The 1,153,433-nt window shown below is 37.7% G+C and overlaps 1 pseudogene across 1 annotated transcript; it reads left to right on the forward strand.

Moving 5' to 3' along the window:
* The first annotated feature begins 221,271 nt into the window (after window positions 1–221,271).
* Window positions 221,272–223,083, forward strand: LOC307097269 (glucose-6-phosphate isomerase-like; annotated as a pseudogene). The gene has a single exon. The product of its transcript is annotated as a glucose-6-phosphate isomerase-like (transcript).
* Window positions 223,084–1,153,433: the final 930,350 nt, after the last annotated feature.

Consider the following 1,153,433-nt stretch of genomic DNA (forward strand, 5'->3'; position numbering starts at 1 on the left):
AACACTTTAGTCTGCAAGTGGAATCCCTCCCTCCCATCACGCCATGCCAGATGCTGCTCTGTCTGAAGCCACAAGCTGTGGTGGATCCCTACGGCACGATAAACAAAATCAAACCTGGCACTGTCATCACAGTTACAGAAACACCTATGCTAAATAGCTCTGTGTTGTGAAACTGGTTAGCGTCCATAAGCAGAACCTTCACTATGTGCAATTTTTTTAAAACATCTGATTAAATTGCCCATTAAATAATGAGCCATGGTAACACAGAGGAACAAGCCTCAAAGCACTGAAGTATACAGTGAGCACATTCTGCACACAGACTATTTATTACACTTGCTTGATGGAAGGGGCATGATCAAAACTCAGCTTATAAAACGATATGTATATACATTGAGTGGCCAGATTATTATGATCTCTGAACACTTAATAATCTGGCCACTCAGTGTATATCCTATGTAATAAAAGGCTAACATGCAAATTGTCCTCTCAACCAGGAGTTCGACCAGCAGGCAGGCCGGCCAACCGCCCATGTCCCCTCCCCCTGGCCAGGCTGGCCGGACCCACCCATGCACGAATTCATGCACCAGGCATATATATATATATATATATATATATATATATATATATATATATACACATACACACTGAGTGGACAGCTTATTATGCATTCAGAGATCATAATAATCTGGCCACTCAGTGTATATCTTCTATTTGGTATCAAAGAATTATTATTCCATTGTTTCTTTCCTCTCCATTGAGTATTTGGTCTAAACTGAACACTTGCATACATTGTCTGAATTGAGAAATGATTCTGTGTATTTTTCATTGTATTAAGGTGGACATTTGGTATCTTTTCCAAGTTATTAGTTTGATCACAGGCACTTATTGTATAATCAGTTTCTTTGAAAGGCTGAGTTACTGCATACTTAAAATACACAGATTTATTGTGTAAGATTAAGAAAGAACATTTAATACAATGATGGCATGACTGTCCCCAACATAAGAAGCAAATGTCTGTCTGTGATTAATGTATAGTTAGATTACTAAGTCTGGGCCTGTTTATCTTTCTCTTAGTTTTGTGTAGAAAGTACATGATTGGTTTGTTTGACATTTAAATGATATCGTGTGATGTGGGATTTAGGGGAAATCATGAATGAATTAACAGAAAATATTTGAAACAAAATTCTTAGACTGCTTGGCTCCATCTATCTGCAGATATTGGTAGTGGCAAATGATTGCTGCTACATAACCAAAGACACAACTTGCTCCCTATAGTGATCATGACCTTTTATGAAAATAACCCTGAAATCTGTGCCAACTTCATTTACTGCTCATTGCTTCTGTTCTTCATTATAGTAGATATTAGTGATTCCCACACTCAAATTTTTTATTTATTTAATCCAGGCTAATTCTTCAACTACTAGCTGCTATAGTTGTTGAAATCTAATGGCTCATCCTTGCATTCATCACCAAGAAATGCCCTTGTTATGTGTTGCTTCTATCTATCTATCATCTATCTATCTATCTATCTATCTATCTATCTATCTATCTATCTGTCTGTCTGTCTGTCTGTCTGTCTGTCTGTCTGTCTATCTATCTATCATCTATCTATCATCTCTTTTAGATAACCTCTAGTCAATGACTGAGCTCAGTCCCCTATACTTGGGTGGGTATTATGCTCCTGAGCTACTCATGGGGTTAGATGAGGCTAGATAGCCTTCACCTGAACCCACATCTTAGCTTAGTCTCTTCTTCTTCCCTATTTATATTTTCCTCACTTTTTTATAGGTTTCTCCTGAAAAGATTCTCTCAAAAATCACTTTTATAAGTATCTGTGTTTCAGACTTTGCTTCTGAAGAACATGACCTGAGACACACCTGCTCACACAGCAAATGCCTATTAAAATGATGGGGCCGGTTAAAGTAAGTTGATGGCACTATCAGGAATGGTTATAAGCAAAAATGATTGTAATTATTTTTATATATAACTAGAGGCCCGGTGCACGAAAATTCATGCACTCAGGGAGGGGAAAGGGTTCCCTCAGCTCAGCCTGTGCCCTCTCGCAGTCTGGGAGCCCTCGGGGGATGTCCAATTGACAGCTTAAGACCATCCATCAGACATCCTTAGTGCTGCCTCAGAGGCAGGAGAGGCTCCCGCCACTGCCTCTGCACTCGCCAGCTGTCAGCCTGGCTTGTGGCTGAGCGGCACTGCCCTGTGGGAGTGCACTGACCACCAGAGGGCAGCTCCAGCCCCACACATACCCCCAGCACCCCTCCACCCCCAGTCGCAGCAGGCTCCCCCACCCCCACCGCAGTCCCCTTCCGTCATATCACTCAGATCTTTGGGGGCATGTATCTAAACTGTCTTTGTCCAGTCCCTTCCTCCATCTATCAGCAGGGAACAGGAAGTGCAGAGTGTTAAATGCTGCTTTGGTAAAACTGTGTAAATGGCATGCCTATATCTAGTCTTCCCTTTCCTCCGTTCTTGTTAAATAATAATCAGGAGATGAATTGAGATAGAAAAACCTGTTTAAAGAAAGGGAGTTTAGCCTAACATGGACTGAGTGTAACAGACAGGGGAAACTAGCTAAGTCTGTTTGTTAGACCCTCCTCTGTGTCCCATTGTTCCTGGGTGACCTGGCAAGAATTGTTTACCAAATTTTGCTCCTTCTCATCTACCTGTAAATTGCCTACCTGCCCTTTGAAGTCCAGATTCTCCTCCCCCTCCCCCTTCTCCTTAGTTCAGAATGGACTGTAAGTCTCAACTGCTTGATTTGTTCTAGGGCCCCCTATTCTTATGGAGCCCTCATCTGTACATATGCCATTAAATTTGCTTATTTTCTCCTGTTAAGCTTTCTCGTGTAAATTTGATTATTAGACCACTGAGAAGAACTGTGAAAGTTAGAAGGAAAATTATTTTCCCTCCCCTACACTACTTAGCATTCAAAGTTCACTCTCTTTGAATTTAAGCTCATAAGGCCTTTTGAATCTCTCCTGAAACTCATTGTTTTAATGTATTAATGTCAGCCCATTACCTAATTCATCAAAGTGACACTACATTTTAATAGAATATCAAACTATGAGTGCCTTACATCATGTGGAGATAAAAATCCAGGTAACATTCTGATTAGAAAAAAAAAAAAATTACAACTTAAAGCTACCTGTGTTAAGTTCCCATGTCTGTCAATCTGTCGTTTTCTACCTAACAAATCCAGTTCAATAGGGCAGACAAAAATATTTTCATGTTCTGGGGTTCCATTGTACTCACTTAAATATAGCCAACAAAAGTATCCAAGTATTTGATGAACCATTTACCCATTGTACTTGTCTTGGTTTGAGAGTTTTTAAATCATATGCAAAGTGATCTGGTCACTTTTGAAATTTATTATTTAAGTTTTAATATATAAGAAGATTACCAAATATTCCTAAATCTTCTATCTATAACAAAATACTTATAAAAATCATTAGTAGTTATTAAATATTTTCTTTTTTAATAATAGAACTTTTGTCTAAATATTTGAGTAAATAAAATTGCAAATTTCAACTGTGGACATGATTTCCATGTAAATTAATGTGATGAGTCTGACAACTGCTCTCTACCTGAATTATAAGCCCCTAGCTGTAGCCATCTACATATAATTTTTGGTAATTGTAGAATCCTCTTGTTATCCAAGGTTCTGCTGTAGTTTATCATCAACCAGGTGACGGAGACATGAATGATTTATGTAACATAAAGCAAAGGCACTATCATTCTTGCTTAACATTCTAATGGTTTCCCATTTTCATTAGATGAAAATCTATACCAATTACTAGAAGGTACTGCTTAAGTTGTCTCTTGGTATAGCTCAATCCTGTCCTCATTCCATTTTTATCTTATTAGGATCTAAAAACAGCAGCCTTTCTGTTAATTTAATGATCAAGCACATTCAAGCCCTAAGTGTTTGCCCACCCTCTTGTCTTGACATGCTGTTTTCTCCACATTCTTCATATGTGATCACCACCTCTTCACACTCTCATTCTTGCAAAAATGCTCTCTAAAGTATGCAACCCATGCTACCCTCAATCACTCTGATTATTAGTGCTTATTTTCCTAAGAAAGAAGGCAGTTCCATTTATTTGCTTAATTCTTCTCCTTTTCCTCCTTCTCCTTGTTCTTTTTCTTTCTTTCTTTTTTTGTGCCTCCCTCCTTTAATTAAAATGTAGTCTTCATAAATTCAAGGGATCTTTATTTTTTTACCCCTTGACATATTTCAAGAAGTCCACTTTTAAGAAAAGTACATTTTAAATGTACCCACATACTCACTATATTAGGACATACAAAACCAGTTGCTCTATTTTAAAAAATCACCTAAATATTAATGGCTTAACAGTTTATTCCTTCTGTGACTGGTTTATTTTACTTAGCATAATGTTGTCAAGGCTATTCCATGTTGTTGCATGTGACAGAATTGCCGTCTTCTTCTTCTTCTCCTTCTACCTCTTCTTCTCCTCTTTCTCCCTCTCCTTCTCCTTCTCCTTCTCCTTCTCCTTCTCCTTCTCCTTCTCCTTCTCCTTCTCCTTCTCCTTCTCCTTCTCCTTCTCCTTCTCCTTCTCCTTCTCCTTCTCCTTCTCCTTCTCCTTCTCCTTCTCCTTCTCCTTCTCCTTCTCCTTCTCCTTCTCCTTCTCCTTCTCCTTCTCCTTCTCCTTCTCCTTCTCCTTCTCCTTCTCCTTCTCCTTCTCCTTCTCCTTCACCTTCACCTTCTCCTCTCCTTCTCCTTCTCCTTCTCCTTCTCCTTCTCCTTCTCCTTCTCCTTCTCCTTCTCCTTCTCCTTCTCCTTCTCCTTCTCCTTCTCCTTCTCCTTCTCCTTCTCCTTCTCCTTCTCCTTCTCCTTCTCCTTCTCTTTCTCCTTCTCCTTCTTCTTCTCCTTCTTTGTTTTGTTTTGTTTTGTTGATCCTCACCTGAAGATATTTTTCCATTGATTTTTTAGAGAGAGTGGAAAGAAGGGGGAGAAAGAGAGAGAAATATCAATGTGAGAGAGAATCAATTGGTAGCCACCCACACATGCCCCAACCGTGGCTGGGGACTGAGCCTACAACATAAGTATCTGCCCATGACCAAACTGGCTAAGGTAAATTTCCACTGAGCCAAACTGGCTAAGGTAAATTTCCTTCTTTTTTTTAAGGCTGAATAATATTCCAGTGTATTTATATACAACACAATCTTTATTCACACTGCATTAAACACTTAAACATTGTTTTGAGGGTAGATAACATGTTAAGTATTCTTACCACCATTATTTTTTAAAAGTTTATTTCTCACTCACCTAACCATCCAGAATCAGTAAGTAGATTTATTTCTACTACTGAAAGAACCCATTATCCTTTGATTTTATAGCTTAGCCAATAAGTGACTATGCTGCCTAATAAAGCAAGAATTTTGGTAGTCAACCTAATGTTTTCAACATAGACACTCATGCCTTATTTAGCTTTTTTGTGTAACTTAGACATAAAAAGGATTTTATTTTTAACGCAATAATATTTTAGAAACTTTTGTCTAGCAATAGACTTCAGCTTTTGCCTCTCACAGCATGCTGAAATAACATGATACATATAATGTTTATATGATCTCATGGAAATTAAAAGAAAATTTTTTACTGCATGAATTATCATGTTTTCTGTCTCTTCATCAGTGCTTTCATCCACCAAATTAAACAATATTTTAGAGATTCATTGTGTTACAAAACCAACATAGGTCCATAATCAGAAGAGAATCAATAAATATATTTTCATAACATGTAAAGGCAACTATGTCTCTTTTTCAGGGTTCTGCTCTTCATAAAATCTTCTTAATCTCACTGTATGTTTGTGAAATACACTGCCAAACACTGTTCTAGTGTCTGGAAAAATATATGGTACATACTAGCAGTTTAATATTTTGAGGTCCTTTGCAAAGAGCATGAGGTACTCTTGAATAGCCATTCCTAACTTTGCATTAGATAGGTATGTAAAACAGGCACTAGTAATTTTTCCTGAGAATTGCTCAACATCAGGAGGAAAAAAAAAGGCACAGAAATTAAAAGTAAAACAAGTATAAAGGAAGAGGGTATTCTCCAATATATTCCTACTGTCAAGGTAGATATATTAAACCAGTGATGGGCAACCTTTTGAGCTTGGTGTGTCAAACTTCGCCAAAAAACTGAGCATAACTCGGGTAGTGTGTCACTTTGAGGAAAAACATTATTTCGCGATATTTATAGTTTAAATAACATAAATGTATAATTGTTATGTATAATTGTATTTAATAAACCAAAAACTAAATATTTAACTTACCTGATTAGTGACTTCTTTGTTCATCCGTCAGTCGGTTTCTTTTCTTGGTCTTGATATTATTTAGCTTGTGTGGGGTGCCGTGAACTAAGATAAGTGAGGGGGAGGGGGAATTCTTTAACTAACCTGCCTATTAGTGACTTTTTTGTTGCTGAATTTCATTGGCTAAATCTTCAATTGAAGGTTGGTATTTTGTATACTTTAGGCCCAAGCAAGCGCTACTAACTTCATCTGTCAATCTGTTTCTTTTGTTGGTTTTGATATTATTTAACGCTGAGAATAAGGCCTCACAAAAGTATGTAGAGGGAAAAATTGTGAGTAAAGCCATTGCTATATTTTTCAGGGTGCTAAAAGTGTCTGGTAGCGGTTCCAGGCACTCCAAATTTCCTGTTCGTAGTGGCACTCCTCTTGATTCTCCAAGCGGCACCTTTCCAGATTCTCAAGCTTTGACCTCAAGTCGACAAACACCTGAGCCCAGATACTGTCTTGAAATTCTGTAAGTTGCATCTCCAAATCATCAATTTGCATCCATTGGAAACCATTTAATTCCAAACTACTATAGACTACTACATCAGGATACTTAATTATTTTCATGGTCTGTTCTAGACTTCTAAACTGACTAAGTCTATCACTAAACTGGTCAAGTAACGAGTCTAAAACATGCTGGTACTTCATATGCAAGAGTTCCATTTCATTTTGTACAGCTGCACTGGCCTTCTCAAAATACTTTGTTACTCGAGGAAAATACTTATAAGTTTTAGTTTCTACATCTCGCTTGAAAATTTTAACTTTACTTTCAAAAGCTTTTATGTATCCAAACATAACGTCAATACTTTTGCCAAAACCTTGTAACTTTAAGTTCAGTTCATTAATATGAACAGAGAGATCTGTAAAAAACATCAGCGTGTTGACCCACTTATCATCATTAAGCTGAGGAAAGTTTCCCAGATCCTTATCGTCAAGAAATACCTTAATTTCTTCAAAGCACTCCACAAAGCGCTCAAGAACTTTGCCTCGGCTCAGCCATCTTACATTATTGTACATCAGCAGTCCACTGTAGGTGTAATCGACCTCCAGTAAAAGTGCCGAAAATTCTCGCTTGTGAAGGGGGCGAGCAGCTATTAAATTAACTATTTTTGTAAAAACTGACATTAAGTCATTTAAGTCGGTGAATCCTGCCTTGGCACATAAAGCCTCCTGATGGATAATACAAGGAAAAGGCACAATCGGATGTCCAATAGCTTCTGTAAACAATTTGACAAATCCGACTTTTTCCCCCACCATATTTGGTGCCCCATCTGTACTCACTGACACAACTTGAGAGATATCAGTGCTTAGGTCATGAAATGTTTGTGTAACAACCTTACATATTTCGCTTCCTGATTTACTTGTTGACACTGATACTAACTTTATCAACTCTTCTCTCATTGTGAGACCATCAGAATATCGACCAATAATGGCCAACTGAGCATGTGATGTGACATCAGTAGTTTCATCAAGAGAGATCAAAAAATATTTACACTTCCTTATGTCTCTCTTTAATTGATGTTGTACGTTTGTGTTCAGTCTCATTATTCGGTCTTTTATGATATTTCTACTGAGTGGTAACTCAGATATTCTCTTAATAATTGCATCTTTATTCTGCATATCGTGAAATAGAACTGGTGCACATCTTAGGAGAGTTTCTTTAATAAATTCTCCCTCACTGAGCGCTTTTCCATGCGGAGCTATAGAGTGAGCAATGCTCAAACTTGCAGATGTTAAATTTGTAGAGCCTTTCATAAATTTAAGGATGGAATTAGATTGGCTCTTATAAAGGTGTAGCTGCCTGGAAATGTATTCCTTCCTTTCATCCTCACTTTTTTCCAAGAACTGGGAATTATTAGTTTCAAAATGTCTATTTATATTCCACGTTCTGCTTACTACCGTTTCAGTACATAGAACGCAAAATGATCTGCAATTTTTTTCTATAAAGCCATACATCTCAGTCCATGTCTCTTGAAAGGGTCGGCCACTGCTACTACCACTTCCTTTACTTAACCTTAGTTTTTTATTTTTTGGGTTCTCCATCAGGGGGGCAGTGACAGAAGATAGAATTATAGATAGCTTGTTAGGCCTGCAGGCAATTAGGGGTTAACTAGCTTAACTAACCACACAATGGTGCATATAACTGTCTTTTAGGAAAGGGCAGGGCTAATAAGCAGAAATAGGGTTAATAAGGATGCACAACAGTAATAGTGGTGAAATGGAGTCTGCACTATGGAGCAAGATGGTGTTCCTTATGTGAATTAAAATGGCTGCCGTTATTTGTAATGGCGGGAAACGGCACCCATAGCACGCCACAAACCCTCGCCTCTCCCAGCCTCCCCCTCACTTATCTCAGTAATGATGGATTAGAAATCCATGACACCCCAGAACAGTAGATAATGGTTGCTGTGGTTAACTGTTATTTGGTTACTGGTAATGGCAGGGCCCCCAGAGATGTGTCCCCTGCTGTGTTCCTCTGCTCCCTGCTCTGCCGGCGGAAGTGAGGTCAAAGATCCCGGCTTAACCGGAAGTCCCAGAACTAGATGCTCTGTGCTGGACTTCTGTTGTTTTGGCCTACAGACCTCCATCACAGAGTGTCTAATAGGGGAGGATGAAACATTTGCGACTAGATGAAACATTTGTGACTAGAGTCTTGGAGTTAGACCTCCAAGACTCTAGTCGCAAATGTTTAATCCTCAGGAGCAGCAAATGTTTCATCCTCGGCATGCGGCCGCGTGTCATCAGAAATGGCTACGTGTGTCAGTGCTGACACGCATGTCATAGGTTCGCCATCACTGCATTAGACATTTTAAACATGCAAGTAACTCCTTTGTTGTTTCTACACTAACTGAACTTGTGATTTTAGTTGAGTTTTCCACAGGCCTCTGTGAGAGCAGGCACTGACTGGTGGCCCTGATTAAATTCCGTTCCTCAAAACCATTGAAGTTCTCATTGTAAAACATATACTTCTGTTTATTAATTAGATATTGTTGTTTTAGGTCTATTTTGTTTTATTTTTTGCTGTGTGTGTAAGTGTGTGTGTGTGCGCATGCTCATGTGTGAGTGAAGGATAGCATTCCAGAGATGCACATCTCAGAGTAGTGAAAAGATTGAGGTTCTGAATCTGCAAAAGACAAACTTTCTTTCTCTTTTTTTTTTCTTTACCAGCCAGCACCTGTCTTCTTGAGGAAACATATGTCCTTGCTCTTTGCTATGCTGTCCTCTCATTTTTACAGGAAGGGAAAAAGACTACTGTTTAGTGCCTGGATTTTAAGAGGTCGGATCACATGGTTTCTTTTATATGATGGATAAGGCAAGAGATCTGCTAAGAGAGAAGAAGCATTTAAAGATTTATAGAGAATAGAATCTCTGAATAATCTGTGAAAAATGCAAAGAATAATTGTCAGGGAGTAGAGTAAAACAAAAGAAAACTAAAGAGAATTTGGCAGCAGGTTTTAGAAAATATTAAATTTGGTAACCATAGGAGTGCAACGCTCATTCATTCTTTTTCCCCTGTAACATACTTCTCGCTTGAGAGAAGGTCAGAGATGGCTGATGGGTTAGAGGCAGTTGGAGAGAGGTTGTTTTACTTAACAACAATCTGAGGACAGTGAAGTATGCAGTTGAAAACAGCAGTAGAATGATAGCTGAAGCAAAATACAAGAAGGTAAGGCATATAATACTTTCACCTTTCTGTTACCATCACATCACACAGTATGTGATATATTTCAAGTACCTAATTAATAAATATTTAATCTATAAAATATTTTGATCCAATATTTAGAATTGTAAACTATAAAAATGCTTATCTATATATGTAAAAGCCCAGTGACCAGAATGGCAGAACAACCAGAATGACTGGAATGACTGGTGACTATGACGTGCACTGCATGCAGCCGACCAGCCTGATCCAGGCCCCAATCAGTCCCCCGCCCCCAGCTGGCCCAGACTGCGATCAGCCCCTCCCATCCCAATCAGGGGTGGGGCCAGCCAGCCAACCACCCGCGGCCCCTCCACCTGCTGGCCCAGCCTGATGGGACCCCAAAAAGGCAGCCAACTGGACACCACCTGTGCACAAATTCGTGCACCGGCCTTTAGTAAAATATATAACTACAAAGGTATATATAAAGTATAATTTGTAATAGTAAAATGTCAAAAATAAAGTTACATTAGATAGAAAATTATGTACCCTTTAGAATGAACATAAATCTACTAGTTCTTGAAAATTATTGTTTTCAGATCCCACTTTAAAAAACATATTTTAATGATATCCATATCAAACAAAGAAAGAACACAACCAATTATTAATAATAATTTTCTTAGGCTAAATTATAAGGAATTTTCTCTATTTTACATATTTATCCATTTTTAAAATTTCTCTATTAAAAGACATATTGCTTTTTTTTTTTTTTAAGAAACAGGAAATTTTAAAGGAATCTGGGACTCTGGATAATTTAATCCAATTAACCAACTCTTTTTAGCCACTGGCATGTGTAGATAAGATGCACCTAAAGGTGACCCTAGTAAAAGTCATATATATATATATATATATATATATATATATATATATATATATATATATATATATTTCTCAGTGTCTGTTACTAGTTTAGAATTTTTTCAGAAATTATTTCATATCAATCTATGCGTTATACCATGTGGACATAAATGTTTGGACAATAACTGGTACCTGATTGTCACCCTCATGCTTAAAGACTAATTATGAAATAGCAAGATGCTCAGCCCATGGAGAACACTTTAAACTGTATGGTGATTGGCTAGTTCAGAAAGAACACTCTTGCTGACAATCTAATCATGGAACACTTGGAAAGGAAGTAGAGGGTAGAGTGGTTAGAATTGGAGAAGCAAAGAAACCTGAGTGAGTAAGCAGAAGCCACGAGATGTTAGTCATGAGCAATGGGATGCCAAGAAGTAGAGAAAATATTCCCTTGATATCACAGGAAGTTAGGGAGAATAAAGAACAGACAAAAGCAAGGCCATCTTGCCACAAATATTGGAATAGTTGTTTAGAACCATTGCTGCTGCAGAATGCTGGAGGCATAGCTTCCTGATGATGATTCTTCTATTGCAATTTTCTATGCGCTCTAGTAAGGAATGTTATTTCCTGTCCTTCTTACTTCATTACATAAATACTATAAATCTCCATCAATGGAAGTAAGCTGAGTGCGACCCTGTTTGTGGTTAAAAGAATGCCTGACATAGTTGCAAACCTGACTGCTTATCAGATTGACACTTTCTAAAATACTAGTCTCTTTCGCTTCCCTTCCACCTTTACTATTTCATCCTACTCTTCCTCTTACTTATTTCACACTTCTTTAATCTTAACTTTGTCTTGTGTTTTGGGTATCATTTTCTCAAAGATTTTCAGTCTTCAATAACATTCTCATCACGTAGGTTTGATGCACACTTTAATAAAAAACATTCTAAAGCAAATGCAATTTTTATGTCATCGTTTCATTTAGACCACATTTTAGCGTTTGGTGTTTCTTCTTGAAAAATATTTAGCCATTTCTGATAAACACAGTTAGTCATTAAAATTGTATGTTACATTTTATTTTCATAAACTCTGCTAAAATAGTTCAAATTCACATATTGGTTGCATTGGTGCTAAAGCACAAAGCAGAAGAAATAGATAATTATGGTTAAGGAATATAAATTAAGAAAAGTGTTGTTGTTTGCTTTTATGATGACAGTGTGCACTTTTCTAGGATGCTTAATCATACAGATATCCTCTCAAATTATAGGTAATGCCTGCAACCCATTTCATATAATGGATTGAACACCATACAAAGACTATTTCAAGTCTTTCACTTCAAAGTATGAAACTTAAATTGTGAAAATGTACAATTTAAAATCAGTGGCAGCATTGAAGACTTTAGTTCCCCTAAGCCTCAAACAGGTGATCCGCCTCAATGATACACTGTCACCAGGTTTTGCAATAAGATTCCTTTCTATTTTTAGATATCAGGCTATTGGTCTTGATGTTGTAAAATAGATTTTACTTTTTAAATTTTCTTGTAGTAAATTTGTGCAAACCCGACTTGAGATTTGGACAATTGACTCAATTTTCTCACTCTGTTGCTCTATCCCAAAATGTAATCACAGGTAGAGTATAATCATGAGATGTGCTTAATGATTTCAGCTATTCCAGGGAGCAAGCCTTGGGCTTTTCTGAAGGGCAGGATTAGCAAACATAGCCATCATAAACACAGGTAGTCATTGGAGTTGCCCTGGAGCTGAGAATCATTGCCATCGTTAGTAATACTTGAATATGTTCAGTGATAATAAATCAATCTGTAAAAGGAGGAAATATACTGCTGTTTTCCCAAATCCTAATGGCAAGCTTGGCATTATAAATATTTGTTTACTGAGTTATACAAAACAGCTAAATAGAATTGGTCAGATATGGAATTGGTTATTTTCATGCTAACCCATAAAAGTGGTTAAAAACAATAAACTTATTTTCTTTACTTCCCACTCTCCAAAAACTGAAAGAAATTTTTGTCAGAAGGGCACATATGTTCATTTTGTTCTTTAAAAATATTTCAATGTCAACTTCAATAAAAAATATTTGAATATAAAAAAGAAAACAGAATTTAAAATTTAATGAAATAGGAGCAAAAGTATGTATTCTTTCTTTAGCTAATTTTAAACAACTTTATGTTAAATTAATTATTTTAGTAATGTGGAAAAGGTAAAATCTAAATTCTCAAAAGTGTTAATTTATATATCTTTTATAACATATTTTTGATTGAGTCTACTATAAGCATGTTTCATTGATAATGAAAATTATATAATTACTAGAGGCCCAATGCATGAAATTCATGCAAGGGGCTCGGCCCTCACAGCCCTGGCTTTGTCCAGAAGGTCATCTGGATGGTCGTTCTACTATTCGGCCATTCGGTCGATTTGCATATTATGCTTTTATTATTATAGATATACAAATGGCCTTAAATTTAGTAAGTAAGTTTTGAAACAGGACTAAAAAATTGCAGTTTAATTTGCAGTTTCTTCTTGATCTACTACTAATGGAAGTTCCACTGAATTATCTGCTTAGAGGTCAAAATGCTAATTAGAAGTTCCTAACAGTGATAATTCATATATGTGGAGAAAACGATGACATTAGCTTTTTATCTTTGAATTAACTTACTGGTATTCTGTGTTCCCTTGTCTTCTCAAAGTTCTGATAACAATGAGGACAATTTATAACATTTAGCACTTCCAATTTCAACTCAATATGTACTTTCTTGTTTAAATGAGCACATTGTAGGGATTTAATCACAATTTTTTCTTTTCTAAATGCAACTCATAATATGTACTTTAATGAGCTAAATTTTACTGACCACACTTTAAACTATAAATAGAATGTTATACTTTACATCTGCAAAAGTATTTTATATCTATAAGAATTTCAACTTTCAGAAAGTGTTACATTAAAATATATTTAATTTTACAATTTGAGATTTCTAGATACAGGGAGAATTAGTCATTTCACTTGTCTATTCTATTATACATGCTATATCATTTCAGAATTCATAGCATATAAGATTTCAATTGTGAAAAAAAACTCATGGAACTTAGAAATCTATTCATTAAACATGGGTCTATAAAAACATAGCCATGCCCTACAAAATGAAAGTACACATTAAAAGGATAATGGTTATCTGATTTAATTATTCAGCCTTGACCTTGTAGCCCCCATACAGCCATAGGTAATATGAATGGGTGTGGCCATTTTTCAATAAAACGTTATATACCAAAACAGGCAACAGGCCAGATTTGGCTCATGAGCTGTAGTTTGTTGAAACTTGTCATAAAGTAACAACTTGAAATACCTTTCTCTACCAGAAATAAAATTAAGTTATTCTGTCTCTTTTTATAAATGTAATGGATGAATGGTGAAAAACATAAAAACAATCTACTTGATCAATATCAATTCTATCAATTTACTAATCATAGTCAAGGCAGATCAATTTGAGGTTTGATTCAGGGGGGAAATGAATTATATACTTCAAAAAGAACATACTGCCCCTGACTCAGGAGCAGCAAAGATATGAAATATCAGGGAAACCAAGCACTGACTATTTTTATTAGTCTGGCACAGAGCCCATGGGCAACATGCCAAAAGCAGCCAACAATAAAACAATCTCTTCACAATTATAATATTGACTTGACCTTACACTACTTGGCTTAATTGAAAGTTCAATACAATGAGGTGTATTACCTTTTGGATGTTGTTATTGCAACAAATACATGGTATAATTTCAAATTTTTCTAAAATAGCAGAGAGAGAAATTCAAATAGCCTAAAGATGTTAGAAAGAATTCACTAAGAAAATCAGAGCTACATTTGAACTTGGTATATAATAATTAGCTACATAGTGTGTCAAGTGAAAAACCCAACAAAAATAAGGCATTTTAAAGAAATTTTTCTATAATTAATTAAAATCTATCTAATAAAAATGTATACTTACAACTGTCAACCTATATAAGGAGGCAAAATGCTCAAATGACCAGAAATTGAGTTTGTTCAAGAATAGCAGAGGAATTGCAATTCAGGTAATGCATGCTGTAGCAAGCTATAGGCAGGTCCCTTGAGTATTTGCTGCAGGCTATGTGTATGGGCAAGGAGTGCAAAGAGGGTAGAGTCCAGTCAGAGTCAAGGAAGTAAATTCATTGACTTGAAGATGGGAGAGATTCTTGGTGGATGCTTATTAGTCAGAATATAAGTTCCAGGCTTCTGCAAATTATGTATTTAATGGAAATCTTAAATTCTTAAATTCTGTCTCTAAATTCTTAAATTCTGTTCTTTTGAGGGCACAAAGATTCTCCATTTTATAACTAACATCTGGTTCCATTTTAGATTGAAATCTTTTCACACTATATTTGTTTTATTTTTTGTGGCATTCTATATTAAACAAATAATAAATGATCTGCCATACACACACAAAGGACCAGAGAGATTCAAAACTGTACAACTAAATTTAAAATATATTCAGTCTATATATTCTATATACTGGTACAATAAAAATCCAAAGGACATGATGTTGGTTGGCTCTGAAAACAGTTATTCTCTACTCATTATGAATCATTGAATCTTTATCCAAAAATCAGCAAGTCAAAACACCTTTCTAAATAATATTTTCATCATTTATTTTCATTTTCTGAGCCTTTTTGGCTTGTCAAAATGAAATGAGCTTTTAAAAAGTATGGGACTTGTACTTAAATTATAGCAAATTCTTGGCTTCTCTCTTTCTCAAAATTTTTAAAATTCAGTTTTTGAAAACAATGTATTTACTAGCTTTATTTCTATATTTCTGTCTACTGGTGTTTCAGAAAAAAGGGGAAAAAAAGATTGAAAGAGATTTGGTCAAAAATGAGTCTTGGGAGATTTATTCTCCAAAACACAAAACTGCAGGAACAGTTTTGTAACTGCCTATTTACTCAGGAATGGTTCCCCTTTTTCTTTCAGAACTGTGTTATGTCACATTTCTGTGTTGCTGCTGATTGCTCTTGATCCCATTTCCCTGTTCTATTGAGTTTGAGGGATCAATCTTTGTATTCCCAGACCTGAACACAGTGTTTGGAATATAATAGGCACTCAGCACATTTTTTTTTCTGAATAAATAAATGTGTGTCATTGTCAATATATCCTCTGTTTCTCAATCTCAGAAAATTTATAACTAGATCAATTTAGTTTCAACTTGACTGGTCATGGCAAAAGTTTTTACCAACTACCAAGCCTCATCACCATATCCTGTGTTCAGCATGAGATCTAAGCTGAACCATGTTTACAATGAGGGCAGACAGAAGGAGAGTGTAGAATGGAGGGATGTCAATACCCCATACTTGAGGACAGTTTGATGTTGATTGCTATACACCACCTGCTCAATTCTAAAGAAAATAATTATGTCCGTTAAACAAGCCCCTCATAACATTTTCTCCTTGCCTTTCTGCTGTTTCCTCTGATGACTCAGATAACTTGCTTTATTCGCTTGCATTTGAATATTTCATCTTTGCAGTTTGGATTTCAATTCTTCATTAGATGTCTAGTAGAACTTTCCAATCAAACAGTATGTTCCTATATATTTCTTTTCTGTGATCTATTTAGATTCAAATTTAATTTCTTTAATAATTATTAAACTATTCAGATTTTTTTTTTTATCATGGTTGAGTTTTGGTAGCTCAGGGCCTTTTAGAACTGATCCATTTCTTCTGGGTTGTTGAATTTAAGAGAATAGAGTTGTTGTTAGTGTTACAATTGTATTTTTGAAGGCTACAGCATGTGTGGTGATATCCCATATCATTGCTGATACTAGATACTGGTAATTTGTGCCTTCTGGTTTTTTTTTTGTTTTGTTTTGTTTTATCAGTCTTATTAGTGGTTTAGAAATTCATTTCTATTTTTTAATCCTCAGCTTTTTGTTTTATTTTTCTATTGTTCTTCATGATGTGTTGAACCTCTTCAGTTAGTTTTCAACAGTGGCAAAGTCAGATAAAATTATATGTCTATGGATCAGTATCACTTGCATTGATATCAGTTATGCACAATTCATAGATACGTAAATTTGCATAAGGGAAAAGAAAGGCAGGCACACTGGTGGTTGAGTTTATTTCAAACTCTTTAACAAATGTTTCCTGAAGTTTCCTCCAGCTGCTCTATCATCTGCTCGCTCGCCCTTTCCCTTTTTGCTCAGTGCTTGTGGTAGAGAGTTACTCCCCTTTGGTCCATATTGACCACAACTAGATGCGATGCTATTCCCGTAAGTGGTGGCACAAACTCTGCCTGTGGATTAGTAAGAGTTCAGTGGTCATCCAGCAAACTAATAAAGATGCAGAAGAAAGCTATACAATAGCTTATGATGGTCATGCGCTCCCATAAGAGCAGAAAAGATGTAGGCTAACTAGTCATATCATCTTCAAATGCTTCCTGAAGAAAACGACTAGGCACGATTCCCTGGGATCTTATTCTGAAGGGTAAAATGGTGTAACAGCTTTCACTGTTAGAATATTAAAGTTTCAGTAGGAATCTCAAATCTCACTTCAACCTACATGCCGACCTATTCCAACTTCTGCTTAATTGTAAAGAAGCAGGTCTATGTGTTAGAACTGGGAACAGAGGGACCCTTACACAAGTCACACTGCCCTCCTCTGCCCTGCTCTGCCTGGCAACAGGGATTGCAGTAGAGGTGATACTGGATCTAATGAGCTTTGTGCTCCCCAGAAATATTATATATTTTTTTAAATATATTTTATTGATTTTTTACAGAGAGGAAGAGAGAGGGATAGAGAGTTAGAAACATCGATGATAGAGAAACATCGATCAGCTGCCTCCTGCACACCCCCTACTGGGGATGTGCCCACAACCAAGGTACATGCCCTTGACCGGAATTGAACCTGGGACCTTTCAGTCTGCAGGCCGACGCTCTATCCACTGAGCCAAACCGGTTTCGGCCCAGAAATATTATTTTTAAGTCAAATCTTATTTTGGATGGTAATATAGTTTCAAAAAAACACACAAACAAATCTAGTAGGTAATTTAGGCAGCAGAACAATCTTAAAAATGATTCTTAGATACAATTTTGGAGTGTAACTTCCATAAATGGTGTAAAATTTAGTTAACTAGTTCTTCAGGCATGCATGCAGTTTATAATACGGTAGTTAAAATAATTTGCATAGCACTATTTTCTCTCACTCTGATAAAATCTAATAGATGAAGCAAGACTATTTTTATGAGAGGGGAAAGCAAATGTGCTTCATTAACATTTCATTAACATAATGATCATCCTCACTTCTCATTACTTTTTAATCCAAAGTGTAATAAATAGCAAACACTACCCATGTGTATAATGATGGTTATGTCATCAAGCATGCATAAACAATAGTTTTTCCCCCCAATTTAATGTATGTTTAAAAAGCATATGATTTGTGTTTTTAAACATACAGTTCTTAATATTTAAGATTCTGGAGTCTTAGAAGGTCCAATACTGTCACACAGTTGTTAAAAAAATGAAATGCAACCCTACTTAAGAAAAAAAGGAAAATAACATTTTGAGGGATGTATTTGAAAAGCACAATCCCCTCAGCCTTCCTTTAATATTCCCATTTTGGAGTTGAGGCATTTGACAAATGTATCCACTCTATCATTTATTTTGGAGGTGATTTCTGACTCTGCAAGGGTTCTTCTCTTGAGTTTGACAGCTTTTGGTGAAAACATGAAATTAGAGAAGAATAACCTGAACGGAGATAGATGATCAATGTTATCCGAGGCACTGAGATAAGTACCCCAGTCTTGTTCTCAGATTGATGATTCACTCTTCCAGAAGCACTGGAAAAGTGAAGACTATCCCAGGTGATAGAGGAGGCAATACATAAAGAGTTTAACTTGAACAATGTGCTCTCAAAATACGCACTAATTCTTAAAAGAGACTGAGAAGAAGGAAAATGTTAAAGCCACACACACCTACAACAAATATGAGGCAGGTGATGAGGAAAAAGAGAATATTCAAACATATGGTGAAAATGAAAAACTGGATTTTATTTCACGATTTATCTATATGTTTTTCTGTTTTTCTTTAAAAGGGAATGGAGTTATGGAAAGAAAAAGATGTAACAAACACTAATTTAGAATATTGCATACTTCTTATTCTTACCCTTTAAAGGGAAGTAGTTGAAGAAGCAGTGTTTATAAAGGAACTGAAATTAGATTATAAAAATACTAAATTTTTTAGGCCGATGTTTAATATTTGTTTTTAGCTGGGTATTGCTTTTTGAAGAATAATTCCCTTTATGTATCTTGGAATGGCTACCATTTTATTGTATAGCAGAAATGAATATTTTACTGCAGTTTCTTATTCTACTTTGCATATAATTTAAGCTTTCTCTTTGGGAAAGTGAGGAAGGAAATATGAAAATACTTCAACATATCTTCATTTCAGATTTTAATTTATGGTACATTTTAGACATAATTATAAGCATGCAAAATATTCTTTAAAGACAGAGAGAAATATTGGTGTGTAAATTAAGGAAACTTCAGAGAGAGAGAGAGAGAGATATTAATTATAGGAATTATGTGTTTCATGAGGTTATGGAGGCCCAGAAGTCCCACAAACTATTGTCTACAAGCTCTAGAACTAAGCAAGTCAGTGGTATAATTTGGTCTGTGAGTCTGAAGGCCTGATAACCAAGGAACCAGGTAGTATAATTCCCAGTCCCAGAATCTGGAACTGAAGGTGTGAGTCTGACTCCAAAGGCCCCAAAACTACAGAAACTACAAGCTTCAATTTCCAAGGGGAAAAAAAAAAAAAGAAAGATAGACATTCCAGCTCAAGAAAACAGAGGGAATTCACCCTTCCCTTTCTCTTTTTGTTCTAATTTGGCCCTCAGTGGATTGGCTGATGCCCATCCACATTGGGGAGAGTAGAACTTTACTTAATCTATAGAATTAAATACTAATCTCTTCCAGAAATGTCTTCACAGACACCATAAATAATGTTCATCAAATATTTGGGCATCATGCCCTAGCTGATTTGGCTCAGTGGATAGAGCATTGGCCTGCAGACAGAAGAGTCCCGGGTTCGATTCTGGTCAAGGGCATGTACCTGGGTTATAGATTCCAGGCCCTGGTCAGGGCATGCAGGAGGCAACCAATTGATGTGTCTCTCTCACATTGGTATTTCTCTCTGCCTCTCCCTCTTCCTTCCACTCCTGCCTCTCCCTCTTCCTTCCACTCTCTCTAAAAATCAATGGAAAAAATATCCTCCGGTGAGGATTAAAAATAAAAAGTATATATATATATATATATATATATATATATATATATATATATATATATATGCATCCCTTAGCCCAGTCAAGTTGACACATAAAATTAACTATCACATATAATCAGTTAACAGTCATTGAGCTCAAATGGCACATATATGCCTTTTCACAATCTTTGCATTTAGAATTTTGTCCATCTATATGATAAATTATTTTGATGACTATATAAAGAGCATTATTTTTTTAAAAAAAGATAATTATATATAAAAAAGAAAAAAATCTTCTAGGAAATGTCATAACCAATGAATTAGGACTCAAAGACCTGTAGTCTAGTCCCAGCACTGCCATTCTATATATACTGTTGAGCTTGGAATTTGCCTTTGTGCTCAAATCAAATGGGATTTGAGGTTTAATTTTCTTACTCCACATTGAATTGATACTTATTTCTTTTCATGTTCCTACTTCAATCTTAGAATTGTATAAAAATTTATTCTACATGACATGGCGGATCATATATGTCTTTCTTTATCAGCTTCATTCTGCCATTTTTTAATCTTCTTTTAATTCTTAAAAAAATACTGAATATAGTATAGATATAGATAAATATATGTAAAGCAAAGGTATATATCTTTTCAAATTATAATAAAGAAGAAAATAGCTGCCACCTAGATAAAATAATTAAAAAATTGTCCACACCCACAATACTCTCAACATTTTAAAATAATACGTAGTTTTTTCTTATAATTTTAACATCTTTGTATTTATTTTTATTTTTTATATGCATATATATATACATATACACACATACACACACACACACACACACACACACACACACACACATACATATATATATATATATATATATATATATACTTTTTACCTTATATTTATCTTCTTTACTTTCAGTGTTATTCAGTTTTACTATTTACTATATTTAAAATCTTATAAGAAATTATTTTATACTAGTGACCTGGTGCACAAAATTTGTGCGGGGGTGGGTGTTCCTTAGCTCAGCCTGCAACCTCTCCAATCTGGGACCCTTCGAAGGATGTCCTACTGCCGGTTTACAGGGTTCGGGCCTAAACCAGCAGTGGAACAACCCTCTTGCAATCCAGGACTGCTGGCTCCAAACCTCTCACCTGCCTGCCTGCCTGCATGATTGCCCCTAACCAATCTGCCTGCTGGCCTGCTCGCCCCCAACTGCCCCCTACTGCCAGCCTGCTCACCCCCAAATGCCCCCCACCAGCCTGATCACCCCCAACTGCCCACCGTGCCAGTGTGCTCACCCCCAAATGCCTCCCCTTCAAGCCTGCTCACCCCCAACTAACCCCCCCCCCGCTGTCCTGATCACCTCCAACTGACCCCCACTGATGGCCTGCTTGCCCCAACTGGCCCCCATGCTGGTCTGCTTACCCCCAACGGCCCCATCCCCCACCAGCCTGATCACCCACAACTGCCCTCCCCTCTTGGCCTCTAACCGCCTCTACCTCAGCCCCGCCACCATGGCTTTGTCCAGAAGAATATCCGGAAGGTCTCCTGGAAGGTCTCCCAGTCTAATTAGCATATTACCCTTTTATTAGTATAGATAGAGGCCTGATGCACAGGTGGGGGCCGGCTGGTTTGCCCTGAAGGGTGTCCCAGATCAGGGTTAGGGTCCCACTGGGGTGCCTGTCCAGCCTGGGTGAGGGGCTGATGGCTGTTTGCAGGCTGGCCACAGCCCCTGGTGACCCAAGCTCCCAGACCCTCCTTTTTTGCTTTTTTTTTTTTTTAGCACCTCCTTGAGCGGAGTCCAGGGCTGGCTGGAAGCAGGTATCTGGGATTTATTTATCTTCTATAATTGAAACTTTGTAGCCTTGAGTGGAGGCCAGGGCTGGCCAGGGTGGGCAGGAAGCTTGGCTTCCTCCATCACCAGGGGAAACCCAAGCCTCCAGCTCCATGGCCGCTGCCATCTTGGTTAAGTTAATTTGCATACTCACTCCTGATTGACTGGTGGGCGTGGCTTGTGGGCCTAGCAGAGGTACAGTCAATTTGCATGTTTATCTTTTATTACATAGGACAAGTAATATTTTTTAGATTTAATCATTTATTTACTTTTTTTGTTTCTCTCTGTCCATAATGCATCCCCATACTTCCTTCTAGGATCACTAACCTGGAATAATTTTTATTATTTCCCTTGTTGCAGGTGTGAGGATGACCAATCTCTCACTAATGTTTTGCTGAAAATGTCTTTGTTTCACCTTCAATTATTAAAAGGTAGTTTTCTGAATTGATAGTTTTTTTCTTTCAGCACTTTGAAGTTATCAACCTGTAATGGTAATAGTATCGGCTGCTTTGAAGATGTTTTTCTTTATATTTAGTTTTCAGAAGTGTTAGTCTCATGTGTATCTTTTTATTGATCCAGCTTAGTGTTTGTAATATTTATACTTAAAGCTTAGATTTCTTTTACCAGTTTTAGAAAGTTCTCAGACATTATGTCTTCTTATGCCTTCTCTTCTTTCCTTTGAAAACTCTAAAAACTATATGTTATATATTCTCACTGTGTAACTTCTGTCACTTCCTTTGTCTTCCATATACTTATTTATTTTTTTGTCTCCATACTGTATTCTACATATGTTCTTTTGACATCATTCCCTGGTCAGAAATTTTCTCTTCATCTGTTAACTCGTCTGCTGGTCTCTTAATTATGGTTTTTAATATTTTTCAGTGTACTGGTTTTGTTTCTTCTATGAAATTCTTTTGACTTTTTTCTCCTTGAACAAAATACATCTTTATTATCAATCTATTAATCAAAGTAAGTTTGCATAAAAATCTTATGGTCATGTCACAGAATTAGTTCTATTTTTTTTCAATTATCAGTGAATATGACTCCTTAGTGTTTGTTGTTGTTGATGCTGATAATTCACATTAAGAGTTATAAAGAATGAGTCCTTTAAAATTTACATATTGTTATAGATTCCTATTTAAGTCTATTTTATTAGTTCTAATCTCTTCTTTCCTAGTGATAATTTTTAAAACCTTATTTTATCATTCAAAATATTTTATGTTGTTTTATAAGACTTTTAAAAATATTCCATTATTCTGATTTATTACCTAGCCCTTCCATTGTAAAGATTCACTACTATGACCATAGCATCTAGAAAAATACCTTGTAAGTATTAGAGTCTTAATGATATTTGGAGAAACAATAATCTGGCATGATTCCATCTATGTTTTCCAACATGTCAATAATTACAACACTGAATAAATTATTAGATGGAGACCTGGTCCTTAATCGTGGGTATCTTCATTTATAAATAATTAACTTGCCTATGACTGCTCAGTAAATTAAGCCAACAGTTAATTCATATTGTTTTTACTTTTTCTTACAATCACAATCATTCTGTGAAATTGCCTCAAATTCATTGCTAAAATCAAGGAATAACACATCCATTAATTATATTTAGTAATTGGAATTTTACTTACAGCAAATTTACATTTTTTTCTCATACCATTTTATTTTATCGCCCTTTCTGGAATATTAATCTTAATGGAAATTAGACATTTGATTATTTGTGTGATCTCTGATTTCAACTCTAATTTTACTTTTAGAATATCTTGGTCTGCTGACTTTGAACAAATAATGAGAAAAGTGTATTAAAAAAATAAAAATAAATAAAAATAATTGCCCATTTCAGATGGTACCTAATGGAGGGAATGTCCCATTTTGAATACTGAAATATTTACCAATTCCACCTATTTATTAAAAAAAAAAGTATTTTATTGATTTTTTGCAGAGAGGAAGGAAGAGAGAGAGAGAGTTAGAAACATCGATCAGCTGACACTCTATCCACTGAGCCAAACCGGTTTCAGCAATTCCACCTATTTCTAAGCACCTATCATTTCTCCCGATACAGTCTCAGGGATTTATGAAGTGGTTCTGTGATTAGCTCTGTTATTATTCTAGGCTTTTTTGAATGCAATTCATCTGGTTCTGTATATTTGAGTTCATTTAGAAGTACTAATCCTTTTTTACCACTCTCTACAGTAAATTTATACATAATTTTTGTAGTCATGTTACATAATTAGCTCCATATGCTTCTCAGTTGTCAGTGGAATATTATCCTTGGGGTTTGTTGTTGTTTCAACTTATTCTTCCATCCCATGGATAATTTTTTAAAGATTATTTTAAAAATACATTTTTATTGATATCAGAGAGGAAGGAAGAGGGAGACAGAGATAGAAACATCAATGATTAGAGAGAATCTTTGACTGGTTGCCTCCTGCATGTCCCACCCTGGAGATCGAACCTGCAACCTGGGCATGTGCCCAGATTGGGAATCAAGCTGTGACCTACTGATTCATAGGTCAGTGCTCAACCACTGTGACATGGCCAGCCAGGCTGGATAACTTTTTAAAACTTTATTTTGTCATTCAAAATTTTTCTATTTTTATTGCTTTTCATTTTCCCTTCTTAACTATATTTTATCTATAATTTTTAATTTAAAGTTAATTATTTCAGATAGAATGATAAGAACAAAATACAACCAAGTAATGCTCAATATCTGGTCTTTATTAAAAATACAACTTTCTTCACAAAAATACTTTTTTCATGTTCTGAACTATGTCAAACTAATTGCTTGCTTTGTCCTTCACTTTCCTCAACAGTTAATTCTGGGTTTAACTTGTCTGAATATACTTATACTCTGTGCTTCTCCCTTGAATCCCTTGTATGCTCCTCTTAGTCATTCTTCAATTTATAATATTGTGTCCTTCATGGTTAGATCAGTTTAAGCATCCAAGTGAAACATGTAGAGTATTAAATTAGAATACATAAAACAATAGAGCAGCAGTTAAAATTGCATGTACCATATAAAAACTATGAGCCTTCAAGTATCACCCCATTAGGGAAGACCAATTAAAAACCATAGCTCTTTCATTCTTCCCTGACGGTCATTAGACCAAAGGTTTGACAGATTGAAATTTTAGTCTGAATTACCTATAGGATGTGTTCCTCAAATAATCCTGATTCTTTTCTTGACACCATAAATTTTCAAATTAATTATTTTACATATCATTTAAATTTTATATGTATATAGCCATGTGTTAAACAAAAATCAAAAAGAGAATATACCGTTCTAGGAATGCGCCTTTAGAGTTAGCTTTGCAGCAGCTTCCCAGGCTGCTGATTCTTGTCATTGCTACAAAGCCCACCTTCAGTTTTCCCAAATCTATAGATATCCCCTACCCAGGCGAGAACCTGTCAGACTACTGGCACTACTATCAGAAACAGGTCTACTTCTAGTTTTGGAAACAAATTTCTCTGTGTTTGATGGGGGATGTTTATGTTGCCTAGGTTAACTTATAGAGGCTGCAGAATGATCACTGATTTTCATAAGAATGAGAAGGAAGAGTACCTGACTGGGGACAGAATTGGAATAGACTAAGTAACGATAGCTGCTGCTATTTTGAAAACAAGAAGAAAGGGCAGAAGAAAAAAAAGAGGGAAACAGATAAAGTAGGAGTCAGATTTTCACTCTTTCTTCTCTAAATAGAAGCCTTGGGGTAAAATGAAAATAAACATCAATTTCCCCAAATCTCTCAGCTTACCATAAATCCCATTGCTTATCTAGACTCTAGATTCCAGATAATGGAATGGACTATCAGTAAAGGGTCTGAGAACATAAATGCTTACCTGTAATCTGTTTTTGATACCTTGTATAATAAATTGATGCAGCTGATTTTTAGCACATGCATCCCATCCCAATCCTCCTGTAATGTCTTTATAAATTGTCTTACAGTCACTTCTCAGTCCTGCAGCTTATAAAATCCCAATGGTTGTTGCTTTTCTGGGTTGCCAGGAAAGCCAAGATTGGTTGGCTTTAAGAACCTCAAGAAAACTATTTCACTTAGATGTTCCACCTCCACTGAAAATTTAAAATGTTTATGCTTCCAATTATTATACTGTTTAAGCTCTAGTAAAATTAGAGGAATTGAGAAAAAAAAAAGTATGACACATAAGGGAGGATGAGGTCTGGTGGTAAGATTTATTTGGGTGCATACACACACACACACACTCACACAAACACACACACACACACACACACACACTCTCTCACAAACACACACACACACACACACTCTCACAAGCAACAATAGATACAAATGCAGGTGTATGTGTATAACATTTAAAAACGAGTCATCATATTTAAGGAGCATATTTTAGGTATTTACATTATGTTACTTAAGCTTTTATCTTTGTTGCTATGCATTACTGAAACCTGTAGGTATGAACATCTGTCTGACTTTTACAGTCAACTTTGATAACCAAAACTTTACCTCTTTCTTTTCCCATATATTTTGCTAAGCCCTGAAACTTAGTATATAATTATTACATTAGAAAAATCGCTATGATTTCATTATAGATATGGAAAAAGTAAAATGAAAATCCAATATTTTAATTATCACATGTAAATTTCAATATGCAAAGAAGCCATATGCTTGAGACACTTTCTAACCAAGCATCACAGTCATTTTGGGTGGGTATACATCAAGGTAATGTTTGGAACATTTAAGCCTTTTTCCAAAGGGAAACTTCAAACTTAATTGACAGCTCAGAAATCTAAGGGACATCTGATTAAAATGTATAATATTCTCTGATGTACTCTGCTATTAATATTATTTTAGAATACAAAATGAATTCCTGGATACTTTTTAAAACTGTATTTCACATTAAACAATTACATAAAGTTTAATCAGGACACATTTACATCTATACCACATCTATCTATACAAACTTTAATTTGATCTCATATTTAAACCTCTTTACTTCTGTATGTGAAGGAAGATGTGTTATTACATGAGAGGGAAGCCATATTATTTTCAATGGAACTTACAGGTACTTTAAGCAAAAATTACCAAACATCAGATAAGTAAAATATGTTTTTTCAAAGATAAAGATTAATGGAAATTCTTCTATATACCTGAAACCTTTAAGAATGAACTTTTACTTAATTACTATGATAAAAGTTAATCGAAATAAAATAATTAGTACAAATTCTATTTTTACATACATCGTGTTATCTAACTTTGCACTCATTTCTTGATTCCTGTTGTTTATCAACTTCACCTGCCTTCTCTGTGGGAAAGCTCCTAAATTTTGCTTTAAATAGAGTGATGAGAACAATGACTGAAAAGACAACACTGAAATATGTTGTCACTACTGATGTGTTTATATCACACCTGCACTTCAAGTGGGACAAACGTTTTTGTCTTGAAAACAAAGCCAGATGAACTTGAAGTACTTGTTTGTTTTAACCATTGAGCCATTAAAATTTTTATGACTTTAAGGTTTTAAATTATAAACAACTTTCTAAAGCGTCTTCTTGGATTTCTGCAAAAGTGGATTGCTGTGTAAAAGAAACACATACAAAGAAGAAAACAGGAAAGTCAGATAAGTCTTATTTTGGTTGTTGATATTGACATTTCTCAAGTAGCACCAGGTGATGATAAAATAATATAATTTAGCCTGTGCAAAGCCTTTAATAGAGAGATTAGTAAAAGAGAAAGAAATATTTTTTTTAAACATCCATGATTAAATGCCCTAATTGATTGTGGCAATTTCAAGAACGAAGTTGCATATTACACTAGTCACTCAAAAGCATTTAAAACGATGGCAAAGAATTTTAAATCTATTTCCTCACAGAGTAATCTGAATTTTCAATTTATTAGGGTACAGTCGGGTAAACAAACTTGTGTCAGGTAATTCAATGGAAGGAGTTTAACATGGGAAATTAATTCCAAGCCTTCATAAGAGGAAAAGGGCAATTAGCAGAGGAGGGCAACATTTTCACTTTAACTACAGGAGGCCACTACCCTTCTTGGGACTGAAGAAACAGAGGGAGGAGGTAAGCTATCCCAGCTTCAAGGAGTTAGTGCTGCTAGTGAGTGGTGGGACCAGAGCAGACCTGCCTGTCACTGTCACAAGCTGGGAGCTGGAAGCACAGTCATTGTGGCAGGAGCTGGGGATGTAGGAGATGCTGCCCGAGGAAGAAATGGGTATGATACCCCTACTCTTCGAATTTCCTTCCATCCCCAAATCTCCTCCGAGAGTCCCCTGTGGACTGAGCCTACCAGAGTTAATAGATAAGGAAGGCTGGGTAAAGTGTGCGGCCCTGACAGTTATGCTAAGAAGAGCAGGAGCGAGGCTGTAAATGGCACTGAGAGCAAATGAATAACATTTATCTACAAGCTTTGATCTACAAGAGAGCATTTATGTCTTTCTTCTTTTAAGTTATTTAGCTCTTTTTTATGTATTTATTTTTAGAGTGGAAGAGAGGGTGAGAGACAGAGAGAAATATCAATGTGAGAGACACATCAACTGGTTGTCTCCTGCACATGCCCTTATGAGGATGGAGATCAAGCTTGCAATGGAGGTATGTGCCCTTGACCAGAATAGAACCTGTGACCCTTTAGTCCATGGGCTGATGCTCTAACCACTTAGAAACCAGCTAGGGCCTTTTGCAATTTTTTAAAGTATCTAATTCTACCCACTACCAACAGTAAAGGGATTATTTAAGTCTCATCAGCAAGATGGTCAAATGCTATAGCAGTCTAATACCAAGCTAATTTTCCAGACTAATCTGCTGACACTCCCTAACTTTCAGGCTAACATAGAGGTAAATAAACTAAAAGGAGTTCTTTCCTACACAGAGTAATTTTGGGTCACTAAACTTTATTCATGTTATTGCTTTGCCTACAAGGCCTTTGCTGCTCCCCCTTCCTAATCCCATCACTGCATCCAACAATTCTAAAAGCCTTAGGACATCAATTCAAATGTATCATTTCTGTGGATATTTTTTAAATATGTGTACAGCTAGAATAAATTACTTTATAGTGATTAACCATATTATTAGTACAATATTTATAACATATATTATTGTTAGTGACATATTCTTGTTTCCATGAAAAAAAAACAAAAAACAAACTCTTTCAGGGTAGGAAATGAGTCAATAAGCATAGCAAATTGGTTATTGTTAGTTCTGATAAATATGAAACATGTAGGCTATGTTGTCTTAGAACCTAATAAATTATACCTGTCCAAGAAAATTTCCTAATTTTAATGTATTAAGCATTGTGATGACTTTTATTTTGCACCAACAGGATTAATACTTTGCAATATTCAAGGCTTACACTGAAATATAAAAATATTTAATGTCTTCATTAGCAATCTCTTAACAGTATTTTCTCAAACTTTTTTTTAAAAACATCACTTCTTTTCAATAATATAATATTTGGGGTTTCACATGGTTGGTTAGAGTATCAGTATGTCATTTGCAAACTGGGAAGCAATCAATGATTCCTGCAGGGATCAAAGAAAAGTGAACATGGTCATTGATTCTTATCAATGATAGCTACCATTTCTTTTCTACTCACACCCATTTCTTCTCTGCCCAGAGCTTGGATTCAGAAGTCCTGTGGAATATGTGAACCCAATTCTCTAGCCATAAATGACTGAGTTATGAATATACTTTTGACTAAAAGTAGGAGGAAATACCCTTAGATATGCCTGCAGTTGTTCGGCCTCTAGTATTATGTATACATTTCAGTCAAGAAAAGAAATAAATAGAAAGTAATGATGCATTTTTCTAAAAGCAAAGTTTTATTCATTATATCCCTATCAGATTTCACTTCTTATTTCACTGGACAGAAGTCTGTTACTTGGTGATCCTTATGTGAAAGGAAGTGAGAAATTATGTTCTTGACTTTTCAATCTCTATAGTAGAGGAGGGAATAGAGAAAAGAATTGAGACTGTATTCTGAATGAGCCAATTCATAGTATCTAACTGAACAACTTGGGGATTTGGAATCAAGGAACAGTGAAGGAGCCCAGCCGGTATGGCTCGGTGGTTGAGTCACAGTTCGATTCCAGTGGTTGTGGGCTCGGTCCCCAGTGTGGGGCATCTCTCATCACTGATGTTTCTATCTCTCTCTCCCTCTCCCTTTCTCTCTGAAATAAATAAAAATATATTAAAAAGCAAACAAACCAAGAGGCAGTAGGCAATGGGATCTCTTCCACATTACCCAGTGTAGAAATTAAGAATTTTGAAGAGTGAAGTGGAATGTAGAGATGAGAATGAAGACAGAAAAAAGGAAAAATACCATGTGGCTCCAGAGTAAGGATATAAAGAGAACATCTGTCTGATGTTGTTTCATTTGCTAAGTAGCCCAGTTATAATTCACAAAAGATTCCTAATATTCATTAGTTTTCTCAAAAAAAAAAAAGAAAAAGAAAACTTAATTTAAGGTGGCTTGAGAGGATTTTTGTTTCTTTACAACCAAGATTCCTGATTTATGAAAAAGTCAAGATGGAGAGTAATGTATGTAGAAAGTCTGCCAACATCTGGTCTATTTCTTCAGTGTGTGTTCCCGCCCTCTTGGTCTCTGTGAACATGCAGGATAATCAATTCAATAAGTACGTATTGCATTCTCAACTACTTTATCCCTTTAAAATTATTAGCAATCTTGTGAAGAACCAGTTTAAAGGATAGCTTTTGTTAACTCTCTAAACATTTAGCTAATCATTTGGCATTTAATGGGAATCAGTCAGAAGCAAAGTTAAAAAGAATGAAATGCAATAAAACATCTGTATTTCTTTTAGTGACCTCATGATACACTACTTTATCTACTTTATTTTTTTGTAATGTCTATCCAAATAGGTTCATTTGTAAATATTAGAATCTATGAAAATGCAATTAGAGATGATCACTAATCATTTTCCTAATATGATTTCTCCCTCTACTTGATATGCTTCATTTCTGTTTGCTATTGGATCCAGATCTCTGGAATATTAGAGAATCTAACAGAGATAGGTGTTAACCCAAACTTTACCTAATAGATTTTGTTCTCCCTGTGGAGTTTTTTTTTCATTCCCTTAGGCTTGTTTTAAACATCCTTCCTAAATACATTTGCTTATAGGATCAATACATCTTTTTGAAAAGAGAAGATTACTGGGAATAAAGAACAAAAAGTATACTAGAAAAGTTATAATATACTTAAAGATACATTTTTTAAAATTCCAATTGAAAACTGACATTTTTCAAGGGAAATTTGTGTTGACACAGAGAAAACACTGTAAAAGTGATAAGCCTACTAGATGTCCCTTTGTTTGCAAGTTGAAAACTATGTAATTTTGGATACTGAATCTTTAGTAAACTATAACATTTATATATATATATTTAATTCTCCTAGCTGGTGGGGCTCAATGGTTGAGCGTCAACCTATGAACCCAGAGATCGCTGTTCAATTCCTGATCAGGACACATACCTGAGTTGCGGGCTTGATCCCCAGTAAGGGACGTGCAGGAGGCAAGTGATCAATAATTCTCTCTCATCATTGATGTTTCTATCTCTCTCTCCCTTTTTCCTTTCCTCTTTGAAATCAATGATATATATATATATATAAAATTAGAATTGTGGAATGACTGAAAATGGATATAAGAAGAGCCTGTTTTTATTAATCACTTAACATGATTCAATATTTAGTGATAAATAATTTTGACAGGGCAATTGTTTTCTAAGAGTTCTCCTTATTTTGCATCACATTTTATGATACTAGGTACACACATGCAATTTCTGTTTAAATTGTGTCCATTAATTTTGTGTCCTATGGATGCATCTTTCATATATGTCTGTATATGTAATACATATTGCATGTCATACATATACACACATATACTTATTTGGTTAAAACATTTAAGTAAAGGAAATTTACTATAAATTTTATCTTTGCTGCAACTTATAATCATGAAATGATTTTACAATTTAAACACATACAAAGATTTCATTTTTTATTGAGAATATAGTAAAACTGTGAACACTAACAGATGGTAATATACTCAGAGCAACCATAGATTTTGGATTGTGTTCATCTCTTTGGCAAAGATGGCAAATAATTTTGCAACATTTCTTTGCCCATTTTTTTGTGGCAATAAAAATGTTAGTTGAGGTTGGGTACATGAATATTCAAAGTCTATTTTTCAACTAGATCATATGGCTAGTATCTGGTCAGTGGGATGAAGTGGAGGTAGTATAGGCAGCTATATTTTTCAATCCTCAAAACAAAATTTTAAAAAGCATTGTCTTATTTTTTTCTCCTTATCTATCCCTGCTGGCAGAAATACAGACATGGTGATTAGCAATTTTAGGCAATTAAAATAAAGGCAAAACTTATGGATGGATACCAAAGGTAAGCAAAAGAAGGACCCTGGATCTTTAATGCCATAGAGCTATGATTCTAGATTTTAGCCAACAATCCATGGAGTATCATCTGAGAGAGAACTAAACTTCCATGCTATTTAAGACACTTTTTTTTTTAGTGGATAGTTTTTTCAGCAACCAAAATGGTACACCAAATATTTCACATCAATAAATTAGTGGTGATTTATCATATAGAAAAGGACTTCAATGAAGATGATGAAGATGCTTATACACATTTTTAAATTTTATTAGAAGACTGAGTGTTGTGGCTATTAAGCTAGCATCAAGAAAGCAGAGGAACTTTTCAGGCTCTGATTACATAATTGGGAAGAATCTTGTTATATTTTCATTACATTTTCAATGTTTTCAACAGCTGTTTTTAGAGACTAAATAAAATTCCTCATATGTCAAAATCTGAAAACTACTTTGTAGCTCTTCTTTGTTTTGAAATTTTTCAAATGGCTCTGAACAAAAGCAAAAATGTTCTGACATTTCATTGAATCTAGCATGAGTAAGTTTCTGAAATCAGCCACTCATTCAGAAATAAATTATATATTCATATGTACATAAATTAACATGCATAGCTATAATTCTATTTAATGTATAAACCACATTTGAAATAGTATTTCATTAAATCCTTACAATAACTGCGATGTAATTAATGTTTGTGTGTTTTACAAAGGAGAAATAGAGGCTCACCTCGTTGCAGCAATTTGACCTAGATCACTGAACTATTATGAGATAGAGGATAAAAGAAAAACATATGAATGTTTTTCATTCTGACATCACTTGGTAGCTTTATTTTTTTAATTGATTTCAGAGAGGAAGAGAGAGGGAGAGAGAGGTAGAAACATCAATGATAAGAGAGAATCATTGATTGGATGCCTCCTGCACACCCCACACTGGGTATTGAGCCCACAACCTGGGCATGTGCCCTGACCGGGAATCAAACCATGACTTCCTGGTTCATAGGTCAATGCTTAACCACTGAGCAACACCGGCCGGGCCACATGGTAGCTTTTAAAAGGCCAGTATAATATCTTAAATATATTTAATGGCTTCAATGCATTTAAAGACATAAGTTCACATTATTCCTCTAAGTTTCTCATCCTAATTAATAATAGCTAGGTGATTTATAAAATATACATTCCATGCACTAAGTGCATATCCTACATGCTATCATCAGGTTATTTAAAGAGAAAGGGCTCAGTGATGGAGTTCAGGGTCTTTTGAAAACACATTATTTGATGTCCTTGCTGAGAAAAAAACAAAACTATAAGATGTCAAAATTTCTCTGATACTGAATTAAGAAATTAGCATTTAAGTGGAAACAATGCAAGGTTTCAGGTTTCCATGATGTAACTTTTATGATCACTATGAATGGAAAGAGATCGTCAAACACACAAGGTATTATGAACAACAAAACCTCACATTATGCTAATAGTTGGATTACATCATAAAATATAAATATTGAAAAATATATTCTTTTCCACATTTAAAAAAATCAAACAAAAAGCCAATGTTGCATTTCAAGGAATGTGTTTCTTGGTATTACTTTCAAATGCGCACATGGAAGGTTAATAATCCTATATAATAAAGAGCTAATATACTAATTAGACTGAACAGCTGAATGATCTGACGACCTTCGGGACGAAGCCAGGGCTGTGAGGGCTGAGCCCCCTTGCACGAATTTCCTGCATCGGGCCTCTAGTTTTAAATAAGAAGGATACTAACACATAGTCTCTTTTCTATGTCTAATCAGGAATTTAGTATCTTAACTACCTTCAATTCAACTTCATAAATTTCCTTCAAATGGAGGCCTCCTCTATCCCTTCCTGAAATAGAACCTAGATTCCTTCTCTTCTGGAGTGTGAAGTGGTTACTTAAAGGTCTTCCTTACTGCCGTAGCAACCTTATGAGGTACCATTCATAGTTTTGCTAAACTTCCTATTGTTGATCCTATTATGTCTCTGTCTAAAATTCTTTAATGGTTCATCATATTTATTCTTCATTCTACTTCACTTGCTCCATATTTAATTACATCTGACTGTTATGCTTATGACCAGCTAAAGGGAATTTTTTGGTACTTATGACAATAAAACACTAAAGAGAATATTCAATGAGAATTTTATATTATTGAGGAAATATAAAAAACATTTCCCTGTATTTTTTTCAACTTCTTAAGATATCATTCAGGATAACATAATCAGAAAGGACACTGGCCTCCACCTTTGCCATGAATTAACTCTTTGTAGCCAGATCATATAAAATTCCCTGAGGTCTTCGGGAGAGGTGAGATCAGCAGGTACCTGGGAAGCTCTGGGCAATGGCTTCTCTATGAATGCAAAGTATTTCAACCTTAAAAAACTGGTAGAGATGGAAGACGCTGACGATGCCTTGCCATACTAGCAGTCAGCAGCTGTGCATCGCTGCAGGTTGCCCAGGACCAAACCAGAGAGGGTCGGACCTGCATTACCACCTTTTGTCCCTTCCAGAGCTGAAATATCATTGCTGACATGTACACATAAGGAACTGTCTAACATTAAAACTGGGACTCAAAATAACTGTTGGCCCAGAAAGAAACTCACTACAGACTGATTCATTTGCCTCTCAGCATAACCATTATTGCTTGTCTCATTTTCGGTTCTTATAAGTGTATTTCTAGTATCACATGATCTCACGCATCTAGGGGAAATAATGAAGAACATAAACTGATGAACAAAAACAGACCCGGAGACAGGGAAGCATCGATCAGACTGTCAAACCTCATAGGGAAGGTAGGGGAAGGTGGGGGTAAGGAGGAGAGATCAACCAAAGGACTTGTATGCATGCATATAAGCCTAACCAGTGGTCACGGACAACAGGGGGGTGGGGGCATGCGTGGGGAGGGGTTTGGGATTGGAATGGGAGGATGAAGACAAATATGTGATACCTTAATCAATAAAGAAATTAAATAAATAAATTAATAAATTTTGAATATGTAAAACAAAAAAAACTGGTAGAGTACTAGCAGAATGTACATGTTACTTTCAATATTTTCTACTAGCAAAGCAGCAGAAAATTGAAACTTGATTAAGTTAGGATGAAGACACAAACATTTCAAATAATAACATTTCTTAAATTTAATGTAAATATAAAGTATAAAAATAAAAGATATTTAATATATAACTCATATCCTTTTAGTTTGCAAATATGCCCACTCTTATTCCCCTGATTTGAAGAAGATCACAAACTGAATTTCAGCTGCTACATGCTATTCAATGAATGGATGTGCAGTGCACTTGAAATAGTGTATAGCCTGGCAATAATATATATTCTTGAAAACTTATAATCTAGATGTTATAATTATTTCTAAAATTAAGGAAGAGTAGTTGTGTTGCAAGTAGTTGTGTTGCAAGTGAAATATATATGTATAATATGCATATTATATATTTTTCTAACAAATGCATTTTAAGAAGAATATTTGCATATTTTAGATTATTAACTTCCAATTCTGCAGTCTCCTGTTAGAAGAAACACAGAAACAATAGTCACTAGTGCTCTGATTTGAGGAAAGGCATTGATTCATTTCTTATTCTTTTCCTTTGTAGATTGATGCTGAAATTATCTTCAATTCAAGAAAGGAAGAACTCTTTTGGATATTTTCTTTAAAATATCACTAGAAAATTCTTCATTGCATTTTTTTCATAGTTGATGGACACAAAGCAATGACATACATATATGTATGAGCAAAATCACCAGCTGCAATGAACTTTCATTTCCCTGTGGGAACATGACAGAAAATAACTTGGAATTTCATTTTCTTTGTTACTTTTGTTTTTCTATGAAAACACTAATTATCCTCAGTAGGTGCTCTGATAATACATTATTTACTGTTTCTTTGTTGAAATAAGCCAAATGCTGTCAGACTATTCAAAATAGTTTTGTCAGTTTTATAAAGGCAGTCTTTCTATCAAATATGGGTGGAGAGGTTGGTAAAATTACCTGACAAAATTCATTGGTAAATAATAATTCAGTTTGCATTATTAAAGCATTTTTCCTTTTATAGATGTGATTAAGTCTTAGCTTTTTCTTTTGTGATTTTATGATGTTTTGGGAGTATATTAGTAAAGCTATAAAGCTACTCTTTTTTCCCCAGTGAAAGAGTATTTTATATAGACATACCTAAAGCAAAAAGTAAAATTCATTTTTATGGTCGATTTTTCACAGTGCCTCACAATGACAGACTTTTCACTACAACTATGTGTAGCATTTTTAAATAAAGAACCCTTCTTATTGACGAATTGGCTTTCTATTTTCTACAATACCTTTTGTGATTATTTTAACTGTTTGTACTTTAAGATAACCAAAGAAATATATAAATTCACGCACTAAAGGCTTTTTGAAGTAAAGTTAAGAGAAATTTCACAAATGTTATAAGACATATACACATATTTTGTAAAGCCGTTTCTATTAAAATTATAAAATAAAAATAATTTTAACTTCATGATTCTCAAAAAAGAGATGCAATGATCTTAAATAAAGCATAACGTAATAAGGAGTTTGTGTTTATTTTGTTGAAGAAGTTTCTTCACTCAGTCATTCTTGTTTTCATTATCTAGTATTAAATCTCTATTGTTAAAGATGATTTTGAAATGCAGAAGAGAATGTATACAGGAGAATATAAAACCATAGAACTGAAAAGGAAATAGACATCATAAAAGAAAGTGCTTGGATATTTAGGTCAAGTAGGGCCTAAATATATTTTAGTTAAAAAAATCATAATTACAATCTCATGTACCTTGAAAACCATGGTATTATTCCAATCTTCTTTTGGCATGTTAGTTAAGTAGGGCTTGGGTAGCTTACTTACTTTAGCACAAACAGCCATATTGATGATTTGTTTCCATGGCAGATGGCAGATGCTATCCTTGTCCCCTGTATAACTCAGACTTCTCTCAGTGTGCAACTTCCAAATGCCTCAAGCTTTTTGTTTCTGGTACTGCTGCAAACTGAAATGCCAGCCTGGAGGGTCAAGGACTGAACATCATCGCGACCCTCAGCCAATGATTCTTCATATCTGTGTAAATGCATTTTAGGTATCTTCATCACCAAATAGGATAATTTTGATTTGTGTTCTTTTGAATTATTTTCCACAAATTTTCTGCAGGATTCAGGTCCTTGTTCTTAGTCATCACACATAAGCCTAAAATGATTGTGCCTTGTAGCCATAAGAAACACGTGAGTACAATAAATGATTTCACAATATAGAATGTTGATTGTGTAATTTAGACTAACTTATCAGGTTCACAAACCCATTGGTGTTAAATGTATTCATTTTCATTCAATAGCACACCATCACTACAAACGAGCTGTGTTGTGTCAGTTATAGAGAAGGGTCTCATGACCTTCTTCGACACTCTTCATGCTTCAGTGTTCTAAAATGATTACATTTCCATGAACATTCATGAAGACAGACCACATTCTGGGCCATAAAACTCACCTTAACAAATTAAAAAGAATAGACATGATACAAAATATGCTCTCAGACCACTATGGAATTAAACTAGAAATCAGTAACAAATGCTGAAACATTCCCTAATATATGGTGATTAAATAATACACTTTTATATAACACGTGCATCAAAAAAGAAATCTTGTGCACTGGCTGGTGTGGCTCAGTTGGTTTGGTGGCGTCCTATGCACTGAAAGTAGCTGGTTGGATTATCAGTCAGGACACATGACCAGGTTGCAGCCTCCATCCCTGGTTGGGAGTGTGTAGGAAGCAGCCAATCAATTTTACCCTTTCATATGGGTGTATCTCTTTTCTTCCTTCCTCTCTTTCTAAAAATCAATTATCTATTTAAAAAAAGAAAAGAAAAAGACGAAATCTCAGGAAACTAAAAAAAAATACTTTGAACTAAATGTAAAGAAAAATATAACCTAACAATATTTGTGTATTGCAGCAAAGGCAGTGTTTGGAAGAAAATTATGCACTGAATGCATCTATTAGAAAAGAAGATGTAAAATCAATAATTTCAGAATCCATTTTAGGAAATTAGAAAAAGAAGAGCAAGTTAAATTCAAAGTAAGCAGAAGAAAAAAGTAATAAAATCAGAACATATGTGTATCAATGAAATTTACAACAGGAAAACAACCGAGAAAATTAAAATGACAAAAGTTGGTTATTTGAAAAGATCAATAAAACTGATAAACTCCAAGCCACGCTATACAAGAATAAAAGAAAAAAGACACACTATTATTATTATAAGAAATAACTAGGACTGGTCTTTTTTTATTATTGTTGACTCTATTACAGGTGTCCTCCACCCCCCAGCCCCCTTTTGACTCCTTCCACTCTGCCCTTGCTAGGCCTTCACCACATCATTGTCTGTATCAATGGCTTTTGCATAGATGCATAAACACTGAGTGGCCAGATTATTATGATCTCTGAATGCATAATAATCTGGCCACTCAGTGTATATCCTATATAATAAAAGGCTAATATGCAAATTGTCCCCTCTACCAGGAGTTCAACCAGCAGGCAGGACGGCCAACCACACATGTCCCCTCCCCCTGGCCAGGCTGGCCAGATGCCACCCATGCACAAATTCATATATATACATATATATATATATATATACACATATGGCAAATCTCACCTCGGGAATGCCTTCCTACCTTTCTGTTCTTGGTTTCATTTGTCTTCTAGTACTGGCTTAATCTGCTGGCTATGAAATCTACCTGTTGCCTGACATACAGTAGGCAATTGCATTATTTCTGTCTCTGTTCATTTTTATTTTGGATATATTTTTATGATTTATATATATACATATGTATATATATATGTATACACACACACACACACACACACACACACACTGAGTGGCCCGATTATTATGCGTTCAGAGATCATAATAATCTGGCCAATCAGTGTATATTCTTTGGTTGATTTCTTTCCAATCCCCCCTTCCACTCTGAGATCTGTCAGTCTGTTCCATCTATCCATGTTGCTGGTCCTATTTTGTTAGTCAGTTTATTTTGTCCTTTAGATTCCACATATAAGTGAGATCCTATGATATTTGTCTTCCTTTGACTGGCTTATTTTGCTTAGTTATAATAATCTCCAGGTCTGGTCTTTTAATGATCTGTAAGACTTGAAGAGAAGGAAAAGAGAGGCCACACTTGGCCGTAACACTGTCATTAAAGTCACAGAGGTAAACGTTGAATCATATGGGACTTAAAGAAATTGGGACCAGGTGGACAAGAGAATGGGAGTAAATGTGTGTAGTATTGCAAAAGCAATCCCTATCAGCTATCAGGGGCACAGTTCCCAAGTTTCATGATAAGAACCAGGTGTGTGCTCTGGGTTAAAAGCAGACCTACAACCAGATCCTAATGCTTGCCACGCCTCCCACAACTATGTACTCACTAAATGAGCAAGGTACATATAGGGTAATTAGTGCCTAATATTTTTAAAAAGAATCCCTCCCCTACATGCTTGGCATATCACTAAATGAAATGGTGTTTTCTGTATGATTTAAATGTAAGGAGGGGGGAGCACAAAATGCATACAAAATAATACAATTAGAAAATTGTGCATTCATTTATTTCTTCATCAGATATATTTAAAAACATAAATATGGGCTAAATCTGCTGATAATATAAAGAACGGGATACCTATTTTGTGAGATCAATTAAATTATAATCCTCATATTTTTGTTCATACAACACAACAGACATCAAGTCTTAGCAGTGAAGCAGACAAAAAAAATCATAAAAATATATCCAAAATAAAAATGAACAGAGACAGAAATAATGCAATTGCCTACTGTATGTCAGGCAACAGGTAGATTTCATAGCCAGCAGATTAAGCCAGTACTAGAAGACAAATGAAACCAAGAACAGAAAGGTAGGAAGGCATTCCCGAGGTGAGATTTGCCACTTTGAGTTAAAATTCATTTTGTGTTTCTACAGCTCTTCTCACTTTGATCCGATCTGATACACTTCACTTTACATCACAGCTACTTAGCACATATCTCTAAGCTTTGCAGTAAGGATTATTCAATTTAGAGCCATCAGTTCTTAACACTGTGGTTTTAAATTTTCCTAATTTGAGTTTAATGAATGCATGCATGTAGGGAACTCTAAGACATTTGAAATAATTAAAACCTCACTAGGAAGATACATTTGGGGGCTAAAATATCATGTAGTAGGGAATTCAAAATCCTAGATAACTTTTGAAATATTCACTAACATTATTGAAATATGCTCTAATACTATTTCATGTTAAGCAAAATTATATTTTACTTTTTTTTTCAGAACAGGCAAGGAATGCATTATAAGGGAGTAGGGTGGACTTATTGAAGATTTATATATATTAAAATTTTAACAACAAATTCCTGAGGTAGTTTTTATATTCCTCTTGTTTGATTTAGGAAAAGAGTAGCCAGGGTGTCTCAGTTACTTGCCCAAGGTCACACAGTAAGTAAATGGCAAACAATATCTCCATTTCTCTAAAGAGTCTTCTTTTCATATATCATATTAACTGGTAAAGAACAGCAGAGTGGAAAAATGACTTTTTCTAAGTCATGGGAGTATTTTGTGTCACTTTCTGTGAAAAATTGTCAGCCATATTTTCCAACCCAGAGTCAAAAGGAATAAAGATAAGCCTCTAAAATAGCACCAAATAGCAGAAGAACATGAAATTTCTTGTGCACAATTCCCAACTCTATCAATCATGAGTTGTGTAACCTTATGTGTAGGTCACTTTAACTTCTCTAAGCCACCAAACTCTCATCTATAAAATGGATATTAAAAAATCATATTCATAGTGTTGTTCTGAAGATTAAGTAAAACAATACTTTAACATGCCTGTTAGCGTTCAGTACGTAGAAACATTCCCTGGGCATAATAGATGGTCTATTTTTTAAAAATATATCTTTATTGGTAGATTCTCTTTTTTGTTGTTTGTTTTTTTACCTATTCCTCTAATGCCTGAGTGCATATTCAATCATTGAATAAAAGTTCATACAGTATTTGTGCCGGACACTAGATCTATGTACTTGATGTACCATGATCTACAAAAAGACAAGATCTCAACCCTGAATCCTTAGAAAACAGAGCCTAAAACAAATGAAAATGTTTGTATTTATGTAGGGATGAAAATCTAGGCCATCAGGGTGAGAAACAATAAAGGGCGAAGTAAAGAAAGATGCAAACAAATGTGTACGGATGCAGTCCTTTGTTGGCTTCTATTTGACAAAGAGCTTATGGCCGACTCACTTCTGTAGGTGGCTCAGCAGGTGTGCTGCTTGACCTACAGGAAGAATATCTCTGGGCAAGCTGCAAGGTAAAGCTATGTCCCAAAGTGGTCATCCAGGGAAAATAGAAGAGTTATGTGCCAATTTCCTCTCTGACTTGTTTTTCATTGGCCAGAGAGAGTGGAAAGGAGGAAGGGATCGGGGAGAGAGACAAAGGAGAGAGAGAGAGAGAAATGTTGATGTGAGAGAGACACATGAATTGGTTGCCTCCCCCATAAGCCTTGACTAAGGCCTAGGATGGAACCTGCAACTCAGGCACTAGCCCTTTGACCTGGAATCAAACCTGAGACCCTGCAGTATACAGGCTGCCATTCTAATCACTGAACCACACTGGCCAGGGCTATTTTGCTTTTTTAACTTTTGGTTTAGTTTCTTACATCTCACCCAATCCTTTCTAATAAAATGGTAATATGCAAATTAACCATCACTCCGCTACATAAGCCACACCCACCAGCCAATCAGGGCGAGTATGCAAATTAACCCCAATCCAAGATGGCTACAGCCACAGAGAGCAAGGTTTCCCAGGTAACAGAGCAAGCCAAGCTTTCCATAGCTGGTGCAGGCCTAAGCCTCCACTCAAGCTACAAAGTTTCAATTATAGAAGGTAAACAAATTCAAACAAATGGCGGCAGAATGGAGCTTGAGAGAGCAGGCCAGGGTTGCCAGCGGCAACAGGGGAAGCAAAGCTTTCCGCACACCCTGGCCGGGCTCACCCGCTTAAGGCTACAAAGTTTCAATTGTAGAAGGTGAATTAACTGCCACAGAAATGGCTGCCGCCCCAGAAATGGCTGCTGCCCCAGGCTACAAAGTTTCAATTGTAGAAGGAAAATAAATTCCAGATACCAGGGCCTCCGCTTGGGTTGCCAGGGGGCGTGGCCAGCCTGCAAACCAACACAGGCCCCTCTCTCAGGCCGCCCCACACCCAAAGGGAACCCCCACCCTTATCTGTGACACCCTTCAGGGCAAACCAGCTGGCCCCCACTCGTGCACCAGGCCTCTAGCCTATCTAATAAAAGAGTAATATACAGATTGATCATCACTGCAACACACAATATAGCTGCCCCCATGTGGTCAAAGATCCTGCCCCCATGTGGACACAAGATGGCCACTAAAAGATGGCCAGCAGGAGAGGGCAGTTGGGAGGGACCAGGCCTACAAGAGAGGGCAGTTGAGAGGGACCAGGCTTGCAAGGAAGGGCAGTTGGATGTGATCAACCCTGCAGGAGAGGGCAGTTAGGGGTGACCAGGCTGGCAGAGGAGGGAAGTTGGGGGCAAACAGGCTGGCAGGGGAGCAGTTAAGCATCAACCAGGCTGGCAGCGGAGTGGTTAGGGGGTGATCAGGCTGGCAGGCAGAAGCGGTTAGGGGCAATCAGGAAGGCAGGCAGGCAAGCAGTTGGGAGCCAGCAGTCCTGGATTGTGAGAGGGATGTCCGACTGCCTGTTTAGGCCCGATCCCACCAGGATCGGGCCTAAACAGGCAGTCGGACATCCCTCCAGGAGTCCCAGATTGGAGAGGGTACAGGCTGGGCTGAGGGACAACCCACCGCCGTGCACGAATTTCGTGCACCAGGCTTCTAGTCAATCTAATAAGTTCTCACTTTTCGAATAATTTTTAGTCTATGCATTTCTTTTTGGTCTATTTTACAACTACATCATTTTTTATTTATTTTGTTGTTTCTTAGTATTTCATTTGATGTTTTATTTCTACCACAGTTCACTTTAGTTGTGCGAAGTCTCGCTTTTATTTAAACTGGAGTATATAGGTGTTTCTGACATTTTGAAATCCGATGCCTAATATGAAGATATAACAGTGTGAAGAAAGCTCTACGTTTCTACAATGTTCAGTTACATTTTGCAGCCCATTCCTTGCTCTCTGAGTGTGGGGAAGCTGGTAACTTGGTTGGAAAGTCTGTAAGGAGGAATTTTCGAAAGGTCAGGGGCCTCTAGGGGGTCCTTTCCGAAGGCGGCAGCTCCTACCTTGATTTTTCCAAACAAGTCCTATCCTCCGGGTGTTTTACTGGCATCTCTATGTTTAGTCTTTAGACCTGATCTTGTAGAAGCATGAGCTTTCTCAAGGATGCTTACCCTGCTGATAATATCTAGAGGTTAATTTCAGTTCAAGCTGTTGTGACAATAAAAGCCTAAGGAGGTAGGCGAATGGGGCTGTTTTGGCTCCTATAGCCAAGCAGTCCCTTAGCCCTCGCTTTCACAGAAACGTGTGTCAAAGTAATCCATTCAGTCATTGCTTAGGGTCTGCTGGTGAGTCCCTGCATCTGAGGCCTGATAATTACTACTTATCAATTACAATGGTTTGGGCACAGTTTGTAGTGCTTCACATACATTTTTTAGTTAAAATTTTTTTATTGAGTGGGAAAACACTTTTATATATCAACTCTATTCCCTATTTGTTCCTCCTGCAACATTTCCTTTCCCTTCTTCTCTTTCCCTCATTTTGGGGACTTAGGCTTTCTCCATGCATTGACTCAGAAGAGGGCTAACCAACAAATATCAGTCTTAGCTTTTGTGTTAAAACTTGAAGACTTAGGGTGTAATCACTAAATTTGGAAGATGCTATTTAAAAAAGAAAAGGTTTTTCTGTGGCCCGCTCCATATTTCCTCACACTGCCCCAATCCGCCTGCACCCAGAGAGCAAAAGAGTAGCTATGCAAACCTACCAACAGCACCCCAGACTCCTGACACTCCAACTTTCTCTGCGGACCTTTCTCTCCACCCACCTGCACACCTGAGGGGGTATTTCCAGTTTGCCAGGTGATTGTGAAGCAGCTCTGGCTGGGTCTGCCGTCCTCAAGGCTGGGATACACATCTCCAAACACACTCACCCAACTTTGTCCTTCCCTCCTCGTCTACTCTAAAATCCTCTTTACATCTTCCCCTTTTCTCTCTCTTATTCTTAACAGTTATTTATATTAAACTTATCTTGTTTAAATTAATCTGTGGTTTCTGTCTCTTGATTGAATACTGACTGATGCAAGGAACATCAAGTAAGTGTGGGGGAAAGGGACAATTGGATGTAGTTATAATGAGTTGTGTTGGTTACAATGTGACAGAGTAACAATGGAGATAATTTCAGGGAAAGTGATTAGGGAAACCACAGAAATATTGTTAGGATACTTGCTTCATTGCATAATAAAGAAGCTGCTTGATAAATACTTGACTGCCTGGTTGAATAACTAAGTTAATGAGGTATATAATGACACAGTCACCACATTCCTTGTTCCAGTCTCATTTTCTAGTTTGAAGCTGTTAATGTATGCAGAAATGATTACTAGCTTACGTTAATCACATTCCCAATACATTTATGTCTAACTAGGCTTTAATTTATCTACAATGAAAATATAACTCTCTAGTATGGCATAATGTTTTTGACAACTTATCAAATATATGTTAAATATATGTTTAATTAACCCATCAGGATGTCTTCTAGCTTTGAAGCTACAGAGAATTTCCTGATAAAAATTTGCTCTTCAGACTCTGCCTTGCTAAGCTCTATTGACTATCCTCTTCATATATATATATATATATATATATATATATATATATATATATATGTTTTTTCTTTCTTCAGAGGACAATGTAGTTACCTAGATATGAAGTGATTTATTATGTTTGGCCCCTGGATCACATTGATTAAAATGTGATCATTAACGATCTATTTACAAATTATTCCTTCGGTGGAATCATTGTTACAGATGGTTGAGTATACTTGTTACATATACTCATTTTATTTATAGTGTGTATAATAGTTTCTAGAGGGGCTAAAACAATTTACCACAAACTGGGTGGTTTAAAACAATGAAGATTTATTCTCTCACGATTGTGGAGGCCAGAAGTCCAAAATCAAGGTGTTGGCAGGGCTAAGCTTCCTCTGAAGGCTCTCCTGGAGACGCCTTCCTTGCCTCTTCCAGCGTCTGATGGATCCTGATATTCCTTCTTCATTCCACCTCTGCTCTTCCTTCACATGGCCTTCTTCCCTGTGTGTACGTGTTCTATTCTCTTCTTGTAAAGATCCCAGCCATTGGGTTTAGGTCCTATCTTAATCCGGCATGACCTCACCTTAACAAATTACATCTGAAAAGACCCCATTTCAAAATAAAGCTAATTTTTGAGTTCCTAAAGGATGTATGTTTTTGAGGTACGATTAAACCCATCACTGCAGAGATAGTTAATATTGAGTTTGGGGAGATGTTCTAAGAAGATTGTTGAAAAATATACAAGAATTAGAGATAATTCATTTCAGTTCTTCTAGCCCACTTTTCTATGTGGAAGATACTATTCACTTTTTTATACTCAACACTTAAAATGGAGACAAAAATGAGTATGTCTGGTTATGGTGAAGAACATCCACCCAACTTCCCAACCCCTCTTCTTTCCGCCCCACAGTTTTTTAGTAGGAACATCACTTTGTTTAGACCATTTATGGACCTTGATGGAGATGGGCTAAATCCTTGCCAAAGGTTCCCATGGGAGTCAGGATATATTGTTCTAATAAATACATAAACGCATAGTCCGGATCTTTAGAAGATGATAAGCACATGGATACAAATTTAAAAAGGGAACCAAGATAAGAATTTCAGAGTTGTGCTTATTGATAAAGGCAATATTTGAATAAAGGAGGAGAGACAGTACAAAATAAATTGCTAGCCAGAGAAAAGTAACCAGTGCAGATGTCCTGAGATGGGGTTTCTAGGACATCAAATAGATCAGTGTGACTGCAACAGAGTAAGCAAGGTGACCTCACAGAATTACAAGGTGGCTGTAGGGTCATGGAGCATTTTTTAGACCACGCTAAGGACTTTGCCCTGTAGTATGAGTAAGACCAGGCCACTGGATGGCTTTGCCAAGAAAAGTGAAATGTCATTTATATTTTTAAAGATCACAAAGGCTGCTGTGTTGCAAGTAGCCTGGGTGAGGAGGGACCAAAGTGGAACTAGATATATTAAATACATGAGAAAGCTTATTGCAATCATACAGGTGAGCAATAACTATGGCTTTGGTCTGGGTGTGAGGAGTTGGGGCAGTGAAGTTTAACAGCACATTATCTTTATCCATGTAAGAAATTTAGTGATTATTATTTTTTTTAGGACAGAGCCTGCTGCCTCTGTTCTTTTCTGTTTTTTTCTTCTTTTTTTAATTTCAGAGAGGAAGGGAGAGGTAGAGAGAAATAGAAACGTAATGATGAGAGAGAATCATTTATCAGCTGCCTCCTGCATGCCCCACACTGGGGATCAAGCGTGCAACCTGGGCATATGACCTAACTGGGAATGGAACAGTGACCTATGACCTCCTGGTTCATAGGTCAAAGCACAACCACTGAGCCACATGGACTGGGCAGAAATTCAGAGACATTTATATAGGTAAAGAGCCTCTTGTCAAAGTCAGCAATGCCCTGTACATTTCTAAAGCTAATGGCCAAATTTATGTCTTAGAAGATAAAAATGTATTTTTTTCAGGTAATAGGTATTGGAAACTCTTTACTATCTCTTTCTCTTTAACCAGGCCATTTTTGTGCTTCTGCTAAAAGTTCTATTGCACTTAGGTTTAAATCATCTTTTTATAGAATTCTAGTGCATCAAAAAGATGTGTCTGATATGAGGCAGTGAACAAACCATTTCTTAAAGAGTGATATGGATTTGCATCGTCTCATAAAATACAGATGTGCAGTGCATATTATATACATAGATGTGAGTGTATTTAATGCATTTATTTTGTTTGACCATATAGTATTATGTAAAGTGCATGAAAACCTGATTTTGCTGCTGTTACTGAACTTGTGGTCAGAGAATAAGATAGTTAAATCTTTCTATGTAAAATCTCCATCTCTGAAATTAATATGTTAATGCAGATGTTTCTTTAGATGTTTATACCTCTAAATTTCTATGGTTCATTTCTCAGAATGATGCCCAAAATTTTTTGTTTCCATATTTCTAGTCACTTCCCTTCTTCCAGTTTTCCTGTCTATCTCATTTCATCTCATTGTGAATAACTTCTCAGCTGTACAATGCCACTCTTTTCCCATAAAATCCTTCAATGTGTCTTTTAACTTTATTTAAAATCAAGGAAAAAACCCCACCTGGGTTGCTCCTAAAATATTTTATAAAGATATTTATTGCACTGATTAGAAAAATAATTAATATTAAAGTATTGACTCTGAGAAATTTTTCAATAAAACCCAAATATTTCATTGGCCGGACATTTAAGATCCACTTCTACAAATAATATTATTGATACTTTAAAAATAATCAGAAGCTATCAAAAGTGAACAGGAAGATAATAACTACACTTTGCATTATTTCTGAAGCAATCAAATTTATATGGTATTTTAAAAATTTACAAAGCATTTTAAGAAATTATTCAAATAAATCTAAGCCAGCAATTATGATATGCTTGTTATTAGCTAAACAGAAATTTCCTAGGTGCTATGGTAGAAAAAAAATGTTGACGAAAGCACACACTCTGCCTTCAAGTAATTAATAATGTAAGAAAACATATAAAATAAAAATTATTTAAGGTGAATCGAATCCATGTGAGATGTTTGTTAGATTCTGGGGATGTAAGATAATATTTATTTCCTTTCAGAGTTTACAGTCCAGTGGGGGAAATAAATAAATACGTTATTAAAATAACATCTGATAAGTGTTATGGTGTGAATGAAAAGAGTGTAATGGGAATTCAGGGGAAAGCCACTTAATTCAACTTTACATATACAAGGAATGTGTTCTAGTGAGAATGACATTCAATTCCAAACCTGAAAAAAGGGAGAAGAAGGATAAAAAATAATTAAAATCAGGAAATAGGAGATAGAAAAGACTAAATTAAGTATGAGCAAGGCACATTTGGAGAAGTAATGCATTTCACCACACTTTAAAGGCTCCATGCATTATGGACTGAATTGTGTACCCCCTAAAAAAATTATATGTTCAAGTACTAACCCTCAGTACCTCAGAATGTGATTAAATTTGGAGATGGGGTCTTTACAGAGGTGATTAAGGTTAAATGAATTCATTGGGGGTGGACCCTAATCCAATATCATGGATGTCCTTGTAAGAAGAAGAGAGCCTGGCCGGCGTTGCTCAGTGGTTAAGCATCAACCTATGAACCAAGAGGTCATGGTTCAATTCCTGCTCAAGGCACATGCCCGGGTTGCAATCTTGATTCCCAGTGTGGGGCATGCAGGAGGTAGCCGATCAATGATTCTCTCTCATTGTTTGTATCTCTCTCTATCTCTCCCTTCCTCTCTGAAATCAATAAAAAATATTTAATAAAAAGAAGAAGAAGAGATTAGGACATAGACACTGAAAGAGGAAAGACCATGTGCCTACAAGCCGAGGACTGAGGCCTCCTAGGAAATCATCTCTGCCAACAACCTGACCTTGGACTGTCAACCTCCAGAACTGCAAGAAAATAAATGTCTGTTACTTAAATCACCTAGTCTGTGGTCCTTAGTTAGAGCAACCCTAGTATTACTATAGCTTGCAATGAGGTTAAAAATATAAATCAGACATGCCATAGGGAGGGGGTTGATTTTTTTTTGTTAGCTATTTTACAAAATTTGGACTTCATTGTGATGTATTTATAAAAGTTTTGCATTGCTTTCATAAGTGGAGCAATGATTTTAAAATATCACTTTATCTGTAATACTTAGTGAATTGACAGGAGACGTGACTAAAGGTGGGATGATAGCTGGGAGGATGGTGTAGGTATATAGGTAGGAAATGACGATAGTCTTAACTAGAACAGATATAGTGAGGAGAGGAGAAGTGAACTGTCTCTAGAGATAATCTGAGGGGTAGAATTGCCAGGATTTGAGTGATTGTGTGTGAGTATTGTGAAAATAGTCAAGTATGCCTCTCATGATTAGGAGGTGAACCACTGGTTGGCTAAAGATGCCATTCACTGAGTGAATGATTACAAATCGGTGGAATATGTAATAATAACCTCCTGTAGAAGGATGAAGGCACTTATTTCCTTAGATCCTGAGACATTTGAAATAGTTTTAAATAGTATTTTTAGATTTTGACCACTTACTTGTTGCCTAATTGTCACTGAGGATTAGGTTATTGGTGGTGTGTGGAATGGTGATTGCCCCTAGATACAGCAGTGGTCCAATTTACTATTGAGGAATTCAGATGGATTACTAATGCAAGAAAATACTGAATGGTACAGTGGCTTAGCCATTTGCAAGCTGTGGTGGGAATTGATGATCAAAAGGACTGTGGGATCAGTTGCCTATAACTAAGTGCTACCCATATGTCAAAGAAAGACAAGGCTGTGATTATTAATCACCAACCTAAGTGGCTGTGAAAGTCAGAAGGCCACTTTGAAAAAGGCATTTATCTTCTGTGTTCAAAGGAAAGCAACTTACACATCAAGCCCAGGACTTAGTTACAAGAGTAGAGTAATCCCCGGAGCGGTTGGATTCTCAACTTGACAATTCTGCTCTTCTGAGGTCAAAACTCTGACTGGAAAGACAAGGGGCTCTGTTGGAGTTGTAGTGGGGACCTCTGAGTCAATGTGCTTAAGATCCATGAGAACCAAGATCTTCCAGAACTCCCTGAGCCTAAAGAAGTAGTCTTCTCCTCCAATACGTCTTATGCTTAGCCTTGCTTTTAGAATGATGTGGGGACCTCCTCCTTGATAAGTCAACATACATTGGGAGAATCCAGCAGAGTATGTAGGCGCTAGATTCAATGGGGGCCATGTCAGAGGAAGGGGGAGTTGTTTAAAAATGGCCATTATAGAGTGAACATATGACACAGGTTTAGAAAACTCACAAGCTGACTGTGTTCTACAGGATTTCCTGGAAGGTTCTCTATTATCAGTGAAGCAGGCAACCCTTGCTGAGGGGTTCAATGGCACTATCTTCTCTACGACATGAGTGACAATATGGGATGCCGTTACAGAATAAATATCCTTAATAGCCCTAGAGAGCAACAAGGATGACAGGATCTCAAAATAATAGAGGTCAACTGACTACGTTTAAATACAAGTAGAAAGCAGTACAATTAAGCAATAAATAACAATGTCAGATTGGCAGCCAGAATTCCTGAACTGCAGAGGAATATGGCAATAGCGAATACAACATGACATGGTGTTCTGAGGGGGAAGAGAGCAGGCAATGAGAGTATTTCTCCATGCATAGAATTAAAAAGTTGTATATCAAGGATGAATGATTAGTGGGTAAGGGCAGAGAATCTAATAGAATTCATGATCACTTGCTCAGTTTTTGGCACTGTCAGTACCCAGTCTCAAAATTCATTGACTAAAGTAGAGGCCGGGTCCTCTTAAAGAATGATGCTGTAACATCTTGGCAAGTGTATTAAGTAATTCTTCCCTAAATGCAGCTAATTCCAGTTAGATGGTAATCATACACAGGGGGAATGGGGATAGTCAGACATTTCAAAACTATTGAAGTTGACATTGATACATGGGTCACAAGACATTATCATGAGTTGCATAATAAAACATAGAACCCTGTTGCCAAATCTGACTCATCATTGGGCTCAAAAAACCACTCAGGGATTATTTTAGCAAATGTACAGTTGGAATAAACAGACTTGATAATTATTAGAACCACCACAGAAATTCCATGGTATATGGGATAAGAGATAGCACATTGGGAAAGCCACATGAACTCTTCTGAACCTGCATGCCCAACCAAAACTTAAGTCAAAGACAGTCTACATCTGGGGGTAGGGAGAATAGCAGAGGTTATTGTAGATTTAAAATATGCAGAGGTAGTGTCTCGACATATTCGTGCTAAATCAGCCCAGCTCATATAAATTCAGGCAAATCCTTGCAAAGAAATGCTTTAAAAAGTGGTTGTCTAATTGCACCTGCTGTGCCAGATGTAGTATCTTAGTAAATTAACATATTTTTTGTTAATACCTTCTTTGCCATCCCTGTCAGGAGTAAGGTTCAGAATCAACCATTATTTATGTGATACAAGCATTTACTTTGTGCCTGATTAATTTTCCCACTCCCTGACATCAGCAGTTATGGTGAATCATTTTTTTAAAATCATGGAACTGGGAATAACTTAAAGAGTTGAAGGAGATCAAGGATAAAGAACTTTCAAAAATTAACATGAGGATGGACCTATAGCAATAGGCACCAAGCATGAAGATCTTTGAAATGCATGTTAAAAGCCACCCAGGCCGGGGTGGTTCAATTGGTTGGAGCATTGTTCTGTACACGCAGTGGTCACAAAATTTGATTCCCAGTCAGGGCACATACCCAAGATGTTGGTTCCATCCTGATCTGAGTGCATGTGGGAGGCAACCAATCAGTTCTTCTCTCTCATTGATTTTTCTCTCTCTTTCTCTCTTCCTCTCCATTCATCTCTCTCTGAAATCAGTTAAAAAGCAAAACATAATCATATCGTTGGGTGAAGATTAAAAACAAATTTAAAAAGCCACCAGAGATGATACTCTATAGAAGAGGCACTAACCAACCAAGTAGACAGACTGGTGTAGTGGATTAATATCAGCAAACTTCTAGCATTGAGTATTAGTGCAATGATTCATAGCATATTAGCCATGGTGGGAGGAATCATGGTTATGCATGGCCTCAGCAGAATGGGCTCCTACTCTTCAAGCCTGATTTCCAGAGATCTAGCAGAATAGACTAATGCAGACCCCCAATGCCTGTTGCCACAATTATTATGTAGTTCCGCTTTCAGCCTTAAAGGACCGCGATCCTTCTTGATTGAGATTAACATACATTTCAGCTAAGGGTTTCCCTAACCTGCTTACAGGGTTTGGCAAGCATAAAATCCCGAGGCCCACAGACAGGTGAGTCAGTTATCTGTGGGGTTAGCAGAATTAACCAATGGCTGGTGGGAGTGGGATTCTTGTGATATCTTGATAAAAAGAATTTTCTGAGACTCACACGGGAAGATGAGATACTGTACAAAGCTTTATTTCTGAGGACTGATATCCCTGAGTTTCCAAGGTCCCATTTCTTTCTGTCCTGCCATGGAAGAAGTATAAAGTCTTTACCCAGAGTTTCTGTTCCATGTCTGCACAGTCCAATCCAGCACCAGGCCAGCTTAATTTGTGTTCCCAGCGGTAGTTTATCAGTCCATTGCATGTGGGGTCCACGGGACCACATGGCTATGGGGGTAGTATATGGTAAAGGGACACGTATATGGTGACAGGGGAGATTTGACTTGGGGTGGTAAACACACAATGCAATATACAGATGATGTATCATAGAATTGTACACCTGATCCCTATGTTAACCAAATTTACCCCAGTAAATTTAATTCAAAATAAAAATCCATACTAGCAAGGAAAGAGGTAGGGATGATGTTACATTGTAGGAGCAAGGAAAAACTTTATACTCAAATGAGGTATCTAAGAACTCCAGAAAGAGGCCAATAAGAATCCTGAAGAAAATATACTTAGCGGACCTGGCTGGCATGGCTCAGTGATTAAGTGTTGATCTATGAATCAGAAGGTCATGATTTGATTCCTGGTCAGGGCACAAGCCCGGATTGCAGGCTCGATCTCCAATGTGGGGTGTGCCGGAGGCAGCTGATCAATGATTCTCTCTCATCATTGATTCTCTCTCCCCCCCCCACACACACACTCTGAAATCAATAAAAATGTATAAAAATGTATTTTTAGAAAACATGAAATACTTAGCTGGGTTGATTACGTGTTTTAAGTCATGACCTGCAATATATTCTTTGTTGAGCCCCCAAGATCACCCTTCAGGAATGAGGCACTCATTCATTCATCCAGTTACCAGGAATGTTGTCAGCTGCTGACTTACAACGGAGGTTTTTCTAAGGAATTGTTCTTGATCCAGGGAGATACATCTCCTGAGGTTACTAATTATCCTTCAAGTGTCAGCCCACATCTAGTGACAGGTGAGTACCATTGTCCAAAGGTTCAATTCCCTTGCTTCAATTTGGAAAACCTTACCGGGCTATTATAGCTCCAGAGATCCTTGTGTTACTGGCTAACGCCTATAAGGAAACAGTGTTACAGTTCAAATACTCTATCTTCCAAGCCTCTTTCCTTAATCTTCTATAGGAGATGTTCCCAAGATACTTGCACTGAAATTTCTTGCAGGTAAATTTCCCTGCTGAAGTCTATTTCCAGGGACCTGCCTAAGACAGGAATCATGAAAAAAAGCAAATTAGAAGAAACATATAAAGAATTTAATTAATTTTTATGGTTATTTGAAATCTGCAGGAGCCTGATAGATATATGAACTTGAAGCTTATTAAGGGGATCTCTTCTGGAAATCTATTTGAGAGATATAGACATAGAAATGGTAACTGCAGTCACAGGAATAAAGGGGATCCCCTAGGGCAAGTGTTCAAGTGAGGAGAAAACCCAGGGTAGAATCCTGAAAAACAACAAATTCAGTGAATGGGCATTGTCAGAATCTGGTGAAGCAAAAGGGGACATTAAGGAAGGAAAAAAGACATTTAAGATGAGGGAACTTCAATGAATACAAGCAATACTGAGAAGTCAAAGCAGCTAAGGTGTGGAAATTTAGCTTTCACAAAAGAGGTAGTGCTGGACAAGAACAAAATCTAGTGATGGAGACAGAAGTCAGATTACAATAGTTTAAACAACGTGTGTGACAAAGATTGGGACTCTTTAATTTCAGACAAGTCTCCCTAAAGGTCTAACCATGAAATAGAAGAGAAAGATGATGGGAGTAAGATATTAACTGAATGAAGTTTTTAAATTTTATTTTATTTTTTGCAATGGGAAAATTCTGTGAATGCATAAACCGTAAATTCATGAGAGTAAATAATCGTATATAATAAAAGGCTAATATGCAAATCGACAGAACAGAGGAACAACTGGTGGCTATGACATGCACTGACCAGCAGGGGCCAGATGCTTAGTTCAGGAGCTGTCCCCTGGTAGTCAGTGTGCTCCTTCAGGAGAGTACCGCTCAGCCAGAAGCCGGGCTCATGGCTGGCGAGCGCAGCAGCAGTGGCGGGAGCTTCTTCTGCCTCTCCAGCAGCACTAAGGATGTCTGACTGATGACTTAGGCCCGCTCCTGTTAGTTAGACATCCCCTGAGGGCTCCCGGACTGTGAGAGGGTGCAGGCTGGGCTGAGGACACCCCTTCCCCCTGCAAGTGCACGAATTTTGTGCACCCGGCCTCTATTTCTAAAATATTATTAGAATAAAAAATATAAACAAAGTTCTATGGTAGTTTGGATATATCCTCCCCACCAAGAAACTCTAACAGCTTGGAAAATAAAGTTATTAAGTGGCAATAGATGTCTGGGCAGTTTGAAGAATATGTAGTTCTTTTACAATTTCTCTATCTACTTAATGTCCAAGTTATTGCTTTATAGGAGCCTATGAGGAGAAGTGTCATTAGCATTTTTCTGATAGTAAAAAGCTATGAGAATATACCAATAAGGCGAATAAATGAAAGTGAATATAAAAACTACATTTTTAATATTTTCATATTTAATATTTAATACATATTTAACATTTTGTGTGTATTAAGTTACTGAATATAATACAATTTTAATTAACCTAGACAAAAGATCTGCTTACTAGCTGATTCTATTCAATAATAAAAATATATCTTTCAGTTTTTCCATAAAGAACTAAGAATTTTGTATTATATTAAAAACTTTTAATCACACATGCAAGAGGAGAAGATGTTTAGCTATTTGAAAGAGTTTATTCCATTAAATGTTTGACTACTTTGGGCTATTTTTAAGTTTTAAAATCCTGGGATACAGCTAGGGGCTCATTTAATTTAACATCTTGGGAAAAAGTGTTACTACTTACATAATTGTCAATGATCTCTACATAGCTTTTGAACAGCTTAATTTCCATTGGCTGTAGGAGCTAACTCACCGGAGAACCAATCAGAAATGCCTGCCCATGAGGATAGGAGAGGGCAAAAGTACCAGGCAGCCTGATGGAGTCTTTCACTAGGGTGATGCATTCTATAAGCAGAAGTGGTAAGTTTAATAAACACCAAATCACTGACTGTAGGAAAAAAAAGGGGGGGGGGGAGGATGGGAATTGTCCTGAAGATGAAGACTGTATGGTGAATTAAAATAAAAGGATGCCAACATGTTCTAGCAGTCACTTTTTGAACAATACATCTTAAGTATTTAAACTTGTTTTAAAAATATTATCAAGAACAGTACAAGAAAGCCCACTGCATGGGAGAACATATTTGCCAATGTTATCACTGATAAGCGTTTAATCTCCAACATTTGCAGGGAACTCATACAACTTAACAAAAGAAAGATAAACGACCCAATAAAAAAATGGGCAACAGACCTAAATAGATACTTTTCGAAAGAAGATATAAGGAAGGCCAAGAGACACATGAAAACATGCTCAAGCTCACTAATCATCTGAGAGGTGCAAAATAAAATGACAATGCGGTACCACCTCACACCTGTCAGAATGGCTATCATCAACACATCAACAAACAACAAGTGCTGGCGAGGATGCGGAGGAAAAGGAACCCTCCTTCACTGCTGGTGAGAATGCAGACTGGTGCAGCCACTGTGGAGAACAGAATGGAATTTCCTCAAAAAATTAATGGAACTCCCATTTGACCCAGTGATCCTACTTCTAGGAATATATCCTAAGAAACTAGAAACACCAATCAGAAAGGATATATGCACCCCTATGTTCATAGCAGCACAATTCACCATAGCTAAGATTTGGAAACAGCCTAAGTGCCTATCAGCAGAGGAGTGGATTAAAAAACTGTGGTACATCTAAACAATGGAATATTACACTGCAGTAAAAAAGGGAATTCTTACCATTTGCAACAACATGGATGGAACTAGAGAGCATTATGCTAAGTGAAATAAGACAGTCAGAGAAAGATAAATATCACATGATCTCACTCATTTATGAAATATAATGAACAACATAAACTGATGAACAAAAACAGATCCAGAGACAGAGAGCATCGATTAGACTGTCAAACCTCAGAAAGAAGGTAGGGATGGGTGGAGGTAAGGGGAAGAGATCAACCAAAGGACTTGTATGCATGCATATAAGCCTAACCAATGGACACAGACACCAGGGGGGTAAGAGCATGAGTGGGGTGGTGGGTGGGGTCAAGGGGTGATATGTAATACCTTAATCAATAAAGGGGGAAAAAAGAACATTATGAAAATTAGATATTCGGGTTAAGGTCAGTTTAATGTGTCAAATAACTGTGTGGATGAGGAAACTCGTGCTAGACTAAAGCAGTGATAGACTTTTGGGCATCTTACTTTTTCTTATACCTACTACAAAAACAATGCATTGCTCCTTTCCTTGTGGTCCTGACTCTCCCCACTGTAGGTCATTGGTAAAAAAGTAGAAATTCTACTTGGTGATAGGCATGCCATAGCCTGGTTAGCTAACTTTGATTTTTGGCTTTTGTTGAATAGATAAGCTGGACAAGTCATGTGGTTTTCAATGGACTTGATAATCTAAGACAGTGGTCGGCAAACTCATTAGTCAACAGAGCCAAATATCAACAGTACAACGATTGAAATTTCTTTTGAGAGCCAAATTTTTTAGACTTAAACTTCTTCTAACGCCACTTCTTCAAAATAGACTCGCCCACGCCATGGTATTTTGTGGAAGAGCCACACTCAAGGGGCCAAAGAGCCGCATGTGGCTCGCGAGCCATGGTTTGCCAACCACTGATCTCAGAAATTAATTCATTGTGTGGTAAGTGCTGAGGCTGTAAAGATGTACTTGGTCAGGGGAGTACTAGTACATGCCGGACCATGTGCAAGGCAGAAGGATCAAAGGCAGATGCTCCACATGAGACGCTCATGCAGGGAGAGCCCAATCAGGCAGAAAGGAGCACTTGGTCAGCTGAGCTTCCACGGCTTCTGCCCACATTGAAACCCATTTGTTCATTTTTTTTAAAATATATTCTATTGATTTTTTACAGAGAGGGATAGAGAGTTAGAAACATTGATGAGAGAGAAACATCAATCAGCTGCCTCTTGCACACCCCCTACTGGGGATGTGCCCGCAACCAAGGTACATGCCCTTAAGGGACCGGAATCGAACCTGGGACCCTTGAGTCCGCAGGCCAACGCTCTATCCACTGAGCCAAACCGGTTTCAGCCATTTGTTCATTTTTTTTTTTCCTGCGTTATCAGGCATCTGTATCTTTTCATACACTTTTTTTTTTCTTAAAGACAAAGTGAGTAATCCTACCCTTGTAATCCAAAGTGTCCCAAATAGAAAAAAGTAATAGTCGTTATGTAGAAAAGGGAGATAAATATGAATTTGAAGGAAATACAAGAATAAAAATGAACAAAATGGGAAACTAGGGCAAACTGAAGGTAGCAGGTAATGAATTTTGTAATTATAACTTTAAAAGGCAGTGCAATATGTTGTTTTGTTTACTTTGATTTGAATGATGACCTCTATCAGTACCTTTGTTCTTTTTTCTTCCTTGAACTACATTTGTCCAGTGACATGACATCGCCATTTTCCAATGCTGATTCAGGATTTGCAAGTACTATTGTTTATAATTCTTTGTACAATAATAAAGGTCTATAAGTTTCCAATATTACATAAGTAAATATCAGAGTTTCTGTTCCTCTGTTATTCTTTCACTAGAATACACTGTGAGGAATATAGTCCATCATTTTCTCACTGAAACTCAAAGGAAATATTCTTACCATCTTTGGACATTTATTTTTGGGGGAGGTAGTTTCAGCAATTTATACTTTTGATCCTGGTCATTGTATTTCTTCTCTACTTACAACAGTGCAAATATAATGGAATCTAGTGGCACAGGATTGAATTCCTAGGCTGGTCAGGAAATGTATTCAGAATGCTATCATCTTTTACTGCATCTACTAGATGTATTCACACTTGGCACATAATATGCTCATGAAAATGATGACCCCAGGAGAGAAAGTGAGACATGAAACTCTCCTGCACACAATGAAGACCAAAAAGGCAGGAAGCTATTAACGCAGCTTATTTTTGTCACACTGGGTAATTGTGTGGACATATTCAATTCCCTAACAACCACTAGATCTGATTTTTATTTTATTTTCTGAGACTATTCCTCGGATCCATGTTAAATCATGACCTCCTGAGACATGACATGTTTGATGCATCATGTTTTAAAATAATGAAATATAACATGTCAAGGGTTATTACACACCAAAAAGCAAACAAAACAAAGGAGATGGGAATAACAAGGCACCCCCACAGGACTTATTTCTTGGTGTTTGAAATATTAGTGACTGGTTCAGTGAACTTCAACTTGAAAATAAGAAGACTAATAATGTCATTATTCCAGGCTCTGCTTCTGCTGAAGGGTTACCTTGGACTGCATGATAACAATCAATGGGGGAAAGGAGAAAAAGTGTAAGAGAAAATGTCAAGCAATCTCACTATCCACAGATTTTCTCATAAATCTTAAGAAATCACAACCTGAAAATGGAACCAGTCTCATATGCTATTGCATAAGGCAGTATAACTAAGATTTATAATCGATCTATCAGCACATGTGTTTAAAATATTGTGCTCAAGCCCTCAATATGTGTTTGAATATTTAGATGGATAGATCAATTCCATGTTCTCAGGCTAGACAGGAAAAAAAAACAAAAAACCCTGTACAAACAGAACCCAAATCCATCAGTGATCTCACCAGAGCTCTGTGTGAGTGTGTGTGAGTGAAAGAGGCAGGGAGAGAGAGAATAAATGTTCTCTCAAAATGTAATAGGAAGACTATAATCTTCAGTCCATTTATTTCTTTAGACCATCAATGCTGAATACTTACTGATTCACCTTAGCCTCAATCTTATGTGTTTTTCTCAACTAAACATTCATTTATCCCTGATTGAAACATTCTTCATCATTGACATTGATTCTGCTCTAGGCCTGTACCTGCCAATACAGTAGTATTTTTCTGTGGCAAGTTTCTGACCTCTTTATTGAAGAAAACTCTTCAATAACTCATTTGTGGATTATTGCTTGAAAGTATTATACTTTACCCAAGGTTAGGTCAACTACTGCAAGTTGATTTTACCATAATTCCATTCTTAACTTCTGGGAGGTATCTTGCTTTGCCTCTTAGAGTGATGGATGCTCTAATAGAGGCAGGGAAATTGACCCGTGTAGCACAGAAGAGGAATACGTTCAGAATGCTATTACTTCTGATGGGTTGTGCTAAAATAAGACTTTCCTATATGGGAGCTTAAAAATCATGTGTCTGATCTGTGCTAGGGTATTTAGTAAGGAAAATGTAGAAAAGGGACAACCCAAGCAGAAAGATAAACAAGTAAAAGCATTGAGCCATGAAAGTTTAGTCTGACTAGAAACAAAGACAAAAATCACTTGGAAAACACCTAACTGCCTCCTTGGGAGTCAGAGTACACTTTTTCCCTCTCTGTCTGCCCTTCTTATTTATCAACAAAGTTTTTTCAGTTTATTCATATTTTTTAATAAATTCAATTGTTCGCCCATCACCATGCTATAAGCAAGAAATTGAGATTAACCAATTAGGAAATTTAAATGCATATATTCATTCACATGGACACAGACAATTAGTGTGATGAAAGCTTGGGAGAGTGGGAGCGGAGTAGAGGGGATCAATGCGATGGGGGGGGGGATAATAACAAAAAAAAACAACAACAATTAAAAAAAAAAACTCAAAGGGGCCCTAACTGGTTTGGCTCAGTGGATAAAGCGTCGGCCTGCGGACTCAAGGATCCCAGGTTCGATTCCGGTCAAGGGTATGTACCTTGGTTGTGGGCACATACCCAGTAAGGAGTGTGCAGGAGGCAGCTGATGGATGTTTCTCTCTCATCAATGTTTTAACTCTCTATCCCTCTCTCTTCCTCTCTGTAAAAACTCAATAAAATATATTAAAAAAAACACCAAGGGGACATCTGTAATGCTTTCAACAATAAAAAACAAAAATTAAGAATAGACGTACCATGTCATAAAAAAGAAGTTAAACCTATAAAGAACATTACTTACTTCGAAACAACATTTCTGATAATTGCAATAAATGTAATAAAGATAATAATAGAGGTAGCTTCCAGGAGCACAGACAATAATCAGTTACTGAAGCCTCCTGGTAGAGCAGGGTAGGATGAGTTGGGAAGAGAGTAGACAAGGAGGGCTTCATGGTGGAGAAGGCAAATGCCACGTTTATTTTAAAAGATTAGTAGGAAATTGAAAAGAAAAGACAAAAGGAGAAAGTGATTTCAATTGGAGAAATTAACAAAGCCACAGAGTTTGCTGGTGATTATGGGAGCAGGGAACATTTACGGATGAGATCATGTCAATAGGTCACATCAGGAAGATGTAAATTCCACGATAAGGAGTTGATCTGTGATCCAGAGTCATACAAGCAGTTGTTGAAGGTTTGAAAAAGAGAAAGGGCACAGCCAGGCATACATATGAATCAGGTCACACCATAGGTCTGTGGATGATGGATCTGAGGATGCATTAGGAAAGGGAGGGAGACCAGGTCACAGTACTCAGTTGAGAGGTGATGAGAAACCTAATTAAGGCAGTACTATTAGGGAGAGAGATTACTGATTGTACTGATCATAAAAAAAAATATTATGAGGCAAATATGCCTGTCTTTGTGAATTGAACTCTAGGGGACATGAGGAGGAGGAAACAAATTTGAATTTACTTTCAGCTTTGTAGCAGTGGTAAGTTTATGAACAGAGTTGTCAGTAAATAAGGTAAAATAAAGGGGAAGTGGAGAATTATTCAATAACTTTCAGTCTGAACAAGTTCATTGTTGTTGCATTTCAGAACACCACTAAAATGTCAAGAGGCATTAGGTCCACAAGAACCAAATAATGGAGAGATTTTAAAAAACCACACATTGACAAAACAATGTCATTGAATGTTTTGAAGTAAAGGGAAGGTATGCTATTTTAGCAGAGCAGAGAAAGATGGAACCTAAGTTATCAGAGGGATAATGATAGGCATAAAACTAATCTAATTCTTCTGTATCCTTTTAAGTTTTTAGAGTTTGAAGGGATTTGTGGAAGTTGGGTAGAAGACTCAGAGCTAAAATTAGAAGGAATGGGTAAATAATTATATCTCTCCCTCACCCAGGGTCCTAGACAAAGTTGATTCTGCTGAAGATATTGAAATAGAGTGCAATCAGGTACAGGGGCAGATAAGATAAGGCAATGGGCAGAAAAAAAAAAAAAGAATGGGAATCATCACTCTTGATCTTATGGTCCCCTTAATGCTTCCAGAACATTCCTGGGCTCCACTCTCAGAATACTCTCTGTTGCACTACAGTGGTTGGGAATTCTTTTCTAGAAAAAAACTTGCCAGTACCCATTAGAAAAACCTATTCATTTTTCAATAATTTTAGAGTAAATTCTGTCAACTAGAAGGCTCCATGTCTATTGCCCTTCCCACCTATATTAATTTCCTGGGGCTACTGTAACAATTTGCTACAGACTTGGTCTATGAAAGCCACATAAAAACTTATCCTCTGAAAGTTCTGGAGGCCAGAGTTTATAATCAAGGTGTTGACAGGGCCACACTCCCGCCCCTGAAGGCTTTAGGGGAAATCTTTTCTTGCCTCTTCTAGGTTCTTGTGGCCACAGGCATTCCCTGGCTTGTGGTGGAGAAGCTCTCACCTCCGACCCTCTCTTTACTTGACTTTCTTCCTAGCATGTCTGTCTTTTCTGTTTTTCTTATAAAGACACTTGTTACTGGATTAGGGCCCACCCTGATCTAGGATGATCTCCTCTGAAGATTCTTGACCATTGCATACATCTGCAAAGAGCTTTTCCCCAAATGAGTTCATATTCACAGGTTCCAGGGGGTTAGAATGTGAAGGTATATATGCTCAGGAGTCATCATTCAACCCACTGCCCACCCCTCACTCCCAGAGCAGAACATGTCATTGTCATTCTTAAACATGAACGGGCAGCCAAGGAATGCTTTGATGTAAGTTCAGAAGAAGGGGATGATAGAGGAGTGAGAAAAGGAGGAGATAATGAGCAGAAGATAGGAGATGAGGTCCAGGTGTAGGCAGAGGAATTGCTGTTTTGTTTGTTCTAGAGGAAGAACCACCTCATCACCTGATATTGGAGAAATGGAGATGACAGCTGATAGAAATGCATGATGGCTTATGGACAGTAAGCGGGAAAACATGACCGGTGGCCTTATTTTTCTTGTTGATGTAAAATGTGTCCGTGGCGTCCTCCAGAAAGCAGACACTAAGAAAGAGTGAGGAGTGGAAGTGACTTATTGGGGGGAGGGTTGGTAATGCCTGTAACAGATAATGGGGTGGGAAGCAGGATTGGACAGAGAGCCTGGGAACATATCACACACAGTGTCTCAGTCGATACCACAGGAAGCTCCAGAGCCAAGTAAGAGAAATATATATTTTGGCAAAAATGAACAGGCAGGAGCACACCCACCAGGCTCAGCCACTGACTGCAGGCTGCCCAAGAAAAGCGTGGCCTTGGCTCAAACACCGGAGGCTGTCCGACCACGGCACTCCTCCAGATGAATGCAACTTTGCCTTGGAGGAAGAGCACCGCAAAGCTCCTCCTTGGCTTGAGTATTTGGAGGAAGGGATGCCTGCTACCAGTGAAGGAGAGCAAAGACTTCTTAGATCAATTTCAAAGGATGGATCACTTAATAAAGTGTTTTTGATAGAATGGAGAGAAGGAACATGGATAAAATGGCATGTGAGTCCAGAGGAGAGTGGAGAAAATCGTCTCCATAGTCATCTGATTTTATTGAGCATCATGACGTGCTTAAGAATACAGCCAGAATAGGTCAATGACAGCACAGATACTCCCGAGGTAGGTGTTTCTGGAGGAAGGATGTAATGGTGACTGACCCTGGAGTGATTACTTCCAAGAGCATTTAGAGACCTTCTGACTCATCATGAACTTTGAGGCAAGTCAAGGGGACAGAAAATAAAGTGGTTTTAACATTGTAGGAGCAAAGCCTAACTGCATTCCAACATCACTGAGCACACCTGGTACATAGTTAGATGGCAGGTGGAGAAATGGAAGGGGTGTATTTGCACATAAAACAACAAAGGTGACTTCTTAAGGAAAACATTTCCCCCAGTTTTCCCTGTTTATTATTCTAATGTCTAAGGGATTGCATAATCTTTGTGGATAAAATGAACATAAAGGTCAATGTAAGAAACAGCCTAACTTGTAGAGAATTTTCATACGAATTTATCTGAGCCACACTAATGACAATGCTGGGAAGCAATATCTCAAATGCTCCAGAGGATGACATTTGGAATTAAGGAAGGGATGTCAGGAAGATTACATGAAGGTGGTTGAAGGCAAGGTACAAGATAGTTAAGGTTATGCACTCCCTGTGGGTGGCTATATCTGCAAGAGGCATTTCAAAGGTGTGTTAACCTAGATGCACAAAAACAATGGACATGCTTAAAACAAAGATAACCATTTAGGAAGGAAGTTATAAGCCTGAAGCTTGACTGACTTCCTACCATGATCTTTCCAGTTAGGAATGTATGATCAGATCACCCTGTGAGAGTACTTTTGATTAGATTTGTTACAGCACCCCTCATTTACACAATAATCATGTACATGTAATAGTAGCATTAGTATGTTTCCAGATTTTTTTTTCCTTTAAACATTGTTGCATTTTTCAGTTGGTGAGCCAGACCTTACTGGTTTCTTTACATTTTTGAAAAGTAACTTTCTGTACTCCTTTTCTTCTGCCTCAAGTCTTTCTTTGGCAGCATCTTGGAGAATATGGTACAGTGGATAGAAAGATAAGGTACAGAGGAAGGAAGGGGAGGAGAGAGCTGAAGTGGGAAGATTGTTCTGAGAGAGCAACACTGCATTGTGTAATTTCTGAGTTGGAATTGTTCATATGAGAAAATCTACTATAAGAATCAAATGGAATAGAAGTCAAGGCCACCAAAATTAATACCTATTCATTTTAAGGAGTAAATAGACACATTATACACTCCCATGATTATGATAGAAGTTGGAATGAATCTGTAATAGGCATAGACACAAAATATTCAGTGAAGAGAATAGATATTTCTAGAAAATATAAATGCAAAGGATTAGAGAATTATAAAGCACAATCTCATGAAACAAAGTTTTCGGAAGAAAAAAAGAAAAAAACCCCGCAAAGCTGTTCTGGAATACATAGTAGAAGTCAGGAGAAATCTCATTTCCTCTCACTCCAACTCTCTCATTTTCTGTCACAGGGTTTGTGATGCCCGAAGTATATAAACATGAGTATCCTCCATTGGTGAGGACCACTAGCCATGTGATGGGTTTAAAATATGCCCAAATGTTCTGGCTGGTTTGGCTCAGTGGATAGAGCATTGGTCTGCGGACTGAAGGGTCCTGGGTTCAATTTCGGTCAAGAGCACATGCCCGGGTTGTGGGCTCTATCCCCAGTAGGGGGCCGTGCAGGAAGCAGCCAATCAATGATTCTCTCTCACCATTGATTTTTCTACCTCTCTTTCCCTTTCCCTTCCTCTCTGAAATCAATTAAAAAAAAAAAAATATATATATATATATATATATATATATATATATATATATATATTACAATTAAAAAATAAATAAAATATGCCCAGATGTCTAATCACTATGTGTACACCTGAAACTAATATAATAGTATATGTCAACTATAATTGAAAGATAAATTAATTAAGTATAACTATATATATAAAAGCCTAAGCAACCTGCCAACCAGCTGACTGGCTGGTAGCTATGATGTGCACTGACCAACAGGGGGAAGATACTCAACACAGGAGTGGAAACCACAGGCATGGAAACATGGAACAGACTGATTAATTTTAGAGGGAAATAGGGTGGGAGGAGGTTGGGAAGAGATTAACCAAAGATCTTATATGCATACTAGAGGCCCGGGGCACAGATTCGTGCACTGGTGGGGGTCCTTTGGCCTGGCCTGCAGGGATTAGGCCAAAAACCAGCTCTCTGACATCCCCCGAGGGGTCCCGGATTGTGAGAGGGCGCAGGCGAGGCCGAGGGACCCCGGGAGCGTGCACAGGGCCTATATAATAAAAGGGTAATATCCTATATAATTAAAGGGTAATATGCAAATCAACCAAATGGCAGAACAACTGGTCGCTATGGTGCGAACTGACCACCAGGGGGCAGATGCTCAGCCACAAGCCAGGCTGTAGGCTGGTGAGCGCAGCAGCGGTGGCAGGAGCCTCCCCCACCTCCACGGCAGCGTTAAGGATTTCCGACTGGTGGCTTAGGACTACTTCCCCTGAGCTGAGTGAACCTCTCCCCCACGAAGTGCACGAATGTCGCACACCAGGCCTCTAGTATAAAATAATACAATATTCCCACAAATTATTTAGTATTCCTTCCTTCAAGAGGTTAGCTCTAAGTCCCTTCCCCAAGAGTGAGCTGGATTTAATAACTCACTGCTAATGTGGAAGTGATGGTGTGTGTGACTTGAGAACCTAGGTCATTATTAAAGGCATTGTAGCTTCCTCCATGATGTACAGTAGTGCTCCCTCTAGGGACAGCTGCTGAGAGGCCCAGTCGCTCAATCAGCCTACAGACAGACATGAACATCTTTATTGAATCCTCACAGATATTGTTAAACTCTACTGCCCAACCCTCACCACAAAAATACACAACACAAAGACACACACATGCACACACACACACACAGGGACACAGCAACTAAGTGATATCTGCCTTTTGGGGGGATTAAGTAGTACAAAATACATATTTCAGATCTTTTTGACTACTCTGAATTAGGTGAGGCAAATTTTTATTCTTCAGAGAATACTCTTTGGTAAGTTCAGTTTTCAGGCTTCACTGGGGACCACTTCTCTAAGGGCAAAGAAAGCACTAGAAGGGCCCAGCCAGCATGGCTCAGTGGTTGATCACTGACCAATGAATCAGGACGTCATGGTTTGATTCCCAGACAGGGCCCATGCCTGGGTTTCAGGCTCAATCCCCAGTGTGGGGTCTGCAGGAGGAAGCTGGTAAATGATTCTCTCTCATCATTGATGTTTCTATCTCTTTCTTCCTCTCCCTTCCTCTATGAAATCAATAAAATATATTTTTTAAAGAAAGAAAGCACTAGGAGGTAAATATAGGTGTAGCTGAGAGGAGAGAAAAAATAAAGAGAGCCAGTGAAAGAGGATGGTGATGCTTAAGATTATGGTTGGATATGACTGGCCTCATTTGCCTTAACTTTTACATAGTCACTTGGGCAATAGTAATTCATGAACCAAACGTTTATTTTCAGATAAACTGGTACTAAAAATAATTTTAATAGAAAATGTGTTTCCATGGGAAAGCATTTGCTTTAGTAATGGAAGATCTTACAGAATTTTGGAGTATAATCTGGTCACCTGCTTATCTATAGCTACTCATTTATTACATAGCATGACAATATATGTTGTTACACTACTGCTAATCATTTCCTACTCACTCTGCAGATTTTCTGAAAAAGGTCAATAGACAAAAGAAAAAAAGATGGAAGAAAAATAAATGCCAGCTTTTTTCCCTAGGCTAACTCACACATTTCACTTATCTTTGTGTAGAATTCAACTCCCATTGTTTTGGAGGGTCACAGTGCCCCACACACTGTCCTAAACACTGGGAGAAGTCCCCACCCTTGCCCCAGCCTCAACTTGACCTCTACTCTGACCCTTTGATAAAGTTTTCATAATCCTGGGTCACTTTTATGTTGGGAGCATTAAATTTGAGTATTGCATATAAAATCTCATGACCATTTGTTATTGTTTTGTTTTCTTATACCATATAACACAAGCAAGGTGAAAAGAGATACTATTTTAAAGGAAAGACTGAGACTGTATTAACATATAGTATCTTTAATGACAGGAGGGGTGTGGAGAAAACACCACTGAAATTGCCAAGAAACCTGCAAGTAAATTATAAAGAATACTAGTGGCCCAGTGGACGAATTGGGAATTAATTAGAGAAAATATTTTAATATTGCTATTTGCCCTTTCTCTATAATAGAAGTGTCAGAGATGAAAGAAAATTAGTAAAATGTATATGAAAATCTTCCTCCTGTCAGAGTCTGGGGCACACCATGGGACCCAGAGTCAAGTCCCTACCCACCCACATGCACCTTGAAACCACGAGAGACCAGACCCGGCCGGCCCCACCCCCATTGGGCGAGATCCAGACCCACCGGCCCTACCCCCATCAAGCCCCGCCAGGTGGGGGGCACAGCCTCAGTTCCTCCAGTGCACCCTTAGGTCCCCCAGCCTGGCACCGGGGTGGAGGGCACGGCCTGAGGTCCCCCGGTGCCAAGGTGGGGAGTGCATCCTGAGGTCCGCCGTCAAGCCCCACCGGGCAGGGGGTGCAGCATCAGGTCCCCCACCTCGACCCGGTGCCATGCAGCCTCAGGCCCCTTCTGATCACTCATTAGGGCTCGTTACAGGAACCCCGCCTCTGCTGTGGGAGCAGCCATCTGGTGTTACGGGAACCCTGCCTCTGCAAGATGGGCGCAGCCATCTTGTCATGGCTTGACAGAGTGAGGGTCAATTTGCATATTACCTCTTTATTATATAAGATTGGAGACAGCTAAAGAAATATATGAAAAGGGTAACAAGAGATTATCAAGAATTTTATAGTAAACATAGTAGCTAGAAATAAAACAGTAAATTTGATTCAGATTTCTTTTAAATGAAAAACATTTGTAAGTCCAACATACCTGCTAGTGAGCTAGTGTTTTGCAACCAATTATGTTAATCGCTTGTAGTAAAGTCACAGTTCTTCAAAGGTGTTAAATGTTGAACAGCACAGAATTCTGTTGACAATGTGAAAATAGTAAACCAATTATGAGCATGACAAAAATATCTTGAGGTAAAAAAGTAGGTCAAAAAGAGCAGCTTTTGCATTTTTGCTGTTGTAAAATATTCAGATAACCATCAAATGCAAAGGAAAATAAATCCTGTATGACAGAAATCTTTACAAAAACTCTCATCTACAGCTAAAGCAATCTAGTGTTGCTTAACATTGCTTATAAAAATATTTGCATGTACATATTAATTGTATAACCATGTATGGTATGTATATATGTGTGTACTATTTACACAATTATTTTTCCTTACACAAAATAAAAAAAATAATTAAAACTAACCCAAGAGTATTAACATTCTTTTGAGAAAAAAAAAGTGTATAACTATGAAAAACAATTTTAAAAATTGCATTAGGAATATATCCCAAGAAAACAGAAACACCAATCAGTAAGGATATATGCACCCCTATGTTCATAGCAGCGTAATTTACAATAGCTAAGATTTGGAAACAGCCTAAATGCCCATCAGCAGATGAGTGGATTAGAAAACTGTGGTATATCTATACAATGGAGTACTACGCTGCTGTAAAAAAGAAGAAATTCCTACCATTTGCAACAGCATGGGTGGATCTGGACATCATTATGCTAAGTGAAATAAGCCAGTCAGTAAAAGATAAATACCACATGACCTCACTCATTTATGGATAATAAAGAACATTACAAACTGTTGAACAAAAATAGACAGAGGCAAAGAAGCATCAAACTGACTGTCAAACTACAGCGGGAAGGTAGGGGAGGGTTGAGGGGGGAAGAGATCAACCGAAAGACTTGTATTCATGCATATAAGCACAACCAACAGACTCAAGACCCTGGGGGCGGGGGGACAAGGGCAAGTGCCGGGGGGTAGAGGAGGCCAGGGGGGAGGTCAGTGGGGGAAAAAAAAAAAGAGAGACATATGTACTACTATTTGCAATACCTTAAACAATAACATTTTTAAAAATTGCATTAAATTCTTCACAAGATACGTGTTAATGCCATTACTTAAAAGCTACTTCATATTTTTCACAGGGTATAACTCCCACTACACCTGTATGGCAACATTTCAAAAATGTAAATGATTCCGGTGAAGTCGAAGTGAGCCTCTTCCTGGGAAATGTGAAAGGACTGCCATGAAGACACACAAATGGAACCTCAAGGGGATTGTTGTCTAGGGTGATAATTACAGGTTTTTAAAGCCTTTCCTTTTGAGTTGTTGAATTGGGTGACACTCCTCCTGGTGCATGTAAGTGAGAAGTAACGTTTAGCTTGTCCAATCCTGAACCCCGGCAGGAGAGACTCAGGGAGAGAGTGCTGGTCACCCCCAAATCCATTGCTTAATGAAGAAAATGATGGTTTCCCTTAAAGGTTGGAACTCAATCTCAATCCATCCAGGAACAACAATGTGGCAGGAAGTTTGCCACATAATATAACTGCAACTGCGTGTCTTCTCCGCCCCCACCTACATCCAAGATTCTGAAGCACCATGTCGATTTGACACGTTGGCTCCCTGCTGCCACTGGAGCCGAAGCTCTCTGGTTCTTTCAGAAAGTCTCACAACACAAGGACAGCCATCTGTTTCCACCGTTCTCACTTTAGTCCTGGGAGCTCGCCTCAGATCTCTATCAGCTGTCCCTGAACAGAGCAATGGGAACTGCATGTCCATCACTGATTTTTATCCCCACGAGTTTTAGCAACAAATGCAGTTCCAGCAAGTCTGATATTTCTGCTTCACTATTTGCCGCCCCCAGCCCCACCCACACACACCTTTTTCTTTTTTTTTTTTTTTTTTTGCATCAGAACAAAAACACATTAATTCAGATATACTCAGAAATCATTGTGTCCCCAACTTGATCCCATAATCAGGATTCCACCTAACGACGATTTGGAGTCTTTCAACAAATCCTAGCTGAATGAGAATGTTCTTTGTTCATCTGTCACTTGGCTCACAAGGCACTGACTTCAACAATAAACTAAATAATATAAATAAAAGCTCAAAATCTTGTAAGTGTATACTCACGTGCTATTTGCTCAAAATGATTTACTTCCAGCTACCACTAGGCTTTATTTGTAAGTAGAAAAGGGACGAGAAAAAGGCAAGGCAAGTATTTCAGGTATTAATTTCTTCATTTAACATTCCCCCCCATTCCCAAGCAAGTGTCTCTTACAAACATGTGATAAATGAGAAAAGAGGCAAAAGACTTATTGGTATGGGATTAAGAGGATAGCTATGTACCTGAACTCATCATTTTTCATTTTTTTTCTTTTCATGAAGTGCACTCTTTGCACAATTGTTCAAAATTGAAAGTAAACTGGATATAAAACAACAACATAATATTTGTTTTACAATCAATACATGATATTTCCGACAAGTCTAAAGAAATGGTCAGTTTAAAAATTATGTTAAGATGCAAAGAAGTCTTTCAACTCTACATTAAAACAATTGGACTTCTATATCTAACCCATGTCTCAATTGAAATATTAAATAATGTAATTTATCATTTGGGAATGACTGTATTGCCGTGAAAATGCATTTAAATGACACCATTAAAACAATGCCCCCAAAGAGAAGCGCTATAAGTGATCTTACTCTCAGTCCCTTCAAATACTTGGAATAAAGATGGAATAAATCTCCACTTTGCTATATTCCCCAATCAGGATTGATATTTTATGAATCATTGCCTTTTGGGCACATTAACTTTGGGAAACTCGGTCTCCTAGGAGAAAAAGCAACTCTAGTGCCCCTAGTCTAACTCCTCTGCTTCCCCGGGGCCACAAAATTCAGGTTGGCTGACAACATACTGCTTTCCAAGTAATCATTCAATAAATGGTTGCTGAGTGAATGCAGTAAGACTAGGCTGGACAAAAAGTGATGGTGTCATTCAGAAACTTAATATAATTCCTTCAATGGAAACTGAAAATGATTATATAAACTCTGTGCCATTGGAATGGCCAGGATGATAGACACTCAGCTACCCTCTCCACCTCCTGTCCCTCCACCCTCACCTCCTTTCCACAAAAGCACCATAACCTTCCCTTTCTTTGGTACAAGGGCTTATCTTTATATAAATGTTCTTCTGCTTTGACCTCAATAATTGATCCATTCATCATAATCATTCTTTAGCTCTCATAAAAGAGAACTTTCTTCTTCAGACAAGGTCAAGTACCTCTCTTCCTCATTCCTTCGCATTGGACATTTATTTTCATCAACATTGAATGTATTCTTGTCTCTTCCCTAAAATGGAAGCTCTATGAAGGTCAGTGGTATTTTTGTTGTTGTTATTGGTGTTCAAACTTGGACTGCTAAAGTACAATGCCAGACAACTGTACACTTACTTTTTGCCTCACCCTGTAGTTTGATTTAGTTAAACAATTACATTTCCATAAATACAGGAACTTAAAACTTCAGGAATAATTAGACGTATCTTCATGTTAATATCCACACACTTCCAGTATTCTCATCAATTTCAGCTTCAGTGCAACCTTTGTGATCTACAGAAGCAAAACCAAACACAAACAAATAGAAAACTCAAAACAAAAGCAAGAAAACAACACAGGACAAAAACAAAGGATAGTAGGAAAAGATACACTTGTACAGGTTAAACGATTTTTCTGGAAGAACCTTTTTCTTTAACATTATTATCTCTTTTTAGAAAGTGTTTGGGAGAGGGAGAGAGAGATCAATAGGTCTGCTGCCTCCTGCATGGCTCCCACGGGGGGCCGAGCACTGAGGTACATGTTCTGTGCCCTGGACCTGGATCAAACCCAGGACACTTTGGTCTGCAGGCCGACACTATATCCACTGAGCCAAAGTGACTAGGGGTGGAGAAACTCTTTTTTTTTTTTTTAAATATATTTTATTGATTTTTTACAGAGAGGAAGGGAGAAAGATAGAGAGTTAGAAACATCGATGAGAGAGAAACATCAATCAGCTGCCTCTTGCACACCCCCTACTGGGGATGTGCCCGCAACCAAGGTACATGCCCTTGACCAGAATCGAACCTGGGACCCTTGAGTCCGCATGCCGACGCTCTATCCACTGAGCCAAACCGACCTTGGCGAGAAACTCTTTTAAATAGGTTAAAAACAAAACAAAACAAAAACCTTCAAGTTATATAAAATAATTTACAAAATCGAACTCTGGGTTTTCTAAAGATCATTAGAGGATAAAATCAGTACATTTCGTATTTAAGTTTTAAAATGTTGTCATAAAATTTAAAAGCTGGTCTTTTATACTTGAGGAATGTTTACTATTATATTTTCACCAAAATATTTCCAAAAACCTTAAAAAAAATCTAGACCATCTGTTCCTTAAAATTACGTATATATCGCTTATCATGATAATGATCCCTTAGTTTAGACTATTTTATAGAGTAAGTTGTAATGGATATCACATAACAATTGAGACATGAAAGAGGAATTTAAAAGCATTAAAATCAAAACCATGCTTGTTTGACAAAATAAAACACAGTAAATAAGCACCATTAGAACTAACTTTATGCTATTAATTAATTTGACGTAAATCATACTTATAAATAAACACTGGAAAGAGTATGCATGATCAATGGTTATGGTTTCCTTGGAACCATTACAGTCCATTAGTTATTTTAAAAGTTATCTTATATTCAAAACCAGATTATGTCTAATTTAGACATAATTCATTCATTTATTCTTATCTTGGCAACCACCGCCACAACAAAAACATTTTGTACTTATAAGCCAAAAAACTTCCATAGTACAACATAGGAATGCTTAAAGTTTTCAAAATTACTTTCATATATTTGAGAAGTATTTTATAACAGTTGACTTCTAGCTTGACTGGAAATCTAATTCTGCATTGATTAAAAGCGGAGTGGTCTAAATTTTGCTATTAAGTCGATTTTTAAAATAAAAATATAGTTACAGTATAATAAAAGATGCTCATTAACTCTCATACTTCAAAGTTTGAAATTAATTAGCCCAACTAGTACAAATATTCAACCATACACAAATAGTTCTTATTTTATCAGAAGAAATGAAATGTAAAAACAAAGATGAACAGGAAATTAAGTAGCAAGGAAATGAAGTGATTCATATAGACCTTAATCCCTTTTTAGATTCTAAGTTTAGCAGTTGCAGGGTAGGCTTGATAATAAAAATCACTCTAGTTTATTCAGAAAACTGACGTGTCAATTTTACTAACCCTCACCTGAGGACATATTTTTCCATTGCTTTTCAGAGAGAGTGGGAGGGAGGGAGGGAGAAGTAGAGAAAGACAGAGAGAGAGAGAGAGAGAGAGAGAGAAACATTTCTGTGAGAGACACATCGGCTGATTGGCTCCTGCATGCACCCCAATCAGGGGCAAGGAGCAAACTGCAACCCAGGTACATGCCCTTGACTGGAAATCGAACACTCAACCCTTTGGTTCATGGGAAGATACTCTAACCACTGAGAAACACCTGCCAAGGCTGACTTGTGAATTTTAGATTAACTTCATAACTATGGATATAGCCCTGGTTTAAAATATGAAGAAACAAAACAAAACAAAAATTCCTTCATTGAATATTATGAAAAGCAGTTTTCCCACCATAAGCACAGTATTCCAGCAATTGTAAAGTCAAATATCCAAAAATAATAAAGAACTAATATGCTAATTAGACCGAATAGTAAAACGACCGTCCAGACGACCTTCCAGACAAAGCCAGGGCTGTGAGGGCTGGCCTGGGCTGGGAGGTCTGAGTCCCTTGCACAAATTTCATGCATCAGGCCTCTAGTAGTCTAATAAAAAACCAACAAGTATTAATATTTAATATGTATTTTTGTCCCCCTTAAACACATAGCTTTAGAATTTATGTGGATGAGTTTAGTTCAATAAAGTCATTCACTTAAGCAAAAACAATATTTAATGATGGATTGATTATTTAAAAGGTATCATGAATCAAATATTTATGAGAAAATATTGTTTAGCAATCCAAATGGTTTGAACTGAATTAAAGCACTAGCAGAGTATAAGTTGAGTGGACATTTTCCCATAGATCAACATAATACTGTGATAAATATTTAAAAGTGGAGTCATTCTACAAAGACGGTTTTTCAATCTGATTTAAAAAAATAATACAGTACTTGTCTTGTTTCATTCAATTTTGTTTTACAAAAAATGCTGTTTTGTACCACAGAAATTAAATCACCTATCTGACCGATTAGCTGGAGTAATTTTCTGATTTATTATTTATTCATTCTTTAGCTGTTGCTATTTGGACAATCATCCTATATATTGATGTTCCAAATTAGATTTTGATATATTTTGTAGCTCTCAGTGAATTACCTTGGGTGTTTTGGGGTGTTATTTTTGAGATTTTTTTATTGATATTTTTTTCATTGAAAGAGAGACCAAGGGAGAGGGAGAGAGAAAGAGAAACATCAATGTGAGAGTGAAACATCAATCAGCTGCCTCTGGCACGCCCCCCAACTAGGATCATGCTCACAGTCCAGGCATGTGCCCTTGACGAGGAATCAAACCAGCAACGTTTTAGTGCACAGGAAGATGCCCAACCAACTGAGCCATGGGCTAGGGCAGTGGTCAGCAAACTCATTAGTCAACAGAGCCAAATATCAACAGTACAACGATTGAAATTTCTTTTGAGAGCCAAATTTTTTAAACTTAAACTTCTTCTAATGCCACTTCTTCAAAATAGACTCGTCCAGGCCATGGTATTTTGTGGAAGAGCCACACTTAAGGGGCCAAAGAGCCGCATGTAGCTCGCTAGCCGCAGTTTGCCGACCACAGGGCTAGGGCTATCTTAGTTTTTTTAATCTATTAAATATTTGATTTAAAACACTTCCATTTCTACTATTCACATTACAACCTGACTAATATGTGATCTTAATTTGATTTGATCTCAAGTAAATTACTTTTATATATTTTCATCTATAACACATTTTATCCTTTAAGCATACAAAATTTATATGCATATATGTGAAATTATACGGAATTCATTTGATGTACACAAATTGGAGGAATTCACTATGTAATCATTCTTTCACATGTGTATATGAATTTCAAGGGCAGGGAATAGCCAGGTTCATAAAACTTTCAGTTTCAAGAAGTCTATTTAGATAACTCTATATCTTCATATATTTGTTCCATTATCGCTTGTCATTTCTTTTTATCATTAATAACCACTTCCTTAAGAGACATGTTATAGGAATCATTCTTAAAGAATCGTTTAAGCGCTTTGCTTCTGCTGTAAATTGATTCTGCACACAGCAGTCTAATGAAACCATTGAAAAATAGTTTTGTGATTCTAAGCCATAGAAACTTGTGTGTTCTTTGGCCAAAAGATAAACTTAAACCCTGGTGTGATTCCCTATCCACAGTATTTTTCATGAATAAAATATCAAAACCACAAACCCCAGAGAGTTCGCTTGGGTTAAGTGTTTGTGGAACTCTTTTTCTCAGTATGTCATTTCTTATTCTTCTTCTATGTTTCCTTAACTGACTCTCTCAGTATGGCCTCATTATGTCTTACTTTAGCAAGGCTTCAAAATACTGTCATTGGTGAAAAGGCTCTTTGCTCTGACAGCAAGTGGTGAAGGTGTAAATTATATGGGTAGATGAAGAAAAGATGTTCCCGAAGAATCTAAACCCGTTTTGCCTTCAGGATTTGGACAAATTCATTCAGTGAGCTAATGAACTGTGAGAAATAAGCTACATTTTAAACACATCGCTTAGTGCCAAGCGTGTTGGACTAGGCTTGGTTCTATCATTAGAGAGTTGTGGTGTCATACACTGTGTTAGAAAATTCAGATTATGTTTAAGTAACCTATCTTATATTTTTAGGAAGAGTAATAAAAAGAGTAAGAATAAAAAAACACAGGTTTTTCCCCTCTTTTGTTGAGAAATATGATGTTTTTAACATGCCTCTTTATGGCCAAAAGTATTTTACTTCTTGTGTATGAGTTTTTGGACAATTTGATTTATTTAAAACAATTGATTGTGGCTGACGGATTTTATAAGAAGAGCCTGCTTGAGAATGAAAACTGATGATGTAGAGAATAATAACGACTCAGGACTGACAGTGAGACCAAGGCTTAGCACGATGGTAAAGAATAGGACCAACTAAATGTTGGGTACCACAGATTAATAACAACATAAACCAAACACAGGGAAACAGGCAGGATTACAAAACGGCTTTCCTGATCATCTCATGCATTCCAAGGAAGGAGTTGTTTAGTATTTGAAATATTATTTTTACAAAAACATGGTGAAGTAGCTACTCCAATTTTCTGTAAAGTCTGAAAGAAAGAAACCATCCTCCATCCTCCATCTGCAACGGGGAGATTTTTTTTTTTTCTTAAAATAAGATTATTTGACTTAACAGTGACATGATCTAAAATCATTGTTACTGACTTACTGTGACCATAAAATGTGTATAAAATATATAGGTAAGATTCATTTTAACCATAACAAAATATCATTAATAGTTTTCTCATTTCAAATAATTTATGGAAGTGGAAATGTTAAGAAGCATACCATCCCATTACTAGATGTCTCTGAAAATGACCAATGAATGTAGGAGAAATATGCCTTGTTTTTACCTCCAAGTAGTGAAAAATAAAATCCAGTCATAGTGGTGCCTTCATTAAATTAAGAATGTGATGAGAAAATACTGAGAGCACATACATTATACTTAAAATGTCACAAGTAAACCTTTGATTTTTCTGTTTTAGGAAGAAATGATTATTTTTGTTTTACAATGTATTAAGTTAGTGTAGCATTTTCCCTTTTTGGTAATCATATTGAAGAAAAGGACCAAATTTTCCATTGCATATTTCTCTTAATTTTATTAATTTCCCTCATAAATTTGGACTCTGCTCATAAAAAGAAACATAACCCCAATAATACATTTTTATGTTATGTAACTATATAGACACATGATTTCAAAGTAACCATTCTGCTTCAGAAACTATTTCCTAAAGAAATGATCCTGAATAGAAAAAATATATAAAAACATATTTTGAACATAAATGACTTTATAAAGCAAAAAAATGGAAACAATATCTGATATATATATCACTCTAAAGGGTTACTTGCCTTTAAATTTTGATAACAGGGTGTATTTTTCTCTTAATTTTATTTTTTTGTAACTATAAAAGTCTATTGTGTATAGATTGTTTTATTAGAAACTGCATAGGAATAATGAAATGTGATGTAATACTGGTTTTAGAGGATTTGTGAAGGCCAATCACTATGCAACACAATTTATAAGAATTATTACTTCATTACTCATTCCAAGCCTATGAGCTATTCTACTATTATTTCTATTTTATTGCTGAGTAAATGGTTCAAGCAGATAAAATTATAAAAATGTTATGAAGTAGAGAAACCAGGACTGGACCCCACATAAGTTCAGAGTTGTGTCTTGACCAATAAGTTACATCATTTCCCCTGACAAAGATGAACAATTAATTTCCCTAGCCTCAAACAGTAGGAAAAATAGTATATACATATGTGACAACGTTAAATGCTGTCTGCAAACAAAAGCAAACATCAGCTTGGGCTGAAAAAAGACAAAAGATTCCTCTCAAAAGGCTGGGGAGAAAGGATGATCTGACAGTTACTAAGTTAAAAATAAATGTATCTTCCACAATCCTAGAGAAGCTATAAAATGTTATAATGGCCTCCTTTTTTAGTGATTATTGCTTTCTTACCATTTGCATGATTTGGTATTTGCATTTATAACTAGGCTAGAGGCCCGATGCACGGATTCATGCACTGGTGGGGTCCCTCGGCCTGGCTGCACCTTCTTGCAATCTGGGACCCCTCGGAGGATGATGGAGAGCTGATTTTGGCCCAGTCCCTACAGGCCAGGCCAAGGGACCCCACCAGTGCACAAATCCATGCACTGGGCCTCTAGTATGCATATAAGATCTTTAGTTAATCTCTTTCCACTCTCCATCCTCCTCCCTTCCCTCTGAGATTCATCAGTCTGTTCAATGTTTCCATCCATGTGTGTTGAGCGTCTGACCCTTGGTGGTCATTGTGCATCATAGCTACTGGACAGTCAACTGGTCGCTTAGGCTTTTATATATACTAGAGACCTGGTGCATGAAATTCATGCACAGTGGGGGAGAACCTCCTCAGCCCAGGCTGCAACCTCTCTAATCCAGGACCCCTCAGGGGGATCGGACCTAAACCAGCAGTCAGACAACCCTAACATAATCTGGGACCTCTGGTTCCTAACTGCTCACCTGCCTGCCTGCCTGATTGCCCCTAACTGCCCCCCCCCCTTCCAGCCTGATCAACCCTAACCTCCTCTGCCTGCCGGGCTGATCGCCCCTAACTGTCTGCCCTGCTGGCCTGGTTGCCCCTAACTCCCCCCCCCCTGCTGCTGGCCTGGTCGCCCCCAACTGCCCACCCCTGCAGGCCTGGTTGCCCCTTACTGCTCCCCCAGCCATCAAGTCACACCCAAAAGCCCCCCTCTACTGATCTGAACACCCCTCACTGCCCCACCTGCTGGCCTAGTTGCCCCCAACTGCCCCCCCCCCCCCAACAACTGGTCTGGTTGCCCCATACAGCCTGCTGTTCAGTTGTTTGTCATCCCTCATTATCCCCCCTGCCGGCCTGATCACCCCATGCAGCCTGCTGTTCAGTAGTCTGTCTGTTTGTTTTTGTTGTGGCGGCCCTTGGCTTTTTATATATTAGGATAGATGCCCAATCACTAAATCACCCTCACTTTATGAGAGCACCCAATGCCTACTAAACCTCACTTTTTCTAATCTTGCCACAGACCAATCCATACTTTCCCCAGACTTTTCTTAAAATCATTCCATGTGAAGCAAAACCTTGCAAAGGACACTCCTTTGAACTCTCACCCTCCTGTATAATATAATATAATATATAATATAATATAATATAATATAATATAATTAGACATATATTAAATACAATATAAATACATATTATTGATTTCAGAGAAGAATGGAGAGGGAAAGAGAGATAGAAACATCAATGATGAAAATCATTAATCAGCTGCTTCCTGCATGCCCCCTACTGGGGATCAAGTCCACAACCCAGACATGTGCCCTGTCTGGGATTTGAACCTTGACCTCTTGGTTCATAGGTCAATACTAAACACTAGCCAGGGCACTGTGGTCTTTTGACAACATAGATTTAAGCTTTACCCCATACATAAACTACCTTCATACAAAGCAGAATGTGATAAATGCTGTTAAACAAGTTTAACTATTCAGCAGTTGGCTGAAAAGACCTATGAAAATATATGTAGAGTGCCTCTTGACATAGACTCTCAGTCAAAAGCCAATTTGATTGTGTGAGTATATTTTAGGATCAATGAACAGTTTGCATTTGTAAAGGATATGGTAAGAAAACACCAAAGCATTGCGTTTGGTATGAATTAGGTTTAAGTATATTGGGTATGGAAAAGAAAGTTGGAGATGCAATGTGGAATGTGTCAAATACTACAAAATAAAAGTTAGACATATCTTTAGTAAGTTACAAAGTTAGACACAAAGGCCTTTGAATGGTGTAGTATCAGTTAAAGAATGGACTGGCATGTGAAATTTGAGTCAGGGAGATCTTTTAGCTAGCAATTGCAATAATTTGAGTGGATGTGCAAGAAATGGGTCAGGGCCAGAATAATTTAAGTAAGCAAATATATGTGTATGGGACAATATTTGATGAAAAATAAAAGAGAGGGAACCAAAAAAAAAGTGCCAAGATTTTTAGTAGAAGACGAAGGCAGACTGAGAAGTTGGCAGCATTATCAAAGAGGGGAAGATGAATCACTTGTTATTTGATAGGCTGGTTAAGAGCAGGCATTGAGATGGAGCTATAAGCTAACATCTGAAAATCAGTACCTAGAATAAGAGAAGAGTGTCTAAATGGGAAAGGACAATTTGAGGTTGTCAATATAGAAGTGATTTTGAAAGTACATCAGCAGAGGATGCTGACAAAAGAAATGTGAAATGAGAGAAATAAATCTATTTTGGAACCGTATTTTAGGAGAGAATAAATAATGTAAAACTGGTGAATGATAGAATAAAATGATGAGTGAGTGAACAAGAACAACAATGTGTATTGCCTATAAAAATTAAGACTTTGAAGAAGAAGGAAGTTGACAACAATTTTATGTGGTGCATTCAATGTGAGCAGGAAGAAAATAAGATTTGGTGGTTATGAAATCACCGATGCCCTATTTAGAAAGTACTAAAGTATTCTAAATCTTGTTCCAAAGCTCTGTTTTATTTGATTTTTGAGGATGAAATGTTAATGGAAGATTACCATATTTAGATTTTTAGAAATTTCCCCAAATCTTATACAGCTTCTGCATTTCTCATTTATGACCTTTAAATCCTATATTTCCTTGAAGTTTTCATTTCCTGTAAACTGATTTGATGTTTCTGGTAGAACGTGGCAATGCAGGGCAATACTGAATAAACACAGACACGTGTTAGAAAATAAAGACCAGTGGTGATTGGCAAGATCATCTGAAGCAACTGCTTGTACACAAAGCTATCCACCATCCCCACTATTTTATGAATTTATTACTTAAGGACAACTGATTTTCTATTTTCCTTTAAACTTTCGAGGTCATTTCAACCTAAAGAGTGTATATCATATATTTGCATACCATGGGTAATCGCTATGACTGTTTCATCTATACTCAATTGCTCCTGGGCACACACATCTGATTTATTGTAGCTTTATTGCGAAATGCCCAACAGGATAATTTTCCAATGAATGTGAGCACTTTTGCCACTTACCATTTTTGCTGGTTTTTCTTTTTTTTCTGATGCTGGAAAAGCCATGCTCAACAAAAGAGTTATGACACATTATAAAACTTACCTTTTATCTGTAGAGTCATTCTGGGAACTGCCAAGAGCACCTCTAAGGACAATGCGGGGTCAATTATGATAATCACTTCCTGGTTCTTTCTCTCACAGACACTTGCCATTTAAGTCACAGCTTACTTCTGAATGGTCTCTTGATTTTAAAGGGCTTGTTGAAAGATTCACTGACTTCTCCAGTAAAAGTCAATTCACTAATTTTTCCAGAGCTTTTGACATATTTGAAAAAGTCAACTTCTCTTCACTTTAAATATCATTTTCACCAGGTAATCACTTCTCTATTAATTTAAGTGGAAAATCCTCCTTGACGTTCTTTGTATAATTTTTTAAATTCTTCTGAACATTGCCCATGCTGCATTCTACGACATCCTCCTTGATGTATATTCTTCAGCTTATCTGTGGTACACAGTAGTTATCTCTTCCCCACCCCCCACCCCCTTGCTAGGCTACTTTTTTCTACTTCAAATACTTTCTCAAAATTCACTTATTCCTTACATTCTGAACTCTCCTGTGGCAACTTTGTAATAGCTAAAGAAATAATATAATAAAATAAGGGCCCATTAATTGGCCCAGATTAATTTTCTAACACCTGAAGGTGAATAACAATGGGGGAAATCTTGCCTTCTCAAATGTCTGTGAAGAAACTGCTCATCAAAATATCTAATAAATATTTTTTAAGTATATTTTTATTGATATCAGAGAGGAAGGGAGGAGAGAAAGATAGACACATCAATGATGAGGGAGAATACATACATATATATATATATGTGTATATATATATATACATATATATATATATTAATATATTTTTATTGATTTCAGAGATAGAGGGAGAGGGAGAGAGATAGAAACATCAATGATGAGAGAGAATCACTGATTGGCTGCCTCCTGCACACCCCCTATGGGAATCAAGCCAGCAACCTGGGCATGTGCCCTTGACTGGAGCCAAAACCAGGACCCATCAGTCCACAGGCTGACACTCTATCCACTGAGCCAAACCAGGCAGGGCGAGGGAGAACATATTTTTAAATGGATTTTAATTATTCTATATACTCATGATTAATTTTTTTTCATTTTAATTTGATACTACATATAATACCTGTATAGCTTAAGTAAACAGCACTTTATAAGGCTATGATTTATATAAGAAATCATCCTCATCATAACAAATAGAAAGAAGTAGATTATTATAATTTTTAACTTTTATGTTTATAAAGTTTTTATTTTATCATTTGTTTTCAAGAGCCATAGTGATTAATGATTTTTCCTATGAAACCTCTCCCCTGGAAGCTATCAGGGAGCCAGGTCTCAGACTAAAAGGAGTTTTTAGGAGTAAAATAGGCAGGTTTAGGTGTTGCAGAAGACCAAAGAAAAACCAAGTGATGCTTTAAAGAAAAGGAGGGGCACTGTTTAATACGCCGATGGACTCAGGGAATAACTTTCCAAATCTGAGTGAAGAAACATGCAGGGGGCTTCTCTTTACATCTCCCTGTGGTCTTTGTCCTGCAAATGTAAATTATGCTTCAGTTCCTTTTCGCGGGTCTTGCAAGAAGAACCCCCAACACCTGGGGGTCTCCAGGGCATATCTGATGGTCTGGCCTGGCGCCAGCGTTAATAACCCTCCCTCTGGAGCAGTGCACTGTCCACAGTTTTATGGCCTCTGCAACAGGTTCTGTAAGACCAGTATCTGGGAAGGAGGTAGTGACTTAATTATAGGTTATCAAGAATGTACACTGAGCTTGCTGGCATGGATTCCAATTGCTATCCCCCAAATATCAGGGTTACATTGGAATTAGCCCTTTTTAGCCTTCTCATTGGGAGTTTTAGGAATTAGGGGGTCCAGGGGGAAAGGGAGGCATAGTTGGCTGGGGACTTGGAGCTGCCAAAAGGCACCACAGGATAAGGGGAGAGGAAGACACCCATTCACAGAAGACAGGGGAAAGCCACAGGGCGTAGAGAAATGCTGACAAAAGAGAGAAAGAGGAAAACAGATTTTCATAGGGAATGGAGAATTCTACCACTGAAGGGGAAGAAAAAGAGGGGGTCCCATGTGGGGTTTGAGCTTTGAAGCTGCTATAGTGGCCAATCAGAAGGGACTATCAGGACACAGAGAACTGCAGCCTTTTTAAGTTGCCACGTAGAAAATGGGGCTTAGTGGGTCACTCCTTTGGGACCCCCTCCCTATGAGGGAGTCAATACTTGTTTTCCAATAAATTTCCACCTTTCTGTATACCACTTTTTTTTTTTTTTTTTTTTGTCCGTGGCTTCATTCTTCGAATCCACCTGGACAAGAACTTGGGAAAGAAATCACCTTTGCCTCCTGCTCAGAAGAAACCACTTGTTTCAGTTTGCTTCTGCGTTTCCAGACCGTTAGCTTACCTGTGACTACGGGCTTGGCTCCCCTTCCTCAAATAATCAACCATTCCTTTCTGGGCTTCACACCCCTGTTCCATCGTGCTCTGATGCACACGGGCAGACACCCATTTAGTCCAGTAACTGTGTATATACAACATTTTATTGTTGGATTAATATGTCCATGTCCATAAACACAGTACATCTTTTACTCTTACAGATTTTTAGAGAATATTTTATATCTAAGAAAACTATTGAGATCTCTAAAGATCAACATTGTGGTTCTCTCCCAAATGAGAAGAAAAAAAAAACACAGAAAAATCAAGATAGTAGAAAACAATTAAAAAAGTGATTTTTATTAGATATTTTATATTTAAAGGGATTAGGAGCAGGGGAAAATTTGGAGTAAAAAAAATCTATCTTCTTCAAAAATGTTTGTGTATTTCATAAGGTGAAACTTCCTGAAGACAAATGAACACCTGTTAGGGTTTAGTAGTTCCTTCTGAGACATTTTCCTTTTAGTTGCAAATTTCTGCTGTTCAAGTACGGTTTTTAAACTTTGTGCTTTTACTTTTAAATGAAAATTCTTCCTACTCTTTTTGATATGCTGATATGTTGTGCTAGCTCACCTTTTATTCAAACTATAGTGAATGCTTCCTCCCTAGTCTCCTTTGCCTATTTTTTTTATTCTCCCAAAGGCATTTCCTTGAAATATAATATATGACTTTAATAGATGCCTTTTTTCCCCATAATCCCATGAAACCTAAAATCCTTTGTACCTATGATCTCATTTCTTTGATTCTTTCCCACTTTCAGGCAATTACTATATGGTTATGAAGCATACATTTAGAATAATTCTTCTTTGTTGAATTTTCTAGTTTAGACAATGTAATTGACCTTTCAGCAACCAGGAAATCTTTCTGGTTTATTTTTAGCTATATTTGTCACTACCAGATGCCTAGGTAGTTAAAAAAATCTCCCTGGAGGATGCGGTTAAACAGTGTTAGTGAGTGTTGCATTTCAAGTGCAAAATTCCACAGCACTGGAACCCTTGCTGTGTGTGTAGTGGCTCCACCTCTGCAGGTGGGTCAATGTAGTTCCTGTTCTGCTTGAAATTAAATAGAATGTGAGCAAACTATGATTAAAACCATTTACATATGGTGTCCTCTTTTATTAAATAAAATCATGACCAATATTTCTGGATAATAGCAAACAACACTGTGATTTTATAGATAACAGCAGTATCTCTACATGACTTTTGGAAAATTTTCCCTCTTAAATATAGAAAATTTATTTGGAAAATTACTGAATGTTGGGAGAAATTAGGTCAACATGTAATATAGACACTTTTTATTTAAAATTGAATACGGAAGCAAAAAGAATGAAGTAATTATAATTTTGAAACAAGTAAGCTAAAAGACAAATAATTTAATCTTTAAAAATCATTCAATATCTTTCTCCTTTCACATAAGACAAATATTGCTGCTGTAAGTAAAGTTAGAAAATAGTTTTAAAAATATTTTCTCATAACTTGTCCATTGTTGCTAAATTTCATAAAATGATTACAACGTTGAACTATGTATAGTGTCCAACTGCTCTTCTTCATCCACTGGGATTAATTGAGCATAAATGTATTAGCAGTTGAACTTTGAAGTGGGATGGGACTAAGGCACAGGTACACATTGTTTTAATGAACAATGACGGGTGAAACGAATCATAGCCTTGTCAACAAGATAATGGTGAATTATAGCCTATTTATGGATGAAAGGCTGTGTGACAAGCACATGGAGTAGCTGGTAAAAGATGCCAGTGATGTTTATAGTTGAAAAAGGAAAAAACTAAAGGAAGCTCAGAGCTTTCAGGACATGCCCATGAAATAAACAACACACTCAAGTCCTGCTCTGAAGATCTGAGATGAAATACACATTTGATCAATTTTCTATGACTGCTGTAACAAATTTAGCATAAACAGTATTTTCTGACAACACAAATATATTATTATACAGGGCTGTAGGTCAGAAATCAGACAGATACAGGTTCCCTGGACTAAAATCAATGTGTGGTTAAGGCTGCATTTGATTCTGGAGGGTCTAGGGGAGAATTCATTTCCTTTTATTAATATTGTTGGCAAAATTCAGTTTCTTATAGGCCGGAAGTCAGCTTTTTCTTGCAGTCGGTCAGCTGAGGACTGCTCCCAGTTTATAGAGACTGCCTTTGTCCTTTGGCTCATGGCTCCCTTCCTCCATCATCAGAGAGGGTGAGTCCCTCTCATGCATCAAATCTGTTCTTTTCTCATCTAACTGACTAAAGGAGAAAAGGTTGTCTACTTGTAAAGGCTCATGCAATTAGTTTGTGCCAACCAAGACCTCATGGTCCCTCCCCTTAACCACACCTACAAAGTTCCTTTTCCCAGGTAAGGCAACCTATTCACGGGTTTTGGGAATCAGAGCATGGGCATTAATGAAGGTAACATTGCTCTGCTACCATGACTCTTCCATATTGATGGCTTTACCCAGTCGATACATTTGCTAGGATTATCCAAACACAATACTACAGCCCAGGTGGCTTAAACAATGGAAATGTATTTTTCTCACAGTTCTAGAGGCTACAAGTCCAAGATCATGGTGTCAGCCGGTTTGGTTTCTTCTGAGAATTATTCCCTTGGCTTGCTGTGGCCACCCATGGCCTTTTTTCTGTGTGTGCACCTGTTTGGTAGCTCCTTTCATGTATCCAAATTTTCTTTTCTTAGGACAGCAGTCACTTTGGGTAAGGGCCCACTCTAAAGGACTCATTCTAATTTAATCACCCCTTGAAAGACGCTGTTTCCAAATACAGTCACATTCTGAGGTACTGGGGATTAGGGCTTCAATGTATGGAGCTCAGTTCTCGTGAATAATGGACAGTAATTTTAGCAATTTTTCAAGCTAAAAAGGAGTTTAAAAAGCTACTTCTCCAATGGGTGATTGAGGAAACCAGTAATCCAATAAACCAAGTACCTCCAGGTTACCGAGGCAGTCTATTATATATCAAGAAGTCTAATGCAGTACTGCACATTTATAGTGTAGACTTAATTTTCCCAATATGCCATGTTACCTCTCCACATTGACGTATAATTTTAATACATTTATTGCCAAATTTCAATAGCAGGACTTGATTTTGCAAAATGAGAACGTTAAAAAAAAACCCACCAAAACAACAACAAAAATAAAACACAAAACCAGCACTGTATTTATTTTATTTATTTATTTTTTTAGCACTGTATTTATATAGTGCCTTCTAAGTACTTAACACATTTTTTTAAAAATTTTTTTTACAATTCATGTATACTCACAGGCTTAAATTTCTGACTAATCTGTTCTCCTGAGGTGGTTTAGGTGTTCATTTTTGTTGTTGTTGTTTTGTTTTTTTTACCAGGAACACTTTTGTCAGGAGTCAAGACACCACCTCTTCACAATAAATGTAAACTAAATTAATATATACATGTATATACATATACACGTATATAATGACATGAGTCTAGTTCTGACTTTAAATTGGCAAGGAAACTGGAAACCCCAGTATCGTGTAGTTATATGCTATGACTTGGGGAGGTCCAGGCTTCACACAGGAGACACACACAAAGAAGAAATAGCACAGTTGAGGGGTATGATTGGGACAGCTTACTGGAAGACTCAAGACATAGAAAGAATAGACAATACCTGCTAATAAACTGAAATTGGAAAGTGAAAGAGAAGAAAAAGTATGGCAGGGCTAGATGTTCTTAATTTATAAAGAAATGAGAGCTTTAAAATATCTTTCATATAGTAAAAAATCAATCTCGCAAAAAATATTCAAAAATGAAAAATTAATTTGACATTGGCCAAAATGTCAGTGGATTCCCTTAAGTCACCTCACCTAGCTGATAAACTTATTTAGACACTTAAGATACAAGAAATTTATTGTGAAATATCCATCAAGACATACTTCTACTTGAAAGCAGATTTTCTATTAACATCTTGATCCTGTATGGACACAATGGCCAATTTAGAACACCTCTCTTAAATATTTTTAGCTCCAGATGATCTGTTCTAAGTTTCCTGGTTTTGTATTTTGGATTTCAAACTGCACATGTCTAAGTACTTAATTAAAATCAAAATTATTTTTTGAGGGAAAAATATTACATGTTGTCTAACCACACGCACTCCTCTGTTCGTAAAAATGAACTAGACCTACCTGATGGAGAATTCAGGTCAAAGTCCTAAATTTTCAGGACAGTATATCAATAATACTACCTAGATATATTTTCCATAAGACACATGATTTTCCCTTTACTCACCAAGATAAAATATTGACTTATCAAGCTCTTGAAAAGCATTTAGCCATGATTTAGCTGTAACCTTGTGTTTTTTAATGCTTTCTTGACACATTTAAGATCTTTAAAAAAAACTCTCTTTCTTTAAGCCTTCAAAGTTCTAGCCTTTGAGTAAGCTGGATTATTAGAAAGCAGTTTATATACATTCTTTATATTAGTCTCCATAGAAACACACTCACTGAGTGATAGTTAATGTCACATTTTTAGCTTTTAAACAGACACGAGAAACTAAAATATTTGGCAAATTTTGTCATATATGACCAAAAATAGCTTATATGAATGTCAAGTTGATAAAATTCTTTCAGAAGTCGTTTCTAGTTGAAAAGGCTTAGCTTTCCTAATGTAATTGCCTACTTTAATCAGGCAGTTCAAACTCTGAAATGCAGTATGCCTCTCTTACTCGTCTTTATGAGAATTTTCAAAGGTAACTTTAATATTCTTATACTATACTAGAGACCCGGTGCATGAAATTCATTCCCTGGAGGGGTGGTCCAACAGTCCGGCCTGTGCCCTCTCACAGTCCGGGACCCCTCGGGGGCTGTCTGCCTGCCAGCTTGTGGCTGGATAGCTTTCTGCTGCTGCATGGCCTGCTGCTTGAGCTTCAGCAGCTGCTGCACATGCATGGGCTGGGCCACCACAGTCTGTTCTGCGAACACCAGCGAGTGGGTGAGTCACGCGTGGAGGCAGGCTCACCCTGAGTTCCCTGCACTTCCCTGAGTCACTGAGTTGTTCAGACTGACCACCTTCTACAGAGAACGGCAACTGGGATTGGGCCTAAGCCAGAGTTGGACATCCCTCTCGCAGTCCGGGACCCCTTGGGGATGTAGCAGTTTGCCAAGCGGCAGGCAGCCAGGGAGAAGGTGAATTGGGGCCGGGCGCTGTGCCGCTCGCACTCATCCCAGCCCGCTGTGCCTGCTGTGGTGGCTTGGTAGTGCTGCCACAGAGTCAGGAGAGGCTCCACCGTGGCAGCTGCACTCTCCAGCTGTGAACCCCGCTTCTGGCTGAACGGTGCTCCCCCTGTGGGAGCGCACTCACCACCAGGGGACAGCTCCTGTGTTGAGCATCTGCCCCCTGGTGGTCAGCGCACATCATAGCGACTGGTTGTTCCGGTCATTCCACCGTAAAGGTCGCTTAGGCTTTTCTATACAGATGATTTTCAAATAAATACTTTTTCTAATTAGTTTTTAAAAAACATACATTTAATTAGGTTTCTTTCCACCAAAAAAGACATGTATATGTTTGGACTTTTGATGGTTAATTTATGTGTCAGTTTGGCTGGGGAAAGGAATATTTCTGGGTATATCTGTGAGGGTGTTACTGAAAGGGATTAGCATTGGATTCCATAGACTGAATAAGGAGATTCACCTTCCCCATGTGGGCAAGCGTCATCTCCACCACTGAGGGCTGGAACAGAACACAAAGTGACGGAAAGGCAAATTATCTTCTTGAACTGAGATCTTTTCCTCCCTCAGACATCGGCTCCCTGGTTCTCAGACTTTCAAACTCCAGAAGTAAGGGCATGGCCCCCAGTTCTTAGGCTTTAGACCTCAGTGAATTATACCAGCATCTTTTCTGTTCTCCAGGTCCAGACTGCAGATTGTGGGACTGCTTAGTTTATAACCACATGAGTCAATTTCTAAAATCTCTCTCTCTCTCTCTCTCTCTCTCTCTCTCTCTCTCTCTCTCTTTTTCTCTCTCTCCATGGGGGTGGGGTGGGAACATCTTAGAGAGAGAGAGAGAGAGAGAGAACCTTTCCTAATTAGTATTATTGTTGTTTCTGTCAAATAGAGTAGACTTGGCAGTTAGGCCCTTGGCATGCATTGCTTATTTAATTCTAAAAATAAAAGTAAGAAGTTGATATCACTTACTTTATGGTTTATTGGGAAGTAACCCTAGAATAAGTCAAAGAGCACAGGTATAGTTAAAAAAAAAAAGCATTAAGTACTCAAAACTAAAGTTGAGAAGGTATACTTAAGGAAGTGAAGAGAATTTATGCCTTGAATGTGGAATGTGGAATACAAGAAGATGGATGCAAAAAGGAAGTGAAGTAGGAAAAAAAATACGATCACTAGGGATATACACTGTTGGCTATTAAAACATTTGAGCTTTTTCCTAAAAATGAAAACATTGGAAGGATTTTAAACAAAGTGATAATTTCCTACTTCAGAAATTTTACTTTGACTACAATATAGAAAATGGATTAAAAGGAACAAATGTGAAAATTCAGAAACTAGTTAGAAAGAATTGTGGAAATTCAGAGGATAAATGATTATGTTTTAGAGAAGGATAATAGCATCAGGAATGGAGAAACAGGAAGAGGTATGAGAGACTTTACTATGAGCTGTTAACAAAAATTTATTAAATTTTGAAATTCACTACACATTGGAAACATTGGGTTGATGTATATTTTAGACATTTAAGGCAAACTTTATCTGGCTAAACAGATTATTTGTTATTTAAGTGTGTTTTGTTGCCTGGCCCCAAGATTTTATATACACTTTGAAAATGAGAGAAAATAAAAAGCTTATTTTATAGTTTAAAAAGTTGATTTCCTTACAGGATTCTGTCTAAAGCATCCCTTATGATGGTTACAGAATCTGGTACTTCTCAGATTTCAATGTGCATACAAATGACCAGAGATCTTGTTAAAATGCAAATTCCAATTCCATAATTTTTGAGAAGTGCACTTTTAATAAGTTTTAATATGATATTTTTCATTCTTAAGAATTTTCTAGCTGTTGCTGATATTCTTGTTTGTGGACCACCAAGGATCTAACTTATACTTGAAAATAATTCCTAGTTAAACCAAGTTCATTGCTAACCCTGGCATTATGGCAAATAAGAGAGTACTGTTGTTAGGTAGGAAGTTAGACCTGAGCAGCTGGGGTGGGGTCCTGAACAGGGGTTGTACCAACATTGCCTTCAGACCACCTCTCTATGGACGGCCCAGCAGCCAGCAGACCACCAGCAGACAGGTTGGGAGCCAGCTGGTTGTTGGTGCAAGCTCAGAGGAAAATAACATGATCTCAACGCAACCTTACTAGGGTCCTGGGCTAATTATAATAAAATTTGCATTTCAGTTTGAAATCCCTCTCCCCTGTGCATTTTTCTGTATGCATTATGGGTAAGGGCATGCCCAGAATAAATATAGTTTTTCATCCCTGCATGCAAATGAAAGTTTCCACCCAGAAAATCCCTCTTTTAAACCCAGGAGTTCAATTTGGTGCTAATTCCTTTTGACTATATCTACAAGCAATTTTCTTTACTTTGTACATTTTATAAATAATAAAAATACAGATGGTTTATAACAGCATAAATTCATGGTCAGAAGAGCTATATTATTAAACATAGTCAGAAATTTAAAGTGATGGTTAAACCACAATGTATGATTTTTATAAATGACTCACAGAATCACTAATGATTTTGAATAGTTTAATTTTCAATATAACTTGCATTTAAGAAGCTTCAGTGGCTTTCACTTATTTTATGTCTAGTGATCTTTTGAAACATAAGAAAAGAAACCACAAGACAAATGTTATTCTTTAACTTGTTTCTGGCCATAATTTCAAATGAAAATAAATATTTGATTTAGCAATAATATGTGGATTATCACCAGTGCTGAGGTCATAAATGTAAATGAGGTGGAAGAGTTCCACATGACATAAAAACATTCAGGAAGAGTGAGAAAATTACTAGCCATGCCATATTAGGAATATTCATGCATTTTGGTGTATTTGTTTTATACTTGGATTATACTAATTTATTTGTAAACTTTATAAAACATTTTTCTCTTTTCATTGTTCATGCTTCCTATTTATCTATGTAATGAAATCAAAGACCCATGAATGAATATAATATTGCTTTTCTAATTATTTCTCCATTAGCAATGAGGATTCTGATTTTTTCTATTATAATTGTAAAATGATTGGTTTGATACAAATAATACATATCAAAGAGTAAAAAGTTCTCTTTGACTTGCCTAATAATCAAATTAACATAAAACAGATTAACAGGAGGAAAACCAGATTTAACTTTGTGTAAGAACTGGGGCTCCCTAAGAATGTGAGGCCAACAGGCAGTCAGGTAATTGAGGCTTAGGTGATATGCCTTCCTGAGCTAAGGAGAAGAGAGCAGGGATCTGGGACTTCAAAAGGGTGGGACACAACAGGGAGATGAGAAGAGCAAACATTTGATAAATGTGTTGTCATGTCATGCAAAGTTGTCTTTCTGATATAAAAAGAAGTTATCTTTCATAATAACTTTCTTCCTGGTACAGGCTTCCTATCTAAATTATTTTAGGCAGTTAAAGGGTGAAGGTAAAGTGTTTCTTAAAAATAAGCAGCCTAAAATCATCCTCATGCCAGAGATGGATTTTGGAAGGGTGAAACTTTGATCCCCTACATACATAATCACTATACCAAGTCAGAAAGTGACGACAAATCACACAAAATCGTTTTTAAAGAAAAGTCTAATAAAAACAAAACAGAAAAAGTAACGGAAGAACTTTTTTCATTGTCTTTGTATTTCCAAGACTTTTCTAAAAATTCCCTGATGTCATTAAACATTTACTATCAGAAAATATATTTGTTTAGTTGACATACTGAATTTTCTTATTTTATTTATTTTACCTTTTTTTAATTTTATTTTTTACTCATCGCCACTTATCCCCTCTATACCTTCTTCAACCATCCCCCTAGCTCCACATAATCAGCACACCGCTGTCTGTGTTCATGAGTTCTTTTTCTTTTTAAAAATATTACTAATATTAATTTAGCAAGCAGAGGGCTCTTACATCATATGAAGTAGCTAAGTCCATTTACACAACTAAAATCCATCAAAAAGTCAATATTTTCTTTCAGGTATTGTTTACCACTCAAACCTTCAATGGCAGTAAACTTATTATGAAACTAGAGGCCCGATGCACGAAATTCTTGCAAGGGGCTCGGCCCTTGCAGCCCTGGCTGCCTCGGCCCTCACAGCCCCAGCTTCATCCAGAAGGCCATCCAGAAGGTCTACCAGACGGTCATTCTGCTGTTCAGCCATTCAGTTGATTTGCATATTATGCTTTTATTATTATAGATAAGTAATTTTTTTCTTATCTGATAGCTGCATGGAGTAATGCCTAGAATTATTATTTTAAACAGAAGAATCAGTGGCCCTCCTCAGTCTAAAGACCTCTCACATAGGCCTTGAACCCTGGGATGTATTGATTTCAAACAGTTTTCTATTTAAAAAAATTAGGTGTTGGTATGGCAGTGACACCCAAATGGCAAACCAATGTTCTTGATGTTCTTCCCGGGACCGTATCTCACAAAGTTGAAGATTGAAATCGTGGATCAGAAGATTTAAGCAAAAATGTGGAAATTTATTATAAGCTGATACAAATTCCCTGCACAGGGAGGGGGACCAAGAATGGGTTGCCACTGAAGCTCACTTGTCTAGGAGTTTTGTCTGCCCTGAGCCCATTCCTTTTGTCTATTCCTTTTGTTCTCTTTTTGGCTCCTTCTACTTTCCTTGCCTAGCAACAATTTCAAAGCCTATCCTGTGCTTCCCCCTCCTCCTTCCCTCCTTCTCGCCCATCTCTTGAAACATTCTGCACCTGTAAGATAATCATCCTTGCAGTGTGGTGCCCAGCCCTGCTTGGCCCTGTAGTTATGTCTGCACTTTCTTCTTCTTCCACCCCTATCTTTTGTAACCTACTGCAAGTGCAAGGTAAGTATTCTTGCCTTGTGGCATCCTGTTTTTCTGCAAGACCAGTATTCCTGTGGTTTCACTTGGCTCTAATTGCAATGCCCATATTTTCTCCATCCTTTTACCCCTTACCCTGCCTGCCTAACCTTGTTTCTAACTTCTCTCAGCAGCACATAGAGTAAAACAGGAATGAGAAGAGAAGATTAGCATGAACCCTATGTAAAGATGACACCCAAACTGTGAAGCATTTATATTTTTATCTAATAAAAATTAAGGTAACTGTTAAATATACCATATATATATATATATATATATATATATATATATATATATATATATATATATCTGGATGATGACTAGTTAGGTTTAAACAAATGAGATGTAAAAAAATATAAAAATAATGTAGTTCTTCTAAAGTTAAAACTCCCCCAAATGAAGCAATTTATAATTCTAAGAAAACTTTCCTTGGTATGCTGCCAAATGTTAATTTTTAACAGATGTGTTTTTTGCCTTCCTTTCACTTTAGAACTCGGTTTATAAAAAGCACCTTTAAAAAAAAAGCACTTTCATAATTCACAAAATTATCCATATTGCCTACTTTGCATTGACAAAATCCATAATAGAATTGTTTAATTCTTAGTTACATTTTGTCTGGGTAGACTTGATGCTGATATTGACATCTGATATAATTATAACATTATTAACACTTGGCTTCAAATAAAAGCAAACCCAGGCTTATGCAAGGAGAGGCTTTATTCCAAAAGACAATGGGAGGTACACTCAGATCTCAGAAATCTGGAAGTGTCTCAAAATCAAAGAGAAAATGACTTTTCTTTTATAGGGAAAGGTAAGCGGAGCCTAGCAGAAATGTACAAGAGGAAGTTGAACAAGCAAAAGGGGGTGAGTGAATAGTATAACAGGAGCCACCTGATGGGAAATATGTCTGTTGGGTCAACTAATTTGGGGGTGAACTGATGAGGGGGGCATATTCTGCATCTTTGTCCTTGCCCAAGGCTGGGACAAGCCAGAGTTCAGGGGCCTGTGGGAAAGAAAGAAGCCTAAATACAGTTTGATCAAGAGAGTAAGAAATTGCAAATACTTGGCCAGGAGCTATACAATTATACATGGTATGTGCGTGGTAAGCACACCAATGGATGGCCCAGTATTTCACTTTGCTTGCAATAAGCTAATTCAGTGGGTTAGTATGTAGTTGTGGTATCATAGAAAGATATTTGGTCTTTGTCCTCCTTCCTGGCACCTGAAAACAGAGTTCTTACAAACCTTGGAATTTCCTGAGTGATTAATGTGATAGTCCTTTGTTCCAATAAGGCCAGTCTTTGTGTGTAGGCCCCTAAATAGCTGCAGGATGGGGGCTAATCGAAGAAGCTTAGGTTTTTATCCCCACCCCTAACTTTTGATGAGAGGGAGGACATAGTGATCAAGTTAATCACTGATAGCCAATAAAAAACCATAGAAAAACCGTAAGTGATGGGATTCAAGAGCTATCCAGTTCATGAACCCACCGAGTTGCTGGGACAATGGGGTACCTGGGGAGCACGTGAAAGCTCCATGATCCCTCCTTCCCACACTTTTCCCTCTGAATCTCTTTCATTTTGCCTATTCCGAGTACTATCCTTTATAATAAATAGGAAAATATAAGTAAAGTGTTTCCCTGAGTTCTGTGACCTACTCTAGCAAATTATTGAACCTGAGTAGGGAGGGGTGTCTTCAGAACCACTGATTTATCGTAGGTCAGTCAGAGAAGTACAGGTGGCCCACGACTGTGACTGGTGTCTGAAACTGGAGTTCTGAACCCCTTAACTTGTAATACCTGATGCTCACTCCAGGAAGTCAGCATCAGCTTGAAGTTTAATTTTGGGACACCAAGTCAGTGTCTAGAAAATGGGAGAAGTGGTGTTGGAAAAGATCATCACATATTTGGTGTCAGGAAGGGAAAAAAAAGCCTCTCATTTAGTGTCAGAAAATATGGAACTTGCTAGAACAACCCTGGTTCACAGGAAAGTGTTATCTGTGAAGAAAACAAAAGGGTGGGAGGATGAGAGAACTTTTATTCCTGTATGGCTACTTGGACACCCATGGTATGAGACTTCAGTTGCATTGTGATCAGTTGCTAAAGGTAAAACTTACCAGTGGGATTCAGAAATGGTGGTAGATCTGACTTCCAGAGAAACTGACTCATTGGATACCAAAGGAAATGCAAACTAATAAAAAGCACGCCAAACATGCAATCCCTTGGTTGTTATAATCGGTAACAGCTAAAATGAAAGAAAATGCTGAGCTGGATCTTGACGCTGGAGCAAGCTCAGATTCAGTCAGTCTGAGTTTCAGCCGCTAACCACAAAAACACCGTAAAGGAAAAATTATGCCAGGACAACAGAAAGTAACTAAAAAAAATCTCTGGTCACCAATAAGGTAGTCAACATTGTTGAAAGACAAAACAAAGAAACAACTGAATCTAGGGGCGTGGTATGTATACAGCAGATGTCTCATTTTGTTTATCAGTATTATCAGCTTTCTGAAAAATCCTCAATAAAATGTATTAAGAGAGTGACTAATTTAGGGGCAGTATCTTTGTTTGTGAAAGTTGCAGCATGAAAGAACATGTTTGGGTTGATACAGGACCCACAGACAGCTCCTTATGGAACAATCACAGATGGCTACACATGGTCCAGACATACAGCAGGCGATGCTCAAGGCAAGAGTCAGCCTGGTATACCAACTGGAAAAACTATTGGAGGCACTGTTTACCCTGAGAAGGTGGCTGTCCTACTCTCCTTATAAAAAGCCAGCGAATGTCCAACCAGCATAAGCTTTGGCCTACGAACCAAGAGGTCACGGTTGGATTCCCGGTCAGGACACATGCCTGGGTTTTATGCTCAATTCCCATTGTGGGTCATACAGGAGGCAGCCAGTCAATGATTCTCTCTCATCATTGATGCTTCTATCTCTCTCTCCCTCTCCTTTCCTCTCTGAAATCAATAAGCACATATACTTTTAAAAAGCCAGCCAAGTGGAAAAGCCCAGATGAAGCAGTTGATATGCTTCACGTGCCAGACATGTGGGAATGGTGTAATGGTAATCCAGTTATTCATCCACTGAGTATGCCTGTTACCCATATTTTGGTACATTTTATGATTAATATGACCTCTTTTGCAAGGGCACCCATGTAACCTTACTGCAATAGAATAGAGCAACAGTTCAGAAGCCTTATTCAATTTGCTGTCTCAGCTTCCCCTCATTGGCCTCACATAAGCTGAAAAAAACATTAGCTTAATTAACAAGAGAATAGGGAGAGGCCAAGGGGGAGTCAAGGAACTTGCTGTAGCCCTGTGGGAATCTTTAGATAGTTATTTAAAAACTAGTGGCCCAGTGCACAAAATTCGTGCCCAGGGCGGGGGGAAGGGGGGTGTAGTGTCCCTCAGCCCGACCTGCACCTTCTCCAATCTGGGGACCCCTCAGGGGATGTACGACTGCTGGTTTAGGCCCGATCCCACTGGGCCTAAACTGGCAGTCAGACATTCCTCTCACAATCCGGGACCGCTGGCTCTTAACCACTCACCTGCCTGCCTGCTTGATTGCCCCTAACCACTCTGCCTGCCAGCCTGCTCGCCCCCAACTGTCCCCGCCCCTGTGTGTCTGATCACCCCCAACTGCCCTTCCCTCTTGGCCTGATTACCCCTAACCGCCTCTGCATCGGCCCCACCACCATAACTTTGTCCAGAAGGACATCCAGAAGGTCTCTCGGAAGTTCTCCTGGTCTAATTAGCATAGTACCCTTTTATTAGTATAGCTGGGATGATGCTGTTGAAAGAAAGGCCTTCATATACTGTTATTGAAGGTGGAGTGGAAAGCAAGCCCCTGATGTCTCCTAACATTAAAGGGCCCCCCAACAACTTCACTCTATTTAACCCTGTCTGTAGTAACTGGGGTGTTGGGGCGGGGGAGGAGCTGAGAGAGAAATTCATTTATTGAGAGCAAGAGGATGAACATCATGGTTTCCACAGCCTGTTCAATTTGAGATGGCATTTTTGTGACATCATGGCTGGTGGCTCGGCAGGATCAATCAGCTGGCTGGGACACACAGCCAATTGTTTGGAGTAATTTTACAAGCAAGAAGGCAAATATTTCAATGAGAAATTGGGCAGGGAAATGCTTGGGGCCATAATTAGGCTGATTAATCAAGATAAAGATTAACAAAAGGTCCTGAGCCCCTCAGCTTGAAACCCTGCTGGAGACCCAAAGCGTGCTGTGCTTGAGTGGATATAGTCAGGGGGTAGAGAAGAAAAGTTTCTGGGATTTCTTGACATAGGAACCATAAAGAATGTAGACATGGTAGGGTTGACAGGATTAAGGTAGTGGTTTGGATGAAACTGGGAATGTTTAAACAGACTTTATGAGAAGAGGTGTGTCTCCTTTACCTGAATGGTGTATGAACATGGATATTACACCTATGGATATTATCTCTGACTGGGGAATGCCTGCTCTATCTAGAATTATAAAACCAAAACCATTTGATGAAGTCCCAATGGAGCAAAGGTTGATGTGATTAAGATGAAAGTTTGGAGGATGATTAGTATCTTTGAACAGGCTCTATTTGAACTGGTTTTATAACTTTTTCATGAATGTATTATTAGAATGGACACTGTGTCTGGCTGAAGACATTTTCCCTACCAAGCATTATAAAGGATAAGATATGTAAATCTGCCCTTCAAGTGCTATTGCTAAGTGGGAGCCAATAAGATTGTCTAAGCCCCATCAGTATAGAATAAGTACATAGCTGGTAAGAACATGTTCTCAGTGTGGTATTACTGTGTGGAGTGTTTACTAGGAATTATGTCAAAAGCCTGTGAGTGCTTTCCAGCATGACTGCTGGGACTTTGAATATGTCCATTTGAGGGGCAATTATTAGCTTGTGTTATAACTACTCCTATGATTGAAGGACACAAAATAATCTTGAAACCTGACATACCCATAATATGTTGAGTAATGGATAAAGGCTCTAATGCCCTTTGCCTTTCCCCTCCCCCAGATCACGCTTCTAGTTGCTAGATGAAATATTGCCAGATTCATGAACTGCTTAATAAAGCCAATAAAATCTTCAAATTTACTTGGTTGATTATTGTTCTTTAACAACATTAACACCTGCAAACTAGCTCAAAGCTGTTTGTCTCTAAACTCAATTAGAGCAGGTCCTTGTTCAATGACATTTTGTTATAACATAGATGAGATGCTTTAGGAAGTTAACCCTTGTTTTTATCAATAAGCCTGTGATGAAAGCGGTTTGTTTTACCTCCTTTTGTTTAACATCACAGGACCTATCAATGACATTAAGTCATATTCCTGAAAGGGTGAAGCCATATATTGCTGAGACCACTCTTGCATTTGTAACCTGACAAAATCTAATGGAAGCCTGCAAGCTTTGAGTTTCATGCCCTGGGAGACATGTTCATATAATAGGATGATGGATTGGACGAATTGTTAATGACTAAATGGGGCTCTATTAATGTGCCAGCATCTTTTAACTGTTAGGATCCTTGTCCCATAAGGAATCCTTGGTGGAAAACAGGGAGTGGCCTGTGGTATCACAGAAAGTTATCTGGCACTTTTCTCAGTTCTTGGCACAGAGCTCCTAAACCTTTGGGATTTCCTAAGCGATAAAGGTGATAGAAGAGTCTTTTGTTCTAATGAGGTTCCCCTTGGGCCCCTAGATAGCTCTAGCTTCAGATTGGGGGCTGGTCACCTTGATTAGAAGTTTTGAAATTTCAGCTCTACTCTCCAACCTTTGAGAAAGGAGAGGGACTGGAGATTGAGTTCATCACTAATGGCCAATGAAATCTCCATAAAAATCCCCAAAGTTTGAAACCTTTTATGTTGAGGAACACATGAAGCTACTGGGATGATAGCATGCCAAGAGAGAGTATGGAAGACCCACACCTTCAACCGCCCTTTCCCTAGATCTTTGCATCTCTTCCACTGTTCCTAAGTTGTATCCTTTATAATACCAGCAAATATAAGTAAACTTTCCCCCCTAAGTTCTGTGAGCTGTTCTAGCAAATTTTATATTTGAAGAGGGATTTGTGGAGACCTCTTGATTTATAGCCAGTTGGTCAGAATTATGTGTGCCGTGGGACTTGCAACTGACATTTGAAACATGAGCAGTCTTGTGGGATAAAGCTCTTTAACCTGTGAGATCTGATACTAACTCCAGGTAGATAGTGTCAGAACTGAATTGAATTATTGAACATCCTGTTGGTGTGTTTGAAGATGTGTTTGGTGTTGGGGGAAAAATGCACACACATAGAACAGTTCAATAGTATAAGATTGTCTCTATTAAAGTTAGATAATTTAGCCACTTTCCCATTTACAAGCACATCATTAATCCTGGCCCAATATATAAATCCAATCCTATATAATAAAAGCCTAATATGCTAAGTGTCAAGTCGTCGGGTCATCCGTTCAACCAATCAAAGTGTAATATGCTAATGATATGCTAAGGCCACTCAACTGCTTGCTATGATGTGCACTGACTACCAGGGGGCAGACAGTTGACCTGTCGACCAGTTGCTATGACAATCACTGACCACCAGGAGGCAGACACTCTGACTGGTAGGTTAGCTTGCTGCTGGGGTCTGGCCAATCGGGACTGAGCATGATGGGCCAGACCCACCATGGAACTATCCCCTGGTCCCTCCCCAGCTGGCCAACCTCCCTCATCACTCCCCAGCCCTGATCGTGCACCGGTGGGGCCCCTCAGCCTGGCCTGCACCATCTCGCAATCCGGGACTACTTAGGGGATGTTGGAGAGTCAGTTTCGGCCGCAGGGCGGAACAACTGGTTGCTATGATGCGCACTGACCATCAGGGGGCAGACTCTCAATACAAGAGCTGCCCTCTGGTGGTCAGTGCGCTCCCACATGGCGAGTGCCACTCAGCCAGAAGCTGGGCTCGTGGCTGGTGAGCGCAGCGGCGTTGGCGGGAGCCTCTCCTGCCTCCTCGGCAGCGCTAAGAATGTCCAACTACTGGCTTAGACCTGCTCCCCAGAGGGGAGAGCAGTCAGACATCCCCTGAGGGTTCCTAACTGAGGGAGGGTACAGGCTGGGCTGAGGGACCCCCACGAGTGCAAGAATTTTGTGCACCAGGCCTCTAGTTAGTCATAAGAGGGATGTGATGAAGGAGAGTCTTGAAAATTGTGAAAGCTATTCTCACCACTGAGAAAAATAACTTAACACCAGTTCTATGGATGGGCTAGTAGTTTTAAATTTTCATTTGAAGGGCAGCATATTATTTTCATATTTCAAGTACGTGGAGGTTATTACATCTTTAGGCAACTGATGCTTAACTAAACAATACAATTTTAGTTCTTCTTTCTTCCTAACTCAGTGAGCTGATTCCATTAATCATTTATGGTTTTTTTAGAACTTGTTTCAAATCCCTGTGTGTGTTCCATATTAAGGTAAATAAAGCAGAAAGAAACAAATCTGGTGTCATCAGAGTCAAAAGTTCCGGGTAATAGATTTATTCTTATCCTTGACTCAGGAAGCTACAGCCAGTCCATCAGTGATGATCAGGAGCTTTATGGCTTGCAGCTCACTCATGGTAGGTATAGGATGAAAAATACCATGTCCTATGGGCTCAGCTCTGGCTCCAGAAAAATCCAAGTTCTCACCCTTCCATGACACATGAAAGAAGCCATGTTTCAGAAGACCAGTCCTAACAATGACAGTCTTGCGGTCAATACTGCCAAACCTTACCCAACTTCTCTCTGGATGACTGTGGTTTTTTGTTTACTTTCTTTATCTAATATCAGGAACTAATTCTCTCGCTGGACCTCAAGCCTTATTCTTATATTTATACTTCTTAAATTTCAAGTCTTATTTTTGGACAAAACAAACACAAAAATTATAAACTCTCAGCTTATTAAGCACCATGCTCTACTATACCAGTACATACATAAATTAATTATTCATTGCAAAAACATGGTGCAGATAATATTTTCCTACTTTTTCTGGAGAAGTTAAATTAACACCTATGTCTGACAACTATTAAGTACCAAATGGTCAATAGGATCTAATTTGTTTGACTCTGTTCTTCCTATTGTACTACCTTGTAGCACCAAATCCATGGCTCACTTTTCATACGTTCTTACCATCCATTTACTTCATGAGACTGGATCCTTTCACTTAGCAAAATGTTTTCCAAGTTTTATTCAGAGTGTAGTATGTGACATTACTTAATTCCTTTTTAACATTAATATTTAACGATTATCCATCTATCTATCATCATTTGCTTATCCAATCAAGAGTTGATGATAATTGTACTCTTAGACTTTTTGGTTATAATTAATAATGCTGCCATGAATGTTTACTCCCATGTTTTTGTTGTTGTTTTGTGTGCGTGTGTGTGAGAGAGAACATGTTTTTATTTCTCTTGGGTAATTTTATGTTTATCCTCATGCCAGTACACACTGATATATATGTTTGTCCTCATTCCAGGACATACTGTCTTGATTACTATAGCTCCGTACCATGAAATAAAAAAAAAAAAAAACCTCTTTTTTCACCATGAATATTGAATATATTTCCATTAATTTATATCTGCTTTAATTTTTTGACAATAAAATTGTTTTTTAAATTTTATTTCCAGATTGTTTATTGTTAATGTGTAGAAATACAATTGACATTTTGATATTGATCTTATATCCAGTAAGGATCTTGTTGAACTCATTTCTTAGTTTTAATATTTTAATAGATGCTTTAAAATTTACAAATACAAGATTATGTCATATATAACCCAAAGATATTTTTATTTCCTTTCCAATATGGATGCCTCTTATACCTTTTTATTGTCTAATCTCACCATCTATAAACTAGTATAATGTTAAGTAAAAGTGGCAAGGGTGATTACCTTTGTCTTGTTCCTGATCTAATGGGAAATAATTTAATTTTTACCAATAAGAATGATTTAGCTATGGGATTTTATAGATGAACTTATCTATCAAAGTTTCTTATTATTTTTAAATTCAGTGTTTTTATTATGAAAATTTGTTAAGTTGCTTTTTCTGCTTCTATTGAGATGATTGTTTTTGTCCTTTAGTCTATTAACATTCTATATCACATAAATTAATTTTGGAATGTTAAATCAACCTTGTACTCTGAGTATAATATCTAGATTTAATTAATATTTTATTGAGGGCTTTTATCTCCTAAGGGATATTATCTTTGGATATCTTTATCTAATTTAGGTTTCAGGATAGATTGGCCATAAAAAATAAGTTAGGAAGTGTTTTATCTTTTATTTATTTTGGGGGGAAGATTTTGTAAAGGATAGTTTTAATTATTCTATAAATATTTGGTTGAAATCACTAGGAAAACCACCTGGGCCTGAGCTTCTTTTCTTTTTGGGAAATTTTCAAATTACTAATCCAATCATATTTTCCTTGTGATAATTTTATTCATATTTTTTAATTCTTCTTAACTAATTTTATGAGATTCTGTTATTGTAGGACTTTATTAACAACTTCTATTATTGAGATAATTGTTCATAATATTATCTTATATTCTTTAATTGCTGTAGGATATGTAGTTATGTGCCCTCTTTAATTACTAATTTTAGTCACTTGAATCTTCTTTTTTTTTCTTGGTTATTTTAGTCTTTATACAATAGGTTGAAAGGGGGAAAAACAAGTATGTCACGGCTCAAATGCTATAGTCTTCTATTCTTATTAAGATTTAGTAGACTTTCTTAAATGAGTATTTTTCTATTTGCTTTATTCCCTTAAAACAATTTCTAGTGATTTTAAATTATTGTATTTTTAATTTTGTCCTGTTTAAAGGTTTTTTTTTTGGAGGGGCAGATAGGATTCACTGCATTACTCCCTCTACAATTCCCAAAATATCATTCCCTTAAACAGAATTTATTTCATTGATTCATATTGGTAAAATTTTTAACTATATTGAATTTATTTTTTCTTTTCAATTCTATGTTGCATTTAACAATTTTTGCTATAAAAATGATAGTGGCATATTATTAAATTCATTTAAGAATCTGCCTACCAAAAATTAAGTAGAGTATATGTGAATGTTTAAATACATTTACAGAGTTTAATACTTTTACCAGGGCTCTTTTGAATTTAGTTAATATATCATATCTTTTTTTCATTTTTGTTTTCTTAGTGAAACATATAATTATTCAACACTATTATAGATTAAAAAAATGCTGATATATTTTCTCCTGCAATTTTGGGACATGTCAAGAATATAATAGTAGGTTACATTAAATTTTGTTGTTTTTTTTTTAGAAAAAGTTTAGGCCAGTAATAATCATTAAAATGGGTGAGGGGAAAAGCAAGTAATAATGGCTAATTTTATGTAAATATTATATAACATATTTGTAGAAAAATCCCCTAGGTATATTAATTATTTATACATTTATCAGGGCCTCAAACTAATCATAAGCTGCTTTTGTTGTTGTTTTTCATCATTCTGTCCCCATTCTTCTTTTCACAGGTCTCTAATTTTCTTGTTGAAAGACAGTCATAAAAATTAAAAATAAAAAGAAAAAAATCAGTGTAGTGTGGCTTTTAATGCATATATGAAATTTGGATCTCCCCAATGCATGCAATTTCTTTCATATAGTAGCACTGATGGGAACTTAATTCCAATCATTAGAACCAACATAGGACTTTCTTCACTTATTTCCCTATTGCACTGCTGTACCAAATGCAGTATCCTGAAATGAAGGTAACACTTTGGAATGGGATCGGTTCATAGTGGACACTGTTTATTTTTTTGTTTTGTTTTGTTGTGTTTTTTTTTTTTTTTAATTTCAGAGAGGAAGAGAGAGATAGAAACATCAACGATGAGAGAGAATCATTGATCAGCTGCCTCCTGTATGCCCCTTACTGGGGATCGAGCCCGCAACCTGGGAATGTGCCCTCGACTGGAATCAAACCTGGGACCCTTTAGTCTGTAAGCTTTTGCTCTGTCCACTGAGCCAAACCAGCTAGGGCCATAGTGGACACTGTTTTTATTTATATCTGAAAATATCATATATTTCTGGAAGATTATTTTCCACTAACTTTCTTTAAAGAGAGAAAGGGGGGAGGAGGATATGAAGGTGAGGGAGATACATATTGCTTTTCCTAGGATATTTGTGATTCTAAAAAAAAAATTCAGGCAAAGGAAGGAAAAGTAAATGTTCATAATTGAAGGGTCTCTCCCAAAGGTCACAAGGTCAAGTCAAAAACAAATGGGTAAGAGTCACAGAGGACCAAATACTTAAATTGGGGCATGATGAATTTTACCTTAGGATAACAAAAAAGTATATCTTCATAACAAGTCAAAAGCTCTTTCCACAATTAGAAAACAAAATTAATACCTTTGATATAGAGATTTGCTTTTCATCAGTGTTTCTAGTTTAATTCAATTATTTGGAATCATATGCATGTTCTACACAATATAAAATATTTATATAGACAAATGATTTGTAAACAGATTATCTCTGACAATGGTACGTACCATTCCCTGAAAATCTAATTTCTTTTGATATTGTTAAAGAGAAAAATTAAACAGATCATTATTAAGCGATTTTCAGTCTGCTTTGGGAGCCTTTCTTAATGTAAGATTGTGTGGCACTTGTTTCCTTTCCTGACATCTCAGTGGGAATCCTCGGTCAACTGTTATGATTAGATCTCGGTTTGGGGGCATATTGAAACACTTTAAATCTAGACAGAGGAGGACAAGAGAGCTCTCTTAATTAAATAGATAACTTGCAAACAGCAAGGCATGCTTTTGTTTATGGACTTCAGAGAGAATTCTTTGTACATTAGACAAGTCCACATTGTGAAGAACAAAGATGGGCTTTCAAAGGCTTGCCTCCTTTGTGAGAGAAGAAAGAGCATTTTCCCTCTCCAGGCAAATATTTCTAAGAAAGATTAATAGGTAGAGAAAAAAATCATCTTCAGGAAAGATCAGAGCTGGACCTATGCTGTTTTTTGCTTCTCAGCTTCCTATGTTCCCTCAGAGTTGGCCATGCACGGAAAATTATTTGCTTTGTTCAAACTTTCCATTGCTAAAATTAATTGACAAATATAGCCAGCTGACACTGACATTTGCAATTTAGTGGGCATACACATTGTATGTGTCCTACCTTGTGTAAAGATTCCCAGCTGATTTCATTTTGCTGTAAAGGATGTCTCTTCCTCTGCCATATCATTCTTTTTCCTCTTCATTAAGTCATTTTTATACCCCCATACGCACATTTTCAAATGCTCTGAAGGACGTTTTGTACAATACGCCCTTTTTCCTTTCCTCAGTGTGACTTCTCTCGGACTCTACAATCTGACCCAGCATTCCTTTTGACCACACACTTTGTTTCCTTTGCCTGTGAAGATTTTAAGTGTTCTATCTTAAGTCATTGCATATTTCTTTGGAATCTATTAAAAAGAGAGTTTCTCCCAACAAATTTCTGCAACAATATTCTACTTTCAGCTCTCCTAAAATAACCACCAGCACGGATTATCTCATGTCTGACACGTGTACCTGTACAATGTTTGTCTGCCAGGACTGTACTTTTTAAAATACATATTTTCTCTGTAGAGTTTAACCTACTGCAAAGTAGGCTATTTGCACTGCTATTGAATTTTACTTTATAAATAATACTCATAAATAATCATGAAGAACATGTCTACAGACCAAGGACAATTTACATGGTTTAGAAAGAACTTAGATGAGTAAATAGTGTTGTGACTATATTAAAATCAGCTTATGCTCTCTTATTATTGATAAAATAGAATTCTAGGAATTTGAGAAAATTCTAGGAAATGTCATATATGCTCCTAAAAATCCTCCAATCAGAGAACTAAAGAGTTTTCAGGATATACCTGTTTATGTAAAACTATTTAGAATTAGAAATAATTTTATTATTAGGAGGTATGTAAAAGACTCCTTGTTAAAAGAAAATCAGTGTAATCTCAGAGGGAAGGCTGGGGAGGATGGGTGGATGGAAAGAGATCAACCAAAGAATGTGTATGCATATATGCACAACCCATGGACACAGACAATAGGGTGGTGAAGGCCAGGGGCAGGAGGGGAGGTGGAGAGGGGAGCAGGAAGGGGGCTAGGAGGGAGTAATGGGGGGGAAAAGGGGGCATATGTAATATTTTCAACAATAAGGGTTTGTTTTTTTTTTTAAATAGGCTAAATAAATAACTGGATACACAAGTTTAAATTAAATCACATTTACAAAAGTAATGTGGCCACATTATATTAAGAGTAGGACACATGATCTTAAGAGAAAGGTGCTAGGAGTGAAGCAACATGTAGCAGTCTCATCTATCTCTTTTTCCTTAAATGAATAAAATGATTTTCACAGGTCCCATCATTGTTTCTCGTTTTTTCTTGGAGATGGGCAATTATCTCAGTAGAAGAAGGCATTTAAACCATCAAAAATATTTTTGAAACAAATCATTATCAGAGGTAAAACATATAAAATGCTAGGTTGAAGGATCCAGGTATAGATTTGTAAAATAAGAAACAGAGGCTGAGAAAAAAAGGACAAATACTCAAGGTCAATGATTTATATGTGTAGTTAGTTCACATGACACTCAGATGTGCAGAGAATAAGTATTTTATTTAATTCTCTAAAATTTCTCTGTTATTTGAACCCTTCCCACAACAAATCTTTTGGGTATAAAAAGAAATAATAGGAAAAATAATTTTAGCAAAAATCAATGAAAACTTAGTATGACCCAATAATTTAAACAGGATCTTGAAGTTGAAGCCAGAGTCCTTGAGATAATTCAATCTTAAGTTTTCTGCATTTTCCTATTGCTCCTCTCACAGTTGGCATTGGCGATAAGAGGAAAAGGTTACATGACTTTGAGGCATTAGGAGAAAAGGAATCCTCCCACCTTATTCCCCAGGCTAATCCTTGGATGCGTACTGTCAAATAAAAACAAATCTGGACTTCAGTAAGAAGGAACTTACTCAAAAGGATTATTGCAATAAGGGGAGGAAGGCTATTGTGATGGGCAGGGGGGCTATTGCAATATGGGAAATCTCCCAGAAGATCTATAAGATCATCAAATGACATCAGGAAGAGTAAACAAAACTAGAAAAGGAAAGTGGGATGAGTGGTGTAAGAGGACAGTTGATCAGGGAATATTTTCCCTGGAGGTCAGAAATTCTCAGGAGAGGTTGTGAAGGAGTCATTCAGCATTTCAATAACCCAAAGTGTAACCACACAGAAACTTCATTTCTTTAGTATGACCTTTTCTCCTTTCTTTCCATTTTATTCAAACTGGCCTCATCCAGCACCCTGACTCACCGGCCTCCTTTTCCCTTGCAGGTCCACTCCCTTAATCACTGAGTCCTCAGCACAATGAGGCCCCAATCAGCATTAAACAATCTTAGGAGTAAAGCCTTGGGTCTACTGATTACAGAGATGAAGTCTCAATCAAACTAAAGGTAACATCTAGGCCTCAGTTGTGTTTCAGTGCCAAGCTCAGAAAAGCAATGAAACCAGAGGAAGCAACACCATGGCCAACATTAGCACCAGATGCACTGATCAATGATCCCCCTACCCGAGGGACAACCAATCAGTAGACACCATGACTCTGACCATGACCCTAACTCCCTCAGTCACACGTGACTAATAGCTTCCCCCTAAATAACCCATCCCCTGGAAACCATCAGGGGGCTAGGTCTTTGAACATTAGCTCACTTATCTCAGGTGCCAGCCACTTCCTAAAAATAAACCTTTACTTTCTTTGGGCTTTGATGCATAGCAGGCAAATGAATCCTTTAGTCTGGTAACAGAAGTGAATGGAAAAGGATAGAAGACTGACGAAAGCTTAGCTAACTTGCTAAATTAGCAGGCATTTTGTTCAGATTGCTCAGTGGGTATTAACAATGCAATTCCTACGTATTTCAGAAGACAAAGAATGAGAATTTGGAGAGTCTCAGTCTGGCCTTGTCAGAGGGAAAATGGGTTACCTGTGAGTTAGTTGTATCTAAGACATAGAGGGAAGAGTGGTTCTTTGCAGACAGACATTTTGGGGAACACAGAAATGTTGGGAAATTTCTGGACTATTTCTGTGTTTGGGGAGCACAGACTCTGGTCATGTTCAACACTGTCCCCACCAAGTGGAACCTTGCTGGCAATCTCTGCAAATACCCCTGATTGGTGAATTTGCAGTCTTGACTCTCTCAGCCCAGTCAGGGCAGATGTCAGATGCTCAGTTTCCTATCTCCTCCTCTGCTATGGAAACACCACTGTGAGTATGCTAAACTGATTCTGGTACCAATTCCAAGGTAGGGGTGGGGAGGATTTCCCCACAGATCTAAGCAATTCACTGATACCTGCTGTGTGTCCTACAATTCAGCTAAATTCTGACACTATCTGCCTGGAGATAGTGCCAAGTTCCACAGGTTAAGAGCTGAGTCACACTAGACTGCTTCTCCCTTCAAACACTAATCTAAAGCCCAGCATGTCATCTGTGCTTCTGACCCACCAGCTATACTAGTAGATGGAAGGTTCCAGTAACCCCCTCCTTGGGTTTGATTAATTTGCTAAAGCAGCTCACAGAACTTCTACCTAAATCACCAGTTTATTTTAAAAGGATATAACTTAGAAACAAACATATGAGAAAGATGCATAGGGCAAGGTATGAGGAAAGGGTAGAAGCTTCTATGCTCTCTCCAAGCTCACCATTTTCACCAATTCTATACCTGTTCACCATCCTGGAAGCTCTCAAACTGTCCTTTTAGGTTTTTCTGAAGGCTTCATTACACAGGCATAATTGATTAATCATTGCCCGTTTTCAATTGATTCAACTTGCAGCCCATCTCTCCTCCCCTGAGGTCAGGGGGTGGGACTAAACGTTTTGCCCTCTAATCACATAGTTGGCTCCCCCTGGCAATCAGCCCTCATCTTTAGGTTGCCGAGGTGCTTGCCAAAAAATCATCTCATTAACATAATATACACCAATATTTCTCTCATCACTTAGAAAATTCTAAGGGTTTGGGGTGTGCCAGAAATAAGGAAGAAGATCAAATCTATATTTCTTATTATAAATCACATTATCAAAATGGCAAATCCTCACTTCCATTCTTGGTCTAGATAGTCCTCTCCCCAGCAGCAATGCCTCAACTCAATACACACACCATGAAGGATTAAGAGTGCAAACTAGGAGAGATAGCTGCCTGGCCTTGCTTATTTACTCTCTTAATTCATCATGAACCAAAATGGTGGTACCCTAACCAGCGATCTTTTCCACAGTCTAAATATTAAAGTGATGAACAGACTCACCTGGCATAAAATGAACTTCCAACACAAAGGCTATCTTAAGCTAAACAAAGCATGTCAAACTCAATGGCTAATATGGGCCAAATAAACAAGGCATGTGGCCCGCAGGCCATGAGTTTGACATGCTTGGGCTAACCAGAGAGACAATGAACATGATTATTTGGGGGAGGCAGGGAAGGAAGAGAGAGATAAAACATTTTTTTTCAAAGGTATTAGCTAATTAAAGAATATATTTAGAAACACAAACTAAACGGATGTGCTATCTATCAGCTTTCAAGTTAAAAGAAAGTAACTACAAATAATTAGGCATCAGTGAAGAAAATTGATCAGATTAAAGGGAACTATTAATTATTTATTATACAGTAATAGTCAAAGAAATAATCAGGCACTCATCTGGGAACAGCTTTTAGTAGCCAAGGTACAGAACTTGGAGGTGACATGGGAATTGAACCAACCTGACATCTTGCTAATTAGGAAACATTCTCTGTTGTAAAAAACAGAGGTATTGACATGGGTGGCTGAGCTTCTTTATTTGATTCTTGTGCTCCCAGGAGAACTACATGATGTAATCTGCACAAAATTTACCAGGAACTAATAAAGCTGAGAATTCAAAAGCAGAATGGGGGTGGGGGTTCAGCAATACAATTATGTTTCTAGAAAGTATATTTAAACAGGCTTAAGGAACAAGATTTTTGTTGTTTTGTTGTTGCTGCTTTTGTTTTTCTTTGTTGTTGTTTTTTAAGTCACATAGGATGGAGAAATACAAGGGACAGTGAAGATTAAGATACATTCCTACCTATATATCAGACATGGATGACTGTGGAAGTAAGGAAATTTAGAGTGCAATACCTTGACAGACACTTATTGGTCACTTATGTGATAGGCACTGGTATTATTTCTTTTTCTTTTCTTTCTTTTTTTTTTTGCAATGGGCCAGTGAGTATATGGATGGTAAAGGAGAAACATGCTGGACAAGACATTACCTTCTAGACTTATTCAGTTAAATGAGATTTTATTGGGTATCCATTGTGTTTTTCAAACATAATCCCCTTATGGTTCTAATGTCTAGCACAGTTTTTACTGAATTTATTATTTTTATTTATTTATTATTTTAATATTTTTTATTGCTTTCAGGGAGGAAGGGAGAGGAAGAGAGAGATAGAAGCATCAAAGATGAGAAAGAATCATTCATTGGCTGCCCCCTGTCTGCCCCACATTGGGGATGGAGCCCATAACCCAACCCAGGCATATCCCTGACTGGGAATTGAACCGTGATCTCCTGGTTCATAGGTTGATGCTCAACCACTGAGCCACGCCGGCCAGGCATCTTTTAAAGAAATCTTTCTTCTTTCTAAAATGGATATGGACTCTCTACTAAAATCTTCCCACTGTGTCCATAATATTTGGACTAAAGTCTGGAGTCTCTATTCTAGAATTCCAGATGATTCATGGCTTAGTCCTCAGTAACCTTTTTATCACCATATGTTGGCATTCTCTGCATTTCAGATTTCAAATCTGTTAAGAATGGCAGGTCATTGATTGACAAAACAACTTAAAATGAAGTGACTTCTAAAAGGGCTAACCATGCTTCTATCATAGCCTGATGTAGGATATCAAACTGAGCAGCAGTTCATCAGAATGTATGGACCAAAAGGCATAGGACACCTGAACCATCAGCATGCATTCTGCAACATGGCTCCACTTAAAATGCAAAGTCCTATAGACTTGAACAAAGCCAGAACTCACAGAGTGAGATTTAAGATGTGTACCCAGAATACACAAAATGAAAATTTTAGCTGATCACTTAATCTCAAAATAATATGACTACTTACATGGCCAACTTTACTCACAGTTACATAGATACACAATGTTATTTCTTAAAGTCCCCAGTGTCACAGGTTGCTAAACTCACCAAAGGAATCAATTAGAGCAGGCAAACTTATGAGAAGCATATATCTCTTGCGATATTCATGGGATTCCCCTGAGCAGAACAGTTTCATGAGTCTTTTCCTAGAAAAGCTGTTTGCATTGCACAGGTTTTGCTTTTATGCAAAGATCCTCTCTCTGTCATCTCTTCTCTGCTTTGACAGAACATCTAGTGGTTTAACCATGATTGATTCTTATTGGTTTGGTTTTCTTTTCCTTAGTAAGAAAACCATGAATTTATATAAGGTGTCAATGTATTTAGCAAAACTATTTCATTTTTAGAACTTTTTCTACTATAGATGACTATTGGAAAACACCAAAATCTTGGATGAAGTAATTTGCAGGAAATCTCTGGAAAGGAGGCTAACTCATCTCATAGGAAATTCCTCTTTGTTCCTGCTCCCCTCCTTCTGCTGGCTCCATTTACAACTAATTGACCTTCAGGATAGAAGTCAGTGACTCCATTATATACTATTTAACCTTCTGGAGAGAAGGCGCAGAATAACAATGATGAAACAGATACCATGAAGAAGCCAGTGTCCTCATGATATGATAAAATAGCTATCTTAGCCCTGGATAATCTCTCTATTTCACTTAGGTAAGAGAAAACAATCTCTTGGGTGTTTTTGTGTGTGTGTATGTATGTGTTTGTTTTGCTTTCTTTTTAACCCACTATAATTGGGTCTTTAATTTCAGCAGCTTAAAGAAAATCCTTGGTGATTTATGGGCTTATCTCCATAGGCAATGTGAGGTTGCCCTATGATGAAACATAAACTTAATAAAACCATGAAGTCATAAAGAGGATAAATGATATATTTCAAGAATGAGACAGTAGTGATGTTTGCAGATATTTATACAAGAAACCTTGATTATTAAAAAGACAGAAAACTAAAATGTAAGTATAGTTTCCTTTTGAGCTTCCTGAAAGTTAAGAAAACATGGAAAATTTGATTATTATTTTTAAAATTTCACCAAAAACAGAAAGCTGTACATCAAAAAATGATACAATACCACTAACATTAAGTTTCATTTTATTGAATGCCAAAATATTGTATATAATACTTATATTTCATTTAATTTTCATAGTAAGTCCATGTGCCAGATTCTTTGATATTTTCATTTCATAGTTATTAAATATAGAATTAGAAAGGTTAAAGAGTCATTAAAAAATGGTGTCTAAACCTATAATAAAAGCATTCATTAACAGGTAAAATTATTATCTTTAATATTGGTTGTTTTTATTTGTTTTTGCAGGATTTCTTAGCTGTGCCTATATTTCCCACGACAATGGGGATCATTCAGTACCTACATTTTTATGTTGTTGTGAAGAATAAAATATTTAATATAAGTGAGAGGCATATAGTAAGCCACAACATGTTATTCCCACTCAGTATGTCAGGAAGTTAGACATGAGCGGCTGGTGTGGGGGCTGCCCTGGGGTCCTGAACCAACATTGCCTTCATCCTGCCTCTCAATGGGGGGCCCAGCAGCCAGCTGACTGCCAGGGGGCAAGTTTGGAACCAGCTGGTAATCTATCCTCCCCTGCATATCACAGGTCATGCGGTTTGGACCCCTGATAGCGCTTATTGCAGGTCAGGCGGTTCAGAGGACCCTGACCTTTTCTTCCCTAGAGATAACATCTAGGCCTCAGTTCCAGGCCCAGAAAAGCAGCAAAACCTGACAAGTGATGCCTTGGCTGCCTCAGTGCCAGCTACATAGACGAAGGACTCCCTGTCCTGGCACTGACCACTCAGTGGAGACCAGACGCTGAAAGAGAACACCCGGAAAGCTGATGAATATTCTATTAAGACCATCCCCTAAGACCTCCCCTAAGATTTCCACCAGCAAGAGTGAGATAAATACCCTCAGGACAAAGGACAAGGGCTCCTAGGAGCACGCCTGTGCCATTCCTCCACAGGCACATATCCCCCGACCTCTAAGGGACCTCATGAGACTTGCAACCAGGGGAGCAATGGGCAGCGGCAGCTCATTCCGGGCTAACCCCCAGACCCTGTCTCCAAGGCCCCCTTTTCTCTGACTTCCCAGTGAGCTAAGGCGGCCCAGCCTGGGCTCTGCTGTTGCTTTTCTGTGCCCTTCCTTGTCTCACTCGCCTGGGTATATATTTGCTGTGGTCAATGCATTCTTGCTTGCTTTACTTTCATTAGCCTTAAAATCTTTTCTGATCGATGAGAAGAACCGAGGTCCCAGCTGGTAACCACAATTGGTAACAAGTATATGTTTCTTTCCTGATATTTTATGGGTTTTTTTTTTTGCTAGGAATTTGATTTGGATTTTTTGTTTTATTTCTTCCATTTTTCTTCATCAGGTTCACACTTTTTTTATACCTACTGGAACATGTGGATTATATTTCTTGCAGCTGGTTTAACACACTTACATGTTAACGCATTATGGAGGAGATCCCTCTGCAAATCTCTGGATCTCGTCTCCATTTAGCTTCCTCTTGGTTCAGCAGCCTCCTGTCTTTGTTTTGCTACAGAGTTTCTAGTCACCTTGGTCTCTCTGATCTGTATGCCTATCACTCACTCAGCAAAAATTCTGTATAGCCCAGCCAGTGTGGCTCAGTGGTGGAGCATCCACCTATGAACCAAGAGGTCACAGTTCGATTGCGCGTCAGGGCACATGCCTGGGTTGTGGGCTTAATCCCCAGAATGGGGGCATGCAGGAGGCAGCCGCTCAATGATTCCCTCTCATCATTGATGTTTCTCTCTCTCACTCTCCCTTCCTCTCTGAAGTCAATAAAAATATATTAAAAAGAAAAAATCTGTATATACATTCCTCCTCCCTTTTCAGAGGCTTGTGCACTCTTTCCAGGCAGCAAGTTTTATCTTGTTCTGTCACCTTATTCCAGGATTATTGTCCTGCACTTATCCAACATTTAGTTTCATATATTTTGTTTGCTTTCTTAGTTGTTCAAATCAGAAGGGTCATCAACCAGATAGCATGTCTTAAAATATACCCTATTCTAGCAATGTTTTTGGAAATAATTGTCCCCCAGTTCCTGGAGGGTAGAGTGCTTGAGGGATGGTGGTTGGGAGGGTCCCAATGAACTATTTCAAAAACTTCTACTTATCTTGGGTATAGCTGCCTTAAAAATTTATACATTCTGCTGTCATATGTATCTAAAATTATAAATTAGTTTGACAGTGAATTAAATGCACTCTAGCCAGATTCTTAATCATATTAAATTCACAATCCATGAATTAAACACAAGAGTTGTATTTCTGTAAATATAGCTATAAATCTAGTATCATCCTAGTTTGAGTTTTTTTAATGACTGTATTTGTTCTATCCAAAATTTCTTTTAAAGAAAGTAAAGATATGAGAATCCAGTATTTTTTAATGACATGACTTCTTCTTCTTTTTTTTTACATACAATACACTAAGTCTCATTGCTATTTTATGAAATTTCATCCATTCCAGATTGAATAGTAATTCTTAGGACAGATTTACCCTTGATTGCATTCACTTTCCTCCTGCATTCTTTGCCAAGGATGAGGTAAAGCTAGCATTTTTAGGCTACGCAAGACAAAATGACTTATATTCTAATGTCCACTTAAAATGAAGAAGTGCACAATTTATAACTCATCTGGGAAAATTAAATAGTCTTTTATCCTTTGGCAGTTAATGCAAGAGGACCACAGAAAACAATTTTACATTTAGTTTAATGGGTAGAAAACATTATTTTATCATTTTTCATCCATTCAAGCATTTCATCATCACCCCATTGTTCAGAGAGCAATATATATATTTATATAGAATTTGATTTCTATATAAATTTCTCTTTATATAGAAATCAAATTCTTCTATGGTATACTTGTTTTAAAAATTCCCCAGATTTTTGGAAATTTTAATAGATAAAATTATTATTTTTTAGGTAATTACACATAAATATATATAATGGAATAACCATAGTTCCTTTTATCTGCTACATAGCAATACAGTGAACTTGAGTTTCTCCAGACTACTATTAAATAAATTATAATATGACTGTTAAAAATTATCTTCTTAAGAATTTGATATTTGATTTTATATAACTTTATTGATCCAGTTATTCTATCAAATTGTGATTTATGTGTGGTCACATTAGACAGTATTTAATAATAAAAATATCGGTGATAAATAATACATTTATTTTAGTTCTTATCTATGTGGGCAGAAAATATGATTTTTTAAATCTACTACATAATAAGCCCTACTATACAACACTTAAATGTATGCATATTGTCCTAATTAAGAAATCATAAAAGTAGTTTTAATACTTTACTACTATTTTTTAAAGATTAAAATATTGTTTGTTATTTTAATACTGAGTGAGAGAATGCATAAAGAAGAGATGAGAGATAAAATTATTAAGATGGAAATGCAAAAAAAGGGAGGATAAATATTTTTTTAAAGTAAGGGCCACAGCAGACTTCTTAACATGGTATCATTAAATCATGAAACACAATCACTTTACCAGAATCATGTTTTAACTCACTTGTCAACTATTCTGCAAATTAAGGAGCTGGCTCATTTTCAGTGGCCTTTCAACCTAAGTATAAAATGACATGAATCACCACCCAGAAATCCCACCAAGGACGCTGTGATTTTTGTGGGCTTTACTAAAAATGTTTGAGGGCAAAAGGATTATTCACAAACATAACACACAGATAAACCCACATACGCTTCTCTGTTCTGTAACATTTCTTGGCAAATGGCAAGTGAGAGCTCTTCCCCAAATGGGCTGAATTGTGTCATTCACCATTCCGATGTTGAAGCCCTAACTCCTAGTACTTCAAATGTGACTTTATTTGGAAATACGATCTCTAAAGAAGTACTTAAGGTTAAATGAGGTCATCAGAGTAACTCCCAGTCCAATACAACTGGCTGTTGATTGGTGTCTTGATAAGACTAAATTAGGCCCTAACCGGTTTGGCTCAGTGGATAGAGCGTTGGCCTGTGTACTGAAAGGTCCCAGGTTCGATTCTGATCAAGGGCATGTTGCGGGCACATCCCCAGTAGGTGTGCAGGAGACAGCTGATCGATGTTTCTCTCTCATCCATGTTTCTAACTCTCTATCCCTCTCCCTTCCTCTCTGCAAAAAAGCAATAAAATATATTTAATAAAAAACCTAAATTAGGACTCAGGCACACACAGAGGAAAGACCAAGTGAAGACACAGAGAGAAAACAGCCATCTGCAAGCCAAAGAGAGAGGACTCAGAAGAAAGCAGCCCTGCCAAGACCTTGACCTTGGACTCCCAGCCTCCGGAATTGTGAGAAAATAATTTTCGTTGTTTAAGTAGTTCACTTTGTTATGGCAGCCCTAGCAAAATACTTATTGCTTCTTCTCCTGCCTCTGAGGTATCATGAGCACATGAGTCACAGTTAACAGGCTTTCTTTCCCAGAGATCTATAAAAGGTAACGTTTTGAAATTTTTCTAGCATAGCTTGGGAACAGAACTGATAGAGGCAGTGACAATGAAAGAGTGATAGTGACACTTGTTAGATTCGTCTCCTTGGTTCTATAGGTCTGTATGCCTCTACCTTCTAAAATGTGAAGTTTATTCCCAGTATGGTGTGATTTTTTTTTTACTTTTGTGTTGAAACACAATCAAATAAAAATTTAACAGAAATGTATTTATGTGGGCTTTTAGCTTATAAGAAAACATATGTGTTGAAATTTTTCTGATATAATTATGAAACAAAATATTTCTTCTAGAGCCATCATTCAAAATGTCATCTAATAAAGTTTACATATGTTAATGCATCTCCTTAAATCTATACATTCCTAAAGATATATCCTTAGAAAAATTCATGATTTAGGATTATTTTCTAATGAACATGCAGGAATGCTTTTGCTTTTTAAAATCCTGGTAAATCATATCCTATTGCATTCCATTTTTGTTGTTGTTTATGAACAAATCTGTACATAAAATAATGCACAGATTTTAACAAATATAATGACAATGATTTACTGCGCCAAAATGAAAACTTAGTTTTTCTTAGTGATGTGTATTCAATGGTGGATTCCAGATAACATTTTTTTCAATGTTTTCAGTCAAGATCCAGCTGTTTGCTTTATTTTGGAGCTTTCAATTAATCTTTCCACTTTCAGTTTCAGCATTGTTTGACTTCACATCCGTACTGACTTGAGAACTCATCACTACACATACACTCATACACACACACACATACATACACACACACACACCATCTGCAATAAAGATGATTAAACTCACTAACCCCTCTAATGATGTTTTTTCTTGAACCTCTCTGAAGGATATATAAAAGAGAACATGACTTTATATTTCCCCAAGGAAGGGAACATATTTCCTCCTTTCCTCTATGTTTCTACCTTTGTAGAGGCTAAGTCTCCTTATGAAATTGATATTTTGGTTCCAAAATTCCTGGCATCTTATTTATTCATTTCCACTTTACTGAAGGTGAATACTTCCTACACTACCACCAGGCGATCAAATCTGAACCAGTGGACATTACAGGAAATACAGAGGGGAAAAAAAAAAAAAAAAAATATATATATATATATATATATATATATATATATATATATATATATACACACACACACACACACACACACACACACACACACACACACATACACTTACATACATAGAGAACTTTTTCTTTGTTTTTCTTTTTGTTACTTGGTAGAGAGTGCTGCATATGTGGGGCTTCTTCTCTCTGATGGCTCCATATAAATGAAGTTCTATGAGAAATGTTTAAAAATTTTTCACTTACCTTAATGAGTATTACTTTCAGGCAGAAAACCCCATTAGATTGTGGTTTGGTAACCACCTGGTTTGATTACAAAGGGGCATACACTCTACCTTGCTGGCCTGCAGGGTCTTAACACTGTCCTAAATTCTCGGGTTACTCATCTTGTTGGAATAATACTGAATTACTCTTTAATACTATATCCTACTTGACATCATTTTGTACACATTAAACAGTGAACTTATTGGTAATATTGTGCATGGCAGAGCATTGAGGGGTGGGGACAACAGAGCAGTTGGATCTTGTTTCCCCAAATTTGTATGCACAAATGACAAGGCTAACAAGAAAAAAAGGGTTGAAAAGTTTACTTAAAATTTCCCTGAATTCACTGAAGAGAGTACTGAATATCAAAAAAGTTTCATCCTATATAATAAAAGCCTAATATGCTAAGTGTCCGGTCTTCTGGTCATCCATTCAACCAATCAAAGCATAATATGCTAATGATATGCTAAAGCCACTCAACCGCTCACTATGACATGCACTGACCACCAGGAGGCAGACAGTCGACCAGTCAACCAGTTGCTATGTTGGGCACTGACCACCAGGGGACAGACACGCTGACTGGTAGGTTAGCTTGCTGCTGGGTCCGGCCAATAAGGACTGAGCGAGATGGTCTGAGCATGCCCTGGAGCCCTCCCCCAGTCCCTCCTGTACTGGCCAACCTGCTACATCCCTCCCCGGCCCCGATTGTGCACCAGTGGGGTCCCTTGACCTGGCCTGTGCCTTCTCACAATCCGGAACCCCTCAGGGGATGTCAGAGAGCTGGTTTCAGCCTGATCCCCCAGGCCTGGCCAAAGGACCCTGCTAGTGCATGAATTCATGCACCAGGCTTCTAGTATTAAGATAATTTCTTCTTTATTTGAAGGAAGGATCTAAAAATCTATGTCAATACTCCTAACTTAATAATTGTGAAATAAAATGACTGTGTAAGTTCACATTATACATGAATCATCTAAGAATAGTACATTTTATTCTATTGTTCAATATTTTTAAAAACATATGTTTTCTTCTCATTGTAACGGATGTTTTTGCCACAATCCAAATTGTAATTAGGAATTGCCTGCCAGGAGTCACACAACAGATCTTCACACTGGGCTTGACAGAAGTAATAACCGAGGAAATGAACAGTATCATAAATCTAGTTAGTGACATTTCCTGTGGGATAATATAGGAACCACAGTTCTATTCATATATTTAAAAATATTAGAGCTGAGGGAACCAAGTCAAAATCAACAAATAATTATCAATGATATCTTCAAGGCTTCCTTAACTCTGTTAACAGCTGAAAACTGAGAAAGCAAAAGCTATATCCAAGAAGAAAAAAGGAAAAGATGTATATCATGTAGCCCAAAATGACTGCAAATGTGAAGCATCATTCTCACCTGACTACACCACAGCGATGCACTGGGAAGCCAGGGAGGGAGTCAAGGACACTTGGCAAGCTAAAGATAAGGAAATTCAATTTTCCAGTTAAGTAGACGAGAAGAAATGAAAGGTGCATTGCTATTTGGATTAGAGTGATATACACATTTTCCCTATTCTTCACAGAATGATATGGAATCTGCACACCCTAGTGTGAGTCCTCTCCTAGGACTGCTATGAGCTCGTTGTATTTCTGTGAACAAATCATTTCTGTATACCTTGATTTTAGCTTCCATAAATGCATGATAGATTGGCTGTGGGATATCTTCCCATTACCATATCTACCACAAATACCTAGGCATACATGATGATCAGAAACTTTACATATAGGACTGTTTAAATGGAAAGGGAGGCCCTGGCCAGTGTGGCTCAATTGGTTGGGTTTTATCCCATGTACCAAAGTGTCACTGGTCCTGGATTGGAGAGGGTGCAGGCTGGGCTGAGGAAACCCCCCATGCACGAATTTCATGCACTGGGCCTCTAGTTATTATATATTCCTTATAGAATTGAATGAGGAATATGTTAGAAACTCTAGCAAGTGTTTGACATAGTAGATCCTTAGTTAATAAATTGAATGTTAATATGCACTTATTTTTTATATTAAATCCCAGACTAGAAAAAAAAGGGATGCAAAGTTATCACCTACTTGATGGGAATGCAGTGGACTCAGGTTTTGTGAAACCTGAAATTTATACACTTTGGAGTCCTACTTTAAAAATATTAAGAATATAAAATTATATTAAAATACAACTATTTTTGGGGGGAGAATAAAGAAGTCATAATAAACTACACATTGAAAAAACATTAAAAGCAAAAATTGTGTCGCCGAAACCGGTTTGGCTCAATGGATACAGCGTCGGTCTGCGGACTGAAAGGTCCCAGGTTCGATTCCGGTCAAGGGCATGTACATTGGCTGCGGGCACATCCCTGGTAGGGGGTGTGCAGGAGGCAGCTGGTCGATGATTCTCTCTCATCGATGTTTCTAGCTCTCCATCCCTCTCCCTTCCTCTCTGTAAAAAAATCAATAAAATATATTTTTTTAAAAAAAGCAAAAATTGTGGAAATATATCCTTCTATTTTTGTTAACTGAATAACACATAACTTTAGTTTATATTTCATATATTTTTGGCCACATAGTCCTTGTTTTTTTATTTGATATGGATTTTGCTTTAATATTTCTACTGATAAAATTTCAAAAATTTATTTTTAGCATTGATATCATTATTTTTAATTGACAGATTTCTTTCCTCAATGTATTGTTGGTAATGACATGTGAAATTTGGGGACTGCTGACAACTTTGCGAAAAATTTCTACTGAGTTTTATTCATCTATAAAATGAGTGCTTTGAAAGAATTTTTCACAGATTGACCTCTAGCTCTGTGCACTTAAAACATTCCTTGTTTCATCTCAGCTGCCCGCATTCTCCTAAAACTTATGGAGTTGAATCTTTATGTCAAGTGGCAAAAGAGTCCACACCATGAGCATTAGTAATAATACATGGACATCTCATCATAATTTAAACATGAAAGTGATTGCAAACACATTAAGCCTAACTAGATGTGTTCCTAGCTCAATTTATCCTTATCCTAATCCCAATACTCATGGCTGCTACTTCACAACAATGCTAAAGGGGTTCAAAATAAAGATTGGAAGTCCCAGTAAAAAGATAGAGCAATGTTGCCAAATTTTGTTCATAATATCTAATGTTCGCATCATTTACAAAGCTATGGCCATGCAAACACATTGCTAAGGTTTTCCTAGGGACTTGGAGGAGCTGGTGCAAATGACTGGAACTTAATAGTTTCCTCATTATTGATTTCAAGGTAAATCTACCTTGGGTTATATTGCCAATCTCTTGAATAGGAACACAAAGACACAAACCATAGGTTCCAAAGAAGATAGGATTTCCGTATTCCTTAAAGCATGGCTCAGGATTGAAAAATAAAAAAGAAAGGAAAAGAGAAAAGAGAATGTCAGTAATAAACCCATGAACGAAAAAGCCATAATAAGTGTCTGTTGGTATAGTGAATGGAAGAATCGCTGAAGTAGGCATTGGAGAAATTGACAGGTTCAGAATGAATGCTAGCTAACTGTACGCTGCTCAAAATTGAGAGCTAAGGGGTTTAGTCTTTAAATGGCAGCAGTGGAAGATTTGCTATTGTGTCCTGATGCCTGGGACAGTGTCCCTTTTTGAATTTCTCCATCAATGAAACATAAAATGTGAATTAGCCGATTGCTTCTATATAGTATAACTGAATACCAAGAAATATGCTTTGATTAATTTGTGAAAATGTTAAGGTATTTGTAGAAAATGACAGAAACACTATTTTTATTAATTTTAGCAAAATTTAATATAAATTGAAATGTAAATTTTTGTTCATTCACCTAAGTTTAATATAACATCTACACAATAAAAGAGAAAGATGCAAATTGACCATACCTTCGTGACACCCACCAACCAATCAGGAGTGAGTATGCAAGTTAACCCAACAAAGATAGTAGGTTAATTTGCATAAAGAGGCGCTGAGCGGCCAGGGGTGGGATGCTTGTGTCATCACCATGGTGATGACGCAGGTGTTCCACACCGTCCCAGCCACGCTGGGCCTCTGGGCAGCGTGGGAAGGCAGAAAGGCAGCTCCGCTGAAGCAAAGGCGGTGCCAGCAGCCAGGGGAAGGAAGGCCCATTCTTGCACGAATCTTCGTGCATCGGGCCTCTAGTTAAAATAAAAAATGCCTAATTAAACAAAAAAAAGAGAAAACATTACAATTCCATAGTAAGATTTTTTTTTTTAACCATTATGTTTCTAGTGGCTTGTGACACAGAATACCCACAACCAATAGAATCCTATGGAACCAGACTTAATGTGGCCATGTCAGCTCAGCTGTACCACCAAGGTGATTCTAAGGACTCAGTATTTTAGAGTGTACATGTTGTAACATACATGTTACAGTGTATGTCTTTGCCATTTATCTACAGGGAAGCCATATTTATCCTATTTATTTATCGCTCATGCTGGCTTCCTTTTAGTCTCTCTGTCTCCCTGTCTCCTTGTCTTTCCCTCTTGGTATATGATATGTTTTATCTATAATCTAGTCAATGTGCAAATGATAGCAGAACTATTATATTAATATAACATAATATATAATTATAAACTAATATATCAGGATGTAAATAAACACTTAAATAGTTGTGCGATAATTAAATGACTCTTCAACCAGATCCATTCTTCATCTTAAAAGTAAAAGTATCCAATTAATACAAATTCTATTTTTCAAATGTGAAAAAATAATAAAAATAAGACTTTTGAAAGGCATACCTGTGCTCAATTTTTAAGTAAATGGTACTTTAATTCGGAAACTATAAATATAATAAGGCACAAGAAAAATCAACCTTCCAATTCCTTACACCTGTGGTTGCTCTTAATGCTCTGGCTTTAATCTGTATTTGCCTGTCCAGCCTCTGGAAACTTCTACAAACCTAGTCTAGCATGAGGACTTAGATCCATGTATTTATGTATTGTTAATACGCATCTTGAACCAAGACATCTTATTATCATTTTACTCTACATATGTTGACATGAGGCATTTTATTCCCTGGATTGACTATGCAAATTCAAACTTCAAATAAAGTCTCCCTAAATCTCAAATCACTGAGTAGAGTTTGCTCAGTGGTATTATTTCAACAAAATTTTACTATTAATATTCCTTAACAAATAGATCTCATCAGAATTGATCTTCTTTTTTTATGAAACATGGGAGTTCTGGGACAAAATATAAAGCTGCATAGAAATGTAGTTTCTATAAACCTGCAATTGATTAAAATGCTCATAAATATCAAATACTATCTTAAACCTCTCTATTTTCTCACATAAATTAATCTCTCTCTCTCTCTCTCTCTCTCTCTCTCTCTCTCTCTCTGTCTGATAAAATAACATCCATGAGAAAGATACTCAATGGGATGAAGCAAAGGCCAAGGCCTAGAGACTGTTCTGGTTTTTTCTCCTTTCTACTTTATCGGGAGACATAGTAAGACTAGGATTGACTGTAGTTTTGAATTTTGGATTTTTTTCAAAGGAAAAGAAAGCCCTTATAGAATAAAAATAGATCGTGTTGAGTTAAATTGAAGAGTCAATCACCTAGATTAAATGACATCTGAAATCACTCATCTGAGTTATTTTGCATCAAAATTAAAATGTTTCATCAGCTGCTAAAGTGAATCTCAAGGCACCAAGGGCTTGCACATTTAACAACATGCTCTGCCTGAGCAATTCTGTCAAAAAGGACAGTGATGTCAGCTAGAACTGTACAGGCTCCTTGATGAATAGAAGTCCCCCTATGATGGAGTAAGTTACAACCTTAATGTACAAATAATGAACTCCTATTAAAAGGAAGGGTGTCATAAATCAAAATACTGTAGGAAAACCATAAACCTATGGCAACATAATGGCCACCAGAGCTGAAGCTATATTAATCTTGTAGGGATATAATTTCTGTAGGAGAGACAACTAAATATATCCCATATGAATATGAATTATGAGTGTGGTAAAGTTTCTGGACTATTCTTTTAGTCAATGGAAAGGTTCATATTGAGATACCCCTGGTTAACTCCTCCTCTCAATCTGCCTTGAACTTGGCTTCAACTAAGACAAACAATGACTGGCTCAGTCTTCATTCTAAGCCTTCCAATTCGTCTGAAATGTCCTCATAAATAAAGGAAAAAAAGAAAGATAGGACACTAAAAGTAAACATAAACTGTCTCTCCTTCAAAATAAATGTTGCTTTCTTTTTCTTCAGCTAGTGGACCTGCTAATTTTATTTAAACCTTCCTGATATATAGTCTGTCTTTAATCATTGTTACACACATTATTTCATAGCATTGTAGTACAGTGTCTAGCATTAAAATTTATGGCTTTTGATATCCTTCCTGCATATTTTTCTATTACCATCTGCATATGGAAAATAAGCCCTCCAGATGAGTTAAATTCTAATGAGCAAAGAAAATATTTAACACAAAATGTCATAGTATAATATTTGTGTGTTTTTTCCTTTTACAGTTTAATGCAATAGAAACAATTTTTCATTAGTGTGCCCTGATATGCCTCGATTGGCAACTATCTCCTATGGATAAGCCTGATTCTAGTAGAATGCAAAAACCAATTAGATTCTTTGCATATTTTGTGCTTGTTAAAAATATTTGAATTCGGTCTTTTCTATTAGAAATTGTTCATGATGTGATCAGTGTGCTTCAGTATCACTTACAGCAAGGTCCAATACTCTCTCCAATACTCTTTAGGGGTGCAAGTGTTCTTAGTTGTAGCAAGAATGTATGTTAATTTTTTTCACTGTGTATTTGCATACAGTGAATTTATATTTGGTTCTGGAACCTCAAGTGTGTTTCTATATTGAATACCTTAATATTATCAATTCAAATATACCTCAGTAATTTCCAGGTTTTTTCCCTGAGTCTACCTTGGTAACCCAACTCAGGATGCCAACTCTATCTCCTTCCATTTTTCACCAACGGTAATACAATTTTCTAGGTTCCTGCTTGTTGGCATCTATTCACCTTGAAATACACAGTCATGTGGTATCCCGAAGGGCCTTTGGTTGTTAACAACTGCTTGTTTTAATATTTATAATGTGGGTCCCACCAGAATCCTAAGATAACAAGCTTATGCAATCTTTACCCTTACTGTCTGTATTTTGAAGTCATTATAAAGCCCCTAGTTCCTTAGGGTAGAGGCAGGGGTAGTGGTTAGAATCAAGGTTTTATGACACAGGAGGCTGAAGAAGGTGGTGGATATTATATGACCTAAATTGGCCATAAAGAAGCCTGCTATATCTAATTTAATATAAACAAGCAGGATAAATCCTTTGCCTAGGATCATGAGAAACCCATCCTGAAAAAGGGACACTTGAGATGGCAATTAAGAGAGTCGGGCATGCAAACATTTGAGATATTTTAAAATAAGAAAACAAAAACAAATAAAAAAATCTCTAAATTATGCCACCTCAAAAAAAAAAAAAAAACACGCTGAAGGATACAAAATCAAAACCCAGAAATCTATGGCCTTTTTATACACCAATAATGAACTCACAGAAAGAGAAACTAAAAAAAATAAAATAAAATAATCCCATTTACCATTGCATCAAAAAAAATTAAGATACCTAGGAATAATCTTACCTAAGGAGGTAAAATACCTGTATGTGGAAAACTACAAGATATTGAAAAAAGAGATAGAGGAAGATGTAAACAAATGGAAGAACATGCCATGTTCATGGATTGGTAGAATAAACATCATTAAAATGTCCATACTACCCAAATGGGGATTCAATGCAATCCCCATTAAAATACCAATGGCATATTTCAAAGACCTAGATAAAACTCTCCAAAAATTCATCTGGAATAAAAAAGACTCCAAATAGCCACAGCAAACCTGAGAAAGAAGAATAAAGTTGAGGGGATCACAATACTAGATATCAAGCTATATTACCAAGCCACGGTTCTCAAAACTGCCTGGTACTGGCACAAGAACAGACATATAGACCAATGGAATATAACAGAGAACCCAGAAATCGACCCAAGCCACTATGCTCAATTAATATTTGACAAAGGAGGCAAGAGTATACAATGGAGTCAAGACAGTCTCTTCAATAAATGGTGCTGGGAAATTTGGTCAGATACATGCAAAAAAAAAAAAAAAGAAACTAGATCACCAACTTACACCATACACAAAAACAAACTCAAAATGGCTAAAGGAATTAAATGTAAGACAGAAAACCATAAAAATTGTAGAAGATGCCATAGGCAGCAAAATATCAGACATATGTCGTAGCAATATCTTTACCGATATAGCTCCTATAGGTTCACATTTCAGTCCTGAAGACAGATAGAATAAAAGATGCATAGATCATGAACACGGCCTTTGAGATATATTCTAATGGGAGGTAAGGCCCTACCCAGATACATTTCAGGATAACATGGTACTTGTCACAATTTTAGTAATCATTTTTACTGAAACATTTTCTGAAGAAAGTATGTAAACTGTCTTCCAAACATCTAAAACATAGAGTACAATGTGACAAGGAAGGCCAACCCGGCTTCTAGTTCTTGTGAAAATAAAGCAAATCACAATATATTCTTGGGAATCTTTCCCTTGTTTGTAAGTGGCAATAAGTTCACTCTTTCTTTAAATATAGATTATTATCTAAAGTATTAAACCCACTTTAAGAGACACAACCCAAATAAATACTAACACAGCTATTGATACGTTGTGATTTTTGATCACCTTAAATCCAGTCTGAAGCATTTGGGGATTCTGATGGTCAAACTCTACAAATCATGGCTGTGGATTATGTATATTCTATGAAATGTTTTAAACCATTGGGTTTTTATGATATTGTCTAAGAGGTTGTATGAGAAACTTTAAATTTTAATTGTAGAATGTAACAGAGAAATATGAAAGCATACATGGAATTAAAATTCTTTTATTTGTAGAATCCAGAGACCAAAGCTGGATATGAAAATACACCTTGCCACAGAATCTGAAGGATTCTGTGAAAAATTTCAATGTGATTTATAACGTCCTATAGGAGGGTATCTAAGAAAAAAATAATATATATTCTGAGGTCAAAGTGAAAACAAACCAAATGTGAATAGTTCATTATGCTAAACTTGAAGACATTTCACATGACAATGTTAATGTATGCATTTTCTATGAAATGATGGTGATGAAATAAAGTGTGTCTATAGAGAAATGGATGTCATTTGTCAGGCTAACAGGCTGAGCTTTTTGTTGTGCACTCATCTGCCATACAAGAGTGATGAAAGCCACAAAGAGCCCAACAGACTCTATTTGTTTTCTCGACTACTGACAGTGGCTTTCTGCCAAGAAACAATCATTCAGTTCAGGGTGTGTATGCTAAACAATCACAAATTCTCAATCACTAAAAGGCTGAAAATAAAAAATATTCATTTAATTTAGAATATTTAGTGAGAAGATTAAAATTGTATCTGCTACTAAAAACCACGTTAAAATAGTGTCACGCCATTTTAGCTGCCAGTTACATGTACGGCCAATATTTAAATATGCAGGTGAAATTAAAAATCACTCCTCTTGTTTATCAAAAATTCTGACAGATCTTATTTAATAAAACCTTTACTGAAATTACTGGGGTTAATGAATCATGTTCAACTAATACATACTGATGGTATATGGATGTATAACTCTTTATCTAACTGCTCTCCTATTGTATATTTAGGCTGCTACAATATTTGGTACTAAAAATGTGTTTAAATTTTGTTAAAATACTACAATGGGCTTACAAAAATTACACATGTTCTCATATATTCTGCTTCCCTTTTTGTTTCCTTAATTTAATTTTTTAAAATATATTTTATTGATTTTTTACAGAGAGGAAGAGAGAGGGATAGAGAGCTAGAAACATCGATGAGAGAGAAACATCGATCAGCTGCCTCCTGGACACCTCCTACTGGGGATGTGCCCGCAACCAAGGTACATGCCCCTGATCGGAATCGAACCTGGGACCCTTCAGTCTGCAGGCTGATGCTCTGTCCACTGAGCCAAACCGGTTTCGGCCTTAATTTAATTTTTTAAAATATATTTTCAAAATCAACATTCATCTGCTGAATCATTCTACATTACCTAGTAGGGGTGGCATTAGTAGTTCAGTGACATAAGAAAGGATCAGGCTTAATTCCAGGTCAGTGTAACTTCCATTGCTCTTACATTGGATGTAGAATTTAATTTATACTTTCATGTTAGGAGACATACAATTTGTAGACAAACAATTTGTACACAAGATTAAGCTACATTATTTGAGGGACTGGGAAACATAATGGAGTTAGACTTTCAATTCTCACTACATAGTCTATTAGAATGTAAACACTCCCTACCTCTCAATTTCCTCATGTGAACAAATAAACAGAACTATACTATTCCTTAGAAAATATCATTAAAATAAATAAACATGTAAAGAGTAGCCAATTTTCTATTATATCGGAGAAATTCAATAAATGGTAGAATTTATTATTATGGGCTCATTTTATTCTGCTCCAAGTTTGGGGAAGTTTTAAAATCACCCTCAGATATGACAGACTAAAATAAAATAAATACATATGGTTATTCCTTAATGAATATTACCTTCCTTTTATAAAAAAGGATGCGACTAGATAGTCTCTTATTTAAGAAGGCCAGTGCTTTTTACAACTCTAATCAAAGCAGAGTAGTTTTATTTGTAAGAAAGCTTGACCTGGATAATAGAGGAATTTGAAGAAAGATATTCAGGTGGTACCAAATATTTATATAATATACTAGAGGCCCGGTGCACAAAATTCATGCACTCAGGGTGGGATTCCTCAGCCCGACCTGCACCCTCTCACAGTCTGGGAGCCCCACAATCGATCACTCCCTGCAGAGGGAGGCCCCACCCACCCACCACAGCCCACCAGTAGGTGGCCTGGGCCTCCCTCTTTGGGATAATCATGGAGCCCCCGATTGATCAATTGCCCCACTGGCTGGTGCCTGGGCCTCCCTCTGCAAGGCCATCATGGGGCGATGGTGGTGGGGGAGGGGCCTGACCAATCACATCACACCCACTTTGGCTGGCCTGGTGCCAGTGCGTGTCGTAGCGTGGTGGCCGGAAGTTCGTCAGGAAGGTCATTCTGCTATTCGGTTGTTTGGTCAATTTGCATATTATGCTTTTATTATTATAGATAATAAATCAAATATAGTACATAATGAAAAAACGTATTAAACATATTTTAGATATTTTCGTAGTTAAGCCTGTTATACAGTTATAATTATCTATAACAACTTATTTGCTCATCAACCTAAAACTAATAAAACCCTTTAAGCAATAGCATTTTAGTTTTATCTAAAAAAAATAGGAGACAGAATATACAAATAGACATTGGCCAGACCATATCTGCAGCAACCAGCCAGGGACCTATTTACCTAAAGTAAACAGCCCAGGAACCCACCCTGCTATCCACAAGGTAAACTGTAGGAAGTCAGACCATTCGCTATCTCTAGCAAACATTTCAGGAAGCCAAACAATAATCCCTGTAACAATCAGCGCAAATTAGCCAAGGCTTGATCAATACCTCTCATCTTCCCTAATATTTGTCTCTGCTTCCAAATAAGACCAATCAGAGAAAGTCAAATTCTCATTCCTAACCAATCACAAGCATTCCCTTGCTTCTAGTTAGCTCACCTACAGCTTCCCTGTGCTAACAGCCTCCAATCTGGGCATACTTGAAGCATACCCCCAGCCCGCACTATAAAACTTTCCCATTATTCTGCCTGTCTTTGAATATCTGCCAAAGTGTAAGGATGATGATGATGACTCCCTTGCAATAGGAAGCTCTGAAAAAAAAAAAAAATAGCCTTTGCATGTACTCATTTAATTGGTCTTCATTTATTTCCACAAAATCAAAAGGTAAAATCATTAATAGTTTTAATATGAACCTAACCTTAAAAAAATGAAAATAAAGAATCAGTGTAAAGAAAAACAAAGGCTGACCCCAAGTAGATGCAACAATTGTCTTGCTCAAATTGGCACCATTCACTAGCTATGTCAGAAGATGTAAGTAATTAGTTAATATGTATTGTTCTGAGTTATACCATGCTTGTTCTAATTGACTGATGCATAATGTAGTTGAGAAGGAAGAAGTGAAGAAATACACACTGATATTTAACTTAGGTCATTGTGCTATAAAGGGAAAAAAGGATGATAAAAGAAGAAAAATGAGATTTTTTTTTATTTTACTTCGATTTTCAAAAGTGGTAATTGTTGGATACATTCACATGTTATAAATGTCATTAGACCTTGCCAGATAATTACAACGTGACATTAAATACTATGGTTCAATTTTAGTCCTTGTTTATTTTTTAAGATGTGATATATTTCATGAAGAGCAAAATGAACTTTTTATAATTAATCATGTAATTAATTTTTGAATATTCTACATGACTTGCAGCAGAGGACATTGGGGAGGAGTCTCCATTTTCCATTTTAACTCATATTGAAATATAATTTCATTAAGTAGCATACAAAATCATTTAAGCCACACTTAAATATCCCAATATATAAAAAATGTTGCAACAAAATTACCTTTAAAAACCAGCATTTTTGTATATCTACAGGATTCGTACAATATACTTCACAGGATAAGTTTATGGTTCTATATAAGAAAAACCAAGTGAAAAAAGAAAAAATACCTAAATTTTAAAGAAATACAAACAGATAAATTGTGACTGGGGAAAAAAATAAAAAGAGCCATTTTCATTTATGAAGGATAATAAACTATTATTCAGTAATGTAATCTCTAGCAATATCTGTTTTAATTGATTTAACTAATCTTTTCTGGACATTTAGATGAATTTCTTTACCAATATGAGAATTGAATTTTTGAGACTACTTTTGTTTATTAATTTTCTACTTGTCAATTGTGTGGTCACTCTTTCACATGAGGCCTATCATAATTGTACGAGCACAAAAATATATGTGAAAAAACATTACCTCTTTCCAAGATTATGCAAAACAGTATACATAGGGGTGAATGCTGGGTATGTGAAATGTGAAATTCTTCTGATGAGAACCTGACAAATCATACAGAACCTAAATTGGATGTCATGTCAATATATAAAAATTGTTCCTGTCAAGCATGTTATTAAAAGTGACATATCACACCCTTACACAAGTGTCTTTTATCTAAGGTGTTGCCAAAGAATTGTAATAAAGAACAATGTAACATTTGATGTCTGGTAACCTACTTTCAACCTGCTTTAGAAGATTTTAGTTTTTCAACTTTAGTTCCTAATGTTTTGGGGTTCAAAAAGAAAGTTTAAGTGACAGTCTACTATTTTACCATTTTTGTTCTTATTATACAAATGTCATAAACAAGTAAATCTGAGATGTTCTTAAATTCCCTAAATTGTCAATATTAATCTACTAAAATATTAAATTTCCTTAAATAATAAAACTAAATATAGAAAATGTACTTCTCTTTTTATCTTAATCTTAAAGCATGTCATGTGTTTCACCCAGAAAATGTTCTATTTAAGTACCTTATACTTTTCCACAATAACTTCATTTCCAACAGTGTTTAGCAATTTAAATCCAATAGGTTTTATAAAATTTGATCCCATTTTATTCTGTAACAGTACTTAGATTTGAGAACATACTCTAATTCTATTTTCAGTAGAGCAATTAAAGTCATAAGTTAAGCAAGAATATTCAGAAGTCATTGAAATAAATCTTTAAGTGATTTTGATAAGCAACTTGCCCGATTGTCCCTCAGTCCCCCCCCTTGTGATAATATTTGATCTCTACATTAAGACAACTAAAGATATGTTTATTAAAGCATTTGGAATCCTTTAAGCTCAAAGTTGCTATTCAAATTAAATATTTTTATCAGAGTTTTATGCACATTTCATAATTATATTACAATATTTATTGAAAATGTCCATTTTAAAATAACATGTTTTAAAAAACAAATTTGTCAAACAAAGTTATTTTCAAAAAACCAAATTATACATTAATTAAAAAAATAAAACTTTTTTCAACAGGAAAGAAAAAAATATAAAACTGAAATACATTTTTATAGCAGTACTAAATTTTCTAAAATCTAAGAATATTTTTATATTTTTTCCTTCTTATAGATTTTGTTCAAACATTTTTCAATAGTAATATTTCTCCACATAATTCCAATAGTCTTTTCTTTTCAGTGTCTAATGCAAGTTTTTCTAATCAAAGTACCAAATAGAGAGAAAATAATTGGAGTAGTTTTCAAAACACAAGAGTTATTAATATAGCAATTTAGTAACTAGAGTACTATCATGGCTAGTCACAAAAATTCTGTATCATAATTTTTAGACATCAATATAATTTAATATGCTTTTTTGCATGGCTAAATGATATAATTAATATGAATGTTCTTTGGTAAGTTTGTCCTACTGCTTACTTAAAAGGTATTAGAAATATTTCACTTCCACCTGTGGCTTCCAGCAATACTATGCAAATAATTCTATTTGTCCTAATGAGTTGTGGAACTATGGATATGAGGAGGCATGGATGTAGAAATCAAATTAGATATTTTATGTATAAATTATTTAAAAAGTTAAGGTTTACTAAAATGTAAGAACTTAAATGTTGTGACATATAAGTAAATAAACCAAACCAAAGAACCCACACTCACTCCATATATGTTGGTCAACTGTCTTTCACCATCATTATTATATAGTAGAGGCCCAGTGCACAGATTCATGCACTGGTGGGATCCCTCGGCCTGGCCTGCTCCCTCTTGCAATCCAGGAACCCTCAGGGGATGTTGGACTGCCGGTTTTGGCCTGATCCCCATAGGCCAGGCCAAAGGACCCCTTCCATGCACCAGGCCTTGAGTTTGCATATAAGATCTTTGGTTAATCTCTTCCCGCCCTCCCCCAACCCCCCTTCCCTCTGAAATTCATCAGTCTGTTCCATGTTTCCATGCCTGTGCATTGAGCATCTGCCCCCTGGTGGTCAATGCGTGTCATAGCTACCAGTCAAACGGTCAAATGGCCGAACAGTCACTTAGGCTTTTATATCTATAGAAGTTTTCCTTCCTAATTCAGAAGTAAGGGAATGACACATAAAGACAGGGATAGAGAATCTATAAACAGAGAAACAGTATAAGATCTCATTTGATTCTTAATACTCCTCAAATCCCACAGAATTAGCATTAAAAGAGACTTATGGGCATGCTTCATGGGGAGCACTAATTAAACCTGACATTTAAACCAGAGCATCCTATTCACCAACCCACTTTCCATCATTCATCCACATCTCTCTAAACCTGTTACAAACTCACAGGCATGAAAATTATCCCTCAATTACATTTCAAAATAGAAAATATTTATTAACATTTATGAACTAGTAAATAAAGGAGTAATATAGCTGTAGACTCAAATAATTTTGCAACTGATTTTAATGATGTCAAGATATTATGCCTTAAATCAATATAGCAAATACTTAAAAAACAAGGAATACCTGAGAAGACCCATAATCAATCCTTTTACATCCAGTTAATATTGAAAGGGTAAGCTTAGGAGTTTAACCTTTTGCACTCGGATGTCGAGTGGACATGGTTAGCATTAGAATAAAGGAATCGAGAAAAAAGCAAGCGAGTGCAAAGGGTTACAAATGTGAAGAAACTGCCAAAACCGGTTTGGCTCAGTGGATAGAGCATCAGCCTGCTGACTGAAAGGTCCCAGGTTCGATTCAGGTCAAGGGCATGTGCATTGGCTGTGGGCACATCCCCAGTAGGGGGTATGCAGGAGGCAGCTGGTTGATGTTTCTAACTCTCTATCCCTCTCCCTTCCTCTCTGTAAAAACTCAATAAAATATATATTTTTTAAAAATGTGAAGAAACTGGCATTATGAACATAATAACAAGCTGATCATTGTATTTTAAAAACTTAATATTAAATCAAATTCCTACTCCACTATTTTCCCCAGGTTACAGATGAGGAAGCCAAAGTACACAGAAATATTGTATATGAATTTCCCAGAATCACAAGCTAACAAAAAGGAAAGAGGTCAAATATCAGATTTAAACCAAAGAGGTCAAATATCAGATCTTGTTTTTTTACTATTAGAATACACAACCTCTCAAGTATTCTATTAGAATGGAAACTACAGGAAGCTAATGCTTCACAAATAAGGAGTCTTACAACCTGTGAATTTCTAGGCATGGCGCCTTGCAGGGAAATTTGTTACCCAGCTAAGGCATGGTGGTCTCTAGTAGGAGTTTCAGTCAAGAATCCAGGTCCCCCAGTTCTTATGCTACGTAGCTATAATAAACCCAATAAAATTATACTGGATTAATTTCTTATTATATAGGAAAAAAATGTATCTCTGCTTTAATGAAATTTGACTCATGCAAGAAAAATATTCCCCCAATGACATACAAAGATTGTGTTACTTTAAAATATTTGGAACTATTCTTCAGAGATTAAAATAGATTATATAAAAGATTATATATATACAGTATCAAACTAACAATGCACCAGATGCCAGATTCTCTGAGCTAAAATAATTGAGAAGACATTTTTTAAATTAAATGTCATTAATTCCATAAATTATTCTATTTAAGTATTACACATAATTCAGAACTTCAAATCTCAATATTTATATTTTTTCTTACATTTTCTATATACAAGATGAACATTATTCTAATATATAATCATTCTATCTTGAATTTTTTACAGTAATTGGTTTGCAGATTCTTCAGTCAGAAAACACTTTATTGCTTCTTGTCTATCTCCCACAATGTGACTTCAAAGAAAAAATAACAAGAAGTTTAAATGAGCAAAGTTAGTACAATTTAAGGGAGCAGGCCAGCTTGAGTTTATCCATCTTCTTTCCTTTTAATAGTCTTGATAAAGTTTCAATCCTTTCTAATTCAAGTTTAAATTTCTGTTTTAGTAATCTGTGATAATATCAGAAACATCTTTTTTGAAAAAAAAAATCAAATGGATTTGCTAAAAACAGGAATAACTGATAGCTACAATACTATTTTTGCTTACTACTTCCTTTCACAATTATCACCATAGCTGAAAGGGGGAAAATATTTTATACTTATCAAAGTTTTACTTAACCAATAAAATCCAATGGTTTTATTGCACATGAAAATATTTAGCTAACATTACTTTCCAATGTGGTCTTTTGTACTAATAACATGACATATAAAACATAGCAAGCCCTGCCCAGTGTGGCTCAGTCAATTGAACTTCCTCCTGCTGTGCAGCTGGTTAGATTCCTAGTTGGGGTACATGCCTGGGTTTTGAGCTCGATCTCCTGTGGGGGTGCTGGAGGCAGCTGATTGATGCCTGATTGATGCCTCTCTCTCTCTCTCTCTCTCTCTCTCTCTCTCTCTCTCTCTCTCTCTCTCCCCTATCTCTATAAATCAATTTAAAGATCTTTAAAAAAACAGAGCAAAGATTAAAGAATGAAAATGAAACTCATAGCTCTAATAATGAAAACAACAACAACAAAAAGAAGAGGCACCTATGTTTTGAAATGCTTCTCTCATTTTAGATTACAGATCTTTCAGTGCCATATATATACATATATAAACACTAGAGGCCCGTTGCACAAAGATTCATGTAAGAATAGGCCTTCCTTCCCCTGGCTTTGCTCCTGGCCACCTAGGAGCCTGCAAGTCCTCGCTCCTGGCCAGAGCACCTCTCCTGTAGCTCCCTCTGCCCCCCGCCCTACTCCTCATAGCAGGTGCCCCGCCCCACCTGGCCGCTCCGAGCCTGCATATGCAAATTAACCCACTGAAAAAGGAATTTTGGGGGTAAAATAGGACAGGTTTAGGAAATATTAGAAATTTTGGAAATTAAGGGGACCATGGAGGAAGCACAGGGCTACAGAGCAGAAGAAGGGATATTTCCATAGAATAGGGGGAGCTGGAAAGCTGCAACAGGTACATTTCCATAGAATGAGGGCACTGGGAACAGCAAAAGGTCTATATTTACAAAATAAAGAGAAGGAAGCCCTTCATCCAGAAGGAGAAGAAGAAAGCCCTAAGATAATAGAAAAATAAGGAAGGAGGGGGGAGAACCTCACATGTCCCATGTGAGGTTCAACCTTTGAGCCCAGGAGTTACTATGGTAACCAGTCTAAGGGAATAGTGACCAATCAGAGGGAATATCAAGGCACCAGGATCTGCAGCCTATATGAGCCACAGGAAAAAAGAACTCAGTGGGACTCTTCCCCCTCCCTACATGGGAGTCAGTTCTGTGGAACTCTTCCCCCTTCCTACATGGGAATCTATACTTGTTCTTCAATAAATCTCCATCTTTGTTATACCACTTTCTGTCTGTGGGTTCATTCTTCGATTCCTTCGGACAAAGAATCCGGGTTCCAGATTTGGTATCACCGCCATCTTTGTAGGGTTAATTTGCATACTTACTCCTGATTGGCTGTGGGTGTAGCGGAGGTATGGTAAATTTAAATGTTTGTCTATTATTAGGTAAGATGGAGAGGACAGCATTTTGATCAAATGCACTTCCCAGGATGGGTGTGCAATCTGAATACTTGCAACTTCCCTGATGAATTATAGACAGGTCTACTCCATCCATAATGTTTATTATCTATATTAATGACTAAATAGCAATGATTACATTAAATCAGATATCACTTCAAAAGTGGCACTAGTCTTTCTATTTTCCTAGCTATTTTTGTGCAAACTATTAGGCAGTGTTATAAACTGATGATATTTGGAGATGGGGGCCTTTGGGTTATAATTAGGGTTTGATGAGATGATGGGGGTAGGGCTTTCATGATAGGGTTAATGCCCTTATAAAAAGAGACACTGGCACATTCTTTCTCAGGAAGGGGGCTATCTTTTAGGGAACTTTGCTCCACAAAGTATTTAAAAATGTACCTTTTTTTGTAGAAGATCCTGAATATAAGTCTTGAATATTTTGAGTTGATATGATTTAATATTTTATACATTCTACTATATGGTATATGGTTTAATATAAATCTAGATATCCTATAGTTAGAAGCAACTCTAAAGCATTGCATTTTTCACACACACACACACACACACACACACACACACACACACACTTGCACAAGCACACACAGGATTCAGGGTGTGGGCAGGAACTCTGTCTGGCCTGGGTACATCAGACACTGACCCAGCTAATATTAAGTGGCAATTTTTCTGAAATTTTCTGGGTGTGTAACTTAAGGAGGAGGATAATTGGCTGACCAAATGCTGGCATTCCTGGCCCACCAGTCAAAGGCCACTTAGTGAAACAAAACTTCATTTAGAATTCTAAGAAGAATGACTAACCCTGTCTTAGTCAAGTAGAGAGAGAAAGTGAGGGAATGTTTTATATAGGAACAACATTGCAATACTGGATTTGAAAGCTGAATAGGAGTTCCTATTTGCTTGAGGAAAGTGCAACAAAGTAGAAAAAAGAAGGCTTTGAAGTGAGCCTGAGATAGGTTCAAATCCCAGCTCATTTACTTGATGTGTGATCTTTTAGCAAGCCCCTTCCCCTGTTTTTCTCTGTTTTCTAACTTGTAAATTGGGGATAATTAAAATAGATGATGCTCTGGAGCAGTGTTATGACAGCTGCCATTGGCTACAAGAGAATACATAGGGATAACAGGATTCTAATTATTGATTCAGTCCAGTCACTGTCTATTGTTTGTGGCTGGACTCATTGTTGCTTCAAACAAGATCAGATACCTTGTAGGCCAAGAAGAATCGGATAATGAATATTTTTTAAGGAGTCAGTGTCTGCCCATCATCTTCCTGCAATATGTCTGTCCTACCAAATTTTGGTAAATGTCACCTACATTAATTAGAAAACAAAGATCTAAAATGTGTCTTCAGTGACAGAAAAAAATAGATATCAAAATAGTGTTATCAGTAATATTAAAATAGATATTACAGTGGCATAATGCAATTTTATTCAATAAAAATTCTTTGCAAATTAAAATAAAAATAAAAAAATAATTAATTTCTATTTTTAAAATAATGTTTTCTCTACTTGTGGGAAGAATCTCTCTGTCAGACCCACAGATGAGCAAGCCAGATTGAAGAGGTACAGGCTTTTTTTTAGGGAGCAATACGTATGAAATGTAATTTTGTAGCTTTGGATGTTGTAAAATCTGTGAATCCCTATCAAAAAGATATAAAACTAAGCCAAAGTCATTACAAAGAAAGAATTGAGACCTTTGCAATGAGGGGTCTCTACAATGGCTCTGACCCAAATTGCAAGATTCAGAATGTGTTCTTCCCTATGAGTATCAAATAATTCATGGAAAGCTCGCTATTTCTTCTTCAGTTACTATTTATAATGACACTATATAATGTTGGATCTCTTATTAATACAATGATAGGCCAATATGAATAAAATACTAACCTAAAAGTAATAAAAATAATTTTAGATTAAGTGGGAGTGCAGCTTTTGCTCCAAAACTTGGCAGTAAACAAGACCTGTATTTCGTGCAACAGATCTCCAAAATACGAACACGAGCACTGTGTTCTTATAAATGCATATTTTTAGCTGTTTTGGCCTTTAATTTGATGATTATTAAGTAAAATCTCCATAGCAACAATTTTGTTCTTCAAAGTTTTATAAAGGATCTAGAAATAACTGGATGAGTACAATTGCATATGAATACTGCTTTTCATATATTTAAAGCATATGTTCTTCACCCTTATGTCCATATATATTTACAAAAACATCCAAAGTTGAGGGCATCCAAACCAATGAATTTCACTGGGAAACCAATACTCTTAATATATCTTCCAACATGTTACCAGAACTTCACTAAATTCATAAAGTATACAATGAGGAATATCTGTAAATAAGATGAAAGTTTTAGAGGGAAGAAATGAGAACATCCAATGGAGTATCAGGCAGCAGCAGTAGGATTTAGAATTCTCCCCAAGGAAGTCTGTTTTCTGCAAGGTTGGAATTATCTCCTGGATAAATGTCAATAAGTAAGGAATTATTAACCTTCTTTGAGGAGAATACCAAACTGAATGAAGCGGAAATAGCCACATATGGCCTGGTATCCACCCAGAAAAAAAACCCCATGATGTTTAATTTAACAGAAGTAGCAAAGTAATTAAGCATTATTCCTGAAAAAAAAAAAAAAACACCAATTCCCATATTACATTTTGTAATCACTCAAATACAGAAAAAACTATATCATGAAATAAAAGTCACTTCAAAATAGAAATCTGAGAATAGCAACAGTAATGTATTTTTATATTATCTTACCTAATAAAATGGTAATATGCAAATTACCATCACTCCGCTACGCCCACGATTGGGCTGTTGAGGCTGGGGGCGGGACTCGGGGTGGCCGATTGGGCTGGCGGGGGGCGGGGACTCACACGAGTCCCCTCCTCTCTTTCCTCCTGCCGGCCCCAATGGCCGGCGCTACGGGAAGACCCATGGGGCCAGCGGAAGGCGCCGGTGGCGGAACTCGGGGTGGTTGATTGCATGGCTGCCGGCACCAGTTTTCTGCCAGCACCAGTTTTCCTCTGGCCACCCGCCGATCGGAGTGCCTCCCACCAGCGCGATTGGCCACCCCGAGTTCCTCCATCGGTGCCGCTGGAGGAACTCAGGGTGGCCGATCGCGCTGGCAGGAGGCGCTCCGATCGGCGGGTGGCCAGAGGAAATGGTGCTGGAGGAACTCAGGGTGGCTAATCGCGCTGGCGGCCAGAGGAAATGGTGCTCCGATCAGTGGGTGGCCAGAGGAAAACTGGTGCTGGCGGAAAACTGGTGCCAGCAGCCAGGTGAAGGAAGGTCTTTTGCACGAAACTTCGTGCAACGGGCTTCTAGTATACTAGAGGCCTGGTGCACAGATTTGTGCACCGGTGGGGTCCCTTGGCCTGACCTGCGGGGATTGGGCTGAAACCAGCTCTCCAACATCCCCTGAGGGGTCCTGGATTGCAAGAGGGCGGTTCTCAGATGGCACACCCAGAATTGGGCTTCCTCCCCTCTGGTACTGGGTGAATCACCCAAGAACTGCAGCTGTCAAGTGACCGCAGCTCGGCAGCTCCTGCGTTGAGTGTCTGACCCCTGTTGGTCAGTGCGCATCATAGCTACTGGTCGGCCGGTTGAACAGTCGGCCAGTCACTTAGGCTTTTATATATATAGATTATATATGTACATAGATAATACAAAATAAATCCTATACTATATTATATATTACATGTAATCATATTATATTATTAATTAACATATATTTGGAAATATTTGATTACATAGCCAGATTTTCAGTAAAAACTTAAGTGTACAATCAATTGGATTTATCTTTACTAAATTCTGCTCTTCTCCCAATGGTATGATGAAGAACATCCCAGAACTACTTTAGCATGAATATACGGAAGTCCAATTTATATTTTGCATTGTCTGCAATTAAAATGAAGATTTAATCTCAATGTTAACATTATAACATTGTTTTCATTTTCTGTTTAAAATTTTATATTTTATATAGACACAGCAGGATTATGGCTTTGTGCATGAAGAGTATGTCTAAATTATTTTTATTACTTGATAGACATTAATTTTACTATATCTATGTTACTTTTGAATGTTCCTATTTTTGTACATTATTTTGTTGTCTAATTTTGTTCTCTCTTGTTTTTCATTGTGCTTATTTTATGTATATACCTTAATTAATTTCTTTGTAATGTTTAGCTAAATTTTCCTCCTGAAAGGCAAATAGTATATATATTTTTTCCTTCAGAGAAGATGGTAAAGCTTAATAACCCATTTTCAGATTATGTCTGGTTATAATTTATCAACTGTCATGGTCTAACACACCCTAGTAATTTCTGCAGGTGCCTGGGGACCTGTTTGGGCATCTATTATAAGGAATGAAATGCCAATAAGCAGGTGTTCTTCTGTCACTGTGGTTACTGTCACTCCCAAGAGTCTTATAGTCTCCATTTCATGACAAAGGTTAATTCAAGAAAGAGTTCTGAGATAATAGTCCCTGACAGATTTCACATTGACGAGATTTATTTTTCATAGATTTGATTAAATTTTTGATAAAACAAGGACTTCCCTGTTAATAAAATTATTCACAAAGAGAAATAAATGGAAAGGAGGATTTTAGACACTAAAAAAAAAAGAAAACTATTAGAAGCATTTAAAATATATCTTCCCTCTGTTTTGTGTTCTCTTCTGCATCTAGACATTTGCTTACACATAGGACTGTCTTAATAGCTAAACATGGCAAAAATAGGATCATCAGTCTTATACTGATCTATTTAGTATAATCTCCATGCATTTTGCTTATCATCAAATGTTTAATTTATTGTATGATATTTAGTTATCGCAGTCCCTTAAACTACTTCTGGAAGTCGGTCATTATATTCCATAAGGTCACCTTTAAGTTTAACATTATAAAATAAAGCCATAGTGATTTGACATTTGGGGACAGGGGGGCTAGCAGCCTGACTCTGTATCCCTAATGCACATTCCTGTTAGCCTATAGTCTAGTCACTGCCCCTTCCTTAATTATCTGGTCTTGCAAGACCTGTTTACCTAAGTACTCCCATTTTACAGAGGCCATAAACCATGAACCATACACAACCCCCAGAGGGAGTTATCAGCGCTGGCACCAGGCCAGGCCTTTAGGTGTGGTCTCACGGCCCGGCCCCCATCCCAACACACACGGGGCTTTCTGCAAAGCCCGCAAAAGGTCCAGACGTCCCATCCATATTTGGGGGACAAAGAAACCAAAGGGTATAAAGGGAGAGTTTCCTCCATATTGGTTTGCTCAGGGTTTGGAGAGAAACAGTCTCCCCTGAGTCACTGTACTAGTACATGCGAAACATCTGAAAATAAATGTGTGTTTTTTTCCTGTTTCTCCAAGTATTCCTCTGTATTTTTTGGTCGCCTGGTAAATTCTGTAACAACAGCAAGTCGTAAACATATTTTACTTTACTTAACAAACATCTTCCTACTAAATCACTACTTTTACTATTGCCAGTAATTAACCTTGGAGTGCTACATTTTCAACACCTTTGCACAGGAAAGAGTACAAAACCATTTCATATACTTTAAATACACGGTGTCATTTAATTGCATAATCTTGTACTAACAGGGGCTCAATAAAAATTAATTTACTAAATCAATGCCTTTATGTGCTTATATAATGCAGCAGAAAGGAGCTTTGTTTGCAGAGTATAGGTGTTGAGTCTTGGAGACAAAGCTTGTGTTGCATATGTATGCTTAGCTGAGAAATTTCCTGCCTGCACAGAGGCTATGCGTCACTTGACAGAAGTCACAGCTATAGAATATACAAGGAAGGAGAAACTGGAAGGATTAAGGTCTTTTGAAGAATAAACGTTTCACAAAGAGCCTCAAATCTCTAATTACTACGGAATCCACTGCTTTGTAACTATTGTTGGCATATCTTGTTTTGACTGCTTAAGAACAAAAGCTTCTTTAGTTTTCTTTGCTTCTGTTTCCATGAATAATGAGGGTAGTACTGAGCCACCTGCCCTGCCTTCAGTGATGGTTAAATGGACTGCAAAGGATGAGAGGGGGGGGATTAAAAAAAAGAAGAAGAAGAAAGAAAAGAAAACCAAAGGAGAATGGTGTAAAATATTTAACTACTAAATAAATAAACCTCAAATATTTCCTCAGAATATTCATCTGAATCTCCTCATTAATTTGAATTAAATTATTTGCTATTTAACTATAATAATCCTAGCCAATTTTGAGTCACCAAAATATATAATAAGAAAAAAAATGTGGCCGAAACCGGTTTAGCTCAGTGGATAGAGCGTCGGCCTGCGGACTCAAGGGTCCCAGGTTCGATTCCGGTCAAGGGCATATACTTTGGTTGCGGGCACATTCCCAGTAGGGGGTGTGCAGGAGGCAGCTGATCGATGTTTCTCTCTCATCGATGTTTCTAACTCTCTATCCCTCTCTCTTCTTCTCTGTAAAAAATCAATAAAATATATAAAAAAAGAAAAAAAATGTGAAAAACTAGTGTGCACTTTCTGTACAAATAGTCAATGCAGAAAAATATGTAATATGGTCAGAATACCCCAATAAGGGTGAATATCACTGACTTTAATATTAATTTGTGTCATTGAGAAATGTGTTGAACAGGCATTTTAATTGGAAGAGATTTTTAATATTAAATGTACCATAATATGTTTTCTAAATGAATTATCTGTTTAGAATAAAAATTATGTGTGTGTGTGTGTGTGTGTTTTGAGTAAGTCAGAATACATACATTCATTAAATTTTTCTCGTTAAAATTATTGGAGTGACATTGCTTAATAAAATTATATAGGTTTCAAGTGTACAATTCATGATGCATACTTTTTTTTCTTATTACGTCTTGATTTTTCTTATTCCGCCTTGATTCTGGTTGAGCCTCTCTTCCTTGAGATTTTGATATAAGGAACTAATTTAAAATGGAGAGAACTCTCAGAAAAATATTATTGAAACACATCATGTCAATATAAAAATATCCCGTTACATTCCCAAAAAGGGGAGACATGTGATATTAGTTGAAACCATATCTCTGAAGTTTTCTATTACAGGGGATACGGAATTTTTGGACCGGAACACACGGTGCTCCCCTGGGCAGGATGTCCCGGATTCTTTGTCCACCCAAGTCGAAGAATGAATCCACGGACAGAAGGTAGTATAGCAACGGTGGAAATTTATTAAAGAACAAGTACAGACTCCCATGTAGGAAGGAGGAAGAGTACCACTGGGTTCCCTTTCCCTATGGCTTATAAAGGCTGCAGATCCTGGTGCCTTGATATCCCCTCTGATTGGTCACTATTCCCTTAGACTAGTTACTATAGTAACTCCTGGGCTCAAAGGTTGAATCTCACTTGGGACATGTGAGTTTCTACCCTGCGGGCTCCCCCCCCTCCTTCCTTATTGTTTTCCTATTCCCTTTGGGCTTTCTATTTCTCCTTCTGGAAGAAGGGCTTCCTTCTCTTTATTTTGTAAATATAGACCTTTTGCTGTCCCCAGCTCCCTCATTCTATGGAAATGTACCTGTTGCAGCTTTTTAGCTCCCCTAGTCTATGGAAATATACCTTCTGCTGCTCTATAGCCCTGTGCTTCTTCCATGGTCCTTTTAATTTCTAAAATTTCCTAAACCTGTCCTATTTTACCCCTAAAATTCCTGTTTCACAGGGAGTCATGGAATTTAGTGAAATAAATTCAAAATTTAAAGGAAACATTATTTATTGACGTACACTGAGTGGCCAGATTATTATGATCTCCAAACGCATAATAATCTGGCCACTCAGTGTGTATATATATATATATATATATATATATATATATATATATATATACACACACACATATATTCAGGCTTGGTGCATGAATTCATGAGTGGGTGGGGTGGGGTCTGGCCAGCCTGGCCAGGGGGAGGGGACATGGGCGGTTGGCCAGTCTGTCTGCTGGTCGAACTTCTGTTTGAGTGAACAATTTGCATATTAGCCTTTTATTATATAGGATATATATTGAGTGGCCAGATTATTATGCATTCAGAGATCATAATAATCTGGCCACTCAGTGTATATTGTTATTCTTTAACTTCTTCCTGAAAGTTTTGAAGACCAATGGTTTATGCAATTAGACTTTATCACCTTTCAGCTTATATTACTTTCAGAATCTCTTATGGTGTGGAGAATGGTTTTTCATATTGTTAAAAGCAATGACAGGCCCAAATGGAGCCCCTTGTGTTAAGCCCATATCACCAAACTAAGACTTGATACCTAACCTAATTTCATTGCATCCTTCCCCAGAAATATAGCCTTAATGGGTCAGTCTGGAATTTTCTGGTCAGCACCAATGAGGTAATTTGCTACATAGCCTCCTTTCTATACTTCAAAGAGAGATGAGGTAATTTGGTTTTTTCGTATCCCTTTTCCCTTCTTTCTATAAAAGCCTCCATTTTGTACAGGTCCTTGGAGCTCCTTTCTACTTGCTAGATGATATGTTACCCAATTCATAAATCATTCAATATAACCAATTATATCTTTAAAATTTACTGACTTTAAAAAAATTATTATGGAGAGAAAAAGAGGAAAGGAGAGAGAGAGACACAGAGGGGAAAACATCAATTTTGTTGTTCTACCTATTTATACATTCACTAGAGGCCCGGTGCATGAAATTCGTGCACAGGGGCAGGGGTGTCCCTCACCCAGCCTCCACCCTCTCCAATCTGGGACCCTTCGAGGGATGTCCAACTGCCCATTTAGGCCCGATCCTGGTAGGATCGGGCCTAAACGGGCAGTTGGTCATCCCTCTCACAATCCAGGACTGCTGGCTTCCAACCGCTCGCCTGCCTGCCTTCCTGATTGCCCCTAACCGCTTCTACCTGCCAGCCTGGTCACCCACTAACCACTCCGCTGCCAGCCTGATTGATGCCTAACTGCTCCCCTGCAAGCCTGTTTGCCCCTAACTCCCCTCCCCGGAAGGCCTGATCACCTCTAACTGCCCTCCCCTGCAGGCCCGGTCCCTCCCAACTGCTCTCCCTTGTAGGCCTGGGTCCCTCCCAACATCCCTTCCCTGAAGGGCTGGTCACCCCCAACTTCCCTCCTCTGCCAGCTTGGTCACCCCTAACTGCCCTCCCCTGCAGGCTTGATAGCCCACACCTGCCCTCCCTTGCAGGCCTGGTCCCTCCCAACTGCCCTCCCCTGCTGGCCATCTTGTGGTGGCCATCTTGTGTCCACATGGGGGCAGGATCTTTGACCACATGGGGCAGCCATCTTTGTGTGTTGGAGTGATGGTCAATCTGCATATTAGTCTTTTATTAGATAGGATGGGGGTCTGGTGCATGGGTGGGGGCCAGCTGGTTTTCCCTGAAGGGTGTCCTGGATCAGGGTGTTGGTTCCCTTAGGGCATGGGGCGGCCTGAGCGAGGGGCCTGTGGTGGTTTGCTGGCCGGCCATGTCCCCCGACAACCCAAGCGGAGGCCCTGGTATCTGGGGTTTATTTATCTTCTACAATTGAAACTTTGTAGCCTGGAGCTGAGCCAAGCCTTCTGCTTGCTCCGTGGCAGCAGCCATTTCTTTTGGGATTTATGTATCTTCTATAATTGAAACTTTGTAGCCTTAAGCGGAGGCCTGGGCCGGCCAAGGTGTGTGGAAAGCTTGGATTCTTCCATCACCGGGGGCAACCCTAGCCTCCTGATCTATCCAGCTCTGTGGCTGCCACCATTTCTGTTTGGATTTATGTATCATCTATCATTGAAACTTTGTAGCCTTGAATGGAGGCCTAGGCCGGCAAGGGCAGGCGGAAAGCTTGGCTTCCTTCATTGCCGGGGAAACCCAAGCCTCCCTCCTGCTCTCTGTGGCCGTAGCCATCTTGGTTGGGTTTATTTGCATATTTTCTCCTGATTGGCTTGTGGGCGTGGCTTGTGGGCATGGCTTGTGGGTGTAGCAGAGTGATGGTTAATTTGCATATTACTCTTTTATTAGATTGTTTCTTGAATGTGCCCTAACCAGGGATCAAACTGGCAACCTTGGCATATGGGAATAATGCTCCAACCAACCGAGCTACCTGGCCAGGGCAGAGATTTTCTGACTTTTAAAGATGAGTTAACACAAGTCCTTACCTGCATTTTAATGACATTTTGTAATAGAAATTGTTCTCATTAAAATTATTGGAGTGACATTGGTTAATAAAATTATATAGGTTTCAAGTGTGCAATTCATGATACATCATATATACATTACATTGAGTGCCCACCAGTGAAAAATCTTCCATCACCTATATTTGACCCACTTTACCCTTTACTACTTTCCACCCTTCTTCCCTCTGGTAACCACCATACTGTTGTCTGTGTCTATGAGCTTTTGTTTGTTTATTCTTCTTATTTGTTCATTTGTTGTTTTCAGGGATTGTTATTTTCTGTTATAATTTTATTAGTGTTTCTGCTTGCTATTCATTAATGTGTGCTGTTCATATAACCAGGGTTTACATGTATTCTCTCATTCTGTGTCCTTGGAAGAAGTAGTGTCTCTTGAATCAGATCCTTGATTTGATACCCATATTTCTTCTCAGGGATCTCAGGAAATTAATGATGACATTCTCTCTAAAGCAATTTTTTCTTCCATTCCACTTTCATTTTGCTTGCTAACATGTTAGCTACACTTATTCTTTAAGAAACTTCCAATGAGCCTACTTCTTCCCTGAAGATCATATTCTTGGCTATATTCCCTAAGTCATATTTCTCAGAATATTATGTCATTTCTGGCTTCCTCTTCCTTAGGCGAATTCATTAATCACTGAGAGTTATGCCTACATCCTCCAACATTTTACACAACCAGGTTTCTAATGATTTCTTAATCATAAAGACATTTTCTTTACTACTACCCTGCTTAACTTATCTTATTTGGTGAAGTGAAAAGATGGGGGGAGAGGGCATCAATGGGGAGAAAAGGGGGATATCTATAATACTTTCTACAATATAGATAAGTTTTGTGTTTTTTTTAAAAAGAAAGAGCATGGGTTCCTGAATGGCTCATACAGGTATTTGAATCCAAATTGTGTCCCTAACTGTGTTATTTTTAAAAGTAATTTTTCCCTTTATATACAGGGTATAAAGTACTTTTCAAGGCTAATGTTTAACTGGAAATAATTTATTTAAAAAAACACCCAACACAACTCAATGCTCAATAATTTATGAATTTAATTCCTTCTAAGAATCTATGATTTGTTTATTAGATTATAAATTACAGTAGTGTAAATTATTTTAATATCTCTATATTAATATATTCGCAGTGAACTTATATAAAGAGTAATCAATAAATGTTGCTTAAGGTATGGGCCTATTTTTCTTTACTCTTTATGAAATTTAAAACTTTCTAAATAAAATTATGGGCTCTATTTTTCAAATTTTCTATAATATAATTGTCTCGGAATAGTCAGCCATTTTCATGATTTCAGAAATCAACTCTTTGAGGATGGTCCCTAGATCTGCATTCTTGGATTTGACCTCTGTTTTTAATTCAAGTCCAACACTTTTACTTCATTGATCATTGTTTGCACCTAACATAGGAAATAAGCCCTTTTTCATTTTCCAGAATACTTTGGAAAAAGGTTGCTTAAAAATAATATCAGCAATATTATCCTCCTGCTCACTGATATTGCACCACCATTTATTTAAACGGTGCTCCCATCCTTTCAGGCACTGTTTGCCCAGACAGACAGAATCTATGACTAAATTCAGACAATTAAATTGGAAATTATATCTCTCACAAACACACACTTCTTTTGTACTTTTCTTGGCATTCATTTGAGCACCTGCTCTTGTTTTCATTTATCTCAGAATGTTGAAGAAAATAGTGATTACTTGTTTTGTTGTTGTTGGTGGTGAAACTTACTCTCTTTTTCTGTTTCTTAATTGTGTTGTTCAAATCTTCAGTTTTTTTACTGATTATTTTATCTGATTTATCAGTCAATTCCAAGGAACTATGTGTTAAAATTTGTCAACTTTGATTTAAATATTTTTTTTTTTACTACTTGGAATTTTGTTATCTGTTTTTCATCTACTTTCAAGCTAAGTTATCAGGCATATTCTCACTTAAGATTTTTATATGTTCCTGTTGAATCAACTATTTTATCATTGTGATTCTTTCTGCATTAATATAAATTTGTCTAATTTGCTTCATATCAATTTACCTATAGCTGTCTTTTTTGTTTAGTATTTTTAAATATGTCTCTTAAAAAACATAGAGCTGAATTATTTTTTAAATCCAAGAATTTAAAAGTAATGATTTCTCTTTCACTATATGAAGCAAACTTATTTCATGGTCTATTTCTGGTAAATTCAATACCTGCTGGTCAGGTGATTGTTCAATGTTTCTATGGTCTCTTTCTCTAATGGTGGCTGCTTTCTGCATGTGCTTTGTGATTTATAATTTGTCCATAGTTTGGGAACACTTTTAAGGGAATATGTTGAGATCTATTTAAGGTAAACTTTGCTTTTGTTTCTCCTAGGAAAATAGAGACATTACCTAATGGAGGTCAATTTAAACCAAATTATCCACTTAGGTTTTTCAGAAAGCAGGTGTTGTGTAAAATATTGATACAGAATTTTTGGACTGGAACCCGGATTCTTTGTCTACCAGAATCAAAGAATGAATCTACAGACAAAAAGTGGTATAGCAAAGGTGGAGATTTATTGAAGAACAAGTACAAACTCCCACATGGGGAGAGGGAAAGAGTCCCACAGAATGGACTCCCATGTAGGGAGGGGGAAAAGGTCCCACTGAGTTCCTTTTCCCTATGGCTTATAAAGGCTCCAGATCCTGGTGCCTTGATATCCCCTCTGATTGGTCACTATTCCCTGTACTGGTTACTATATTAACTCCTGAGCTCAAATGGTGAGGTTCTCCCTACCTCCTTCCTTATTATTTTTCTATTCCCTTTGGGCTTTCTTCTTCTCCTTCTGAATGAAGGGCTTCCTTCTCTTTATTCTGTAAATATAGACCTTTTGCTGTTCCTAGCTTCCTCATTCTATGGAAATGTACCTGTTGCAGCTTTCCAGCTCCCCCATTCTTTGGAAATATACCTTCTGCTGCTCTGCAGCCCTGTGCTCCCTCCATGGTCCCCTTAATTTCCAGAATTTGTAATATTTCCTAAGCCTGTCCTATTTTGCCCCTAAAATTCCTGCTTTAATATGGTCCTGTAAAATATAGTCATGGAAAATGAAATTTTAAGGGAGCCCATTTTCCCCTTTCTTTATTCAGAATCAAAGTGGGACAGACATTTTTCTCAGAATTTGCCATTGTGAGATGGATAATTTTATTTCTAATTAACAAGACCTCAGGTCTTTTACCTATGTCCAAGTTCTAAGTCCTAAAGGAATGTGGAAATCCTAGTAACTGGTCTTTGGTATTGCTATATTACCTTATTTCTTGAATTTGTGCTTTCTCTAAACTTTTTATCTCCTGAGGATTTTTCTCACTTTCTTGCCACCTCTGATATGTGATTATATGTACATTCATATACATGCTGTTATCTCATATTTGATCATACAGCCTACATTTTCTAAAGATGAATACACTTTATGCATTAAATCTTAGGACAAGTCTTCCTTATTTTTATGCTGCACTAAATCCGTTTTAGTTTATTATCTTTTTTTTTTTTTTTTTGGAACAAGGTATGTGAAATCACACAAAGTCAATTACTTTCCTATTAGCCACTTATTTATTGCTAGTTTTTCCCTTCTCAGATTTAATTCTAGAAGACAAAATCTTATTCACAACAGTCAGTTCAAATTCACATGGTTGGAATTCATCTAAAATATCTCTAAGTCTGTGAACAGGTATAAGACTACCTATATTGGCTTGAACGATAAATACAAATATTTCTAGGTTGATCTCAAGCCTTTATATGCACATGCCGAGCCTAGCTCATTGTTCTTTCTATCAGAGAATTGCTGTCTTGATATTGATTTTTAAATGAGTTTTATTTCAGTGAGGGGAGAGCAAATTATTTTGACTGGCAACTAACTTTTGCCCTTGAACTAAGTTTGTGCTTTTACATAGAGATGTAGACTTTTATTCCCGTTATGAGGATGGAGTATTTAAACTCCAAACCTTTACTTTAGAAACTTACCTGCATGACCATATTTAAATATTTTCCAGTTGATCTCGCAATTCCATTAGAATGGCAATGAGCAGGGTCTCAGCAGTTACGCCAAGTTTTTTCCCTGTCACTGAAGAAACCACAGCCCCTTCACATCTTCTTGGGCCCTTCCTGCTTAACTGAGCCCTACAGATTAGAAAACCTGGTAAGATGGCTCTATAACACTAAGTCATCGGAGAATTATTTCTCCTCTAATTCTTTTACTTCTCATAGGTAATAAATTTACTGAACCAAAGAAAGATTAAAAAGTTAAATTTCAGCTTTAAATTATGCCCTGCAAGTCACACAGCAGTAAAACATACTTAAAACTGTGAAGGTACGAAGGAAGTCATCATAATTTGATGTTGCTAAGAGCAACCAGGACATAAAAGAAGAGATTAAGGGTAGTACACTTAATGTGAATAAAAATTAAGATCACAGTAAAAGAGAGAAAAATGTTGGAAAAAAAAATGAATGAAGACATGTTGGTGTATCTGTCCTCTTTTTAGCCATTTAATTCTTTATATGTTTATGGGGGTTGTGCCCTAATATTGTGCTATTTATCTTGGCTCTGATATAATGATCTTGGTATAATAAATGTAAATCTAAGAAAAAATTTTAACTTCTTCCATGCAATGTTTATCTCTTCAACTATCCCCAAGAAAATGTCATGCTGTTAAAAAGAGTTTTAAATGGGCTAAACGCTGTTCTGCAAAGATTTTAAGTATATTTGGCTGGAATAACTGATTAAGCTAACTAGACATGAATGACTTCCAAAATGTGTGTACCAGATTCTGTAGTTTGTTGCTTTCTCACGATCATCCACATTGCTGCAGAGAGTGTCAATCATATTTAATAGGCCCCCCAGACTGAGATAGTTTTCGAGGTTACACTTAGTACTCCACGGTGTCCTATTTGAAACAGATTTCTTTTAATGACTAATATCTTTTGTCACAAGCTCAATCTAGACACAGAAATATATTTTTCTACTCATCTTAAGTCAGTTTTTACTTTTTTTCTGAAAACAAAGGATGCTGTCTGCACCTCCAATTTTACCCCTTTCTTCTGGTCTCCAACTTGCAGGAGACTATAGTTGAGAAAGTATGTATTTTGGACTCGGGAATATCTAGAGTTACATGTTAAATCTTCACCTATGGCACTGTGTGGCCTTGGAAAGTTATGTTAATATCACCAAGCCTCTGCTTATTATGTTTCATTATTGTTCTGAAATAAAGCTTATAACATGCATAGAATTGAAAATGTGTCATATACAGGTACAATAAATTAATATGAACATTTTCCATCTAAAGTTCTCTCAAGTTATACACAGTAGCTAAATTTGCCATGAACAGCTTATTTTATATGTATGGATCCAGTTGTTAGATAATAATTCGATATACAACCTACAACATCAATTAGAAGCTTGGTTCACCCACTGGCCCCATTACTAATAACTGTAAGTAATTATGAACTAATTAAATATTATCATATAGAAATAATACTTCTTTAAATTCAATATCCAATTTTGAAAAAAATATATAGCATTTTATTCTTAACTACAGAAATATTGTTTGGGTCTCTGAATATATACAATTTAAACTAGAATATTTTAAATGACAATGTACTTGATTGGTTTCAAGAACAAAGAGTGACGAATGTCACCGTAAACAATGAGCCCTGTAGTCTAAAGATCTTATTGGACCAATTAGGGATTCAAGAATTTCTCACTAACTTATACACAACAATCACAGCATAGCTCTTTCCTATAAGAATTGGATCTGGCTCAGAGGAAAGGGGGTGTGGGAGAAACGACATAAACCAAATATTTATATATACTAGAGGCCCAGTGAATGAATTCGTGCACCAGTGGGGTCGGCCCCTAGGCCTGGCCTGCAGGATCAGGCTGAAACTGGCTCGCCAACATCCCCTGAGGGGTCCCGGATTTCAAGAAGGCACAGGCCAGGCCGAGGGACCCCATTGGTGCATGATCAGAGCCGGGGAGGGATGCGGGAGGTTGGCCAGCTGGGGAGGGACTGGGGGAAGGCTCCAGGGCATGTCCAGCCCATCTCATTCAGTCCCAATCAGCTGCACCCCAGCAGCAAGCTAACCTACTGGTCGGAGCATCTGTCCCCTGGTGGTCAGTGCACATCATAGCGAGCAGTTGAGCGGCCTTAGCATACCATTAGCATATTATGCTTTGATTGGTTGAATAGACGACCGGATGACCGGATACTTAGCATATTAGGCTTTTATTATATAGAATATGCATAACCCTTGGGCACTGACAATAGTGGGGTGAAGGCCTGGGGAAGGTAGGGAATTGGAAGGAGGGGGGTTAATAGGTGAAAAGGGGGCTCATAGCAGCATTGGATCTCTGGTAGAAAGCAGAAAGGTTCCCTTTTCTCATAACTGCACATGTGTATCCTTTCTTCTTCTTTCAGACAGGTCAGATTAAATGGAAGCTTCTCTCTTCAGCAGCACTGGCATTTGTCTCTTTTAGCACCTTACTGAGGAGTGAACATAAGTCATCGACACACACCAAAAGTTAATAATTTTTGCAAAGTCCTATTTTTCTAAAATGTCCCATATTCTCTCAAAGCCTCAACTGTGAATTCTAAGCAACAAAAAGTCAATATTTTAAACAACTGGTTAGATACCAGATAATAAGGTTATACCTATTAAGCCTAAGGTTACTAGACAAAATACAGCACAACAGTGAACATTTAATTTCAGATCATTTTTATTTGTGTTCCACAAAATATTTGGAACATACTTATCCTAAAAAAATATTGTTCATCAGAAATTTAAATTTAACTGGGTGTTGTTTGTACTACTTGCTATGCAAGAACAAAATCGAGGAATTCTCACTCATCACACACTATTTGGATTCTGACAGTTCCATATTAAGAATTTATCACTTGCAATTCCTAATACTGTATACTAATTGTTGATACACAATTCACAGTCTGTATATATTCTCACAGAGTCCAAGGAGAGGACACAAAGAGTCCCAAGGATTTTATGAATTAGAATTGTCCATTTGATAGAATCAGTGAAATTAATCCATGGAGCCATCATTTCTCTCAATTCATTCTAAACATTGGCATTATTCTTTCAGCTGCTTCCACATGATGGAGTTGGAGCAAAAAGGATACAGCAACGTTCACTACAAGTTCCCTCCTATATTTAATTTTGGATTTAAGATTTCTGTGTTTTACTTATTTTAATAAAATATCCCCTCATATTAGTAATTCAATATAAAAGCCATGATATTCTGGTCATCTTTTATCACTAACTGTATTTCATGTTTTCAGACCAATTATTAATTTTTGCACTTTTTTGTTCATGTGTTTGTCAATGGTCTGTCTTTCTGACTAGGATTTAAGTGACACAACAGCATAATTCTATCCTCATAGCATGAAATCTGTCAAGATGTGTGAAACATGAAAAATACAAACTTCCTTTCCTCACATATTATCTACCACTTCTATGTGTTTTACACAAGTCAACTTCTAGCTTGATTTATTTTAGTCACATTTTTTTGTCTATTAAGAAACTATGCCCTTTTCATACAACATTGCGCCATAGTCATGAAGACAGTATTCAGTGATATTCTCAGAATTTCAATGCCCAATATGTTCCTACACTCAATCACTAGATTAACTAATATCTTCATAGTTATGGAAATTATTTATACATATTTATAACAATTTCTAAAAAAGATTGCTGTAACGAAAGTTCCACCTTCACTCTATGTGGCTTCTCATTACTAGCACACCTCCCTAAGGAGGTTGAGGAAAATAAGAAAGATGAAAGAAAGCAAATATGTCACCCCAAAATATGCCTGTTTGACAGGACAATTATTTTGAACTGAAGGCAATTAAGAAGCAGCAAACCCAGAAAAAATAGCTCCCCATTTTCTGCCTTAAGGCAGGATATAATATCTCCTGTTACTGGAGACAAACTCTTATCATGCCATAGAAGAAAGGAACTAGCAAAATCTGCAAACCTTACTCCATTAGTTTCCTCCCACTTGTTTCTCTTCCCATAGTTTGCTGGGCTTGGATGCACAGAACTGCTTCAATTTGTACTGTCATTTGCTACAAATTTATTGAAAATGCAGCTGGAAACCTAAATTAGGCAGAGGTAAAGTTTTGCCTTCGCCCTGGAAGGTACCTTCTGCAACCTACAATAAGATATTTATTTGCACGTGGCTTTTAGATCCAGACACAATGCGTATAGCCATAATTTGCATTTTTTCAGTGTGATAATATTTCATTTGCATGCACACTGTCATCTTAACTAAATATTTATAAAAACAAGGCTATTACACTCTTATCCAACTCTGACCATGTTCTATTAAGTTGACCTTAGCAATCTAAAGACCACATGCTTCATCATTTTCAGGTGACTGTTAATCTATCTTAGGGCATCACCAAATCCATCTAAGTCTTTGTTCGTGTATTTTCTTATACATAATGCTTTCCTTTAATCATCTCAACAAAATTTAAATTATTTTAATAGTTTTAAATGGTGCCATAGCCTCTTTACAAGGTTCCTGACTAATAGTCTATTTAATGTATATTAAATAAGAAGTAATAGTCAGCTAAGGGAAGTGTCCTTTTGATCCCATTATTCAGCTCCTTATAGCACCATCGTGTTGCCAAATGGCCACTTATATCAAATGAAAATTACTGACCATGGCCTTTAAAATATGACACCAATTAACACAGAGAGACCCTGTCGTACACAGATATACTTTCCTGGAATGAGCTCATTCCGCTTCTTCTCCGCCTATGTTCTACTGCATTCTCAAATATCATTTTACAGCTCAGTGTGTGAACTATTAGCCTTATAAAATATACAAGGATAATTTTTTCTTTACTTGAAGCACATACAATATGGTCATTTATATCAGAACTGTATTAAAATCCTGGTTTTACCACTTATCAACTGCTTAGCAACACAAATGGCTTTTAAACTTTTTATTTCTTCATTGCCATATATGTTTTGAAATACAGATATTAGCTATATCTAGTGTAGAAAGCTAACAATTAATGTGATATGTTTTCCCTAAAAAGAATACTAGAGGAAAAATTCAGAGGAAAAGCAGTTCATGGAGCATGAATGATATCATGAAAATGAGAATGAAAAAAAAATGCACCAAAGTTAACAAAAACTAAATATGTTAATTCTGAAAGTAAATGTAAATGAGATTAAAAACACTATAGCGCAAAATAAAATTTGCAGTATAGTACAAGAATAATATACCAGGAAAAGTAGATTAAATTTCAGACAGGCAAATTAGAGTAAAAATTTAAAGACATATTATAATAGTAATATATATCTTCTAATTATAAATAACATATCTTCTAATCATGAATAATTGTCAGACTATGTGAATAAAGTACATAATGAAATTAACACTCAGTCCAATTAAAATCTATTAATTAACAGAAATTAAATATAAACAAAAGCAGCTCCTTTACATTTAAAAATAGTATGTAAATATTCATTACTATTCAATTTTTTCAAAAGAGAAAGAAAATTAGTAGTATTTTCATTCTATAGTAATAATTCCTAAAAAAACACAGAAAACATCACAGAAAACATATGACTATTTGATGGCCTGATCAGCCACAATATATATATATATATATATATATATATATATATATATATATATATACAACTTGATAGTATCTACACTAATAAAAGAGAAACATGCAAATTGACTGTCAGTTCACAACACCCACCAGCCAATCAGGAGTGAGTATGCAAATTAACCCAACAAATATGTCAGCTGCCCTGCCCCAAGCCACTCCAGGCCTCTGGGCAGCACGCATGCAGGTACAGAGCAGCCAGGCGGTGTGGGACGCCTGTTATGAGGGAGAGGGTGGGGGGTAGAGGGAGCTACTGGAGCGGCGCTCTGGCTGGAGCAAAGACTGAAGGCTCTGGCTGGAGTGAAGATGGAAGGTGGCGGCCAGAGCAAAGGCCTTGATCCTGGGTGCTGGAGGAAAACCGGTGCCAGCAGCCAGGGAAGGAAGGCCTATTGCATGAATCTTAGTGCAATGGGCCTCTAGTTGTTACATATTTCAGTAACAATTCATTTGTAATTATAATGTGTATATACAGTGTCCAAAAAATGTATACACACTTTGAATAATTATTAATTCCAATGGGTTAAATTTGAAAAGGAACATTAATTGAGCTATCAGCTGTTAAGTGTATATACATTTTTGGGGACACCCTATATTTATCTTCTGATGCCACATTGCAAAGGGAAACTAAAGAAAAATTTATGATATCAATGCAAAATTTTAAATAATTCATTTAGAAATCTATAAGGTATATCAAAATAATTTAATAAATGAAAATATATATTATATTCCTAGATAGAATAGAACTTATTAAATTATCACATTTCTTCTACAATATTAGATGTGATAAATTATAATTCTAATTATTAGATGTGATAAAATATTTTATAATAATTGTAGAGTTAATTTAGAAGAATACTTGACTGCAGCTTACTATAACTTTTGAAGAAGAAAACTATTGATTAAGTGTTGCCAACACTACAACCCTTCCTCTCTCTACTATTAAGATTTATTAATAAGACATAATAATAAAATAATAAAACAATATAACACAAAAATTATAATTTTATTATAGTTTATTGGAAGATTATATGAACCTCCAGAAGTGATTAAAGATATCCAATATGTGACAAATTGATATATAATTTTTGAAATCACCTGATTTAAAAATTAGACTATTCTTTTATGTATAAAAAGTTATTAAATACTTCATTAAATATATTGTAACTTACTTCATGATATAGTAAAATTAAATGTAGATAGGTTGTAGTGTTAAGTATAAAAAGTGTAATCTGTTCTTATAACAAAAATCCATACATTTGAAAATTAATATATTTTTAAAAATGAGACTACTATAGTTTCAGTCTGCTGGCATTAACACATAAGACAATTGGACATTGTAGCAAAATCCTTGAAATTGTTCACAAATTATGCATGAGGATCCCAGTTCTGGAAATTCACTAAATATTACAAATTGACACAAATGTGTATTTACCAGGGCCTACTGTGTGTCCTCATTTATGGGGCAGGCATGTTGACATTGCCGAACGTCACAGAGCCACTGTTAATTTCAGAGCCAATGATCAATCAATGACAGGGAGAACTGTCAGTGGCATACATTCATTTATTTAATGAATCCCAAGTTACATCAAACTTGTGCCACAAAATAGATACATACAAAAGAGAGACACATATAAATTCAGACAGATAAAATACCTATCTCTTTTGTAGTACACATTTTACTAAAATATATGAAGAACAAAATCACCATGAAAATAGGAAATATGTTCCGTATTACTAATATGAAGACAGAAGATTACAAAAACCTTATTTTTTTGCTCTAGGTAATGCAACTGAATTGCTTCCTGAGATTCAGGACCTTGAACCTTGAATTAGTGCTCATTCCAGATGAATGGTTAGGAAGCAAGGGATTGTGACTCCAGATAAGTGAGAAGGAAAGCTTTTATTATTGTTAAAGATAAAGGCTTGAAATAGTCTTAAGATGTTTTATATTTAAGTTATTAAAATATATAAATATTAATCCAAATCTGGTCAGAATTATACCTGTGCTGGTCCTGGTTACTGTTAATATTTCTCAGGTGTTTTGTCTAAAACTAGTCCCCATGTAGGATCTGAATTTAAAATCACTAAACTGACACCTTGTCATGGGAAAATACCCAATATTTGCAATTTTTCTTAGTTCCTTTCTCTATGGGTTAACACTATTCATTAACCATGCCATTTCTGAAAAGTCCAGAACAGATCTACAATATTATAAAACAAGTTTATCATTTCTGTTATATTTCCCAAACTGCAAATATCCAGCATTCATTGTGGGTATTGTTTCTGGGTTCCATCCTGCAGATCTTCATTATAGTGCATTAAAAAAAAATTTGATTGCCAGCTCATCATCTCAGCTATAAGTATTATCTCATTTTGTGGATTTAAAAAGGCGAAAGTGTTTACATATTTAGTAGCTGTGAAAAAAACACACATTTATTTCAACTTTCACTTCCCATTTATAGACAAATTTGGTAAGACTAGACTAAAATAAGTTCAATTTAAAGAGGTAAGGAATAAGAATACAACAAAAGTTCATTTAAATGACCTCCATTTTGCCAACATACCACATAATACATTTTTTTCCAGTCTCTCTGTTAACATATTTACTGAAGCCTATGGCTTGTTGTATGATTTTGGTTCACATAACTTCTGTCTTCCACATTCTGCTCTCTTGTTTCAGTAGCGTGTGTACCAAGTATCAGATGTGTTTATCCCTAAATCTGTTTGTACCAGTTGTTTTTGTGTTTTTACTTACATAATGTATTTAAATGTTACTTAAATTTATGAAAATAGGAGTCTGAAAATAAAGTTGTTTCTATAAAACCAAGTTGTATGCCTTAAAAACAACTCTGTAAAGGTGACTTTCTTGACATATGCTTTCAAAGTAAGTGTGGTATGGATAATTATAAAAAATTGGTTAAGAAATCACAGAATTTTAAAAGGATTCTGCACACAAATTGCTTACAAAAATGTTTGTAATTGCTTGATGTGCTTTAAAGAGATGGAAATGGAAAATTGCAGAAGATGAATTATGAGAACGGTTTACTTAAAATAAAAAAAAAAAAGAAAAAGTACATAGAACTGTCCATCAGCTGACTTACAAGCAAAGCCCTTGGCCTTAATTGATAAAATTTTAAAATAAATCAGCATATATGCTTTCAATGTTAACATGAGATGTATAAATTAAATAGCACCTTTATTTTAAGATTTCTGCCAACTTAAATTATTTGGGTTAAAGGGCTTCTTTCATATTTCACATGTTATTTAAAACACACACACACACACACACACACACACACACACACACACACAACCAAAAAACTAACTTATTCACCCTTTGTTCTGATGGAAAATGCCTCATTGTAGCTAATAATGCCCCAAGTGATGAATACCGTGTGACTTTCCCTCTCTATTGCATTCACAGAGCTAATTGGAAGAATGGTGAATAGCTACTCAAAGAAAGTCAGTATGTAGAGGCCAACGAGCATCGACCTGTTCTAAAATAGGGAATGGAAAATGAGATGCCTTTCTTGGGTATTTAGATTCAAAGTGGTGAAAGGACCATAGCTACTAATAATGGGAATGGATATTTATCAAAGTTTCCTTGAGATATATTCAGGATCAAGATAGTTGTAACCTGTGTGTAAATTGAATTTATGAGTGGAGAGGAAACATTCATAGACACTAGAGTGGAAGGTATTTGTGAAATTCAGAGCAAAGCAAAGGTATATGAAACAATATTTTTAGTGACTTTATCTTAAGTACTTCTCCTGTTGTGTTTTGAATAAGGGGCTCCATATTTATATTTTGCACTGGTCCCTGCAAATAATTTACCCAGCCCTGGTCGTAAAGATCCAGACAATTAATGGTTAGACTTATCATGTGTTAGATTTTTGGCAAGTAATTTCTTATGAATTGGCTCATTTATTCCTCCAATTAACCCATTTTGTTTTACTACTTTATTTACAGATACAGATGACATTGGAATTATTAAGTAAATTTCCTAAGAATAAACTTACTTTCAGGTGATAGAATCTGTAGATAAAATTTAGGTATATCTGATTCCAATATCCATGATGTAAATTATTACCTTCTTAACCCCTGCCCATCCCATAATTCATATAATACCCTTTACAGAGATATTATTTTTTCTGTAAGTAAAATTGCCTAACAATTATCAGAAGTCTGCAATATTGTAAAAAGATTCCAACTTAAAGAAATTTATCTTTTGGTATTCTTTGCATCAATATTAGCAAAATTATTTTAAAAATCAGGAATTTCATGTATATTACTGTGTGTGTAGAGAGTGGGGCAAAAGTAGGTTTACAGTTATTTGTATGGAACATAATACAATAATTAATAAATAATAATTGGGCCTCTAACTTAAAAAATTGAAGTACTTATTTGCAATCAGGTAGCACTAAGTTATTGCACTCAATTATGCATGCATATAGGTTCATACAATTTTAATAATCAATGCATTTATCTATGGATCAAGGATATGTCCCCTGCTCCTTATAGATCCAACAATTCTTCATTATAGGGTATAGTCATGTCAAGTAAAAGTATGTATTATTACTTAGTTTTTAAAACTATAGCATATACCACAATTTTACCTCCAGTGAGAAAAATGCTCAAATTTTTATGTTATATTTGTGAACTATCAACATTTATAAGGTTAGGTTGAATCACTGCTTATATAAGTTTAATTAGTTAAGTATTGGTTGTTTCATCTGATTCAACATTATATCTCCTGCATATTAAATATACTTATATATTACTAAGCTTATTAAATTGCATCACACTTTCTTAACAGAAAGGCCATGTTGTCTTATGAAGTTTTAAATATCTCAATATATAGTCATCCCATTTTTTGATAGCAGCTTTCAAATAAAAGTTTTGTTATCTTTTTTTGTCCTATTTGTTGTTATACCTCAGTCTTGAAATCTGGCATAAGTGTAGCAATACATTTTTTGCAGTCAATATTGCAACCCTGTTTTTATTCTATTCATTCCTCTTGTCATTTCCTTAATAATATTTATTAAAAGAGGGCACTCAGAGGTAAATTTAGAAAGAAGTAACTACCACTTCAATTTTGAATTTTGATTTGAACATTGAAAAGACAAAGATATATGCACACATGTGAACACACACACTCTTCTTACATTTTTTTTGTATTTTACACAAAGTCAAGTATTTTAAGACTCTCCAAATAAAAGGTTAGCTATGAATAAAAGCAAGAACAAATGTTCCACTGAACCATAATTTCATTGCAGAGTGATTGCAAAGATATGCAAATGATTGTCAACCATTATCATTTCAGATACTATTCCTCACTACAGATATTTTCAAGTTTTTGATTGCTATTTTCAGGAGTTTATTTAGCTGCAGTGATAAGTAAAATGTTATTATTGTGATTCTACTTACTATTATGAACTAATTTCATCTTTATCTCACATAAATTGATCAAATAAGCTTCTCAATTTGGGACAATAACAAGTGAGAAATAGGTGGTTTTAAATACCATCTGTATGAAATAAAGAAGTAGTCCAAGCAGAAAACAACATATAAATATTGATAGCAAAATAGAAGACATAACAAAACCTTTTACAAGAACAGGTTCTGCCTCAATGCTAAAAGTAGGTTAAAATTGATTTTTAGGGCATTTTTATATATTGAGATTCAACCAAAGTGACTTTCTGAACATGTCATTTAGCCAGATACTCCTTATTTATGTTGATATAATTGGAAAGATAATGTTTATTGATGATCCATTTTATGTTTTTTTTTAAAATGGAAATTTACAAAATTCAATTTCAGAGGGAAAATTCCCTATATGTGTTTGCCAACAGTGAAAATGTTGCTTCAAACAAGATTAATTCCAGGACCAAGAGTAGAGAAGAACAAGTCTGATAAATGGCTTCAAAACTATGTAAAGATGGAGTCATTTTAAGAGAAAAGAATGAAAAATATATGTTTTAACAAATACAATTAAAATATGTTCTCTAATAATGTGCAATCAGGTTTTCACTAATGCTGAGAACTAATATTTAAATAGATGTTGAGTGTCTCTCTATTTTGTATCATCATCTTAGTAAAAAACATCCATTACTGTCCTAACTGGTTTGGCTCAGTGGATAGGAGTGTTGGCCTGCGGACTGAAGGTTCCCAGGTCTGATTCTGGTCAAGGGCACATGCCTGGCTTGTGGACTCGATCCCCAATGGGGAGTGTGCAGGAGGTAGGCGATCAATGATTGTCTCTCATCATTGATGTTTCTAACTCTCTCTCCATCTCCCTTCCTCTCTGAAATCAATAAAAATATATTTAAAAACAAAACAAAAGAAAACAAAACTAAACACCCACTATTGACGCTTTATACTCCATCAAAAAATATTTTATATATTTTAATTTTTTGGTTTTCTATAATACAATAATAATATCAATGAACTTGAAAATATCATTATTATTCATCATTGTAGAGATAAATGAGTTGGATTTCATGTATCTCATTGCTCTGTTTCTTTTTTGTTTTTATGCTAATGTTTCATTTTTAATTATTGCTAATAGCAAATAAAATATTTTCTTAAAATAGGTTACTAAGTTTTATATATAGATTTTTTTGCAGAGTACATTATTGGAGTTTTGCCTGCTCTGCCTCTCTTTCTTCTTATGTAAAATAATGATAACAATTAATACATTGCTCCTGATAAAAATATATACCCCTTCTTTGGAGCTGTCTTAAACTTAAGAACAGTAATATAAGGAAATACGTGAGCAATTACATATAAGCACTCAATACATACAATATTGGAAAATACATTAAGGATATGCATGCAGAACCTTGTCACTTGAGCAGATTACAGAATAAGGTGAGTGGATTCAGAACTCCAACACAGCTACAAAATAAAGAAAAGCTAATCCCATAGAAACAATAAAAATGTGGCTGCAGGGACAAGGGGGTGAAAGATATGGGGAGACACAGGCCAAAGTGTACAAATTTTAACTTATATAAAAAATGAGTTCTCAGGACATAATGTAGAACATGGTGACTATGGTTGATAATATGGTATTACATAGTTCAAATTTTAAGAGTGGATTTTAAGTGTTCTTAACACACACTCAAAAAAAAAAGAGTTAAGTAAATGAAGTAATAGATGTGTTAATTAACTTGGTAGTGGTAATCATTTCACATTGTATATTAGATCCTCACACTGCACACTCTAAGTATATTAAATTTCATTATTAATTATTTCTCAATAAAGCTGAAAAGAAATGGAATATATTTATAATGCAATGTAAGTCATATGGAAACTAAATTATAAAGGTTGCACTATGTTTCTTGAACTGCATTTAGAAAATGCTTACGGTAATATTTGAAATCAGACTAGATTACACTGAATAGGATGTTCTATTTTACTTCTAATAAATGTGGTTTTGTTCTGTTTACCTTAAGCGGTAATGGCATTAACAAGTATGAAAAGGAAAGATGGATGGGCACTGAATTGTGGAAGTCAAAGTTAATTAAGAAAACCACATTTTATAAAACTAATAGAGGTTGTGAACTAAATTCTCTTTTATTTTTCACGTTAAGAAGCATTTATATTTCAAAGTAATGTATCTTTAAAGGAAGTAACATGTCTATATAGTAATAATTAACACTTATTTTCTCTGAATTATTGCAAATATATTTTGTATGTAAATGAATCTTGACTATATTTATTATTTATTGACAGTCTTGATGTGTTTTGTACACATAACCATACTAATACTTCAAGTTAATGGTTTGCATTTTAGTGAATATAATGCTAGATGTTGTATCATTGTAAGTGATGAATCACAATATTAGTGATTCAAAACAATAAAAATAGTTTATTTCTTGTCCACTTCACTATCAATTTGACAGCAAATGAGTGGCTATGCTTTACTGGTTGTTTCAGAGACCTAGGTACTTTCCAACATGTGAATTTGTATCTCTGAGGGTTGTTTTTTTTCCATTCTGTAGGCAAATAGGAAAAGAACCATTGCTTTCCAATGCATTTACCATTTTGGTTAAAATATAAAGTAAGTTAATAAAAAAATTGTGAGTTTTTAGTTGAGAATTAAAGATTGAGTGCACAAGACAAATTAGGGAAAATCAGTAATGAAATTCCACTGAAGACAGAAAAATATGTGGACTGCAATGCATAGACAAGGCAATTGACCTTAGGAAAGATGAGATTGCAGAGGTGACTATGTTTATAGTTTGCAGGATCAAAATATCTGTAGCCTACTCTTATGATTCTTGTGGGGTTTTTGTGTGTTTTTTTGTTTGTTTGTTTGTTTGTTTTTTTACAGTAGATGGAAAAATCATCTCTTAGAGTGAAGGAGATGTGCAAGTATTACAATTTGAATAGAGGAGATTAATACATTTTGTGAGAGTGAGATAGATGGGTGGTCCCAAGAGCTGCCTTGTGAGTGAGGATCCTAATATGAGCTCACATGTGAAAGTATCGAGCACTGCTCAGCTGTTGGGGTTAAGCGCATGCAGCATTATGATAGTTTAGGTCATTCAAGGTTGCTGTCTTGTTTAATAGAATCAATAAGAATAACCGAAGACCATAGCCAGTTTGGCTCAGTGGATAGAGCGTTGGCCTGCGGACTCAAGGGTCCCGGGTTCAATTCCGGTCAGGAGCATGTACCTTGGTTACGGGCACATCCCTAGTGGGAGGTGTTCAGGAGGCAGCTGATTGATGTTTCTCTCTCATCAATGTTTCTGTCTCTCTCTCCCTCTCCCTTCCTCTCTGTAAAAAATAAATAAAATATATATTTTTAAAAAAGAATAACAGAGAAACAAGAGAGTTTATGATATTTGCAAGAATATCCTTGAAATCACGTACCATGGAACCCATGCTGGATAATGTTAAGTTAAAAAGAAAGAAAAGAGTTAGATGGGGAGAAATTTATAGAGGTCCCAGATGCTAACCAAGAGTTTCCAATCAAGTACCTGGACAATAAATGGGGCTGTGGGCACAGCTGGAAATCACTGAATGTGTGAGATCTAGAATGGGAATACTTCATTTTAGGTAACGAGCAGGTCAAACTTGAAATTGTGGAAGTGGATTGATGAGTGAGAGTCCAAATGGTCGCTGGACATAAAAAATCATAAAACCAAGAATCTGGTCATTTTTCTGGAATTTCTGTATGGGCATCTACATCTGTTCAGAGCGATGCAATAGCCTCTAGGTATAGAGTCAGTGATTGTGAACCAGATGCCAATGTGTTCAAGGAAAAATGGAAGCGAGGAAACAGAGAAATTGAGAATATTTGAATAGCAAAATGGTCCTGAAACAGAAGTAGAGAATAAGCAATTTTTCAAGGGAGTATTTCAAGTTCCTCAGAGGGAGAGAGTGAACCTTAGTTTAGTTAATGTAATTATTAGTGAAAACTAATAAAGTTAAGAATACAAAGAAGCCTGCAATTATGGTGCTCTATGTTAGAGAACTTAGAGAGGAAAGAGGGCTTAAGGCTGAGACAGTGACAATACAGTAGAATCTATTGGTGAAAAATAATATTAGAGAACTCTTAGAGCAATGGGCTTATCTATTGACAGATGAAAGCAAAGATGATAGGCATGGAACCTCTGGATTTTTGTCTTAATCGCATTCTTGACTTGGATGGATATTGTACTTCCAAATAAAAAAACAACAACAACAAACTTGTCATTCAATCTGCTGCAATCTGCTTGGTATGGAATACACATATTCCATACCAAGTAGATTGCAAATATATATATATATATAAACATAAACACACTGAGTGGCCAGATTATTATAATCTCTGAACGCATAATAATCTGGCCACTCAGTGTGTGTGTGTGTGTGTTTGTGTGTGTGTGTGTGTATATATATATATATATATATATATATATATATATATATATATATGATGTTGAAATGGGACAGATTTTGTTTTGGTTTTACCTGAGGTCCCAGAGGCCAAGAGCAATAAAAAATTGTGATAAGTTTTCCAGGATCTTAAAGAGGTGGTTGAAAACACATGAAGGGCATCATAAGATTTTAAAATTTTAAAACACCCTCAGAGATTTGAAACCTGGTTCATCCAGCAATAATTCATTGCAGACCTCTAAGTGCCTTTGTTCTAGTAGAGGCCTCAAAAGGCAATATTAATAAAAGTTTTAAAAGTACCTCTACATACTGTAAAGGTGAGAGACCACACATATAGGACACATCAAAAGACTTAAAAACTGCATCAGAAGCAATCATTAACCAACCACTTTGACATGTCCTGGCTTTGCTGAGTCCCCATGGGCTAAAAATAATATTATATTGGGTCAGGTGGCCCCATACACTGTACTAAAGAAGTGCTAGACCATACATGCAGGACATACTAGGAGATTTTAAGACTTGGATCAGCCAGTAATAATCTACCACTACTTCAAAGAGATTGAGTAAAGATTTATTTGAAGAAAGTTGTGTGCTTCCTCGATCTAGGATCTCCTGAGGGCAGGTGAGATGCTTTTCAAAGAATACTAGTATGACACGGGGTTCGGTTTAAAGTGGCAGACAGCGGGGAGAGCTGCCCCAAAGCAAACTTCAACCACACTTAGGTGAAAGGAAAGTTGCTAAATGCATCTACAAAAGGGAACCTGCCAGGATTTAATTTCAAAACACCTTCTTCCATGGAGCATTGACTCAAGAGTGGAAAGGCTCCATCCAAGAAAAGAGCTGTGAATGGATAGCAAATACCAGGGGCATAAGGGACTCATAACAGGCCGGTGTTAGAGACTGCTGTGGGTTATGATGCCGTTCAAATAATAGTGCACACAGAAATACATGTGCGTGCTTACACACACACACACACACACACACACACACACACACACACACACATACACACATACACACAGACAAGCACACCAAGTACATTTTTAAAAAAACATTAGTTTAATTGAGGTCTATAGCTTGGATGGAGAAATGGTGTCTGAACTGGACTAGTGTTTCAGTTGGGAAAAGGAGGTTCAGGAATCATTGCACCATCACTGCCCCTTTCTGAATATTATTAAAATTTAAGTTTAAAATGTCAGTGTTTACTGATCCCCCAAAATGTAGGACAAATGATCAACCTTCTTTCAAGTTGGAAAAATTTGGCAGGTTCAAAACTTATATATTGGGGAAAATGCTCTGGTTTCATGTAGATCCCCTACTGTTTTGTCATTTTCCTAATGTAGAATATTTGGGTGTTTTCATATTTTTCTCAATCATATATTGTATATAAAATTATATTTAGATGCTTAGGTTAGACTTCTATACATCGAGTTAGTGGAATAGCTAAAAACTTCTGTTTGTGGGTTGATTTCCAGAAAGGTTATTATCAGCTTATATTTCTAGCATCTACTGATGCCAATTTCACTTACTGGCATTGTACATTACCATAGTTTGGAAATGTATCAGGTGTTTTTAAAAATATATTTTTTTATTTTAGAGAGGAAGGGAGCGGGGAGAGAGATAGAAACATCAAGAGATCATTGTTTGGCTCTCTCCTGCAGACCCCCCACTGAGGATCGAGCCCACAACCCGGGCAGATGCCCTGACCAGGAATCATACCATGACCTCCTGGATCATAGGTGGATGCTCAACCACTGAGCCATGCTGGCCAGCTGGAAATGTTATCAGTTTGAAAGGTATAAAGATGTCCTTCCTCCTTCCTTCCCCTCTCTCTTCCATTTTATTATGATTAGTAAGCCTGAATATATCATAACATTTTCTGGCATTTGTATATATTATTCTATATTTTACTTTTAATTTTTTCTTTGTGTTCATTTTTTATATTTTTTATTTTAATATTTTATTATTCATTTATACGCTTTCTAAAACAAGTGAGCTCATGATTCACTGTACCTATTTTTACAACTCATTTTGTCTTTTACCTTTTCATGTATTATTAAATAAAACGTTTAATTTTCATACAAATATATTGATTGTTTCATTTAATATTGGAAACACATTACATATTCTGTGACCAATGTAATATTTTATGGCCCTAAAGAAAAATAAATATTAGAATTAGACAGACATTCAATAAGAGATGAAATACCTAGTTAGAAAACGGTAATGAGTAGTGAGTCTACAAAATAAATTTGCATCTCCTACTTCCAAATAAAGAAAGAAGGCAAATGTAAAATAGGTAAACAATTTTATAATGAAGGTAGAAGGGTTTGAAAGGACATTGGAAGTGGATGAAGACACTTAGGCAGCAATGTCTTGTGACTTAAGCAAGAGGGCCATGATTCTTGGACCAGGGCTTTAGAAAAGCTTGACATGACCCATCAGTACAAGTAGCCATTGCACTCATACAGACCTGGCCCTCTCTTCCAAACCATGCTCTGAGACTTTAGAGTCCCAGGCTCAGCAGGCCAACCCTACTCCCTGGACCTCTGCCTTCTCTTCTGAGAGCCTCATTGGTGTGCACACTCCTGGACCTAAGGAATGACCACAGAAGTCATTCCAGGAAGGCAGGCCTTTCAGAGGCTGTGGATGGAGCGTGGTAAGGTGGATTTTCTTGTCCAAATATGTACTTAGGCAAGCAGCAAGAGAGCAGGATGGAGCCAGGTGTGAGGAGTAAGGATGGGCATGTTGTGAACTGGAAAACTTTCTTTATCCCTCTGTCAGGACCTGAAAACATGAGCAGGAGGCCTGCACTTAATTCAAGATTTTCTATGTCATTAGCTGTAAGAAACATATGGCAGAATTTTGTAACTATGTCAAGTATGGGCAATGCAAGTATTCTTAGAACAATTCTGTCCTAGGCTAGCTAAGGTATCATGCAGAGATTCTTATATAATTCTTTCTTTTCAGAAAATAGTAATACTATTTATAAGTGGCAGCACCATTTGTTATACTAAATTAATTATTCACTTTTATGTCCTCTGTAAAAAATAAGCACACATTAGATATCTATAAGTATTTTCATTTAATAAATGATTGTTTTATAGCTGTAAAGAATGTTCTTTTAAATATTATGCCAGTTGGGCTAAAAAATAGATAATTTGTATCTTGACTAAAGCAATTATTTTCACAATATTGCTCTTTATGACCACAATAATATTCTTCATCAAAAAAATTATGTCCCAGTCTATAAGTATATGTCTACATTTTTAATATAAGCTTTTAAAAATATAAACAAATCTATGTAAGATCTCATTTTTCTAAATAATTCAGTTGTTACTCACTTTACAGAAATGGAGATTATGGAAATAGGAGGAAAATAATAAAATCATGGCCATGAGGCAGTACTACATGTCTTCATTCCTTATGCATTTTTTAATGTTATAAAAATGGGATAAATAATTGAAAAAGTAATTCAAATAAATGGTTAGTGATATAAAATTACTCTTCAAGGTCAGTTTTATTTAACCAAGTGATTTTTATCATGTTGAATGATTTTGGAATTGTAAGGCAGTGTTGCGGGGAAGGGGGAGATGGGGGGGAGAAGCGGTGTGTGTGTGGAATGTAGCATTTTTCATCAGTGCTAGTGCTGCTTGACTGACTCTTTCAGATTGTGATTAGGAAATAAGTAAGAGCTCCATGATGTTTCCTTTGCTTTGAGTCCAAACAAGAGAATAACAGACAATGGCTTCTGGACGAGATCAATGAGTCAGCTTGAATAGAGAGAATGTATCAGGCAAAACTGCTTTGGTCTCCTCCTCTGTCACGTGCCATTGTGCCTGAATCCTCATTGCCCTTGTCTCAGGTGCAGAATGCCTCTCATCCTACTCAAGTAATGTCATCCGTCTGGATTCTACTCACTTTGTACTGTCAAAAATACTTCCCCTTTTGTAGTTGCTTCCTTTCTTATTCCTCACACATGATAGAATTAACCCTAACTCTGCAGTGAGCTCAGGCACTGTTTCCTGACTGTAGTAATCTGTGCGGTCCTGTGTGATTGTGCACATGAGTGTGTGTTTAAAGAGCCCTGGGCTAGTGAGCTTGTGAGAAATCAGCTTATTCCATTAACCATACTGCATACCCATGGTCACCATTTAGTAAATGAGGAATGAGAAATTGAAATAAATACTGCAAATTTATTCACTTTACCCTATTGTGAGAAGGTTGTGTTGGCTTTCTCTCAATAGTCCCTCCTCTTACCTCCATAGGAATTTTGGTAATGCGCCTGACTTTTGATGGAGTCCAAATATAGTAGCAATTATATGACTTCCTGGTTATCAGTTAAGTGCTCCACTGCCTGACTTCCTGGTACGTATCTGTGACTCTTGAGGGTAGTGGGTCATATTAATTTTGTAACTCTGAAACCTAAAAGGGTCAATAATGAATAGGAGTTTTTAGAAAATATTGAATTAACAAGCAAACCTAGAAATATAATACTAGAACCTATCAATGATGTATTTTAGCCGGGTAGCAGATGACATTTTTAAGGGCATACTGTTGGAAGGCATGATTTGCCATTTCTGTCCAAGATCAGAAAGGCCAGAAACGCTGCCTGCATAAGGAAAAACTAGAACAGAATTAATTCCAGGAGAATCTGCTGCATAATATCTCCCACACCCGAAGCATATTTCAGTTAGCAACTCCTCGAGTAGGGACGAATGTGGAACAATCTTAATGAATAGGGTATAAGAACTTTTAATAACTGGGATATCATTGCAACATGAATGTAACGGGAAACTATATACAAACGTTTTACTACTCAAAGAAGGAACCCTGTTAAGGCAATAGATGCGGGAAGGTCAGTTCACTACCCATCTCTTCTCATTCCAGAGCTCAAGGGAAAGCATAAAGAAAGGTGTTCAAATTCAGAACACTTTCCAGAAACAGAGAGAAACACTTATGGCCCTGCTCTTTGACATTTATGGTTAAAAACATAGCTAAGTGCTCTTTCCAGGCACTGATTTCCCATCACCTCTGCAAACACTTCAGTTATATTTACCTTTCCACGGGATTAGAGCTTGGTCAGTACACTCCGGAGAAATGCTTAACAATGTCTTGAATCACACAAATGGTGTTACATAAACGCTGCAATGCGTGGAGTTCAATGACTTGAAAACTCAAGCCTCCCCTTAACATCACTCTCACAGTCAGAGAACCCAAGTATTTCTTGAAAACGATTTTTAAAATGAAAGTTCTTGTATATCCTGAAATATAATTAAAAATTAACAATATCAGCAACAGTGTTGGCCTTTGGTTTCTGAAAATACTTAATTCCTTTTATTTTGTATAAAAGAACTAAGCACTGAGTGATGGTGTTTTTGTTTGGTTTTGTTGTGAGGAGAGCAAACCAGCTGAGAGCAACTTAGTCAAGATTAATAATTCCCTTGGATAACTGGGGACATATGTAAACCTAAAGAAATTGGGGTTATTTAAATTTATTTTTTCAGGTATTCACTGGAATTCTTCATTGATACTCAACCAAAATAGTTTAAACAATAAATGTACTTTAGCATTGCAGGGAATATTCAGAGTTGATGGTTATTATTATTATTTTTTTAATGTTACACTTTCATCCCAGCCAGTTTGGCTCAGTGAATAGAGTGTCAGCCCTTGGACTGAGGGTCCTGGGTTCAATTCTGGTCAAAGGCACATACCTCAGTTGCAGGCTCCTCATGTGGGAGGCAACCAATCGATATGTCTCTCTCTCTGTCTCTCCCCCTCCCTTCCACTCTCTCTAAAAATCAATGGAAAATATCTCTTGGTGAGGATTAACAGCAACAACAAAAAAATGTTAAACTTTCTGTGCAATTTTGCAACATAATGTTCATTATAGATATACTAGAGGCCTGGTGAATGAATTTGTGCATGGTTGGTGTCTGACTGGCTGGGGGGAGGGGCCAAGGGCAATTGGCCGGCCAGCCCCGCCCCCTGGTCGAACTCCCAGTAGAGGGGACAATTTGCATATTATCCTTTTTATTATATATAGGATATTTAATATATTTCTGTACATTGGATAATTTTAGTCTAGTTTAGATATTACATTTCTGTGCATTTTAATAAGAAACATTTTAAAGGAATTATGCAAATTGCCTTCCTTTTATGGAAACTTTATCAGAAGGGTGCAATTTGTGTCACTCCAACAAATACTAGTAAGCTTGACTCCTGTAATGGTGATTTAAACAAGAGATATGTTTACTGTTGTTTTGTTTGCCAGTACTGTGGTTCATGATGCAGAGTTAAGAAAGCAGCTTCCATCTCAAGGTTCAAGGAATTTGCAACACTTTTCAACACCTCCCTGAGACAGGAAGGGAGAAAAGGCTAATAGAATATGCATGTAGCATTTATGGACCAAGATGGCACTTATCAATACTTTCCACATACCTTTGGCCAATATTTCCATAAGAAATAAGATTAACCATTTCCACAGGATATTAAAATATATTCTTTAAAAAAGCTTTAAATGTATGGGTATATCTGCATATGCCTGATATATATATATATATATATATATATATATATATATATATATTCATTTTTGTATTTTTACTTTATTGGACAAGGTGGGCCCTTTGATGGTTATCACCAAGTACCAAGTTCAGGGTCAGTTCCACAACTTTATGCTGAATGCAGTAGGGATAGGATCCATTGAGTGAAGTGAAAGTTCTCAAAACAAGATTAGTAGGACAATTCACTCGCCCTTCATCCTCCCATTGTCTCCCAGAAATCTGGCTGGTGGCTAAGGTACTCAACTGTATGTGCAATGTGGGTTGATGTTTCTGTGGGGGTGTTATTCCCCTTCAGTTTTCTTTTTTTTTTTTCTAATGGAAAATGATGAGAAATCAGCAATTCACTGGGAAAATACCCAGGCAGTTTGGTTTGATGCTAGTCTGGATTTTGAATCGGACGTTGGTTCACTCACTAATCACAAACAAATGTCTTGACAACTTTTCTTCTTCCAATACAAACAATTCTCCCCTCTGACCAATAATGTCCAGTCAATAATAAGCTTTGTTTCATATACAAACTAACTTCTAAGAAACATATGTACATACTTCAGATACACATTTACAAGCACATATAGCTGGAAGGTAAATAGCTTAGAGAGACTCATTTAGGTGTTATAAAAGCATGAGAGCTTTTGGAAACAACATTAAATTTAATAAGATAATTGTCTATACTAGAAAGCTATATGTGAGATCTTCATGTAAGGAAACTTAGTAAACTGCATTAAGATAATTGTTATTTAGATGCTTAAATTGAGTGTTTGGGAGAATTTCTTGCTTTTGTTATACTGTACCCCTGCTTTATTTCTCCATTACAATGATTTTATTGTGAACATGCCTGCTTGTAAAGTAATTTTAGCAAATGCTTGAAAGTATCTCCCAGGCTGAGGGTATTAAGTTTTACGTAAGCTGTGTGTGAGATGTTCTTCTTTATTGCAGCTGTGACCATGGACCTATAGTGTTTATGTAAGCTGCAGGCTACTGCCATCATCTTTAGAACATCGAGCCAACTGCTTTTATCTCTTTAAGAGTCTCTAACAGCTAAAATAACATTGGCAATAAGCACATCAGGAAATAAAGATACATTTCAGGAATGGACTTCCCTACAATTCTGCCTATCTGATGGTTGAATAGGCCCATAAGTGCTTTGTAGCTTCTGCAGATAATCAAGAATGGGATTTCTGTTCAGATTTCTATCCTCAGAAGGAGGCTATTTTCACTTGGGAAAGAGAATATGTTCAGATAAAACCACATGTGTGAGGGTTTCACTGTACAATTTTTATGGCATTATGTGGACTTCTTTGGTTCTTTTTGGAATTAGGGGGAAATGCCTGGCTAATTTGAACAGCAGATAATTTAGCCAACAAATTGGCTTGGTTTTATGGGTTATTCCTCCTATACTTCACATGAAACCAGTTATATGTATGTTTTGTAGTTCTTTCTTTTTTAACTCCCAATCCTTAAAATCAGTAGTATTGATTCAATCACAAACTCAAAATAAGCATGTTTCAATTTAGAAAATAAATGTTTTAGGAATTTGAAAAAGTGTGAACACAATAAAATTATGGCAATATCCTGGAGCATCCAATTCAAATTTAGAAGACGGGAATTGTGACTTTTTTTTTCTTCATTTTCTAGTCCTCCTCATTTACTGTGCATTTTATCTGCTGTTGTCTTTACTTAATCTGCAATTGGATTGAATTAGGTAGTAGGAATTATAATTCTTTGTCATTACATGTTTTACCCTTTAGATTTCATCTAAAACAACAAAAATTTGGAAGAACACTTTTGTGCCTAAGAAATATCCCGGAACCAAACTAAGATTTACCCTTTGACATAATGAGCACTAACAAGAACAATGAGATAAATAAATAATTAGTCTGAGAAAAGAGGGATGTTCTGCTGTTCACAATGATATAATACTATTTAGTTAATGTGTTTACAACTATGTTTTTAAATGCAATATTCTAGTTTATCATCCTGGTATACCATAAATATGTGTTCTGTTATTTATTTATTTATTTATTTATTTATTTATTTATTTATTTATTTTGGGTGGGAGAGCAGAAAGGAGGAAATATATATTAAATAAAATTTTAAAAAACATAAACTATAAATAATGATTTATGGCTAATAGAACAATGTTTCTAAAAATTCTTATATACATAAATGTGATTCTTACTGAAGCATTTCAATAAAACTGTCAAGTAGTAAAGGTATATGTTATTAGGGCATAATATGTATCTTAAAATTAGTTTTATCATGAATTCAGATAAAATTTTAAATATTTTCTGAAATTACACATTTTTTTTAACTTTGTAAACATAGTGGTCTCTCATGATATTTAGTGAGGATACAAAAAATAAAGAGGCTTTTAATACTCATATACGCTAAAAGATAACTTTTATACTATTCAAATCAGATGCATGAAAGTATAGCACAAGCAATAACTTAAGGAAAGAAAATGAAATGAGCACAAATAAAGGAACAACATTCAGTTATTTACTTAGTTTTGATAAAAAGCTATACATATTTAAACATAACATTATTTTCTTTACTTTTTGACAAGTATTACTGCAGATTCATGACTGTATTACTTTAATTTAACTGAAATTTTCTGTTAATGTCAGTTTTCCATAGTCTTTTCAAAAGGAAAAATCAAGAGTCAAGTAATGTGAATAAATAGTTAATTCCTTACACACACACACAGACACACACACAGTATGTAAGGAATTAATCATTTCCAGTGTTTTCCATATATTGTATTAAACATTGGGAATATAACTATGATTAAAGTTCAGGACTTTAAAAAGCTCAGTCTAGAACAAATAATAATAGTACCAACAACAGTGGAAGTTAAATTTTTGAAAGATAGGACTTATAAATGCATGTTACATATTAGTGAGTTCTCAAAGTAACCCTGTGAGAAGACTCTGTCTTTATATATGTAACAGGTGAGAACCTTCATTGCTCAAAGTTTTATAGAGCTGGAATGTATAACTAGGAAGCCTTTAATTCTCTTCAAAAGATCTCCCTGGGGAATCAGGATAATTCACAGAACAACCCAGTTTTCTAGGCTAAGATTTCAATGAATATTATTCTCTGAAATTCTTCTTGGTAAATTTCAATGACTATTCAGTTTCCCCATTTGAAAATGTGGAATTAAGTAGTCGAAACCTCAAGATTTCTCTTTTAATAATGCAATCAAAGTTAGGGATTCAGAAGACCACAAAAAAACCTGGAAAGCTTTGTGCAAAAAAAAAAAAATTAAATTTGGCATATTTAAAGAAAAGTTAAAAACAGGTGTGCAAAAAAATGGAAGAGACACATGAAGGATGAAGGGAGATTGGAAAGAGAATTAGTGATCACAACGCCCATGAACCACATGATGTATCGTAGAGCTTGGACTGGGAATGGCTGGTCTGACTCTCCCATGGTGGATAATTTGTTAAAGCATGGCTTCATCCCCAAAATGCTCAAAATGTTTTTAGTCAGGAGTATTGGAAACATCTATGCAAGTTTACAGATGCAGCTTTGTCTAAGCAGGCTTTATCTTATTGTTTTTTTGTTTTTAAATTTAGCTACCTTGGACCTTCTGAACCAACTGCTTTGTTAATAGATAAAGGCAGAGGAAACTCAGATGATTCAGATTTGTGTTTCCACAACTCCCCGAGCTACCAGCACTTTCTCAAGCCAGACGGTCTAAAGAAGAGCACATATGTGCATAAAGGTCATTTCTACCCTTCTAAACTCTTTCTTATTGACCCTCAATTTCATTTAATGTTATGAACATCCCTTCATTTGGCCAAACACACCTCTGAATCATGTCCATTTTTTCTTATACCCCTTATAGAATTGGCCAGACACTCACTAAATTTGTCAGTCCATTCTTCTCTATTACTATTTTTCTTAGTTCGTATACTTATTACTATCCAGAAATAATTGCAATATTCCCCTACATGTTTTTTTCTGCCCTATCCTCTTAATATGCCTGTCTGCTCCAGGAAAATATTTAGGGACACAAAATAATACCTGTATGTTTGAATGCTGCTGCTCTGGGAAGTGTGAGAACACCTTTTGCTCAGCAATATGCACTTCCTGAAGGAGGCAGCAGAGAGAAGCATATTTAGATCGTCAATGGAATGAATTGTTAGGTGATTATAGTTTAATCATCTGTAAAAGAAAACCCATTTTTGGATAAGAAAAGAGGGAAACATTTCTAGCTCTTCTATCATAAACTTCAATATCTATCAATTTCCGGAACCAATCTATAGGGAAAATAGTGAAGCCTTGAAGAAATAATCACAATGATGAAAAACATTTCTGCAATTTAACTTAGGAAAACTTCATTTATTTCCTGAACCAATGTGGCTTTTTTTTATTTGTTTGTTTTGTTTTTTGACACAGACTTAGACAAAATAGGTACCAGGGAATTATGGGGAAGTCTCAAAATCATCAAAAAGTCAGCTGGAATAGCACTCACCAACCATATTAAATTGAAGTCCCATTGAGTAAAATACTGATAGATATCAGATCAGTTGATATCAATACACATGCATATTTATATACTATATACACAAAGAATGAAAATCCCTTTGTGGGGATTCAGAATGAGTTACCCTAAGATGTGGCTCTGTGGTATACAGATTGTTTTGAGTTAAAGGCAACTTTATCTGCAGGCTCAAGAGAAACTCCCTCCATCCTCCTCATTCCCACTACCTAGGAAAGTTTGAATTAGAGGTCTTACTCATAAGAGATTATCAGAGACAACTTTTTTTTTTAAATCTTCACCCAAGGATAAGTGTTTATTGATTTTTAGAGAGAGAGAAAGGGAAAGAGAAACATCAATGTGAGAGAGAAACATAGATTAGTTGCCTCCCTGATAAGGGATGGAACCTACAACCTAGGTAGGTGCCTTGACCAGAATCAAATCTGCAATCTTTTGGTATAGGGACTAAACTCCAACTAACAACCTCCTGGGCAGGGCAGAGATAACTATGTCTGACCTATCTATATGGCAGGACAAACTTCTATTTACTGAACATCTGCTCTTATCAACTACAATGACCTTTTGAAGCCCCCAAGGTAGCTTACCACACACATCCTTAGCTCAGGATATTCCTTTCTATCACTGCATGTCCTGTACATGTGTGTGTTGTGAGGTTCCCATACATATGTATGCATTGAATTTGGTTACTTTTTCTTACTAATCTATCTCATGTTTATTTCATTATTAGACCAGCCAGAAGAATCTTGGGGGCAGCAAAAAATTTGATCCAACTCCACACTTCCTTACAGAAGAATTTCAACTAAATATATATTTACTAGTACCGAAATAATAAATTCAGTAACTAAGGAATTAGAAAATCATTAAGGGTTAGTAAGAGCAGCTGAGTGAAATTTTAACAATGAACAATGCATTTGCATAATTTCTATAGATAGTCCACAAATTATTTAGTAATTATAAAGAGAAAAATAGTAATTTCATAGTGGAAAAATATGGTAGATACCACATCTATCAGGTCACCAATCTTAACCTAACCTAATCTCACCAACAGTGATTGAGGAAAAATCAGTGTAACATATTTGTAAAATCATAATGGAAATTTACTAATTTCAATTGGTAAATATGACATATATTATATTAGTTCTATAAATAATCATGAAATATTGACTTTTTAAGTGTATCTTTAAACCTTACATTTGTCTTCACTAAGCTGTAATCTGCTCATAAACACCACTAAGAATATTATTCCAGTACTCAAAGGAGGGATCATCTACTCAGGGAAAATGCCTCTTCCAAGAAGATCAGGTGCTTACCTGGAGAGAGTAACTTACCACCAATGTGTCCCCCAATTAGATTCCAAACTTCATGAGGAGTAAGGGGAATAGAAAACTATTAAACATTTCTTTTAATCAATCATGATTCCAGGTACAAATGAGAAGCTCAGTATATATTTGTTGAAAATAATTAATGAAAGAATATTTTATACACTAGGGGCCTGGTGCACGAATTCATGCATGGGTGGGGTCCCGTCAGCCAGCCCACATTGGGGCCGACCAGGAGCGAGGTCAGCTGGGGTGAGGGGCCATGGGTGGTTGGCCAGCTGGCCCCACCCCCTGGTCGAACTCCCGGTCAAACTTCCAGTGGAGGGGACAATTTGTATTTTAGCCTTTTATGACATAGGATAACAAAAAATAAAATACATTTACTTTTTTTGAAGAAGCTGGTAATTTCTTTTTCTGTCAGATATTTCATTAGGTAGAAATATATTTTTCCTATGATCCTTTCATTTTCCTCTTTGTGTGGACATGTACATTTATTTTTGTAACCTTTCATAATAGTCACATTAAGACAATGAAAAGACTGACAGGATTTTTATAAACCATCACAATACGAAGGCTCTATGAAAATGCCAGTTCCTAGAACACACAGAAAATCACCAGGGCTCAAACATTTAATATCAGAGAAGTAATAAAATCCAAGATTAGGCACTCAGATGTTTTACAATTTTTTTAAAAGTGGGATCCAGATAAGTTTATAATTTATCATTTTCCAAACATTATAGTTAGTATGTTATTGTTTCATTTAACAACTTCAACAACACTATAAAATAAGTACTATGATACACAATTTTAAGATGACAAAACTGATATTCAAAAGTTTAAATATTATTGTCTGCGACACAAGTCATATGCGGTAACAATATTCCATCTATGATTGCATTTACTAAAAAGTTGGGCACCTGCATACTGTGTTATTTCTGACTTCCATATAAATGAATTATATTCTCTATTCCCTCACCTATAAAAGAACTTGGAGTATATACTTGCTTGTTCTAATCTGTCAAATGAACATTCTTCTTGCCTACATAAAGTAATTTCCGACCTTTTCCAGCTCATGGCATACATAAATTACTAAAATTCTGCAGCACACCAAAAGTAAATATATTTTTGACCGATCTGACAAAAAAAAAAAAAAGGTATAATTTTTTTCATTCACAATAGACAGCTATTGTTGTTTTGGTTGCTGCCTTTTTTTTTTCTTTTTTTTTTTTTACAATATAAGGGAAAAGAATTCAGTGCCTCTGACTAAATAGTCGGTATTGCATGTTTTTAAAATGTCTTTAAGTCGCTGCACTAAAATATACCCCAGGCTGCAGCAGTTGGAAATTTTTATCGATGTTATCATATTTCTCAAACTTTTGTTGTGCACAAGCTCCATAAAAAAACTCATTTTCTTCCTATGTCCAATTACCGTTCTTTTTATCTGTAGATTTCTGAGAACCATACTTAGTCATTATATGAATAATGACTGTAGCTATTAAGAATGACTTGGAAGTTTTAGTCAAGCACTGGGTCACCAAAGAAAATAATTAAAATACTAGTGTGTATCAAATCTTTCTTCCGACACTTTGCCCCTCTTTTGTTTTACCTGGCAATTAAGGATTGGATCACAGGCTTTTGCAAGTGGCACAGCTGTGAAGTGAGAACATTGTGCCTTTCAGAGAACAACTGGGAAAACAGCAGTGACAATGTTCCATTAAACCTCAAGTGTCTGCGGCAGAGACTGAGCGCTGGAGTTAAAAAAGGCAATAGGAAAGGAGCCTGTAAAATGATGGTCCTTAAGACAAGAGGCAATACGCATTCTGTTTTTCAACAGAAGGTAAAAAGAAAAATGAGTTATAAAAGTTTACAATTATTTTATCAAAGCTGCATGTTACATCATAAAATAATCTAATAATCCTTAAAGGCTTAAGACAAAGAAGCAGCCCCTAGGCCACTGCAGTGGAAAAACACTTGATTCACATTCCAATAAGCAACAAACTTACAATGTTTAAGATTCCTCCTTGCATTCCCCGTGTTTTTGTTCCAATTTACCTGTATATTTGGAAATGTCATACGTATCATTTGCTTCATGAAATTTTCAATTTTTTCATATTATCTACTTCCTAAAATGAACATTAACATTTATCATATCTCCCAAACTCATGACCTTTACATTCACCTTCTATTTGTATATCAATACTCCAGAACCCGGCATATGCCCTGAACAGGAATCAACCTTTTGGTGTAAGGGATGACACCCAACCAACTGAGTCACACCAGCCAGATATTTCTCAAAATATGTATATTTTTATTGATTTCAGAGAGGAAGGAGAGAGGGAGAGAGAGATAGAAACATCATTGATGAGAGAGAATCATTGATCAGCTGCCTCCTGCACACCCCACAATCAGGATCAAGCTGGCAACCGGGGCATGTGTCCTGACTGGGAGTTGAACTGTGTGACCTCCTGGTTCATAGATGCATGTTGAACCACTAAGCCATGCTGGTTGGGCTCTCACACTTTCATGAGAATGAAAGTTCTATTTTTGTTTGATTGTTTGTTTTCAGCTATTCTATAATCATATTTCCCTGCTTATACAACTTTTGTTAATATCCTGAAGTAAAAAAAAAAAACAAACTTTTCACTTAATTTTTAAAAAATTTTCTATGTACTTCTTATGAATTCATCTCCACTTTCTGGAGGACAATTCTCCAGTTTATAGACCGCAGGGAATAAGTCAGTTTAATGTCTTATTTTCTTCCTCATGGGAGTGATTTCCCTCAGAATTTTGAACACATTGTTATATGATCTTAAAACTTTGGTCTCTCTGTTGAGAAGTTCCATGCTGCTCCATTTACTAATCCTTTGCATGTAATCCACTGCCTTTCCATTCTCTCTGTAAGGGTATGAGGTCTCCCTTTGCCCTTTCTATTTTGAAATTTCACAATGGTATGCCTTGGTATGTCCTTGAGAAATTTCCTTGAATTATTTGTTTGATAATATTCCTCCCCTCATTTTGACCATAGGAGTTCAAGTTTCTAAAGTCCTATTATTAGGGGTATTGGACTTTGTGAATTGAATCACTGAATTCTCAGTTGTTTTATATTGCACATCAAGTTTTCCATCTTTTATACAAGATTCCTTTGCTAGAAAGTAACTTGATCTTCTAATTCTATTACATTTTTTCTTGATTGCATTCTTACTTTAATTTCCAAGAGTTCTTTTTATCCTCTAAATATTCCTTTTATATTTGTTTCATGGATAAAATTCTCTCCTTATCCTTTAAAAGGCTAATATTTTCTTTGACGTTTCTTTATCCCTATGTTTTCTTAAATTTCTTTTAGTTGATTTATTTTTTTCACTGCTTTTCAAATTTGGGCCTTTCTAGAAATGTATAGTGAATCCTGAGTGACTAATCACATTTTGAATGAGCCAACAGTGCACTGTAAGTTTCATGGGTATGAAGAAATTGGCCAAGTAATTAATCTCAGTGGAGGTAAATTAGGCTGGGCATTTTCAACTATTAGAAGGGAACTACAGCTATTAGTACATATAAGTTTTATGCCTTTGGCTGGATGATTTCACCAGAGACAAATCTTTCAATTTCTTTTCTTAGGAGAATGTGTTTGCTTGCAATAATTCTGGAGTTTTACCTTCCAAAATCTGTGTGGGTGTGCTTGGATATATTTGGTGGACAGAGGGAGTCTAATTGCATTTTCAACCTATCATCCTATTTCCACATCCTTACATATTGGCCACATTTTAAGATACTATCATTTTCTGAATATTTCTAGAGTTCTTAGAAGATAAATATGCTTGCATAGAGGTTATGCATAAAAGTGCTCTATAGTAACTAGTTTAGGAAAAAAATGTATATACAATTTTATAATATCTTATAAATATATTGCTATATATGTTATAAAATAGAATATATTAAAAATTGTGTTTAAAGAGAAAAAGAGGTCTAGGAGGGTGTATTTTTTTTCTGAGAAATTAGAAGAGTAGGGTTATCAATGAAAGAGGAAATATTTCATGAATGAAATAAGGAAGTCTGTATTAAGGTGTAGTTTTGTTGGGGTTAATCAGAGTGCAGTTTTGGTGGCTGAAATTGAGATGTCTGTAAGATCTATGCTATTGGTATCCAGCTGTAGTAATCCAGAGTTTGGAAGAGGGCTCTGAACTGGAGATTTATTCAGGGAATTACCAGAATCTATATAGTATTAAAAGTATAAATTAGAAAAGTGATACACTTATCTTTATCGAGAATATCCCAAACTGCAAGTCCTCAAGAACACCAATGTTAAGGGCAAAGGGAAGAATCAACAAAAGAGCCTGAGGAGAAACAACTGGTAGGTATGAAGAAACACAAGAGAGTAAACAGCCCTGCAACCTGTGAAAACCAATGGACCCTGACCTGTGTGGCTCAGTTAGTTGGAAAGTCATCTGGAAGGCCAAAAAGTGGTAAAGTGGCGGATTCAATTCCCAGTCAGGGCACATGCCCAGGTTGCGGGTTCCAAATCACCACATTCTCTGTAGTTATAAAAAGCTATTCAATTCATGAATTTCTATTGCAGCCATTCAAAGTCAAGAAGCTGAAGATCCTATATAATAAAAGCCTAATATGCTAAGTGTCCAGTCACCTGGTTGTTTGTTCAACCAATCAAAGCGTAATATGCTAATGATATGCTAAGGCCGCTCAACTGCTTGCTATGACATGCACTGACCACCAGGGGGAAGATGCTACAACTGGTAGGTCAGCTTGCTGCTGGGGTCTGGCCAATTGGGACTGAGCGAGACGGGCCAGACATGTCCTGGAGCCTTCCTGTGGTCCCTCCCTGGTTGGCCAAACTCCCACATCCCTCCCCGGCCCCAATCATGCACCAGTGGGGTCCCTTGGCTTGGCCTGCACCCTCTTGCAATCTGGGATCCCTTAGGGGATATCAGAGAGCCGGTTTCGGCTCTATCCTCCAGGCCAGGCCGAGGGACCCCACTGGTGCACAAATTCGTGCACTGGGCCTCTAGTTAAGAATAAAAAGCATGATAAAAACACTCTAAAGCAGTGATGGCAAACCTATGACACGCGCAGCCATTTCTGATGACACGCGGCCGCATGCTGAGGATCAAACATTTGCTGCTCCTGAGGATGAAACATTTGCGACTAGAGTCTTGGAGTTAGTTTTTTCCTCAAAGTGACACACTACCCAAGTTATGCTCAGTTTTTTGGCGAAGTTTGACACACCAAGCTCAAAAGGTTGCCCATCACTGCTCTAAAGTATCAGGTTCAAGATACAGTAAAGAATAAGATCAAGCCACCCCAATAATATAGATTTGGAATTCTGTTTGAGTAGTATTAACTTATCTAACACTATTTATTGAGCTCACAATGATCTCTCCTCTCTTGTAACTTCTCCCTATTGATACACTAATTGTAATAGTTTTCTGTTACTACAGAGAAGTCACTGCAAACTTAGAGAATTAAAACAACATACCTTCCTTTTCTCACACCTCTGTGGGTCAGGAGTCTGTGATGTTTAACTAGGCCCTCTGCTCTGGACCTCACAGGCTATAATAAAAATGTTGGCATGCTGCATTTTTTTTCTGGAGTTTGAGGCCCTCTTCTAAACTCACATGGTTTTGGCAGAATTCGGTTCCCTGTGGTTGTGGGACTGTGGTCCCTGTTTTCTCACTGGCTGAGGGGCAGAGCCCAATGTCAGTTCCATAGCCCCCTCCCAGGTCTGCACTCTGAGGCCCCTTCACTGACCCTCTGACAACCTGACAGCTCATTTCTTTAGCTTCCAAGTTATCTATTACAAATATTGTGTGTCATAGTGAGATCACTGTACTACAATTTAATTCCATCTATGAACATTAAGCTATTCTCAGTAACAAAGTCATTTAACTGTTGAATTTGTGGTTTTAAAGTCATCTAAGAATATATTTCCAATTCAAGGATATTTGATCTATTTCTTATTTTAAGTACTTACAGACAATTAGGTCATTTGGAACATTAATATGTAGTATTTTGATGTAAGATATTCACTTATTTAGCACTCACTTGGCACTTCATACTCTTTTATAAAAAATATATTATATTGCTTCAGGACTACTCTTGACATTTTAAACTCTTATTTTGAATTTGTAATTTGTCTGAAATGTGTGAAGAAATTAAATAAAAATACATCACAAGAATTTTTCATTGATCTAATATTATTAGCTGGTGTATATTTGAGGAATAATGATGAGCACTCTATAACTTTCATTTTCATTGCTAATTATTTTTGCTTATAATGTCAACCTTGATGTCGGTAAAAAGGATTTTCTTCTCTACCAACATCATTCTTTTGAGTTTGAATGACATTGCTTATTTTCATTCTTCTTGATAAAGCTGAACATATCTTGCCCCTTTTTATCTTTTTCATCTTTTATGTTTGTTCACTTATATTTATAATATTCTTAGCTAGTTTTCACACACTAAAGGCCTGGGTACAAAGCCTGCCAGTTACTTTTCTGTTGTATATCAGAATTGGAAAACACACATGCACACACACACTTTCTGATGGTATCTTAAATAATGTTCAAGGTTTTCAAATCTTAAATACGTATACTAATCTCCATGCTAGAGATTAGTGACTTTAAAAAATATTTCAAAAAGGTGAAATAAGTACTTCTAGTTTTCTTCTCTCTGAAGGTATGAATTTTGGAAGAAGTAAAATTTGATATTTCATTTATTGTTTTCAAATACTATGATTATCATGATTATGATGATCATCCTCATTCATACACAGACAAAATGAATTCAGAGCTGCAAGAAATTTCACACATATGTGGAGCTGGATTAATTAACATAAATAGTATGAATTTTTATATATTTAAATGATCAGTTTTGATTTTCTATAGAAAATGTTATATAGTCAAGAAACTAACATTTCTTATAACTTAAATGTTTAAAAGCTTTTATGGAAGTTATAATCTGTGTGACATACTGTGATTTGTATTCCTGGGATGAAAAAAATATATATATAGATTTTAAAGAGAAGTTCTAGTTTTAGTCTTTCTTTCTTGCTGTCATTTAAACAGTAGTTCTGTGGCCACTGACATATTGAGGTCATCTAACAATCTCTTCCTTAATTGCTAAGAGTGCTCATTTTCCATATGACTTTTGAATGCCCATGACAGCCAAATTTTTCTTCTAGACACTTTTAAACAAATATAATTGTAACTTTTATTTCTCTAACTAAAGTCTTTCAAAGAAATTGAAATTTCTGATGGGTGCACATCAGAGTAAGAGAAGAAAATTATAAAGCAAGAGAAAACAGCAAAGAGATAAATCAACAAAATCATAAAATGACTTCAAATAGAGGGCATTTGAAATTAAGAACATGAAATGGAGGGAAAAAGAATTCACCTAAAATTATGTTAATTAAATTAATAATTAAGACAAAGGGTGGTACCTAACTATATTAAAATAAACTTATCAAGTAACTGAAACATTTTGAGGATTTATTATTATTATTATTATTATTATTATTATTATCATCATCATCATCACCATAGTTCAGATATTACCTCAAGAAGAAGAGCATTACTTGGCCCCCTTCATTCTTCTCTTTCAGCAACTAGAATGATTTCTCTATTTTTCCTTCCTTCTCAAGTCCCTCCCTTTCAGCTACCTGCTCTGGAGAGCAATAGGTTGCCCAAAAAGGGCCAGCAAAAGTGGGCGAGGTGTTCAGAGGACCGAAAGTAGTCAAATTTCCCTGAGAACCAGAAAGTGTTGCTGGCTGTCTCCCTTTCCGGAGAATGAAGAAAGCTCCGCCTGTCAGTGCTGGCCTTCCTCCTGTAAGGGAATCTGCTGGACCCGTGCTAATTCAATTTCCCCCCCATTCCGGGCCCTGCCCCATCGTCGCCCCCTTTACCTTGGATCATGTTCAAGAAATTTGATGAAAAAGAAAATGTATCCAATTACATCCAGTTGAAAACGTCAGTTATAAAGGGTATCAAGAACCAATTGATAGAGCAATTTCCAGGTATTGAACCATGGCTTAATCAAATCATGCCTAAGAATGACCCTGTCAAAATAGTGCAATGCCATGAATATACAGAAATCCTTACAGTGAATGGAGAGTTACTATTTTTTTTAGACAAAGAGAAGGACCTTTTTATCCAACCCTAAGATTATTTCACAAATATCCTTTTATCCTGCCACAACTTCCTTCCTTCTCTCTCTATTTTTCAACCACAGTTATATTCAGTACCATTCCATACCAGTTTCAGATGTACAGCAAAGTGTCCAGAAAACCATGTACTCTATAGAGTGGTCCCCACGCTACCCCAAGCACCTATCTGGTCCCATACCCAGCTATCTCGACATTATTGACCATATTCCCCATGCTGCAATCTGTATCTCTATGGCTATTCTGCAGCTACAAATTTGTACTGCTTAACCCCTTGCCAGAGTAGAATCTTCCAAATCCTGGCCTAATGGTATAATCTGGCCCCATGGATCTGAGAACCATCTAGAGGGACTAGATGTTTCCTCAGAACAACTGTTTTTTATGGGATACTGTGAACTTCAGAGGGCAAGTATTCCTGCAATCCAGATTTTTCTTGTTCAATCTTTCAAGAGAGTTAAACATCCATAACATTATTAGGGTTTAGAGAAAGAATATACCTTTTTTTTATAAGTTAGTTTTACTTTTTAATTCAGCAATCTTACACAAGAAAAAAAAATAGCAACAAAATATCTCCCAAATAGAAACATCAGTAAGAAAAACAGAATTTAATTTCAGAAGGGATTTTTAAATGAGTCAATTTAAAGAATAAATCACAAAACCACCAACGCTCATTATTAGAGAGCATCACAATTCATTATAAGTAAAAACAAATCATTGATATAAACATTTAATTATTAAGATACCTGCATGCGGGGGAGGGGACATACCAACACAGAAAACAAGAGTTGTCAGTAGTTTCATGATGATCACCTGGCTGGTGTGACTCAATCATTGAGCATCAATCTTTGAACCAGGAGGTCGGTTCCATTCCTGGTCAGGTCACATGCCTGGGTTGCAGGCTTGAACCCCAGTTAGGGGAGTGCAGAAAACAGCCTATCAATGATTCTCTCTCATCATAGATGTTTCTATCTCTCCCTTGCTCTTATAAATCTATAAAAAAATATTTAAAAAAATAGTTCCATCATGAAAAAAATATTTTTTCTTAATTTGGTTTCTTAAATGTTCTAAATATTTTATTACTTGATTTTCCAAGATTTTTAGAAAGGAGAGAAAATGGAGAAATCTGAAATTAATTATTATTTAATAAGCAGAACTTGTACCCTATTACTTATTCAACAGCTTTCACTCATGAAACCTATTACACATTGCAAATATTGCCTCATCAATCATCACTCAGTGAGGGCAGAAAACATGACAAGTTTTAAATAATTTCCAAGAGCTTCCAATATTAATATCATACTCTATTTACAAAAAAAAAATTAAGGTTTAATCTTTGCTGAATGATCATGCTGGCTTTCATAGAGGATAAAAGCATCAATCTATGTCCTGAAGGGAAACTGACAAAATACCATACCCACTGCTGATCACAAGCCTGTTATAAACCATACATGCTGTTAGGACTGCTCAGTAACCAATGCGTATTTGGGAAAGCATCAGGTGATATTGTAGATGTATGGTTAAAATAAATATGCTTTTAATCTAAAGGATTTTAAAGGGAATTCTTAATCATCCTATATAATAAAAGGTTAATATGCAAATTGTCCCCTCAATGGGGAGTTCAACTGGGAGTTCAACCTGGACTTCAACCAGGGGGTGGGACCGGCCAGCCAACCGCCCATGTCCCCTCCCCCCAGCCATCCCCACCTCCAATTGGCCCCACCACCCCAATCAGGGGCATGGCTGATTTTGACTAATAATGTTATTATATTTTATTCCTGAGTACTTTAAATGTGATGTTGAAGTTCTTCCTTGCAAAAAACCTTCACAACACTGATTTAAAAAATATATATTTTGATGATTTCCGAGAGGGAGAAGGAGAGAGAGACAGAAACATCAATTATGAGAGAGAATCATTGATTGGCTGTCACCTGCACGGCCCCCACTGGGGATCAGGCCCATAACTCAAGCATGTGCCCTTGACCGGAATTGAACCTGGGACCCTTCAGTCCACAGGCTGATGCTCTATCCACTGAGCCAAACCAGTCAGAGCCACAACAGTGATTTAATTTAATACTCATATAATTAAAAATTTATAAATGAATACTTATAAAAACTTTTGGACTCAGTAAAACAGATATAATGATTATATTTTTCAGCTGAGTAAACTGATGTCTGGACATTTTAAGTCGCTTTTTTTAGGTCATAAAACCAATACACTTATATTGTACACATTTTGTAGTTTAATATATATATAAAATATATAGGGTGAGGCAAAAGTAGGTTTACAATTGTGAGTATGAGAAACAGTTTATTCTTATATTATTATTTACTTATTATTGTGTTATTTTCATACATACAACTGTAACTATACTTTTGCCCCACCCTGTATAATATTCTCTTTGTCACTGAACAAAGATTAGTTGGTCTAAGTTTTATTGCAGTTGAGAGACAAGGTAAAATGAGAGTCTCATTGCTAAGAGATGTGTAATCAATAGTGACTTAATTTACCTTCTTTTTTTTCTGAATTAACTTAGAAAAACAGCTAAGAAAAATGAATGTCATTTCTGTGAGATTTTGCATTCAAAATAGCTATGTATTCGGTGTCTTAAAAACAAATTATGATATAATATTAGTTTTTCATTTGGTTCACATATTTAATAAAGTACAAACAAAATAATATACGTAAGTTAGGAAGCAGTTTACATATATTTAAAATTAGAGGCCCGGTGCACGAAATTCATGCACAGGGGCCAGGGGGGCGTCCCTCAGCCTGGCCTGCACCCTTTCCAATCTGGGACCCCTCAGGGGATGTTTGACTGCCAGTTTAGGCCTGATCGGACATCCCTCTCGCAATCTGGGACTGTTGGTCCTAACTGCTCACCTGCCTGCCTGCCTGATTGCCCCTAACTGCCTCTGCCTGCCTGCCTAATAGCCTCTAACCACCTGTGCCTGCTGGCCTGATCACCCCTAACTGCTCCCCTGCCTGCCTGATCACCCCTAACCGCCTCTGCCTGCTGGCCTAATCAGCCCTAACTGCCCTCTCCTGTCAGCCTGATCACCCCTAATTGCCCTCACATGCTGGCCTGGTCACCCCTAACTGCCTCTGCCTTGGCCCCCTCAACCGTGACTTTGTGCAGAAGGACGTCCAGATGGATGTCCGGAAGACATCTGGTCTAATTAGCATATTACCCTTTTATTAGCATAGATGTTTTAGAATAGCACTGTCCTATAGAACTGTTGTGATGATAGAAATGTTTTATGGCTGTGCTATACGTCAGGATACGGTGGCCAATACTGATCTAGAGAGATAAAACGAAAGTTAGGTTGATAGGGGCCTGACCCAAGGGAGGAGCAAGTAAAACCAGGAACCCAGCTAGACAGAGTTACTAAGGCACTCCAACTGGAGCGGGAAGGAAGAGTGCACACGTGATAGGCATGAACTTTACAATGTAAGGATATTGCTAACACAGCTTGCAGAGAACCAATCAGGAACTAGCAAGGCTGTCTCCACCCCGAACTTCAAAGTGTGCAGGCCTCCTCTCTGCTCTCCTTCTCCCGCTGTGCAGCTCACAATGGATACCTGACAGTCCTGTGGTGTGGGAGCACATCCCTGCACCCACCTGGCGTAGGGCCATGTGGGCCTCCACACCTGGACTAATAGACTTTAATTAGCTTGGCTACTGAACTGCTCCCGACTGGAACATGGGAAGGAAGCTCTGGACACTGGCCTGCTCCTGGGACCCCAGCTGCTCCTTTTCCAGGACTGGCTTCTCTCAGTAAACGTCGGTTCCATTCATCGTTTTTGTCAGTGACTTCATTCTTCTATTTTCGCAAGACAAGAACTGGACTCAAAACACCCACATTTTGGGTTTCACTAGTACTACTACTACTGACGACCATAGCAGAGAGTACATTTCAAGAACTTAATTCCAATTGCATAGCATGTTAGTAAAATTTTTAAGGAAACAGTTTGGAAATTTTTGACTATGTCTCAAAGTTTAATATGTCATTGTGTTAGAGTACCATATTTTTACAACATATTATGCTGATACTATTTTTAAATATTTTTGAGATAGTAAGTGTATTATTTTAAACTATCAAATTTCATCCTCTTCACACTTACAGCAATGCGGATTGATTTGTCCATTTTTCTTATGGTTATAATCAATCATGATGTTTTTCTCAGTAGTGAGAACAGTTGGGAATTCAAATGCACTTTTACATGACCATTTAAAAAATAAAGTTTTTTTTATCAAAACACATACCTTAAGTCTGAGACCTTTTATAAATGTGAATGTAATAATGTAACAAATGATCGTAGCTTTGCATTTCTAATGTGGGAATAGTGTAATTGTTCTCAAATTGTGCTTTCCCATAATGCATGGTTTTATGTTAACTACTAGAGGCCCGGTGCACAAAATTTGTGCACAGAAGGGGGTTGTCCCTCAGCCCAGCCTGTACCCTCTCCAATATTGGACCCCTTGAGGGATGTCTGACTGCCCGTTTAGGCCCGATCCCGGTGGGATCGGGCCTAAACGGGCAGTCGGACATCTCTCTCACAATCCAGGACTGCTGGCTCCCAACTGCTTGCCTGCCTGCCTTCCTGATTGCCCCTAACCGCTTCTGCCTGCCAGCCTGATCACCCCCTAACCACTCTGCTGCCAGCCTGTTTGCCCCCAACTTCCCTCCTCTGCCGGCCTGGTCACCCCTAACTGCCCTCTCCTGCAGGGTTGATCACCTCCAACTGCCCTCCCTTGCAGGCCGGGTGCCTCCCAACTGCCCTCTCCTGCTGGCCATCTTGTGGTGGCCATCTTTGACCACATGGGGGCAGCTATATTGTGTGTTGCAGTGATGATCAATCTGCATATTACTCTTTTATTAGATAGGATAGAGGCCTGGTACAGGGGTGGGGGCCAGCTGGTTTGCCCTGAAGGGCATCTGGGATCAGGTGGGGGTTCCCTTGGGGTGTGGGGCAGCCTGAGCGAGGGGCCTGTGGTGGTTTACAGGCCGGCCACGCCCCCTGGCAACCCAAGCAGAGGCCCTGGTATCTGGAATATATTTTCCTTCTACAATTGAAACTTTGTAGCCTGGAGCGGAGCCAAGCCTAGGGCTCCCTCCGGCAGCCATTTGTGTTGGGGTTATAATTGAAACTTTGTAGCTTTAAGTGGGTCGGCCTGGCCAGGGTGTGCAGCAAGCTTTGCTTCCCCTGTTGCTGGCAGCAACCCTGGCCTGCTCTCTCAAGCTCCATTCTGCCGCCATTTGTTTGAATTTGTTTACCTTCTATAATTGAAACTTTGTAGCTTGAGTGGAGGCTTAGGCCTGGCCAGGGCAGGCAGAAAGCTTGGCTTCCTCTGTTACCTAGGAAATCTTGCTCTCTGTGGCTGTAGCCATCTTGGTTTGGGTTAATTTGCATGCTCGCTCTGATTGGATGGTGGGCGTGGCTTGTGGGTGTGTCGGAGGTGTGTCAATTTGCATATTTGTCTATTATTAGATAGGATGTTATTCTTTTTATGCTTTATGCTTAAACAAGCCTAAATGAGAATACCAATATTAGAAAAATAAAATGAACTACATCTGACCTGTTGTTAGTAATCATTCATCTAAAAACTTAAGGTATTTCTTTCATAGTATACCAGCTCAAAAAATATTTTCTGATAAAATGTTTTGGAGGGAACTTAGCTCCCACATTCAAAAATTAGCATGTTGCATGAGCTACTGACTTTCTGTAATAAACATTTATTTTGAGCAGACTGAATTACTGAAACCAGCTGCTTAGAGTGATCAATTTCACCCATCTCTCCACTTCACTTTGCTCCTATTGGCACAACTTTAAAATTTCATAATTTTCTTTTCACAGTAGAATAACAACATTGCTCTTCCTTTTAACGCCTTCCTGTGGAAAGCAAATATATCTTAGATAACACTGAAATTGGTTCATTTGTTCTTATCTCTTTCATATCCATTGCCTGCTCACCCTTGATAACATAAATATAATTATCACATACCTTAGTCAGTAATAGAAACAGATTAGCTTTTTATACGAACAATCTTTTCAGCTTCAAAATGGCTTTTGCAAAGCCATAATTGACTATCTCTTTTTAGGACCATACTTTATGTATTTTGGTTCAAGTTTTCCATATTATCTCTCTCATAAATGCTACATGATACATTCTGACTCAGAATTAGAACTATACTTAATTTTCAGTACATGCTAACAGCACGTGTAAATTCTAGAAATACTTTAGAAAAACCCACAGGTTAAGGGTTGTTTTTCCACTGAGGCAATGGCAGAAATGCATGTTCTAAAATGGCAGGTAGTATCATCACAGAGAAACTAGTTCAAAATAAGAATTTAATTAGTCTCAGTTCATTATTCTCAAATACAGTAAATACAGGAATTAAACATTAGCTCATTTCTAACTGCCCAACCATTTCCATAAGCCTGAGTTCCAGTTAGGGGAACCCATTAATTTGTAGACAGATGTGATGGCACGTAGGTAATATTCCGAATTGCCTGCTACTGGAAATGTTGAAACTAGCCAAGAAACATTTTTGATTACAGAACAGGCTTAATGAGAATGTATTCGAGCTAAGATGTTCTACTCCATTATTAATGTTTTGCCATATGGCTAATCAAGATAAATAAAAATATTTTATGTAAAATAAGCAGAATTTTGGAGAAGATTAACAATAGTATCCAAATCAAAATAATGTCTTGGAAAAAAGAAATAAAAATAATGAGTAGAAGACAAAAATCAGAAAACTGTACTTTATTTAAAGTTAACAGATGTAAGATTTGGGATGAATGCTGAAATAAAAAAATTAGAATATTTGTTCTCATTATGATCCCAGTAGAGAGATCTATTGTCTCTTTATTATAAGTCTATTTCAAAACACCAAAAAGGAGATTTCCAGTAATTTTAGAAAATATTATTAATATTAATGAACATTTTAATAAGTTATATATTTGTCATTATTTCTTAGAAAGTACATCTTTTATAGAGTTAAGTGGAGTAGTTTCTTCTAATCTAATGTGCCTGTAATAATTAAATAGTATTTAGAAATATCAGAGAAAGAAAAACTACTTTGTAAAGGATTATAAATCATGTTTTAAGTACCAATATTTATATATTAATTACTCTCCTAAATCTCTTAGGACAGCAAAACAATCATTAACTGGTAGGTCTTTATTTTATTTTATTTGTATTTTATTTTATTATTTTATTAGTATTATGCTCATCCTCACCTGAGGATATATTTTTCCATTTTTTTTTTATAGAGAATGGAAGGAAGAGGGGAGGAAGAGAGAGAGAGAAACATCGATGTGAGAGAGACACATCAACTGGTTGCTTCCCTTTCACACCCCAACCAGGTGTCTGAGGATCCAGACTGCAACCCACGTGCATGCCTTTGACCAGGAATTGAACTTATGACCCTTTGGTCCACAGGCTGTCACTCTAACCACTGAGCAAAACCAGCCAGGGCTATTTTACTTTTTAATGTTCATTTTATTGCAAATTGTACTAATTTTTAAAAAATCACATTAAAAAAGAGACCGGGAATATATTAGTTTGAGTGGAAATATTCTTCTCAAAAAATTTGTAATATATTGTATATAACATATGATTACATATTTTCATGTGCTCCATGAGTAATTCCTCTAAGACCTGCATGATACTTTTCCTAATTATATTCTGAATATTAAAATTTAATATATAAAAATATGCTATGAAATTTGATTTATTTACTAACATTTTTTAAAAGTCTATTTTCCTTTATATTTTCTGATATTTAAATTGTATTCTAATTTTAAATTTTTCTGATCAACGCATTTAATTATTGTCCTCATAAGTAAAATTAAGCTTGATCAAATCATTATAATGGCTTAGACAACATTTTATTTTGTCTCAGTTAAATACTAGAATAATAAAGAGATTGTTTTTATTTCAACATTTTGCTCGTTGCTGTCCAGTTGAAACCTATAACAAAACAAAACTGTACAACGTCCTTGTTTAATAAGTTCCAGAGATTCATTTTGTAGTTGGAAACTGTTTGATTAATAAAAGGAAGTTAAAACCATTAATATGCTGAATATTTCCTCAAGTTATGAATTCATCAGGTTGGGAGTTAATTGGACATCAGAATCAATTTTAATTTCTACACCCTAAGAACTGTTTATCTTTTATTTTGTGTATTTGCTGGGTACCATGTTTTTCACTTTAACTTTGCATTTTATATTGACTAAAGTATGTGATGCTTTAAAATATATTCTGAGGCATGGAAAAGTCAGGGTATAATATCCTGTAAATTTACAATAAATTTATTATCTGATTTTAAATTGGACATATTATGACAGTATTTTTCTTGTGGATGACTTAGTTGTAATTTTTAAAATTTATTTTATTATAAGGTATTTTGAACATTTTGCCCTAATGTTATGTATCATTAACTATAAAACAGTCTAAGATCACATAATACTTTCTATAAGAAATCTATTCTATAGTCAATGCATTCTCTTTATTTTTGCTATTAGTTACCTAACAGGATTAAAAGAAAATATGTATAAAAATATGAGAAAATGCAGGTATAGTACAATAAATGTTATAAATTATAAGATTAATTCTAATTTTTCCACTCATTTATGGCAAAAATAAGGATAGTGAGCTGTCTAGATATTAATTTTATATCAGAAATATGTCAAATCTTGGATACATTTATTACTAAATAGGTGCCAGCAATTTTAATCTATTGTCAATATCTGGTGATTTCTACCCCATCTCCCACTACCTCACTTGTAAAGGAAGCAGACAAACTTTGGAGAATGATTATAGATTATCATAATCAGAAGGTGACTCCAATTTAAGCTGCTGTTCCAAATGTGCATGTACATGAAGCAAATCAATAAAACCTGTGGCCAGATAAGTGGCTGTTAATTTAGTAAATGCTTTTATCTCCATAGAGTTTTGGAAGAATGACCAAAAGCAGTTCACCTTTACCTGGCAATCCTCAGTATTCTTCAGTTCCACACCTCAGCTTGAGGCCAATTCCACTTTCAGCTGTAGTCTGCTGAAATTATTGATCTCCTTGACATCCCGCAGAATATCACACTGCTTCACTACTTTGTTGACACTGGAGCTGATGATAGAAGAAAAACAAGTAGCTTAGATCTTTTAGCAACACATATTATGTGAGCAGTTGAGAGAAAACCACAAAAGAAATTCAGGGACCCACACTCTCAGTGAAGTTTCTTTTTCAAATATATTTTTATTGATTTCAGAGAGGAAGGGAGAGGAAGAGAGAGATAGGAACATCAATGATGAGAGAGAATAATTGATCAGCTGCCTCTTGAATATCCCACACTGGGAATGGAGACTGCAGCCCAGGCATATATGCCCTGACTGGGAATCGAACAGTCACCTTCTGGTTCATAAGTCAATGCTCAATCGCTGAGCCACACCAGCTGGGCTCATTGAAGTTTTTAGTGGACCTGTGGCCAACAGCATGTCAGGATAGGCCCTCTGAAGTGAAGGAAAAATTGTTGCAGTTGCATGGCTTGTCATTAATACAGAAGCACAGCACTCAGTGGGCCTCTTTGGATTTTAGAGACCTTCCATGTTTGAATGAGCTACTCTGGCAGGTTTACTGGAAACCAGGAAGGCTGCCATCTTTGAGTGGGACTTATAGCTAGGGAAGCTCTGTAGTAGGTCCAGAAGCTGTAGGCAGCTGCTCTGCTCTTGTATGCATGAAACAGGTCAACAAAGGATTTGTGGCAAAGAGGGCTGTTCTACTGAGCTCTAGAGTGGTCCGTCAGTGAATCACAGTAGAAAACCCTAAGGCTTAGGAGTAAACTCATGCAGAATGATACTGGGATCTTTGGAGAAAAGGAAAATCTGATCAATGGACATTAAGTGCTTTTGGAACTTGAATTGTTGATTATGAACTGAGTATCATCTTGTGCACAAGCCTGTGATTGGACTGTTATAGGCAGAGATAACTGAGGTTGCAAAAAGGATTTTTCTTGGAAGATGGAAGAGAGCACAGCAGGGTTGTTTGTAGTATATGCTGAAAAGCAGGTCTGGTTAAATAAGGTAATACATGACAAAGTACTTATTGTGGGACATGCGCATAATAAGAGACTTATTAAAAGGAATTTAATGAATTTTATTTACCTCCAATTCTAACCTGTAAATGCTTTCTGTTTAAATATGTATCTGCCAAAATATATAGAGACTCTATCTTGTCATTGACTATTTCACTGTGTTTACAATGAGTAGCTAATATTATAAAATAGAATTAAATTAAGATAAGAACTCATGAAAACGCTATTCATTATTATATTGATTATAACATTATTTATTTCACCTTAAGTTTTCATTGCAAAATATAACTACAATGGTATTGCTTGCATAGCAAGAATAAAATATGTATTGGTATTTTTACATTGCAATTTGAAATTTTTAAAAATTGTCCATTGCTACACTGTTTAGGAGAACAAGAAATGTGTGGCTTTATGCTTTAAGATAAGTGTATCCCACCTTAGTTTCCTGATTACTTCAATGATGAAACTAAAACAAATGTGTTAAATATCTCACCAGATTCATACAGTTATATTGTGCAGAACTGAGTCAAATTCATATCTGTGAACCTATTTTAATGATCCTTCATCTACCCACTATCCTTCCAAGGGAAAACCCTACAGAGAAACACAATTTCTATCTTTTTTTCTTTGAATTTTATTTTTCTAAAAACTGCAAGCAAATAATTTATATCAAACATCATTGAAAAATACTGAGCAGTTTTGAGAAGAATAATTTTTATTTTTCCTTGTAAGAGGCTAATCAGCATTTACAGCTAACCAAAGTATGAAATGATTATTGTTTTAATGCACAGTCTACAATTTTAACAATTAAATCACTATTTACAAAATGTTAATTATTTGCCAGTTTTATGCTCAGGGTTAAATGGAATCATGATCTTTTCTTTATATGTATATGAAATCACTTGTTTTGAACATATGGAAAATATATACAAGAGTTAAATAACAATATGATTACTTATGACAATTCATCATAGTTTGGAAAAATACAGCAGCTCAAAGATATGCCTGCCCTTGAAGGAGGTATAGTGTTTAAATAGAAGGCTGAAAGATTTCTAGAGTTTATAGAGTTTATAGAGTTTATAGCACTAATTTGCACATGAGCATATGGTTTCCCACCAAATATTTATTTCTCATTAGAATTTATTTTTCTCCAGGGAATAATTATTTTAGACATGAAAATAAGTAGAGGTGATTCACTCAATATATAACCAAATTCAAAGTGGATATATTGCTATCAGTAATTTATTTAATAATAATATCCAAAGACACATTTTCATGCCATCTGCTTTCTCCCAGTTTTTCCTTCCTCCCTCTGTCACAGAAATATGGTGGATATTTTTAAAACCTTTTATGTTTATATGTACTAATCTTGAGAAGAAGACCATGATTACATGTGCATGTTAGGACAATTATCATTAAACTAAAGGCCCGGTGCACGACATTGGTGTGGGGGGGCGGATCCCTCAGCTTGGCCTGCACACTTGGTGTGGGGGGGCGGATCCCTCAGCTTGGCCTGCACCTTTTTGCCATCCTGGAGCCCTCAGGAGATGTCTGACTGATGCTTAGGCCTGGTCCACACAAGCTGTCAGTCAGACATCCTTAGCGCTGCCGGGGAGGTAGGCCACTGTGCTTGCCAGCCATCAGCCTGGTTTATGGCTGAGCAGCGCTCCCCCTGTGGGAGCACACTGACCACCAGGGGGTAGTTCCTGCATTGAGCATCTTCCCCTGGTGGTCAGTTTGCGTCATAGTGACCGTTCATTCCACCATTCGGTTGATTTGCATATTACCCTTTTATTATATAGGATAGGTGTATTATAGGACAGTCTCTTCTGTTCTTCTTGGCTAATTTCTTTTTACTTGTAAACTGAAGTGAAATGATTGCTAAAGCACCATGGTTGATATACTATTATCTCCACACTAGAGGCCCGGTGCACGAAATTGGTGCACAGGGGTGTGTGTGTCCCTCAGCCTAGCCTACAACCTCTCCAATCTGGGACCCCTCCAGGGATATTGGACTGGGATCGGGCCTAAATGGGCAGTCGGACATCCCTCTTACAATCCAGGACTGCTGGCTCCCAACCACTCGCCTAACTGCCTGCCTGACTGCCCCTAACCGCTTCTGCCTGCCAGCCTGATCACCCCCTAACCACTCCTGTGCCAGCCTGATCAATGCCTAACTGCTCCTCTGCTGGCCTGATTGCCCCGAACTGCCCTCCCCTACAGGTCTGGTCACCCCCAACTGCCCTCCCCTGCTGGCCAAGTCACCCCTAACTGCCCTCCCTTGCCAGCCTGGTCACCCCTAACTGCCCTCCCCTGCTAGCCTGGTTCCCCTCAGTTTCCCTCCCCTGCAGGCCTGGTCCCCCCAACTGCCCTCCCCTGCCAGCCATCTTGTGGTGGCCATCTTGTGTCCACATGGGGGCAGCCATATTTGACCACATGGGGTTGGCCATCTTGTGTGTTGGAGTGATGGGCAATTTGCATATTACTCTTTTATTAGATAGGATATTATTCCTTCCCCTCATGGATCACTGGGCGATTACTGCCTATGCCCATCATGTTGAACTTGGAAAGTCCATATTAGTTCCATTAGTGATGTGTGCACCTGGGCACGATTCTCCATCACTCTTTTCTCTCTTCTAAGATGTTCAGAAAGATACTATTTTGTCATTTGAATCCTGGAATGAAGATGCTATGCAGCAGATCTATTGTCAATCTACAATTGACATGATCATGAGCAAGAAATAAAACTTAATTGCTGTGACCAAAGATTTTAAAGACTTTTTAAAATCCTCACCTGAGGTATATTTATTTTTTAAAATTGCTTTTAGAAATAAAAGAAGGGAGAGAGAGAGAGAGAGAGAGAGAGAGAGAGAGAGAGAGAGAGAGAGATCAGTAGGATCAGTAGCCTCCTATATGTGCCCCAACTGGGGCTTGAACCTGCAACCTACATATGTGCCCTGAAGGGGAATCAAACCCACAACCTTTTGGTGCACAGGATGACACTCCAATGAACTGAGCCACCTGGCTAAGGCAGGACATTTTTTATTTTAGCAAAGCAGATCATACTTCAACTGATATAACTGCCACTAGATAGTAAATACATAATGATGCCAATTATTTAAAGTTTACATCTTTACATGCAAATGTGCCAAAGCTTTATATATTTATATGTAAACATAATTATAGTCATAATAATAGATACTCTCACTTAATGACTAAGACTAAGAGTGCTGGGAAAGATAGAAATCTTAAAATAATCAACAAAGCAGAGAGCACCTCTAAGACACTTTTGGATTCTTAGAAATGAACAAGTTAACCTTCTTCTTCATTACATATCAAATTTCTTTAAGGGAAAAAGGTGCTTCCTTATAAGCAATAGATTGATATTTGCCAGTGGATCTCATCGTTTTTGGGTGGATATGTTTTAGGGGTGCATGGTGAAAGGAACCGGTGAAAGCAGCAGCCTCCCAAGTCATGGAAAACGGTGGTGTACTTGGCCACTGGTTGCTAAAGACTGATTTTGCCTACCTAATACCTCTGCTTCCATTCTCCTGAATAACACATTCTTTTTTGTTTCTACAAATGAAAAAAAAAAAAAAGACTTTTCTTGTTATAAGGAGAGAAGTATTTTGAATATAGTATGATTCATATTCACAATAAACTTTACAATATTTTTCAAAAGAAAGCCAGATAATCACTTTTATATATTAAGCTAAAGCTCCTACTCATGTAATATTTGAAACTATCCAAAATAATAAAAATATTTTGAGCTTGTTTTTTAAACTGAGGAGACAGAAGGAAGCTAGGTAGATAGGGGTGGGACCCAGGGAAAGGAAGTAGAACTGGGACTCCAACTAGATGGAGTTACTAAAGGCACCCCAACTGGGCAGGGAAGGAAGGGCACTCAGGAGAGAGGTGTCAACTTTAAAATATAGGTATTGCTAAGATAGGCCGCATGCAGATAACCAATCACAAGCAGTAAGCTGTATAAACTAATCTAAAGAATATTGCTAAGGCAGATTTCTTTGAAAACACCAATTAGGAGCTAGCAAGACTACCCAGCCCCTAAATTAAAGGTGCACACCTTCCTCTTGCTCTCTCTCTTTTCCCAGGCCTGCAAGGAGTTCCTGACGTTCATTCCTGTGGCGGGGGAGCACATCTTAGCATCCACATAGCTTAGGGCCATGTGGGCCTCCACACATGGACTATTAGATTTTAATTAGTTTGGGTGCTAAACCACTCCCTACTGTAACATGAAAAGGAAGCTCCAGACACTGGCCTGCTCTTAGAACCCAGCTACACCTTTTCCAGGCCTCATTTCTCTCAATAAACTTTGCTCCCATTCATTGTTTTTGTCTATGACTTCGTTCTTCGATTTTCGCAAGGCAAGAACTGGGGCTCAAACAACACCCACATTTTTTTGGTATCAAAACTATATACAAAATGTGATGGATTCTACATAATATATTTCATAGTCTGAAACTATAAACTTAAAAAATAAACACAATCATCTAAGGAACTTTTTAAATGATTTCAGTTGGCATTATGCTACATCCTTTGTTTAAAGATCAATATTAAACAAATATAGAGAAAGTCTCTTGCTTGGAAAACTACGCTTTTTTATCTTATTTTGCATCTTAAATGTAAAAGGGTTTAATACATTTTCTTATAATTATTCTCTAAAATTTTTGAAGGAGTATCTTTTCATATACAGGACAACCCAAACCTCAAGGACTGTGATTTTCCATGAAAAATAATGAAGTATTAAGGGCACATTGATTCTTTCCACTTTTAGAGTCCCTTGGTGACAGAGAATATGTTTTGTGCTCCATCTTGACAAACTAGAACTCAAACTCCATCATCTTGAGTGACATGAAATACATTGAGTAGATTGGAAATTTGATAAGGGTGAAATAATATTATATGGGTCTTGGCAGCTTTTCATTATTATGAAATTGACTTTAAGAAGATTAATGCTTTTAGGTATTTTTTAAGATACATCAATTATATTGTGATTATGATTCTATGCTCATATATCTATTTTGTTGGTTTTATGAGAACTTACTTCACTAGTGAAAACATCTCAGTTAATTTTATGCTATATAAAATATTAACATATATACTTACTATTTAGTTGTTTAAAGGGATGGCAGTTTTCAGCCAAAGCTAATGTTTTTATTTTAAATCAAAAGACAAAGATAGTAACTCAACTTTGCACTCTTTCCATATCTTCATATACCAGTAAATGCTCTGTGTCATCTATTTAAGTATTACAACAATTCTGAGATAGGGAATTTCACTATCTTTACTTTAAAGATGATAGAACATAGCTCAGAGAGATTAATTGCAATTCTCAAATACATACCAGGAACCCATGGCAGAACTAGGTCTCAAACAGATCTGACCACAAAAACAACCAAAAAAACCTGTGCCACTGAAAGTTCTGTTTATTCTACTTCCAGCTTATTGATGAGAATATTTTCAAAGGTAACTAGCTCACAATTATTACTGTTGTTGTTTAGTCTATTATTGCATATGACTTTATTTTTATTAGATATAAAAATAATAAAGTGTAAAAATTTTGTGTTTACTTCATCAATTTTATAAATATATTAGAGGCCCGGTGCACGAAATTCATACATTTGTGTGTGTGTGGGGAGGGTCCCTCAGCCCAGCCTATGGCCTCACGCAGTCCGGAAGTCCTCAGGAGATGTCTCCTCCTAAGGGGAGCAGGCCTAAGCCAGCAATCAGATATCCTTAGTGCTGCGGCGGCGGTGGGAGAGGCTCCCGCCACCACTGCTGTGTTTGCCAGCCGTGAGCCCGGCTTCTGGCTGAGCAGTGCTCCCCCTGTGGGAGTGCACTGATCACCAGGGGGCAGCTCCTGTGTTGAGTGTCTGCCCCCTGGTGGTCAGTGCACATCATAGCGACTGGTCATTTCGCTGTTCGGGCGATTTGCATATTAACCATTTATTACATAGGATTCACTTATGTTACTGTAACTACCATCCAGATGAAGATCTAGAATATAGCCATCAATCAGTAAGTCCATTGTTCCCACTCCCAACCAATGCCATGTTTTGACTTGTTTTCATAGTATACATGTCAAGTCAAGTATTTTTACAAAATTTGCATTTACTATCCATTTGTTAAAAATATTCAAAGAAAGGCATTGAGCATATCAAGAATAACTTGGAAAATTTTCTGCCAGGGTAGACAAGAACTAGTAGCTAACTGTGCTGACCACTGGCAAAGTGGATTAATAATGCAAGCGGGAGTAATCCTATTTCTAGAACATGATCAGGAACATGATGCTGGGCACATCATGTTTTCTCTTATGGAATCACATGTTAGTGTCAGATGTCTTTAATCTTGATTCCTTTAAAAAGATGTTTTGAGGAAGAATTGAATGCAAGTAAGAGTATATAAAATATATGGTTAAAATATGTGAAAGGCATAGTCCCTGGGTTTTAATAACTTATTTTTTAATACATGAGGCAATTCCAATGAATGCACAACTTTTAATACAAATGCCTTCTGAATAAGGTGACAGCAGTAATGCGACTGGGAATTCAGAGGAGAGGAAATTGTGTGTGTGTGTGTGTGTGTGTGTGTGTGTGTGTGTGTGTGTGTGTGTAATAAATAGAAGTATTTAGATATTTATTTATTTTTATTCTTTATTGGTTAAAGTATTACATATGTCTCCTTTTTCCCCCATTTACCTCTCCCTGGCCACTTCTACCCCCGAGCATATGCCCTCACCACCCTAGTGTCTGTGTCCATTGGTTATGCTTATATGCATGAATACAAACCCTTTGGTTGATCTCTTATCCCCCTCCTCCCCCACCCTTGCTGCCCTCTGAGGTATGATGGTTTATTAGATGATTCTCTGTCTCTGAGTCTATTTTTGTTCATCAGTTTATGTTGTTCATTATATTCCACAAATGAGTGAGATCATGTGATATTTATGTATTTATATATTTTAAATTTTGTACTAGTGTCCCCATTCTGTAGATTTTTAGGATTTATATGTGTACCGTATTAGAAATAAAATGTGACCGATAAAAATTCTCAAAAAAGAAAATGGAAACCTAGACCAAAAAGCAAGCTTATTCTAGCATTAATTCAAGCACGAGTGAGGGTGGTGGTACTGCTGAGCAAATATGAGGAAATGGGGAGCATGGTAGGAGTACATGGAACAAAGCTAGAAACAAGTGTCTGTTGCATCTACTTTGCTATGCTCTCATCTACTTGTATTATCTCACCAATTCCACCTCCCTGTCCAAATGCAACTTTCTCTCTATAACTTATAAGTGGTCTCACTTTAAATCTATGATCAAGAACCTCATCTGGTGCCATCTACAACACTGTCTTTTCTCTTCAAGTGCTATGGCTTTAACCCTTATCTGTCTGTGCACAATATCTCCAGAAATTATATCTTCCATACAAACCTTTCTAAACTTCAAAGTTGCATATTTAAGTGCTTACTGGACCTCTCCACTTAGATATCCCTACTTTGGCATATTTACAGTTGTATTCTTTTTCACCCCACAAAGAAAAACTCAATTGCTCCAGAATTTCTTAAGCTCAATTAATGGCAGCACAGAATTAATAATAAAGAAAAACAATAAATTTCACCATCTTAATATTTCATTCTTTCTCAGTCTCTTCATCCAATTCATCAGGAAATACACTTTTGTCTCCATCTTCAAAATGTACTCTTTAAATATACACCTATTACATCCATAGCTACTGCCTTTGCAATATTGATAATTTATGACTTTATTTTCCATTTCAAATTTCATGTCTCATTTAAGCTTTTTTATTTCCCAGTATAAATATTCATATCCTGATGACATTTTTCAAATACTTTGACTTGATTCCATAAAAATGCTCCTAATGCCCAATAAGGATTAAAAAAAAAATCCCTACTTAATATGTAAAACCAGACTTCCAAAGAAATAATTGTTGTTTTTGAGAATTTTTTTCACAGACAATTTAAAAATTACCTCTATAATAAATATATCTGTTTCTAGATTTAAATATATTATATAAACATACTAGCATTTTCTGACATTATCATGAATTTTTTTTGCTTTATCTTTCTAACGTATTTGACTTTTATATTATATCTGAAAAAGTATAGCAAAATAATGAGACACCATGTGGTCACCATTCAGTGTTTTGTCATTTGTTAATTTGTCTGTGTGTGTGCATGTGTCTGTGCATGTGTCTGTGCATGTGTGTGTGAAGCAAAACACATCTTCTACAGCTAAAGCCCCATCCAGCATTCCTTCCAATCCCATATTATATAGGAGCAACTTTAAAATTCATGTGTCTCTTTTCCATGAATATTTTATATTTCTATCATATATGCTTTTATTAAGAAAATATTTATAATATTTTAGTTTTTCTCTACTCTTTTTTATTTGAAGTACCAAAAGTAAAATGTGTGTGTATATATATATATATATATATATATATATATATATATATATATGTATGTATATATATATATATATAAATGTGTATATATATATATATATAATAAATTAAGATAATACATTTTGCCTTTATCTGGCCTCTGTTAGCATTGTGCTGCATTTCCCAAGGTAAATGTGTGCATTTTTGCATTCTATGCATGAAACTTATTTTTATAACTCTTTTTCCATTAGGCAAAGAGGTCAATATTGCCAAAAATAAATAATAATAAGTTAGACCTTAAAAGAAAGGCATGCATTGAATATGTATGAATTCATTCAACAAATATTGAGCAAGCACCAAATAGTGCTAGAAATATGATTTAGAGTATATTGGCATGTATTGAAACGTGTATGCATACACATATATATTTGCCATACTTTTGTTACTATAATTCTATCACTCAAAGGTATTAATTGATATACTTTATAATCTCATGAATAAAATATGATTATGCAATAATATTGAATTTTTATATTTAGAGCGGTTGGCCTAAAACACATTTTGTGACAGTTAAACAATATTGTGACATGTTTATGGCTCAACAATGAGAACCAATTTGAGGCTGATAGAAATGCAAAGTAGTCTGCAAGGACACATTATTCATATCGCATGTTGATATTTTCAGACTCTGTATAGTTGATTTTACATCCCAGAAAAACCAAGAGTTCATCTATCACCTGCTTAATTGTCAGTGGCAAACATTCAGGCCTAAGGAATATGGAAAGCACACCATTAGCAAAGAAAGAACAAACAGGCTGTTCCATGTAATGCCTTTTCACACGTCCTCTTCTCTTTGTGAATGTCAAGATAAAACTAAGCAAGGCAAGCAGTAAAGATAAGAAATGCAGTAGATGATGATGATGTTGGTGGTGATGATGAGGAGGATAAAGCAGAAAACCATAGATGCTGAAGATAATTATTCAGAATCTTGGGTTTTGATGCATACATTTCGCTACCTTTTAATTACATTTCTTGGCATTGATGGAAATTAAGTAAGTAAACAGCCTTTAGTGTGCCTAGAAGTCCCTCCTCCATATATGTGGGTATCATAATTTATTCATAATTTGAGTAGAGTTACCAAAAAGGTATTGCATATATGCATTCTGAAGTAAGTTTCAGATTCTAAGATGGAGGAGGAGGAGTGAATATTATAGCTTGAAAAAAAAACTTTTTAAAATGTAAGATTTAAAAATAATTCAAAAGAAGGATTTAGCAATTATGAATTAACACCTGCACTTTATCACTATAGTGATAAACTTATCACTTAAAGTTAGGTTAACTTTACTTTATTCAAATAGTTGGATAAAAGAAAAAGGAATTTTATGTATTCCATTTGAAAACATGCTCAGACTATTGTGGCTACTTACTTATTAGCAAAGGGATATGGGTGGTTTCATATATATAACACATAGACTGAGTCATCCAAAAAGCTACCTTCTAGAGTCACCAAACTCCAGGAAATCTTAGAGGAAACTTGTCCCTAAGCTCTCATTTAAAAAATAGACCCGGTGCCTAGAGTGCTAAGGGACATGTCAATATTCATGTATAGCTTGGCATAATTGAAGTTGAAAATATATTTACATACAATGTACTTAGTAATAGGAAGGAAAGAAATATATACAGCTAAATGTAATTAAAGACAAAATATTGTAATATATGTTTCAAAATTTAATATTTAATTAAGTATCAAGGATTAGAATCTAACCTTTATAATATTTGCATGTTAACTTGGTTTTGGTCATTGCCCTGGCTGAACTTTGCCCACACTGTCTACCTATGGAGAAAGGGCAAGAAGAACAGGAATGTTTTTCACCCATTAATAAGAGAGAATGAATATTGTCTGATAATTAAGAGAAGAGGATTTTCTCTGCTATTAAATAGTCTCTAAGCAGAAGTTAAAGCAGGAAAAACATTTAAATGTCTAATGTGCACAGATACAGGTCAGCACTATTATGCAAAGTATTTTCTAACTTTAAAAAAATATGTTTGCCCTACCCACTTTGGCTCAGTGGATAAAGCATCAGCCTGTGGACTGAAGGGTCCCAGGTTTGATTCCGGTCAAGGGCACATGCCAGGGTTGTGGGCTTGATCCCCGTAGGGGCCTGCAGGAAGCAGCCGATCAATGATTCTCTCTCATCATCATTGATGTTTCTATCTCTCGCTCCCTCTCCCTTCCTCTCTGAAATCAATAAAAATATATCTATCTATATCTATATATCTATATCTATATCTATATCTATATCTATATCTATATCTATATCTATATCTATATCTATATCTATATCTATATCTATATCTATATCTATATATCTATATCTATATCTATATCTATATCTATGTCTATATATATCTATATATGTTTATTTATTTATTTACTTATTTATTTGAGAGAGAGAGAGAGTTCAATTTGTTATTCCACTTTTTTATGCATTCATTATTTAATTCTTGCATGTGCCCTGACTGGAAACCCACAACCTTGGTGTATAGGGACAACACTCTAACCAACTGAGCTACCTGGCCAGTGAGTATTTTTTAACTTTAATTATTTTTCTTTTAATCCTTACCATAGGATATTGTTCCATTGATTTTTAGAGAGAGGGAAAGACGGAGAGAAATATCGATGTGAGAGAAACACATTAATTGGTTGCCTGGTCCAGGGAGGATCCTGCAACCAAGGTACATGCCCTTGACCAGAATCAAACCTGGGACCTTTTGGTCCACAGACCAATGCTCTATCCACTCAGCCAAACTGACTAGGGCTATTTTTAACTTTAAAGAAGTAAGTTTTAGAACCTACTAACTAGATTATGTCAACATTATTTCATTTTTCTTTTGAAAACTATGTATTGGTTTCTTTCTTTTTGAAAAAAAACAACTAACAATTTGAAAAAATTATAATTTTCCTGTTTATTTCTTACTGACCCTCTCTCTGAATTACCAGGACTTGTTTACTTATTCAACCAGTAGCAGTAGACAAGAGTGGGCCTCCATCAAAGGGGTAGAAAATAGATTTGATTAAATCTTTTTATAGAAAGCCAGCTCTCTAACTATTGGGGTGAATGGACTGACACCCACTTTCTTCACCAACCAAATGAATCACCCCTTTTTCCTGGATAATAATGAGTAAGTTAAGGGTGAGAGGCCAGGAGAAAGTTAAATATTGTGCAATCATCAGTTTCATATGTCCATTATAGGCTTATACTTAGGATAAATATTATAAATTATAATAAGTCAGCTCTTACTTAACACCATTAATAAGTTCTTGGAAACTGTGACTTTAAGCAAAATGCCTTATAAGGAAACCAGCTTTACCAGAGGCTAATTGATATAAAAACTTGGGTTCCCATAGCATATTTCTTTTCACAAAAACATCACCAAGGTCTAAATAAAGAGCCAAAAGACTTCTAATATTGGACACTGAAATAAATGTGAGCTAAACATACTTTAAAGGAAGAGGAATAAAAACAAGTAAGATCATAATTTTCCAATGGGCTTATTCCATTCAGAGTCTTAGGAGGTAGGAGCCTCTCCCAGCAGCTCAGGGCACAAGAAGGAAACTCACCCTGGACAGGACACCCTTCCATTGCAGGGCACACACACAAAACCATGCTCTCTCAGACTGGGGCAATTTAGTTAGACACACCCATTGACCTAATTTGCACATCTTTGGGATGGGGGGGGGTGGGGAGGGAAACAGAATACTACCAGGAAAAACTCACAAAGGTATGAGAAGAATGTGAAAACTCCACACAGACAGTGGCCTTGGCCAGGAACTGTTTTTTTGTTGTTGTTTTTTTTTTTTTAATTTATTTGTTTGTTTGTTTTTTCTCATCAATAATATAATGAAATGATATTTAACAAAATGATGCTATTCAAAGACCTGCTGCACTACATCCCAATCTTCAGGAAAGGAGATACCAAATATTGAAGTAATAATGGGACAATTACTCTAATTTCCCATGCAAGTAAAGATATGCTCAAGGTGGTACAGTAAAGGTTTCTACCGTCTATGGAGCCAGATGTTTAAGGTGGATTCAGAAAAGGTGGAGGCATTTAGACTTAACTGCCACCATTTATTAGATACTGGAGTGTTCCAATGAATTTCAGAAAATGATTCTCTGTGTTTTACAGACTACAGTAAAGCCTTTTTTTTTTTTTTTTTTTTTTTTTTTTGGATCAAGCTTTTAAGGATCAAAAAAAAGGAGTTGGCATGCCTCAGCACTTGATTGTCCTGATGAGTAACCTGTATTGTGGACAGGAAGCCATTGTCAGGACAGAATATGGAGAGACAGATGGTTTCCATTAGACAAGAGTATCAGACAAGGGTACATTTTATCTCCCTACTAGAGGCCCAGTGCATGAATTTCATGCACTGGAGGGGGGCGTCCTTCAGCCCAGCCTGCCCCCTCTCACGGTTTGGGAGCCCTCAGGGGTGGGAGGCGACCCGGCAATCAGGGGAAGGCGACACCCCCATCACACCTCTGCTGCTGCCACTGCTGGCAGCGCAAGCCTCTGCCAGCCCTGGTTACCTGAGCCTTGGGTGGCTCTGGGATGCTGGGCAGCCGCCATCCAAGGCTTGTCTGCGCCTTGGGCTGGCCCTGGGCGGCTGGGGGGCTGAGGGGACTGGGGGACTCTGGAGGCAGGCGCGCACAGTGGCTGGACCCACCTGGGGCAGGCCCAGCCGTGCCACATGCTTGCTGCCCTGGTGGGGCTGAGGGTACTGGGTGCTGTCATCTTGTGGCTATGGACGCCACCATCTTTGAGGGTGTGACAGTCAATTAGCATATTCCCTCTTTATTAGATAGGATGTGTTTAATCTGTACACAGACCATGTCATACAAAAAATTGAGTTAGACTCAGAGGAAGAAGGAGCTGAATTTTGTGGAAGAAATACCAATAATTTGATATATGAAAATGGCACCATTTTACTGGCAGAAAGGAGCAATGATGTGAAACAACTTCTGATGAGAGTGAGAAGAAGGTGCCAAAGCAGGGCTACATTTGAACACCACAAAGACAAAAATCATGACTACAAAAGAAATACACAACTTTAACAGACAATAAAGACACAGACATTGCTAAAGATTTTGCTTACCTTGGTTCACTCATCAATTCAAATGCAGTCAGCAGCCAGGAAATCATAGAGAAGGACAAGACTCAGAAGGGAAGCAATGGAAGAATTAGGAAAGATCAGAAAGCACAAAGATGTGTCCTTAGAGACCAATGCTAAAATCATTCACATCCTTGTGTTCCCAATCACTATGTAGAGATGTGAAAGTTGGACAGTGACAAAGGCTGATAGGGGGGAAAAATGATTCATTTGAAATATGGTGCTGGAATGTGCGTAAATCAAAGGCTATCAGATGAGTGATACAGGTACTCTCCGATGACAGAAAGACAAACAAGTGGGTCCCAGAGCAAAGTAAGCTTGAAACATCAGTGGAGGCAAAAATGACAAAACTGAATCTGTCTTACTTCAGACACACCATGAGAAGGAAGGGCTCTTTGGAAAAGACAATCATGCTGGGAAATATAGAAGGCAGCAGGAAAAGAGAAAGTCCAATTAAGAGATGGATTGGCTCCACAAAGAAGCCATTGGCATGAGCCTATGGGAGCTGAGCAGGGCTGTTAGGACAGGACACTGAACATCACTCATTCATATGGTTGGCAGGAGTCAGAGCCAACTCAACGTCACATAACACCCAACACGATTCCTGAAGAATGTCTCCAATTTTAATGTCTACTTCCGTTACCTACCATTATGCACCTTAAAAATGAGATTAATAAAAAAAATCTCCCTCTACTTTTCAAAGACATGCAAGCTGAAGCATGGAGATTTAGTTTAGTAAACAGAATTCATTTTAAATCTGAAACTCATTTAACTTTAGTCAGTTCAAATTTATTTTAATTATTTTGAAAATAATTTTCCCTGCTTGCATCTCCACAGCCAAATTGATCTAATGTATAGTTAGCTGTATAGTTCAGAAAGACACTAGAATATTTACTATATAAAATAACAATAATTGGAGATATCATCGATTAACATGCACAAATTATTAAAGTAAAATTTTGGACCTTTAAGCATTATTACTACAAATAGAACTGCTGTACATCAGTGTGTGAGTAAAATGTAAATGAGCTAAATAAAATTAATTACAAAAGAAAAATTCTAAATATGCACAGTTAGCTTGAACGCATTCCTTCCAGCTCAGAATGATTTTTGCATCGAAAGGGCACAAATAATATTTCATTCCTCTGGGCATATTGATATGAAATCCTCCCTACTTAATTCTCAAAGGAAATGTGCCCTTGTTAGTGAATAATTTGCATTCTCTTTTTTGATTTACCTCAATAAACTGCAAACTAATGGGTTACTATCAACAGAAGAAACTCATCTAAAGCAGGCATATGAAATAGTTCTAAGTATTCTTTGAACTTAAAATGCTTAAAATGGTGATTGTGTGTAAATCAAGGGCTATCAGGTGAGTGATACTCCTAAACAAGTTCGGAAATATTTAACTGCCGCGGATAATAATTTATAAAGTAGGTATGTAGGCATTCGCCTGATAGATCTGAGAGGCATGTTAATGGAGTACAATGAAGACAGATAGCTCCCTTCTGGTAACACTGAGCAGACAGCCGCCTGGTAAAACACTTCTCCGCCAACGCACATCAATCTCGCCATGATGGCTGCTCAGATTAGACAGAAGGGCACACTCCTGTGAATCTTAAAAGGCCATTTCTGTCTCTTGTGAAGTTGTTTAACTTTGTTTTCATTTTACAGAAACTGGCTGAGCTCTAAGACACAGGATTTGGCAGATAGACTTTTATAAAATACCCAGGAAAGGGAGATTTTTACTGAAACATACATTACACATTTCACAGGATAACCTAAACTTGGCTTTAACTTGAGATACTATAATATGGAATTTGTTATTTATTACTTTTTTTCACGTAATATTCATTGATAGATTCATATTTTTGTAACATTATTTGACTTGTGACAATTTAGAATGACACCTGACAGTAAGAAGGCAGACTTTACATGGCACATGTTTCATTGTGGGTTTTTTTATTGTTTTGTTTGTTTTTGTATGATTTTATTTATTTATTCATTAAGTATATTTTTTATTGATTTCAGAGAAGAAGTGTGAAGGAGAGAGATAGAATATTCCATGATGAGAGGCAGCTGTGAATCATTGATCAGCTGCCTCCTGCATACCTCCTACTGGGGATGGAGCCCACAACCTGGGCATGTGCCCTTGATCTGAATCAAACTTGGGCCCCTTCAGTCCACAGGCCAATGCTCTATCCACTGAGCCAAACCAGCTAGGGCTATTTTTTTAAAATAGTATTATAGACGTCTCCCATTTAAAACCTAATTTACATGGTTTATTAGCCACTCAAAATTATTAAGATACCCTAAGGAAAATATCAAATCACTGTTCCTGGATAGTCAATAAGAGAATGATTTGATATGCTGAAAGCAACTTCCTATAAGCATTGCTGTCGTTCTTTATTCAGTATCATCCCCAACAGTGACATATACAAAATGTGGTTTCCTGTATTTTCCAAAAAATATCTGTTTCCTGTGTTTGTAAACCTGCAGCAATGTAAAGCCAAAGTAAACAATATCAATGTTCAAACTATGTCAATAAATGTATATCTAAGAGCTAGTGCAATCTATTATTAAAGATACCATCAGCAGGATACCAGACAGTGCTGCTCAGAATTCATCTTATATTTTTTGTTGGTTGGTTTTGACTACTGAACACAATTGGTCAAACTAAGCCTGTATAACCACAGTCTTTTAAAAAATATTGCCACAAAATTTAAACATTCATCAATTTTGTGAATCTCTCAAATACGGGAAGGTTGCCAGTTGAATGATTATTGCTGAAAAATGAGAAGATGACCTTCAGAAGATGATTTTTGTGCCTCACAACATCTTATCACCTATCAGTACCTAGTGCCATTTTCTAGCCTCAGCCTTCACCACACACCCCTGTGTGCACTGCCTTCTTTATCTGCCAAGTTCAGACCTGTCTCAGTTCTCAGTGCACGTGAGGCTTAATTCTGTAAGCACTTAAACTACCCATCTTTCCCCTTCTTAGGCAGGTCATCATTGCAACTTCCTTCTACTATCCTGACTTAGGACACAGGATTCCAAGATGACCAGTAACCTAAAAATGAAATACAACTGTAGAAAAGCAGATGCTGAATACTGTCCCAAAAGCCTCAGTCCGGCCCCACGTCAGCTCCTACTCTTATATTTGGATTCTTTAATCCCCAACAGAGACCCCAGGAAGTACTATTTTCTTACTTGTGTCACCAGTCTTGAGGTTGCTACCTTGATTTTCTTTATAGGTGTCTAAGTTAGTGCTTTAGTTTCTTGTGAATGTGAGAGCCCGCATTCACAATTGCTAGAACCATAGCATGGTACCTGTCAGTGTCTGCCTGGGGACAATCTCCACATTTCAAATACTCTATGACCAGACCTGCTCATCACCCATCCCTACGTCCTCCCATCTGAGGGAATGCTCTCCAGAGTCAATCATCAGTATCTGAACCAGAGCATGTGTGCTTCTTCCCATCCAACATCCACCTGAGTGTGTATTTTGTATGATTCGTGGGATAATTTGTTTGATGGCTACTTTCTCCATGAGCCTAAGGAGTTGTCTCTTTGTCTGTTCCTCATGTTTTCCCCAAAACTTAGTACAGTACTTAGCAAATGGTAGGTGTGGTGAAATAAGAATCATTAAGTCAAGGGGAAAAACAAACTCTTTTCCTTCTACCCACCCCAATACTCAGAAGAATAAGAGGGATAAGTGGAGATCTTAATCCCAAAGGGAAGGATGAAGGGTAAATTCATACTTTAAGACACTAATTGGTCCATATTGTCTAAAAGCTGAGTTTAAAATAGAATTAAAAAATAAAAACCGCCCTAACCGGTTTGGCTCAGTGGATAGAGCATAGGCCTGGGGACTGAAGGGTCCTGGGTTCGATTCCGGTCAAGGGCATGTACCTGGGTTGCAGGCTCATCCCCAGTAGGGGGCGTGCAAGAGGCAGCTGATCAATGCTTCTCTCTCATCAATGTTTCTAACTCTCTATCCCTCTCCCTTCCTCTCTGTAAAAAATCAATAAAATTTATTTTTAAAAATAAAATAAAAAATAATAAAAACCCCACTTCAATTTAGATATAGAAATTTACAAAAGTGTAAATATACCACAGCTTTTTTTTTTGCATCCACTCATCTACTGATAGGCACTTGAGCTGCTTCCAAATCTTGGCTATTGTAAATAACACTGCAATGAATATAGGGGTGCAAACATTCTTTTGAATTCGTATTTCCAGTTTCTTTGCATATGTCCCACAAGTAGAACTACTGGGTCATAAAAAGCCATGGTACAATTGCATAGTAGAATACTACTCAGCCATAAAAAAGAAGGAAATTTTACCTTTTGAAAAAGCATGGATCAGCCTGGAGAGTTTTATGTTAAGTGAAATAAGCCAAGTCTGAAAAAGACAAGTACCATATGATTTCACTAAGTTGTAAAATCCAATGAACAAAATAGACAAAGTGGAGCAAGACTTATGGAAGTAGAAGAGAGTAAAGGGAGAATTAATGGTGATGGAAGGGACTTGATATGGGGTGGTAAACATACAATATACAGATGATGTGTTGTAGAATTATATACCTAAAACTTATATAATTTTATTAATTAATATCATCCCAATAAATTCAATTAAAAGAAAAGACAAGTTACAAGAAAAAATTGCTTCCCTTTTAACAATAAGTAAAATCTGGATAATATGAAAAATCATATATGGAAGACAATAGTAGGAAAGAATATGATGAAATTTATACATAAACCAATGTTGATGCTATCAATAATAATAAAAGCATAATATTCGACTTAGACCAGATGTCTTTCCGGACGTCCTTCCTTCCGAAAAAAGCCGTAGTGGGCGGGGGCCAGGGTGAAGGCCCTTGCACGAATTTCGTGCATCAGGCCTCTAGTATCCTCTCTAATAAAATGGTAATATGCAAATTAACCATCACTCCGCTACATAAGCCACACCCACCAGCCAAGCCACGCCTGCCAGCCAATCAGGGCGAGTATGCAAATTAACCCCAATCCAAGATGGCTACAGCCACCGAGAGCAAGGTTTCCCAGGTAACAGAGGAAGCCAAGCTTTCCATAGCCGTTGCAGGCCTAAGCCTCCACTCAAGCTACAAAGTTTCAATTATAGAAGGTAAACAAATTCAAACAAATGGTGGCAGAATGGAGCTTGAGAGAGCAGGCCAGGGTTGCCAGCGGCAACAGGGGAAGCAAAGCTTTCTGCACACCCTGGCCGGGCTCACCCGCTTAAGGCTACAAAGTTTCAATTGTAGAAGGTGAATTAACTGCCACAGAAATGGCTGCCACCCCGGAGGGAGCAGCAGGCTTGGTTCCACCCCAGGCTACAAAGTTTCAATTGTAGAAGGAAAATAAATTCCAGATACCAGGGCCTCCCCATGGGTTGCCAGGGGGCGTGGCCGGCCTGCAAACCACCACAGGCCCCTCGCTCAGGCCGCCCCACGCCCCAAGGGAACCCCACCCTGATCCGGGACACCCTTCAGGGCAAACCAGCTGGCCCCCACCCGTGCACCAGGCCTCTATCCTATCTAATAAAAGAGTAATATGCAGATTGATCATCACTGAAACACACAATATAGCTGCCCCATGTGGTCAAAGATCCTGCACCCATGTGGACACAAGATGGCCACTACAAGATGGCCAGCAGGAGAGGGCAGTTGGGAGGCACCCGGCCTGCAAGGGAGGGCAGTTGAGAGGGACCAGGTTTGCAAGGGAGGGCAGTTGGAGGTGATCAACCCTGCAGGAGAGGGCAGTTAGGGGTTACCAGGCTGGCAGAGGAGGGAAGTTGGGGCAAACAGGCTGGCAGGGGAGCAGTTAAGCATCAACCAGGCTGGCAGCGGAGTGGTTAGGGGGTGATCAGGATGGCAGGCAGAAGTGGTTAGGGGCAATCAGGAAGGCAGCCAGGCAAGCAGTTGGGAGCCAGCAGTCCTGGATTGTGAGAGGGATGTCCAACTGCCCGTTTAGGCCCGATCCCACCAGGATCGGGCCTAAACGGGCAGCCGGACATCCCTCCAGGAGTCCCAGATTGGAGAGGGTACAGGCTGGGCTGAGGGACAACCCCCCGCCGTGCACGAATTTTGTGCACCGGGCTTCTAGTATAATAATAAAAGTGTAATATGCTAATTAGACCAGATGTCCTTCAGGATAACCTTAAGGATGAAGCCAGGGCTACAAGGGAAGTTCGGGTCCTGGGTGGCTGCTGGAAGCTGGAGGGAAGCCTGGGTCCCGGGTGCTGGAGGGAAGCCCAGGTCCCAGGTACCAGAGGGAAGCTGGTTCTAGCAGCCAGGGGAAGGAAGGCCTACTCTGGCACACATTTCATGCATCGGGCCTCTAATAAATTAATAAAAATGCCAATTTCTACTCTAAATCTAAGTCATTTTCATAATTAGAATTAGTATTGTATTGTTTACAAATGTATATTTAGCTTTTTAACTTAGCAAAAAAATAAGTAATTTTGCTAGTAATTGTGTTATTGAAAATATAATTTCAATTACTTCCTGAGGTTCATTTTAATCAATCGTATATAATAAAAGGCTAATATGCAAATTGACCATATGGTAGAACGACCACACTGACCACCACGGGGCAGATGTTCAACGCAGGACTGCCCCCTGGTGGTCAGTGTGCTTCCACAGGGGGAGCGCTGCTCATCCAGAAGCTGGGCTCAAGGCTGGCAAGAGCAGAGTGGTGGCAGGAGCCTCTCCCACCTCTGCGGCAGCACTAAGTTATGTCCGACTGCTGGCTTAGGCCCACTCCCTGTGGACTGGAAATATTAATTCAAAAGAATATTTGCACCCCTATATTCATTGCAGTGTTATTTACAATAGCCAAGATTTGGAAGAAACATGCAAATTAACCATCACTCCGCTACACCCATAGCCAATCAGGAGCGAGTGCTGCCGGACTGCGAGGGGGCAGAGGCCAGGCTGAGGGACCAACCCCCACCCCCCGGAGTGCACAAATTTTGTGCACTGGGCTTCTAGTTTTATATAATTACCTAAACAACCAGATATGTTTTATATCTAGATTACATTATTTTTCCATGATTACTGGTAATACTGCAGTGAACATTTTGCCTGTGTAGGCTTACTTCCTTTATCTAGATACTAGAAGTAGAAAGAGCGGGTCTATATATACAAACATTTTAAAGCACCTTGAGATAAACTGTGAAAGTATTTCTATTAGAATTTTACCAATTTGTAATTATTTTCTATGTGGTGTGATTATTTCACTCACCTAACCCAATTATCTGTGTGTCTGATAACACTGATTCTATGTCTTGGCAAAATAAAAATAAAAATTCCTAAAAATCAGGTCAGTGGATTTTTGAAATAATAAACTATCATGTACATGCAAAAAAAAATAAATAAATAAAATGCTCCATATTTCTTAAGCATATTGAAAGTCTCTAAACAATGGAAACATTTTTATCATCAAATTTTACTATAAAAATCATAGTTTTTATATTTTTAGTATTGAGATTAGTGATTAAATATGGGATATGAATATATTTTTTATATTTCAGGCAAAGCTACCTATAAAATATACAAAACATCTGGTGATATAAGAAGTTATATAAATTATTTGTCTAATCTTCGTAATTTTGTACTTCTAGAAAGCTTAGCATTCTAAGATAACTCTTGTGGATGTAAAATGATCAGTGCATGTCTATTTGAGGGAAAGGCATGGCCTATAGCAATTACCTCGTTAAAGTGCACATTCCAGCTTTCATTATCTCCATCTGATCTTGCCTCTTACTTAATAGAATTTTACTTACATTATCTAAACGAGATCATCAAGCATTCTATACTGCATAGATTCCGTCTTTTGATGACTTTTGCATTCTTTTGATCACAGACTTTAAGACTATTACACTTTTGAAAACATGGTTTTTAACACCTAAAGATTAGTCTGAAAGTGATCTGACTGTAACAAACAAGTTTCCAAATAATTGCTGGATTTATAATCATTTAATTAAAAACGTTATAAAGTATTTTATGCCTTCTTTCTTATACTTTTCATTTTTCTTTACAAGCGCATTTACTTTTACTCAAATCCCACACAATCAATTAAATTCCTCCTTTAAAATGTCCATGCACATGCTTAACATAAAACATTACATTTTAATCACAATGAGTTAGTCTCTGAGGTACAATTCTTTTATTGAAGACAGAACAAAAACTATTTTCCTAGGCATAACTAATTCTCTGTAGAGCTTATTTTTGCATGCTTTATTACAGTTGTCAAAGACTATGAGCCACCTGAATTGGACTGCTGTTGTTACCTAGCATGATATTACCTTAGGGGCTGTAATTAATTCAGATCTGTGTAAGCTATCCCCACAGTTGATTTAAAAAACCATGCAAATATATTGTTCTCCTTTTTAGTCATATGTAAAAATAAGAAAGAATTGCCTGTTTTTCACTTTGTATATCTGTAAATATATATGTCTATATAACTACATAATGCAGAAAATAAAATCCTACTATAAATTTTTATTAATATACTATCAAACCAAGTGAAATGACATATTTTGAATACTAGACCATTCTTTTGTGTGCTACATTTACACTAATAAAAGAGAAACATGCAAATTAACCATCACTCCACTACACCCACAGCCAATCAGGAGCAAGTATGCAAATTAACCCAACCAAGATGGTGGTGTCCATGGAGCTGGAGCAAGCAGGAGGCTTGGGTTGCACCCGGCAATGGAGGAAGCCAAGCTTCCTGCCCGCCTTGGCCAGCCCTGGCCTCCGCTCAAGGCTACAAAGTTTCAATTATAGAAGATAAATAAATCCCAGATACCTCCTTCCAGCCAGCTCTGGCCTCTGCTCAAGGAGGCACTGAAAAAAAAAGAAAGAAAAGAAAAAAAGGAAGGGCTGGGAGTCTGGATCGCTGGGGGGCATGGCCAGCCTGAAAATAGCCCTTAGCTCCTCACCCAGGCTGGCCACACTCCCATGGAGTGAGGGTCCCCACTGGGGGGGCTTGGCCAGCTTGCAAACAGCCATCAGCCCCTCACCCTGTCAGTGGGGGTCAGTTGGAGGTGATCAGGACAGTGGGGGGGGCAGTTTGGAGTGAGCTGGCCAGCAGGGAGGCAGTTGGGGGAGAGCAGGCCAGTGGGGAGGGAAGATGGGGGCAAGCAGGCCAGCAGGGAGGGGCAGTTGGGGGTGAGCAGGCCGACAGGGGAGGCAGTTGGGGGAGAGCACTCTGGCATGGGGGGCATTTGGGAGTAAGCAGGCCAGCGGTGGGGGGCAGTTGGGGGTCAGCAGGCTGGCAGGCAGAGTGGTTAGGGGCAATCAGGCAGGCAAGCAGGCAGGTGAGTGGTTAGGAGCCAGCAGTCTTGGATTGCGAGAGGGATGTCCAACTGCCAGTTTAGGCCTAATCCCTGTAAACCAACAGTAGGACATCCTTCGAGGGGTCCCAGATTGGAGAGGGTGCAGGCCGGGCTGAGGGACACCCCCCCCATGTACAATTTTTGTGCACCGGGCCTCTAGTATAGTATAAAATCATACTTCCAGTTTTATTCTTGCCAAAATTTACAGGTCTCTAAAATATATATTTTTAAAAGGATATATTTCTCAAGTTGAGAAATCTATGGGACAATAAAAACATAATTCAGACACATACACATTTTGCTAAAAGAAACTATTTGCAACATAAAAAACCCTCTAAATATACTAAATTCTTAGGAATGCTACCTGTAGTACTTAAATATATGAGATAAGTAAATTAAAATTGCTTAGAATACATCAATGATATATTTGATAGAATTAGTGGTTCCCACCCCCCCAGTAGAAATTAAGCTCTATAAAATGACTATTATCTTTAGATTTTTATAACACTCAAGAAAAATATAGCTAGCTGTAAACTTTCATAATTGGAATATAATATTTAGCAAAGTTTACACTGAATTTTTGAACTCTTACTTCCCGAGCAACTTCAATGTTATGAAGATAGAAGAAACACCACTGGCTGCTCTTGCCATGATGCACTCACCAAGAATCAGCAGTTCCAGAAGCTGTAGGAAGGCAACCTTGAGCATGGCTCTGACCTCAAATTGCAGTGCCTTTTTGAATGGGGACAAGGAAAGCTTCAGCTCAATACTCAGTACCAACATTGGCCTATATTGGTGGGTTACTCCAAGGACCTTATGATGGAAGGTTTTTGCAGAAGCTGGTGAACCTGGCCAAATACAGGGATGTGAAGGCCACCTGGGAGCTCATGTTCAATGGTGAAAAGGGACCAATGGCCAGCATGCCTTCTACCAATTTTTATATCACCGAGAATCGGGCAGTGCTTCATGTGGCCTTGTGGAATGGGTCATACACACCCATTCTGGTGGATGGCAAGGATGAGATGCCAGAGGTCAACAGGGTCATGGAGAAGATGAAGTTCTGCTGCAAATACATCGGAGGTGGTGACTGGGAGGGATACTCAGGCAAGCCCATCACAGACGTCAATATCATCGGCATCGATGGCTCTGACCTGGGGCCCCTCATGGTAACTGAAACCCTTAAGCTGTACTCTTCAAAAGGTCCCTGGGTCTGGTTTATCTCAATCATTGATGGGCCTCACATTTCCCAAACCCTGGCCACATGAACTCTTGAGTCCTCCCTGTTCCTCATCACTTCCAAGACCTTTACCACCAGGAGACCATCAGGAAGGCAGAGACGGGGAAGGAGTGGCTTCTCCTTTGGCCAAGGATCCTTCTGCTATTGCAAAGCACTTTGTTGCCCTGTCTACCAACATAACTAAAGTGAAGGAGTTTGGAATTGACCCTCACAACATGTTGAAATTCTGGAATTGGGTAGGAGGATGCTGCTAGATGTGGTCAGCCATTGGATGCTCCATTGGCCTCCAGGTAGAATTTGACAACTTCAAGCAGCTGCTCTTGGGGGCTCACTGCATGAACTAGCACTTCTGCATGACACCCCTAGAGAAGAACACCCCCATCCTGCTAGCTTTGCTGGGTATCTGGTACTTCAATGGCCTTTGGTGTGAGATGCATGCCATACTGCCCTATAACCAGTGCCTGCACTGCTTTGCTATCTACTTCCAGCAGAGTGACATGGAGTCCAATGGTAAGTGCATAACCAAATTCTGCATGATGTGGATTATCTGACAGGCCCCATGGTGTGTGGGGAGCCAGGGACCAATGGCCAGCATGCCTTCTACCAAACCATCCACCAAGGCACCAAGATGATATCCTGTGACTTCCTCATCCTAGTCTAGACCCAACAACCAGTAAGGAAGGGTCTGCATCACAAGATTCTCCTGGGCAACTTCTTGGCCCAGATTGAGGCCCTGATGAGGAGGGCATTGACATAGGAGGCTCAGAAGGAGCTCCAGGCTTCAGGAAAGAGTTCAGAATACTTATAGAAGCATTTGTAGCACCAGGTCTTTGAAGGAATTCATCCAACCAGCTCTATTGTGTTCACCAAGCTCAAACCATTCATTTCTGGAGCCTTGATTGCCACGTATGAACACAAGATCTTCATTCGGGGCATCATCTGGGACATCAAAAGCTTTGACCCATGGGAAGTGGAGCTGAGAAAGAAGCTGGCTAATAAAATTGAGTCTGACCTTGATGGAAGCAACCCAGTGATCTCTCATGAGTCTCCCATCAATGGGCTGTTCAACTTCATCAAGCGGAGTGTGACACTAGAAGCCAATAAACTCATGCTGGGTTGCAGTCCTGTTGTGACTGTTCTTTTTGTCCCTCCTCACCAGAGTCTGCACTGCATGGTCCTGCCCAGAGCACCCTCTGGTCACCGACTTAGACCACAGCTCTTGGAGGATGCTGGTCTGGAAATGTCACTCCCCGCCTCCCCATGTCCATGCTCTTCAGTTTTACACTTAGCTGAAGGGTGTGCATTCCTATATTAATTAAGAGAAAAACACTAAACCACAGAGTTTGATTTAATTCACTCCTTGGATATGATCCCGTAGGAATAAATTACAGAAAAAGAACTGTAATTATATAATTACAAAAATCAAAAGATGCAGTTTTCATAAGACAAGAGCTGATTTTAAGTTTAAAAACATGCCATCTATTGCCCATAAGACTTTTGTCACATTTTGGATAAGTTTAAAAAATAGCACTTGGAATTGTTTTTACTTGTTTTGTGCTGCTATAACTAAATACTATAGAGTGGATAATATAAACTACATAAACTTATTTTTTAAATATATTTTATTTATTTTTTTATGAAAATACTTAACATAGTTGTAATTACAACCCTAGAAGAGGAGGAGAAATAAAACCTTCAGGGAAAGTTTTGTAAGAGATATTAGCCAGCATGTACCTCAGATTATTGAAAAATGTAAATTTTTATAGTGAAGAAAATCAGAGAAGCATTAAGAAAATCACATGAAGAACATGTAATTTCTGGAACTCCAAAATAAAGACAGTATTTTGAGGGGGCAGAGAAAAATAGCCCAACTGTATATGGGAAAGAGAAATTTGAATAACTACTTAATTTTTATCAGAAATGGTAGATACCAGAAGACAGGGCAATGATACCTATAAACTACTAAAAATGCAAGAAATAAATAAAAACAAATAAAAACAAAACAGAAGTCTATGTTCAGTGAATATACCTTTCAAGAATATAGCTTAGCCTGCCGGTTTGGCTCAGTGGTTGAGCTTCGACCTATGAACCCGGAGGTCACAGTTCAATTCCCTATTGGAGCACATGCCTGGGTTGTGGGCTCAATACCCAGTAAGGGTGTGGGGAGATGGGGGGCTTGCAGGAGGCAGCTGATAGATGATTCTCCCTCATCAATGATGTTTCTGTCTCTCTCTCTCCTTTCCCTTCCTCTCTGAAGTCAATAAAAAAAATATAAAAAAGAAGAATGCAGCTTAAATAAAGACATATCAAATATAAAAGGAAAACCACTTAATAAAATATATTAAAAGAAGTACCACAAGCAAAAAGCTAATTAACAAAATTAATACTTGAATTTTCAGGAAGACTGGATAAGACAGAAAATGTGAAATGTTTGAATAAATTTAAAATACTATGTTTTTCCTATATGTCTCTTTAAAATATATGTGACTGTTTAAAGTGGGGTTTGTTGTGGGTGGAGGTTTAACAGATATAATGACATAAAGAACAGCACACATGGTAAGTAGCCCTACACATTGTATATTTTCTATATTTTTACATTAAGTTGAACAGTATTAACTGTAAGTAGACTGAATAGTTCTAAATGTATAATATCCAGAGCAATAACTGAAATGATACAAATAGATGAATGCAAAAATACCAGGAAATAAAATATAATTCTAGTTAAATATTCAAGTATTCAAATGAGGCCAGATAGGATGAAAAAAACAAAACAAAACTAAAAGCAGAGAGGACTAAATTAGTAAATAAATAAATAAATAAATATGCTAGACATAATAAAGTCTAATAAATTATTACTTTAAACAGTCTAATAAATTAATAGGACTAAACAGTCTTATTAAACAACAAAGTGATTAAAAAATTAATAAAAATTAAAAAACCTAATACAGTACTGGGTCCACAGAGATGAAATCAGAGGATTATTGTATAAAAGTTATCCTTGGACATCCACTAGCCAAATATTATAGTTGGTTTTGAGCAAAGAACTCCTTTTAGGTTTAATTTGTTAATGGAGAATAAATTCTTAATATACTGCCAAATTTTAGTCAAAAGTAACATAATTTCTTGGGTTTTTTTTTTTTACATCATAAACTTATATGGAAGTTGTAAGAAAAGAATGTGGTAATGTGGTATCTGGATTAGAGCCTGCAGTGGCTGAATCATTTTAAAAGGTATTTATGGTTAAAGTGCCAGATTGGAAAATGTTTATTACATGCCATTATTTTACACATGTATGTTAAATAATTTTAAAATAGTTTTAATATCTAAATAATGATGTAATATTTCAATGGGTTGTCAAGTTTACATTCTAAGCATTGAAGTTCAGCACAAAGATAATCCCTGTGATTTATTAAAATTATTTCAGCCAGTCAGAGAAAGATAAATATCACATGATCTCACTCATTTGTGGAATATAATGAACAACATAAACTGATGAACAAAAACAGATCCAGAGACAGAGAAGCATCAATCAAACCTCAGAGGGAAGGTAGGGGAGGGTGCGGGTAAGAGGGAGAGATCAACCAAAGGACTTGTATGCATGCATATAAGCATAACCAATGGGCACAGATACCAGGGGGGTGAGGGCATGAGTGGAGGGTGGGGGGAAAATAGGGGGATAAAGACATATATGTAATACCTTAATCAATAAAGAAAAAAAATAAAATTATTTCAAAGTTTTAAATAAAAATATATCAATACATGCTGTATTTTCACGGTCAAAATGGTTTTGCATATATGTTATTTTTTTATCTTAAAATATTTTATTTCCCTACAAATGATTGTCACAAATATGTTTTAATATAGAGGTATGATACTTCCCTATGAAGGCAAAGACTGTGTATGTACAATACTTGGTACAAAAAACTAGTTTATTTTTTCAAATATGTGACTAAAAGCCACATCTAATTAACAAGTATACATTTGCCACAATATTTGTTATTTTTGGAGAGTTTTTAATGCTTATTTCAAAAAAACATCATAACTTGAAATCAATTTTAAAAATACTCTCTCAATTTAAGAAACATATTGCTCACCCCCTACCCCATCAACCAGCTGATTGGGTAATGAAACAACCAAAACATTTAAAATGTATAATCCACATGCTGTAACAGAACACTGGTCTGAGTGAGGAGCTGTGTTTACAGACAGATGCAGAGCAGGTGTACTCCCCCCAATGTTATGAACTTAAATATAAAGCAGAACATGGCACAAACAACTGAAAAAGAGGAAAATTCAAATAAGTCATGTGTCAACATGGTACATAATGGAAGAGAACCACTGCTCCTCACATTCACAGGTTTCATTTCACAGAAGGCTTTCAGATTTACAAAATATAGGTCTCTTCCTACTACTGTCTGTCATGCTTTACGTGCCTTGATAAATCATAATAAAATAGAATCATATAAGAAATAAAAATCAATGTGGTTTACTCCTACAATAGTACATACTACTTCTTAATTAAAATATGGACTAGAAAACACATTAATAATATTACTTAAAATAGTACAAACTCTACCTTGCATGCCCTGATTATTCATTCATTGATTCTGCTTATCCATTCAATATATAAAAAAAAAGTTCAGGTGTGTTTTAACCTGTACTCAGAACTTTACAAGGAGTTACAAGGATATGGTCTTTACCTTCTGATGTAAAACTTATGATGATTCATTACCTCCCAAATTAATTTTTCCCAAAGTCATTTATCGTCATCAAGTTTCTATCATGTGGCAGGCTAGTCGTGTCATGGCAATTGCTGCATCCTCTGCAGATTGGCTTCTCAATGACAAGAAATGCATTTTCTCAAGGTCACATTATCCCCCAGATATTTAAAACAGGGCCACTCAATCCAGTAGATATTTATTCAGAAAAAAAAATGATTTGGCTTGCTTAAAAATGATTTGTCTTGCTTCATTATGTAAAGATGGGAAGGGAGAAAATAAAGTATTTATACTTAAATATGGTTTTGCATCATTAGAATTCTGAGTCCACTTATAAGGGAAATATACTGTGCAGCAAAATGACAAGTTCATGTGTGCGGGGCAGGATTATATTGGAAACCATCCAGGCCCTGATGGCAGTTCTTTCCACTTCAGTGATGCAGGATGCAGGGACTTAGCCCCACAGCACACCTCTAATAGTGATCTCTTTTGGATCTTTGTTCCCTATGACACACATCTTTTCTCCCTATACTAAAAAGTATTATTTTCTGTTTTACGTGCCCCCTCGTACCAGAAACGTTGTCAAAAGAAAGAGTAATGGTTATGAATGGAAACTGTGAAATAAACATGGAACATAAGAGTGTCACTTAAGCTGGAGGGAAGGGAACTAACTAGTTGTAGGTACTGAAGATAATCAAGGGAAATATTGCTCTACCAGTAAAATGATAAAGAGCCACTGGCCTTAAAGAGACATTTTAAACAAGTTTGAGACTCTCTTATTTTTCATTTGTTTGTTTGTTTAAAGTGATCTAGCCAGCTTAGCTAATGAGAACATATATTAAAAACAAAGGTTGTGCGTATAGTTTGCCACTTTGGTAGACAAGTTAATTTGACCGAAGCTGCAATGATAGTTATATTCTAAAGATGGCACTTCCATAACAAGAAAAAGCAAACAGATATAATAAGTCATCAATATCTATTCTGTAATTTGCAATTTACAAAGCACTCTTGTTATGGACTGAATTGTCTTCCCAACCCACCCCCATTTCATACATTGAAGCCCTAACTGCAAATATGACTATATTTGGAGGTAAGGTCTATAACAAGCTAATAAAGGTTAAATGAAGTCATAAGGATGGGGCCTTAATCCATTAGGGTTGGTGTCCTTATAAGAAAAGAACAAGAACCACAGGGCTCTCTCGCCACATGCAAAGAGAAGAAAGGCCAAGTGAGAACACAGAGAAGGTGGCTGTCTGCAAGGCAGGAAGACACTAAGCCATATGGCACCTTCATCTTGGACTTGCAGCCTCTAGAATGGTGAGGAAATAAATGTGTGTTGCATAAGCCATTCGGTCTGTGAAATTCTGTTATAGCAGCCTAATCTGTCTAATCCAACTATTGTATTTATTTGGCATAATAATAAAGCAATGTGGCTAATTATTATTGTTATTCCAACAGTGGAGGCAAAGAATTGATTGTCAGGAAGTTTGAGAGATTTGCTTCAAATCATCAAGGTAGCAAATGATACATTTATGATTGAACATCCAATCCTTTTCATGTAGAAAAACTTTATATTTTACCAATTGGTCCAGTTAAATACCACGACTAAAAATTCACATATAGGGTAGCTCAACAACAGCATTTTCATGCATAAAACAAATATTTTGAAAGTAAGATTTTTCTTGAAATAAGAGAAAAAGAAAACTACCAGAGGCAAAGTTAAAACACAGTTAATCTGTCAATATCTTAAAAATTGAGGGTAATGAAAATGGTTTGAACTTATCACCATAAAGATGATACAGACTTTAACCTTATTTATTTCACAGTGCTTAAGTGTTATAAAGGGAAAATCATTGCTACTAGTATATATGCCTTTTGAATCAATTTGCTACACATGATATACTCCCTTTGACCTGAAAGGGTACAAGATACAAAATACATTTCTTTAACATTTCCATATGCTCTGATATTTCCATATCTATCTATCTATCTATCTATCTATCTATCTATCTATCTAGATATTTATATATATATATTTATATATATATATAAAACCCTAATATGCAAATAGATCAAATGGTGGAACAACCAAACAACCAGTCACTATGATGTGCGCTGACCACCAGGGGCCGCACATGTGGAACATGTTGGGCATTGGCAGCAGGTGGTAGAGAATGGAAGATGGAAGAAAGCAGCCGTGGTGGGATGGTGGAGCAGGTGAGTGGGGCGCCAGACCAAGGCAGTGCACTGGTCACTGTCATCGGGGCGAGCCTCTGGTGGTTACTGAAAATTCTTTGTTCCTATGCGCCATGGTCCCGTCTGGCACTCACACCTGCTGCCGGCGCTCAGCACCAGCCCTGATCGCTTGGAAGACTCAGCGGGTGCGAGCAATGCCTGCCGGCTCCTATCTCCCCTCAGGGATTCTCCACCTCCCCCTGCTCCTGAGGGGCGATCAGGGCCCGCAACCACCTCTCATACCCGCTGCTGGTGCCAGAGCCACCACTTGCACCCACTGTCAGCGCCAGCCCCACTCACACCCACAGCCAGAACCAGAGCTGCCACTTGCACCTGCTGCTGGTGCCTGGCACCAGCCCTAATCGTTCCACGCCATCAGCAGGTGTGCGTGGGGCCGGCGCCATCAGTCTGTGGGAGTGGCGGTGGCGGGAGCGGGGCTGCTGGCAGACAGGGGACCAGGGGTCCTGGCAGGAGGGGCCAGGCTGGGACACAAAGGATGGGCCGAGACTCACCCCTGTGCCCACTGCAGCATCGTGGCCCACAGTTCCTTTCAAGTTGCATAAATTCGTGCACTGGGCCCCTAGTTGATTCATAAATTCAAAAGATGTCTGTATCAGTTCCAGTGTGATCTGAGTTTTCTTTTTAGGATATTTCATTTCACATTTCCCCACACTTGGTTACTTACTGGGGGAATACTGTGCTTTTAAAATTCACATTGGCAACATTTATATCTAATTAACCTCTATATGCTTGATTTACTCCTAAAAAAAATTATTTGGGCATGAATCCTTTTGGGGAATACAGTCTCCCAGAACCACACCACCACAAGTCCTTTTTTTAAAGAAATCACTCAGTATAAGTAGAAGAGTAGTTAGGATAGAAACTGTTTAAAGAGCACACTTCTGTTACCATGGTAACTATAACCTCACTAGGCTCAATCCAGAATTTATATGGAAGCAATATCATTCTGTCATTGATTTTTCAAGTTTTATTTTCTTTAAAGAAAACCATTATAATATAGCATAACATAATAAGTTAATGAGGGAACATATTTACTCTTTGTATTAGCCTATTAGGGCATGAGCCCTAAAATTAGAAGTTATTTTACAGGTCATACCAGCAAAACAATGAATAGATAATTTTAATAGCCAGCTCATTTCTCTTTAATGGCACAGACCCTTTAGTGCTTATATTTTGAAATTGTAAGTTTAAGATACAAAGTTAATTTTAATAGTAACATGGGTGAAATATTATTCATAATATAGGGAAATAATTCATTTGCCTTATGCATGTCTATATGTCTTAAATGAGATATTAAACAAAATTGAAAGCAGATAAATTCATTTACAAAGCATTTTCCTTGTTAATGTTTCAATTATCTGATGCTAAGTAAATTCCAGGTTGATTTGGAAGTATATAGCTGAGAACTTCCAAAAAAGCAATGACACAAAATAATGAATCTAATATAATAAAAGGCTAATATGTAAATTATCCCTGCCACCAGGAGTTCAACCTGGAGTTCAACCAGGGGGCGGGGCCAGCCAGCCAACAGCCCGCAGCCCCTCCTCTGGGACAGCCCCACCCCCAGCCGGCCCCCCCACCCCAGCTGGACCCCACGCATGAACAAATCTTTGGCCACCAGTTCAAATATAATATACTAGAAAATTTGGGGGGTCCCCATTTGCGAAAGAGATGGGACAATCAGAAATAAAAGAAGAGCAGGTATAAATATTTTAAGCAATTATGAGAAAACGTTTGGTGTTAAGGTGTATTTGTAATACAAGGTATAAAAATTCTAAATAGTATTTTTTAGCATTAATTACCCTTGAGTAGGAAAAAATAGAACAAGTTAGGTTAGGGAATGCTCCCATATTTTGCATAAATTGTACTTGGCTTTTTTTTTTTCTTATCTGAATTACAATTACATAATCCCATATATCTGTTGATCAGAACTATGAAAAATGCATCCATCCATTTTCACAATCAGAAAGCTTGTTAATAGCATGCAAGTTCAAGCAGTTAATCTGTGATAAGTACTTTGGCATATGTTAAAAATTCGAAAAGAATAATTTATATCGAGTACAACGTCTGCTTTAAAAAGACTAATCAAATTTCATTTCTTCTTCCTGTGCTTATTTCTCAGAATGGCAATGGGGTGGTCAGCAGGCTGCTGCACGGGTGTGCCATCTGCATTACAAAATCACATCTTGGCCAGAAGTCAATCACACAACTTTAATTTTTATTCCCAGAAACTTTCTGGCACAAATGGCAGGTGGATGTAACTTATGTGGACATTTGAAGGGAACTGTCTTTCTTTAGTACGGCTTGAGTATTAGGTGCAAATGCAGATTAGACTTTCCTTATTGAGCAGGTTTTTGTTCTACCCCACTATGCACCTATAGCAACCAAAACAAGTTTTTTATAAAACATTTAAAAATGTGAATTAATTTCTGTCCTCTCCACCAGTTACAAGCCCCCTGAAGACAGTGACTCTTTAAACATGTAAGGCCTGAGGCAGACTTTAGCAAAGAGTAGGCACTCAATAATTACATGTGGCTGGAATGTACCATAGAGGACCAAACCATGGGACAAGATAGCTCCTGGAAAGGCACCATACATATTCATTCTTGTACCCCATGTATTTACTCCGCAGGCACATGCCTGGCAGTTACACATCTATACTTACTGAGGGACAAAGGAGTTCTACGTGTTGTTCTGACAGCAGTTTTCAGAGTAGAAAGAAATAATTCCACAGCATCATACATTGTCTTTTAACTGCTATTGTAGTCTTTTGAAAACAAACATCAAGAATATAAAACTATCCGTATGGGAAAGTGGAGTGAAGAAAAGGCAGGTAGGATTTAGATCTCACAAACTCTCCATATCCTACCTAATAAAAGAGTAATATGCAAATTGACCACACCTTTGCTACACCCAAGCCACGCCCACCAGCCAATCAGGGCACCTATGCAAATTAACCCAACTAAGATGGCGGTTAATTTGCATATCAAGACAGTGTAGAAAGAAGCCAAGCACTGCAGAAGGGAGTGAAGCTGCAGAGAAGCAAGCAAGCAGGGCAGGGGAGAAGGAAGAGAAGCAGGCAGGGCGGGGAGAGGGAAGAGAAGCAGGTGGGCAGGGAGAAGGAAGAGAAGCAGGCGGGGCGGGGAGAAGGAAGAGAAGCAGGCAGGGCGGGGAGAGGGAAGAGAAGCAGGTGGGCAGGGAGAAGGAAGAGAAGCAGGAGGGGTGGGAGAAGGAAGAGAAGCAGGTGGGCAGGGAGAAGGAAGAGAAGCAGGCAGGGCGGGGAGAGGGAAGAGAAGCAGGTGGGCAGGGAGAAGGAAGAGAAGCAGGCGGGGCCTGGGGAGAGGGAGGAGAAGCAGGCGGGGCCTGGGGAGAGGGAAGAGAAGCAGGCGGGGCCTGGGGAGAGGGAAGAGAAGCAGGCAGGGTGGAGGAGAGTGCAGCAGGAAGCCCTATTGCAGGAATCTTCCTGCATCGGGCTACTAGTCTCAAAATATTTGCTTAATTTCAGGAGAAAAAGACAACAGCAACCAGAAAATACTTGCATATCTAGAAAGAAAATATTTTCAGTGAGTTGAATTTTTAAAAATAAAATAACTGGAATGTACAATAAATAAAGAGCTTATTGGGCACAGATTATTAAATTGCTTAAAAACTGCCTAACGCCATGTAAAGAAGGTTTAAATTGCATTGCTCTCTATGACATATAATTGCTACAAGCTTTTGTCTTATTTTACCCCTGAAGGTTTTTAAAATGTAAATGGACTGAATTTTGTAATAAAGACCTTTAATAGAAATCCTGAAGAAAAGCATTTTCACATGTTATTCTTTGAAGCAGTTACTGAAATAACATTAAAAAAATTAATTGGGAAACTGTCAAGGTCATAAAAAATAAGGAAAGTCTGAGAACGTGCCACAAGAATTGCCTAAGGAAAAAGGAGTAAAGGTAATAAGTTATCCTCCATGGGGTTGTGGACCAGAAACAGGACAGCAAATAAAAATCAAGAGAAATCTCAATAAACTATGGACTTGAGATCATAATAAGGTATCAAATTTGGCTCATGAATTAAAACAAATGCACCACATTAATGTAAAATATTAATAATAGAGAAAATGATGTGGAGTACATGGAAACTCTACTATGTTCTCAAAATTTCTATAAATATAAACCTGTTTTAAAAAGTTGCTTATTAAAATTTAAGAAAACATATATCAGGTCACACGTTTCCTTTCTTCTTGAGCTTCACTATAACTCTGCCAATCACTGCCATGTCCTTAAGTCATTCCACTGGAAGGTCCTATTATTTTGAATATTTGTTTCCTGGTTGAATAAGTATATTATACGAATGTTTCCCTTTTCTTTTAATTTGTTGTGAGATTTCTTCCCAGATACAATCCTTAATTTGTTAAAAATAATGCACCATGAAATGATTATAAGTTATTGATGCCTTCAATCAATGGATACTTTTATAAATAATAATAATAATAATAACAACAACAACAACAACAACAACAACTTGATCAAGAGGACTTAAAAACGACTTGGGAAATGAATTACAAAAAATTTCCATAATAATGAAAAGCAACATTCTTAGTTACTAAACACACACACACACACACACACACACACACACACACACACACACGCGTTTAAAATTGTTTTAAATTAAATAGAATACATCTTAATTCAACTTTTATAATAAAATGACTTCTCAACAAGTTAAAAAGAATTTCAACAAAAAAGACGATCAAATATAATAATCTGTGACTCTAAGGTAATATTTGACTAGTATTGGTCAGAAAGAAGTTATAAGCCACATATGGGGAAATACCTTTCAGAAAAATTAATGTAGAAAGTAACAGCAGCATTTAAGGGAGCTGTTGGAAGCTAAGGAGGGACCAATTAGTGTGATTTACCTTAGATGGAATGACCGCTTATTCTTCTCCCCAATGAGTAAACCAATGCAACAAAGTGACGAGGGAAGCCGGGTTGAAGACAGAGTAAAACTGTCATTCTTGACAATGGCATGTATTCTGGAAAAGATGGTCAGTTTGAATATGGTAGGTGAGGAATAAGTGACTATAAAACATTGATAAGATCAATATATTACAAATTGCAATGGTAATAGATGATTATTGATGGAAGAATATTAGAGAGAGTGAGAATTATTCAGAAAGATGATAATTGGTAAGTGTTACTAAAATTTTGTATTTGAGTTGGAAAATAATTGTCCAGATTTTTGATGTAGGAGAATAAATAAATCTCATGGCCATTACTCAGTGTGAAGAGTCGTATGAGCAGATTTGGGGGAAACTGTCTTTAGTTAGTGATGAACTTAAGTTATGTAATAGGACTTCCCTGTAGGTAGCTGAACATAAAAATGCACAGGTCACCAGTTAAGTTTTAGATGGAGGCATATTTTTTTGGTTATTAATTTATTCTTGGCAGGATTATTTTAGGCAAGACTGGGAATCCCTGGGGAGACCACATTCTCTGTAAACTAAGGATAGAATACGTGTGAGTATCAACATCTAATAAGTGCATGAAGACCAGAGGTCAAGAACACAAAAGGGTGGCCTGAAGACCTAGAGAACCCAGATTTAGCAATATCATTATCGATCATAGGTTAATGAATGTTGAACAAATGAAAGGATGCAAGACTCTATCCTCCAAAGGAAGACAAAACCCAGGAAATCATGGCCATGGTTTTTGGCTAACTGAAATAAATGAATGAACTAATTATTGTCGGTAGCATGACTGGACACCAGGTGTAATTCCTCCATGGTCTGCTCTAAGTACTGTTGTATAGAGATGAAAAGTTCTAGTGGCAGGAGATATGGAATGTTCCTGAGTCACGGAAGCCTCTGCCAAAGGTAATGATTTTGTGCGAATCTTAACAGGAGAACATATAGTAACCCTGCAAAGAGGACTGCACTGCGATATTCCAGATGGAAGTGCAAATTGCACTTTTTTTTTTCAGCAAAAGCAGAAACTGTTCTCTATGTCACCTCTGTAGTATATATTTTTGCACTTGTCAAAATACAGAGTACTGTACATCATAAGAAGTGAACTTTAATATAAGTAATTAAAAATCAACAACCAGAGTGTGGAGGATCTTGGGAAGGCATGCAGACTGTGATTAATGAATTGTGCTATAAGTGTATGATATAACCTCACTGAAGGAGTTGTACAAAATAGAGCTGGCCTACGCATCTTCAGGTCACAGTATTTTAACTGGAAATATAACATAATTATAACTGTATAAAAACACGGTACTATAAGCCATAAATTTGTTTGCACAAGGGTATAGATTAAAATTACTCAGAGAACATTATATATCTGCCAGGGTTGAAAAATAGATAAGTAAATGTTAGATAATTGAAGCTGTATTTCTCACTATCAGAGAAAGAAGTTACGAATAAACCAAGAGAGGCCAGGCTAAAGCCTGTAATATGGGACTAGAGTTGGAGACATCAGTGTGAACTCCTGTTTTATGAATAGGTAAAAAGATATATGGTTAAACAGACAAATAGATAATTATAGATATATGCATATACCTGGGTAAGATTAAAAACACATACTTCTTAGTTCTGTTTGCTGAGTGGGCCTGGCTGCAGTAACATCCCAATAGATTTTCATATCTAAATACAATGCCCTTGGGAAAGTGATCGATTTAGTGCTAATACATGGAATATGCAAGGTGAGCCTGGATTATGATGTTGTGTCAGAAAATAAGGAAATGTTCAAAAACCAAAGGGAAGGGCACGTGTCAAAGGGACACAAAAGTTAAGCTGAATGAGCTCCTGATGGATATTTGATTTTCGAATTTGAACAGCAAAATAAATGGTGTAAGCCCTAACCAGTTTGGCTCAGTGGATAGAGCATGGGCCCTCAGACTAAAGGGTCCCGGGTTTGATTCCAGTCAAGGTCATGTACCTCTGTTCTAGGCTGGATCCCCGGCCCTGGTTGAGGCATGTGCGGGAAGCAACTAATCCATGTGTCTCTCTCACATAGAAGTTTCTCTCTCCTCTGTCTCTCCCCCTCCCTTCCATTCTCTCTAAAAACCAATGGGAAAATATCCTTGGGTGAGGATTATAAAAATGAATAAAAAATAAATAAATAAATAAATAAATAAATAAATAAATAAATAATGTAGCATTGAATTAAAACTCAAAATAAAACAATAAGTAAACCAGAACATACTGATGTAAATGTTTCAAAAAAATAAATGGGGGGAAGAGACACAATTTCCTTATGGAATTCCACGATACTTAGAGACTGCCCCTTTCACGAGGTGGATTTTAACCCTTCATCCATCCCTGATTGTGCAATATTGTTAGGGAGTAAAAATAGGAAAAAAAATATAAATTTTAGAATACAGGGTCCTGGCAGACAACATTTCAAGCATGTGATCAAGTTTAACATTCCCAGTGATCAGTCATGAGAAAATCATACGCCCCATCCTGTCACTGATGCATCCCGCCATGGGATGGGATGAGAAGGGCATTTCACCATTGTGGTACTCTTCCGTAACTTTAATCATCCCAAATAACACGTGAGTAAGACATCAGACACACCCCAACAGAGAGACACCTCCAAATACCTGACTGGTTTCCTTCAAAACTGTCAATGTTATGACAGGCAAGGAAAGACTGATAAACTCACAGTCCGGGGAGCCTAAGGTGACATAGATGACTAAATGAAATGTGGTATCCTTAATTGGATCCTGGAACAGAAATGTAGATAGTGGAAAAACTGACAAAGTAGAAACAAAACTGGGAGTTTAATAAAAAGTAAGATGCCAGTGTTAATCTCTTAGTTTGACATATGTACTATGATTATGTAAATGTTACTATTAGGAGAAGCTAGGTCAAGGTTATATGGAAACTCTATTCTATCTTGGCAACTTTTCTATAAATATGAAAGCATTACAAAATAAAAACTATGAAACCTAAGAGAGTAATCTTTGTAGGTATTCAGAACCCATTTTCTGTGCAGTTTATATTCTGCATATTATAAAAATATATGGGTGTACGTAAGGGAACAAAATATTTTTAAAAATAAATTTGAAATAAAATGAAATAATTTTGGTATTAATTTAGTTTTAGGATCTATGTGGTATTGTTGTCATATATCATAGATATAGTCCTTGTTTTGGAATATATATATATATATACATATATATATATATATATGACTCTATTGTTCTACATATTCAGATGCTAATGTTGGACTTGTCTTTATTTTAAACCCAACCAGAAATTCTGCAGAATCTAGATGATTTTGAACACCCTCCCATTTCTGGGTGGCCCACAGTGATTCAGAAACTCCTGTCAATTTCACATCCATAAGATTCTTGACAATTTCTTTTGGAAGCGTAGAAAAATTCTCCTTAACTCTTAAACTAAAACATCACCGTCCCAAAGTATGCCCTTTGTGTTATTTACTGACCTCAGATAAATGAAACGCTAGCATTGGGACTTAACCTCAGAGCACAAAGAGTTTTTAGCTGCTTAGAAAGGTGGCAAAAATCCTGTACAATGTCCCGGTGAAAAAAAGGCGGTGTGAGGAGAAAAATGAGTGTCTGCAGATGCAGAGCACACACAAATGTGGATTAATGCAGCCTCGGGAGATTTCCTCGCAGGGGCAGAGAATGCAGTGACGGCTCTGCCAGCCTCGTTTTCTAACCTGTTCAATCAGAGTTCAAGTTCCTTAGACAGCCCCTAAAAGTCTGGTCAGCAACTGGCAGCAGAGTGCCACTTTCCGAAAATGTTTTGAATGGATTCTACAGATTTTAGCAACTTCCCTCAATTCAGGTTAATCCTCGTAATCAAACAAAGCAATATCCACATGTTCTCTAAAGTGCAAGCAGGCGCAGATGGAATTTGTATGATGATTAAAACTTCACTTAGTTTAGTTTCATCAAGCACGGTTGCTCTAGCTTTCTAAATGGAAATCGCCGTTGCCGTTTTTCTTTTCTGTTGATCAAGTGTTTCTAAATGAATGATTATAGTATTTTCCATCGTGGCTGCATACTTGAGAATAGCTGTCATCAATAAGTCTGAGTCACATTGGCCAATTGGCTATACATCCACAGCCAGCAAAGATAAGGGTTGCAAAGATTCCTAATGAACAACACATGTTTTCTAATGTTTCTTTTTTTTATTGTTGACACTATTACAGGTGTTTCCCATTTTCCCCTCCTTTGCCCACTATACCAGCACCCACCCAGCCCCTCCCTCTGGCCATCACCACACTGTTGTCTGGGCCCATGGGCTATGCATATATATGTTCTTTGGCTAATGTTTATTTCTTAATAATTATTATGCACATGCACATCTTTTCCCTTAGAATAGAGAATAATGCTAAAAGAAACATGAACAAAAACAAACCTTTATTTTCTTGTATCCTTCTCTAAGATAAAAAAAAAAAGAAATGTGATTTGAAAACAGATTTTAATAATGTAGAATGATAATTCCTGATGAAATAATCAGAAAAAAATCAATCTGGTAGATTAGCACTTATTTTGATTATAGTTCTGAGATCCACCAAAGTATTAAGCAATTAGTATTTAAAATAATTATGTTAATTTAGGTAAAAAAATATGGTAATTAATGAATTTTCCTTTAGATTTATAAATAGCCAGGCAACATATTCCTGCAACGTATTCCCAAAAAAGTGGATGCACACACTGTGAATAATTATAAAGGTAGTGTTTATTACAATATACTTCATTTTTTAAATTGAGCTATCAGCTGTTAAAGTGTGTATACATTTTTAGGACATTCTGTATTTTAGTTTATTGTGTTAGAATTTTTATCCTTTATAAAAAGTTATTCAGTAGTTTTATTAAATAACTTAACATACTTGTGTTAGAATGTCTGTTTACATTGGAAACTTCAGATAGAACTTTAGAATAGGAATCTCTGAACCAATCCATAACCTAGCACATCCTTTCACAGCTGCATACTCTAGAAACTTTTATGTGCCCACTGGGAGACTAATACAGTACATGGAACTTACAAATATATTCTAAGCGGGAGAAAAAAATGCCAGCCCTAGAACTTTCCAAAGGGTATAAAGCCATTTTTATGATGAGTAAATGTAAGCAAAAGTAATATATTTTTAATAAATACATAGGTAATAAAATCATTAATGAGAAAAGCAAGAAAATAGATTAAAAATAAAAAATAATTCATATTAGTGAGTTTTTTATTTGTTTTTTGGGATGGGATGATACAGAAATGGTGACTCCATGGGAGATGGAAGAAACACATAAGTCACTATATTAAAAATCATGTTTTTAGTTTTGTGCTCCACAGATGTTCAATTCCATCTTATACTTCATGGCTTAAAATATATTTTTTAAAATATGTTTTTATTGATTTTTGAGAGAGAAAAAGGACAAGGGAGAGGGGAAAAGAAAAACACCATCTGCACCCCTGACCACAGATCAAACCAGCTAACCTGGATGTGTGCCCTGACCTGGAATTGAACTGGTGACCTTTTGAGAAACAGGAGACAACACTCAACCACTGAGCCACACTGGTCAGGGCTTCAAATGTATTTTTTCAAAATATATGCTTACTAGAGGCCGCATGCACGAAATTCATGCAAGAGTAGGCCTTCCTTACCCCGACTGCCAGCACTGGCTTCCCTCTGGCACCTGGGACCCGGGCTTCCCTCGCAGCCCCAGCTGGCTTCGTTGGGAAGGACATCTGGTCTAATTAGCATATTATGCTTTTATTATTATAGATTGATTTCAGAGAGGAAGGGAGAGGGAGAGAGAGATACAAACATCAATGATGAGAGTCATTAATCGGTTACTTCCTGCATGCCCCCTACTGGGGATCAAGCCCGAAATCTGGGCATGTGCTCTTGATCATAATAGAACCCAGGAACCTTCAGTCAGCAGACTGACGCTCTATCCATTGAGCCAAACTAGCCAGGGCAAAATGTACTTTTTTAAAAGCCCTATTCATCAGATTTTCTATTCTAAATACTGAGCTATAAAATCAAATGGCACTTGACCTCCAAAACATATTCAAATGAATGCTTCTTATGACCTCAGAGTCGTTAAAAAGATTTTCATCATCTTTTCCACTCCAGGAGTATAGAATACTGGGTGTACTTGTTCCCTCATAGAAGATGAGTTTCTTGTTGCTAATAGCATTATTTTTTATTGATGCTAATACTGTCATTACCTATGCACTTCAACCAAGTTAAAACTCATTGTAGTATCCCTTTAGGGGAGAGGAAATGACCATGCAAATGCTCACGGCTTAGGCCTGCCAAGTATCAAGAACTGGATCACTTTTCTCACTGCCCTTTGGGTCTCCTCACCACTACCACCAATCCAGTCATTTAGTTTTCAAGGAATTTCTATTTATTGATTTTCTATTCCCTGTGCTGCATCTCTTATTTTCCCTTTAGTAGTTTTCCTACTAAATAGTATCTGCTTCCATTTTGATCACAGTTGGACAGGAAAAATGAATACTTATAAAAGAAAATAACAGACTTGGCTGGGTGCTCACTGGTTAGAGCATCCTCCCGATAATACCAAGGTTGTGGGTTCAATCTCTGGTCAGGGCACATACAAGAATCAACCAATGAATGCATAAATAAATGGAACAACAGATCGATGTATCTACCTCTCTATTCAAAATCAATAAATAAAATTTAAAAAAGAAAATTCCATTTCTAAAGGATCTCCTAATTAGTTAAATAAAAGGAACTGCAATTTAGAAGTACACCAGACAGTTCATATTGGCATAACATAGGTTAATTAGGAAGGATAATGGACAACTTTAAACTTCAGGCTACATTTTTATATTGTCCCTGTCACTTGTCCCACAATTCCATTGAGGTACAGATACTTACTTATGGACAATTTAATTATCGTGTCATTGATCACAATAGAGCTGAAATTAACTATATGTATCACTTTAACAGCTATGTGTTCCACAAGACCTGAATTAATTTCACATATTTGAGATATCAGATAAGGATAAAGTGAGCTGACAATACCAATTTTCTCATGAGGGAGTTTTGAAGCTTTACTTCTCTATTTAGTCTTTAAATATATAAAAGACCACTTTAATTACCCAACACCTGTCACTACAGGAAGACACTTTATATTTTAAACTATTGAATAAGGATCAGAAAGGACCTAGAAATATTGGAGACCTCAAATATGTAAAATGAATGTTCATAAAAATGTTTATTCATAAAGACTACATAAATCCACCAATTTTGCTAAATATCCTAGAATTCCAAATTGTTGTTATTCCCTGTCATTTTTAAGTAGTACAGAATAATTCACTTCATTACTGTGAAGATCTTTATTACTAGGAATACAACAATTGTTTATTATTTTGTTTATTTTTTCTATAACCAAATTACAATTCCTGTGCAATTCAATTCATAGGGTGTTTTCCAGCATATTGAGAATCTTGGCTTTTTGAAGCATGAAATTTATGTACTAGTAGTGATTAGGAGAAAATATACAAAACTAAGGTTTGGAGCCAGAGAACAGATTTGAATGTCAGGAGCTTTGATTGAATACTCTGAAAAATATGGTTATCTGTTTAAAAAACAAACAAACACCAAGGTCTCTAAAGAGAGTTTGTTTTTTCTTGCATCCTATAAAGTCAAGAAATAAAATTTACTGATATTGAGTCAGTTACTTAAAAATGTTACTAAGGACTCCAGCTATTAATATATCTTCTTTCTGCCTGGCCAGTATGGCTCAGTGGTTGAGTGTTGATCTATGAAACAGGAGGTCATATTCCAGGTCAGGGCACATGCCCGGCTTATGGGTTTGATCCCCAGTGTGGGGCATGCAGGAGGTAGCCAATCACTGATTTTCTCTTGTCATTGATGTATCTATCCCTCTCTACCCCTGTCTCTCTGAAATATATATATTTCACACATGCATGAATTTCGCCCGGTGCACGAAATTCATGCATGTGTGTGTGGGGGGGTGGTCCCTCAGCCCAACCTGTACCATCTCCAATCTGGGACACCTCGAGGAATGCCCAACTGCCCTCTCACAATACAGGACTGCTGGCTCCTCAACCGCTTGCCTGTCTGCCTGCCTGCCTGATTGCTCCTAACTGCTTCTGCCTGTCAGCCTGATCACTCCCTAACCACACCCCTGCCAGCCTTATCGACGCCTAACTGCTCCCCTGCCAGCCCGATTGCCTCTAACTGCCCACTCCTGCCGGCCTGGTCACTCCTAACTGCCCTCCCTTGCCATCCTGGTCCCCCCCAACTGCTCTCCCCTGCTGGCCTGGTCACCCCCAACTGCCCTCCCCTGCAGGCCTGGTTCCCCCCAACTGCCCTCCCCTACAGGCATGGTTGCCTCCAACTGCCCTCCCCTGGAGGCCTGGTCCCCCCCACTGCCCTCTCTTGCAGGCCTGGTCCCTCCCATCTGCCCTCCCCTGCTGGCCATCTTGTGCTGGCCATCTTGTGTCCACTTGGGGGTGGCCATCTTTGACCACATGGGGGCAACCATCTTGTGTGTTGGAGTGACAGTCAATTTGCATATTACCATTTTATTAGATAGGATATATATGTATTTTTTTCTTTCTGTTATCTTTAGACATAATGGCTTTGTCTTCATGATTGTTGCCTATGGGATCAGGATGACTGCTGTAAAACTATACATTGTGTTTATACAAATCAAGCAGAAAAGTGTGGGAGCATGACACCAGCTACATTACTTTGTTTTTATCAGAAAATTTAAAACTTTCCCACGAATTCCCAGTAGACTTATGATTCTATATCATCAACCAAAGATGTCACAGAACTAGAGTTCCTGAAAAGTTTGCTCCCAAATAAATATGTACTGAGGTACATAAGTACACCAAATATAATTTGGGAGCAAGCTATTTTTCAGTGAAAGGCCTTTGTTTGTGATGGAGTTTCAGGACACAAATGGTAATAAGTTGTCAGGGACTCAAGAAATTATTTCAGCAAGTAAAAATTAGAACTAGAATTGAGAGTGAAGAATATTAATCAGATCACAGAGTGGCTGCTTTTGTTTTATTTTATGAGAACGATAACTTGTTGAGAATATGACCACAAAAAAATGAAAGCTAAAAGAAATAGGAAGTAACATTTAATAGCTCTTAATAATTTAAATGATACAGGGACATAAGAAGAGTAAATGTTAAAACATGCCCCTAAAGTTTGAGCTTCGCTGATGTGGAGCCTTATCTTTCTAGCAATAAAGAAAATCGGAAAGTTGCAAAGGAAAGCTTTATGGGGAAATGGTGAGTGAAAGATGAAAAGTTTAGCTTGTCTCAGTTTATATGCAGTCCACCTGAAATGCAGAACTGGATCTTGGGAGTAGAGATGCAGCCCTCAGCCAGTTGAACACAAACAACAGGTGAAAATGTGACAATAGATAAGTTTGCCAATGAAGAGGGCATTAAAAAAATGTAAGAAATTCAGTAAAAACCATACTTGACATTCTAGTTTGTAGGTTCTTTGGAGTAGCAGAGAAAAAGCAAGGATAAAAACAGAGATAGGTAACATAAACCCTTTATGTAAAAATTATGTAAAGATTTATCACACAACTGTCTGTGCCTAGCATCATGCTAAGGGTTAGGCATGCCCCAAAATGAGAAACAGTTTCTATCCTCCAATTAGTTGTCACTTAGAAAAGTAACAATTAAATGGACAATAACAATAAAATAAGAAATAGGCCATTACTGCAAATATATGGTGCTGCCTTGAAGGGGGTGTCACTCAGATATGGAGTCATTAGAGATGAAAAAAAAATTGTTTTAAGGTTTTAAGAGTAATGTTAATATTCAGTTGCATATGTACACCACAATATCTTTATTACTTTATCTGTTGATGGACACTCAGGTAATTTTCATATATTGGCTATTATAAGTAACTAGAGGCCCAGTGCATGAAATCTGTAAATGGAGGGGGGGGGTCCCTCAGCTCGGCCTCCACCCTCTTGGAATCTGGGACTCCTTGGGGGATGTCCAACTGCAAGTTTAGGCCCAATCCTGGGATAGAGCCTAAACTGGCAGTCGGACATCCCTCTCACTATCTGAGACTGCTGGCTCCTGCCTGCCTGCCTGACTGCCCCTAACAACTCACCTGCCTGCCTGATCACCCCTAACCACTCTGCCTGCCTCCTGATCGCCCCTAACTGCTCGCCTGCCTGCCTGATCACCTCTGTTTGCCTGCCTGCCTAATCACCCCTAACTGCCTCTACCTTGGCCCCCACTACCGCGGCTTCGTCCAGAAGGACATCCAGAATGTCCGGTCTAATGAGCATATTATGCTTTTATTATTATAGATGCTGCAACGAACATGGAAGGGCAAGTAGGTCTTCAAAATCCTGATTGCATCTTTTTTGGATATATAACCATAAGAGGAATTGTTGGATCAGATTTAATTCTAGATTTAACTTTTTGAGGAAACTACATGTTTTCTGTAATGGCTCACCATTTTACATTCCAACCAATAGTATGCATGGGTTTCAATTTCTCCACACTCTTGGCAACATTTATAAAGATTTGATTTTGTTTATATCTAATGCATTAAAAATTATTTTAATAAAATTGTTATGAAAAAGAGTAATATTAAGAAGGATGTTTAACTGACAGAGAGGTGCCAAGTAAATGAGGACTTAGCAGTACACTTGCAACTATATATGAACCTAGGGGCTCAATGATGTTCCTCAAGAAAGCATTTATGATTTGGTGCAGTGCGAAGGAGGGTAAATAACACTGAAGACTGTGTGGATAGTAGGGACACAGCAAATACAGAATATTCTGAGGTCCCTGTTGTTAAAGAAAAGGAAAATATAAAAATAAATGTGAGTACAGAGGCTAAGACTAGTCTATGTTTTTAGGTTCAAGCGTCAATTGCTTTGTATGTTTAATATATTTATAAAAATAAAATATGAAAGCCTATATTGCCAGTTTCTTTCTTCCTTATGAAATTTAAACTCTCAAATAACCAAAGCAATATTTATTTTTTTTAACTTTCTGAAAGATTGAAATCAACCCTATTTGGCAAACTAGCACACATTGCAGAAACACTGTTGAAGATAATATAGATCTGCATTTCTGACTGTTTTTCCTGTGGACAGTGTGATGTCACATAAGTAACACAAGTTAAATAATTAGTGATTTAACCAAAGCTTAAGTGATAACCCTCTCAAATGACATTAGGTATATAAATGGTGCAAAATACTGTTAGTTTAATGAATCAAGCTGTTTTTTAGAGAGCCTGAAACGTGTTTGTATGTGTGTGCCTGTGTGCACACGTGCACGTGCACACGTGTGGGTGTGTGGATAGAGGAGGACCATGGAGGATGAGTTTTTACTACATGTAATACACTGGGCACATGCTTTTTTTGTGACTGTCTGTTACTCATAATGGCCTGAATACCTAACTCATAATATACCCTAATAGTGTAGTGCAAAACTATTACATCTTGAATCACTAATAAATGCAGATGTTATAAAATAAATTAAAATGTAATTTAAAAATACTTCTTACATTCACTAATTTGCTACTTCTCAGAAAACGTTACCTGCAATATGCGAAGTTGCTATCTGATTTCCCCCTCCTAGACTCCATTAACTTAATCAAATCATTGTAACTTGGGGCTTGCCAACCTCATTATCATGTATTATGTAGTTGTCTTTTAAATTCATTAGACAGAGACCTTCCATTTAAAGCACATTAGTTTCTCCACTCTTCTGAAACCTTTAGCCAGAGGTGGAAATTTATAAGGTCTAATGCGGTATCCAACAGGAAGCACATTAGACTGGGATTGTGTATTGGAGTAACACCTGAAGCAGTTTTACCTATGACATTAATAAAGCTTATTCTATAGAGTCCCTCACTTATTTCTGTGGCTAGTTTTATATTTTCTAATTGTATTATTTTAATTGCAGCAGCATTTCTCAACCAGCACTACTGTCATTTTTGGATGGAGTAGCCCTTATTGTGTGGGGTGTCTTGTGCACGGTGGGCCACGGAAGCAACATTCATACCATCTACCCATTAGATTCTAGTAGCTAACAATAAAAAAGTGTTCAGGTAGCTCCAAAATCTCCAGCTGGGAGCCTCGGGGTGATCCCCATTTGAGAATCACAGATTCAAAGCCTCCCTTTCTCTCAAATTGTATAAGCTTTAGCCACACAAAGCCTGCATCTGGCCTAGATGGCAGTTATTAAAAGAAGCATCATTGAAGGTATAATATCACAATATCATGTAAATGAATTTTTTCTAAATTCATACACTTTTGTGACTTTTAACTAGCAATATAGTTATTTTGTTTTATTGAACTTGTGACAAGCTCACTAACTTAAAAATGATGCACTCCATTTAATAAGCTCCATTTAACTAAATAGCACCCCTTATAAAGAAAATGTCATTAAAATGACAGTGGACAGTGAATTCAGGCTGTATACACTACTTATGTGTTAGGTGGGTACAATGAAGACTGAAGCATTGTGACTAGTAGTATCTACTTCTATAATTGATGAAGTTAAATGTAAAACACGAGGTGCTTTGTGCTATGTTATATACTTTCTTCTACAAATTAAAAACGTTATGAAGAAATGTGAGTCCTTGAACTTAATTGGGCATTGCTGTTAACACATTCAGTAGCAGTGAAAGATTATTTTTCCCTTTGTAGGATAATCCATGAACACATAAGAGATTCAGTATATATGGAAACACTATTTTTTTTAAATCTCTTGATAAAGAGACCTTTCTATATGTTGGGATTCCTTAATTTAAACCATTTTAATGTTTATACTATTATTTTTATTTCTAAAAATGGCATAGCCATTTGGTGGTGGAATTAACTGTATGGGGTGAATATGCAAACTATGGCAAGATAAAAAAGGCTAAGTTATTTGTGTCTGAAATAATTGAAAATCCAAGGCCAATTCAAATCAGGGTTTTTAAGTTTTGCTACTCTTTCTAAAAACAGTCAATAAAGCATCACCTTCAAATAGGCATATGGATTTTAATATATTTGCTGTTTAAATAATTAACATAACTTTGTAATAGAAAGTGTAAATAAATATAACTGGTAAATAAAGACTTTTAAAAATATTTTTGATTTCTCTTTTAGTATAAACTAGAATTATTTTAACCTAAACTATCCATAAGTCTTTTAAAATGTCTACTTTTAGGACAATACATTGATTCCTAATGTCATTGCATTGAAATAAAATGTCTTAAGTTTAAAAAGGAAATGTAATCACAAAAGCTGAGAAATGCTATTGTGCTGATTAATTAATGTCATCAGCAAGTCTGAAACTGCTCTCTAGATTCCCTTAATTTTTTTTTTCTATAACAAAGGAGAACATATCTAGGGAAGCCCTTAGCTATACTCAAAGGTGAAAAATGTTTTTTTTTTTTTTTCATCACAGACTCTAGATATGTACACTGCATTTAGGAAAAAAAACTTTGTGTGTGTGTGTGTGTGTGAGTACGTGTGTGTGTGTGTGTGTGTGTGTGTGTGTGTGTGTGTGTGTGTATGAGAGAGAGAGAGAGAGAGAGAGAGAGAGAGAGAGAGAGGAAGAGAGAGAGAAACATCAAGACAGAAATATAGAAAAAAACATAGAGAAGAACAAAACATTAAAGCATTTAGGGTTTATGGCTGAAAGACATTTTCCACAATTTCTACATCAAGGTTCCTTGATCTCTAATCTCAACTTCACTGGCCTCTTCATAACTGGAAGTTATGAAAATCTAGAGGGAAAAAAAAGATTGTCCAAGTGGTCATGAGTACTTTTATAAGAGAAGGAACATTCTGTTTTCTATTCCCCCCCCCCAGTTGCCAAAAAATAAAAATAAAAAAGATTCACTGGTCTAGAGATGAAAACATAGCTTATAATGAACTGCTTTTGGTTCATAATTAGCTGTGTTCAGTGACATAGAGGGAAAAAATTCAACCTAATTATTGTAGTCCACGAGTGCTTCACTGGTATACAATTAGGTGACTCACTGGCACAACTCTGAACCTGATGTAATTTTATTCCAAGTAATTTAGAGGATGATCCCTCAAAACCTGTCATTATTTCAGCATGCCCTGCAACACCACAAAGATAATAAATATTTATTTTCAGCACAACTGACTAAAATGGCTCGTACTTATTGATAACACACTGTATGCTCAATGCTGGGCTGAGTGCTTTCCATGAGATCTCATGTCACTTTTAATCTAACAACCTAGTGAAGTAGGAACCATTATTATATGCATTTCATTGACTGAAAAACATAAACTTAAAGAGATTAATTGATTTCCTAAAGTTTAAAGTTCTTCTGTAGGAAAAGTAGCATGTTTCAAGTGTGGAGTACTTGCAAGTCCTATAGTGCTGGGACTGATTTCTCCACCAGTACTATATAAGTTAATGAGGTATTGAATTGCTAAGTAAGATGAGATTAATTAAAGGGAACTATTAAAAATTTTTATTGAAACTTATATTAGCCAATGTGCCAACAACTTTTTTTCAGACACTCAACCATGCCAAAAATTTCTTCCTTCTAGACTTTGCAGCCAAAGTAGTAGTAAAAAGTTTTTCTACAAATATACACCAGAGGATTTTTCAAGTTATTGGATAGGATTCTGAGGAAGTTCACATGAAGAATTACTAATCATTGATCAATCGGCCTTTAACATTTCAGAAGACGATGGGAAAGGCACTGTAAGATCATTGACATTTTTTTTTCAATTTCACCAAATGAAGGAATCAGTTTCAAAGCTCATCCCAATCAAAGACTTGCTCTTCACACTAAAATGACTCCAATAAGCCACCCTGGTGGGAAGCACCAGCAGAATGCAGAGATAAATGGCCCAGGATCACCAAAATCTCGAAACATAGAGATACACCCAAACTGTTATATACAGAAATAATTCAAATTTGCAAAGAGACTAGAACTTAATTGTACTCACCACAAAAAAGAAATGTGAAGTGACAGAGGTGTTAGCTAATGTATGGTGGTAATCATACTGTGGTATATAAATGTATCAAATCAACACATTGTACACCTTTAACTTCATAATGCTATATGTGAATTATATCTGAATAATAACAAAAACACTTCCAGGCAAGTAGCTTCTCTTTCAGAAGACTGCCTAGACTCAGCTTATGTTTTCTATTCATGTCGCTCATTGCATATAATCGTCATGTATTTCAATGAATTAAAAACCATGTAATCTATATAAAATCTGTGTGAAGTAGATATTCTTTATTTCATAACAACATGGGAACAAAAGTTTAAGGATATCAAAACACTTGCTCAAAACCTGTTTCCCTGATGCCATCTTCTGTTCTTATCATCTCTTCTAGCCTATCCTAAATTCTATGGTCATCCAAGCAATGATTCTTAATATACTCTAATGTTTAATAATGTAAATTGAATCATATAATTTCACAGTTCAATGTGACTTAGAGAACACATAAACTGAGAAGGATAATAAAAGGATGAAATCACCTGAATACTAAATTAAGATCTCTAAATTTCATAAGCTATCATTCATAGACATGCAAAATATGTCAAAATGAACATATAGAAGAGAAATTGACTTATTTACACTATTTCAAGAAGCAAATCTTAAAAGAATAAATGGACTCAACTATGAAATAGTTTGGAAGAATTTTCTAGCAGCCAGATAAAAATTACTTTTCTCATGTGATAGTTAGGTCCCTGTGGACTGCCAGTGTTCAAGCAAACAGACAATGCCTTGGAAGACAAGATGTGCAGTGAACTTTAGAGTCTAATAGTTTATTCTACTAGGTGATAGTTTCACTTTATTCAACTCAGATGTTCTTTGAATCACTTTGCTGTTATTCTAATTCAATAAAATGCAAGCAAATGCAGCCTTGCTCACATTATAGAAAAGTCAATACAAAGAATATCCTATATATACCTGGATAAGAGAATGCAAGTTATTTCTGATATCAAGCACTCCAGTTTGAATTCTATATTTCCATGTAAATAATGTAAGACTATTAATAAAAGTTTGTCTTTAGCATGAAATACTTTTGCTTCCTGGTTCTTCAACTAGTTTAAGGTTCTTAAATTTCCAAATCAGGTGTTACTTTTTGAAGACTTTTGTCACCTTTTTATTCTGTTTTTAATCCTGGCTGAGGCAATCACTGCCTCAGCTGGGCACCTTCTCCATTGTATTCATTTACTTCCCAGTTTACTTCATTTACACAATAATATGTTCCATGGGGAAGGAAATCAAAAGTCATTTCTTATTGGTCTTTATTCTCAGTTGCCAGTACAAAACTTTGCAAGTACTAGGTGTCAAATTATCTATATACTAGAGGCCCAGTGCACGAAATTCATGCACGGGGGGTGGGGGTGGGGGGTGGGGGTGGGGTGGGATTGGTGGTGTACCTCAGCCCAGCCCGCACCCTCTTCAATCTGGGACCCCTTGAGGGATGTCCAATTGCCCGTTAAGACGGGCAGTCGGACATCACTCTCACAATCCAGGACTGCTGGCTCCCAATTGCTCACCTGCCTGCCTTCCTGATTGCCCCTAACCGCTTCTGCCTGCCAGCCTGATCACCCCTAACCACTCCCATGCCAGCCTGATTGATGTCTAATTGCTCCCCTACCAGCCTGTTTGCCAACTTCCCTCCTCTGCTGGCCTGGTCACCCCTAACTGCCCTCCCCTGCAGGGTTGATCGCCTAAAACTGCCCTCCCTTGCAGGCCTGGTCCCTCTCAACTGCCCTCCCTTGCAGGCCTGGGTCACCCCCAACTGCCCTCCCCTGCTGGCCATCTTGTGGTGGCAATAATGTGTCCACATGGGGTCAGGATCTTTGACCACATGGGGGCAGCCATCTTGTGTGTTGGAATGATGGTCAATCTGCATATTACTCTTTTATTAGATAGGATAGAGGACTGGTGCACGGGTGGGGGCCAGCTGGTTTGCCTTTAAGGATGTCCAGGATCAGGGTGGGGGTTCCATTGGGGCGTGGTGAGGCCTGGGTGAGGGGCCTGTGGTGGTTTGCAGGCTGGCCATGCCCACTGGCGACCCAAGTGGAGGCCCTGGTATCTGGGGTTTATTTACCTTCTACAATTGAAACTTTGTAGCCTGGAGCGGAGCCAAGCCTTCTGCTCGCTCTGTGGTGGCAGCCATTTCTGTTGGGACTTATGTATCTAATATAATTGAAACTTTGTAGCCTTAAGCGGAGGCCTGGGCTGGCCAGGGCTGCAGAAGCTTAGCTTCCCCCATTGCCAGGGGCAACCCTTGCCTCCCGCTCTTTCCAGTTCAGTGGCTGCCGCCATTTCTGTTTGGATTTGTTTACCTTCTATAATTGAAACTTTGTAGCCTTAAGTGGAGGCTAAGGCCTGCAAGGGCAGGCGGAAAGCTTGTCTTCCTCTGTTGCCGTGGAAACCCAAGCCTCCCTCCTGCTCTCTGTGGCTGCAGCCATCTTGGTTGGGTTTATTTGCATATTTGCTCCTGATTGGCTGGTGGGCATGGCTGGTGGGTGTGGCTTATGCGTGTAGTGAAGGTACGGTCAATTTGCATATTGCTCTTTTATTAGGTAGGATATAAAAGTCAAGCAATTGCAATGACCAGAATGACCAGTCACTATGACACTCACTGCAGCCCCTACACCGGGCTGCCCGGTTCCCGATCGTGCCCCCAGACCCCACCCATGCACGAAGACATGCACCAGGTTTCTAGTTTATTTTATAAATAAACAAATTAATAATGGGATGAATAGAAGTAATTTAATATCATCTTATATCAATTATGTATAAAAATAAAGTGTTTATATTAATCCTTTGCACTCGCTTGCTTTTTTCTCGATTCCTTTATTCTAATGCTAACCGTGTCGAGTCACACTCGACATCCGAGTGCAAAAGGTTAATTAAACTTTGCATATACCCAATAAATTAATCTTCTATTTAAAATGAAATGGAGAAATTATCAATATTTGAAGAAGATGTAGAAAGAAATTGATCTGGGAGCCAGAAAACTTGAACTTACATCCTTGTTTTATCACTTGAGAATGCTGAGTCCTTGTTTCCTTCAGCTCTAAAGTGGACTTATATTATGCCTGCATGTTATTTACAAATACTCTAAATTAGCATTGTATGTTGCCCTCAAGCATTAAAATTACCTGATTCAAATTTCGACAAACAGATTTAAGCTCTCTGATGACAACAAAGCATGATATCTGTAGAGTGAAGACACAATTATAAGAGGTCCCATATGATAAAAAATATATTTAATGTTTTAAGGTCCAGGAATAAGGTGTGTTTGCTTTACTAATTCACTTTCATAATATTAAAAAGTATTATTAGAAAATTCAGCACATTAAGATGAATTACCCTACAATTATGAAGAAAGGGGTTTCTCTTTTCATTTTTATCTACATGCTATAAACCTTAATTAAAAATATGGTTATACTGTGTATACTCAATAGCCACTGTAGAACTAACCTAAAATGAAGTAACTTATGTCCAGGACCGTGGAAATAGCACAGGCACAAGAAGAAAACTTAAACTAACCTCAAAGGACTTTACAGCTCTTCTCAGAAAGGATACAAACCCTTCCAGAATTGCCAAATCTGTTCATGCTTTTTCTGAACTTCCTTTTCCTCTGTCTTAGTTATTCTGATCCATATAAGAAAGGACGCCATTAGATAACCAATCCGCAAAAAGCCAAATTACCTCCATATTTGTCTTATAAATACCCCTTAGTCTGTCAGCAACTCCAGACTCATTACTCCCATAGCCTTGAGTTTCCTGGTTTCCTTGTAATAAACTCATCTTTCTGCTTTTAGTCACTAGGTAGAGTTTAGTTTTTGCTACCACAGAAGCACAGGTTCAAAGACCTCAAAGGATCTTACTGATAAAATGTATCATCCCTGGTTCAAACAAGTAGTTATAGCCCAGTGGGCTAAAACCTTAGTATTTACTTATAAAGTTGTAAGTACTATTAAAAAACAAAACATGATAGTAAATATTTTTTATTATTTTACCTATTAGCTCAGTGCATTTCTCTACATTACTGAGCCAATATAACCATATGAAAAAGGGTAGGGAGAGTTTGTTTTATAGCAAAAGGAGGAAGTTGAGAAAAATACAATAAGCTTTTAAATTTTGATTCAACCTCAGTAGCTTTAGTTAATTATATTTCAGAATATATATTCTTATTTCAAATTTTTAACTTTATGGCTCATCAAAGTACAGCTAAAGGAAAAAAAAATCTTCCATGTAGAATAAAAAGATTTTCATTTACACAGTTTTAAATTTATGAGAAGGTTTAAAGATGGAGCTCTTAAATCAGCATATGGTTTTAATTTTAGGAACATAATTTCAAAACGTCTTTAACTGCCCTAAACAAATTTCCTGATTCAAACATTCCAAAGGCAAATCATATTTCCCAAAGACCAAAATTAAAGTACATGGTATTTCCAAGCGAGTTGGTGTATTTAGATTGAGTTATATATATATATTTAACATTTATATATGAATAAATATATATATTTAACAATTATATAATAATATAGTGATTTGATTCTGCAGAAATGACACAACTAGTTAAATTCAAGTCCTTGCTTTATTATATATATATATATATATATATATATATATATATATATATATATATATATATAATTCTTCCTTCAAGGACTTTAAAATGGTAGTAATAATACATAAATATTTGAATTTCATACATGACACCATATGGGTCTTATAAATTAGACATTTTAGCCCTAGCTGGTTTAGCTCAGTGGACAGAGCATCAGCCCTTGGACTGAAGGGTCTCAGGTTCAATTCCCATCAAGGGCATGTACCTCGGTTGCAGGCTTGATCCCTAGCCCTGGTCTAGAGGCATGCAAGAGGCAACCAATGAACATTGATATTTATCTGTGTCTCTCACCCTCCTTCTCCTCTCTCTAAAAATCAATGGAAAAATATCCTTGGGTAAGTATTAACAACAACAGATAGGCATTCAGAAGGTGTTGTGGTTACCCCATAGACATGGTTGGGATTCCCTTACCCTAAATTGTTTGAGATGTTGAAAGTGATGAAATCATGGGCACAAATGAAAGGGTAGGAAATATTACTTTCTCACTTAGTGAGGTTTTCTGGGAAGAGTAGGGGAGGCTTGCAAGAAGGTCTGAAAGTGTCTTCAGAGGAAGGAAAAGAAACTAATTTGGAGTTTGACTGTAGTTAGGGTTAGGTGTGAGATGAATGTAGAGGCTTGCATTCTGGCCGAGGCTTGCGTGTTTTGAACCTCACCCCCAGCATCAAAGGAGGCAGCACTGGACTTTCTTATCAGCTTGATGAGATATGTGCAGAAGAGAAAAGGGGTGTTGGGATTTCAAAGTTGTGAGAAGTTAAACATTAAAAACAGTGTTAGACCCATTATTACAGAAGCAAATCTGTTTTTCAGTAGAGAACTTCACATATTTTATTAATGATGTCAGAATCACTCACCATCATCATTACCAGAACTGTTCTTATAAGCATATCATCATGAATCACCACTATCAGAACCATGTTTTGTATTAAAATACTAGAGGCCTGGTGCACGAAATTTGTGCATGGGGCGGGGGCTCCCCTCAGCTCAGCCTGCACCCTCTTGCAATCTGGGACCCCTCAGGAATCCCTGTGGGATCTGGCCTAAACTGGAGAGTTGGACATCTCTCTCGAAATCTGGGACCACAGGTTTCTAACCACTCACCTGCCTGACTGCCTGATCACCCCTAACCACTCGCCTGCCTGCCTGACCGCCCCTAACTGCCTCTGCCTTGGCCCCCACTGCTGCAGCTTCATCCAGAAGGACATCCAGAATGAGATCTGGAAGGTCATTTGGCTGTCTGGTCTAATTAGCATATTATGCTTTTATTATTATAGATATGAATTATACATTAATCTGAGAGTATTTTTATAAATGCTTTTAAAAAATAAATGAAGGTTGACACAAATTTAAAATTTAAAGATAATAAATTTGGCGTTGCATGACATTCTTAATGCACTTGAATTTTTCTGGTTTATACTTGAATAAAAATGAATGAGTTATTATATGTTTGGTTTTTTAGAATCTCTTTAAAATATATTTCATTTGGTTTAGTTTAGAATCTGGTTATCATATATAAAAACTTACATTTTTAAACAAATTTTATTTTTAAGTTTGTTTTAAAAATTTTATTTGCATCCTTTTTTTGCTACTAAAAATGCATATTTTTAGAGAACAGAGAAGAGTAAGCCATCACATATGTGATAATTGGGTTTGGATTTTATACAAAAACACATTAATTGTTGGTGTATTCAGTCCCATATTTCTTAGGCAAATTACTAAAGAATTCTGTTCTAGACAAAATATCAATACTCATTTTGTGTCTTAAACATAATATTTCTTAAAATTATAACCTTGGAACATGTGGACAAAACCTTTTAATTTTTCCAAGAATTTTGGTATAAGTTTTACTTTTCAAATTGTATACATTTCTTGGTAAAATCTGTAACATGAGAGTCACAAATATTTTACATTTAAGATTCTGAAATCTGCAATGTACTGCTTCAAAGAAACTAGTCAATTATCATAATAGCACTAAGGCTTTTTCTGAATTACTTTAATATCGCCACATTTTCCAGTGTTTAGTTGTTTTGAAAATAGTAAGCTAGCTCTTTGGGCAGCTAACCAGTGGGAGTTATTTCTAAGCATTTCTTTTAAATAATCTAATAAGTGCTCAAAAGGTAAACTAACCAATCTAAATCAGAATGTTTTATAAGATGTTCTATGTGCACAATATATATATTCTATCTTCCTTCTGTTGCAGTTGAAATATAATTTTTAATGGCTTGTGTGTTTGCCCTTTAAAAGTATATGGCAGGTTTCCCTCTGCATCATCATGGCCTCTATATAGTAAAAAATAGGCATTTTTCCCTCTTAGTTCAGCATAACTTGGTATGCATATGTCAATAAGTATAATTCAGAAAACATCTTATACATAAAAAGCTACTAAAGTTCCTAATGATCAGAGAATCATAACTTTAGGTTAAAAAGATCGAACTTATATTTGTGCATTTTATATTTTGAGAAATTATAGGGAAAATATACAAGTAAAATTATTGTTTTCAGATTTTGCATGTTTTGGTTTTTTAGTTGCACTTAAAATAAGCTGCTCATTTATAATTTTATCCTTTTGCTCAATGTGGCTTTTGTTTTGGGATTTTAAATAATAGTAATAATAACAATAATGAAGTAAAGGCAAAATGTTTTAATTAAAAGCATTAAAAAATGTGTAAACATAGAAGTGTGTGTTGCTGAGAGCTCTCCTCCCAGCTTTCAAGAATTAATTGTATTGAGAATTAAGTTGGCTAATGATGCATAATGAACTACCCCAAACTTATATGTATTCTCAAGCACACAGTTCTAATGATCAGAAGTCTGGCATTGTATGGCTAGATTCTCTTCTTAGGGTATAACAAGGTTAAAATTAACATGGCTGAGTTCTTGTTCAAGCTCTAGAGGGAAATCTTTTTTCACGTGCATTCTTATCATTGCCATTATTAAGTCTAAAAACATTTTATAAGATGACCTCTGCAACAAATAGATATTTCCTATTTGGTGAATTTAAAAGTCTATTCCCTTGTGGTTGTGGGACTGAGGTCCCGTTTCCTTGCTACCTGATACCAGGTAGTACTCTCAGCTCCTTAAGGCCTTTCTCATTCCTTGACATGTGGGCCCCTACATTTTTAATCCTGCATCGTTGCTCTGAATCCATCTTGTAGCTCAAATATCTGACTGATTTGAGCAACAAAAACTGCTCTGAAAGGGTTCACATGCTCAGATCATACCTGCTCAGATAATCTCCACATCACACAAGGAACTGGGTCATATCACATCACCAAACCATGACAGTAAAATCCATCATATTCACTGTCCTGGAGATAATGCAGAAGGTTTTCACTGGGCACTGATGGGAAATCTTAGAGGCCTTCGTAGAATTCTGCTTACTAGATCCTCACCCTATATCTTCACGGGTACAACATACATTCAACTACTGCTAATGTTTCCAAGGTTTCTTCTAACTGCAGCATCAAAGTCTAAACATTCTAACTTAAATCTCTTCATCCCCAAATGTTAACAATTTTATTTTCTAAATGATCTCATTTAGGAATAGATGGAGTGTGTGGAGTTTGTTGGAGAATGCAGCTTTAGCTAATACAATAGAAACACACACACACATACACACTCACTCTCTCTCACACACACACACACACACACACACACACACACACACACACACACACACACACACATATATATATATATATATATATATATATATATATATATATATATATATATATATATATATATATATACCACGCACTCAGAACAAGAACTTTTCTTCCTGCCTGATTGCTTGAGCAGGATCTGCCCTTGGTGCTCCCAGTTCTCATCCTCACCCTTCATCCTTGGCCTGAATTACACACTGCCTTTCCTGGGTCTTCAGCTCACAGATGGCAGATTGTAGGACTTCTCAGCCTCCATAATTGCATGATCCAATTACTTATATTATACATTAATATAATATTTTTAGGAGCCAAGAAAAACATTTATTTTCAGGATTTATAGCTTTTTCTACTTTTGAGGTTGAAAGAGATATTTACATATTAGAGGTAAACCTGAAAGTACATTAATTTTCTTTATTATAGTTCCACTAGAGGCCTGATGCACGAAGATCTGTGCAAGCATAGGCCTTCCATCCCCTGGCTGCTGGCACCGCCTTCGCGCTGGCCGGAGCTGCCTTTCCGCCTTCACTCTGGCCCGGAGTCGCCTTCTGCCTCTCACATTGTTGCGTCCATTTGCATATCCCTTCCTTATTGGCTGTGGGCGCCATCATTGTCATGGAGTTATGGTCAATTTGCATATTCCGTCTTTATTAGATAGGAGAGAAAATTCAAAATGTATACAGATTATGCATATATATCTTTATAATTATGAATTATATCTAAATGTGAGCTAAAGTTATAGAATATGAACAGTGCCCCAGAAGTATCTCCAGTATCCCCTCCAATTACTAGTTTCACCTTTTATTTTAAAAGACAACCATTATACTAACTACATCATACTATACCTTATAGTGCTACATATTCTTATAAACTATACTAGAGGTCTGGTGAACAAAATTTGTGCACCTGTGGCGGGGGCGGGGCACGTCCCTCAGCCCTGCCTGCACCCTCACCAATCCGGAATCCCGCTCATAATCAAGAAACACTGGCTCCTAACTGCTCACCTGCCGGCCCGTCTGATTCCCCTAAGTGGTCCGTGCCGGCCAAATGGCCATAACTACTCTCCCCTGCCGGCCTGATCACACTAACTGCCCAACTGCTTTCCCATCCTGGACAGATCCCCAAACTCCCTAACTGCTCTCCACTCCTGGCCTGATACCCCTAACTGCCTAACATCTCTCCATTCCTGGCCTGATCACCCTAATTGCCACCTTGTCCCTTCTGCCTTCTCCCTTCTGCATTCTCCCTTCTTGTACACGGCAACAGCCTACTCACCTTCTCCTGTCTGCCATCTCCCGCGTCATTGGCCTTGTCACCATTTCCCTTCTGCATCTCATGATCAGCGCAGGCCTTCTCACCTACTCCATTCAGCCTTCTCCCTTGTGGCAGGCCTTCTCACCTTCTCCCCTCTGCCTTCTCTGGTGGTGCTGAATTTATCACCCTCTCACTTCCACCTTCTCCCTTGGAGCTGAACTTATCACCTTGTCCCTTCTGCTGTCTCCAAGGGGCTCCTACCTTTTCACCTTTTTCCTTCTGCCTTCTCCAGCAGCACCTACCTTTATACCTCCTACCTTTTGCCTTCTCCAGCATTGCTTACCTTTTCACCTTCTCCCTTGTGCCTTCTCCCTTTTTGCAGGCCTTCTCACTTTCTTCCTTGATGCTGGCCTTCAAAACTTCCCTTCTGCCTTCTCCGGAGGCACCGGACTCCTCTCCTTGTCCTCTGCCTTCTCCTGTGGTGCCAGCTTTCTCCCCTTCTCCCCTCTGCCTTCTTCCTTGGTGCTGGCTTTCTCACCTTCTCCCTTCTGCCTTCTCAGGGGCTCCGGCCTTCTCACCTTCTCCCTTCTGCCTTCTCCATTGGTGATCATCTCACCTTTTTGCTTTTGCCATCTCCCTTGGTGCTAGCTTTCTCACCTTCTCTCTTCTGCCTTCTCCATCGGCTCCTACCTTTTCACCTTTTTCCTTCTGCCTTCTCCAGCAGCACCTACCTTTTTACCTCCTACCTTTTGCCTTCTCCAGCATTGCTTACCTTTTCACCTTCTCCCTTGTGCCTTCTCCCTTTTTACAGGCCTTCTCACCTTCTTTCTTGAAGCAGGCCTTCAAACCTTCTCCCTTCAGCCTTCTCCCTTGAAGCAGGCCTTCTCATCATTTCCCTTCTGCCTTCTACCTTGGCGCTGGCCTTCTCACCATTTCCCTTCTGCCTTCTACAGCGACTCCCGCCTTTTCTCCTTCTCCCCTTTGCATTCTCAGAGTCGCGTACCTTTTCACCTTTTACCATCTGCATTATCCCACAGTGCCGGCCTTCTCACCTTCTCCCTTCTCCCTTTTCCTTGAGGCTGGCCTTCTCAACTTCTTCCTTCAGCCTTCTCCCTTGGTGCTGGCCTTCTCACCATTTCCCTTCTGCCTTTTTCTTTTTGCAGGCCTTCTCACCTTCTCCCGTGTTGCAGGCCTTCAAACCGTCTCCCTTCTGCCTTCTCCGGTGGCACTGGAATCCTCACCTTGTTCCTCTGCCTTCTCCTGTGGTGCCAGCTTTCTCACCTTCTCCTTTCTGCCTTCTCCCTTGTTACAGGTCTTCATACCTTCTCCCTTCTGCTTTCTCCCACGTGTCCCTCCTCAACTTCTTCCTTCTGCCACCTCCCATGGTGCTGGCTTTCTCACCATCTCCCTTCTGCCTTCTCCCTTGATTCTTGGCCTTTTCTCCTCCTGCCTTCTGGAGCATGACACCAGCATGCTCACCTTCTTGCTTCTGCCTTGTCCCGTGGTGCTGGCAATTTCACCATCTCCCTTCTGCCTTCTCCCTTGGCGCTAGCCTTTTCACGTCCTTCCTTCTGCTTTCTACAGCGGCTCCCACCATTTCTCCTTCTCCCCTCTGCCTTCTCCAGAGTCGCCTACCTTTTCACCTTCTACCATCTGCATTATCTCACAGTGCTGGGCTTCTCACCTTCTCCCTTCTGCCTTCTCCAGCGTCGTCCACCTTTTCACCTTCTCCCATCTTCCTTTACCTTTGGTGCTGGTTTTCTTGCCTTCTTCCTTCTGCCTATTCCCACAGCACCAGCTTTCTCACCTTCTCCCTTCTAGCTTCTCCAGCATCGGCTACTTTTTCACCTTCTCCCTCATGCCTTCTCCCTAGGTGCCAGCGTTCTCACATTCTCCCTTCTGCCTTTCCAGGGCCTCCAGCATTCTCACCTTCTCCCTTCTGCCTTCTCCAGTGGCGCCAGACTCCTCTCCTTGTTCCTCTGCCTTCTCCCATGGCGCCATCTTTCTCACCTTCTTCCTTCAGCCTTCTCACTTGAGGCTGGCCTTCTCACCTTCTCACTTCTGCCTTCACCAGCATCGACTTCCTCTTCCCCTTCTACCTTCCTTCTTCTCCTGTGGCGCTGCCTTCTCACCTTCTCCCTTCTGCCTTCTCCCCTGAGGCTGGCCTTCTCACCTTCTGCCTTCTGCCTTCTCCAGTGGTGCCTACATTTTTCCCTTTTTTCTTCTGCCTTCTCCAGCAGCACCTACCTTTTTATCTTCTCCATTTTGCCTTCTCCAGCATCGCTTACCTTTTCACATTCTCCCTTCTGTCATCTCCCTTGGTGCTGGCTTTCTCACCTTCTTCCTTCTGCCTTTTCCCACAACGACAGCCTTTTCACCGTCTCCCTTCTGCCTATTTCCATGGTGCCAGCTTTCTCACATTCTCTCTTCTCCTGTTTCCAAGGGGCTCCAGCCTTCTCAGCTTCTCCCTTCTGCCTTCTCCAAGGGGCTCCCACCCTTTCACCTTCTCCCTTCTGCCTTCTCCAGGATTAGCTACATTTTCACCTTTTTCCTTCTGCCTTCTCCCTTTTTGCAGACCTTCTCACCTTCTTCCTTGATGCTGGCCTTCAAAACTTCCCTTCTGCCTTCTCCTGAGGCGCCGGACTCCTCTCCTTGTTCCTCTGCCTTCACCCATGGTGCCAGCTTTCTTAACTTCTCCCTTCTTCCTTGGTGCTGGCTTTCTCACCTTCTTCCTTCTCCCAAGGTGCCGGCTTTCTCACATTCTCACTTCTGCCTTCTCCAGCAGCAACTACCTTTTCACCTTCTACCATCTGCATTATCCTTTGGTCCAGGCTTCCTCACCTTCTCCCTTCTGCCTTCTCCCTTGAGGCTGGACTTCAAACCTTCTTCCTTCTGCCTTCTCCCTTGATGCTGGCCATCTAACCTTCTTCTTTCTGCCTTCTCCAGTGGTGCCTACATTTTTACCTTTTTCCTTCTGCCTTCTCCAGCAGCACCTACATTTTTATCTTCTCCCTTTTGCCTTCTCCAGCATCGCTTACCTTTTTAACTTCTCCCTTCTGTCTTCTCCCGTGGCGCCGGACTCCTCACCTTGCTCCTCTGCCTTCTCTCGTGGTGCCAGCTTTCCCAAATTCTCCCTTCTGCCTCCTCCAGAATCGACTACTTTTTCATTTTCTCCCTTCCGCCTTCTCCTTGGTACAGTCCTCACCTTCTCCCTTCTGCATAGATCAGTTGATCCTAACTTTTCACCTTCTGCCTTCTGCCTTCTCCCATGTTGCAGGCCTTCTCACCTCCCTTCTGCCTTCTCCAGAATTGCCTACTTTTTCACCTTCTCCCTTCCGCATTCTCCTTGGTGCAGTCCTCACCTTCTCCCTTCTGCATAGTCCAGTTGCTCCTACCTTTTCACCTTCTGCCTTCTCCCTTTTTGCAGGCCTTCTCATTTTCTCCCTTCTGCTTTCTCTCATGGCACCAGACTCTGCACTTGTTCCTCTGCATTCTCCCGTGTTGTCAGCTTTCTCGCATTCTCCCTTCTTCCTTCTCCAGGGACTCCGCCCTTCTCACCTTCTCCCTTCTGCCTTCTCCTGTGGTGAAATTCTCACCTTTTGCTTTTGGTATCTCTCTTGGTGCTGGCTTTCTCACCTTCTCCCTTCTGCCTTCTCCCTTGGTGCATGCCTTCAAACCTTCTCCCTTCTGCCTTCTCCCATGGCACCGGACTCCTCACCTTGTTCCTCTGCTTTCTCCCGTGGTGCCAGCTTTCTCACCTCCCTTCTGTCTTCTCCCTTGGTGCTGGCTATCTCACCTTCTTCCTTCTGCCTTTTCCCATGGTGCCAGCTTTATCACATTCTCCCTGCTGTCTTCTCCAGCATTGCCTACATTTTCACCTTTTTCCTTCTGCCTTCTCCAGTTGAACCTACCTTATTACCTCCTACCTTTTGCCTTCTCCAGCATCTCTTACCTTTTCACCTTCTCCCTTCTGCCTTCTCCTTTTTTGAAGGCCTTCTCACCTTCTCCCTTGAAGCAGGCCTTCAAAACTTCCCCTTCTGCATTTTGCGGTGGCGTCAGACTCCTCTCCTTGCTCCTCTGCCTTCTCCCGTGGTGTCAACTCTCTTACCTTCTCTGTTCTGCCTTCTCCAGGGGCTCTGGACTTCTCATCTTCTCCCTTCTGCCTTCTCGAGGATTCCGCCCTTTTCACCTTCTCCTACTGTCTTCTCAAGAAGCGCCGACTTTTTCACCTTCTCCCTTCCGCCTTCTCCCCTGGTGCAGTCCTTCTCACCTGCTCCCTTCTGCATTCTCCACTTGCTCCTACCTTTCCACCTTCTTCCTTCTGCCTTCTACCATGGTGCCGGACTCATCTTGTTCCTCTGCCTTCCACAGTGGTGTCAGCTTTTTCACCTTCTCCCTTCTGCCTTCTCCCATGGACCTGAACTCACCTTTTAGCTTCTGCCATCTCCCGTGGTGCTGGCTTTCTCACCTTCTCCCTTCTGCCTTCTCCAGGGTTCCGCCCTTTTCACCTTCTCCCTACTGTCTTCTCCAGAATCGCCTACTTTTCCGCCTTCTCCCTTCCGCCTTCTCCCTTGGTGCAGTCCTTCTCACCTTCTCCCTTCTGCATTCTCCACTTGCTCCTACCTTTCCACCTTCTTCCTTCTGCCTTCTCCCATGGTGCTGGACTCCTCATCTTGTTCCTCTGCCTTCCACAGTGGTGTCAGTTTTTTCACCTTCTCCCTTCTGCCTTCTCCCATGGTGCTGAACTCACCTTTTTGCTTCTGCCATCTCCCGTGGTGCTGGCTTTCTCCTTTTGCCTTCTCCCATGGTACCAGCTTTCTCACATTCTCCCTTCTGCCTTCTCCAAGGGGCTCCAGAATCGCCTACATTTTTACCTTCTCCCTTCCGCCTTCTCCTTGATGCAGTCCTTCTCACATTCTCCTTTCTGCATTCTCCAGTTGCTCCTATCTTTTCACCTTCTGCCTTCTCCCTTATTGCAGGCCTTATCACCTTCTCCCTTCTGCCTTCTCCCATGGCGACAGACTCTTCACTATGTTCCTCTGCCTTCTCCCGTGTTGTCAGCTTTCTCACATTGTCCCTTCTGCCTTCACGAGGGCTCCTGACTTTTCACCTTCTGCCTTCTGCCTTCTCCCTTGGTCCAGGCTTCCTCACCTTCTCCCTTCTTCCTTCTCCCTTGAGGCTTGCCTTCTCACATCTGCCATCTGCCTTCTCCAGTGGTGCCTACATTTTCCCCTTTTTCCTTCTGCCTTCTCCAGCAGCACCTACCTTTTTATCTTCTCCATATTGCCTTCTCCAGCATAGCTTACCTTTTCACCTTCTCCCTTCTGCATTCTCCAGATGCTGCTACATTTCCACCTTCTTCCTTCTGCCTTCTCCCATGGTGCCAGCTTTCTTACCTTCTCCTTTCTGCCTATCTCCAAGGGCTCAGGCCTTCTCATCTTCTCCTTCTGCCTTCTCTGAGGGGCTCCTTCCTTTTCACCTTCTCCCTTCTGCCTTCTCCCTTGGTCCAGGCTTTCTCACCTTCTCCCTTCTGCCTTCTCCAGGGGCTCCGCCCTTTTCAACTTCTCCCTACAGTCTTCTCTAGAATCGCCTACTTTTTCACCTTCTCCCTTCCGCCTTCTCCCATGGTGCTGGACTCTTCATCTTGTTCCTCTGCCTTCCACAGTGGTGTCAGCTTTTTCACCTTCTCCCTTCTGCCTTCTCCCATGGAGCTGAACTCACCTTTTTGCTTCTGCCATCTCCCACGGTGCTGGCTTTCTTCTCCAGTGGTGCCTTCTCCATTTCTCCCTTTGCCTTCTCCTATGGTACCAGCTTTCTCAATTCTCCCTTCTGCCTTCTCTAGGGGCTCCGGCCTTCTCCCTTCTGCCTTCTCCAAGGGGCTCCTTCTTTTTCACCTTCTCCCTTCTACCTTCTCCTTTGGTCCAGGATTCCTCACCTTCTCCCTTCTTTCTTCTCCCTTGAGGTTTGCCTTCTCACCTCTGCCATCTGCCTTCTCCAGTGGTGCCTACATTTTCCCCTTTTTCCTTCTGCCTTCTCCAGCAGCACCTACCTTTTATCTTCTCCATTTTGCCTTCTCCAGCATAGCTTACCTTTCGACCTTTTCTTCTGCATTCTCCAGATGCTCCTACATTTCCACCTTCTTCCTTCGGCCTTCTCCCGCGGTGCCAGCTTTCTACCTTCTCCTTTATCCCTTCTCCAGGGGCTCCGGCCTTCTCATCTTCTCCCTTCTGCCTTCTCCAAGGGGCTCCTTCCTTTTCACCTTCTCCCTTCTGCCTTCTCCCTTGGTCCAGGCCTTCTCACCTTCTCCCTTCTCCCTTCTCTAGGGTTCCGCCCTTTTCACCTTCTCCCTACTGTCTTCTCCAGAATCGCCTACTTTTCCGCCTTCTCGCTTCTGCCTTCTCCCTTGGTGCAGTCCTTCTCACCTTCTCCCTTCTGCATTCTCTACTTGCTCCTACCTTTCCACCTTCTTCCTTCTGCCTTCTCCCATGGTGCTGGACTCCTCAACTTGTTCCTCTGCCTTCCACAGTGGTGTCAGCTTTTTCACATTCTCCCTTCTGCTCTCTCCCATGGTGCTGAACTCACCTTTTTGCTTCTGCCATCTGGCGCGGTGCTGGCTTTCTCACCTTCTCCTTTCTGCCTTCTCCAGGGGCTCCGGCCTTCTCCCTTCTGCCTTCTCCAAGGGGCTCCAGAATCGCCTACATTTTTACCTTCTCCCTTCCGCCTTCTCCTTGATGCAGTCCTTCTCACCTTCTCCTTTCTGCATTCTCCAGTTGCTCCTATCTTTTCACCTTCTGCCTTCTCCCTTATTGCAGGCCTTCTCACCTTCTCCGTTCTGCCTTCTCCCGTGTCGCAGGCCTTCTCATCTTCTCCCTTCTGCCTTCTCTCATGGCGCAGGACTCTTCACATTGTTCCTCTGCCTTCTCCCGTGTTGTCAGCTTTCTCACATTGTCCCTTCTGCCTTCACGAGGGGCTCCTGACTTTTCACCTTCTGCCTTCTGCCTTCTCCCTTGGTCCAGGCTTCCTTACCTTCTCCCTTCTTCCTTCTCCCTTGAGGCTTGTCTTCTCACCACTGCAATCTGCCTTCTCCAGTGGTGCCTACATTTTCCCCTTTTTCCTTCTGCCTTCTTCAGCAGCATCTACCTTTTTATCTTCTCCATTTCGCCTTCTCCAGCATAGCTTACCTTTTCACCTTTTCTTCTGCATTCTCCAGATGCTCCTACATTTCCACCTTCTTCCTTCTGCCTTTTCCCGAGGTGCCAGCTTTCTTACCTTCTCCGTTCTGCCTTCTCCAGGGGCTCAGGCCTTCTCATCTTCTCCCTTCTGCCTTCTCCGAGGGGCTCCTTCCTTTTCACCTTCTCCCTTCTGCCTTCTCCCTTGGTCCAGGCTTTCTCACCTTCTCCCTTCTGCCTTCTCCAGGGGCTCCGCCCTTTTCAACTTCTCCCTACAGTCTTCTCTAGAATCGCCTACTTTTTCACCTTCTCCCTTCCGCCTTCTCCCATGGTGCTGGACTCTTCATCTTGTTCCTCTGCCTTCCACAGTGGTGTCAGCTTTTTCACCTTCTCCCTTCTGCCTTCTCCCATGGAGCTGAACTCACCTTTTTGCTTCTGCCATCTCCCACGGTGCTGGCTTTCTTCTCCAGTGGTGCGTTCTCAATTTCTCCCTTTGCCTTCTCCCATGGTGCCAGCTTTCTCACATTCTCACTTCTGCCTTCTCCAGGGGCTCCGGCCTTCTCCCTTCTGCCTTTTCCAAGGGGCTACTTCTTTTTCACCTTCTCCCTTCTGCCTTCTCCCTTGAGGCTAGCCTTCTCACCTCTGCCATCTGCCTTCTCCAGTGGTGCCTACATTTTCCCCTTTTTCCTTCTGCCTTCTCCAGCAGCACCTACCTTTTTATCTTCTCCATTTTGCCTTCTCCAGCATAGCTTACCTTTCCACCTTTTCTTCTGCATTCTCCAGATGCTCCTACATTTCCAACTTCTTCCTTCTGCCTTCTCCCGCGGTGCCAGCTTTCTAGCTTCTCCATTCTGCCTTCTCCAAGGGGCTCCTTCCTTCTTACCTTCTCCCTTCTGCCTTCTCCAGGGTTCCGCCCTTTTCACCTTCTCCCTACTGTCTTCTCCAGAATCGTCTTTTTCACCTTCTCCCTTCCGCCTTCTCCCTTGGTACAGTCCTTCTCACCTTCTCCCTTCTGCATTCTCCACTTGCTCCTACCTTTCCACCTTCTTCCTTCTGCATTCTCCCATGGTGCTGGACTCCTCAACTTGTTCCTCTGCCTTCCACAGTGGTGTCAGCTTTTTCACCTTCTCCCTTCTGCCTTCTCCCATGGAGGTGAACTCATCTTTTTGCTTCTGCCATCTCCCGCGGTGCTGGCTTTCTCACCTTCTCCCTTCTGCCTTCTCCAGGGGCTCCGCCCTTCTCACCTTCTCCCTTCTGTCTTCTCCAGAATTGCCTACTTTTTCACCTTCTCCCTTCCGCCTTCTTCTTGGTGCAGTCTTTCTCACCTTCTCCCTTCTGTATTCTCCAGTTGCTCCTACCTTTTCACCTTCTGCCTTCTCCCGTGTCGCAGGCCTTCTCATCTTCTCCCTTCTGCCTTCTCCAAGGGGCTCCTTCTTTTTCACCTTCTCCCTTCTGCCTTCTCCCTTGTGGCTTGCCTTCTCACCTCTGCCATCTGCGTTCTCCAGATGCTCCTACATTTTCCCCTTTTTCCTTCTGCCTTCTCCAGCAGCACCTACCTTTTTGTCTTCTCCATTTTGCCTTCTCCGGCATAGCTTACCTTTTCACCTTCTCCCTTCTGTATTCTCCAGTTGCTCCTACCTTTTCACCTTCTGCCTTCTCCCTTTTTGCAGGCCTTCTCACCTTCTCCGTTCTGCCTTCTCCCGTGTCGCAAGCCTTCTCTTCTTCTCCCTTCTGCCTTCTCCCGTGTCGCAGGCCTTCTTATCTTCTCCCTTCTGCCTTCTCCCGTGTCACAGGCCTTCTCATCTTCTCCCTTCTGCCTTCACCCATGGCTCCAGACTCTTCACCTTGTTCCTATGCCTTCTCCCGTGGTGTCAGCTTTCTCCCCTTCTCCCTTCTGCCATGTCCCGTGGTGCTGGCTTTCTCATCATCTCTCTTCTGTCTTCTCCCTTGGCCTTGGCCTTTTCACCTTCTACCTTCTGGAGCTTGATGACAGCATGCTTACCTTCTTGCTTCTGGCTACTTCTTTTGCACTGGCCTTTTCACCTCCTTCCTTCTGCCTTCTCCAGCAGCTCCCACCTTTTTTCCTTCTCTCCTCTGCCTTCTCCAGCGTCACCTACCTTTTCACCTTGTACCATCTGCATTATCCCACAGTGCTGGCCTTCTCACCTTCTCCCTTCTGCCTTCTCCCTTGGTCCAGGCTTTCTCACCTTCTCCCTTCTGCCTTCTCCAGGGGCTCCGCCCTTTTCAACTTCTCCCTACTGTCTTCTCCAGAATCGCCTACTTTTTTACCTTCTCCCTTACGCCTTCTCCTTGGTGCAATCCTTCTCACCTTCACTCTTCTGCATTCTCCACTTGCTCCTACCTTTCCACCTTCTCCCTTCTGCCTTCTCCCATGGAGCTGAACTCACCTTTTTGCTTCTGCTATCTCCCGTGGTGCTGGCTTTCTCCTTTTGCCATCTCCCATGGTACCAGCTTTCTCACATTCTCCCTTCTGCCTTCTCCATGGGTTCCGCCCTTTTCAACTTCTCCCGACTGTCTTCTCCATAATCGACTACGTTTTCACCTTCTCCCTTCCTCCTTCTCGTTGGTGCAGTACTTCTCACCTTCACCCTTCTGCATTCTCCACTTGCTCCTACCTTTCCATCTTCTTCCTTCTGCATTCTCCCATGCTGCTGGACTCCTCATCTTATTCCTCTGCCTTCCACAGTGGTGTCAGCTTTTTCACCTTCTCCCTTCTGCCTTCTCCAATGGAGCTGAACTCACCTCTTTGCTTCTGCCATCTCCCGCGGTGCTGGCTTTCTTCTCCAGTGGTGCCTTCTCAATTTCTCCCTTTGCCTTCTCCCATGGTGCCAGCTTTCTCACATTCTCCCTTCTGCCTTCTCCAGGGGCTCCAGCCTTCTCCCTTCTGCCTTCTCCAAGGGGCTCCTTCTTTTTCACCTTCTCGCTTCTGCCTTCTCCCTTGGTCCAGGCTTCCTCACCTTCTCCCTTCTTCCTTCTCCCTTGAGGCTCGCCTTCTCACCTCTGCCATCTGCCTTCTCCAGTGGTGCCTATATTTTCCCCTTTTTCCTTCTGCCTTCTCCAGCAGCACCTACCTTTTTATCTTCTCCATTTTGCCTTCTCCAGCATAGCTTACCTTTCCACCATTTCTTCTACATTCTCCAGATACTCCTACATTTCCACCTTCTTCCTTCTGCCTTCTCCCGAGGTGCCAGCTTTCTACCTTCTCCTTTCTCCCTTCTCCAGGGGCTCCGGCCTTCTCATCTTCTCTCTTCTGCCTTCTCCAAGGGGCTCCTTCCTTTTCACCTTCTCCCTTCTGCCTTCTCCCTTGGTCCACGCCTTCTCACCTTCTCCCTTCTGCCTTCTCCAGTTGAACCTACCTTATTACCTCTTACTTTTTGCCTTCTCCAGCATCTCTTACCTTTTCACCTTCTTCCTTCTGCCTTCTCCCTTTTTTCAGGCCTTCTCACCTTCTCCCTTGAAGCACGCCTTCAAAACTTCCCCTTCTGCCTTCTGTGGTGGCGTCAGACTCCTCTGCTTGCTCCTCTGCCTTCTCCCGTGGTGTCAACTCTCTTACATTCTCTGTTATGCCTTCTCCAGGGTCTCCGGGCTTCTCATCTTCTCCCTTCTGCCTTCTCCAGGATTCCGCCCTTTTCACCTTCTCCTACTGTCTTCTCAAGTAGCGCCGACTTTTTCACCTTCTCCCTTCCGCCTTCTCCCTTGGTGCAGTCCTCACCTTCTCCCTTCTGCATTCTCCACTTGCTCCTACCTTTCCACCTTCTTCTTTCTGCCTTCTCCCATGGTGCAGGACTCCTCATCTTGTTCCTCTGCCTTCCACAGTGGTGTCAGCTTTTTCACCTTCTCCCTTCTGCCTTCTCCCATGGAGCTGAACTCACCTTTTTGCTTCTGCCATCTCCCACGGTGCTGGCTTTCTTCTCCAGTGGTGCGTTCTCAATTTCTCCCTTTGCCTTCTCCCATGGTGCCAGCTTTCTCACATTCTCACTTCTGCCTTCTCCAGGGGCTCCGGCCTTCTCCCTTCTGCCTTTTCCAAGGGGCTACTTCTTTTTCACCTTCTCCCTTCTGCCTTCTCCCTTGAGGCTAGCCTTCTCACCTCTGCCATCTGCCTTCTCCAGTGGTGCCTACATTTTCCCCTTTTTCCTTCTGCCTTCTCCAGCAGCACCTACCTTTTTATCTTCTCCATTTTGCCTTCTCCAGCATAGCTTACCTTTCCACCTTTTCTTCTGCATTCTCCAGATGCTCCTACATTTCCAACTTCTTCCTTCTGCCTTCTCCCGCGGTGCCAGCTTTCTAGCTTCTCCATTCTGCCTTCTCCAAGGGGCTCCTTCCTTCTTACCTTCTCCCTTCTGCCTTCTCCAGGGTTCCGCCCTTTTCACCTTCTCCCTACTGTCTTCTCCAGAATCGTCTTTTTCACCTTCTCCCTTCCGCCTTCTCCCTTGGTACAGTCCTTCTCACCTTCTCCCTTCTGCATTCTCCACTTGCTCCTACCTTTCCACCTTCTTCCTTCTGCATTCTCCCATGGTGCTGGACTCCTCAACTTGTTCCTCTGCCTTCCACAGTGGTGTCAGCTTTTTCACCTTCTCCCTTCTGCCTTCTCCCATGGAGGTGAACTCATCTTTTTGCTTCTGCCATCTCCCGCGGTGCTGGCTTTCTCACCTTCTCCCTTCTGCCTTCTCCAGGGGCTCCGCCCTTCTCACCTTCTCCCTTCTGTCTTCTCCAGAATTGCCTACTTTTTCACCTTCTCCCTTCCGCCTTCTTCTTGGTGCAGTCTTTCTCACCTTCTCCCTTCTGTATTCTCCAGTTGCTCCTACCTTTTCACCTTCTGCCTTCTCCCGTGTCGCAGGCCTTCTCATCTTCTCCCTTCTGCCTTCTCCAAGGGGCTCCTTCTTTTTCACCTTCTCCCTTCTGCCTTCTCCCTTGTGGCTTGCCTTCTCACCTCTGCCATCTGCGTTCTCCAGATGCTCCTACATTTTCCCCTTTTTCCTTCTGCCTTCTCCAGCAGCACCTACCTTTTTGTCTTCTCCATTTTGCCTTCTCCGGCATAGCTTACCTTTTCACCTTCTCCCTTCTGTATTCTCCAGTTGCTCCTACCTTTTCACCTTCTGCCTTCTCCCTTTTTGCAGGCCTTCTCACCTTCTCCGTTCTGCCTTCTCCCGTGTCGCAAGCCTTCTCTTCTTCTCCCTTCTGCCTTCTCCCGTGTCGCAGGCCTTCTTATCTTCTCCCTTCTGCCTTCTCCCGTGTCACAGGCCTTCTCATCTTCTCCCTTCTGCCTTCACCCATGGCTCCAGACTCTTCACCTTGTTCCTATGCCTTCTCCCGTGGTGTCAGCTTTCTCCCCTTCTCCCTTCTGCCATGTCCCGTGGTGCTGGCTTTCTCATCATCTCTCTTCTGTCTTCTCCCTTGGCCTTGGCCTTTTCACCTTCTACCTTCTGGAGCTTGATGACAGCATGCTTACCTTCTTGCTTCTGGCTACTTCTTTTGCACTGGCCTTTTCACCTCCTTCCTTCTGCCTTCTCCAGCAGCTCCCACCTTTTTTCCTTCTCTCCTCTGCCTTCTCCAGCGTCACCTACCTTTTCACCTTGTACCATCTGCATTATCCCACAGTGCTGGCCTTCTCACCTTCTCCCTTCTGCCTTCTCCCTTGGTCCAGGCTTTCTCACCTTCTCCCTTCTGCCTTCTCCAGGGGCTCCGCCCTTTTCAACTTCTCCCTACTGTCTTCTCCAGAATCGCCTACTTTTTTACCTTCTCCCTTACGCCTTCTCCTTGGTGCAATCCTTCTCACCTTCACTCTTCTGCATTCTCCACTTGCTCCTACCTTTCCACCTTCTCCCTTCTGCCTTCTCCCATGGAGCTGAACTCACCTTTTTGCTTCTGCTATCTCCCGTGGTGCTGGCTTTCTCCTTTTGCCATCTCCCATGGTACCAGCTTTCTCACATTCTCCCTTCTGCCTTCTCCATGGGTTCCGCCCTTTTCAACTTCTCCCGACTGTCTTCTCCATAATCGACTACGTTTTCACCTTCTCCCTTCCTCCTTCTCGTTGGTGCAGTACTTCTCACCTTCACCCTTCTGCATTCTCCACTTGCTCCTACCTTTCCATCTTCTTCCTTCTGCATTCTCCCATGCTGCTGGACTCCTCATCTTATTCCTCTGCCTTCCACAGTGGTGTCAGCTTTTTCACCTTCTCCCTTCTGCCTTCTCCAATGGAGCTGAACTCACCTCTTTGCTTCTGCCATCTCCCGCGGTGCTGGCTTTCTTCTCCAGTGGTGCCTTCTCAATTTCTCCCTTTGCCTTCTCCCATGGTGCCAGCTTTCTCACATTCTCCCTTCTGCCTTCTCCAGGGGCTCCAGCCTTCTCCCTTCTGCCTTCTCCAAGGGGCTCCTTCTTTTTCACCTTCTCGCTTCTGCCTTCTCCCTTGGTCCAGGCTTCCTCACCTTCTCCCTTCTTCCTTCTCCCTTGAGGCTCGCCTTCTCACCTCTGCCATCTGCCTTCTCCAGTGGTGCCTATATTTTCCCCTTTTTCCTTCTGCCTTCTCCAGCAGCACCTACCTTTTTATCTTCTCCATTTTGCCTTCTCCAGCATAGCTTACCTTTCCACCATTTCTTCTACATTCTCCAGATACTCCTACATTTCCACCTTCTTCCTTCTGCCTTCTCCCGAGGTGCCAGCTTTCTACCTTCTCCTTTCTCCCTTCTCCAGGGGCTCCGGCCTTCTCATCTTCTCTCTTCTGCCTTCTCCAAGTGGCTCCTTCCTTTTCACCTTCTCCCTTCTGCCTTCTCCCTTGGTCCACGCCTTCTCACCTTCTCCCTTCTGCCTTCTCCAGTTGAACCTACCTTATTACCTCTTACTTTTTGCCTTCTCCAGCATCTCTTACCTTTTCACCTTCTTCCTTCTGCCTTCTCCCTTTTTTCAGGCCTTCTCACCTTCTCCCTTGAAGCACGCCTTCAAAACTTCCCCTTCTGCCTTCTGTGGTGGCGTCAGACTCCTCTGCTTGCTCCTCTGCCTTCTCCCGTGGTGTCAACTCTCTTACATTCTCTGTTATGCCTTCTCCAGGGTCTCCGGGCTTCTCATCTTCTCCCTTCTGCCTTCTCCAGGATTCCGCCCTTTTCACCTTCTCCTACTGTCTTCTCAAGTAGCGCCGACTTTTTCACCTTCTCCCTTCCGCCTTCTCCCTTGGTGCAGTCCTCACCTTCTCCCTTCTGCATTCTCCACTTGCTCCTACCTTTCCACCTTCTTCTTTCTGCCTTCTCCCATGGTGCAGGACTCCTCATCTTGTTCCTCTGCCTTCCACAGTGGTGTCAGCTTTTTCACCTTCTCCCTTCTGCCTTCTCCCATGGAGCTGAACTCACCTTTTTGCTTCTGCCATCTCCCGCGGTGCGGGCTTTCTTCTCCAGTGGTGCCTTCTCAATTTCTCTTTTTGCCTTCTCCCATGGTGCCAGCTTTCTCACATTCTCCCTTCTGCCTTCTCCAGGGGCTCCGGCCTTCTCCCTTCTGCCTTCTCCAAGGGGCTCCTTCTTTTTCACCTTCTCCCTTCTGCCTTCTCCCTTGTGGCTTGCCTTCTCACCTCTGCCATCTGCCTTCTCCAGTGGTGCCTACAATTTCCCCTTTTTCCTTCTGCCTTCTCCAGCAGCACCTACCTTTTTATCTTCTCCATTTTGCCTTCTCCAGCATAGCTTACCTTTCCACCTTTTCTTCTGCATTCTCCAGATGCTCCTACATTTCCACCTTCTTCCTTCTGTCTTCTCCCGAGGTGCCAGCTTTCTACCTTCTCCTTTCTCCCTTCTCCAGGGGCTCCGGCCTTCTCATCTTCTCCCTTCTGCCTTCTCCAGCATTCCGCCCTTTTCACCTTCTCCCTACTGTCTTCTCCAGAAGCGCCTACTTTTCCGCCTTCTCCCTTCTGCCTTCTCCTTTGGTGCAGTCCTTCTCACCTTCTCCCTTCTGCATTCTCCACTTGCTACCTTTCCACCTTCTTCCTTCTGCCTTCTTCCATGGTGCTGGACTCCTCAACTTGTTCCTCTGCCTTCCACAGTGGTATCAGCTTTTTCACCTTCTCCCTTCTGCCTTCTCCCATGGTGCCGAACTCACCTTTTTGCTCCTGCCATCTCCAGCGGTGCTGGCTTTCTCACCTTCTCCCTTCTGCCTTCTCCAGGGGCTCCACCCTTCTCACCTTCTCCCTTCTGTCTTCTCCAGAATCGCCTTCTTCACCTTCTCCCTTCCGCCTTCTTCTTGATGCAATCTTTCTCACCTTCTCCCTTCTGTATTCTCCAGTTGCTCCTACCTTTTCACCTTCTGCCTTCTCCCTTTTTGCAGGCCTTCTCATCTTCTCCCTTCTGCCTTCTCCCGTGTTGCAGGCCTTCTAGTCTTCTCCCTTCTGCCTTCTCCCGTGTCGCAGGTCTTCTCATCTTCTCCCTTCTGCCTTCTCCCATGGCTCCAGACTCTTCACCTTGTTCCTATGCCTTCCCCCGTGGTGTGAGATTTCTCCCCTTCTCCCTTCTGCCATGTCCCGTGGTGCTGGCTTTCTCATCATCTCTCTTCTGTCTTCTCCCTTGGCCTTGGCATTTTCACCTTCTACCTTCTGGAGCTTGATGACAGCATGCTTACCTTCTTGCTTCTGCCTACTCCTTTGCGCTGGCCTTTTCACCTCCTTCCTTCTGCCTTCTCCAGCAGCTCCCATCTTTTTTCCTTCTCTCCTCTGACTTCTCCAGCATCACCTACCTTTTCACCTTGTACCATCTGCATTATCTCACAGTGCTGGCCTTCTCACCTTCTCCCTTCTGCCTTCTCCCTTGGTCCAGGCTTTCTCACCTTCTCCCTTCTGCCTTCTCCAGGGGCTCCGCCCTTTTCACCTTCTCCCGACTGTCTTCTCCAGAATCGACTACTTTTTCACCTTCTCCCTTCCGCATTCTCCTTGGTGCAGTCCTTCTCACCTTCACCCTTCTGCATTCTCCACTTGCTCCTACCTTTCCACCTTCTTCCTTCTGCATTCTCCCATGGTGCTGGACTCCTCATCTTATTCCTCTGCCTTCCACAGTGGTGTCAGCTTTTTCACCTTCTCCCTTCTGCCTTCTCCCATGGAGCTGAACTCACCTTTTTGCTTCTGCTATCTCCCGTGGTGCTGGCTTTCTCCTTTTGCCATCTCCCATGGTACCAGCTTTCTCACATTCTCCCTTCTGCCTTCTCCATGGGTTCCGCCCTTTTCAACTTCTCCCGACTGTCTTCTCCAGAATCGACTACTTTTTCACCTTCTCCCTTCCTCCTTCTCGTTGGTGCAGTACTTCTCACCTTCACCCTTCTGCATTCTCCACTTGCTCCTACCTTTCCATCTTCTTCCTTCTGCATTCTCCCATGGTGCTGGACTCCTCATCTTATTCCTCTGCCTTCCACAGTGGTGTCAGCTTTTTCACCTTCTCCCTTCTGCCTTCTCCAATGGAGCTGAACTCACCTCTTTGCTTCTGCCATCTCCCGCGGTGCTGGCTTTCTTCTCCAGTGGTGCCTTCTCAATTTCTCCCTTTGCCTTCTCCCATGGTGCCAGCTTTCTCACATTCTCCCTTCTGCCTTCTCCAGGGGCTCCAGCCTTCTCCCTTCTGCCTTCTCCAAGGGGCTCCTTCTTTTTCACCTTCTCCCTTCTTCCTTCTCCCTTGAGGCTTGCCTTCTCACCTCTGCCATCTGCCTTCTCCAGTGGTGCCTATATTTTCCCCTTTTTCCTTCTGCCTTCTCCAGCAGCACCTACCTTTTTATCTTCTCCATTTTGCCTTCTCCAGCATAGCTTACCTTTCCACCATTTCTTCTACATTCTCCAGATACTCCTACATTTCCACCTTCTTCCTTCTGCCTTCTCCCGAGGTGCCAGCTTTCTACCTTCTCCTTTCTCCCTTCTCCAGGGGCTCCGGCCTTCTCATCTTCTCTCTTCTGCCTTCTCCAAGGGGCTCCTTCCTTTTCACCTTCTCCCTTCTGCCTTCTCCCTTGGTCCACGCCTTCTCACCTTCTCCCTTCTGCCTTCTCCAGTTGAACCTACCTTATTACCTCTTACTTTTTGCCTTCTCCAGCATCTCTTACCTTTTCACCTTCTTCCTTCTGCCTTCTCCCTTTTTTCAGGCCTTCTCACCTTCTCCCTTGAAGCACGCCTTCAAAACTTCCCCTTCTGCCTTCTGTGGTGGCGTCAGACTCCTCTGCTTGCTCCTCTGCCTTCTCCCGTGGTGTCAACTCTCTTACATTCTCTGTTATGCCTTCTCCAGGGTCTCCGGGCTTCTCATCTTCTCCCTTCTGCCTTCTCCAGGATTCCGCCCTTTTCACCTTCTCCTACTGTCTTCTCAAGTAGCGCCGACTTTTGCACCTTCTCCCTTCCGCCTTCTCCCTTGGTGCAGTCCTCACCTTCTCCCTTCTGCATTCTCCACTTGCTCCTACCTTTCCACCTTCTTCTTTCTGCCTTCTCCCATGGTGCAGGACTCCTCATCTTGTTCCTCTGCCTTCCACAGTGGTGTCAGCTTTTTCACCTTCTCCCTTCTGCCTTCTCCCATGGAGCTGAACTCACCTTTTTGCTTCTGCCATCTCCCGCGGTGCGGGCTTTCTTCTCCAGTGGTGCCTTCTCAATTTCTCTTTTTGCCTTCTCCCATGGTGCCAGCTTTCTCACATTCTCCCTTCTGCCTTCTCCAGGGGCTCCGGCCTTCTCCCTTCTGCCTTCTCCAAGGGGCTCCTTCTTTTTCACCTTCTCCCTTCTGCATTCTCCCTTGTGGCTTGCCTTCTCACCTCTGCCATCTGCCTTCTCCAGTGGTGCCTACAATTTCCCCTTTTTTCTTCTGCCTTCTCCAGCAGCACCTACCTTTTTATCTTCTCCATTTTGCCTTCTCCAGCATAGCTTACCTTTCCACCTTTTCTTCTGCATTCTCCAGATGCTCCTACATTTCCACCTTCTTCCTTCTGTCTTCTCCCGAGGTGCCAGCTTTCTACCTTCTCCTTTCTCCCTTCTCCAGGGGCTCCGGCCTTCTCATCTTCTCCCTTCTGCCTTCTCCAGCATTCCGCCCTTTTCACCTTCTCCCTACTGTCTTCTCCAGAAGCGCCTACTTTTCCGCCTTCTCCCTTCTGCCTTCTCCTTTGGTGCAGTCCTTCTCACCTTCTCCCTTCTGCATTCTCCACTTGCTACCTTTCCACCTTCTTCCTTCTGCCTTCTTCCATGGTGCTGGACTCCTCAACTTGTTCCTCTGCCTTCCACAGTGGTATCAGCTTTTTCACCTTCTCCCTTCTGCCTTCTCCCATGGTGCCGAACTCACCTTTTTGCTCCTGCCATCTCCAGCGGTGCTGGCTTTCTCACCTTCTCCTTTCTGCCTTCTCCAGGGGCTCCACCCTTCTCACCTTCTCCCTTCTGTCTTCTCCAGAATCGCCTTCTTCACCTTCTCCCTTCCGCCTTCTTCTTGATGCAATCTTTCTCACCTTCTCCCTTCTGTATTCTCCAGTTGCTCCTACCTTTTCACCTTCTGCCTTCTCCCTTTTTGCAGGCCTTCTCATCTTCTCCCTTCTGCCTTCTCCCGTGTTGCAGGCCTTCTAGTCTTCTCCCTTCTGCCTTCTCCCGTGTCGCAGGTCTTCTCATCTTCTCCCTTCTGCCTTCTCCCATGGCTCCAGACTCTTCACCTTGTTCCTATGCCTTCCCCCGTGGTGTGAGATTTCTCCCCTTCTCCCTTCTGCCATGTCCCGTGGTGCTGGCTTTCTCATCATCTCTCTTCTGTCTTCTCCCTTGGCCTTGGCATTTTCACCTTCTACCTTCTGGAGCTTGATGACAGCATGCTTACCTTCTTGCTTCTGCCTACTCCTTTGCGCTGGCCTTTTCACCTCCTTCCTTCTGCCTTCTCCAGCAGCTCCCATCTTTTTTCCTTCTCTCCTCTGACTTCTCCAACATCACCTACCTTTTCACCTTGTACCATCTGCATTATCTCACAGTGCTGGCCTTCTCACCTTCTCCCTTCTGCCTTCTCCCTTGGTCCAGGCTTTCTCACCTTCTCCCTTCTGCCTTCTCCAGGGGCTCCGCCCTTTTCACCTTCTCCCGACTGTCTTCTCCAGAATCGACTACTTTTTCACCTTCTCCCTTCCGCATTCTCCTTGGTGCAGTCCTTCTCACCTTCACCCTTCTGCATTCTCCACTTGCTCCTACCTTTCCACCTTCTTCCTTCTGCATTCTCCCATGGTGCTGGACTCCTCATCTTATTCCTCTGCCTTCCACAGTGGTGTCAGCTTTTTCACCTTCTCCCTTCAGCCTTCTCCCATGGAGCTGTACTCACCTTTTTGCTTCTGCTATCTCCCGTGGTGCTGGCTTTCTCCTTTTGCCATCTCCCATGGTACCAGCTTTCTCACATTCTCCCTTCTGCCTTCTCCAGGGGCTCCGCCCTTTTCAACTTCTCCCGACTGTCTTCTCCAGAATCGCCTACTTTTTCACCTTCTCCCTTCCGCCTTCTCCTTGGTGCAGTCCTTCTCACCTTCACCCTTCTGCATTCTCCACTTGCTCCTACCTTTCCATCTTCTTCCTTCTGCATTCTCCCATGGTGCTGGACTCCTCATCTTATTCCTCTGCCTTCCACAGTGGTGTCAGCTTTTTCACCTTCTCCCTTCTGCCTTCTCCCATGGAGCTGAACTCACCTCTTTGCTTCTGCCATCTCCCGCGGTGTTGGCTTTCTTCTCCAGTGGTGCCTTCTCAATTTCTCCCTTTGCCTTCTCCCATGGTGCCAGCTTTCTCACCTTCTCCCTTCTTCCTTCTCCCTTGAGGCTTGCCTTCTCACATCTGCCATCTGCCTTCTCCAGTGGTGCCTACATTTTCCCCTTTTTCCTTCTACCTTCTCCAGCAGCACCTACCTTTTTATCTTCTCCATTTTGCCTTCTCCAGCATAGCTTACCTTTCCACCTTTTCTTCTGCATTCTCCAGATGCTCCTACATTTCTATCTTCTTCCTTCTGCCTTCTCCCGAGGTGCCAGCTTTCTACCTTCTCCTTTCTCCCTTCTCCAGGGGCTCCGGCCTTCTCATCTACTCTCTTCTGCCTTCTCCAAGGGGCTCCTTCCTTTTCACCTTCTCCCTTCTGCCTTCTCCCTTGGTCCAGGCCTTCTCACCTTCTCCCTTCTGCCTTCTCCAGTTGAACCTACCTTATTACCTCCTACCTTTTGCCTTCTCCAGCATCTCTTACCTTTTCACCTTCTCCCTTCTGCCTTCTCCCTTTTTGCAGGCCTTCTCACCTTCTCCCTTGAAGCAGGCCTTCAAAACTTCCCCTTCTGCCTTCTGCGGTGGTGTCAGACTCCTCTCCATGCTCCTCTGCCTTCTCCAGTGGTGTCAACTCTCTTACCTTCTCCGTTCTGCCTTCTCCAGGGCTCCGGCCTTCTCATCTTCTCCCTTCTGCCTTCACCAGGATTCCGCCCTTTTCACCTTCTCCTACTGTCTTCTCAAGTAGCGCCGACTTTTTCACCTTCTCCCTTCCGCCTTCTCCCTTGGTGCAGTCCTCACCTTCTACCTTCTGCATTCTCCACTTGCTCCTACCTTTCCACCTTCTTCCTTCTGCATTCTCCCATGGTGCTGGACTCCTCATCTTGTTCCTCTGCCTTCCACAGTGGTGTCAGCTTTTTCACCTTCTCCCTTCTGCCTTCTCCCATGGAGCTGAACTCACCTTTTTGCTTCAGCCATCTCCCGCGGTGCGGGCTTTCTTCTCCAGTGGTGCCTTCTCAATTTCTCTCTTTGCCTTCTCCCATGGTGCCAGCTTTCTCACATTCTCCCTTCTGCCTTCTCCAGGGGCTCCGGCCTTCTCCCTTCTGCCTTCTCCAAGGGGCTCCTTCTTTTTCAGCTTCTCCCTTCTGCCTTCTCCCTTGAGGCTAGCCTTCTCACCTCTGCCATCTGCCTTCTCCAGTGGTGCCTACATTTTCCCCTTTTTCCTACTGCCTTCTCCAGCAGCACCTACCTTTTTATCTTCTCCATTTTGCCTTCTCCAGCATAGCTTACCTTTCCACCTTTTCTTCTGCATTCTCCAGATGCTCCTACATTTCCACCTTCTTCCTTCTGCCTTCTCCCAAGGTGCCAGGTTTCTACCTTCTCCTTTCTCCCTTCTCCAGCGGCTCAGGCCTTCTCATCTTCTCCCTTCTGCCTTCTCCAAGGGGCTCCTTCCTTTTCACCTTCTCCCTTCTGCCTTCTCCCTTGGTGCAGTCCTTCTCACCTTCTCCCTTCTGCATTCTCCACTTGCTCCTACCTTTCCACCTTCTTATTTCTGCCTTCTCCCATGGTGCCTGACTCCTCATCTTGTTTCTCTGCCTTCCACAATGGTGTCAGCATTTTCACCTTCTCCCTTCTGCCTTCTCCCATAGAGCTGAACTCACCTCTTTGCTTCTGCCATCTCCCGCGGTGCTGGCTTTCTTCTCCAGTGGTGCCTTCTCCATTTCTCCCTTTGCCTTCTCCCATGGTGCCAGCTTTCTCACATTCTCCCTTCTGCCTTTTCCAGGGGCTCCGGCCTTCTCCCTTCTGCCTTCTCCAAGGGGCTCCTTCTTTTTCACCTTCTCCCTTCTGCCTTCTCCCTTGAGGCTTGCCTTCTCACCTCTGCCATCTGCCATCTCCAGTGGTGCCTATATTTTCCCCTTTTTCCTTCTGCCTTCTCCAGCAGCACCTACCTTTTTATCTTCTCCATTTTGCCTTCTCCAGCATAGCTTACCTTTTCACCTTTTCTTCTGCATTCTCCAGATGCTCCTACATTTCCACCTTCTTCCTTCTGCCTTCTCCCGAGGTGCCAGCTTTCTTCCTTCTCCATTCTGCCTTCTCCAAGGGGCTCCTTCCTTTTCACCTTCTCGCTTCTGCCTTCTCCCTTGGTCCAGGCTTTCTCACCTTCTCCCTTCTGCCTTCTCCAGCGTTCCGCCCTTTTCACCTTCTCCCTACTGTCTTTTCCAGAATCGCTTACTTTTCTACCTTCTCTCTTCCGCCTTCTCCTTTGGTGCAGTCCTTCTCACCTTCTCCCTTCTGCATTCTCCACTTGCTCCTTCCTTTCCACCTTCTTCCTTCTGCCTTCTTCCATGGTGCTGGACTCCTCAACTTGTTCCTCTGCCTTCCACAGTGGTGTCAGCTTTTTCACCTTCTCCCTTCTGCCTTCTCCCATGGAGCTGAACTCACCTTTTTGCTTCTGCCATCTTGTGTGGTGCTAGCTTTCTCACCTTCTCCCTTCTGCCTTCTCCCATGGAGCTGAACTCACCTTTTTGCTTCTGCCATCTCGCGCGGTGCTGGCTTTCTCACCTTCTGCCTTCTCCAGGGGCTCCACCTTCTCACCTTCTCCCTTCGGTCTTCTTCAGAATCGCCTACTTTTTCACCTTCTCCCTTCTGCCTTCTTCTTGGTGCAGTCTTTCTCACCTTCTCCCTTCTGTATTCTCCAGTTGCTCCTACCTTTTCACCTTCTGCCTTCTCCCTTTTTGCAGGCCTTCTCAACTTCTCCCTTCTGCCTTCTCCCATGGCTCCATACTCTTCACCTTGTTCCTATGCCTTCTCCCGTGGTGTCAGCTTTCTCCCCTTCTCCCTTCTGCCATGTCCCGTGGTGCTGGCTTTCTCATCATCTCTCTTCTGTCTTCTCCCTTGGCCTTGGCCTTTTCACCTTCTACCTTCTGGAGCTTGATGACAGCATGCTCACCTTCTTCCTTCTGCCTACTCCTTTTGCGCTGGCCTTTTCACCTCCTTCCTTCTGCCTTCTCCAGCAGCTCCCACCTTTTTTCCTTCTCTCCTCTGCCTTCTCCAGCGTCACCTACCTTTTCACCTTGTACCATCTGCATTATCCCACAGTGCTGGCCTTCTCACCTTCTCCCTTCTGCCTTCTCCCTTGAGGCTTGCCTTCTCACCTCTGCCTTCTCCAGATGCTCCTACATTTTCCCCTTTTTCCTTCTGCCTTCCCCAGCAACACCTACCTTTTTGTGTTCTCCATTTTGCCTTCTCCAGCATAGCTTACCTTTTCACCTTCTCCCTTCTGCATTCTCCAGATGCTGCTACATTTCCACCTTCTTCCTTCTGCCTTCTCCCATGGTGCCAGCATTCTTACCTTCTCCCTTTTGCCTTCTCCGAGGGGCTCCTTCCTTTTCACCTTCTCCCTTCTTCCTTCTCCTTGGTCCAGGCTTTCTCACCTTCTCCCTTCTGCCTTCTACAGGGGCTCCGCCCTTTTCAACTTCTCTCTACTGTCTTCTCCAGAATCGCCTACTTTTCCGCCTTCTCCCTTCCGCCTTCTCCCTTGGTGCATTCCTTCTCACCTTCTCCCTTCTGCATTCTCCACTTGCTTCTACCTTTCCACCTTCTTCCTTCTGCATTCTCCCATGGAGCTGAACTCACCTTTTTGCTTCTGCCATCTCCCGTGGTGCTGGCTTTCTCACCTTCTCCCTTCTGCCTTCTCCAGGGGCTCTGCCCTTCTCACCTTCTCCCTTTTGCCTTCTTCTTGATGCAGTCCTTCTCACCTTCTCCCTTCTGCATTCTCCAGTTGCTCCTACCTTTCCACCTTCTTCCTTCTGCCTTCTCCCATTGTGCCAGTTTTCTTACCTTCTCCCTTCTGCCTTCTCCAGGGGCTCTGGCCTTGTCATCTTCTCCTTGTCTGCCTTCTCCAAGGGGCTCCTTCCTTTTCACCTTCTCCTTTCTGCCTTCTCCAATGGTGCCTACATTTTCACCTTTTTCCTTTTGCCTTCTCCAGCAGTACCTACCTTTTCACCTTCTGCCTTCTGCCTTCTCCTGTGGTGCTGAACTTCTCACCTTATCCTTCTATCTTCACCCTTTGCACTGACCTTTTCACCTCCTTTATTCTGCCTTCTACAGTGTCTCCCACTTTTTCTCTTTCTCCCTTCTGCCTTCTCTCTTGGTCCAGGCTTTCTCACATTCTCCCTTCTGCCTTCTCCCTTGAGGCTGGCCTTCTCACCTTCTTTCTGCCTTCTCCAGTGGTGCCCACATTTCCCCCTTTTTCCTTCTGCCTTCTCGAGCAGCACCTACATTTTTATCTTCTCCCTTTTGCCTTCTCCCGTGTCGCAGGCCTTCTCATCTTCTCCCTTCTGCCTTCTCCCATGGTGCCAGACTCCTCACCTTGTTCCTCTCCCTTCTCCTGTGGTGTCAGCTTTATCACCTTCTCCCTTCTGTCTTCTCCAGGGGCTCTGCCATTTTCACCTTCTCCCTCCCGCCTTCTCCTTGGTGCAGTCTTTCTCACCTTCTCCTTTCTGCATTCTCCAGTTGCTTCTATCTTTTCACCTTCTGCCTTCTCCCTTATTGCAGGCCTTCTCACCTTCTCCGTTCCGCCTTCTCCCGTGTCGCAGGCCTTCTCATTTTCTCCCTTCTGCCTTCTCACATTGCGCCAGACTCTTCACGTTGTTCCTCTGCCTTCTCCCGTGTTGTCAGCTTTCTCACATTGTCCCTTCTGCCTTATCGAGGGGCTCCTGCCTTTTCACCTTCTCCCTTCTTCCTTCTCCCTTGAGGCTTGCCTTCTCACCTCTGCCATCTGCCTTCTCCAGTGGTGCCTACATTTCCTTTTTCCTTCTGCCTTCTCCAGCAGCACCTACCTTTTTATCTTCTCCATTTTGCCTTCTCCAGCATAGCTTACCTTTTCACCTTTTCTTCTGCATTCTCCAGATGCTCCTACATTTCCACCTTCTTCCTTCTGCCTTCTCCCGTGGTGCCAGCTTTCTTACCTTCTCCTTTCTGCCTTCTCCAAGGGGCTCCTTCCTTTTCACCTTCTCCCTTCTACCTTCTCCCTTGTTCCAGGCTTTCTCACCTTCTCCCTTCTGCCTTCTCCAGGGGCTCCGCCCTTTTCAACTTCTCCCTACTGTCTTCTCCAAAATCGCCTACTTTTTCAGCTTCTCCCTTCCGCTTTCTCCCTTGGTGCGGTCCTTCTCACCTTCACCCTTCTGCATTCTCCACTTGCTCCTACCTTTCCACCTTCTTCCTTCTGCATTCTCCCATGGTGCTGGACTCCTCATCTTGTTCCTCTGCCTTCCACAGTGGTGTCAGCTTTTTCACCTTCTCCCTTCTGCCTTCTCCCATGGAGCTGAACTCACCTCTTTGCTTCTGCCATCTCCCGCGGTGCTGGCTTTCTCACCTTCTCCATTCTGCCTTCTCGAGGGGCTCCGCTCTTCTCAATTTCTCCCTTTGCCTTCTCCCATGGTACCAGCTTTCTCACATTCTCCCTTCTGCCTTCTCCAGGGGCTACGGCCTTCTCATCTTCTCCCTTCTGCCTTCTCCAAGGGGCTCCTTCATTTTCACCTTCTCCCTTCTGCCTTCTCCCTTGGTCCAGGCTTCTTCACCTTTTCCCTTCTTCCTTCTTTCTTGAGGATTGCCTTCTCACCTCTGCCATCTGCCTTCTCCAGTGGTGCCTACATTTTCCCCTTTTTTCTTCTGCCTTCTCCAGCAGCACCTACCTTTTTATCTTCTCCATTTTGCCTTCTCCAGCATAGCTTACCTTTTCACCTTCTCCCTTCTGCATTCTCCAGATGCTCCTACATTTCCACCTTCTCCCTTCTGCCTTCTATAGGGGCTCAGCCCTTCTCACTTTCTCCCTTTGCCTTCTCCCATGGTGCCAGCTTTCTCACATTCTTGCTTCTGCCTTCTCCAGGGGCTCCAGCCTTCTCATCTTCTCCCTTCTGCCTTCTCCAGGGTCTCCGCCCTTCTCACCTTCTCCCTTCTGTCTTCTTCAGAATCGCCTACTTTTTCACCTTCTCCCTTCTGCCTTCTTCTTGGTGCAGTCTTTCTCACCTTCTCCCTTCTGTATTCTCCAGTTGCTCCTACCTTTTCACCTTCTGCCTTCTCCCTTTTTGTAGGCCTTCTCATCTTCTCCCTTCTGCCTTCTCCCGTGTCGCAGGCCTTCTCGTCTTCTCTCTTCTGCCTTCTCCCATGGCTCCAGACTCTTCACCTTGTTCCTATGCCTTCTCCCGTGGTGTCAGCTTTCTCCCCTTCTCCCTTCTGCCATGTCCCGTGGTGCTGGCTTTCTCATCATCTCTCTTCTGTCTTTTCCCTTGGCCTTGGCCTTTTCACCTTCTGCCTTCTGGAGCTTGATGACAGCATGCTTACCTTCTTGCTTCTGCCTTCTCACTTTGCCTTGGCCTTTTCACCTCCTTCCTTCTACCTTCTCCAGCAGCTCCCACCGTTTTTCCTTCTCTCCTCTGCCTTCTCCAGCGTCACCTACCTTTTCACCTTGTACCATCTGCATTATCCCACAGTGCCGGCCTTCTCACCTTCTCCCTTCTGCCTTCTCCCTTGGTCCAGGCTTCCTCACCTTCTCCCTTCTTCCTTCTCCCTTGAGCCTGGCCTTCTCACCTTCTTCCTTCTGCCTTCTCCAGTTGTGCCTACATTTCCCCCTTTCATCTTTCTGCCTTCTCCAGCAGCACCTACCTTTTTATCTTCTCCATTTTGCCTTCTCCAGCATCGTTTACCTTTTCACGTTCTCCCTTCTGTCTTCTCCCATGGCGCCGGACTCCTCACCTTGTTCCTATGCCTTTTCCAGTGGTGCCAGCTTTCTCAAATTCTCCCTTCTGCCTTCTCCAGAATTGCCTACTTTTTCACCTCCATACCGCCTTCTCCCTTGGTGCAGTCCTTCTCACCTTCTCCCTTTCTCTTCTCCATTTTTCCAGGCCTTGTCACCTTCTCCCTTTTGTCTTCTCTTTGGTGCTGGCCTTCTCACCTTCTGCCTTCTGCCTTCTCCAGTGTTGCCTACCTTTTCCCCTTCTACCAGCATCGCATACTTTTTCATCTTCTCCCTTTTGCCTCCTCCAGAATCGCCTACTTTTTCACCTTCTTTTTCACCTTTCCCAGTGCTCCGGCCTTCTAACCTTCTCCCATTTTCCTTCTCCAGCGTTGTCCACCTTTTCACCTTTTCCCATCTTCCTTTTCCCTTGCTGCTGGTTTTCTCACCTTATTCATTCTGCCTATTCCCACAGCGCCAGCCTTCTCACCTTCTCCCTTCTAGCTTCTCCAAGGGGCTCCTACCTTTTCTCCTTCTCCCTTGTGCCTTCTCCCTTTTTGCAGGCCTTCTCACCTTTGTCCTTCTGCCTTCTCCGGTGGCTCTGGCCTTTTCATCTCTTGCCTTCTGGAGCATGACGCCAGCATGCTCACCTTCTTGCTTCTGCCTTGTCCCGTGGTGCTGGCAATTTTACCATCTCTCTTCTGCCTTCTCCCTTGGCGCTGGCCTTTTCACCTCCTTCCTTCTGCCTTCTACAGCGGCTCCCACATTTTAGCCTTCTCCCCTCTGCCTTCTCAAGATTCGCCAATTTTTCACCTTGTACCATCTGTATTATCCAACAGTGCCGGCCTTCTCACCTTCTCCCTTCTGTCTTCTCCCTTGGTCCAGGCTTCCTCACCTTCTCCCTTCTTCCTTCTCCCTTGAGGCTGGCCTTCTCACCTCTGCCATCTGCCTTCTCCAGCGTGGCCTACCTTTTTACCTTCTACCTTCTGCCTTTCCCAGTGCTCCGGCCTTCTAACCTTCTCCCATTTGCCTTCCCCAGTGTCGTCCACCTTTTCACCTTCTCCCATCTTCCTTTTCCCTTGCTGCTGGTTTTCTCACCTTCTTCCTTCTGCCTATTCCCACAGTGCCAGTCTTCTCACCTTTTCCCGTCTAGCTTCTCCAAGGGCCTCCTACCTTTTCACCTTCTCCCTTCTGCCTTCTCCAACTTTGGCTACTTTTTCATCTTTTCTAGTATGCATACTCCCTTGAAACTGGCCTTGTCCAGCATCGCTTACCTTATCTCTTCTGCCTTCTCCAGCGACACCTACCTTTTCACCTTCTTCCTTCTGCCTTCTCCAGTGGCTCCTACATTTTCACTCTTTCCTTCTGCCTTCTCCAGCAGCACCTACCTTTTTAACTTCTCCCTTTTGCCTCATCCAGCATCGCTTACCTTTTTACCTTCTCCCTTGTACCTTCTCCATTTTACAGGCCTTCTCACCTTCTTCCTTGGTGTAGGCCTTCAAACCTTTTCCCTTCTGCCTTCTCCTGTGGCGCCGGAGTCCTCACCTTGTTCCTCTGCCTTCTCCCGTGGTGCCAGCTTTCTCACCTTCTTCATTCTCCCTTGATGTTGTCTTTCTCACCTTCTCCCTTCTGCCTTCTCCCTTGATGTTGTCTTTCTCACCTTCTCCCTTCTGCCTTCTCCCTTGAGGCTGGCCTTCTCACCTTCGCCCTTCTGCCTTCTCCCTTGAGGCTGGCCTTCTCACCTTCTTCCTTCTGCCTTCTCCAGCAGCACCTACCTTTTTATCTTCTCCATTTTGCCTTCTCCAGCATCGCTTACCTTTTCACCTTCTCCCTTGTACCTTCTGCATTTTGCAGGCTTTCTCACCTTCTTCCTTGGTGTAGGCCTTTAAAACTTTTCCCTTCTGCCTTCTCCTGTGGCGCCGGAGTCCTCACCTTGTTCCTCTGCCTTCTCCCGTGGTGCCAGCTTTCTCACCTTCTCCCTTCTGCCTTATCCAGCTTTGGCTACATTTTCACCTTTTTCCTTCTGCCTTCTTCAGCATTGCTTACCTTTTCTCCTTCTCCCTTGTGCCTTCTCCGTTTTTGCAGGCCTTCTCACCTTCTCCCTTCTGCCTTCTGTCACAGTGCCTGCCATATCACCTTCTGCCTTCTGCCTTCTCCCTTTTTGCAGGCCTTCTCACCTTCTTCCTTCTGCCTTCTCCATTGGTGCCAGCTTTCTCACCTATATCCTTCTTCCTTCTCCAGCGGCTCCTACCTCTTCACCTTCTCCCATCTGCCTTCTCCCACGGTGCTGGCCTTCTCACCTTCTCCCTTCTCCCTTTGTGCAGGCTTCTCACCTTCTCCCTGCTGCCTTCTCCCACGCGTGCCTCACCTTCTCCCTTCTGCTTTCTCCCGTAGCTCTGGCCTTTTCACCTTCTCCCTTTGCTTTCTGGAGCATGACACCAGCATTCTCACCTTCTCTTTTCTGCCTTCTCCTGTGGTGCCGGCAATTTCACCTTCTCCATTCTCCCATCTCCAGCGGCGCCTACCTTTTCATCTTCTTCCTTCTGTCTTCTCCCTTTGTGCAGGCTTTCTCACCATCTGCCTTCTGCCTTCTCCCTTGGAGCTGGCCTTTCACCTTCTGCCTTCTTTCTTGATGCTGGTTTTCTCACCTTTTCCCTTCTGCCTTCTCCCATGGCGTGCCTCAACTTCTCCCTTCTGCCTTCTCCTGTTGTGCTGGCTTTCTCACTATCTCCATTCTGCCTTCTCCCTAGGCCCTGGCCTTTTCACCTTCTGCCTTCTGGAGCACGACGTCAGCATTCTCACCTTCTCTTTTCTGTCTTCTTCCATGGTTCAGTCCTTCTCACCTTCTCCCTTCTGCCTTCTCCCACGTGTGCCTACTCAACTTCTCCCTTCTGCCTTCTCCTGTGGTGCTGGCCTTCTCACCGTCTCCCTTCTGCCTTCTCCCTTGTTGCCGGCCTTCTCACCTTCTTCCTTCTGCCTTCTCCCACATCGCTGGCCTTCTCACCTTCAACTTTTCCTGTATTGCCGGCCTTCTCACCTTCCCCACTGTTTCAGTCTTCTCCTCCTCAAGTGAAGGTCCCAGACAGATTCCCTTGGCAGAAGGAGGGGAAGAATAATCAATTTGAAATTCTTTCAGAAATTTCTACATAACATTGACCCACTTTTCAGTGGCAAAGACTTTGCCAAAAATCTTATATCACTGAGTGGGGAGCATTACACCAACTACAGCCCCCTTCACACTCTTATCTCCCACGAGTGAGAAGGCTATCCCAGTGGAGAAAGACTTGTGGAGGTCACACCCCAGAGATAAAGGCCCACAAAAAGACTGATATCATCAGATTCTTCTCCACAAACTTATACCACACCAGGAGGGATAGAGTCAATTCTCATTTTTTGCATTTCCATATTTGTGTAAGCACCTGTTTTCTGCAGTTCATTTGTAACCTCTAAATCAATACTCAAGGAGATTTTGTGATCTCTTATAGGTAGGCACAGAGTGGTGAAAATTCTGTGTTACTTTTAATGCTTGTCCCAGCTGAGGCTGAAAAAGAAGACATTCTGCCTTATTTCAGCTCTTATACAATAAACATGATCTTTTTCAGGCTATTAAATGCTACATTAAAATTTTTTGTGCTTTTTTTTTGTAGTAATTTTGCTGTTGAAATGCCCCCAAGTGACGTGCTGAAATTCTGCCTAGGGTTTGTTTCTAAGAGCAAGAAGGATGTGATATGCTTTTCTGAGAAAAGATGTGTGTTAGTTCAGCTTCATTCAGGCATGAGTTACAGTGCAGTTGGTTGTGAGCTCAATGTTAATGAATCACAATATGGTACCTCCATAAAAAGGAAGAGGAATTTCAATGATCTGTTCATAAGGCTGCTCTGTAAAGTGCTAAAGTAACACTGTGTTGTGTGACAAAACTGTTGAAAATATCAAAAAGGAACTACATTTTTGTATCCATGAGAAAAAAAAAATTAAACTATATTATGAGGGTCATGTTTCCCAGGGTCAGGAAATTTAGGGTCATGTTTCCCAGGGTGAGGAAAGTGCTAAGCTCTTCTTGGCGAGTGCTGGCTCGCATTACACAAGGCAATGTGGCATAAAAATGTTAAGCTTCAGAAGAAGCAGTTTCTGAGGACCAGAAGCTGAAGAAAAATAAATTTAAAGATCTGCCAAATGTGATACAGGAAAAGGGTTATGTTTGCCACCTTGTGATACTGGGTTGTATTTAAGGATTTGGCCAGTGGATTTAGTAACACAAAGGGCATTTCAGTTGGTAAAAATGTTCTGATCAGAGACTCACTGGAGCCTGACTCTGTATGTCCCTGAGCAGCAATAGTTCAGTATTCCTTAATGCAGTGTTCCTGTTGACTTTATAGAACAAAAACCATGGTGAATAATGAGAATCGACTGTATAATAGGAGTGGATTACAGCTGAAAGAGCTGCAAGAGACAAACTGTCTCGAGGGAGGAATGCTCAGGAAAGGCCAAAGGCAAAGGGATAAAAATGAGGATATTAGAGGAATGTGATGTTTCTGGCATCTATAGACACATTAAACAGTAAATACACCCCAGCCCCTAGCCAGACTCCCACACATGCTTACACAAAATGACCAGTTGGACATTATCAAGTGGTTTAATATACAAGCGAGAAGTAGAAAAGAGAAAAAAAAAACATTTGAAGAATAATAACTTTTTTGTAATTTGAGGGGAAAAATAAGATCTCACACTTTATCTTTTTAAATTTATTTTTTATATATTTTATTGATTTTTTTACAGGGAGGAAGAGAGAGGGATAGAGAGCTAGAAACATCGATGAGAGAGAAACACCGATTAGCTGCCTCCTGCACACCCCCCACTGGGGATGTACCCGCAACCAAGGTACATGCCCTTGACCAGAATCAAAGCTGGGACCTTTCAGTCCGCAGGCCTACGCTCTATCCACTGAGCCAAACCGGTTTCGGCGAGATCTCACACTTTAAAAAAGTTAACAAACCCCTTAGCAAACACAAAATTAACAAATGAAAAAACACCCAAATATAACATAAACATATTCTTGAAAAATAGTGAACAAGATAAAATCTTAAATCTTATTACCTATTCAAAATCTTAATGATCTCTAAGAAATATGAATAGAACAACTCCAAGAAACATCATAATTGGATTTCTGAAAAACAGTGACGAAAAGTATTAAAAAGAGCAATGGGGGGTGAAGGGGGGAATGATACATCATATAGAAGAATTTCAAAAAGTATCATGGCTAACCACTTGTCAAAGACTGCACATGCCAGAAGACAAGGAAGTGACTCTTCAAAGTCATAGAAAACAAATAAACAAGCAACATTAAAATTCTATAACAGATACTTTTCAAGAATAAAGTGAAATAAAATTTTTCAAGAAATGTGAAGAGAATTTATCACCAGCACACCTACAATATAAAACATGTTAAAGGAAGTTTCTTACGTAGAAACTCACTTTTAGAGAGTGATATTTTGCAAGCTGGTAGAGAGTCCCTGATTTTAAAATAGGAAAACAGGCCTACTCAAGAAATTGTGAACTGAATATTCTCAGAAGCAAACTATTCCAAATGTAGTGGCTTAAAATTACAACCACTTAAAAAAATGTTCCTGGATTCTATACGGAATTTGGACAGGGAGCAGCAGACGTTTATTGTCTTTGCTGCACAGTGTCTGGGACTTCAGCTTGCAGGATTTGAAGATGAAAGTTATCACAATGGCAGAGGATGGTATTAACTGGAGCCTCCTTCACTCATATGTCTGTCACCTGAGCTGTAATCACTGAAGACAAAGACTGACACCAGAGTACCTGTGGTTGGATAATCCACATGTTCTGGTTGCTCACTACACAGTGGCCTTAGGATACCCAGACTTCCTACATAGCACTTCAGGGCTCCCAGTGTGAATATTCCAGTGGCCATGGAGAAACCTGCATTGCCTTTCCTTACCTCTTCTCAGAGGTCACAGAGCATCACTTCTGCCATACGTTCTTCTAGTCATAGCAATGGAAAGTCTTGCAGGCTCACTAGGAGGGAGCATTGACTGTACCTCTCAATAGTATCAAACATTTCACTTTTAACATTCACACCTAGCTATACTCCCTGACTCTCCTCCTGTCTCTGTTACTATCTGTTCCCTTTTCTGGAACTAGAAGGTCTGTCTGCAGTTTGCTGCTTCTCTCTATATCTGCACCTCCTGTCTCCTCAGCCTTTTCCACAACCAGCTTCCTTTTCTTCTTGAATCAGCTCAAACGACTACCAATGGCCATTCTACATCTTAACACAAGCCATATTGCCTACAATGAGACAAATTATCTTTTTTCTGACTTTTTGGGAGTGTGACTGGCCATGCACCATTTTTAAGTAAGACTACTTAATTCATGAGTCAATGCCCAACACTGAAATAGACAGGGACCAATAAAGGGTGACAGAAAATGGAATGAAGGAGTTTTATGTCTTCCCTTGATGTGGGGGTGGGGATTTTTTGATGGTTCTGTGAAAACCTTCCTGGAATGCATATAACTACCTGATGTGGTAAGTGTTTCACCAACGTCATCCAACTCTTGGTTTATGAGAACATATCACCAAGTAATAAAAGTCTTGCTATAACAAAAGTTTCACCAGCACAAGTTAAAGCCCATTGATTTAAAAGAATATTAAATATACAAAACATGAGTTAAAACTATCTGTATAAATTTCTCTTCTTAAAATGTCAAGTATGTTATACATTTGGAAAATCTATAGACAAAGCAATGCTGATACAAAACTATTTTTTTCTGATCATTGAAAGAAAAATGAAGGATCCAATATCATGCTTTTATGTTACAATAAAACCAATATCCTTAACCCTACCAGACCTGAGGCCCTGAACCTAACTGTCCCCTATACCTGGGCTCCTGAGCATTAAAGAGAAAAAATCAACATGATATAGAAAAATGTTAGTTACATGCAAACAAGTGGTTAGAATAAGATGGAACTTGGAGACATTGTAGAAAATAGGTCTACCTTTCATCTAGCGCAAATATTCCACCTCAGAGTCTGAATCAACCAAAGTATCGATCACCTGTTGGACTGTGATAAGCCTAGACCTACTTCACATTCCTGTTGAAGTGCTTGGTTCATCAGCTGCTCATTTCATTGTGAATTTTCAGAATTTTTTCACGTCAAACCACACAAAGTCAATTCAAACACATGGGAGCAGACATTTGCAATGGCTAACCATGAGGTTTGACCATGATTGGTTGGTTATTTTTAGTTTGTGATGCATTTTTTTCACGTACTAGGCAAAGTACCAAAAATTAGGTACTGCGGTATAGCGGCAGAGTTGGAAATTACCGAAAAATTGGTACAGCGGTCTGGTAGGGTTAACTTAAAAATAAAAAAATAAAAAGCTTTCTCATGAAAAATATTTTAAGTGACTTTTTTCAAAACTTCAAGGTAAGCAAAACCAGCAACCCCGGATAGAGCCAAGATGACGGCATAGGTAAACACCTGTACTTGCTGCCTCCCACAACCACATCAAAATTACAACTAAAATACATAAAAACTATCATCCAGAACCATAGGAAAGCTGGCTGAGTGGAAGTACTACAACTAGAGAGGTAAAGAAAAAAGCGCATTAAGACTGGTAGGAGACATGGAGGTGCAGAACGGGCTGGCACCCAGGTGTGCCGCTTTTTCAATAGGGAGGGAGATACAAGCTTCCGCTTGCTATTAGCTCCAGTGCTGGGCGAGACTCAGGGGAACCCAGACACATATGGGGAGAAACTGGACTGTCTGGCATCGGGGCAGGAATGCAGGGGCAGCTTTCTTCCAGACAGAGATTTCTCGCAAGGGTCATTGTTCCTGTGCTGGGACCTCCCAGGTGCAGGGCTGACTTGTAACTATTGCTGTTAGCACCACTCTGGAGATTCCCTGAGACCCTGCCCTACCCAGTTTACAACCCCATCCAAGTTGTGCACAGCGACTTTTGCATAGGAATGGCCTGTCCTTTCTCAGCCTAAAACCTGACAAATAAATTGCAGCTGGGTCAGGGAGCCCCAAAGCTATCAAAAGAAGGCCCATGGCCACACCAGCACCAGCCTGACTTGCTTCACAGCTAGGCCTAGTCTGGGCACTTTCAAACCTGATACAAAGGGGAGGAATCTGAAGATCTCTCTGTAGCTCCTGCTGGGTTGCCCCAGGCAGTGGCTGACTTTGTACCTCCTTGGAGATCCAAGAGCCAGTGTACCCAGTGGTCAGTGCAAGACCATACCAGATTACAACTCTTCACATCCATAAGTGACACACTCAAGGGGCAGATTCAGGGAGCACCAAAGCCCTACTGAAACAAGACCTGCCCCATAAGGGTGTCTCCTACACAGCAACTCTTCCATTGGAGACACAGCTGGTCCACACAGCCAATTGGCCTGGAGGTCAATTCCTCCCAGTGATACCAACAGCAATTAAGCTCAACTATAACAAGACTGTGCACACAGCCCAGAAAGGGCTGCACCAAGAGTGTCCACATCAGGTGATTGGGGAGGCTGAGACACTGGGTCCTATAGGACACCTACTGCACAAGTTCACTCTATCAACTCAAGAAGACTTAGCAGCTACCCTATACATAAAAACAAACACAGGGAAGCAGCCAAAATGTGGAGACAAAGAAACATGTCACAAATGAAAGAAATGGAGGAAAGCAAACTACTGGATATAGAGTTCAAAACCACAGTTATAAGGTTACTCAAAAATCTTCTAGAAACCTCCGAGGAACTTAGTGAGACTTTCAAGAATCTTAGTGAGAATGCCATAAAAAGAAAAAATGGAAAAAGACCAGTCAGAAATTAAGCATACACTGACTGAAATGGAGAATAATATACAGAGATTCAACAGTAGACCAGAGGATCCCAAGAATCAAGTCAAAGACTTAAAATATGAGGAACCAAAAAACACCCAACCAGAAGAGCAAAAAGAAAAAAGAATCCAAAAATATGAAGATAGTGTAAGGAGCCTCTTGGACAAGTTCAAGCATACCAACATCTGAATTATGGGTATGCCAGAATAAGAGAGAGAGCAAGATATTGAAAACCTATTGGAAAAAATAATGACAGAAAACTTCCCCTACCTGGTGAAAGAAATAGACTTACAAGTCCTGGAAGCGCAGAGAACCCCAAACAAGAGGAATCCAAAGAGGACCATACCAAGACATCATAATTAAAATGCCAAGGGTAAAAGACAAAGAGATAATCTTAAAAACAGCAAGAGAAAAACAGTTACCTATAAGGGAGTACCCATACAACAGAAACTATGCAGGCCAGAAGTGAGTGAAAAGAAATATTCAAAGTGAGAATAGCAAGAACCTATAACCAAGATTACTCTACCCAGCAAAGCTATCATTAGAATTGAAGCTCAGATAAAGAGCTTCACAGACAAGAAAAAGCTAAAGGAATTTATCACAACAAAACCAGTATTATATGAAATACTGAAGGGTATTCTTTAAGAAGAAAAAATTAAAGATAAAAAATTATGAACAACAAATACATATCAACAAGTGAATCTAAAAATCAAATGAATAAAAAATCTGATGAACAGAATAAACTGGTGAATGTAATAGAATCAGGGGCATGGAAATGGAGCAGACTGACAATTCTCAGGTGGGGAGAAGAGGGTGTGGAGAGGGTGCAGGAAGAGATTAGACAAAGATCTCATATGCATGTATGCATTACCTATGGATGCGGACAGTGGGGTGGTGAGGGCCTGGGGTAGGGTGGGAACTGGGTGAAGGGGAGCTATGGGGGGAAAAAAGAGGGACATTTGTAATAATCTGAATAAAGATTAAAAAAAAAAAACTTCAAGGTAAGAATAAATTAGAGAAAATTCTCTTTTTATATTAGGACTAGAGGTCTGATGCACGAAATTCATGCAAGAGTAGGAGAGTAGGCCTTCGCAGCTGCAGTGGTTGCCTGGATCCCCCCTCACAGCTGTCATGGCTGCCTTGATCCCGCGGTTGTAGCCCTGGCTTTGTCTGGAAGGTCTTCTGGTCTAATTAGCATATTATGCTTTTATTATTATAGACTAGAGGCCCAGTTCACGAAATTCATGCATGGAGAGGGGTTCCTCAGCCCAGCCTGCACCATCTCCAATATGGGACCCCTCGGGATCGGGCCTAAACCAGCAGCTGGACATCCCTCTCACAATCCGGGACAACTGGCTCCTAACCATTCACCTGCCTGCCTGCCTGATTGCCCCTAACCCCTCTGTCTGCCTGCCTGATTGCCCCTACCTTGCCCCCCTGCTGGCCTGATTGCTCCTAACCTCTCTGCTTGCCTGCCTGATCACCCCTAATTGCCTCTGCTTGCCTGCCTGATTGCCCCTAACTGCCTTCACCTGCCGGCCTGATCTCTCACCCCTAACTGTTCTCCCAAGCCGGCCTGATTGCCCCTAACTGCCACTGCCTCTGCAAGCTGGCCTGATTGTCCCTAACTGCCCTCCCCTGCTGGCCTTATCACCCCTAACTGCCTCTGCCTCAGCCCCCACCACCATGGCTTTGTCTGGAAGGAAGTCAGATGTCTGGAAGATGGCCAGTCGACCCAGTCTAATTAGCATATTACCATTTTATTAGTATAGATAGATTATATAGGATAGGATTGCTTAAATGAGGGGTGGGCAAGCCTTTTTCAGCAGGAGGAGATGCTCTTGGTAGACAAAAACACATAATCCCTATATCTGGACTGATAGCCAGCCACATGCACTATACTGCCAAACCGGTCATTAAAAAATTGAATCACTTTCTTACACCCTACACCAAACAGCTGTTGTCCTTAAAACCCCTCCTCAGCCCCCACCTTAGGTTTGGTTCTGCCTTCGCAGTTCACCCAGCTTTGGTTCTTACTGGTCGGTTTCTATGCCAGTCAGTGTCAAAAGCTCCACCTCCTAGGCAGCCATTGGCTCCTCACAATTCACCCAGATTTGGTTTTGATTGGTTGGTTTCTATGCCAGTCAGCATCTTTGGGCCTATCTCTGGGCCTGATCATAGAGACGGGCCTGATCAGCAGCTGCCCCAGGCTGCTGGGGAGCTAACTGAACTGCTGAACTCTGGGAGAGAGAGAGAGGCTTGGCTGCTGGCAAGGCCCTGATCACCCTGCTTCTCTCTCTGGGCCTTGCCAGCAGCTGATGCTGCTACTGATCAGCCCCGCCTCTCTCTCTCCCCCCCCCCCCACCCCCCGAGATGTCAGCAGTTCAGCATGCACAGCCTGGCTTTCAATCGAGCCTTCGGTCATTTTGGATGTTACAACCCTGGCTCTTTATATATATAGATGACATAATAAAAACCTTCCTCTCCAAATTTAATTAAAATATAACAAACATTTACCATATAATAGGTGCTGCATAAAGAGTTCATGTCTACTTTTTATATTAAAAATCACAAAAATACTAGGAGGCAGCTATTATTACCTCCATTTTCCAGATAATGTTACTGAGGCTTAAGGGTTTAAGTAACTTAACTGACATAGAATATTAGTAAGGACAGAAGATGAGATTACATTTAAATTTGTCTTATTCCAAAGTGGGAGAATTTTTTACAAATACCTGACAGTAGACATTCTACCAAACTGGTAGATGAGAGGCTTAAAGCCTAATTATAATTTAATTTGGATAAAGACTTTTGACTTTTCTTATATTCACATATTTTTAAAAAATTAATAATAGACTTCATGAAAATAAGGATACTGAAGCTCAAGAAGTTTAAGTAGATTAGTGAGCACACACATCTTGAACTGTGGGCCACAACTTGAACCCAAATCTCATTTCTCCCAGGCTGCAACACTCTCACATTTTACTTTGTTATAGTACTTCATTCATTTGTAACACTATTAAAACCCTTTTCACAATCACCACATACCTCATATACCTACCTAAATCCCTCCTCTTCCAGTTTTTTTAAATGTATTTTTTATTACTCCACATGACAGTAATTTCCTAGAGCACTTACTTATGATACTACCCAATAATTTATTTGTGGTAGCTTGTCATGTATTACTCTAATTATCATAGTGGCATCCCTTTGATGAGTTTGGTACTTTTAAGAGGACATGGAGACAAAGAATATATAAGAATGGCCAAAAGGTCCATGAAAAGATGTTCAACATCACTAATCATTTGGGAAATGCACATCAAAACCACAATGAGATATCATCTCAAACTCGTTAGAATGGCTATTTTAAAAAAGACAAGAAATAACTAGTATTGGTGAGAATGTGGAGGGAAAGGAATCCTTGTGCACTGTTGGTGGGAATGTAAATTGGTGGAGACATTATGGAAAACAGTAAGAAGTTTCCTCAAAAAATTAAAAATAGAACTACTATATAATCCAGCAATTCCATTTCTGGGTATTTAAGCAAAGAAAAAAGGAAACACTAATTTGAAAAGATATACACTCCCATGTTCATTGCAGGATTATTTAAAATAGTCCAGACATGAAAACAACCTAAATGTTGCAAATGGTAAGATTTCATTCTTTTCAATGGCCGAATTATATATATGATATTTTTTATCCACTTGCAACAACACGGATAAACCTCAAGGGCATTATGCTAAGTGGAATAAGTCAGACAGAAAAATATAAATATCGTATGATCTCATTTATATGTGGAAAAAATAAGGAAACCAAGTTTTCCTGAAGCAGGGACTGGTGGGTAGGCAAAAAGGGTAAAGGGGGACAAAAGGTATAAAAAACATCAAAGAAGATATGGTTAATTGTACTAGTCTTTTACTTCCCAAAGCATTTATGAGTGTGCTTGTACATGGAAGCTTCTTAAGGCGAAAATAGGAAGCAATATAAGAATAAGAAGCAATCTAAAAATGCTGGTTTAATCTAGCATAAACTGCTTCAAGTGCATTATGCATTATTTTCTCAAAAAATTACTCCAAAGCAAAAACCTATATGCTCAATTATATTAAGTTTTGATATTATTTAAAGGTCTTATTTAGACAAAGTATACTCTAATGTACCATTTTGCTCTGTTTAAAATGTATTCAATATATATATTTTAATAACTGCAACAATATTATTAATTATAAGAAAGTATATATATATATATTTTAATAGGTATTATCTTTACAGTGTGCTTCGCTTAAAGATTGCACTGAGCACAAGTTATGAGCAAATTTCATCTAGTGTGAACAATATATCACAACAACTATTAAAATTCTTTTCAACAAATCAATTCTGTGTTTCAGAAAGTCCAGCTTATGGATAGACTTTCAGCAAGATCATTTTAAGTAACAAGCTGAAGTTATTAGCCTGCCTCATCAAAAGCTTAATAAATAATTTGCTTTAAATTGCTACATACACGTTTCCAGGAAGAAGCCAAAAAATATTTAAACGTATGAATATTGAAATATATCCTTTCTTCATCACCCTCAGTTGAAAAAAATAAAATAGACTTTTTTTCTAATAAAGAGTTTTGCTTGGAAAATATTTAAGAAACTCAGATGACTATTTGAAACATGTCATATTAAGGCAATGTATTATTGTTAAAAATATTTCTTTTGGACTAATCAAACATCTGTCAAAGTTCAAGATTCTTTAGTTACATGTACAGAGGCCTGTGCGTGCACGCGCGTGCACACACACAAAAACACATACATATACACACACAACCCACAACTCACATAGTTGTTAGGGAATATTTCCACTAGGTGGTGTTTTTATGACACAGATAGCAATTTATCCTTTGAAATGCACATGACCCAAAAACTATTTAATGTTTCATGGGTGTACCCCTTGCTAATCTCTAAGAGACTTGGCAACTGTGATACTCTAGAGCCCTTTAAATCATCCTCAAATCAGCACTCTTTGTTCTGCTCAGTTTGATTAATATCTTGCTCCTGCTTCTATTTGCATGTGGGACTCAGTCACTTTGCTTGGATTCTTTAAAATTAAGCATCTCAAAGGTGAAAAGGCCCACCCTTCACCCTGCAACATATAATAATAAATAGTCAAAGCTCTGTTCTGGGGAAACATGATTGAAATCATGGATGATGGGAATGTGAATTACAGTGCAACAGAAAACAATACACACTGGGTGTTCTGACCATCCACAATTCTTTCCACTCTGCTATTCCCATCCTCCTACTACCCTGCAACTGGTCCTGCCTGCAAAGACACACCATCTCCTTCCCAGTCTCAACTATCCCACTCCCCCACACCTCCACTATCACTACCACCACTGCCATTCCCCCTAAAGAATTTTCTTTAAAAAATAACTAAACAGACATGAGGAGAGCATTTTCTATATTTTGTAAACAGTTCAGCTCTTAGGGAAATGCTTCACTTCACCCTCCCCTTTCATACATTGCCTAGCTGCAAGCCTTTAAACACATCACCAAGCTGGCAGGTTTTTCCTAACTCAATAATGCACCTCCACTAACTGGCGCCATCTTTTAAGACATTTAAACACATTTTTCTCAATTACCGTATTTTTCCGTGTATAAGACACTATTTTTTCCTAAAATCATTAGACTGAAAATTGAGGTGTGTCTTATACACGGAAGTCATCGGAGGAGGGAGCTGGTGGGTACAGAGCTGCTCATACCTTGTCAAACAGGCTTCCTCCAATCATGAGCCTTATTGTTACTGACGTCAGCTGATGCCCTAATTGGAGGTGGAGGTGGAGAGTGCACAGATGCCACAGGGACTGGAGTGATCGGAGCCCATAAAGATGTCAAAAAATAAAAAGATAAATACCGGTAAGTGACTGTCTTACTCTGCAAAATTCAAACTGAATGTAATCAGCTATGCAAAAGAGCATGGGAATAGAGCTTCAGAGAGACAATTTGGACCTCCTCCCACTGAGTGTATGATCAGACAGTGGAGAACAACTCCTTAAGATGCCAAAATAGAGAAAAGGTCTTAAGAGGAAAACCAGAAAAATGTTTAAAATATTGGTTTCTTAATTTTGGGTTGGAAAAGTCTTATACATGGGGGCATCTTATACATGGAAAAATAAAGTATATGTATTGAATAGTACATTTTATATGTGACTACATGAGTGATAAATTGGGCATATTGCTTCTATATGGACTTACAAAAAGGCATCAATCACGTAAGTCATTTCTTTAAAATGCAACAGATCCCTGCTATTGGTGGTGACACATGATGCCTACTTTAATAGATTTCTCTAGATTAATTGAATCTTCAGATATTATAATTAAAATTTTCTTGTATCTAGAAATATATCCCTAGGTATTTAGGTGAAAGATAAGGGTATTTCATTTACCAAATAATATTCCAAGGAAGAAAGTAATGACTTTAAAGTCCAGTTCATGATGTAGAAGAAGTCAAGTGTATACTTTAACATTGAAATCAAAGGGGTATGCCGAAACCGGTTTGGCTCAGTGGATAGAGCATCGGTCTGCGGACTGGAAGGTCCCAGGTTCGATTCCGGTCAAGGGCATGTACATTGGTTGCGGGCACATCCCCTGGTGGGGGGTGTGCAGGAGGCAGCTGGTCGATGTCTCTCTCTCATCGATGTTTCTAGCTCTCTATCCCTCTCCCTTCCTCTCTGTGAAAATTCAATAAAATATATTTTAAAAAGGGGGTATTATTTGTTGAGAAAAGATGTATAAGAGATATTCTTTCTTGCATTTTAGTATCTTCCATTCAAAAATCTTTGATTTCCTGTGATTTGTGCAGCACAAGAAACCTTTTTTTTTATGACACTTAATCGTTTTCCCCTTTTCATATCAGTATGTTTTCTTGTTGAAATAATTTGGACTAGTAATTTACAAATTCCCTCTGATAGAAGTTAAGGTACAATAAATGTCTCAGATTAGTGGGAGCCCTTGAAATGTGTTTTTACCAGGGAGCTACAAAGGTGGAAATGCACAGAAAATCAAAAAGAAGGATTTTTTTCCACTTATAAAGCATTGGGCGTTTCCTTCATTAATGGTAACCAAGGGCCATAAGGAGTTTCCCACTTTATAACTTGATTTCACAATAAGAAGTTTTTATTTATATGCCTGAGCTATTCTTAATGAATTTGGATCAGAGGAAAAAAAACAACAGAGAAACTTACAAAAATTACATCATTCCTCTTAAATGTCTTAAGATATTTCCCACAAATAGCATTACATCAGCATATAAACCTTAACTTCAGAGAGTGCCCAGAGACACAATAGCAGAGGCTCTGTCCAATCCGAGTTTTGAAGTAAAGATTTTCTTCGGTGACTAATAATGTCACCGCGGGTGCAGGTGGCAGGGAATCCAACACCCTGCTGGCAGCTTCTCCACAAGCTGGTATTCAATATCTTCTATAATTTTAGAATTCTATAATTATAGCTTATGATCTTTGGCCTTTAAAATTGTTGTGTTCTTTTCCATTTTTGACAATTAAACTTTTGTCCTCGGGGCATATGCTGCAGGGACTAAACAATAGGCCCTGAAATCAGACAATTGGGCAGATTTCTGCTCCTTCCCTTACTAATTTGGGCAAGTGACTTAGTGTGTTTTTTTTAACACATGAATCAGGTTTAAAATTGACAACACATACCATGATAATAACATCTTAAGTGCATAAATAGCTACTTTTTTCTCATAATGATTAATTCCAAATGTCAGAGATTTTAAATTGCTAGGATGACTCAAGTCATCAGGAAAACAGGCACCCTATCATCTATCTATCTATCTATCTATCTATCTATCTATCTATCTATATCATATTCATCACCTATATATTAGTCTATTATTTATCTTCCTATCTCCTATCTATCATCTATCTATCTATCTATCTATCTATCTATCTATCTATCTATCTATCATCTATTTATCATCTATCCTTTGAAAATGTACTAAATTCCAAGAGTAAGTCTTTACTATAAAATAGTCAGAGGCTCTGTGTTCTTTTCTTTCCTTTTTTTTTTTTAACATGTTTTTATTGATTTCAGAGAGGAAGGGAGTGGGAGAGAGAGAAACATCAATGAGGAGAGAGAATCATTGATCCACTGCCTCCTGGACACCCCACCCTGGGGATGAAGCACACAACCTGGGCATGTGCCCTGAGTGGGAATCAAACCCTGACCTCCCGGTTCATAGGTCGATGTTCAACCATTGAGCCATGCCAGCTGGGCTGTGTGTTCTTTTCTAATCTGGGTTTGAGTACCACACAACGTCATTTGGATGCAGTCTTTTCCTGCAAGCGTACCAAAACGGTCCTTCCCAGGTGCAAGAGGAAGGGAATTAGATCCCACCCTAGTGGGTACTAGCACATGCCTAAAAAACCTTATGTTGGGAAAATTGTTTAAGTTATCTCTGGAAAATTCAATCACCTTTACAACTGAGTTTCAAAAAATCTAGTCCTTTACCTGAGTGCATTTTACCTCTGCAAAAATTGGGATTTGGCTGCTTCCCCAAGCAGCCAAGGAGAGAAAGAAGAGAAAGGATATTCAACTTGTAACATCACAACCAGGTTCATCATGAAAAAATAAATAAAAAAATAAAAATCAGTGATAGTCATGGGCTGTGGAGAAGCTGGGGCCTGTTCTGACCATGGTGTGTCTCCAGTCAGCAATCAGCCTCCTGCCTTCTGTTTTTGTTTCATTTCTCTCACAGTTTCAGGAGATAATTCACAAACGATTTGGCTAAACTGTGCTGCCAGTTATCTTTTCATGAAGTCCGACCTCCCTGTGCTGCCCAGGCTGGAGCCCTTCTCCACTGGGAAGCTAAGGCGCCCAGGGAGGAGGGTGGAGTGGATCCGCCCAGTTCCCGAGTGCGGGTGGAAATCTATGATGGAAAGTCACAGGCTCCATTGCACTAAAATCTTCCATTGGGAGCTATCGTGCAAATACTAGGAGATTTAAAAGGAAATTGTTGGGGGGAAAATTAACTGGTGATAATAGCCATGTTCATATGGAATCTTGCGCAAAGGTAGTTCTGCTTTTGGCTTACGGGTTGCTTGTGTTGGAGTATGTGTGGAACTGCCCCATTGTTATATTCCTAATGTAATTTAACTCTTCATTGCTGTCCTTGAACTGCCCCATTGTTATATTCCTAATGTGATTTAACTCTTCATTCCTGTCGTTGCTTCTGTCTCAGGGTCCCAGTGTTCCTGCTTGCGTGGTCTTGGCCGGATCAGGATGCGAGACAGTGGGGCCCACCCCAGGACAGAGCCCATAGCACCACCAGGACGTGGCCAATGCCACCAACTGAAGATTCGGATTTTTGCAAAGGGATATCCAATTGACTTCATTGCATATTAACCTTTTTATGTCAGAATTTGGGGCAATCTATGTATATAAAAGCCTAAGCAACCAAACAACCGGTCGCTATGATGCACACTGACCACCAGGGGGCAGATGCTCAACACAGGAGCTACCCCTTGGTGGTCAGTGTGCTCCCACAACAAGAGCGCTGCTCAGCTGACCAACAGGTGCCAGACGCAGGGCTCACAGCTGGCGAGGGCTGCTGTGGCAGCACAAACCTCTCCCAATTGAGACTGACTGGGTGCGAACACGCAGCAGGCGCAGCAGGGCCGGGAAGAGCAGGGAGCGGCAGGCAGTGTTGGACTGTTGGTTTCAGCCTGATCCCCACAGGGGATGGGCTGAAACCAGCAGTCTGACATTCCCCAAGGGGTCCTGGATTGCGAGGGGGTGCAGGCCAGGCTGAGGGACCCCACCAATGCATGAATCCATGCACTGGGCCTCTAGTATATTTAATAACATCTTTATATCTACTGATTAGAAGCAAGTTACAGGTTCTACCTGTACTTAAGAGGAATTTACAGGTAATCTTAGGGTGTATCCACCACAATAAATGCCTTTATAAGATGATTTGATTAGGTATGTGTGGAACTGCCCCATTGTTATATTCCTCATTTAACTCTTCATTCCTTTTGCTCCTCATCATTCTTGCTACTTAGATGGTATATTTTTAAGTTTCAAAGCCATACATTTTGCCTTAGTTGCTATAGTAGCTTTTTTAAGAAAAAGAAAATATGTATGAGAGTACATAGTTCTACTTATGTACACATTAGTTTTCGTTGGAACTTATAAACAAGAAAGGAGAGTTCAGATAATTTTTTTGATAGACTTTGCTTTTTAAAGCAGTTTTAGGTTCACAGCTAACTTTAGCAGAAAGTACAGTGTTCCTATATATGCCCTGCCCCCATAAGTGCACAAACACCCTCCCCCCATTAACATCCAGAATTATAGTAGTCTATTTGTCACAATTAAAGAACCCAAGTTTAAACGTCATCATCCAAAGTCCATAGTTTGAATTACGACTTATTATTGGTGTTGTACCTTCTGTGGATTTTGTCAAATATATGATGACACGTATCTACATATATAACATCTTACAGTATATAGTTCCACTGTCCTAAATTCCTGTGTGTTCTGCCTATTCATCTCTCCCTTCCCTCTCCTCTTTGGCAACCACTGATCTTTCTATTGTCTCCATGGCTTTGTCTTTTCCAGAGTGCCACATACTTGAAATCATATAATGTGGAGCCTTTTCAGATTGGCTTCTTTTACTTAATAATGTGGTTTTAATTTTCCTTTATGTCTTTCCATGGCTTGATAGCTCATTTCTTTTGAGCTCTGAATAACATGCATTGCAGGTATGTCCCAGTTTATTTATTATTGTGTATTTACCCACTGAAGAGCATCTTTGTTGCTTCCCAGTTTGAGCAACTATGAATAAACCTGTTATAAACATTTCTTTGCAGGTTTTTTGTGGACATAAGTTTTCAACTCCTTTGGATAAATATCAAAGAATGCAATTGCTGGATTATATCGTAAGACTAGCATGTTTGTTTTTGTGAGGAATCACAAACTGTCTTGCAAGGGACTGTACTATGTTATATTCTCACTAGGTGCCCAGTGCATGAAATTCGTGCTTAGGGATAGTGGTGGTGGGGGGAAAGGTTCCTCAGCCCAGCCTGCACCCTCTCGCAATCCGGGACCACTGGCTCCTAACCGCTCACCTGTCTGCCTGCCTGATCGCTCCTAACCATTCGCCTGCCTGCCTGATTACCCCTATTCTCCTCTGCCTCAGCCCCTGCCGCTGGGGCTTCATCCGGAAGGACGCCTGGAAGGTTATTTGGCTGTCTGGTCTAATTAGCATATAATGCTAATTCTCATTAGCAATGAGAGCTCCTGGTGCTCTGCATCCTCACCAGCAGTTGGTGTGAGGGTCCCAGATTTTGAATTAGTCTAATAGGGGTGTAGTGATATCTCGTTCTATTACTTTGCATTTACCTGATGTAATATGATGTGGAACATCTTTTATTGTGCTATGTACCATCTGTATATCATCTTTCATGAAGTGTCTCTTCAGGGTTTCTGCCAATTTTTAAATCAGGCTGTTCATTTTCTTATTGTTGAGTTTTAGGTGTTCTTCGCGCATTTTGGATAAAAGTATTTTATCCAGTGTGCCTTTTCCAAACACTGTGTCCCAGTGTATAGCTTGACTTTTTAAAAATCTTCCCTAGTGTCTTTCACAGAAGTTTTTAATTTTAATGAATTCCAGCTTATCAATTATTTCTGTCATGAGTCATGACCCTTGTATTATATGAAAAAAAGTCGTCATAATGTTCATGGTTATTTAATCTTCTCCTCTGTTATCTCAGGTGTTTTATAGTTTTGTGTTGTACATTTAGGTCTATGATCTGTTTGGGGTTACTATTTGGTGAGGGTTTGAAGTCCTGTCTAGTAAATTATTTTTGCATGTGGATATCCAGTTGTTCCAGCATCACTTGTTGAACAGATTATATGTTCTCCATTGTATTCCTTTTGCTCCTTGGCAAAAATTGACTATATTTATGTGTATTTATATCTGGGCTCCTTGATGTATTTATATATTCTTTTGCCAGTATTATACTGTCTTAATTACTGTAACTTGATAGTAAGTAAGTCTGGAAAAGTCAGATAGTGTCAGTCTTCCGACTTTATTCTTCTCGTTCAGTGTTGAGTTGGCTGTTCTGGATATTTTGTCATTGAGATCATTTTTCCCAACTTTATTGAGATAGAATTGAAATGCCACATTGTAAAATTTTAAGGTGTACAACATAGTACGCCTTATGATTTGATACACTTTATATTTCTGGATGATTAACACCTTAGTGTTAGCCAACACATCCATCATGTCACATGATTGCCATTTCTTTTTTTGTGGGAGGGGGGCATTTAAGATCTAATTTCTTAGCAATGTTCAGTATATAATATTTTATCTATAATTACAATGTTGTACATTAGATCCCCAGAAATTATTCATTTTCTATTAGAAAGTTTGTACTCATTGACCAACATTTCCCTATTTGCCACCCACAGCCCTTGGTAACCCCATACCACTGTCTTTTTCTACAAGAATAGTTTTTTTAGATTTCCCATATAAGTGATATCTTACAGTATTTGTTTTCTCTGTTTGGCTAATTTCAATTAGCTTAATGTCATCCAGGTCATCCATGTTGTCAGAAATTGCAGGTTTTTTTTCTTTTTCAAAGCTAAAGAATATTCCAGTGTGTGTGTGTGTGTGTGTGTCTCTGTGTGTGTGTGTGTGTGCGCGCGTGTGCGTGACATCATCTTTATCCATTTATCCACTGACAGACACTTAGGTAGTTTCCATTATTGGTTCCAGACCAGAGACAAACTGTGATAAGAACAGGCCCAAGTCCTCCAGGGCCTATGACTAACACTGATTTTTTTCATATTATTATGATGACTGGTTGTGATGTCAGAAGCTTTCTGAACACAATACTCTATAAATAAACATCAATAATTCAGAGTTGGCATTTAGATAAAACATCTATTCAAACAGGAAATTGCTGAACAAATATTTTAAGAGTTTTACTTTAATTTTAGTCAAATATAATAATAGCATATAAAATTTCTTTTAGTCTTACATTTTTTACCTAAATTGCTATAAAACAGGCATATTATAAATTTGGTAAATTGTAAATGCTATTTTGCATAGGACAATGAGGAAACTTCATATCTCATTTACCAAGTTAGAAATAAAATGTAATTTTTTTCATGTAAGTGATCAATTAAAGCAGAAATAAAAATAATCAGGAAATAAAGGACATTTATTCAAGGATTAAACTAAACGTCATCCACAACATAAAAAATAACACAGACCATAAGAAGGGCCATATAATTTTTACTGAAATACCCATACCATTGAAATATGTAAAGTTTTAATAATATACCTTTGAAGTTTTTTAGAAAAGATGACTGTCAAGCTCTAAAGAATTAGAATGACAACATCTGCCTAATAAAAGAGTAACATGCTAATTGACCGTACCTTCGCAACACCCACCAGCCAATCAGGAGTGAGTATGCAAATTAACCCAACAAAGATGGTGGGTTAATTTGCATATGCAGAAAGGCGGCTCTGGCCAGAGCAAAGGCAGTGCTAGCAGCCCGGGGAAGGAAGGCCCATTCTTGCATGAATCTTCGTGCATCGGGCCTCTAGTATTTTATAATATACTATGAGCCCAGCACATGATTCGAAATCATGTGGCGCTGCCTAACCTCGAGTTGCTGGTCCAGCCCTGCCTCCCTCCCTGGGCCCCGCAGCATCTGCGGCCACTGCTGGTCCAGCCCTGCCTTGCTCCCTGGGCCCCGCAGCACCCACGACCACTGCTGGTCCGGCCCTGACTCCCTCTCCAGCCCTTGAAGCAGCCGTGGCTGCTGCTGATCAGGCCCTTCCCCAGCGCAGGCACGCAGAGGCCCCTGCCACCCTGCCCCCGACACTGTGCGCAACCTCCTCCTGTCTGGTCGCCCTGTTACGGCGTTCTGGTTAATTGGCATATTTTTCTATTATATATATATATATGGATATATAGATAGATAGATAGATATCTACTTGTAGAAAAGTTTACAAAACAAAGTATTAGGAAGAAGTTACTCTAAAAAGTTAAAGAGATGATTTCAGGCAAGCATCAGAGATCTGCTTAAGTGTGAATCAGAACACAAATTAAATAGAAATCTGTTTTTATCTTTCAATTAAACAAAACTCACTGTGTCATCTTGGAAAATACATTGATTTAAGCATAGTGCATATGACTTCTGAGTTTTCATATTTGGAGATGGTCCTTGCCTCCTGATAGTATTCATTATGTTAATTTCTTCAAGAGCAGTATTATGAGCAATTAAACAATACACACTTATTATCAATCACCCCATCAGCATAAATGGTAATGATACCCAATGGATAAAAATTGGCAAGTCCACAGGAGGAAAATAATCTTCATAATTTGTGGTTAGCATGTTGCCTAATATATGTCATTTGCTGATTCCTACATTCAGTCAGTCATTTTCTCTCTTATTTCTTACTTCTTAATACACAGTCATTTATTTTAAAACTTCTTAAGTGCCTATTCTGTATTTACCCTTACATGCACAGGCATGAAATATTTTTCTCATATGCAGCAATTCAGAAAAAAAAAAAAAAGAAATACTCTGAGTATTGAAGGGGAAGGTAATCAATTCCACCTACATCCACCCACAAAAAAATGAACTCAACATTAATTTTGGAAGCTGTCGGTTTGAGATATAACCGTTGCAGAAAATGCAGGAAAATAACATATAAATGAATATGAATGAGCAATAATGCTGAGTGAATAGACTATAAAAATGGACACATCTTTCACCAGCATTTTTATTTTTATGGAAATAATAAGTGTCTTGTGTTTGAATATATTTGATATGGAGAGAAAATAGGGCAAATAATTCACCTAGAAATTGCAAATACAAAGAACAAAATAAACAATAAAAAGTTTATATAAAATGCTTTTTATGTATTAAAATATTACTCTAAAATAAAGACAACTTTTTAATGTTTAGCTGTTTTCAGAAATGGTTTTATATTGACTTAGAAGTAATGAATTCAAGAAAAGTAAGTTAAGGTACCTAACTGAATATTAAATTTAACAGAAAATTTAAATATCTTAATATTGAACTTAAATGTGATAATTATCTGTCACTTTACTTCATTCCATTAAACTGTGTAGATTTTTAAGACAGTAAGTTTCTCTTTCCAAATCCCTCTCTTATCCAGTTTTTATTAACTTCTATTCTAGAAGTCACTTTTGATAACTTTTTGATGACATGTACCCTTCCTCCATAGAAATTGAACCATCATTTAGCAATAGATAGCTGCGATAAGATGCCATTTTCATTCAACTGTTAGTTTCTTCCTTGAGATTGAGGTTGAAATTACTTTCCCGCTGGAATTCATAATTCAACTCTATTCTACAGAAGTCCTGTGCATTATTTCCCTTCCTTTTAATACAAACTATCATTCATATTCCTCTATATTGCCCCTTCAATACTTACAATTAATATCTATATCAGTAAGTCATACAAAGTTTTATACCCCTCAGTCCTAAGATGGTATATTGCCACAATTTAATTTAAATCTATTATTAACTTTAAAACAAACATTTAAATGAATAAAACAAAGTATGCATTTTCTGCCCTATAATGCCTCAACATTTTTCTTTTCTCCTTGAAAAATGAGTGTGGTGAACCCTTGGCCTTTTCATCATGCTCACAAGATATGTTTTAGCTCCATTTCTCATTCTATCCACAACTCTCTACAGCGACTTGTTGGGAGCATTTGAGGGAAAGTTATTTATTGCTATAATGAGTTGACTAGTAACTCATTGTAGCCATAAGGTGTAATTCCAAAGTTCACATGTTGAGGTCCTAGACACCTGTTCCTCTAATGTGATCTTATTTCGGAATAAGGTTGTTGCAAATAGGATTAAGTTAAGATGTGGTCATACAGGAATTGGGTGACTCTAATCCAATAAACCTGGTATCTTTATAAACAAGAGGAAATTCCGTAGCACTCAATGCCATGGGAAGATGAAGACAGAAATCAAGTTTATGTTGTGGAAGCCAAGGAGCACCAAAGATGGTCAGTAAAACAACGGAAGCCAGAAGAAAAGACCTGGGAAAAATTCTCCCGCAGAGCCCTCAGAAGGAACCAACCATGCCAGCACCTTGTCCTCAGATTTGTAGCTTCCAAAATGGTGAGATAAAACAAAATTCTGTTTAAGTTCCTTATTTTATGATACTTTGTTATAGCAGCCTTAACTAATACATTTGCTATACCTTAAAATTACTTGAAAACTTTCCACTTAGTTATTTATAGAAATATCATTTCTAAAGATTAGTATTTAATTAACTAACAACATCATTCTTCTTTGGCAGTTTTTATGTGTATTTTTTTTATTATACATTTGTCCCAGATGCTCCTTTTCAATATCAGAGATCATTCTGTACAAATATAGCATGTGACAAAAGAGGTAAACGAAGATATTTATTTTCCTTTTTCAGCCAACCGACAGGCAGGGACTTCACTACACTAAAATATATCTCCCCTAAAGTAAGTATTTAAAATCTATTAATTCAATAGTGAAATGGCCAATATGTAGCTATGGTTGGAATTAAAATACTTCTCATAAAACGAGTTTTTCCCCAAATGGCAGTGTGCAAGAATATAAGATTCCCCCAAAGTATATTCTCTAAGGTTCTAGATTCTTTAAGGATTCTGGCATGATTAGTACACAAAATATGGAACCTGAGAATTCAGTTGTTATTAACAAAAGCTTTTATTTACTGAAGCCGCTGTGAGTAAACTCTGTTTTATGCAATGATGCAGAAGTCTGTGTGATTATTGATATTCATCCGGATTCATCTTAAAATGCCACTGCTTTTTATTCTCTTTAACTGTGAATTCCTTGAAATCCATTTGATAAGATATCTCCATTAGCCTCAATATTTGTTTACACTGGATGCAATAGCTAACATCTATAAAATTGTTTCTCTTTACAGAAAGAAATATTTTCTTTTTTTTTATCCAAGTCCCACATCTTGCATTCCTAAACATTATTTCTACTAGAACTTCTACAACATTAATTTTACAATTCTTTGTTGCCTATAAATCTATTCTTATGTTGCCTTGCCTGGCTAAAAATGCAAATATGTATTTGGAAGTGAAAGACCAAGTGATAACAGAATTTATGTGACTACTGAATACTGTAACACTGTATCCTTTGTAACATCATACAGGTTAATATATTTATTTCATTTCCATGTAGCTCATTACCATTCAATTATTTAGTAAAGAATTATGGCTAACAAATTAAAAAATAGTATTCTAAGCCTGCACAACTGATGCCTTTTTCATCAATTTCACAGTGAAATAACCAAACTGGTATAATAATATAATAAACTAAAGGCCTGGTGCATGAAAATCATGCACTGGAGGGGGGCGGCCCTCAGCCCAGCCTGTGCCCTCTCACAGTCCAGGAGCCCTTGGGGGATGTCCGACTGACAGTGGGCCTAAGCTGTCAGTCAGACATCCCCAGTGCTGCCATGGAGGCAGGAAAGGCTCCCACCACTGCCGCTGCGCTCGCCAGCCGTGAGCCTGGCTTCTGGCTGAGCGGCGCTCTCTCTGTGGGAGTGCACTGCCCACCAGGGGGAAGCTCTTGCATTGAGCATCTGCCCCCTGGTGGTCAGTGCTCATCATAGCGACCAGTCGTTCCACCATTCAGTCGATTTGCATATTAGCCTTTTATTATATAGGATGTTATCAACTGTGACATTGCTAAAAATAAGGTTTCAACCACATACTGACATTTCCACAAACTAGATAGGTAATGGGTGGTGATGAGAGAAGAATGAAGGATGTGGACTCTATTGGGAAGAATAGGGACAGAGATCCTCCTGGGAATTCAAGTTTTTAAAAACTGTCATCCTTTTAAAGCTCTAGACACGGGGTTAAAACTGAACTCCGCCAGAAATATGTAAAAGATGGAAAAGAAAAACAATACAAAGGACCTTCGGACTGAGGATTCAGTTTGTTAGGAAAAATGAATCACAGGGAGCAATTTGCTCTTTACAAGCATCAGGAAGAAGGGTGGGCACCGTGCTAGGAGGCGGGCTTCTAGGAAGTCAAGTAATTGGAAACAAGGGTGCTGTGGCACTGGGTTCTGAAGTCCTTAGGAGACATGAATGGACAAATTATGCCTTAGTAAATAACTGAAAGCAGAAAGAAAAATAACTTATAGAGCCTAAATTGTCCCCCAAAATATGAAAAAATACAAAAGAGTTCACTCTGTAAGGACTAACAAATGTGAATGACATGGTCAGCAATTCCAGAGATGGGAACCAAACGTATTCAGAATAAACAACTTATTTTAGAGAGGAGGGAGGTGCTAATAGCTGTAACAAATAGACCCACAATACATAATAGCCCAGTACACACACTTAAAAATGTATTTATTTATCATGTAACAATATAGTGTGTATGCACATGTTGTCAAGATATCCATTCTCTATTTTTCCACGTCCATTCAGGAACTAAAACTTCCAGAGACCTTTTATTTTCCACAAGTAGAATCTAAGGCTGCCTTGGACATTGTATCCATTCTGGCCAGCCAAGGGGAAAAGAACATGGCAGAGCTGATGTGAGTTATTTTAATGGGATAGGATTTCCACAGGCACACGCCACGTGCACTCTTATTCCATTGACTTAGTCACATTACCACACTTCACAACAACAGAGGTTAGGGAATGTGGTCAACCTGCTCACTCAGAAAGAGTGGAAGATTCTGTTACTCAGCTAGCAAATGATGTCATGTAATATGTGTGAAATAATTTTTTCAAGAACCATCAAAAAACTTTTAAAAATCTCTACAACTTTTGGAAAATATTACACATACCCAAAACAAAATAAAAAATAGGTAATCACAAAAAATTAATAGTATTAATTTTTAAGATGAAAACATAATTTTTAACTTTGAACAAACACCATTACAACCCAATAAAGCCTGTAGGTATTATATAGAATTATTAAGAAAAATAACTTGTGAATTAAAAATTATCTTGAATTATACTAAAAATCAAGGGAAAATATAATTGATAAAAAATATTGGAAATAAAAATTTAATATATGCAAAATATTAAGATAAAGTGGTTATTTTTAAGTTATAATTGTCCAGTTGTTAGAAGCCAAAAATAAGGAAAATATCTTAGAAATACCTGTAAAAATATATTTTATCTAATGGAATAAAACCAAGTTCAATTCACACATAACCAGAAAGTTTTTTGATAAAATTATATCATTAGAAACACTGTCATCATGTACGAAATGGCACAGAGAGAGTACTAAAATGGATGAAAGCTGTGGAATCCCAAAATTATACTGGCAGAGGTAGGTTGATAAACTGTTCTTAAAAACATGTGCTCCTTTTCATAAAACTTAAAGAAGATAGCAGAAGGTAGGACTCAGGGGGTAGAAGCAAGAGTTCAGAGGAAAGAACAGAACTACAGAGGAACTGGGGCCTAGTGCACGAATTCATGCAACTTGAAAGGAAGTGTGGGCCATGGGGCTGCAGTGGGCACTGAGACGGGTCTCAGCCCATCCTCTGCGCCCCTGCCCAGCCCTTTCTGCCGCAGCCCCCAGCCCCATCTGCTGGTAGCCCCACTCCAGCTGCCACCACTCCTACGTGCTGACGGCACCAGCCCTGCTCACACCCACTGATGGTGTGGAGTGATTGGGTGTTGGCGCCAGCAGCAGGTGCAAGTAGGGTCGGCATCATCAGCAGGTGCGAGTGGAGGCTGCTGCCCCAATCACCCCTCAGGAGCAGGGTGAGGTGGAGAAGCTCTCATGGGCGATTGGTACCAGCAGCCGCCACTCGCACCACTGATGGCGCCAAGTGATTGGGACCAGTGCTGGGCACTGGCAGTGGGTGCAAGCAGTGGCTCCAGTGCCAGTTGCGGGTGCAAGGGGCAGCTCTGGTGCTGGCAGCGGGTACAAGCGGGACCATCGCTGGCAGCAGGTGCGAGAGGCAGCTGCTGGCCCCAACTGCTTAAGAGCAGGGTGGAGAAGATCTGAGGGGCGATCGGGGCCATCAGCCGCTGCTCGCACCCGCTGACAGCACCAAGCAATCGGGGCTGGCGTTGGGCACTGGCAGCGGGTGCAAACGGGGCCAGCTCCAGCAGCAGGTGCGAGCGCCCAGCAGGACTAGGGCACATGGGAGCAAAGCATTTTCAGTAACCACTAGAGGCTCGCCCCAATGACAGCGACCAGTGCCCCACCTTGGTCTGGCACCCCTGCTCACCTACTCCACCATCCCGCCGCGGCCAATGCCCGCCATGTTCCGCGCTCGCCCCCTGTTGGTCAGCACACATCATAGCAATTGGTTGTTCGGTTGTTCCGCTGTTTGGTCTATGTGCATATTAGGGTTTTATTTATATATATATATATATATATATATATATATATATATATTTCCAAGGCTTGAATCCTAATCACAAACTCCAGCTCGAGTGTGCCCACATCTCATAGGCTTTGAATCAGCTACCCCACTTTGCTTTCTACTTTTCCACTTTTTTAAACTGGAATATCTATCACTGTAATCTTACACGTCCCATATTATATGTTGCAAAGTTGGGGTAACATAAATTGTACTCACAGTTTCATAACTCCATGGATGGAGAGAAACTGCACACCAACATCTTTGTTTTATTTTTTTCTTTGTATATTTTTACTGATTTCAGAGAGGAAGGGAGAGGGAGAAAGAGATAGAAACATCAATGATGGGAGAGAACCATTGATCACCTGCCTCCTGAATACCCACTACTTGAGATGGAGCCTGTAACCAGGCATGTGCCTAGAACAGGAACCCAACTGGTAATCTCCTGGTTCATAGGTTGACACTCAACCACTGAGCCACCCCCGCTAGGCCACACCAGCATCTTGACTTAATAGGTTATACTCAGGACCTTCATTTGTGCATGATTTAAGTGATTAGGTAATTACAGTTTTGGATTTTTTGAGCTGATCAGTTAAGATTATAAAATTTTAGACTTAAACTGATGCTATAATTAGGTAAGAAACTTAGGAAGTTTGGTGAGAATATGAGTGTGTTTTGTATATGGAATGGATATTAATCAGAGGGTGAGTTGTGCTAAGCAAAATCCTAAAATCATCATTATCTCTGCCTCTTGGTGTTATATCTGTACTTATATCACATGAAAAAGGGATGTTGCAGATATAATTAAGGCTACCTCTTAGGAGAAATATGTGGGTGCGGCTAAATTAATCACATGGCCCTTTAAAGGCGTAGTTTGCTTTAACTGTAGCAGAAGAGTAAGCCAGAGAGATTTAAGTGAGAGAGGATTTTACATATCTTTGCTGACTTGAAAGTACATGGCACCCCCTGAGACTTCACTACTACAAACACAATGAGCTAGATTTGTCTTTCTTGATTTTAGCTCTGAGATTCTAAACAGAGAATACAGCCAACGCTACTTGGAACTCAGAAATGAATAGTTGCTGTTTTAAGCTTCTATGTCTGTAGTAATTTGTTTTGCAGCAATAGCAAATGGAAACAAATATCTTCCCATTAGTTGTATGTTTGTAAAGTACCTCCTCATAAAGCAAGGTCTAATTTGTAGCATTTGCTGTTTTCCATGGTCGTAATACTGCCAACTGTCAAAAGTTCAGAAATAAACAACAACAAACAGGGGTAAAACCAATGATTCATTAAAGTAGTAGTTAGTAAAATTTACTGTGCGCACACCAAAAAGACAGCAAACTGGGAACGCTCAAAACAAAACATGGAATGAGGCTCAGGGGCATGAAGTTATAGGCTGGCTCATAAAGAGAAAACAAGAAAGTTGTTAAACTTTATGATGATTGGTTGCAATATTAGAATTTTCTTAAATAAAATGAAATTGGTTAGTGGTTACCTCATATCAATTTTGGGAAGCAATTTATGGTTTGCTTATGATTTCAGAGGTGTAAGCAAAAAGGGACCCATGTCAAGTTAGCCTCATTTGACTTACAAAATTCACAAAATCAAGCTTTGCTTGTATGACTAAACTGGTTTTGTCTGCTCACAGAATTTGCAAGTCTGGTCTCTATTTGTGTTTGATTTTAATATGATAAAGGCTGACTTCCCACTGCCCATTAGACTCTATTTAACTTGGAAGCGGTGTGCAGAATTGGCCCTCATCAGCCCATAAGAGCTACCAGAGCAGAACACTCAGTACTACTGCCCACCACTTAGGTACTAGGTCCATAGAACTATTGTCGACATTTGGTTTGGTTTTAAGTGCTGTCAGTGTGTTTTAAGTTATGTTTTTATCATTTCTCTTTTTTGAAAGGAGGGTTGGTTGTGGGAACTTCAATACTCCACTCCCTCTACCATATTGCTTTGCTCCTCTGTTTTATGTTAAGCAAACTAAGACTATTTATCATTTCTATATTAACATTAATAAAATAACCAAATACAATTTAGTAGGACATATAAGTATGGACAATTTAAATAAATATTATTATATACAGAGAAACATTGATGTGAGAAACATTGATTGTCTGCACCTCTGCATGGGCTCCAACTGGGTAATTGAACCTGAAACCCAGGTATGTGCCTTGACCGAGAATAGAACCCACAACCATTTGGTGTACGGGATGATGCTCCAACCAACTGAGCCACCCTGCCAAGGCCATAGCTTTTCTTTCAACAAATGTACAAAAAGAAATTGAAAGGTTCTTTCTATAAATCCACAAGAGAGCTTCAGCATAAACTTCCCCCACAGATACCAGATAAAAATATGTTCACCCACTCTATTTTTATCTCAAACTAAAAAAACAAAAACAAAAGAATTTGTTCAGGTGCAAATACCTTGTCAACCTTTTCATTTAATTATCCAGATATAAGTGAAAAAAATTTTATTTCAAAGCAAAGCCAGTTCAAATTACCAAAGATGAGATTTTACTTGTTATTTCCTCTCATCCTGTTGCATTTAACAGAAGCTAAGCCTCTATAACCAGTAATTACAACCAATATTTTGGGGGCAGGGCTTTTTATTTTAGAAATCATTATAATTACATAGCCTTTTAAAACAATATTTATGAAAATAAATGCAAAAAAATGTGTATTTGTCCTTGAGTGGAATTTTGTCTATAGAAGAATGAGAAATTCTTCGATTATAAGTAACCATCAAAATAATGTTAGCAAAAATTTACTTAATTTTTTTCTACTTCATCTGGGTGAACAAAATAATTATCCAACTGGAACATATAAAAATGCACACTAATAGTATTTTAGTGTTATTAGTTGTCATCTAGTTTTTAATATGATTGTTTGAAAGGCACCTCAACACTCATATACGAGAATCTCCCAGCTTCCCCTAATTGATTCCTTGCTATTATTAATAGTAGAAAACAATAAAAAGCCAAAGCCCTTCTTTCTCAGATCTATGTTCTGCCCAATTCCTCATCTGGCCCCAAATAAATGAGAGCAGGAATAGCCATGTAGTGTGGTGGAAACCCTTACTTGTGTGTGGGTTTGGTTAAGACATAAGGCTAAGAATAACCCTTACTTATTCTCTGGCTTGGTTAAGACATAAGGCTAAGGTGCTAAAACAGATTCTCATTATGTGTTGCTAAAATAGGGTAAGCATCTTTTTATCACTCACACAACAGTATGGAAATAAATGAGTTATCTGGGATAGAGAAGCAATTCCAGTATTTCTTCCATTTCTTGCTCTACCATCCTAGAGTGTTGTGCCTTTTGCATAGCCAAATCTGGTGAATCCTCCTGCCTAAAGTCCCGCTGGCAGAAAGTAGGATAAAGTTGAAACAAGTCGCTGACAATCTTTCGGAATTTGCACACCTTGCATCCACTCACATTCCACCGTGAGAAATTATTTACAGGTCAACATGACTTGCAAAGCCAACTGTGAAATGTAATCTCACACCAAAAAATGCACACACTTCTAGTACTGTTGAAGATGGAAAGAACAGAGGAAGAGAGCAACCGGCATTCTGGTTCAGTCTCGAAGACGAAGTAATCAGTATGCACTATGAACCACACTGGCATTCTCATGGAGGCCAAAATTATGACGCAAACTTGCTTATGTTGTAAAAGTCCATTATGTTGTAATGTGGATACAATTCCTTGTGCCCATTGGGACTTCCTGAGTTTAAGACTGCATAGTCTCAAAGTAGGAAAGGCATGGTCACCCCTCCTATATGGCTGCCAAAGAGTCCTTTGCTTATATCACAAATCTACACACTGAAAGGCCTCATGGCCATTGCTGGGAAGGACTGTCTGTAGAGGCCAGCAGGACTGGTAGCTGTGTAGTCGCTGTACCCTTACCAAGATTACTCAACAAATGCTGATCACCCCTAGTAGACTGCATGTGGACAGCCAACTGCAGACAACTCATGAGAGGAATACAGAGTGCTGAGCACCTAATTCAAGAATTTATTGCCAAATGGACAATTTTTCTTTATAGGGCAAAGTTTAATTAGAAAGAACAACGTGTAGGATTTAAATAAGCTCTACCAAATCTTTCCTTGTGGCTAGGGAATGACTGCTTTCAATAGAAACAGTTATGGTGACCCAATTGACATGCTATGGAAGTTGAATAAAAATGAGTTTTATATAGAAAGGTAAATGCTTCGCTTCTAATGAAAAGGCCAGCAAAAATTATCTCTTCATTTAAATCTATTCAAGCAAGACGCTATATAATATAATGGTTTGGAGATATTATAATTAAATTAGCTCATAACTTAAACCGTTTATATAATGTTTACTGTGTTCTATGCACAGTTTTGTGTTTGTTATATGCATATTTAAAGCTCATAGTAAAAATACTTTAAGAATGTATTTCTCAAATTTTTATAAAAGCAATAAAATATAGTTGTCCATTCTTAAGTTAATGCACAGAGAAACTATTGAAGAGTATTTCTCATTAATGATTACATTTTCAAATATAATGTTATGAATTTATTGCTGTCATTCACATCAGTGTGGAACCATTCACTTATGATCAGTTAATATGTGGCCATGAGCCAAGGAACAAATTCAAAATTGCTATTAAAATTTCTAGACAAAACGGACTTCATAAGTATGTTACATGACTCTGATTTTAACGTGCAATTAATTTCCCAATTTAGGTAATGATTTTCTACTCACTTTTCATGATTGCTCTTCCAAAGAAAAACATTTTTATGACATCCAGTGATTAGTATGGTTTTAAATTGAGTAGACAATTTGTGTCAGCTCTAAGGGAGGCCTTAAGATGAAAGCATTTTATATAACTTATTAAATAAACTCAATTTCTTATAGTAACATCATTCATTTGCAATCATTTATTTTGGAAAGGCTACTTTAATGAGAACTTGATAAGTAAGATAGCTTCATAAAATTAGGAAGGCAAGTATTTTTTCTAACATAGTTTATGTATTATTAATAATTTAGTAAATTATCAATAGCATAAGTATATCTCATATAATATTAATATAGAATAAATTATTTTAAATAAAAAATTCATAAAGCAGTTAATTTTTCTATAATATGTACTGAATTCTAGTCTTATCTCCACCTCATGCATGTACAGAATAAAAAATGTAGCAGTCCTATAGACATAAATTTATATCTTTTTCTAGGCTTATACATGTACATACTTACATAAACACACATGCATAATTGTAAACAAATTTGTATGTATAAATATATGTATGTATGTATATATATGTATACAGATATAGTAAATATAGCTGTAGCTAAGTTTTTTATTGATTAATAATAATATATAATTTGGATAATATATAACATATATAATTACTCCCTATTAGTATAATTTCTTACTTTCATTATTTATTTTCAAAGATTATTACGAAAAATATAACTTTGCAGGTAGTCTATGTAAAAATGTATATGCACTCATACATACTATATGCATAAGAATATAAGCCATTTTGAGACAGAAATCCATTTTGGTGTTGCAAGTTCCAAAAACATTGTGTCCACAGCCTGTGCAAGCAGCTGTTCTGTGAAAGGAAAGATCTGAATCAACTGGGAGAGGAACATAGCTTAATATTAAGAGTATTATATCAACTACTAATGGCCTGTGAGGTGAAAGGAAAACAAGTCTTCTACCTGTGCTTATAGTATCAAGAAGCAAAAATGGCTTTTGGAACATTGCCACATGGGTTTCAGCTCAAGATTGGCCCTATACCTACTGTTCTTGGTCCAGATTTACAGTTCTGATTTCAGAAGAGTATTTCAAAGAAGTTTGGTTTACTTGGTGATTAAGGTATTTACTGTTGTAAATGCTGGAATACACTGTGATACCACCAACTCCTTTCTAGTCATATTGCACACTAAGTACATTTAGCATGATATAATCCTAGCTCAGAAATGGAGAATCAAGAACATGTCCAAATTTGTCAAGTATATTAATAAAACTTCACATTTTAAACTTAGGTTTGAAAGAGGAGCAGTTGAACATTCATTATATCTGATAGGACTCTCACTGATTCAGAAGTTATATTTAATTGTGCACCTCTATAAGAGATCATCAATCTATATATGATTCTCTTGTGTCCTAGAAGATAGCATTAATTCCATTGTCTTTTTGCTTTATTTTATTTTTAAGTTTATTGGGCTGACATTGTTTAATAAAATTATATAGGGTTCAAGTGTTCAATTCTATGATACATCAACTGTATATTGTATTGTGTGCCACCACCCAAAGTCAAATCTTCTTCAGTCGCCATATATTTGTCCCTCTTTACTCTTTAAAGCTCCCCCCACCTCCCTCCCCTCTGGTTTTGACCCTGCCAACTTCCGTTTGTATTTTTCAGATAAGAAAAACTAGTTTTAATATTCTCTAGAAGTGTCTTTATCCAGTCTTTTCAGCACTATAGATTGTTTGATATCATGTATTCTCTAGTTCACTAATTGAATCCATTCAAAGACACGAGATAACTAAAAATCATTTTTGTAATAACTTCACATGATTTTCACTACTAGAGGTATACTTTCTTCTTGTAGATCCTCAACCTTCCCTAGGTGAACTTAACTACAGCCTACTATGTTCTCAGTGATTAGACTAAAAATATTGGGCTGCATTTTGTAAATCTGGTGGTGAGTCCACTGCTGTCCTTGTTCATAAGGAAATTCGCCCCATCTTCTTGCTTGAGTGTGTTGAGGGAGTAGAGGGAGTTTTATTCCTTTAAGTCCCCATCTCAATCCTGAATACTCAAGAGCTGTATTTCCTTTCAGGGCAGCAGAGTTTGAAGAATAGGTTGTCACAAATACTGATTTGGTGGCACTCAATGCACACCTGAAAACAGCTTGCCCAGTGAGATTTCTGTCCTCTGCTCTCTGGTCATCTCTAATGGTAGCTTCTCTTCCTTGACCCTCATATAACTCATCTTCTCCCTTCCATTTGGTGTATTATCTATTCAATTTCACTCTACTCTTTTTTTAAAACATATTTTTTATTGATTTCAGAGAGAAAAAGAGAGGGACAGAGAGATAGAAACATCAATGATGAGAGAGAAGCATGGATTGCTGTCTCCTGCACTCTCCCTACTGGGGATGCAGCCTGCAACCAGGGCATGTGCCTTGACTGGGAATCGAACCCTGACCTCCTGTTTCATGGGTCAAGGCTCAACCACTGAGCCACACCAGCTTGGCTACTCTACACTTCTATGACTATTCTCATCTGGTGTTTTTGGAAAGGGAAGTTTAGTCCTATGTATCTTTTTACACTTTGTTTCTTATTCATAGTTAATGAAAACAAAGGAAGAAAAGCCCTTGATATACAATTGGGAGAAAAGAGTTGGAGAAACAAAGAACAACCAGACTAATATTTTGGTGAATAGTGCTGCCCTGAATGTAACACATAGATGCAATCACTTACTAAATATATATATAAAACTCCTATTATGTGCAGGCCATGATCCCAGTGATTGGTATATATTAGTGAATAAAACAAGGGTTTCTGTCTTCTTGGAATTTCCATTATATGGTGAAGAGATAGACAATGACTAGTAAATAAAACAAACTAATTATAGGTGGGAAAGTCCGAAAAGGAAACACAATTAGGACTGTGCTGAGGAATAGTTTAATTTTAAACAGAGTATTCAGGGCAAACCTTAATAAAGAGCAAATTTAAGCAAAAACTGGATAAAGATGCACAAGTCATCCAAGTGCTTATATGGCAAAAAGCATTCTGGATAAAGACTCTATAGGAAGAACATTCTGGAAAATGGAAAAAGCAGCAAGGAGGCTAGTGTGGCTGAAACAGAGGGAGGAAGGAGGAAATTAGTGGGGAAGGATTAGAGAGTAGACAGGAATCCTGATCACATTGGGCCTTGTAGAAATTTACATTCGGATTTATCTCTGTGTGAAGTGGAAGCCACTGAAGGGTTAGAACAAATGAATGATTTAAAAAGGGTCACTATTTTGAGACTGTACAGCAATAAGGGGAGAATTAGACAGACATTTATATGATTATCTCTAGTCATGTGCAAGATGATGGTAACGCAAACCAAGGTTATAGTCATGAATATGGTGAGAAGTAGTTGGATTCTAAATGTATTTTTCCAAATGGATATTGATCTCAGAGTACATTCAAATGTAGAAATAATTCAATAGAAATATCAATGATCATTCCCTAGTGGGTTTGGTTCAGTGGATAGAGCGTTGGCCTGCGGACTGAAAGGTCCCAGGTTCAATTCCGGTCAAGGACATGTACCTTGGTTGCAGACACATCCCCAGTAGGAGGTGTGCAGGAGGCAGCTGATCGATGATTCTCTGTCATCGATGTTTCTAACTCTCTATCCCTCTCCCTTACTCTCTAAAAAATCAATAAAATATATTTTAAAAAAGAAATATCAATGATCAATTTTAATATGTAATTGAACTTACTCAGATTTTTAGTGAACTGTTGAATACCTCGATGATCTCAGGTTATGTGAGAATAGTCAGAATTTACATACATTTTACAAGTTTTTCAGTTAAAAATAAAATAATATTTACCCCCAAACCTATTATAATTCATCCTTTCCCCCCTCAAAATGTAATATAAAGAGACTGTCCCATATATAACTACAAACATAAGAAAATTAAAACACATTTAAATTATGCTCCAACAATAAATTCAGTGAATTTTAACAAACTTATGTAAATGTTTCCTTTGATTGATAATAAAAGTGTTTCAAAATTCTAATTCTCCCAACTTGCAAAATGTAAAATAAAAATTAAATCTACATATAGTTAAATAGAACAATAGATAGATAGATAGATGATAGATACATAGATAGATAGATAGAAGATAGAATGCTAGAAAGAATGATGGAAATAAAAGAAGAAAGTAGGACAGAAAGAAGAAAATAAAAAAATAACGATCAATAACTTGAGAGAGAGAGAGAGAGAGAGAGAAAGGGTCACAGAGGTTGACAGAAGTCTATCAGGATTGGGTCATTTACATTGAAGATTTTGGCCATCTCAGTGGAGCTCTGAGATGCTGGCATACTGTTCTTGATAAGTTGCATGCCATCATCCCACTACAGTAATTGGCTCTACAGCTGTATGCAAGTGAAAGATTTGGGAATGTTTTAACAAATTAGCATTTAAACTTTAAGAAATCCTGAGCAGCTAAATGATATTTTCAAGATTGTGCACTAGAAAGTAACAATGAATTCAGTGCAATGCACGCCTCAGTGAAATTGAAATTACTGAATTAAAATGTAATCCTGAGTTTACAAAGAGAAGCTCCAGAAACGTTTTTCCTTTCTTTAAAGTACAGTGTGGTGATTATAGGGGGGCTGACGGCGGTGGAGGAGGGTGCAAGGGGAACAAATGGTGATAGAATAAAATAAAGTGAAATACTGTTTAGAAATAATATAAAATACTTTCATTTTATTTCTTATTTTCTCAATAAAACCTATGATATCAAATATATTTTCTTCTTATTTTAGTCTTAATAAGTTATTGAGGGGCAAAAATAAAACATTATGTGTATAGCAAGAATTCTAATTAAGTCTAGTTACAAGTTTACTACATTCATAGGAAAAATATATTAAGTGATGCCTTCTCCAAAGCTATTGCTAGTATTCATTGTTGAATGAATATTCCTCAAGAATGACATAAAATCATTTTTTACAAGGTTGTCATAAGTGAAAACAACACAATATTATAAAACAAAGGTTTTGCCTGAAGCAAAAATATCCAGGCAAATTTTAAACTATGTCTGAGGAGGAAATTGTGATTGCTCATTCAAGTGGACATCAACTACTGTTCAAACATTTTTTTTTTGCATTTAAGTTTAAACTTTAGTAAACTTTATTATTATTGCCTTTAAAAATAAACTGCCAGCCAAATTGCAAGAGAAAAAAATTATAATCTCAAGTTTTTACTCAGGAAACTTCTCTGGTATGTTTCATTTCAGCAATTTATAAAAGCAAAATAAAGTATGCTATTTCACCAATATGAACAGGAGAAAGCTGCATGCATTAACATGATGACATAATCACAAACTGCTGACATTTTAGCACCTTCAGCAAGAAACTAGAAGTGGCTACAAAAATACCAGCAAGTCGTTGCTGAAAGAAAGTTAAATATTTTTCAAGATTCTTATTGCTCTTCCATTAGTGGTTCTCAACCTTTCTAATGCCGCGACCCTTTAATACAGTTCCTCATGTTGTGGTGACCCCCAACCATAAAATTATTTTTGTTGCTACTTCATTAACTGTAATTTTGCTACTGTTAATGAATCGTAATGTAAATATCTGTGTTTTCCGATGGTCTTAGGCTCTACAGCAGCGGTTCTCAACCTGTCGGTCACCTAAGACCATCGGGAAACACAGATATTTACATTACAATTCATAACAGTAGCAAAATTACAGTTATGAAGTAGCAACAAAAATAATTTTATGGTTGGGGGTCACCACAACATGAGGAACTGTATTAAAGTGTTGCGGCATTAGAAAAGTTGAGAACCACTGAATTCTGAGTCGATCATTTTGTATTCCGTTATTTATTGTTATTGATGCGAGTTTGATGGCACTTGAAAGAAAGCAGAAATGTAGTAGCAAAGCCTTACAAAATATGTACTTTTTCATTTGGAAAGAAGTTATATTGGACATGAATGATAGTACTTAACACAATACATTTCTTTATACATTTTATAAAACAATTCTCTAATCCAAATAAAACTTGAATATACATTTGTTTTTATGTAACCTACATCATGCTTTTGTCTTTTTACTTTTCTTTACTCACAGGGATTTTTATTTGAATTTCCTCGGTAACTAGCACCAAAAACGTTAATAAGTTGTCATACTTAAAACTCATAAAAACAGTTTCTTTCTCTGCCTGGCTTATTTCACTAAGCATAATATTCTCCAGATACATTCATATTGTCACAAAAGGTAAGATTCCCTTCTTTTTTAAAGCCGAATAGTGTTCCATTCTGAAAATGTACCACAGCTTTTTTATCCACTCATCTACTGACGGGCACCTGGGCTGCTTCCGAATCTTGGCTATTGTCAATAATGCTGCAATGAACATAGGGGTGCAAATATTCTTTCAAATTAGTGTATCAACTTTCTTTGGATGTATTTCCAGAAGTGGAATCACATGGTTGTAATACAGTTCCCTTTTTAATTTTTTGAAGAAACTCCATACTGTTTTCCTCAACAGTTGTACCAATTTGCATTCCTACCAACAGTGCACTAGGGTTCCCTTTTTCCCACACCCTCACCATCACTTGTTTGTTGATTGAGTGTTGGGAGCCATTCTGACAGGTGTGAAGTGATATCTCATCTTGGTTTTAAATTGCATTTCTCTGAAGGTTACTGGCAGTCAAGTGTTTTTTTCATACTAGTATGTCTATTGGCCATCTGTCTGTTCTCCTTGGAGAAGTGTCTCTTTAGGTCCTTTGCTGGTTTTTTTTTATTGCAACATTTGTTTTCTTGATGTTAAGTTCTTTATAGATTTTGAAATTTAACTCCTTATCATATGTATTGTTGGCTAAGGAAAAGCAACAAGGCATGACAAATTGTGTCACTTTAATAAAATAAGAAAAGTGTATCATATATGCCAGTGAACTATGTTAATCATCTACATAGTTTTCGAAGTTTCTAAGTAAAATAATGAAAATAATTTTGAAATGCTACAAAAATTTAGGTATTATAAAAATTATTGCCTTAATCACATCTATACCTTTGGTTTCTTTGTGGGCTTTCCTTTTTTCCCCCTTTATAACTTTGTCATTGCTAGGTTGATATTTGCCAATAAATTTCTAATATAAAGTAAATAATATGATATAAAGAAAAATTAGTTGAAATATCACTGTCTAATTTTAAAATAATTTCTAATTTCTGAAGACACAGAATGTTACATTGGTCTACAAAATAATTAAATCATTATCACTATAAGAAAAGATAAAATCCAAACAAATGAATAGAAGAGTCCTCTTGTGATCCATACAACAAATTTGTAATATCATTAAAATGCAGTCTCTCTCTCTTATTAAAATAACTCAAAGGGAAAATGGTCAATTACATAAATAGGCATTTCTTAATTAAAAAAAAAACACTGTTGGCTGAAATTGCAATGATGCTATGGTTTTCTAAAATTAATGTGAATTAGAACAATATTGAGACATGCTTTTCAATGACCTTTGTCAAAAAGTAAGCATTGTGATGTTTAAAATAATCGATAAAATCCAGAGCGGGCCAGAATAAAAAGAATGAATACTTTCATACACTTTTGTTTGGATTTTAAAGTACTACAGACTTTTGGAGATTCATTTGGCAGTCTCCTCATTTAAAAGGTCATGTCTTTTGTTTCAGCTATTTGACTTTAAGGAAACCCTCTTCTACACTGCTTTCATTTATTGCATCATATAATTTAAACAAAGCATTTAAGCTGTGGCGGCTTGGCTGTGAGTGTGCTTTCTTTAGCATTTTCACATTCAAATGCCTATCATGTATTGTATGCTGCATTGTACTAAGAAATAGCACCAGGGGAAGTTCAGAATTAAACTATAGAATTGCTCCAGGACTTTACTAAACTACGGGGAATTTGTTCTCTTAAGACCTGTGGGCGGAAATATAACGTAAGAAATTGTCTGTCAGACAATTTAATGTGTATTAGAATTAAAAGTTTATCTTTTAGGTAATCAAATTTTTTATATATAAAAAACTGTATTTATATGGTATTTTAAAAGACTAAGAAAACTGAACAAAAGACAGACAGGGTAGACTTTGTAGCACATGAATAGGTTTGTTTTTTTGTTGTTGTTTTCTTAAAGAGCCATGAACTCCAGGGTTTTAAGTAACTATACTTACAATAGTTCTTCAGGTTTCAATGTTTCTTTCTATCCAATTAAAGCTTTCTAGAAATCTGGAAAGATAATAGAGGCTTAAACCTCTTATTGAAAAAAATGATTTTGAAATGCTAGTACATTCTATATATTAAGAAATAGTACTTTGAAAATTCGGAATATGATTATTTCTTAATGGTCATTATATTTTCCTCCAGAATTATCTTTTAACACAGACTGAAATAGTGAATTCTTTGAAAGGGAGTCAAAATATAAGTTTCATCTTCATGAATTCTGTCGCTATCTCCTCCATGACAATTTTATGTATCATTCTACTAAGTTTTATATTTGGTGGGAAAGAATATGAAAAATGTTCTGTTTGTTGTTGTTTTCTAATAGTGAGGATTGAATTTCTACTTCAGTAATGGAGCAAAGTTTACTAATCTGTAAAACTTTTAAAAATGTCAAGCAGAATATATTTAATTTTGTTGGAAATCTGTTAAGATTCATTTGGTTGAAGCTCAAACATAGAGTGCTACCCCCTACCCTTTGCCTTGTGACTCAATTCCATAATGGGGCTTTAACAATTCCCTTTCAGCTTCTTTATGCTGTTTGCCACTATAGCTATTTATGACACTTCAAGCAACACAAAGAAGAAACGCGCTATTTAAGCTCAGGCACCAACTGTTCTCATTCTGAAAATATTAACAGTGAAAGTCCTTTGCCTGGGAACTCATACTAGTTTCTACCTTGATCTTATTTATTATGACACCAATATATTCTTGTCATAGGAAAAATAACCTATATTTTATATATTTAAAAAGGTCCATTTCGGATGCTTTTTGGCTTCATACTGGGCTCTATCAGAAATTTCTTTTATTTTCTCATAGCTTCTCTGTCTTGAGATTTATTATCATATAAATAACATATAAGGTGTGTGTGCTTTTTTATAGTAGAATCTGAAAACTAATGCTTGTGCTTTCTACTTTATAGTCTCATACTTACAATTGTGGACATGATTATGCTGCTAATTACTTAACAACTTCAGTGTATTTCCTAGTTAAACCCGTAAGAATTACCTTCCTCATATTCTTAAGATTCAACACACATGCACACACAGACACACACATACATACACTCCATATTTTCTTACTCGAAATCTTATTTATTGTGCATGTATCTTGTGAACTGATTTATGTTTCATAAAAGTAAACCTGCCACACATACCATAAAACAATCCCCAAATATTCTATATTCTAGAGATTAGCAATTACACAAAACCAACTGTGAGAAGCTTATGATTTTGCCTGACTGTATCATAATCTTAATATTTTACAAGGACATTTTTTTTTTCACTAAGGCATAGAAATCCAGATTACAATGTTTGCTAACCAATCTGTTTTTCTTTGGTTCTTTTATCTCTTCACACCTAGCCGTATTATATCAACAGAGTGCTTGAAGATTTTGACCTTCATTTCAGTTATACAACATTTTACCATCTCCCTTTGTTCTCTAAAAACAGTGCCATAAAATGCATTCCCTTGGAAGTGATATCTATATAGTATAAGATCACTTTTGTTCTTCTTTTTATTGCTACGCTGAGGGAACAGGGAAAGAACTGTGTCATCACACATTTGTTACTTTCAGTTGCAATTTCAAATGTGCTATTTTACAAGAATTGTTTACTCTTTCCCCCATCAAAGTTTCAAATTTCCATAGCAGTGAGCTTGACATAACCTTAATCTTGCTCCACTTTCCCCTTCTCACTGTCACATAGGTAGCCAATATAATTTAATAAAATCTCGTAACATCTATAGCATATCAAGGACTGATAAACTAGCAGAAAATGTCACAGTTACTTCATATGGGCGATAAGTATATAAGAAAATTATTTTAAAATACTATCATATCACACAAAATGGATTGTTTGAAATACTTTTCATGAAATTGCCTATCATGTTAAAGATAAATCAGTTTTAATGTCAATACTCTATTTATAACTGAAATTTACAATAATAACATTTTTAAAAAATATATTTTTATTGAGTTCAGAGAGGAACGGAGAGGGAGAGAGAGAGAGATAGAAACATCAATGATGAGAGAGAATCACTGATCAGCTGCCCCCCGCATGCCCCCTACTGGGGATCAAGCCTGCAACCCTGGCATGTGGCCTTGACCGGAATTGAATCCGGGACCCTGTAGTCCGCAGGTCAACACTCTATCCACTGAGCCAAACCAGCTAGGGCTACAATAATAACATTTTCTTTAATCAGTTTAATCATTAAAAATCAAATGTTTGGAAAAATCAAAATCAGAGAATTCTGTGGTCTGTGTAGGGCACAAGATGTAGTTTCTTCATGTGTAAAATGGAACTACTATGCAGTTCACATTTTGTGCAAGTTGACTAAGTCAGTACATGAAAAGCACACAGTAGCTGTGTGCATGCAGTTCTCTCTTCTCTCGCTTGCTCAGGACACAAGATTGTTTCGTTTGGAAAGAGGTCATGAAGCTCTATGACCTATGGAGCCATCAAATGCCCTTTTGGAGTTCACACTCTTTGGGAGAATAGACTTGTTGGAACACAAAACAATCCAAAGTGTATTATTAACAAAAGCATGTAGAAATTAATAGAAGCAGAATCTAGCTTATCAGAAGAGATGACATGAAAAGTGTTTCTTTAAAGATGAATAGAGATTTTCAGGTTGAGAATATTATTTGTTAAGTATTCCAAACAGAAGGAATAGTACGTGCAAAAATACAGAATTTCACTTAGATGGTTGAATGAAGATGTGGTACATATATACGATGAGATACTACTCAGCCATAAGAAAAGATGAAATACTGCCATTTGCAATAAAATGGATGGATCTTGAGAATAGCATGCTAAGCTCAATAAGCCAGACAGAAAAAGAACCATATTGCACTCATATGTGCGATATAAATTTGAAAGCAATAAGTGGGTTTTGAATGAGTGCATGGTACTCTATTACTTGACTGTAATAGAATTTTGCAAATTTAAACCTATATTTTGGGCATAACATTTCTAAGTTAAAAATATTGATTCACCAAATAAGCAAAATGACAAATATACCAGGTGTACCGGTTAATAATGCGAATTTTATAATCAAAGAAAACACCTTAATTTCAAGAGAAACATCACAAGTGCTTTATTCAAAGTAATGTCCATCGTTAGCTACACATTTACCCCATCTTTCAGATAATTTGTGGATACCGTCCCAATAGAACTTTTCTTGTTTTGAGGCAAACCATTCAGAGACCCAATTTTCCATTTCTTCACACGTTTTGAATTGCTGCTCAGAAAGTATGTGTGCCATGGATCAGAACAAGTGGTAATCTGAAGGAGCAAAGTCTGGTGAATACAGTGGGTGGGTTAATACTTCCCAGGCAAGGTCTTTTAATGTGTCTTTAACTAATTTTGAAGTGTGTGATGGTGCGTTATCTTGAAGCAACATTACTTTGCCGTGTCTTCTGGACCATCCTGGTTGTTTCACTATCAAAGCATAGTTCAAATTGATTATTTGTTGTCAGTAGTGATCAGTATTAACAGTTTCACCTTTTTTTAGAAGCTCTTAGTACACCACACCTTCCTGATCCCACCAAAAGCAGAGCATTGTCTTCTTTCCAAAGCGATTTGGCCTTGCAGTCGATGTTGATGGTTGACCTGGATTAATTCATGACTTTGTGCATTTGGGATTCTAAAAAAAAAAAAAAAATCCACTTTTCATTGCCAGTCACAATTTGATGCAAAAAAGACTTTATTTCATGCCGTTGAAGCAAAATTTTACTGATGACTTTTCGGTTTTCCATTTGTCTTTCATTCAGTTGATGTGGCACTCATTTTCCTTCCTTTAAAATATTTCCCATTGCTTGTTAAACGATCAGAAATTGTTTTCTGAGCAACATTTAATCTTTCTGCAAGTTCTTTTTGAGTTTGACATGCATCTTCATCCAATAATGCTTGTAATTGTTGGTCTTCAAATTTTTTCGGTTGACCTGGATCTTTGTCTTTCACATCAAAATCATCACTTTTAAAGCATTTAAACCAGCGTTCACAAGTATCTTGAGATGGAGCACGTTCACCATCAGCTTCCCGAAGTAAATGATAACTTTCAGCAGCACTTTTCTTTAAAATAAAGTAATTAATTAAAACTTCCCGCAAATGCTCTTTTTTGGGGGGGGCACAAAATTCGACATTTTTAAGCGTAAAAATATCTATGATGTTAACACCTTCAGAAAATTTGACATATGAAGTTTTGAAGCTTGCTGTCAATACAACAAAATAGCATGCATATCAAATTGCATATATATCAACATACGTGTAACTCCATCTATTAAAAAAATCCACATTATTAACCGGTACACCTGGTACACTGTAATTTATTTTATTTAAAGATTTAAAAATGGAATTCTTGATTAAATCATCAAATTTTCATGCTCCCAATACATAAAATCTTTATTTCCAAGATGCATTTAACAATTTACTTTTTCTCCAAAAGAAAATGCTACTTTTGTAATATTTCTGTAACATGTGTGTTATCATTTAAAATAATCTTTGACAATACGTTGGACAGAATAAATTATTTTTAAATCTGATTTTTTTTTAATTTGAGGTATAATTGGCATATAATATCTTTTCTAGGAGTACAACATAATGATTCTATATTTTTGCACATTGTGGTCATCCCAATAAGTCTAGTTATTTGTCACCTTACATAGTTACAGAAAACATTATTTTAAATATGATTTTAGAGAGAGAAAGGGAGAGGGAGAGAGTGATAGAAACATCAATGACGAGAGAAAAGGATTGCAAGGCTGTCTCCTGCATGCCCCACACTGGGAATGAAGCATAAAATCCAGGCATGTGCACTGACTGGGAATCGAACCCTGAATTCTTGATTCATAGGTAAATGTTCAACCACTGAGCCATGCTGGCTGGAAAAAAAGTTCTTTTTTGATGGAAACTTTTAAGATTTACTCTCTTAGCAAGTTTTGAATAAGTAATTAGCCACCATGATGTACATTACATCTCCATGACTTATTTCTTTTATAACTGCAAGTTTGTACTTTGACACTATTCACCTATTTCTCATAACCCCTACCCACTGTCTATGGAAACCACTGATCTCTTTTCTGTATTTCTGAGCTTGTTTTTTAAATTTTCACATACAAGTGAGATAATAGGGTATTTATCTTTTTCTGCTCGACTTATTTCATTTAGTATAATGCCCTCAAGGTCCATCCATGTTGTCATATATGGCGAGATTTTATCCGTTGTTTTTTTTTAAGGCTGAAAAATATTCTAATATTCAATTACATATATCTGTATAAAAGAAATTGTGATATATGTATACATATACATAAATATGTATGTATACACACACACAAATTTTGCTAACTACTCAAGCACATTTCTAAAATCATTGCATATTATGAATATTCATATATTGAAAGAATATGTATATACACACACACATATATGTCCCAAAAATGTATGCACAATGTCTGTAGATTATATTACATTTTGAAAATGAAAATGTATTTTAATAAACACTGCCTTTATAATTATTCACAGTGTGTATACATTATTTAGGACATGCTGTATATATATATGTGTCACAATTTCTTTATCCATTTATCCACTGTTTAATACTTAAGTTGTTTCCATATCTTGGCTAATTAAATAATGCTGCAATGAACATGAGCATGCATGTATCTTGTTGAGTTAATGGTTTGTTTGTTTTTCCTAGATACACATGCAGAAGTGAAATTGCTGGATCATATGGTAATTCTATTTTTAATTTCTTGAGGAACCTCCATACTATTTCCCGTAATGGCTACATCAATTTACATTCCCATCAACAGTATACATCCCTTTTTCCAAAGCCTCTCCAACATTTATTTCTTATCTTTTTTATAATAGCCATTTTAACAGCTGTGAGGTGATATCTTATTGTGGTTTTGATTTTCATTTCCCGCGTGATTAGTTATGTTGAGTATATTTTCATGTACTTGTTGGGCATCTGTATGTTGTTTTTTTTTGAAAATATTTATTCAGATATTCTGACCATTCTTTAATCAGATTGTTTGTCTTTCTGCTGTTGAGTTCTATGATATTTTTATGTATGTTTGGATATGAATGCCTTATCAGAAATATGACTCACAAGTATTTTCTTCCATTCAGCAGGCTGCCCTTTCCATTTGTTGATGGTTGCCTTTGCTGTACAGAAGCTGTTATCTTCTAGGAGTTTTAGTGTTTCAGGGCTTACATTCAAGTGTTTAATCTATTGTGAGTTAATTTTTTATCACGTTTAATTCTTTTGCAGGTGGCTGTCCAGTTTCCCATCACCATTTATGGAAAAGACTGTCCTTTCCCCATTGCATATTATTGACATGGTATTTCAGTTAGTATTTAATCCTAAAAACCATTTAGTATATTTGTTCACAGTAAACACTCAGTAAAGCTATTTATTAAATTGATTAATTAATTACTGATTATTTCTTCCTAAAACCAGAATCTTTCCAGGCATACCAGAGAGATATTTGTTCCAAATAATTATTTTATATGTTTGTTAATGCGAAAATAATAGTAAAAGGGGCCAGAAATATTCAATATATTCTGAACAAAAATAATCTCTTAATTGTAATATGTTTTTCTGTCACAAATGGATTGGCTACTAAACATTTTATAAGGCACTTAAAAAAATCCCCATTCATTCTTGTTGCAGGTTTTTAATTAGTTCCTGCCACTTTTGTTTTCTTCAGTTAATTTAACTCTCAACATATTGCTGCCTACTCAAGCACATTTATAAAATTGCTACATATTATGAATATTCATACTGAAATATTAAAGTTAAAGTAAAATTGTCTAGCAAGGGTCTTGTAGCAGAACTTATAGTATTAGACTGGCATCTCATCCATAAAACATAATAAGCAACTATAACACACACAATTTATGCATGCACAGAAATAAATAAAACTTATAAACATAAACATGTAAATATTAACATAGTCATTCAAACATAGTTTCAGGCAAATGCAATTTATTTAATGCTATAGCATTATCCGTTAAATAAATGTTGTTAAATGTCCTATTATATAACTGCCTTTTCTATTAAATAACAGAATGGAAATCACAGTAAAATTGAGAAAATACTCAAATTAAAAATATCTAAGCAAGAGCTGAAATGTGAGTGAATATTTTGAAGATTATTATCTATCATAGACTTTGAATAAATTAGGAAGTTTAAATCTATTTTACAAAAGATATGTTATCCAATTGCATTGTGACATTTAGTAAAAATCATATGTGCACTCATTTTAGAAAGATTAATTTTGACAAGGTTATATAAATAGTGGGAAGAATAAAGGATATGATGTGAATAAAAGAATTCACTGGACAAGTAATGGTAAATGGTTTCAGTGTTAACAAAATAGATAATACTTCCTGTGGAGATTCAGGAAGGAAGTTTGGGGTAAAATATAGATAATCATATATCATATGTTAAGGTTGCTTTGTTTGTTGACCAATAAGCATTTAAAAGTGTCCATCATTTAACAGCATTAAACATAGAAATAAAATAATTATATTTGTGTTTCAGATGGTAAGGGTTAATCTGTGGAAAATATGAAGAAATGGAAAAAATGAAGAAAGGCTTCATTTGAAGCTTCATTTGAAAGGCTTACAAATATGGCAATATTAATAAATTATCAAAATAACAAATGGCAAGTCACTATCAGTCGGAAATTGTCAGCAGATAGGAAGTGGCATTATAGCTTAAAATGAATACTTGTGAGTTGGTAATAACTCTGAAATTGGATAACTTCAGCACTATTGTTTTTAAGTGGATAGGACATTGAGAATTAAAAACAAGTTAGAGAGGGAGGGGTTTATCACTCCATCAGTCTTGTTGAAATTGCCCTAGATCAGTGGTCGGCAAACTTATTAGTCAACAGAGCCAAATATCAACAGTACAACGATTGAAATTTCTTTTGAGAGCCAAATTTTTTTAACTTAAACTATATAGGTAGGTACACTGTTATTAACTTAATTACGGTACTCCTAAGCTGGCCTTTGCTAAAAACTCAAGGGGCCAAAGAGCCGCACGTGGCTTGCGAGCCGCAGTTTGCCGACCAGGGCCCTAGATCATCAAGATAAGAATGTCTGCAAGGTTTTTAGAATTACAGGTTTGTTGCTAATGAGATAAATAACCTAAAACTAGAAGTATATTTACAGGAATGATTAGTATAACCTTTTACTTTTACAGTGTTAGTATATAGTTAGAATTGAAATTATAGGAGAAAAGAAAACTTAGGATAGAATTCTTGGGGTTATTAATATTTAGATAAAATCTAGAAAGAATCAAATCTATAAAATATATATATATATATATATATAAAAGGCTAAGTGACTGTCCGACCGGTAGCTATGATGCACACTGACCACCAGGGGGCAGACGCTCAATGCAGGAGCTGCCATGAAGCGCACTGGCTATCTATCTATATATATATACTAGAGGCCCAGTGCACGAAATTCATGCATGGGGGGGTGTATCCCTCAGCCCAGCCTGCACTCTCTTCAATCTGGGACCCCTCGAGGGATGTCCGACTGCCCGTTTAGGCCCAATACCAGTAGGATCGGGCCTAAATGGGCAGTTGGACATCCCTCTCACAATCCAGGACTGCTGGCTCCCAACTGCTCACCTGCCTGCCTTCCTGATTGCCCCTAACCGCTTCTACCTGCCAGCCTGATCACCTCCATCTTGTGTCCACATGGGGGCAGCCATCTTGTGTGTTGGAGTGATGGTCAATTTGCATATTACTCTTTTATTAGATAGGATAAAAGGCTAATATGCTAAGTCTCCTTCCCACTGTCTAAACGGTCGCTATGATGCGCACTGACCACCAGGGGGCAGACGCTCAAAGCAGGAGCTGCCGTGATGCGCACTTGCCATTTACAGAGAAACAGCAGCATGGACCTGGCCGACAAAGCAAGACTCGGCTTCCCCCAAGTGAGACACAGGCGGCCCCACCACCATCCCAGAGTGACAGCCCACAAAATCGCAGCGGATACTGCTGAGACCCCATGGCCAGCGTGGAAACGGTCACTGTGGGCACCAGGTAATGACGTCATGTAGCAATGCTTGGCTTCCTCTCCCTAGCAACTAGCCTCCTTGCAGTTTCTTCAGCCCAGGAACAAGACTTGCTTTATACCCAGGTGGAAACATTTACACTTTAACCAAATGTCTGTGAAGTGATTTCCTGTGCCTCATCTCATTTGATCCTCACAGAAGTCCTGGAGTAGGTAGGTAGGAGACTTGGTGGAATCCTATTTTCTTTTCATTAGCAGGAAAATGGAGATTTAGAAAGCTCAGAAACTTGACCCAAGTGAAAAGAAGTAAGAAATGGTGGAACCTGAAAATGACTTCAGGTTTTCTCACTGTGCAGAATATAGTCAAACACTGCTGCAGTTAAATATTTTACCCTTTGGGGCAATCCATCGAGGAGCCCCGGATGGGTGGGCGGGGCCTGCCTCTTTGGGGCGATCTATCACGGAGCTCCCGCACTGAGAGAGAGCACAGGCCAGGCTGGGTGACCCCCTTCCTACAAGTGCACAAATGTCATGCACTGGGCCTCTAGTCTATATATATAAAAGCCTAAACTATTTATAGACCAGTAGCTATGATGTGCACTGACCATCAGGGGGCAAGCAGTCAATGTAGGAGCTGCCAAGCTGCGGTTCTTGGGTGATGCACCCAGAACCAGAGAGGAGGGAGTCCAACTCTGGGGTACATCACCCATGAACCACCCTTTCGCAATCCAGGACCCCTCGGGGGATGTCGGAGAGCGGGTTTCAGCCTGATCCCCGCAGGCCAGGTAGAAGGACCCCATGGGTGCACGAATTCATGCACTAGGCCTTTAGTGTATGTGTGTGTGTGTGTGTGTGTGTGTGTGTATAAAAGTCCAAGTTGACTCGCCCATGTGCAATACATATAAAGTTCTCCCTGGCACCAATCGCATGCATGTGTTTCGATCTGTCATTGTGGATTGTGATTTTGATTGACACTTCTCTTATAGAGAAAGGGCGAATAGCGATACTAAAATATTTCTTCTAATTGATTTCCTTTCAATGTGCACGAATCCGTGCACTGGGACTCTAGTGAATAATAAACACTCTGTTGTACATCCCAACAATGGAATATTGTTCAGTGCTAAAAAGAAATGGCTTATTAAGCCATGAAAAGATATGGAAGAACTTCAATGCATATTACTAAGTGGAAGATACCAACATTAAAAGGCCAAATACTGTATGATTCCAACTCTATGACATTCTGAGAAAAACTAAGGAGACAATAAAAAATAAGTGGTTGCAAGATGTTGGAGGGGAAGGAAGTAATAGATGGATAACATTACACATTTTTTCAAACCCATAGAATGCATGACACCAAGAGTGAACCTTAATATAAACTGTAATATTTGATTAAAATGTGTCAATTAGGTTCACCCTTGGTAAAAAGTTAAAAAAAAAAAAGTACCCTTCTGGTGAGTAATGTTGACAATATAGGAAGTTATGAACATGTAGGGGCAGGGTATATATGGGAACTTTCTGTACCTCCTTCTCAACTTTATTATTAACCTGATGCTGCTCTAAAAAACAAAGTCTTAATACCTTTTAAAAGAGCATACACAGAACTGTTATGAATGATTACCTTTGAGTAGGAACATGAAAGTGGAAGTGTCCAGGACACACATTTCAAATGTGGAGAAATAAAATTAAGAGCAATGATTCTGTTACGTTTTTTCTTTTAAATGTATCTGTTACTTGTATAACATGAGGGACACAAATACAAAAGGATTTAAAATGTTCCAAAGTAATACACGTTGGAATTGAGCACAGTAGCTAAACATACAGTTTTAAACTCAGAAAGCCAGGGTGCAAATTCCAGTTTCAACTACCTTAGCCTTATTTCTATAGGCATATGGTTAGCCTCCTTAAATATTTGTTTTCTCAACTATAACATGAATATAATAATCACATTTATTTCATACAGATGACCTATTAAATGAGTAAATCATGAGAAGAAGCTGACATAAAATATGTGTTAGAAAGTTATTGTTATTTATAATATAAGGTGGATGTTTATATAAATAAGTATTAAATATGTCAGTATTATTGTAATGTACTGGTATAAAGTACATTTCTGAGCATTTAAGCCTGTCATCATTCGAAAAACTGATTTTGAATTTTCCCTTTACTATCCAAGTAGGCATCTGTTCTCAGGGGTTATTATATTGAACTAAGTATTTGTTACTGCAGCAACAGAGATTTTAAATAACTTCCCAATGTCACACACTTAAAGAGCAGGGAGCAGAATCTGATTTCAGTATTTTGATGCAATATAGCCATGCTTTAACCAATACACACACACACACACACACACACACATTAACACACACACTCCTACTGTATACATATATGCACGTAATATGCTGTTCGGCCACAGTGTTGACTTTTTCTTGTATGTCTCCCTTTATATATCTCAACTAAAATGTCAGCTACCTGGCTAAGCAAAATAAAATTTTCTCCAAAACCACAACATCCTACTTATCTACTCTTAATGATCATCATAAGCTGGACATTACTTACATTTTCCTTACTTATTAATTCTTTACCTCTTCCACTTAAAAGTATTGTTTTATAAAAGAAGGAAGAACATCTTTCCACTACGTACACATGAATCTGGCACAGAGTGGACACCTGGTATATTTTGTTCCATGAATAAGTATAGGTGCACCAGGGGGAGATGAAATTATACTTTTGGTGGACTGTCCTCTTGTCCTCACTTATTCACCTTCCTGTCTATACTCCTTTTGTCATGAGGCTATGTAGACCTTCCTAATGAGAAGGACAAGGTGTGTTTTTCTACCTCACTACTTGGTATGCAGCTCATGACTTGCCTGGGTCATTAAAGTAAGGCAAGTCCAGTTCTCAGCCTAATTCTTAAAAGACCTTGCAAATTTTTCACTTTCAAGTGAACAGTGTCTGCCATACCTTAAATCTTTTAAGGACATATATTTTGAAGTCAAGGTAGACTTCAGGATTTGGGCTTGAGCAAATGAAAATGCGGGGTTATCAATAACTGAGTTGAGAAACACTGTCAGAGAAACAGGTTTTTGGGAGGATTCCTGGGGCTCCAATTTGGAGATTTTATATTTGATATGCCTACCATATATCCAAATGGAAATCAAGAGAAGGCAATAGGACATATATGAGTTTGAAATAATTGAGAAACATCCTATTACTATGCCTTTCCAACTTCACCTCCTAAGAGATTTCCTCTTCTTTACTAATATCTAGAATGCGGTTCAGGAAACTACAATCCAAAGGCCATTAAGATTACAACTGTCGTATAGTTTTTGATGCCATTGCTACTAATAACGGAGCAAGACCTTAACTTAGGTCTTTTCATTTCAGTTTTGTGTTTTCCCTTAATCCCCAGGAATTTGGATGATGTAGGTTGCTTTTGGTTGTTGCTGTTGTTTTTGTGACTGATTTTGTTGTTCTTACTTTTCCCCATGCTGATGCCCCTTAGTCTTTGGGATACACTTATACACTTAGCTACTTGGGAGGCTTCTATAATCATGAAAGTGCAGCTTCCCTATGTGACCCAAACTGATGATATGTAAGCTGCCTCACTGGCTTTTCTGCCCAAATATCTCATTTATTTCTCACTATAATTATCCACGAGGATAATGACCTATTCCTGAACCTCAGCTGGTGAACTTGGGTGAACTTAATCAACAAGTGTTTCTGGCTCCATTTTTTAAATCAGGACTTGATTTCAAGACCTTCCTCAATGTTTTCTCACTTGCAAAAAAAACTAATGACCAATCTCATCTAAAATAGGACATAATACACTTAAAAGTATGAACACTGGGTTTTCTCCATATGTTCAATATTGGCTTTAGTTAGAAGTATATTTAACTTTGGAGATAGAATGATATAAAAAAAGCAAACACACACACACAAAAAAAAAAAACACAAAACAAAACAAAGTCAAGAAAACCAGCCACCTGTCAGGACTGTTGGGAGTTGAAAAGGAGAGGAGGTACACTGTTGTTGGGAATTTAAAAGGGTATAGCTGCTATGGAATACTACACAAAGTTACCTCAAAAAACTAAAAATCAGAATCTCCAAGAGATGTCTGCATGTTCATGTTCACTGCAGCATTATTCACAAGAGCCAAGAAAATGACATAAATGTCTATCAATAAGTGAATAGATAAAAAATATATAGTATACACTTGCAATGGAATATTATTCAGCCTTAAAAAACAAACCAAACACTCACAAAATACCCCCAAAACAGGACACCCTGTCATATGCAACAACATGGATGAAACTTGAAAACATCATGCTAAACAAAATAAGCCTGTCACTGAAGGACAATTATTGCTTGATTCCACTTGTATGAAGTATATGAATAGTCAAGCTAATAGAATCAGAAAGCGGAGTGGTGGTTGCTAGAGGCGGGGAAGCAGGGGCTTTGCTCTTCAACTGTATAAAGTCTCCGTGATGAAAGATGAATAATTTCTAGAACTCTGTTGTATAATATGGTGCTTGTTGTTAACAATACTGTACTTACTAATTTGTTAAGAGGACTGATTTCATGGGAAGTGTTCTTACCACCACCACACCACCAAAAGAAAGCATGTATGGAAACTGAAAAGCATGTTATTTGTGATTTTATCTTCTTTGGCTCCTCTGTTTCTTGTCTATTTAGTTTAGTACTTTTTCCTCAATTTGAAGAGAGAAGATGGCACCCTTGTTACCTTGATCAAATTGTACCAGCATGCCCTGAAAAGTCTGATCCCATCTGGATAATGGGTAGTATGTTACCATAAAACATGCTGTCTTTAAGAGGGAAATAACAAAAGTTCTTTCAGAGAAAACGATGCTTCACATTATAATCTATACACATGGCAGTGTGTTTAAAAACATCAATTAATATACTATCATTGTAAATACAAAAATATCTAACTCAGCCCTGTATCTGCCTCTTCCAATCTGGGGGTTTTATTTATCTTCAGTTTCGTTGTATTGGTGAACCTGAGGATAGAATTGGATGTGTTAGTGGAAGATCCTTTATTTTAGTTGACACTTTCTTTGGACTCAAAAGCAGGCCTTCAGACAATAAAGTCATACTTTGACCTTTGATGAAAATTCAGTCAAAGCCCAAAAATAGTAAAAGCAAAAATATCATCATGGAAGAAGAAATAGCCTTAGGCACAGTTATGGAGTCCTCAGAGAGTCTATAGTACCTGTAAACACCTAAGAGGGCTGTAGATGACTTTGTTTCTGTTTTACTGACACTTGAAAATTGTCATCAATTCCACACCTAATAATAGAAAAAATGATTGTGTTTGTTCCTACTACAAAAGATTTTTTTTTTACTAAACCGTTATCTCTTTCTTTTACTTTTGAGGGAATGTTATAGAGAGGGCACTCTTTTTCCTTATGCTGCCAATCCCAATCTTTGTTGCACTATTTTCAGCATATATCAAACTGTGAAAATATCCTTTAAGGAAAAATACATTCATAATTTCAAAAGTGATAAGGTGAAAATTTTTGTTAGGCTATCATTTATTTCTAACTTTTTAAAAATGATACCATATTATAAGGTGTTGAGATTTCAGGAATTTCCTTCTTAGAGAATGAAATATTTCTTTAGAGATACTGCTGTTTTATTTATTCATAATGTGTTCTAGCTGTGCTTACACACTTGAATAGAATTGTTTATGTGATAAAAATCTTTACTTCTGGAAGAAATTAGTTCTATAAATTATATTATTCATAAAGTTGTTTCGCTGTAGATTTTTTTCACAAATTTTTACAATATAATATATTTCTGGGTATTCTCTTTTTTGGAACAGGCACATTTTTATATTTTAATTTGTGAAGAAGAATATCAAGCTAATTGTGATATTAGATATTAGATATGCACTTATTTATATACTTGTATGACACATACATGATTGTCAGCTTATAGAACAAGATATAAGTATTACAATTTTTAACATCTTTGATATGAGTTACATATCTTTAAATGTTATAAACTTATAAACTCTGTATAGTTATTATTAAAGAAAATAGATTTAAGTTAAAATCATTTGACACTGATTATTTAGGTAAAATATGTAGCTGTACCTAATATCCATGCACTTACTTATAAGGCATAGCTGTGATAAATCTCACAAGTTTCTTTTTTAGACTTAATGTGATAGAGTACAGGCTCTCGTCTCTATTTGCATAATTGTCATATCTGGGAGCCCCAACTGGGGTACTTTCATTCTTTCCCATGCATAGTCTACTATGGGAGACCATTGCTCGCTCCACAACATATGCCCATAGTATGAAATCTGTGTTTGCAAATCGCAGGAGCTACCACCTCTGGATATTTGCCGCCATCACTTGCTGTGTATTCCTTTGCTGTCATCAGACCATTTTTGCATAATAGCAGGGAGTTTTATTTAAATTGTGCTGATGAATTTTCTTAATTTTCCCCAAGCAAGTTTTGTTTTATTGTTTGTTTGTTTTAATATTAATTGAATATTTGTTTGTTCCCATAATCCTGCCTTAATTGTAGGAAGTTTCACAATAATAAATTTAATTCCATTACATGTATCAAAATTTTTTAGAAAGCATATAGCATCTGGATCTTTAGTCATTTTAATCACTTAGGGGAGATGTGGTAGTTGGAGGTTATGTAACTATCAAGTTGAAATTCCAATTTTAAACCAGAGGAGTCCATGAAATTTCACGATTAACAAAATTAATCAACTGAAGGACTTAAGACATAATAAAATTGAATAATTTTAAAGAATAGTCAATTATTCAAGTTTAAATATTGTTTTAAAGAACTTTTTCACAAAGTAATCCATTATTTTTAGTTATAATTCAACCTTAAAATATAAATGTAGAAGAATCCTGAATTATATTAAATAACTACTTAATGACTGAGTATCTTGATTTTCATTAATTTTTGAGGATAAGATCTATGAAGTAAAATAAGAAATATTTTTAAAATATTTAATTGGTGTTTATAGCTTACAAAATATGATACACAAATTACATTTTTCTAAATAATCAAAGATATTTATACATAGGCTCTACTTTTAGCATTTTGGCTGACATTTTATATTAAGCCAATTAAATCTTCAAAAATCATTCATTAAAAACCCACTGTCCATATGCTCAGAAAATAACATTTTTTTTTTTCCTATCATGAAGGTAATGGGGGCAGGAGTGCTGCAGTAGAATCCAAAGAAAGCTAGATTGCAGCCAAATTGGGAAAATGCAGTAATTAAATTCTACTTAAAAGGGTTTACGCTTCAAGTTATATGCTCCAAGAAACTAGGGTGAGTTTTTGAGTAATGAAGTCCCACTATCAAATGTCTGCATTAGATATGCAAATGTAGAAACAATTTGCATAGAAAGTAGCAATACAGAGTCTAGCAACAGAGAGCTGAATGATGCCACTACGATGAAGGCATGTTCCAAAATAGTGACATTAAAAATTCAAGGAGTCAACTCTTTAAAAATGATGCAATCCCTATTCTCTGTTGTATCATAGAGCTTGTCTTTGATTTAAAGTATAAAGAAAAGACTTAACATCTTTCTTTTTACCAATATGCCAGTTATACAAAATTAATATGCAAATAATCAAACAAAAGAAAGCTAATACTTTACTCAAAAAAAAAATTAAAAAAAAAATAAAGTATGGGACAGAAAAAGAAAGAACTACTTATACCCTATATATATAAGGAAAAAAAAAAAGAAAGCTAATACATACTGAACACTGTATGGTAGCCTAAATACTTTTCACACACACACACAAATTAAATAATGTATAATATCTTGTTTTTTTAGAGATTAAATAAATTGTAGATTATAAAGTTAAGTTGCTTATTGTAGATACTTCCAATATGAATTACTATGTCCATATATGTATCCCACCTGCTTTCAAAGTCCATCATCTATTATTCTCTGCTAGTGACTCCCTGTAATTCTGCAAAACTTAATAATGAAGGCCATGATTTTAAGCCATATCACTTTAATTTTAAGCACAACAAAGAATAGTAAGAATTTATTCTGATTCATAAATTCAACAATTCCATTCTTTTACTTCAATATATTTTCTGCCAAACTAGCCTTTTCTTTCTTGTGTTAACAATTGCACAGACCTGTTGAAAGGTCAATGAATTCATTAGGCTTATCAACACTTAAAACAGTATTATTTTAACTAACATAAACATATTAAAACTCCACATTGAGTATACAGTAATTAAGTAAAGAAAATAATATTTTTGCTGTATATCAGAGCCTAATGGTATATCCAAACCTGCTACAGGGATAAAGACAAGAAGGCATCATATTGGCTCAGATATATAGCTTGAAATAACACATATTTATACCTAATTTGTATAAATAACAGGAAGTAAAGCTGTAAAAGTTCTTTTTTGGTGCTAATACCAAAATCTAAAAGTGAGTTTAAAATGTTACATTCATTTTCTAAAGAATTCAAAATTATCTTACATACCTGAAAATCATCTAATATACAGGAGACTAATTTTGCATTAAAATTGTTAGGAGTGCTTATGTCACTAAAAAGCATTCTTAATTCATTTTTCATTTTTTATATATATGTTAGCTTCTCTTTCTCCTGAGTTAGAAATATTGATGGACTAATCAGCCCAACTTTTAGATATATGGAAAAGGTGGCAAATGACAGAAGAAACAATAGTGGAATTTAATCATATATTGAAGAGAAATGTTCCAAACAATCCCCTAAGGAGATAAATTAACTAAACCAAAGTTCAAGTCCAATATAAATTTAATCTAAGTGACTAGCAAGATTGGCAGAATCAATGCAGTAAAATCTTTCTGATTCAGTCTCGGTCCTGATGAATTCCCAGTTTCAAGTCAGTTCTACAAAGGACCATGGGAATTCATCATAGGTGGCTCTCACAGCCCCAGGAGATTTTTTTGGGATCTCCCAGGAAAGGTTGATGATGTGTAATCTCTGTGTGTGTGTGCACGCATGCGTGTGTGTTTGTTGCCTAAATTCTAAATAACTGCATATTACCAAGTGGGAAATGACCATGCCATTTATTATAAGAATGTTATATCCTAAATTGTACTCAAGCGGAAGGAAAGATCTACAATCAAATGCATAGGTGCTGCATGAACAAACAATGAAATGTTTGTGGTAATTTTTTTCAGACCCACCTCTCTTATTTTGTGAAATTTCATTTCATTCTCTATCACACTAACTTCTTTCTCTCATAAAAGAATTATGAGTAAGAGAATTTCAACGGCAAGCAAGAAATGCACTATGTTGAGAATTATTTTAGAAAGCTGCACAACCTTGAGGCAACATGGAAGGAATCAGGATATACAAACACAGTCAGTTCTGCTAAAATGCTATTATTGAAACCAAAAATTTGTTCTCGGATGATTGATATATTAGTGAAATCTCTGAATGTAATGGGAATTCTGTGTTGGGTTATGCATGGTTTAATTTATGAAAACTAACTCGGTGCACACAGAATACTGCTCCCAGCTGAATCAAACTGTAGAAAAATAAAAATGCACACAATGCAAACATTTACCAGCTACTTCAGTGCACCACGTGTTCTCCTATAAGTTTGTCTTAGGATTTCACATTTGTGTAAACATATGCAATATTTTTTCAATATCCCAAACATGCCTTAGTATCCTGACACAAACCAAGTGGCAAAATTGACAAGCAACTAGAAATGCAGTTTGTTTTAAAAGGGCAAGAACGCAAAAGAAAACTTCATCTTACTTAAATATTTAGCTTTGCAATTTACATACATTTGGAGTTGTTACATATGTGTGTGTAAGCGTGTCTGTAGGCTGGAGGGATGCATATTTGTTTTCCTTAAATAAATAATCTCACATGTTTTTAAACAAACATAATAGATGACATTCACACTTCGACACACTTTTATGTTTGCTTTTTACTAGGTTAGAGGCTACTGATTAGAAGAAAGGGGCTGTAGCATTTCCAATAGAGGAGCAATACGTCCACTCCTTTCCTGCAATTTACATACATTTGCAATTTACATACATTTGGAGTTGTTACATATGTGTGTGTAAGCATGTCTGTAGGCATGCTTGACCGGTGTCACATGACATTACGCTTGGAACCAGTGCTCTATACTTATGATGAGATAAAAACAAAGTTTATCTCATAAACAAGTTTCTCTCTTAAATAAGTTACACTTTTTTTTTTTTGCTTGAAAAGGAGTAAAAAATGTGTACTTTTCCAGAGCTTTTACTTATATTTAGAGGTGTTTTCATGAGAGGGAAAAAAAAAAAAAAAAGGAAATGAGTGAGCTGTCAGTCAAGAGAGATGAGGAGAGTGAACATTTCGACTTGTTCTCCTTGCTATTGCATTTTTCCACTGCCCTCTCAGTTTGAAAATATTCCAGAAATATTGGATTGCCTGACACAATAATAATTATCCCATATTGATTTATGCTAATGTTGATCATAACTTATTCTGCAAATGGAAATGCCCTGCGACCACTCTCAAAGAAAAAGGGAAAAGCGAAGGTGACTTAGTAAATTGGGAAGCCATGCGTTCTCAACATGACTGATTTCTGTTCTTTTAGCATTACTCCACACTTAATAACAGCCAGCAGTAGTCACCCAAGAAGAAAGTCCAGAATTCATGAATGCAATAGCATTTAGCTGTTCTCATTCTTTATGTACCTCATTCTACTTGTTTGCTTTTTCTTTTTTTTGAAATTTTTATTTCTTTTTAGATTTACTGGGATGACATTAGTTAATAAAATTATATAGGTTTCAAGTGTACAATTCCATGATCCATCATCTATATATTGCATTTTGTGCCCAACGCACAAAGTCAGAATTCTTCTGTCACCATATATTTGTCACTCTTTACCCTTTAACCACTCCCCACCCTTCTCCCTGGTAACTTGTTTCCTTTTTCTGATCATGATTTTCCCTTGACCCATTATTGGGTACACAATAATTAAAAAATCCATATTTGTTGAATGAAGTACTGTAAACTACAATTGCTTATCCTGCCCCTAGCATGGATTCCCAATTATTATTATGATTTTAAAATAATCATAACTCCTGATATTCACATTCTGTTCTCTGGTAAGCAGGTTGCTCTTTCTAGCATGACACATTATAATAAGGAATGGAAACTACATTTAGCAAACTTTGGTACTTCCTAGCATTAGTACTTCTCAATAACCAAGGTCCTTTAATTAGACCCAATTAATTTTGATAACACCAAACAATGAAAATGCATGAAAAATTTCAACCCAGGCTTATTTAAACTTGTTCCTCTGTCCTTCCCAAAATAAACTAGAGGCCCAGTACATGAAATCCATGAACGGGTGGGGTCCCTAGGCCTGGCTGGCGATCAGGGCCGATCAGGTTCCCCGCCTCTCACCTGCCCCCCTCCTCCTTCCCTCGCCACCCGCGTCCACCACCACCCACCCCCAGTTCCCCGTCCCAGCCCGGGGCCTGGCCCCGATTGGGCATTCAGGGCCTGCCGGCCTGGGGGAGGGACTGGGAGGTTGGCTGGCAGGTCCCATCGGTGATTGGGGCCTGCGGTCTGGGGACAGCTCCTGCATTGAACATCTGCCCCCTGGTGGTCAGTGAGTGTCATAGAGACCCTTTGGTCATTTAGGCTTTTATATGTATAGATAATAAACTTCCCCACAAGTCATTTCAGTAGTTGCAGGTCATAAGTTAAATGATTGCAAGTTAAAATTAATAAATATCCAACAACACAATAAATAAAACAAAGAAAAATATCAACCTGAACTTTGAGTAAGTTAGAGAATGGAATTCAAAAAATGTGGTGACTACTACTAATATAAAACTTCCATTTTGAGCCAAATCTTGCAGTTAACCTGTGTCTCAGAGCATGCGTTATTTTAGTCATTTTTTGCTACATGTTTAATTTACCTAATCACCCAACTGAGCTTTAGTTCTTTGGAAATGTCAGTGTGAGCCATTATAGAAAAGAATATTTAATGATGGCACAAGATCAAATTATTATGGTTTAGAAATCTCAGGCAAAAGAACATGGTATTTTTGTAACTTTTCACATATGTTTCCAGTGTATAATAAGATGTAGTGAAGGACAGATTTATATGCAAAACCCTTGGGTAACTGAAGATTATTCATTAGAGGAATTGGAAACTCCAACACTTGTGCTATATCTCCAGAGGGAACAACACGGTAATGCCATATTAGTTAAGAAAGAAAAAAAAAAGGACAATAGCTCAACTATCACTTTGGGGCAAAAGCCCAACTGTTGTTTCTGTTGTCTAATGGCTGAGATTTTAGCTTTCATTTTTCAGTTAAGACCCAGTTTCAAATAACACAATACTGATGGTGCCATATAAGGTAAATAACTTCAGTCTTACTCTATCAGAATAATCAGCCTAATTATTTTGGAACCAAATCCAGAAATGAAACAGACGCTCTAATGATATTCTGATATCTCTAGTCAATTCATTTTCCTCCTATTAAGAAAAGACATACTTAAAGTTTGACTCAGCAAGTCAACACTGGCGAAGCCTGGTCAGTATATATCAGGCTGATTGCTTTACCTTTACTCTCAATACATTTCTTTGTCCCATTGCCACTTTGGCATGCCACTTTCCTCATCACTCACTTAGGCAAAACCGTGCTTGTTAAGCAATCGTCAGAGTAAAATCAATACTAAGCATTATGTTCCCTGCACTGTAAAAGGGAGAGTGCTATAGAGCTCATCAGCACAAAACTTGGTGATGTTGTAACCTTAACTCCAAAGGTTTTTCAGGGCAAGGCAAGTAGCTTAAGTGTTTTGTGGCAGTAGGTTTCCTCTCTCCTTGTCTTCATTTATGCCTCTCAATGCTCTGCTATTTGTCATCCACTCATATTTACTGTGCATTCTCAGGTGCCAGACATTGCAATAAGTGGTTTGAGATTTATACTTTTTATTTGCTCCTTGCCCTTAAAAGACACTTTAATGGGATGAACAAGTACAGACAAATAAATTATATTGCTATGTTCATATACATAGAATAGGAAGTAAGTAAAAACGAAAACACAGAAAATATATACTAGAGATGAGAACTGGTTGAGACTGTTAGGTAAGTCTGAACCAGCTGGGGTCAATGTATAGGTAAGCTTTGATATGAAATAAAAAAAAATTATTATTGCCACAGAAACAACCGAAATATTTGTTTCAAGCATGGAACCACAGAGTAGACCTGAGCACATAAGATACATTTTAAGTAGAATAGACAATTCATTCATATTTAATCTAGCAGGAAAACAAAGCAAACAGCAACAACAACAAGAAAAACTAAATTGCCAACCTCATAACATTTTAAAAAATTTAAGTTAAATGATACATATAAGATATATTGAAATCAGATGTCTCAGATTCAAGAACTACAACAAATACTGCTATTCTTCTGTTTCTAATGCCCATCTATAAAATTAAAGCACAGCTCATTAACTTACAGAAAAGTCTGATGTGAGTAGAATCTTAGAAGCAAGGAGAATACTGACACTCAATTTTTCTTTAAACATCTTAATAGGATGAAACCCTTTTGATGATATCCCCTTCTGCCTTCTCTAATTTGCTGTGTTTTTTTTCTTATCTCTGCCACTTAACTAATAATAAAACTCAAACCAAATTACAATATTTAAATTTTAAATTTAAGTGACATAACACATAAATATATATGTATTCATATAATATAGTATATATATATATATATATTTATGTAAATATAGTATATATATGCAATATATATAAATACAGCTTCTGACTGTCGAATTATATAGAAACTTAAGATAAATTATATTTAAAATCTATGGTCTCAAAGCAGACAGATTTGATATTACATGTGAAATCCACCACCAGCTAGTTGTATGATCTTAGAAAAATTGTTCAACTTCCCAAAAGCTCCATTATTTCATCTGTAAAACTGTAGTTTTCAGAATATCTTTCTCCTATGATTGTTTGGAAGTTTAAATGTATTGATTTTAATAAATAAAACCAGAACAGTGTCTGGCACATAGAAAACCCTCACCTTAGTCTGTTCGGGTTGCTATAACAAAAATTCCATAAACTGGGTAACTTAAAAACATCAGAAATTTTTTTCTCACAGTTCTAGAGGCTGGGAAAGGTCAAGATCAATATGCGGGCAGATTTGGTACCTGGTGAGGGCCTGATTCTTAGACATCTGTCTTTATGCTGTAACCTCACATGGTGGAAAGGGCAAGTGCTCTCTCTCTCCGGGGCAAGCACATCAAACTCACGGCCAGCGGGCCACATGTCTCGTTTATTTGGCCCGTGTTAGTGTTTGAGTTTGTCATGCTTGCTCTGGGGTCTCTTCTATAAGGCCACTGACCCCTTTCATGAAGGCTCCATTCTCATGAACTAATCACATTCAATGACCCTACCACCTAATACCATCACATTGGTCATTAGGATTCAACATACAAATTCGGGGCTTGAAGGAGCACAACATTCAGTCTGTTAACAATTTGTGATGGTACCAGCATCTAAAAAATTGGATCATTACTTTTGTATCATGTAGTATGGTATGTTAACATTCATTATGATACTAGAGGCCCAATGCACGAAGATTCGTGCAAGCTGGGCCTTCCTTCCCCTGGCTGCCAGCAGCGCCTTCACTCTGGCCAGAGCGGCCTTTCCGCTTTCCCACGCTGCCCAGAGGCCCAGAGCATCTGGGGTGGTACGGAACGCCTGCGTCCCACCCCGCCCCCAGCCCCTCAGTGCCTGTGTATGCAAATTAACCCAACAGCTTTTTTGGGTTAATTTGCATACTCACTCCTGATTGGCTGGTGGGTGTTGCAAAGGTACAGTCAATTATCATGTTGCTCTTTTATTAGGTAGATACCAACTACATATGATGTATCACCAAGTATTTTCCAGTGTAATTGTATGATGTACAGTAGGACTGGAAGAGTAGTACTATACTTGCTGGGGTGCAGAATAAATCCTTTGTGTCTAAAACCTGACAATTTCACCTGAGACAAGGTGACTATTCTTGCTATACCTGCATGTCTGATGCTTTTCCTAGTGACCAGAAATTTTACTCATGAATTTCTGTCATATACTCCTCAGTCTCCATGCTGCCATCAAAATCATTCAGCTTCTGCTATTTCCAAATCCACTCTAGTATATTGTGGGAATTATTTCTGTCCATTAATCCTAAAGTCAGACTCACAGAGTAGTTGACTGACTATACATGTTCGTTTATACACTTCTTTTTGTTTAGGATGCTAAAATAAAATAAGCATAGACTAGGTAGCTTATAAACAAATATTTTTCACAGATCTGGAGGATCGGAGTCTAACATTAGAGTGCCAGAAATGTCTGGTTCTGATGAGAGCCCTCTTCTGGAATGCAGATAGCTGTCCTCTCTTTGTATTCTCGCCTGGTAGAAAAAGCTAGCTAGCTCTGTGACCTCTTCTTACAAGGACTCCACTTTTATGACCTAACTTGTGCACAGATGGGGTCCCTCGGCCTGGCTGGCGATCAGGGCCAATTGGGGCCATTGCACCCCCAGGGCAGCCGGCCTGGGGGAGGGACCACAGGAGGTTGCCAGTCACGGGACACGGGAGGTTGGCTGTGGGAGCACACTGACCACCAAGGGGCAGCTCCTGTGTTGAGCATCTTCCCCCTGGTGGTCAGTGCACATCATAGCTACTGGCCGGTCATAATGGTCACTTAGGTTTTTATATATATAGATTACTTCCCAAAGGTCTCACTTCCAAATACCCTCAAATTAGGATTACAGTTTCAACATATGATTTGGGGGGAGAAAGGCAAAAGAATCCTGTTCATTACAAACCCAACAGCATTTCTCAGAACAAGGTTGAATTATAATCAATAACTAGTGATACCTATTCCTACCTGTAATTGTATGAATGTATCTATTTTATATGTTCCAAAATACAAAAAAATTATCCAGTGAATAGCCAAGTACATATCTCATTGTATAGGTAGCCAAAATGCCCCTTGAGTATATTTCTAGGAGTGGTTTAGGTGAAATGTAAATATTCAAATTTTCAATATTACTAAGCATTGGCAAATTGCTTTCTAGAGTACTCATAACATTTTCATTCCCCCCTAATGTAAATTATTTCACACTTTAACAATCTCAGAGTAGTTTCTCAGTAAATTCCAGTTAAAAATTAGCCAGAAATAATCAGTGAATAAAGAAAGAAGAGGTAATATAAGAATGGTGGAATACATTAATACAAGGTTTTTAATGTCAGAATTATAAACAGATATCGTTGCTAGGTTTTTTCTTATATGATATAAATTAAGTGAGATACATTATTTTGTCAAGTGGAATGTACAATAAAAGTGAAAAAGACAGATCCAAGGGTTTATTCATAAATACAGATATAGTAACAAAAATTCAAAGAGGAAATTAAAATATCCTGGACAAAATTGGATCTGTGCAAATGAACATGAGTTGAATAGAAAGGTCTAGACAAACCTGTTGCTGGTGTTGGTTAAAGTGATTTTGACATTGACTAATATTTATGAACTAGAGGCCCGATGCACAAAATTTGTGCAAGAGTAGGCCTTCGCAGCCCCAGCTTCTTCCAGAAGGTCATCCGGAAGGTCATGCAGATCGGCATTCCACTGTTTGGCCTTCGGTCTATTTGCATATTATACTTTATTATAGATATCTACCACATGCCACTGCTGTATGTTGGTGTTAAATGGTGTTGTATTCCAATGTCTTATTTCTTCAGAAAAGGAAAATGAGGCTCAGTTCTGTAAGAGTACAAAAAAGTAGTAAAGAAGAAATAAGAAAGTTTTTGTAGAACAGTATTAGATCAGTGCTGTAGCCATTGACAGGGATGAAGATTTGAAGAAGAGGTTCAAGTTTGGATATTTAACTTAGTCTGTGAGAGGATATGTTTTCTTGGTTATCAGAAAATCTATTCAATTTCACATTGATTGAACTTCTCTGAAGGATTTAGATATGCCTATTCAGTTCTGAGCATTCTTATTGAAGCAGAAGTATAAGCATATTTACTTTGAGAAAGATTATACTCAGTTCACTGTTTCTTATCAAAATATTAACAGCAATCTAACTAGAAAGATGAGTGAGAAGAAAATGAAGTAACAGCAGATGGATAAAAATCAAGAGTATTTAATATTTAAATGATTGGAATTATGCTTTCAAAAATAAATCACATATGATGCATTTTAGATTCACTACATTTTATAATTCATATTCTTCATTTCCATGCAAAAAGATGACTTTTAGAATACAGATTTTTGCCATATATCATGTCTATAATCCGTACTACTTTCTCAACACTATTAACTTTTGCAAGATAAAATGTTATTTTCTAGGATCATTAATAATACAACATATCCAATTGTATTGTTAAGTTCATTTAGCATGAAGAATTCACTAAAACCTTCAAACCAGAGTAATCTGCTAAAGTTTGTTTTCCTTTCTACACCTGATATATATATATATATGTATATATACACATTCACAAAGGTTCACATGCTAATTCAGCCATCCATTTTTATTGCTATTAATACTTGGCACCACATCTGTCACTTGAACAACATTTTTACATTATATATAACATATATCCTTATATATTACATATATATATATATATATATATATATATATATATGGTTTATTTGACTTATATTTTAAATGAATAATTACACAATTTCCACATATACCACATTCTCTAGGCATTCTGAGACTCAATACCCTAACATCTACTAATCCTTAGATGTGTTCCAATTTTGTTCTACCATTTAATTTGATGATTTCTCACTACACTCATATATATTCCATATTGTTTTCTTTCATTTAACACACTGGGCCTATGCTTTATGCTAAACACCTTCCTGGGTATTAAAAATATACAAATGAATACAACTCCTTAACTAATTAACTAAATGTTTAATAGAATAGATACCCAAATCATTAATTATGATACAATATCATAAAGTTTGAATTAGAGATAAATGGATATATAGTGGAGGAGAGAACTGATCTAAGACGTAATAGGGAAAGGTATGAAGCAATATTCAATCTGAGATAGCAACCACTCAACCTCTGTGTCATCCCTTCTCCCTCCAGTGTCCTCCAAGCTGACTCAGATATGTGGTCTCATACATACTACACTCAAAGCATTTGACATGCAAGATAAAACCTCTTTTATCACTTATAGAGTGAGAATCACAAAGCATGTGGATCAAAAGTACCTAGATACCAAAATAGATGAAGGCTGACTATACCAGCCATTATAAAAGATATTCAAGTTAGAGGGGGAGGAGACTTGTGAAAATTATGTGGAAAAAAGATCATAAAATATATTATTATCAGACAATAAAAGAGAGACTAAATATCAGTGGTTAATGTCTTATAAGCAATATGATATGGGGCAGATTCCTTTGAATGAGGCAGTGTGGTAAGGTGTGTTATCAGAAACTACCATACTTTCTGGCATGTAAGATGACTTTTTAACCCAGGAAAATCTTCTCAAAAGTCAGGGGTCTTATACGACGGAAAATATGGTAGGTTAGAAAAATCTCTGACAATGTATATCATATTGATTAAAACCCAAATACCGTATTTTCCAGTGTATAAGACCCCTGACTTTTGAGATTTTCCTGGGTTAAAAAGTCATCTTACACACCAGAAAATACGGTATAATAGACAAGCATATTCAGAGGTTGAACAAATCGTTAAGGTCAATGTGAAGAAAGAAAAAATGGCCCTTTGAAATAGTAAGAAATTTGATTTTATTCTGAAGTCATTAGAGGCTGCTCATCACATATAAGGATTTTTGTTATGTAATCTATATTTTAGTTGAGCAAAATGAAGGAAAATGTTCCAAATTTTAAAGTTAAATGTATTTGCTGTTAGCAAATGAATGACAATAGGGATTAATTATTTCATTATTTTTCTGCTATTTAATCTCTTCCTATATAATAAAGAGGTAATATGCAAATTGACCATCACTCCAACACACAAGATGGCCACCCCTATGTGGACACAAGATGGCCACCACCAGATGTCCTGCAGGGGAGGGCAGTTAGGGGTGACCAGGCCTGTAGGGGAGGGCAGTTAGGGGGGACCAGGCCTGCAGGGGAGGGCAATTAGGGGGGACCAGGCCTGCAGGGGGGGGCAGTTAGGTGCGATCAGGCAGGCAGGCAGGTAAGCAGTTAGGAGCCAGTGGTCCTGGATTGGAGAGGGTGCAGGCTGGACTGAGGGGACCCCCTCTCCCCCGTGCATGAATTTCATGCACCGGGCCTCTAGTATTTATATAAAACTAAGGTTGAAAGCTGTATTGCTGTAAACATGTATGTAATCACCTTTATCAGTGTTGAATTTTGTTTTTGCTGAATAAGAAAATTTTTATAACTAAAAATGCAGAAATAAGTTACATTGCTTAATTTACCTTTATGTTTTATTTTGAATAATTTTAAAGTTTTCTATTTTCAAATATATAATTATAATGTAGTTCAAAGTAATGATTGTTGGACAGTAGTGATCTACTATCCCACCAGTAGGATTGTTGTCCCAATGTGATTTCACGTAGAGTTCATTTTCTCCCTCTAATTTGTAAGACATGCTATATAATATACCAAAATTCCATTTGCGATTGAGTCTGTTTGTAAGCACTTGCTAATTAAGTTTAAAAAGAAGGTTTGAATATCTAGATACAAAATTATTAATATAAATTGTCTCTAGTTATAAAAGGATATCATAGTTTTGGAGATGGTAAAGGGGGCATAATTTTATCTGTAATATTCTGTTAATATTTGAAGGGAAATATGGAGTTAATACTGGATAGAAGTTTCATAGTTGCTTGAAAATTATTCACTAAACATGTCTGTATTACTTTTTATTAATATAAAAGCCTTTGTAATAAAAACTTAGTATTCACATTTCTTAGTGTCATAATAGAAAAATCATTTAGATATTTACTAATAAGGAGGTTCAAAAAATAATAACTGCTTTACCAGATTAATCTAGAGTGATTTGTATTAAACACATGCCTGAAAATGACTTTCAGCTGACAGCAACTGCTTTTGTTAACTTATGATCCCTGCTTAATCTATTATTAGGAATGACCTTAGTAAGTAGGCAGGACCTGGCGACCATCTATATGGTACTATTTTATGAGGACGAGGAAGGCCAAGTGCACAAAATTTATACCCTGCAACCTGTTATGGTCTCTGAACTCAATTATTAGAGATTTATTTCTTTGTTTTCAAATCCTTCTCAGTCTTCTGAAACACTGTCAGAATGCAAATAGCCCTCAGGTTGTAAACTCTGAAACCATTCATTTACCTTAAAAAAACACAACCACCTAATTTAATTAGGACATTTTTACTATTCTAATCATGGGGACTGAGTGTAAGTGACATAACAAATTCATGATAGAGTCTGAATTCAAGCCCAGGACTCCTGACTCTAAGTCTGGAGATCTTTTAAAATAAATTTATTTCTACCAGTTAGCCAAAGTTTTTGTACATTTTTTCAGGAACATTTATTTTACATGATTATCTCTCTAAAATTGACTAATCAATTCTCCTTGAATAGGAATAAAATAAAAATTTGTTTTAAATGTATTTTGAACTCTCCCACATGCTCTTATAATATTGAGAAAAAGACACACACTCACTGACTTCATCACTGTAGTCTATTTACTTCAAAAATTCACAAAGCAACAAAGAAATTACCTTTTATTTTAAACTAGAGGTCTGGTGCACAAAATCTATGCACAGGCAGGGTGGGTGTGTCCCTCAGTCCAGCCTGCACCTTTTCCAATCTGGGACCCCTTGAGGGATGTCCGACTACCCGTTTAGGCCCATTCTTGGTGGGATCAGGCCTAAACGGGCAGTCGGACATCCCTCTCACAATCCAGGACTGCTGGCTCCCAACCGCTTGCCTGCCTGCCTGCCTGATTGCCCCTAACCACTTCTGCCTGCCTGTCTGATTGCCCCTAACTGCTTCTACCTGCCTGCCTGATTGCCCCTAACCGCTTCTACCTGCCTGCCTGCCTGATTGTCCCTAACTGCTTCTGCCTGCCTGCCTGCCTGATTGCCCTAACCGCTTCTGCCTGCCAGCCTGATCACCCCCTATCCACTCCCCTGCCAGCCTGATCAATGCCTAACTGCTCCCCTGCCGGCCCGATTGCCCCTAACTGCCTTCCCCTGCCAGCCTGGTCACCCCTAACTATCCTCCCCTCCCAGCCTGGTCACCCCTAACTGCCCTCCCCTGCTGGCCTGGTCACCCCAACTGCCCTCCCCTGTAGGCCTGGTCGCCCCCAATGGCCCTCCCCTGCAGGCCAGGTCCTCCCAAATGCCCCCCCAACTGCCTCCCCTGCAGGCATAGTCGCCCCCAACTGCCTCCCCCTGGCCAGGTCACCCCTAGTGCCCCCCTGCTGGCCTGGTCACCCCTTACTGCACCCCCTGCCAGCGTGGTCATCCCCAACCGCCCCCCCCCCACCAACCTGGTTGCCCCTCACTACTCCCCTCTGCCAGCCTGGTCACCCCTCACAGTCCCCCTGCTGGTCTGGTCATCCCCAACTACCCCCCCTATAGGCCTGGTAGCCCCATGCAGCCTGCTGCTAAGTTGTTTGGTCACCCCTCACTAACCCCGTGCCGGCCTGGTCGCCCCACACAGCCTGCTGCTCAGTTGTTTGGCTGCCACTCACTAACCCCCCTGCTGACCTGGTTGCCCCACACAGCCTGCTGCTCGGTCATTTGGTCGACCCTCACTAACCCCCCTGCTGGCCTGGTTGCCCCATACAGCGTGTTTGGTCGTCTGTTCAGTTGTTTCGGATGTGGTGGTTGCTTAGCCTTTTATATATATATATAGATTACACACATATGAAAAAGAAATGATGGTAAGAAAGTTATACAACACTGTATCCTTTGATAATTAAATAAAAAATTAACATAGAATAAAGTTTCTTTTTCATTATAGTAGAAAGCACAGTAGAATTCCTGGGCGGGGTGGGGGGAGGGGATTGAACAGAGGAAATCAATGCTTTCTCTGGTTGAAACTCCTACTTATACCATCACAATAAGTGATTAAAGGCTTAATTCTTTCAGATTTTTTTTATATTCTCTTTATTTTCCTGTCTCTTGACCCAGGACTCATGAAGTTATTTAGAATATTATAATTATTCTTTCTATAATAAATCTAAAAACTATATTGTCAAGCTATAGAAATACACATTGAACAATGTTATTTTTTTTAATAATAGGAAAGAAGATATCCAGAATCAAAAAGAAATCTTTCTCCCTTTTGTTCTTAATTAACCTATGTGCTTATCTATCATCTATTCATCTATCACCATCATCATCATCACTATCATCGACCTCTATCAATCTATGTCTTTCCATATATAATTATATAATTGTTGTACTTTAGTTTATAAGTTTAAATATACTTCCTGAAATTTCTAAATTTCTGTAAAGAATTCAGGTACTCAAGTATTCAACTTAAACATTACTGTGTATAACATTAATATACATAATATATATGAATAAACATGGGAAAAAAACCTATGAATTTTAGAGTCAGAAAATTTGGATGTGAATCCTACATTATCTGTCCTATTTTGGTAACTTTGCACAGCCCTGCTAACCCACAGTTTTCTCATTGGAAAAATTGGAATAATTATATATCACTGAAAAATTAAATTAGAAATGCACACAAAGCACATCATCATGGAAGTTCAGGATGTTATTTCCATGTTATGACATAAATCCAAGCATATATATCTTACACAAGCAAAAGTGAACATTTTCTGTAACACTTTATTTCCTTGTAAGTTACTTCACATCATCAACCCTAGATATCCTAGTTGACTTGGCCATCATCTTGGACCCATCCTGTTTGAGATTCAACTTCCAGAAAAATGAAAAGGTAAGAATTCAAAAAAGGGAAGCTACTGGATTGCTCCAAACCCTGCTCAAATCACAGAGGGTCACAATCAATATGTTTGAGGCATCGAAACCAAAGTAAAATAGGCAAGCTAACAAGTATACGTGACGGCCAGATTAAGTAACTGTATATCCGGTTCTCAAATTATGTGCCAAGGCACCTGGGGCATCACAAAATATTTTAAATTTTTGAGAGAATCAGTACTTCCTCTCAAAAATTTTTCCCTTTACATATAATTTTCTAAAGAGTTTATCTTATTATAAGTGAGTCATTTGTAGTATTTCCATCTGTTTTATTACCTGTCTTTTCACCATATATTATGTTGTTACTGCATTATGGATGTAAAGAAAAGGTATCCTATATAATAAAAGAGTAATATGCAAATTGACCGTCACTCCAACACACAAGATGGCTGCCCCCACGTGGACACAAGATGGTCACCACAAGATGGCCAGCAGGGGAGGGTAGTTTGGAGGGATGACCAAGCCGGCAGAGGAGGGAAGTTGGGGGCAACCTGGTCTGCAGGGGAGGGCAGTTGGGGGGGGACCCAGGCCTGCAGGGGAGAGCAGTTTGGGGGGGATCAGGCCTGCAAGGCAAGGCAGTTGTGGGCGATCAGGCCAGCAGGGGAGGGCAGTTAGGGATGACCAGGCCGGCAGAGGAGGGAAGTTGGGGGCGACCTGGCCTGCAGGGGAGGGCAGTTGGGGGGGGGACCCAGGCCTGCAGGGGAGAGCAGTTTGGGGGGGACCAGGCCTGCAGGGGAGGGCAGTTGGGGGGGGGGGGGACCAGGCCTGCAGGGGAGGGAAGTTAGGGGTGACCAGGCCTGCAGGGGAGGGCAGTTAGGGGCAATCAGGCTGGCAGGGGAGGAGTTAATCATCTATCACGCTGGTAGGGGAGTGGTTAGGGGTGATCAGGATGGCAGGCAGAAGCAGTTAGGCGCAATCAGGAGAGGGGAGAGGGTGCAGGCTTGGCTGAGGGACACACAAGCCCGTGCACGAATTTCGTGCACCAGGCCTCTAGTATCCTTTATAATATTTCTTCATAATAAATTGCAGAAAATATCAAATGGCCCAATAACTCCTTATCTAAGTTGATATTTTCACTAGTTCCAATTGTTACATTCAAAAGAAATCTTTTAAATTTTGTAGATATTTTATGTGTTCAATATTTTAAAACTGTTAACATATCCTCTAGCTATATACCTGCTTTGATTTGTTTTATCCTCTAAATACACTAGTAGCCCTGCGCACGAATCCATGCGCCAGTAGCTCTCTGCGGGGCCTGGCCGCTCCGCGCCCGCTGCCCAGAGGCTCTCCGCTGCCCAGAGGCCCATCCGCGGCTGAGCATGGAATGCTTGCCTCCTCGTCACCGTGGCAATGAAGCAAGCATTCCGCCAGGCTGCTCACACTGCCCGCTCTCAGTGGCTGCCTCCCTGGGACTGGGGGACTCTAGCAGGGCTGAGAGGACTGGGCACTGCCATCTTGTGGCTACTGCCATCTTTGTGAGGAAGTGATGGTTAATTTGCATATTACCATTTTATTAGATAGGATAGTTGTTGGATTTCTGTATTCTTGAATGGATTTTGCAAGTCGCTCTTGGAAATGATTTTTTTTTCATTCTGGGAGCCCCACCATTAGTCAAAAAAGGGTGCCGATTCACTACCATCTATAGTTTCAATAAAATTCACCATATAGGAGTGCCTTGCTATATATGCAACAGGCCAAACTACTAAATTACGAATAGTTTATAAGGTAGATTGTCATATAAGTAATGGAAAGACACCAAATTTTAAGCCATGAGGCAGTGGTTTTTAATGCTTTTCATGGCATATATTTCAATGTAAGAATCTGATGAAACTACAGACTTCCTATTACTATATGTGTGTTCCTATATTTATGTATAATTTGTATTAAAATCCAATTCGAAGACACCTCTGAAGCCCATATACTGACAACAATAACAAACAAGCTTCCCACAAAGGCATAAGAGACACATAGCCTCATATCTCTTCTAGGTTCCATTATTAAGGTGGGAACAGGGGTGAGCCTTTTTTTCTAATTCTTTTAAAATGGTAACTATGAAAGGAGACCCTGTTAATCTTGTGCTATGCTCATAGGCGTACTATGAAAATGCTAATGGCCATGAAATGCTTAAAGAACTTTAGAAAATACCATTCTAACCTGTGATATAACTCATTAGACTTATTTTTTTTTGTAATCCACTATGGTCCTGTCCTGCTATTATAATAATAGAATTATATTCTGGAAATTACTATACACTTATCATAAAGGTGATTTTTTTCATTATTAAATATATTAAAGTAATCAGAAATTAGTTTACATGATCTCTCAAAAATTATTTATGCTTCATCCTCCCCCTGAAAATCCACATACAAAAGTTTAAGAACACTGCCTTAATATAATTAAAACAATCTTACATATGTGTGTTGAAATAATTTGCTAGAGCCAAGATGGAGACACTCCTGCCTGCAGTACCAGGTCCACAAACTGAAACTTAGGTGACTTGTGTCCTGCAAATGCTCCACCTGACTAGAAACACAGGATATCCACTCAGCCAATCCTTGAATGTCAAGCCTACTTGGCCTTCTCAAACCAAACAAGGGTGACTATGTGGTCCCAGCCAATCAGATACTTTCTGTTTGTGTCTTCCTTATTCTTTATCCAATAAAATCTTCTGGCCTTGCACCCAATTTTTCAGGTCTCTGAGAGGAGACTGTCCATTTTATGATGTGTTCAAGTGTGTATCACCTAGATCATCTTCTTTAATCATTTTTTAAAATATATTTTTATTGATTTCAGAGAGGAAGGGAGAGGGAGAGAGATAGAGAAACATCAATGATGAGATAGTATCATGGGATCCTCAATTCAAATATTTCAATTAGAATATGCCTCCTGTATGCCCCCTACATAGAATGGAGCCTGAACCCTGGCATGTGCCCTGACTGGGAATTGAACTGTGACCTCCTGGTTCATAGGTCCGATATTCAACCACGGAGCCACATTGGCTAGGTTTTAATAATTTCTTAAATAGGTTCTGGTGACAAGCATGGGATCCAGCTGACTTGCTGACAAGTGTGAATAGAGGTGAGGTGTCTGCTAACCCCTTTGAGGTCACCCTTCTTCTAAACTTTACAGAGAATTGTGGGTTAGCCACTCGCGTGTAGCTCTCTAATTTAAACAAACTTTATATATAGATATCACAGGAGGTTCTGGGATTTCAGAAAGCTTCCAGGATAGTTATATTGGGAATCTAGAATGGGTAGCAGCCATTAGCAGTCTCACAAAACCTTGAGGTAAGCCCACAGCATAAATTGCTAGAGGATTTGGGATGCCATTACGGTGCCCACCACTATGAAACATCTTCTCATGAAAGGAATAATATATCTATTGCTACTGGAAATCTCAAAAGCCAGAGTCATGGATTCCTGTGCTAGGATAAGGTGGTCACAGAACAGGTTAGTTTCACACTAGGCAACCCACTAACCTCAAGGAAGTTCCCATGCAATCAGGTACACAGTAGAACATCACAAAATTCCCAACCCAAAAGCATGTACCCCTTAGTATTGATAGGGGGACTTATAATCTGATAGAGCACCTGGATTATTCTGAAAAATAATCATATTATTTTCAACCTTAGGACACAAATACTTATGTGAATGGGGGGGGTTATGTTTCTTATATGTGAAGAAGGGGTTCAGTTTTTCTTAAGTTTCCTTTTCAAGGCCTGTGTGAAGCGAATGAGGAAGTGACTCAGCTGTGAATCCAGCAAACAGAACCGATAAGCATGGTGAGACCGACCCACCAGGAGTCAAAACATCATCTCATCATCAACATCATTACGTTGCCTGATGACTACATTAGCTGACGTCTGCAGACCTCCAGGGCTGCATGTGGCTGCATTCCATTCCCAGCCTCACCGTAGCCCCTTCCCCGTTATAATCCTGTCCCCTGAACCTTGCTGTTAAGATAGGATTTGAATGCTTGTAAGCGCCTTGTCTTCTTGGTTGGCTAGCCTTCTCAATAAATGCCTTATATGATTCAACCCTGCCTTCGTTATTGGACACAGGGACAGGCAGCTCGAGCCCAACCAGGGGTTTCCCTGGTAACAGTATTAATTTAGTTCCGGGAGAGCCAAGGCTGGGCTAAGGAAATGGGATCCTCAAATTTCAAAGAATTGAACAGGTCCACCTTCCAGCACACCTACTTATATTTTGTTTAATAACTGTGGTCCGAGAAAATGCAGACAATTAAAACAAATGGTGAAATCTCACTAAAACAACTTAGAATTACAATGGCCATTGTGGGGAATATGTGAATTAGACAAGATTGTTCATTTAAGAAGTGGCCTTGAAAGCAAGGGTTCTCAAATTAAACAAATGAAATAAGAGACCTATTTTAATTGGTATGCCTAAGCCTTCAAAAGGCTTCAAATTCCAAAATAGTTTAACTGAAAGATTCACTGCAAAGGGCTAATGAAAATTAAAGATATAGTAGGTACCTAAACAAAATATTATAAGACTGATGTGACCACTACTACTCTCTTCTGTTCTCTAAGTTGTCTGTGCATCCAGCAAGAATTGATTAAGGGAGTTTTATAGGTACTAACATTTCTTATATTTATCAAATATTTAGCAATAAATTATTTAAGAAAGCCTAATAACCCCAAAGATAGTGACCAGGACTGTTGTTAGCACTAGATTTTATGTGTTCATTCTTTTATCACATTAGCCCCTTTGTAGATAAAGTTGTATAACTCAAATTGCTAATGCTTTTTCTTTAAAAATAACATTCAAAGACATACAATAAAAATCTTCCTTTCACTAACATAAAAAGTAAGATATTCTTTTTAAATTTCATTTCAATTTGTTTTGTTTTCCTTAAATATATTATGGAAAACTCCTCATGTTATTATCTATGACATTTATAGAAAATTTCTAGTTTTCTGATCTTCATTCAGATCTAATATAAGGGAATTATTTGGAGTGATTTCAAGCAATTTATTCCCTGCACTATACTCAGTATCATCATACAAGAAAATATATTCCATGAATCCATGATTTTTTTTTTCTTAGATGTTCCTTGCTCTAAAATAAATCATCAATATTTTTTCTCAGGCCAGCTATCATAGCATGGTTTTATTTGTTCCTTAATCTATTGTTTGGATTTTAAATTTGCAACCAATCTCTGTGACAGGAAAATATATGTTGAAACATTCACAATTATCCTTCTCCAGTATTTCGTTTTCTATTTTGATCTTCCTTAGGTTAGTCTGAGTTTCCTGCCTAAGAGAAATGGCGTGACAGCAGAAATTAGAGGAGGGGAAAACCAGGTGTTGGCTGGATTTTACTCTTCAGGGGCCTGGATTCTTTTAAAAGAATAATAACAGCAAAGAGTTTTCACAAAAGATTTTGAAAGGCAAAGGATCAGCAAGAGCATGGCTTTCCTGTGAGCTCTCCTCCCTCTCACCAGCTCCTCTACACACCAGGGGGGGAGGGGGGGTTCAGAAAAGGAGTGGACTAGGAAAGGGGTACAGAGATGGCATGTAGACATATAGCCTCAGAGACACGGTTGTTTCCCGAACCCCTTCCTGACCTGAGTGATCACAATGACGCTAAGAGGAATAGGGACAACCCAAAGCTATCAGATTAAAGTACGTTAACAGGGTTATTAAAAATCAGGAACAGCATCTTTGTAAGTGGTACCTCAGTATTTAAAACGTGTTCCAAAGCCCTAGCCCTCCTCCTGTGGACTGAAGCCTCCCAGGTTTGATTCCATGTGTCTCTCTCACATCTATGTTTCTCTCTGTGTGTTTCTCCCCTTCCCTTCCACTCTCTCCAAAAATTCTCAGGTGAGGATTAACCAAACAAACAGATAAATAAATAATGAATAAAGGACTTAAATATAAGACGGGAAACCATAAAAATCGTAGAAGAACCAAAGGCAGCAAAATATCAGACATTTGTCTTGCAATGTCTTTACCAATACAGCTCCTAGGACAATGAATACTAAGGAGAAAATAAACAAATGTGACTACATCAAAATAAAAAGCTTCTGCACAACAAAAGAAACCATCAACAAAACAACAAGAGAGCCCACTACATGGGAGAATATATTTGCCAATGTTATATCCAACAAGGATTTAACCTCCAAAATGTATAGGGAACTCATACAACTTAACAAAACGAAGATAAACAATCCAATCTAAAAGTAGGCAAAGGATCGAAATTGTTACTTTTCTAAAGTGGACATACAGAAGGCCAAAACATGCTCAAAGTCACTAATCATCCGAGAGATACAAATCAAAAAGACCATGAGGTACCAACTCACACCTGTCAGAATGGCTATCATCAACAAATCAACAAAGGACAGGTGCTGGCGAGGATGTGGAGAAAAAGGAACCCTCTTGCACTGCTGGTGGGAATGCAGACTGGTGCAGACACTGTGGAAGACAGTATGGGGTTTCCTTAAAAAACTAACAATGGAACTCCCATTTGACCCAGTAATCCTACTTCTAGGAACAGATCCCAAGAAATCAGAAACCAATAGATCCCAACCAATCAGAAAGGATATAAGCACCTCTATGTTCATAGCAGCACAATTTACAATAGCTAAAATTTGGAAACAGCCTAAGTTTCCATCAGCAGATGAGTGGATTAAAAAACAGTGCTACATCTACACAATGGAATACTATGCTGCTGTAAAAAAGAAAGAACTCTTACCATTTGCAACAGCATGGATGGACCTTGAGAGCATTATGCTAAGTGAAATAAGCGATCCAGAGAAAGATGAATATCACATGATCTCACTCATTTGTGGAATATAATGAACAACATAAACTGATGAAAAAAAAAAAAAATAGATCCAGCGTGGTGAGCCAGCATGGTCATGGCATACTCAGCCCCACGTTGGGCACCTTATGTGCCGCACCAGCTCAGCCATGTTCGGTGATCCTGAGAGGGGGCAGTGAAGGATTGAGAAAAGACAGACAAGAAAATAAAAGCTGGGTCTGGGTGGGATGCTGTCCTCTCTGATGGAGAGCTAGCGACAGCGCCACGGACTACAAGCCATGTCTATTTTATAGACCAGTGATGGGCAACCTTTTGAGCTTGGTGTGTCAAACTTCGCCAAAAAACTGAGCATAACTTGGGTAGTGTGTCACTTTGAGGAAAAAACATTATTTCGCGATATTTATAGTTTAAATAACATAAATGTATAATTGTTATATATAATTGTATTTAATAAACCAGAAACTAAATATTTAGTGCTGACACGTGTGTCATAGGTTCGCCATCACTGTTATAGCCAGATGCCAGGAGGCAAAGTAAGGGTGTGGTCAAGATGTTTACAACATTCTCATGGGTTTCGATCCTACTCAATTACATGCACCTGAACTCTATCAAGCCCACATCACACGGCACGTGGGACCACGTGTTCAGACCATAGGTTCAATCTTACAACTATAGCTGTTGGCTATAATTGTGCTGGGAGGGATCTGCCCTCCAAGCTGGGGATTGCACGTGCCCATGAGAGGACTGTACCCTCTCATTAATCCGAGGCTTGAACCTGTCCAAACACTGTAGCCACTCTCCACAATCCATAAACATAGACACATCAAACAAATGGTCAAACCTCAGAGGGAAGGCAGGGGAGCAGGGGAGTAAGAGATTAACCAAAGGACTTATATGCATGAATATAAGTATAACCAATGGACACAGACAGTAGGGGGTGAGGGCATGTGCTGGGGGGTGGGAGCAGCTGGGGAGAGGTCAAAGGGGGAAAGAGGAGACATATGTAATACTTTAAGCAATAAAGAATTTAAATAGAAAAATAATTACGTAAATAAATAGTCCCAAAGTAATTACAAAATTAAAAAGCTGAAAATCTATTGATTCAGACCACAATTTTTCTAAATGTTATTTTTTTTCTAAAAATTTAATTTAAATGAACTGGATTTTAAGTGTCAATAAGTACAACAACCTGTTTCTTCATTTTTTTCTAGGCTAGATTTTTATGTAATGGGAATATCTTTTGTCTTAATTTGATCAAACATTATTCTTATTAGCCGCATGTAACAATTTTTTTTCATTATGCCTACCCCAGACACTAAGTTTTCTATACAATTTTTATTTACAATTTTACTCACATAAAAATAACAATAGTACCCTTGTAACTACTTAGTCATTTATCAACGTGAACTTAAACTAGCCATTTCTTAAATGTGTCTTCTATTTGTGTTAGGTCTGATCAAATAATTGAATCGTTAGCCTGCCCCCCCTTCCCCGCGCCCCCCTGCCCTCCAACTGGCTTTTCAGGCCATTTCACTATGGACATTCCCTTTGCTGAGACCACATTTCACTTGCAGCCAGCGACCACACTCCATTATCTCCCCCTCCAGGTAGGCACAAAGAAGTCTCTGCCCAGTAAAAGCCCGCCAAAAGTCCTTTCAAAGCCACTGACTCCCGCCACTGGGTGCTGGAGCCATCCAGGCTCAGCTACCTGGTGTGGGGATGATCAAATAAATTCACAATCCCTCACCACTCTGGCCTCGTGCATTCCTCCTTCGGCGACCTAACATTTTGAACCACTGGTAAATCTAAAAACACATAATGTCGAACTGTAGCTTTTATAAACCAATGAATGGTCCACTCACTTAATCTTAAGTTTCCATCACCTACCTGTGTTGCCAGAGAAAATGGGCTCTTGCGGTGTCCTGAGAAAAAAATTTCAGGGTCACAGGCGTGGAAGCAGTTTATGGGTAGTGGCAAGACTTGGAGTGAAAAGAAATATGCTCTCAGGGATGTAGAGAGCCAGCAGGCTCTATTAATAGTTACTCCAAGGTCCTTGTAATCCTCCACACATTTTCTTAGTCTGAGAAGCAAGTGGGAGGCCGTCTTTCCAACTGTCCCACCTGTGTCGTAGTTTTTCTAGGGTGTGTGCTGGGCCCACCCCCTAACCAAATTCCTGAATCTTCTGGAATTGCATGCCCTTATCCTATCCCATCCTTTCCCCAGGCTAGACCCTCCCCTTTATGCTAATGAGTTTGGCTCCTCCAGTGCTCACCTCAAAGTTCTGCTTCCTCACCTGACTTCTACAGAGCATGCGCTTACCTTCCCCTGTGCCACCTTGGCTTCTACTGCAGGTAAGCCCAGCAAAAGGATTCTCCCCTTGGTGTTTATCCCTCCCACCTGGTCATCTGGGAGAATTAGTGGGTTGTTCTCTGGGGAGATTGGAAAACAGGTTTTATGTCCCTTTGGCTAAGGATGTGTCTGCCTGCTGGAGTGTCTGCAAAGCTGTAGCTTCTAGTCTCAATGAGTCTTAGCCAGTTTAGCTTTCTCCTCCTTTGTTGATACCTAACTAGCTACCTACACTAACACCTGGACGGCTCTGTCTTGCCCCCTCAGGACCATGGAAGTGCTGGGAACACCAAGTTCATGCAGCTTTATCCTAAGTCCTTTGTAGCTGAGCCAGGGATTTCATGTCTTCTCTCAGTAGCCATGAGTCTCTGGCAGGCTAACTTGTTAGTCTACAAGTGGCATAACGTATCAGATGCTCAAACTTCTTGACGTTGCATACATCAGCATTTCATCCAATAACAGTGCCTATATTTTTCTCTGAGGAACACTCTGCCCATCATTTTGTCTGTATGTTCTGCAGGTGAAAAAATTCGGCTCAGCTAAATAGAGAACATATGTCTCAGCTGAGAACATTTAGAGCATCAGATTTTATTAAAATAGGGATTCAGTTAGTGATAGAATTAGGACACACTTTGAACTATTGAAAGTAAGGTTTAAGATTTTTGTTTAAATGCTTTTACAGTATATAACCTATTCTATAAGGCCCATGTTAAAAGTGGTTATGATGAGGCATCCTAATACCCTGTGTATCTATTTCTTTATAAAATAAGGATAATATTAATTTCTACTTCATAGAATAATTGTGAAGATGAAATGAGTTAACTCATATAAATTCCTTATAAGAGTACCCGGCATACTAGAAGTGCTTGAAGATTGACTATTACAATTATAATTGTACTTCTGAAAATGTAAGCCAAGAGTAGTTGGCAGCCACCACGATACCACATGGATCTTGACAATGAACCTAGAACTGAGTAGGACTGAAAAAGGATCTGGCTTGGGGAAATTATTTGATTCTCAGATTTTATTTCTGCTCAAAGCTCATAAATTGTGAGTGATGTGTACCAATAAATTCCATCCTTTTTTTTTTTTTCTAAAGCACTTTTGGCTGAGATTTTCTGTCACTTCCATCTAAAAAAATGTTCAATACTAAGGCACAAAATGAAAATAACCATCCTTACAATTCAGAATGAACTCAGTAAACATAAAGTGAATAAAAGTAAGACCCCTATATCCTGGTCAGGAATAATGACACAGATGTATAACTGCTCTGACTTGCATTTCAGGACTTATATCATGCATCATTCATCCTTGCAGCATAGCAAACATCTCCAAAATCTGCATGGCTTACAATAACACTTATTTCTTGCTCACATTACAGAAGGATGGTCAACGATGAGTTTTTGGCTCAATCTACCTCAAATTGTCTCAGATTATCTATTTTTCAGTATTCAAGCTGAAGGAGCAGCCCTTCTGAGGAACACACCCTTTTTCTGGCCAAGAAAAAGAGGTAAAGAGAGTGAGTTTTGAATCATGCAATGGTTCATAAATATGACAGAAAGCTTAATTGCTCAAATCTCATGCTAATCTCATCAAAGCAAGTCACAATACTGAGACCTCATCAGTGGGATAGAGGAGTAAAATTTTCACCAAAGCACAGGCAAGCCATTTGGTGGTGATGGTGTATATAACCATCTAAAGCAGGACAGGGAATGAATGTCTGAACCCAATAATAAACGAAACATCACAATACTTGTTAGAAAAAAAAGATTTCGAGTATAATGCTTTTTACTTTCAATTTCAATCACGTATAAGAAAGATATCACATCAGACATAAGCTACCCTGTTTAGAAGCAGGTGGGATTGATCAGGAAGTTTTTCTACCTATTGCCTGTCATGTGAAATGGGTAAGAGAATGATTTTCTAGACTGAGATTAAGGAAGTATGAAAATGGAGGTAGATTGGAACCCAGAAAAAAAATTTATTTTTGTGTGTGCTTGGAAATTTCTCTTTTAAATGCACTTTCATGTTAAAATATAATATTTCTGTTTTAAAGAGGCCCCACTGAGGCAAGGGCCAGATTAAATTTGCTGCCCCAGAGTCATTATTACAAACTAGAGGCCTGGTGCATGAAATTCGTGCAAGGAGTGGGGTTGTCCCTCAGCCCAGCCTATACCCTCTCCAATATGGGACCCCTCAAGGGATTTCTGACTGCCGGTTTAGGCCCGATCCCAGGGATCGGGCCTAAACCGGCAGTCGGACATCCTTCTCACAATCCAGGACTGCTGGCTCCCAACTGCTTGCCTGCCTGCCTTCCTGATTGCCCCTAACCGCTTCTGCCTGCCAGCCTGATCACCCCCTAACAACTCTGCTGCCAGCCTGTTTGCCCCCAACTTCCCTCCTCTGCCGGCCTGGTCACCCCTAACTGCCCTCTCCTGCAGGGCTGATCACCTCCAACTGCCCTCCCTTGAAGGCTTGGTCCCTCTCCACTGCCCTCCCTTGCAGGCCGGGTGCCTCTCAACTGCCCTCTCCTGTTGGCCATCTTGTGGTGGCCATCTTGTGCCCACATGGGGGCAGGATCTTTGACCACATGGGGGCAGCTATATTGTGTGTTGCAGTGATGATCAATCTGCATAATACTCTTTTATTAGATAGGATAGAGGCCTGGTACAGGGGTGGGGGCCAGCTGGTTTGCCCTGAAGGGTGTCCCTGATCAGGGTGGAGTTCCCTTGGGGCATGGGGCGGCCTGAGTGAGGGGCCTGTGGTGGTTTGCAGGCGGGCCACGCCCCCTGGCAACGCAAGGGGAGGCCCTGGTATCTGGAATTTATTTTCCTTCTACAATTGAAACTTTGTAGCCTGGAGCAGAGCCAAGTCTAGGGTTCCCTCCGAGGCCCACAGCCATTTGTGTTGGGGTTATAATTGAAACTTTGTTGCCTTAAGCGGGTGAACCTGGCCAGGGTGTATGGAAAGCTTTCCTTCCCCTGTTGCCGGCGGCAACCCTGGCCTGCTCTCTCAAGCTCCATTCTGCCGCCATTTGTTTGAATTTGTTTACCTTCTATAATTGAAACTTTGTAGCTTGAGTGGAGGCTTAGGCCTGCAACGGCTGGCAGAAAGCTTGGCTTCCTCTGTTACCTAGGAAACCTTGCTCTCTGTGGCTGTAGCCATCTTGGTTTGGGTTAATTTGTATACTCGCTCTGATTGGATGGTGGGCGTGGCTTGTGGGCGTGGTTTGTGGGTGTGTCAGAGGTATGGTCAATTTGCATATTTGTCTATTATTAGATAGGATTGTCAGAGGCAGATGCCAGGTGAAACCTAGCTGATGATTAATCTAATAGTCAATGGCTATTGAGCATTTAATATTAGTTAATCAGTGTACTGTTCCAACACTTTATATGCATGAAATAATACAGTCAGTATTGCAATTTCATGAAGTAGGCATGGTTAAAGAAAGTAGGTACTGCTTGTTTAAGTAACTTGTACAAATGTACTCAGCTGGTAAGTGGTGAAGCTGGGATTCAAACCTAACAGTCTGACTTCTAATCTAAGTTATTAACAGTGAATATGTGCTAACTTTCAAGTTGACGTAAGTATCCACAACTTATTGCTATGTTTCTGAAATCCTCAAGCAGTTTCTAGATTTAAATAGTGCGCTGTGACTTGACAAGAAATTTTGGAAAATCAAGAACCAAAACAAAAACTGAGTAACCATTTTGGGCTTTCAAAAGATACCTAATATTTGGTATGTTCAAAGTATCTTCCCTCAAAATCTGCTTGTGGATAGTCTTTCCCATCTCAGTTAATGAAAATCCCAATTCACTGAAATTACTCTAAAAACTTCCTTGAATTCTTTTGCTCGTTTTTGTTCTCCTGTGTCCCATATCCAATATGCCACAAAGTCCTGTTAGTTCTAACTTCAAACAATAACCAGAACTTAAGACTTTTTCCATTAAAGACATTGTATTGCCTGCCTAGAGTAAAGCCAAAGCCTCCTAATTGATCTCCCGGATCCTACCCTTTCCAATGGTCTGTATTCACAAGAGCAGCCAGAATATTTGAAAATGTTACTTAAATCCCTTCAGCAAGCTTCACAATTAACTCTGGATAAAACCCAATGCCATTTAAATGATTCCCAGAGACTTATATATTCAATACCTCCATCATCTCACTGCATATAAGTATAACCAATGGACACAGACAGTAGGGGGGGTGAGGGCATGTGCTGGGGGTTTGGGAGTGGCTAGGAAGAGGTCAATGGGGGGAAAAGGAAAGATATGTAGTACTTTCAACCATAAAGAATTTAAATTAAAAAACTAGACAATGAATTCCTAGTTGAGAACTATCTGCAAGGAAAAGATAAAACTATCTTCATTTTGATAATTAGACAAAAATAATTTATTTATTTCACAAATCAATTCCAGATAAGGACTCTGCCTTGTAAAATCAAAATGGAAAATCTTCAAAGTAATATAAGAACTGAAAGAAAGAAGAAAAACACGAATGAAGAAATGAGGAACTGCAACTTCTTTTCAATATGTAAGTTATGTTCAGATGTCCTATGTCTCAAACAACTAGAAATTTGGGAAAATTAACTATGGTTTCAAAATTCAATATTAAATCTTAAAATGAGGGAAATTGCTATATTTCAAGAGCAAAATGTAAATAAAAGAGAAATAAAAATAGGAATTCAAATATCAGTTTTTTTCATGGAAGGTATATGATTAAAGTAATAATTTAAGAAAAAAAGTACTGAAAACCATGCACACGAATTCAGTTATATAAAACTAGAGGCCTGGTGCAAAAGTTCATGCACTGGTAGGGTCCCTAGTGGCTTCCCCGGCTTCCAGCTGCTGGCTGGGGCCTCCCTTCCCCTGCTGCTGGCTGCCGGCTGGGGCATTCCTTCGTTCCGCTCCACCCTCTGTGGTCAGCTCATGTCATAGTGAGTGATCGAACTCCCAGTTGGTCAAACTCCCGAGGGAACACTTTGCATATTAGGCTTTTATATGTATAGATAAGATACCAACATTAGATATTGGTTATTCTAAGGCAAAGAGGGAAGAGAATGAAATTAGGAAGGGATTACAAAGGTAAATTCCAACTGAGTCTCTTTTAGTCTATACTAGGAAATAGAATCTGGAAATAGTTAATCTAGCCAATAAACTAATACTTGTTAAACCTAGATTACATTAGGCAAATCAGTGTATGTTAAAAGATTTTATACATTTTTCCAGATGTATAAATGTATTTTTATACATTTTTCAACATATTTTTACTTATTTCAGAGAGGAAGAGAGAGAGAGGGAGAGATAGAAACATCCATTATGAGAGAGAATAACTGATAGGCTGCTTCCTACACTCCCCACACTGGGGATCTAGCCCACAACCTGGGCATGTGCCCTGACCTGGAATTGAACCCTGACCTCCTGGTTCATAGGTCAACGCTCAACCTCTAAGCCATGCCGGTTGGACCATTTATCCAGATTTTAAAAATATTTCCTTAAAAGGACAGGATGTAAATTGGTCTCGTTATCTGAGATGCTTTCCCATATTTCCTTTTAAGTCATCAGATTTCTTGTTTAACGTACTCAATTATCTCCAGAAAGTATAATTATAATGATGAATGTAACTGATATAAAGCACTAAAATTATCATCATCTGGTCTGACATTAGGTGTCTAGACACTTTGCTATTAAAATGATATATATTATTACTATAAGAGGATTTCATGAATGAACTTAATTTCAAATTCAAATTCTTAGTCAACCATAAAAGATGACAGCAATGTTTACTAAATAATTCCTCTGAAGTGCTATTTTAAACTGTCTTTGAGGAAACTTGAAATCTGAATCTTAGCTGAGAGGGAAATGAGCACATCCCCATCACTTTCCCAAATGGAGGCCACAAGGTTCCCTCCCCTCCCGTGCTCCCTTCTCAGTGCAAATGAAGATGAGGTCTGTTCAGAGGCTGAGCTGAACTAATTATGCTACAGCTACCCAATAAACTCTTCACAAAAGAAAGAAGATGACCATTAGTTCAATGAAGTTCATTTATAGTTGTTGAAAAAGAATAAAACACTTTTATGAGTCATAAAAGTGTTTCAGGTTTTATTAAGATAAGAAATATTAACACAAAATGAGGGCTCAAAAACCATTCGAGACATGGTCCTTATGCATACTATGGCCTTACCCCTACTTGGTCTTACCCTACCCATCCACTGTCATTTCTGTTTCTAATAATTAGCCCCTCTGTATCTTAAATAGGTCCCCAAGAAACCCTGTATATTATTATTTTGTCACCTAAAATTGCAAATAAGCTTCATCTCATTATCAAATGCTCCCAGATGAAAGACTTGAAACACTTTGATGGCTGTTGAAGAGTTTTCAGTCATTAGACTTATATAACCCCATCCTGTGAATCACATTTAGCTAAAGATATACACACTGTCATGCCTCCTGTGAGCACACCTCAGTAACTCCAAGCTATTCATAAGTGTAGTTTTTATGAGTAACTTGAAGAACTGCAAAGAGAACTTGCTTTCTCTAGTGTTTTGGGATAGGAGACAAATTACCCCTCCCCGCCAGAAATGCTTCTAGATAATTATTTTGACAATTGCCAGAATGGGAGAATGAGATTAATTTAACCAGAGAGAATCTGAGAATTACATTTTGACCCCTCCTCTCTACTCTTTTCCCTCACCAAGTGCAACTGAGAGTCTATGAACTAGCATCAGACTACGCAAGTTGTCCTGAATCATTCAACATTTCAAACAGTTAATTGTTACTCGTTGGTGCAGCTGCTTCATAGCATAGTTTCACTTCATAGCCTGAACATTGGAAGCAAAAGGCCCATTCAAAGGAAAATCTTATGGTTGAAGAGTAGAGACACTAAGGATTTTACCTTGCTAAGACATGAACAGGATTTAAAAGGATCTGGAAAGAGCTGAAAGTGATTACCTGGAAATACTACTCCGAGCTGAGAAGAATGAATTGAGCTTCTGGTAAATGATACCTGGCCTCTGATTGAGTAGAAGCGATGTAGTCATTTATAGGAAATTACTTTATTTCAAGTCTGCATAGTGTTCCAACCACTACTTTAGAAGTAGATGCCTGCTGAGAAAGTTTTTAAAACAGTACATATAGGTAAACAAACAAACAAATAATAAATACTCCTCCAATGCAATATGATTATGCATACAGAAAGAGAAGTTAGCAAAATTCCTCTTAATCTTAGAAGTGAAAGCCTCAGTGTACTGTTTCTTCAGACTGTGACTTTAATTTGAATAGCATATGGAAGAAGCTATTGAATACAATTGTGACTTTAATTCCACTTGCGATCTTGGTAACTTTTAGAGTGATGGATGTGTAGCATGCCTGGAAAATTAGGAATAGGGATAACTAGAGACAAAGATTAAGATATTTAATGTACTGTAGACTGTGGAATAAAAAGAGCCAAATTCTCCACTTAATAACCCGACTAATTGTTCTCTTCTTTTTAACCATAGCACTAACTACTAATTCTATGGAAATAAAAGATTCTCAAAAGTGTCTGACAACAATTTGTGAGGCTTTTACTTCTTGGACATATCCATTAATATATTGTGTAAAGTAATTTGTGACAATTAACTTCTGCATTAAATGTTTCCAGTAGAAATAACCATTCCTTTCCTCCCACTAGTCACAAAATGAGTGTCTGCTGTAGGTCAGAAAAAAAGATTATCTCTTTGTAGAAACCTATGATTTCTTTCAATTATAATTTATTGCTATTATATTATTACTATGAATATCATTTTTGTTGGTTCTGCTACTGAGACTGCTGCTACTACCACACTTACTGTTATTATTATTTTACTTCCTGAGTGAAGGAATGAAATTGCTTAAACAGACATTTGTTCTTTTATGCCTTTGGTTTTCTTTGCTTTGAAAGCAATGATCAATATAAAATGTTACTAGTAATGTGCAGTGGCGAGTTCCTTCTTCTGAGTGTGACCAGTGTTTGGGCCATGTGGTCTGTGATGTGAGACTTTGTTGAACTGCTTCAGAGTACATGTCAGAGGAAGAAATGTCTCAGGATTCCTAACAAGAAATCATGCTAGAAGACGGACAGAGATTATATGGTTTCCCAGGGCTAGCCATCAGGAGAAGCAATGCATGCGTTCTTCTCATAGTTTCCTCTTTGGGAAACCTCCCACCATGTTCATTCATATTCTCTTTCTTTCTGTCATTCTCCTCCTCTGTCTCTCTCAGATATATTTATTTTGCAGAAACCAATACATAATTTATATAACATCATTGAGGTTTCTTTTGCAACCTGATGTGACTAACATCTTGACTTTCAAAATGCATTTTATGCATTGGACCAGAGATAAGCATTCTGGAAACTAGGCATATAGTAGTTAATACTTACCCCCAAGTATCTGCCTTAATATACTTAATATAAAGTATTCTCAGTTCTAGGGCCTGTCTTGAAATATCCACGAGGCATTAAGTATTATACTTCTCAATCTCCTGTGTTTTACCTCATTTATAATCTGTTATTTGAGTTTTGTAGCACTTCCTTTTTTCTTATCCTATATAATAAAAGCCTAGGTAGCATCACACACGACACCCTCATGCGACATCATCACAAGATGGTCATCACAAGATGGCTGCCACAAGATAGCCGGCAGGGGAGGGCAGTTGGGGGCAACCAGGCCTGCAGAGGAAAGCAGTTAGGGTGACCAGGCCTGCAGGGGAGGGCAGTTGGGGGTGCCCAGGCAGCAGGGGAGGGCAGTTGCGGGGGACCAGGTCTGCAGGGGAGGGCAATTGGGGGTGACCAGGCCTGCAGGGGACGACAGTTGGGGGTGACTTGGTTGGCAGGGGAGAGAAGTTGGGGGCAATCGAGCCAGCAGGGGAGCAGTTAGGCATCAATCAGGCCAGCAGGCGAGCAGTTGGGAGCCAGCAGTCCCAGAATGTGAGAGGGATGTCCGACTGCCAGTTTAGGCTGGTCCCACAGGGATCGGGCCTAAAACGGCAGTTGGACATCTCCCAAAGGGTCCAAGATTGGAGAGGGTGCAGGTTGGACTGAGGGACACCCCTTCCCCCCATGCACAAATTTCATGCACCGGGGCTCTAGTATCTAAGATAAATGGTGAAGATCACAAATTAAGTAAACAGGGATTTTAAGTATAAAAGGCTTTGCTTTATTTATTTATTTATTTATTTATTTATTTATTTATTTAGATAAAGGAAATAGAATAGCTGACAAAACTTAAAAATGTTCGACTCAGAGTCCTTGACTGTGAGGTTAACTTGAGCTTACTCTGAAGGCTGAACAACTATACAGGAACTGGTGTGGATTTTGGGATTTAACCTACAATAACGAGCAGCCATATAATGATTTTAAGTTTTTGATTAGAATAACTCTCACATTTGAGTATAGGAAGATAAATTTAAATGCAAAATAAAGACTAGAGAGGAGGATTGTCAAAATAATTTCAAAGAGAAAATGGTAGCTTAAAATAAAGGGTATTTTATATGGATGTTAGATAAAGGATGATTAAAATGTCATATAGTCATTGACCTATGCTTGGTTCCCTGGAACACAAAGCCTGATGGGTAAGCTCTGTATGTACTACTGCTATATTCTGTAGTAATATCCTAGGGTGCTGGGTTGAGAGGAAGGAGGGTGAGGTAGGAGGCAAGGAAGGAGAGCCAATAAGAGGGCACTTCAATAATCACTTTGCATGATGATGCTGACAGAGGGACTATGAGATGGAAAGATGAATTCATATTCAGAGTAAGCGTAGATTCCAGCGAGTATGTATTCCTGCGCTTTTCAGAGGAGGAAGGTGTTTGAAGTGGCGACATGACACTAAGTATATTATAGATATGATTATGCATATGAAAGAGAAGTTAGCATATAATAATATATTACCAGTCTTTTTGAGGGATGATGCCATCCTGAGACCCATCATTGGTCTCTGCTACTGACGGTGGTTATACAGAGTAGCAGTTAGGTCAGCTTAGAAGTAGCAGAGCATGTACTATGCACCCATGCATTGATTTCATCATTCACCTAATTGGGCTGTTCATGGACCATTGCCCAAATTTGGGTGGGATGAGAAGAAAGGCTTACTATAGGTCACAATATTAATCATTCTGTTATGCATTAACATAAAAATAAAGACCCATATGGTTCGTGCACACTCATATGAGTCTATCTATACGCCTCTTCCCCAGAAATCTACAATTTTACCTTCTAGGTGTTTTTTGTTGTCTTTTCCAGTGGCTCACTTCCGCCTCCCGTGGAAGCCACATGGCTCCCAGGGAAGCAGTAAGGCTCCCGGTGGCGCCCTGTGGTTCCCGCTGGCTCCCGCAGAAGTGGCCGGCGGCCTACTGCGCGCGATGGGCTGCTAGTATGCATATAAGTTCCCTGGTTAACCTCTCCTCCCTACCCCACCCCCACCTTCTTTCCATGCCTTATGCACGTGAGCACTACCCCTTTATAAAGCTGTAATGAGGCACTAGTCCTTTTCTCTTAACACAAACACCCATCTATAAATTTGGCTGAGATGTATCCTACTCTACCAATTGGTTATAAGAAGTATCTATGAGATCAGAAGTATGAAGTCATTTGTACAAAGTCACAGGTGATAATGAGTATGAGGGTTACCTGTTCATGTAATTTAAATATGTGATCTGCATGCAACAAATGTCTACTGGGAAATTCCAGTTTCACAATCGATTTTTCCATCTCTGACTGATGTTATGCCAAAATGGACATGATAAAACTCACCTCAAAATGAACAACTCCAGTCATACAGCCACTTGATAACCCCTAGCAAGGAACAATCTATACTAAGAACACAGAACCCTCTCTCAGTGTATTCCTTATTACTTTACTAGAGGCCTGATGCATGAAATTCGTGCAAGGGGCTTAGACCTCGCAGCCTCGGCTGCCTTGGCCAGCCCTCGAAGCCTTGTCTGGCCCTCAAAGCCACTCGCAGCCTCAGCTGGCCCTGACAGCCCCGGCCTCATCCGGAAGGTCGCCCGGACGGTCGTCTGGAATGTTGTCTGGACGGTTGTTTGGCTGTTCAGTCTAATTAGCATATTAGCTTTTTATTATATAGGATTGAAGGGAGTATTTCAAGGAAATTTTTGGGATGATAGACTTGCTGTGGGTTTAGCTCTTAAGTATTAAATCTATTTTACCTTCCCATATTCTCTGAGTCTCCTGATTTTATCTTCACTATTATTTCAAGGATATTTTAGGAGTCCTTATAATGGATATGAATTCCTCAAAGTAATTAAATTGTCTCCTATTAAACCAAATTTCCCAGCCCTTGGTTGAACACACTGAAGATCTATGTCTAAATATTGTCCAACAATTCCTGCCAACAAGTAATAGCTAGGTTATATACTAGTACTTCCTTTAATGTGTAAGCTATTTCCTTCTAGTACAGGGATTTTACTTTCTTTTTATTATTTGGTCTGTGCTTAGCCCTGACAGTTGTTTTTTTTTTTTTTTAAATCCTCATCCAAAGATATTTTTCCCTTTGATTTTTCTAGAGAGAGTGGAAGGAAGGGAAGGAGAAAAGAGAAATACATACAGAGAGAGAGAAAGAAAGAGAGAGAGAGAGAGAGAGAGAGAGAGAGAGAGAGAGAGAGAATCATCAATGGATAAATATAGATGTGAGAGAGACACATTAATTAGTTGCCTTTCACACACACCTCTGGTCAGGGTTCAAATCTGCAACGCAGGTACACGCCCTTGACCAGGAATCAAACCCAGGACTTTTCTGTGTGTGGGCCAACATTCTAACCATTGAACCACAGTGGCCAGGGCTAACCAGTTTTTTAACTAATGACTCACTAAATGAATAAAGTCACAAAACTCCTAGGTGATCACTGAAGTTAAGATGACTAAGACTATATATGGAACATTCTTATAGTTATATCTCATTTCTTTGCTCTGGATCTAATAATGAAAATATAGTTCTCTTGGAAAATTCACTTCATCTGTACATTCGTAAAACTGCATTGGCAAATTTTTATTCCAAAGAAACTCAGATTGTTTATACATTAGCTAAACCAGGATCACTGCTTGGGAAATGTAACTGTTTTGCTCAAACTATAACTGGCCGTCTTTTGGAAGAGCAGCTTTCAGAGCCTGAGTCAGCTAGGCAGGCTAAGGATATTGACAGAATCCCTTGACAATACTCAGTTTTCCATTTATTTTTAAGATACTATATGAAGGATGAAGAATAGGTTTTTATTATTTATTAATGTTTATATTGCATGTCTATAAAATGATTTATTCTAATAGAATATTTATGTTTCAAAGCCATGTGAATGTGTGAAATGTAAAGATATTGCCCTGTGGTAGCTGTAATTTTTTAAAAAATAATATTTATAATTTATTTGTTCAGTTTTGAATAGTTTAAAACTACCAACTGAAAAATTATTAAGCAAATTGTTTAAGAAAATAAACGTTTGGCAGTTTACTCTAAATTTTGGTTCAGGTTCAAAAGATAAATGCTTAAAAATTAAACATTTTGAAGTAGATATAATTTCGCATTATCCAATTTATTACATAGGAATCTGAAACTTCTAGCTCTTTTGTTTGTAATAAAAAAAGTTGTTTTTGCCCTAGCCCAGTGGTCGGCAAACTCATTAGTCAACAGAGCCAAATATCAACAGTACGATTGAAATTTCTTTTGAGAGCCAAAATTTTTAAACTTAAACTTCTTCTAACACCACTTCTTCAAAATAGACTCGCCCAGGCCGTGGTATTTTGTGGAAGAGCCACACTCAAGGGGCCAAAGAGCCACATGTGGCTCGCGAGCTGCAGTTTGCCGACCACTGCCCTAGCCAGTTTGGCTCAGTGGATAGAGCGTCAGCCTGTGGACTGAAGGGTTCCAGGTTCAATTCCGGTCAAGGGAACATGCCTGGTTGCAGGCTTGATCCCCAGTAGCGGGGCATGCAGGAGGCAGCCCATCAGCGATTCTCTCTCATCACTGATGTTTCTATCTCTCTCTCCCTCTCCCTTCCTCTTTAAAAAAAAAAGTTGTTTTTGCTTTTTTAATTGCCCACAATAAGTGATGCTAAAAGGTCAATATTACACTAAAGTTATGTGTCTTTTGAAAATAAAAAATATATTAAATTAACAGGTTATCAAAAATAAAATTTAAAATTATTGCAATATCTTCACCCACAAATTGTTAGTTATAATGATGTAAAACACCTGTTTTTAACACTTAACATATACCAAGAAATTAAAATATAAAAGATTTTAAATCTCATAAAAATTGTATTGTATTGTACTGTTATTATAAAGATGTCAAGAAAAATACTTTTTTTGCTTGTTTTCTTTGCTTCTAACATTATAGCAACCACACACTAGGCAACACAGATGTTCTATATAAATGAATATTCCGCCTCATGTGCCAAGCATCTTTCAGAGTCTTCAGGAAAATATATTTTTAAAAAAGTATATAAATGAATAAAGAGAACAAAAACAGAAGCATTTTAGATATTACCTTTAACTATACTTTTAAAATGCTTATAAGTTGGTAATGCAGTGATTCTGTGAATTGTAAAGTAGCCATTGCCCACCTACACTGGCATTTTCTTTATGTGGGGACCGCCTCCCACACCCTACCAAGAAAGATGGTAAAAGAGAATAAACAGGAACATGAAGGTGGATTATGGCATTTCATAACAAATGATTCTGATGGTCTCATGCATTATCACATCCAATCCTTACACTTCTGCCAATTCTTGCTCCTCAACAAAATTCTATTTCCTTACACAATTCAGGTAATGGACTTTATATGAAATTGTGAAAAATGATTCACTTAATTGAAAAGTATATAGCAATATGAGAAAATATGCCAATTAAAGAAAAGATACATCTGTGTTGATCTTTTTATTCCTTGGAAACTATATAAATATTCTAATGTCACTTTAAAACTTTTAAAGAGATTTCTTATAATAAAGCATTTTCAACATTATGATTTTTAATTGTATGTTAATTTAAGCTAATGATCAATGTTTATGATAATTTAAGCTCATAATGATGAATTTAAAATAGTTGTGGGATAATTTTATCAAAAGGCTTTTTTACATTTTAGCTAATATTCTTCAAATAGCTCTCTTACTTTTGTGACACGATATTCATTTTTGTTCTTCTGAAATTTAAGTTCATAGATGTTCAGAAAAATAATATGGAATGAAGCATAATGAAAAGTGTTAAGGAAAATGGTAATTTTGGACAGGTGAAAGGATGAAATGATCTCATGTACTTGTTATAACTACAGATGAGAAATTAGTTTGCCACACTTAATAATATGCTTTGTCCCTTTGAATTAGAACTCTTCCATGAAGATTTCAACTATTTTAGAGATTACATGTTAAATGGATAGGTATAAAAATTATATTACTATTCCATTCCATTCTCCATAGTATTTTGTATTATTTCAAAAGCTAAAAGCTTAACTCTTTATAAAATATAAATCATTTCATAAGGTTTAAAATATTAAATTTGTGGTAAAACATGTCAAGTTAATCTTTAAAACATGGAAAATATATGTATAGGGATGTCATGTGTTCTACCCAATTTTATTAATTAAAAAATTTCTTAAATTGCTATGCTAGAATACTGATGTGGTATTTGACCTTTATCATTAAATAAAATGAATGTTTCTTGGTGGCATTTTATAAATAAAGAGATTTACATTCTTTTCAAGGGTTAATAATTGAAGAAACTGATTAAAAACAACAACAACACAGAATTCAATTTTGAACCCAATTTAGTAGTAAATAGGTCAAACTAATTTTATTTAAGGTAATATATACAGATATTTAAGATTTACAATGAAAACATAGCCTAAATTTGATGAGATTAGTCAAAAGCAACCACATAAATAAGTGTTTTTCAAACATAAATAATATTTTTAAAAGGTCATGAAGATTAAGGCATTCATCTGGAGTTCTAATGTAATACTAGAAGCAGGTTTTTAATTTTTATTAAATTAAAAATACCACTGAAACTAGTCAAATACTCAACAAAGTCTAAAAACTAACAAATCAATCAGAAAGGATATAGGCCAATCAATCAAAAAGGATACATGCAAATCAATCAGAAAGGATTTCCCTATGTTCATAGCAGCACAATTTACCATAGCTAAGATTTGGAAACAGCCTAAGTGCCCATCAGCAGATGAGTGGATTAAAAATCTGTGGTACATCTACACAATGAAATACTACACTGTGGTAAAAAAGAAGGAATTCTTACCATTTGCAACAGCATGGATGGAACTGGAGAGCATTATGGTAAGTGAAATAAGCCAGTCAGAGAAAGATAAATATCACATGATCTCACTCATTTGTGGAATATAATGAACAACATAAACCGATGAACAAAAACAGATCTGGAGACAGAGAAGCATCGATCAGACCGTCAAACCTCAGAGGGAAGGTAGGGGAGGGTGGGGTAAGGGGGTGAGATCAACCAAAGGACTTGTATGCATGCATATAAGCCTAATCAATGGACACAGACACCAGGAGGGTGAGGGCATGAGTGAGGGGGAGGGGGGCAATGGGGGGGATAAGGACATATATATATATAATACCTTAATCAATAAAGAAAAATAAATAAAAATAAAAACTAACAAACACAACAATAAAATTCCCTTCACATTGGCCTTGCTTCTCTACCCTGAAAACATGTCTGTTTTGTTTTGTCTTTGTTTTTATTCTCTAAACTCAGAATGTTTTTCGATTTTTCTTGATAGCAGTTCTGAGATTATAGAAAAACATACAGGTGTCCCCAGAACATGTATACACACTTACACAGCTGATAGCTCAACTGATGTTTTTTTCTTTTCAGCCAGACTAAGCTTTGAACGAAGGAAATTCATCCTAAAATGCCACTGGAAGTTTTAAAATGCAGTTGAAGTACATACACTGCCTTTATAATTTTCAAATTGTGCATGCATTTGTTGGGAGACTTAGGGTGTCCCCCAACAAATGAATACACATTTTAACAACTGATAACTCACTTAATTTTCACTCCTTTTCAGATTTAACTGATGTGAAAATAATGGGTGAAGCCAGACTGAGTTTTGAACAAAGAAAGTTTATCCACTAGAATGTTTTAGGGGGATACATAAAAGATAAAATTTATGGTACAAAACCTGCAACAGTAGACTAATTGGGCGGGCAAGTACCAAACAAAATGATTCTTGATGTTAATGATTCTTCTTGTTATCAGCAATGCCTGGAACAGAACAGTCATCAATTTGAAAATAGGCATTGACAAAAAAATTATTCATTTCTGTAGGTTCTTTTTAAATTTTGAAAATGAATTGTATGATAATAAGCACTGACTTTATAATCACTCAAAGTGAGTATACATTTTTTGGGACACCCTATATGTTTGCCCCTGGTTCCTGACCCAGCTTTTGAAACCCGTGTAATTTCTGAGGTATTACGAGCAATTGGAGCATCTTTTGTTCTAACATTTGATCTTTGACCCTAGTTTTTGACCCATGGCTTCAGAAACCTTGTAAATTCTGGTTGATAGGGGTGTCATTTTGTTCTGTGGAGGCAACTCTAGGCGGGCTCCCCGATGAGGGTTGATCAGCTGAAAGTACTAGTCATGTTTAGAAGCTTGGAGTTATCTGCCCTGCCCCCAATTATATTGAGAAGGAAGAAGAGCTAAAAAGGGAATTAATGATTGATCATGCCTATGTGACGATGCCTCCATACAACCCACAAAGTAGGGGGATCCGAAAGCTTTTCAGGTGGCAAACACACTCACAATGGGAAAATGACAGACCTCCCCCCATGTATTTCTTCATCTGGCTGCCCATCTGTTTCCTTTATCATATCCATTAATAACCTTGTAAACATAAGGAAATGTTTCTTCCTGAGTTCTGTGAGCTGCTCTAGCAAATTCTTTGAACCTGAGGAGTTGGCTGTAGGAAATGCAAATTGTAGCCAAATCAGACAGAAATGGGGACCTATTACCAGTGATTGGTAACTGATAGGAGAAGTCTTGTGGGAATGAGCCTTAATCTGTGGGATCCGACACTATCTCCAGGTAGATAATGTGTCAGAACTGAGTTAAATAGTGGGACACTCAGCTGATGTGCAGAATTGCTTGGGATGAGGAAAGCCTGCCACTCATTTGTTGATCAGAAGTGTCAGAAGGCAGCGTTTTGTGAGTGGTAAAGGCGAAACACAGTAGTAGAGAAGAACTACACAGGAAAGAAGAATCTGAGTTTGTCGGTTAAAGTAGTCAACCAACATGCTTCATTCCTCATTTTTGTTGTCAACCTAATCTCTCCATCCACTTTTAAAATTAATAACTATACTAATTATCAACAGCTTCAAATATGCCTCAATTTGGAGTTGTACAAAGTGAAAGAGATTATAGTTTGACAAAGAAAAATAATCTAGGAGAGATACTAGTTATTAGGAGATGTCCAATACATGTTTCTCAATTATATATATATATATATATATATATATATATATATATATATAAATTGAGAATATATATGCATAAACACCCAAGATCCAGAAAGAGAAATATATATGCATAAACATATATATATGCATAAACATAATATATATGCATAAACACCCAAGATACAGAAAGAGAAATAAAGATATTGTAAAATTATTATTTCTGATATCCATTCTCCAGTTTTGTCAAAGTTAAATTTCTCTTCATAGTTTCATAAAGAAAATATACAAAAACGATAATAAAATATAAACTTCAGTACCTCTGCTAAAAAAGAAATATGTTAATTATGAAGAAAATAATAATAAATTCACTTTATGAAATATTTATTAGACAGACATAACTTAGAAATTTTAGCATGCTTACTGAGACCTTGTTCTGTGGCCAGTTCACTCTGCAGTGTGATAGTAAGAAAAGGATCTGGAGGCTTGCCACTAGAAAGAGGGGAGGTGGCAGACCAATAAATCACTCTTAATTATCAAAAATAAAATGCATAAAGTGACTTTCACACCCTTGAGTATAAAACATATCAATAATTACCATGAGACATCCTTTATAGCCATGATTCACTTGAGTTCTCCCTGCGCCCGATTTCCTTGGCCTACCTGTTTCTCCCTGTTACTCGTTATCCCCATTATTCCTTTCCCATTGACTTTTCAATTGGCACATTTCCATCCTCGCCATTATGCTTACAAATAATCTTATTAAAAGAGTTCAACTCACCAAAGAGCACTTGTTACATCAAGCATGGCACTGACATTAGATTCACTTCCCCATGGGCAGTACTCAAGTGTTTTCAACAGAAATATACCCTCAACTTGTGGTTGTGCTCAATTGTTAAGTATGTAGCCACATTATTGAGATCAATTATTTTCCTCCTGAGCTAGAAAACAGTTGACAACATGATGAGAGGGTGAAAAGAATAGTGCTCAGTGAACCAGCCACTGACTGAAATATCAAGTACCTCTTGTATCAGAGTGCTAACAACTTATAATCTAACAGAAATAGTCTTTCAAGATCATATGCTGATATCCTAGCAGTACTTACTTAGCATAATATGAGAGATCAGTGCATCTTTGTGACTGAGGGGACCTCAAAGGCCCAGTTAGCAGCATAGCCAAGAAATTAAAAGATGACAAATACTTCATGATTAAATTTGATTGTCCCAGTCTCAATTCTGTTTACCATTTGATCCATTTTTTCCCTCACACTTGATTTTAATATCAAGAGTTGCATATACATGTAAAACAATAATTTTAGTTTGAAATGAAAAACACACCTTCCAAAAACTTTGGTTGAAAAACAAAACAAAGCACAGCTAACTATCAAAGAAAAAGACGCACACACCTCCTCACTCAACTACCTCCTGCCAAGAGAACCAGGGCTCCCTGCCTGCTTAGATAACAGGCTGGAACGCCATGCACAGGCACTTCTGAAGAGTGGGTGGGAGTGAAGAGAGAGCAGCAGGAGCTAAGGGGGAGGTGGGAAGGATTCTTGATTGATGGGCAATTGTGCAGGAGGGTCAATAGAGCAGTTGTTGGCCCAACATGAAATGTGCCTTCCCAGGTCCTGAGTTAGTGGCTGAAGGAAGAATGCACAATTCTGGCAAACTTGTTTCCTGCATTGTACAATTGTAAAATTACATTAAAGTACATTTTATTTCACAAATTCCTGCTGCCTAATATTGATTTTTGTTTCCATGCTCAAAAACACAATTTACCCTTTCATTAAGCTCTTACTTTCAATGTCAAGTAACCCTTTTTATAGTCTAAATGTCACTTGAGCTTTAAAATACAATGATTTTCATTTCCAGGCAGAAACGTTGACATAGGGGTGAAATTATTCCAGCACTTAAACATGCTAAGGAAGCCAAAGTACTAGACTGATTCCAGCAATACTTTTCTTGATAATATAACCAAGAGAGATATTGTTATTATTTTTTGCAAGCACATCTGGTTATCTTGAGGGAATCTGGAATTATATCACCACCTTAAGCAACATTTAAGATCATTCCCATGTCTCATCAATCAAGCAATGCTCATTAAAAAAAATCTTTACAATAAATAAAAGTCTGACAATTAGAAAAATATTTTCAAAGACAATTTGGGGTTGATAATTCTAAAATTATACATTTGTAAAAAATTATATAAAGGTGAATCAGAAACTGAATATAAGTTAGTCTTAAAAGAAGATAGGACTCTAGTTTCTGTGAATCATGAATAACATTTAAATCATAATTTATTAAAAATATAATATACATTAAAGTTAAACTCAGCCACTACATCTAACTAGCACTGACCTACAAGAATATTTACAGAATATAGCACAATATCCAAAATGAGAAAATGAATTGGTCCTATTTTTAAGAGAAAGAATGATTGTTCTCCTTTCTCCAGGCAAGGTTTTCTACCTTTTAATAGGGATCTTTTTTTTACAACACCAATGAAACTTCCAGGGTATTAATTATTTAGTGACTCTGACAGTACTACTGGGTAGTCATGTATACCATTCCCTCCAAATATTGTTAGGTTCTCCCCTAATAAATGTTTAGGAAAATACAACAAATCTGAGCACACTTCTCTTCCAAAAGACAACCTGCTAAGTTTCTCCTCTGAGAAAGCTCAGAATATGAAAGGAAACCTCGGGTATAATTAGAACAAATACTAGTGCAAATCCCAATGGACATAAGCATTCATTGTTACCAATGCCTTTCAAAATTCTGATTAAAAACAATCTGAGAAACAGAATTATTGTGAAAGAGAGCTGTTTTTTTCCTTTTTAAATCATTGCTTCCATTTTAAATTTCATATTAACAGAATAATGAACTTTTTGGCTGCTTCTAAGTTAAATACTATAGTGACATAATTTTATCCAAATTATGTAGTTGCATTTGTACTATTTCTGTAATCCTATATAATAAAAGCCTAGGTGGCGTTGTGTGACGCCCTCACGTGACATTGTCACAAAATGGCCACTGCAACGTCGTCACAAGATGGCCACCACAAGATGGCCAGCAGGGGAGGGCAGTTGTGGGCAATCAGGCCAGCAAGGGAGGGCAGTTGGGGCCAAACAGGCTGGCAGGGGATGGCAGCTGGGGGCAACTGGGCCTGCAGGGGAGGGCAGTTGGGGGCAATCAGACCTGCAGGGGAGGGCAGTTGGGGGCAATCAGGCATGAAGGCAGTTGGGGGCAATCAGGCCTGCAGGGGAGGGCAGTTGGGGGCAAACAGGCCAACAGAGGAAGGCAGTTGGGGGCAACCAAGCCTGCAGGGGAGGGCAGTTGGGGGCAATTGGGCCAGCAGGGGAGGGCAGTTGGGGGCAATCAGGCCAGCAGGGGAGCAGTTAGGCATCAATCAGGCAAGCAGGGAAGTGGTTAGAGGGCGATCAGACTGGCAGGAAGAAGCGGTTAGGGGCAAGTTGGCAGGCAGGCAGGCGAGTGGTTAGGAGCCAGCAGACCCAGATTGTGAGAGAGATGTCTGAGTGCCGGTTTAGGCCTGATCCTGCAGGGAAAACCGGCAGTTGGACATCCCTGGAGGGGTCCCAGATTGGAGAGGGTGCAGGCCAGGTTGAGGGACAACTCCCTCCTACCCACTTGCACAAATTTTGTGCACCAGGCCTCTAGTATAAGATAATTATTTAAAGTTATGAAATAAAATTTATATTTTTGTTGACAGTTAATAATTTCACAAAGTTTTAGAACCAGGAATCCAGCAGGTTCTGAAACTATTGAATAATAACTCATCATGAACACAATGAAGCAGCTGGAGGCAGGCACATGCCAATGCAAGGCATCAAGGACATGCAACTGCCACTTGTATACTGCTCTACTGCACCTGTGGGATGGGCTGTTATAGCCTGAAATGAGTTTGTGTGTTGGCCTGACATGGATAGAGCGTTGGCTGCAGACCGAAGGGTCTGGGTTTGAATTCTGGTCAAAAGCATGTACCACAGTTGCAGGCTCCTCCATGATCCAGGCCCTGGTCCGGGCTCATGCAGGAGGCAACCAATGGATGTGCTTCTCTCACATCAATATTTCTCTCTTTCCCTCTCTCTTCCACTCTCCCTAAAAATCAATGGAAAAATATCTTCATGTGAGGATTTAAAAATAAATAAATAAAAATAAATTCAGATACCTTTGTGTCTGCAAGCCACTCATCTTTCTCACTGTCCCAGGTGCATGAGGTAGAACTTTTCCCCGGCAGATAATGTACAAGCCCATAGCATCCCTGAAGGAGGGTGATTACAGAGATATAACATAATTTTGAGATGTTAGAACCATCAAGGTTGTTTAGATATAGATATAGATATAGATATAGATATAGATATAGATATAGATATAGATATAGACATAGAGATAGATATAGATATATAGATCTGTGTGTGTAAATTAAAGGAAATTTTACTATGGTATAATTTAGGGAATATATATCTGGTTTATATTGGTAGCCTTTAGCCTACCGACCTCTCCTGTAACATCTATCAGTCTGTGCCATGTATCCATGTCTCAGTTCTATTGGAAAATTGGACAGGTACATCCAAAAAAATGAAACTAGACCACCAACTTACACCATATACAAGAATAAATTCAAAATGGATAGAAGACTTAAATGTAAGTTGCAAAACCACAAAAATCCTTGAAGAAGGCATCTACATATATAAAAGACTAAGTGACTGAATAACCAAACGACCGCATGACCACTCGACCAGTCGCTGTGACGTGCCCTGACCACCAGGGGGCAGAGGCTCAATGCAGGAGCTGCTGCCTGGTGGTCAGTGCACTCCAACAGATGGCAGACGCAGCTGGAGACCACAGCAGAGCAGCAGCAAGCCTACCGAGTAGGGGCGGTGGCAGGCACAGTGGGGCTGGGATAAGCAGGGAGGCACTGGTCACCCATAACTGCCCTTCCCTGCTGGTCTGGTCGCCCCTAACTGCCCTCCCTTGCCAGCCTGGTTGCCCCTAATCACCTCTGCCTTGGCCCCCGCCACCGTGGTTTTATCCAGAAGGACGTCCATATGGATGTCCGGAAGATGTCCGGTCTAATTAGCATATTTCCCTTTTATTAGTATAGATAAGAAGTCACCCACCCAAAGTCAAATCATCTTCCATCACCATATATTTGACCCCTTTTATACTATACACAAAGCAATACACAGATCATGTATCACAGAAATGTGTACTTGAAACCTACATGTCTTATCACTCCAATAAAATAAATTCATAACTTTAAAAATATAATACGTCCTTTCTTTTACAATTTGACTTTATATATGTTCTTAAGTAATCAATTCTTACAAACCTTTTTTTTTCTTTTTCTTTTTTTGAAGAATAGCAGTCAAGTAAAAAAATGGCAAAAGACAGGTTTAGGCATTATATAAAAAGAATATGTCAAAAGGCTTACAACATGAAGTTCTTAACCTCATACATAATTAAAGACATTTAAATTTAATTTAAAAACTTTTGCCTAGCATAGTAGAAAAGTTACAAAATGCTTCATAATAATTTAGCATGGGTGAGAGGAGGTAGATACAAGCGCAGATTGTGCAAGTTTAAATGACTGAAGCTTCAGTGATAGCAAATCATCAGAATCTTCCAAATTAAAACTGTAGTGCCTCTTTTTTTCATAAGTTTCACTTTTAGAAATTTTAACTTTGGATGAAGTTTCTTGTAATTCATTTTAATGCTTAACCTTTAAAAATCTGTAGGGTACATGGGTACCTCTTTTTTAAATTTAAAAATACATGCAATATATTAAAAAATAGAACTATCATATGATCCAGCAACCCCACATCTGGGTATCTATCCAAAATAATTAAAATGAGGATCTGGAAGAGATATAAGCACCCCAATTTTTATTAGAGCTCTATTCACAGTAGCCAAATGTGGAAACCCACTAAACACCCTTCAATGGTAAATGGACAAAGATAATATGAGATGGATATATAGTATGAATATTATTTATCCTTAAAAAAGAAAATCCTATAATATGTGACAGCATAGATGAACCTTGAAGATATTACTACCCTCCCACATCCCCTTCAAAATGATAAATATAATATATTTTGAACTAGAAATCAGGTTGTGAAAATATTATCATAGTTAAAACTGTTTTCATCCAAAGCCAAATTTAAGGACAAAATGATAATGATATAAGCAGGAGATAGAGATAATAGATGAGAGAGACAGATTTGAGAGGTATATAGAGAGACCACACAAAAAATCACAACCTGGAATCAAGTATAAATTAACATTGTGTCATTTGAAATGTTAAGTGCTGTTGTGAAGTGAATATATTCCCTAGGGTCAATGAAATGGAATTAGAACAAAAGGCATTTGATGTAGGCTTATAAGTTCTGGATATGCTCCAGTGAAAGTTTAAACACATCTTCAAATTCTCATTTGTCTGGCAATATTGACTGGTTTCATTGCTATTTTAATAAGGCAATTGGAGCTACTCTTTTCAATGACCTTCCACATGATGTGCATGTGGGATTATTGCATCTGAGCACTGACAGGGTATTTTAAATGAATTTGGACCTTGTCTTTGCTAACTATGCAAATATCCTATATATAAAGGTATGCACATTACTTGTTAAGTATATGTGAATTTTGAATTGAGATCCTCTGCAGTTAATCTAATGTAGTAATATTGAATATAAACTCAGTCTTTTTTCTTTAATCCTCACCAGAGGATATTTTTCCCATTGGTTATAGAAAGAGTAGAAGGGAGGAAGGGAGAGAGGGAGGGAGAAGAAAGAGAGGGAGGAAGGGAGGGAGGGAGAGAGAGAGAGAGAGAGAAAGAGAGAGAGAGAGAGAGATGGGGAGAGACAGACATGGATGTGAGAGACACATTGATTGGTTGCCTCCCTTGTGCACCCTGACCAGGATGGGGGGGATAGAACTGCAACAGAGGTACACGCCCTTGACTGGGAATTGAACCCATAATTAGAGACCTTTGGTCCCCAGTCTGATGCTTAACCACTGAGTCAAACCAGCCAGGGTTAACCTCAATATTTTAGTGAGAATCTATCCTACCTAATAATAGACAAATATGCAAATTGACCATACCCCCGACACACCCACAAGCCACGCCCACCATCCAATCAGAGCGAGCATGCAAATTAACCCAAACCAAGATGGCTACAGCCACAGAGAGCAAGGTTTCCTAGGTAACAGAGGAAGCCAAGCTTTCCGCCTGCCCTTGCCAGGCCTAAGCGTCCACTCAAGCTACAAAGTTTCAATTATAGAAGGTAAACAAATTCATGGCGGAAAAATGGAGCTTGAGAGAGCAGGCCAGGGTTGCCGCCGGCAACAGGGGAAGCAAAGCTTTCCGCACACCCTGGCGGTGCCCCGCTTAAGGCAACAAAGTTTCAATTATAACCCCAACAGAAATGGCTGCGGGCCTCGGAGGGAGCCCCAGGCTTGGCTCCGCTCCAGGCTACAAAGTTTCAATTGTAGAAGGAAAATATATTCCAGATACCAGGGCCTCCACTTGGGTTGCCAGGGGGTGTGGCCGGCCTGCAAACCACCACAGGCCCCTCGCTCAAGCCACCCCATGCCCCAAGGGAACCCCCACCTGATCCGGGACACCCTTCAGGGCAAACCAGCTGGCCCCCACCCCTGAACCAGGCCTCTATCCTATCTAATAAAAGAGTAATATACAGATTGATCATCACCGCAACACAATATATAGCTGCCCCCATGTGAACACAAGATGGCCACCACCAGATGGCCAGCAGGAGAGGGCAGTTGGGAAGCACCCAGCCTGCAAGGGAGGGCAGTTGAGAAGGACCAGGCCTGCAAGGGAGGGCAGTTGGAAGTGATCAACCCTGCAGGAGAGGGCAGTTAGGGGTGACCAGGCTGGCAGAGGAGGGAAGTTGGGGGCAAACAGGCTGGCAGCAGAGTAGTTAGGGGGTGATCAGGCTGGCAGGCAGAAGTGGTTTGGGGCAATCAGGAAGGCAGGCAGGCAAGCAGTTGGGAGCCAGCAGTCCTGGATTGTGAGAGGGATGTCCCATATTGGAGAGGGTACAGGCTGGGCTGAGGGACAACCCCCTCCGTGCATGAATTTCGTGCACTGGGCCTCTAGTACCCTAATAAAACAGAATCAAATATAATACTGTCAGTTCAATATATTTTTCCAATGCCTTGAATTTATATGGTTATTTAGAAATATTTTAATTTATTTTATTCCATAATAAACCACTATTGAATACATTAATGAGACATAAAGAGAAGGCAAAATAACACTATCATACATAATAAACAAAATCTCATAGAAATTAAACTTTCTTTATTTTAAAAGGCTAAAATACAAAAGAATCAACAAGTGATATCCATGTCCACTGATGTCTACTGACATTTAATCTTACCTTTTTATTAAACAATAAATTTACTTTTGCTTAAAACTTTTATTTTTATAATAATAATATTATTACTATTATTGTTATTATGATTAAGAACAACATGACAGACTGTAATTTCACAAAGCTCTTTATGATGGGCCTCTGGCTGACTATCCATCTTTAGTGTTATCATTCTCACTCATTTCCAAGTCATACTCTATTCTCCAGCTGTACGGAGCAATTACTCATAACATTTCATAGCTTCTCAGGCTGCTCCCACCTCTGACTCAACTCCCTCTTTAAACCTCTTTAACTGTAAATGTTAATGATTTTTAAAATCTAAATTGAAATATAGCCTCTAACAGAAAATCTTGATGGATATCTTCTAACTGTCTTAATTTGGATCACTACTCTTTCCCCATAGCATCTTATTGAACCTGTTGATATTTAGAGAGCATTGGGGTATTTATTAACATCTTTATGGTAACAGCAGCTGGGTTTATTGTTAAGTTCATAAATCTTAAGTTTTATGACTCCTTCCTTGCAGTGGAAAGTTATATATTAGCAGCTATCTCCTCCATGCAATACAGAGCTGGGATAGATCCTAGCAATGTACTCACATAGTATTGTAAAATAAGATCCAACACAGAAGAATAACTCATTGGCCTGAGCCCAGCATTATGCATGTTGCTTTTTCTCTTGGAGAATTTGCCAGCTCTTGTATTGCATGGAGGAGATAGCTGCTAATATATAAGTAGACCACAGGAGTAGCCACAGTCACATCCCAATTAAAAGTGGCACTCCAGGCTTTTTAAGGCTAATGGCCCAAGAGCTTGGATGGAAGCAGCAGCACAGAAGTGAGCCAGGTGCTTGTGTTCCCATGGAGCATTTGAAGGATCTGAGACAAAAAGCCAGGTAAAAAGTGAATAAAAAATAAATAAAGACAAATTTTCAGCTGTCACATGTTGCCAAGGAAACAAAATTAGAGTTCAGAATAGGTAAACAAATAAACAGAAAAATAAAACACAAAAATCCAGAAAGGAGTCATTAGGATGAGGTGGCCCATTGACAGCATTGAGAGAATGCTTCGACTTAAGTATTAATATGTTTATACATTTTTTCAATCACAATATCTTCCATTCATACAAGAATTTCAAGACTTATTAAGCATGCCACGAGAGTACCAACATATGAAACAGACAATAGAAGCACACCCAAACTTGCTCAAGATATTAAAGTTATAAAAAAAACAATTATTGCATTATTCAAAATCTTAGGAAACTGGAGAATTTCATCAAAAAACAAAAAATCAAGAAAACAGAAACACCAATCAGAAAGGATATATGCACCCCTATGTTCATAGCAGCACAATTTAGAATAGCTAAGATTTGGAAACAGCCTAAATGCCCATCAGCAAATGAATGGATTAGAAAACTGTGGTACATCTACACAATGGAATACTACACTGCTATAAAAAAGAAGTAATTCTTACCATTTGCAACAGCATGGATGGAACTGGAGAGCATTATGCTAAGTGAAATAAGCCAGTCAGTGAAAGAAAAAGACCACATGATCTCATTCATTTATGGCTAATAAAGAACATTATAAACTGATGAACAAAAATAGATACAGAAGCAGAGAAGCATCAAACAGACTGTCAAACTATAGTGGGAACAGTTGGAGGCTTGGGAGTGGGGGAGGTAAGAGATCAACCGAAGAACTTCTATGCATGCAAATAATCATAACCAATGGATGCAAGACACTGGGGGGATAGGGGAGGCGGGTGGAAGGTCAATGGGGGGGAAAAAGGAGACATACGTTTATACATTTTTTCAATCACAATATCTTCCATTGTAAAAACAGTAGTATATGTCTCCTTTTTTCCCCCCATTGACCTTCCCCCAGCCTCCCCTATCCCCCCAGTGTCTTGCGTCCATTGGTTATGATTATTTGCATGCATAGAAGTTCTTCTGTTGATCTCTTACCTCTCCCACCCCCAACCCTCCAAATGTTCCCACTGTAGTTTTACAGTCTGTTTGATGCTTCTCTGCCTCTGTATCTATTTTTGTTCATCGGTTTATAATGTTCTTTATTATCCATAAATTAATGAGATCATGAGGTAAAAAAATAAACAATAAAATAAAATAAATCAATAGAAAACAAACAGAAATTCTAGAACTGTAAAATGTAATAAAATAAAGATGCATCTAACAGAGAAAGGTCATATCAGACAAGAATTTGATTATACTGAAAGTTGTATCAGCAGCAAATAACCAGAGAATACGAAGAGAAAAAAAAAAAGAATCTACAGAAAAGAGTGTGAGACTGAAACATAATTCCATTGGGCTACTTAGCAACATGCAGTAAAACAAAATCTTCAGAGTTACTCCAACCAACAAAGATTTTCAGTAATGCTGGCATATCCTTCTCAAACGCATTTTTTATTTTATGAAGAGAAGAAGCCTTATTCCTTCTGCTTTAACCTGGTTAGCAGTTGGGTTTATTTAATGAATCCATCCCAAAATTTCCACCTCACTGAATCATTTGATATCTTATTCAACATTCTGCAAAGAGGTGCAGTGGTGTGGTTAGGGCAAGATTTCAGTAGCTTAGACTTTCTGTTTTCAAAGTCATACTTGGCATTCACCACTTCCATTTCTTAGGAAACTCAATTGCCTCTGTGAATCTCAGTTTTTTTACTTATATAAAAGACACAATAATGTAACTCACAACATGGGGGTTTGGGAAGGAAAAAATAAGTTAATGCCTTCAAAGTTAGAGCATTACTTGCACATACTAAGTGCTCAATATGTCTGTATTATTATTATTATTATTATTATTATTACCATCATCATCAGCAGCAGCATATTTTTAGCTCCATTATTAATCATAATGATCAGAATCTAATATTTTAATAATAGTAAAGACATACAGAGTACTAATTACACCCAGGCATTTTTTGAAATAGTTTGTTATATTAACACATTTAAATCTCACTACAATTCATGGCAATGAGGATAACAGAGACAAGAAAAGCAGAGAACATTAAGGAATTGTGTTCATGTGTTTATACACAACAAGATAGAGTAATGAGATTAATCCTTCCTCACCACTAGGCTCTGATTTATCATTAAAAAGAGTATATCAGTATTTGAGAATATAAATGCACTGGTAACAGAGTAAATAGGTACAAAATAATGAATTGATTCATTAAATTTGCTAATGTTCCCGGAAAGCCACTTTTCATTACAGGTGCTTCTGGTAGTTTCAGAGTAGCATTATTTCCAAATAGAATAGACTGTTACGTATAAATGGAATAAAATTATTTCAGAGGGAACGGAAATGACCCCAAATAAAGGTTCAGATGGGTGGTCAGAAAATGTGAATAAGTGGAAAAACGGAGACACAAATCATTTTGTTACCACTGTAGCCAACAAAACAGTTACATTCTAGTGCACTTATATCAGGGATGAATCCATCTTTCTGCTGTAGCTGATGCTTCTCATCTCATTTTTAAGAGTTAAAACTTACCTGCAGAGATGTCAAATTGGTAGCATGAAATGGGTTATTTCATATGCATAAAATGAAAATACAACTCTGATAATTTGGAAAACATGGACATATATTTACTCTATCTTCATTAGTAGTAACAAATTACTAATTAAAAGTGAAGTAAATAAACAAAAATGGTCTTATACTCTACAATTCTATTTTAGGTGCATGATAATTTGTTTTCAAACACAGTTAAAACATTGTTTGTATTCTAAGCAAAATTTACTTTTTTCTAGGAATTTGCTTATAAGTGGCTAGAAAGGCTGATGGAAATATTCCTGGCCTGGTTCATGCCATATTTTCTTCATATATCTAAGTTTTGGTGTGATTGTTTAATATCCACATTTTCAAATATCCCCTTATTAACCCACTAGAGGCCCGTTGCATGAAAATTTGTGCACTCGGGGGGTCCCTTAGTCCGACCTGTGCACTCTTGCAGTCTGGGAGCCCCTGGGGATGTCCAACTGACATCCCTTGGGGGATGTCCTCTGCAGGAGGTGACTGGTGGGCCGATCGCTGCTGTCACCGGTGGCCTCCCTCTGTGGGAGGGGAAGGGCTGGCCCTGACCTCCCATCCCCCCATCACCGTCCCCTCCCTCTGCCCGCTGGCACCTGCCTTGGCTGGCCTGACTCCACCTGCTCACCGGCCCTACCCCCTGCTGACCGTTCATTCTGCCCTTCAGTCAATTTGCATATTAGGCTTTTATTATATAGGATCCCATACTTTGCTTGGTTTAGAAAATTCAACTCTGTATTTAAATAAGTTAAAAAAAATAGTTAGCTCCATATTTCAAAATAAATGCTCGTGTACACAATTTTCAGTTTCTCACAGCTTAACTAACTCCATTCCTGTTTGTGACCTCACTGATTTTGGTAATATTCATAATAGAAGAAGTAAATTTGCTCTAAACCATACTTATTCCAGCAGTAGAATGTAAAGTTTGCATGCACTATTGGAGGTGTGGGAGTTACTTTCAAGAAAATTAATTGAGGATTCAAGTGTGCAACATTACCTATTGCTCTAGAGAAATTAAATAGGCCTGACTAAGATGCCGGGAACAAGGTCAATAAAGGGGCAATGTTTTCTCAAGGGATAACGTGAGATCTAAGAGGGCACTGACAGGCAAAGACATTTATGTTTGGAACTCAAAGGCGTATAAAAGACTCACCCGTTACTTATTTATGATCTCATTCCACTCAAATGTTACATGACAATTCTTGCACTAAGATGCGCAACCACAGTGTAGCTACATAGAGCAAATGATGCTTAAGTGTCTTGAGAGTTTTAATACCTTTTCCACAAAAATATGTACATGTCATCAAAGGTTCATTGAACTTTTATTCAGGGAGTTCATTTCTGGAAAACTCTGAGTACTCTAAAGAATTATGGACAGTTTTGGAGAATAGCCCAGTCTGAAGTTGGGCACTTAAGAAAACCAGAAATACTATTTAATGTGATAAGTCAATGACCCATGTTAACACCAATATGTACTAGATATAAATATTACCCAAGATTATTTGTAGCAATAAGCAGAAAAGCAATTGATGGCGACCTCAGTAATAAAATATTAAAATAATGCTAAAAGACATTTAAAAAGGTAAGGGCTTTGTTACTATGTTTCAATGATGACTATACAAATCTTATAATATTGCGTAGGCCCAAAACAGCATAAGGATTAGATCTGGTTTTTAATGTCCTGTGAAAATATAACATTCAATTTAAGAATAACAGTTTAGTTGAATATAAACTAGAATGTAAATAGTACTAATAAGTAACTTTAATAAGTTAAAATATAACTATATAGAGTAAGCTAAAAGTAGATTCACATATTTTTCTACACAAAGAAAAGGTGACGCTATGCAAGAAACTAGTTCAGACAGGCTCAACTGAGTTTCAAGAATTTGAGACTAGCTTGAGATGATGTATTTATGATGTTGGATCAGAGAATTTTAATCTGCACCCAGCACTTTGCAGCCATACCAAAGCTGACTTTGTATTGCATGCCCCAGCTTTGCCAATATATTTTTCTTGATATATTTTAGACAAGGGAACTATCACTTTATGATAACCATTTACAATTTGCCTGAATAAGTAAACAGGTCATAATAAAACAATGACTTATTTGTCTGTTCCTTGGGCCAAATTTAAGGATGAGTCTGTCAAGAGTTATAGTCTCAAGGAGTATATCCATGGTAATTTTCAATTGTAGTTTTGAGAGTCACAGACTCTTGTCTGTTAACTTTTCAGCCATTATGATACCAAGAGTTCACAAGATTTTCCAAAGTTAGAAAACCTCAGAGTCATTTCTGATTACTTTATAATAAAGTGAAATTAAAGATCACTTTAATTTCAAAAGCAGAAGAATGCTATAAGGTTACAAAATATCAGGCAGATGACCATGAGGCTGTATCTCTGGCAACAGAAATGATCAGTGGAAAATCCCAAGAGACTTATTGCTTTACCAAGGATTCCTGGCCACCTGCCTGATGGTATGTAGTCATTTTATAGTTAAACAAGTACATTTTATACTTTGAGGGTCAAAGGCCCTAGACAACTTAATATTCATCTGTTGTTTCAGAAATGTGGGGTCAATTTCATTTATTGCATGTGAATATCACCAAATAGCAGATGGATTTGGGGATCTTGAATTGATATGAGGATAGGTATCCTCATGAAAGAGATCCAAACATGCTTTTTATTAAGCTTATTTTATTCTACAGGTGAGAAAACAATGTATGATTATCAGGAGGGCATTTGTAAAACAAAATAAAAAACATTTAATAAACAGGTAAAGGTTAAAATTTCATCTATTAAAATGAATATCAGTGTAGTTTAAAATCTCATTTCCCATTGAAATGATAAACTATAGTTATTGGGAGTAGAAATAAAAGCTAGTAGTTAAAATATGTACTAAATAAATAAGCTAAAATATATAATTTATAATCTTAAATGTAGTAATCTGAACCTTAATAAAATGTTCCTATTGCCAACAAGAATAAAGTTAACCATTAATGTCATAACTAAAATAAAATAGAAATATCTAATTTACTATGCATTTATGGAGCATTCTATCATAATGTAATGGATCCGACTCCTGTGAAAATTTTTCACGTACAGTTAAAAATGTAATAGCTTTGATAAATTATTCTCTAGGTAGCCATTTATTGATTTTGTTAAAGGTTCATTGAAATATTGTATTTCTGGGTCATCCAGGCAAATGAATTTACAAAGATCACAATTAAGACGTATTTATCCAGCAGGTATGGGGTAGAGGGGGTCAATGGGGAAAACACAAACAAAGGGGACATCTGTAATACTTTCAAGAATACAGCTAAATTAAAAAAAATAAAAGATTAATTTGTCCAAAACATATAAATATTATGTCAGAATCACTATATTGTATAAAGGAAGAAAAAATTAATTCCATAATATACAGCTCTGTTATCCTACATAATAAAATGGTAATATGTAAATTACCATCACTCCGCTACGCCCACGATTGGGCCAGCAGGAGGCGCAGGGGGCGGGACTCAGGGTGGCCGGGGTAGCTGATTGGGCCAGCTCAGCGTCTGTGTCATGGCTGCCGGAGGCTTTCGGAAGGCCTGGGGCACGGGCGGACAGCCGGCCGGGTCCCCCGCGATCAAAGGCCAAAGCGGGGGACCCAACCGGCTGTCTGCTCCGGCGCAAGGCCTTTCGAAAGCCTCCGCAGCGCCGGAGGCTTTCGGAAGGCCTGGGGCACCCGCGGACAGCCAGCCCGCTGGTGCACCAGGTGCATGATTGAATCACGCACTGGGCCTCTAGTTATAAAATAATGTGGGAGAAAAAAAACTTCAAATTGTAGTTATTTCAACAAAAAATGAAGTGAGAACATTTTTATCTAGTTGGTTTGGTTTTTAAGCATTTCTTATTTTCTACTATTTTAAATATATTGAGACATTTTTTCCTAATCTCAAAGAACAGAGAAACAAGTCTTTGGAATAAGCGTCCATTCCAATGAAAAGTAGATTGAGTAAAGAGAAAATATTTTCATTTCCAAACCTCAAGTCTAGTTTCTAATAGCCATATTTATGCTAAAAGCTACATAAATGTAATTTCTAGCTTATAAACTAGGACTAACCTGATTGGAACCATATGTCCTAAGGATTTTTAAAAATATTACAGAAATGAACAATATATTACTTAATCTTTCCTATCAAATGAATGGAAAAAAGGAGAGCGACACAGATAACTTGACAAATAAGGGGCCAATGGATGTTTTAAAGTTAAAAATTAGGGCAGTTTATAAATACTTACAAATTACATCAAATAAGAAATTCCAACAACAGGAAAAATTTCAACCTCTAATATCAATCCATAGAGACAGGGTAGAGTGTATTAAACAAAGTTGAAGCAGCTGAAATGAGATGATGGTGGGGCCTAGAGAACAGGTGCCTCACAAAAGAGAAGTAACAGTTGAAATGGAAAGTGGTTTGCAACAATTCTACAAGTATATCACAAGTATCAAATGAAATATCCAGTTGAGATGTTTATGACCCAAGCAAGTTCATTTAAAGGAAAGAGATGGGGCAATGATAGCCTTGTAGATACTTCAAGGTCTGTAATATGAAAAGAAGTATTCATAATTTTTATAAAAAGTAAGGCTCTAGTTAAAACACACACACACACACACACACACAAAGGTAGTGAAAGAAAAGTCTTTACACACACAGACACACACACACATACATGCAGGGTTGGGCAAAGGTAGGTTTAGAGTGTTCATACAGAAAATAATGCAATAATTAATAAGTAATACAAGAATAAATTGTTTTGCATACTCACAACTGTAAACCTACTTTTGCCTAACCCTGTGTATGTGTGTATGTATTATATTACAAACATAAGCTTCAAACATCTGGAAATTTTCATTTGGCTAATTTTACAGTTTTCCAAAATACCATGTGTTCTTAATTTCTGATAACATCTGAATTATATTTGAAAACACTTTTAAGAGGTCAAATTTTAAATATAACACCACAGAAAATATCTAAATGCCAAATTAAAACAATGAGAAATTAATTGTAGTTACTCGTTTGTTTTAAAATAAGATTACATTTCTCTTTCAATATTCATGGGTTATTAAAAAAGCATGCTTGACAAATGAAATTGTGTTTTCATTTTTGCTTTTCCTCATGCACTGGTGGTTCCGAACAGGCACAAAGGCTCCATATTTATAAACAGATTATGACCTCCCTAGACAACTCAATTAAAGCAGCAGAGAAACATAAGAGTATTAAAATTCATTACAGAAAACATTTGCTGAGGTTGGAAAGTGAAACTCTAAAATCTGAATACATAATATATTTAAATACCTTTAAACACTTAATGGATCCAGCATTCCCACTGTATTCAGTAGTTAAGCATTCCAGCCATGTTTCTAATGAGATTCCCCAAACTTTATGGTCATTGCATTTATCAGTATTAGCATTCAAAAATAAATTGAAAATAGAATTTTATGTCTGGATGCCTATTTGTCACATTTTTTTTTTCTTTTCTAAGCCCTTAAGTATACTGGAATAGTGAAAAGGTATTCCATTACTAGGGATATCTTTGAATTATTGAATAAAGCACATGTGCACACCAGCCAATGTTACGAGTTATTAACATTTCTTTTTGTTTCTTTCTCAAATTTGAGCCTAGCTCTATATGAGTTTCTCCTTAGAAAGGAAGGTGATGATAGCAATAATAATAGTTCCCTGTTGGCAAAGAAACCAAGGCACTCTTATAATGTTGCATCATGCTCAGTACTCTGGTTTGAGGGAATGCCTTCCACTTTACATTTTCACTGGGTTAAAATATGGGCTTCCTGTACTGCCTTGTAGCTCCATTATCTTCCTTCAGCAGTTTCCAAACTGGAAGCTGTTCTAATATCCACGATCAAATGTCCTTACCCACTGTCTGCTACCATAAGGGCTCCTAGTTTCATACTAAGACTTGAACCAACCTCAATTTTCATCCTCCACACTTTGGGTATCAGAGTATTTATTTTCTTATATATGTGAACTATACCAGCTACCAAATAATAAACCAAATGAAAAGTTTCTGTCAGTTTTAGGGAGACTATTCTAATGTGCTCTGCTGTTATCAAATGCAATGGAGAACCGTGTTTTTTTCCTATATATCAAGATAAAGAGAAGGAATGTATGTCTTTGAAAATGTGGACTAGTAAAACTGTATTTTTGTTTTCAAGCAAAGAGTTCCTGGGATTTTAACACAATTTTGTTGAATCCCACAATTTGAGGGCCATGTTGAGAATAATCTTTTTTAAAATATATTTTTATTGATTTCAGAGAGGAAGGGAGAGGGAGAGAGATAGAAACATCAATGATGAGAGAGAATCATTGATTGGCTGCCTCCTGCATGCCCCCTACTGGGAATGGAGCTGTCAAACCTGGGCATGTGCCCTGACTAGGAATCAAACTGCGACCTCCTGGTTCATAAGTTGATGCTCAACCACTGAGCCACACCAGCTGGGCAAGAGAATAATCTTAACTTTTGTTAAATTAAGAAGTCTTTTGGATTCTTATCCATTGAATCTCTATCATTTGTAATGAACTGTATAGTGCCTGCATCACAACGGATATAAACAGTCAATCCATTGAGAGAAAAATGTTGCCCACTCCACAAAAGGAGCTCCTTGATTTTTTCACAGGAAATGCATAGTTTTAGCCAATACATTGTTGGATTAACAGGGGCATGTTACCTATTTGGGGTTATATGGTTTTAGAGACAAAATTAATGAGTCCTATATCTATGAGTTTCCTGGTCTTGTTTGTTAAACATTATTTTCACTGAATCCGTTAACATTATTTTTCTACCTTTTTATAAAACTAAAGTTTGCATATACTAGTACATTAGTTTCAGGTGTACAACATAGTGATTAGACGTACGTATACCTTACAACGGGATCACCAAGATAAGTCTATTTTTCACTGTCTATTATTTTTATTAAATAGCTCTAGGATCTTCCACCTAAATTTGTAGTTTCATTTGTCATACTCAAAAGGGCAAATTGCTTTCACAGCACAATTATGAGGCAGTATAAGATTAGACCTCAGTAATAAACTCACTTCTCAATATCCAGATAAAGCTATCATTCCTGGAGGGAAGCCACTTTCTCCTCACTAGACAGACCACCTATTCCTTTCTACTAATTGCAGTTTGGGATGTAGATTCACCTCAGTGCTCAAGGAAAAAAAAAATCTTTTTTTTTTTTTCCTTGAGCACTGAGGTGAATCTACATCCCAAACTGCAATTAGTTATAAAAGTACCTACTTCTGTACAAATTCCCAGGAAATACTCTCCAGCTTTCAGTCATTTTCCTCCTTCCAAAATTTGGGAACTCCCTGATAGATATTATTTTTTATGGCTTATTGGTGAGTCCCGTGGTGCAAATAAAATGCAACTGTGCTATTCATTTATGACAAATATTTAAAGCAGAAGTTTTTGTCTGTTATAGGGGAGCCACCAAATCTCTCACAACACTCAAGGATTTCATGGGAAACTCTAGAAGTGAATGCCACATATATTGGTTATATAGCAGAGAACTCCCTGTTAAAATCCATGCACACTTTACGGAAAATTTAATGGATAATTTAAAGTTCCATAATGTTGTAAAGCGTTTTTCAACATCTCAAATTGATTCAAAAATCAATTTAAAACGCATTCACATCTAGCTGCAGCTTGCACCTACCTTGTTTTGAGAAACGTTAGTCACCAGAATTCTAGTAAGTCTGATTTATCATAAAAGAAGAAAACAGCAAGAAACGATGACATAGATGAAAATGCAAGGTGTTAAAGACAAAAATACTGAGGTTTACTATAAAGGAAAGAAACTAAAATAACCTCAGGCAAATATCTAGATTTCAGAAATCCTCGTTTGTAATATAACAAATAAATTAATTTTCCAGTGATATTGTATCTATTTGACGGGGAAATTTGTTTAGCAGAGAAATCCATTATAACATTAACCACAGGCAAGCAACTGCATCTGTCAAGACTGAAACCTTCGGCCATGAAAGCAGAAAACATGAAACACATCTAGATGCAAATTAATTGTGTTTTGTTTTCCCAAACCTGACACACTCTGTTAATTCTCCCAACATTGTGAAGAAAACAAAAACCCAAGTAAGAAGAGGGACTATAATATTTTCCTTTTCTAATTCCAATGAGTTAATAATCATATCATAAAAAGGATACTTGATACCTTTTTCACACCATATGCACTAAGCATGTCCAAGTCCTAATATAAGGCACTTCACTGTAAAATTCAATTAACTTCTTTTGCAGCACAATATAATAAATATAATGACAAAATATTTATACACTTTAGCACATGCATATGCATAACACAGTAGTGAGTAAATATTATTTAAATATATATATATATATATATATATATATATATATATATATATATATATCAAAATGCAAAATATATGTCTTTCTACTTAATGGGAAAGCCAAACATATAGACGCAATAGAGATGACCTATAATTCAAGTCAGTGTACTGTTATTAAAAACCCATTGTGTAATAGGCTTTTTGCTAAATCCTTTCAATGAGCCTTTCAATAAATATCGACCTTTAAATTCTCATTTATATGGAGAAAAAATGCACATGGTTTCAAATGTAGATGTAGAGGCTCCAGATCACCTGTCTGTCAGGTGGCAGAGCTAGAAATCTAATCAAAACTTCTGACTCCAGGTCCAGCACACATTTCACTGCAGATGTAACCTGCTCACTCCACAAGCACCCACTATCATGGTTTTTAGGCACTTGACATATTTTGAAATTCTTGTGTAGATCAAGTTTCCACTCTATTACTGTATGGAATCCATGTAAAATATTTGTGAATTACTTATTTGGTTTTGTAGTTTTACTTAATGTCTAAGTAATATAAAAAGTGTTTACCTTTGAATAAATTATATTCCTAATTGAATGTTAAGCACTTACCAAAGAGCTTAATAAGTGTACATTTTCCCTATACTCTTCCTAGCTTTTCTGTGTAATAGATTTAAACTGTCCTAAATATTATGATTACTTTTGTATTTATATATCAAACTAGTGGCCCGGTGCATGGATTTGTGCACATTGAAAGGAAACTGATTAGAAGAAAGATTTGTGCGGTAATTATATTACTGCAAAAAATTATATGTCGAAATAGTAAATTTATCTATAATAATAAAAGTGTAATATGTTAATTAGACCAGACAGCCAAACAACCTTCCGGATGTCCTTCCAAATGTCCTTCCAGATGAAGCCATGGTGGCGGGGGCCAAGGCAGAGGTGGTTAGGGGCGATCAGGCAGGCAGGCAGAGGCAGTTAGGGGCAATCAGGCAGGCAGGCGGGCAAGCAGTTAGGAGCCAGTGGTGCCAGATTGTGAGAGGGATGTCTGACTGCCGGTTTAGGCCCAATCCTGCAGGGATTCCTGTGGGATCGGTCCTAAACCAGCAGTCGGACATCCCCCAAGGGGTCCCGGATTGCAAGAGGGTGTAGGCCAGGGTGAGGTACCCCTCCAGCCCCTTGCATGAATTTCGTGCACTGGGCCTCTAGTATATGTATAAAAGCCTAAGCGACCGAACAACTGAATGACCAAACTACTGAATGACTGAACAACCAGTCGCTATGACGTGCACTGACCACAAGGAGGCAGGCGCTCAATGCAAGAGCTGCTCCCTGGTGGTCAGTGTGCTCCCATAGCAGGAGCGCTGCTCATTGACCGACCCATCCAGGCAACCCACCAGCCCAGCGTCAGCCACTCACTCCCTCAGTAGTCCTACAGGTCCAATCTCTGGAGAGTGGGCCAAGCACCAATGACCAGTGCTGTGAGCATGATCCTGACAGCGCTGCCAGCCTCCCGGAAGTCAGCCTCGGGCACCACGCCCACTTCCCCTCCCTAGATGCTCCACAAAAAAGGATATAAAAGCGGCCGCCCAGTGGCTCCCAACAACCAGCGCGAATGTCAGCGGGATGGATCCGGATCCCAGGCCGGCAAGGATGTCCCATTGCCTGCCCACAGGGCCAACTGCATACTGGCCCCCATCCCTACACCCCTTGGGATGGGTGCCAGACACAGGGCTCATGGCTGGTGAGCGTCACTCTGGGGGCGAGAGCCTCTCCTAATCAGAACTGACTGGGTGCGAGCCCATGGTAGGCGCAGCAGGGCTGGGATGAGTGGGAGTGGCAGGCAGGAGTGGTAGGTGGCATTGGACTGCCAGTTTCAGCCCGATCCCTGCAAGCCACCCCGAAGGACCACACCTATGCATGAATTTGTGCACTGGGCCTCTAGTATAATATAGTATTATAAAATTAAAATACATGTGATTGGCACCAGTGAGAGTTTTATATGTATCGCGCATGCATGATTCAACGTTTATTTTTAAATTGCCAGAGTGTGTCATATGTACCAGCTGGTCCATCAGTCAGATAGTCAGATGGATGTAAGGTCAGTCACTTAGCCTTTTATGTATATAGATTGATACTCTCTTTGGTAAAAAAATAAACACATTTGTATAACTCTCTCTATATATAGAACTTATTCTATTCTGCTCTGCTATATCTTATGCATGTCCCTATTTTTTCATTCATCTTATAATACTAAGATACACTTGAAAAAAAAATTTCTCTCCCCTCAGCTTCTGAGATCCTTAAGGACAAGGTCTGTGGGCTTATTTAAATATCTGGATATTGCCAGTCCCTCACATAGCACTATACTACTATTTAATGAATTAATAAACTATTATTGTTGATCTTGTCTAAAGCCTGAGTATAAGAATTTATGGGATGTGCAGAAGTTAAAAGTCTGAATGTTGAAGGTTATGAAACCCAAATAGGACATTCTAATGAATTTATTATCCTTGCCAATCATATTACCGATGTGAGTGACATTTTACTGCCCCATATATAAAGTTGGGAGTAAAGGTCGTCTAAGACCATCTCTTCTTTGCCGGTCCTATTGTTTTCATTGCTGTGTTGTTCAAAACCTGACTACATAAAATCAGAATAAGGCACATGATAGACTCTTCTCTCTTAAATTTGGGACTATTACTAATTTTTATTACATGTATATTTTATTTAGATACTAGGGATGTGAGTTTATGAACAGGTGAACTATCTTACTGAAAAATTCACTTTGGTACACCATGACCAATTTGCTTAAAAATATTTGAGTTATTGAAAAAAAATCGTGGCTGAATAGACAGAAGTGTCCTGCACCTTGTCCTGGAGCAGATAGAAGGAGCAACTAAATCGAATAACATCCAGAAGTGGCCCATTAGACACAGCTGGTGAGACAATTCACAGCCAGAAAGGGCAGAGGATACCTGGAGAATGATAGGATTGGGGATCTGGGCTGGAGAGAGACGAGCAACCACCAGGCTGAGAGGGTCAGAAGGAAGTTACACTGCACCAAGTCCATATCCCTTGGGGACAGGTAAAACATCCAACTGTGGAAAGGAAGTACACAGCTGGGGAATCTAGATCTAAGTCCATAGCCGTGAGAGGCTGCACCCAGAAAGGCAGCCTGAAGAGCTGTCTGAGCTGCTCAGTGGTGGGCGGAGGGGTGGGGGGGGTGGGGAGAAACTTGCAGTCACATGGTTGTTTTGCCTCTGTTTTATCTTTGCTTTTATTTCTTAAATGCAGTTCAATGGACCTCTTTCTCCCTCTTCTATACTGAACCATGGTTCTTCCCCTATTTATTCAATTCCTTAACTTTGCTTTCTGTATATAAGCTCTGCCTCTACAGATTCTGCCTGCCCCCCTTTTTCTGGGTGATTTTTGTTTGCATTTTTTGGTTTATAAGGTTTCTTTGTGGTGTTTTATCCACATATATATTGTTTTCTTTTTCTTTTTTCTTCTTCCTTTCTCTTTTACCATTTCCTATTCTTGACATCATTTTTGCTCTCTTTTCTCTCTCCTAATTCTCTTTTCTCTGGTGGTAACTTTTATTGGCGTTATCAGTGTCATGAGTACATGCATGTTTTTCTCCCTTTGTGTTGTGTCTTGTCGAGTTGTATTTTGTGCTGTTTGGTCAACATGGTAGAGAGCGAGCCACATAACCAGACACGCTGAGAGGGGATTCTATCCATGAACAGGACAATAACACTCAAGACCCACTACACCAAGAGAAATCAAATATCCCAAGTAGGGGGCATCCCCACAATACCCAGATCAGAAGGTCTGAGAGACTGCACCACTGGGCCCCACAAAATATCTACTATATAAGACAAACTCAAAAAATCTGGGTAACATATAAGTTTGAACTAATACATCAAAACAATCACAAAGGAACAGCAAAAATAGGGAGATAATGAAAAAACCCCATATGAAAGAAAAGAAGTAATCACCAAGAAAGAAAATAAATGAAATGGAGGCAAGCAATTTGTCAGAGAAAGAATTCAGAGCAATGGTTCTAAGGACACTGAAAAGGATGGAAGAAATATTCAACATATGTAAGAATCAAGAGGAAATGAAGAAAGACATAGCTGCAATAAAGAACACACTGGAAAGTTTCAACAGTAGACTAGAAGAAGCTGAGGACCTCATCAGAGAGTAAGAAGGGAAGGTAGATAAAACACCCAAGCAGAGCAGCACCTGGAAAAAAAATCACTTAAAAAGCGGAGGAGAGCCTAAGGGAGCTTTGGAACAACATTAAACACAACAATATGCGCATAATAGGGTTCCAGAAGGAGAGGAAGCCAAGTTAAGGAATAGAAAATCTGTTTAAATAAATAATGACAAAACTTCCCTGCTTTGGGGAAGAAAAAAGTCACACAAGTCCAAGAAGCACAGTCGCAAATAAGATGAACCCAAAATGACTGTCACCAAGGCACATCATAATTAAAATGGCAAACATCAACGACAAAGTAAGAATCTTAAAGGCTGCCAGAGAGAGATAGAAAGTTATCTACAATGGATCTCCCATTAGACTATCAACTGATTTCTCAACAGAAACACATCAGGCAAGAAGGGAATGGAATGAAATACACAAAGTGATGCAAAGCAAGGGACTGAACCAAGAATACTATACCGGGCAAAGCTACCATTCAAAATTGAAGGTGAAATCAGGAGCTTCACAGACAAAAAAAAAAAGCTAAGGGAGTTTATCACTACCAAGTCAGTAATGCAAGAAATGCTAAAGAGACTGCTCTAAAAAGAAGAAATAGAAAGGGAAGAAGGAACACAGGCATAAGGAATAAAAATTGTGACAAACAAGTACCTATCAAAAATAACCTTAAATGTAAATGGGTTAAATGCTCCAATCAAAAGACATAGGATACCTGAATGGATAAGAAAATATGACCCATATATTTGCTGTCTACCTCAGAACAAAGGACTCAAAAAGACTGATAGTGAAGGGATGAAAAATGTTTTTCAGACAAATGAAAATGAATCAAAAAGTTAGAATAGTAATACTTATATATCTGACAAAATAGACTTCAAAGTTAAGGCCATAACAAGAGATAATAAGGTACACTTTATAATGTTAAGGGAGCAATTAAAAAAGAGAATACGACTCTGGTAAACATATATGGACCCAATGCAGGAGCACCCAAATACATAAAAAAAAAAAAAAAAAAAAAAACTTTGGGAAAATGTCAAGGGAGAGATTGACAGCAATACAATTATCATAGGGAACTTAGTACCCTATTGACACCACTGGATAAATCATCTAAATAAAAAAATCAGCAAAGAAACAGCAATCCTAAAGGACTCACTAGATAGGATGAAATTAATTGACATCTTCAGAACATTTCAGACCAAAGCTACAAAACATACATTCTTCTCAAGTGCACATGGGAAATTTTCAAAGTTAGACCACATATTGAAACACAGGCAAAGTCCCTTCAAATTCAAGAAGATAGAAATCATATCAAGCATCTTCTCAGATCACAGTGGCATAAAATTATAAATTAACTACAATAAAAACAATAAAAAAGTCAAACTCTTGGAGCCTAAATAGCATGCTACTAAACAATGCCTGGGTTACCAAAGAGATCAAAGAAGAAATAAAAAGCATCCTGGAAAAAATTACAATGAAAACACAACAATCCCAAATCTATGGGATACAGTGAAAGCAGTTCTAAGAGGGAAGTTCATAGTTCTACAGGCCTACCTCAAAAACAAAAACAAAAATGGTAATAAATTACCTAACCCTACAACTTAAAGAATTAGAAAGAGAGCAACAAGAAAAGCCCAGAGTAAGTAGAAGGGAGTAAATAATAAAGATCAGAGCATAAATAAATGACAGAGAGGCTAAAAAACCAATACAAACAATAAATAAAAGCAAGAGCTGGTTCTTTGTAATGATAAACAAGATTGATGCACCTCTAGCCAGGCTCACCAAGAAACAAAAAGAGAGGACTCAAGTAAACAAAATCAGAAATGAAAGAGGTGAAGTAACCACTGACCCCAAAGACATACAAAGGATTGTAAAAAAAATACTATGAACAACTGTACTCCAACAAACTGGACAACCTAGGCAGAATGGACATATTCCTAGAAAAATAAAAGCTTCCAAAGTTCAACCAGGAAGAATAAAAATACCTCAATAGGCTGATAACTACCAATGAAATTGAAGCAGTCATCAAAAAACTTCAAGCAAACAAAATCCCTGGTCCAGACGGTTTCACAGGGGAGTTTTAACAAACATTCAAAGAAGAACTAAAACCTATCCTCTTCAAACTATTCCAAAAATTTCAAGAGGAAGGCACACTTCCAAGCTCTTTCTATGAAGCCAACATTACCCTAATCCCAAAACCAGATAAAGATGCTACAGAGAAAGAGAATTATAGGCCAATATCCCTGGTGAGCAGAGATGCTAAAACTTCTCCACAAAATTCTATCAAATTGGATCCAGCATTACATTAGAAAAATCATACACCATGACCAAGTGGGGTTTATTCTGGGGATGCAAGCCTGGTATAATATCCCCAAATCAATAAACGTGATACATCACATAAGCAAATTGAGAGACAAAAATCACATAATCATATCAATTGATGCAAAAAAAGCATTTGACAAATCTAACACCCTTTCTTGATAAAAACCCTCAGCAAAATGGGAATAGAGGGATCATACCTCAACATAATAAAAGCCTTATATGACAAACCTACAGCAAACATCATACTCAATGGGCAAAAACTAAATTCATTTCCCCTAAGAACAGGAACAAGACAGGGATGCCCACTCTCACCACTCCTGTTCAACATAGTATGGAAATGCTAGCCATAGCAATCAGACAAGAAGAAGAAATAAAAGGCATCCTAATTGGAAAAGAAGAAGTAAAACTATCATTATTCGCAGATGACATGATATTGTACATAGAAAACCCTAAAGACTCCATCAAAAAACTACCAGACTTAATAAATGAATTCGGCAATGTAGCAGTATACAAAATTAACACCCAGAAATCTATGGCTTTTTTATATACCAATAATGAAATCACAGAAAGAGACAAAAAATCCCATTTACCATTGCACAAAAAAATTAAGATACCTAGGAATAAACTTAACTAAGGAGGTAAAAGACCCGTACTCAGAAAACTACAGGTTGTTGAAAAAGAGATAGAGGGAGACACAAATAAATGGAAGAATATACCATGTTCATGGATTGGTAGAATCACATCATTAAAATGTTCATACTACCCAAAGCAATGTATAGATTCAATGCAATCCCCATTAAAAGACCAATGGCATACTTCAAATTCCTAGAACAAACTCTCCAAAAATTCATCTGGAATAAAAAACAAACAAACAAACAAAAAACCTCAACTAACCGCATAAATCCTGAGAAAGAAGAACAAAGTAGGAGGGATCACAATACCAGATTAAGCTATATAAAAAGCCACTGTTCTCAAAATTGCCTGGTACTGGCACAAGAATAGACATATAGACCAGTGTAACATAATAGAGAACCCAGAAATCGACCTAAGCCATTATGCTCAATTAATATTTGACAAAGAAAGCAAAAGCATACAATGGAGTTAAGACAGTCTCTTCAATAAATTGTGCTTGGAAAATTGTACAGATACATGCAAAAAAATGAAACTAGACCACCAACTGACACCATATACAAAAATAAACTCAAAATGGATAAAGGACTTAAATGTAAGATGGGAAACCATAGAAATCTTTGAAGAATTCATAAGCAGCTAAAGATCAGACATATTTTGTAGCAATATCTTTGCCTATACAGCACCTAGGACAATGGAAACTAAGGAGAAAGTAAACAAATGGGACTACATCAAAATAAAAAGCTTCTGCACAGTAAAAGAAACCATGAACAAAACAGCAAGAGAGAGCACTGTATGGGAGAACATATTTGCCAATGTTATCACGGATAAGGGTTTAATCTCCGAAATTTATAGGGAACTCATACAACTTAACAAAAGGAAGGTAAACAATCCAATGAAAAAATGGGCAAAGGACCTAAATAGATACTTTTCAAAAGAGGACTTACAGAAGGCCAAGAGACATATGAAAACATGCTCAAAGTCACTAATTATCTGAGAGATGCAAATCAAAACGACAATGAGGTACCATCTCACACCTGTCAGAATGGCTATCATAAACAAATCAACAAATGACAAGTGCTGGAGAGGATGTGGAGAAAAAGGAACCCTCGTGCACTGCTGGTGGGAATGCAGACTGGTGCAGCCACTGTGGAGAACAGTATGGAGTTTCCTCAAAAAAAAAAAAAAAATGGAACACCCATTTGACCCAGTAATCCCACTTCTAGGAATATATCCCAAGAAATCAGAAACACCAATCAGAAAGGATATATGCACCCCTATGTTCAAAGCAGCACAATTTACAATAGCTAAGATTTGGAAACAGCCTAAGTGCCTATCAGCAGATAAGTGGATTAAAAACAGTAGTACATCTACACAATGGAATTGAATGCTGCTGTGAAAAAAGAAAAAAGGAACTCTTATACCATTTGCAACAGCATGGATGGACCTGGAGAGCATTATGCTAAGTGAAATAAGCCAGTCGGAGAAAGATAAATATTGCATGATCTCACTCATTTGTGGAATGTAATGAACAACATAAACTGATGAACAAAAATAGATCCAAAAACATAGAAGCATCAAACAGACCATCTAACCTCAGAGTACAGGCAGGGGAGAGGCGATAAGAGATCAACCAAAGGACTTGTATGCATGCATATCAGCATAGCCCATGGACATAGACAGTAGGGGTGCTGGAGGGTGGAAGTGGCCGGGGAGAGGTCCATGGGTGAAAAAGGAGACATTTGTAATTCGTTAAACAATAAAGAATTTAAATTAAAAAATATTCGAGTTAAATTATATAAACTACTCTGAGAACAATAAATTATAGTAAAAATTAATGTATTGTTCTCCTTAAATCAGAAACGTTTTCAAAGTTTTGTGAGTTTTCCTTTCCTGTTCCACATGCTAACATGCCAATCATGCTTTCTTTGCATATGAAATCAATAGATATTTTATGAGTTACTTTAATGTTGATCTTTCATGGTATCTACTTCAAAAGTTTGGGAATAATTTCAGGCCCTTTACAAAAATCCTTAATTTATATTGAGTTATAATCTATGAATACATAATGTGATTTCTTAAACGTATATTGAACCTATACTTTTAACACTTGCTTATATTTTTGTTTTGCATAGATGGAAATTATTTTATTTTTATGATATTTTTAAATTAAATTTCAATTTTATATACAATTTTATTTTACTACTTGTTCAAAAAACTATTTGTCCTACAAAAACATTTTCCAACTTTGATTATAGATTTCAAGGACAAATTGGAATGCTTTCTCTATTAAGAATACTTCATGCATCCATCGGTAATTTTTTTATATTTCCATAGCACTTATGATCTGAACTTTTGCACTTCTCAATTATTTTTTTATTCAAATTTTAATATTTTACCTATTAGTTTGGACACTTCTTAGAGGGAAGGGACTATACTTTATAAACCTTTGTTATTTGCTCACCTAAGTAAAACTAAGTAATGTGACTTATAGGTGGCAAATGCTTCAATTGGTAGTTTATTCATAATTGTTGTGCTATACATATAATTTTATGAATAATCTTCATAAATTAGAAGCATGGTGTGAACACCCAGCACTACTGGGTAAAGGCCTTTGCTCTTCTAAACCTTTTGTAGCTTAGCACTGTTTTGGTCAAAACAAATTATATATTGGTATTCCGATAGAATTGTGCAGTTTTAACTGTTAGTTTATATGGCACAGCAGTGGGTCTTTGGAGATATGATTAAGTCAATGATTTTGAGATGGAGAGGCTGACCCGGATTATCCTGGTGGGCACTATATCATATGTATCTATGTAAGATAGCAGCTGAGAAAGACTTTGCACAAGAGAAGTTAATGTGAAGATGGAGCAATGGATAGACTTGAAGATACTGACCTTGGTGATTAGAGTGATCCACCACAAGCAAGGAATTCCAGGAAACAACAGGAGAGCTGGAATAGGCAAGGAAGGATTCTCCAACATAGACTCTGAAGGGAGCAAGGCAATGCTGACATGTCAATGTCCACCCAGTAGTAATATTTTTTAAATATATTTTATTGATTTTTACAGAGAGGAAGGGAGAGGGATTGAGAATTAGAAACATCGATGAGAGAGAAACATTGATCAGCTGCCTCCTGCACACCCCCTACTGGGTATGTGCCCGCAACCAAGGTATATGCCCTTGACCAGAATCGAACCTGGGACCCTTGAGTCCGCAGGATGACGCTCTATCCACTGAACTAAACCGGTCAGGGCTCCAGTAGTAATATTAACTTTAGATTCCGAACTCCAGAACTATGAGAAAGCAAGTATGTTTTGTTTTAAGCCACCATGTTTGTGATCATTGTTATAGCAGCCACAGGAAACTAATATAGGTACATTTTTGTCAGAAACTTCTAATTAATGTTAGTATCCATAAACATGTTACCCTATGGCTTAGGAAGAGATTTCCCTAAAAAAACCCAATGGTTATATGAGTATTTTCTCTTAGTGATCATTTTCTATTTTACGTTCCTTGGGGGTAAGAATATTTTAATATTTTGCATTGGAAGCTACAGTCTTTAAAACTTATGAAATAGAAAAAAATACTAATTTTTAGAACACTGGGTACCCAGATGGAACGCCAAAATTTCAAACTTAAAAAAATTACTGCATTAGAAAATATTCTTCAAATAAATCATGGAGTTAAGTCAGGTATATGAAAATTATGCTCTTTAAATGTCACTTAATACTTTTTAGTGATTAGGTTTTTCAAAAATGAAATTCAAGTAATAAAAAAAAGAAAACATCATCAATTCTAGCCCATCTGCATAAGTTTAGCTGCAATGATTCTAATCAAATCACAGAATGGAAATTAAATTAAGTCAATTTTGATTTATACCTGAGGCGTCTCAATCAGAACATTTCATCAAACTAATCAAACTAATTCCCACCTAATGTTATGAAGGTAATTAGTGCAAAGCAATAGAAAAACACATTTTCAATAAGCATTCTAGCATCTAATTTCTATTACTATGTATTCAAAATCAATAGAAAGAGTATACATATATATGCATATGTATATGTATGTGCCTAAATACATTAAATTATCAAGCCATAAATCTCTGCTAGCTTGATAAACAACTCAGCAACTTTCATTTTAATTCACTTTTTATAATTAATACTTTATTTAAATAACATAGAATCAATTAAATAAGACACTCAATACCTGAGACTTCTTTTTCTTTTTTTTCCATTTGATTTTTCTATCAGTTTTCCTTACTTATTACTTTATAAATATGTAGAGGCAGTACTTTCCTACACCTATTGAACATATGAAGAACTGACACATATTATTTTCTTTTTCATTTAAATTTGAAAATCAAAGTCTTAAGTGCATACTATTTAAATAGTCAAAAGTTATTATAAGGCTTATTACAGAAATAGTTTCTTCCACATAATATTTAAATCCATGAATCACTAGATCCAAAAGATTTTATTGTATTTTTCTTATGCTACTTACTTTTATTTATTTAATGGAATTATTATGGTATCACTTGATTCTTAACTTTTTTAATGCTATCAAGTGCCTAAACCTTATAGAAGAAAATGTAGGTATGTTACAGTATCACTTCCATAAGCCACCACAGATATATTTTTCTACCCTTCCAATATCTTCAAACTAGAAAGTTAATTTGAAACAATAGTCAGTGTTATTGTTATTATTATTATACGGATAGTTCATACTGTCATTTATGATTATATTTCTTAATCCTAAATTATATATTCTTTTACTCATAATTAATAATTTACTTATATTTTTAGATATTTCCTTGCATATGAATATTCATTAATCTAAAATGTCCATTAAGTTGTAAAATTGGAACACTTATCTCCTTAGAGAGAAAAAAAAAAACACTAAATAATTTACTAGTTCTATGTTTCTTCTTAGTTAGAACTCTTTTGTATCTCGTTATTTTAGACCAGTTGCATTCTTTGTCCACAAATCCCACAATTTTTCTCTCTCTCTTTTTTTTTTTTCATTTGGTGAAGAATATTTTCTTACAACTTTCTTAGAAAAAGGTTCTTGAGAGCTATAAAATGTGTGCCTTTAAATTTGTAAAAAAAACATTTACAATAATGAATGGCTAAAGTTAGATATAAAATTCTAGATGGGAAGTCATTTTACTTTGGAATTCTAAAGTCTGTGGTAGCTGTCACTAATTATTTCAGGAGGTTTCCATACTTCTGTTTCCCTTTATCCTAATTTTCAGCTGCATTCATGTTGAAAAAATATATAGCTGCAGTAGTAGGAAAGGACTGAGAAAATTTCTGGTTCTGCATTCCCATCCTAACAGCTGACTAATGAAATTTCAGTTTTCTCTAACACATACAAATGAGTTCATAAAAGAGTGTACCTTCAATAAATATAAGAAAGGATAGAGAATGGATCAATCAAAATAGTAGTGCACTAAGGTAGATATAAATATGATCGAGAATACGTTACATTGTGTATATAACAAATATCATTTACTCTACCCAAGATAAAAGAATATAATTTATTGCTCTTCAAACAAATTGTCACCCTTGAAATAGACACCAAGGTTAGCGCCTGGCCCTACTTTTCTTTCTGGCTACATCGCCTGGCTCTCAATGCACTGTGTTTGCCATTCTTTTTACTCTTGGACCTTTCATACTTTCTTGACTCTATAGTCCCTTTTGGACCTTTGAAACTTAATCATGCTTTATATCACTGAAAAACTCTCTCAGAGAGACCCACAGGGTTAGTGTGAGTCTTGTTATGAGAGTCTTGATTTTCATTTCTAAGCATTTTATGTAATTACTTAAATAATGAAAAATACTTATTTGAACTCTGTCTTATCTGAAAGGAGCTCCATTTTGTTCAATATTGTATGCCCATGGTCTTATACAATATGGATAAATTGTTAGTGACAATAACACTGGCCTTGTAATTCTCTGATTTTTTAACACACACACACACACACACACATACTCACACTCACACACGATTTTACCATCACACTGGCAATTGAATTGAAGTTTTATCATTTAAATCAGTATGCACAGATTTTAAAAAAATATATAAATAGCATCCTATCTAATAAAGAGGTAATAAGCAAATTGACCATCACTCCAACACACAAGATGGCCGCCCCCATGTGGACATAAGATGGCCATCACAAGATGGCTAGGAGGGGAGGGCAGTTGTGGATGATCAGGCCAGCAGGGGAGGGAAGTTGGGGGCTACCAGGCTGGCAGGGGAGGGCAATTAGGGGTGATCAGGCCTGCAGGGGAGGGCAGTTAGGGGTGACCGGGCTGGTAGAGGAGGGCAGTTGGAGGTGACCTGGCTGGCAGAGGAGGGCAATTAGGGGCAATTGGGCCAGCAGGGGGCTGTTAGGTGTCAATCAGGCTGGTAGGGGAGTGCTTAGGGGTAATCAGGCAGGCAGGCAGGCAAGCAGTTGGGAGCCAGCAGTCCTGGATTGTGAGAGGGATGTCCCAGATTTGAGAGGGTGCAGGCTGAGCTGAGGGACACCCCCACCCCAGCCCCCATGCATGAACTTCATGCACCGGGCCTCTAGTATTATATAAAAGTTTTAATATTTTTTAAAATTTATCTTTTGTCTCGTAGTAAGAGAACAGTAGGATTTAATGCCATTTGCTAATTTATTTTTATCTGTTTAAATACTTACTCATTCAACAGCAAATTAGTTTTGTCTCTTATTTCCAGGAAGTGCCCTGAGGCTCTCAAAACTTGTTTTTCTCACATGTTTTGTTATTTTTAGAATTAATCATAAGAGTATCCAGGTGAACAGTGACAATACAGAAAGCATGTAAAATTTAAGATTGTTGAACAAAAACCAAGATGAGTCATAATTTCTGGACCACGAAGATGGGGATGCACATAAAGCTGTCTTTCACACTCCCATGATACATCCATGATGAATTATGGCTTTTAAAACAAAGTTTGCTCAGTTATAAATCTCTTAATAAATCTCTTACCTTTTTAAAGAAATTAATGGAGCTAAAGAAGCATGTGTTCCAGTGAAGTCTAAAGAAAATAAAAAACATAAAAGCAAGGGATTCATGTGAGAGTGGATCTATGCAGGAAATATATGATTGTAAGTCCTAAAATGATTACATTAAAAACCCACAGCTGAATTTCCATGTTACAGACCCAAAGAGCAATATAATCTAAATAGCAGTATGAGGGCTGTGGATTCCAGGCAGAGTCTTTAGGGAAAAAACAAATAGAAGTCAAGTGTTTGAACATTTAAATACATTGTTGAAAGGCAAGTGGCAGAATTGTTTACTTATATAAAATTAATGATAACTATATAGTTTATATAGAAATCATGTAAGTAAAAATAATGAGACTACAGCCAAACAGAAAAGTAAAGAGAAGTAAAAGAAATGAGTAATTGTATTATATTACTTAAACTCAGTTACTAATTAGTTTTGCATAGACATACTGAAAAGATGATCAATTTAACAAATATTCTGTTTTAAATGTGAGGAATGACGAGGATGAAATTGTTAGTGAAAAGATTTGAACTACCTTGCAGCTCTCATGAAGTTATGTATAAAATACATAATCATAAAATAGCCTTTCAATCAGATAATCTAGAAATATTGAGATACATTATATGAAAAATTACCATATGGGTTGAGATGGCTGCTTTGAACATGTATACAAGTAAAGATCAGAAGAGATAAGAAACATGAGTAAAAGTTTTCATTATAACTCTTATAGACATACCCTTTTAAAACAATGAGGATATATTATGCCAACTTTTTAAATTTTAAAATGTATTATGTAAGAAAATTTTCTGATTCATTAATATATGTTTTAAGCAAGCAGCTCTATTTTTAAACTTAACCATCAAAATGCAAATCAGAAATTGCATTCCATAATGTGTATCACCCCTTCTGCCCCCCCAGTTTATACACAAAGATTTATACAACTATCCTGCTTCAAAAGAATCTTATGCATCACAAATTCAGCAGAATATTGGTCAGGTTCACATTTTATTTTTAAAACCTTTGAAATGTTTAAACACAAACATATTTATGTGAATGCATGTATGTCTGAGCTATCTAGTTGGTTTGCAGTCAGTTCCAAGTACATATGTGTCTTCTCAACCTGTAGTTTGTGAATACTGTCTCATGTCTAAGAATTTGAGAGAAAAACATACACCCATGAGAAAACTGTGTATCTCTAATTTTTTAGAATTAGAGGTGTGTTGTTTTTTTTTTAATTTTCAGTTGTTTTCTTCATATCTCTCCATCTTTAAGAGTATCTCCTCTATTATGCCCAAATCCTATGAATACATGGTATTTAAGATAAGTCATTATATCTTTTTAAGCAGCAAACATATTAAATTGGTACATTTGTCAAAGGGAATGACTCACAACTGAGCAATACTTATTTCATTAAAATTGCAAAAAGAGAGACTATAAACATCATTTTATACCATCTATGCTCCATCTCTTTAATAGAAACACTAGAGGCCCAGTGCACAAATTCGTGCATGGGTGGGGTCTGGCTGGCCTGGCAGATTGGGGCAGGGCCTGTAGGGAGGAGGAGATGGTGGGAGGTTGGCCAACTGGCCCTCCCTGGTCGGGGCCTGATCAGGGCTGGGTCGACTGGGGGAAGGGGCCATGGGTGATTGGCTGGTGGGCCCCACCCCCTGATTGGGGTTGGAGGTCTGATTGGGGGTAGGGGCCAGCCATTGGGAGGAGCTGTGGGTGGTAGTCTGGCTGGCCCCGCCCCCTATTGGGGTGGGTGGACGATCATGGGTGGGGCAGCCAGTGGGAGGGGCTGCAGGCTATAGTGGTGGGGCGGGCTGATCAGGTTGGGGCTGCCTGGGGAAAGGGAGGGGGTGTTTGGCCAGTGGCTCACTCTTGATTAGAGTGGGAGAGTTTGATTGGGGGCAGGCTGGCAGCAGGGAGGAGCCGAGAGATTGGCCAGCCAGCCCCACCCCCTAATCGGGCAGTTAGTTGGCCATAGTGGGTGTCATAGCGACCATTCGTTATGGTCTTTATGACCCTTATGGTCGCTGGCCTTTTATATATATAGATAACCCTTCAAAAAGTCATACGTTAAATGTTCTCCAAACTAGGTCATCTATTGGTGTAACTATATGAAAGACAATCTTAAAAAATTCAAATTTACTTGTTAAAATATAAAACCCTATTGAAGGCAGACATGTAAAAAGTCAATTATGTTGAAGCAAAAATATAAAAAAAAACATGAGGTTTAACTCTTAAGAGTTCAGTGCTGAAATTAATATGGTGATATGCAAATGTGTAGTATTTTTTAGTCTCATACATTTTGGTTGATGCATCTGGAAGTGAAAGTAACAGAAAATGGAGCATATAATTTCCTAGACACCATTAATAGATTTCAAGCCCATATAGATTTTAAACCATTTCTGAGATTTTCCCCCTTTTGGTATGCAGTGTCTTATTAATGCATGCATAATTCAATAACAGCTCAGGCTGTTGAACTTTAGAACACAGCAGAGATATTCAATTATATTTGGGTAATTCACTTTGAGAAATTGCCGGCATGTACTATAATTCTATCATTTAAACCTCTCCTTTAATTTTATATGTTGATAACTTCAATTATTTTATATTGCCAATAAGTCACTGATAATTCTACCAGTGAGATTTTGTTATAGATGTTAGAGAAGCAAATTAACTTAAATTATGTGCTGCGCAAAGTCTGAATTTTTTAACACTGAGAATTGGCATTTAATATTAGATTTATACATGGGTTATCTGGGTGTGCTATTTTTAGAAGATAATTTGCATCAGGGGCTTGTCCTCAATTTAGTACACATAAAGTTGTACATTTCTGAAAAACATTTGTAAGCTCTCGTTCACTCTCTTGCTCTCTCACTGATTTTATTCTATTCTGCAGGTTGAAGAAAATTCTTATAAACATATTGCTGTGGCCAAACATTTTGCTCAGTTTTCTGTAATATCTGATCGGTAATTTATAAAGCTATCACCGTATCCTTTCCATAATCCCTCACTGTTCTATTTTCTCTAATGACCACCCCATTCTAAACTGTCTGTCTCTGCAACATTTTCTTCACAATCTGCCCATCATGGCATCGCAAGCTCCAATTCTTAGAGGACTCTACACATAGCCTTAAAAAAGTTAATCAACTGTTCTATATACCTTTTAAAAATGCTGCCTTTTTGTTTTACAAAGTCATACCATTATGTATTCCCTTATTTTGAAAAGTATAAGATAGGAATTTACAGTATCATTATATAATGTATTTCATAAAACTTATTAGTGCTTTATGTATTAAAGATTGAAATCTTTCATGTGGTTTAAAAATTGCTTGTATGAGCCATATTTTATAATTGTTTATTAAATTTATTGTGACATTGGTTAATAAAATTATATAGATTTCAAATATAAAATTCTATAATAAATCATCTGTATATCGCATTGATAAAGTGAAGCAACGCGGACAGCAAAACTGAAAACAGATATATGCATCCCATGTCAGATTGTAGGAGACTGTGATAGCTAATTTTATGTGTCAACTTGGGTAAGCCACAGTAGCCAAATGTTTGGTTTAAAGTTGTATGTAAAGTTAATTTTTAGATAAAATTAAATTTAAATCAGTAGACTTTGAGTAAAGCTCATTACCCTCCATACTGTGTGTGGGCCACAGTTATCTGTTGAGGTCTTAAGAGGGAACAGACCGGGATTCCCTGAGGAGGAGGAATTTCTAACTAGAGACTGTTTGCAGACTTAAGTTGCAACATCAAGTCTTGCCTGGATCTCCAGCCTGCTGGCCTACCCTGCAGATTTTGGACTTGTCAGTTTCTATAATCACATAAACCATTTCCTTGAAACAAATATCTCTTATCTATCTACATCTCTATCTATATACCTATCTCTATTTGCCTATCTATTGATAGTGATGGATGAGATGAGAGAGAGAGAGGGAGGGAGGAAGGAAGGGAGGGAGGGAGGGAGGGAGGGAGGCGGGGAGGAAGTAAGGAAGGAAGCCCTGAGGTTGCTCTTCAGGATAGTCTCCAGGAATGGGCAGCAAAGGTCTCCTGGGTCAAATATCAGATCCTCTGGGGCTGCCTGCAGGAAAGACTGGCCCTAAGAAATGCAACATGTGTTCAGGTTTCTGAGGCCTTGAACCCATGCACATTTGGGATTGGGGCTCCAGAAGGCTCCTGCACCATTAGCCCGAATTGTTGCCCATGGCCTTTGGGCTTCTGGAAGTTTGCAGATTTGCAACCCGAGCATGGACCCTGCACTGCCATATTCTGGCCCCTGGCAGACCCTCCTGCACAGCCCTTCAGCCTGCATTCCGACCCTGGCCAGGCCTCCGACCTACCGACCGCAGGGACCCCGAGTCCTGAGGCCTTTGGTGGAATCCACGAGCATCAGAGCTTGCAAGCTCAGTGGTTGGAGCCAGCCTTCTTACTGACCTGTCCCGCAGGAGGAGCGTCAGGAATCAGGGATTTCTCATCCCCAGGACTCCCCGGCCTGCCACGTGGAACCCCAGAGATCCCGCGAGACCGGCTTCACGTGGAAAGAGCGCGCTTGCGTGGTAGGTGCCGGCAGCCTGAACCCGCCCCTCTGGGTGCTCAGTGCATTCCCACGTCTCCTCCGTGTCTGGTGGTTCGCATCCTCGGCCCTTCTCCAGGCGAATGTTGAGACTGGCCTCTGCACACGGAAGGCCAGGAGAAGCCTAAGAAAGAAGCAGAGCGCTCCAGATTGGTAAGCGGCCCTTTTAATGAGCAAGGGAACTTTCCAGGCTTGCCTTTGGCGCAAGAGGGGTAGATCTCCGTACCTGCCCGCCAGAATCGAGTTTATCTAGAAGCCTTCCCGGGGTTTGCACATACACTGTCCAGGTGGGCTGAAGAGCACAGGAGGGCGTCTTTGAAGTGGCTCCTCGTGCGGGACTAGAGGGCAGAATGCACGTTCCCAGGACAAGGGGAAGCAGCGGGGAGCCTGTCATTGCCCGCGGACAGCTCCAGGTTCACCAGGAGCTCAAGGTCTCCTGATGACCCCTCCAACGCTGCACTCCTGGAGACCGGCTCTGGCACGGTCACACACATCCCCTCTTCTGAAGCGTGCCCTGCACAGTTCAGCAAGGGGTGTTATTAGCACGGAGGTGGCTTGTTTGGCGGCTATCTGGCTGCCTTGGAGGCCAATGGCACAGCAACAATCTAGGCACACGCAAAAGAAAACACAAGTTAAGATAAGGATTCCCAAAATTAGTGACACCTTTTTCCACCAAGAGCCTCATCATCCAAAACACTGGTTTATTAAGTCCTGTGGGCTGGGGACCAGATGGCTCCAGGTCTTCACTTGTTCCCTCACCTAATTGAAGAAAGATGATACATGAGTAGATTCACTGGGTGGGAACACACAGCATTCCGTTTGGGTAATGGCACAGTGATGATGTCCAAGACCCTTCTCTCTGGGAGGACAGCCGTTCTCATTTGTTGTGACTGTGGGGCCAGATTCTCCCCTGTGCCCAGGTGAGACCCAGGGAGTAGCAACCCAGCCTCCCAGGCAGAAGTCCTGGCCAAAGGTTTGTGTCACACAACCACTGGGTCCCACCCAGGGCCACCCGGTAAATTCCTGGGCTGTTCCACCAGTCAGTGCAAAACCAGTCACTATCCTTGGATGGGGCAGAATATCCCTGGTACAGTTGGGTTGGTTCCGTTTAGAACCATTTTCTGTTCCTAGAATAGGGGTGTGCACCAGTGCTCAAATGTCCATAAACCAGATTATGCCACAGGAACCCATTCCAGCTGAGTATAGCCTCCAGTGGCGCTGATGATATTTCTTGGATGCTTTTGGAAAGCAGTTTGATGGGCTGCCTGTATAGTTTTATTGACAGAAAATAAAGACTACTAGTGCCCAGTGTTATTGATAGTGTGTGTCACAGGCCAGGTCTCTGGATCAATATTAGCAACTAGAGGCCTGATGCACGCAGATTTATGCAAGAATGGGCCTTCCTTCCCCTGGCTGCCGGCACCACCTTTGCTCTGGCCAGAGCCGCCTTTCCACCTTCCCACAATGCCCAGAGAGGCCCGGAGTGGCTGGGGTGGTGGGGAATGCCTGTGTCGTCGCCATAGCGTCACCATAGCAGTCCTGCCCCGGCTGCTTGGTGCCTGTGTATGCAAATTAACCCACCATCTTTGTTGGGTTAATTTGCATACTAACTCCTGATTGGCTGGTGGGCGTCACAAAGGTATGGTAAATTTGCATCTTTCTCTTTTATTAGTGTAGATATCAGTTGAATTGGATATCAATTGAATTGAATTGAATTAACTTGTTCTTCTGTAATGCACTGCTTTTCCAATCTCCTCCCTGGAGTGTAGTTACCCATGATGGCAATCCTGTCACTCTAGAGAGGGAAAGCTATCCACCTACCCACAGTCAGATTGATTCCTTGGCCAGGAATACAAGCAGGCCCACTGTAGAAGTATATTTCCATCAGGTGCCCATTCCATGACTGGACACCATAGTAACAGCAGAAGTCTAAGGTCGAAGGGACAGATATGTAGTAGGAACTTGTATAGGGAGGTCTTCCCCTTTATAGGAATTACACTTGTGGCCTGATTCTTAGATGTTAATGTGGCTGCAACCTTAGGAATGTAACAGGATTGTGCATACGACACATGTTGGCAGGGAAAGCAGCACTATCAGGTGTGAGAAGATGGACTAGGGCCGTGGTCGGCAAACTGCGGCTCGCGAGCCACATGCGGCTCTTTGGCCCCTTGAGTGTGGCTCTTCCACAAAGTACCACGGCCTGGGCGAGTCTATTTTGAAGAAGTGGCGTTAGAAGAAGTTTAAGTTTAAAAAATTTGGCTCTCAAAAGAAATTTCAATCGTTGTACTGTTGATGTTTGGCTCTGTTGACGAATGAGTTTGCCGACCACTGGACTAGGGGAAGAATAGACTAGATCAGGGCTCCCACCTTGTCCCTCTTTCAATGGTGTGTGTTCCATACCAGGTGTAGTGAGTTTCAACAGGTCTGGCTTATAGCAGGAAACAAGATGTCTCCAGGAATGTGCAGCAAAGTTCCCCCTCACCCAGGGGTTCACAGTAACTCTTCCATCCCAATGAGTTGTCCTATTGCAAATTCCTGTAGATTATACCTTTCCCAGGTGTGATGGGGCTTGATGTTCTCAGCAGCATAGCACTTTGACCCTGGTGAGAGTCAAGGCAATATTTGTCTCCCCTGATACCCATAACTTTACGGTATTGGGTATCATGACAGGTGTCCCTAGCCTGGTATATGGGGTAACAGGCCCTACAGGTTGATCATCCAAATGTATTGAAGCGTGGGACAGTACCTTGGTGTACTTGGCCAAGGTGGTTTTACCTGTTAGGAATTTAATACTCCATTTTTTTTCCTTTCTACTAACCCTGATGCTTGTAGCTTATGGAGGAAATGGAACCTCCATTCAGTGTCATGTTCTGTGCAATGCCCAGTCTTGCATATCATCACCTTTGACATGTGACCCCAATCACTTTCTATTTGTTGAAGGTATCCACCCATACATGGTATTCAGTTTCTCTAATCTAATGGTGGCAGCCTGGTTTGCATGGCAACAAGGAAAAGCTTGGGTTATGCCATACACAGTGTCTGCACAAACCAAGGCATATTTACAAACCTCACTGGTGGGGAGGAAGGCGATATAATCTATTTGGGAAACCCTCACCACATGGAAACTCAGGTGGATGGCCTTAGACTTTTTAGGTAGCGTTAACAACACAGAGGACAAAGGACATGCTGTGACTGCATTAATCAAGTCACTGTATTTCAGGTGCAATGTGACATCTTTCGTGATATTCATCCCACCCAGGTGGTACAGTGGCCCCTCATTCTAAGGACACAATATGCTGTATCTACTGAAGGTCCAGTTGCTAGGGTTCACACCCAAGTAAGGCATCAGCTTCCTGGTTGCCAAGGGGTGTCAGCACCTTATAAGTGGGGGTGTGGGAAACAATGAGGACTGCCTCAGGTCTTGCAGGCAAACCTATTGTCTTTCCACAAGTCCTGACCCAATCAGCGCTTGTTCATGACCATCTACCCCTTGGCTTTCTCTTGTCCAAACCATGGGCTTAATCCTTTTAGAACAGCCCAACTGTCAGTGCGACAGTTAATGCCCAGGGCTCCTGAGTGATCACCAGCCAAAGCATTCAGAGTTCAGCCCACTGTCTGCTGTAATTAATTTCTGTTTCCATTCAGACAGTGTCCGTGTTGCTCTGAATAGCGACTGCAGTCCATGTCTGAAGGTTGCCCCAACTAGACCTATCTGTATGCTTATTTCTCATCTTAAAATATATATCATACCACATGACTCAATATATTATACTAGTGGCCTGGTGCATGAATTTGTGCACATTGAAAGGAAATTAATTAGAAGAAATATTTTAATATCACTATTCGCCCTTTCTCTATAATAGAAGTGTCAGAGATGAAAGAAAATTAGTAAAATGTACATGAAAATAATATAAAAATTGGTTAATAAAGAAACAATAACAACACGATATAACAACAAATATTTTCCATGAAATTTTTACTGTCAGAATCTTCATTTATCATTCATTTTTTAAAATATGCTGGGTATTCTGAAGAATTTATATCATTTGGACAAACTTTGCCTTTGCTACAACACTGAGCACATTTTCCATCAGATGGTTTTTCATCGGAGAAATTTAGGGATAGGCAAAATTGACATGTAACAGTCATTCCATCACAACTGTGTTCGATAATTGCATTCTCATTTGCCTCATTTTTTCTATGAAGGCAGTTTCTACCAGTATTGGTAGTACTTGTCAGTGACTGTTCTTCAGACATATTCTGTCGACAATTTAGGCTTCAGAATGTCAACAAAAACGTCATGTCATTACCCAGTGCCCACAGCCACCGTTTGTGGGCTGGGATGGGCTGCGGGCCGCATTTTGTGCCATGGCGGCGTAGACTGTGATTTGGTAGGCTGTCGCTCCGGGATGGTGGCGGGGCTTGTGTCTCACCTGGGGGAGCCGAGTGCTGCTTTGTTGGCGCCAGGTCTGTGGTGCCGTTTCTCTGTGCGCATCATGGCAGCGCCTGCGTTGAGTGTCTGGCCCCTGGTGGTCAGTGTGCATCATAGCGACCAGTCAGACAATGGGAGGGACACTTAGCATATTAGCCTTTTATATATATACTAGAGGCCCTGTGCACAGATTCATGCACTGGTGGAATCCCTCGGTGTGGCCTCTGGGGATCGGGCTGAAACCGGCAGTCCAATGCCGCCTGCTGCTCCTGCTCATCCTGGCCCCGCTGTGCTTGCTGCCGCTGCTGGGTAGGCTCATTGCAGCTCCACTGCCGTCTCCGGGCTGGGTGGCCAGCCGTGAGCCCTGTGTCTGGCGCCCATCAGTCAGCTGAGCAGCACTCCCGCGGTGGGAGCGCACTAACCACCAGGGGTCAGCTCCTGCATTGAGCGTCTGCCCCCTGGTGGTCATTGAGCATCATAGTGACTGGTCAACCAGTCGTTCAGTTGCTTAGGCTTTTATATATATAGATAATAACGATAACAATAATAATTGAACTGTAAGCCTCATTATTTGTGGTTATGAAGATACAGAGATCACCTGTTTATTTTCAATGTCAGCCATTATAACCAACAATTGGAAATGTCATTAAATTCAATAAAAGTGTTGCCCTCGCCAGTTTGGCTCAGTATGGAAGGCGTGGGTCCAGGGACTGAAGGGCACCAGATTCGGTTCTGGTCAAAGGCACGTACCTTGGTTGCAGGTTTCCCGGCCCTAGTCAAAGTGCGTGCAGGAGGCAGTCAATAATGCATATAAGCATAACCAATGGACGCAAAACTCTGGGGGGTGAGGGCATGTATGGGTGTGGGGTGGGGGGGACAATGGTAAGATATGTACACATATAACACCTCAATAAAAAAAATAAAAATAAATAAAAAATAAATAAAATTGGTTTTAATCCTTTAGTATAAAAAAAATAATTGTGTCTCTCTCACATCGATGTTTCTCTTTGTCTCTCCATCTTCCTTCCACTCTCTCTAAAAAATCAATGGAAAAATATCCTTGGGTGAGAATTAACAACAACAAAAAAAAGAGTCAAAAAAAGTTTTGATAACAATTTCATGTAACAAGCATATAACATTTTCTATTTGCAGCCTAAACTCTTCCATGTTTTCAGTTTAATCTACTTGCTGCCTTCAAAAGAACTTGAGAAATAAATGATAATGAATTTACTTTTATCCTTCATAAATACTTTAATGCAGGGTTGACTCATGAGCTGGCAGATATGTATTCGACCCTGTCATGAATCTGAATCATTCACAGACTGAGAATAAATAGCTTTCACGGTAAAGCAAATTAATTTCTCCAGGACAGCACGTAACTTAGTTAATCATCTTTTCTACCTACGTCCATACTACCCTGCTCTCCTGAAACATTTACAGTTACTTTCCAGGAGGAAATTGCTCATCTCCAGAAACCTTTACTCATCTGACTCACTTTGTACATACATCCAAGGCTCATTTTTGTTAAGAATTTCCCCATCCTAAAAAAAAGCCAAATATTTATAGCAGTATATTTTCAACCTTTCTAAATATTTTATATACTTTTGGCTCAAAACACCTGAGCAATGATTAAAATGAATCCATCATTGTACTTGTATAAATTTAGAGATATTCACTTTATTTTCATAATGAATGAACTGTATATTACACTGAGCTGCCACATTTGCATTATAGGAGACTCCATGGGGAAACCCGATGTCATTAATTTAATTTAAAGACTAAAAACAAAAATTGGTATGAAATACCTGCTATTGATTTAACTTAAAACAAATCAATAAAGCAAGAAAAACATGTGGTAACAACAGTCATAAATTGTTCTTTGTTTTACTTAATACAACACTGCGATTTTATGATCCTCTATAAAAAAAAAAGTACAGTTACACTCTCAACACCACAGTTTGCTGCCATTGATTAATTAATATGGCTGTTAACGCCTCAAACAGTGGGAGATTAAGCAACACTGTAATAAAAAGATTACTCTGAGCACATTAGGTAGGCAGCACAATAAATGTTTCTGAGCCTCTAAATGTTGTATTTGGAGAAAAATACATATGATGGTCCATTGATTTCTATATTGTATTTTCTGCTTTGTGTAACAAGAATAAAGCAAAAGTGTTAACACAAACAAGTACTTGCAGTAGTAATACATTGAGAAATATTTGTAAGAAATCTTTATTTTTTCACTAAGAAGTTTTTATCTTTAAGCTCATTGCTTTATACATATAAATTGCATAGTAGTATACTATGGTATAAAAGATAAATTGAAGGAACTTACTAAAAAATAAATCTTGAGGGGTGCCTAAAAATCACAGTTAATTTTAAATTGTGACTTTCATTTTAAATGGCACTAAACCATTAAGAGTTCTGTTGTAAGATCATTGTTTTATCTTGCAATTAAACATCATTTATCAGAGGTTTAAACACAGCGGCTCATGAAAAAATCCTTTCAGAGATAGATATAGAATTCAAAAATCCTCAATCCTTGTCTGTCTGAAATACTTGTCAGACAGACAAGGATTGAGGATTTTTGAATTCTATATCTATCTCTGAAAGGATTCTACTCTCCAACTTGCATGTCATTTTTTTTTAAATGGCAAATGGTGTGACCTATATTTTCATTAACATTTTGAAGAAAAGAGGTTGGGCGTGCTTGCTTTCCTGGTTAGAGGGCCATGATTATATCTATGCTGTTCTAAAATATAAACCTCTGAGTGACTTTCAACTTCCCTCTGCCTTTTACATAGTAAATCAAAAGCCATTTCCTTTTGCTTTGTTCCAAAGAATGTTGTTTTATTTTATGTTACCTCAAAAACGCAGTGTGAGACAGGACGAGGGTGCAGGCAGTATGTGTGTTGGGAGTAAGGAGGACTGAGGGAAGGAAAAGTTGGAGAGAGACAGGACAAGAGGAAGGGAGATCTGCAGATCTTTTCTCACGCCGATTTTAAGAACTCAGGTTGTCCAAGACATCCGCGAATCAGAGCTCCCTCCCAGAACTCTCCGCTCAGAGAAAGGCTTCCTGTGACATTTATTACTGAGCTTTATCCTCCCGTGGCTTTTGTTGGGAGGGAGGAAAGGCGATAGCTAGTTCCATATACGATCTTTATGTTTTTGCCTGAAGAATTCCATCTGTAATTATTTTGGGGGCTTATATCCCTACTGCCTTCCCTCCAAATTCTGTGTGCGTGTGTTGTTGTTTTTTTCTTTTCTTTTTTCTTTAAGGAAGACATTACCATTTTACTTTAGTGTGCTTGAATACATTTCTGAACATAGACTCCTGTAAAAAAATAAAGGATTCTTGTTGAAATGTTTTGTGTTTTACCTCCATTCATTTAAAGTTGTGATCTATTAACTTCAGGCTTTAACCAGGCCACTAGATTTTTCTGGACAAACATCTGTGCCTATAGATGACACTGACCAAGTGGGATCTTTCCTTTCATTTGTTGGTGGGCCCGGACAGATTTCATGTTTACTCTTCCAAGGAATCTCAGTAAGAAGTGTGCAGTGTTAACGAGGCTCCACTTCCACAGACACAGAGCTGCAACCTCAGGAGCCTCAGCACCATCCCATTGACAGTGTCTCTGCTCATTCTTTTGAACCATCCCCAGTTGTGTCAGGACAGACATCTATGTACATACATGCATGTATTTTATATATGTACTAGAGGCCCGTTGCACAAAGATTCATGCAATAGGCCTTCCTTCTCCTGGCTGCAGGCACCGGTTTTCCTCCGGCACCCGGGACCCAGGCCTTCGCTCTGGCCACTGCCTTCCGTCTTTGCTCAGGCCAGAGCCTTCAGTCTTTGCTCCAGCCAGACCACCGCTCCTATGCTCCCTTCGCCCCTGCCCTCCCTTCATAGCAGGTGTCCCGCCCCGCCCGGCTGCTCCACACCTGCATGCGTGCTGCCCAGAGGCCCAGAGCAGCTGGGAGGCGGGGCTGCCACCATCTTTGGCGTGTTAATTTGCATACTCACTCCTGATTGGCTGGTGGGCATTGTGAAGTGATGGCCAATTTGCATATTTCTCTTTTATTAGTGTAGACTAGAGGCCCGATGCATGAAATTCGTGCACAAGCAGGCCTTCCTCCAGCTGCTGACAGTGGCTTCCCTCTGGCACCCGGGACCCGGGCTTCCCTCACAGTCCTGGCTTCATCTGGAAGGTTGTCCAGAAGGATGTCCATTCTAATTAGCATATTATGCTTTTATTATTTTACATATAATATATATTACACATGCATTTGTCTATAAATATAAATATTATTTAGGGCCTGCCAAATATCTCCAGGAAAAGTGCATGCTTAGTTCAAACTCTTTTTTTTTCTTCTAATTCTCTTCTGTCTGGGATTTTGCCCCATCAACTCATAGCCACTTTCACAGTCTAAACTTTAATCACAGTCTTTCCAATTCAAGTACAAAGATGGAAACTCCCACTTGACCTCTATTCTCTCTACTCTCTGTATTTTCTGTCTATAGTCTCTTGGCTGCCTTGATTGCTCTCTCCAATCAAGAGAGTGCTTTTTTTGGGGGGGGAGAGAAAGGGGTAAATTTTCACTGACTTTTTCTCCGTGAGAGGGTTATTGTATCAGCTGCTCTGTCATGTTCAAAGGCAGAAGTTTGTCATAGTCTCTTTTTATGCCATCCTAACTTTCCCTTTAGTGCCCAGCATAGTTTGTGGCACATACACTTCTTCAATAAGTATTAGTTTAATGAAACAGCATATAAACCACTTAAATGATGCAACCCCTTAAAACTACATGCAAATGAGAACAATGCAAAAGTCTACATCTACCAGGTATAAGTACTTTGGGAATTCTCTGACATATGGAGTAAATTCTTTTAAATGAACAACAATTGAAAATCAACTGTTGTAGAGAATATGACTATAGGACAGGTAAGTAAAGTAAAAATCATAATTTATTTCAAGAAGTACACTTATAGCAAAGAATCATTTGTAAACAGAGAAGAGAAACATTTAAAGCAATATTGTACAAGGTAGATAGTTTGAAAAGGCTTCCTTGAATTCAGTCTAAAACCTGAAGGCAAATTAATCTAAATAAAGAACAAAGAAAAAATCATTATAGACAATAAAAATGGCACATGTAAAGGCCCAGATGTATAAAAGTAAATATAAAACATGAGAAAGCTACATGCAAATATAACTAAATGCTAGGGCATAATTGAACTCATTAAATATATTAGGCAAATAAAGAAATGATAGAAATATAAATCCTTCACATTTGTTAATCCCATAGTAAGCAACCCCTCCATATGAATGGCCTTAAGAATGGTTCTGATACATTTTGAAAGATATCAAGATATGGAGGAGGATGGTTGAGGTATTGAGGAGTAGGTTGAGGTATTGAGGTATTGAGGAGGATGGTTGAGGTATTGAGGAGTCAATACCCATATTGACTCCTGTGCTGGAGAAGGGCCCCTATGCTTTCTATAAAATAATCACTCCTGCAATTCCTAGGGGCATTGTGCTTCATTCATTAGGTCAACCATTCTGCTAAACCCAAAAAGTTCTTTCTTATATAATAGACATCCTGGATAAAAGCCTAACACCGCTTTGAGACCATAAATATAGTTATATCTCTATATTTATTAGTGGTACAAGTGATTTAAAGTACAAATCCCATTTACCTTTTTGAAATGGATGTATTCATGCATTTTCTAAAAATGCAATGTAAGCAAAAGAGTTTTCCCCTGTAGAGAATTTTTTGATTAAAGAAAAATAATATATTATGGCCATACCTCAGTTATCAGTGCTGCCAGGTAGTAGGCACTCATTGAATTCTACTTAAATATATTAAAATGAACCTCAAAAGAATGACAAAAAAATCATTATTTTGTCAACAATGTTTAGGTTATATATTCTGCCTCCAGAAAACATTTTTGTTCATTTAGATTTATTAAATGTAATGTATAAAAATCCTCAGACCCTTATTATAAGTATCAGAGTTCTAAATATAAAGTTTACTTAATACTTTATTGTATTTTAAGCGTACTTTGTACAATCTAGAAGATGAGTTGTTATAAATCAATAAGAAATATATTTAAAAGACACGTATAAATTTAAAGAAGGAAATAGCTGTTCAGATTTTATAAGCAACACATAGGAACTTTAAAAACTGCAATAAGAAACATAGTAACGGTCATCTTAAACTTCAAAACTAGCATTAAATAATTAGGATTGCCTTATAAGTGCCATAGAGGGTATCTAAGGAATAATCAAAAAAGAAATAAGTTTAATTGCCAATATGTTAAAAATGAGTTTCATTTTACTACTTTAAAGTGTTGCCCTATTTAACATCCTTTTCCAATTAAAAAGCTTGTTTTAAGAGCTTGAATGTTGATATTGCTTCACCCTTTTACTTTAAATCATTGATCTTCACGGGTCTGAATATACATTTCTCAGGGTACATGCTTCCCAAAATGAATTCAGTGGCTAATTTTCTAGGATATGGACCTCTCTACAAGATCTGTAAAAATCAAAGAAGTGGAACACTGCAGACTTATAAACTGTCACCAGTTGTTAAAGCTCAGACTATGCTTCATAAGCAAATAGGTGTTAAATCACTCATATTGGAGGATCCCTTAAAGGGTACAGCAGCATTTTGTCATATTTATACATTACTATAAAATTACCTTGATATTGATCAATCTGTAGTCACAGCTATACATAAGAGAAAATTAAGGATCCTTTGAAGATAGCCTATATGCTGATTCCTTTAATCTTTCAAAGAATATATATATATATATATTTTTTTTAATTAGCTTTTTTTGTATAACATTTAACTTATTGAAAGAAAGGGTTGAATATTTTCAAATATTTCATGCACTACTAATGATTAGTGACAAGTAATTAAAACAATAAAGATATATTAATTATCCAAACAATATTAATATATTAGATAGGACCATCATTTTTTAAATCACTTAACACCCTCTTTTTATAATTGGATGTTAAAGAATTAAATCAAGTACCATAGGAGTCCATTATCTTCATAGCTACTAACTTCATAATAAAACTTCTGTGAATATTATCTCTTCATTTTATACAACTTTGATATTTTTTAAATAATGGTTCCGTTTCATACTTATTTTGACTAAAACTTAGTTTTGTTCTAAAGCTCTTGACGTCAGTATTCATCAAAGTGTGCTGTGTCTGGGCACAGGGAGGCAGTCCAATCATGTAAACCTGAAAAATTGAGAAGAAAACCGATTTTCTTTGCTCTTCTTGCATTACTAGCATTATTTTGCAAAGTGAAACAAAAACAATATAAGGAATTTGTATGTAATCATCCATTTTCTAAATAAAGAAGAAAGTCTAATAAATAATATTTAAAATGTTTTAAAATGGACATTTACTCAATTACAGAGTGGCAAGTGAAAGTAATGTAAGAGATGTTTTGAATTTTCAATTGAACAATGTGTCTCTGTCTTGAAAATAATATAAAAGAAAAGGTCCTTATAAAACTATCAAGTAGTTATTCAGGAGTGAAATATTTTCAAAGCATACCTAATGAGAGTAGAAATGGAAATCATTTGAGGTGTCACGTTGAGGAACTTACTTTAGATATAGTTTTGCTTTTGTTTTTCTTTTGCTTCTAAACGAAAGCATTGAGAAAGAAATTTGTGTTCATTCTCTTTGATGTGTAAAATAAATCAGCAACTTAATTTTAGATTGTGAATTGGTTAAGATTTCATATCTATGGAAAAGTTTCATATGTAGTTGTCTGAGGAGAAGCAGTACCTAACTACTTACTATTTGTAATCCTTATTAATTATAATAGTATCATGTATAAAAAATAATTACGGTTCAGACATTGTGCTAGAAGTATTCTTGAATTTTCTCCTTTGGTCCTCGTGACAACCTCATGAAGTGAGAATTAGTAATTACCCTCATGCTGTTGATGAGGAAACAAAACCTTAGAGAGCAAAGTAATTTTTCCAGCATCAAGCAGCTCAAAGTAGCTGAGCTGGACTCTAAACCCATGTCTGTCTGCTGCTAGAATAGAACCTAGTTTTCATTTTTATACCATCACGTCTGTCATTTTAGAAAAGGGTATCTAATAACACCTATTTTAAGCAGAAAAACTTTTTTTTAAATATATTTTATTGATTTTTTACAGAGAGGAAGGGAGAGGGATAGAGAGTTAGAAACATCGATGAGAGAGAAACATCGATCAGCTGCCTCCTGCACACCCCCTACTGGGGATATACCTGCAACCAAGGTACAAGCCCTTGACCAGAATCGAACCTGGGACCATTCAGTCCGCAGGCCGATGCTCTATCCACTGAGCCAAACCAGTCAGGGCAAGCAGAAAAACTTTTATGATGTTAGGAGATAGTATAACTAACTGCAGAAATAAAATGGTGTGCTTTTCATGATTTGATGAAATAAAAATTTGACCATATAGACCCCTTTGAGAAAGAGGTGAACACTATTATATGCTTACCTGGTAGAATCTATAATCTGCAATCATTCAGTTTTGTACTATTTTACTTACCTACATCGTTTTTATAATCAAAACTATATATCTTATTTTGGAGATAATGAAATTAGGGTCACAAGTGTTAAAAAAAATTCTCATTTTTGTAACTTTTTATTTTCACATACTTTTAACACTTATGGTAAAGTTGTAACAGTATAATTCTTTTTCATATACTCTTCACCCACATTACTCAATTTTAACATTTTGTCATATATACTTTCTCTGTGTGTGTGTGTGTGTGTGTATGTGTGTGTGTGAATTTTTCCTTTTCCCTCTTTAATAATCTACCATTTATATGTTTATGTTAGTATTTTTGTTTATTTTGTTGGTCAAAGATAACATATATTGATTAAATTTGCTGCCTTATATGGGCGTGGTTTGTGATGCTTCAAAACAATTACAGTAGTAACTTCAAAGATCACAGTAAGTGTTCGTAGTTGTTGCTGTTGCTGCTGTAAGTGGTGATGTCTTTGTTATAGCAGCAAACATTCCCTGGTGCAGCCAGAACTGTGAGTCTGAGGAACACTTGGTCCAATTAATGCTCTCATATGTTGCTTAACTGCAGCACCACTTGAATTCCCTACTGCCTTTTGCTTCTCCGGTTACAAATACAAGGGCCCTGGATATTGAAATATGCATGTACTCCGAAGAATCAGATGTTATGCATTTCTGATACCTTCTGTTCATCTCCTCAAAATATGCTTCATCTTTATTCTGTCTTGATCTTACATGACCCCAGAAATAATTCCTGCTGGTGTTATTATGACCTCAAAAAGCAAATGTGACAGTAAAATATGGAAAGAGAAATTACAATCTGAAAATATTGCTAGACCCAAAAGAAACAAGAAAGATAATGTGCACATGCATTTTGTGAGTGACTGATTTAGAAATGCAAAGTAAGTAAAATTTTGGGCAGAGATGAATTTAACAGGCTAGTGGTCCTCTCTTTAATTTGATAATGTAGGCAGTTTGACTAAAGTACCTCTTATTTGCTGATTTCATTGACATAAACATGGACCTATATCTGGCAATCACTGAAATGAGAAACATTTACTCTTGGAAATTCACTGGTAGGGATGATTCGAAAGGAAGAGCAAACTTTCAATACTCAACCTTTCTTACTCTCAAAAATGTCTCCCCCTATCCCTGATTCTCTTTCTGGAAAATCATGTTACCTCAAACATTGTTTGGTCATTGACACTAAAACTTTTCCTGACTACTGGTACTACAGTGTCTTTTATTGCAGCCCATATTATCTTATTCTAACATGATAGCTAGCGTAAGACCATGCCAGTTAATTAAATTTAATGATGCTGTTTATTCATCAGAAATAAGGGTGGGGTATGGGATTGTTATACATACCTCATAAGCCTGTTCTTAAGATTTAAAGAGAGCATGTATTCAGATAATAAGGATCATAAAATGTATGGAGCGAGCTTACCAAATATTATTTATTTTTAGCTAGAGCATGTTTATTTTCAGGTGTAAATAAAAAAGCAATGCCCATGTAGCCAAAATGAAGCAGTTTTACAGTTTCTGCTCTTAAAATCACAGTTTCAATCATTAAGTTAGCAATATTGTTCTTTGATTCATTTATTTATGAGCCAGGAAATGCATTCGACAGTGGGAATGCAAAGATGCGTAAAAACCGACTCAAAGTTTATAGAGGTTGATCAAGAATTAAGCTAATACGTAAATAAATAAATAAATAAATAGTACTGAAGTGAGTGGAAAGAGAAGACATTTATCGATGCAGGTGAAAGCATGGGAAAAAGACACCTTAAAAGGTGGAAAAACAGGAACCATTCAAGGAACAAAGCGGGATGATGATGATGATGATGATGATGATGATAGGAGGAGGATGCAGGATCAGTAGTAGTACCAGCAACCAATATGGCTGGAGCAGAGCGAAAAAAGTTAACTCAGGTGAAATTATAAGATAAAGCTTTAGTGGGTGGCAAATGCTTGAGATGCACAGCTTTCTATTTATTAATATATTTCTTATTTTTATCTTAACAGCAATGAAGGAAAAACTAGCAGACACAAATTAATAGACACAAGAACAATATTTCATGATGACAAGGGTGATGTATTAGTTTCCAAAGGAGGCTATAACAAAGTACCACAAACTGGATCTTAAAACAACAGTAATTTATTGTCTCTCAGTCTTGAAGCCAGATGTCTGAGATCAAAGTGTTTGCATGACCATGTTCCATCTGAAAGTTCTAGGGGAGCATCTGTTCCAGACTTCTCTCACTTCTGGTAGTTCCTCTGCGTATGCAGTATAACTCCAGTGTTCACATGGAATCTCCCTGTGTGTGAGTCTGTGGTCTAATATCCCCCTTTTATAAGGACGCCAGTCATGTTTCATTAGGGCCCACCCTAACAGCTTTATCTTAACTAATTTCAGTTGTAATGACCCTATTTGCAAATAATCACATTTTAAGATACTGAGGGTTAATCATTCAATATGTGAATTTATGGAGGGGCATAATTAAATCCATCAAAGAAGGTATACTTTTAATGGTACAAAATTAATCTTTATTATCAAACAAGAAATGTACTTCCTAAATTATATATATAACTATTTACATACATATACTTGCTTTTAAACACCATGCTACATTTGCAGCTTATATGCCACTATATCGTATTTGAAGTCTTCTAAAAGGTTTAAATTCTCTTTTACAGATTAAACAATAGTACAAATATATTCTGTAAACTATATGAAATTAATGTGAGGGTAACTGTATGTTTGTTTTCCATAAATTATGTTAGCTTCTATTTAATATATATGCTAGGATTATATTGCCTTTTAAACAATTTTAAAAGCTGAACATAGAACATTTGGCTTAAGATGGTTCATATGTATTCCCCTTATCTTTCATGAGAAACATTGTGCAGAAGTACAAAAAGTAAAAAATAATAATAATAAAAAACACAGAATTTAGGAGGAGATGATCCAAGAAACAAAGAGGTGATTGAAAATTCTGGAAGAAAGAAGGAAAATAGAATTGGGAGGACACAAGAAAAGACAGAAACAAGAATGAGGTGGGACCTTGATATACCTCGTGTAAAAACAAGCAATCAGGACACAAGGACCTTTAGATAATTAAGGGAGGTTAACTACAACAAAACTTAAAACAACATCATCACACTTTTAATTAATATTAGTAAAACTAGTTACTATATTCAAATAACAAATATGACATTTTGAGCAGTTGAAATTTAAAGATAAATTATATATATATATATATATATATATATATATATATATATATATATATGGTGAAAATAAAAATTCTATAGAATGACCAGTAGATAAAAATCTTGAAATGTTTCCAAAGGTATAGGAAAAGTAAACATACAAAAGTGATATGTAAGAGTAGATATAGAAATACAATCCCCCAGAAGAGAGAAAAAAGCTAGAAAGGAGGAATCATATATATGATATAAATCATATACATATATACATACACACCATACCAACATTATAAGAACTGAGATATAGCCTGGATCTTTAGAATGAGAATAATTAAGTGCCTGAGGTAGTTTTAAAAATAAATAAATAGGGAGCATTCTTATACAATGATTTTGACACTAAAACACCAAGGATAAAATAAAAAGAAGGGCAAATATTAAAAAGTTAGTTGGGAATTCTCTAAGATACCTTTAAGATTCCATATCAGAAAATTTTGAAGCTTAAATAATACATAAATATAATTTTTAAGAAACGTAAACAACAAAGTATTTCTTCCAGCAGAACCTGGGCAGCAGTGTTAACTATGCTTTTAATAACACTATGTAAATATGTGTAATGACCTTTCAGAGGTGCCAACTGGAATGTTGGGTAAGCGCCGGGTTTGTTACAGTTGGACGATAGATGCTATGTGCCAACAAAAATCATGTTACTGCACAGATTATGTTCTTTAGTTTGTCATCTTGTCTGTATATGTCAGTTAAAATGTGTGAGTGGTGACATCAGTCATGTTAGTTAATTATTTTTTTTAGATTTGCATCAAACATAAAATGTACAACTTGAGCCCAGCCAGCATGGGTCAGTGGTTGAGTGTCAACCTATGAATCAGGAGGTCACAGTTTGATTCCCCATCAGGGTGCATGCCCATGTTGCAGGGCTCGATCCCCAGTAGAGTGCATACAGGAGGCAGCCAATCAATGATTCTCTCTCATCATTGATGTTTCTATCTCTCTCTCCCTCTCCCTTCCTCCCTTAGTTTCTTTATCTCAAGAAAAACAGTAGAAAAAAGAAACTAGGGAAGCTGAAGGAAAAAACAATAAGTGACAAAGGAAAAGATCTTTGCATTCTTTTTTATTTTTATTTTTATTGAATTTTATTTGTATTGGGGTAACATTGATTAATAAAATTGTATAGGCTTTAGGTATACAGTTCTATAATACATCATCTGAATATTGTAATGTGTGTTCACCACCCTAAGTCAAGTCTCCTTCCATCACCATTTATCCCCCTTTCTCCTCTTCTACCTCCCACCAACCCCTTTCCCTTTGGTGATCACCATATAATTGCCTGTGTCTATGAGTGTTTTTTGTTGTTGTTGCTTAGTCCTTTAATATCGGGAGAAATTAGAATAGGTCCATGCTTCCGCTTATGTTTGCTATATCGAGGCAGTCTGTAACCATTGCACTGATTGAAAATGAAAGTTCAGACCTGTTTTGGGGAAAATCACTTAAAAGTATCAAAGTATACATTGATGTGATAAAACAGAAAATGGAATGGAAGTTATACAATCAAATAAATAGGTTATTAAAAATAGAATTTTGCATTTTGAAAATATGAAGTTTCTTGTGGATGACAGTATGTTATATTCAAGTTTAACATAGTACAGAAAAATAAAAGTTCTTGGCACTGGTTTTTGTAAAGGAAAACATTGATATTCTATCACTTTGTTATGCCACTCTGAAAGTGCAGTGAGTTTAAATATAACAATGAGCTTATAGATATATGAGATGTAAAATATTGTATATTTAATTCATTTGATTCTTTCATTTACATAATGTGGTGTTGATTTTACATGCATTCTTGTCAAAGTATGATGTTATGTGATGATATTTTTAAATAACTATATTTCTAAAAATATATTAAAATCAAATCAGTGAATGAATACAAAATATGAAATAAAATATATTCAAATTAATTATTCACAGTCACAAGGTGAATTTTATTTTGAAAGGAAATGCTCAAAATTAATATTTTTTTTCTAAGAGTTTAGTGTGTATTAAAATTTATGGACTCAATCCAAATGTAGTCATCATCTTTCAATGGAAAATAAAGGGGAAAACAACTTGCTTTATTTATTTTGTTTAGTAAGAGCATTGTCATAGAATGGGAAAAATATAAAAGCCTAGGAAAGTATTAAAAATTCAAAGTTTAACTAATTTCATTCATTCAAAAATGCTGCCATGTATTATAAAATAAAACATAAAAACTCAATCAGAAGTCACAATGGTTCAGCCAAATGGAGCAAACAAATTTACATGGTTAATGGTGAAAATAAAAAGTGTAAATATAAAATAAATATGCTATGAGAACAAAGAATAATGGAAACATTATTTCTAGGCTATACTAGGTATAACTGCTTGAATTTATTACACATAAACTGTCAATAACTTGGCAGAAAAGAACCTATGTATGTGTAGTATATGAAAATGACACACATACTTGCTAAAATGGATTGCTCCTTTATAAAGACATTTCCTTTTACTAACCTATAAACATTTTGTTTTTATTGCTTGGTTTGATGGTTTTTTACTGTCCAGCTATGTAAATAGCTTGTATAAGCTATATCACCATGTGTTATCAAAGAATGAATATAGTTTCTTAGATTAAGTTTTCAGGAAAATGAATACTCTTTAACTCCAAAGAAGCATCAGATTATAAAGATAGAGATAACTAATAAGTATGGAATTTCGATCAATTGAGTAGCAATAACACAGTTACCAATGTTTAGAGCTAATATTTGCTGAGAAGACATTAACTATTTAATCATTCACAAAAATCCTATTTTATATGTTATTAGTAAGCAAAATATTGAATGGAATATTAATAATTAAGCTTGAATGCCACAAGTATATATATGTATATACATATGTGTGTCTTTTTATTTAGCCCTCATAAAACAAAGTTATGTATTCGATTTACTGAAATCTAAGACAATTCAACTATTGAGTGAAAAGATTATGTGAATTATCAACTTTCATAATGTGGTTTTATAATATTCTTCAAGTGACTTTTGCACATTTACTATAAGTACCCCTACTGAAATAACAAAGACAAATGGCTCAAGTAAGAATATTAGTAAAGTGGATATACAGGTTGGGGAGAGAATGAACCTTCAACATTGAATGAATAAGTTTAACTATGTTATCAATATACAGTACTGTTTAAATGTAAGCAGAATGGAAGCATCTGCAGCTTATATAACACTAAAAGGGAATATGAGATCTCTCTCGTTCTGTTGAAATACCAGAGGGGTTATCGCAGGAGTTTGGCAGGTGAGGTTGATGTGCAGGGTTTATCTGTGAAGATATAACAAGTGAGGAATTTAACTCCAGGGGAATTAAAGAATGTAGGGCAAATCCCTAAAGAATTATGTAAGTGTCAGGAGAAAGCAAAGGTTTTTATAGTGCCTATGGGTTATCTGGGGTAAACATTTATGAAACATCATGTGTAGGGGAAGTGGCACAAATTTTCTAGTGACTCTTAAAGTGAAGCTGTTCAGTTAACATGCAGCTTTAACTGAATAAATGCCTTTTCTCTAAGAGTTTAGTGTGCATTAGAATTTATGGATTCAATACAAATGTAGTCATCATCTTTCCATGGAAAATAAAGGGGAAAGCAACTGATTTTATTTTTTTTAGTAGGAACATTGTCATAGGATGGGAAAAATATAAAAGCCTAGTTGCTGTTGTTTTTTAATCTTAAAACACTTAAGATTGGCTGCCTGAACACATCCTACACTAGGGATCAAGCCCGCAACCCTGGCACGTGCCCTGACCTGGAATCAAACTGTTGACCTCCTGGTTCATAGGTTGACACTCAACCACTGAGCCATGCCAGCTGGGCTAGCTTATTATTTTGATTACATACATTAAATTACTTATCCAGCTTTTTATTCGATAAAAGTAATGGGAATATTCTGGTGAAGAAAGAAAATAATTTTCTGACTTTTTCCCCACTTTCCCCCTGTCTATTTTAGACAAATGATCATAAGTGACAAAGCAATAGAAATGCAATTGATTTTGTTGTATTAGAATATTGGCTGAGTGCTTTTGATAATTTAATCATGTCCTTTTGTCAGTACCAATTTCTTATAGCATTTGCTATTCTAGTAGCAATTAGGATTTTGCCATAATAGTGTGACCTTCCATAAGCTAGGAATAAACCAGGGCATCAGTTCCAAGGAAACAATAAGTACTCTAGGTCGGTTAGTATTTTTCTATTTCACTTCTGCAATCTTATAAGAACAGAATCACATTTTAAATTTAATTAGGCCCAAGTTAGCAATAAGTGCTACTATTTCTTTTTTTAGTTTTAAATCTGCAACTCCACATCTGTTTTGTATCAAGATTTTAGATATGGACTAGAGGCCCGGTGCATGAAATTCATGCATGGGGGGGTGTCCCTCAGCCCAGCCTGCACCCTCTCCAATTCAGGACCCCTCGGGGGATGTCCGACTGCCAGTTGGACATCCCTATTGCAATCGGGACTGCTGGCTCCTAGCCGCTCACCTGCCTGCTTGCATGATCGCCCTAACCACTTGCCTGCCTGCCTCATCGCCCCTAACCACCTCTGCCTGCCTGCCTGCCTGATCATCCCTAACCACTTGCCTGCCTGCCTCATCACCCCTAACCCCTCCACCTGCCTGCCTCATCACCCCTAACCACCTTTGCCTGTCTGCCTGATCGCCCTAAACCATTCTGTTTGCCTGCTTGGTCGCCCCTAACCACTCGCCTGCCTACCTGATCACCCCTAACTGCTTGCCTGCCTGCCTGATTGCCCCTAACCGCCTCTGCCTTGGCACCTGCAACTGCTGCTTCATCAGGAAGGATGTCCAGGATGACATCCAGAAGGTCGTTTGGCTATTCGATCTAATTAGCATATTACACTTTTATTATTATAGATTAGAATTTTTATCTGATGGGAGAGTTGCCACCAATATATCCTTCTTTTGGGATATCTTGAGTACCCTGACTGTTCTTGGCCATTATTACTTTATTTAATGTTAATAAGCTTGCCAAGATACCAAAATAACAACATTTCTATTGCCATTTTAATTTAAAGTCCATTGAATCTATAAAACTACTTCCAGGGATTGCTAAATTTCTAATTCTGATCATTCTTATCTGTGAAAATGGATTAAATGTACTTGCTTTATTTATTCTTTTTAAAATTTTTTTATTTAATAAATCTTTATTGTTCAGATTATTACAATTGTTCCTCTTTTTCCCCCCATAGCTCCCCTCTACCCGGTTCCCACCCCAACCTCTGCCCTTACCCCCACCCCCCGTCCTCATCCATAGGTGTACAATTTTTGTCCAGTCTCTTCCCGCACCCCCCACACCCCTTTCCCCCTGAAAATTTTCAGTCCACTCCCTTTGTATGCCCCTGATTCTATTATATTCATCAGATTAAGAATAAGATTTTAATCATCAGATTTTTAGATTCACTTGATTTTTAGATTCACTTGTTGATAGATATGTATTTGTTGTTCATAATTTTTACCTTTACCTTTTTCTTCTTCTTCCTCTTAAAGAATAACTTTCAGCATTTCATATAATACTGGTTTGGTGGTGATGAACTCCTTTAGCTTTTTCTTATCTGTGAGGCTCTTTATCTGCCCTTCAATTCTGAATGATAGCTTTGCTGGGTAGAATAATCTTGGTTGTAGGTTCTTGCTATTCATCACTTTGAATATTTCTTGTCACTCCCGTCTGTCCTGCATAGTTTCTGTTGAAAAATCAGCTGACAATCGTATGGGTGTTCCCTTGTAGGTAATTAACTGTTTTTCTCTTGCTGCTTTTAATATTCTCTCTTTGTCTTTTGCTCTTGGCATTTTAATTATGATGTGTCTTGGTGTGGTCCTCTTTGGATTCCTTTTGTTTGGGGTTCTATGCACTTCCTGGACTTGTAAGTCTATTTCTTTCACCAGGTGGGGGAAGTTTTCAGTCATTATTTCTTCAAATATGTTTTCAATATCTTGCTATCTCTCTTCTTCTGGCACCTCCATTATTCTGATGTTGGTACACTTGAAGTTGTCCCAGAGGCTTCTTATACTATCTTCACCTTTTTGGATTCTTTTTACTTTCCTGGTTGAGTGTTTTTTGCTTCTTTGTATTTCAAATCTTTGACTTGATTCTTGCGTTCCTCTAGTCTGCTGTTGGGTCTCTGTATAATATTTTTTATTTCAGTCAGTGTATGTTTAATTTCTAGTTGGTCCTTTTTCATATCCTCGAGGGTCTCACTAAATTTATTGGCCTTTTCTAGGAAATTCTTGAAAAACCTTATAACCGTGGTTTTGAACTCTATATCCAGTCGTTTGTTTTCCTCCATTTCTTTTGTTTGTGATCTGTTTCTTTGTCTCCGCATTTTCGCTGCTTCCCTGAGTTGGTAGGGTGGCTTTGTGTGCTAGATGTCCCATATGGCCCAATGGCTCGGCCTCCCTAGTTACCTGAGGTGGACACTCTAGGTGCACCCCTTTGTGGACTGTGTGTACAGCCTTGTTGTAGTTAAGTCTTGATTGTTGTTGGTATCACTGGGAGGAATTGACCTCCAGGCCAATTGGCTGTGAGTATCAGCTGTGTCTACACTGGGAGATCTTCTGTGCTGGAGACAGCCTTATGAGATAAGACTTGCAAAATTGTAAAAGCCTCTGTGCTCAGCTTGGATGGGGTGGAGTCTCAGGGCTGAGCAGACAGTCTTGGCTTCCCGTCAGCCCTGCCCTATGAGGCCCCTGGGTCTCAGTGTCCCTCGGTAATTGCTGCAAGCACCTCTAAGAGTAAGCCGTACTCGAGTTTTGCCCGCTGCCAGACAGTCCAGTTTCTCCCCCAATGAATCTAGATTCCCAGATTCTCGCCCAGAACTGGAGTTCAGCACAGTGGGGAGCTTCTGTTTCCCTCCTGCTTTAGAAAGCCAGCGGCGCACTCAGCAGTCAGTCCTCTCTTCGCGCACTCATGCGCACGCCTCCAAACCTCTGCCTTTTGCAGCTCCCCTGAGTTTCTGCCTGACAGTCTAGATTCCCCCCGTATAAGCCTGGGTCCCCAGGGTCTCGCCTGGAACTGGGGTTCAGTGCAGTTGGAACTGGGGTTCAGCGCAGTCGGAAATGGGGTTCAGTGCAGTTGGGAACTTTTGTCTCCTTCCCGCTAGAGAAAGCTAGCCAGGCACTCAGCCATCTGCACATGTGTCTCCGTACCTCAGCCTTTTGCAGCTCCTCTGATTCTCCGTGTGCTTTCCTCTTTCCTTCTAGTTGTAGCATTTCCACTCAGCCAGCTTTCCTATGATTCTGGATGATGTTCATTTTGTCTTTTAGTTGTAGTTTTGAAATTGTTGTGCGAGGCAGCAGTGTGTTTACCTATGCCACCATCTTGGTTTCTCCGTTTTATTTATTCTTTAAAGTCTTTTCATAAAGTTTAAATATTTTTCTTTTAAAGTTTTTAAATTATGTTAGATTAATTAATAGCTCATTTATGTATTTGTGTACTTACTGAACATCTACCATTTCCTTCTTTTCTAATAAACTTGTGGGTAAAGAATTATACAAAACATAAAAATTCCTATTCTTATGTAATTTATATATCTTTAAAAATGAGAAAGAATAAATGTGTAAACAAATTGATTAAGTATGGTATATTGTAGATTAGATGTTGAAAAGTGCTATGAAGCACAGAAGGGAAGGTGTGAGGAAAGAGAGATTGGAATTTTAAACATAGTGGTTCAGTATGTCCCACTGAGAAGTTAACATGTGAGGCAAGACCTGATGTTGATGAGTGAGCAACCCAGTTGAATACCATGGAAGAGAGCATTTAAGGCAGAGAGCCAAGAAAATGACAAATTCTGGAGTCCCATGCAGGATTGGTTTGATTTTTAAAAATTAATGAGGATTTGTGACAAGATCAAAGAGAACAAGTGGAAGATGACACCAAATCTGAGTGGGAAGCCAGATCCTCTCATGCCTGGTACTTTAATAGACACTCATTCTCTGGATGAAATAGAAGTCCATAGGTGATTTTTGAGCAAAAGAAAAATATAATATGATTTACATTTATTAGGATCCCTACAGAGGCTATATGGCAGGCAGCCATAGGGAATGGTAATTCAATCCAAAGTATAGTAATAAATGTGTTGATAAGTGATCAAATTCATGATTTATTAGAAAAGTGTAACGAAAAAACAGACAGACTAGATATAGCTTATAAAACATAGAGTGATGTCAAAGATGATACTTAGGAAATTTTATATCAGAAACTAAAAGGATGTATTTGCCATCGTCTGATATGAGAATATGGAACACTAGGAGCCCAGCACACGATTTGAAATCGTGCAGTGCTACCCACCCTCGAGTCGCCGATCCGGCCCTGCCTCGCTCCCTGAGCCCCTCAGCAGCCATGGCTGCTGCTGGTCTGTCCCTGCCTCCCTCTCTGGCCCTTGAAGCAGCTGCAGCCACTGCAGATCAGAACTTCCCCCAGTGCAGGCGCACAGAGGCCCCTGCCGCCCCGCCCCCAATGCTGCATGCGCAACCTCCTCCTGCCTGGTCAACCCATTACAGCATCCCGGTTAATTAGCATATATATATATATATATATATATATATATATATATATATACACACACACACACATATATATTTTTTTTTCTTTAGGTAGTGGGGGGAAATCATCAATTCACTATAAAACATCCAATTGGATTTAGTTAAATATTTAAGTCTAAAGTCTAAGCTTTTGAATTGATTTTTTGAGTCTTCTGTTCAGTGTAAGTCTCACATCCCCCCTCCCCCCCGCTTTTTGTCACTGCCTATATTCTAGGTACCATATTTTCTTTTTTCTTTTTGTTATTTCACTTTTGTGTATGCTTATGTTTTGGGTCAGAAGCCAGAAATTAATTTAAAAACCAACAAAATTAACCAATATATATCAAAATGTAAATATTGTTCTGTGGAGAAATGGAATGATATGATAATGTGTGAGTGAGTAATTGGCTAAGGAAAGGCTATTCTGTGACAGGAACATTAAGGCTGAGATGCGAAAAGATACGATGTCAGCTCTATGAAATCCAAAGAAAAGCATATTTAAAGAAAAGTAACCAAGTATTGCAAAGGTCCTGGGACTGGCACAATCTGGAACATTTTTAAAAGTCTGTGTCACTGGAAAATAGTGAGAATGTGGGAGAATAGGTAGTAAAGGGAGATGTAATTAGGGGTTATCATGTAGGTTTCATAACCCAATTCAAAGTGTTGGGGTTTTAGTCTTACTGCTTTGTGAAACCATTGAAAAATTTAATAAGGACAATTATATAAATAAATTTGTTTGGAAAAATTTATAATAACTGGATATGTAGAAAATAGATTATAAAAGCACAGATTAGAATTAGAGGGGCCATTGAATGTGTGTTATAGTAGTCTAGGCCCTAGACTCTAGGGGACAGACAATGGTGATGTGAATGGTTATAGTTGAGATGCAATATGTGGAGGGGTTTGATAAACATCTACACTAATAAAAGAGAAAAATGCTAATTGACCATACCTTCGCTACGCCCACAGCCAATCAGAGTGAGTATGCAAATTAACCCAACAAAGATGGTGGTTAAATTGTGTACGCTGAGGGAGGGAGGAGTGAAGACTGAAGACAGCATAGAAGGAAGAGGGAGGAAAAGCAGAAAGCAAGGCAGCTGCAGGAGGGAAAGTGCGGGCGGGGTGGGCGGCGGCGGCTGGTGGCGGTGGGCGGGGCGGGGCGGGCGGGGTTCGCGGCGGGTGGTGCGGGTGGGGCTCGCAGCAGTGGCAGTGGGCAGCTGCGGCGGTGGGGGGTGGAAAAGCGTAGGGTGGGGGGTGGGGGGCAGAGGCAGCAGGGAAAGCACGGGGGGCGGGGGCGAGAGAGGTGGCGGTGGTGGGATGGAAGCCCGCCGGAAGCCCTGTTCTTGCAGGAATCTTCCTGCAACGGGTCCCTAGTTTTAAAGATAAAGATTGAAGAACATGAAGGTGGATGAGATAGAGGTTTGGGAAAGGGAAGAACCAGGAATTTGTCATTGGGAATGTGTCATTGATTTTTATGTTGGATAAATGTGATACATAAAAACAAAATCAGGAATAGCTAAGGAGACACAGATAGCTTGGGAAGGCAGAAATCAATAATTCTGTTTTGGGTCCATGTTAACACTAAGATGTTTTAAATTTTCAAATGGAGATGTCAAAGGAATTTGTACATGCAGTGTTGGAGGCCTATGGAGATAATGGAGCTGAAAAATCACAGAGTTGGTAGTCAACAGTATTTACAGACATAGTGGACGTGTGTTCTAAGAAGAGGTGAAATTAGAGAAACTAAGGTGGACATGGACATAAGGTTTAAAAACATATGAAGTGAAAATACTTTAAAATACTCTAGTAGTTGTATCAAAGATAGAACATTTTTACTCCTTTATGTACCTGAAGGACTTTTAAATACATTTGCTTACATCTGTAATCATAATACAGTTAATACTCAGTTCCTAACAGGTTTGTATTTATTTACTTTTCTCCAACTTTTATTTCCTCCATCTTTCAAGCTTCAGTTTCTCTTACAAGCTCTCAGTAATATTGAGTGACCTTTTTCTATAACGAACTGGTCTGAAATACTAACATGGTATAAGGTCAAAGATCTTACATGATCTGCCTTTGTACGTACTTTGTATTAATCATTCACCCAAAAGGTTTTTATATATTCTTTAAAAGGCCATCGGCCCTTGGATCAATTATTATAGTTCTCAGCCTCATTGGAATGTAATGTCATTAGACTATTTGTATATTTTTAAAAACATGATCGAAAACTTCAAATAAAACTAGCCTATACAATTGAATTAGTGTTGAACATGTTTAACTGAAAGTGCATTTATCACTAAAAAGAAACATTGTAGATTAGAATAAAGTTAGAGATGTGAAGGAAATCAATTTAGAATTTTAGCTAATGCAAGATATATGGGTGGGTGGACATTATTTGATGACCTACTTGAAAAAAACCAACACATTTATTCTTAAGGACATCAAAAATTTTCAGCAGTTTCTTATTAAACTGTTTTAGAACAATCATGTGAAAAGTAGAATTGGCTATTTCACTTCCTACAGAACCAAGGCTAATCTCCTGATGTCAAGTAAACCTGTTCGAGCACTTCACACTTCTCATTCTTTCCATTACTGAACATATTTGTTCTGTTTTAGACAGGAAGCTCTCTATGAGGCTTTTAATTCTTCTCTAAAAGGAGCTTTTGATGTAAAAATGTCCTAGGATTATAATTATAGTCTTAGAATTGGAAGATTTAACTCTTTTACATATATACCACTTCTAATAATTCACATACACAAACTGAAACTGATCCTGCATTCAAAGTAAATTGCATAATGTACAAGCCAAAACTTCAATAATACTTTATTAGAATGTCACATTTTAAACTTTAGTTTTTTAAAATAAAATATAAGGAAGAGGGAAATTGTATTCTTTGTATATCTCTTTCACATCAAAATATTGTGTCTAAAGCATTGTGAATGAAATAAAGCTGGACTAAATCAGTGAACCCTTTACAACCCCTTCTAAACAGTAAGTACACAAAGAAAGGTCTGTCTAATCCTGTATTGCTCTGCTGCAGATTGTAGCAGGAATTAGCCTTAGCAAGTAAATAAATTGATTAATTATTAAATTTAGTTCAGTGAACAGCAACAAAAACGTATATTAGAAGGTGGGCCAGCTGTGAACAGCATTTAGGTGGTCATAGTACTAATTCACCCAAACATGTATAATGCAATCCTATTTATAAAATGAGTAAGACAAGTGTGTGTGTGTGTGTGTGTGTGTGTGTGTGTGTGTGTGTGTGCGCACTATGGGAGTTTAGAATTTTAAATAGCATATTGTAAATAATTAAACTATTTGACATCCTTTGGGCAAAATTTAACTATCAGAATTTCAAGGTTCCTCAGAGATAAGCAGAGGGCAGTGCCAGTCTGCTGTAAAATAATGAATTACACTAGGACCTCAAACACTAGAACAGTTCTAGTATTTCTGTGAATGAATAGAGTTTTGGTTCTAGCTTATACCACATTGGGTTCAACTTGGAAGGATATACTTAATATCTGATAGAATTATCATGTCTATTGCCTCTCTTGTGGGATTAAAAAAAAACCATTATTGTGGGCAATAGCTTATTCCTGATCAAAATAGCAAATCAAGATGAGTATATTTTATGTGAGTGTGTAAAATGAGTATATTTTATGTGAGTGTGTATAAATGTTGGCTATGGCAGTGTAATGCAAGGAATATAGTGGTCAGCTTCACAAAATCAATAGTGAATGCCTCATTTTTTAAAGAGGATAAAAAATAAATAGTAGAAGTGGGTTATTTTAAATGTGTTTTTAAACGCCAATAAGTATGTCATTTAAGAATATTTTGTTAAATACCAGAAGAAAAAGCTATAAAGAGTTGAAAGTGTTGCCTTTGGGAGCTAAGAATCAAGAGGGTAGGAGAGCCTTGGAAAGAGGAGTGCTGTTTGGTTTTGGTTTTAGTGTAAGTTTATCTAAGCTATTTCATTTATAGGGTTTCACTGCCTTGTCATTTACATACGTATGGGGATCTTGCCAACTTGTTTTATGCCAACTAACTACTGCAGCAATTCTGTTTTGGCTCAACCAGGTGGTAGTCCAAGCAGTAGGCACAACCCAATGTCAATGTATCCCATGTTCAAGCCAGATGTTCCTTACCTCCCCCTCAGTGTTCCCTGTGACCCCAAGACTTACAAATCCATGGGGCATGCATATGACTTTCACATGTCCCACACTGAAGGGTTTTGTCCAGGGAGAGAAAGAAGCCAATAGATTAATTCTCCTTCCAGTCCAAGGCTGGATTGTTGATAGGAAAAATAACACATACTGCTTCTCAGAAAATAAATAAATAAATAAATAAATAAATAAATAAATAAATAAATAAATAAATAAAACAGGTTTTACTTGATATTAAGTTCATGGTGACCACCCTGGTAACATTTGCTTTTATTTTCTCTCTGACATTTGCTGCTTCACTCACATTTTCTCCCTCTCATTTCTTTTGGATTATACTTCCTAATAAAGTAGTAGTAGCCTATGAGTGTTTGCCTCAAGTTCTGATTTCTGAAAAACCTATAATAAAATAGCTGATACCAAAAATGAGCTGGTGATAAAATGTGACATGGATTCATATCAGTAGTGTTAAGGATTATACCTTTGACTAATAGGGATGGAACGTAAGTGACTTCAGAGGTACATGGGGACGGTGGCACACTTGAATAGTATGTGGGCAATATAATGATAATGAGTGAAGAGTGGGTTGGCTTCTCTTGGTGACATTGGAAGGCCTACAGAAAGAAAATTATAGGCTCAGAGCAGCCAACTGCAAATTGGTTGTAAAACTGTAAAAGCAAATAGCCCTCTGGTAGCTTTTGAGTAGCCTCTCATCTCTTACAGGCTTATGATAGCTTGTATTAAAAATAGCCCTAACTGGTTTATCTCAGTGGATAGAGCGTCGGCCTGCAGACTGAAAGGTCCCAGGTTTGATTCTGGTCAAGGGCATGTACCTTGGTTGCGGGCACATCCCCAGTGGGAGGCATGCAGGAGGCAGCTGATCAATGTTTCTCTCTCATTGATGTTTCTATCTCTCTATCCCTCTCCCTTCCTCTCTGTAAAAAATCTATAAAATATTTTAAAAAAATTAAGCCATAGACCAAAATGTAAAGGTAGCAAAGCTGACAATTAAAATTCATAGCCAGCCATGATATATATATATATATATATATATATATATATATATATATATATATATTATATTATGTCTCAGAGAAATAAATATTGGGTATCAGTTGTGGCCAGGCAAGGAGACTAAGGAAATTGAATCTGAAAATACTGGAACATTATATTCCCCTAAACCTTTTGGGCCAAGATAAACATCACCACTTCTAGGATTACATGTGAAGAATATCCTCAGCCTAAATATTTTCAATGACCTCATGGGAAGCAAGTTCCTCACAAGTCACTAATATTCTCCCCAATATCTATCTGTTTCACCTCTTATTGCCTTTAGCCTATTAATCAGGGTTAATCTTCAAAAGAGCTTCAGAGGGGCCCGGAGGGCATGGCTCAGTGGTTGAGTGGTGACTTATGAACCAGGAGGTCACAGTTCGATCCTCGGGATCCTCAGTCAGGGCACATGCCTGGGTTGCAGGCTCAATCCCCAGTAAGGGCATCCAGGAGGCAGCCAATGAATCGATCAATGATTCTCTCTCATCATTGATGTTTCTATCTCTCTCTCCCTCTCCCTTTCTCTCTGAAATCATTATATATATATATATATATATATATATATATATATATATATGTATATAGTATATATGTATATATACTAATAATAGAGGAATATGAAAATTGTCTTGGACTCCATCACAGTAACAACTGAACAGCAGGCTGTGTGGGGTGACCAGGCTGGCAGGGGTGCAGTTGGCAACCAGGCCAGTGGGGGGGCAGTTGGGGGCAACCAGACTGGCAAGGGGATAGTTGGGGGTGACCAGGCCAGCAGGGGGGCAGTTAGGGGTGATCAGGCTGGCAGGGAGAGGCAGTTAGGGGTGATCAAGCTGGCAAGGGGGGCAGTTAGGGGCAATCAGGCAGGCAGGCAGGTGAGCAGTTAGGAGCCAGTGGTCCCAGATTGTGAGAGGGATGTCCAACTGCTGGTTTAGGCCAATCTTTACACTGGCAGTCTGACATCCCCTGAGGGGTCTCGGATAGGAGAGGGTGCAGACTGGGCTGTGGGAACCCCTGCCTGTGCACAAATTTTGTGCACCAGGCCTATAGTGTGTGTGTGTGTATGTGTGTGTGTGTGTATTTTTTTTAAAGAGCTTCAGAGAGGCAGTGTGGTTCATCCAGAAAAAAAATATGTATTTGCCAAAGAGAATATAAAATCTGGTAAATAGTTTCTGTAGAAACTGAGTGAAAACTTTATGAATAGACTGGAAGAGTATAAGAATTAGAAGTGAAATATAAGCTTGGATTGTAGAGAATTTACGGATGTGGTCAGACTGTTGCTAACATATTGTGGCTGATCACCCATTTGAAGGAAGTTCTCTGATTGTTTGAATTTGTATGTCTATTCTCTCAGGTAAGAATTGAAGGCAGATTATTACAAAGTTTGGAAGCTCCATAACATTTGGAGGGGGCTTGGTAATAAGGATACAAACAGATATGAATAGACTAACATGGATTACTTAAGGTACTTATTAGAAACCTGCTCAGATCTTGAATCTGTTTTCTCAATTCCACTGGGGCAACCAACTATGAATAGGTTTTGCTCATTATAAATCAATGTGTTGATTAAAAACATAAACAAGCAAAATTATTTCACCTCTATCATAATATTGATCATCAATCAACCATGTTGAATTATTTTAGACATTTTTATTTTGTTAATGTCTGGTTATTTTAATTATTGGAGGATGTGTTTTATTGCTTAGTAGAAATTCTGAAAAATTCTTAAAATATTTAACTCAATTCCTTTTCTTAGGTTACCTAGTATAATGTCTGCATTTACAGCAAAGGTTTTTGACACTAATTACTATTGAGACCATATCACCCAGGATTAAAGGTAGATTCAGAGTAAAAAATCCTAGACAAGCATAAATTCAGGATCAAGATTTCAAGCAGAAATAATGAGTTTTCATTTGCTTTCTGTAATTTTATTGAGAAACAATTATTATGAATCTTATTTAAATAGAAATAATGTTTAGAAAACTAATTTTTATATATTTGTATTTAAATTCAAATACTCATTTTATAATTCTATTTAAACTATGCTTTTGATTTAATTTTTAAAATATTCTTGAAATATGTTTATATGAAAACTACTATCCTCCCAATTAAATCTAAAGGAATCATTTTAATGTTTATAATATCCATGAACAGCTCATTTCAGTTGCAATGAATATACCAGCAGTGATTGTGTATAAGCTACATTGGGAAGGAGCTTTTTGCCACAATAATAGTCTGTTTTGTGTTAATAAAGTACTTTCTTGGGAAGGACCCCAAAGGCTTTACAAATATTATTTCATTAATCCCCCAACACTCATGTGGCAGGTTCAGTATGTGACGAGAATTATTATTCCACTTTGTTATATAAATGAGCCTAAAATGGTTTGTTTATCCTACTCTCTGGGTTAATTCTTCACTACAGGCTGGAACCCTTTAGTTTGAAAGCCTACCAACATCAAATACAAACTTCTACACGTCAAATTATTTCAGAAATAGCCCTTCAAAATAGATGTTATCCATTTAGAGCCTGCCTGCCTTGCATACCTGTGCAACCCCACCCTGAATTTGCTGTCCATTGATAAAATAGGGCCTTGTAGTGCTAAGACCCTATGTTTTCATGACCTCTTGGAATTCTCTGACCCAGAGACCCTAGGCCAGTGGTTCTCAACCTTTCTAATGTCGTGACCCTTTAATACAGTTCCTCATGCTGTGGTGACCCCCAACCATAAAATTATTTTTGTTGCTACTTCATAACTGTAACTTTGCTACTGTTATAAATCGTAATGTAAATATCTGTGTTTTCTGATGGTCTTAGGCAACCCACAGGTTGAGAACCGCTAGCCGGGTTGCCTAAGACCATCTGAAAACACAGATATTTACATTACGATTCATAACAGTAGCAAAATTACAGTTATGAAGTAGCAACGAAAATAATTTTACGGTTGGGGGTCACCACAGCATGAGGAACTGTATTAAAGGGTCAAGGCATTAGAAAGGTTGAGAACCACTGTCCTAGGCCATGCTGCTGAGCAACATCACCTATATATGTAAGTGCCCCCTCTGATCCCCTTGTTCCCTGGAAGCTCCCCTATCTCCTCCCCCTTTTGGATGGTGGTCCCTCACCTTAGGTCTCTGGATGATCTCATGCTATCAGGGACTTCCTTTCTCATGCAATCTGATCTAAGTGGTGTCCAATAAAGTTTACTGTAAGTCACTGCTTCTTGTGGACATATCATTTTTCCTGATCTTCCCCTAAGACCCTCAAACCTTCCACACAGATAAACCAGGTATGGTCATTAGGTCGTTGTGTAGTGGGCTGATAGCAGACAATGTATAACTCAATCCTAAAATGCCCAGTTCAGACATTTCACCTTGTAGTTTACTGTTTATCATAATCTGATTTATGCAGATACATATGATCCCTAAAGTGTACTTGTCTTGTCATGTTCTTTCACTGTTTCTACATAAGTTTAGTGGGTGTATATAAAACATAAAAGACTATGTCTGATACTGGGATTTAGTTAAAGTTTCCAATGGGGCATTTTTAGAGGCAATAAAGTTAAAGTATGAACTTGAATGTCATACCAGAATAACCAAAATAGCTATGATTATACAAATAAATTATCTTTACTTTTTCATGTCATTATCAGTATATTAATAAAGAATAATTAGTAACATTGGGAGCAAGCATGGTGGTTATGTATATTTTTATATTATTCTTATTTCTATTCTACTTTTATTCATAGGAATGTGTCTGAAAAATAATATAATTTGAGGTAAATGGTTCTGATTTATGTGATAGAAAAATTGCAGTGAAAAGGATAGAGAATGCAGGACATGCTATAAACAATCTGAAGTCTGTAGGTCATATTGAAGGAGCAGAAGTGGGACAGAATCTTTAATCATTGAAATATTTGGGTCCTATGTAATAAAAGCCTAATATGCTAAGTGTCCGGTCAACCGGTCAGCCATTCAGCCAATCAAAGCATAATATGCTAATGATATGCTAAGGCTGCTCAACCACTCGCTATGATGTTCACTGACCACCAGGGGGCAGATAGTCGACCAGTCGACCAGTCACTATGACGTTCACTGACCACCAGGGGGCAAACGCTTTGACCAATAGGTTCGCTTGCTGGGGTCCAGCCGATTGGGACTGAGCGAGACGGGCCAGACATGCCCTAGAGAGCCCTCCCACAGTCCCTTCTTGGCTGGCCAACCTCCTGCGTCCCTCCCTGGCCCCAATCGTGCATCAGTGGGGTCCCTTGGGCTGGCCTGCGCCCTCTTGCAATATGGACTGAGGGATCCCCCCTTGAGTGCACAAGTTTCGTTCACCAGGCCTCTAGTCAAATATAAACTATTTGCTCACCAAGTCTGCAAGTTTCACACTGCAAATGAATAAATAACCCAAATAAAATAGGGGAAGCAAAAATAAAGGAAAATGAATCATCTGATACTTAGAGCTACTACAAGCATTAAACACAACCCAGTCTAGCCTTGTAAACCTCACCAAAAAAAGGCCTGATTATATCAGTACCTATTACCCAATCCAGGTGAGTCAAAAGTAGGTTTTCAGTTGTCAGTATGCCAAGCAGATTTTATTCTTGTATTATTATTTATTACTAGAGGCCCGATGTATGAAATTCATGCAAGAGTAGGCCTTCCTTCCCCTGCTGCCGGCACCGGCTTCCCTCTGGCACTCAGGACCCAAGCTTCCCTCTGGACAGAGGCAGGCACCCGGGACCCAGGTTTCCCTCACAGCCCCAGCTTCATCCAGAAGGACGTCCAGTATAATTAGCATATTACACTTTTATTATTATAGACTAGAGGCCCTGAGCATGAAATTCATGCAGGGGGAGGGGGGGGTCTCTCAGCCCAACCTTACACCCTCTTGCAGTCTGGGACTGCTGGAAAAGAAACAGTCTGGTTAAAAAATGGGCAGAGGCCCTAAATAGACACTTCTCCAAAAAGGACATACAAATGGTCAAGAGACATAATTAAAAAGTGCTGAACATCACTAATCATCAGAGAGATGAAAATTAAATAGTAATTCAATTTTTAAATAACATTTGCCTGTATATTCAAATATTTCAGAAAATTTTAGATGTTCTTCCATATAATAAATGTGTTTCTCCAATTCACTATGCACATGTAGATGCATTCAAATATATTGAAAAAAGAATCCCAATTTCATTCTACTGTTTTGAGAAATGCAGATAATTCTCATATGCAAATACCCAGTGAACAATTATAAGTTCAGTTCAGCAAAATGAACTTGGCTCTTTAAAAAGCCTATTGCAAATTGGTCCTTTAGATCTCCACTTAATTATTAGCAGGCCTTTAAAATAACTTTATTTTCTCTTGGTGTTTAGAAAGAAGTGAAATTACCTGACTTTTTCTCAAGTGCTTAAAGGTATTTCTTTAGAGGAGAATAGGCTTTGCTATAGACCATGAACCCACTGAGGCTGTTTAAAGATATTCAGAATAGATAAAATTATGTCTGGCTTTAGTTATTTCAAAACAGTTCTTTCCGTCATAGATATTAGTGGGAAGGAAAGATACAGAAGTGGTAGGTTATGGACCTGATTTGCGTTAGTGTTTCTATCACTATTATTTTTTATTAAAAGAAAGAAACCAGTGGCTCATAATTAAAGGTAATTTTTAGATCTCTACTTCTTTTATATAGAGAAATAAAATTTATACATTAATGATGGAAGAGATTTCAAAATACAAATGTAGTTACTTCTTTCAACACATGTCACAGTGTTCTGTAAATAGCCAAAAATGTCACTGAATTCTTTTCATTTTGTGGGGTGTAGAGCTTAATTAGTAGAGGTTTGGGATAGGGATGATTGTCTGGAGAAATTGAGGGAGCTGGGGGAAGAATGCTTCTAAGCAGGACAGTGATATGTATCTGAATTGCAGTTCCTAATTAGGACAATTAGCCTTCTCTGGATGCTAAGTAACATGGCGGAAATACACTTGAGCAAGAAAATTCCGATGAAAGGCATGAGTCTTGAGCCTGAGTCATTTCTCAGAGTGACTAAAGTTTCAAGCCTCTTGAGCGTACAAAGTCTATCTCAACTTTGAGACAAGTTCTTAAAGTCTCCTAAGTGACATTTAGTTGTGGCCCTGCTAATCTAACATGTCCTGTTCTCTGCCGGGGTCTTTGCAACCTTGGAAAATCTATACACTTGAGTGTTTGGCTTGGAGTAATTCAAATTTGAATGTGAAATTTTGATGCAGAGAAGATGAACCACACTGCGGCCTCTGATGAAAAATCCCTTTCTCTGTACCAGTTTGGTCACTTTTCTGGGAGAACAAAAATTTACATTATAATGAAAAGAATATTATTAGATGTTAGATGTTTAAAGCAGCAAAAAAATTAAAGCTGATATTTTATTGTTTACATTTTATTTTCATGTGATGCTTAGATTATAGCCTGGTATTGCAATTTATTTGACCAAGAAAACTGAGCATAATTGGTAAAAGAAATAAGTACTAACTTAACTTGGGTTTCTCAATATTAGGCCCTGTATAATCAATTGCAAAGGTTCTTAGGGGCAACATTAAGTATCAATATAGGCTTAAAGGACCTGAAAGTACCACTTCATGGTTACTGTGTTCTAACCTTAGGACCAGGGACAAAATTTAAGGAAATGGAACCATGACTGAACTCTTGGTTTGAATTTTTTATTATCTTGACTATTTTCTCAAGAAGGATTTAACTTCTGTACTCCAATATCCATGAATTCAGGACATTTTCTTCTTTCTCCCTCCCTCCCTCCCTCCCTCCCTCCCTCCCTCCCTCCCTCCCTCCCTCCCTCCCTCCCTCCCCTCTTCTTCCCTCCCTTCCTTCCTTCCTTCCTTCCTTCCTTCCTTCCTTCCTTCCTTCCTTCCTTCCTTCCTTCTCCTTCCTGCTCTCCCTTCCTTCTTTCCTTCCTTCCCCTTTCCTTCTTTCTTTCTTTGTTTTATACATGAACTATTTTTAGGGTATACGTATAATGTTGTCATATACATCTCCTACTCCTGCCATTATAGAACTCCTTATATATAAAGTAGAGAACTTAGCTTTTGTAGATATGTGTCATGGATATTTTTAGTAAGTTCCTCATAAATGTCTTCCCTCTACCTTTGCCTATCTAAGAATACCTTTCAGTTGTATATAGCTCTGATTTATTTCCTTTGAATTATTTTCATAAGTGGAATTTATTTTTGGAAAAATATTATTCTGTTTACCAAATTGCTCTGGAAGGTTGTACTGATATAAAGTTCTACAAACACAAGTGAAGCTATCTTCTGCCACCATCATTAACCCAGGAAAGTAAAATTTCACCAGCTTAGATGGAATTTTCACCAGCTTCATTTTTTATAAAATATTGTTATTACTAGTAAGTTACATTTTAATTGACAATTTGTATTTCTTCTTTTGTGAACTTCCTCTCTCCATTTCTGTATTGAGGTCAGCCATGTATATTTTCTGTCCTGAAAGGTCTGATTCTGTTCTTATAGGAAGAATGGTAAGTGATTTTCAAAAAAGTGCAGTTCTGAAGTATTTTCTATATATATAAAAGGCAAATACGTTAAGTGCCCATTTGGGTAATGACTTTACCTAGCAATGCCCGGCTTCCTCTCTCTAGCGACTAGCCTCCTTGCAGTTTCTTCAGCCCAGGAACATGATGATGGGTAATTTGTCAGGTAAGGGCAATTTTTCTTGGTCAAAGGATTTTGCTAATCCTATATACATCTCAGCAGGAAACTTACATGAAGATTAACAACATGTTCATGGATCAAAACATCTTTGCTCTTCTCTTTTCCTTCTTTATCCAGCTTCAGTTATTTTTCTGAAGAGCACTTCCCCAAAATGTAGGCACACCTTGATCCCTGTTCTCAGGCTCTGTTCTAAGAGATCTATCCTAAGTGTCCAGCTCTCTTTTTATTTTGAGAGAAGCTTTAAGACACTTAGAGTACTATCAATAGTGCTAAAATATTTTTTTCAAAAAAATAATAAAACCATGACTTTCATGCTGATATAAAGTTGAAACTATATGAAAGATTTTATTAACTCATCAGGGGGCCAAGATCAAAAGGGAATGTGAAGAAGAGGCACATATGTAGATCAGGAATGTGAAAAGAATATATAAATGAAGGCAAAACTATTTTTTCAGAGGGGAAGAATAGTGTATAGGTCATATAATGTATAGGTCATAACAGAATTTGAATATTTTTTCACTACTGGTAATTTTAGAATGTTCCTCAAAACATTGAAGTCAATTAAAAGATACATGTATAACCCCTGGGCATAGACAATAGTGTGGTGAAGGCCTGTGGTGGGGGACAGGACACCTAGAAGAGGTCAATAGAGAACAAAAAGGGGACATATGTAATACTTCCAACAATAAAGATTTTTAAGAAATCTATTAAAAGAGTAACTTGTTATATTTTTTAAATTACACCTTTTTTAAGAGTTTTAGAATATTCAAACATTAAAATTCTGTAATTTAATAAAAGGTACTGGTCACAGTTACATGTGATGTCTCTGCATTGAAATAACTTCTGACAAATATTAAAAATACTTCGCATTATCTTCAGCTTTCAGGCTTTATATTGTTCTTGTTTCTGACTAGTTATTATTATACTTTTCAAAGCAGTTAATGTTACTGCTTTTATTCCTAGAACAACTAGAAAAATGGAGGATTAAATACATTTATATGTAAGGTAGGTTCTTTAGAGAATGTATTCTGTTTAGTAATTTGTTCTTTTATATCCATACTAGAGGCCCAGTGCACGAAATTCGTGCACGGAGGGGGGTTGTCCCTCAGCCCATCCTGTACCCTCTCCAATCTGGGACCCCTCTCACAATCCAGGACTGCTGGCTCCCAACTGCTTGCCTGCCTGCCTTCCTGATTGCCCCTCACTGCTTCTGACTGCCAGCCTGATCACCCCCTAACCACTCTGCTGCCAGCCTGTTTGCCCCAAACTTCCCTCCTCTGCTGCCCTGGTCACTCCTAACTGCCCTCTCCTGCAGGGTTAATCACCTCCAACTTCCCTCCCTTGCAGGCCTGGTCCCTCTCAACTGCCCTCCCTTGCAGGCCTGGTCCCTCTCAACTGCCCTCCCTTGCAGGCCTGGTCCCTCTCAACTGCCCTCCCTTGCAGGCCTGGTCCCTCTCAACTGCCCTCCCTTGCAGGCCGGGTGCCTCCCAACTGCCCTCTCCTGCTGGCCATCTGTGGTGGCCATCTTGTGTCCACATGGGGGCAGGATCTTTGACCACATGGGGGCAGCTATATTGTGTGTTGTAGTGATGATCAATCTGCATATTACTCTTTTATTAGATAGGATAGAGGCCTGGTACAGGGGTAGGGGCCAGCTGGTTTGCCCTGAAGGGCGTCCCGGATCAGGTGGGATTTCCCTTGGGGTGTGGGGCGGCCTGAGCGAGGGGCCTGTGGTGGTTTGCAGGCCGGCCACGCCCCCTGGTAACCCAAGCGGAGGCCCTGGTATCTGGAATTTATTTTCCTTCTACAATTGAAACTTTGTAGCCTGGAGCAGAGCCAAGCCTGGGGCTCCCTCCGAGGCCCGCAGCCATTTGTGTTGGGGTTATAATTGAAACTTGTTGCCTTAAGCGGGTGAGCCCGTCCAGGGTGTGCTGAAAGCTTTGCTTCCCCTGTTGCCAGCGGCCACCCTGGCCTGCTCTCTCAAGCTCCATTCTGCCGCCATTTGTTTGAATTTGTTTACCTTCTATAATTGAAACTTTGTAGCTTGAGTGGAGGCTTAGGCCTGGAAAGGGCAGGCGGAAAGCTTGGCTTCCTCTGTTACCTAGGAAACCTTGCTCTCTGTGGCTGTAGCCATCTTGGTTTGGGTTAATTTGCATACTTGCTCTGATTGGATGGTGGGCGTGGGTTGTGGGTGTGTCGGAGGTATGGTCAATTTGCATATTTGTCTATTATTAGATAGGATAAATATGTATGCATGTATAAACATAAAATCATGCCTATCACCTTGTTTTTAATATTCTTTGTTATTCCAATGTGAATGCATTAATCAGTGTCATTTTTTTTTATAGCCAATAATTTTTACTTTTATATTTTGTATAACAAATTTCATTTTCTTTTTTTTCTTCTTTTTTTTTAATCCTCACCTGAGGATATTTTTCCATTGAGTTTTAGAGAGAGGGAAAGACAGAGAGAAATATCAATGTGTGAGAAACACATCAATTGGTTGCTGCCTGCATGCCACCCAGCCAAGGCCTGGGCCGGGGTGGAGCCTGCAACCAAGGTAAGTCCCCTTGACCAGAATTGAACCCGGGAACCTTCAATCGGCAGGCCAACACTTTGTTCACTGAGCCAAACCAACTAGGGGTTCATTTTCTTTTAAAATTACAGCTTCTTCTAAAGCAATATTTCATTTAAAATGTATTTTTAAATATATATTTTTATTGATTTCTGAGAGGAAGGGAGAGTGAGAGACAGAAACGTCAATGATGAGGGTGAATCATTGATTGGCTGACTCCTGCATGTCCTCACTGGGGATTGAGCTCACAATCCAGGCATGTGCCCTGACTGGGATTTGAACAGTGACTTCCTGGTTCATGGGTCCATGCTCAACGACTGAGCCTCCCCAGCCGGGCTCATTTTAAATCTCTTTTAGTGCTAAAACACCATGTCATACTAAATTGTGTGGCTGAATCTGAGTTTTTTTGGGTTATTGTCCACTTGGTGAAAAGATTTTTGGTTTACATGTTTCTTTCATGTCTTTATTTCAGTGACACAAATACATTCTAAAATAGAAATAATAATTGAAATAATAATGTGTACGTGTGGCTAGGAAGATAGGAAGGAAAAACAGGTAAAGAAAAAAGAGATAATAATTAGCTAATCATCAGAAAGTAGTTAGCTAATCACTAGATACTTTTATCAAAATGAGCAACAAATTGGATCATTTGGGAAAAGCTAAAATTTAAAATTACTACTTTAAATTTGGAAAAAGTCTTTGAATTTATAGCTAAATTACAAGAAAATGATAGTTAAAAATAAATATAGGTTTGCTTTTCAGAAAAATCTATCAATATTATTTCATAAATAAAGTTGTCTTAAAGCTCTATGGTTCAAATGAGAGACATTCTTCATGATATTTACAACATAAAACCTTGCAATTATTCATGCAAATTTTAAAATGAAAGGACTATTTTTCAATTCTGTAGCACTTGACAAATAGCCTTATATTTCTTGATGAAGCTCAAAATGGAAAGACATATCTAGGCATGAGTAGCCAGATTTTAATTCTACATGATTAAGCCAAGCCCTAGTCTCTTATTTAACATTTATAGATTCTGCCAAGAAATGAAGTAATTTTCATTTTTATTACTGTACTTAAACATACAATCTCTAGCAATAAAATCTTGTAAATGTTTAAGAGGACACTCTGTGGTCCAGTGTCACTGCTCTTAATTTTCTGTAAATCTTCATGAAACTTTTTTGAAAATCTTGCTAAAAGAAAAGGTGGTCTTTTCCCCTCTAATATTTTTAAGTACTTGATACTTAAAGAGTATTAAATTTCTTCTGTTGGAGTGTTTTTTATTGTATGTTCAAGATGTTAATTATATAATTTAGAAGACTATATTTTTAAATTGTGCTAACTAAAATAAGAGGTTCACTCTTTGACTGGCTCAATCCCCAGTAGGGTGCATGCAGGAGGCAGCTGATCAGTGATTCTCTCTCATCATTGATGTTTCTGTCTCTCTCTGCCTCTCCTTTCCTCTCTGTGATCAATAAAAATATATATTTTTTAAAAAGATTCACTCTTAAACTCAAACTTGAAAGTACTCTTAAATTATTGAATATTACTCCTAAATAAATATATGACTCATTATATTGTTACTAGAGGCCCGGTGCACAAATTTGTGCATGGGTGGGTTCAATCTGAGCTGTCTCACCCAGTCCCAATTGGGGCCAATTGGGCTGCCTGCCGGGGAGGGGGGCGGGGGCGAGGAGGGACCATGGGAGGTAGGCCAGTCACGGGAGGTTGGCTGTGGGAGTGCACTGACCACTAGGGTACAGCTCCTGCATTGAGTGTGTGCCCCCCTGGTGGTCAGTGCACATCATAGTGACTGGTTCACCCATCATAACCGTCGCTTAGGCTTTTATATATATACCTGGTAGATTATTACTATTTGTTTTAGTATTTGAAGAAATTTGTTTTATTTCACATCAAGTAAAAAGTATTTTTAAAGCAAGCAGCATTAAATAATAATATACATTATTGATACTGACTACTGTGTCAGTTTAAAATGACAGTTTTAACTTAAATCTTCAAATAAAATAATTTTGACCTACATAATTATTTTATATGTATACGTAAGGTCTTGTTTACAATGGTAAAAGCATGTTTAGAAATATTTACAAATAGAATTCCACATTGTGTTGTGACTGAATAGTTTTTATCAAAACAAACTTTCTGCTGAAAAGAACAGTGAAGCTGGAAAATAAACAAAATACTTCTAATGAATGAGAAAACAAAAATAAAAATAGTGAACATTCTACAGCAAAGTGAAGTGAACAGAGAATTGTACATTTTTCTCTAAATGTACAATTTAAATCTAAATCTCTAAAGGATATTTCAAATGTTCAGCAAGGAAAATGGGGTCGTAGGGGAAAGACATTGCTTTGGGCTTTCAGTAGTGTCATCTGATTTTGTAGTCAGGTTAAAGTTCAAGGTTCACCAGGCAACTGGCTCTTAAAAAGATGAAAACCTTGTTCAGCCCAAAATTCTGACTGCATACAGCCCTCCATGAGTTATCTGTCAACTTCAAAGCTGTGCATGTATAAATGGGAGCAGAAAACAATATGCATAAGTCCTTAGTGGAGACTTTAGTAGTCTTGTACTGAGGAGCAGAGATTAAAGCCACAATGCATCCCATAGCAAAGTGGTGGTGATGTGTTATTTGGAGAGCTGGCAAGGTCTAAGCTCTCATAATAGAGGCTGTGCTCTAGGAGTAAAATCTACAGGCAAAGATAAAGCCATAAAGAAAGTAATGCAAATGAGATGTAGGTGTTTTGGTAAATTCTAAATAATAGCCAGAGAAAAACTAAAACATTCTGAAGGAAGAGGATATCAACCAATCACTGATTTAAAAAAAAAAAATTGAAAAACTTTTTAATAAAAATTTCCAGACATTCCAGACATGCCAAAGACACATAAACAAAAAAGCCCCACCAGGATCAAACTATCAAATTCTAAAGAGGAAGAAAATAAAAGAATATAGCAATGGATTTGCAAAACCTCATATTTTTTTTTAACATTTTACTTTTCCATATACCAAACTGGATAGTTTTACTTTCAAAATTTGAGAGTAGATAAAAGTGAAAAGAATAAAGCATACCACCTATTTATAAATATTAAGACTTTGTATATCTTTTCTACTTTTGTTCTATGCATTATGCTATAAACACAGGTTTGTAATATTTTTATTTCACTATTTAACAATATCTCAGGTCAATAAAATTTTATCTATAATTTATCTCTAAATAATGATACTAACCAAGAATTCCTTGAATGTCCCCTTAAAGAATTTACATGAATTTCTTCTGTTTGGGATAAAAAAAGGTACGAATTGCCTGTGAAAATTTGTCTTACCTTCCTAGTCCATTGTTCATCATGAATTCCTCTTCTTAGTGAAGAATACTCCCATAAACCTAATTGTAACTGGTGCTGAAATCTGGAAAGTGAACTTGACCCTTTTCCCTCCTTTAATGAGCAGAGGACTTGGATTTAATTACCCTTCTTGACCCACAATGGCATTAGAGTTTTCAAAAATGACTTCCATCTCAAATTACTACCATATCTTAATTGGTATGCCATCCCACTACTCTCCAATATATGTTTCCCTATGCAGCTAGAGAATGTCTTCTAAAAATCAATCCTGTTTTTTTCTTGTTTAACATCCTTTATTGTTTCTCTTTGATTTTACAATAAAACCCAAACTCATAAATATGGATTCTAAGTGTCTTAGTCCATTAGGGTTGCTATAAAAAAAATGTGACCGACTGGGTAGCTTACAAACAACAGAACTGTATTGCTCAATGTTCTGGAGGCTTTAAGTCTGAGACAAGGGAACCAGCATGGTCAAGGGAGGACCCTCTTCTAGGTCTCAGACTTCTTATATCCTCACATGTTGGAAGTGGGAAGGGAGCTCTCAAAGGCCTCTTTTATAAGGGCACTAATCCCTTTCTTGTGGGCTCAGCCCTCATGCCCTAAGCATATCCCAAAAGCCCACCTGCTCCTACTATCCCACCTCCTCATACTATCATATTTGTGGGTTAGGATTTCAACATATGAATTTGGGGCCAGGAGGGGGGAGCGGGGAGCAGGCATTCAAACCACTAAGGCCCTTAGACCTACAGACACACTGACATTTCCCAGCCACCTCTTCCTTTTCTGGGACCCTCTACTTGTTCTTCTGTCATACTGAAACTTTCCTTTCCAATGTCACATGAGGATTGCTTCTACTGGGAAGCCTCCTGGATCTAATTAGCTTAGGCTAGGCTTAGGGGATCCAGTTGCATTTGATGGGTATTGCTAATTGTTAGCCCCATGAAGACAGACTGCACATCAGGCAGCCAGTTACCTACTCAGTAATTTCTTGTGGAAGGTTTAAATGCATATTTTACTCAATAAAGTCCCCATTATTCAAACACAACTACTTAAGGGACATTATATTTTCATTTTTGACTGCTATAAACAATATTTTGACTAATGTTACAAGCACATCTGATGAATTATTTATTTTACTGTTTTCTAGAAGTTAATATTGATAAAAATTTGATGTTTGACATTTTGAAGGTAGAAGGTTAGTGTTATGCTTATATTATCTCATCGTTCATACCAGTATGAGTATGTTATGGGGGTGGACTCTAAAATAATACAGTAGTACCAATAGAGGTAATATTAATATTCAAAATTCCAACATCTTTTCAAAAGGAGAATGAGTAACTTTGTATTAAATTCAAAAAAAGTGGTGAGGCCAATTTAATGTGGAGAAAAGAGCAGAGGGCCTGGAGGTAGGAGACCCTGCCTTTTTCATCTTGTACATTAATAAAGTAATAATTTTCAAGTCACCAAATCTTTCTAAGATGGTTCCCAGTTTTCACTTCTAAATATTAGGAAGTTGCATCAGATGAATTATCTACACTAATAAAAGAGAAACATGCAAATTGACCATACATCTGCTACGCCCACACGCCACACCCACCTGCCAATCAGGAGCAAGTATGCAAATTAACGCATCAAAGATGGCAGGTAAATTTGCATACACAGGCGGGACAGGCAGCACCATGGCCCGCTCCTGGGGGTCCAGTTCCATCGAGGGTGGGGGAGGCCTGTAGGGCAGCGCCAGACTCCGCCTGCAAGGTATCAGTCCATCGGGGCTGGGGAGGCGGGGTTGGCAGTGCCAGATGCCATCCGCGGGGTCTGGGTCCATTGCAGGCACCGGAGGGGCAGTGCACCCGCCTAGCCACGCATGCGGGTCCCTGGGAACATCACTGCCCTGGAGAGGCGTGGCTGGGCCTGCTTAGCCACTCCCATGGGGTCTATGAACATGACTGCGGGGCTGCCTGAGGCTTAGCCACTCCCGTGGGGCCCGTGAACATGACTGCGGGGCTGCCTGAGGGGGGGCTCCAAGACGAGTGTCACAGCTTTGGCAAAGCAGCTGGCCAGGAGGTGGGCATTCCAAGGGGCCCCGAGCAGCGCCTCACCATCCCTCTATGAGGACACCCCACACAGGCGCTGCCTTCACCAGCAGGCTCTGGGCAATATCTGCAAATGCTACTGCAACCTCTAACATTCTGGGCAAAGAACTGACCCTGTGCCCTCTGGGTACCAGGCTTGCTAGGAGTGTGCTGTCACCAATGCCATAGATCAAAGGCAAAAACCTAGCGAGGTGGGGTGCACCAGAGGGGGCTCGGGCTGGGGCAGGGGACCGGCGGGCAGGGATCTGCCTCGCCTGCAGAGAGAGAGGTTCTGCAGTGGCCCCAAGACGCGGATGGGCCCCGCCAGGGATCAAGGGGCATGGAAGGACACTGGGGTGGAGGGGCAAGGACCTGAAGCCCTGAGGCGGGGGTTGAGGGGCGGTGCCACCTCAGTGGAGGGGTGCCACACTGCAGGGTACCGGACTGACTGACATGATTCAGAGAAGCTCCCAGTGCTAACCGGCCTCGCTCAGGCGGCCTTCACACTTCAGAGGCGGAGACTCCTGCTCCCGCCCTGACCCAAAAGCAAGCCCGCACCACCCTGCCCCATAGCAGAGCATGCCTAGGCGGTGAATGCGAAGCCTTCCACCTGCTCTGGAGAAGGAGGGGGGGCAGTAAAGAATGGGGGCAGGGAACCAGGGAGAGGAAAGAATGTGGGAGTGTCCGCAATGAAGAGGTGCTTGAGAAAGAGGCTCTGAAGCCTGACAGGAAGGTTTGTTCTGTTTGCCTGGTGGCTGCCCCTTAGGCAGGGCAGAAAGCATGGCTCTGAGGGCTTCCTGTGTGCTGAGTCAAGTTCCACAGCCAACTGGAATTGGCCTCAGTTTCCTGGTCTGTAAAATGGATAAAGTGTGTCCCAGTGCCTTCACTGAGCTTTGATGGCCAGTTGAGATACTATATAAGGAAAATGAGGGAAGAAGTGAGAAAGAAAAGGAAGAACGAGCAACACAAAAAAAAGACTGAAAGGAACCTGTAAACCCATTATCACTTAAATAGGGAATATAGTCAATAGTGTTGTAATGATGGTATGATGACAGGTGGGTACTGGAAATATTGGGGAACACTTTGTAAAGTATATGATTGTCTAACCACTATTCTATAACTAATATAAAACCTGAAACCAATACAAAATAATATTGAATGAAAATTGGAGTGAAACTTTTATAAATTTCAAAGTTTAAATAAAGGCTGTAAAGGAAGGAAGGGGGAGAATAAAAATAGTGTTTTTCATTTTATCACTTTATTGTCTTTTCAGTACATGAAAAAGACAGTTGTCTTTATATGGTGCTTTTATACTTTTCTAAGTCATTATCTCATTTTAATTTCAGGGCAACTTAAAGACAAGATAATTATTCCCTCTACTATTTAAAGAAAGGAAATCTTGGTGTCTGGTACTAATGATTCAATCGTCAAGCCCTTATTGTAAAGCAGGGTTAGTAAAATTTTCTGTGCAGGGTCATATCTATACTAATAAAAGCCTTGGGGGTGATCAGGCCAGCAGGGGAGGGTATTTGGGGGCAGTCAGGCTGGCAGAGGAGCAGTTAGATGTCAATCAGGCCAGCAAGGGAGCAGTTAGGGAGCAATCAGGCCAGTCAGGCAGGCGAGCAGTTAGGAGCCAGCGGTCCCAGATTGTGAGAGGGATGTCCGACCTGCAGTCAGACGTCCCCCGAGGGGTCCCAGATTGGAGAGGGTGCAGGCTGGGCTGAGGGACACCCTCCCCAGTGCACCGGGCCTCTAGTCAAATTATAAGTCTGTGATAAAAGTTCTCAAAAGAGTATAAGAGGGTTAAAATGGCTATTTAAAATGAATATTCTATTATGACTGAATCTAGTTCTAAGTGCATTGATTTCAGCGATTTCTTCACCTCTCTTGATTAAGGTTATGTTTCACAGATTAATTTCCCTAGTGGCATGGTGGAGTTAAATTTTAATACACACACACACACACACACACACACACACACACATATATAGCGTTAAGAAAGGTAGTTTAGAGTTTAACGTGTGATTTCCTTTATTTCAGAAAACTTCTGACTACAGTTACATTAGTAAATACAAATATTCATACCAAGGTAAAGACATGTTGAATATTTCATACTCAACCTCTATATGATTTGTAAATATGATGGGGTATTATATGTAATTAGTATTTAAATTAAAACATTATGTCTTTGTAACATAGCACTAGTATAAAATAACTAGAATAAACTAAGACTACAGAAATAATTTTTAAAATTCTGGACTCTAATTCATTTTCCATATAAGTTAGGTAAATATATATATATATATATATATATATATATATATGTACATGAGTATAAATATGCAATAAATATAGAATTCAAAATAGTTTCTCTGTAATTAAAATTTATTTTTCTTAATAAAACAATAGAATAAGTAAATGTGTTATTTTAAAAAATATATCTTAGTTAAAATTTATTAATTTATAATAAAGTAGTACTTACATTGAATACTTACGTACTTAAATTAATACTCTTAAAAAAGTCCCAGAATTTGTAGATAAAATTTTATGATAGTCCCAAGATTCCCTGACTCAGATAAATTATTAAGAAATAATGTTTTGTTGTTTTATAGTGGTAAGTTTTGGGTAATTTTTGTCATAGAAGTAGGAAACTAATACAGTAACATTTAATATTTCTCTGAAAGACACATATGTTATACATTTGAAAAAGCAATTAACCATTTACTTTATTTATAATATAACGGTTAATATGAGTGGTTCCACATATTATACTATATAAAGCCAACGTTAATATTTAGTATTCATTTAAATTTTCCTCATTCATTTACTCATAAACACACTACTCTACTGAGATAAGGATGGGTAGGAGGAAGAATTTGCTAAGAAAATAATGAATAAGGGGAAAATACAAAGATTAAACTTCTGCATATGCATCTATGACAATCTGTTTTTATGTCTATTTTCTCCTTGATATTTACACTGAGTGACCAGATTATTATGGCCACCTTTTGCCTTCAATACTGCGGTGATTCTTCTTGGCATTGGCTCCACGAGATGTTGAAAGGTGATGCGAGGAATCTGACATCGTGCCTGATGAGTAGCACTGTCCAGTTCTGTGAGATTTGATGGATGGCTCTTTTAACTTCATCCCACAAACAATTTGATTGAGATCTGCTGATTGTGGGGCCACCTAAGCAAGGTGAAGTCTCCCTCATGTTCTTGAAACCACTCCTGCACAATATGAGCACCGTGGCAGGGCGCATTGTCTTGTTGGAAGAAGCCATCTCCATTGGGATACACCATCAACATGATAGGATGAACTTGATCAGCAACGATACTTAGGTATGTTGTGCTATTCAGACATTGTTCCACACGAATTAAAGGGCCCAAATCATGCCAGGAAAACATGCCCCAAACCATAATACTGCCCCACCAGCTTGAAGGGTTGTACTCATGTATGTGGGGTTCATGCTTTCATGCTGTTTCTGCGAAATTCTCACTCTGCCATCTGCGTGATGCAACTGGAGACATGATTCATCGGACCACATGACTTTTTCCCAATGCTCGACTGTCCAATCCTTGTGTTCCTGTGCGAACTGGAGACGTTTTATCTTGGCAACTGCAGACAGCAAAGGTGTTCGAACAGGCCTTCGGCTTCCATATCCCATGTGATGCAGTGTACAGCGGCGAATAATGCATTCAGAGGTCATTTGAGAGGATCCCTGATTAAGATCTGCAGTAATTTGATGTACTGTTGCCCTTCTGTTGTCTTGTACCAGTCTTGCCACTCTCCGTTCTGCCCTAACATTGACTAGTCGCTGATGGCGACAATTCACTCATTCAGACCCAGATTTTCAGCTGACAATCCAGTCTTTAAACACTTTAACAACAGATGCTCTTGAACGTTTAACGAATTCAGCTGTTTTGCTAATACTGGCGCCATGGCTCTGAGCACCAACAATCATCCCACGTTCAAAGGCTGTTAAATCGTGTTGTTTACCTATATCTTCAGAAAAAAATCACTTCTACTGTCCTGGTAAATAACCTGCTTCCCTGTTTATAAATGGTCTGGCCCTCTAGCAACTTCAGCACGAAATTATAGCTAATTTGCCTAAAACCGTCAGGTGGTCATAATAATCTGGCCACTCAGTGTATATTAAAAATAGAAGATCATAAAGCTGTAAATTTTAGGAATAAGTTTCTATTTGTACTGAATGAAGTCTGAGAGGATAGGCAACAAAATCTTAATTGTGGTTGTTAACTTTTTCATACTTTAAATTTGAAAAAATGTATTTTTTTGTTTATTTGCACCTTCTAATTTTTTTCTGATGCTGGACTACTTACCTGACTATAAGTTAAAATAATAGAATGAAACTGCATACAAATGAAAAAATGTAGTTCCTCAAATACTGTATCCTACTTTTGCTTAGTTTGCTGAGGGAAGTTTTATGACAGTGATTTAATTACACTGTTTCATTTTATTGTGAAAGCATTTTATAATTATTATTCCAATAATGCAGTCAAGACATTACATTGACCAAGACATAAAATGAATATGAAATCTAAAACAAATATAAAATGAAAGTCACCTGATTTTAAAGTGCTTGCACTTTTCATTCCAACAAAAATTTAAATTCATGAGTTAATGGTTTTAATGTCACCATTATAATTTAGTTCTAATCACTAGTCTGCTAATCACTACAAAAATTTGTGAAGAGAAGTGCTCGTTTCTGTTTTAAAGCAAAGTATGCTACTCAGATATCTAGATTATAGTCTATTGTGATTTTCATTTATAAATTTTTGCTGGTTTTAGGAATATTTTTGAATTATACATCATTCCTCATTCCACATTTTGGGCTTTTACATTAATAAGTCCATTTCCTTCTCCTAGATTCTTTATGCATTTCCAATATTCTATCAATGAGTTGGAAGTTCATTTGGTCTATGTTATAATGTGTAGCAAAGGCTTAGTTTAATTTAAAAGTACACTGCTGGGCTATTTTATAGATTTTTGTGTGTTAAAGGTTTGATCTGTGCTTCTGAGAGCAAAATACATTTCTTAAATATCATGGTGCTAAGCTGAGTTTAATATGTTTGTCACAAAATAAGCATATTGTAAAGTGATGAGATGAGTTTTGAAATTTAACATAAATAGGCACGGATAAATAACAAAGAAAAATGTTACATATAAATAGATTTTCAATTTTAGAATTCATACTAGAATGTAAACCTTCATGCTTTTTACAACTTAAATATCAACTTGACCTCTATATATACTTCATTGTCTCAGTCAAAGGAAAAACATTGTTCTAGTGAGTGGCATGGAACATAATTTTTTTAGTGTATCAAGGGAAAACTGAAGTACTTAAAAAAAATGTCTAGATCTGTTTTTTTTTCCCCTCAAAGCCACTGTACATGAACTCAGGAAAATTATATGGTGAGGTTAGACTTTGCTAAAGCCATTTCTTCAATAATTTCTGTGGTAGACAGCTTCTGAAATGGCTCCCAGTGGGCCCTAGCCGGTTTGGCTCAGTGGATAGAGCATCAGCCTGAAGACCAAAGGGTCCCGGGATCAATTCTGGTCAAGGGCATGTACCTCAGTTGCAGGCTTCTCCCCTGCCTGGACTTTAGTCAGAGCTCCTGCAGGAGGCAACCAATCGATGTGTTTCTCACATCATATTTCTCTCTTTCCCTCTCTCTTCCACTCTCTCTAAAAACCAATGGGAAAATATCCTCAGGTGAGGATAAAAAAAAAAATGAAATGGCTCCCAATGGTTCCCACCCCACGATGGGCCATAACCTTGTATAATATTCTCTGTTTGAATGTAAGCAACAGCTACTAGTTACTAGCTTCTAATAAACATAAAATGGCATAAGTTATGAGATGTTACTTCCAAGATTAGGGTACAAAAACTGGTTTCCAGCTTGCTCTCTCTTGCCCTCTCCCTGGCTCAGCTCTTTTGAAACCAGCAGCCATGTTATGAGTCTCACAACATGGCTGAAGATGCCCACATAGCAGGGAGCCAAGGGAGAATGTTGGCCAATGTCTTGCAAAGACCTGAATCCTGCTGACAGTCACATGGGTGAGCCTGGAAGGGTTTTCTCCGGTAGAGCCTTGAGAAGGCTGCTGGTTCAGCGGCACCTGGAAGACAGCCTTGTGCGTGACCACATCCAGAAGACCCAGCTATGCAGCACTCGGTCCCTGACCCACAAAAACTGACATAATAAATGTCTCTATAAGCCACAAAGTTAGGGAATATTGCATCAATTATGTTCTGAATTCCTATAACAGATTCAACAGATATATTTTCTCAGCAAATATGCATATAATAATACTAATTTAGGCAAATAGATATACCTAGTTTCTTGTAAGCTGTAATCAGTAGGGAGTGAAAAAAATAAAGGGATTTAAAGCCCTGGCTAGTTTGACTCAGTGAATAGAGCATCAGCCTGTGGACTGAAAGGTCCCAGGTTCGAATCCGGTCAAGGGCACATACCTGGGCTGCAGGATTGATCCCCAGTGGGGGGCATGCAGGAGGCAGCTGATAAATGATTATCTCTCATCATTGGGGTTTCTATCTCTCCCTCTTCCTTCCTCTCTGAAATCAATAAAATACAATTTAAAAAGAAAGAAAGAAAGAAAGAAAGAAAGAAAGAAAGAAAGAAAGAAAGAAAGAAAGGGTTTAAAAATGTGATAAAGAATATATGCATATATTACTTAATAGGATAAAATATCTTTAATAATTTACAACTATTCATTAAAAACTAGAGGCCCAGCGCATGAATTCATACATGAGTGGGATTCCTAGGCCTGGCCAGTGATCGAGGCCTATCTGGGCCGCGGGAGGTTGGCTGGCAAGGGGGAGGGTCCACGGGAGGATGGCTGTGGGAGCACAGTCACCACCAGGGGGCAGCTCCTGCATTGAGTGTCTGCCCCCTGGTGGTCAGTGTGCATCATAGTGACTGGTCGTTTGGTCGTTCGGTTCTTTGGATGCTTAGGCTTTTATATATGTAGATAGATATGTACTCTATTTCTATAAGGAAATAAATGAAAGTTTAAGAGTTGTATATATTTTGGAATAATTTGGCATTCTAGGTTGATTGTTTTAATGTCACCATTATCATTTAGTTCTAATCACTAGTCTCCTAATCACTAGTGGGGGATTTCTGTAACTAGTCTCTGTCTAATGGATGAGATGCTGGATGAGATGATTTTTAAGACATATAGTAACTATTGAATTCTATGATTATAAATTATTTCTTACACTTTGATAACTTTTAACTCTTGTACTTTAGTGAGCTGAAGTAGAAAGTACCATTGGAAATACACACCAAATATAGATTAGGGCAAAATTAAAACAAAATAAATAAAGCTACTGGACTTCCAAATAAATCTTAAGCAGTTTTTACAGAAACTATTGTATAATTAAAATATGATTAATTAAAATAGTAGCTACTATTCTGACTGATTACAATATCCCAGGCTTTGGCTAATTTATATATGTACCTTATTATTCCAAATTATAGATAAAAATGATATTAATTGAGAAACATGTGGGCATATATTTATAAGGAATGGAGATAAGGTTTAAATTTTTATTCCCAAAGCCTGTAATCGCAAAAGGCATTTAATATGTATTATTCAATTGTTTTAATTTATTGGAAAAATTAATTTTGGGTTAGGAAATGAAATCCATTATAAAACCTTAGTTAATTACACTAAAATTATTTCAGAAATGCCAAAAAGTCTACAGCAAATAAGGACTCAAATAAGTTTTGTAATTAGAAATATAAAAGTAGTGTTTATACAAGAAAGTAACACAGAAATTTAATAAAAGATAATTAGATAACTTGTAAAGCAGTTGTGAGAATAGTGACCTATTTATTACCAATAGGTAAAAGTAAAGGGTCATCTCTGAAATGGTGGGTGCAATTAGAACTGTATTTCCTTCCTGTGATAGTGAAGCATCACTGTCTTTTCTCATAAAGTATAAATTTAATTAAGGTTGTGTTTAATTTAATTAAATTAAAAAAGTCTTTGTAAGGCAAATAAATGCAATTTTTAAACTTTATTTTTATTGTTGACACTATTACAGATGACCCCCTTACCCCCCGCCCACCACCTCCACCCAGCCCCTGCCACTTCTCTCTGGCCATCACCACACACTTCACCTTTTTTATCCGGTACCTCCTCCCACCTTCCCTCTGACAGCTGTCAGTCTGTTCCATGTATCCATGCCTCTGTTTCTATTTTGTTTGTCCATTTATTTTGCTCATTAGATACCACATAAAAATGAGACCATATGGTATTTGTCTTTCTCTGACTAGCTTATTTTGCTTAGCATTATAATCTCCAGTTTCATCCATGCTGTTGCAGAGGGTAATATTTTCTTCTTTTTTGTGGCCGTATAATATTCCATTGTGTAACTGTACCACAGCCTTTTTATCCACTCATCTACTGATGGATACTTGGGTTATTTCCAGACGTTGGCTATTATAGATAATTCTGCTATGAACATAGGGGTCCATATATATCCTTTCGAATTGGTGTATCAACTCAACACCAGGAAGATAAACAGTCCAATTTAAAAATGGGCAAAGGACCTGAATAGACAATTTTCCAAAGAGGACATACAGTGACATATGAAAAAATGATCAGTATTACTAATCATCAGAGCGATGCAAATTAAAACCATAATGAAATATCACCTCATACATGCCAGAATGGCTGCCATCAATAAATCAACAAACAAGTGCTGGCAAGGTTGTGGAGAATAGGGAACCATAGAACACTGCTGGTGGGAGTGCGGACTGGTGCAGACACTGTAGAAAACAGGATGGAGTTTCCTCAAAAAATTAACAATGGAACTCTCTTTTGACCCAGAGGTCCCATTTCTGGGAATATAACCTCAGTATCCCAAATCCAATTCATTTTAAAGAGCTATGTATGTGCTGGGTGGATAGCATGACACATTGGCTCTTCCGGTGAAACTGAAAGATAAAGACGGCTATATTTGATTTTAAGAGGTGTGACACATAACATAATAACTGACCTTAAGTAGGAAATCTCTGCAATTATATAAATCAGAGAGCTTCCAATATGTGAAAGAAGGCCTCCTGGGAACTCAGATTCTAAGAGTTTTATTGCTGATTCAGAACAAGCAAAGTTGACGGGCAATGAGATTAAGCAAAGGGCATGGAGTGCACATCTTAATGCTGAACTTCAGGAGGCAATATGATGTAACAGAGCCCCCTCCTTTTCAATGAAGCAAAAGGTATTTTCACTTCTATTTTACCATTTCCAAGTATTGTTTCATACATGGAAATAAGCTTTCATTCTATATGCTGTGCCATATTGACATGTTTGAAGTTCATTCAAAACAACAACGACAAAGAACCCAGATCTCTAAAATTTTATATTCATTATGTTCTTTTAAGAAACAATACAATGGGTATTACTTAATTGCTAGATTTGTGTTTTAAACTATACCATTTTACAGACAGTTAAAAAAACTTCCAATATCTTGTTTAAGGGACTAGTACAAAAATATGTTGGTCTCTTCAGTTCTGTCATCATTATTTTTATCTGATCTTTCAATAGAAGGATGGACAGAAAAAATTGTAGTACAAACTATGGACCCAAAAGTCTTTTCACTGAATTAAGAAGCAAAGCTGATACTGAGAGAGGTCAGACATTTAAAGAATTAACCACGTAATTATAAATATATTAAAACTAGAGCATCTACAATCTTTGAACTGTTAAAAATATATAATCCTATCTAATAAAACAGTAATATGCAAATTGACCGCACCTTCGCTACACCTATAAGCCACGCCCACCAGCCACGCCCACCAGCCACGCCCACCAGCCAACCAGGAGCAAATATACACGTTAAACCAGCAAAGATGGCCGGGGAAAGGGCAGCACCCATGCCAGTGAGATCCAAGCCATGATGGTGGACTGGGGCAGGCGGTTAGCTCCGGCTGCTCAGGTCCGCCATCACCTATCGCGGACCCGGGCAGGCGGCTGCAGGGGTTAAGGCCCGCAGCCGGCTGCCCGGGTCGCCATCACCGATCGGGGACGCGGACCCGGGTTAAGGCCCTGCAGGGGTTAAGGCCCTGCAGCCGCCTGCCCGGGTCCGCCATCACCAATCGGGGACGCGGACCCGGGTTAAGGCCCTGCAGGGGGTTAACCCCTGCAGCCGCTTGCCCGGGTCCGCCATCACCGATCGCGGACGCGGACCCGGGTTAAGGCCCTGCAGGGGTTAAGGCCCTGCAGCCGCCTGCCCGGGTCCGCCATCACCAATCGGGGACGCGGACCCGGGTTAAGGCCCTGCAGGGGGTTAACCCCTGCAGCCGCTTGCCCGGGTCCGCCATCACCGATCGCGGACGCGGACCCGGGTTAAGGCCCTGCAGGGGTTAAGGCCCTGCAGCCGCCTGCCCGGGTCCGCCATCACCGATGGGGGACGCTGACCCGGGCAGGCGGCTGCAGGGCCTTAACCCCTGCAGCCGCCTGCCCGGGTCCGCCATCACCGATCGCGGACGCGGACCCGGGTTAAGGCCCTGCAGGGGTTAAGGCCCTGCAGCCGCCTGCCCGGGTCCGCCATCACCAATCGCGGACGTGGACCCGGGTTAAGGCCCTGCAGGGGTTAAGGCCCTGCAGCCGCCTGCCCGGGTCCGCCATCACCAATCGCGGACGCGGACCCGGGTTAAGGCCCTGCAGGGGTTAAGGCCCGCAGCCGGCTGCCCGGGTCGCCATCACCGATCGCGGACGCGGACCGGGTTAAGGCCCTGCAGGGGTTAAGGCCCTGCAGCCGCCTGCCCGGGTCCGCCATCACCGATCGCGGACGCGGACCCGGGTTAAGGCCCTGCAGGGGTTAAGGCCCTGCAGCCGCCTGCCCGGGTCCGCCATCACTGATGGGGGACGCGGACCCGGGCAGGCGGCTGCAGGGCCTTAACCCCTGCAGCCGCCTGCCCGGGTCCGCCATCACCGATCGCGGACCTGGGCAGGCGCCATCACCGATCACGGACCTGGGCAGGCGGCGTGGGTTAAGGCCCGCTGCTGGCTGCCCAGGTCCACGATCATAGATCACGGAGCTGGGCAGGCGGCGTGGGTTAACGCCCGCAGCCGGCTGCCCAGGTCCACGATCTCAGATCACGGACCAAGACAGCTGCCTGCCCAGGTCCATCACTGATCTCAGAGCTGGGCAGGCGGCGTGGGTTAAGGCCTGCAGCCGCCTGCCCAGGTCCACGATCAGGGATCACGGACCAGGGCAGGCGGCGTGGGTTAACGCCCGCAGCCGGCTGCCCAGGTCCATCACTGATCTCAGAGCTGGGCAGGCTGCGTGGGTTAAGGCCCGCTGCCGGCTGCCCAGGTCCACGATCACCGATCATGGACCAGGGCAGGCGGTGTGGGTTAAGGCCTGCAGCCGCCTGCCCAGGTCCGCCATCACCGATCATGGACCAGGGCTGGCGGTGTGGGTTAAGGCCTGCAGCCACCTGCCCAGGTCCACGATCAGGGATCACGGACCAGGGCAGGCAGCGTGGGTTAACGCCCGCAGCCGGCTGCCCAGGTCCGCCATCACCGATCACGGACCAGGACAGCTGCCTGCCCAGGTCCATCACTGATCTCAGAGCTGGGCGGGCAGTGTGGGTTAACGCCCGCAGCCGGCTGCCCAGGTCCACCATCACCGATCATGGACCAGGGCAGGCGGCGTGGGTTAAGGCCCGCAGCCGGCTGCCCAGGTCCACGATCACCGATCATGGACCAGGGCAGGCGGTGTGGGTTAAGTCCTGCAGCTGGCTGCCCAGGTCCGCCATCACCAATTATGGACCAGGGCAGGCAGTGTGGGTTAAGGCCTGCAGCCGCCTGCCCAGGTCCACGATCAGGGATCACGGACCAGGGAAGGCGGCGTGGGTTAGCGCCCGTAGCTGCCTGCCCAGGTCCACCATCACCGATCTCGGACGAGGGCAGGCAGCGTGGGTTAGCGCCCACAGCCGCCTGACCAGGTCCTGGATAAGGGCTTCGAGTCAGCCATCGCCAGTGGCAGCTGACTCAAAGCCCCTATCAGGGATCATGGACCAGGTCAGGCAGCGTGGGTTAAAGCCCACAGCCGGCTGCCCAGGTCCGTGATCATCGATCTCAGAGCAGGGCAGGCGGCGTGGGTTAATGCCTGCAGCAGGCTGCCCAGGTCCACGATCATGGATCACGGACCATGGCAGGCGGCATGGGTTAGCACCCGCAGACGCCTGCCCAGGTCCCGGATCACGGATCCAGGTGGCGTGGGTTAGCACCCACAGCCGCCTGACCAAGTCCCCGATAGGGACTTGGAGTCTAGCATAAGGAAAAGAATAGTCAGCAAAAGCAGGAGACAAGGTTTCATAAGTTCTCCCCCAGGTCACCACTGTTCTCTTATACATTTTAATTATCCCAGACTTTGCCTGATGGGATTTGATTTGAATTATGCCTGATAGAGATTACATGACATGAATTGTAGGCTCATTCTTTCTTTTTGTGGTTGCCTGACTGAGAAAGGCCTTGGAATGAGAGAAGGCACTTTTATTTTCCTTTTTCATTCTTTAGAGGCTGAGGAATTACAGTTATATGAAGAACTTAGTGAGAGAATGAAAGTCTCATGCTGTATTATTCTGTAAGTTTTATCATGTGGACTATCAAAAACTTGGTGGGATCCTTTTCAAGAGGTGTTACAAAAATTATGTTGAAATTAACATTCAAGAGTAAAAGGAGAGAAGTGAGTGGTGGGTAAAGGAAAGAACTTTGTCCTAGAAACCAAATAGAAGCCACATAAACCTTCAGATTCTTACTCATTGTGCTTTGGAGGTATCCTATCTAATAAAAGAGTAATATACAGATTGATCATCACTGCAACACACAATATAGCTGTCCCCATGTGGTCAAAGATCCTGCCCCCATGTGGACACAGATGGCCACCACAAGATGGCCAGCAGGAGAGGGCAGTTGGGAGGCACCCAGCCTGCAAGGGAGGGCAGTTGAGAAGGACTAGGCCTGCAAGGGAGGGCAGTTGGAAGTGATCAACCCTGCAGGAGAGGGCAGTTAGGGGTGACCAGGCCGGCAGAGGAGGGAAGTTGGGGGCAAACAGGCTGGCAGCAGAGTGGTTAGGGGCAATCAGGAAGGCAGGCAGGCAAGCAGTTGGGAGCCAGCAGTCCTGGATTGTGAGAGGGATGTTCGACTGCCCGTTTAGGCCCGATCCCATCGGGCCTAAACAGGCAGTCAGACATCCCTTGAGGGGTCCCATATTGGAGAGGGTACAGGCTGGGCTGAGGGACAACCCCCCTCCGTGCACGAATTTCGTGCACCGGGCCTCTAGTAATTTATAAAATAGAAACAAATTTTTATATCAAACTAGAGGCCCCATGCACAAAAATTCATACACTCAGGGCTGGGGGGGGGGCCTTCCTCAGCCTGGCCTGTGCCCTCTCGCAGTCCAGGAGCCCTCAGAGGATGTCCTACTTATGGCTTAGGCTCCCCCTGGGGAGCGGGCCTAAGCCGCAGTCTGGCCTCCCTTTGTGGGAGGCAACCAGGCAGACCAATCAGGGGAAGGCATCATCCTCATCAACCCACTGTTGTGCTACTGGCCTCCCTCTGCAGGAGGCCACTGGGCAGCCAATCAGGGGACAGCTCGGCCCCGCCCCATCCCCCACCGCCGTCCCCTCCCTCTGCCCGCTGGCACGGTGCCTTGGCTGGCCTGGTGCAGTCTGCTTGCTGGCCCTGCCCCCCACCAACTGGTCATTCTGCTGTTCAGTCAATTTGCATATTACACTTTTATTATATAGGATTATATAAGGGTCTTGGTTCTAATTTCTGATAGCTGAAATTTTTCATAATTAACTAAATATGTACAGCAACATAAACTATTAAATAATTAGACTAAATGTATTTCAACTTTTCTTTTTTTTCTTTTTTTTTCTTAAATATATTTTATTGATTATAGAGAGAAAGGGAGAGGGAGAGAGAGATAGAAACATCAATGATAAGAGAGAATCATTGATTGGCTGCCTCCAGCATGCCCCCTACTAGGGACCGAGCCCGCAACCCAGGCATGTGCCCTTGGCTGGTATCGAACCGGGGACCCTTCAGTCTGCAGGCTGACGCTCTATCCACTGAGCCAAACCAGCTAGGGCAACTTTTCTATTCTTTGATTTTGTAACTTTTAATATTTTTTGCTAAAATTTTTAAACATATTTCCTCAGATCTTCTTAAGTATGCAAGTGCATATTTCCATTGAGAATTTTAGACCACCTTTATTATGATTTTCCATAATTCACTGTTATTTTGTCTGATAATTCAATAATAGATCTTGCCACTTTTATTACTAATAAATGTGTCTACCTATGTAATCAAATATTAAAATTATTTCTTTAAGGTTATACCTTAATAGCTCTAAATCTATCCAATTATTCTGTTAAATTGCTAACTTAAGACAGGCTAGGGCTATAATTCAGTAACTACAGAAGCACTATATTTAGACTGACATCTTGGTTCATCCTTCACATAAACTAAATTTATCTAATAGTTCACACATTCTGCTTTCTGAATAGCAGACAATTTTTGACTGGCCTGTTATTGCCTGATAATTCACATGTTAGTACCTAAGTAGAGACAGGTCAAATATTACATATAATTCAGCCCTTGAGGACTAAAGCAATAGTTCTCTCACCACTTCGAATTTTGCATAATCTTATATGGGACTTTTGAACATATTTATAGGTTCTTAACCTAAAAATTGAATAATTGAATGATACATTGTTGAGTAAAACAAAAGTTAAAATTAGTTGTTGTTGTTCCATTACTTTGCTGGATGAATGTAAGTTTTCACTGAAAATCATTTGAAACAGCCTTACAAAATTTTACAATTGAACTGATTTAGCACAGAAATGAATACTCAAATATTCAATTGTATATACTATAAACTACCAAATACAAATTTTAATATTATCTATAATCATTCAGAGAACTATAATTCCTTTCACTCTAACACATAAACACATGTATATGCAAATCTGTCAATACATGTGTACATATATAAACATCTGTGTAAACATATATTCATATATATACTAAGACACAAATTAGGATACAGCTTAAAATAAACGACCAAATTAATATATTGCATTTAATACCTCCAGTTTGATGACATTTTATATTTTAATACATATTCAGTAGTGCTTCATGTCTTTTTTCATCTGTTCTAATACCATTCTTCTTGGAAACAGGCATCATTGCAAATTCATGTTGCTTTTATGGATCTGCTTAAATATTGCAATGCAATTCAAAGTGATAATAAAAATATTGAGGATAAACTTTTATTTTGACAAATAGAACCTTTTTGTATTAATTTTACAATTAGCATGTGTACCAGTCAATATTTTAATTATATATTTTACCACTTCCACCTAGTTTTTACTAGTAATAAAAACTTGAATGAGCATGGGACCCTAAAACTGTAATCACTATGCAGGTGTCAAGTTTAATGACGCCATTTATATTCTGACTAATTTGGTTCTTTTGTTTTGTTTGTTTTTTTACTCATTTTATTTTTTAAGTGTATAAAGATACTTGGTGACCTACGTAAATATTGGGTAGTCCTCAAAAATTATGTTTACTGTTTATATATACCTTCAAATACTATAGATCCACTATTGAACTTATCTCCCATATAGTTAAAATTTTAGTTCTAGTAAAAGGTATTTGAATTAACCCTTTTGCTAAAGGGTTTTAAAAGTACCCATTTATCAGTGGCTAATGATATTTCAATTTTTAAAGAAATAATAGTTTTACTTGGTGACAGGTTTATTGCAAAGAAAATATTAATGTTTGTATTTCTTCTTGAAAGAAAATTCTGTGGTCTGTTTAACTTGCTATGTTTGAACCTCCCTATACTACTGAGATTAATTATTTATCATCTTATTAAGGAACTCCAATTTTTAACAAAAATTGCTATGTATAGGTTTAAGTGATGACTTACAAATAATAAGTTATTAACATTTTTTAAACAAATTTTGAGGTAATGCGAACCATGAGGTTTTTACATATTCTTTATAAGATCAGTTTTAATCTGTTCAGCTATTTCTCTATGGACTGCACATTAGGCCTATTGCTGATGGCTTCCTACAGTAGTCCACCTTTACCCAAAGTTTTACTTTCTGTAATGTCAGGTACCTGTGATCAGCCCCAGTCCAAAAGAGCAAATGGAAATTCAAGAAATAAACAATTCCTAAGGTTTAAATTGCACACTGTCTGGGCAGTGAGATGAAATCTCACAGTGTCCCACTCTGTCCAGCCTCGGACTTGAGTCTCTGTGCAGTGTGTCCACACTTTTGTCACTTAGTAGACTTCTGGGCTATCAGACTGACTGACGTGGCAACGTAGTGCTTGTGTAACCCTTATTTTACCTAAAAATGGCCCCAAATCTATTCACGTAACTTTTATTAGAGTATATTGTTACCATTGTTTTATTATTAGTTATTGTTGTTAACCTCCTACTGTGCCTAATTTATAAATTAAACATTATTATAATATGAATGTATAGGAAAAAAACATAGCATATACAGGGTTTGAGATTGTCTGAGGTTTCAGGCATCCACTGGGAGTCTTGTAACATATCCCCATGAATAAGGAGAACTACTGTCCTTGAGTAGTTTCTTGCCATGATCAGGGTGATATTTTCATACTTTGGAAGTTGTCAGTTGTCATCTAGCAAGTCTGCCAGTGTCATTTTTATAAAAGATGAAAAGAAATGACACTTGGCCAGGGCCTTCTTGAGTATAAGGCATTTCCTGAGTTTTTATATTTTGACTAGAGCCGCAGTGCACGAAATATGTGCACGGGTAGGGTCCCTCGTGGCAGCTCCCTTCCCCCAGCTGCCTGCAACCACTGCTGCCGGCCTCGCCCCCTGGTTGATCTCCTGGTTGAACTCCCAGTCGAGGGGACAATTTGCATATTAGGCCTTTATTATATAGGATACGGGAAAATGTTCAAAGGGTGATTTATTAGCTTAGTGACCCTTTCACCTCTGTAGCTAAATGTTTGTCTACATTTATAACCATGTGAACCTTAAAGCCCATTTATTGTAATTGCATGTTAAAGAACCAAGAGCAAGAAGGAGATTTTTTTTTTTGTCCTAAATAATTGAAAAGTCAGGCAAAGATGAGTTCGAATGCTAAAATGTCAGTTCACCCTGGCTGGGTAGCTCAGTTGGTTGCAATGTTATCCTATACACCAAGTTTGCTGTTTTGATCCCTGGTCAGGGCACATGCAAGAATCAACCAAAGAATGCATAAATAAGTGAAACAACATCTCTCCCCCCCCCCCCCCCCGCATCTCTCCCTCTCTCTCTTTCTCTCCCCCCTCTCTCCCCCCTCCCTTTCTTTCTCCCTCCCTCATTCTCTTTCCCTCCAAACTTCCCTCTCTCTCTAAAATCAGTAATTTTTTTTAATTATTGTGCATTCTCTGATTCTCTTTTTCTCCACTTTTGGACTCTATTTTCCTTGACGTTAGCTCTATTTTTATTCATAGGTCTGGATTTAAATAAATTTAGATGCAGATGTTAAGGTTAAGGTGCAAAGTAAGGCTAAGCCAGATGGCAAGGCAAATAGATGTTTCCAGGACTATACTTCTCTCCAGAAATCCCATCATTTCTTTCTCAGCACCAGAAATCATAGAGGGAGACTGGTTGGCATACTTGTGTTCACTTCTCCCTCTATGAACAAATCGCTTTGTCTGGAGGACAAGGACTTCTGGCTAGATGACAGCACACTGATTCTCACCAGAAAAGAGGTTTCATTACAAGGAAAAGGAAAAATGGCGAGCATATATAGTTGCAAATCGACCACTTTCCACTCGAACTTACTTTCATACAAGACAGTGTATCTAATTTGGTTTGATGAGATTGGCATTTACAGATTTTAAATTCATACCATTTTATTCACATTTCAAACTCTTTGCCCAATTAAATTAGAAAATGCTATTATCTCTAATGTCCTTTATCCATTTCACTCTTTCAAATCCTGCCTCGCTATGAAGGTATAGTTCAATGTATATACCCTGTCGGAAACCTCCTTTACTCTTTCTATATTACAGTGATCTCCTGTTCTCTTACCACTTTATGATACTTAATGTCCCTTTAAGTTATTTTAACATATTATTTTCCAATATTACATTGATAATAACTTAATGCCAAAAAAAACTGAAACAACAATGTTATATCTCCTGAAATTTGCTAGCATAATAAAAAAAATACTGTTTTTCTTACAGTTCTCACAAACATTGCTAAAGTAGAAATGGCTTTCTGAATGTAATCCTATACATGTATAGATGAATGCAGAAACATACAAAGCTATGACTTGCCCTAAGATGGAACATTAAATGTGACTGTTCAAAACCCTCTAAGGTTACTTACTTGTAATTATACAGAAGAAAATTAGCTTATTTTGCCACAGCACTTACAGCTGCCTGTGTCTGTCTATCTCATCACAGCAAAGATCTCAGGGCATTTTCTAACAGATTTCTGTTTTGTTTATCATATTAGAATGTAAAACATACTCTACATAAAGATAATTTAGCAAATTTGTTGATTTAGAGCATAAATGCTTAGGGAATACCAAGTAGTAGTTAGATAAAAGTAGGCTAATTAGGTGAGTTAAATAGATATTTAACAAACTCTTTCTCCATCTTAAAAAGTTAAGCCTGCCTTAAAATAAAAATAAGTCCCTATATCCTTGGGTCAAAAATTTTAATCATACTGATTTCTACAATGTGTGAGTAAATGAAAAATGATTTTTGACACTTTCTAAAAGCCCTAGAAACTAAACTGTCTATATTTGTCAGAGAAGGCAAAGAGGAGGTTATGTCACCCTATATCCCTGGTTCATACCCTAATCTGCTTAATAGATCATGAATAATGAGACATGTGGGAGATGCCCCTCTCATCTTTTCTGAAATTTGGAACTTTTATTAGATGGCAAGAAAAATTGGGTATTCAATTAATTTAGGATTAGTTCAATGTGATTAGAGGAAATAGAGAAAAATTGTGCATCCTCAAGTAAAAAAAAGAGAGACTATTTTCTATAGATATCTTAACTATGTGCTTAAATAGAAAACTAAACAAAATATTCAAATTAACAGAGACTAAGTAAAAATAAAAGAGTAGGCTATAAGTTGCTCTAGATCCATAAATGAAATGCTAGTGTAGTGATAGTTTATGTTTTGAGAACATTATTTATGACCCAAGAAAAGTCTTGTGAGAGTGACTAGATATTACATAGAACTTGTAAATAAACATCTTAGTCTCTCAGAGTTCTCCAGATTCTATTCAATAAAAAAGAATCAAGCCCTGGCCGGTGTGGTTCAGTGGTTGGAGTGTCCGCCCAGGGACTGAAGGATCACGGGTTTGTTTCCCAATCAAGGTCACATACCTGGGTTGCAGGTCCACCCAGGCCCTGGTTCAGGAGGCAACCAATCAACGTGTCTCTCTCACATAGGTTCCTCTCTCTTTCTCTCTCTCTCTCTCTCTCCCCCCCCTTTTTTCCTCTCACTCTATAAAAAATCATTGGAAAAAATATTCTTAAGTGAGGATTAACAAAAATTAAATAAGTAAATACTTAAAGATAATCAAACTTGGGTTTTAGATTACAAGGAAGAAAAAAACTGTTCCTATGTGAGAATATTTTGTTATGACTTTAATATCTGTGTAAAAAAATACTGTATTACTTCTAAAGTACTGATCAAAATGCTTGAAGATTCTCTAACTGGATCTATGAATATCTGTTTATATACATAAGTATTTTCACATATATGATTCCCAGAGATTTACTCTAATAGTTTCAAATTTTAAAGATTTAGTCATATAACTTAAATAACCTTGCTGGGGCTGACCAGCAGACCCCAGACCCTGAGCAACAGATGAATGATTACTCTTTCTCTCTCTCTCTCTCTCTCTCTCTCTCTCTCTCTCTCTCTCTCTCTCACACACACACACACACACACACACACACACACACACACACACACGTTTCTGTGAAAGAGAGGGCTAAGGGACTGCCTGACTAGAGGAACCAGACAGCCTCATTTGCCTGACTTTTCAGGCTTTTATTGTACGAGCAGTTTGGGATAAAGTTTATCTTTTAGATAGAATCAGTAGGGTAAGTAATCTTGGGAGGACACATGTGTCTGCAGTGTCCTTTAAGCAAGGACATTTAAAGATTAAGCATTAAGATTCCAGTGAACACCTGAGGGTCTGCATGTACACAGACTTATTTGGAAAGGTCAAGGAACAATTAGGATGGACACCTTCAGCCAACTCCCCTAGGTCGGAATTTCCTCCTTACAACTTCCCAACCAAGTCTCCTGTGCTCCCCTACATTTCCCCATTTTTTTGTTTTGCTGGATGTAGAAGACAGAGGGAGAAAGCGAACATTCTGTTTTGGAATGTCAGGATCTGTGAAGCATGTTCACTGCCCAAGTTCCGATTTTACAGACTATAAGAAAAATAAGAAGAATTACAACAATAGCCATAGTTAGTCAAATTAGGTGCCAGTTGATTCTAGAAAACCATGAAGAGGGGGCTATCCAGTTTAAATGCTCCTTTACTGCATTCCAATCATTAATCTGTTGTTCATGCTCAATAGCAAGTAGAGAGTCTTTGATTTGTAGAGCATTCACTTCTTCAGTAATATTGTCATGAAATACCCACCACAAATGCTTCTTAACATCAATCCACTGATGGTGACTACAGTTCCATTTTAAGGAGGTGACACATATGTGCTTATGTTCCTAGTCACAATTAAGCATTTGTCTGTATGTTAAGGTGTCCTGTCTTTTCCCCAAATATTCTATGGCTGATTCTATAGCCTGTAACCTAGCCAAAAATTTTCAATCTATATGCTGTTGCATAGTAAATTTCTCAGTTACATTTTTTGCCATTCTGTCTACAAATGTGGCAGCCTGGCCAAGTCTCCTGTGCTCTCCTCTCTCCTACAAAATCTGTACCTTATCTCACTTTTATGCAAATATTTAGCAGCTAGCATTTTAAAATATTTATTCACAAAAATCCTTTGTATTTTATGTTATTTAAAATAAATCATTTTATTATTATAAATTTAATAAAAATGTAATATCAAACACATAGTATATTTAAAATATCTCTCTGAAATATCTCCAGAAAAACTTTGTTGGTTCATTGCCTTATTACATTTTACATACTATAAAAAAACTATCAGCTCTACTCATCCATTCTTGTTTTACTTTCAAAGTTATGTGAATGGTTTATACTTTTATATTTCTATGTAATTAGTATTGCAAAATATTTCCTCTTAGCACCACATATCTTTCTTTTTTTTAAAATATATTTTATTGATTTTTTACAGAGAGGAAGAGAGAGGGATAGAGAGTTAGAAACATCGATGAGAGAGAAACATCGATCAGCTGCCTCCTGCACACTCCCCACTGGGGATGTGCCTGCAAACCAAGGTACATGCCCTTGACCGGAATCGAACCTGTGACCCTTCAGTCCGCAGGCCAACACTCTAGCCACTGAGCCAAACCGGTTTCGGCAGCACCACATATCTTAATAATTACAGTAAAATGCTTTTGTGTGCTGTGTTTAAAAGCAGCATGGTCTGCACTTATTTACAGTCTTAGAAAAGTTCCAGGGAAGGACTAGAGTATCAAATAGTTAGGGCTCATTTGACTGGGTTTTAGTTTTCTTTAAATATATGTCTAATTTTTTCTTTATAGCTAAAGTTGCATAACCATTCTTTCCACTTAGCCTTTAGTGCACTTTATTTCCCATTAGGCATTTTAAAGAATTTTAGCTTAAGTACTGTACTCTAAAATTTATTTTTTAAGTAGACATAATCATATATTTCTACACCTTTCCCCTATATTGCAATTGTCTGTGAAACTGACTAAATAGTAGCACTGGGAAATAGATTACTTAGGCAATGAGGCAGAGCCTAATCTTCGATATTCAGAGATAATTCTCTGTCTTGGCACAAGGTAGCTTTATTACATAAAGTTACTTTTTATATTTTATATTGCTATATGCTCAAAATAGAAAAAAAAGCATTTGTCCTTTGAATTCTTATACATGTATCATTAATAAAATAATTTTGCATATCATCATGATATATTATAGTGATTAGAAGGTGTCATTTTCGTAACAATACTTTTACTTGCAGAAGTTCAATAAAAATCTGTTCTTGGAAGAGGAAATTATTGGAAACTGGTTATGTTTCCAAGGATTTGACTGGAATCTCATGTTTGAGAGAGATGCTCATAGACTAAGATATGACCAGGCAACGTTAAGGAATTAAGATAACGTATGGAGGCTAATGGAACCTTTGGGAATATTGGCCTGGCACCTGCTTACAGGGTTCGCAGCAGCCTTAACAGGTGAGTGAAGAAGGTCCCTGACTAATGGTTACAGGAACCTCAAGATATTTTGGGGATCTTGAGAAGAGAGGAATTCACCCAAATCTATAGCTATTCTAAAGATAGTGGTAAGTCCTTAGTGTAGCATTTCTGGCTTTAAGAGGCCATTTAAACTTTAATTTATAGATTTCTTATAAAAAATTCCAGCAAAAATATTTAAAGGAGACATAAAATACTATTCTTATTAGATTTATACAAATAATCAGGCCCAATTATTGAAACTACACTTATTATACAAAAAAATTAATCTTAGACTATCTTTGGTAAAAATGAGGATGTTCCTTAAGAAAGAAAAAAATATATTTCAGTGATATACGTTTATAGATATTAAATTCTACATTGTTCATTATTATTACTTGTAAACTGGACTGGGTGCTGAATTCTAGTTTTTTCCAGTATCTGGCTATGACCTTCCAACACAACCTTACCAATATTTCTCCTATCCTTTGACTTGGAATCACTGACAAACTAAAACTGCAGGCCATGAAAGTTAACATTGGACAACTAGATATAAATTTCAGAGATATTACCATGAGGTAGAGACAATTTTTGTTCCTGTTGCTGAAAAATCAGCAAAGACACTCAAACTTGCAAACCAGGAGATTCTGTCAGATTGGCAGTGCCTTCCTTCACTCTGTTTTTGAAGCAGACATCTAGACATCATCTGGAATGGCTGCCTTCATAACTCAGATACTGGGATTATAATCTGCTTCAATGATTAGCCATTGTTTCTCTTCTGTTTCCATAGAGATGTCTCTTATTAAATACCTGATTGCTTGTAGCATAGGCCTAACTTTGGGAACCTACTTTCATTACTACCTCCTGAAATGAGACACAACAGTTTAACTGAACTAACCTATGCTCAAGACAGAGACTGGTTTAATGAGATATGGAGTGCTCTATCACCAAGTTTCTGGAATATAAAACTTCTTAGGATGTTTCAGAGGAGGGAAGTCTAGGGGTTCAGAACAGGCCTCCCCCTATATGTGCCACTTTGACATGTGAACTGTCTTGAACTGAAAACAATCAAGACCCTGCAAGCTCACAAGAAACATTTACCTCTCCCTTAAATAATTTAAATTAGAGGTCTTGCCCATAGTAAGAGTTATCACCAGGAATAACTATTTTTGACCTATCTAAGGGCAAAGTGCTAATTACTGAACACCTTATTGGCCTGCAATGTCCTTCTTTGCCTCTGAAGCCCAAAGGACTCACCTCGTCCTTAGATCAGAATGTCATATAGACTTCATATCCCTTACTGTCTTTGATCTCTTATGTTATGTGGGGTTCCCATGTGTACATCTGTAATGAAATTTGGTTATTTTTCTCTTGTTAATCTGCCTCATCACCTTGAGGGTAGAAGAAAGTGTCTTTCTTCCCCATGTAGTATATTGATTGACATAACAGAAATGTCTAAAAATTAGGCCTACTAATCTATGTATTTCTAGATACATCTTCACCTATATAAAGATGAGATTTTAAAACTTGAAATTAAGAATAACTTAGGCAACTATTTAAAAGTATAATGATACTAAAGGAACATTATATTTCCCATCTCTTAACCATACTGTAATTAAATTTAGTTATTTTATGTGACTTAGATACCCTCAAATATTGAATTGTCAGACAAACTCAAATGAATCAGAGCTATTAATTAACATCAAGTTTTACTAATCATTTGAAGTATTCAAGAACCCAAGCTGAACAGGTGAAACAAAGAATTTGCGGATGCCTTTGTTCATCTCCCATGACCTTTCTTCTCATAATTATTTACAATGATTATTTTGAGGCTAAAATATATATTTTTGACCCCGAAGAAAGTGATTAAGACTCCCCAAACATCAATGGTTCAGGAGCAAGCATTTATTTAATACCGAGAGATATGCATATGAGTTGAGAATAAGCTAGTTTTATCTGGGCTCGGGTTGATACATCTGGACTAGGTTGAACTCCAGATTTCAGGTTGAGTCCAAGCCACCTCCATATATCTTCATTGTGGGTCCATGGCTGAAGGTGAAATTCAGACTGAAGCTGCCACATTCACCCGGAGTCTGCTTTTTCATGGCACATAGGAAAAACTCCATAGGACCGGAGGAAACTGGCCATGTCTCTTATGACTTTTTGCACAACCTGGCCCACTTTCACTTCTGTCTTCTTTCCATCTGCCAAAGTAAGCCTCACATTTAGTCAATGAAGTGTGTACAAGTCTAATGAACCCTCCAAGAAGCCATGGCAAGACTGGTCTGAATAGCAATAATTTGGGGCATATAATACAGTCTATCACATATAGTAGTGGATATTCTTTTTTTTTTTTTGCCTTATGTTTTAATACCAAATAAAATACAAATCACCAATGAGAGGCTTAGTATACTGGTTGATTTTAAACATTTACAATTTTTATTTCAGCAATGAGCAAATAAAGTATAGTTTATGTATTCTTAAAATTGCCCATAGTGGATTTAGTTCTTGCTGAAGGACTAAACATTTATAATACCTCTAGAATAAAGAATGCTGATAGAAATAGAACCCAACTATATTCTGAGGTCATCTTTGTGACCTTCTATGGTATACTTATAAAAGAGTTCATTGTTCTTGTTTCAAATTAGAAAACCTTAAGATGATTGTCTTTAGAGAACATTGTTTGAGGAGTGTTTTAGTTTTCTATTGCTGAGTAACAAATTGACATAAACTTAGTGGCTTGAAACAGCATCCTTTTTATATCTCACAATTTCTATAGATGAGAATTACAGACAGCTCAGCTGTGTCTCTGCTTAGTTACTCACAAGGCCAAAGTCAAGAAGTCGAGTCAAGATGCCAGGTTCTTATCTGGAGGCTCTGGATGTAGCATTCTCTGTCAATCTTACTCAGGTTGTTGGCTGAATTCAGATTTTTGTCATTGTGGGACTAGAGTCCCTGTTCCCTTTTTGGCTGTCAGCCAGGGGCCACTTTGGGTTTCTAGATGTCACTTGAATTTCTCTCCATACGCTCCCCCTATTTTCAACCTTACGTGGCATGGTAAATCCTTCTTGTGCCTCAACTCCCCCTGTCTCATCTTCTGCAAACAGTGAGAAAACTGACTTAAAAGGGCTTATGCAATTAGATTAGCACTACCTGAGTAATTCCTCTATTTTATGCAACTTCTTAGTAACCTTACCTATGTCTGCAAAACATCTCTTCTTCCATGTAGCATAATGTAATCATGGTACTAACATCTGGAGGTAGAGGCCACGAGGGATATCTTAAAATTCTGCTTAACACAAGGAAAATCCCTTCTCAGATACATTTCATATTCAAATTCTTTTAGTAGCCGAATTACAGATTAGCCTTTTAAATATATATTTTTTCTCATCAAGCTATCAGATTTTCATTTCTCCAGAGGATTTTCTCCAGTTTGCCATTCAGTTAAACTAGTTAAGTTTTCTTTTGTTATTTTTAAGAATTGAATACATAATAGAGAAATAGTCATTCCTTACTTTTTCACCCTTTTGAAAAGATGTAGGCCAGCTTGGTAGATGAAAACTAATATCTTAAAAGGCACAAAAATATTACATATTATTTCCCACATAATTGTAAGGTAGACACTCAAAATATTATCAGCAGGAATATCTATCACACCTTAAAGAAAAGAGCTGAAGTAGTTAAAACTGGTGTTACAAAGGATATCTAATATAATGGAATCACTACAGAAGTGTTGACTACTTCTAGGGCCCTATTTAGATAATTAATCTGTGTGCTTACATAGATTATAAAGTTTAGCAGAATAATCCAAGCTCAGGGATGCTCAGTACAGACTTTCTCTCAAAAAAATTATTTAATAACAATGCCCAGGCCATTAAAATAGGATACAGAAATTGATCCAATTTCAAAGCATACTGTTATATATAAATCTCAGTCTGTCTAGAGCAAGATCCTGCAACAAAGACTAATGTTATAGGACACAATGACCACAGATATTTCAAAAAAGTACCAAATTGAGGTTGTTTGTTATGGACATTTTATTAAAGTTTATCCTCTCTTCTTTTGAAGCATAATTAACCATAATTGACAATCCAAGACAGTTTATCTCGTACCCAATTTTCCCATGAAGATTTAGTCTTTGGTTTAGAAAGTATGAAGAAAAATAACATGCACTAGGACATTAAGAGCTTATAAAATAGTCACTAATGTGGCCGTTATAAATATAAGCAGCAAAACTGACCTTATCCACAATTCCTGAGGCCACCTACATCCCATCTCATGTAGCTGCCTCCCATTATAAGCCAGCGATGGCATGGCAAATGCTTCTTGGGCTACAAATTTCTGTCTTATTGCCCAGCTCCCATTGAGAGCATTCTGGCCTGCTGCAACCATGCTTCAGACATACATGGCTACTCCGCGTTGGAGTAAATATTTGACCTTCTGTAGTCAAAGAAACACAGGCTCTCACATCCCCACACTGATCATCCAATGCCAAATGCAAATGTTGAGATTATAGCCAACGGTATGCACTACCTTCTCTCTGAGTGAGTGCTTAAATGTTACCTGACCAGTATGATCCTGAGCTATATCTGCTATCAGGACCCAGGTACCACTGGTGAGTAGACTCTGACACAGCTGACACCCTTTCCTTACACTTTATTTAAAGAGCTGTAAACTCCAGTGAAGAAGCTTTGACACAAGGGAATGTGTCAGATAAGCATCTAGGAATGAGGCTGGTGCGTAACTTCTTTTATCTATCATTCTTGCTAAGTATTAGTTTTGTGTCATGGATTTTTAGGCCTCAATTTTGCTCAAGGTAATTATGTAAACACTCTGACTTACTTGCCTCGCATGCTTCTTTTCCCAGACAACTCCTCTTACCACTCACTTTTTCTCTGGTAGGGATCATGCTTCCTCCCAGGTACATGCCCATGACCTGGAATTGAACCGGTGACCATTTGGTGCACAGGTGGGAACTCTAAACACTGAGCCACACCAGCTAGGTCAACATTTTAATATCTGAAGCATTTTATACGATAGGCATCTTTTCTGCATTGTGATTCTCTCTTTTTTCTTTTTATTTATGATTCCAAGACATCAAAATTATCCTCCAGTTTTTCTGACTATTCTTTCTCAAGTGTCTCATTGAATCTTCTTTCCCTGACTGTCCTCTCATTATTTACTTGTTCCCAGAATACCATTATCCAATTGTACCTTCTCACATCCTCTGTGAACACACTGCACATCTACTTCCAATTGTTTGGTATCTTTTTTTTGTATGTATTCTTATAATTATCAACCCTAAATTTCAGTTTATATTACTTTTATGAGTTCCAGACATGTATTTCTTTATCAGCCATATACATACTGGACCCACCTCAGATTTTTCAGATATTTACAGTCACCATAATCCCAAATTAACAAACAAAAACCATACATTTCAGTACTTTGGTCTTTCTCTTCCAAAAGATATATATATATATATGTAATCAAAAGGAATACATTAGATTTTTTTAAAGTAAATACTGTGCCCGGCGATGTGGCTCAGTGGTTGAGTATACTAGTAGTCCTATGGGTCAGGAGGTCGTGGTTCAATTCCCGGTCAGGGAACATGCCTAGGTTGTGGGCTTGATTCCCAGTAGGGAATGTGCAGGAGGCAGCCAATCAATGATTCTCTCTTCCTCTCTTCCTCTCTAAAATCAATAAAAATACATTTTTTAAAAAAAGTAAATACTGTAGCCCTAACTGGTTTGGCTCAGTGGATAGAGTGTCGGCCTGCGGACTGAAGGGTCCCAGGTTCGATTCCAGTCAAGGGCATGTACCTTGGTTGCGGGCACATCCCCAGTAGGGGGTGTGCAGGAGGCAGCTGATCGATGTTTCTCTCTCATTGATGTTTCTAACTCTCTATCCCTCTCCCTTCCTCTCTGTAAAAAAAATCAATAAAATATATTTTTTTAAAAAGTAAATACTGTAACTAAATAATTGAAAATTAAAAGTATTTCAAATGAAAAGCAACCTTGAATAATTTGAGGAGAAAAAAATATGTTTGCATTTTCCTTAAGGTAGATTTAATCACTGATGGATAAGGATGAATGCTACTGGGGAAAAAAAAAAAAACTATACACAGGACTGCCATGGAAAGAAAATAGAAATATTCTTATATTAAGATGTCATCATATTATTACTATTGTCTCATTGAATTTTAATTTCAAGAGGAAGCATTATGGTTCAATAATATCATCTGAGAACATTTCTTGTAAGGAAAAATAAAGCTTAAAATAATCTTGTATCATAAATACTTATAAAAAAGTGGAAAGTTTTTAGAAGAAAAAAGATGGATTTTTAATTAGGTTAGGTTGATTTGAGTAAGTAGAAAAGTTAAGAGATGTTACAACCAAGAAATCTAGTAAAGTATGAAAACTAGAAAACGATACCTAAATCATTAGTGACATTTAAACTTTGCTCTTCTAGAGTCAGAATATGACAGCTTCAGTCATGTCTCATTAAATGTCTGGATTTTTCATAGTTTGATAGAGTTATATTTCATTATTTTAATGATTCATAATGTAATTCTATATATAACTTTAGTAAAATTTAGCACAGAAGCTACATAAACCTTTGTTTAAGCTTATATACTGTGGTACTTTTCCTAGAAGCAATGAAACAAATAAATTTTCAGAGAGATAAAGACAACAATCCATGATATCTAAATAGAAAACTGATATTGTTACTCTCTTTCCCGTAGCATGAAACCAGACTGAGATGAAGGATAAGAAAATATGATTATGACTATGAGTTATGATCAGTGCAATGATGTAGTGATTTTAATCTTCTCAGTAACCAGGTACATCATTCATCTATCAGTTATGGCAGCGATTCTTAAAAGAAAAGAGAAACAGAGTAAGCATTGAAAGACAAAATGGAGATTATTCCTAGTTAGTCTAAAGGCCCATTGCAGAATGTATCTAAATGGTAAGGCTTATCTTCCTTGTATTTATAAAATTATAATGCAACAGTTATGATTGATTAAAATGTATCTTTCATTCTAATAAATCTAATACTTCTCTTTTGAGGATTTCATGTCAAAGTTTTACATAAATGAATAGATTACCTATTTTGATGTTGTCTTTGATAAGTTAGTACAATAGAAGGATACTGAAAGTGAAGAATCTGTATACACAGTGTAGTAAAGTTTAGGGGAAAGACAACTGTTTCTTCCTGCTGACTAAACTTTAAACGGTCAGTCTGCTCAGACATCAAGTAGTGCACATGTTAATAATCATCTAGAAAACTACAAAAATTATATTAAAATGTCAGCATTTTCTATCTCAAGGGGAGCATAAAATTTTAGTCTGAATAATTTATTTCAGGAATGAAGAAACAAAAGACTTAGAGTAAGTATAATCTGAATTACCCTAGATATATTTTAAGATAGCATGCATTTTTAGATTTTGCAACTGGTGCTTTTTTTCATATTTCTATAAATTTACATTTTCGTTTAAAGTAAATACATTCAATAACTTCTACTTTGCAAAAGAGGAAAATATTTGAAATTTTGACGTCTCATGCTGCCATGGAAATATTTAATTGCTACTTTTTTAACACAAATTAATTTTCTCATATGCTCAATTTAAGTATCATCCAATTTTCCTCTCTGTGGCCTTTTGCTTAAGGAGTAATTACATTGCTGACATTTTTAATTAAAACTGTGCTATCTATTTTAAAAGGCATTAAGCCTTCCATTGATTTCAGATCCTGAATAAAATTTTGGTTGATGAATCAGTATATGTGTCTTAATACTCTATGAAGCCTATATGTATTAGCATACAATTTAAATTGCATAGTATTAAAATAAAGTCATTTTAAAAATAATAGCATCATTAGAAATTAGGATCCTAATACAATGAAACATATTATATATGTTTGTGGTTTGTTCTAATGACACTATTACCTAATAATTTTAGCTTGCAGTTGGAAAATTAGAGATTTAACATATTAGCAATCTTTGGAGCTCTGAAAAATAATCTCCAATTTGCTGTATATTTATAAATATATTTCCAAATCTGGAGGATATTTCAAACTTTTAATAAAGAGAAGCTGTTAGCCACTTAACCAATACATGGAGAGTATTGGTAATGTTATGAGGAATGCTTCCAAACAAAATGGTGGAGAGAATGTGCAGCCCAACTGAATAGACCTATGAATTCTAATAGTGAAGGTGGTAATATTAGTGGACATCAGGAATCTCAGGGATCTATAAATAAGCACAAAGCTGAAATTTAGCCAAGCATGTAGCAAAATAATTTCACTTAGAAACTCCCCAAACCATGGCTCTGAGATCTAAATAGGCTTCTGTTCTGTCTAATGCATATGAACCACTGTTTTCAAGGATCATCCTACTCTTAATACCTTACAAAATAAACAGATTAAGTCAGTAGGCATATCTTAAGTGAATAGGATTAAGGGGAAGATATAGTTCTTATTGATATTTACAGTAGAGTAAAAAAGAGGCTTTAAAACCAAGGATATCCATACAGTATAATTTCTATGGTTACCTACTTATAACCCTTCTAGTGCATTCTTTGTTCTATAATCTTCACATTCTCAAGTTAAATAGGCTTTGAAACCCATTTTTATTTATATATATTTCATATATATGTATATATTTCATATATGTGTATGTCATATATATCATGTATATAAAATTATATTACCTGAATTTAACGTTTAAATTTAGTTTAAATGTAACTTACAAATTATCTAGTGTTTTTTATGTAGTCAGACATACAAGTGCTCTGAATTGAGTCTTCTATCTCAAATTCAGATCTTGGAATAAACTTATCACATTTATGACACTCATTACATCATTCTCTTAGCGTTCATTTAACCCAACAACACAACATAGACTTAACTTTTCTCCAATAACTTCATCTGTTTTAAATTTCCTCCAATATTAAGGAATTTGATGTATCTCAGGTATGCCCGGGGATAACTGTGATTTTGCCTACTGTAAAAGATTATAGGTGATATGTTTTCAAAGTTTTCATTTTCTTCTTTAATTTGAAACCCTTTCAGCAAATTCTCCTGTATTTGTAGCTCCAGGTATTAAACAGTGTGTGAAATTTAAAGATGAAAGCAGCAGATGCTATTAATGAAAATATATCAGCAGCATCAAATACCTTTCCAGAAGCTGCCCTATTGGGAAGGAGATAGTCAGTGTCTTTTTTTTCTAGGCAAAGTATGACCAAATAAAGATTTGAGATGAAAAAACGCTTGGCATTTTCAAAAATAAGAAAAATGATCAATCTGTGTTAGGTAAGTATAAAAATGCAGGAGAGACACTGGGCAGAAGCATCATAATCTTGGGTGATAGATACCATATTAGGAAAGCCTGAAGATGGGAACCTATTATATATATATTGATTTCAGACAGGAAGGGAGAGTGAGAGAGAGATAGAACCAGCAATAATGAGAATCATCAATTGTCTGCCTCCTACATGCCCCCTATTGGGGATCGAACCCGCAACCTGGACATGTACCTTGACTGGGAATTGAACTGTGACCTCATGGCTCATAGGTAGACACTCAACCAACTGAGCTACACCAGCAGGGCAATAATCTGTTTTTCATTGACATGCAATTCCTGTTGGAACTTCTAGAAATTAAAGTATCACAATAGCTCACTGAAATCCAATAATATAATGTTTTAAGCCCTAGGAAGAATTATAGATTTATTTAAATGTGCACAGAAGCCACCATGAAGGTTAGAGAAGCATCACAAATGTATTTATATTTTAAAGATGATACCTTTTTCTGTTGGGAGAATGTACTCTGATTTGGGGATAAAATTTGAAGCAGTGAGACAAATTAGAAGCTGTTAAAATAATATTTCTATTTATGCCATTTGAAATACATTTAAGTCACATATATGACCTTCAGAATGCATTTAATTCATACATTTATATTTTTATTTATACAGTGTTCTGACAATCATGACAACTTTAACAGTTCCACCATAACAGCTGGAAAAGCTCAATTCACTGCAAAAATCCCAATTTTAAAGAGATGAAAGAACAGTGGAAGCAATAATGAACAGAATTGGAATTCCAGAGATGGGGACTCTTCTTAGACGAGCTTGTTACAGGATTTTAGGGCAAGAGGAATAGGGAAACTGAGACAGAAAAATTAAAACAAGGCCAAACAGAGTGGGCAATTTGCAGTTAGCTTGATACTAACAAGCCATTATCTCCCCCAGCCAAGGACACAGAGCAAATGTTACAACCAAACAAACCAACCAACAAACAAAAAGCTCCCTAATGGGAGAATGCAGAAAGGGGGGAGAGGGAAAGGCAAAAGGAAAAAAAGGGCAGTTTCGTTCCCTAAGCAGAGAAGCCAGCAGTCTCAAAGCTTGCCAGGTGTATTTCATAAAGTCTGGGAAAGCCAAAATAAAGTTTTGTTTTGTTGTTTTTTTTGTTTGTTTGTTTGTTTGTTTAAAAATAGGACCTTGAGAATTATCTGCCCCAAAATATTCAGCAGAGGAATTTTGAGACCTATAGACAGGAGGGTCTGACTTTATATCGCCTCTGACTCCCACCCAACTTGCTCTTCAGATTAGCTGAGAACCTGTCTGTGCTTCATAAGCCACATGTATAGGTGCTTGCCTTGCTTTTTAACAAAGGTACATGCTTTAATTGCTTTAATTAAATTGGCTTTTCACAACGCAGTCAAGGTCTCTCGTATACATTAATTATATGAGAAGACAAGAATCGAGGTTGGGGACAGCCCTCTCCACCAACTCAGGGCTCAGGGGGCTGTCCTGTCTGGTAACCACTCTGGTGTCGGTAAGAGGTGCCTATAACAAGCTGACTACCCCATCTGTAGCCATATTCTTCTTGGCGACATTTGCTGATTATAAGGTGGCACCAAGAAAGGGCTTAGCTCTGGGTCAGATTTGGCCCATGCTGAGGAACTCAACTGAAAGTAAGAAAACACTGTAAGTCCTTTGGAACTTTACAGGGTTGATGGAGGAAAGAGACAACTCAAGGCTATCCAAACACAGCCAGTTTCCCCCAAGGAACAAATTCTGAACATCAATCTGCTGGCAGGCGGCTTTGCTTGCCAGCTGGTAAACCAAGTAATGTCTCCTGTGCACAGTACTTAGCACATGTCCCACTAGAGAAATGGAGCTTTGCCTCAAAACACAGTTTGTTTTCTCCTCAACATACGTGCAAGATTTAGGAGCAGGAGGAGGCAAGAAACTGGAGAGCTAAACTCGAAACTCCTTCAGGTCAGAATCTCCCTCCCAAGTTTTCAGGGCTGAGGACGGAGAGATCTGACAGGCTCTCAACCCAAAGATTGAAATGTCCCAAGAACATGCCCCAAGAACAGAGACAAACAAGAAATAGATTGAACTTGATGAAGACTGCACACCAAAAACATTGCAGTACAATCCCTGTCTAATTTGATATCAGCTTTTTGCCCTATCTTCCTATAGGGGAAAGAGAAAATCCTCTTTGGCAGGAAAAAAACACACACACAAAAAAACAATTTCTGCAGGCTCTATGATTCTTTAAAAAATAATCAGATATGCAAAAAGGGTGTCTAGTAATAGAAGCAAACAGAGTGAAAATCCAAATGATGAAGGGAGTATAAACACGGGGTTAACAATGTGCTCAATATAATATAGCAAAGATAGATAGACTAGATTAAAAATAAGAATTTTAATACAACATTGCAGTCAATAAAAATGGAATCAAATGTACATTTTAGAACTATAAAATACAATGTCTGAAATAAAGCAATCAAACCTGTTGAATGATTTTAACAACAGACAGTACACAGAAGACTCAATTTTTGTTCTTTATTATACTCACACTAGAAGCCCGGTGCACGAATTCATGCACAGGTGGGGGTCTTTCGGCCTGGCCACTGATCGGGGCTGACCAGGGCAGGAGGGGCCAGCCAGCCACAGGGAGAAACCATGGGAGGTTGGCCAGCTGGGGGGAGGGATCGCAGGAGGTTAGCCAGCGGGCGGGGGGGGGGGGGGGGAGGAACTGCAGGAAGTTGGCTGTGGGAGCACACTGGCCACCAGGGGGCAGCTCCTGTGTTGAGTGTCTGCTCCCCTGGTGGTCAGTGCGTGTCATAGCAACCAGTCGGCCGGTTGTTCAGTTGTTCGGTCATTTGGTTGCTTAGGTTTTTATGTATATAGTATATATGAAGTATACAATACATATCATTTATAATAATAAAAGCATAGTATGCTAATTAGACTGGACAACCTTCTGGACTAAGCTGTGAGGGAAGCCTGGGTCCCGGGTGCCTGCTGGCACCTGGAGGGAAGCCGGTGCCAGCAGCCAGGGGAAGGAAGCCTACTCTTGCACAAATTTCATGCACTGGGCCTCTAGTATGGTATATATAAGTATTAATAGTGACATGTCTAGAATTGCTGCTGACTCCTTTCCCCCCTTCATTTTTCTGTTCTTTTTTCCTGTTTTGATTGATATTGATTACTATTTTAGACTGGAATTGTGTGTTTCTTTTCACTCTGGCTGGTGTGGTTCAGTGGATAGAGCATTGGCCTGCACACCAAAGGGTCAAGGGCACATGCCTGGGTTGCAGGTCCCATCCCTGGCCTTGGTCCGAATGTTGAGGAAGGCAACCAATTGGTGTGTCTCTCTCACATCAATGTTTCTCTTTCTCTCTCTCCCTCCCTCCCTTCCCTTCATCCTGCTCCTGTCCCCTCCTCAGGCCTTCACCTCACTATTGTCTGTCCATGAGTTATGCATATCTCCATATAAGTCATTTGATTAACCTCTTCCCGCCACACTTCCCTCTGAAATTGTCAGCCTGTTGTGTGCTTAACTGCATCCTAATATATAAAAAGCCAGGAACCGTCACAACCAAAACAACCGGTTGGACAACCGAACAGCAGGCTGTGTGGGGCGACCAGGCTGGCAGGGGGATTAGTGAGGGATGACCAAATGACTGAACAGCAGGCCAGCAGGAGGGCAGTTGGGGTGACCAGGCCAGCAGGAGGGAAAGTTAGGGGCAACCAGGCCATCGGGGGGGGGGGGGGGAGTAAGGGGTGACCATGCTGGTGGGGGAGCAATTGGGGGCAACCAGGCTGGCGGGGGGGGGGCAATAAGGTGTGACCAGGCAGGCGGGGGACAGTTAGGGGAAACCAGGCTGGCAGGGGGGGGCAATTGGGGCGACCAGGCCAGCAGGAGGGGTAGTTGGGGGTGACCAGGCTAGCAGGGGGGGGCATTTGGGGGCGATCAGGCCGGCAGGCAGAGACAATTAGGGGTGATCAGGCTGGCGAGGGGCAGTTAGGGGCTATTAGGCAGGCAGGCAGGTGAGAAGTTAGGAGCCAGCAGTCCCGGATTGTGAGAGGGATGTCCAACTGCCAGTTTAGGTCCGATCCCCAAGATTGGGCCTAAACCAGCAGTCAGACATCCCCCGAGGGGTCCTGCATTGGAGAGGGTGCAGGCTGGGCTGAGGGGACCCCCCCAAGCACAAATTTTGTGCACCTGGCCTATAGTCTTTAAATAAAATAAAATTTTTATTAAATAACACATAATTGTAGCTAAAGTTTAATATAGAAAAATGTACATTGTTTTAAAACCTAGTATAGCACATCAAGATATCTGGCTCTCTTCCTGAGAACTTGGGGTACCCGCATTGTCTCATCTCCTAAAGGGAGGCATTTCCACGTTACTCGGTTTGTCCTATGAAATAGACATAGTGCATATGAGTAGAATTGTGTGTTACTTCCATGGTGAAGCATGTACCTGCTGGTGCTAGTATTTCCAAATCTCTCTTCCCTCATAGCAACAAAAATGAAAGCAGTATTTCTATCTCTATGACTTGCCTATTCCAGACTTTCCATATAAATGGAATCATACAATATGTATCCAAGGAGTGATTCTTGAAAGACACATAACAACAAAGGTCCCTGGGAAGTTAATGTTTGTAAATACCTGGTAGGTCATGTTAATTCGAGTCCAGCAAAGGTTTGGGATAAGTATACTTTTTTTTTTTCCAAGTTAATCTTTTAAATTAAATTTAGTGGAATGTATTGCTCAATAGGATTATATAGATTTCAAGTGTACAATTCTATGATAATCATCTGTATATTGCACTGTATGCTCACCACCCAAAGTCAAATATTCTTCCATCACCATATTTTTGACCCACTTTTTCCTTTACTACCTCCTCGAATCCTTCCCTCTGGTAACCAACATACTGTTGTCTATGTCTATGAGTTTTTGTTTGTTTATTTTTTTTTTCGTTGTTCATTTGCTTTCAGTTTTATATTCCACATGAGTGAAATTATATGGTTCTTACGTTTTTCTGCCTGACTTATTTCACTTAGCATGATATTCTCAAGACCCATCCATGTTGTCTCCATCAATGATACAGATTTCTGGAATTTTTATTTAACACAAATGATGCAATTCTTAATATGCTGTATCTTTGCATTGAGGTGTGTTTTTTTTTTCCCTCCATTTCATATCGATCTACTTTTTCAGGATTAGAAAAGTTTAAAAGGCAAAATATATTTAATTTTACAGTTGATCATTATCTGAATAAAAAGTATTAGCCGAATGCCAGTTTTGGGTCTTAAAGGAAAATACAAAAATTGCAATACATTCTTCTAGATATTTCTAAATATAAATTGAATTGTAAAGGACTTATCCACCTTCTGTAACTCAATGTGAAAGAAAAAAACAAATCACATAAAAATGTATAGAAATGTGCCCTGACTGGTTTGACTCAGTGGATAGAGGGTTTGCCTGCAGACTGAAAGGTCCCAGGTTTGATTCCGGTCAAGGGCATGTACCTTGGTTGCAGGCACATCCCCAGTGGGAGGTGTGCAGGAGGCAGCTGATGGATGTTTCTCTCCCATTGATGTTTCTGACTCTCTATCCCTATCCCTTCCTCTCTGTAAAAAAATCAATAAAATATATATTTTTTAAAAAAGGAAAGAAATGTTTTACTAACAAAAATAGTAAATATTTTTATTTTGATAACTGATAAAAATTTTAAATAATTTTCATGAAATTTAAATTATGGAAAAATCCATTTTTTTCATAAATTGAAATAAACTATATCCCAAAGTCTTAGTATCAAAATGCATTACATTTAATTTAATATATGTGAAGTTCTAAGACTCACTTCAGCACCAAAAAAGCTATAAATTAATTCTTCATCCTGGGTATTACTGACAAAAAGGATTAAATAAATACATTTGATTCCTTTTCTTTCTTCTAAAGCATAAGCTAGCTATAATAACAGAATAAAGCTTCAGATTTCTTTTTGTACTATATTGCAAAACTCTTATCTAATGTAAATTGATATTTAACAGCTTTTTCTCATCCCTGGGAGGATTTTGCACCTTAAAAAAAATCAATTCTTTTTTCAACAGTCCTAAAGTTAGTTTACCTGATATAAAATTTGTTTGCACTAAAAAAAGAAATGTATTTTCTCCCTCACTTCAGCTGTGTTTTTACCTTTCTCTCCTTTTTCTCATTCTACTTCCCTGCACTCTCATGGATTCTTCAATATTATAGTGATGCATATAATTCTCTAGTTCTTCCTCATTTCAGAATATCATTTAAAAATAATAATTTTATTTTGTTTTTTTATTGTTATTTACAGAAGCTTTTTAAATGTAATTTTATTGTTGACAGTATTACTGATGTTTCCCAATTTCCCTTTCTTTTCCCCCTCCTCCCAGCCCCTGCCCCGCCCCAGACCTGTCTGTGTCCATTGGTTACGCATATACTAGTATGTATATGAGTTCTTTGGTTAATCTCTTCCTATCTCCCCTCCCCTCCCCTCTGAGATCTGTGACTCTGTTGCATGCTTCTATGTCTCTGGACCTATTTTGTTCATCAGTTTATTATGTTCATTAGATCCCACTTATAAGTGAGATCGTGTGATACTTGTTTTTCTCTGACTGGGTTATTTCACAGAAGCTTTTTTATATATAAGGACTCCTTGAATAATTAGGTATGAGCTGCTACCAAGGCAGGTCTGTGCCAAACAGTGCTGCTCAAAAGGTGGATGTAGTTTCAGTTTCTCATAGATAAAGGGCCAAGGGCCAAAACCTGCACGACTATCTTTTTCTCCCCAGGAACTGTTTTAGGGTTAGACCCCCACACAAAAGTGCCAACATGGTATTTTCATTACGTTTTGAAACTATACCTTAAGACAATGACTTCCAGTAATGTAGTTAGCCACCATTGTTCTGCATTTTTTTTATTCTGAAAAATTTATATGAGGCTGTCATGGACTAGCAATGTGTTCTCATTGTCATTTGTTTTTGTGAATTTTACACACATGAGTCCATTTAATGTACCTACTTGTCGAGGCTACAGTGCTCTCTTATTTAATCAAACAGGATTCTAGGTGTTACTGTGAAGCTATTTTGTAGATGTGGTTTTCAATTACATTAAGTTGACTTTAAGTAAAAACATTACCTTTCTTAATGTGGATGACACATTGTCCTGAAAGCCTTCATTCATTCAGTTGGAGCCCGTCAGGACAAAAACTGAGGTTTCCAGGAGAAATTCTGCCTCAAGCCTGTGACATCAATCCCCCCCTTCAGTTTCTAGCCTGATAGACTTGCTTACCAATTTCAGTCTTGCCAACCTCACAAATATGTAAGCCAGCTCCTTACAATAAATCTCTTAGCACACACCTGCATGCATCTATGTGTGGATGTGTATGTATACATATGGATGTGTGCATGTGTATGCATGTAATCTCTATTGGTTCTGTTTCTTTGCAGAAGCCTGACTCATACAATCATCATCTCTTCTCCAATTTTCCCTTTTGCATCCTCTCATCTCCTCTCTATTGTCCCTTCTGTGCACATTGGTGCATTGACTGGGCAACGTGATTGCTGGGCTACAGTTGAGGGGAAGCTGAGTTGAAGATATATTGAGTTGGGTTGGGTGGGTTATCTGTATGTGGTTTTGTAGTGACCTCCCTTTAGATTTCTCTTTTTTTAGACAGCCACAACATGGTAGCATCCTCCAGAAATATTTATGTTGCCCACTGTGTTGATACTGTGAAATAAATGTGCAAGATTAGAGATTGCAACATAGGGTGAACACGCCCTCTGGAACATGTCTCTGGAATGTGAGCAGAAAGGAAGGAAAAAAACAACATTTGAAAGGATGACACAAAACTAGTCTTTGGAAAATTCTTATATATCTTAAAGATCCCATAAAACATTGTCTAAAATACCCTAACATTTGGATGCATAAATTCGAAAGGAAAGAATCAAATCTGAATAAGAAATAAATCTGAAGCTAACATTTACAAATGATAAATAAGGCATATTTTTATGAACCATGAGTGCAAAATCTTTCTATCTTCCATATAAAATACATTTTTTAAATGTTACATGATGTGGTCGTTCACGAATATGCAGCCAAAAAAATGTAGGATAATTATTATAGCATTGTCTCAGGCAGATAATGGAAGTTTCATTATTATGAATTATGAGGCTTACAATAACCTTTTTAAAAAATGTGGGTTTTTTTGTGTGTTTTTTTCTCACCTAATGGTCATTTCTATTCATACCTAATATCATACTCATAATGGCATATAATTTAGATTAAATTTCACCCCGCCAAGTGTATGAATTTTAGACGAGAGAAAAAAAAAAAAAAAACTCCGCAGGAAGGAATCGCTGGTCGCTGTCTGCTATAACACGGTCTGAGGTGGTGGTTCTTTGTCCCCATAGCTGTTACAGCTGTTCCAAACCCCTGGGCAGCTCCACAGATGGTCGCAATCTGCTGTCATCCAATGACGAACCCGCAGCCCTTAAAGCTGCTTGGTCATGGCCCCGTAACCAGCCTCACAGCACCTTCCACAGAGGTCACTGCTGAGGGAGCCTCCGCAGAGCCAGGTCACCTGGGTATGCTTGTCCAGCTGTCCCAGGAAAAAAAACAGGTGAAACAAGTGCCATGGTCCCTTGGTCAGTGGCACTCGGGCACTGTTGGTTCCTTGCAAACAGGATGCAAGAGATGCCTTGTCTTTATATGTGTTTCCTTTCTCTCACCATGGAAAAAGATGGTCATGAAACAGAAGTAATTTAATCAACTTAATTTAATGGAATATTATTTAGCCTTAAAAGAGAAGCATGCCCTGCCCTTTGTAACAACATGGATGAACCTGGTGGACATTATGCTACATGAGATAAGCCAGGCACAGAACGAAAAGTGCTGACGATCTCAATTAGAGGTGGAATCCAAAGTCAAATTCACAAAAGCCCAGTGCTGCTGTGGCCGTGTCTGGAAGGAGGGGAAGTGAGGAGATGTTGGTCAAAGGGTACAGTTCTCAGGGAAGATGATTAAGTTCTGGGGATCTAATTATCACGTGGTGACTACGGTTAATCATACTGAGTTGTATATTTGAAATGTGCCAAGAGAGTAGATCATATATGTTCTTACCACAGACACACACACACACATACACACACACACACACACACACACACACACACATTACTATGTGAGGTGAGAAATATCATCTATATTAATTAGCTATATGTGGTCATCATTTCACAATGTATACATTTACTAAAATGTCACAGTGTGCATCATACATGTGTACATTTTTATTTGTCAATTATACCATCAACAAATGTGGGGAATACATTTTAAATTGTATTAGAGACTAAAGAGAAATAGCTCCAAGATGAGAAGGATATTGGCTAAGAAAAGGTATCAACCCCAGGAGAGGCATCTGCCAATCAGCCTAGATTACTGCAATAAAATTAGCTTCTGACTCATGCAAAGCTTCCTGCAAGAACACGTGATTCTCAGAACACTCATTCCGCATGCAGTGACTTAGTGGCCTTAATATCATGGCTCTGTATTGTCAACACAGTGCCTCCCCCATGAGGAAACAGGCTGGAGAATCGTGCAGCTTCTTTCTTCACTGCCTAAGCTCCCAAATGTCATACGCTACTTTTGCTCCTATTATATTGGCCAGACCAGTCACACCCATTGACCCAGGAAAAAAGAACTGAATATCGGTGAGAGGTGGATATTGGTCTCCCTCAGAGACTGAGAAGTGAAACTCGGTCTATTAATTATTGAGATGTACTGCTAGGAAGAACATCTTCTCTGCAAATAAATGCAAAACCACGAATGGATTGCGTCCTGGCAAAAGTCATGGATTCATTTTTGTAAATATTTTATTTGTTGTTACATTCTCAATTCTCCCAATTTTTTACAATAAACCTGCATAGCTCATATAATAAGACATATGTTCAGTATAAAATACTAATTGAAAAGGGGTAATTTAAATGCATGCATTATCACAGGGAATGCATGAGGAAACATTAGGTCAGCATGAGGCAAATACTTGATGAACATCCATCATAACGTTCCTTGCAGTTTCTAAACCTTTGGCATTCTGGTGAAGCTGAAGCAACTCTAAACTCTTGGTGCCTTCACATGTATGTTTTCTCCTCAGACATGCAAACATGAAATTCATCTAAACCTTTCAGATACAGTTGCATAGACTATGGAAAACAAAAGCAATCACTTTTCCAGAAGACTTAGATAAAAATGAATAAAATCTGTACCACTTTGCATTCCTACCAACAGTGTACAATTTTCCTTTCTCCACATTTTCACCAGCATTTATTTCTTATCTTTTTAACCACAACCATCTTAACGGGTGTGAGGTGATACCACATTGTGGTTGTGATTTGCATGTTTACCATGAGCCAGAAGACGTGTTGATTCAAATGTGTGTCCTTAGATCTGCTATCCATCTCTGCTGGAGAACTGCAGGAGGATATTTAATTGGCATCCCAAAATTAATATGTGTAAAACAGAACCACTATTCTCTCCTCCTTGTTCCAGCTAATTCCAGGAAACTGAATCTGACCTGGTATTTATTTTAAAATTTATCAATAGCACAAATATGCAACAATTCTTAAAATCATTTTACTTCTCCCCATGTAATAGGGACATCCTTTGAATCATCACCCCCCTGCCTCTTTTATCTTCTATATTGATGATTTCCTTTTTGCTTCTCTCCAGCTCTATGGCCAGCAGCCTATTTCAAGTTTTTATCTTGTTCAAACTAGACTTCTGCAATAGCTACCAAACTTATTTTTCTTTCTCCATTCTTAAACTCATTTGATCCATCATTCACAGGAGTCAGCTTTATTACCTTTAAAATGCAAATTAGCTTATTAATTCCAGTGTTTTAAAACTTCCACTGGGGTTTCTGTTACAGATGGAATAAAACCACAATTGCTACTTGGATTAGAAAGATCTGCATAATCTCTATCCTCCTTGCTCTACCCCGCTGGTCTCTCTAGTGGGTTATATATACCAAAACAGAGCAAAGATAATCTATCAAGGGCTGGAAGAAAAAGATTAAACTTCTATATCATTTCTAAAATGAAGAAGTATATTAAATTTAGTAATACTCATATTTAAGGCACAAGTTCCCATGGTCTCCTTTATTTGGCCTATTTGTCAAACAAGTTTTCTGAAAAAAAGAATAAGGGTTTCAAATGCAAAGGAATTAACAATTACTTCCACATTTATTCTTTTCATTTGGAAAGTGCTGGAATTTTCCAATTTATCTGTGCCTAGCTTACAAATTATATTCTATCTACAACTAAACTGGCTTTTAAAGTATGTAAACTCCCTTAAAAGTTTTCTGCTAACCCTCTCCCTCAGATTTAATAAATTTCCATTAATGTCATTATATATGAAAGGGAGAATGTAGTGCTCATATTTCCCCTGTTCTAATGTAAGTTACCAGCCTTATTATGAAATGCAGTGGAAATTGAATCAGATATGTACATATGATGCCTTCAGATATTAGCAAATGATACTGTGCACAAAGATGCAACATAGATTTCTAATCTGTTCAAACATTTTCAATGAGTTTTAGTAAGTTTTAAACCCATATGTTAGGATATAAAAATGCAGCACTCTCTGTTTTTTGCAAAAAATAACTGAGTAACCAAACAGAGGATACAAGAACAAAGCTGTGTTTTGTTTTGTTTTAATGCAAGTTTGAAGAATAGGATTAAAAATGTGGCCCTAACCGGTTTGGCTCAGTGGATAGAGCATTGGCCTTTGGACTGAAAGGTCCCAGGTTCGATTCCGGTCAAGGGCATGTGCCTTGGTTGCGGGCACATCCCCAGTAGGAGGTGTGCAAGAGGCAGCTGATCGGTGTTTCTCTCTCATCATGTTTCTAACTCTCTATTCCTCTCTCTTCCTCTCTGTAAAAAATCAGTAAAATATATTTTATAAAAATAAAAATGTGTATCTATGATTTTAGTAAGCCTGACCAAGGGTATGTTTCTCCCATCTGATATTATTACAATGATTATTTTCCATGAAAACAAAATAAAAAGTATTCCATTGATAAATTTAAAAAATCTTTTTCACTTTATCTCATTGTTTTAAATTTTATGTCTGGGTATTTTGATAACCTGTACTACTAGTGCTTGTACTTAGACAGTAATTACTATAAGTAAGTAAAAATGTTCATGTAATATTGACGAATACTTAATATTTTTTAAAATATATTTCAGAGAGGAAGGGAGAGGGAGAGAGAGATAGAAACATCAAATGATGAGAGAGAATCATTGATTGGCTGCCTTCTGCATGTCCCCTTCTGGGAATTGAGCCTGTAATCTGGGCATGTGTCCTTGAATGGAATTGAACCTGGGACCCTTCAGTCCACAGGCTGACACTCTATCCACTGAGGCAAACAAGCTAGGGCAATACTCAATATTTTTAAAAGATGAAGTGTGCACTTGTAAAAGTTTAAAGACCACTGCTCAACCTATGTCCATTCTCCTCTCTTTAATTTTGGTATTTTTGTCAGTATTCTGTTATTTCAATGTTATTTCAACCTATTTCTTGCTTCCTTCTCTCATATTGTTCTTTATAATATCCTAATTTTAATTTTCTCTACTGAAAACATAAGCCTAAAATATAGTAAATCTGGATATCTGTTCAAAACCACACTGCTTATATATATTGACAGTAGCTAAAATTTTCTTGATTGAAAAATACTCTTATTTAAAATTGTATTTTTTTTTTTTTTAGTTTTTGTAAAATGAAAACAAAAAATAGTGGTGCTTCAGAGGATTAAAGTGCATGAACTTTCCAGTTAATCCATTAGCAGAGACACTTTAATATTACTATAGTGCTTTTGATATATTAGCTAATTAATATTCAAACAACACTACGTGGTGCATTTGGGAAATGCTATTTAAAGAAAAAGAGAACTTAATTTGCCAAGGGTCACAGATTTGGTCAATAACAGAGTTCTTTCTAAAGACCCTAGACTTCATGTTTCTTATTCCAGTGGCTAGAACTAAAAATGAAATTGATTCAACTCCATGAAGAAGGAAGAAAATAATTTACAAAATTATACAGCTTGAAGGGTCTTCATAGGTCATTAGACCAATTACCTTTTTGTAACATACAACTGAAACTGAGTATCCTCATCCCCTGAATTATATTTGCATATATCCTTGTAGAATAACTGTAAGTTTCTATGTGAATTCTAAAATAAAATTTAACTTATATTTTTTGATAACCATTTTGCCAGAGGATAGCTATTACAATATTTTCTAGGAAAATAAGAGAAATAATGGATATTGCCTAAATTATGCAAATGAGTAAATTTATCTGATATTTTATCACATAAAATATTTGGAAAAACATGTCCTTACAAAGTAAATATTTTTCTGACAATTTGAGCCTATTTTCTCTATTCATTTTCTTATTTTAGAACATCCAAAATATTATTCTATAGAGAATTCATTATCTGTACTTAGTACAATGGTCATTTCTCTATTTCCATTTGGTACAGTCTTATAATTCTAGGTTAAGAAAGTCTCAAAACCAGTTCCATTTAGTTAATAATTTCAGCATATGTCCAGCTATTTCATTCAGCTCAAGCAATTCTTACCTGATTTGATATTTCCTAATTGCTATGGGAATGAAGAAGTGAGAGCATTCCTGACAGAGGAAACTTAGTGAGTAATGATTCTGTAACAAAAATAATTGAAATGCCTTCCAAAAAAGTGCAAAAAGGGTACTTGATTATAAGTACCCTTATTCCTTACTGAGTTGTAAGGAGAAAAGGGTACAGAAACACATAATCATAAGGCAAAGGTTGACAAGAATTGGGTCACTTGGCATTGGAGATCATGTTAAAGTTGTTTATCCTACTAAAATGGAAAACCATTGAAGAATTTTATGCTTTTAAAAATGTTCACTCTTGATCAAATGTAGGTAATATACTAAAAAGAGCTAACAGAAATTGAGAGGCTATAAACAAGGAAGGTAGTATGTAATTTAAACAAAGGTAGTGATGTTTGGTCTAGGGTAGTAGTGGTAAATACTGAGAAAAAATGAATGTCCTAAAGATGTATAATGAACATAATATTGACAGTACATGATGAGAAATAAAATTGGTTGTGAGATGGCAAGGTATCAAAAATAAATACAGAGTTCTGAATTGCACAACAGGATTATTATCGGTGGATTTTCATAGAATACTAGAGGCTCGATGCATGAAATTCATGCCAGGGGCTTGGCCCTTGCAGCCCTGGCTTCGTCTGGAAAGTCGTCCTGACGGTTGTTCTGCTGTTTGGTCTAATTAGCATATTCTCCCTTTATTATATAGGACTGAAATTTATGAGGGGAGATCTGATTGGAGTGGAATTTTATGATATTCATTTTAAATTTTTTATCTATGAAATATCACAGTAGAAATATCAAAAATAAATTAACATAAAATAGAAGTGATCATTCAAAGATATAAATTTTAAATTCAAAAAGCATAAGTATTCAGGATTAAGATAAAAACAATAATTACTAGTGTATAAAGATTTCCCTTTCGCTGCTACTACCTCTTCTCCCATTCTCTACACTATACATAGGATTTATATTTACCTATTCATTCCATTCTACAGCTGCTTTAGGAATTTCTAAGTTAGATCTGTATTTCCAGTTATGGTTTGCAGGCTTTACTAAAGGAGAATCTGGGGACCAGAGCAAAGCAAACAAAACTTCAGGTGGAAACAGTTACTGAATGATAGAAGTTATATGGTTAAGAAGTAATAGATGCATGTCAGGGTATTTAGGCAGAGGAAATGCCTTGAGGAGTTAAAAGGTGTAAAGATAATGAATAAGAAAGGAAAGGGATATTAAGATATGTTATTTGGATTAAGTTCTGCAACATTTGAAAATTATTTTTATAAATACATCACTAGAATTCTTTCACGTATTATTTGCATTTGTTTTTGAAATATGTATTTAACAACAACAACAAAAAAAAACATTCTATGATTGGAACAAAGTCTCTCTTGTAGTTTCAGGAGCATTTAAATTGCCTTTATTTTAGAAGATTGCTTTGAGGATGCTAAGACCTGAGCCTTTTGTGAAGTTTTTTCATCTCTAGTCATAGACCTTAAATTTCTATTGAGAGTTCAGAACATCAACTTTTAGCTTATTGATAAAAAGCCCCATAACTGAGTTTCTATAAAAAGTTCCTGGGAGGTCAAGTAAATTAGAGTCAAAAATTTATCTTTTTCTTGAGACAGGAAAAGGCATAATTCATTTAAGTGGAAATTATAATAGATTACAGCTGTTTTAATAACCATTCTCTCATTTAATAATGTTCTCTTGAAAAGGTTTCCAGCCTCTCTCTCTGCTTTGATGTTCTAATTTATGAATATAGACCGCATTCTTTTACCATTTACATTTCTCAGATCTTTAGGGAAGATTGTGGGTGGTAAAGCTTTTAAAATTTTAGTGCCATTTCTTTGTTGAGGAAGTTTTTGGAAGTTTGTTATAGACCATCTATGAAAGAATTACACAAGCTTGAATGGCATTCTAGAAGACTGTTTTAAGCTGTCATAAGTTGCCAGTTAATTGAAATGTTTACCATAGTAATATAAATTTCAAATGAATTCATATAGTATACTTATTTAAATAATTCTATACCCTATTATAATAAAGGAGGTGCAATTATTCTAGATGGTTTTCCCAAGTTTAGGCAAATTATCCTTCCTATTTTCTTGAGTCTGATATAATACAATACCTGTTGATAGTTGCCAATAAAAATACTAGGACAAAGAAAATCGAAGGGAAAACAATAGAGTTGGCACTTATTTGTTGTTCTGTACATTTAATTGGTACCTATCACAACAAATTCTTGACACTTGTAAATGGTTTGTGGTAAGGTGTGTTGGGGTGTATGTGGAGAAGTTATATTAATAGAACTTCTATTATACAATTTTTCTTGAATTTTTACAGCCTTGATAGTGTCAATATGCTATCAATGGTAATAATAATAAGAGGTGCCCACCTATATATTACAATGAGAATATAATCAAAACAGGCAGTTTCTGGTAAATAATCATTTGTTCTAGTATATATTAAGTATAATGTGGTATTAAGAAATCAAAGAGTCTTTATGTTAAAACTTGGGTTTATATGCAGATAATTTAATACTAACAATGAGGTTTTGGAGCTCAAATATACCCCTAAAATGTGCATGATTATTGTTAAAAAATGTAAAGTGTTAACGTTTAGAGTAAGAGATTGCTAAAGATTGAATATTTGTGTCTTGCCAAAATTATTATGTTGAAAAAATATCAAGTGGATGACATTTGGAGGTGGGGCCCTTGGGAGGTGATTAAATCAAAGGTTTCAGCCTTCATGATTAGGATTAATGCCCTTATAAAGAGGACCCAGCCCAGCTGGTATGGCTCAGTGGTTGAGGGTCAATCTATGAACCAGGAGGTCACGGTTTGGTTCCTGATCAGGTCACATGACAAAGTTGCGGGCTCAGTCCCAGTGTTGGGCATGCAGGAGACAGCCAATCAATGATTCTCTCTCATCATTGATGTTCCTATCTCTCTCTACCTCTTCCTTCCTCTCTGAAATAATTTTTTTTTAAAGAGGACCCAGAGAGATCCCTCTTCCCTTCTGCCATGTGAGGACACAGCAAAAAGATGCAGTCTATACTGAGGAAGCAGACTCTTACCAGACACCAAATATGCAGGTGCCTTGAGCTTGGATTTCCCAGCCTCCAGAACTGTGAAGAATAACTTTCTGCTTTTTATAAGCTTCTCAGCCTATGCTATTTTGTGATAGATGATTGAGTAGACTACGATATAAAAGAAATGGAGGCATATAATACAGTCATCTCCCCTTTTTTTAAAAAAAAAAAATTGATAATCTAAAAATTACTACTCAACAAAAAAAGCAAGTATCTTCATATTCTAAAGCAGAGAGTGTTAAATCCTTATCACCCCATTTAACAATACTCTCAAATTATACTTGAGCATCCTTAAAACTGAAGAGGCCTATAAAAATTCCAGACTCAATATAGCAAGTTTTCTGAGCCATAAGGTAAATTCCACATCTCCAAGCCAAACAAATAAGCAAATAAAAACATTAAGGGATGGGTTTCCAACATAAGATCTAATTGCTAGCATGCTTTCCAACATACTTAGAATGTTGGTTAACTAATCCTTTGTTTATCTGCATTGCTTATATTCTTCATGCAGTCCAGTATTTTGACATAGCAAACTAAACAATACATTTATATTTTATCACATTTGAATATTTTAAAACATACAGATGCTTCTAATATATTCTTCCAAATTCAACTAAAATATCCTTCATTGAAATTAACCCAGTTTTCTCTTGACTAGTCTTTGCCACTCCAGGGTATAGATAATGTAAGTTACTAAGTTCAAGTAGTTATTTAAAAAATTCATAATTTGACTTTTCTCTTATGGAAATGATGGACAATATATAGTAAATATCAACTTCATTTCTTATGAAATGTTAAATATGTAACAATGATTGGATCTATTCTAAATCGTCCTAGAACAAGGCTATTTCTAGTATTTTGTTATTAAAGCTAATAAATATTTTGTATTATTATGCAATTTCAAGCATTTCCTTTAGTTTATAGCATATGGTCACAAAATATGACCAAAGGCTTTATATATATATTTAACTCTATGTATTGAGCTAATAGAAAATATATTATTATTTTTAATGAAGAATAAAATCCTATCTAATAAAGAGGGAATATGCTAATTGACCCTCACGCTGTTACAAAGATGGCAGCACCCACAGCCAATAAGGAGGGAGTATGCTAATTGACTGCCCCGCCCTCAAAGATGGCAACACCCACAGCCAATAAGGAAGGAATATGCTAATTGCTGTCTCGCCCTCAAAGATAGTGGTGCCCACAGCCACAGGGTGGTGGCGCCCAGACCCCTCAGCCCCGCTGGGGCAGCAGGTGTGCGGCAAGGCCAGGCCCGCCTCCAAGCAGGCCTAACCACTCCATGCGCCTGCCTCTGGAGTCCCCCAGTCCTCTCAGTCCCCCAGCCACCCAGGGCCGGCTCAAGGCACAGGCAAGCCTCGGATGGCGGCTGCCTAGCCACCCAGGGCTGCCTGAGACTCAGGTAACCAGGGCTGGCTGAGGCTTGCACTGCTGGCAGTGGCAGCAACAGAGGTATAATGGGGCATCACCTTCTGCTGATCGCCAGGTCACTTCCCGCCCCTGAGGGCTCCTGGACTGTGAGAGGGGGCAGGCCAGGCTGAGGGACTCCCCCTCCAGTGCATGAATTTTCATGCATTGGGCCTCTAGTCTATATATAAAGAGCCAGAGTCTATAACGACCAAAGGCTCGACCTAACACCAGAAGTCAGTGCCGGGACAGCGACCCAGCACTGACTGCTGCGGGGGCTGCGGATCAGGCCCAGAGAGAGGCCTGCAGAGAAAGAGGCAGGGTCTGATCTGCAGCCTCATTGCCAGCTATGGATCAGCCGTTGCCTCTCTCTTTCTCTCCGGGCTTCACCAGCAGTCGCACCTCTGTTTCTCTCTGGGCCTCCATGGGACTGCTGACCAGCCCCGCCTCTTTGATCAGGCTTAGAGATAGTCCCGGAGATGCTGACTGGCATAGAACCCAACCAATCAGGACCAAATCTGAGTGAAGTTGCAGCTCTTGATGCTAACTGGCATAGAAACCAACCAATCAGAACCTAATCTGAGTGAACTACGAAGGGAGAACCTAAGGTGGGGCCTTAGGAGGGGTTTTAAGGGCAACAGCTGTTTGGTGTAAGGTGTAAGAAATCGGTTCAATGTCTTAATGACCACTTTGGCAGTATAGTGCATGTGGCTGGCTATAAGTCCAGATATAGGGATTATGTGTTTTTGTCTGCCAAGAGCATCTCCTCCTGCTGAAAAAGGTTCCTCCCTCCCCCCCGCATTTAAGCAATCCTATCCTATATAATCTATCTATACTAATAAAAGGGCAATATGCTAATTAGACCAGGTCAACTGGCCATCTTCTGGACATCCGACTCCCTTCCGGACAAAGCCATGATGGTGGGGGCTGAGGCAGAGACAGGGGCAATAAGGCTGGCAAGTGAGGGCAGTTGGGTGCGAGATCAGGCCTTCAGGGAGGGCAGTTGGGGGCAACCAGACAGACAGGAGAGGGCAGTTGGGGGCGAGATCAGGCCTTCAGGGGAGGGCAGTTGGGGGCAACCAGACAGACAGGAGAGGGCAGTTGGGGGCGAGATCAGGCTGGCAGGGGAGGGCAGTTGGGTGCGAGATCAGGCCTTCAGGGGGCGCAGTTGGGGGCAAACAGGCAGGCAGGCAGAGGCAGCTAGGAGCAATCAGGCAGGCAGGCAGAGAGGTTAGGGGCAATCAGGCAGGCAGGCAGAGGCAGTTAGATGTGATCAGGCAGACAGGCAGGTGAGCAGTTAGAAGCCAGCAGTCCCTAATTGGAGAGGGTACAGGCAGGGCTGAGGGAACCCCCTCCCACCCCCATACATGAATTACATGCACTGGGCCACTAGTATAATTGTAATGAGGCATATTCTCTCTAATTTACTCTCTCAAAGTGTATTATTACAAACTGGTTATAAACCTGTGTAGGACTCCTAGAAGCTGAATTAATTTATGTGAAATAGAAGATGGAAAAAAACTAACACTCTCCTAGAGTGTGTGTAATAGCATAAGGAAACAGATGTGATGATTTAGAGGGATAGGTAGTGGGATCTGACCTTTTGTTTTCTAGACTTCAGTTTCTGCTAAATAATAGTTTGGTATGGTGATCAGGAATTGTGGCTATTAATGCATAATACCCAGTTAAATTTGATTTTTTTAAAAAGTTATCCATTGTTTATCTAAAATTTGACTAGTGCCTTTTACTTTTATTTACTCCTTAATCAAGGCCTGACAACACATAACAAGACATGTAGCGAGAGGACAAATAAACTTACTTATTTAAACCATAGGGTTATTGCAGGAAATACTAACAAATTAAATTGATACAAACATGTATTTTGTGCCAGAGAGGAGGATAATTAAACTAAATCAATTTTACTATATTTACATATACAAAATATAGATATTTAGACATATAGATTATTTGAATTTATATCTTGACTCCTCCTCTTAAGTCACAAGGCCCAATTTGCTTCACATTTGGCTAACAGAGTTGTCCTAATTTATGTAAATATACCATTCAGTTTCTCCACCAGAATAATAAAAAATTTAATGTTTTTTGTTTATTTTAAATTTTTTACCTATACAAATTATATGTGATATAATTATCACACATGATATACAGCACTGGGATTCATATTTTACTGTGCATTGACAAAAATGTTTATATATTGATATTATACTGAGGCACTGACAACTGCCCATTCAGTAAAACACTTGGTACATTACAGCCAGATTTGGAGGAAACCTACCAAAGGACAATATTGAAAAGCGATGCTGGAAATACCTCCATAATTATTTTGAAAGCTTAGACGAAGATAGATGTCGAATGCAAAAATCACTTTTGTATCTTACTCTTACTGTGTTTGGATATTCACATTTTCTGTATAACCACAGGGAGTCATTCCTTAAAAAGGTAGACAAAGAATGAAGATGTAGTTTAAGAGATAACACTTTTGTATACTCTGCATGCTTTTGCCTTGTGTTTCCACATGAGGGTAATAAGCATGCATCTTTGAAATTATACCTAGGCAGGATATTTTAAATTAGCTCATTTTAAATTCAGACAAATTCCATTGAAAAAGGCAAATACTATTTTCTGCTACCATATGCATAGGCTCTTGCATGGGCTTTGAAATATATCTCATAGGGGTGAGGACTGGCACTGATTGATAAAATAGAAAATCTTACCTCTGACTTGAGAAAAATACTTACTTCTCCACAGGTTTCAACATTGCTTTAAAAAAATTGTAGTTGTTGATCAAAGAGGGATAAAAAGAACATAGTTGAATACTAGAAATAAAGAAAACTATAGTATAAAGTCTTTAAGAAACTTACATTGCTAACATAAAATTTTATTTTATTTTTTACAAAATATGGACAAAAATTATGACAGGGTATTTGCAAACACAATATTGCTCAAAAAAAAGCAAGAAGGATTTAAAGTACAATTAGCAATATTTCTGTTCTTCAGTGGGAACATTTGCTATTTCAAATTTATTTTTTATATTTAAAAATATTAAACTTAAATCATTTGTTTCAACAAAACTGTTGTATTCTGTGCTAGGCACACCTTTATGTGTGGATTTTGAAACAACAAGATAACAAAAATATAACACTTTATGTAGTTGTTGTTCGTGTGCAAAATCATAGAAAATACACAAAATAAATAAATAAAACATATTATATGACATATGATAATCATTGGTAAGGAAAAAATGGTAGGATGACAGGCAATATTGGAGTGGGAATGGCTATTATAAATAAGGTGCCCACACAGAGAGGGCAATAGGTTCACAAAAGACAAGAATGTGAGCAAGTGAGTCATGTTGAAGGGATAGAAAGTTAATAAGACGTTGGGCGTGGGGAGAAGGTAGTAAAGCTTAGAAACAGTGAAACCAGTTAGGAGTCTTAGAAAATCCTGATGAAAGATAATAATTACCTGGATTGGGATGATAGCAGAGGAGTGGAGAGAGATCATTGGATTCTGGAAATAGTTTAGTGTATCTACATAGCCACAACTGTATTTACTGATTCTTTGGATGTGGTATGTAAGAGAAAGAACATATTACCCATGGACATGGACAATAGTGGGGTGAAGGCCTGGGGAGGAGTAGGAGTGGGGTGGAGGGGGTCAATGGGGGGATAAAAAAGGGAGGGCATCTGTAATATTTTCAATAATAAAGATTTTTTTTTAAAAGAGTACCAAGGTATTTATGTGAGTAAAAAATAGTGGGGAGAATCAAGTTTTTATACTTAACTGAAAAGCAAACCATGAAAGAGCAGGTTTGGAGTGGTGATCATGAAAATCAAGAGTTCGCTTTTGCAAATGAGAAGTTTGACTTGCAAATTACACATCTAGCAAAGATGTATAACAGGAATGTGAATATACACCTCTGGAATTTAGGGGAGGGGAATTGCCTGAAGGCATAACTTTGGAAGTCATTAACAGTTAGATGGTAACTACAGCCATAAAACTGGATGGAACACCAGAAGACAGAGTTTTGATAGAAGAAGAAGGAAGTAGAAGTACTAAGCCAAGACAAAGATCAAAGGATTGGGAGATGATAAGGAAACAGAAAGCTGAGAAGGAGCAATGAAAGAAGGAGGAAGGAAAACAAGGAAATCCAGGATCCACAAGACATTAGAAGAAAGTAGCTCAAGGCTGAGGGGAGACTGTGATAAAAGTTGCTGAAAGATTAAACAAGCTGAGTACTAAAATTAGCCATCTTCTTGATGAAATAAAATAAAACTTTAAAAATGAAAATAGAAAACCATACTAATGCTTCTTTCAAATGTTTCATTGAATTGCTAATTGCTATAATCTTCTAGGAGAAGGCATTTGTTTGGTTTAACTAAATTCTTAGGGGAAGAGAATTTAATGGGCTTGAAGTAATATTTCCACCATAAAATCCATGCTCTAAAAGTCCGGGTATCACAGTGGGGATTTCTCCTTTTTCAAAATGATCCATTTTAAATACTCTCCAGCCTGGAAAAAATAATCATGCCGTTAACTTGGTTTCAGGTCCCATTGGGCCTACAGATATGGATAACATGCCACTTATTATTTACATTCTCCTTAGCAGATTGGGACTCCTGGAACCAGCATAGTAATTAATCAGTATTCTAAAGATTACTACATGTCTGAGTTATTTCCTTTACCAAGGACACACTTAAAAAATTGTTTGAGTTTATTTCATTTAAACATTTAGTTTAATGTTTTCTAGGAAAACATTCTCTGAGTATTTACATTGAAAAGACCTCCCTCTATGATAGACTCTTGACTATGAACAGACTCCTGTTTGGGAATTATTAAAAAGTTACTAACAAGTTGTTGTATTAATGTATGTTTCACAGTAGAACATGTAAACATCTATTTAACATTCTTGTATGTTCAACCATTAAATGAGCTGTAACCATAATGTAATAAGAGCAGAGACAGAATGCTCACAGGAATGGCCCAACTAGGATCTCTGGTCCTGGATTCACAGCATCAAATATTATCTATATATATAAAAGGCTAAGCAACCCTCTGACCATCTGACTGGCCAGTAGGTATGATGCACACTCACCACCAGGGGGCAAATTCTCAATGCAGGAGCTGCCGAGCTGTGGTGACTTGGCAGTGGTGGTTCTTGTGTGATGCACCCGGAACCAGAGAGGAGGGAGCCTGATTCCAGGGTGCGTCACCAGAGAACTGCCCTCTCACAATCTGGGACCCCTTGGGGGATGTCGAAGAGCCAGTTTTGGCCTGATTCTCACAGGCCAGGCTGAGGGACCTCACCTGCTGAAGGGACCCCGCTCACTCCGCAGATGACCTTGAAGCCACAGCGCTACCCCAGGTGCGGCTGGCAGGGAAAGACCACGGGAGGTTGGCTCCAGGGCGTGTCTGGCCCCTCTTGCCCAGTCCTGCCCCACCAGCCACATTCTAATTAATTTATTTTCCATGTGCACGAATCCGTGCACTGGGGCACTAGTATTCTATAAGAGAAATTCAGTCTTTTATAACCTAGCTATGGATGTGATGGAGTCAGAGACTACAAAAAATAAAATAAAATAAATAAAATAAAATAAGGGGTGTCTGATTTTGCTTACTACTTTTAGGCAGTAAACAAAAGAATTGAAACAATGAGATTAATTTCACAGCATTTTACTTTCTTGTCAATGTTTTTTTTATTTGACAATACTTGCCTGGATAGGAATTTTTTATAAAAAAGGAGAAAAAAATAAAAGATATATTTGGGGCCCTGGAAAGTGTAGCTCAGTGGTTAGAGGGTCTGGGGTTCAATTTCTGGTCAAGGGCACATACCTGGGTTGCAGATTTGAACCCTAGCACACTTGGGGCCCGTGCAGGGAGCAACCAATCGATGTGTCTCTCTCACATCAATGTTTCTGTCTTTGTCTTTCTTTCCTCCCTCTCCCAGCCTCCTCCATCCCTCCCTTCCACTCTCTAAAACTCAATGGGGAAAAAAAGATATTTTGGGGAAAACTTTTAGTGATCTAAAGCAAAATTATTAGTGAAAATGAGAATATCAGACTGACAAAAGAAAGCCTCAGTAATTATTCATATAGGCTTAGATAATTGTTTGGATTTATTTAAAGAAATTTTGCAAAGCACTGTCTAAAAGACAACAAATTAATCATAAAAAGACATTCATCATTTATAACAAATGGAACAGGAATTGGACATGCATTCTGTTCTCTCCTTAACTGGAAGTAAAATCACATCTTTGCATTGAATATTTCAGTTGAAATAAAACTTTTTCTAGCTTCCATTAAATGAATGATATGGATAAAGTACCAATTTAACCAGAGAAAAAGTAACCTTATTTTGTTCCTTAGTCAAGAGAATGTTAAAAGAAAACTTCCAAACTCAGGAATGAACAAAAGATCATAACAGAAATGTTCTATGTGGCTTACTTTTCTGTGATCAGTAATTTGGAATATTAGATAACAATGATAGCATTTGAAAGCCAATTAAAAGTTAGATTGCAAAAAAAAAGTTAGATTGCATCATGTTTAGAGTATTATATATATTGCTTAAAAAGAGATTAAGATAAAATAATTTTCATGATGGTTGTTTGTCTTTCTTCTACACTGTCAATAGCTTAAACCCTAGGCAACAGTGGAAAGTATTTGAGGCTATGTCTGGATACTTCTAGAGGTAAGGGTGGTAGAGGATCTGCAGGGTAAAGGAGGGAGGGAGCTTTGTTTTATACTGGAACATGCCTAACAAGATAGAGGAAAAACAGAGATGAAATTCTAGCTGAGAGGAAAGCCAAAGTCATAAATCTGAAAAGATGGGATTATGGAATGGGTAATGATTTATCAATATAATCTACATGGGTAAATCACCAGAAGAGTTACAATTTTGAGTAAAGATCAAGGTTACAAAGAGAAGCAAGGGGACAATTGAGCAAACTAAATCTCAAATATTATGTTTGCAGTCAGAAATCCCATTTGACAAAGAAGTCTTTAAGGCATGGTTATAGTGGGGGATTTTGGGCACAAACTATTGGAATTTGATAGAAAAGGATACAGATGTGACAGTGCAATTAACAGATTGTTCACATGCATGTGTTTGTGTTTGCCTATCTGTCAAATCCTGCTCTCCAAATTTAGATAACTAATATATGTTCAAATACACATTTAAAAATAATATAAAACTGACTGTATACTTGAGTAGTAAAAGAAGTCTTCAAATACCAATAAATTGATATAATACATATCCCTTCCTCTACCTCAAAGCAGTAAAATTATAAATCAGGACACAAGTGTAAATCAAAATCTATTCAGTTGAAAATTAAAATCTATACTAATAAAAGAGTAACATGCTAGTTGACCATACCTTCATGACACCCACCAGCCAATCAGGAGTGAGTATGCAAATTAACCCAACAAAGATGGTGTGTTAATTTGCATATACAGGTGCCCCACCTCCAGATGCTTTAGGCCACTGGGCAGCATGGGAAGGCAGAAAGGCAGCTCTGGCCAGAGCAGAGGCAGTGCCAGCAGCCAGGGGAAGGAAGGCCCATTCTTGCACGAATCTCCGTGCATTGGGCCTCTAGTGGAAAAATAAAGACTTTTCAAAGATATTCATGAATGAAAAAGACATTTATTGAAAGTATGAAATACAATTGAAAACATAAATATATCAATGCTTCAGCAGTTATAATAATAATGAGAGAATTATAACTTTACATGAATATGTTGAAATAAGAATATTTGAAAATAACCATGCTAAATTTAGAAAAAAATGGCAGGGTAAAGGAAAATGGAGTAGAAAAAAGAAATGATGCAAATAAGAGTATCAATTGATGAAAAAGGAAATAAAAAATTTAAATTTTCAGTGAAATTAAAAGCTGGCTATGTACAAACACAACTAGGAAACAAAATAATTAATTTTTTCAAAAGTGTCCTAAGTGCTATAAAATTTTTGTAACAAAACCAAATGTCCAAGATGAAGTCCTGAGGGAAAATTTATAAAATTATTTGCAGTTTTTGAAAGTACAAGGCCCCTCCCTTCACCAGTCATGACTATGAAAGCAAGGATGTTGTGTTGACTCAAAACCAAACACAGTTTCTGGCATACAGTAAATTCTCAATAAAATTACATGTTTAATACCTAAATTATGTAGGGGTCCAGCAAAACACTTCAGAAAAGAAAACTAAAATACCATTAGCAGCTGTTTTCCTCAGAGAAGATAAACATTGCTTTGAACTTTGACTTCAAGGAAAACAAAGTTATATTTTTAATTTGGGGATGAAGCCAAATATGTGAGGATCTTTTGGCCTCAATGATGGCAATCTTTTAAAATAAGATAGGATCTATACCATTATATCATTACATGGAATTTATAATTATAATACAGTGTTTATTTGAATAGATTAAGAATTTGCAACCAATGTAATTTTACCCTTATATATTTGCAATTTTCATCTCATTTTTGTACCATGCTCTTGCACATCTGCCCACTTATTCTCATATGCATATTATCTAGTTTCAACAAAGATCCATATATACTACTGAACTAACTTTTAAAAATATCTAATGCAATGCCGTGCATATATGAACATTAATTAAAAATAAATTAGGTGATGAGGATAAAGGTGTTACAGAGAGTATATGGAAATTGACCAAAAAAAAAGTATGTTAAAAATACTTCTACACCTCCCACACACCACAGGAAAGCTCATAGATCATGAGCTAACATTAAATTTTCCGGTAGTTGTTATAGTTTGAACTTAGCCATCACTAAGGTTAAGTTTATACAAAAGCAATAATGGAATGTATGACATTGGTGTGATAAAATTGCATGGCTAAATATACACACAGTCTTCTCCTGACAAACCCACCAGTTGTCAAATAGGTTGTCTAACTCAAGCATAAACTGATATAAGCTCTTAATTTTATTAATTGTGTACAGTCCATTAGACTTATTGTTCCATTTTACTTTTATAAATCAGAGTTCTTTTTTTTTACTATTATTATTCTCACTAAACAGTGTATCAGATTTTTCTCTTAAGTTGCTCTGCAAAATCATAGTATGGTCTGAATGTATGTGCCCCCCCGCAAAGTCATATGTTGAAATATCAATGCCTATGTGATAATATTAGGAGGTAGGGCCTTGGGATGTACATAGGTCTTGAAGGTGAAACCCTCATAAATGAGTTTAGCGCTTTTATATCCTGATCTTGGGCTTCCAACCTCCAGACCTGTGAGAAATTAATCTCTGTTGTTTATAAGGCACCCAGTCTGTTATAACTGCCTGAACAGACTAAGACAACATTTAAGTAAATGTGTCTTCATTTTAATGTTTTCCTTTCCAGACTTAGAGGGTTAGCATATAATTTTCCAATAAATCATGATCCATAAACTGAACGATATACTAGGTGTACCAGTTAATAATGGCAGGTTTTGTAATAAAAGAAAACACGATAATTTCAAGAGAAACTTCAAAAGTGCTTTATTCAAAGTAATGTCCATCACTAGCTACACATTTCCCCATCTTTCAGGTAATTTGTGGATTAGAACTTTTCTTGTTTTGAGGCAAACCATTCAGAGACCCTATTTTCCACTTCTTCATATGTTTTGAAGTGCTGCTCAGAAAGTGTGTGTGCTATGGATTGGAACAAGTGGTAATCTGAAGGAGCAAGGTCTGGTGAATACAGTGGGTGGGTTAATACTTCCCAGGCAAGATGTTTTAATGTGTCTTTAACTGGCTTTTGGAGTGTGTGATGATGTGTCATCATGAAGCAAAATTACTTTGCCATGCCTTCTGGCCTATTCTGGTCATTTTAGGATCAAAGCGTGGTTTAAATTGATTATTTGTTGTCGGTAGTGATCAATATTAACGGTTTAACCTAGTTTTAGAAGCTCTTAATACACCACACCTTCCTGATCCCACCAAACACAGAGCATTGTCTTCTTTCCGAAGCAATTTGGCCTTGCAGTCAATGTTTATGGTTGACCTGGATCAACCCGATTTTGTGTGTTTGGGATTCTCAAAATAAATCCACTTCATCACCAGTCACAATTGGATGCCAAAAAGACTTTATTTCGTGCTGTTAAAGCAACATTTTACTGATGACTTTTCGGTTTTACATTTGTCTTTTGTTCAGTTGATGTGACACCAATTTTCCTTCCTTTAAAATCTTTCCCATTGCTTGTAAATGATCGGAAATTGTTTGCTGAGCAACATTTAATTTTTCTGCAAGTTGTTTTTGAGTTTGACATGCATCTTCATCCAATAATGCTTGTAATTGTTGGTCTTCAAACTTTTTTGGTTGACCTGAACGTTCTTTGTCTTTCACATCGAAATCATCATTTTTAAAGCATTTAAACCAGCATTCACTAGTATCTTGAGATGGAGCATGTGCACCATAAGCTTCCCGAAGTATTTAGCAGCACTTTTCTTCAAAATAAAATAATGAATTAAAACTTCCTGCAAATGCTCTTTTTTTTGGCACGAAATTCAACATTTTTAAGCATAAAAATATCTATGATGTTAACACCTTCAGAAAATTTGACATATGAAGTTTTGAAGTTTGCTGTCAATACAACAAAATAGCATACATACCAAATCGCATATATATCAACATATGTGTAACTCCATCTATTGAAAAAATCCTCATTATTAACCGGTACACCTAGTAAACTGAAGAAGTAAGAAGAAGGGAAATTTTATGAAGATGAATAGAAATTAGAAAAGCAAACAGTAAACTATTTGATCATAGAATATAATGCCCAGTTTATTTAAAAAGAGTAGCCACAGGCACATTTTTAGCATATAGGAATTTCCATGTAGATACATTTTTACTTGTGTCCAATACTTTTTTTCCTACAATACAAACTGCTGTCTTAAAAATGTGTGTTGATAATTATATTTGGAAATCAATTTAAATTCATATCAAGTAGTTTTTAATTTCAGTCAACCAATCTCTATATAACCTGGGGGGTGGTGTATATGAGCTGAGAGATATATAAATAAACTGTGGAAACGTTTAATAAAAGAAGTATAGTTTGCATCATGGAAGAAAAGCACAAATGACTTCACATATTTAAAATTAACGTTACCAATAATAAAACTGAAACTTTTATGATACTTGCTTCCGTAGAAGGATGACTTAATTATCAACTTTTACAAGGTGGTGATATCTCATTCTCATATATTAACTATGTGTATGGCAGTCTTTTTCCAATGGTAGCACAGACTATTTATTGAAATAATTTATCAAGTTTTGTCTGTTGAGAAGGAAAAAATAAATATAAACTAAGAGTAGTTTATCTTACCACCAAAGGATTTTTAAATGGAAACTGTAAAACACTGCCTTTGCATTCAATAACTTATAAGATTTATATTTGGGACAGGGGAGGGGGAAGGGCAGAACAGAACAGATACAGGGCTCAGCCTTGCTTGGGTCAATAGAAAATGGATGTAAATGATAGTGTGTAATTCCCTTAAAAGGAATCCTTTGTTCTGTTTGCCCCTTCTGTGCTTCTGCCATCATAATGAAAAGGACATGCATTGCCTAACCTGCTAGATCAAGGCGAACCAGAGAAAATTTATTCATATATACCTCATGATCCTTTGCTGAGCAACTTGGAGAAAAAACTAATACACTATTTAGTGGCTATGTGCAGATAACCCATATCCAACCTAGAGCTTATAATCAAGTCCATCTCTGTTTAGTCTAGAACTGTTCCAATCCTCTAAGTCTGGAAAGGAAAATATTGAAATGAAGACACAGGCCACATTCAGCTGACCTGAGGAAAAAATGACTAAATATTTTTGTTTTAAATCACTGAAATGTGGGGTGGTTTCTTACTTAGCACCATTGTTTCAGTGGGTAATTGATGCATATGGATGGAAAGAAAACAGTAACAGTGACATGTTTCCTGCAATCTATTTGATTTTGTACATTTTTTACAATGAGCGTACATAAATTTTAATTAAGGAAATAATTGTTAAATTAAATTATTTTTGAATATGTAGAAACCAGATATAAATTAAGGTTTTAGGACCCCCCAAAAAATAATAATAAAAACACTCTGAAAGTATCTAATAATGGTTATCAAAATGCATATATTCAACATAAGGTGTATGTGAGTTTAGAGAATGACACAGACAAATCTGCATGCAGGAAGACAAGGGATAGTTTATACTCCCTGAGAAATCTTATTTAATGCTAAATGTTTTTACTCCTTAGGGTTAATCCCTCCTTCCTGAAAGAAAGAAAGAAAGAAAGAAAGAAAGAAAGAAAGAAAGAAAGAAAGAAAGAAAATGACATTGGTATCTATCTCTTCTCCTTATCTCACCAAAAGGATTTCTCCCAGGCATGATAATGCTATGGGAAGTGGTAATATGATCTCTTTAATCTGTCATCTGATCATCTCCTCTTGGCAGGATGGCAAAAACAGCATCATTTGCTTATGCTCCAATATTATGCTATTGTTATTGTACAATTCTGTTTTAATTTCAACATTTTTTACAACTTTTAATTCTAAACCTTTAGCAAGTTTATACTCTTAGATAAGGTGTGCATAGCTTTAACCCTTACCTATTATTTTTCTTGAAATTTCACCTTTAGCTTCCTTAAAGTGAACCTCTATGCTTTAAAGGGTGTGATTGGACTGGTCTGCTTAGTTAACTTATTAGTATCTATTATTTTTTTCTTGAGGTATCCAAGTTACAACCTCCTTTCTCTCTCTCTCTCTTTTTTTTTTTTTTCTTTAAGCCAACATTAGATTTCGAAGTCAACCTCTGCTTTTTTCTAGAATGAAAAGATGACATTTTTGATATGGGCACTACCATTTTATTCATTTCTTCTAGAAAACAGACTGTACATCAGATCTTGACTTCAAAATAAAAATCATAAGGTATTTGGATTATTTCTCATTTAGTCTTTAAATTCTTATACTGGGTGCAGTGAATTTCATAAAAGTGGAAACTCCTTGAGGTAAATAAAATTTAAACTTTATCAAGCACACACATTTTAATCCTTCTTACATGATGGACTCTGAGAAAACATGTTTTTTTTGCTCTCTTGAAGGCTTATATTTCCCTGGGTTATGTATTTCCTAGCCTTAGTTGAAACCATAGAGACAAGTGCTCATGTCACATTTTCTCCCCAGACACAATCCGAGATTACTAAAAATCTCACAAGTCATCTTGTTTTTGAAAGATTTACAGCAAGATTTTCTGACGAGATAAGTTGGATAAGTTAACTTCAGATCTGTATCTGAAATGAACTGCCTTACTATTTAAGGTTTATCATAGGTGATAGCATCAAAAAGTAGCACACACAGCTTATGGTCACTGGCAAGAAAGGGCTTTGGCAGGCAGCCTGAAGAGAAACACCTACAATTCAGAGAATAATGATGACTTTTTTGTAATGCTTCCATACCTTTGCAAAGTTTTTACTGAATCGGGGGCATTTAGCTCTACTCTCTACTTTCAATCAACTTCCACCTTCCTTTCCATAGGAACCTTGATACAAAAAAAGAAACCCATGGCAATCAGGATTTTTAATTATCTCTATCAGGGTCTGGGTAAGGATGTTGATATTGTTATGCTGCTAGACAATAAGACTCCCTAAAGTCAAGGTGTACGTCTGAAAGACAAGGATTTTTCAAAGTAATGCTTTCTATTTGTTTCTAAATTGGTGAACACCCAAATTATCTGTAGGATTTCTGGAAACCACTGTTATTTTGCTTTTGTGTTTGAAGAATACAGCAGTAGCCATATGTACTCAAACACATTTTTCATCCTAGTATCTTTAGTTTTCTTTAGAATTAATATCTGGAATTAAATAATTTCACAAATCAGCATTCTCTTATTTTCCTCTCAGCTGCTACTCAGCGCCCTCTCGGCCCCTTACTCAACGATGAAATTATAAATACCAAACAAGTCTGGAAAATAATTCTCCGAAGTAGAGTCCTCACATACAGGACATGATAATAAAGATGGTCGTATAGGTCTGCCCCTGCCTTTCCGAGTTGCTAGAATATTGTGCATGGGCTATTTGCTTCTCTGTACAGTCCACATGTGCACACACTGAAGCTAGACTAACTCAGTCTCTACAGACTGGGAAAGTTACTTAATCTCTCCGTGCCTCAGTTTCTCATGTAAAATGGATGATAGTTCTTACCTGATAATGTTTTTGAAGATGACAAAAAACATGGTATAGGTGCAGACTATTTTCTATTATTGCGTGCCACCTGAAAGCAAAAGCATTCTAGTAAAATGAAGGCAGGAAATAGAATATCATCCTACAGTACCAGGAAGATCAAGTCAAGGTTTTGATATGATACAGAACTGTGTCTTCTCAAAAGAGGAAAATTCTGCACAATTATTACCATAAGTGACTTAATGAAAAAAAATGAACGAGTATATAGTGTTAATTTTGTGCCTTTTCTATCATAGAAGATCTCATAGAGCCCTTAAGTGTTTGGATTCCTTAACATGGCATTTGGAGGTAGTCAAGTAATCACTAAAATGGAAATAACTACTGCAGCTGCTACAATGAACCCAAATAGATTGAGAGAAAAAAATAGCAAGATGAGCATGTAAGTTTCCTTAATCCACGAAATGATACCAAACTGTAAGGGGCAGATATATAGTAGATGACATGATTGGCAGTTAACTCTGTCACGAGGATCCAGTTCTACAGCAACTAAGCAGCTGTACAGCTTACAACTACCCTACGGAAGAGGAAGTGGATGTCTCCAGGGCTTTGTAGGGAAGTATCAAAAATTTTATTTGAAATGCATAACTCTTGATTTAATAAATGTTGTAGCTGTCCAAAGTGGAAGGACCTTCAAAGTTATCTAGACTAACATGCTCATTATATTGATAAGGAAACAAGTTATTTTTAAAAACAAAGTACTTTACTAAATGCAGCAACTGCCAATACATGATAGATAGATAGACAGATAGATAGATAGATAGATAGATAGATAGATAGACCAATAGATATAATATTCCCATTAGCATTTTTTCAAATTCTACTAAACTGATGAAAGTTTATGGGCAGAAATGAAAATTTCTTTGCAAATACTGAGAAGCAACAGAAATTTATTAAAAGTTCAAATACATTGCCATATTTCCAGTACTCATAAAGACTAGTGTCTTTATGGCTATTTATCTATAATAATAAAAGCGTAATATGCTAATTAGACCAGAGGTCCTTCTGGACAAAGCCAGGGCTGTGAGGGAAGCCTGGGTCCTGGGTGCCAGAGGGAAGCTGTGGCCGGCAGCTGAGGGAACGAATGCATACTCTTGTATGAATTTCCTGCATTGGGTCTCTAATATATATATATATATATATATATATATATATATATATATATATATATATATGTATATATCTGTCTTGATTAAAATAATTATATATTACAGATGGCTGTGCATTTCTTTTTTTTTAATTAATTCTTTATTGTTTAAAGTATTGCATATGTCTCCTTTTTCCCCCAGGACAGCTCCCTGGCCGCTCCCACCACCCAGCACATGCCCTCACCCGCTCCTGTCTGTGTCCATTGGTTATTCTTCTGATATTACTATTAATTTGAAATAAAACCATATTTTACTTAAAGCTAAGATTATAAATTTTAATTGGATACATCACAATAGGATTGAAAGTGATACATTATTATAAGACAAAAAATATATATATTTCCTGTACATTTTTTACATCACAGATTTCATTATTTGTTTACATATGGGAAATTACATAATAATCATAGGCAAAGGCAGAAACATATATATTCTGTATATCAATATATAGTATTTATATATAATTTTTATATATGCATATTTGTTTTACAAACACTATAGCGTGGGGTTTGTTTAACTGTATATTGAATAGAACTTAAAGTCATTTTTTAACAAAGTTTTGCTCAAGAAAATATTTCTATTATGGCAAAATTAGAGGAAATCATTAAATTTTACAATCACATAAAGACAAGACAATTAGAATACCTGCTCTTCATGATGAACAATCTATTTGATAAAATATAATTAATAAAATATTTGATTATTTTCAGATTAATATAAATTAATGTCTAAAAAAGGGAACAGTGGCAAAATTGATTTTTATTAATAAATTTTAGCATTTATTAAATTTAATAACAGTATATTTTGTAACATATATTAATGTTATAGAGGAGATTCTTACATTTATTAATTAATGAAGTGTTTACCACAATTCTGCATTAACAAGAGTTGAGGTGGTAACTATAATTACTCTTCTGAATTTCAAGGACCTAACATTTTGAAAAGTAGATGAATATTCAAGGTCAAATACTTAGAAGAGAAAAGAACTCGAGAAGTGTTCTGATTCCAAGTTCATCTGTCTTTCAACATCACAGCTGTCTCACCCAAAGCTATACATAATCTATTCCTTACTAAGAAATACAATTTACAAAATCAATGATGTATGTACATGTTTTATAAAGGAAACTATTCTTTGGGTATGCATTCTAAGTGCTGTAAATAGACTGATGTACTGGACAATGCAGTCTATGTATTTTTAAGAACTAATCTGTGCTCTGCCATATTTTATTCAACAATTTATTTCCTAAGTCAGGTTGTTATTTATTCTGAACATACCCAATGATTTTATTAACACATTTGGAAATAGGGTAGTAATTGACTGCTGTTGCCTGTGAACTACAAAATCTAAAAGAAAACTACTAAATAAAAGATATGACACTTTCCAACATTTTGAATTCTTTGCAAATTACAGAATAAGAGAGTGAGTTGATGGTTATGCATTTCTATTCAAAAAAGTTTCTAAGACACAAAATAGGAATGAAAAGGACCACTATTTCAGTTTTACAAATAGCTCTTACATGCATTATTCCAATTGTTCTCAAAACAATCTTATGAGGCGAATGCTTTCACTGACATTTTACTGATGAAACTGGGCCTCAGAGAGGTTAAATTATTTCCACAGGCTCACACAGCTGGTAAATGATAGACCCAGACCCACACACAGAATTTTGGATTCTAAATTTTCATGAACTTTCACCATTCTACCATGTTACTAGTTTTCTTTAGACACTGTAAAAATAACTTGCTTTGTCTTTTATTTTTATTTTTTGTTATTATTATTATCTAAAGATTTACATATGTCTCCTCTTTTCCCGATTGACCCTCTCCCCCCGCCCCCCCCCCAACCCCAGACATTCCCACCCAGGCAAGCCCCCACCGCCCCAGTGTTTGCTTGCATTGGTTATGCTAATATGCATGCATATAAGTCCTTTGGTTGCTCTCTATCCACCACCTACCCCTGCCCCCGCCCTCACCTGCCATTTGTCTCTGGACCTATTCTTGTTCATCAACTTATGTTGATCATTATATCCCACATATGAGTGAGATCATGTGATATTTATCTTTCTCCAACTGGCTTATTACACTTAGCATAATGCTCTCCAGTTCCATCCATGCTGTTGCAAATGGTAAAAGCTCCTTTTTTATAGCAGCGTAATATTCCATTGTGTAGATATACCACAGGTTTTTGTTTGTTTGTTTGTTTTTAATATAACTTTATTGATTTCAGAGAGGAAAGGAGAGGGATAGAGAGTTAGAAACATCGATGAGAAACATCAATAAGCGCCTCCTGCACACCTCTCACTGGGGATGTGCCCGCAACCAAGATACATGCCCTTGACCAGAATTGAACCTGGGACCCTACAATCCTCAGGCTGACTCTCTACTGAGCCAAACAGGCCAGGGCGATATACCACAGTTTTTTAATCCACTCATCTACAGATGGGTTCTTAGGTTGTTTCCAAATCTTAGCTATTGTAAATTGTGCTGCTCTGAATATATGGATGCATATGTCCTTTCTGATTGGTGTTTCTGGTTTCTTGGGACATAGTCCTAGAAGTGGGATTACTGGGTCAAATGGGAGTTCCATTTTTAACTTTGAGGAAACGCCATACTGTTTTCCACAGTGGCTGCACCAGTCTGCATTCCCACCAACAGTACAAGAGGGTTCCTTTTTCTCCACATCCTCTCCAGCACTTGTCCTTTGTTGATTTTTTGATAGCCATTCTGATAGGTGTAAGATGGTACCGCATTGTTGTTTTGATTTGCATCTCTTGGATGATTAGTGACTTTGAGCATGTTTTCATATGTCTCTCGGCCTTCTGTATGTCCTCTTTCGAAAAGTGTCTATTTAAGTCCTTTGCCCATTTTTTTTCCTTTGCCCATTTTTTGATTGGATCATTTATCTTCCTTTTGTTAAGTTGTATGAGTTCTCTGTAAATTTTGGAGATTAAACCCTTATCTGAAATATCATTGGCAAATATGTTCTCCAATGCAGTGGGCTTTCTTGTTGTTTTGTTGATGGTTTCTTTTGCTGTGCAGAAGCTCTTTATTTTGATGTAGTCCCATTTGTTTATTTTCTCCTTAGTCTCCATTGCCCTAGTAGCTGTGTTGGTAAAGATATTGTTATGACATATGTCTGCTATTTTGATGCCTATGGAGTCTTGTAGGATTTTTATGGTTTCCCGTCTTATGTTTAAGTCCTTTAGCCATTTCGAGGGTGTTTTTTTTTGTTTGTTTTTTTTTTTTTTGTGTGTGTGTGTGTGTGTATGGTGTAAGTTGGTGATCTAGTTTCATTTTTTTTTGCATGTATCTGACCAAATTTCCCAGCACCATTTATTGAAGAGACTGTCTTGACTCCATTGTATGCTCTTGCCTCCTTTGTCAAATATTAATTCAGCATAATGGCTTGAGTCTATTTCTGGATTCTCTGTTATGTTCCATTGGTCTATATGTCTGTTCTTGTGCCAGTACCGGGCACTTTTGAGAACAGTGGCTTTTTAATATAGCTTGATATCCGATATTGTGATCCCTCCAACTTTGTTCTTCTTTCTCAAGATTGCTGTGGCTATTCGGGGTCTTTTTTTATTCCAGATGAATTTTTGGAGACTTGGTTCCAGATCTTTGAAATATGCCATTGGTGTTTTAATGGGGAGTGCATTGAATCTGTAGATTGCTTTGGGCAGTGTGGACATTTTAATGATGTTGATTCTACCAATCCATGAACATGGTATGTTCTTACATTTGTTTATGTCTTTCTCTATCTCTCTCTCTTATTTTTTTTTAACAACCTGTAGTTTTCTGAGTACAGTTCTTTTAGTTATATTTATTCCTAGGTATCTTAATATTTTTGGTGCAATGGTAAATGGGATTTTTTTTTTCTTTTTCTGTGAGTCTATTATTGGTGTATAAAAAGGCCATAGATTTCTGGGTGTTCATTTTGTATCTTGCTACATTGCCGAATTCATTTATTAGATCTAGTAGTTTTTGATGGAATCTTTGGGGTTTTCTATGTATAATGTCATCTCATCTGCAAATAAGGACAGTTTTATTTTTTCTTTTCCAATGTGGATGCCTTTTATTTCTTCTTCTTGTCTGATCACTAGGGCTAGCTCTTCTAGTACTATATCGAACAGGAGTGGTGAAAGTGGGCATCCCTGTCTTGTTCCTGTTCTTAGAGGAAATGAGTTTAGATTTTCCCATTGAGTATGATGTTGGCTGTATGTTTGTCATATAAGGCTTTTATTATGTTGAGGTATGATCTCTCTATTCCCACTTTGCTCAGAGTTTTTATCAAGAAAGGGTGCTGGATTTTGTCAAATCATTTCTCTGCATCAATTGCTATGATTATGTGATTTTTGTCTCTCAATTTGTTTATGTGATGTATCCCATTTATTAATTTGTGGATATTGTACTATCCTTGCATCCCCAGAATAAATCCCACTTGGTCATGGTGTATGATCTTTCTAATGTATTGCTGAATCCAATATGCTAGAATTTTGTTGAGGATTTTAGCATCTATGTTCATCAAGGATATTGGCCTATAGTTCTCTTTTCTTTTTTTGTAGTGTCTTTATCTGGTTTTGGAATTAGGATAATGCTGGCTTCATAGAAAGAGCTTGGAAGTGTGCCTTCCCCTTGAATTTTTTTGAATAGTGTGAGGAGGATAGGTTTTAGTTCTTTGAATGCCTGGTAGAATTCCCCTGTGAAGCCGTCCGAACCAGGGCTTTTATTTCCTGGAAGACTTTTTGATCACTCCTTTAATTTCTGTGGTAGTAATCGGCTTATTCAGTATTTTTTATTCTTCCTGATTAAGTTTTGGGAGCTTGTATTTTTCTAAGTATATGTCCATTTCGTCTAGGTTGTCCATTTTGTTGGAATAGAGTCGTTCATAGTATTTTTTCATTTGATCGGTTGTTACTTCACCTCTTTCATTTCTGATTTTTGTTTATTTGAATCCTCTCTCTTTGCTTCTTGGTGAGCCTGGCTAGAGGTTCATCAATCTTGTTTATCCTTTCAGAGAACCAGCTCTTGGTTTTGTTGATCCTTTGGTTTTTTTTGGTCTCTATGTCATTTATTTCTGCTCTGATATTTATTATTTCCTTCCTTCTGCTTACACTGGGCTTTTCTTGTTGCTCTCTTTTGAACTCTTTGAGTGTAGGGTTAAATAATTTATTACCATTTTTTTCTTATTTTTTGATGTAGGCCTGTAGAGCTATAGACTTCCCTCTCAAGACTGCTTTCACTGTGTTCCATAGATTTTGGATTGTTGTGTTTTCTTTGTCATTTGTTGCCATAATGCTTTTTTATTTCTTCTTTGATCTCTTTTGTCACCCAATCATTGTTTAATAGCATGCTATTTAGCCTCTGGGTGTTTGATTTTTTTCATTGTTTTTATTGTAATTGATTTCTAATTTTATGCCATTGTGATCTGAGAAGATGCTAGATATAATTTCTATCTTCTTGAATTTGAAGAGACTTTGCCTGTGCCTGAATATGTGGTCTATCTTTGAAAATGACCCATGTCACTTGAGAAAAATGTATATTCTGTGGCTTTGGGGTGAAATGTTTGAAGATGTCAATTAATTCCATCTGATCTAGTGAATTATTTAGGATAATTTAGGTTTCTTTGCTGATTTTTAGTTTAGAGGATTTGTCCAGTTGTGTTAGTGGGGTATTAAATTCCTCTACTATTACTGTATTGCTGTCAATCTCTCCCTTGATATCCCTTGATATATGTTTATCAGAGTTATATCTTCTTGTTGAATTGCTCCCTTTAGTATTATGAAGTAGCCTTCCTTATCTCTTGGTATGGCCTTCACTTAGAGGTCTCATTTGTCAGATATAAGTATTGGTACCCCAGTTTTTTTTTACTTCCATTCTCCTGAAAAACCTTTTTCCATCCCTTCATTATCAGTCTGTGTGAGTCCTTTGTTCTGAGGTGTGTCTCCTGTAGACTGCAGATATATGGGTCATGTTTTTTTATCCACTCAGCTACCCTATGTCTTTTGAATGGGGCATTTAATCCATTTACATTTAAAGTTATTATTGATAGGTACTTGTTTGTCACCATTTTTAATCTTTATGCCTGTGTTCCTTCTTTGCTTCCTATTTCTTCTTTTTACAGCAGACCCTTTAGCATTTCTTGCATTTCTGGTTTGGTGGTAATAAACTCCCTTAGTCCTTTTTTGTCTGTGAAGCTGCTGATTTCACCCTCAAATTTGATAGCCTTGCTGGGTACAGAATTCTTGGATTCAGACCCTTACTTTGCATGACTTTGTATATTTCATTCCATTCCCTTCTGGCCTGATGTGTTTCTATTGATAAATCAGTCGCTAGTCTGATGGGAGATCCCTTGTAGGTAACTTTCTGTCTCTCTCTGGCAGCCTTTAAGATTCTTACTTTGTCATTGGTGTTTGCCAATTTAATTATAATGTGTCTGGTGTAGGTCTTTTGGGGCTCATCTTGTTTAGGACTCTGTGAACTTCTTGGACTTGTATGAGTTTTTTCTTCTTCCCAATATCAGGAAAGTTTTCTGTCATTATTTCTTCAAACAGGTTTTCTATTCCTTGCTTAGTTTCCTCTCCTTCTGGGACCCCTATTATGCAGATGTTGTTTCATTTTGTGATGTCCCAAATTTCTCTTAGGTTCTCCTCCTGTTTTTTAAGTTGTGTTTTTTTCCAGTTGCTGCTCTGCTTGGGTATTTTTTCCTACCTTGTCTTCTAGCACACTGATGCGGTCCTCTGCTTCTTCTAGTCTACTGTTAATGCTTTCTATTGAGTTCTTTATTACAGCGATGATTTTTCATTTCTTCTTGGTTCTTCATTTCCTCTTGGTTCTTACACATATTATTGAATTTTTCTTCCATCCTTTTCAGTGTCCTTATGACCATTGCTCTTAATTCTTTCTCTGATCTATTGCTTGCCTCCATTTTGTTTACTTCCTTATCTGGTGATGCCTCCTTTTCTTTCATATGCAGGCTATTTCTTTGTCTCCCCCACATTTACTCCTTTCAGGGCATCTGGTTATATAGCTCGCTCTCTCCTGCATTGACTTAAAGGCACAAAATACAACAGAACAAGACACAACACAAATGGCACCAAACACAAATGTATTCATGATACCAATAACACCAAATAAAGGTGACCACCAGAGAAAAGAGAATTAGGGCAGAGAAAAGAGTGCAAAAATGATATTGAGAAAGGAAAAAATGTGAGAGAAAAGAAAGACAATAAAAAAGAAGGGGGAAAATATATGTATATTGGGAGAAAACTCCAAAAAGACAACAACTAATCAAAAAATGCAAAACAACAAACACCCAGATCTGAATGCAAACAGCAAACAACAACTAAACCAAAAAATGCAAACAATAAATACGCAAACAGCAATCACCCAGATGAATCTGAGGAGGCAGAACTTATTTCCAGAAGTTAAGGACAAGGTATTAAATGAATGGGGAAATGGCCACAATTTAGAATAGAGGAGATACAAAGAGAATGAGTGTATAAGAAGAAAAGTAAAAAACAAAATACAAAAAAAGGAGAGTAGATAGGCCTGAGTTGGTGATTGGAATTAATTAATTAAACAAGTGAGAGGAAAAACAGAAGGAAGAAAGAAAGAAAGAGAGAGAGAAAGAAAGAAAGAAAGAAAGAAAGAAAGAAAGAAAGAAAGAAGAAAGAAAAAAAGAAAGAAGAAAGAAAAGTAAAGAAAAAAAACTAACAAGCAATCAAACACCAACAAGAAGACAGAACAAAAGAAAAAGGGCGGGGGATGGGAGAGAAAAAAAAGGATAAAAATTTGGCTAGTGAAAAAAAGAGAAGAGAGAAGTGTGCATGGACATGGAGCAGGGGAGAGGAAATTAGATATATGAGTAAGATAAATTTTTAACAGGGAGTAATAAGAAAGGATAGAGAAAAACTAAAACAGGAACAGGGTTAGAGAAACAGGACAAAAATGGGGAAAAGTGAGGAAGAGAGTATTGGCATAAAGGAAAAGTTGAGATAGAGTAAAATAATGCTAAAGTAAAAATAAAAATAGAATGTAGAACACTAATCCCAAAATAAAATAAAGAAAATATAAAATAAAATTTTAAATAAAAGGTAAAATAATAGTAGTAATAATAATAATTAAAAATAAAATATAATAATAAAAGTAAAATCAAGTGAGAAAAAATATTTTAGTTTCTTAAGTCAAAAATAAAAAATAAAAAGTGAAGTAGTGAAGGTCATTCACTTCCTCTGCTGTTCTGCCTGGCATGTCTGTTTTCTGTCAGGTAGTCAGCTCAGTGCTGGAGTTCCCTATGATCCACTGCTCCTCTGTGTCATAAGCCACAACCTTTTTTTAATCAAGTTGGATCACTCTGCTCACTTTGTTTTTCTGCCTGGCTTCAGTTGTATTTACACAAGAGTCAATTTCTGACACAACCCCTGGGTAGGTGTTTCTGTCTTAATTTCCGGGACTAAATGGCCCCTCTACCCAGTGTTTAGATTCTTCTTTCCCTTCCACACTTAATATTAGGTTGGAGGGATGGACTGACCCAGAGCTGGTTTCCTGCTTGTCTCTCCTTAACTTTCCCCTGCAGTCTAGGTGAGTGCTTTTAATTAGACAATCTTATGTACTGATGTACTGGACTTAGCAAGCAAAGGCAAGGAGGTGAAAAAAAAAAAAAAAAAGACAAAGACAAAGGAACCTTGCTGACTCGTGTCTTTTTCCCATGGCACTGCGTGGGCAGTATAGAACTCAGGTTGCCTGTCTGGGCAGTTTCCCATGATTGTGGGCTTATATCTAGAGTGCTTGTCTGCAAGCATCCCTGTGGACCCTCTTCCACATTCAAGGGCTACACTGACCCCAAGGGCCTCGGGTTCGGTGAAGTGCAGTCTCCCTTTGAGACTCGAGTCCCTGCTGCAGGCGTTTCTCCCTCCAGCCTGGGTCCCAGATCTCACCTCGTTCTAGGTGATCTCTGACCTTTCCGTCCATGGATCAGCTGTGTTTAATTCACCAATTCCAGGTGGATGTTATTCTATTCAGCTGTTCCTTCTATCTGCTCTGTGAGAAGGCACAGGACCCATCCACATCCCCGTATTCAGTGCTACTTTGTCTCCCCCTGGACAAACTTCTTAGGCCCTCACCACTGGGGAGGCTGGAGTCTCAGTGTTCATGAGTTCGCAGCTGAGGCAGCTGGTCCCTGGGCATTGTGGTTGTAGGGTCCCGGGCGGTATCCGAGGTCTCCCCGGTTGAAGGTAAGACTGGGCTTCTAATCACAGCCCCTCATCCCTTCAAGATGGTGTGGTCTCTGTGGCAGAGCCAGCAGCTCTGGGAGATATTTCAGCAGTAGTAGAGACTGCCCAGCCAGGGAAGCTTGGTCCGTCAGTCTCCAACAGGTCTCTTACTCACAAATACAGACACTCCCTGCACATCCGCTAACTCTCCTTTCGCTCTCTCACTCACACACTATCTTGCAGCCTGCTGTCTCATCGGCCGCCATCTTAACCTCCTAATTTGCTTGTCTTTTTTGGTATTTTTGTACCATTGCCCAAAATAAAGGTTGGCTTTTCCCTCATAGGTATATCACTTGAGATTGGCCAATTTTAGATAATAAATACTTGGAGCTTGGACAAATAATCTAGAGAATGTTAAACAAATCCTTAGGATTGGCATCTTTCTAGTTTTGATAATTCCTCATTACATTGTCCCAATATTTTTGTTTGGGGTGTGTGTGTGTGTGTGTGTGTGTGTGTGTGTGTGTGTGTGTCTAGGTTTACTTTTTTTATATTTAGTATGGTAAAATTTAAACATATACAAATTAAATCAACATTATAATAAACCTCCATGTATTTATCACCCAATATTCTGCCATTTTTGTATCATACTTTATGAAGTAACTATGAGGAAAATGTTGATACTTTATGAAGTAACTATGAGGAAAATATTGATAATGACAATGATGATAATGACTACTTTAGAAATATTCTAGGTCATATATATTTTTATTTAAGTATAACTCACATTCATTAAAATTTAATGCACCCTAGTATATATGTTTATGAGTTTTCACAAAGACCAACATTCATGTAACCATCACTGCCATGCCAAATAATTTTAAAGTTGGAATAATAAAATGATGAAAAAGATGTCAATAGTTTAATGACTTAAAACAAAACAAAATATATATCTAGAAACTATAAATCCACATGGTATCATAGTGAAATATTTTTATTAGGTTATTTTTGTTCCCTTAAGCAGACTGGTTAAATTTCCTCAAAATAAAAGAAAAAGAGAAAAAGAAAAGAAAGTTTATGTTGTCATGCTGAAATATATCCCTATGTAGAACAAGAACCATAAGTGTAAACAGATCACAGGAAAGCAGGAATTGGCATTTATGCCAGGTTGAAAGATCTTTTTAAAAATATATATATTTTTTTCATTGATTTCAGAGAGGAAGGGAGCAGGAGAGAGAGATAGGAGCATCAGTGATGAGAGGGAATCATTTATCAGCTGACTCTTATATGCCACACACTGGGGATCAAGCCTGCAACTTGGGCATGTGCCCTGTCCAGGAATCGAACTGTGACCTCCTGGTTCATAAGTTGATGCTCAACCACTGAGCTACGCCAGCTGGCCAGGTTGAAAAACCTTAATTCTCACACTCCATAATTTCTATTACTGAGACTCTGTCTATGAGCTGATACTTTTCTGACACACACTTCAATTATTATATTTTTTTCTGTTAAGTATTTGTTCAACAGTCTATGGAAGCTCATTGTTTCAGCTCTGGTTTTCAACCTGTAATTACTGACTACACTCCCTGTGGACCCAATTTGCAGTAGATAGTGATCTTTCTTCCATTATTGGCTAATCCAAGGCACGATTTCCTGAGCAGGCATGGTAAATCCCGCCAGGATGATGGTTTATGCTTTTTTTTTTCTCATCAAAAAATAAATACTAATATGAATTGGCAGAGACAAAAAGGAAATTTTTTTAGATATATTAAATTTTTCACTGGCTAGGCTCACGTAAGTCTCGGCTGGCGTCATGGATCAATTTTGCTATTGTGAGTCAGTTTATACCCATCTCTATCACTATTGGTAGTTTTATTACCAGGTAAAAATACAGTAGACTCAACTTCAGCCCTTAAAATGTTATGTGTAGTGTATTAGGGAAAATGATGAGTCTCTTACTCAGAGTTTTCATCAAGAATCTTATTGAATCCTTCTGCTGTGATTGGATGAAGTATCAATTTATGAAGTGATCACTATGGTCAAGGGCATAAGACAAACTGTTGTCTTTGATATAGAGTTGTGAGATGGATCTCCATAAAAAACTTGTGGACCAAATATGGAGAAAGGGAGATCTCTAAATTCCTATTAGCAGAAGTAGAGGCAAGGCGCCCACATATTGGGTGGACAAAAAATAACAATGACACATCACACTCGAAAAAACTTTATTTTATAATGAAGATAACTATCATCATTAATTAATAACAATGTTATAAATAAATATTCTTGTTACTGCTCTGAGATAACAGCATTCAGACACTGAATTCACTCACCTCATAATGAATAATAAATTGTATATTTATGATATTACTATGATAGAACTCTTAGTAATTTGCAGAAATTACCAAAATATTTAAACCAGACTTTTAATAAGTCATATTTGATCCTGACCCAGTAAATATTTTAACTTTATTTTTTTATTTTAAGAAAAAGTAAGTCAAAATAAACAATTGCCTTAAATTAGAAAACAGATATTAAGGATTTTTTAATCAACTTGAAATCCCTTGATTACTTCTTCCGAGTTATGCTACAGCACAGGTTCAAACAATGAAAATCAGACACAAATCATCTGAGAGTACATATCACAGATGCATATATCCTGTTGCAATACTTGATTATGTGTTATAATGAGGACCACATGTTAAACGTATTATGGAAATATAATGTATTATGTTAAAATACAAAAAGTATATATTTATGAATACATATAATATATAAAATTGCTTGTAATATGTATTATTGATATTAATATTATTTATTTATATACATTTTTATAATATGCAATACAAATAATATAATGTTTATTATATAACCAGAGTCCCGATGCACAAAATTCATGCACTCGGGCGGGGGAGTCCCTCAGCCCAGCCTGTGCCCTCTCATAGTCCAGGATCACTCAGGGGATGTCCAACTGACAGCTTTCCCATGGGGAGTGAGCTTAAGCCATCAGTCGGACATCCTTAGTGCTGCTGCAGAGGTGGGAGACGCTCCCGCCACCACCGCTGTGCTCGCCAGCCATGAGCCCAGCTTCTGGCTGAGTGGTGCTCCCCCTGTGGGAGTGCACTGACCACAAGGGGGCAGCTCCTGCATTGAGCTTCTGCCCCCTGGTGGTCAGTGCGTGTCATCGCGACCAGTTGTTCCTCCTTTTGGTCGATTTACATATTAGCCTTTTATTATCTAGGATTACCTGCATCTCCAGACCTTATGATCACCCATACTACCAGCAGTTTCTATCCTGTTCCTTAGTTCATAATTGTGAATAAGCCTGAATTGCCTAGCTTCCTTTGAATTTCGTGTTTTTATGGGGCTCACCTATGAATAAAATTACACTTTTTTTGTTAATCTGTCTTATGCCAATTTAAGTATAAAACTAGCCAAAGAACCTAGAAGGGAAGAAGAGAACATTTTGCCCACACCAGCTCTACAGTTTCCTGTATTTAGTAACACTATAAGGTAGGTTGCACCTGCGTCATGACTAAGATGACCTTAATGCTCCCCTTAGCTTGACCAAACTTTAGACAGGATTTTTCCTGGTTATAGGCTCTGGCCTTCCATTTCTTAGAGCATTAACTTTAGAAAACTTCCAAGTATGAATTCAGTGTTTGGCCTTTTGAGAAGTAAATATTCTGCAGCCCAGTAATATGTTTCTCAATATAACCATCAAGGAAGATAGGTACCTGCCCTAACCAGTTTTGCTCAGTGGATAGAGGATCTGAAGGGTCCTGGGTTCATTTCTGGTCAAAGGAACACGTCTGGGTTGCAGGCTTGATCCCCAGTGTAGGGCTTGCAGGAGACAACCAATCAATGATTCTCTCTCATAGTTGATGTTTCAATCTCTCCCTCCCCCTTCCTCTCTGAAATCAATAAAAATATATTAACAAAGAAAAGAAAGATAGGTCCCTGTTTCCCAGTCTTTGTGGGAGGGTAACTTAGATAAGTGACAATTAGCAAAGATAAATGGCCTAATCATGTTTACCTCCTCACAGATGAAGTCCGGTAGTACTTCTCCATTGGTTCATCCCAGGCTTTGAATTCCTCCTGTGTTTTGTTTCATCAGAGTTGAGTACAATCTTTCTGCACTATTGCAAAGTCCTGATCCCTGTGGCAGTAGTCTTGAATAGACTCTCCCTTGCCTTTTAACACGTTCCCATTGCATTTTTTTTTTCTTTTATAAGCATGGGGACTAATAATTTTGAGTGGGAAAGCAAATTTAATGTGGAGAATTGGAAATTAACATATTTTTTCTGAACAAAGATATATTTCCTATCTGACTCCTCAACAGGTATTTTTAGATGATATGGAAAACAGAGAAAAGTGACATTACAGAACTGGAAAACCCAACATTGATTATCAAAAAATGTTCCCAGATAGGGCATTTCCAGAGTGCTCTCTGTCTCTCTTTCACTCTGTCTCTGGCTCTATCTCTTTCTGTCTCTTGCTCTCTCTCTCTCTGTCTCTCTCTCACACACACACACATGCACACACACACACACACACACACACACACACACACACACACACACTTTCCCCCTTTTACTGAACTACTAAACAGTTGAGGCATAAACAGAATTCCTTGTCCATACATATAGAATCCACACATTAAAATTTTCATGAATTGCATAGACCCTTAATTTTTTAAGTGAGGCACAAGCAAGTGAAGTCATTGCTCCAAGGAAAGCTAATTAGCAAGAGGCCAGGTAATATAACAGATTTCCCAAAGTTTCACTTCCTTAAACTGCTTTTCTATTTATTTCTACCTGACTACACTAGAAGACTTGTCTTCAATTAAGATTTTATATAGAAAGGGAAACATGTTTCCTTATGTTTATCAGGTAATCTGAATTGTTATTGGCAATTAAAATGAACTGTGCTCATTAGCCCGCCGTAACCCATGCCTCTTAAGCAACATCAGACAAGCATTCTGTTCACTCTTGTCCTGCATTTCATTGACCTTGCACCCTCTGTATCACTGTAGCAGAGCCACATAAGCCAAGTGGCAGAACTGAAATAAAAAAAGAACCATGCAAATATCAACATTCAGTACATTTCCTTTTGAATTGGATACTCCATGTTATTATTTGTTTCATTTCTCATAAAATAAAAGATTGTGGGTCTATGTGTTTGTGAATTGCCTCATTTGTAAATGATGTATGTTACCATATTGTCAAAAAATGAGGAAGTGGGTGGATTTTTCTTTTTTTTTTTGGATTTTTCTTTATGGTCTTTTATAAAACTTTATATCAAAAGCCAGTAAATGGCTCTGTTCAGATTTTCTTGGGTCTCATGTTAGTTTCATTTCATTGTGATTGAGAACCTCAGAGCACACACTAAGATTATCTATAATAATAAAAGTATAATATGCTAATTAGACCAGACAGCCAAGTGACCTTCTGGATGTCATTCCAGAAGTCCTTCCAGATGTAGCTGCGGTGGTGGGGGCTGAGGCAGAAGCAGTTAGGGGCGATCAGGCAGGCAAGCAAGCAGTCAGGGGCATCAGGCAGGCAGAGGGGTTAGGGGCATCAGGCAGGCATGCAGAGTGGTTAGGGGCATCAGGCAGGCAGGCGGAGTGGTCAGGGGAGATCAGGCAGGCAGCAGGCGAGCAGTTAGGAGCCAGCGGTCCTGGATTGCGAGAGGGATGTCTGACTGCCAGTTTAGGCTTGATCCCGCAGGGAGATCGGGCCTAAACTGGCAATCAGACATCCCCCTATGGGTCCTGGATTGAGAGAGGGTGCAGGCCAGGCTGAGGAACCCCCTCCCCCATGCACGAATTTTGTGTACTGGGCCTCTAGTTATTTATATAATGAATATACTGCATTTGATTGTTAATCAAATCATATAATTACCCTTTAACATTTTTTATATTTCTCAGCACATAACTTATTAATAGAAGTATACCTTGATCATGTACTAAAAATTTATTGAGTTCACCAGATAATTTTTGCTATGCAAATCATTTAAAAAACAATACAGCAAACCTCATGCCCCCAGACAGCCATTCACAGGATGACTGGAGATACATCTTGGCACAACTCTCCTTTGCCTTCTCCAGTTTTGGCTAACTGCAATTCACTGCCTCAGCTTAATGTCTGCAATGATGCACCCTGATGAGTGAGAGCTTTTCTCAGCATGAGTCTTATTAGCATTTTTCTGTGCTTGGCAATAAACAACTCAATACTCGCTGAATCCTCACCCTTCATTGCCCCCAGTAGATGGCTCTGATTTCTTTAAAGAAAGAAGCATTCTCTACCAGCTGTACAAAACATCCTTCTTTTTTTTTTAAGTTTGCCCTACTGGAGACAGGTGAGAGATTGACTTTCAGCAGCTGCACAGGAGACTACTTCCAAGGGTTCTTTGCATTAATATGTAAAGCAATAATCAGTAAGGAGTACCTTTTGACATACAACAGGTGGCTTTTCATTCTAAAAGAGGCAGTCTCTTATTGTGAATCAAAGATGCCCCGTGGTTCTGCATCACTTTCCTGTACCTCCTACCAGCTCAGGGTCTATAGATATCTTTACGGACTAGAGCAGCGGTGTTCTCCCCGGAGTGCCTTCCATGCTTAGATTGAACTTCAATGGTCCTGCAAGTCACTCCACCAGTGCACGTTTTCCTTGCACTCTCAAGTCACAGGGGGCTTTTGAACGGAAACGTTGGGCTTCCTAATCAGAGAACGAAAACCATAATAGAGCATTTTCTATAAGAACGCCCAACGCTGGAATAAGCACACATGCAAATTTCCTCTTGCCTTTTATCCTGTATTTACTCCCCAGAACCATGTGCTCTGTGTTGAAATACTTCTCATTGAACAGACATGTAATTCAGCTATAAGAGTATTCCAAACCATTGATAACACACAGTGGTGTTCACTAAAAAAATATTTTACTATATTTAGTGGACTACACCAGCTACATGAGAAATGTGGAGATATGTTGTCCCTAAAAGATTGAGCAATTAATTTAAAAAAATGAGATACAAAGGCTCCAGTTTGTGTGAGATAGTAAACATATGTAAGGCAGGTTAAGATGAGTTGGATGTGTATTTACGCCATAAGAAGCCACCCAGAGGTACCACAGAGATTGGGACCCTGGACCAACCTTTATGCATAGTCCCATTTATAAAGTAAACATGTTATATGTGTGAATAGTATCTATTTATTCCACATAAAAAATAAATTACTGAGAGGTGTCTACTGTATTTTTAACAAGAATTTTTCAACCTTAGATTTACAAACATTTGTAATCTGTATGATACACATTGGGCTTGGCTTCTCCTAATTTTTTTTGTGTGTGTGTCCAAACATTTTTAAAGAAAATACTTATTGTATTTATCCCTACTTAGTTATGAATCATTATATTTTGCATGCAATGATGTATTTTAAAATGCTCCCATATTACCAAGATTTAATGATAATCAGAAATATGTTGAGTGACCTAATGTGCTAGATTAACTGGAAAGTTGAAATCGGGAAGAGTTTATTGTAAGGAATTAAAATACAAATAAATGTCTAAGTAAATATTTTTGGAGCTAATTGAATTAAGATAATTTGATCAATAAATCAGCAAGTATTGAAGGTACTTTACTAGATACTGGAGAATGCCATATCAACCAGAGTAAGTTAACAGAATTGTCTGCTTAAAATTATTGAAATGAGAGAACAGCCTAGAACCATAGTCGGCAAACTGCGGCTCGCGAGTTACAAAATACCAGGGCCTGGGCGAGTCTATTTTGAAGAAGTGGCGTTAGAAGTTTAAGTTTAAAAAATTGGGCTCTCAAAAGAAATTTCAATCGTTGTACTGTTGATATTTGGCTCTGTTGACTAATGAGTTTGCCGACCACTGGCCTAGAATAAGAAACCAAGAAAATATGCAATGTAGAAGACATAAATTTCTAACAACAGTGACATAAGCCAGAAATAAGATCTGATTATTAACATGATTACAAAACTGTAGATATCATCATCTTGGTGTGTGAGGGACAAGAATATTTTAAAACTTGTTAATCTCATTGCCTATTGGCCTTTTGGCTAAAATCAAGTTTAAAACTTGTTAATCTCTCTTTATTGCTTTATATTTAGGCTATCTTTACCAAAGGATTGATCTAAGGAATAAACACCAGTCCTAAGATCATGAGAGAATCTATAGTTGTTTTAGACTTTCTCAATGCTGACTTTATCATCTACAAAAATCTGAGAACTTATAACAGGAACTATATTGGATTTTATTTTGTTTCTAATCTAACCTGGAGTTTAAACTTTATACTTTACCAAACAAAGAAACCAAGACTTCAAGAGTTTAAATGATTTATTTAAATTTATTCAAGTAAGAATGCAGGAGGATGCTTTATATCTAGTTAAGAGAGCTTTCCTTTATGCCATAGTAACTCTAGAAATATTAATTTCATAATGTTTACTCTTTATTGAGTCTATTCTATGTAGTAAGGACCTTTTGATTTTATTCTACCCTTGCACTAGCCTTATTCTTATAGTTTTTATCCATATCTTCTAGATGAAGAAACTAAGCCAAGTATCGGTTGAGAAGTCTGTAAGTTTTACACAATTAGAATCAAAATCAATAGTCAAAACAGTCAGGATTGAAATAAAATATATCCATGTATTAGTATAATTTGTGTCTTCAGAGATAGAAACAATTGTTCATATTTCTGGCTTTTCTCTGAACTCTAAACCATAGATACCTCTAACAGTCTATCAAAATATCCTCTAGACCTGTATAATGCATAATTAGTCTTTCTAATGAACATTATAACATTTGTGTATTTAAGTTTAAGCTACTGGAGTTGGGGGAAGGGGAGCCATTCATTCTAATAAAATATCACACTGCCTTAAAATGAACAAATCAGTTCACAGAATAGCATGAATTAATGCTATCTACATACTTATGTCTGTATGTTTTTATCATGTATCCATCACGTATATTTTTAAGCACTGAACAGCAGGAAATTGTGGGTGCAGATGGACAGGGCTTTTTAGTGATAGTTTTAATATAAACTGTGTCTGCCAACATTTCATACTTGAAAATGTGTTCAAGACTACTGGAAGAACACACATTATAATTAAACTATTATAATTCCCTTGGCCTGGCCTGCACCCTCTCACAATCCGGGACCCCTCAGGGGATGTTGGAGAGCTGGTTTCAGCCCCATCCCTGCAGGCAGGCCGAGGGACTCCACCGGTGCACGAATCTGTGCACCAGGCCTCTAGTATGCAAATAAGATATTGGTTAATCTCTTCCTGCCTTCCCCTCCCCTTCCCTCTGAGATTCATCAGTCTGTTCCATGTTTCCATGCCTGTGCATTGAGCATCTGCCCCCTGGTGATAAGTGTGTGTCATAGCTACCGGCCAGTCGGCCAGTCACTTAGGCTTTTATATATATACTAGAGGTCCATGTATGAAATTCGTGCACAGGGCGGGGTGTATCCCTCAGCCCAGCCTGCACCCTCTCCAATCTGGGACCCCTCAAGGGATGTCCGACTGCCCTCTCACAACCCAGGACTGCTGGCTCTCAACTGCTCGCCTGCCTGCCTTCCTGATTGCCTCTAACCGCCTCTGCCTGCCAGCCTGATCACCCTGAACCACTCCCCTGCCAGCCTGATTGCCCCTAACTGCCCTCCCCTGCAGGCCTGGTCATCCCTAACTGCCCTCCCTTGCAGGCCTGGTCCCCCCCAACTGCCCTTCCCTGCAGGCTCAGTCACCCTCAACTTCCCTCCTCTGCCAGCCTGGTCACCCCTAACTGCCCTCCCCTGCAGGCTTGATTGCCCCCAACTTCCCTCCCTGGCAGGCCTGGTCCCTCCCAACTGCCCTCCCCTGCTGGCCATCTTGTGGTGGCCGTCTTATGTCCACATGGGGGCAGCCATCTTGTGTTTTGGAGTGATGGTCAATTTGCATATTACTCTTTTATTAGGTAGATTAGAGGCCTGGTGCATGGGTGGGGGCCAGCTGGTTTGCCCTGAAGGGTGTCCCAGATCAGGATGGGGGTTCCCTTGGGGTGTGGGGTGGCCTGGGTGAAGGCCCTGTGGTGGTTTGCAGGCCAGCCACGCCCCTGGCAACCCAAGCAGAGGCCCTGGTATCTGGGATTTATTTATCTTGTACAATTGAAACTTTGTAGCCTGGAGCGAAGGCCAGGGCAGGCCAGGCTGGGCGGGAAGCTTGGCCGCAGCCATCTTGGTTGGGTTAATTTGCATACTCACTGATTGGCTGGTGGGTGTGGCTTGTGGGCGTAGTGGAGGTATGGTCAATTTGCATGTTTCCCTTTTATTAGTGTAGAAGATAGATGGATATATTTCCAAGGTCACTTGAATCAATGTAATATAGTTATAGATAAAGAACCAACAAAATGTCAAAAATTAGTTGCAAACACCACATCCAATGATCTCAGCTGGCAACTACTCGAACTGGATCTCAATTTACTACTTAAGCTCCCATGACTACCTATGTGGATAAAGCACTTAAAGAAATAGATAAATTAGGCACTTACTTTAATATAATTACAAGCCATTGTAATCTTAATATTTGACAATCAAGAATACCTCTAAACTTTCCTTTATCCAGAAAAACATCTAGTTGTGTTAACAACTATGCTTTAACACTAATGAAGAGTAATGTCTGAGAGTGTTGTCTAAGCTGGTTTTACACCCAGCATGAGTAAAAGAAACAAGTGGCATGAGAATTTAGCACAACCCGTACCATGCTCTTAAAGTACCAGCAGACTAATTGTTATAATTTAATGTATTTATGCAAAATACTATAATTTAAATTATTTATATGTCTGGAGAATGTTTACACTTTTGTACTATATAGTAATTAATTATTCTGATCCAATAATCCCCATAAAGTGTTTTAAAATGTCTAGGAGCTTAACTTTTTTTTCTACGTTAATACATTCTTCCTAGAGCGTAACCCTTATTTACTCTCAAGAAATGTGATTTCCCACTTTCATATTTAGGCAAGTTTATGGATATAGAAGCCAATGTGTTATTTCTTAATCCAACTGAGAGAAAACATTATCTGTTTATTTTTGTGATTAACCAGGTGCTGGGACTGCACTAAACTACAGACTTGTTTGATTCACACCTTTCTAAATGCCTAGAAATGAATTGTTTTATTTTCTAACAAGCAACAGATGCAAGACTACATTCTGAAACGAGGTGACATGAAATTGGACTATTTTCTTTTTAACTATGTTCTAACTCTAAATTACTCTATTATGTTCTGTTACAAACCTTGTTTTGTCACAGACTGTCTTTTACCCGCCTTTCTTACGTTACATCTATTTTGGAGACCCAGGTATCTTTAAGAATCTATCAAAGAAATTAGCTCCCATTTTGGCAGCTAACATGCATGGAACTACTCTCTCTATACGTCCTCTCTTTATAGCTCAAAATACTTCTGATGTGAGTATCTAATCCACAGGACATGTGAAAACAAAGGAACCACCACTACTTGAATACCCAGATAGAGGGAGACAAAAGAGCATATAGCAAGCCACATCTTTCTGTCCATGCAGTGCAAAAAATAAGTAAATAAACTCTGATCAAATAAAATAATTATTCAAGAGATGGAGTGAAGTTAGGAACCTAAGAAGCCATACCTACAGAGTAGAATGATCTGATGGAAGGCTGATTTTTAAAAAAAACAACTAAATTTGGTCTACAATTTAGAGTTCTGGAAACCAAACTACGCAAAATTCTCAGCCTTGCTTATTCTGTCCCTTTTTACTTTACAGCAGCATAGTTTCAATCTCCAGAAATCTTCTTTAATCTCTTTTAGAACAGCTATTACTCTTCTTTGGGGGGGAATTATATTCTGAAGTTATTTTATATGAAAGCAGCAATTTGCAAAGCAGAATCGTGTGTGTGTGTGTGTGTGTGTGTGTGTGTGAGAGAGAGAGAGAGAGAGAGAGAGAGAGAGAGAGAGAGAGAGAATTATTTCCTGAGGTTTTAGGAAAGCAGTTATTAATAATCACTGTTGAAACTACCTATATTTTAATCCCTTGCCTCTTGACTGTTCCTTTGGACGAGAATGCCTGCCTGCTTTTGAGATGTGATTGGCAAAGAGTAGTCCAAGCCAAAGGGAAAAGATGTATAATGATTAAATAGACTCTTATCGTAAAAAATAACTTCGTAGAAGGATAAGGTGGAAAAGTGCATTGGAGCATTTCACATATTATGCTAACCATAAGACAAAGAAATTCTTTTTAGGATTTAAACACAACAAACACGGCACGTTTTGTTTATATTCACATACGGAGCATCTCTGTAAGTCGAAGCACATGAAATGCAGCTGTGATATGGATGACCTTTAAATAGCTATGATTTCTAAAAATAGTACAAAGGATGAGGATACATTATATTGCTAAATGACAGTGTAGGCAATTCATAATGTTTCTTCAGGTAATCAGGAGATATCCTTTAATCACCCAGAGCGCTAGGTAAAATATATATGTATATGTTATCACCTGCTAATTAGAGGCAAAGTTGAAAACCAGGACAATATTTACAGTTTCTTTGCTTCTGTCATCTCTTTAGGACAATGAAAACTAATTGAAAATACAGAGAGAAAACATGTACACCTGTGGTTTGAAGTGAGGGCCATGGCATAAGTTTATGTTTTTAAAATAGGCTATTGAAGCTCCAACTAGAACAAAGAACTTTGTCCCGAGCCATTGCTAAAAAATTTGGTGTGCTCTTTGATTGATGTTTGCTAACTAGTGCAGCCACACCTTACATCCAGTTCCTGTAATTCGCTAAAGCCAATGTGCTTTCCACAACAGCCCTATAACCAACAAATTACTCAGATCAAGAACAATTTACTATGTTATTCTAGTATTAAAGTATTCATATTTAAGAAGTTTTTTTTTTAGACTAAACCTCAGGATTTATACATATTTCACCAGTTTTCCCACTAATGTCCTTTATCTATTGCAGGATGCAATCCAGGCCACTATGTTGCATTTAGATGAACTTTCCCCTTAGCCCCCTCTTGTCCATGACAGTTTTTCCATTTCTCCTTATTTTTCATGAACTGAGATTTTTGAGGCATGTTCTGTAAGGTTTTGGATAGTATGCCCCTCAAATTAGGTATGTGCAATGCTTTTCTTATAATTAAACTCTACCCTCAGATTCTAGAACACCACTCTTTCTTTTCTTCTCTCCCTTTGTTTTTCAGTCTCATTTGCTGTTTTCTCTTCTTCCCCCTACCTTTAAGCTTGACTAAATGATCAAAGGAAAAACAAACAAACAAACAAAAAACCACACAAACGCCCTAGCTGGTTTGGCTCAGTGAATAAGCAACGGCCTGCAGACTGAAGAGTCCTGGGTTCAATTCCAGTCAAGGACACATGCTCGGGTTGTGGGCTCAAACCTAGTAGGGGGCATGCAGGAGGCAGCTGATCAATGATTCTATCTCATCATTGATGTTTCTATTTCTCTTTCTCCCTCTCCCTTCCTCTCTGAAATCTATACTAATAAAAGGGTAATATGCTAATTAGAATGGACATCCATCCGGACGTACTTCCAAACAGAGCCACGGTGGCAGGGACCAAAGCAGAGGCAGTTAGAGGCAAGCAGGCTGGCAGGGGAGGGCAGTTAGGAGTGACCAGGCCGGCAGGCAGAGGCTGTTAGGGGCTATCAGGCAGGCAGGCATGCAGAGTAGTTAGGGGCAATCAGCCTGGCAGGCAGGTGAGCGGTTAGGAACCAGCGGTCCCAGATTGCAAGAGGGATGTCAAACTGCTGGTGAAATTGGGCCGAAACCAGCAATCGGACATCCCCTGAGGCAGTGGTCGGCAAACTCATTAGTCAACAGAGCCAAATATCAACAGTACAAAGATTGAAATTTCTTTTGAGAGCCAAATTTTTTAAACTTAAACTTCTTCTAATGCTACTTCTTCAAAATAGACTCGCCCAGGCCGTGGTATTTTGTAGAAGAGCCACACTCAAGGGGCCAAAGAACCGCATGTGGCTCACGAGCCGCAGTTTGCTGACCACTGCCTTGAGGTGTCCTGGATTGGAGAGGGTGCAGGTGGGGCTGAGGGACACTCCTCAACCCCGTGTACAAATTTCGTGCACCAGGCCTCTAGTGTGTGTTTTTGTGTATGTGTGTGTGTGTATACACACACACACACACTAGAGGCCCGGTGCACAAAATTCATGCATGGGGGGGGTTGTCCCTCTGTTCAGCCTGCACCCTCTCCAATCTGGGACACCTTGAGGAGTGTCCGACTGCCCGTTTAGGCTGTATCAGGCAGTCAGACATCTCTCTCACAATCCAGGACTGCTGGCTCCCAACCGCTCACCTGCCTCTGCCAGATTGTCCCGAACCACTTCTGCCTTCCAGCCTGATCACCCCTAACCACTCCCCTGCCAGCCTGATCTATGCCTAACTGCTCCCAAGCCGGCTCAATTGCCCCTAACTGCCCTCACCTGCTGGACTGGTCAACCATAACTGCCCTGGTCACCCCTAACTGCCCTCCCCTTCAGACCTGGCCCCCCACAACTGCCCTCCCCTGCTGGCCCCCAACTGCCTTCACCTGCTCTTCCGGTCACCCCTAACAGCCCTCCCCTGCAGGCCTGGTCACCCCTAACAGCCCTCCCCTGCAGGCCTGGTCACTCCTAACAGCCCTCCCCTGCAGGCCTGGTCACCCCTAACAGCCCTCCCCTGCAGGCCTGGTCACCCCTAAGAGCCCTCCCCTGCAGGCCTGGTCCCCCCCAACTGCCCTCCCCTGCAGACCTGGTCTCCCCCAACTTCCCTCCTCTGCTGGCCCAGTCACCTCTAACGGCCCTCCCTGCTAGCTTGATTGCCCACAACTGCCCTCCCCTACATACCTGGGTCCCTCCCAACTATCCTTCACTGCAGGCCTGGTTTCCCCCAACTGTCCTCCCCTGCAATCCTGGTCTTTCCCAACTGCCCTCCCCTGCTGACCTGGTCTCCCTCAGCTGCTCTCCTCTGCTGGCCTGGTCACCCCTAACTGCCCTCCTTGCTTGCCTGATTGCCCACAACTGCCCTCCCCTGCAGGCCTGGGTCCTTCCCCCCAAACTGCCCTCCCTTGCTGACCTGGTTTCCCCCAACTGCCTTCCTCTGCCAGCCTGGTCACCCCTAACTGTCCACAATTGCCCTCCCCTGCAGGCCATCTTGTGTCCACATGGGGGCAGCCATCTTGTGTCTTGGAGTGACAGTCAATTTGCATATTGCTCTTTTATTAGATAGGATATATAAACACAAATGCTTTATTATTATGTATTTATTTATTTATTTGTTTATTTATTATTTATTAAATTGATTTCAGAGTGGAAGGGAAAGAGAGAGAGAACTAACAATGATGAAAGAGAATAATTGATGGGTCAAACCCACAATCCAGGCATGTGCCTTCACCAGGAATTGAATGCTCAACCACTGAGCTATGCTGGCCAGGTACACAAACAAATGTTTTAATGATCTGATGGATGTGTTAAATTTCTTGATCTTGGTAATCATTTCAAAAAGTATATATACATCAAATCATCATGTTGTACACTTTAAATATATACAATTATATTTGTCAATTATACCCCAGTAAAGCTGGAAAAAAGTTTGAGTGATTGACTCAAGGCTCAGTCCTAGGTCCCATCATCTTTTTTATCTACCTCTTTCACTTTAGGCATTTCATCAAGTAACATTTAAATACAGAATTATCTTATGAATTCCAAACTCATTTCTCAACTACCTGTTTGACATCTTAAAGACTTGTCAACATTAAAATATTCAGAAATAAATTTCTAATCTCCTTCCAACCCCACCCCTTGTCAAAATCTGCTGCATCTACACTTTTTCTCATCTCAATCAATGGCGGCTCCATTCCTCCAGGCTCTCAGGTCACAAAACGTGGAGTTAGACTAAATCAGCATTGATGATTACAGTAACACATTTAAAATTGTAAACAACACAAGGCAGTCTTTACTTATGGACAATTCCAGTTCATACTTACAAGTTTAAATAAGAAATATGTATCAAACGTTTGTGGAAGCCCTAACTTGTTTGGCTCAGTGGATAGAGCGTTGGCCTTCAGACTGAAAGGTCCCAGGTTTGATTCCGGTCAAGGGCATGTACCTTGGTTGCGGACACATCCCCAGTAGGAGGTGTGCAGGAGGCAGCTGATTGGTGTTTCTCTCTCATCAATGTTTCTAATCTCTATCCTTCTCCTTTCCTCTCTGTAAAAAATCAATAAAATATATTTTTTAAAAGTTTGTTGAACAGATTTTTAAGAGTTCTAGATAGCTGAATTTTTGTTTTAAGAAAAATAGTGTGTGTTTCAATATTCCATTACCATAACCATCATCAATATTCAGTTGATTCAGAAGATGTGATTCTAAAACTCTGACCTCCAAGGGTACCCAAGCTTCTCTGAAACAATATTTTCATGTTTTTATGAAACGAATTCAGATATATATTGGGAAAGGAAGCCATCATTGTTAAAATAATTATTAGCTGTCAAAACCTGTGCTTGGGATACTTATATTGCAGTACCACAATATATTAGAAATCTGATGAGTGGTCCAGGATAGATTAACATTATTGGATCTGCCTGGAACAGTATAATGTTTGAAGGATGACCTTCAAGCTGGTATTTGCCTAGATTAATCAATAGACATTCAGGCATGTCCTGCTGGGAGATGAAGTATGTTCCACTATTGTTAGAAAACATTAATCTTGAATCTAGGGCATCAAATCTACTTATTATAGCAACTGACATGCTCTATTCATCAAATGACATAATAAAATATACAATCTTATGATTTCCATAGTTGCACAAATGTAAATGAGTACATCTGTATTTATACATACTCTTTCAGTATGGATATATGGTTCTAAAAAATATTCTGACAATCACTTTGTCATTGCATCAACAACAGCTCATTTTATAATAGGACAAACCAATATTACACATCTTTACATATGCCATGCACTGAGAAGAACCATAAATAATCAATATTCAAATCAGAAGTTACAGATGAAAACATTATCCTATATGAAGCGTAATATTTTCCCCTAGCATTTATTCAGTTAACAGTCAGTCTTGAAACAGAAATATTTATTCAGACTGTAGTTGCCAGAAAAATACAGGACACCAAGTTAGACTTGAATTCCAGATGAACAATATATATATTATTTTAGCAATGCAATATATTGGACATACTTAAATTAAATAAGTTATTCAATGACTTAATGAAACTCAAATTTAACCGGGAGACATATTTTTATTTGTTATATTTGGCAACTATAATTCTGAGAAGTTAACTCTTCTCTGAAATATTAATTTATCCATGCAATACTAACTTATTTGGCACCTAATATGTGGCAGTAATACTAATGTGCAGTCAAGTTTAATGAATAAGAGTTGGTTCAGTTTCCATGAGGAAGTTACTGTGTGGGTTGAAGAGAAAGACAGGAAGTGGGTGCCTTTACATTGCATAAGAATTACAATAAGGAATTTGGGTGTGTAGCCACCTCCACCATTTATGAGCATTATAGATTATATCAGAAAAGGGTCAACATCTAGGTTAATTCCTAAAAGACAGGTAGATGTTAATCTGGAAAGGAAGCCATGGATAAAAATTCAATATGATGAAGTGTAGGGAAAGATCTTCAATTTGGAACCTGAATATTTCCAACTTATTAAATAAAGAAAATGCTCAAAAGTAATGAATTTGAGCTCTAGTGTTTTTGTTTCTACATTTTGTATTAGTCAGGGTCTCAGCAAAAGATAATAATAAAAATAAAATAAAACTAGTTTTTTGAACAGAAAACAATTAAAATATTATTATTCTAGTCTCACCTAAGTTTGTAGCAAATGGCAAGATTTTGAACCTGAAGGATAGTATGCTAACTGAAATAAACCAGATGCAGAAAGACAAATACTCACTTATATGTGGAATTTAAAGTAGTGAATTCATAGAAGCTGAGATCAGAATGGTGGTTGCCAGGGGCTAGGGGTGGTGTGGTGTGGGAAAATGAGATGTTGGTCAAAGGGTAAAAAGTTGTAGCTATGCAATATAAATAAAAACTGAAGATCTTGGGCACAATAATGCAACTATAGTTAACAATACTGTTCACTTAAAATTTGCTCAGAGAGATGTGAAGTGTTCTTACCATGCATATCCAAGTGATAACTACCTGAAGAGATGGGTAATTTAATTTGCTTGAATGTGGTGATTATTGCACAATATAAATGTATGTCACATCATCAAATTGTACACCTTAAATGAGTGCAATTCTTAATTGTCAAATACTCCTCCATAAAAAATAAGTTTAAAAAATCATTTTCTTTAGGTATCTAGTTGCTAACTAATTCAGTTATTGAAAAGGTCGGAGACACAGAGATGTCACTAATGTGGATACTTCAAAAAGCTGCTCCCATGCCAGTTCCCAATAAAAGAACTGAGCAGTGGGCCCAGGGAGCTGAGACCCAGGTCTCTGAGGAGAGAATGCTGCTTGCTCAGTGGGTGTCTCAGGGGAATAGCTAAGGATGGTTCTGCAAATGTTGGAAAGCTGCAACGTGGACTCAGCTGCAGTTATAGAAAGGAACTGCTGTAAGGCGAAGTGTTGCTGGAGGGAAGCTCACAAGAACCCCTGTCCTCGAAGATTGGAAGCCCTTAAGAAGCAAATGGGGCTCTAGCTGGTTTGGCTCAATGGATAGAGTGTCAGCCTGCAGACTGAAGGGTCCCAGGTTCAATTCCGGTCAAGCTCACATGCCTGGGTTGTGGGCTTGATCCGCAGTAGGAGGCCTCCAAGGAGGCAGCCTAACAATGATTCTCTTTCATCATTGAAGTTTCTAGCTCTCTCTCCCTCTCCCTTCCTTTCTGAAATCAATTCAAAAAAAGAAGAAGCAGCAAATGGAAAGGAGCAACTCCCTTCTTGCTCCTCTATCCCTGGAGTCTTCCTTGAGTGCTTCTTCTTAGCAGAAACTGATAGAAAGGCTACAGGCAAAGTGGAAACAATGATTTCATGAGTCCCAGCTTCAGTACCCAAAACAGGGAATAGACCGACAGCTTGAAGCTGAAAGACCACTTGATGATGAACACGCCTAATAAGTCACTCTGTGAAGATATCCTGTAGACAGTGCCTTTCATCATGATTTCTTTTTTCTTGTAAATTTATATTTTTCTCTTTACGCTTTCTTACTGTCATGGGAAAATATAACCTCAATAAAATCAATATAATTGATTTTTTTATCATTCATAATCACATAACACTTTTCTTAATCCTCACAACTTTTGCACATACCCCCTTTCTCCTTCATTGGCTTGACTTCATTGCCATTCAGAATTCTCTTTTTTCACATTGCCAATTTTTTAAAAGATACATATTTTATTGATTTTTTTTTTTTACAGAGAGGAAGGCAGAGGGATAGAGAGTTAGTAACATCGATGAGAGGGAAAAATCGTTCAACTGCCTCCTGCACACCCCCCACTGGGGATGTGCCTGCAACCAAGGTATATGCCCTTGACCTGAATCAAACTGGGATTCTATCCACTGAGCCAAACCAGTTAGGGCCATATTGCCAATTTTTATTCCTCATTTTATCAGTATCTACTGTAAGGAAAAAACAATTAATGAAACCAGGTTTCACCAGTAATTTGGTTATTAATGGTACTATAATTCTTTTATTAGTTACCTAAGACATACTCACATTAAATAGTTTTCCCTGGCCTATTTGGCTTAGTGGATAGAATGTCAGCCTGCATACCAAAGGGTCCTAGGTTCCATTCTAAGGGCACATACCTCAGTTTCAGGCTTCTCCCTGGCCAGGGCCCTAGTTAGGGCTTGTGCAGGAGGCAACCAATCGATGTGTTTCTCTTACATTGATATTTCTCTCTGTCTTTCCCTCTCTCTTCCACTCTTCATAAGCATCAATAGAAACATATTTGCAGGTGAGGATTAGCAAGCAAACAAACAAAAAAGAAGAGTTTTCCCTTTCTTCCACAAATTAGTGTTCTCAATGAATGCAAGAAAAAGCCACATTTAATTCCTAAAACTGAAGAAAGATAAGAAAGTTCTTGATATTTTACATATTGATAGGTTAAGCTAAAAAAGGATTTGAATACCTTCAATTTAATGCAAAAATGCAGCAGTGAAAGTGACCACAAGTTCATGACCTCCCACCTCACTCCAGCCCACTTATAAGCTTTTGACCCAAAACATTGGGACAACTTCACTTACAAGAAGCAGTGGCAAACACTCAAAGCCCTTTCAAAAGACAGCTAAAAATCACAATCAAATATATATACATATATATATATATATATATATATATATATATATATATATATACACATTATATTTAGTGCAAAATTATTTTTACCCTCATACTGTATTTGTGTTTCCAGTGGAAATTATTATTTTCCCAAATGCTAGTGAAAAATAACCAAAATAAATATATGTGACACCTATTAAAATAGTATACATTTAACCAAAGGCATTTAACCAACTCAAAGACATAATTAATTAATCCAAGGCTAATGGTAACAATAAGCCAAATAAAACCCTCTTCTAATAAAAGTGAAAATGAAATGCAGAAATTAAATCTAAACTATAGTTAAGGGAAAAGGGAACAAATATCCTCTAGTTTAATAGTCAACTCACTGATAATGTTATCATCAGCATTGTTCTGAAGAAACTGAAGATGATATCTCCATTTATAAGACATTAAAATGGTGTTTACATTGAATTTTTTTTATGTAATCAATAAAGCAAAGCATGTTATATAGCACTAGGGGCCCAGTGCACAAATTTGTGCACCTTGAAAGGAACTATGGGCCACGAGGCTTTGGTGAGCACAGGGGTGGGTCTCAGCCCATCCTCTGCGCCGTTGGCATGGCCCCTCCCACCGTGGCCCCTGGACCCATCTGCCAACAGCCCCACTCCTGCCGCCGTCACTCCCACATGCTGATGGGGCTGGCCCCGCTCGCACCCGCTGAAGGTGCGGAGTGATTGGGACCGGTGCCGTCAGTGGGTGCAAGCAGCGGCTGTTGCCCTGATTGTCCCCCAGGAGCAGGGGGAGGTGGAGAAGCCCTGAGGGGCGATCAGGGCCGGCAGCCACTGCTTGTACCCACTGATGGTGCTGAGTGATTGGGGCCAGTGCCGGGCACCAGCAGTGGGTGCAAGAGGTGGTTCCAGTGCTGGCAGCGGGTGCGAGTGGGGCCATTGCTGGCAGCAAAATAGAGAGGTGGCTGCTGGCCCTGGTCGCCCCTCAGGAGCAGGGGGAGGTGGAGAAGCCCTGAGGGGCAATCAGGGCGAGCAGCCACTGCTTCACCTGCTGATGGTGCCAAGCGATCGGAGCTGGCACCAGGCGCTGGCAGCAGTGCAAGCGGTGGCTCAGGCACCAGCAGTAGGTGCAAGCGCCAGGCAGGACCACCGTGCCCGGAAGCGAAGAATTTTCAATAACCACCAAGGCTTGCCCCATGACAGCAACCGGTGCCCCACCTTGGTCTGGCGCCAACGCTCACCTGCTCCGCCATCCCACCGCAGCCTATGCTCGCCATGTTTCGCACATGCCCCCTGGTGGTCAGTGCACATCATAGTGACCGGTTGTTCCACCATTCGGTCTATTTGCATAGTATCCTTTTATTATATAGGATTAGTCCAGGTAATGTATCTAAGAAGGTTTAACATCCAATACTAATACTAATAGTTGCAAAGGTGAAAAGTTAAATAATGCAATGACTTTTTTCTTCTGCGTAGTATGAAATAATATTTGGCAATATCTTTGTCCTAATTGATAAATTCTTTTGCATTATAGACTGTATGTTGAATGTGGCTATAAAATTATGAATTAAAAACATTCATAATCACCAGCATAACGGCACTACTAGTGTGGGAGAGAATGTTTTCATTCCCTAATTCATTAGCATAATTAGCAACATGTTTAGAACTTCTTTACCAAGTGAACTGGGAAGAGCATACATTATGGGTCTCGAGGCAGAGTTGCTTAGTATGACAGATCACAATTTCCACTAGTTATACTACCCGCAACCCATGCCCATTAGAAATGCAAATTAGTTAAATCACAAGTCTCCAATATTTCCTGAAAATAGTCATGCAGAAAAGTCTGAGTAAATAAATATAAAAACATTTAGATTCTGTATAGATTTAATACAACTATTTAGTGGAATAGAACAAAATATGTGGCTAATAAAATTGTCAGAATAAGTTTTATGTTCTTTATGGTTTAGGCCATAAAGGAAGAGCATTAGGTTTCTTTTGTATCTTATATTAAGGCAAAGTCATAATTTATAAAGAACATTTATAGTGGTTAAATATGTCTTCTATTTAAGAATAGAGTCTTACTCTAACACAAACACAACATTAAGCCAAGGAAATATATTCAGTTTCCCAATCCTTTGGGATGGTTGCTTAAAATTGCTGATTATATTGAATTTTATGATAAAAGAGTAGTGAGGGTTTTGTTTTTTTAAGTTTGCAAACATCTCTCTAAACATCAGTTATTTAATATTATTTTATAAAACCCTAAACAAGACGCTATAAGGATAAAGTCCATGAAATAATGATTATGCATGAAAAAATATATATTCTATATACACTATTATTCCTCTCTTCTGAATAATGAACTATCACTCTCACACTGTGAAATAAATGGGTTTCTACTTTCTCCTGTGTCTGTTTCAGGGAGTTTATTTAGTCAAGTAATCATATAAAATCCAACATGATTTTCTGTGTGGGAGATAGAAAAGCAGAGCAAGAAAATGAGATATGGTAAAGCAGAAAAAAAGTGCGGGGGGTGGGGAGAGACACAAAGAAAGCATTAAGTTGTTTAGTGAGAAGGAGTATTTCTAATCCACAATAGCATTTATGAAGTAAACAGAGACATCCCAACCTTTTTGGTATGAGAGGTTATTATCCATATTGATTTTAGTTTACAAGTTCTCAAGTTCTTTTTCTCTCTTATTTAAGAAGGTAACATCAAATCCACCCTATATAATAAAAACCTAATATGCTAAGTGTCTGGTCATCCGGTCAGCCATTCAACCAATCAAAGAGTAATATGCTAATGATATGTTAAGGATGCTCAACTGCTCACTATGATGTGTACTGACCATCCAAGGGCAGATGCTCTGACTGGTAGGTTAGCTTGCTGCTGGGGTCCGACTGATCAAGACTGAGCAAGATGAGCTGGACACACCCTGGAGCCCTCCCAAAGTCCCTTCCCAGCTGGCCAACTTCCCGCGTTCCTCCCTGTCCCCGATCCTACACTGGTGGGGTCCCTCAGCCTGGCCTGCACCCTCCGCAATCGGACTGAGCCTCCCCCCCCCCCCCCGAGTGCACGAATTTTTGTGCAGCAGGCCTCTAGTACTTATTATTAGTAAATAATAAGCATCCAGAGAGTCAGGTTCACTAGCCGGATCCTGAGAACTGAAGCACATTAATCTTGTGACTGTGCACTGGACCACTCAGAAATATAAACTTTAGAATGGATTCTTAAGGGCCTAAAAAAAATCAACTTCATGTTTCCACCCTCACAGCCCTCCAGAGAAATATTTAGCAATAGCAATGTAAATTCAGAAGCTCATGCACAGACACACATTGTACGCAAAGGCAGGCACAGGCAGATATATATGGGTATGGCTGGGCAGAGGATTAGAAATATAAATGTTACTTGAAACTGTGAGCAAATTAAATATTCACAGATTAATGACAACAATTTAGCCACGACTACTCACTTTGGTTTGAGCCACATATTCTGGCTGCCTGTTTCACTGTCAGTGTGTCTCTTGTGACATCTGGTACTACTAATGCTGCTCTTTGAGGCATGACCAACAGCGGGGAAGACAGTCCACAGAGTAGAAAAGACATTAGATACAGAGCAGAGATACAGATAACCAAAGAAAAGCATGCCTTTCACAGTATAAGTCCTTTCAGGTTCAATGAACAAAAAATAAGAGTTGCTTCCTAACGTTTTGCTGTAGCACAAATCACCAACTATCTTCAAGCATTTCCTTAGCTCTCAGTAATAAAGGAACAAAAGAGGGGAGGAGAAGGAACAGGGAGTGTAAAGTCAACTGTTTTCTGATAAGAATATGCATCTTAAAGGCAGCCTGACAGGCTCAGGATCAGATGGCCTGGCACCAAATCACTGAACCGGATGCCATTGTATTAGTCAGCTAGCACTGCCTTCACAGAATAACTTTGATTGAATGGCTTAACGCACTGATTTTCAACCTTTTTTTCATCTCCTGTCACACAGAAACCAATTACTAAAATTCTGCTGCACACCAAAAACTGTATTATGTTTTTTGTTGATTTGACAAAAAAAAAAAAAAAAAAAGGCGTATAATTTTGATTCATTCATACTGGATGGCTATTGTTGTGTTGCTTGTCATTTTTTTTATTTGACAATCTAAGGGAAAATAAGTCAGTACCCTTAAAGAGGTATTGAATGTTTAAAAAAATTTTTTTGTGGCACACCTTTGAAAATTGCTGGCTTAAAAAACAGAAATTAATTTTCTCATGGTTCTGGAGGCCAGGAGTTAAAGATCAAGGTGCTGCCTGTACAGGGTTGGTTACTGGTGAGACCACCTCTTTATTTTATCCTCACATGGCCTACCCTCTGTGCACATGGGCTCCTGGTGTCTCTCTTATTATAAGAATACAAATTCTATCCAATTAAGGCCCCACTCTGAGGACCTGATTTAACCTTGATTGCCTCCTTGAGGATACTATCCCTAAATACAGACACATTGGGTTAGTGTGTCAACATATGGAGATGAAGGATACAATTCAGTTCATCACAGCCATCCAGGAGCTTAAACAAGTGCATGGGTTTTGATATTGGAATGTCCTTTTTGCGTCATGAGTCTGCCACTCACTGATACTAATGACCTTGTAGGACATAGTTCACTCTTCAGTACTCAGTTTCTCATCAGTAAAATGGGGACTAGAACACTCTTTTCGTCATATGATTTTTGTGAAAGTTTAATAAAATAATTTATGTAAAGTGCATGTGCAGAGTTTGGTACATTTTAAAAAATCCATAAATGGTACTTATAAATATGACTTTATCTAGATGAAATGTACAGAGAGAAAACGTTATGATGAGAATTTCTAATTGTGCAATTATTTCCTTAGTCACTTGGAAAAACACCTTGATTCTGCACCTTTTTTTTCCTTATCTTTAGGATTAAGAAATATCTTCCCTTCATATATCATAATTACAGTACCAAAACAATGAGAAAATGCCTATGTAGCATTTCGAATTTCACAAATATGAGCCTTACCAAAAATAAAAATGTTAATATTAATAAAGAGAAGCATATATGTTAGCTTAAAATTCATTTCTTTACAACTAACAATTTATAATGGACTGGAATGTATAGCAGGTGCATAATTATGGTTTCTGGACTATTTGTATGTTGGTTATGCTTTGTTCTGTTGTTTTTGTTGGGTTGCATTTTGTTTTGATTTAACATGAAAGCATTCTATAATGGATAGAAGAAAGAAGAAGCATTCTGAATGGTATCTTATCTAGGCTCTTTACTGTTTGGTTTGACTACTATTTAGAATCATGGAACACTGATTTCTTGGTGAATAGAAGGATGTGAGGGGAAATCTCTGTCATTTTTTTTTTTTTCTATTCTGTTCTCATGTGGATGAAAAATGCAGAATTAGGAGAAAGAGCAATTATTAGCCATTTGTTATTTATAGGTTTATATAATTTCTAAATGAATATTTAATCATCCTATTTATCAAATTAGCAGTACATGATAAAACATTTTTTTGAAAATGAATGAAAAAAAACAAATATGCTAAATTAAAAGAAAGTAGGTGGATGCAAGAAATAGAAAAATTAACTTAGGTACATTAAATAGTCAATTTTTAAAGTAGTTATAAATTCAAAATATAGTTAAAATTCCAAAGATTACTCTTCTGTTAACAAAACACCACATTTATTTTATTGTGAATTTTTAAAACAGGTTATATTTGAAGTTTTAGGCTGAAGTATTTTTAGTTTTATAAACACAAATAGTCTGAATAACACATTTAGGCTACTTTTTATGCTTGGCTTATTCAAAATGATGACATTATTATTAAAGCATTTTTAGCTATTTCTGTTTGTATTGTGTGGAAATATTTAAAATATTATTTCAAAAACATTCACAATTAAAATAAAAAAGATTAAGAATGGTAGAATATACAGAAGCTATATTTTTAAAGCGTGGTTATAAAATTACCTTTAAAGATTTTAGAACTTGATTTTCCATGTTATAGTTCTTCTAAAAATATATACATTTGTTTTAAATCAGAAACTTTATATTATTCAGGTGAAAGAGTTAATTATTTGTAAATTCAAATAAAAGGGAAGCCATTAATCAGTATTTCTATTGAATAACATTGATATGTACTAAGCAAATACAGGGTAATTTTAGTTAAGATATATGTTTTAGTTTTAAAGATACTTGAAGATATTTTCTTTATATGAATTCTTCTCTAGCTGATATTTTACTAACATTTAACCAGAAATAATAATAACAGAAATATCTATGTGGGATGCTACTCCTTTTTTATTTAATTGACTAAAAGAAGGTTTTGAAAAGATCCACGAAGAGTGATTTTGTTGGGATGGGAGGAGAGGAGGTTGCATTATAAAGTACTTGCCCTTCCCAGATACTGATATAACTGCAGATTCAATTGTACTATTACCTGATATCAGAAAGTTATCAGAAAGCTTTCAGAAAACTGATACCTAGCCCTCCAGCTGGATGCCAGAATCCTGATTTTGGTTTTCAAGAATACCTCCAGCACAGAAAGATGCACCAAATTGTAAGGCTTTCCCTTGATGATATTGATACCCCAAATGGCAAGCTGGAACTCTCTTATCGCAGGTTCTTGTCTTACAAAGTTTGAAGAATAAATTCTCAAACTAAGATATTTTAGGCAAAGGTGTGGACGTTTATTGCAAACTCCCCCTGGGGAGAGGTCCCTAAAATGGGAGAGCATTCTCCCTCTCTAAAATGGGGAAAAAAAACACAGTCCTGTGAGTCTCTTTGTCTATGGTTTATAAAGCTGGCAGCTCTTTGTCTGTTCATGACACTTTCTAATGGGACCCTTTATTATTTTATGTTCCCCATTCTTTCCTAATTGGCCACTTTCCCCCTTTTCCCTGCATGGTTATCAGTTTCAAACTAACCCTAACCCTAAGGACACTAAGTGCACCTGGTGTCCCCCTCTTCTTCTTCCCCTTATCTTGTGTCATTCTTGTAAACAATCTGGTGGCTTGGAGCTGTCTGCCTGTCATGTGTACATTTCTCTCCATGGACCCCCCCTTCCTTAACTGCCTCCCTATCTTTAAACTCATTTCAATATGAGTTTTGAAATTCCCACATGGATGATTTTTGAAAGCAAAAGAGACTAAGACCATTTGGTTTTGATATAAATAATTGTGTTTTAATTCATTAAACTTGGTAATTCAAAAGTCGATTATTTAATTCTATTTTAAATATGTCAAATGTTATTAATCACTTTTGAGAAATCATGGAGGGAACTTTTTATCAAAGTGCAGAAATGACAAACTGCATTATAATCTTAGTATATTTAACTTCCTTTTTAAGTAATAAAGCCTTATGACTAAATTGGTGAACTTTATATTCTTGAAAATGTTATAATTTAGTTTCACATCCTAAGTTTAAACCAGTTCTTTAATTGCACCTGCAATTGGAGGTACAAAGTTGATACTTTAATGGGTGCAGTTCTCTTATACATTACATAAGTACAAAATATTAAGTATGTACAGTTTCTTAACTCAAATATATAAATAAAATTTTAAAAATTTTCTTATTGATTTACATTTTTTACTCTAAATCATTCCAATGTTGAAGGGAGTTCACATCCAACCTAACAGGACATTACAATCAGAGTAGCAAGCACCCAGGGTCACCCTTAGATGATCATACTAAAATCTTTTTGAACAGGTTTAAGACCTTGAAAGCAAATTGCGCTTAAGGCTCAACTTATCTAATTCCCTTTCTTCTAATTGAAGTTTTAGTCAGGTTGAACACTCAATTGGATTTTACATATTGTTGGCTTTCACATATATATATATAAAGATACTCTCTCAACTCAAAAAAACTTTGCATTTGTTCATACTCATTGATATATAAATTGCGATGATTATTTAAAGCAATATTCAAATGAATTCTAGATATAACATATCACATGGCCTTGTCTTGATTGCCATCAAGTTTTAGATATCTCCATGTTTTTGCATGTTTTTCTTTTATATTGTACTAGAGGCCCAGTGCACGAATTCATGTACCAGTGGGGTCCCTTGGCCTGGCCTGCAGGATCAGGCCAAAACTGGCTCTCTGACACCCCCCGAGGGGTCCTGGATTGTGAGAGGTTGCAGGCCAGGCTGAGGGACCCCATCAGTGCACGATCGGGGCCAGGGAGGGATGTAGGAGGTTGGACAGCCAGGGAGGGACCACGGGAGGGCTCCAGGGCGTGTCCAGCCTGTTTCGCTCAGTCCCAATTGGCTGGACCCCAGCAGCAAGCTAACCTACCAGTTGGAGCATCTGCCCCCTGGTGGTCAGTGCATGTCATAGCGAGCAATTGAGCAGCCTTAGCATATAAGTAGCATATTATGCTTTGATTGGTTGAATAGACGACTGGACACTTAGCATATTAGAATTTTATTATGTAGGATTATATAGGATGCCTTTAGCCTAAGCTTCCATTTCTTCTCTTCTTCCACACTTTGCAGAACATGTTGCTTGAACACAACAAGGTTGGCTAGATCCCTCACAGGATGCTCTAGTTTCCAACGTCCTTTAAAAAAACTGGATCCTGTTCCTTGTTGACCTTGGTTTCGATAGCATTCTTGATTCAAATTGGCTGGACCACTGGGAGTGACAATTCTGTAATCTGCTGATATGCCTAATGAAGCATAAGACCACTCTCCCAATAGACACTCTATATAAGCATTTACTCAAATTAAGTTCAAGGACAACTCTCCCTTGCAGACAATAATTTACAATGTTAGCCACTACTGCAAGGTTAATACCATAGTTGGATGACTCTTCTTAGACCTGAATGCACTCAATTCTAGCTTTTTCCTTTAGTTATTGACTACGGCTGAACTATTAGCAAACCTAGGAGCTAACCCCATCTGAGTAAAAACATAGGGGACCAGAAATACTATTTCAACTCAAGAATACTATATTTTATTCTCTTTGTTATTGATAACACTTCTTAAGTATATAAATCTCTTCATCTTAAAACCTAAAACTCAGAACAAAACAAAGAATACATGATTTGTATCTTAGCAAAGAAAGTACCTTGATATTGTATTTTAAATATGCCTTACCTTGCACAAAACCCTACAATACAAATATTTTCTCATAGCCAAGGGTAATCTCTAATATCTTCATAGAAAAATTATGAATTGATTAAACATCTAACAAAGGTAATGGTAGATCTTGTTTTCACCTTGTTCTAAAGAATCCTCCTCGAAAAGCATTCAGACCAATGTGGGAAGGGGGTCACATAGAAGTAATTTATAGCTCAAGAAAAATCTAGGGCATGGTCACAAATTCATATTCTGGGCCCGCAGATATAAAGGTGACCCTTTTAAAGCTGCATTGCCATCTGTCTTGTGGGAAAATGACATACTTAACCACTGTCCCTAGTGTAACATAATACATCATACCTAGACCATTTTCACATAACCATTTAAGTATGTCAAATCAATGGGCTATATTTGGACCATGATAGTCAATTTTTCAGAAACTTTCTCCATCTTTGAAAATATTTTAATTAATTAAACCATAAAAAAACCACCTTGATTTTTAAGATAAATTTTATTGTAAATTTGTCATTTAAAAAAAATAATTGAGGATACTGGTTGGGAGCTCTTTTAGATTTTTTTAAACCATGATGGGGAAGAAGATCCAGTACACCAAGTAACAGAGGCCATAAAGTGGTCTTTACAAAGAAATTTTAATGTTTTCACATTTTTTATTTAAATAGATGTCAGTTACACACACAAAAATTTTTCATGATCTTTTGTTTTATGGCACATGGTCATGGTCCAAATATAGCCCTCTTTTACTTATTTATTGGTTGTTAATTTTTTTATTATATAATGACTCTTACATTAATTTACTATCCAACAAAAAAACAAGAACATTGACAATAACTTGACCTGAACAGAAATTGTAGCTTCACCAAGATATTCAGTTATAGCTCTTAACTAATGTTCAGCAATGCAGTGTTAGACTTATTTATGTAACTATGAAAACATTAAAAGCAAGCAAGAATGATTGTAGATGGAGACAGACTTCTCATAAGTAATTTGCAAGCATAGCAGGCATTCCTGGCTTGTTGTGATAGATAATCTACATTCTGGGTAGGAACACAAAGCTTCTTGAGGAATCTTGCTTAAGAACAATGGACTGTGGTCACAGCCTGTGACTTCCATCTACTTTGCAAAACAGTGACAACATAAAAAAGGGAACCAATTACTTCAGGAGTCTTCAGTGTTTTTCAAGACCACAGGAGGAATGTGACAAGTATCTCTGAAAATGTTCTCTTTTTAAGCAGCAGTTTAAGCTTATATCCCCCTCTCTATCTTCTCTGCAAATATATATACATATATATATATATATATATATATATATATGCATTTATATTTATATATTTTAAAACTTATTTTATTGTTGAGAGTTTTAAGATATCCCTCAATTACATGCCTTTACCCCACTCCACCAGCTCTCATCCCACCCCATCTTCACGCATCTATTGTCTGTGTCCATGGGCTTTGCATATATTCATATGTTATTTGATTAATCTCTTCCACTCTCTCTCCCACCATCCCTCTGATATAATGTATAAACATTTTTATAAATATATAGATTTAATACCTAAGTAACATTTTATGACTTCTGCCATAGATTCTTTTTTTTTCTTAGTAGAGCTGCTGTTACCTGATCCTATATAATAAAAGCCTAATATGCAAATCAACCAAACGGCAGAATGACTGGTTGGTGGGGGCAGGGCAGGCAAGCGGGCGGCACCAGGCCAGCCAAGGCAGGTGCCAGCAGACAGAGGGAGGGGATGGTGATCAGGGGCGGCAGATGGGCAATCGGGGAGCGGGCCTAAGCCGGCAGTTGCACATCCCCCGAGGGCTCCTGGACTGCCAGAGGGTGCAGGCTGGGGTGAGGGACCCCCCCTGAGTGCATGAATTTTCGTGCACAGGGCCTTTAGTAATGACAATGCCTTACTGTTGCCAGATCTTACTAGCAGAGTTCCAGAAAATGATGAGAATTTTCTTTCAGCTCCTGGCACTAGACTTAATTTTTTTTTTTTTTTAAAAAGGTTAATTGTAATTTTAATTTCAAAAATCTGGAAAGTTTAGAGAAATTGTGGGAGGAAAAAAAAATCACCCAATATAGCAACTGGATTCATACTGTTAAATATGTCCCATCACCTTTCCTCTTCTCAAGCCCTTCAGTGTTTTCTCATTCCTCCTACTGCTCTATTTAAAATCTCAGTCAGCTCCCGATTTCCCACCAACACTAAGCTACTGGCTATTGTCTTTGTCTACTTTCAGTTTCTTCCTAAAATGCATCCCTTTCCAACATAAAACATAACGTATTCCGTGGCTTTGTTTATGGTCTGTCTTCGTCCACCTGCCAGTGAGAGGCCAGGACTCTGATGCCTCCCCAGTGGGTAGTGGAGTCCTGCCTGACACACAGTTTCTACTCAATAAACAGGCAACAAACTCTGCTTTCTTTTTATTTCATTTTTTAGTATTTTCTTCTGTTATTCCCCCCCATGCACATTGTTATTTCTTGTGTTTCCGTAAGTTCTGTGTCACCTACTTCTCCTTAAGCTACTCCCTGCCCTCCTCTCTACCAGATAGGAAGGAAAGTCCGATCTGACAAGGTTTCAGTAGCCTTTATCCATTTAGTTGGAAGCATTTTGAATGTCTCACGTTTCTCTGCGCCTGAGGGCTCGTTGGCTGACAACTTTTCTCAGCATTTGACAGCATTACCAGGCAACAGTTTCATAACTCACACCACTTTTACTTCGGTACTCCCTATGTAACCAGGCAGAAACTTTATTTCTTTAATGTGACCTTTTCTCCTTACTTTCCCTTTGATTCAAACTGGCCTCATCCAGCATCCAGACTCACCCACCTCCCTGTCCCATGCATGTCCACTCCCTTAATCCGTGAGCCCTCAAGACAATGAGGTTCTGATCAGCATAAAATAATCTTAGGAAAAAAGCCTCAGGCTGTTGACCCCAGAGATAGAGTCTTAATCAAACTAAAAATAACATCTAGGCCTCTTGCATTTCAGCTCCAGACCCAGAAAAGCCGTGAAACCAGACCAAGGGACAGCGATGACATCAGATCCGGATGCATTGATCTATTACCCCTCCTCTCATGCTGATTAATCAGTAGACACCATGACTCTCACCATGACACTATCTCCCTTAGTCTCCTGTATAACCCATCCCCTGAAAGCCGTCAGGGAGCCAGGTCTTTGAGTATTCCGTAAGTTATGTGTCACCTAGTTCTCCTTAAGCTACTCCCTGCCCTCCTCTCTACCAGATAGGAAGGAAAGTCCGATTTGACAAGGTTTGTCTCTGGGAGTGGTGCCGTTTCCTTAAAAATAAACATTTACTTTCTTTGCTTTAAGCTCCTATTCCTGTCTTATTGGGCCTTGATGTGTGCAGGCAAACAGATCCTTTTAGTCTGGTAACACCTGTAATCTGATGCGGAAATGTCTTTCTGCCTGTCTGATGCTTGGGCCCTGGCATCTAAGTGGTGCAAGGTTGTCTCTCTTCCTAGTTTCCTGGGCTATTAGGGGAACCTGTCCAGTGTTAGTTTGGCCCACACCCTAGGCAGAGTTTCTTTAGGGCTTTTACTAATGCCTGGTAGCACAAAAACGAACTGGGCTGGCTTCTGCCAGCTACACATCTGAAATGGATACCTCTTCTGCTACAGCCCTAAAGATCTACCTCTTTCAGCTTTTTTTTAAAAAATATATTTTATTGATATTTTACAGAGAGGATGGGAGAGGGATAGAGAGTTAGAAACATCGATGAGAGAGAAACATCAATCAGCTGCCTCATGCATACCTCCTACTCGGGATGTGCCCGCAACCAAGGTACATGCCGTTGACCGGAATCAAACCTGGGACCCTTCAGTCTGCAGGCCGACACTCTATCCACTAAACCAAACTGGTTAGGGCTCAGCTTGTGTTTTTCTCTAGAATCATTGCTTTGAGCATTTTGGAATCTACTGTGCTGCTAACACAATATAAGATACAAAACACAGATGTGATTTGGTAGAATTAAAGTTTGCATCTGTTTTGGATAAAGCCCTGCTAGAAATCTTGGAAGCAGTTTGGAAAGATAGGACTGAGCCCAAGGTCAGGGTTATGACATAGATTGTGGGTATCTCCAAAAAGCCAGACTATAGAGGTAGCATCAAAGGGACAACAGTATTTTCTCCAAAGGGAAACACACACTACTGAAAGGAAGACCATCACAGCTGTACTAATCTGCTTTCTCCTTTCTTCTCGTTTGTGTCTCCTGGAATTGTGTTATTGCAGAGCTGAGCTAATGCTACATCCAATGAGTGGGGAGAGGAATCTCCCTCTCTTATATCTTAAACTAGGGGCCCAGTGCACGAATTCATGCACCTCGAAAGGAACTGTGGGACATGAGGCTGTGGTGGGCACAGGGGCGGTTCTCAGTCCATCCTCCGTGCTCCTGCCCGGCCCCTCCCACCAAAGCCCCGGGTCTCCTGTCTGCCGGCAGCCCTGCTCCCACCTTCGCTCCCACACACTGATGGCACTGGCCCTGCTTACACCCGCTGACAGCATATTAGGAGCAATTGGGGCGGGTGCCAGCAGTGGGTGCAAGTGCAAGTGGGGCTGGCACCGTCAGTGGGTACGAGTGGCAGCTGCTGCCCCAATTGCCCCTAAGAAGCAGGGGGAGATGGAGAAGCCCTCAGGGGCAATCAGGGCCAGCAGCCACCGCTTGCATCCGCTGATGGTGCCAGCTTCAAGTGCGAGTGGGGCTGGCACTGGAAGTGGGTGCGAGCGGGGCTGGCGCCAGCAGCAGGTGAAAGCACTGGGTGGGACTATGGCACGCAGGAACAAAGAATTTTCAGTAACCACCAGAGGCTCGCCTCGATGACAGCGACCGGTGCCCCGCCTTGGTCTGGCACCCCTGCTGACCTGCTCCACCATCCCACTATGGCCAACACCCGCCATGTTCTGCACATGCCCCCTGGTGGTCAGTGCACGTCATAGCGACTGGTTGTTCAGTTGTTCAGTTGTTCTGGTTGTTCCACTGTTAGGTCTATATGCATATTGGCCTTTTAATATAGGATAATAAAGACATTGCTGTGATAAGGCCCTATGCTAATCTTGTCTGTTTGATAATAGAGGCAAATTCCCTTTTCATCAGAAAAGCTTTCAATCATTTAGGGTAAAATCTCCCTCTAGAGTCACAAATTTGACCGTAAAAATTGGAAAGTTAGTAAAATCTTTACATCATACAAAAACATGATCTTTGCCTTTTAAGATTTTATTTAAACAGTATGTAGATTCATCAATATTTCTGACTTTTCCCCCTGACTTTTAGGGAAGGTACATAGACTAAGATAAGTGAATAATAAATTCAAAAGTTGTCTCAAATTTATTCTTACTTCAAAAATATGGAAGAGTCACATGGGCAAATAATGTTAAATGGACCAAATTGCTTAACGATCCTCTCGCACATGCTTGTGCAATCACATGTGCTCCTGTAGCTCCACATGGTTTACATGATGCACAGAGTCTTAATGTCTTCATTACTTCATCCTCATTCAAGTTAATGAGCTTTTGACATATTTAAAAGGAAGTAAATCTAATGAAGAAATCATATACACAAGTCAAATTACATTTAAAATGTTTTCCTACTTATCTCTAGAATTAAAGGTGTAATTTAATCTAGAGTTTTGATTAAAAACAGATGGTTCACACCTGTTTTCTAAATGGAAAAACAAACAAACTTATTTTAACTGAAAAGTGTAAGTCACTGAGGTAATATTTGATAAGGAAGACATCCTGAATAGTTTGCTTCTGTCTCCGTGGATAGGCCCCAATAGTTGTCTTCTAAATGAGCAACTGGAATAAAAATAAATACATTTCTAGAACAATATTCTTCCAGGAAACATCTCATTTTGTAAGAGGTTTCATGTGTGAACTTTCAAGTATCTCATCTTGTCCCGGAACACATGGAAAATTCCCAGAATGAAGCCAGCCAAGGTCAAAGAATAAGAGGTTGACAGACTTGAAGAGAAGATGATGTGGCCAAATAGGAGATAGTCAGCTAACTTTTGGGAAATGAGTTTTTTTGTGAGAGAAAGATTCTAAGGCAGACCCCATGATTTTTGCCTCCTGGTATTCACATCTTTATGTTATCACCCCCTCTTGAGTATGGCAGTCCTGTGACTTGCTTCTATGTAATAAAATGCAGCAAAGGTGACAGGAGTATGTGATTAGACATACATGATTTTGTTGCATAAAACCATAACACCTGTGTTAGAAGGAATACTTTCCCCCTTGCTGACCTGGAAGAAGCAAAGGTGCTACATTTATGTGCTGTCATATTGAAAAAGCAGGGGACTGAGGGTGGCCTCTGGGCAAAACACAGCCAAAAAATGAGAGCTGAAGCCCAGCAGCCTGAAAAGAACTGAATTCTGCCATGGACCAAACAAGTTTAGAAGTGGATTTCTCCCCAGTCAGGCCTCATATGAGAGTAAGCCCTGGCCAACACTTTGATTGCACGTTTAAGATCTTGAAGCAGAGGGTTCAGTTAACTTAAGCCCTGCAGAAATTGTGAGAAAATAGTGGGGTGTTACTTTTAAGTGCCTAAATTTGTGGCGATATTATTATTATTACATAACAATATATAACTAATACAATTTTTCCTCTATACTTCATAAGATGTTCCTTGACACTAAAAAAAGGCAAAGTACTCCAACTGGACAATGATGTTGCAGACAGAAGTAGACCCTTAAGAATAGTTAAGAAGCACACAGACTTGTCCAGCCTTGGCCCCTTGGGAAAGGAGAAAAATAATTTGTGCAAAGGTAATACTGCTAAAATTTGCATATGAACCAATGAGAATGAAAGCGGTCATTCTTAATGGGGTAGTACTTTGGAGGAAATCTTGACTTCCTCATTAGTTCAACTTGATGGTACATCAGGGTACTGAAGACCTAGGAAGCATTCCAGTGTTCTGTATGATTCTCTGAATGCAACATCTTAGCAGGATGCTAAGATATTTTAGAAACTTAAAGAGCACTATCCCTAACTAAGAGGCCACATTAGTTTTACAAGACACCACCTTGAAACACAGGTAGGCAGGTGACCAAGAATATCTTAATGTCAGATTACAAATTTGAAGGCAATAACCAGCTATGAGTATTTTAATAGTAAAAATGATTATCTGGAAAGTAATAAAATATACTGTATAATTAATATATGGCTATATAGAAAAATTGAACATGAACTCATAATATATTTATCATTTATACATATTTTTAAATTGTTCCATTTAAAAAGTCTAAAGAAATTATATCCGCAAATTATTTTTTAGATTGTAGTATAAATTACAAGTATGCTTTCTCATATATATGCTAGTATAATTTTTTCAGTAAGGTTAAAAATTCAGTGATTATATAAAAATAAAAATTTTCTATATTGCCTTTACCTAAGTTCTTATGAATTAAAGCCATTTTTTATGAAAATATTATATCTGTAAGTTACGATACATCATTTTCTTCTTGTCATTTTACTTTAACTTTCTCCCTCATAGAGAATACCTATTAAATAATGAATTAACATACACATTTTCTTCAGTGTAATATTATAACTCTCAGCAGTTAAGCATTTAAGAGTTTTCCTCTACAATGGCAGATGGTAACAAGTTAGGTCATTGTAACTTTTTATATGGGAAATATACTGTGATGAAAGCTAAAAAGAAAGAGAACGGGGCCAATAATTTTATTGGAAACACAAAAGAAATGAAGATTGAATTTTAAAAATAAAAAGTTGTATATCACTACAGTAATAACCAAACTATGTTTTTAAGAATGTCATTCAACACAGGTATTCAAACTACACAACAGGAAAGAAAAAAAGTCCTTCAGAGATCACAGATGACAGACAGTCCAGTGCACAAATTCCTATTCAGATCATCACCCTCTACACAACTTGTGATTAAATCTGCCTTGGCATTTGGTGTGCTATCTTCTCAAGGATATAGGAGTCTTAATGCACAGATACCTAAGTAAAGAAAGATAATGGATTGAAAGATGAGAAAGAATGGCATAACCCAGGGAGAATAGAATCAAGAGCAGTCAAGAGCTCTGTTTACTATTATTATAAACTTTTTTCCCATGTGTTTATGGCTCTCTCCAAGCTTTTGCTAATTGCATACAGGGCAGGGAGGATGTTCTGTCTTCTGACCCCTCTGCATTTCCTCTTTGCTCATAATAGATGTGTTAATTAACTGATTTACTTGCTAAATTCTGACTGGAAAACACAAAGAGAAACCTTGAGAGCAGAGAATCATTTATTTCTGGGGTATCCAAAGGGTATTCCCTTGTTCTTTTCTCACACCTTTTCAGAACACATCTAATCTATATACCAAAACATGTATTTTTTTTTTAATTCTTGTACGTGTATTGAGGTAGGTAGGGTGAAATGTACACATATGAATAGTAAAATTATTCTTCAGAGATGCATGATATTGTAGCTCGCTGTGACATGAACAGAGCCAGAAATACAGATACTCTTAAACATCATATGTTACTTAATGCTCTTAAAATATATAACAAAACAAATATAAATATGCCTTATGGAAACCAAAAGTAGGGATGCCTGGGGACTAAGAAGAAACTTGAACCAAGTATTGTAAAGCTCATGTGCTTTATCCTTTCTCTGTTTCCAAATTACCTGTCTTTTATTGTATTTCCTTCTAGAACAGTCTTTCCTTTTTTAGACCTTATGGCAAATTATGCCTTTTTGTATAAATACTCAGCTTATAATTACAGACCTGTGAACTGGTTAATTGACTCAAATTGTAAGTTTAGGGGCAATATAGAATGGCTAACCAGCTTGGAAAGGTGTCCATTGCTGGTTTAATCAATGATGGCCAATGGGAGGAGCCATGGTGGAATATATGGCTCAGCACAAATTTCCAGAAAAACAAACAGCCTGACTATAGTGTAATATTAGAATTATTAATCAAATAATATCATTCCAGTGTTAATGGTTTTTAAAACATGTTTTTATTGATTTTTAAAGAGAGAGGAAGAGAGAAATAGAAACATCAATGAGAGAGGAACAAAATTCCAGCAGCTGCCTCCTGCATGCCCCCTCCTGGCGCTTGATCCTTCAACCTAGGCATGTATCCTGACAGGGATCAAATCTCCTGATTTCTGGGTCGATGCCCAACTGCTGAGCCACACTGGCTGGGCTCCAATGTCAATGTTTTAATACTTGGAGCAGTTTTATTGCTGCATCCTTTGCTTCAGCTATCTTGAACACAGCAATGTGTACATATCTTTTAAGAAAAGCACCTGACTTTTGACCATTTCATTTCCACATCCACACATGAGGTAGGCAAGAGGCAGCTGCAAATGTAAATTTCTGCCAGGCTGAAATTACTGGATAAAATTAGCAGTGCCATCCATTGCCTCTATTATCTTTTCAATTCATACAATCATATGTGTGTTTTTTTTAAAAAAATGAATTCAGAAGGAGAGCTTTCATAAAAAAACAGCATGAATGAACTGCACATTGGAGCATCATATAATTTTCTAGGTCTGTTGTTTGATTAACTTAGACACTACTTTTGTTTTTGTCAATTTAAAGAAAGGTAGTAAATGTTTAAACCAGTTTTTATTTTGTCTTCAAAACTCTTAATCACTAAAACCAAGTAATAACCTATGTTACTTCCGATATTTCATGTCAGCCAGCAAAAGGATGGAAGACACCCACTACCAGTAGGGTGCTAGATCCAGCATGTACCAGAGAATAGAGCTGGTTTTACCAGTTTATTGTTGAATACAGCCATTATTTAAAATTAAATAGTATAAACTTACATGAGTTATTTTAAAAATAATGTATGTTAAAATGAATCACATCCTAAGTATTTTACCACATTTTATTATCAAATATGCCCCTGAGGTTATTTTATCTATGTAATCAATATGAGGGAAATAAATAATGGTGTGCTCCAACACATATCTTCCCAACTCTGCATTCAGTGACATCACATTGGTAGCTTAAAAGTGGTCCAAGTGGTAATATTTACTCCACAGATATGGGCAAATACAACATACAACTCGGGAATTTTTGTTGTTAAACACTTACCTGCATATTACTCTCTAGACATATGATTATATAATTGTGGGATTGACACTGCAGGTCTCTGTAGACAGATACATTGAAAATTCTGAAGAACTAGCTTGAGAAAAGACATTAGCTGGATAAAATTACCCCGTTTTGTTTTTTTCTTTTGCTTGATAATGTGGTACCTTTTGGTATGATGAGTAATGTAGTGTCATGACATTAAATTGCTGTGCTCTTATTACAGCTGGGATATCATAAAAATATGTTTATTTTAGCTGGCCTGTATGGCTCAGTGGTTGAAAGTTGACCTATAAACCAGGAGGTCACGGTTCAATTTCGGTCAGGTCACATGCCTGGGTTGCAGCTCCATCCCCAGTAGACGGCGTGCAGGAGGCAGCCAATCAATGATTCTCTCTCATCATTGATGTTTCTATCGCTCTCTCTCTCTCTCCCTTCCTCTCTAAAATCATTTTTTTAAAAAGTATTTTTAAATGTTTATTTTAACTAGTTTTATAAAATAATTTTTTACTGTTTAGTTATATGCTTAAAAACTTTATTACTGTCCTATAAACTGACAATGTAGTGTATGAGGCATACTATAAGCAGATCATTGCCACACAATGTGTTAAGTGCTATAATTGAAGTGTTATTAATGCACTTTGGAGTACACAGAAGGATGCTAACCCACCAGAGACAAGGGAAGGCTTCAGAGAAAGATAGTAATTGTGCTAAATGTTTAAGGACAAGAACGACTTTATAAGAACTTTCTAAAAAGAGGGAAAGAGATAACTGGCAGAAATGTTCTAACAACCTCAATTGATTAGTTAACAGAACAATGTTTAGTGTAACTAATAATCAGTAAGTGTATATTAAAGGAAAATTATCCATTTACAGGCATAAGATCTTTGTATTAAAAGCCTTATTTACAGTTGGTGGAGTAGATCATAATGCTATGGAAACTGCAAACTGAAATCAGAATCTTTGGGGAGAAGGTCACAGATATATTCATCCTATATAATAAAAGGCTAATATGCAAATTGTCCCCTTGACTGGGAGTTCGACCAGGGGGTGGGGCCGGCCCGCCAACTGCCCTTGGCCCCTCCCCACAGCTGGCCCAGTCCGATTGGCCCCTATCAGCCTGGATTGGGGCGGGCCGGCCGGACCCCACCCATGCACAAATTCATGCACTGGGCCTCTAGTTTTGAAATAACTATCCAGAACATTCTAAAATTCAATACTAATACATAATGTATCTTGAGTTGCCAGAGCACCTGCCAGGTTAAAACTGATGGAATTGAGGACACACTACCTCAAAAAATGCTACCTTGGCTTATTGGCTATTTTATGCAGAAGGAGTCTGAGAAATAGGCAGGATCATGAACATCACTCTGACCCTTGACCTCATCACACCCCTGGCTGGCCTGCCTCCTGAAATGGGTCATAAATCTTCATGTGAGCGTTGCTCTTCTTACACCCAGAGGAAAGAAGTATCCTACCTCTGAAGATGAAGGGATGCCAAGAGGAACCCTAACAAGTGGGAGTTACTAAGTTTTCCGATTTATTACAATTGCTCCTTACCTATCACGGTCCTTCACCAGTGTCCCTCTTCATCACACCTAGCATAAAACAGCGTCTAACTTTTTCTTTGGGGCTTCGTTTTCTTATGAAAGCCCCTGTGTCATGTAAATCTTGTATTAAAAAAAAAATCTGTATGCTTTTCTCCTGTTAATCTGTCTTTGTAAGTTTAATGTTCAGACCCAGCCAGAGCCTCTAAGAAGGTGGAGAAAAACTTTTTATTCCCCTACAAAAGGATGAAGTAAAGAGAGATTTTGAAGTGGCTGAGAACAGGACCTGTTAGCACTTTAAAAGGACTTCCCAAGCGTGTTTGGGAGAATGAAGGTCTGAACATGAAACTTTAATTCCTATGGAAACATGTTGAATGTGGAGATACTAAAATGTCTATGCTAATTATCCCTTATTTTGTTATGTACAGCAAAGACCTATGGATATTCATGTAATATACATACAAAGTGCCTTTATCCCGATTTAAAAAGCAAGCAAAATAAGCACCATAATAAAATGTTTGAAAGAACTAATGTTGGCATGAAAAAGGCAGGGATAATTATGATGCTGTCCTTAATACAATCATATAACTAATACATTTATGTACTAAATACATTAAGATAGGTGAAAGTGGAACCGTACTGCTACGATTTCTGTTTGCTTAGTTTGCTGTTGTTTGCCCGTAATAGGATACCAGCAGTGCGCAGGCCTCTCTGCTGCACACCAGTTCTTCTACACGTTGGTCTGTGATTCTGGGAAGAGGACTCTGCAAAGTGCATTTTCCTAATTCCTTTCCCAGCCTGCCTCATATTGGATTCTCTAAGTGGGCACTAGGGAGAAAATTGAAGGTAGCACCGGGGAGGTGGACTTTTTCTTCTGTGTGATTGCTGTTCCTGTGGCTCGTTACCACTCCAGCAACACTTGATCCCCTGCACCGGCACACCACCCGTGTGACTGCTGGTTCCGGCCTCCAACGTGGTTCTGCACTCTGAAAACCAGTCTCCTTGTAGCCACTTAACTGTATAGGCAGCAGTCAGATTGCATTCTCTGCTTAGCAGCCTGATCCCAGACGCAGGAGGTGCCTCCTAAAAGCTGTTATATGTTGGGAACCTTAGATTCTTTTGTTTTCTGGCACCTAGGGTTGATAGATACTATCTGTACTTATTATTTATGGATTATCTCCATGTTTTCTTTGTAACCAATTTATATATGGAAATCATAGCTAATTACGTATATTAAATACCTCCTATGAAAATTCCTAGTATTTGTTTTCCCTCATTGACCTTAACTGTGTTACAAGGGAAAACTTGCAGAAATCAGGCCAGATTATAAAAGTAATGTGTCCAAAAGTTTGGCATTGGTGTACATATTTTTTATTTAAATTTACTTTAATAGGTGAATATTCACTGGGTATAATGTGTGGAATGTTTGCATTTGTGCCAACTAATTATTTGTTTTTAATAGAGTGATCTGAAATGTCATATAATTTTGTATAACTAGAGGCAAATTATTATTATACTAGAGGCCTGATGCACAAAATTCATGCAAGAGTAGGCCTTCCTTCCCCCAGATGCCAGCACTGGCTCCCGTCTGGCACCCAGGACCCCGGCTTCCCCAGCTTTGTCCGGAATGTCGTCTGGAAGGATGTCTGGTCTAATTAGCATATTATGTTTTTATCATTATAGATCTCTACTGGCAAAAATATAGCTAAATACATTGATTTAATAATTACTTCAAATAGGTAAAATAAAACCATGATGACTGTTTAATTCAAAACAATCAGTAAATAAAGTATTTCCTATACATACTTGAATATAGTTTCAGAACTTCATATCAATTTACATGTGGAATATGAGGAGAAATTGAATAGGATTAGAGCCTGGGGAAATGTCCGCATTTAGAAAATATGTATTTTAAAGTAACTTCAGGTTAAAATGCAATATTAAATGAATATTAAGTTGAATTTTGAGTGACTTAGGGTAATTCATTATTTTAATTACAGAAATTTGCACACAGAAATCACTGCAAATTTGGATTAAGCAAGGTCATAATAGTGAATGGACAAGCATTATTCAGAACACCTGCTATTCTAGAAAAGCAAATCCCTTGAAGCAAACTGTATATTTTTTATAATAACCCTTTTCAACTCAATGAAGTTCACTTGTTCTCTAAATCAAGAGTGGATAAAATACAACCTGTGAATCCCCAGAAAAGAATCAGGTACATGCCAGGAACTGTTAATATAGAATGTTCAAAAGCAATCAGAAGACATCACCTGAGGGTTCCTGCATCCCAGGAGCTTTAGCAACACACACACACACACACACACACACACACACACACACACACACACACACAAGCTCTTAAACACAAATGAAATTTGTAAACCAATTCTGAAGTTTCTTTACAAATCGCTAATTATTTTTATGAATAAATGATTAAATGTTTCTTGAATGTATACCGATGCAAAACATTTCCATGCAAGTTCAAAGTTAGGATAGATGTTCGAAAATAACCTGTGTGCAACCCAAAGACCTTTTTACCAGCAATACTGTTGGTTACTGTGCTAACAAATATATAAATATTGCAATGGATCCAATAGCATTCTAGTTTTGATAAAACATTAATAATCTAGTCAAAAAGATAGATTTTTAAATAACTATATATAAGACAAAATAATAAGAGCAACAACAAAATTAAAAAGTTGTGGGTGGAAATAAGGAATGAGGAACTTACAAAATAACTCATATTTGTAGTGAGTAAAACTAAATTGGGTCATAACACCAGAGATCTTATTACGGGAGATTTTAAAAGTACTTTTAAAATGTTTTCTTTAAAGTAGCCTCAATACCAAAATAAAGTGATGCTTTATCCTAGCAAGGATTACAGAAATATGGCCAGCTAAAAGTGTAAAATAAGCAGTATCTTGAGCTCTATCAGATAATAAATGATACATATATATGTCATAAAATAGCATATATAATTATCTATTTATATATAATTGTACATATATTCTAATTAATGAATGCCCCTGGAAGATGTTCCATGCATATCCTAACACTTAGCATCCACTTAAATAGAGCACCATGCACTTCCTCTCGTACAACAGCATGCATGCCTACACTGAAGGAGAGAATTAGGAAAGAGGGTAAAATATTCCAAAGAACAAAGTTGTTTTCAAACAAGTCTTTGTTAAAATTCTTCTTAAAACTGATCTTTTCAAAGGTAGTACCTGAGTTTTACATATGCTGTATGTCTAGACCCAGGGTAAATTCTCTGAAATGTGTAATAAAAATTTTAGTACTTGTCCAGTTTAACAAGATTAAATTTATTTAAATTCAACCTACATGCATTTCTATAGCCCAAGTTAATTGGTTTCTCTATTTTGTACATTAAGATAAAATTCATCAGGTAAAGAATATGTAGATAACTTAGAGGGAAAGTCTGAACTAAAGTTTTCACGTTCCAACATCAGTGTTTCTGGTGTTGTTGTTTTTTGTTTTTTGTTTTTTGCCTAGATAATTATTCCTTCTAATCAATAGCTACATTTTTCTGTTCTTCACAGTCTTTGATAACATTTTTAATCACTTCCAGAAAGGAAGTAATCTTTCTCCCTACATTTTTGCATACAAGCTGCCTAAAATTAGATGATCAACAATTTAATACATAGTTTTAAAGGAAATAAAGTTTACAAAGTTAATTAATATCCCATTTTCTAGCCATTTGTGTACTTTTATATACATATCTTTTGGAGCTTTAAAAATTAAAAGGAAGCACTCAACTGTTTAAGATAGAGCAATCATCCTTAAAAAAATATGCTGCCTAGAGGCCGATACAATTAACTGTGTATAAAATATGGCGTGTCATTAAATATCCCTTCAATAATAAATCACTTTACCAGATGGTATTCCATCTGACCGTCGTCAATAATGGGCACCTTTGGTGGCACTGAAGATGGCTGACTTATTTCATTATAATGTTGTGTTTGGACATTTGCCAAAGAGAGTGAAAGAAACAAGTAAGCAGCTTGTAAACATAATAATGGCAGTCTTCCATATTTTCTACTTCAACTTTTAAAATAAAACATTTTCTGGACAAAAGAGAAACCCAGACTTACAGAATTTACATTACTTATTATTATAATAACAAAACCACAAATTTCATTCCCTAAATTCCTTATTCAAGAATTGACTGGCATCTTAATTGGCATAGGTATATATATTTTTTTCATAAATAAGAATTGTAAAATTATACATCACTAGAAATGTTAGTGTACATCAGGGACCAAACATTTAATTTATAATTAAACAAGTTAATTTCAGTCGGAATTTTTCTATCTTTCTACCTTAAGCTTTTTTTTATTCTAATTCTTTACATGAGCCATTCAGAATTTAAAATTACTCATAAAATATCATAAATAAACATATTTTTCTAACAAAATATTACTTTTTACAGTTTCAAGTCATTATTGGGAGAAAAATAAAATACATTTTCACTGTTATTCATTAAATTTATGTGGTTGTGTAAAACTCAAAAATAGAGCAAGGCAGGTAGGAAGGCAACATTAAAACAAAGCATATGTTTTTTCCCCCTATATTTTAATAGTTTATAATTTGGTAGCCTACAAAAGCTCTGCTCTGACTTCTAATTGAAGCCATGGCTATGTAAAGTTGATAACATACTAAATTATTTTTAATTTTAATTAACCACTAATCTAAGCAATTTGATTGTCCTTGAATCTACTCCTGATTAGAAAAATTCTTATTACATTTTCCTCTCCTTTAGAACTAACATTTCTATTTAATAATTAACAGTATTTCTAGGTAGCTCTTGAATGACATAACTGAAACTTGCTCCTATGATTTGAATATAGTCATCGCTGGTTTTGAAGGATCAGGATGAAATACTGGAGTCAAAATATTTGAATGGCTATAAGAATGGTGGGCTCTATAGGAAAAAGAAATTAAGAGGAGTAGTAGGAATTTTTCAAACCCAAGCATTAAGGGTTATATGTGACCTTAGAGCAATCAGTGCCTTGATGTCTTGGGAGGATGACTAAACAAAGGTCCATTGAGTATTTGGAACAGTGGAGATACATATTCATGGAGTCCTATGTCAACATTTTTACCACAGGAATAGCTCAAAGAGAAAGGAATATTTCTACACAGAAGTAATTGAGTTCACAGATTTTAAGAAATATATTAATTTACTTTTATCTCTCATCTTCCTATATATACTTAGTCTATTTTGCCCAAGACATCCATCTGCCTCAAGAAAGATTAAATTTTGGAGAACAAAAATGAAGAGGAAATGAGCCAAAATTCATCTTGTGATAGACTACTTGAGACCAAAGAATATAATCGTCAACTTGAAGCAATTTTAAAAGAATTTTTCCGTATTTTTTTATGCTTTCATTAACATATCAAGAAGAAGACTTGGCAGACTTCATAGAAGTTTCACAATGAAGCTTAGAATAAAGATAAAACAAGACATGATAAAAGGGAATTTGCTTTTTATACAGAAACAGGGAAGTACCACCCCTGCAGGACCCAATGGAAAACAGAAAAAGAGTTGATGGTTTGGATTATTAGTAAGAGACAAGGTCCTCATCTGTCCTCTTCACCAGCAAATGATTCATGTTCTAAAGCCTGAAACTTGAAAGATGAGGAACTTGAAAGATATGAAATTATAGAGGTGACATAAGTACTTTTTATTTTTAAAGGGCCGATGAAAATGATTTCAGTCACTATTTACTCAATTTTCTCAAGGACAGTACCTACAATGTATGCCTTAGGACTTTGATGTTTAATTACCTCTCATAACCTGGTTGAAAAGGGCTAGATATAGAAAAACCTATTTGTTTATAGGTCACCAAGTGTAATTAGGCAGGAGAGAGATAGGGAAGGGTTATCCCAGGGAAGGTCAGAGGGATAATCTAATTTTCTATGGACCATTTATGCAAAACTCTAAATTTCCTTAGATTCAGAGAGGAGACACAGAGGAACTCAGAGACTAATTGGACCAGAAAAGAACTGTGTAACATTCTGATTAATAAATACAGTTTTATATAGAGAGAGTAAAAAATAAAACCTTTGTTTTCAACTGAAATATACAAAGGTAGAGAACGTAGGATTGCTACAGTGTCCCAAGAATACAGTTTATATTATATGTGCAGTGCAGCATAGTTCTTTCTCAGTTCTATTTAGACGGAGTTTTTAAATGGTCAAAAGAATTCCACTGTTCTATGTTATCAGAATAAGACATATGTGATTATTGATCCAGGATCAATGGCCCATGTTTCTCCAATGAATTATTCTGAGGGAAATCCTATATATAAATGAATAAAAAAACTATAAATTAAAAAAAAAAAGGAAAAGACACAAGCATACACAAAAGAAAGAGAAAGAGAGAGAAGTATTAGTAGATACTAGGAGACTTAAAAAACTAAACTTTGAGGATATATCTCACCATTTTCTATTACTTTCTGATTATCTAAAAATGTATTATTTCTTACTTCCTAATAAGATTATGACTTGAGTTCTGATAGGTCATTCTCTTATTTTACCTAATCATAATTTAAATAATCATAAAGCTATAAAATAAAGGCAGGCATGCACTACTATCTATATATATAAAAGCCTAAGCAACCAGCCAACCGGCCTACCGTTGGGTAGCTATGATGTGCAATTACCACCAGGGGGCAGATGCTCAACACACAGGCATGGAAACATAGAACAGACTGATGAATCTCAGAGGGAAGCGGGGAGGAGGGAGGGAAGGAAGAGATTAGAATCTTATATGCATACTAGAGGCCTGGTGCATGGATTCATGCACCAGTGGGGTCCCTCAACCTGGCCTGCAGGGATTGGGCTGAAACCAGTGGGGTCCCTTGGCCTGGCCTGTGGGGATCAGGCTGAAACAGGCTCTCCAATATCCCTCGAGGGGTCCCGGATTGTGAGAGGGTGCAGGCCAGGCTAAGGGCGCAGGCCTCTAGTTGTAAAATAAGAATAATGACCCCACATGTGAAAATTTTTGTGAGACTGAAGGTAAACTTACAACTCCTCCTGAGAATCCTATGTAATATAAGCCCAGCGACCATAACGGCAGAATGACCAGAACAACCACTCGACCAGTCACTATGAGGTGCACTGACCACCTCTTGGTCCCTTTACCTGGCCAGCAGGCTCCAATCGCTGATGGCGAACAGGGACCTGGGGTTGGTGGTGGGGGATGCGGGCAGTGCCAGGCCAAGGCCCTGCGCCACTGGTCGCCCCACACACAGAGAGCAACTGGCAGCAGGGGTGGGGCCGGCAAGAGGGCGGGAATGGTGGACCTCTCAGTCCCTCCCCCAGCCATCAGGTTCCCATCACTGGATGGCAAACGGGGAACCAGGGTGGGTGGCGGCAGGGGGTGGGGCTGGATGCCAGCAGTGGGGGAAGATGGCCCTGATCACAGGCTAGGCCTGGGGACCATACCGGCGCACGATTTCGTGTTCCGGGCCTCGTATAAAATAAAGTACCTGAAACTAACTAAAACATCATACCATCATACCACTAGATGTCAGTTAGCAGTTTCACTTGGTAAAGATGAGGGCCAGAGGAGATTGTGTCATGTGACTGATAGAGCCATAGACCACTTTTATTTGCTTTTGTCCAGTTTTCAACAACTTTGGCAGCAGCTCTGGTTGGTGGCTCCAGGATAAAGCAGCTACAAAGGAGTGGAAAGCCAGCCTTGAGCCACGTCTTTGTCTTGATGGAGAAGTAAAGAGCTCAAAAACCAACAAAAAACAAATAAGACAATAAAACAAGATTTTAAAAGAAATCCTAGAGATAAAATTTTTGCCTATATTGATCAGCAATATTTTTTTTTTCCGCCCAGATGTTGCATTCTGTAAATGAGGCAACAGGCCTAATTTTAAATTAAAAAGAAGAAAAAGGAAGTCACAATCTCTTTCCAAAATTAAAACAACAGAAGAATAACACTGCTCTCAGACCCTCTTTTCTTTATATGATACCCATTGGATCTCTGCTATGTACTGGGAATCGAACCATGACCTCCTGGTTCATAGATGGACACCCAACCACTGAGCACTCTGGCTGGACTTTTTTTTTGTTTTAAATAAGTGGTCTCTTGGCAATTGCTTAGCCATTTCAAGACCCTGGGTATTAGATAGCAGTAGCACCCCCATCCCCATTATTGTGACAGTCAGACTTTCTGTGGCTTAGAATGGCTATTAGAATGGTTCATTTCTAGGACTACAGCTTAGTTGTCATGCTCTTTCAGAATCCAGTGTAATTTTCTTGGCTGCTATCTGGAGGTCTGATGACACAGCAGAGACAGATCAGGTGGTTATTGGGGAGGACATGCCCTTGCACAGGATCAGCAGCTGTAATTGGAACTTACACTTCATTATTCACTTACTTGAATTGCATTAAAATACCTGCTTTACCCCCAAACAAAAATTTATTTTTTAAACCAAAAACTTAAAGCAATATAGTTGAAATGAAAATAAAATAATATCATCTTGTCCACAAAATGTCCCTCTTACCTGAGACATATTGATCAAGAAGTTTATTAGTTTTGTTTTCCATTTTTTATTCATTTTGATTATATGACCCAAAAATTAATTCCAGAAACTCTACTCATATTAATTTTCATCCTCATTAGAACTCATTTTTAACACAGGGCTGGTCACCATTGTATAGTGTTTTATAACTTACCACCTGTTCTGGACCGAATGTTAGAATTACAACATATGAGTTTTGGTGCCTTGATGGTAGAAGACAGCAGGGATTATTGTGATCCATTCCTATTTCCTGGGACATACTATCATAACCTCTAACTATGCCTCACCCCAGGTTTCAGCCAAGGAACTGGGCGAAGGGACAGGTTGCTTGTAACAGATAATGGACTCCACCCTAAAGAAGCCTTTGGAACAGCTTCGTCAGGTTTGTGTGAACTAACCTCAGGTGTTTTACAGATTCTAAGCTTTGAAGCATGAGCATAGATTAATGTGTCCTAACTCAGAAGAGAGGACGTTGACTAATAGAATGAACAGATAACAAGCAAACAGCAAGAAATAGCACAAAGAAAAATGAAACAGAGTCAGGACAAAGATAGTGATGTGAGCCAAGTGGGAGCTTAAGAGGTATTATTGTAAACAGGGTGAGAGGGAAGACTGATTTTCTTTATATTTAACATCACATGAAGCAATCAATCAAGTCATGATTTATTTTATTTATTTAGAAGTTATTTAGGTGTCCTGCAGACAAAAATTAACTAAATCTACAAACACTGTCAGAAATTTGTTGACTCCTAATTAGAAGTATAATCTAAATTAGGGGAGAAAACTTTTAATTGGAAAGGAGTTATGTAAACCACATACAAAATTTACAGTTCCTTTCCTCAGTTAAAAAGAAATCCTTATTTAAAAACAAAGTCATTCCTATCTTTCCAACTGAAGCTTTAAGCCAGGACATAGTTACAATTTTTTCTCCCTATTTCACAGAAAATACAATGATATAGCCTAAGTCATTACACTCGGCAGTTTCTAAATTTCAGTAAAATGCATTGTTTTACTCCCTGCCTCTGCAATGTGCCTGCATATATGACTTTCATCAAGGACATAGAAAAAGAAAAAGCAGAATTAGACTTGCAGGAATGTGGTAGAACATATATATATATATATATAAAATAAATTATATATGAGGAAATTTTGTCCCAGTATATATTTAATGATGCATTAATAAAGTGTAAATCTTGGCTCTATGTTCTTGAAAGAAGTATTTTAAAAGTTAGAAAAATGGGCATTAAAAATGCAACAAAAGAGAAGAATACATACACTGTGACTCTCGATATTCCATTTCTGCTTGTGTGCACATGTACTTGTGTTAGAGAATGTAATATATCAGGAACTTGTGGGAATGGGAAACATAAAATATTATTTGTATTAGTTTCCCATTGCTAATGTAAGAAATCACCACACATTTGTCACTTAATGCAACATAAATTAAGTTTCAAATAGTTCTGGAGGTCAGAAGTTCAAAATCAGTCTCATTGGTATATAATCAAGAGTTCAACTACTTTCCTGTTGGAGGCTCTTGGGGAGAATCCTTTTCCATGGGCTCCTTCCAGCTTCTAAGGCTGCTGACATTCCTTCACTCTAGATCCCTTCCAGCATTTGCATCACTCCGACCTCGGCTACCGTCATCATATCTCCATGGCCCTCCTGCCTATCCTACCTAATAATAGACAAATATGCAAATTGACCACACCTTCGCTATTCCCAAGCCACACCCACCAACCAATCAGGATGAGTATGCAAATTACCCCAACAAAGATGGTGGCTATTTTGCATATCAAGACAGCGTAGAAAGAAGCCAAGAGCTACAGAAGGGAGCAAAGCTGCAGAGAAGCAAGCAAGCCAGGGGGAGGAGAAGGGAGGAGCGGAGGCGGGGCCGGGGGAGAAGGAAGGAGAGCAGGCGGGGCCGGGGGAGAAGGGAGGAGTGGAGGCACGGCCGGGGGCTAAGGAAGGAGAGTGGACGGGCTGGAGGAAAAGGGAGAAAAGCAGGCAGGCTGGCAGAGAAGGTGGGGCGGGGGAGAAGGGAGGAGCACAGGCGGGGCCAGGGGAGAAGGGAGGATCGGAGGCGGGGCCAGGAGAGAAGGAAGGAGAGCAGGAGAGCGGGCGGGCTGGCAGAGAAGGAAGAAAAGCAGGGGGGCTGGCGGAGAAGGCAGGGCGGGGGACAAGAGAGGAGAGCAGGCGAGGCGGGGTAGAGTGCAGCAGGAAATCCTATTGCAGGATTTTTCCTGCAACGGGAACGCTAGTCTACCTAATAAAAGAGCAACACACTAATTGACCGTACCTTTGTGATGCCCACCAGCCAATCAGGAGTGAATATGCAAATTAGCCTAGCAAAGATGGTGGGTTAATTTGCATACACAAGCGCCAAAGCAGCCTGGGGCAGGGCTGGATGCTTCCTGCTTCCGCACCACCCCAGCCGCTCAGAGCCTCTGGGCAGTGTGGGAAGGTGGAAAGGCGGCTCTGGGCTGGAGCGGAAAGTCGGCTCGGGCCAGAGCGAAGGCGGTGCTGGCAGCCAGGGGAAGGAAGGCCCATTCTTGCATGAATCTTTGTGCATCGGGTCTCCAGTATGTTATAAGGACCCTTGTGATTACATAGGCCCACTGGGTAAGCCAGGATAATCTCCAGCACCTTAAAATACTTAATGTAATCACATCAGCAAAGTTCCTTTTGTTATGGAAGTTACCATTCATAGGTTCTGCCTATTCCCACAGGGACTCCGTTGAGGGGACATTATGCAGCCTTACCACAGAATGCTATTCATGAAAATTTAATGCTATTCATGCAAATTTACATGTCTCCTTCCAAGTATTCCTGCTAGTTACTGGAAAAATTAGAAGTGTAGCTACATGGTTAAATGTGGATATTTTTTGCAATTGTGGTGTATGTGTTTTACAAATATATATATATATATGTGTGTGTGTATATATATACATATGTATATATATATACACACACACACATATATCATATAAATAAGAGATCATATTACTTATTATACCTAATATAAGAAAGCAGTAATATTAGTGAATTACTGTTTGAAATGGTTCAGAAAGGGGAAATAAACCATTAGTCTTTTTCTCAAGACGTTCACTATTGGTATTACATTAAGAAATCCTTATGGGAAGTCTTTACTTTTATATACTGATTCTCAAGGGACAGTATCCATGCTAGAATTCAATTTCAAATACCGTTTCTCAAATTCCTTGCTTATTTGAAATAAGAAAAACACAATGGCATATTCTTTTCTTTATACAGGTGATATATTGGTTATGAAAAATCACATTTTCAAAAGGAACAAATAATTTGAACAAAATAATTATGGCTCATTAGAATATAAATCATATTTAACTGTACAGTTACACATAAAACAGTACTATAATTTTCTTAAAAATCCAGAGAGACTAAAAGTTCCATTCATCTTAGGACCTTCCCCCAAAATACTTGGAAAAAATAAAAATAAGAAGAGAAACTATCACAGTTTCTGCTTTCTGCTAAAACTATAATTTTAGTCATGTCATTCCAAATACAGGTGTCATTGTTGTCTTTAAGACTATATTTTATACAGATACTGCTTAGTAAGTATGGAATGCTATAACAAAATACCATAGCTGGTGGCTTCAACAACAAACATTTATTCCTCACAGTTCTGGAAACTGGGAAGTCCAAGATCAAGGTGCAAGCAGATTTGGTGTTTGGTGAAGTCGCTCTCCTGGGTTTGCAGATGGCTGTCTTCTTGATGTATCTTTACATGGAGAAGGACTGAGATAGTGATTATCTCTCTGTGTCTCTTCTTATGAAAGCACTAATCCCATTTAGGAGAGCTCCACCTGCATGACCTAAATATCTCCCAAAGGCAACATCTTATCCCATTGGGGATTTAGGCTTCAACATATATCTGAATTTTGGGAGGTCACAACCATTCTGTCTTCAAAAACTTTACATGTAACAGGAAGAGCAAAATAACCTGAAATCATTGAAGATTTTGTGACATTAATTTGAAGCACAGGTTAGACTGCATTATATTGATGTTTTGATATATCAAAAATAGTTGAATATTGACAGCTTCATGAAGGTCACCCTCATGCAATAGGAACACACACACAAAAGATGTGAGCAAAGTATCCTCGATAAATTAGAATATTAATTCCCAGTTCCCGTATCAGTTCCTTCTCTTATTTTTCAAAAAATATATTGCAAATCTTCCTGATAATATAAAGCCACAAGAGCAAAACAGTTCAACCGTGTCTAAAGAATTAAGGAATCACAAACACTCCTGTGAAAATTAATCATTTGTTCTGAAAAAACTAAGTTATACATTACACAATACATATTTTTCCCAAATGGATTAAAGGGCAAATGTAATAAAAATGAAACATGATAAAATACATAGTAATTAATTTCTTATTTCTAAAAATTGGAAAAACTTAGATTAAAAAATCTGCATATGTGACTGCATAAAAACATGTTAAAATTATTATGAACAGTATTTTTAAAATGGCCTATAAAAATAAATAAAAATGATCCATGGGGAGGGGTGGGGGATGGGAATGGGGGGATGAGGACAAATATGTGACACCTTAATCAATAAAGAAATTTAAAAAAATAAAAAATAAATAAATAAATAAAAATGGCCTATAATGTGCTAAAACATGATCAATAAAAGTTAATAAGATTAAACCTTAAAAACTTATGAAAATCAATAAAGAATAATCACATAGATAAATGAGGTATATTAATTCCCTTGAATAACATGTTAGTGTATAAGTATTTTTTTTAAATTGGCCAAAGTCATTAATGGATAACACACACATTAAAATGCAAATAATTAACCATAAGAAAAACATTTTTGGTAATAAATGAAATGCAAATTAAAATATAAATAAAGATTTTAAAATCTGTAATGCCTAACATTGTTTTGTTTAACTTTCATAAAATTGATACTCTAGTGAATGTAGTAGGTGAGAATCAACTCATAATAAAACTGTGATTTCCTAATAAATCATCAACAATGTTTCTTACAGAATAAACGCAAAACTACACCACAGCTGCAAAATGATTATCAATGCTTTCTGCATCGTTATTGCTGATTTCTTACTAAGGATATCTAAAACCCTGCTTCATGTTGCCCATCTCTTTAACAAAAGTAATCAGGACAATCAATTGTTGAACTGTTCCTCCATCTTGACAACATCTAAAATAGCCCCATGTCCCTCATTCTTCCTTAGAATCATTCAACCCATATGCATACCTACAATATTCCTCTTTCTATTAATCATTTCAGAAATTTACCAGGGTTCCTCTGCTGTATGCTAGCCACTGAAGCAGCAAGTTAAATATAATTAAGTTCAACTATAAGAATATTCCAACGGTCTTTGTATGGTGTGGGTTTCTTCTGTAGGCATTCTTCTGTTGCCTTATGCTCACTAAATGAATATTTACTATGTTTAAATTATCTAGCACATTCAGGAAGTAAAGGAAATGGGATAAAATGTTAGCAATTTAGCTATATCTTTTTTCTTCTTGTTAAATTAAATAATATGCATCTGAAGCAAATATGGCAAAAAAAATCACTGTCTACTGTGTGAAATCTACATGGCAAATCTATGAGAGTTTGTGCTAGTGTTTTATACCTTTCTATACAATTGGAATAATCCTCAGTATGTTGATAATGGGCAATATGCTTTATGCCACTTCACCTGTAATCTTAGGAACAGGTTTTTTGAAGGAAGAAAAGAGGTGCCTGCACCACAGGTGGCCACTTTTTAGCTGTCCTGTGATTATAAGGTAAAATGGGTTGAAAATTCTTGTCAAATGGATGGATGTTTACCACTCAGTTATTCCTCATGTGGGCATATTTTATGTACATGACTTATTAAAAATAGAAAAAATGTTATCAGGTAATTTAAAATATTTGCAAGGCTTCTTTGAGAATTAACTTTGATGACAAAATTAAGAAACTGGTTTTCATTTGAACAGAATTTGTTCCTTTTCTTTCCCATCAGCTTAGAAGATAAGAGGAGTGTTTATTGGCCATAAATGGCATAATTAAAGGTTTAATTTTTAATTTTCAGATAGTATGATGTGTTTAGCGATGCACTGAATAATATAATTTTCCCTCTTATATGAATATATCATGTATTTTACAAAGACATTGTAGCACAACTACATATTTTATAATGTATTTCCATTTTATGAGTAAAATATAAACAAGTCTACACATTGAAGCATTTACAATCTGAATATTTAAGCATAACTACAGAAATCTCCAAAACAGAATTAAAAAACTGATTAGGACTTTATGGAAGAAAATTGTGTTAGCAACATATTTGGAAATAGTAGTGAGTACTGGAATTTTTTTCAACTCAGCACAGAACCCATTTTAATGTCAAGTGTGTTAAGCAATCTTTTCCAAATATTCCAATCAGGATTTCTGCCTCTTTTATCCCATTATCACAGCATTTTTTTTTTTTTTTAGCCATATTAAACTTGTTGGATTTCTATTGGTCAATTTTTCTTTTAACATTGTTTAACTTTACTCTTGTAATTTTACCTGGAAATCCATGTATCACTTTTGAGATTAAAAAAAATAATATAACAAAATACAACTAACACAATATTTATGATAAGTAATAAACTGCCTATTTTTAGAGAAAATGCATTAAAGGAAGAATTATCCTATATAATAAAAGCCTAATATGCTAAGTGTCTGGTCAACCAGTCAGCTGTTCAACCAATCAAAGCGTAATATGCTAATGATATGTTAAGGCAGCTCAATTGCTCACTATAACGTGCACTGACCACCAGGGGGCAGATCTCTGACTGGTAGGGTCTGGCCAATTGAGACTGAGAGAGATGGGCCAGACATGCCCTGGAGTCCTCCCATGGTCCCTTCCCTGGCTGGCCAACCTTCCCTGTCCCTTCCCAGCCCTGATCATGCACCAATGGGTCCCTCGGCCTGGCCTGCACCCTCTCACAATCTGGGACCCCTCGGGGGATATCGGAGAGCCAGTTACAGCCCAATCCTGCAGGCCAGGCCAAGGGACCACACTGGTGCACAAATTCGTACACCAGGCTTCTAGTAGTTCTTATAATTGAGTTTACCTATTTAGCTTAAGGATAGAGTTTTCACAGAAAAACTGAAAATATATGCATTATTTCTAAATTATTGAGCATCCCATATGTTAAATTCTAGATTTAAATGTCAATCCTAACTCATAGAACTCTGAATATAAAAACAGTACATGTAAATTAAAATTTTCCAATTTCTGTTATTATTAAAGTATGCATCAAAATGCACATATAAATCATTAATTTGACATAAAAACTGTCAGTCCAGAACACAACTGTACAATTTCTTTTATTAAAATTTGGTGATTGATTACTATAATTAGATGGGTGTTCAACAAAAGCTACTTGAACAAATTATAGAAGAAAAGAAAATCATAAATCAGAATTAACTTGAAAGAAAATTAAAATAAAATGAAACTCACCTTTTAATTCAAATTTTATAATTGATTGAGTTATCTCATATGGCAACATTAGATTCTTTCCCATTAATCAGGAAAGCTAAAATATCCAATAGAAAGAGCCAGAGAAAATTTAAACTGTTAATAAAGGTGACATTCAAATGGCAACTTGCAAGAGGTACTTCTAGGTCAAAAGACATTCACTAATGTCTTATAGCTAATTTTCATAATAAAATGAAAAATAAAAGTATGTAATCATAAGCCAATATCTTACAATATTAGATTAAACAATATATTTATAAATTAAACAATATATTTATTTGTAAATATAATATATTTGAATTTAATTATTTAAAATTGAAATAATATGTGTTACAGATATTCTCTCAATTATAATACTTAATTAATAGAACATATACTTAGTTAAATGTTGTAGATGAACAGAACTGGGAACATTTGGAGTTTGTGAGCACTATGAATCATTCACAAACTGATTCTCTGACAAATGTAGTGGATATTTAATAAATGTTGCACAATGGATACTAGTTAATGGCTTAATTCTAAGTAAAAGAGAACAAGTAAGAAATTCAGTAGTAATAAATGAAGCACTCATGTATTAAACAATGATTATGTTCTGAATTTTTAGCTAAGTGCTATAAATATAAATATCCATATTTATTTGTCTACTATGATTTACATTCTTTCAATAACTCTGAAAGATGCTTTAAAAATATTTTTAATGGTAAATGAGACTTTAGAAGGTTAAGTAACTCAGACATATTCATGTCAGAATCAAGAATTCTAACTCTGATCTATTTGACCCCAAAGTGTGTGTTCCTTGGGTTTACTATGTTGTATTTATTTCCCATTGCTATTTTCTGTTTCCTGGAATTATTACTTGAGCTCATTTATTCTTAATGCTCCCACTTGTTAGTCAATGTTGCAATTATTTTCTACTTTTTAAGATGTATAATCGGAAAATTATGAAAAATAAGAAATCCAACTTCTGATGGAATCTATATGTACAAAAGCCTGAGCAACCGAATAACCGGTCACTATGACTCACACTGACCACCAGGGTGCAGACGCTCAATGCAGGAGCAGCTCCCTGGTGGTCAGTGTGCTCCCCCCTCTGCGGCAATGCTACCGAGTGATGGCAGCAGGCGCAGCGGATGAATGGGAGTGATGCCCGGCTCAGGCTTGGGCTCCTCCCCAGCCACCTGCCACTTTGCGCACTATTACATCCCCCGAGGGGTCCCAGGTTGTGAGGGTTCAGGCCAGGCTGAGGGACCCCACTGGTGCACTGGGCCCCTAGTTAAAATATAAAAGCATGCACACACTCACACTTACTAGTATATGTATGTATATATACATAGTGTTGGATCACTTTGAGTAAATATTCTCTTTAATTCTAGACACTGGGTTACACAATTATCATTCTAGTTAGATTGGAATTTGGATATAGAGTGAAATTCAACTCTGTGTTTCAAATCTCAAGTACATATTACTACAGCATGTCATACTGAAAATGCTACTATCTGAATTTAAGGGAATTCATCTTGTTGGTATTAAACATAAACGTGTTTGTTACTAAACAAATGCTTATATCAAAAAGCTAAAAAGCTAAAACTTCACCATTAGCAAGATCTCCATCCTGCCTTTTAACCTTATTATTGATTGAATTCCTGAACATCTTAAGACAAAAGTTTAAGATGTTGATTTATACATTTTATATTATATGTGCATGTATACACACACACATACACATTTAGTGTGTTTTTAAAAGTCTGTTTATTTGTTTTAAAATTCAAGTTCCATTGAATAATTATGAACATAATAATTCCACCTTAATTACATTTACAAAAAAACATGACTGAGAAACCTGAGGACAGCATTCTTATACTGAGAAACAAAACATTAGTTTTATATGAAATATATATTTAATTCCCAAATATTGATTTAGAAAATTAATGAAGTAATTAAAACATCTAAAATGTTTTTTCATTTATCAATATGTATTGTACATATACAATAATTGCTGTATTGTTTTATCAGTAACAAATGACCCTGCTTTCTGTATTCAGGAAGAAATGATAAATGGTCCTCTTGCAAGTTGGATTAAAGGAAATTGATGAGTAGTAAAATTGACAACATGAGGTCGAACTAAAAAGTAATCTCATTTACAAACTTCTCTGTGTCTTCTTGGTCACAATAAAATTTACCTGATTGTGGAGAGAGATATACAGCTGTAAATATTTGCTGTTTTTATATAATGCCAGTTGAAAATCTTTCAACTGTAAGTGTTATTCAAATAAGTCATCCATCTTTTGTGCAATAGGGAAATGAAAACAAATGTTTTTCCAGGTTAACAGACTTTTCAAGTTGGAAAGACTGACAACATATTTTTATACAGGAAAACACAATATCTATAAAACAATTGTATGTGATATATAAAACTGACAACAAAACTTGCTTTATGGTTGTTATGAAAGATCTATGAGGAAAATATCCACTTCACCACCATTGCAAATCAGCCTGAACCTCCAACCTCCTAACACTTTCTTTCTTCAAAGACCAGAGATTAAAAACAGGGTAAATTAGCAGGCCAGAACTTTCTGCCTCTGTCTGAAAATGTTTTAGTGGCATATTTGCACTGACAGATAATATTTTATATGCACAACACTGTCAAGCAGTGCATGAAATACTTCAATTTTCATCATGAGGGATTTTTCTGAAGATGGTCACTTTACTTTGGTTAGCCACCCACCAGTAAATATGTTCAGACACATGCAGTGTTATTTCCTTTACTTACAAGCTATTACATTGTGTTTTTTTATGTATTACCATTTTTTTCAATTACAGTTTGCATTTAATATTATTTTGTATTAGTTTCAGGTATACAACATTGTGATTAGTCAATCATATACTTTACAAAGTGGTCCCCCTAATATTTCCAGTACCCACCTAGCACCATGCTTACCTATTACAATATTATTGACTACACTAGAGGCCCAGTGCACAAATTTGTGCATGGGTGGGGTCCCTCAGGGTGGCCTGCGGGTATGGTCCCGAAACCCACAGTCCAACACCATTTGCAGCTCCTACCTGTAGCTCCCGCTCATCCTGGCTCCACTGTGCCTGCTACGGGCTTGCACCCAATCAGTCGTGATTTGGAGAGGCTTGTGTAGCAGCAGCTCTAGCAAGCCATGAGCTCTGCATCTGATGCCCTCCTGAGAGGAGTGGCTTGTGGGATTGGGGCAAAACAGGCTCTCTGACATCCCCCAAGCGTCCCAGAATGTGAGAGGGTACAGGCCAGGCTGAGGGACCCCACTGGTGCACGATCAAGGCTGGAAAGGGACTGCGGGAAGGCTCCAGGGCATGTCTGGCCCATCTCTCTCAGTCCCCATCGGCCAAACCCCAGCAGCAGGCTAACCTACCAGTCAGAGCGTCTGCCCCCTGGTGGTTAGTGCATGTCATAGCGAGTGGTTAAGTGGCCTTAGCATAACATATCATTAGCATATTACGCTTTAATTGGTTGAACAGTCGACCAGTCACTGGATGACCGGACACTTAGCATATTAGGCTTTAATTATATAGGACTTTTTATGCTGTACTTTATATCCCTGTGACTATTTTGTAACTACTAACTAATATTACTTAATCCTTCACTGTTTTCTCCCAGTTTCCTCCCCTCCCTCCCCTCAGGCAACCATCAATCTATTGTCTGCATCTGAGTCTATTTCTGTTTCATTTGTTCATTTATATTGTTCATTAGATTCCACACATAAGTGAAATTATAACTACATTGCTTTTTATTTATAGTTGTTCCTGGAATTTCTATGAAGTTTTAATAAAATAAAATTAAAAAAAAAACACATCAGTTTAGAAAAATTTTTCTAAGAATGAATGTACAAGATCTTTGTTTTAGTGTTATCAGTATTTCTGGGCAAGCAGATTTAATAATAACAATAGATCTAATCTGCAGCTTTCCATCAATCTGTTTTCTTTGGTAAAAATGGCTCCAATATTAGATTATAATTTTTGAGGCACTTTGAAACAAAAGTTAAATATCAGTGTAATGAATACCTTCACAATACAGGTCACTGGATAATTACTCCCAGGCACTCATATTTTAAGTGATAAAACTACCTGATAAAATTTTAATATTGGAATGGGATATGAATAGCATTATGCTGCCTTAGCTTTGTATTAATGTTTTCTTTCCAAAGATAATTTGCCCAGTGCTGTCCAATTCGAGGCCCACTGATGGTGACTGCTCTTTGAAAAAGTTCATATGTCTGTGGACTTTAAGTTTGTTGCACCTTTTCTGGAGCCTCTGTTTTGTTAAGATATTTTGTCAGATTGTGCTCAAAATCAGCTTGTAATTTTTGGACCACAGGCCTGATAATATATCATGTGGCCTAAAATGGACTAATCAAATTCTTCCCTGAAGTAAGAGGTAAAAGACTTTGATAACATCTTTTGATTATTGTATGCCCTTTATTAATTTGGATTTTTGACAATAACATCTGAAGTACTAGAAAAATGGACACATATAGAATAATATTGTTAGTACCCTTTTGCATAATGAACATTTTCCTTTTACAGAAGGTTTTTAAGAAATTGTTTAATAGCATATCATAGTTAAGGACCTCATATTTTCTAATTCTTCTTTATCTGCATTTCCATCTAAGTTAATGACTGAAGTATGGATCAGATTCAAACATCTTAACTCTAATGCTATATTTTTGCATTATCACATACCTTAGAATTATTATAAAATAATTACACAAAATAATTATAATTACAAAATGATTATATACAATTTCTGAGAAAAACATAATTTTGATTAATATATGTAATATTTTCTTTGCATTTTGTAAATGTAATGGAACAAGCAAAGTAAATGACATAGTTTCCCAATTTTCCCCAAACTTTCTTTTCAGAATAACTAAATGCACCTGCTTGGGCACTGTCCAAAGGACTATGAGGTGGGGCTGAATCTCACAGAAAATAAATGAGAGGAAAGAGTAAAGAAGGCAATTTAGTGGACGGGACAGAAAAGTATACATAGCATTGCGAAGCAGGGTTTTAATCTCTTTGAAAAACTGAAAGGAAATAAAGCCTTCCACAAAAGAACAAAAACGTTTGTTCCCATATTCTGCTTTACATCACACCCTGATTTCATTCATCATTTTCTTTGTCCACTGTCCCTCAGCCAGCTGCTGCCTCCACGCAGAAGCAGCCTCCTAGGTCTGTAACTTTCAGATATCCAGCCAGCCCGCTAACGTAATATTTTCAGCAGCACATGGATGTCAACCCTTCACTTTGTTTGTTCTTTCCCCTCTTATCATCCGTACAGCTCAGATGCTGACTTTACCAGCAGAAAAGCATACACCATGTGTTTAGCCCTGATAATGACTATCCGTGTTTAATTGTATTTAAAATTCACAATGGAAAGAAGTTATTAATAAGTTGTGCTAAACATGCTACGTGAAATCAGTAACAACTTGGTGCTGACAATGCTTTTGCATTTTATGACAAAGTTACCAGATTGAAAGTCAGCCATGCATGCCCAGAAAATTTACACAGCTCTTTGCCCAACACAAAAGAGGTTAGTAATTTTTTTAACATTTGCATATGATCCATTGCTCTTTCCTGAATTATCTTCCTGACCTCGGTCAGTCACTTATCTTTTTTAGAAACTCAGTTTTCTCTGCTCAAAAAATTAACATGAAAGGATTAGACCATGTAGTTTCTTCCAGGTTTATTATCGTGTAGTTATGATTGGATAAAGACATTTTTCAGCCCTGGCTGGTTGGCTCAGTTGGTTAGAGCATCGTCCCAATAGGCCAAGGTTGAGGTTTCAATCGCCAGTCAGGGCACATACAAGAATCAACGAATGAATGCATAAATAAGTGGAAAAACCAATACATGTTTCTCTCTCAAAAATTTAAAAAGACATCTTTCAGAAGGATGCTAGAGAATAGACATACTTTACACATCAATATATGACATGAATGTGTTTGTTTTACTGGTGATTGCATAAATAATTTTGAGGGTTACAGATAATGGTCATGGGAGATTTATCTGCATCACAGTGTGTGATAAAATATGTCTATTTTTTATAGATATATTTACAATAAACAAGAGAGGGAAATTTGCTCTGTCTTTACTGTTTCTTCTTTTTTCTCTTTTCATCTTTACCCAAGGATATGTTTTTTTTATTGATTTTAGAGAAAGAGAAATGGAGAGAGAGAGAGAGAGAGAGAGAGAGAGAGAGAGAGAGAGCGAGAGCGAGAGCGAGAGCGAGAGCGAGAGAGAGAACAACATCAAACAGTTGCCTCCTGTATACAACCCAACCACGGACCAAACTCACAACCTAGGTTTGTGCCTTGACCTGGAATGAAACCTACAACTTTTTTGTGCACAGGACAATGCTCCCACCAACTTAGTCACCCAGGCAGGGCCCTCAAGTCTTTATTTTAATTGAAAAATAATTGACCTCAAAAAAACTCTCTTATCTTATTTCCACTAATTATGTTTTAAGACCTGATTTATCTCTGATACTAAAGAGTAGAAAATTTAATACTCTACAGAAACTGTAATTTAATTTTTCATCGGTATAATGCAATTCATAAAATTAAATGTTGCCATTATATGATTATTCCTTTTATAAAAAACACGTTTTTAGAATTTAGTTATTTGTGGGTTTTAAATATATTTTTCATTTGTTTAAAACTACTTAAATATTTAAACTGCCTTCTTAAATGAGCAATATCACAATTATTTCAATGATGGTTGACCTGAATACAATTTATACATTCTAAATTTTTAATATAAGCATTGAAAAAATATTAATTTAATCAGCAAATGCTTACTATAATATATGACCTCTTACTAAGAAAAAAAAAACTTTTTACTTAGCAATGTATTGAAAGGTAATAAATATATAATGATTTTATTTTCAAAGACCTGGAATAATACAAAGAAGCATGATAAAATTTTAGAGTAAAAAATTTTATAGATTGTATATTCTAGGTTGACAGTTCTTTTTTTCTTTTCTTTCTTTCTTTCTTTTTTTTTTTTTTTTTTTTTTTTTTTTTTTTTTGCCACTAACAAGAAAAGTAGGCATAAAGTGTCATATAAGGACACATTGCATTCCTTATCACCAATGGAGCAGTGTTCTGTTAAAAATTAGAATATGTAAATAAAACAGCTGTTACTTAAAACAGAAAACGGAAGGGGCTTAAAAGGATGCCTGAAAAAGTTAGTAAGTCTTGATCTGCACATGAGAAGTGTGTTCTACTGGAACTGTTACCAGCATTGGCAAGTGGGAATGATGGAAAGAGAGATGATAAAACACATATCTATATCATTATTATCTCACCTCTTTTTCTTTCACTTACGTCTATCTAGTTGTTATAGGGGAAGAGCTTTACTTTCTTGTACCATTAGGGAAGGTGTCACTTGATATGACATGATGACAGTATTACTAAATTTGACTCCATCTATAACAATTAGAACTTTGGAGGTGAACCTAAATTTAGCCTACATTGCTAGAGTAAGGCTAATTGTGAAGTGACCCCCCCTTACTAAATATCAGGAACATTTTTGTGATTTTTACCTGCCAAATTCAAGGACATCACACTGGAAATTAGGAGAAGGACACAATCTTGGTGTGAGCAATGTTATTACTGCCTGCTGAAAGGCATTTTAGGGATAAAATAGGCAGGTTTAGGGAGATTTGGGAATAAAGAGGGCCGATGGGGGAGGAAGGCACAGGTGAGGGCTTGGAGCTGCCAGAAGGCATACATTCACAGAGAAAAGGAAAAAAAAAAAAGGGTGCCACAGGATAGGGGGAGAGGAAGACATCCATTCACAGAAGATAGGGAAAAGCCACAGGGTATGGGGAGAAAAAGGAAACAAACTTTCACAGAGGACAGAGAAATGAGGACAAATGGGAGAAAGAGGAAAACAGATTTTCACAGGAGATAGAGAATTCTACCACTGAAGGGAGAGAGAAGGAGCGGACACCACATGGGATTTCGGCTTTGAAGCTGATATTCTACCAATCGGAAGGCAGTATGAAGAGACAGAGAACTGCAGCCTTTATAAACCTTAGCAAAAAAGAGCTTGGTGGGTTACCCTCTTGGGACCCTCTCCCTACATGGGAGGGGGGACTTGCTTCCAATAAATTTTCCACCCTTTTCATCTACCACCTTTTGTCCATGGCTTCATTCTTCAAATCCATCTGAACAAGGACCCGGGCAAGAAATCACCCTTGCATCCTGCTCAGGGAAAAAAAACAAAACACCCAAGTCAAATGCATCTGAACTGGGTACCTCACTGGGAGAAAAAAAGATATCCATTAAAATAATTTGAATACGAAATAGAGGGAATATAATGAACAATGGGAAGAAGATGCATAACTGGATCATCAGGCCAGGGGACAATGTAGATGCTCTTGACTCATAAGAGTATCTAAAGAAAAATACTAATACTCAGGTATTTGTTTTGGATGCAGAACACAGCTGATGCTGGGAGAGGCCACCTGATCTGTTTATTCTGGCAAAAGGAAATTAGGTTCTTGTTGATTTTAGGCTCTGCATCTGGATAATATGGAAAATAGCTGTGAAACAGCACCCCTTCATGACTACCTGGCTGGTAGTGATTTAAACTATCATTTTGTTCATTAATAATCTACTTATTACCCTTGAAGCTCACAGGATAGAAGCTGCTGAACAGATGGAGGTGGAGCTGTGTATAAATGTGTTCCGATGCTAATGCAGTTAACCTAGGTGTGATGGGAAGCAGATTATTCTCACCTGTCCAGTACATTAGAGATTGTTTTGCTCTTTTTGAGGATGACATATGGAAATGTGAGTGCACTGACTCTTAGTGGGAGGGAACTTGAATAAGCTCAAGGGTTTTGTTCAGGATGGTGTTAAAGGGTCACCAATCCTTCGGGGTTTGAGGTTCTGTATCTTTGAAGCCTTGTGGCACCCTGATATTGAGCTGTATTTGGGGATAGAATATATCAATTGACAGTTTCAGTGGGCAAACAATACTTTGGTGAATAATCTACCCAAATTGTACCCAAGTTATGAACGTAAGTAGTCTTGAAAACTAGCAGCAAGATATATGTTGGCTTAATCAGCAGTGACTCCTCTAGGCTCTACATAAGTTGGGTAGACTTTTTAATTTTCTAATTAAATTATTGATGATAAATCATGCAAATAGTAATATTGATAAATGAGTTTGTTTGATAGATACGGTCTCCTTTTTTAGGAGGACAATTTTGGTATCATTTCTCCACTGGTCTAGGGGATAGAATATTTTAGTATTATTGTTTTATTCCAGAAAGATACTTTTTATTCTGAAGCAATTCTCTTAGTCTACACCACATAAAAAGGAATTAAGTCCTTGAGGAAATGCATTAGGTTCATACTTAAAACACATTTAAAACACTCAACCTATAAAGAAAGTAGCCAGTAGCCATAAGAAACAATCTATGTTCTTATTCCTGTCCTCAAGTACTAGCTTAGAATGCAAAGGAATGGCAATTAGATGGTGGAGATCATCATTAAATGGAAAAATAAGTAGAAAGAGTAAAAGGCAGCTTTTATGAGCAGTCAAGTTTATAATATTGGTGAAATGGGAAAGCGCCTTGGTGCTTTCAGAATACTGAAGTTAAGTCACTATGTATTCATAGGCACTGAATTGGAGGAAACTGCCCTGGGCTAATTGCCATGTACTGTGTTAAAGCTAATAAAGTTTTATGCTAAGTGCTTGATGAAGCTTGCTTAAATAATAGATTTTCCTTTAGGCCTGGAGAAATAAGGAGGCACTTTTACCTAAACAGGAGAAAGGGTAATGAAGGGATGGAGAAAGAGAGAAAATAGGATTGCAAAATTCATGACTAAGAAAAGAAGTAAAATCTAATGAACAAAATAAACTAATAAAATTGAAATAAACTCATAGAACAGAAGACAGCTGTCAGTAAGCAGGCCTGGGTAAAAAAAGTGAAGGGATTAAGAAAACAAACAAACAAAAACCAGACACAGACACCAGTATGGTGATTGACACCAGTATGGTGATTGCCAGAGACAGGAGGTAGGTGGAAGAGGGCAAAGGGGACATAAATGTGGCAGAAAGAGACTTGACTTTGTTTGGGTGGTGAGTACACGATGCAGTATGGAGATGGTGTGTTTAGAGTTGTACACTGGAAAGCCATTTGATTTTATTAACCAATGTCATCCCAATGAATTCAATAATAATAATAAAAAATAGTAAAAGCTTGGATAGGAAGCAGATGGTTCTACCTATATTGTAAAAGGTTAATTGCTTATGTGATTTTAAATTTTTAATACCATGTGACACTATTTATTCTATAATTATGAACCACTCAATAGTATTTTTTTATTTTACAAAATTATCTAATAATTTTTATTTAAAATATTACTGCTTTTAAAAAATAATTTAAGGCTCTACTTTTTTTACTGTGCATATAAAAGCTATCATTTATCCATTATGTTAGACATGTTTAAAAATATTCTAAATGATTTTTATAAAATATGTTAAACTTATACAAGCTATATTAATTTTATGGGAGTATAAATTTAAATGTGCCTATCTACATTAACAAATATTTTCTTTAATATATCTGATTAAGGCATTTTGAAATATTTTCGTATTATTCATAGCCTAAGGGTTTGATCTCATATTTCACTTCAAGCTTCTTGTTATATAAACAAAAAATTCATTCAAGTTTATTAAAAGGACAAATAAACAACCCAAAGTGGCAGACAATATGTGCAACACATATACACTGAGTGGCCAGATTATTATGATCTCTGAATGCATAATAATCTGGCCACTCAGTGTATATCCTATATAATAAAAGGCTAATATGCAAATTGTCCCCTCGACCAGGAGTTCGACCAGCAGGCAGGCCGGCCAACTGCCCATGTCCCCTACCCCTGGCCAGGCTGACTGGACCCCACACATGCACGAATTCATGCACCGGGCCTCTAATATATGTGTGTGTGTGTGTGTATATATATATATATATATATATATACTAGCGTTCCCGTTGCAGGAAGAATCCTGCAATAGGGTTTCCTACTGCTCTCCTCCCTTCTCCCCCGCCTGCTCTCCTCCCTTCTCCCCCGCCCCGCCTTCTCCGACAGCCCGCCTGCTCTCCTCCCTTCTCCCCCACCCCGCCTTCTTCGACAGCCCGCCTGCTCTCCTTCCTTCTCCCCCGGCCCCACCTCCGCTCCTCCCTTCTCCTCCCCCCCGGCTTGCTTGCTTCTCCGCAGCTTTGCTCCCTCCTGCAACTCTTGGCTTCTTTCTATGCTGTCTTGATATACAAATTAACCGCCATCTTGGTTGGGTAATTTGCATACTCGTCCTGATTGGTTGGTGGGCGTGGCTTGGCTAGTGGGTGTGGTTTGGGCGTAGCAAAGGTGTGGTCAATTTGCATATTTGTCTATTATTAGGTAGGATATATATATATACTTAGTGGCCAGATTATTATGCATTCAGAGATCATAATAATCTGGCCACTCAGTGTATACTCACCAAATGACTCATAGGTCAAATATATATAAAGAACTACAAATACATAAGAGAAAGATAGACCAAGATAATTCCCCTTTAAAAGCCAAAATGTTTGAACTATTACAGAAAATAGAATATCAGAATGGCGAATGAAATATAAATTAAAATTACCATTACATAGCCACAAAAAATGACTAAAAATAAGAAGACAAATACCACTAAATATTGGCAAGGATATGGACCAATTGAGACACTAATTTGAGTTTGTACTCTTTTAGGAAATCATTTGGTGGTATATACTAAAGCTGTGAATGTGCATCCATTTGATCCTTTAGTTCCTCTCCTAGGTATTAACCCGACAGAAATGCATATACATGCTCACTAAAAACATGTTAATAGAGTCATTATTCAAAATAGGCCCAAACTGGAGCTTACCCAAATTTCCATCAATAACAGGAAAAAATAAATCAACTGTGGCATATTCTTACAATGCAATTCTATGTAGCATTGAGAAAGAACTATTAGCAACTAAAGGTAATAATATGTATGAATCTAGCAAACATAAAATTGATTTTAAAACTTGATACAAAGGAGTTTGTACTGCATGATTCCATTTATTTAAATTCCAAAATTTGGCCATTCAGATGCTCCTTGATTTACAATGGATTACATACCGATAAATCCATTGTAAACTGAAAATATCATGTTGAAACTGTATTTAATACACCTAATCTACCGAACATTAATCATAGCTTAGCCTAGTCTACTATGCTCAAAACACAATCCAAGTACATTGGCAACACAGTACACTGTAGAGCAGCGATTTTCAACCTTTTCCCATTTCATGACACACATAAACTAATTACTAAAATTCTGTGGAATGTCAAAAAATATACTATATATTTTTTTGCCAATCTGACAAAAAACATAGGTACAATTTTGATTTATTCACACCAGACAGCTATTGTTGCATTGGCTGCTGTTATTTTCTTATTTGACAATCTAAGGGAAAAGAGGTCAGTGCCCCTGACTAAATAGACGGGTTTTGAATGTTTTAAAAATACTTGCAGCACAGGGTTGAAAATCACTGCTGTGGAGTATGGGTTGTTTGCCCTCATGATCACTTGCCTGACTGAGAGCCCTGGCTCCCTGCCACTGCCCAGCATCATCTGTGTCCTAGCCTGAAAGAAGTTCAAAATTCAAAATTCAAAGTATGGTTTTTACTGACTATTCCTTTCACACCAGTGTAAAGTAAAAAAACTGTAAGTCGAACCCTCGTAGTTTGGGGACCATCTGTATTCATTTATGGCATGAGACTTTAGGATAAGGATTACCTTCGGGTGGAATAGGGAATAGAAGGGCGCCCAAGGAGTACTTTGGGAATACTGACTCGGGTGGCTTTCGAAATGTCCGCTGAGCTGGGCTGAACTATGTTTCTCAGAATCCCTACTGTGTTTCCGGTTATTGTGGGCCACTAGAAGTGAAGCAGCGATTATTTTGTTTTTGTTTTGCTCTCAGAAATTCAGGCAGGCCCCTTTACATCTTGCACATACTGCTGCTTCTCTGTAAGTTTACCTGATTGCTATAGGGCAGCAGCTAGGCCTGCAATTGCTCTCCCTCCCCCTCTATTTCTTCACAGCTTCCCCAACTTCTGAGCTAGCTTCTAAAACGAAGGGTTTCAGTTTCCTCAGCAAGACATCCACAACCTGCCCTAACTGGTTTGGCTCAGTGAATAGAGCGTCGGCCTGCGGACTGAAAGGTCCCAGGTTTGATTCCGGTCAAGGGCACGTACCTTGGTTGCGGGCACATCCCCCGTAGGAGTTGTGCAGGAGGCAGCTGATTGATGTTTCTCTCTCATAGATGTTTCTAACTCTCTACCCTTCTCCCTTCCTCTCTGTAAAAAATCAATAAAATATATATTTAAAAAAAAAAAAGACATCCACAACCTGAAGGTTAAAGAGACTGAGATTGACATAGATCCTTGTGTACATTTGTGGATTTCAGCTCCAGTTTGTGGATTCCAGACTACCACGGCGCTCACCCGCTTTATATCCATCTTCCCTTCCTAACCACATGCCCTGTGGACTTCAAGCCCGGCATCAGACATGAGGACAGGAGTCTTACCAAGACTGTCTAACCAGCTCCCACAGTTGGTAAAGGTCAGTTCCCATAATGAATCACAGTAGAGCTGATGAGTCACTGTCAGATGGGCTGGTGAAGTCTGTTTCTTGATCAGTGTGTTTGTGATGCATCTGTGTTCAATTTTTGAAAATACATGCAGGTATACATTTATGGTGTGTGTATTTTTCTCTGTGTATATTGTAATTTAATAATGAATTATTTGAAAGTTCTGAATGCTTATCCAGGATAAAGTTCCAGCTTTCATAATTATTCACTTGTATGAGCCTAAGAAAAGTAGAAAAAAAATAGCTTTATAGTTACATGCATATCCATTGGGTTAAATTACCAAAATCATCATAACTTACATATATCTGATGCAACTTAATGTTAAGTTTCAAAATTAACATTAGCAATATATAAAATGGAGTTGGCTTGCAATTTAAAATACACAATCAAAACAACCCCATAGATAACCAAATTCTCAAGATGACCATTAGACTAGCCATAGAGCATGTAAATACCTTGAGGTCATTATTATTCCAGCAGTCTTGGTCCAAGAGGCTGCATCAGCGGGAATGAATGGAGAAAAGAAGCTGGGGAAGAGGAGCGATGTGGCTAAGATAAGAAACTGACAAAGTGGGCAGAGCCTGCCTCTGATGTGAGCTATAAATATCTAAAATTTCCTGGCAGGCTGAGAAGTTCCCTCAGGAAATAATAATCAAGATTCAATCTCTGTGTTCATTTTTTTTAAAAGGTCTAGGCATTAGTGAAGACTTGAAATCACATAAATGAGTTGGAGAGGGAGTAAAATAGAAAAAAAAAGAAGGAAGTGGAAAGGAGGAGGGGAGAAAGAAAGACACTCATGAGAGCATTTTGTTAATTCAGTGACTGATCAGCCAGGGGGCCCGATGGGAGATTGGAAGCATGGCCTACCTGAGAAAGAGTCTAGCAGGAAGCTAATATTCTATGGAGTTCCCAGTATGTGCCACTTAGTTTACAGAGGTTAACTCTTTCGTGTGTCCAACTTTCTCATAAGGGACGTTCTTCGTCCCGCCACCCCCATACACGTACACTTTACAGCTGTGGAAACGGAGGCTCAGATTTATGGAATAACCAGACACGATGACTCTGGGTCAAGAAAAGGAGCAAATCCTCAAATGCAGTTTAAGGTGACAATCATATTCTTTCCACTGCAGCACAAAGCTTTCGCGTCTCCCAGTAAGTTTCAAAGCCAACACCCACAGGGAGTGTGAAAAGGAAAAATTGGACAAAGTCGGCTCATATACCCTAGATCAGTTGCTTCATTGTTAGGGAAAAAAAAAAAAGCCATATTTTGTACAGTTCAAAATCAGAAAATCCCTATATCCAAGGCTGCTGCTGTCCTTCTTCATCTGGTCATGACATTGCTGCAAAGGATGCCCACACTGCACAGGAGCAGGGGAGAGCCTCAGAGACTAACAGCCAGTGGTAGTGATATTTTTCCTAAGATTTTAAAATCTCCATACCTCTCTCTTGAGTGTATAATAGAAAGTGTATAGTATCCATAGTGAACATTTATCATTTGGTGTAAAAACCTCCTTCATATTTTAACAGCTGATCTCACATCCAGGTTGACACAAAAAATAATCACTTTATTTTGAGTGCTTCAGACTATCTTCCCTTAACTACATTGTTGTGCCTTTTTTTCACATTTCTTCAAAGCTAAATTTCCAGTGCAAACATTTTTTTTAAAAAAAGACCAAATTTGTTTTTTGGAGGTAAAGTATTACTGCAAAATGTACTTAATTGTTCATCCATGTCCCTCTTATTATTTTAGAAGTGTCTGAATTAAAAATTGAACTCTTCAAAAATAATAGAGTCCAAATTAAGAACTTGTGCATAGGAGTCTGAGTGAATTGAAATGTAAGCTCTACCAATCATTAACTGTCATTTGAACATATTAGTTAACTTATGTGAGTGTCAAAATAAAAATGAGGTTTATATCACAGTGCTATGTGGGAATTAAATGAGCAAATGCATATGATTAGCCTAGCTGTTTGATACATTTCAACAATTAGAAAATTTGATTGTAGATATTTGGTTAAATACTCATGCTTTTAAATTTTTTTCCCTTACTTTATGATTCTTTGATCTGTTAAGGGCCTACCTGGTCTGGGAGAGACTGCTAATCTATATAAAGAGGTAATATGCAAATTAGCCAGGATGCCATAACAGTCATGATCAGCTCAGGAGGAAGTTGTGCAGGCAGATGGGCAGAAGGGGACAGCTTGCGCTGTGAGGCAAGCCATGGATGGCGCAGCCCCAGGAGCAGAGAGGCAGGGGGGTGTGCCCAGGCCACCGCCGCCACCTGGCCCCAGCAGGCCCGCCTCTGCATGTGAGCTGCAGAGGAAACATCTTTTCTGACTGCTCATTGGCTAAGCTCCTGGTATGCCACTTGCAGCGTTCTTGGTAACTTGGGTAATAAGAATCCAAGAAGGTGATCTAGGGTTTTTCCACCTCACTCCTGGAGGAAAAAATGAAGGTCCGCTGCTGGAGGGGCTAAGAAATGTCATATCCTGCCCTAGCCCATTTTGCTCAGTGGTTAGAGCCTCAGCCTGCGGACCACAGGGTCCAGGTTTGATTCTGATCAAGGGCATGTACCTAGGTTGCAGGCTTCTCCCTGGCCGAGGCCCAGGTCCTGGCTTATGCAGGAGGCAACCAATCGAAGTGTTCCTCTCACATTGATGTTTCTCTGTCTTTCCCTCTCTCTTCCACACTCTCTAAAAATGGAAAAGTATCCTCATGTGAGGAGAAAAAAAAAGAAAGAAATGTCATATCCTATGAAAATGCCTAAAGAAAGTTGTCATTTTTTTTGGTGGTGAAGGGACTGGAGTCCATGTTGATGAAAACACCTTGGCAGCTGGCAGTGGCAGCAGCAGCGGGGTGATGGGGGTGGCACCTTCCCCTGATCAGCCTGCAGAGGGAGGTCAGACTGCGGTTTAGGCATGCTTCCCCCGGGGACTGCTTACCCTGTGAGGCAAGCCATGAAGGTGCAGCCCCGGTGAGCGGAGAGGCAGGGGGGCGTGCCCAAGCCATCAGTAGGACATCCCATGAGGGCTCCAGGACTGTGAGAGGGGGCAGGCTGGGCTGAGGAACACCCACACCCCCAGTGCATGGATTTCATGCACCAGGCCTCTAGTTCTTAAGATAATAAACAACTTTCCTGGGAACAGGCCTTTCACATGCAAATCAGCCAACCCAAACTCCATGCCCCCAACCATCTGCTTTATCTAACTCTTGGATACCAAGCCAATATTCTTCCTCCCCTAAATCAACCCAGATAGCTAGAGAGCACTGGATAGCTTTCAAACCACTCACCAACATTATTCAAATGTACAATACCACACCATGTCCCTGCCCTGGCGTGCCTTACCAGTGGAAAACACAATAAAGGCTGTGAATCACGTATCACCCTCCCTCCTTCAGTCTGCTGATCAAAACTGGTGCTTCTCCATGTGGCCTTGCATGGAATGTCATGCCCTTCTTTGAGCAAATATTAATATACTAGGAGCCCAGTGCATGAAATATGTGCACTCAGGGGCGTCCCTCAGCCCAGCCTGCAACCTCTCACAGTCCGGGAGTTGCCGCTGTGCTCACCAGCCATGAGCCCGGCTTCAGGCTGAGCAGCAGCAATCCCCCTTGGGAGTGCACTGACCACCAGGGGGCAGCTCCTGCATTGAGCATCTGCCTCCTGGTGGTCAGTGCATGTCATAGCAACTGGTTGTTCTGCCGTCAGGCCGAAACCCACTCTCCAGCATCCCCCGAGGGGTCCCAGATTGCGATAGAGCACAGGCCAGGCCGAGGGACCCCACTGGTGCACAATCAGGGCCAGGGAGGGACCGCAGGAGGGCTCCAGGGTGTGTCAGGCCTGTCTCATTCAGTCCTGATCAGCTGGACCCCAGCAGCAAGTTAAGCTTCCGGTTGGAGCGTCTGTCTTTTGGTGGTCAGTGTACGTCATAGCGACTGGTAGACCAGTCGACTTTCTGACCCCTGGTGGTCAGTGCACGTCATAGCAAGCAGTTGAGCAGCCTTAGCATATCATTAGCATATTATGCTTTGATTAGTTGAATGGCCAACTGGACGACCGGACACTTAGCATATTAGGCTTTTATTATATAGGATTCTTCTTTCAGTGGTGTTATCATCTCTGTGTGGTCATTCAGTCACCTTAATAAATTAAAATGCTACAGATACAACACAGACACTTACCCAAGATTCATGCCCCCCCCTTTTTTTTTTAAGAAGCTCAGCTTTGTTCAGGCAGCAATGTGGATGGTTCCAGCGCATGGGTTATGATTGGTTTAAGAGCCTATGGTAAATTCATTCTCCTTAATTAGTCTGAAGGCTGAGGTCTGTTCCAGTACTAGCAAGGGAATGTGAGATAAAAGGTAATAGGAGGAATTATGGGGAAACAATATTCTTTCTCCCAAGTAAAGGAGAGGCTTAAAGGGAAAGAATGATCTTTGCTTTCTTTCCCACTTTGGCTACTGTTACGTGAAGACACCGATTCTGGGATCACAGCAGATCTCTTGCAATCATGAAAGGCAAGGATGGCAGAGAATTAGGATGAAAGGCCTGAGTCCTTAATTGAGCCAACAAAACAAGAGAGTTCATCTCTGGACAACTTGTTATGTGAATTATACATGCCCTATGGTTTAACCTTTTGCACTCGGATGTCGAGTGTGACTCGTTACGGTTAGCATTAGAATAAAGGAATCGAGAAAAAAGCAAGCGAGTGCAAAGGGTTAAGGTAGGACATTTTAATATTCACTATTTGTTGAATATAAAATAGTGAATCATACCTAATGAATACAACTTTCACACAGTATTTATAAATATATTTTAAAAGCCTAAAATGTTGTTGTTTTAAAATATATATATATACATATATATATATGTGTGTATATATATATAATTTCAGAGAAGAACGGAGAGGGAGAGATAGAAACATCAATGATGAGATATTGACCTATAGTATATGATGATGATTATTATGTTTCTAATTTAGAGGATGATTATAAAATATTCTATAGTTCAACATCTCATCATTGATCTCTCCATCTCTCTCTTGCTCTCTGAAATCAATAAAAATATATTTTTAAGAAAGATATGCACAATAGTATGTCACAGGAGTGCACAAAGTATAATACACTGGACAAAACCAGCCTACTGTCTGATTTATAAACTTTTATTGAAACAAACTACACCCCTTTGCTTAGGTATTGTCTATAGCTGATTGTCTGCTAAAATAGCAGACTTGGGTAGTTCCAACAGAGATAGATCTATAGCTAACAAAGCCTAAAATATACCATTTGTCACCCTTTACAGAAAAATTTTGCCAAATCCTCTTATATTAGGTATCATACTTACCAGAAATTATAGTTTAAAAGTTATAAAATATATAACATTCCTAATTCACTGTAACAAATAATTCTGGAAAGTATATTCTACATTTATCATTATTAGAGTGTGTGCTCAACCATATGAAGGCATTGAACTAAAAATAAAGAGGGAAATAAGGCATTCTAACTTAACCTTATTTGTCATATGATATTTTTAAAATCTATGAAGTCTTATTTCCTTAGTTATAAAAACTGCATATTAAAATTGTCATTTTTTATGTCTTCATCATTGGAAGTTTCTCACACTTTGCTTGTTTTGAAAGAAAATACATACTTTTATACAATGTATGTTTCAGTTCACATAGATCTTGTGTTCAATGAAGGGACTGATTATTATTTTTTCCTACTACTTTCCCGTGATTCTTTAAAAACAAACCCAATGTTTTAGAAATATAATTATATTCAAATTTGATTTAAATAAAGCAATCTGAATGCAGTTTGCATTTCTTCCATTAGAGACACACACAAAAAAATACAAATAAGTGTTCTGCGATAGTGTAATTCCCAGGGCTATTGTGCTTGCTGTTTGGGTTTAACAGTCTGTCTCATTATGATCTTATACACCATGGTAGTTTCAAATATAAGAAAGGATATTGATAATTATCTTAAATATTTTGTTTTAAGATATACTCAAATCAGCATGTTAAGAAAAATACAGTGCAGAATGCTATACCACAACAGAAAGCCAAATACTAAAATCAACTTGAAACTCTGTTATCTATAATCTAAACCTTAAAATTTTAGAAATGACAGTGGTGCCTCTCTCATAGTTTTCATGAAGTTGTGATATTGATGACTCATTATATCTAATTTCCAAGGGTAGAGTAAATTTTTACTTTTTACCCCACAGATTTAAGCAGTTTTCAGAATTATGTAAATATCCCACTGCTAGTCAGAATAAATATTCTACAGTATTTGATTTTATACATTTGCTCATCTCTCCATTTGTTTCTTCATTCACCCCTTCATTCATTTGTTCTATACTATTTATTTTGCTGTGGGCATTAGGCTTTTGCTGGAAATATGAAGGCAAAATAAAGGTTATTTCAAAGTTTACCTTAGTTCAGTGTGGAAAGCTGTGAAAAATTAATTTTAGGCAATGGACACTTTCAGATCATCATAACTCATAAAGTAGCTACACCTTTCATATTAGTTTCATATTACACCTTTCCTGTTAACGTCCAATATGCCTACGCAATAAGACACTCAAGTTTTATAAGGAAGAGACCTACTCTTCCTTCTTTATATCATAATCATCCCTACTTTATGGACTTTGCTCATTTATTTCTCAACCTGATATATCCTTTCTCTATCATAGCAAAAGTCTTAACATTTTCAAGACCCTTCTCAAATTTTATGTACTTTGGGAATTCTTATCAGTCTCCCTTATTTGAGCTCACTCTCTATAACTCACTGTCTAGAAACCAGTTATTCTCTAATGACATGGATAGTTAGACTCTAAGATTTTCTACTTTATTATAGGTTTCCTAAATTCATTTTCATAACTTGGATTTTCAGAAAACTTATTCTACTCCGTGACCTTACCTGATATTAATAAAAAGAATAAAGGCTTTAATATAAGTTTATGAGGATTGGCTTGAACAGAAGTTAAACTAAAGCAAAATGAAGTCTCTGTAGGTATAATTATTCTGCTGGCTTCTCTGTCTACAAAGCAGCTGTGATTACTATTGAACACCAACTTCAAATAGAAAGCTTGAGAAAGAACAATTTTAGGCTGTGGTCTCTATACCATACCTCACTCTAATTAAAAGAGTTCTCAAATTCATGCCTTTCTTTGAGATTGTGGTAAGTAGAATGTTAAAAAAAAATCAACTGGGGTAAATAGAAGATGTAGTAAGGCATTGCATATAAAAGAAACTTACTTTTCTACTCTATTGTTGATGCTGAAAGGACTAGGGAATACTAAGTACATGAATGAAAACTGAATTCAATATGCATATACACGCTCTTAAGTAGAATAGAAGTTACCAAATTATAAATTCAATAAACAAATATTGAAATATGCCAGAAAGATATATACTGTGTTCAGAGAACATATCGCAAATTAAAGTAGTAAAAATTGACAGTGCAGTGTAAACCATGTTTCTTAATGTTCCATGTTTTATCTATCATAATTACATAGATTCTGGTGTTGTGTGTTATGTGTGTACACAAAGGGAAAAGAGAAAGATGGCCTTTGTGTAATTTATTTTCCAAAGATACATGGTGTCTCCAACCCAAATTTTAGGATGAATGTAACTTTTTTCATTTGTATGGTAAATGAAACAATTACCACAATTGCCTAAAAATGTGAACATTCATTTATTTCACATTTTCTCTTCATTTACTTGTAACTACAATGCAAACTAGATTTCATTTTAAAACTCATAATGGTAAAGCTAAATTGCCAACCAACTCAGTATGATGTTTGAGTACATCTGGAGAAAATTTGATTAAGTGACAAAGACATTTAAGAAATATTTCCTATACTTCTAATAATCTATGTCTAATTTTATAATATAATATTTTATTGATGTGGTACAGCAACTGGTTTAGATTTTAAGCATATATCCAACAATTTCAGCAGTTACAAATAATCAAATATACAGTAGAATAATTTTGTTCATCACTACCAAGTTTGTGTTATGAATAAAGAAGTTAAAATAAAAACCAGTACTTAATATTATTAGTAAAAGGATCATTTAAACTCAAATTTAGTTTTAAAGTTTTAAACTTTTAAATATTTCCTAATTGTAACCCAGAATTTATTTAATAGTTCATAAAATACATATTTATAAGTTTCTCAAGCCTGAAAGGAAGCAAATTATTTGTGTTCCTTTGTTATGATTTGTAAATGAGTGAAACTTAAAAATATTTTCAATGTTCATATGACTAGAAGAAGTAAAATACAAAAGCAAAAGAAAGAAAAAAATGATAAATATATCAATAGTAAGTATTTATTAAGAGCACTATTATTTAAAACTACATTTAAAAAGTTTTTCAAATAAAAAGCAGGATAATTTCTTGTCACAAAATGATTATACTTTTATTATGTCATTGGTAAATCAGAGTTTCAAGTACAAACCATATGAAGTGTATATATTCATATATATATATGTATGTGTGTGTGTGTGTGTGTGTGTGTGTGTATATATATATATATATATATATATATATATATATATATATATATATTAAAGACCTGGTGCACAAAATTTGTCGTGCACAGGGGTGGGGGCCTCAGCCCGGCCTGCACCCTCTCCAACCCAGGACCCCTTGTGGGATGTCTGATTGCCTCTCGCAATCCAAGACCGCTGGCTCCTAACCGTTCGCCTGCCTGCCTGCCTGCCTGATCGCCCCTAACCACCTCTGCCTGCCTGCCTGATCGCCCCTAACTGCTCCCCTACTGGCCTGATTGCCCCTAACCGCCTCTGCCTTGCCCTGCACCCAGAACCCAGGATTCCCTCCTCTGGCCAATTGCAGGCACCCAGGACCCGGGCTTCCCTTCCTCTGGCCGCCGCAGGCACCTAGGACCCAGGCTGGCTTCTCCTGGGCCAGATGCAGCCACAGGGGACCTTGGGTGGGCGGCTGTGCCTGGGCCGCAGCCACAGGTACTGGTGGCTTGTCCCTCTCCCGGGCTGCAGCCCCAGCCGCTGGTGCCCAGCACCACAGGGCATGTGGCTTGTCCCTCTCCCGGGCTGGGCCACAGGCACAGGTGCAACCACTGGTGCCCAGGGCCACAGGGCATGTGGCTTGTCCCTGTCCAGGGCCACAACCTGGCTGGTTCACAATCCTCTCTCACAAGCTCATTTGTGCCTGGCTGGTCCCCATTCCTCTCTCCCCATTGTTGAGTATCTAAGCCCTTACAGCGTGATGGTGTGAGGGTGTGATGACCATTTGCATATTAGCTCTTTATTTGTATATATATATATATAGGATATATATATATACATATATATGTGTATATATATATATATATGTGTATATATATATATATATCATATACAAATAAAGTACAGAAAGTATATGTTTCTGAATACTTTACAAAAACATATACTTTATGTTTTTGTTGTTACAAAAATTATGTGTCCCAATATCATATGTAAACATGATCACTCCATGAAAAATATAGTTATAATTTCAATTGTTTAAAATAACAGATAGTTGAAAGAATAGTATACAAACTCTAGTAATCCCTTTACTTAGATTAATGCACTGCTTCTATTTACTGAAATTTATCTGTTTACTGAAAGATTTCAGATGACCTAATGCCTTTTATTAGTGTTTATCCTAAACTGATTCTAGGCATATCTATACCGTTAGACCAAACCCCTAACTGCCCCCACCCCCTGCCAGCATGGTCGCCCCTTACTGCCCCCCTGCCGGCCTGGTCACCCCCAACAGTCCCCCTCTGCCGGCCTTGTCTCCCCTAACAGCCCCCACCCAGCCAGCCTGGTCACCCCTCACTGGCCCCCCTGCTGGCCTAGTTGCCCCTAACTTCCTCCCACCTGCCGACTTGGTTGCCCCTCACAGCCCCTTCTGCTGGCCTGGTTGCTGCCAACTGTGCCTCCTGTCGGCCTGATCGCCCCTCACTGCCCGCCCCCTGCCAACCTGGTCACCCCACGCAGCCTACTGTTCAGTCATTTGGTCACCCCTCACTGCCCCCCCCCCCCCGCCGGCCTGGTTGCCCCATGCTGCCTGCTGTTCAGTTGTTTGGTCACCCCTCACTAACCCCCTTGCCAACCTGGTCACCCCACGCAGCCTGCTGTTCATTTATTTGGTCGTCCTTCACTAACCCCCCTGCCAGGCTGGTCACCCCATACAGCCTGCTGTTCATTTATTTGGTCGTCCTTCACTAACCCCCCTGCCAGGCTGGTCACCCCACGCAGCCTGCTGTTCAGTTATTTGGTCGTCTCTCACTAACCCCCCTGCCAGGCTGGTCACCCCATACAGCCTGCAGCTCAGTAGTTTGGTTGTCCCTCACTAACCTCCCTGCCAGCGTTATTGCCCCACTCTGCCTGTTCGGTCATCCGTTCGGTTGTTTCGGATGTGACGGCCCCTGGCTCTTTATATATATAGATTATTATGCATAAGCAACCAACCAGCCTACTAACAACATCCTGATACCTTTGTGTCTATTGCATATAACCAAGTGTACTTAAAACGACTTAGGATGACAGGCTCCATGGTGTGATCTTTACCTAGGTATATAAATTCTTTACCCACTGTTTCTCTGTCACATCTTACATTAATGCCATGTCAAAATAGCTCTAGATTTGCTAATGTGTCATGATGTCCTTTCATTTGCATAAACTTTTTTCTTCTGAGATGCCATCAGAGTAGGTAGGGATGGGCACACAGACATATGCACTGATCCCTTCTCAAACAAGACTAAGTTACACAAATATAGCTCCAGGGAATTCCTATGGTTCTTCAAGTTTGCTATTAAGAGTCTCTTCTTTTATATATATTATTGATTTTTCAAAAGAGATGAAGGGAGAGGGAGAGAGAAACATTTATGTGAGAGCAGAACATTAATGGGCTGCCTCCTGCACACCCCCCATCAGGGATCAAGTCCACAACCTGGGGTATATATTCTGACTGAGAATTGAATCAACAACCTTTTGGTGCACAGGTCTATGCCCAACCAACTGAGACACACTGGCCAGGGCAAAAGTATCTTCTTATATGTAGATAGTTATAATGACCCTCCTGCAGATATGACATCACTGTACTTTTCATACAGTTCTATTTTAAATGACAGTTTTAATCTTAGATTTTAAAAAATGTTCTATTCCTCACAATCCATTTTTGTTCCTTTGAGAATTGTTTTTTTTTTTTACTCCATGTGTCCCCTAATGTGGATATGATTGCCAGTGACAGAACCCTCCATTACTATACTTCCTGGTAATTCATTATAGAATTTCTTTGGACAGGTTGCCATATGACCTAAAGAAAGACTTTATGGATTTTCCTTGGAGTTTTCTGTGAAGGAGCTAACATTTGGATCAGTGACATAAAGTGGCAAACTTGGGCTCCAGCCAGACATATTTTCAGAATAAAGAGAATATTTGTGTATATTTAAAGGCAAGCAAAAACAACAGAAAAAGAATGATAAATAATTAGAACTCAGAAATAGAGACAGAGCTGTGACATCCTTTGGGTCTCTGGATAAGATGGATTGAAGCACCACCCAGTTACATTAGCTATTAAATGTCCATATTCCCTGACACTTGGGACTGTTATCACTCAGAAAAAAAGAAAGCTGATGAATGTATCTATGATATTATACTTGTGAAGCTTGTCCCAAGGAGACAGAGGGATCATCATCTGAAGAATAGGGTGTGGCACAGACCAAACAAGTTCACAGGGTTGCAGCCAAGAAGTCATTGTTAGGATAAAATCTGTTCCCTTTGGAGAACTGGTAAAATGCAGTAGAAAATAAATTCTTGGATTGTGGTTTAACAGAAGCCTGTAGCTCTGGCTGTGTGTTGGGTCAAGAACATAACCTGAGATTACTGGGCCCCAAATTGTTCCCATCTGCTACTGGGAATAATGCTGCTATTTTATACCCTGACCTAGACCTGATGGCTCAAGAGTAAGAGTGGATATGTCTACAATCAACTATTTTCTTACTTCCCAGGTCTGGACTTACAGTTAGGAATTCAGAGAAACAAAAGAGATCATGCTGATTCATGGAAAAGGGAAGAATTGAATGTATATAAAATCTAATTATATTTCAACCATTTATATTGCTGAAAATTACTTTGATAAATAGCATAAATATTTTAGGTTGTATTTTTTTTGTGTTAGCTATTTTTATTTCTATTATCTTAAAGTGGACATCATAATCAGGGCTATGTTAAGACCTTCAGAGCCCTTGAAACACCAAAGAGATGAGCCAAAATGATAGTATTTTAATAGAAGTATTATAAATCTTATAGATATTAAAATTGTATAATTCTTGTAAATATGTGTGTAGATGCCAATTAATAATTTAAAACCATATTTTTATTTAATTCATGCATATCATAATTTCAATAAATATATTGTTTCACAATGCTTCCAAATAACTTTAGACTTTCCACTTTACCTCTAAAAAAATAGAGTAGAGAATTTAAATTTATAATCGGTGACTCTAAGAATTATGAATTAATTATAAAATGACTTTGGATGAAATATCTTGGAAATAATATTACTGAAATCAAATGGCATGTAATGTATATGAATTGGACAGATCGGATATAATGCTATTTTATATTTCTAATAACCCCAGTCTGTATCATTGCCAAGTTTATTGTGGTAAAACTTTAAAAAATTACTCAGGGTAATAAATCTAGTAGATTTTAAGATTTAACAGAATTATTTTTAATATAATCTAAAACTGGAAGCTTTCCATTGAAATCTATGAGCCTGTCTTATCCTAATGTAGTGTCCATTTCTGTGATATCTGAGCTTTTGAATAGTAGTTTTTCACCAGATGATTTAGCTTATTCTGTTCTTAAACCATGGTTTTTTGCCAAGTCTTTGGTTAATCATACTAATGTACAATCAGCTGCAATAACTTAATAACAAGTGTGTGTGTGCCTATACCATTACTTTATGATGTCTAAAGTAAATATTATGATAGATTTTGTTTTATCAGACACACACATAAACATAGTGTAAACATTGAACTTTTGATATATATTGTACTTAGGCAAAGGAAATTGTTATGGGTTGGATTGTGTCCTCCTGCCAATATATACATATGGTGTCCCCCCAAAATGTATACATACACTTTGAATAATTATAAAAGCAGTGTTTATTAAAGTGAATTTCATTTTCAAAATTGAACTACCAGCTGTTAAAGTAGTAATATATACACTTTATATATTATATATATACTTTATATAAAATATAGTATATATAATATATAAAGTAATATATACACTTTATATATTATATATACTATATTTTTATAAAAGTATATACAAATTATATATATATATATATATATATATATATATATATATATATGAGTCCTAATCCCAAGCACATCAGAATATGACCTTGTTTGCATATATCTGTAAGAATTCTTTCTTCTTAAAAAAAAGTCTCTCCAAAAAAGATAAGAGTCCACTAATCTGGACCTGTCCCAGATTAAGTGACATTTCCATATTTTAAAAACTAATTTGATTGAAAAATATTTTAATACTCAGATTACTCAAGTAGTAAATAAAATTTAATTATCTTTAATGTCTCACTGAATATTTTAAAACTTTTCATAACACTTAGTCATTGTGAATATACGGTTTTTTTTTTCATGAAAATACATAAACACAAAAAAATTTTAACTCAGGTTTTCATAAGATTGGTATAAAGTAAAAAAAAGATTGTTAAGTGCTAAATCATAAAAAGAGAAAATTTATATATAATGGGGGACAATAATAGAACAACTTGCAGTACTCATATTAGGAATTATATTTAAACAAAATTGTACTGTAACTTATCAAAAGTGACATAACTACATATTTTAATGGGATTATCAACCTAACGGCAAAACAGTAATGATAGATGTGCAGTGCTCAAAATCCATCACATGGACCATATTGGAACAATGTAAAATAAGAGCATAGCAAATTTGTAATTTTCTTAATAGATCAACACATCAGACTCCTTAATGAGCAAGGAATCATTTCCCTAATTTTTCAAATTCTATAATTAAGAAAGTATAAATTGCAAGAGTAAGGACATGGTGTGGCATACTTAACACATATTTAACTGCAGGCACTTCAATTATAGTTTATTTTTATTCATAGCCCAGATACTAAATATAAATAGGCTAGCCAGATAGTGGGCCAGTTGTTGGATAATTAAATGTTCATGATCAGCATGTATGTGTGCATACATATGCCCTCATGTATATTGTGTACACTTTTCATGTGTGCAGATAGCTAATGATTATGAAATTTCTCTCTAGTTTACATTTAAAAAGAGAAAAGAAGGCAGAATCATGAACATATAATCACATTTATTTTTAATTTTCATTTGCCAAGAAAATTGCTTTGATTTTTAAGAGTTATAAACTTAAGTATTCTGTTTCATAATTTTTGTATTTTTATATTCCAAGAATTTGACTCTGCAAGATACCATTGCAGTAGTGGGATGCAAAAGAAATATTTGTGATTTACTCATCAGTTAGAGATGGATTATCATCATATATTTTTTTATGTGGCAACCATTCCTCCTCCTGTCTTACTGGGAAAGCCCAAATTTGTTCCAGTATCTGAATTTTACACACATGAATCATGGGTACATTCTCATTATTTAAGTGAACCTTGGTAGTCTCTATTTACCGATATCTCTACCTCCTTCTTTCTTCCTCTGTTGGAATATTTTTGATGAAAGGAAGTAACTTCATGTTTTTTTTAACCACTGCATTTAGAATACTAGAGCCCTAGATCTCCAATGCATGCTAAGAAAATCAGTAATATAATAATGGCTAATAACTATTTGCATTTATGGACCAAAGAGAGTGTGAGTCAGAAATACGGTACTTGGAAGGAAAACAATTCCTTCAAGGTCCTATTATATGAGTGCTAAAACCCTGACATTTAAGGAATTCATTTATAAAAAAAATGAGAGAGAGAGAGAGAGAGAGAGAGAGAGAGAGAGAGAGAGAGAGAGAGAATTACCTAATGCTTTGAAGCAAAGTGATTAAACTCCAGGGTCTCTACAAACTGTAAGGTAAGACCTTTTTTCCTGACCTAAACATGATGGCTAGGGTCAAAGATCACTAGACTTAAGTACCATTTCCAATTTGAGCCATAATTTATGCAAAAAGACCTACTCTAATTTGCTAGATGGACCCAGTTAACTCTATCTTTAAATATAGTTGAAGAGCCAATTTTCCTAACCATGGAGAAAAATCCATTTATATTCATAGAACAGGACCAGCTAATAAAGTATTTTCTGCCTGGTGGATGTCATGAATTAAGTACTATATTGCATGTACCTCTTTAAGTGCCACCACCTCAAATGTCATTTAGGTAAGTAGTAATATTGGAAACCCTCCAAAATGTAAAATAGCTGTGTGCAGCTCATAAGCTGAGTCTGGTAAATGCTAACCTTTTTGTTGAATCTGCACAAATGTTCATGCATTTGATCTAATTTTAAAGCTGTTCTATACCTAAGTTTTAGGTGTAATTCTCCTAAACAGAGCGATGAGTTATATAATTATGTAAGAGCACTCTTCCTTTAAGTTTTGGCATATATTCCACTTTTGAAAAATTCATACTTATACTATTTTCAGATTTTCAGTCTCCAAGGCACTGATGAAAATTTTGTTTTCACTGGAAGAATGAAGCCTGTAAAAATGATTATCCATATTCATATCTAGATTTTTGTGGGAATACTAATTGACATTTATAATAAGAAAATTATAAAACCTGACCATAATAAAAGACTTTGATAAAAATAAACAGTAAGAAATGTACCAATCACATCACTCAATGGATTAGGGAAGGATGTAAATCAGCAAGAAGAAAAAATGAATCCAGAGGAAAGGATTATAAGATAAGAAAAACAATAAGCATAGAAATGAACAAATAAATTCTTAATCTTTCTAGTTTGTATCTACATATTTTAAGTGCCCTAGAACAAGTTTGTTGGGTGACCATTAGCTTATCAATATGGAAGCAAAAGTAGTAAATAGTGTTGGCTATCTGCCCTGTATAATAAAAAATATAATGGTAGCCAAATATTTTGGGATTCTCCCAAACCCTTGAGAAAAAACAACAACAAAATAGACCAAAAAGCTGCATGCCAAACCTGTCAATAGCAGAGGCCATATTATTCCAAATAGTCCATCTATTCCACATGAGAGTAATAAACTGGACCATTGGAAAGCTGTGAACTTGCATGCTATTTGTAAATTGATTTTGGATTTTTTACCACAATAGTGGTAGATTATTTTCTTACTTTTGTTGGCTTCTATCCCCCAAGTTTATCTGATTTCACTTTTGTGTCATAGTCTTATTTTTTTCAAAAGACTTATAAAGATCAGATTTCAAAACCCACAATTACCTTTGTTGAGGAAATGTGGTCGAGGCCATTGAGCATTGTGCCATTCGTTGTCACTGATGTAAAGGACCACCCCCCAAAAAAGAAATCAGAAACAATTCCTAGTAATCTTAGCTTCTCTAAAACATAATGTTTTTACTCTGTAAGCAATGAAAACATTATTGTTTTTCTTAACCTTTTCATTTAGACTGCCAGTGAGCTGAAATTCAAATGTGCAACTCAGCCACTGGCGTTCTAATCCCCATCTCTATCTCTTTAGATGTATAACTCCTAATCTGTTCCCTGTGCTTTCTTCTGATCTTATTTACTCTTTTTGAAAAATGATTTTCTATATAAATTGTTCAAATCATTTGTGGCATAAAATTGGATTAGTGATTGGTTATTTTACTTTAAAATTCATGTAATCAGAGAGTAGAAGATGGTTGAAATCCCCATCTCATGAGGAGGGGGGTCCTAAGGAGGAGCAGCTCAAGATTTTAGGTAAAGACTTCAGCGGTGAAATTTTGCAGGTGCTAAAATGAGTTACCGGTAGTTATTGCAGCCACTTCTATGTGAATCAAGCCAAGAACTTGCATGCAGGCAAGAATACGAGGCAGATACAATATACAGATCGCAATTCATATTAAATAGTTTTAACTGAAGTATGTTCTATCTTTCCTGAATGAGGGTTCCATCCTAACTTGCTTTCATTTACTTAAACTTGGAAATTCTGTACCGATTTTTATTCCTGTTTCTTCCTTTCTGTCTCCTCTAAATTGGTCCTTTATAGTGTCTCACTTCCTGTTTGGCATCCATTACATCACCACATCTGCAAGTACAAATGTTATGCTTCTCCACCAGATTAGTGTAGTAGGTCCCTAACATGTCTCCTGCTTCTGCCAGCTCAACTTCACACTACATATTGTTTCCAGAATCTTTTTTTTTTTTTTTAAGAACATCTCCAAATCAGGTATCTCAATGGTGGCCAGCTATTTCCACAACACATGATCTTTCTGTCCCTGGCATAAAAGCCTTTTTTCTGTTTTTCAAAATAAATTGAACCTGCTTCTGACCCATATCATCTCAGATACTTGCATACATGCCTGCCCCCAACCCCAGGAAGACATTCCTTCAGAAACCAACATGGCTCAGTCCTTCATGTTGCTTCAGATATGCTTTTAAATAATTTGTTCTCTGAAAGGTCTTCCTTAAGAACGTCATGGAAATCAGCAAAACCCCACTGCGACTCCCAAGCTTTCCTGCCAAAAAACACTTGTTATTAACTAATAGGTTAAATATGTTGTATTTGTTTACTTTTGTGTTCAGTAAATAGATGTCAGTGTTATTGTTTCTAGACTTACATACTTTTGTCTCTATTCATACTTTTAAATATATATATCCTATCTAATAAAACAGTAATATGCAAATCAACCATCACTCCAACACAAGATGGCTGCCCCATGTGGTCAAAGTTGGCCACCCCAATGTAGACACAAGATGGTTGCCACAAGATGGCCAGCAGGGAAGGGCAGTTGGGAGGAACCAGGCTGGCAGGGAGGACAGTTGGGGGGTCCAGGCCCGCAAGGGAGGGCAGTGAGGGCAATCAGGCCAGCAGGGGAGGGCAGTTGGGGAAAACCAGGCCAGCAGGGGAGGGCAGTTGTGAGCGATCAGGCCAGCAGGGGAGGACAGTTGGGAGTGATCAGGCCTGTAGGGTAGGGCAGTTGAGGAGGACTAGGCCTGCAGGGGAGGGCAGTTGGGGCAACCAGGCTTGCAGGAGAGGACAGTTGGTGGGACCAGGCCTGCAGGAAAGGGCAGTTGCAGGGGACCAGGCCTGCAGGAGAGGGCAGTTGGGGGGGACTAGGCCTGCAGAAGAGGGCAGTTGGGAGGCACCTGGCCAGCAGGGGAGGTCAGTTAGGGTTGACCAGGCAAGCAGGGGAGCGCAGTTGGGGGTGACCAGACCGGGAGCGGAGGGCAGTTAGGCGTGACAAGACCGGCAGGGGAGGGCAGTTAGGGGCAATTGGGCCAGCAGGGGAGCAGTTAGGCGTCAATCAGGCTGGCAGGGGAGTGCTTAGGGGGTGATCAGGGTGGCAGGCAGAAGCAGTTAGGGGCAATCAGGCAGGCAGGCAGGCAGGCGAGTGGTTGGGAGTCAGCAGTCCTGGATTCTGAGAGGGATATCCGACTGCCCTTTTAAGCCTGATCCCAGTGGGTCCCAGATTGGAGAGGGTGCAGGCTGGGCTGAGGGACACAACATCTTCCCCCACCCCCCAATCACGAATTTCATGCACCAGGCCTCTAGTGTCATATATATATATATATATATATATATATATATATATATATATATATCAAAATATCTCATATATATATATATGTAGGTTGATTGATTGATTTTAGAGAGGAAGAGAGATAGAAACATCAATGATGAGAGAGGATATTTGATAGGCCTGCCTCCTGTGTGCCCCACACTGGGGATTGAGCCCACAACCAGGCATGTGCCCTAACCAGGAATTGAACTGTTACCTCTTTGTTCATGGGTCAATGCTCAACCGCTGCTGGCTAGGCATCTATTCATACTTTTTTTTTTTCCAGGAAAAATCACAGATTTTCCCTATTCTTCAAACAAGCTCTGTATTTTTTATGTCTACATCTTTTTCATATTTTACTCTATTTACTGGTGTCCTAGAAGACCACTTATTGAAATTATTTTAATTCAAGTCACATTTCTTGATAAAACTTTTCCTGATTCTTCCCATCAGTTCTCATAATATTAAAAATTATGAGATGTTCATAGCACTTACTGTTTTATAATAATTTCTGATCTTTCTTCATGCCTTTTAATAGATTATAAATTTCTTGGCAACAATGCGAAACACTAAATTTGGTTATAATTCTTGGAGCTTCTAAGACAAATGATAGTACTAAAATGAATCTAAAATATTTGAGCAGTAAGTTACAAAAAATGTAATTGTTTAATTTGCAATGTTATTTTAAACACTACTGGATTATGTTAAATTGACTTTTTAATGTTAAACTGAGGATTTTTTTAAAGTTGAATATTCAAAATTTTATTAAATATTTACTAATTTCAATTGAATCTCAACCAGGCATTGTGAAAAAAAAAATAAACACACACACACACACACACACACACACACACACACACACACACACACTCACAAATCTGTGGTAGGTAAAATAATGTATCCCCAAACATGTCCAGGGTCAAATATCTGAAACTTCTGAATTTGTTACATTTTATGGCAAAAGAGACTTTGCTAATATAATGAAGGTTATGGAGCCTAAAATAAGATTATCCTAGATTATTAGAGAGAAAAAAATCTTCGCAGTGAGCCTGTAAAGTGGGAGTCACTCTTCTACTCTTTTTTTCTTTTTATGTGGACACCAGCTATATCAGATTAGGATACCATGCTTATGACCTCATTTTACTTTAATTGCCTCCCTAAAATTTGTATGTACAAATAGTTACATTGTGGGTTACAAATTTAAAATATTAATTTTGGGGGACACAACTCTGTCTATATCAACAGAATGTGTGGAGTTTTCACATTTTGAATGGGAGCAAAATAAGTCAGTGATGACTGGACTATTTTTGGCACAATAAATTAAAATAATTAAGTTTTGATTAATTCAGATGAAGAAAAATGCAGGTAGAGAGGTAATTGTTGTGAGAAAGTGAGTTGATTTATTGATTTAGTCATTATGTATTGAAATGGAGATACTGAGTAGGCAGTGAGATATATGAGTGCGATATGATGGAGGTGTCTGAGCTGTGGAGATAAATGTGTGAACAGTCAAGGTATGGAGAGCAGTTAAAGTCTCTAGATGTTGTAAAATCATCAATAGACTGAGAGAAAATAAAATTGGGAGAAGTGGGCAGACTTTTCCTTGGAGCACTTGGGTGTTATGGGAACAGGGATATGAGGAAGAGCCATCAAAAGAGGTCAAGAAAGAAAGGCCAAGGAATTAAGTCACAGTAAACTGAGGAAAATGCAGTGTACAAGAAGACAATTAGATAAAGTATTTTTCTTGATTGGAAAATGTTCCAATTGTTATGGGACTTCCCAAAATAGTATTGACTGGTTTATAGAGAAACAATGTATTAAAAGAAAAAAAATGTCAGGTATCCATTAAATATCCTATTAATATAAATACTGATGTGCTATGCAGGATATTCTTTAATATTCAAATGAGATTTAACTTTTTATTTGATTTTTTAAATCTTGAAAATGCTTGTCTAGTTTTGTTTTCTATAAATCAATGTAATCAGCACCTGACACTTATGGTGATAATAAAATTGAGAAAATTTTGTTCTTAACTTCTGATTCAATAAACATGAATAATGTGTCAATTCTACTTATTAATAATTCTGCAAATACAATAGCCTAATGTAGTACAAACCATTCAAGACCTGAATAAGACATATGTGTATTAGAGCTCCTTTTAAAGACTCTTCAAGAGAGATATGCACATAAATTCATATATTTTATTAGCTGGTATTTCATGATAAAAGAGCATATTCTCAGAAATATTTAAATGTTTCTATAAAAAATTCTATCTGTTCCTCTATTTTTACAATTATTATATGTTCAGAACAACTCTTATATTTTCCCTTTCTCTCTTTTTACATAATTTTTTCCCTTCATATAAAAATGCAAAAGATACTGTTTGGCTGTATGAATAATACTGGGGTTACCAAATTATATCCAGCTTGTGAAGCCTTGGGATATAACCACCTCTGTGAATGAAAGAGATTGTTTTTGGTTAGGAAAGCAAAACTTTTAAATTGAGCCTAAGGAGTGGAAGAAGAAAATACTATGTATATATGTATATATATTATTTTCCTTTATACTGTTACTAGTGGCCCAGTGAATGAAATTCGTGTACTGGCGGGGAGGTGTCCCTCAGCCCGGCCTGCACCCTCTTGCAGTCCAGGAGCCCTTGGGAGATGTCCTACTGCCAGCTTCAGCCCACTCCCCGCCGCTGCGCTTGCCAGACGTGAGCCCGGCTTCTGGCTAAGCTGTGCTCCCCCTGTGGGAGCACACTGACCACCAGGGGACAGCTTCTACATTGAGCATCTGCCCCCTGGTTGTCAGTTTGCATCATAGCAACCAATTGTTCTGCTGTTTGGGCGATTTGCATATTAGCCTTTTATTATATAGGACTAGGGGCCCAGTGCACGAATTCGTGCACCTTGAAAAGAACTCGGCCCATCCTCCATACCCCTGCCCAGCTCCTCTCACCATGGCCCCTGGTTCCCTGTCTGCTGGCAGCCCTGCTCCTGCCACCGCTGGCCCTGCTCACACCCACTGATGGCACAGAGCGATTGGGGCCACGCCAGCAGCAGGGCCAGCACCATCAGTGGGTACAAGCAGTGGCTGCTGCCCCGATCACCCCTCAGGAGCAGGGGGAGGTAGAGAAGCCCTCAGGGGTGATCGGGCCGGCAGCCTCCACTCACACACACTGACAGCGCCAAGCGATTGGGACTGGTGCCAGAAGTGTATGCAAGCAGCTGCTCTGGTTCCAGCTGTGGGTGCAAGCGAGGCCAGTGCTGGTAGTGGGTGTGAGTGGGGCCGGTGCCAGCAGCAGGTGCAAGCACTGGGTGGGACTGTGGCATGTGGGAGCCAAGAATTTTCAGTAACTACCAGAGGCTCGCCCCAATGACAGCGACCAGGGCCCTGCCTTGGTCTGTACGCCCCCACTCACCTGCTCCACCATCCCGCCAAAACCAATGCTTGCCATGTTTTGAACACGCCCTCTGTCGCAGCTGATGCCTGCCATGTTCCGTGTGCATCCCCTGGTGGTCAGCACACGTCATAGCAACCTATTGTTCAATTGTTCAGTTGTTTGGTTGTTCTGCTGTTCAGTCTATTTACATATTAGGGTTTCATATATATAGATGGCTCTGTATTTCTAGTCATCATTTGAACATAGAATTGCATACAGCAAAAACATTTTTCTACCTTCTACTTTTAGTTAGTAAAGAAACATTTCCATAATTCCCTCAACTGACTTCCCTTAGCTGAAATCTGGGAGCTATATTTTGATTTCAATGCTGATCACTGGAAAGGATGTCACATTCTTTGAAAATGAATCTCTGGAGTGTGACCACACACCTCACAATTGGGTATCTTGCCTTGAGCTGCCTCTATCCTTACCAATGTGACATTGGGTGCCAGCTAGAGACACTTTGATTAATTCTACTTGAGGAGTTTTTACTTTCACACATCAATTCTTTCTTTACATTAATTCTTTACATTAATTTTAAAATGCTAGAAGCACTATGATTTTCTATTTTGGAAAGTCAAGTAAAAATTCCAAATGTAAATATAAATTTGTTAATTTTATTTTCAAATATGCTGAGCCTTATATAAATACTGCACGTTTTAATCATTTCATTTCCTTGAAATTGAATTTAAGAAGTCTTAGCCTCATTTTATAAACCTCTATAGAATAATTTTCTCAAAATGTAATGCCACTATCCAGAAGGGAACTTCAGTAAAATGCCATTGGCAGTATTTAACTAAATCAAGCATTGAATAACACAGACAATCTCTTAATAATAGCTGGATGAATGTAGCATTACCAACAGCTCCTTCAGTTCATCACAGAGAAAGCAGTATAAATAATTATGTTATTTTTATCATCTCAACACATATAAATGTCTATTTGTCATGGATACTTGATCTAAGAAAAGACAAGAACAGAAGGTAGACATTTTCTTCTTTTTAGGAAGGATGAAATTTATTCTTGCTATATGCTAATTCTGAAAAGGTATTTGGTCAACCAGAGTGATTATTCTATTGTTGACTCCAAATTAGTTTTTATTTTGTGTTGCTAAGTGTATTATATTTTATTCATAAGAAGCATTTTCAGTAGAACAAAATTAATATTTGGGAATAGATGAAATATTAAGTCTCTGAAGAAAAAGATTATGTGCCTCAAATTTTTTAAATTGATTTTCTCTCTCTGTACACACACACACACACACACACACACACACACACACACACACACACAATTTCCTCATGTCATAATTCATAAAAAGAACATAGATTATGTCATATTGGGGGATCAATATAATTCTATAATATTTCATTTGGTTTTTAAAAGTACAGTTATTTTTTTGCAGATTGTTTTTAAATTATCATTTCTCCTTTCATTTAGGTGCCCCAATTTTCTAGAGAAAATACACGGAAATATTTCAAAAATTCTAAAAGATACAGATTTAGCAATTGATTTGAAATTCCTTTTTAAGTTATTCCCTTTTAAGAATCAATCTAAAAGAAACACTGTCATTACACATATATAGACAAAAATATTCATTGCAGTTTTTAAGCAATAAAACTTTAGAAAGAAGCTAATTAACTAGCAATAAGATACACAGTATATGGATCTATCTAAATAAATTTACACAAGCATTTTCATAGTTGATGCACAGAAACAGGACTAGAATAGTTCATAGCAACCTGTGCTGAGAGTAATGACAGAATAAAAATGGGAGCTAGGAAGGGGATTGTTGATTTATACTACTTGAAAATTTTCGGCAATAATATTTATTCTGTTGAAATGTTTTGGGATTGTTTTGAGTGACATTTCAAAGGCAAAACTAGAGAAGTGGTATTTATCCCTTAATTTTATTCCATTTATTTAATTTTTCTTTTTAAAAAATGATCTTACATTGACTTGCCCCTCTTTCAATCCTACTTAGAACGTAAGAAGTTTTTATTATGAATTGCTAATTTACATTTTGCTCAACTGGTATGTGGCCAAGCATCAACCACAGAGAGCCCCGTTTTTATCACTTGTTTGGTTTTCTTTGTAGCAGCTTTGGTTTGTATGAGAATCTAAATAATAATTCCCAAGGCATTGTCACAGAGTTTGGGCTCTTACCCTGTCCCTCTCTTAAGCCTTTGATCTGGTGTGTATCTCAGATGATGACATACCCTGGCATCAACTTTATCCTAAAGCTTAAATATAGTCATAGTGATCATGGAAAGATCACCCTCCAGCAACATTGAAGCTTTGATTAAATTCAGGTATTGGTGTATTATTAAGGAGGAAAGTGAAATAGAGGAAAAAAAATTAAACCCTTTCTACATACAGTATAGAATTAATTTCTGGTTAAAAAAAATTATTGTTAATTTTCACCATCACCTTGTGTTAGAGCAATTGAGAATTTGGAATCTGACAGCCTTATTCACCTCTAGATTTTCCCTTTTACCTTGCAGCCTTGGACATATTACATACTCTGGTCATTATAACTAGTGTATTACTACCTCACTAGGTTACTTGGGGATTTATTTATTGATCCTGTGCTGTCATGAGCACATACCTTGGTAATTCTTCTACTAGGTTACTTTATTAAAGGTACTCTATCCTGATTTATCTGTCATCAGCAGCTATAAATACTATTAAGACAAAAGTTGTCAACTTATCATTCATGCAGTTATCTTATGAAAAACAATAAGAGATTAATAGGGGGAAAGCACATTTATAAAAAATGGAAATGTTAATCTTCCAAGACTAGATCCAATTCATTTATATCTCAACAGGAATCTATGAATTTAAGAGAAAACTAAATATTTTCTGCATCGTTGAATAAAGACAGTTTTTTTCATCAAGGAAATAATATGGAACTGAAGAGTTAGAATATCTCATCTTTTTAAAACAAAACACAATCAGTAAAAGTCTCTTAGGGATCATTCTCAGTAAAGAGTGTTGCTGCTTGAATACTTCCAATTTTAGATAAAAACAATAGAGAAATTACATTTGAATTTGGAAATATGCAAACCATAAAATAATCTGTGGACACTGTAATAAAATGTGAGTAAGTCAGAATATTCAGATATAATATTTAAAAGTTCAGAATAACTCTCAAATAATAAGAAATGCATTTAAGCATATATTTTAAAACAGAAGACAAAAAAGTCTGTCATTTAGTAGTACTATTATTTCACTGAATTTTCTCATATTTGGAAAAGAATAACGCAACTTATTTTTTATATTTATTCATTCAAATTACAACTATATCAAATCAAATGTTTTGCCACATATAATTCACTAAAGTTAATCACTAATAATATGATTAATGTAAAAAGTACATGGAAAGTTATTATAAAGTAAATATAAAGGATTATATAGAAACTAGTAGCCCATTTGCAGGAAGAATCCTGCAAGCAGCTGCTGCGGCCGAGTGCGCTGCCTCTGCTGCCGCTGTTGCGGCCGCTGCACCTGCACCCGCGGGCCGCTACCGCCCGCCCTACTCCGCCCCGCTCGGCCTTGCTCCGCCCCGCCCGGGCTTTCCCTCTGGCAGCCACCTTGCTTTCCGCTTTTCCTCCCTCTTCCTTCTAAGTTGTCTTCAGTCTTCACTCCTCCCTCCCTCCGCATATGCAAATTAGCCGCCATCTTTGCTGGGTAATTTGCATACTCGCCCTGATTGGCTGGTAGGTGAGGCTTTGGCTGGTGGGCATGGCTTGGGCGTAGCAAAGGTGCAGTCAATTTGCATATTACTATTTTATTAGGTAGGGTACTAGAGGCCCAGTGCATGAAATTCTTGCACAAGTAGGGTTCCTAGGCCTGGCTGGCAATCAGGGCTCATTGGAGCCTTCTGGCTGTCAGCCGGGGCCTCCCTTCTCTGGCTGCCAGCGGCTGCCTGGGGCCTTCCTTCATTCCGTGCTGCCCTCTGATGGTCAGTGCACTTCATAGCAAGCTATTGAACTCCCAGTGGGTGGAACCCCTGAGGGGACACTTTGCATATTAGCCTTTTATATATATACATAATCTCTAATGACATATTTTGGAATTATTAACCATTCAAACAAAGAGTACAGAAGTAATAAATTTGATACCATATATTCCTAGAACATTTAGACTGTAATTATCCCTTTCTGCATTTGAAGTTATTGAATATGTAAGAGTTTTCATAAGTATGATATGGGATAAAGAAGTTTCTACAATGGAATTTTGTGTCCTCTGTTTATTAGTTATCACAAGTATCTGGTTCTTCAAAAGCTGGATTTAAAATACATTAATAGAAGCATACCTGACTTATTATTCTTTACTTTCCATGGCTAGTATAATTTACTCCATAAATATTATTTAAATAATTTCTGACAATATGACAGACTAACATGGGCTGCTAGTGTCTTCTCCTTGACTTAACCTAGAGAATAAAAATAGATGCAAAGATCTGAAAAATAGTGGACAAGATTCTTGTGACTTTTATAGGTGAGTTAATATAAATGGCCCCGGGCTGGTGGTAGGATGGGTTACAAGGACTCTGAGGCTGAGAAGGGTTGAGGTCCATGAAACAAGTATAGATTGTAAAGACATTTGCCTGCTCTATGTCTAGTTTAAGGGAGAAAGAAACACCAAGAGACGCTGGAAACCTGGGCCCTGGCTGGAGATTGTAAAGCCAATTCTTTCTGCCCAGACATTAATCCCCTTAGTGGGGCAATGTGGCTATCCCCTGGGAGCCTGTGAATGCTGCCACTTCCTAGTAAATCAGGCTTAACATCTGATTCAGTTTGCTCCCTTACTTAACTAATTAGCTACCTACACTAACAAAGTTAGCTAAAAGTATGTAATCAACAGCAAGACAGCACACAAATATAATTAGTACAATAAATAAATAAGTAAATAGATGATGATAGATAGATGATAGATAGATAGATAGATAGATAGATAGATAGATAGATAGATAGATGATAAATAAATGGAAAATACTCAGGTTGAAGAAGCAAGACAAAAATATAATGGAAATAATAATTGGATAAAGAGGTAATGGATAACAGATATAAAAAACTGATTCAACTGTATAATTTTGTTAACCAGTGACACTCAATGTATTCAATAAAAAGAAAAACATTAAAAAATAAAATACTGTTTCAAAAATTGAGTGAACTTACTGCAGAATAAACACACGCGCGCGCGCACACACGCACATACAGATGTATTACAGCTCAATTCCTAAAAAATCAAAGATTTTTTCATATCATAAAAAAGTGAAAGATGTGTTGCTCTCAAATAAGCAACAATAAGACTTATGGTTTACTTCTTAAGACAAACAATGGGAAGACAAGAGATTATACTCAAACATCAGGAGTGGGGGAAAAAGGCACATTTAAAGTTGCTGGAGAGATTTTATAGATAAAAGATACTATAAGTGTTACCTCTTTAAATGCAACAAACTTCCATGAGTCAGTTCAAAAATAAGAAAGCACTGGAAAAGAAGCATATGGTTTTTAATAATATATTTGATTTTTATTCTACTATTAATTTTTGTTATTTTAAATACAACAGTCTGAAAACAAATGAGTACTTAAACATTTTAATCACAGCAGAAAAACTGAAGAGAGTACCAAGATTGATAACCTAAGTTCTTATGATCATTAAAATGCATCACTGAAAGAGAGAGAACAAAAATTTAAAAGACCAGTCCCAATTTGAAGGGAGATATTTCCAACTACTATAATACATAATAACAAAAGTAATCTACAAGTCAATAAAAATTATTGAAAACCACAGACAGAAACAGACTGAAGATTTGAACAGGTATCTGACAAAACAGGTTGTACAAATGGTCCATAAGTGCATGAAAAGTTGTCCAAATGTGTTTGTGATCATGGCACTGGAAATTAAAACCCATTTATTATATTATTGGAAAACATTTTTTTAAAAACTTAAATGGACAACTTTAGCTTGGTAAAATGTTTGAACTCTTGGAGCATTTATCCATTGTTGGTGGGAGTATAAATTACACTACCTGGCAACTTTTAACTATCCCATATCTTATAGCCCAACAATTCAACAATAACGCAAGATACATAGCTTAGTTAAGTACTGTGTTGGAAGATTTTCAAATATGCTCACAAACATGTATTGTTTATAAAGGATTAAAACTAAAAATAGTTCATATTTCATGAAATCATGACAAAAATAAAACAGATAAATGCATTGTTACATGCTCATCCAACAAATTTGAACAGATGCCTGAATGAATGGAATGAGAAACTGCATATATCTTGGGGTAAAAGCTTTTCCAGAAGAAGGAATAGGTAAAGCACAGTTTTTTCAGTAAAATAAGAAGCAAGATCATCAGTTGAGAGTGAGGTCAAGCAGGAGGCACCTGAAGACAGAGGAGTATGAAATAGGAAAATGAAAGATTTAATGGACTTGCGGAAATACAGTAGGAGTGAAAGGCATCAACAAAGGTATAACCAATATTAGTATTTCCAGATTCAAAGTGAGACTCAGCAAGGTGGTGATGTTTTCTTAACCACATACATTTGACTGCCCTACTGTGGTATGATTTGGGCTTTTTCAGGCTTGCATCATGAAAACAGTGGCTTGTGGCAAGATAGTTGTGGTTGTGTGTAAGTGAGGTTTTATAATGATGAAAGATGGGGCCTACTCAGTAAACAGACAGTTTGGATGTTGAAGGATCTAAGCTGTTAGGTAGAGAATTAGGATGTTGAAAGAAAGAATGCAGAGGACAATAAAAGTTGACAGAATTGGCAGAGTTTAAAACTTCATTGCTATACATAAAAAGGGGCAAACAAATGAGAAGTTATATTTTCTTCATTGATGAAATAATTTAACATTATGATTTTTTATTTCTTTCCACATTGAGTAATATATTAAATAGAATCCTCGTAACAATAATAGCAGGGTTTTACTGATGACCTCAAATAATTTATCCTATAAATTTTATGGATGTTTAAAGTTTAAAGATCCATGAATAACTGATTATCACAAATCATAACTATATAGTTCTGAGAGTGAAATTGACAAATAATGAAATAATGTGAAAGCTTAGATGTATGTACACATGAAAAATTGTAACATGCTAAAGTGATACCAAACATCAGTAGGAAAAGCATGAATTTTTAATGAATCACTTAAGAAAAAAGTGTTACCATTTAAAGAAAATTAGCGCTATATATTTATGCTGTGCTATATAAAAAAGGATTTAATGACCAAAATGTAAAAGATAAAACTGCAAGTTTAATCAAAGAAAATTTGGATAACTTATTTATTAAGAATGTATAATAAGCAAAACTATGAATTTGTGTACATACATACAAATTAAGAATTTCTGTTCAACTAACAACTGTTCTGAATAAGAGACAAGTAAAAGCATAAGAAAAAAATATTTGTACCATATAAACCTAAAAAGTGATTAATCTCTAAAATATAAAAAGTATTCCTCCTTTTACTGGGAATAAATATTAGAAAATTAGAAATAGTGCCCTACCTATTTGGCTCAGTGGATAGAGCATTGGCCTGAGGACTGAAGGGTCCAGGGTTCAATTCCAGTCAAGAGCACATGCCCGGGTTGTGGGCTCGATCCCCAGTAGGGGGAGTGCAGGAGGCAGCTGTTCAATGATTCCCATCGTTGATGTTTTTTATCTCTCTTTCCCTCTCTCTTCCTCTCTCCAATAAATAAAAATACATTAAAAAGAAAATTGGAAATAGTGAATGAATAGAGAAGGGAAATCTGTATGTCTGATAAGTCTAAAGATGTTTGGGAAACTGGTGTCTAATATAGTGCTAGTGGGTGTGTGGAGCAATATAGCCATTCTGGAGATTGACCCAGAAGAATATAACAAAATTAGAAAAATATATATTCTAGGATCCAGCAACCTATCCTGCATATCTATATACACTGAGTGGCCAGATTATTATGATCTCTGAACTCATAATAATCTGGCCACTCTGTGTATATCCTATATAATAAAAGGCTAATATGCAAATTGTCCCCTCGACCAGGAGTTTGACCAGCAGGCAGGCCGGCCAACCGCCCATGTCCCCTTCCCCTGGCCAGGCTGGCCGGACCCCACACATGCACGAATTCATACCCTGGACCTCTAATATGTATCCTACCTAATAAAAGAGTAATATGCAAATTAACCACCACTCTGCTACACCCAGCCACGCCCACCAGCCAATCAGAACAAGTATGCAAATAAACCCAACCAAGATGGCTACAGACACAGAGAGAAGGAGGGAGGCTTGGGTTTCCCAGGCAATGGAGGAAGCCAAGCTTTCCACCTTCCCTTCTCGGCCTAAGCCTCCACTCAAGGCTACAAAGTTTCAATTATAGAAGGTAAACAAATCCAAACAGAAATGGCGGCAGCCATGGAGCTGGAAAGAGCGGGAGGCTAGGGTTGCCCCTGGCAATGGAAGAAGTAAAGCTTTCTGCACACCCTGGCTGGCCCAGGCCTCCACTCCAGGCTACAAAGTTTCAATTATAGAAGATACATGAACCCCAACAGAAATGGATGCCAGCCACTGAGCGAGCAGGAGGCTTGGCTCTGCTCCAGGCTACAAAGTTTCAATTGTAGAAGGTAAATAAATACCAGATACCAGGGCCTCCACTTGGGTCACCAGGGGGGCATGGCCGGCCTGCAAACTACCACAGGCCCCTCGCTCAGGCCGCCCCACGCCCCAAGGGAACCCCCACCCTGATCCGGGACACCCTTCAGGGTAAATCAGCTGGCCCCCACCCATGCACCAGGCCTCTATCCTATCTAATAAAAGAGTAATATACAGATTGATCATCACTGCAACACACAATATGGCTGCCCTTATGTGGTCAAATATCCTGCCCCTATGTGGACACAAGATGGCCACCACAAGATGGCCAGCAGGGGAGGGCAGTTGGGAGGCAACAAGCCTGCAAGGGAGGGCAGATGGAGATGATCAACCCTGCAGGGGAGTGCAGTTAGGGGTGACCAGGCCAGCAGATGAGGGAAGTTGGGGGCAAACAGGCTGGCATAGGAGTGGTTAGGGAGTGATCAGGCTGGCAGGCAGAAGTGGTTAGGGGCAATCAGGAAGGCAGGCAGGCAAGCAGTGGGGAGCCAGCAGTCCTGGATTGTGAGAGGGATGCCCGTTGGGATCGGGCCTAAACGGGCAGTCGGACATCCCTCGAGGGGTCCATGATTGGAGAGGGTGCAGGCTGGGCTGAGGGACACCTCCTCACCCCTGTGCACAAATTTCGTGCACCGGGCCTCTAGTGTATACATACACACACACACACACACACACACACACACACACACACATACACTATATACACTGAGTGGCCCGATTATTATGCATTCAGAGATCATAATAATCTGGCCACTCAGTGTATATAAAAGACAAGCAACCAGAATGCTGGCCAACCTCCCATGGCCCCTATCCCCCGGCCGGCCCCACCCCGAATCGTCCCCTACCACCCTGATTGGGGGCAAGACTGGCAGCCAACCTCCCATGCCCCCCCTCACCAGACCTTTCTGAAGGCCCCCATCGGGGCTGGCCACCTGGATGCCACCAGTGCACGAATTCGTGCACTGGGCCTCTAGTATATAAATAAACACTCTTGTCCATAGATAAGCTTTATGGAAATTTCCCTTTGAGTGTAGTTTTGGGTAATTCATTATTGGAAACAGTATGCATTTCCTCACTTCTGGAAAGTGTAAGAGAAATGTGATAAATGAACATGTAAAAAATTAATAAGCAGAAACCTCATTTAAAGTGAAGTGGAGAGCCTAGAAGGGGGAGCGCTCATGTCCTGTGTATATTGCAAAGCATAACAGGAGAAACTCTGCATGTAACAAGCCTTCTCAAGTTCCCTTTTATGCTCCATTCAATAATTTTCTCTATAAATTCTCTTCTTTGTTTTAGTGGACATGGATGTGGCTCGCCAGTGTTTCAATTCCTTATTGTTCTCAAATAAAATTAATTTGGATCGAGAAATCTGGCTGACTTTTTGCTTATGGTCAACGTATTCAGTGGCCTATATGAGGATTAAAAGATTCCTGGGGAGGGCCAGAGGGAGGGGAGGGCAGGGTCTGCGTGGAGGGGGGCAAAGAGAGAAAATAAGGGACATTTGTAATAATGTCAACAATTAAAATTAAATAAAATAATAATTTAAAAAACCCTAAAGCTCTGAAGCTGGTGAGCAAACAGGTGTGGCACCCACAGATCCCATTGAGCTCTCTGTTTTCTCGCCAACCTTGGGCTTTGGGGGTAGGTTTTCTCCTGGATTCTGGCTTTTTTTTTTTTTTTCCATTTCGAAACTCTCCAGACATTATCTGGGATCTGTTCAGGAACTTTCCACTTTTTTGTGAAGGCCTTCTTCTGTTGAGTATTTGTTTCATACGTCAGCCCGACTCATTAGGGATCAGCCTTTGTTAGCCTTTGGCCAGATTCCTGCAGGAACCAGACTGTCTCAGTGAAACCGACTCAGCTTCCAGCCCGACTCCGCTGGGACCTGGGACCTGGGACCTGGTTGTGTCTCTGAAATGGTGCTGCTCAGCCTTCGGGTGACCCTTAGGGCTCAGACTGTCTCTCTGAAACTGTGCTGCTTCATGCCTTCGGCCCAAACTGTTCTTAGTGAAACTGGCTGGTGTTAGCGGGCAGGCTGCTTGGGCCGAGAGAAAAGCCTTAAAAATGGATCCCAGTTATTGAAATACCTTCAGGATCCCTCTCTCCAGGGACCTCAATTGATTTTTATGTATAAAAACCAGGTGTCTCCTCATGCACATCTCCAATTAAATGGACTGATATGACCAAAAGTAAGTTAGAATAACACTGGCCATTATACAGAACTCGTGAAATCCCCCTAATTACTTTTTTAAAAACGGAATTGGACAACTAGAGCTCTGAAGTATGCAAAACTGAATGCAATGCCTAGTTTGCCTGATATTGTGAGGAGTCAAAAATTGTCTCTTTGCAGAATAAAAATTTAAGACTAACTGAGGCAAAAACAAGTATTTAAAGAAAGAAATAAAATTATTTTTGAAACCTCCTGCTTCCCCTCTCAGCTTCTGTCTCTGGAGCCCTCTTCCTCCTCCTCTGAACATATCAGTAGCTGTCCCTTTAAAATTAAGCCTTCTGAGGGTCCTAATAATACCCAGATTTCTTATATTCCCTGGACTAAAGCTGAACTGCAAACCATCGTCAACATTTATCCAAAGTAAATGAGGGTTCCCAAAGAATTGCTGAGGAATTGAATATAGTCATTCAGATTCATCAACCCGATTACAGACATATCAGCTAACTCTCATGCTTGTCACTAAACCCAGGCTCAGCACTGGATGAAACTGCTGATGGAGAAGATTCTGAAAGGTCTTTAGCATTACCTTCATAGGTACTTATCCCACTGACTTCTTTGTCATATGGCCAGGATCATGCAGTTGCTAAACGCCTTCAATGGACAATTTCAGGGCTTTCCCAAAGTCAGCTCATTGCAATAGAATTCAAGCTTGCTTACAACAACCTCATGAAACTGTTCACAATTATCATCATCAACTTTAGGTTGCTTTCATTGTTTAACAATGAGAAAGAGTCTGCGGTAGAAAGTAAAAGAAGTGTATTCTGTGTTTTCGTATTTAAATGTAAAAAAATTTAAATCCCTAGACTTGTACTGTAACAATTCCCTGAAAAAGACTAGATTTAATGAGTTTAACAAATCAGTATCTCTGCGAACACCAGTTTATAGTGTACTCCTAGTAATTTTAAACACGTACTACCAATAGAAATATAGTTTTAATAAAGCACAAACTATATTTTCTTCTATGGAATAAATTAAATTTAGCTATATTTATTATGGTAGATTTCACTGTACAGTTAATATTTAGAAACACGCCGACCAGTATGAGTTTTTCAGTTAGAATTATTCTCAAATAATGAAAGTTAACTTGCACTTTTCTTTCCCACTTTTAAATTGCTTTTTCTCTTGTCTTGAACTTGAATTTAGAAATGGCAGGATCTCAATAGAGGTAGAGGGTAATTTCCCACAAGACCTGGCTAATTTATAGCTTTCAACACACCAATGACCCCTACAATTTGGCAGTTGCTTCATTAATTTCACTACACCTGCTCCATTTATCTTACAAAAAAAGACAGATAAAGGTGCAATCTTCTCTCACTGCAGCTATTGTCAAGAAAAGTCCTTCATGTCTTTCTGAAGTAAATTGTAACCAGCATCATGGAGAACAAAGAGACAGTGGTGTCGGAGGAATGTTCCCAGTTTGTCAGTGGGAGGCAGAAGGAAAGTTTGAATGGCCACAGACTTTTGAAACGTTCCACTCTGAAATTCTATGCCTGTTCTGAGAGGACTTCAGTTTTCACCAGGGCTGCCATCTGGTTCACATGGTTTAGAATTATAAAATAAAAATAGTCCAAGAAAATTTCAACAATAATGTTTTCTCATATTGAATGATAAATTCTATAGCCACCCTGATTAACGTCTGGCTGGCTAGCTAGCTACTAAAACGGAAAATAGAAACTAAACACAATTATAGTCTACCTAACATTTTATATGTTTATAATATCCAATAATTTACTTTCATGAAATACTGACTGTCATTTCAATGTTTCTAGCACCACGGAAAAAGGACTTTATCAAGAAGGAGTTCATTAATTAAAAATAAGATATTTTAATGTCCATTTAGGAAGTCATTAATTTAGTTTGTTGACTGTCTAAGCACTTTTTTTATTCTGTCATTTTGTGCAGTTATTTCTATCTTCATACACTATAGGCTCCATAAAAACATATGCAATTTGCATTTTATTCTTCTTTTATGGCAAACAGCTTGAATTCCCAGTCTATGGTTGATGAGCAGTAAATCTTAAAAAATAATTAACGAAGTTAATAAAAATACATTAAGAGCTTTTAAGAATTTACATATTGGCATATAATAAATGTGAATGTAAACTTGAATTAGATATAGGTTTTCTTCCCAATATTATTACTTATTTTAGTTAGTATAGATTAATGACAGTTGGTGGTCATTGCCAAATCTGTGGGTGTTTAATTGTTTGGTAAGATCTCCATGCCCATGTGGCCAAGAGAAATATTTCACTTACACAGAGGTTGTTTCCAGTATTCTGTTTACCGGGATATATCATGTGGTGAATGCATGTCTTGATATCAAGGGAGACTGACTAAGAAAATCTTAATAAATGACATTGCCACCATATCCTTCTGTCTATCATCTGTGTGTCCATCTGTTTACCTATCTTCTAACTTTTTAATGTATTTCCATCAGAAGATAGAAGATCTTTTCTTAAGTGAGCTCATAGTTCTTAAATAATCTCACTACACCAAAAGTAATTATGTGAGGTGATGGCGGTATTAGCTAACTTATAATATATAAATGTATCAAATCAATAATTTTTCCCCTAAAATTTACCCAGTATTATATGTGAATTATATCTCAATAAAGATGGAAAAGATAAAATATCTTCCCTTAAGAATTTTTCAGTTCTGTTTTTTCAGAAGTAAATAGTAATTTCTCATTTATTTATTTTTTTTTTTTGATGAAAATTCTATTGGAAAGAAAAATGACCAGACCTGATTGGTAGCTAAAGTAGGCTATTTTAACTGATTTTAAATATTGCTATATTTTGTTATTGACTTTTTTTTTTAATCTAACAGGGATGAATTTATGGATATACATGTCAGACATTTGGTGAAAGTAATCTCAAGTAGTTTGGATAATGAATCCAGAATTTTTTTCCCCCTGGAAAATGAAACAATTTTTTAAGGATCCAACACACAATTGTTACCTTAAAATTATCTCAATTTTATTGCAATCAATCATAGTGAATTATTAGGATCATCTAAACCTTTTTCAATGATAGCTTGTACTTTTAGTTTATGTAATTACATGGTAGTCATCATAAGTTGCATAAGGATAAAAATAATAGAAAAAAAAGTTGAGTAAGTTAAAAGTTGAGTATGGCTGTCAAATTTTTGTATTCCCTTTCTATAAAGTTTAGTGTAATAATTTAATGAAATCCATAAATGTTACAAAATAATTTTCATGGGCAAATGTATCTAATATGTTGAAGTCCAAAATAGCAGTGATAGCAAAGAAGATTCTAATTTGAGAAATACTCAGCAGGTTCATGAACTTAAATAAATTCATTTTGAAACTAATAATATAGAATGAACCATAAAAACGGTATGATGCTGTTTGAAAGATTTTTATCTCAGTTATAGGAAAGATTTCCCTATCCTTCTTACTCATAATTTTAAACTTAAAAAGTGGTATAAGGTGCTTATTAAAATGTTATAAGTTTAAATACTAAAATGAGGAACATTTTAAATTTATAAAATAATAAAGGAGCTAATTTATTTAATAAAAATAAAACTTAGGTTAGATAAAGTGCCAATAATTTACATAAAATATTTTTTAAAAACAAACTTTTTTTTTTCTTTCACATAAGAAAAGAGACAGGGACAAATAAATATGTCAGTAGGAGCCCAGCTTCACCAGTAACTTAAGAATTGTTGAATTCAAATTACAATTAACTAGGTATTAGAAGATTCAAAATTACCTTGAATAAAGAGTACTACTACTATTCTTACAATTTCTGAACATTTGATAAATACTAGTAAAATAGAATAATTATGGTTTCCAAAATATTCACTTTATTATTTTTGAAGTAAAGTTGGATATTATAACTTGGAACAAACATCAAATAGACATGCTAGCTCCTCCCTCTACAATGGCATCCTTGGGACAGAAACTTCAAGAGAGATATGAGTCTACATTGTATGCAAGTCTATTCATGTCACTGTCTCCTACTTGGCCTAGCAGAAATACATAGAAATGCATGGCAATGTTTGCTAGCCTGGTCTACTCAAAGTACAGGGGTTGCCAGATAACTTGCTCCTCAAGCAATCTGAGTGAAGTAAATGTTTCACTGCCATATTTTTTTTAAAAAAGAAAATAAATTGATAATGCATGATGATAAGTGTTCTACCTATTTGGAGGTAATTTTAATATAGTCAAATTCAAACTCAATGATACTGAATATCCTAATACATGTTACAAATAGTACTTATCTTTGTGACACCTTATCTATTATATATACAGTTCTTATGTGCAATAAACTTGGTTGTTTTTTTTTAAAGAAAACAAATATTTAGAATAGTTTTTAGTCTAATATGGAAAAATAATCTATCTTTACATGTGAAATTTTACTTTCCACAGATGGTTTGGTTTAAATAAAAGAGTATTTAATGAAATCATTTATCTATTTCAACTTTACCACCGTTTCTATATAGCTAAATAGTCATCCTATATAATAAAGAGATAATTTGCAAATTGACCATCACACCCTCACAAGATGGCTGCCTAAGACCAGGGCAGCAGGGGGGTTAGTGAGGAACGACCAAATGACTGAATAGCAGTCTGCGTGGGGCGACCAGGCTGGTGGGAGGGGGGGGGGTTAGTGAGGGGTGACTAGGCTGGCAGGGGGGGCAGTTGGGGGCAACCAGGCCAGCATGGGGGGAAGATAGGGCCAAATAAGGTGGTAGAGGGGGGCAGTTGGGGGTGACCAGGCTGGCAGGAGGGCAGTAAGAAGTGACCAGGCCAGCAGGAGGGGGCAGTTAGGGGCAACCAGGCTGGCAGTGGGGGCCATTGGGGGTGCTTAGGCTGGCAGGGGGCAGTGAGGAGTGACTAGTCTGGCAGGGTTGCAGTTGGGGGCAACCAGGCCAGCAGGGGGCCAGTTAGGGGTGACCAGGCTGGCAGGGGGGCGCAGTAAGGGGTGACCAGGCCACAGGGGTGGCAGTTAGGAGCAACCAGGCTGGCAGGAGGAGCAATCAGGGTGGCATGCAGAGGCAGTAAAGGGAGATCAGGCCAGTGGGGGGGGGGGCAGTTAGGGGTGACCAGGCAGGCAGGTGAGCGATTAGGAGCCAGTAATCCAGGATTGTGAGAGGGATGTCCGACTGCCGGTTTAGGCCCGATCCCCATGATCGGGCCTAAACCGGCAGTCGGCCATCCCCCAAAGGGTCCTGGATTGGAAAGGGTGCAGGCTGGGCTGAGAGGACCTCCTCCCCATGCACAAATTTTGTGCACCAGGCCTCTAGTGTAATATAACTAGATTTGCACATTTTAATGTCAATATTTTTTAAGATTTCATTCAAATGAATTCAGGGAATTCATATTCACAACTACTTTTGAATTAAAATACAAAAATGAAGCCAATAAAGTGAGATTTGGAATTTAAGAGTTTCAGAATCACTCCAAAATTTAGTTCATTGAAGCAAACTGTGTATTCTGAAACTTTTACATGAACTTATGTTACATTTTTATCTTTGAAAGTGTCTAACTGAGCTTATCAGAGGGTAAACTTTAAAAATAGATACACATTCAGATAAACTCTGCAGGGAATAAAGAATGATGAAAAATAATCTCCTCATGTTCAAACTTTGAAATACATATGCATATAAAATTATACTCTCAAATATGGGATTAGTCAGAATATAAAAAATCATTTTAATTATATAAATCTTTTTGCTTCTTTATGAAAAATGTAAAAATAGTATGGCTACTTAAGAAGTAAAAGCATTTTAAACCTTAATAAGAACTGTTTCATTCGTTTTTAGAAATTCCTCTTCTACAACCAAGAAAATGCAAAACTGTGTGCAGAAACATGTTTTGAATTAGCAATGGAAACTATTAAAGTGGTCCATTACTGTTATTTATCTGAAAAAAAAATATTTTATTACTTGAAAGTTACCAAACATAGTTGTTCTCCTTAAAGTGAATAATGATGAGGGGAAAAATCATTCCATTTTTTATTTTTAATCACCTATGCACATACAATGTCTCTCCTTCCACTATTCTTATTCTTACCATTTTTTACACAGATATACACACATGTTGTTATATGTCTGCAACTCACCAGTTTCCTTAAGCACATTCAACAGAATTGTCTATGTTATTATTTTATTCTTCCACTTTGACTGTAGAAACTGTTCAAAATATTTGCTGCCTCTCCATGTGATAGAAATCTATACCCACATCCCATGGGCTTAAGGTATGGCCATATGACTTTCAGTAACAGACTTACTTCTGAGCAACAAAGTTGGAGATACATCACTATGAATGTATCTGCTTTAATTTGTATGTTTAAGGTATTTGTATTGAAAAAATATTTTCTTTTGAAACCATCAAAGGTGAAGGATTTCGTTTAAAGATAGTAAAAATAGGAATAAATTATAGGAAAAATACAACTTTAAAAAACACATGCACACACTTCTATACTAATAAAAGGGTAATATGCTAATTAGACTGGACATCTTCTGGACATCTTCTGGAGTCCTTCCGGACAAAGCTAAGGTGGCAGGGGCCAAGGCAAAGGTGGTTAGGGGTGATCAGGCTGGCAGGAGGGAGCAGTTAGGGCATGATCAGGCTGGCAGGGGAGGGCAGTTGGGGTACGATCAGGCTGGCAGGGGAAGGCAGTTAGGGGGCAATCAGGCCAGCAGCAGAGGGCAGTTAGGGGGCAATCAGGCCAGCAGGGGAGCAGTTAGGGGGCGATCAGGCCGGAAGGCAGAGGCAGTCAGGGGCAATCAGGTCGGCAGGCAGAAATGGTTAGGGGCGATCAGGCCAGCAGACAGGCGAGCAGTTAGGAGCCAGTAGTCCCGGATGGTAAGAGGGATGTCTGACTGCCGGTTAGGCCCAATTCCCCAGGAATCAGTCCTAAACCAGCAGTCGGACATCCCTCAAGGGGTCCTGGATTGGAGAGGGTGCAGGCCAGGCTGAGGGACCCCCCGTGCCTGAATTTCGTGCACCAGGCCTCTAGTCTATAATAATAAAAGCAGGCCAAACAGCAGAATGGCTGTCCAAATTACCTTCTGGATGACCTTCCGGATGAAGCTAGGGTTGTGAGGGCTGGCTGAGGCAGCTGGGGCCCTGAGGTAGCAGCCAAAGCAGCCAGGGCCACAAGGCAACAGCTGAGGTGGCTGGGCCTGCAAGGGCCGAGGTAGCCGTGCTGTGAAGGCCTACCCTTGCAAAAATTTTGTGCATTGGTCCTCTAGTCCTCTCTAATAAAATGGTAATATGCAAATTAACCATCACTCCGCTACATAAGCCACGCCCACCAGCCAAGTCACACCCACCAGCCAATCAGGGCAAGTATGCAAATTAACCCCAATCCAAGATGGCTACAGCCACAGTGAGCAAGGTTTCCCAGGTAACAGAGGAAGCCAAGCTTTCCATAGCCGTTGCAGGCCTAAGCCTCCACTCAAGCTACAAAGTTTCAATTATAGAAGGTAAACAAATTCAAACAAATGGCGGCAGAATGGAGCTTGAGAGAGCAGGCCAGGGTTGCCGGCGGCAACAGGGGAAGCAAAGCTTTCCGCACACCCTGGCCGGGCTCACCCGCTTAAGGCTACAAAGTTTCAATTGTAGAAGGTGAATTAACTGCCACAGAAATAGCTGCCGCCCCGGAGGGAGCAGCAGGCTTGGCTCTGCTCCAGGCTACAAAGTTTCAATTGTAGAAGGAAAATAAATTCCAGATAGCAGGGCCTCCGCTTGGGTTGCCAGGGGGCGTGGCCGGCCTGCAAACCACCACAGGCCCCTCGCTCAGGCCGCTCCACGCCCCAAGGGAACCCCACCCTGATCCGGGACACCCTTCAGGGAAAACCAGCTGGCCTCCACCCATGCACCAGGCCTCTATCCTATCTAATAAAAGAGTAATATACAGATTGGTCATCACTTCAACCAACACACAATATAGCTGCCCCCATGTGGTCAAAGATCCTGCTCCCATGTGGACACAAGATGGCCACCACAAGACGGCCAGCAGGATAGGGCAGTTGGGAGGCACCCGGCCTGCAAGGGAGGGCAGTTGAGAGGGACCAGGCTTGCAAGGGAGGGCAGTTGGAGGTGATCAACCCTGCAGGAGAGGGCAGTTAGGGGTGACCAGGCCGGCAGAGGAGGGAAGTTGGGGGCAAACAGGCTGGCAGGGGAGCAGTTAAGCATCAACCAGGCTGGCAGCGGAGTGGTTAGGGGGTGATCAGGCTGGCAGGCAGAAGCGGTTAGGGGCAATCAGGAAGGCAGGCAGGCAAGCAGTTTGGAGCCAGCAGTCCTGGATTGTGAGAGGGATGTCCGACTGCCCATTTAGGCCCGATCCCACTGGGATCGGTAAACGGACAGTCGGACATCCCTCCAGGAGTCCCAGATTGGAGAGGGTACAGGCTGGGCTGAGGGACAACCCCCTGCCGTGCACAAATTTCGTGCACCGGGCTTCTAGTCTATATAATAAAAGCCTAAGCGACTGCTATGGCAGAATAACCAGAACGACCGGTTGCTATGATGCGCACTGACCACCAAGGGCAGACACTCAATGCAGGAGCTGCCCCCTGGTGGTCAGTGTGTTCCCACAGAGGGAGTGGTCGCTCAGCTAGAAGCTTGGCTTACTGCTGGTGAGCACAATGGTGGTGATGGGAGCCTCTCCTGTCTCCGCAGCAGCACTAAGGAGCAGTGAGCAAAGTGGTAAGGAGAGAGGCATCCCGGATTGCAAGAGAGGGATGTCCTAAGGTCAGCTTAGGCCTGATCCCAGCAGGTGGACATCCCCTAAGGGGTCCCAGACTGTGAAAGGGCACAGGCCTGGCTGAGGGATCTCCCCCCAAGTGCACACATTTTGTGTGCCAGACTTCTAGTATCCTATATAATAAAGAGGTAATATGCAAATTGCCCATCACGCCCTCACAAGATGGCTGCCTATGACCAGGTCAGCAGGGGGGTGAGGGATGATCAAATGACTAAACAAGCAGGCTGCATGGGCGACCAGGCCAGCAGGGGGGCTAGTGAGGGACAACCAAATGCCTGAACAGCCAGGCTGCGTGGGGCAACCAGGCTGGCAGAGGGGCAGTTAGGGGTGACCAAGCCAGCAGGGAGGCAATTGGGGATGACCAGGCCGGCAGGGGGTCAGTTAGGGGTGACCAGGCTGGCAGAAGGGTTACAGTTGGGAGTGACCAGACTGGCAGGGGGGTAGTTGGAGGCGATTAGGCTGGCGGGGAGGGCAGTGAGGGCTGACTAGGCTGGTGGAGGGGCAGTTGGGGGCGACTAGGCCAGCAGGGGGGGCAGTTAGGGGCTACCAGGCTGGCAGAGGGGGGCATTTGGGGGCAATGAGGCTGGCAGGGGGGTTAGTAAGGGTAGACTAGACTGGTGGAGTGGGCAGTTAGGAGTGACCAGGTTGGCAGGGAGGGGGCAGTTGTGGGCGACCTGGCTGGCAGCGGGGGGCATTTTGGGGCAATCAGGCCTGCATGCAGAGGCAGTGAGGGGTGATCAGGCCAGTGTGTGTGGCGGGAGCAGTTAGGGGAGATCAGGCAGGCGGGCAGGTGAGAGATTAGGAACCAGCGGTCCAGGATTGTGAGAGGGATGTCCAACTGCCAGTTTAGGCCCGATACCCAGGATCGAGCCTAAACCGGCAGTCGGACATCCCCCAAGGGGTCCTGGATTAGAGAGGGTGCAGGTTGGGCTGAGGGGACCCCCCTTCCATGCATATGAATTTTGTGCACTGGGCCTATTTATATTTATATTTATTTATATTTATATTTTTAAAGTTAAAACAACTCTAAAGTCAGATAAATATTAATGTAGTCACTTGAGATGCTGCTTATGTAAAGAAATTAATTTTGTAAAAAAATAAAAAAAGGAAACTGGACAAGGTCAAGAAGGTGTTAAATTTAATAAAATTAAAATCTATCCTTGTACCCAGTTTCAATAATCACATAGCATCAATAATAACATGAAGAAAGTCACAAAACATTTAGTTGAAAATTGTGAATGACTGTTTTAGAAGGAGGATAACTGCATTTAGTGAGCATCTACTGCAGTGGTTCTCAACCTTCCTAATGCCGCGACCCTTTAATACAGTTCCTCATGCTGTGGTGACCCCAACCATAAAATTATTTTCGTTGCTACTTCGTAACTGTAATTTTGCTACTGTTAATGAATCATAATGTAAATATCTGTGTTTTCCGATGGTCTTAGGCAACCCACAGGTTGAGAACCACTAGCAGGGTCGCCTAAGACCATCGGAAAACATAGATATTTACATTACAATTCATAACAGTAGCAAATTTACAGTTATGAAGTAGCAACGAAAATAATTTTATGGTTGGGGGTCACCACAACATGAGAAACTGTATTAAAGGGTCGCGGCATTAAAAAGGTTGAGAACCACTGATCTACTGTATGCAAGGAGCTTAACGTACAATACCTTTTATTACCTTACTAGAGACCCGGTGCACAAAATTCGTGCATTTAGGGGGTCCCTCAGCCTGGCCTATGCCCTCTTGCAGTCTGGAAGCCCTTGGAGGATGTCTGAGAGCAGGTCTAAGCCACCAGTTGGACATCCTTAGCGCTGCCGTGAAGGCAGAAGAAGCTCCCACCACTGCTGTTGTGCTCGCCAGCCATGAGCCCAGCTTCTGGCTCAGCAGGGCTACCCCTGTGGAAGTGCACTGACCACCAGGGGGCAGCTCCTACATTGAGCGTCTGCCCCCTCCTGGTCAGTGCACATCATAGTGACCAGTCGTTCCACCATTTTGTCAATTAGCATATTAGCCTTTTATTATATAGGATTCAATTTAATTACACAATGATACATGTGTCACTATACCATTTCAATCCATGAATAAAGAAAGTGAGGCTCAGAGGAAATACATGTGCAGATTCTGCCCACCTTTAGAAATTATATTCTTTACATGATGCCAAATGTCCTTATCTTTAATTCCACAAGAGAACCACTAACAGAAATAGTAGGTGACCTTTGTTAAAATAGAGTTTTGTATGACTTTGGGAAAAACTATAAAAACCATGGCTAAGTAGTGATCCCTCTATGATCCTGGGGAAAAAATCAATGTCTTTTCTTGTTTCTCAACTTTGCCACTAGAGAGAACACGCTGGCCTGTGTGAGACTATGACTTAGCTGAGGTTCACTTAAGGGACCCGATAAGAACACAATCAAAAATCATGTGAAGTAGCCCTTTTTGCTCGATGACCTTTCTAGCTTGTGGTTTCTTATTTATTTGTTTTATCTAAATCTACTATTTTAATAGACACTGTATTTAACAATGTCATTCCATTTTGGAAATAGGCTGAAATAGAAATAAACTAACAAAATGAAATTTGTAAGTGGATAGTTACAAAAGTCATATACAAAATTAAATGTATTACTTGTCAATTTGATAAAATCAAATCTTAGCAATCCCAGTCAGAAAAGTGTATATACTAAATAGAAGAACATAATAGCAATCCCAGGAAGTCAAATAACCATATATTCATCATACCTAAGCGTATGCAGTTTGACCCCAAGCTTGTATTTACTTTGTGTCTGGTATTTCATATTAATAAAAATACACACACACACATTCATTTACATTTAAAAATGCCAAGGTCAGGTTTCCTGAGTGCTAAATGAGAACCAGCTGTGACATTTAGAGAGGACTGAAAATTTAATAAGACTGCAAATTCAACTCAAAATATAGCTTTTTAATGAAGAATCTTATTTAGATGTCTACAGGTCTTTATGTAAGAAGACATTGTTGATGATAATGCCAAATCAAGAAAAGATCACACTTTTAAATATATCAATACCACAACACCATAATTCTCACAGAGCACCTAGAACTTACAAATTTATCTTAATTGAAAAATGTACTTTCTTCAGAGATTATTTACTTTGCACTTGATGCCTTGATTTATTGATAACATTTTATTTGTATTTGGAATTAATTTCTTATATTTAAACCAAAGCAGAGGTACTTTAATCAAAATATAAAATAATTGAGTAAAAACTGCTTAATATTTTTTCTTGTAATCTTAAAATAACCTGCTTAGGAAGTCTGCATTCACCCCATCAATGCTGACTTTCACGGCATCAAAAATGTTACTGTCATCATAAAGGAAATCAAATTGATAAATTTCAAGAGAGAAATTTGTAAAATAAATATGCCATTTCTTAAAAATGAGAAGCAGTTCTCCCTGGCACAGAAATACTCACATGCATATGACTAACTCATTGTCTCCCTGGGAAAAGCAATACCTTGCTTGGCACATATGGATGTAAATTAATTGAATTAGATTGTTTCTGTGTTTAATGTCAATCAGGTTGGGCTAGTTAATGAGACAAAATTGCTAAAGTCTATAGGTCAAATTTCCATTTTAAGATCCCTCTTATTTGATTTAGTATTTCTCTTTTTCTATGATTTTCTGGTTTAATAAGTCTCCCTTTCCATGAAATATTTTATTTTTTCTATCACCATTTATGCCCTCTATGCTTTCTTCCACCTCCTTTGACCCTAACCCCATCCCCTGCCATTGCCACACTGTTGTCCATGTCCTTGAGTTCTCTCGTTTGTTTTGTTGTTGTTGTTGTTTTTCTCATTCCCTCAACCCTCCTAACCCATCACCACCACTAGAGCTGTCTGCTCTCTATCTATGAGTCTATCTTTATTTTGCTTGGTAGTTCAGTTTTGTTCATTAAATTCCATATATGAGTGAAATCATATGGCATTTGTCTTTCTCTGACTAGCTTATTTCTCTTAGCATAATATTCTTCAGGTCCATCTTTGCTGTCCCAAAGGGTAAAATTTTCTTCCTTTTTATGGTAGAGTAATATTTTATTATTTTTATATGTTAATTACTTCAAACAAGTAAGAGTCCACACCAGTTTCCTGAAATATTATTTATTTTTAAAACATATAGATGTTTAATGTGACATAACTATAATAATTGTTGAACTTCAACTCTCAGAAGACATTATCTTTCACTATTTTCACCTTATAAAGACTCACTTTCTTGCCAAAAAAAGAGCAGTCTTAATCACTACATGTGTTAGTATGTGTAGGTGCTAAAGTAAGGGTGAATGGGACTAACTCATTACTTGCTATTTACTGCAAAGCAAAGTTGTTTCACAGCATCTTAATCACTGGAGGCCCGATGCACAAAATTCGTGCAAGAGTAGGCCTTCCTTCCCCTAGCTGCTGGCACTGGCCTCTCTCTGGCACCCTGGACCTGGGCTTCCCTCGCAGCTCCGGCTTTGTCTGGAACGTCATCTGGTCTAATTAGCATATTACACTTTGATTATTATAGATTACTATGACATGAAGCTTCAGAATATAAGTTATCCCCAAAAATTCAGAAGTGCAGCATGATTAGATCAATATATAAATTTAGGAATAGAAACTTTAATATAACTCATGCACATGGAAAATTAAGCAGGACATAGATTTCATAAGTTGAAAGAACATTTTAATCACCTATCATTGCAGCACTGCTATTCGGAGCTACAACAATGGAATTAGCTTTCCTACTTAGTACTAAACTATTAATTACTGAAAATTCTCATACTGGAAATGAGTTTACAATTACTTTCATAGAAGATATGTTTATAGGGAACATGGTATTATCTCCAAACACCACAAGGAAATATTATTTCTCTTACTGTGTCACTGTGTTTTATAAGGTATTATGGAATAAAATGAATGTCCTTTGGGTTATAATATATTGCTTCAAATTAATATTTACCTAACTAAACAGTAGGGATGGATAGCAAGGGTAAAACTTTTATGTCATTTAAAGAATGAATTCCGGGCTTTAATTACGATTTAGACTGCACTTTGGGAAACTTTGAGTTAAAGGGTTGTAATTTTTCTTCTTTAACAAGAGAGGTGACCTCAGCCTTCACTAAGTGCTTAGTGGAAGCATTTAGCACAGCAAAATTGCAAAAGCATCCCAAGAGAAAATGAACTGCCATTGATACCAATGTCGTTTATAGAAAAGGAACTTCAAAACAATTTTACCTTAGTAAAAGAATGAAGATAGAGCTGATTAACTCTGAGCTAATCAAATGAGTTGGCCAAAAGACTAAATGGGATGCTCTCAAAGCTTTTTTTTTTAAACAAAAGTAATCAAGAATATGTCATGATGATAACTTTTAAGGCTCTGAAACCTCTGTACACTTAGTGGAAGGTGTTATTTGAAGATATAGGTTGTCCTTAGCCTATATTGTACTTTGTACTTGCCTTTTACAATGACACCATTATAGAATTCTAAAGATTTTATACAAAAGACGTCAAATTAAGAATTTCAGAGAGTAACAAAGGACTTTAAGTTTTAAAAGTTACAAAATAAAAAAAATAAAATGGTATATGAATATATGCATGGAGGTATTTACTTATTTATATGTTGCTGTGTGTGATTTGACAAATGATCATATGCAAAAATAAATGTAGTCAAAATCAGCACCAAGAAATAAGTTGAAATGATTTAGTCTGTAAAATTTTAGGATATGAAAAGAGAGCATATTACATTATCAATATAGATTTCAGAAATTTCAGTTAAATTTCTTTCTGAATATCACGATATTGGTTAGTGGTTATCTCATAACAAATATCAGGAAAATAAATTTGATCCATGCTTTCCTTTCAATAAAGAACATCACTGAAATATATATATCCAAATCTACATTCCTATTTTCAAATTGAGTTGTGTGGTTGTTGTTGTTTTTTTTTAATAATATGAGCATTTGGTTTAAAATAATAAAAAGGATATGAGCATTTGGTGATGCTCAATAGTCTAAATTCATTTATTGTGTATCCTCTGGTGATTATAAAAAAATGAAGATAAGGTTCCAGATGAATATTTTTAACATCTGTGCTGCTTAGCTATATGTCTAGTTATGCCATCCCTTATTTATAAATAATACAAATTAACCTGAATAGATTTAAGTAAAATTCTAGAAGGTTCCACAAGGGAATGACATACAATGTTAAGGAATCCAAGAGGATGTATTCAGTAGAACCTCAAAATGGAATTGAAACCAGCATCTGAGAAGCCATCAGAGTCCATTCTTAAGTTCCTGACGTTTTAGAGTTCTGCTTTCTCCAAGCACATTCTATGAACTGTAGTTTTTCTCCAGCACTCTTAGCTAGAGGAAAATAAAATGTCTGACTCTCATAGAGCCTGTTTCAAAACTGTGAGAAACTATTGGCCCAGATTAGAGAAAATGTGTCTGATTTTCAGCTTTACTATTTTTTAAGTATATTTCTTTATTGATTTCAAAGAGGAAGGAAAGAGAGAGAGATAGAAATATCAAGGATGAGAGAGAATCATGGATTGGCTGCCTCCTGCACGCCCTCTACTAGGGATCGAACCGGCAACACAGGCATGTGCCCTTGGCCAGAATCGAACCTGGGACCCTTCAGTCTGCGGGCTAATTCTCTATCCACTGAGCCAAGCTGGCTAGAGCAGCGTTACTTTTATATATATATATATATATTCTATTTGTACTGGCTTAAACTGTTCTTTACCTATTTTCTCTAAGTGGAAGCTTAATTTTAGATCCTTTGACTTTTTTTAATGTATGCATTACATACTCTCAATTTCCCTCTATGCACTGCTTTCAATGCATCCCATACTGTTGGATCAGTTGTGTTTTGATTTTCAATAAGTTCAAAATATTTAATTTCTCTTGAGACTTCTATGATCCATTTGTTATTTAGAAGTGTGTTCTTTAATCTCCAAATATTTGGGGATTTTCCAGCAATCTTTCTGTAATTGATTTCTAGTTTAATTTAATTTTGGTCTGGGAACATACTTTGCATGATTTCTATTCTTTTCGATTTCTTGATGTGTGTTTTGTAGCCCAGATGTGGTCTATCTTGGTGAATGTTCAATGTGAAGTTGATAATAATGTGTATTCTGCTGTTGGATAAAGTAGTCTATCAATGTCAATTAGATGAAATTGATTGATGCTGCTGCTCAGGTCAACCATATACTTACTGATTTTCTACCTGCTTAATCTATCAATTATTGAGAGAGGTATCAAAGTCTCAAACAATAATAATGGATTTGTCAATTTCTCCTTGCGGTGTTATCAGTTTTTGTGTCCTGCATTTTGACACTCTGTTGTTAGGACTTTTATGTATTCTTGGAGAATGAACCATTTTATCATGATTTTATGTCCCACTTTATCACTGATTATTTTCTTACTCTAAAGTCTGCTTTGTATGAAATTAATATAGTTTTCTTTAGAATAGTGTTAATAGGGTTCATATTTCATCTTTTTTGTTTTCAATCTACCTCAGCCTTTACTCTAAATTGCTTTCTCTGTAGTCTTTATTTTCTGTCAGCCTCTGTATTTTAATTGGTATATTTAGAACATTCATATTTTAAATGAGCATTGATATCTTTGGATTAAAATCTACCTTATTGTTTATTTACACCCCCCCTTTTAGGTCTTTTTCAGTTTCTATTGAGCTTGTTATATGATTCTATTTTATTTTCTCTCTTAGAATATCAATTATACTTTAAAAAATACTTTTAGTGATGTCCTAGAGTTCAATATATATATATATATATTTATAAACACACACACACACACACACACACACACACACACACATCCTATATAATAAATGCCTAATATGCAAATAGACCAAACATCATAATGACCAGGGGAATGGCCAGTTTTTATGACGTGCACTGACCACCAGGGGGCAGACACTCAATGCAGGAGCTGCCTCCAGCCCACAGGCCCCAGGACAGCCAAGGCGGGTGCAAGCTGGGGCTCCCCATTCACCCTGCCAGTCACCCTGCAAATTGGCCCTGATCTCCGGCCAGGCCTAGGGACCCTACCCATGCACGAATTTTGTGCACTGGGCCTCTAGCACACACACACACACACACACACACACACACACACACACACACACACAAACACAAGTACTAATATATCTGGAGATTTATCTCTATCTCTTTAGGAGAATTCCCTAACTATAAATTCAATTTATTTAATGATTATAGGCAACTTAATATGGGTTCAGCTTTTGTAGTTTGCACTTTTAAGAAATTTATTTTTATTTTCACAGTGGTAGAATTTCTTGGGTTTGTCATTTGAATGGGTTTCTGTTTCATTTGAACCTTAGTCTCTCTTTTATTTATTTTCCAAATATAATTCCATAATCATCCATGATAAATATACTTTGAATCAATATTATGTGATTGCATTTTTAATCATCATTTCTTCTTAATAGTTTGAATTCTTCCCATATAGAAACTCCACATATCCTACTTCCTATCCACCTATAAAGAAAACCAAGAAATTATTTTATGCATTATATTATTAAAAAAAACACCTCTATTTCATACTGCTGGGTCATAACTGAAACACACTTTCAAAATAATTTTAAGGAAAACCCCAAGGCATGTTTGTTCTGTTTAAAATGTCTGGGAAGTATAGAAATGAAACAGGAACCATAAATGGAGGTTGATTTATTTTATGAAGCCAAAATTCCTCTGTGGTCTTTATCTCAATTTCTACATAATACTTGAAATCCAAAAGCCTTTGCCATTATGAAAAACTATGAAACAGCTAAAACAAAATAGAGAAACCTTTCTTTCTTTGAATGTAATGTTGCTTTCCTATTTAAAACATATATTTCTCTTTAATACACTAATTTAAGTGTTCCTCATTTAATCATTTGAACCTGATTATAACAATAAGGCTCAGAAAGAGGAAACTTTTCGAACAGACTGTCTTAAGCTGGGACATTGATCTTCTCCTGCCTTGAGACTCAGACTTGAACTGGACTTATACCATCAACTTTCCTGGGTGTCCAATTTGTTAATGCACATCATGGGATTTTTAAGTCTTTAAAACGTGGGTGCCAATTCTTTATAATAATTCATATTTTATAATATATTATATATGTATTCTGTTTCTCTACAGAACGTCAAATAATACAATTGGCCACTGCAGAAGTTAGCATTAAGGGCATGAGTGGGGGGGGGCACGGTTGGGGGCAATGGGCAGGATAAGAACACATATGTAATACCTTAATCAACAAAGGAAATAATAAAATAAATTAAAGAAAAAGAAAATATAAATAAATCTGGCTACTAAGAGAGGGCTTCTACAGTAGACGGATCACAAAAGTTGAAGGTGGGAAGAGGTGAAGAGGTGAAACTAGAGTAATTAATAACCTATGAAATGGGGAAGACGCTCACGTGAGGTTTTTCCTAAAACTCATACATTTGTGCAACAAGAACTCAAATGTTTAGCCATATGGTGCTTAGAGGGTATCATAACAGTAAGCATTGACAGCCAAAGGTACAAATTAGGTAAGAATTTTGCTCTGTTTTTATAACCCATCCCCTGAATCCTAAATGCATCAAAGGTTGAGAGCATATGTAAGAGGAAATTATGATGAAAGCAAAGTGAATTCACATGTCTTTTTACTCTGTGTTTCTTGAGGCCTCTCTGAATTTTAGAGAAAGAGAAGAGGAGCTGAGTATTGAATTGGGTGAGAAATTTCCATTTTAAACTGATTCAATTTCTATTAACTTTTTAAAACTAAAAGTTTCCAGAAATTTATATAACTTGTCCAACAACAGGAAAGGGGATTTTAAAAAGGATGGTCAAAAGCAGAGATTGGAGAAAATTAAAACATTATCATTGTACCCCTTTGAGAGGGAAGGGTCTATTTGCCCAGGACTGGATTTGGCTTTATGAAGAGCTCTATGAAAAATTTCTACAACCCAAGAGTAAGACAATCACTTCACTGGAGAGTTGAACATAAACATAGCAATTCACCTATCATATATATACTAGAGGCCTGGTGCAAGAAATTCGTGCACAGGGGTGTGTGTCCCTTAGCCCAGCCTGTACCCTCTCCAATCTGGGACCCCCTTGAGGGATGTCTGACTGCCTGTTTAGGCCCGATCCTGGTAGGGCATTCAGACATCCCTCTCACAATCCAGGACTGCTGGCTCCCAACTGCTCACCTGCCTGCCTTCCTGATTGCCCCTAACCGCTTCTGCCTACCAGCCTGATGATCCCCTAACCACTCCCCTGCCAGCCTGATTGATGCCTAACTGCTCCCCTGCCAGCGTGTTTGCCCCTAACTGTCCTCCCCTGCAGGCCTGGGTCCCCCCTAACTGCCCTTCCCTCCTGGCCTGGTTGCCCCCAACTTTCCTCCTCTGCCAGCCTGGTCACCCCTAACTGCCCTCCCTTGCAGACTTTATCGCCCTCAACTGCCCTCCTTTGCAGGCATGGTCCCTCCCAACTGCTCTCCCCTGCTGGCCTGATCACCCCCAACTGCCCTCTCTTGCAGGCCAGGTCCCTCCCAACTGCCCTCCCCTGCTGGCCATCTTGTGGTAGCCATCTTGTGTCCACATGGGGGCGGCTATTTTTGACCACATAGGGACAGCCATCTTGTGTGTTGGAGTGACAGTCAATTTGCATATTACTTTTTTATTAGATAGGATAGAGGCCTGGTGCATGGGTGGGGGCTGGCTGGTTTGCCCTGAAGGTTGTCCCGGATCAGGGTGGGGGTTCCCTTGGGGTGTGGAGTGGCCTGGGTGAGGGGCCTGTGGTGGTTTGCAGGCCAGCCATGCCCCACGGCTACCCAAGCAGAGGCCCTGGTATCTGGGATTTATTTATCTTCTATAATTGAAACTTTGTAGCCTTGAGAGGGGGCCAGGCCAGGCCAGGAAGCTTGGCTTCCTCCATCACCAGGGAAACCCAAGCCTCCTGCTTGCTCCGTGGCTGCAGCCATCTTGGTTGGGTTAATTTGTATACTTGCTCCTGATTGGCTGGTAGGCGTGACTTGTGGGCGTAGCAGGGGTACGGTCAATTTGCATGTTTCTCTTTTATTAGATAGGATTAGCCAAAAATCAAGGCTTAAGCCTTGGAGCCTGAAGGGGACCAAATTTCCTTCAACTATGAATATTCAGCAGGCAAAAATAAGGCTGAAGCCAAGATTCTGTCATTCTTTCTGCAATTGGGACTAGCCCCAGGTAATGACAGGAAAATAACAGGTGTTTCAAAACTCATGCAGCATATACTGTACAGTTTAAAAGTAAGAATCTCATCCCTAGACACTGAATTTCTTCTCTTCCACCCACAGATGCAATGGGAAACCGAGACCAGTCCATCTACAATTGCTTCTCTCTCATTGTATGCTCCTATTTATATATGTACTAGAGGTCTGGTGCATGAAATTCATGCATGGGTAAGTCCCTAGGCCTGGCCAGCGATCAGGGCCAATTTGTGGGGCGACCTGCAGGCGATAGGAGGGCTCTCACTGGCACCCACTTTGGCCAGCCTGGTGCTGCCTGCTCGCCGGCCCTGACCCCCGCCACCACCACTGGTTGCCTCTGTCCCCGGAGTGACAGGCGGGGTGATCAGGGGGCTCCTGCTGGCACCCGCCTTGGCTAGTCTGGGGCCTGTGGGCTGGGGGCAGCTCCTGCATTAAGCATCTGCCCCCTGGTGGTCAGTGCGTGTCATAGCGACTGGTCGTTCCACTGGTCATTCCGCTGTTTGGTCGATTTGCATATTAGGCTTTTATTATGTAGGATATGCCCTGGGAAATCCTATTTCTGTTTCTCCCCTAGCTAATGACAACTCATATTTTGAAAATAAATTACTCCATTATTGCATTTAATCCAATGTAATTCCAGCTTGCCTCCCACTCTCCCATCCAAATCTATAACTAGTGTTGTTTCATTTGCTTTTATTTCAATATGGATTTCCCTGTAGCAGAGCACTTGTAACATTAATTTGTGAGTAACACTGTTCACTCATTTGCATGTTTTATTTATGTACTGCATTTTCTGGTTCTCCCATAATTAGCTAATGTCAGCAAATGTGTTCAATTTCCTTATATTCCTAGTGCTTTGCAGGGTACCTAAAACATAGTAGAAGCCCAATATGTTTGGGTAGAATACAGTGGTTTCAGTTTCCTGTTTTTTGAGCACCTCCTTTGTGTCAGCCACTATGCTAGGTGATTTACAAGTATACTCATATTACCTTGTACAACAAGCTTAGTATACTTGTATGTTGAATATGCTTTAATTATCTGCCTAGCATCTATTCCTACTTCCTTTCCACCACCAGAGAGCATAGTTTATTTGGATATTCACTACACTAATCTTAGCTGAATATTGTTGTTTTGGAACAATTGCCAGCGTATGGATTAAGTGTGAGATGTGTGATGCAATTCTATATGGAGAGAAATCAGTAGAAGCTTTTTGTTTGGGTTCTGGGAGGATTTCTTTGACCTTAGAAAGCAATGAAGTAAAATACTGACTCCTAGAATTGCTATGCCATCTTGAACAAAAAAAGATTACTAGACCAGTTGGAATATTAAAACAGTAAAACAAAACAAAAAAGAAAAAGAAGGAAAGAAAGAAGAAAGGAAGGAAGGAAGGAAGGAAGGAAGGAAGGAAGGAAGGAAGGAAGGAAGGAAGGAAGGAAGAAGAAGAAGAAAGAAAGAAAGAAAGAAAGAAAGAAAGAAAGAAAGAAAGAAAGAAAGAAAGAAAGAAAGAAAGAAAACATGGTCCTTGATAACACAAATCAGTTTGAGAATTAAACTCTGCAGCCATACTTATATCAGATCTTTTTATACTATACTAGAGGCACAGTGCAAGAAATTCATTCACTTGGGGAGTGGGCCTAAGCCAGCAGTCAGACATCCTTAGCGCTGCCGCAGAGGTAGGAGAGGCTCCTGCTACTGCCACTACGCTCACCAGCTGTAAGCCTGGCATCTGGCTGAGCGTTGCGCCCCCTGTGGGAGCACACTGACCACCAGGGGGCACCTCCTGTGTTGAGTGTCTGTCCCCCTGGTGGTCAGTGTGCATCATAGTGACCAGTCGTTCCGCCATTTGGTTGATTTGCATATTAGCCTTTTATTATATAGGATGACAATAATTTTCTTCCCCTTTTTTTTGCCAATAAAGGCAAACTTAATTATATTATTTTTACCCACATTTTATATTTGGGAATCTTGAATTCCATGTTTAATAAACCACCTATTTGGGAAGCAACAGTACTAGAATTCAAATCCAAGTATTTTGCTCCAAAACCATTGCTTTTTAATAACATAATAGAACTTGAGAGGCATTTTAGCAAGCCAGTAGGTTGGCTAGACTAATTCCAATGCTATGTTCTTCATTTTTCTAAGCATAGCTACATGACCTAAACAAAAATAAGGTGCCTCATGCATTTGCAGAAGTCTGGCCTAGTTATTCCATTGAACAGATACTATCAAAACTAAATCATCACTGTTAATCATTTTTAATCTTCTTTGTTTTTAACTAACACATAATGCAGTTCGAATCCATGGCTAACCTGAGCATAAGTGGCTTATTTAAAAAATAGCATTTAAAAGAAATATTTTAGTAATGACCTTCTATTATGTGAATAATGTGAATAATGAGGTTAATTATTTACTCTGTAGTGTAGTAAGACTCCTAACAGAGATTTATTGATAGTAAAGTTGATTCAACTCGCTGAAGGGAAACATGGGGAGGATCGCTGAGACTTTGTGTATAAGGTTCTGGTCATCCCAATAGTATATAGTTATTAAGAGTACATTGCTCCCTATAGACAATAAAAATGATGCTCTGCAGAGCAGAATTGGTGAACTCTAAAAGAGCATATGCACAGAAAAAATAAACCAGATAAATCACTTTACATTTTAGAAAGATACAAAGGTTAAGAAAAATGATTGTAAAACTAGAAAGTTCATCAGAATTAGAAAGCAGCAAAAATGTATCAGGGAGATATATGTAATAAAATATTGTAGCCATATTTCTTTTTCAAGTGGTCATAAATCAAATACTAAAAGGAAGACCAAACTGTTTAGTGGAAGTACATGGCAGACTGGTTATAAATTTAGGATATATGTCAAATAAGAAAGAAAAGAAAGACAATTTTACACATAGTTAACTGTATGAAAAGGTCTGCTTCTGAGAAATGATATTAACTTCATGGCAGTGCTTACCACAGTGTAAAATGGATCATCCAAAAAGCAAAGGGTTTCTATTAGACTGTGGCTGGTTCTCCACTCCCAAGTAAGAAGCAGAAATTGCATTTATTCCCCAGAGCGTTTCTTACTTCTATCACTTTGGTCTTGGATGCACTGACAGGGCAACTTTGCACAGTCCTTTGCTTTATGAAAAGCTCAAAGAGAGTAATTGAGTACAAGGGAAGAAATAATTCACTTCAAGGTTATGCTATTTAACATTGAATTCAACAATGAGAAATCGGCTGGTTGGAAGTAAAGTTGCACTAATCAAAATAGATGAGCTCTTTGAAGTAAATGGTTGAGTTCTATGTAGGCACTAGAATCTCACAAAAGAATGGTTGTTAGATGCAGGCAAGTGATTGGAACATTCTATGTAAACTAAACAATATCGAGTAAAAGGACTACAGCCAGAATTAGAACTTGAGAAAAGTAGATGTCAAATTGTCAATAATCAATATTCAAGAACTAATATGGATGAATCCCTTACATGTATGAACCAGCTGTGGGAGGTTATTTATCATTCGTTCTAAATAATTAGTAAACATAAGTATAATGAAACAAACAGTACTATGTGTTTAGGTGATGGCTGCCCTACCACAAATGTACTACTCGTACCGATAGAGTTCCTAGTCAGTCTAAGAAGGGTAAAACTAGATAATTAGGGGAAGGAAATAATTGGGATACTGATTGCCTTTCCCAAACTCCCATCAAATATCTTGGTTTGTCATAGAAACAAACTTTTATGTGGAGTTTGTTACTGATGGTTACAGAGAAGGATTGAATGTAATTTGTTTCATATCATGAGATTATTAAAATAATTCATTTTTTAAATAATCTTATCTTTTATTGAAATTCAAGTGAAGACAACATTTTGCAACTCACACAATGGATGACATAATGTACAATATTACGTTTTCAAATGCCACCCAAATAAACCTGCCCTTTCTAGATGAACAGAGAAAGGCAACTATCAGAACAGAACTCAATGGCATTTCACTTTTGGAAGAATGAATAATTGCTTGCACCAACAGTGCGGACAGACTGTGGAACCCTTGGAAGAAATAGATATGGGGCAGCTCTAATGAAACCTTATTAATGGGTTCACAGAAGGCAGTATACCCCCATGAGCACTGGTATCAAAATCAGTACATTGAAATAACAAGACTGATAAGGGCAGCTTGTCCACTACATTAAGAGTTGAGGCTAAAATGAACACGATACTTTTATTTAATAGCAACATTAAAAGGATTGAGTAAAATTAAATAAAAAACAAACATGCCAACACCATGAAAGTTTAAGCAACTTCCCAGTTATTTTGTTTTAACCTTTTTTTGTCCCTGATGAATTCCAGGAGATCAGGGCCTGTTTGTATGCTCACGCATGCATGTGTCCGTGTGCAGGTTTGTAAGTCAATGTCAATAATATATTTTTATGAGCTACACTTTGAGAGTCTAAATTGTTACAAGTGAAAAAGTGAAGTAATATGGAGGCAATTTCAATTTTATTTAATACAGTATGCATTCAGGGGGAAGAGAGAGAGAAAAAAACTTAGCTTATCATGTCAGTCTACCTTGAAATAGTACTGAGCTTTCAACTAGAGGGCATGCAAATTTCTGTGCTTATAGATTTAAAAAGCCTAAATATAAGACTATAATCAGAATTCCTATTACTATTTATTTTACCTGGATAGTGTTTATTTTATTCGAAGCAGAGATGATTTTTAAATTGCTGGCATAATTTGCATACAGTAGCAAGAAACTAAAAGATAATTAAAGGTTCATTAGATTATCATTGGAGCATTAACCTGTCCCTTCTCACCTTTAATAAAACACATTGACTCAGTTATAGATTTACAGTAATAGTATTTTAAGATTAGAACTACTTTTGTGGAGAAAATGGGTGTAAAACAAGAGAACCATCTTTCATTTTTCGGTTTTATTCATGATCTCAATGCTCCATTAATCATGAAACTGCACTATTTTCCCCCTTGAAGGGAGTTGATTATTCAACTTTTCAAAATGGACATTTCATGTTCTTAAGAAGTGAAATACTAACAGCTTCATAACATTTCTAAATAACTCTGTTAATATTTCTCACATGTAACTTATAAGAATTGAGGGGAATTTTTTTTTAAAGGTCATTGTTTTACTCTTCTTTTATTCTTACTGCTGTATTGACACATCATCCTGGCTGTGTCAGTGCTTTCATGGGAAAGTTTTTGTGGTGATAACTGGAACAAAATTGTAATGTTTCTTTAATTTCAACCAAAGATTAGACAGGTGGCAATCTACTTGTGATTTCATAATAATACATCTTAAATTCAAGAAATAAATACCATGTTAAATTGGCTAATTTTACATAACATTTTGATACCATTGTGATTAGCTAGTTATTAATAATAGAAAAAGGAGTAAAGGGAAGGCCAGACATTCATAGGCATGTTCCTTACAAAACACCTGGTGAGGGATCCAACAAAGGGAAGATAAACGCATGCCCATTAAAGTTGGGATGACAGAGGATAGGTACTTGTCTGTCAATCACCCCTTGGGACAGAGATGATTGGCCAGAATGGTCATGGCCATTCCAAGGCACAGAGAGTGGAGATCTGGGATATATAATTCCCTTAACAGAGGAATTTGATCTCTTGTTTCCTCTTGGCACACTTGGCTCATTGCTCACGCTTGCCTTCCTGGCATTCTCCTATGTGACCCAAAGCCACGTGGCCTTCCACACACAATGGACTAATGGACTGCCCCTAGCCTAATGCTGTACTGAATCCAGATCCAACATGAAACAGAAACTCTGGACACTGGCGCTGATTCTAGCTCTACTGAACCCCCAGCTACACTCCTTCTATGACTGGACTAAGGGAAATGGGATTTGGGGAAATAAGGGGTGTAATTCCATGGAAATAAAGCTTTCTCCTATATTGCATCCTCTGTGTGAGTCTCAGAAAATTCCCTTTGCAGGATATTGCAAGGACTCCCCCCACCAGCAACAACCAGGGGAGAGGAGGCATGTTTTTCTCTGATAACATTTTGACATCTCCCTTGCAATATCAACCAATTTTAATGGAAGTCTGTAATAATACTGCATTTTAATATTGAACAGAATGAGAATATATGTCATCATGCTCCTATACTTGCCATAAATTTTCTAGGATATTCTTGGGCAATAAGTCCCCCCTCCCCAATAATTAAAGAAATGAACAAATAAAAACCTACCTTCTAAATATTTTATTAAGTTTGTGGGATTTTCTATAACTGCTTTCATTTAGAAAATCAATATTTATCTTTTTATTTTAGAATAAAACTCTCATGATTTAACAAAACTTGTTTTTCCAGCAAATTTTTCCAACCAGCCAAACAGAAGCAAAATGTACTACTTACTGGGTAAGATTTCTCATATTCAAAGTCAAAATGTTGGACTTCCATACAGTAGTTCTCTAGATATGTGAAATCACAAAATATAACTCACAATCTCTGGGCCTTTAGGTCCTCATTTGTAAAGTGCTTATTTTTGTTAGACATATATGAAGCACATTTAAAAGGTTGAAAGTTGTTTTTGTGTGGTTTTTTTTCTTCACAAAATTTTCCTCATTGTTACAGAGGGGCAACATGGGAAAGGAAAATAAATGGTGAGTTTGTATTGAGAAGAAGGACACTGTAATCTGGCTTCCATTGATTGGAATCTCCAGATAGAGAAAATGCTAAATTCACATTTACAAAATGGTCTTACTCTCCTAAAAAGAAAGCTAGCTATTAGTCCAATGAATGACAAAGATTTCAATATTAAATCACAAGTAAATTCTTTGCTTTCCTCTTTTACATTCTAAATGTTACCTGTTAGCATTTTGCCTGAAGTATGAGATTAATGTCAGTAAAATCTGGTTTTCTCTTCACAAAGCAAGATTATGTAATGAGAATTAACACAAAAATAGGTCTTAAAAATGCTAGAGTTTGTTGTTGTTACTCATTCCTTTGGGAGAGGTAAGACAAGGAAAGCAATTAACATCAAAGTAGTGGTTTAAGGCTTGCCTAAGAGAAGGGAATTCAAGTCATTATTTGGAATTAAGAACATAAGGTAAGATCTTGATCTAACCAATAATCCCTAAACATGGATACTACATTGTAGGTGTTGAATAAATAAAGTCACTTTATTGCTAGGAGTAAACTTGATCCTGAATATAAAGATAATGAATCAGTACCATAAACCGTATACTCATAAGTTTCTTCCAACCCATAAAAATACGTTTGTTTATATTATAATATTAAAAATTTAATCTAGGTGTTTCTCTTATAGAGTATTATATTCTTACCATAGTGCTCATGTTTCACTTTCAGAAAGGGCACATGTGTCAGAAGTAATGAATAGAGTGTTATTAAAAGAAAATGGAGGATAATATGTCATATCGGCAACTGTGGGTTTAAGAACTGTGTATAGTGTTCATGTACAGAAGAGGTGAATTGTCTTTAGACTAAATAACATTATAAAGCTTATTATTATGGGTCATGATAAAATATTTGCAATTAATTCCTTAGCGGGGACACGTTTTTTAATGGAAGGTGGCAATTCCTTTACATGTTAATTTTACAAAAGCAGAAAATTCATCTCTCTCGAATGGCAATCAGTAAACAATTAAAAATATCTTCCCTCAAAGTGTAGAAAAGCCTATAGAATATTGTAATTGCTGTTGAGATTCTATAAATAGTTTTCTTTAGATGTCGCTGTGTTTCTAATTATACTGGAAGTTTTCTTATTACATGCTACAGAGATTCTAAATAATTAAATGTAATAGAATGTAATATCTTATGTTAGTAATCAGTGTCAGGAGCTAATATGTTTTACACATGGTGTATGAACTGTACAGCCATTGGAAGATGTATTAACCAAAGTGGAATTTCCCATTTTACTCTTGAAATTAAAATATATATTTGTCAGGTAAGACTTACAAGTCTCTAACAAACAATGTGAAAATGCTTCTGAATTTAAAAGAATATGCTGCCCTAGCCGGTTTGGCTCAGTGGATAGAGCGTCAGCCTGTGGACTGAAAGGTCCCAGGTTCGATTCCGGTCAAGGGCATGTACCTTGGTTGCGGGCACATCCCCAGGGGGAGGTGTGCAGGAGGAGGCTGATCGATGTTTCTCTCTCATAGATATTTCTGACTCTCTATCCCTCTCCCTTCCTCTCTGTAAAAAATCAATAAAATATATTTAAAAAAATAAAAGAATATGCTTATACTCATCAATCTATGAATGTATGACGTCTTATAAATCACACTAACATTTTCAAAAATATTATATAATTCAGTTTTAGTCATTGGTCCTACTGAATCTTTCCATATACCCAGTAAGTGTTCCAAAAGCAGTAAGACTGACTGTCAAAAATACCTAAACACAGGCATAAACTACAAAACAATTTAAATGTACTGATATTTCATGTAGATTTCAAAAATTAAATACATATTTATATCAGGTTTTTCTAAATCTACAAAATTGAGGAAGTACAAACCAGCTGCTCTATTAGTACCCAATCAGGAGGCTCCCATGCATTTTTAATTTGACATATGCCTCAAAGTATAATACATTAATAAAATGATATATATTTCTAAATTAATAAGGTTCAATTTTTATATTATTACATTTCTATTACAAACATAGTCTTGGGATATATGACTAATTTGGCTTAGAACACTTTTTCATAGTGAAATAATAACATGTTACAATATTTTGTTGATAAGTAGACATAATATAATTATTAAATTACTTATCTAGAGATTAATTGTGATGGAAAGTATTTATTCCGTAACACTGTTCAGAACTACATAGATTAAAACAGTAATTTATTTAGAGCAATCTGCACTGTGTAACAAATTATATCCTGTTTTTCTGCTTCTAAAACATGCATGTTTGGGGTTCACTGGGTACTGCTTGCCACTACTCTTAATTTTATATATAGTTGTAGCTGAAGAGCCAGCCAATTATAGACCCTGGAACAACCAAACTGAGAAAATGTTATTAATTTATTTCATTCTGTAGTAGGCAGTTAGATAGACATGAGCAGAGTGGGACCAATAGCCAGGTACAGAAGGTTACCATGGCAAAAAGCCTGGGTGCCTAGCAACAGACAATTGTAAGGTGGGATCTTACCCCAGGGGTGACCTTTCCTCCTCTAGAATATTGCTGGTCATGTGATTTAGAGCCCCTAACCTTTCACATGGCTAGTCAAGTGGTTGGTACCTTTTCTTTGTTGGCATGGCCATAGTCATGTGATTTAGTCCCTCTTAGTGGAGGAACAAGGGTGCGGGAGAATATCCTCATTTGACTCCCTGGCACAGCCACTCCCTTAAACATGAAGCCTCAGGACTTTGACCCACATCAAAGTGGAATGGCTGCCATAAGATGGCCAGCAGGGGAGGGCAGTTGGGATGAACCAGGTCTATGGAACTAAGCCTTAGGAACTATGCCTTTGGTCTGTTGACCACATAGACCGAGTTTTGGTCAAACTAGAGATAACATAGAGACTTCAGTTGTGTTTCAGCTCTAAGCCCAGAAAAGAAACAAGGCCAGGCAGGATGATGCCATGGCTAACATCAGGACCATCTAAAATGACTAATGATTGCCTATCCTGGTGCTGACCAATCAGTGGAGATCATGAACATGGGTAGCCCATTAAGAAAAGCTGGTAAATACTCTACTAGAGATCCTCCCATTGAGACCCAGATAAAAGCCCTTAAGAAGAAGGATTGAAGGATCCACTAGAGACAGGCAATATTGATTGAAAGCAGATTATTTGTTAATGTTAATGATAATTTAGTACATTTTTTAAAGGTGAATAAGAAACATGAAGAGAGACTTTTAAAAATGACTTCTATATACTAGTAGTTCTTTTTATCTTAATTTATATATTTTTTCAGGACATTTATTGAGCAAATCATATCAACTTAATAATTACTTAATCACATGATTAATTCCAGTAGAAGCATATGTGCACTTCTGTAACTGTCATTTAAGTATATATATATATATATATATATATATATATATATATATATATATATCTTAGTAGCAATTCCTTTCACCCTTTTTTAATTGATTCATGAATTTCCTGTCTTTAATTATGTTAGAGGTTGTAGTTTATGACCTTTCTATTATAATGCAGGCTGTCCAAGTATCAATTTACATCTTAAATTAACTTATCAGGTATAAATGTGTGCCTATTGGAAAAAAAGAAAAGAAAAGAAAAACTTATTTCTCCATCTTTCCTAATCTAACTGCAATCACCAAAAAAACAAAGGACGTTTTTTAGAATTCACAATTATTGCTATACTAGAGGCACAGTGCATGGATTCATGCACCAGTGGGGTCCCTCAGCCTGGCCTGTGGGGATCGGGCTGAAACCAGCAATCCTACATCCCCCAAAGGGTCCCAGAGTATGAGAGGGCACTCTGGAAAGTTGTTGTTGCTCGCTCGGCAGCTCTTGCATTGAGCGTCTGCCCCCTGCTGGTCAATGTGCATCATAGCTACCAACTGGCCAGTCACTTAGGCTTTTATATATATAGACTAGAGGCCTGGTGCACGAAATTTGTGCATGCGGGTGTGTGTCCCCCAGCCCAGCCTGTACCCTCTCCAATAGGGGACCCCTTGAGGGATGTCCGACTGCCCATTTAGGCCCATTTAGGGATGTCCGGGCCTAAATGGGCAGTCGGACATCATTCTCACAATCCAGGACTACTGGCTCCCAACTGCTTGCCTGCCTGTCTTCCTGATTGCCCCTAACCGCTTCTGCCTGCCAGCCTGATAACCCCCTAATCACTCCCCTGCCAGCCTGATTGATACCTAACTGCTCCCCTGCCAGCCTGATTGCCCCTAACTGCCTTTCCCTGCTGGCCATCTTGTGGCAGCCATCTTGTGTCCACATGGGGGCAGCCATCTTGTGTTTTGGAGTGATGGCCAATTTGCATATTACTCTTTTATTAAATAGAATAGAGGCCTGGTGCACGGATGGAAGCTGGCTGGTTTGCCCTGAAGGGTGTCTTGGATCAGAGTAGGGGTTCCCTTGGGGCATGGGGTGGCCTGTGGTGATTTGCAGGCTGGCCACACACCTCAGTGACCCAAGTGGAGGCCCTGGTATCTGGGATTTATTTATCTTCTATAATTGAAACTTTGTAGCTTTGAGTGGAGGCCAGAGCAGGCCAGGGCAGGTGGAAAGCTTGACTTCCTCCATCACCGGGAAACCCAAGCCTCCTGCTTGCTCCATGGCCGCAGCCATTTTTGTTGGGATTTATTTATCTTCTATAATTGAAACTTTGTAGCCTTGAGCGGAGGCCAGGGCCAGCCAGGGTGTGCGCAAAGCTTGGCTTCCTCTGTTGCCGGGGAAACTCAAGCCTTCTGCTCACTCTGTGGCTGCAGCCATCTTGGTTGGGTTAATTTGCATACTCGCTCTTGATTGGCTGGTGGGTGTGGCTTGTGGGTGTAGCAGAGGTACGGTCTATTTGTATATTACTCTTTTATTAGATAGGCTACTTATTCAGTATTAATAATGTCAAGGAGAATAAGAAATAGTAGGATGATATCAAAGAGAACTGTAGATTTATGGCTTCAGTTTTAACAAATATAGAACTAAAAAGTCACTACACCTGTCCTAACAATAAGAAAAAGCTAAGCCAAAGGAAAATAAATGACTTCTTGGACTCATCTCATTAGAGAACTGAGGTCACAGGGCAAATTGTAACCCTGAAACCTGGAGAGATGACAAATTCAAAGGGTTATAACCAAGATCTGCTAAACTGGTAATTTTGACAAACTGCTTGAGGCTGAGTATAAATAAGATGATAGTACAAAATGCAAGGGAATCTCAACTATAGGCTGCCATACTTTTATTTGTTTCATTTTCAGAAACCCATCAGGTTCTCCATGGGAAGATGTGAGGAAATTGTGCTGCTGCTCTGGCTGTTCCTGAGTTATATCCTTTATAATAAATTGTATTCTATGAAGTAAAATGTTTCTCTGAGTTCTGTGAACCCTACTGGCAAATTAATCAAATCCAAGGAGCAGTTCATGGGAATCTCTTTAGGGGTGGTGAACATCTGGCCTGCAGGCAGTATAAGACCCACAAAATCATTTGGTCTGACCAAGTCAAGACATTAGGAATGAATTAATTAAATGTTTGACCAAATATAGCAGGGTAATGTAATTTTTAAGTTGACAATTTTGCTTGGCTCATGAATGATGTTATAAATATCTAAATGGCCTTTGGAAGTAAAAAGATTCCCCACCCCAGCTAGCCAATTGATCATAGCAACAGAACTTTATTGCTCACAATTTTAGAGGCTGAAAAATCTAAGGTTAGAGTTCTGCAATTTTGGTGTTAAATGAGGGCCTGCTTCCTGGTTCATGGGTGACCATGATCTCACTTTGTCCTACCAGGTGAAAATGGGGAGAAATCTCTGGGGATCTTTTATGAGAGTGCTAATCCCATTCATAAGAGTTCTGCCCTAATGACCTAATCACCTCTCAAAGGCCTCACCTCTAAATACCATCACACTGAGTAAAATTAGGTTACAACATATGATGCATTTTAAGAGGAAGCATTCAGTCTATAGGCAAGACTGACATTATTTAGGTCAGAAACTTTGATCCACATAAAGAAAGAAAGAATTTTGGAAAATAAATTAATTATAAGAGAATATTTAATTTTTCTTATTCTGGATTCACCCAAAATGATCTGTACAAAATAATAATAGTGACAATTTACAGATTTATCATAGCACATGGAAAAGTGAAATGAATGGTATTTATGTCATAGTAAATGAAAGGGAAGAATATTCTGTTCTGAGATACCTACACTAAATGCCAAGTGACATAATACTTGAATGTGCTTTTTATTATTTAAGAAGTTATATCACAAACTTAAAGACAGCCATAAAAATATAAAAGTAAGTCTTTTATGCTAAGAGAGGACATAAAATGGAAGCATACACACTTCTCATTTGAAACTAGAGAAGGCAGAAAGGGGAGGGGTACAGAGACAAAACTATAAAGGCAGTAAAAAAGATCCGCGTTTGCCAGGTGTTGGGGGGCAAAGGAGGAATAAGTGGCCACTGAAGATTTTAGGGGTAAAGAGACTCTTGTGTATGATACCATAAGGATAGATACATGACATGATATATTTGATCAAATTCAAATTCATGAAATGTATAAGACCAAGAATAAACCATAGTGTACACTATGGAGTTTAGGGACTATGATGTACCAAAATTTAGTTCATAAATTATAACAAATATATCACTCCAGTGAAGGATGTTGATAATGGAGGAGGCTCTGCATGTGAGGATGCAGAGAGTAAGCAGGAAATCTTACTATCTTACCTTCAAATTTTGCTATGAACTCCAAACTGCTCTATAAAGTCTTGCCCAGATGGCGTGGCTCAGTTGGTTGAGTGTCGGCCCATGCACCAAGAGTTCGCTGGTTTCACCCCAAGGCACATGCCAGGGTTGTGGGCTTGATCCCTAATAGGGGGTGTTCAGGAGTCAGCCAATCAATGTTTATCTCTCATTGATGTTTCTGTCTTTCTCTATCCCTCTCCCTTCCTCTCTCTGAAATCAATAAAAACATATTTTTAAATGAATAAAATCTCAATTTTTTTTTAAAAAAAGAAAAACAATTATATCAAGTTAGATGTCAATGGCTAAAGTAACTAACTAAAAGACAGACATTGTCAGAGTGGATAAACAAACAAGAGCCTACTACATGTGGTCTACCAGAAACCAACATTAAATAAATATAAAGACTCAGGTTTTAAAATAAAAGGATGGAGAAACATATACAAAAAAAGAATGAAGAAAATTATGTCAAAGGAATATAGGAACCAACTGAAAGAACTACCAGTAACCAAAGCTGGAACAATTTGAGCAACTTAATACATAATACATTTGAATTAAACCTGAACTATAACTTAAATATTTATGAGTCCATACTGATATAAACAAATGATTAAATAAATAAAAATGGGAGAATAGAAACATCTCATGCTGAAGAATTATAAATAATTTAAGCTTCAAAGAGGTTCAACATGTCTCCTCCCTATTGAATCTGGCAAAACTCCCTCAGCCAGGTAGTAAAAAATAATATCAACAATGACATGTTAATAGTATATACCCTTCTTATGATGTAATGAAACGGTTCTCTTTGTCTTCCTCCCCAAATTTCATAACTGTAGTTAATCATGACAAAAACATCAGACCAATCCCATTTGAGAGATAGTCTACATAATACCTGACTATTATCCCTTAAAACTGTCAAGGTCATCAAAAATAAGAGAAGTTTCAGAACTGTCGCAGCTAAGAGGAGATGTAACCACTAAACATAATGTGGGATCTGGCTGGGATCCTGGAACAGAAAAATAACATTTGGTAAAAAGTAGGAAATTAGAACGAAGCATGAACTTTAGTTAATAATATTGTATTAATAACAGTCCATTAATTGTAACAAGTAGACCATGTTAATGTAAGATATTAATAATAAGGGAGACTGAGTTCAGGGTATATAAGAACTGTTTGTCCTAACTTATAATCCTACATAATAAAAGCCTAATATGCAAATCAACCGGACGGCAGAATGACCGGTTGCTATGATGCGCACTGACCACCAGGGGGCAAGCGCTCAACGCAGGAGCTTTCCCCAGCCTGCAGGCCAAGGTGGATGCCAGTGGGGGCCCCCCCGATCGCCCCACCGGTCACCCCGCAGAGGGAGGCAACCAGTGGCGGGGCCGGTGAGTGGGTGGCACCAAGCTGGCCAAGGCAGGTGCCAGCGGGGGCCACCCAATCGCCCAGCCACTTGCCCCACAGATTGGCCCTGATCACCAGCCAGTCCTAGGGACCCTACCTGTGCACAAATTTTGTGCACCAGGCCTCTAGTGTTTCTATAAACCTAAATATGTGCTAAAATAGTTTATTTTTAAAAAATCCAAAAAGTAAAAACAAATTGAAAATTGTACATCAAAAAGGAAGACTTACTTGATATTAGATAGAAGGGCCATTAGCACCCAGGATCATCTGGTGACAGAATAAAGTTTTTTATATGGCTGGTCAGGTGATTGTTTCCAATCCTCCGCAAACCTTCCTCTACATATATCTTGCAGTTTCATAAACATTCAAAGAGAGCACACTTTCTATGCAGAAGGGTATTACAAGACGTATTAATACAAGTGCTTTCTTCTAATATCTCCAAATAATTCCCAAAATTCTTAGCTTTCTAAGTTTAAGAAATTAAAAAATATAGACTATATGAAAAAGAAGACCACAGTATAACAGCATCAGTGATTTGAAGCACAATTTTTGTACTACCAAAAAAATCAAAATTTGGAAAAAATATTCTCAGTAACTTTATAATTATTTTTACCTAGTTACTTAAAAAACATTAGTGTATAATCTACTTTGTGCCAGACTTTCTTTCCTTGGGAACATGACAGATAAGTTCTTGTTCTCATTCACTTTATACTCAGTGAGAGGTAATTATGGTACCTGAGATATGGTTCACTGGGATAATATTAATAACTAGTGGCCTGGTGCACAAAATTCATGCATGGGGGCATGTCCTCAGCCTGGCCTGTACCCTCTCACAATCTGAGACTGCTGGTTCCTAACTGCTCACCTGCCTGCCTGCCTGATCACCACTAACCACTCTTCCTGACGGCCTGATAACCCCCAACTACCCCCCCTTCTGGCCTGATCACCCCTAACTGGCCCACCCCTGCCAGCCTTGTTGGCCCCAACTGCCCCCCCCCGCCAGCCTGCTTTTCCCCAACTGCCCCCCCTGCCAGCCTGCTCGCCCCCAACTGCCCCTCCTGCCAGCCTGATCACCCCTAACCATCTCTGCCTCGGCCCCACCACCATGGCTTTGTCTGGAAGGTCTCCAGGGCTAATTAGCATATTATCCTTTTATTAGTATAGATAACAAAACAGTTAACAAGATAGTTACATGTAGTGTGCTTAGGACATAGTCATGCGTTAGAAGTGCCTCCTGAATGAAGTAACAGGGAGAGAAAACGGCAGGTACAAATGCACAGAGGCTGGCATGAAAAAAACAGTTCTATGTGGATGCAGGGTAGAGAGATTGGCATTTTGGTAGCAACTTTGAAACCAATGAATTGGCATTGTCAGGATCCAATTTAAGTGTTTTGTTGAAGTTGCATTGAACATGGAAGGAAGGAAGGGAGAAAGGAAGGAAAGTCGAAAAGAAAGGTTCCCAGCCAGCTTGAAATAGGTAAGAGCACATAATCATTGGTAACAAGTATTACAGTTCAATACATGTAACAAGTATTACGGTTCCAAGGTATACCATATCGCTTAGATTTTATTTACACTTTTGTGACATGGCCATTGCACACTAAACCATGACAAATAGTACAGGTGATAAGAAAAACAAAAACAAGTTCAGATAATGAAAGTTATGCCTACTTAAAACTAAAAAAAATGTAGAAAGAAATAGTAATAAAACTCTTTGGAAGAACATAGTCCTGGGAACTATGAGAGATAGCAGGTGAACCCTGAAGAGAAGAAACAGCAGGGAGATGGAGGCAGTGGCAGTTGCAATGGGTAAAATCCCAGGAATTTGCATCATGCCTCTCCATGATCAGAAGGGTGGCCTGAAGGAAACTTCCATGGCTAATTGCCATGAACTATGTTTAATTTAATAAAGTCACAGCTGCAGTGCTCTTCCACGGGGAAATCTCCAGGGTCTGTATTGCTTGAGGGCGTTGATATCCATAGAACAACATCATTTCCTTGCCTGCATATTAGCTTAAAGTTTCTCCAAAAAGAAAAGGTTTCATGAATTTAGGTACTGAATGAAGTGAGTTTGATTTAGGATTAGCATTCAATAGCTGCATAAGTTATGCTATTCCTTTGGCTCAAGCTAAACATTTTTAAAATTTTTAAAGGATAAAATATTAGCATTATTGAGCATGATAATATTAAATAGTACTTCAAATATATTTTCAGGTACATTAGCTCTAAAACTCACCTGCTTCTCTCCCCTATAAATTCAAGTACCTTTATTATTTTCCCCAGCATCCAAAACTGTGGCTGGAATAGAGTAGACATGAAGTAACATTTGTTAATTAGATTAAGAAACACAAGAATTGCAGAGAGACTCAACTAAATATACATAAAAAGGTTTAGCATTCATTCATGCTTATCCTATCTAATAAAGAAGGAATATGCTAATTGACCCTCACACCATCGCAAAGATGGCGGCACCCACAGACAATAAGGAAGGAATATGCTAATTGACAGCCCCGCCCTCAAAGATGGCGGTGCCCAAAGCCAATAAGGAGGGAATATGCTAATTGACTGTCACACCCAAAAAAGATGGCGGCACCCACAGCCACAAGATGGCAGCACCCAGTCCCCTCAGCCCCACCAGGGCGATGGGCCTGGCCACTCAGCGCGCCTGCCTCTGGAATCTCCCAGTCCCCTCAGCCTCCCAGCCACCCAGGGCCGGCCCGAGGTGCAGGCAGGCCTTGGATGGCAGCTGCCCAGCTGCCCAGGGCTGCCTGAGGCTCAGGTAACCAGGGCTAGGACGAGACTTGCGCTGCTGGGAGTGGCACCAGCAGAGGTGTGATGGGGCATCGCCTTCCCCTGATCGCCGGGTCGCCTCCTGCCCCTGAGGGCTCCAGGACTATGATAGGGGGCAGGCCGGGCTGAGGGTACCCCCCTCCAGTGCATGAATTTTCATGCACCAGGCCTCTAGTTAAGTAATATTTCCTGATTGTTTATTATAAGATCACTAAGAAATAAAAACCTACATATACTTAGATGCAGTACCAAGTTAAATTTTTAAAAAATCACATGATCAGGCATTGGGAGTTTGAACAGAGAATGGAATGATTGTGAAATATGAGGGAAATAAAGGCCCAGTATACTCTGCCTATGTGAATTGGACTCCCCCCACCCCTTAGGTTGCATTCCTTTCACTGCTTACTTTCATAAAAATGTGTCAAGAAAAGTTGAATAGTAGATAATTTAGGAAACTCATACTTCTTTGGAAAAGAGGTAGTTGGCAGAGTTATTTTATCCATTGCAAGCATCATATTATCATCAGAGCTAGTCAAAATCATTTCTTTCCAAATTGCATATAAGCTTCACAACCAGTTATTGTCCCCTATCATCATTGATTTCAATAGAGAGGAGAAAAATAAGGCATTTCAGCATGCAACAATTGAAAGAGAAAAGCTTGGCACTACAAAAATAGGATCAAATGCACAGAAAAAGTACTAGTTAAAATTGACTGCGGTTATCTATATGAAGAGTACCTGTAAGGAGAATTGTATATGAGGCAGGCAGGATAAACGCGATGGTAGAGACATTTACTAGTATGCCAGAAGCCAATTCCAGCATGTCATAATTGCAAGAGTTTCATCGAAAGGTTGATGGAACTTGGGGACTCAACAAGAGCTGAGTCACGTATGTTACTAGGGACCTGTTGCAGGAATATTTCCTGCAAGACTTCTGGCGGGCTTCCCTCCTGCCACAGCCACCTCTCCTGCCCCCCCCCCACCTCTCCCGCTGGGGCGGGCAGGGCAGGGCGGGGCAGGCGGAAAGGCCGGGGAGCCTCCCACCCATCCCGCCCACCCAACCCAGCCCGCCGCCACCTCCGCCCCTGCGGCCGCGCAGGGGACACAGCCGCTGCTGCTGCAAGTCTCGCCCCGCACTCCCGACCTTCTGCGTCCACTGATGCAGCTGCCTCTGTGGCCGTGTGCTGCTGCTGCCTCCTCTGCCACGCGCACTGCTGCTGCGCGCCCCATCCCGCCCACCCGCCCCGCCACGTGCCGCCCCACCCACAGCCACCATCGCCTCCGAGGCCACCTGAGCCTCACACACTGCCCGCCACTCCCCGCCCGCCGCTTCTGCTGTGCGCCCCGTCCACCGCCACTGCAGCTGCCTCCACCTCCGAGGCTGCCGTGGCCACGCACACCACCCGCCACGCCACGCCCACTGCCACCACCGCCTCTGAGGCCACGATGGCCGCGTGCTCCACAGCCGCGCAGCTGCCCACCCGCGCAGCCGCCTTGCTTTCTACTTTCTCCACTCCTCCCTCCCTCAGTGTATGCAAATTAACCGCCATCTTGTTCACTCTGATTGGCTGTGGGCATAGCAAAGGTACGGTCAATTTGCATATTACTGTTTTATTAGATAGGATTGCCTGTTGGAATGGCTAAAGGCATTTCCCCCAAATCTGAATAGGATGATTGTTTGCTGCCGGACAGCTCAGGGCATCTTAATCTACATGTTATTGCCTCCTACTGGCCAAACACCTGAACAGTCATAGGCTATTCCCCAATCTGACAATGGACTCTGTACAAAACCCTACGCTTTGGCTTTGGAGTGTATCTCCACCTTGCCTTAGGACAATTTGTGTTAATAAAAAGCAAGGGGTCCTGAGACAAAGAGAACTTAGCTCCTTTAGCTAAAGCTCCTCTGACCCCCATTGACTTTCAAAATTATCTTTCATCTCCGGACTCTTACTTAATCTATGCACAGCCTTCTCCAGATTCCAGAACCCTTCTAGATGCCAGATCAAGACCCACCGGTGTTAAATGTCGCCCATCGTCCAGCACTAGTATGGTGAATTCTGTAGTCTATTGGCATTTAGGGAGCAGGAGAGTCATGGCTGACTCTGTGCTTCTCTCCCATTAACCTAGAATATGGAGGAACAATTATAGAGATCTGCTATAGTCACTTAAGTGAGCCTATAATCTGTTTATTATAAATCTATTGATTTCATTAGCAAGCACTTCAATGTTAATTTTTACAAAATATAAATCTCAATATTAACAAAATCGTCGGTGAAAATAATTCCAGATAAGAGTTATGTATGTGTCAGTATTTTTCCAGCAGGATTTTGTGTGCTCTGCACAGCATTCTGTTCCTGATTAAGCCACTCTACCACATGCCATAACTCTTAAGGGGATATAACAATGTGAAATATGTTTTTTTCTGTTTCACTGAACAACGTGTCAGATCAATAATAGGTAAAATCAGAAGGTAGGAATAAATTGGATCCACAGGCATCAAGAATGACTTAAGTAATTGTATTTTCATACACTTAGGAGAAAAGTATCAATGCAGAATTTAAAGTTGAGAAACAAGAGTCAGATGTTTCATTGCCCATCAGTTCCTTTTTAAAATGTGACAAAATCAGACTCTGAATAGGAAGGAACCATGGACAATGCTGTTTTTAGCATGAGATGAATGCATTAAAGTATCTTGAATAGAAGAAATAACATACAAATTGTTGAAAATTCTTTGTCTCATACATGTGTGCCAGGCAGTATTTTACTAAGCTGTAGATTTTTCTAAAATGAAAGATATCATCTGTTATTATGACTGGATTCTATTAAAGGTATAATTTACTTGTGATTTTACAAATAAGTTGCCTGAAGCTGGTTACTGTAAAGTAGATACCATGAATAAATGACCTCCCTTCACAAGTGAACATATTTCTCAAGGAGGCAAGGATATGTGTCCAAATGAACAGCCAATAAGGCAAGCGCAATCGTACAGTGATTGGCATAGTAAAACAAACATCTGAAATTCGCTGGCTCAAGGAATTAATGACCTCAGAGAGCAAAGTGTATCATAAACCTACACTATTAACCTTAATTTAAAGTTAAAAAGCAACTACATGTGGATGTTTATGAATTATAAGAAAGAATAGGAATGTGTTTAGAATTGTTATACATATGTCTATTTCTGACATTTGTGGGGTGTTTGTCGATGTGCACTTATGCATGTTAATATGGGTGTAGGGAGGTTTAGAAATGCTAACCATGATTCTAGTTTTCCTTGGATTTATTCATGCTATTTCAGCACATCACTGTCTGTACACAATCAACAATATAAGTTTCTTATAATATAAATTTCTCTCTCTTCTTTATCTCTTCAGAATGTCTCTGGGACCCAAAGCCCAGGCAAATATGACCTAAATTTTTCATTCTGACTTTAGCTGTCTAAAGTAGCACTGCATGTACATGCATAAAAATATTCCATATTTTAGTAGATAATAATAATTGTCAGAATCTATTTTAGCATTTTCCTTCACACAGCATCTTAGCAAAGATTTTTTTCTTTACCATTACTAAAAATGTATGACTCAAAATGATTAATATATAAAATATATTCATACATATAACAGAAATTGTTTTCTTTCAAAATATTGATTACATAAGTTTAAACTTCAAATATTTATATTTTAAAATATTTGAATGATAATCATTTTAATAGTCTATATTAATTCTGTAGAATTAATATAAGATAATATCATATTCAAATAATTTTGAACAAATAGTAAAATCTGAAATTTTAGTTCTAAAGTTAGAAAATTATTGATATGATATAACCCTGGAAATAGAAATGACCAATATGTTTCAATGTTTATTACTGTAAAACAATTATATCTTGCCTCTGGCTAAGAACTTAGCCAATTCCAAACCATATTTATGTGTGTTTTTATTTCTCAGTGTTTTAAGACCATTTTTCTCTCTCTCAAATGACTTTCAAGATGTCTTAGTAAAATGATACCCTGTTTTTTCTGCTTTCAAAAAAATAATTTGATTGAAAATTTTCTATTTGTAGGTGCATCCATCCTGCATCTAATTTTTCAAAGATAGCATAATTTATGAAGCTAAAAGATTGAATATATTGTAGTTCATTACAATCCTTTAAATTCACAGCAGCATACAACCAAGTTGTGAATGAATTTGCAATTGACTCATAAATAAGTTGCTTGTATGTGGAATTATGTTTGAGTTGCAGATATCTCTCAGAGTAGTTGTATTCTTGTCAAATTATTTGAAAAGAAAAAAATCATGAAAATGAGATTTGTCTTAATTTTTAAAAAATGAATAAGTCCCATTGGAAGGTTTTTTCCATTAAATGTGGAAACTATAAATATACTATATTTATCTTTATACATGTCTTCAGTTCACTTTTTAGTATTAGGCATATACATTTGGAAGTCCTTGAATTTTGTAGACATAAATATTTCATAGTGTTTTTATTCACATAAAAATTTTTGAAAATAATGTATCAATGAATTTTTTCTATCACAACCCATCCAGAATTGATATACTCAAATAATGCAATTGCAACAGGAATCATATATTACTTATAATTATAATACAGAAAATTAACATTAAAAGAACTTAACCAAAATTTAAATTTTTTCAAGTTTAATCAACAGTGCCACCAGGTGGTTACATTAATGCAGGAAAAGAACAATTGTTAAAAGTGTTTTAATATTTTTAAAATATAAAGTTGTTGCTTATATTTCACAACAGAATAACAAAATGGATTGTATGTGTCTAGTTAAATCTAATGAAAAGTATTTTAAAACTTCAGCAAACTTCAATTACTGTATATTAAGTTATAATTAATTACCCAGCTTCATAAAGATCTGGAGAACCATATAATACTAATTTGTTGCATGCAATCCCTTCTTCATTAGTAAACGCAATTTTTAAAAATTATACCAGTTTAAATAATACATAGATGCTAACAGTTCAAAAAGTCCAAATGAGAAATGTGTAGAATGTTAAAATGATGTAATATAAATTTGTTTCTTTCAGTGAGATTTTTCTAAAACTACACCTTAATAAACACTCATGACCTTTTCATTTTGAGGACATTGTGGGTTTCTCAAATCAATAGATAATGTATGATATATTTTATCAAATTCACAATGGTTTATAAGTCATACTTAATACAACAATTAAATGTATTTACATATCTTCATTAAATGTAGGTATTATTTTTTCTTTGATGTTTCCTTTTCTGTACTACTACATCCTTTGGTCTTTGGTAACATTTCCAATGACCCTCCATCATCTTACCTACTGGAATAGTGATCCAATTAATTGCTGAATTGGGGTTGAGAAAGGAACTGATCTTGCATATTTCTCTTTTTCAATTTTCTGATTGAGGTCTGTCTAAGCCGCACAAAGTCAGCATCCTAAATTTCTTCCAGCTAGGAGTAAGCTCAGCTATATAAGTATATGGTCTTTCAACTCCACAGATTACTAGGTCATCATGATTGCCTAATTTAAAGAAATTAGGAAACACACAAGACCATAAAGGAAAGCTACATTCTATCATACCAATATTTTCAATAACCAAGATAATATTTTTGTGTGTATCTTCTCACACTTTCACTTATGTCTCAATTAAACTACCACTTGATTGAGAAAAGAGGTATTTTTATTGGTCTCCTTCAAAAATCAGCAAATTAAAATCACTGATGGCAAGTTTTAATGACTCATTAAGCTCAAATAACTTAACTAGGAACAAATAAAAATATCTTTATGTATGAGGAAACTATTATATTTTTAGCAAATTCAATAAAAATGCAACAAACATGGTAGTATAATGTTGTATCATTTTTTTCTATGTTTTAGGTACTCAATGAAAAAAATTATCAAATGGCATGAACAGAATTTTTTTGAAATATGTATATTTTTAAAGATATTTTATTGATTTTTTTACAGAGAGGAAGGGAGAAGGATAGAGAGTTAGAAACATCGATGAGAGAGAAACATCTATCAGCTGCCTCCAGCACACCTCCTACTGGGGATGTGCCCGCAACCAAGGTACATGCCCTTGACCGGAATTGAACCTGGGACCTTTCAGTCTGCAGGGCGACTCTCTATCCATGGAGCCAAACCGGTTAGGGCTGAAATATATTTTTATTGTTTTTAGAGAGGAAGAGAGAGAGATAGAAACATCAATGATGAGAGAGAATCATTTATCAGTCACCTCCTGCACATTCCCACTGGGAATTGAGCCCACAACCTGGGCATGTGCCATGACCGGGTATTGAACTGTGACCTTGTGGTTCATAGGTTGATGCTAAACCACTGAGCCACACTGGCCGGGCCAGAATTATTGATGAATTTCAGCTTTGGGGAAACTCTTAAAGAATGAGGTAATTTAAGTCTATTTTTGTTCATTGTGAAAATACCCATTTACTCATTTAAAATTTCAATGTCTTTCATATTGAAAAAGTTGTGTTAATTATATGCAAATCCATTGAAAAAGTAAAAAAATTTAAACTAAGAAATATGAATATTTAGAACAGCATGCCTGAGGAAAAGTTTTTCTATAACTGCAACTTTAGCTACCAAATAAAACAGATTTTTATCAGAGATCTCAAAGACTAGATCTCTGGTACCATGCCATCACCTCCCCATAAATGCAAAACAATTTATATCTTCTCCCATTGCAAAATTGTCCCTGCATTTCTACCCTTTACAGATTAATAAATCTGCTTCCCCTCATTATTAGAATCTCTTGTTGCTGAAGCCACAGAGAAGAAAACATTGAAAAAGAAACAACACATGCATTTAATAAAGTTAAATGAATAAATTCAAATGTTGCTTTACCCATTAATTATTAACCAATGATAAAATACATAATAAAATAGCCTCTGTGATAGCTGTAATGCCCCCTTCAACCAGTAGCCTATCCCTATGCATTCACCTCTCCTTGAGTGTATATGGATTTAGTAACTCACTTCTAATGAATAGAACATAGCAAAAGGGATGGGACATCATTTCCAAGATGAGGTTAAAGAAAGGTGCAGCCACTGTGGGAAACAGTGTGGAGTTCCCTCAAAAAATTAAAAATGGAACTCCCATTTGACCCAGTGATCCTAGGACTATATCCCCAGAAATCAGAAACACTAATCAGAAAGGACATATAGCCGAAACCGGTTTGGCTCAGTGAATAGAGCGTCGGCCTGTGGACTCAAGGGTCCCAGGTTCGATTCCGGTCAAGGGCATGTACCTTGGTTGCGGGCACATCCCCAGTGGGGGGTGTGCAAGAGGCGGCTGATCGATGTTTCTCTCTCATCGATGTTTCTAACTCTCTATCCCTCTCTCTTCCTCTCTGTAAAAAATCAATAAAATATATTTAATAAAAAAAAAAGGATATATAGATCCCTGTGTTCATAGCAGCACAATTTACAATAGCTAAGATTTGGAAACAACCTATATGCCCATCAGCAGATGACTGGATTAAAAAACTATGGTACATCTACATAATGGAATACTATGCTGCTATAAAAAAGAAAGAACTCTTGCAACAGCAGGGTGGACATGGAGAGCATTATGCTAAGTGAAATAAGCCAGTCGGAGAAAGAAAAATATCACATGATCTCACTCATTTGTGGAGTATAATGAACAACATAAACTGATGAACAAAAATAGATCCAGAGACAGAGAAGCATCGAACAGTCCATCAATCTTCAGAGGGAAGGCAGGGGAGGGTGGGGGTGGGGGGTAAGAGATCAACCAAAGGACTTATATGCATGCATATAAGCATAACCAATGGACACAGACACTACGGGGGTGAGGGCATGTGCTGGGAGAGTGAGTGGGGGTGGCCAATGGGGAAAAAAGAAGACATATGTAATACTACATGTAATACTTTAAACAATAAAGAATTAAAAAAAATAGAGAGAGAGAAGAAAGTGCACCAACACACACGCGCGTGCACACACACAAACACACACACACACACACCAAAAAAAAAAAGAAAAGAAAGAAAGAAAGAAAGAGAAAGAAGAAAGAAATAAATAAAGAAAGGAAAGAAAGAAGAAAGAAGAAAAGAAAGAAAGAAGAAAGAAAGAAAGAAAGAAAGAAAGAAAGAAAGAAAGAAAGAAAGAAAGAAAGAAAGAAAGAAAGAAAGAAAGAAAGAAAGGCAGTAGCTTTGTTGGGATCTATTTGAGGAAAGCCACATGTCATGTTGTAAGTTCTTCAATGGAGAGTCCCATGTGACAAGAAACTGTCTCTGTCCAATAGCCAGCAAAGGGAGTGTGATGAGTGTACTTAGCCACATGAGTGTGCTTAGAAATGGATTCTCCCCCAGTTGGATGAATGTAGCCCAACCAATAGATGGACTATAGTTGTGAGTAACTGACCCAGAGGCACTCAGTTAAGTGCCTCAGATGCCTGACCCAAGAAGCTGAGATAAGAAGTATTTGCTGTTTTAAGCCTATACGTTTTGGGATAATTGACAACTCAATAGATGGTAATACACCCATATGCCAATGACTGACAACATGAAGCCACCATGTCCCCACATTTGCCACATGAATTGGCCAAGCTTCTGGCTTCCTCCTGAAGTAACCTGGTGGGTCCAGTGACCACAAGTCAGAACTGCAGGAGTGATAAGGATGATGTGGCAGACTTTGACTAGTGAGAAGGAGAAGAAGGGGAGAATCAAGACACAAATGTCTTAAAATTAGTTTCAATCCTTCCACCAACACCCAAAAGGAAGATTCCAAGAGGAGATAGTTCCACTGATACCATCTCTAGAAGTCCCCAAAATGGAGCAATCAGCTGTGTTTTTGAGAACCATGGCTAGCTGGGTAATTCACTTTCTAGTATTTGTCCTCTCTCTCTTTTGCCTTTTGCATTTTCTTCAATCTAGCTTCTGATGGCATTACACTCCCCAATAAAACTCTAACCTATAAGCTTTTGCCTCAGATATGCTTTCTGGAGAAGTCTTCCTGCAGCTAATATATTTCTCAGTTATACTCCTAAAAATAGCAGTACATGTAGAAATGCACCAAAATCTAATTTTAATTATCTTTAGACTTGCTAAAGAATTATATTAACTCTTATATTTTATATTTAACCTATTAAAGCCACAGGAGAGATTTGAAGAATATAACATTTCTGATTCTTTCGCCAAATATTCAAGAGTGCAGCTCTGAAAATTTAGAGTTATATAACAGTGCTGGTGTGCGGTTATCATGGATTTGTCACAATTACTTCATAAAAAAACAACCCTGATATAGTCTGAATGCTAAGTTTAGGTGTTAAAAAAATTATGTTCCAGATGGTTGCCTATATATACATAATATACTAGAATATCTAAGATTTTGAGGATGAGGTATTTAATACATATTGTGCCAAGTTCTGGGTTTAACTTAAGGTTGAAAATGAGTAAGGATTGGTAGCATCTCTGATGTGTGACACGTTTATATGAGAATATCCATTATTGCTTTTCTTTATTTCTGTACTCTATATTGGTCACATCTACCATAAGATTAGAGTTTCTAAATAATGTGAGGTGTTACCTTAAAAAAATTCAATAACAAAAGCAACCACACTTCAAGTTTCAGAATAGAAGGGAATGTTAGATAAAATAAATTTAATTTCTATTCAGCAGCCACTAAATTACATTGAGTCATGAAAATTTATTGGCCAAATACAAATTAGAGGAGAGTCAAAGGAGAAAGAGGATGGATGACCTGAAAACTTAAATCTGTGCCAGATGCAGTATAATGGATATGAAATATCTCCAGTCTTGACCTACAGGAGGTTTGGAGATTCAGTGTGTAATAAATTATACCTAGTAGAAATAATTTGTAAGAAAATTCAGAAAAAAATGAATTAAACAATTAATATGTTGAATATGTGAATAATTCGGAGGAGACGGTGTTAAAGAGGTTATTATTCTAAACTGAATCATGGTTGCAATGACATAAGGATATCTATATACTGTATGTTCCGGTGTATAAGATGACCTTTTAACCCAGGAAAATCTTCTCAAAACTCGGGGGTCTTATACGCCGGAAAATACGGTATTTACAATTTAGAATTAAAGTGAGTTATTGCCAAATGATGGGTGGGTTGCCGTATTTTCCGGCGTATAAGACCCCCGACTTTTGAGAAGATTTTCCTGGGTTAAAAGGTCGTCTTATATGCCGGAAAATCCTCTCTAATAAAATGGTAATATGCAAATTAACCATCACTCCGCTACATAAGCCACGCCCACCAGCCAATCCAAGATGGCTACAGCCACAGAGAGCAAGGTTTCCCAGGTAACAGAGGAAGCCAAGCTTTCCATAGCCATTGCAGGCCTAAGCCTCCACTCAAGCTACAAAGTTTCAATTATAGAAGGTAAACAAATTCAAACAAATGGCGGCAGAATGGAGCTTGAGAGAGCAGGCCAGGGTTGCCGGCGGCAACAGGGGAAGCAAAGCTTTCCGCACACCCTGGCCGGGCTCACCCGCTTAAGGCTACAAAGTTTCAATTGTAGAAGGTGAATTAACTGCCACAGAAATGGCTGCCGGAGCCCCAGGCTTGGCTCCGCTCCAGGCTACAAAGTTTCAATTGTAGAAGGAAAATAAATTCCAGATAGCAGGGCCTCTGCTTGGGTTGCCAGGGGGCGTGGCCGGCCTGCAAACCACCACAGGCCCCTCGCTCAGGCCGCCCCACACCCCAAGGGAACCCCCACCCTTATCTGTGACACCCTTCAGGGCAAACCAGCTGGCCCCCACCCGTGCACCAGGCCTCTATCCTATCTAATAAAAGAGTAATATACAGATTGATCATCACTGCAACACACAATATAGCTGCCCCATGTGGTCAAAGATCCTGCCCCCATGTGGACACAAGATGGCCACCACAAGATGGCCAGCAGGAGAGGGCAGTTGGGAGGCACCCGGCCTGCAAGGGAGGGCAGTTGAGAGGGACCAGGCTTGCAAGGGAGGGCAGTTGGAGGTGATCAACCCTGCAGGAGAGGGCAGTTAGGGGTGACCAGGCTGGCAGAGGAGGGAAGTTGGGGGCAAACAGGCTGGCAGGGGAGCAGTTAAGCATCAACCAGGCTGGCAGCGGAGTGGTTAAGGGGTGATCAGGCTGGCAAGCAGAAGCGGTTAGGGGCAATCAGGAAGGCAGGCAGGCAAGCAGTTGGGAGCCAGCAGTCCTGGATTGTGAGAGGGATGTCCGACTGCCCGTTTAGGCCCGATCCTGATGGGATCGGGCCTAAACGGGAGGTCGGACATCCTTCCAGGAGTCCCAGATTGGAGAGGGTACAGGCTGGGCTGAGGGACAACCCCCCGCCGTGCACGAATTTCGTGCACCAGGCTTCTAGTACTGTATAAAAAAACCCTAATATGCAAATAGACCGAAACAGTGCGGAACCACCGAACAACTGAACAACCGGTCGCTATGTCATGCGCTGACCACCAGGGGGCATGCACGGAACATGGTGGGTGTCGGCCATAGAGGGATGGTGGAGCAGGTGAGCGGGGGCACCAGACCAAGGCGGGGTGCCAGTTGTTGTCATCGGTGTGAGCCTCTGGTGGTTACTGAAAATTCTTTGCTCACACATGCCGTGGTCCCGGTACTCACACCTGCTGCTGGCGCTGGAGCCACCACTCACATCCACTACCAGCACCAGAGCTGCAACTCACACCCACTGCCGGCACCTGGCACCAGCCCTGATCACTTGGTGCCATCAGCGGGTGCAAGTGGCAGCTGTCATCCCTGATTGCCCCTCAGGGCTTCTCCACCTCCCCCTGCTCCTGAGGGGTGATTGGGGCCAGCAGCCTCTTCTTGCACCCGCTGCCAGTGATAGCCCGACTTGCACCCACGGCTGGCACCGGAGCTGCGGCTCGCACCCATTCCCGGTGCCAGCCCCACTTTCACTTGAAACCAGTGCCGGAGCTGCTGCTCACACCCACTGCTGGTGCCTGGTGCCAGCCCTGATCTCTCGGTGCCATCAGCGGGTGCAAGCAGCAGCTGTGGGCCCCCATCGCCCCTGAGGGCTTCTCCACCTCTTCGTGCTCCTAAGGGGCAATCAGGGCAGCAGCCGCCACTTGCACCTGCTGACACGGTGCCCTGCTCACACCTGCTGCTGGCACTAGCCTCAATTGTTCCACGCTGTCAGTGGGTGCGAGCTGGGCCGGTGCCGTCAGCACATGGGAATGACGGCGGCGGGAGTGGGGCTGCTGGCAGACAGGGGACCAGGGCTTGGGTGGGGGTGCAGAGGATGGGCCAAGACCTGTACCTGTGCCCACTGCAGCCTCCTGGCCCACAGTTCATTTAAAGGTGCATGAATTTGTGCACTGGGCCCCGTGTGTGTGTGTGTGTGTGTGTGTGTGTGTGTGTGTGTGTGTGTGTGTTTATTTATATAAAATAATTCTACTGCAGTGTTTATTCAAGAATAACCAGAAGCAGGAAGGCATGGAACAGACTGATATACCTCGATGTGGGGTTGGGGGGCACAAGAAGAGATAAACCAAATAATTTATATACATATGTGCATAGCCCCTGGACATAGGCAATAGGGTGGTGAAGATCTGAGGGGGCAGGAGGGAAAGGGGGGAAAATGGGAGATATCTGTAATACTATCAACAATAAACATATATTAAAAACTAAAATAAATTAGCACTCTTTTTACACTCTTAAAAAGAGAATAAATATTCCAAACTGCAATTTATTATTTAACCTGGTAGTTACATTGCCATAGTTCCTTAAAGATTAAACTATATTCTGAACCATTAATAGTCATTCCTAAAACACTGGCTTTAAAAAAACTCATTGTCATTATATGGGCAATATCAAATATTTGGAAAAACTTAAATCTACCTACTAATTGTAGAATATATATTAATCCTTTCTTCAGTGAAATTTGGTACTATCTTGAAAAAATATTCTGGCATTGCTGGTTCAAGATGTAAAAATTATTTGAATTTCCAATTGAGAATATTATCTATTCACTTACAAGTAAACATTAATCATTGAATTTATTTTTTAATATTTTTATTGATTTAAGAGAGGAAGGGAGAGGGAGAGATAGAAACATCAATGATAAGAGAGAATCATTGATCAGCTGCCTCCTGCATGTCCCCCACTGGGGATTCAGCCCACAACCCAGGCATGTGCCCTGACCGGGAATCGAATCATGACCTCCTGGTTCATAGGTCAACGCTCAACCACTAAGCCATGCTAGCCAGGCTCATTTAATTTATTTTTTAAAACTTTTATAATCAACTTCAAATTAGATTTGTATTACATCAATATTCTATTACAAAAATTTTTAATTTATAATGGCTTTTTCATGTAACGTGGGTCATTGGCAAAATAATAACCCTGCTGGCTTTATAAAATTAAAGGGTTCCAAACCATTAACATACAAAATTAATAATAAACCATGTAACATAGACCCTTGAGGGAGAGCAGATGTTCCAGCCTAATTAGAGAAGACCTGACCCTAGATGATAGTATATTTCAATCACCTTTTTAAATACGCATGAAGCCAATCTACAGAGCTTGAATACAGCCAATAGTGACACGCCTAGAAATAAGAAAGACTCACTGAAATGTCAAAACTGTACAAAGGTTAAAGGGAAAAAAAACACACGCAGCCATAAATATAGAAACCAATCTCCCTTTTTTGTCTTTATGAAAATATAGAGTCCAGTTTTTTGTAGTATTATTGAATAATAAAAATAAAAAACTACATGTCAAAATTTTAGCAATGAAAGGAGAAAAGTATTGTAAAATAGTATCTAACCTTAAATGATCTATTATAATCTTAAAATCTAAAGGGATATAAAAAGAGCCTATAAAATATTTAAAAATCAAAATATTGTTAAATTAAAAATATTAAATAATTAAGAAGATTATCAAGCCAAATTAAAAATAGGAATATATTGCCCTGGCTTTTGTGGTTTAGTGGGTAGAGCATTGGTCCCTGCATCAAAGGGTCGCAGATTCAATTCTTTGTCAAGGGCACATACTTAGTTTGCAGGTTCAATCCCTAGCCCCTGTTGGGGCGTGTGCAGGACGCAATCAATGTGTCTATCTCACATTGATGTTTCTCTCTCTCTCTCTAAAAAAAATGGAACATATTTAAAATGTTATAAATACTCATCTTGACACATTCAAAAATTCTATTTATTAAAATTTGATGATGACGAAATGCCAAATTTTTGCATTTAGACTTTATGATAGAAGGTTTCCAATTTTAACAAAAGAAAACACAAATCAGTCCTAAATATTACTGTAAATAAAGAAAAATATTCAAGATGACTGAAGATTTAATGCATATTTAATGATTAGTTTTTATTTATTCACTAGAGGCCCAGTGTATGAAATTCATGCATGGGTAGGGCCTGGCCAGTGATCAGGGCCAATCGAGGCCATTCTTCCCCCAACTGCCAGCTGCTGGCCAGGGCCTACCTTCATCCTGCACCGCCCTCTTGCGGTCAGCACATGTCATAGTGAGCAGTCAAACTCCTGATCGGTGGAACTCCAAGTCAGTTGAACTCCTGAGGGGACAATTTGCATATTAGCCTTTTATTATATAGGATTTTGAATAGGCTTGATTACAGATAAATGCTACTGAGATTTTTAGGACAGTTAATAGATGGTTCTTACCAGAGTCATAACTGACTTAATAATTCCTGAAATTAATCTTTACAAAGAAGTTTTTCACTGCATATGTAAAAACTTGAATGTAACAGAAGTGGCTTTAATAATCTACTGAGAAATAATGGATCTTTGAACAATTTATTTTAGAACAGTTTATTCTCAACATTGGAAAAAGAAATCATTATAAAATTGGATCATTAACTTATTCTATACTAAAATACAAATAATTATATCCAAATTAAATGCAAAAAGTAGAAAGCATAAAACAAAAAGAAATAAAGTTGACTATACTTTTTAAAAATAACTCCTGTATGCCTAAATATACTATGAAGAAAATTAAAGATAAGTCCCAAACTGGAAGGTGATATTTGGAAAGTGTATATCAAATGACATTGATAAAGAACTCCTTTAAAATATTAAGAAAAGGCAAGCATTTCAATGAAAAAGAAATAGACAATTAAAGTAGGAGCAAACACAAGGCTTCAAAAAAAATTACCAAATGATTTTGTTGTTTTTAGTAGATGTATCCTTAGTCCATTTTTCTTTAGAGTAAGTCTAGTTACTACAAATCTCCATACATAAGATCTTTTCTACAGCTTATACTTAAGAGTAAAATTGCTGTGTTATAAAGTGAAAATACTTTCAAAGTTCTTGCATGTTATATGCGTTCTTTCCAAATTGGCCATATCGTATATTTATTCATTTTTCATATCACTATAATTATTGCATATTATCAGGCTATATAATTTTAATCAAAGATTGTGACCATATTTTTTTCTACTTTATTCTGTTATTGTCATAAAAAATCAATAAATTTTCAAAGGTTGAACCACACTGCATCCTTGGGATAAGCATTCTTAGGCATTATTTATTTATTAACTTATTTTATATTGTTGGATTTTATTTGCTCATTCTTTGCTTAGGATTTTGTGTTTATGAACATTAAAGTTATTGGCATATAATTGATTTTTTTGTAATATCCTCAGGAGTCTTTCTTTGAATTTCCCTGCTTAGTGTTCTTTGAGGTTCTTGAATATCTGAATTTTTAATATCAGATTTGGGAAATTCTTATTCATCAATTCTTCAAATATTTTCATCTCAATTGCTAGTGCTCTTTCTGCATATTGGATATTTTTGTTAGGTCCTATATCTCTATTCTCTAAGTTTAATGTAAGAGGGTTCAGTTAGAATTATTTTGAAAGAAGATTTTCAAAACAATCTTCTAGTTTGACATATTTATGGTGATAACCAAGTATAGGCACTGTTTCAATACAATCCCGAGGAAATTACAGGTGACCAAAAAAGTAGCTTTAAAAATTTAGGTAGAATATAATTGACAACGATGGGATCTTTAACATATTGGTGAATAATAAATAGAGAACAATATTGTTTGTAAAAACGAGACATATGAATATTAAATCATAGATCGCCTTTCAATACTGAGTTTTTCAAATGATTTCACTGGTTTGTTTTTAAACAAGTATAGATGTGTTTTCACTGAGCTCCGATTATCTGATTCAATCTGAAATTAATTTCATGCAAGAAATCTGTAGTCTGTCTACTATATGGATATTTCGGAAAATATTAAAGAATCTAGAGTTTAGCCTGCTCACGTTTTCCTGAAGCAGAATAAGCAGCATAAACACATTCTATAAAAAGCATGTTTCCTGGAAACAAGGCTATCACTCCCTCCTGTTGCAACTGCTATTCTAGTTTAACTGCTGGTCTGCCTAGCTCTAGCCTTGGCCCCCCCTCCAAAGAGATGCGAGACTAAACTCTTAAAGGGTCATTTTTAACGCTTTACTTCTACCTAAGACATACGGGGTTTTGGTTTGCTTTCATAATTCATAAAAGTGAACATGAGCCTGTTGGCACTTACTGTGTTTGCCAATACATATCACTAGTGGTCCAAGTATGCTACTTTTAACAAAATCATTTGAATGATTTAGTATAACCATAGAACTTTGTCCTTGGGCAGATGGCTGGAAGATTACATTCTTTCTGCAGTATTAATATTTTTGATAACTATCTTAAATAAAACGTTATCATCAGACTAAATTTTGAAAATTACCCAGCAGAATGGCACATAAATGTAATACCCTGTATAGTACGTCAAATTGGTACAGAAGTGTAGATATACTAGTAAAAGGTGTATGTTAAATGTGAGACACAAATCCGAAAGAAGAAACCAATGTAAAGACTAGAGTATTTTAGTGTTGAGAACTTAGAAATAACAAATAATTTTATAGATCCACCCTCCATGTGACATAAAACTAAATGAAATGATGACTCTGAAGAAAGAGTGAGAATTGAGGGCAGTGCAAAATTGCAGCTAGATCATTATGAATAAGTCGAGTTGAACAAAGTGATTTTCTGTGGAAATTTGTTATTTGGTAAGACTGTGAGAGGGTGATGGAGGTAGACATACTGCGTTTTATTGAAAAGGGAAAAAAAGCTTGCCTTAAAACAAATAGCTACATCTATAACCATAAAACAAAATTGCATTTACTTGACTAGAAATAAGTTTCCTAAACTTGAATTAGTAATAGCTATCCAAGTGATTCCCAGAAAGGAAAGATGATTATGCTGACTTCCTGGTAAAGTATAAATATTTTTATGTCATCTCTTTAATCATATTAATGATCTTATTTTAAAATTATTTTTAAAGATATGTTTTAATCTACCAAAGCATAACTAATTACCTCAATACCTATAGGCTTAAATAGCAAACAATTTAACTTTTTAAAAAAATATATTTTATTGATTTTTTACAAAGAAGAAGGGAAAGGGATAGAGAGTTAGAAACATCGATGAGAGAGAAACATCAACCAGTTGCCTCCTGCACACCTCCTACTGGGGATGTGCCCGCAACCAAGGTACATGCCCTTGACCTGACCGGAATTGAACCTGGGACCCTTCACTCCACAGGCCAAAGCTCTATCCACTGAGCCAAGCTGGTTAGGGCAACAATTTAACATTTTTAAGGTTAAGGCTGACACTGCAATTAGGTTAAGTGTTAGTCTTGGTTTGGTGACATAAGCCTTCGCACAAGTGACTCCAGTTTGGGCCTGTTGTCTCTTTTTTAACAATTGTCCCCATTTAGATCAGACTCTCAGTTTAACCGAGAGATGGGATCAAAATTAAGGCATTAGTGCCATTCTCACTGTTTTTGCTGACCTATATGATATTCATAGGATGTAACATTTTTTTGTTAAATGTCTGTGGTATTCACAGATCACAACTTCAGGTTCAATTTTTTTAGCTGGTCATTCTCCTTGTTCCTGTATTGGGGGTCCAGTCTTAGGGGGGATCACTTGCTTGGCTGTATGCAGCTGTGAACATTCATTTAAAGTTTTTGAGAGCAGACAGTGCACAGGGGGACTATTATGGTTATTATAAGCAGGATAATTCCCAAGTGCTTTGAAGCCTTCGTCCCTAAAACGAAAATAATCAAAAATCAAATAAGTGAAAGAAAGACCCAATTGATGGAATTAATTTCTTAAGCTAAGTGGCTTGTCCAGTAATCTTGTGTAGCTGACTTACAACTCCTCCAGAAATGCTAATCCTGGTACAGAAAGTGGTGTTGATCACAGCACATATACTTCCTATTCAGCTAAAAGACAATCAAGGGTGATCCTATTATTTACACCAACCTGGCCACTAACTTTGAAGACTTTGTTTAAGATCTTATCCAAAGTCCTTGCAAAGTGCTCAGGTATGATCACTTACCCAGTGACCAGTGGCCTCCCATCTTAGTTTTTATTATAAATCCACTAATATCAGGAGATAATCTGCAGGAAGCCATCCACTGTTGATACTATCATGAGAGTGCACCAAGGAATGCAGAAGGCTGATGGACCTTGGACTATTAGCAGGGCTAATACCATGCACCATTGTTATGTTGAGATAGTGGTGGCTCAAAGCAATTTCCTGACCTAATAGCCTCACAGTAAATGTTTACTGAACCTTACTGATCTTTACTGACCTTTGAGATGGTCTGTCTGCTACCTGTTTGCCGTGCTTTACTGAGGGCAAGATGTGTATCTAAAATTGAATAAAAATCAGATAAGGTCAGGTTTCAGGGTGCCTCTCCAAGAGAGAGGTCTCCAACTGGCCCCCCATGCCTTCTAAATTCATATTTCTTGTCTAGTGTTTTCACTTGTGCGTTGGCCCCTTCTTCAGATCCTAAGCCCCGCTGTAAAAGTTGTGGCATTCCACTTTCAAAATCTTCTAAGGATCTCCCTCAGTTTAGGACTTTTTAAAATTATGGCGTTTAGTTTGGCCTTAGACCAAGGATAACTGAACAGACCACCTGTAGCCTCAGGCAGTCTTATTTTGAAAGGTAACCATTCAGTAGTCTTTTTGGAGTGGAAAGGCAATTTCAAAAAGGAATTATTATAATGTGTACTCAAGTAAAGAAGGATGGGTGTATCAGTAAAAGTTATTTCAATCTAAGAATCTTTTATTTTAGGTACCTCTGTGCCTTTTATTTTTTTACTAGCCTTTTATATCCAATCATTCAATGAAGCTATTTTGAATTTTTGAAGTCTTTTGAAGGTTTACTTTAAATAATTAATTACCCCATTCTGTTAGCTTGACTTGGGGGCCAGTGCTTTTAAATGCTCTTCTTAAATGATCTTTTCTAATTGGAACCATTATTACAATGGTCATTATAATTCTAGGCTGCAAGTCCCCTAGTTAATTAATTCATTCATTAATTCAACTCATATTTAGTGAATGCTTGGTAATTTGGGGGGGCTTGGAGAACATTGATGAAAAAAAATCCTGCCCTTATAAGTTGAAGTCCTAGTGGAAGGATATAGGTGTTAGTGATGTTATTGGGGGTAGAAAACAGGTGCATATACATTGTCAGCTTTACTTGGAATTCTTTGGGCTCACACATTACATAATGCCTAATAATAACATTTTCCATATCATATTATTGTCACTTTATTTATCCTCCCCCCTTACACAAATGCATGCTCGAATGAGTTCAGGGACAAAGATTTTGATTTATCCTCACTTTTGAGACAAGGTGTGTGGCTAGTACATGGTAAGTCCACAATTGGTGTTTGTTGATAATTGGATTAAAAACAAGAAACTTTGTTGGGAAGATAATCGCTCCTATTTAAACTCAGCTTTGCATGATATTTGTCCTCAACATCCCCTTTTCACCTTCGTTTTGGATCAGGTTTAAAGGCCAGATGAGTGTGGCAGCAATGTTCACTGTAAAGAGAACCAAGGCCACGGCATCAACAGAGATGAGACAGGTCTAATGGATCGAGGCCTTGAGGAAGTCGAAGCACAGAAGAATTCAGTGCCTGCCATGAGAATCTGCAGGGCACAAAGATAGGGGCATGCATTGAATACAAGCGACGAGAAATGAGGCAGAGTAAGGACCACGGGGAAAAAACCTTTCACAGCACCTTTGCGATAACATCCGTCTTGATTTACATTAAACCTCAAGCAGTTTATCCTCTGAAGGAGCTGATTATAAACAATTTTGTCTGTTGACATTTATTTCTAAAAGTCATTTCTAACTGAAATTATTAAAGCAGCATTATTTTCATGCGGGTTGTAAAGCTTAATATCATTACTTGGGTTTTGTTTCTGATTAGCTTCAGAAATATATCCTGGAAAACATTAAATGGTAGAAGAACTTAGATAATTGCTCATTACATATATATTTCCCAATACTTTCTCCTAAGGCCAAAAACAAGATAAAATATGATAAGGGTGATGTGAACTAATTAAGTTCTTATAATGCACATTTCCTCCCCTATAGTCCTTCCATTGTAATGGTTACATTTCTTGTTGTTGTTAAGGCTATAAATAGAATTTACATTTCATTTCCTAAAATTATAGATTTTAATTATCAATTTAATTTTATTTTAAAATAAGTTACTCTTTAATCTCTTGAGCATATAAAATTTCTGCATACTAGTAATAAAAGTGAATTCAGAATTATGTCAGTTAATATGCCAACATTTTTCTTTATGCATAAATATTAAGTGTTATACAACTTATTTTGAAGAAACTTGAATCAAAAGGGCTTTTAATTTCCTTTGACAAAAATTGGTTTTAATTCTATCCAATAAAAGAAAAAGAAGAGAATCATAGATGTGATGTAGCCAATTAATAAATATATATGAAAAACAACCAAACAAGTAAACAAATAGAACATTTGATAATTAGAAATAAAAATTAATATGATAAAAAAAGGAAAATTCAATAAGGAAAAGGTAAAGAATGCAAGAAGAAAGAAAGAATCTTGTTACAATTATTAATGAGCTCTATTAATATCAACATGTGAGCAATTCCTCACCCTTGAAACTATGCTATTTGACTCTTAGGATCATTCTGTCTCTTATTTAAAAAATTGTACATTTGCTTGGTTAACATAAATCATTCACTTACTTCTTAAAATGTTCCTTCTCTCTTTGCTGAGTCCTATTTTTTCACCAGGCCTATCAAGTTAGTTTTCCTCCATCACTCTACTCCTCTGCTCATCCTGCATAATTTCTAGGTACTATCATTTTAGTCTTTCATCACAACCAATCCAGGAACAGTTCTAAAATAAGTCTGCATCAGTCTGATATTATCTGAACGTGACATACATGCCCACACTCCAGCGCACACAAACTCACACCTGCTAATTTTAGGTCAGGCATTCTACTCCTTCCCTGGGATTCTTCCTTATGACTCACGTCAGTTTACTATTTTTCCAATTGAAAAAACAACAACACATAAAACACAAAAATCTTTTATACCTACTCTTCTCAATTAATCCTTCAACCATTTTTACCTTTTGATGTGTCTCCATTACTTCTAAAATAAACTCAGATATTGTGTGTTTCCTTAAATATAGTTTTATTGATTTCAGAGACAAAGGGAGAGGGAGAGAGAGAGAAGTATCAATGATAAGAGAGACTCATTGATCAGCTGCCTCCTGCATACCCCACACTGGGGATGGAATTGAACCATGACCTCCTGATTCATAGGTCAACACTCAGCCACTAAGCCACTATGGTCAGGCTAAACTCAGATGTTGTTAACATGGTATATAAAGATTCACAAAAAATCCCTGGCTTCTTTTCCAATCTCAGTTCCTATGATTTCTCTCTTCCACCCTCTAACTAGTTACAATTCTCTTTTGGAAAACAACATATGTTCTTTTAGCAAAATTTATAAATGTATCTCTTCAGAGATCCACATGTAGTTTATGTAATCATTGATGTCCAACAATTTATCATTTTAAGAATTGTAAATTAATTAAATCCTGCACTTTGAACCTACTTAGTGATTCAGATGCTAATGAAACAGCACACTTAGAAAGCAATCAAGTGTACCAGGGGAATTAAATTTGTGTGTCTGTTAGCATGGATTAGTGATATTTATTTTCTTTTATTGGAGACTGCAAAAAAAAACAAAACACACACACACACAAAAACCCCCACAAATCATGAATTATCTTTTAACTTAGATCCTGGTTCAGGTCACTAATATTTTAGAAAATATGGTATGAGGAGTACTTTGCATTTAATTACAAGTAATTTTTACTGAGCTATTTATAAACTTACAATCTCAAAATAGTATATATTATTTCCTAAACATTTACATATAAAATACGTAGAACAGCAGTTCTACCCTGAAGGGTTACTTTTTATCCATTGCTTTCCTAACATAACATCTATCAAAAATATAAAATTTTTTTTTAATGAAAACATCCTTCAGTTTATAACTTGATCAACTATAATCCCAAGCATTAGCAATAAAATTGAATAAAAGTACAAAGAAGCTTTAATAACAACATGATTATTTTATCTCTCAAATGTATTTTAAATATTATATGGTGTTTACCTTTAATGTCAATACAATTATCTAAAAATATGGCAGAATATTATTAAATAAAAATATGGGCTTGCCTCAGATGGTGAATACCCCGATGAAATGGTTTGTTTCTTTATAAAGTGTTTTTTTATGCTTCTTATTTTATTCCAGTTTGAATATTCTATAATTTTTCCATCTTCTTAAATACATTTTCACATTCAACATGTTATTTAAATTAGTGTAAGGGCCTTAGTTCTTTCTATTATTATTATTATTATTATTATTATTATTATTATTTTTAATACCCATGAGACAAAATTGGTGTACTAATGCTCCCTGGATAAGGCAAAAAGAGACATGCTTCATTTATAACAGCTAAACTATCCATAACTACTGGCAGCTGTTTTTTTTTATATTTTTGTTTTTCATTCTTTTCCAACACCAACTCCCAAGAGTAATATAAACAAGCAATATTTGTTATATGTAACAAGACTTTCAAAACGTATCTTCTAAAATATTATGAATGTTTGAAAGGATAAATTTGTGTAAAGCAAAGCAGCCACAAGATCCTCAGAAATCTTTACTTTCAAATGTTAGTCCAAAATATGCACTAAATCACTGCAGAGTATATACTCAGATCTGAGCACTCATTTTGCATTTAGAGAAATCTTTTAACATTTAAAACTTAGCTGGCCAGAACTTGAAGACTTTGTTTACACTCAATAAAAGTTTTTGAACAAAATACATGCATACTGTCTTTGTAGCTAACAAAAATACCAGAAATAACATGACTTTATTAATAATTTAAAATATTGAAATATATTAATATTGAACAAAATGTAAATTCTTAGCATTATGAATATAATAATATATAAGTGACCTAATTTTTCATTATATCTGGTATTTAAAAATATAGAAAAGATGAAATTTATAATATAGGCTTATTATATTAAAGTTTATATTTTAACAATGATAATTTTTGCTGCAAATATGTTCTTTTTAAATTGAATTTTTATTTAACAAATTATGGAAGAGAGAAAGTTGGGTAACAAAATATATTTTAATAAAATAAAGTTTATAATATTTCTTTAAGATATTTGGTACATTTTAAAAGTTAATACTAATTCGTTTTTTATGTTACTGATAGAGAACTATAAAAAATAATTTGAGAACTATCAAAAATATTTACTATTATATTTATTTTATATACATTCAGTATATAATCACAAATAAATGTTGAGTTGGAACTAAGTTTTGGAAAAATAATTTCCTTTAAAAGTTTTATGAAAATAAAAAATGTAACATTTCCAAAATTAAAATATTAAGAATAAGAACTTGAAGTTAAAATTTTATATTTATTTATTTATTTTTCTCCCAGTATGTTTTTTAAAGCAAATGTGTATGCTCTAATTTTCCCAAATTTGGCAATTTTGTGTGCCTTTAAGCTGATTCTTGTGTCATATTATGACCATATTGGTAATTGAATATTTCTTTCTTGGCACAATTTCTGAAGGAAGGTGTAAGTATATCAGAGTTTCAAAGACATATAGCCACTATACACTGTACAAAAGGCTTGTATGTATCATCTTATTTAATGAACCAGCTGTGAAGTTTTTTTTTCTATTTTACAGGTGAAGAAACAAGTGTTCAGAAGATAAGTTAAACAGTATAACATATTTCAGAAAATAAAAGAGATTATTAAGAAATTAAACTATAGTTATAATTTATATAACATAGAAATGGAAAAAGGTGTTTATTTTTATCTTTTTAATATATTTTTATTGATTACAGAGATGAAGGGAGGAGAGAGAGATAGAAACATAAATGATGAGAAAGAATCATTGATTAGCTGCCTCCTGCACACCCCCTACTGGAAATTGAGCCTGAAAACCTGGGCATGTGCCCTGACCAGGAATCATACCGTGGCCTCCTTGTTCATAGGTCAAAGCTCAACCACTAAGCCACAAAGGCCCAGCAAACAAGGCATTAATATCTGTACTAATAAATCTAAACTAATAAAAGGGTAATATGCAAATTGGTCACGACGCCCTCACAGTCACAACCAAACAGTAGGCTGTGTGGGGAGACCAGGCCAGCAGGGGGGTTAGCAAGGGATGACCAAACGACTGACCAGCAGGCTGCATGGGGCGACCAGGATGGCAGGGGGGTTAGCGAGGGACGACCAAATGACTGACCAGCAGGCTGTGTGTGGTGACCAGGCTGGCAGGGGGGTTAGCGAGGGACGACCAAACAACTGACCAGCAGGCTGAGTGGGGCAATCAGTCCGGCGGGGGGTGAGCAGTGAGGGGTGACCAGGCCAACAGAGGGAGGCAGTGAGGGGTGACCAGGCTAGCAGGGGAGACAGTGAGGGGTGACCAGGCCAGCAGAGGGGGGCAGTGAGGGGTGACCAGGCTAGCAGGGGGGGGCAGTGAGGGGCAACCAGGTCGGCAGAGGGGGGCAGTTGGGGGTGACCAGGCTGGCAGGGGGGGCAGTTAGGTGCAATCAGGCTGGCAGGCAGAGGTGGTTAGGGGTGATTAGGCTGGCAGGCGGAGCAGTTAGGGGCAATCAAGCAGGCAGGCAGGTGAGCAGTTAGGAGCCAGCAGTCCAAGGGATGGGGCCGAAACTGGCAGTCGGACATCCCCTGAGGGGTCCCAGTTTGGAGAGGGTCCAGGCTGGGCTGAGGGGACCCCCCCACCCTGTGCACAATTTTCATGCACCGGGCCTCTAGTAAATATATAATTAAGTATAAGTAAAATTTGAAAGTACTGTATAAATTAAACAGTTAAGTCTGTGTCATACTATATATTGTGGAGAAATAAAAGTAGGCTTTGATATCAGGAATCTGAGTTTAACCTTTAATTAAGCTCTTTAATCCTGATAGACATTTTTAATCTATTTACCCAAGATTCATTGAGTTTGTACAAAACTCCAGACACAGCTCTGTACATAAAGAGGAGAGCAATACACAAAATGGGTGATGACCTAGATTAAAATAATTTACATGTTAATAGGCAAATGGCAACATATAAATAAATGCAAGACAAGACAATTTCAAGGGAGATAAGTGCTATGAAAGAAATAGGATATTCATTTAGGACTAATTAAATAGTGGTTGTTTAGTTTCACAAAGTAACAGAAGAGATAAAAAATGGTGGACAGATTAGAACTAGGTAATAGATTTCATTTAGTTGACTAAAAAAAGTGAGATTTGGGATAGGTTTTTTTTATGGTTTGTGGGTTTCCAGGAATATATCACCAGTCATTTTATTTATTGAAATAGAGAAAATTATAAAGACTTCTGATTTTGCTATTTTTAACTTGAAAATGCCATTAAACACTCAAATGAGTTACCAAGACAGTGGTTCACAGTAAGTCCAGAATTCATCCTCACTGAAAATATAAGCATGTAAATCTTTAGTCAACATAGAAGTATAAATATCTAAACTCAACTCACCATGCTGTAGAGATTTTAGATGCTTCATTTTCTGTAAATAAACAGCACTGTTTGATAACTAGGGATATGGAAAACAACAACTGTAATTTGTTGATGAGTCCTAAAACAGCATAAAGCTTGTTGTATTCCAGAGATGCAATAGAAACACACAGTGGTGGGAGCTATGGAGGATGCAGTCTTGTATGTGTTAGACTATATTTCCTAATACAATAAGTGGATTAAGTGGACTAAAAATGGATCCAAAGTGATAACATGTCTGAAACTTTACCCACTGAAGCCAGACTTCCTGATCTGGAAAATTTATTCTTTTAAAATCTGTAATTATTGAAGTCAATTATTCCATAAAATAAGCTGGAAAAAAAATGCTGCCAAATTCCATGAATATCAAGGAATAGAGACTTTGTTGCATAAGGTTTCAAAAGAGAAATTTAGCCATATCAGCCACTGGATTTGGACTTGAATATGAAAATAAGAAATTAAACACACACACACACACACACACACACACACACACACAATCCTATATAATAAAAGCCTAATATGCTAAGTGTCTGGTCGTCTGGTCATTCTTTCAACCAATCAAAGTGAAATGTGCTAATGATATGCTAAGACTGCTCAACCGCTCACTATGATGTGCACTGACCAACGGGGGGCAGACTCTCAACACAGGAGCTGCCCCCTGGTGGTCAGTGCGCTCCCACAGGGGGAGCTCCGCTCAGCCAGAAGCCAGGCTCACAGCTGGTGAGCACCGCAGTGGTGGCGGGAGCCTCTCACTCCTCTGTGGCAGCGCTAAAGATGACCAACTAACAGCTCCCACAGGTAGCGGGCCTAAGCTGTCATCCAGACATCCCCTGAGGGCTCTCAGACTGCGCAAGGGTGCAGGCCAGGCTGAGGGACACCCCCCCCCCCAAGTGAACGAATTTTGTGCACTGGGCCTCTAGTAAGAAAAATAAATAGAAATAATTGAAAGAATAAAAAAAGAAAAAGAAAAGAAGAACTAATCTACAATTGGGATGTGAATTCATTTCAAATAAAATTAATTTTAATGTCTGATAAAAATTTTAGATTAATAATATGATAAAAAGTGCCTGAGCTCAGCCAATCTAGCTCAGTGGTTGGGCATCGACCTATGAACCAGGAGGTCACGGTTTGATTCCTGATCAGGGTACATGCTCGGGTTATGGGCTCGATCCCCAGTTTGGGGCATCTATGTAATTAAAATAGAAGATGTTTAGCTTGGTAAAGGGAATTGCTCTTAAGAATTTAAAATGTCAATCCTTTGTTATAATTTGTATTGTCTTGAAACAATATCTGCTTCCTCAGTTTCTTTTTATAATCCCCAAAGCAACAGCACCCTTCAAAATGCCAAAACCTATTTGAAAATATTCACTATTTCTCTAGGTTATTTTCTCATATGCTAAATTTATTCTTTTAAAGTATGTAATTATTTAAGTCAATTATTCCACAAAATAAGATGATAAAATGCACAGATGATCTTAATCTGAACTAGACTTACTACAACCACTTTCTAAAGGTATTTTAGGAATTGTTGATTAATATGAAGTAAACTCTTTAATTATTAATATTGGTCTAGTTTAAAATATCAGTGCATTCAATCCAGGTTGATAGCCATAAGTGAGTAGACTGTGCCTTTTTTAAAGTGAGTCACTGGTATCTTTGAATTAGAATATTTCTCAAATGCACTCTAGTGACCTTAAATGTTCACTGAAAAATATGAGCAATTTAATCATTTGTAAGAGAAAGTCCATTACAATGCCAGGATAGAAGCCACAGAGAACTTTATGTGAGGATAATGCATGTCTTAAATTGAACATGAACATCTTGAAAGTAAGTGCAGTCAATGGAGCGATTATGTAATGGTTTCGGTTGAAATGATAATCAGGTCTCCATTTACATTCCCTAAAGGCTAGCATAAAATATGCACAGTATGTACCAGTGTCCTTAATTGGTCCCAAGAAGTCACTTGCTATTCTTCCTCCATCTGAATTACATGCTTTTATGAAGATATCTTCCTTAGTTTATTATAACGGTATCAGTTAATATATGTATAGACAGGAGAAACATCATTCTTTAACCATTTTATGAAATTTTAAAAAAGAACTATTTAACCCTATTATTCTCATTAAAGGACTAAAGCAGAATTTAGTTAACATCATTTTTTAGGCACCTTATGTGCTTTCCCTGTAAGTTTAGATTTGGATTTCATTCTATCAGTCATAAAGAAGAACATCTTTCCTTCCTAACTAGAAGTCTTATATCCAACATTTGATAAAGGTACATGCATTTTTGTTTATTTTCTCCCAGCATTAACTTAGTGCCCCAAATAGGGCCTCAAGATACTAGATTTTTTATAAATATGTATTCATTTAATTAGAAAGGCTAAAATCATCTTAGATAATAAATTAACTCAGAATAATAAGACTGGTTTGACATATCAATAATAAAGAATTTCCCCCCAGTCATACACATACAGAGACATGCAGGTTATAAAAATTAGTATTATATCTAGAAATTGTTTCTAGAAATGAGGCATTTTCATCAGACAAATGGTAGATCTACTTCGAATATTCTACTGATTTTCTGATAAGATATGAAAACATAATAGAAAGTTATCCTTTTAGCTATCTTCAATATATCCTTAAAAAAAAAACACAACAAAGTTATAGTATTTGTTGTTTAAAGTATTACATATAGTATTACATATGTCTCCTTTTTCCCCCATTGACCTCTCCCCGGCCACCCCCAACCCCCAGCACATGCCCTCACCCCCTAGTGTCTGTGTCCATTGGTTATGCTTATATGCATGCATACAAATCCTTTGGCTGTTCTCTTACACCCATCCTTTACCCTGCCTTTCCTCTGTTCCATGCTTCTCTGTCTCTGGATCTATTTTCGTTCATCAGTTTATGTTGTTCATTATATTCCACAAATGAGTGAGATCATGTGATATTTATCTTTCTCCAATTGGCTTATTTCGCTTGGCATAATGATCTCCAGGTCCATCCATGCTTTTGCAAATGGTAAGAGTTCCTTCTTTTTTACAGAAGCATAGTATCCCCTTGTGTAGATGTACCATTGTTTTTAATACACTCATCTGCTGATGGACACTTTTAGGTTATTTCCAAATCTTAGCTATTGTAAATTGTGCTGCTATGAACATGGGGGTGCATATATCCTTTCTGATTGATGTTTCATATTTCTTGGGATATATTCTTAGAAGTGGGATTACTGGGTCAAATGGGAGTTCCATTTTTAGTTTTTTGAGGAAACTCCATACTGTTCTCCACAGTGGCTGCACCAGTCTGCATTCCCACCAGCAGTGCAAGGGGGTTCCTTTTTCTCCACATCCTCGCCAGCACTTGTCCTTTGTTGATGATAGCCATTCTGACAGGTATGAGATGGTGCCTCCTTGTCTTTCTGTTTTTCAGGGGGTTGTGGTGGAGTGGGCACCAGTTGCACACTCTGGGTTGCACAGTCCATGGTCTCCTGTGGCCCACAGTGGGGTGTGCTCTGGGTTGCTCTGAGTCACCCTGGCAGCAGGTCCTGGGGCTCTGGGATCAGGGTGGAGCGATTGCCGGGTGACTCCGGGTCAGGCTAGCAGCTCAGTTTGGGGTGGGATACAAGGTTCCCCCTGGCTTGCACTCACTGTGGGGTCTCGGAGCCGGATCCTAGAAGGCTGAGTCCAGCGGGCTGGTGAGGAGGCCTGGTGTGGGAGCTCACCCTGGCGGAGCGCTGTTTTCTAGGCGTCCTCTGCCCTTCCTTATAGAAAGCTGTCTCCTCAGCTGTGTCTAATTTGTTATTTCAGGGTGGATGTCTGCGATTTAGTTGCTTTTCTGGCCTGGCCCTAGGAGGAGGTGCAGGACACTGCTGCCTATCCGGCCGCCGTTTTCTCTATGTACAGTGTTTTTTAAGAGTACTTAAAAACCATCTCCACTGATAATGTTGACATTGATTTAGAAATAAAAAGCTCTCATTCTCAACTGACTCTTGATTACCAAGAAATCTTAGAACCATCAATTTTATTCTCTAAAATATTTATGGATTGATGGCATTCTTTCCTTCTTTAGGGCTCAGGTAAGAACACATTCTTCTTATTTGACAAAATAGACATAATTGTCATGCAGCTGCTAAAACATACAAGTCTTTGCTCTCAGCATAACCATAGTAGGTAAAGCTTCTTCATCTACTTACCATGCCAGTTTTCAGGTCTCTCCTCCTGCTAAGTCTTTGGGTAATGCCTCCTTTACTTTTGAAGACTGAGTTCCTATATGGAGAGATAGACACAGTCAGTTCTCATTATTTCCAGTAGTTTTATAGTCTGTAAAGTCCCCAGGAACACTGAATTAGCAAGTACTGAACCACGACTTGTAGGGAAAATACAGGCTTGGGTGTCTGTGATCTTCTGATCATAGTTTATTTTTTTTTTTTATCATCTGATCAATATGTACCCTTGTTTTATGTGTGTTGCTTTTCAAAGACACCTGTTTAAAATATGTTGCTGCTTCATTAGCATTGAACTTATAGCCAATAGCAGTATAACTCATGCCTGAACTAAGCTGCTCTAACACAGGTATTTTCTCTGTAAGGCACAGCACAGCCTTCTTGCACTTAGAAACAACGAACAGCATTAGAGCTCTATGCCTCAGGGTGGAGAGGGGCATTTTAAACAGCAGATTTCTCCCAGAGAAAGCACAAAAACGTGGAAAAGGTGGCACTAAATAAGGGGCTGAAAGGACACTTGTTTACAGCTTGAAAGCTGAAAGCTGAACTAAGGGGAGCATCATGTCACCTTATGTCCGACCTCAACTGGGCATGTGCACATTGGAGAATCACATTTTTCACTCTGTGCATGTCCACAAATGACCAGAAAAAGCATCAGGGAGCATTGATTTGGGGATTACAAATACATTTTAGAAGTAGGCAAAGACACAATTTGTGGATATAAAATTCATGAATAATGAGGTTCAACGTAAATAGATATATAGATGTAGATATAGATATTTAATATACTGGAATTCCAAATTAACTGTAACACTGCAGTGTCAGGAAATAAAATTCTAAGCTTGTATTTTTTAAAAGATATACAATCCCAGAAAAGATATTATAAACTCTCATACATTTCCGTGGGAGTTAATTGATAGAATTTCCTGAGAAGTGATTTGGCAGCATATATCAACAACTTTAAACATTTTAAAATAAATTTATTAAGTCATTATTTTTTGGGGAAACCAATCCTACCAAATTACGTAAATTGTGAACAGATTAATATACTAGTACAGATATATTCATTGTAACATTATATTTACTGTATAAAATTTGGAAATAAAATGCTCAACCACAAGATAATACTTACATAAATTAGATTTATTTATGTAAAAATAGTGAGTCGATATAATAAATTGTTTGAAAGGAATTACATTTATTACTATGGGAAGCTTCTGATATAAAATAAGATAAAGTAACATGGATATAAATATTATATATAAAGTGATGTCAGTTGTGTAAATACTTCATACAATGAAACCCAAAATATTTATAAAAATTGCTTATAAGTATTTCTTTACTCTTAATTTGTTTTTAGTATGAATATACATTTCTTTCCTAATTGGACAAAATTAGTGGATACAAGATAATATGAAATTGCTTCTAGAGGAGTGATGTTTACATATTGCCTTAGAGTCCTTGATGATAATAAAGTATTTTTGGTGGTAGTAGATGTCAAGATATGTGCTCATCAATATGCAAGCATCTGAGTCTGGGACCACCTGTGGGATTGACACAGTAAATAAAATGTGGAAAGGGTAGCACATGAGAATATTTCTTCTCCTACTTTATCTCACCCATACTATAACTACAGAATTTCAAAATACATTCACAGAACCACAATATGGTGAGGATATACAAATGTTTTAAAAATGAATTCTTACTGTCTAAATAAAAGATATAGCATTTCTGGTTTCTGTGTATACTAAAATCCTGAAAAGCGTAGTAATTTTACGTAGGATATTTAACAAGAGATAATTATGACATATTGTATGTGAAATAAAATATTCATTTTAGTGAAGAGGCTCAAACATTAGTAATGAGGAATCCAAAAAAGAATCACAGAATCACCTTTGAATTGATATAGCTCACTGGGTATATATACCTTTAATTTTTGCATTAAATAGGCACTATTCACAAACCTGTTGGCTGAAAATATACTAGTAACATTCTTTTAAATGATAGTAGCAAGACCTTACAGAAAGAATGGAATTTTTATATATTTTTATAATTTCTATATTTTATTGGTAAAAGAAATATTTACTTGGCATTTTATATTATGCTTTAACAAGTTATGGTTTGTTCAAATGCCTTGCACATAGTAGATGGCCATTTAATATTTTATTTCTGTGAATGTCTTGCCAGGGACAAAACATGTTTCCCTCTATTGGAAATTGATTCCTTGAGGAAATGTCTCTGCCTGCAGTCATGAAACTAATTAATGCTGAATTCCACTCCTACAGCGATGTTTGCTATTACAGAGCAGAAAGGGATGTTGCCAAAAAGTAAACAGGAAGTGTGTTTAAGAATTTTCTCCTCAAAAATGCTGAAGGAGGAAAAAATGTACATCAAAACTCCGAGTTAACATAGAATTGAAAATTTAAGTAAAAAATTTTAAAGAACATATCAGTTTTTATTTGAATATTTCTAATTTTTCCTATATACTTCTATATATTTTTAATTTTTTGAAGTCCTTCAAATGTTTTGCAGACATTGAAAAATTAGCACTGAAAAACAGCAGTATATTTTTGAAATAAAAAAGGTTTGAGACATAACTAATTTTAAAAACAACAAATCTATTAGAAGAAAATAAAACTGGGAGTTTATTCTTTGAACTCTCTCTGGATTATTTTTCTATATTGTGTTAATTTTTTAAATATCTTTTTTAAAATTTGAAAATGTGTTAAAATACCAGTTGCTGAGAATAAACTTTACTTCAAAAATCATTTTAATGTATAAGCAGATCAAAATTAGTAAAAGGATACAAATTTGTAAACTAATGCAAGATTGTTGACTTTAGTAAAAGAGACATCAATTTTCATAATTCGTGTATCGAAATTGATGTCTAGAGTAATGATTCTCTGAGATTTTAATCAACCATATGCTCCATTGAGAAATACTACTGATAACTCCAAAGTTATCTTATCCAACATTCTCAGTTTTTAAAATATTATTAGTGTCTTATAAGAAATATTATAACCTCAAGTCTGGATGTCCATATAGTGAGCTTATTGTTTGGTTTCGTATTAAGTTAGACTATTTCTTCCTTAATTGTCATTTTCTAAAATTAAGTGACCTTGTCCAAGAGACACTGAAATCTTATTCTTAAGGAAATTACATTTGACCCAGTAATCCCACTTCTAGGAATATATTCCAAGAAAACAGAAACACCAATCAGAAAGAATATATGCACCCCTATGTTCATAGGATCACAACTTACCATAGTTAATATTTGGAAACAGTCTAAGTGTCCATCATCAGATGAATGGATTAAAAAAACTGTGGTACATCTACACAATGGAATACTATGCTGCTGTAAAAAAGAACTCCCACCATTCGCAACAGCATGGATGGAACTGGAGAGCATTATGCTAAGCAAAATAAGCCAGTCAGAGAAAGATAAATATCACATGATCTCACTCATTTGTGGAATACAATGAACAACATAAACTGATGGACAAAAATAGATCCAGAGGCAGAGAAACACGGAACAGACTGTCAAATCTCGGAGTGAAGGCAGGGGGTGGGTGGGGTGGGAAGTAAGAGATCAAAGGACTTGTATGCATGCATATAAGCATAACCAATAGATGCAGACACTAGGGGGTTTGGGTTGGCCCGGGAAAGGTCAATGGGGGAAAAAGGAGACATATGTAATACTATATGTAATACAGAGAAGCATCGATCAGACGGTCAAACCTCAGAGGAAAAGTAGGGGAGGGGGAGGGTAAGGGGGAGAGATCAACCAAAGGACTTGTATGCATGCATATAAGCCTAACCAATGGACACAGACATGAGGAGGCTGAGGGCAGGAGCTGGGGGGTGGGGGGACAATGGGAGGATAAGGACACTTATGTAATACCTTAATCAATAAAGAAAAAATAAATAAATAAAATTTAAAAAGAAAAAAAAGTATTTGTAAAGGACATTGACCATTTTAACTATCTACCTGTAACTTGGGACTTTGCCAATTATATCTTGGCTGAAAAAGATCATTGTAAGTGAATAAATGTCATTTGTGGAAAATGTTCAAATTGTTCAAATTGTACTTTATGTATGACACATTTGGACTTGAACTTCCCACACCTTTGTCACTATTTCTTGGGGTGGGGTCCCATTTATTTCTCATTTAGTACAAAATGTATTCAAAATACAATAAAAATATTGCACAATTAATATAGTTTCTGCAATAGGATTTTTTTACTTACCATAGCACTTCTACTGTGCTACCAATTTGGTAACATCAACTATCTGAAAGTTCCTAATATGGTTTTAAAACTTTTCCTGGAGTTACAAAGAGAATGTATGCTCAGTTAATTTTATTTCACTGCTGATTATATTAACAATGCCAGATGAATCTTGCTGTTCACAACATTGAACAACTGTATAGCTTTGTTCAAGGTAAATGCTGTATGTAATTTGAAGGTCAAGGAAAGTGATATAATTGTTGCAAAGAAGCACTTAATATCATTTGACCATTTCTTATCTTGTTTCAGAGAGAAAACTTGAGAAATTAAAAGAGTTGATTTTAGACATAAGGAAGAGGCTAAATTTGTTTTAAGGGGAGGCATATTACTATTATATTTACATGACACTAAATTGTGCTGAAATTGAGCCACTTGAGGAAGGAAATAAATCTTTACGGATATGTTTTGCTAAGAAAATAGCAAATAAAATAAGGCATGTCAATTCTGGAATTTTCTGCTATAACAAGTAATAATGTCAACAAGCCTTAGAATGCTACGTATACCTAGAGAACTTGATTCCCATAAAAAAACACACTTATAATAATTTCTAATATTCCCATTCTACTATAATTTTGTCTTTTTGGTTGAGTTTATACCTCAATATTGATTGATTGGTATGGCTGGCCCTTGGCATAATAATTTAAAATACTCAATAGTTTTCATGGATTTAAAATACACTGTTTAAAGTAGCTTGGTACTTTACTGTCTCTTATATGCAAAATGCTTATTAATATTTGACATATATTAGTTGATTTAAAAATATTATTCTCTGTGATGGGAGATTGCAATTCTTTTTTAATAAGAAAGCAAAATCTGATGTGATTTCTGTAACTTATAGAAAGAGAGAGTAGAAAACTGTTACCACCACCAAAAAAAAAAAAAGCCCTATTGAGGCTCCATTAAAGCAGAATATTCCATAATTTGTCTCCTACTTTGGGCCTTACCATTTCAGCAACAAATATAATTGGGTAACTTTGTTCTCTTTAAAATATACATAGTTAGTTGTATTTTTTTCACTTTTCAATAAAAAGGCAGCTTTGTATGTCAGGAATGACAGAAATCAGAGGAGGAATGATATAAGACACACCAACTAGAAATAGTTCCACGGATTCCCTACAATGCAATGTTGGTTATCACTACCATTCTTTTCCCCTGAAAAAAATATGGGTCCTACTTCTGATCTAGTATCCCTTCTTTTTCCTTTATGCTGTTTCCACTGGTCTGTCTCTGTGTCTCATCTCACTCATATTTTATGTCTTTGTACCCCATATCAGCTCTAGTCAGACTGTACTAATTGCATTTATAGGGAGTTTGATTTTCTGTTTCTGACCTATACATTAACATCACTATAGTCTTGTTCATTTTCCTACTACTCACATCCAGACAATGGAGTTTGAATGCTTCACTCGTCAATACATCACTGTCTTCTAAAAGTGACTACTATGAATTTTTGATGCAATTTTGTGATGAGCCTCCTTGATTTTACATAATAGGAGAACACCGTGATGTTGAGTGCTATCTGAAATATATTTTGTGCTCATTAGTGAAAAGCTTCTTCCTACAGCAACTTTCCATCTCATACTATCAAATATTACTTCTAACATTTTGGTTTCTATTGTTAAACCACCATACCACTTACAGCTTCTTCAGAGCTTTGCTACCTAACCCTTTATGCACTTTTTACAGCTGAAATATGTTGAATGGGAATGTTAATGCTTCAGCAACTCCTGGGGCTTCTGTGAGCAGTCTTTTGCCAAGTGCAGAGCCCTGTATTTGCCATTCTTATACTCTCTGTGTCATTAAATATAATTGGAATGTGTGTTGCTCAGTTGGATAAAAATAAACCACCTTCAAAAAACTTTAAGGGAAAAGAGGGGGAAATCTTGAAAACAATAGACAGGATGTAACAAGTCTCAATGTTCTAACTGTAATGAATGCAGTGCTGGTTCTTTAACTTACAATTTTAAGAAGACAGATGAGGCCTTAGTTGAGAATAACAAAAAAGTCAGTATACATTTTGCACTACGGTTAGCTTCAGCATGCCTTTCCTATTCATCTCATTGAATCCTGGACATTTTTTCAAATATAGCTTTGTAACAAGTCATTGCTCTAGACCACCCTCCCGTCTCTATAGATAGTATTTAAGTTCAAGAGCTTTTAATCTCCATAGATGCAGCACTTGTCTAATAACAGCCTGCTCTGGAATATTGGTTCTCTGAAAACATTTACGACTATATGTAGATACTTCTTTTTAAAAATATATTTTTATTGATTTCAGAGAGGAAAGAAGAGGGAGAAAGAGATAGAAACATTAATGATGAGAGAGAAGCATAGATTAGCTGCCACCTGCTTGCCTCATACTAGAGATCGAGCCTGCAACCCTGTCATGTGCTCTGACCGGGAATCAAACCATGACTTCCTAGCTCATAGATCAACACTCAACCGCTGAGCCATGCTGCCTGAACTGTAGACACTTCCTAGTTTCCAAAAATGTACATGTTAAGATTTCCATTAGTCAATGAGCAGAAGCTGCCATGTGTTCATTGTAATCTACATGCATTTTTTGGACTCAAGAATAGAACCAGACTTCCCAGCCTCTCTTACATATACATGTGCCCATGCCTGATTACCTGGCAGGGTTATCTGGCACCTTCTTCATTCTTTCATTAATTTGATTTGGATAAACTTGGGGACCTAGATAAACTTGGGGACCTAGCATAGGACGGACAGAAAGAGCAGGACCTGGATCTCTGCACTATTGACCAAGAATTTCCATTTGTACTGTATATGAGTGAGCCACTGATGTGCTTTATGTTATACATTTTCAGGTGTAACAGTTATACACCTAATATGGAGTACAGCAATACTGCAATCAATTCCTAAAATATGGGACATTATTTATTGTTAGGGCACAGAGAAACGTGACTGTGGATACTTTAGATCTAAGGGAAGTGGCTTAGAAATGAGTGATTGTGTGGATTTTTAATTTATGTAAGAGAAATGAGTTTAAGAAATAATTGACTAGATTTCTAGCATAAATGAGAGGGCATGAAGAGCACCCAGATATTTTTTAGTAATAAAATCTTAGAAAAAAAGGAATGCTTTTAGATACCAAAGAGTGAGATAATGTTGAAAGAGATCCTGAGAAGGAAATACCATGAAGAAATAGTTGTATGGCAAAGATCAGATTAATACTGTACCCATCCTAAAACCAATATCATATGCAGCTTTAAAATTAGAGACCATGAGATGCAATTTAAAAAAATAAAGCAGCCTTAGCAATTATGTCTAAGAAAATTTGTAGATATATTACTAGCACATGGAACTTAACAGCAAAAATTAGAATCCTACTAATCAGTAAAAGTTCATGTCTGAAAATTATACAAACTTAATTTATAAATGTGTTTGGTTCTTAGACTCCCAAACACCCAGGACAGATGAAGCCACAGATGGAAATGAACAAAACACAAACCAAACAAACAAATAAACAAAAAGCAACAATAAGATTTGTGAGCAAAAAGAAGCCATTAAGCTTTTATCCAAACACTGCAGTGTGAAGACAGTAAAAGAAAATTGTCCTGCAGGGAACACGTAGCCTAAAAAATTTACAAATTAGATTGGGGAAGGTCAGCTAGAGTCAGTTTCATTTCCACAATTTCTCACTGCCCAACATGTTAACAGGTGTGAAGAGCTTAGGTTGCATTAGATGTGGCAAGGTTTAGTAACTGCAAGACTAAGGCTCCATTGGAGCAGATGTAGGTTTGTCAATTTGAGTTTAACAAGAGAAGTGCAGATGAAGTTATTAGAGTCAGCGCAAAATTTTCCACCCTTCAGCCTCTTGTGCACGAATATTTGATGAGCAGAAAAGTCGACTGTAGTGGACTGCAATTATTTTTTTACCCTAAATTCATTTCCTTCTCTTTCTGGATACAGAGCCATAACACATTTCCAGCCTTTCTCAGCTATGTAGGGACATAGGACATAAACCGAGTCAATATGTGCCACCTTAAGGCCTCGTCCATAGACACCTCCTATCAGCAAGCCTCCCTGATTTTTCCCCTGCTGGCTTGATGCAGCTTGACCAGGTTTCTTAGAACCCAGATGGTAGGACAGTGGGACCCTGAGGGTAAGAAGAGCCCAGGGTATCTAAATCATGTTTGGAAAAGCACTTCCTGCTCATCAGAAACACATACTTAGAGTCTAGATGAGAAAGAGCAAAATCTCTATTGAGTTATACTATTGAGATTTCATAGATCATGTTTGAGCAGGTAGCTCTGGAATGGCTGTTTAACACCAGTACTCTGTTCTGGTTCAGTAATCTGGGTTCTCTGTTCTGGTCAGTTGTATCTTCTGTTCTTCTTAACCATTCCTTGACATGCAGTAGCTTTGGAACGTGTTATATTACATTGTGTTGGGTAGAAAAGAAACCTCATGACTGGAGTGCTTGCAACAAAGCATTTCTTTCCATCAGGAAGAATCATGGGTACTATGCTCTTTCTTATGTGAGCATGCCCCTTCCTTCAAGATTTTATAAAACCATTAAAGCAAACTACTATTTAGAAACCTCACTGACTGCCAGTGTGTTTTTCCTTTGATAAGAAATATTCCCATTGAAAATTCAGTTCATAATGCCTCTAATTTTTTTCCCTTCCTCTAGGCTACTGGCTAACCACGTTGGCCCATATGGAAGGTAAAGGTCAATGCAAAAGAATATCTGCACTCCATCCATTTTTCTAACCTCATCTTTGACCACTCTCTCTCATCCATTATTCCAGCCATGGTACATTCTGTTTTGACTTCAAACATGCCGAAGTCACTTCAACCGCAGCATTTTGACATGATTTCCTCTGCATGAAGTACAAAGATAAGTTACTTATTTTTATTGTAGATATCATACCATTCTGTTAATGAGCCATCATACATATTTGAATGACAGTAAAATAAAGACATGTATAACATGTTACATTTAAAATATTAAGTTTATTTATTGTTTTTAATTGGACTAAAGCAATAGCTTATATTAATCAAATTTATGTTAGTTCTATTCTATTGAAAGTAATGATTTAAGGTATTATAAAATAAAATGGAGTTTTATTCAGTTATGTGAAATTTGAATATTTTTATCAAAATATACTGCTAGAGGCCCGGTGCACGAAATTTGTGCACGAGGGGGAGGGTGTTCCTCAGCCCAGCCTGAACCCTTTCCAATCTGGGACCCCTTGAAGGATGTCCGACTGCCCGTTTAAACATGTCTGGATGTCTAAATGGACAGTCAGACATCCCTCTCAAAATCCAGGACTGCTGGCTCCCGACTGCTGGCTCCCAACTTCTCACCTGCCTGCCTGCCTGATTGTCCCTAACCACTTCTGCCTGCCAGACTGATCACCCCCTAACCACTCCCCTGTCAGCCTGATCAATGCCTAACTGCTTCCTGCCAACACCATTGCCCCCAACTGCCATCCCCTGCTGGCCCAGTCACCCCTAACTTCCCTCCCTTGCCAGCCTGGTCGCCCCTAACTGTCCTTCCCTGCAGGCCTGGTCGCCACCAACTGCCCTCCCTTGCTGGACTGTTCGTCCCCAACTGCCCTCCCTTGCTATCCTGATTGCCCCTAACTGCCCTTCCCTGCTGGCCTGGTCACCTCTAACTGCCCTCTCCTGCAGGCCTGGTTGCCCCTAAATGCCCTTCCCTGCCAGCCCAGTCACCCCCAACTGCCCTCCCCTGCAGGCCTGGATCCCCCAAACTGCCCTCCCCTGCAGGCTCAGTCACTCCCAACTGCCCTCTTCTGCAGGCCCAGTCCCCCCCAACTGCCCTCCCCTGCCAGCTTGATTGCCCCCAACTGCCCTTCCCTGCCAGCCTGGTCACCCCCAACTGCCCTCCTCTGCCAGCCTGGTAATCCTTAACTGCCCTCCCTTGCAGATCTGGTCCCTCCCAACTGTCCTTCCTTGCTGGCCTGATTGCTCACAACTGCCCTCCCCTGCCGGCCATCTTGTGGCAGTCATCTTGTGTCCACATGGAGGCGGCCATCTTATTGTTGGAGTGACTGTCAATTTGCATATCACCTCTTTGTTATATAGGATAATAAATTTAGAGGATGAAAAGTATTTTAAAAATATCATTTTCTTATAAAATATTCACAAGTATCATTAAAATTAAAGCCAAAATGTCAATTATAATGAATGATGATCAAAATATTAAATCACATTTTTTTAAGTAAGGCTTAATGATTTGATTTAATTTGTTAATTTATATTAGTTTAGAGGCCCGGTGCACAAAATTCATGCGGGGGTTGGGGGGAGTCCCTCAGCCCAGTCTGCACACTCTCCAATCTAGGTCTCCTTGAGGAATGTCTGACTTCCTAAACTGGCAGTTGGACATCCCTCTCACAATCCAGGACTGCTGACTCCCAACTGCTCACCTGCTTGCCTTCCTGATTGCCCCTAACTGCTTCTGCCTGCCACCCTGATCACCCCCTAACCACTCCCCTGCCAGCCTAATTGATGCTTAACTGCTCCCCTGCCAGCATGCTCATCCCTAAATGCCCTCCCCTGCCAGCCTGCTCATCCCTAACTGCCCTCCCTTGCAGGCCTGGTCCCTCCCAACTTCCCTCCCTTGCTGGCCATCTTGTGGCAGCCATCTTGTATCCACATGGGGGCAGCCATCTTGTGTGTTCAAGTGATGGTCAATTTGCATATTACTCTTTTATTATATAGGATATTTTCTAAAAACAAAACTATTGCTATGTCCTTAACATTTAATGTCTATCTGGCTGCTATTCTGAAGAATTAGCATCATGCTATATGTGCTATTTCTAGAATGCATACAACTTTGAATAGCATGAAATTTACCATACTGACCTTGTCCTTCACTTGCAGTGTGCAACTTGATGCATAGTGGGCTAATGCACAAGTTTCTCTTCTAGGTCCAACTGCTGTACTCACCAGAGTATCTTTTAACAACTAACATATGAAAAAATGACAAATTCATAAAATACAAACATTTTGATGCTATGTTAGAATTTGTTCACATATTTTGCATACTTTTGTATGAAAATATTTAGAAAAATGACCCCACACAAGCTCTCTTAAACAGGAACACGATCCAGTACTCTGAACCTCAGCCTTCATGCTTTCTGAACTTGCCCAGGTAATCACTTTAAACTCTCATTCGGTTTTGCTTACATTATGCTCTGTGGTTCATGTTTTACTCAGATCAGTGTTTTTAACAGATGCTTTTAAAATGCCAATGCAGTTTTCAGCTGCAATCACTGAGTCAGGGTTTAAATCCAACATCTGGCACTATATGTCAGCACCTGAGGAAAAGAACACTTTTAGCGATGTACTTGTCTGGCCCGATAAACATGTTCATTTGAACCTGTCATTGTTAGATGCCATGATTTATTACAGCTCATGCTTCTTCAACCTACTCTACCGGCCACTGATCTATAGAACATTTAGACCAAGAGCAGTACTGGTTTTCCAACATTGTCTTCTCTGATATCCAGGTACTGGAATAGTAGGAGTACAGAGCATGACTTGAGGAATGAAATAGAGAATGTTTTAAGAAAAGTAGTCATGTGGGGACACAGAGAAATGAACCGCAGTCAAGTCAGAGAGCCAATAGCTGCATTGGCTACACGCTAACTTCCGGTTTGGTTGTTTTCATATAGACCGAATCACTGGAGCTTACCAGACAGGATAATAAACAGGTTTTAGCAGCAAAACACATGTAAATGTATATATTTGAGTTTTTTGGAAAATAATTTTCAGAAGCAACTGAAATAAGAAAACCACTACTTTCCATGACATAAAATGAGGAAATGACTACTGGTAGTGATAGAACAGAATGCATTCAAACAGACCAGGATATCAAGATAAATAAAATGAAATAAATTAGAATTGCCTAGTCAATAACAGGCAATAAACATACTTTTTGTTTTTGAAAGTGCACTATATTTAAGATAATTATAAATGATATGCAACATTTTTGTCATAATGAAAAAAGTTATACAAAAATATAATTTACTAGCTCAATAAGTTAAACAATGAAAATTTACCTTTAATGGTGAAGATTGTTACAAATCACATGAATTTATAGGTGATTTTCTTATTAGCATGATTTGTTTCCTACTATTTAAAATATAGCATGCTTATTCATCTTATTGCTTCTTGATTTGTAGCTGACTTTTTAAAAAAACTATTTCAAAAGCTAAATGTTCTTCTTGGCAAATATTTTCTACTGCAATATATCTTAAAACTAGTAATATGTCTATAATGATTATGCTTTCAGATTTAACAATAGAGGAAATTTGTCAAATATGCTAAAAAAGAGTTTCTTATGCAAAATATATACTAGGTTACAAAGAGTGATGGACATAAAATTCAGATATGAGCATTGAGTTGGCAGAATTTGTATTAACACATTCATAAAGTTGCTAATATATACCATGACTTTATGGTATTGTCAATGAAAAACAAAATGAGCTTTTAGTTTTATACAGTTGTATATACCAAATAAGCAAAAGGTTGGTATAATGGCCTGAAAGTATTAGGTAATATGCACACAGCTCATGCCATGTTAATTATTAGTAGATATCCAAATATCCCTGCTTTTTAACAGCATGAGTGGGGGTTTGGGGGGGGGGGGGGAATGGGGGATAAGGACACATATGTAATACCTTAATCAATAAAAAAATATTTTTAAATAAAAAGAGAACCACAAGGCATTCATATGCTTACTCAGCAACAGTCTTCTTCTGACATATTGATTTAGCCATGTTTAGTTATGATTTGTTTACTTTGTTTTACACAGTTTTCATCTGATGTGAGTGGTGTGTGTGTGTGTGTGTGTGTGTGTGTGTGTGTGTGTGTGTGTGTGTGTTGGATTATGTGTGAATGTAAATAAATATGTATTTAGATCTATTTTAACATACATGCATGCCACTGGAACCCTGATTTTATCAGTGCTTGCTTTAGTAGTAAAATAATATTTTTAGTACTCCCTGGTCCCAATTCCTCATATTTAAATCATTCTTATAGTCTTGATATAATGAAGATGGCATTACTTTAATCAGTGGTTATCCATTAAAAGTTATTAAAGGATATAGTGCACTATCTTTTGATGGTGAGGCTTTGCTAAAATTTTGTATTTAGAGAGATCCTACAAGGTTATCTGAAGTGCCAGAGAGTTTCTTAATTGTATTGAATGCCTTTAATGCCAGAAATCAGTAAAGAAAAACAAGGAGTTGTTTAAAGGATTTAGTTACTCCATGGTCCTGTATAAATCCATTTCTATGCAAAGCCATGCATTCCTCAGGGAGCAATGCATTCAAAATTAACCTTTTCAAAACAGCCTATTATAAACTGTGCAGATTTGAACACTAAAATGTTAAGTTTCAATTTCTGACTTTAGTGTTCCCATCTATAATCAAATTTATAAACTACAGATCATGATGAATTACTTTTTTAAAAAAATCGATGGAGGTATTATTAGGTTATGCAGCTAAAGGCAAGTGTCAACAAGTACAGAAAACATAAACCATTTCTGTACTTCTATGACTTACAAGGACTAACACTTTAAAAATATATAAAGGGGGATAAATGGTGATTGCAGGAGACTTGACGTGGGGTGGTAAACACACATACAAATATACAGATGTGTTGTAGAATTGTATACCTGAAACCTATATAATTTTATTAACCAAAGTTACCCCGGTAAATTCAATTATACATAAATTAGGTAAATGCAATTATATTTCTTAAAGAATATAACAGAGAGAATATGAGGTCATTTAAGTATAAATATATACTTTGGGGAAATGTATTTATATTTTCTTCCAAGAAGGAGAATACATTTGTGCTTGGGTGAGAATAGGTTGACATGATCAGAATAAAACTAGAAATAACACTGACTCATTTCTGAGCATTTGAAAGTAGCTATGAATTCCTTAGATCTACCTGATTACAACAGAAAGTAATTCAGAATTTGAAGCCTGGTTAAAACCACGTGGAATAGCAGATGCCTCACCTTTAATGATGAAATCGACCCAAAATCTCAAAAGAAGCATAGTGGGCCATTCCACAGTTTCTCGTTAAAACTCCACTGTTGTCCCTTTAATGCAATTGTGTTTGCTTGCTATAAATTCTTATCATTTATTTATTGCATAATAATCAGAATTTGGAGAAAAAATAAGTCAAATCAAAGGATATATGATGAGGATCAAGAAAAGAGAAATAGTTCATTACTTTTTCTCAGTTTCCTCTTCTCTTCGCTATTTGATTTCTCTTAACCTGTATTAAAATTTAATCTGCAAAGAAGAGACGCATTTCTTTTTCTTATTACCATATATTCTTAATTCTAAAATGCACATTTTTTCACATTTAACATTTTGAAATCAGGATGATAGTGAAAAATATCAGTTAAATACCAATTCAGCTAATAATCCATTCTATTAATGTTAATGAGTAAGTGGTAGAATATTTATATGAGATTCATAATAATGTAATAAAATGGCATTATTAATTGTCATACCTATCTAATAAAGAGGGAATATGCTAATTGACCCTCATGCTGTCGCAAAGATGGCGGTGCCCACAGCCAATAAAGAGGGAATATGCTAATTGACTGCCACGCCCTCAAAGATGGTGCCCACAGCCACAAGATGGCGGTGCCCAGTCCCCTCAGGCCTGCTGGGATGGCAGGCATGCATCAAGGCCTCAATGCCACGTGCCTGCTCCGCGTGCCTGCCTCCAGAGTCCCCCAGTCCCCTCAGTCCCCCAACCACTGTGTGCCAGCCCGAGGTGTAGGTAAGCCTTGGATGGCAGGTGCCCAGCCGATGCCCGAGGCAAAGGCAAGCCTTGGATGGCAGCTGTCTAGCCACCCAGGGATGGCCAGAGGCTCAGGTAACCAGGGCCGGCCGAGGCTTGTGCTGCCAGCAGTAGCAGCAGCAGAGGTATGATGGGGCGTCGCCTTCCCCTGATCGCCGGGTCACCTCCCGTCCCTGAGGGCTCCCAGTCTGTGAGAGGGGGCATGCACTGGGCCTCTAGTATATATATAAATTAAAGTCTGATTTACAGTGATTTCCACAACACCACGGATTAAAGATGGGGTCTCCAGATACAATTGTAATATACTCACAGTGAGGAGGCTATTCACTCTTTTAATTTTGCAAGGTTGCTTTGTCTGAGGTCTTTATTCATAAAGAGCAAAACCTTTTCTATAGTAGCTATGTTATCTTCTTCACTTTAAAAAACAATTTTTCTTTCCTTTGCCACATTAATAAAGAGATTTTAAAATTTATTTTATGTATTTATCTTTTTGTTGTTAATCCTCACCCGCGGATATTTTTCCATTGATTGTTAGAGAGAGTGGAAGGGAGAAGGAGAGACAAAGAGAGATACATGGATTGTTGCCTCCTGTATGCACCCCAGTCAGGGCCAGGGAACCTGCAATCAAGGGATGGGCCCTTGACCGGAATCAAACCCAGGACCCTTCAGGCCGTGGGCTAACGCTCCATCCACTGAGCCAAACCAGCTAGGGCAAGATATTTTTTTTAAAGCCTATATTTACTCAAAAGTCAATTTAAAATAAATTCTCCAATTTACTATTTTAGTGTAAGTTTAGATGCCAGTGTCTAAACATAATTTTACCAGGGAGGAGTAAACACAATTTTGGAGTGAAGGTGTCTGGTTAGATTTGTTACTAGATTTGCTAAATAATGTTACTATTCACTGATTAATTTTGTTGTTGCTTTTTATTGTTCCTATGTATCACTGGTTTAAAATTAAAGACAAATAAGCCCTTTATAGATGATAATATAACATTAGTCCCAATCTGTTCACTTATTGTGCTTCACTTGGTAGTTACATCTTGGTTTTCTTTCCCTTAAATGAATCAATTTAATTTTATTAATTCAATGCATACTGATGTTCTGGATTTGCTCCTTATACTCGATTATCTTCACCTTTTTCTTAATAAAATTGGGTGGTATTGAATGTTGAACTTAGTCTTCCTATGTTAAGCTCACTCAGTTTTCTGGTTTCACAGGATATCGTATGTGAGTAGCCCGGAGCTTGTTTGTAAGCATCAGTGTCATCAAAAGAGAAACCCTGCTGCCTACGCTGGGCAGAGGCAGCTGACCTGCTCCACGATTCCCCTTGTATTGGTTTTCCAGGGCTTCTGTAACAAAGTACCCCAAACTGAGTGGCTTAAACAACAGAACTCTATTGTCTCACAGTTCACGGTGTCGCAGGAGCAAGCTCCCTCTAAAGGCCCCAGGGAAACACGTATTCCAGGCCTGTCCCCTGGCTTCTCCTTGTTTGCTGGCAATGTTTGGTGTTTCTTGGCTTGTAGAACATCACCCCCACCTCCCTTCACGTTCACCTGGTGGTCTCCCTGTGTGGGTTCTGTCAATCTTTACCAGCCATATTGGATCAAGGTCCACACTAATGACCTCATCTTAATTAATTGATTAATTGCATTTGCAATATTCTATTTTCCAGTGAGGTCATATTCCAGGTACTGGGGGTTAGGATTTCAACACATGCATTTTGAAAGGACACAATTCAACACATAATGCATTTTCTGAAAGGTGTCTAATCCTATATAATAAAAGCTTAATATGCTAAGTGTCCAGTCATCTGTTCAACCAATCAAAGCGTAATATGCTAATGATATGCTAAGGCTGCTCAACCGCTCGCTATGACGTGCACTGACCACCAGGGGGCAGACAGTTGACCGGTTGACCCAGTTGCTATGACATGCACTGCCTACCAGGGGGCAGATGCTCTGACCAGTAGGTTAGTTTGCTGCTGGGGTACGGTCAATTGGGACTGAGTGAGATAGGCTGGACATGCCCTGGAGGCCTCCCGCGGTCCCTCCCTGGCTAGTCAACATTCCGCGTCCCTCCCCAACCACGATAGTGCACCAATGAGGTCCCTCGGCCTGGCCTGCACCCTCTCACAATCTGGACCCCTCGAGGGATGTCAGAGAGCCATCTTCGGCCTGATCCCACAGGCCAGGCCGAGGGACCCCACAGGTGCATGAATTTGTGCATCGGGCCTCTAGTAAAGAAATAAAGGCCATGATGCTTTATAGATTCAAAGCACATTGCATTCTCTCCTAGCACCCTTAGAAATTGTTTTGTTTATAAAATGTTTGTGGTTTTAACCAACTGATGACAAAGGCTTCATTACCTTCTGAAATAAAATCATTATAAAGCACAAATACATTATAATAAAAATTATTCCTGATTATATTAATTTCTCAGTGTTGTTCTTAGGCCCACTTTTTGGTGGTTTGGAGGTAGCACTGAGGAGCAGGGAGAAGACCATGGCATTGGGAACAGCACAGATTATTAATGAGAAAGGATTTTAAAAATTCTCTATATGTGTCAAAGTATTCTTTTTGGTTTTGTTAGAAAATAATTTTATTTTTGAAAATTCTTGGTATTGTTAACATGTTTTAGGCATTTCTGGTTACTTTCTATTGTCAGTCAACACTACTTTCTACCTCTTCTAAAAGTTAAAATTTCATATGTTCTCTACCAGAAAGAAAAGCAAACAAATCCTTAACTAAAAGATTTCATCCTGTATATTTTTGTTATCTTTCATAACAGAAGCTTTAGAAAAGGAAGGGTTGTGTTATTTTTAAGTTCAAATTAGAAAGCACAATTTTAGTACTTAATTTATAATGTGTTTTTTTTATAAACTGTAGAAACAATGCTATAGTTCTCTCATAAAGGATGTTATTCCTTCTGAAGATATTGTGCCCTAAAAACACTTCCGTGGGGCATCTCACTGGCTGCCACGAGTGTTATATAGATTGAAAAGGTCATGCTCAAGCATCTCTTTCATTACACAGCCCATTAATCAGGAAATCACTGCCTACTTCTTGAAAGCTTTTAATGTTAGAACTTTTTTTGTGTGGTTGAAAACTTGTGTTTTGTTTTTTCCCCCCTTATAGTCTTTTCGGTTCTTAATGGCCCCAATAAAATTACTTGGCATCTTTGATGGGTGTAATTGTTAACCCAATTGTGTTGCTAAATTATTATGTTAAAAAAAACTCTGGAGTCTCATCATTGCCTGTGCTTATCAATCCATACTTATCTCTGTCAAGTCCATGTGCTATCTGAAGATAGCAATGAACAAGGGTAAACTACTGAGCAACTGGCATATCACCTGATCATAAATGTATTTCATTCTAAAGTTAGTAACTGTTATTGCTGGAAAAACTATTGCTATTTCACTCAACTGGCTCAAATCATCCCCCTAAAACTGATATAAAATTATCTTTTTACCTTAAGCCACTTCTTTACTTTTTAAGTCATTGGTTCACTTTCTTTTCCTCTTTCATGAATCAAGATAAGACCTTAAATGGTAGACCAATCACTTTCATAATATAAATGAGTTAGTGACAGCTACCTTGGAGAGAGGAAATCATTGTTTTCTTTTATACATATGAGAGTATTGTGTGGAATATAAAGAAGACACAAATCCTACTCTTAGACAATTCAAGTAGAATGCATCTCTGCATATTAATTCTATGGTCTTGATTCTTGCAATTAACTCTCCTCTTTAGTCTGATGCTTTATCATTAGCTTAATTTGTCTATAATGCTGCATATAAATTCTATTCATAAAATAATTCTGCCCTCTCAAGTAGCTTAATTGTATTTATTGCATTAACTGTATTATTCCTTAGGTTGAAAAAAGACTACAAGTTGCAAAATCATTGTATTCATTTCCATTATGTTGAAAAGGCTAAATAAAATTCCCATTATTATACCTAATAAAATATATGTAATTCCATTTTACATGGCACTGGTTTACATAACATTGTAATTTTCAAAATAGAAGGTTACAAATGGATGTTATTCAGATAGTTTAAATTTTATTTTAGTTACTCTCTGAATAACCTGCCATCTTTAAAAACTATGCTCTTTTATGCTTTGGATTTCGATGCTTAAGGGACTTTCCTTTTGCATCATTTACTAAGTTTCTATCATCTTATCTGGTTTATACCATGAAAGTTTCTGAAAACATATCACGGTATTTCTACAATTCAAAATTTTTGTGTGATAAATTAAGTGTGATATAGTTACAAATTAAAACAAAAACAGTGACTCTAGCCTTAGCTCAAAAATGATAAAGGGTCCAAATGTTACCATACATATTCAACTAAATATTATGGATATAAACACACACATATACTTATACATAGAGTGGTCAGATTATTATGATCTCTTAATGCATAATAATCTGGCCACTCAGTGTATATCCTATATAATAAAAAGCTAATATGCAATTTGTTCCCTCGACCAGGAGTTCGACCAGCAGGCAGGCCGGCCAACCGCCCATGTCCCCTCCCCCTGGCCAGGCTGGCCGGACCCCACCCATGCATGAATTCATGCACCGGGCCTCTAATACACACACACACACACACACACACACACACACACACACACACGCACACGCGCACGCGCACACACACACACATTTACACACTGAGTGGCCAGATTATTATGAGATCAGTGTATATTCAATTAAAATATAAGATTAAGACTTGATGGAAGATGTCAATGAATAAAACTAATATCAAAATATGTCCAAGCCCAGCTTGTGTGACTCAGTGGTTGAATGTTAACCTATGAACCAGGTGGTCCCTGTTTGATTCCCTGGCAGGGCACATGCCTGGGTTGTGGGACTATTCCCAGTGTGGAGCATGCAGGAGGCAGCCGATCAATGATTCTCTCTCATCATTGATATTTCTCTCTCTCTCTCTCTCTCTCTCTCTCTCTCTCTCTCTCTCTCTCTTCCTCTCTGAAATAAAAACATATTAAAAAAAATACATGTCTACAATTGCCCAGCATGTTGCTGAACCTCAGCACCTGGAGAATGGTTCAGTGGCTTTGGGTTGATATTTTTGAGCCATTGGGTACCTACCAAACTTCTGAAGGGGTGTGGTGATGTCAATATTGCAAGGATCAAAATAAATTAGAGATTAAAACCAGATTGGAAGCCATTGACAGAAACAGAAGCAAAGAAGCAGAAAAGTCCTTACCTCTCTTCCTGATTCCCAGCCTCCCTCTATTGTCCTCTATTAATGTAATGTAACAAGAAGCCAGCTGGCAAGGAAAAAAAAATGTAGTTTGCTGATTCCCATCCCAAGCCTCACAAAGTAGGACATACATCATTAGGTTAAGAGTTGAAAGAAAACAGTTTAACAACTGGTAGAATAATAATAAGCCAAGAGCCTTGTTGATGAATCAGCCACCACTACCTTCTGTTTTTGTCCATGCACTTGTTCTTGTCAAACCTGTCAATATCCCACTGGCAGTGAGGCAAGAACAAGCAAGTTTTGAGCCCTGCCATGGGTCTCAATGGCCATTTGCCCCATCTCATCTCTAACGGTGTCCGTGGCTAAGACTCTAACTCCTAATCAAGATCCAACTTTGGAGCTCAAGGCACTTTTTTTTTTCCAAATCAATCTTTAAAATTGAAGACATTTTAGTTAAAATTTGGACCAGGTATATTTTTAATGGAAAACTTGATATAACTAGACAAATAAAACAAAATAAGAATTGAACTTTTTCAACAGTGAGGTTGATCTAAAACTAACTATACTAAGTAATTTTATGAAATAACAATCCCACCCAAAACTGCTTAACAAATAAAAAAATTAACAAGCAAAGAATATTACAGTTCTAAATGAAAGGACCACTTCAGTATCATAATGAGGATGGTGCAGATTCATGTTTTGTTGTTGTTTTGTGTGTGTGTTTTTAAATAAATTTGCCCTTTTTATTAAAAAATGGACTTATATAAGATTAAAATAAGAAAGGTTTGGTTCAAATTCTGTATTCTATATTCAACAGTTGTCAATTATTAATCATCTGACTTTGGGGAAATTCATGTAACTACCCAAAAGCTGAGTTTTCTCACTCCAAAAAATTGGAAATTATAACAGTAACTTGGTGTTGTTTGGTGGCTAAATACTGTTTCACATGTTATGGGACATAGGATATAACATATCAATGTTTTTTAATCCTCCCCCGAGGATACTTTTCCATTGATTTTTAGAGAGAGTAGAAGAGAGAGGGAAAGACAGAGAGAAACATCAAAGTGAGAGGCCAGGGACAGGGAGGAGCCTGAAACCGAGGTACATGCCCTTGACTGGAATCGAACCCAGGACCCTTCGGGCTGCAGGCTGACACTCTATGCACTAAGCCAAACCAGCTAGGACTAACACACCAATCTTCACACACAAAAGGGTATCATTAAAAATATCTCAAACTGACTAATTATATAAAGAATTTTTTTTTAGATTAAGTAAGTAAAAAGTCAATAGATTGGCTAGACTTCAATAAATTTTAATAAGAAATTAGGGGTTTTTCTCTGTGGTTCTCTGAGCTTCCCATTATTCATCTTTTTTTAATCCCTTATTTTAGCAAAATGTCTTCAATAGTTCTGAGCTCACATATGTACCCACCATAATGCAGAATGAAAAGAGAGCTTTTCTTCACCAAACAAGAAAAAAAAAAAAGTCTTGGGGTAGTCTCTGACTGAGTCATTCCAACTGACATGCACAGACCTTACCCAACAGAGTCAAACAAGAGACTATTATAGCTGATTGGCTACGTATCTTAGAGGAAGCATGAGTTTTAACTTAGGTTTTATCAAGATTGTCTCTCTATTTCTATGCAACCTTCATAGCTACCTCTTGCTCTTTTGGCCTCTTGATTTCTTAGGTAGATTCCCTCAGGTTAGTGGTGTAGCTACCAATGGCCAGGGCTCCATATTATTATGTCCCAATTTTGAAATGAGAGAGAGTTGATTTTTCACAACCAATTTTTTGAGAGCCCAGGATTTCATTCTTATTTAACAAACTATTACATCTGAAATAAGTACATGGTAATGGGGATAATAGTATGTTACTGATTGACCTGGACCAATCACAGACCAATTCTGGATTTAAGGGTGGAATCAACTAATAAATAAAGTTGAGGGGTCCAGAAATGGAGTCTGGAGGGACAGTCAAAATAACCATTGCAACCTTGTATAGGAACAGTGATTACAAAAGTGATCAATTAACTTGCCTAAAGGAGACCTATCATGAGTAAGAGATAAATTCTATCTCATTCCACTTGAAAATCATCATAAAAGCAAAACCTTACAATTGATTTTTTTAAAATCTGCTCATTTATTTCTGCTTATTTAAACAATATTGTGAGTCAGAATAAAAAAATAGAAATATATTTAATTCTCACTGTGTCGGATGTATTTTATTAATATAAAAATTATGATCAAATCCTAATAATATGAGGTCCCACTAAAAAATGAGCTTGCAATACAAGCTAGAAAAACATATAAGAAGAGAATGAACAGGAGGGAGTAATATACCTATAAGTAAAATTACTGGACCAGCAGATGTACATACATTTAGCTTTAGTGGAAGCAGTTGATCAATATTCCAAAATTAGTACATCTAAATTTACCCTTCTACTATCTGTACATGACATTGGGTAGGTACAGTGTGTATAGATTAGACTTGAACATGTAAATAGAGAGGCAAAAAGATACATACAAAAGCAAGGATTAATAATGAAGCAATGTCTCAACACAAGAATGAGATCACTTGTTATTTATTACAATCTTTTTTTCTCTTTTAAGAGAGATTTACAATATTCTATGACATATTGCAAACATGCATGAACTATCCTTGATTGTATAGAAATACTGACTGTAATATGAATACAGACTAATTTTTTAAAATTTTGAAATAAACTAATAGCTTCCAAAAATTACTTCCATGAATTATTAAGCCAGGTACTACTTAGCACTATCAATTAGCAGACCTAAAATATCTCAGTAAGATTTATTTGAATTTAAGTAAGTCAATGAGAAATAAATTAATAAAAACTAATCAAGCTTATATTAAATCTTTAATCATCTGGCATTTCTCCCTTATTTAAGGTAATATTTCTGACGGCTACAGTACTGTCATGTATTAAATTTAGATACCACCTCACATAAAGTTAAAAGAAAAATGTGCATATTTTCAACATTATAATCTTAAAAATTAGAAATTTGAATGCAACAAAACGTATCATTTTAAATATTTTTGCATTGTTTATATTCAACTCTAGAGAAGAATACTGATTATGATATAATTTTCTTAATATTTACTACAATTTATTTGGTATTTATAAGTATAAATTACTTAACTATGACTCTGGAATGTTGTTATAATAGGAATACTTAAAATATAATAGTCTCAGTAATGTATATGTACAATTATGTAACTGCTGTTACATAATATACTATGTATTAACAAGTTTGGGATATATGTTTTACCTCCACAATGAAACATGTAACCAATGTTATAATTTACTTGTTCTATTTTGTATCACACTTAATTTTACATATATGTACAATATAATAACTTACTTAGAATAAATATTTTGGTTATTAAAATGATTATCTGTAGGCATATCTACTAATGATTCCATTTATTTTACTATATATTGGTATTTTCTTATTTCAAACTAAATAAGTACATTATTGTTAAATTATATGTAATATATTTGCATATATATATAAATTTAAAGTATACTTATAAAATGTTGAGGTTGAAGAATGAAAAAATTATCAAGAAACAGAAGAGATATCTAACTGTGCAGGCTACTTTGAGAAATGCTTAAATTCTAACCACTGATATTAAGAACAGCAAAAGCTAAACATGCTTGCTGAGAAGGTTTTTTGGAAGGGTATCCATTACCTTTTTTTTTTAATAATAAAATCTGTCCTTTTTTATAATAAAATACTGCTTTTATGATTTCAGTATATCAAACCTTTCTGAATCTATATTATATGTTATAAAAATTTCAGGGATATACCAGTTCTTTTTTAGTCTAGATTGAGAAGAGTAATGACCAGATAAATTTACTTATGAAAGTATAGAGTATATGGAGTCATTGTTTAATTATAAGTTCTACTTGTAACAATGCTTGTATCATGGCATACATTCTAAAGGTTTAAGCCACATTTTGTCTAATTTAACAGTAAATTTTGATGTATTCAGATAGAAAAGTAAATTAGAATGAATAGGATCTCACCTACTGGAAGCCAATCAGGAGATTCTGATGTGCCAAACTCCACATTAAGTTGTAACAATTAAGATTCTGAAGCTACAGTAAAAGCAAAAGAGGGACTGGGTTCTTTAAGACAGGTTGCTCATAGAGCAGTGTGGAACAATTTGCTTTTTTGCAAAATATGTGTATCAATATTGTACAGACAGTTATTAAAATAAGGAATTTTTTCTCATAGGATCTCCTTTCATCCTTACAGAGGCATATGTATGTGCAGCCTGTAACATGTTGTTTAAATGCTGCCAAATGCTTGAGCTTGCCTTTATCACTTTATGTGTTTGTGCTTTTCTCATTAGATTTAACTTACTATTGAAAAACCAAGGGGAATGTGGTGGCATATGGCAAGCAGTAGATGCAGATAATATGCTGTTTCGCTATTTCCAAGAGCAGTGATATACACTATATTCATCTGCTTAGATTCAAGTCCCAGCCTCCCTTAATGTTACAGCATATGAATTATTTGGCATCAATTCATTTCTGTCTCTTTTCCCAAATCACAAGAAAACATCTCTACCTTATTTTTTTTTCTATGTACTGACAGTTTTACAAACCATTTTGCTACTGAGATCCCATCACGGACAAGTACAAAGCATTAGGATATTATAACCATGCATAGAAGTCATGAAGACTATTTTTGCACCTTACAAAAAATAGATAAATGCAAATTTCAACAAGATATTAAAATGGGCTTATACATTGATCTTACTTTGTGGTTAAAAACAAAACAAAAACAAACCCAAATGATATTAAAAAGCCAAAAATCATAGGCCACAGCAAATATCTGTAGTACATGTGTATGCTCTATTCATTATGCTTCATCAATAGTTAGTTTTGGAAATTTTTCATAATGAGCTTCTTCTTGCTTCATTAAGTGACTTCAAAAGCATATATAAGTAAGTATACCTTTTCTTAAAAGTCTGCTCTAGAAAACATAATATTGAACCTCAGTTGTCTATAACTTAATGCTATTAATTATCTCCTTGGGTGTCCAGATATGTAAAATTATGACACCAAAAGCAATGATCCTTAACATAATCAGACTTATATAAATTAAGAAGTTGGCCATATTAATGCATGTAATGAGCCACATCTGGAAAACAAACAAATGATAATGCTAATGATTAGAACTGAAGATGTCCCCTCTAGCACACACATTTATTCATTCTCTCAAGACTCAATGACAAGTTTGTTCTTGTTACTTCTTATGCATTACGTGGTGATGTAGTTGATGTCTTGAAGGGAAAGAAAAAACTAGGTATGAAGATTACTTAGGGTGCACAAATGCAGTGTATGCAACAATAAATATGTGAGCAAAGGGCGAAGGTCACGGAAGACGACGACGAGCATAGAGACAGGAGGGCTTCAAAGAAGAGGGAACGTTTGATATTCATGTTTATTTATCTGCTTCTATTGAGTGTAAAATTAATGCATTTTTTACCCAATATTGATTGATCTTTTAATGCTACAAAGCAGGAGTAGAGAGGGAATGGGAAAGGTGAGATTTAAAATACTCCTGTCAGTCCCAAGAAACAATAGCTGATTTTGCTAATATATATGTGAAAGCAGAGGTTTCAGTATTGGTACATCAGCTCATTTGGGTAAACCCTAGGTCAGCTTACTCTCTATACCTTGGTCCCTTCTTCATAGTTGGTTGGCTGTAGCAGCAACCAGTGACAAATTCTTCCACATCAGAAACCAAAACAGAGAGGACAGGGACTTTCCACCCATGGCTTTCTCTTCCCCTTCTCAGGGAGGAGCACTGTTCACAGAAATGCCACCAAGATACTTTTCAGGTCCCATAAAACCAGGATATGTGCACATGCCTAGCGGTAAGGAAGGTTGAGAAATTGAATGTCTGGAATTTCCATTTTATAGAAGAGGAAAGATTTTGCTAAAAAGGCACAGAGTAGGGGAAGAGCCATAACCAATAATATTATCATAGGAGCTAAATTTTCTACTTGTCATTTAAAAGCCATTAGGTAATGTATAAAGTTATTGATTTATGAGAGTATAGTAAATAACTACTTTTTGAATGTATAGAAATATATTGAAGACATTTCTAAACATCTGGAAAGAGATTGCCCTTGAGGAAGCTTGAGAAATGACCATTTAGTACTTTTTCTGGTTACATGATCTATATTTATTCAAAGTAGTGTGTGTGTGTGTGTGTGTGTGTGTGTGTGTGTGTGTGAGAGAGAGAGAGAGAGAGAGAGAGAGAGAGAGAGAGAGAGAGAGAGAGAGAGAATTATCATGGCTCTTCCAAAGATGAGCTAAACTACATTATTTTAGAGTATCATTGTTAGCTGATATCTGCTATCAAACGTATTATACCTAATCAAATTTATTTTTATTATCCAAGAATTTGGGAGAAGAGAAATGCACTGTGCCCTCAGGAATGCCATACATTCCCACATTCTTTCTTATCTAATTCACTTCAGTAATCATTTCTCAGGAGCTTATAGCCTGCGGGGTCCTGCCTTCAGAGCGGGTAAATGAAAGGCCATGTCACATTTAGGAAGTACAAGGGATTCAGCTGGCTCTAGTGATTGTGTGTGGTCATGGGATGGCCATTTAATACAAAAGCCAAATTCTTCACTCAATATTGTTCTGTGAACTGGATTTCCCTAGGGTCACTTCAAATAAGAAAATGTTAAAAAAGAAAAAGAAAAAAGGGGAAAGAACTATATTAAAAACAGCTAGAGGACACAATCACAATGGGTTATTACAAAAAGCTATTAAAACTCATGAAAATTTGGAGCTTTGTTTTTTTCAGATCCAACTCATGCAGCCCTCAGTATTCTCAAATTGTTACCTTTCTCTAAACTTCTTCAAGCCAGTTAACAGAGAAGTAATCAAGGAAGGTAGGAATTCATGGGTTATGTAAATATCTTGCTTGTATTTGTAGACAATTTCAAATTTAAATATTTTACAAGTCTTAAACCATGGAGTAATTTTAACATCATCATCAATATGGAATATTCAAAATACTGAGATATGTTCTTTGCCCTTGAAAAAAAACTAATTATTTTTAAATAAAATATATATTTTTTTAATTTTGTTCCTTTACTGATTAAGGTATTACATATGTGTCCTTATTCCCCCATTGCCCTCCCCCACTCACCCACTCATGCCCTCACCGCCCCCTGGTGTCTGTATCCATTGGTTAAGCTTATATGCCTGCATACAAGTCCTTTGGTTGATCTCTCCCCCTTACTCCCACCCACCCTTACCTTCCCTCTGAGGTTTAAAGGTCTGATCACTACTTCTCTGTGTCTGGATCTGTTTTTGTTCATCAGTTTATGTTGTTTATTATATTCCACAAATGAGTGAGATCATGCGATATTTATCTTTCTCTGACTGGCTTATTTCGCTTAGCATAATGCTCCCCAGTTCCATCCATGCTGTTGCAAATGGTAATATTTTGTCAGATGAGATCATCTGAGGAGAGCCCAACAAGCAAGCCCAAAGCGGCTCCCCAGTTTATGCATTTGACTTGAATTAGTTTTTAATTTAGAATTTCAGATATTCCCATGCCTTCCTAGGTTCACTTATTTAGTTTTACACAGAAACTGAGTGGTTATAACATAGCTGTCTACATCAGTGGTTCATTGGATGTCTTATTGTATTACCTGTTTCCTTCCCCACTGTTGCCAAAGATTAGACAAACCCTTCACTTTCCATCTCAAACCCTCCAGTGTGAACTATCTCATTTGTTTTTGTTTCTTCGATTTACATCCTATTGCTTCATATCTACATTTTCTCTTTCTATCATCCTTAAACACTTAAGAATTATTTTGAGCAAATGTTATATTGTTCTAGTTATTTAGAAACACTCTATAATGAATCAGAAATATCTCGGAAGTTATGGATCTGAATTACAAATGATGAATGTTTCATACTACTTATCTGTCTTTTAATTGTATTTCCTCCAAAGATTTGTCTTTTATGCATGTTCCTTTGGGCATGTTTGAACACCCATGCCCAGTCAGGATAAAAAGACCCAGACCAGGATAGGCAAAATAGCTTCTACTTGTCAGGACAAGAGGATTGGAAAGATGTCTATGTCTATATCTTTCTAATCTCCATTCTTTCATACTCATCCTGGGTATTACAACAGATTTATATTTTCATTTAGGTTATCCAAGGTCTGTAATGAAATATAAATATACTGTATCATTCATATAATAAATTATAAATAATTCCTGAAGGTTAAAGTGTTTGAGAAGCTTAGCCAGTCTATTTTTCACTAGTCCACCTCTTGCCTCTTATTCTCAAAATTGGGCTATTATGTACTCCATGTAATTGGGCTATTTTCAGATTTCATGCCTCTGAAAATATACTTTTGTCAAAGTGAAATAGTTTTCCCCCTACTCCTTTCACATTTCCAAGCATCCTTTTAAGTTAAACTGAATTATCCTCTTTCCATTTAGGATTCTTCAGTTCTCTAAGCTTAAAAATTACTGCTTTTTGTGAACTTCTATAGCATTTTACCTGGCTTTTTTAAAAAGACAAATTCTTATCTACCCTATGTGCTACCAATATTTATTCCTACTTTACATTCTTTAGTTGACTCCAAAATTCCAGAAACTAGGATATCAGAAGACTAATATCTCATAGATGAAGAAAGTAACTTCTGTATAAAATGTTATAACACCATCAGAAGAGAGAAACAAGGCTTTTAATTTTTTTTTTTTAGTTTCTTGGTTGGAAAGTAAATTATATAATGCTAGTCAGGAGCAAAAAATAAATAAATAAATCATAGTTTATTATAACCAGTTAGTCAAATAAATGTGAAGAAAACATGATGATGGTGATGATGATGAAGATGACAATCATGATAGCTAGTTTTTACTGAACTGAACACTTTTTTCCCCACTCAGTCAGAAGCTTATATAGAATTTATCTGAATTATTCATTACAACATACCTAAGTGGTTGTATAATTCTCATTTTCTAAACAAACTGAAAGTAAATTAAGTAAATTTCATAAGTCAGAACATAAATTGAATCCCATTATTATTTAGCTCTTAAACCTTTGCTTATGTTTGCTTACTTTTCAAGAAAGAAGTTAAAAGATACTTCAGTCTACATCCAGTACACAAAATGTTTAAAAATATAACATATTGTTGGGTGGCTGAATATGCAAGTTCAGGTGTATCCTATGCTTTTAAGGTAAAATAAATTGTTGAAATGAAGATTATGAAATATTGAGATTTCCTGGGAATACTCAAGGTCAAAATGGATTCCCTGATTTAACACCCAATATATATTATTATAATACAAAAGTAGAGTTGTTAGAATAAATTGGAAGAAAATTATGTGGATGGTGTCATACTTTTTATGTCTGAATTAATTTGAGAAGGATAGTAACATTATAAATTAATAATGGGAATTAACCAGTTTATAAAATTCAAGTTGCCAGTAACACTTATTAAAATTAAAATTAAACTAAATCCTTGTCCAAATAAGGCCCCTTCATTATTTGATCTATTATTTTAAAATATAATGTAGTTCAGATTTTTCTAAAGTTCAATTATATCATTTTTATTTTCCCTTTTGAAATGATGTTCAATTTTTTTCTATTTTCCCAATTTCTCTATTTAGATGCTATATAAGTTTTATATTTATTTTATAAGAGAAAAGTAAATATATATTGAATTATCTGAAAATACCAAGATTCATGCTGGATTAATATAGAATCTAAAGAAATTTTTTTGTTGGAATATCGAGTTGTTACATTGTTCTTGCTGTTCACTCAGTTAAATAATACTTTTGAATTTTCTTGTTCAAATTCTTCTTTCTTACACTATTATTCTATAAGAACTTCGTCCTTACTTTCTTGCTATAAAGAGAGATACAGTTTCTTTGAAGATGTCTGGATTCTTTTAAGAGCACCTCTTTCATTTAGCCTTTATGAATCAACCAATAGAAAAAGCTATATAATTCCAAGTTTATCCTTTACTTTTGGTCAGGAAACACAATTGCCCCTAACTTTTACCATTTCAAAAACACTAATATTATTACTGAATTAATGACTCAGCAAAATCATCATGCTGTGAACAACTCTGACTCATTTGTTGACTCAATCAAGAGAATAAAACTAAAGAGCCTTTATGATCCAATGCCTAGAGATTTTAGTTTGTCCTTTTTTCTTTTTGAAATTATTGTCAAACAGTTAATTAATTGCCATGGAACCTGGCAATTTTTAAACAGGTTAAAAGTTACATTTTTAAAAACCATACTTTTGCTGGTGTTGCTCACTGGTTGAGCATTGACCCATGAACCAAGAAGTTGCAGATTCGATTCCCAGTCAGAGTACATGCCGGGATTTAGGGCTCAATTCCCAGTAGGCGACCTGCAGGAGGCAGGTGATCAATGTTTCTCTCTCATCAAAGTTTCTGTCTCTCTCTAAAATATCAATAAAATATATAAAAAAGAATAAAATATATACTTTATTGTTTTTCTGTATGATAATAACAGGAAACATATGTTTTTAATGCTTGTAAATTAAAAATTAAATTTGAAAGTTAAACCTGAGAATTTGTCTTCAGAATTATATAAAATGCCATGAAAATATTACTAATGCAATATATAGTGATGGAATATGGATATAGGGTGGCAAAGAATTAAGAAACATAAGGTTCTGGAGATTTCAGATAAATGTATATTAAAAATTATACTTTTAATAATTATATAGTAGAAGTCAGAAGAGTTTCTCTGACACATAGGGAGCAAGTTTTTGTAGCATTTTAAAAATATAGACATTGCATCTCTGATTTCAGTTTTAACAAAAATTAGAGACATAGACATCATCTGTGGTTCTTGGAATTGGAAAGTGAGCTCTCATATTAACAATTACAAATTGTATAAAATCAGATGACACTTGGATTTCTCTAAATAATATGGCTTGTACAACTGCTTGTTCTTTTGCATCAACTCTTGCACCCCGTACATTTTCCTTGTGATATTACTTTAAATATATATATATAAATTTATTTCAGAAAGGCAGGGAGAGGGAGAGAGAGATAGAAACATCAATGATGAGAGAGAATAATTGATCTGCTGCCTACTGCACACCCCACACTGGGGATCGAGACCACAACCCAGGCATGTGCCCTGACTGGGAATCGAACCTTGACCTCCTGGTTCATAGGTCAACTCTCAACTACTGAGCCATGCTGGCCAGGTTTGATGTTATTTTTAACAGATCATACTCTGAAAAGGCTTTGAAACATACTGTAATAATTAGAACCCCATTGCTATCCTGTTGAAAGGCATCATAGAGTTTTCCAGAAAATTATGACACTAGAAAACTCAGAAAATTATCTATTAATAGTGGAAGAATCCTTGGATAGATAATATCATTGGTATTTGAGATGCAAAGAAAAAAATATTCAATATAAGAAATCAGATTCTGAATGAGTATTTTAATATGGAAAATAAAAGATAAATACTTAGGGGCATGGAGAAAATGCCACCTTAGGTATAAACTATGAATTTAAACCACTTTTAAAAGAAAAACTACTTTGAAGCAATAGACTTCTGAAGAAGAATAATTATAATATTGCTTTAAAAGACCTGAAATATGTTATCACTAAAGGAAATTATGAAAGTGTCTTCTCTGGAGTTCTGAGAATGAAATAGAATAATAAAGGGTCTTAAGGTGTTAGGGAAAGGAAATAGACTAATAGCCTCCTCAAAGTCTTTCCCAAACCTCTAATTTTATAAATACTTCATTAGCTTTAGTCATATTAAAGAAAAACTGTCATAAAATAAAAAAAAATCATTTAATGGTTATAGAAGTTAGATTGTTTTTACCCATAGTACCTTGCCTTTCAGACAATTACAGAACATTAGTTAATAACACAATCACATTGAAGAAGTACTCCGTGATTACACAAACAAAAAAGATTTAAAATTGACCTCCAAATATTTAACTAAGCTACAAAATTTTACATGAGTTTTATTTAAAATACAATCTCTGAATGCATTTGAATTCAATATAGAAAAAGTAAGCAGTGAATATGATTATTATTCATTTTTACTGAAATTCTTATTTGTACAGAAATAGGTTTCTTTTAATAATACCTTAACAAATATTGTAACACTGTACAATTAGACAAAACCTTTCACATATGTTTGCACATGCTATTTTATTTAATTGATCTCTAAACCTGCCTTCTAAAAAAGCTCTGTGAGTCCAGCTGAAATGTGTTAAGAGCCACCAGAGCAGGCTGATAGGAGCTTTCCCCACTTAAAAAGAATGGCTTCACTTTCTTTAATAGTGTTTTAAATATCATTCATAAGATTTTATTTGTAAAAAGTCCAAATGCATATAAAAACTATTGGGTATCACCTCTTTAAAGCGATTTGTTCAGTTACCCAAATAGACTAAAAATGCAAATATGTAAGTACACTTGCAACTATGGGAATTATAAACTCTTTGAATAAAAATTTTATATTTTGTACAGTGGTTACATCTTTGTTTTATATAGCATGTATTAACTGAACAAAATTAACCAACTTGAAAACTACTGTACATGGATTATGGACATCTGGACTAAAATAAACAAGATGTCCTAAATTTTTGTTTTTAATTTTTACTAAACTTATTCAAAGATGACACCATATTTGGTTGTAGATTTTCCAAGTTAGTGGCTGTATTTTTTGATTACTACTATTTTAATATTTTCAAAAAAATACAGCAAGTTATTTGGGAAAGGCTTATCTTCTACAGTTACACTTATGAAATTAAAACTATCTTCAGTCATTTGAAACATTATAAATATCTAATAAGATTAGTAGGATGGCTTTCAATAACTAAAGAAAAGCCACAAACTGTTCCATTTCCTAGTCAATCAATGAGAAATGTTCCTGAACAAGTCAGATGACCTTTGAAAACGTTATCCTCTTTGTAATTATACCAATATTAATAAAGTCAGACAATATTAGGATTAAATATTAAATAAAACACTCTAACTAGGAATTAATAAAATGCATTCATATTTTGGAACAGAAATATATTTCTTAATCTAACTTTTAAAATTGAGATCTCTTAGTTCTCTAATACAGAGAACTGTACCTTTACTTGTGGTAAATAAATAATAAAAAACATAAAGCACATATGTACATACATCAAAATTACAAGACTTTTTTTTTTTTTTATAAATAAATGGGAGATGGCCACGTAACCATGAAATGGCATACGTCGAGTCCGACATAACCCAAGGACTGCCTATATTGAGGAATGGTAAAGGTTAAGATAAAAGAAATAACAAGTGTTGGGTAGAATGTGGAGAAAATGGAAGTCTCATTCACTGCCAGTGGAAATGTAAATTGGTACAGCCACTATGGAAAACAGTATGGAGGTCCCTCAGAAAATTGAGAATAAAGTTACCATGTGACTAAGTAACCCCTCTTATAGGAATGTACTAGGTATGTACCTAAAATGTTTGAAAATGTTTATTAATTAACTGCATTATTCAGAGTGGCCAAGACATGGAAACATCTGAAATGTTCTTCTACAGATGATTGGGTAAAGAAGATGCAATACATACATATATACTAGTATAATGGAATACCATCCTATCTAATAAAGAGGGAATATGCTAATTGACCCTCATGCTGTCCTAAATATGGTGGTGCCCACAGCCAATAAGGAGGGAATATGCAAATTGACTGACCCATCCTCAAAGATGGCAGCACCCACAGCCACAAGATGGCAGCGCCCAGTCCCCTCAGCCCCACTGGGGTGGGAGGCACGTGGCAAGGCTGGGCCTGCCCCCAGGGGGGCCTGGCCGCTCCGTGTGCTTGCCTCCGGAGTTCCCCAGTCCCCTCATTCCCCCAGCAGCCCAGGGCCGGCCCAGGGTGCAGGCAAGCATGTATGGTGGCTGCCCAGCCGCCCAGGGCCAGCCAAGGCTTGTGCTGCCAGCAGTGGCAGCAGCAGAGGTGTGATGGGGCGTCACCTTCCCCTGATCACTGGTTTTCCTCCCACCCCTGAGGGCTCCTGGACTGTGAGAGGGGGAAGGCTGAGCTGAGGGACACCCCCTCCACTGGATGTATTTTCATGCATTGGGCCTCTAGTCAGCTATAAAAAAGAATGAATTACTGTCATTTGTGACAAATTGGATGGATCTTGAAAGTATCATACAGAGTGAAATAAGTCAAATGGAAAAGGATAAGAACCATATGATATCACTCATTTGAGGGGTATAAAACAGAAAGTAATAAAGGAGCAAACAAATGAACTCATAAGTACAGACAACAGTATGGTGGTTATCAGAGGGAAAGAAGGTGGAGGAGGATGAAGAGTGTAAAGGGGGTCAAGTATATGATGATGGAAGGAGATAAGAATTTGGTGGTGAATGCACAATGCATTATAGAGTTATACACCTGAAACTTATATAATGCTTTTAACGAATGACACCCCAATAAATTTAATTTTTAAAAAGGATACAATAACAAAAGAGAAAGGTGGTAAGGAGTTATTTGTAAAGAAAACAATTTTAACCTATAAATGTATATATTTTAAATATATAATTATAATATGATATTTTGCATTGTGATAGAGGAATCAGCATTTCTTTTAGTTTTAATGACTGAGCACAAATTTCCAGAGAGTTTAAGAAAAAGCAATGCAACTTAAGGGAAGTGTGACATATTCTTCCCTTCATTTGCCTTGAGAGGAATGTGGTCTAAAACATATTTTTAGTCATCATACCATAGGAAAGAAATATTGAGGCAGAGAGTGTTTGATGCTACCTATTTCTAGCCATACTTTTACCACAAATACAGGTAAATGTGCACTAGGACACCGGTCACTGGCCACTGACGCAGATTAAGATTGCTAGCCCCCTTTTCCCACATTCCCCCCTATATTCCTCCTCAATTTATGCAAGAAAAGATATAATGAGTTTTAAAAAGAATCTTTGTTTTCCTATGTACAAAAAGTGAACTTGAAATTAAAAATTAATTCCATTCAATGTAGCTTCAAAACAATTGAGGAGTATATTCATCAAAAAGTACAAAAGTTTCACAGCAGGAATTACAAAATACTACTGAAAGAAATTAAAGGAAGTCTAAGTAAATGGAGAGATATTTCATGTATATGGATTGAAAACTCAATGTGGTTAAGCTAGCAATTTTCTCCAAATTGATCTATAAATTCAACCCATTTTTTATAACATTTTCAGCATAGTTTTTTTTTTTTTTGAGAAATGTTATCCTAAAATTTATATGGACATGAAAAGGGTCTATTATGCACAAAACTATCTTTAAAGAAAATTAAAGTAGAGGACTTATACTTCCCATTTTCAAAATTTTTATAAAGCTATTGTCGTAGCTTTGACTGGGCTAAAGCTAAACATATAGATCAGTGAAACAGAACTGACAGTCCAGAAACAATTCCTTTTATGTATGATCAATTGATATTTGACATAGATGTCAAGGCAAATCAATGGAGAAAGAATAACCTTTCATCAAATGGGGCTGGAACAACATGAAAAAAAAAAAAAGAAAAAAGAAAAGAAAAAAAATAAAGAATTTATACCCTCACCACAAACTACATGCCAACATTTATTTAAAATGGATAGTAGAGCTAAATGTAAGAGCTGAAACTATAAAATTGCTAAAAGAAACACTAGAAGAAAATAAAATATTTGAGCCCTAGCCAGTTTTGCTCAGGGGATAGAGCATCGGCCTGCGGATAGAAGGGTCCCAGATTTGATTCCAGTCAAGGTCTCGTACCTTGGTTGCAGGCTGCTCCCTGGCCCAGTCCCTGGTCAAGGCTTGTACAGGAGGCATCCAGTTGTGTTTCTCTCACATCTCTCTGTCTTTCTTTCTCTCTTCCACTCACTCGAAAATCTATGGTAAAAATATCCTCAGGTGAGTATTAAAAAAGAAAAGAAAGAAAGAAAATATTTTAAACTTGTGTTAGGCAAAGAATTCTTAGATATGGTACCAAAAGCAGGATCTATAAAATAATAAGCACAACAACAAAGATAAATGGGACTTTACTAGTGTTAACATCTCTGTGCTTCAAAAGACATAAGTAGTGACATTAAAAGATAAACCACAAAATGGGAGAAAAATATTTGTAATCATATACATGGGAAAGAGCTTGTATTCAGAATATGAAAAAGAACACTTACAAATCAATATGAAGAAAATGTTCAACTAAAGTGGGTAGACATTTGAATAGAGATTTCTCCAAATGGTATCTAAGAATAGTCCACCAGCACATGAAAAGATACTCAACATCACCAGTCTTTAGGGAAATCCTACATAATAAAGAGGTAATATGCAAATTAACCCTCATGCCCTCTCAAGATGGCTGCCTACGATTAGGCTGGCAGGGGGGTTAGTGAGGGATGACCAAATGACTGAACAGCAGGCTGTGTGGGGTGACCAGGCTGGCAGGGGGGGGGGGCATGAGGGGTGACCAGGCTGGCAGGGGGGACAGTTGGGGACAACAAGGCCAGCAGTGGGGGCAATAAGAGGTGACCAGGGCAGTGGGGAGGGCAGTTGGGGGAAACCAGGCTGGCGGAGGAGGTGCAGTTGGGGGTGACCAGGCCAACAGAGGGGGGAAGTTGGGGGCAACCAGGCCAGCAGGGTGGACAGTAAGGGGTGGCCAGGTCGGCAGGGGGGCATTTAGGGGCAACCAGGCAGGCAGGCAGGTAAGCAATTAGGAGCCAGCGGTCCAAGATTGTGAAAGCATCGGGCCTAAACTGGCAGTCAGACATCCCCCATGGGGTCCCGGATTGGAGAGGATGCAGGCTGGGCTGAGAGGACCCCCACCCCCACCCCATGCATGAATTTCTAGCTCAGGGCCTCTAGTGTAAAATATAACCACAATGAGGTGTTACTTCTCACTTACTAGAATAACTTTAATAAAGTAGAAAGAAAAGAACAAGTGTAGCCAAGGATGTGGAGAAATTGAAACCCTCATACACTGATTGTGGGCATGTAAAATAATACAGAGCTTTGGAAAAACTTGGCAATAGTTTCTAAAGAAGTTAATTCCAAATTTACCATATGACCTAGTGGTTCTACTCTTAGGCATTTTACCCAGGAAAATTAAAAAGACTTATATAGAACCGTTCACAGCAGCATTATTTCTAATAGATAAAGAAGAGTTGATAGGTTACACATTGAGTTCCTATCATTGATTATATAACAGAAAATGGAATTATGTAGTTTGGGGATATGAACTTGTTATGTCTTATTTTTATTATGACAAGAATGTTTTGCTGTATTTTTATTTAATTTGTAGAATAAATTAGTAATTAGAATTTAGTAAAATAGGAAAAAATACACTATTTCTCCTCTCCTTGTCTGTGTCCTTCCTTGAGTTCAAGGCTATTGGAAACAAACAAATGCTAGGAATGTTGAAGAATAAATGTCATACATCTGAAGATTTGTTATTTGATGAAGCACATTTTTTATGTTCCCATATAGAGAGACTGAATGCACTGTGATTGTATTGAATCATTCTAACTAGCCCTTGATTTTTATTTAGTTGTTTTTTAATGTAAAAAAACTATTTCCCTTTGTGTTTGAACTGTAAAGAAGTTTTCAAAAGAGGGAAATAAATAGGCTGACCTACCTATATTTGTCAATGTGATCAAAAGACCTTATGGATTGTAGAAATACAGTCATTAAAGGAATAGAAAATGATTCTTCTCATTCACTGTTGTTTCTGGAAAGACTGATCAAATTGTCAGTGGTTACCTAGAGAGGCTAAAATAAAAAAGATGTTAACTTCTGATTATTATCCATTTCTGTATATAAGCACATATATATGTGGAAATATATAAATAGTGCATCACATAATTGTTCTTGATATGTGTACACGTAAGATATTATTAACTTTTAACATTTATATCAAAAACATCTACTTTAAATCATTAGCATTTTTTAACAGGTAAAGAGCAAAATGTTTACAATTTGGTTATTTCTGAGTTTGTTTTATGGCTAAGTTTACTTGGGTCATTTCTGATATTGTTTTAAATAGCTTAGTTTACTGTTAATATTAGTGTTGCTCTAATGTGTTTGTGTGTATATGAATTTTTCAGGAAAACTTGAAAAATATATTTCATGCTTTATATATATACATTTTATTGGCATGTACTCATCTTTATTATATTATTGTTAGATCATTTAGGTTCTCTATAGCCTTTTGTTGTGTCTGGTATTTCTATAACTGACCAAAATGGGTTTTTGTCAAGTTATTTGTAAAATTTTTATTTTTTTTATATGCCTAATAACATGGGAATAAAAACTCCCTATGAGAGTTTACAATTTTATATTATCACAAGGTGGCTTTGTTGTTAGAATAAGTGATTTGTATAACAGATAACATACTTCTTCTCAAACTGCAGTCAATGAAAAAAAATTCCCCTTAATGCTACATGCTAAACAGGATGTAAAATAAGACTCATTAACTAAGCTGAGGTGAGGTGGAGAGATAAAGATAATGTTAGTATCACTTGCTTTTATTCTAATCTGTTGTGTCTCATAGCACATTAGAAGACTCTCTATAATCTATAGTTATTAAGATTTTAACATTAAGTGCTAGTCAGTTTGGCTCAGTGGATAGAGCATCAGCCGAAGGGTCCCTGGTTTGATTCTGGTCAAAGGCACATGCCCGGATTGCAGGCTAGATACCCAGTGTGGAGCGTGCAGGAGACAGCTAATCAATGATTCTCTCTCATCAGTGATGTTTCTATCTCTCTCTCCCTCTCCCTTCCTCTCTGAAATCAATAACAAATATATATTTTTAAAAGATTTGAACATTAAGGGAAGCTGGGTGTTTGGTTCCTAGAATTCTCTGAATTATTTTTGCAATATGCTTGTAGCCTCAAATGATCTCAAATTTTTTTCCCAAAATATATTATGAAAAAAATCAGCAGGGATTTTATTATCGTCTTGATCAGTAATGTTCAACCTCTATTTCTCTAATCTCTGCGTTTCATAAAGGAATTTAGGGAGAATCAGTGTCTTTTACTACCTTTACTTTCTATGTAGTGTGATCTGCATTAGAGCTGCAATCCTGGCCATTCTCCTTCCATCTGACATATTTGGGGGCAGAAACTAAATACAAATAGGTCAGCCCTTCTCTTCTCTTTTTCCCTTTGGGGACCAATTCTCATCGGTAAGCATGCACTCTGCACTGCTCCTCAGTGCTATAAGACTTACATGGCCTGCCCCCGGGTGGAAAGGCCTTTGATGAACTAGTGTTGCTTGTGACAGAAGGAGTTAGTTTGTCCATTATGAGATGTAAACCATCCTAATAATGAAAACCCATTTCTGCTGTTCATAGAAGTCAATTTCTCCACTAACAACCTTTTCAAGTAATAAACAAAATCATTCTATCTCAATTGCTATTCCTTTAACTCTCTCACCTGGTTGCAAATTCAAGCTAGGGAAAAATAAATTAGTCTTATTCAACATCCACTCTAACATGCTGGTTATGAGAGTGGACTCTGGTGATACATTTCCCAGCTTCTAATCCTAGCTCTGCCTCTTCCTGAGTATCTGACCTTAGGCATAACCTTGATTTTATATTTGCAAAATGTGATAACTTTTATATACTTTGGTTAGGATTAAATCTACCTGTGTATTTATCTATCCATCTAGTATACAGAAAATACTATGTAAATAAATATTTGCTATTATGTTTATTGGCCCCCCTGAGATCCAGTAGAGTGCCAGGTGCTAAAGAAAGGCAAATCTGGTAGAACTCCATGATTCCTACCAAAATAAATTATACTAGTATACCATATATAAAAATTTTGCTTTTCTCTGTTGATATCCTGTGCATGTTTTACATTGAAACTAAAGGAATATATTGTTTAAATAGACAAATGAATTGATAAAATAATTAATTATTAACTTTTTTTTTGTGTAACAATTTAAATGCTTTCTTTGAGGAAATTGAATCCAAAGAAAATATATATATATGGTTTGATATTATATAGTTGGTGGAACAGCTACTGGATTCAGGTTTCCTGATTCTACAGGCAGGAAGACAGTATTATATATTAGGGTAAATAAAATATTAGCATAGTAATAAAGAGCTCAAGACTCAGACATCTTGGGCTGAAACCTTGGTCTGATTGACAATTATGTGAGATCTTTAGCTTCCTGTGCCTCTATTTTCTTATTCGTACAGCATATAATAATACCTAGCTCATATCTGTAAAATATGTGTATGTGAAATACAGTGAGAGAGTGAATATGTATGTGTATATATATATATATATATATATATATATATATATATATATGTATATATAAATATTTATGTACATACAAAACTTTGTGTGTTTGTGTCTATGTACATTTGTATACCATATTGCCAGGGAATAACTTTTATTTATGCTAGAACATAAAAGTTAAGAACATAAACAAATATTTTGAATCAGAAATAATAAAAAAGACATGTTTATTCTTATTATTATATAAGTGCAATACTCTTTTTTTAAATATATTTTTAGTGAGGAAGGGAGAGGGTGAGATAGAAACAGAAATGATGAGAGAGAATCATTGATTGGCTGCCTCTTACATGCCCCACACTGGGGATTGAGCCTGAAATCTGGGCATATGCCCTGACCAAGAATTAAACCATGACCTCCTGGTTTATAAGTTGATGCTCAACCACTGAGCCATGCCGGCCAGGCTATAAGTACAATAATCCTGATGTTTTAAATAATATGACAGTATTTACAAAGATTGAGCAAAACTGAGTTATTTATATGAATAATACCTCCCCTGACTAATCATTTTAAATCCATCCAATTATTGCCATAGGACATGTTGTAATTAAATCTGAATTAAAAGTTTACTAGTATATTTAGCATCTACTTACATAGTTAGGTCCAGTGTGGAATACATATCTCAATATCTAAAATACTACTTGAAAGAGAGTAGCCTAATGAAGTCTTTATGAAGTTCCTTTAATTATGAGTTGGAAGCACAATATGAATTTTCTAATGACTTTTCAGACATAACTTAAACTGATAGGTATATGACACTGAAATGGATGTACTGCCATCAGTGTTCTCATGACTGTCACTTCCAGGAGATTATGACACTGAAGGTTTTTAATCATTAGGTGAAAAGGGACAAGAAAAACCTTGTCTTTCACCTTGACAATAAAATAGTGATTAAAAACTGATTATCTGACTATGACCACAGAATCAATCATTTCTTAACACATACTCTCAGCAAAATTGAAATTAACATTAAAAAAGAGAAGTATGAACATAGCTTGATGATTACTGTTGGACAGGAAAGTTCTGTAGGCCATGCCATGTTTTTTTGTAATTTACTCTCGTATATGCTAAGACTCATAATGTAATCCTTATTGCTAAATTGTGAGGATAAGGCTTGTCTGTTATAGTAACACTAGAGGCCTGGTGCACAAATTCCTGCTCCAGTGGGGTCCTTTGGCCTGGCCTGCAGGATTGGGCCAAAACCGGCTCTCCAACATCCCCCACGGGGTCCCAGATTGCTAGAGGAGGGACATGGGAAGTTGGCCAGCCAGGGAGGGACTGTGAGAAGGCTCCAGGGCATGTCCGGCCTGTCTCACTCAGTCCCGATCGGCCAGACCCCAGCAGCAAGCTAACCTACCAGTCGGAGAGACTGCCCCCTGGTGGTCAGTGCGCGTTATAGTGAGCAGTTGAGCGGCCTTAGCATATCATTAGCATATTACGCTTTCATTGGTTAAACGGATGACCGGACACTTAGCATATTAAGCTTTTATTATATAGGATTTGCTGCTTAAATCATCTAAAATCTCAGTGGCACAAACATCTGGCCTATGCCTTAGTACTGGGAAGTCCTGTCATTTCAGATGTCTCTCCTGGAGAGGTCTCTACCAAGGGGCAATTCAGGAATTTCTGCTTTTTAATTGTGTGCCTGTGCCATTCTTTAGTTCTTCCTGAAGCCCAGGAAGACTGGGGAAAAAGAAAGCCCAAAATCACTAGAGGTACAAACTTCTATTCATATCAGTGGCTGGAACTAATCAATCTCCAATTTCACTGCAAGGGAGCTTGGGAAATGTAGTCGTCCTACAATTCCTGTGAGATCTTCTTGCAAGAACAAGAAAATGGGGTTAGTGGGTATCTGACCACTTTTTTCTCATTGTACAATGAGAATAAGTGCATGAAATATTTTTATCATTTGTTATGCTATTAAGTTATGTTTGAAGATGTTAATATCACTATCTATCAAAATTATATATTCTCATGCCAGTAGGTTTCATTTTTCTTGTTTTCTTGTTTGTTTGTTTTTTTAAGATTGAAATTATATCATCTCAGATCACAGTGGCATGAAATTCAAAATCAACTACAATAAAAACACTCAAAAACATTCAAACACATGGAGGTAAATAGCATGTTATTAAACAATGAATGGATTACAAATGAGATAAAGGAAGAAATCAAAAACTTCCTGGGAATAAATGAAAATGAACACACAACAATCTAAAATGTATGGGACACAGTGAAAGCAGTCCCGAAAGGGAAGTTCATAGCATTACAGCCCTACCTCAAAAAATAACAAAAATACATAACCTTACAACTTAAAAATTTAGAAAGAGAACAGTAAGAAAAGCCAAGAGTAAGTATAAAAAGAAAATAATAAAGATCAGAGTAGAAATAAATGACATAGAGACTAAAAACAAACAAACAAAAAATACAAAAGATCAATGAAACCAAGAGCTGGTTCATTGAAAAGATAAAGAAGATTGATGAACCTTTAGCCAGACTCATCAAGAAACAAAAGAGAGAGGACCCAGATAAATAAAATCAGAAATGAAAGCAGTGAAATAACAACTGACACCACAGAAATACACAGGATTGTAAGCAAATATGAACAACTATATGCCTACAAATTAGACAACCTGGGCAAAATGGAAAAATTCCTAGAAAAATACAATCTTCTAAAACTGAATCAGGAAGAATCAGAAAACCTGAACAGGCGGATATTTTTATTGTTTTAAATGTTTAAAGTATATTGAGAATTTATACTTTCAGAAAAGCCAACTTTTCTGTGACTCAAGGCCTTATATTGCTGGGTATCATCTTAGTTCTCAGTACTAATTTCTAATTTTTTTCCCCTAGGAATCTTAATAATCTTCTGAACCTGTTACTTTCAATAACATTTTTAAAAATAATTATATCTTCTGGCAACACTCTTTTATCACACTTAAGAAAGAATATTTCCTTTTTAAAAAATAATATTTATGCTCCTGCTTGCATTTTAGTGTTCCCATTAGAATCTTCTTTAATAATTATAAATATGCCAAATATTTAAAATATGTCCAATGTTTTCTTTACCCATAACTTACATGTGCTATTAAAGTAATTAATTCTGTTGTCAAATATTCTTAATTATGGAAGGTTTTCTTATCATTCAGGCAGACCATCATTTTCTTAGGCTTTAAAAAATAGTTCATGCAAATTGCCATATTTTTCATTTCTCTATAAGAAAATTTCAATCTATTTTGACAGGAGGTTATTAGATAACAACTACTTTCCAAGTAATTTCACACGGATTCTTTGTACTTCAAATAAAGCATCTGCTGAGAACACTGTTCTTGTGAAAGAGGCTTAAAATTATATTACATCAGTCATAAAGCACTTGGTATGAGCATTTGGAAGCTGTATGAATCCCAAAAGAACACTTTAAGATTTTTATCAAATTTAATATTAACAGTAGTCAGGAGGCAAGTTTTATAAGTTCAATAGAAATATATTCAATGATTCTTGGTAAACTGTTTTTTCCCCTAATGTATACAAAATGTCTTTCTATATTTCCTTTCTGACAGTGAAATAATGTTTTTTTTGTTTGTTTGTTTTATTTTTTTTTAAATTCTTTATTTAATTTGTTTGTTTTTAACAATGAAGTCAGCCTGGTAGGTGTTGCTCAGTGGTTGAGCTTCAACTTATGAACCAGGAGGTCATGATTTGATTCCTGGTCAGGGCACATGCCCGGGTTGCAGGCTCGATCCCCAGTGTGGGGCATGCAGGAGGCAGCCGATTGATGATTCTCTCTCATCACTGATGTTTCTATTTCTCTCGCCCTCTCCCTTCCTCTCTAAAATCAATAAAAATATTTTTTAAGATGAAAAAACAAACAATGAAGTCAAGTTTTTATAGGCTTTCTGTGTGTGTGCTGTCTTTGCATTTATATTCATCTTTTATGTAGCAATCAAGATGCAATGAAGTTCTTAGCATTCTGTTCTGAAGTATTGAATATTTCAGAATTTCTTCAATTCATTATAACTGCAATTATTCTTTTACTGTATTTGATTGTTTAGACTGATATATTAATATAGAAGTGATTGATTCAAAATGGTTTTCATATAAAAATCTGAATGATGGAAACATTCTACCAGGAAATACAGTAACTGACCCAAGATCCAGAGGAGGAATGGCAGAGCAGGTTTCTATTTAATGTGAAGTAGGATTGGGTGCTTGGGATGGAGAACTGTAAGTTATATGACATACCAGCCTCTCGTTCATTCAGCAAACATCTAGCATCTTATGCAACACAGCACAAAGTATAGTGCAGTATTCCGGGAAATTTTATCATTGCAAAGCATGCCACAAACATTGCACCCCTGGATTGTGATCTAGAAGACTAAAGTTCAAGTTAGAAGGAAAATAGGAGAGCAAATTGGAAAAAGTTGAAACTTTTGTGAGAAAGGAAAAGAGATGATGGCATCCAGAATGGGGAATCCCAATGAGAAAGTCCCCAACCAGAAAGTGATATTCAATGATATCACAAAAATATCATCATATCCAAGCAGATAAATGTTTAAGATGTCAGACAGGAAAATGCTTTTTTTTTTCCAGGGGAAGTAGGTCAGAAGGACTATAAAATGTTGTAAGATTTATGAATACATAAAAACTGTGTTCATCAACTGTGTTATCCTGTTATATTTTCTGACTTCAAATACGATTTTAAGAGAAAACATAGTATAGTAGAGTTCTTAGTACTCAACGATGATACATACTTAAAGGCATCCCACTTTGATTATTCTTCTTACGCAGCCCACAAAGATCCCTGAATTGGCAACATACAGCTAGTGCATGCAGAGCGTCTGCCTCCCATGGTCGACCCCCTCGGGAGCACAGGTCCAGTGCTGGAAATGGACAAAGTGTTCTGATAGGCTAATTGCGCCATTGCCAAACTGAAAGATGCACAGGGAATGTAAAAATGGGCTAATATTGAACTACCATGGAATTCAGGGTTTTTCATCCTATTTATTTTTTCCCTTTCTTCATCTTATTTTCTAATTTTCTCTCTGTGTCTGCCTTTCTCACACGAAGTGACTTAGCATGGATGAGTTTGCTATCAATCTTCCCAATGGAAAACACATATAACTTCTCAGTTAATATTACAAATGCAGCCCTGTGTTACCTACTGATTAGAGGAAAATTCTTAGTTGGTTTTTCCATGTATTTCATTTATTTATTAATAAATTGGACTGTATAAAAGTAGACCTTGTTGCCAGGCTGGTGAGGCTCAGTGGTTGAGTATCAATCAATATACCAGAAGGTCCCAGTTCGATTCCCAGTCAGGCACATGCCCCGTGTGGGTCATGCAGGAGGCAGCTAATCGATGATTCTCTCTCATCATTGATGTTTTTATCCCCCTCTCCCTCTCCCTTCCTCTCTCTCTGAAATCAACAAAAATAAATAAATAAATAAGTAAATAAGTAAGTAAATAAATAAATAAAAAAACTAGATCTTGTTAATGATTAAATTAGATGTTTCTAAGTTGAGAAACTGTAATCAGGACTGTGCAGTACAACCTGTTCTTATTTTATTTTATTTTATTTATTTTTTCCATTACCATTTCTTCTGTAAAGTCTACATTGGTTGACATACAGAATTTCTGCTTATTGTTCACAGGAAGACTGTTTTATGGAGATGTTAAAGTCGCGAGTAAACTTCTAAAATTTATATAAACTATATTTTGTATGTATTTAAGTGTAAAGTAAACAACAATTTTATATGGGAAGGGTATAAGAAATGTCATCTCTAATCTGGAAGTACTACCTGTAGTCTGATTCTGAAAATATAAATCATCATTTAAAAAAGAATCTCTACCTAGTTATTGAGTCCAGTGAAACTTAAAAAGTAGCATGTTAATGTGCATAATGACATTCTATTTCATCTTGAAAATTAGGTATGTAGAAACAAATATTTGGTAACAAAGTATAGCCAACCACCCTATGATAGACACAAATGTATGTATTAAAAACAATCATTTTTATGCTCATATATATTGCTTTTGAGAATTGTTAACATATAGATTTAAATTGAAATTCTATTTGTTCAAAAAATAAAAATAAAAACCCACCTCCCTCATAAGTTAAAGAACCACAGACATCATGTGAGTATTTATTAAATGTGGTGAATTGGGAAGTACCCAAATCCCAAATAATTGAAACATCATAAGACATTTGACTTGTCTTACTCAGCTCCCAAAAGATAATAAGCAAATTTGCAAGCTGAATCCTCTATTGTTACATTGGAGGCTAATATTGTCTCATAAGGTAGATTGATTGCAAAAATGTATCTAACTTTTTACCACTCTCTATTCTGATGATTTTTTGAAATATGGCTTTGAAGCAACTCTTATTAAAAGGTGGAACTTTTCCACGTCTTAAATCTGCATTGGTTTTCTCACTTGATTTAACCAATAGAATTTTTAAAGGGCTTTTTTAAATTGATTTTTTATCGAGAAAGGTAGAGAGAGAGTGAGAGAAACATCAGTGTGAGAGTGAAACATCAATCTGCTGCCTCCTGCATGCTCCCCTATCTGGGATCCAGCCACAACCTTTTGGTGCATGGGAGGACACTAAACCCACAGAGCCATACCAGCCAGGGCTTAACCAAAAGAATGTGATGTGCCTGGGCATCAGAAGGCCTTGTACATTTCTACTCAATGCACGGGAAAGTGCCCCATTACCTTGAAACCAAGCTCAGTCTTGCTTACTTCAAAGAGTTTGAGAACCATTTGGGGAGGGACAAGCTGTCCTAGCTGAAGACCATAAATTATCTGTCATTAGCCATCTTTGTACAGCACTAAATTTAGTCTTTTTTTTTTTTTTGGATCATTGTGTTATAGATTGTTGATATCAACTCTATGACTTTTAAAAGTTCAAAGCCAATTGAGATTACTTGAGACTTCCCATTGTGCAAAGACATGACATAATTTAGGAGAGAAGAAAAAATATGGTAATCAAGGATTCACAAGGAGATTTTTTTCCCCCATAGACACCTCTGTAGGGGGCAGATACTTTCTTTTGCTTGCTAATGATATTTTCCTGTCATTGAGCACCGAGATCTCCACATTTTGGGTTCTACTGCCCAAAGGCAATTGAACAATCCTAATTGTTTTGTTAGATCTGAGTATTTTGCCAGCAGTTGAACTATACCAACAATTCATTTTATGTTGTTATACCTAAAGGGAGTGATAAACAAACAAGTCATTTTATTTAAGTGTTTTGCATGTTCATTTAATCAACAAGAGCTTATAGAATATCTAGCTCCGTTATACACTCTATGTCTATTCTATGCCCTCTGTCCTCTGAACCCAGCTATGCGGCATCCACACAATATCAACTCCTGTCTGAGTGCAAAGCAGGAACTGCTATGCTCAAATAGATAATATTGTTCAGTAAATTTTTACAAAATAAAAGCATGCATAGGACAATGCTAAAAAGCATTGAGATAGTTGTTGGATCTCTTTAACAAATTTAGAAACTTTAGTTTCGTGAACTGTTTCAACATTGCAAAGTAAACATTTGCAGGCTTAGATATAGAAATTAGTTTAAAGATCATCAAATTAAATAGAAGGACAAAACTATTTTCATAAATATAAATGAACACTATTTTCATGAGATGCATTACATGGACAAGTAACCAAAGAAGCAGCCAGCTTTTACATTAATTTTCCTTCCTGATTGGAGACACAATGATAAAATACATTAACTGGCACTGTGAATTATACACAGGTCAGGAAGTCACTTTTGGTTTCCTGTGCAACCTCCCCAGGTTACAGGGAATGTCAGAGGAAACATTAACATGCCATTTAATAAATTTATATCTAAAATTAAATTCAGACCGACATCATGAAACCCTTGTGTATGAAGAAATAATGCTTCTTAGAATAATTGTTCCACAAGAATCATCAGTTTTAGAAGTACCAAAATTTATATTTCAAAATTATTTATCAGAATTTATTTGAATATTGTCATGACCCATAAAATACACTTAGCAACTTTAGTAACAGTTACATCATTAGAAACATCTTTCTTAAATTAAAAATTACCAAATATTGTCTGCCTCCTTCCATTTGCCAAGAAAAACCAATGTCGCTTTGAATTATATCAGTTGAATTGCTAAATCTATAAATTTAGATGACTTGATAAATGAATTTGCAGAACAGTCAGAAAAATCTTACTATCAATCAAGATAACCCATTAATCAAATGTTATTATTATTATTATTATTATTATTATTATTATTATTATAGTACTAGGGGCAGTGCACGAATTCGTGCACCTTGAAAGGAAGTGTGGGCCGCGAGGCTGCAGTGGGCACAGGGGCGGGTCTCAGCCCAACCTCGGCGCCCCCGCCAGGCTTTTCCTGCCATGGGTTCCCCCTCCCCCCATCCCCTGTGTGCCAGCAGCCCCACTCCTGCCACCTCTGCTCCCACACACTGACAGCACTGGCCCTGTTCGCATCCACTTACAGCGCATAGTGATTGGGGCTGGGTCCTCCAGCGGGTGCAAGCAGGGCCAGCGCTGTCAGCAGATGCAAGCGGTGGCTACTGCCCCAATCGCCCCTCAGGAGCAGGGCGAGGAGGAGAAGCCCTCAGGAGTGATCGCACCAGCTGATGGCACCAAGGGATTGGGGCTGGCGCCGGGTACCAGCAGCGGGTATGAGCAGTGGCTCTGGTCCCAACAGCAGGTGCAAACAGGGCCAGCACTGGCAGTGGGTGCAAGCGGCGGCTCTGGTGCCAGCAGTGGTTGTGAGTGGGGCCAGCGTCAACAGCAGGTGCGAGCGCTGGGCAGGACCGCAGCACGGGGGAGCAAATAATTTTCAGTAACCTCTAGAGGCTCACTCCGATGACAGCAACTGGCACCCCTTTTTGGTCTGGCGCCCCCGCTCACCTGCTCCACCATCCAGCCGCAGCCAACACCGGCCATGTTACGCACAAGCCCCCTGGTGGTCAGCACACATCATAGCAACAGGTTGTTCAGTTGTTCAGTTGTTCAGCGTTTGGTCTATTTGCATATTAGCCTTTTATTATATAAGATATACAATTATTACTTTTCAGTTAGTAAGTTTGAGGTTTACTCATGTAGCACTATTGCCTCTATTATGTTTTATAAGTAATAACATAGTTTTTAAGGAAAAGCTTTATCTCTTCCTAGCTTTAATGAAATTTTAAAAAAATTGAACAACAGGCCCTGCATTTTCATTTTGCACTGAGACCTGTGAATTATGTAGCAAGCCCTGGTTGGCGTAATAGATTGGAATGTGTTTAAAGAGAAGGAGGTGAGGAAGCAGAGGCAGCATTATAACTGAGTATTTTATGGGTTGTTTTTTACTATTCCAGATAGCACAGAAATGGACAATGCAACGGGCAAGAGAAATGGAGAAGACAACTCATCACAGGTGGGTGACGCCAGAGGGGGCATGTTGCTGTAAGACTAAAGTTAGCAGATTGGGTTTGTGGTCTTAAGAAAATGACCCAGTGGAAAGGGAGAAATCAGTATTATAAAACAGAGAGAGGAGTGCAGTAATGAAATATATAGAGGGCATGATAGGAAGGGATCCAGGTCACAAATCAAGGAGAACTAGTCTTTGAAAGGCTCAGGGGCACTTTATTTTTTGTTCCAGAAGAGAAGGGAGAGATGGTTGAAAACAGGCAGATGAGTTGGCAAGTTTAATAATAGGTAGATGAGAAAAAGAATGGCTACGTTTTTCCCTGAGATAATGCATAAATGGGTAAGTCTGGAAATCAGTGCAGTAAGCCTATAGATGGAGAAGCATTGTAGTGAAGGGCTACATTCTTTTGTTCAGTATATATTTTTATTGATTTTGGAGAGGAAGGGAGAGGGAGAGAGACAGCAACATCAATGATGAGAGAAATATCATTGATCAGCTGTCTCCTGCAAGCCCCACACTGGGGATCAAGCCCACAACCCAGACATGTGCCTTCACCAGGAATCAAACCATGACCTTCTGGTTTATAGTTTGGTGCTCAAACACAACAAGCTACATTCTTTCTTTTCTTGGTAGTGTGTTGGAGGGAGATGGTTGACAGTATTAAAGGTTTGAAGTACTTACAGTGGGAAATGGACAATGGAGTTATTGAGCATTTATAGGAATACCTGGTAACCTTGCCTTCATCATACATGGTTATAGGACATAGATTTTATTTACACATCTCTGTGCAGTTGTACTATTTTGTTTTTTTTCTGTTATGTTTTGCTTTGTTTTGTTTCTCCATCAGTGTTCTGAAGCCTAGGATAGGAATACAAACACTGGGCAATTATAATTCTTTGTTGTTGGTGTTGTTTTAAGACACTTTGTGAGATGAGCCATAGATATAAATAGTTGTTCACAAAATAATTTTAAAAAGTGGTTGAAATTATGGATCATTGGTCAAGTATGAAAAGATAACAAATGAAAAGATATGAGAGGCTAATTAATTGAGAGAAAATGTAAAGTTCAAGCTAAAAACTAGTAATATCTTTGTATACTGCTTTTGCTCAAAGAAAATTGAGTCTCTGCTTTGGTCTTTTACAATAAGAAGTACAGACTTTTGAGAATACATTTTGGTTTGGTTTGACTTGTCCACCATGTCACATTCTTCAATATCAGCATTATCTATAACTAGTGGCCCGGTGCATGAAATTTGTGCAAGGGGGTGTGTGTCCCTCAGCCCAGCCTGCACCCTCTCCAATCTGTGACCCCTTGAAGTATGTTCTACTGCCGGTTTACAGGGATTGGGCCTAAACCAGCAGTCGAACATCCTTCTCGCAATCTGGGACTGCTGGCTCCTATCTGCTCACCTGCCTGCCTGCCTGCCTGATTGACCCTAACCACTCTGCCTGCCAGCCTGCTTGCCCCCAACTGCCCCCCGTAATAGCCTGCTCACCCCCAACTGCCCCCTTGCTTGCCTGCTCACTCCAAACTGCCCCCCCGATGTCCTGATCACCTCCAACTGACCCCCACTGACAACCTGCTCACCCTCAACTGGCCCCCCTGCTGGTCTGCTTACCCCCAATGCCCCCACCTCCCACCAGCCTGATCACCCACAACTGCTGTTTCATCCTGGCCTGATCACCCCCCAGCAACCCAAGCTCCCAGCCCCTCTTTTTTTTCTTTTTTTTTCTTTTTCAGTGCCTCCTTGAGTGGAGGCCAGGGTTGGCTGGAAGCAAGTATCTGGGATTTATTTATCTTCTATAATTGAAACTTTGTAGCCTTGAGTGGAGGCCAGGGCTGGCCAGGGCGGGCAGAAGCTTGGCTTCCTCCATCGCCGGGGGCAACCCAAGCCTCCTGCTCACTCTAGCTCCATGGCCGCCTCCACCTTAGTTGGGTTAATTTGCATACTTGCTCCTGATTGGCTGGTGGGCGTGGCTGTTGGGTGTAGTGGAGGTATGGTCAATTTGCATGTTTCTCTTTTATTCGTGTAGATAATAAAAGCATAATATGCTAATTAGACTGGAGGTCCTTCCAGACAACTTTCCGGACGAGGTGGGCTGTTGGGGAAGTCTGGGTGTCGGGTGACAGAGGGAAGCCGGTGCTGGCAGTTGGGGGAAGGAAGGTCTACTCTTGCATGAATTTTGTGCATCGGGCCTCTAGTCAGTAATAAAGTTATTGTTTTTTTCCCTCTCTTCGCTACTATTTTCCAACAATTTTTCAATTGGCTCAAAACTACAGTGAGGCTTTCTCAAATCTCTAAAGCCTCTTATTATTAAAAAAATAAAGGCTTTTTTTTTTTACTTACACATTGTTTTAATTTTTTTAAATTATAGCTTACATTCAATATTATTCTGTATTAGTTTCATATGTATAACAGACATTGTTTTGTTTTATTTTTCTACTGCTCCTTAATTTCCAAAGATCATTTTTATTTATAGCTTTCTACTTTTATTTTAATTATTGATATAATACATTTTTATTTGAATATCAGTGCTTTTTTTCTTTAGAGACTTTCTTTAGCTCCAAGCATTTCCCTTTTTTCTACTGATTTTTGTCTGTTTTATTTGTTTTAGCCATTGCCTTTCATGACAGAGGTTTTCCTAAAAGGAGTGGTGATTCTTGTTTCTCTGCTATATTTAGGGACAAGTCACTAAAAAATGATTGGAAAAAATGGGTGCTGCTTTAACACTGTGATGTTTACTATGTTGTGATTGGGTAGGTAATAAAGTCTTTAAATGGAGAGTATCAGATGCCTGCATCTTTCCTGTCGGGTGAATCATTTTCTGCAAACACTAGTAGCAATACTCTGAACTCTTGCTTTGGGTTTATACAACTGAATGCCAGCTCTTGGGAGCTTGAATGAAATGGAATATGGTTTACCACGTCCAGAAGCACGAACAGTGCCTACACTCTGACCTGTGCTGGCCTGTTGTCCCCAGTGTCCAATTTGCCATGAGCTTCTAGGACTTGTTCTTTCAGAAATAAGTCTTTGCTCCAATCATCTCTCAGTGTAGGAAATATGTAACGGCGTGGCTAATGGGGGGAGAGAATAATCTAACTCTTCTTCACTCATACTTTCAGTAATTTCTTCTGCTTTAATGCTTTCGGCCCCATCCTGCTCTACTTGTGTTGAGCATTCCCTGGTGGTCCCAAGGCTGAGTCTTTAAGTTCTGAAGTGACAAGCTGCTTGCTTCTTGTTGGCTTTCCTCACTCAAGAAATTAACCTTTGCTTTTCTCAACTGTGCTAATAACATCTCTTTTGTAAATGGACATGTGCAGGTCTGTTATGGTATTCTCTCCCATTCTCTTTTTCTTTTAAAACACCTTTTTCCCCCCTTTTAAACTTACTGTTTAAGAGAAAATGGAGAAAGAAACAAATTTGTTCAAACTTACATGTTTAACTCAAAATCTCCTTTGCTTATTAGCAAATATTTCTAATAACAATTGTGATGGCTATCAAATAAAATAAGGTAATGTATAGCTTTTACATAAACTTTCATTCACATATTAGGAAGTCTCACTGGTCAGAAAGTTAAATGCTCTATCATGGCTATGATCTCCCAAATAGGAAAATAAATATATTTTCAGAAAATTTTCCTAAAAGGTATAATCCTTTATAATACATAGCTCTGTACAAAGATTTTAGAAACTTTCCAGCATTACTACTAGACTCATTTGCCTACTCACATTGCACTTATTACTTACCTTATTATAATAATTATCTCAAAGTATTGCTATCTCTTGTTCAGGCTTACATTTTTCTCTATTTTAAAATCTCTTACTGGATAATTCTCGTATCTTGCCCACCAATAAAACCTCAGCATCTCATAAACTCTTGGCATATATTATACAATAATAATTTATTGAATAAATAGCCTTTGTCTCTCCCATCTATTTACTAATTAATTTAGTTTGTTGAACCTTTTCAAGAAATCATACTTAATTATAAATATGATGGAGAAGATTAAGTCTATGCACAATTTATAAACTAAACATTAAATTACTTAATCAGAATATTCTCTCTCAACTGAGATGTGCTAGAGTTTTATGGTAAAAAGGCATTGAGTAACACCATAAAAAGTTTAGATTAAAATATTGGCATTTTATTTATATTTTGTTTCTGCACTGTGCTAGATGCTACACTCACCTGTGCCCTTTTGAAAGAAAAACAAAAGCTATGATTAAAGGGAACTGAGAGGTTTCAAACAATTTTGATGACATGGAATTTTGTGTACATGTATAGATTATAGCAACCAGTGTGTTCTTAAAATTCATCTTGACATTGTTTTTTTTTTCTTTTTTTAAAATATATTTTTATTGATTTCAGAGAGGGAGGGAGAGGGAGAGAGATAGAAGCATCAATGATGAGAGAGATTCACTGATGGGCTGCCTCCTGCACACCCCACACTGGGGACTGTGCCTGTAACCCAGTTATGTGCCTTGACCAGGAATCCAACTGTGACCTCCTGATTCATCGATTGACACTCAACCACTGTGCAACACTGGCGGCATCTTGACATTATTTTTTAACTGATACAGAAAGCACACTCCTAACGTCCATAGAAATGTAGATCGCTTCTAAATTTCAGTATCTTGAAACACACACTCTCACATCAACGTCTTTACTCTTAATGTAAGAATGCTTTTTAAATGCTTATTGAATAATTTTTGTTTTAATTTAACCGATGGCATTACTTTTAGTTACATTAAACCTAAGAGTGCCTTGGAACTGAAAGAAAACAGTCACAAAAGACAACATTTTGTATGACTACATTTCTATGCAATGTCCAGAATAAGCAAATCCATTGCAGCAAGTAAATTAGTGGTTGCCTACATGATAGGGGGATGAGAATGGAGGGGATGGGGAGGGAATGTTAGCTAATGTGTATGGGTTTGCTTTTGGGTTGACAAAAAATGTTTTAAAAATAGAATGTAATGATAGTTGTACAACTCTGTTGATAGACGGATATTGATTGAATTGTGAACTTTATAGTATGTGAATTATATCTCAATAAAGAAGTCTAAAGAGAGAGTGACTCACAGCTGAAATTTCTAATTATGTTACTACACATTTATGTTTCCATTAAGGTGAAGAATAATTGCTGCTGTGTGGTTTGCTGTTCCTTTATCCATTGATTTGATGCTACCATTAATTAAAGTGAATCCTGCAATGTATGATACTGTCAAACATGTAATTGCTACTTCTCAACCGACAATTGTTTTTAAAGTAAGAATAAATCAATTTGTTTATTTATTTAAATCTTGTTTATTAAAAATCTACTTATTGATTCTTTTAGTTTTTTAATCATTTCAGGATGCTGACAGAGACCTATTAAAATAAATTTCACTCATATGTGGAATCTAATGAATAAAATAAACTGATGAACAAAATAAATAGATCCAGAGACATAGAAGTTTGGGAAAAACTGATGAATTTCAGAGGGAAGACAAGTGTTGGGTGGGTGGAGTAATTAACGGGGGGGGGGGGGCGCTTATATGCATATGCATATATGCATAGTCCATGGTCAAGACAATAGCGTGATGAAGGTCTGGGAGGGGCTGGTGGAGGGTGGAGGGGGTCAATCGAAAAGAAAAAAAAAAAGAATCAAAGGGACATCTGTATTACTTTCAACAATAAAGATAAATTTAAAAAAATAATTTAACTTCATTTGCTGGTTGTAACTCATGGAATAGTGGGTATGGCTATATTTCTGTCAGCACCTATTCTACTTAAAGGAAGAGAAATTATGGGCTGCTCTTCTATCAAGGCTTCTTTACACTATTCTTATCTCAAATTTCTCCACATTTGAGGCATATAGATGTCTTCCTTCTTTCAAGTACTCTTGTGTATTTCTTCTCTATGAAATTATCCTTTTCCCAATTTCAGGCAGATTCTGGAAGAAAAATGTTACTTTTAACATATATATTTAATACAAAAAATGATTTCTTTTAATTTCTCAATAAATTTTACATCTGTGGTATTATAAATTGTGAAAAGTGTAGGTGCTGTAAAAAGATGGTAATATAAAGAAAGTACAGACATATTTAAATATATTATTTTTAAAGGAAAATTATACAGAGACTTATCTGTACATATAAGGTTGCACAAAGCAAGACATATCACAGCATACTTCTATTTGAAGGAGCTATCTCCTGCGTTAACCAATTCTTTATAGAGCTAGAACGTTGCTGATAACATCTTCTGAAAGCATCCATGGTTTTGAAACCTAAATGTGGGGTGTTGACTACAGTTCATTGTCTCACGAAATAGAAGAATGAAGTCCAGGACAAAAACGATTAATAGAATAGTCTGAGGAGGATAGGTTTTAGTTCTTCTTTGAATGTTTGGTAAAACTCCACTGTGAAGCTATCTGGTCCCAGGCTTTTGTTTTCTGGAAGTTTTTTGATGACTGCTTCAATTTCCTCCATAGTTATTGGCTTATTGAGATTTTTAGATTCTTCCTGATTGAGTTTTGGAAGGTTGTTTTTTTCTAGGAATATGTCCATTTCCTCTAGTTGTCTAGTTTGTTGGAATAAAGTCGTTTATAATATATTTTTTACAATCCTTTGTATTTCTGTGGGGTCTGTTGTTATTTTGCCTCTTCCATTTCTGATTTTATTTATTTGGGTCATCTTTCTTTGCTTCATGGTGAGCCTGGCTAGAGGTTCATCAATCTTGTTTATCCTTTCAAAAAACCAGAAACATATGAAAACATGCTCAAAGTCACTAATCATCTGAGAGATGCAAATCAAAATGACAATGAGATACCATCTCACACCTGTCAGAATGGCTATCATCAACAAATGACAAGTGCTGGCAAGGATGCAGAGAAAAAGGAACACTCCTGCACTGCTGGTGGGAATGCAGACTGGTGCAGCTACTGTGGAGAACAGTATGGAGTATCCTCAAAAACTAAATATGGAACTCCCATATGACCCAGTAATCCCACTTCTAGGAATATATCCCAAGAAACTAGAAACACCAATCAGAAAGGATATATGCACCCCTATGTTCATAGCGAAATTCACCATAGCTAAGATTTGGAAACAGCCTAAGTGCCCATCAGCAGATTAGTGTATTAAAAAACTGTAGTACATCTACACAATGGAATTCTACACTGCTGTAAAAAGGAAGGAACTCCTACCATTTGCAACAGCATGGATGGTCCTGGAGAGCATTATGCTAAGTGAAATAAGTCAGTCAGAGAAAGATAAATTTCACATGATCTCACTCATTTGTGGAATATAATGAACAACATAAACTGATGAACAAAAACAAATCCAGAGACAGAGAAGCATCGATCAGATGCTCAAACCTCAGAGGCAAGGTAGGGGAGGGTGGGGGTAAGGGAGAGAGATCAATGAAAGGACTTGTATGCATGCATATAAGCATAACCAATGGCCACAGACACCAGGGGTGTGAAGAAATGACCGGGTGGTGGGGGGGAGCTGCAATGGGAGGATAAGGTCACATATGTAATACCTTAATCAATAAATTAAAGGCAGAAAAAAATTATTAATGGAACCAAAGTTTACTGAGAGAAGCCAGTCCTGGAAAAGGTGCAGCTGGGGTCCCAGGAGCAGGCCAGTGTCCAGAGCTTCCTTCCCATGTTCCAGTCGGGAGCAGTTCAGTAGCCAAGCTAATTAAAGTCTATTAGTCCAGGTGTGGAGGCCCACGTGGCCCTACGCCAGGTGGGTGCAGGGATGTGCTCCCACACCACAGGAACCAACATCAGGAACCCATTGCATGCTGGGGAGAAAAGAGAGGGTGAGAGGAAGCACAGGCCTTTTAATTTAGGGGGTGGAGACAGCCTTGCTAGCTCCTGATTGGTCTTAGCAACATCCTTGGGATTGGGTTATAAGCCTTATTGCCTTCTGATTGGTTAACTGCAAGCAGCCTGTCTGAGCGACATTCATACATTTTAAAGCTCATGTCTCCCACCAGCGACCTTCTTTCCCTGTCTGTCCCCCCCCTCCCCCCCAACACACACACATGGTCCCTGTCCCTGTCTACTTAGCCTCCCTCTGTCTCCTCAGTTTTAACAGGCCTAAGACACAACCCCTCAATCTTTCTGTGGAATAAAAAAGGCTTCCTGGAAATAAAAACTCATCTATGTGCTTGCTTGAAATAGGAAACTATGAGGCTGCTTGTAACAAACCAGAATATTAAACTACAATCTCACAGGAAGCTCAAAGTTTCATCACCCAGGAAGACATATAGATTGTAGTACACAGGAAGATTATAATCACACTAGAGGCCCGGTGCATGAAATCTGTGCACGGTGGGGTCCCTAGGCCTGGCCATGGATCAGGGCCAATCGAGGCCTGGCCGATTGAGGCCCGAAGACCCCTTCGGGGTCAGGAGAGGAGGCAATAGTCACCGGGTTGGGCCCAGAAGGAACAAACGCCAGATGCTGACGCCACCCTTGGGGCCCAACTCCAGTGCAGTTCCTCGCCTCCCCCCTCCTCCTTCCCTTGCCGCTGTGCTGCCATGGGGTCTGCTGGCCAGGGGAGGGGCCATGGGAGGTTTTGATCCCCAGTTTGGAATGTGCAGGATGCATCTCATCCATGATTCTATATCATCATTAATGTTTCTATCTCTATTTCCCTCTCCAAAATCAAATATAAATTTTTAAAATGCAAGGTTTTTAAAGGAAGAAAGGTAGGGCAAGGGAGCTATTGAAAAAAAAAAAAAAAGGACAGCGGGGCATAGCTCACATCTCAAATAAGATAACATAAGGTGGTCCTCAGGGGGTGACAGGTGAGGAGTGGCAGTGGGTGGAGCAGGGCACTGCGGGCTGAGGAGCGGGCTGTAATGATTGTGAATGTCTGTGACAGTGACACTGAGCGTGTGTTGGGGCCATCGCTGGGATCATTCTTCCCCAAGAGGTTTTGATTCTGGACAGGAGGAGAAACCCAGAGATCAGTGGGCCTTTCTTAGCCTAGAAGGTGACGCGGGCGGCAGCCCTACAAATGTTAACACTCAGTATAACTGGACATGGACGTCAGCCACATGGACAAATCAATGCCCAGCCAGCCCTGGTGGCTGTGTCCTGCCACTCTGTGGCTGTGCTAAAGCGCTATTGGCCAGGGAGGCCAAAGCCATGCCCCTGAGCACACGTAGTATATGAAGGGGCGGGCAGGAAGCCAGAAGCTGGAAGCTGAAGCTGACCCAGAATGGCCCAGCAGCACTGCATCCACCATGGAGCAGGACGGGGAGCAGCTGTCAGCAGGACCGGCTTTGGAGTCAGAGGGACTGCGATTCCTGCAAGTCAGCGGTGAGTCACGGTGAGACCCGGGACCTAGGGGCAGCAATGGGTGTGGGGGGAGGGGGCGCTGCCATGGTCGGTGATTGGTCCTCGCAGTGCACCAGTTGGGCCGGGTGGGGCCTGGGAGGCCTTTCCTTCCTGGAGCCGTTCTTCCCAGGGTGGCGGTGTCCAGCCGCTTTTTTTTCCCCCCAATTTATTTTTTTTTATTGGAAAGCAAGCTCTGGGCTTGCAGTTCCTCGGATCCCTGGGCCATAGCGTGCGCCTCCAGGCCTCGCTGAGCCTCCCTCTCCCTCCTCCTGCATTGAACATCTGCCCCCTGGTGGTCAGTGCGCATCATAGCAACCAGTCATTCCAGTTTTCCGGTCCTTCTGCTGTAACTTAGGAGGCTTAGGCTTTTACATATATAGATTTGTAAAGTTAGTGATTATTGAAACTGTATCAATACCTGAGTCATACAACAAAGAACTCTACGATTTTAAAACAAAAGTCCTTTGTTTCAAAACACAATTAAAGACATGTATTTTGGCTTCAAAAGTACTCATTTCTGGGAGTTAAAAAATAATTTAATTGGCTAATGTCTGTATAGCATCTATATATATATAAAACCCTAATATGCAAATAAACCAAACGGTGGAACAAATGAACAACTGAACAACCGAACAACCAGTCGATGAGAGCTGGACTGAGGTGGGATGGTGAAGCAGGTGAGAGAGTGGTGCCAGGCCAAGGTGGCTGCCCCACAGAATGGCCCTGATCGCTGGCCAGGCCTAGGGACCCTACCCATGCACTAATTTCATGCACCGGGCCTCTAGTCTTATTTATAAGTCTTTAAAGTGGCCTTATTGTCTTACCCATGATCTTCTTTTTGTCCCCTAGTTTGTACTTGTGTCTTCTTTCAGATATACTGGTATGATACTTGTTTCTTCACTTCTTTTTTTATACTCCTAAAAAAGAGACCCCAAATTCTATTTGATATAACCTTATTCTTTTTTATGTTTTACATATCAACAAATTAAAACTAAATGCATGACTCTCTAAAGTTTATAGTTGGTGCAAGGATGGACAAGTTGATATTAAATCAGGTTCTAAAATTCTTGGAAATATGAGAGCTTGACCTGAAAATAGAAGTGAATAAAATTTGGAAAGTGACATAAACATGAAACATCAACTTAAATAAAGGAGATTTTCATCAAGGCGTGTGGTCAGTAAGTTAGAGGAAAATGGGAAGCAAGAGAATAAATCCTATGAGATATAAAGTTTCAGCAATAAAAGAGCCTCCAATAAAGAGTAGTATAGAAATTGATGGAGCCAAATAGTACCAAAATGAAAATAAAATATACATTTACAGGTCATATATCAACTTGGAACATTTAATTTCTTTCAAATTTGTCATTACATTCAAATGAAGATTTATCTTTCATTTCACTTAAGATGAATGCAGGAATCAGTTTAAATAGAAAGAAGTCAATAAAGCATTATTCTTGTGTGTCTAAATAACAGAAGGCTTATCTAGATATTATTCTTTTGTGTCAAGAAGTTCCTTGGTATCTTACCTCAAGTTCAAAATGCTTGACTCCGTTATGATTGTGGCAGATTTTTTTGTTTGCTTGATTGTTTTCAGGGTCATACAGGTGATACTCTCATCTAAAATATAGAACTTGGCCCTGGCCAGTGTGCTCAGTGGTTAGAGCATCAGCCTGCACACTGCAAGGTCAGGGCTCAATTCCCGGAGGCAACAGGAGGCATACAGGAGGCAACCAATCGTTGGGTCTCTTTCACATTGAGGTTTCTCTCTTTCTCTCCCGCTCCCTCCCTCTTTTCCACTCTCTCTAAAAAGCGATGGAAAAGTTTCCTCAGTGATAAATAAACTCCAATGGCACAACAAAAGCAATTCAAATTGTTTTGAATAAATAGTAACATAAAAATACATGCTCAATAATATTTGTAATTGAAAAGATAGACAAAATGGACCACAAATAAAATTGCCTTTTGACACCTTCTAATATTACATAGTTAATGTATATAAACAGTGTTTATAACAAGTATGAAAGTTTACATCTGGATTAAATATAATTTTAGAAATCAAAAACATGTTATTCTATGTAGATTATAATAAAAATGAAAAATACTAGTTAAATAAAATAGAAAAAACAAGTACATTAGTTAAATAAGATGATAAAGAGAACAATAATTTTTCACTTTGTTATTAAATTTTGTTTAAATTCCATCCTAATTTTTAAAATTCTACATGTTAAGAAGGTAATAATTTTGAAATGAAGATAATAGTTTGGAGTGGAACAACCTGTATGTAGAAATAAGTTTATAGCAGAGAATGAGATGTTTATATTTTGGTTTAGAATATTTAGCATATACTTTAACATAATTTTTACTAGTGAGTCTTATTTTCTTTTGGTAATTATCTTTTTTAGTCCATTTACTCAGAGAAATAAAATTCGTAACTTGATAATTTCTGATTTATTTTATTTTTGTTAAGGTTAAGTGTGTGACTATTTATAGAGGCTGTGTGCTGTCTGTGGAGCTATTTAATTTAAGCCCATAAATTAATGGCTTAGTAATCAATATCTACCTAATGCCCTGCTTAAATTGTACATATTTCATTAAATTTGCATTAGTTCAGCTCTTTTAGTGATCTTGACCAGTATTGAAAAAGAAGTCATCCTGGCTAATGAATGATTTATTGCAAAGATAGTTTACGAAGAAAACACTCAATTGCCAATTTGCCAGGTTGCAAAAAGATGAAATAATATTGATGCCACTTATTTTTTAATTCATATAAATCCCTCAACTTCCCTGTAACATATTTATAAAACTACCATCCTCTCTACTTAGATTTTGTTTTCCTCTATTTCCTCTCCTTTTGATCCACTAGTATTTGTGTATTCAGGAAACATCTCCAACGATTTTCCCTTTTAATGTCTATAAATTCAGTCTCTATTGTTTTCCCACACCCACCTTAGCCAACAAATGCTTTCAAATATGTGAAAGCCCAGACAATTCTAAACATTTTTAGCATCTTTCCTTCACAAAGCTATTAGTGCTAGAAGTTATGAGTGTGAGCCCTGCAGAAGAGAATTCTTGAGTTTGAACCCTGGCTCTGATGTTTTCAGCTATGTGATCTTAAGAAGATGACTTAACTTCCCTGTTTCTTTACCTTGGTGAGAATAACAATATCTAATTTATAAGGTTTGCAGATGGCAAGAAAATAAAAACCAATATGAATTTGTTTGTAAATCAAGTCTAGTTTCAATAAACCTGGCCTGAGAATTTCATTCCAACTTTCATTCCATCATCAACCTGTTTCTATCTGACTTTTACACGATTATGCTAATGAGATTGATTTTATAAAATCCCTTATTCTGTATAACTAAAAGTTTAGAAAACTTTGCAAATGCAATTTTATCCTTTGGCATATATTTTATGGAAATAATTTAATAAGTGAGAAAATTAAAAGGCTATATTATCAGAGACATGTTTAGTAACAACAAATTATCAACCAAACTTTATGATATTTTTAAAAACAGTAAAAATGTAAATTCCAAGAATAGAGTGATTAAATAAATTATCATCTATATATAGAAAAAGCCAGCGACCATAGCACCGTAATGACCATAATGACCAGTTGCTACGATGCCCACTGTGACCAGCAAAACGGCCCAATCGAGGCAGGGGGGTGGGACCAGCAAGCAAACCTTCCACGGCCCTCCCCCTGGCTGGCCCCACCCTTGATTGTCCTCTGTACCCCAATAGGGGGCGGGGCCAGCAAGTCAACCTCCTGCAGCCCCTCCCCTCACCCAGCCCCACCCAAGTTCGGCCCCCCACCTGGATCAGGGGAAGGACCAGCCCGCCCCACTCCCAATAAGCCCCCACCACCTTGATTGGCTCATGGCCCATCCCCCCAGCTGGCCCAGCCCTGATTAGTGTCTAGATCAGGGTGAGCTGACTGGCCAACCTCCCGCTGTCTCTTCCTCCCAAACAGGCCCGGCCCTGATCCGCTCAATTGGGTCCAGGCCGGCCAGTCACCACCCGTGCATGAATTCATGCACTGGGCTTCTAGTATAAACATAAAATGAGACACATAAGAATAACATTATAGATGCATATCTGTCAACAAATACATTTATTATTTTTTCCTACCAAAATAACATAGGCTTTAGGGCCAAATGGCTTAAGTTCAAATTCTGACTCATTCAAATAATACTTATGTAAACTTGGAAAAATAAAAATATTAACATTTCCAGTCAATATTTTCCTATTTAATATGAAAATACTAGTGTCTTGGTGCACAGATTCCTGCACACTGAAAGAAAATTAATTAGAATAAATATTTTAATATCACTATTCACCATTTATTTATACTAGAAGTGTCAGAAATGAAAGAAAGTTAATAAAATGTATACGAAAATAATAAATACATTGATTAATAAATAAACAATAACAATCTATCTAATAATAGAGTAGTATGCAAATCATCACTCCGCTACACTCACAAGCCACGCCCACCAGCCACGTCCCAGCCACGCCCACCATTCAATCTGAGTGAGTATGCAGTTAAACTGAAAACATGGCGGCAGCCCCGCCCCCCAGCCTCTCCAGGTCTCTGGGAGTTGGAGAAGTCAGGCGCCAGCGCCTGAGGCTGGTTGCAGCCACAGAGACCAAGAAGCCGCCTGCCCCATGATCCCAGGCTGCAGCCAGCCTCAGAAGCCTCAGGTCCGCCTGCCCAACGTCCTGGGGAGACGGAGAAACTGGGCTCCAGCGCCTGAGACTGGCTGCAGCCACGGAGACCAAGCAGCCACCTGCCCTGTGATCCCAGGCCTCAGCCAGCCTCAGAAGCCTTAGGTCCGCCTGCCTCACATCCACCTGCCCCACGTCCTGGGAAGACGGAGAAACCGGGCCCTGCGCCTGAGGCTGGGTGCGGCCGGGAGAGGAAGAAGCTGCCCACCCCATGATCCCAGGCTGCAGCCAGCCTCAGAAGCCTCAGGTCCGCCCGCCCCATGTCCTGGGGAGACGGAGAAACCGGGCCCCAGCACCTGAGGCTGGCTGCAGCCACGGAGACCAAGAAGCTGCCTGCCCCGTGATCTCAGGCCTCAGCCAGCTGGAGAAGCGGTTCACCCCACGTCCTGGGGGAGACAAGAAACCAGGTGCCAGTGCCTGAGGCTGGCTGCAGCCCGGGAGATGAAGAAGCCGCCTGCCCTGTGATCCCAGGCTGCAGCCAGCAGCAGAAACCTCAGGTCCGCCTGCCCCACCTCCTGGGGGAGACTGAGAAACCTGGCCTCAGCGCCTGAGGCTGGCTGCGACCTGGGAGATGAAGAAGCCACCTGCCCCGTGATCCCAAGCCGCAGCCAGCTGGAGAAGCCGCCCTCCCCACGTCCTGGGGGAGACAAGAAACCGGGTGCCAGTACCTGAGGGTGGATGCGATCTGGGAGATGAAGAAGCCACTTGCCCTATGATCCCAGGCTACAGCCAGCTGGAGAAGCTGCCCACCCCATGTCCACCCGCCCCACGTCCTGGGAGAGATGGAGAAACCGGGCACCAGTACCTGAGGCTGGCTGCAGCCCGGGATATGGAGAAGCCGCCCACCCTGCGGTCCTGGGCACCAGTACCTGTGGCTGGCTGCAGCCCGGGATATGGAGAAGCCGCCCACCCTGCGGTCCTGGGCACCAGTACCTGTGGCTGGCTGTGGCCTGGGAGACAGAGAAGCCACCCACCCTGCGGTCCTGGGCACCAGCACCTGCGGCTGGCTGTGGCCTGGGAGACAGAGAAGCCGCTCACCCTGTGGTCCAGGTGCCAGCACCTGCAGCTGGCTACAGCATCGTAGATGGAGAATCCGCCCACCCTGCAGTCCCAGGCACCAGCACCTGTGGCTGGCTGTGGCCTGGGAGACAAAGAAGCCGCCCACCCTGCAGTCCTGGGCGCCAGCACTTGCAGCTGCAGCACAGGCGAAGCCCCCTGTCTTCCATCCCCTAAGGCTGCAGCCAGCCTGGGCGCCTATGGCTGACCAGAGGGAGAGAAGCCCAGATCCTGGGTGCCTGTGGTCAGCTGGAGGAGGGAATCCTGGGTACCAGGTGTGGGCCGAGGCAGAGGTAGTTAGGGGCAATCAAGCCAGCAGGGGAGCAGTTAGGGACAATCAGGCTGGTAGGCAGAAGCAGTTAGGGGCAATCAGGCAGGCAGGTGAGTGGTTAGGAGCCAGCAGTTCTGAATTGTGAGAGGGATGTCCAACTGCTGGTTATCCCATGAGGGGTCCCAGATTGGAGAGGGTGCAGGCCAGGCTGAGGGACACACTCCCCACTGCCCCCCCCCCCCCCGTGCACGAATTTCGTGCACCGGGCCTCTAGTATGATATAACAACAACAAAGACATGATATGAAAACAACAAAAACATGATATAAAAACAACATTGATAAAAACAATGACTGGTAAATTGATTAAACTTATATTAATATCTCCCTGTATACCACATTAAGAGTAAAAACACTTTCAGAGTGCTTGACTAATTTTCCTTATGATGAAGTATTTACAACTTTAATGTCACACACTCTTTGAACTCAAGAGGAAGCAACATATAAATTACCATGTCTGAAAATGGGTTCAGGTAGGAATATTCCTACTCTGTCTAGAGTTTGTCCTTGTGATTTATTAATAGTCATTGCAAGTGCTGGCATCATGGGAAACTGTCTTCGAATTAATTTAAATGGGAGGCCAGTGTCAGATGGGGACAAATCAATTCTTGGAATCAGAACAACCTCTTCTTCCGCACATCCTGTTAATACTTCAGCTTCGATTATGTTAGGTAGCAATCTTTTGATAATAAATCTAGTACCATTACAAAGACCCCATTTACTTTTAAGATTTCTCAGTAGCATGATGATTGTGCCTACTTTCAATTTTAATATATGACATGGAATTCCCAAAGGAGTAATACTATTAAGGAATTTGATGGGAAAATTTTCCTTTCGGCATCATCCATTGAATCAATGGAATCATTACTCAAATAAGTGTGAAAATCTCCATCAAGTATATGCAACATTTCTTCATTTAATTTATGAATGTGCTCATTTTAAGGACAAAGAATTGCTTGTTTAGATATCTTATCTAATAAAAGAGTAATATGCAAATTAACCATCACTCTGCTACACCCACAAGCCATACCCACAAGCCAGCCAATCAGGAGCAAATATGGAAATAAACCCAACCAAGATGGCTACAGCCACAGAGAGCAGGAGGGAGGCTTGGGTTTCCCCGGCAATGGAGGAAGCCAAGCTTTCTGCCTGCCCTTGCCGGCCTAGGCCTTCACTCAAGGCTACAAAGTTTCAATGATGGAAGATACATAAATCCACACAGAAATGGCAGCAGCCACTGAGCTGGAAAGAGCAGGAGGCTAGGGTTGCCCCCTGCGATGGAGGAACCCAAGCTTTCTGCACACCCTGGCTGGCCCAGGCCTCTGCTTAAGGCTACAAAGTTTCAATTATAGAAGATACATAAATCCCAACAGAAATGGCTGCTGCCACAGAGCAAGCAGAAGGCTTGGCTTCGCTCCAGGCTACAAAGTTTCAATTGTAGAAGATAAACACCAGATACCAAGGCCTCCGCTTGGGTCACTAGGGGGTGTGGCCAGCCTGCAATCCACCACAGGACCCTCGCCCAAGCCGCCCCATGCCCCAAGGGAACCCCCACCCTGATCCAGGACATCCTTCAGGGCAAATCAGCCGCCCCCCGCCCCATGCACCAGGCCTCTATCCTATCTAATAAAAGAGTAATATGCAGATTGACCATCACTCCAACACACAAGATGGCTGCCCCCATGTGATCAAAGATCCTGCCCCTATGAGGACACAAGATGGCTGCCACAAGATGGCCAGCAGGAGAGGGCAGTTGGGAGGGACCAGGCCTTCAAGGGAGGGCAGCTGGGGGGAATCAAGCCTGCAGGGGAGGGCAGTTAGGAGTGACCAGGACAGCAGAGGAGGGAAGTTAGGGGCATTTGGGCCTGCAGGAAAGGGCAGTTGGAGGAAACCCAGGCCTGCAAAGCAGTTGGGGGGTACCAGGCCTGAAGGGGAGAGCAGTTGTAGGCGATCAGGCCAGCAGGGGAGGGCAGTTGGGAGGGACCAGGCCTGCAGGGAAGGTTAGTTAGGAGTGACCAGGCCTGCAGGGCAGGGCAGTTAGGGGCAAACAGGCTGGCAGGAAAGTGGTTAGGGGGTGATCAGGTTGGCAGGCAGAAGTGGTTAGGGGTGATCAGGAAGGCAGGCAGGCAAGCAGTTGGGAGCCAGCAGTTCTGGATTGTGAGAGGGATGCCCGACTGCCTATTTAGGGCAGTCGGACATCCCTCGAGGGGTCCCAGATTGGAGAGAGTGCAAGCTGGGCTGAGGGACACCCCCCCCCCCATGCATGAATTTCATACTCTGGGCCTCTAGTAATATACAATATTATCTATAGATGTATTATTTCTAAAGGTAACTTTAATAATAGATCTGTTACAAATCATTTTCACAGGGGATTTCAATAATACCCATTCCTAAATGAAAATTCCTACCAAGTTTGCCATCTCCAAGTTTTACTAACCATTCACTATAAGCAGAATCCTCTGATCTCATATCTGTTTTAAGAGACAACTGCCTGAAACATTCCCAACCACTACAGTACTTTAAACTCATTTGTACTATGGCCAACCGCATAGCATGTGGCACAACACTGAGACATTGTCAAAAATCCCCTCCAAGAAGGAGAACTTTATATGTATTGTGCATGGGTGAGTTAACGTTTATTTTTAAATTGCCAGTGCTCATCATATGTACCGGCGGTCGATCAGTCGGACGGTTGGACAGACAGTCAGTCACTTAGCCTTTTATGTATATAGATTAGACTTTACCTAATATGTTTTATAAGAATTAAAAAGATTAACTTGAATTGTTCACTTAGAATTTAGCACATATAAAAAATTTTTTTAGCCCTAACCAGTTTGGCTCAGTGAATAGAGCATTGGCCTGCGGACTGAAGAGTCCCAGGTTCAATTCCAGTCAAGGGCATGTACCCTGGTTGTGGGCACATCCCCAGTATGGGGTGTGCAGGAGTCAGCTGATCGATGTTTCTCTCTAATTGATGTTTCTAACTCTCTAACCTTCCCCCTTCCTCTCTGTGAAAAATCAATAATGTATATATATATATATATATATATATATATATATATATATATATATATATATTAAATCTATGTTTAAAATTTTTTTTTCATAATCAAGTGCTATTTTCTGTTTTCCAGTGCTGTAAGTTTTCAAGAACTTTGTCCTTGATACCCATCTCTTCAGAATGATCATCCTAAATTGGAAAAAAAAATTATTTTGAAAGTCATAACAAGTAAATTATTTCTAAATCTCCAACACCATAATGTCATTCAAGCTTTAAAACCGTGTTTCAGATGCCTGTAATATATTGTAAAGAGGTCACCTTGGCCCTAGCCGGTTTGGCTCAGTGGATACAGCATCAGCCTGTAGATCCAAAGGTCCATGGTTCGATTCCAGTCAAGGGCATGTACCTCAGGTGCAGGCTCCTCCCCAGCCCAGACCCTGGTTTCTCTCACATTGACATTTCTCTCTGTCTTTCCCTCTCACTTCCACTCTCTAAAAATCAATGGAAAAATATCCTCGAGTGAGGATTAAAAAAAAAAAATATGAGCTCCACTCAGAAATTCCAAATGGCTCTTCATAATCTTTTCCCTCAAGTCAATTATCTCTTTTGGAATCCTTCCATTCATTTTATATTTCTATCCTGAAAGAATTCTTAGATATTAGGCTCTTGTTTTGGTTTAACAAATTCATCTTCCTAGCCTCCTATTCAATTCGGTTGCCATCTACTATGGATTGAATTGCATTTCCTACAAAAGTCATACGTTGACCTCTAAGCCCCAGTATGTCTGTATTGACATTGACTAGGCCTCTGAGAGGCAATTGGGTTTAGATGAGGTCATGAGGGTGGGGCCATCATGAGGGATTAGTGGCTTTCTAATAAAAGAGAGAAACAGTTTGCTTTCTCTGACATGTGAAGACAGTGAGAAGGCAGGGACCCAGGAAGAGGATTCGTGGCCAGCACCTTGATCTTGTACTTGCGAGTCTCCCAAATGTCTATTGGTTAAGCCTCCTAATCTATAGTATTTTGTTATTGCAGCCTGAGCAGACTAAAATACCCTGTCTTAATATTTTTTCCCAACAGTCTACTTACAGCAGATTAGTCCTTCCCTCCTCTTTACCCTATGCCATTTACCCAAAAATCATTTGATCCGCAATTCACGTTTCAGGCTTTGCCTCTTGGAAATCCAAAATAAGAGACGCAATATCATTTTTATCGTTCACAAATCTTTAAGTCAGATATATGGTTCTTTCAGTCCTGGCTAGCTCAGTATTATACCTCCTGATTGTGGCTGGACTCTCACATTTTGGGTTTGGCTTTGTCAGCTGCTCCTGATGGCTAGCTCTTCCACATGTGTTCTCTCCTATCTTTCTAATGGGCTAACCTAGACATGGCTTCAGGAGATCATGAAGAGGCAAGGGAAAGCAAAAGTACAAAAGGCCTCTTGAAGTCAGAACTCATCCTTCATCTTCTCTGACACACTCATTTGGAGAAAGCAAGCTGCAAGCCAGCCTCCACGTTATTTCTGATCATAAAGCAGGCGAGGTTTGGTGTTTAGAATGTTTATGTCTTTATTTAGCCTACTGTCTTTTCAAGAATGATTCAAAAGGTGTGAAAAAGTGACAGCGTGGAGGGGGAATCTTCTTGGAGAAGAAACCCAGAGCTTGATGATTTTTTGCATGCTTATCCCTCTTACTACTTTGGGAAACTCTCCCTCAGAGCACAAAACTATTAATTAGTGCACTGAATTTATTTGTCCATTACTCAGACATTCATTAAACTCCCATATGTACCAGTCATTCTACTAGGCACTGTAGATTTAAATTTCAATTAATTTTCCCTTGTATATTTTTTCTCCCTTTCTTTTGAATTCACATCTCATTTACTTCTCTTTTTTAGAAAGATGCCACATTCATTTTATTGTCAAGCTTTTTGAAGTTATATTATAAATCTCACTCCCATCAGTCCAGGCTCTGTTACAGGTATATTTTGAAGCAGACCCTTTTAAGTTCAACATCATATTAACTGACAAGGTAGAGGCAGCAGTAATTAGAGCATGAAATATATACTGCAGGTCACCTTACATCTCTAATGTAAATCACAGTTCAAAACACTAACTAAGCCATGTTTTGACAAGGAGTCCTCAGCTAATTTTCTTACCTTTGGACAACTTACCCCTTAGTTTGTTAATAAAAGTTGTAAATATTGGAAATGTATAAACATTAAAATCCCATCTGGGCATAGGTATGCATTTTTTCTTTAATGTAAAAATTTTCTCTCTGTTCTACATAATAATTTATGGAAATCTCTCTTTGATTTGGGTTCTTTGGTTAAGTTCTGAATAAAGATAAAGAAGAATCATGCCTTCTTAATTTGCATACCTAAAATAGAATTTGGAAAGCCCTGGTAATACAGTATATCTGCATATACTTTCAGTGTCATATTGCAATATTAATAGGCCCACCCAAGAATTATTTGAATTTCTAGAAGGATAAATATTTTTGTGCTAATTGATGAGTGCATAGACATTTTAAATTACATGCTTACATGTAAATATTTGTCCAGTAGAAAAGATATCACCAAAGTTAATGGTTTTATTGTCCATTAGGATATGAAGCAGTGTTTGGCTCATTTAGGGATCTTATTTTAATATTCTACTTAGGTGTCTTTCCAAAAATACTATGCAAATATTTATTCTTCAAATGTTCTAGGAATCAGCCTTCCCATCTTACTGGTCACCTCATTAGTTAATGAGTTGAATAAAATCTGTGACATGTATTCATTCTATATTAATATGAGGATCATGTATTTAGAATTTGAAAGTAATACTTTAAGAGAATTTTAAGAGTGACTTCACAATTCAAAATACTTTAAAATTTAATAATTATAATAATTTTTATTCAATAAAATTGATAATTAAAAATTATATTATTTCAGGCTTTTAACATTTAAAACGCTGTTGCAAAGGAAAAATCAGTCTCACTGTTTTAGTTTCTTTTATTTAAGCTTATTTAAGATCAGCTAAAGTATCATTTTTGGTTACTGGTACTTACTACCGGCAGCATTTCCAAATCACTAGTAATCTATTTCTTAGTGTATGTGTCTGTTTACAAAATATCTATTTTGCTATGTTCTTACAGTTCAGAACAAAAGACCTGAAAAAGAGAAGATATCTGATTGCAGGAATCTGATTGCCTCTGGGAAGTGAAGGGGAAGTGTAGCCCTGAATGTCAAGTGCTGCTGGCCACAGCTCTTCGGAGCAGTATTTCTTGTCCTGTCAGCTGAGTTCAACAAGGTAGAAAACTTATGGTCTACCCTGAGGTTCCACTTGTAAAGGATGTTTACTTGTAAGGCCATTTGACTTCACTCAGTGCACTGAAGAGCCATTCTTTGACCTCATGACAAGAGGGACAGAATGAAATGTTGCATTCAGAGGGCCTAGTGCTCTGTCAGAGACATGGGCCAAGTCTTCTTTAATTATTCAAAGAAATCCCACCATTACCATCTTTATAGGTATTGAACCCAGAAAGAAGACAATTATCTAGAGAATGAAAAACAAATTGTTGTGCATTGACATCTAATTAAAAATAAAGGCTGGGGTTTATTTATAAGTTTACAAACTACACATTTGCTAGTTTTTTTGATATTATAATATAGTATTTTACACATTTCTATTACAAATGTCTCTAAAATTGAGTTTCACATTACAATTTATGAAGTATCAGAACCTAATTGACAGGATGTTGCCATTCTAAGAGGTATGCAACAAAATGGGAGTAGTGCCCTTATATAGGATACCCTGAAGAGCTCCTTTGGTCCTTTTGTCATATGAGGACACAGGGAGAAGATATGTTCAGTGGGTTCTCACTAGACACCCCATCTGCTGGTGTATTAATCCTAAGCTTCCAGTCTCCAAACTGTGAGAAATAGTTTTCTGTTGTTTATAAGCAACCCAGACGCTGGTAATTTGTGACAGAAGTATGAAAGTACTAATACATTTGTTGCTCTCAGAAAAGGCTCCCTGTATTTAATTAATTAATTCACTCATTCATTCACTCATTCATGTTTATTTGTTTTACAAAGTATTGAGTAGACACTAATTAAACATTTATTGAAAGAACAAATGAATTTGGGTTCATTGAACCATCTGTTTGTTTGTTTTAATTGAGGATAGGAAACAGACCTGAAGGAAAGTCACCTTTGCTTTAATTACCTAATGATTGCTTTAGGGTCAGGATGAAAGATTTGGAAGCTAAATTTGTAAAGAAGCAGTAAAGAAAATCAAATAGTGTTTATTAGCTTATAAATATAATGAATGCTGGGTAGAGCTATTGATATTTTCTGTGTTACCAAAATTTGTAGAATATTAACTTAAGAAAGAGCTTGTTGGCAATACTAGATATGTTGAATTTTTTATTATTTAGGAATTTTTATATATTTTATGTACATATATACATAATATATAGAAAAATAAGAGAAAAATGTATAGCTAGAAATGTATATATAAAAAAAATATATATATATATATATATGAGATCTTATATATGAATACTTAGAAATTGAGTCCAATTAATGCTAAATTGCATTTTTCCAGTCTAGAAAGAGAAGCTAAATAAATTTCAGCATATTTGCCACAATTAGATGTCTCATCTACTTGTTAAAAATGTGGTGATGATAGTGATATTGGTATACATTGGGATTTTGTGTATGTGTGGCATTATTTTCTTAGTAAAAAACTAAAAAAGAAAAGTAGCCTATGTGAATGTTTGACTCAGACGGCATTCCTGAATATTTAAGTGTGGTTGCAGGAAGCACTGAAAGCGTAGCATTATTCCGTTTTGAAATGCTGTTTGCAAAATTAGAACACCCTTCACAATAATATATATAATTGTACAATAAATACAATATACAGTACAATGCGTATTATATACTTGTTTGTTTATATAAACACATGATATATGTGCCTCCCTCCATCCGTCAATATATTTATATCAAGGTTCATGCTTACTAATATTATATTATGCCTTATTCTCTTCATTAAAACATGTTGAGTCCTCAATTTTGGTTACTTTTTGTTTGGTGGTAGTCTTTTTATTTCCAAATATTTTCCTTAAGTGTGATAATTGAGGAATACACTTTTGAATTCTTGTATATGTTCAAATATCTTTCTATATCTGAGAAGCAAATGACATCATGAGTAAATCTGGAATACCTGAGCTGAAATTCTTTTCTTTCTGTAGTTTACAAGTGGTATTCTACGTATGTTTAACTGCTGGTAATGCAAAGGTGTCAGATCTTTTTCCTCTGTTGATAACTTATCCTTACATATGGAGAACTGTTAAATTATTACTTTTATAATTAGAAACCATGCATTTGATCAAGACAAATTTTCTTTCTTATCAGTGAGCACTCTCACTATTAAAGACAGTTCTTTGTTGGGCTAAGAGGATTTTCTTCAATCAATTGTTTTGTTATTTCTGATCATCCATCTGTCCCCTCTTCTTTCCTTAAAACTCCTATTTGTTTCCTGCTAATTTTCCTGAGCACATTTGTTAAGTTACTAATTTCAGTCTCAGGTTCCTCTCATTTAACCTGATTTCTGAATATATTTTACCAAGAGCTTAAAACAAATCAGATGTCTATCTGTCTCTTCCAGCAGTTCTATTTCTCTTGCTACGTGTTCCAAATTTTCTATCATATTTTCCTTCTCCTTCTGAGGCCTATCAGATAAGCTGCAATTTTACTGTGCCAATGAATCGAGAATTCGATTTTAATGTTTGGACCTCTTTTATAACTGGAAACATCAGGGTGTCAAAAGCAAATGAGACTCTTTCTCTGGGAGCTGTGGGGTAAGGACAGGTTGTTACCATTCTACTGAGATAAATAGAAGCATTCTTTCTACTTTCTCAGTTTTGTTTACTTCCTGCTTTCCCAGTATGAAAGAATCAGTTAACCTATTGTTTCCAATCCAGGCCAGAACCTGCACCCTTGGAGAAAATTTAGCCTGCACCCTTGGAGAAAATTCAACCTTCAACCTTTACTTCCAACACTCTCCCACCTAGGTTATATAGGTCTCTGGATTCCAAGAGCACTAAAGGGAAAATCAGTATCTGATTTTGATGAGGAAAAATAGAAAAAAATATGGATGATGAATATGAGTGGATAAATTTGAAAGCACGTTGTTGGAAATGGACCTCAGGGGGATAAGACTGAAAACAACAGAGATTTGGGTGTTATTGCATTTGCTTAATAAAGATTGTAATATTGAAATTATGTCAGGAGGAGAAGATGAAGGAGGAGAAGGAGAAAGAGGAGGAGGAGGAGGAGGAAGAGGAGGAGAAGAAGAAGAAGAAGAGGAGGAAGAAGAAGAAGAGGAGGAAGGGGAAGAAGAGATAATTTGATTTTATGTGCTGATCAATTAGGGCATGTGATAAAGTTTTCTAGCTGACAGGTAAATAAGACTGGGTTGGAATACAGATTTTTAATTATCAAGTTATAGATGTTAGATGAAGCTATGAGAATAAAGAATTTTTTCAGCTAAAGTATACACAGTAAAATGTTAGTAATCTGCACTAGGAATCATGATGATAAGCAAGCCTAAAGTTGGATGAAGTAAAGTATTATTATGAAAGAAGTAGTTTTTTTAAAGATAAAGAGATTACTGTTTACTAATATCCAGTTTCCTCTTCTCCAGGGCACAGGAGAGACTTACTCCCTGTTTCCTATGACTCTGGAACACTCAACAGACTTGGTTTGATTAATGAAACATGAATAATAGAAATATGGTGCTTCTAAGTGAAAGCAAGTGATCGCCCAACTCCCCTCACCTTCCAACTTTGATATGCTCATCACAGAAGTATTTGTTGAGATGAAGCCTAGGTTACTGTCTACATGTACAGCTGAATGAATGCTGTTGTAGTTTCAATGAAATTTGTGATACTACACAACTCTTAGTCCATGAAAATAAATATTAGTATTCATTAGGAAATGCATAATGATGTTAGCAGGGCAGTTTTGGTGATCTGGTGAGATAAGTCAAACTTCAGTGCATCTAGGAGTTTAATAGATATGATATGGTGGACATAATGTATGTCATTTGATACTGTGTGAACTTTGGGAGGACAGGAAACTGGAAAGTATATTAAGGGACATATATAGTTAAAATGTTATCGGTGAAAGTGGAGTTCTTGGGGTGTCACAAAGAAAACAATTTCCTGAGGCCCCCATGTGATAATGAGGTTTTGTAGAAAGCTTTATTGATGACATGAAATTAAGGGGTTCCCTTCCGAGGTCCCACCTCTGTCCACCTTGCCATAGAAGTCCAATCTTGTCTCTAACAGGGCCATAATGAAGGCCACTGTCCATTGTTTCTGCTCTATAGTAAAGCATAGTCCAGTCCAGAATCCTGTGTGTGGAGTCCAAGTCCGCATGGCCATGGGCCATACTCCTGCTTAAGCCCCATGGCTATAGAGACAGAAGAGGCAAACACACAGGTGAGTGTGGGTCATGGAGCAAGAGCCTGCAAGAGGAAGAGAAGGGAACCCCTTGTCTGGAGATTTTAACTTTCCAAGATTTTGCACATTCATTGTTACAAGGCTAGACTGACAGGCTAACTCCTTTTCTATATCACCCCAACTTCACTGTGCATGCGCCCATCTCTCCCTTCTCCCCCAAACAATCCAGTATCAAATGGGGGAACAAGGGGTGTTAATACCCTGGGGGAACAAGGTTGTGTGAAGCTATATAGCTTCCTAGTGAAGCTTCCCAGGTGACCATGTTTATAATGTCTGACTTTCCTTTGCTTTCTTCCCTTTTGTTAAATACTAATAAACTAGCAATTATCAATAACAAAACAAATAAATAAAAACAACAAAACATTAATAAACTAATTACAGTGATAATAAAAACACAGTGTAATCTGGCAGGGGTAAATAAATGGAAAAAACTTCAGGAATGTATAAACCTTGAAATCCAGAAAGAACATTTGAGAACTATTTTGTCAGAAAGAGAATGAGAGTATAAAGGCATGCATGGGAGAGAAAGACAAAAGTTTTTTTTACATAAAGAAAATATACAATTTTATGAGTGCTTATTACTGATCTAAAAGAATATTTTATTTCCTGTGCCCACTGGTCTGATATAAAGAAAAAGTAAACCAATTTTTGATTTTGCAAGTAAAAATTTACAATGCAAATGAAATTCAGAACCTCTTTAGGCTTTTAAGCGAAAGTGAGAATGATGATTGGAAAAATGTAGAACCCTGGAAATTTGTATGAATTCTGATACATATGATTATTTATATCATCACTTCAAATCCTCTTTAACTGTGCGTTTAAGAAGAAAAAACTCTCTTCTGTGATTGATTTTTTAGCATTCCTTTGCTTTAAGAGTTAATAACCTTTTTTGATGCAGATGCTTTTCGAGGAGATGCTGATTGTTTTTATGTTTCATGTCTTCCAAACCCAGATAAATGACCAGCATACACTCAGAAGAATCAAGATGAATTATGACCTGAGAGGAGATAGAATAAAAATCAAATGATTGGCCAGATTTGTGTCAACTTATATCAACCAAAACCTTGGAATACATGTGGGAAAGGATTATACATATGTTATTTTAGGAAAAATCATAACATTAGAAGAGTTTAAATAAGGAATATGGATGGTAGCTTGAGCACTGATAAGTATCTATCATAGTGGATAACTAAAATCTTGCTCATAGTTGACCTAAATTAAATGAAGTTGAGATATTGGAACTTAATTGGCACATAATACGGGGGGGGCGGGGGGAATGGAAATGATTAGGATGAGAAGCCATCTATAGAGGATTATTCATGGGTTATTTTATTATTATATTTCTTCATGAGTTTCTCCCTAGTTCTTCCTTCAATTTTTCTGACACCTTGAAAACATACATGTAGTGTATATTTGCTCAACTTCATGACAAAAGGCTCTGGTTTCTGTAGATGCCCCAATCACCAATATCAGGGGCAACAAGAAATAGCAGGATTCTCAGTCTGTTATCCAGTGGTTCCAGCATTATTGTTATCTTCTCTTCCTACAGTACCTCTAGCATTAGAAATAGGACACCGTTGCTAAGAGTATTTAGTCTATTTTCTATAGATATCCCTCTATTTTCTAGTAAATATCCTTCTATTCTGCTCCTCTTATTTAACCCTGACTAAAACAAAGGGAAATCAGTAATTTTTTTCTTAATATGTATAGTAGAATAATACAAACAAATCTAGGAAGAGTGAAGAAACAAGGTGAGCCATCAAATTAGGGAATCAAGGGCTGCAATTTAATTGCCAGATTTGAACCACGACAAAGACTCTGGGGATCCTGGAATAAAGGAGAAACTGGGTTCCCTTCTATTAGATTCTAGTAACAAAACTGCAAATATGTAATGGAAAAAATCTTCACAGTTTTTCCCAAAGGGCCTGTGAACATTATCAAGGTAACTTGTTTTGGAGAAAGAGAAATGTCCAGAATTTTTAAGTCTGACTTAATGCACAGCTCTGAACTGACATGCATTTTTGATCATCTGAAAGGCCACTGCACTCTTCTACTCAGAATGGGGGATTTCAGAGGTCAGTTGGGAAAAAACAAAAAACATTGGCCTGAATCCATCTCTTAGTGGATGTAGTAAATCTGCAAAAGCACTCTGTAGTTATCTCCCAAAATTCCAAATGCATAGTTGAAATATGCATAATTCATAGTTGGCAAAATCCCCACATTTGTTTTCCAGCCCCTGGGGTAAAGACTGTTATGATATAAAGGAAAAATGTAGGTCTCTGATCCCATTATATCCAGAAAGGACAAATAAAAATAAAAAATATAATCTCTGATACAGTTCTAAAGAATTATGACACCATCAAATACTTGAGAGGTACAAGAATAAAGAGTTCTTCTAACGTATCACCACTTAACATGCCACTTTGGCTATGAAGAAATATCAGCAATGAAAGGCAATTATTGTAAACTTCTTAGAAACTGCCTTCAATTGCAGCTATTGTTTAAGATGGGATCTACTTACTGGAACAAATTGCATGAAGAGCAGTAGCTGGTTTAAAGCTATTAATATTGCAAATGGATTTCATCTATGTATTCATTTAAGAATCAGCATGGTGTTTGCTTAATTGTGGCATATAAGATAGCATATATTTACTCTATTGCCTCAGAAATACATCAGATCTGTTCTATGTCATAGTCCAGCATGCAGAACCTAGAATGTTTCACCATCCCTCTGAACATTCTACTATCATAGAAACTGAATCTGGTGATCCAGATATACTATATGCACCAAGTCGTGGGAGATAAGTTCCATGAAAGTTCAGAATAGATAAATATTGTGCATGAAGTCAATGAGAAAGACATCCATTTGGTAGGGTGTATCTCTTTGAATGATCAATCTCCAACTGCAAAGGCCAATGCTAAATGCCTGCGAATGATGTCATGTCCCAAGAGGACCAGCCTGATACCTGTGGCATATAAGTATTTCTCTCTTGGACCGTGACCAGCGGGGCTAGAGAGCGGACACGAGTCCTGATTAGCGGTGATGGGGGATTGAGAAAATGAAAGAGACAGACACAGAAACAATAGGGAAAGCTGGGACCACGTGGGACAGCTGTCCTCTGATGGAGAGACAATGACCCAGAGCCGGTGCAGCACATTTATTTTATACAATATAATTTCAGGAAGTTTTACTAGAGTTTAAAACAAAGGAAATTATGTGAAATCATGGTTAAAGATCAAGCTATAATCATGGTTAAAGATCAAACTGTAATTTTTCATTCTTGTGGCTTCTTTGTAATCGTCACTCTGGGCTAAGCCTGGATAATTGTGTCTGTTCCTTGAGCTTGGTTGAACTTAGATAATGAAACCCACCCCCTGGCACCTGAGCTAAGGGTCAGGCTGACAACGTACCTGCCTCTGGCACAGTATGTTTTCCAGGACGTGACTCTGCCAACGCCACTGGACTCAGCTGACAATAATTAAAGAAAGCTGACAAAAATTAAAGAAATGCTCATGTGCCTTCTCAGGCGCTCTCTACAGTGGCAGTTGAATTATGTTGACTCTCTCCAGTCAGACAAGGGAGAAGGATAGAAACAATATATTAGCTTTATGGAAATAATGACTCAGTTATAGAATGTTTTTGCCTGCCCAAAATTCTTTCAGCACCACCTTTATTAGATGTATTGATTACTTTGTTCAACATCATAGTATTCACATAACACTGCTCCTGAACAAGCAAATTAATTTACAGCCAAAGAAGCAAGAGAATGGATTACTATCATGAAATGTATTAGCCTCACCATGTACACCATCCCTAGAAGCACCTGTACTAATAACATTGGATGGCCTAGTAAAGACTTAGTTACAATGCTGGTTGGGTGGAAATAACTTGTCATGCTAAAATGATGACTCTATAGCTGAAAGAGTACACAAAAATATTGGAATACATGTAAAAGTTTTGGATTCTATTCTTGGTTTTATTCTTAATTATTTAGATGGAGCTAGGAAAATTAGTATAATTTCCTATATTTTTAGAAAGAAAAGGTTGGCCTAGTGTGTTTAGGAACAACAGAAGTATCCCAGGTATACCAGAAAGATTCAGTGGTTAAAAGCTTACAATAAATGTGTTAAATCTATTTAATTTTAAATAGGGTGCACCTTAAAAATTATTTGAGAGCCTCTTTGTGGATATTAAGTAAGCTTATAATAAATGTGTTAAATCTATTTAGTTTTAAATAGGGTGCACCTTAAAAATTATTTGAGAGCCTCTTTGTGGATATTAAGTGGCTATGTGTTTATTAAATTTTGAACCACAGATTTTTACATTTTACTTTTAAAAAAAATGTATCTTTATAATTGAAAGTAGTACATCTGCCCCTTCTCCTCCCCCCGCTTGACCATTTCACATTTGATTTAGAGCCATTATATCTTTATCCTTTTGCTTCAAGGGAATTGTGGCTTCCCTTGAGCATTATTCTGACTTAAAAACAATGTTACTAGGGCTCACATGTTAACCTTTTCTTAGTTTACTTTTATTTATTTTTTAAATATATATATATTTTTATTTCAGAGAGCAAGGGAGAGGGATAGAGAGATAGAAACATCAATGATGACAAGACACTCATTGATCAGCTGCCTCCTACATGCCTCACCGTGGGGATCGAGCCCACAACCCAGGTATGTGCCCTGACCAGGAATCCAACCGTGACCTCCTGGTTCATAGGTGGAAGCTCAACCACTGAGCTATGCAGGATGGGAAAATATTAAAGAACATTTTAATGCCTATAGATCATTTTATTTGATAATTTTGGGGAATTCTCTCTAACCATGACCTTTAAGGTTAAAATATGTAAAAATATGCAAATGTGTTTTTAAATAGAGTTCCTAATTGGTTTAGGCTAACATTATAATCACATAATTGTTAGGTTTGTAATTGATTCTTAATTGCTCAGACGTGTACTACCTTTATTACTAATCATCATAACGATTAAACAATATTAATAAATTACATATTGTTACAGTTTAAAATCCTTGTAATTCCATGATCTGTGCTTCATTAGATTTTTTGTAAAATTCTTATAGGATAGGTAAGGTTTTGCCATACCATTTTGTCATACCAATGGTGAAGACCGGCATAAACCATAGTTTTGTCCGTCATGTTGGCAATTATTGAAGGTTAATAAACATGAATCTAAGTAACCAAATCAGTTGATTCAATCCTGACTAGCCCTGGTATTCAGATTCCTTTGTCACTTCCATGGGACCACACTCACTGAAGCCTAGGAAACATGCTTCCACTGTGTTGGCAGCACAGATCTCATTGGCTGAGGAAATATGAAATAATTAATGATCAGTTTAGGAGATGGAAAATTTTAGGTTTCAGAAAAATGAAACTTAGCATTGAATGAAGATTATCATGCACCATAGAGGACTCAATTACATTTAGAAAAAAAACTCTTGTCCAGATGGTGTATTATAAAATGGTGAACTTGAAATCTACATAATTTCATTAATCAATGTCACTCCAATAAATTCAATAAAAAAATTTAAGTGCCCCCAAAAAAGAAAAGAAAATACCCATTGTAGTAATAGCCAGAGGCGAGGAATATAAAAAAACAATTAAGTACTAAAAAGCAGTGATCTAAGCCCCTAACTCAAAACCTGTCATTTTTAATCTTGCAAAGATTAAACAGATTTTTTAACTTTATTTTTTACTTCATTGTCATATTTCAAAATTTGGTAAAAAACCTAATTCAATTCTAAAATATTTAAGTCAGATATTATCTTTTTTTTAATTTAAATTCTTTATTGTTGAAAGTATTACATAAGTCTCCTTGTCCCCATTGACCTCTCCCTGACAGCTCCCATCCCCCAGCACATGCCCTCTCACCCCTACTGTCTGAGTCCATTAATTAAGCTTGTATCCATTCATACAAGTCCTTTGGTTGATCTCTTACCCACCTGGCCTTCCCTCTTAGGTTGAACAGTCCGTTCAATGTTTCTGGCTCTATTTTTGTTCATCAGTTTATGTTGTTCATTATATTCCACAAATGAGTGAGATCATGTGATATTTATCTTTCTCTGACTGGCTTATTTCCCTTAGCATAATGCTCTCCAGGTCCATCCATGATGTTGCAAATGGTAAGAGTTCCTTCTTTTTTTACAGCAGCATAGTATTCTATTGTGTAGATGTACCACAGTTTTTTAATCCACAGATATTGTATTAATCTCTGAAGAGACAAAGAAGAATAAATGTCATCCTGACCTTAAGAAACTTACAGAATGGAATAAAAATAACAATATCTGGAAAGAATAAAATTGTCTATTACACAGACACATTATATTTCTTGTATAAATCAATGATTTTGCCCACTTTTATTACTGGTAAAAGTTCACTATTTTTTTATCTCCCTAACTCAAAATAATTTAAAGTTAATGGTGCTTTATTCTAAAACTGTATGGACTTGGATCTCAAAAGCATCAAGTAGAAAATGGTAATAAGAAAAAATGTGTATGCTGTCAGATAAACAAATGTTGTTTCAGCCATGTGCACTCTATTTTAAAAGTTGATGGAGGAGAGAGATTAACCAAAGAACATATATGCATATATACATAACCCATGGAGACAGGTAATAGTGGGGTGAAGGCCTGAGATGGGGGATTGGTGTGGGGAGAAGTGGGGTCAATGGGGGGAGAAAAAGAGTGGCATCTGTAATACTTTCAACAATAAAGATAAGTTTAAAACATAATAATATTATTTTTTTTAAAAAAGTTAATGGAGCAGCAAGGCATTTTAAAGAAACTTAGTGATTGGCAGCTTGACTTCAACTTTTGCTTGCCCTCACTCTGTTAGACAACTTCAACATCCTGGTCAAATAAACATTATTTTCCCAGTTGACTCTCTGATCTTATGATTGAGTCAATCATAAATGATTGAATAAATATCAATGTTGATATTCAATTACAGTACAATCTGTAAGATGGTAAAAAATCTGAGAGATGCATTTTCTTTGCTTTGCAGAAATAAGCCATTATAAAAGATTTATCCATTAATAAATAAAATATTTTAGTTTCTGATCTCATTTATAATAGAACACTTTATTAATTAATGAACAAAATTTTATTATTTTCAGCCAAATAGGCATATACATTCACTCCTGGAAAAACCTCATTTATTCCAAAACATCAAGTATGGTGAAAATAAGTAACTTGATTGGTATCATCATTTTCCACTGCCATTTTTGGTATTAGTAAAAGCTTTTAAAACCATAATAAATTCTGGTTAATATTTTTGCTGCTACCACTAGTAAGATATAATTATTCTCTAAACCGACCTTTGGTTTATTGCAGTCTAAAATTTAGTTCTCAATGAAATTAAATGTCAAAGAAATCTATAATGTACTTTTTAAATTCAATACCACCTAATCATTAGATCCTATCAAATAAGAAACTGAATTCAAATCATTCATTTTACAGCATTTTATCACAACATTATAGAAATCTAAAGAAGCTAGTATATTAAAGCAAAATTGAGCTTTAACTTTTCATATATACTTTTATTGTCCATAAAACTTTCAATTAATTTTATTGCAACTCCATTATATAGTTCGAATTATTTTTTGACTATAAGTGTTCAAATAGTTTTGACTGAAAAATCAACTTGTTCAAGATTCTGTCAAAATTTGAAAGAAGCCCTAACTGGTTTGGCTCAGTGGATAGAACATCGGCTTGCAGACTGAAAGGTCCCAGGTTCAATTCCGGTCAAGGGCATGTACCTTGGTTGCGGTCACATCCCCAGTGTGTTTCTCTCTCATCGATGTTTCTGACTCTCTGTTCCTCTCCCTTCCTCTCTGTAAAAAAATCAATAAAATATGTTTAAAATTTTTTTTGAAGTAAAATATACTCTAGATGGTTTGGCTCAATGAGTGGAGAATTGGCCTGCAGACCCAAGGGACCAGGGTACAATTCAGGTCAAGGTCACGTACCTAGGTTGTAGGCTTCTCCCTGGCCTGGGCCCGGTCAGGGTGCATGCAGGAGGCAATAAATCGATGTGTTTCTCTCCCATTGATATTTCTCTCTGTCTTTCCCTCTCTCTTAAAAAAAAAGAAAAAAAAAACTCAATGGAAAAATATCCTTGGGTGAGGATAAAAAAGAAAAAAAAAACTTGAAATCAAATCATCAAATCTCACAAACTCACAAAAGTAAAGTAAAAGTTAATAGGGAACTTTAAATGTTGATATCTAGAAATGCTACGAACCAGAACTCAAAGATATTAGTATCTTTATAAATGAGAAACATTGTCTTTGTATTTAAGAATGCATAACTTTTACTTCTCTTTTGACCTTCAAGAATAGCAACAATTGAAACCTTTTATTCCAGGGATTCATTAAATTATTTAACATTTAAATTTAAAAATATATGTGCAAATTAGGTGTCTTTTAAAGTTTAATTTATATATTTTTAAATAATGACAGCATAAAAACTGTATTCAAAGAACAAAGTAAAACAATGTACAATAAAAATTTGGTTTATTGGAAAAATTAGAAAAATATTATGATAAAATCTGTATTTATAAAAATGTGTAAGAACACATATATATGTCTCTATTTAAAGAACTATACACTTAAATGTTATTTTTAAATCCTGAAATCATCAACTTTTGAGGAACAAAAAACTTTTGTTTTGTTTCAGTTTTTCTAAAATAACTGAAGAATGCTTTTAGGTAAATAGGTTAACTAAAATATAGAAAGTTAAAATAGAAAGGTTAAATAAAAAAAATCATAAAATAAAATGTTAAAATAAAATTAACCAAATCATAAAACATTAATCATTTTTCCTGACTTGCAAGGCCATAGAAATGTTATATGATTGCATATTTTATAATATACCTTATGTATATTTAGGACTAATAAACACACTTTTGCCATGGTATTAATCCTTACGTAATGAAAGCCAAAGGCATCGTGTAGTACAGGTACCAGAAAGGGAGTTTTCTCATTAACGTGTCTCAATGTACCACACAAAGATATCCGATGAAAGCTTCTTAGAAGCTGTTGGAAGCCTCAGTAGACATGCACTACATTTGTTATTCAACTAGCGTCCTATAATATTAGAATAAGATTTGCTCTCTTAATATCTTCATTGTCTTTGATAAGCTAAAATAAACAGGACATCGTTCATGCTGGGGCAAGCCACAAAGTTCAGTTTAGTAAGGCAAAGGTCATTTGTTAGCCATATTTTGACTTATCTGATTGAAGAACCTAAGACAGGTGCTTACTAGTCAGGAATAATCAAGAGAGAGGTTTTATTATTTTTTTCTTTAGACTAATAATAAATGGTTTTGATGAGCTATGCCATACATTATTTTCTTTCCTAATGTTACCAGAGATTTTCAAAGGAGCATACCTAAACTTCTGTTTATTCACTACCTTATTGATGTGACACTATGTGACTCTTGGATATTTATACTTCATTCTGATTGTTTAAACCAAGCCAAAAGCATGCATAGATAAAGCAAAAAATGTCCCATAATTGTTACTATCTAAAAATGCCTTGTAAGTTCATATATACCAAGAATAATTTAATTCCCTTTCATTTTCTAAATCCCTCCCTCCTGCTAGTATCACAATATTCAAGGCAGTTATGTGCCAACTTTTCCTGGGAACACCTGGTCGATCCTTTACTGCCAGATGGACCTGCTGATGCAGAACAAAACAGGGAATGGTTGTAATAAATATGTCTGTGGGGGATATTGGTGATAATGTTATTGGTTGAGTCTGCCTTGAGTGAAAATTGTAGCAATCTATAGCCTCCATTTATCTGTCTACAAGTAGCAAATTATTTAGAGGTGTCAGGCGGCAGGGTTACACAATGAAAGATCGCTGATCTGTAAATTGGTAGATTGTACAATCTGTGCTACTTACTTTACTTCTTTGGGTGTCCACTTTTCTATCTCTAAAATCAGTGATTTAGAAACGGAGAGAATTAACTTGTTTCTTGTAGTTTTTTAAGTTTTATACTTCAAAGTCACAATGTGAACACTACGTTTAAGTGTTAGAAAAAGAATAAACTTTTAATGGCATATACTTTTTAAGTAAAAATGTACTTTTATACAATACCTTCATTTTAACAAAGTTATATTACTTTTTAAAAAAAAAGATTTTAATTGATTTTTTTTTTAGAGAGAGAGGAAGGGAGAGGGAGAGAGAGAGAGAAAAACATCAATGTGAGAGCAAAATACCAATCAGCTGCCTCCTGCATGCCCCCTACCAGGGATCCAGTCTGCAACCTGGGCATGTGCCCTGACCAGGAATCTAACTGGCAACCTTTCAGTGGACAGGAGGACACCCATCCAACTGAGCCACACCTGCCAGGGAAAGTTATATCTATAATAATAAAAGGGTCATATGCAAATTAGACCAGATGTCCTTCCAGACGTCCTTCCTGATGAAGCCAGGGCGGAGGGAAGCCAGCCCGGGTCCCAGGTGCCGGAGGGAAGTTGGTGCCGGCAGCTGGGGGAAGGAAGGCCTACACTTGCACGAATTTTCGTGCATCGGGCCTCTAGTTACTTTATAAAATGTGACAGCTACTGATGTATTTTTTTAATTACTTTTCAACATCAACCATGTTGTTATGAGCCATGCACTATGGCATGAGCTGAGATCTTATTAAGCCCAACTAACTGGGACCGGTAAGTGTAGGGTTAAGGGATAGCCGAAGAGCACCCGTGCAATAGATAGGGAAGAGGAAACACAGAGATGGTTAGATGCAAAAGTAAGTGGAAGCCTCCTGACAAATGTAAGCTTAGCAGGCTTCCACCGGGCTTGAGGGAGAGGAGGGGTAGCCAGAGAATTTAACAGAAGGACGTTTCAAATGATAACAAGTAGATGTAGACTGTAATTAAATTACAAGAGCCTTTGTCAAATAACCAAAAGTTAATAGAAGAAAGAGGAAATGTCACATAAGAGACAAAAAATTAAGTGAACAGAGGAACAAGCAAATTCCAAGAGCAAAGCTAACACCTTATCAGTGGGTATTCGTGTACTTTCTATTTCAGCTCGAATATCTAGAGAGCTCAGAAGTCATTACTCCCATCATTAAAACAAGAAATGGTTGTACAAACTGAAAATCAATGATGATTCCTGGACCTGTCAGAGAACCAATGTTGCAAGGAAAAATGCTACCTCGAAATCTGGAGAGACAAGCACATACAGAGAATTAGAGCCATAAACTGGAGAGAAAGTAGTCATATTAACAAATTTCTGGGTGCTGAGTGTGGACAAGTTTGAGAATGTTAAACTACTGAGGACATTAGTCTTGTGAAAGGGGGCATCGTATTATGGTGTTCTCTCTAAGCATCTATAGTAAAGGCATGAGAAAGATCTAGTGGTTCTGGCAGGGAAAGGGGAAGAGAAGTAGTTCTGAAACATACCCAGAGCCTTCTTCATAGTGAAGGCCTACTCTCCAGAGAAAACACTTAACTGGAACCTAGCCTACCTTCACTCTAGGACCCTCTGTCTCACCTACGGGAAAAAGAAATGCTAAGAAACACTGTGAAAGTCACACTCCAGATAAATAGACGCACTGAAATAATGAGATGCACTCATAAAATTCTAGAATGTATCCTCTGCTCCACCACTTAGCCCCACACCAGCAGGAATCCCATGGATTAGAGCTGAAACCAGTTGAAAGAGAAGACTCTCTGAATAGTTTTTAGAGAAGCCCAAGATCAATAGGAGACAAATCATATGCCATTAAAAGTCTATTCTTTTGCCTTAGCTGGTTTGGCTCAGCGTCTGCAGACTGAAGGGTCCTGGTTTGATTCAGGTCAAAGGCACATACCAGGTTGCAGGATCGATCCCCAGTAGGGGGCATGCAGGGGATCAATGATTCCCTCCCATCATTGATGTTTCTATCTTTTTCTCCCTCTCCTTTCCTCTCTGAAATCAATAAAAATATATATATTTTTTTTAAAGTCTGTAAGTATACAGAGGTACATAATGCTAACATAAATAGAATTTGTTTTTTAGAATTTCATTAGGAATTTTAGTATTTTCTTGTAAAAATGCAACTGATTTTTGTATATGGATCTTTTATTTTGAAACCTTGCTGAAATCCTTTATTAGTTCTAGTAGTTTTTGTGGATTTCTTACAATTTTGCATATAGAGGATCATGTCGCCTACAATTAGAGCTTTAATTGTTTTCCACTCTGGATGTTTTCTTTTCTTTTTTTCATATCTAATTGCCTGGGATACTATTCCTAGAACAATGTTAAATGGAAGTTGTGAGAGCAGATATATTTGTCTAGTTCCTCATCGGGGGAAAGCATTCAGTCTTTCAACATAAGTATGTTATTAGTTGAATGTTTCATAGATGCCCTTTATTAGGTTTAGGGACTTCCATTTTACTCCCATTCTCTTGAGTGTTTTATGATTAAAAGGATGTTGGATTAACCCAAAATGCTTAGCAAAATTTGGGAGAATACTACAAATATGTAGTTTGTATAATTATAACTGCAATATATGCAATCTTAGAAGGAAAACAATAGAAGGCAACATGATTTTTGTTTGTTTTCATAGCCTCCACCTCTTAAACATGCAATCAATAAGTCATTTACTTCTTGAAATTTTTCCAGATATTGAAATAAAATCTTAATTCATTTGATAAATATTTTATTATTTTTGCATGTCTTGAACATTATGACAGAAGTTCAGATTAAGGAACCTCTCTTTAATAACGGTTTGAATGTCAAGAATTAGAACTTTACTAGCTTGAAGCTTATTTTAGAGACAGTTTATAAATAGTTTCACAAATCATTTTCTTAGTTGTAACAAAACCTTGAAGGCTTAAATTTAATTGAAAATCTTAAAGTTTCATTTCAGGCTTCAGAGATCAAATCTTCTGAGAAAAGAAGGGTAATTTAAAGACAATTACCTTCTTTGGAGTGTAATATAAAATCATCCTTATTTTCAAATTAAGGATTTCCATAATAAGATCACCTCTAGATTAGTGGCTGGTAAATAGTACATTGCCAACATAAATACCTGTGGGTCCCTTTAAATCAGCTATAAGTTAATCAGTTCCCTACCACATGCTGGCTCTCTAATGAAGAATAATACTTTGCCTAAAGTTAAAGACCCTCAATGATCTGATTCTTTATATTGATTCTAACTATAGATAACATTTATCTCTATATCACAGCTATAAGTGACACATCATTCTTATACTTGTCAGAAGGCTGACATTCAAGCCTCAGTTCTCTTACTTTATTGGCTGCTCTAACTTGTGATTTGTTTCTTTACCCATGTGGTCTCATTATCTCCAAATCTTGTAAGGGTAACACTTCTACTATGTGCTCCTACAAATTTGTAATGCTCTTTCTCTTCAGATAGTTTAAAGGTAAACTAGAATTATTTTTATTATAACAGTTGGTAAGTATACAGAGGTATATAATGTTTAAAATTGGCATTTTTATGCCTTATACATAAACTATACAATTCAGCAAAGACAAATGATTGTAGACTAATTCCACTGTGCTATGGTTGCTTTTATGTGTCAACTTCACTGGGCCACTGTGTCCAGATATATGGCCAAATATTATTTGGGGTGTTTCTGTAAGAGTCTTTTAGGATGAGATTTATAATTAAATCATTGGACTTTTGAATAAGGCAAATTGCCCTCCTTAATGTGGGTTGGCCTGCTCCAATCAGTTAAAATTTCTCAATTCATCCCTCTCTCTCTAATATATATGTGTTTTGTTTCTCTGGAGAATCTGACTAATATATGTACACTGTAAAATCATATTTTACAATTTATAAAAATTGCATTTGTAATATTGGAGTTTTATCATTTAAAAATAGTATTACATTTTACACCTTAAGTTTTGTATTTATGATATATGGTAGATGACATTCACTTTCTCAAATTCTTAGGTTATGGCTCTTAATCAAAACAGGTCAGTCACCTTCATCCGGGAACATAGCTCCACCTCTTCTCTCAAGCTTTAACGGGATCAATCACTCAAAGCAGCACTCTCTCTTCTCTTCTGAATACCTTGAAATATATCTACAGAAAAGGAATTTTTCCACTCCCTTATCAAGTTTCTTCCATGATATGGGACATCAATCATTAAAAACATGACTATTGTCACCCATTTGTATCAGTTCATCAGTCAAAGTATTATTTGAGACCAGCTCTCAATCAATTTGTCCCCAAAATAACTTCTGCCAGAATTATAATATTGAATCTAGTGACTCTTGTTCTTTTATTCTTTGGGGAGAGATTCCTTCTATTTTCAACTAACATTCCCATTATCTTATCCCATCTTATCCTTATAGCACTAAATCTTTCATCTCCTGTAGGCTTCCAATATCTACTACCCTCCATAACTTTTTCCTCTGCTGTGTAAAACCCTGGATTCATATCAATGAACTTGCCCAGTTTCTTGTTAACTTTTCCACAAAGCTTTACCTCCTGCCTGCCTTGACTAAATCTTGCTTCTTCCATGAGAACACATTCTCCTATAGTCATCCACTATGAAATTACTCCCATCAAACAAGATCTCTAGAGCCAGGAGAGGATTTTGATGTTCCCTCCATCATCATTTCTTTTGCTGGATCTCTTGCTATATGCACATGCTTTTGTGAGTTTCAGGCGATTTGGCTGTAAGCCCCTGTGTTTTATCTAATCCAGTTAGTACTCTTCATTCAATGACATCTTTCAGGTAGACATTAGAAACACGTTCCAAATGCCTGTGATAATTTAAGGACAGTTAAACATCCATTTTGGGCAGGTCTATCAAAAAAACTATTCTGAAAACTCATAGAATTCTTAAACTGCAACACCAGTCATAACTTGTCTTTCTTGTAGGAATGAATTAAAACATGAGACAACAAATAACAACAAAAGCAGATGAGGATTTATTTGTAGGAAAAAAATACACCCAGTACCTGAGCAGGCAACTCAGTCAACCAAAACCAAACCAAGTGCCCTGATGTTTGAAAGTTCAGAGGATTTACAGCCCTAGGCTTGAATGCAGTAGGCAAGGAGCAAGCCACTCCCTCCCTCATAAAGTTACGGGAGGGGTGGGGGTAAGGGGAAGAGATCAACCAAAGGACTTGTATGCATGCATATAGGCCTAACCAATGAACACAGACAACAGTGGGGTGAGGGGGGGATGGATGGGGGGAGGTAATGGGGGGAAAAGGGCACATATATAATAACTTAATCAATAAAGAAATTTTTAAAAAATGTGTCTTTAAGATATAAGGCTCCTTCATCTAGGCGCTATGCCACTGGTTAGGCCACATCCTAGAGGGGCTCTGAATATTTCCTCCTCTCACAGGAGCCTGCCACCTTCATTGCCTAATTTTAGTTTGTCATGTCTCATACACACTTCCTCCAAGCAGCAGCTACCTTCCCAACCCATATCTACCTAACTGCTTACTCTAACAAACAAACTGCATTTTTATGCATCTCAAGCTTATTTTATTCTTGAATAATATCTCTACCCTTTATATCCTCATCATAGAAGTATTGCTGATGTCAAATGCCCTATAGAATACCCCATTTTCCAAATTCTCGAATTGTTCTGTCATTTAACTGACTCCTTTAGTTCCATTAATTCTGTGAAGTTTAAGTTACATATAGAAGCTTCATTAAGTTTGGCTTCATCTTTTTTAGCTATCATATTGCACGATATTTTGTATGTGACAATATATACTTCACATTTCATCCAAGCATGGGAACATGCTCTCTGCTGTTCCACTTTAAGTGATGCTAACATTCACACATGGGTTCAAGTATGAAGAGTCTGATCTCTACGCAGTAATTCAAATTTTTGATTCTACAATCTTCATGTAATCTTAGGGGTGTAATTGGGCATAATGTAAATATGCAGATTCCCACACTAATACACCCAACGTGCTCTTGATAAGATTTCCAGTCTTCTTGAACAGAAGTCAAGACTTATCTCAGTTATTACTTAACTAAACCATGGCAAATTCCTCACTTGGCTTTCAGAGTACCATTCTTGCTTGATTCATCATATCTCTCTCTGCAGATACTTTGCAGGTGTCTCCAGTTCTTCTTAATCCCTAAACATTGGAGTGTACTAAAAGTTAGCTCTGGAGTTTTGTGGGTTTTTTTTTTTCTTGTTTAAACTAGAGCAGTGATTGTCAGTTGGAGGCAAGTGTGATTTCAAGAGACATTTGGCAATATCTGGTGACATTTTAGGCTGCCATAACTAGCAGTTGCTACTGACATATTCTGGATAGAGGCCAGTGATGCTGGTAAACATCTTACGAAGCACAGGATGCCTTCCAAAACAAAAAGTTATCCAGCTTGCTATATCAATACGGCCAAGGTTGGGAAATCCTGATCTAGAATTGCTCCCTTGGTCATATCATTTATTCTCAAGGCTTTAAATATTATTAAAAAACTAGAGGCCCTGTGCATGACATTCATGCACTGGGGGCAGGGGTGTGTGTCTCTCAGCCTGGTCTGTGCCCTTTCATAGTCCAGGAGCCCTCGGGGGATGTCCAACTGCGCCTTAAATGCAGGAGCTGCCCTCTGGTGGTCAGTGTGCTCCCCCAGGGGGAGCACTGCTCAGCCAGAAGCCGGGCTCATAGCTGGCAAACGCAATGGTGGCAGCAGCCTCTCCTGCCTTTGTGGCAGTGCTAAGGATGTCTGACTGACGGTTTAGGCCCGCTCCCCATGGACATCCCCCAAGGGCTCCTGGACTGTGAGAGGGTGCAGGCTGCGATGAGGGACCCCACCCCCCCAAATGCACCAATCTCGTGCACCAGGCCTCTAGTGTGGGATATAATGAACAACATAAACTGTGTTGAGCATCTGCCCCATGTTGGTCAGTGTGCATCATAGCGACCGGTCATTCCGCGGTTCAGTCGATTTGCATATTACCCTTTTATTATATAGGATATGACTCTCAAAATTAAAGTTTTCTTGGATTCTGACACATACATCTACTGCCTACTTTCTGTCTCAATTTAGATGACTAATAAGTATTCCAAGCTCAAAATGTACAAAATAAATTCTAGACTCCCTCTAAATACATCTCACCCCAAATCTTAATTTTAGTATAAAGCCATATATTTTAAATCAAAGAAAAGGAAAAAAAGAATCACTCTTTATTATCTTTCATTCTAATCCATTAGTATTTAATCAGCATTTTCTATTAGTTCAAACCTCAGATATATCCATCAAACTAGTTTTCATCACTATCTGGTCCAAGCTATCCCATCATCTCTTGTTTAGATTATGGCAATAGTCACCACCTGAATTTCATGCTTCTGACCTCAAGTATTTTAATTTCAATGTCTCTTTCTGTGTAAAGATCTCAAACTTCCTGGTAGATTTAAACTCTTCTTAGCTTCCCATACATTCTGCCATACTTGTATTTATTTCATTTATAATGTAACATAGGCATGACATCTTGTAGGTTTATTCTTTCTTGAGAGGGTTTTATATTAATTTATCTGGACGTAGTAGAGTTCCCAGTATATAATTAGTGGTTATTAAGTTAGTATTTTCTTAATAAGGAGCATGAATGTAAACTGTGCATTCTAAAAATATCTATAACATAAAATTAAAGTTTAAAGTAAAAATAAGACATTTATTTTTAGAAAGTGAGGCATTAAAAATAACATATATTAAGTTACTACACTTGGTGAAATTATGGCAAGTTAAATTCAGTAATATATCTATATTTTTAAAAATACATAGTATAGATGACCCTATATATTGTTTTCATTTATTTTAACAATCTGTTATCAGCAACACAATATTTTAGAGACTTTGGATATTTGTAGACACACTAAATAACATAAAAATTATAAAGGTTTATTTGTGCTTACCAGTTAAAGCTGATCATGTGTAACTTTAATTAAAATGGGAAATTGTGTTTTCCTAATGCTGCAGAGTAATTGGAAAAGATAAAAAAGAGCTTGATAATGCAATGTGTCCCTTTTTCTTACTCAGAGATAAATGCAAAATATTATAAATCATATTTTAATAAGTTTTATTCATTTTAATACAGAATACAGCCTCAGTGCTTCTTTCGTTCCCCAAATACTATTGGGACTCTACATTCTATTGAATGTATTATATTCTGATATCAGTAATTATTTCTATCACCACTATAATAGCTGCTCTAATTAATGATTAGTTTATTGCCAAACTCAATTTATACTTTTAAAAAAATGCAGCTTCAATTTCCCATGATCATTCATATAAATCATATCCCATTTGACATCTGTGCCTCCAGCAAACTGCTAATGTCTCAGCTTTATTTATACAAACATATTTAGATTTATAGATTTGATTAAAGAAACATTCTAAAAGATTGATTATAGTTAAAAGTCAGTTTAGAGAAAAATAATATTTAAAGATACCATGTTGAAATGTTTCTATTCAAAATAAACATATATTTCATCAAAATGCAGTAAATTGACATGGTTATTTACCATTATTTTATTATTTCAAACATTATATTTCTTCAGTGAATGTGCAAATACTAAGAATATTAATTTGGGGGTTTGAGGTACATGACTTAGCAAATATAAGAAATTTATTTTTGCTTTCTCTTATCTGAGAAAGCATCAGATAATAAATGTATTGCTCATGGAATTAAGTTAAACTAAATTTCATTACATGATCCATTAATTTTCTAGTGCTGTTGTAACAAAAAAAACACACAATACTCTCTCCTATTTCAGGAGCCTGGAAGTTGAAATCAAAGTGTCTGTAGTGATGGTTCCTTCTGAAGGCTAAGAGGGAGAATCCATTCCTCTCTTCTAACTTCTGTGGGTTTCCAGCGATTCTTGGTATCCCGTGGCTTATAGATCACTCTAATTTCTGCCTTTATCTTTACACTAGAAGCCTGGTGCACAAAATTCGTGCACGTGGGGGGGGTGTCTCTCAGCCCAGCCTGCACCCTCTCCAATCTGGGACCCCTCGAGAAATGTCCAACTGCCCGTTTAGGCCCGATCCTGGTAGGATCGAGCCTAAACGGGTAGTCAGACATTCCTCTCACAATCCAGGACTGCTAGCTCCCAACTGCTTGTTTGCCTGCCTTCCTGATTGCCCCTAACTGCTTCTGCCTGCCAGCCTGATCACCCCCTAACCACTCCCCTTCCAGCCTGAATGATACCTAACTACTCCCCTGCCAAGCCTGATTGCCCCTAACTGCCCTCCCCTGCAGGCCTGGTTACCCCTAACTGCCCTCCCCTGCAGTACTGGTCACCCCTAACTGCCCTCTCCTGCAGGCCTGATCCCTCCCAACTGCCATCCCCTGCTGGCCATCTTGTGGCAGACATCTTGTGTTCACATGGGGGCAGCCATCTTTGACCACATCGGGGCATCCATCTTGTGTGTTGGAGTGACAGTCAATTTGCATATTACTCGTTTATTAGATAGGATGGCCTCCTTTTCTGTGTGCCTGTTTGTTCCTAAGGCTTCCTCTCCCTATAAGGTCACCAATCAGTTGGATTTAGGGCCCATTCTAATCCAGTATAAGCTCATCTTAAATTATTACAATGGTCACATTCTGTGGTTCCATGTGAACATGAATTTTTGGAGACCCGATTAAATATGTTGAGACACTATTTAACCCAGTATAGTTCACTCTCTGCACCCTCCCAAAATTCACAGCTGTCCCACATGCAAAATGTAATCCCCCATTACCCAATACCTTCACCCATGCTAGCATGAATTCTAAATCTAAAATTTCATCTGCCCTTGGATTCATCCTTTCTTTTCCTTGAAGAATAGCACACGGTCACAACCAAGTAGCTCTTCATCTCATTCTCTGCCTGTAGAACCACAGAAGTCCAAGAGCATGCATTCACTTTATTCTATCTCCATTGCCTTCAATACAAACTTGTTTTTGTTTTGTTTTGTATTTTGATATAATAATTCAAATTGAGAATTTCTAAATCATCAAGTTCTAGTTCCTTTTTGCTGGACAGTTTCTTCCTCAATTGATTTATTTCCTCTCTCATTTTACCATAAGCAGCCAGGAGTAAACACATCTCGTCTTCCATAATCTGCTTGGAAATCTGCTCCACTAACCATCTAAACCCAATGCTTACAAATACCACTTTCCACCAAATGCTAAACAACAATTTAGTCATTTTTTTCTGCTACTTATTAATAAGGATCCGTTTCCTTCAATCTCTATTGATATGCTTGTCATTTCTACGTGAAATCTCAACAGAACCACCTTTATCATTTACATCTCTACCAACGTTCTGTCTTTGAGGATATATGTATTTTTGAAGACTTAAAGCTTTCTCTACAACACTCCTCATATTTTCCTGGTGACCAGCCCCCATCCAGGATCCATTGAGGACCCCGCCCAGAGTCTCCTCATTCAAACAAAAGACACTCATACCTCCCAAGAAATTATAAGTATTTAAGGACCCCTGTGTCAGGAACTTGGGTCAAAAATCAAATATCAAAACATAAGATGCTCCTAGTATTTTTATCACTTAGCAGATTACAAGGGTTTGGGGAACTTTGTCCTTGGAACTGGAGGCAAAGACCAATATATATTTTCAGTTAACTCACGTCATATCTAAAAATACCTTCACATCGCATCTATACATAGATTAGTGGTTGATCAAATAATTGGATACTATATTCTATCAAGGTTTACACATAGAATTAACCATTACATACAATAGGCAAAGTTTATGGGTTTTACTGTATATAAGAAAGATTTATTATAAAAGTAGTCATTATTCAAATATGTTTTTGAGAAAAACACGTTTCATGTGTTACTCATATTGAGGCAAATAAAAATGTTATAAAATAAATGCTAACTACACAGAATATATTTACTCATTATTGTGTCTAAAATTAAAGTTGTTTAAAACACCACATTCTTTTGTCATCTAAACTAAAACTTGCATACATATTTTTAACTCAGTTTACTTAATAGTTAAATATAGCTTAAGAATTTTAGAGAGTGCATTTGTCCTGGACTTCTATGTTGTTTATGGTCTCAGTTTCTGTTTTGCTAAAGTTATATTTCCTTTGTTTTAGAATTCTAGCTAGCTCTAACGTATTTCAATTATTATGGTTATAAAATACATTTATGAGAGGCTGAAGTTCCACGACAAACACTAAAAGATAGAAAACTATTTTAATTACTTACTCTACATACATATTCTAACTATATTCTATAAGTATTCTGTGTGGGGTGGGAGATTGAATAATATTTTCTAGACCTATCTAAATTTCTGGAAGTTTTAGGTTAAAATTGAGTTAGAAAAACATTTAGTAATAGGAAGTTACTAACTATAATCTCTCACAAATTTAAGTACACTCATTATTTTATTTAAGACATATTAATTTGCAGATATCCTATCTAATAAAAGAGTAATATACAAATTGACTGTCACTCCAACACACAAGATGGCTGCCCCATGTGGTCAAAGATGGATGCCCCCATGTGAACACAAGATGGCCACCACAAGATGGCTAGCAGGGGAGGGCAGTTGGGAGGGATCAGGCCAGCAGCGGAGGGCAGTTAGGGTGACCAGGCAGGCATAGGAGGGAAGTTGGGGGTGACCGAGCCTGCAGGGAAGGGCAGTTGCGGGGGGACCCAGGCCTGCAGGGGAGATCAGTTGGGGGTGACCAGGCCTGCAGGGGAGGGCAGTTAGGGGCAATCCGGCTGGCAGGGGAGCAGTCAGGCATCAATCAGGCTGTCAGGGGAGTGGTTAGGGGGTGATCAGGCTGGCAGGCAAAAGTGGTTAGAGGCAATCAGGAAGGCAGGCAGGCGAGCGGTTGGGAGCCAGCAGTCCTGGATTGTGAGAGGGATATCCGACTGCCCTACCAGGATCGGGCCTAAACAGACATTCGGACATCCCTCAAGGGGTCCCAGATTGGAGAGGGTGCAGGTTGGTCTGAGGGACACCCCCCACCCCTGTGCACGAATTTCGTACACCGGGCCTCTAGTAAGTTATAAAAATTAACAGTTTAGTGTGACTAAGTTTATATACGTATTCAAAGGATATGTATTGTTTGAAACATTTTATTGTTTGAAACATTTTACAAAGTGCAAATAAACACACAATTAATGGATTTTCTTTTGACCTTGTTAATTTTCTAATTACTGTACCTGAATTGGTTATCCAGAAAGTAAATAATAATCATTTCATAGGGCAGGTGCCTCCATGCATTACACAAACTACTTACCATTTGGCAAGTAAAATAAGTGTTGCATTTCAAATCATACAATTGGAAAAGAAACACAAACATAATAAATAAACATAAGGAATCACTAGACCACTGGATAAATACTGAAGTCTCATTATTACTTTTGTTCTTTGTGAGTGGCTCTGATAGTATTATGTTTATATCAATATTTTGCTGTTAGTAACTTCCATATATTTATGTTGTCTCCTCATCAGAGTAACTAAAATATTCATGAACAACAAGCATTTATTAAATCCCATCCAAAGTCCTCCAGATGGTGTTAACTCTTATAGATGTAAAAAGAGGCTATTGTGTTCAGTGGGGAGGCATTCATCATGGTGATGGTGAATAGTGATATTAAAATATTTCTTCTTATCAATTTCCTTTTTTTTTAATTAAGGTATTATATTTGTACATATCTTACCATTGCTCCCCCACCCTTCTTCCATACATGCCCTCACCCCCCAGAGTTTTATGTCCATTGGTTATGCTTATATGTATGCATACAAGTCCTTTGGTTGATCTCTTATTTCCCCCACCTCTCCCTAACCTTCCCGCTGTAATTTGACATTCTGTTTGATGCTTTACTGTCTCTGTATCTATCTTTTTTATTAATTTCCTTTCAATGTGCACAAATTCATGCACCAGGCCACTAGTATCCTATATAATAAAGAGGTGATATGCAAATTGACCATCACTCCAATACACAAGATAGCTGCCCACATGTGGACACAAGATGGCCGCCACAAGATGGCTGGCAGGGGAAGGCAGTTGGGAGCAATCGGCCTGCAGGGGAGGGCAATTAGGGGTGACCAGGCCAGCAGAGGAGGGCAGTTAGGGGCAATCAGGCCAGCAGGGGATGGAAGTTGGGGGTGACCAGGCCTGCAGGGGAGGGCAGTTAGGAGCGACCAGGCTGGCAAGGGAGGGCATTTAGGGGTGACTGGGCCAGCAGGGGAGGGAAGTTGGGGCAACCAGGCCTGCAGGGGAGGACAGTTAGGGGCAACCAAGCCAGCAGGGGAGGGCAGTTGGGGGCAATGGGGCTGGCAGGGGAGCTGTTAGACGTCAATCAAGCTGGCAGGGGAGTGGTTAGGGGGTGATCAGGCTGGAAGGCAGAAGCGGTTAGGGGCAATCAGGCAGGCAGGCAGGTGAGCAGTTCGGAGCCAGCAGTCCTGGATTTTGAGAGAGATGTCCTACTGCCTGTTTGGGATAGGGTCTAAATGGGCAGTCAGACATCCCTCAAGGGGTCCCAGATTGGAGAGGGTGCAGGCTGGGCTGAAAGACACCCCCCTATGCACAAATTTCGTGCACTGTGCCTCTGGTATATATATATATATAAGAGTTATATGTGATCTATCTTATCACCTTATACCTTTTCTTTAAACACATCTTCCCATTATTTTCTTCCCTGTGAATGCTTTCCCCAGTGCTTGCTAAACTCCTATTGTAAGCTAGTACTTCCAACACTAGCAGCTATTTCTGAGAACTCTATGTAACAGCCTTAAATAAAACTTACTTATTGTTCAATGATACTATTTCTATCCTGGTCCCCTTCCCCATTCCCAAGGAACACACTCAAGCATTCACCTGGGGAAATGGGGGAGTACTTGGGAAAGGTGGGGGAAGGTCAGTGGCTTAAGTAGTCATTCTTCTTCTCTCCACTATTATGGCTGGACCTTCTTCTACTTCTTGCACTTAAATGATCCCATATAAGACCTATGTTCTAAGCTCTCAGGCAATCTATTCTTCCCCCCCCCCCCCCCAAAGAATAGTTTATTGATTTTTAGAGGGAAATGAAGGAGAAGAGAGAAACAGCAATGTGAGAACATAACATTCATCTCACATTCATCAGCTGCCTTCTGCACACCTTTACTGGGGATTGAGCCTGAAACCCGGGCATGTGCCCTAACTGGAAATGGGACCAACAACTGTATTGATTTGACCACTCTGGAAACTTTTGACTTATCTTACTTCAATGATTATCCTAAGTCATTTTAATAAGGTAGCAAACTCTACCTGGTAACTATCAAATAATGATAGGCAATAATAGGCATTATAAAAATATTAAAGTAGGGAAAGCAGGGCATTATTCAGGATGTAAACTAGAAGGGAAAAAAAACCTAATGATTGATTAAAAAAGAATAAATTGAATGTAGGAAATTGGTAACATAGATAGTGAAAGGGATGAGAACCCAAACAAAGGTGAGGCAGCTAAGTTTTTGTAGCCCTAAGACTACAGTGGAGCAGGCAGAATGATCACAGCCCAAGGGCTAAGTTTACTCTATGTATTAGTCTTCTATTATCAGTGTAACAAATTACCAAAAACGTAGTGACTTAAATAAAAGGCACACTTATTCCTTTTATAGTTCTGGAGAAAGAGTCTAAAATTACTTTCATTAGGCCTAAGTCAAGGTTATAGAAGTGCCATACTCCCTCCAGAGGCTCTCAAGTCAAAATTTATCTCCTTGCCTTTTCCTGCTCCAGAGCTGTATCTCTTGTATCGTATGGCTGGCAACCTCTTCCTCCATTTCCAAAGCATCAGCTTGCATCTTGCTTCACTTATCACCTAGCCTATATTTTTTCCTTTATTTTTTTAAGTAAAATCACCATCTGTCTCCCTTTCACAAGAACATGCATGATTACATTTATGCTCCACCCAAATACATCAGGATTACCTCCCCTTCTCCAGATTAACTTCATTGTATGTGCAGACTCCCTTTTGCCACATAGGAAACATTCACAGAATCCAAGATTTTAGGGCCTGGATATTTTAAGCGGCCATTTTTTATCCTACCCAGTCTTTCTTTTGACTCCCAAATACTCACATCAATCCCACATGCACAATACATTCACCAAATTCCAACATTCCCAAGCATCTCAACTCATTACAGTGTTTCTCAAGTACAAAATCTCATCTCAATATTATCATTTTAAAACTCCTCAATCTCATTAGCTGTCATCTATATTAGATATGAGAAATTCTGAGTATGACCTTTTCTAGAACAAAGTTTATCTCTATTTATGGACCTGTGAAGCTAGAAAACAAGTTTTCTGCTCCCAAAATACAATGTTGGGACAGGCATAAGGTAACAGTTAGGAACACTCCCATTAAAGAAGAAAAAAATTGAAGGAAGAGTCACTAGACCCAAGCAATTTTGAAATCCAACTGAATAGACTCCATTAGGTTTTAAGGCCTTGAAATAATTATCTGTGGATCTTGAGTACATCCTCTAGATCCTCAGGTCCACTCTTTGGGTCCAGCATTCCTTCCTCTAGACCCAAGCCTCTGTTTCTGAGTTATCCTTCCTTTTTCTGCTAGAGTGAACATGTCTGTTGCAACTGAATTTTATCAGTCTGTTTCTTGCCTATAAAAATGTTAGAGTATGATAGCTGTAATCATGCAAAAACCCTAATTTCTTTAATCTGGTCTTTATTTTTGATTTTTGTCCCCCTTGGACTCAAACTGGCCTCACCCAGTACCCTCACTCACCTACCTCCCTCTCCCTTGCTTACTCAGTATGTCCTCAGAGAAATGAGGTTCTGGTCAGCATTCAGTAGTCTTAGGAACAAATTCTTTGTTCTCTTGACTAGAGACAGTGTTTTTAATCAAACTAAAGATAACATCTTGGTCTCGGCTGTGTTTAAGCGTAGGCCCCAGGAAAGTGGAACTATCCCACAGAATAAATCTTTGCAAAATCAGATAGAACAGCTCCTGATGTGGCTTTTTCTACCCTACCTCACCTTCACTATTCATTACTTCTTAACTAAAATTAAAGGTGGGTATAAGGCTCAGGCAGATACATATTGATACTATCTATTTTCCCATGTAGTTCATTTCAGAGAAAAGGTAAATAATGAAGATATTGTTTACAGAAGTGAATCCAATCATCCCTCTCCTTATATCAATGCTATTAGACATTGTCCCCACCCATGATGCTCTGATGCATGGTCACATGACTTGGTTTAGCCAATGGGACCATAGCACATTTCATGCAAGCAGGGACTAGAAAAGAGCTTACACATTGGGGTCTATCTTTACTCACTGCTCTTTGGAACCTTTAGGCTGTGCTGTGTAGAAACCAAAAATATCCTACCATTTAATATGCACATGGTGCCAAAATGAGCCATCCAAGATAAGGTCTTTCCAACAACCAGCCTGACAACTATTACACATGTCAGGGCAGTTGTTAAGATCATTCAGCTACCAGCTGACCTCTAAACTGACCATAGACACATGAGAGAATTCAGTAGAGATGTGAACCAAATCATTGCCCACTCAACACACAGAATAATTAGCTAAATAAGCCACTACATTTTGGGTAATGGATTGTAGAGCAAAAACACAGATGATAAATAATATAGTATAAAGCATTATTTAAATGGGTATATTATGTGGATATAATTAACTGCTATTTATCTTTCTACATCTTCTATATCTAAAAAGAAAATATATGAAAAAGTGTCATTTAATTTATAAGACCTTTTCAAAAAGCACCTCAATGTTATTTCCAATAAATGAAATATAAGCCTTTCAATACTATTATTTCTTTATCAGGTGAGAACACATGCCTTTTGTAGTAGCCAAAAAAATTATTACAACAGGACAGAACCTTATGTTATTTTGTTTTTATTGCATTAGTTATAATGACATGTTGAAGTAAAAGTAAAACAATGATTTGGACACTATTCAACTTTTTTAAATTTCAATCATGGGTAAAAATATTTATAATAATATTAGAAAAGATGCAGGCATACTTGAATGTAATAAATCATACAATTTTAAAATATTTTAAAAAACAGTTATGATTTCCTCCATTTTTTACCTAAAATAAACAAAACAAAATAAAACCAAAAAACAGGGACAATTTTCACTCAAATAAATAAGAGCAGTAAACTATTTTTATTTCTTATTGTTCTTATATTTTTTCATCATTTCAATCTTCCACATATTTAGAACTTATATATACCATCCATAACCTTATGAAGTTGAGCCATGACTCTTACTTTATTCCACAGTTTGGAGATAAATCAAAGCAGGGGTTTTACAACCATTTTATCAAATGATTTGAAGCTATCTCAAGGTGAACTAGATGCATCCTGATGTACTACTATGTTTTTCTTTAAACCAGGACTTTTTGTTCAATAAGTAATTATAAAAGTCTAAATAAGTCTGTGAGTGAACGCAAAGAACACCTGAACATGTGCATAAGGCAATCTAAACTTTCATATTTTAGAGATGAGGTTTGGGAATGAATTGTCAGTCACTGGAAAAATAATTGTTCTTTATATTTTGTTGATCCTGAGAATTTCCCCAGAGTATTGTCTTGTGAGGCCAGTCCATCACTGGCCAAAACTTCATCTTTTTACTACTTTTTCTTTAATGAATTATTAGAAACTAGGGTCCCTCAGCATGGCCTGCGAGATCGGGCCGAAACCGGCAGTCCAACACTGCCTGCTGGTCCTGCCTGCCACTCCCACTCATCCCGGCTCTGCTGTGCCTGCCACCACCACCGTGGCTCGGTGGGCTTGCTACCACTCTGCTGCGGTCTGCAGGCTGAGGCTGCCAGCTGGTCAGCTGAGCAGCGCTCCCACTGTGAGAGTGCACTGACCACCAGGGGGCAGCTCCTGCATTGAGTATCTGCCCCCTGGTGGTCAGTGCACGTCATAGCGACTGGTCGACTGGTCATTTGGTCATTAGGTCGTTCGATTGCTTAGGCTTTTATAGATAGATAGATGATGATAGATAGATGATAGATGATAGATGATAGATAGATAGATAGATAGATAGATAGATAGATAGATAGATAGATGATAGATAGATAGATGATAGATAGATAGATAGATAGATAGATAGATAGATAGATAGATAATTCAGCAATCACATTGCAGACATTTTCTTTAAAAATAAAATCTGATTATCCTATGCCTATAATGTTTGAATGGCTTCCTGTTGCTTTTAATATAAGAATAAATGACATGGTCACATATGATCTGGTCCTTGCCTATTTCACATGTTCTTTCGAATCCTTTTTTCTTCTTTTAAGACAGATTTTATGTGTTTATTTTTGTTGCATTGATTCTTTCTTGCTCTCTAAACTACCGTTTAAACAAAGTATCATAATATAGCACACAAAATGAAAAAATTTTCATTGGAATCACAGGTATATCAAGAAATAGGATGATCTCAAACTAAAATGACAATAAATAGATATCAACATCAAGATGCTAGAGATGTTAGAATTTTCTGGCAAAGATTTATAAAGCAGCCATAATAAAAATACTTCACCAAGACATTATACATTTGCTTGAATCAAATAAAAATTAGAGGGTTTTATTATTAGAGGGTTTAAATATTTAGAATATTTAAAGAAGACTTCATGGAAATATTAAATTAAAAAAATAAAATAAATTGTAACTAAAATTGAACTAAAATAAAACTAAAAATAAAATAACTAAATTACAAAACTCAATGACAGTTTAATTCAACATAGTTATGAAAAGAGAACTATGTATTCAAGATACAGTACTAATATGACCATGAATGTAATTATTCTTCATTTATAATATAAATATATGAATATTAAAAAAATAATTTGCAAACAATCTGTATTATAAAATTAAGTGAAAAGTATTAAAAATGCTGTTTCCATTCATGTAGACATGATTAGCTTTATTTTTGTGCCAGGAATATTTATGCAAATTAACAAAAGAATAAATATAAGAGTGGTGTGATGTAGAGAGAAGGGAAAGGAATTCAGACACCTTTGAACTGCTCCTAGCATGAGATTCATGTTCACTTCAAAGAAGTTTTATGCTTAGATATGCTCTGCATGGTGTCCAACAAGAGAGTAACAGCTGGCCATCCACAAAGGCTGAAATTCACAATCAACCGAGTAACACACAACTCTGGTAAAAATGTAGGTAATATGCTAAGGAAATCCTGATTGAAGTTTTCTTTATAGTTTCAGAATGATTGCAAATGTTCTTTTCCAGAATACTTTCTTCCATGGGAATGAAAAAATATTCTAATTTTCTCAACTAGGCTTTCAAAATAATTTCATCATTATACCTTTACTTACTGTACAAATAGTAGGAAAACAACACAGAGAAAACAAATCGAAATATTTATTTATTACCTATCAAATACAAAAATGAATAATAATCAAAACAAATTAGACACATTTTGTCAAAGTCTAAAAAGAAACTTCACCTTTTTATCTATAAACATATCTAGGGTTCTGGGTGTTTATCAAAAGTTTCAACTCTAGCCTTAAAGAACATTAAACATTTTATATTTTATCATTCAATAGATAATTAGCTCAATTTCCTATTACTCAAATTGTCTGGGTGGACCACATGACAATACAACTTGTTTACTGTTTTCTATTCAATTGATTGTTTGGTGCTGTCAAGACTTGTTAGCAAAGTACTAGCATATGGAGGAGCACAGGGACCCCTTTGTAGCTCCAATCCCTAACCAAAGGCCTGGTGTATAAAAGACTCTCAACACCCATTGGCTGTTGCTAGTGTGGCTGATCAAATCCACATTTCCATACTGTCAATACAGCTCTGTGCAAAGTACAAAATTTAATTACTCTCATATGAAAGACATTTTTCCACATAGATAAGATATACCATCATTTTAAGACTGAGCACGTACAGTGAAATGTGACTTTGTGTTTTGTAACCACCAAACACTTTCAAGCGCCCTCTTTACACTTGTAGAACGAACCACCTGAATATATGCCTTCCTAAGGAGAGGGCAAAAAATTACTTTCTGGCCTTCTCTTGATACTAGACCACAGGCATGTGACTTGAGTCCTCTTATCAGGTCAATGAGTGGATTTTAAGTCAGAAGTTCAGAGTGGAATTTATTCTGATGAGGATGGGGTCAGGCACATTAGTCCCTCCAGGCAGCAGTAGCAGAGGCAGAAGTGGTTCCATCTGATCCCAAGCATGAGTGTTGCTTTTCAGTAGCTGCAGCAAAGATGTCTTTGTGGTGGCAGTGGAGTATCATGCTTTAGGCCTCATGGAAATAAGGTATGCTACAAAATATTCTTCAATATATTTATTTTTCTGTTAACACTCTGGATCAGGTCTTGTTTCTTGGAATTAAGAACCTGATAGGGCAGACAGAGTTGAGTTATGCTTGTGCCTGGCAAATGTAATGTTCAGAGACTGATTTTATTTTCGAACTTTCATAGCCAGGTAGGAGTAAAATCAGGCTTAGAGCCCATGTCTTTCAAATGTTATTCCTGTGTTATGAAACAAATATACACATTTAAAAAATCCAGATGCTTTTTCACCCGGCTGGTATGGCTCAGTGGTTGAGCGTCAACCTATGAACCTGGAGGTCACGGTTCCATTCCTGCTCAGGGCACATGCCCAAGTTACGGGATCGATCCCAAGTAGGGGGTGATGCAGGAGGCAACTATTCAATGACTCTCTCTCATCATTGATGTTTCTCTCACCCCTCTCCCTTCCTCTCTGAAATCAATAAAAATATAAAAAATTAAAATCCAGATGCTTTTAAATATCTAAATATCTGGATATCTTAGTTAACACTCCAAATAAAAATTTACAACTCTATGACTTTGCTTGTTTTGTATTATCAGCATAATTAAAATTGATCAAGAAATGAATTTCCTTTGTGATCTTAAATCAACAGAGAAAGAAACCCATTTCTTAATAATTATGCCAGTGAATGTTCCTTAGATTTCAAAACATTAGCTACAAATAGAACCACTAGGTTTGCCTAACTATCAGTTCAATAGACAGACATAGGGTGGGAAAGTGGGGAGGGAAACTATCTACTTTCTATTACTCTCTGGGCCTTTTAAAAATTGATATAGTAAAATGATCCTCCCAAAAATGTTTCCTTTGGGTCTGCAGTTACTATGCTTTTAAGCTATTATTTCTTTAAAGAGAAGTGATAAACTACAGCAAATTATTTATAGTCTCAGCTATTTCTTCTCTATAATATGTGACTTGTTTCCCTGACCCGAAGGCCGGCTGTCTTGGGTCTTTTTAAAGCGATGGATGAATGAATTTTTGAGCTAAGAATCATATTATGGTAAGCATCTTTCTCTTTGAATACTTTTCATTCAGCTCTCAGCTCTCTAATTCAGGAAATATTCGATTAGAAATACTTTAGAAATTCTCAAAGGTTAGAGATGGGTATGTGAAGAAAAATGATCTTAAAGATAGCTAAGGACTAAGCCACATATCAAAACCAACATTTGCACTGCTCTGAAAAGCAAAATGGCTGCTCACACAGTCTAGACCAAGTAATATAACTCACAGGAGAAAAATGATTAAAGAAATCACATATATCATTGACATAGCACTCCAAAATGTCCTTTTAGGATTTTCCCAGGAGTATGTGTTATAGGAATTTATTCTTGAGATACAAGTCCCACAAAAATGTAGATGTTTGCTTCTTGAATTTAAAAAGCATAATTCATAATATGTACACATTTATAATATTCATAGTTATTTGATTTTTAATTATTTTTTTACAAATATTTATCACTGCTTTAATGTTCAAATTGCTGACAACTAATGCATCTACATGAAATGATAGAGACAAAGATCCATCAGTTATAGATCTTTTGTTTTAGTTAAGAAAAGAAAAAAACATGATTGTAATTACTATGATAAATTCTTAGAGAGAGGGAACAAAAAAACACATAGACGGGTACCTAATAGAGGCTATTGTATTCAAGAAAAGCTTCAAATTAGATGTAATGTTTGAACCATGATCTGAATCCCGAGTCACATTTAGCTAAATGAAGAAATGTAAAAAAAAAAAATTGTTGCAGGAAAAGGGTGATTTGGATTACAATCTGACTTAAGCCACGACTTTGAAATTTGGTAATTGATTTTGTAACATGTCAAGTCACATGGTGTTCCTCAATTCTTATTTATTTCCTACTGAAAGCCACACTGAAAATGAACTTCAGAAATCTGAATGCAGGTCCCTTTGTTATTGTGTTTTGTTGAACACTAAGCTGTGTGTGTGTGTGTGTGTGTGTGTGTGTGTGTGTGTGTGTGCAAGATGAAACTCCATGAAGCTAGGAAAAATAACAGAAAAGCTTTAAGTTAAACAATTCCCAGATGTCACAGAGGGCATGGAGAATTTTGATCTTCATCCTTATTCATTATACTAGAGGCCTGGTGCACGAAATTTGTACACAGGTAGGGTCCATAGGCCTGGCCAGCGATCAGGGCAGATCAGGGCCTTCTGGCTGCCAGCCAGTGCTTTCCTTCCCTGGCTGCTGGCTGCCAGTCTGGGCCTTCCTTTGTTCCACACTTCCCCTTGGTGATCAGCTCATGCCATAGCAAGTAATTGAACTCCCGGTCTCCCAGTCGAAATCCCCAGGGGACAGTTTGCATATTAGCCTTTCATAGATAGATAGATAGATAGATAGATAGATAGATAGATAGATAGATAGATTGGGCATTCAGTAGAGATACTGGAACAGTCATACCTTGATAGAAATGCAAAACTATGTTCAGAGTAAAGTCTACTTGAAGCAATCACAAATAATGCATGAAGCAAATCCTCAACAGAAAAGTTAGCTGTTAAACTTTAAAGGAATAAAACAATCCAGACACTTCCCAATGTATTCTGTGAGCACACCACATTTGCAGAACCAAATTCTCAAAGCCAAAATTGGTGCAGATGCCTTGTCACATATGCACCATGGGTGTATGAAGACTATTTAATAGTATCTTGATAATATGGATCCAAGGGATGCAAGGTTTGTTCAACATTTAAAATTCAATCACACTTTTATTCATGTTTTGAACAAATAAAAATAAAAAGCCATAAGATCATTTTAATACATTTACACATGATAAAATTTCTTAGCAAACTAGGAATAGAAGGAGATATCCTATTTTTTAACCTGCTTTAAAAAAAAAAAAAGCTGACATGAAAAACCTACAGCTAAGACCACATTTAATTATAAAAGACGAAATGCCTTTCTACTAAGTCAAGGATATCAGCTCTCATCATTTTTTTAACATCATAATGGACTATTCACCCCCTCCTATAAGACAATAAGTTAAAAGAAAAGTTTATAGATTTAAAAAGAAGATGTGCAAATACCTTAATTCAGAGCTAACCTGATTGTGTACATAGAAAATCCATAGGGATCTACCAAAAAAAGGTAAAAACGAATTAATTAATTAATTAATTAATTAATCTAAGGTATGAATTTACCAATGTTGCACAGTCACAAGACACTAGGTTAATTATAAAATATCAATTTTATTTTTAATGTACTTGCTTGAAACTTAGAGAGCTCTGAATATTAAATATATTAGCTCAACAAATACAGGACAAGCTTATGAAAATAGTTATGCAGAAAAATGCAAGGGTCCTACGGAAATGCATCAGTGAAATAAAATAAGTGAAGAATGTGAGACATTCTCACAAGTGTGACAAAGTCATAATTAAGTGTGTCAAAATCATACACTTGAACTGTATAACGTAGTACATGACAAAGCTAGAGAGGCTAAAATTGTGCTTCCAAAAATAAAGTAATTTCTTTGCAAGTTGTGAACAAGGAAGCCATCAATGGACCAACCAACATTACAGTATTGTCAAATTACGTAACATAGCCACAATTGAAAATTATATTTTTATAAGTAATTACAGGAAACACACTAGTCAATTTTAACACATTTTCCTACTACAAAATGTACAATGAAAGTATTTTGAAACTTCAATATCAAGTAGATAGTTTGTCAGGTGTTTTTATACCACACAGAATAAATCTTATTGCCAGACAAAAGTAAATGTGCTAGTTCTTTTGTATTTTGACTTTTAAGTTTGTTCCAGAAGTACCACTGACATCAACTTCTGACGAGAGAAAATAAAATAAACTCTCCAAAGAGCTGAGCCTATTGAAGTAGATGAAAAAACATCTCTCTTGGATGTTCTAATAATGGATGCTGCATACATAAGTAAAATTCAAGAGAAAATTCATTTCTTCTCACATTTCAATTATTTTTTCTTGTTCAAGCCCATGCTGGATTTCAGCATCTTTACTAAGTCATCCTAGACCAAAAATTTTATTTGGTTCTATAAATAATACAGTTTTTTATATATGTGACACTGAATTTCTTTTCACCATAATGAGGTGCTTTCTGATAGAAAATAAATGAATGAAGAATACTCAGGACTTAGTTGCTATGGAAACTAACAATATCTTTTCCTCATGATTAGACATTGAAGTAACTGGTTTTCTTTTTCTTTCCTTTTTTTTTTAGTGCAGAAGAATTTATTCTGATTTTTTTAGACTTCTAAACTAATAATCTATAGGACTTTCCTTTGGCACTAAATTTCATTTGCTTTATCCCAGGAGTCTCTCTCTGAGTTACTATCAGTTACATATTAAGTAAACTCAAAACTTTTTGAGAAGTCAGTGTATGAAGAATAAAAACTCTGAGTTATTACTTAATCCCAAAGTTGATCTGAAAACTGCTATTTTAAGAAAAAGATGACATGAGAAATTCTGCCTTCAGAGAAGTATTTTCAGCTTATTGTATATACTCAGTGTGTATGTGAAGTTGCACATTGATGGGAATATATATACACATAGTGTATGTGACACCAGTAATGCACCTTGTCATATACATACATTATATATGTACTATATATATAAACAAGTGTCTCCGAAAAGGTGCATTACTGGAAATATGCATTTTTACAAAGAAGTCTGCTATGTCAGTATAGTCTTGCATCACCTAATGATGGGGATACATTCTGAGAAATGTGTCATTAGGCAATTATGTCATTGTGCAAACATAATAGAGTGCACTTACACAAATCTCGATGGTATGGCCTACTACATACTTAGGCCATAACTTTAGCATATTGCTACTAGGATAGAAACCCATACAGCCTGTTCCTGTACTGAATATTGTAGGCAAATGTAATGTGTTGTGCTATGATGTCACTAGGCAATAGCATTTTTTCAATTCCATTATAATCTCACTAGAGGCCTGGCACGAATTCATGCACAAGTGGGGTCCCTCGGCCTGGCCTGTGATCGGGGCTGATCGGGGGGGGGGGGGGGCGGCCTGCTGGGGGGAGGGACCATGGGAGGTTGGCCCCAGTATCAAGATAACCAATGGTCAATTCTGCGAGGACTTGGGCTCCCTCCTCCCTTCTGTCTGGGTTCAGGGTGCGGGTGAACCAGATTCAGGGCTGTAAGGGTCCCACTGGCAAGGTCTGGGTCAGTGCGCATCATAGCTACCAGTCGGTTGTCCGGTCGTTCCACTCATTGGGTCGTAATGGTCACTTAGGCTTTTATATATATAGACTAGTAGCCCGTTGCAGAAAGATTCCTGCAATAGGGCTTCCTGCTGTGCTCTCCCCCGCCCCACCTGCTTTCCTTCCTTCTCCCCCAGCCCCGCCTGCTTTCCTCCCTTCTCCCCGCCCCGCCTGCTTGCTTCTCCGCAGCTTCGCTCCCTTCTGCAGCGCTTGGCTTCTTTCTACGCTGTCTTGATATGCAAATTAACCGCCATCTTGGTTGGGTTAATTTGCATAATCACCCTGATTGGCTGGTGGGCATGACTTGGGCGTAGCAAAGGTGCGGTCAATTTGCATATTACTCTTTTATTAGGTAGGATGGGACCACCATTAGATATGTGGTCCACAGTTGAACAAAATGTCATGATGCCATGCATGACTGTAATTTCAAGATCTCTGGACATCAATATAAAAATCCCCCAACTGCCCCACTGGTGTGGCTCAATGATTGAGCATTGACCTATGAACCAGAAGGTCAAGGTTTGATTCCTGGTCAGTGCACAGGCCTAGGTTGCAGGCTCATTTCACAGTGTGAAGCGTGCAGTAGGCAGCCAATCAGTGATTCTCTCTCATCATTGATGTTTCTATCTCTCTCTCCCTTCCTCTCTGAAAGCAATCAAAATTATGTTTAAAAAAACAATTAAGACATAGCTTAAATTTGTAAATATTATCCACATCTGCTATCTATAATATAAAAGGCAATATTCTAAGTGTCCGTCCGACCGGTAGCTATGACGTGAATTGACCACCAGGGGGCAGAGGCCCAACGCAGGAGCTGCTGAGCTACAATGGGTTGGCAGTGGCAGTTCTCGGTTGATGTACCCTGAAACCAGACAGGAGGAAGCCCGATTCCTCACAGGGCCACACAATTCCACCTTCGGCCATGTGTTATGTTGTTGCTGGGGCATTGCTGGTTCCGAATCTGGTTTACTACACACTTGTTTTTGCGTTCCACACCCTGTACGACAGCAACTTTGCAGAATTCCCTTTCATACTCTGAGACCGCTTGGGGGCTGTCAGAGAGCCAGTTTTGGCCCAATCTCCACAGGCCAGGCCTAGGGACCCCACCTGCTGGAAGGACCCCGCTTACTCCACAGACACCCTTCAAGCCATGGCGCCACCCCAGGTGCGGCCGGTCAGGGAGGGACCGCAGGAGGTTGGCTCCAGGGTGTGTCCAGCCCATCTCGCCCAGTCCCACCCCGCAAGCCACCTTCTAATTAATTTCCTTTCAATGTGCACAAATCCGTGCACTGGGTCACCAGTCTAAATATAAATTTTCTCTCTATTTTAGTGATTTAGAAATGTTTTTGCAATAATTTTGTGAATGAAATGCATATTTACATTTTATATACAAATTTGGGCAATCAAAGACTTTTAACATTATTCTAAATAATTTAGGTCTCTCATGGAAGTTATATTTAGGTAATTTGTTTCTGTAATAAACTTATTTCTAAGTTTTTGAAACGTGAGAAAAACTTTAATAGACATATTTTTAATCTCAGATTAAATCCTAATACATATTTGTCCTCAGAGGTCTTGATCCTGTCATGGTATACAATTGACAATCAACATTTTATGAATAAAAAACTGCATGCAAAAATGGATGAATGAACAAATGAGCAATGAGAACTTCAAAATGACAATGAAACCAAGTGACAGATATCTTCTACTTTATTTCAATAAAATGTTATTAATAAATACTTTTGTAAAATATACTGCTTTTACATTAATCTGGAAATGATATATTTTAAAATAACTGTTAATATTAAAATAATTCTCATCTTTATACTTAATTCTTATTATTCTAAAAGTGTTAAAAGAGTCACCTTGAAAGTTTTATGGTTTGTACTTGCAGATATGAGGTTATCTCCTTTCTCAACGTGATTTATCCTAATTATGTTTTAATTGGGTGTTTCAATAAGGTGTCACAGGAATGCACAGTTCTAAAAACTCAACTCATTAAAAATGTCATTAATTATAGTGTCCTTCAAGACATTTTGGAGAACTTCCTCTTTTATTTAAACATGTGAAAAGAAAAAAAGAGAGTGTAAAAGATAACAAAACCTAGAAGAGAAAACATGACTGAGAGAACAACATTCATCACAAAAACTTCAGGAGTAAGGTGTGAGTTCTTATAATATTTAGACTTCCTCCTTAGGACTGCTATCTTGCCAAGGGGCTCCTATTTATTTTTCTCTTTTTCTAAATGTTTTGGGTTGGAAAGCAACATGCTATAATTTAAAGAACATTGTTCACGACGACATAAACATTAGCATGAATCTCAGCTCCATGGTTTACTAGTGTATGAATCCTGTGATTATGCAGCCTCTCTGAGGCTTGCTTTCTTCTTGCATAAAATGTGGAAGCAAATGAAATAACTATGTTAAAAGACCCATTGTTGTTCTTGCAAACAGTAAATTATTGATAAGTATCAGTGTCACTGAGCCCAGAAAATGTTATATTTCAGTTGTTTTGATAACTTAGGGGGAAACATTCATTAGATAGAGTTTTGTTTCTTCTGGAGCTTAAAACAATACATTTATAAAGACAGTGAGATTCCAATATGACAACTTGACAAATGTAACAAAAAAAAGACAAAGGAGTTTATTACTTAAATATGCAAAAATCAACAGTGCATTTGAAAAAAAAACACCTGCACATAAAATGAATAATTCAAGATGATGCAAAATATATAAAAAATCTATTAATATACTTTTTTACCTCAATAGATAATATAAAAAGTATGCATACATCATTACTTCAATAGATAACAAAAAGGTATACACTAAATGTTGTTTAATGAAGAGACCAAATATCTATTCAACACAAATAAAAACATTTCCTTTAATGGTGAAACACACAGAACATGACAATGAAAATCAGAATTAAGTAAAAAATGAATGCACTGCTATATGCATGTTATTTAAATAATTTAAAAATACTGTATGAAAATGAAAAAAGAAATAAACAAAATTATATGTATTAAAATTATATATGTACTATATATGTATTAAAATTAATGAGTTTTTCAGAGTGGTTGTATACAAATATATGTACTATATATCTTTAATAACCAAGATAAATATATATATGCATATATATTTCATAAAAGCCAATTTATGTTTTGCTTCTATAGTTTCTATTTCATTTTATTTTATTAACTTTTATTCCTTTAATAAAAAATAACCAAGTCTATAGCACAATAGGCAAAATAATTACATAGTAATATAGAAGATTATGAGTAAGTGAAAAAAACATGATTTAGAATGGGAAGAATATGTGATGTTATGAAGATTTTCCCAGATGGTACATTTATTTATATAGAGGTGCATTTAGATTTCATATAATTCAAACAATAATTTAATATAATTTTATTGGACTATAAAAATGATTCAAAAGTCTTCTAAAAGATTTAAAACACAAAAATTAGATCTATTAAAAAGTAATAATTGGTAGAGGAGAAATTAGTGATACCATCTTTCAAGTGTATTATAGAGCTTTGATGAAAAAGAAATACCATGATTCAGGGATAAGAAAATTGTGGATATATTCATGTACTATTTAGCTAGAAGCAGTCTCTAAAATAGGTAAGAATCCTAAGTCATCACAAATGTACATAGGATTGATTTCCAATAATTTGATTATTGATATTTATTTGGGGAATAACAATATCTGTTTTAAAGAGTATAAATTATATTTAAATGAAGTCATCTATTTGATATAGAGAAATTCTCATTCATGAAGCTTATTTTGACCTACTCTTCTCTCATGATGTATTCTTTCAAAGGCTCATTAGCTCTCTTGCAAGCTGATCCCTGTCTGACCATTCCATGGACCTTTCTTACCTGTTTAAATTCTAGAGCCAACTCATCTATAACAGAATCTAGAAGCTCTTCTTTCAGATTCCTAACACTTATGACCATAGTGCCTCCTTATCCTTGCTTTCATAAAACATGTCTATCTGCTGAGATTTTTCTATATAAGTTTCATTTCCTATAGTGACTATATCTCCCAATTGGGAGAAGTTCCCAGGGTGATGCTTTTCATCCCAGTACAAGCCTTCTTCCCTTAGAGGCTCATACCATCCGAATACTTCAGCATCTGCCACTCTTTTTTTCATTCTAGGCATTCCTCAAGGACATTTACACACAGCCTAAAATTTCAGAGATGGCCTTCTTCTATGACTAGATATGTAATGATGAGCAAGTTACTTGAGTTCTTTTTGAAACATGGTATATTTGCAACCCTCCTAGAGCTTAGAATGCTTCAGGAATAAATATGATATTAAATAATACTTCATCACCAAAAGGGTATTAAAAGGAATATACAGTGCACAATGGGAGAATATACCAATTTAGTCAAGTTAGTTCAGCATTCATTGCAAATTTCTCTGAAGATGTTTAGGTGTTATAAGGTTATGTTATAAAAAAAACATAACATTAAAAAAACTAATCCACCAGATTACTTCCACAGAGAAGCATCAATCAGATGCTCAAACCTCAGAGGGAATGTAGGGGAGGGTGTGGGTAAGGGAGAGAGATCAATAAAAGGATTTGTATGCATTCATATAAGCATAACCAATGGACACAGACACCAGGGAGGTGAGGATATGAATGGGGGTGGGGAGCTATGGGGGGGGTAAGCGGATAAGAACACATATGTAATACTTTAATCAATAAAGAAGAAAAAAATAAATAAAATTTAAAAATTTACAAAGATGCCCGCCCCCCCCAAAAAAAATAAAGTAATCCATGCACAGGGAAAAGCAAGAACAAGTCAGCAGGTAAGTGAGAGTATACTATGTTCAGAAACTAATAGATTTACAATCTAGCAGAGAATGTGGTAAGCAGGACAATAGTTGGGAAAAAGTTGGTAAAGCAGGCTGGGTATAGAGAGCCTTATAAATCCATGTGGACTAGTGTGTGCTCTTACGCTAAGGAAAATGGGTAAATACGAAAGTTTTTAAACAGTAAGGTAGTATGCCAAATTTGTGCGCGCGCTCTCTTTCTCTCTCTCTCATGAAAGCACTCACTGCATATGGAATAATTCAATGAAACACGAGATTAGAAGCAAGCAAACACATCTGGAAAGAACTGACTTTCTGAGAGTGGTTTGCCATGAAATGGGGAGAAGCAAACATTTCAGGAATTTAAATAGAGGAGGAAGATTTACTGCCCACCATCTTGACGGAATAACTGGATAGCGGGTAGTGTTGCTAATCACCAATCTCAGTTTCTGATCAACCTAATCTCCCCAAAAATGTATTTAGCAATTCCATGTAAATCTGATTTTACAAATAACTTAGATTGTACCACCTGCAACAAAGACACATACACACCCACGCACACACATAATCTAAAACAAAACAAAACAAAAGAAATACTAACTCTAATTTTTCTTATAGCATGAGACAAAAGCAATGACTATCTATATTAATAAAAGAGAAATATGCTAATTAGAGCAGGAGACCTTCCGAGACCTTCCGGACAAAGCTGGGGGCTTGGCTGACCTGTAATCTGCCCCCAAACAGCCCTCAGCCCCTCACCCAGGCAAGCCACGCCCCCCAGTGGGGATCCTCACCCCGAAGGGGATGTGGCCCGCCTGCAAATGGCCATCAGTCCCTCACCCAGGCTGGTCATGTCCCCCAGCAGGGACCTCCACCCTGATGGGGATATGGTCAGCCTGCAAAGGGCCCTCAGCCACTTGCCCAGGACCACTCCACCCCCAGTGAGGACCCTCACTCCAATGGGGGTGTGGCCAGCCCGCAAACAGCCCTCAGCCCCTGGCCGGCACCACCCCCAGTGGGGACACCTACCCCAATGGGGGCGTGGCCAGCCTACAAACCCCCGGCAGCCCTTTGCCCAGGCTGGCCCCGCCACTGAAGGGTACCCCCACCCTGACCTGGGACCCCCTTCAGGGCAGACCAGCCGGCCCCCACCCATGCACCAGGCCTTTATCTATACTAATAAAAAGGTAATATGCTCATTAGCCCGGATGTCCTTCCAGGACAAAGTGATGGTGGTGGGGCCAAGGCAGAGGCAGTTAGGGGTTATCAGGTTGGGAGGGGAGAGCAGTTAGGGGGATCCGGTCGGCAGGCAGGTGAGCGGTTAGGAGCCAGTGGTCCTGGATTTCAAGAGGGTTGTCTGACTGCCGGTTGAGGCCCGATCCTACAGGACATCCGGCAGTCAGACATCCCCCAAGGGGTCCCGGATTAGAGAGGGTGCAGGCTAGGCTGAGGGACACCCGCCTCAGTGCACGAATTTCGTACACCGGGCCTCTAGTAATCTATAGAAAGGGTGTGCCCAGAATCATACAGTGACCACTGCTGAACCTTAAAGGCCATCATGCCTCCTTTCAGTTTTCTCTTTCTGCTATTCTTACTATAGGTGTTTTATAATGTCACTGGGATTTCCAAGCCTTCTATCTCTCCCTTAACTTTTGATGTATTTACTGCTTCTTGATATCTTTTTTTTTTTTCTGCCTAAGCAAACACGTGGCCCATCATTTCAAGCATTGCTCCAATTTGGAAGGTATTAAAGTGACAGGCAATGGCTGCCTCAGAAGCCTTTCTTACCTCTGCTATAGGAAAGGTACCTTACATATTTGTCACCCCAGAGGCCAAAAAGACTCATTTGGAACCTGCATAATAGGCGGTGTTAAGTGCTTCAGCCATGTAAATAGTATGAGACTGCCCTCTGATTAAAGGGTAAACCAGACAAGTTCTCAATTATTCTGAATTAATCAGATGATGGGAAAAAACAGTGCAAGCAACCCTTGTGCTACAGAAATCTGCTCTCCCGTCTCTAGCTTGGCATCTAACATAGAGTTGCATCTCCTAAGCTGACATATAGCCCCCTTTCTAAAATGAAAAGAATATATTTCTTCTTTGGTGATATCACAGACATCTATGAGAAGACAACAGAAATCAATATAAATGTTTTGTGAATAATCTAAAAACTTAATAACTAGAGCTTCATCAATACAGAAATTCATTATATTACTATGTCAAAATAGAGGCATTTAGTTTATAATTAGTTTTTTTCTCCACCCTGTCAATTTTTAGGATGCATGATGGTCATTGTTCTCACTTTTCACAGTTTCTTCATACATTCTTCCTGCTCTTTCCCCCATCATTCAATATATAATGACAAATGAAGATGGAAAATGTAATGACTATTCTTACATCATATAGTCAGTAGCTGAAGCTAAGCTAGAAAACAAACTTTGTATCTGCAGTCTAGTACAATTTTCCTGAAAGTTATGAGAATATTAGAAATTATTTTTACATCATTTATGATTTATTTCCTTAACAGTGTTTACATCATAGTAGAAGACTGTATAATATGGTGATCCAGTTTAATATACATGGTTTACATTTATGGGCAAAGTTAATACTGCAGCTTACTTAGATACCTATGACAGAGGATAGAGCTATAATGGAGAGATTATGTGAATTTCCTCAAACATCCAAATATATTTTAAAAATGAAAATAAATGTTAAGCAGGCTAACAATAACCTGCACTAATTTAGGTGTCTAAAAATTGAGAGTGGATAAAGTAAGAGCGTCAAAGTCTTACCGTGTTTTTTATTTTTGAAACATATTAATTATTTTATTATCACTTAATACATTATAGGGCAAGATGTACACATTTCACCTATTACAGTCAATATTTCTTAGCTCTTAAGCAAGTATGTGCCTTCACAGTATACTTGAAATTAAAGAAAATACATCATCTTCTACATATTTTAATTTTTCTCCATTTTTGAAGTATCTATGCATTTAAGTATTCAACTGTATAGTGCATTTATAACTCAGGGCAATAAAACAATAATTATAATTTTTTGTTTAGTATTAAGGAGATACACTTTACGGTAACTAAAACTTCTAAAATTGTCAGCATTTATTTTATTTGGAGTAATTGTAAACTGTTAAAAAGTGAGGTCTGAAAACATTTCAAATGTAGTGTGTGAGCCATCTTGCACTAAAACGGCAGTTTCCATAATACATTACTCTGGGGGTTATACTACCATTTGTTTTAATTTGATCCATTTAATTAAATCAAATGGTGTTATAATCCTCAAGAGGGAAACTACTCTACTTATGATAACTCCATTAGAAATACTTAAAATATGACTATTTTTATAGTGTTTATTAAGAGCCTGGTTAAAAATGCAGTGTACAAAGGAAGTGAACATCAAGAATGACTAGAAATGCTATATTTTATGATTTTGTTAACCAGGAAAGTAACAAGAAAGTAAGCCAAATAAATAGCTATAAGAAAAGATAATAAATGTTATATTAGAAAGCCATATAAAGTGTTGCAGAGTGATTTTATGTAGATCAAAATCAAAATGTGTCTACATGGAACACAATTGCTATTGAAAGCTACTATATGTCTTGAAACACACTGGTACCCCTATTATTTAAAAAAAATATATCCTCAATTTCTTCATTCATTCTATGAACATTTACTGATCACCTTCTATGCACATCACTGTGTTAAAAAATCATCTTTCTTACCTGGTATCTTTATCCATCTAACCATGTCTATCTGATATTTAGTCTTATATAGTAGATTACTCCCCTAATTTGGTGGTAGATTCTGGGAGAGAGTCTTGAGGTAAAGATTGGGCTGAGTATGAGGAGTTAATGGGATCTGTGTTTCAAGAATAATTTTAAGGAGTGGCATGGTCAGACAGTCAAAGATCAAATTTACAAACAGCTTTTTATTTTAGTTGAAATTACAAGAGCTAAGACCAGACAAGTGCCCAGTATGGTTTAAGTCGAAGTCTAAATCTGACATTTTGAAGTATTTAGATTTTAACCTACTGGTAGAAAGAGTGAACTACAAACAAGTTCCAAGCCTGGTAAGCAATATTTAAAAAGGGATGTAAAAATAAAACATGATAAAACCAACATTCATAACAAATTCTGCTATCTAAAATGGGTATACCTTACTATCTATTCTCTCAGTCTAGAGCAGTGGTTCTCAACCTTTCTAATGCCGTGACCCTTTAATACAATTCCTCATATTGTGGTGATCCCCAACCATAAAATTATTTTCGTTGCTACTTCATAACTGTAATTTTGCTACTGTTAATGAATTGTAATGTAAATATCTGTGTTTTCCGATGGTCTTAGGCGACCCTGCTAGTGGTTCTCAACTTGTGGGTCGCGAACCACAGGTTGAGAACCGCTGCTGTAGAGCCTAAGACCATCGGAAAACACAGATATTTACATTACGATCATTAACAGTAGCAAAATTACAGTTATGAAGTAGCAACGAAAATAATTTTATGGTTGGGGGTCACCACAACATGAGGAACTGTTTTAAAGGGTCGCGGCATTAGAAAGGTTGAGAACCACCGCTCTAGAGTGACATAATGAAGGATTTCTGTTCACATTTTTATCAACTTAATTAGAAGAAAGGTAATTTACCATGTTTATATTTAAAAAGCACACACACATAATCTTTTGAACTTTTGTCAATGATGGTCTCTATTTCAATTGGTAGAATATTAGTTTGCTTGTATGCAATGGCAATCACATGTAGATCATACCAAATTCAGATTTATTTTTTAATATTGTGTTAACACAGGTATTCTTCCATAGCTGTTCACTTGTACCCTGGGGGAAATATTACTACTAGAGTACTGTGCTTATGTGAAGTTCCTTTTGCCTTTAGTTTTACAAACTCTGCTCATTTCCAAAGTTGCATAAGTCGGTACCTTTTTGCTCACCTTCTCCAAGGAAATGAGTTCATATATTCATAATATGGTAAGAATCTTTCATCATAATGGTATGTTTTAGAAGACAACTTGACAGTTTCTTACAAAACTAAACATTGTCTTACCATAGTCAGCAATGATGTCCCTTAGTCTTTGCCCAACTCATTGGATTCTTATGTACACACTAGAGATCGGGTGAACGAAATTCGTGCACAGAGGGGGGGTTCCCTCAACCCAGCTTGCACCCACTCTAAACGGGGACCCCTCTGGGGATGTCCGACCGCCAGTTTAGGCCTGATCCCTGTGTCGGACACTCCTCTCACAATCTGGGACCGCTGGCTCCTAACCACTCACCTGCCTGCCTGCCTGATTGCTCCTAACCTCTCTGCCTGCCTACCTGATCTCCCCTAACTGCCTCTACCTGCCTGCCTGATCACCCCTAACTGCCTCTGCCTGCCTGCCTGATCACCCCTAACTGCCCTCCCTTGCTGGCCTGCTTTGCCCCCAACGGCCCTTCCCTGCCGACCTGATCTCGCCCCTAACTACTCTCCCCTGCCAGTCTGATCGCCCCTAACTGCCCTCCCCTGCCAGCCTGATCACCCCTAACTGCCTTCCCCTACTGGCCAATTTAGTTCTGATAGGTCAGTTTCTATGCCAGTCAGCATCAAAAGCTCCGCCTCCTAGGCAGCCATTGGCTCCTCAGAGTTTACTCAGATTTGGTTCTGATTGGTCAGTTTCTATGCCAGTCAGTGTCAAAAGCTCCATCTCCTAGGCAGCCATTGGCTCCTTACATTCCCCCAAATTTGGTTCTGATTAGTCAGTTTCTATGCCAGTCAGCGTCTCTGGGCCTATTAAAGGGGCCTGATCAGAAAGGCAGGGTTGATAAGCAGCCCTGGTTGAGGCCTGGAGAGAAATGGAGGCCCAGCTGTTGCCCAGGCCAGAAGAGAAAGAGAGGCAAGTTCTGATCAACGGCTGCCATAGAGGCTACAGATCAGACCCTGCTTCTCTTTCTGCAGGCCTCTCTCCAGGCCTGATCCGAAGCCCCCTAGGCAGTCAGTGCTGGGTCGCCACAGCAACCCAGCAGTGACTTCTGGTCTGATCGAGCCTTCCGTGGTAACGGTCGTTACGACCCTGGCTCTTTATTATATAGATTATATAGATATACACATATACCTGCCTGGAAGTATTTATAGCAGCTTTATTCATAACCACCACAAAACTGGAAGCAACCAACTTCTGTCTAGAGTACTTTCACTTGACAATGTGCACTTGAAAATCTTGACTGTTAGTGCTTTATTGAAATTGCCTTCTGTTTTTTGTCCATATGTTGATCTTAAGTACTGAACATCCAGAAAAGGTATTTAACATAAAAATAAAAATAAAAACTGGCTCCTGAACAATGAAATGTATTAAATATAGATTTAACACCAGCCAATGACAAGCAGCAACTTAGCACAGCTGCCTAGTGAGGCAAGTGCATTCAGACAATCTCACTCTGCAGCAGGTTTGCTCAGCCGCTTTTCTCTGGGTGTATTTTTTCTTTAACAGACTTCATCAATAATGCTTCTTTTTCCCATGGACTCCAAGTCTGGTGGCCCGATGGTTCTGCTTCTTTGTATCCTGCTGGCCACAGCATCGAGGACAGCACCACAGCTGGTTCATCAAGTGGCTGATGGAGGCAGAGGAGGTTTCTTTTCCCCACATTTAAAGAGGGTGCTTACTTTTTGACTCTTGGTAATATTGAATAAGTGAAAATAATAATATAAGTTAATAAAATAACCCTTGTTTACTTTCCCATTAGACATTGCATTGGGCTTTTTGTCTTTATACTTGCATTCTTCGCATTTGTTACAATGCATAAAGTAGCTAAAGTAACGTAGACTGAATGAGTGAATCAGTATATCTAGGAATTTCAGAGTTTGGAGGATATTTAAAGAGATCATTAAAGTTGATAGCTATGCATAACCTCAAAACCTCTAAAATACTGGTTGTTAATTGGTGTCACAGTTAATATGAATGATATCATCAGTATGAGAAAAGCAGTGAAAAGAAAGTGTCCGACAAAATCAACTTGTATGCATAGAATTACACAACTAGAGCTATGAACTTAAACCAAAAATGTTTTAATCAACTAGCTTTTAAGATAGTGACTAGGAATTGTTACACTCTTTCTATTATTAGAACTAACTCTTGTTAATTAACATAAATTAAGAAAACAACATACAATGGAACCTAAATTATATTTAGTAATGTCTGCCATAGCCAGTTGTTTAGAAACAATATAAGACATTAAATCAGAAATAAAAATATGAATTCATGAAGTTCTATAAAGTATTCCATATTTTTTTTGATGAGTGAGTTGTATTGCATCATGTTGAGCATAGAGCATGGCATTTTTGGTATAGCATATTATATATGCATGTCACTGCTAATAAAAGTCAACTGTCCTTTTACTTACAATTTGCATTAACAGTTCATCAATATAAACGAAAATGATTTATTAAAATATTACTGAGCAGAGACTGAGTGGCTCAGGGGATTGATTGGTAATGGGATATGTAGTCTTTTATTTCTAGGTCACTGATTTGAATTACATCTTGGCAGAGAGTGGAGGCTATTTGGTGCCATATGGTGTGTGGAATTGGGCGGTGATGTCAGTCTTATTTTCAGTAAGTGCTGTCCATTTAGGTTTCAATATTTCAAGGAAGCAGCACTTGACTCTGTAGTCTCCATGGACCCAAAACATTATTATATATACATGTGTAAAAATGTTCATGAGAGAGATGAATGTTACCAAGAATAGAAAAGAGTATTATCCATCACAGCATTTTCAATATAAAAATATTTTTATGACTTCTGTGGGTAGTTTTGAAAAGCATGAAAATAAATCTTTTTAAAAAAATATATTTTATTGATTTTTTTACAGAGAGGAAGGGAGAGGGATAGAGAGTTAGAAACATCGATGAGAGAGAAACATTGATCAGCTGCCTCTTGCACACTCCCTATTGGGTATGTGCACGCAACCAAGGTTCATGCCCTTGACCAGAATCGAACCTGGGACCCCTTGAGTCCGCAGGCCGACGCTCTAGCCACTGAGGCAAACCAGTTAGGGTGAAAATAAATCTTTTAAGATAATGTAAATTAACATTTTTTTTAGGTTTTTAAATTCCTAATGACTTCAGGATATACAACTACTAATATTTTAAATTTAGAATTGATTTTGTTTTACTATTAAAGTAACATTGAGATCTTTTATACAAGTAAAAATTTAAATCCTATGAGAATGAATCATAGTGTAAAGTAATAGAGTGTTATACTGAGAAAGACTGAGAAATCTCTTTAACTAACATTATTTTATGGGTTAATGAAAGTGAGAAATAGAAAGTTAAAATGACTTCTTCAAAATCATCCAGCCCTGATCTACAGCTGAACCCTAAGTTGCAGATCAACGCTCTTCTCTCACTCCTTGTGCTATCTTGTATTTAAGATGGAGTCCTAATACATAAGAGAAGTACCGTTTCCGATTCTTTTTAGTCCAAGATAAAGCAAGGAAAAAATTAGGTCAAAAGACCTAAAAGGAGTATTTGGAGACCATCTGATTATCTGTGAAGCAAATCTAAATCTGCAATCAGACTGTTAGAATAAGTGAACTCAGCAACACTGTTCAAAACAAACTCAACAAAGATCAATCCTATTTATATGTAGTAGCAACATAAATTTAGAAAACACTATTTTTAAAAACAACAGGTCAATAACAGCAAAAATAAATACTGAGAATAAATCAACTAAATGGCATATAACACCTCTACACAAAAATCTATAAATCTTTGAGATACATTGGGAAAGGCCGAGAGAAATGAAGAAATGTGTCATGTGTACCTGGATTGAAAGTTTAAATTTTGTACAATTATTTATCTCCTCGAGTAATTCTTCTGATTCAATGCAATGTCAATCAAACTCCTATATATTTTAAGAGAAAATTTACACATTTCTTTTAAGATTTTATGGAAATGCAATAAACCAAGAATAGGGGACATGGAAACCCAGATTATTTAAGACATGGTTGACAAGGACAAAGAGCATTTGCTTTAAATTGAGTTCTGGGCAGGTAATTTTCTTCTTTTAAAATGTATTTTGTTGATTTTTTATAGAAAGGAAGGGAGAGGGATAGAGAGTTAGAAACATTGATCAGCTGCCTCCTGCACACTCCCTACTGGGTATGTGCCCGCAACCAAAGTACATGCCCTTGATCGGAATGGAACCTGGGACCCTTGAGTCCGCAGGCCGTCGCTCTATCTACTGAGCCAAACAGGTTAGGGCTGGGCAGGTAGTTTTCTTTGACTAATGAAATGTGAGCAGAAGTATATCCTTTGTTTGCCAAGGGGTAGAGGTAAAAAATACTAATGTCTGCCACATACAATTCCAGGTTTTAGTTTGGATGACGGAGAGAGAGATGAAAGTGTATTCACAGCTTGACTTTTTAGATAGAGGTGGGTACAGTTATAAGTGATTTTTCTATTCTAATAGCAGAGAAAATATACTGACATCCATTGTGGTTAGCAGCTAGATGAAGGCAAAATGTCCATGCCAAGTTAATATGGCTACAAAATAATCCTTAGAAATTAAACATAGATATTTATTAATAAGGATGACTTCCATTCATGAAAAGACTAAATTATGAATTACTGTATTGCCCTGAGTTTGGTAGTAATTTGGTAAAGCTATCCTTTAAAATTCAGTTGCTATATATTTTTAAACATGTAATAACTTCAAAACTATGTTTTTTTCATTAATTCCAAGTGCTAGTATTTCATTTCTGTACAAAACTTACGTTAAACTTAGTTTCCCATTAATATCTCTGTGAGCAAGAATAACCTTTATTATAGTACAGAAATGCCTAATGAATATAGCCTTCCATCTTATATTAATTACACACTCTATGTGTGCTTATGGTGTCCAATTTACAGAAAGCAATTTTCTCCTTTATTTAGATTTCTGAATGATGTACATATTAGAATAATGGGTAACCTACTGAGATGCTAATTGCCTACATGCAGGGTTTTTCCCCTCCCCCCTGAATGGCTCTGCTATTTTTTAGATATAATTTAAATCATATCAAGGCTGTTCAAATATTTTTCCTTTGAAGACAATATTCACTTTAAAATATATTCTAATTAAAAATAAATTCAAATATATTTCACATATGTTGGTATCTATATCTTTAACTAGCTTTTGTATTATAAGTTAAATAACATATCATCTTCCAAGGCCATAGTCATTTATGGTATATTAATGCCATTTTACCTATAATTATGTAGATACATTTTTATCTCTCCATTCATACTTAAAGTATAGGATGTCAACTTGGACATAATATTTTGTACAAAACACAAAATTTATATATATTTTTTTCTTTTTAAAAATATTTTTATTGATTTCAGAGAGGAAGGGAGAAGGAGAGAGAGAAATATCAATGATGAGAGAGAATCATGATTGACTGCCTCTTGCACGCCCCCTACTGGGGATCAAACTCACAACCTGGGCATGTGTCCTGACTGGGAATCAAAGCATGACCTCCTGGTTCATAGGTCGACGTTCAACCACTGACCCTCAGCCAGGCAACAAAATTTATATTATTAAAAATGTTAGTAAATAAAAAGAATCATTCATGCTCAGTTTACAAATTTCAAATAATAATTTATTTCGTCCATTATTTCAGTTATCCAATCTCTATGATGTTCTCACAGTTGCATTCAGTACTAAGTCCATGACATTATCTTTAAGAAACAAAAGATTGTTTACATGAAGTGTCTGCTTTTATTCACTCTCCTTCCATACATGTACAGTTTACCTTCAGATCAAATACAGCAGTATAAAATACATGTTCGGATAGGCATTTTACAACTGAAGCTGAAATTTATTTTTATTTTTTATCTTAATAGTGTTTGCACAATCAATAGAAATCAAGTGTTGTGGAGTCAATAAATAAAGAAAACAATAGCAGCTAGTCTGAAAAAGACAAATACCATATCATCTCACTCATATGTGGAATCTAATAAACAAAATAAACTGATGAACAAAATAAAACCAGAGGCAGGGATACATGGAACAGAATGACACATGTCAGAGAAGATGGAGGTAGAGAGGACTAGATAAAAGAAGGTGAAGAAATTAACCAAATAACATATATGCACACCCCATAAGCACAGACAACAGTGTGTTGAAGGCCAGGGGAGCGGGAGGCAGGGGCTGGGAGGATGTGGGTAAAGGGAAGAGGGGAAATGGAGGACACATGTGATAGTGCCAACAATAGCAAATAAAAAACAAAAATAATTTAACAACTAACAAATTTCTCAACTATACTTCCGCTGTGTAAACATACATATTGTAAATACCCTAAAAGCAAGCTGTTATTGAAAAGGCTTTTATTATCTAGTTGCTATGTTTTAGGAAGATTACCAAAGGGTGAGTGAAATCTTGACAGAACATCTTCATTTGTGTCAATAGTTTTACATCCTGTATGCCAACATTTAGACAATCTTTAAAAAGTTTAGAACAACGAATTCACTTACTTTTGGAGTGTGAGAAATAATTAAAAGTGTCAAGAAGAGTAAGAGCAGCATTCTAACATGCCTTTCTTTAAAAAACAATCTGCCCAAATGTATTTCCAGGATCTTTCTCTGGCTCCTCTGAGGTATAGAAGCTCAATAAAAGTCTCTGATGTCTTTACAAGATAATGCTAATAGATAGGCAGCGACAGGGACTAATGGTTATTTTATGTTACAGGATAAATGAAGAAACAAACTACTCAAGGTTTCTATCTCCAAATGTCCATTAACATGCATATAAATATAAAGATATATATATATATATATATATATATATATATATATATATATATATATATACACACACACACACACACACACACACACACACACAAAATGGTACCAGAAGCAATATTAGAATTAAATCACAAAATAGGGAGGACTTTGTAAAAATCAGGATGTCAATAAAACTGGCAAGAGATACACATCAATGGCTAATGAAAGCTGCCTCATATAATCTGCCATAATTCTTTAGTTCTAAGCAGCTAACAATTACCAAATGCCATGTTATTTTATTACCATAAAAAAAAGCTTTGCTATTAAGATCAATACAACCAATGCTGCTTTTGATTGTAAGACCCAACCCACTCTCAAACATGGTACAATATGAAAATATATATGAATTAAAGCTGATGATTATGATAATACATCAAACTATGAGGAGTCTAAAACAAATAGAATTTATTCTCATCTCACAGCTAGAAGATGGGAAGGCTGCACTAGTGTGATAAGGGAACTAAAGGGAGGAACTGAAAATCCTTCCCCAAATTTATAATATCTACAAATGATTACCTAGCATCAGATCCCAGAGGGTGGTTTAAATAGACCTCTGACCTCAGCCTTAATTTAGCAATCCATGAGCCACACACAGAAGATATAAAATGAAATCTTTTGTCAGCAGATCAATCGCATCAGCATGGTCCATTCCAGGAAAAGACAAAGAATTAAGCAAGAAGTCCTTGTCCTGAACTATTCCAGCTCCTCAAGTTTCCATTTGCCTCCGTGCACTAGTGTAATTAGGATTCTTCCAGTAACTTCCACTGATATGTAAAAGCTTTTGGTGTCTTCTCAAACTCACTCAACAGATTATATCCTCAGGTCATTGGTCTAAGCATCAGGCAGCACAGTATTTGGAAGACTGAAATGGGTTTCACACCTTGCAGAGAAATATTTGTTGAGTTATGGAAAAGACAGGGCATCAAAGGCCATGTATGTCAAGCCCACTTCTGATTATTTACTTAAATAAAATTCTACTAGCACCTCACCCTTGTAGGGAATTTAAGTCTGCCAGCTTTTCTACTATTGTTTGCAACTGCCCTCAAGAGACCCCAAAAGAGGATATCTTCTCAGCCTGCCGCCAGGTGCTAAGTCGATTGTGTGGGTCTAGCTGCCATGGGTTCAACTGGGAGGAAAATGAAAACTTCATTCGATTTTAGGCCTGAACAACATCCTCTGATACACACTAGCAGAAACATTTCATAGGGGACAAATGCACATGAGTAATTTGTAAACCTAATACCTGTGGAGCCATCCTTCACTGGTAAGAAGCAAAGGAAAGGATGAATAATTAACACCACTATCACATTTATGGAAACCAACTAACAATTTAAACAACGTTAATTTGATCTTGTAATCATTGTGATGGCCCTAAACTCAAATTGAATCACTAAATCAAGCAATTCAATATTTGTTAGTAGAAAAAGATATACTTTTAGAAGCAATTTGGTTAGCATATGGTTCTTACTGTTTTTTCCCCAAAAGATGACATCAATATTAAAAGTTAAATAAGATTTAAATTAGTCTTCTTTAAACAAAACCTTTTTTTTCCGTTGAATTGCAGAAACACTTCAATTATTCTTTTCATTTGGCATCTATTTTCACTGAAACAAGTAATATTGTGTTACAACAATATAACTTGAATCTTGAAAAATCTGGGTAATTTCATGTAAATTCTTAAGCACAGGAGAGAAACATATTTGTTTTCACTTTTTAATAGCTGCTTCACTGAAAGGCCTACTAAACAATGTTATTTCCTATGATTTCTCTCCAAGGTCCATGTCCTTCCCAGATCTTGAACTGTTTTTAGAAGGTAGAAATGTGATTTTTTTTCTCATGTGGGGTAGAGAATAGATCAAATGTGTTAGCAATAATGCATACAAAAATGTCAGAGAAGGTAGGTTGCCAGATAAAACACAGCACACCTAGTTAAGTTTGAATTTCAGGCAAACAACAAAACATTTTTTGGAATAAGCATGTCTCAAATATTTCATGGGACATACTTATGATAAAATAAATTTATTTGTGAAATTCAAATTTAACTGAGCACTGTTTTGCTGTTGATTTTGCTAAATCTGACAATCTATGTAGGGATAAACAGAAAGGTTATTTACTTCCTAGAGAAGACAATCCTTGAAGGTTTCTGTGAAGGTTAATTTTATGTGTCAACTTGACTAAGTTAAAAGATAGTCATATAAGTAGTAAATCATTATTCCTGAAAGTGTATGTGGAGTTGTTTCTAGAAGAGATTAGCATCTGAATCAGGGGACAGAGTAAAGAAGAGAGCCCTCATCAATGCAGGTGGACATCACCCAATTCATTGATAACCTGAACAGAACCAAAAGCAGAGAAAGGATGGATTTGCTCTCTGCCTGAGCTGAGACATTGATCTTCTACCCTCAAATATCTGCACTGCTGGCTGATGGACCTTTCCATGTGGAATGCCACTTAAACTACTGCCTCTTCTGGTTCTTAGTATTTTAGACTCAACCTGAATTATACCATGAGCTTTCCTGGTTCTACAGCCTGCAGATTGTCAGTCATGGGACTTCGTGGCCTCCAGAATCACATGACTTAGGTTTTATAAAATATCTTTTATTGGTTCCGTTTCTCTGGGGAGACAGATAGCACCTATATGTTCTTCCCTTGTGAATGATTTTCAGTTTTGTAATTTTAGAAATAAACCATTCTATTAGACTAATCTTGTTTCTCATCTTCAAAGTTATAAAGAGATTGGGAAAGAAATAAAATAGGACATTAATTTTATATTGCAATAATTAGATTCCCATGACCTCTGCAGAATGGGGACTTCCTGTCCATGAAATAGTAAGGTATCCCAGTTCTGTCACCTAGGAAAATAAAAGACTCTCCCAACATTCTCTTCAAATCCCCAAACTTGTGTGCTTGTGCCTCGGGTCTCAAAAAATCTATCTTTGTTTGGGTCTAGCTCACACTGTTTTTTACCAAAAAATAAAAATAAAAAATTGTTTGAGCATTGTATTTCATAAATTTTACAAACTTAACTGAAAATGTGTGATGTCACATTAGATGTAATATATTGCACAATGTACAGTGTTTGATCTCCAGCCAGCCAGCACACTCATGGGTACTAAGGTGCATTCTGAACTGATGCTACTTGGAAAGTATTGTCCTTTCATGTTTTCCTAAACTGGACTGACCCTTTCCTTTCCCCATTAGGTTCAACAGTAGTTCTAGAAATATATTTTAAAATAAAAGCTTATCTATAATTATTCTTAAAGAACAAAAGCAATAAACACTTTATTAAATTCAAGGCATAAAGTCTATTTATTAAATTCAATGCATAAAGCCCTGTGACCTCACTTCTCTAACAGATCCAAGAAGAATTGTTAATTTTTCAGTTTGTTTAGCGTTTTTTAAAAAAAAATGTTTTTATTGATTTCGGAGAGGAAAGGAGAGGGAGAGAGAGATAGAAACATCAATGATGAGAGAGAAACATTGATGGGCTGCCTCCTGTATGCCCCTACTGGGAATAAATCTACAACCCAGGCATGTGCCCTGACCAAGAATCAAACTGTTACCTCCTGGTTCATAGGTTGATGTTCAACCATTGAGCCGGGGCGGGGCGGGGGGGGGGGGCAGTTTGTTCAACTTTTTATTTGTTCTTAGGATCAAGTAGACTTCCTTATAAGCCTGATCAGAAGCCTGTAGGAAAGATTTCAATTACTTTAAAAAATGTTTTTAACTTATTGATTTGAGTAAGAAAGAGGAAGAGAAAGAGAGAGAAAGAGACATTGATTTGTTGTTCCACTTATTTATACATTTATTGGTTGCTTCTCGCATGTGCTCTGACTAGAAATCAAACCCGCAACATTGACATGTTGGGATGACTATCAATTACTTTTAAATGTTCATTGATATGTTTTATAAAACAAATGTATCCTTCCTGTTTCTCACAAAATAAGCTGCATGAATCATTAATAATGTTCGTCACTTTGTCTATCTTAGACAGGGAATATGTTTTTCTTTAGTACTTCACGGAAAGCCACTCCCTATGGCAGCAGGAATTAGGTTTTATTTACAAACATTACTTAATTTTCCATTCATACTATGAAGTAAATATATGTTTTAAGGACAGGGTTTCTTAGAAAAATAATAGGCTAGGGATTGAGTGCATTGTTCAGCCTGAGATAACTATTTATGGCATTTGATATTAAAGGATAATGACAGAATGGCACAATATTTCCTGGTGTTGAATTCTAATAGTATTACTGAATTTTAGTAAAATATAACCACCAGGCATTTTAGTAAATATGGATGAACACAACATTTTATCTAAATGGTGTTTGTCACTTAATTAAAAAAGAGGACATCTGAAATACTTTCAATAATAAAGATAAACTAAAAAATAAAATAAGTAAAAGGTAGACTGGAATCAACCTACATTTTAATGATAAAGAAAAATGTATAGTTAGGATTTAAAATCATTTTTCTTTCCAGTTATACACGATTTTAGGGTCTTGAATTCCCTTGTAGATATTCACAAGCAACAAGCTACACTGACTCTCATCGATGCTGAGAAAACTGTAGTTGCTATTAACTAAATCTGTGACACCTTTGTTTTTCACAAATTTTAAAAAATGCAAGATGGTTTGCTTATAGACGTGTCAGTCAATAAATTACTTTATTTGTGTAGTTTAAAACTTTCCAAAGGATGCCTAGCAGTTCTTCCAATACAATGTGCCTTGCAACCTTATCCACACTATTGGTATTCTGTTTCTGAAGTTTTAAAAAGTAATTTCCCAAAAAACTGTTGACAAGCCACTGTTTAAAATGATTGCTTACTTGAACAAGTGCCTACCAAGCTATTTTCTATAAAGACTGCTCAGAGAAACTTGTTCCACATAACTGTTTAAATCACAATAGGTATTTAAAAGAATAACAGAAAACATTAATTAGAGCTCTTTTAAAAGCTTCAAGACAGGCCAACACTAAAAGACGATAATAGCTTAAAATGGCTAACTATGCAAATCTGTTTCTTTTGGTTTGACATAGGCACTTAGATTGTCATCTAAAATTGTTCAAGTATAAAATGGTTAATGCTTATAAAACTATGCATTCATTTATTCTGCAAATATATCCTGCTCTAATTAATTAAATAGTGCTTGATTAAAATATAAGTAAATGTATTTTTATAAAGGAAAATTATAAAGGTGTCCAATGATTCTATAATTTTAGCCTATTAGCAAAGTAGCCATTGCAAAAGACATTCTTTATATAGCTTATAAATAGACATAAAATAGTCCTCACAGTTCTTATTCTTATTTTATGAACCTTCTCTTTTTAAAAGCCACAAGCATACTTAAATCACTTAAAAATGGTGACATGAAATCTCTGTGGAGCTTTAAATTATAAAATGTCCATTTCTGATTTAATGCATTAGTCTATAGGCACAAGATCAAAATAACAGTTCTTCACTTCTGGCTAATTCAACTATATGAATGGGTGTGTCAAAAACTCTATGCAAATTCACATTAATTTGGTTGTCATATTTGAAAAAGTTGCTCCTAGAAAACAGGGATAAGTGATCCCTTCACTTCAAAGCCAGCCCCCCCCCCCAAAAAAAAAAAATATCCTTCATGTGGAATCTCCCTTTTAAAGGCTAACCTGATAGGTCCCTTTCTTTTTTTAAAAAAAAATATATTTTATTGATGTTTTACAGAGAGGAAGGGGGAGGGATAGAGACTTAGAAACATCGATGAGAGAGAAACATTGATCAGCTGCCTCCTGCACACCTCCTACTGGGGATGTGCCCACAACCAAGGTCAGGCATCCTCAAACCAGGTGTTTTTGCCGTTTTGTTTTTTTACTTCAAAATACGATATGTGCAGTTTGCATAGGAATTTGTTCATAGTTTTTTTGAAACTATAGTCCGGCCCTCCAACTGTCTGAGGGCCAGTGAACTGGCCCCCTATTTAAAAAGTTTGAGGACTCCTGACCAAGGTACATGCCCTTGAACAGAATCAAACCTGGGACCCTTCAGTCTGCAGGCTGATGCTCTATCCACTGAGCCAAACCAGTTAGGGCGATAGGTCCCTTTCTTAAAGTCACTGTACCATATAACCTAGTCACTGGTGTTATTAACTCACTAGAGGCCCGGTGCAGGAAAATCATGCACTGCAGGGAGGGGGTTCCCTCAGCTGGGCCTGTGCCCTCTCGCAGTCAGTCTGGGACCCCTCGGGGGATGTCTGCCTGCCAGCTTCGGCCCTATCCCCTGGAGATCGGGCCTAAGCTGGCAGTCAGACATCCCTCTCACAGTCCAGGGCTCTCACAGTCCGAGACCCTTAACTCATCACCGCCTTCCTGCCACAGAGGCGGGAGAGGCTCCCACACTGCCACTGCGCTCACCATCCATGAGCCCAGCTTCTGGCTGACCGGCACTCCCCCAGTGGGAGCGCACTGACCACCAGGGAGCAGCTCCTGCATTGAGCATCTACCCCCTGGTGGTCAGTGCATGTCATAGCGTCCAGTCGTTTCACCAGTCGTTCCGCCATTTGGTCGATTTGCATATTAGAATTTTATTATATAGGATGGTATTGGAATATTCCAGGGATTATACAGGCAGTTTATACCACAGGGTGGGAGTCTCTGGGGCAATCTTAGAATTCTGCCAACCACACTGATTAACAGTAAATGAAAGGGAAAATGCTTAAAATAAAATCTATCCTATCTAATAAAAGAGCAATATGCAAATTGACCATCACTCCAATACACAAGATGGCTGCCCCCATGTAGTCAAAGTTGGCTGCACCCATGTGGACACAAGATGGCCGCCACAAGATGACCAGCAGGAGAGGGCAGTTGGGAGGGACCAGGCCTGCAAGGGAGGGCAGTTGTGGGAGATCAGGCCAGCAGGGGAGGGCAGTTTGGAGAGACCAGGCCTTCAAGGGAGGGCAGTTGGGGGCAATCAAGCCTGCAGGGGAGGGCAGTTAGGGGTGACCAGGCAGGCAGAGGAGGGAAGTTTGGGGTGACCGGGCCTGCAGGGAAGGGCAGTTTGGGGGGACCCAGGTCTGCAGGGGAGAGCAGTTGTGGGGGACCAGGCCTGCAAGAGAGGGCAGCTAGGGGTGACTAGGCCTACAGGGGAGGACAGTTAGGGGTGACCAGGCATGCAAGGGAGGGTAGTTAGGGGCAAACAGGCTGGCAGGGGAGCAGTTAGGCATCAATCAGGCTGGCAGGGGAGTGGTTGGGGGTGATCAGGCTGGCAGGCAGAAGCGGTTAGGGGCAATCAGGAAGGCAGGCAGGTGAGCAGTTGGGAGCCAGCAGTTCTGGATTGTGAGAGGGATGTCTGACTGCCCGTTTAGGCCCGATCGGGCCTAAACGGGCAGTCGGACATCCCACAAGGGGTCCCAGATTGGAGAGGGTGCAGGTTGGGCTGAGGGACACACACACCCATGCACAAATTTTGTGCACCGGGCCTCTAGTATATATATATAAAACTCTAAGTGACTGGTTGACTGCTTGACCGCTTGACTGCTCAATTGCTCGACTGCTTAACCATTTGACTGGTCACTATGATGCACACTCACCACCAGGGGGCAGATGGTCAGTGCAGGAGCTGCCCCCTGGTGGTCAGTGCGCTCCCATAGTTGGAGCACCACTTAGCTCACCGATGGGTGCCAGATGCCAGGCTCATGGCCAGTGAACACAGCTGTGGCAGTGCAAGCCTGTCCTGCCTCCGCAGCAGCACTACCAAGCAGCAGTGGAGGCAGGAGCTGTTGGGCGGGATAAGTGGGAGTGGTGTGGTGCCTGCTGCTTCACACACTACTACATCTCTCAGGGGATGTGGGACTGCCAGTTTAAGCCCAATCCAGGCATGCAGGGATGGGGCCAAAACTGGCAGTCCAATATTCCCTGAGGGGTCCCAGATTGCGAGAGGGCATAGGGTAAGCCGAGATACCCCACTGAGGCATGAATCCATGCACAGGCCTCTAGTATTAAACTAAAAATCATATCATGAACACACATGCACACATATCACTGAAAATAATTACATCAAAAAGTTATTTTCCTCTGTAAATGAGATTTTTTTTCTTTTTTCCTATTTTATCACAATAATCTTTAGACTTTAACAAGCATATATTAAATAAACATTTTATCAAAGCTTCCTTCCAATATTATTGTGGACATTTTTGGTTTTGCTTTATCAATGCACTTACAAATTTTGACTAATAACTTTTATATAAGAAAAATAAAATAATTCTAATTATGTTAGTAAAGAAGAACCCATCTGGGGAATTTAATATATAAATTAAAACTGCATCTTTTTTTAGCATAATACAGTTTGATATAAGAAAGGAGAAGAAGTTGATATCATAAAATTATAGTAATAAAATCATGTGTAAAAGAAAAGATTATTTTACCTGTTTGATATTTGATAAATCTGAATTTTCATATTTGGTTTTAGTTAAAATGAAATCATTTCTGTCTATTTATCTCTCTGTTACATGTGCCATTCATTCTGACTGACATTAAACCCAAAGCTGATTTCACTCTGCCACCCACACTGCCTCTAGTAGCCTCCTCCACCCAACAAATCATTCTGCATATGTTCAAGGCATTGACACTCATCTACCTTTTCACTAAAGGGAAACAGTTGGAAGTGCAGAAGTGTGTCAAAACCCTACTGCAATCTGGAGTCAAATATAAGTGACTTTTATTTACACATTATAATCAATCACATGCAATAGTGTCCTCTTCCATTAAACAGAATTTAAAAATGTATCTCTCTGTTGATATTCCACAGAACACTTACCCTACCTAATAAAAGGGTAATATGCAAATTGACCGCACCTTTGCTACGCCCACCAGCCAATCAGGGTGATTATGCAAATTAACCCAACCAAGATGGCGGTTAATTTGCATATCAAGACAGTGTAGAAAGAAGCCAAGCTGCAGAAGGGAGCAAAGCTGCGGAGAAGCAAGCAGGTAGGGCGGGGAGAAGGGAGGCAAGCAGGCAGGCTGGGGGAGAAGGGAGGCAAGCAGGCGCTGCCTGACTTAGCTGGCACAGTCCAGGCCGCCATGTACCTGGCAGGCCTGGTGGGCAGTGCCTGATGTCACCCACAAGGTCCAGGCCATGATAGTGACCGGGTAGGCTGGGCAGGCAGCACCTGACGCTGTCCACGGGGTCCAGGTGGTAATCGGGACCGGGCAGGCCCAGCGGACAGCACCTTACGTCACCTGTGGGACCGGGAAGCCATCGGGACCAAGCATGGTGGCATGGACAGCACCTGATGCTGCCCGCGGGGTCCAGGGGGCGATCAGGACAGGCAGGCGGCATGGACAACACCTGACGTCATCTGTGGCGTCCAGGTGGCCATCAGGACTGGGCAGTTCCAGCAGGCATCGCCTGATGCTGCTCAGAGGGTCCAGGGGGCGATCGGGACCTGGCAAGTGGCATGGACAGTGCCTGACACTGCCCGTGGGGTCCAGGGGGCAATTGGGACTGTGCAGGCAACATGGACAGCGCCTGACGCTGCCCGCGGATCCGGCGGCGATCGGGACCAGGTAGGCGGCATGGACAGCGCCTGATGTCACCCACGGGGTCCAGGCGGCGATCGCGACCAGGCAGGCGGCATGGACAGTGCCTGACTTTGCCTGCGGGCTCCGTAGGCAGGGGTGGCCAGGGTCTCTGGGATCACTGTCTGCCCCCGGGCCACCTGAGGACACCGGTGGAGCAGGCCAGGGTTGAACATTTTCATGAAAATGTGATGCCTGTGCCCTGCCCCACCACGCCCTGTCCCTGGAGAGGAGAGGGAAGTGGGCAGTTAGGAGGCACCGGGGCTCTGAAGTGGCTGGGAACAACCTGCAGGCGAGCTACCAGGAAGAGGTGCTGAACCATGAGGATGCAGAGGGCTGGCTGATGGAGGTGAGCAAAGGTGCAGATGAGGCGGCTCTTGCCAGAACTGAGCTGGAAAAGTGCATGGAAAGCCTGATGGACAAAAGCGCCTTTCTGAAGATGTCCAGTATGCTCAGATGTCCATGGAGATGGACGTGTTCTCCAAGTCCGACCACTCCGCTATGCTCAAGGACATCCACACCCAGTATGAGAAGCTGGCTGCCAAGAACATGCAGAATGTTGAAGAATGGTACAAGAGCTGACAGAGAGCACTGTCAAGAGCACCTACGTGGTGCAGGCCAGCAACTGCTCAAGGCCAAGACCCTGGAGATTGAAGCAAGCTGGGGCATGAACAAAGCGCTGGGAAAGCAGCTGCAAGACCTGGAGGATAAGCAGAGCTCTGACGTTAGTGCTATGCAGGACACAATCAACAAATTAGAAAATGAGTTGAGAACAACAAAGAGTGAAATGGCAGGATATTTAAAAGAATACCAGGACCTCTTCAATGTGAAGAATTTGAGGATGCAAAGGAGGAAGAAGGAGGTGAAGGTGAAGGAGAAGATGCCCAAGAAGCTGAGGACGAGAAGAAATGAAGGTGCTGGGGAGGAGCAAGCAACCAAGAAGAAAGATTGAGCCCTCCTTTCCTTAATTATTTCAGGAATAATCCTCCCAAAACCAGGTCAACCCTGCCACCAACCAAGCAGTTGAGTTCCCAATACTATATGAATTAAGAAGTCAATATATATAACATTCTGAGGTGACTCAGGTTGGACATTAAATGTTGTGCTATGACTTTTCTCCTTATGCAGAGTATCTGTTTGCTTGCAGAGTGGCTTCCTGGCTTGCTGCCAGCCTGTGCATGGTCCATGCTTAGGAGTTCAGGATCTATGACAATGTGAATAATTCAGATGTTTACAATAAAAACACATGAGTACACGAATTCACTAATGTTAATGTTAAACTTCATGGAAAAAATAATCTTTTGAATCTTTGGTGGTAAGAAATTAAAGACCTCAAATCATGTGCAATAAACATTAAATAAAGTTACACTGAATGACAAAAAAAAAAATACATTAGGGGCCAGGAAACGTCAAAAGAACTGGGGAACCATTCCCAGATCAGGAAGGGAAGTCACAGGGTATATATTATTGCTACAAATACAGTATTTCCTACTACTTACAACATATACAATGTAATGTATTAGATGTCTTCCTATTAGACGAAGTATGTATTCTCATAGAGTTATACTGGTAGATATGTTATAGTTATGGCAGTATGTCATGTCTTATCTATATTAATAAAAGGGTAATATGCTAATTAGACCATGAGACCTTCCAGATGTCCTTCTGGACAAAGCCATGGTGGCGGGGCTGAGGCAGAAGCGGTTATGGGTGATCAGGCCAGGAGGGGAGGGCAGTTGGGGTGATCAGGCTGGCGGGGGGGTGCAGTTGGGGGCAAGCAGGCCGGCAGGCAGAGTGGTTAGGGGAGATCAAGCAGGCAGGCAGGTGAGCGGTTAGGAGCCAGTAGTCCCACATTGCGAGGGGTTTGTCCAACTGCAGGTTTAGGCCCGATCCCATAGGGGTCCCAGATTGGAGAGATTGCAGGCCAGGCTGAGGGACCCCCACCCCCACCCCTGTGCACGAATTTCGTGAACTGGGCCACTAGTTACCATATAAAGATTTTTACTTTTTCACATAGATTTTCATCATTTTTAATTCCCTGCTGTTACAAATGAAAAGACATTCAGGAATGATCTAGAAATGCAAGCAAGTCTTAATTACCATTTGATAAATAAAGTCATTTGAATGTTTTTGAGGAAGAAGTGTTTTACTAAAAGCATAAGAAGAATGCAGAATGATATCAAAGGATGCTTCTAATAATTACATACGAGGAAGAAACTTTTAGCAGAGCCCAAGTACAACTTAATTATTTTACAAGTGAGGAGAGACTTAATATTCTATAAGACAAGGGATAATCAATTTCCCCCCTTAGCGAGATAATTAGTTGTTCTTGCTTTTTAAAGTATAAGCATATTGCAGAAAGGCAATTAATTGTTTTCTTTACCTGAAATTGCTTCTAATCACCTAGTTATGCCTAGCTGAGGAGAAGCCAAATAGAGGAAGAAATGGAAATTATAACACCCACATACATTAACATAACAGGAGCATAACACAGTGGAGCTTTTATTAAGATGTGTATTTCTTGTTTTTGTTTTTAATTAACTTTTATTTTAAACACTGGGTCTTTATTTCAAAATAACATCATTCATTAGACAAAGAAGAAAGGAAAAATAAGAAAAGAGCCAATATAATTCAAATAAAGTCAACCAAAGGGGGTGGAAATGGTGTTGTTTGAATATTTGTTCTTAGCATTAAACTTGACTTTTTAATGTGGATGTTATGTAAATAAGTACATTACGTTTACTGTTTCAGATTCTGCTAAATATGAGATTATGGTTTTCTTTTTCAGAAAGTAGTGGCTATAGCATATACTTGGTTACAGACCTTACACTTATTTATATTATATCTTTAAGTTAATTATATTAGGTCTTAGTAATGCCATCTGAGTGGAAATGTCAATCATAAAATGTGTTCATAGAAAGCTTTCAAATAATTACAGATAAAACACTATGATAATTTGCTCTGTAATAACTACACACATATAAATTGTAAAGTATTATCTAATATAAATACATGTTTAGTGTTCAGACTGTATGCATCCACTTAATAATGAAATCTTTTTTCAATTTGATATTGCCTTATAGCACATCTGACATGTAGCAATTTGATATTTGTAGCAATAATCTTAACTAACGTATATTTTAAAATCTATCTTAAATTTAGATCTCTAAAGAAATTTTTACCTTAATGCTCTCCACTTCATTTTGTCCAATGGCTGTCAACCTTATTGGGGCGTTAGATGGGATCAGGCCGTTTAGGGTAAGGGTGGGGTATTTTCCATGTCCCCACCTGTTGCTGGTGGAAGTGGGATTCTTGGGGTGCTATGGGACAAGAATTTCCTGAGGCCTCCATGGGAGGATGAGATATCAGAGAAAGCTTTGTTTCTGTGGACTTTAACCCCTGGTTTTCCAAGGTCCCGTCCCCCTCCCTTCCTCCAAGAAAAAGGTTCCATCTCATCTTCAGCAGGGCTAAGACCAAAGCCATTGCCCAGAGCTTCCACTCCACATTGGCACAGTCCAGTCCAGCATCAGGCTAGGTTGGCTGTTGTTCCCAGCTGCAGTCCATTGCCTGTGGGGTCCACAGGCTGTGGGCCATGCAGCTTCCAGGCCCTCATGGCCATGGAGGGAACACAGGTGAGTGCAAAGAAGCAGAAGCAAAGCCAGAGGAATCAGAGAAGAAGAACTCCTTTGTCTGGTGGACTTGACCCTTCCAAGACTTTGCCTGTTTACAGTGGCTCCACCCCCTGGCCAATGAGCTTTGTTCCCAGGTTAGACTGACAGGCAAGCATCTTCCCCACTTCACTGGACTTCACTGTGCGTGCCCCCAACTTCCCCTTTGTTGGATCGCTTCCCCCAGTGATCTGCAGGGAATGGACCTGTGGCTCCCTGGGGAGTATTAGGTTGCATCTTCCTGAACTGCCCAGACTACCATGCCTATAATGTCTGTCCTCCCCTTTGCTCCTTTCTTATTATTAATATTAAGAACTAGCTATTTGCAATGCTAATACTTTAAATTTTGTTTTAAAAACATAATTAATGATACACTTTATAGAAATATCCGTTCTCTGACAACAAATATTTTAATCGTTATTTAATGTAATCCAGCCTTAGTCATACTGCAATTTATTCAGGAATCCAAAAAAAACTCTGTTAGTTCTGGGAGCAAGTAGATGGACAAGATGAGAGTCTCAAAACCCCTTTCCAACACACACACACACACACACACACACACACACACACACACACTCAGTAAATGAAATGCCACAAGTATGTTTGATATTAAAGAACTAACTTTGAAAATAATTTTTCCATGATAATTTTTATCATGGTTATTACTCTTCTATGGAAAGTAGCACCAAAGGTAAAAGTTATGTTTTATTTAGAATCCTCTACCTGACATAATCAAATGCATGCTTTCCAGTAAATACAGGGATGATATTCTTGCTTATGAAGCTTGATGGGAAAACTAGCTGATGGGAGAAGAACAAAAAGAAGGAAGAGGAGGAGGAAGAGCAAGAGGAGGAGGAGGAGGAGGATTAGAAATCTTCTATGAAAGTTGTTTTAAAAATATGTATAATATTTTATTTTATCTGTTTTAAACATAAACTCAGGACTTTATAATGAATGAAAGTATTCCAGACATTAACATCCTGGAAAAAGAGTCCCAAATAGCAAGTTAATCACTGTTCCAAAAGGCAGTGCATTCAATCAAAGAAAAAAACATTATCTTCCCGTAACTCTGAAACAATCATGGTTTGATCCCTCGGACATTTTATCTAGCTTTATTTTAAAATGTTGATGCTCTTACAAAAAAGGTAGGACTCAAGATCATTAAAAAGAAGATTTAATGGAAGTTGAAGTATCTTCTATAAATCAAGTGAGGCTCCTGCAGGAATATGTCACATTAGTCGAGACAGCTATAACATCAATATTTTGATTGTCAACTGAAAAATATTAGACACTTTGGTTAGCATTTAAGACACTGTTGAAACAATATGCTCTCTTCTAAAAGAATGGGTAGAAGAAGGATGAGCTATAATTAGAAGTTGAGAAATACAATTTGTAGTAAAATTAAAAAATATATTTGTTACAAAAGGAACTTAATTTTAAAAGGTTAAAATTGCTTAAATAATAATTTTGTGGAATATTTTCTAGAACATATGGCAGTCAATAAATAGGCATTACAAGTGAAAATGTTATTGTCCAAATTTGGATTCTCCAGAGTAGTTAGTAAATAAATAACATGAAAGGATCTTTCAGAATGATTCTGGGATATCTCCACCTGTATAGGAAAAGTGATTTTAAAAAAACCCACAAAAACAGCTCTGGCTGGTGTTTCTAAGTGGTTAAAGCACTGAAGGATCACCAGTTCAATATCTGGTCAAGGGCACGTACCTGGGTTAGGGGTTCACTCCCTGTTTGGAGTGCTTTCGGGAGGCAACCAATTGATATCTCTCACACATAGATGTTTCTCTCTCTCTCTCCCTCATCCTCCCTTTCACTCTCTCTGAAAAGCATTGGAAAAAAATTACCAGATGAAGATTAAAAGAAAAACCAAAAACATTGAGAACGTAATGTTTTTTCAGAGCATAAGATCTTTAGGCAAAAACTGCATTTTCACAAATTTGTGATAATTTATGGCTATAATATGTGTTCTGAAATCATCAAAGGGCAAGAGTTTATCCATAAATCCTCTTATTAAAGGCACAATTTAATATATTTATTTAGCCAGGAGAATACCATACTTTTCTTCATTTAACCCATTACATTGCTATAAAAACACATATGTGGATGTATATATTTATATTTGTACTAGAACCTAGTGCACGAATTTGTGCATGGGTGGGGTCCGGCCGACCTGACCCCAATAGGGACCGATCAGGGCTGGGCCAGCTGGGGAAAGGGGCCACGGGCAATTGGCATGTGCGCCTCGCCCTTGATTGGGGTTGGGGGCGCAGATTGGAGGCCAGTGGCCTGGGGGAGGGGCCGTGGGTGGTTGGCCAGCAGGCCCTGCTCCTGATAGGGGTTGGGGGGTGGATCTGGGGTGGGGTTGGGTGGGGCTTAAGGAGGTTGGCTGGCCAGCCCCGCCCCCTATTGGGATGGAGGTATGATCAGGGGTGGGGCTACCAGGGGAAGGACCTGAAGGAGGTTAGCCATCCAGCCCTGCCCCCTATTAGGGTGGGGTGGTTCGATCAGGGGTGGGCCGGCCGGGGGAGGGGCTGCGGCCTATCATGGTGGGGAGGGCTGATTGGGGGCAGGGCTGGCCGGAGGGGAAGGGAGGGGGCTTTTTGCTGGCCGGCCCTGCTCTTGATCGGGGTGGGAGAGTCCGATCAGGGGCAGGCCGGCAGGGGGGAGGAGCTGCGAGGTTGGCTGCCGGCCCCACCCCTGATCAGCCGGTTCGCTGGCCACAGTGGGCGTCATAGCGACCGGTCATTATGGTCATTATGGCCATTACAATCGCTGGCTTTTTATATATATAGATAAGTATTTAGTTTATATTTCTTGTATATAGAAATGTGACCTCCTTACAAATACGAAACTCAACCTTTTTTTAACTATGTAAACTAGCAAGAAATTTCAAAGGACCTTTCATAATACCCAGCTGGCATTTAACTTATTTAATAAGTTTAAAATCCAATTCAATTTTTGGCAATTCTTATAGGTTTGTAGTGGTACCACTTTCTTTTGCAATCAGAATGATATATTTGCTATCTTTCTATGAAGTTTATTTTAACATTGTCCACATAAGAATTTCTTTATTCAACTAATTATACTCAACCCCTTCAATTTTTTCCCTGTTACACTGACTGTTTTTCCTAAATATTTTTAAATTGTTTGTTTATATTACTTTTACAGATGTAACAGTATTTAAAATATTCTTACGCTAGATATATTTCCCTCTTTCAAATCAATAAAGCACCTTTTTTGTCAATATTAGTGAACACGTTTCTTTCACATATATGTTTCTAAATTCCTTTATTTACCATTAAAAAAACGCACCACCTCGTGTTTTCCACCTCCCCTCTTAGGATCAGTAGCCCTCTACAATGTTTATTACTAGACGAGAAGCCCGATACACAAGATTCGTGCAACAATAGGCCTTCCTTCTCCTGGCTGCTGGCACCAGCTCCCCAATTGTTCTGTATTCTCCTCTTTCACTTCCTAGCCACACCTGAAGTTAGGTAAAGGCCATGTGATCAGTTCTTGCCAAATATGCTTTGAGTGGAAGTGATGTGGATGTCCATGTGGTGGGAATTCTAGAAGTCACATGCAATTAAGGTGGCACTATTACGCAACAGGAGGACATATCCTGGATTGCCAGGTCACCAGGTCAAGGAGACCCCAAACCAATCTGACAAGAAAAAGAAATGGTGTGTTGCACCTGAGATTTCAGGGTTTCTATTCAATGAAATTACACTGTTAAAATGGGAAATGAGTTTAAGTCATCAGTGAATATAGAAGAGAAAAAGACACAGGAGCTATTAAAGAAATAAAACAAGCACAGAGATCATTATCATAGGCAGTGGGTACGCAGACCAAGTAACAGAAGACTGCCAGGGCTTTTCAAGTACAGAAAACAACAAATAAATAGAAAACTACTCAAAGTTGCAACACAGACCATTTCCAAGGAATGAAAGAAGAAGCAAATCTGCAAAACGAATCACATTCCATGACAAATGAACCAGCAAGACTGAGACAAATCATTACTGACTGTTTAATATGTAGAATTTCAAAGAGACAGAAAGAATGCTTCAAGAATACAGGCAGCAAAAGCAGACCCCATTTCAGTCAAGATGATTTTGTAAATTTGCTTTTTACAACATTTCTCCTCTCCGAACTATCAAAAATAATCATAGCTGTCCTCAGGAACATCTCATGGGCCCTGAAATGGAATATAATCACACAGCAGTAAGCAGGGGCTGAGCCGTGTGCCTGATGCTCTGGCTCAGGAAGCAGGCATAGACCCCATGATTGGGACTCTTGTAGTTTACGGAGGTCTAGAAGTACCCTGAATTTAGCAGGGCACAGGTCCAGGTGTGCGTCATCATAATTGGATTGGGGATTGTGTTTTCTTGCCTTGGGATGCCATAGATTTCTCTGGTCACTGTCCAAGATTATGATTTTATACTTCGGTATTTACTTTTGTGGGAAAGAAGCAGAAAATGTCATGAAGAGAGCACTTGGACCATGTCAGGCAATATCACACCTGACAAGATACGTAAGTTGCATATAAGTTGGTTATTCTTTGGGTCCCTGAAGTGTAAGTGAATGCAATAGCAAAATAGAATGGCAGAGTTAAGAGACTGGGTGAAAAATAGTGAAGGCATTAAGAAGTACTAATTGGCAGTAACAAATTAGTCATGGGAAGTAAAGTACAGTATAGGTAATACAGTCAAGACTAAGTATGGTGCCAGGTGGGTACTAAAATTATTATAATGATCACTTCTTAAATTATATAAATATCTAACCACTATGCTACACACCTAAAACTAATCCTATATAATAAAGTAAAGAGGTAATATGCAAATTGACCCTCATGCCCTCACACAGGGTGGCCACCCCCATGTGGTCAAAGAAGGGGTGATCAGGCCAGCAGGGGAGGGAAGTTAGGTGCAACCAGGCCAGCAGGGGAGGCAGTTGGGGGCAGACCAGGCCTACAGGGAGGGCAGTTGGGGGCAACTGGGCCTGCAGGGGAGCAGTTAGGTGTCTATCAGGCTGGCAGGGGAGTGGTTAGGGGGTGATCAGGCTGGCAGGCAGGTGAGCAGTTGGGAGCCAGCAGTCCCGGATTGTGTGGGATTGGGCCTAAACGGGCAGTCGGACATCCCCCGAGGGGTCCCAGATTGGAGAGGGTGCAGGCTGGGCTGAGGGACACCTCCCGCCCCCCTCAGTGCACCGGGCCTCTAGTTTAATATATTCGGTTTTATTTAATTTATTGGATTGACACTGGTTGAAAAAATAAAAAGGTCTCAAGTGTACAATTCCACAACACATCATCTGTAACACTGTATTGTGTGTTCACCAACTGAAGTCAAATATTCGTCCATCATCATTTATTCTGTTCATATATATTTCTTGATAAAATGTCTGTTCAAATTATTTTCTCATCTGCTAATTGTATTGTTTGTAATTCAATCATAGAAAAAAGAAACATAGTTTACCATCAAGAATATTGTCTCTGTTTCAAGGAAATGGATATTCTGGAGTATTATAATAAGGATTGTATTAGTTTTGGTAAAATGTTGCTGTATGAGAGAAATCTCAAATTTCACTGGCTTCATATATTGGGATTTATTTCTTATTTAGGTAAACTAAATGTTTCTGATTAATGTATAGCTTTCCTCTAAATGATAATATGAAAAAAACGAGGCTCCACTGATCTTATGATTTTCTAATTTCTATACGTAGCTTCTAAGGTTGCCATGCTTTCCTGAATTAATTATGTAGAATGGGAAAGGACATGGGGAATGATGCATGGAACTTATTATGGTCGAGGCCTGGCATTGGCACACACCTGTCTGCTCACATCCTACTGGTGGCAACTCAGTCACATGGCCACGACCAACTACAAAGTAGCTGAAAGGCACAGGGAAGCTATGTGTCCAAGAAGATATTTTGTGAACACAAAGACATCTCTGCCACATCTCCCATTTTGCCAAACATCTATGTCCAGCTTCGCATGCATAGAACAATTCAAATCTTTCTATCACAGGTAACCCAAGATCCGATCAAACTGTGAGTTCATCATCCTAGTATTGCCCAGTCCTCTCCATTAACCTCTGATATTAAGGGATTATTGTCCTATGAACCCAAAGCCAAATTTTCTCTTCTCTCAACCAATATACATGGTTAAGTTAAGAACAGAATAACTACATTCAAAAAGTGATCGTGTTAAAAAAAAATTTAATTTCTGTCTTTCCTACAGACTCACTAACTTCTCCCTCATTGGCATTGATAAAACACACTGATAAATCATGAGTTGCCACATTAAAAGCCCACCTATCAAGGAACTGAGCGCAGCCTCCAGCCAACACCTAGCACAAACAGAGATCCTCAGCCCTGGGGGGGTGGCTCAATGAGTTGGAACGTGGTCCCCTATTACACCAAAAGGTTGCAAGTTTGATTCCTGCTCAAGACACATACCTAGGTTGTGATATGTATAGGAGGCAACAAACTGATGTTTCTCTCTCACATCTATGTTTCTCTCTCCCTCTCTCTCTGTTTCCCTTTCCTTTTCTCTAAAAATCAATATAAACGTATCCCCAGGTGAGGATTAAAAGCAAAACAAATAAACAAAAAACACAGAGGTCCTCAGTCCAACAACCAATGAAGAACCAAATTATTCTAACAATCACATCAACTTGGAAGCAGATCCTTCCCCAGTAGAGATCTGATATAAGACCCAGAGGCAGAGAAACATCTATCAAAACCTCAGGGAAGGTAGGGGAGGGTGGGGGTAAAGGGGAGAGATCAACCAAAGGACTTATATGCATGCATATAAGCCTAATCAATGGACACAGACAACAGGGGGGTAAGGGTATGAATAGGGGGAGAGGTTGGGGTGTAATGGGGGAATAAGGACACATATGTAATACCACAATCAATAAAGAATTTTTTTTAAAAAAGACCACAGGCCCAGCCAGTCTTTGATTGCAGTCTTTTGTGAGATCCTGAAGGAAAGTACATATTTATGTCATACTTGACTCCTTTCACATACAAACTGTGAGATAATAAATGTATGCTGTCATAAGCTGTTAAGTTTGTGGTAATTTATAACATGCTATAGATAACCAATACACCCATATCTATTTTTCTCTTTATAAATTTATCATCAATAATATAAATTACTTCATGACATCCTTTCAAATTGACAATTCTGAAATTTATTTATTTCCCTCAACTACTTCCTTAGTGTCATATACTTGCTGCCTAGTGAAAAGTTCATCATAATCTGCCCTTAAATAACATCCCATTTTTATTCTCTATCTCGGTGAAAAGACACACACACACACACACACACACACACGCACACACACACACACACACTTGTACACACTTATTACTAGAACATTTTAAATTTGTGATTACTAATTTTTCCAGATGCAAAAAACCTGAAGAAATTCTAGACCGTTTATAAAAAGTAATAAAATATTGACTCTAAGTAACAGTTGTTTTGTATATCAAACCAAGCATCAAGTAAACACCATGTAAATATCATTAAATTTTGAATTTTCAGTTTTCTGATACTAGCAATTACTATAAACTATAATGTACATGAAGGCCAAATATTTTTTAAAGCCCTATTGCTCAAATTAAATATTTTCACCTGAGCAGTCTTAGTAAATGTTGACAAGTGTCAGAAAAAAATAAAAGAGTTAACAATCTACCAAAGTTATTTACTAAGTGACTCAAGTATGAATTATGAACTATTGCATCTCTCGTCTTAAAGTAACAAATGCTTAATGATTCAATCCCGATGTGAAACTTTCTATTTGACAAACTTGTTTTTGGATTCATTTTCATTAACTTCTGGTATTTTTAGCTCTAGCTGGTAAGTAACATATTGAACATTTGCTTGGGTATATTGTCAGAAAAGCTGATTTAATCTCTTATACAAGGTGATTTCATGTTACTTTACATTCAGAAACTAAGGAATTAATTTATTTGAATATGTTTTGATTATTTTTTGACAACTAGAAATGCTTATTTTGAATACTTCTGGGATATTCATCTGGATGTTTGGTTGTATAACAAAATAATTGAAACTTTTTACATAAGCTGTCAATCATTATTAGCTTTTATATATTTATGTAATGTCTGATTTCAGAATAATGCAATAGAAATATATGCCTGTATTACCTTATCCATCAATGGTTTTCCTTCAATTTCCCCTATAATATTTACAAAATTATTACAATCTAAATCCATTTTAATTACATTTCACTGGGTCTTGTTCATACATTCACAGATGTCCATTTAACTACAAATATGTTTCTGAATATGTGCTAGTTGCTAAATATAAATGTATATATAATGCAACACATCAAAATTGGTGAGACATTTTTCATAAATAGTTCATTTTAAATAAAATGCAATCAATATTAATAAGCTGAACATATAACTTTAAAATTAGAACACCAACATATGTAGAAGGAAACCAGGAGGAGTGGAATAATATAGCTAAGAGCTGAAATAACTGAAATGGAAAATGGAGATTTAAAGCAGGATACCGATTAAATACTTGTTTGCCTCTCACCCTTTCTCCACAAAACAAAACAAAAACAACACAGAGACCTAAAGAAAAGTATTGCAAAACTTATGAGGAAAAAAATAAAAAGTCATCAATAATATCAGAGATGAAAGTAGGAAGATAATTACAGGAAAACAAAGTTAAAAAGTAAGAAAGTATGATGTTCAAATATACGACAGTGAAAGTTAAGTGATATAGACTAATTCTTAGAAAAATGTAACCTATGTTGATTAAAGATTATAAAGGACATTGCAAGACATTTAAGAAAAAAAAAAAGTACCGGCCTACTTAGGAACAAAGGTAGAAATTGAAGCCTACATACCCCATGTCTAAATATTTAGCAGATATAAATCCAGTTAATAGTGTTAAATAAAATGTTTTCTTTTCCTACCTTTATATATATAACTTTATAATGTCAAAATAAAAACTGTGTGTAAAGATATGACTAAAATGCATTTAATATGACGATACATGCTTATATTTTCTATTAATAGGGAAGTGACTTGGGGTGAGTAAAAACTGTATATTTGAATAATTCATAAATTATACATCTGTTCCCTAAACATTTATTTTAATTGCTTTCATTTCTACAGTGATTAATATCATTATTATAGTCAATATTTTCACACAATTTTGGTTCTAAAGACAGAAGTAATATGCTATTGTTGGTATTAACAATGTTAAACATATACACAAATTTCTTTTATTTTCTCCCAAAGAACATGATTTACTCTGCACTTAAGGATTTTCCATCACATCACTTAACATGTTCAGTACTATTATTCATATATCATAAATTTAACTGGTTTAAAAAGGTTAGTTATCAATCTCATGTTGTGTCTGCCAACAGTTTAAGGTCAAATTTGGTATATGTTTTATTAATTTGCACTATGTTTGGATATGTTCAGAAATAACTAAATATAATATTTGAATTATTTCAAAGACTATTTACAGTTCACTATCTTGATCCTTATGCTGCTTAAAATCCTGTCCAAATTTTTCAATAAAAGTATAAATATTTATCATGAAGAAAGTTTAAAAATATACAAGATCTTTAATGAATATTAGCCTGAGAGAAATTCAGGGCCTTATTAGCAGAAATTGTACTGGATTGCCAGTTATTTTGGAAAAGTTGGGAGAGGATGTTTTTAATTATTCGTGTGTTTTTGTATGGTCCTCTAAGTATCTTATTAGAATCCTCCTATTCTTGCTTTCCTTGTTTCCAAGTCTCCTCTTCACTGTTGCAGCCTTGACCACAATCTCCCACTGATATTTTTTTATATCTTTGTGGGAGCCAGGAGGCTATGATAAATAATCAGATGGTGTTACATCTTAAAATCTAATAACTCAGGGTGTTGTCTATATTACTCACTAACATAAAAGAAAACTCCCTTCCTCCACACTTAGTAATACAAAGTCCCCATTTATTACCCTCTTGTGCTGCCTAATACTGGTATGTCTTAAGTCAGTTTTATTCAAAGTACTCACTCCTTAAGAACAGATAGCAGCCCAGCCAGTGTGGCTCAATGGTTGAGCATCAACCTATGAATCAAGAGTCACAGTTTGATTCTTGGTCAAGGTATATGCCCAGGCTGGGAGCTCATTCCCCAGTGTGGGGTGTATAGGAGGAAGCTAGTCAATGATTCTTTCTCATCATTAATGTTTCTATCTCTCCCTCTCCCTTCCTCCCTGAAATCAGTAAAAATATATATTTTTTAAAAAGAATATATAGCAAACAAAATCCACACATGCTGGATTTCTGAAAGCCAAGCATTATATTGAACCATGTTAAACTTGGCTAATTCTATCTTTCCTCAAAGCATTTTATAGACATCTCTATCCATACATACAAGAGTCTCTATATTTTCATTTTTCTACTAATATCTAAATCCTGGTATGATAATTTAGTTTCTAGGTAGGATTCTTTCTTCAGATATATCTAGAAAGGCCTACATGTTAAAAGGAATAGAAAAAACAAAGGTCTGAAACATAAGTGAAAATATAAGTAAGAGTGGTCTGAGTAATTGTGGCAAAGTAAAGCACACAGCTATTCAATCCCTAATTCCACATGGGGACTATGGCCATGATCAATTTCACTCTCTTACTTTCTTGGCCTTGGTTGCTCTGGTGTAGTAATGAAGAAATGCAATAACTTCTTCATTCCACCAAGGGGGCATTTATTCCTTCACTGCATCTGCCCTGTAACCCAGAATGGCCCCTTCCTGATTAGAAGTGGCTCTGTAAACAGAATTTCCTTCAAAGGAGGAATGTGGATACTTGACATAAATTGCCAATTATCTCTTACATTTCTGAAATGTGAGTTTCACTATGTTTAAAGTCTTTCCAGTGATCTTTTCTGAAGGTGAAGTTCTAGCACTTACCTTAGTTATTTCAGTGTACATATGCTGTTATGATTTGGTGGGTCTAGGTAATTTTTTATCCATCTCCAATTACTAAAAAATAGAATAATGGTTTTTATCCATCTCCAATTACTAAAAAATAGAATAATGGTCTATTAAACTATCAAGTATACATATGTTGTTCTACTTACGTTTAAAGCAAAATGTACTTTATTGCATATATAATGAAAATTATGTTGTTAATTACCATATTGTACATATATGGTATTATGCAAAAGGAAGAAGGCAAAGAAGTGGCAAAGGAGGAATCATGGTCAAATCAAGAAATAATAGTCCTACTTAAAAAATCAGACTTGTAAAAAAATAACCAATATTATGTTTCAACTATTGTTGCACCTAATCAATAAGCAATATTCAATAAGTGTTGAATATTTATTCAGTAAAGAATGGAACAAATTTTGATGTCTTGAAACTCTGAACTTAGTGATCTTAGAAATATAACCTTAATCATTTAAAAAACTTATGAATGCCCATGTGTAAACTGAAATATTAACACTGAATTCCTAGTGTTTTTATAAACATTACTAGAGGCCTGGTGTATGAAATTCGTGCGGGGGAGGGGGTTGTCCCTCAGCCCAGGCTGCACCCTCTCCAATGTGGGACCCCTTGAGGGATGTCTGACTGCCTGTTTGGGCCTGATCCCACCAGGGTTGGGCCTAAACGGGCAGTCGGACATCCTCTCACAATCCAGGACTCCTGGCTCCCAACTGCTCGCCTGCCTGCCTGCCTGATTGCCCCTAACTGCTTCTGCCTTCCAGCCTGATCACCCCCTAACCACTCCCCTGCCAGCCTGATCAACACCTAACTGCTCCCCTGCTGTCCCGATTGTCCCTAATGGCCCTCCCCTGCAGGCCTGGTCTCTCCCAACTGCCCTCCCCTGCTGGCTTGGTCCCCCCAACTGTCCTCCTCTGCAGGCCTGTTCCCCACACCAACTGCCCTCCCCTGCTGGCCTGGTCCCCCCCAACTGCCCTCCCCTGCAGGCCCGGTCCCTCCCAACTCCCCTCCCCTGCAGGCCTAGTCCCTCCCAACTGCCCTCCCCTGCTGGCCTGGTCCCTCCCAATTGCCCTCCCCTGCTAGCCTGGGTACCCCCCCAACTGTCCTCCCTTGTAGGCCTGATCTCCCCCAACTACCCTCCTCTGCCAGCCTGGTCACCCCCAACTGCCCTCCTCTGCCAGCCTGGTCTCCACTAACTTCCCTCCCCTGCTGGCCTGATCGTCCACAACTGTCCTCCCCTGCAGGCCTGGTTCCCCCCAACTGCCCTCATCTGCAGGCCTGGGTCCACCCCCCAACTGTCCTCCCTTGCAGGCCTGGTCCCTTCCAACTGTCCTCCCCTACAGGCCTGCCCCCCCCCAACTGCCCTCCCTTGCAGGCCTGGTCTCCCCCAAATGCTCTCCTCTGCTGGCCTGATCACCCACAACTGTCCTCCCCTGCATGCCATCTTGTGTCCACATGGGGGCAGCCATCTTGTGTGTTGGAGTGACAGTCAGTTTGCATATTACTCTTTTATTAGATAGGATATAAAATAATGTATTTTAAAGCATCCTATATAATAAAGAGGTAATATGCAAATGGTCATTATGCCATGAAGCATAACAACCGACTATGTGATGACCGGATCACGGATCAATAGGAGGGTGGGGCAGCAAGCTACAAGCAGGCAGCAAAGAGCTACAGGAGGGGGCAGGGCATCAAGCTATGAAGGGGTTCACAGGGGAGGGGGGGCGGGAGGAACTACAGGAGGGTGGGGCAGTGGGCAGGGAGCTACTGGAGGGCGGCAGCAAGCTACTGGCGAGCTACTGGTTCACGGATTCATGTGCAGGGCTACTAGTTTAATATAATAACCTTTGTTATAAAATAATTTGTTGCCTCTGAGAATTAATGTTCCTTAAATATTTGCACAATTATTTATTTAGAGAGTACAGTGAAGGTTGTATAGAAGGAAGACAGGAAAGAAAGACTACTGCTGGCACCTTATAGCTTTCACAATTAGCAAGAGCTAATTGTAAAAGTTTACATAGCCACCACTTCAAAAAAGATTTGATGTCAACTTTCACTCCTATTAATATGGTTTAACGCACATGTACTGTTACTTTATCATATGTGTATTGAATGTCACTTTTCATCTCCAATTTAAGAGCTCATGGCATTAACCCTTTCATCTGTGTACTATACACTTCCTGGGAAAGATTTTGGCAAAATACTGTTTCATGCAACAAATTATAGTTTCACAGATATTTAACATCCAGTGATATTTTAGAAAGCATCTAAATTATAGGTTATTTTTCTATGAAAATGCCCAGCTCATTTTAATCCAAATCTGAGAACTTGATAACTAAAAAGTGCTCTAAATGTTAAAACCCTTTCTCCCTTTATCCCCTTCTCTTCTCTCCTCTTCCTGGTTCCCTCCCCTTTTCTTCTTCTTCCCTTTAAAGGAGACCATGTGAACAAACTGTTGAAGTGAAGATGCACCTGTGATATTCAAGGAAACACGAATGGAAACAGTTCTGCCAAAGCAAATGTTTTGTAGGAAAGATACAATGCATAGTAACTAAAATTATAAATTAGGCAAAGGCCAGTTAATGGAAAATTTTGAAGGTCCTGTTAAGGAGATTATAATTTATCCTGCAAAAAAACTGAAACCATTGAGCATCTCAAGGAAGTTGGGATGGAATCATGCTATTTCAGAAAGATTACTCTTAAAAGAAGAGCGATCGACGAAAAACAGTGTAAACAATTAGGAGTCCATGGTGGCATTCACTTTTGTATCATTGTGAAAAATGACCATCCCATGATATTAGCATAGAGTTATGATTGAGAATGGAGTTAAGAGTCCCAAAAGATGGTAAAGCAAATGGAGAGGAAAACTTGGGTGCAGGAGACTCTATAGGACAGAATATACTTTGCAACTGACTACTTTTAGGATAGAAATAAATTTAAGATTCACCCCCAATATTCTTGGTAGAATTACTGTTATCATTACTTTAAAAGAAAAATCTAAACACAAACTTGTATAGGGCATAATGTGGTGAGTATTATTTCCAATTTTCTAGAATTAATGTCAAAAATAAAAAAGTTTGAAATGATATATTAATTCTAAATAAGAACAGAACACAACATTAAGATAAACAGCAACCAAATAAAGACATGGTTTAGACAAAGAGAAATAATAATGATTCAGAAAGAAAAAATGTGCACAACCTGCAAAGTATGGTATTATTACTGAATATTAAATTAAGCAAATTTGAGATATGAAGGCATTAAAACCTCATGTAATACACCAAAGCAGAAAATAATTGCCTCCATATAAACATTTATTTCAAAAACAGTAATATCACTTTTTCATATATTATGTGGACTGTTATTAGGTAGGTGGTGCATAACTAGAAGTTATATGAACTATTTATGCTGTTCATTACCTCATTGTGTAGAAGCAGTGAGCTTTTATTTCCCTACTGGATATAAATGAAGAGATGCATTCATCCAAATATAACAGAACTAGAATGCAATGAATCCCTGGTGAACCAAGTTTGGTAATAACACATTCAGCCTGAGAGCATTCAGACATTTTTCCATGCTCACGAATGTGTGCATTTTTTATCTTACCAGCCTTTGCTACAAAGAGCTATATAAAATAACTTGGAAGTGCAGTCTTTAGAAGACTTTTATTCATTAAATATTACTGAGAGATACTATAGAATATGGGCTTTTTGATCCATAATAATTTATATCATGAAATGTATCTTCTTTACATAGCTGTAATAATTATATATAAAGGTAGTTTTGAAGATGCCAGTAAAATGTACATTCATCAAAGGAAATTGCTATAAACAGTGCCATTGTGAAATGCAACTTATTCTGTATTTCTACTGTTGAAATTATGCTCATTGAAATAATAATCACATAGTTTATTTCTTGGTCAGTAACATTTTGTATTTGCCATTCATTTGTTGTATCATAAAACTATGCCCCTTATATCTTCACCTTTTTATGTTCAATCCTATCTATACCAACAATGGCTGTACTCTGTTGACCAAATTGATTCAGTTAATATCTATTTAATTAATGACAAACCTGATAGGAAACATCTCAAGTAGTTACAGCAAAGAAAAAAACAGAATATCAGTGTGAAACGTGAAGGAAAGATGATGTAAGTAATTGGTTACACCATAAAGAAAGTGCTGAGATGCCATTCAAGGGAGGGCAATGACACCCAAAACTTAGCATCTTCAGAAAGCTTCCAGCACCATGGACAGCAAGGACCTGGAGAGGGAGCAGGAGTGCAGATTCAAGGAGTTAGGGCCTCTGCTAGAATTGCCTCCTGAGACAGAGTGAGAGGGTAAGAAATAGCCTGGCTGCTGTTTCTCCAGCCCTCCAGGCCCTGGCCAGTGCTTGCCAGAGGCAGAACCCAGAAAAAAGCAAGGTGACATGGGAGACTGGGAAAGTAAAGCTGCCAAGTTCAAGCTCCAAGACACGGAACAGAGAATAGGGGGAGGGATAATTATGAGCACAAACAGGCCCTCTGAGTAAGTGAGATTACAGAGAAATATGCTATGTACTTTAATTAAACACTATAAAATTAAACCTGACATTTTGACCAAAATTTTAACGTTCTAACCTTAATTAAGGAATTGGGATGCCAGAAAATGACACAAATGCATGTTATAATAACATAAAGTGACTTCAATTCTTGGGATGGTTCATATTCACTGAGTGTGCTATGTTAAAAATAATAAAATATCAACTATTTTTTTTTATATATACAGAGTATTTCTTTCCTCTATTTAATTTCACTTTAACTTGAACATGTCAAGGATCCTGAAATAGGGCAAGTCAATTTGTGTTAGACTAGAGCCTTCAGAAAAGGATGTTCTTACTGCTTTTGCCATTGGCTAGCTGGGTAGCTTTTGACAAATAAGATGTATCTCTGAACTTTATTTCCCTACTATGTAATTACTGCTCAGTATATCTTACAGAGTTTTGAGAGTTCAAATGGGACATAGTCTCACTTTAGAAACTACAGAGTACATTAAATTATAAAACACAATTTTAATATTTTAATCTTCATCAAAATATGGATACAAAATTTGGACATTTTAAGATATTTATTAAACAAGCTATTCTTGTTGCTATTGTGAGACATTCTATTAAAATGTGAAACTAAATATTGGTGTCAAGTTATAACTGCCTAAGGTAAAAACAATTTATTTATGAAACTGTGAGGAATCATCTTGCTTAGGTTGAGTTGGTTTAACAATTAGGCCTTTGAATCATTCCAGAACAAGTAAATATTTTATAAAGTTATTTTTTCCTTCACATTATAATAAAGAATATATTATATATTATATATAATTATCTGTAAAGTTTTTATAAAATATTTTTGAAATTTTGTGAGTATATGTATGTTTATGAGTGTATGTTTATGTGTGTGTGTGTATTTATATGTGAGATAAAATTTTTGGTTTAGCCTTGATCCAAGATAATAGGACACTTTAAATTCATCTAGTGATATTAAAGAAGTATACTTTAAATCAGTTTGATTTTATCAAGGCAATTTATTTTGTCCTCATACAAATGTAGGGATGATTTACAATGAGTGTCTTTATCTCATAAAATAACTAAATGAGTTTTCTGGTTCAAAAGTACTTAAATCATACCAGTTCCTCCATTTATGCAACAATTTATGCTTCTAGCAATACAAGCCTAATATCAAAATCTGTTATTTTTGGGTATTTTTTTACATGCTCATTGTTTATAACTCAGCTTAATCTAATTACTCTTTGTTGTATTTTCTAAACCCAGTTGTGTATTTATCACCAAAGGTCTTATCTATATCACCATTATCATTAATCACATGAATTACTTGGCATTTTTATAGCCTCCATTTTATTTGCTTTCTGGTCTTCCCACAGAAGTAGCTGAACCAGGTGTTTGCAATGTAGTGTAGTTTATTCAGTAAAAGATTTCAAACTCTATCAGACTTTTCTATATTTGAGCACATAATTTTTGTTATTATTATAGTCATAAAACAATTTTTTTGGCTAAACAGTGATAGATTAAATTCAATACAAAATATCACACCAATGCTAATGAAGCAACAAAACATGGATATGTTTTTTTCAATATTTGGAAATATTGCTTGATTATAATTCCTTGTTTGTTTTTGTCATGGTGGCACCAGGGATCTTATATTTTCCTTTTTATTTTTACCTTCTGATGGTGACATGTCTTACAACATATGAATGGAACACAGTCACATCAGTGAGCTAAGAGGAGCTGTTGACAGATGTTAGGGAAAAACAGTGGCATTTTTCTTGAGTTTAAATGAAGATTTTTGGAAAATGACACCACAACAATATACTAGTAAAGGACACTGAGGCACTCCCTAAATTTTGATCTTTTGTGTCAATAAGGTTTAAAATTTGCAGTCATACACTCTTGGAGTTATAGGGTAGGTATTTAGAGAAAAATCTTGTTCAATTTCTTAATATAGTGTTGGAAATACATATAAAGTTGTGCTTAAGCTAATGAGCCACAGGTGTGAGGTTTACTTGCTTAAGCTATGAGCGGGCACCAGGGCATCTACATGGTAATAGGCGTTTGCCAGAAGCTTCTCCGGTCATCTGGAGAATCATCTACTTTGTTGACAGGCAGCTGGTCTTCGGGGGTCACCAGAGCAGTTTTCTCCCAAGTTTTCTGAGACCAACAGAGGCCTCTTTAACCCCTACTTCGACAACCCTTCCATTGGTCATTTATCATTAAGTCCCTGTAATAAGTTCATTCTCTTTGAAATAACTAGATTTTTTTTTGTTTGTTTGCTGAAATAAATAGATCTTATATACCTTAACTCTATTTGAGTATATGTGTCTCACAATTTATTGAAAACAAGAACTGATTTAAATTTATTGGACTTTTAGGTAAAATATTGTAAATGGAAAATATGCATTGAAACAGAATTTTTGGACTGGAACCCAGATTCTTTGTCCACTGTAGTCGAAGAATGAATCCATAGACAGAAGATGGTATAGCAAAGGTGGAAATTTATTAAAGAACAAGTAGGGAGGGGGAAAGAGTCCCACAGAACTGACTCCCATGTGGGGAGGGGGAAAGGCTTCCACTGAGCTCCTTTTCCCTATGGCTTATAAAGGCTGCAGATCCTGGTGCCTTGATATCCCCTCTGATTGGTCACCATTCTCTTGGACTGGTTACTATAGTAACTTCTGAGCTCAAAGGTTGAACCTCACATGGGACATGTGAAGTACTCCCACCCTCTTTCCTTATTGTTTTCCTATTCCCTTTGGGCTTTCTTCTTCTCCTTCTGGATGAAGGGCTTCCTTATCTTTATTTTGTAAATATAGACCTTTTGCTGTTTCCAGTTCCCTCATTTTATGGAAATGTACCTGTTGCAGCTTTTCAGCTTTCCTATTCTATGGAAACTAGAGGCCCGGTGCACGAAATTCATGCACAGGAGGGTGTATTCCTCAGCCCAGCCTGCACCCTCTCCATTCTGGGACCCTCAAGGTAGGATCAGGCCTAAATGGGCAGACATCCCTCTCACAATCCAGGACGGCTGGCTCCCAACTGCTCGTCTGCCTGACTTTCTGATTGCCCTTAACCAATTCTGCCTGCCAACCTGATCACCCCCTAACCACTCCCCTGCCAGCCTGATTGCCCCTAAGTGCCCTCCCCTGCAGGCCTGGTCACCCCCAACTGCTCTCCCCTGCATGCCTGGGTCCACCCCAACTGCCCTTCCTTGCAGGCTTCATTGCCCCCAACTGCCCTCCCTTGCAGGCCTGGTCCCTCCCAACTACCCTCCCCTCCTGGCCATCTTGTGGCGGCCATCTTGCGTCCACATGGGAGCAGCCATCTTTGACCACATGGGGACAGCCATCTTGTGTGTTGGAGTGACAGTCAATTTGCATATTACTCTTTTATTAGATAGGATAGAGGCCTGTTGCACGGGTGTGGGCCACTGGTTTGCTATGAAGGGTGTCCCGGATCAGGGTGGGGGTTCCCTTGGGGTGTGAGGAGGCCTGGGCAAGGCGCCTGTAGTGGTTTGCAGGCTGGCCACGCCCCCCGGCAACCCAAGCAGAGGCCCTGGTATCTGGGGTTTATTTATCTTCTATAATTGAAACTTTGTAGCCTTGAACAGAGGCCAGGGCAGGTGGAAAGCTTGGCTTCCTCCATTGCCAGGGAAACCCAAGCCTCCTGCTCTCTCCAGCTCCATGGCCGCAGCCATTTTTGTTGGGATTTATTTATCTTCTATAATTGAAACTTTGTAGCCTTGAGTGGAGTCCAGAGCCTGCCAGGGTGTACAGGAAGCTTGGCTTCCTCCATTGCTGGGGAAACCCAAGCCTCCTGCTCACTCTGTGGCCGCAGCCATCTTGGTTGGGTTAATTTGCATACTCGCCCCTGATTGGCTGGTGGGTGTGGCTTGTGGGTGTAGCAGAGGTACGGTCAATTTGCATATTACTCTTTTATTAGATAGGATATACCTTCTGCTGCTCTGCAGCCTTGTGCTTCCTTCATGGTCCCCTTAATTTCTAAAATTTCCTAAAACCTATCTTTTTCACCCCCAAAAATTCTTGTTTCAATTTCAAAAACAGAAATTAAAGCTACTCAATCTATTCCTAATAAAATGCCTTATCCACCAGGCATATTACCCCTCATAAATACACTAATGGTGAAGTTTGTTCCCAAATCTAATGATTGAAAATTAGAGTCTATGTCTGATATCTATTTTATAATGTTTTCTGTAAACACAGTGTTAGTTATAAAATATTTGGAGGAGATTTATTTTATGTCTGTTAGAAGTTAACATAGAAGTTTGTTTTTATACATTGATAAAAAAAGAGAGAGAGAGGAAAAAGAGACAATAAAACAAGAAAACACCTCACAAGAAAGAAACAACAAAATTCTGATTGAAATTATAGAATATAAGAATTAAACTTATTTTGAAAAAGAGATAGATATTAAATGCATTGTTATTTGAAAGTTTGTATTATAACATTTTCTAATATGTGTTTTGAAAACAGGAATATTGATCTTAAGTAAGAAGTATTGAGTTAGAATGCATAGATCTGTAGGCAAGTAGAAAGTTTACAGCAAATGTAGCAATTTATAGTCTTCCTCTCCAAGGCATTTATAGGAGTAAAACAATGTGACCCAGAAGCACTGAAGATAGGAATCCATGGAAGTGAAACAGGAATTTTTGGGGGTGAAAAAGCCAGGTTTTAGGAAATTTTAGAAATTGAGAGGACCATGGAAGAAGCACCGGGCTGCAGAGCAGCAGAAAGTATATTTCCATAGAACAGGGGAACTGAAAAGCTGCAACAGGTACATTTCCATAGAATGAGGGAGCTGGGAACAGCAAAAGGTCTATATTTACAAAGTAAGAGAAAGAAGCCCCTCATCCAGAAGGAGAAGAAGAAAACCCAAAGGGAACAGGAAAACAATAAGGAAGGAGGGTTGAGGGGGGGATGTAGAAACTCACATGTCCCATGTGAGGTTCAACCTTTGAGGCCAGGAGTTACTATAGTAACCAGTCTAAGGGAATGGTGACCAATCAGAAGGGATATCATGGAACAAAGATCTTTATTATCCATGGAAACAGAAACTCAGTGGGACCCTTTCTCCCTCCCCATGTGGGAGTCTGTACTTGTTCTTTAATAAATGTCCACCTTTGTTATATCATCTTCCATCCGTGGATTCATTCTTTGACTCCGCTGGACAAAGAGCCTGGGAACCATCCTGTCCAGGAGAACACCCCGTGTTCTAATCCAAAAATCCCGCTTCCGCAGCATTTCTGGAGGAAAGGTACTGTCACAGATGAGACTTTTTAAAAGGATCTCATGTCATTCTCGGTGGTACCTTTACTTGATAGCCTGTCTCAACTGCTACTAAACTACCCCAGTCATAGTGGAAATGGAGAGAACATCAGGAATTACAAGCATCATTTGTTGGCTGCTTATGAGATTTCTTTTTTTTTTAAACATCACCCAGTGCACTCTCCTTAACCTTCTGATGATGCTTTGAATAACGTTATCATTCTAGACACCTGCTCCTTGCAACAACAAATCCAGGTCTCACAATATTGGTGGGACAATATATGAGCAGAACTTTATTGATGAATTCAGCTGCTGTGTCATTTTTCATTAGGATTAGCATCATAACACATTATACAATGTCATGTTTCTCTAAGACTAAAGTTCACAAAACGTAAAGATCACAGCAAGTTTTTTCTCCATTTTGTTTTTCTCATCATTTTAAAAGGCAGGAAGAGTGGAATTCTCATTGCAGCAGTCTCATGGGTTTCCTTGCATTCAGGTGCTACCTGGTTCTAACCTATTTCAGAAAGCATTGTCAACAAGTGAAATTACACTATTATTGGGCTAAAATTGGCATTGCTAATATATATGTGTGTGTGTGTGTGTGTGTGTGTGTGTGTGTGTGTGTGTATATATATATATATATATATATAGAGAGAGAGAGAGAGAGAGAGAGAGATGTAAATATCAGTACAAATTATTTGTTCCATAATTCATAATTGAATGTGACAATTTTTCTCAATTCTGGGGTTGAACATCTCTGAATTAAAGAATTAACAATTAGTAAATCCCATGTTTTGAGAGCTGAAAGCCAATCCTATCTAATAAAAGGGTAATATGCAAATTAACCATCACTCTGCTACAAATATGGCGGCGCCCATAGCAGCCTGGGCGGGATGCTGGCATCATAGTCCCGGCAATGAGGCCAGCTTCCCGCCCTGGCCACGGAGGGAGGGAGGGAGGGCCTCTGGGCAGTGGGCACACGCCAGGGGTGGGAGCAGCTCGGAGCATGCCCCCACCCTAGCGGACAGGGCGCGGCACTGAGCTAGCATCGGAGAGCTAGCTACCAGCGGTGGTGGGTGTGGTGGCCGGGCTGCCGGGAGGCCGGCTTTCGGCTGCTGGGGCCTGTGCTGAGGCAACTGGTAGTGCGGGCAACTGCAGGGGCGCGTCCGAGATGTCGGGCTGCAGCCCAGGAGGCGAGGCGCCTGAGGACCTGGCTGCTGCCGCCTGGACACTGAAGCCGCCTCCTACGAGATGTAGCCTAGCCTAGGTGTGCGGGAAGCGGGTTCAGGGAACCTCTCCCTTTGCAGCACCCAGAGCCCGGCTCAGAGAGGTGCGGTGAGGAAAGGCTGTGTTGGTTGATCAGGAGCAGCTACCCGCCCTAGACTGCTTCTCCTTGGGAATTTGGAGAAGACCCACTTCCAGTCCAGAGGCCGGGGTGAACGTTGGGCGTCTTTTGAAGAATGATTGTTTTGTTTGGGAATATGTTTTGTCTGTAGAAGGCTGGGAAAGAACAAAATCTGTTACCAGTCCTCTTCCAAACAGACACCCTCTGTAGCTGAAAACCTCAAGAGCGAGTGCTCTCATGCCCCCATCTCCGGTCCTACCAGCGTCTGAGGTGGATCTGGTGAGTAGGAGGCCACCCTGCTTGTCGTCAGTCCGAGGGAGGCATGTCTGGGCTTAGTGAAAAGGGGCATCTTCTAAAAGAGGCTTCTCTGTCATTAACCATTTTATAAATTTCTCCACTTTAGTAACAAGACATTTACTTTTTATATATTCAGAAGCAGGCTATTTCCCACATGCTCCAGTCGGCAGGATGCAGCCCCTTGCTCTGCACCTGTCACAGCTGAAAACAATGCCCATTAACCACAGACCCTTCCCCCACAAACTTCAAAAAGTTGGGTCGGCTTCCTTTCCAGGGAGCTAGGACTGATTTTGGGGTCGCAGATACACTGGACCTGGTCACTGTGGAGTGCTTTACCTGCTTAAATGACAGGGGCGGGATGAGACAGAGGATGTATTTGAATTTTGTTCTGTTTTTCCAAAATTGCCTGTTACAAACACTTCTGCAGTAGTCCTCAATTGTACTCGAAGTACTGTATTTCCTCCATTTGTACGCATACTCCTTTCTTCAAATGTTAACATTTTTGAAACCAGGATACATCTTAGCAGAGAGGTTAAAAGGACTTGCTATCTGCTAGGCATCTGCGTGGGTATCTATTTACATACAGAGCCAGGGTCCTACCGAAGGCTCGACCAAGTGGGCGGGGACTGGGGAGCGGGCTGAAATCTGTGAGATTCCTGGTGGCCGAGGGTGCAGAGAGGGAGTGAGGGAGTGTGGGTGTGTACATGAGCGTGGACCCGAGCGACACACACTCACAGGCCCGCACCCATACAGGGCCCTCAACAGTGTCACCCGCGCTTCCCTGGACTTCACCCTCCAGCCCGGATCCTCCAGGTCCCACGCCCCGGGGTTGCTCAAGTTCAGCAAGAGTTTGTGATTTGCCCAAGGCGCATTGAACAGTTTTCTCCCTTAACCCATTTGTTGGAGTGTAATCTGATTTAAAACCAATGGACTAAACAAACAGAAGCACTTTCGAGAAAGTCAATTTGGAAATGTGGATCAAAATTCAAGTGAATTAGCTTTGGGCCAGGAGTTCCATGTCTGTGAATGTGTCCTAAGTAAACAGTCAAATAAGCAATTAGGTTTACTGTAGTTGTTGATGCCAGGGGAAACCGGAAACAACCTGCCCCACAATAAAGGGTTAGTGAAGTAAACCATAGTAATGTCAAACAGTCAGGGATGACGCTGTAGCCATTAAAAATTATGTCTGTACATTCAATTCATTGACATGAAAAGAAGGTCATAGCCAAATATTAAGTGGAGGGCAGAGGAAGCTCAGAAGAGTGCATGTATATTTATATGTATGTATATTTTATATGTCAGGGAAATAATAGTTTTAAAAACAGTGATTCTTCCTGAGCTCTGCAATTGTGAGTGTTAGCAAATTGTGTTTCAGGTGTGACAGGTGTCCTCTGGTGTCCCATACACACAGACATCTTTGCCTGTGGGACAGCCTGAACTTTTGCCGCACCTGCACCTCTCTGCTGTGGCAACAGCCCAATCAGACATTCCCTTTTATTGGGCTGGTTTCCTTTTCTCCTTTGCCCAAACCATGTCTTTCCAACAGAAGAATATTAACTAAGAAATCCTAACAACAAGTTTTGTTGCCAACTGCAACTTATGCCCTTTTATGCAAATGTTGTTGCTTTCAAGCCTATCAGGTTGTATTTCAAAACTTTTATTTTTCTGCAACTTGATCATTTTCTATTCACTTAAAATATTCTGGAGTATTTTAAATACATATAGAAACGTAGAGAATAATATGACAAATACTTATCTATACTAATAAAATGGTAATATGCTAATTAGACCAGATATCTTCTGGACATCTTCTGGACATCCTTCTAGAAAAAGCCACGGTGGGAGGGGCCAAGACAGAGGTGGTTAGGGGTGACCAGACCAGCTGGGGAGGGCAGTTAGGGGCAACCAGGCTGGTAGGGGAGGGCAGTTGGGGGCGACCAGGCAGAAAGATAGGTGAGCGGTTAGGAGGTTAGGAGCCAGCGGTCCCAGATTATGAGAGGGATGTCTGACTGCCAGTTTAGGCCCGATCCTTAAGGGATCCCTATGGGATTGGGCCTAAAATGGCAATCGGACATCCCCTGAGGGGTCCCGGAATGAAGAGGGTGCAGGCTGGGCTGAGGGACACCCCACCCCCCGTGCACGAATTTTGTGCACCGGGCCTCTAGTAAAGACAATATAATTCTGCCATTAGTAACCATAAACATATTGTACTAGACTTAAATGTTTATTCCTGATTCAATGAAAGCTGTGCAAAAAAGGATGTAAAGATATCTAGACTTTTTCTCATCTAGAAAAAACAAGCCAGGACATGATGTTATATAATATTTGGAAGAATAGCATTTCTAAAGTTACTTTTTTTACAAGTACCTTAACCTTTTATGATTTTAGGATCATTCCAAAAATTTATATTCCATTTTGTCCCATAAGTTTATATGTATATATTATAAATACATATTGTATACATTGCTTTTATTACATATTTATACACACTCATTAGTGGCCCATTGCATGAAATTCATGCACATTAAAAGGGAATTAATTAGAGGAAATATTTTAATACTGCTATTTGCCCTTTCTCTATAATAGAAGTGTCAGAGATGAAAGAAAATTAGCAAAATGTATATGAAAATCTTCCTCCTGTCAGAGTCTTGGGACCCATAGTCAAGTCCCTGCCCACCCATATGCACCTCAAAATCACATGAGACCCAGACCTGGCTGGCCCCACCCACATTGGGCGAGATCCAGACTCTGCTGGCCCTACCCTCATCAAGCCCTACTGGGCGGGGGCGCAGCCTCAGGTCCCCCTTCAAGCACCGCTGGGTGGGGGGGCACGGCCTCAGGTCCCTGCTGATCACTCGTTATGGCTTGTTACGGAAACCCTACCTCCGCTGTTGGCACAGCCATCTTGTGTTATGGGAACCCTGCCTCTGTGGGCACAGCCATCTTGTGATGGCGTAATGGAGTGAGGGTCAATTTGCATATTACCTCTTTATTATATAGGATACATATTAAGCCAACATATGAAAACATGCCCATACACATATTTATTTCTAGCTATATATCTATTTGGTTGTTTTATTGCAAATAGTTTTTGAACTAAAATATCTGAAACAACAAATCAACTTGTGAAATACCCTATCTTAATTGTATTATTATCTAAGTTAAATTGTATCAATCACAAAAAGATCAATATTATTAAACAGAAAGAGATTTAAAGAAATGGGAATAACTAAAAAAAAATTATCCAAGGTGAATTTTGCAGCTATAGATACAGATGCATACATATACACACTCTTAGATCTAGATCTGAAGCTCTACCCCAAGTGTGGCAGGCGAAGAAGACTAGGGCTCTGGTCACCATCTCCCCCCAACCCCCTCCACACACACACCATATTCAAAGGATACAGATTCCATGTCAGGAGGGGCAAGTAGAAAAGACCATGGGCTGCCCCCTGCCAAAACCCACTCCCACACAAGCACTGTCCCCTAGTAGAACAGAAGTCCTACTTGGGAAAGGTGGGTCCCCACCCCGAACTCTGGTGCAGGTACACAGATGTTCTGACCAGAGGGAGAGACCATGGGACTAAAGGGTAAGGAGCTCCTCAGCTCTGCTTGAGGAGCGACTTTGTATGGAACAGAGAGTGGAGAACTTCATACCTACGGGCATTGTCAACAGTAATGAAGATCTTGATGGAAAACAATTGAGAAGGAGATTGCTGTCCATTGATAGGAGCAAAACAACACAGCAGCCAGAGATTTAGTAGGGAAACTTAAAAAAAAAAATCTGAGCTGAGCTGTCCTGGGATTGGAGCCTTCCTGGGGATTAGGTAGGCTGTGCCCATGAGCTAAACTCCACCCACCCTGGAGTGGTCAGAGCCGACACTGGGCAGAGTTTAAAGCATTCCTTCGGCTGCCCACAGACTCCTCAACACGGGGAAGAAAGTTCAGGAACGCAAGGGGCTTAAACACAACTTCTGATCAAACACTGACTGAAAAATAAGTTACTCCCCTCACACCTGCAAAGATGTCCACATTTTAATCCCCCAAACCTATGAATATGCTAATCTATGTGGCAAAAAAATTAAAAATGAAGGATTTTCAGAGCTGATTAAGTTAAGGATTTTGAGATGGAAAGATTATTCTGTATTATCACCGGAAGGCCAATGTAATAAAAGAGTCTTTATAAGAAGGATGCAGGAGGTCAGAGCCAGAGAGAAAGAGATTTGAAGTACTAAGCGGCTGGCTTTGAAGATGGGGAAAGGGGTCCAGAGCAAAGGAATGCAGGCAGACTCTGAAGTTAGAAAAGCTAAGGAAGCAGATTCTCCCCTGGAATTTCCGGAAGGAAGGAATCCCTGCTATCACCTTGATTTTAGCCCAGTGAGATTTCTGTTAAATATGAGTTTGTGTTCTTTTAAGTCACTCAGTCTGCAATATTCGTTACATTAGCAATAGGAAACAAATATACTATCTAACAAATAAATAACAAAGGTAGCACAACTTAAATGTGCAAAGAAAATTTAGTAGTTTTTTTTTTCCTGAAATATACTTGGTTTTACTCCTGGATGACCATTCTACTAGGATGAAGAGAATTGAATTTTCCAACTAATTACATTTTAGTGTTGTTCTAAGAGGGGTAACTGGGTATTATGGGGGCTTAAGGGATCTGATGGCAGGGGGTAGTGTTACAGATTCACTATTGGCTCATGGGTTGTCTAGTTTTTTCACTAAAGTGTCACCTGTGATGTGGGACTGGCCTCAACTAGCCTTTTAGTCAGAATGTTTGAAATCTATTTGAATCTGATCATGAATGTTGTGAACTTTACTTGAATTTGCTGTCCATAGACCCTCTCAACTCATACATATAAGACCCTTCAAACGTGAACATGCATGAACTTCTGGGTCTCTCAGGAGTCATGAGTTCTTCCACCATCTCATATGCTAGGTATTGCCCCAAACAGAATGTGAGAACATGAGCTTCATTAAGAAGCTTAACAACCTCCAGACTATTCTCAGGAAAGCAAGCTAACAACTCCAAATGTCCTTGGATTTGTTAAATATACATTTGGATATTTCTTCCATATTGCTATTGAGAAGTTTAAAGAAGCCTAACTGGTTTGGCTTAGTGGATAGAGCGTCAGCCTGTGGACTGAAAGGTCCCAGGTTCTATTCTGGTCAAGGGCATGTGCCTTGGTTGCAGGCACATCCCCAGTAGTAGGTCTGCAGGAGGCAGCTGATCGATGTTACTCTCTCATCGATGTTTCTAACTCTCTCTCCCTCTCCCTTCCTCTCTGTAAAAAATTAATAAAATATATTAAAAAAAAAGAAGTTTAAAGAAGAGAGAGAAGTAGAAAAAAATTGACCTCTGTGAGCAAATGTTTTATCACTTTCTCTCTTCTTTTCTCTACCTACTGGGCAGTAATGAGTAGCTTTTCCCTCTGCCTGTCTGTCCACATGGAATTATTTTCATTTGGCACCCTGGTTCGTCTTTACCCGTGTGAGGTTTTCTAATCTATGCCTCTGACGTGGAAAAGTTGCTTCATAAACTTGAACATAATTCTTCTCTCTGGGAAATACCTATCAATACAATGTTTGAGCTGGCCAAGCCGCTCAGAACCCGCTAATGGTGCCGAGCAATTGGGACCGACCCCAGGTGCCGACAGCAGGTGTGTGCGGTGGCTCCGGCACCGGCTGTGGGTATGAGTGGGGCTGGTGCCGGCAGCAGGTGCTAGCCTGGCCAGTGCTGGCATCAGGAGTGAGCGCCGGGCAGGACGGTGGTGCGCAGGAGCAAAGAATTTTCAGTAACTACCAGAGGCTCACCCCGATGACAGTGACTGGTGCCCCACCTTGGTCTGGCGCCCCTGCTCACCTGCTTGACCATCTCGCCGCAGCCGGTACCCACCATGTTCCACACACGCCCCTGGTTGTTCAGTTGTTCAGTTTTTCTGGTTGTTCTGCCATTCAGTCTATTTGCATATTAGCCTTTTATTATATTGGATAGTTTATACACTGAAGGAATGGATGCCATTAATTTACTAGTTTGGATCTGCAAATTTACTGAATATCAAAATGTATCTCCAAATATATCAAAGCCTACTGTTTTTATAGCCATACTTTTGGAATAGATGGCCACTTATTTCCTTTTTTAGGTGCCTCTGCTTTTCTTCGTATTGGACTTTCCAATATACTGTGAAAAAATGCATTAATACCTCCAAGGTTATTCTTTTCTGTCTTAAAAAAAAAAAGGCAGGATATAAATGTTCAAAGCACATCCACAAAGTAAATCTGTTTTAAGTTAATTTTATTTTGGACTTTGTCTTATAGGAAACAGAGAGTGATTGCAGATTATTGAAATGGGAAATGGCATTTTTGAAAACAATTCTTTAGAAAGATTAAATCACTGGTCATAAGCAATAAAATTTGAGGGTGATTCAAAACATCTTTAGTTACCATCACTAAATAAATGTTTGAGGGGACATTAGATGAAAAATTCAGATATGGCTGAAAATGTTTTTGAATTGGAAAAGTATATAACTAATCTTTTAAATACATTTTAAGATTAATAATTCATTTTATTTATAAAATTTACAATTTAAAAAATGTATACTTAAATTGTATGTCTCAGAAATATAATAAACTGAAATAAATATTCTGATTTGAATGGTATGTAATAAAGCTTAAAAGCAAATTTGAATATTCTTATACACTCTCTAATGAATAGTCTCTCGAATGAATGATTTAATTCTATAGTTGCTACTATGAGTAAGTTTTAAATAGTTTATATTTAAAACTACTTAAACTGTAAATCTACCTAATAAAAGAGCAACATGCTAATTGACCGTGCCTTCCAGCCAATCAGCAGTGAGCATGCAAATTAACCCAACAAAGATGACGGGTTGATTTGCATACACAGGGGCCGAGTGGCCGGGGACAGGGCAGGATGCACCACCCCAGCCACTCAGGGCCTCTGGGCAGCATGGGAAGGCAGAAAAGCAGCTCCGGCCAGAGTGAATATGGTGCCGGCAGCCAGGGGAACGAAGGCCCATTCTTGCACAAATCTTCATTGGTGCATCGGGCCACTAGTTTAATATAAACACTTATTTGTGAGTATGTATTTGTTTTTGTGTTGTCTATGTTTAACCAATGAAACAAAATAACCTATTTATCAAGGACATTTTAAATCCTTTAAAACAATAAAATAAATGAGTTTGCCAACTCTCCTCTGATCAATTACTACACAGAAAGATGGATAGCTGACAGAAATTGTGTTTATGGGATTGTACAAGAAATTACTTCCTCATTTTACTTTTACTTGCTTCACACCCAAAATAAGAAGAAAGTTAACTGAAGTGGTTTTTTACTTCACTTTAAAAAAGATGCCAATGTAGCAATATTAGCCAGCTCTGAAAATAAATATGAAGAAAATAAAATACCTAGAGGAGGAATTACATATGAAAGCAAATTTTTTTATATTCATTTTATTTTCAATATAATTATGAATGTCATGAACTCTTTTACACTTCTCCAATTTCACACAATCTAATTTTCAGTGTAATTATTGGTTGTCCTAAATGGACTCCTTGGCAACAAAGTCTGATATTTTCAACCTCATTGCTACTCATAAGTCAATCATGATTTCAAATTATCAATTCTGTCTGAAAAATGCATAACAGTGATAAAGCAACGTAAATTTGCTTTAAAATGCCAATTTTTCATGGACATTTTCTACTAATAGGTTAGGCTTGTTGTACATTGAAAGCAAAGTTTATACCCTGTAGTAATTTTGAAACATCCATTTATATTTGTCCCCTTTGGAAAGTTCTATTCTGTTAGATGGAGCATGGAGGTTACATAAATTTAGTATTTTGTATCACGCTTGACTCTTTTCTTTGGAGCAAGCAATTTAACTTCTGTTCTATTTTATTTCCACAAATTTCCTTTTACCTAAAAACTCTGTACCTAGGCCAAAATAAACTAAAGTTTAGGGGTTTTCCTATGTCATGTGAAAAAATCAAATTTGTGTTTGTTTTCAGGGGATAGTTATTTTTAAAAAATTTTAACTAATAATATAAATTCAAACATATTAAAGTGAGTTCAATTTGAAAGAATGTGCAATTTACCTATATACAACTAGGCATATGTGTAATATTCATATGCATCTCTCTATATCTATGTATAAACATGAATATTTACATATATTTATGTACATATAAGTAACATAATGCATGAATAGAATGATATAGCTAGATAGGAAATTTATTCATACATACACATATATCCACATATATACCTATTTTTAAGAGCTAATATTACTAATTTTTACAGTTGTCACTATCATTAATAAGGCTCCCATTACAAGTTATATATAAAATCAAGAAACAATTTAAGTCGAAGCTGAAAAAATTGAAATTCATTTTACTAAGAATATAGGTTCAAAATCTATATACTATAGATTTTGAATATAGGTTCAAAATCTATATACTATATACTGCATATTTAAAAGGTATAGATAGAAATATTATCTATCATTGTTTACCAGGAACTTTTAAAAAAACTATTTTTGATTCTAAATTTAATGGCATCAAGTAAATATTTAAAGTTTTGGAAATCACTAAATACTATTTAATTTTCAAAACACACACTCTTTCTTACACATAAGCCAGCTGCCTCAGATATTAAAGCCATTGAGTCAGATACATTTTCTCAGTGATAAAGAGCAAATGAAGACCAAAAAACAAACCAAAAACAAAAAAATTAGACATCTTCAAGGATCATAGATTTGGAAAAATTTTGTTAGAAGAATATGCATGAGGTTATATGATAAACTGTGTGAGCCATCCTAGAAATAGGTTATTATCTATCTTACCACTTAAAATTAAAACATCAAAAATAATAAAAGTATTTCAATAAGAAGAGGTTTTATATGCATGTGGATTGAAGAATTTTTTAATAATCAATAACAATGATGAAAAAGGTTTGCTTGTGAATTATTCCCACTGTTAAAGTATCCATTTATCTATAAACAAGTTTTTCTACTAGTTCAGCTAGAAACTCAACTTTTCTATCAATTGCAGGAACAAACTCAGATTGTTCTTAAGATCTGCTTCCCCTTCTAAGGAAACATTAATCTTCAAAACCTGATTATAAACTTCCTTTTGTTTAGGCTTGATTCCATTCTCAGATATGGAGATGAATCCAAGTATTGTTCCGTGGCAGTCAATTACGGTGACTGAACTTCAAATGCAACAGAACGATTTTCCAGGAGATTCAGGTGCATGTGTTTGTGAGGAAAATGAAATTTGAGTTTCCATGGCTATAAAAGATGTGAAATGGTTAAGCTTTCAGTTCTATCATATCAACGTTTTTCAAAAAGACCTGATGTTTTGCCAATATTGATTCAAGCTTCTCAGTGTCACTGGAGTAAAAATAATAAAGTTCCTTTGCTGCATGGACATGAAGGGAAAAAAGTTTGATTTATTCTTCCATTATCTAACGACAGCTATTACAAAGCAGAGAATAAAAATGGCAATTAGATGCTTGGTTTAAGGGGAAATATATGAGACTGTGTAAGAATTCAGTGAGTGGAGACAAAGGTCTAAAAATAGAAAAATAAAATAACATACTAAAGTCTAAACATCTCACTTCAAAGATTAGAATAATGTACTAATTTTCTTAAATTATAACAAACTAGAGGCCCGGTGCACAAAATTCGTGCATGGAGGGGAGTTGTCCCTCAGCCCAGCCTGTACCCTCTCCAATCTGGGACCCCTCGAGGGATGTCCGACTGCCCGTTTAGGCCCGATCCCACCGGGCCTAAACGTAGTCGGACATCCCTCTCACAATCCAGGACTGCTGGCTCCCAACTGCTTGCCTGCCTGCCTTCCTGATTGCGCCTAACCGCTTTTGCCTGCCAGCCTGATCACCCCCTAACCACTCCGCTGCCAGCCTATTTGCCCCCAACTTCCCTCCTCTGCTGGCCTGGTCACCCCTAACTGCCCTCTCCTGCAGGGTGGATCACCTCCAACTGCCCTCCCTTGCAGGCCTGGTCCTTCTCAACTGCCCTCCCTTGCAGGCCAGGTGCCTCCCAACTGCCCTCTCCTGCTGGCCATCTTGTGGTGGCCATCTTGTGTCCACATGGGGGCAGGATCTTTGACCACATGGGGGCAGCTATATTGTGTGTTGCAGTGATGATCAATCTGCATATTACTCTTTTATTAGATAGGATAGAGGCCTGGTACAGGGGTGGGGGCCAGCTGGTTTGCCCTGAAGGGTGTCCCAGATCAGGGTGGGGTTCCCTTGGGGTGTGGGGCTGCCTGAGCGAGGGGCCTGTGGTGGTTTGCAGGCCGGCCATGCCCCCTGGCAACCCAAGCGGAGGCCCTGGTATCTGAAATGTATTTTCCTTCTACAATTGAAACTTTGTAGCCTGGAGCAGAGCCAAGCCTGGGGCTACCTCTGAGGCCTGCAGCCATTTCTGTTGGGGTTATAATTGAAACTTTGTTGCCTTAAGCGGGTGGGCCCGGCCAGGGTGTGTGGAAAGCTTTGCTTCCCCTTTTGCCGGGCGCAAACCTGGCCTGCTCTCTCAAGCTCCATTCTGTCCCCATTTCTGTTTGAATTTGTTTACCTTCTATAATTGAAACTTTGTAGCTTGAGTGGAGGCTTAGGCCTGACAAGGGCAGGTGGAAAGCTTGGCTTCCTCTGTTACCTAGGAAACCTTGCTCTCTGTTGCTGTAGCCATCTTGGTTGGGTTAATTTGCATACTCGCTCTGATTGGGTGGTGGGCATGGCTTGTGGGTGTGTCGGAGGTATGGTCAATTTGCATATTTGTCTATTATTTGGTAGGTTACTTTTCATTTTTTTTAATTTTTATTTTTTAAAATGTATTTTTATTTACTTCACAAAGGAAGGGAGAGGGAGAGATAGAAACATCTATGATGAGAGAGAATCCCTGATCGGCTGCCTCCTGCATGCCCCCCACTGGGGATCGAGCCCACAACCCAGGCATGTGCCCAAAGGGAATCGAACCATGACCTCCTCATTCATAGTTTGACACTCAACCACTGAGCCAAGATGGCAGGGTACAATATTTACTTTTCATTATTTATACTTATGCTTATAAGCCACATATTAGTTTAATCCTATATAATAAAGAGCTAATATGCTAATGGTCATGACACCCTCACGTGACTGATCAGCGGGAGGCTGCGGGTTGTGCGCAGTGGGGCGGAGCTGTCGCTTTGCTCTGAAAATGGGACAGAAGTGGGGAAGCGCCCACAGGAGGCAGGACCATTCCATGGTGGGGAGGGCGGGGGTGAAAACCCGTAGCACCCCAGTCCCTAGGTCCCTAGTACTTCGCCACCCACCACTCCCACTCAGCATGACCGCCAACCACATGCCAGGGAAAGGAGTGCAGTGCGACACCAGGAAGTGGCAATCAAAACTCTGAAGGAGGCACAAGGCTTCCACATTCTCCTCTGGTGCCATGATGGGGCAGAGCCACCACACTGCTCCAGAAAAGCGGGGAGGTGCCTGGAGGAGGTGGGACCAGCCCGAGGCAACTCACGGGACCAAGGGTGGGGCTTGAAGCGGCCTGAGAAGGCCGGAGGGGTCGAGGACAGGGGCACTGGAACTCTGGGTGGAGACGTTAGGGTGTCAAGGTGGGGAGGCGGGAAGGTGGGCAGGGCACATGTGGGTGGGCAGGCCACACGATTTCGCTTGCTGGGCCTCCAGTATAAGATAAAGATGCAGAACAATTTGCAAGTTTGAAAATAATGAATGGTAAGATACAATTTAAAATTTACAGAGAAATTTTACAAACATTATTTCATTAATTGATTTGATATACTAATATGTTAGAATAAAACTGTAGCTATTCCAATTTATAGCGGGAGAAATCCAAGGGCAGTAAAGTTCTGTGAATTTCCAATTATGTTTTCTTGGAGATGATGCTAGAATCCAGCCTTTCTGACCCTTACATTCTCTCTCTCTCTTATTCACTCACCCACTTGCTCTGTTGCTTTGGTAATAATAATTTACTATTGCCAAACTTTATGTAATAAGTGTGCCAGTTAGAGTAAGAATAAAGGTACATGTACTTAATAAAATTGTTTCAGAATATTTTAAAGCTATATATATATATATATATATATATATACATATATATATGTATATATATATGTATATATATATATATATATATACATTTAAATAAAACTAATAAAAGATAAATTTGATATGGTTTATTGACAATAATATTTTCAATTGCATATTTAACATTAACAAAACTAAAATTATGAAATCATGTATATAGTTACAAATGGGTAATAAGTAATTGCTTATTTTATGGACTTAACATATAAGAAAGAAGAAAATAAAAGAGAGCTAATTTCACCCTTGTTCCAATTTAGAGGCATATATTCATTTATTTTACAATATGTATAGCACTCACTATGTGGGAGACACTGCAAGATGCTAAAGATAAAATGAGCCCAATGGCTGCCTTCATGGAGATTACAGTCTAATTAGGAAAACAGATCCTGAATGAATGAAGGCAAGTGTTAGCCAGAGAAAATGCAAGTTGCTCTTGGAATGTACAGGCCATGAAATTTAAAAGGTCTTGAAAGTGAGGTGGAGGGGAGGGAAGATTATTAGAAAAAAAATTAGGAGGCATCACCCAGAAGAAGTAGGAAGACCATGTCTAGAACAAGAAATGGCAAAGTAAAGTAAGCAATGCAGGAAATAAAAACATCCATTTCAGGAAATGAAAGATGCCTGGCATTGGATGGGTATTAAATGACAAGTAAGGAGGAAGCATAAACTGAGCGTGAAGAGAGATATAAGAGTCAGATAATATAAGAAAATGATGTTTGATGTTTGGTATTTCTATTAAAGGCAAAGAGAAAACATTGATCTAAGTTAAGTAGCAAATCCAAATGAACTAATTAGTGTTTTTAACAAACCTACTGTGGCTGCAATGTGTATAATGAATTAAAAGGGGCAATTCATGAAATTTCTCATTGGTAAACTGTTTACATTAGCAAATTTTTATAGATGTGATTTTGAATCACAGTGCTTCAGAATTTGCCTTAGTTCCACTATTCTTTATAATCTTTTTGACACTGAGGTAGATGTTAGTTTATATTTCCCAAGATGTTTATGGTATTGTTTTCTTATTGGAGAATTGAGAAATAAAACACTGTTTTATTCTCTGCCTGTAACAAAAATGGGAAAAGTAAAGATATACTAAAAAGGCCCACATATTTTGAGAAAGTTGAGGAAATAATATTGTTATATGTTATTAATATTTAGATGAGCTTTGTGCATTTAATTAATTGCTACTCATCCCCCAGATCCCATCTCAAATAATGTTTGTTCAGTATATTATATCTTCTTGCATGTGTCCATGCTACTATATTGCTTTATGTTATAACTAGATGCCGATGCACGAAATTTGTGCAAGGGCCTTGGCCCCAGCTCTTGCCCACCACCGCGGTGGCAACCTGGTATCTCTTCTGCCTCTGCTTTGGCCCCTGCCCAATGTGGCTTTGTCCGGAAGGAAGGACGTCCAGAAGGACATCCAGTCTAATTAGCATATTACACTTTTATTATTATAGATTGTTAAGGTTTTATATTATACCTTTATGTTTATAAGTATTAGGTTATCATATGTCTCCTCTACTTGTAGTCTAGCTCCAGGTCTGGTTTTATTCACCTAATATCACCACACCTAATAATTGTTTAAAATATTAGAAGCTCCATAAATTGTTTCTAATTAATATATTTTAAGGATATAGTATAGGACTTGAGTTAGAATTGGCTGTGTATGCTTTATATAGGTGAAAATGTTTAAATGGAGTCATTTTCATAAAAATTTAAAATATATTGAAAATATTTGCTTTCTCATACCAAAATGAAAAATAAGATAAAATATGATGGGCATTGCCCACTTTTATTCTATACCTCCTTTATTGTGAAGAGTATTATCTCCTCTTTAAATTTTCTCTTTATCAGTGACTCTTTTTTGGGTTTTTCATGATTAAGAAAACCTATTCAAATATGATTTCCTCTTTCAGTTTGCAACAACTACTGTAGAGCTAGCTGAAAACAAGGTTGCTTCAGGAAAGAAACACTAAATCCTGATGTGAAAGAGAGAAAAGGGAACATTTAATGCTAATATGTGGAGGCCAATTCTGAGTGAGAGATTAATCTATACCATCTCTTTGGGGGGAAATATACCCCATTTCTGAGCTCCCATTTTTCTGAATCTTAGTATTTATAAAACAAAAGAATGATGTCCAACAGATACTGAAGCCTGATATTCAATAATATGTATTTGACTGAAAATTTGAGTTATTTTTGCTGTACAACAATGTCTCTCTAAATATTCAACTACAAATCCTGAATACCAAAAAGCTGGAAAATAACAATACTTGTTATAATGATCACAAACGATGGAAATGTAAACTTGAAAAAGATCAGAGTTGTAGAGGCAGATCTTACTATTTTTCAAGTATATAAGGCACTTTGACTTACTACTTAATTTCATAACAAAGATGGTACATGAATTCCAAACGATTGGGTAGGAGTTTTCTGTTAAGATGATGCTCCAATTAATTAACCCATTTTTATTGTAATTTTAAACCTATTGCCATCGGAGAAATAAATGCATGGATGGTGTTTCTCTGTTGCTAGTGGGAGCCTGGTTCTCGGGGTATTGCTGGAATAAGCATTTCCAGAGGCCCCCAGGAAAGATGAATGATTTTTATTTGTGTGGAATTACATCCTTGGGTTTCCAAAGTCCCATTTCCCTTAATCTAGTCCTAGAAGATGTGCAGCTGGGGATTCAATAGAGCTAAAAGCAAAGCCAGCTTCCAAAGTTTTCATTCCATGTTGGAATTGGGTCTGGGTTAGCATTAGGCTAGTTGCAGTCTATTAGTCCATTGAGTGGGGTCCACATGGCAGTGAGCATGTGGGTGAATGCAGGAGCATGAGCCCCAACAGGCCAGAAGTCAACCAAGAGCAAGCAAGAGAGAGGAACTCCTTTGTTTAGGAGATGAAATATCTCAAATCCTCCATTGCTTGCATGAGCCACGCCTACGCTGGCCAATGACCTGTTTCCAGGTATGACTGACAGCAAGCACCTTCCCTATGTTATTCAGTCTTTACTGGGCATGTGTCTATTCTTCTCTTTTCTCTTCCCTTCCCCCAGAGATCTGCAGGGGATAGACCTGGGGAGTGTTAAATTCCAGCTTCTTGGCAAAGCCGCACAAATGGCATGCTTATCCTATTTGGCCTTCCTTTTGCTCCTTTCCAGTGATTAATAACTAGGTTAAGTTACAACAGTATCACTATCATCTGTGAGTTTTTCGATATCTTTCGTAGGTTTATGTAGAAAGGAAAGACATGTCAACTTATATTTATGTCCTTCTAACAAAGGTAATGGAAAAAAGTTATGACACAATCAGTACTTTTGCTAGTTGTTTTTTTCTGTTAGCAAAACTTCCCAAAGATATGTGAATTAATGTTTATAGAAGCCAAAACTATTAACCATATGAAATAGACAGTTTTATGATATTGCCTACCTGCTCATGCATCAAACCAACCAAAAGCAATTTATAATTTTCGAGCTATAGTATATCACAGCAACCAAATGTTTGAACTACATTGAAAGTGGCTACTGGAGCCATAATTTTGGGCACAGCCTATGCCACAATGATTGATAGGTAAAATTGGTTTTTTACTGTGAAAGTCTCACTCTGTTTAGGTCCAGTAAGTGAAATTGATGTATCGACCATTTGGGGTTTGCGTAACCACAGCTTTATCCTGATTTCTCAACCTGTAGTGATAGTCTAGAGTCAAAGGGTAAATTTTTTTTTCTACATAATTCTATTTTCTATGCTTGTTTGAATGTAAAATATCCTGGTAGAATCTACAAGGAAAAGAAGTGTACTAGAAAATTCCAAGGGATGCATTTTTCAGATGACATTGTTCTAGGCTAGCAAAAGGTGGATTTCCCTGAACAATGACAGAGGGCACTTGGTTGTCTGAATCGTTTTATTAAAGTTAATTTAAATTACACTAGCTGTTTCCCAAGCGAGCCTCACACATTTAATTGCTGTACTTTAAAACATTAGCACAGTTTCTGCATGTTTTTGTTTTCTGTCCAATTTGTTTTCCATAAAAACTTTAGCTACACATAGGAATGTAATACAGTCCATTGCTTTCCCTTTCACATCTGCTTTTGTTTTCTTGGGATTATGTGTGGTGGGGGGGGAAGGAATTATGAATATATTTATATGTGAAAATGGTGATTGCTTTCTGAGACTGCCAAAAATTACAGAAATCTTTAAATATACAGGAAAAACTTTTTCATGATTTTTTTTTTACTGGAGTGACATTACTTAATAACATTATATGTTTCAAGTGTACTAGTACATTTCTATAATACATCATCTGTATATTGCATTGTGCGTTCAACCCCCAAAGTCTAGTCTCCCTCTGTCACCAGAAATAATTTTAAAAATAAAAAAAGGAATGACAGAGAGTGTATGCTTTATGTGGAATGTGGATGAGATGATGTAAATCTGTTAAGCAAACAGCCTTTGAAAGGTCTGAATAATTTATGAAGCCACATAGGATAAACATATTGGCTGTGTGTATATATGTGTGCATGTGTGTCTGCATTTAAATCAAATCACCTGAATTTTTTTGGTGACTTCATTGTGCATATTTATTTATGCATTTAGCCATTTATACATTAAACTGATCTTGAGGAACTTAATTGTATTAAATATTATAAATATAAAGTAAATGATTTGTTAAGATAAAATATAGTTATCAATGCCAAATCAGCTTCATTTTGTCCATGTTAAGGATGTTAGCACATTTTCTATATATCACTTAATTGATCATATATTTTCAATTCAAGGTGAGGGACTACTCAACCACATTATGGAATCTCTTGGGAAGACCACAACATTGTGTGATTTTACAAATCTAAGAGGAAAGTAGTGATCTTATTTTTTTTTCCTTGAACCTTATTTATATTGTTTAAAGAAACAATATTTTACATGTTTAATTATGAGTCTGAACACTTCTTGACTTGGAACTAATTACTGAAGTGAGGAAACAACAGACACTATACTGAACTAGTCTAAGCAATCAAATTGAGGACAGCCCAAACAGAGGTCACAACATAATAAGGAAGAATGGCATATAATTTGAATTAGTGTGTGTGTGTTTTTTAATTTAGCAAATCTCAGTTCAAGTAATGCATCTGCCCTCTTCCTATAAAACAAAAGTGCATGTTATCTACTGTCAAAATCAAAGGAGGCATTTTTATGTGTCAGGAAGTGCCACTTTTTTTTCTTCACTATTAAAAGCCATCTACTGTAACATGAAGCAAAATCTTTAAGCTTTCTAACACTCCTCTGGGCTCCCTCCAAAAAGCAATTTATATCAGCTGGCAAGGTCATTAAGGAAACTGGTCAAAATACAGGTGGGAAATGCAACCCTGTTGGGTAGAGTCCTAATGCTTCCATTTATCAGGAACACAAGGTCACATCAATGGTGTTGAGTATTAAACGTTGATTTTCCATGAGTCCCATGACAATTGAAAACTTGAGACGTTCTAATATGTGTTAGAAATATAAGTCTGCAGGTATGTTTCTCAAAAGTGTGTATATGTGGATAAATATTTTACTGATAACATGAACTTATTTCAAAAACAATATAAAGCTGAACAATTTTTTTCTGCAAAATAACTTTGCAGCATGTTGTATACTCATGGCAATTTTAATAAAGTTTTTCTCTATGCATTGATTTCTAATATTCTTGGCTTCTCTTGGAAAATTATTAAAACACCAAGACCTTGCATCCATGTGCCCTTATAGTGAGTCTCTGTTAGAGTAGAAACTACACATACACACACACACACACACACACACACACACACACACACACACACACATACAGAGTTACATATACTGCATATTTTTAAAATATGGATATTAAGTTGGCAATATTGTCCTTCTCTTCTGTTTTCTCAGACGTCCCTTGCTGGAATGCCTGTTTTTGACATTTCTTATAGTTGGAATGTTTATTTGAAGAAAAAAAATCAGAAAATTCTACATCTTTTGTTCTGGATTTTTTTAGAACTATCAAAATTTGACACATCTTTTGCATCCAAGTACCATTTTTCTTATGTCCTTTATATAGCATATTTACACATGCATCTCTTTTTTTTAAAAAAATATATTTTATTGATTTTTTACAGAGAGGAAGGGAGAGGGATAGAAAGCTAGAAACATCGATGAGAGAGAAACATCGATCAGCTGCCTCCTGCACTCCCGCTACTGGGGATGTGCCCGCAACCAAGGTACATGCCCTTGACAGGAATCAAACCTGGGACCTTTCAGTCCGAAGGCCGACGCTCTATCCACTGAGCCAAACCGGTTTTGGCTGCATCTCTTTTTTTTAATAGAAGTTTGGCCTTATTTCTTGAAATTATTTCAGACACAAAAATAGTAAGTCCGTGTCTATATGTTAGGCTATTTGGCATAAACTAGAAAATACTGGCCTTTCAATAAAACTCATGGACCAATAAATATTGATCAAGAGCCCATTTTGACTCAAAAAAAGCTATTATTTAAAAATATCTCTAAGAGTTTACTCTTCTGGACGAATGCTGGGCTTTAGCACTAACCAAGTGGTGGTAATTGACCACACATAGATTATCAGGAAGTGGCACTTATGAGAATTGAATGTCTGACACTTAGCTTTCGTGAGGTTATTTCTGTGAAAAAGAAACTTAGAGTGACCAATGGAGTTGGCATATTGAGGCATTCCGTGACTTTTCTAAGAGCAGTCTCAGTAGAGAGGTAAGAACTGAAGCCTGACCAAAGTGGATGAAACTGGAAGCTGTCAATCATGACAATGAACCTGAACCAGAAAAGGATACCTGCTATTGGCTAGACATAAAAACATAGGCGAAACAAAATAAAACAAACCAACAAAGGAAACAACAAATTGCAAAGGAAGAGTAAAATGTTTCACAAACAGGGCTTACTGTTAGATAATGAAATCTGTTACTTTTTTTTTTATGAACTCAGATTCCCTGATATAGGAGATAAAGAGGGTAAATTTAGGATTTCAATTAAGAACAGAGACATGAGAACACCTCATATAGGAATTTAACATTGTTTTACACTGGATGCCATGAATTAAGTATAGGTGACAGGTATGTTTGTACAGCCAGTGTGGACTGCTCACAGCTGATGAGCTAGCCATTTGGCACAAACAGCATTGTTGAACTCTCCAGATTCCAAACTTAAAAACTGAGTGAGAACTTCATCATTTGCCTTTTACTGAATATTGTGAACTTCATTGTTTTTCCTGTTCAAGATAGTTTGATTTGAGTTCTTTGTTTTTCAGCCAATGGAACAAGAAAACTGATGTTTATATGGAACGAATTATAAAAACATAGACCAATCATATTTGTAAAACTTGTCCTTGTGGCTGTGACTCAATTTATCTACATAAACAACCAGTGTGATGCTTCATTCTCCTTAAATAGTCAATCTACATCCACATAGCACACACTTAGCCTGTAAGTCAAATATCAGTCTCAGCCCTAATGCCCTACTAGCATTATAAGCAGGAAGAAAGGAAACCATATGTCCATCAATATAAATCATGCCCTTACCTCTTCTTTACTAAAAGAGGGAGACATCTTATATTTGAGCATTTTGCGTTATAGTTACCCATGTTCTTGGTTAATTTACTTTTATTTTTTTAACAAACATATTGGGATATAATTCATAGACATAAAGTTTAACCATTTAAAATGCAAAATGTGATGGTTCTACAGAGCTGTGCAGCCATTACCATAATCAAATTTTGAATATTTTTTATCATTTCAATAAATAAACCTTGCATTCAGTGGTAGTCCCTCCCCATTACATTCAAAATTCCCTCTCAACCCCCAATCCCTTCTGTTCTAGGCAACCACTAATCTACTTTTCATTTTTGCCTATACTGGACGTTTTATTCAAACAGAATTAAACAATATGTTTAAGTAACTGTCTTAAATTTATGAGAATGCTTACTTTTGGCTTAAATTGCTAATATTCAATATTGTTGCCATCTTTGGAGTTGCTTATATTTCATATAGATGATATTTTTTGTCACTTCCTTTAAAATAATTACGGCTCCCATTCTTTCTATAATACATATTATATAAATTAGTTATACTTTATGTGAGTAGTTTTCTAGTATGAGGCTTCTGTGTTAAACCACCCAAAGAAATATCCCTTTCAGAAATGAGGAAAAAAAGAAATGTTTCTAAGTTATTATTTGCATTAAAAATTGCTCATTATTCACTATTGATTAAAGAATATAAACATAGCCCTAGCCAGTTTGGCTCAGTGGAAAGAGCGTTGGCCTGCAGACTGAAGGGTCTTGGGTTTGATTCTGGTCAAGGGCATGTACCTTGGTTGCAGGCTCCATCCCTAGCCCTGGTCAGGTGTGCGCAAAGGCAACCCATCAATGTGTCTCTCTCACATCGATGTTTCTCTCTCTGTCTCTCTCTCTAAAAATCAATGGAAAAAAAACTTCACATGAGAATTAACAAAAACAAACAAACAAACAAACAAAAACACCCATAAGAATATTCACATCCTAGGCCCAACCCATTTTCCCAGTTGTTTTTTGGATAAGGACAGGCACAGGCAACGACTTGGCTATACAGCTAGGCACCTGGGAAGGATAAGTTGGGAAAATTAAAAATAATAAAGTCTGAGAAAGTAGATTGAGAATTGACTAGGGAAGTGGGTCCAGAGCAAGTGGATTCTGTTCTATTGTATCATTGCCTACCAAAGAGAATCTACTATGGAAGACAGAAAAACTAAATGGAAATGATTTATTCAAAGGAGATGAGCCAGAATTTGTCCTCAATGATCCCATGTTCCCACAGTGGACCAGTGGCAACTGGGTTGGAAACTATGAGTGCTTTCATTAGTATGTGTATTTCCCATCAAGGCCAATGTAATTACCAACAATGCTGAATGTCTGCCCTGTGAATACCATATATTTACGCTGAACATTCAATATAGTGCCATTCCTTAAAGAGACCATTCGTTTGTTTTCTAGTTGATTACATAGAATCATAAACCTTGCATCCATGAACAGTAATGAAGAAGGCATTAATTCCCGCCCATACTGGAGAAGGCAGTTATTCATCTTTCTGAAATTCATACATAGACTCGATCAAGTTTTGTCTCCTCTGCCAGGGCTTTCTGAGTGTCTAAGATTCTATAAAACTTTACTTTGGACCACAGGACCCATTTATAGCAAAGGGTTTTGACAATGGATATAATAAAAAGATGAATCCATTAGTTATACTCTACCTATCACCCAGGAGTTCTTGGCCTGATGGAATGTGGGAATAACCTTTCCACTAGAATGTCAGCCTGAGGGCAATACTTGGCAGGGTTATCAAATTGTCCTCTGGAATGCAGTGTAAATGGTGAACCAATTCAAATTATATGATGTTGTACACTGAGTGGCCAGATTATTATGATCTCTAAATGCATAATAATCTGGCCACTCAATGTATATCCTATATAACAAAAGGTTAATATGCAAATTGTCCCCTCGACCAGGAGTTAGACCAGCAGACAGGCAGGCCAACCGCCCATGTCCCTTCCCCCTGGCCAGGCAGGCCGGACCCCACCCATGCACGAATTCATGCACTGGGCCTCTAATATATATATTTAGTGGCCAGATTATTATGCATTCAGAGATCATAATAATCTGGCCACTCAGTGTATATCCAACAGCTAAAATGAACAGGAAAAGAAGGACTCCAAGGAGGATCGGCCCCCCTCATTGTCATGCTCAGTGACAGAGTTAAGAAGTTCAGGTTTCCTAACTCTGCAACCTTATGCTTTGAAGAGTTACAGGTTATTGTTCCCGAGGGGCGTAGAGTAAGTATGAACAAGGTTTATATCCACGGGTGCAATCAGAATTTGTTTTATCCTAATACTATAACTGCCATCCAGTAATTTTGGGCCTCATGCTGATCAAACATTAAGCAAATAAAGGAGTTACTAGGCCATGGTTCTCAGCAGTGATTATCACATAGACCTTACGCTGCTCAGCACACGAGGGCAGGAAGCAATTTGTCGGAACTTGAGGCACTTATTGCAGTGCTTCATGCAGTGCTATCACCCCTGCCTGGTGATAGCAGTAAACAGCAAGACCGGTCTCATGCATGGTAAAACAGGGCTCAGACACAGGCAAAACACCTAAACATGCAGAACAACAGGCCAAAAATGCATGCAATACAGAATGGATGGTAGAGAAGGGAAATGACTAATATTCATTACCACTTCAGAACACAGACTATAGTCTGATTCCATCAAAGAAAGAAACATCCATCAGCTGCCTCCCACATGCCCCCCACCAAGGATCAAGACCACAACCCGGGCACCTGCCCTGACCAGGAACCGAATCAAGGGCCTCCTAAAATCACCTACCCCATGAACTGCCTGAACTCGAATCTTGCTTCACTGTCCACTTTGAAAAAGGAATCCAAACACAAGCAGTGTGACTCCCTGGAATTATAAAATTTGATTCCTCATTTTGATGAGAATAACTTTAAGTATTGTTTTAGACATTGAAGCAATAGATAGATGTAAAATTCAACAAAGATTGATTTTTAGTACTTCAGTTAGTAGTTGCGGTAGTCAGAATAATGATTCTTGCTCCCTCTAAGATGTCCAGGGCTTAAAACCAAAAACCTGTTAGCTTACATGATAAAGGGGAATAAAGGTAGCAGATAGAATTAGGTTTGATAATCAGCTGAGATTGCACTAAGAAGATTATCCTGAATTATCCAGCTGGGCTCAAGGAAATTATAAGGATCCTTAAATGTGAAAGTGGAGGGCGGAAGACTCAGTGTCAGAGTAATGTCATGTGGGGAAAACCTGAATGGCCAATGCCAGCATTGAAGGTGGAAGGAGCCATAGCCAAGGAATATAGGAAGCCTCCAATAACTAGAAAAGGCAAGAAAATTGACTCTCCCCGGGAGACTTCTTAGACAAAGCTCTCCCAGCACCTTGACTTGAGCACACTGAGATCCATTGTGGACTTTTGATGAAACTTATGATATAAAAACTGTGTTGTTTTAAACCACCAAGTTTGTGCTAATGTGTTACAGAAGCAAAAGAAAACTAATAAAGTTTAAAACTATACCTAAAAAAAAAACACTGATGCAAAAGTATATTATAACTTTGGGGACAGTTGGTATCAAGACAGACTGAAATGTTTTTTGTCCTTCTTCCAGAGATGTGAGTGAAAATAAGTATCAGGTGGCTCAGAGTGAAAGTCCAAAAGAAAATGTGAATTTGTCAGGCAACCAGTAAGACAACGATGTGGTGGGAAGGAGGTTGAATGTGTTTCCTCTAGATAGCATATAATTGCACATAACTTTTTTTTAATCTCTCTTATGGGTTGAATTCTATTTCCCATAATTCATATATTGAATCCTTTTACCCACTATCTCAGAATGTGACTGCAATTGAACATAGGACCTCTAAATATATAATTAAGTTAAAATGAGGTCATGAGAGACCCTAATACAATAGGACTTGCATTGTCATAAGAAAAGGAAGTTAAAGCACAGACATATACCATGTGAACATGAAGATGACCATCTGCAAGCCAAGAAGAGAGGCCTCAGAAGAAAACACAGAGGATCCCTATTGATACCTTGATCTCAGATTTCTAGCATCCAGAAATAGCTCTCCAGCATGGTGAGAAAATAAATAATAATATCTGTTGTTTAGGCTACCTAGTCTGTGTTACAGAAATCATAGCAAACTCATATATTTTGCTATATTCAGGCTCTGGTAATATGTTGTTGTTTTTCCTTTTGCAAAGTTATAGTTAATTAACTTGTCACAACATAATTACTTTTTTAATGTACCTTTGAGGCGTTGGAAATAAAGGTTTTCTTTTTTCAATACAATGGATAGAGTTACAGACAGTTACACTTTCATAAAATGTTTTCTTTGAATACTAATATAAAACTGGGTACTATTTAGGATTCAATTAATGTGGTCCAAGTTTGAAAGTCATGGACTTGCTAAAGACATTTGTTCTTTCGTTCTCTCTCTTGCTTCCTGGAAGGCAAGAAAATGTTGGCATAACACTCCTTTCCCATACCAAAGCAGCATAATTAGACAAGATCCTTTTAAGACCGATCCCTGAAACACAGTAGCTTCATCAAAGCCAGAGAGGAGACAGACAGGCATATGGATGCAGTGGGCATACAGGTAGACACACAACAGATTCCTTTGTTTTGGAAATATTTTCAAAATGGAATATTTTATACATTGGTAGAAAAAATAAAATGTTTGGTGAAGAAAATAGACTTAAAGATTGTTCTTGAGTCACGGGGGAAAACCAGAGAAATATCCCATATACTAAAAGCCTAATATGCAAATCGACTGAATTGTGGAACAACCAGTTGGCGAGGGGCAGGGCCGGCGAGCGGGCAGCGCCAGGCTAGCCAAGGCAGGTGCCAGCAGGTAGAGGGAGGGAACAGCGATGGGGCGACAAGTGGCGACTGGGGGTGGTAGAGGGACGATCAGGGGGCGGGACTGGCAGCTCGCTGGCCAGCGCTGTTCCCCTGATTGACCCATGGGACTCAGTCAAACATCCCTCGGGATCTCCTGGTCTGTGAGAGGGCACAGGCCAGGCTGAGGCCGTGAATTTTTGTGCACCAGGCCTCTAGTAGTTGATTAAAAAAGATGACAGAATGGGGCTTTACATTTAAAATGAGTGCTGTTTTCATTGCATTTCTGTTGATAAAACTCAGGTATCCTCTCATTCAACAAAAAATAACTTAAAATATTAAAATAAAAAATAGAAAAAAAAACAAATGTTATTTTCCAGGCTGGTTATTATTTCAGCTATATAGTATGATAGGAATTAAGATTATACTGACATGTGCATAAAAGACACTACCTAATGGATGCTTGGTAGCTGCCAAATTTTATATTTACCTTTATTTGCAATGGTATCTTAATTGTTATTAATACATGCTTTCATTAATGCATTCTAGTACTTTCCTTAAGTAACTCTCCTGTTTTGTGAGTGCCATGAATTTTATCTGCCTCTTCTTAATCATCCCAAATAAATACCCTAAGTAAAAACTGTGTTTACTAAGTAACCACTGCTTCAAAAGCAATTCCTACATACCCACTCTTTCTCAGGCCTATCTGATTCTTCAATCCCCTCTTATGTGGAAATTTTAGTGCTAATTCTATATGAAAATAATGTTCAAAAGTAACTTATGTGTCCTAATGTTTTTCATGTGTAAATTCAAGCAAAATTTCCTCTGTAATATTGGTTATTTATGGTGGGATATAACACACAGAAAACTCATTATAAGGAATCAGCTAAAAGTAGACTAAAGACCTTCTATAAAAGCTTTCTCTGTGTTTGCTAAAACCAGGCAAGAAAAAGGTCATGGAGGTGCAGAAGGGCTGTTTTTGTTTGTAGCTTAGATGATAGCAGGAGTGGTTAGCCTTTTTAAGACAGCTTCCTTAAACCTCATCCTACTGTGAAAGTTTGGATTTATATCCTTACTAGAGGCCCGGTGCACGAAATTCGTGCATGGAGGGGGGCTGTCCCTCAGCCCAGCCTGCACCCTCTCCAATCTGGGACCCCTCGAGGGATGTCCGACTGCCCGGTGGGATCGGGCCTAAACGGGCAGTCGGACATCCCTCTCACAATCCAGGACTGATGGCTCCCAACTGCTCGCTTGCCTGCCTTCCTGATTGCCCCTAACTGCTTCTGCCTGCCAGCCTGATCACCCCCTAACCACTCCTCTGCCAGCCTGATTGATGCCTAACTGCTCCCCTGCCAGCCTGTTTGCCCCCAACTTCCCTCCTCTGCTGGCCTGGTCACCCCTAACTGCCCTCCCCTGCAGGGTTGATCGCCTCCAACTGCCCTCCCTTGCAGGCCTATTCCCTCTCAACTGCCCTCCCCTGCTGGCCATCTTGTGGTGGTCATCTTGTGTCCACATGGGGGCAGGATCTTTGACCACATGGGAGCATCCATATTGTGTGTTTCAGTGATGGTCAATCTGCATATTACTCTTTTATTAGATATGATTATTTGATGATATTTCTTTAAAGAACATAAATAAACAACCTTTTCTATGATTTCTCTTTCTAGCCAGGAAACGTCTTGCTATATTATTTCACTGTTTTTGTGTGGCCGTTTTTGGCACTTTAATAATGAGACAAGGATTAAGTACACAGCATTGCCCAGTATGCATTTAGCCACAGAGATCAGTAAATGTTCAGCTTTTTATTCACAATCTGTTATTCCTGTGCTAATGGATTTTCCTCTTATTAATAGCTACATGTAAATTTTTCTGCGAAAGGGTCCAGGAAACACATTATATTCAAAAGATTTAAAATGAAATGTATATGCAGAAATCTTAATTACATTTTAAATTAATTTTACTATTAAATTTCCAATTGGTTGAATAATTAAAATGGAAACAACGTAGAGGTCATTCTCTGGTCCCTATGTACAGCCGCCCATTTTTCTAACATCAATAACTTTCCCACTGTAATTCCCACGGTGATCACTGATTTTACATTCCTGCGTTCTTCCAGAGATTTTACATTCCTGTAATTTCTTCCAGAGATTACTTTTAAGGCATATGCAATAAAACGCAAGCATATGTTCTTAGTTTTAATTCCGTTACACAACAGAACATACACTCTCACATATATTCTGCTTACTTTATTCAATAAAGTACTTTGGGGACCTCTTCATATCAGAACAGAAATATCCTTCTATTGCAGTTAACACGTGCAGAGAATTTTATTATGTGAATGCAAATTATTTTATATAAACAGCAAGCAAGCACTGATTGCATAGTTGTTTCCAGTCTTTTGTTAACACAAGCAACAGTACACTGAACAATCTTAGACAAAAACCTTTTCATGTATGCCATTACATTTTTCACATGAATCCTCAGATATGAAATGGTATTTCCATTAATAACTGTTGCAGATACTTCCAAATAGCTATAGATATTTTCAGTCCTAAGAATCATACCAATCTGCACACTCACCTGCAATATATTAAAGTGCTTGTTTCCCTAGAGCCTTGCAAAGTAAGTGTATTATTAAACATTTATTTATTTTTTGTTAATTTGATACTTCTGTCATTCTCAACCCTTTTATTTATTTCCTCTCTTTATTGATTAAAGTATTATATATGTGTCTTTATCCCCCCATTGCCCTCTCCACCCCCCCCCACTCATGCACTCACCCCCCTGGTGTCTGTGTCCATTGGTATTACATGATCTCACTCATTTGTGGAATACAATGAACAACATAAACTGATAAACAAAAACAGATCCAGAGACAGAGAAGCATCGATCAGACCGTCAAACCTCAGAGGGAAGGCAGGGGAGGGTGTGGGTAAGGGGGAGAGATCAACCAAAGGACTTGTATGCATGCATATAAGCCTAATCAATGGATTCTCAATCATTTTAGATGCAATGCTTCTTTTTTATTATAAAAGAAATTGTAATGCTCTCCTACATTCTACAGTGATACACTCTATACTTTTATATCTACATAATTTCAAAAATAATTTAATTCAATGCTATAACTTCAACATGAGGGGAAGATAACAGAAAGGAACTTTTAAGAAAATGTGTTTCACTATGTAAATACTCAGATATGCCTGTATGAGAAATCATAATTAAGTTGTATAATTATGTACCAAGTAGAATTAGTGTATTGACAGAAATGTGTTGCGTCAGTAACTCAGACACCTCCCGTGAAGTTGGCATGGCTAATGTAACATTGAAGTTGTGGGAAGCTCCTAATAAAGTTGCAAAAACAAATGAAACATTTCTGTTGAATCACAAAATAATTCTAGTTCACAGATGTACAAGGTAATATGAACTTTCTTTTCTAAGCATGTAGTGAAAACATGGTAATCAGATAGAGGTTTTAAGCTCAGAAATGATAAGAAACCCTTTTACTATATGAATGTCTGGCAAAAGATTTGAAAATATGTGGGTACCAGGTTGTATTCTTTATGAATTTATACCATTAATTAGAGGTTTGGTGCACAAAATTCGTGCACGGGGGGAGGGGAGGTGTCCCTCAGCCCAGCCTGCACCCTCTCCAATCTGGGACCCCTTGAGGGATGTCCGACTGCAGTCAGACATTCCTCTCACAATCCAGGACTGCTGGCTCCCAACCACTCGCTTGCCTGCCTTCCTGATTGCCCCTAACCGCTTCTGCCTGCCAACCTGATCACCCCTAACCACTCCCCTGCCAGCCTGATTGATGCCTAACCGCTCCCCTGCCAGCCTGTTTGCCCCTAACTGCCCTCTCCTGCAGACCTGGTCACCCCTAACTGCCCTCCCTTGCAGGCCTGTTCCCTCCCAACTGCCCTTCCCTGCAGGCCCAGTTGCCCCTAACTTCCCTCCCCTGAAGTCCTAGTCACTCCTAACTGCCCTCCTCTGCAGGCCTGGTCCCTCCCAACTGCCCTCCCTGTTTGCCTGATCGCCCACAACTGCCCTTTCTTGCAGGCCTGGTCCCTCCCAACTTCCTTCCCCTGCTGGCCATCTTGTGTCCACGTGGGGGCAGCCATCTTTGACCACATGGGGGCAGCCATCTTGTGTTTTGGAGTGATGGTCAATTTGAATATTACTCTTTTATTAGATAGGATTGCAGGAATCAGCATCAGTGCCCCCTCCCAACTAAATATCTGCAGTCTCTTAAATCACTTTGCCAACTAAAAATACTCCCACAAACTTCCATTCCTTTGTATTAAAAGTCATAATAAATTGAAGTTTCCTGGCTTGAAGAAGTTCCCTGGGTTGGACTGGGAACGTATCTAGATGGCTCTCCCCTGTTTTTGCTGTCTCAGAGACCATGTGGATGATTCTTTTTTTATTTTATTTATTTTCATTATTGAAAATATTACATATGTCCCATTTTTCCCCATTGACCCCTTCTAGCCCCCCCACCCTCTGCCCCAAGCTTTTACCCTCCTATTGTCTGTGTCCATGGGTTATGCATATATGCATCCAAGTTCTTTGATTGATCTTTTCCCACCCACCCCCACCTTTCCTCTGAGGTTCATCAGTCAGTTCCATGTTTCCATGTCTCTATTTTGTTCATCAGTTAATTTTATTCTTTAGATTTCACATATGAGTGAGATTCTCTGACTGGCTTATTTTGCTTAGCATAATTATTCTCTGACTGGCTTGAATTTCTCTGACTGGCTTATTTTGCTTAGCATAATATTCTCCAGGTCCCTCCATGCTCTCTCAAGGGTAAGAGATCCTTCTTTTTTACCACTGCATAGTATTCCATGGTGTAAATGTACCACAGCTTTTTTATCTACTCATCTACTGATGGACACTTGGGCTGTTTCCAGATCTTAGGTATTGGAAATTGTGTTGCTATGAACATAGGGATGTATATATTCTTTCTGATTAGTGTTTGGGTTTCTTTATATAGCCATGTTGTTTATGTTTCTCTTAATCCAACTGGAGGAGGGTCAGAGCATGTGATTGGGTTTTCCATATCAAGATAAGATACTCACCTGCAGGATCTGAGTTTTTTGGGGGGATTTCTGACATGTTCTGCTGCTTGGCCCTTGCATTTCCTCCTACACAACAACTCAACCATGAAGACAGCTACATGCATTTGAGTGTGTGGGTCATACCTATCCTCCAATTTCACTAAAAATAATGTTGACCATGTTGTTCTGTTTGTTTCTTTATATTCTTGTTGTTGCTTTTGTTTATTCTTCAGGAAAGAAAGGAGGAAATGCTAACTTAAAAAGTCATGTTTACTCTTTAAGTCATGTTCACTCTATATTTTATCCATACTAGTGACCCAGCACGTGAAATGGCGCAAGTCCCAGAATCCCTCCCCCCACATGCCTCCCCGTGCACGCAGCCCCACCCTCCTGCCCAGAAAGTGTCTTGCAGCCGCCACCGCCAATGCCGCCGCAGTGGGAGGCGGGACCCAGAAACCCACACGTGCCTCTGGTCAAGTCCTCCAGAGTCAAGTCTCCACCCACCCATGTATGCCTGCTGCGCACGCAGCCTCCTGCTGATCGGTCATTATGGTGTGAGGGTGTCACGACCATTAGCATAATTGCTCTTTATTATATAGGATATTGTATAGGATATTATATAGGATAATGCATCGCTTTGTTTGTCTCTCAAAACGAAGTTATATATTATGTTAATTTCCTTTTGGAAAAAAATTATAGCATTTCAGTCGTCATCTTGCAATATGAACCAGCTCAAAAGAAAATGACCTATTGTATGAAGAAAGATTTATGTCATAGTTTGAAATAGAATATTAGACTAAATTGGGCATTTTCTTTCTATGAGATATACACAGACTCTATCAAAAATAATAGGTAACTTTTGTGATGAATTAAATTCCCTTCAATGTGTTTTATTTTCCAAATTTGAGGTAAGAGCCAGTAATAGTTCAAACTGTCCACATTGTAGCAGGAAAGACTTTTTGAGTGATTAATAATGGCATAAGGTATTTCTTTTTTTACTGAGCATGCTAAATTTTTCCTAATAGACTAAGGATCAAATTAACTCCAAATTATGAGTCAGTACCTTAAAGATGACATGTCACTTATTATTCTCAACTTATAAAATAAATAAACTTTATTTTGCAGAGAGAGTGGATGTGCATTTCTATAATCCATGCATGATATTCCAAGTCTATTCTGCTTGTTCACATTTACAGCTGTCTCTTTGTAGAAGAAAGACCAATAATCATCTGACTGAGGTTTTAAAAGAGAAACAGCAAAACCCAGGGAAACCTCACACTAACACATAATTGGAAATAGAATTTGAATGTTTTCCAGAGAGACAATTGTAGCTTTTCTTACAGGCAGCATTTTCATTAATTAGGCTCCTTGGTCATAAATTGTATATTTACAAGAGCTTTGTGTGCAGCGCCCCTATGAGATGATACATCAAGTTCAGAAGCATCAATAAAAGTGACTTTAATATCCAGGAAGATACTGATGCAGCTGTTTGTTTTCCAGCAGTGCCAGTGACTCATAAATAACAAAGTAACGCATGCATACCTTTGGCAAAGTGGCTCTGTTATCCTTTCTATGACTCTAATACCAGGAAATCAGTTACTGACTTCAGATTTCTTAGAAAATCTGCCTGCTTGTTCCAGACAATGTTCAAGTCTAAAGCAATAACACCAGAAACAAAATCAGTTACCAAATAAGTGATGTATCTAACTTGAATGAAGTTTAACTTCTTTTCAGGAACCATTATAGAAATTTGGGGTCATTTAAGAGTTCTGAGATCCCATTATTTAGAGAAAAAGGTTTAATCAGTATCACCTGGAGAGTAGTCAACGAAAATGAAATGTAAACCAAGGGAACCATTCCTAAAAATGATGTGTAAAAGAAAAAAAGAAATGCATAAGAGAATGATATTTTGAATTTCATCAGTCACTTTTCAAAGAGAATAATATTTTTATATATTTGTCCTTACAAAACTTCTATCAGAAGTAGACATTATTGCCCCAGGGAAAATGGTTACTTTTATTTGTATGGAATCTGAATTAAAATATGTCTCAACTTCAAGGCTAGCACTATATCAAGAAAGACTATACTGATATCCCAGGTATATATTTGTTAATCCTTACCTGAGGATATTTTTCCATTGATTTTTAGAGAGAGTGGAAAGAAGGGGGAGAGACAGAAAAAGAGAAACATCAATGTGAGAAAGACACATCCACTGGCTGCCTCCTGCTTGGGCCCGACCAGGGCCAGGGACATATGTGCCCTTGATCGGAATCAAACCAGGGACCCCTCAGTCCACAGGGCAATACTCTATCCACTGATCCAAACTGTCCAGGGACTGTTCTATATGTTTTTAAAGGTGAAATTTGTACTGTCACTGTCACCACACCTCAAAGCTCCATTGACTATGTAGAAAAGTTCGCTCAGATAGGCTCCAGATGTTTATCTGCTTGATTAGTTTGACATAAATAACCTCTCGTCTCCTTTATGCAGTTCCACCATATGTCCTCAATCCAACAAGTGCAGTTCACAGCTATATTCTGTAGTTTGCATGGTTTTGGTAACTTTCTGTCTTTTCATTGTGACTCCATTTTCCTCCTCGTCTCTAGAAAAACCAGATTGGAAACATCACATTAGCCACAAATTTACTGCTGGTTTTGCAGAAAATAAAAATAAAACTGTCTAAATATACGAGTACTTAAGTAATGAAATCAATAACATTCAAGAACTGGCTTTGGTTCTTGAACATAACGTAACATAAAATAAAATACAAAACAAAACAAAACAAAAACAATTGGTCTGGCTGGCGTGGCTCAATGGTTGAGCATTGACCTATGAACCAGGAGGTCATGGTTCAATTCCTGGTCAGGTCAGGGCACATACCCTGGGTTGCAGGCTCTATCCTTAATGTGGGACATGCAAGAAGCAGCCAATCAATGATTCTCTCTCATCACTGATGTTTCTATCTCTTCCTCTCTGAAATGAAAACATATTTTTAAAAAAACATAGTTTTCCAAACTCCTAAATTTGTTTTTTGTGCCCCTTTGTCTCTTTTTTCTGTCCATAATAATATTTACTTATCTCCTTTTTTATGGTTCATAGTGTTTCCTTTTCTATGGAGAAAATGTTAAATATTAATTTATTACTTTATTTTGAAAATGACTTCAATGTTTTTCATCTTCTAAGGGTATTTTTTATTGTTATTATAAGATTTAACTCCTGCTAAAGGAGCTGCATTGATCTTATAAGTACTTGGGAGAAAGGATTTGAGAGTCAAGATGCTTTCCCAGGAATCCTGAAATCTAAGCCCACAGAAATCATCTCCCTGTAGAGTTGGAATCCTTCCTTATTAAGCTGTTCTGGTAGTAATGCATCACTCCCTGCAATGATCTTTAAAATTATCATGAATAAAATCACTAAAATGGTGAATATTAGTCTCACTGAGAAAGAACTTACATTGGCATTAAGTAGGTAATTTTAAATGAGTCTACATATATCTCATAAGCCAGTATCTTATGTTGAATGCTACCCTTTCTTTCATTTATAACAACACATGATATAATATGAGGAGAAATATTTCTGTGTTTCTTTAAGACGAGTCAGAGCTGATGAGATTACTGGGTTAGGGAGGGGAATCAGGTTATTGAATTATAAATTCCATAATTGGATCTGTCTGGCTCTCTCTCCTCTGCGTGCAATGCAGGGACATTAAACATTTCCGTTCACTCTCTGGATCTGAGTGCTTCATATCAGTCACATTATCAGAAGTCTTTTTACTGTTCTAAAACACTGAATCTCTGGGGACAGCTTATAGAGAAAAATCAAGAAATGCTGAATCTTCACTGTTTCTGCTAAAAAAAAAGTATCATTAAGCTTAAAATAAGGACATCAATATGCACAGCTGTCAACTGGTCACTTTCATATTTTTATGTATAAAATCAAAGTGATTTATCTGTGAGATTCTTTCATAAAGTAGCTACAGAAGAGGAATCTACCAAGTAAATAATTTTTTAAGTACAAATTTTCCACTGTCAGGTTTTCAACAAAGAGACAGGTTATAAGTTAAACTTTTTAATATTCTCAGATCTAAAATGATATGATGTCTCACAGTGGTAAATGTTTAAGGTATTTCTTATAAGATATAATAGATAGTTAACCTCTCCCTTTTTAATATTTTATTGAATTAAGTACTCTGGAAATGTACCTCCATCCATATCTACTATTGATATCAGTGTCTAGTATAAAACAGCCTTTAAATTGATAATATCAAATATCTGATTTGCTCCTACTACATGTAGTTTGTATTTGATCTTTTATTCCATACAACCTAAATGTGGATTTTATTGTTCCCATTTCACAGACATAGACTCTCAAACTCAGGAGAGCAATGTAAATTGCCAATATCACACAAGAAAACAGTTTTGGGTTTGGGTGATTTTCTATTTCCTGTTTGTGGTTTTATTGATTTCTGCTCTATGTCTTTAATTTAAAATTTATCTTTATTGTTGAAAGTATTGCAGATGTGATATTTCTTTTCTTTGGGATTGCATTATGCTTTTTCTCTCGTTTTCTGAGATAGAAGACGAGATCTATTGGTTGTAGATCCATAGTTAGGCATATCATATTTAAACTTCAGAAAACCATAAACAATGCTATAGGTTTAGCACTGCTTCCACAGCAACCTTTATGATTTTTTAAACTTTATTTTTATTTCTTGCAAAGTGTTTATTTTAACTTATTTGACACTTTCTTCTTTGACCTAGGTGTTATTTTGAAGTGTGTATTTAATGTCTAACTAGTTTAGAATTTTCTAGCCATGTTTCTAATTAAATTCCACTGTGGTCTGAGACCATACTTCATATAATTTCTGTTAAATTTGTTAAGGTATGTTTTATGGTTCAGTATTGGTTCTGTCTTTCTGAATGTTCCATGTGAGCTTGACAAGAATGTGTATTCTGCTTTATTGAAGTATTCTATAAATGTCAATTAGATTTCTTTGATTGGTATTGCTATTCAATTTAACTATATCCTTCCTAATTTTCTGCTGGCTTCATCTATCATTTACTGCTAGAGGAGTTTTAAAATGCTCAACAGTGGATTTGTTTGTTGTTTTGCAATGCTACCATATTTTTGCCCCACATATGTTAATATTCTGCTGCTGAGCCCATACAAGTTAAGGATTAGATGTCTTTATAGAGAATTGACCCCTTTATCATTATGTAATGCTCTTTTTTCTCTCTGATTATTTTCCTCATTCTGAAATCAGCTTTTCTATGATTCATGTAATTACTCTCACTTTCTTTTGAGTAGTGTTACCATGGTACATATATCTCCATCTCTTTACTGTCATATTTCTGTGATTCTTTTTATATTGAAAATATGTTTCTTGCAGCCAATGTATTAGTTAGGATTTTTTTTATATATATTCAGCTAACAATCTCACTCTCTTAATTGATATATTTAGAACATTCTGATTTAAAGTAATAACTAGAGGGCTGGTACACGAAATTCGTGCATTTGGGCAGGGGGGTTCCTCAGCCCAGCCTGCGCCCTCTCACAGTCAAGGAGCCCTCGGGGGATGTCCGACTGATGGCTTGGGTCTAAGCCATCAGTCGGACATCCTTAGCACTGCCACGGAGGCAGGAGAGGCTCCTGCCACTATAGTTGTGCTCACCAGCCAGGAGCCTGGCTTCTGGCTGAGCAGTGCTCCCCTGTGGGAGCTCACTGACCACCAGGGGACAGTTCCTGCATTGAGTGCATACTCCTGGTGGTCAGTGTGCATCATAGCGACCAGTTGTTCCCCAGTTTGGTTGATTTGCATATTAGCCTTTTATTATATAGGATTATTAATCTAATTGAATTATTATCTGCCATAGTTTTAATTGTTTTCTATGCATTACACTTCTTTGATTTTGATTTTTATTTTCCCTGTGTGTGTGTGTGTGTGTGTGTGTGTGTGTGTGTGTGTGTGTCTTTTCTGGTTTTAATAAGGTTCTTACATGATTCCATTTTCTCTTCTCACTTAGCATATCAAGTTTATTTCTTTTTCATTAGTGATTCCCCTAGATTTTGCAATACACTTTTACAACTAATCTAAGTCTACTTTTAAGTAACACTATACCACTTCATGACTTGTGCAGGTAATTTATAACTGATTATTCACATTCTTCCTTCCAGTCCCTTATAACATTGCTGTCATTCATTTCAATTACCCATAGGAACATATTTACATTATTATTTTGAATTAACAGTTATGTATCCAGTAATCTGAGAATAAAAAATTAATATTTTATTTTACTTTCATTTATTCCTTTTCTGATGCACATTCTCTTTATATAGATCTACATTTTTGACCTATATCATATTCTCTCTCCTAAGACCCTCAAAGACACATTTATGGTAAGGAAAGACTGCAAGTAATAATTTCTCTCAGTTTTTGTTTGGCTGAGAAAGTCCTTTCTTCATCACTCTTGAAGGATAATTTTGTTGGGTACAGAATTCTAGACTGGTGGGCTTTTATTTTCAACACTTTAAATATTTCATTTCACTATTTTCTTGCTTGTGTGGTTTCTGTTAAAAAGTCTAATTAGTACTTATCATGTTCCTCTGTAAGTAAGGTTTCATCTGCTCACCCCCACCCCCCACCCCACCCCCGCCAGCTTTTTAGTTTATTTATAAATTTCTCTTTGTTTATGGTTTTCTGAAATTTAAATATAATATGCCTAACTGGATTTTTTTGGGGGGGAGGATGGTGGGGTTGGTATTTACTTTGTTTAGTGTTCTTCAAGCATACTGTATCTGTGGCTTAGTGTCTCTCATTCGTTTGGAGCAATTCTTGAGACATTATTTCTTCTCATATTTCTTTCTCACTTTCTTCTTTTGGTTTTCTTATTATACATATATGTGTTTAATAATAGTCCCTTAATTATTGAATATTCTATTTCATTATTTTAAAAATATTTTCCTTTGGTTTCATTTTGGTAATTATCTTTGATATATCTCTAAATTCACTGATCTATCCCTTACTTGTCTTTAGTCTACTAGTGAGTCTATAAAAGGCATTTATTTCTATAAGTGTAGGTTAGTGTGCTTTTTGCATGTTCTTTTGATTCTACCTTAGAGTTTCTCTCTCTTATATTACCCATGTATACCTGCATGTTGCCTACTTTTTTACTAAAGCCTTTATCACATTAATCACAGTTATTTAAATTATGTTTGATATCTCCAAAATCTGTATCACACTTGAGTGGTTCTGATGTTTGCTTTTTCTCTTTAAAATACATTTTTCTTATCTTTTATCATGCATTATATATATTTTTGAAAACCATACATGATTCATCTGATAATAGAAACCAAGTTAGATAAGTCTTCACTGTGAGACTTTATATATATTGAAACGTGAAAATTGAACTGAAACTCCTGAATTCCTGGAGTCTTGTCTCTATAGTTTCGAAGAATGAAGCCATGGACGAAAGGTGGTAGGTGAAAAGTACAGAAACTTTATTGCAAGCAGAAACTTTATTGTAAGCAGACACTACCTCTAACACCTAATTCTAAATGCTAAGCTTGAGACTCTGTCCCTCCTGGATGGACAGAGGGGACCCTGAGAAGGGTGACCTCTGCTTCTTTGTCTTGAGGCATTAAATAGGCTGCAGTTCTTTGTGTGAACCTGACCGCTTCTATTTGGTCATTCTGCTGCATAGAATTAGTTTTCAAAGCTCAGAGCTTACATGGTGTCCCCCACCTTCTCTCCCCTTATCTCATTGATTGGAGTCCCTGTGGATTTACCTTATTCCTCTTCCAGTTGTGTTGGCAAAGAAAGCCTTATCTTATGGCCCTCTCAGTTACTCAGGTCAGGGCTACTTTTGGCCTAACTTGTGGTCACTTTAATGGCTCAGGCCCAAGATACCTTTTGGGTTATGGCTGTCTTTAATTGCACGGGCCAGATATATTTCTATTTGCCTATTCCATTTCTTTATTCTCTGTACAAGTACGATAAACACCCTGGCGCCTTTAAGTCTCCATTACGTATTCCTTTCCTATAGACACCTTTCATTCCTAAAACTTTCTAAGCCTGCCTAATTAAACTAGCTAGCTAACCCTTTCAATATTATCGAAACTAAAATGTGAGGTTTGAGTCCTAGTTCATTGTCTCACAAAACCGAAGAATGGAGTCACAGACAAAAATGGTTAACAGAGGCAAAGTTTATTGAGAGAAACAAGTCTTGGAAAAGGTGCAGCTGGGTGGAGCAGGCCAGTGCCAGGAGCTTCCTTTCCATGTTACAGCCAGGAGTAGCTCAGTATCCAAGCTAACTGAAGTCTAATAGCCATGTGTGGAGGCCCACATGGCCATAAGCCAAGTGGGAGACCGGGAGCACATCTCCTGCCATCAACCCAAGAACCTAGCATGCAAGGCAGAGGGGGAGAAGAGGAAGCTTTTTTGTATATATGCTTGTTAGCTCCTGATTGGTCCTTTCAAAGAATGTTGCCTTAGCAACATCCTTGGGATTGGTTTATACGACTTACTACCCTGTGACCCGTTATCTGCAAGCTGCCTGTCTTGGCAACATTCATACATTTTACAGCTCAGGTCTCCCTTGTTCACTCTTCCTTCCCAGCCCACCAGTTGGGGTGCCTTAGTAAATTCACCTTGTTGGGTTCCCAGTTTTACTTCTGCTCCACCCCCGCCCCCCTGTGGTCCCTGTCCCTGTCTACCTAGCTTCCCTCTGTGACCTCATAATGTAGCTGTAGGTGTTAGGGGCTTTCATTATCTCTGCTTTCCTAGTGTTTTTTCCACTTCTGCTGTCCTTGAGTTTTGGATTTTCCTAATAATTCCTTAAATAAAGTCTTTGTTTGCTCTCTTAGCTATAATCTGCTCTATTATTATGCTGGAACTTATTTAATGTGGTACAGGAGGCATTGGGCAGATAAAGCATTCTCTAATATTATCATTAAATCTTGTGGGGGGTTCCCCCCCCCCCTAGGGCCTGCATGCTGGTCTTTCAGAAGTGTTTCTTAGAATTTTTATTTTTTTCCTCACCTATGTAAGACAGAAAGCCTAGAGGCAACTGTGTTTATCTAATAATACTCCCCCAGGTCAGATAAAGATCTCTTTAAGTAATTTTGTTTGGACAGCGGTCTTTTGTTATGGAGATCGCTCTGGGTATATTTCAAATTTTTTACTTTTCCCCTGGGCACTTTTCAGACTGTTAACTTTTCCCCTCATCATGCTCACAACATGAGTGGATTTTCTCTAATTTTTACTATAAAACCTGGTGAAGATCCTGGAGGCAATACCCACAAAACTGGAGCACCACCCTCTAAGGCTAGGCACACATAAACTTCTCCGTTAAGGTGGTCCTTCAGCAACTTGTCAAAATTATCACTATGTGTCTCTCTCTCTCTACCAGTTACTATATTCCCAGCAAACCTTTTCTTTTTAAGTTATTTTTTTATCAGTCTCTCTGGCCTTGGCAGTAGATAGTAGTAACTTGTGTAGCACGCTCACCATCTCATGGTTTTATTTTGTTTGTTTGTGTTTTGTTTTGGACATGTTCTAATGTCAGCTGTTAAGGAACAAGATGACATTGACATGGGTTGATCATTCCTACAGTCAGAAAAGACTAAGCCTTTTCTGATTTACCTCAGGCCAGTGTCTGCCTCACCATTGATTTAAGATTTTTCTCTTCCTATTCCCCCAAAGAGAACAGTTAAATGGCTATGTTAAAAATATTGTTTCTGAGGGTATTGCAAGATTTAACTGGCTTTCACGTAACTGTGAACTTTAGAAAAGGGAAGAGTGGCAGTTAGTGTTTGCTAATTATCAATTGTGTCAGAATCTTTGCTGAACCATTGTATTATAATTCTCAAAATAGTGTCTTGACGTAATTATGCTTTTAGTGCCTAAGGAAAAGGAAACTGAGTCTCAGAGCTACCAAGTGTTCATCTTATCAAACCACTAACACAGAATCAAAGATTTTAAAGTAATATTTTTACAAGTGTATTTGCCAGATTATCAACATCAGTTTTGCCAAAAAACTTTTTAGTAATGCAAATTCTTAGACTCCACCCCAAGCCTACTAAATCAAAATCTCTCTGATTGAGGCCTAGCATATCTTTGAACAAGTGAACTAGATAATTCTATGCACACTAAAGTTGAAGAACTACAGTTTTTCATAAGTCCTAATATTTCCATATTAAGCATAACTGGAAAATTTAGACCATAAAGCCACAATCAATTTTTAATATATTTATAAATGTTGTCCTATACATACGGTGGTCCTCAAAACAGGGTACATGCATTATGACAACACTATGGCTTCAAGTGTTAGGTTGAGGGCCATGGTTTCTAAATTAGGCCAATATAAATTCAGTGAATACGAAGAACTACTTTGCTGCAACCTGCACAGCTAGGGTTCAGGATCTGAAGGAGGGGCCGACGTACAAATGAAAACACTAGACAAGAAATATGAATTTAGAAGGCATAGGGGGCCAGGTGGAGACCTCTCTCTTGGAGAGGCACACTGAAAACTGGCCTTATCTGCTTTTTATTCAATTTTAGATACACATCTTGCCCTCAGTAAAGCATGGCAAACAGGTAGCAGACAGACCATCCCAAAGGTCAATAAAGATCAGTAAAGATGAGTAAGGTCCAGTAAACATTTACTTTGAGGCTATTAGGTCAGGAAACTGCTTCCAGCCACTGCTATCTCAACAGAACAATGGTGCTTGGCATTAGCCCTGCTAACGCCCAAGGTCCATCGGCCTTCCGCATTCCTTGGTGCACTCTCCTGATAGTATCAGTAGTGTATGGCTTCCCCACTACTTAAATAAAGCCTTATATGTTCAAGACTTGTAAAAAGTGAAAGGGCCAAGAGCTAAAAGGATTATGCTACTGGAACTAATTTACTAGTGAGATGCAGCATTAAAAGCCAGCGGGAATGTGGAGAAGCTTGTTGTATTTAAGGGCTTTCACATTAGACCTACTGAGAAAATACTAGATGTTAGTTTAAAGCTTGGTTACATGCTGAAAAGCAACAGCTTAATTGGACTTTTAAAGCCCAGGAACAGGTAATATGTTAATTTGGGATTGTCAAACAAAGTACCATTTTTAGATTATATCACTCACTTCCTAATGTAAACAAGAAAGACTGGGTCTGTTTAGTGGACATGAGATTGTAATTCCTGTTTTTTAAGAATGTAAAGTTTTATGTTTAGACCTAGAGAGTTTTTTTCCTTTGCAAGAGTAATTTGATAATTTTATATTTACTTCCCTGATTTAAAAACCTTTGCCCTAGCACAGTGGTCGGCAAACTGCGGCTCGTGAGCCACATGCGGCTCTTTGGCCCCATGAGTGTGACTCTTCCACAAAATACCACGTGTGGGCGCACATGTACAGTGCAATTGAAACTTCATGGCCCATGCACAGAAGTTGGTTTTCGGCTCTCGAAAGAAATTTCAATCATTGTACTGTTGATATTTGGCTCTGTTGACTAATGGGTTTGCCGACCACTGCCCTAGCAGGTTTGGCTCAGTGAATTGAGCGTCAGCTTGTGGACTGAAAGATCCTAGGTTCGATTCCAGTCAAGGGTACATGTCCAGGTTGCTGGCTCAATCCCCAGTATGGAACATGCAGGAGGCAGCCGATCAATGATTCTCTCTCACATTGATGTTTCTATCTCTTTCTCCTCCCTTCCTCTCTGAAATCAATAAAAACATATTTGAAAACCTTTGTTCTAGCCCTGGGCAGGTGTTTCAATTGGTTGGAGTACCTTGCTGTATACAAAAAAGTTGTGGGTTAGATTCTGGTCAGGGCATATACTTAGCTCAGTCCCTAGTCAGGTCACATACAGGAGGCAACCAATCCATGTTTCCCTCTCTCTCTCCCTTCCTCTCTCTCTAAAACCAATTTTTATTGGCTGAGCATTTAAAAAACAAAACAAACAAACAAAAACCTTTGTTCTAAGTTTTCTTCAAGTTATCTCCAGGCTGTACCAGAGTCCAAGAAATACTGATGGCATATGATAGGTGGGGGATCTGAGCTAGACTTCGCAACTTCTCAAGTCATCAGATTCAAGTGAGCTCATCTCAGTTCTCTTCTGTGGAAATTTTCTCTTGACACTATGGTTACAAATAAATTTATCTTGTTTACTGGTATTTCTAACACCTCATTTTACTCCACTGTTGAAAATTGACTGGAAGGCTGAAGGGGAAAGCAAGGAGACCTCTTTGAAGGCTACTACAGTAATTCAGGTGAGACATGATGACCTGGATGGGGTAGGAATTAGTCAGGGTGTAGTTATGTTCTCAAGGAAGACCAAACGTAGTTCTTGAGGCACATGGGATATGGAATGTGAGAGGAAAAGAATAAGGGAGGTCTCTTAGGATTTGCCATGAGCAACGAAATTGTAAATGTTTAAAGCAGGTTTGGGGGAAGGGGGAAGATCATAGGTTTAGTTTTCCCATTGTTAATGTTGAGATACCTATCAATCATTAAAGGACAGTATTAGGGTGGCAGACATGGGGCTGCAGTTTAGAAGGAAAACTGGATATTTAAACTTGAGAATTGTTGGAAGAGATTGTATGTAAAGCCAGGGAATATTGTATGTAAAGCCAGGGATCATCAAGTCTATGCAGAAGTGACAAACATTCCCTCTTTGGCCAAATTCTACTCAATCTCCCCTGAACATTTTAACTAGGCTCTGACTTGTAAGCTTCTATATTTATCTCTACAGTGTCTAATTTTTACAAGAATCCTACTAAGTCTGGGTCTTAGTTTAGTCAGAATTCCCCATCCTTGTTATATGATTACCCTAAATAACTAATTAATTTTCTCACCTTCCAACAACCCCTAGGTGATGCCTGATCACTCCGGGGTGGGGGGAGGCCTTCAGCAAAAATCATGTTAGGTTGATTTAGCCAGAATCCCCTCTCACAGCCAAGCCTGTCACTTCTTAATTTTCCTCAAGCACTGACCTTACCCTGCTCCTTGGCTGTAAATTCCTACTTGCCCATGTTGTACTCAAGAGTTGAACTCAATCTCTCCCACTGCAAGACTCCATTGTTGGGTCCTCTATTCCTGTGATACTTCCCCCTTAAATAAAGTCTGCCTTACCATTTTCAGCAAGTGTCATGATTTCTTTTTAATTTGAATAAAGAAAGGGGAGAGGCCAATAAAAGAGACTTAAGGGTTCTATCATTAAGGCATCTGGAAAGTTGAGGGAGGGTTTGGCATCCAGCAAACAGAGGGAAGAAAAATGCATTGAAGAAGGTTGGAGTGAGTGCTGTTGAGTGCATGTCATGGAGGCCTCAGAAGTGATGATCTAATTAAGTCAAGGAAAGGTGAAGTGATTTCCATTGATTGGTGGAGATGAGAGCCAAGTTGGGTGGGTTCAAGAGATAATGAGAAGAATTGGAGAGAATGTTCATTGACCTCCTTTACCAGGAGTCTTGCTGCAAAGAGAAGCAAATAAAGGATGCATGGTGAGAAAAGCAGGGTCAAACATTTTTTTTTTATAATGTGGAAAAATAATAATTACCATGTGGCCTGCTATCAGAGGGATTAATTGGAGCATGAAATAAGTTATGATAGAGTAGAAAGTAGGAAGAATTTATGGAATACCAAAAATAATATTACCAGAACTTCAAACATTTTGCAGATATTATTGTGTTTTTTTTCTTTTCAAGTGTCTTAACATGGACTTTAAAAATTCTAAAAGACTGTTTTTTCTCCCAAACAAATAATGTACTTTGAATTGTCCCAGCTATGTCCTTCACAAGCTATTGTCACTTTTTTATTTATATAGTTTGTTTATTTCCTTATACGAAAAAGCAATTTAGAACATTTTCAATCCTTTTATTTTCCTTATCAAGTGTCTCTTTTGACCCGGCTATACAAAGAATCTGCAACAGTGCTATTACTATGATAGAAACTTTAATTATCTCTATTGACATATTTGAGTTCATTAACAAAATGAAAGAAGAGGTAAAATAAATTGTGAAAACATACTTTCCATTGGAATGAAGAGTGCATTGATGTACTTCCCCCAAGCCCCTCATCTGTATTTATAATTATTTTTAGACACTATATTTAAATTGTAGCTTGGATTAGAATGTTCTTATTAATCTTTAACTAACTTGAAGCTAAGAAAATGTCCTGTTTATTTTAATTTCTTTCAAAGAAAATAATAGCTCCTCATATTTATTTGAAATGGATTTTAACACTACATTTTTTCTCTCTGACATAATAACCAATTTCTTTAATATACATGAAATATGATTGACTACCTCTGTAAAGGAAAGCTGAATTGTTTATGCATATTTTGGGAGGGAACCCATATATTTAATTTGTACTGAAAATATTTCTTTGGGTCCTTTTTATTGTTTTATTTTTATTTTTTTTTAAATACTTTAATTGATTTTTAGAGATAGAAGAAGGGAGAGAGAGAGAGAAAGAGAGAGAGAGAGAGAAATATTGGTGTGAGAGCAAAACATTTGATCAGCTTCCTCCTTCACACTTCCTATGGGGATCAAACCTGCAACCTTGGCATATCAGGACAACACTCTAACCAATGGAGCTACCCAGCCAGGGCTCTTGATTGCTATTGAAGTGAATGGTCAAATGTGTAAGCAAATTTTAAATACGTTATATTAGGATTCTTCAGAGAAACAGAACCAATAGGATTCATGTACTAGTATATACAGGGTGTCCCCCAAAAATGTATACACCATTTAACAGCTGATAACTCAATTTTGAAAGTAAAATGTAGTTTAATAAACACTGCCTTTATAATTATTCAAAGTATGTGTATACATTTTTCATGGATACCCTATATATGTAGAGAGATATTTATTTTAAGGAATTAACTCACACATGTCCAGAAAGACTGCTAGATGTCTTGAATAACTGCATAAAAATCACTTTAGAATGTGAAGTATGAGAGGAGAGAGGTGAATGGAGAGGCAACCAGGAGACTATGAACCACTTCATGTGTCAATGCACATATTTTCCTTGGCTGATCTTACAGATATTGTATTGTATTGTATTGTATACTTACACAATTATCTAGTGCACTGGTGTATTTCCATTCTTGTTGATACTTTCATTTTCTCTCCTGTCAATGATCCAGTAAGGTCAGTTCATTTAAAATTTAATTAATGAGGTGTCTAATCTCCATATGTTCAGGAATATAGTGGAATATGGTTTGTTTGTTTGAGATGCCCTGACAGTTTTATCTTCTTAAAAAAACACACCCCCAAAACAACAAGTTTTATTTTTATTTTTAGTAGAAGTTGAGGATAGATAATGCAATTTTAAATATTAAGATGCATTTCATATGCATTTTGTGAACCTAAATATAAATGCTCTCCAGCAAATATATATACAGGCTGAGGCAAAAGTAGATTTACAGTTGTTCATATGGAAAATAATACAATAATTAATAAATAATAATACAGTAATAAACTCTGTGTTTTGCATATACACAACTGTAAAACTACTTTTGCCCCAGCCTGCATATCCTTATGTCCCAGTTCTTCATTCAAAAAATGGCTTAGACTTTCTGACACTCAAATTATTTATGAAGTAAAATGAGTGAAAAGAACTTTGGCTCTAAATACTAACATGCAAGTTAAACTCTAGCTCTCAGTAGTCAGATGAGATCTTGTAGAGAACATCGAAAAAGGAACCCTTGATTCTTCAGTGTATTATCAAATGGAAATGAAATTTTGTCATCTAACTTGAAACTTGGTGGAAAAACATTTAATTCATCAATGTTTCCTGAACATCTTCCTTGTACAACAATTTGCTAAACTCAAGGTTGAAAATACAGGGTTTAGAAAAGACCCAACTACAGAGTTAACTATTCCGATATATGAAATATTGGCCATTTGCTTCCTAATAATTATATAGATTGCATTTATCTCCTATTAGCACACATGGAATGTCTTAAACACACACACACACACACACACACACACAAAAAAAAAAAAAATCCCTGATAAACATGTGGATTTAAAGCATTAACACTTTTGTCCCATGATCATTCCACATTTTTATTATACATAATTTTAACCAATGGCATCCTAATGGTCAGCTGAACAGTTTTATAAACTCAATCTAGAGTACTTTTACTTGATGTAAACTTCAGCAAACAATTCTCTAATAGAGAGCATACCTGCCATGTTGCTTCACCTGACATACTGCATTCCATCTGGTTTTCAAAGTAGGAGTGGTGGAAAAATGCCAGTGCCCGCTGAAACTGTCCAAGCAATTCATTGATTCCTTTCATCTTCTGCTAGTTTGGGTAGCTTGGTGTGGTCCTATAGCAAAAGGTTGTCCTTTAATTTCCCAAGTGATTTGAATTAAAAGGAAAACCTTTCCTCCCATATGGCAGCCCTAATAAATTAATAAAGCAGTAAGTGTCATGCCATCTGCACCTTATGTGATCAGGCCAGGCCTCTCAGCTGGGTGCGTGTTTAGTGGGTAGTGACCTGGAACATAAACAATGCCATGGATCAATGAAGGCTATCAGTAGAGTCAGGACAAGATATAAGTGACCTATCCATCTTGCATTTGGCTGCTCTGCAGGAATTCCTGTTCACCACTGGATTGCTTTCTACTATACTAAATATCCGTTCTGACACACAAATTATATATATTTGAATAGGCAGTAGATGAGTTTTAACAAGTTTCAATGAAGCATCAGAGATTTTTAACATTAATAATAATGGAAATGTAGGAAACAAAGGTAAGTTAATACTATGGGAAAAGAAAAGTATAACACCATAGTGAATGGGTGAAAAACTAATAATGAAGACTGGTGTCAGGAAGCTGACAAGATATTCTGCGCAGCACTGCTGATGAGAACAGCTCAGGTTTCTAATGTAAGCATTTAGTGTTATCAATTTTCACTTGAGTACTGCTTTAGCTGCATCCCACACATCTCTTATGTTGTATTTTCATTTTTTATTCAGTACAATATATATATTTTTAAATTTTCTTTGAAAAACTTTCCAATATAACACTATTTAATTTTTAATACTGGGCCAAATTCTGAGTGTAAATTTCATGATTTTTTTAATTCCATGATGTTTTTAAAGAATACAGTGTCATTTTGTTTTAAAGTTTCTTGTAATTAATTAAAATAATTTTGATTTTTGTATACTGTAATGAAATTTTTGGACTTCTCAGTAATTTTAAAACAAATTTGAGCTGTTGAGAGAAATGGCAGATATTTTATCTGTTATCTGAACTATGTAATTAATCATTCTATATTTTCATTTACCCAAATATATTGGTGTATCAAAAAATTATAAAATCATGAAATTGATGACATTTAGAAATTCACTTTCCAGAAAGTTTCTCTGAAATATAGACAGTTTTTAGAAGCCATTGATTAACCTTTTGCACTCGGATGTCGAGTGTGACTCGACACGGTTAGCATCGATAACAGCTCGTATGTATTTGAAATATAAAAAAATCCAAATAAATAAGTTTGTATGAAAAGAAACTCCAGTTTTTTATTCTACTGCCCCGCTTTGTAAAATCTGGGGTATTTAAAAAATTGAATCCTGAGTAGAATAAAGGAATCGAGAAAAAAGCAAGCAAGTGCAACGGGTTAAAATAAGTAGTCATAGGTTTATTTCTGTTAATTGACAAATTCATTCGATGCTCCAAGGTAAAAGGTGGAAAATTCAAATAATTTAAGTCTGATAACCTTACCTATAATAATAAAAGCACAATATGTTAATTAGACCAGACACCCAAACAACCTTCCGGACGTCATTCTAGATGTCCTTCTGGATGAAGCCATGGTGGCGGGGGCCAAGGCAGAGGCGGTAAGGGGTGATCAGGCAGGCAGGCGAGCTGTTAGTGGCGAATAGGCAGGCAGGCAAAGTGGTTAGGGGAGATCAGGCAGGCAGGAGAGTGGTTAGGGGTGATCAGGAAGGCAGTCGAGTGGTTAGGGGAAGTCAGGCAGCAGGCAGAGGCAGTTAGGGGCAATCAAGCAGGCAGGAGAGCAGTTAGGGGCAATCAGACTGGCAGGAGAGTGGTTAGGGGTGATCAGGAAGGCTGTCGAGTGGTTAGGCGCAGTCAGGCAGGCAGGCAGAGACAGTTAGGGGTGATCAGGCAGGCAGGAGAGCTGTTAGTGGTGAACAGGCAGGCAGGCAAAGTGGTTAGGGGCAATCAGGCAGGCAGCAGAGTGGTTAGGGGCAATGAGGCAGGCAGGCAGGTGAGCAGTTAGGAGCCAGTGGTCCCAGATTGCGAGAGGGTGAAGTCTGGGCTGAGGGACACCCCCTGTGCACAAATTTCATGCACCGGGCCTCTAGAATGTACATAAAAGAGGTATACAATTCTTAACTATTTCTAGTTCTAGTTAAATCTATGGATATTTTTTTCATTTTCTTGTAGCTGTGTATTTTTGGTGAAGAGAATATTTAAGTGTAGACACTCAAAGGGGTTCTATTCTTGACCTTATCACTCATCTTTCCTTCTACATGGTCTCCATGGACCATAATATGGATCATCATGGCTTCAGCTATCACTAATATCCTGATGGTTCTTAGCTTTGTAGTGTATCCTCAGATTTCTCAAAGACTCCTTTCAGCCATCTGCAAAAAATTCCCACTGCCTTAAACTATGTGAAAATATCACTGCAATAAAATCTCATTATAATAATATATAAGTATAATGCACGAGCCAATTGGAGTATTTCTTGAGTGTCTGGAATTTAGAGTATATCAGTATGCCACTCTCTGCTTTTCATCCTCATCTTGGCACTGCTTATGAATTATTAGGCAAAGGATGACTAATGATTGTGTCTTCATGGCTTATTGGAGTTTTCCCTTTGATAGTTCCTTATCCAATTCCAATTCCAATTGGAAATAGAAATCCTTCCTTAGGTAAAACCATGACATCTCTTTGATTGAACTCATTATTCTTTATCATAATTTTCAGCATTCTAGTTTATTTTTCCCAGTAATAAACACCTTATAGACATGGACCAAATCTTACTTATAATTATATGTTCAGTGCTGACACATTATCCAACAAATAATAAATACTTCATAAACTTTTGATATATGAATGGACCCCTTGATAAATGAAGGGAGCTGCTGGCAATTAAGAATTTAGAAATATTTTTGTATTATAAGTAAATAGGAGAAATGTGCTACTTATTTTCCCTGGAGATTATTTCAAGTCCACTTTTATTTCATCTTATCTAATTTTATTATTTCTGTCTTATAGTGGATGCAAAACAAAGGCAAACAACTAAAAATAGCTTGTAAAGGAAAACAAGATGGCGGCATAAGGTATACACCTGTACGTGCTGCCTCTCACAACCACACCAAAACTACAACTAAAAGACAAAATGACTATCACCCAGAACCATGGGAAAGCTGGCTGAGTGGAAGTTCTACAACTAGAAGGAAATAAAAAAGCTCATTGAGACTGTGTAGGAGGTGCAGAGCCGTGGAAAAGCAGAGGGCTGGCAACTGAGGACGCGGTTGTCTTTTTCAGGCAGGAGGGAGACACAAGTTCCCGACTGCTCTGAACTCCAGTTTCTGGCGAGACTCTGGGGACCCAGACTCCTACAGGGAGAAACTGGACTGTCTGACATCGGGTCGGAAAGTGAGGGTGGCTTTCTCGCAGAGGTGCATGCAGGAATCATTGTTTACTGCGCTGGGGTGTGGGACTCAGAAACGCGGAGACGCAGAGATGGCTGACTGGCAGCCATCACTGTTTGCCACGCCCTAGTGATTCCCTGAGACCCTGCCCCGCCCAATTTACAAACCCACCCAAACTGTGCGCAGTGGCTTTTGCATATGAATGGCCTGCCCTATAGCAGCTTAACCTAACAAACTGCAGCTGGGTCAGCTCCAAAACTTCCAAACCCCAAGCAAAGATCTGCAGATCTTGCTGTAGCTTCTGCTGGGTGGCCTCAGACAGTAGCTGACTTGCACCTCCTTAAAGATCCAGGAGCCAGTGTACCTAGTGGTCAGTGTGAGATGACACCAGATTTCAACTCTTCACATCCATAAGCGACACACTCAAGAGGCAGACTCAGTGAGCACCAAAGCCCCACTGAAGCAAGTCCTGACCCATAAGGGTGTCTCCAGCACAGCAGTTCTTCCATTATAGACAAAGCTGATCCTCACAACCAATTGACCTGAAAGTCAACTCCTCTCAGTGTACCAACAGCAATCAAGGCTTTACTACAAGACTGTGCACCCAGCCCACAAAGGGGAGCACCAAGAGTGTCCACCTCAGGTGATTGGGGAGGCTGAGCCACTGGGCCCTATAGGTCACCTACCACACAAAGCCACTCCATCAACACAGGGAAGCAGCCAAAATACAGAGACAAAGAAACATGTCTTGAATGAAAGAAATGGAGGAAAGCAAACTACTGGATATATAGTTCAAAACCACAGTTATAAGGTTACTCAAGAATCTTCTAGAAACCACTGAGAAACTTAGTGAGACCTCCAAGGAACTTAGTGAGACCTTCAAGGATCTTAATGAGAATGCCAAAAAAAATGGAAAAGGACCAATCAGAAATTAAGTATACACTGTCTGAAATAAAGAATAATATACAGAAATCCAACAGTAGACTAGAGGACCCCAAGAATCAAACCAAAGATTTGAAATATGAGGAAACAAAAAACACCCAACCATAAAAACAAAAAGAAAAAAGAATAAAAAAATATGAAGATAGTGTAAGGAGCCTCTGGGACAACTTCAAGCATACCAACATCAGAATTATGGGGGTGCCAGAAGAAGAGAGAGAGCAAGATATTGAAAACCTATTTGAAGAAATAATGACAGAAAACTTTCCCTACCTGGTGAAAGAAATAGACTTACAAGTCCAGGAAGCGCAGAGAACCCCAAACAAAAGGAATCCAAAGAGGACCACACCAAGACACATCATAATTAAAATGCCAAGGGCAAAAGACAAAGAGAGAATCTTGAAAGCAGCAAGAGAAAAACAGAAACAGATTTCTCAACAGAAACTATGCAGGCCAGAAGGGAGTGGCAAGAAATACTCAAAGTGATGAAGAGCAAGAACCTACAACCAAGATTACTCTACCCAGCAAAGCTATCATTCAGAATTGAAGGTCAGATAAAGAGCTTCACAGACAAGAAAAAGCTAAATGAGTTCATCACCACCAAACCAGGATTATATGAAATGCTGAAGGGTATTCTATAAGAAAAGGAAGAAGAAGAAAAAGGTAAAGATAAAAATTATGAACAACAAAGTGACAACAAATACATATCTATCAACAAGTGAATCTAAAAATCAAGTCAATAAAAAAAAATCTGATGAATAGAATAAACTGGTGAATATAATAGAATCAGGGGCATAGAAAGGGAGTAGACTGACAATTCTCGGGGGGAAGGGGGCATGAGGGGTGCTGGAAGAGATTGGACAAAAATCTTACATCTATGGATGAGGACACTGGCGGGGGGTAAGGGCATGGGGGGAATCAGGTGGAGGGGAGCTATGAGGGGGAAAAAGAGGAACATCTGTAATAATCTAACAATAAATATTTATTTTAAAAAATAAGATAAAAATAGCATATAAAAACTATCAACAAATTAAAAGCAACAACTGGAAAGCTGTAAAATGTAATGCATTTAATTTTGAATATGGGACAAAAACCTAAGTGTAAACTATCAGAACAGCTAAGTAACCCATGTGTGCATAGACTACACCTTCAAAGAGATATGAGTATTTAAATAAGGATCTTTTTTTATAGTGTGGTTATAGAGAATGTTGTATATGGGGTCAAAGCTGGAGGTAAGATTAGGGAAGGATGCAGATGCCCTGTAAAGTGTGTTAATATAAGGATTTGAGAATCATTATCTGGCTTTTGCAAAGTGAGTTTTAAAATTTATTTATTTTTAGTGGGCTGTTTGTTTGTTTGGTTTTTTAGGAAGAGAGAGGGAGAGGGAGAGACAAAAAGAGAAACATTGATCAGCTGCCTGGACATGCACCCCACCTGGGAATCCAACCCTACAACCTGTGCACATGCCCTGACCAGGAATCAAACTTGTGACCTTTCAGTGTATGGGAGGACACTCCAGTCAACTGAGTCACACCCACCAGGGCTAAAATTTATATTTTGAAAAATTAGTTTGGCAGCAATGCAGGACAAAAGCCAGAAAGAACTCTGGATTCCAGTTAAAGTATACCACAGCCATCCATGGAAAAGACAGCTAGATACTGAATTAAGGAGACAGAGATGCAAATGAAGAGAAGCCTAAGGTAAGAGTGACTTAGAAAATTAAATAGAATGCAAATTGTGAACATTTGGATGTGGGAGGCGAGTAATTGGGGCAGAATTAAGATTTTGCATTGTTTTCTGTGCAAGGTATATAAAGTGGTTTTACATACCCGAGTTGTTCCAAACATGCATATCTGTTTTTCAATAACTGAATCATTGTCTATTTCAAGATTTAAATTTAACTGTAACTAATGCTAAATAATCTTTAAAACTTTTTAAAAGATTCTATATTGAGTGACTGGAATGATAGTTGTTCTCATGAAGACAAGTAAGAAAAGCAAATTTTACAACACATGATGATCTCAGTATCACTTATATTTAAATCAGGCTTTTTTTTTTTTAGTATGATCAAATTGAAGAAAAAGATGAATAGCATCAATTTGGCTAGGAGCAAGCCAGGTGGTTGAGTATAATGCCAAGAAATAAAAACTAATCCCTAAAAATTAGGCATTTATGATGTGTAGACAACTTATCCGCCTCTCTACAGATTAAAATAAGCTAATTAGAGCAATTTTTCATCTATTCTTCATGAACTGAAAGGGTCTTTGTTCTGATTTTTCAAAAGATAATACAGTCTAGCCTTAGACTGTCTAAAATATAGTTGAGGATTATTTTTAGTCAACACATTAGACACATTGCTGTAGTTTGCTTTTCTCATCAAAGAAAATGAATAGGCAGTAAATACAAAGTAGAAAAAGTGACATGAAAAGGAAGATTAATAAGGAAAGATTGTCATTTACTTTCAAATCCTATGGCTCATTCTCAACAGAGCTCAAAAGTATTAGCTGCACAGTATTTGAATTCTGCAATAAAATACATATATTTAATGCTATACTTTTACTAGGTCATACATTTACTTTGTATTCCAATGTATACTTAATAAAAATAAATAGAAATTAAAATATGCCTTTGCAACAAATTCTGATTATAAAATGTCTGTGTGATAAGGCACTTAAAATTATTAGCAGTAATATCTACTTATGACAAAATTAAGATATCACTTCAAGTTTATCTGATTCTTTAAATTAGACTTTTCAAGTGGAAACTTTATTTTAAAATGTTTTATCATTAAATGTGTTTTTAGCTTTATTGTGTTATGTTTTATATAGAAAAATAGAACACATTTAATGTGTGCCTTAATGAGTTTGGACATATGCCTATACCCATAATATCATTGTATTACATTTGATGATACAATCAAGGTATTAAATATGTACATCACCTACAAAAACTTCCTTTCATTTTCAAAATTGAGCTATCAGCTATTAAAGTGTATATACATTTTTTGGGACACCCTCTATTTGAACGTACACAATTATTAACTACAGATACTATGTTGTAGTACAGCAGATCTCCTGAACTTGTTCATCTTGCATAATTGAAACTTTAAACACATTGAGCAACAATTCTCAATTTTCCCCTTCCCTGTCAACCACCATTCTATTATTTGTTTCTATGAGTTTGACTATTTTAGACACCTTCTACTAGTATGTGTGGAATCAAGCAGCACTTGTCCTTATGTGACTGGCTTATTTCACTTAGCTCAACGTCCTCTAGTTTCATCCAGGTTCTCCAAATGGCAGAAATTCCTCCCTTCTTAAAACACTGACTGACAGCCCATCATATGCAAATACCACATTTTCTTTATCCGCCAATAACCATTAAGGTTGCTTTCAAGTAATGGCTATTGTGAATTATGCTGCAAAAAACATGGGAATGCAGGTATCTCTTCAAGATCCTACAATTGTTCTTATTTTTTTCCTAAGGACCTCTATTGTGTATTGTGTTAATATGATATCAAATACACTTGTTTATGACTTAAGTGAAGTCATTTTAAACCACTTGTTTTTGACACACACACACACACACACACACACACACACACACACACACACACGAGTTGCTTTGATATAAGAATGAAGTGTAAGCCTTGCCAGAAGATCATCATTCTACATCCGTTGTCATTGATAAGAAGTCAGCAAGCAGCCTCTCAGAATTTCTTTCTGAGAGGCCCTGCTGAGGACTTATCCATATGAACATGTGGAGAAGCAACTATGGCAAGGGGACATTTAGACTATACATAGAGTTTGTGAGGACTATTTGAGAGTTTCACTTTGGGCAAGGCAACTCTTTGCTAATCTGAAAACTCACTAGAGGTTTCTGCTCCTACTGTTGCCAAGGTTAAAAGAGATATCCTGTAGGCTATAGGATTGTAATTATTACCATTCCCAGGGAACCTGCAATGAATAAAAGCTGGCAAAAACAGAATCAGTCTCTGAGTATAACTTTTGCTGCCTCCCACAAAACCAAACCAAAACAACCTCCATACTCTTTTCCATAGCAGCTGCACTAATGTGTCTTCCCACCCACAGTGTAGAAGGATTCCAATTTTTCCACATCCTTGCCAACAGTTGAATTTTGGTTTTCTGCTGAGAGTCATCGTAACAAGTTTGAGGTGGTAGTTCATGTGATTTTGATTTGCATTTTCCTGATGATTAGTAATGTTGAGAACCTTCTCATGTACCTGTTAGCCATTTGAAGTGTCTCTCCAGTTCTTTGCGCATTTTTTAAGCAGGGTATTTGTTGGGTTTTTTTGCTATTGAGGTGTAGGAGTTCCTTGTATAGTTTGGATACTAACCCCTTATCAGACAGATAGTTTGAAATATTTTCTTCTGTTCTATAGCTTGCCTTTTCACTCTGTCCATTGTTTCCTTTGCTGTATAGAAGCTCTTTCATTTGGTATAGTCTCATGTGTCTATTTTTGTTAAGGACTTTTTTTGCCTGTGCTTTTGGTATCAAATCAATCATTGCCAAGATCAATGTCATGAATTTTCCCCTGTTGTTTTCTTCAAGCAGTTTTAGAAGTTGAAATTTTACATTTCTGTCTAATCATTTCTGAGGGTTTTTTGTTTGTGTGTATGTGTGTGTTGTAAAATAAGGGTTTAATTTCATTCCTTTGCATGCAGATATCCACATTTCCCAATACCATTTGTTGAAAATATTTATCATTTTCCCACTGTGCATTCTTGGAACCCTGTTGAAGATCGTTGACCCTAAATAAGTTAGTTTATTTCAGGGCTCTCTATAAATTTCTCAAATTTCTTTGTGTTTAATATATATATTGATTTAAGACAGGAAGGGAGGGGGAGAGAGAGAGAAGCATCAATGATGAGCGAGAATCATTGATTGGCTGCCTCCTACATGTTCCATGCTGGGGAATGAGCCTGCAACCCAGGCATGTGCTTTGACCAGGAATCTAACCGAACCTGTGACCTCTTGGTTCCTGGGTTGATTCTCAACTGCTGAACCACACCCAGCTGGGCTCAAATTTATTTCTTTACCAAAGTGGTTGCAGGCAACAATGGCTTGGGGAATGGGGATGAAGTTTGGGATGGTTATATGGGAAAAAAAGGGATATCTTTAATAATTTCAAAAAAAGATAAATTTAAAAAAAAAACTAGATGATAGATAGATAGATAGATAGATAGATAGATAGATAGATAGATGATAGATAGATAGATGATAGGCAGATAGATAGATGATAGATAGATAAAAGATAGATAGATAGATAGATAGATAGATAGATAGATAGATAGATAGATATAATTTTAAGAATCAGGACTCTGGCAGTTGAGAGAATGCAATGATAAATCTGTGTATACTATTATCATCTGTAATTGCCTAAAATGCAGTGTTCAGTGAGGACAAGCCTTTGAGAGTCTAAGTTGCTACTGACTTTAAAACCTATGAAAAGTATATCACACTGAGTTTTTGTAGCTCACATCTGTTCCCCTGCCTTTCTTTCTGAACAGACCAACCTTAGCAAAGGCTTGCACCATACCTCTGATGGTAGAACCAGGTTATTATTTCTGCCGCCACCACAGCTATGCAACACACATCCCTGCTGATGGCCTTGACTGGCAAAGAGCCTGTGTACGATGCTCCTGCTGTTCTGAACTCCCAGTGACTCTGGAGAGGCCAGGGGATGTGACCCACACTCAGGGCTGGGCGATGACACTCCATGTGAGGCTGGATTGAGCCATAGGATGAATTCTCCTCTATCTCCCTCAGATGGATTGCTCTGAAATACAAAAAGTCGTTCAGATGCCTCTATTAAGATGCATCCCGACCAGAGCAAGCAGTTATGCTTTCTATAAATCCACAATGGGCGCAGTAACATTCCTAGCCATATTTTCTCTCCTTACTTTTCTGTCTCACCCCCTCCTTGGGATTGTGCTCTCCAATAAACCTATAGCACACGAGCTTTGCTTTAGGATCTGTTCTCTAGGGAACCTGGATAAGAACAAAGGGGATGAGAAATTCACATTCCCCGGGGTGGCATATTTGCTCTGATATTACAGGTGAATTTGGAGCTGTGTTCATCTTCTGAGTTGAATACAGGAACACTCCGAGTGTGCTCATATACTTACTGTTCATTCTCCTGCAGCTGTAAGGCTTAGAAGGGCTGCAGGCCAAATGCTGCATCTTTTAGAATGTCAGATTTCAACATTAGTTGAATTCGTAGCTACAGGTTTCCTGTAAAATTTAGGCTATTGATTTGGAAAGAGGGAGATATGTAATGTGTGTGTCCAGAAATAGCTGAAAGATTCAGAGAATGCTGACCAGCCTACTTGTCGTGAGCTGAAGAGGCTCATCCGCTCAATCTTTAGTGACTTTACCATTGGGGATGGAGGACGTTTTTTTGCAAGGTGAAGGCAGAGTATCTGAGCTATGTGAGTGCTCATTAAAATTCTCTCACAGTCCGTTCCAACTGACTGTGATTACTATACTCCTTCCACCACTGGGATAAAACCACACTGCAAATGAGGAGCTCCATGAAGGAAATGGGAATATGGACTGGGTCGTGGAAAGAAAAATGAGACAATTTAGCATTCAAATGAAAATACCTGTAAGGGTATATATATATATACATATATGTGTGTGTATATATATATATATATATATATATATATATATATATAAGACTAGTGTTCAAAAATAATTTTAAATAAAAAATAATTCTGTTTTAAAACAATATAAACACACTATCCTCATATATGTAATTGTGCTAAAGCAACATTAAAAACTTCTTTATATAAAGTTTCACAATATTAAAAATCACATTTGGTGCCTGATCAAGATATCTATTTGTATTTTAGTATATTTCTTAACAATATATGTTTCCTAATATATCTCTGGTATGATTTTTATTATTTTAAATATTTTATTGATTTTTTACAGAGAGGAAGGGAGAGAGATAGAGAGATAGAAACATCGATTAGAGAGAAACATCGATCAGCTGCCTCCTGCACACCCCCTACTGGGAATGTGCCCGCAGCCAAGGTACATGCCTTTGACCGGAATCGAACCTGGGACCCTTCAGTCCGCAGGCCGACGCTCTATCCACTGAGCCAAACCGGTTAGGGCTATTATTTAATTTTTAAATAAATTGGCCAATGATGTTCTTTAATGTTGCATTATAGCTGATACATTTAAAACTTCATTAACTTTCTTTATATATCATCCTACTCTTAACCAAGAAAAACTTGAAAATGAAATATCATTATGGATTCCCTGTGGAGCCAGCCTAGCTCTGTTGGAGGAAGGAGCTGGAGTGTCTAGCATTCCAACATTTCGTGTTAGCAGCAGGCTGTCATGCATTTGTCAGTTCTACAGGCCACTTTTGGTCATTGTTCCCAGCTGATGTTCTCCATGCCTGGTTCTCTGGACCCCCTGGCTATAGGTGAAATGCTCACTTTCCATTCTGAATAACACAGGAGGGATTCCGGTTGCATCTAAGAATCCAAACACAGCATACTCCATTAATAATTCCTAAGGATCAGACTCAGGAATGCATAAAAATATTTGTCTATAATTCACAAATAATATTCCAAGATCATTTTCTCCTTAAAAGAATGATTTCATAACATTTTTATCCCAGGGCAGGCTTAGAATAAAGAGTAGTATCTTTTGCTCTCTATTGTGAGTTATCTTTATGAAATGTAATCTTATTCATTCTGGGTAGAGCAGTCACAGGCCTTTGCTTCTACACCGAGCCACAAATAAGCAAAAAGAATAATGCTGATCATTACTGTAAGGCATCCTTAAAAGTCTAGGAGCAGGATTTTCACTTTTCAAATCACAAAAAAAATGTTTCCCAGACATTCTCCTGGTACATCGTCTCCTCTCCCCAAGGTTTCACACTGAGACCACCATGAGAAATTTCACATTTCTGTCCCACTTGTGGTTGCCTCTCCCCGGCCACTTGCCACCTATCCCGGGTGCTCTACAACAGCTGTGGGGCTGGTGCTTCAGACCACTGGGCAAATGGATTCCCCAGGAAGTGCTGTTCTTCATTGTCTCATAGGAATTTCTGGTGAACAAGACCTTCCCTACTTCGTGTAATAAGATATTAGCTCCCTCTGGGTGCCATCAGCACTCGTGTTTTTCCCGATTCAGCTAAAAAATGTATGTCTAGCCTGAGGATAAACTAACAAAGAAAGAGATTGGTTTGTGAACCACAAGCACTGGGGAGTTTTTTTGATTGACAAGCTACCATGAACTCAACCATCGGCCCTTCATGTGTAAGGCAACTGAAGGGGGTTATCATAATCCTGTGCAGAGGCAAACACATTTCTATCAATTAAATTACAATATCTATTGTTGGTTGGCTCTTCTTAGCTTTCCCTAGTGCTCAGATTAGTTCATGAAATTATTATGTGATCTGCCTCTTCTTCACAAAAGATGCAAATATCTTTCTGAGAATCAGCTTCTATTATAAGAGCTATTCAAATCTTTAAGACAAGAAATTTATGAATAGTTGTTATTTCTCTTTTCCAGGCATAGGACTGGTTTAAAGTAAGTGGCAACATCATACAGGAAGATATACATGTATATTTCCTTTTCCCTTGATCTTCTGATTCCAGTGATGAGAGTATTTGCTAAGCAAATTCTCTGTCCATTCCATACTTATTTTTCTACTCAGCAACAATGTTCACAAGTTTTAACAACAAATGTTATTTTCAGATATTTTTAGATTAGAATTGATTACAGTACTGTTACACTTATAAACAAATTACCATTGGACCATGGCCAGTCTGATGGCATCAATTTGTGTGACATTTTGCCAAACAAATTTATCATTAACCTTCTAGTCCAGCTTTGTGTGTTAGGCAACCTGTAGTACCCTTTACAATCATGATTGTAATCATGGATATTACAAGTTGGAATTTTTCAAACTGGCCCAATCTTGTTACTAATGTCTAGAAATATTTACAATATTTTCTCAAAGAAGAAATTAAAAGAAACATAAACTGCAACAATGATAGGAAGTATTTAATGAGTATGTTTAAACTATCTTGTATTTATAAGCTAATAAATACTTAGCAGTTGGTATTATAGTATATCACTGATAAAATTAGCAAACAAAACAACAAGTAAAGAAGGCTCTGATTCCTAACTTTAAGCTCAAATATAATTATTATATTTTAAATTATCTATTGTTCCTAAAAGATTTGCTTGTATTTGAGAAGTAAGAAAGGGAAAGATAATATCTACAAGTTATTAAAATTTATAAAGAATGATATTACTGGTTTTAATCAGCTCAGTCTTTTAAAATTGTGTCCTTTGAAACCCTATTATGTCAAGATGCTGTAAGAAGTAAGGCCTATGCTCAAATATGTTTTGGATATACTGTGTAATACACAGGGGTGGACAAAAGGAGATTTACAGTTGTAATACAGATAAATTATACAATAATTAATAAATAATAATGCTTTGTGTACTCACCACTGTAAATCTACTTTTGCCTACCCTTGTATTTCTTACTGAATAGTCACCAAAAATGCTTGTGTTTTAAAGGTTTAAGGCAGCGACTTTCAACCTGTGTTCCTCAATAAAATATGCAATACCAGACTATTTAGTCAGGGCACTGACCTTTTTTGCCTTAGATTGTAAATTTTAAAAAATGATAACAGCCAACAGAACATTAGCTGTCTAGTGTGAATGAATCAAAATTATACCTATTTTTTGTCATATAAGCAAAAAGCTGTATTTATTGGTGTGCCACAGAATTTTAATAATTAGTTTATGTGTGCCATGAAGTGAAAAAGGTTGAAAATCTCTGGTTTAAGGTAATGATAAATCTGGTACCAAAGTAGCCATCTGTGCATAACCCAAAGATATGCAACTTGATTTGAAACAAAATCTTGGTTTTTGTCACTTAACATTTTGTAAACTAGTTTTTGAAAGGTTTATTTACAAAGCCTGATGTACCATAGATTACTCATAATTTATATTTTTTTCTAAATAGTTAATTCATATTTATCATATAACAATGAGAGAATGTTAAGCTGTGGTATCTATAATTAATTAGAAAGAGCAAATTTATCTTTCTGGAAACAAGGAGATAGAGCTGCTGTCAAAAGTTAATATATGGAATTATGTGGAGAACACATTTGGCTGGGGGACTTAAGTGTAATGCCTAGGATACCTAAAAGCTTGATACCACGACATACGGGCAGCCTTTTGCAAAGATCAAGTGTTGTGTGAAGAAGCAGCATCCCGTTCCAGCTCAGCTGAAATGCTGCCTTCCACGGCAAATATTGAAATGACGTAATGGAAGGGAATAGAATACTAGGGCTGGTGTAAATTTCATTAGAGTTGAATAAGAAATCTCATTCTGCTTTCAGATTAGTCATTATTATTTCATGTTATGCTCTTGGATTGGAAATGTTAACTTAGTGGGGTTTCACTGCTTCCATGAAAACTGAGTGTATATTGTATATAGTCAATTCATTATTTGAGATGAAATCTGGAATTGAAAGAAAAAAAAAAGGTTATCAAGTTTTTGGTTAAAGAGAACAGATCTAAAAATAATTTAAAAGTCCGCCTGACTTTGCCTGTCCAAAGAAGACCAAAGGTTGGATGGAAATGGAGAAATGTAGTCTCAAAATAAGAGAAATGTATAACTTTTTGAATGATGCGGAATAGAACAGCTTTAAGTTTTACTCCTGTTCTCTTCTTTTCTCTCCTTTATTTCTATTTTTCCCTTTGTTCCTGGTATTGTACCCTGCAAAGAACTGAGGCTCTGTCGATGGCGTTGAATTAGGGATCTCAGAAGCAGGAGCATGATTCTGTGAAAACAGCCCTTTAGAAATGTCAGTTTTATTAGGGAAAGCCTATTTCCAAGTAATAGACCTGGCACCTAAAATTCAGGAGTGCCACATAGCAAATAGATAGGGGAAAATAAAATCGCAGGAGATTAAGATTTATAGGCGAATAATTTTCTAGCTGATTTGTGTTGTATTGTCTTGAGCTGTAGTATTGTCTGCGTATTTGCAGGTAATTTCAGCAACAGATTTATGTCTTCATCTAATTTAAAATGTATGCCTTCATAAAATGTCCACCGTCTTTATTTTCCTATAAATACTGGCATTTTCTACACATCTTTATTAAGGAGTGGGTAAAAACATAGCTTCTTTTTCAAAATATATGTATATTTAAGAATACTGCAGTCCAGACAGGACAGAAAAGTCCTTAACAGCATCATGGAGCTAGCATCCAATCCATCAGTGAACATGGGCATATTTGTCCTTTTGGATTATTGGAAGCTAAATGAAGCAGTTTAAATGGTTCTAGACCACCTTCAGCTTTTATTCACCTCTGTGAAAAATGGAGAATATGGTAGGGAGAGCTGAAAGTTCTACAGGCCTCCCCTACCTTTGTATTCCATGGGCATACAGCCCTTATTCATGTCTGCCTCAACCTGGTCCCTTGTGTGCACACACATGCGCATGCACATACATTCACATACACAATCACACTCACAACTGCAGGCAGAAAAAAAATGTGTAGAAGTGAAACAAAAAATCCCCCCCAAATGAGAACTCTACAGCACCCATTTAGGCACTGGAAGCAAAAGTGTGAATTGTTTTTTGGGAGAGATACATGAGGCATCTTAAACCATTACAGCTAATGATTTCTTAATACTTTTCAACTCACCACTTCAAACCTAATTTACAGAGAATTTTAACATGCATCCTTCATTTGCACCAAAATTTACAGATAACCCTTTGGTGTTGTATACGGAACTCCCAACATTTCACTAAATGTGAATGTTAAGATTGCCTGGCACTTAAGGTGAGCTTCTCCTTAAATTTTCAATCTTTGCGCTGTCTGTCTAATATTGTATCTACTTCCATCATCGTCTTACTAATTACATATAAGAAGGAGGGCAATGCATGCTCATATAGCCATTGAGAGTCCATTTGAAATAATAGCATTAGTAATAATTACAAGGGTACCATTTATTGTTTACAATGTATCAGGTACTCTTCTATACATTATATATTTATTAAGTTTTCACTCACATGGTCCTAGGGGCCCCATTTTAATATATATATATATATATATATATATATATATATATATATATATATATATATATATTGATTTCAGAAAGGAAGAGAGAAGGAGAGAGAGATAGAAACATCAATGATGAGAGAGAATCATTGATTGGCTGCCTCCTGCATGCCCTACACTAGGAATACAGCCTGCAACCCAGGCATGTGCCCCAATCAGGAATCGAACTGTGACCTCCGGGTTCATAGGTCGATGCTCAACGACTGAGCCACACTAGCAAGGCTAGGTGACCCATTTTGACAATGAAGAACCTAAGGCACAGCGCTGTGAATTAACTTTCATCGCACCACACAGCTAGAAAACATAGGACAGCCTCTTGGTGTTCGGGTATTCTGCCATCACAGAGCCTGTCTAGAAAAGAATGGATTGGGACTTAATCCTATTCAAAAGTACAATGAATGTATTAAACTCAGATTCTCAAAATGGATTGAAACAGGTACTCTTCTATCCATGAACACAGCCTGTTACAAAGCTGATCATGAAAAAGGAAACAAGGGACTCCCCAAAGTTGAAAGGCATCAATTCTATTGAATTGGGGGCCTTCAAACTTCAGCTTCTTCAGGTAATTGTTTGTGATGCAGCAAAGAAACTTAATGACAAGGTTTAATAGGGCAGAAGTGACAATAAAGTGCATCATTTCAGTCAAACTAGCCTTTTACAATAATTTGTTTTTAGTATTTATCAATGTTAAGTCAATGCTGTGTGTGTTTTTTTAATTAAACCATGTAAAGGCTATTATAAAAACAAGACATACAGCGATACAGTGTGCTCTCTTTTTCATGCCAACATTTTTCTAAAAGATGAACACTTCTGATAATTTTTATATTCCTACTAGAGGCCCAGTGCACAAAATTTGTACACTCGGGGGGGGGGGGGGGTGCGGTCCCTCAGTCCTGCACCCTTTTACAGTCTGAGAGCTCTTGGGGGATATCCGACTGATGGCTTAGGCCCGCTCCCCCTGGGCCTAAGCGGGCATGTTGTTTACTTCCTTTTCTGGTAATGCCTGATTTTCTTTCATATGCAGGCTGTTTCTTTGTCTTCCCATGATCTCTCTTCTCCGGGTGTCTGGTTATGTAGTTCTCTCTCTCCTGTGCTGATTTAAAGGCACAAAATACAACACAACAAGGTACAATGCACAAGGCACTGAACACAAATGTATTCACGATATTAATAACCCCAAGTAAAGGTGACCACCAGAGAAAGGTGAATTAGAGGATAGGAGAGAAAGGAGAAGAGAAAAAAAAAAGAAGTGCAAAAATAAAATTGGGAAAAGGAAAAAAAGTAAGAGAGAATATGAAAGAAGAGGGGAAAAAACTATATATATGGGGAGAAAACTCCAATAGAAGAGCCACTAATCCCAACACAAGCCAGCAACAAGTACCTGAAGATGAATGCAAACTACTAACAACAACTAATATCAAGTGAGGCGAGGGAAAACAGAAGCAAAAAACAAACAAAACAAAAAAATAAAAGAAAAAGAAAAACAATCTCACAAACAAGCATAAAAAAATTGATATAATCAACAATCAAGCAAACAACAACAAAAAGACAGAGAGAAAAATAAATAAAAATAAATAAATAAATAAAAATACTTTTTTAATAGTGAAGAGAAGAGATAGGTGTGTATGGACTTGGAGCAGGGGATTGGAAATTAGATATATAAGTAGTGTGAAATTTTCACAGGGGGTAAAAAGAAGAAATAGGGAAAATCTAAAGCAGGAATAGGGTAAGAGAAACAGGACAACAAAAGGGGAAAAGTGAGGAAGAGAGTGATGGCATAAAGGTAAAGTTGAGATAGAGTAAAATGATGCTAAAAGAAAGATGAAAGTAGAACGTAGAACACTAATCCCAAAGTAAAATAAAGAGAAAAAAAATGACACTTTTTAATAATAAAAGGTAAAATAGTAGTAATAATACTGATTGAAAATAAAAATGCAATAATTAAAAAGGTAAAATAAAGTGAGGAAAAATTTAGTTTCTTAAGTAAAAAATAAAAATGTGCAGTAGTGCCAAAACCGGTTTGGCTCAGTGGATAGAGCGTCGGTCTGCGGACTGAAGGGTCCCAGGTTCGATTCCGGTCAAGGGCATGTACATTAGTTGCGGGCACATCCCCGGTGGGGGATGTGCAGGAGGCAGCTGGTCGATGTTCCTCTCTCATCGATGTTTCTAGCTCTCTATCCCTTTCCCTTCCTCTCTGTAAAAAATCAATAAAAAAATATATTAAAAAAAAAATGTGCAGTAGTGAAGGTCATTCACTTCCTCCACTGTTCTGTGTGGCATGCCTGTTTCCTAATCAGGACAGTTTTGAAGTTCCCTCCGTTCCACTGTTCTTCAGTGTTGTAAGCCAGTCCTGATTTTTAAGTAGGCAGTACGTCTTTATTTCTTATACTAGAAGCCCGGTGCACGAAATTCGTGCACGGCAGGGGGTTGTCCCTCAGCCCAGCCTGTACCCTCTCCAATCTGGGACTCCTGGAGGGATGTCCGACTGCCCGTTTAGGCCTGATCCTGGTGGGATCGGGCCTAAATGGGCAGTCGGACATCCCTCTCACAATCCAGGACTGCTGGCTCCCAACTGCTTGCCTGCCTGCCTTTCTGATTGCCCCTAACCGCTTCTGCCTGCCAGCCTGATCACCCCCTAACCACTCTGCTGCCAGCCTGGGTGATGCTTAACTGCTCCTCAGCCAGCCTGTTTGCCCCCAGCTTCCCTCCTCTGCCAGCCTGGTCACCCCTAACTGCCCGCTCCTGCAGGGTTGATCACCTCCAACTGCCCTCCCTTGCAAGCCTGGTCCCTCTCAACTGCCCTCCATTGCAGGCCTGGTCCCTCACAACTGCCCTCCCTTGCAGGCCGGGTGCCTCCCAACTGCCCTATCCTGCTGGCCATCTTGTGGTGGCCATCTTGTGTCCACATGGGGGCAGGATCTTTGACCACATGGGGGCAGCTATATTGTGTGTTGCAGTGATGATCAATCTGTATATTATTCTTTTATTAGATAGGATAGAGGCCTGGTACAGGGGTGGGGGCCAGCTGGTTTGCCCTGAAGGGTGTCACAGATAAGGGTGGGGGTTCCCTTGGGGTGTGGGGTGACCTGAGCGAGAGGCCTGTGTTGGTTTGCAGGCCGGCCACGCCCCCTGGCAACCCAAGGGGAGGCCCTGGTATCTGGAATTTATTTTCCTTCTACAATTGAAACTTTGTAGCCTGGAGCGGAGCCAAGCCTGGGGCTCCGGCAGCCATTTCTGTGGCAGTTAATTCACCTTCTACAATTGAAACATTGTTGCCTTAAGCGGGTGGGCCTGGCCAGGGTGTGCGGAAAGCTTTGCTTCCCCTGTTGCCGCCAGCAACCCTGGCCTGCTCTCTCAAGCTCCATTCTGCCGCCATTTGTTTGAATTTGTTTACCTTCTATAATTGAAGGAAAATTTGGGAACTATAGGAATTATTATTTTTTTTTAACCACAAACAGAAGAGTCCTAAAATTGCCTAACTTTTCACTTTGAAGGCAAGGGAATAACTTTTACCATCAAGCAAATTTACAGAAATTATTATACATAAGTTAAAAGAGGATTTGTAAAATAGACTGAAATGGTTAGGTATCCTAAGATATGTTTCTGCAATAAAAGATAGCATTTTTACCACTGTGATAAATTGGCCATTAGTTTGGCCAAGTCATTGTATTATTTCCTTATATAGCTTTTGTTTCTGGTGTTCATCACAGAGCCGATTTTTCATCAGCTTGGGTGTCTTTATGGATAAGTCTTCTTCCATACTCCATCAGTGGCTCAATAAAATTTTCCACAGGTCAGTTCTCTCAGACACACTGTATTGAGCACTTAATTCCCCAACGCCCGAGTCATTGCTTCCTAGCAGTTGCCACCCTGGCATTCTGTGAATTGCTGCAGCTCCTTTCCTTTGTGGCCTGTTTACTCAGCTCGGGCTTTCTTCTTTTTAAGTTCAGTCCTTGTTTTGGTAAGACACGCTCTCACATATATTTCTGAGGACTGCTTCCTCTCTATAAAAGTCATGGTCTTATAATATCATAACTGCTATTTATTTTTCCTCTGCATACTACCAGCTTCATCATTGTATTCAGATAACACATTTACCAACTAGAAACCATGCCTAAAGAGCAGTTATTTCAATTATAGCTGCCTAAGGATTCTCGCCAAAATCATTGCTCCCTGGAAGGCGTCAAATCATTAACCCAGAATGAGACCAATGTTTCTAGTATCATGTTATCAGTGAACAAATACGATCAGAAACTTTAAGGTATAATCACAAAACATACTGTTAAACAATAAAAAAATTTTAAAGAACACAGAGAAGGTATACATATGCACTTTTAAAATTTTTCTTTTATTCAACAATACACTAAACACAATATATTCAGCCACCATTTCACCAAAAACTTAGTTAATAACAATAATCATTCTATTGTTTTTGCTATGGGATTCCCACTCCATAATTAATATATTCCCTAACATCAGCAAAATATTTACTAATTATCCCTTATAACCATGTGCTACTCTAAAGTCTGCATTTTTTTTAAATCTTTATTGTTGAAATTATTACCTATGTCCCCTTTTTTTCTCCCATTGACCCCTTATTGCCCCGCTCCCCCACCCAGTATTCTTTTTCTTTGGAAGAGGTCATTTCTAGTCCTGTAGGATTCTCAAATGAAGGCTGCTCATTTTCCAGATCCCATCAAAGAATTCTTTGTCCTCGCTCTGAACTTTTGCTTCCCACTGTCTTATGGCACATCCCATTTTTTAAAACGTTAATGCTACTTGGTGTACTATCACTGACAACCTCCCTGTTCCTAGTCACTCCACTTACTGATAGGAAACTATAACACTTGCCAGAGGATCACACAGAACCCAACGCTTTTCCAACATCTGGAGTGAATTTAATGTCAGTGTATTAGGAAATGAATCTAATTGACTAAATTCTCAATTCTTTGATGTAGTAATTACATTGGCATTATTTTATTTTTCCCTTTACACTTCTACCATTTTTACTCAACATGGATAATCTCATCCTTAACAGATGGACCTTTTAAATGATAACTTATAAAAACTTATTCACTGACCATATTGTCATTTCTTACAGTTCATTTGGTTAATAATGGCAAGATTCCATTTTTCCCACGTCCAATTCCTAGACTTCTCTTGTTTTTTCTTATATTTTAGACAATTCCTTCTTTATTTCCCTCCATATAGGTATTATATTCTTTCAAGTAGACTAATTACCCTAATACTGGATGGATCCAAATGTTATTCTTTGTTACCACACTCAATATATTGAATGGCGCTACAGACAAACTCTTATTTAGGTCATTTAGGTGAAGTCCATGACCAATTTCAATAGACCCTCAATACTGCTCATCAATTCTACTTTATTTCTTCCAATAAACTCTCTCCAGTTTCAATAACTATTTAAAACTTCCCCAGTCACCAAACACTTCACAATTCCCCCACTCCATCAATACTCTCAGGAAGAGAAGACTACCTTCTGCATAATTCAAGAGAGATAAAATTATTAAAAAGAAATACTCTCATCTTCCCATGAGCAAAACCAAAAACCTACCTATTTAGGAAGTTTAATTTATGTACAAGGCCATTTTCCCACTTGGTCTCCATATCAGATCTACTGCAAACGCAACAATGACTCCATTCATTATGTCCTCTGCTCATTTAACATTTCCCATTCTACAGGCTTATTCTCATGAGAATTCAAATATACTCCATTCTATCTGAATTTACACTATTCCAGCTCCAGCCTCTCTTCTACCTTCTGCCATAGGTTTCTCCTCCCCTTCAAAGCAAAGTTGTTATTGTTGTTGTTTTCAAAGCAAAGTTTTGATTTTTTAAAAAATATTCTTTACAGTAGCTTGTTTCCATTTTCTTAGTTTCTGTCTATTTTTCATCCAGTTCCCATTTATATTCTGATCCAATCATTCCACTGAAATGATTTTTGAATAAACATAAATAGGATTTCAAAATCATAGCATTTATGAAAAGTTTGTGTTTTTGTTTTCCATCCCTGTCTTAATCAAATTATTGCAGTAGTTGATGTTATTTACCACTCTCTCCTTATGTAAACATCCCCCCTGTGCTTCTGTGGCACTGTACTTGTCCTAGTCTCCTTCTTGTATTTGGTCACTCTCTTTCACTAAGCACACATAGGGCTGGCTCTTTAATAAAAAGGGAAGTTCTGCTTGTAGCCTTGCTTAGAATTTGAATTCATTTTCTCTAAGCCCACCGGTGAATAAAGTGTGACTCCAAACTCTCCGAGCGTTGCTTGATTTATTACGGTTCTCTGTAATAATGCCAACAGTTTTCCAGTAAGAATCCTGGGAGTTACTGCTATTCTTCTCTCTTCCTCAGTTGGTTGAGCATTGTCCTGCGTACCTAAAGGTTGCTGGTTGGATTCCCAGTTAGGCCACATACTTTGGTTGTGGATTCAGTCCCTGGCTGGGGCACATGCAGAAGGCAGCTGGCAGCTGTTTGCTGTTTCTCTCTCACATTGAGGTCTCTCTCTCTCTCTCTCTCTCTCTCTCTCTCTCTCTCTCTCTTCCCCCTACCGCTCTCTAAACATGAGGATAAAAAAAGACTAGATTTTAAAAAGTAATTTGTGGTATATGTATACAGTAGAATAATATTCAGACTGAAAATAAATGGAAAACAATTGTACTAATGAAAATAAATGGTATAAATCAAATGGTATTATATGCAATATGTATCAATTTATATAAACTTTAAAGCTAGGCACTACCTAGTGATGGTACTTCAGAAAAGATGAGTACATGAAAAAGTGAAAATTAAAAAAATGATTAAAAGGAAAATAAGGGTAATGTTGAACTTTTGTGGAGAAAGAGGATATATTAGATATATTATTAGGGAAATGGAACTTAGGTTAAGAGGGAGTCTAAATTAAGAATAATGGTGTGTGTCATAATTTGGATACTATGTTATTAACTGTATTCTAGGTTTTATATAGTTGTGTGTGTGTGTGTGTGTGTTTACTATCATTACAGACATAGCCATATGAATATGATCATTTTCAAAAAGAGAATCAGTTAATGCTCAACTTTAGTAGCTCTTATAATTTCCATTTTCAAATATATGTTTCAAAATTTAATTATATGTTGTATTCTCCTAACAAGTATCCAGCAAGCCCAATTATATATTGATTTTATCTTTGTGTTTCATTGATCTATTGTCAAGACGTGGAACTAATGGCTTTATGGATAGATGACCACAATTTGGCAAATGCAACACCTACTCAAATTGAACTCTAACATTTCAAGTTTCAAATTTCATCTGTTTTCATAGAAAATCAATTCCTAAGTCAAAAGGAAAGGCATACTTCTGCTGAGGCCCATGAGCATTTAACATATTCTATTTTTAAAATATTTGACTAATTGAGTTAAATGTAATTATTCTAAAACTGAAAATATTTAGTGTAAAATTAAAATAATATATTTTAAGAGATTTTCATTATAATTTAAAATAAAATTATTCTCTGTTTAAAATGTTTAAGTACTTAGTAGTATGTAGCTCTCATACTACTAAATCATCTGATTTGATTGAGGTGTGGCAGTTGCCAATACCATACACATTTAGAGAAAAAAAAAAATGGACATTGTATATCACCATTTGCATTTCCAGGCTTTATCTTCTTAATCATCAAAGAATAACAGAATATAACATATGTGAAATATATTATCACATCTCCCTAAAGAAAATTATTTTATGATTTAATATTAAACAACAATGTTTAATTGCCAGAATATCTGATTGAACAAAGTAATTACAACTAGCAAACAATTTTGAAAAAATTATGAAAATTTTGAGTCATCATCATTCTAAGGAATGCATCACAACTAAACAATTCAAAAGTTCCTGCCCATCCTATATTATAAAGAGGTAATATGCAAATTGACCATCACTCCAACACACAAGATGGCCACCCCTATGTGTTCAAAGATGGCCGCCACAAGATGGCCAGCAGGGGAGGGCAGTTGTGGGCAATCAGGCCAGCAGGGGAGGGCAGTTGGGAGGGAACAGCCTGCAAGGGAGGGCAGTTAATGGGGACCCAGGCCAGCAGGGGAGGGCAGTTTGGGGGGACCAGGCCTGCAGGGGAGAACAGTAGAGGGGGAACCAGGCCTGCAGGAGAGGTCAGTTGAGGCCAATCATGCCTGCAGGGAAGGGCAATTGGGGGGGGACCATTCCTGCAGGGGAGGGCAGTTGGGGGGAACCAGGCCTGCAGGGGAGGGCAGTTGGGGGAGACCAAGCCAGTGGGAGAGAGCAGTTAGGGGCAACCAGGCCAACAGGGGAGGGCAGTTAGGAGTGACCATGCTTGCTGGGGAGGACAGTTGGGGGGGGATCCAGGCCTACAGGGGAGAGCAGTTGGGGGGGCCAGGCCTGCATGGGATAGCAGTTAGGGGGGAACAGGCCTGCAGGGGAGGGCAGTTAGGGGCAACCAGGCTGGCAAGGAGGGCAGTTAGGGGCATTCGGACTTGCAGGGGAGGGCAGTTAGGGGTGTCCAGGCTGGCAAGGGAGGGAAGTTAGGGGTGACCAGGCCGGCAGGGGAGGGCAGTTAGGGGCAATCGAGCCAGCAGGGGAGAAGTTAGGTGTCAATCAGGCTGGCAGAGGAGTGGTTAGGGGATGATCATGCTGGCAGGCAGAAGTGATTAGGGGCAATTAGGCAGGCAGGCAGGCGAGCAGTTGGGAGTCAGCAATCCTGGATTGTGAGAGGGATGTCTGACTGCCCATTTAGGCCAGATGGGATTGGGCCTAAACAGGCAGTCGACATCTCTTGAGGGGTCCTAGATTGGAGAGAGTGCAGGCTGGGCTGAGGGACACACAGCCCCTATGCACGAATTTTGTGCGCCAGGACTCTAGTTTCCTATAAGTATGATGGTGTCCACAGGTGAGATTTATGGAAATCTAAAAGTATATGCTGCCCTGACTAGTTTGGCTCAGTGGCTAGAGCGTCAGCCTGTGGAGTGAAGGGTCCCAGGTTCGATTATGGTCAAGGGCATGTACCTTGGTTGTGGCCACATACCCAGTAGGGAGTGTGCAGGAGGCAGCTGATTGATGTTTCTAACTCTCTATCCCTCCCCCTTCCACTCTGTAAAAAATCAATAAAATATATATTTTTAAAAAGAGTATGTACAGGGATAGGAAATTGAATAAAAAAGTGACCAGAAATGAGACATGAACAGAAAGAGAGGAACATTTCAGAACATAGAAGATGATATCCAGAAAAAAATTAATAACAAAACATAAAAGTTTTTGTGTGAAACATTATAGGCATTAAAATTTATTTTGAAAATAACGTAAAACTGCTGGATAAATTTTGTAAGGAAGTAAAATTATTTGACTATTATTCTAAAGAGACTACTCCATCTGCAATATGGTTAATGGAGTTGGTATTCAGGGATACCCAAAAGTGGAGAAAACTTTAACACGTGTCCGCAACCAAAAATTATGTGGTCTTCAAAAAGGGTAGAATAATTATACACATTTTAAAGTAAATTTCAAAGGCAAATTCAATAGGCCTCAGTTTATTGGTGAAATTATCGTTGCTCAGTAAATAAGTGTAGTTTAGGAATAATCAGGCATCTTGAAGCTGTATGTATCATTGGCACTGAAAGTGGTGAGAAAAGGAGGCCTGTGTTAAAGAAATACACTTGCACAAATTGGAAAAGTCAATAATTGCTAGATGTTGCAAAGCTATCTAAATGTAAGTGAAGTTCACACCATGAAAGTAATTTTCCAGCAGGTGAGAAAGTGATTCGGTTATGCTTATATTTGTGTAGAATCAAAATTCAGTGGCAATTGACAACCCTAGAGAGAGTTGAGTATATCTTCTTTGTTTTTGTAACAGGGACATCAAAAATTGTATGTACTTCCCCTAAATTGAGGTGAATTCTTGCAGACTTGATGCAACAATCTTAGAATATTTACAGATTTATTCCAATTACATTTTATGCCCCATAGTGGGAAGATGTCTCAGAAAAGAGAGAGAATTGCCATGTTGGGAATTGTGAAATTGGTTTAATGGGTCTTTACAAATTTGATATTTTCTTTACCTTATATTTTGGAAATAGCCTTAGAAATGTTTTCTGGGTCTTGTGTCTGAATTTCCAATCTTCAGAAATCATTTATCATTCAGTTTTCTGTAGTACTTTCACAGAGAGAAAGTGTAAATAAATCTCCAGAAACGGTTTGCAGATCAGTGCTGACAAATGCTTCTCCCTGACTTCTCAGTAAAAGTGATGCAGACTTCTTAAGTGATCTCAATCCATTATTTTAAAAGAGATAAGTTTTAATCCACTTCTCAGAGGAATGGAATTATTGGTGTGATCCAAAGATAGAAACACAGTGGAGAAGTGACATAGTTTCTGGAAAAAAAAAAAAAAAAAGAAGAAGCTGTCTACTAGGACATTTGTGCTTGCCATGTACCGAGCACTCTTGAAGTCAGTTTCTTTCTTTCTTTCTTTTTTAAATATATTTTATTGATTTCAGAGAGGAAGGGAGAGGGAGAGAGAGATAGAAACATCAATTGTGAGAGAGAATCATTGATTAGCTGCCTCCTGCACACCCCACACTGAGGATCAATCCCACAACCTGGTCATATGTCCTGACTGGGAATCAAACTGTGACATCCTGGTTTATAGGTACATGCTTAACCACTGAGCCATACCGGCTGGTCTTGAAGTCAGTTTCTTAATTAATTCAGCAGCATGTGGCAATTCAACCCTTAAGAAGGCTAATTCTGATTTTTTTTTTATCTGACAAAATAAGCCCAAAAGTTGCTTCACTGTTCTTGAAGAAAACTATAATATGAAGACTCATTGCATTCTTAAGTAGATTTGAGAAATTCCAGGTTGAAACTATCAAAGTGACAGTCAATTTCACTTAGCATGCTTCGTAGGTGACAGGCATAATAAATAAAAATCTCAATTTTATTTTTTATAACTTCTCACAAGTTATTTGTGATCTGTAACATCACAGGTTTATATAGATTTCTTAATAGATAGCGAATATTTTTAACAGAAATTTTTGCTATTTTTAGCTCTCTAGAGAGTATGAGAGCCACCAGCTGCAAAATATTATTAGCTATTTTTCATTTCATAACAGATATGCATTTTTCTATTTCAACATTGACAATTGAATAAAAATATTAAAAATGGTTTGCGTACTCTTTTTCTAGGACACAACTCTTTTTCCTAAATCACAGTATATAAATTTGATTTATATTTCACTGGACCAAGAACAATTCCTGTTAGATCTTGCCTCCTTCACCAGCTCCCCAATCAGATGCACATGCATTGGTTCTCAAAAGCCTTGTTCATCAAAGAGTGGTGCTAATTCGGAACCAGGCAGAGATAATAGAGAAATCAAGGTGCTTTTAGAGTCACTGTTAGCAAAACTGCTCTGCAGATATGACATTTTCAGTAAAATAATATAAAAATCAAACTCCATAGAACTATTTAGACATTCACTTTGCAAGAAGGTCTCACTTACAAAATAAAATAAAATAGTCTGTTTAATTAAAATAAAGTTACATCATTCATTCTTTTGAAGGGACATTTAATAAATACTTCTAATTACTTATTATGGAAGGCTGTGTCCTGGAATAAAAATATAATAGTAGTAAAATAAAAGCTTTTCTACAATGGTGATTAAATAATGAATATTTTTAAATAAACAAAATAATGCTTAAAATACAAAGTAGGATATGATAAGCAGGATCACAGAAGTATTTAAACTTCCATGAATATCTCAGGAAGAAAAAATAAATCATGAGGTGCCAGGGCTGACCAGCAGACCCTGAGCAACAGATGAATGATTACTCTGACATGATGTTTGCTGTGAAAGAGAGGGCTAAGGGACTGCCTAGCTAACGGAACCAGACAGCCTCGATCACCTGCCTTGTTAGGCTTTGATTGTAACAGCAGTTTGAGATAAAGTTTATCTTTTAGATACAATCAGTAGGGTAAGTAATCTGGGGAGGAAGCATGTGTTTGCAGTGTCCTTTAAGCAAGGACACCCAAAGATTAAGCATAAGGTTTCCAGTAAACACCCAGGGGTCTTCACATGCACAGACTCATTTGGAAAGGTCAAGGAATAATTAGGGGTGCTGCCTCCAGCACTCCCCTAAATCAGAATTCTGATAAACAGGGCAGGCTACCTTCAGTACACTTCCCTTTTCTCGGAAAGTTTCCCTTACAAACTTTCCAACCAAGTCTCATGTGCTCCCCAACAATACAGCCTTTCAAAATTTTAAGAAATTGCATTGAATCTGCCCTGGAAGATTCAGAAGAAGGCATTCCAGGCCTAGTTAATAAATTAAAATACAGGCTATATACCAGAAAGGAAAAATGTATGGGGTGGTTTAAACTCTGCTTATATATCACATAGGATAAGTGTTTATCACATAAGAATGTAAAGGGAAAAATTAATGTCAGATTATCAGTAACAGTAGGAGAAAGTTGGACCTGATAAGGAATAAAAATTCACTGTATATGTATGTATGTATAACACCGGTGGTCTTGATCCGGCATCTAGAAGGGTTCAGGAAATCTGGAGAAGGACTGTGCATAAATTAATAAAGAGTCCAGAAACAAAACATAATTTTGAAAGGCATTTGGTGGGGCAGAGGAGCTTGGCTGAAGAAACCAAGTTCTCCTTGTCTCAGGACCCCTTGCTTTTTATTAACACAATTTGTCCTAAGGCAAGGTGGAGATATATACATCAAAGGGTAGGGTTTTGTACAGAAGCATTGTCAGATTGGGGAATTGCCTTTGGCTGTTCAGGTGTTTGGCCAGGAGGAGGCAATAACATGTAGATTAAGATGCCCTGAGCTCTCTGGGATCAAGCAATCATCCTTTTCAGGTTTGGGGAAATGCCTTTAGCCATCCCAGCAGGTGATAACATATGTGACTCAGCCCTTGTTGAGTCCCCAAGTTCCATCAAAATTTGATGAAACTCTTGCAATTATGACATGCTGGAATTGGCTTCGGGCATATGTATGTATGTATGTATGTATGCATGTATGCATGAATGTAAGACATATATGTATTGGTTATGAATATATTTGATAAAGGTTACAATATTAAGAAAATTAATTTGGTAAGTACTTAGAGTAAAATAAATAAAAGGACACAGAAGGGAACATATTGAAGAAGCTGTTACATAACAATGGTGATAATATTAATGACCTAACTAAAATAATAATAGAATCCGAAAAGAGAAAAGATAAGAGAGGCATAATTGAGATAGAAAGACAGGAGCATGTTTGAAGAAGAGGGAATACTGAACTTTTTAATATAAGATTGTAGGTGCCTAAAGAGAAATCCATATGCATGATGAGGTTAAGAATAATGTTGTCTAAAGACTGTGTTATTAGATATTATTCTTCCTCATTAATAAACATTCATTATAGTTTTGACTAAATCATTAGAATTAGATTGTACATATGGGTATCACTACTAGAGCAATATAAAAAGAAATTTTCCTTTATGAATTAATCACATCCACTGTTTACAATTTAAAAATCAGCAGAAGTGAAATTATATGGAAATAGTCAACCTTCCCCAAATCAGTAACAGCATTTGAATCAGAAAATTGACATCACCTGATTAATAGAGTCAAGGACTGCTATACTGGCGAATTTAAGACATATATTCAAACACTAGATGTCAATGGTGAAGAAAAAAAAAATATTGACCTAACTGTCCTCCTTTTTTTTTAATTACCATTCTTTGGTGACCCTGTTTAACAAAATCAATGACCTACGTTCTGACCTTCCAATTCAGACACACTGGGGAAATGAAAGCAGGTGCCAAAGATGCACAACAGTTTCCAGATGTATAAAATCCGTTTTCACCTTGAATTAACAGGAGATAGAGGGCATTAACCAGTATATGACCCTGAGTTAATGATTTGATTTCACCTATCTTGTGCTTTATGAAAATATATTAAGGGGCAGCTAGAAGGCCTTATCAACTTCTGAGCAAATAAGGAGAAGGTTCTTGAGAAAGAGTAGCTCAGCCTAGTGTTGGAAAGCAATTTGAGGTTAATTGCCCTATCTTGAGGCAGAGTTACCACTTCTCCAGTCTCCAGGGCAGAAGTTGAACCATTAAAGGAGAAGGGATAATACTTCAGGAAGCAGTATAATGACTCTACTTGGTAAGTCTGTGATTGCAGGAGCAATGATGTGTTAAATGACGCATAATCCTCCAGAGAGGAAACCCCTGATCCAGAGCTCAGCAGTGAAAGTTAGATCAGGGACAGAGTCATCCAAGTGCCCTCTCCTGCCAATGTTTCTAATGTTCAGGGAAACTGCAGAAACAGGTGTCTTCACCCTAAAGAACTTTCCATAATGAATGAACCACCTTCACCACCCAGGACATGCAATGGCTTAGTGGAAGAAACGGATATCATATAGGGTTCTTGGAAAATTAGACTATTATTTTTTGTTATATATATATATATATATATATATATATATATATATATATATATTCTATATATATTCTATATATATTCTATATATATTCATATATATATGTTATATATATTCATATATATATGTATTCATATATATTCTATATATATTCATATATATATATGTTATATATATATGTTATATATATGTTATATATATTCATATATATCATCATCATCCAGTGGGAGCAGAAGCCACTGACATTTTAGATACATGTGAAATATGTATAATTTTATGTTACATACTATTTAGTAAATTTTAAGAAATTTCATTTTGATATACTGCTCCTAATATGTACACGTTGAGTATTTTAAATTTACTTTGCTATACCCAAGAAAAGATTTTCTCAGATTCTTCTGACCAAAGAACTGTGACACCTTATTAAAGTTTCTCAAGCACAAGTTAATAATCACTGTTGCCAAATTATTAAATAAATGAAATTGATTCCTTTTGCAGCTACACCATTTACAATTCACAAATATCTCAATGATGACTTCAAATGATGAATTATGACATTGCTGATATCTTTGATTCCACCATCAATTCTTTAGGAGGTCTGTTATAGCTAAATAATCAGAGCTCACCATTTGGTAAAAAAAAAAAAAAAAAATGTCTGTAGAAATCTACCTTTAAACTCTAGTTTTTATCATACTTAGAAAATTTAATTATATTTTATTTTCCAAATGAAATATTTTGCCTATTAAAATCTTTGCCATCCTTGATAAGGGAAATATTATAAACTATTTGTTTTTATAAGCTATATTAAGTTAAATGTATTTTATTTTTTAATATCTTAGTTTTGCATTACTTTTAAGATAAATATCTAAACTATTTTATCTTAATGTTATTTATATGAGAAATTTGCATTTTGTATTACAAATTGCATATTTATTGCTCCTTTATTGCTTAAATATCCCTCCCATTTTTCATATAGCTCTAATTTTTCTGTATATTAACACTCACTTTTCTAAAAGCCTTTTTGAATATTTTACTGAGATTTCAAACTTTTTAGCTAACTACATTTCTTGATATTCATTATTTAATTGTTTTGTCTTTGATCCAGTAACCTCTATTTTTGAAATGTACTGCTAAATTTTGATCATACACTTTACTTTTTGTTCTAAACAAAAAACAACTATTAGAAATTTAACATCCTAGGCTATAATGATAGTTTCAGTATTTCTCAAATTGGTTTTGATTGACAAACATTAAAAAGATACAAAAAAAACCTGTACTTTCTGTGTAAAGTGATTTAGCTGATCATGTAACATTATGACAGATTCTAATAATTTAAAGTAATTAAACTTAAAATACAAATATTTAATGGGTGTATACAGATACATACACACACATATATTATTTCTCTGTCTGAAATGTTATTTTTTCATACTTGTAATGTATGCATAAAAATTTGAAGCCAGGAGAAACCAAGATGGCGGCATAGGTAAGCACCTAAACTGCTGCCTCGCACAACAATTTCAAAACTACAACTAAAAGACAGAACGGACATCATCCAGAACCACAGGAAAGCTGGCTGAGTGGAAATTCTACAACTAGAAGGAAAGAGAAAAGCTCACGAAGAATCAGAGGAGCTGCAAAGGGCTGAGGCACGGAGACACACATGCAGAGAGGAAGGGCGGCTGAGTGCCTGGCTGGCTTTCTCTGGCAGGAGGGAGAAGGAAGCTCCTGACTGCACTGAACCCCAGTTCCGACTGCACTGAACCCCAGTTCCAGGCGAGACCCTGTGGACCCAGGCTCATACGGGGGGAGTCTGGACTGTCAAGTAGAGAGAAAGACACACGGAGACTTGGGGGAGCCGCGGAGGGCAGGGGTCTGGAGGCCTGCGTGCAAGTACGCACAGAGAGGACTGACTGCTGAGGTTGCTGCTGGCTTTCCCTAGTGGGAGGGAGTCAGAAGCTCCCTACTGCACTGAACCCCAGTTCTGGGCGAGCCCCTGGGGACCCAGGCTCTTACAGGGGGAAGCTGGACTGTCAGGCGGAAACTCAGGGGAGCCGCAAAAGGCAGAGATCTGGAGGCACGCGTGCAAGTGCGCGCAGAGAGGACTTGACTGCTGAGTGTGCCACTGGCTTTCTCTAGCTGGAGGGAACCAGAAGCTGCCGACTTTGCTGAACTCCAGTTCTGGGCAAGAATCTGGGAATCCAGATTCATTGGGGGAGAAACTGGACTGTCTGGCAGCGGGTGAAACTCGAGGGCGGCTTTCTCTCAGAGATGCTTGCAGTGATTACCGAGGGACACTGAGACCCAGGGACCTCATAGGGCAGGGCTGACGGGAAGCCAAGACTGTCTGCTCAGCCCTGAGACTCTGCCCCATCCAAGCTGAGCACAGAGGCTTTTGCAATTTTGTAAGTCTTGTCTCATAAGGCTGTCTCCAGCACAGAAGTTCTCCATGCATAGACACAGCTGATCCTCACAGCCAGGATCAATTCCTCCCAGTGATACCAATAACAATCAAGACTTAACTACAACAAGGCTGTACACACAGTCCACAAGGGGTACACCAAGAGTTTCCAACTCAGGTAACTGGGGAAGCCGACCCACTGGGCCATATAGGACACCTAGCACACAAAGCTACCCTACCAACTCAGGGAAGCAGCAAAAATGCGGAGACAAAAAAAAGATCACAAACAAAATAAATGGAGGAAAACAAACGACTGGATATGGAATTCAAAACCATGGTTATAAGGTTTTTCAAGAATTTCCTAGAAAAGGCCGATAAATTTAGCGAGACCCTCGAGGATATGAAAAAGGACCAACTAGAAATTAAACATACACTGACTGAAATAAAATATATTATACAGAGACCAAACAGCAGACTAGAGGAACGCAAGAATCAAGTCAAAGATTTGAAATACAAAGAAGCAAAAATCACTCAACTAGAAAAGCAAAAAGCAAAAAGAATCCAAAAATTTGAAGATAGTGTAAGAAGCCTCTGGGACAACTTCAAGTGTACCAACATCAGAATTATGGGGGTGCCAGAAGAAGAGAGAGAGCAAGATACTGAAAACCTATTTGAAGAAATAATGACTGAAAACTTCCCCCACCTGGTGAAAGAAATAGACTTACAAGTCGAGGAAGCGCACAGAACCCCAAACAAAAGGAATCCAAAGAGGACCACACCAAGACACATCATAATTAAAATGCCAAAGCAAAAGACAAAGAGAGAATATTAAAAGCAGCAAGAGAAAAACAGTTAATTACCTACAAGGGAGCACCCATACGATTGTCAGCTGATTTCTCAACAGAAACTATGCAGGCCAGATGGGAGTGGCAAGAAATATTCAAAGTGATGAATAGCAAAAACCTACAACCAAGATTACTCTACCCAGCAGAGTTATCATTCAGAATTGAAGGTCAGCTAAAGAGCTTCACAGATAAGAAAAAGCTAAAGGAGTTCATCACCACCAAACCAGTATTATATGAAATGCTGAAAGGTATTCTTTAAGAAGAGGAAGAAGAAGAAAAAAGTAAAGATAAAAATTATGAACAACAAATACATATCTATCAACAAGTGAATCTAAAAATCAAGTGATTTAAAAATCTGAGGAACAGAATAAACTGGTGAATATAATAGAATCAGGGGCATAGAATGGGAATGGATTGATAATTCTCATGGGGAAAGGGGTGTGCGGGGTGCGGGAAGAAACTGGACAAAAATCGTACACCTATGGATGAGGACAGTGGGGGCGGAGGTAAAGGCAGAGGGTGGGGTGGGAACCGGGTGGAGGGGAGCTATGGCGGGGAAAGGAGAAACAATTGTAATAATCTGAACAATAAAGATTTATTAAATTAAAAAAATAAAATAATAAATTGTCAAAAAAAATGTGAAGCCATTAAAATCCTACACACACCTTAAGACACTGATATAGTGATAACATGTTTATTTAAGATGCATAGTTTGAGCCTTATCAACTTTTGAAATGAATATTAGTGTAAAAGCAAAACAAAACAAAAAGTCAAATTCCATGTAAAAATTAACATCTATCAAATTAAGGAGGTGCTGAATTTTTTCTTTCAAAGCACATTTTTTAAAATATATTTTATTGATTTTTTACAGAGAGGAAGGGAGAATGACAGAGAGTTAGAAACATCCATGAGAGAGAAACATCGATCAGCTGCCTCCTTCACACACCCCACTGGGTATGTGCCCGCAACCAAGGTACATGCCCTTGACCGTAATTGAACCCGGGACCCCTCAGTCCACAGGCCGATGCTCCATCCACTGAGCCAAACCAGCTAGGACTCAAAACACATTTTTGATGCTATAAAAATTAGCAACGAGTAAAGAAAAGTCAGAATCCCAGAATTAACTACTATTTAATAATTGAGGAAACATCGAACATAAAACTATGTGTCTGGCAGTTTCATACATTTGTCTTTAATTCAAAGTGAACTTGAGCTTCTACAGCAATACTTATCAACTTTATGCTGAGAAAATTAAATAATTTAGTGTGCAGAAACTGACATTCAACTTTTACAAATTGCTTAAGATTCATAGATACCAATTGACAGAAACCTAACTCAAATTAATTTAGGAAAAATAACAAACAATATTTCTCAGAGAACCTAATTAAAATGTAAAAACCAAAATACAGAAGGCAAAGATGAAATAGGCTTATGAACAGCTGAACCAGAGTCTGCAATACAACCAAGACTCTATACTAATTTATTTTTCTTTCAATATGCTATCTTCTTTCACTTTAAAATGATTTTCTCTAAACAGTAACCACTGAAAACTCCACTTTTTTTTTTTTTTTAGGACTTGCAACTTTCAGTAACATAAAGAAATTATCTTTCTTCTAGAATAATTGTTTAAAAATTTCAGGCAAAAACTCTGACTGAGGAAATCTGGCCAGTTGCCTGCCTTTAAATTTATCCACCATGATTGCTATACTTTCATTGGCCTAACTTGAATCATTGATTAAGGAACTCATTTACTCAAGTATTAAGAATCTTTACCCAAAGATGGGAGCATATGGGGCCCACTTATTTGAATTAGAGGTTATTGTAGAGAAGAAGGAAATAATATGTGTCTGGAACTACCAAAACAGATATTCAATACTTTTCTGATATTTCACAAACATTAGGCAAAATTGTATTGGCATTAGCAGTCACATAACAATATTTCTCTAGCTTTTCTTTTTTTTTTTTTTTTAACCTGTATTTTAGAAGTTCCTATTGAAACAGGAATTTTAGGGGTAAAATAGGACAGGTTTAGGAAATTTTAGAAATTTTGGAAATTATGGGGACCATGGAGGAAGCACAGGGCTGCAGAGCAGCAGAAAGTATATTTCCATAGAATGAGGAGCTGGGAACAGAAAAAGGTCTATATTTACAAATAAAGAGAAGGAAGCCCCTCATTCAGAAAGAGAAGAAGAAAGCCCAAAGGGAATAGGAAAACAATAAGGAAGGAGGTGGGGGAGAACTTCACATGTCACTTGTGAGGTTCAACCTTTGAGCCCAGGGGTTACTATAGTAACCAGTCCAAGGGAATAGTGACCAATCAGAGGGGATATCAAGAATCTGTAGCCTTTATAAGCCATAGGGAAAAAGAACTTAGTGAGACCCTTTCCCCCTCCCTACGTGGGAGTCTGTTCTGTGGGACTCTTTCTCTCTCACCATGTGGGAGTCTGTACTTGTTCTTCAATAAATCTCCACCTTTGCTATACCATTTTCTCTCTGTGGATTCATTCTTATTCTATTCCAGCAGATAAAGAATCCGGGTTCCAGTCCAAAATTTTCGTTTCACTATCATCATAGTCTAAGAAGCAAGAAAAATTGGCATCTCTTTAATAACTATTATGATTAAGAAACTGGATGATTGCAAAATGGGAATCAGATTATATTTCTGTCAATAGTAGAAAAGCAAAACAATTTCTGGGTAAACAAAAATCCATTCAAGAAATGCCAAATACAAAGCAAACTGCTTTGGGCATGTTTGAACTGTTGATATGTAGAGAAAGTAGAAAGGACCTCCAGGATTCTACAAGTTCATAGGATAATTGTATTTTCATAATTCTTATAAGTTCAGTTATTTTTTTAATTTTATGTTCAAAAACTGTAAGGTTTGAGGCGCAGGAAATGAGTCGGGGACCACCAAGGCATATTAAAGGAAGGTTTATTCCACAGGAGCGAAAGGAGCAGGGACACAACCGGGCTGCCACCTCAGATGGACGGGGATGGAGAGAGAGGAGAGCAGCGCATGTGGGAGTGTGGAGCGCCCTTTTAAGGGAACAGGAAGGGGTTGGGTCCAGGGCAGAACTGGAAGGGGTGGGCCCCAGGGCTGAACTGGAGGGGTGGGCCCCAGGGCACTCAGCTCACGCTGATTGGTGGTTCAATGTCTTGGGGATGTCTGGGCAGCAGATGCCAGTAATGTCATAACTCCGCCTTGTGGATGCCTGCATCGGCTCTGGACTTCCCCCCTGCCTCGACCTAACAAAAACTATTCCACAAAGCACAAAATTTAAATTTAAAATGCATGTGGAAAATAGATATCGATTATTTTAAAATGAAAAATAATGTCATAACTGATAAAAAAATTGGTGACAATTGGTTGGGAGGAGAACATAAGGGTAAAGGATGGAATGTGCTTACCTGAAAAAATGGAGATTTAAATGACATTATTTAGAAAACAAAAAAAAAAATGTATTTATATATAGTTTGGGGGAAGGATGTGGAGAATGGGTGTAATGTAATTGGATTCAGTTTCTAATATTTTCCATCAGGCAAGTAAAGGACATTTTGCAAATTAAATAGACAAAAAAATTATATCCCAATGAAAAATATTAAAGGAATTAAGATAACAAAACAAGCTGAATATAGTGGTTATTGGGAATAAGAGCAGTGGGGTGATTGGGTATCTCTCTCTCTCTCTCTCTCTCTCTCTCTCTCTCTCTCTCTCTCTGTATGTGTGTATAGAATTTTTTCAACACCATGTAATTATTTTAGTCTGCACATTTATATATTATAAAAAAAATTAAAAATTGACAGTGTATTTTATCATCAATGGCCACCCCCATTAACTCCAGATGTGAACAAACTTGACTGAGATTTAGATGAGCCAAATTCAGGTTCATTCAAGAGCCTCTGTTACATATATGTATATAGAAAAAGAGTGGTAAAATTTATTTACATGTGAAAAATGGACCTTGAAAGAACTGACTCCATCCTGTCCCCTGCCTGAACCATAGACACTCCATTTTATTCCCATAAATTTAGTAAGAACTGCCTTTTAGGGTTTCCCTATGAGCACAGATGGTCCCCTTGTTCTGTTAATTCCAGGATGTAACTAAACCAGATAAGTAACTATGCTATTTCTAGCTTCTGTAAACACTTTGCTTGAATAATGGGAAAATAAGACATTTTTGGAAAAAGGTGGGGCCGGGGCGGGGGGGAGGGCTGGAAATCTGAGTCTATGATGGAAATCTGGTGTCCAATCTTACCGGTCTATAGTCTGGTCACTGCCCCCTCTTAATCGTCCATCTTGCAGGACCTGTTTACTTAAGCAGTGTTCCCATTCTGGAAAGGCCATAAACGTAAAACCCCCAGATGGAGTTGTCAGGGCTGGCGCCAGGCCAGGCCTTGAGATATGGTCTCACTGCACCAATCCCAGGTTTTTTTTTTTTTTTTTTCTCTCTTTTTGCCTTTATAAGCTTACCCTTAACTTCATTTCGAGACTGCGAGGTTTGGAGAGGCCCTAGCCCTTTGCGGTTGCCGGCTTTTGAAATAAAGGCTCCAAAATTAGACCCTCTGACTGTGGCATCTTCTGTGGGACTCGCTGAATTTCAATATAACACATGCCTCCCACTTTGCTTCCATGCCTTAATTGATATTGCTAGTGAAAATGTCACCTTGTCCAAATATGTTGTACCATTTATTAGTCACTTATATTATGCCACCGTATTCTTAATGATAATTTTTATATTTTATTTCTTTCCTAGAGAAAAACTGTAAATGCCACTAGGGCAGAGATCAAGTCTTCTATTTCTTTATTTCTCTAGCACATAGCATATTCTCTTGCAAATAAAAGATGATCGCATATGAACTGTGATGGCAGAAACAATTGAACTAGAAAAAAACACATATAGAATAATTTACAGTTTCTAGCATGTTAATATTGAAATAATAAAATTTAATTTCTATGCGGGAAAAGACGAGGAAGCTTCAACATTCTTGCAAACCATTCCTGCTTTGCAAAAGATGTTTGCAGAGAAAAACGAGACAGAACTAGAGAGTAAGAAAATGAGGGAAGGGCGAGAGGTGGAGAGGAGGATTATAAGGGAGGTGAGAAAAGTGGAAGAGTGAGAAGACATAAGAAAAAATATCGAATAGCATCAAGGGATTAAGAGAAATGGGTTACTTGCCTTTATTTTGAGAAAGGAAAATTCTCATCTAAATCATCCTACCCTGACCACATTCCTGGTTCCTGCAATCTTGCCTGACCACTTGCCTGGCTCCTGTAATCTCGCCTAATTATCCTTACCCAGACCACTTCCTTGGTTCCTATAATCTCGACTGTTTCAGTCAAACTGCCCAAACTGGAAGGCTCCCTGCATGACCGAAACTTAGTACATATCTGTGAGACAAAGGAACTAGGGACATGTCTGGAAGCTTAGTCCATATTTGGGAGACAAAGGAGCTAGCAGGGAAGGATAAAAGGCCAGGCCCCACTGCATTTGGGGCTCAGTCTCTGGAGAAGACTCTGCTGAGCCAAGCACCGGTACTTCTAAAACAGTCCTTTGGGGAACCTCCCAGTGCATCTGGCTTGTGGCTTCCCACCAGCCTGATTTCTGCCATAACAATATCAATACCCACTCAACCCTGATCTTCCCCTGGAAACATCGTTATGGCGTGTTTAACCTGCTCAGAGGCATTAAATCATCATCCCCCAGGCTTGGTTCTGCTTAGTTCCTACCTGCTTTACTTAACTGAATTTTAGCCTTTGTTTAACAAGGGTCTTCAGAACGGTAGGACAGAAACATCATGTAATGTAATACCACAGCAAGGCTGATTTAAACCTGTGTTCTAGAGACAGGGGTGGTTTGAAATATTACAAGGAAATCAACAGCAGTGGGCTTCAGAGTCAGCCAGGGAAAGTGCAGTCATGAATAAAAGCAAGCTTGGAGGCCTTTTTTCCCCTTTCATCTTCTCTCCTCCAGTTTCTGAAAATGGAGACATCTATATCTTGTCCTTTATGCCGCCTGCAGAGCGCTAATGACTGCTCTGCTAAGGAAACCTAGTGAGTTGGAGGTAGAAAATAATGACTATCGAGCAGAAGATGTCATCCAGAAGGTCAAAGAGCGAAACTTGTAAGGCTCGCGCATCTGAATGAAATGCCATCCCTGTGTGGCAGCTGAGGCGGATTCAGTCTGGCACCAGAGTAATTGTCTCTAAGCAGCTTCCGCTGAAGTACAGAAACTCATATTACAGCCCTGTGATCCGGGTGGGTTCAAAGGGTCGGTGATCAAATGGCAGTTACACACTTCCCATGGATTCCTAGATCTTGAAATCAAAATGCTGGATCATGAATGTCAGCTTCATTCTTTGTGTTTTATTTCTACCAATTTACACGCAAGCATATAGTACCTCCATGTATCCATTTCCAAGTTCATATATAACATTATTAAATTTAGCAACATTTACAACATTTAGAATTTGATGTAAGTCTAAGTGAAAGAATGCATAACAAAGGAATTTGAATGAGTGGATTTTGAACACAAAGTCTCTGGATTTTGGCATCCATTAACTTCAGCTCATTGAGGATTATCCTATGTAATAAAAGCCTAATACGCAAATTGACCGATGGGCAGAACAACTGGTCGGTGGGGCCAGCAAGCAGGCAGCACCAGGCCAGCCAAGGTGGGTGCCAGTGGGCAGAGGGAAGGGATGGTGATTGGGGGGCGGTGGCGACTGGTGAAGGCAGGGAAATGGGGGGCAGGGTTGGAGCTGCCCCTTGGTGGTCAGTGCACTCCCATAGGGGGAGCGCTGCTCAGCCACAAGCCGGGCTGAGGATTGGCGAGCACAGCGGGGACCAGGCCTAAGCTGTCAGTCAGACATTCCCCTAGGGCTCCTGGACTGCGATAGGGTGCAGGCTGGGCTGAGGGACCCACCCCCCCACCCCTGAGTGCACCAACTTTTGTGCACCGGACCCCTAGTTATAATATAAAACAGGTCTCTTAATCCAATTGTGTAAGATGAGAATTCACAAGTCTGTTGTCATGCTAGATTGATCATTAGTTGTTTGAGCATCGCATACCACATATCAATTCCCCTTTGAGATGCCTGGATATTAATCTCTCAGGGGAAAAAAAGACTCATCAATGAACTGTCTCCTTAGGTCACAAGAGCAATGATTTTCTGTCTTCATGTTGATCTCTAGGTGCTGATGGTGGCAGTTTGCATTTACAAAGATTTTTTTATTTGAGTGTGTTACAGATATGGCAGATAGTGGACAAGCTCAAAGTTGAAGAATAAAGGATAAAAAAAATTTTAGTCTAAATATTTGACTTTTTGAGAAAGAGAATAGCCTTTACTAGCTATTTCTAAATAACATTAGTAAAATCAAAGAAAGAGGAAAATTATTATTATCTAAGAAGTTGATGCTCTTTGTCAAAATAAGTATATATGTGTTGAATGATTAAAAAACACTCCGTGCTCCTTATAAAATTTGAAGTGGAATTACTTGGAAATGTATCAAATAATAACATAGTATAATGCATAGTATTCATTAAGTGGCACAATATTAAATGTTCTATGTGAATTAATATTTAATCCTATCAATAACTCACTGAGGTAAGTTTAATTATTAGACTCATTTATAGACAAGGAAAATTCGGATTTGTACAATTTACAATGAAATAATTTATCAAAGACCGGTCAGCTATGTCTGATGAGTCAAGCTATTTGACTGCATAGCCCTTTCCGAAACCATGACCCTGTGCTGTGTCCCTTAGTCATGATTTTAAGTCCATTGCAATACTGCCCCCAGAGACAACAATTGCAACTCTTTGTTGAGCTTATTATATATCATTCCATATTTTGTAATTTATATATTTTTATAAATTGGCATAGCAATGTAGACAAATAGGCATCTCTATTTTTAATCAGGACAAAGTATACCATCAAGTAAAATATCAGAGACAGTGATATATCTTTATTCCAATACATGTAATCAATGCTCATCATTTCAAAATGGCTGCACATCAAAAATTCCACATGTGACGGTGCAATACTTTAATTAACGTCCTGAAGGTGAGTATTGAGGCTGTTTTGGATTTTTTGCTATTTGCGTATACTATTAATAAAAATTCTACAATAAAAATGCATATTTATGCACTCCTAGATCCATTTACAAGTTGAATAATTTCTGCAGGGCTGAAATTAAACAACTTTTGCAGGGCTAAAATTATGCAGATATCTCAAAATGTAATTGTATTTTTCTGTAACTGATCTAATATTTCTCATGAATACTACTATGTAATAATATCTTAGTCTCTTTGGGTTCAAAACATCCCCTTTTTATGGCTGTTACAGACTGAATTGTGTTCCCCCAAAATTCATAGATTGAAGGCCCAACCCTCAAAGCTACTGTATTTGGAGATAAGGCATTTAAGAATGTAGTTAAGATAAAATGAGATCTATTAGAACTGATGTCCTTATAGTAAAGGAAGCGGAACCAGGAGTGTGTGCACACAGAGGAAGGGCCACATGGCGACACAGCAGCACAGCAAGTCAAAAACATTTCTTATCAGAAACCACCCTGCTGGTATCTTGTTATTGGACTTTAAGAACTGTGAGAAAATAAATTTCTGTTTTTATTTTTTTTTAAATATATTTTATTGATTTTTTACAGAGAGGAAGGGATAGGGATAGAGAGCTAGAAACATCGATCAGCTGCCTCCTGCACACCCCCACTGGGGATGTGCCTGCAACCAAGGTACATGCCCCTGACCGGAATCGAACCTGGGACCCTTCAGTCTGCAGGCTGATGCTCTATCCACTGAGCCAAACCGGTTTCAGCTAAATTTCTGTTTTTTTAAGCTATCCAGTTTGTGGTATTTTGTTATGGCAGCCCTAGCAGCTTAATATAGTTGACTTAGTTTCCTTCTGATAAATGGTCCATCTGACAGTCCCCCCTTCCTTTTCCAAAGAGTGATTTAATGTATTGGGGCATGGGAATGGAATTGTATATGATTTGGTCGCTGGAAGAAATAGTAGGGCCTCCTAGCTCCGTATCTCTCTAGCTTTGATTTTGAGTGGTTGGTTGAATCCAGTCCTCGCCCTGGGGTCTATTGAGGTTCAGTGGTTGCATTTCCTCATTTGGAGGTGCAGCTAATTGCTCAACTTGCCATTGTCTACAGTAGACAAGTACCTTCCCTTCAGTGTCGTCTGCACCTCCAGGACCCATGACCATGACACCTGGGAAATTCTAGATCCTAGGCTGAGATGAGTCAGGCCCTCCTCCTCAGTCTACACTATCTAGTTGGTTATATTTTTGTTCCACTCGCTGGTTATGGTCTGCATCCTTCCTGTTGGTTTGTTCTATTCCCAGGGAGGCACGTTACCAGTTGTGATTGCCTCATGTTCCTTCTACCAATCTACTTCTTCCGAACCCTTCTTTACCAATAACTTTCTACTTTCTGGTGGGCTAGAGTGAGACATGGGTATGTATCTCCCCTTCTTTTCTCCTATGTAGAAAGGAGATCTTAAAATTTTCTATGTTCCTGAAAAGAATGTGTATGATTCCACCTAGCATATATGTATATATTTGATATCTCAGCATACACACTTTTTTCCCTTGTAAAACCTGACTATTTTGTTATTGATGACACAGGGGGGAAAAGAGCTTTAATGTGGGTGTTAAAGGCTGAATATCAAACCTTTACTTATTTTTGCATTCTTGCTGCTATCATCCCAACTTACCCCAAGGCAAATACATTAGTCTGTAAGAATGGGGATAAGGCAGTGGAGAGAAATAACAGAAAATTTAAAAGCACATTAAAAAATGCACCATCAAATGAAAGAGGCATAGTCACTGCTCTTATGGAGATTACAAAAATAAAAACACAACAAAACACTGAGAAGACATTTAAAAAATTCAATACAAAACCCTAACCAGTTTGGCTCAGTAGATAGAGCATGGGCCTGTGGACCAAAGGGTCTTGGGTTCGATTCCAGTCAAAGGCACGTACCTCCATTGCAGGCTCCCCCTCGGCCTGGGCCTTGGTCGGGGCTCATGCAAGAAGCGACCAATTGATGTGTTTCTCTCACAGCGATATTTCTCTCTGTCTTTCCCTCTCTCTTCCACTCTCTCTAAAAAACAGTAGACAAATATCCTCAGGGAAGGATTTAAAAAAAAATTCAATACAAAATATTTAATTAAAATAGCCATACGTGCCAAGAGAGAAGGAGAGGTGGGGAGTACTTTAAGAGTGGATAGGAGGGTCATCTGGCAAGTCTTTTGTGGAGAAATGGCACCTGAGCTGCAAACCCAGGGAGCAACACTTGCAAAAGCCCTAAGAGTGAGAAGCTGGTGGGACTACAGAAGAGCAATGGTCAGCAGGGAGTGTAGAATGCCCAGGGAAGGGAGGACGGGCACAGTAAGGGTCCGAAGAAGTCAGTAAAGACAAATTATTCGGGGTACAGAATCTAGAATATTTAACTCGTTCCTACAGAACCATGGGAAGCCAAATGAAGATGTTAAACTGAGTAGTGTCTGATCAGATGCAATTGCAAATGGTTTCTCTGCAGGTAGAGGGCTAGAGCGGGCGGATAGAGGGAGTCTGGGTAGGAGATTCTTGCCTGTGCACTAGAGATTTGGGGCCTTAAAGAGCATGAGGTCATGAAGTTAGAAACAGATCTATTTGATGTATGTCTAGAGGGTAAAGCAATTATACTTTCTAATTGACAAATAGTGGATAAGAGAGTTACTAGATAAGGAAGAGTTTAAGGTTTTAGGAAGGAGCAAAAGAGGCAGTAATGGTTTCTAATAAAAGGTGCACTGGGAGAGGAGTGACTTTAAATAGAAGAGGGAATGTTTGGGAAACATTTAATGAGAGGTATCTGTAAGACAAAAGATATGGAGATAGTATAGAATTTGATTACATTTTCTTAGATAAAATTCTGGACATTTTAAAAGTTAATGTTCACATTTTGTTATATTGAAAGATTACCATTTAAAAATGTTGTTTCCATAAAAGCAAGTCTTGGCAAATGCACCATCCACTTCCCCATTACCATTAGCATTATAATTTTTTTTTAAGTTTGTGGCTACCTGATACAATAAAATTTATAAATTTTTTAATTTGCATGTATTTGTTTTATTGATGAGTTGAAGATTTTTATGTTTCTTGACCAAGTATATATCTTTCTTCTTATGAGATTTGTGATAGTGTATTCGTTTTCCAATTGTGTTTGAAGCCACACTGCTTTAGTTCAAATTTTGGCTCCACCACTTACTAAGAATGGGAACTTAGACATGTTTTGCAAATCTTTGTGCCCGAGTTTTTAAATAATTAAAATGGAAAGAATAATAGTCTAAGATCATTGTAAGGATTGATTGAGTTAATACTGCAGACCATTAGAACAATGCCTTGGCATAGTAAGCTATATATTGCACACTCTCAATATAAGACTTCTTCTACTTATTCTTCTGGAACTCGGAAATTAAACAGAAACACATTGTTTTCCTCTGGGCAGGATGCAAAGGTGATTTCCCAGGTCCTTGTCCAGGTGGATTTGAAGGATGAAGCCACAGACAAAAGCTGGTATAGGAAAAAGTGGAAATTTATTGGCAAACAAGCACAGACTCCCAAGTGGGGAGGGGGAGAGAGACCCACCAAGTCCTTCTTTCCTGAGGCTTATAAAGGCTGCAGGTCTTTGTGTCCTGCTATCACCTCTGATTGGTCACTCTAGCAGCTTCAGAGCTCAAACCCCACATGGGGCTCCCCTCTTTTTCTCACTGTTGTTTTTCTACTCCCTGTGGCCTTCCCCTTTATTCTGGGAATGAATGGCTTCCTCTCCCTTTATTCTGTAAATGAATACCTTTTGGCAGTCCCCAGCCCCCTTATTCTGTGAATGTATGCCTTCTGGCAGCTCCCAGCTTTGTAGCCCTGTGGTTCTCCCCCATGCGCCCCCTAATTCCTAAAACTCCCCAAACCTGCCTATTTTACCCCTAAAAATTCCTTTCATTTCCAGTGCTAATTTTGATATTATATTTTATGTCAAGATTTTCAATGGTATCCAAACTCAAGCAAGATGTAAGACTAAGTTCTGGTTAAGTATTACCGCTCTGTACTTATACAGGACCCTTACTTTCCTTATCCTATCACTCATCAAGGTGTTTTGTAATTATTTATTTAACTCTCTGTCTCAACCAGGAGGTCTGGGCCAAGTAAATGATTGTGGTATAGTCACCACCCAACAACAATCTGAAATCAATGAGCAAATGGCACACTATTCATCGACTCTACTGCCCTTCCTTCAGTTCTCTCTTGGACAATTGCATCTATCAGGCTCCATACTTGGCTTAAGTAAACACACAAGACCAGTTAACACTGGGTCTGTCACATGGCACAGATGTCTTTAATTTTATTTCTTTTTCTCTCATTCTTAAAATGTAGAGGTGGTTTTTAAACTTTTTGATGGGTCATCGATCGTCTTAATAAACTGGGGGAAGATGTTATGTTCAAAGACCTGCTCCACCACAAAAGAAAATACAAGCACACGCAATTTACAGAGTTGGGAGAGTTGAAAAGATGCCTAAAACACATTCACAGAGCGGAGTTTAGGTTTATAGTCACTTTTAACATGGCATCTTCATTCAGGATGGCTTTTCCCCCCCTCCACTCTACCTACACGAAAAATAAGATTTTCAGGAAGTTTGTCAATTACCTCTAACATTTTATCAATTTTAACATATCATAGTTTTTGAAACCTTTTCTTGTTTTTTTAATAATCCTCACTCGAGGATATTTTTCCATTGATTTTAGAGAGCGAGGAAGAGAGAGGGAAAGACAGAGAGAAATACCAATGTGAGAGGAACACATCGGTTGGTTGCTTCCTGCACACGCCCTGACCAGGGCCCCAGGCCAGAGAGGAACCTGCAACCAAGGTATCAAACCCAGGACCCTTCCCTCCACAGGCTGATGCTCTATTCACTGGACTGCACCAGTTAGGGCTGAAATCTTTTCTTTGTTACATTAACTGAAAACGAGTTATATATAATTGCAATAGGTTACTCATTTTATGTCACACGTTACATTTTAAAGAAAAATTTAAATACCAATTTTAATTAAGAATTAAAACTGTTCTAAATAGAACAGTCTCTTTTTAAAGCAAAATAATATGATGTCCACTAGTGATCAAGCATTCCACTGTGTTCCTGACCTATGCTTTTAGTCATTCATTTGACAACATGTATAAATAAATGTATCATCTACATTCTCACATTTCCGGAAGCAAGCAATCTTTCATATCGTCTGCTTACATGAAGCTTGGCTTTCCCCGGATGTTAAACTCCCTGTGCAGCCCGCTTCACAGAGAATGCAGAAGTGCAGACCTGATTCGCAGTTTAATGTGAAGCTGCTATTATAACTGACATTTGAGAGAAGGAAAACGTATGATCTGATTTCCCAATTCCATTTCCGGTCCTCTCTATAAAACCACCCACAAGAGCTCATCTTTGACGCTAACTTTATGTATGTAAACCAACCTTTTATTATCCTACTTGATTTTATTTACTGACCACTAGAATCCTTCTTTTATTTTTCTTTACTGACATCAACACCAGACTTTGATATTCCTCTTTGCCAGCCAGTACTCATTAAACCATTCAACAAGTAATTACTGCGTGCCATCTCTCAGGAACCCAAGATGTGCTCAGGATTGACAGGAAGTAAATGAAAATGAAAATAGAGAATGATAAATATTTTTTTTAAAGTTATGTATGTGAAAGGGTAATGCACAAAAGAGAAAAATAGTACCTGACTTAACTCTTAAAAAGATTGGGCCCTATTTGGTTTGGCTCAGTGGATAGACCATCAGCTTGCAGACTGAAGGGTCTTGGGTTCGATTCCAGTCAAGGGCACATGCCCAGGTTGTGGGCTTGATTCCCAGGAGGGGGCATGCAGGAGTCAGTCAATCAATGATTCTCTCTCATCATTGATGTTTCTATCTCTCCCTCTCCCTTCCTCTCTGAAGTCAATAAAAAATATATATTTTTTAAATTGGGACTTATCTAGAAGGCAAATATAGGGTTAATAAAAACAATAGCATGAGCAAAGGAGTGGTATGTACAGATATCTTCCAGATCATTAGGTGCATGTCAGCAAGTGGTCATGGTTGAGGCCAGAGAGAGGAGAGCCACGGAAAACATTATAAATCACAATCAGAAGCTCTGGCTTAATGTACTATAGGCCACAGAGACTCACTTGAAGGTTTTAGGCAATGAAGTTGTATGGTCAGAATGTATTGGGACAAATATTTCTACCAGTAACTATAGCATGCACTAAATTTAATTTGAGAGAACATTTAAGCTAACGGCACAGATATAAGGCAAAATAAAAATTATACACTAGACAAAACATTGGGGAGATCTAAATAAGGCAGTGGTAGCAGGACAGATGAGACAGATAAAGTAGCAAAAAGTGTTTAGGAAATTAAACTGAATTTTGTACATGGTTTGGAGCAAAGGGTTAGAATAAGAGTTTAAGAAAACTCAACTATTTTTGCCTGGGGTGACTGAGTGGATGATGTCATTATTAACTGAGAGCAGAAACACAAGAAGATTCATAGATTTTACAAGTGAGGTAATGCTAAAGGATTAATTTATGAGCATCGAAATAAATATATTTAGTAGCTAACTGGATACATGAGAATAAAGGGTTGAATACTTATGTAAAGGATTTAAACTGTTAATTAGAACCAAGAAGGGGAAAGAACCAATGAAGAATAGAAGAAGAATGGCATATTTGCCAGGGATTCTGACTGCACACCAGAAAAGCATCTTGGTTGTCTTAGGCAAAATATGGCAGCAGATCCAAAGGGACACTGGAGAAAAAGGGCCAGTTATTATGGGGAGTTTGAAGTGAAACAGAGAAGCAAGTGAATCTGCTCCTAACCGCCTCCCACCCTCCCCACAGTCTCACTCCCCTCTCCCCCAGCCACCATATATGGCTGCTTGGAATCTCTGTTGCTGGTAAGTGTTGGTAGAAGATAAACCGAGGTGCATTAAAATTTTCAAACGTTTTTTTGAGCAAACATAGATTTCAATGGGGAGTGCCAGACTCCATGGTTAGGAATACTGTGTAGATAAGAGTGAAGGTAAAAGCTTTTATAGGGCAAATGCAGAAACAAAACCAGAAAACAATTTGATGGGCTATAGTTTAAGTGACTGCCTTATTTGGGAAAGCCTAAGAAGGCTGTTTGTGATTGCTGGTTTTTAAATCTCATTTTCTCGGATGTGAGTATCTTCACAAGAATGGATTCTGGTTTATGTTTTGATTTGTTCATTTAGGTTACCAAGGCATTAGCAACACTTCAGTCTAATGGCCTCCTTATTTAATTACTTTAATATTGCCAACAATACTCCATTTGACTTGGGGTCACTCAGTCTAGTATCAAAGCTTGAGCCTTAGAATCATCAATCCAGGTCATTGGTCTGCCCGAATGCCCTGTTACCACTGAATGGGTGATGGACTTGACCATGCAGATCCTTACGTTTTCTGTCAGTGTCACAGAGTATTTTATTTCAAGGGACCAAAGTAGTGGGAAGAGAAAGAGGTATCAGGGAAAGGGATTAATTAAAATAACAACAATAACAACAACAGCAACATAGAGATATGCCCAGCCAGCTTGGATCAGTGGTTGAGCATCAACCTATGAACCAGGAGGTCACTGTTTGATTCCCAATCAGGGCACATGCCTGGGGTTGTGGGCTTGATCCTGTTATAGTAATAGTAATAAGGATAAGATACAATATAGAATAAGTATAAAAGTGTGGTATTAAAGTGTGAAATCTGAAAGTATGGAATGTAATGTAAACAAATTGATAAACACCCTTGAGTGGCCTGTATGTAGAAAATAGATAAAGTGATCTGTTCCCCATATGTTAAGACCAGATAGCAAGGCTCCTGGGACCTGCTGATAAGACACACTGAAGACGCCCATCTGGGCACATAAAAAGAACAAGCCCCGGAGGAAGATCAGAGAGGCTTGTTCTGCTCCTCCACAGACGGTCACTCTCCACTCTCCAGCCTGCATCTGCCCGAGCTCTGCTGTGGACCATGAGTCCGAACAGTGAGCCAGAAACTGAGGCCTCAAACAAGACGCCGAGCCACAGCTGCAACGTCCAGCGTCCAGTGTGTGTGTGTGTCTGTCGGCGCGGATCCCCGGGTGGCCTGCTGAGGTCTGGAAACCACCAGGACTCTGGTAAATAAACCATGTGTGATTCGTGCATTGCATGTCTGTCTCCTGTGTAATTTATGCCCGGTCAATATTAAGTAAGTACCTTGGGTCGTACGTGTCAGTGTCTGTTTAGAGACTGGCTGAGGCACCCTTGGTCACCTGTGCATATGTCCCTAGAGGAGAAACTGGGACAGATCCCCAGTAGGGAGTGTGCAGGAGGCAGCCGACCAATGATTCTCTCTCATCATTGATGTTTCTGTCTCTCTCTCCCTCTCCTTTCCTCTCTGAAATCAATAAAAATACATATTTTTAAAAAGCATAGAGATACAACAGAAACAAGTAATGAATTTTATCATGGAAGTAAAAAACATTTAAAAATTTTCAAAGTGTAGGTGGAAGCACACACACACACACACACACACACACACACACACACACCATATTACACATGTTTCAGAAACGTGAATGGCCAAAGTGGATTTAAAGTTTCAAGTGAATTACCATATGCAACTTGTAATTGTCATTTTATATTTATTTTTTTAAAATATATTTTTATTGATTTTTTACAGAGAGGAAGGGAGAGGGATAGAGAGCTAGAAACATCGACCAGCTGCCTCCTGCACACCTCCTACCGGGGATGTGCCCGCAACCAATGTACATGCCCTTGACCGGAATCGAACCTGGGACCTTTCAGTCTGCAGGCCGACGCTCTATCCACTGAGCCAAACCAGTTTCGGCTGTCATTTTATATTTAATATTACCAAGCCAATTTTGTTATTTTAACAAGAGAACCTCACTTTCATTGTTCTGATACCTTGTAAAACATGATTCTTGAGGAATTTTTATCTGAAAGTATTAATGAATATATTTGTTATTTCCCTCCTAATATTATAACAGACTTCAACTTTGACATGTAAAACCTTCAACTTTTTCTTATTTTTTTATATGAAAATATGGATAATTAGTGAGTTAGTAAGGCAGATTAGCATTTTTTTTTTAAATCTGCCCATTTAGCTGCTAAATTTGTGTCAGTTTCAACATAATGAGGTTCATAATAAGATGATTTTCTGGGAGTTATAAAATTAAAGAAAGCTGAAATTTAGCAGTCTCAATTTTAAATAAGAAAAAATCTACACATGATTTAAGTTTGCATATCATATTTAATTATTCTAAGAACTTGTTCTGGCTCACATTTCTAAGCACCATAATCATACACATTCTGTGGTCAATTATATATATAATAAAATACAAAGAGCTAGAGCTACATATTTTATAATGAAGCATCCATTTTATATAAAAACTGCTGTTTGAAATTTTAACCCTGCTATTTGGCTTCTGTAGATGCTTGCTTGCTTAAATAATAAGGAAAATAAGACTACTCCCACTTCAGAGAGGCCATTAAACCTTCCCCGGACGAAATTATCAGTGCTGGCACCAGGCCAGGTCTTTGGTTGAGGTCTCAAGGCCCCAGCACATAGGGGTTCTTTAAGAACTTGTGAAGGGGACCGGAACAGAACCCCAAATTTGGGAGACAAAGAAGGTAAAAACATATAAATAGGAAAAATTTCTCCATGTTGGGGCTCAGAATTTGAGATACATTTTCCTCTGGACCCGCGCGTAATAAATATAACTCCATCTCTCTAAGTATTGCTTGGTTCTTCTCCAGTTTTCTTTAACAATAATGCTAGATGTTCCATCTCTTTAGCAGTGTGAGAAACGTGTTATTTGGCTAGCCTGAACATTACAAACTATATTCAGGCTAGGATGTAAGATTTCTAGTATTAATGAAAGGGTTAACTAGCTAGCTTAATTAGGCAGGTTTAGGTTAGGAATCAAAAGGAGTCTTGGGGGAAGGAATACATAATGGAGACTTGAAGATGCTAGGGTGCTTATCTTACTTGTACAGAGTAGAGAAATGGAATAGGCAAATAGAAATATATCTGGCCCGTGCAATTAAAGACAGCCATAAACCAAAAGGCATCTTGGGCCTGAGCCATTAAAGTGACCATAAGTTAGGCCAAAAGTAGCCCTGACCTGAGTAACTGAGAGGGCCATAAGATAAGGCTTTCTCTGCCAACACAACTGGAAGAGGAATAAGGTGAATCCACAGGGACTCCAACCAATGAGACAAGGGGAGAGAAGGTGGGGACACCATGTAAGCTCTGAGCTTTGAAAACTAATTCTATGTAGGAGAATGACCAATAAGAAGAGGTCAGTTTCACACAAAGAACTGCAGCCTATTTAATGCCTCAAGACAAAGAGAGCAGAGGTCACCCTTCTCAGAGGCCCCTCTGTACATCCAGGAGGGACAGAGTCTCAGGCTTAGAGCTTAGAATTGGGTTTTCGAGGTAGAGTCTGCTTGCAATAAAGGTTCTGTGATTTTCACCTATCACCTTTTGTCTGGGGCTTCATTCTTCAAAACCATGGAGACAAGAACCTGGGAATTCAGAGCATTACAGTTCAATTTTCACGTTTCATTAAGAATACCATGTTTTTCACTGTAATATTTTGCACTTTAGCTTTCTTCATTTCCAAATCCTTTCTTATTCTTGCATTCCTCCAATAGCTACAATTTAATTATCTCTGCATTTCTGGAGTTGTGTTTCCCCTACTTTATCTTTATTTAGAGTAACTAATGGAAAACCTTAAGCAAGAACAAAACAATGTGTAAAATACATATTAAAAATAAATGATCGCATTTCTTTTAATAGAGAAAGATCATGGAAGGCGTAATGAAAACATCAAGAACAATTATATTGCAAAGCAGAACAGAGAAAAATAATTTCAACAGAGAAAATGTAAAATACTTGGTAAACTATTATTTTAAAGAAAGGTCTGCTGTCTGGCTGACCTGGTAGAAAGGAAAAATCATCAGGCAGAATGAGCAGGGAGGGATCCAGCGGTAGCAAGGCCCTGGCGCCTGAGGCTGCCGTGAGGGTGTGGGCATTGGCCCGTGATGGGCGGCTTTGTGTCAGTGGCCATGTGGGGGGTGGCAGGAGACAGAGCCTCAGGCCTCTACAGCAAGCCAAGTCTCCCAAGGGCTACAACTGCAGGGTAGAATCAACAGCCCTCTAGTCAAAGGGAGATGGGACAGGAATTGGTCTATCCTGGCTCTTTCTGTGAATGGAAAGAAATAAAGAAACAACCGTGTCCCCTTACAGTTTTCAACAATAAACCCCCATGGTCCATACAGAACTCAGTTAAACCCACACTGGCTGTATGATCTAAGTGTTCATTAAATTTAAGTAGGCAGAAATTTCAAGTGTCATTATCCAAGCAAAAACTACCTTCCAAAGTGACTATCGGTAAATAGTTAATGGTGATGTGTTGGTAGCGTTACCATTGAGGTTATAAATAAATTCAGCTGGGAGGCCCATCACACCTTTGCTTTAATATGGTACTACAGGTCTTCACCGGCATAGTGCAATAAAAGTAAATAAGTAAATACAAAAAAAAAATAATGTACTATAAAATAAACATTGTAAACCATCAGTAGAGGATACAGAAGGGTTTTATGACAAAACTAGAGGCCTGGTGCACAAAATTTGTGCATGGAAGTATGTGTCCCTCAGCCCAGCCTGCACCCTCTCCAATCTTGGACCCTTCGAGGGATGTCCAACTGCCCATTTAGGACATCCCTCTCACAATCCAGGACTGCTGGCTCCCAACTGCTTGCCTGCCTGCCTTCCTGATTGCCCCTAACCGCTTCTGCCTGCCAGCCTGATCACCCCCTAACCACTCCCCTGCCAGCCTGATTGATGCCTAACTGCTCCCCAGTCAGCCTAATTGCCCCTAACTGCCCTCCCCTGCAGGCCTGGTCACCCCTAACTGCCCTCCCCTGCAGGCTTGATTGCCCCCAACTGCCCTTCCTTGCAAGCCTCGCCCCTCCCAACTGCCCTCCCCTGATGGCCATCTTGTGGTGGCCATCTTGCATCCACATAAGGGCAGCCATCTTTGACCACATGGGGGCAGCCATCTTGTGTGTTGGAGTGATGATCAATTTGCATATTACTCTTTTATTAGATAGGATTACATAGAGATCAAATAAGACATAGAAAACACTGAGTTAGTATGCAAAATATTTTATGTAGGTCCTCTCTCTTCCTGTAGATGGAGCATAATCCCCTGAGTGTGAGCTGGACTTAACGACTCGCTTCTAAATAATTGAGTGTTCATGAGGTGAAAATTAACTGGACAGTGGTAAAGTTCAGACACCTGACAAACACTATTTTTGAGAGGAGTTAGAAATAAGATTAGGCAGACAGGGCAGGGGGTGACAGGAAGGAGGAAATACAGACGTGACCGTTGGAGCCAGCTAAACCTGTTACAGGATTCCAGGGCAGGAGAACTAGGGAAACCGAGATAGGAAAGCTAAAACAAGGCCAAACAGTGCGGGCAATTTACAGCCAGCTTGTAACTAACAAGCCATTATCTTCCCCAGCCAAGGACACAGAGCAAATGGTTAAAAACCTCCGTAATGAGAGAATGCAGAAAGGAAGGGGACAGGGGGGAAAAGGGCTGTTTTACTCCCTAAGCAGAGAAGCCAGCCGTCTCAAGGCTTGGCAAGATAAAGCTGCCAGGTGTTTTCATGAATTCTGGGAAAGCCAGTCTGTACATTGTTAACCCACAATCATTAATAGTGAGAACAGAAAAAATAAAGTGGAGTGAGCATTGTAAACCGAACCACCTAACATGCATTCAAGAGGATGTTGAGGAATGGGGCCTGTGCATGTCTCAGGTCTCAGTTCTCAGAACTGCTGAGAAGCTGCTGACCAGGTGCTAAACTCAGCTCTAGGCCAAACTGCAAACATCACGGATGGACATCTGCTACTTATCAGAAGGGACACATATGAATTTTCTGCCCAGCACTAGCCCTAGCGACACGCATGTATGGATTAGTGTGGCTCTAGCTATGCCAGCACCAGTCACACATCCTGAGAGAGCAACCCAGGTAACTAACTCCAGTGGGATGTCTTTCTCCTTTGCCTTTGTAAACTTCTGCCCCCTGTCCTTCCCCGGAGCAGGCTTTAGGTTGTTATCTAAACTTGTGTGTCCTGGATTGCAATCCTGACCTCCAATAAACGTTTTTATTCTCTATTACAGCCTAAATATTTATTTAGTTAACAGCAAAATGCATATAATTATTGACAATTGATAGACATTTGAGAAAGAGAAAAATGAGTAAAAGGTATTATTTTACAAATAAATTTCTTATTGAAATAGGAAAGATGCTAAAACGTATTAGTTGTCAGGAAAATACATTCTATTCATTTACCATGCAAAAATAAGCAAATCCGTCTGCAAAACTACAGAGGAAAGCAAGATAATATCAAATAAAATATTTTAAAAATATGGATAGCTCAAGGGGATAAGCATGGGATGTGATCATGGAGAGGTTTCAAACTTATCGTTACTATTTTATACCTAAAAATAGGTGGTGATAAATACTTATTTATTTGTATTTTATTCTAAAGGCCCCTATTCATTCTCCATCTTGCAAATGTGTGAACGAAATCATAATAACACAGTAAAGCAAAAGTAAAACCAGCTACACATGTTATATTGTTTAAATTCTTAACAATTCAGAAAGAAAACTTAAAGCAAAATATAAAAAAATAAGAACAGATAGCTTACATTGAAGAGAAAAATAGGAAGGATAATTAGGACCTAATTTAAAGGTCAGTCTTTTCTTCAAATGTGGAAATAACATCCTATGGCCAATACTGGCAATATCAGTGAAATTTTATTTCTCATAGATGAAGTTAAATTTGAAACAGTTTCCTGTAAGATTCCTGCTTAAACAAAGAAAAAAAATCCTAAATCCACTTTGCAAAAAGAGGGCATATCAAAAAAGAAAAATAGAAAGTTTTTAAAAATACAGAAACAAACAAAGTTTTAAGCTTTGGGGCCCAAAGAATTTCATGTGGTTAACACATGGTCACAGGAATAATAATGATAATTAATAACAACAACAACAATAATAGTAATAATATAGCTAGACCTTTTTGCCTCTGATAACTTGCTAAAGACGAATAGTCTGTTGCCTTTTCATTTTGTTTGGGGGAGGCAGCAAAGTTATACTCCAAGACTGCATGTCTTTGCCAGCAATTTCATTTAACATAGGTTCACTATGGGAATTATAATAATTTCACAAGCAAATAGCACACAAGATAATATATCTTAATAAGCTAGATAAAGAAATTACATACTCGAAACAAGTGACAAATTAATCACACTATTGTTCCAGGAAAGGGGAGATAAGAGGAATAAAACCCACATTTTCACAGAGGTGTGCCTTCTTTTATGAGGAGGCACTCCGAGGAGACAGCCACAAACCAAGAGCTGGTTTCCAGCAGCCAGCACAAGAGTAAAATCCCCTGTTGCCTGGGCATGTTGCTAGGGAATTAAGATGCTGTTGTTGGCAGGTGGGCTGACTTCCTTCATGGGGCTGTTGCCAGAGGGTTGAGCGAGTGGAATTCCTCTGATGCTGCAGGGAATGGGGTTCTTACAATATCTTGAGCAAAGGGATTTTCTAAGACTTGCATGAGAGGTAGAGTGACTTTTATATGCATGGAATTCTATTTCTCAGTTGACAAAGTCCTACATCCCTTAAACCAGTTCTGGAAAATATGTAGCTGGGGGTTCAGTAGAGCTAAAAGCAGGGCCAGTGTCCAGAGTATCCATTCCATGGTGGTGTGGGTCCAGTGGAGCATCAGGCTAATTAAAAGTCCATGAGTCCATTGTGTGGAGGCCACATGGCTGCGGACCACATGTTCGAATGCAGGGGAGTATGCCCCCTTGCAACAGGACTCCCAAGAGAGCAAGAGGACCAAGAGCCAGGAGCCAAGAGTCAAGCGTGCAACTGCCAGCCAGGGTAACCTTGGCCACTGTAGGAGCTAAATGCCCCAAAGGTCTTCGGAGAGTGTTTAGGATAGCAAAGAGTCAGTCTCCTTGGCCAAACCAAAACTCTCAAATAGTCTTCACAAACTCTCCACATGTCCCCTTGCCGTAGTTGCTTCTCTACATGTTCCTGTGGATAAACCCACAGCTGGACCCCTCAACAGCTGGGCTGCTTGCTGGCTGCTTATCAATGACAACAGATGAAGAATGATGACATCCGGTCACAACTTACTTCATTCTTACTTATATTAAAGCAACCTTTTCGGTTTGTTTGATTTTTGGCATAAACAAGTGTCAAAACAATTTCACTTAAGTCATAAACAACTGGATTTGAAATCATATTAAACCTATATACAGCAAGTATTACTTAAAATAGGTAAGATAACTTAAACAAGTTTGCCACCTTAGATTTAACAAATTACAGTGATTTGTTTCAGGTCATATAATGTGAGGAGACCATTAGAGATCGGCATGGACCAGATCCTAAATAGCTTTTAAATAATGTCAAGTAGATTTTTTTAAAGGCAATGAGAAGCTTCTTTAAAAGTTTTTAGGCATGGAATAGATATATGTATTGTCACACTAAAGCGTGTAAGAATATTACAGTGTGAATACATATAATAGTTATTAAAAATACTTGTGCATATGAATATTGTATTTGTTGAAAATTTCACAATTCAATAGGACTCCTATTGAATAATTGTAGTTATATTTTAAACATTATGTTTGCCTGATATGTCCCTTAGGAATACATTTTTGGCAATATGGTTCTTAATAGATTTATTTCATAAAGACTTTTTGGATGGATTTTTTTTGTACACACTTTGCCCCATAGTAGTTCAACTCAATGAAAATGACTTCCCTTCAAACTGCATAGTACTGTATAGATTTAGAAAGTGCACTATTAGACATGCTATGGAATTTTCAATAAATAAACAGAAGTATTTGATTGGGGATAATGAAGTTCAGGATATTTTCCATGTTTTATGCCCTCGGTACTTATTTGCACAGTGGGAATTTCTCTGAGTAAAGATTAATTTCTCGGCACAGAGGCTTTAGGGCAGCGTGTTCTTGAACAAATCTACTCCCTTTTAAAAGTGAGAAATTCATCCCCAGGCATATTTTTGTTCAGCATGTGTGCATATTCGAATGAATGGCTGAAATCACCAATAACTACAGAGAAGGACCCCTGGAGAAAATGTTAAACATGTTCACTTGAAGATATAAATAATAACAGCAAATAAGGTACAACTGACCAATTTTTCACTCAAGAAGTAACATATATGTAACTTAATAGGAAAGAAATTATTGCCTTCTATGCTAATTAATCATCCAACTGGTTTCACATTTTAAATTTTCTATACATATAGAGTTCAATAGAGCCTATATTTACTTGGACCTCTGGTAAATTGTGTGACTAATAAAAAGAAAACATGTTTTTCCCCAGCTGGTTTGGCTCAGTGCATAGAGAGTAGGCCGGGTTTGATTCTGGTCAAGGTTACATGCCCGGGTTGTGGCTCAATCCCCAGTAAGGGGCATGCAGGAGGCAGCCGATCAATGATTCTCTCTCATCATTGATATTTTTACCTCTCTCTCCCTCTCCCAAATCAATAAAAATATATTTTAAAAAAGAAAACATGTTTTAAGCATTTTAAATTTTATTATTCTATTTATCTGATTCAAATATGTTCATTGAATAATACTTAGAAAATGTTGCTCAATAAGGAAAAAAAAAAAGTTGTCTGTGCCCCATGCCCCCAACCAGAGGTAATCATCAAAACAATTGATGATATTTTATTGGGTACATGTCTAATTATTTCAATATCCTCCTCTATTTCATCATCTGTGTGTGTTATATATATGTGTGTATGCCTTCTAAGGATATTATAAAAAGTGTACACTTTTATAATCTGATTTATAACTATGTTAAGCATTTTTAATTGATTTCAGAGAGGAAGGGAGAGGAAGAGATAGAAACATCAATGATGAGAGAGAATCATTAATTGGCTGCCTCCTGCTTGCCAAACACTGGAAATTGAGCCCACAACCTGAGGATGTGCCCTGACTGGGAATCAAACCATGATCTCCTGGTTCATAGGTTGACACTCAACCACTGAGCGATGCTGGCCTGGCTGAAACTCTGAGCCTTTAAGCAACATATCCACCATTCCCTCAAACCCCAGACCCCTAGTCCCTGGTAAACACCATTCTACTCTCTGCTTTTATAAGTCTGACTTTTTTAGATCCCATATATAAGTGATTCCATGCAATATTTGTCTTTCTGTGTCCAGCTGACTTTACTTAGCATACTGTCCTCCAGGTTCATCCTCATTTTCACAAGAGCAGGATTTCCTTCATCTTAAAAGCTAAATAATAATATTCAATTACATATGTACACCACATTTTCTTCATCCATTTATCTGAGCACTCGCTATGCTTTCACTTGTACACTCACTTTTAGTAATAAATACAAGATTGAATTTTTCTAATATATTTTTACTATTCAAACAATTGATATGCTTTATAGTATACGAGAAGCCCGATGCACAAAATTTGAGCAAGGGGCTTGGCCCTCAAAGCCCCGGCTGCCTCGTGACCCCATGGCCGCACCCACTGGTCTTTCAGAAGGTCATCCGGACAGTCATTCCAGAAGGTCATTCTGCTGTTTGGTCTAATTAGCATATTAGCTCTTTATTATATAGGATACCATTTTCAAAGACATTTCATAGTTATATTTTGTTTCATTTTTTCAAGAGTCAAAATATTTTGCAAATGTAACTATACTTATTTTCCACATAACAGAAAGAAGTTTCAAGAAATTTGTAATATTTGTCCTTGATAATTCCATTAATAAATGTTAGAACTTGGTTTTCAGTCCATCTCTGAATATAAATCCAATGAATTTCCTGTAAAATCCAATATTTCCAAGTTTATGTGTATGATTACATTTTATATTTCCTATCACCATATATTATCTGGATGCAGAAATATTTTATACTTTTGCTCATATTCAATAAAATTATATTTATTTTAGAAACAAAATAGTTTATATAATTTGAAGATAAAACATAAGTAATTAAAAAATATCAATCTTTCATTAATATAAACAAATTTTGATAACATTTTCCCTATAGATTTTCATTTTAATGCTTTTTCTTTTTACATTAAGGACATATTTTAAAAGAAAAAAAAAAGCTGCAATTCAGAAAAAGAATCAGAGTGCGTCTTGGCCTGAGTGATCACATAGATAAAAAAAAAAAATTGTTTTATAGTCAACTAATGAAAATAACTAGAAAAAAACTTGGAAAAGTATTTTCATTTAAAAATAGCCCCAGGTATTTCTTAGTTTAGTGAAAACATCTTAGGGACAAACTTAACATAAATGAGTGCTAAGGTCTGTTTGTTTTTATCATTCTATGTGAAAGCTTAGTCTATATATTCTTTCTCTGAAGTTTTATTTGATGGATTGTAAAATATTGAAGGTATAGAAGAAACATACTCAGGAAAAGCACTGAATTTGAGCTCTAAGGACTTGCAAAACAAAGTGTAGCATCACACAAACTATGTGAATTTTGGAGTCAGATGATGGACTTAGGCTTTAAACAGGCGCCTGCCAGTTATTAGTTTGTCCACCATAGATATGCTAGCTTTCCACGCCGTCATGCCTCTATGAGAAATATATTCAGCTGCATATTACAGAAACACCATAGAAACAAACAAACAAACAAACGTGGTTTACACAGAAGGCAGGTTTACTTTGCTCACCGTGTTTAGTGGAATTTCCCAGCCTTCCACTTTAGGTATTGTGTCTGGTTTCAATCAGGAAGAAGAGCGCCTGGCACAGGAATAAGAACAACACAAACTAAAGACTCCTTCCGTGAGAAAGGGAGAACCAAAGAGATGACCATACCTCCCATGCACTAACCAATCATAGGCCGCTCCCACTGAAAGTTAAGGTGTCATGCCTTTGAGTTGACACCTTGCTGTCCCATCCACGTGAAGGCTGTGGTCCGGAGGAGGAATGGGAGAATATAATAGGAAGATGAACAAGACAGAGCCAGCCTTACTTATGATTTTCCACTGTAATTGGGATTCAAATTTCTGGCTCATAAAATTAAAATGAGAATTGTTTAAACAAAAAAGTTTTCATTTCTAATGTACCTGATTTCCAAAGGCCAATTAGAAGTTTTAACACTGCAAGTATTTTGCTCATTAAAGAATACTAGTGGTCCAGTGCACGGATTCGTGCACACGGATTCGTGCTGGTCGCCATCTGTGGGGCAATCGATTAGGGCCGGGCCCCCCACCCAGCTCTCTCAGCACCTGGGAGCCAGGCGGCAGCCCTGCCCCTCGCCACCACTGCTGGTCGCTGTCTGCGGGACAATCAGCGGGGTGATCAGGCCCCCACTTGCACCCGTCTTGGCCTGGTGCCGCCCGCTCACCTGCTCTACCATCCTGCCATGGTTCCGCTGTCGTTGGGGTCCATCGGGGCCGGCAGCACCTCCATGGCTGCCCACTGCCAGTGCTGTGTCACCGACGCCCGCCATATTCCACGCTGCTCCCTGGTGGTCATAGCGAGCAGTCGAACTCCCGGTCAAATGACCAACCCAGGGGACATTTTGCATATTAGGTTTTTGTTATATAGGGCTAGAGGCCCGGTGCATGACAATTTGTGCACTGGGGATGGGGGGTGTCTCTCAGTCCAGCCTGTACCCTCTTGCAATCTGGAAGCCCTCGAGGGATGTCCGACTGATGACTTTGGCTCATTCCCCCTAAGCCGCAGTTTGGCCTCCCTCTGCCGGAGGCGACCAGGTGGGCCAATCAGGGGATGGTGCCAGCCGACGAGTGAGCGGCCGGCCCCGCCCCCCCCCATTGCCCCTCCACAGCCACTGCTGGTTGCCATCGCCCTCCAATTGTCGTTCCCTCCCTCTGCCCACTGGCATGTGCCTTGGCTGGCCTGGCACTGCTGGCTCGCCGGCCCCACCCTCTGCCGACTGGTCGTTCCGTCATTCCGTCAATTTTCATATTATGCTTTTATTATATAGGATGTCTCAGAGCTTAAAAAAGGGGGGAAGGTGGTTTTTTAATATAAAACCTATATAAAACTTACATCACTAAATTGAATAGGTTTTGGGGTTTTATGATGTATTTATTTATTTGTGCAACAATTATTTACTGCATGCTTATATTTACTAGGCCTTGCAGGCCCTGAATGTATAGCATGGAACCAAATCGGAATCTCTCCTTGCTCTTGTGGGTTTTATGGTCTAGAGCACCAAATTTCAACGCATGTACCACCTGGCACACTGGTGTGCTGCAAGAATTTTTAAAACATGCAATGCCTGAATAGTCAGGGCTCTGACTTCTTTTCACTTAGATTGTCAAGTAAAAAATGAAAACAGTCAACACAACAATAGCCATCCAGTATGAATGTCCTGTCTTGAATCATAAATATATGTCACATAATAGAGTTGCATCTTATCAGTCACATTGCATAAAAAGGTTGTGTCTGACTGGTTAATTCTTGGTACCATAAATTCTGACATATAAGTATGGGCACCTGATTTTTTAAAAAGTCATACTGGAGCAAAAAGCGTAAGTAGTTGCTATTATTATTATTATTTTTTTTTTTTTGGTAAATCAATCAAAATTATACCTATTTTTTGGTGTGCCACAGAATTTTAATTATGTGTGCTATGAATGAAAAAGGTTGAAAATCACTGATCTGGAGTTATTCTCACATCTTTTATTGTATAACTCATTTTGTTCAAAATAATATATAATTCTACATAAATTCCAAAATATGGATGGCTCTGTTTCTAGACACTAAGTCACATTAATCTTAGACATGTTTTATTAAAACCTGATGAGTGAAAAGTGATTATATTATCTGAATGAGGGTCCTGCTGCTGCTATAACAAATTACCAAATAACTAAAGGCTTAAAACAACAGAAATCAGTATCACTGAGCTGCAAGTCTTTAGCAGGTATCACTCCCTCCCGAGACTTGCAGGAGAACCTGTTCTTGGATTGTGGCATTCCTTGGTTTGTGGTTAGATCTCTCCAATCTTTGCCTCAGGGATCACATTGTTGAAAAATCTCCTTCTACCTCACTTGACTGTACTTGGGCCCACCTGAATAATTCAGGATAATCTTCCCTTCTTAAGATTTTAATTTAACCACATCTATAAAGACCCATTTTTTTGTGTGTGATATTAAATATTCCACAGATTCTAAGGATAAAGACGTAAACATCTTTGGGGTCCATTACTTATTCTACTACATCATAATTTTAATTTTAATTGATTTATTGAGGTTGCATTTTTTGTTTATTTTTATTTTCTAGTTTTTCTTCTTTATAAATGACATGTTATACCAATGACCTGTTTAATTTTCTATTGCTATACTCATCTTTTTTCCTTAACTATTAGAGATTTTAATTCTTATTATTTGTTCTAAATAATGTTTTGTCTTTGCATCTTGTCTTTCAACCTCTTTATGAACATTACTATGCACAGCTTTGAAAGCATGACTACCTTAGTTCAAATTTTTCTCTCTCCCTTACTGGTTGTGTGACCTTAAAAAAGTTATTTAAGATTTATGTTTTTTTTAGTTACTTCACTTTTTAAAAAATATATTTTTATTGATTTCAGAAAGAAAGGGAGAGGGAGAGAGAGGTAGAAACATCAATGATGAGAGAAAATCATTGATTGGCTGCCTCCTGCCACTCCCTACTGAGGATCAAGTCTGCAACCCAGGCATGTGCCCTTGACCGGAACTGAACCCGGGACCCTTCAGTCTGTAGGCCGATGCTCTATCCACTGAGCCAAACCAGCTAGGACTACTTCACTTTTATTTAACTATTTGTCTTATTATATTTTCCTAGTACAATAGAAATATATGACAATAATTAAATGTGACAATGACAAAAGTGTGCTAAATGTATTAAGTAAACAGGATAACTTAGATTGCATTTTCCTTAGATTCATGGATAAAATTTCATGTTTAAAATAGTTTAGTGTATTCCAAAACATCTTAATTCAAATTACTTAGAAAGTACTCTTTTTATCAGAGTAAAATTTGAAATAGAAAGTCTAAAGTAAAAAATAAACTTGTAAACCTTTTCTAAACATTATGTAAATAGTCAAAATCATTTAAAAGAGATGACAATAATTATACTTATAACTTGTTAAATGTTATAAGATCAAATTTTTATTAAATCCTGTTTGAGTCCCATCTATCTCTATACTTGCTAATTTCTGCATGTGTGTATAGATATAGATATAGATATAGATATAGATATAGATATAGATATAGATATAGATATAGAAACATAATATATATATTAAAGTTTCCATTAAATAATAACTAGTTTAGTGTTTTAATGTGCTTCATTGATTTTTTTTTGTCCTTAATTATAGCATTGCCAATATGGTCAAATAGCTCAATGTTATTAGTTATTTAATTCACTTGTAATATTTTCTAAATAGTATATGAAAATAACATTAAAAAAATGGACCATATGTGAATTGGGGATATGTAGGTTTAAATTACCATTTCATATCATTATGAAAAGAAAATTTAAATACATACAAAACATATCAACAAACAATTGGATAAAAGAAAAGCCATTTCTCTAATAGTAGAAAAAGGAAAACAGACCAATACATAAACTCAGAGTAATTAATTCCAATAAACTCAAAGTAACTGCATACAGCAGTTTGAATTATTGCTTAGTTTTAGTCTTTGCATATTTTTACCTGACAAAAGTACAAATAAGCCAATTACCAATTATGATATTTTTATGTTTTATTTTTTAAATTTTTTTTATTGATTTTAGAGAGAGTGAAAGGGAGAGGAAGGCTGCCTCCTGCATGGGATCAAGCCTGAAACCCCGCATGGCCCTGACTGGGAATCGAACGGGTGACCTCCCAGTGCATGAGACGATGCTCAACCAACTGAGCCAACACTGGCCAGGGCCAATTATGATTTTTTAAGTAAGGTGTAAGTCATATGATAGCAATACAAACCTGGATATGTACCGTTCATCTAGAACAGGGCTTCTCAACGTCAACATCGCTTTCATTTTTGGACAGAGGATTCTTTGTTATGGGGCTGCTCTGTGAATTTGGTGATGTATGAGGCATCCATGGCCTTTGTCCTAGATGGTCACAGCACCTCTCCTCCCAATCACTTTTGACAACCAAAACTATCTGCAGACATTAAAAATGTCCCCACAGGGAGAAAGTCACACCCTTTGAGAATAGTTAATATAGAACATAGAGTCTTGCCATACTAAGGACTCTAGAATGAAAAAAAGAATGACATAATTCTGTTAAATCTGAAGTTGCTTACATAATTTATGCCTCATTTTCAGATTACTGAAAGTGAAAGCCAGTATTTCTTATTTCCTGGCATTGCTTTAAAAAAATCTTATACAGGTTTAAAGGAATTATTGATTTTTATATCTTGCTTTCTTTACATCTATGAGAGCTGTGGCTAGTTATGAAGTGATACACTTAATAAAAAATAACATCCTGAAAATTTGAGGCAAGATTGTGTTTCTTTATTACAAATAAAGAGAAGTGTCACTACACATGGCAACGGACAGTGTAGTCCTTCCAGTTGAAGGAGTAAACTACTCAATTCAGGCCAGTTTACTGGGGCAGATGGGCTTTGTACTCTTCATTAGCTCAAAGTTACCTCTCTTTCTATGTATTCGGTGGAAGACAAATGTGCGTGGGCTTTTACACCTCGTTGAATTTACTACTTTGCACCCATGTGGCTACACCTTCCACTAATATAAGAAAAATCACTAAAATAAAGACTTGTCTTATAATTATGGAGCCTTGATTCTTTCCACATATTTACAAGCAGTAACTAACTGAAAAAAGAAAAGTTCTAATGTGCTCACATTGTAAATATGCATATTCACTGAAACCAAGAAATTTTTGCAATTACAAATGAGGTGAAGGTGTATGTACATTAGACATGCTAGCCCTCTTTCTTCACACTCTTAAATATATGTGAATGTTATCCCAATACCAATATAATTTAACCTTCTTACTTCTTTCTAAATTAAAAGCATAAAATTAGTCTAAAAAGTAAATTAAGAATTTGATTGAAACTATATGAAAAATATAAATTAGTATATTTATCCATATGCATTTTCATAACAATTTAGTTTGTTTTCTATACCATATTGATATTGAGATAAAGGCAAATAAATAGTCTTTTAAGTTATTTCTAGTAAAAATCAATTTATCTAATTTTTCACTATTGCAAATTAGGTTACATGAAGAGAAAACATCCCAAATAGAAAACAAAGTTTGTCTTAGTAACTATTTAAAGTAGAAAAAAATATTTATATTAAATAAAGAGTAAGTTTGATAGAGTTGAGTTAATACTGACATTATCATGAACCATCAGAATATCAGTAGACACATTTTCTCCAATATCTACTTCTTCAAATTTCATTTAACAAATAAAGATTTGAGTTTAATAATAGAACTTATAAGCTACCTTTATATTCAAGAGATCAAAAATGTGCAGATGCTGTGTACTACAAAGCGGGTATCATGAATTATTCAAAGTACTTTACATAGTGTGTGTGTATGTGTGTGCTTAACTGAAAGCAATCATGCAAATGAGGTATTATACTATTATTTCCTAACGACCGATCAAAATAAATAATTCCCTGAGGTCAAAATGACTAGAAAATTACTGATATCTGACGTCCAGTTTGTCAGATTCCACAGCATATCTGCATTTAAAGCTACCCACTGAGCTTTATGGGCATTTGACAAGTAAATTATGTAATTGTAAATCTGTGAACACAAGCCAATTCTGAATGGCCTTCTCAATTGTGATTAATTTTGAAACAGCGCTTTTTGAATGGCAGCAGATGATATTGAGTTTCCCCCTTATTTGTGTTATTTTCTAGTTTGTCACCCCTCCCCCTTTGAGTGGCACTAACTGGAGCCATATAAAAAATAAGAACTCTGCAACTCTGTGTACAGAGTTCTGCTGACATTCTGAAAATTCAGGAGTGAATATTCAGAAATTTGGGAGTTTAACACTCAATTTGTGTAAAATATGTTTTTTATGTGTTCTGTCTTGTTGAGTGGCAATGGAAGTAAGTATTAAATAATTCAAAAGGTCTGAACCTCTTTTCAATAGCTGGTCCTGCCTTGGGCTTTTACTTATACAGACTCAAGAGGCCCTTCATGCTGGGCAAGGATGGACTGATTCCTACAGCTGCAAAGGAAAGACCCAGCGTGCCGAAGAAAAATGATGGGACTCCGTGGAAAAGAAGTTTCACCATATTCCTGTCTTGCAGTGGAATTTCCACTTCTGTCCAATATTTATGTTTAGGAAGTATGACTCCCAAGCTTCCACACCAGGTATACAAGAAATATCACCTGTCTTTATCTTCTAAAAATTAAATGAGTTTCAACTTGGCAGCCTAATCCTAATGAATTCACGGAAACTCTGGGAGATTTGGAGGATGCTTCCCTTAGTAGCCATCAGGATTGTATGCGGTTGCGTAATTTACAAAGCTCTGAGGCATTTGTCATCTGTCATCTACTTTCACTAAGATAACTGATTTCCCCCCTTTACATGACATTTTCGATTCTGCCACATCTATGCTGCTTCTGGTCCATATTCAAGAATCTAAAAGTCTATGGATTTCAGATAGGATTCTATGTCTAAAAAAAATCATATACCTCCTTTTGTCAGAGATTTTGTCAATTTGCTTGGGAGTGTCCAAGAAGCATAGGTACTCATGTAGGACCATGTATAAGCCTCTCTCCTTGCCCTAGCCTAAGGTAATATCTACATAACATATGTAAGGCCCCTACAAAGATAAACAGGAAGATAAATAGAAGGCACCATGTGGATATCCAAAACATTATCCAGATCCTTAAGACAGCATGGAGGGACCTGGAGAGTATCATGCTAAGCAAAACAAGCCAGTCAGAGAAAGACAAGTATCACATGCTCTCACTTATATATTCAATCTAATGAATAAAATAAAGTGATGAACAAAATAGATCCAGAGACATGGAAGCATGGAGCAGACTGACAGATCTCAGAGGGCAGGGTAGAGGGGCCTGGGGGGTGAGAGAGATTAACTGAAGAATTTATATGCATATATGCATAACCCACAGACACAGATAATTGTATGCTAAAAGCTTGGAGTATGGGGAGGCAGGAGCGGGATGAAGGGGGTCAGTGGATGAAAGAAGAGGAACATCTGTAATTCTTTCAACAATAAAGATTTTTTTAAAAATATGACTAGACTAGATCATTTAAAGTGATTTCTAAAAAAAATAAAATTGATAAAAGCAAGTTGTCTGATGCCAAAATAGTCATGTGCAACTCCTCTATATTCCTAATACTATTCAGAACCTCAAAAGTCATACTTCTCAGCCCAGAGGGGTGAACTGTAGCAGTCTACTGCTGTTGTCACAATCTGTTCTTCCTTTCGTTCATAGTAATATGATATTAAACTGTTCTGATCCCTGCAATACAATCAAGGTGGTGTTTGCCACAGACCAACAGGCCAACTAATGACTCCCTGAATCTGTCTTGTGGCTAAGGTTAAATAGTTCTGCAATCAGAATTGGCAAAGCATATCTCTGATAGTTTAGCTTCCTGATCCCAGCAGAGGTAAAAGTTCTCTTGGCAAACCAGGTCTGAGTTGTATTTCTGGGAGTTGTTCTTACAGTAAAGACTAAAGATATCCCCAGACCCACACTGTTCAGTTCAATGGTCCAGAGCACATGCGATTGTTGAGTGCTTAAAATATTGGTGTTGCAAATTGGGATGCACTGTAAATGTGAAAAACAAAACATATTTCTAAGACAGTACAAAAAGGTAACATATCTATCATATGTTTATATTGGTTACTTATTGAAATAAAAATATTTTACATTAGGTTATATATTATAAAAGTTAATTTTATCTTATCCTTTTATATTTTTAATGTGACTACTAGACAAATTAAAATGGTATATATAGCTCATATCAGATTTCTATTAGACAGCGCTGCCTAGGACCTTCAAAAGATTTTTTTCAACACAATCTCCTAAGTTCCATTCCTTGCAAGAGATGGCCTTATACATGCTATCTTAGAAAAGTTAGTCTCACTTGCAATCTTAAAATCCTTTTTAAAACTTCCTCAAATAATATAACTTGAAAAGAAACGAAGTTCCATTTTCGAAAAAAAATTCTTAAAATATGCCAGTCATATCACATTGCTAAAATGTAAATAAAATACATCTATAGATGTAGAGTTAAAATACACAGATGTTCAACAGCATATGTGAGCTCTGAAAACTCCCAATGTGCTAAATAAATTACATAAATTAGTACTGTTAATTACTCTCCAAAGGGCAATGTCAAAATGATAGATGAATAATTCTGATTATTGAATGTTCTCTGTCAAGCATAGAAGAATGAATTAGATCGATTCAACCTGAGTGATTTTTTGATGTACCCAATGTTTTCATCAATATTTTTCTTTGGTTCTTTCCTTCTCTATTAGTTACCTTATTGTGATAATCATTAATGTAAATAACTCACCATATCTGTTGGTTGTTAAGTTGGATTTTTAAATAATCATCATTAAAAAAGGAATGAAAAAAGTAATAAGCATTAATTATAATCATATTTATTGTACTACCACAAACTTTGTTTCTATTCATTCAATTACTTGCCTTTTAAGCACAGGAAGTCACAAAATATTTGAACAAAACAAATATGTTTTAACTCTTGCTTCTTACAAACTTATCAGGGAACATTTTCAATCAGTATTTCCTATATACTGTATATTGCTCATCTTTTCATGGAACACAAATTATAATTTTTTACTACTGAACAAAATCATGATACTAATTAATTAATTTATAACAAATAAAATAAGGAGTTCTCAGGTCTCCATCTGGCTAGGAGAGGATGGGGAGCCCTAACTGACTGCAAGGGAAGCAAGAATTAACACATCTTACTCGGGGCTGTCATCTAAACCCAGGTCTCTTAAACTAAGAAAGTATAGTTCAGAAGTTAAAACCAACATGCAATATATTAAAAAGACAGTAAGTCCAGAAGCCACAGTGGCAAATATGAGTGATCTGTCTAGATGATAAATTCATTCCAAAAAATTTACGCATCATACAATCAGCAAGAAAGAATATTGGCAGCATTCCATGAGCTATTTTGATTGGATTAAGGATTTTCTTTGTATTAAATCCTTGAGGTTTTATCTGGAGGGAATTGGGTGGTATGATATATTGTCCTAGATGGTTAAAGAAACTTAAGTAGAATAGACTTAAGAGATTTGAAAAGGAAAAACTCCTGTTTTTCTTCTCTGTTTACTCTACTCACAGAATGCTTCATTTCAGACATTTCTGGTCACCAATGGTGTGTGCATTTTTTTTTCTCATACCAAGCAATTATTTGACTACAACTGGTTGACCTACAATTCATTTCAGTTCTGACACCATCACCCTAGAATTAGCATCAGATTCCACAGATGAATGAACAAGCCTCACAAGACTTCCTCCAACACACACACACACACACACACATGCACACACACACACACACACGCACACACACACACACACACACTTCAGATGCCAGTCTTGTGATTGCCATGGTCCAGGTTGTTACCTGTGCTTCTGGATATAAATTAGAGGTTCCCAGGACCTCCTCATTGGGCTCGATTAATTTGTTAGGGTTTCTCACAGAACTCAGGAAAACAGTTTGCCTACTAGGTTATCATTTACAAAACAATATAACCCAGGAAGAGCTAGACAGAGACATCCATAGGGCAAGGTATGTGGGGAGAGGTTCAGAACTCCCATGTCTTCTCCAGACAGAGCATCATACCAGCACCTTCCCATGTTCACCAACCTGGAAGCTTTCTAAACCATCTTATAGTTCAGAGATTTTTTTTGAAAGCTTTGTTATGTAGGCATGTTTGATTAAACCATTGGCTTTCCAAGTCAATTTATTAACATAAACTGAGGTACGGTTGAAAAGAGCTTGTTATTTATTTCTTAGGAAATTCCAGGTTTTGAGGGAGTTCTGTGCCAGGAACTGGAATTAAGAATATATATGTAAAACTAGAGGCCCGGTGCATGAAATTCGTGTACAGGCCGGGTCCCTAGGCCTGGTCGGCAATCAGGACAACCAGCAGGGTGATCAAGAGGCCCCTGCTGGCACCCGCCTTGGCTGGCCTGAGACCTGCGGGCTGGGGATAGCTCCTGTGTTGAGTGTCTACAGCCTGGTGGTCAGTGCGTGTCATAGTGACCAGTCGTTCCACGAGTGGTTCCACTGTTCAGTCGATTTGCATATTAGGCTTTTATAATATAGGATAAATCATATCATAATATGTCAGAAATACAAAGATGAAGAAAGCAAGGAAGGAAGAGAGACAGAAAGTGTTAGTGTTACTGGAGAAAAACATGCCTTATCCTTCCCCATTGCAATCAGGAGTAGGTTCTAGGGGTACCAGTGGAATAAGCATTTCTAGAGGCCCCCATAAGAGGATAAAATATAGTAGAAAGCTTTATTTTTATGTAATTACACCTCTGGGTTTCCAAGTCCCATTTCCCTTAGTCCAGTCATAGAGGAAATGTAACTAGGGTTTCAGTAAAGCTAGAAGCAAAGCCATGTCCAGAGTTTCCTTTCCATGTTGGAGCTGGGTCCAGTTCAGCATCAAGCTAGTTACAGTTCATTAGTCCCTTGAGTGTGGGGGCAAATGCAGGGAAGCAGAACCGAAAGAACCCCATAAGCCCAGGGTCACAGGAGTCCCAAGAGAGCAAACTTCTTTGTTCAGGAAATTATATGTCCCAAATTTCCTTGCTCTTGCAGGGGCCACACCCATTCTGGCCAACCATCTTGTCCCCAGATGTGATTGACAGGCAAGTACCTTCCCTATGCCATCCTAACTTTGCTGGGCATATGTCAATCTTCCCTTTGTCCAGTCCCCTTCTGCCAATGTTTTTCAGGGAACATGCCTATAATGTCTGATCTTCCCATTGTTCCTTTCCTATCTATATATGTAAAAGTCTAAGCGACCATCCAACTGGCCGACTGGCTGACCAGCCAGTAGGTATAATGTGCACTGACCACCAGGGAGCAGATGTTCAATGCAGGAGCTGCCGAGCTGTGGTGACTTGGCAGCAGGGGTTCTCAGGTGACACACCCTGGAACTAGAGAGGAGGGAGCCCGATTCCTGGCAGGGCCGAGCGATTCCACCTTTGGCCATGGCTTATGTTGTTGCTGGGGCACTGTCAGCCCCAAATCTGGTTTACTGCACATTTGGGTTTGCATTCCACACCCTGTACGACAGAAACTTTGCAGAGTAGCCTCTTGCACGCCAGGACTTCTCGGGAGATGTCGGAGAGCCGGTTTTGGCCCAATCCCAACAAGTCAGGCTGAGGGACCCCCCTCACTCTGCAGACACTCTTCCAGCTGAAATGCAGACCCAAGTGCAGCTGGCAGGGGAGAGATTGCATAAGGTTGGTTCCAGGGCGTGTCCAGCGCGTCTGGCCCAGTCCTACCCCACCAGCCACCTTCTATTGGTATCCTTTCAATGTGCACGAATCCATGCATTGGGCCACTAGTTATTAATAACTAGCTAGTTACAATGGAATCATTAGGAGGACTGGATGGAGAGAAAAACTACTGTATATTATAGCTAACAATCTCATTATTTTGTACTAGTGAGTACACTGAGAAGGAAGAATAAACAATTAATATACTTTACAGAGTAAGAGGACAGTTTCTTTATTGTTACTGTAGTTTTCACATAATTCTTTAAATATATATTTATTCAAGCCTTATTTATTGACCATCTATTATTGACCCCTCTACCCAACACCGATCTTAATATTCTGGGAAATAAAAATAATTTTGAGAGACTTTCTGCCCTCTAGGATCATATATTCTTATGGACTTACACTCAAAGAAATCAGCATATATATTCAATTTAATTACTCATTTCCGTTGTTCTATTTGGTTGGTTTAAGGTCATGGAGCATTTGCTTGCTTGCAGCCATTTTAAAAATACAGAGTTGCACCAAATTAGACAGTCTCATGATACTAATGTGATAGTCTTTAATACACCTCTGACTTGGTATTTAGGTGTTTAATGGGTAAAAGCAATTACAGAGATGGTTTATGTTAATAAGCAGATGCAGTCCATTGACTGATAGACAGTTTATTTAGATAATGACAAATATGTTCTAATTCCCAGTATTCACAAAATGCTAGATTTAAAAAGACAGTATTATTAGATAGAAGGTTTTTTTAAATTTTTTTCTTATGAAATCTGATGACAATATTGTGTTAAACTTTAAATATACTATACTATTCTGAAACTCCCCTTCTCTCTCTCACATACACATTCTGAAACACAGGTACATGCACGCACACATTTTCCACAGCCTTCAGGATATTCTACTCCTTTCTCTGAGTACTGAAAAACTAAATGATTTATGAACTCACATTTTGAGGAGTGTATTTTTTTTTTTTCTGTGGGCATCTACTTTGATAGAAAACATTTTTAAGATTGTCTTTTTCCCGGATTAAAGTCTAAGATTGCTGACAAAATGTGAGAGATTTTAAAGCCTTTTTAAAAAATAACTTTTAGGTTCAACTGTTTTTATATGAAATTACAATAGGAATGAGTCCATTTGACTATATGAAAGAATATTTCCACTAAATATTTTATGATTCTTTAGAGAAACAGAACATTCTTTTGCCCCATTTGATCTTTTGGAGAATATTCTCTATGGCCCAATTGATTTTTCAAGATCCTTTCTCTTTTAGAAGAATATGTCAGCTCTCAAGTGACCAGTAGTTCTTTTTATCTGATGCGGTCTCTTTAAAACCCATAAGCATGTTTGGGTTATCAGATCTACTTTAAAATGCTGCCATTCATCTGTTCAATTTAATGCTTGCTCAGGAGGGAGCTGCTGTATTGACTAAGGGCTGTGCCACAATGAAGCTCCGAAAATGAGAAAAGAAAGAAAGGCAGGCCCAAGCTAAGCATTCCATTAACTCCCCCTAAGACTGCAGTACATCAATAGAGCATTAGACCTAATCATGTTTTAGACAGGTAGTCAACCACAGAAAAGAATAATCAGAGATATTTATTCAGAAAGGAACACTGTTTTTAGTCTTTAAGTATTTGCTCCTCTTTTCTCCCGGAAAATGATGTGTAGTGATTAGTTTTTATCTGAGCAGGCAGGCATTCTCTCTTAAAAATTAAATTATGTCCTACTCTGTAGAATAGAAGTAAAAAAGAAAGATGTAGCTTTTGCCTTATCTAATGCTTAAAGGATGCTTATTAAACAAAATAAATAAACTAAGGCCATTCTGAGGGGCAGATAATATTTTTGTGTTTTATATTGATTGAGGAGGAAGTCACACTGGGTCCCTTTTCAATGTTCTATTGTGAATGGACCTTCTTTGTACTCATTAATACCCAGTTAAGTCTCCGGACAGTAAAACTTGCTTTTAATTTACAACCAGCTTAGTAAACTGTTACTGCTTTTCTGTTTCTGTTAGAAAGTCATTTAACTTTCTTTACAAGGAGAGCTGCCTAATTCCTTCTTAAGGATTAAGAAAAAGGAAAGAGAAAGAAATAAAGGAAGGAAGGGAGGGAAGGAGAGAGGGAAAGGAGCTTGACTATGATTTATGCTTGTGAGAGGGAACAGCATTTCTCACTCCAAAATATGCCTCTTTAAATATTGGCAATTTAAAGTAGTTATTTTTAATAAACAAAAGACTTAGGAAAAACCTGACATTCTCCCTCACTGTCTAAAAGAAATTTATGTAGGTAGAAGGCTTGCTCCAGAAAGAGAGATGCCATCACAGATAACTCTAGTTTAATATGAACTAAGTGTGATGGACAGGGATGTCAACGTAAGAAACATTCAAAACTGTGAAGACTTTTTGTGAGTTTATTTGAGCCAAACTGTCAACAAATGCCAGGAAGCAGAATCTCAACCAATAGAGATAATGTTCCAGAGAATGGCGGTTCTGCACCTTGTTTTACACATTATCATCAAAAAGGAGACGTAAGTGGGTTACATGAAATTCACAGGTGATAGATTAGGGTGGTGGGAGAAAGAAAAGAGGGGAAACCTCTGGGATTGGATAAGAAGTAAAAATGATAGACACATACTTCTTTTACTTAGGCGGGTGCAAGGTAGTTAACAGTCAACAATTAACTCAATAACAATGAGGGGATTTGTGGTCTCTGCAGAGAGGTGCCTGTGCTTTGAGGGGTCCGGAAAAAGGAAAATTACTTTGATATTCTAATGATACGTTATCATAGATGCAAAAGACAATAGACAGGCTCAGTTAAGGTAAAGATTGAACTTTGTCAGGGAAGATACTGGCCTAGGATATGACTACCCACTATAAACTGCTTCTTTTTCAGTTTAAAAACTTTTAAGTTCAGACCATCCTTTGTGGTTACTTTAGGTCTATGAGTTTGCAAAGCCGCCACACAAGCCTTCCCTGAGCTAGTCAGATTAGCATGTGGCCCCCTTTTCGACCTCAGGGAGGGACCTGACAAGGCCCCTTTGATCAAAGTTCTTTCGGTGGCCCATTGTTAAAGATGTACCAGCAAATATTTATTCACAAAACACTTGCTTTTCTGTCTCCATGTGCATTGCCTTCCTGTCCTTTGAAGTTCCAAACCCCCACTCCACCATTTTCTCCTTAGCTCAAGATGGCATATAGGCCTTAACTGTCCAACGTGTCCTTGAGTCTCATACTAGTATTCATATAGCACCCCTATAGGTACATATGTTTTAAATTTGGTGATTTTCTCCTCTTAATCTGTCTCAAGTTAATTTTGTTATTAGCCCGGCCAAAAGAGTTTAGAATGGTGGGCAGAAATTATGCTTTGCACCCACACATTTGGAAGCCATGAAGCTTAATTAAAAAAATCAAAAAAATCTGGAATCTCTCTCTGAGGTTTGAATGAAGTATCTACTGTTCTTTGGGAAAACAACCTAAGATTAGCCATTTTCTTCTGTGCCACTTTCTAGGATAGTGGTAAGTTCCAGAAATAATACTTCTGTCAATAGATCATTGTAAAGAACAAAAAAGATAATTTATATATAAATGGCTTATAAGGTATAAATTGTTGTGCGATGATTCTCAACTACTACTTCTAGAAAATACAGGCATCCTGTGAGTCAAAGTAAATGGTTATTGAACTAAACGAGTCTCAGGTTAAAATTTTCACAATTCTCAAAAATAATCAATATAATGTTCTTCATGTTCAGCCTTTTAAGCCATTTTTTTCTTACACAGTTCACAATTGCTAACTCTACACAAATAAGTAACCAAAAACAGAATGCTTTGAAACTGACAGACACACTGTACCCCTCTCTCCTATAAATGAATAGAAATTATAGAAAAACATAGAGAGTTTAGCACATAGCATATTTCTTACCAATATGCACTGAGCTGGTATAAGAATTCAGCTGCCTCTGGCCAGTGTGGTTCAGTGGTTGACCATCAGTTCATGAACCAGGAGGTCATGGTTTGATTCCCAATCAGGGCACATGCCTGGGTTGCATGTTCCATTCCCAGTAAGGGGTGTGCAGGAGGTAGCCGATCGATGTTTCTATCTTTCTGTCCCTCTTCCTTCCTCTCTTTAAAATCAATAAAAAATATATTTTTAAAAAGAATCCAGCTGCTTAAACACACACACACACACACACACACACACACACACACACACACACGCATACATTTCAATATAAATTTAAACTTGTAATTAACAAAGGGAACACCTCAATGCAAAAAACACGAATAAGTTCAAACATATAAAAATCAAGAAAGAATGAAGTCCAAGGGCTTGTAAGGGAGGCAGAGGTGCATGCACAAATTTATGATTAGAAACCGGAGAGTGCAGATTAAAGGCTGTAGGGGAGAGATTGTTCTCTAGTTCTTGAACTAATAGAACAAATCTACCCCAAATAGCAAGGAGTCACTACTGACTAGAAAAATCCTCTTCGGATAAGTTTAGGAAAGCAGCAAGCACATTTGTGATAAATCCATCAGAGGCAGAGAATCAGAAGAAAAGATGCCCATAAGAATTAGAAACCACCTCCATGAGTTGCCCATGTTTGTGAGTCCTGGACAGATGATAGACCAGCAATACAGGAATTGTAAGGCATGGGCAATTTATTTGTGATTATAATGCAACTCAGTGGCTCACGTTGATATTTCTGCTATATATTTAATCAATTATGCACCATTTATTAAATAAAGTGTCTTTTCCAGTTTGCAAATACTCATATTGCAATATATTAATTTTCTTTTTTCTGATTTATAGTGAAATATTTTTCTGAGTTCTTCACTCTCTTTTACTTATTTTTTTATTTAATTCTATTATATCTGATATCCCATTACCTCTGAATACTACAGTCTTATATTCTCCAACATAACCACAATACAACTATCAAAATAAGAAATTAATGCTGATACATAACCACCATCTAATCCTCAAACCTCTTCCAAGTTTTGACAATTGTCCCAATAATGTCTTTTATAGCAAAAGGATCTGGTTGTAAACCACACCTTGAACAGTCTGAAACAGTATCTCAGCCTTCATGACCTGGAAACTTTGAAGTTTACAGCCAGATATTTCGTGGACTCTAAATTGAGTTGTCTGATGCCTCCTCATAGTTAGATTCAGGTTCTATATCTCCCATAGGAATATAGTTATGCTGTAATTTTCTTTGTTTTCTATTAAATTACACACTGTTTTGTAGTTTTTTCATTGCTGATAATGTTCAGTGTGATCACTTGACTAAGGCGATGCTTGTTAGGCTACTTCCTGGCTTGACTCCAATATCCACACTCGGCTGCATCTCTCATTCTGCTCAGATTCTGAAAAGACACCACACCATGTACACCCCTCTGCTCTCTGCTTGGGCTGGGACACCCTTTCCAGGCTCCCCAGTGTCTCTCCTTCTCACTCTGCTTAGGCTCTCAATCTATATAGGAGGCTACCATCTGAGTTTAATGTCTTGCTCACCTTGCAAGAGTTTGACAGCCCACAAAGGGATGTATCACACTTTAGGGGCCCATGTCATCCTGGCCAAAGTGGAGGACCTGAAGTCTGGGAATGTGAAATCTATAGCCCATCTATATTGGGAATAAATGCAGTCTTGTGGTGAAGAAGACCAGCAGCATATTTGGGCAAATAATTAAAAGTACAAGAGTTTGCTTTCTTGATAGTGGTTCTTTTCCACATGCAAAACATGATCACCCCATCCCAGGATCCTAAAAGTGTTGTTTAATCATTGTATCAAGCTCTCAATTCGTAACTATATGAAATGAAGACAAGTTAAGTACTTCTTTTATTTAAGTACTTCTTTTATTTCTACAGTGGAGCAGAAAGGATAGAAGTGCAATAAATAATCCTATTTGGAAAGGAGAAGAATGGGAAGTGTGGAGCAATCACTGATCCACTAGTACTGCTAAAATCTTTCCAGTAAAATATTGTTCATTCATCCCCCCTGTTCCAGTAGTCTTCAGCTGGGGGTGATTCGCTCTCAGAAGGCTTCTGACAATGGCAGGTTGTCAACATTCTTGGTTGTTGACAATGAGGGTTGTGTGATATATAGTGTATAGAAGACAGGGATGCTGCTAAACACCCTATAGTGAACAGAACAGTTGCCCTCAACAAAAATGTATCCATCTCAAAATATCAATTGTGCTAAGGATGAGAAACTATGCTCTATTCTAAGGGTAATAAATGATTCTTTATGAGGCCTGGGTTCTCTTCGCTGTGAATGACTCCCCAGTCCACTGTTGTTGGCTTTTGGTTCTGTCCCCTGGTATGTATTTCCATGTCTCTTAGCCGCTAGCCATTTCTAAAGGGAGCATTGGAAAATACACACTTCTGGGTGGACAAGTAAATATCTCAGGATACTTCTGGATGTGGAAAGCAGGGGACCTAGAGGTTCTTTCCTATTTTGAATACTACAGCTAATCATAATATTAATATCATATGTTAAGTTCAATCCCCTCCATGTGCCAAATGCCAAACTTGTTCACAACGTTTATATTCTTAAATATCTGAAGGTTAGAATTTGCTATTCTAATTGGCAGGATTTTGACAATATAAATGTCTTTTAAATAAAGTGAAAAGGGCCCTAGCTGGTCTGGCTCCGTGGTAGAGCATCAGCCTGCGGACTGAAGGGTCCAGGGTTTGGTTCTGGTCAAGGGCACATGCCCGGGTTGCAGGCTCGAGCTCTAGTGTGGGGTGTATAAGAGGCAGCTAATGAATGATTGATTCTCTCTCATCATTGATGTTTCTATCTCTATCTCCCTTTCCCTTCCTCTCTGAAATAAATAAAAATATTAAAAAATAATAAAGTGAAAGGGTTTAAAAAGGAATCACACATAGTGTACTAGAGGCCCAGTGCATGAAACTTGTGCACAGGGGGGGGAGGGTGTCCCCTCAGCCCAGCCTGCACCCTCTCCAATCTGGGACCCCTCAGGGGATGTCTGACTGCCAGTTTAGGACATCCCTCTCATAATCTGGAACTGCTGGCTCCTAAATGCTCACCTGCCTGCCTGCCTGATTGCCCCTAACTGCCCTCCCTGCCAGCCTGATCACCCCTAACTGCCTCTGCCTGCTGGCCTGATCGTCCCTAACTGCCCCCCTGCCATCCTGGTTGCCCCCAACTGCCCCCTCTGTGCTGGCGTGGTCACCCCCAACTGACCCCCTCTGCCAGCCTGGTCACCCCTAACTTCTCCCCTGCCAGCCTGGTCACCCCCAACTGGCCCCTGATGGCCTGGTCACCCCCAACTGCCCCCCTGCTGGCCAGATCACCCCCAACTTCCCCCTCTGCTGGTCTGGTCACCCCACACCCTACTATTCAGTTGTTTGGCCATCCCTTACTAACCCCCCTGCCGGCCTTGTCGCCCCCACGCAGCCTGCTGTTCGGTCATCCATCCAGTTGTTTTGGTTGTGACAGCCCCTGGCTTTTTATATATTAGGAGGGTACCCTTCTGGAAAAGTCTTTGTATGTTAAAAAGGCCAAAAATAATTCCTTGTATTTTTTAAACTTGTAAATATTTAATTAAAAAGTGATTTTATATATGGACATCTGTTTGGGTTAAAATAGATTGCAAAATATTCAATGTGTGTGTTATCATCTAGTAGGAGTGGAGCCAATGCTCTCACAGAGGTGGACTTGATCTCATCTGACAGCAAAGATAGTAGAAGATATTGATTAGAGGAAGAGCTTGTGGAGTGACATTTACAGTACAATGGATTAAGTTTAATGAGGGGACTTACTAGTTATCAATAGAAGGCTTAACCTCATCCCCACATTTGTTAGGCATTATTGTGCAAAATAATTTAAAGTAGATTAAATGACTTATTGACTACACATAAATGTCTGGAAGAAGATAAACATTAATTACCTCTCTGTGTTTTTACTTTTCATAGACCATAAGGTTAAAACAGACACACACACACACACACACACACACACACACACAGACACACACACACTGAAACTTTATTGTTAAGTTAAAACAATTTTAATTTTAGGACAATATACATCACACACTGTATATTCATTCCTTGGATATTATTTTAAAAGTTGCTCTGCAAGGCATTCATAATATGTTTTCTTAGAAAACTTGACACAATAAATATATTTTAGAAAAATATTTTGAATGCTGAGTTATTAAAAGAAAATAAGATACCTAGTAAGGTTACTGTTCATTTCTAGCAATATTAGTTACAAAAAAAAAAAATTCAAATGAGGAATCTCAGAGGGAAGGGGGGAGGAGAGGCGGAATGTGATTATCCAAAGAATTTATATGCATATATGCATGACCCATGGACACAGACAATAGTGTAGTGCAGGCCTAGAGGGGAGGGGCGGCAGCGGGGTGCAGGGGGTCAATGGAGATGAAAAGGGGACATCTGTATATTTCCAACAATAAAAATAAATTTTTTTAATCCTCACCTGAGGATATTTTTCCATTGATTTTTAGAGAGAGTGGAAGAGAGAGAGAAAGACAGAAACATTGATGTGAGAGAAACACATCCATTGGTTGCCTCTTGCACTCCCTGACCAGGGCCCAGAGCCAGGGAGGAGCCTGCAAGTGACTTGGACCAGGACCCTTCAGGTCTGCAGGTTGTTGCTCTATCCACTGAACCAAAATGGCTAGGGCAAGATAAATTTTTTAAAATTTAAGTAAAGTGTTTCCAGTTTTATAAAGTCTCAAAATTAGAGAAAGTTTGTAAAGTCTATATTTCTTTCAACCATCCCTAAAGTCATTTAAAAATGATAGATGTAGACAAAAAATTGGAGCAAAGGTATTCAAATTTTAAGTGAAATGAACATATAACCATAGTAAGCTTCATTCCCACTAATATATAATGTCCCCCAGCATACAAAAAATGTACATTAATTGAGAGTACATATTTTCAAAACCAATACCTTATTTCCTATTTTTTAAAAGAATTTCTGATTCTTCACAACTTTAGAATAAGAATATTATTAGCCTAGTTCTCAGTTTTGTGAATTAGAAAGACCTGACCTGAATTTATAAAATAGGAGCTTGGGCTCTGGAAAGCAACCCCACAAATTTCTAATTCTATGTCTTCAATATTCTCCTTTTCTAACAAGTTTTGTTTGTTTATTTTAGTTTTTATTGATGGAAAATTTACATACAGAGATGCATAGTCTTAATTGCGAAATGTGATGCCTCTTGGCAAGTGTGTTGAGATACCTAGTAAGATAAGAATTTTGAGACTGAATAAAGACATGTATTGATGACAGGATATTGAGGACATCACTCATTCCTAGGGTTGCCAGGAGTCAGAGCTGACTCAACAGCTTTTAAAAAAAGAAAATAAGCATTTCCAGATTAATCTTAAAGAAATTATGGTATTTCACATAATACAATATCAAGCAGGTGTCAAATGAATGAATTAGGTCTCTAAATATGAATATTACAATCACAATTTTGAGAGAATTAAAGTTGCCAAAGAATTTACACAGCATGATGACATTTTCACAACATATGAAATATCAAAATAATAGTATATTATTTAGCAACAGATATATTAAAAGTAAAATAAAATGCAAGGACTAAAATATTATGGGAATTTTAAAATCGGGAATTAGTAATATGGGAACTTCAAATGTATTGTTTATGTTTTATTTATTTAAATGGGGGCTAAGGGGCGGGCTAGAAGAGATCAATTTCGGGGAAAAGGGGACATATGTAATACTTTCAACAATAAAGATTTAAAAAATAAAATAAAGGCTCTAGCCAGTTTGGCTCAGTGGATAGAGCATCAGCCTGTGGACTGAAGGGTTCCAGGTTGATTTAGGTCAAGGGCATATATGCCCAGGTTGTGGGCTCAGTCCTCAGCAGGGAGCGTGCAGGAGGCTGCTGATCAATGATTCTCATCATTGATGTTTCTATCTCTCTCTTCCTCACCCTTCCTCTCTGAAATTAATAAAAATATATTGGAAAAATAAAATAAAATAAATAAAATAAAAGGGAGGTAGGTGTCCATACATTTTTTAGGGTGAGAGATATTAACAATATAGGTTAAAGTAACCCAATTACAAAATAAATCCAATAAAATATAGCTTCTATAGAAAGACTATAATCAATAGTCATTATAAATAAAATATTATAAATGACAATAACTGACTGCTTGCAACTGAGTGAACATTGTGTCAGGAATAACTGTCATATTCATTAACACTTAGGTGACAGTGGATATATTTCACAACTATGTATCTAGCTTGTACATAAAAAAACTACCTTTATCTACTAAATATGCCTTAGTACTGGCACATTTACTCCTATGAAATGCAGACACAATGACAGTAGAAAGCATGAGTGATGTTGATCTAATTATCCCATTAAATGCATATTATGTGTGAAGGGGAGCAGAATGCACATTTTCCAGTTATTAATCCAGATTAACTAAGGAAAGTGGAGAATAAAAAAGGCTTACATTTTCTTTACTAGTTGAAATTGACGAACTATATGTGTGGAGAAGTGAGAGCTTTCATGGAATTTCCAATCAGCAGCGGTGTTCTGTTCCTTTAGAAGAACAAGGAACGGAGTCGATTATGAACAAACACCGGTTGGAAGTACTGAGAATTAGTTTGAGGTACTTGGAGACTGAATAAAGACATGTAGTTTAGTACAGACATAAACACCGGAGAAAAAGGTTGTTATAAATGTTGTACTTGATAACAGTATATCAGTGGAAAACTTTCTGGATTCCTCAACACTCAGGTGTATATATCTATCGAGGTTGCTTGCTCATGAAAGATGTTTCTCAGTTCCTGGCTGGTGCCTATGGGCCCTTTTGTTTTCCTTCCTATCCAAAGGTTTCAGTCTGCTTTTGTTTTCAGAGCACTTATTTCCATTTGCTCTGTTTTGAAGCTTCCCAGCAAAAACATGGTTGTGGAGGAAAGTATACTTAGCTCTATATTTCTCTTTCCCTATGAACCTCAAATTAAGCACCTTTGTTATTTTAATGAGAGAAGCTGTTGATCATAATATGAATATTACCAACAAAAAGGAAGGCACACATCTTAGTCAGCTTGGCTTGCTCTCACAAAATTGTCATAGACTGAGTGGCTTGAACAGGGAAAACATTTGATTCTCACATTTTTGGAGGCTAGGTTGTCCAAGATCGAAGTTCCAGCGGACTGTCAGAGAGCAGCCTTTCAGTGCTCATGTGGCAGAGAGAGAAAAGGTGTGGGGGGAGATGCTCTGGTCTCTCTCTTATTAAAAGGACACTAACCCCATCCTGGAGGCTCTACCTTTATGATCTCAATTAATTACCTCCCAAAGGACCCACCTCCAAACACCAACATATTGAGGGTTAGGGCTTCAACACATGCATTTGACGGAGACATACACATTCAGTTCCTAATAGCACACAAATTCTAGAAATATTAACACATCATAGTATTCCATTCCTGGCCCAGGTTCCCGACTCTTTTTTTTTTTTAATATGGTCCTGGAAGCTTCTCCCAGAAGATTCTGAAAATAGACTAAAGTTTACCATTTGCTTTACTGGTCTCAATTTCTGTTTGATCTTTCTGCAACATTATATGAATTAATAGATACGTGCCATGGGTCAGACAGTACTCAGTGTGAATTAAACAGTTTCTGACTAAATACTCACTACACTGGGTCAGAGTGTGGAAGGAGGGCAAATAAAAAAAAATCATGTCTAAAACACACTCTATAATATGGACTCCATTAGGAGTTTTTTTAAAAAATATCTTGTCATCTTAGTCTTTTCAATAGTTTCCATCCAAAGGTCATTTTGCCTAATAAAGAATCCTTGAGACTGTCCTATTTGCAGTTAAAGAGGAACCACTAGTTTATATATTATTTGACTAATTGACATATTCAGAGATTAGTAAATTATCTCTGCTAAAAACAAAAAGAAGCTTGAGTTGAGTAACCTATGTGTTTGTTTCACTCTGGAACTGGTTATATGAACATTACTGCTATATTTTTTAAAAGTTAATTATTAGAAAGAAAGAAATATTAACTGCAATAAAATCAACATTCTTCATGAATAAATAACAATTTCTACCAATATAGGAAACATTTAGAACTATATAACAAAACTTTAATTTTATAGATGGTGTAATACTTAATTTTTAATAGTTAAATTGGCTCTACATTTTTAACATAGTAAAACCAGAAAACATTCTTATTAAAAGCATATAAATATTTATCATACATTTTAATCTAAGATATGTTGAAATATACATGTTTTTATTATTGAAAACCACTAAATAATATAATTATTAAAATAATTTAAAACCCTTAATATTCTATACTAGGTAAATAATCAAATAAAAAATTACACACCTTCAATAATATAACTGAAATAGTGATTTAAAATTGTGTTTATGCCTGTTCTACATCCTAGAATTGTAGACAATCAAAAGCATAAAAGAACCACTATGGCCAAAAATAATCACTAGTCCTTGATCTAGGAGAAAATGAGCAGAAACAGACATGAAATACTAGTATACATCTGGGTTAGTGTTTTTCCAGGCAGCCTGGATGTATTGCAAAGCCTTTGATTGTTCTCTGTTCAACTGAAGAACTAGAAGTTTGGGGTCACTTGGTACATTGACAAGAATAGCACACCCAAGTCAAAGATGCGTTGCCTCCAAAATCCAAAGACTCCTAGTAAGCATTGTGTCTATTTCTTGGTTGTGGGAGGAGCCAAACGCCACAATTTCTCCTTTACCTTAGATGGGATATCTCAACATGCCCCAACTGGACCCCTAAACATTTCACTAAAGTGGAAGATCCTGAATTTTTGTCAGATTTATTTCCTACCCGCTGACCCACAAATATCTTACCAATAAGAGTAGTTGCTACTTCTTGCTCACTAGGTCCAATCAATACAGCATTATGAATGGAATGAAACTGTGAACAGTGTGGTAGCTTGTGGAAGGGAAAGGTGAGCAAGATCCCGGAGGACTGAATGATAACACAGAGCTGGAGAATTGACACACCACTGAAGCAGGAAAGTTGAGGTGTATTGTAAAGTAAACTGCCTTTGGGGTCCTTTAGTAACAAGTAGGAGTGGGAGGAAACATTTGTAAAATCAATAACTGCAAACCAGGTACCAAGGGATGTGTTTATGTGCTCAGGCTATTGAACCCACATCTGGAACAGCAACTGTAATTTGGAGTCACCACCTGGTTAAGTTTCGAATAGTCCACTTTCATTTTCCATGATACATCAGTTTTTAAAAATATATATTTTTTATTGATTTTCGTTTTTAGAGGGGGGGGGGAGAGAGAGAGAGAGAGAGAGAGAGAGAGAGAAACACCGATGAGAGAGAAACATCGATTAGCTGCCTCCAGCACAGCCCCCACTTGAGATCGAGTCTGAAACCGGGCATGTGCCCTTACAGGGAATCAAACCCATGAACTCTTGGTGCATGGCTCAACATTCGACCACTGAGCAACACCAGCTGGGCAATGACCTATCAGTTTTCTGTGTAGGACAAATAGGTGAGTTGAGTGGGAATATGTTGAGTATCACCACCCCTGCATCTTTTATGTCCTCGATGGTGGCTATCATCTCTGTAACCCCTCCAGGAATCAGGGTTGCTTTTGGTTTATTAGTTTCCTAGAGGCAGATGTAAAAACTTGCACTTGAACTTTCCTACCATAACATCCCATACTCCACAGGACAGGAAACCAATGTAGGGATTCTGCCAACTACTGAGTATATCCAATCTAATTATACACTTCACAACTGGGGAAATAACCACAAGATGGGGTCAGGTCCCACTGGACCCACTGTGGGACAGACCTGTGCTAAAACCCTGTCTAGTCTAGTCTAACTGGAGTGCCAGAGTGAGTGACCTTCTGGGTCTCCTGGAATTAGTGTCCGTCCAGAGACAGTGCCCAGTAAACCTCAAAAAGTCTGATTATTTCCTTTTCTCCAATGGACGGTCACCCTGTAAAAGGCTGTAGGTCCCTTCAGAAATGGCTGGGAGAAAGGTTAACTGTCGAGAATGTCAGCAGTGGAAGAGTGACCTTCCTCTGGGGGACTCAGCCTCCCCTTCATTTGAAGGATTGTCAGTCGGTAAACTGCACTAAATCTGGGAATTGATTGAGGGGCTGTGACTCTCTTTGTTTATGGTTCAAGTTAGATTTCTGCTCCTTTGACCTAGAACTCTACCACTGTACAAATCAAGGAAGAATTTAGTAGATTGCCCATCTCTTCCATTTGATATACGAGCCAACCCAATGTCTCTGTGTCAGGCTATTCTGATTGCCACTTTCATTCTGCGGCCCTTAATGGTAACCATGCCCACCTTGACCTTGGTGATTAAGTGCTGCCATCTGCCCCTGCTTCCTGGCATTCAATTATCCCCATTATACTTAGGGTTTCAATTAAGTGGCAGGAGTTCCCACAGTAATTTCTGATATACAAAGAAGAATAACCACAGAATTATTTTAAGGTAATGGGGACCCATAACAAATTTATTTCTCACAGTTGTGAAGAAAGATGTGTCCGCTGGATCCTCCCAGAGTGGGTGAGCAGATCCACAAGATAAATCCATTATAACATTCTTATCTCCCCTCCACTACAGTACACCAAGGCTGTGTTGGCATTTCATCCTAAATAATTTAGTGTAAGCCACCTTTCTGTCTATGTTTGCCAACCAACCAAACTATTAGAGCCCTTCTAACCCCTCTTGTAGCAACACAAGATGCAAAAACTCTGCTTTGTGAGCCTATAGTCATAAATTTGGTCAGCTCTAACTTTATGTTCCTTTCACCACTATCTTGCACACCCATTAATATCCATTCCCACACATAAAGCCAGGATTTAGAAAAATCATGTAGTTCCTTTGGAGTACAGGATTGAACTTTTTACTTATGGAGTACACTTTTCTACTTCACCTTTTGTTGCCTAGAGACCTGAGTCTAGTTACAGATCTAGAATAAAGAGGTTCAGATGGAACCGATTTTGAGCAAAATCAGTCTTGTCTTGAAAGGCAAGCAGGATTAATCTCCTCAGACGAAGGTGAAAGCAATGCTTCTTTCTCCTGACAAGATGGGTCTGTAGAATTTCACTGTTTAATCAATGTCCCTGGCTCCACCAGAATCACATGTCCCATTCCAATTTTAAGGACCTCACTGCTTCCCAACCAATGCCTTTACCTTAACAGCAGACATCATGTAAGACGGGGAATTCAATTTGTGTTGTAATTCACTCTCAGGGTAAAACTCTGGTTTTCAGCAACCTCAGCTCTACAGCTACAGCATATAGGGCTTTCTTTCAGGGCAGACATGGAAAACGTTCAGGTCATTTACAAGTTAGGAAGCACAGGAACTGGGAATTTGAATCCCTGAGCTGATCTTTTTCTTCCCCTACTCAGTCCGGGGCCATTCAGGGCAACCAGTCAATCTCATTATACCCATTAGTTTGACAAAAAGTGTTTAAAGTTTCAAATAAATGGTTACCCAGAATCTTGCCTCTTAAAAGTATTTGATTAGGAGTATCTGATGATGATATTTTGTGTATTTCTATACCTATTTCTCACAACGGTGCTCTATTTACTTCCAAGAATTGAGCCATCTAGAGCCTTTAAATCAAAAGAATAAATTCCAGCAACCTCAGAACCAGTCTTCCAGACATATCCTTTCAATTCTGTTCCTCTAGATCCGTGGTTGGCAAACTGCGGCTCGTGAGCCACATGCGGCTCTTTGGCCCCTTGAGTGTGGCTCTTCCACAAAATACCATGGCCTGGGCGAGTCTATTTTGAAGAAGTGGCGTTAGAAGAAGTTTAAGTTTAAAAAAAATTGGCTATCAAAAGAAATTTCAATCGTTGTACTGTTGATTTTTGGCTCTGTTGATTAATGAGTTTGCAGACCACTGCTCTAGATCTAGAACCACTGTTGGTATCAAAATAGCTATTTGTTTAGTCAGGTTCTCAAAAACAAAACAAAAACCAGAATATGTATGTTCAGCAATTATTCATATATAGGATATATATGAAAGTTTGTAATTTTGCTTTAGAAGTTATGTTAATGATTTTATATTTATGAAATATTGTCTTTATTTGGCTCTCTATTTAAAACCCCATTAAAATGAAGTTGTGTTCTCTTTCTCCTTCTTCCCAACAATTATACCATCATCCACAATTAGTAAATATTAATAGCTTTCATTCATTTATCTTTATTTTTTACACACATTTTACTTTTTAATCTTTGAATTGTTAAACTTAAATAACACCCTTTGATACCTAGCAATTATGAGGCAATCAGCAAACTAATTTTACTTTCTAAAGTACTTACCAAGCACATGTCCTCCGATTTTATGATATACGAGTGATTTCCACATTGTCAGAGCATGTAAAATTTACAGTCCATTCCGTCAACTCTATTCTTCCTTTTATTTATTTATTTACTAAGTTTCTTGCTTGTTCAAATGTGTTCTTGTTTGTTTTTAAGCTTTAAGGTAAACTTGCCTTGCCTCACAATTTATTTCCTAGGGTATCTTATAAAATTTTCTATATTATCTCGTCTGAGTAAGGTGGATTGTGACTGTGACAAATTTTCATTACAAAATGATGACCATATATAAGTTACCACAAAAAATGGAACAATTCTTAGAATGACATGGGACAATATAACGATATAATAATTACACTGGGATCATAGGCATAAAATCTGACTGTCCTGTGAAAATCAGGATTAGTGGACTTTTGTCCAGAGACAACTATGATCTGTTAGTACATGGTCCCAGAAAAAAAATTAGATATATATGGAAATTAGATAGGAAATAAGAGGTATCCAAAATAGAGAGATATTTTAAAAGATCCATGGAGAGTAACTTTAGTTTAATCCTTCAAGGATGATCTGTTGAGAGTGTGGGCAGAACTTCAGAGTTTTCTTGATTAGAGACAGGAGTTTGGAGTAATGATACCCCTATGAACTTTTGTTATTGTTTAAGAGCTGTTCACAGGAGGACAGCACTTCTGAGGCAACTCTTTTGCTCTACTTGTGCAAGCAAATTTGGTTCTCAGCACCTGTGTATAGGTATCTGAGAGAGGTGCAAGTTCTGGCTCTTGGGAATGAAAACATACAAGGTGGGGCAAAAGTAGGTTTACAGTTGTGAGTACTCAAAACACAGAGTTTATTCTTGTCTTATTATTAATTACTAGAGGCCCGGTGCACGAAATTCGTGCACGGAGGGGGGGGTGTCCCTCAGCCCAGCCTGTACCCTCTCCAATCCAGGACTGCTGGCTCCCAACTGCTCGCTTGCCTGCCTTCCTGATTGCCCCTAACCGCTTCTGCCTGCCAGCCTGATCACCCCCTAACCACTCCGTTGCCAGCCTGATTGATGCCTAATTGCTCCCCAGACAACCTGTTTGCCCCCAACTTCCCTCCTCTGCTGGCCTGGTCACCCCTAACTGCCCTCCCCTGCAGGGTTGATCGCCTCCAACTGCCCGCCCTGGCAGGCCTAGTCCCTCTCAACTGCCCTCCCTTGCAGGCCTGGTGCCTCCCAACTGCCCTCCCCTGCTGGCCATCTTGTGGTGGCCATCTTGTGTCCACATGGGGGCAGGATCTTTGACCACATGGGGGCAGCCATATTGTGTGTTGGAGTGATGGTCAATCTGCATATTACTCTTTTATTAGATAAGATAGAGGCCTGGTGCAGGGGTGGGGGCCAGCTGGTTTGCCCTAAAGGGTGTCCCAGATCAGGATGGGGATTCCCTTGGGGCGTGGGGCAGCCTGTGGTAGTTTGCAGGCCAGCCACGCCCCCTGGCGACCCAAGCAGAGGCCCTGGTATCTGGAATTTATTTACCTTCTACAATTGAAACTTTGTAGCTGGAGCTGAGCCAAACCTCCTGCTCGCTTCGTGGCTGGCAGCCATTTCTGTTGGGGTTAATTCACCTTCTATAATTGAAACTTTGTAGCCTGTAGTGGAGGCCTAGGCCAGCCAGGGCAGGTGGAAAGCTTGGCTTCCTCTGTTTCCAGGGGCAACCCTGGCCTGCTCTCTCCAGCTCCATGGCTGCTTCCATTTCTGTTTAGATTTGTTTACCTTCTATAATTGAAACTTTGTAGCTTGAGTGGATGCTTAGGCCTGCAATGGCAGGCGGAAAGCTTGGCTTCCTCCGTTGCCTGGGAAACCTTGCTCTCTGTGGCTGTAGCCGTCTTGGTTTGGTTTATTTGCATATCTGCTCCTGATTGGCTGGTGGGTGTGGCTTGTGGGCATGGCTTGTGGATGTAGCAGAGTTAGGGTCAATTTACATATTACTATTTTATTAGGTAGGATTGTATTATTTTCCATATGAACAACTGTAAGCCAACTTTTATCCCACCCTGTATATGGCTGCTTCATGGGAACAGATGCCTAAGGGATCTGATAGAATATGAGTGGCACACTAACCAAATCCTAGGTTTTCAATTTAAGGAGCACTCACTGTAAGTCATTCTAGTTTTCTGTGGCTAGTTACCTCTCCATAAGGGAAAAAATTACAAGAAAAGGGTGAGTGGCCCTTAACTCACTGCAGTTTGTCTCTGGGCTATAGTTTTTTCATGGTCCTTCTCTTCCATTTATTCTTGTGTGTCTGTGTGTGGGTTTGTATGCATACTGTAAAATAAGGATTCTTCTCTTTGCTTCTCCAATATACTTACATTTGTTCTAGGGCAAATTGTCAAAAACATTATTATATTCTGGTTAAATAACCATGACACCACTGTCAAAAAAATTAAGCTTATTAGTCTGGGCTTATTTCTGGATTTTTTTTCCATTCTCTATATGTTCAGTTGTCCACAAATGTGTATGTCACCTATGCTATACTGCCTTGATGACTGGTACATAAAAAGACTATATAATGAATTTTAAAATAAAAAGATGTTTCTCCTCTGGCTTTGTTTTTCTTTCTAATCATTTTGGATGTGATAAGTTCTTTGAATTTCTGCATAAAATTTAGAATTGGTTTGATAATTCAAATTTGACTGAGTTTTCATTGAATCTATAAATCAATTTGGGAAAGATTAATATCATAAGTCTTCCGATCAGTGAGCATGCTTTATGTCTTAATTTATTTAGGTCTTTCTCTCAGCAAAGTGGTGAAGTTTTCAGTGGACTGGTATAGCACATATTTTGCTAAATTTATTCTTAAGTGTTCAAGTCTTCATGTTATTATTAGTGATATGTGTGGTGCCTTGTATGAAACTTTTCCCTTTTCATATTGTACCGGCTAGGACTTACATGCAATGTTGAGTTGCTGTGGTTAGAATGAGTGTCTCTGCCTTGTCCCAGAACTTAGAGGGGAATAATTCTGTTTTATCTAGGATTAACTTCATGCATTGTGGCCTGTGCATTCCCGCATTCCCACATTCCCGCAGGGCCTCATGCTCAGAAGCTCCTTATTTTTGGTTTAATGCTCTTTAGTCACTGCCTTGAAACTCTTAATAATCTGATCTTTGTATTTGTGTTTTATGAATGAAGTTTGATTGGGACACTGGAGCCTGAGCGTGATCAGGAATTGTGGAGGATAGGTGTGTTCACTGTTCCTTGCGGTTCCATTTACAGAGTATTTGCAATGTCCAGCGAGCATGGAAGTCCAGTGGACATAGCACACATGAATGGGCAACAGGTTTAAAGCAAGTACAAGATGTACATTTTAGATGTATGAATGAGTGAGCAGGGGTTGACAACCCTGAGAGGCTATGTTTTTCTATGAGGCTATGAAAAAAGCAGGTAATGACTGTCTAAGCAATGCAAATAACACAGAAACCCTATAATGTTATTTCCCCCCACGGTTACTTTCCACTGTTTACTTATTTTGAAAATAATGACATAGAAGGAGGGAAAAAGAAAAAATGACCCATAATAATTCTTTTTCTATTCAGTCCTTTTTTTCTACTTTTCCCCATCTATTTTGTTTTGTTGGTCTTTACTCCCTCTTTGTCAGCTTTTTTTTTTAATTTAGTATTTTTTATTTCACTTTACTTCTGTTAGCTAATCAACTATAACTACTTTTATGGTTATTTTGGTGTTCATAATACATCCTTATGTTATTAATTTACTTTCACATAATATTATATCACATAAACAACAGAAAGAGTCTATTATGTCCTAATGACTGTTAAAGAATGGGAAAAAAAAAACTTGTATATTTGTAATCATTCTTTTTTTTATTTTTCAGTTTCCATCCACCATCATTTTACTTGCTTGAAAAACTGTAATATTATATCAAGTTCAATTTAGTTGGTGATAAATTTCCCCAACTTTCTAGAAAAATATTTATCCTACCTTTATTTGTGATGTATATTTTACTTGATATAAAATTCTGTCGACTGTTAATCTTTATTTCAACTTTAAAAATGTCTGGTTCTCTACCAGACATCCTTTCTAATGAGAAATCCATGAACATTGTTATCTTTGATCTTCTGTATACTATGAATAAACCTTCACTCTAAGTACATGTCATTTGTATTTTACAGCAGAATAAAGCGGATACAAGCTCATGTTCTGAGCACCATCCTTCCCTCTGCTACTGGATCTGCAATTTCCCAGCCAAATCCACCTCTCTGAAATCATCTCCCCAAATTCCTAACTCATCTCTGGGAGATCATCATGCTGTACTGTGGATAACACTCTCTTCATCAAGTTCAAGAAAGTCCCTACAGAGAAAGCCAGAGTAATTGGACAGCTTACCTCAATTCTCTCCCTTCTCTTAGGGATCCTAGTTCTATACTGCTTGTTATCCAGGATCTGAAATATTTCATCCAGTTTCCTGGTTGTTAGGAGCAAAAGGATAAATCCATTCCTAGCTATTCTACCAAAGCGTGAGGCAAGTTATTCACTTTCTTTTTGTTGCATTTATTATTCTAGTATTTTAGAATTCTTTTTGCCATTACCTCTAACTCCTCTCCTGCACTCTTTACCTCTGTTTCTTTGTCTATTGCTTTTTACTGATACATTATTCTATCTCAGCTCTAACCACAGAGTTCCTAACTTGGTTGGTGCCATCTTTTTCTAGGAATGAATTTTATTAGGTGATTTTTAAGATCTCTGTCCTCCCTGTCTCCTTATATCACAATGATACAGCTTTTCTCCCCTGTTATGGGTCCAACTGTGTCCCCCTTAATCAAAACTTATGTACTTTATAGAGGTAATCACATTAAAATTAGGCCACTAAGATGGGCCTTAATCTAATATGACTGGTGTTTTTAAAACTAGGGGAAATTTGAAAACAGACACACACAAGAATAATGCCATGTGAAGAGATACAGGGTGAAGAGAATCACCTACAAGCCAAGGAGAGAGGCCTGAAATAGAGCCTACCCTCACACTTCTCAGAAAGAACCAAACAACCTGTTGATACTTTGATATTGGACTTTTGGCCTTCAAAACTATAAGATAATAGTTTCTGCTGTTTGAGATTTCCAGATCGCAGTACTTTGTTATATCATCCTTAGTAAACTAATACCTCCCTCTATATGTTTTATATGAGAAGTGGGAAAATTCAAAATTAAACTACCATTATTTTTCTTCCAGAGCATCTTATTATATTAGAGGCCCGGTGCACAAAATTCTTGCATGGGTAGGGTCCCTAGTCCTGGCCAGCAATCAGGGCTGATCTGTGGGGTGACTGGCGGGGTGATCAGAGGCCCCTGCTGGTACCCGCCTTGGCTGGCCTGGGGCCTGCGGGCTGGGGGCAGCTCCTGCATTGAGCATCTGCTCCCTGATGGTCAGTGCGCATCATAGCAACCGGTCGATCCACTGGGCGTTCTGCCATTCAGTCGATTTGCATATTAGGCTTTTTAAAAATATATATTTTATTGATTTTTTACAGAGAGGAAGGGAGAGGGATAGAGAGTTAGAAACATCGATGAGAGAGAAACATCAATCAGCTGCCTCCTGCACACTCCCTACTGGGTATGTGCCCACAACCAAAGTACATGCCCTTGACCGGAATTGAACCTGGGACCCTTCAGTCTGCAGGCCAACACTCTATCCACTGAGCCAAACCAGATAGGGCTAGGCTTTTATTATATAGGATATACAGGGTGTCCCCAAAAATGTATATGCATTATAACAGCTGATAGCTCAGTTTTGAAAATTAAATGTACTTTAATAAGCACCGCTTTTATTCAAAGTATGTGTGTAGATTTTTGGGACACCCTATATTAAAAATTTGGCAACATAATGTAATATAGAGCATCTAGGACATCCCAAACACACACACACACACACACACACACACACACACACACACACACACACATTTTGGGCATTATCTTATAAATTTGACAAGTATCCCATCTTAATATTGAACTTTCTGTCTATGTTTTGCACATGCCTATTCAGTTGAGTATTGCTGGGGAAAAACATCGATCATGCTGATTGTTCTTAATTTGAACGTGTGACTACTAACCTCAGGGAAGTTGGGCATTATTGTTACTCAGAAATCAAACTGTACATCTCCATTCATTTTTTATCTCATTCTGCTAGGAGGCTATTTTATATTTCCTACAAATATCCAGAGCCACCTAAGTGATCTTAACTCTCAGCTAATGATCTTGCTTCCAATTTCACTAAGAAAATTGAATCAATTACAAGAGAACTTTTGCAGGCTCTCACCACTCACTACATATCAATCCAGCCACCTGCAATTATGTTCAGATTCTCTTCCTGCTCCTTGGTTCATATGGATAAACTCCTAGCTGAAGTTTTCACCTCAACTTGTCTTCTACATCCCATCTCCTTTATGCCAAATCTTGGCAGCAATATTTTATTCGTGTCTCCAATACATTTTTAAAATTTCCCTTTCCACTGGATCTGTACAGTCACCACATAAATATGTCACTACTTCTATATTCTTCAAAAAGGGCTCCCTCAATCACAATTCTACCTTCAGCCACTGCCCCAATTTTTTAAAACTTCTCTTTATAAGAATATACACTGGAGAGGTTTTTTATACCAAAATTTCTTATCTCCCTTTCCCTCTTGAGCCCCCTTCATGAATCTTTTATTCACACCCTCTTCACTCCTCTTATCAGTTACAAATTAACTTCCAAGTGTCAAATCTAATGATTAATACTTACTGGTAACCTGATAGTTTAATAGCTTAACACACATTTATTGTGTTATTATAACACAATAGTATATAATATGTATTGTCACATACTTTTTACATGTCAATAGCATATAACACATCCCCTGTTTCTTGGAGGAATGGCTGTTTTTGGCTTCCAGTCATCTATTTCAGTCTGACGTCCTCCTATTCCTCGGTCATTCTCTTTGCTGCTTCATTTCCTTCTCTTTTAGTGTTGGATAACACAGAATTTGAACTTTGATTCTTCTTTTCTCTAGCTATACAACCCCTTTTTGATCTCACATCTTTATATGGCTTTAATCACTATCTATATGCCAACTGCCTGGCAGATTGATATATCCAATGCAGACCTCTCTGCTGAACTGTAGTCATGTGAATCCAACTATGGAGCCTATCACAAATTTGATTTCTGTTAATTTGGGACATTGAAATGCATAGAGAGTACAGAATAGTAGTTTAGTGTTTAGCTCTATATCTAAATGCCACATTGTACTGCCACTACTTTATAATCTACACTAATAAAAGAGAAATATGCAAATTGACTCTTACTTTGTGATGCCCACCAGCCAATCAGGAGTGAGTATGCAAATTAACCCGACAAAGATGGTGGTGGCCCCACCCCCCAGCTGCTCAGGGCCTCTGGGCAGCATGCATGCAGGCACGGAGCTGCCAGGCAGGGTGGGACGCCTGCTATGAGAGGGAGGGCGGGAAGCGGAGGGAGTTACAGGAGTGGCACTCTGGATGGAGCGAAGACTGAAGGCTCTGGCCGGAGCGGAGATGGGAGGGAGCAGCCAGAGTGCAGGCCTGGGTCCCGGGTGCCAGAGGAAAACTGGTGCCGGCAGCCAGGGGAAGGAAGGCCTATTGCACGAATCTCGGTGCAACGGGCCTCTAGTATGTTTATATATGATTAACACAAAATTATAAATTGTTTATATTTTACATATAACCTGAGATACATGTTATAGATTTCCATGAATTTGTGTATAGGGGTGTGCTATCATATATGTAACCCCCTGTATACATGGGAATATAATGATATATTCATATATGTAAGTATAAACATATGTACTAAATATATAGTTATTACATATTTTATATGTGTATGTATAAACACACATATACCGTATACTGTATATGCACACGTATTTTGTATTGCAATAATTTCTAATAATTAGATATATATTTTTATAGATTGTCAGTAAAGATAGAAATGCTAGCTTTATTTTTCATTGTCATATAAGGCACGGAAGATAAAAACAGGGAATGTCACAAATGACCTCAATGCTGAGACAATGAAAACACTAAGATTATGACATTAACACATAATACCATAATCATAATTAAAATGCAATACTTATTAATGAGCATTAACAATAATATTTGTGTCTCACTTTCAAATAATTGTCTACATTTGTGTAGTTATATCATCCAGTGTTTGAAATTTGAACTACTGAAATATCTATATCTTATAGAAACAATAAAACAAATCCATTTTATAAATTAAAAGGCATCTTACTTGAAACAGGCCTTCAAATCCTCCTATAAAGTTCATGAATGAAGGATCATTGTCCAAAAATAAAGGCTTCTGCTTAGTGAGAAAATTTCAGTGACTCTGTAACACAGTTTTTTCCTGTCATTTAAAAATGTTTCTGCATCTTAGTTGTAAAAAAAAAATGTGGCCAACCTAGACTTGTTATAGAAAGGAATAGTAGTCTTCTATTAAAAATAGTAGCATTTATCTGAAAAAAAATTAGAAACTGACTTGTCACCTACAATTTACAATAAAAAAAAAATCTCTATTGAACTCTTTCTCTTTAGTTTCTTAGCAACATACCCAAAATATAATAGTGAATTAATGTATAAAATACATGTTTACTCTACCCTCCTCAGAAATCATTTTTCTAGAGTATATTGGAAATTCTGAAAAGGCGTGGCTTTCCAGTGCTACATTTTTGTAAAGTGACAGGTTATGTCATGGAACTCAGAATAAACTTAGAAAAATAAGTTTCCATATTAAGATATAAAATTACCTTAAAATTATGACTTTTTTCCCTCTGTAGTAAATTCGTGGGTATTGCATATACACTTCACTAATCAGTTTTAAGCTGTGTACGTATTCAAAAGAATAACCTCATTACTCCTATATGTTAACAGTTGTCTCTTGAAATAATTACTATTTAGGTTTGCAAAGTATTCATTAAATGCCTGCCAAATTACTTAAAAATCATAATAGACATTTAATGGGTGTTTTAAAACCGAAATAGAAATTACATTTGATTATAAGTAACTGTAGGTTTTTAAAGCTATCATTAGACATCTATTAAGACCATTTAACTTAAGTGTTACATAATTAGAGAAGAGCCAGAATTTTAATTGCACATTTGCAAACTGCTTAGCTTGCTTTGCTAAATATTCATTTTATCCACTGCAGAAAAGTGTGAGTGAGGTATGAGGATTTCATCTTTTTTTTTTTTTCTGTAAGGAATTTTTCACTGCACTTCATGGGGTTCAATGATCTCACAAATCAAAAAGCATATCACGTCCAATTATTAGGCAATATGCAAAAAGTTAGAGAAAACATTTGTACTGAATATAGTATATCTTCATTGTAGAATGCACTTCACTTGTCTTTCCCCTCATCCCCCCAAAAACCTCATGAGAGGCCAAGATGCATCGTCTTTCCCACTTTTCAGATTACTGATTAATATTGATGCTATGACCGAATAGCTGAGGTAGAAAATAATTTGTATCAAATTATGATTCAGCGCTTACTATCTTGATCCTAGAAACTACATCCCAAGTTGCCAATTTTAAAAAAAAGCATAATTTCCCATTAATTACTTCACTAAGTAGTTGCTTGTTATCACAGAAGTTAAGTGGGGATTAAAAGAGGGACTAAATTACACTTTTATGCCTTGAAGTACCAACTCATCTTGAAGTCAAGATTGGTAAACAAAACGCAAAGAGACATAAGATTGTAATTTGGTTGCAGGTTCAATTCAGTAGATAAAGTGCCTCCGACGGCAGGCTTTTAGAGGCACTAAAACTCCTTTGCAAAGGCATCCACTTTTAGTTCTTCAGTATATCTCCATTAGACACCTGAGCTTGCCTCTTGAAAACCTGAAGAAGAAAACATTCTGCTGGGAGGAAATTTATTTATATATCATTTCTTCTCTGAATGTTTTTACTTCCTGGAAACATTTGCATTTAGACAAGCCTTTGAATTCTTTGGAATCCATCCGCCTACATTTACCCTATTTTTCAGCCCTGAATAAATATCACCTGTGAAATATGTTGTAAGTACTCTTGCTGCTCTCCGTTCTTAATTCTGTACATATCCATTTAAAGTTGTGGTTGAAATGCAGCTTGGCCCATTTAACTAGGGACATGGCACTAGGATCTGTAGTCTCGCCAAGTATTCTTTATTAATAAAGGTAATCTGAGACAGTGGGATTCATAACCATTTAGTATCTATGGATCCATTTTAAGGAAAATAATAAAGGAGAAGAGTGCTTAGACCAAGTGGTCTTTCATGGCAACCCACTGGATTTTCTCCATCTCATCAGAATTCCCTGAATTTAAGTTATGGCAAATCTTAAGTCCTTACTTTTTTTTTCTATTTGACTATTTTCTCATGTAAATCATTACAAATAAAGTAATACCTTTGGGGCCAACTTATCACTTACCATTTGCCTCAACCCTTGGCTGGGACTAGTAACAGGGCCATACTTGGCAAGCTCTATTTACCTTCATGTGTGTTCAATTTGGTGAAAGTTGAATGGTCTATACTCCAAAGGAGATATTTTCTAGGGAAAATTATTTAAATTTGTTGCTGATATGTGTTTTTTTTTAATGGAAACTTACATAATAAAAATCTAGAATTCTGCCCAGCCACATGGCTCAAGGGTTGAGCATCAACCTTTAAACCACGATCCTCAGCAGGGAGCGTGCAGGAGGAAGCTGATCAATGATTGTCTCTCATCGTTGATGTTTCCATTTCTCTCTCCCTGTCTGAAACCAATAAAAGATATATTTAAAAATATAGATTTCTTTTGATTTATTCAATGTGGGAAAAATAAGTAGCAGCCTATGATGTGTGAGAATTTCAGTGGATTTGAACTTTGGCAGTGTCAAAGTCATTATTCCCTTGCATCACTTCAATGATGATGGTACAACAAGTGGCCATTTGTAATTAGACTTACACTATTTTTTTACAAATAGATCTTTTCATTGATTTACACTACTTGTTTCTTCCCTGCAGGTGTTCTCCCTTTGACACCTCCTTCAGATGATCATCTCTAGGTTCAATGCTGAGCACAAAGCACATCTCCCATGAAACAGAAGTTTCTTTAGTTTAAAGTGTACCAACTCCCAGGCAGGGGCTCTAGCAATGTGTTCATATCATCCAATGCTTCTGTAAAATCTGGGAAAGTAAGACAATTTCACATTACTTTTTTTGACGAGATCCCTGAAAATGATGCAAGCTTCAGTCCTCCCAAACCCTGGCTCCACCGCTGGCTGTGTGAAGATGAAATTCTAATCCCAGCACAATAGAATGAACATTTCTAATGACAGACTTTTTCTCATCTCCCAGGAGACCATCTTTGATAAATTGGACAAATTAATGACATGCTGTTTTCATGGGAGAATTTGAAGAAAAATAAAACACAGGTATCATTTGCCTACAGACTTGTTGTTTCTTGCTGAAGACATAAAAACGTGAGCCTGGACCTCTTTGTCAATAACAAGCCAGAAACACGGTCTTGCAGAAATTAAAAATTAGGTTTGTGCATGAAAGTACAATTCTAGAGAATTTGGGATGGATATATGCTGTTTCCACTTTTATCTGAGTCTCATTAAAATGTTTTTGTGGATGCAGTTTGATAGGTAATGTATTTAAAGCAGATAGTTATTTGCAATTTTTAAAAATATATGTTTAGTGATTTCAGAGAAGAAAGGAGAGGGAGAGAGAGATGGAAACATCACTGATTAGAGAGAATCATCCATCGGCTGCCTCCTGCACACCCCACACTCAGTATCGAGCCTGCAACCTGGACATGTGCCCTGACTGGGAATTGAACCGTGACCTCCTGGTTCATAGGTGGATGTTCAACCACTGAGCATGCCAGCCAGGTGATGCTTGTAATTATTAAGTTGAAAGTGAGAAGAGATCTCTATATAAAGCCAAATAGAACTTTCCAGTACATTTTGGAAATAGTTTTCTAGGAGTTTCTGATACTCACCCTTACAATGATTCAAAGATATTTATTCCTTTTGAAGCAGTACATTGATATTTTTGGGTGTTGAAAAACAAGGCAAAAAGGAAAGAACTGTAGATGAGATTAAATAGGAAGAGGCAAATTTAAATCACATAAATTATTCTAGAAAGAATTACTGAAAATGTTGATGCTTTATATAAATTCTGAAGGGTATTTACAAGTGAACTAGACAGAGAAAAGAGACTAACAAATTAGGTGAGAGGAGGTATGTAGGATTCATATACCGGATTCAGAGAGAGGCTACTGCAACTGTTTTAACAGAGTTGCAATGACAGGTATTCAGATAATGCCATTGTAAAAAGTTACAAATATGTAAATCAGCTAATTAAAAAAATGGTAGATGAGAGTAAATTCAACATTGGCCATAGAGGATGTATATATTAAAATTAACATTCAAGGATCTCCCTGCATGTTTAATTTATCCTATTAAAGTATGACAATCAAATCTATTGACATTCCCTAATCTATTGACATTCAAATATCTTCCTATAAAAGATAAAATACAAAATTTTTTGGTGTTATTTAAATGAATAAAAAGCCTCATCCTATACCTTTAATGTAAGCTCTATAAAAGACTCCATTTTTGCTAAGTGTTGGGGAAAGGAATGTTAGCTTAAATAGACTCTTATTTTTAAGGGCTCTAGGGATGTACTTCAATGCAATCTCTGGGAATCTTAGCTGCCTTAAGTCTTTTTTTAAAAAAATTGACAGGAAGTTATAATACATTAGTTACAATCTGTAATTTAAAGAAATAAACAAAGTCATAGAATTTTCCCTAGGATGCTTTCTGCTGTCCTACAATAAATCTATTAGTTTATTGTTAAATTGTTTATGGTTCATATTTCGATCCTTGTGGGCTAGGATTTTATGTCTCTACAAATAGACATTGATTGCTCTATTTAGAAATAATTTTTCAGTGGTAAGTTGAGTGCTATTTATCCTGATCTTAGTTTTTATAACTTCCTTAAAGACAGCCTAGGCTAGGAACACTTCTGATGGTTCTATTTGAATTGACACAGAGAAGACTAGAAATTTACTCCTGTAATACATTGTGCAATATTTCCTTTTAACGTGTTAACCCCTCTCTTTAATACTGCTATTTATCCATCCAAACCAGTTCTTATGGTGAAAAATAAGTGTTCCATAAAAGTAAAGTGAGATTTTACAATTCACTTGTAGAATGCATCTGTATCTTAAAGGAGACTAACAAAATATGGAGTTGGAAAGTAAAACTAAGTCTAACTGTTAAACAATAAGTGCTAATAAAGCAATTCTGTGGGTGTGTACAGGTGTATATGGTACTGTTCTGCTATTCTTTATCATAACTCTGCCATATTTTAAAAGGTGTATTATGGTTGCTATGGGAAATCTAATGGTCAATAGAAAGTGGTGAAAGAAAATGTGGAAATTTTCATAGAATTGTTTTCTGAACCATGGAATCAGTTGTTCTCATTTCTGATAAATCACATTATGACTTGATCATTACATCATTCAGGAGTAATTATCTAGAAGGAATGACAACCACACCCTCCCATAGCATACATTTCTTTTGTGATTTTATGTATTCTGTTATTCTTCTTCTCACTGTTTGATCTTCCAGACAAAATAGTGCTTTGGGACTTTTAAAATAGAAATACAAATATATTTATAGGCTGCTTAAAATGGAACCCTTCCTGCAAACATGTCCTGATAAGCTAGTCACATTTGATGAGGCAATAACTCCCCAAATCTCAGTGTCTAATGAAAAATGTTATTTCTTGATTGCATTACATGAAAATTGCTGGCCCCTTGTTGCTGTCCTCAGGGCATGGTCGACTGTGTGTCTGTTCCATGTCGCATCTCATCCTAGGACAAAAGCTTTAGGTGCAGAAACTGTGAGTTATCATAAAGGAATAATTGTCAAATCTGACTCATAAAAAACTAAGAGAATCTGAGCAGGAAGCTTTATTCATAATCTTAGGGTTGCAGTCAATCAGGTGTCCCAGATGCAGAGGGAAGGGTTCCAAGATGTAGAGTGTGGCTTTCCCGAGTGTTTCTCCCTGCACTGGATGTGCACTTTCTGGACAAGAATAATATGTGGATTCCATAATTTCATACCTCTCCTCACACAGGAGTCAGGTATGTTTAAATTATGATCTAGCTCTATCTTATACTACAAGAGTTATATAGCTTATAAGTCAGTCTCTAAAGAGGCATAGGCCATAAATCCATAGATTCATTTTGCTATAGATACTATCTATCAGTTGCTGACAAAAATATTGAAATCATCAAGTCTAGTTATCAATTTGTCTATTTCTCCTATAGAAAATGTCATTTTGTTTTTCTTTTGAAGTATTATTATTATCTGCACTCATATATAGAATTATTAGGTTTATGCCAATTACCTTCTAAAGGGATTAAAAAGAAGACAAATTAGATTGCATATACCATATAGTTACCATTTCTGATGCTTCCAAGGCTGACAGCTATCACAATTTTTTTCTGACTTATGAGGAACAGTTTATTCTCAATGCAAAAGAATCATCTTTTATATAGGCCTATAGTTTTCCCATCAAGTATAGATAATTTTGTTAGATAAATCCAAGTGAGTTGAAGATAATTTTAAGCATAAATGGGGAAATTTACTTTAACATTATTTTAACATTTCCAATGTGTATATTCACTGTAAAGAAAGAACTTGCCAAGTACAAAATGCCACCTCAAAGGTAATGGCAGATGCCTCTTTATTGTGATGCAGTTTTTAAAGGTGTTGCTGACTACATTAGCTTTAAGTTCAATGCTGAGTTACAGAAAACAACGACTTAAAAATGTTGGAAATATTGTTCCACCTTCTCATAAACTTGGTAGTTGAGGGCTCCACAGGCATTATTGTCCCATCCATGTTGTTGCTCAGCCACCGTCAATCTTGAACCTCCACCTGTGGTCCAAAGCCACTGCTCAATGGCTAGTCATTATGAGAGCATCCTGGCTTCCAGGAAGGATGACGTGATAAAAGAAAGTTATTCCTTCATAGAAATGTTTTGTACAATATCTGTTTTATATCTCACAAGTCAGATATTAATTTCAGGGTCACAGGCATATGAGAGGGAGACTGAGCAGTTCAGTCTAGTTCATGCAGCCAGGTATATGGGAATTCTATTACTCTATAGAAGTAGGATAGATATTGGGGAACAAGTAGTAGTTTTTGCAAAAATTACTGAGTGGATAGGTGGAAAGATAAGAAGATCTGTAGCCTATCCAGAGAAGAACCTTTATGTCATGCATGGTTTTTACATAATTTATAACTTAAAATGTTATATAACAGCCCTTCCTTTTGTATAAAACAGCAGAAATTGTCACTTACTGATAGACTCCATCACCTGTCTCCAAATTTAAAACTCTGCTTAAGATGTTTATTCACTTAAACTAGAAATTATTAAGACCATTAAAAAGAATTATTGTATGCCATTATTCCAGAATATAGCACAGTCCCAGGGAAGAAAAACAGTTATTACAAACAAATATTTTATTAAACCATTGACGTGTCCAAATTGTATGGCACTGAACACATTTATTAGGGAATCTTATTTGCGGAGCATAGTGCACACATCCTATTTTTTCTATCCTGCTCTCTCTTGGACAGCTTCACAGTACATGCAATAGAAATATATCATTATAGACTTTAATTGCATGCACTTTATGGCTGCTGCCAACATAAAGCTAAAAAGATTAATCACTTTTGCACTTAGTGAACATACTAGGGCCTTTTAAAAATTTCAATGTTATTCATTTTTCCAAATGGTTCATTTGAATGCACAGAGGTATAATTTGATTGACTACCTTTCCCATTATTTCAGCAGTTAAACTAAAAGCCAGGACACTTATCAACAAGAAGAAAAATCCACTTGGAGTACAACATACCTGGGGTAATAACATTGAACACAATTAGCAGTTGCAGTCAAAAGACCTTTGCAATCCTTTATAATAAAAGAGTAATATGTAAATTGACCATCACTCCAACACAAGATGGCTGCCCTCATGTGGACGCAAGATGGCCGCCGCAAGATGGCCAGCAGGGAAGGGCAGTTGGGAGGGTCCAGGCCTGCAAGGGAGGGCAGTTGTGGGTGATCAAGCCTGCAGGGGAGGGCAGTTGGGGGAGATCCAGGCCTGCAGGGGAGAGCAGTTGGGGGCAAACAGGCTGGCAGGGGAGCAGTTAGGCATCAATCAGGCTGGCAGGGGAGTGGTTAGGGGGTGATCAGGCTGGCAGGCAGAAGCGGTTAGGGGCAATCAGGAAGGCAGGCAGGTGAGCAGTTGGGAGCCAGCAGTCCTGGATTGTGAGAGGGATGTCCCAGATTGGAGAGGGTGCAGGCTGGGCTGAGGGACACACACCCCTGTGCACGAATTTCATGCACTGGGCCTCTAGTGTTTTAAATAAAATGACAAAGAAACACCATGTATTAAGTATGGCATAGCTCCGTTTTCCAACAATGAACAGATACAGGTGTTTAGAAACAAAAGAGAATGCTTTGTCCTTTTAAGATGTCTTTAAGCAACAGTACAAGAGGCTGCTCTATCAAAAGTTGAATTGAGCAGTGAGCAAACTTTCTGTAGATTTTTAAAAAGTGAGCTGTGCTCAGTTCTTTGCCTGTGTTCATGATCCCTGGTTGTCATCTATGCTTTCAAGTTGGCTGTGTTCTGGAACATTTTTTTCCTGCATTGCTCTAAATACTTCCAGTAACTCTGGAGAAAAATATGTATTATCAAAAGCCATGTTAGTCAAAGCTTGACAACTAATCTTAGACTCCTGCCTTTTAAAACAGATTTCAGGATTTCATTTCTGCTATGTCTAGTCATGCCAAACCATACTTATGTCTAGGTTGCTGAATAGAAAAGCTTGCAATGTTTTACAGCATTGACTGGCCCATGAATGGGAAACGCTATCCTGTAAAGAGAGGGGAAAAATCAAATGTGAAGGTGCCACAATTGACAAATGAGATCAGAACACAATAGACCTCAATCTTACCTCTGTGAGTCACACTGCCACCCTCACCCTGGGAAAACGTCAACATTTCTAGCACAGTTGTTCCAGGTAACATCTTACCTGATGGGAAAGGATAATAAAGGTTTCAAGTAGCACCTCAAATTAGCTAGCTTCTCTCCCAGCAGAGATACGACTTGACTCATACATCAAAGATCAACATCCCTTGTTAGAACACTATACAATGAAATAATTCCACTGGATAAGAAGGGTAAATTCCAAATGATGGAAAAGCAACAATATTAATAATATTATTTGAGAATTCTTTGATATATCAGTAAATTATTTTCTAATACTAATTAAGTAAACGATGTTGTAGCCAATTAGGTGGTTAGCCTTAATTGTGAACAGAATCTCCTCTAGCTTTATTTTCTCATGCGCATGAGTTGTTTTGAAAATTCAAATGGTCATGGAAATATCTGTGACCACATATTCTAATGTCAGTCTCACAATCAAGCAAACTATCTTTACTGTGAAGTAACCCTGTTCTCCATCGATGCAAACTTCTTCATTTTGATTGTCAGTGTCCTTTTACAATCTTCCTGGCCACTTTGTTCAATTTTGCATTGCTAAAAGGTAGTACGTATGGTATTTTTATTGAAGAAATAATGAATGAATACCCACTCCGCCCCCCCCGCAAAACTGCCCATGTATGGCGGTGCACTTTCTTTACACAACATCTGATCTCTGAGTCACAGACACTAATCCCAATGCTCACATAACTCCTCCTGCAGAAGTTAAAAATTGTCCTGCATAAAAATTCTCTGGGTAACCCAGTGGCAATCTTACATTTTCCTCTGGAAGCGCAAACAAAATGATGCGTTTGTGCAGCAGAGCCTCACCACCCGCTACAACTATTCAGGGTATAACTTGGTGAACACTGTCTTCATGACTTATTACATTTTTCAGTCTCACCCAAACATGGATTCTCCAAGTGCAAATTTCTATCTCTCTTTGTACTAAAAATGACTATTCAAAATCTATGTCAATTATTTTGCAATGCATGGTAATCTTAGATATGCCTCCAGCCAACACATTTTCACTCATTCAATACTGGTATAAGGGCATCAGACCAGCACTGAACGCTACAATGAAATGGAAGCAGAGACACAAGTGCTTACTTTGAGTGATTGCATTGAGTGAAATTGCTTTAGGAGCAGGTTAACATCATTCTCAGATATATGCATGTGGAAGGTAACTTGGAATATAATATGACCGAAGAGCCTCATTTTATACGAAACAAATAAGCATCACACATTTGTACAAATAGGTGCTCAGTGTATTTTGGAAATTCTGCTTCTTGGAAAATATAAATTATTCATTGTTGTGCCATCAAAATAATTTTTAAAAATCACAAATATTCAAAATAAAATGTTTGACATTGATAGGTATAAATAAGATAGAATAGGACCAGACTATTAAGTTAAGATATTTTTTAATTGAATGGCTTTTATAAACAGCTCTCATTGTGGTTTTGTTCTTATTATAAACAAGGTAACTTCAAATTTATACTAGTTCATAAACAAATATACTTTGTTTTAAATCTGAGCTTACAGAGAATTTCCTTAAATGTATAGTGTAAACTATTTTTCCAAATCAATTGTTACCATGAATTTGCATTTTTAAGAATTATATAATCCTTGATCTTCTAGAAAAAAATAATGCAGCTCTGTTGATACACATGCACTATCAACTCAACTTCCAAGTGAGCTGGTTGTTCATGTGACATTGTTTTCTTCTTTGCTAATATAAGAGAGTTGATTACTTCTGTGGTTATAGATGCCAAACAAACAAGCAAACAAAAAGATGATTCATTTTATTATATTTTAATTTTTATTGATTTTAGAGAGGAAGGGAGAGGTAGAGAGAAGTAGAAACATCAATGATGAGAAAGAATCATTGATTGATTTCCTCTTGCTGCAACCCAGGCATGTGCCCTGACTGGGAATGGAACAGGTCGATGGTCAAACACTCAGCCATGCCAGCTGGGCAAAAAAGATTATTTAAAATACATTCCTTAAACTGGTTGTGGTAAACAGAATAATCCCCCATCTCCTTCCCAAAGATTCCCATGGTCTAATCCTTGGAACCTGAGAATATGTTACATGGCAAAGGAACTCTGCAGATGGAATGAAGATCATATACCTTACCTTTTCCAAATTCTAGAAGCTGCTTGCATTGTTTTGTTCATGGACCCTCCCTTTATCTTCAAACCCAGCAACCCAGTATCTCTCTGGCCATTATTGCATAGTCACATCTCCCTTTTATCATAGTTGGGAAAGGTCCTCATTTTTTAAGGACTCATGTAATTAGATTGGGTCCATGCATGTAGTCCAAGATAGTCTCCCCAACTCAATATCTGTATCCTTAATCACATCTGCAAATTCTCTCCTGTCATGTAAGGTAACATAGTCACAGGTTTTAGAGGTTAAGACATGGACCTCCTGAAGGGGGATCATTATTCTGCCTACTACAGAGGAGAAAAAATATAATCATTACATATTCAAAACAAGCTAATAATTTCCCTAATTTTTTTTCTTCTGCAGAATGAGTGAGTGGACTATGCAAAACATGGCTAAAAGTTTCTATTGTGATTCATAATCCTATGACTTGTGAGTCTTAATCTGAGCTCACCTCATGTCTGTCTCTGTCGAGATGTTGTTGTCTTGAATTTAGGCTTCTCATTTCAGTATCAGTTAATTAATCAAACAATGATATCTTTGTGAACGATGTATTGATAATGTTTATCAGGAGCTTTTGCAGACTGAACAGCCCTCAGAAAATGTCAGTTAAATAATGTTGTCTATTGCATATGCAAACAGTGTTTTTTACATATAACTTCAGGAATGGCTTCTGTCTCTGTTCCTGTCTTTTGGAATCCAAAATTTCCATGGGTTTATGTCTGTAGACCCTGTGTGTTCTGCTCTGTTCTCTGCTGAACTAAGGAAATTAAGTGAAAACAGAGTTCCTGTTAGGACTCAGATTTGTACTCCATGATGTTTTATGTTTTTAGCTGTTAGAAACTAAAATTGATAGATTTTCCCCCCTCAGTGTTTTTGGCTTCCTCCCCACACATATGCACACAAATAGGTATATTTTCCCAATGGCTTGAACATATATTTTGTTTACTTCATGAGCTCAGGAAACTTAGGGTGTACTTCCCAGCACTTCCCCGCAGCTCTTGGTCTCCATCCCATTCTATACACTGATTGTCATTGCTGAACATGCACAGGAAAAAATCCGAAAAGAACCCATTTCCTCTCTCTACAGAAAATGGAAAGCAACTTCAGCATGTTTGTGAAATAAAGATTCCACCGGGAGGTAATATTGATCTCAGTGAAGTTTTATATTTTACTTGTTAGAATATTTTATAGAATCACAATCAGCTTTGAAGTTAGTAAATTTTTGTTTAAAATACTATATTTAATATGCTATTGTACTAAAATAAGCATGCTTAAATTTAAAAAAAATATATCTTGCTGGACTTCCTGTAAATATCATGCTCCATTTATAAGATACTGTATAAGTAGTTTAAAAATCTATTTTAAAAAAAGGAAACTATCTTATTTCTTGCTATTGAAAATCACCAATTTATATTATTTGAAAATAATCACAGATTAGAATAGTGTTTTCTTTATAGTATTATTGGATATAGTTAATTTTTATGACTACTTTTAATAGAATATTCTTTGCTTTGTAATACAAAGTACTCTCTATATTAAATAATTACGGGAATATTTAAAATGTAACATTAATTGTTTCATTCCAAAATAGATTTTATTAATAATTTTATTTATGAAAGAAGTAAAAAACAAATCACTGTTAAACAATGACTCAGTCAGCACTTGCTTTGTGCTCCTAAATGCCTGTTGTTAGAATGGACGCTGGATATTTAGAAAGAAAACTGAAACTATAGTGACTTTCCACAGTGTTGTTTGTTGTAGCATCAGTATATTATTATATACAATCTAATCCTTTCTTATGGTAAAATATATCTTTCATAACACAGACATAGCCTACTGGATATAAGTTCATACACATGTTTAAGATATTGATTCACCTTGGAATTTTAAAAAATGTTGCTACTTATAATAAACATAAATAGCACTTTAGTTGTTTTATGACTACTATTATATTATCTATTTAATGTATTATTTAGCTATCATTTAATCACTCATGGACTATTTGTGATTATTCTGTGTGGTGGTCAACCTAATGTGTCAACTTCACAGGTCAAGGACAAGTCCAGAGAGCTAGTAAAACATTATTTCTGGGTGTGTCTGTGAGGGTGCTTCCAGAAGAAATTATCATTTGAATCATAGACTGAGTAAAGTGGATTGCTCTCCCTAATACGGGTAGCCATTATTCAAGCAGTTGAGGGCCCCAAAAGAACAAAAAAGCAGAGGAAGGGTAAATTTTCTCTCTCTGCTTGAGCTAAGACAGTGGTCTGCAAACTCATTAGTCAACAGAGCCAAATATCAACGATTGAAATTTCTTTTGAGAGCCAAATTTTTTAAACTTAAACTTCTTCTAACGCCTTCTAAATTTCTTCTTCAAAATAGACTCGCCCAGGCCGTAGACTCTTGTATATGCCCTGACTGGGGATGAGCCCCCAACATTGGCATATGGGATATAACCCAACCAATTGAGGGACCTGGCCAGGGAGAAAAACAATTTTTTATATGTGGAGGTTAGATTCACTTTAGAAAACATTTGTAAAATAATATTTTCTTCACTAAAAGTTTTGAGTCCAATGGACTTTTTAAGTTGGGAATAAATTTTTCACATATATTTGCAAGTACAAAACTTCAAAGGGATGCAAAGTGTACTATTTTGTGTCTAATTTTTCCCTTCTTAAGAGCAGTGAACATCTAAATAAATGGGGTCATTCTTTTACACAAATATTTGTGAATTTGTAACTGAGAAATTGACATTTTTAGTGATAACTTTTGCCAGAGGTTGAGGGTGGGGTTAAATGGAGATAGACAAGAATGAAGGATTACTTAGTGGCACAAGAAAACTTTTGCAGGTGATGGATATTATATATGCATTTATCTTGATATTGCAGAAGATTTCACAGGAGTAAAAATATAGAATATGTTAAAATGACATTTTAAAACTAATTTATTTATATATCCATTGTATCTCAATCATGCTAATGAAAGATATTTGGTAATGAATACCTTAATGTCTCAGTAAGCGGGATACTTCCATAAGATCTTGAATAAAATACTAATTGTAGGAGTATTTGCTATCAACAGTAAAAACACATTTTTGCTGTAGGCAAATAAGCTTTGTGTAGGTGATGTCTTGAATATCCATTGACTGCTTTATGATGTTACACAGAATTTTAAAATTGTCAGGAGACTGTAGGTGGAAATACTTAAAAGAAACTCTCATTTCCTTGGCTGAAATCTCTAGTGAATGGTGTTAGCAGAAAAGTATATTACAATGTTTTATTCCAAATGCAGTTATATTTTAGTGGTGAGTGAGGGATATTTTGATAGGGTCTGTAGAACCCTATAGAATTTTTTACTTTAGAGTTTCTATCTAATGGATTAGATTTATTATGCCAAGGAGATATTTTGAATTGGTTCTTTCCACACACTGAACCTAAGAACTTGAAAATTCATGATATTTTGAGTTCCAGAAAAAATGAACTAAATATATCATTTTAAAAAGTATATATTTTCTAACATTCTAATAACAGCAAAATTTGTATAGACTCTTTTAATTCTAGATTTTTAAAACACACACCAGCATTACTCATTTCAAATAATCAAATTTGAGTTCATGTGTATAATGTAAAATAATGTATAGCTCAGTAATCTTATTTTAAGACCAAGGGAATTTCTCTGAATTACTATATTTTCTGGGTTCCTCACCAAATTTGACTTAAGTCATATCAAATTGAAAAATATTATAACAAATATCTATAATAATAAAAGCGTAGTATGCTAATTAGACTGGATATCCTTCCAGACAACCTTCTTGACGAAGCTGGGGCTACGAGGGAAGCCTGGGTCCCAGGTGCCAGAAGGAAGCCGGTGCTGGCTGCCGGGGGAAGGAAGGCATACTAATGCATGAATTTCATGCATCGGGCCTCTAGTAAAAATATAAAAGCAACCTTTAACAACAGAGCTGTCCTCTAAGAGCTCTGTCTAGTTAATTACCAGTTTTGTTCTCTATTCTTTTAGCTGGCATTGAACTCTCATCTCTTAGAGCCAGGTAAGTAATGGATTTCATCTTCTGAATTAACTCTAATAAAAATAATAGAGATTACCAGAACAGCATCATGAGTAAGATTTTGTGGCCATAATGGCTTGTATGTATGTTGGGGAGGAAATGGTCAGCAGGTGATATTAACAGCCCATGTTCAAGAGCCACTAGCCCTCAAGCTGTTCTTTTGGTTTATGTCCCATATATGAGGGATGCTCATGCATCTGGTTAATGGTGTTTCACTGGATTTGTTGTTATATTCAGAAAACTGAATACCATGGTTCTACCATCCAGAAATGCATACTTTTGCCTGAAATGCTGTGAGTTCAAGGTTACATGTAAATCACTGGAGGGAACTGTGTGAGTCAGAGATACCATGGGAATTCATCACTAAGTAAAGGACAACTATTTCTCAACAGGAGCCAACTCAGTTACCAAGATAGTAAGAAGAACATTTACCAACCTCTATTCACATTTAAAGAAACAGAACAAAATTCTAGGACACAGTGATATCCACTTTGAACTTACCATTCAGTTCATTTGAATAAAAAGCAAATATATTCTATGTAGTAATGTTTTTAAACTTTAGTATAATAGGTAGCAATTAAATATTTTCTTTAGTTAATATAAAAGTATTTTGTACTTTCCACACAGCACTATTTTTGAAACATAAAATCCTCCCTTTATATTTGAAATTCTATAAATCTAAAGCACATGAAATATAGAATTCTGTGCAGCTTTGTTAATAATTACCCTTTGCAAGTATTAAAATAGTTTAACCCATTTCAATTTTAATGAGATTAGTTTTAATTAAAATCTGTATTTGGGGAGATGTTTAAACAATTACCCATTTTGAGGCAGCTTTCATGTTATATAGCTCCTTTTATCTTATAGCTTTCTTTTATTATTTTCAAATTGTCTTCTGATTCTGAAAATCATTTTTTTTCATATTTTTATGTTTAAATGTTGTTCTCCTTCAGATTATTTATCAGTATGAAAATATTGCCATTTTTAATGTTTAATCTCAGCAAAAAAGGTGCTGTGCTATGAAAGGGTATCCATTTTGCATTACACTATGAAAGATTCTTCTTTTAGATTCTGTATAATTTTAGGTCATTTTTTGATATTTAAATTCCATCATTCTAAATGTTTAAAGACTGATGTAAATTGCAATCTGGGAAACATATTTATGAGAACATTTTTACATACATTTGTTTTTATTTCTCTGAATAACAATTCATCCACTTGACTTTGCAATAGATCCAGTTTTGACATTAAAATTTGGTTGTGATGTTGATGTCATTGTAATTCATTGTACTTATCAAAGTCTCTACATTAAAATACAGACACACTTCAACTTTTAAAACAATAAACTCCCTCAAATCCTACTTGACACATAGTTATAACTGTTTCTTAAACATTATGGTTGAGAAATTTAAAAATTAATAAGTCAATAACAATATTATGTCAACAAGTAGAAAGATATGATTTGGGAGAATCTCATCCAACCATGCTTCTAACAAGCAGGTGAATGCCATACAATATCCTATATAATAAAAGGTTAATGTGCAAATTGACCAACAGCAGAATGACCAATTGCTAAGATGCACACTGACCACCAGGGGGTAGATGCTCAATGCAGAAACTGCCCCCTGGTGGTCAGTGTGCTCCCACAGGGGGAGTGCTGCTCAGGCAGAACCCGGGCTCATGGCTGGTGAGTGCAGCAGCAATGGCAGGAGTCTCTCCCACCTCCTTGGCAGAGCTAAGGATGTCCAACTGCTAAGGGAGTTGGACATCCTTAGCTCTGGGCCTAAGCCATCAGTCAGACACCCCCTGAGGGCTCCAGGACTGCAAGAGGGCACAGGCCAGGATGAGGGACACAACCCCCCCCACCCGTGAGTGCATGAATTTCATGCACAGGGCCTCTGGTTGATTTTATAAACATATTCTAAGTTTTGAGAGGTAAGTGTGACAGAAATAGAACACATGAGATTAGGCAAGATTGTGCCTGGTGATAGGAAAATCTGTGGGAAAGAAGTAAAACAATTCAGTTGAGAAAAAAATGAAGATCTAAACAAGGAAATAGAAATCAGAATGTGAAGAACAGATAGTTATGGAGACTATTACAAATATCAGCAAACTACATTTTGGAATATTAATGTGGAAAGTTAAAAGCAGGGATTTGGAGAAAAATAGAAATTTCTTATTTTTTGAAACAGGGCAGATGATGATGGTTCCATTCCCAAACTAGAAAATAGGTGAGGTTCCTGAACTAGAAAATAGGGGAGGAGTTAGAAGTTGGAAGAAGCCAACAATTATTAGATTACTTGAGGCCTGGTGCACAAAATTCATGCACTCAGCGGGGGGTGTCCCTCAGCCCAGCCTGCATCCTCTCACAGTCCAGGAGCCCTCAGAGAATGTCCAACTGATGGCCTAAACTGTCAGCCGACATCCTTAGCACTGCCATGGAGGCGGGAGAGGCTCCCGCCACCACTGCTGTGCTTGTGAACCATGAGCCCGGCTCAGGGCTTCTGGCTGAGTGGCGCTTCCACTGTGGGAGCGCACTGACCACTAGGGGGCAGCTCCTCCATTGAGTGTCTACCCCCTGGTGGTCAGTACATGTCAAAGCGACTGGTCATTCCGCCATTCGGTTGATTTGTATATTAGCCTTTTATTATAAAGGATGTTTTAGGCTAATAGACGTGAAAGTTCTAGAAGCCTAAATACAAATGGGGGAGAATGAGGGAAAGTTTGGGAAACATCTCCAATAAATGAGAATCTAATACACAAAATAAAATTGCTCAGATGAAGTGTGCAGAATAAGATCTAAGTCTGAGCTTTATAGAATGACAATTATTATGGGATAGGTTTTGATGTGTGGGTTTTCATTTTGAGGTAAGATGACAATAGGTAGATTAGAGGTATGTGAAACTGAACCAAATTCCCAGGGAGAGGGCAGAGGACAGGATCTCATGCCAGGTAAGTGGATTGCATTTGGAAAAGAGGAACACCTTTCATTGAGACTGGCCGGAAGGAGGCATGCCAAGGTGCAGGTACAGATACATGTGCAAGAGAGTAAGGAGAAATCTAAAGAAATTCCTGCATGGTGGATTTCATTTTTCTATAAAAAGGAAACAGAATACTATGGTAAATATGAAGAGACAAAGTTGAAATTATGAGCCTTATAAACATAGAAGTTGCAAAATAGTTGATGAGGTTAATAGGATAGTGAACTTTCTAGAAATGTGCAATAGACGACCCAGCAATGTTGAAGGCCTAGTGATGGTCATAATCCTCATATACTAGTATATAATGACAAATATATTCATGATGATATAATTGTCTCTAAACAATTTAGCTATTTGGTTGTAGGATTAAAGAAGACAGTCTTTTGAGTAGAAAGCAGGGGGCACAGGAACCACAACCATATGTGCAAGACAACTTTATTTAGGCATGTGAACCATAGTCCTGTCTTCACCAAGTCCAACTCACCATTTGCGCCTTGTTAGATACTCGTCATCACCTCCTTGTCTTTTCAAGTTTCCTGCTATAACCTGAAATAACATCTATTCCTTACATCTATCCAAATGATGCCCAACCTTAATGTCACAATCATTCCCTCTCAATAAAGTTCTCTTCAAATATTCTAACAATATCTTATCCTTTTTTTTGCAATGATATTGCACATAAAATCAAAGCTATTCTGATTAATTAATTAAAACTACATATAGGAAATGTATTGGCTCAAATTGTTTTCATTAGAAAGTTATAGATGATTGATAGATTAGGTAGATGAATATTTGATAGATAGATGATAGGTATATGTAGATAATAGATGATAGGTAGATGATAGATGATAGACAGATAGATGATAAATGATAGATAGATAGATAGATAGATAGTTGGATAGATAGATGATAGATAGATAGATAGATGATAGATAATTAACAAAGACATGAGACTTGTGAAATTACATATAAATATTTGGTAAAGTTAACTTTGTAACTGGCGATGTGGATGTGATTTTGTAGCTCTTGAAGCTCATTGATGTCTAGAAATACATTACTCTTTATAAAAAATATTTAAATATGTTGTAAGTAGAAAGAAAACAAAGCAGTCATAGAAAATATTATGTTGTATTTAATGTAATACTGAGCTCTATCACTGACTATATCTGCCACTGAATCATAAAATGTTAGAAATAACATCAAAAAATGTGACATATAAGAATTTTGATATAAACTACTCAAGACATAAGCATAAATGATGTTTATTCAGTGATGCCAAAATATAGAAGCCACGGAGTGTCTGATACAGTAATCTTAAATTCAGAAAGTAGGAAAAATATGTTTATGCCTTAGCTGATTCTGAATAAATAAATCATATTCCTATGAATAGTTGTATGAACAGATCAATTTATATAGCATAAAATATACAAAGACAGCTTGATGAGTTTGTATATATTTTATAAAACACTCTTCTTGCCAGATATGTGCAGTCACTCACTTCTTAAGTCACCTGTAATTTTATATATATATATATATATATATATATATATATATATATATATATATATATATATTTTAATCTGGAGCAGTGTATAACAACTAGGCCTGTCCTACCTTAACAGATGAACAATAGCAAAAGCTTCCTGATGGCTATTAAACTGTCAAAAACCATTATTTCCTAAAAAGGAATAGATACACTGAGAAGAAAAGAAACAGTTTTTCACCCGACCAGTGTGGCTCAGTGGTTGAGTGTCAAGCTATGAACCAGGAGGTCATGGTTTGATTCCCTGTCAGAGCACATGCCAGGGTTGCAGGCTTGATCCCTGTGAGGGAGGGAGGGTCTGTAGGAGGCAGCCAATCAATGACTTTCTCTCCTCACTGAAAATTCTAAATTCTATCTCTCTCACCCTCTCCCTTCCTCTCTGAAATCGATAAAAATATTTTTTTTTAAAAAGAAACCACCCCCCCCCCCCACACACACACACTTTGGCATCTGGTGAGTGTCAGAACTAGGACTAAAACCCTGATTTCAGTCCTTGAAACCATGTAAACTTCTTTCCAACTTATTCTGCATAGGACCTGTAAGTGTATTACATTTTTTCAGAGAAGTCACCAAAATGTCCACATCATATTATTAAGAGGTTTGGAGAGACCAGGGGGTGGGAAAAGAAATGGTTTTCACATTTGGGCTCATGACTACTGTGAACCATCAGTAAGAGTTTTTGTGGTAACACATTTTTAAATGCATGATAATTACCACATACAAATAAACAATAAATTTGTTTTAAAGATTTTATTCATATTTCTAAATTACCATATCGAACGATGAGTAAATGAATGACACAAGAATGGCTCACAAAGTGGCACTATTCTACCTCCTGATCAATTATTTTCATAGGTTCGAAAAATATTACCATCAAAATCTTTGAGATAATCACTTCCGTTCCACCCCAACTGTTACAAATGTTAAAGCAAAAAACTCTAAAGATCTCTCCATTGAGCATGGCTGACAGGATTTGGTTAGATCAATTGCTAATGGAAAGTGAATCTTCTCTACCTTTATTTGTCTGTGCTTATTTGATTCCGTATTAGGATTAGCTGTAAACAATTTACTGAGGGTCATAACTCCCACAAAATCAATGTCCAAGAGCACGTTAGGAATGCTTCCATCTGAAGTAGGGATTCAAGTGAGACTTCTGGTAGGGATCAATGAAAACAGAAGCTTATATTCTGTGTGAGTTCACAGGAGTTTCCCATGGAGGCACCAGCTATGTGGTTACATGCCAGGGAAACTAGAAAAGTTACGTAATTTTAATGTGGTGAATAAACTTCTCTGCCAGCAACTGCATAATAATGAGCTTCTGAAAGCTTCACGTTTAGCTCTTGTTCCATAACTGTTTAAAAAATAATTCAGAAAAAACAAACTTGAAAGAACCTTTGTTTCTCACGGGTTTGAGAAGTGGAAAATATCTGAAGAACAACACTCTGAAAATTGCTTAGTGTTGTCAGTATTACAGATGAGTGTCAGTATTACGGGGCAGGTACGAATGTAAAACTTCTTCTATGGAAGAGTATGGGCAAAAATGAAATAGATTCTGATATTCAAGTAATTGGATCTTATGGTTAGGCTGAGGCCAATACTGCCATGAGAGCAGGTGCTCAAAAAGACCAAAGTCACCTCACCTCAAAGTAAAAATAACAGTGCTTGCATTAGCCCATCAATTGAGGTGATTGGAAAATACTGGCAAATTTCTACATATTTGTTTTTGTTAAATTTAATTTCACAATTTCTTTTTGTGTGCATAATTTATAGTGTTCATAGCACAGCAATATATTATACATCTATGCACATGCGCACCCAATCACACATTAAGGCATCAGCTAAAAATGGTTCTTCGGATAATGGTAAATTATCCCAAGTGTTCAGATACGTCTGCTTTTGAAATAAGATGTGAAGCTGTCGCTGGAGGATAGAAAGTTTGGGGAACCTAAAAAGCTAATCAAAAAGCTGCAAGGTGTAGAACAGAGAAGTAAAGGAAACCGTCATAGGTCGGTAACAGAGGCCAGGAGCAAGGACCCAGTCCAGAGGAAAGCCATGGCATAATGTTAGATCCAAGAGGTAAAAGCTACAGCTGGATATTTCCTAAGCAGATAAAATTCATTTCCTAGCAATATGCAGTTACAAATAAACAAAATAATATTGAAAATATACAATAACGAAGTGGCAGCTTTGGAAATAGCAGATCCAACATAAACAGAGAAAAACACTGACCAGCCTCTCTCTTAAGATAATTAAAAATGAAGTTCAAAAAAGAAATCATGGTTAAGAATACCGTAAACAGAGGTATAGGCTCCAGATTTTAATTCTGTCTCTTACTGACTGTGAGACCATGAATTAGTCATCAAATCTTTCTAAATATTTCAGCATAATAGTTCCTGCATCTTTCAATGGGTATGCTCCAGTTTCCTTGTAATGATTTAAGTTAAGTAGGGGTGTGAAGTGTTTATCTCAAAACATACAAACACATTGTATGTTTTCCATACATAGTAGCCGTAATGGTAGTAGTAATCATATTAGAATACATGCACCTTTGTCAAAAACAATCAAACTGGAAAATAAGAGAGCATGCAAAAACATATTTGAAAAATTAAAATGTCTACAGCACCAATTGTAAGAAAACTACTTGATAGCAAGTTAAGTGGTCCATCATTGTAGTTGGTTGAATGATGTCTCCCAAAATTATATCCACATTTTTATTCCCAGAACGTATGATTATAACTTTATTTGGTTGAAAAAAGAGAACAGATAAAATTAAGTTAATGATCTTGAGATGAGATCATCCTGGATCATCTACTAAATCCAAGTATCCTTATAAGTGACATACAGAGAGAGAGAGAGAGAGAGAGAGAGATCCATGTGAAGAAGAGGGTAGAGATTGGAGTTGTGCAGCCACAAACCAAAGAACCTCTTGAGCAACTCAAAGCTGGAAGAATCATCCTTAGAGCCTCTATTGGGAGTGCAGCCTCCAGAACTGTCAGAATAAGTTTCTGTTGCTTTAAGCTACCACGTTTATGGATATTTGTTATGACAGCCTTAGAAAACTAATACAACTACTTCAAAAATAAAGAATTAATAGTTAAAAGAGGACACAGAGGCATTGCACATAGTAACACATTTATTGAGCACAGTATGCCTGCTTTAAATAGACTGCAAGGATTCACAGGGGATGCAAAACTCCTAGTAATTAGAAACATTTATAATCTAGGTAACTCTCAAAGAATTGTTTGGTTTTTAACATATTTTATTTCCTTTAAACTTTTGTTTTCTGAAATAAATTTTAAAAAGCATCTCATTTTTGGTATAGATACCCATTATCAAAGTAAACTTCACTAAAATCTAAGGGTCCTGTTGGTAAAGACAACTTTTTTCTCTACTCTTTTAGGTTTTGTGTCTAGGAGCATGTGAACTAAATTAACAGAAGACAGATTAAGAGTAGAAAAGGTATACAGTTTTTGTTAATATTTATGTGCACAGGAGTTCACAGAAAAGTAAAACAAAAAAAAGTGGTTAGATTTGGAGTCTTATATGCCATTTTAATAATTAAAAAAAAAGAGGATTTGGGTTTGAAGGGATGATAAACTGTGATTGAGTCATGAGGAAACATGTGGGGAGAGTAATTAAATAAAAGGGTTATTCTGGCAAGGTTTCTTTCTGCACTCATTTGGTTCCAGCTCTCCGTCTCCAGGGATAAGTAGTTCTACTCTCCTCGTGAGTGAGACAGGAACACCTTCCAAAGTAAGGAGAAATTCTATGCCCTTTTTTTAAGCAAAAAAAAAGGGGGGGGGCATAGAACTCTTCTTACATTTGCTGATTCTCAATTGTTATCAAAATAATTCCTATGCCAAAGTGGCATATTTTGAGTTGGCATATTTTGGGCCTCTTCAAACCTCAATGGACATCTTATCCAAATCTTGTGGGCCCTGAGTAAAACAACTAAGTACATAAGATACACACACTTGCTACCATACTTTACAATATTGGTATTATAATTCACTAATAATCATGGACAAACTAAGCTTATAATAGTTTTACAATTGTACTTAAAGATACAGCCAACACTCAAATTAGCACTGGTGTGAACAAAGCTTGCCTTCTGAATCACCTTTCTATTGCCATGTAACCTGGTCTCACATTACATAGCTCATTATGACACTAGAAGTAATGAGTCTGGCAAAAATAAAAAATAAAATGTTATTTATATTTTTATTGTGCTCTTATCATATTTAGCTTTCATTTATTGCCATATGCACTCAACTATAATTTTTGTTGTTACAAGGTTTAAATGCCAGCATCCCGATAAGTGATAAACAAGTTGGCACAAGATTATCATTTTCTCCAGAAAGATATTCCTTAAAAATATTCCCTAGATGTTTAGGCAGCAGATGGTATCTAATAAGTTAAACTCCAATGGCAGTCATGAGTGAGCGATGATTAAATTTTAAATCAAATCATGTTCTCAGAAGTATCTTGATATCTTGTTTTATTTGTTAATTGCACTCTGAATGGTGCAAGTCTGAGAAGTAATCAATGCAGTTCATGTTATCTACATTTAGTAAGAAATGTTCATTTGTAAGCGTTTACAGATAATCAACAGGACGTAGAATTATAAAATTCTGTTTATTCTTTCATTTAACAATCTAAAATATATAGAGCTCTTAATATGTGTCAAGTTTCTAGAAGGGTGAAAAGCATAAATAATAAACAATTTCTCCTTCTAGAAACAAAACACCTAATATGAAAGACTAAAATATAGGGGTTTGCTAATGATTATATTAAACATAGAAAGCAAATTTTAATCAACATATACATTCTTGCTCATTCTTAAATTGAATGCTTAAATTCTCCCACACAAATAGATTTATAACTACATCTATCATCAGAATTGTTTGTTGGAACTTGAACCCAATATAGATTTTGATATAACATTAAACATATATTTAATAACAAATACTAGCAATTGTGAAATAGATTTAACAGTAATTAATAGCATTAGTATTTCCTTGTTCATGAATTCTTTGAAAATATTGGCATATGTTTTATATGTTCTAAAGCACATATTTACATTGTAAAGTATATGCTCAGAGGAATAAGGTAGATAGGTCCATCATTTCTGATAAGCAAAGTCAATTTTCACATTTCTAAATCTCAACATTTTAATACAAGTCCTCTTGTATTTGGGGTGCCAGTGTACTAGCAGATCAATCACTCTCTATTGTGCTCTTATCATATTTAGCTTTCATTTAGAAATCCCAAAGCCCAATATCTACAGGGAAATAAGCAGTGTAGGACTTTAGCGGACCCATAGGTAACAGATTTATATAGACAAAGTATGTGAAATATATGAACTACTCAAACTATCGAGGATTTTCACACATTAAAATCTTCTCTATTTAACAAAACAAAGGAATATCTACATCTACATATATAAAATCATATGACATATATGTTTCTGCATAATATAGATGATATGTGATTTTATATATGTATGTATATGGAAAAAGTAGAATTTATAATTTAGTTTTTCTTTAAGCAATGAGTGGCAGGCAGATAGTATTGTCTAAATATCGCCACAACAATACTTCCCATTCATCAAGCTGACTTAAACATTGCCATAATCCCATTAATGGATATTGATAATTCCACTCTCCTTAAAATGTGTTTTTGTCACTTGCTTGTGACCAAGAGAATGAGGAACAGATGTGGCATGCAGTAACTTCGGGGCTTGGGTCATAAAAGTGTTGCAACTTCTGCGTTGTTCACTGGAACACTAATGCGGGAGCCTTGAATTGTCATGTAGGAAATCTAATGGCCCTGAGGCCACCAAGCTAAGAGGAAGCCCGGGTCACATGGAGAGGCCATAGGTAGGTATTTACACCAACAGTTCAGCTGAGATCTAAGCTAACAGCCAGCAACAACCACTAGACATGTAAGTGAATATCCCTTCAGATTATTCTAGCTCCAAGCAGTAGAGCAAAGTCTCCTCAACTAAAGGTCCAGCCATTGCTAAGCAAAAACAAGCTATTTCCATTGTACTTTGAATTTTTGATCTTGGAATAGATTGTGAAATAAATGTTGTTTTAAGCCACTCAGTTTTGGGATATATCAATATGCAGCAATAGTAACGAAAATAAAAAAACATTAATTAATTATATTTGAAAATCATTCATGAGAATCTATAACTCAACTTCAACTATTTTCAGGGAAGCCAGTAAAAATCTGTTATGTGTTTATGATACCAGCTCTAGGTGAACTGTTTATGTATTCAAATTCTCATAAAATGGCAATATGGAGATCATATCAAAATTTAAGAATTGAATATGAGTGAGGATGGAATTATGCTTGATAAGGAGCACATTTTTCTTGGTTAGCTTTATTGAAAGAATGACTGCCAAATCAAGAAATATGAAAGTAAAATAACCTGATTTTCAAACTAGAAACATATGTGTCAATGTAATGTGTTTCTTTAAAAGAAAAATGCCTGAGCTAAGGAAAAAGGAATTTGTAAATTTAGTTTGTATGGTACAGTCTGCAAATACTATCTAGACAATAATTTACTTGACAAATCACAATCATCACTCATGTTTGCAATGAACACTGAAAATTGCTTTACTGTATACCAAAATAGTTTATTTTAGTTTATTTATAACTTTTTCTCAATTTTATTTGCAAATTTGAAAGGAAGAATAGCATACAAGCAAATACATTGTATTTAATGAAGTAGCCCACTGCCTTAATTTTCAATAAATTGAGCCTATGCATACACATATACATGAATGCACATACTCTTTCACACACACACACAACCAAGGAAATGATAAACATGGTAGCAAATATCCAAAGATAGTGCCATGTATTTCCTTCTAACCAGTTTTTGTCATTTGGAAATACAGACATAATGTTGTCAGATTTCCAAGTTTCAAAACAACCCTTAATCAATATTTCACTATGAAATAATTTGTTTGTTTTAATTTTGACTCTTCATTAAATCAGAGTGTTCTAGATTTGTAGTGTGATTCATTGATTATCAGTTTAAACATGACCACTAAATGGCACAAGTGACACAATAGCAAAAAGGCAGAAAAATTAGCACAGTTTGAGCGAGAAGCCTGACTTGGTTACCTTTATAGGAGTAATTGAAAATGGTTGTTTGTGAGTGAGAAAGGAAAAATTACTCCATTTCACCTCAAGATAAAAAAACTGGCAGAATATCAATCATTAATATCAAAATGGTAATGTGGCTCAATCATGAAAAATGACAGTGCAAATCAATAATGATGGTAGAAAGGAGTCAGAGCACAGGCGAACCGTTGATGTTACCATTAAAACTGAGAATGCCAGGTAATGAAGGCTGTTATCTGGCTGCCAATTAATGTTCCTTGCTGCAAAATAAGGCCAAAGGCCCCTGGACAGAAATGCCATTCTTGAGCATATTGAGTACCTGGGATGCACACACATCTCATTAGACATTTGTATAAAATCGGTTCTATATCCAAGGCCATTTTACCTTTATGCTTCTTTTACCTGTAGGCACGTTCATAAAATTTATGAGAAAATGTATTACTGCATTAGAGGAAAATTAGCGCTCTTTCTTATACAGTGATGAAAATTAGGTTTTCGAAATTAGGAGATTATAAATATATATCTAGGAAGTTGCTATGTATATTCTACATAGACTATGATTTTGTACATGTAAGAAACAATCAGGATTCCGATTTCAGTTTCAACACAGAAAGAGCTTGGATGTCTCATATCTATCTTTACAAGAAAAAGGTGAACAAACTGAAAAGCAATGATTTTTGTTGCCTTTATCTCAGAATTGCAGTGAATCTGGAAAGACAGGTGAATAGAGAGAAACAAGCCCGGTATTACATCTTTATCCATTCATCTGTTGACAGACACTTGGAGTGTTTCCATGCCTTGACTATAGTGAATAATGCTATCATAAACATGAGAGTGCAAATATCTCTTATATCCTGTTTTCATTTCCTTCAGCTATATATGCCGACGTGGGGTATCTAGGTCATATGGTACTTCTATTTTTAATTGTTTGGGGAAATTCCATATTGTTTCCTATAGTGGCTGCACCAATTTATCGTTCCACTAATAGTGTGTGGTGGTTCCCTTTCTTCCACATCTTCACCAGCACTAGTTGTTTCTTGTCTTTTTTATGATAGCCATTTTAACAGGTGAGGTGATAGCTCACTCTAGTTTTGATTTGCATTTCTCTCATAATTAGTGATATTGATCACCGTTTCATGTAGCCATTGGCCATTTTATGTCTTCTTTGGAAAAAATGTATATTCAATTTCTCTGACCATTTTTTAATCAGGTTTTTGTTTGTTTTTTCCCCCCTTGAGTTGCTTGAGTTCTTATATATATACTAGTGATCCAGTGCATGAAATTCGTGCACATTAAAAAGGAATTAATTAGAGGAAATATTTTAATATTGCTATTTGCCCTTTCTCTATAATAGAAGTGTCTGGCCAGCCCCAACCCCATTGGGCGACACCAAGACCCGGCCGGCCCCACCCCCTTCAAGCCCTGCCGGGCGGGGGGCATGGCCTCAGATCCCCTGGCCCTGGTGCTGGGACAGGGGGCGCAGCCTCAGGTCCCTCAGCCCTGGCCCATGCCACACAGCCTCACCCAGACCCTCTGTGCCACGGGACCCATCAATGCATCTCCTGGTGACTGGTCATTTGGTCGTTACGGATGAAAATAAAGTCATGCACTTAAGCATGCACATTCATATTCAATGCCTGACTTGTCTACGTTCTCTAAATTTCAAAATAAATAAGATCTTCAGCCAGACATCATAATGCCAAGTTTTTTATATAATGACACATACCATTCTCTCCGCTCAGTATGCTCCATTTGAATGGATTAAATATATGTGACTTATATGAAAGGCATTGCTGCTTGCTTTTAATAAAAGAAGCATTAACTCATTACCTAACACCATAAAGTAGTTTAAATGGCATATACTGACTTGAAGAACAGAAGGAAAAATAACAAAACAAACAAAAAAAAACAACATTCAGTGCTGTGGACAGCAGAATCCTCTCCCTTTCCCTGTTTTTTCCTGCTTTTCCCATGAACCTATTTGTGCTCTGCCTCAAAATCAACACAGAAGACAAAATCAGATGCTGTAATCTGCATTTTATACTGCCATTTGAGTACAAAGAGGTGTTTTTCAATCTTTACCTTTTTTTTTTTTTAATCAATGCAGCTCAAACTTGCTCCCAACGTTCCAGGAGCCAGGCCAACATGGCTGTGTGCACACACCTTTGCTAGGTGCTGTCAGGCTTCAGGGCTGGGGCAGGGAACATGCAAGGTGTTGCTGGAAACGAATCAGCTCTCCTCTCTACATAGCAGGAGTCTTTTCACTATAAAATGCAAAGCAGCAGCCATTTTCCATTACCCCCATCCCCAGCCCTCCTCGCCTGGGGGTATAGAAAGGGGCTGGGTGGATATTTACTCTCGGCTCTTTGATTTCTCTTATTTAACTGAGCCCAGTGACAGCTGCTTCTCTGAGCACAACGCCAGCCAGCTCAGGGCTAGCCGCACCTGGAAGGCAAGCGGCAGAGCTGACAAGGGGCTTTGACCAAGCCCAAGCGCATGGGTCACAGCAACCTCAGCAGGCAGGCTGTTCCTGAAGACTCTAGGCCCCTCCCAGCTCCGCACCCCAGCTCCCTGCTCTCCCCCTTTCACCCACAGGCTCCACCGGCATGGTGTGCCCCAAGGCTTGGTGTGCAGACACCAGGGTTGCAGGTTCAAGACGCTCCACCTCCTCCTGGCACTTTGAGCCGTAAGTGCCGGCAGGGATCTTTCCACTCTGTCTTGGTCTTTGGCCACTGCTGATGTTTTCTGGACTCTATAGACCAGGGAAAGCCTGAACCTTTGCCTCTGACAAATGCTGTGCCTGCAGCCTGTCTGGGGTTCCCCCAGTCCCAGGAAAGCATGGGGGTGTGGCTGGCCTGGGTGAGGGGCCGTGGTGGGTAGGGGGGTTGGCTAGCCACCCCACCCTCAATTGGGGTGGAAGAGGCTGATCAGGGGTGGGGCTGGGCAGCCATCTTGTGATGACATTACGGTGTTAAGGTCAATTTGCATATTACCTCTTTATTATATAGGATTTTGCATATTACCCACTTGTTTAATTTGCAAATACTTTCTCCATTAAGTAGATTGCCTCTTCACTTTATTGATAGTTTCCTTTGCTGTGCAGAACCTTTTAGTTTAATACTAGAGGCCCGATGCATGAAGATTCATGCAAGAATGGGCCTTCCCTCCCCTGGCTGCCAGCACCACCTTCTCTCTGTTTGGCTGGAGCAGCCTTTCTGCTCTGGCCCGGAGCCTCCTTTCTGCCTTCCCATGTTGCCCAGAGGCCAGGAGCAGCTGGGGTGGTGCAGAACACCTGCATCATTGCCATGGCAACGACACAAGCGTCCCGCCCTGCCCCTGGCCACTCGGCACCTGTGTATTCAAATTAACCCACCATCTTTGTTGGGTTAATTTGCATACTCACTCCTGATTGGCTGGTGGGCGTTGCGAAGGTATGGTCAATTAGCATGTTACTCTTTTATTAGGTAGATAGTCCCACTTGATGACTCTCTTCTTACTCCTGAAGCATAATGATAAATAATAATTTTGTTTTCATTTTACCCACATCACTCTTCAAGTTCGATCTAGAGTTTTTGTATTACTTTTTTTCCTTCTCTCTCTCTCTCTTTCCTCTTGGTTTTTGTTCCAGACTGCTAATTAAGAATGTGTGTGCTATAGGTTATTGGCTTTGTGCAATATTGCATGAGATGTGGGAGACCTTTCATTATTACTCTCCTGAATTAGTGTTAGTCTCCTTTGATGGTTTTAATAACTTCTTGGCACTCTGCAGTAATTGTAGCAGCTGCTTCTATTTTTCTTTTCTATGTTAAGATAATGACTTTATAGGAGTTTAATGCTTTGTGAAAATTTCTAATGAACAAGTTGATATGCATTTTCACAGTAGTTTACAAAAACACATATTACATAAAATTTGCAACAGGTAAAGTCAATTCTTATGTAATTATGCTACTGTATTGGTGTGGAAAATGTTTATATTATCCTCTGACATGGGAAACTTTTATGTTACCCAGTGATATGTAGGATGTATTTATGTTACCTTTAGCAAAAAAAAAGTTAATCTCTAGATGGGTTCTTTTTTCCTCATTAGTAAACCTGATACAGAATTCCATAGAAACAAGGAATGAAAATTATCCAAACTTAAGAAATCAGTATTATTTTATGTAGGATAAAACTTTACTAAATTTTATTGCCAGGAAAAAGTTTCTAAATTGGAAAAGTATGGATGCATTTTTTAATTTTAGTTCTTAGCATCAATGAATATCAACTTTATTTTTTATTTTGGAGGTTACTTAGAACAAGATTAAAATGCATGTACTCAGAAACAAAAGAAAAATAAAACAGGGGCAATTTCAAACATTAAAATACGATAAAAACAAAAATGATTTAAATGAATAAATATACACTTACATTCAGAAACATAGGTATAAAAATAGAATGCATAAACTAAGTAAAATGAGTTGAGAAAGATACAAGTCCAAATATATTAATTAGGGGAGGGGGGAAACACAATGAGTTCTTTGAGAACAAAAAATTAGAAAAATTGCTATAAATTCAAGCAAGAGTAAATATAGAAGTCATAATTAGAAAAACAATATAATAAAATAGCATAGCAAAATATCTTCCAAAGAAGAAACATTGGGAGAAATGTACCATTGGAATACATTGCAAAGAATGTCCAAAAATAACTGTCACAAAAGATAGGAAACCAATATACAGGGTTTTGTTTGGTTGTTTTATTTTCTCTTAGACAATCACATAAAAAAATTCTAAACTATCTAAAGAATGTAAAGGATATTCTGGAAAGCATGCCAGATAATTTTGAGGTTACCAAAATCTTATCCCCACAACCTAATGCAATAGCTCAGAATACAGACCAATATTATTTATGATAATGTGAAAAAAGAGTCACTTGTGGGAAGTCCTATAGTACCAAACTGAGATTTAATACTTAATTGCAGTTTCAACCTCTCCCAAAAATGGAATCTTAAACCAGTCAATCTGGAATTATCTGGTCAGCAATAGTGAGTTAATCTCCTGAATGACCTGTGCTGTCCCCTAAAGAAAGGTGACCTGGCCACAGACAATCACTTATTTGCTTGTATAACTTTTTTTCCTCCCACTCCCTTCTGCCTATAAAAGTCCTTCATTTGGAGCACCTTTCTATCTGATAGATGGGATGCTGCCTAATCCATGACTTTCTGAATAAAGCCAATAAGATTTTTAAAATTTACTTAGTTGTATTGATAGTTTACATAACAAAAATGATACAATTGATTTAGTTATCCAATTCCAATCTTAGCTTAACCACACATAAAATTCTTCTCAAGATCCTTTTCCACAAACCCACAACTTCCATAAACCTGCAACTTTCATATATTTTTCCATTTTGTCTTATCTTTACCTTTCTTATTTTAAAATAATCATTTTACTTTAAAACAAATTCCTTTATTTTTTCTCTTACCAAAATAATAGGTTGTTTTATTTTTTTACTTATTTAAAAAACTAGAGGCCTGGTCCGGGTCCCTCGGCCTGGCCTGTGCCCTCTCGCAACCTGGTACCCCTCAGGGGATGTCAGACTGCCGATTTTGGTGCCATCCCCGCAGCCCAGGCCAAGGGACCCCACCAGTGCATGAATCCATGCACAAGGCCTCTAGTATTCATATAAGATCTTTGGTTAATCTCTTCCTTCCCTCCCCCTCTCTCCTTCCCTCTGAGATATATCAGTCTGTTCCATGTTTCCATGCCTGTGCATTGAGCATCTGCCCCCTGGTGGTCAGTGCTCATCATAGCTACCGGTGGAACGGTCGCTTAGGCTTTAATATATAAAGAACTAGTAGCCCTGAGCACGAATCCGTGCATGAGTAGCTCGCTGCCACTTGCCGCAGCTGGCCACCCTGCCCACCACCACTGGTAGCGCTTCTTCGCTCGTAGCTCGCTGCCATGCCCTCCTGTACCTCTCCCTGCTCATAGCTCGCTGCCCCACCCTCTTGTAGCTCTCCGCCACTTATAGATCAGTCGTGACGTTACAGCATCCCGGAAAATTTGCATATTTCTCTATTATTAGATTAGATCTATTTTATTTTCCTGTCCCTCAATAAAAATGCAACTTTTTTATATCTTCTTTTACCAAAAACGTACGTTCTACTTTTCGTATACAGTCGTTTTATTTTTATTATTTTATAGTAGTTTTGCAAAACTTAGCTCTTTTACAAATTTATTTTGGAAAGGGAATTTCTGTAGCAGTCTGTATTTTTAAAAAAACTTTCTTTCCTCTGTTTTTCCCTTTAGTCAAGAGACAGAGAATGACAACTTCATGAAACAAAGAATGCAAGTTTTTTTCCTAAAGGGTGTATTTCTCTATTATCAGAAGCCTAAGGTAATTGCTATTTAAATTTTTCATTTGCATTAGTGGTCAGACCGCATGGGCACTCCATTTGTTTCAAGGTCAATCACCGTAACATCATCCCCTTGGTTCTCTTCATTTTCTCAGGGATTCTACCTCTTACAATGTTAATGCTTCATCACAAACACTCAAACCTTAATCAGAGACACCTTGTGCCCTCCTAGGTTTGCAGTATGGCATGATCACTTCTTATTCTGCTCTCCCAGCTTGTTTGCTAGCCCTAAAGCTAGCAGAATGTGGACAACTGCGTGTCCTCTGATCTCAGTTTTATTTCCAGCTCTCTAATTTGAGTTTTGGCCTCTAGATGGGCATTGGTGACCAGTCAAACTGCCCACATTAGAGGCAAGCCCACTACAGCAACCTTTTATTTCCCTTCCTTGAGTCAGTGCCTTATGTGTGGTCACCCAAACAAGCTCATTAAAGCAGCCTCCGTCCTGTACTCAAATGCAAGTTCAGGAGATTCCAACATACATTCCACTCCTCCCCACATAGAGATCCATGGCCAACATAGGATTTTCACTTGCAGATGTCTCTTTCTGAAGGCCTATTTCTTTGGTCTCATAACTGGTTGGCTAATCATGGAGGGTTGCAACCTCCTCAGAAGCTTCCAAGGTGTGATCTAAAACAAGCCCCTTCCTCGGAGGGCAGAGAGATATTGAAGAAAGAGGACGACCACTCCAGATTGGTAAGAGGCAAGTTTAATAAGCAAGGGAACACCCTTCTGAGGTTTGTCTTAAGAGGCAACAAGATTAGTAGATTTCTGCATCTGCCCACCAGAATCTTAAAAGTGCATGTGGAGGTCTTAACTGGTTCTGTCACATACCCAGTTCAGATATCCTAAACACTACATTTCTGTCTCAAGGCTGTATTGTTAGAGCAGCTTCTGTGAGCTGGAAAGGCAAGCAGAATGCACATTCCAAGGTCCAGGGAGAGGATGAGGAGCCTCCAATTGCCAGGGTCCAGCTCTCTGGTGGACTGGCAGTCATGTCTTCGTAATGACGCCTCCAACAGTGATTTCTGAGAGAAAGAAACCAGTGAGGAGACCCCTGGCATTCTTCCAGCATCCTGCCTTTAGGTAATTACTGGTCTGCAAACACAGGGAACTCCACAAAGCTGGGGATATTCAGAAGAAGAGCTGTAAACCTAACAATTCCAGGATCTTGCACAGAATGGAAGACATTTGAGTTCACAACAGGCAGAGTGGTGAATGATCATATTACCGTGTTTCCTTCAAAGTAACAGATTCTCTGCTTTCATGTTTCTCTCTCTGTTTAATGTCTTCTCATTTATTTATTTTGACTCAGTTCACAGTTTGGATTTGCTTCTATGGCCTAGAGACTCAGATAATTTATCTTGTCTGCAGTGCCTGAGCACAAACTGACTGAAAAGAAAAATAAATCCCAAACTCTTTCCACTGAAACATTTTGTTGTTGTTAAATAAAACACTTCTTCTTTCTGATGATGACCTTTCAGATAGTTCCTTTGGTAGAGATGTCCATATATTAGGGCAGAGGCTAAGGTTTATATTCATGACAAGGATAAAGAAGAGAAGTCAGCTCTGTGTATGCATGTGTGTTTTTTTGTTGGTGCAGGTGCTAAAACTAGCCACTCTGACTACTGTATTCGTGAAGAGGAGATTGGGTTTTAAAAACTAATATATATACAAAATAACTTGAGGAATGATAAAAAGTCTCCATGAATATAGACTTTGAAAAGTATTTAAGATTTTAAGTGAAAAATGGAGTTTAAAAATAGCATGCTTAACATAAATCTAAATGTAATGAAACCTTATTTTATATATTTACTAGTAGCCCTGCGCACAAATCCGTGCACCAGTAGCTCTCTGCTGCCCTCCTGTAGCTCTCTGCCCACTGCCCTGCCCTCCTGTAGCTCCTCCTGCACCCCCCTCCCCCCATAGCTTGCTGCCTTGCCCCCTCCTGTAGCTCTCCGCTGGCCCGCTTGTAGTTCGCTGCCCCAACCTCCTGCAGATCCGTGATCTGGTAATTATGTGGTCAGTTGTTACGCCTCACGTTGTATTGAATAATTAGCATATTCCTCTCTTATTATATATTTGTAAAAATTATGTGATAATCACTTTTCTGTTCATGCATCCTATATTATTTTAGCTCTTTATATTATGTGTATGATCATTTTTTACATTTATTGTATCCAAATGTCTTAGTGGTACAGTCATTATTGGTTTACTTCTCTCTTTGATACAATATGCAAGTGTATGTTGTATCTAACCTCCACTCTCTCTTCCCATAATTATCCACTCTAATGTATTTAATTTAGGTCCTTAATTATGTATAGCTTTTTTGTTTCTAGACATTATGGAGTAACTCAATGAATATCAATATTCTTACCAAGAAAAACTAGAGAAGCCAGATTTTACTATATATATGTAGTTGTATGTATGTGTACATACATATGTACATGTGTGCATATTGGGGAATTGGTGGACTGAAAAGAATGTGAAGGGCCAATATCTAGAAAAAAGAAACTGTGACATGATAAGTATATGTTCAGCTCAGACTTTTTGCTTCAAGAGATTTGCTGATTCTTTCCAGAGACAGGGTAAAAGATGAAAATGCAAACAGAGGGCCTGAACATAGATCTATTGCTAACTGGAATAGAATCTATCAGAAAACTGGCATGCATGGGACTTGCATGTGGAGGCTACCAGGATTTGGAGGGAGAGGGTTATGATATTCTTGTGAGCTGAATTGTGTCTCTCCTGACCCCATAAACGAATATATTGAAGTCCTAACTCCTAGTACCTCAGAATATAACATTTGAAGATGGGGTCTTCATCTACTTTTATAACCTATGTTTCTTTCAGGTTTTATTCATATAGAATTATTCTTTTAAAATATTTCTCATTTAGCCCTAGCCGGTTTGGCTTAGTGGATAGAGCGTTGGCCTGTGGATGGAAGGGTCCCGGGTTTTATTCAAGTCAAGGGCACGTACCTTGGTTGCAGGCTCCTCCCCTGCCCAGGCCCTGGTCAGAGCGCATGCAGGAGACAACCAATTGATGTGTCTTTCTCACATTGGTGTTTCTCTCTGTCTCTCACCACCTCCCCTCTCCCCCCCACCCCCTGCTTCCACTGTCTCTAAAAATCACTGGAAAAAATATCCTCGGGTGAGGGGGTGAGGATTAACAACAACAACAACAAAAAACACACATATATGTATATATATTTATTTCTTATTTAAACAGGGTAATTGTAAGATGATTACTTAGAAAAGTAGCTTTGTTTAGGTTGATTCTTGAACATCAAAAAATTAATGAAGCATTGCAATAAATTGACATATATCTTTTTCTAATCTCAATAGTAATTTAATTTATTTCATTATATTTTCCTCATTTATAAAGCTCTAATAATCTTTCATATTACCAGAGCCTTAATTCTAATAAAACTATAATGTTTTAGGACTTTTAATCATTTAGGATAATTTCTATTTTCCAAATGCTATTTACATAATAAGTCAGAAAAGTCTGCTATTAAGTCATTTTAGAGTATTGTAAGTATTTCCACAGAATTTATAATCACTTAAATTCTAGACACATGTGAGTAGAAAATTGTACTAATAGGAAATTCTTATAATGACATTTTTTATTGTATTTGAGATAGAGGAACACTGATTAGTTGGGGAAAATACCTTCATATTCAAACATAATGTTTCAGTAATTGTCATGCACAATTGTTCTGCTGTTAGGAATTATACCAACATTTGCTACCTAACATAACCATATGTCCCTATTTGCTTGTGTCAGTGCTGGTATATAATTTACATTCTCAAGTAATCATTAATCATGCTTTCACCCTTATTATAAAAAAGTCCTAGTTTGAACAATAAATTATATATCCAATTATTATACTGTAGGCTTTTCTTTAGCTGTAAATATGAAAGTTTTCTTATGTGCCAAGAACTGTTCTTTCCCACCTGGGGAGATAAACCCATCATGAATCCTATTTACCAGCAAGAATCCTTCTGTACTGGTTCATGGTAAAGAATACTGCCTTTTCTTCAACAAAGATTCTAATACAATTTTATAGCCATCTTTAGCTCTTTTAATTATTTTTATAAAAACAACTATTGACAATTGACAATTTGAACAAGAAAAATGAAATTATAAGTAACTTATATTTTAAAAATATTTTTTTCCAAATGTGTCTCAAATCCATACACAGCTACCACCTCAGTCTGCACTGTCATCATTTTCTCTGGAGTAGAGGAGATGTTACTAGTCTCTGGATATCCACGGAGGGCATCCTTAAGTTTGTCCTTTCTGAAATCTGTTGATGTTATATTCCTCCAACCCTGCTCACATAATATACTCTATCCCATGACTATTCATAATGACCAATTGATTCTTATTATGAATTCCATATCCCACAACTCTCCAGCTTCATGTGCCATACTATTCCTGCTGTCTGCATGCCAACCCCCTAGCCTTCACGCATATTCCTGAGGTGACATGCTGTCTTCTTCTGTCCAACTCTTTGTACATGCATTTCTCCTTGCCTCAATGCACATCTTCCTAACACCTGTTTTATCACCTTCAACCTATTGATTATATAAATTTATTTTATCCAGATTTAGCTCATTTCCTAAGAGAAGAACTTCCTGATTAGGTCAGTGATGGGACAATATTGCATGGTACTAGACATTTATTCCCCTCCCTCTTTTTGGTAAGTTTGCCAAGAGTTGCCTCAGTTAACCTAAATAGTCTATAGGTAGAAACCAATGCCAATGGCTGATGTCAATATGCCTGCATTAAGGATGTGCCCTGGAAAGACCTGTTGTTGGGATGCAGATCTTGGGCCTTGGAATGCAATTCCTTGGTAGGGATCCCTGGACCTGTGTCTTGCGTCTAGGTGTCCTTAGTCTTGGGCTACCCTAAGTAACAGGTTGTGGGGATGAGGTTTGTATTCATACTTAGAGTGATCTCAGCTATGTAATTAGGATGCTTTCTCTCTACTAAAGCCTTGGCCAGGATGCGTATAAAGCATCCGTGTTCAACCTACACTGTGAAATAATGGACATTCAGGGGACTAAGTGTACCCTACTGATTCTCTGCTTACAAGTTTTTCCTAATATAGCTAATGTTACATGTGTAACTTGTGGTGCCAGGGTTGTGTGCCCATGACCTCCTGTGCAACAGACAGCTTGATCTATGTTGTATCTTCATGACACTCCTCTTTTATCATTTACTGTAATCTCAATTGTTACATGTGAGCAATTGTTTGATTAATGTATGTCATTTCGTTTGACTCTATGCTCCGTGAAAGCATGAGAATAGAGATTGTTTTGTTTACTTGTGTCCCAAATTTCTGTCACAATGGCTTGTACATAGTAAATGTTAATAAACATTCTTGAATGATCAAAATATGTGATAAATTATTTAACCCAATGAAATGGGTGAAATAATAGATATTTGCAAATGAGGTAACATTTCAATGTCTCTCACGTTATCCCACGGTGACAGTGATAAATTATGTGCTACTGGCAAGAAAAAAGGACAGGCTTAAGTGTTTGGTGATATGAACCCTTTCTAATAACCTGATGTTACATAGATCATTTAAATTATGTAATTTATCAATTAGAGCTATAAAGAAGGAGAGATGATGCAATATTTGTCTTCATTTCAGGGAGAGGTGATGACATGAATGAGAATTGATAAACTGTTTTAAGAGATTTCAAAAAAGGAAGTTGAGGGTATCTTATATTTAAATACTGTATCATTACAAGCTCTGTAAGAAGCACTTTGTATGGATTCTCTAATTTAATTCAGTACATAGCACAAACAGTCCTCAATGAATATTTCTGCATTTATTTATTAATGAATAATATAATATATCTTACAGCTGTTTAGGGATAAGGTGTAATTTATTCCCCTCACTCCTTTTGATAAGTTTGAAAATCAAACTTTTTTGATTTTTAGAAAATCAAAGAAGTTTGCTCCTGAATCTAAAAATGTATCTGTCTTAATTTGTCTCTAAAATGATGAGGCATAGAAGTTTTGTATTATAAAACATATTGTAAAAGCTTTGTTATATACTAAAAATATATTGACTACATGTTAGTCAAAACTTTGCAGTATGAGTTTCTACTCATTTCTCAGAATGTTTATTAATATTATTACAAGATCTTTATATTTCTTTGAATTCATTGATCATTAAGTTTTAAATATTATTGTTACTTTTGCAATCTATTTATCAGAGTGATTATATATAAAATAATTTATAGTATGTCATAGTTTATCATGTTGATAATAAATAATAAATGTTATAAAACTTCCCAAAAGTTAAAGGCCCATAATAGTAAATTTAAGAACATGGGTAATATAGAAAACAAAAATCTTGAATACTTCCAAAAGGGGGGGAAATTGCCAGCCAGACAGGAGCAAAATCTACAATGGCATTCATTGTATTTTTCAATATATAGGTTAGTTTCTAAAAGACATTCAACAATATATTTAATGTTCTGAAGGAAATTCAATCTTGAGTGATATATGTGTGCTGTTTATAAATCTACATGTTTTATCCAAGCAATAGCTCATTCAATTAATTTCTCATCAGTTATTTATTGGGATAATCCTTGATACTAGGGTTTAAACCTGGAAAGGAGAAAAGCTGGGATTGATGAAAAAATATGGATACAGGCCATCAAGGGAGGTCATAGGCTAAGGGCTGCCACAGGGATGGGGAGCAAAGAGCCCTAGAGGCTCCTCCCTACCTAACACCATCCAAAACATCAGCCCAGACAAGTAAGAGATCTAATGGGATAAAAGATGAAAAGCTGTTGACAATCCTAAAAGATAATAACTTTATACTATTGGCATGGGAAAAGATTAATTAAATAGGATACAAACCCAGTAATTTTTATTACAAAGCAAGTAATAAAATCAACCAAACTATATTCTAATAAAGAAATAAGAACTTCTAGTCATAAAATGACAGAATGAAGTGATTGAAAATGCTATCTAGTCAATGGAAGTGATTACTTGCAACACATTTGGACAAATCTATATAGAAAAGTTATAATCAATAATAAGAAATTTGGCAGAAAGTCCAATAAAAAATATGAACAGAAAGTTAAATAGGCAGTTTATAAAAAGGTAAATACAAATACCAGACATATAAAAAGATGTTTAAATTCTTTAATAACAAGAGAAATATTAATTAAAACCAAAATAAGATGTCAGGAAATAAAAGGATTATAGACCATCTACTTTGATGGACAGCAGTGTGGTGATGGTGAGGACCAGGGAGAGGTAGTATGGGGGTGGAAGAGGGAATAGCGGCGTATTCTTAAGGACAGTGCTCCTGTATACTTAATAGTAGACAAACCTAGTTTTACGTCCCCCAAATTACACTGTAATGATAGACATTGATATTTAGTTAAGAAGTACATTTATGTGCCATATTCAGTATAGTTAAGTACCCTTGATATGAAAAGTGAACTTTTTTTAAAGAAGATATCATGAATACTAGTTGATATCTTTGACATAAAGTACCAAACTACTTTTATTACAGTAGGTAAGCAGCTAGTTTAGATATTAACAAAAAAGAAGGGAACAAAACTGGCTAAGGCTAAGTCTGATTAAGTCTGGAAGCTAGAGCTTCAGACACATCCTCTGCCAAGCCAGGCAGGCAGGAAGATTGGCTTTCTCATCTCCCCAGGCACCCATGGCACAGACTACCAGGGGGAGGAATAAAACAGTAGGGGAAATTCCACTGCTGAAGCATGCACAGTCGAAGCCAAGCTGGTGAATATAATGGGGAGGTGTCTAATCTCGGGAAAGGATAAAATTGGATAAGGGCATGAAACCCTGGAAAATCCAGGAAAGGGCTTGGATAAGGGAAGTCCAAGCACAAGCCAGTGAAGAGCCAGGAAAAAGATTGGTTACTATGAAAGAAAGCTTACCCCTTCCCAAACCCAAGAAGATATAATCGAAGCTTAACAAAGGCCTCAGGTTCATTGGGTGGTTTGTGTGCTCTCTCTCCAAAGCAGCCCTGCAGCCCAAGCACAGCTCAAGTACAGGCTCAAGTGCAGCGCTGGCCGCAGGTCAGCCAGGAAAGAGACTGAGCTAGACTACGAAAGCTTCTGACGCCAATGCCAGGTAACAGCACAGCATTTCTGGGTCCTGGTCCCCCTGGGCTCCGTGAGGACAAGTGCGGGTCTGAGGCCCAGAGGCTGGACTTCTCCCACAGTGAGATGGAGCCGAGCCACCTGGCTGTGGATGAGACTTTGGGCACAGTCCTTTGTTTTCACTCCAATAAACCTTACCACAATTGCTCACAGCCATAGCTATGCTGTAAGACTCTTCAATAGCTATGCATGGGCCCCAAATGCTATTCTTGCGATTCCATGGAAGAATCTTATTTCCACTGGCAACACTTTCAGTGATTGTATTTATGCATTTGGAGGTAGAATGTGTAATAATGTTTTCCTAACTTTGTATTTGAAGTCATAGATATTTTTATTCAAAAATTGATAATCAGCCCGGCTGGTGTGGCTCAGTGATTGAGTGTTGACCTATGAACCGGAGGTCACAGTTCGATTCTCCATCAGGGCACATGCTTAAGTTACAGGCTGGATCCCCAGTGTGAGGCGAGCAGGAGGCAACCTATCAGCGATTCTCTCTCATCATTGATGATGTTTCTCTCTCTCTCCCTCTCATTTTCTCTCTGAAATCAATAACAAATTTTTTTTAATTGATAATCAGAGGAAAAAGATTGTCTTACAAATCTAGAGCAAACTCAACTTGGCTAAGTGGGGGGTGGGGAGGGCAAACTAACTTATATTATGACTTATTTAATTGTCCCAAATCCCTCAATATAACAAAACATTGCAATTTACTTAAGTCCAAAATAGGTCCAAATGCTGCTTGACACATACAACCACATTTCTCTGAGCCCAGCTGCTTGCTTGAAAGAAAGAAAACTGTTCTTATGACTTTTTATCTGGTTCTTACAAGGATTCATACTCTTTTAAAGGTCAAATGCCTGTGAGCACTTGGTTTCTGGTCAATATGTTTTTCTCTGGAAAGTATAAAGGGCAAAAGGGCTACCTGAAATGAGTAGACCCCTTTGATTCCCAGCAGTGATGTGAATATGTGATGATTGAAAACAAAGACCGCAGAGGCTGAGCTAATTTTTCTCATTTGAAGACCTGCTGTTGAGACAGCATCTGGCACTTATCATTCCAATACTCTACAGCCACAATATGGATAGGAAATTCACAGTAGCCATTGAGATATAACTCTTATGGTGAAGCAAAAATTAGTAAGCTAATATCTGAGATTTGGATATTTAGAGATGCATAGTTTTAAAGCCTCTTTTTAAGCCCTGGCCAGGTAGCTGAGTTGGTTAGAGCATTTTCTGATATGCTCAAGTTGTGAGTTTGATCCCTGGTCAAGGCCCATGTTTCTCTTTCTCTCTCTTAAATCAATATATTTTTTAAAATTATTTTAAAATTAAATAAATAAAAAATAAAGTCTCTTTTTGTTACTTAAAGTGTCAAACCTTTTAAAAAGTGTCAAATATTTTGACCAATTCTGAATATCATACATAATATGAATGGGAATTACTTTTTATTCCAAAAGAAAGATCAGCGCAGAGTGAATCTAGAATAATGCATTTTGAACCCCAACCAACTAGTCATAGTATATGATCTGGAATGAATATGCACACACATACAGAATATTGTCTAGAAATATATATTTCTTAAGCATTGGATATCCAACTGGTAAAAAAAAAAAAACATGATAAAAGGCCATATTTCCTCCAGGGAATACATATCATGCTTTGATATTTTTGTACTAAGTAATCATGGATTCATAATTGGTTTTGAAAGGGTCAAAATTCTGCCACCCCGAAGCTGTTTTTTTGGATATTGATTTTAAATTATTTATTAGGAAACGAAAGACTCAGAAAGAAACTTTGACCTTCCTCCCTTTCCTCCCCAGAGATCAGACAGAGAAACCTGCTTCAGGAAGATCCTAGGATGTTCCACTTAGCCTCATTTGAATTAAATATGGTAAACAGAGGGCTTCCGGCAGGTGCCTGTTTGCTAGATACTGTCTGTGTCCCTTTGTTTCTGAGTCACCTATGGGGTTTTTCTGCCATGTGTGTTCAGCTCTTCCTCAACTACCTGTAGAACGCCCATTCCTACTTCGGAAATCTGTTACCTTTTAGCCCCCTTTCCCCTTTGTCCAAAATATCTCATACACCTGTAGATGAAAAAGGGTCCACATTCTAAACCTGACAAGCTCAGAGGAGGCCTGCATGGGGGGCCTGACAAACTCAGAGCCATAAAGTAACCACATAGAGTGGTCTGAAATGGAAAATTCTCTGAGAAAAACAAAAGCAAGTCATGGTGGGTAGTCATGTCCTAGGCTGTTGTCTTCCTTGACAAAGGTCAGTCTTTATCTTAATAACTGAGCCTCTCTGTTGTCTTTCTGCGTATAAGATAACATACCTTTTTCCAGACCCTTCAGGATATAATTTCTCACCAGAACACGAGTTCACAGAACCCCTCATTGTTATCTTGTTCTCCATGTAACATGTTTATGTGCTGTAAATGTAGATTGTTAACTATTCTGTATCCACCAATGTAAAATAAGTATTTGTCTCTTCATTTTACTTTTTAACCAATCTCAGAGATTTCCCTACTTTATTTTCTCTCGCCTCCCTAACCCATCACCAATGGATTTCATATAACTTCCTTATGCCTCCTCCTTTGACTTTAACATATAAAATAAGGTCCAAAACTGCCATTCTGTGGAGCATTTTCTCAATCCTTTAAGATTTTGCTTCCCAGCAATTGTCACCAGTTTAGCTCAAATAAACTCATAAAAATTCTCTATAGGCTTGGATGTTTTTTATGTCAACATACCCACTGTTGCCACACTGTCTTTGGAAGTTTCATGGAATGATCATGTTTGTGTGAATTCCCATGTATTAAACTTTGATTTTCTTCTGTCAATCTGGCTCTGTTAATTTGGTTATTAGCCCAGCTAGAACACCTTAGAAGGTGGTAGGAAAAGTATTAATATTTTTTTCAGCCCCTATAGTTTAAATAACCCTATTTCAGGATACTTGCGGCTACTATAAATACCTCAAAAAAGAAAATTTTATTAAACTTTCAATGTGTTACATGTACCTTGGAGTATTCGCTGAATTCTCAAAATAAAATAAAATTTAAAAAGCAGGATTAAGCAAAATAAGCTTTTCTGATGCTTTTATTCTTCATTTTGCAAGATGGCTGAAAGGGAAGAAAATGGGCCAAAAAAAAAATCTAGCAATGTACTTTTTCAGAAATCAGAAAGAAATGAATGGACTGGCTATTCTTGGTTAATTCATTACATTACTAAATCACTCCGGCTGGTGTGGCTCAGTTGGCTGGGTATCATCCAGGCACTGAGAGGTTGAGGGTTCTATCCCTGTCAGGGAACATGCCCAGGTTGCTGGCTCGATCCCCAGTGGGGGCATGCAGGAGGAATATTTTGCTCTCACATCAATGATGTTTCTCCTCTCCTTCTCCCTTCCTCTCTCTAAAAATCAATAAAAATATTTTTTTTTAAATACTAAACACCATCTCTAAAACATACCCTAAATCAGTGTCCACATCATCTGCTGCTATCTTATATCTGGAAATCAGGCTTGAAATTAAATATTTATACATGTTGTGTGATTTTTAACACTTAGAAAAGGTTTTTGTTTTTTAATTGTCATTGGCATTTGATTTTGGTGAAGACTTGATATTTCTATAATCTGTGAAACTATATGCCTTAAATGCAATATATATTTTGTTTTTGTTTTGTGGTTTTTGGTTTTTGATTTTGAGAAATCTGTTAATTGGCTTGGCTTTAATTAGAGAATCATTTAGGTAATTATTTGTGGCTTAGCATAATAAAGCAAAGTGCTGTTCAAGGCTAGAATTCCTAATGAAGTCAAAATACATTAACATGTGAATGATATAGAAATGCAATTCAAATAACTAAGTGTTTTACTTATTTGGCTTATTATACGCATAAGCTTTTCATATAGAAATAAGTCTACTGATAGTAAGCACCTTTAATTATTTTGGTAAGAAACATAATTTCACTGAGTCAACAATATAATCTGGTTCCAAATGAAAACCATATTTATGAAATTTTCTTTAGAGCTGACCTTCTTGGAGTTTTTATTAAAGTATCTTGGAAACCTATGAGATGACATGCAATAAAGAAGTTTCTTAAGTCTACATGGTCATAGAATAATTTTCTCCCCATCAGGACACCCTATAAACACCATGCAGTTTCAATATTTAATGAAACACACTGTATGTGAGAAACATATTGGTTGGGAGCGCTCCATGTACCCTCCTGTTGCTAGGGGAAGTGGGGTTCTTGTGATGTCACAAGAAAAGGAATTTTCTGTGACTCACACAGGAGAATGAGTGGCATTTATTCGCATGAAATTACATCCCCGAGTTTCCAAGTTCTCATTTCCCTTCATCCCACCAAGGAAGAAGTCCAGCTTTGTCTTCAAAATGGCTAGAATTGCCCAAAGTTTCTGTTCCATATTAGAGCACAGTCCAGTCCAGCATCAGGCTAGCATAGTCTGTGTTCCCAGCTATAGTCCATCCGTCAGTCCACTGTGTGTGGGGTCCACATGGCTATGGGCCATGTGGCTTATGGGAACATAGGTGAATGTAAGGAAGCAGAAGCAAAACCAGAGAAACAAGAGAGCCAAGAGCTAAGGGGGTAAGAATACCTTTGTCTCGGGACTTTAACCTTTCAAGATGTTGCGTGCTTGCAGTGTCTTTGCTCCCCCTAGAGCAAATGATCTCTGCTCCCACGTTAGACTGATAGGCACCTTCCCTACCTTACCCTGACTCACTGAGCATGCATCTATCTCTTCTTTGTTGGACCACTCCCCCCCACCCCGGAGTGATTTGCAGGAAATGTACTATGGCTCCCTGGCGGGGGGGGGGGGGGGGGGCGTGAAATTGCAGCTTCCTGGTGAAGCTTTTCAGATAGCCATGCTTATCCTGTCTGGCCTCCTTTTTGCTCCTTTTCTATTTATAACTAGCTAATTACAACAGTAACAAAACCATTTCTTCATTGTCTCTCAAATATAGTGCAAACATTCCAGACTCGAGGACCCTGTTTAGACTCTTCTCCACTCTTTCCTGGATCTACCTATATTTGAATTATATTTCAACTTGGCTGGAATTTGCAAATAGCCTTAATTTTAAACTATGCATTAAAAATGTTCCTTAAAGACCTATGGAAGAAAAATAACAAGTTAGTCAGCTTAGTGTATAAAGAATAAGTTGGAATCCACCATTGCTTTCATTTCAAACATTGTGTTCCTATAATGTAATTATTTTAAATAGAACTTTCTTATAATAAGTATTTTTAGAAATGATGTTAACTTGTTTAGCATATTACTTGTTAATATTAAAACAGAATACAAATAAAATGACATTTTATTTAACATACAACTAGAACCTTTAGCGGCTAAATAATTATACAAGAAATTAGATAAAGCCTAGAAAAATAAATTTTCCTAAAATGAAACCTAGGAATGTATCTTTTAAGATTATCCAAACTTGCTTCTTTATTTTACAAACGAGTTGTAAGTTGTATATATGAGGCCTAGGAAGGTTAAGTATCTTAATCTGACATGAAAACATATTTATTTTACCACAGATAAGTGATGTCAGATATTTTTGAAATAATCATTATTGGTGGTTTTTAGTTACTGGTGTTTCTATAATCTGAGGTTGAATTTAGGATTAATATTAACATAATAATGCAATTATTTACATGGTGTGGATAGATAAGCCAGGCAGAGCTGATGAAGATGCATTTTTACCACGGCTTAACATCTCTTCCCTCTGGCCAAATGATATTTTTGTGGTACTCTAGTAATCTGCCTTTCACAAAACTTTATAGCCATATGAGAAACTTAAAAGACTTGTACATATTCCTGACAAGGTAGCAATTTCATATCACAGATGTGTAAAAGCGAAGAATTGAACAGGGGAAGAAACGAGAAGGTGTAAGAGTCACAATGTAGGAGAATGTGACTCACTGTAAAGCAGATTCATTGCACTGAAAGGATGAGGGCCGAAGCAAGTCCTTCCCAGCATCTGCTGACGTGGTGACATGCCTCATTTCATGCTCCATTGAGAGAGAAGGCAGGAGCTCAGCGTTAATGTTCATTGTCACTTTCCTCTCTCCTGCTGACATTAGAGCCTTCCTTGCTGTGTGTAAATGCACTGCAGCATGCGATGTAATATTCTGTGGCTCATCTCTTCTGTCATTATTGGCCTCTAAAATGGGTACACAGCTTTGCTATATGAATCCAGTTCTATACTTTATACTCCAAAAAGTGGTTGCAACTTGGCAGCAAAAATGTGCAAAATGACCTCCTCTAGATAGTAATGCTGTAGATCAGCAGAGTTTTGCCAGTCTTAATGAATAAAGATTTTGTGATGAGAAGCATAGCATAAAGTAAAGAACGTGGTAAAACAAACAAACAAACACCAAAAAAAAAAAACAAAAAAAAAAAAAACATGGGTTCAAATGCAAGCCTTATGGCTCACTAGTGATTTTACCTTTAGAGAGCCATGTTTCTCACCCTGGGTTTGTCATGTCTAAATTATAAATAGAAATGCCTTCCTTGAAGAATTATTGTGATTTGAAATAATGAATAACGTTTACAATCACACATGGTAGTTATGGCTAGAGAGGTTCAGATTTAGGAACAGAATTTATAGAACAATCAATCCATTACAAGGATTAAACCTTAACAATTACTAAAACTAATGAAGAAGTCTATGAACTTAGTTTCTTATCCACTTGATTCTGGTAAGTCTATGTGCCAGGAGACATGTTACAATTTGTTTGGCTCCTTAGGCTATTTGGTGATTATTTTGAGCCTATTCACTGGTTTCCTAAAGCCACATGTTTATTTTCTTTTCACGGAGTCATTTTATTCAAAGAAAAGGACTTATCTGTCATTGCATTAAAGGGCCTGCCAATCATACTGTTAATTTGGTCTTTGACACAAGGCTATGTTTTATTTGGCTTTTGTCACTCAAATGTTTTCTAAATTTTAGTTTCTTTTATTTTTCAATTACAGCTGACATTCAATATCAACATTATATTTTAAAATTTGCAATTGACAAGAAGTTGTCCTACCAGTCTCTGAATTTCTGGACCTTGTTTTTATTGGAAGAGAGTTTTCCATGGCAGTACCCCCTTTATACATCTCATGAGTGAGACATGGATTGCCCTTTACTTCTATTTGAAGAAGAAGAAGAAGAAGAAGAAGAAGAAGAAGAAGAAGAAGAAGAAGAAGAAGAAGAAGAAGAAGAAGAAGAAGAAGGTAGTTTTATCTCAGTGTGAATAGTTGTAGATAGACAGGTGGTGGTAGAAGCCAGATTGCAGTGATAAGTGGAGTGGGAAGGCTGAGACCTATGAAAAAACAATGGGATAAAGAACTAGGTGAGTTGTCTTTTTTCTCTAAGGTTGGAGCAACTTCAAAAATATAAGTTGAGGAGAAGGATCCAAAAATCATAGAAGTTGTAGTATTTTTACTCTGGAGACTTCCTGCTTAGCACTGCTGTTTGCCCACCCAGCACTTTCACCAGTTCCCTGAGTTTATCAATGTCTAGCTTCACCTCTTGGAAGTGAAGCTGTATAAGAACACATGCAAGCTGGAGGGAAGGGAAGGAAATCTCTCCTCTCCCTCTTCCTGTAAGGCTACCAATCCTACTGGATTAGGGCCCTACCTTTTGTTAGAAAACAAAATCCAAGTCTGCCTGGTGTTGCTCAGTGGTTGAGTGACTCATGCACCAAGAAGTTGCTGGTTCAAGAGTGCAAAATCTCAGGGAAGGCAGGGGAGGGTGGGTGGGAGGTAATCAACCAAAGACCTTGCATGCATATATACATAACCCATGGACACAGGCAATAGGATTGTGAAGGTCTGGGGAGGGGGGAGGGGCTGGAGGGGATCAATGGGAGAAAAGGGGGGACATATGTAAAGAAGAAGGAGAAGGAGGAGGAGGAGGAGGAGGAGGAGGAGGAGGAGGAGGAGAAGGAGAAGAGAAGGAGAAGGAGAAGGAGAAGGAGAAGGAGAAGGAGAAGGAGGAGGAGGAGGAGGAGGAGGAGGAGGAGGAGGAGGAGGAGGAGAAGAAGAAGAAGAAGGAGAAGGAGAAGGAGAAGGAGAAGGAGAAGGAGAAGGAGAAGGAGAAGGAGAAGGAGGAGGAGGAGGAGGAGGAGGAGGAGGAGGAGGAGGAGGAGGAGGAGGAGGAGGAGGAGGAGGAGGAGAAGAAGAAGAAGAAGAAGAAGAAGAAGAAGAAGAAGAAGAAGAAGAAGAAGAAGAAGAAGAAGAAGAAGAAGAAGAGGAAGAAGAAGAAGTTGTTGCCGGTTCAATTCCAGATAAGGGCACATGCCCGGGTTTCTGGCTCTATCCCAGTGGGGGCGTGCAGGCGGCAAACGATCTATGTTTCCCCCTCCCATCAATGTTTCCATCTCTCTCTCCCTCTCCCTTCCTCTCTTTAAAAAGCAATAAAAGTATTTTTTTTTTTAAAGAATTCAAATATCTAATTGGGGTCATGAACCCAGCAGCATCCCATCTAACAAGTAGGAGGGCACTTTCTACTCCTCTTTATTTTCTGAAGGATGTTTATATAGCTAATAGCCTTGGAAGATATGGTGTCCTCCCTCCAAAACAAAGGGTAGATATGCTCCCCATCTGGGAGAATGAAGAGAGCAAAGGACACATGCGTTTGCTGTCTATCATGAAATATGGGTTTCCCAAGCTAAGAGTTTCCCTCCTATAATGCAACCCATTGCATGTACAGATACCATCTGGCCATCTTCCCAGCATCCTCTGAGAATCAGGCCTCAAGACACTGCCACAAAATGCTGACACCCTCCTGGCTGCCACTATTTCTATAATTTTGTCTCTGACCCAGAAGTCTCATGTCCTCTACCAATACCTCCCCATGCAATTGTGACAGGTTAACTAATTAACTAGCAAGTAGTCTATAATCTCAGACCCCTGAGAGTTCTTAATATTTTCCTGTTATTTCTGCTTGAAAGCTAGCCTTTTTTTTTTTTTTTTTTTAGTGAGCTCATCCTTTTTATACACTCTCTTGTCTGGTGTAGCCAATGAAATGAAGTTCTCTACTAATATTCTGTTTTTCAATTACTTGGCCCAAAGTTGTCCAGTACATTACTGCTTTCTAAGTTGTCACAGAGTTTTTACCAAATGATTTACAATTAATTATGCACTTTCTATCATCTGATTAGTTCCTCATTATACTTTCTCTGGCCTCTAAAGCAATGTCACACTTTTTGTTTTTGTTGTTGTTATATCAGAAATCCGTCTTTAGCGTTATCACTTTCCCTGATCTGATGAGTTAGTTCCCAATTCAACATCCATTTTGCATCTTTAAAAAATTAAATTATCTCACTCACTTTAATATTGTGCATATACCCTATTTAAAATGCCATTTTAGTGGGATTTAAATAAGGGATTTATGATGAACACCTATGTTTCTATAAAGCTTTGTCTTGATTCCTTTTTCCTATTAAACCTCTCTTTTCTTCTGTTACAAAAATACTCTGATGCAAGATTCTTCTTTTGACTAACACTGCTGAATAAAAAGGAGGATAGTGTCTAATGGATGCAAAATTTTATATTTTAAATAATTTTCCAGCAGAAAGTTGAGATCAAACTCTAATTATAGATTGCTGAGTTTTTCTGAAACTATGCCAAATAACATTTAGTAGCAGATAAACTCTGGTATTTGCATGATTCAATACAAACCTCTAATGCTTCAAGTTGCTTTATCCATAAAAAATAAAGTGACTTTCAAAATATTGATTTAATGTATGGCATACCCAACAATGTACAACTACAGAATTTCTTTCTTGCCACTGTCAAAATATCTTAGAACCCCTTTACGTATTTTAAGTAGTTATAACGCCATTAACCAATCCATATCTCTCTAGTGAAGGCAAAACTAAGAAAACAATTTCCCAATTAAAGTGCAAGCATATGTCTCCCGCACTGCTACAAGCTCTTCATCGCCTGCCAAACTCGCTCTGAGACATTCTGCTTTTTATTATTCATGATTTGGGAGTGAGGCACATCCCAGCAACAACTCACAAAGCGTATGCACATCTTATCTCACACTTCCACTCAGTGAATTGATTCTATTAAGTAAGGCTAGCAGTATCAGTTGATGTTATTGTGGATTCCCCATTATGGGCCCCCTGTAGGGGCCAGCTTCCAGAGAGAGGACCAGGACAGAGGAGGTAAAATGGTTTTCCTGCACCTGGCCCTCTCTAGTGCCCACCTCCAAGGATGGGAAGTTGGAAGTGTATTCCCTCTTAGTGGTCCACTCTAAGGCCTGCCTCTCATGGGAACCTCACCGCTAAGAAGCTCATGCACAGAGCATTAAGCATGTTGCATCTCTGCCTTTTCTCATCCCAGAGTTCCCACTGTTTACAGATTTCAAACAATTGCACATCTCTAGCATCTGTTCTCCTTGCTTTTGTCCCTAGAGTTTGTTGACCTAAATAGTTCCTCCCATCTGTACTGGCTGCTTTGATTTCTACAAGCTAACCTTGATGCCTTCCCTTGCTATTGAGAGCATAGAAGAGTGATTAAAAGATATTCCAGAGCCAGAAAATGTAGGCCCTAAACCCATTCTTCCCTATTACCAGCTGTGTAATCTTTTCTCTGCTTCCTTACACATACGATGGAGATAAAATTATAAACTTGACTCTCAGGGTGGGTGTGAGAACTGGGTGACTTAGCAAAAGTACTTAGAGAAGAGCTGAGGCTGCGAGCTAGCACAACAGAAGTTTTAATGCATATTAAAATTTCTATAAAATAGATACCCTCTATAATTTCTTCTTACAACAAACAATTCCAACTTGAGATCTTTATTTTCTTCTTTCTGTGATTTTTATATTGTAAAATCCTTTCCTCTTGACCCTGGTAGAGAACTTTGTTTATTGTCCATCATCAGAATCAGAAATACAGTAAGACAGTTTATTCAGGCTGAAGTCATTCTGGCTAAATTTAAAGAGAATGTTTGCTATTAGATGGTAATGATAAAATTAAAATGCAAGAAAAAAAAGAGCACAATAAATAATTAATTAAGGGAACATGTTTCTAACTAACTGCAAAGATTCATTAGAAGAAAAAATGGTTTTGTGCCTCCCATTTAAATGAAGAAATCCCCTGATGGATGATTTTATTTATTCAGAATTCTCACATGTATTGTAACCTTCATGCACTTCTCACTCTAGTGTATAACCCTTTTGACAGTTTCAGGCATATGTTTAAGAAGGCAATTGCCACATCTATTTATTTAGTCCCAGATTTTCTTCTGAAGATTGATTCAACACTATTTTTTTTATTTAGAATAACATGTGCTACAGTAAGGGAAATGTATAACTTTTAAATGAGTATTAAATGAATCAAACCAATATCCACAGTATCAATATGTACATTTCAGTACAATTTTATTTATTCCTCATCCCTTTAATAAATACTATTGTGCATATGTGTGCCAGTGTTTATGCTAGGTTCTGGGAATATGAAGGAGAATTAAAAGTTTTTAATTTAAACTGCTAGAGGACCTAGTAAGCAAGAGAAATTTTAAAAAATGTAAAAAGTAAACAAACATGACTCAGTGGGGTTAAGATTATAAAAATTGCCAGAGGCTAAAACCAATAATAGTTAGCATAAATGCAAAAAGACCCATTAGAAGGCCAATGGACTTTGATATTCAGCAGGGCTGAAGATCAGCATAATATTGTCCTGCTGTGGGCTCAATGGCTGAAGGCAATTCCCTAACCTGATAATCCTTTTGCTGTTTACCAAACTTTACCTTTGATATGCCTGTATGCATTCCTAAAGCGTAAATGTGTATTCAAGTGAATAAAAGCTGACAGGTCCAGGGTTTCAGGGAGCTACTCCACTAGAGAGAGGTTTCCACCTGGCTCCCCATGCCTCCTAAATTTTTATTTCTTGTCTAGTGTTTTCATTTGTGTGCTGCCCCTTCTTCAGATCCTGAGCCCTAGCTGCAAATGGATGTGGCAAAAAATGATCTGTGCAAGTAAATTGAAGGAATAACTTTATATGGTAAATCAGGGAAGGTTTTGCTCGGAAAAAACAGTACCTGAGCTGAGATTTGTAGAATTTGTTATTTCCTAATCATTTACTTTTTACATATATTTTATACTTTTAAAAAATTAGTGGCAAACACATCTTAAAAATAAAGTATATTTTAAAAAATAATCAATGAGTCTTTATTCTCCTAAGTGAAGAGGCTATTGTATTCAGGAAGATCTTTGTCTCTGACTTGCTAATTAGAAGTGGCAGCCTCTCAGATGCCCATCATCTCGTCATCTCAATTAATCACTTGAAAAGAAGAAAATAAATTCTGTTTTCTTTTTTTTTCTTCAATGTCAATAAATATATACAAGACTTCATTATGTTTTTATGGCCTCTAGTTCAGACCTTCTACTATTGCTGTTCTTCCATAGCTCATGCTCTCACTCAGCACTCAGTGTAGAGTAAAAGCCACCAAAGATCCTCTCTAGAGCTTAGACCCCATGTGCACAACAACATCAAGGAGGTGTTGATTTTCCATTTTATCTTTAAGCTCTCATTTCCACTGAAGTCAAATGAAGTTCCCCAGACTAGGAAGAGTGAACTGGATTCATGTATAAGCTGGTGGTCACACTATGCATGAGCATACTTTGAAGTGTCTGTTGGATGAATTTCTCTCCCTTGCCCACAGTGCTGTAAGACTCTCAAAATCAGCACCATGTCTCTTCTTCATTCATGTTCCTTGATGCACTTCTACATTCCCTGGACCTAGAGTGTAGCTCTAACACCCATAACCATGAACTCACATTCAGTGATGACCATGGTGGCAGTGTTCCAAATGTCCCCAGGAAGAACTTGAACTTATTGAAGTTATTCTCTTGCTGAGTCTAGATCCATAAATCTTAAGTGATTTTACATATTTTGTTTTTATGTACTGAGATTATATAATCTTGGTATCATGAAATTCTATATCAGTCCAAGTGTTGCTATATATATGATCAGATGCTTCCTATCAATAAATATTAATAATGTATATACAATGAATAATAAATAAATTTATTTCAAATTGTGGCATATTGTCTCACATATTTTTTTAAATCCATGTATCTGATGGAATTAAATTGCTCAAAACATTGTCTACACTTTCAAACATTCAAAACTACATTGCCAAACAAGTTTTGCTTGAAATAAGTTTGAATTCTGTTATCACTCACTTTCTATATAAATATATTGGAAATCTTATGCTCTATTTTTAATAGATTTAAATTTTAATAACACATTTCTTAAAGTTTCACAAATGTTATTTTCCAGATATTATCTTGTATTATTATGTCTCAGAATTTGACAGCATTAATTCTGGAGGGACTAGCCCAGTGTTCTAGAGATAAAATTGTATAAACTTTTAATAACTGGAGATAAATCTGAGATTATTATTTGAGTAGCAAAATAGTAAGAAACAAAGAAAATGTTGATTTTACTCAGCTCTTCGTTAAAATTCCCTTATACATTTTTAAGGAAAATATTAAATGATTAATTTGTGCTTATTATTTTTAGAAAGGATATTCTTAACTTTGTTTTCTGATAAACAATACAAAGTAAAGCCAATACAAATATTCTGGGGCAAAATTACACTTTGATATGGGATCTAAAATCTAAGAAATATACACACAACTGACTATTCTGTGACTACTATTTGGACCATAATTTGCTTATTATCTCTTTTTTAAACTCACAAATTATAAGCAGAAACCCAAACTCAATTATTTGATTTTCATATTTGACATCCATAAAGCAACAAGAAAACACAGTATTTAAGTGACTGTATTTCCGATATAACTTGGTTCTTAAAATAATATTGCTTCATTTTTACACAAGACAAAGCTTTTTGGAAGATCCATGACTATGGCACCCACATGTATCGCTTTTATGCTGCTGTGGGAGTAGATCTGACAAACATTCAGCAAACAGATGGCTAACCTTCTGAATGACATTATTCATGTTAAACAAAATGGCTTTCTGAGGATCATAACAGAGCACCTGCTCTGGTGTTATTCTTCTAAGGGCAGAGGACAGTCAGGATTTGTGAGACTGCCACCTGCAACATCAGGCAGATGATTGCCTACAGCCTTATAAGAAAGGGAATTGCTAATCAATTAGCAGCAATTCTTCATCTTATCATGTTCATCACTAAGCAGGTATAAAATTTAATTTGAGAAATTATTCATATTTATTTATTCAAAGAAGGGACGGACTTTAGGTACATTTTGATAAATCTTAGGGAACAATGTGTGTTTTTTTCAAATGAACTAAAAAGCTAAACTGAATCAATTACTTCTGAAATTTTAAATAAAAAAATACACATATCACAATATCCAATGTTATTCTTATACTAGAGGCCCAGTGCATGAAATTCACTGGGGGGGGGGGTGCCCCTCAGCACGGCCTGCACCCTCTCCAATCTGGGACCCCTCAGGGGGATGCCCCTCTCACAATCCAGGACCACTGGCTCCTAACAGCTCGCCTGCCTGCCAGCATGATCGCCCTTTAACTTCTCCCCTGCCAGCCTGATTGATGCCTAACTGCTCCCCTGCCGGCGTGATTGCCCCCAGATGCCCTCCCCTGCCAGCCCAATTGCTCCCAACTGCCCTCCCCTGCTGGCCTGATTGCCCAAAACTGCCCTCCCCTTCCACGACCTGTCTCCTCCACTGGGACTGGTCTCCTCTGTGCTGTGCAGAGCCTCGGGACCCCCAGGCCTCAACGCATGAAGCAGCCACCGTGCCCCACCTCCTCTGTGCGTGCGGCCATCTTGTGGTGGCCATCACACACGAGGGTGTGAGGACCACCTAGGCTTTTATTAGTATAGATACTTGCTAGTAATTTTCCAATCTTATTTCAAATATATCTTATCACAATATTTCACACTTGTACTAGATGATTATTTTGTGAATCAAAATTTATTATTAAAACACACTTCTAATTAAATTATTTCCCTTTTCTTCATATATAACTGCATTTCTAATGAGTTCTTTCAATATACAACTTTCCCCAATGAAATGTAAATTTGTTTACTCAAGATCCATAATCAGTGGTCAGTGAAATATAGTTAGCCTCCCCCAATGATTTACTTCTCTACACTAATTGATGCTTATTTACTTATTCTGTTATCATATTTTCACAGTTAATTTTCTCAAATTATTTATTATGTCTGCTTCCTGGCTATTTTGTCAGTCCTGACTATTACTCAGACATATTACTACACCATACTAGCTGCACCATTATGACCAATAGTACATCTAAAAAAAAAAGAACTGTCCCTAAAGATTATTTTTATAAAGTTGTTTCAAGAGAGATGGTTTATTAATTTTTTTAAATCCTCATGCAAGGATATTTTTCCATTGATTTTTTAGAGAGAGTGGAAGAGAAAGGGAAAGACAGAGAGAAATATTGATGTGAGAGAAACACATCGATTGGTTGCCTCCTGCATGCACCCTGACCAGGGCCTGGGCAGGGGAGGAGCCTGCAACCAAGGTACGTGCCCTTGACTGGAATCGAACCCGGGACCCTTTGTTCCACAGGCCGATGCTCTATCCTCTGAGCCAAACTGGCTAGAGCTGTCCCTAAAGATTTTGAACCTACCACTGTCACCAAAAGCTGAGTATATTGATACTGTATTTGATGCACTTGTCTGCTTCAGAAAACCAAACACCATCAATAACTAGCAAAAGAGATGTGTTTTTTTGCTATACTTTGTTAGTAATGAAAAATTTTATTTCATGGTATCTCTTCCAGATGAAAACGTATCCATTGAATTTAGAAAGGTATTTGATTATGTATATATTTATAGCTTTATTTTTAAATTTTTAATGTAAAAAATTTAATTACACTTGGTACACAATATTATATTAATTTCAGGTATATAGCATAGCAAATGGACATTTATATAACTTATGAAGTGAGCATGTATACTTATAGTTTTATACCTAGACTTCATCATGACATTTTAAATTATATTTTGATGTATTATATACATAAGTACAATGATAACATGAGAAACAAACTTTCATTGTGCAGAAAGTTATAGAAATTAGTCACTTTAATATCAATTTTACATATATTTAAACTTAATGTCTAAAATAAATAAGACAAATCCTTAAATATAGGATGTCTCAAAAATGTATAGACACTTTGAATAATTATTACTTCCAATGGGTTAAATCTGAAAAGAAAGAAACATCAATTGAGCTATCAGCTGATTAAGTGTGTATACATTTTGGGGGGAATGCCCTAGATATATATGTTTGTCTAGCCTGGAAGAAACAATAGTGTGTTGCTTTCACATTCTAAAAACCTAAGGAGGTGGAATGTGAGTCATTCACAGTCCAGACAAGGAGATGGTTGGCCTACTTGACGTTAAGTGACAAATTGGGAAAATGTTGGATGTCACTTAAGTTCTATTGAACTTATTCATTTCCTTCCCTTCAAGAAATCAATCTTTTAGTGCCATTTACATGCAGTACATAAAGTAATTTAACCTACCATAAGGGCTATTTCTTAACAAATTAGCTTTTCTCTTTAATTATTATAAAAATCATAATAGTTGTAGAAGAGTTATAAATAAGACTCTTGATATACAAGATTTGTGATAGTGGGGTGTTACTCTTAACAAGATGCGAGGGGCCTCAAACAGAAATTACTGTATTTTATAATTTATTGTATATGCCATAGGACCAATTTGGTTAGTATATGTGAATGTATGCTCTAAGAAATAACATATTTTGGAATTTTCATACCACATTTCCCTGGGTTGGAGCATTGTTTTATGAGAAAAATTTTAACTCATTTTGGAGATCTATTTTAGACACATTCCTGTGTTGTAGCATTTTATTTAACTCTACCCCAGTTAGAGATTTTAGATTTCATTAGGATTTGCCAGTCCTCCTTTTCCTAGATTGATTATCAAAACACATAGAGCTCCTTTTAATCTTCAATGTAATCTAAACCTACCTCAAGAATGTCAAGCATTGGAAAATAAGAGGGGTCATCTTGAAAATATGTGCATGAGATTCGTCAAATTAGCAAATTTCAAGGAGTAAGTGGGTTTTTTTTAGAATGTACTCTTTGCTGATTTCAGTCTAACATCAGACATGTGTATGCATATTATTCTCAACAATCTGACTGCTTCTCATTTTTCACTGTTTGGAAAGATTTCAATCCATGTCCTACTGTGTGTGTGTGTATGCGCGTGTGTGTATGCATGTGTGTGTTACTTATTAATATCTACATTGCCAAATGCTTTTTTGTTTTCTGGAAAAGAGCATTTTTCTTAAATTAATTTTAACCTTCACCTTCCCTCAAAAAGATCAAACCTATTCATAAGTAAAACCCTTTATGTATATTAAGATTTTCTCTCTTCAAGTCTTTAAACTCAAGTGCCTAGACTATTCCAAGTTGGTTTGGTTTTTCTCTCCTTTTTTAATTATTAGTTTAGTTCATATGTCAAATATTATCATATATAAGGCTACCAAAAATAATATTTATCAGATAGATATTGGTCATGTCTTTAGCTATAATTATTCAGACTACATTTTTACCTTTTTAAAGAATAAACTGCACAATCCAAAATTTTAGAGGCAATACAAAATATGTGAGAGCTGCTCTATTTCTTTCCTCCATTAATTTTGGAATTGTATTTAAATCTGCCCAGTAAACCTGAAATGATTGATTATTTAAACTTTATGCTATTAATTATGCCTTTATATTTTTAACATTTACAACATTTATTTTAATATAAGCATATCTTATTAAGAGAATTTACAGAAATATATTATACTATTGCTTTTTATAATATTTCTATTTATAATTCTTTAGCCTTCTGTTATTTAATGTTTCTTCATTTTTCAGAAAAGAATTCAGAAGTTTCATCTATTAATAATTGTGTTAGTCAGGTATCACACTTTCTAGTTCACAAACGTATTAGGCTGTTTGCTTAAAATTCAGAATATTTAATGTTCCTAAATTATTTAAACTTCTATTTTAATATTTCTGTCTTTATTAGAATAAGACCTTTACCAGGCCAGAAAATTTAGCATCAGCCTTCATTCCTTAGTGCCATGTGTATCCCACGTATATGTTGTTCCTTTAAAATATATCTCTACTCTGGTCAGGTTTCTTCTTTATTTCTGGTGCTACCATGCAGATCCTCTTGAACCACAGCAATAGTCCCTACACTTACTTTTCTGCGGATTTATTCCAATTAATATTTTGCATAACATTCAGAATTATTAAACAAAGCAAAGTAAAACAACAAAAAAGAGCAAAGACATGGGTTGGAACAGGTTGGTGTCCTATTAAGAATGTTTTTGTGACTTCCCTTTGACCTTAGAACCCTATATTATATACCCCTTAACATGTCTTAGCCCTCATCTTGAGTTACTCTGCCACATCCATGTCACTACTCTCCAGCTCTACTTCTAAATAATAGTCATTATGTGTGTGTGTGATTTTTATTATTTTTCACTTCTCGATTTAGCTGAGATCTGGGATCTCAAAACTTGACAGATTGTATAACATGGTGGTTATGATATGGCACTGGAGTAGAACCACCCACCATCTAAAACCAACACAAGCTTTCATGACCAGTGTGGCCTTGAGCAGTTTACTATATCTCTGTATTGTTTTTTCACCTATACGATGAGGCTAATATTACCTATCTTAAAAACTTGTTATAAGAAATGCATAACTTAATATATATAAAGAATTTAGAAGAGTGTATAATGTATTTTGAACACTGAATAAAGGTCAATTGTTAGACTTTTATCTCAATAAAATGTTCTTGATGAGTCCATTAGTAATTCTTAAAACAATAGCAATTATAAGTAGAGCAGATACTTTAATAACTCTTGCTTCATTTCAAGGGCTATCTCCTCTAACTAGATTCTTTCTGTTGGTCTCTAACACCAAACCCTAATCATCTTAAAATCTTAATTACATATGTATTTATTTCTTTGTGTGTGTATAACCCATACAGCCCACTAAACTCTAAGGTCCAGGCAAGTAAATACTATGCCTGTTTTGTTTATGTGTATAACTAGCACCTAAAACTCTAAAAAGACCAATAAGTAAGACCAGTAAGTACTGAATGAATACTACTGGTAGAATTTAATTCCTTAAGCAACTGAGTGGGACAAGCTTTTGAGATTAGAGAATGAACCCCCCAATAGGACAAGAAAGGCAATCCATTAACTAACAGAAGTGGCCGAAGAAAACAATTTTGCAGGCAGCTCTTAGAATACTAGAACTTTCAGATAAGCAGATTCAATGTAAGGATCCAACTGGAACATTGGTGGGTGAATAGAGGTGGTGTGGGAGGTATCTGCCAGTAGACAGCAGGAAAAATCCAGATAATCTGTAAGTAAAAGGCATCTGTCAATAAGTAGTGTAAATATCTGATCATTGAGCTGTTCAGTTCTGGGTCAGGGATAGTACTAGCAACAGGGAATAAGACTTAGGGAAGCCAAGTAAGAAATAGTGTTCCAGGTGAAGATTTTGTCATAAAAGGTGAAATAAAAGCACAAAGCCTAAATGTATAGTGATGATAGCATCATGTTGACCAATATAATTGAAGGACTATGTTTCCTTTAATAGCAATCAATTTGTTGAACCATTAATTGTCTTATGTCCTCATTTAGGGATATTTATTTAGGGAAACTTTTTTTGTATAAACTATACTAGTCACACTAAAAAGCAAATTCGGCAAACTTTCTGAAATGAATGAAGTTACATTTAATGTGTATTTTGCTTGATGATTTCATTATGCTTCACTTTGTCTTTGATTTTTCTCACTTCACTTAAATTGTTGTAGCAATTTTTCTTTGCTCTTCATCCTCTGCCAAACAGCTGATCTTATTTGAATTAAAAATGCAGCTGTCTTCATCAATCTTTCATGGTATATATGGATTTAAAAAATAAACTTCTAAGTACAAAAACTCATGACATTATTCAGCTTATGAGCTAAATCAAGATCTGCTTCTCACGATGTAGCTATTTCCATTCCTATGCAAATTTTGCTTTGTTCTTAGTACTGACATTTTCCTCCATTTCACAGTTGGCAGAATTAAAACATAGACTGAAACATTACAAGTAAACTCCATTATATTAATGCAAAAGCTCAAATTATCCTAATTATAACTAATAATACAATTAATCTACAAAAATGCTAATGTCATTGTTAGTTAATGTAAAATGTCAGTCATTTCAATTTATATATCTGTTTTAAGGTTCTCTGTTTTCACATTTCTAAAATTATAAAGGTTATTCAGAAATATCTAAAAACCTCTGTAAATTAACCACAATGTCCATAAAGCATGAAAAATAAAATTTTAAATAACAAAGGTAATATTTGGCATTCATATTCTTTCTATGTTTGAAAATTATTCTGGAAGCTAGAATACCTACTTTGTACTTTTATTAAAATTCAATGTTTATTATTCTTTTTAAACTGTAGTCATATGTGTAATTAAGGGGGAATAAAATTATTTTCTATATTCAGGTGTTTGTATTTGGTATGGCTGAAAGTTGTTATCAAAATAATGTACATCTAAATAAAAAATAATTATACTTACACATTTCCAAGGTGCCAATAGTATTGGATTTGTGAAGAAATACATACTTAGAGCATGTTCTTACTTTCAAACTTTTAAATAAATCATTAACCATTTCACTGAGATCACAGCTCTCTGGGCTCTGAATGCACTGAATCATATTATTAAGACATATTAAATTAGTATTAACCTTGTCTTCACTACATACAACTTTATAAAGAATGATATTCTTATCTGTCAACTAATTGCACCAATAAACTTCAATGCTGTGGCATAATTAATAGACCATAATATTAAAGAAGGTGACACTTCTCACTTTTTTAGAACTCTCAACTTGAAATTTGAAAGAAAAAAATAGGTTCCTACTACAAAGATATTAAGAGTAGTATCTAGTAGGCAGTTAACTGAAACAGCTTTATTTTCCTTAACAGCAATCAAATAAAAAGAACTAATTGTCCCTTTTTATTGGTGCAACTGGAACCTAAGCTCTAGAGACAGTGTGAATAGTACACTACTGTTATAGTCTATTTTACCATCTGCATCTTAAAATTATAGCTACCAAATCAACAAACAAAAGACTGAATTATGCTAAATATATTATTCCAAGTCTTGAAATTGTTTATTAACAGTCTTTGGTGATTCTGTGTATTTAAAATAAATATTCATTTAAAAAATAACCAGCCAGCCAGCATTGTTCAGTGGTTGAGCTTTGACCTATGAACCAGGAGGTCACGGTTCAATTGCTGGTCAGGGCACATGCCTGAGTTGCAAGCTCGATCCCCAGTAGGAGGCATGCAGGAGACCAATCAATGATTCTCTCTAATCGTTGATGTTTCTATCTCTCTCTCCTTCTTTTTTCCTCTCTGAAATCAATTTTAAAAATAACCAGATTTTAATTCATATATATTTTTAGGTAATTAGAATTTTTAAAACTAAATACTAAGAGAGTCATAAAATTGTTTTAAAATTTTTATAGAATTATTTTTAAAATATTTATCTTTCATTGCCTTTCCTAAGAACATTTACTTTAGCTGAGTAATTAAGATGGTCTCTTCCAACATTTAACCATTTAGAGTGCTTCTTGAAGTATGTTGCAGTACCTTCTTTAAAATTAAAAAAAAAGGTCAAAAGTGCATTTATGTATTGAGACACTCTCACTATTTTCAAGCAAGATAGTTTTAACTATAGTCATGAACAAAAGAATTAATCTTAAGAAATGAATTTTCACATAAACAAATATAGCAACTTGAGACTTGGGAGAAAGAACATATGTAGTTGTGTTTTTTGTTTGGGTAGAACAAATATAAAAGTTAGTCTATCCATATATAGTGTAGACTTTAAAAAATAAGGCAAATTCTAAAATGCAATGTACTGTTTAATGATTATAGATATCTATAATAATAAAAGCATAATACACTAATTAGACTGGACGTCCTTCCAAATGACCTTCCCAATGAAGCCAGGGCTGCCAGCTGCCAGGGGAAGGAAGGCCTACTCTTGTGAGAATTCCATGCATTGGGCCTCTAGTTACATATAAATTCACATTTAATCTGAAGACCCACAGTTTTCAAATCTTAATCTTTGAGCAAACTGAGTTGAGTTAAAAATACAGGGTGTTTTCTAACTTAAAGTCAGAAGAGTCTAAAGCAAAATTAGCTATAAATATAGGTTTTGTAAGGTTGTAAAAATATCTTAAATAATTTGTTTCAAATTTCAAATCAAACTGGCAACCTTTTGGTGCATGGGAAGATGCTCAACCAACTGAGAGACACTGGACATGGTTTTTTATTTTCTTTTGTTTGTTTGTTTGTTTGTTTGTTTGTTTAAGATAATGCTAAATTTCAAAAGCATGTTGGTACTTAGGGCTCTGACCAATCTACACTAATAAAAGAGTAAGATGCAAATTGACTGTACCTTTGCAACGCCCACCAGCCAATTAGGAGTGTAGGTATGCAAATTAACAAAGGTGGCATGTTAATTTGCATATGCAGGCGCTGAGCGGCCGGGGGTGGGGCAGGACACTTGCGTCATCGCCATGGTGACGAACCACTCCAGCCCCTCTGGGACTCTGGGCAGCCTGGGAAGGCAGAAAGGCAGCTCTGGGACAGAGCAAAGGTGGTGCCGGCAGCCAGGGGAAGGAAGGCCCATTCTTGCACGAATCTTCGTGCATTGGGCCTCTAGTGTAATATAAGTACAGATGCTATCAATGACTATGCTTACTCATGGTCTCTTAAATATTAATTTTAACCATGGCACTATTTTTATTTCCCTCTCTCCTTTACATTAGGGAAGTTAACAGTCTTTCATGTGGATTCACAGTTTTTTAAGGCTCTCAACTCCTTTTCCTATTTATCCCATCCTTTTCTGTCTGATATTCACATTTTAATTATGGTCTTCCTGTGACCTCCTTATTCTCCATACTAACTGACTTTTTATCCTGGCCTTACATTTCTCTCTCTTTTTGCTTAGCAGACTGTCATCAGCAGTTATGGAAAGTCTACTCAGACCTGGTGGGACAGACAGTAAGAACAGTAGGCAGGAGCCACAGGCTGGAGTAGAGGGAAACCCTTTCTTATTTTCCAAACATGTATCTGAAAATAACAATGAAAAAATAATGTACAGATTTCAAAAGATGAAATTAAAAAATATTGGCTTTTATTTTCTGAAATTATTTTATAGTTTTATCAAAATAATATATTCAGATAATTTTTAAAATATGTCATATTCTACTAAAGGACTTTTGCAAAATCAATAGCAATATTATACTCCACATAACCCTAGTCATTATCTGTAGAAACAACTACTTTGAAATATCTTAACTGCTTTTTTCCTGGGATTTATTTCTAAGTACTGTGCTGAGATTGCCAATTAAATATGGCAAACACAAAAAAAAACTACATAAATTCTTTTCAGCTGACCCCAGGAAAGCCTCATTAAACCATTAGAGGACATTGAGTAAATAGATGAGGTAATAATAAATGGCAGAGCCAACAATATTTGGAAGCTGGAAGCTAGATAGGAGAAACAATATTGCCTTCTAAGAGCAGGCAAATCTGGAGCATTGCCACCAATAAAAAGCCAAGAAACTCAACCTCTGCATCCTGAAAAGACTCAGGGACTGAAAGAATCAGTATTTCTGGAGACAAGAGTGCTGATTAGGCAGAAAAATAAGATAATTTATTGAAAGCTTGTAGAAAGAGAAAGTGTAATACTAGAAACTTTCATCCAACCCATGTAGTCAGGCTAGAGAGGTTCAAACAGAACTCAAACTTGGAGCCATCAGGCTCTCCTGACTGCAGAGTGAGTGAAAAATCAGCTGAGTTGATGGGGACTTCAGGCATGTCTGCACATATAATGGAAAGAATTTAAGCTTTCTTTTTCAAATCACTGCTTAGAATGCGATTTTAATAATGCAGACAAAATATGGACATCCAACACAAGATAAATTACCCATTGATGTGGGCATATGGGGAAATCTCAATGGAATGCCCATTTATCAATCAGATAATTCTCAAACACATCAATCAATAATTCCAGCCCATTCATATAAAGTTTATATATATTTCTTAATTTCATTCTTAAATACAAACAAGGAGCCAAAGATCAGCAAGCAGTTAAGAAAAGCACATAATATGAAGACCAGATTCAATTAAATAAACAACATAATCAGACAGATATATAATTAAACATTTTAACAATTAAATTGTCTTATTGGCAAAGGTTGATTGTGATCATATTTGATGTTTGACTCCACCTTAGGCTATGAATATCATCTTCTATTTTCCAATATGAAATTGAATTTACATGAATTTCTTACCAAATTGAAGCTACATATTAAAAACTATTATAATCACTATAGTAAAATTAATAGGTGTCATAGTATTTGTAATTGAAAGAAAACTTAGAAATCACATAATGAACTTTGCTCACAATTTAGGACCCTCTTTCTCATTACTTTGTTTTGGTGTGTTTTTTTTCTGGTAATTACTTAAGTATAGCTAACTCTTTAATAATAAACAAATGGCAACTCAGAGAAAAATCGCTTAGAAAGAGTGACACCTAGGTGGTCAAAAAATATTGTTAGTGATATGTCTGCCATTAGCTTTTAGATTTATTGATTCAATTAGCAGGTATCTCATTCCATACCTTAGCAAAAATCACCATCAAAAGCTCCATACTATAAAGCACTAGCTTGTCATCTCTAGTGAAAAAGTCTCCCTCTTTTCTAAAATCATGAGACAATTTGCTTGTCCTGGTCTAAATCATATGTCTTCCTGTGGTCTGCTTTGTGGTCAACACAACCCAAAATCCATGGATGGACTAATTGTGAAAGACTTCTGCAGGGGGGAGGGGAGGAAAAAATGAATACTTGCATTATGTACCAAAAAAAAGAGATGCTGGGTGTGGGAAAGTGCAGACACAGCTGCCTACAGACACAAAAACTAGCATGCTCATGTGAAAGAGACAAAGGACAGTTGTGTTCTTTTGACAGTTCTGGTGATGATATCTGGGCCTCTGCTCCAGGCTTTTTGCTTCATATCTAAACTTCATCTAACTTGGTTTTAATGCTCTATTTATACTGTGCACTATCTGATAAATTTAAACATGGCCAAGGGAAAGAACAAAGTACCATAAATTGTTTACCCATTTGAGTTTAAGATTATCCTGCTGAACTAGTGTGGTAGGGGAACTGAATGGACCACTGAAAACTAATGGACATCAATCAAGTTACTTTCTTATTTGGAAGTGAAGTAGTGTAAGGCGGTCAGTAATGTCAGTAAAGACAGTGGAGTAACGGAGTATACTTTCTTTTCTTTAAAATTTATTTTTCCATCACCACTTATCCCCTCTATGCCCTCTTTCACCTCTACCCATCCCCTTCCACTCCTGCAATCACCACACTTGTACGTGTCCATGAGTTCTCGCATATACTTCCTTGAGATTAGAAATCATTAGGAAGAGAAAAGAATAGTAGAGAAGAGAGAGAATGTTTCCTTGAGAAGATGACAAAGAGTGGAACCAGTCTCAAATAGAGGTGAGTGTTGACCTTATATTAGAGCCAAGATATTGTATGGAGAGAAGCAGTAAAAACAATATATTATATAGATTTAGCACATTGGGTAGATGTGACAGTGTAAGCTTTTAGAAACAATCTATGTATTTTCCTTTTGTCAGTGTAAAGAGAAGCAGCAGTATCAAATGGAGAATTTTGTGTAGGTTTGGAGGTTTGAAAACGGGCAAGATAATAAAGTAGTTGACTAGAAGACCAGGAGAAAATCTGAACCAGGGAAATGCAGTACCATAGAAGGGAGCTAGTATGGTCCACTTGATGTAATTGTCATGAAGGTAAAGTGAGACCCGACAGCCCTGTTCATCAATAGAGAAATAAGCAAAATGTTGGATTTTTGTCCAAAATAAAAGAAGGAATAAAAAGAGAATTAAATGATTTAGCTACTGTGCTTAAAGATAACCTATGTGGTTTAACTTGTGTGTGAAGAAAGTAAGAAAAGAACTCTCAATGAAAATATAGCACAATCATTGAATTGTAGGTACGGGTGAGGTCTGAAAGACTAGATATTATAGAAAATATTGTGGAAAGATAGGAGATGTTCAGAAAGTGAATGCATACGTTGATCCCGAGGTTGGTAAAGAGCTGTAGTTATTACTGATAACAATGCCTAGGCCGGTGTAAGAACTAGGGATAGACCATAGACTAATCTAGATTGGAAATCAATATCATTGGAGGAAAAGAAGACAAGATACTGAGACTCCAAACAATTTGAAAGATACTGATATGGATACATAAGGTAGGAATTGTAACAACAATAGTATTAAGGAGATGGCAATGACTCAAGTAAAAAAATCTTTAGGAAAGCCATGGGGGTATTTGTAGGTGGTAGAAAGGAGGGGGCCATAGGTAGTGGGAAGATGACTACAACTGGAAGAATATAGGCTTGTATCATCAGATGGCTTAATATTCTAAGCAAGAGAAAAGAAGAAAGGCCTGGATATGTAAAGAGGAGAAAGAACTTTTTCTTTCTGTTCAGGATCTATGTATTAAAGACATGGGAGAAAAACACCACCATCTGAGAGGACTCCAAGGGAAGTACTAGAAAGAGTTCACAGCAGAGCCAAAATTCTCTGAGGGCAAAAGGTTAAGTAGCTCCATAACATAACATACATGTGATTATCATTTACGCATTTGAAACACTAAGCCTTTGAATGGCCCTCTCCATTACAGAGGGTTTTCGTACATTTCATCAGGGGAAAAGCTATTTTTACAGGATAGGTGCCACGTTTATGAGAATGAAGGAGATATATAGGTATCAGTATCTAAGCTTATAAAAATAACTTTTTGTAATGATGTGTTTTTGACATTTTTGAAAAATAAATTGCTCATGAGTCATTAGTCAACTGTTTACCTTTAATTAAGGAATTTGAAAACTAATTGAACAAACAGCAGGGAATAGAAATTAAACCCATCTTCAGTCATTTTCAGGTCATAAGGGTAGCAATAAATTAAAATGTTTATGAAATTTTAGATCTGGATGTGAATTTATGATCATCATGATTTCAGATTAGGGGATTCAAAGTTTAACTACATCTTCTTTCCCATTTAATTTCATCACTGAGTATAATTTCCTGAAACTCCAGAATAATCACCATATTTGGGGGGTCTAGTTTATATACCCTAACTTTTCTGTAATAAACATCTCTATATTTTGTTACATTGATAAACAGTATTAAATAAGACTGAAAATAATATATCTAGTAAATACTGATGTTTAGTGAAATAGAGGGCTTTATAAATTAATGTTAGTAGAATTACTTTGGCTATCTTATGTTTGTGTAATAAAAATATTAGCTATTTAGCAATACATTCAACAATCTATACTAATAAAAGGGTAATATGCTAATTAGACCGGGAGACCTTCCAGGCAACCTTCCAGATGTCCTTCCGGACAAAGCCATGGTGGCAGGGCAGAGGCAGAGGTGGTTAGGGGCAACCAGGCCAGCAGGGGAGGGAAGTTGGGGGTGATTAGGCCAGCAGGGGAGGGCAGTTGAGGGTGAGCAGGCTGGCAGGGGGGGCAGTTGGAGGCGAGCATGCCGGCGGGGGCAATCAGGCCAGTGGGGGGGGGGGGCAATTGGGGGTGATCAGGCCGGCAAGGGGGGGAAGTTGAGGGTGAGCAGGTTGGTGGAGGGGGCATTTGGGGGCGATCAGGCTGGCAGGCAGAGTGGTTAGGGGCGATCAGGCAGGCAGGCAGGTGAGCGGTTAGGAGCCAGCGGTCCCAGATTGCAAGAGGGATGTCTGACTGCTGGCAGTCAGACATCCTCCTAGGGGTCCCAGATTGGAGAGGGTGCAGGCCAGGCTGAGGGTCACCCCTCCCCCTGTGCATGAATTTCATGCACTGGGCCACTAGTTAAGTATAATTCCTTATTATCCTATACATAATATTAAACCACACTATTATTTGCTTCACCTAAACAAGGTAGTTTTTAAAAAAAATAAGATAATTATACAGGACACTGACACAGAACTCTCTTTTCTTTAGACTAAGCACTTAGTGACCTATATAACCATCTCAAAATTTCTTATACAACCAGCTGTAAAAGACAGGTAAATAATGGTCTTGTGCATTAGCCTTGCCAGAAAGATTATGTTAGAGATGGAACAAATTAGAATTACAAAAATACAAAATACAATAGCTTCTATATAACTGAGTGGAGGGCAGTACCCACCTATGTAGGAAGCTGAAACAATCAATATGTGAGTCTTTGAAATTATGAATGCTGTTCCCTTCAATGTGAACCTCAGCACTATTTTTAAGGTTTTAGCATTAATGTTTCTGGCTCAGCATTATTTTGTTATTAGTCTTGCTTTCAGTAATAAATAAACTCATGAATACACGACTCCTTGGATATTGAAATTAATTCATAGTTATTCTAAGTCATTGTGTAAGAGAAGCTTCTGTTAAATGTTTCTTGTGGTTCTTAAATTTGTTTTTCAGGACAACTAACATGAGATCAATTCAACAATTGCATACTGAGTACCAGTTTTGTTCAAGTCACTGGATACAACAGGATAACAACAAATCTATGAAAACATACTCATTCCACATAAGAGCTGAAAATCCTTCCCAGAAGATAGGAATTGCTTAACTGTGATTCCTATAGCAGAATTGTGTTATTTACATATATATGTGTTTTAATCACTTGGTGCCTTTTATATGTTTTACTCATCTCTTACCCTAGAATTTTTGAGAGCCGGGGCAATTTTGGTTTCTACTTTATGTTTTCAGCCACACTTAGAACTATGTCTTGCACATAAACCAGTGCATATTTACCTTATAAATAGTTCAACATATGTTTCAATGAATGAAAAAATAATACAATTTGGATTCCCCCAAAAAGCACATTATAAGATAAATACGACACACTAGAGATTTATTGGGGAAGTTTATAGAATTTTCACCTATGGAAGAAAAGGGGAGGGTGCAGGGTTAGGCAAGGGGAAGGGTTGCTCTGGGATGCAGTCTCAGTGAAGGACTCACCACTCGATCTACAAGGAACTGTTTCAAAATTGTCTGCGTTTGGAGAAAGAGGGCTGCGTGTTCTATCCACATGTTAATCGGTCATCCGTGCAGTCTGTAGGACGCACTGATGGTGAGGTTTTGCTCTTTAGATGAGGCAGTGCTCAAAGTTGAATGAACATTGCCCACCCCCAGCAGCTATAAGACTGTTATTTATCCCTAAGGGGCTCCAGATGGTACATCACAGCCCTCCACAAATAAATAAAATGTGTCATTGATTCATCATATCTTTAGCATGCCGACAGATATACAAAGCAGGGTGGAGAGTCAAAGGAAAGAAAGCTATGGATAGGAATATTAAGAAAGGCTTTATGGGGCATTTTTGTATTTGACCTATGTATTTTTGTACTTAAAATGCCTGTGAAATAATAGGCATGAATACAGTGGGGTACTTAATCAGAATATTTTGATTAAGAAAATAGCATGAGCAAAAGCACAAAAGGGGAAATAAAGATGGAAATGAAGAAGAGAAAAAAAATATTTACTTTAGTTGATGAATGAAAGGATATTTTAGGGAGAAAATCAGTAAATATAAGCAAGGGTTATGTTGTGGCAATAACTATGAAATTCAGATCTATTTATTTCCCTTTTGTTTTATTGTTTTCATTAGTTTAATGGCATATCAGTTTTATTGTTCTTGTTTCTTTATTTTGAGGTCAATGAACCCTAAATAATAATTAAATAAATTTCCTATAAATGAAAATGGCAGTAATCAGAGTAAAAAGTAATAGGAAGAAGAAAAGAGACATTGCAGAGGTGAAACATACTTTGGTAATTATATTGTAAATATGGAAACCAAAAGTACATTTGAACAAGGTTCCTAGTGTGGATGTTAGAGAACATTGGTGACATTCACGGAATACTAACATCAGAAACCAGGTCCCAAGTCCAATTTCCAGAGGTCATACTGTCTCCTGAGGTTGCAACTGCTTCCAACTCTAATCAGAGTTCTAGGAACTGTTGGGTCCACTGGGGCCAGAGCTGAACCAGGACTTCATTACACTAATACAGTAAGTCCAAGCCAAGCCTAACTCTCCTAGACTGTTCAAAAAATTGCTAAGTCTCAACATGTATTCCCTACTTGTTATGCTGGGTTCTTCCCCACAATTTAAAACTTTTCCTCAATCCTCATTCCCCCATTTTGAACTATTTTACCCCTTACAGACTTCCCACAGCATCCTGATCTCCTGAACCATTACTCTGTATTTGGGAATCCATATAATTTGGTAATATCTTCTCAGCTGAAACCTGCCCTCAATGTCCAAAATAGTTACTTGGCTAATGGAAGCAAGGTAGGCCAGGAAGATTAAAATGACTATCTTAGCCCAGCTGGTGTGGCTCAGTAGCTGAGTGTCAACCTATGAACCAGGAGGTCATAGTCCGATTCCCAGTCAGGGCACATGCCTCGGTTGCAGGCTCCATCCCCAGTAGTGGGGCATGCAGAAGGTAGCCAATCAATGATTCTCTCTCATCATTGATGTTCTCTCCCTCTTCCCTTCCTCCCTGAAATCAACAAAAATATATTTAAAAAATACAAATATAATAACTCGCCTTTCACCTGAGGCAGCCTCATTTAAAGAAACCCCCCTTTTTTTTAATTTAAAGTCTTTATTGTATAACGTATTACATAAGTTCCCTTTTCCTCCCATTGACCTCTTCCCAGACGCTCCCAACCCCTAGCACATGCCCTCACCCCTCTATTGTCTGTGTCCATTGGTTATGCTCATATGCATGCATACAAGTCTTTTGGTTGATCTCTTACCCCCCCCAATAGACCCCCCTTTTTTAATTAACATGCCTTCTTCACCATTTTCCAAATGCACCATTCTTCCTCTCCTCTATGACTTTCATGAGCTGTATTCTGCAAAAAGCTTTTCTTCTTTTCACTCTTCATTTGGCTGACTTTTTCGTTCCACTCAAACTTTAACTTTGATTTAACTTCCTTTTGAGAATTTTGCCTTACATCGTAGAGTTAGATTTATTTGTTTATGATTGATAACACTACTCAGAAATTAATTGAATTTTTCTTTTGTCTGAGTGAGATTTTACTTATTGTCTTCAAAAGAGCTGGGAATAAAAGGAAGACTACTTTATATAAACACACTTCTACAGCAATATCAACAATAACATCTTGATTCCCTGAGGATAACATACAAATCTGTGAAGTAAAAATTTGTTCGGAACTGAATTCATAATTTAATTATGGTCTGAGCTAGAGAAACTCCACCATTTGCACATCCAACCCCAGATCCCTCTGCTGGAGGGAACCTAAGGTTTCCATGGCCATAGGCTACCCCCTGGAGAGACTGCACTGGACTTTGCACCCTACTTACATTCAGGGATTTTGTAGTTAATTTGGTTTCTCTGTTTGGATCAAAGATCTCCCATGAAAATAACTGATGGGTATTTCACAGTACAGATTGCCAAGGACATTTGCATGTGATATGGTTACAAAGGATAGAAATGAGGGATTCGGCACTAATGGGTGAGATAACGCTTTGATGCCCATGAACATAGTGGCAAAGAGGAAAAAGATCTCCCCGGAAGACAGTTTTGGGGAGCTGTTCAGCTGGAAGTAGGCCCTAGATATCCTTCTAAGATGGAATGAGGGGAAGAGGCCTTCCCGAGCTGAGAGCCTGGGATGCAGGCTGTTTACCCACCAGATGTAGCCTCCTAATATGCCTGTCCCGGTCATATTAGACTTCTGCTCATCGGAAACCAAGTCTTCACTGTTCTCTCCGGGACCCAAGCCACTCAAATACTGAGCCTGCGACTCCAGTTAGGGGGCTGGGTAGATACTACTGTCCAGGACCCAGTCTGAGGAAGAATATCTATCAGGGCAGTGGCTGTGAGCAGAGGGGTGTAGGGGTCATACGACAAAGCCTCGAGATTCAGCCGAGGACAGCTTTCAACTCCCTGATGCACGGAGAATGTCTCAGGGCCTGGAGGGCAGAGATTTGTCCCACCAGAGCAAGGCTGGCAAGATTAGCCTCTCTTTGGGTGTTCTCAGTCACCATGATCACCATTAAGGAGCTAATCTTGCTACCTGAATTACTATCATTCATTTCACAGAAAAGGCTTTTAAAGGGCCATTTCATTTACTCCAGAACAAGGACCATCAAGGATCAGTGTAAAGAGCAGAACCTAAAAGAATAAGGGTTCGGCCACCCCACAAGTGATCAGCAGCCACTTCTGCCTGTGCTGGGCCAGCTGGTCCCCCTGCTTCAGGCAGCAGAGGTGGAGTAAAAGCCAGGAAATGGCTCAGTCCCCCATGCCAGACTTCTGTACATGCAGGAAGAGTGAGCCTGGGGCCTCTGGCCTTGGCAGGACCACCAAAGGGTTTGGTGAGATTGCATGGCTATTTCTGGGTTCCTAAATTGTACCCTGTTTCCCTGAGCCAGATGCACCGATCAGCCTGAATGATCTTCTGAAAGAGTCCTGAGGCCAATTAAATATTCCTCTTCTTCTTTCTTGAAGTTGCCTAGGACTCACCTAGAGCCCACAGTTAAATCCATTAATCATAGCCTTACAAATCCTTTTAAAGTCCACAGCCTAATTTAAAACTGCAATCTGAGACTCCTTTTCTGCTTGGTATTGGTCCAGCCCACTTCTGACATGAGGCAGAACTTTATGGTTTCCCAAATCAAATATTCTGAGTCTGAGTCCTAGATGTGAAACCTCCTGGCTATGAGTCCTTGGTGAAAATTTTTACACGGTCTATGCTTCAGTTTCACCACCTATGAAATGGAACTAACAGGAGAAATTGCATGACAATGGGGTTGTGAACAAAAATTAGATTTTTTTTTTAACAAGTGGTTAGCACAGAACCTCACAGATTGCAAGTGCTTGACATATATTGGTCATGTCCCCCTCTTTGTCAGAAGATAGCTCAGGAGGGGATTTTGTCAAGGCCAAGACTAAGAGGGACTGGCTATGGCATGGTAGATGAGACCAGGAAATGCTACATAAATTATAGGGCCCAGTGCAAAATGAAAATACAGGGCCTTGTATCTATAAGACATCTGCATAGTGGTTCAGTGAGACAGCAGGAGTGGGTAAAATTACAGAAGTGGAAAATAGAGTCTAGGACCATCTGCAAGCTCAGATCCATATCATGGGCTTGATTGCAATAAGTACCCTTTTATTTTTTGAACTATTTTTTTTACCCTTTTTTCTCTTATCCATATTTTAAAAGAAATATATATATATATATATATATATATATATATATATATATATATATGTGTGTGTGTGTGTGTGTGTGTGTGTGTGTGTGTGTGTGTGTGTGATTTCTTACATATCTGGGATAAAGCAGACTAATAAATAAAACAAAAGTTCAGAAAAAAAGGAATAATGTAGTCATTTTGAGTGATACCATGGAAGGACTAGGATTGGATCAAGACAGAAGGAAACAAGTTTCAAAAAGTAGAAACCATGAGGACATCAGAGAATAAGGAAGAGGAGAGCACTGGGTTTTACCTTAGGAGTCGTTGGTAACTAGGGAGAACAGCCTTAGTGCACTGCTGGGGGTGGGTCACAGCAATGAGACAGAATGAAGCTATTCTGGGACAAAAGGCATTTGTACTGGCCACTGTGCGCAACTGAATTAAAGTTTTCTAAATGTGTCCACACTAGAAGCCTCTTTGATCCTGAACTGTAGGCAGAGCAGAGCCTGTGGGCAAGGGTCAAGTAATGAAAGCAGACATACCAGGAGTTAAAGCCAAAGAATTTAATTTGTGGTCCTGGTCTCCCTGGGGAATAGTTTTGCTTTCTCTCTGTAGCAAACTATTGCCTTTATTCTCATGAGAGCTATCTTGATACACAATGTAAATGTAGCAAATCTACTGAAAATATACCTCATAGAACATGTTCTCTTTGGGTAGAGTTGGCTATGTGACCTTGAAGTTCCATCAATGGTCTTAAAGCAAGTCATTTTCTGGCAAGTTGCCATTTCTGGTTAATTTACAATGTTCCTTTTCTTTATCAAGATTATTGTTCTTGTCTTTTTATGACTTCCATGACTTGACCACTTTCATGAAGCCGGTTCTGATAATCACTCCACTGTCATACATGAGTGTTTTTACATGTAGAAAGCCACTGATTGACATATAGGGAGATGTCAGCAAACTTGCAGTATCCTATGGGGTAGACTAAAGGAATTTGAGTGAAGCACCTAGTGCATCATCTACAATCCAAACCTTGCACCATGCAGACCTCATGACCACGCCACTCTTCACTGATTCTTCAAGTTAATGGACAGTCATGATTCCTAAGAAAAGAAGTGTTGTCCTGACCTGTTTGGCTCAGTGGATAGAGCGTTGGCCTGTGGACTGAAGGGTCCCAGGTTCGATTCTAGTCAAGGGCATGTACCTTGGTTGCGGGCACATCCCCAGTAGCGGGTGTGCAGGAGGCAGCTGATCAATGTTTTTCTCATCGATGTTTCTAACTCTCTATCCCTCTCCCTTCCTCTCTGTAAAAAAATCAATAAAATATATTTTTTTTAAAAGAAGAAGAAGGGTGGTTAGTTAAACTAGAGTTTAAATTGATACAGTTAATCCTAAAATCAGAATTGATATCCATTATCTTTCTTCTACTACTGAGTATCACTCAGCACTTCTACTGGTCTAGATTGCTTGACTAGTGGGGTGACATAGATCTTGCTGACAATAATGTTAGTGAATTAAATGGGCATTTAATGAGGACTTGTCTCCTTTACATTTTTGAGATATTTTATTTGGGAGGGCATCCCAAAAAGAACATCAAAGGAGTGGGGATACTACATAGTCATAGAGGGAAAGCCAGCAAATGTTTTATTAGTGCTAGGGCAAACTGGGTTCAAGCCCACTAGAGACCCTCTGAGTGATAGATTATGAAGAATTCATCTCAGAACTATCACCCTGAAAATAAATATAAGGATGCAAAACAATGTTTAACTCATATCAAAACTCCAAGGGCATGTAGAAAAGTTTCTTTCTAGAGTTGGTAATTTGAGACCATGAAATGTCCAAGTTTTTCCATGTGTACCTCTGTAGATTTCTGAATCTGCTAGTGCTATGCTTCATCTGCATTCATCCTAATAATTCTGTCAGTCATAAAGAATCTGAAATATTCATTTGCTTATACAGAACATACTCATTATTTACAATCTTTCATTGTGTCAAATACTTTAAGGTCTATCATATATCCTTTGAGCAAAGTTGGAAACTTAAGGAATAAATATCAAATACTTAAATTTTTCAAATAATCAACATGATGATCAGAATATCATACCATCTAAAACTTTGACATCTTGTTCAAACATGTTTCATCATTACTACTACTATTCCCTGTCTCTTTAATAAAGATTCTTTTATTAAAAATGAAAGTCTTATCACTGAATTGATGGATAAATTTTATTTTGATAAATGGCAGTATTGAACCAAATCAACTCTGTAACTCTTAAAGCAAATTTAATTCCCAGGGATCTTGGTCACTTTTCCTGCCCAGCCAGTATTGCTCAGTGGCTGAGCATCTACCCATGAACCAAGAGGTCGAGGTTCCATTCCAGGTCAAGGCATATGCCCAGGTTGCAGGCTTGATCTCCAGTGGGGGTTGGGGGGAGTCAGGGAGAAAGGCAAGCAGGAGACAGCTGATGGATGATTCTCTCTCATCATTGATGTTTCCCTCTCTCCCTTTCCCTTTGTCTCTCTGAAATCAATAAAAACATATTTTAAAAACAAACAAACAAAACTTTTTCCTTCCATAAGATTTCACAACGGTCCTTTACAGTGAGGGCATTACACTGATGGAACCTCAGGTAGGACATTTTCCTGCCCAGAGTGTTGAGAAAGACATGACAAAAATGCAGAGGCCTTCTCCCTCAGGGACATTTCTAGGAGTTCAGTAGGATAGGGCATGTCAGGATATCCCTTCTAAAATGAAGGAGAATCATTTTATCTGCTTCATCCTACAGCCAAAACAAGAGGCACAACACCTAATTAACCTCTTCTGATTCTGGAGGCAACATGTTCCTCAGGCGGGTGTGTTGCTTTGGGCTATTTACTGAGGAATCACAAGAGCTGCTAGTTTTGAGCAAGGCCCAGAGAAAGAGAAGCCCCTGCAATAAGCCCAGGCTGCCGCAGAAGCTGCCCTGATGCTTGGCCCATCTGATCCACCGGATCAATAGTGTTTGAAGTGCCCGGGGCAGACAGGGATGCTCTTTGGAGCCTTTGGCAGGCCCCGGTAGGTGAGTCACAGCACAGGCACTTAGAATTTTTGGATCAAAGCCCCGCTTTCTTCTTTGGATAATTACTATCCATTTGAGAAATAGCCCTTGGCCTGCTACTGGGCCTTAGGAGAGACTGAACGCTTAACACCACCCTGACGTGGCTGGTTTGACAGCCTTTTGAAGACTCGTTATAGTGCCAACTAGGTGGCAATACCTTGCCAGGCTAAGGTAAGGTTCCACAGAAAGCTATAGATGCTCAAATAAGCATGCAATATATGGTGCTGGTTTTCTCATGGCCAGGATTAATCAGTCCAGGAATTAGGTAGGAATGGGAGTTCACTATTATCCCTAGTGACTCATAAGCAAAATATTTGCTTCCTTGTCCCCATTACTTTATGTTATGTCTATAAGGTTTTAGTTGTGAAGCGAATAATGTTTTCACTATTTTTTCCACCGATACTGGCGTTATAAAGACCAGCTATGAGCATGCAACCAGTAACAGAAAAAGGGACTGTAATTGTCATGAGTTTTGACTCATTTTGTTATGCAGATTGTTCTCCTAGTGTGGATGGGTTTCATCAATCAGTTTAGGGCTGAGTGGAACAAAAAGGTTGGCCCTCCAGAGGAAAGGGGATTCCTTCTGCCTGCCTGCCTTTGGATTCAAACTGAAATATTGGCTCTTCCTGGATCTTTAGCCTACCAACCTTTGCACTAGAACTACACTGTTGGCTCTCCTGAGCTCCAGCTTGCTGACTGTTGAGGTTGGGACTTGTCAGCTCCATAAGCACATGAGAAAATTTTTTGTAGTAAGTCTCTCTAATAAGTCTCTCTCACTCACTCTCTCTCTCTCTCTCTCTCTCTCTCTATATATATATATATATATATAGAGAGAGAGAGAGAGAGAGAGAGAGAGAGAGAGAACCCCGACACACTGAGGCTAACAGTTAATGTTTTTCTTGAAATCATTCCCATTTGTTCATCTTTGTTTGTTAACTCTTCTTTTTTACTTCTAGTGAGGAGTGCATAAAACACTAAGTAAACTAAGTTCAATATGCTGAGATATTGATATGGATTCAGTAGCCATCCCACTTTAAGTTAAAAGGTTTAACTGAGTCATAGGAATGTGTCAAAAGGCAGTAGTTTACAGAACTATAGATGTCTCAGTTACGTCTTTGTGAAAAGCCCTAATTAATTTTGCAAAAGCAATGAATTACTTTCTCTAACTGTAAATGTGAATTGAGGCAAATGACTACCAGAATAAATCCCTCAAAGTCTCTTTGGCCTCAGAAATCTTTAAATCTCACAGGGATAGATTGAGCAGGAACTGAGATCAGGCTAAAACGTTCACGTATAAATGTGTCAGGGTCACCTAGTCGCCAGGCTGTCTCGGATACACCTATTGCTTTGCCCAACTCCCACCGCCTTCTGTCCTTTCCTGTGAACAATACATAGTAACACTCACTCTCTTTATTTCCTGGTCTATATTTTAAGTAACTCCCAGAAAGATCTCATTTGGTCTTTTGTTAAAGACTAAGTAAGCCTGTGATTGGTATTATGTAACTATTACGGGAATGGAACATTATCTCTAGTATTGTGAAGCTATGCCATTCTTCACCCTGTTAGCTGTTCTAAAAATCTGATGAAATCTTGAGCTTATTATCACACACAAAAAGTCTCTCAGCTTTTAGATCCTCTCTATACATATCTTAGGTGATGTATAGGTTTAAATGACTCAATTTTCTATTCATCACGTTTTTAAGCACAGAAAATGTAATCCAATTGGCTAGGGTTGGAAACAAGAAGGGGCAATTCTAAAAGGACACTTCTTACCTTCTACATTAAATTATGTGATTATGCTAAAGTGCTTTAAAAAGATAGTCAGGGCTGAAAGGGAAAAGTTGATTAAAAGAAAAGTTTGGGTAGAAAAGAAACTCTAATAAAGTATCTCTTAAAAATATAGATTTAAAAAACTATTGCTCTCTTTTGTACATTATTTCATGACCAGTTTTATCCAGATCTTCAAAAAGTGAAATTTTATGTGGATATGGTATTGTATGTAATTACATATTGTTTGAAATTTTAAGTTGTAAAAGTATTACTAAAAATGTATGTTTTGATTGTACTTTTATAAATTTACTTACATTTGGGATGCTATAATAAACTTTATTTTTAAGGGAATTTTGTGATAAACTTTTGGCAAAGTGAATTATCATGCATACTTTATTTTATATATCTATGCCACTTAACCTAAAATATTTCATTGGTATGATAAAATTTGTCAATGACCTTCAAATGCTATAAGAATATTGTTGTGTTTGTTCTCACCAGATATTCTTCATGCAACCCGGATGTACTTAGAAGGCAGGAACAATGTCGTCATGTTTGAGATACAAGACTACGCATGACACTATATTGTTCTGAACTCTCAGCAATGTTATTTCAATGTGGCAATTCAAATTATCCCGGCAATGAAAATTGTCATACAAAAGTAGTAGGTGTTCCAAGAGCAGTTGATAAAATACCGCCTGTCAACATCTACTCAAATAATAGATTGTTAACTTTATTAATAGAATTTTTAAAGTCTTTTCAGTACTGACCTCTGGCAATAATGGTCACAGTTTTCCATCTTTTTTTTTTTTAGAGAGTACACTCTGCACTCAAATAAACGGTGGTACAAATAGTTAAGCAAAACAGCCAAAGGGGAATAACCATGTTTTAAATTAGTTTAACCTTTCAAAAATATTTTTAAACACACAAAAAATTTGAGCTTTGTCATAATCCAAGGATTTTGTGTTCTTTAAAGATTGAGCTCATTAATAAAGTTAATGATAGGTTATGCAGTGAGGGAAAGAATATTTTATGTGGTTTACATTCGGTGGTTTAGGGCTCACTGTAAATTCTTTGTATAGTGCATGTATACATATGTTTTATAAAATGAATTGAAACATTAGACACAATTTCCAGGTAATAAACTTGAACATCTTCATGGTTAAGCAATATTAATGCATCAACTTCTTGTACCAAGGATAAGGAGCCAAGAAGAAAATAAGAAAGTAATCATTTCAAGAAAGGTAATCAATATTTGTCCAATTGTTATCTAAAACAAGATGGGCTTAAGATTTTTAGTTGTTGGAATCATTGCATATCACTCTTTTTTCCCCCCCCTTAAGTGTAAAGTATTCACAAAACATCCATCTGGCTTGCATAGTAGCCACACATAAAATTTGAATGCTGAACTGGACTCAGCTGAGGAATCCAGTCCTTTCTCCAGAGCATATTAGAGATGATTTGTCTCCAATTTCAATTCTCTTTAAAATAAATTACAGATTTTTTTTAATACAATATAGGGGCCAAATTAAAAACAATCTCAGAATTTAATGAACACATCAGCCAAGGATTTTATTTTTGAATCAGAGAGAAAAGCTGTGCCACTAATGAAAATTAGGGAAGCGTTGACTGATTTGTTTTTGTTGTAACCAAATTGTGGAGTTAATAGAAAGGTTAATTAATGATAAAGAAACTGCTTTAAGATGACACTGACTCACCATCATATCATAAGATTATAAATGATTCTTCTTTGAAAGCAGAGAGCAATTAGTCAGTGGAGCATTATGTGAAGAATTCTCAACTGTACTTTTAAGCTTAAGGTCTAAAATAATGAAAATGTTTCCTAGGATTAACAAGCCAGGCTAAAGTGAACTTTACAAAGGGTAGAAGAAAAGTAGATGAATTTTCTCCCTGAAGACCATTTCTTACTAAAGATTTTAAAATTCATAAATGTAATACACTTTATGATGATATTTACTGTTTTGCTTCAGTTTCCTATAAAAAAGTACATATATATATATATATATATTCAAGTTTGCCACTCCCCCCCAAAGTATGGTTGTCCTAAAATTTCAGATACTGGGCATGTAAATACATCAAATACATGCGAGTAGAACTAGGGTCTTAAAAATGAATATTATTTTAAAATATATTTTTATTGATTTTATAGAGGAAAGGAGAAAGAGAAAGATAGAAACATCAATGATGAAAGAGAATCATTGATTGGTTGCTTTATGCATGCCCCCTACTGGGAATCGAGCCCACAACCCTAACTCCTGGCAGGCAACCTTGACCTCTGGTTTATCGGTCAATGCTCAACCACTGAGCAACATTGGCTGGGCTAAAAAAAAAAAAAAAAAGAATATTTTTAATCCTGATTATTTCCAAGGAGACCTGAGTCATATCACATTGAGAAGGGTAATTAGTCTACTACTGAGTAGTCTCTGTATCTCTTATTGTGATTCTGATAAAGCTAATTTGGCACTGACAGTTCTAAAAGAATTCCTATTTTAGCTTGTTCTTCTAATTTCCCGATAACTCATTAGTGAGCTTTCTTGATTACCTAGTCCCCAGAGTGCAAAAAGTACTCACTTCCTTCCACGGAAACCAGGTCTTGTTTGTTCATTTTATTTTAGGTTGGTTGGATTTTTGGTTCTTTTGCAGACTGGTATTTTATATTCCCATGATAGTCTATTGAAGAGGTTTAAGTTTAAGGGATTTGTAAATAAAATGAGCAAAATGTAATAGTATCCACAAAAATTATTTATAATTACCCAAAAATGCAACTTTGAAAATAGTGAGTGACAATTTAAACATGTAAACACTCAAAAGTTTCAGATGAGAAGAAAGAAGAATATCATATGGTATATGTAATATCTGCACAACAATTGGATATTAAATGCCATTAATGAAAAATACCATTTAAATATTGGAAAAGTACAAATTTTCAGCATGATGTTCAAATGAACAGCATAATCTACAATTTGGGTCCACAGTGTAGAGAGTAGGCATTTGAGTGGCATTCACTTTTGTAAGGAGTTCTTTGGCTGACTTAATTTTCTTAAATAAAATGGAGGGAAATACCACTTCTTTATCATTATTTTATCAGAAAATATTGAATCAATTTTAAAACTATGGCTGAATCATTGAACTAAAGATTTTAACATAATTTAGACATGGTTACTAGACTTCTACATAACTGTCTTGCTGGATCAGAAAAAAAATTGAAATCATTTGGAGTGTTTTCTCAGTATTATTCTGTATAAAGGAAAATAAATAAAATATCCTATTACAAAGTTACATCAAAGGTAACTGGTATTTTTATAAAAATGTTTTTCTTGAAATGGTTTTTGTTAATTCTTGTGAATGCCTGCTACTTTATGCCTAATACCTCCATTAAGATATGTTCACCTACTCTGCTGAGATTATAACAAATATAACTTTAGTGACAAGTTCTGGATGATAATCAAAAATAAACTTTTTATCAAATCAATTGGAGCCTGTCCAATGTAAAAGGTAATTAATGGTTTTTACAACAAATGTATAGGTTAACATTATATGCTTCAGATGTCCATTGTTGGATCATAAATCAAACATCATGGATTATGCATGATCTAAATTGTTTTGATAAGTACTTATATCCTTTAAATGGAGTCATAGCAGACACGGTTGTGTAAAATATTAAAGAAGGTAAGGAATGGTGAATCACTCTTTCAGATTACAAGTGAGAAACATTTTTATCATAATAATCATAGTAACATTAATAATGCTTGTCTTTACATGCATCAAAGACTCTAGAGAAACCTTAATTGCTGGGATAATGTGATAGCATTCTCTAGTGATAACCCTTATGTGCTAATACACTCATTTGCTTCTCTCAGGAACAAGGGCATACAGTTCAAAATAATGTTGTCTCTAAGGTACGAGAAATTCTCCTGTGCCTTTCCAGCTATAGTCTGCTGAACACACTGCAAACTGAGATAAGACTGGCTGACACAGAAATCAGGTTCTGAACTTGGTTTTAGAATCTTTTTAAAATACAACAGAGTTTATTTGATGGCCTAACAGAACCCTTGGTGCAATATAGTAACAGACAAGAACACCAGTATAGTATGTATATAAATGAGTGCAGTTGTTTTTTAATTCTGTAATTTTTTAAAACCCCATCCAGATTGGAATATCTACTGTGAATCAATGAGGCATAGCTAAATTTCTGGATTTCTCAGGGAGAGAGATGGTTTGGGTAATGGACTATAAAAGTATATATAATTGAGCTACTGGCAGTATGTAATGTTTTAGCATAATGTAGAAATCCTCATTGTGCTACAGGTAAATGGGAAGATTCTTTGCAGTATATAGGCAGTAAAAATCTGGCTATCCAAATCCGTAGACAATAAAACAGATAGTATTTTTGGTTATACTTTTTGCTTGTTTCAGAGCCAAAATGCCAGGGGATGGAAGAAGTAAAAAAGAAATACGTTAAAGACAAAAAGATGAAGTAGTAGTGGAAATTATAAATGGCCACTCCAGCAAAGATACTGATAATAGAAGGAAGAAATTAACAAGAAAAATAAGGGGGGAAAATTGCAATCCACTTAATTCAGGAAAGCTCAGAGCATTCTATACCTTACATTTGATTGAGGGTGAGAATGGTTCAGCCAATTTATCTGGGAGTTAGAAATTCTAGAACTACTTCTGAGCAAAATTCTAGGCACCCTAAGGGGTCAGGTTAAACACTAAAGAGTGGATAAGATATTTTATACTAATTTACAATGTATAATATACCCACTGTTGACTTCCACATATGAATTTTGAATTCACTTCATTCAAGAGTTTAGTAATCAGTTAAATTATACTGTTTCTGGTAGATTAGTATATAGTCTCTATTAATGGGAATGTATGTTTGTTCTAATTGACAGAGCTCCATGCACTGTAAAACTGTTTTCCTTTGAAGATCACTAATTCTTTCTAGGGAAAAAGACCCTGGATATCTCTATGTGGCTTGAACACGTCATAAAGTGCATGAAAAAATGTTTTATATCCTACATAGACGTATAGATTCTCCCAGACCTTATCAGTCTGTGGGTTTTCATAGGGTTATGGCATGAAAACTAAACAATTTACACATGGACTCACACTGCTCCTGGAACCAATGCCTCCATGGTGTCTGGAACACTACATCACCCTCTGTCTCTTTCTGAACAGTTTACATGTCAGCATCCATGTTTATCCTCCCACAGAGATGATTCTATTAGAACTTCTTCAGTTTATCAGACACATTCATGGATGCCTGAACCTTAATATAAACAAAGTTCAAAGTCCTTCCCATTAAAGCCTTGGGTCCTACTCAAATGAGGACATTTGCAAAGTGTTTAAGTGACATTAAATTATTTTATATATAATTAATGAACACTCACTGCCAAGGGCACACTGAGAATTTTCAGGAAAGTAAAGAAAAATGGGTTCAGGATAAGTAAAAGTTAACTGTTACCTCTAATTCAACCAAAGCACACCTCTATGGTTTATATTGTTCTTTTATTTTTCAGTCTTGACTTATGTAAGTCTTGACTGAGAAAAATAAAGTTAGCCTATTACCAAACCAAATTAGAAATTTCCCGAAATAGATAAAATTATATATGATATACACTTTAGTGCACTATTTCTAACTTCACCAATTCAACTGGATAGTGACATTCAGACAGAATATTATTGACAATTTATGCCAATTTGTATCAAATATCCTTATTCTAATTGGAGAGAAATGGGGCTTGATAAAAATCCTGGAAATTCTTTGGCACTGAGAATGAGGCTCATCTTGGCTTAGGGATTGGTAGAGCCAGGATCCAAATAAAACTGAGCTTTATAGCTGACTTCCCCCTCTTGCTCCATCTTTCTGTAGCAATAACATTATTGCCATCTCCAATTACCTTAAACACTTTCCCTTGTTTTCCATGTCATAGAAGATTTTCATTTTTTTCCTACCTTTTAAACTCTTTCCTTCTCCTTCCCTTAGTCATTTACCTCCAACTGTGCATGAAATGTTTGCGTTACTCAAGACTCTGTACTTGGCCTCTTCATTATTCTTCACACAGATAATCTCAGAAGACCCAAACACACAACCTTCTACTTGCCTTGTACATGATATTGAAGAACAAATCTCTGTGTGGAATCCTTTTCAAGAAGTTCAGACAAAATATTCAGTAGTCTTTTTACCTCACATGGGTAAATCAAAATCAAAATGTTCAAACACAATATTTTTTCTCCATATTTCATAATATATGCTCTCACTTTAGAAACAGGAAGAACTAAGATTGAATTGTGACTTTGCAACTTAAGTTTCCCTAGGAATTTCTCTATACTTTTAAATCTTTACCTATAATACTTGGACAATAATGCCTGTATCAGCATTGTTTGAATACGGGATGAATGGATCAAAATTGAGATTCAATAAACGGTAGTTGTCATTATTAGTAGTAGTTAATAATACTATTATTAACTTAATAGCCCAGATTCCACCCAGATAAATAAGCAGAACTATCGTGTGTTAATGGACTCTTCCAATATCTCATCATAACAAATCTCTCATGAAATAGTATTGACTCTCTTCCTCAACACACTGCTTATGAAGGATCAATAAAAATCAAAATCTGAGATGTATATGTGGTTGTTATCAACATATATGTAATATTTAAAGTCATTAATTAGGAACAGAATATAAATATAGATGAAAATATTCCCTTGTGTATTGTATGAGATTCTTAATTAACTGATCTCAGCAGATGCACCCCTCCAGGCTCATTTCTTCCTATAAATGTCAGGAGTTCTCTCTGATTAGCAGCATTAAAATTCACTATTTGGTGTAAAGACACCATGTGAATTATGATACTTTATTTATTATTAAATTCCTTCCAATATCTTATCTAATGGCAGGTATAGCACTCTTTTATATTTTAGTTTATATGTATTTACATCTGCTAGATATTGAGCTTTTTAAAAATATATTTTTATTTATTTCAGAGAGGAAGGGAGAGGGAGAGGGAGATTAAAAACATCTGTGAGAGAGAATCATTGATCCGCTGCCTACTGCATGCCCCCTATTAGGGATAGAACCTGTAACCTGGGCATGTGCCCTGGCCAGAATCAAACCATGACTTCCTGGTTCATAGCTCAACTACTGAGCTACACCAGCTGGGCAACATCATTATTGATTTCAAAACCATGTATTTTTTGCTAATGTAATTGCAAAACCTTAGCACAATGACTGGAATAAGGACTATAATTAATATTTGTTGAGGCTTCTTTTTCTTTCTTTTTTTCTATATTACTAATTTATGGTCTGATATTACATTTACGATGTTAAATAGATTTTGTTCCAAAACAATGCTAAATAAATAATGATTGAAACTGTATGCTAAAGGAAATATATAAAGGGTAATGGAGGGACAGTAATCTAATTTTTTTAAATAGACCTCTTTTCATACTTTTCATACTATGAATATTTCTTTTTTTAATAATATATTTTATTGATTTTTTACAAAGAGAAAGAGAGAGGGATAGAGAGTTATAAACACTGATGAGAGAGAAACATCAATCAGCTGCCTCTTGCACACCCCCTACTGGGGATGTGCCCACAACCAAGGTACATGCCCTTGACCGGAATCGAACCTGGGACCCTTCAGTCCGCAGGCCGACACTCTATCCACTGAGCCAAACTGGTTTCGGCTCATACTATGAATATTCATACTATGAATATTTCTTGAGGTAAAAAGGAACATAACTCTTGGGACTCAATTTCAAAAGTGTCAAAAGACATGGAGGACACAATTGTATAATTGTCTAGTAACTGCTATGGCAAAGTGGAGAAACAAATTAATGAGAGAAAGAAAAATTATTAAATTTGTATATGGGATTTTGATGCACAAAAATACATAACTAAAGTAAAACATTAGTGTATGAAAGCCTTTAATTTTACTTTATATCAGCACATTGCCTACTGAATGTTCTACTTTGAAAATTGTATGTAAAATCAATACTTAACACATTAATGAAATAAAATTTATGTGAGTAGTAATAAAAATCAATAATAATTTGCTGTGCTAAGATCAGTGACCAAGAAATAGATAAAGTAAACCTTATTTAATGCTGTACATAATTCCAGTAATTGTTTTGAATGTCTAATTTAAAATTGTTAATGGATAGTATAAATAAAATACATCATATCATAATCAATCTAATGCAATATAGTACTGCTCTTTCCATTTGTTATCTTCATTTGCAGGAACTGTGCAATTTTGCATTTTACTTATGTGAAAGGTGATTTGGAAAAGAAAACAGTTTTTAAAAAGAATAGTAATGCTCCAGCCCGTGGCTCAGTTGGTTGAGCGTCCTCCCACATACCAAAAAGTTTGCAGGTTCAGGCTCAGTTCCCCTCAAGGCATATACATGAGACAACCAATGGATGGTTATCTTGCACATCAATGTTTCTCTCTCTCCCTTCCTCTGTCTCTAAAAATCAATTAAAAAATAACTTCAGTGAGGATTAAAAATAGAAAAAAGTAGCAATATAAAAATAATGTAATATTATTACATTATAATTACATTATAAATGTATATATACAAATATAAATATTCAAATATATACATTTGAAATGAGGAATAAAGGAGATTTTGGAGTCCCTCTTTTGATATATTTTATTTTATTTTATTTTTATTGATTTCAGAGAGAAAGGGAGAGGGGGAAAGAGAGAGAAGCATCAATGATGAGAGAGAATCATTGATCAGCTGCCTTCTGCATCCCCCACAGTGGGGATCAAGCCCACAACTGGGGCATATGCCCCGGAATTGAACAATGACCTCCTAGTTCATAGGTCAACACTCAACCATTAAGCAATACCAGCTGGGCTGGAGTCCCTCTTTTGAACGCATGATCAGTATTGACTTGTGTCAAAATTGAGAAAGTACCAGCTGCTTTTTAAGGGTAAACTATCACAGTGTCAGGAAAATTAAAGTATTGGTGATAAGTTAAATATAAGCCAGTAAAATGCACATTGCCTACCAAAACTTTAGTTTGCATTAGTATAGAGCTCAAATGGCAACTAAGAGCTTGATTATGTCATTGGAGTTTAGATCATAAAGCTTAAATGGATAAATTAGTTGCTCTTTAACACCTTTTAAATGACTCAGACAAAAATTGATCACTTCTGATGACAAACTGAGGATATCATTCCTTCAAATATTCAATAGAGAGAAAGACTGACACATGAGGTATCACTATATGTATTGGGGATAAGAAGTGAAACTATAAGCAAGATTTCTATTCTTGTGGTAATTATTTAAAATAACTAACTTTTAAAATAAATGTTAGTATTTAAAATAAATTAATAAGACAGTATTATGTAGTGGGAAATGCTATCAACAAAGTAAACTATGGTTTTATGACACACGATGACTACAGGGAGGTGCGTATAATTTAGATAGTTGGCAAGAAAACCTCTCTGAGGAGGTGGCATTTAAACTAAAATCTGAATAAACAGAAGGGTTCAGCTTAAAAATATCTGAAGAAAAAAAATCAAACTTGTCAAAGTCAACCAAACAAACAAAAACCACACAGAATGTCCTGGTAGCAAAAATGACTATGGTTTCCTTGAGGAAATAAATGAAAGACTGCAGCAAAGTGGACTAGAGCATTTGTGTAGAGCACCGAGGCCATCGTCGGAGAATGGGTTTCATTCTAAGGACATGAAGATTTCAAGCAACATAGTAACATGGTCAGACTTATGTTATTAAAAGGTCTCTGTCTGAAGTATTAAGAAGGGACAAGTTGAAATAAAGGACCCAGCTAGATTTACTGTAGTCTAAGCAAGAGATGATAAATACATATTAAAATGATAACAAAGAATGTAGACAGCTGTTAATATATTTTAGTATCCTTTCAGAGACAGACTGTGCCATTTGAATTCAGTTATTCTTGTCCCTGCTTAACTAGCACCCAGCAAGGTTTCTTTTCTGAAAGAGATCCAGTTACTCCTCCCATTATACAATTGATCTAACAACCTATTATTTACATTCAGTCTATTATGTATGAATTTTTTTAAAAATCCGAAATTGCTTTTGTCCAGGAGGGACAACCACATAGTTTGTATATTATGTTCCACAGACATGGGAATTTACCTGCTATCTATTAAAAATGTATAAATATGTAAATAAAATTTATGGTGATAACTTGAAGGCATCACCTTTACCTATAATATAAATATCATTTGATGGCAGCAAAGAACAATCCGTGTGTTCCTAGGATACCTCTTATTGGACTTTTGATAGCTTATTGAACTAGAAATTATTTAATAAATGCAATAGGCATTTATTAAAGAAGAGTAGTGTAGACCCAAGTGTCTCCATTCCTATTTCCCAGCTAAGCTATAGAACACTCAAGGCCTCATCTGCCATCAGAACAACTTGACTCCTAGGCTGTCTTAGACATCCAAAGAGAAGAGGGGATTTCATGCATTGGCATGTGCCAATTTAGGATGCTTTCTATTACATATTCTATTACATACATGGTGTGAATATGTACTAATATGCTGAGCCTGCCTTTTCTCTTATGACTTGCTATTCCTTCAAAAATGCTTCAGTTGCAACCATCATTCAAAATATAACTTCTACAGCTGTAGAAACACAGTGATTCTAATCTTACTGCATCAGAACAAGGCACTGGTTTTACTGTTAAGTCCCTTTAGACATGCACTAAGAAAGAAAAAAAATGCAAAAATGATAATAATGAAGAATCATGCAAACAGGAGGAATTCTTGAAGCATCTCAAAATGCATGAATTCGTAAACTGCTATGATTGCTTAACATCTTTGCAGGTTGTCTCACTGGGCTTCTGCACACGTAATTTTAACATAAGAATATCATTAATAAATACTTTAGCCTGATTATTCACATGAAAAAGCCAGGTGATTGTGTCAATCACATAGAATTATAACTATATGATACAATAACTATTTTATTCTCCTAGAGATTATAAACACTCTTTAATGAATAAAATAAAAAAAATTAAAAATACTTAGTAAACGGTAGTAGAGAAAATATCATGTGAGAAAGGTCACCTGAAAGGTGTTAGCCAATTAAAATTTTGGAAATAGCATATTCTTGACCCAGATACAATTTCCCCCAGATTCACACACCACCTCCAAATCAGGTAATCATACTAAATCAGATCGACCACATCTAAAAGTATTCCTAGGGCAGTCCACTACCTTGGAACCAAAATAAAACCTAGAAAAATAATCAGTAAGTTTGTATCACAACAGATATATGGGAAACATAGATATTCTGCAATCAATATCCTTTGTATGAATTTTGCTGCTAGTGTTTGTTGGCTTTGGATTCCAACATGTCATACATCTTCTAATAATAATTATTTTAAATAACTTAATGCATATTAAGCAATTTAACAGTGAAATTGAGCTCATATTTTTTAGCCATTGCAATAATTATGTGTGTGTGAGTGCACATTCAGAAAGACAGGACATAGTTCACTTCTTGAAATACTTTTTAACAGATTAGACAGTAATTTCTAAGAAGAAAATAATGCCATTATTTGGTTCACATGAACATTAAAAGGCATTAGATATCCTTAATAAGTTGAGCTCATTATGACTGTCATGTCAATTTTACAACAGCTAAATTGAACCATTATATGCTCTTTGATGAATAATAGATATTCTAAAATCTTTCATTCTCATTTTTACACTGAAAATTATTTCAAACTACTACAGAGATCATTTAAATTATATATATATACATATATAATAATCATTTAAATTATATATATATATATATATATATATATATATATATATATATATATAGTGATACAGTATCTGAAATGTGACACATAGTATATATTATAATCAATATAAGGTCATGTATTTTTATGTTTTTCAATTTATTTTAAAATAACAATTATCACTGTGCACTTAAAAATGAGTCACCTTAAATAAACAAAACGTAAAAAGCAGATCATATATATCTTTTTTTGTAATATTAAAAAATGGGCTGTATACCTAGTCCTACTTTTAGTCTTACCTTGATGGTAAAATTTTGCTATTAAAAAGACAAAAGATTCTGATGAACAAAAATTTTAATTTTTTCAATCTTATTTCTGAGTATTAGATTTACCAATCACAAAAAAGCTTTCTTTTTATTTATTTTTATGTTTTTTAATTAAAATATTAGCCTAATAATTGAATCAGCATATTTTTAATTACAAATAGACATCAAAGAATATCCAAATACAAGCACACATAACAAGAGAGTTATAATTTGGCAATAATTATTGGTGTTTAGGAACAAATCAGAAGAACATTATCTATAATATATATAAAACCCTAATATGCAAATAGACTGAACAGAACAACCAGCCGCTATGACGTGCGCTGACCACCAAGAGGCACGCGAGGAACATGGTGGGCATTGGCTGTGGCGGGATGGTGGAGCAGGTGAGCAGGGGCACCAGACCAAGGTGGGGTGCTGGTCATTGTCATAAGGGTAAGCCTCTGGTGGTTACTGAAAATTCTTCGCTCCCAGGCACCATGGTCCCACAGGGTGCTGGCACCTGCTGCCGGCACTGGCCCCGCTGGCACCCGCTGCTGGCGCCCAGCGCAGGCCCTGATAGCTCGGCGCCGTCAGTGGGTGCGAGTGGTGGCTGCCAGTCCTGATCACCCCTGAGGGCTTCTCCACCTCCCTCTGCTCCTTGAGGAGCAATTCGGGCAGCAGCTGCTGCTCGCACCCGCTGCCGGTGCCGACCCCAATTGCTCTGCGCCATCAGCGGGTGGGAGCTGGGCCGGTGCCATCCATGGGCATGTGGGAGTGGTGGTGGTGGGAGCGGGGCTGCTGACAGACAGGGGACCAGGGGCCATGGCGAGAGGGGCTGGGCGGGAGCGCAGAGGATGTGCTGAGACCTGCCCCTGTGCCCACCATAGCCTCGCAGCCCACAGTTCCTTTCAAGGTGCATGAATTCGTGCATTGGGCCCCTAGTTAAATAATAAAATTTAGCCTCTAATTACAGTTAAAAAGTGCCCAGATTTATTGTACAGTTGTAGGAAAAGTTGACAATTTTTCTGATTGGGAGTTTTTGGTTAGAATAAAAATAGGAATGCATTACCTCGTGTAATGACTGATGTATTACTCTGGCAGTCGGATATCACACAGCCTGAACGTGGGAGCACCGGAGTCCTTGGCAGCGACAGCTGAGTTTCTGTAGAAGACTGTGAAGCTGAGCTGATTCAGACAATCAGAAACCTAAGCAATGTTAGGGTCCTTTTCTTTATGACAGAGTCTTTCAGCTCTTGTAGAATGAAGCCAACTCAATAATTCATTTTAAAGTATCTATTATTTTCCCCTCCTTTAAAAAACGTACATGCAGCCATCGTCCCATGCACCAAGAGATTAATGGTTTGATTCCAGGTCAGGGCACATGTCCAGGTTGCCAGCTCGATTCCCAGTAGGGGAAGTGTAGGAGGCAGCTAATTGATGTTTCTCTCATTGATGTTTCTATCTCTCTCTCTCCCTTTCCCTTCCTCTCTCTAAATATCAATAAAAAATTATTTTAAAAAATACATACATACAAACTAGACAGTGAATATATTGGTAACAGAAAAGACAGCCTAATGCTACCAGCTGTTGCCTTTGTAGAAATAGAAAGCCCTTATAAAATAATTACATTTTAGTTTACAACATAGCAAGCTAAATATGAGGACAAAATAACATAAAAATGACATGTAAAAGTACAAGTTTAATGTTTTAGAAACACATCTTATCAAATTTTTAATATTTTTTATTGATTTCAGAGAGGAAGGGAGAGGGAAAAAGAGATAGAAACATCAATGATGAGAGAGACTCATTTATCCGCTGCCTCCTGCACACCCCACACCGGGGATCAAGCCCACAATCCAGGCATGTGCCCCGACTGGAAATTGTACCCTGACCTCCTAGTTCATAGGTCAATGCACAACCACTGAGCCATACCAGCCAGACTATCATGTATATTTTAATCTTTTAGATTTTGCAGCAAGTTAACAATGGCCTTTACAAATGTGGCTGTGGTATACATTTGAAGTAAAGGAATAATAATGTTTTCAGTTTAAAGTAAATGCTATAAGTTATTTCTTTCATGTTTACATATTTTAAAATCTGAAAGGAGCTTATACAGACACCAGTAAAAATATTTTAAATTCAAAATAATTATTGATTTCAAAAAATTATTTTAAACAATTGAGACAAATATCAGAATAAATAACCTAAGAATATATGAAATTGTGATTTTTATCTAAGTCATAATGGAAAGCATTTACTTAAAGTTGGCATTCTCCTTCAATGCTTATTCCAAAACCAATGCAACTCAATATTTTTCTTGTGGTATTAATTGGCTTTGATGGAAAACCAATTGCACACACAGAACCAGTAATAAGTTTTGGGATAGCAAGAACAATAGTTTAATACTTACTTTTAGAGCATCTGTACTTAGTTTATTCATAGGGGTTTTATATGAATTTTAATGACTTTGTCCTCACAAATACTTATATAAAAGCTAAGTAAAACCCATAATAAAAAATATTTGAATGGTGTAAAGTTGATAAAACTTAGGGTAAACAGAAATAGGTTTAAAATACTCCTACAAAAGCTACTAGATATTTCAACTAAAACTGAAAGAGAGAATCTTTTAAACAGAAGAACCCAAATTAATAATAGAAAATGGCTTCAGACTAGAAATCATCACATTTCAGACAGAATGAAATACAGTATACTTGAATGAATAATTTACTTGTTTTTGTCTTCAGATATTCACTGTGGAATGAAGTAAATATTTTCTTCTTCCTTCTCATGATGTTTCAGGGACTGATTTTCAAATTTCCCCAAGTACCAAAACACCTACATACATGGCTTATTGAAGGACAAATTGCCGGCCTCCACACCTAGAGATACTGCCTCAGCAATTCTGGGTGGGCCCATGCCATCTTCTATAGTTTTCTAGGTTCTCATTTAAAAAGTTTCTGGTCAGAGAGAGATGAGGTAAACAAAGCCTGGAGGTTTTTAGCTGTTTCCCCAAATCCATTCTCCCTTTCATCTAAAAACTACCCTAATTTCCCCTTAGGTATTCGAATCTTCACAATTGAGCCCATATTATTTTAAGAAACCTACGCCTCCTTGTTTCAGGAGTAGGGCTGATGTGGCTGAAGTCTAAGATAATTCCCTGAATTTTATCATCAGAGCCACAGACATCAGGAAGCATAGGATCTAATTAACCCAGTCAGTCCAAACAGGACTAGTACTAGAAGTTTCTGGGGGAGAAACATTACTGAATAGTATGGTACACAGACATTAAATCTGGGGTCACTGTTGAAAAATTCCCAACATTATAGAGTCCAGCTATCTAGTTATAAAGCTTATACATACTGAAAGAAAGAAGGAAAGAAGGAAGAAAGGGAGGGAGGAAGAGAGGGAGAAAAGGAGGGAGGGAGGGAGAAAAGGAGGGAGGGAGGGAGGGAGAGAGGGAGGAAGGGAGGGAGGGAGGGAGGAAGGAGAGTAATGAAGAGAACAACAAAAAATAACCAAAAAAAAGGTTATTGATAATATTATTGAATTGTGTGCATCAAACCTACCCAGTAGCTGCTTTATTGCCAGACTTTGCAATTACCTACACTAATAAACCTACTTAATTGTTTAAGTAAATTTGAGTTTGAATTTTTGTTACTTGCAATTGGAAACGTTGTAAAAGATTTAAAAAACCACACTTAAAATATATTCTGCAATAAACATATGTCAACTTGACATATTTTAATATGTATATAATAATTTGAAATGTATTTTTAAAGAACAAGTGATAGAGTTTTAACTAATCTAGAGAAAATACACATAAAATCACATTAAAATGTGGACATAAGCTTGTTAGGATAATTTTGTAACAATTATCAGATTTTATCTGCTCTGCTGTGAATAAATATGTATTATACTTCATCTTTCTTTTGCTCCTTAATTATTAGGATCAAAATTTCAAACTTTTGCTTTGACCTGTTACCATTAAGCTATGTTAAATGTATTAAATGTATAGTATTTAATATAATAATATTAAAATTTTTAAAACCAAAAGCATTTTAAATGTAATAATATTCTTAATGTTAATTGCATGATTTAATACACTAGTGACCGAATTGTTCACTAAATTAATTTGCAAAGATAACCAAACCATATTTTTTAATGGAAGATTTTTCCAATCAGCATCTAAAAATGGCAAGGGTAACCTCGTAGCAGATTTGGCGGTGTGCCTAAGATGATACATTGAATAATTGGAATTTTTCTGTTGTGAGAAAATATCCTGTTGGCAGGTATCATTAACTAAGGATGTTTCAAGGAGGCCTATTATGACTTGGAGACCTTGGGGAAAGGAGCACTAATACAAAATCAGTCCCTGGAGACAGTAGGCTTAATTAAGCTTTAAGTAAAAAAATGGCCTTCAACCAGAGTGCAATAAGGCCTAAATGAAACCAAAGTACAAGTTCCTGAAATAAACTCCCAAGTTCATGCACAATCCTGTCAAACACCTTTCTCTGTAAAACCTTTGAAAATGTAAAATGATGATGAATCCCTAGAATTGTTTGGAAATGTACGCTGGGCACACACCTTCCCTTGGACGAAAGCAAGAAATAGCAACATGCTGGGTATACCTCCTTCTCCGGTGGAAGGCTTGGGATTAGGAAACGTGGCTCCCTGGGTGATTTCCTGTCTCAGTGTTTGAGAGGCATATCTGTTACTTTCATCAGGAGAGCTGGGCACAGTTTATCAGTGGCTGGCACAGAGGCACTAGTATATGTCATGATTTACAGGGTTCAGATGCTCTAGAGAATTCCTCGTCTCTCTGTATTGAGCCCAGGTTTGGAACTGTAAAGAAGCCAAATGATGTAGTCATTCATTTTTCATTTCATTTTTCTACTGCCATTCAGATTCCAGCATCCCAATAAGCAGAGTCCGACAACACTGACACGCTTGCAGGCATTTTGGAATGTAGGCAAAGGTTCAACAGCATGTCCGATAAGGATGACATTGACTTTGGGTATCTCCATTTTACCTGAGACACTACTAACAAAAAAAAGGTAAAAGTTTAACACGTTATCCCACTTAATAGCCTCAGATGGCTAAAAAATTTCATAACTAAACCTTATTTTGGCTATTTTTATAATGACTCAATTTATGCAGCACTTCAGTTTAATCCTCTCACCAAAAATATTATGAAAAGCAGTGCTTGATAAATTAGCACTTGATCTTGAAGTCTTAATTATCAAATTCTTTAGTGTCACTTCTGAGAGTAATGAGGCTTTGCCATTCATTAGTCAATTTCCATTATCCTGATATTTGTATGAAATAAATAAAAATAGGCTGTATATTATTTTATTGATTTGCATGTTCTTCTTATATAAATTGCATACCATCTGTGTGTGGGATATTAAAACATATCACTCAGATATAAAAAATAGCTACAAGGGAATGGCCATTTATTTTACTTTAAGCAGCTCCATTTGTCACACCAGTTTACTCTCTGCTGATTTGCTAGAACCCTTAAATATGTGTTTCTTTAGCAATTAAAAAAAACACACACAATTGTTGGTTACTTTTTAGAACTAGGAGTAATATACAATTAAACAAATACAACTTGTTTTTTTCACATACAACTTTTAAAATATGTTCTTACATTTCAGCAGCCAGCAAATTACAATGGCATATTCTAGTCTAATTGAAGAGAACCTTATTGATTGCTGACGCTTTCAAGTTTTTGTACAGAATATTCTAGGCACTGGATGCTTCTCGGTTGTTTTCTTTTTCATTATTTTATCAAATTGGTGGCCTTTCATTCAGTGAACATGTCATTTTCACAGATCCTATTAAAAATACTTGGAAATGCTATTTTCCTCCTTTCACAACTTTTCCTCTGCCCAGATATACCAACTCCCTCTTCATCCTCATAGATAGATGCCTCCTTAAATTTGCACGTGTGTGGACACGAGCTTATCTGCTCTCCCCCAGTATTGCGTTTTCCTTGTCTTTAAAGTCATGGCCTGAAGCAACGATTTTCAACCTTTTCCATCTCGTGGAACACATAAACTGATTATCAAAATTCTGCAGAATACCAAAAATATATATTTTTTACCAACCTGACAAAAAAAATAAGTATAATTTTTATTCATTCACACCAGACAGCTTTTTTGTGTGTGTTGGCTGTTGTCATTTTTTTGTTTTGTTTTGTTTTGTTTTGTTTTGTTTTGTTTTGTTTTGTTTTGACAACCTAAGGAAAAAGCAGGCGGTGCCCCTGACAAAGTAGTCAGGTCTTGCATGCTTTAATTCTTGCAGCACACCAGTTGAAAATTACTGGCCTAAGGAACAAGTTCTGTGATGACCTGCTTTACTTTTTCTTTCCTGAGGACGTTTGTGTCTTTGCTCTGCTGATCCTGTTATGTCTAAGGTATGTAGGTTGTTTCAAGGAGAAATTTAAATGTGGGCAGTTAGTTGAAAATGGGGTGGAACTTGAGACCACTCCATTTGTTGAGTGTTCCCAGATTATTGTTAGTGGCATGCACTTGGATATTTTCATTGAAATCCTGCATGTATTTAAATAGCTTGAAACAACATTCAGACAACAAACCGAATATTTGACCGAGACTTATTTCTCTTTTGAGGGGAGATCTAAAACCTCCCCAGAAGCCAACCTGGGCATCTCTACTATTTAGATGATAAAAGTGCAGACTTTGGGCTCTCAGTGGCCATGTTGACCTGTGAGCCCCACTCACTACCATGCCATGGACAGAGGCCCTTCCTGCTCTGGCCTTGGGGGGAAAGACCCGATAGCTTTCTGACGTTGCTTGGTCCAGGGACAGTCCATTGTTGGCTGCTCTGAAAGATGCTACGTTTCCTTAAGCTGCTTAGGATTTAGTGCTGCCCATGTCAGATGGAGATAAGGTATCTAGTAACTAACACCATGACTAGATTCTAAGTGTATAAAAGTGCTTATGACCACTTAATAAAGAGTGGTTGCTTTCACATTAGCCTTAGCTCTCCCATTCAAGTCTTGCTTCATGAATACATTGTGAATATATAGCAAACAAATCTGAATTTGCCTTGACAATGTATTGAGAGATTTGCCCAAGAAACTCTGTGTTTGATGGTCCATGAGTGCCCTCCACAGGGTGCAATGAAGATTTTTTTCATTGTTGTCTCTGTTTAATTTTCTTGAGTGTTCTGTCTCGGATCATTTCTGTATTAGAGAAAATTCATAAAGGCTTGAAAAGAAATTAAATCCCTTGATCTAATTTGGTGAAGGTTTAATCATTTAAGTTAGGAAGCAAAATGTCAATGCCAGCCTAACCCTCACTCCCATTGTATATCATCTTGCTGCATCCAATTGCTTGATAAGGAGCTTCTGAAAAATGTTATTTTGCTTCTTAAACAACAGGTAATGGATTTTTAATAGTTTTTTTCAGCTGTTCTTTCTAGAGGAAATTGAGTTAAGAGTGCAAATGTTGGCAATTACTCTTGTACTCCATGGCATTTGTTTGGAACTAGTACTTAATAGATCGACTGCAACATTTATACTTCCCCAGACCCTTTAGTCCAAGCCCCCTGCTTAGATTCTTCATAAAATGCAGAGACATACTCCTGACTCCTTTAAATGTATATTGTGGAACAGAATTTAACTAAGGAATAGCAAAGATCCAACTATACTCATATTTATTCATTTGGCAAACTAATAATTTGACATTGACAAAAATAGTCATTGCACAGTGCTAGAATAAATAGGAGGGATAAACAACCTGCACATTAGAGAGGGATCCTTTTGAACAAATAATGATTGCTCTGTCAATTCCTTAGAGTCAATCCTAAGAAAAACATCAGGCAAACCAATCAATGAGAACCCAATGTTTTGATGGCCATTTCGAAATAATCACTAAGAATGCACTGTCATCAGTACAGAGGCTAAATAATAGCAATTGTTTTCCTCTATATATTAAAGGTAAAGGCAGGCTTGCAGGCAACACAAGTATCAGCCATGTTAAACATGAGACAGCTCAGGAGAGCTCCAGTCTCTCTAGCATAGACCCTAGGCTGATCAACCCTGAGCAATGCTAAGGCTCCTGTAGGCCTCGGGTTGCTCCGTGAGTCCTTGACTAGGACTGCTCCTCTCACAACTAAAGCCACAAATGCCACACAGAAGCCTGGAGTGAGATGAGTATCATACTCTTGCTTTGGTAAAATACACACACACCACGCGCACACTTGCTTGATACTGACTATTAACTAAAATAGTTACCCATAAATTCAATTTTCTGATTATGAGAAGGACAGAGTCAAAGACAAAAATCAGAAGGCTAATCAAAGAACTGGGCTCTGCCCTGGCTGGTGTGAATCGGTGGTTGAGCATTGACCCATGAACCAGGAGGTCACGGTTTAACTCCTGGTTAGGGCACATGCCCAGATTGCATGCTCGGTCACCAGTTGGGGGTGTACAGGAGGCAGCCAATCAATGATTCTCTCTTATCATCGATGTTTTTCTCTCTCTCTCTGTCTCTCTCTCCATCTCCCTTCCTCTCTGAAATCAATAAAAATATATTTAAAAAAAAAAGGACTGGGCTCTGTCATGACCAGGATACCATTTTGAATAGCTTCAACAGATAACTTAAAGGATTGTGTGTTTTATTTGATTTCACAATGATGGTCAAAATCAACCTATAAATTAATGTTAAGAAATTTGAAGAAGTTAGCTGTGTCCCACAAGTACTTTTAATAGAAGACAGCACAATTATAAGCCATAGGGGCCCAGGCTTCTTCTGTCTTGCAGCTACACCATCTGGAAGAGGACGCTTTCAAGGTTACTACAGGTGGAGAGGAGAAGCCCGGAGCATATTACAGGATGGTTTTTAAGAACAAGAATGGGGTGGCTTATATTACCTCTGCTCAGAAACTATTGGCCAAAACTCAGTCAGAAGCACCCCATCATAATCATAGGTGGTGGGGTCGGGAGTGATCTGGTAAATGTATTTTTGTGTCCCTGGGAGGAAAAAAACAGTATGGTGACTGTGTAACCTTGCCCCATCCCACCTTCCTGTACAAAATAAATATCTAAGTACAATTTAAGTACATTGCTTTCATATTGGGCCAATTTTCCTAGTATTATAGGAATCATCATTGCCTTCCTTGGTACACTCATTTTTGTTTTAATTTCTCAATATATTATAATGCAAGCATTATAATATAAATTAAACAAGTGACTATTTTTCCTTTGTCATCTTATTTCAAAACCCTTTATCTAATAGGCCCATGTTTTTTGAGATTACTTCTAAAGAAACAGAACTCTATGAAAATATATGAAAGCTCATTTTAGGATACTTTACTAAATTTAGCTAGAAGAGTTAAGAAGAAGCCCTTTAGGCACTTACGGAACACTCAAACATTTACCCCAATTTTACAATAATGAGATCAAGCAACAAAAATTCTTGTCAACTTAATAGAAAGAAACCTTCACCAGAGAGAATTCTGTTGGCTTTGAGCTTCGTAACAAGACAGGTTTATTGCTTGATTAAATATTAATATGATGAGAAGTCATGCTCTATGGTAAAATCTCATTAGAAACACACAGTGGAGTAAAAATATTCCACTTCAGCATCATTTGTAATATGTTTAGAATTCTATGACTAACAGTTATAAAAATGAAGACGAGTTTCCTTGCGTAGAGGAGCCATACACGAGATGCTGCCATGGTACAGTAATGCCAGAGTCAAGGGAGATGTAATATGCAGGACATAAAAAAGGAAGAGTTCCATTCTTCTGTCAGTCTAGAAGTACAAAGCCATATTTCAAGCCTAAGTAGATGAAATTGAAGTTAAGTAAGTACATGTGTCTGTATTAACCAATCAACCATTATGATTACACATAATTACTTAGAGTTGTAGCCTATCATAAACTGGTGATTAAATGGTAAGAAGGGAAATTCAAAGACCTGGCTCTATTAGTAACTCACCATGTGAACATGGATAAATGCCCCAGGTTCTTAGTACCTCCGTTTCCATACTTGTAACATCAGGATAATACCTACCTCTATTTTAAGAAAGAATGCCACCCAAAATGAGGGAAGATTCAAGTAGGAAATACGGAAAAGATGGGTAATAACTGTACAAACAATGTAAAGATTGCTTGTCTATGGTATCAGTGGCACGTTCTAAAATACCGAAATATAAACTTAACAACACGAAATTATTAGCTAAAAACATGTTATGCGATTAAGAGCTAAAATCCAGATTTACAAGCTATTCACTCTTTAAACCTATTTTTTACTCATTACAGTTGAATCACACACAATTTAAAGTCAGACACCTCTTAAAACCTGTTGCTTCAAAGGTTTAAGTAAAAAAGCATTATGAAAAATAATACTTCTTTTTTTAGTTGTCTTTTGAATTGAATGAGTATTAATGAAATGGAGATTATATTGTTACTTGAGGAATAAGATAAAAAGCTCCACTGCTGATTTTCCCACTAAGAATCTGGGGATTTAAATGAGTGAGATAAGCCTCTATGTTAACACAGGATAGAATTCAATTAAAATTGATACCGCTTTCTAAATTGTGCAAGGAAATACTGCATTTCGCACAGGAACTCAGTGTCATGCATATGTCGAAGAGGAGTAATTTATTTCTGATCTTCCAACATGCTATTCTTTCAAAGGGGTTCATGACTCCACAAAGGAGCTGATTGGCAGTCTAAAGATCTCTCGCTTCTGTGTATCTATAACACAGGCATCCACTGTGCAAATTTCTCCCCAAACCCAGCATTTATGTGTGAACTGTACACATCCGAACTGATGACAGCAGGGTATTTGTTGCACTTGGTTTCCAAGGAAACGGCACTTTACGGGATCCCCACTTATCCTGCTCTATGCAGAGCTGCCTCAGAATTGCCTTCAAAGAGCCCTTGTCTCCATCTGTGAGCTGAAGGTAAAATGCTGTGATGACAGCTGCTAATGAGCTGGCTCACCTCCATCAGGGCAGGCCTACATTTATTTCTGCTGTCCCCCTCGGGAACTGTCAACCAGGAGGAAGAGTGAGAGGAGAAGAAATGACTGCCCCTTCCCGGGAGCATGGCACTCTACCACACTTGCTAATTTGATCGTTACAATAAAAGATGGACAGTTAAGGGAGAAAAATCCATGTACCTTTGTTGGTACTGCAATGTCAGCTAAGTATTTGCTTCCTAACTTTTCCAGTGGCCGCTTCCCCCTGCCATGCTCTCTGCGTGTGCCTGGGACTCTGTTTTGTCAGCTGTAGATTGTAGATTTCACTCCTAATTGTAGATTTCATGTAGGGAACCCTTTCTAGAGGCCAGCGTTCCCTTGCTCCTAATCTGTCATTGACAATAAAGAATTTTAAGAGAAGCTACTGGGAAGATAAAAATATGTGTTTGAGATCCCGGGGAAAGAAAATTTGTGTTCTGGTGCTCATCATTAATGTGTCACTGGAATGAGAGTATTAATGGCAGGTGTCCTCTGTTCACCGAGTCCCACGCCAGGGTCATTACTGTAAAGCAGAGCCACAGTAAGTTAGGCTACCAAGACCTGATTCTGAGGGACAATTATATAAATTCCACTGAGGTTGGAACAAATCGGTGAGGGATACTATGCTTCTGGTTTTATATTTGGGGGATCAGTATATTTCACTCAGAGCTGAGAGTGTTGACTACATTTGCAGAAGGTGAAACAAGTGGTATCACTTGATTTGCACCCTTATTGACACATATGCTATGACTTATCTAACTGGACTTATTGTCTCTTACAGAACAAGAGGCATGCTAGCTACCTAGGGCTTATGCTTTTCAATTAGGGGAAAATGATGGTGAGATTTAGATCACTAGGCTTCCAGAACAATTCACTTCTTAGAAACTTTGAAGGAGACAGCAGAGTATATTATGTGATCTAAGATCATAAAGAGTGTGTGGTTGGTAATACAGTTTTATGTATGTGTGTGTGTGTGTGTGTGTGTGTGTGTGTGTGTGTGCGCGCGCGTGCACTCTTATATACAGAATTTTAGTTTCTGGAAGCAGTTACAGTAAAATTATAATAATAAAAGTCTATGTTGATATGTAATGTAACCGAGAATAATCCTTATGACAGTTCAGCTGGAGACTGTAGCTAATGGAAACAGAAGCTGACATGAGAATGTATCTGAAAGACAGACTGAAAGGTGAATGGAATGAGAATCCCTAAAAAATAATAAAAGTGATTTTATGGATGGAAAAGAAAAAAGCTGCATGTGAAGAGAGAAAAAATTGTTCGAAGAAGTGCCATTATTGCCCTAGCCAGTTTGGCTAAGTGGGTAGAGCATCGGCCTGCAGACTAAAGGATCCCCGGGTTTGATTCCAGTCAAGGGCACATGCCTGGGTTGCAGGTTAGATCCCCAGTAGAGGCAGCCGATCAATGATTCTCTCTCATCATTGATGTATCTATCTATATCTCCCTCTCCCTTCCTCTCTCAAATCAGTAATACACACACACACACACACACACACACACACACACACACACACACACATATATATTCATGGAGAGAGAAAGAGAGAAAAATTGTTCCAAGAAGTGCCATTCTTACTTCTCCACCTTCCTAACTTTATGCTTTTTCCAAATACCATGTAGCATTGTGAGAAGAAATTGCAGGTTCTCCTTAAAAGAAAAATTCAATGAGACCCACAAGTGAGGGCCTTACAAAGATGGGGGAGTCACTGGTGGTGTCTAGAAGAACGTAAGCTAATGCCCTGAATGAGGGTCTTTCTATTGGCAGGGTTTTCCAGAGAAATCCCACCACCTACCATCTGCAAGCTGGAGACCCAGGAAGGCCAGTGGTGTAGTTCAGGTTCAAATTCCAAGGCCAGAGGATGAGGGGTGACAATGATATAAATAAACCCTAGTCGAAGGACAAGAGAAGACCAATGTCCCAGCATCCACAGGCAGACAAGAAGCAAAAGGGTTGAAGCTCTCCTTTATAACCCCTCAATGGATTAGATGATGCCCATCCACATTGAGGAGGCCAATGTACTTCACCGAGTCTACCAATTCAAATACTAATCTCATCTGAAAACACGTTCACAGATCCACCCAGAAATAGCATTGAATCTGGGCAACTTTTGGTGCAGTCAACTTGACACATAACATTAATGATAACTCCCTACCCAATTTGACTCAGTGGATAGAGCATTGGCGGGTGAACTGAAGGTTCCCTGGTTCAATTCCAGCCAAGGGCAAATACCTCAGTTGCAGGCTCCAGGCATGTGAGAGGCAACCAATCAATGTTTCTCTCTCTGTCTCTCCCCATTCTTTCCTCTCTCTCTGAAAATCAATAGAAAAATATCCTCAGGTGAAGATTAACAACAACAACAACAAAAAAAAGGACAAAAACAAAAAAAAAAACTAAAATTAATGATCACCCTGAGGAAAACTATACAAAACTCCTTTCTCTGTCTTTTAAGTGGATAAGATTAAGGATAAACATAAAAGGCATTTGGGAGGAATGGACAATATTGACCTTTTAGAGAACTCTTGTATAGATATTTGCAATACCTTATTCAATAGACAATAATCACATACATCTTCTTTACTCATATCTGCCCATCACTCTTTTCTCTATTTCTTTGTCAATAATGCTTACTTTTCTAGACAGAAAGTTAGTTCTGTCCCTCTTGTGGTAGTTCTCTCTCGTTCTTATCTGAATCCTTTCCCTCAATATAGTTATACTCCCACCCAACAGTGTGTAATCTTAGGTAGTCAACCGTGTGCCTATTGACCCAACTTCTCAAGAGGAAAGGGAATAAACAAACAAATCATGTGTTTCGAATGTGTGTTCTACAATAATCAGAAATGATGCTCTTCAGTCAAGTTTCTCTGGAGAAGACCATTCAAGAATAATCTCTGATTGTTCTGCCAAGAGGAGGAGAGTGTGGTCAAATACACAGATGTGTATCCTGGCACCATGGGAATTTTAACTCTAGTAAATACTGACTAGATGTTCCATTAAGTACATTTCCAGTCAGATAATCTTACCATAGGAATATCTGCCCAGTGTATCTATTATTTTTGTAAATGCTAGGACAGTTGAACTGGTAAATTATATCATATTTTAAGAAAAGCATGTCTAGGGAATTTAAGAGTGAATTACCCCTACTTTTATTTGTGTATATGTTTGTTTGTTTCTACACTGAAACTTAAGTAAAGAACATGTCTATGAACCATTGTTAATACCTGGAGAAATAAGAGCCAAAGGAAAGCTTTATACTAAGATCTAAAAATAAATAAATAAATAAATAAAAAATCAAGAGTAATATGTCATTAAGAATAACAATATAGAGTAACTAGTGGCCCAGTGCATGAAATTCATGCATGGGGGGGGGGGGTGTCCCTCAGCCCGGCTTGCACCCTCTCCAATCTGGGACCCCTTGAAGGATGTTCTACTGCCGGTTTACAGGGATCGGGCCTAAACTGGCAGTCAGACATCCCTCTAGCAATCCAGGACTGCTGGCTCCTAACGGCTCACCTGCCTGCCTGATTGCCCCTAACCACTCTGCCTGCTCTCCCCCAAATGCCCCCCCACCAGCCTGATCACCTCCAACTGACCCCCACTGATGGCCTGCTCATCCCCAACTGACCCCCCTGCTGGTCTGCTTATCCCCAACGGCCCCGCCCCCCCACCAGCCTGATCACTCACAACTGCTGTCCCATCCTGGCCTGATCACCCACAACTGTCCTCCCCTCTTGGCCTCTTACCACCTCTACCTTGGCCCTGCCACCATGGCTTTGTCCAGAAGAACGTTTGGAAGGTCCCCTGGAAGGTCTCCCAGTCTAATTAGCATTTTATTAGTATAGATAGTGCTATCTATAGGCATGACCCTTTATTGTTTCCTGAAAATGCCTACATTGAAAGCCAGCTAAGCTACCAAGAACTAGGGGTGGCTCTGGATTTTTATATTCTCTCATTTTCCTGAGAAGTTAAGCACTATAATGTAATTCACTGTAGCAGAAATAGCCACAAAGACAAAACTTGCCAGCAGTTGTGAAATCCCTGTCTGAAGTCTTTCATGCTGATTAGCATGGCCATGGTTGTGACAGGGTGACTTCCCTTCCCTCTGGAATTGCCTAGGATCCACCATGGCCCAGTTCATTTATCTCTGTCCTCCATCTCAAGGCCTTAATTATTTTGTTCCCTCCTCACTGCAATTAGCTCAACAGTTTCTGAGGTTTACATCCAACCTACAGATTCATATGTGAGCTCATTGATTCAGCAAATGAAACTGTTTTAAAAACTGAGCAACTTTATACAAAAGCCTAATTTCCAGCTATTGGTGAAATAAGGAGGCAGAGCAATGCTAAATCTAACAACAAAATCGCCATCACTACCTGCTGTCCAATACCTGCCCCGGTTCTGCCATTTGTGGCATCCGAGTAGCTTCTTCTCAATTTGGGGATCTTGAACTTTTTGATTCTCTTTTTTCTCAAGATTGTAGATAAATAAACTTAATTTTCACTTTTTAAATATTTTGAATGTCTGGGCTATAGCACACATTAGTTAAGCCCCCTAAAATTTGCTTTAGTTCTTTAAAAAAACAGAAACCCAAGTTAAGCTTAATATGTATTGGGGAAAGCACCTAAAAATGTTCCTGTTTTATTTGTGGTTTTTTGGGGGTTTTTTTTGTGGGTTTTTTTTTTTTTTTTAGTTAACCTATTTCCAAATCTAAAATAGCTCCGATAAAAACATCAGGATTAGGGGAAAGTAGTAAAACAGGGGCTGGTGAAAATAAATAACCCAACCACTAAAAGCAGGGGAAAAAATTGCCTCAGTACTGTGTTACAAGGGAATTGTTGAAAAGAATTTTTACATTTCTCAAAGAATGATGGAATGAAAGTATTGCTCTAAACTGCATAAAATATATATCTTCAAATGCTAACGAGAAAAGGTCAAATGTTTCCACAAACGCCCTGGGTTCTATAATATTTAGTTCTTGCAAATCAAAAGGCTTGTGGAAAGCCAGGAGATCATTAGAAAAGGGTGCACTGTGGGGGACAGCTTGCTGCTGTCTGTGTCCGGACTTGCTGCTCCCACAGTCCTCACATGGCTGAGCGAGAGAGAAGGAGCAAACTCATGTCTTTTCTTATAAGAACTAATCCCACCAAGAGGACTCCACTCTCCTGACCTAATTACCTCCCCTAGGTCCTGTCTCCTAGTGCCATCATGGGGATGGTATTTGGTATTAGGGCTTTAATATATGAATTTTGGGGAGACAAAAGCTTGTAGTCCAAAATACCGGGCAAAAGGATATTCACATTTTACATTTTGATAGTTACTACAAAATTACCTTCTTAAAATATTATGTTAATTTCCACATCTATCAACAATAGATCGAGGAATATATATGTAATAATACTTTATTTATCAACAAGATCTAAACTCAGTTTTCACTCTCTTAGGAGAGTCTATACTGACCACCTTTACCAAATCTAATACTTCCCATTAGTTGTGTCTCCAGAACACAACATGCTTAGCCTTCTCAGGATTTAACATTTTTGCAATTATACATGTAGTTCTGAGATAATTCGACTTTGTCTCCTCAGCTAGATCTGAAGCTTCCTAAACATGGAGGGAGTTTTTCCTCCTTAGTTTTCCCCTTCACTGTGAAATCCTCAAGACCTACTACAGTACCTGGTACATAGTAGGTATTCATGCTTAATGAGTCCCTTTTAGTAAATAAATAAATATATTGCTAGTGCCTCAATTATTGCTAATGTTCACAGCTTTGACTTCAGTCATCATTTTGAATGTGTTTAATTTTTTTACACTCTATTTTGTCTGGAATCTTTATATGAAAAGACAGCCATGGTGGTTGTCTCAAATTATTTTGGAAATTAGACAGGATATAAATTAAGCAAATAATGAATCAATAAAATGTTAATGCAGCCCTAGTCAGTTTGGCTCAGTGGATAGAGTGTTGGCCTGCAGACTGAAAGGTCCCTGGTTCAATTCGGGTCAAGGGCACATGCCAGGGTTGTGGGCTCAATCCCCAGTAAGGAGCATGGAGGAGGTAGCCAATCAATGATTCTCTCTCATCATTGATGTTTCTATCTCTCTTTCCCTCTCCCTTCCTCTCTTAAATCAATAAAAATATATTTTTAAAATGTTAGTGCAGTCAGTGAATTCCAACACGCACAGAGCAGAGAGGAAATTGTCTTATTGTAGAAACCATACATACTGTCAATGAAGTTTGATACTTATAATACTTTAGAAACTAACTCACTATTGATTTGTATTGGACTTAATAAAATCTAAGGCTTTTTTATCCTTTTTTTAATTTTCTACTTGGTTACATAGGCTTTCCATTTATCGCTATTATATATTGCCTTATTAGATTCACATTATAGATGCAACATGTCAAAATATTTTTGGAATCTGGTGATGAATCCAAAAATCTAGGTTTCAGAGTACCATGATCTCTTGACAGGAAACCCATTCTGCTTTGCTTGTCAAATTTGAGCTTCAAAAATGAAAGTTTGCATACATATGGCTATTGTACTTCGTATGTATTTTTCTCATAAAAATTGTCAAGTTCTTCTTTGGGTATTACCCATCCCTCTCATCCCATTTTCATCCCCTTCCCTATTGGACTGAGTGTATGAAATGTGTCTGACTCATACTTGGATTCCTGGCAGTATTTACTTTAACAGTGATTTACACATTGTTGATCAAAAAGTATATTCATTCAACCATTAAAGTATATTTGTTCTCTTACTCTGACTTACAAACTATTCTATGTGTTTGATATATAAATATGAATAAGAACTGGAGAGCAGGCATCCACAGTTCTGGTGAGGTGATGGGCACATGACCCATTATGAAACAACTCCAAAGTGCACTTACAGCAATAAACAAAGAATATGTGTCAAATGTTAAATTGAGTTGAAATAATCCTGTCTGCCCACCTCCTTAATTATTTTTAGTTTTGAATTCCCAGAATAGCAAATGGTGGTATGAGGCAAGAGCAATCAATCAACCCCTTCCACACCTTATCCCAATTTCTTCACAGATATCTCCTTACCAAAGAGGGGTTTCCAATGTAGTATATTAATAATATTATATTATTATATTACATTAATAATTAGTATTTGGGGAGAGATTCAATGCCCTGCATAGTTTTCATTGTAATTCTAAATTCACCTAAATTGTAATCCTAAATTCATCTAAAATGAACTCTTCTTGTCTAGATCTTGGGAATGTGTAGATACTTCTCAAAGTATCCAAACCAGTGGTCGGCAAACTGCGGCTCACAAGCCACATGCGGCTCTTTGGCCCCTTGAGTGTGGCTCTTCCACAAAATACCACATGCGGGTGCGCACATACAGTGCGATTGAAACTTCATGGCCCATGTGCAGAAGTCGGTTTCGGCTCTCAAAATAAATTTCAATCGTTGTGCTGTTGATATTTGGCTCTGTTGACTAATGAGTTTGCCGCCCACTGATCTACATAACATTTTCCTAAACTTTCCACCATCCATTTTTTATAGTAAAATCTTATTGAGTTTCTAAGATTTTGTCACAATGTACAAATTATTAGGAAGAAATATATGGTATGAGCCCTTCTCACATAAGACCTTGAGAGAAAAAAAAATACAGTATATTTGTTTCTGTGTCAAGTGTGACACAAATAAGAGCTCTTGCCCATGGAAAATCAGAAAGTAAGTGAAGTATAAAAACAGAAAGTATATGTACAGTATTAATTTGTTTATTATTAAGTACCTACTATATATTAAGCATTAAACTGAGTTCTGGAGAAACAATAACACATGTTCTTTGTCTTTAATGTTCTCTGAGTTTCATGGGAGAAACAGACCCAGAAGCACAATTGTGATTCTTGGTTTTACATGCAGAAGCAGGAAGATGAGCAGAGTTTTATAGAAATAGAGAAGAAGCACACAGCCTGTTGGCAGCACCACATTAATACAAAGAGCTGGAGCATCAGGAACATCAACGTGGAGTGACCCTTGAGCTGAGATTCAGAAATTGGAATTCCTAGTCTTGCTAATGGTGTTGAAAGGGCATTCCATGCAGAGAAGGCAATGTGATCAATGTCAAAGAAGGGGGACAAATCCTAGATTCAGGAAGACCAGTTTAGGAAGGTATGACAAGAGTTCTAGGAAAATACAATGTTACCTGAACTAGAGGTATGGAAAGTAAGGGATTAAAAACGTGTCTAGGTATTTGAGGTTAAAGATGAGAGTCAGTAGGAGGCAGGTTTAAGGATAATTCCCACATTTCCAGGTTGATTGGGTAGATGGTGATTTCCAAGCAGAACTTCCCCTCCATTATGGCAATCGGTTAAAATTAGGCAGACATTATGATCTTCTAGGCTCTCAGGATCACCACAAACCTTGAGAAACCTGATACATTTCTTTGGAGGCACCTTACATATTTTCATTTCTTATGAATGGTGTGGCGTGGGAACAGTTTAGGAAGAAACTTCATGGAGAACTTTGACACAAATAAGAACAATTTCCACTTTCCTAAATATCATGCCAAAATAAGTCTTTCAGGAAAGAAATATTGTTGGTATTATCTCTGATATTGAACACATATTGGTAAGATATATATGTGTGTAGTGAATATAATTGGTTTTTTCAGCCCTAAGTGAGTCTATAATGGTTCTTCTTAAGAGAGTTACATAATTTTAACTCATAGAAAAAATCCATCAGTCCACAACTAGAACCTTACAAAGAATAAAATAGAACTCCAGTATAGTGAGACCTGGATAATAAATACATTATAATAAAATTAGTCAGGGATTTTTTTTTTACCTGATGGTAGAATAGTAGCAAATAATATCCTTATTCTTGTGAGCATCCAAGATAGCTTTCAAAATACAATACATCTATTATAACCCTAAATAAAATGTTATCTCCTTTACTGTTCTCTATCCATTCATTGCCATCATAATTGTTTGCATCATTGCTGACAGAGAATTACATGGGTGAAATTCCTTCATTGCTAGTAAGAATGAGGTCCTTGCAATATTTCGAGGAAAAGAATTTTCTAAGACTTGCACAGGAGAATGAATGATTTTTATTTGTGTGAAATTATATCCCTCGGTTTCCAAAACCCAGATCCCTTAAACCAGCCCTGGGAATTGTTCAACTGGGGCTTCAATGAAGCTAGAAGCAAAGCCAGTGCCCAAAGTTTTCATTCCATAGTGGAGCTGAGTCTGGTGTAGCATCAGGCTAGCTAAAGTCCATGAGTCCATTGTGTATAGTCCATATGGCCCACAATGCAAGTGCAGATTCTGTGACCCCCATCAGCCAGGAGCACCAGAGAGCCAAGAGCACCCAGGAAGAGAACTCCCTTTGTTTAGGAGTTAAATATCTCAGATTTTGGATCCTTGCAGTGGCCACACCTATTCTGGCCAATGCCTCACTCCCAGGTGTGACTGATTGGTAAGCACCTTTCCATGTCACTGAGACCTTACTGGGCCCACATCTAAATTGCAGCTTTCCTTTGCCCTTTTCCAGTTATCTATATATATAAAAGCTTAAGCGACCTTTACGACCAAATGACCGGAATGACCAGTCAACCAGTCACTATGATGTGCACTGACCACCAGGGTACAGGCACTCAATGCAGGAGCTACCCCCTGGTGGTCAGTGCGCTACCACAACTACCTCCCGTGGCCCCTCCCCCACCTGCCTGGCTGGACCCCCCAATTGACCCTGATGGGGGGGCCGGCTGGCCAAACTCCTGTGATCCCTAACCCCTGGGCCAGCCAACCTCCTGTGGCCCCTCCACACCCCCTCCCCACTAGCCAACCTCCCTAAACCCCTCCCCCCAGTCAGCTGGTCCCCTGATAGGCCTTGATTGTCAGCCAAGCAGAGGAACCCCACCTGTGCATGAATTCCTGCACTGGGCCTCTAGTTAATTAATAACCAGGCTATAACAATGGTATCATCATCACCCAGGATTAAAAACCTTGGAACTATCTTGAATTACTGTTCTGTGTAATTCCCTGAATTTGGGGAAAATATTTTCTGAAGAAAGATAATGGGCCAGGATTCGGAAAGGCCAAGCAGGGCTTGACAAAGATGGTACAGGAGTTCAGGCAGGCAGTCTACAGACGTCAACATATCCTATACCAAGCTGGGGGAAGCAATTTAGCACTAAAGTAAGCACTATTTGATCAACAACAATTTAGGTACAAGAGGTCAGAGCTTGGTAGTCAATCAGCTTGGACAGGCAGTTTGGGGATCAGAAGTACACAGGTAAGGAGTCCCTGGAAAAGTTGCCGGATGAGTGAAAGGCTGAGCAGCTAGTCAGGAAGGAGAAAATTCATAGGAAGCAAAGAGCAGAGCAAGGTCAGTGGGTCTGCATCCAGATTAGCACAAGAATGAGAAAATTTGACAGGCAGGCAATCTCACCAACAGGTCTCCATCCAGCCCCAATCAAACGCACCCTGCAGGTTTGCTGCTTTGTTCTTTGTGAATTACAGAATATTTCAGACTTTTAATGTCTGGCTTTTAAAGATGGAAATGTCCTTTTAAAAATAAAAGCTCATGAGACTAAAGTGACAAAAGCAGGTAGGTTTAGAACATAGATCATCAAGCTCTAATTTCGTTGACTCTTTTTCAGGATTATAAGAAGGCTCAGTTTGCTTTTCACTTATTTTATTTAAATAAGCAGATCAACAGAACAGTCTCAATAAAAATATAAGTCACACAGCAGAATTTTTATTCAGCATTAAATATCAGGAACATTGTGAGGCAGGAGAAGTTACCTTCTGTGCTTTTTTTTTTTTTTTTTTTTTGCATGTCATCTCATCTTCTACAACACAAAGTTGACTGAAATGATCCTGGTTTTTACTGATTGTCTTGTCTCTTATATAACTTCAATAGATTTGAGATAGCTAAGAATAGCCCCATCAAAACTCATCGTGTAACATGTCTCTTCAGGATTATTTCCCAGGCCATTACGTCATTCTGTCTCCTCTGACATTCACTCTGTCCTCCAATTCTCTTCACTCTCTTTCTTCTTTATTTTTTCCTCCTTGACAGTAGACATACAATATGCTTTCCTAAATAGTATCACACAATATTTCCTAACTAGAAAACAATTTTTTCCAAATATCACAACACAATATTTCCTCAGTGATATATTTTCCATTATAACACAATACTTAAACCTGATAGTTGACCCTTTAATTTCCCATTTGATTTCATTTCACTGCCTGTATTCGCATATAATGCCTTACTCCAGCTTCTATTCCCCCTTCTCTCCATTCTAAACCCATCAACTTCTTCCTTCTTCCTCCAGCACTTCAATCAAATGATACTTTCTGGTATAACACTGACCTGTTCCTAGTTATTGGCCTGCACGATATTTTCCCCATTTTTACTTGAGGGAACCACCCTTTCTCTGGCTCTGGTTCATTGATCTCAACTCTCCATTTCATATCTAAGGCAATTATGTTGAATATTTCAATGGTGATTAATCTTTCTCTATTAAATGTGGATGAAGCCACTTTTTAGCCTTCAATTCCTTATTTTCTCTTTTCCTTTTCATACAGAAATGTGTCCCCACCTGCTCGGTAATTTAGCATCCCTAAGTATAACTGTCACATCACTACTGACAATCGAAGTCTTTTCTGCAGCTCCATCCTGCATCTCTGAGGAGGACCATTACATTGAATCAATGAAAGACATTTTGATATATCTAAAACTGAACAGATTTTTCTGTCTTTTTGATACCGTTTCTATTCATTTTGCTTCATGTCTTCTACGTTTAAATGTTCATGTCCCCTTCTCCTCTCCTCTCCTTTCTGAGACTTCCACATTTAATCCACATTTAATCCATACTTTTTGCTATTTCTACATGACTTCTATTTTAGTTCTTTCTTCTCTGTGTCCATCACCACTGTCCTAATAAGGCTCATACAATCTCACATTTGTTCTATGAAACAGTCTTCAAAGGTCTTCTTGCTCTAGTTCCTCCTCATAGGAATCTTCCTTGCAAACAGATTGACCTTTCTAAATCCTGCTTTGAGCAGGCCGTGCATCTGATTTAAAAACTTTCCATCAAATCAAAGCATCTCAGGTTAGAATTCAAAATTGCACACAATAAATCCCAATGTATCTCTAGATTTCTTCAACTACTCCTCCGTCGCCCTCCTCATGAAAACAGACCAATTTTAGTATTAACTGGCATCTGTATGTGTCTGCACCATCCAGATCTCTGAGTCTTTTTCCACACTGTCACATCCTCACCACCAATGTGAATTTTTCTCAAATTTCAAAACCAAGTTCAAATTTCTCAAATTTCAAGACCCTCAATAGAGTACTTTCATTTACTCCAACCCACGATGATCTCCTAAATTTTGTATATACAACACTTTGCATATTTATCATGTAAAACTCTGCAATGCATTCTATATATCTTATCTCAACTCTATTTCCATGATTTTACTTGAGAATTTTTCTCATATTTCTATATTAGCCACTCATTTTTTAGTTCATAGTAAGCACACTTTTTTGTATTTTCTTGAAGGTCATACTAATGAAACATAATCATTAAATTGCATTTTCTATTTTCAAAATTTGTATTGTATGAGTGTAGATAACCCATTATTTAATTTTGCATATCTTTTATTTTAACTTTATGGAAGAAAATATTTATCTATCCCATTTATATGCTTGTGTATGCACATACACACACGCATATTCTCTTTCTAACTTAGACAAGCAGTGACATTCTACAGCTCAATTTCTTCCCTTTTAATTTGGTGATTGTACTACCTGTCTTTACCTCCTCACTGTGGGATGTAAACATGGCTCTATACTATGTTATAAATATATAACAGGATTTATCTAAGAAGAGTTTAAGCAGAGTTACTGTGACATAAATATCTGCATGTGTGTTTTTTTCTAAATGTACATCTCAAAGACCAGTAAAATCAGTTTGATGAAGCATCAATTTAGTGCTCAAAGTTTTGAAATGGTCGAGTATATAATATTAACTATAACAAATTTTATTTTTCTTCTTTTAAAGCATTTCATATTACAATTTAAATTTGCCACATTCAACCTAGATTTTAAATCTTCAGTCTTTATTGTCGCTACAAGTTGGTTTGATATAGAGCAGCAGTGCCCTCTAGTGACTACTTTCTTTTCAGAAGCTGCAAACGTTTTTATTCCCTGTTTCAATCCCACTGTAGACTCTAATTTATCATGTTTCCTAGTGAAGTTGTCACAAATTATAATAATTTTTTCAAAATTGTCTGTTCTTAGGAATACATATCAAAACATATGTAACCATGAATTTAATTATTTTCAAGGATTTAACAGTTTTTTTATGTACAATTCAAATCTCTAGACTATTTCTGACAACTTTCCACCCAAGTCAGTTACATTTTCTAGCTAAATATGACTAGACTTATAAAACTTTGAGGCAGCTTTTAAAAGTTGGTTTTCCATTTATCCCATCTATGAAAATTTTAATATTAAATATCAAAAGTGTCCATGAAATTAAAGGAACAACCTGATAATAAGTCCAAATATTTACACACACACACACACACACACACACACACACACACACCCATTACTAAGTTGCGTAGCATAATAAATATGTTCAAATAATGATTCTCTTCCAAGCTTATTTATATACTTATGAAAATGAACAGATGTCTATTTGCAGTTGTATTTGGTTAAATAAATATGTATCAAATATCTATTAGAACTGGATGGTAAAGATAGACTAATAAATATGCTGCAGTCATAAAAAGTATTTCTCCAGCACTCATTTCATCAAAATAATATCCCATAATTAGGTTCTTCAATATCAATAATCTTTCCACTTAACAAATAAGATAACCAGAGGTTAGAAAGTTTATAATATGATCAAGCCCAGGCTGGATGGCTTGGTTGGTTGGAGCATCGTCCCATGTATCAATAAAGACTGTGGGTTTGATTCCCTGCCAGGACACATACCTAGGCTGAGGGTTTGATCCCCAGTAGGGGCACATATAGGAAGGAAGCAATCTCTCTCTCTCTCTCTCTCTCTCTCTCTCTCTCTCTCTCTCTCCCCCACCCACCCACCCTTCCTCAGGTAAAGATTAAAAATAAATGTGTTCAAGTGCATTTTGAATGCCATTGGCAGAACCCTACTAGGTAATTAGCATTTAATCTTTAGAATACATATCAACTTGTTATTTTAAAAACACATAGTGTCTATAAACACAGGTACACATATACATTAATCAAAAAAAGTGAAACATAATTCCATGAGAAGTAAGATTTTTAAAGCTTCCAGGCCATGCCTATCATTTGAGAATACATGACAAAAACATGTTGTTCACATTAACTCTTTAATTATTTAAAAATTATGAAGAAATACTTCATTATTCTGGACCTATTTTGTTAATTCATTCAAACTGCAGACTTGGCTACAAGTGACTTCGTGAAATAATTTTCAAGTTTCAATAATGCTGGGTTCTTCCATTTGCCTGTTCAGATCCTCTCTCTCCCCTTCTCAACCTTGCTCCGTGTGCCAGGAGGCTGGCATATATGTACATGTATGTACTGCAGGGGTGGTCTTTCTTGCCTTCCTGTGGTTTCCAGGAGACGAACAAAGGGAAAGAACATTTCACTCTCCATCTCCCCCCCTCCTGGGTTTTGCTGTATCTCCACCGACACTCACAGCTCTTGGCAGGTATCCATCTCCACACAGCCTCCTCCGTCTCTGTGTTCACATACCTGCTTCCTCATCTCTCTTCAGGCCTACCCTTGCTAAGGGCATGGTTTTGCATTGAATTGTGTCCCCCCCGACCCAGGCCAAATTCATATATCAAAGCCCTCTCCCCCAGTACCTTAGCATGTGACTGTATTTTGAGATAGGGCCTTTAGGAGGTGATTAAATTAAAATGGGGCTGATAGGGTAAGTCCTAATCTTGTCTGACTGATGTCCTTATAAGTAGAGATTAGGACAGATAAGCAAGACTCCAAGGATGCCTGAGCACATGGGAAAGGCCTTCTGAGGACACAATGAGAAAGCAGCCATCTGCAAGCCCAGGAGAGAGGCCTCAGCCATGAATGCTTTTTCCAAACACCAAGTTCCTATTTAGTTTGAAATTGTAAAGCTACCCCTTTACGTTTTTTATTTAGGCACTCTCAACTTGGAACCATAGAATTTTAGTTCTAGTTAAAACATCTAATTTTACCGAGTAAGAGCTTGCTCTAGAGAGAATGACTACTGGACTCTGCATAATTGCAATATAAGTCCTTCAAATAAAAGCATCCTTTAATCACTTTTAAGGCTTCTTTTGAAAGCTGTTAACTTTATAGTGGCCCTTGCAAAAAGTAATGGGTTTAATATACTTTTGCTTTTACTTTTATTTATCAGTGTTCCCTGAACTTTGCCTTCCTCCCCAGGAGAATGAGACACCAACACTAAGCCAGCGTGATGTCGGATGCCTCCACAAATGACCAGGCAAAAAGAAAAATAAATAAAAAGAAATCAATTCATTTCCTCTTGGGACACAGTTGATATTTGGTTAATATTTGATTCGGACATTTCTATTACATTCATATTCATCAAAATGCCTGCTAACAATTGGCATGTTGAAGAGGGACCCGTGAGTATTTCTGCAGGAGGCTGGAATCCTCTGGGGCGTTGTGTGCAACCATTTGTCAATGCTCCGTGTGACTTGTGGCTGCATAGGAAGGTGCCATATGGTGGTGGAGTCATTAAAGTCTTCCCAACCGGACATGTGAGTTAATTTCATGCCTGATTCTTTATTTACAAAGAAATATGTCTGCTTATGGAATTAGCACGAACTATTTGAGAACACAAGGGCCTGAATAAAACATCAACTATGTAGTAACAGTGATAGACACCATCTTTAGTATCAAAACCAAGAACATGTGGACAGCTGTTGATATCATTGCTTCACTAAAAAGTTGAGGGTGAGAAAGCGAGGGATCAAAAACAGCATCCCTTTCATTTTTTTATTATTCAGTCAAGTAAACATTGCAATGACAAGAGTACGGAAATCATTTGTTTCTAGAGACATGACAATAAGATGCACTTAATATTTGAAGATTCAACGTAAAAGCTAAGCATAACTGGCTTCTCCTCATTGTACTATGGGGTTATTGCAAATGCCAGGTAGAAGAATTGCAGCTTTTAATAGGTGTAGAACTCAGGGTATAAACATAGTCCACAAAAGTGATAAGACTATAGGCATGCCTGGGTCAGTGACTTCATGGTTTGACTGTGCCCAGCCAACACTCTGCAGCTTTTCTTCCCATCATGCCTGCTCCTGGTTGCAAATACTTCTTGGTCCTACAATCCTCTAATCAAAATTAACAATTCTCTCCCTTTGGTTCCCACTGTCTTATGTCACTAGCAAATAATCCAGTCCTTAAAATAATTTGTGTTTGTATATTTCTAAGCGTTCAATGTGTCTTTGTATCCATGCCACCCAACCCCCACCGTGATGCCTAACACTCAATACATTTTACTAACTTGTTGGTAAACCTAACCATAATGAACCAGATGATTTGTTTTTATCCATATATTGCCTGAACACAGATCCTGAATCTTGGACAGGTAATTCATTCTCTCTAAAGCAAGCTTTTCCTCAGTAACATTAAATGCTTTAACTAGAACTAAAATTCTATGGTTCCAAGTTGAGAGTGCCTAAATAAAAAACATAAAGGAGTAGAATTACAATGTCAAAACTAAATAGAACCTTGATCTTTGGAAAAAGCATTCATGGCTGAGGAAAAATATCGTGTCCTCAAAATCTCAGAGAAAATATGTATCCTTAGCATGGGTGCTTGAAAATCAAAGGCCTAGTGATCGTTATAGCTGCCAGCTACTATACACACCCACTAGTTAGCACCACACCAAAAGCTAATTGGCTTGAGAAAGCAACATTTGATCACAACCACCAACTGCACATGATCTATAGTGATTAGTACAACAAGCCTATGCATACTTTCTTCCCACTGATTAGCTGTAGTTATTAGTGGCTGCCTCCCTCCCGCCTCTAGCAACATCAACATCTCCGGAGCTCCTGAACCTTTTTACTTTCCATTCACTGCTTGCCTCGCTGCCTGCAGTTGTATTAATACATCCCAGAAGAATTTGTTCCCTTCAATTATGGTAGAAGTTGTAGTCACAGTCCTGTGATACATCAGCACTACAGCAAGCAGACAAAAAAAAAATACATAAAATAAGTAAGATAAAAACAGACGCAGCTCATGAGTCACTGCAATTAAGATGCTGAGATCTGGGAAGAGGAGCAAAATAAAAGGCACTCCTCCTTTACAAGATACATTTTTTGATACCTAAGATGTTGCTAAGCGAAGCATATGATAATGGCTTCTAGGATGATAAATGCATTTAGGGTTAGTTAAACTTTCAGAGGGTGATCGAACAATAAGAAAAAAGTGTGTATAACACTGGAGAACTAGACTAATTATTTCAAGTCCTTCATTGTGACTCCCCTGAGTTTTAATTTTAGAAGGTTAGTTTTTCTCTTAGAAATTTCTTGTTAAATGTTTATTCCTGCTACCAGAAATTATCAGTAAAATAAGAAGTGTCATGCATTGATAAACATTAAAATAAATATAAAGTTTGAAAGTTTACATTGCATCTGATTTGATCATTTAACCTTTATTGTAGACAAAGATTTCTTAGTTTCTCCAGGTAGCAAATCCCTCCTAAGAATAGCTAAATGTGCTGTGTATAGTCACACAATGGAGAATGAGCTATCCACAAATATCTGCAACAATATTATAACTTTCTGAGGGCGGGGGAGGAAGTGAGAGAAGGCACAAAAACATATATACTATGATTCCAATCACAGAGTTCAAAATTGTTTAGGTAACAATAGCTAATCTTTGGGGTTAGATATCAGAATATTGATTATCCTTAAGGGTCCATTACTGTATGTGGACACAAGAGCGTCTGAGATGCTTATAAAATCTCTCTTTTGGAATCTGGTTACCTGGGTATGGTCACCTCTTGAAAATTCATCAAGGTATATATGATGATTTGTTCATTATTTTTGTATGAATGTCATGCTTCAGCCAAAGAAAAATTAAAAATAAATAGAGATCTGGAAAAACGAGGTGGGTTGTCAATGATGACACATTACTTTTAACAAAAGAGGCTAAAATAATACCCAGGTCTTGTTCTACTGCTTTTATTTTGTATACATATATGAATATACATACACATATTACACAAACAAACACACAAATCTTTAAAGGAGCTTTGTACTTGCAACCTTCTAATAATGGTTTTGCTAACAAAACATGTTGTGCTATATAAATATACTAAAAGGGGAAAATTACATAGACACCTTTAAAGACTTGCCCCGGGTCTCAAAAATATGATGTAGCAAATGTTAAAATGAAAACTCTAATGCAAGAACCAAAGGACTGAATCGCCAACAGTTGCTAAACATCAGAGGACAATCTATTTTAGTTGAGAAATAGCCCAAGGTATAAAGAACCTAGCTGCTAACTGTCTGGGAGAGTAATAAATAGCAATGACAAGTAAAGATTACCTGTGCCTTTTCCCTGCTGGAAACTCACATTCTGTCTGAGCTCTGGTGTGCTTTGGTTGAAATTAAAGGGAAATATATACAGCAGACATTGTTTGTAAGCATGGCAAAGGAAACTAAATGTTACCAATAAAATATTAATAAATTGGTAGGGATGTGGAAATTTTATAAAATAATTCTAATGAGGTAAAATTGGGAATTTCTATGATTAACCTATATCTAGGTAATGTAGATGTAAAAGTACTAATCATAGCTGCTTGCAAAGAATGAACTCTGTTATTTGAGACCCATGACTTTAGAGATAAACTACAAGTATATAATAGGCAATGGAGTTTTCAAAATTCTATTTTTTCTCACTTTCTTACATAGGAAATAGTCTATGTTAGTAGATTTGAGAGAATTAGGAAATAGTCTATGTTAGTAGATTTGAGAGAATTAGGAAAAACTTAATTTGAAATGAGACAGGAGAAATATAAGTTGAATGTAGGAAAGAATGACTTCCTAGAATAATATTGCATCTTGAAATGACCAATTGGAATAAAGTGGTGTTATCCTTGAAAGCAAAATTCTGGGCCAAATTTCAAAAATCTTTTGATGTTACAGTGAGTTTGAGAATGCCTGTTGTTTACTTAGTGTTTTGATTTCATGGAAATGGTGGAGAAGTGATAAATACATTGAGGCACAAAAGGTTTAAGTAATCTTCATTCTGGACTTAAAAAATATCTCCACACAAAATATTTTCCTCTGAATTGGAAATTATATCATTTCTCCTACATACACTCCAAAAAATATATACTATACTGTTACTTAGAAGTGTAAAAATACTAATTTAAATATATTTCTGCAATCTAATGTATAGGGATGTCTTCAAAATCATGGTTCAAATTAGATAGCTGTTCATTAAGCTCAGTTTATCAGTTATTTGTTATTCAAATTCAGTAATGTAAATAAGAAAAAGTAAATACAATAAAGTGAGAAAATGTCATTTTAGTTTAATACACATAAAGCAATAATAAATGCAAATATATATAAGAATAATTATAACTATCATAGATAAAATTATATCAACACTAATCAAATTTTCAAAATTGCATAAACTAAAAAAATAGTTTAAGACAAAAAATTATTATTCAATTATATCTGAAGAAAAATGTGTTTAATTGATGAAACAACTATGTTTCTGAGAGATTGCTTTCATGCATGTTTTCATCCCCCCCCCCCCTCACACTGCATTTAATTAGATAAGCTAAGATTAATTCCTACAGGGAAAAAAATCTGCCCTGTGGTTATAAAGCCTGGAAACAGGCCCTTGATTAAATGGGGTTTATATTGTTTTGCCTGCCCATTACTGTTATATAAAATTTAGGGAAAGTTCTTTTAAGTTAAAATAGGGAGAAAGAGTAAAAAATAATTGAGATAACTCAGGCACAACTTTACCAATAGAGCTGAATATGGGGCTGGAAGAATAGCCATGATAAAGCCTGGCTTTTTTGTTTTAACTGGATAAGAAATATTTATTTTGTAATCTATCTTCTTTAGAACTTGTTTTTGACAGATGGATAATTTTCATACGAAGTTTATCAGGCAATTATTCCCCACCCCTGCCCCTGACATCAGCATGTATCAGCAAAAGAAAGCATTAGGGAACACAATAGATAATTCTACAAATGAAAACTACCTGTAGGGTAATAAATCATATATTTGATTTATTAGGAAATATAGATTATACATACCATCCATATAACCTAGTGAATTATAATAATAGAGTTAGTTGGAGGTTTTATATACATTATTTTATTTTATCCTCACAATTAATTGATATGATTAAAGCCAGTATTTTGTAATGAGCAAAAGGAAGCTCGAGGCAGTCAAAAAAAGAAATTAAAGTCAGCTGACTAGTGATCAAATAAGGGAGGAATTACTAGCAATACTACTTTATAAATAAGGAAACAGTCTCAAAACAATCATACAAGTCTCCAGAAGCCACCATTTCAAATAGTAGAGCCAGTAGTCAATGGTGGTAATCTGACCCCCAAATTCACGATAGCAACCATTACTTCCTGCTTCATCCCATTACAGATCTCTGGTTTTAAGTTTGATTCCAAGACCATAACAGTCAGAGTTGATCGAGTTCTATTAATGGAACCATGGGTGACTCATAATGCTAACTGGAACAAGTTGTTTCCTTTTGTTCTTTCATTATGCTATCTTCCTGATAAGTGTCAGTCATTTTAAGAATAATGACTGGACAGGTAAACTCTGCTGACCCCTAGTAATAACAAGAGCGAATGAAAATGAGGTAAGAGCTAATGTTCTTTATCTTGTTTACTTGCTTTGAGTTTAGCATTCATGAAGCAGAGTCAGGAATGTAAATCCCATTTGAGTCACATAAATTTTCTGGACTCAGTAGATACCTATTGCTCTCTTAGATTCAAGCTAGCCATTTTTTTCTGACAAATAAGTAAGGCTGGTCACAGGGGAGGCAAGACGAGAGCCCACAGATAAACCTGCGCCATCACACTAGCAAAACAACTCAAAGTCCACCCGTTGATGACGTCCCGGCATTTCCTCTTTTCTTATACACTAAACGTATAGGTTTGGGTAGAATTTAATCCTAGTTTAAGTTAAGAATATGTCACACATACATGAAGAGTTTATATGATATGATCCCACGTCATCTCACATAAGCCAGGCCTGGTTAGATTATAGAATTTCTACTGAAATCTCTGGGCTCTGTATTATAAAACTGTCATTACCAACTTAGAGCACCACTCAAAAGAATCAGTATAAGACTTTACCATAGATAAACTGGACTAGGAGTTTTCCCAGGAAGTGGAAATTGCAGTGCAAAAAGCCAGCATAGCTCTGAACAGCCTGGAATGGTTAGCCCCTGTATTGTTTTGACAGGTAGTTGAAAGAATTGGAGAAGCTCAGTGTAAGATAGTTCTGGGGGTAGGGGGTGAGGGGGCAGGAACAACCTAATTGAAGCTATAGTGTGTGGCTACGGCTGCCTTAACAAAATACCACAAACTGGTGGCTTACACAAGATCTATTTTCTCATAGCTCTGGGGGAGAAGTCACAGATTAAGGTTTCAGAAGAGTCCTCTCTCCTTGGCGTGCAGACAGCTAGCTGTCTCCTCCCTGTGTCTTCACAAGGTTGTGTCTGTGTGAGCACATGTCTACTGTCTGTATGTTCAAATTTCCTCTTATTAGGGCATCAGTCATATTGAATTAGGCGCCATTCTAAAGGCATCATTTAATTTAATCATGTCTTTAAAACCGTATCTCCAAGTATAGTCACATTCTGAAGTAAAAGAGGTTAGGTCTTCTGCATATGAATTTGAGGGGAACACAATTCAACCTGAAGCAAAAAGCATTCCAGCATTTCAAATACATACTCGCTCTTTGGTCTTTAAATGGCTTTTTGTGTTGTTGTGTGTGTGTTTTTGTGTGGTTTGTTGTGGCTCAGTGGTTTAGCATTGACCTATAAACCAGGAGATCAGCATTCAATTCCCGGTCAGGGGCACATGCCTGGGTTGCAGGCTCAATCCCCAGTAGTGGGCATGTAGGAGGTAGCAGATCAATGATTCTCTCTCATCATTGATGTTTCTATCTCTCCCTTCCTCTTCCTTCTTCTCTGAAATCAATAAAAATATATTTTAAAAATAAATAAATAAATATGTGATCGCCTAGAAGATGGAATAGACACGAATTAAGTTTAATGCATAGCATTGCCATTATTTACTTTTGCCATTCAAATCCACTCATTGCTGTCCTAGAAAGCAGACCTCACCACAAATGTGGGTGGAAACCACATCTCTTCCATTCTTAAGCATGGAGTGGAGTCTATCCATTCCCAAATCTTAGAACGGGAATGTAACTTAGACTTGAGCTAAGCGGTCTAAAACATTACATGGTAAGGGTAATTAGCGGCCCACATATGGTACATGATTTTAATAACACTCTTAGGGTACGGAAAGTAAACCTTATATTTTCTCTAGATTTGCACTTTACTAAATGTAATCTTGGATCACCTAGAAACTAAAGGCCACGATTAAAGTCACTATGAAAAATAACAGATCAAAAGAAACCAGCGACAACTCTATCACTTGTGCTTTGTGATTGGACCCTACATGACCTGAACTACATGAATCACTTTTCTGCTCATGCCAGTTTAATTTTCATTTTGTTACTGGCAACGAAAAGACTGAAAGGTTACATGATATTCATCATAATGGACTCTATCATTTTTATGCACTTTGTATCTACAGATTTGATGGTCTTTTTGTGTTCTAATTGTTAACTCAAATCACAAGAAAAATGTAGAACAGCCTAGGGTTCAGTGAGAAATGTGAGATGTATGATTAGAAACCTAACTCTAATTCATATCCAGCCTCTGGGAGTGAATCATGATTGCTCTAAGTCAGTGATTCTCGAATATAAGAGTACATCAAAATTATCCGGAGAACTCATTCATCTTCTGCAGGCTATACTGCCAGTTTCTCATTCGGTTGGATTGGTTTGGAACCTGAGAATTTGGATTTCTAACAAGGTCCTAAAGATGACACTTTGTGAAGCATTAATCTAAGCATATAATGTTCACTTTGGGTCCTCATGACCTTCTGTGATCCAACACAGGGCTTTCTAGAAATGTTTTCCACAAACGTGTGGTAATAGAGCCCCCCTTTCCTGGTCTCTTTTCTTCCGGTGTTGGACATGATGATGAGAGAATGTGGCACTTGGAGTTGGCACAGCCATAAGAAAAATCAAGAGAAAAAGCCAAGAGAATTACCAAGGTACCTATCCAATGCCTTTATCAGCCCAATTACCTATCCAATGCCCTGACCAGCCCTGGAACTGACTTTTCTCAGAGTTCTTGATATGGCAAACAAATCAATGTCATTACTGTTATCTAACCATTAGTCAGGCACTTTGCTACCTTTAGCTAAACGTTCTGCCTGGAAATGCTTACAAATGCTCTACTGTAACTAATCTAGAAGCACTCTTATGACTAATTTATTTAACTGCAGCAACATTTTGCTTTAGGTCCTATAAACCCACAGCACAGAGAACAGTTGCTTGAACACAATAGATGTTCAGTAAATATCTGCTGGTTTAATTGTAAATGACACAGTAGTTTGGTTTCAATATAAAATACTTTGGGATTTTTAAACATGAAAAAGGCTTTTCATGCAATTTGTCCAATTAGTTAATCAAGCAAATTACAAAAGTCACTTATTTCTTTGTTGTATTATAGTTCATTTTCTCTTTTAAGAAATATCTTTCTCCCACAGAGATTTGAAGTACATTTTTCTACCACATATCTACAAATTGTTTAATAAGGGAGAAAATCTGGGGTTGCAGTTTAAAATCATAAAATAATGCATGTTAAAAATATGGATTAAATGTATCTCTTCTTGTCAAGGAATATTTATAAAGCCCACTTAGAAGGACATTATTTCTCGGGACTTTCTAAGGCCCTAAGTCATCTATTTAATAGAGAATGTAAGAAATATGGTTCAGAAAAAAACTGTTTTATGTCATTTTTTTTCAAATATAATTTCTTAATGCTGTGGATGTTCCTATAATTCATACTTTCATATATTACATCAAACACTTCTTTGGAACACAGTAAAATAAAATTTTCATTAATACTTAACTTACCATATTCTGCATTACCAAGCCCTTGGCAATTAAAATTTTGACATTTATGTCAATAAAATTAAATCTTACACTTAAGAATTGTAGATAAGACTCATAATTTTAAGTGAGAAAATAGAATCCGTACAAAGTCCACAAGTAATCTTGTTTTAAAAAGATTAAAAAGCCAAAAGTTCAAACTACTACAGCTATGTCAGGATAATTGTTCCCTTGTTTGAATTCTATGGGCTTTGTCTCTAAAATTATAACACTTGTTAATAGTAATTGATAAAGTTAGAGTTTCCAGCCTAATAAACTATTACTATTTGTCCAAAATTAATAGAAGAAAAAATCATTGGGTGGATTGAAATTCCCTTATTTTGAAATGATTGGGAGAATAATAACATTTTTAGTGTAAGAAAATATTGACTCTAACTCACTGTTTGTAGTTTAGTGTTTTGTTTTGTTTTTCTCCCTTTGAAATAATGTTACAATTATAAAAGTCAGTATGAGAGGGATCACTCACATGGAGACACTCTATATTGCTCTCTCACATCTTCCTGGACCAGGAAGGTGGCTTTGTGGCCTCATCTTACTCACAGGTAGTAGGTATCTCAGGGAGGCTGCTAAATTCATCATGATTCCAATTCTATGAGAGTAAACTCCTGTGCCTTCACCTGGGCTGCATGACTTTTGTTCCCTGACCACAGAACATTCAGATACAGTTGTGTAGCCTGAGGCAGATTAGGCTAATCTGACTCCTTCTCCCATGAAGTAGAAAACAGAATGGAGAACCATGGATCCTAAAATTTCCCAATCACATTTTTTGTTGACAGAATGAAGAGTCCATGAAAACTTGATTTGGGTGCCTCTGGAATTTTTCTTATTCCTGACCTCCCTATAACTTGCTTATTTAGCTCTTTTTAGCTTCTTTACAAAATTATTTTTGTTGATCATGATAGCTACTTCACATATCATAGATCATATCTGTATGTAGACATAACACAATGCATACCTTCATTTATATCTGTATCTTCCTACCTATCTATCCATGTATCTCTGTGAATATATGGTTACATGGAAAGATGATAGTTAGATTGGCATATGCAAGGTGTCCCAAAAATATATACACACTTTAACAGCTGATAGCTCCATTTTGAAAGTAAAATGTATTTTAATAAACACTGCCTTAATAATTATTAAAAGTGTGTGTACACATTTTTGGGATGCCCTATACTTATATATGGGGATATATTATATGGATAAATAGGTATATATGAGACTTCATATTATATATCTACACTAATAAAAGAGAAAGATGCAAATTGACCATACCTTCGCTACACCCACCAGCCAAGCAGGAGTGAGTATGCAAATTAACTCAACAAAGATGGCTGCTTAATTTGCATACATAAGCGCCCAGCGGCTGGGGGTGGGACGCTTGTGTCGTCGCCATGGTGACAACACAGGCTTTTCGCACCGCCCCAGCAGCTCCAGGCCTCTGGGCAGCGTGGGAAGGCAGAAAGGTGGCTCTGGGCCGCAGCAAAGGCTGTGCTGGCAGCCAGGGTAAGGAAGGCCCATTCTGCAAGAATCTTAGTGCATCGGGCATCTAGTTTTTATATATTTTATATTACAAAAAGGGCTATTATAGTATATACTATAATACTTTTATATTATTAAAAAATGCCCTTTAGAAAGTAAAAAGTCCCTGACCACACTGAATAACTTAATGGTCACTGACTTGTGGTTTCTAGTTAATGCCATCTACCTTTTGAATACTATCTATTTGTACTAATAGGCTCAATCACATATCAGCGAGACTTACTCAACAATTAATTATGACACATGTTTACTAAGATGGCAGAGAAAAATTAGAGATGGATATCCTTAGGATGAATGGTCTTAGGTATGGTCAGTCATACAACCAATTTTATTTTCTTCATAATAAAGAGTAATTGTCTTGTTTAGTTTCCAGGTGCTGCTATTAAAATCTTTCTTAAAAATTATTTTATTTAAAATATTAATGTGAAGAACAGATAACCTAGAGAGGGATTAAAACATACATACACACACACACACAGATAAACACATGCATGTACCCTTATAACAAGTACAGTAAAAGGAAAGGTAAAGAAAAGAATACAGGATTGTTGATAGAAAAGGCACAGTCAGGCCTTTTGCTTGCTCCTTCCCATAATTAGGAGGTCCTGTTTTGATCTATCTAGCAAGCTTTTCCTCATTATAATCAATACAACTGACTTGCTTTGGTCATGGTTATAGAGGCAGCCTTCAGACTTTATCAATAAATGTAAGGATAAATTTAAAGGTCATAATCACAAAATGCACATTTTATAAAATAACATTTTACTAAACCACCTGAGCTGAATTTTAAAACAAACCACATTTCTTTTTTTTTTTTAAATATACTTCATTGATTTCAGAGAGGAAGGGAGAGGGAGAGAGAGATAGAAACATCAATGAAATGATGAGAGAGAATCATTGATCAGCTGCCTCCTGCACATCCCCCACTGGGGATCAAGCCCGCAACCCAGGCATGTGCCCTTGACTGGAATCAAACCTGGGGCCCTTCAGTCCACAGGCCAATGCTCTATCCACTGAGTCAAACCAGTTAGGGCCACATTTCTTT

Source organism: Cnephaeus nilssonii, assembly GCF_951640355.1.
Source record: "Cnephaeus nilssonii genome assembly, chromosome: 3".
In the NCBI taxonomy this organism is placed as follows: Eukaryota; Metazoa; Chordata; class Mammalia; order Chiroptera; family Vespertilionidae; genus Cnephaeus; species Cnephaeus nilssonii.